Consider the following 1,153,433-nt stretch of genomic DNA (forward strand, 5'->3'; position numbering starts at 1 on the left):
CAGCCAAATCCATGGTGTTGGAGGCGGGGCCAGCCACATCCATGGTGTTGGAGGCAGGGCCAGCCAAAACCATGGCATGGTATTGGAGGCGGAGCCAGCCAAAACCATGGTATTGGAGGCGGGGCCAGCCAATACCATGTAACTGGAGGCGGGGCCAGCCAAAACCATGGTATTGGAGGCGGGGCAGCCAAAACCATGGTATTGGAGGCGGGGCCAGCCAAAACCATGTAACTGAAGGCGGGGTCAGCCAAAACCATGGTTTTGGAGGCGGGGCCAGCCAAAACCATGGTATTGGAGGCGGGGCCAGCCAAAACCATGGTATTGGAGGCGGGGCCAGCCAATACCATGTAACTGGAGGCGCGGCCAGCCAAAACCATAGTATTGGAGGCGGGGCCAGCCAAAACCATGGTTTTGGAGATGGGGCCAGCCAAAACCATGGTATTGGAGGCGGGGCCAGCCAAAACCATGGTATTGGAGGCAGCAACAGCCAAAACCATGTAACTGAAGGCGGGGCCTTCCAAAACCATGGTTTTGGAGGCGAGCCAGCCAAATCCATGGTGTTGGAGGCGGGGCCAGCCAAAACCATGGTATTGGAGGCGGGGCCAGCCAAAACCATGGTGTTGGAGGCGGAGCCAGCCAAAACCATGGTTTTAGAGGCGGGGCCAGCCAAAACCATGGTGTTGGAGGCGGGGCCAGCCAAAACCATGGTATTGAAGGCGGGCCAGCCAAAACCATGGTATTGGAGGCGGGGCCAGCCAAAACCATGGTATTGGAGGCGGGGCCAGCCAAAACCATGGTGTTGGAGGCGGAGCCAGCCAAAACCATGGTTTTGGAGGCAGGGCCAGCAAAAAACCATGTAACTGGAGGCGGGGCCAGCCAAAACCATGGTATTGAAGGCGGGCCAGCCAAAACCATGGTATTGGAGGCAGGGCCAGCCAAAACCATGTAACTGAAGGCGGGGTCAGCCAAAACCATGGTATTGGAGGCGGGGCAAGCCAAAACCATGGTATTGGAGGCGGGGCCAGCCAAAACCATGGTATTGGAGGCGGGGCCAGCCAAAACCATGGTATTGGAGGCGGGGCCAGCCAAAACCATGGTATTGGAGGCGGAGCCAGCCAAAACCAAGGTATTGGAGGCGGGGCCAGCCAAAACCATTGAATTGGAGGCGGGGCCAGCCAAAACCATGTAACTGGAGGCGGGGCCTGCCAAAACCATGTAACTGGAGGCGGGGCCAGTTAAAACCATGGTATTGGATGCAGGGCCATACAAAACCATGGTATTGGAGGCAGTGCCAGCCAAAACCACGGTATTGGAGGCGGGGCCAGCCAAAACCATGGTATTGGAGGCAGCGCCAGCCAAAACCATGAAACTGAAGGCGGGGCCAGCCAAAACCATGGTATTGGAGGCAGGGCAAGCCAAAACCATGGAATTGGGAGCGGGGCCAGCCAAAACCATGGTATTGGAGGCGGGGCCAGCCAAAACCATGGTATTGGAGGCAGGGCCAGCCAAAACCATGGTATTGAAGGCGGGGCCAGCCAAAACCATGGTATTGGAGGCGGGGAAAGCCAATACCATGTAACTGGAGGCGGGGCCAGCCAAAACCATGGTATTGGAGGCGGGGCCAGCCAAAACCATGGTATTGGAGGCGGGGCCAGCCAAAACCATGGTATTGGAGGCGGGGCCAGCCAAAACGATGGTATTGGAGGCGGGGCCAGCCAAAACCATGGTATTGGAGGCGGGGCCAGCCAAAACCATGGTATTGGAGTCGGGACCAGCCACAACCATGGTATTGGGGCGAGACAGCCAAAACCAAGGTATTGGAGGCGGGGCCAGCCAAAACCATGGTATTGGAGGCGGGGCCAGCCAAAACCATGGTATTGGAGGCGGGGTCAGCCAAAACCATGGTATTGGAGGCGGGGCCAGCCAAAAGCATGGTATTGGAGGCAGGGCCAGCCAAAACCATGGTATTGGAGGCGGGGCCAGCCAATACCGTGTAACTGGAGGTGGGGCCAGCCAAAACCATAGTATTGGAGGCGGGGCCAGCCAAAATCATGGTTTTGGAGGTGGGGCCAGCCAAAACCATGGTATTGGAGGCGGGGCCAGCCAAAACTATGGTATTGGAGGCAGCACCAGCCAAAACCATGTATCTGAAGGCGGTGCCAGCCAAATCCATGGTTTTGGAGGCGGGGCCAGCCAAAACCATGGTGTTGGAGGCGGGGCCAGCCAAAACCATGGTATTGGAGGCGGGGCCAGCCAAAACCATGGTATTGGAGGCGGGGCCAGCCAAAACCATGGTGTTGGAGGCGGAGCCAGCCAAAACCAAAGTATTGGAGGCGGGTCCAGCCAAAACCATGGTATTGGAGGCGGGACAAGCCAAACCATGGTATTGGAGGCAGGGCCAGCCAAAACCATGGTATTGGAGGCAGAGCCAGCCAAAACCAATGTATTGGATGCAGGGCCAGCCAAAACCAAGGTATTGGAGGCGGGGCCAGCCAAAACCATGCTATTGGAGGCGGGGCCAGCCAAAGCCATGCTATTGGAGGCGGGGCCAGCCAAAAACATGCTATTGGAGGCGGGGCCAGCCAAAACCATGGTACTGGAGGCGGGGCCAGCCAAAAACATGGTATTGGAGGCGGAGCCAGCCAAAACCAATGTATTGGATGCAGGGCCAGCCAAAACAATGGTGTTGGAGGCGGGGCCAGCCAAAACCATGGTATTGGAGGCGGGGCCACCCAATACCATGTAACTGGAGGCGGGGCCAGCCAAAACCATGGTATTGGAGGCGGGGCCAGCCAAAACCATGGTATTGGAGGCTGGGCCAGCCAAAACCACGGTTTTGGAGGCGGGGCCAGCAAAAAACCATGTAACTGGAGGCAGGGCCAGCCAAAACCATGGTATAGGAGGCGGGGGCCAGCAAAAACCATGGTATTGGAGGCGGGGCCAGCCAAAACCATGGTATTGGAGGCCGGGCCAGCCAAAACCATGGTATTGGAGGCGGGGCCAGCCAAAACCATGGTATTGGATGCGGAGTCAGCCAAAACCATGGTATTGGAGGCGGGGCCAGCCAAAACCATGGTATTGGAGGCGGGGCCAGCCAAAACCATGTAACTGAAGACGGGGTCAGCCAAAACCATGGTTTTGGAGGCGGGGCCAGCCAAACCCATGGTATTGGAGGCGGGGCCAGCCAAAACCATGGTATTGGAGGCAGCACCATCCAAAACCATGTAACTGAAGGCGGGGCCAGCCAATACCATGGTTTTGGAGGCGGGGCCAGCCAAAACCATGGTATTGGAGGCGGGGCCAGCCAAAACCATGGTATTGGAGGCGGGGCCAGCCAAAACTATGGTATTGGAGGCGGGGCCAGCCAAAACCATGGTACTGTAGGCGGGGCCAGCCAAAACCAAGGTATTGGAGGCAGGGCCAGCCAAAACCATGGTATTGGAAGCGGGGCCAGCCAAAACCATGGTATTGGAGGCGGGGCCAGCCAAAACCATGGTATTGGAGGCAGGGCCAGCCAAAACCATGGTATTGGAGGCGGGGCCAGCCAAAACCAATGTATTGGATGCGGGGCCAGCCAAAACCATGTAACTGAAGGCGGGGTCAGCCAAAACCATGGTTTTGGAGGCGGGGCCAGCCAAAACCATGGTATTGGAGGCGGGGCCAGCCAATACCATGTAACCGGAGGCGGGGCCAGCCAAAACCATGGTACTGGAGGCGGGGTCAGTCAAAACCATGGTATTGGAGGCGGGGCCAGCCAAAACCATGGTTTTGGAGGCGGGGCCAGCAAAAAACCATGTAACTGGAGGCGGGGCCAGCCAAAACCACCATGGTATTGGAGGCGGGGCCAGCCAAAACCATGGTATTGGAGGCGGGGCCAGCCAAAACCATGGTATTGGAGGCGGGACCAACCAAAACCATGGTATTGGAGGCAGGGCCAGCCAAAACCATGTAACTGAAGGCGGGGTCAGCCAAAACCATGGTATTGGAGGCGGGGCCAGCCAAAACCATGGTATTGGAGGCGGGGCCAGCCAAAACCATGGTATTCAAGGCGGGGCCAGCCAAAACCATGGTATTGGAGGCGGGGCCAGTTAAAACCATGGTATTGGAGGCGGGGCCAGTTAAAACCATGGTATTGGAGGCGGGGCCAGCCAAAACCATGGTATTGGAGGCGGGGCCAGTCAAAACCATGATATTGGAGGAGGCGGGGCCAGCCAAAACCATGGTATTGGAGGCGGGGCCGGCCAAAACCATGGTATTGGAGGCGGGGCCAGCCAAAACCATGTAACTGGAGGCGGGGCCAGCCAAAACCAATGTATTGGATGCGGGGCCAGCCAAAACCATGTAACTGAATGCGGGGTCAGCCAAAACCATGGTTTTGGAGGCGGGGCCAGCCAAAACCATGGTATTGGAGGCGGGGCCAGCCAATACCATGTAACCGGAGGCGGGGCCAGCCAAAACCATGGTACTGGAGGCGGGGCCAGTCAAAACCATGGTTTTGGAGGCGGGGCCAGCCAAAACCATGGTATTGGAGGCGGGGACAGCCAATACCATGTAACCGGAGGCGGGGCCAGTCAAAACCATGGTATTGGAGGCGGGGCCAGCCAAAACCATGGTTTTGGAGGCGGGGCCAGCAAAAAACCATGTAACTGGAGGCGGGGCCAGCCAAAACCACCATGGTATTGGAGGCGGGGCCAGCCAAAACCATGGTATTGGAGGCGGGGCCAGCCAAAACCATGTAACTGAAGGCGGGGTCAGCCAAAACCATGGTATTGGAGGCGGGGCCAGCCAAAACCATGGTATTGGAGGCGGGGCCAGCCAAAACCATGGTATTCAAGGCGGGGCCAGCCAAAACCATGGTATTGGAGGCAGGGCCAGTTAAAACCATGGTATTGGAGGCGGGGCCAGCCAAAACCATGGTATTGGAGGCTGGGCCAGTCAAAACCATGATATTGGAGGAGGCGGGGCCAGCCAAAACCATGGTATTGGAGGCGGGGCCGGCCAAAACCATGGTATTGGAGGCAGGGCCAGCCAAAACCATGTAACTGGAGGCGGGGCCAGCCAAAACCATGGTATTGGAGGCGGGGTCAGCCAAAACCATGGTATTGGATGCGGGGCCAGCCAAAACCATGATATTGGAGGCAGGGCCAGCCAAAACCATGGTATTGGAGGCGGGGCCAGCCAAAACCATGGTATTCAAGGCGGGGCCAGCCAAAACCATGGTATTGGAGGCGGGGCCAGTTAAAACCATGGTATTGGAGGCGGGGCCAGTTAAAACCATGGTATTGGAGGCGGGGCCTGCCAAAACCATGATATTGGAGGAGGCGGGGCCAGCCAAAACCATGGTATTGGAGGCGGGGCCGGCCAAAACCATGGTATTGGAGGCGGGGCCAGCCAAAACCATGTAACTGGAGGCGGGGCCAGCCAAAACCATGGTATTGGAGGCGGGTTCAGCCAAAACCATGGTATTGGAGGCGGAGCCAGCCAAAACCAAGGTATTGGAGGCGGGGCCAGCCAAAACCAGCCAAAACCATGCTATTGGAGGCGGAGCTAGCCAAAACCATGATATTGGAGGCGGGGCCAGCCAAAACCATGGTATTGGAGGCGGGGCCATCCAAAACCATGGTATTGGAGGCGGGGCCAGCCAAAACCATGATATTGGAGGAGGCGGGGCCAGCCAAAACCATGGTATTGGAGGCGGGGCCGGCCAAAACCATGGTATTGGAGGCGGGGCCAGCCAAAACCATGTAACTGGAGGCGGGGCCAGCCAAAACCATGGTATTGGAGGCGGGGTCAGCCAAAACCATGGTATTGGAGGCGGGGCCAGCCAAAACCATGTAACTGAAGGCGTGGTCAGCCAAAACCATGGTTTTGAAGGCGGGGTCAGCCAAAACCATGGTTTTGGAGGCGGGGCCAGCCAAAACCATGGTATTGGAGGCGGGGCCAGCCAAACCATGTAACTGGAGGCGGGGCCAGCCAAAACCATAGCATTGGAGGCGGAGCCAGCCAAAACCAAAGTATTGGAGGCGGTGCCAGCCAAAACCATGGTTTTGGAGGCGGGGCCAGAAAAAAACCATGTAACTGGAGGCGGGGCCAGCCAAAACCACCATGGTATTGGAGGCGGGGCCAGCCAAAACCATGTAACTGGAGGCGGGGCCAGCCAAACCATGTAACTGGAGGCGGGGCCAGCCAAAACCATAGTATTGGAGGCGGGGCCAGCCAAAACCATAGTATTGGAGGCGGGGCCAGCCAAAACCATAGTATTGGAGGTGGGGCCAGCCAAAACCATGGTATTGGAGGCGGGGCCAGCCAAAACCATGGTATTGGAGGCAGCACCAGCCAAAACCATGTAACTGAAGGCGGGGCCAGCCAAATCCATGGTTTTGGAGGCGGGGCCAGCCAAAACCATGGTATTGGAGGCGGGGCCAGCCAAAACCATGGTATTGGAGGCAGCACCAGCCAAAACCATGTAACTGGAGGCGGGGCCAGCCAAAACCATGGTGTTGGAGGCGGGGCCAGCTAAAACCATGGTATTGGAGGCGGGGCCAGCCAAAACCATGGTATTGGAGGCGGGGCCAGCCAAAACCATGGTGTTGGAGGCGGAGCCAGCCAAAACCAAGGTATTGGAGGCGGGGCCAGCCAAAACCATGGTATTGGAGGCGGAGCCAGCCAAAACCATGGTATTGGAGGCGGGGCCAGCCAAAACCACGGTTTTGGAGGCGGGGCCAGCAAAAAACCATGGTAACTGGAGGCGGGGCCAGCCAAAACCATGGTATTGGAGGCGGGGGCCAGCAAAAACCATGGTATTGGAGGCGGGGCCAGCCAAAACCATGGTATTAAGGCGGGGCCAGCCAAAACCATGGTATTGGAGGTGGGGCCAGTTAAAACCATGGTATTGGAGGAGGGGCCAGTTAAAACCATGGTATTGGAGGCGGGGCCAGCCAAAACCATGGTATTGGAGGCGGGGCCAGCCAAAACCATGGTATTGGAGGCGGGGCCAGCCAAAACCATGGTATTGGAGGCGGAGCCAGCCAAAACCAATGTATTGGATGCAGGGCCAGCCAAAACCATGGTATTGGAGGCGGGGCCAGCCAAAACCATGGTATTGGAGGCGGGGCCACCCAATACCATGTAACTGGAGGCGGGGCCAGCCAAAACCATGGTATTGGAGGCGGGGCCAGCCAAAACCATGGTATTGGAGGCGGGGCCAGCCAAAACCATGGTATTCAAGGCGGGGCCAGCCAAAACCATGGTATTGGAGGCGGGGCCAGTTAAAACCATGGTATTGGAGGCGGGGAGAGGCAAAACCATGGTTTTGGAGAGGCAGGGCCAGCCAAAACCATGTAACTGGAGGCGGAGCTAGCCAAAACCATGATATTGGAGGCGGGGCCAGCCAAAAACATGGTATTGGAGGCGGGGCCAGCCAAAACCATGGTATTGGAGGCGGGGCCAGCCAAAACCATGGTATTGGAGGCAGAGCCAGCCAAAACCATGTTATTGGAGGCGGGGCCAGCCAAAACCATGTAACTGAAGACGGGGTCAGCCAAAACCATGGTTTTGGAGGCGGGGCCAGCCAAAACCATGGTATTGGAGGCGGGGCCAGCCAAAACCATGGTATTGGAGGCAGCACCAGCCAAAACCATGTAACTGGAGGCGGGGCCAGCCAAAACCATGGTGTTGGAGGCGGGGCCAGCCAAAACCATGGTATTGGAGGCGGGGCCAGCCAAAACCATGGTTTTGGAGGCGGGGCCAGCCAAAACCATGGTGTTGGAGGCGGAGCCAGCCAAAACCAAGGTATTAGAGGCGGGGCCAGCCAAAACCATGGTATTGGAAGCGGGGCCAGCCAAAACCATGGTATTGGAGGCGGAGCCAGCCAAAACCAATGTATTGGATGCAGGGCCAGCCAAAACCATGGTATTGGAGGCGGGGCCAGCCAAAACCATGGTATTGGAGGCGGGGCCACCCAATACCATGTAACTGGAGGCGGGGCCAGCCAAAACCATGGTATTGGAGGCGGGGCCAGCCAAAACCATGGTATTGGAGGCGGGGCCAGCCAAAACCATGGTATTCAAGGCGGGGCCAGCCAAAACCATGGTATTGGAGGCGGGGCCAGTTAAAACCATGGTATTGGAGGCGGGGAGAGGCAAAACCATGGTTTTGGAGAGGCAGGGCCAGCCAAAACCATGTAACTGGAGGCGGAGCTAGCCAAAACCATGATATTGGAGGCGGGGCCAGCCAAAAACATGGTATTGGAGGCGGGGCCAGCCAAAACCATGGTATTGGAGGCGGGGCCAGCCAAAACCATGGTATTGGAGGCAGAGCCAGCCAAAACCATGTTATTGGAGGCGGGGCCAGCCAAAACCATGTAACTGAAGACGGGGTCAGCCAAAACCATGGTTTTGGAGGCGGGGCCAGCCAAAACCATGGTATTGGAGGCGGGGCCAGCCAAAACCATGGTATTGGAGGCAGCACCAGCCAAAACCATGTAACTGGAGGCGGGGCCAGCCAAAACCATGGTGTTGGAGGCGGGGCCAGCCAAAACCATGGTATTGGAGGCGGGGCCAGCCAAAACCATGGTTTTGGAGGCGGGGCCAGCCAAAACCATGGTGTTGGAGGCGGAGCCAGCCAAAACCAAGGTATTAGAGGCGGGGCCAGCCAAAACCATGGTATTGGAAGCGGGGCCAGCCAAAACAATGGTATTGGAGGCGGGGCCAGTTAAAACTATGGTATTGGAGGCGGGGCCAGCCAAAACCATGGTTTTGGAGAGGCAGGGCCAGCCAAAACCATGTAACTGGAGGCGGAGCTAGCCAAAACCATGATATTGGAGGTGGGGCCAGCCAAAACCATGGTATTGGAGGCGGGGCCAGCCAAAACCATGGTATTGGAGGCGGGGCCAGCCAAAACCATGGTATTGGAGGCGGAGCCAGCCAAAACCAATGTATTGGATGCAGGGCCAGCCAAAACAATGGTGTTGGAGGCGGGGCCAGCCAAAACCATGGTATTGGAGGCGGGGCCACCCAATACCATGTAACTGGAGGCGGGGCCAGCCAAAACCATGGTATTGGAGGCGGAGCCAGCCAAAACCATGGTATTGGAGGCGGGGCCAGCCAAAACCACGGTTTTGGAGGCGGGGCCAGCAAAAAACCATGGTATTGGAGGCGGGGCCAGCCAAAACCACGGTTTTGGAGGCGGGGCCAGCCAAAACCATAGTATTGGAGGCGGGGCCAGCCAAAACCATGGTATTGGAGGCGGGGGCCAGCAAAAACCATGGTATTGGAGGCGGGGTCAGCCAAAACCATGGTATTCAAGGCGGGACCAGCCAAATCCATGGTATTGGAGGTGGGGCCAGTTAAAATCATGGTATTGGAGGAGGGGCCAGTTAAAACCATGGTATTGGAGGCGGGGCCAGCCAAAACCATGGTATTGGAGGCGGGGCCAGTCAAAACCATGATATTGGAGGAGGCGGGGCCGGCCAAAACCATGGTATTGGAGGCAGAGCCAGCCAAAACCATGGTATTGGAGGCAGGGCCAGCCTAAACCATGTTATTGGAGGCGGAGCCAGCCAAAACCATGGTATTGGAGGCGGGGCCAGCCAAAACCATGATATTGGAGGCGGGGCCAGCCAAAACCATGGTATTGGAGGCGGAGTCAGCCAAAACCATGTAACTGAAGGCAGGGTCAGCCAAAACCATGGTATTGGAGGCGGGGCCAGCCAAAACCATGGTATTGGAGGCGGGGCCAGCCAAAACCATGGTTTTGGAGGCGGGGCCAGCCAAAACCATGGTGTTGGAGGCGGGGCCAGCCAAAACCATGGTATTGGAGGCGGGGCCAGCCAAAACCATGGTATTGGAGGCGGGGCCAGCCAAAACCATGGTATTGGAAGCAGGGCCAGCCAAAACCATGGTATTGGAGGCGGGGCCAGCCAAAACCATGGTATTGGAGGCGGGGCCAGCCAAAACCATGGTATTGGAGGCGGAGCCAGCCAAAACCAATGTATTGGATGCGGGGCCAGCCAAAACCATGTAACTGAAGGCGGGGTCAGCCAAAACCATGGTTTTGGAGGCGGGGCCAACCAAAACCATGGTATTGGAGGCGGGGCCAGTTAAAACCATGGTATTGGAGGCGGGGCCAGCCAAAACCATGGTTTTGGAGAGGCAGGGCCAGCCAAAACCATGTAATTGGAGGCGGAACTAGCCAAAACCATGATATTGGAGGCGGGGCCAGCCAAAACCATGGTATTGGAGGCGGGGCCATCCAAAACCATGGTATTGGAGGCGGAGCCAGCCAAAACCAAGGTATTGGAGGCGGGGCCAGCCAAAACCAGCCAAAACCATGCTATTGGAGGTGGGGCCAGCCAAAACCATGGTATTGGAGGCGGGGCCAGCCAAAACCATGGTATTGGAGGTGGGGCCAGCCAAAACCATGGTATTGGAGGCAGAGCCAGCCAAAACCAATGTATTGGATGCGGGGCCAGCCAAAACCATGGTGTTGGAGGCGGGGCCAGCCAAAACCATGGTATTGGAGGCAGCACCAGCCAAAACCATGTAACTGAAGGCGGGGCCAGCCAAAACCATGGTTTTGGAGGCGGGGCCAGCAAAAAACCATGTAACTGGAGGCGGGGCCAGCCAAAACCACCATGGTATTGGAGGCGGGGCCAGCCAAAACCATGTAACTGGAGGCGGGGCCAGCCAAACCATGTAACTGGAGGCGGGGCCAGCCAAAACCATAGTATTGGAGGCGGGGCCAGCCAAAACCATAGTATTGGAGGCGGGGCCAGCCAAAACCATAGTATTGGAGGTGGGGCCAGCCAAAACCATGGTATTGGAGGCGGGGCCAGCCAAAACCATGGTATTGGAGGCAGCACCAGCCAAAACCATGTAACTGAAGGCGGGGCCAGCCAAATCCATGGTTTTGGAGGCGGGGCCAGCCAAAACCATGGTATTGGAGGCGGGGCCAGCCAAAACCATGGTATTGGAGGCAGCACCAGCCAAAACCATGTAACTGGAGGCGGGGCCAGCCAAAACCATGGTGTTGGAGGCGGGGCCAGCTAAAACCATGGTATTGGAGGCGGGGCCAGCCAAAACCATGGTATTGGAGGCGGGGCCAGCCAAAACCATGGTGTTGGAGGCGGAGCCAGCCAAAACCAAGGTATTGGAGGCGGGGCCAGCCAAAACCATGGTATTGGAAGCGGGGCCAGCCAAAACCATGGTATTGGAGGCGGGGCCAGTTAAAACCATGGTATTGGAGGCGGGGCCAGCCAAAACCATGGTTTTGGAGAGGCAGGGCCAGCCAAAACCATAGTATTGGAGGTGGGGCCAGCCAAAACCATGGTATTGGAGGCGGGGCCAGCCAAAACCATGGTATTGGAGGCAGCACCAGCCAAAACCATGTAACTGAAGGCGGGGCCAGCCAAATCCATGGTTTTGGAGGCGGGGCCAGCCAAAACCATGGTATTGGAGGCGGGGCCAGCCAAAAGCATGGTATTGGAGGCAGCACCAGCCAAAACCATGTAACTGGAGGCGGGGCCAGCCAAAACCATGGTGTTGGAGGCGGGGCCAGCTAAAACCATGGTATTGGAGGCGGGGCCAGCCAAAACCATGGTATTGGAGGCGGGGCCAGCCAAAACCATGGTGTTGGAGGCGGAGCCAGCCAAAACCAAGGTATTGGAGGCGGGGCCAGCCAAAACCATGGTATTGGAAGCGGGGCCAGCCAAAACCATGGTATTGGAGGCGGGGCCAGTTAAAACCATGGTATTGGAGGCGGGGCCAGCCAAAACCATGGTTTTGGAGAGGCAGGGCCAGCCAAAACCATGTAACTGGAGGCGGAGCTAGCCAAAACCATGATATTGGAGGTGGGGCCAGCCAAAACCATGGTATTGGAGGCGGGGCCAGCCAAAACCATGGTATTGGAGGCGGGGCCAGCCAAAACCATGGTATTGGAGGCGGAGCCAGCCAAAACCAATGTATTGGATGCAGGGCCAGCCAAAACCATGGTGTTGGAGGCGGGGCCAGCTAAAACCATGGTATTGGAGGCGGGGCCAGCCAAAACCATGGTATTGGAGGCGGGGCCAGCCAAAACCATGGTGTTGGAGGCGGAGCCAGCCAAAACCAAGGTATTGGAGGCGGGGCCAGCCAAAACCATGGTATTGGAAGCGGGGCCAGCCAAAACCATGGTATTGGAGGCGGGGCCAGTTAAAACCATGGTATTGGAGGCGGGGCCAGCCAAAACCATGGTTTTGGAGAGGCAGGGCCAGCCAAAACCATGTAACTGGAGGCGGAGCTAGCCAAAACCATGATATTGGAGGTGGGGCCAGCCAAAACCATGGTATTGGAGGCGGGGCCAGCCAAAACCATGGTATTGGAGGCGGGGCCAGCCAAAACCATGGTATTGGAGGCGGAGCCAGCCAAAACCAATGTATTGGATGCAGGGCCAGCCAAAACAATGGTGTTGGAGGCGGGGCCAGCCAAAACCATGGTATTGGAGGCGGGGCCACCCAATACCATGTAACTGGAGGCGGGGCCAGCCAAAACCATGGTATTGGAGGCGGAGCCAGCCAAAACCATGGTATTGGAGGCGGGGCCAGCCAAAACCACGGTTTTGGAGGCGGGGCCAGCAAAAAACCATGGTATTGGAGGCGGGGCCAGCCAAAACCACGGTTTTGGAGGCGGGGCCAGCCAAAACCATAGTATTGGAGGCGGGGCCAGCCAAAACCATGGTATTGGAGGCGGGGGCCAGCAAAAACCATGGTATTGGAGGCGGGGCCAGCCAAAACCATGGTATTGAAGGCAGGGCCAGCCAAAACCATGGTATTGGAGGTGGGGCCAGTTAAAACCATGGTATTGGAGGAGGGGCCAGTTAAAACCATGGTATTGGAGGCGGGGCCAGCCAAAACCATGGTATTGGAGGCGGGGCCAGTCAAAACCATGATATTGGAGGAGGCGGGGCCGGCCAAAACCATGGTATTGGAGGCGGAGCCAGCCAAAACCATGGTATTGGAGGCGGGGCCAGCCAAAACCACGGTTTTGGAGGCGGGGCCAGCAAAAAACCATGGTATTGGAGGCGGGGCCAGCCAAAACCACGGTTTTGGAGGCGGGGCCAGCCAAAACCATAGTATTGGAGGCGGGGCCAGCCAAAACCATGGTATTGGAGGCGGGGGCCAGCAAAAACCATGGTATTGGAGGCGGGGCCAGCCAAAACCATGGTATTGAAGGCGGGGCCAGCCAAAACCATGGTATTGGAGGTGGGGCCAGTTAAAACCATGGTATTGGAGGAGGGGCCAGTTAAAACCATGGTATTGGAGGCGGGGCCAGCCAAAACCATGGTATTGGAGGCGGGGCCAGTCAAAACCATGATATTGGAGGAGGCGGGGCCGGCCAAAACCATGGTATTGGAGGCGGAGCCAGCCAAAACCATGGTATTGGAGGCGGGGCCAGCCAAAACCACGGTTTTGGAGGCGGGGCCAGCAAAAAACCATGGTATTGGAGGCGGGGCCAGCCAAAACCACGGTTTTGGAGGCGGGGCCAGCCAAAACCATAGTATTGGAGGCGGGGCCAGCCAAAACCATGGTATTGGAGGCGGGGGCCAGCAAAAACCATGGTATTGGAGGCGGGGCCAGCCAAAACCATGGTATTGAAGGCGGGGCCAGCCAAAACCATGGTATTGGAGGTGGGGCCAGTTAAAACCATGGTATTGGAGGAGGGGCCAGTTAAAACCATGGTATTGGAGGCGGGGCCAGCCAAAACCATGGTATTGGAGGCGGGGCCAGTCAAAACCATGATATTGGAGGAGGCGGGGCCGGCCAAAACCATGGTATTGGAGGCGGAGCCAGCCAAAACCATGGTATTGGAGGCAGGGCCAGCCTAAACCATGTTATTGAAGGCGGAGCCAGCCAAAACCATGGTATTGGAGGCGGGGCCAGCCAAAACCATGATATTGGAGGCGGGGCCAGCCAAAACCATGGTATTGGAGGCGGAGTCAGCCAAAACCATGTAACTGAAGGCAGGGTCAGCCAAAACCATGGTATTGGAGGCGGGGCCAGCCAAAACCATGGTATTGGAGGCGGGGCCAGCCAAAACCATGGTGTTGGAGGCGGGGCCAGCCAAAACCATGGTATTGGAGGCGGGGCCAGCCAAAACCATGGTATTGGAGGCGGGGCCAGCCAAAACCATGGTATTGGAAGCAGGGCCAGCCAAAACCATGGTATTGGAGGCGGGGCCAGCCAAAACCATGGTATTGGAGGCGGGGCCAGCCAAAACCATGGTATTGGAGGCGGAGCCAGCCAAAACCAATGTATTGGATGCGGGGCCAGCCAAAACCATGTAACTGAAGGCGGGGTCAGCCAAAACCATGGTTTTGGAGGCGGGGCCAACCAAAACCATGGTATTGGAGGCGGGGCCAGTTAAAACCATGGTATTGGAGGCGGGGCCAGCCAAAACCATGGTTTTGGAGAGGCAGGGCCAGCCAAAACCATGTAACTGGAGGCGGAACTAGCCAAAACCATGATATTGGAGGCGGGGCCAGCCAAAACCATGGTATTGGAGGCGGGGCCATCCAAAACCATGGTATTGGAGGCGGAGCCAGCCAAAACCAAGGTATTGGAGGCGGGGCCAGCCAAAACCAGCCAAAACCATGCTATTGGAGGTGGGGCCAGCCAAAACCATGGTATTGGAGGCGGGGCCAGCCAAAACCATGGTATTGGAGGTGGGGCCAGCCAAAACCATGGTATTGGAGGCAGAGCCAGCCAAAACCAATGTATTGGATGCGGGGCCAGCCAAAACCATGGTGTTGGAGGCGGGGCCAGCCAAAACCATGGTACTGGAGGCGGGGCCAGCCAAAACCATGGTATTGGAGGCGGGGCCAGCCAAAACCATGGTTTTGGAGGCGGGGCCAGCAAAAAACCATGTAACTGGAGGCGGGGCCAGCCAAAACCACCATGGTATTGGAGGCGGGGCCAGCCAAAACCATGGTATTGGAGGCGGGGCCAGCCAAAACCATGGTATTGGAGGCGGGGCCAGCCAAAACGATGATATTGGAGGAGGCGGGGCCAGCCAAAACCATGGTATTGGAGGCGGGGCCGGCCAAAACCATGGTATTGGAGGCGGGGCCAGCCAAAACCATGTAACTGGAGGCGGGGCCAGCCAAAACCATGTAACTGGAGGCGGGGCCAGCCAAAACCATGGTATTGGAGGCGGGGTCAGCCAAAACCATGGTATTGGAGGCGGGGCCAGCCAAAACCATGTAACTGAAGGCGTGGTCAGCCAAAACCATGGTTTTGAAGGCGGGGCCAGCCAAAACCATAGTATTGGAGGCGGGGCCAGCCAAAATCATGGTTTTGGAGGCGGGGCCAGCCAAAACCATGGTATTGGAGGCGGGGCCAGCCAAAACCATGGTATTGGAGGCGGGGCCAGCCAAAACCATGGTATTGGAGGCAGCACCAGCCAAAACCATGTAACTGAAGGCGGGGCCAGCCAAAACCATGGTTTTGGAGGCGGGGCCAGCAAAAAACCATGTAACTGGAGGCGGGGCCAGCCAAAACCACCATGGTATTGGAGGCGGGGCCAGCCAAAACCATGGTATTGGAGGCGGGGCCGGCCAAAACCATGGTATTGGAGGCGGGGCTAGCCAAAACCATGTAACTGGAGGCGGGGCCAGCCAAAACCATGTAACTGGAGGCGGGGCCAGCCAAAACCATGGTATTGGAGGCAGGGTCAGCCAAAACCATGGTATTGGAGGCGGGGCCAGCCAAAACCATGTAACTGAAGGCGTGGTCAGCCAAAACCATGGTTTTCAAGGCGGGGCCAGCCAAAATCATGGTTTTGGAGGCGGGGCCAGCCAAAACCATGGTATTGGAGGCGGGGCCAGCCAAAACCATGGTATTGGAGGCAGCACCAGCCAAAAACATTTAACTGGAGGCGGGGCCGGCCAAATCCATGGTTTTGGAGGCGGGGCCAGCCAAAACCCTGGTGTTGGAGGCGGGGCCAGCCAAAACCATGGTATTGGAGGCGGGGCCAGCCAAAACCATGGTATTGGAGGCGGGGCCAGCCAAAACCATGATATTGGAGGAGGCGGGGCCAGCCAAAACCATGGTATTGGAGGCGGGGCCGGCCAAAACCATGGTATTGGAGGTGGGGCCATCCAAAACCATGTAACTGGAGGCGAGGCCAGCCAAAACCATGTAACTGGAGGCGGGGCCAGCCAAAAACAATGTATTGGATGCGGGGCCAGCCAAAACCATGTAACTGAAGACGGGGTCAGCCAAAACCATGGTATTGGAGGCGGGGCCAGCCAAAACCATGAAATTGAAGGCGGGGCCAGCCAAAACCATGGTATTGGAGGCAGGGCAAGCCAAAACCATGGAATTGGGAGCGGGGCCAGCCAAAACCATGGTATTGGAGGCGGGGCCAGCCAAAACCATGGTATTGGAGGCAGGGCCAGCCAAAACCATGGTATTGAAGGCGGGGCCAGCCAAAACCATGGTATTGGAGGCGGGGAAAGCCAATACCATGTAACTGGAGGCGGGGCCAGCCAAAACCATGGTATTGGAGGCGGGGCCAGCCAAAACCATGGTATTGGAGGCGGGGCCAGCCAAAACCATGGTATTGGAGGCGGGGCCAGCCAAAACGATGGTATTGGAGGCGGGGCCAGCCAAAACCATGGTATTGGAGGCGGGGCCAGCCAAAACCATGGTATTGGAGTCGGGGCCAGCCACAACCATGGTATTGGGGCGAGACAGCCAAAACCAAGGTATTGGAGGCGGGGCCAGCCAAAACCATGGTATTGGAGGCGGGGCCAGCCAAAACCATGGTATTGGAGGCGGGGTCAGCCAAAACCATGGTATTGGAGGCGGGGCCAGCCAAAAGCATGGTATTGGAGGCAGGGCCAGCCAAAACCATGGTATTGGAGGCGGGGCCAGCCAATACCGTGTAACTGGAGGTGGGGCCAGCCAAAACCATAGTATTGGAGGCGGGGCCAGCCAAAATCATGGTTTTGGAGGTGGGGCCAGCCAAAACCATGGTATTGGAGGCGGGGCCAGCCAAAACTATGGTATTGGAGGCAGCACCAGCCAAAACCATGTATCTGAAGGCGGGGCCAGCCAAATCCATGGTTTTGGAGGCAGGGCCAGCCAAAACCATGGTATTGAAGGCGGGGCCAGCCAAAACCATGGTATTGGAGGCGGGGAAAGCCAATACCATGTAACTGGAGGCGGGGCCAGCCAAAACCATGGTATTGGAGGCGGGGCCAGCCAAAACCATGGTATTGGAGGCGGGGCCAGCCAAAACCATGGTATTGGAGGCGGGGCCAGCCAAAACGATGGTATTGGAGGCGGGGCCAGCCAAAACCATGGTATTGGAGGCGGGGCCAGCCAAAACCATGGTATTGGAGTCGGGGCCAGCCACAACCATGGTATTGGGGCGAGACAGCCAAAACCAAGGTATTGGAGGCGGGGCCAGCCAAAACCATGGTATTGGAGGCGGGGCCAGCCAAAACCATGGTATTGGAGGCGGGGTCAGCCAAAACCATGGTATTGGAGGCGGGGCCAGCCAAAAGCATGGTATTGGAGGCAGGGCCAGCCAAAACCATGGTATTGGAGGCGGGGCCAGCCAATACCGTGTAACTGGAGGTGGGGCCAGCCAAAACCATAGTATTGGAGGCGGGGCCAGCCAAAATCATGGTTTTGGAGGTGGGGCCAGCCAAAACCATGGTATTGGAGGCGGGGCCAGCCAAAACCATGGTATTGGAGGCGGGGCCAGCCAAAACCATGATATTGGAGGAGGCGGGGCCAGCCAAAACCATGTTATTGGAGGCGGGGCCGGCCAAAACCATGGTATTGGAGGCGGGGCCATCCAAAACCATGTAACTGGAGGCGAGGCCAGCCAAAACCATGTAACTGGAGGCGGGGCCAGCCAAAACCAATGTATTGGATGCGGGGCCAGCCAAAACCATGTAACTGAAGACGGGGTCAGCCAAAACCATGGTATTGGAGGCGGGGCCAGCCAAAACCATGAAACTGAAGGCGGGGCCAGCCAAAACCATGGTATTGGAGGCAGGGCAAGCCAAAACCATGGAATTGGGAGCGGGGCCAGCCAAAACCATGGTATTGGAGGCGGGGCCAGCCAAAACCATGGTATTGGAGGCAGGGCCAGCCAAAACCATGGTATTGAAGGCGGGGCCAGCCAAAACCATGGTATTGGAGGCGGGGAAAGCCAATACCATGTAACTGGAGGCGGGGCCAGCCAAAACCATGGTATTGGAGGCGGGGCCAGCCAAAACCATGGTATTGGAGGCGGGGCCAGCCAAAACCATGGTATTGGAGGCGGGGCCAGCCAAAACGATGGTATTGGAGGCGGGGCCAGCCAAAACCATGGTATTGGAGGCGGGGCCAGCCAAAACCATGGTATTGGAGTCGGGGCCAGCCACAACCATGGTATTGGGGCGAGACAGCCAAAACCAAGGTATTGGAGGCGGGGCCAGCCAAAACCATGGTATTGGAGGCGGGGCCAGCCAAAACCATGGTATTGGAGGCGGGGTCAGCCAAAACCATGGTATTGGAGGCGGGGCCAGCCAAAAGCATGGTATTGGAGGCAGGGCCAGCCAAAACCATGGTATTGGAGGCGGGGCCAGCCAATACCGTGTAACTGGAGGTGGGGCCAGCCAAAACCATAGTATTGGAGGCGGGGCCAGCCAAAATCATGGTTTTGGAGGTGGGGCCAGCCAAAACCATGGTGTTGGAGGCGGGGCCAGCCAAAACCATGGTATTGGAGGCGGGGCCAGCCAAAACCATGGTATTGGAGGCGGGGCCAGCCAAAACCATGGTGTTGGAGGCGGAGCCAGCCAAAACCAAAGTATTGGAGGCGGGTCCAGCCAAAACCATGGTATTGGAGGCGGGACAAGCCAAACCATGGTATTGGAGGCAGGGCCAGCCAAAACCATGGTATTGGAGGCAGAGCCAGCCAAAACCAATGTATTGGATGCAGGGCCAGCCAAAACCAAGGTATTGGAGGTGGGGCCAGCCAAAACCATGTAACTGGAGGCGGGTAAAGCCAAAACCATGGTATTTGATGCAGGGCCAGCCACAACCATGGTATTGAGGCGGGGCCAGCCAAAACCATGGTATTGGAGGCGGGGCCAGCCAAAACCATGGTATTGGAGGCGGGGCAAGCCAAAACCACGGTATTGGAGGCAGGGCCAGCCAAAACCATGTAACTGGAGGCGGGGCCAGCCAAAACCATGGTATTGGAGGCGGGGCCAGCCAAAACAATGTAACTGGAGGCGGGGCCAGCCAAAAACATGGTGGTATTGGAGTCGAGTCCAGCCAAAACCATGTAACTGGAAGTGGAGTCAGCCAAAACCGTGATATTGGAGTCGGGGCCAGCCAAAACCATGGTATTGGAGGCAGGGCCTGCCAAAACCATGGTATTGGAGGTGGGGCAAGCCAAAACCATGTAACTGGAGGTGGGACCAGTTAAAACCATGGTATTGGAGGCGGGGCCAGCCAAAACCATGGTATTGGAGGCGGGGCCAGCCAAAACCATGGTATTGGAGGCAGGGCCAGCCAAAACCATGTAACTGGAGGCGGGGCCAGTTAAAACCATTTAACTGGGGACCAGCTAAAACCATGTAACTGGAGGTGGGGCCAGCCAAAACCATGGTATTGGAGGTGGGGCCAGCCAAAACCATGGTATTGGAGGCGGGGCCAGCCAAAACCGTGGTATTTGAGGCGGGGCCAGCCAAAACCATGTAACTGGAGGGGGGGCCAGTTCAAACCATGTAACTGGGGGCCAGCCAAAACCATTTAACTGGAGGCGGGGCCAGCCAAAACCATATAACTGGAGGCGGGGCCAGCCAAAACCATGGAACTGGAGGCGGGGCCAGCTAAAACCATGGTATTGGAGGTAGGACCAGCCAAAACCATGTATCTGGAGGTGGTATTGGAGGCGGGGCCAGCCAAAACAATGTAACTGGAGGCAGGGCCAGCCAAACCCATGGTATTGGAGTCGAGTCCAGCCAAAACCATGTAACTGGAGGCGGAGTCAGCCAAAACCGTGATATTGGAGGCGGGGCCAGCCAAAACCATGGTATTGGAGGCAGGGCCTGCCAAAACCATGGTATTGGAGGCAGGGCCTGCCAAAACCATGGTATTGCAGGTGGGGCCAGCCAAAACCATGTAACTGGAGGTGGGACCAGTTAAAACCATGGTATTGGAGGCGGGGCCAGCCAAAACCATGGTATTGGAGGCGGGGCCAGCCAAAACCATGTAACTGGAGGCGGGGCCTGCCAAAACCATGGTATTGGAGGCGGGGCCAGCCAAAACCATGGTATTGGAGGCAGGGCCAGCCAAAACCGTGTAACTGGAGGCGGGGCCAGTTAAAACCATTTAACTGGGGACCAGCCAAAACCATGTAACTGGAGGCGGGCCCAGTTAAAACTGTGGTATTGGAGGCAGGGCCAGCTAAAACCAGGGTATTGTAGGCGGTGCCAGCCAAAACCATGGTATTGGATGCAGGGCCAGCCAAATCCATGGTATTGGTGGCGGGGCTTGCCAAAACCATGGTATTGGAGGCGGGGCCAGCCAAAACCATGTAACTGAAGGCGGGCCAGCCAAAACCATGTAACTGGAAGCGATGCCATTCAAAACCATGGTATTAGAGGCGGGGCCAGCCAAAACCATGGTATTGGAGGCGGGGCAAGCCAAAACCATGGTCTTGGAGGCGGGGCCAGCCAAATCCATGGTGTTGGAGGCGGGGCCAGCCAAAACCATGGTCTTGGAGGCGGGGCCAGCCAAAACCACGGTATTGGAGGCAGGGCCAGCCAAAACCATGTAACTGGAGGCGGGGCCAGCCAAAACCATGGTATTGGAGGCGGGGCCAGCCAAAACAATGTAACTGGAGGCGGGGCCAGCCAAAAACATGGTGGTATTGGAGTCGAGTCCAGCCAAAACCATGTAACTGGAAGTGGAGTCAGCCAAAACCGTGATATTGGAGTCGGGGCCAGCCAAAACCATGGTATTGGAGGCAGGGCCTGCCAAAACCATGGTATTGGAGGTGGGGCCAGCCAAAACCATGTAACTGGAGGTGGGACCAGTTAAAACCATGGTATTGGAGGCGGGGCCAGCCAAAACCATGGTATTGGAGGCGGGGCCAGCCAAAACCATGGTATTGGAGGCAGGGCCAGCCAAAACCATGTAACTGGAGGCGGGGCCAGTTAAAACCATTTAACTGGGGACCAGCTAAAACCATGTAACTGGAGGTGGGGCCAGCCAAAACCATGGTATTGGAGGTGGGGCCAGCCAAAACCATGGTATTGGAGGCGGGGCCAGCCAAAACCGTGGTATTTGAGGCGGGGCCAGCCAAAACCATGTAACTGGAGGGGGGGCCAGTTCAAACCATGTAACTGGGGGCCAGCCAAAACCATTTAACTGGAGGCGGGGCCAGCCAAAACCATATAACTGGAGGCGGGGCCAGCCAAAACCATGGAACTGGAGGCGGGGCCAGCTAAAACCATGGTATTGGAGGTAGGACCAGCCAAAACCATGTATCTGGAGGTGGTATTGGAGGCGGGGCCAGCCAAAACAATGTAACTGGAGGCAGGGCCAGCCAAACCCATGGTATTGGAGTCGAGTCCAGCCAAAACCATGTAACTGGAGGCGGAGTCAGCCAAAACCGTGATATTGGAGGCGGGGCCAGCCAAAACCATGGTATTGGAGGCAGGGCCTGCCAAAACCATGGTATTGGAGGCAGGGCCTGCCAAAACCATGGTATTGCAGGTGGGGCCAGCCAAAACCATGTAACTGGAGGTGGGACCAGTTAAAACCATGGTATTGGAGGCGGGGCCAGCCAAAACCATGGTATTGGAGGCGGGGCCAGCCAAAACCATGTAACTGGAGGCGGGGCCTGCCAAAACCATGGTATTGGAGGCGGGGCCAGCCAAAACCATGGTATTGGAGGCAGGGCCAGCCAAAACCGTGTAACTGGAGGCGGGGCCAGTTAAAACCATTTAACTGGGGACCAGCCAAAACCATGTAACTGGAGGCGGGCCCAGTTAAAACTGTGGTATTGGAGGCAGGGCCAGCTAAAACCAGGGTATTGTAGGCGGTGCCAGCCAAAACCATGGTATTGGATGCAGGGCCAGCCAAATCCATGGTATTGGTGGCGGGGCCTGCCAAAACCATGGTATTGGAGGCGGGGCCAGCCAAAACCATGTAACTGAAGGCGGGCCAGCCAAAACCATGTAACTGGAAGCGATGCCATTCAAAACCATGGTATTAGAGGCGGGGCCAGCCAAAACCATGGTATTGGAGGCGGGGCAAGCCAAAACCATGGTCTTGGAGGCGGGGCCAGCCAAATCCATGGTGTTGGAGGCGGGGCCAGCCAAAACCATGGCATTGGAGGCGGGGCCAGTCAAAACCATGGTATTGGAGGCGGAACCAGCCAAAACCATGGTATTGGAGGCAGGGCCAGCCAATACCATGTAACTGGAGGCGGGCCAGCCAAAACCATGGTATTGGAGGCGGGGCCAGCCAAAACCATGGTATTGGAGGCGGGGCCAGCCAAAACCATGTAACTGAAGGCGGGGTCAGCCAAAACCATGGTTTTGGAGGCGGGGCCAGCCAAAACCATGGTATTGGAGCCGGGGCCAGCCAATACCATGTAACTGGAGGCGGGGCCAGCTAAAACCATGGTATTGGAGGCGGGGCCAGCCAAAACCATGGTATTGGAGGCGGGTCCAGCCAAAACCATGGTATTGGTGGCGGGGCCAGCCAAAACCATGGTATTGGAGGCAGGGCCAGCCAAAACCATGTAACTGAAGGCAGGGTCAGCCAAAACCATGGTTTTGGAGGCGGAGCCAGCCAAAACCATGGTATTGGAGGCGGGGCCAGCCAAAACCATGGTTTTGGAGGTGGGGTCAGCCAAAACCATGGTTTTGGCTGGCCCCGCCTCCAAAACAATGGTATTGGAGGCGGAGCCAGCCAAAACCATGGTTTTGGAGTCGGGGCCGGCCAAAACCATGGTATTGGAGGCGGGGCCAGCCAAAACCATGGTATTAGAGGCAGCGCCAGCCAAAACCATGGAACTGAAGGCGGGGCCAGCCAAATCCATGGTGTTGGAGGCAGGGCCAGCCAAATCCATGGTGTTGGAGGCAGGGCCAGCCAAAACCATGGCATTGGAGGCGGGGCCAGCCAAAACCATGGCATTGGAGGCGGGGCCAGCCAAAACCATGGTATTGGAGGCGGAGCCAGCCAAAACCATGGTATTGGAGGCGGGGCCAGCCAATACCATGTAACTGGAGGCGGGGCCAGCCAAAACCATGGTATTGGAGGCGGGGCAGCCAAAACCATGGTATTGGAGGCGGGGCCAGCCAAAACCATGTAACTGAAGGCGGGGTCAGCCAAAACCATGGTTTTGGAGGCGGGGCCAGCCAAAACCATGGTATTGGAGGCGGGGCCAGCCAAAACCATGGTATTGGAGGCGAGGCCAGCCAATACCATGTAACTGGAGGCGCGGCCAGCCAAAACCATAGTATTGGAGGCGGGGCCAGCCAAAACCATGGTTTTGGAGATGGGGCCAGCCAAAACCATGGTATTGGAGGCAGGGCCAGCCAAACCCATGGTATTGGAGTCGAGTCCAGCCAAAACCATGTAACTGGAGGCGGAGCTAGCCAAAACCATGATATTGGAGGCGGGGCCAGCCAAAACCATGGTATTGGAGGCGGGGCCAGCCAAAACCATGGTATTGGAGGCGGGGCCAGCCAAAACCATGGTATTGGAGGCGGAGCCAGCCAAAACCAATGTATTGGATGCAGGGCCAGCCAAAACAATGGTGTTGGAGGCGGGGCCAGCCAAAACCATGGTATTGGAGGCAGGGCCACCCAATACCATGTAACTGGAGGCGGGGCCAGCCAAAACCACGGTTTTGGAGGCATGGCCAGCAAAAAACCATGGTAACTGGAGGCGGGGCCAGCCAAAACCATGGTATTGGAGGCGGGGGCCAGCAAAAACCATGGTATTGGAGGCGGGGCCAGCCAAAACCATGGTATTGGAGGCGGGGCCAGCCAAAACCATGTAACTGAAGACAGGGTCAGCCAAAACCATTGTTTTGGAGGCGGGGCCAGCCAAAACCATGGTATTGGAGGCGGGGCCAGCCAAAACCATGTAACTGGAGGCGGGGCCAGCCAAAACCATGGTGTTGGAGGCGGGGCCAGCCAAAACCATGGTATTGGAGGCGGGGCCAGCCAAAACCATGGTGTTGGAGGCGGGGCCAGCCAAAACCAAGGTATTGGAGGCGGGGCCAGCCAAAACCATGGTATTGGAGGCGGGGCCAGCCAAAACCAGGCGGAGCCAGCCAAAACCAATGTATTGGATGCGGGGCCAGCCAAAACCTTGTAACTGAAGGCGGGCCAGCCAAAACCATGGTGTTGGAGGCAGGGCCAGCCAAAACCATGGTATTGGAGGCTGGGCCAGCCAAAACCATGGTGTTGGAGGCGGAGCCAGCCAAAACCAAGGTATTGGAGGCGGGCCAGCCAAAACCATGGTATTGGAAGCGGGGCCAGCCAAAACCATGTTATTGGAGGCGGGGCCAGCCAAAACCAGGCGGAGCCAGCCAAAACCAATGTATTGGATGCGGGGCCAGCCAAAACCATGGTTTTGGAGGCGGGGCCAACCAAAACCATGGTATTGGAGGCAGGGCCAGTTAAAACCATGGTATTGGAGGCGGGGCCAGCTAAAACCATGGTTTTGGAGAGGCAGGGCCAGCCAAAACCATGTAACTGGAGGCGGAGCTAGCCAAAACCATGATATTGGAGGCGGGGCCAGCCAAAACCATGGTATTGGAGGCGGGGCCAGCCAAAACCAAGGTATTGGAGGCGGGGCCAGCCAAAACCATGCTATTGGAGGCGGGGCCAGCCAAAACCATGGTATTGGAGGCGGGGCCAGCCAAAACCATGGTATTGGAGGCAGAGCCAGCCAAAACCAATGTATTGGATGCGGGGCCAGCCAAAACCATGGTGTTGGAGGCGGGGCCAGCCAAAACCATGGTATTGGAGGCGGGGCCAGCCAAAACCATGGTATTGGAGGCAGAGCCAGACAAAACCAATGTATTGGATGCAGGGCCAGCCAAAACCATGGTGTTGGAGGCGGGGCCAGCCAAAACCATGGTATTGGAGGCGGGGCCAGCCAATACCATGTAACCGGAGGCGGGGCCAGCCAAAACCATGGTACTGGAGGCGGGGCCAGCCAAAACCATGGTATTGGAGGCGGGGCCAGCCAAGACCATGGTATTGGAGGCAGGCCCAGCCAAAACCATGTAACTGAAGGCGGGGTCAGCCAAAACCATGGTATTGGAGGCGGGGCCAGCCAAAACCATGATATTATAGGCAGGGCCAGCCAAAACCATGGTATTGGAGGCGGGGCCAGCCAAAACCATGGTATTCAAGGCGGGGCCAGCCAAAACCATGGTATTGGAGGCGGGGCCAGTTAAAACCATGGTATTGGAGGAGGGGCCAGTTAAAACCATGGTATTGGAGGCGGGGCCAGCCAAAACCATGGTATTGGAGGCGGGGCCAGTCAAAACCATGATATTGGAGGCGGGGCCAGCCAAAACCATGGTATTGGAGGCGGGGCCGGCCAAAACCATGGTATTGGATGCGGGGCCAGCCAAAACCATGTAACTGAAGGCGGGGTCAGCCAAAACCATGGTATTGGAGGCGGGGCCAGCCAAAACCATGATATTGGAGGCAGGGCCAGCCAAAACCATGGTATTGGAGGCGGGGCCAGCCAAAACCATGGTATTCAAGGCGGGGCCAGCCAAAACCATGGTATTGGAGGCGGGGCCAGTTAAAACCATGGTATTGGAGGCGGGGCCAACCAAAACCATGGTTTTGGAGAGGCAGGGCCAGCCAAAACCATGTAACTGGAGGCGGAGCTAGCCAAAACCATGATATTGGAGGCGGGGCCAGCCAAAACCATGGTATTGGAGGCGGGGCCAGCCAAAACCATGGTATTGGAGGCGGGGCCAGCCAAAACCATGGTATTGGAGGCGGAGCCAGCCAAAACCAATGTATTGGATGCAGGGCCAGCCAAAACAATGGTGTTGGAGGCGGGGCCAGCCAAAACCATGGTATTGGAGGCGGGGCCACCCAATACCATGTAACTGGAGGCGGGGCCAGCCAAAACCATGGTATTGGAGGCGGGGCCAGCCAAAACCATGGTATTGGAGGCGGGGCCAGCCAAAACCATGGTATTGGAGGCGGGGCCAGCCAAAACCACGGTTTTGGAGGCGGGGCCAGCAAAAAACCATGGTAACTGGAGGCGGGGCCAGCCAAAACCATGGTATTGGAGGCGGGGGCCAGCAAAAACCATGGTATTGGAGGCGGGGCCAGCCAAAACCATGGTATTGGAGGCGGGGCCAGCCAAAACCATGTAACTGAAGACAGGGTCAGCCAAAACCATGGTTTTGGAGGCGGGGCCAGCCAAAACCATGGTATTGGAGGCGGGGCCAGCCAAAACCATGTAACTGGAGGCGGGGCCAGCCAAAACCATGGTGTTGGAGGCGGGGCCAGCCAAAACCATGGTGTTGGAGGCGGGGCCAGCCAAAACCAAGGTATTGGAGGCGGGGCCAGCCAAAACCATGGTATTGGAAGCGGGGTCAGCCAAAACCATGGTATTGGAGGCGGGGCCAGCCAAAACCAGGCGAGCCAGCCAAAACCAATGTATTGGATGCGGGGCCAGCCAAAACCTTGTAACTGAAGGCGGGGCCAGCCAAAACCATGGTGTTGGAGGCGGGGCCAGCCAAAACCATGGTATTGGAGGCTGGGCCAGCCAAAACCATGGTGTTGGAGGCGGAGCCAGCCAAAACCAAGGTATTGGAGGCGGGGCCAGCCAAAACCATGTAACCGGAGGCGGGGCCAGCCAAAACCATGGTACTGGAGGCGGGGCCAGCCAAAACCATGGTATTGGAGGCGGGGCCAGCCAAAACCATGGTATTGGAGGCAGGCCCAGCCAAAACCATGTAACTGAAGGCGGGGCCAGCCAAAACCATGGTGTTGGAGGCGGGGCCAGCCAAAACCATGGTATTGGAGGCTGGGCCAGCCAAAACCATGGTGTTGGAGGCGGAGCCAGCCAAAACCAAGGTATTGGAGGCGGGGCCAGCCAAAACCATGTAACCGGAGGCGGGGCCAGCCAAAACCATGGTACTGGAGGCGGGGCCAGCCAAAACCATGGTATTGGAGGCGGGGCCAGCCAAAACCATGGTATTGGAGGCAGGCCCAGCCAAAACCATGTAACTGAAGGCGGGGTCAGCCAAAACCATGGTATTGGAGGCGGGGCCAGCCAAAACCATGATATTATAGGCAGGGCCAGCCAAAACCATGGTATTGGAGGCGGGGCCAGCCAAAACCATGGTATTCAAGGCGGGGCCAGCCAAAACCATGGTATTGGAGGCGGGGCCAGTTAAAACCATGGTATTGGAGGAGGGGCCAGTTAAAACCATGGTATTGGAGGCGGGGCCAGCCAAAACCATGGTATTGGAGGCGGGGCCAGTCAAAACCATGATATTGGAGGCGGGGCCAGCCAAAACCATGGTATTGGAGGCGGGGCCGGCCAAAACCATGGTATTGGAGGCGGGGCCAGCCAAAACCATGTAACTGGAGGCGGGGCCTGCCAAAACCATGTAACTGGAGGCAGGGCCAGTTAAAACCATGGTATTGGATGCAGGGCCTTACAAAACCATGTTATTGGAGGCGGGCCCAGCCAAAACCATGGTATTGGAGGCGGGGCCAGCCAAAACCATGTAACTGAAGGCGGGGCCAGCCAAAACCATGATATTGGAGGTGGGGCCAGCCAAAACCATGATATTGGAGGCGGGGCCAGCCAAAACCATGGTATTGGAGGCGGGGCCATCCAAAACCATGGCATTGGAAGCGGGGCCTGCCAAAACCATGTAACTGGAGGCGGGGCCAGTTAAAACCATGGTCTTGGATGCGGGGCCATACAAAACCATGTTATTGGAGGCGGGGCCAGCCAAAACCATGTAACTGAAGGCGGGGCCAGCCAAAACCATGGTATTGGAGGCGGGGCCAGCCAAAACCATGTAACTGAAGGCGGGGCCAGCCAAAACCATGGCATTGGAGTCGGGGCCAGCCAAAACCATGGTATTGGAGGCGGGGCCAGCCAAAACCATGGTATTGGAGGCGGGCCTGCCAAAACCATGTAACTGGAGGCGGGGCCAGTTAAAACCATAGTATTGGATGTGGGGCCATACAAAACCATGTTATTGTAGGCGGGGCCAGCCAAAACCATGGTATTGGAGGCGGGGCCAGCCAAAACCATGTAATTGAAGGCGGTGCCAGCCAAAACCATGGTATTGGAGGCGGGCCAGGCAAAACCATGGTGGTATTGGAGGCGGAGCCAGCCAAAACCAAGGTATTGGAGGCGGGGCCAGCCAAAACCAAGGTATTGGAGGCGGGGCCAGCCAAAACCATGGTATTGGAGGCGGGGCCAGCCAAAACCATGTGACTGAAGGCAGGGCCATCCAAAACCATGGTGTTGGAGGCGGGGCCAGCCAAAACCATGGTGGTATTGGAGGCGGAGCCAGCCAAAACCAAGGTATTGGAGGCAGGGCCAGCCAAAACCATGGTATTGGAGGCAGGGCCAGCCAAAACCATGGTGGTATTGGAGGCGGAGCCAGCCAAAACCGAGGTATTGGAGGCGGAGCCAGCCAAAACCAAGGTATTGGAGGCGGGGCCAGCCAAAACCATGGTATTGGAGGCGGGCCAGCCAAAACCATGGTATTGGAGGCGGAGCCAGCCAAAACCATGGTATTGGAGGCGGGGCCAGCCAAAACCATGCTGTTGGAGGCGGGGCCAGCCAAAACCATGGTATTGGTGGCGGGGCCAGACAAAACCATGGTGGTATTGGAGGCGGGGCCAGCCAAAACCAAGGTATTGGAGGCGGGGCCAGCCAAAACAATGGTATTGGAGGCGGGGCCAGCCAAAACCATGGTATTGGAGGCGGGGCCAGCCAAAACCATGGTATTGGAGGCAGGGCCAGCCAATACCATGTAACTGGAGGCGGGGCCAGCCAAAACCATGGTATTGGAGGCGGGGCCAGCCAAAACCATGGTATTGGAGGCGGGGCCAGCCAAAACCAAGGTATTGGAGGCGGGGCCAGCCAAAATCAAGGTATTGGAGGCAGGGCCAGCCAAAACCATGTAACTGAAGGCGGGGTCAGCCAAAACCATGGTATTGGAAGCGGGGCCAGCCAAAACCATGGTATTGGAGGCGGGGCCAGCCAAAACCATGGTATTGGAGGCAGGGCCAGCCAAAACCATGGTATTGGAGGCGGGGCCAGCCAATACCATGTAACTGGAGGCGGGGCCAGCCAAAAGCATGGTATTGGAGGCGGAGCAAGCCAAAACCAAGGTATTGGAGGCGGGGCCAGCCAAAACCATGGAATTGGAGGCAGGCCAGCCAAAACCATGGTATTGGTGGCAGGGCCAGCCAAAACCATGTAACTGAAGGCGGGGCCAGCCAAAACCATGGTATTGGAGGCGGGGCCAGCCAAAACCATGATATTGGAGGCGGGGCCAGCCAAAACCATGGTATTGGCGGCGGGGCCAGCCAAAACCATGTAAATGAAGGCGGGGCCTGCCAAAACCATGGTATTGGAGGCGGGGCCAGCCAAAACCATGATATTGGAGGCGGGGCCAGCCAAAACCATGGTATTGGAGGCGGGGCCAGCCAAAACCAATGTATTGGAGGCGGGGCCAGCCAAAACCATGGTATTGGAGGCGGGGCCAGCCAAAACCATGGTATTGGAGGCGGGGCCAGTTAAAACTATGGTATTGGATGCGGGGCCTACAAAACCATGTTATTGGAGGCGGGGCCAGACAGAACCATGGTATTGGAGGCAGGGCCAGCCAAAACCATGGTTTGGAGGCGGGGCCAGCCAAAACCATGGTATTGGAGGCGGGGCCAGCCAAAACCATGGTATTGGAGGCGGGGCCAGCCAAAACCATGTTATTGGAGGCGGGGCCAGCCAAAACCATGGTATTGGAGGCAGGGCCAGCCAAAACCATGGTTTGGAGGCGGGGCAGCCAAAACCATCGTATTGGAGGCGGGGCCAGCCAAAACCATGGTGGTATTGGAGGCGGAGCCAGCCAAAACCATGGTATTGGAGGCGGGGCCAGCCAAAACCATGGTATTGGAGGCGGGGCCAGCCAAAACCATGGTGGTATTGGAGGCGGGGCCAGCCAAAACCATGGTGTATTGGAGGCGGGGCCAGCCAAAACCATGGTATTGGAGGCGGGGCCAGCCAAAACCATGTAACTGGAGGCGGGGCCAGCCAAAACCATGTAACTGAAGGCGGGGCCAGCCAAAACCATGGTATTGGAGGCGGGGTCAGCCAAAACCATGGTATTGGAGGCGGGACCAGCCAAAACCATGGTTTTGGAGGCGGGGCCAGCCAAAACCATGGTTTGGAGGCGGGCCAGCCAAAACCATGGTATTGGAGGCGGGGCCAGCCAAAACCATGTAACTGAAGGCGGGGCCAGCCAAAACCATGGTATTGGAGGCGGGGCCAGCCAAAACCATGGTATTGGAGGCGGGGCCAGCCAATACCATGTAACTGGAGCTGGGGCCAGCCAAAACCATGGTATTGGAGGCGGGGCCAGCCAAAACCATGGTATTGGAGGCGGGGCCAGCCAAAACCATGGTATTGGAGGCAGGGCCAGTCAAAACCATGTAACTGGAGGCGGAGCCAGCCAAAACCATGATATTGGAGGCGGGGCCAGCCAAAACCATGGTATTGGAAGCAGGGCCGTCCAAAACCATGTAACTGAACGCGGGGCCAGCCAAAACCATGGTTTTGGAGGCGGGGCCAGCCAAATCCATGGTGTTGGAGGCGGGGCCAGCCAAAACCATGGTATTGGAGGCGGGGCCAGGTAAACATTGGTTTTGGAGGCGGGGCCAGCCAAAACCATGGTATTGGAGGCGGGGCCAGCCAAAACCATGGTGGTATTGGAGGCGGGGCCAGCCAAAACCATGGTGGTATTGGAGGCAGGGCCAGCCAAAACCATGGTATTGGAGGCGGGGCCAGCCAAAACCATGGTATTGGAGGCGGGGCCAGCCGCCAAAACCATGTAACTGAAGGCGGGGCCAGCCAAAACCATGGTATTGGAGGCGGGGCCAGCCAAAACCATGGTATTGGAGGCGGGGCCAGCCAATACCATGTAACTGGAGGCGGGGCCAGCCAAAACCATGGTATTGGAGGCAGGGCCAGCCAAAACCATGTAACTGGAGGCGGGGCCAGCCAAAAGCATGGTGGTATTGGAGGCGGGGCCAGCCAAAACCATGGTGGTATTGGAGGCGGGGCCAGCCAAAACCATGGTGGTATTGGAGGCAGGGCCAGCCAAAACCATGGTATTGGAGGCGGGGCCAGCCAAAACCATGGTATTGGAGGCGGGGCCAGCCAAAACCATGTAACTGAAGGCGGGGCCAGCCAAAACCATGGTATTGGAGGCGGGGTCTGCCAAAACCATGGTATTGGGGGCGGGACCAGCCAAAACCATGGTTTTGGAGGCGGGGCCAGCCAAAACCATGGTATTGGAGGCAGGGCCAGCCAAAACCATGGTATTGGAGGCAGAGCCAGCCAAAACCAATGTATTGGATGCGGGGCCAGCCAAAACCATGTAACTGAAGGCGGGGTCAGCCAAAACCATGGTATTGGAGGCGGGGCCAGCCAAAACCATGATATTGGAGGCAGGGCCAGCCAAAACCATGGTATTGGAGGCGGGGCCAGCCAAAACCATGGTATTCAAGGCGGGGCCAGCCAAAACCATGGTATTGGAGGCGGGGCCAGTTAAAACCATGGTATTGGAGGCGGGGCCAACCAAAACCATGGTTTTGGAGAGGCAGGGCCAGCCAAAACCATGTAACTGGAGGCGGAGCTAGCCAAAACCATGATATTGGAGGCAGGGCCAGCCAAAACCATGGTATTGGAGGCGGGGCCAGCCAAAACCATGGTATTGGAGGCGGGGCCAGCCAAAACCATGGTATTGGAGGCGGAGCCAGCCAAAACCAATGTATTGGATGCAGGGCCAGCCAAAACAATGGTGTTGGAGGCGGGGCCAGCCAAAACCATTGTATTGGAGGCGGGGCCACCCAATACCATGTAACTGGAGGCGGGGCCAGCCAAAACCACGGTTTTGGAGGCAGGGCCAGCAAAAAACCATGGTAACTGGAGGCGGGGCCAGCCAAAACCATGGTATTGGAGGCGGGGGCCAGCAAAAACCATGGTATTGGAGGCGGGGCCAGCCAAAACCATGGTATTGGAGGCGGGGCCAGCCAAAACCATGTAACTGAAGACAGGGTCAGCCAAAACCATGGTTTTGGAGGCGGGGCCAGCCAAAACCATGGTATTGGAGGCGGGGCCAGCCAAAACCATGTAACTGGAGGCGGGGCCAGCCAAAACCATGGTGTTGGAGGCGGGGCCAGCCAAAACCATGGTATTGGAGGCGGGGCCAGCCAAAACCATGGTGTTGGAGGCGGGGCCAGCCAAAACCAAGGTATTGGATGCGGGGCCAGCCAAAACCATGGTATTGGAAGCGGGGTCAGCCAAAACCATGGTATTGGAGGCGGGGCCAGCCAAAACCAGGCGGAGCCAGCCAAAACCAATGTATTGGATGCGGGGCCAGCCAAAACCTTGTAACTGAAGGCGGGCCAGCCAAAACCATGGTGTTGGAGGCGGGGCCAGCCAAAACCATGGTATTGGAGGCGGGGCCAGCCAAAACCATGGTATTGGAGGCGGGGCCAGCCAAAACCATGGTATTGGAAGCGGGGCCAGCCAAAACCATGTAACTGAAGGCTGGGCCAGCCAAAACCATGGTGTTGGAGGCGGGCCAGCCAAAACCATGGTATTGGAGGCGGGGCCAGCCAAAACCATGGTGTTGGAGGCGGGGCCAGCCAAAACCAAGGTATTGGAGGCGGGGCCAGCCAAAACCATGGTATTGGAAGCGGGGTCAGCCAAAACCATGGTATTGGAGGCGGGGCCAGCCAAAACCAGGCGGAGCCAGCCAAAACCAATGTATTGGATGCGGGGCCAGCCAAAACCTTGTAACTGAAGGCGGGCCAGCCAAAACCATGGTGTTGGAGGCGGGGCCAGCCAAAACCATGGTATTGGAGGCTGGGCCAGCCAAAACCATGGTGTTGGAGGCGGAGCCAGCCAAAACCAAGGTATTGGAGGCGGGGCCAGCCAAAACCATGGTATTGGAAGCGGGGCCAGCCAAAACCATGGTATTGGAGGCGGGGCCAGCCAAAACCAGGCGGAGCCAGCCAAAACCAATGTATTGGATGCGGGGCCAGCCAAAACCATGGTTTTGGAGGTGGGGCCAACCAAAACCATGGTATTGGAGGCAGGGCCAGTTAAAACCATGGTATTGGAGGCGGGGCCAGCTAAAACCATGGTTTTGGAGAGGCAGGGCCAGCCAAAACCATGTATCTGGAGGCGGAGCTAGCCAAAACCATGATATTGGAGGCGGGGCCAGCCAAAACCATGGTATTGGAGGCGGGGCCAGCCAAAACCAAGGTATTGGAGGCGGGGCCAGCCAAAACCATGCTATTGGAGGCGGGGCCAGCCAAAACCATGGTATTGGAGGCGGGGCCAGCCAAAACCATGGTATTGGAGGCAGAGCCAGCCAAAACCAATGTATTGGATGCGGGGCCAGCCAAAACCATGGTATTGGAGGCGGGGCCAGCCAAAACCATGGTGGTATTGGAGGCGGGGCCAGCCAAAACCATGGTGTATTGGAGGCGGGGCCAGCCAAAACCATGGTATTGGAGGCGGGGCCAGCCAAAACCATGTAACTGGAGGCGGGGCCAGCCAAAACCATGTAACTGAAGGCGGGGCCAGCCAAAACCATGGTATTGGAGGCGGGGTCAGCCAAAACCATGGTATTGGAGGCGGGACCAGCCAAAACCATGGTTTTGGAGGCGGGGCCAGCCAAAACCATGGTTTGGAGGCGGGCCAGCCAAAACCATGGTATTTGAGGCGGGGCCAGCCAAAACCATGTAACTGAAGGCGGGGCCAGCCAAAACCATGGTATTGGAGGCGGGGCCAGCCAAAACCATGGTATTGGAGGCGGGGCCAGCCAATACCATGTAACTGGAGCTGGGGCCAGCCAAAACCATGGTATTGGAGGCGGGGCCAGCCAAAACCATGGTATTGGAGGCGGGGCCAGCCAAAACCATGGTATTGGAGGCAGGGCCAGTCAAAACCATGTAACTGGAGGCGGAGCCAGCCAAAACCATGATATTGGAGGCGGGGCCAGCCAAAACCATGGTATTGGAAGCAGGGCCGTCCAAAACCATGTAACTGAACGCGGGGCCAGCCAAAACCATGGTTTTGGAGGCGGGGCCAGCCAAATCCATGGTGTTGGAGGCGGGGCCAGCCAAAACCATGGTATTGGAGGCGGGGCCAGGCAAAACCATGGTTTTGGAGGCGGGGCCAGCCAAAACCATGGTATTGGAGGCGGGGCCAGCCAAAACCATGGTGGTATTGGAGGCGGGGCCAGCCAAAACCATGGTGGTATTGGAGGCAGGGCCAGCCAAAACCATGGTATTGGAGGCGGGGCCAGCCAAAACCATGGTATTGGAGGCGGGGCCAGCCAAAACCATGTAACTGAAGGCGGGGCCAGCCAAAACCATGGTATTGGAGGCCAGCCAAAACCATGGTATTGGTGGCCGGGCCAGCCAATACCATGTAACTGGAGGCGGGGCCAGCTAAAACCATGGTATTGGAGGCGGGGCCAGCCAAAACCAAGGTATTGGAGGCGGGGCCAGCCAAAACCATGGTATTGGAGGCGGGGCCAGCCAAAACCATGATATTGGAGGCGGGGCCAGCCAAAACCATGGTATTGGAGGCGGGGCCAGCCGCCAAAACCATGTAACTGAAGGCGGGGCCAGCCAAAACCATGGTATTGGAGGCGGGGCCAGCCAAAACCATGGTATTGGAGGCGGGGCCAGCCAATACCATGTAACTGGAGGCGGGGCCAGCCAAAACCATGGTATTGGAGGCAGGGCCAGCCAAAACCATGTAACTGGAGGCGGGGCCAGCCAAAAGCATGGTGGTATTGGAGGCGGGGCCAGCCAAAACCATGGTGGTATTGGAGGCGGGGCCAGCCAAAACCATGGTGGTATTGGAGGCAGGGCCAGCCAAAACCATGGTATTGGAGGCGGGGCCAGCCAAAACCATGGTATTGGAGGCGGGGCCAGCCAAAACCATGTAACTGAAGGCGGGGCCAGCCAAAACCATGGTATTGGAGGCGGGGTCTGCCAAAACCATGGTATTGGGGGCGGGACCAGCCAAAACCATGGTTTTGGAGGCGGGGCCAGCCAAAACCATGGTATTGGAGGCAGGGCCAGCCAAAACCATGGTATTGGAGGCAGAGCCAGCCAAAACCAATGTATTGGATGCGGGGCCAGCCAAAACCATGTAACTGAAGGCGGGGTCAGCCAAAACCATGGTATTGGAGGCGGGGCCAGCCAAAACCATGGTATTCAAGGCGGGGCCAGCCAAAACCATGGTATTGGAGGCGGGGCCAGTTAAAACCATGGTATTGGAGGCGGGGCCAACCAAAACCATGGTTTTGGAGAGGCAGGGCCAGCCAAAACCATGTAACTGGAGGCGGAGCTAGCCAAAACCATGATATTGGAGGCAGGGCCAGCCAAAACCATGGTATTGGAGGCGGGGCCAGCCAAAACCATGGTATTGGAGGCGGGGCCAGCCAAAACCATGGTATTGGAGGCGGAGCCAGCCAAAACCAATGTATTGGATGCAGGGCCAGCCAAAACAATGGTGTTGGAGGCGGGGCCAGCCAAAACCATTGTATTGGAGGCGGGGCCACCCAATACCATGTAACTGGAGGCGGGGCCAGCCAAAACCACGGTTTTGGAGGCAGGGCCAGCAAAAAACCATGGTAACTGGAGGCGGGGCCAGCCAAAACCATGGTATTGGAGGCGGGGGCCAGCAAAAACCATGGTATTGGAGGCGGGGCCAGCCAAAACCATGGTATTGGAGGCGGGGCCAGCCAAAACCATGTAACTGAAGACAGGGTCAGCCAAAACCATGGTTTTGGAGGCGGGGCCAGCCAAAACCATGGTATTGGAGGCGGGGCCAGCCAAAACCATGTAACTGGAGGCGGGGCCAGCCAAAACCATGGTGTTGGAGGCGGGGCCAGCCAAAACCATGGTATTGGAGGCGGGGCCAGCCAAAACCATGGTGTTGGAGGCGGGGCCAGCCAAAACCACGGTATTGGAGGCGGGGCCAGCCAAAACCATGGTATTGGAAGCGGGGTCAGCCAAAACCATGGTATTGGAGGCGGGGCCAGCCAAAACCAGGCGGAGCCAGCCAAAACCAATGTATTGGATGCGGGGCCAGCCAAAACCTTGTAACTGAAGGCGGGCCAGCCAAAACCATGGTGTTGGAGGCGGGGCCAGCCAAAACCATGGTATTGGAGGCGGGGCCAGCCAAAACCATGGTATTGGAGGCGGGGCCAGCCAAAACCATGGTATTGGAGGCGGGGCCAGCCAAAACCATGTAACTGAAGGCGGGGCCAGCCAAAACCATGGTGTTGGAGGCGGGCCAGCCAAAACCATGGTATTGGAGGCGGGGCCAGCCAAAACCATGGTGTTGGAGGCGGGGCCAGCCAAAACCAAGGTATTGGAGGCGGGGCCAGCCAAAACCATGGTATTGGAAGCGGGGTCAGCCAAAACCATGGTATTGGAGGCGGGGCCAGCCAAAACCAGGCGGAGCCAGCCAAAACCAATGTATTGGATGCGGGGCCAGCCAAAACCTTGTAACTGAAGGCGGGCCAGCCAAAACCATGGTGTTGGAGGCGGGGCCAGCCAAAACCATGGTATTGGAGGCTGGGCCAGCCAAAACCATGGAGTTGGAGGCGGAGCCAGCCAAAACCAAGGTATTGGAGGCGGGGCCAGCCAAAACCATGGTATTGGAAGCGGGGCCAGCCAAAACCATGGTATTGGAGGCGGGGCCAGCCAAAACCAGGCAGAGCCAGCCAAAACCAATGTATTGGATGCGGGGCCAGCCAAAACCATGGTTTTGGAGGTGGGGCCAACCAAAACCATGGTATTGGAGGCAGGGCCAGTTAAAACCATGGTATTGGAGGCGGGGCCAGCTAAAACCATGGTTTTGGAGAGGCAGGGCCAGCCAAAACCATGTAACTGGAGGCGGAGCTAGCCAAAACCATGATATTGGAGGCGGGGCCAGCCAAAACCATGGTATTGGAGGCGGGGCCAGCCAAAACCAAGGTATTGGAGGCGGGGCCAGCCAAAACCATGCTATTGGAGGCGGGGCCAGCCAAAACCATGGTATTGGAGGCGGGGCCAGCCAAAACCATGGTATTGGAGGCAGAGCCAGCCAAAACCAATGTATTGGATGCGGGGCCAGCCAAAACCATGGTGTTGGAGGCGGGGCCAGCCAAAACCATGGTATTGGAGGCGGGGCCAGCCAAAACCATGGTATTGGAGGCAGAGCCAGCCAAAACCAATGTATTGGATGCGGGGCCAGCCAAAACCATGGTCTTGGAGGCGGAGCCAGCCAAAACCATGGTATTGGAGGCGGGGCCAGCCAATACCATGTAACCGGAGGCGGGGCCAGCCAAAACCATGGTACTGGAGGCGGGGCCAGCCAAAACCATGGTATTGGAGGCGGGGCCAGCCAAGACCATGGTATTGGAGGCAGGCCCAGCCAAAACCATGTAACTGAAGGCGGGGTCAGCCAAAACCATGGTATTGGAGGCGGGGCCAGCCAAAACCATGATATTATAGGCAGGGCCAGCCAAAACCATGGTATTGGAGGCGGGGCCAGCCAAAACCATGGTATTCAAGGCGGGGCCAGCCAAAACCATGGTATTGGAGGCGGGGCCAGTTAAAACCATGGTATTGGAGGAGGGGCCAGTTAAAACCATGGTATTGGAGGCGGGGCCAGCCAAAACCATGGTATTGGAGGCGGGGCCAGTCAAAACCATGATATTGGAGGCGGGGCCAGCCAAAACCATGGTATTGGAGGCGGGGCCGGCCAAAACCATGGTATTGGATGCGGGGCCAGCCAAAACCATGTAACTGAAGGCGGGGTCAGCCAAAACCATGGTATTGGAGGCGGGGCCAGCCAAAACCATGATATTGGAGGCAGGGCCAGCCAAAACCATGGTATTGGAGGCGGGGCCAGCCAAAACCATGGTATTCAAGGCGGGGCCAGCCAAAACCATGGTATTGGAGGCGGGGCCAGTTAAAACCATGGTATTGGAGGCGGGGCCAACCAAAACCATGGTTTTGGAGAGGCAGGGCCAGCCAAAACCATGTAACTGGAGGCGGAGCTAGCCAAAACCATGATATTGGAGGCGGGGCCAGCCAAAACCATGGTATTGGAGGCGGGGCCAGCCAAAACCATGGTATTGGAGGCGGGGCCAGCCAAAACCATGGTATTGGAGGCGGAGCCAGCCAAAACCAATGTATTGGATGCAGGGCCAGCCAAAACAATGGTGTTGGAGGCGGGGCCAGCCAAAACCATGGTATTGGAGGCGGGGCCACCCAATACCATGTAACTGGAGGCGGGGCCAGCCAAAACCACGGTTTTGGAGGCAGGGCCAGCAAAAAAACATGGTAACTGGAGGCGGGGCCAGCCAAAACCATGTTATTGGAGGCGGGGGCCAGCAAAAACCATGGTATTGGAGGCGGGGCCAGCCAAAACCATGGTATTGGAGGCGTGGCCAGCCAAAACCATGTAACTGAAGACAGGGTCAGCCAAAACCATGGTTTTGGAGGCGGGGCCAGCCAAAACCATGGTATTGGAGGCGGGGCCAGCCAAAACCATGTAACTGGAGGCGGGGCCAGCCAAAACCATGGTGTTGGAGGCGGGGCCAGCCAAAACCATGGTATTGGAGGCGGGGCCAGCCAAAACCATGGTGTTGGAGGCGGGGCCAGCCAAAACCAAGGTATTGGAGGCGGGGCCAGCCAAAACCATGGTATTGGAAGTGGGGTCAGCCAAAACCATGGTATTGGAGGCGGGGCCAGCCAAAACCAGGCGGAGCCAGCCAAAACCAATGTATTGGATGCGGGGCCAGCCAAAACCTTGTAACTGAAGGCGGGCCAGCCAAAACCATGGTGTTGGAGGCGGGGCCAGCCAAAACCATGGTATTGGAAGCGGGGCCAGCCAAAACCATGGTATTGGAGGCGGGGCCAGTTAAAACCATGGTATTGGAGGCGGGGCCAGCCAAAACCATGGTATTGGAAGCGGGGCCAGCCAAAACCATGGTATTGGAGGCGGGGCCAGCCAAAACCAGGCGGAGCCAGCCAAAACCAATGTATTGGATGCGGGGCCAGCCAAAACCATGGTTTTGGAGGCGGGGCCAACCAAAACCATGGTATTGGAGGCAGGGCCAGTTAAAACCATGGTATTGGAGGCGGGGCCAGCTAAAACCATGGTTTTGGAGAGGCAGGGCCAGCCAAAACCATGTAACTGGAGGCGGAGCTAGCCAAAACCATGATATTGGAGGCGGGGCCAGCCAAAACCATGGTATTGGAGGCGGGGCCAGCCAAAACCAAGGTATTGGAGGCGGGGCCAGCCAAAACCATGCTATTGGAGGCGGGGCCAGCCAAAACCATGGTATTGGAGGCGGGGCCAGCCAAAACCATGGTATTGGAGGCAGAGCCAGCCAAAACCAATGTATTGGATGCGGGGCCAGCCAAAACCATGGTGTTGGAGGCGGGGCCAGCCAAAACCATGGTATTGGAGGCAGAGCCAGCCAAAACCAATGTATTGGATGCGGGGCCAGCCAAAACCATGGTGTTGGAGGCGGGGCCAGCCAAAACCATGGTATTGGAGGCGGGGCCAGCCAATACCATGTAACCGGAGGCGGGGCCAGCCAAAACCATGGTACTGGAGGCGGGGCCAGCCAAAACCATGGTATTGGAGGCGGGGCCAGCCAAAACCATGGTATTGGAGGCGGGGCCAGCCAAGACCATGTAACTGAAGGCGGGGTCAGCCAAAACCATGGTATTGGAGGCGGGGCCAGCCAAAACCATGATATTATAGGCAGGGCCAGCCAAAACCATGGTATTGGAGGCGGGGCCAGCCAAAACCATGGTTTTCAAGGCGGGGCCAGCCAAAACCATGGTATTGGAGGCGGGGCCAGTTAAAACCATGGTATTGGAGGAGGGGCCAGTTAAAACCATGGTATTGGAGGCGGGGCCAGCCAAAACCATGGTATTGGAGGCGGGGCCAGTCAAAACCATGATATTGGAGGCGGGGCCAGCCAAAACCATGGTATTGGAGGCGGGGCCGGCCAAAACCATGGTATTGGATGCGGGGCCAGCCAAAACCATGTAACTGAAGGCGGGGTCAGCCAAAACCATGGTATTGGAGGCGGGGCCAGCCAAAACCATGGTATTGGAGGCGGGGCCAGCCAAAACCATGGTATTCAAGGCGGGGCCAGCCAAAACCATGGTATTGGAGGCGGGGCCAGTTAAAACCATGGTATTGGAGGCGGGGCCAACCAAAACCATGGTTTTGGAGAGGCAGGGCCAGCCAAAACCATGTAACTGGAGGCGGAGCTAGCCAAAACCATGATATTGGAGGCGGGGCCAGCCAAAACCATGGTATTGGAGGCGGGGCCAGCCAAAACCATGGTATTGGAGGCGGGGCCAGCCAAAACCATGGTATTGGAGGCGGGGCCAGTTAAAACTATGGTATTGGATGCGGGGCCTACAAAACCATGTTATTGGAGGCGGGGCCAGACAGAACCATGGTATTGGAGGCAGGGCCAGCCAAAACCATGGTTTGGAGGCGGGGCCAGCCAAAACCATGGTATTGGAGGCGGGGCCAGCCAAAACCATGGTATTGGAGGCGGGGCCAGCCAAAACCATGTTATTGGAGGCGGGGCCAGCCAAAACCATGGTATTGGAGGCAGGGCCAGCCAAAACCATGGTTTGGAGGCGGGGCAGCCAAAACCATCGTATTGGAGGCGGGGCCAGCCAAAACCATGGTGGTATTGGAGGCGGAGCCAGCCAAAACCATGGTATTGGAGGCGGGGCCAGCCAAAACCATGGTATTGGAGGCGGGGCCAGCCAAAACCATGGTGGTATTGGAGGCGGGGCCAGCCAAAACCATGGTGTATTGGAGGCGGGGCCAGCCAAAACCATGGTATTGGAGGCGGGGCCAGCCAAAACCATGTAACTGGAGGCGGGGCCAGCCAAAACCATGTAACTGAAGGCGGGGCCAGCCAAAACCATGGTATTGGAGGCGGGGTCAGCCAAAACCATGGTATTGGAGGCGGGACCAGCCAAAACCATGGTTTTGGAGGCGGGGCCAGCCAAAACCATGGTTTGGAGGCGGGCCAGCCAAAACCATGGTATTGGAGGCGGGGCCAGCCAAAACCATGTAACTGAAGGCGGGGCCAGCCAAAACCATGGTATTGGAGGCGGGGCCAGCCAAAACCATGGTATTGGAGGCGGGGCCAGCCAATACCATGTAACTGGAGCTGGGGCCAGCCAAAACCATGGTATTGGAGGCGGGGCCAGCCAAAACCATGGTATTGGAGGCGGGGCCAGCCAAAACCATGGTATTGGAGGCAGGGCCAGTCAAAACCATGTAACTGGAGGCGGAGCCAGCCAAAACCATGATATTGGAGGCGGGGCCAGCCAAAACCATGGTATTGGAAGCAGGGCCGTCCAAAACCATGTAACTGAACGCGGGGCCAGCCAAAACCATGGTTTTGGAGGCGGGGCCAGCCAAATCCATGGTGTTGGAGGCGGGGCCAGCCAAAACCATGGTATTGGAGGCGGGGCCAGGCAAAACCATGGTTTTGGAGGCGGGGCCAGCCAAAACCATGGTATTGGAGGCGGGGCCAGCCAAAACCATGGTGGTATTGGAGGCGGGGCCAGCCAAAACCATGGTGGTATTGGAGGCAGGGCCAGCCAAAACCATGGTATTGGAGGCGGGGCCAGCCAAAACCATGGTATTGGAGGCGGGGCCAGCCAAAACCATGTAACTGAAGGCGGGGCCAGCCAAAACCATGGTATTGGAGGCCAGCCAAAACCATGGTATTGGTGGCCGGGCCAGCCAATACCATGTAACTGGAGGCGGGGCCAGCTAAAACCATGGTATTGGAGGCGGGGCCAGCCAAAACCAAGGTATTGGAGGCGGGGCCAGCCAAAACCATGGTATTGGAGGCGGGGCCAGCCAAAACCATGATATTGGAGGCGGGGCCAGCCAAAACCATGGTATTGGAGGCGGGGCCAGCCGCCAAAACCATGTAACTGAAGGCGGGGCCAGCCAAAACCATGGTATTGGAGGCGGGGCCAGCCAAAACCATGGTATTGGAGGCGGGGCCAGCCAATACCATGTAACTGGAGGCGGGGCCAGCCAAAACCATGGTATTGGAGGCAGGGCCAGCCAAAACCATGTAACTGGAGGCGGGGCCAGCCAAAAGCATGGTGGTATTGGAGGCGGGGCCAGCCAAAACCATGGTGGTATTGGAGGCGGGGCCAGCCAAAACCATGGTGGTATTGGAGGCAGGGCCAGCCAAAACCATGGTATTGGAGGCGGGGCCAGCCAAAACCATGGTATTGGAGGCGGGGCCAGCCAAAACCATGTAACTGAAGGCGGGGCCAGCCAAAACCATGGTATTGGAGGCGGGGTCTGCCAAAACCATGGTATTGGGGGCGGGACCAGCCAAAACCATGGTTTTGGAGGCGGGGCCAGCCAAAACCATGGTATTGGAGGCAGGGCCAGCCAAAACCATGGTATTGGAGGCAGAGCCAGCCAAAACCAATGTATTGGATGCGGGGCCAGCCAAAACCATGTAACTGAAGGCGGGGTCAGCCAAAACCATGGTATTGGAGGCGGGGCCAGCCAAAACCATGATATTGGAGGCAGGGCCAGCCAAAACCATGGTATTCAAGGCGGGGCCAGCCAAAACCATGGTATTGGAGGCGGGGCCAGTTAAAACCATGGTATTGGAGGCGGGGCCAACCAAAACCATGGTTTTGGAGAGGCAGGGCCAGCCAAAACCATGTAACTGGAGGCGGAGCTAGCCAAAACCATGATATTGGAGGCAGGGCCAGCCAAAACCATGGTATTGGAGGCGGGGCCAGCCAAAACCATGGTATTGGAGGCGGGGCCAGCCAAAACCATGGTATTGGAGGCGGAGCCAGCCAAAACCAATGTATTGGATGCAGGGCCAGCCAAAACAATGGTGTTGGAGGCGGGGCCAGCCAAAACCATTGTATTGGAGGCGGGGCCACCCAATACCATGTAACTGGAGGCGGGGCCAGCCAAAACCACGGTTTTGGAGGCAGGGCCAGCAAAAAACCATGGTAACTGGAGGCGGGGCCAGCCAAAACCATGGTATTGGAGGCGGGGGCCAGCAAAAACCATGGTATTGGAGGCGGGGCCAGCCAAAACCATGGTATTGGAGGCGGGGCCAGCCAAAACCATGTAACTGAAGACAGGGTCAGCCAAAACCATGGTTTTGGAGGCGGGGCCAGCCAAAACCATGGTATTGGAGGCGGGGCCAGCCAAAACCATGTAACTGGAGGCGGGGCCAGCCAAAACCATGGTGTTGGAGGCGGGGCCAGCCAAAACCATGGTATTGGAGGCGGGGCCAGCCAAAACCATGGTGTTGGAGGCGGGGCCAGCCAAAACCACGGTATTGGAGGCGGGGCCAGCCAAAACCATGGTATTGGAAGCGGGGTCAGCCAAAACCATGGTATTGGAGGCGGGGCCAGCCAAAACCAGGCGGAGCCAGCCAAAACCAATGTATTGGATGCGGGGCCAGCCAAAACCTTGTAACTGAAGGCGGGCCAGCCAAAACCATGGTGTTGGAGGCGGGGCCAGCCAAAACCATGGTATTGGAGGCGGGGCCAGCCAAAACCATGGTATTGGAGGCGGGGCCAGCCAAAACCATGGTATTGGAGGCGGGGCCAGCCAAAACCATGTAACTGAAGGCGGGGCCAGCCAAAACCATGGTGTTGGAGGCGGGCCAGCCAAAACCATGGTATTGGAGGCGGGGCCAGCCAAAACCATGGTGTTGGAGGCGGGGCCAGCCAAAACCAAGGTATTGGAGGCGGGGCCAGCCAAAACCATGGTATTGGAAGCGGGGTCAGCCAAAACCATGGTATTGGAGGCGGGGCCAGCCAAAACCAGGCGGAGCCAGCCAAAACCAATGTATTGGATGCGGGGCCAGCCAAAACCTTGTAACTGAAGGCGGGCCAGCCAAAACCATGGTGTTGGAGGCGGGGCCAGCCAAAACCATGGTATTGGAGGCTGGGCCAGCCAAAACCATGGAGTTGGAGGCGGAGCCAGCCAAAACCAAGGTATTGGAGGCGGGGCCAGCCAAAACCATGGTATTGGAAGCGGGGCCAGCCAAAACCATGGTATTGGAGGCGGGGCCAGCCAAAACCAGGCGGAGCCAGCCAAAACCAATGTATTGGATGTGGGGCCAGCCAAAACCATGGTTTTGGAGGTGGGGCCAACCAAAACCATGGTATTGGAGGCAGGGCCAGTTAAAACCATGGTATTGGAGGCGGGGCCAGCTAAAACCATGGTTTTGGAGAGGCAGGGCCAGCCAAAACCATGTAACTGGAGGCGGAGCTAGCCAAAACCATGATATTGGAGGCGGGGCCAGCCAAAACCATGGTATTGGAGGCGGGGCCAGCCAAAACCAAGGTATTGGAGGCGGGGCCAGCCAAAACCATGCTATTGGAGGCGGGGCCAGCCAAAACCATGGTATTGGAGGCGGGGCCAGCCAAAACCATGGTATTGGAGGCAGAGCCAGCCAAAACCAATGTATTGGATGCGGGGCCAGCCAAAACCATGGTGTTGGAGGCGGGGCCAGCCAAAACCATGGTATTGGAGGCGGGGCCAGCCAAAACCATGGTATTGGAGGCAGAGCCAGCCAAAACCAATGTATTGGATGCGGGGCCAGCCAAAACCATGGTCTTGGAGGCGGAGCCAGCCAAAACCATGGTATTGGAGGCGGGGCCAGCCAATACCATGTAACCGGAGGCGGGGCCAGCCAAAACCATGGTACTGGAGGCGGGGCCAGCCAAAACCATGGTATTGGAGGCGGGGCCAGCCAAGACCATGGTATTGGAGGCAGGCCCAGCCAAAACCATGTAACTGAAGGCGGGGTCAGCCAAAACCATGGTATTGGAGGCGGGGCCAGCCAAAACCATGATATTATAGGCAGGGCCAGCCAAAACCATGGTATTGGAGGCGGGGCCAGCCAAAACCATGGTATTCAAGGCGGGGCCAGCCAAAACCATGGTATTGGAGGCGGGGCCAGTTAAAACCATGGTATTGGAGGAGGGGCCAGTTAAAACCATGGTATTGGAGGCGGGGCCAGCCAAAACCATGGTATTGGAGGCGGGGCCAGTCAAAACCATGATATTGGAGGCGGGGCCAGCCAAAACCATGGTATTGGAGGCGGGGCCGGCCAAAACCATGGTATTGGATGCGGGGCCAGCCAAAACCATGTAACTGAAGGCGGGGTCAGCCAAAACCATGGTATTGGAGGCGGGGCCAGCCAAAACCATGATATTGGAGGCAGGGCCAGCCAAAACCATGGTATTGGAGGCGGGGCCAGCCAAAACCATGGTATTCAAGGCGGGGCCAGCCAAAACCATGGTATTGGAGGCGGGGCCAGTTAAAACCATGGTATTGGAGGCGGGGCCAACCAAAACCATGGTTTTGGAGAGGCAGGGCCAGCCAAAACCATGTAACTGGAGGCGGAGCTAGCCAAAACCATGATATTGGAGGCGGGGCCAGCCAAAACCATGGTATTGGAGGCGGGGCCAGCCAAAACCATGGTATTGGAGGCGGGGCCAGCCAAAACCATGGTATTGGAGGCGGAGCCAGCCAAAACCAATGTATTGGATGCAGGGCCAGCCAAAACAATGGTGTTGGAGGCGGGGCCAGCCAAAGCCATGGTATTGGAGGCGGGGCCACCCAATACCATGTAACTGGAGGCGGGGCCAGCCAAAACCACGGTTTTGGAGGCAGGGCCAGCAAAAAAACATGGTAACTGGAGGCGGGGCCAGCCAAAACCATGTTATTGGAGGCGGGGGCCAGCAAAAACCATGGTATTGGAGGCGGGGCCAGCCAAAACCATGGTATTGGAGGCGTGGCCAGCCAAAACCATGTAACTGAAGACAGGGTCAGCCAAAACCATGGTTTTGGAGGCGGGGCCAGCCAAAACCATGGTATTGGAGGCGGGGCCAGCCAAAACCATGTAACTGGAGGCGGGGCCAGCCAAAACCATGGTGTTGGAGGCGGGGCCAGCCAAAACCATGGTATTGGAGGCGGGGCCAGCCAAAACCATGGTGTTGGAGGCGGGGCCAGCCAAAACCAAGGTATTGGAGGCGGGGCCAGCCAAAACCATGGTATTGGAAGTGGGGTCAGCCAAAACCATGGTATTGGAGGCGGGGCCAGCCAAAACCAGGCGGAGCCAGCCAAAACCAATGTATTGGATGCGGGGCCAGCCAAAACCTTGTAACTGAAGGCGGGCCAGCCAAAACCATGGTGTTGGAGGCGGGGCCAGCCAAAACCATGGTATTGGAAGCGGGGCCAGCCAAAACCATGGTATTGGAGGCGGGGCCAGTTAAAACCATGGTATTGGAGGCGGGGCCAGCCAAAACCATGGTATTGGAAGCGGGGCCAGCCAAAACCATGGTATTGGAGGCGGGGCCAGCCAAAACCAGGCGGAGCCAGCCAAAACCAATGTATTGGATGCGGGGCCAGCCAAAACCATGGTTTTGGAGGCGGGGCCAACCAAAACCATGGTATTGGAGGCAGGGCCAGTTAAAACCATGGTATTGGAGGCGGGGCCAGCTAAAACCATGGTTTTGGAGAGGCAGGGCCAGCCAAAACCATGTAACTGGAGGCGGAGCTAGCCAAAACCATGATATTGGAGGCGGGGCCAGCCAAAACCATGGTATTGGAGGCGGGGCCAGCCAAAACCAAGGTATTGGAGGCGGGGCCAGCCAAAACCATGCTATTGGAGGCGGGGCCAGCCAAAACCATGGTATTGGAGGCGGGGCCAGCCAAAACCATGGTATTGGAGGCAGAGCCAGCCAAAACCAATGTATTGGATGCGGGGCCAGCCAAAACCATGGTGTTGGAGGCGGGGCCAGCCAAAACCATGGTATTGGAGGCAGAGCCAGCCAAAACCAATGTATTGGATGCGGGGCCAGCCAAAACCATGGTGTTGGAGGCGGGGCCAGCCAAAACCATGGTATTGGAGGCGGGGCCAGCCAATACCATGTAACCGGAGGCGGGGCCAGCCAAAACCATGGTACTGGAGGCGGGGCCAGCCAAAACCATGGTATTGGAGGCGGGGCCAGCCAAAACCATGGTATTGGAGGCGGGGCCAGCCAAGACCATGTAACTGAAGGCGGGGTCAGCCAAAACCATGGTATTGGAGGCGGGGCCAGCCAAAACCATGATATTATAGGCAGGGCCAGCCAAAACCATGGTATTGGAGGCGGGGCCAGCCAAAACCATGGTATTCAAGGCGGGGCCAGCCAAAACCATGGTATTGGAGGCGGGGTCAGCCAAAACCATGGTATTGGAGGCGGGACCAGCCAAAACCATGGTTTTGGAGGCGGGGCCAGCCAAAACCATGGTATTGGAGGCAGGGCCAGTCAAAACCATGTAACTGGAGGCGGAGCCAGCCAAAACCATGATATTGGAGGCGGGGCCAGCCAAAACCATGGTATTGGAAGCAGGGCCGTCCAAAACCATGTAACTGAACGCGGGGCCAGCCAAAACCATGGTTTTGGAGGCGGGGCCAGCCAAATCCATGGTGTTGGAGGCGGGCCAGCCAAAACCATGGTATTGGAGGCGGGGCCAGGCAAAACCATGGTTTTGGAGGCGGGGCCAGCCAAAACCATGGTATTGGAGGCGGGGCCAGCCAAAACCATGGTGGTATTGGAGGCGGGGCCAGCCAAAACCATGGTGGTATTGGAGGCAGGGCCAGCCAAAACCATGGTATTGGAGGCGGGGCCAGCCAAAACCATGGTATTGGAGGCGGGGCCAGCCAAAACCATGTAACTGAAGGCGGGGCCAGCCAAAACCATGGTATTGGAGGCCAGCCAAAACCATGGTATTGGTGGCCGGGCCAGCCAATACCATGTAACTGGAGGCGGGGCCAGCTAAAACCATGGTATTGGAGGCGGGGCCAGCCAAAACCAAGGTATTGGAGGCGGGGCCAGCCAAAACCATGGTATTGGAGGCGGGGCCAGCCAAAACCATGATATTGGAGGCGGGGCCAGCCAAAACCATGGTATTGGAGGCGGGGCCAGCCGCCAAAACCATGTAACTGAAGGCGGGGCCAGCCAAAACCATGGTATTGGAGGCGGGGCCAGCCAAAACCATGGTATTGGAGGCGGGGCCAGCCAATACCATGTAACTGGAGGCGGGGCCAGCCAAAACCATGGTATTGGAGGCAGGGCCAGCCAAAACCATGTAACTGGAGGCGGGGCCAGCCAAAAGCATGGTGGTATTGGAGGCGGGGCCAGCCAAAACCATGGTGGTATTGGAGGCGGGGCCAGCCAAAACCATGGTGGTATTGGAGGCAGGGCCAGCCAAAACCATGGTATTGGAGGCGGGGCCAGCCAAAACCATGGTATTGGAGGCGGGGCCAGCCAAAACCATGTAACTGAAGGCGGGGCCAGCCAAAACCATGGTATTGGAGGCGGGGTCTGCCAAAACCATGGTATTGGGGGCGGGACCAGCCAAAACCATGGTTTTGGAGGCGGGGCCAGCCAAAACCATGGTATTGGAGGCAGGGCCAGCCAAAACCATGGTATTGGAGGCAGAGCCAGCCAAAACCAATGTATTGGATGCGGGGCCAGCCAAAACCATGTAACTGAAGGCGGGGTCAGCCAAAACCATGGTATTGGAGGCGGGGCCAGCCAAAACCATGATATTGGAGGCAGGGCCAGCCAAAACCATGGTATTGGAGGCGGGGCCAGCCAAAACCATGGTATTCAAGGCGGGGCCAGCCAAAACCATGGTATTGGAGGCGGGGCCAGTTAAAACCATGGTATTGGAGGCGGGGCCAACCAAAACCATGGTTTTGGAGAGGCAGGGCCAGCCAAAACCATGTAACTGGAGGCGGAGCTAGCCAAAACCATGATATTGGAGGCAGGGCCAGCCAAAACCATGGTATTGGAGGCGGGGCCAGCCAAAACCATGGTATTGGAGGCGGGGCCAGCCAAAACCATGGTATTGGAGGCGGAGCCAGCCAAAACCAATGTATTGGATGCAGGGCCAGCCAAAACAATGGTGTTGGAGGCGGGGCCAGCCAAAACCATTGTATTGGAGGCGGGGCCACCCAATACCATGTAACTGGAGGCGGGGCCAGCCAAAACCACGGTTTTGGAGGCAGGGCCAGCCAAAACAATGGTGTTGGAGGCGGGGCCAGCCAAAACCATTGTATTGGAGGCGGGGCCACCCAATACCATGTAACTGGAGGCGGGGCCAGCCAAAACCACGGTTTTGGAGGCAGGGCCAGCAAAAAACCATGGTAACTGGAGGCGGGGCCAGTTAAAACCATGGTATTGGAGGAGGGGCCAGTTAAAACCATGGTATTGGAGGCGGGGCCAGCCAAAACCATGGTATTGGAGGCGGGGCCAGTCAAAACCATGATATTGGAGGCGGGGCCAGCCAAAACCATGGTATTGGAGGCGGGGCCGGCCAAAACCATGGTATTGGATGCGGGGCCAGCCAAAACCATGTAACTGAAGGCGGGGTCAGCCAAAACCATGGTATTGGAGGCGGGGCCAGCCAAAACCATGATATTGGAGGCAGGGCCAGCCAAAACCATGGTATTGGAGGCGGGGCCAGCCAAAACCATGGTATTCAAGGCGGGGCCAGCCAAAACCATGGTATTGGAGGCGGGGCCAGTTAAAACCATGGTATTGGAGGCGGGGCCAACCAAAACCATGGTTTTGGAGAGGCAGGGCCAGCCAAAACCATGTAACTGGAGGCGGAGCTAGCCAAAACCATGATATTGGAGGCGGGGCCAGCCAAAACCATGGTATTGGAGGCGGGGCCAGCCAAAACCATGGTATTGGAGGCGGGGCCAGCCAAAACCATGGTATTGGAGGCGGAGCCAGCCAAAACCAATGTATTGGATGCAGGGCCAGCCAAAACAATGGTGTTGGAGGCGGGGCCAGCCAAAGCCATGGTATTGGAGGCGGGGCCACCCAATACCATGTAACTGGAGGCGGGGCCAGCCAAAACCACGGTTTTGGAGGCAGGGCCAGCAAAAAAACATGGTAACTGGAGGCGGGGCCAGCCAAAACCATGTTATTGGAGGCGGGGGCCAGCAAAAACCATGGTATTGGAGGCGGGGCCAGCCAAAACCATGGTATTGGAGGCGTGGCCAGCCAAAACCATGTAACTGAAGACAGGGTCAGCCAAAACCATGGTTTTGGAGGCGGGGCCAGCCAAAACCATGGTATTGGAGGCGGGGCCAGCCAAAACCATGTAACTGGAGGCGGGGCCAGCCAAAACCATGGTGTTGGAGGCGGGGCCAGCCAAAACCATGGTATTGGAGGCGGGGCCAGCCAAAACCATGGTGTTGGAGGCGGGGCCAGCCAAAACCAAGGTATTGGAGGCGGGGCCAGCCAAAACCATGGTATTGGAAGTGGGGTCAGCCAAAACCATGGTATTGGAGGCGGGGCCAGCCAAAACCAGGCGGAGCCAGCCAAAACCAATGTATTGGATGCGGGGCCAGCCAAAACCTTGTAACTGAAGGCGGGCCAGCCAAAACCATGGTGTTGGAGGCGGGGCCAGCCAAAACCATGGTATTGGAAGCGGGGCCAGCCAAAACCATGGTATTGGAGGCGGGGCCAGTTAAAACCATGGTATTGGAGGCGGGGCCAGCCAAAACCATGGTATTGGAAGCGGGGCCAGCCAAAACCATGGTATTGGAGGCGGGGCCAGCCAAAACCAGGCGGAGCCAGCCAAAACCAATGTATTGGATGCGGGGCCAGCCAAAACCATGGTTTTGGAGGCGGGGCCAACCAAAACCATGGTATTGGAGGCAGGGCCAGTTAAAACCATGGTATTGGAGGCGGGGCCAGCTAAAACCATGGTTTTGGAGAGGCAGGGCCAGCCAAAACCATGTAACTGGAGGCGGAGCTAGCCAAAACCATGATATTGGAGGCGGGGCCAGCCAAAACCATGGTATTGGAGGCGGGGCCAGCCAAAACCAAGGTATTGGAGGCGGGGCCAGCCAAAACCATGCTATTGGAGGCGGGGCCAGCCAAAACCATGGTATTGGAGGCGGGGCCAGCCAAAACCATGGTATTGGAGGCAGAGCCAGCCAAAACCAATGTATTGGATGCGGGGCCAGCCAAAACCATGGTGTTGGAGGCGGGGCCAGCCAAAACCATGGTATTGGAGGCAGAGCCAGCCAAAACCAATGTATTGGATGCGGGGCCAGCCAAAACCATGGTGTTGGAGGCGGGGCCAGCCAAAACCATGGTATTGGAGGCGGGGCCAGCCAATACCATGTAACCGGAGGCGGGGCCAGCCAAAACCATGGTACTGGAGGCGGGGCCAGCCAAAACCATGGTATTGGAGGCGGGGCCAGCCAAAACCATGGTATTGGAGGCGGGGCCAGCCAAGACCATGTAACTGAAGGCGGGGTCAGCCAAAACCATGGTATTGGAGGCGGGGCCAGCCAAAACCATGATATTATAGGCAGGGCCAGCCAAAACCATGGTATTGGAGGCGGGGCCAGCCAAAACCATGGTATTCAAGGCGGGGCCAGCCAAAACCATGGTATTGGAGGCGGGGTCAGCCAAAACCATGGTATTGGAGGCGGGACCAGCCAAAACCATGGTTTTGGAGGCGGGGCCAGCCAAAACCATGGTATTGGAGGCAGGGCCAGTCAAAACCATGTAACTGGAGGCGGAGCCAGCCAAAACCATGATATTGGAGGCGGGGCCAGCCAAAACCATGGTATTGGAAGCAGGGCCGTCCAAAACCATGTAACTGAACGCGGGGCCAGCCAAAACCATGGTTTTGGAGGCGGGGCCAGCCAAATCCATGGTGTTGGAGGCGGGCCAGCCAAAACCATGGTATTGGAGGCGGGGCCAGGCAAAACCATGGTTTTGGAGGCGGGGCCAGCCAAAACCATGGTATTGGAGGCGGGGCCAGCCAAAACCATGGTGGTATTGGAGGCGGGGCCAGCCAAAACCATGGTGGTATTGGAGGCAGGGCCAGCCAAAACCATGGTATTGGAGGCGGGGCCAGCCAAAACCATGGTATTGGAGGCGGGGCCAGCCAAAACCATGTAACTGAAGGCGGGGCCAGCCAAAACCATGGTATTGGAGGCCAGCCAAAACCATGGTATTGGTGGCCGGGCCAGCCAATACCATGTAACTGGAGGCGGGGCCAGCTAAAACCATGGTATTGGAGGCGGGGCCAGCCAAAACCAAGGTATTGGAGGCGGGGCCAGCCAAAACCATGGTATTGGAGGCGGGGCCAGCCAAAACCATGATATTGGAGGCGGGGCCAGCCAAAACCATGGTATTGGAGGCGGGGCCAGCCGCCAAAACCATGTAACTGAAGGCGGGGCCAGCCAAAACCATGGTATTGGAGGCGGGGCCAGCCAAAACCATGGTATTGGAGGCGGGGCCAGCCAATACCATGTAACTGGAGGCGGGGCCAGCCAAAACCATGGTATTGGAGGCAGGGCCAGCCAAAACCATGTAACTGGAGGCGGGGCCAGCCAAAAGCATGGTGGTATTGGAGGCGGGGCCAGCCAAAACCATGGTGGTATTGGAGGCGGGGCCAGCCAAAACCATGGTGGTATTGGAGGCAGGGCCAGCCAAAACCATGGTATTGGAGGCGGGGCCAGCCAAAACCATGGTATTGGAGGCGGGGCCAGCCAAAACCATGTAACTGAAGGCGGGGCCAGCCAAAACCATGGTATTGGAGGCGGGGTCTGCCAAAACCATGGTATTGGGGGCGGGACCAGCCAAAACCATGGTTTTGGAGGCGGGGCCAGCCAAAACCATGGTATTGGAGGCAGGGCCAGCCAAAACCATGGTATTGGAGGCAGAGCCAGCCAAAACCAATGTATTGGATGCGGGGCCAGCCAAAACCATGTAACTGAAGGCGGGGTCAGCCAAAACCATGGTATTGGAGGCGGGGCCAGCCAAAACCATGATATTGGAGGCAGGGCCAGCCAAAACCATGGTATTGGAGGCGGGGCCAGCCAAAACCATGGTATTCAAGGCGGGGCCAGCCAAAACCATGGTATTGGAGGCGGGGCCAGTTAAAACCATGGTATTGGAGGCGGGGCCAACCAAAACCATGGTTTTGGAGAGGCAGGGCCAGCCAAAACCATGTAACTGGAGGCGGAGCTAGCCAAAACCATGATATTGGAGGCAGGGCCAGCCAAAACCATGGTATTGGAGGCGGGGCCAGCCAAAACCATGGTATTGGAGGCGGGGCCAGCCAAAACCATGGTATTGGAGGCGGAGCCAGCCAAAACCAATGTATTGGATGCAGGGCCAGCCAAAACAATGGTGTTGGAGGCGGGGCCAGCCAAAACCATTGTATTGGAGGCGGGGCCACCCAATACCATGTAACTGGAGGCGGGGCCAGCCAAAACCACGGTTTTGGAGGCAGGGCCAGCAAAAAACCATGGTAACTGGAGGCGGGGCCAGCCAAAACCATGGTATTGGAGGCGGGGGCCAGCAAAAACCATGGTATTGGAGGCGGGGCCAGCCAAAACCATGGTATTGGAGGCGGGGCCAGCCAAAACCATGGTGTTGGAGGCGGGGCCAGCCAAAACCAAGGTATTGGAGGCGGGGCCAGCCAAAACCATGGTATTGGAAGCGGGGTCAGCCAAAACCATGGTATTGGAGGCGGGGCCAGCCAAAACCAGGCGGAGCCAGCCAAAACCAATGTATTGGATGCGGGGCCAGCCAAAACCTTGTAACTGAAGGCGGGCCAGCCAAAACCATGGTGTTGGAGGCGGGGCCAGCCAAAACCATGGTATTGGAGGCGGGGCCAGCCAAAACCATGGTATTGGAGGCGGGGCCAGCCAAAACCATGGTATTGGAGGCGGGGCCAGCCAAAACCATGTAACTGAAGGCGGGGCCAGCCAAAACCATGGTGTTGGAGGCGGGCCAGCCAAAACCATGGTATTGGAGGCGGGGCCAGCCAAAACCATGGTGTTGGAGGCGGGGCCAGCCAAAACCAAGGTATTGGAGGCGGGGCCAGCCAAAACCATGGTATTGGAAGCGGGGTCAGCCAAAACCATGGTATTGGAGGCGGGGCCAGCCAAAACCAGGCGGAGCCAGCCAAAACCAATGTATTGGATGCGGGGCCAGCCAAAACCTTGTAACTGAAGGCGGGCCAGCCAAAACCATGGTGTTGGAGGCGGGGCCAGCCAAAACCATGGTATTGGAGGCTGGGCCAGCCAAAACCATGGTGTTGGAGGCGGAGCCAGCCAAAACCAAGGTATTGGAGGCGGGGCCAGCCAAAACCATGGTATTGGAAGCGGGGCCAGCCAAAACCATGGTATTGGAGGCGGGGCCAGCCAAAACCAGGCGGAGCCAGCCAAAACCAATGTATTGGATGCGGGGCCAGCCAAAACCATGGTTTTGGAGGTGGGGCCAACCAAAACCATGGTATTGGAGGCAGGGCCAGTTAAAACCATGGTATTGGAGGCGGGGCCAGCTAAAACCATGGTTTTGGAGAGGCAGGGCCAGCCAAAACCATGTAACTGGAGGCGGAGCTAGCCAAAACCATGATATTGGAGGCGGGGCCAGCCAAAACCATGGTATTGGAGGCGGGGCCAGCCAAAACCAAGGTATTGGAGGCGGGGCCAGCCAAAACCATGCTATTGGAGGCGGGGCCAGCCAAAACCATGGTATTGGAGGCGGGGCCAGCCAAAACCATGGTATTGGAGGCAGAGCCAGCCAAAACCAATGTATTGGATGCGGGGCCAGCCAAAACCATGGTGTTGGAGGCGGGGCCAGCCAAAACCATGGTATTGGAGGCGGGGCCAGCCAAAACCATGGTATTGGAGGCAGAGCCAGCCAAAACCAATGTATTGGATGTGGGGCCAGCCAAAACCATGGTGTTGGAGGCGGAGCCAGCCAAAACCATGGTATTGGAGGCGGGGCCAGCCAATACCATGTAACCGGAGGCGGGGCCAGCCAAAACCATGGTACTGGAGGCGGGGCCAGCCAAAACCATGGTATTGGAGGCGGGGCCAGCCAAGACCATGGTATTGGAGGCAGGCCCAGCCAAAACCATGTAACTGAAGGCGGGGTCAGCCAAAACCATGGTATTGGAGGCGGGGCCAGCCAAAACCATGATATTATAGGCAGGGCCAGCCAAAACCATGGTATTGGAGGCGGGGCCAGCCAAAACCATGGTATTCAAGGCGGGGCCAGCCAAAACCATGGTATTGGAGGCGGGGCCAGTTAAAACCATGGTATTGGAGGAGGGGCCAGTTAAAACCATGGTATTGGAGGCGGGGCCAGCCAAAACCATGGTATTGGAGGCGGGGCCAGTCAAAACCATGATATTGGAGGCGGGGCCAGCCAAAACCATGGTATTGGAGGCGGGGCCGGCCAAAACCATGGTATTGGATGCGGGGCCAGCCAAAACCATGTAACTGAAGGCGGGGTCAGCCAAAACCATGGTATTGGAGGCGGGGCCAGCCAAAACCATGATATTGGAGGCAGGGCCAGCCAAAACCATGGTATTGGAGGCGGGGCCAGCCAAAACCATGGTATTCAAGGCGGGGCCAGCCAAAACCATGGTATTGGAGGCGGGGCCAGTTAAAACCATGGTAGTGGAGGCGGGGCCAACCAAAACCATGGTTTTGGAGAGGCAGGGCCAGCCAAAACCATGTAACTGGAGGCGGAGCTAGCCAAAACCATGATATTGGAGGCGGGGCCAGCCAAAACCATGGTATTGGAGGCGGGGCCAGCCAAAACCATGGTATTGGAGGCGGGGCCAGCCAAAACCATGGTATTGGAGGCGGAGCCAGCCAAAACCAATGTATTGGATGCAGGGCCAGCCAAAACAATGGTGTTGGAGGCGGGGCCAGCCAAAACCATGGTATTGGAGGCGGGGCCACCCAATACCATGTAACTGGAGGCGGGGCCAGCCAAAACCACGGTTTTGGAGGCAGGGCCAGCAAAAAAACATGGTAACTGGAGGCGGGGCCAGCCAAAACCATGTTATTGGAGGCGGGGGCCAGCAAAAACCATGGTATTGGAATCGGGGCCAGCCAAAACCATGGTATTGGAGGCGTGGCCAGCCAAAACCATGTAACTGAAGACAGGGTCAGCCAAAACCATGGTTTTGGAGGCGGGGCCAGCCAAAACCATGGTATTGGAGGCGGGGCCAGCCAAAACCATGTAACTGGAGGCGGGGCCAGCCAAAACCATGGTGTTGGAGGCGGGGCCAGCCAAAACCATGGTATTGGAGGCGGGGCCAGCCAAAACCATGGTGTTGGAGGCGGGGCCAGCCAAAACCAAGGTATTGGAGGCGGGGCCAGCCAAAACCATGGTATTGGAAGCGGGGTCAGCCAAAACCATGGTATTGGAGGCGGGGCCAGCCAAAACCAGGCGGAGCCAGCCAAAACCAATGTATTGGATGCGGGGCCAGCCAAAACCTTGTAACTGAAGGCGGGCCAGCCAAAACCATGGTGTTGGAGGCGGGGCCAGCCAAAACCATGGTATTGGAAGCGGGGCCAGCCAAAACCATGGTATTGGAGGCGGGGCCAGTTAAAACCATGGTATTGGAGGCGGGGCCAGCCAAAACCATGGTATTGGAAGCGGGGCCAGCCAAAACCATGGTATTGGAGGCGGGGCCAGCCAAAACCAGGCGGAGCCAGCCAAAACCAATGTATTGGATGCGGGGCCAGCCAAAACCATGGTTTTGGAGGCGGGGCCAACCAAAACCATGGTATTGGAGGCAGGGCCAGTTAAAACCATGGTATTGGAGGCGGGGCCAGCTAAAACCATGGTTTTGGAGAGGCAGGGCCAGCCAAAACCATGTAACTGGAGGCGGAGCTAGCCAAAACCATGATATTGGAGGCGGGGCCAGCCAAAACCATGGTATTGGAGGCGGGGCCAGCCAAAACCAAGGTATTGGAGGCGGGGCCAGCCAAAACCATGCTATTGGAGGCGGGGCCAGCCAAAACCATGGTATTGGAGGCGGGGCCAGCCAAAACCATGGTATTGGAGGCAGAGCCAGCCAAAACCAATGTATTGGATGCGGGGCCAGCCAAAACCATGGTGTTGGAGGCGGGGCCAGCCAAAACCATGGTATTGGAGGCAGAGCCAGCCAAAACCAATGTATTGGATGCGGGGCCAGCCAAAACCATGGTGTTGGAGGCGGGGCCAGCCAAAACCATGGTATTGGAGGCGGGGCCAGCCAATACCATGTAACCGGAGGCGGGGCCAGCCAAAACCATGGTACTGGAGGCAGGGCCAGCCAAAACCATGGTATTGGAGGCGGGGTCAGCCAAAACCATGGTATTGGAGGCGGGGCCAGCCAAGACCATGTAACTGAAGGCGGGGTCAGCCAAAACCATGGTATTGGAGGCGGGGCCAGCCAAAACCATGATATTATAGGCAGGGCCAGCCAAAACCATGGTATTGGAGGCGGGGCCAGCCAAAACCATGGTATTCAAGGCGGGGCCAGCCAAAACCATGGTATTGGAGGCGGGGCCAGTTAAAACCATGGTATTGGAGGAGGGGCCAGTTAAAACCATGGTATTGGAGGCGGGGCCAGCCAAAACCATGGTATTGGAGGCGGGGCCAGTCAAAACCATGATATTGGAGGCGGGGCCAGCCAAAACCATGGTATTGGAGGCGGGCCGGCCAAAACCATGGTATTGGATGCGGGGCCAGCCAAAACCATGTAACTGAAGGCGGGGTCAGCCAAAACCATGGTATTGGAGGCGGGGCCAGCCAAAACCATGGTATTGGAGGCGGGGCCAGCCAAAACCATGGTATTCAAGGCGGGGCCAGCCAAAACCATGGTATTGGAGGCGGGGCCAGTTAAAACCATGGTATTGGAGGCGGGGCCAACCAAAACCATGGTTTTGGAGAGGCAGGGCCAGCCAAAACCATGTAACTGGAGGCGGAGCTAGCCAAAACCATGATATTGGAGGCGGGGCCAGCCAAAACCATGGTATTGGAGGCGGGGCCAGCCAAAACCATGGTATTGGAGGCGGGGCCAGCCAAAACCATGGTATTGGAGGCGGAGCCAGCCAAAACCAATGTATTGGATGCAGGGCCAGCCAAAACAATGGTGTTGGAGGCGGGGCCAGCCAAAACCATGGTATTGGAGGCGGGGCCACCCAATACCATGTAACTGGAGGCGGGGCCAGCCAAAACCACGGTTTTGGAGGCAGGGCCAGCAAAAAACCATGGTAACTGGAGGCGGGGCCAGCCAAAACCATGGTATTGGAGGCGGGGGCCAGCAAAAACCATGGTATTGGAGGCGGGGCCAGCCAAAACCATGGTATTGGAGGCGGGGCCAGCCAAAACCATGTAACTGAAGACAGGGTCAGCCAAAACCATGGTTTTGGAGGCGGGGCCAGCCAAAACCATGGTATTGGAGGCGGGGCCAGCCAAAACCATGTAACTGGAGGCGGGGCCAGCCAAAACCATGGTGTTGGAGGCGGGGCCAGCCAAAACCATGGTGGTATTGGAGGCGGGGCCAGCAAAAACCATGGTGTATTGGAGGCGGGGCCAGCCAAAACCATGTAACTGGAGGCGGGGCCAGCCAAAACCATGTAACTGAAGGCGGGGCCAGCCAAAACCATGGTATTGGAGGCGGGGTCAGCCAAAACCATGGTATTGGAGGCGGGACCAGCCAAAACCATGGTTTTGGAGGCGGGGCCAGCCAAAACCATGGTTTGGAGGCGGGCCAGCCAAAACCATGGTATTGGAGGCGGGGCCAGCCAAAACCATGTAACTGAAGGCGGGGCCAGCCAAAACCATGGTATTGGAGGCGGGGCCAGCCAAAACCATGGTATTGGAGGCGGGGCCAGCCAATACCATGTAACTGGAGCTGGGGCCAGCCAAAACCATGGTATTGGAGGCGGGGCCAGCCAAAACCATGGTATTGGAGGCGGGGCCAGCCAAAACCATGGTATTGGAGGCAGGGCCAGTCAAAACCATGTAACTGAACGCGGGGCCAGCCAAAACCATGGTTTTGGAGGCGGGGCCAGCCAAATCCATGGTGTTGGAGGCGGGGCCAGCCAAAACCATGGTATTGGAGGCGGGGCCAGCCAAAACCATGGTATTGGAGGCGGGGCCAGGCAAAACCATGGTTTTGGAGGCGGGGCCAGCCAAAACCATGGTATTGGAGGCGGGGCCAGCCAAAACCATGGTATTGGAGGCGGGGCCAGCCAAAAGCATGTAACTGAAGGCGGGGCCAACCAAAACCATGTTTTTGGAGGCGGGGCCAGCCAAAACCATGGTATTGGAGGCCAGCCAAAACCATGGTATTGGTGGCCGGGCCAGCCAATACCATGTAACTGGAGGCGGGGCCAGCTAAAACCATGGTATTGGAGGCAGGGCCAGCCAAAACCAAGGTATTGGAGGCGGGGCCAGCCAAAACCATGGTATTGGAGGCGGGGCCAGCCAAAACCATGGTATTGGAGGCGGGGCCAGCCAAAACCATGGTATTGGAGGCGGGGCCAGCCGCCAAAACCATGTAACTGAAGGCGGGGCCAGCCAAAACCATGGTATTGGAGGCGGGGCCAGCCAAAACCATGGTATTGGAGGCGGGGCCAGCCAATACCATGTAACTGGAGGCGGGGCCAGCCAAAACCATGGTATTGGAGGCAGGGCCAGCCAAAACCATGTAACTGGAGGTGGGGCCAGCCAAAAGCATGGTGGTATTGGAGGCGGGGCCAGCCAAAACCATGGTGGTATTGGAGGCGGGGCCAGCCAAAACCATGGTGGTATTGGAGGCAGGGCCAGCCAAAACCATGGTATTGGAGGCGGGGCCAGCCAAAACCATGGTATTGGAGGCGGGGCCAGCCAAAACCATGTAACTGAAGGTGGGGCCAGCCAAAACCATGGTATTGGAGGCGGGGTCTGCCAAAACCATGGTATTGGGGGCGGGACCAGCCAAAACCATGGTTTTGGAGGCGGGGCCAGCCAAAACCATGGTATTGGAGGCAGGGCCAGCCAAAACCATGGTATTGGAGGCAGAGCCAGCCAAAACCAATGTATTGGATGCGGGGCCAGCCAAAACCATGTAACTGAAGGCGGGGTCAGCCAAAACCATGGTATTGGAGGCGGGGCCAGCCAAAACCATGATATTGGAGGCAGGGCCAGCCAAAACCATGGTATTGGAGGCGGGGCCAGCCAAAACCATGGTATTCAAGGCGGGGCCAGCCAAAACCATGGTATTGGAGAGGCAGGGCCAGCCAAAACCATGTAACTGGAGGCGGAGCTAGCCAAAACCATGATATTGGAGGCAGGGCCAGCCAAAACCATGGTATTGGAGGCGGGGCCAGCCAAAACCATGGTATTGGAGGCGGGGCCAGCCAAAACCATGGTATTCAAGGCGGGGCCAACCAAAACCATGGTTTTGGAGAGGCAGGGCCAGCCAAAACCATGTAACTGGAGGCGGAGCTAGCCAAAACCATGATATTGGAGGCAGGGCCAGCCAAAACCATGGTATTGGAGGCGGGGCCAGCCAAAACCATGGTATTGGAGGCGGGGCCAGCCAAAACCATGGTATTGGAGGCGGAGCCAGCCAAAACCAATGTATTGGATGCAGGGCCAGCCAAAACAATGGTGTTGGAGGCGGGGCCAGCCAAAACCATGGTATTGGAGGCGGGGCCACCCAATACCATGTAACTGGAGGCGGGGCCAGCCAAAACCACGGTTTTGGAGGCAGGGCCAGCAAAAAACCATGGTAACTGGAGGCGGGGCCAGCCAAAACCATGGTATTGTAGGCGGGGGCCAGCAAAAACCATGGTATTGGAGGCGGGGCCAGCCAAAACCATGGTATTGGAGGCGGGGCCAGCCAAAACCATGTAACTGAAGACAGGGTCAGCCAAAACCATGGTTTTGGAGGCGGGGCCAGCCAAAACCATGGTATTGGAGGCGGGGCCAGCCAAAACCATGTAACTGGAGGCGGGGCCAGCCAAAACCATGGTGTTGGAGGCGGGGCCAGCCAAAACCATGGTATTGGAGGCGGGGCCAGCCAAAACCATGGTGTTGGAGGCGGGGCCAGCCAAAACCAAGGTATTGGAGGCGGGGCCAGCCAAAACCATGGTATTGGAAGCGGGGTCAGCCAAAACCATGGTATTGGAGGCGGGGCCAGCCAAAACCAGGCGGAACCAGCCAAAACCAATGTATTGGATGCGGGGCCAGCCAAAACCTTGTAACTGAAGGCGGGCCAGCCAAAACCATGGTGTTGGAGGCGGGGCCAGCCAAAACCATGGTATTGGAGGCGGGGCCAGCCAAAACCATGGTATTGGAGGCGGGGCCAGCCAAAACCATGGTGTTGGAGGCGGGGCCAGCCAAAACCAAGGTATTGGAGGCGGGGCCAGCCAAAACCAAGGTATTGGAGGCGGGGTCAGCCAAAACCATGGTATTGGAGGCGGGGCCAGCCAAAACCAGGCGGAGCCAGCCAAAACCAATGTATTGGATGCGGGGCCAGCCAAAACCTTGTAACTGAAGGCGGGCCAGCCAAAACCATGGTGTTGGAGGCGGGGCCAGCCAAAACCATGGTATTGGAGGCAGAGCCAGCCAAAACCAAGGTATTGGAGGCGGGGCCAGCCAAAACCATGGTATTGGAAGCGGGGCCAGCCAAAACCATGGTATTGGAGGCGGGGCCAGCCAAAACCAGGCGGAGCCAGCCAAAACCAATGTATTGGATGCGGGGCCAGCCAAAACCATGGTTTTGGAGGTGGGGCCAACCAAAACCATGGTATTGGAGGCAGGGCCAGTTAAAACCATGGTATTGGAGGCGGGGCCAGCTAAAACCATGGTTTTGGAGAGGCAGGGCCAGCCAAAACCATGTAACTGGAGGCGGAGCTAGCCAAAACCATGATATTGGAGGCGGGGCCAGCCAAAACCATGGTATTGGAGGCGGGGCCAGCCAAAACCAAGGTATTGGAGGCGGGGCCAGCCAAAACCATGCTATTGGAGGCGGGGCCAGCCAAAACCATGGTATTGGAGGCGGGGCCAGCCAAAACCATGGTATTGGAGGCAGAGCCAGCCAAAACCAATGTATTGGATGCGGGGCCAGCCAAAACCATGGTGTTGGAGGCGGGGCCAGCCAAAACCATGGTATTGGAGGCGGGGCCAGCCAAAACCATGGTATTGGAGGCAGAGCCAGCCAAAACCAATGTATTGGATGCGGGGCCAGCCAAAACCATGGTGTTGGAGGCGGAGCCAGCCAAAACCAAGGTATTGGAGGCGGGGCCAGCCAATACCATGTAACCGGAGGCGGGGCCAGCCAAAACCATGGTACTGGAGGCGGGGCCAGCCAAAACCATGCTATTGGAGGCGGGGCCAGCCAAGACCATGGTATTGGAGGCAGGCCCAGCCAAAACCATGTAACTGAAGGCGGGGTCAGCCAAAACCATGGTATTGGAGGCGGGGCCAGCCAAAACCATGATATTATAGGCAGGGCCAGCCAAAACCATGGTATTGGAGGCAGGGCCAGCCAAAACCATGGTATTCAAGGCGGGGCCAGCCAAAACCATGGTATTGGAGGCGGGGCCAGTTAAAACTATGGTATTGGAGGAGGGGCCAGTTAAAACCATGGTATTGGAGGCGGGGCCAGCCAAAACCATGGTATTGGAGGCGGGGCCAGTCAAAACCATGATATTGGAGGCGGGGCCAGCCAAAACCATGGTATTGGAGGCGGGGCCGGCCAAAACCATGGTATTGGATGCGGGGTCAGCCAAAACCATGGTATTGGAGGCGGGGCCAGCCAAAACCATGATATTGGAGGCAGGGCCAGCCAAAACCATGGTATTGGAGGCGGGGCCAGCCAAAACCATGGTATTCAAGGCGGGGCCAGCCAAAACCATGGTATTGGAGGCGGGGCCAGTTAAAACCATGGTATTGGAGGCGGGGCCAACCAAAACCATGGTTTTGGAGAGGCAGGGCCAGCCAAAACCATGTAACTGAAGGCGGAGCTAGCCAAAACCATGATATTGGAGGCGGGGCCAGCCAAAACCATGGTATTGGAGGCGGGGCCAGCCAAAACCATGGTATTGGAGGCGGAGCCAGCCAAAACCAATGTATTGGATGCAGGGCCAGCCAAAACAATGGTGTTGGAGGCGGGGCCAGCCAAAACCATGGTATTGGAGGCGGGGCCACCCAATACCATGTAACTGGAGGCGGGGCCAGCCAAAACCACGGTTTTGGAGGCAGGGCCAGCAAAAAACCATGGTAACTGGAGGCGGGGCCAGCCAAAACCATGGTATTGGAGGCGGGGGCCAGCAAAAACCATGGTATTGGAGGCGGGGCCAGCCAAAACCATGGTATTGGAGGCGGGGCCAGCCAAAACCATGTAACTGAAGACAGGGTCAGCCAAAACCATGGTTTTGGAGGCGGGGCCAGCCAAAACCATGGTATTGGAGGCGGGGCCAGCCAAAACCATGTAACTGGAGGCGGGGCCAGCCAAAACCATGGTGTTGGAGGCGGGGCCAGCCAAAACCATGGTATTGGAGGCGGGCCCAGCCAAAACCATGGTGTTGGAGGCGGGGCCAGCCAAAACCAAGGTATTGGAGGCGGGGCCAGCCAAAACCATGGTATTGGAAGCGGGGTCAGCCAAAACCATGGTATTGGAGGCGGGGCCAGCCAAAACCAGGCGGAGCCAGCCAAAACCAATGTATTGGATGCGGGGCCAGCCAAAACCTTGTAACTGAAGGCGGGCCAGCCAAAACCATGGTGTTGGAGGCGGGGCCAGCCAAAACCATGGTATTGGAGGCTGGGCCAGCCAAAACCATGGTGTTGGAGGCGGAGCCAGCCAAAACCAAGGTATTGGAGGCGGGGCCAGCCAAAACCATGGTATTGGAAGCGGGGCCAGCCAAAACCATGGTATTGGAGGCGGGGCCAGCCAAAACCAGGCGGAGCCAGCCAAAACCAATGTATTGGATGCGGGGCCAGCCAAAACCATGGTTTTGGAGGCGGGGCCAACCAAAACCATGGTATTGGAGGCAGGGCCAGTTAAAACCATGGTATTGGAGGCGGGGCCAGCTAAAACCATGGTTTTGGAGAGGCAGGGCCAGCCAAAACCATGTAACTGGAGGCGGAGCTAGCCAAAACCATGATATTGGAGGCGGGGCCAGCCAAAACCATGGTATTGGAGGCGGGGCCAGCCAAAACCAAGGTATTGGAGGTCGGGGCCAGCCAAAACCATGCTATTGGAGGCGGGGCCAGCCAAAACCATGGTATTGGAGGCGGGGCCAGCCAAAACCATGGTATTGGAGGCAGAGCCAGCCAAAACCAATGTATTGGATGCGGGGCCAGCCAAAACCATGGTGTTGGAGGCGGGGCCAGCCAAAACCATGGTATTGGAGGCGGGGCCAGCCAAAACCATGTAACCGGAGGCGGGGCCAGCCAAAACCATGGTACTGGAGGCGGGGCCAGCCAAAACCATGGTATTGGAGGCGGGGCCAGCCAAGACCATGGTATTGGAGGCAGGCCCAGCCAAAACCATGTAACTGAAGGCGGGGTCAGCCAAAACCATGGTATTGGAGGCGGGGCCAGCCAAAACCATGATATTATAGGCAGGGCCAGCCAAAACCATGGTATTGGAGGCGGGGCCAGCCAAAACCATGGTATTCAAGGTGGGGCCAGCCAAAACCATGGTATTGGAGGCGGGGCCAGTTAACACCATGGTATTGGAGGAGGGGCCAGTTAAAACCATGGTATTGGAGGCGGGGCCAGCCAAAACCATGGTATTGGAGGCGGGGCCAGTCAAAACCATGATATTGGAGGCGGGGCCAGCCAAAACCATGGTATTGGAGGCGGGGCCGGCCAAAACCATGGTATTGGATGCGGGGCCAGCCAAAACCATGTAACTGAAGGCGGGGTCAGCCAAAACCATGGTATTGGAGGCGGGGCCAGCCAAAACCATGGTATTGGAGGCGGGGCCAGCCAAAACCATGGTATTCAAGGCGGGGCCAGCCAAAACCATGGTATTGGAGGCGGGGCCAGTTAAAACCATGGTATTGGAGGCGGGGCCAACCAAAACCATGGTTTTGGAGAGGCAGGGCCAGCCAAAACCATGTAACTGGAGGCGGAGCTAGCCAAAACCATGATATTGGAGGCGGGGCCAGCCAAAACCATGGTATTGGAGGCGGGGCCAGCCAAAACCATGGTATTGGAGGCGGGGCCAGCAAAAAACCATGGTATTGGAGGCGGAGCCAGCCAAAACCAATGTATTGGATGCAGGGCCAGCCAAAACAATGGTTTTGGAGGCGGGGCCAGCCAAAACCATGGTATTGGAGGCGGGGCCACCCAATACCATGTAACTGGAGGCGGGGCCAGCCAAAACCACGGTTTTGGAGGCAGGGCCAGCAAAAAACCATGGTAACTGGAGGCGGGGCCAGCCAAAACCATGGTATTGGAGGCGGGGGCCAGCAAAAACCATGGTATTGGAGGCGGGGCCAGCCAAAACCATGGTATTGGAGGCGGGGCCAGCCAAAACCATGTAACTGAAGACAGGGTCAGCCAAAACCATGGTTTTGGAGGCGGGGCCAGCCAAAACCATGGTATTGGAGGCGGGGCCAGCCAAAACCATGTAACTGGAGGCGGGGCAAGCCAAAACCATGGTGTTGGAGGCGGGGCCAGCCAAAACCATGGTATTGGAGGCGGGGCCAGCCAAAACCATGGTGTTGGAGGCGGGGCCAGCCAAAACCAAGGTATTGGAGGCGGGGCCAGCCAAAACCATGGTATTGGAAGCGGGGTCAGCCAAAACCATGGTATTGGAGGAGGGGCCAGCCAAAACCAGGCGGAGCCAGCCAAAACCAATGTATTGGATGCGGGGCCAGCCAAAACCTTGTAACTGAAGGCGGGCCAGCCAAAACCATGGTGTTGGAGGCGGGGCCAGCCAAAACCATGGTATTGGAGGCTGGGCCAGCCAAAACCATGGTGTTGGAGGCGGAGCCAGCCAAAACCAAGGTATTGGAGGCGGGGCCAGCCAAAACCATGGTATTGGAAGCGGGGCCAGCCAAAACCATGGTATTGGAGGCGGGGCCAGCCAAAACCAGGCGGAGCCAGCCAAAACCAATGTATTGGATGCGGGGCCAGCCAAAACCATGGTTTTGGAGGCGGGGCCAACCAAAACCATGGTATTGGAGGCAGGGCCAGTTAAAACCATGGTATTGGAGGCGGGGCCAGCTAAAACCATGGTTTTGGAGAGGCAGGGCCAGCCAAAACCATGTAACTGGAGGCGGAGCTAGCCAAAACCATGATATTGGAGGCGGGGCCAGCCAAAACCATGGTATTGGAGGCGGGGCCAGCCAAAACCAAGGTATTGGAGGCGGGGCCAGCCAAAACCATGCTATTGGAGGCGGGGCCAGCCAAAACCATGGTATTGGAGGCGAGGCCAGCCAAAACCATGGTATTGGAGGCAGAGCCAGCCAAAACCAATGTATTGGATGCGGGGCCAGCCAAAACCATGGTGCTGGAGGCGGGGCCAGCCAAAACCATGGTATTGGAGGCGGGGCCAGCCAAAACCATGGTATTGGAGGCGGGGGCCAGCAAAAACCATGGTATTGGAGGCGGGGCCAGCCAAAACCATGGTATTGGAGGCGGGGCCAGCCAAAACCATGTAACTGAAGACAGGGTCAGCCAAAACCATGGTTTTGGAGGCGGGGCCAGCCAAAACCATGGTATTGGAGGCGGGGCCAGCCAAAACCATGTAACTGGAGGCGGGGCCAGCCAAAACCATGGTGTTGGAGGCGGGGCCAGCCAAAACCAGGCGGGGCCAGCCAAAACCATGGTGTTGGAGGCGGGGCCAGCCAAAACCAAGGTATTGGAGGCGGGGCCAGCCAAAACCATGGTATTGGAAGCGGGGTCAGCCAAAACCATGGTATTGGAGGCAGGGCCAGCCAAAACCAGGCGGAGCCAGACAAAACCAATGTATTGGATGCGGGGCCAGCCAAAACCTTGTAACTGAAGGCGGGGCCAGCCAAAACCATGGTGTTGGAGGCGGGGCCAGCCAAAACCATGGTATTGGAGGCTGGGCCAGCCAAAACCATGGTGTTGGAGGCGGAGCAAGCCAAAACCAAGGTATTGGAGGCGGGGCCAGCCAAAACCATGGTATTGGAAGCGGGGCCAGCCAAAACCAGGCGGAGCCAGCCAAAACCAATGTATTGGATGCGGGGCCAGCCAAAACCATGGTTTTGGAGGCGGGGCCAACCAAAACCAATGTATTGGAGGCGGGGCCAGTTAAAACCATGGTATTGGAGGCGGGGCCAGCCAAAACCATGGTTTTGGAGAGGCAGGGCCAGCCAAAACCATGTAACTGGAGGCGGAGCTAGCCAAAACCATGATATTGGAGGCGGGGCCAGCCAAAACCATGGTATTGGAGGCGGTGCCAGCCAAAACCAAGGTATTGGATGCGGGGCCAGCCAAAACCATGGTGTTGGAGGCGGGGCCAGCCAAAACCATGGTATTGGAGGCGGGGCCAGCCAGAACCATGGTATTGGAGGCAGAGCCAGCCAAAACCAATGTATTGGATGCGGGGCCAGCCAAAACCATGGTGTTGGAGGCGGGGCCAGCCAAAACCATGGTATTGGAGGCGGGGCCAGCCAAAACCAGGCGGAGCCAGCCAAAACCAATGTATTGGATGCGGGGCCAGCCAAAACCTTGTAACTGAAGGCGGGCCAGCCAAAACCATGGTGTTGGAGGCGGGGCCAGCCAAAACCATGGTATTGGAGGCAGAGCCAGCCAAAACCAAGGTATTGGAGGCGGGGCCAGCCAAAACCATGGTATTGGAAGCGGGGCCAGCCAAAACCATGGTATTGGAGGCGGGGCCAGCCAAAACCAGGCGGAGCCAGCCAAAACCAATGTATTGGATGCGGGGCCAGCCAAAACCATGGTTTTGGAGGTGGGGCCAACCAAAACCATGGTATTGGAGGCAGGGCCAGTTAAAACCATGGTATTGGAGGCGGGGCCAGCTAAAACCATGGTTTTGGAGAGGCAGGGCCAGCCAAAACCATGTAACTGGAGGCGGAGCTAGCCAAAACCATGATATTGGAGGCGGGGCCAGCCAAAACCATGGTATTGGAGGCGGGGCCAGCCAAAACCAAGGTATTGGAGGCGGGGCCAGCCAAAACCATGCTATTGGAGGCGGGGCCAGCCAAAACCATGGTATTGGAGGCGGGGCCAGCCAAAACCATGGTATTGGAGGCAGAGCCAGCCAAAACCAATGTATTGGATGCGGGGCCAGCCAAAACCATGGTGTTGGAGGCGGGGCCAGCCAAAACCATGGTATTGGAGGCGGGGCCAGCCAAAACCATGGTATTGGAGGCAGAGCCAGCCAAAACCAATGTATTGGATGCGGGGCCAGCCAAAACCATGGTGTTGGAGGCGGAGCCAGCCAAAACCAAGGTATTGGAGGCGGGGCCAGCCAATACCATGTAACCGGAGGCGGGGCCAGCCAAAACCATGGTACTGGAGGCGGGGCCAGCCAAAACCATGCTATTGGAGGCGGGGCCAGCCAAGACCATGGTATTGGAGGCAGGCCCAGCCAAAACCATGTAACTGAAGGCGGGGTCAGCCAAAACCATGGTATTGGAGGCGGGGCCAGCCAAAACCATGATATTATAGGCAGGGCCAGCCAAAACCATGGTATTGGAGGCAGGGCCAGCCAAAACCATGGTATTCAAGGCGGGGCCAGCCAAAACCATGGTATTGGAGGCGGGGCCAGTTAAAACTATGGTATTGGAGGAGGGGCCAGTTAAAACCATGGTATTGGAGGCGGGGCCAGCCAAAACCATGGTATTGGAGGCGGGGCCAGTCAAAACCATGATATTGGAGGCGGGGCCAGCCAAAACCATGGTATTGGAGGCGGGGCCGGCCAAAACCATGGTATTGGATGCGGGGTCAGCCAAAACCATGGTATTGGAGGCGGGGCCAGCCAAAACCATGATATTGGAGGCAGGGCCAGCCAAAACCATGGTATTGGAGGCGGGGCCAGCCAAAACCATGGTATTCAAGGCGGGGCCAGCCAAAACCATGGTATTGGAGGCGGGGCCAGTTAAAACCATGGTATTGGAGGCGGGGCCAACCAAAACCATGGTTTTGGAGAGGCAGGGCCAGCCAAAACCATGTAACTGAAGGCGGAGCTAGCCAAAACCATGATATTGGAGGCGGGGCCAGCCAAAACCATGGTATTGGAGGCGGGGCCAGCCAAAACCATGGTATTGGAGGCGGAGCCAGCCAAAACCAATGTATTGGATGCAGGGCCAGCCAAAACAATGGTGTTGGAGGCGGGGCCAGCCAAAACCATGGTATTGGAGGCGGGGCCACCCAATACCATGTAACTGGAGGCGGGGCCAGCCAAAACCACGGTTTTGGAGGCAGGGCCAGCAAAAAACCATGGTAACTGGAGGCGGGGCCAGCCAAAACCATGGTATTGGAGGCGGGGGCCAGCAAAAACCATGGTATTGGAGGCGGGGCCAGCCAAAACCATGGTATTGGAGGCGGGGCCAGCCAAAACCATGTAACTGAAGACAGGGTCAGCCAAAACCATGGTTTTGGAGGCGGGGCCAGCCAAAACCATGGTATTGGAGGCGGGGCCAGCCAAAACCATGTAACTGGAGGCAGGGCCAGCCAAAACCATGGTGTTGGAGGCGGGGCCAGCCAAAACCATGGTATTGGAGGCGGGCCCAGCCAAAACCATGGTGTTGGAGGCGGGGCCAGCCAAAACCAAGGTATTGGAGGCGGGGCCAGCCAAAACCAAGGTATTGGAAGCGGGGTCAGCCAAAACCATGGTATTGGAGGCGGGGCCAGCCAAAACCAGGCGGAGCCAGCCAAAACCAATGTATTGGATGCGGGGCCAGCCAAAACCTTGTAACTGAAGGCGGGCCAGCCAAAACCATGGTGTTGGAGGCGGGGCCAGCCAAAACCATGGTATTGGAGGCTGGGCCAGCCAAAACCATGGTGTTGGAGGCGGAGCCAGCCAAAACCAAGGTATTGGAGGCGGGGCCAGCCAAAACCATGGTATTGGAAGCGGGGCCAGCCAAAACCATGGTATTGGAGGCGGGGCCAGCCAAAACCAGGCGGAGCCAGCCAAAACCAATGTATTGGATGCGGGGCCAGCCAAAACCATGGTTTTGGAGGCGGGGCCAACCAAAACCATGGTATTGGAGGCAGGGCCAGTTAAAACCATGGTATTGGAGGCGGGGCCAGCTAAAACCATGGTTTTGGAGAGGCAGGGCCAGCCAAAACCATGTAACTGGAGGCGGAGCTAGCCAAAACCATGATATTGGAGGCGGGGCCAGCCAAAACCATGGTATTGGAGGCGGGGCCAGCCAAAACCAAGGTATTGGAGGTCGGGGCCAGCCAAAACCATGCTATTGGAGGCGGGGCCAGCCAAAACCATGGTATTGGAGGCGGGGCCAGCCAAAACCATGGTATTGGAGGCAGAGCCAGCCAAAACCAATGTATTGGATGCGGGGCCAGCCAAAACCATGGTGTTGGAGGCGGGGCCAGCCAAAACCATGGTATTGGAGGCGGGGCCAGCCAAAACCATGTAACCGGAGGCGGGGCCAGCCAAAACCATGGTACTGGAGGCGGGGCCAGCCAAAACCATGGTATTGGAGGCGGGGCCAGCCAAGACCATGGTATTGGAGGCAGGCCCAGCCAAAACCATGTAACTGAAGGCGGGGTCAGCCAAAACCATGGTATTGGAGGCGGGGCCAGCCAAAACCATGATATTATAGGCAGGGCCAGCCAAAACCATGGTATTGGAGGCGGGGCCAGCCAAAACCATGGTATTCAAGGTGGGGCCAGCCAAAACCATGGTATTGGAGGCGGGGCCAGTTAACACCATGGTATTGGAGGAGGGGCCAGTTAAAACCATGGTATTGGAGGCGGGGCCAGCCAAAACCATGGTATTGGAGGCGGGGCCAGTCAAAACCATGATATTGGAGGCGGGGCCAGCCAAAACCATGGTATTGGAGGCGGGGCCGGCCAAAACCATGGTATTGGATGCGGGGCCAGCCAAAACCATGTAACTGAAGGCGGGGTCAGCCAAAACCATGGTATTGGAGGCGGGGCCAGCCAAAACCATGGTATTGGAGGCGGGGCCAGCCAAAACCATGGTATTCAAGGCGGGGCCAGCCAAAACCATGGTATTGGAGGCGGGGCCAGTTAAAACCATGGTATTGGAGGCGGGGCCAACCAAAACCATGGTTTTGGAGAGGCAGGGCCAGCCAAAACCATGTAACTGGAGGCGGAGCTAGCCAAAACCATGATATTGGAGGCGGGGCCAGCCAAAACCATGGTATTGGAGGCGGGGCCAGCCAAAACCATGGTATTGGAGGCGGGGCCAGCAAAAAACCATGGTATTGGAGGCGGAGCCAGCCAAAACCAATGTATTGGATGCAGGGCCAGCCAAAACAATGGTTTTGGAGGCGGGGCCAGCCAAAACCATGGTATTGGAGGCGGGGCCACCCAATACCATGTAACTGGAGGCGGGGCCAGCCAAAACCACGGTTTTGGAGGCAGGGCCAGCAAAAAACCATGGTAACTGGAGGCGGGGCCAGCCAAAACCATGGTATTGGAGGCGGGGGCCAGCAAAAACCATGGTATTGGAGGCGGGGCCAGCCAAAACCATGGTATTGGAGGCGGGGCCAGCCAAAACCATGTAACTGAAGACAGGGTCAGCCAAAACCATGGTTTTGGAGGCGGGGCCAGCCAAAACCATGGTATTGGAGGCGGGGCCAGCCAAAACCATGTAACTGGAGGCGGGGCAAGCCAAAACCATGGTGTTGGAGGCGGGGCCAGCCAAAACCATGGTATTGGAGGCGGGGCCAGCCAAAACCATGGTGTTGGAGGCGGGGCCAGCCAAAACCAAGGTATTGGAGGCGGGGCCAGCCAAAACCATGGTATTGGAAGCGGGGTCAGCCAAAACCATGGTATTGGAGGAGGGGCCAGCCAAAACCAGGCGGAGCCAGCCAAAACCAATGTATTGGATGCGGGGCCAGCCAAAACCTTGTAACTGAAGGCGGGCCAGCCAAAACCATGGTGTTGGAGGCGGGGCCAGCCAAAACCATGGTATTGGAGGCTGGGCCAGCCAAAACCATGGTGTTGGAGGCGGAGCCAGCCAAAACCAAGGTATTGGAGGCGGGGCCAGCCAAAACCATGGTATTGGAAGCGGGGCCAGCCAAAACCATGGTATTGGAGGCGGGGCCAGCCAAAACCAGGCGGAGCCAGCCAAAACCAATGTATTGGATGCGGGGCCAGCCAAAACCATGGTTTTGGAGGCGGGGCCAACCAAAACCATGGTATTGGAGGCAGGGCCAGTTAAAACCATGGTATTGGAGGCGGGGCCAGCTAAAACCATGGTTTTGGAGAGGCAGGGCCAGCCAAAACCATGTAACTGGAGGCGGAGCTAGCCAAAACCATGATATTGGAGGCGGGGCCAGCCAAAACCATGGTATTGGAGGCGGGGCCAGCCAAAACCAAGGTATTGGAGGCGGGGCCAGCCAAAACCATGCTATTGGAGGCGGGGCCAGCCAAAACCATGGTATTGGAGGCGAGGCCAGCCAAAACCATGGTATTGGAGGCAGAGCCAGCCAAAACCAATGTATTGGATGCGGGGCCAGCCAAAACCATGGTGCTGGAGGCGGGGCCAGCCAAAACCATGGTATTGGAGGCGGGGCCAGCCAAAACCATGGTATTGGAGGCGGGGGCCAGCAAAAACCATGGTATTGGAGGCGGGGCCAGCCAAAACCATGGTATTGGAGGCGGGGCCAGCCAAAACCATGTAACTGAAGACAGGGTCAGCCAAAACCATGGTTTTGGAGGCGGGGCCAGCCAAAACCATGGTATTGGAGGCGGGGCCAGCCAAAACCATGTAACTGGAGGCGGGGCCAGCCAAAACCATGGTGTTGGAGGCGGGGCCAGCCAAAACCAGGCGGGGCCAGCCAAAACCATGGTGTTGGAGGCGGGGCCAGCCAAAACCAAGGTATTGGAGACGGGGCCAGCCAAAACCATGGTATTGGAAGCGGGGTCAGCCAAAACCATGGTATTGGAGGCGGGGCCAGCCAAAACCAGGCGGAGCCAGACAAAACCAATGTATTGGATGCGGGGCCAGCCAAAACCTTGTAACTGAAGGCGGGGCCAGCCAAAACCATGGTGTTGGAGGCGGGGCCAGCCAAAACCATGGTATTGGAGGCTGGGCCAGCCAAAACCATGGTGTTGGAGGCGGAGCAAGCCAAAACCAAGGTATTGGAGGCGGGGCCAGCCAAAACCATGGTATTGGAAGCGGGGCCAGCCAAAACCAGGCGGAGCCAGCCAAAACCAATGTATTGGATGCGGGGCCAGCCAAAACCATGGTTTTGGAGGCGGGGCCAACCAAAACCAATGTATTGGAGGCGGGGCCAGTTAAAACCATGGTATTGGAGGCGGGGCCAGCCAAAACCATGGTTTTGGAGAGGCAGGGCCAGCCAAAACCATGTAACTGGAGGCGGAGCTAGCCAAAACCATGATATTGGAGGCGGGGCCAGCCAAAACCATGGTATTGGAGGCGGTGCCAGCCAAAACCAAGGTATTGGATGCGGGGCCAGCCAAAACCATGGTGTTGGAGGCGGGGCCAGCCAAAACCATGGTATTGGAGGCGGGGCCAGCCAGAACCATGGTATTGGAGGCAGAGCCAGCCAAAACCAATGTATTGGATGCGGGGCCAGCCAAAACCATGGTGTTGGAGGCGGGGCCAGCCAAAACCATGGTATTGGAGGCGGGGCCAGCCAATACCATGTAACCGGAGGCGGGGCCAGCCAAAACCATGGTACTGGAGGCGGGGCCAGCCAAAACCATGGTATTGGAGGCGGGGCCAGCCAAAACCATGGTATTGGAGGCAGGCCCAGCCAAAACCATGTAACTGAAGGCGGGGTCAGCCAAAACCATGGTATTGGAGGCGGGGCCAGCCAAAACCATGATATTATAGGCAGGGCCAGCCAAAACCATGGTATTGGAGGAGGGGCCAGTTAAAACCATGGTATTGGAGGCGGGGCCAGCCAAAACCATGGTATTGGAGGCGGGGCCAGTCAAAACCATGATATTGGAGGCGGGGCCAGCCAAAACCATGGTATTGGAGGCGGGGCCGGCCAAAACCATGGTATTGGAGGCGGGGCCAGCCAAAACCATGTAACTGGAGGCGGGGCCTGCCAAAACCATGTAACTGGAGGCAGGGCCAGTTAAAACCATGGTATTGGATGCAGGGCCTTACAAAACCATGTTATTGGAGGCGGGGCCAGCCAAAACCATGGTATTGGAGGCGGGGCCAGCCAAAACCATGTAACTGAAGGCGGGGCCAGCCAAAACCATGATATTGGAGGTGGGGCCAGCCAAAACCATGATATTGGAGGCGGGGCCAGCCAAAACCATGGTATTGGAGGCGGGGCCAGCCAAAACCATGGCATTGGAGGCGGGGCCTGCCAAAACCATGTAACTGGAGGCGGGGCCAGTTAAAACCATGGTATTGGATGCGGGGCCATACAAAACCATGTTATTGGAGGCGGGGCCAGCCAAAACCATGTAACTGAAGGCGGGGCCAGCCAAAACCATGGTATTGGAGGCGGGGCCAGCCAAAACCATGTAACTGAAGGCGGGGCCAGCCAAAACCATGGCATTGGAGTCGGGGCCAGCCAAAACCATGGTATTGGAGGCGGGGCCAGCCAAAACCATGGTATTGGAGGCGGGGCCTGCCAAAACCATGTAACTGGAGGCGGGGCCAGTTAAAACCATAGTATTGGATGTGGGGCCATACAAAACCATGTTATTGTAGGCGGGGCCAGCCAAAACCATGGTATTGGAGGCGGGGCCAGCCAAAACCATGTAATTGAAGGCGGTGCCAGCCAAAACCATGGTATTGGAGGCGGGCCAGGCAAAACCATGGTGGTATTGGAGGCGGAGCCAGCCAAAACCAAGGTATTGGAGGCGGGGCCAGCCAAAACCAAGGTATTGGAGGCGGGGCCAGCCAAAACCATGGTTTTGGAGAGGCAGGGCCAGCCAAAACCATGTAACTGAAGGCAGGGCCATCCAAAACCATGGTATTGAAGGCGGGGCCAGCCAAAACCATGGTGGTATTGGATGCGGAGCCAGCCAAAACCAAGGTATTGGAGGCAGGGCCAGCCAAAACCATGGTATTGGAGGCAGGGCCAGCCAAAACCATGGTGGTATTGGAGGCGGAGCCAGCCAAAACCAAGGTATTGGAGGCGGAGCCAGCCAAAACCAAGGTATTGGAGGCGGGGCCAGCCAAAACCATGGTATTGGAGGCGGGCCAGCCAAAACCATGGTATTGGAGGCGGAGCCAGCCAAAACCATGGTATTGGAGGCGGGGCCAGCCAAAACCATGCTGTTGGAGGCGGGGCCAGCCAAAACCATGGTATTGGTGGCGGGGCCAGACAAAACCATGGTGGTATTGGAGGCGGGGCCAGCCAAAACCAAGGTATTGGAGGCGGGGCCAGCCAAAACAATGGTATTGGAGGCGGGGCCAGCCAAAACCATGGTATTGGAGGCGGGGCCAGCCAAAACCATGGTATTGGAGGCAGGGCCAGCCAATACCATGTAACTGGAGGCGGGGCCAGCCAAAACCATGGTATTGGAGGCGGGGCCAGCCAAAACCATGGTATTGGAGGCGGGGCCAGCCAAAACCAAGGTATTGGAGGCAGGGCCAGCCAAAACCATGTAACTGAAGGCGGGGTCAGCCAAAACCATGGTATTGGAAGCGGGGCCAGCCAAAACCATGGTATTGGAGGCAGGGCCAGCCAAAACCATGGTATTGGAGTCGGGGCCAGCCAAAACCATGGTATTGGAGGCGGGGCCAGCCAAAACCATGGTATTGGAGGCGGGGCCTGCCAAAACCATGTAACTGGAGGCGGGGCCAGTTAAAACCATAGTATTGGATGTGGGGCCATACAAAACCATGTTATTGTAGGCGGGGCCAGCCAAAACCATGGTATTGGAGGCGGGGCCAGCCAAAACCATGTAATTGAAGGCGGTGCCAGCCAAAACCATGGTATTGGAGGCGGGCCAGGCAAAACCATGGTGGTATTGGAGGCGGAGCCAGCCAAAACCAAGGTATTGGAGGCGGGGCCAGCCAAAACCAAGGTATTGGAGGCGGGGCCAGCCAAAACCATGGTATTGGAGGCGGGGCCAGCCAAAACCATGTGACTGAAGGCAGGGCCATCCAAAACCATGGTATTGGAGGCGGGGCCAGCCAAAACCATGGTGGTATTGGATGCGGAGCCAGCCAAAACCAAGGTATTGGAGGCAGGGCCAGCTAAAACCATGGTATTGGAGGCAGGGCCAGCCAAAACCATGGTGGTATTGGAGGCGGAGCCAGCCAAAACCAAGGTATTGGAGGCGGAGCCAGCCAAAACCAAGGTATTGGAGGCGGGGCCAGCCAAAACCATGGTATTGGAGGCGGGCCAGCCAAAACCATGGTATTGGAGTCGGAGCCAGCCAAAACCATGGTATTGGAGGCGGGGCCAGCCAAAACCATGCTGTTGGAGGCGGGGCCAGCCAAAACCATGGTATTGGTGGCGGGGCCAGACAAAACCATGGTGGTATTGGAGGCGGGGCCAGCCAAAACCAAGGTATTGGAGGCGGGGCCAGCCAAAACAATGGTATTGGAGGCGGGGCCAGCCAAAACCATGGTATTGGAGGCGGGGCCAGCCAAAACCATGGTATTGGAGGCAGGGCCAGCCAATACCATGTAACTGGAGGCGGGGCCAGCCAAAACCATGGTATTGGAGGCGGGGCCAGCCAAAACCATGGTATTGGAGGCGGGGCCAGCCAAAACCAAGGTATTGGAGGCGGGGCCAGCCAAAATCAAGGTATTGGAGGCAGGGCCAGCCAAAACCATGTAACTGAAGGCGGGGTCAGCCAAAACCATGGTATTGGAAGCGGGGCCAGCCAAAACCATGGTATTGGAGGCGGGGCCAGCCAAAACCATGGTATTGGAGGCAGGGCCAGCCAAAACCATGGTATTGGAGGCGGGGCCAGCCAATACCATGTAACTGGAGGCGGGGCCAGCCAAAAGCATGGTATTGGAGGCGGAGCAAGCCAAAACCAAGGTATTGGAGGCGGGGCCAGCCAAAACCATGGAATTGGAGGCAGGGCCAGCCAAAACCATGGTATTGGTGGCGGGGCCAGCCAAAACCATGTAACTGATGGCGGGGCCAGCCAAAACCATGGTATTGGAGGCGGGGCCAGCCAAAACCATGATATTGGAGGCGGGGCCAGCCAAAACCATGGTATTGGCGGTGGGGCCAGCCAAAACCATGTAAATGAAGGCGGGGCCAGCCAAAACCATGGTATTGGAGGCGGGGCCAGCCAAAACCATGATATTGGAGGCGGGGCCAGCCAAAACCATGGTATTGGAGGCGGGGCCAGCCAAAACCAATGTATTGGAGGCGGGGCCAGCCAAAACCATGGTATTGGAGGCGGGGCCAGTTAAAACCATGGTATTGGAGGCGGGGCCATACAAAACCATGTTATTGGAGGCGGGGCCAGACAGAACCATGGTATTGGAGGCAGGGCCAGCCAAAACCATGGTTTGGAGGCGGGGCCAGCCAAAACCATGGTATTGGAGGCAGGGCCAGCCAAAACCATGGTTTGGAGGCGGGGCAGCCAAAACCATCGTATTGGAGGCGGGGCCAGCCAAAACCATGGTGGTATTGGAGGCGGAGCCAGCCAAAACCATGGCATTGGAGGCGGGGCCAGCCAAAACCATGGTATTGGAGGCGGGGCCAGCCAAAACCATGGTGGTATTGGAGGCGGGGCCAGCCAAAACCATGGTGGTATTGGAGGCGGGGCCAGCCAAAACCATGTAACTGGAGGCGGGGCCAGCCAAAACCATGTAACTGAAGGCGGGGCCAGCCAAAACCATGGTATTGGAGGCGGGGTCAGCCAAAACCATGGTATTGGAGGCGGGACCAGCCAAAACCATGGTATTGGAGGCGGGGCCAGCCAAAACCATGGTATTGGAGGCGGGGCCAGCCAATACCATGTAACTGGAGCTGGGGCCAGCCAAAACCATGGTATTGGAGGCGGGGCCAGCCAAAACCATGGTATTGGAGGCGGGGCCAGCCAAAACCATGGTATTGGAGGCGGAGCCAGCCAAAACCATGATATTGGAGGCGGGGCCAGCCAAAACCATGGTATTGGAGGCAGGGCCGTCCAAAACCATGTAACTGAACGCGGGGCCAGCCAAAACCATGGTTTTGGAGGCGGGGCCAGCCAAATCCATGGTGTTGGAGGCGGGGCCAGCCAAAACCATGGTATTGGAGGCGGGGCCAGCCAAAACCATGGTATTGGAGGCGGGGCCAGCCAAAACCATGGTATTGGAGGCGGGGCCAGCCAAAACCATGGTATTGGAGGCGGGGCCAGCCAAAAGCATGTAACTGAAGGCGGGGCCAACCAAAACCATGTTTTTGGAGGCGGGGCCAGCCAAAACCATGGTATTGGAGGCCAGCCAAAACCATGGTATTGGTGGCCGGGCCAGCCAATACCATGTAACTGGAGGCGGGGCCAGCTAAAACCATGGTATTGGAGGCGGGGCCAGCCAAAACCAAGGTATTGGAGGCGGGGCCAGCCAAAACCATGGTATTGGAGGCGGGGCCAGCCAAAACCATGGTATTGGAGGTGGGGCCAGCCAAAACCATGGTATTGGAGGCGGGGCCAGCCGCCAAAACCATGTAACTGAAGGCGGGGCCAGCCAAAACCATGGTATTGGAGGCGGGGCCAGCCAAAACCCTGGTATTGGAGGCGGGGCCAGCCAATACCATGGTATTGGAGGCAGGGCCAGCCAAAACCATGTAACTGGAGGCGGGGCCAGCCAAAAGCATGGTGGTATTGGAGGCGGGGCCAGCCAAAACCATGGTGGTATTGGAGGCGGGGCCAGCCAAAACCATGGTGGTATTGGAGGCAGGGCCAGCCAAAACCATGGTATTGGAGGCGGGGCCAGCCAAAACCATGGTATTGGAGGCGGGGCCAGCCAAAACCATGTAACTGAAGGCGGGGCCAGCCAAAACCATGGTATTGGAGACGGGGTCTGCCAAAACCATGGTATTGGGGGCGGGACCAGCCAAAACCATGGTTTTGGAGGCGGGGCCAGCCAAAACCATGGTATTGGAGGCAGGGCCATCCAAAACCATGGAATTGGAGGTGGGGCCAGCCAAAACCATGGTATTGGCGGTGGGGCCAGCCAAAACCATGGTATTGGCAGCGGGGCCCGCCAAAACCATGTAACTGAAGGCGGGGCCTGCCAAAACCATGGTATTGGAGGCGGGGCCAGCCAAAACCATGGTATTGGAGGCGGGGCCAGCCAAAACCATGTAACTGGAGGCCGGGCCAGTTAAAACCATGGTATTGGATGCGGGGCCATACAAAACCATGTTATTGGAGGCAGGGCCAGCCAAAACCATGGTATTGGAGGCAGGGCCAGCCAAAACCAAGGTATTGGAGGCAGGGCCAGCCAAAACCATGGTTTGGAGGCGGGCCAGCCAAAACCATGGTATTGGAGGCGGGGCCAGCCAAAACCATGGTATTGGAGGCGGGGCCAGCCAAAACCATGGCATTGGAGGCGGGGCCAGCCAAAACCATGGTATTGGAGGCAGGGCCAGCCAAAACCATGTAACTGGAGGCGGGGCCAGCCAATACCATGGTATTGGAGGCGGGGCCAGCCAAAAGCATGGTGGTATTGGAGGCGGGGCCAGCCAAAACAATAGTGGTATTGGAGGCGGGGCCAGCCAAAACCATGGTGGTATTGGAGGCGGGGCCAGCCAAAACCATGGTATTGGAGGCGGACCATGGTATTGGAGGCGGGGCCAGCCAAAACCATGGTATTGGAGGCGGGGCCAGCCAAAACCATGTAACTGAAGGCGGGGCCAGCCAAAACCATGGTATTGGAGGCGGGACCAGCCAAAACCATGGTTTTGGAGGCGGGGCCAGCCAAAACCATGGTATTGGAGGCAGGGCCAGCCAAAACCATGGAATTGGAGGCAGGGCCAGCCAAAACTATGGTATTGGCGGCGGGGCCAGCCAAAACCATGTAACTGAAGGCGGGGCCAGCCAAAACCATGGTATTGGAGGCGGGGCCAGCCAAAACCATGGTATTGGAGGTGGGGCCAGCCAAAACCATGGTATTGGAGGCAGGGCCAGCCAAAACCATGGTATTGGAGGCAGGGCCAGCCAAAACCATGTTTGGAGGCGGGCCAGCCAAAACCATGTAACTGAAGGCGGGGCCAGCCAAAACCATGGTATTGGAGGCGGGGCCAGCCAAAACCATGTAACTGAAGGCGGGGCCAGCCAAAACCATGGCATTGGAGTCGGGGCCAGCCAAAACCATGGTATTGGAGGCGGAGCCAGCCAAAACCATGGTATTGGAGGCGGGGCCTGCCAAAACCATGTAACTGGAGGCGGGGCCAGTTAAAACCATAGTATTGGATGTGGGGCCATACAAAACCAAGTTATTGTAGGCGGGGCCAGCCAAAACCATGGTATTGGAGGCGGGGCCAGCCAAAACCATGTAATTGAAGGCGGTGCCAGCCAAAACCATGGTATTGGAGGCGGGCCAGGCAAAACCATGGTGGTATTGGAGGCGGAGCCAGCCAAAACCAAGGTATTGGAGGCGGGGCCAGCCAAAACCAAGGTATTGGAGGCGGGGCCAGCCAAAACCATGGTATTGGAGGCGGGGCCAGCCAAAACCATGGTATTGGAGGCGGGGCCAGCCAAAACCATGGTGGTATTGGAGGCGGAGCCAGCCAAAACCAAGGTATTGGAGGCAGGGCCAGCCAAAACCATGGTATTGGAGGCAGGGCCAGCCAAAACCATGGTGGTATTGGAGGCGGAGCCAGCCAAAACCAAGGTATTGGAGGCAGAGCCAGCCAAAACCAAGGTATTGGAGGCGGGGCCAGCCAAAACCATGGTATTGGAGGCGGGCCAGCCAAAACCATGGTATTGGAGGCGGAGCCAGCCAAAACCATGGTATTGGAGGCGGAGCCAGCCAAAACCATGCTGTTGGAGGCGGGGCCAGCCAAAACCATGGTATTGGTGGCGGGGCCAGACAAAACCATGGTGGTATTGGAGGCAGGGCCAGCCAAAACCAAGGTATTGGAGGCGGGGCCAGCCAAAACAATGGTATTGGAGGCGGGGCCAGCCAAAACCATGGTATTGGAGGCGGGGCCAGCCAAAACCATGGTATTGGAGGCGGGGCCAGCCAAAACCATGGTATTGGAGGCGGGGCCAGCCAATACCATGTAACTGGAGGCGGGGCCAGCCAAAACCATGATATTGGAGGCGGGGCCAGCCAAAACCATGGTATTGGAGGCGGGGCCAGCCAAAACCAAGGTATTGGAGGCGGGGCCAGCCAAAACCATGGTATTGGTGGCGGGGCCAGCCAAAACCATGTAACTGAAGGCGGGGCCAGCCAAAACAATGGTATTGGAGGCGGGGCCAGCCAAAACCATGGTATTGGAGGCGGGGCCAGCCAAAACCATGATATTGGAGGCGGGGCCAGCCAAAACCATGGTATTGGAGGCGGGGCCAGCCAAAACCAATGTATTGGAGGCGGGGCCAGCCAAAACCATGGTATTGGAGGCGGGGCCTGCCAAAACCATGTAACTGGAGACGGGGCCAGTTAAAACCATGGTATTGGATGCGGGGCCATACAAAACCATGTTATTGGAGGCGGGGCCAGACAGAACCATGGTATTGGAGGCAGGGCCAGCCAAAACCATGGTTTGGAGGCGGGGCCAGCCAAAACCATGGTATTGGAGGCGGGGCCAGCCAAAACCATGGTATTGGAGGCGGGGCCAGCCAAAACCATGTTATTGGAGGCGGGGCCAGCCAAAACCATGGTATTGGAGGCAGGGCCAGCCAAAACCATGGTTTGGAGGCGGGGCAGCCAAAACCATGGTATTGGAGGCGGGGCCAGCCAAAACCATGGTGGTATTGGAGGCGGAGCCAGCCAAAACCATGGTATTGGAGGCGGGGCCAGCCAAAACCATGGTATTGGAGGCGGGGCCAGCCAAAACCATGTGACTTAAGGCGGGGCCATCCAAAACCATGGTATTGGAGGCGGGGCCAGCCAAAACCATGGTGGTATTGGAGGCGGGGCCAACCAAAAGCATGGTGGTATTGGAGGTGGGGCCAGCCAAAACCATGGTGGTATTGGAGGCGGGGCCAGCCAAAACCATGGTATTGGAGGCAGGGCCAGCCAAAACCATGTAACTGGAGGCGGGGCCAGCCAAAACCATGTAACTGAAGGCGGGGCCAGCCAAAACCATGGTATTGGAGGCGGGGTTAGCCAAAACCATGGTATTGGAGGCGGGACCAGCCAAAACCATGGTTTTGGAGGCGGGGCCAACCAAAACCATGGTATTGGAGGCGGGGCCAGCCAAAACCATGTAACTGAAGGCGGGGCCAGCCAAAACCATGGTATTGGAGGCGGGGCCAGCCAAAACCATGGTATTGGAGGCGGGGCCAGCCAATACCATGTAACTGGAGCTGGGGCCAGCCAAAACCATGGTATTGGAGGCGGGGCCAGCCAAAACCATGGTATTGGAGGCGGGGCCAGCCAAAACCATGGTATTGGAGGCAGGGCCAGCCAAAACCATGGTATTGGAGGCGGGGCCAGCCAAAACCATGGTATTGGAGGCGGGGCCAGCCAAAACCATGGTATTGGAGGCAGGGCCAGTCAAAACCATGTAACTGGAGGCGGAGCCAGCCAAAACCATGATATTGGAGGCGGGGCCAGCCAAAACCATGGTATTGGAGGCAGGGCCGTCCAAAACCATGTAACTGAACGCGGGGCCAGCCAAAACCATGGTTTTGGAGGCGGGGCCAGCCAAATCCATGGTGTTGGAGGCGGGGCCAGCCAAAACCATGGTATTGGAGGCGGGGCCAGCCAAAACCATGGTATTGGAGGCGGGGCCAGGCAAAACCATGGTTTTGGAGGCGGGGCCAGCCAAAACCATGGTATTGGAGGCGGGGCCAGCCAAAACCATGGTATTGGAGGCGGGGCCAGCCAAAAGCATGTAACTGGAGGCGGGGCCAACCAAAACCATGTTTTTGGAGGCAGGGCCAGCCAAAACCATGGTATTGGAGGCCAGCCAAAACCATGGTATTGGTGGCCGGGCCAGCCAATACCATGTAACTGGAGGCGGGGCCAGCTAAAACCATGGTATTGGAGGCGGGGCCAGCCAAAACCAAGGTATTGGAGGCGGGGCCAGCCAAAACCATGGTATTGGAGGCGGGGCCAGCCGCCAAAACCATGTAACTGAAGGCGGGGCCAGCCAAAACCATGGTATTGGCGGCGGGGCCAGCCAAAACCATGGTATTGGAGGCGGGGCCAGCCAATACCATGTAACTGGAGGCGGGGCCAGCCAAAACCATGGTATTGGAGGCAGGGCCAGCCAAAACCATGTAACTGGAGGCGGGGCCAGCCAAAAGCATGGTGGTATTGGAGGCGGGGCCAGCCAAAACCATGGTGGTATTGGAGGCGGGGCCAGCCAAAACCATGGTGGTATTGGAGGCAGGGCCAGCCAAAACCATGGTATTGGAGGCGGGGCCAGCCAAAACCATGGTATTGGAGGCGGGGCCAGCCAATACCATGTAACTGGAGGCGGGGCCAGCCAAAACCATGGTATTGGAGGCAGGGCCAGCCAAAACCATGTAACTGGAGGCGGGGCCAGCCAAAAGCATGGTGGTATTGGAGGCGGGGCCAGCCAAAAGCATGGTGGTATTAGAGGCGGGGCCAGCCAAAACAATAGTGGTATTGGAGGCGGGGCCAGCCAAAACCATGGTGGTATTGGAGGCGGGGCCAGCCAAAACCATGGTATTGGAGGCGGACCATGGTATTGGAGGCGGGGCCAGCCAAAACCATGGTATTGGAGGCGGGGCCAGCCAAAACCATGGTATTGGAGGCGGGGTCAGCCAAAACCATGGTATTGGAGGCGGGACCAGCCAAAACCATGGTTTTGGAGGCGGGGCCAGCCAAAACCATGGTATTGGAGGCAGGGCCAGCCAAAACCATGGAATTGGAGGCAGGGCCAGCCAAAACCATGGTATTGGCGGCGTGGCCAGCCAAAACCATGTAACTGAAGGCGGGGCCAGCCAAAACCATGGTATTGGAGGCGGGGCCAGCCAAAACCATGGTATTGGAGGTGGGGCCAGCCAAAACCATGGTATTGGAGGCGGGGCCAGCCAAAACCATGGTATTGGAGGCAGGGCCAGCCAAAACCATGGTATTGGAGGCAGGGCCAGCCAAAACCATGGTTTGGAGGCGGGCCAGCCAAAACCATGGTATTGAAGGCGGGCCAGCCAAAACCATGTAACTGGAGGCGGAGACAGCCAAAATCATGGTATTGGAGGCGGGGCCAGCCCAACCCATGTAACTGGAGGCGGTGCCAGCCAAAACCATGGTATTGGAGGCAGGGCCAGCCAAAACCATGGTATTGGAGGCGGGGCCAGCCAAAACCATGATGGTATTGGAGGCGGGGCCAGCCAAAACCATGGTATTGGAGGCGGGGCCAGCCAAAACCATGGTATTGGAGGCGGGGCCAGCCAAAATCATGTAACTGAAGGCGGGGCCAGCCAAAACCATGGTATTGGAGGCAGGGCCAGCCAAAACCATGGTATTGGAGGCGGGGCCAGCCAAAACCGTGGTATTGGAGGCGGGGCCAGCCAAAACCATGGTATTGGAGGCGGGGCCAGCCAAAACCATGGTATTGGAGGCGGGGCCAGCCAAAACCATGTAACTGAAGGCGGGGCCAGCCAAAACCATGGTATTGGAGGCGGGGTCAGCCAAAACCATGGTATTGGAGGAGGGACCAGCCAAAACCATGGTTTTGGAGGCGGGGCCAGCCAAAACCATGGTATTGGAGGCAGGGCCAGCCAAAACCATGGAATTGGAGGCGGGCCAGCCAAAACCATGGTATTGGCAGCGGGGCCAGCCAAAACCATGGTATTGGCAGCGGGGCTCGCCAAAACCATGGTATTGGAGTCGGGGCCAGCCAAAACCATGGTATTGGAGGTGGGGCCAGCCAAAACCATGGTATTGGAGGTGGGGCCAGCCAAAACCATGGTATTGGAGGCGGGGCCAGCCAAAACCATGTAACTGAAGGCGGGGCCAGCCAAAACCATGTAACTGGAGGCGGGGCCAGTTAAAACCATGGTATTGGATGCGGGGCCATACAAAACCATGTTATTGGAGGCAGGGCCAGCCAAAACCATGCTATTGGAGGCAGGGCCATCCAAAACCATGGTTTGGAGGCGGGCCAGCCAAAACCATGGTATTGGAGGCGGGGCCAGCCAAAACCATGTAACTGAATGCGGGGCCAGCCAAAACCATGGTATTGGAGGCGGGGCCAGCCAAAACCATGGTATTGGAGGCGGGGCCAGTGTAGGGGAGGAATGGCCACGAGGCCCTCCTCACCTACAGCTCCCTCCCCAGGTGAGGACCATGGCTCGGTGGGAGCACCCTCATGCCACCCGGGCCCAGGTGGAGGAGGGTTCACCCGCCGACGACATTGCCCACACGCACCCTGTCCTTGCATTTACCGAAACTTAAGTTAGGCCTAGACGCCATCTTGCACAGCAAACATGGTGTGAGTTCAGCACACTGTAACGAGGCCCCCACCTTTGGAGGGCCTTTCATGCATCTCTGCCGCCTCAGCAGCCCTGGCAGATCCGCTGCGAGCGCGTTCCCATGAGAAAGTCGGAGATGAGCTAAACCCGAGATGCCAACACGGCAACATTATATTAGTAACAATGTGATATTGCACCCCGTATGACCCGGACCGCAAGGCCGGGGCAACGGGGAAAAAAGCTGAAGCATCACTATCTGAAGAAGGTAGAAAATAGTTCAAGTATTGGTATTAATGAACTACCTCTGTTTAAAATGTGAATGAACCATAAAAATGTAACGTTATATGATATCCCTCCAGGTCTGGACTAATGCTGCTATAACCACGGAGAAAGATGTTGACCAAACGTGTAACCTCTATTTGTAAAAGTGTTTTTCAATAGTATGTAGAAACTTGAACTCATATATGTTTTGAATCACCCAAAGCGGCGAGCATCAATCTCTGTAGGCCATAACCTAGATATCCCTCGTATAACGTCTAATGTACATACAATACGCACACAATGTAGTGAACATAATGTTAGGTAATGAAAAGGTACTGGAACCGACTGTATTAAAGAAATGTGTAACGAAAATGAAATATATATATATATATGTGTGTCTGAATAACGTTAAAATAAGGCAGAACAGTGTAAAACTTCTGCATTCACTGATCAGCAACGCACGAGGAAAATACCTTTGTGAGTATATGCAAGGTCATTCCCTCTCCCACCCCACCAAGCCTGCCAGATAAAAAAGCTAAGACTTGTGCCGCGCTCCCTCACCTCCCCCAACCAAGCTGGCGTTACTTCAGAGAGTCAGAGGCCCCGGCGCCGCAACCAAGGCCACAGCCCGCCACCTGTGTTATTTACAGCACGGTAATAAACCCACGGATGAACCCACTGATCTACCAGCACCCTCTCATAAATCCCCACGAACCCCCCAAGAATCCTGACCCCGTGTAAGGACGACCCCCATCATTGGGACAAGACACAGAGACCCATCTATATAATAACTTCTAACGCAGCAGACAGACATGTATCACTCGGCCCAGGTCCCAGAGCCCCGTCCCGTGACCTAAAATACCGGTCAAATAAGACACAGGTAAATCTCACCCCAACCGACAACCACCAGACCTCTCACGAGGTGCATTCCTCATGTGTTGTGTTTATTTTATAAGATAAGCTGGTGAAGCGATTTATTAATGAACGTAAATGTCATTTTCTGAATAACTGTAGTGTGCAGGGCCTAGGGCAAATGAGACAGGAAAGGTATTCGTCATTGTCACAGGCTGCCCCAGCACATCAACACCGCACGGATGACCTCAAGCCGGCCTGCCAGGCCCAACCCAACCCACGAGGCTGACCAGTGACGTCGTCCCGCCAAGACCAACCCCGCGGCAGCAACACCTATAGTTAGTCGACACCACCCAATCCCAATTGACTTGTGCCCCCTATAGTGTTTAGGTGTTGATGACGTTTTTTGTATTAGAAATACGCCTGTCTTTGCTAATGTCAGGCAGAGCGCTCTCGTAGGTTGCAGAGTTCTTTGCATGCCTTATCCTTGGATAAACTCCCACTTACGCTCACCCGCACTCTGTCTTGGTCTTATTCCCACTACGGGAGAGTCCCTTATTGTCTCTCATTGCGGGGAGGATCGTGCTGAATTGGGGGCGCTTCCTTTCAGTGGTGACCCCGATAGCGTGATATCTCCAAACTATTTTTCCTAACTCCTTCTTAAACGACCCCCTTGTGGCACGAGAATCTCCGGTCGAGAAGGGATACGCACGGTGAGCCGTCTCCGGGAGGCCGCCCGCCAACGGCGACCGGCACAATAAGAAGTGCGCACTCAATGAGAAAGGGTACGGGATCCCGATTGGAAAAAAATCCCCTTTGAGTGCCGCTCGCCGGAGCCAGGGGCTGACCGTTGAGTTACCGGTGACGCCGCCTGGACGGACCCAGTTTCGGAGAGTATCGGTTCAAGACGGGCACGTGAGTACCGAGTGCGAGTGATCGTCAAGGGGAAAAGAAAGGGAATTGGGAATAACAGAACGGGGACAGGTAGAGGAGAAGAATATCGGGGGTCTACTACAGACGGGTCTTGAAATTTTCTTTATTCTTTCTTTTGCATATGGCCATTAGGAGTAAGAAATAAGTGACGTGGTAGAAGTGACGGAAACCTAGCTCCGAGAGGGGGTGGAAGGCGGCGCCGCATAGTGCTATCTAGACTAGTACTGGGAATATATGAAGAAGTGAGAAATAAGTTATTGGTGTCTAGCAAAAGGAGACACCGGGAATATTTTTTAGTGATTGTGCTCTCTCTCTCTATTTCTTCTTTTTCCATTTCCACGGGGTAGGGGGCGAAAATGAGAAGGGTATAAAGAAGTTAGAACATCTTAAAAAGCGGGGACTCGGTAGTGGCACGTACAGACGTGAACACAGTAACCTTAGCAGGAAAACAGGGACAGCTGGCTAGGGAGGAAAGGGAGGAGAAAGACAAAGAGTGTGAGTGGAAAGCATTGTGAAGGGTGCGCGCACCGTACGAGTGTGAGAGACGAACGGGTGGCCGCGAGGTGGTGTCAGAGAGTGTGGCCATAACCAGTACTTGATCAATTACAAGTGAGATCACATAAGAGTGCCTGGGAATGGGAAGGAGATGAGATATGGTGAGTGAGAAGAGATTTGTGCAGTGAATAACGGTGGGTGATAATTTTAAGAGGTCCGCTCTTGTCTGTGCCATAAAGGAATACATACGCATATTTACAGCTAATAAAAAGTAACGAAAGCGAACGTGGTAGCGCTAGCGATTTAAAGGATGGGGGCTGAAACTCCCTTGTCACACATTTGCAAGAGCTTGCCGGGATATGCTGAACGCATAAATAAATATCATGATCAATGGTTAACAGAATTGAAAGGGGAGGGGTTGCCCCAGATTTGGCCAGAAGGAGGGTCTTTTGACAAAAGCGTTCTTGATATGGTATGTACATGTATTCGCCTCAAGTATAAGGGAAAACAATGGCAGAACAGGAAGGAGATATTAGATCTTTGGAGATTGTTTGAGGAAGTACCCCCACCCAAAGCTCCAGCTCCAAATATTGATTTACCCTCCACCACAGACAATCCACTAATGATCCCGCGAGAGGAAAAGGAACAGTTAAGTACAGAACAGCCTGCGGAAGTGGTTATGTTGTACCCAATATTACCTAAACCAGCCCCTGCAGCAGGATATAGCGACCCGATTTATGTGCCTCCCCCTTCAACCAGCACGCCACAAAGACCAACTGCACCCCCACCATACGAAAACACCAGAGAGCGCACCCAGGGAGGCACACAGAGAGTGGACATAGAGAAGTTAACGAGTGACTTAGAGTCGAGGCTTACAGTGGCACGAGATGAGCTCTCAAGAATAAAAGACATATGTGAACGCACAGCATGCGCCCCCACACAATCTGGACGCACGTCTAGAGCGTCGAGCGAAAGTAGACAAATTGAGGGAGGATGGAAAAAGGGGGAAATACTGTTCAGAATTGAGGAAGAACCGACCAGGATAATTGAAGTAGGGACAGCAGAAGGAAGCATTGGTGATGTCTCGCGAGAGAGAGGGATCAGAGAGGATTTGTTATGTGATGTCAGAGGAGGGGGGGATGAGAGTGATAGATTGAGCATGGCAGTAGGAGGAGAAGGCGAGGAGCTAGATGGGGCATGTTCACTGGGGACTATAGAAGATGAATGGATAGGACGACTAAGAAATAGGGTGGGGAAGATGGCGTCATTAGAGTCAGCAGTGACTAAGGAAAAGGAAGCTGCAACGGCAAAAGGGAAATTACAACTCCCATTACTCCACAGGGGAGGTGGGAGGCCGAACTATATACCGTGGGCTCAGATGGACAAGGCTAACTTAATGAAATTACTACCACAGCTGTCAGGAGGGGCAAGCAAGTGGATCTATGCATTTGAGAAACATACCGCGGGTATACCGCTGGCGGTAGGAGATGTGAAAAGCCTACTAGTGTCCGCAGTAGGGGATCAGGCAGACAGAGTGTGGGCTAAAGCGGGTTTTCCAGCTGTAACTTTAGAGTGTGATCGCCATGATGGGGCTTCTTTTAACACCGTGCGAGCAAGGGTGTGGGACGCACTGCGGGAAACCTTCCCGGATACCCCTGATTTGCAGTCAGTAATGCAATGTACCATGAATGATGGGGAGGACGCTATGGATTACATTCTCCGGGTGCAGGAGATGTGGAGAGCGGAAACGGGTACGCCCTGGCACCAATCCACGTCTCTATTTTACTTCATCATTAAAAGAGGGCTCCCAAAGGAAGTGCAAAAGGCACTAGATAAAATAGCAGGTGTTGAGGCAAAAGGCTGGCCGGAGATCCAAAGCATAATAGTACACCATTGTAAACGGATCAAAGAAAGAGAGAGGGAAGTAGCACAGAAAAGGTTGGCGGACGAGGCGAAGTTGGTGCAATCAAAATTGGTGAAGGTCGCAGCAGCGGTAGCAGGACTCCCACTCATACGGGAGGGAGAGGAAGGAGAGGAGGGGCAAATAGCAATACAAGGAAGAATAGCAGCGAATTGGGCAGGACAAGGGCAACGACAGTGGACAGAGCAGGAGCAGAACGGAGGTCCAACGTGGCAAGAGTGGGCCCCAAGAGGAGGAAGAGGTGGGTACAGGGGGCGAAGAGGAGGACAAGGGTATGGAGGAATGGGAGGAAATGGGTGGCAGGGTCCCAGAGGTCCACAGGGGAGCTGTTGGAATTGTGGGAGATGGGGGCATTACTCAAGGGAATGTAGGAGCAGACAAAACAACGGTTTCCAAGAGATAGAACAGTACGGACACCCCCATCCAGGAAGCCCCTACGGCCTCCCCATGGGACAATACCAGCAACCAGACAATGTAGTACAAAGGAGTAACGCACAACTACACGGACATCAATACCGAACACAAACCAGCCCACAGAATAATGACAATGTGCACTACACGCCTGGTAATACTTTCGCCACAGGAGCTAATGGGGCACCAGCCCCCGCACCTTACAGTGGAGTGTCAGTAGTTTCGGGGAACATTTTCGACCAAGGGGGGGCAATGAGACACCCCGCATAGGACAGCCCACAGAGAGCACTTGCGTGTCCAGTACTGTCTACGACCCACAATGCATCAGAGGAACCATTGATAGGAGCGCAGATAGGAGACAAGCAATTCATATTCATGGTGGATTCGGGAGCGGAGAAATCATGCATTAGAGAGGGCCGGTTCCCGTTATCTAATAGAACGTTAGAGACGCAGGGGTTCTCTGGGGCTGTAATTGAAGTTCCTTACACAGAGGTATTGGATGTGACAGTGGGGGGTAAAACAGTGAAAGCACCCTTACTGTACTATGAAAACTCTCCCATCAACTTACTAGGGAGAGATCTCTTGAGCAAACTAAACATGACCATATCATTCACAGGGAGCGGCATCGTATGTTCAACGCCAGGCATATGCCCCCTCCGTATATTAGCAGTAATACACGGCCACACAATAATAAAAGAGATCAGAGGGGTACCAAGAAATGAGGAGATGTTTGTTGAAGGCATGAGAACATTGGCTCTCATAGTACCAGAACTAAAAAGGGTGGAGTGGAGAATCCCAGCAGAATTCCTTTTTCGTCCCATAGCAAGCCCTGACACTGCTCTTGGGGAAGTACTATCGTTGGATTTGCATGCAATACATGTATCAGCAAACAGAATATGTGTGATTGGTATTGACATGGAAGGGTGTGAGTGGCGGACAGTATTGTGTACAAATGCAAATATCCCGCTGAGAGAGCTCTCGGACGAGGAGCTATTTTCTGACACTGAGGGAGATGGTGAAGTAGTGATGGAACTGGCAATGCCCTGCGACATTGTAGTTACAGCCAGACAAACTAAAGTTGAACTAATGGCGGTAGTAGGAGCACCGCATACATTTTTTGATGAAGACATGAGTTCAGTACCCGCTAACTTATGGACTAATGGCCCCCACGATGTAGGGTTGCTACATGAAGTTCAGCCTGTGGTGATAAAAGTAAAACAAGGAGCAATACTACCCCGGGTGAAACAATATCCACTGTCGCGAGAAGCAGAAGAAGGGATCAGAGAGACAATAGAAGCACTGCTAGCACAGGGTATAATAGTGCCCTCAAACTCCCCATGCAACACATGCATTTACCCAATCAAAAAAGCGAAGGGGGGTTCATGGAGGATGATACAAGATTTACGCCCATTGAACGATGTGGTAATGAAGGAGTTCCCTTTAGTCCCGAACCCGGCGACAATACTGTGCAACATTCCAAAAATAGCATCACACTTCACAGTAATTGACTTAAAAAATGCATTCTTTTCGATTCCCTTGGCAGAAGAGAGCAGGTACTTGACAGCATTTACATTGGGAGGAAGGAGGTTCGAACACTGCAGATTACCACAAGGATATTGCGAGAGCCCAAGCATATTTAACAGGGTACTACATGAAGATCTGGGGAATTTGTCTGTAGAAAGCACAGTGATCCAGTACGTTGATGATTTATTGGTTTGTGCCCAGGCTGAGGAAGAGTGCAGACAGGACTCGATAACACTGTTGACATTATTGGCAAATAAGGGGTACAAGGTGGACAAGGGGAAGTTACAATACTGTCTGACGGAGGTCCTATACTTGGGCCAGTTGATATCAAAGGATGGAAAGCGAATTATACCAGACAGGGCACAGGCGATTAGAACAATTGGGGAGCCCAAAACAGTAAAAGAGATGCAGAAATTTCTGGGTATGTGTAACTATTGCCGAGCATGGATATTGGACTATGCGGCGTACACAAGGCCCCTGCTACAGGCACTGAAAGAAGCACAACAAGAACACAAACACATAGAATGGACAGAGGTGATGAACACAGCATTTAACTCACTAAAAGAGCTGATATCAAGCGCTCCAGTACTAGCAAACCCAGATTATGGGCGCGAATTCTTCTTATTTTCACACTGCAAAGGAACATTGATGACAGCAGTACTGACACAGAAAACATCCTTAGGGCACAAACCACTAGCTTACTACAGCGGCACCCTAGACGCAGTAATGCAAGGTCATTTCGCCTGCGAGCAATCCCTAGCTGCAGCCGCGTTCGCAATTGAAAAAAGTGCCACGATAGTAATGGGTTGCCCGGTGACACTGTTTGTGGAACACTCACTTTTTGCAATATTAGAGCGAACAAAGAGCACATTGACAACACAACGCGCCACAGCATATGAGATAATACTGTCCAGCGCTAACATCCATATAGTAAGATGTAAAACAGTGAACCCAGCCACATTCATCACAGAGGCATGCACCGTAGAGGACATGCAAAACCACAACTGCGCCACGTACACAGGTGACGAAAGTAAGGATCCAGTGATTTTTGAAAATGCCCTGACCGAGGGTGAGGTGTATTTTGTGGACGGGTCAGCATCAATCAACATGGAGACAGGAGAAAAGCATGTGGGTATGGCAGTGGTACGATTAGAGGAAGATGAATATGAGATACTAGTACAACACCGCCTCCCATCGCACTATTCAGCGCAAGCAGCAGAACTAATAGCGCTAATAGAAGCATTGCATGCCGCCAAGGGGTGCGCAGTGACCATATATACAGACTCAGCATACATGACAACAACAGTTCACGGTGGGTTGGCCCGGTGGGGGCGGAGAGGGTTTCGGCGAGCAGACGGAACGCCAGTCCAGCATGCAGAATTATTGAAGGAACTGATTGAGGCCCTGCAAGACCCCACGGCAGTGGCCATCGTAAAATGTCAAGCTCATACCACCAACACAGATTTTGTATCTTTGGGGAACGCGGCAGCAGACGCCGCTGCCAAAGCAGCTTCATATCTACAAAAAGGTGAAATAGGAGAGTACATGTTGCACCACACAGCAAGCCAAGAGGTCCCCACAGGATACAACATGATGTCCACACAGGAGATAATAGAGCTGCAAGAGGGAGCTAGTGCAGAGGAAAAATTGCTGTGGACTAAGAGAGGATGCAGCAAATCACCGACTGATTTATTGTGGCGACAAGAGAGTTCAGGAAAAGTGGTAATGCCAATCACGCTGTTAGAAATAGCATTTCAACAACTACACTTTCCTGCACACAACACAAAGAAACACATAATGGCAGAGATACAAGAAGATTGGTTTACACCTTGCCTCCAGGAACACGTCACAAGGTTAGCTCTAGAATGCACGACATGTCAAATTTACAACTCAGGTATGACATTGCGTACACTAAGGGGTACGATACCAAAACCAAGTGGCCCATTCAGAGAGCTCCACATTGATTATGTAGACATGGGAGAAAGGTGTAACGGGGCTCGATACATGATTGTGGTTGTATGTCCATTTTCGAGGTGGGTGGAGGCAGGCCCTTGTGCCCGCCCTGACGCGAAGGGCGCCGCGAAGTTCCTAGTGCGGGAAGTGTTTCCGCGCTGGGGAATTTGCGACGTTATTCGCTCAGATAACGGGACGCATTTTGTTAATGAACTCTTTAAAGAAGTGACTACATTATTGGGAATAAAGCACAAATTATGTTCGATTTATCATCCTCAAAGTAATGGCGTCGTAGAAAAGATAAACGGCCTGTTAAAAAGCAGATTATCAAAACTTTGTTTTTCCCTTAAAAAGACTTGGATGTACTGCCTGCCTTTGGCCTTGTTTGAGCTACGAAACCAGCCAAGTAAGGATCACCATTTGTCCCCGCACGAGATCGTCACGGGAAGAAGAATGCACACAGCGCATTCGCCTCTCCGTGAGCGTTCTGATGCACACAGAAGCGCAGCTATATTGGGGGAGGAGTTCACAGAATACCTGCGAAAATTGACACGGGCAGCGCGCGTAATTTCAAAGCAACTAGCCCCCCCCTCGACAAGAGAGGAGGGGAACGCGACTGAACCAAACGGTTTGCCTGAAAAACCACTACAGCTAATGCCTGGTGACCTTATATATGTTAGAAGTTTTGTGCGGAGGTGGAACGCACCACGCTTCCATGGCCCCTATGAGGTAGTGTTTTGCACGCCTACAGCAGTAAAGGTTAAGGGCCTGCGATATTGGGTGCATTTGACAGATGTACGTAAAGCTTACAGCGCTGCGGAGAGTGAGGTGCAGGATGAGGCACAGGCAACAGCGGACGATGAAGTTGTGCGGAATGAATGATTGGAATTTTGTGTGCTTCATGAGATGAACAGTGAACACAATTAGCGCGCAACAAATGTCCTGGACTAAAACATGTACACATGTATATGTAAATTTTCTTTTTTACAATTTTTGAAAGTTTTGCGTGGGGTTCTTTTTTCCCTTCCTGTGCTCTTTAAGATGTTTTTTATTATTGTTGTTTTTAAAATGTCATGTTTTTTATTATTTATATATATATATAGTAAGGTACGAATAATATTGACTGAAAGCTACCTTGTCTGTCAACAAACCCCCTTCCTCACCCAACCCTATATTTTATCACCGAAACGTTACAATGTGGAAATGCTTACATGTTTGTATTTAATGAACTTTTGTGTCTCAAACAGGATTTATCATGGCATCGAATGGGCAGCCTGCAACTAATAGATATGTTAGATTTAGAGAAATGTTAGTGGCTAGATTAACATATTCATTTGAATGTGGTTTATCAATGTGTGCTATCGTGTTCTTCATCTCAATGTTTTGTCTGGTGTTACACTGGATTATAGCGTTCATCTCTACCGAGATGAACGAGGGGGGAGGGGGGAACAACACCACCCTTGCTCCTGGAACGAAAACAATTCCGACTGTAGGTATCAAAGAAGGTGATTTCTTGATCTGGGATGGATCACACTTTGTGTGGGGATACTATACTACACCACCCATTGCTGTCCTCTCACAATGGAGAACCAAAAATGTAGATAATGACACAATGTCCCAACCTGGAACATACAACAACCACACGATCCCTCCCGCCCCAATGTCAAACAACGATCTCTTGTTTATTAAGGAGGATGGAAAAGTGATTATGATGACAGAACACAAGTCCCTATATGAAGAATTAGAAAAGGGGGGTGGGAGGGAGGAAGGGGGGCCTGGTTCTTCACCTCCTATAACGAGAAGGTACAGAAGAAGGGAGAAAAGTAGGCGGAGAAGAGAGACTGGTGGAAAAGGGTATGATGAGTATTATGGGCTAGGGTTAGACAAAATGGAAGACCCACGACACCCTCACCAAGCAAATAAATGGTATGCAGATATGAGCACAACAGCTAAACAAACAACGAATGAGAGCTGTTATGTCTGCTCACTTATCCCCCATGCATCAGGCACACCTAAAGTATTGTTGCCACGAGAATTGCCCATTGTGGATGCCCAATGTCTCCTTCATCTCACGCTGTGTAGAATAAAGAACACTTTCCAAGCACACGATGTCTCTTTCAGAATGGTACAGAACAACAAAACGTGCTATTCGCAAGCGTCTGGAGTGATCTGCCTTAAAGAACCTTTCTTTGCAATACAAGGGACACTGTTTTCCGAAAACAAATGGAAAGACGAAGAAGTGCTGTGCAAGGCAGAAGCACTGAGGGGTGTCCAACCGGAAAAGTTGCGGTGGATGGAAAGAACGTGCTTGCCAATATGGAAAGAACACATCCCTAAATTAACATGGGTAACAGCGATGGAAAAACCCTTTAAGCTACAAAGTGAAATACAAAACGAACTATGTTTCAAGGGAGAAGGAAAAATGGCAATAGGAACGAACAAGAACTGTAACAAAACTCTCACCATCCCAGATATGAAAAAAGGAACAGCAGCACTAATGGACACCTACTGGGTATGCGGAAACAAGGCGTACCTGCACCTTCCCCAATCATGGAGTGGTAGCTGCTCAATGGCCACTTTGCATTCAACACTAATGGTGATTCCCGAAAGCCATATTGACAGAAGTAACATGATGAACGGAGGCTTGAACCAGAATGCAGCGTCTCCAACTACACAAGCGCACCTTTATGTCCTGTCCTCCGGAGGGAAAGGAGAAGAGCTCTCAAGGAACAAGCGAGCCTCGAACTACATATCACAAGCATCATCTGATTTATTGGCACAGATCCCAGACAAGTATCGCCTGTTCAGCTCCGTGGAAACATTCTTTGCTTCGCTAGTATCAAGTGTCCAAGCAAGGGCAAATGCAAAATGGCTCCAGATCACACGGTGGGAACTGATCCAGTTGGCCAATGACACTGAAGAAGGGTTTAACATAATAAAGGTGGAACTACGAGCTCTGCGATTAATGACCATGCAGAACAGGTATGTTCTAGACCTGTTAACAGCAATCGATGGAGGTGTTTGCCGAAAAATAGGAAGTGCATGCTGCACGTTCGTACCTTCCGAAGACGCAGAAAATGGGTCCCTGTCCCACGTTATTGAAGCAGTACATAACCTGGGCGAGAAGATGAAAATGGAAGGTGGAGCTGAGGATAGCTCGTGGTTCGACAATATCTTCTCTTGGGTTCCCTCATGGCTTGGAGTGACAATGAAGTTCCTGATACCAATAGTGGTGGTCGTCCTTGTGATGTTCTGCCTGTGCCAGGTGGGCCTCCGATGTTGTGCTAATGCAGTCCCAAACGGTGCAATGATGATGGTGACAATGGGCAACTCCGGTGGTACAATTAAAGCAACACAAGAAGTACATGTGCAGACAGGAACAGACAACACCCCCAGGTACCAGTTAGTGCCTATGTGCCGTGACAAGTACATAGTAGATAAGCTATGGCACACCACGATTAAAGAACCACGAGACGTAGAACTGGAATGGTATGAGGAGGTCTGGGTAGATCTGGAAGAGACTGGCGACTGTATATATTTGACATGTACACCAGACGAGTATGCTAGGAGAGGTGAGAGCTTAAGGGGGGTGTGCAGAGCATGGATGCCTATAAAAGGAACCCCTGCATGGGATGGTGCAGTGTTAGAGGAACAAGAATGTAGAAGATTAGAAGAGCTAAAGAAATTCGTTACTTTAAGTAACGAAAGGGGGGAAATGTAGGGGAGGAATGGCCACGAGGCCCTCCTCACCTACAGCTCCCTCCCCAGGTGAGGACCATGGCTCGGTGGGAGCACCCTCATGCCACCCGGGCCCAGGTGGAGGAGGGTTCACCCGCCGACGACATTGCCCACACGCACCCTGTCCTTGCATTTACCGAAACTTAAGTTAGGCCTAGACGCCATCTTGCACAGCAAACATGGTGTGAGTTCAGCACACTGTAACGAGGCCCCCACCTTTGGAGGGCCTTTCATGCATCTCTGCCGCCTCAGCAGCCCTGGCAGATCCGCTGCGAGCGCGTTCCCATGAGAAAGTCGGAGATGAGCTAAACCCGAGATGCCAACACGGCAACATTATATTAGTAACAATGTGATATTGCACCCCGTATGACCCGGACCGCAAGGCCGGGGCAACGGGGAAAAAAGCTGAAGCATCACTATCTGAAGAAGGTAGAAAATAGTTCAAGTATTGGTATTAATGAACTACCTCTGTTTAAAATGTGAATGAACCATAAAAATGTAACGTTATATGATATCCCTCCAGGTCTGGACTAATGCTGCTATAACCACGGAGAAAGATGTTGACCAAACGTGTAACCTCTATTTGTAAAAGTGTTTTTCAATAGTATGTAGAAACTTGAACTCATATATGTTTTGAATCACCCAAAGCGGCGAGCATCAATCTCTGTAGGCCATAACCTAGATATCCCTCGTATAACGTCTAATGTACATACAATACGCACACAATGTAGTGAACATAATGTTAGGTAATGAAAAGGTACTGGAACCGACTGTATTAAAGAAATGTGTAACGAAAATGAAATATATATATATATATGTGTGTCTGAATAACGTTAAAATAAGGCAGAACAGTGTAAAACTTCTGCATTCACTGATCAGCAACGCACGAGGAAAATACCTTTGTGAGTATATGCAAGGTCATTCCCTCTCCCACCCCACCAAGCCTGCCAGATAAAAAAGCTAAGACTTGTGCCGCGCTCCCTCACCTCCCCCAACCAAGCTGGCGTTACTTCAGAGAGTCAGAGGCCCCGGCGCCGCAACCAAGGCCACAGCCCGCCACCTGTGTTATTTACAGCACGGTAATAAACCCACGGATGAACCCACTGATCTACCAGCACCCTCTCATAAATCCCCACGAACCCCCCAAGAATCCTGACCCCGTGTAAGGACGACCCCCATCATTGGGACAAGACACAGAGACCCATCTATATAATAACTTCTAACGCAGCAGACAGACATGTATCACTCGGCCCAGGTCCCAGAGCCCCGTCCCGTGACCTAAAATACCGGTCAAATAAGACACAGGTAAATCTCACCCCAACCGACAACCACCAGACCTCTCACGAGGTGCATTCCTCATGTGTTGTGTTTATTTTATAAGATAAGCTGGTGAAGCGATTTATTAATGAACGTAAATGTCATTTTCTGAATAACTGTAGTGTGCAGGGCCTAGGGCAAATGAGACAGGAAAGGTATTCGTCATTGTCACAGGCTGCCCCAGCACATCAACACCGCACGGATGACCTCAAGCCGGCCTGCCAGGCCCAACCCAACCCACGAGGCTGACCAGTGACGTCGTCCCGCCAAGACCAACCCCGCGGCAGCAACACCTATAGTTAGTCGACACCACCCAATCCCAATTGACTTGTGCCCCCTATAGTGTTTAGGTGTTGATGACGTTTTTTGTATTAGAAATACGCCTGTCTTTGCTAATGTCAGGCAGAGCGCTCTCGTAGGTTGCAGAGTTCTTTGCATGCCTTATCCTTGGATAAACTCCCACTTACGCTCACCCGCACTCTGTCTTGGTCTTATTCCCACTACGGGAGAGTCCCTTATTGTCTCTCATTGCGGGGAGGATCGTGCTGAATTGGGGGCGCTTCCTTTCACCAGCCAAAACCATGGTATTGGAGGCGGGGCCAGCCAAAACCATGGTATTGGAGGCGGGGCCAGATAAAACCATGGTATTGAAGGCGGGGCCAGCCAAAACCATGTAACTGGAGGCGGAGCCAGCCAAAACCATGGTATTGGAGGCGGGGCCAGCCCAACCCATGTAACTGGAGGCGGGGCCAGCCAAAACCATGGTATTGGAGGCAGGGCCAGCCAATACCATGTAACCGGAGGCAGGGCCAGCCAAATCCATGGTATTGGAGGCGGGGCCAGCCAAAACCATGGTATTGGAGGCGGGGCCAGCCAAAACCATGGTATTGGAGGCAGGGCCAGTCAAAACCATGTAACTGGAGGCGGGGCCAGCCAAAACCATGATATTGGAGGCGGGGCCAGCCAAAACCATGGTATTGGAGGCAGGGCCGTCCAAAACCATGTAACTGAATGCGGGGCCAGCCAAAACCATGGTTTTGGAGGCGGGGCCAGCCAAATCCATGGTGTTGGAGGCGGGGCCAGCCAAAATCATGGTATTGGAGGCAGAGCCAGCCCAAACCATGTAACTGGAGGCGGGGCCAGCCAAAACCATGGTATTGGAGGCGGGGCCAGCCAAAACCATGTTATTGGAGGCGGGGCCAGGCAAAACCATGGTTTTGGAGGCGGGGCCAGCCAAAACCATGGTATTGGAGGCGGGGCCAGCCAAAACCAGGGTATTGGAGGCAGGGCCAGCAAAAACCATGGTATTGGAGGCCAGGCCAGCCAAAACCATGGTATTGGAGGCCGGGCCAGCCAATACCATGTAACTGGGGGCGGGGCCAGCCAAAACCATGGTATTGGAGGCGGGGCCAGCCAAAACCAAGGTATTGGAGGCGGGGCCAGCCAAAACAATGGTATTGGAGGCAGGGCCAGCCAAAACCATGGTTTGGAGGCGGGCCAGCCAAAACCATGGTATTGGAGGCGGGGCCAGCCAAAACCATGTAACTGAATGCGGGGCCAGCCAAAACCATGGTATTGGAGGCGGGGCCAGCCAAAACCATGGTATTGGAGGCGGGGCCAGCCAAAACCATGGTATTGGAGGCGGGGCCAGCCAAAACCATGGTATTGGAGGCGGGGCCAGCCAAAACCATGGTATTGAAGGCGGGGCCAGCCAAAACCATGTAACTGGAGGCGGAGCCAGCCAAAACCATGGTATTGGAGGCGGGGCCAGCCCAACCCATGTAACTGGAGGCGGGGCCAGCCAAAACCATGGTATTGGAGGCAGGGCCAGCCAATACCATGTAACCGGAGGCAGGGCCAGCCAAATCCATGGTATTGGAGGCGGGGCCAGCCAAAACCATGGTATTGGAGGCGGGGCCAGCCAAAACCATGGTATTGGAGGCAGGGCCAGTCAAAACCATGTAACTGGAGGCGGGGCCAGCCAAAACCATGATATTGGAGGCGGGGCCAGCCAAAACCATGGTATTGGAGGCAGGGCCGTCCAAAACCATGTAACTGAATGCGGGGCCAGCCAAAACCATGGTTTTGGAGGCGGGGCCAGCCAAATCCATGGTGTTGGAGGCGGGGCCAGCCAAAATCATGGTATTGGAGGCAGAGCCAGCCCAAACCATGTAACTGGAGGCGGGGCCAGCCAAAACCATGGTATTGGAGGCGGGGCCAGCCAAAACCATGTTATTGGAGGCGGGGCCAGGCAAAACCATGGTTTTGGAGGCGGGGCCAGCCAAAACCATGGTATTGGAGGCGGGGCCAGCCAAAACCAGGGTATTGGAGGCAGGGCCAGCAAAAACCATGGTATTGGAGGCCAGGCCAGCCAAAACCATGGTATTGGAGGCCGGGCCAGCCAATACCATGTAACTGGGGGCGGGGCCAGCCAAAACCATGGTATTGGAGGCGGGGCCAGCCAAAACCAAGGTATTGGAGGCGGGGCCAGCCAAAACAATGGTATTGGAGGCAGGGCCAGCCAAAAGCATGTAACTGAAGGCGGGGCCAACCAAAACCATGGTTTTGGAGGCGGGGCCAGCCAAAACCATGGTATTGGAGGCCAGCCAAAACCATGGTATTTTTGGCCGGGCCAGCCAATACCATGTAACTGGAGGCGGGGCCAGCCAAAACCATGGTATTGGAGGCGGGGCCAGCCAAAACCAAGGTATTGGAGGCGGGGCCAGCCAAAACCATGGTATTGGAGGCGGGGCCAGCCAAAACCATGGTATTGGAGGCGGGGCCAGCCAAAACCATGGTATTGGAGGCGGGGCCAGCCGCCAAAACCATGTAACTGAAGGCGGGGCCAGCCAAAACCATGGTATTGGAGGCGGGGCCAGCCAAAACCATGGTATTGGAGGCGGGGCCAGCCAATACCATGTAACTGGAGGCGGGGCCATCCAAAACCATGGTATTGGAGGCGGGGTCTGCCAAAACCATGGTATTGGGGGCGGGACCAGCCAAAACCATGGTTTTGGAGGCGGGGCCAGCCAAAACCATGGTATTGGAGGCAGGGCAAGCCAAAACCATGGAATTGGAGGTGGGGCCAGCCAAAACCATGGTATTGGCGGCGGGGCCAGCCAAAACCATGGTATTGGCAGCGGGGCCTGCCAAAACCATGTAACTGAAGGCGGGGCCTGCCAAAACCATGGTATTGGAGGCGGGGCCAGCCAAAACCATGGTATTGGAGGCGGGGCCAGCCAAAACCATGGTATTGGAGGCGGGGCCAGCCAAAACCATGTAACTGGAGGCGGGGCCAGTTAAAACCATGGTATTGGATGCGGGGCCATACAAAACCATGTTATTGGAGGCAGGGCCAGCCAAAACCATGGTATTGGAGGCAGGGCCAGCCAAAACCATGGTTTGGAGGCGGGCCAGCCAAAACCATGGTATTGGAGGCGGGGCCAGCCAAAACCATGGTATTGGAGGCGGGGCCAGCCAAAACCATGGTATTGGAGGCGGGGCCAGCCAAAACCATGGTATTGGAGGCGGGGCCAGCCAAAACCATGTTATTGGAGGCAGGGCCAGCCAATACCATGTAACTGGAGGCGGGGCCAGCCAAAACCATGGTATTGGAGGCAGAGCCAGTCAAAACCATGTAACTGGAGGCGGGGCCAGCCAATACCATGTAATTGGAGGCGGGGCCAGCCAAAAGCATGGTGGTATTGGAGGCGGGGCCAGCCAAAACAATAGTGGTATTGGAGGCGGGGCCAGCCAAAACCATGGTGGTATTGGAGGCGGGGCCAGCCAAAACCATGGTATTGGAGGCGGGGCCAGCCAAAACCATGTAACTGAAGGCGGGGCCAGCCAAAACCATGGTATTGGAGGCGGGGTCAGCCAAAACCATGGTATTGGAGGCGGGACCAGCCAAAACCATGGTTTTGGAGGCGGGGCCAGCCAAAACCATGGTATTGGAGGCAGGGCCAGCCAAAACCATGGAATTGGAGGCGGGGCCAGCCAAAACCATGGTATTGGCGGCGGGGCCAGCCAAAACCATGGTATTGGCAGCGGGGCCCGCCAAAACCGTGTAACTGAAGGCGGGGCCAGCCAAAACCATGGTATTGGAGGCGGGGCCAGCCAAAACCATGTTATTGGAGGTGGGGCCAGCCAAAACCATGGTATTGGAGGCGGGGCCAGACAAAACCATGGTATTGGAGGCAGGGCCAGCCAAAACTATGGTATTGGAGGCAGGGCCAGCCAAAACCATGGTTTGGAGGCGGGCCAGCCAAAACCATGGTATTGAAGGCGGGGCCAGCCAAAACCATGTAACTGGAGGCGGAGACAGCCAAAATCATGGTATTGGAGGCGGGGCCAGCCCAACCCATGTAACTGGAGGTGGGGCCAGCCAAAACCATGGTATTGGAGGCGGGGCCAGCCAAAACCATGGTATTGGAGGAGGGGCCAGCCAAAACCATGATGGTATTGGAGGCGGGGCCAGCCAAAACCATGGTGGTATTGCAGGCGGGGCCAGCCAAAACCATGGTATTGGAGGCGGGGCCAGCCAAAACTATGGTATTGGAGGCGGGGCCAGCCAAAACCATGTAACTGAAGGCGGGGCCAGCCAAAACCATGGTATTGGAGGCGGGGTCAGCCAAAACCATGGTATTGGAGGCGGGACTAGCCAAAACCATGGTTTTGGAGGCGGGGCCAGCCAAAACCATGCTATTGGAGGCAGGGCCAGCCAAAACCATGGAATTGGAGGCGGGCCAGCCAAAACCATGGTATTGGCGGCGGGGCCAGCCAAAACCATGGTATTGGCAGCGGGGCTCGCCAAAACCATGGTATTGGAGGCGGGGCCAGCCAAAACCATGGTATTGGAGGCGGGGCCAGCCAAAACCATGGTATTGGAGGCGGGGCCAGCCAAAACCATGGTATTGGAGGCGGGGCCAGCCAAAACCATGGTATTGGAGGCGGGGCCAGCCAAAACCATGTAACTGGAGGCGGGGCCAGTTAAAACCATGGTATTGGATGCGGGGCCATACAAAACCATGTTATTGGAGGCAGGGCCAGCCAAAACCATGCTATTGGAGGCAGGGCCATCCAAAACCATGGTTTGGAGGCGGGCCAGCCAAAACCATGGTATTGGAGGCGGGGCCAGCCAAAACCATGTAACTGAATGCAGGGCCAGCCAAAACCATGGTATTGGAGGTGGGGCCAGCCAAAACCATGGTATTGGAGGCGGGGCCAGCCAAAACCATGGTATTGGAGGCGGGGCCAGCCAAAACCATGGTATTGAAGGCGGGGCCAGCCAAAACCATGTAACTGGAGGCGGAGCCAGCCAAAACCATGGTATTGGAGGCGGGGCCAGCCCAACCCATGTAACTGGAGGCGGGGCCAGCCTAAACCATGGTATTGGAGGCGGGGCCAGCCAAAACCATGGTATTGGAGGCGGGGCCAGCCAATACCATGTAACCGGAGGCAGGGCCAGCCAAATCCATGGTATTGGAGGCGGGGCCAGCCAAAACCATGGTATTGGAGGCGGGGCCAGCCAAAACCATGGTATTGGAGGCAGGGCCAGTCAAAACCATGTAACTGGAGGCGGGGCCAGCCAAAACCATGATATTGGAGGCGGGGCCAGCCAAAACCATGGTATTGGAGGCAGGGCCGTCCAAAACCATGTAACTGAATGCGGGGCCAGCCAAAACCATGGTTTTGGAGGCGGGGCCAGCCAAATCCATGGTGTTGGAGGCGGGGCCAGCCAAAATCATGGTATTGGAGGCAGAGCCAGCCCAAACCATGTAACTGGAGGCGGGGCCAGCCAAAACCATGGTATTGGAGGCGGGGCCAGCCAAAACCATGTCATTGGAGGCGGGGCCAGGCAAAACCATGGTTTTGGAGGTGGGGCCAGCCAAAACCATGGTATTGGAGGCGGGGTCAGCCAAAACCAGGGTATTGGAGGCAGGGCCAGCAAAAACCATGGTATTGGAGGCCAGGCCAGCCAAAACCATGGTATTGGAGGCCGGGCCAGCCAATACCATGTAACTGGGGGCGGGGCCAGCCAAAACCATGGTATTGGAGGCGGGGCCAGCCAAAACCAAGGTATTGGAGGCGGGGCCAGCCAAAACAATGGTATTGGAGGCAGGGCCAGCCAAAAGCATGTAACTTAAGGCGGGGCCAACCAAAACCATGGTTTTGGAGGCGGGGCCAGCCAAAACCATGGTATTGGAGGCCAGCCAAAACCATGGTATTGGTGGCCGGGCCAGCCAATACCATGTAACTGGAGGCGGGGCCAGCCAAAACCATGGTATTGGAGGTGGGGCCAGCCAAAACCAAGGTATTGGAGGCGGGGCCAGCCAAAACCATGGTATTGGAGGCGGGGCCAGCCAAAACCATGGTATTGGAGGCGGGGCCAGCCGCCAAAACCATGTAACTGAAGGCGGGGCCAGCCAAAACCATGGTATTGGAGGCGGGGCCAGCCAAAACCATGGTATTGGAGGCGGGGCCAGCCAATACCATGTAACTGGAGGCGGGGCCAGCCAAAACCATGGTATTGGAGGCAGGGCCAGCCAAAACCATGGTATTGGAGACGGGGCCAGCCAAAACCATGGTATTGGAGGCGGGGCCAGCCAATACCATGTAACTGAAGGCAGGGCCAGCCAAAACCATGGTGGTATTGGAGGCGGAGCCAGCCAAAACCAAGGTATTGGAGGCGGGGCCAGCCAAAACCATGGTATTGGAGGCGGGGCCAGCCAAAACCATGGTATTGGAGGCAGGGCCAGCCAAAACCATGGAATTGGAGACAGGGCCAGCCAAAACCATGTAACTGAAGGCGGGGCCAGCCAAAACCATGGTATTGGAGGCGGGGCCAGCCAAAACCATGGTATTGGAGGCGGGGCCAGCCAATACCATGTAACTGGAGGCGGGGCAGCCAAAACCATGGTATTGGAGGCGGGGCCAGCCAAAACCATGGTATTGGAGGCGGGGCCAGCCAAAACCATGGTATTGGAGGCGGGGTCAGCCAAAACCATGGTATTGGAGGCGGGGTCAGCCAAAACCATGGTATTGGAGGCGGGGCCAGCCAAAACCATGGTATTGGACGCGGGGTCAGCCAAAACCATGGTATTGGAGGCGGGACCAGCCAAAACCATGGTATTGGAGGCAGGGCCAGCCAAAACCATGTAACTGAAGGCAGGGTCAGCCAAAACCATGGTATTGGAGGCGGGGCCAGCCAAAACCATGGTATTGGAGGCGGGGCCAGCTAACTTTTTCTGGTGCATACATCATTGCCCCTCCCGTGCGGTCGAGGCACCGGAAGCGTGCCTTCAGCAGTCCAAATGCTCTCTCCACGCAGATCCGTGTACGGGCATGGCCAAGGTTGTATGCCCGCTCCGCCGCCGTGTGTGGGTGACGCACAGGGATCATGAGCCACGTGTACTGGGGATATCCAGAATCACCTGCAGGGGAGAGAAAGCAGGTATGGGGACAAGGTTAATCCAGTGGGTGTACAGTGCTCGGTCATCAGTGTGATTTTGCCATATTTGTCATTTGGCCTATGACATTGTGGAGTGTGCTGTCCTACGGGCAGTATTGAATCAATGGGGTACTCTCCACTTGGGACACCTATGTTTCTGTATGTAACAGTACTCATTCACTTGTCGCAGGATAAGGGGGCCCTTCCATCTACTTCAGCATGACAGAAGTGGCTGCCTCATGTGTCATTGCAAATCCATTTGGCTACTGTTGCATTTGCTGCTCGTCACTATTCTGTTCTCCATGCATTTCCCTGGCCATTTTGGGGACAGTGTTCGTGGGATCTACATTGTTATTACTCGGCCTACTTATGTGTGGTGCATTTGTGGATGTGCCAGCTTATGGTTTGGAATTTCATTACTGTCGGATGGGCAGGGTGGGATTTCTGTACTGTCTCAGTGTTGGGAGCCATGGTGCTACTCACACAGGAGGCTTTATTGTGGTGTGGCTTCCACATGTCACTGTGCCGCCACGTCTTACATCCTGCATGGGTGTGTTCTGCTGTGTTGGACATGTCCAAGGTTTATCGTGCAAGGTGCTTGAATGTGAATGCTGCTGCCTATTGGGAATAATGGATTCTGTGACAGGCACCAACAGTTGTGGATTGACATGCTTTATGGTATACATTTGTACTCACCCAGCAGCCATGTGTTTTGGCCACGGTGCCTTTCCATGTACGCCGGCAGGGTACTGTTGTGCAGGACCATGGAGTCGTGGTTGGATCCTGGGTAGCAGGCACAGCAGTGGCTGAAGGTGAGGTCAGGTCCACATGTCATCTGCACGTTGAGGGAATGGTACTGTTTACGGTTTCTGTAGGCAGCCTCGTGTGCCTGGGGTGGTACGAGTGCCACATGTGTGCAGCCCAGGGCTGCTATTACATTTGGGACTTGGGCAATGGCATAGAATTGACCCTTCAGCTGGTGCACCTGTGCCTGTGTGGCTGGCAATGCAATTTGTTCGTTCACATGATTCAACAGTGCATCAAGCAACTGTCCCAGCATGGCACTGAATGTGGACTGGGCCATTCCATGCATCATGGCAACGGTATGTTGGTAGCTGCCAGTCCCAAGAAATTGAAGCACAGACACGAGCTTCACTAGGGGAGGTACTGCCGTGCTGGTGGCTATGCGGCTGCCAATGTCACCCTGGATTGTGTCCAGCAACTGGGTGATGGTTGCCCTGTCCAGCCGATATTCTGTCACCAACTGACCATCAGTCAGGGCCCAGGGTGTTGGCCTGACCCTGGGGATGGCTGGCCGCCTTGCTGGTGCTGCTCTCCTCCTCCTTCTCCTCAAACCCACTGCCCCCTGCACTCCCAGGGCCCTGGCCTGGTTGGCTGGCCTCTGTAGCTCCAGGCGCAGCAGGTAGAAGTCAACATCAAGGCTCCCGGCTCCAAATGACAGCATGGTGTTGGGGAGGGTGTGTTGTGCATGGGTGGCTCCTTTGTAGGGCTCTGATTTGCATTGGTTCCACCTGGGCCCCGATTGCTGTCTCCTCCCTGCTCCTGCTGGTGTAAGTGTGTGGGGGAGGGTGTGTTGTGCATGGGTGGCTTCTTTGTAGGGCTCTGATTTGCATTGGTTCCACCTGGGCCCTTATTGCTGTCTCCTCCCTGCCCCTGCTGGTCTAATTGTGTTGGGGAGAGTGTGTTGTGCATGGGTGGCTCCTTTGTAGGGCTCTGATTTGCATTGGTTCCACCTGGGCCCTGATTTCTGTCTCCTCCCTGCTCCTGCTGGTGTAATGGTGTTGGGGAGGGTGTGTTGTGCATGGGTGGCTCCTTTGTAGGGCTCTGATTTGCATTGGTTCCACCTGGGCCCTGATTGCTGTCTCCTCCCTGCTCCTGCTGGTGTAATGGTGTTTGGGAGGGTGTGTTGTGCATGGGTGGCTCCTTTGTAGGCCTCTGATTTGCATTGGTTCCACCTGGGCCCTGATTGCTGTCTCCTCCCTGCTCCTGCTGGTGTAATGGTGTTGGGGAGGGTGTGTTGTGCATGGGTGGCTCCTTTGTAGCGCTCTGATTTGCATTGGTTACACCTGGGCCCCGATTGCTGTCCCCTCCCTGCTCCTGCTGGTGTAAGTGTGTGGGGGAGGGTGTGTTGTGCATGGGTGGCTCCTTTGTAGAGCTCTGATTTGCATTGGTTCCACCTGGGACCCGATTGCTGTCTCCTCCCTGCTTCTGCTGGTGTAATGGTGTTGGGGATTGTGTGTTGTGCATGGGTGGCTCCTTTGGAGGGCTCTGATTTGCATTGGTTCCACCTGGGCCCTTATTGCTGTCTCCTCCCTGCTCCTGCTGGTCTAATGGTGTTGGGGAGGGTGTGTTGTGCATGGGTGGCTCCTTTGTAGGGCTCTGATTTGCATTGGTTCCACCTGGGCCCTGATTGCTGTCTCCTCCCTGCTCCTGCTGGTGTAATGGTGTTGGGGAGGGTGTGTTGTGCATGGGTGGCTCCTTTGTAGGCCTCTGATTTGCATTGGCTCCACCTGGGCCCTAATTGCTGTCTCCTCCCTGCTCCTGCTGGTGTAATGGTGTTGGGGAGGGTGTGTTGTGCATGGGTGGCTCCTTTGTAGGGCTCTGATTTGCATTGGTTCCACCTGGGCCCTGATTGCTGTCTCCTCCCTGCTCCTGCTGGTGTAATGGTGTTGGGGAGGGTGTGTTGTGCATGGGTGGCTCCTTCGTAGGCCTCTGATTTGCATTGGTTCTACCTGGGCCCTGATTGCTGTCTCCTCCCTGCTCCTGCTGGTGTAATGGTGTTGGGGAGGGTGTGTTGTGCATGGGTGGCTCCTTTGTTGGGTGGCTCCTTTGTAGGCCTCTGATTTGCATTGGTTCCACCTGGGCCCTTATTGCTGTGTGCTGTTACCTCCAGCTTTTTGCTGGAGGTATTTTCGGCGGATTATCCGCCGTTTTTCTGGCGCTAATAGCGCCTACACTGGACTCGTGATTGCTGATGTTTTAGCGCGAATGGTTCCTGGTGCTGTTATGGCCGGCGCTTGTACAGCCGGCTGTACTTGCGCCAGCGGTATTTCGACTCGTGATCCGACGGACCCTCATAATCGATGCTAATAGCGTTACCGCCGATTTTAAGGGTTACCGCCAAAGTCGTGATGAGGCCCTATGTGTCTCAGTTTATTCACGTCCCATTCTCTAGACCGGAAGTGAACACCATTAGGCAATCTATTCCCGACATTAGGAAAAATCCGACAGGCTTCTATAAAGAAATAGAGTCTGTTTTGCAATCCTCAGTATTCACTTTGACTGATATTGATCTGTTATTTCCCGTACTTCTGTCCGTAGATTTGTGGAAACAGGTTAGAACTATAGACAATCTAGCAGGGTTAGGAGATACATGGGCTAACATAATTAGACTCGATGGAGAAAGGCCGGCTGGCGAAAGACCGCCTCAGGTGATACTAACTTTGCCTGACAGAATAGTCGCGAAATTGAAAACTATAATTCCTGAGAAAAGAATTATTTGGGACAAGCTTACTGCGTGTGTCCAAGTGAAGTCTGAGGGTGCTACCAAGTTCTTTAATCGGTTCGAACAGGTATTCTCGGATTTCAGTGGACAAGACTTAGGCACAGAGTCTGGGAAAAGATTATTTGTAGACAAATTTGTGCGTGGATTACTGCCTGACATCCAGTCGCAAATTATGTCTTCCGAGAGCGGTAGGCAAGCGAAGTCTCAATCAGAAGTATTGCACATGGCTCAGTACTATGAGAATCGTGTCAATAATGAAAAGGAAAGAGTCGAAAAGAGAAAAGGTGTTTTGAAGACAAAATATTGTTACAGAAAATTGTTAGAGGCCCTAGAGGGGGTAGTTCACAAATTAGAGGTCAGTATGTTCCACAAGGAAATGTGACCTTGAGTCCCGTAAACATTAACCAGTGTGCCTATTGTAGGCAAGAGGGTCATTGACGTGTAGAATGCCCGATTCTCCGACAGAAGTCAAATAACACATTTGGGAATAAGGGTAGACGATCCAGAGGTCGCCCGGGAGTAGGGGGCCCTGGTAGAGGTCAGTTTGCACAAGATTTACAGTAACCTTTTTCACAGGATAATCAGGCACCAAGTGTGGATACTAGAAACATTTTTGACCATCCTTCTTCCGCTTACCTCTCTGAAGAACTTCCTTTTGATGACATTCTGTTTCGTTAGATTTGCCCGAAGCAGGGTTTGGAACCAACGCCTATTCCCGTTAATCAGAAAGGTCCCTATGTTGAAATGATAGTGGGTAATAGGAAACATCTATTCTTGATAGATACAGGGGCACAGAAGTGCTCCATTAATCCTTCTCGGTTCCAAACATTCCACTTTCAGGGCAAACTAATGTTTCTGTAAGGTTTTCTAGCACACCAGTTGTCTGCCCGGTTTCCTCGCTGGTACCTATTTCTTTAGGTCCCTTTACGGACCACTGTCCATTCCTTTTGACTTCGAATTGTGGTGAGAATTTGCGGGGTTAAATCTGTTGAAGGAATTAAATGCGGTAATTCATTTTTCCTCTGATGGAGTGTGTTTGACGATTTCACCACAGCAACTTTCTGTCTCTCAATTCTTGACTAGACCTTTGCCGCCAGAATTTAGTGATGTTCCCGAGTGTTTGTGGGCTATCGACGATAATGATGTCAGTGTTTTGAAAATTGAGCCTGTTAAAATGGTCTTGAAACATGGAGTGAAGCTGCCACATATTCCACAGTATAAGATTTCAGTCGATGGTGAGCAAGCTTTGAAATGAATCATCTCCGATTTTGTGCATCGAGGGGTGATTGAGGAAATTGCAGGTAGTTTGTGCAATAGTCTGATTTTGCCCGTGTACAAAAAAAGACGATAATGCAATTCCTTTTCGTTTCATAATTGATTTGCGTGCTATCAATAAGATCATCGCTCCACAATTTCCAATTGTGCCTGATGTGACGACGATATTGACTATGATTCCGGCTTCAGCTACTCACTTTAGTGTTGTGGATCTAAAGAATGCTTTCTTTAGTATTCCTATACACAAGGACAGTAGATACTTGTTTGCGTTCACCTTGGGGGGACGCTCCTTCACATTTACCCGTGCACCACAGGGTTACACGGAAAGTCCTAGCATTTACAGTAGGGCTTTGAAAGAGCAGCTTGTTACCCTTGAGTTGCCCTCTACTTGTACACTGCTTCAATATGTTGATGACTTGCTTTTAGCTGCTGACTCAGAGAGCACTTGTAAGGCGGGCACTGTATTGTTACTTATTCACCTGGCTAAACACGGACATAAAGCTTCGCTTAAAAAATGTCAATATTGTTGCCAGGAGGTCGCCTATTTAGGCTGTCTCCTGTCAAAGGAGGGAAGAAGATTGAAGCCTGACGGATAAAACTCATTTCTAGCATGTCTGTTGCAAATACACAGAAGGAAGTCAGAGCCTTGATAGGAATGGCTTCTTACTGTAGGCAGTGGATCCCTAATTTTTTGTTAACGATTAAGCCGATGTTGGTTCTGACGAAGAAGGGCATTTCTTCGCCATTGCCATGGAACATGGAGCACCAGCGTGCATTTGATTTGCTCAAGACTGCATTGTGCTCTGCACCGGTTTTGGGCACATCAAATTATGAAAAGGCCTTTGTGTTGTTTGTGCATTAATGTGATGGATGTGCTTTGGCTGTATTAACAAAGGAACATGGAGGGAAGAATAGGCCATGCGGTTACTTTTCTTCCGCCCTTGATCCTGTAGCATGCGCTTTGCCAAGATGTTTGCGAGCTGTTGCTGCTGCGTCTGTAAAACAGAGTGAGGGAATGGTCCTAGGCCATGCTTTAACCCTGATGGTACCTCACTCAGTAGATGTTCTACTGAACAGAATCGAACGCAACACCTTACTTCCGCACGGTTGATGAGATATGAATTGATCTTGTTTGCGCCACACACTCAAATTAAGAGGTGTTGTGTTCTTAATCCGGCTGAACTCTTACCTTTCCTGCAAGGTACTGCTTGCAGTGATGAAGAGTCACATGACTGCCTTTACACTACCGAACAAGAGACAAAAGGTAGAATTGATTTAAAAGATATTCCTTTGAACAGTCCACAAGGGGAGCTGTTTTGCGATGGCTCCTGCTTCCTACTTCCGGATGGTACATCCACAGCTGCTTATGTAATCACTACATTGAGCACGATCATGGAAACCAAGAGAATCGTGCATAACTCCGCGCAGGCCGCAGAGATTATAGCACAGACCCGAGCATGCAAACTTTCCGAAGGGCTTACGTGAATATATACACTGACAGTCAGTATGCCTTTGGGGTGTTTCACAACTTTGGGAGACTTTGGTCAGAAAGAGGGTTCTTAACTTCACATGGTACAAAAATCCAGCATGCCTCCCTGATAGTACGGCTACTCTCAGCGCTTGCACTCCCCACTCAGCTGGCTATCATAAAATGCGCAGCGCATCAAAAGATTGTAGATGATGTAGGAAAAGGGAACGCTTTCGCTGATCAGATAGCCAAACAGACTGCCACTGATCTCTATTCAGATATGTACTTTCAAGGGAGGCCACAAATGCCTGTACTATGGATGAGGGTATCGATTCCGTAAGGGATATCCAAGCCGATGCCACATTAGAAGAGTCTAAGAAATGGGCTGAGGGCTTGGAGAAACTTGACGATGATGGGTGTTGGGTTGACAGAGTTGAAGGAAAATGGCTACTTCCCGACGCGTACATTATGATGATGGTTGTTATGGCCCATCGTCTCACACATATATTTGCACGTAAAATCACAAAAATGCTGGAAAAAGTATGGGTAAATGACAAAATCTCTAAGGTAGCTGAACGCTTTGTTCAAAACTGCATGATCTGTTTACAGCATAATGTGGGAAAGGGAACATCAACTCCTAGGGGAAGTTTTGGTCCGCCTTCTGTCCCCTTCGAGGTCATACACTTTGATTTTATTGAGCTGGAACGGTGTAATAATCTGAAGTCTGTGTTAGTTGTCATCTGTGCTTTCAGCAAATGGGTTGAGGCCTTTCCTGTTAAAGATGCCACAGCTATGACTATGGCAAAGACTATGTTAAAGGAATATTTTCCAAGATTTGGGCTACCAAGAGTCATCTGGTCAGACAATGGTCCACATTTTATCGCTGCTGTAATCCTGCAGATATGCGCGCGTTTACAGACCGATAAACAGTTCCATTTGGCCAGACATGCTCAGAGTGCCGGACTAGTGGAAAGGCACAATGGCATCATCAAGAACAAGCTCGCTAAGACGTGTGCCGGCACCAAACTAAAATGGCCGGACGCCTTACTGATCGTGTTGTTATCAATGCATACAACCCCTCAAACTAAGACTGGGCTCTCTTCCTTTGAGGTGGTAATGGGGAGGCCTGCTAACATCTGGAACATTCCAAAATGTCGTTCCTTGAGAAATGTTGACAATGTACTTCTTTCAGATTACTGTAGCCAGTTGACTAAAAACTTTTATTTGATTCATCACCTGGTGCGAGAGGCTTTACCTGTATGATACGAGGGCCCCGTTCACAGTATACGACCTGGGGAGTGGGTCCTTTTAAAGGCCTTCGAACGATCGTCTTGCCTTGCACCTCATTGGCAGGGCCCTTTCCAGGTCCTACTGGTCACACAGATGGTGGTGCGAGTGGCAAGCAGGAAAAATTGGATCCACGCAACGCACACCAAGAAAATTCCACACCCAGTGCCACACGATACAGAAGAAGCAGAATCCCTCATGAGTCCTGCAACCAACGATCACGAAGCAGTAACTGGCATCGCAAGTGTGTTGGGGATTCTCCCTGATACTGTGAGGTCTGGGGAAACAGCCATTCCACCCCCACACTCTCCAACCATTTTGTTTCCAGAGGCGATCCCCAATTGTGCCTCTAACCTTACTTACGTTCATTCGCCGCTTCCAGTGGGAAGTGATAACACGTTGTTCACGGATCAATCAGTACCAGGGATCGCAAGATACCATCTGCGTCCAAGGAAATAGACTTACGGCACGGTTCGGCTGTGCGCTTGGAAAAGAAGAAAGTCATCAAGGGCTTGCTTTTGGCCTGATTAATTGTTTAAAAAAGGGGATTCGGTTGGCTAGGGTTTGTGGAAGGACCAAGAAGATGCCCGGCCTGGAGGCCGCCAGCTAAAAACACTGGTGTTTTTTCGTTTGAAGACTACAATGCCTGCAACCGCTTCCGCTCGTATGGGAAAGGGAAAAGACTGTGTGACCAGCTACGGAAACGAACACTTAACTATGTGGGCCCCAAAAACGTACTGCTGCTTTTTGATAATGTTAATTGGTTTTATAATAGTCATTGTTTTAGGCTTCTGGTACCTAGAAGTAGTACATCCACTTGAGAATTTGTTGGCGACTGAAAATGTACCTACTGTTTTTACTCCTTTCTACTCCTTTCTTGCATCTGCACACTCCATCTCCTAGAGACTCTCAACATAGACAGAGATATTATAACAACACATTATTACTTATCATGAATGCTACACATGCCATTTTTAATAAATCCAACTGTTGGGTCTGCTCACATTTACCCCAACATGGGGATAAGGGGCTAGGTTGGTATATTCATCCTTTACCTTTGACCACCGCATGCTATGCTTCTCTTAGAGCACTATTCCAGTTTGAAAAGCGTGTTCTGACTCCCTTGGGATGCTCGCTCTTTGCGAATAGGAGTAAGTCTAATGTTGCTTCTATTAGGCCTTCTGATAGACTGTCTTGTCCTTTTCAATCTTTGATTTCTTTTTAAATGGCTCCTATAGGCAATAAGGATGCCACGCCTCCTTCCTACACTGTCAATCATAGCCCCGATTCAGTTTCTTTCTGCATACAGAGGAATGGTACTCAGTCAATGGGTTATTTTAAAGGTAGCACCAACATTGCGAATTTGACTGGGGAAGACAGACCTTTGTATGTAGGCGAACCTGTCTACTTCATTTGCGGTAATGTAGCATTTCCATGGTTACCCAGGGATTGGCAGGGAACTTGTTATTTAGGGATCCTGTTACCCGGCGTATTCATAGCCAGTACTGTAGAAGTTTCAAAGGCTCGTCCACAGCAGGGCGAGAATGGTGACACTTCAGCACAAATTCTGGGCGATGTAGCTAGGTCCTTTGTGCCATTTTGGGGACAAATACTGAACTCTGAAGATATCAGGAGACTAGCGAGAGTACTGGAGAGAACCATCAACCGGACCACTGACATACTCTATAATATGACTCTAGAACAGAAAGCAATAAGGTTAGTAGCACTCCAGAACCGGATGGCATTAGATGTCATCCTAGCTGAACGTGGAGGGGTATGTAAATTAGTGGGGTCCACTTGCTGTGTTTTCATGCCAGATTCCTCCCCAACTATCTTCAAGGCAATACATAATCTGCATGTCCTAAATTCAGAAGTGCATGTTCCTGAGGGAAACTGGGATTTTAGCGCTTGGTTCTGGGACTTCTTGCGATCTTGGGGTTGGAAGGAACTTTCAGTCTTGCTGATCATTTTGGGAATTCTGTTGTCCCTTTGTTGCTGTATACAATGTCTTCCTGGTATATGTTCGATGCTAGGGGGATGTTGCGCACAGGCGATGGGTACATTAGGACACAAGGTATACGCCCCAGACAAGAACTCCAAGGAATATGTGCTAAAAGAAATTCTGGTGACCGACCTAATGGCAATAGATATCTCCGATGGTGATTCAGGGTGTATGGACATTGAGACGTGGAATTATTCGTAAAGTGATTAGAAGTAGTTTAGCGCTTGGCATAGGCCAAAATTAGGGTTTGTCAAACGGGAAATCATATTATACCCTCTAGATCGTGTGTATATATATTGGCCTAAGCCAAGTCGCTCTGCGAGGAAATCTGCGTTGCAAGGTCCAGACCTTAGATCAGTATTAGCTGCCATTTTAGGTTCATCTGCCATTTTAGATTCTCTCTCTAAAGTCACCCTGTGTTCTAAGATGGTGGACAGTGTCGTTTTGAATGTAACATGGCCGTCTTAACCTCTGTGTACAAGTTAAAGTGTAAACTGCCTGCAAACCAAATGTTAGGGTCATGTACTGAGACCTTGTCCTTCGTTGACCTGTGTATAGAGGATTACCTGTACCAACGAAACTAATCCATGAACATATATCGTGCACAATACTGTTTAAGCATCTAAAGTGAACACTTATTTAACTATATTGTTGTAACGCTCACCTGACTCCCACGGAGGCGCTGGCCTGGTTCGCGCTGCTGTGACCTCTTCTAAGGTGATGCGCAGGGTTCAGAAGACGGACTGGACCGGGCCCCCAAATCTGGCTTGTCTGGCTCGCAGAAGTATCCTTCTGTAGGTGAAAATAGGGGATTAACTGTCTGCGGGGTAATGCAATCGGCCTCCCACTTTCCCCTCTCCTCCTCCTCGAAACCCTTCTGTGATTCCTCATAGCGTCTCACCTTAGGGTCTGGAAGGACGAGCTCTCCATCCTGCTTCTGATGCAGGGGCGGGTTGGTATCCAGTTACTTCACTGGATTTTTGGATTGGTGAGAACCAAACTTGCTTGGCTTCCAGGTAAGTTTTTTTGATAAGAGGTTCCCCTTGTGTCCATGCATTAATGTACTAATGCTAGTGTCTTTTTCCCCATAGGGACCGGGGTACGGAATGCCGGGGAACAGGCACCGACCCGAGATGAGAGGTGAAATCCTTGTAGAAATCAGGTAAGTCTTTAATGAGCGTTTTTTGGTATTGTCTTTTCATTCGCTCATTAACGCTGATGTCTCTTTTTCCCCTTAGGGGCCGGGGTCCGGAAATGCCAGGATGCGGCGCGGACCCGAAATGGAAAGGGAATTAATCAACAGGTAAGTCTTAACATGGAGATTTAGCTTTCCTTATTCCCTTCTCTCTCTCACCTTTTGTTCTGGTCTTTTTCTCCCTAGGCGCTGGGGCGTGACTGCGAATCTGGATGATCACTGCTGAATATGGAGGCGCCCTGTAAAGGTGAGTGGAATGCGGCGCTGCAGCGATCGACGCGATGAGCTTTTAAATAAAAGTCTTCCTTTTCAGGATTGTCGGCGAGATGTCTCCGGGATGCGGTTTTAGCAGGTAAGGACTTTTCCTTCTTCTGTTCTCTTCTTCTCTTCCTTTGCAGGTGATCCAGGATGCTGGCAGGAGTGGCAGAAGTCAGGATGCAGGAGCAGACACGGTGAGCGTCCAGCTGCTAGATGCAGAACAACACGAAGCACGTGTGGCTGTACGGGTGGGGTTTAAATAGCCTTGGAAGAAGTTCCAGGTATGTATCCTTCCTCCAATCAGGTATGTATCCTTCCCCGACGACGCCCGGATGGTAAATTAGTCCCACAGGTAAAGTAGTTCCTTTCAGGCCTCAAGGAGGCCGGGATCCTGCAGCATGGTCTGCATCAGGTAAGTGCACCCAAGCACTCCCATAATGAGCCTGGCGCCTATGACGCCAGGACTGATGTCTTTTATGAGCCTGGCGCCATAGGCGCCAGGACACTGTCCAAAGGGCTCCTATATGGGGTTGCTGTGTCCTTCCTTGGGGACAGGATGTCCGCTTTCGGGGACGCAGGGCTTGAACCGGCTCCCCGGGAGTGGGCATCATGACAGCACTCCCCTCCCAAGGCCCCTCCCAAGGTTGTTCCCTCCGGGGGTTTTGGTTTGTCTGGGAAGAGTCGGTGGAATTTCCTGACTAATCGAGGTGCATGCACATGGTCGCTGGGTTCCCACGACCTCTCCTGAGGTCCGTACCCCTTCCAATCTATTAGGTAGAACAGTTTTGACCTAAACATTTTTTAGTCTAAAATGTTCTTCACTTCGAATTCAGGCTCCCCATCCATTAGGATAGGTTCTGGAGGTTTGAGTAGTCGGGTTCCGGGTACCACTGGTTTCAGAAGTGACACATGAAAAACAGGGTGAATTCGCATACTAGCTGGTAAATCAAGTTTAACAGCCACTGGGTTAATTATTGCCGTAATAGAATAAGGTCCCAGATATTTTGGGTTAAAAGTTCGAGGCCCTTTGAGTGGTAAATGTCTGGTAGCTAACCACACTTGATCCCCAATCTGATACGGAGGTGCTTCACTCCGATGTAGATCAGCATTCTCCTTGTATTTTCTCTTGGCTTGTTGTAAATGCGTAGTTGCCTCTTTAAAGGCTTGGGTAATTGTAGAATGCAGATGTTCTACTGCAGGCATTCGGAGGTTCTGAGGTGAGTCAAGGTTTGAGGTTCGAGGGTGATGCCCAAACAAAGTATAAAAAGGACTGTGGCCAGTTCCAGAGTGTACCGAATTATTATATGCATATTCGGCTATCCAAAGAATGTCTTTCCAGTTGCTTTCAGATTGCTGTAACATACACCGTAAGTACTGCTCAAGGGTCTGATTTGTCCTCTCGGTGTGACCATCGGTCTGAGGGTGGTGACTGGTCGATAATCTTACGTCGATCTGCGCCATTTGACAACATTTGCGCCAGAAGTGGGAAATGAATTGGCTTCCCCGGTCAGAGATTAGTATAGATGGGAATCCATGTAGCCGAACAATATTCGAGGAATTCTTTGGCTAGGACAGAAGCTGAAGGTAAACCTTTCAAAGGAATAAAGTGGGCCATTTTGGAAAACAAATCCACAATTACCAGAATAGTATTGTACCCCGAACAAGGAGGCAGGTCCGTAATAAAATCCATTGATAGGGTGTGCCAGGGTGCTGGCGGTATGTCTAGAGGTTGAAGGAGACCGGCTGGTCTTTTCTTTTGACTTTTATTTTAGGCGCAAACACCACAGGACATCACAAAAGATTTAACATCTTTTCGCCAAGAGGGCCACCAAAATTGTCGTTTCACCTTTTCCTGTCTTGGCAATACCGGGGTGTCCCTCTATTAATGTATCATGATAACCGGAAATAACTAGTTCATGTAATTCCTTATGTGGCAGGAATAAGCGTCCTTGGAAATAACGTAAACCATTATCTATGGTAAAGTCTTATCCCTTTTGTATCCAATCCTGTAAAGTTGTAGGGTCCAGGAGTTGTTTCACTCTGGCTTGAATGTCTTCAAGCGTCTGTAACGAAGTCATGCCTAGAATCCTCTGTTCGGGAATTATTGGTACTGGTTCTGAGTTTGTATCAGATTCTCCCATTCCAATTCGGGATAAGGCGCCTGCTTTGCCATTCTTGCAGCGAGGTCGATAGGTAATCACAAAATCAAATTCAGCGAAAAACAAAGCCCATCGGAGCTGCCGTGATGACTGAGCCTTGGCGGTTTTCAAATACTGGAAATTCCGATGATCAGTGATCACTGTGATGGTATGTTGAGCGCCAAGCAGATAATGCCGCCAGGCTTTAAAAGCGGACTTAATGGCTAACGGTTCTTTGTTCGTGATTGCATAATTAACCTCGGGCGCCGAGAATTTTCTGGACCAAAATGCTACGGGATGCAGTTGGTTGGGTTCGGGATCTCTTTGGGACAGGACAGCTCCCATGGCTAGGCTGGATGCGTCAGTCTCGACGACATAAGGGAGATCTGGACGCGGATGTTTCAATATAGGTGCGGAGGTAAACTTAGCTTTTAAATCCTGAAAGGCCTGCTCGGCTTCTTCAGACCATTCAAAACGTTTATTTTTCCTCAAGAGTGCAGTAATGGGTTGTACCACACGTGAAAATTCCGGGATAAACCTGCGATAGAATTTGGCAAAGCCGAGCATGCTTTGAACCCCTTTTACAGAGCTAGGGGATGGCCATTTGAGGATGGCATCCACTTTTCTTGAGTCCATTCGGACTCCTTTGGGTGTCAGGATGAAACCTAGAAACTCGACTTCTGTGGTATGGAAAACACATTTCTCCAATTTAGCAAATAGTTTGTGTTGGCGCAGTTCTTCAAGTACTGCCCTGACGTGTTTTCTGTGATCAGATTCCGAAGAGGAGTACACCAGAATGTCATCGATATATACGACAACACAAACATCGATGAGTTCCCGAAGGACATCATTCATGAAGTATTGGAAGGCAGCCGGCGCGTTACACAATCCGAAAGGCATCACCTGGTACTCGAATAATCCGTATTTAGTACGGAAGGCAGTTTTCCATTCGTCGCCTTCTTTAACTCGTACCAGATGATAAGCCCCCCGGAGATCTTACTTGGTGTAAATGCAAGCGTCCTTCACCTGGTCAAGGAGTTCAGGGATCAGAGGCAGAGGATAACGGTTTTTAACCGTTATCTGGTTCAATGCGCGGTAATCGATACAAGTTCTAAGGTCCCCTTCTTTTTTGGGCACGAAGAACAAAGCCGAGGATGCCGGGGACTTTGACGGGCGAATAAAACCATTAGCTAGGTATTGATCCAAATATTGTCTCAAATGCAGATTCTCAGGTTTGGTAAGGGCACAAATCCTGCTACAAGGGGGTTGTGCACCGGGCTCCAGATCGATTTGGCAATCGTACGATCTGTGAGGAGGTAACGTGTTGGCCTGTTCCTTTTGGAAGACGTCCTGAAAGTCTTGGTATTCCGGAGGTAGTTGCATGGAGGCAGAGGTTACAGATGCTAGATTAATCTTCAGGTTTTCTGGGTAGCAGGTCTGTGTACAATCCGGGAAGGTTATTCTCTTAGCTCGCCAATCAATTTGAGGATTATGTGTCTCTAACCAAGGGATTCCAAGAATAACCTGAAACTGTGGAGCCTTGATTACATCAAACACAACACCCTCCCGATGGCCGTCGGGACCAATAAGAGTCACCTCAGTAGTGGAATGTGTTACCGGTCCAGAGGCAATTTCAGTTCCATCGACTGTGGTGATGACATCTTTGCTGGTTTTATGACGGAGAGGGAGGTTAATCCTAGAGACCAATTCACGATCCACATAGTTTCCAATAGCCCCACTATCGATGTATGCCTTTATTGCATGCAACCGCTTAGGCTGTTCTGGATCTACGAGAACCATTGGCTCAATGAAATGCGAGGTCTGAGAGTTAGTTTTCAAGCTCGGCAAGCAGACCCCTACACTTGTCGGGCGGAGTCATTTCCCGAAACAGAGTCTTCATGGCTTTTATCAGCGGCTCCTACCGCCTTTCGGGGCGGTTTTGCCGGGCAATCTCGTAGAAAGTGTCCAGAATTCCCACAATAAAGACATAATTTTAACTGCCGCCTCCTTTCACGTTCCTTTTGAGTTAAGGGTCCTTTAACCCCTCCAATTTGCATAGGCTCAGAGACATCAACTCCCTTGGGATTAGCATGGGTCTTGACCAACACCCGGGTCTCAAACCTGGACCGATCTGCTTTTCTGTTTTGAAGTCTGTGATCCAATTGGACCACTAAGTCTATATACTCTGTGCATTCTTGGGGCGGATTTACAACTTGGGCCAAGACAGCTTTAAGTTCTCCACGTAGGCCTCGATAAAACAACGTGACTCTTTTATCCTCTGGCCATCCCGTTTCCACAATTAGTCTATTAAAGGTTGCAATATAGGATAGGAGGTCCTGATTGCCCTGTCGCAGGGATAGAAGTTCATCATCCAGAGCCTGCCCCTGAGAGTGTCGAGCAAATAACCTTTCCATGCTTGCTTGAAACCTTTGAAAATCACAGAGAATCGGGTCATCTGGAGTAACCAGTGGAACTGACCAATCGGCAGCGCAGCCGCGGAGATATGACAATACAAAGGCTACCTTGGTCTGATCATTAGGGAAGGCCCCAGGTCTGCATAGGAAGTGCAATCAACACTGATTCATGAATACGGTGAATCGTTTGGGGTCCCCAGCAAAGCATTCGGGTGAAGCCAGCGGCATGTTTCCAGGTAGATTAATCTGCACAGGGTTACTAGTAACCACAGGGGCGGGGTTTCCTCCGGAACCGGGTAGAGGAGTTTGCCCAGCTTGACCTTGCAAAAGCTGTCTGGCCAGGTCATCAGTTCTTTCCTTTGATATTATGAATTCCCTCCTGAGGGCATTAGTCTCTTGACGAGCGGCATGTACTTCGGCCCGTAATTCCCCCAGTAATTGGGCCAACTGATCAGTCTCAGAACTTTCCATAGCGCTTGGGTGGGAATTTGTAGGAAGGCTTTGCGTTCTGTAACGCTCACCTGACTCCCACGGAGGTGCTGGCCTGGTTCGCGCTGCTGTGACCTCTTCTAAGGTGATGCGCAGGGTTCGGAAGACGGACTGGACCGGGCCCCGAAATCTGGCTTGTCTGGCTCGCAGAAGTATCCTTCTGTAGGCAAAAAATAGGGGATTAACTGTCTGCGGGGTAATGCAATCGGCCTCCCACTTTCCCCTCTCACCCTCCTCGAAACCCTTCTGTGATTCCTCGTAGCATCTCACCTTAGGGTCTGGAAGGACGAGCTCTCCATCCTGCTTCTGATGCAGGGGCGCGTTGGCGTTGGTATCCAGTTACTTCACTGGATTTTCGGATTGGTGAGAACCAAACTTGCTTGGCTTCCAGGTAAGTTTTTTTTGATAAGAGGTTCCCCTTGTGTCCATGCATTAATGTACTAATGCTAGTGTCTTTTTCCCCATAGGGGCCGGGGTACGGAATGCCGGGGAACAGGCACCGACCCGAGATGAGAGGTGAAATCCTTGTAGAAATCAGGTAAGTCTTTAATGAGCGTTTTTTGGTATTGTCTTTTCATTCGCTCATTAACGCTGATGTCTCTTTTTCCCCTTAGGGGCCGGGGTCCGGAAATGCCAGGATGCGGCGCGGACCCAAAATGGAGAGGGAATGAATCAACAGGTAAGTCTTAACATGAAGATTTAGCTTTCCTTATTCCCTTCTCTCTCTCACCTTTTGTTCTGGTCTTTTTCTCCCTAGGCGCTGGGGCGTGACTGCGAATCCGGATGATCGCTGCTGAACATGGAGGCGCCCTGTAAAGGTGAGTGGAATGCGGCGCTGCAGTGATCGACGTGATGAGCTTTTAAATAAAAGTCTTCCTTTTCAGGATTGTCGGCGAGATGTCTCCGGGATGCGGTTTTAGCAGGTAAGGACTTTTCCTTCTTCTGTTCTCTTCTTCGCTTCCTTTGCAGGTGATCCAGGATGCTGGCAGGCGTGGCAGAAGTCAGGATGCAGGAGCAGACACAGTGAGCGTCCAGCTGCTAGATGCAGAACAACGCGAAGCACGTGTGGCTGTTCGGGTGGGGTTTAAATAGCCTTGGAAGAAGTTCCAGGTATGTATCCTTCCTCCAATCAGGTATGTATCCTTCCCCGACCATGCCCGGATGGTAAATTAGTCCCACAGGTAAAGTAGTTCCTTTCAGGCCTCAAGGAGGCCGGGATCCTGCAGCATGGTCTGCATCAGGTAAGTGCACCCAAGCACTCCCATAATGAGCCTGGCGCCTATGACGCCAGGACTGATGTCTTTTATGAGCCTGTCGCCATAGGCGCCAGGACACTGTCCAAAGGGCCCCTATATGGGGTTGCTGGGTCCTTCCTTGGGGACTGGATGTCCGCTTTCGGGGATGCAGGGCTTGAACCGGCTCCCCGGGAGCGGGCATCATGACAATTGTATAAATGTGTACGAATGCTCAATATAAAATCCAAAGACACACTGTTGCTATTGTAACTTGTTGGCGAATGTATTAAGGATAACCCCTAAATGTATAGATGCACAAATTAGGAACAAACTCGTCACGGACCCTAGATCCGAGATTCATTAACTACAAGTAGGTTGGACATCATGTTTTGGAGTGTATAAAAGGTGTGACTATTCTGATGTACAGTCCCACTCACTGAACACACCGAACAGGGCTGGAATTTGCTGTGTTGTACTGAGGGCCTGATAGCTATCTGTTGCTTTGTCCTTTGAAAGTGTTCAGTTGTAGAATAAAGATCTGTGTATCTTTTGAACCCGCGTTTGGTGTATTTCCTTTTGGGGTACTCTGCCTCGATATCTTCTTTTTGCTTTCACAGCCACTCAGCCAAGCTCATGCTAGTTCAACCCCAGACACCAACCTTACCTCAACCTCACTCAACTGATACTCATCACAGTTCACTCTAGCACACTCACCCTAGCTCTCCCCAACGTATGTCAACATACCCACTCTAGCAAAACCGAGGTCAGTGACAGCTCACCAGCAGCCTACCTCACCACATCTCTCCTGCCTTACCCAAAGCCCACCCCCCCACTCACCTCACAAAACCCATACATTGCACCCATTCACCTCTGTCTGATAGTTTGATTCTGGTATTGTGGGGTAAACCACATGTTTTTATTTAAAAACAAAAAACGTTGCCCCTGGCTCACTCCAGTTCACTTAGCTTACCACAGCTCACCAACACGACTCACCCTAGCTCACCACAGTTCACACCAACCCACAAAACCAAATTTACTGCAGCTAACCAAACCCACTTAAGCTGGCATTCACCAAACTTAACACACCGGCACCCTACATGGCACAAATCATCCATCCACCCTAATTCACACCAGATGTCCACAAAAGCTCAACCCTGCTCACATAACTAAAAATAAACCAACCATACTTAGCCCAGCTAACAAACCATACCCAGCTCACATAAAAAACAACCCTCCCCTAGTCACCCAACACTCAACCACTAAACACCAACCCACAGTAGCTCACTCTACCTAGGAATGGCCCTTCTACACTAGCTTACTCCAGCTCATCCCAACACCCCTAAGCTCATCCCAGCTCACTGCACTCACCAACGCTCACCACAAACCAGTACCTCACCCACATATACCATAGCTCGACCCCACACATCCTAGCTCACCCCAGCGGATCCCCTTTACCCACCATAGCACACATCAAAACATGCCACATACCAAATTAATCTCATCCCAGCTCCCCCGCACAACCCTAGCTCATCACCAGCCACATACTCTAGCTCAACCAAACTCACCCCAGCTCACTCCAACCTACCCTAGCACACACCTCCGTTCCATGCATGCTAGCCCACCACAGTTCAACCACAGCCACACATCAATATTCACACACTACTTTGTGACCCATCAACCCTAACTTACCCAAGCTTCCCAAGACCTACACTAGCTCACACTCCACTTACCCCACCCAGATAAGCTTGCACTAATCCACCATATTCTCACAACTCATGCCCACACACTCTAAATCAGCTCCACCCCATGTAGCTCACCTCATCTGACCTTCCTACCCAACTAGTCCACCCTAAAAAAACACACACACCAACACTATCTCGACCTCACTCAGACACCCATCCTAGTTTACCAAAGATCTACATCACCCACCCACCAAAGCTTATCCCTACTTGTTCATTAATTTATTTATTTTTACCTTTCACGTTCTAAACCCGAGGGCATCAAGGCACTGTTACAAGAGTAAGGACACTTGGCAGGCAGACACATATGGACATAAAACATTAGTTACTCCAAGTGAAGAGAGAGGTTTTCAGCATTTTGTGGAAGGCCCAGTAAGTTTGTTCCGCTCTTAGGGAGGGGTTAATGCATTCTATAGTTTCAATGCAGTGACTGGGAAACTGGAGCCACCCGCTCCGGTCAGTCTAAATTTGGGTAGAGTGAGTGGGTTGGCATATGTGCATCTGGTCAGTCTTGAGGACTGTGCCTTGGAGAACCTCTGCATGAGGAAGGGAGAAGCAGTCTTGGAATGAAATTTATGAGTTATAGATAGGGTTTAGAAGTTGATCAGTTCTTGAATGGGAAGCCAGTGCACCCTTCTCCGGACGGAGGTGATGTGCTCTTGTTTGGGAATATTCAGAGCCGAACGGAGGGCAATGTTGCTCCCACCCTAGTGTGATCCTAGTTACCTAAACTGCCTACCCTTAGCTCACCCGATCTCTCACACACTCACTTCACTGTAGTTCACACACTTCACCCACACTAGCTCAATGCAGCTCCCCCTCACCCTGGCTAACTGCCAGAGCTTGAATCCACCCAACCTAGCTCATCCACACTACTACACTCCAGCTTGCCCTCACCTACCCCTCATCACTGCAGCTCAAAGGGATCATGCCCACAAGCCCATCCCAGCTGGTCCTCTGTTCAACCCTTCACCCACGCTGCTCACCCCAAGCTTACCCATATCCACTAATCCAAGCTTACATGAGCACACTCCATCCACCCTAGATCTCCACAGTCCAACAACACCTACCCACCCTTGCTCATCCCCACTCACCCACCCTAGTTCACAGCAGATCAGATCGCACAGCTCCTAGTTCAAGGTAGATCAGTCAGTATAGCGCACTGTCACCGACTCTCACGTATTCACTCCTAACATTTATAGTTCACCCCATTAACCCAAGTTCACCCCAGCCACCTTAGCTCAACTCTGCTCCCCCTTTCCACCCACCGTAGCTCAGCTAAGCTCTGCACCCACCTAGCTCAGCTAACATCTCTGCCATCCTTAACTCACCACAGTATACCCCTAACACATCACCTCTATCTCAACTTTGGTCACTGACACCCACCCTAGTTTACCCAGGCTCACTGTCATGTGGCCAGCCTAGTTCACCCCAGCTAGCCCCACCTACCCTAATTCACACCTGCCAATGCCCTCTGTCCACTCTAGCTCAACCCATCACACCCACACCCATTTCACCTAGTTCACCCCAGCTCCCCCTCACACGTAAGCCCCCACAGTTTCAATCTACTGACTTCATCCCAGCTTGCGCCACCCTTCCTAGTCCGCAGGGAACATGCTCAGAAGCTCACTATAGCCCACACACTCTAGCTCATAACAGCTGTGAGACAGGCATGGTATGAAGAGATGAGAGAGAACGGATGTAACCATTTTTGAAAACATTTATTAAAATATCAGGATGGGTGTAACGCCTAACTTGCCCGATAGCTATGGTGGAAATTACCCTACCTAAAGAAACTACGCAATGCTTATATTCAGAAGTCTGAAACAAAAGTTTGTCTGTGGCAAAACCTATGCTTGCCCTGATGCCTAATAATGCAAGGATATTCCAACTCAAAATTAGCATCCAAATGAAAGTCTGGAGCAATCTCTAGCTCCCTTCCCCAAATTCAGGATACAGTTCCAGAGGCAATATTGTCAAAAGGAGCCCAGGGTTCTTCCCAAAGCTAAATTGAAGTCTGGAGCAACCTCCTGCTCCCTTCTCCAAGTTCAGGATACAATTCCAAAAGCAATGTTCTCAACAGGATCTCTGGGTTCTTTCCGCAAGCTGTGGATTCTGGCTCACCAAAAAGAAAAGTTCCAAAAGAGCTTGAGTTTCCGTCACCAAGCTTGAAGCATGTATTGACAACACAATGTCCAAAAGGTACTGTTCCCAAGAAACTCAGGTTTCTCTTCCCCAATTTTCACCCACACTAGCTCAACGCACAAGGCTTAGAGTTCCTCCCCCGAGTCACAGGTGCTGCTACAATCAAATAAAGTTCCAAAGAGAATGTTCCCAAGGATCCTAGATCTTCCTTGCTCAGGCTTGTAGCCTGTTTTCATCAAATATCCTCACAGTGTTCAGTAGGAGCTTAGGTTTCTCTTTCCCAAGTTGGTTGCACTGAATCAAAGCCAATATTGTGTTCTTGCTGGTTTTATTAGTTGAGGCTCCCTGGTTTAGGCACAGTTGACAGACTGCACGGTCCACCCACTACAGATCGTGCAACCAGTTACCCTTACCCAAGCACTTTATCCCCTAAACTTGGGACTTTTGGGTTATTAACACTTGGAAAGCTCAAATGCAACTTACATTTTCAGTGTTTGCTCACACTTTGCTGTTCAACTCGGTTATTCACTTGCAGAAAACTAATCATTTCACTAATTTGCGTTGCTCTAGAATTCTTTTTTCACACTTGGAAGGTTCAAATGCAGCTTTAACTGTCTATTCGGTATTTTCTCACACAACACTGCTCCCCTCAGCTGCTCACTTGCAGAAAAACTTGATCATTTCACTCGCTTGCGTTCCACTAGAATTGTTATTCATACTTGGAAGATCAAAATGCAGCTTTTAACTTTCACTTCAGTATTTTGCTCACACTTCGCTGCAACCTTTGGCTGCCTATTTGCAGAAAATGCATTCTCATCATTCGGTTCTCATTGGAGGCTTTCGAGAAGGTGCTGCCTGCATGCGACCACTCCAATACAATGTAGCTTTCACTCTCTCGCAAACGCGCCCCAGGTTTCTTTCATTCATTGACACTCACCGGTTGCATTATGATCCTTCTCCCGTTTCTTGGATCAGACAAAACTACCTACCCCCCGCAGACACCCTTGGTCTGTGGTTTCCAGTCAGGGAACAAGCTCCCTCGCCATACAGAGACACTGTGCTGCACTGTAACTATCTGCAGTGTCTCAGCATCCCGTTCTCCTACAGTTTCCTGTGTGCTGTGCTGGCCTTCCTGCTCCACTCTCATCCCACTGGCTTCTCACTCCCTCTTTTTGCTCTGTGGACTCCAAATCTTATACATCTGGGAGTTTCTAACAGACTGCAGGTTCAATTGCCTGAGAACAATTAGTCCAATTAACCGGACATGCCTTACCTTTAGCTCAATAGCCTTCAGGCTCCCTCTTCTTCATCTCAGTACTATAGTGGTGTTTCCTATGGGTAATCTTCATTACTCTCAGGGTTAGTTTCTTCTTCTCAGTACTTGGTCTGACTTCAGGGGGGGGGGTAGGATATGGGCAGCAATGTTCTACAAAGGCTGAGGGAGGTAAGATAAGTCACTGTTAGGAAATGGGGATACCATCTTGCACCCTCTGGCACCCTCTTCCCAATCCCCAAGGACCCGCCACCAAGGTGATCCTCCATTGCTAGTCCACCCCCAGGGTCGGGATCCAAAACCGATGGCCCTGCCCTGGCCACCTGAACAGAGGATACCTGGGGAGTAGATCCGAGAGTATCTTCAGGTTTCACATACAGCTTACACATCCACTTGGCCTAGATCATCCTAAATCACACCAACCCACCCCAGTTCTCAGCGCTCATACACTCCTTACCCACGCAAACTCAGTCCCACTCACCCACCTTGTTCACTGAGGATCAATCAGTGTACCTCACTGTCGCCCACCCTCCCTTGTTCACCTCAACCTTCTTAGTGCAACCAACCCTTCCTCGCGGACCCCATCTCACTCCATCATTGCCCACCCTAGTTCAATCCTGTGTGTTCTTAAAGTGGCAAGCAAGCATTTATTGGTCAGCCATAATGAAAGTAACGTATGCTGGTAAGCAGGAAATTGTGTTCTAATAAAATCACACTGGTACATATTGGGCACCTCCAGCATGTAAATGGGCACTTCTTGCGCTACCTCAATATATTCAGCATAGCCACCATGAACATGTATTTACAGTGGAATTACTGGCATACTGTGTACTGAAACACTTGTGTATAGGCACGTTATAAATGCCATATCATACTGAAGGCAGGCAGCATAAAAGTGTGTACTTACAGCCATTTGTATGCATTAATTCAGCATAAGCAACATGAAATGAAAATACTAGCATATATTGGGAAGGGCCAGCATGACAAGAATTTACCTTGGCAATACTGCCATACATTGGCTGGAACCAGCATGAAAGTGTATTCTTTTAGTGACCTGCTAGCATACATTGGGCCCTTAGATGGATTCTTGGGGGTAGGAAATGCAACGCACTAAGATGGATTTTGGGGGCAGGAAATGTGATGCACTTAGATTGATTGTTGGGGTAGGAAATGTGGTGCATGTAGATGGATGCTCAGGAAGAATAGCTCAGGGGCAACGCGTTTGTCTTGGAAGCAGGACAATGAGCTGCAACATACCGTGCTTAGACATCACTCGCTGGCTCGCTGGTATTAAGCATGTTATAAATGTACAATAAAATGAAATGGACTTTGGGGGTGGGAAAGTAGGAAATGTGATGCACTCAATGGATTTTAGGTGGGGTAGGAATGGTGAAGCACACTCCTCTTGCTAGTCTGTCCATTTATGCAGATGGAAACATCTAATAAGCCTGAAAAAAAAACCGAATGTGAGATTTGGCTGAATTTCGGCCGTTTCCAAACAGCGGAAAAGTTCGACCAAATCCCCCATTCGGTGGAAGGGCTGCGGGGTGCTCCCTACAACCTTGTTCACTATACAGTGAATGGAGGTTGCGGGGGTGTCCGATCACAGAAGTGAAAAGGAATAGGCATCGCAGGGACACAGCCAGTCGGCTAGCACACAGTGAAGTGTGCCGCTGCAAGGTAGGTAGGGGGTGGGGCTGTGGGAAGATGTTCTAGGACAGCCAGTCTATTGCACTTGGTTGACTTGAGGGGAGCCAGTCCATAGTGCCTAGAAAAGTCTACAAAGTTTTTCTTCCCCACAGATAAGCAGATGACATAGCGACATCAAAAATAAGCTCGACATACAAATAAGGTTTGTATAAAAACAGCACTTCAGTGGACACCTGCACAGTTTCGAATCCAGCTACGACTACGACAATTTCTGTCTAGCTGATCACATAACTGCTTCGTACTGAAACACCAAACTTGCCTCAACACCTCTGCCATTATAATACAGTGACAACCTATGAGAAATTTCGGTCTAGCTGGGTACATATTGAGTCTCCTGCACTAGCGCTCTGTCGTGATCTCCCTCATCACCCATCCACATACTTGTACTTTTGGGTTCCTTACAGGAGCCTAGCCAGCCCTCCCACGACCTAATTTAGGGCAAATCCACCCATGCATCTTAAGCCTCCTTCTGAGATCTTTCCCATACCTGGACTTTGTTCCCCAACTGTGTTCCTACCACAAAGCGCTTTGAGGCCATACAAATGACAAAAGACGCTATATAAATGACTAATACAACTGTCAGTATGGCGATGTGTTCTTAGAATAGCATGCTGATCTACATAGGCAACAGCTAGCGTTGCAAATGTTTTGACTGGGCAATTCAGATATAAATTGGCCACAGCCAGCTTGCAATTGTTTACAGTGGCAATATTTGTTTATATTGGGCACAACCACAATTAAATTGTATTCAAATAATGGCATACTGACACATGTGGAGCACAAAGAAAATGAAAATGTGTTTATAGTAGCATGCTGTGTATATTGTACACAGCCAACATGAAAGTATGTTCATACTATGACAATACAGGCATATGTCAGGTAGAGCCAGCCTTGATCATGTTTGTATAGTTGCAAGACTGGCATAAATTTAGCAGAACTAGCATGAAATTGTGTTCTTATAGTCACATGCTGGTACACACTGGACATATACAGTTGGAAAATGTGATCTTACAGTGGCAATACTAGCCTATATTGGGCACAGCCAGCATCAAAATGTATTGTTACAGTTGAATGCCGGTATACAGTGGATACAGCCAGCATAAACATGTTTCACACTGGCAATACTATAACATATTGTTGAATATTGGTTGCATAAAAATGCTCCAAATCCTAACCCAAACCTGTATTAAGAAATGTCTCACACTTTCAAAAGGGGAAACCATCTTCCTGCAAAAAATGAAATTAGATAATTACACAATATACATTTTCATAAATCGTACACAAGGAAGGTTTTTAATAAATGTTCATATTTCCAAAAAACAGAAATTTCCCCAAATCATCATTTGATACAGCATACTCAAAAGCATATTCCTCAAAATAATAAAACAAAATACAATATAATTAGAACAATAAGTTACGCATCTAATTTGCTTTTTACACACAGACGTCTTCTTATTACAGGCCTCATTCTGAGTAAGTATGTGTGTCTCAAAACAGTGTGTAAGTACATTGGCATAAGCATGTGCCAGGCCTGATCCCATGGACGTTCCTGTGACCTGTAAATAAAACTGATCTTGAAACTTAAAAAAATATTATTGAAAAGTAGTTCCAATAGAATGAAAGTAAACATCTGTTTAGCCATTACATTATCATGCGATAAACATATAATCGCCACTAATCTCTCCTCATAAGGAATAAAAGTAAATAGGGTTATAACATCCATGTTAAATAAGATATCGGTTTGTGCATCCCAATCCATGGCGTAAACATTGCTAATCAATTCACCCATATATTCCAAATGTGTATCGGACATTTGTATTAATGGTTGTATAATCATGTCAATGTATCAAGACATTGAATCCAGTAAACTATAAATTGCCGCAACAACCGGGCATCCTGGAGGATTCACTAAGGATTTGAGACTTTTAGGCAAGATGCAAAAAACTGGAACTGTTGGATTTTGATTTAATAAACTCAGTGGATGGAGAAAGAGATCCGCTCTTCTTGTTCAGCTTAACACAATATAGTCTTTATTAATTCTGTTACATGTTGCGTTGGATCTAAATCAATAGGCAAGTATATGTCAATGTCATTAAGCTGCCTCATACATTCCACAAAATATTGACTAGAGGTCATTATAACCAAGGGGTCAAATTATAATATTCTTATCCACCACATGCTGGTTTAACTCATTCATACATTATTTGTCTTAGATGTATATTTTCAATGTTTCAAATCATTCAGAATAAGCTAAGACAGGATCTTGTATCTGTGGATTGAAGTGACTTTTAGGACAATTCCAAACTTCTAGCAATGCTGGCAAATATAGTTAGGACAGGCCATCTGTTGTTTTTTTTTTGACACAGCCAGCCTTAACAAAAAGTTAATGTGAACTATTGGTGCTTTGCTCTCTATTGGACCTTTTCAGGAATTCTCCTTCAGAACTCAGTGGGGTGTGGGCAGAATAAACAGGGCATTGTTGTGATATTGATAGTAATGCCCGACTGTGATGTGTGGCGTTCGGCAGTGTTCACTCTTACGATACACACTCCAGGTTCTCAGCCTTCCTTCTCTCAGCAACCAAGAGTGAGGAGCCACCCCATAAGAACATAGATAGTGCCCCTGTTCCATGGCAAAGAATCACATGACCGCAGGCAAAGTGGAAGACACCTTACACTATCTCTGCCCCAGCTCCTGAGCAGTGGCAGAGCTATAGCAATGGCAGCAATCCAAGTGGATATCTTCACATGCCCATGCACCCCCCTGCTGAGAAGAAGAGGGCAATCTATTGCAGGTGGTGTATCTGCTGTTCTCAAAACTGTGCTGCCGGATGGAAAATTACTGGGAAGTGACTGTGTGCCCTCATTGGAGACTAGCCCATCATTCTTGCCAGTCGCCAGAATGCAGGTAACTAGATTCTGTGCAGGGAACAGCTGAAAAGAAAGCTCTGCTCCTGGTGGTGGCATTGTTCATTAGTAATGTGCAAGCTAGCAAGTCAAATATACAAACAATACATTTCTCCACTCCACATTCCTTGCCCATCTCTGCTACTCCCTCTGGACATCGAGCCCTGCTTTAGCACCACATCCCCTGAAGGCCTGCCTTGGCCCTGTCTATCAGGGATGTTATTTTACAAACATCCATGGCTCTGATTGGACATCTGAGCCAAGGTGGCTAGTGTTTGGTTCTAACAAAACTAACAAAAGGTAGCTAAGTATGTACAGCACTCTGATTACTCCCATTCCACCTGACCCTCTGCCCTGCAGAAGCAACATGTGCTTGCTCTTCCTCTGGCGATCTAACCCTGCTTTGGTACCACACCTCCTGAAGGCCTGCTTTTGGTGACCTGAGCCTGTCCAGCAGTACATTTTGCAAGCAGGCAGGGTCCTGAGTGGACATTCAAGCCTACATGGACCCGAGTCCATGCCCTATTCTTCTCTTGCCCTGAATTCCATAGTGTTTCTACTCAACAAAAAAAAGCAATGAGAGTCCCCTCCTCCACATAAGAATATTGAATAACTATAACTTGCTTCAAATGGACCGTCTTTCACCCCACTGCAGCTCAACTAATATACTAGCCTACATATACACACTATGGTGGTTCATTGTGCTGTGCCCTTAACAGTTATTTGTCAACTGCATTTCAGTGGCTACTGTTCCAGAAGTTCCCATCTACCTAATACTGCTACTCCGCTCTTCAGGATTACTATCCTCATCTGCTGCACTGCCCCTGCTCCACATTCCATGCCCCTCTACTCCTTCCTCATGCTGCTTTAGACCTTTGCTTCTACTTCTCTTAAACCTCTCACAAATGCACCCCTCACTCTTACTCCTCTCTCTCCTTTAGCTTTTTTCACTATCCCTAGAGACGCTTCCCTTCTTCTGTCCCTGCTCCACTCTCAAAAGATCTCCTGGTTGTCATACTTTCTTTATTATCATCCATCCTCATCACCAATAATCCTTCCATCCTACACTTCTTCCACTACCCTTGCAATACTAGAATGCCCAATTAATTTGTAACACAGCCTTCTTCATCACTGGCTCTCACATCCCTCTCTGGTAGCCATGGGAACCTTTGAGACTTGCATCCCTCCCTTTAACTCTGCATCACGTGCTGTCCTGCACATGAATCTACTACCCTTTTCACTCCTCCTGCTCTTGAAAATGAGGCGATAGGGCTTGCCTAATATTTAACACGGCCCACCACTCTCCCACTTTGTCTCTAATTTTCAACCACTTTCTCTTGTATTCACTGTAACTGAAATACTCCCACCCACCCACCCTGCTCTCTCTACCCTCCCAATGCTTCAGCTCCCGGGCCCTCAAATTCGTCTCTAATCTGGACACCCTCCTTGACTCCATTCCCACTGAAACACCATTGGCACACATGGGTGACTTCAACCTCCACAAAATATCTGATTCTGCTTCAACACAGCCCTTGACTCTGCCAAATCATCTGATTTCACCAATCTAGTGAATACTGTCACCCATGTAAACTCTCCTCCACACTATAAGCCCTGCTTGCCCTTGTGTTCAACCCTGTCTCTACCTTTCTTACTTCTCTCTTCACTAAGCACGAGAGGGACAAAACAGGCAAAAGTAAATCCCATAGATGTTTAATGCATTTCTCTTCAGGTTTAACGTTGCAGGATTTTCCTGAAGTTTGCTGAATTTGACCTTGCAGCTTCATAAAGACAGGGTAGAGTAGAAACGGGAATATTGATGGTTGTCATTTGAAGAAGCTAGGGGTGGCTTGCACTTATTAGGGAAAGTGTTTCTAGGTAAGATTAGAGTACAATGAAATGGTTTATAGTAATAATTTCGAATTCAATAATTTCGAATGCATTAATTTCGAATCAATAATGTTGAAAAAAAAATCTCGAATTTATTTATTTATTTATATGGGGGATTCCCCCTCAAATCCCCTTGTTTTTTATTAATAACCCTTTTTTTACTAGCTAAACCCCAAAAAAACATAAAATTAAAAAAAAATATTCAAAAAATTTTTTCGACATTATTTTTTTCGAAATTAATGCATTCGAAATTATTGATTTGACATTTTAACTGCACACCCAATGAAATCATTAACAGTGCATAGATAGAGTTCAGTTAGACATTTCTGGGAGAGTTTTACAAGGAACATGTGAAAGAATTGTACCCAGTGACCTAGGAACCTTGAAGACGAGGTAGGCAGAAGTTACTCAAGCATCAATAATCAAATCGACTCAGGAAGTTGGCAAAGTTAGTCTGTTTTATTTTCAATTGTCTAAAACAGGGAGTTACAATGGACATCAACAGACGTTCGCATGATTTCTCTAAGAGCATTTAATAAAAAACACAACTTTTATAGTAAAAACTCATCATAAGTGACGTCGCACTACGTAGAAAAGTACCCAAACCTACTTGGGGATGTAATAGGATTACAGAGAACATCTAGGTATACGTTCCCTACTGACAGGGGTTGTGATTGGGTCTCTACTGTCAGTTGGCAACTAAGCCCATCACAAGTGCAAATCGTCTTTCGTGTCATACTAATACTCGACAGTTTGTTGGTTATACAAACTGTAGGGCTCTCTAATACGTACCACCCCTACCATTGGTTTAGCACCTTTATACCCTTCTGGAAGATTCCACACGATAGAAGCATGCAGGCTACCATTCCAGGTGCATGGACGGTCAGCGGCGTGATCATGCCTCCCATTCCAGTTAGCCCCACATCTATCATCACTCTTGCTGTCTGCTAGTCAATTAGGCTTTGAACTTGGCCTTGTATAGGCTCTCTGTGCCTGAGAAATAAAGGGAATATCTTCTTGGTTTCGGAGTAGCTCGACCCAATGTCTATTTTGATGTGACCATGTGACGGGGAGACCACATTTTCAAGCCTTTTGCAGCATTTAATTTGATTAAATGATGAACTCTTGACGCCGTCAGTGTTTTTCCATTCCATTTCAAACAGAAGCTTGTTTGTTTCTCACGTTCACTGTAACTACTGGATGGACACCCAGGCTCACGGTGACCTTGTCTTCTTGATGCTGGGCCAGCCAAGCCTTTCTTGAATTTCTCTCTCGCCATCAGTAAAGTTCTGTAGGAAATACATGGATGGTTGACTTTGGTGTTTGGGGGCTTTGGAAGGGATGCAGTTGGTCCATCCTGTGTAGTGGTTTCAAAACATGAACAAAGCCATCGATAAGGAGAGCATTTTCCTGGATTGGAAACATGTGGGGAAGAATTGGGTCTGCTATATTTCCTGTATCCTGATGTGTTCTGTCGACTTTACTGTTTACATACCGGGTGTTGAGGTGGGAGGGGACGAGAGGATCACTGGGATTGAATTATTTGGAATGTTATGATGTTTCTTTTCTTTAAGTGATGTAATCTTGGTGTCTTGAAAATACAATAAAAATTGAGTATTTGAACAGAGGTGCAAGGGCTTTGAAATGCAGCTCATGCCTGTTGGAATGAATTTAGTTCCATCAGGGTGCATTAGGAAAGTAGATCTTAATCTGTAGCTGCCAAGTTGCCAAATCACACTGCAGCTGATGGCGTGTCAGTTGACAGTGTCCAAAAAAGAACATGTGTGAAATATAATTTTCAACACAGGTCATTTTGAAGGTGTTACCAGTTTAGTTGAGCCCATTTGAGAAAGAAAACTACCATCATTGTGTATACAAAAAAATCTCAGAATTACACACTTGCATATAGCATACTGTAGAGGAGTAGTCAAGTACCCCCACCAAAAGCTCTGCCCCCATGCTGCCTATATGTTGGGAGCCGGAAATTGCAACACGTCCAGTGCCAGTAAGTTAGCCTGTACCGCAGAAAATCATGGAAACAAGGTATCAATGAAGAAAACCTTATGCATTCACAAAAAAATAATGGCATTTTGGATAAAGTCCCAGAAGTTTGAAAACAAGTGAAAGAGAAGAATGGTGACGTCATGCGGAGCAGAAAATGACACCTGGAAAAGATGACAAGGCAGAAGAATATGGACATTCTATGAGCTCTGAAGAGAAGATGGTAAAGATTAGCGACATTTCGGGCTCGAGATGAAGATGCTCATGCCACAGAAACGTAGAAGAATACATAAATCACTTTACACTTGTACAGATGCAGTAACGTAAGTAGACAACATAATCTTAAGGCTTGCTACGTAGTGAATAGTTTGCAGCAATGCGTCAATGTATATACATAGGAATGTATAGAATCTGGATGTTCCACAATGAACTTTACCAAGCCTTGAAACCCTGTGATTGGAAAGGCTTTACAGTGTGGCGCAGTTGGAAAATAATGGATGGCGAAGGAGAAATTCAAGAATGGCTTGGCTGGCTCAGCACCAAGAAGTTGAGGCCACTGTGAACCTGGTTGTCCATCCAGTAGTTTCATAACATGAGAAACAAACAAACTTCTGGTTGAGGTGGAATGGAAAAACACTGAAGGCATCCAGAGTTCATCATTTAATAGTATTAAATGCAGCAAACAGCTCGAAAACGCAGTCTCCGGTCACATGGTCAGATCAAAATAGACATTTTGTCAAGCTACACCGAAACCAGAAGACAAACTATGCCCATACTCCCTTTTATTCTCAGACGCAGAGAGCTTCTGCAAGGCCAAGTTCAAAGCTTTAATTGACTGGCAGACTGCAAGACTGATGATAGATGTTGGGCTAATTAGGAGGGGAGGCATGACCACGCCGACCCTCCCTGCACCTGGAGTGGTAGCATGCGTGCTGCTAGCGTGTGGAAAATTCCAGAAGGGTACAAGGGTGCCAATAAATTGTAGAGGGCCACGTATCAAAGAGCCCTGTAGTTTGTGTAGCCAATGGAGCATCGTATATTTTGTGACAAAGAAGAGGACTTGCATTAGAAATCGAGCGAGCGTCCATTGATGTCCGTTGTAACTCCCTGTTTTAGATAATTGCAAATAAAACAGTACTAAGTTATGCCAACTTCCTGAGTCGGTTTGATTATTGATGTTTGAGTAAATTCTGCATCCCAATCCATCTCCAAGTATTGCTACCTCGTCTTAAAGGGCCCTAGGTCTATGGGTTCACACCCATCAGCCCAGCAGGGCTCTACCATCCTCACTTTGCCATGTCTCCAACCTAACCCTCTTGTGGAGGAGAATACCTACCCCACCCTTCTAACACTCCCAGACACCCAATACGGCTGCCCAATCAAACCACAAGGGATACGCCTTTCTTCACCTGTCCCTAAACAGGATTTCTGCACACAAAAAACAAATCCATCTTCAACTGGCGGAATTCCTTCGCCACCAAGGACTTTTTGGTTTGGCGAGTTTAGCCCTTACACATTCAACGTGCAAATCTTTAGTCAGTCCGCCCTCTCCCTTTCAGTCAAATCTTGTCCCACCATGGCAGCCTGCTAACATCATTCCTGAGTGGGGATCCCACACCCTTTTCGTCCGTCTCCCACTTCTGACCTATTCAAAAGAACTGTTCCATACTCGTCCCCCGACATTCCCTTGCCACCCAACCCCCTCCCCTGCCCCCCTCTTCTATGGTGTTAAGTCCCGTCCAGTTAAAATCACTGGCCAAAGACCAAACCACCATGTGCCCCCAATAAACCCAGGGGTCACAACATGAACCCCACATAACTGAGCCCCCAACCTCACTTACTCATAAACAACGCCTCCACCCATCCCCAAAGCTACCAACAACACCAACTAGAGGTCAAATTACTCTCCCATGACCCAAACCCACCATCCACCCCAAAGATCCTTCTCTCAAATCCCCCACCCCCTGGGTTCGTTCCCTGGCAGTTAAGCATATTGTCAGGAAAATGAACCGGGGACCCCAAGAAAAGTCTCCATTGTCCCCCACACCTTAAGATAATGAGACAACAAAGTCAAGTAGTTCAGCTGGAGGGGTACCCAACATCCTGAGTTTCCTCAAACCAGGCACTCTGCATGTGCTTGGCCCCTTTATGCACTATAGCCTGTCTCCAAACCCCTTGGATCCACTCTCCTGGGTAGTTCCCATTGGTACTCCTTCGGGTGGGGGTCCGATATGCCCATGAATTCAACCATGTCCCTCTGTATATCATCCTCGATAACCAAAGTGTAGTTATACCCTTCTACCTCAAAGGATATAGGAAAGGGAAATCCCCATCTGTATCTCACCCCCTTCTCTGTGAGCCATTTCGTGAGGGGCATACACAGACGTCTCTTAGCCAGAGTGAGCGAGGTGAGGTCCTGAAAGATCACCACTTCTGCGTTACCTACCACCAACGAAGTCGCACCTGTCGCTTGCTCTAAAATTCTCTGCCTGTCAGGAAAATTATGGAAGCGAGCCAGCACAGATCACGGGCCCCAGCGAGCACCTCCCCCTCTGCGTACCCTCTCAAATTTTAGGTTCATCAATCACATCATCCCAAACAAAATGTTTTCCTCCTTGTGTGTGATCTTTCTGAAGTCACGTTCCGTCTCCCCCTCCTTTTCCAGTATTCCAAAGAATCTCAAGTTAGATCTCCTCTGACGATTCTCAAAATCGTCCATCTTGAGTGTTATTTTGCTTTCCCCTTTTTCCAGTTCTGCCATCCTCATGTCCATCCGGTTTCCAGCGTGTCCAAGGAAGTCTGGTTATATTCCACTGCCTGCAGCCTTTTCTCCATTTTATCGATCCTGACATTGATTTTATCCACCTTTGCTCCAATTTCAGCTCTCATGCCCTGAATCTCCTCCATTAACAATGCAATGTTTTGTTTGGTGGACAAGAGGTCCTCATCCCCATCCTCCATGATTCGTTCCAGAGCAACACTCCCAGACCTGGGCCCTTGTTTGTATTTGAAGCGTCCCAGTCCATAGAAGGTGGGGCAAGAAGAGGTCCACACGAGTACGACGACCTGCATTCCAAGGTGAGGCCTCACCTCTCAGAACACCTAAAGGGCCTCCACACAGCGTCCACCACCCACAAGGATCAGCCACCCCACATCCCGTCTCACAGAGGGCCACCTGGGACCTGGCAACACCAGCCACGAGCAGCTGACCACAGATCCCAATCCTTCACCTTTCAACAAAGTTCATCAAACAAGACGGGCACACACCCGTGGGCATGGCCTGGGGGCTCACATCTTGATTCCTGGGCTCCGTTTCTGGACACACACCCTCTCAGTGTCCTCCACCATGAGTCAGCCACCATAGCTGCAGGGCATTCCCCCTCAATCACTCGGGTACCCCTGTCGGGACCACGGGACTCCTGGAACCACTCATACCCGACACTCTCCCACTCCAAGCACTGGGAGTTGGCCCCCTCTGCTCCCTGTTCCAAGTCACAAATGGCTGTCGGGCGAGCAGTTGGGACACCACAAACTGCTCACCCAAAACCCCACCTGTCCTGGGTCCCCTCCTCATGGCTGCCCTCACTGCTGCCCCTGCACTTCCAAGCAGGCCAACTTCTCACAAGCCCGAGATCTCTCCGGTGGGCCACTCTAGTGCCATAAGTCTCTAAACTCTGCCTCTGGGAAAAATCACTCCCCCGCTCACCTCACCCCTCCGCCTGGGGGTCACTGGGTGGGACTCCGTGCAGCGGGCTGGCCCCTCCTCCAAGGCTGTACTGATGCACTCTCATCCTTGGTACACCGACAGTGTGGAGTCTCCACCGGCACAGCCTCCCACGACAGGGCACACACACTGTTCGGGTCTGCGCTTGCTCACTGGAGCTCTTGGGATACATTCTGCAGCTTCAGACCGGCGGGACGACAGGTCCCCGTAGGACTTGCTCTCGAATGCAGCCTGCGACCGCCATCTCACAGCATTGGCTCCTTCAGGCCGCTGGCATGCCACTAGCCCGCAATGGCCCTGCAAGGCCATTCGGCGAGGCTGATCTAGCAGTGCCTCTATCTCCGGAGCACGGAGTGGTGGGGCTCTGAAATTTCAGCAAGTTGTTCCTCACGCATTTACAGCTCCAACAATCATTATATGAACTTCCCGGGAGGTGTCTTAAGTGGGGGCTCATGCCACTTTCGACCCACTGGATATGGAGGTCCTTGTTCAGGCCACCGCCATGAACACGCCCCTGGTGGCCTCCGTTCAAATACTTTCAACTGCATACCTCATATGTCTGGTGGTGGACCTTTAACTAAAAATACATATAGAGCTATATCTGGTTTGAGGTTGTGGCAGATGCGAAAACACTTAAAATTGCCAAGATCCAATGTGGCGCAATTCTTTTTTTCCACTTGGTTTCCAATGCGGCTGCAGCTAAAGGGCCCATTTAATTATTTCGTCTGGCCTGGAAGTTTCACCCACATTTGATGGGCTTTGCACAGTATGCTCTTTGTTCTCTGCTGGGAAGCTTTGCCACCTTTTCCAGGAGAATAGGATCTACCTTCTCTACGGGTTGGGTGAGCACCGTGAGCTTCAAAGAGGTCTCAGCAACACAGTGAGATCATTACTGGTGGTGCCTTTCTGATCTGAGGCAGATAGCGGTAGGGGGAAGGGCAGTCTAGCTGGGAGAGGATCTCCACACTGGCCCACCCCCTTCCTTCCTGAGACCACCCCACCCCCACTTTCCTGCACACAAGAGACTCAGGGCCGACGTCACAAGAAATACCCTTATAACATAAGCAAAGATTGGCCCCTTACATAAGTCTTAATGTGGCCCAATCTGTGGTGGCTAAGTGACTAGAGAAGTGGGGGGACACTGCACTTCATTGAATCATCTGTAGGAGTCACAACTTGAAGACACATCTACGAACCATATTGAAGATTTCACTGGAGTCTTGTTAGGCTAAAGGCTGCCCAAAGTAACCATCCGTTTGGTCAAGACAAGGAATTCCAAGGTGGGTGCCAACCCCTCTGTGTTGGTAACTGGTAACTGAAATAAAGCAGGTCTGCAGGCACTTCAGGTCAGTTACAAAAATGTTCTTGTATTGCTTTTATCAAATTATCTCTTAGGAGCCCACTGGCATCCATCACTGAGGCCAGACTCTCTAACGGCCTGAGTATCGAACCTTAACCCACAAACATTCTCTGCTTCATATAACATTCTCACAGCATTCCGTTCGACATCATACATTCCAAGCACCCATCTAAGCACAATACAACAGATATCTCTTCCATTCCCAGGTCTCACCATATCCCCTTGACTTTCTTAACCCACCATATACCGACCAAGCACACCACACACACAAAGGCACAGTCACACTTACACCCATACACATACATACATGCACGATCACACACTCCTCTCTCACACAGCACCATGTTTTGAGAGTGGTGCTGCTCTGAGAACACTTAAGGGTGTGTGGCGATCACACACTCCTCTCTCACACAGCACCATGTTTTGAGAGTGGTGCTGCTCTGAGAACACTTAAGGGTGTGTGGCCATCTAACAATAACCAACTCTCATGCAAGAGAGGCTAGTTCCACACCTTCTCCATTGACTACCCCACCCACTGGAGACAGTAGCTCCAACCTTTCACTGCACATGGCTAATTTTGAGAGTGAAGTGTTGCTCCGTACCATTGACTACCACACACACACACACAATCAGAAGTAGTAGTCTCATACTTTCACCACACTTGGTGCTTAAACAGCGCAGTGTCGCTCTGTACCAAGGACTAGCCAAACACCAGAAGCCGTAGTCCCAAACTTCCACCATACACATCGTTCAGTTAACGAGCACTACACAGAGGCCTGGTGAAGTTCCATACACTCTATCAAAGCATGTCAGTACTCAAACATATCTTGAAGTGTCATACTATCCTACAATATTAACACACTATGACATTTTAACATCTTGATAAATACCTAAAAATCATTAGATCTTTAACAGCTTCTACTCATACAGTTTCTCAAAACTGTCAATTCTCTACTTCTCAGCCTGCAGAAAATATAAAGAAATCATAATAGTCCATAGCTGATTTAACAGCTGTAAGCCTGAAAAGCATCAAAGGCCATTCACACTGTGCTCCTAAAACATCTTAACTCCAACTACAAATCTCAGCGAGGCCGATTCTTTCATTCTGCCATGTACTAAATCTCACTCAAGATGCACGATCTCAGGAGCAACATGACCCTAATGGTCCAGGGCTGATTTTGGCGCATTAAAGCCTGAAAATCCTGTATTGGTTACACTGTATTCATCCTCTACCTGAATCTCATTATATACTTTGCACCACACATGCTCAATTTCTACAACTTAAGATCATTTTAAATGCCCTTGCTTAATACATCCGCTCTATGCCTGCAAAGCATCAAACTTGTTAACTCTTTACCATGCACATATTCTCACATGCCCCCCCCCCCACTGATGCAAACAACATGCGTTACAACGCGCTTCATTAAAAGACGGGCCTTTCATTCTCCACCAACCCGGCACTGCTAATATCCCCAGTCCACTGATCCAAAGTGCTCTTCTATTTGTTACCCAGTCTCCTGGGGTTCCGCTCCGGCGCAGGTTCACCACTTGCCAAATATACAGACTTCCTCTCGCCATCACTTCTATGCATCGGAAGGTTCTTTCCTCAGCAGTCCCTGGCGAAACCTCCCTGCACATATTGGAACACTCTTGGGACAGACGTTCCTGGGCTCCATAAACCTCTCACCGCAGCCACCTTTGTCATATGTGCTTCGTGGTCTCCGGAGCAAGGCGTAGTCTCATTGAGCAAACATTCCAACGGCCACTGCTCCCCCCACAAATGCTCTCCAGAGACACCAGGTAAGTCCTCACAGTGCATACTGCACCGGCACCATCAACGTAATGGCTGGGAACGGCACATTCAGCAGCCAGCCTACCTCCGCTGTACCCATGGTTACATAACTCTTCCGCCTGGCTCAAACATCATTTGGGCCACTCAGTTCTGCTGTTCTACAGATTTCAGCAGCAGGGCATACAGAGGTATACTGCAGGTTGACTGTGCCCTTGAATACTCTCCCAAAGGCATAATCTCAGGGCCAGAGTTCACACCTCCGCTCTCTTCTTCCTTTGCACTTCAGGTCAGTTACCAGCAGCTAAGAAATAACTTGATAAGAGCAATAACGCAGGTCTGCAGGCATGTCAGGTCAGTTACAGGCAAGTTCCTTTATTGCTGTTATCAAGTTACATCAGGTTCTCGCTTACCCAGGCAAGATCTCTCCAACTGCCGGAGCACAGAACCGTAACCCATAAACACACTCTCACTCATACAACAACATTCTCACAGCATTCCCTCTGACATCATAGATTCCAGGCACCCATCCAAGCACAATTCAACACAACCCACAACTGTGCCTGCTTAGGTGTAAAGCCACGGAAGTGTCACCGGACACCCTGCTGTATGGCAAAGTACTCACTTTTCCTCAAGGAGCAGTGAAGGGCCTGAAGCACCTCAAGCGCAAAAGGAAGCTGCCTTTGTCTCTACAATTACAAGCTGCTTTCAGCTTCTGCAAGCACTTCAAGCACCTTGGAGCCACTGCAGAAATCCAACAGTGCCGCCTTTGATACTCGGTCATCTGCAATCTGCTTCACCTTCGAGCTGTGCGGACCCAGATATTGCCACCTGTTCCAAGATTCGTCAAGCCATTTTCACTTACTTGTCTGACCATATTGCTTTGTTGGATCTTGCTGATGAAGCTGAATCTCTGCTTGCCTCATACCTAGACCCTGTTGAACCTTCAAGCAACCCTGACTCCACAGTGTCTGCCTGTCCCAAGCTTCTTTGTGCCATATGCCATGGATGCTTGTTGAACAGCATCACTGTGTTGAATCCTGTCAAGCCAGATCATGTCTATGTTCCTGGTTCCAATGTAATGCTATTGCATATCTAATTTCTTGTACTCTGATTGCTCTTAAGTGGTCATCCGTTCTCAGTTTCAGGGGTCTTATTGTGCTGCCAATGTATACTTTTCCGCAAATACATGTTACACCATAGATTACAAAGCCCCTCTTACGGTGAATACATTCTTTGATTTCAAATGAATTGCCACTAATGTCTTTAAATATACTTCATCTGTAAAACTGCAGTAATTACAAGTTCCACATTTAAAGAAACCCTGACTAAGTATGTATTGTTAGGCAGGAACTGAGACGCAACATACATTTTCTAAAGCAGTGGATGGATTTGTGGTATTATAAAGAAAATAAATGAAGTGCTTTACATACATTTGATGAATGGAATGGAATGTGTGTAGATGTGTTATATGTTGGGGGAACAATTCTATAGGAAATAGGGGGCATTTGAAAAGTATATAATAAGAAACTAATTGAGTAATTGTAATTGTTTTTTTGTAAAGCACGTATGCACAAGTGAAGTGCTTCAAAGCGCTTCAAGGCAGGAAGGGAACAAGGGAATATAGAGTCATTCCTAGGCCTTGAGGTTTCCGAATGATCTTGCAAAAAACTAACAAACTAAAGGATGATCTAAAGTTGAATATTTGGGTGCCAAGAGAATACTAGTGCTGCTGTGTGTATATTTGATCATTGATAAGGGTGAGGAAATAGAACTTAACCATAGGAGGGCAGGGAGGATCAACTGTATTACTTGGTATTGGAGAAGTTATTTCTTCCATGCTATTGTTGTTTTGGATGCATCCATGCTGGCTCACACCCTCTCTTGAAGAGTATACTCAGTCCCTGGTACCTTAAGAGGCACAGCAGCTGTACCATTCGTGTTGTTCGAGTTTCACCTTCTTGATTGGTATCACTGTTGATTTAGTAGTAAGGGGCTGCGTAAAAGCTTAAACGCCCTGTTCTTGCAGGGCAGTAGTCATTTTGTCCTAGCATATGAGAAGGTCCAAAGCACTGAGAAGCTGACATGCACTTATTAGGCACATGAGAAGAGAAAAGCCCAGAGAACATCAGATGCATTCAACAAGGCATAGGAGAAAACCAAAGCACTAAGAACCCCATGTGCATTTCCTTGGTGGAAGAGGAGGTCAAAGCACAGAGAACCCTGCGTGAATTAATTTTAAGGTAAGTGTGAGGGGTTGGCGGAGGAGTGCATCTGCGGGACATTTGTCAGCTGCGAGAGCAGCATTTGTTTGCATTGGAGAAGCCCAGGTAGTACATGGGTAACTGCACCAGCCAGGGCAATCAATCGGTAGCAACTGATCACCTCCTCTGCAAAGAACAGGGTATAGGTCTCAAAATAATCCTTTGTATTGGGGAGAAATGCCTGAGGATGGAGTTGAGGTGAGGAGGACAGAGGAATTTGAGCCATCACCAAAGTACAAGAGGGAGAAGATAGCACATCAGCACAGAAACAAAGGGAACAACCCAGAAATGGGGGAGGAACAGGTGATTTCAGAAACTTTCCTCTGCTGACTACCGTGGCAAAAAAAGATAGAATTGAACACAATGGAAAAGATTATGCTCCATTCCCTGATTCAAGACTGAAACACTTCTACTTGGTTGATACTCACAGATAGCGTGGGAGACCAAGACACAGGTACAAGAATTGACAAACCCATGCAATTGTCAAGCGGAAGCACTTTCCTTCCGACACTCCCGTCACTGCTCATCCCTTTTTTTTATCTGACCACCCTCTCCTATCCTTCTCCCGTTCCCTCCCCTTCCTCAACCCCATTTTAGGATGGTATCTTCATTCCTTTAACCCTTCATCCTTTGTTTCTACTCTCTTTCTATTGCTCATTACTACTTTTCACTGTTTATATTGCTTCTTCCTATCTTGATTCCACTATTAGATATTCCCTTGGTTCTCAGTATCCTTCACAACCTTGCTTTCCCCCCCACATAAACCTCCTCTCAACTTTGCCCAACTCTTCTCTTCGCTCTTTATTTTGCAAGGCTGAACGTCGCTGGAAGAAATCTCAACCTTTCATCAATCTTCTGGCTCTTGGCACGACACTCTTCCTATGATTCTCTCCTACTTGACAAGAAAACCCCAATGTTTAAACCTTTACACTTTCTCCTTAGCTCCTATTTTAGCTGCTTAATAACATTCTCTCTCCTCGCCCACCTGACCCCTGTCTCCCTCTCCTCTCTCCACTGACTTTGCTGATTACTTCACTAATAAAGTTAGCACCATACGTTCATCTGTCTCCTTTTCCCCTCATCTATTAATCTTTCCCTCTTGTATCCCACCCTTTGCGTTCCCTCTTCTCTCCATCTTTCCTCTCACTGACCTTGACTGAGCTCAAATTATCACCCATGCCTGTCCTACTGCCTCACCTATTGATCCTATCTCTTCCTCCTTAATACCCTCTGTCTACGCCCAACTTCTCCATTATCATTCCTGCCTCTTCAGTCTCTCCCTTTCCTCTTCCTCCTTTCCCACATGCTCAAAAATACTATCATCAACCCCATTCTGAAAAATCCCTTCCTTGACTCATCTCTCCCCTCTAATTTTTGTCGCATTTCCCTACTTCCACTTCAAGCTAAACTTCTTGAAAGGATTGTTTACACTCCGGTATCCTCCTTTCTCAAACTTCACTCTCCTCTTCCCAGTCATAGTCTGGATTTAGACCCTGGCACTCCACTGGGACAGCGATTTTGCATGTCTCTAGCTCTCTCCTTTCTGCTCACTATAAAAAATGATCCTCTATACTTATCGACCATGACCCACCAGCCGCCTTTGTCACTGTTGATTACGCTACCTTTCTGCCCTTTCCATCTTCCCTCAGTCTCTCCCGCCCTGTACTCTGATAGTTTCAGTCCTCTTTCTGACCGGCCCTACTCTCGTCTCATGGAGTGGTCACATTTCCTCCCCTTTCCCACTACTCTATGGCATTCCCCAAGGTGTGCTCCTTACTTGGACCTCTTCTATTTTCTCTCTATACTGTCCCTTTCTCTGGACTGATACGTTTTTTCAACCCTTCCTGTAACTTTTGTGCAGATGACACCCAAACCATCTTTTCTCTCCCTTCTTTATCCTCATCCCATCTCATGGCCTTCCAGTGGTGCATGTCCATCGCTCTCTCCACCGTAATCCTTTCAAGACTAAAATCCTCTACTTCCCACGCTTTACCTTCACCCCCACTAGTCTTTTCTTCACTCCTGCTGCCCTTTCCTTCTCCTCCTCTGCTTGTATTATGGGTGTCCACTTCAAAACTGTTCATATCACTTATAATGCTTGCATATGTTGCTTCCGTCTTTACAGCCGTCATCGAGCTCATCCTTTTCAGCCACTAAACCTATCTTCCCTCTCATTTTCCCACATCTCACCTATTGCTCTGCTTGCCTCCTTGGTCATCCTTCTCATCTTACACTCTAAGTTCTGTTTATAATTCTTCCATTTGTCTTTTTTTATCCCCTCCTCCCTCATTCTTTACCCCCTTGCTTAACTCTGCTCCTCTACTTCCTGTTCATTCCAGTCTTATTTTTCACTTCCACTGCATCGTTTTCATATGTCGACATGATCTTGCCCCAACCAATTTGTCCTATTTTCTACCCCCCCTCACGTCCCCACTGCTCCCAATCACATTTTCTCCTCACTGTTCCCAAGCACCCCCCTGCGCCCCACATGCAGTGGAGCAACTTTGCTGAAAATGGTGGGGGAGGGGACATCATGGCAGCTGAAAAAAGGGGTGGGGTGCAGTGGGAAGATGTTGGCACTGAGGGATAAAACTGAAGTACTACACAACAAGAGTCCATTGCCGACGCGCTCGGTTTTAACTTTCATAAGACTGATGGGTATCTTTAAAATTAAATTCTAAAGACACACCAGTGTTCTGAGACTTCTAACACCACAGTTGGTCTTCAGAATTCACTGCATTGACAACAGTAAAAAAGCCTGCTCCCCCTCTACCTAAAGAGGGCCTGCAAGCAGGCTGAAGGGAGCTGGTGTTTGATTATTGCCTCCAGGGCACTGACTCCAACAAGCATATAGAGATAATATAAAATATATGCCTGCAAGAACAGCGCTTTAGGTTGCTTATTTTGATTTAATTAATTACTTGCAACATCTTTTATTTGATTTCTTTAGATGTAGTGACAGTTTACACAAATAGAGTGCATCCCTGATTATTTGCATTTTATTTTATGTATAGAGCAGCAAACGCAAGTGTTTAACAAGTAAAAGAAACTGTACAATTCAATTGAAAATAAATGGAACCACCAAATCAGCAAGCAAGCAAATATGCTTTGAGACAAGAAGGGAAGTGTGGAAAAGAGGAGCGAGAGTGAAGGAAAGGAGTGCATTCCAATGTTTAAGGGCCAGTCAGGAAGAGGAGCAAAAGCAAGACATGGAGGAATCATAAAGAGAGAAAACAAAAGCTTACCCAAGACTGAAACCTGGTTGAAGATGCCATTTTTGGAAATAGTGCCCAAATGTAGCTTGACGGCGTTCATTTCCTTGAATGAATTGCTGGATAATCTTGTCTAAAGACACCTGATCTATGCGACTTTGATGCACATGGCAAAAAGCAACACTGTTCAAACGAGTTTGTGTCATTGTGGAGCGCAGCCATGTTGTTAGGCGATGAAGAGCACTGAAACTCATCTCCGCCTCACATGTGCTTACGAGGATGACCATCAGCAGCCTATGAAATCTTTCCAGCTCACCAAAAAGTCTCCTAACATCACTCCTGAGTTGTTGGAACTGGCGCACAGCCTCATTTAAGGAAGTGTATGTGTAATTGTGTGAGAACATTTCCAGTTGCACTTTCAGCAATCTAACATTGATGTCTGGATATAACTTTAAATGTTTAATGCTTTCATCCGTGTCGCTGCATTGAGAAGTATTTCTTCCAGTTGGGAACATTCTTGCAATCCTGGTTGACTAAACCAGTATTGTAGCTGAGAAAGTGCCATATCGATGATTTTGAAATACTCGATTTTGAAGAACTGTTCAGCTGTCTTGGCAGTGTATTGTTCTCCATTACCAGCTAAACGTATTGGTAATCTTCTAGGTTGTGGAGGGGCGATTGGTTCTAAATCCAGCTTTTGAACTATTGCCCCTGCTTGCTGAAAAAACACGAAAAGACAGGACTCGCCTCTGAGCCTCGTTAGGTTTTCTTGTATGAGATTAACTTTTTTCAGCATGTCTGATACGGTGCAATTCTGCTCTTGTAAGCTTTTATTTAGTATTGTGAGTGGTTCCATTAAAGATTGTATTAGTGTTAAACTAAGAATAGTATTTCCTTTCAGAAAGTGCTCCAGGAGACCACTTGCCTTTGCAGCTGCTTCTCCAGTTCTTTCCTCCATTTCATGTGGGCTTTGTATGACAAGTTCATACTGTCCTAGGACAGCTTCAATTGCAGATTGTCAGACTGTCCACCTGGTAGGGCAAAGAGGTCGCAGTTTTTTTATATGTTGTTGACTGATACATTTTCTGTGTAGGCAATACCGATGTGTAATGTGGACTGTCAAAGTAGGAATATTACTACTGCAAAAGTTATTTAGAATTTCTTTATATAAATTGGGTTAGCATTTATGCATAGTAGAAATGTTTACAAAAATGTGTTATTTGCACAAAAACTTTTTTCACAAAAAATATATGTTTGTATGAAATGAACTGTTGTCTCAGAATTGTTTAGAAATGATGTATTTTATGATATTTTAACAGAATAAAATGATATATTTTTAATAAGAACACACTCTCTGGTCCTCAGCATGCAATTTCTGAAATTCTTTTATTGAGTCTTTCAGCACATAGGGCATCCTATTTGTCTAGTATATATTGAATTTACCCCAGATGCCCATGTAGGGGTTCCCCACCTTTGTTTTTGGAGGCAATAGCTGAAAACATTGTTCTGAGCTTCAGGGATTCACCAAATAACTTCCCTAGCTCATTTACCCAATTTAAGGCATTTTGTAGCAAGTGGCTTGTGTCACAGCTTTCTTTCACTACCAGGTTCACACAATGTGCACCACAGTGTACAAATAAGGCTAGCAGCGGTTTCTTTTTAATGAAAGCCTGGGCTCCGCGATATGCCCTAGACATGTTAGCAGCACCATCAAATGCCATACCTCGGAGGAGAGCAACAGGAAGAGGAAGACGAACAAGCACATCAAGAATTAGGTTGGCAATAGAATCCCCTGTCGTATCCTTGGGCTCATAGAAGCCAATAAACTCTTCATGAGGATTCATGTCAGAGTCCACATAATGAAGACAGATGCTTTCTTGTTCCTTTCCTGAGCAGTCCTGAGTTCCATTAAAAATAACAGAATAATACATTGAGCTGCAGTTAATGTTGGCTATGATGGAACAGATTATTTCATGACTCATTGAACAGGTGATTTCATTCTGTATTGCTGGACTGGTGTAGTCTTGCTTCCACTGTAGCCACATTTTGAACGTTTCATTCCCTTCACAGCCGCTGAACATTTTTAGTAACTCATTGTAATTTCCCTCATCCAGTTGATGACCCCCGCAACGGCAGTCCTTGTCTGACCAGATAGCGCAAAGCGATGACAAGCTTAAATAAGCACTTCCTTGAAAGTTCTTGTGACTTCCTTGACTGATCTTGCAGAGTAGCATCAATGCTTTGTACTTGTAGGGCATGTACCATTTTGCAAGTCGCATGCTGGTGAGTTTCAGATGACTGGTGAGCTGCAAACCTTTCACCTGCCTTCTTCCAGTTGGAAAATCCTACTGAAGAAAATGTTGGCTCACGTCTCTTTGACAAGGCAAGCAAACCCATTTTTTCACTTTTTGCGCAAGTGAAACACAGCACTGCCTTCAAATCAGGGCTGAAAGGCAGCCACTCAAATTCTTTGTACCAGGCACTTGAAATCGCAGGCTTCTTTGACCACAGATTTGTGGAGGGGTCTCCTCAGTAGGTGGTTGGAAGGGCTCTTGCAAAGTAAGGATTGACATCTGGGTTACATGGTCACCTGGAGACTGAGACAGTGTGGTATTTGGTGTGAAAGAACTTGTTGTAGCGATGGCATCACCAGCATAGTTTGTTGGTTGTGACTGTGATTCAACTTGGGCTTCTGATTCATGCTCATCGTTACACTCAGTATACATTTCTTCTTCATGAGGAGCACTAATTGATGAAGTTTTAGTATGATCTGCAGGGCTAACGCCTGGTCTTTTGAAAAAAGATTCAATGGTAGGCTGGCCTTCCCTTTGCCGCTTCATCTGCACTCTTTCTGGTTTGGATGGATATAGTGAATTGCTCTGAAATGCAGATATGTAACATAATTTGTATCGCTAACTAGTCAAATACACTGTTCTATCAAAAACAGACTCTCAGCAAGTACATTTTAGGATTATAAATCAGTACACTGCGAGTAGAGGTCTGGGCATCCGCAAGCCACACTAAAGGATACACAGATCAGGTTATGGCTCAGGGCTGTTCTTATCTCACTTAGCTCAGCTTCTGCCTTATCTGTCTCTCCTCTCTCTGCCCTGATCTCTAAGAAGGATGTCCTTGAAAGTGCACAAAGTGGTGCCGGAAGGACTGCTGCAAGCACTCGTTATGTCCTCCTCACCTAAAGATTATTAAGAAAATAGATGAATGAGCTACTTTAATGCATGTGATCCAAATGTAGTTCAATACAAATCTTCATTCCGGAGTTGCAGATGGCAGGATTTACAAGGGCTCTTTTGCTTATTGTTTCTGAAGAATTTTAGAGGGAGGACTAGGTCTCAGTGTGGGCATGCCCAACCCCATTACAGAAACATCCATAGGGAATGATATCTACATACATGGCAGGATACGGCACGAGAGAGACCCAATAAACAATTCACAGAAAGGCTTCGTAGAAAGGATTGTAGCTTTTTCAAACTTTAGCCTGACCAGTAATAAGATGATGAAGCATTTTAAACAAAACTGCCTTCTAATGCATGGTAAAGGGTCCACAGTTCATCAGCCACAACATCCTTACTATTACGCAGGCCTCAGGGGTTATTTTGGCAAAAGAGAGCAGGTCCATGCTTTATCTAACAGAGCTGGCATTAGCATCTCTTATTAGTGCTGACCTTCAGCTAGTGAAAATCATGGTGCAGCAGTGTAGAAAGGGTGTTTGGCCTAGTGGATTTACAATTTGAGGCACCTTCTTTGCTTTATGTGGTTAAGTGTGGGCACAGTATGGCATGCTTGTCAGAATCATATACACAAAACATTCCTGTGTGCTCTTGTATGGACATTGGGTACATCAGACAAAAACAGGCATATGTGCCGTTACATAAGGGAGCACCACATAGGCGCCAATAACCAATGGGGTGGTGACTTGTGCAGCGCACAAATCATTGCTGCAAACATATCACTGCACTGATGTGCCATGGACTACTGTCTGCACAATGAGAGACAATGAACTCTACTTTTCTTATCAAGGTGCCAAGAGACATTGGGCCTCATTACGAGTTCGGTGGTAACTGCAGCGGTAAAACCGCCTGGTTACCGCCGGACTCGTATTACCATTCCGCCTCCGTGACTCCCGGAAATACCAGGGCATTACGACCCTGGTGTCCTGGGAATCCCAGAGGCAGAATGGTGTAAATCCCCATTCCAATTGAGTCCCATAGGACTCAATGGGAATAGGGAAGTGGAGACACCGGCACCATCTTGTGATGGTGCCGGTGTTTCCACGTCCGCCTGCAGGCGGGAAGTGTTCAACCCGCCAGGTCAGACTGCAGGACTCGGGATCGGGCGGGCCGGAATTAACAGTGGCGGCGGGTTTACCGCCAACTGTTAATTCCAGACTGCCTGACCTGTAATGAGGCCCATTGAGTTGCCATCTAGTGTGGCTGTCTTGTTTAGACAATTAAACAACCTTTGATGCTGAGCAGATTCATTTAGTCCATGTCCCAAAGCAGCCACTAGAATACTGAAGCAGGAAAATTAGAGTTAACCTTCCCAGGGATGCGCCATATGTAACTAAAAAGTAATAGTTTTAAACTTTCCTGTGTGGCATTTTAATTCTTTTTGAAGAATGCATAGGTTTGGTCAGCTAACCGATACTTGTGCTGACCTGGTGAATACAAATGTCCCATGCTCAGTTCTTAACACTGAAATGTTAAGCACAATATACTGTGTAAAAACAATGGCTTGTTAAGTGAGCCAAATTTATAAATTGCCCCACTTGAAAGGCTGTCAGCACAAAGAATGAGGGGCAGGGGTGTGTGACTCCAGAGCACCTCACAGGAGCGCTCACCGACCAGAACAGCAGGCTGCTTAATCTGTTGTCCAGTACCCGGTCCCACGCCGCCACACCTTTCGGGGGACGCAACACAAACCTGCCCCTACACCAACCCAGTTACACTTGGTGCCACTAATCCAGGGGATAGCCCTGTAACCTCCACCACTTCCTCACCCAGGCCCTCTTCAATGCCCATTTGTTTCCCCTTCCAGACCTCGTCCTCCTCCCCATTCACCACTTGCATTGCTTGCCCCTCCAGGTGCCTGGCCGGGCCCGTCCCGTCCCCTTTCATGGACCATCCGGTCCAGAATGGACGTGTCACACTACCTTTTTCAGCAATGGATGGTGTGCCTCCTTCAACCAGGCCCACCACTCCAGTGCACTGCCTTCTGGAAGGATGAGCCCAGCCCCCAACAGACATTAACAATGCACTCACAATCCCAATATCCAGGGGAAAATAAGACATACTGCTGCTGTGCCATATAACTTTAAAATTACGTTCATCACAAGAATGTAAATTGGGAGGGAAGGGCTAAAAGTATCAGCAATACCCCACGTTCTCTTCTACAAGCTGTTTGCCTCCATCAACGTTGTGGAAAAACACAAGCTGAGACCTCCTCCTGCAGAAGCTTTACTGGCGGGTGTGACTGGCAAGGGGGCCTGGGCCACATGGAAGATTCCAACAGAGCATTAACTCTAGATCTCAGGCATTGTCCTGCACATTATGCAAATGGAACTGGTTTAAAAGTAAAGCATTGAAGACTTTTCCTAAGGCACGCTTTAAATGCAAACATAGCAAAGGATCCAGTCTGTCTTCCGTGTCAGGAAGAACACCCTACTCCAATTCTAGGCCGTGCTTTTATTTCCATTTCAGCCCTTTCATTTCTATTGAAGTGGCCCAACATCACAAAGAAGTGAAACCCTAGTGCTGGGGCATTGTGTGAGGTGGCAACCCGGTGCAGTGTGTAGAGAGCCCAGTAAAGGGACTGCAGCGTTTACAGAGGCCGGTGTGTTTGTACACGAAGAGCTACAGAGGGCGCACACGGCTATAGGAAGGGCTGCAGTGTTTTTAGTGGACAACAAACGGGTTGCATTGACTGTACAAACGGCTATAACTGTGGCTGAAATGTGTACAGAGGGTAATAGTGGAGGGGTTGCAGTGTGAAAATAGGATGTAGTGTCGTACAAAGGGTTATAGAGGTATGGGAGCAATGTGTACAGAGGAGGGGCTGCAGTGTGTTCTACAAAGGACTATTTGGGGGGCTAAGGTGTTAAATGAAAACTTGATGGGCTGCATTGTGTACACAGGGCAATTGCGGAAGGCAATGGAGGAGGCTACAGTGGCTTCAGTGTGTACAGGGGCTGCAGTGTGTCATACAAAGGGCTGTGTGCAGAATGGCAGCAGTGTAAGGGGCTTTGTGCTATGGCTGCAGTGTGTACAGAGGGTAATGGCGATAGGGTTGCTGCAGTGTGGCGTAGAAAGGGCCATAGTGGTAGGGCTTCAGTGTGTGCAGGCGATGCAGTGTCTCATATACAAAGGGCGGTGTGGTGTGGCTGCAGCACGCACAGAGGTCTTTAGAGTTGGGGCTGCAACATCTGTAGACAGTGGCGTCAGCTGCTGCAGGAAACAGGTTGGCCAACTTCACAAAATGGTTTCTTGGGACACGTTAGACGTGGAGGCGCATCGGAAACAGTTTGTGTGGCGCGTGGTTCCAGAACGCACCATTAGCGCCCCTCTTCCCCCCCACCCCTCGTATTCCCGTTTATGGTAACCTTAGTGGCAAAGGCATTTCAACATACACAAACTGCGCAAAATAAAAACTATGAAGCCTGTAGGGCTGGTATGCATACATGGAACTGATATATTAGCTTGTTCCCCTAGTGTAGTGGTCTTCAAACTGTGGGGCTGGCCCCCCCTAGGGGTAAGCCAAGAGATACAATGACTTTGTGGGCTTTCATGCATAGCTGGTTACTATTACTGCACTTGTAGTAACTTTTTAGTCTAGCAACCCATCAGAGTGAATTTGATTTTTATAAAATAAAGATGAACAGTCAATTAATTCCTTGGTCTTAAAATGTTGGCAGCTAACACATTAAGATTAAACATTTGCCCAGGATCACACACTTGGGTTAAGTAGCAAAATCAGGATTTTGGCCCAGTGTGCGATGGGCGTATCTTCTCGGCTCCAGTTTACAGATGTTTTTGATAAGCTTTGGGGTTCAGAGGCTTAAATAATCATACATGTTATTGCAATGCCTTGCAAAGCACTCACATAATACAACAAAGGAACCTGGCAATATATAAATAGCTATAGAAACATGTTAAGCAAATAGAATGCTTGTAGTTTTAATTTTCCTCATCCTGAATGGGAAATTGCAACAGCAGCCTGTAGAGGTGTATGAACCAAAGCAAATATCATTGAAGTGTTAAACCTGTATCCACAGTGATATAAAATACAATTCAACTTGAAGTTGTGTGCATGAGTCATGATTCACACATCATGCAATGTTATGCTAGCCTCCAATTTATTATGGTAATGTTGGTATGGTAATGTTTATTTATATAGTACCTATACACAGGCAAGTGTTTCAAAGCGCTCAAACTATTTGTGTGCCCAACATCACCAACTATGTGCACCTCTTACGGGACAATAGACCTTCCTCTGGCACTTGGTGGCTAGGTCATCGACCTCTAATAGTGCTTACTAGAATGCTTTGTTGAGACAAAGCAAGACATGAGGGGGGATGTGCTTCCCTGCAATTTGAACCATCAGAACCTATCCTGCAGCAGAGGAGCCACGTGGAGACTGCAACCTGTCCCGGGCAGGCTGTGTACGGGACGCCGCCAGGACCAGGGCAAAGAAAAGCACTCTGCAATAAAACACGGAGAATGAAACTCTTCTTCACTGCTGTGCTTTGCAAATCGATCACTAAATCTTCGTTCAGGTGCTCGCAAAAACAACAATGCTGCAAGCAACTTGCAAGGTTTAGGCACAGGCACCATCGGCAAAAGGCACACACACCTACTGTCACCGTGGGGGAAAGTGAAACTGTCTGTGCAGTGCGCACGTGCCTCGCCCTCGCCTAGAACACTCCAGAAGGTGCCACCCATGCGCATGCATCCGGGCAGCAGGCAGCAGCGTCATCATTCACCCCACACGCCCACTATAACGAATTTCATTGGCTGACAAACAGCCAATGAAATATTGTATACTGTAGTATCCAGAGAGAAAGCTACAAACTGGCCAGGCACACGCAGAAGCAGAAAATAAAACTCAGCCGAGCTGAGATTTATTTTCTGCTTCTGCATGTTGGGCAGCCCAGTCGGCGGTCACAATGTGGCGCCCTGCCTTCCTGTCAAAAGAAAGGGGGGGGACAATAAGGAAAGATACCAAATTTGGGGGGGACAAAACACCCTGCCCCCCCCCCATAATTGTGCCCATGCCCACATGCTGCCTGAGTTAGTTTATGTCGGAAAATCAACACACTCACCTTGCCACCTGCCATATATGTAAGAAGAGTATTTTACAAGAGAAGATGGGTATCCTTATGGGCACCTGCACCATGTGGGCTCACATGCAGGGGTGTTGCTAGTTCTGGAAAAGATCTGGGGCTGGGGTAATGAGCTTAAGGCCCTTGGAACGTGCATCTGTTAATGGATGGGATTACACCAAAATAATTCTGAGTCCAAATAACCACCCAAACACAAGAAGATGGCAAGTTACTGTTTTATTAACAATTATCTAAAACAGGGCATTTACAATGAACATCAACGGACGGACGCTCAGTCTCTCAATGATTTCCTCAAAAAATGCGCTTCATATACACCATTATACATCAGAGTGACGTCATACTACATGGCAATAGTTAAAAACCTATCAAGGGTCGGGATTGGTTAAGGGAAACATCTAGATATACAATTGTATTGGAGCTAGGATTGTTATTGGACAATTTATGCCTACCTTATGACACCCTTGCGCCGGCCCTTGCTGATTTCTGCAACCTCTCCTTTGCCTCTGGCTCTTTCCCCACCCCTCTTAAACACTCCCTTGTGCATCCTCTCCTCAAGAAATCCACTGCTGATCAGTCATGTCTGGCAAACTACCGCCCAATTTCCATTACTGCCGTTTTGGGAATGCTCCTGGAAAAGCTGGCCATCTCTCAGCTTAATCTCCATTCTGACTCTGTTGGCTCCCTCCATGACCACCAATCTAGCTTTAGAGCTGCCAGAACTACGGAAACTGCTCTCCTGAACATCCGTGAAAACCTGCTCTCCAACCTCGATTCTAACATTCCCTCTGTCCTCATCCTACTTGACCTCTCCTCTGGGTTTGACATGGTCAACCATACCACCTTGCTCAATCGTCTTCGTGACAACCTTGGTATCACTGATCAGGCTCTGGCCTGGTTGACCTCTTTTCTCTCTGATCGACCCTCCCAGGTACAACTTGGGTCCTTCCTATCTTCTATCTCCTCCTCTACTTGTGGTGTTCCCCAGGGGTCTATCCTCTCGCCCTGGCTTTTTAACCAATACCTGGCAACTCTCGCTTACTGCATCTCAATGTTCTGCTCAACTTTCCAGTGCTATGCTGACGACACCAAACTCATTTTCAGGCTTCCTTCAGCCTCCTCCTCTCCTTCCCTCATCTCCGATTGTCTAATCGCCATTCAAAATTGGTGTGCTGCCAATGTTCTATGTCTAAATGCCAACAAGACTGAGATCCTCCTTTTTGGTACACCATCTCCATCCTTTCCTCTCACTCTCTGGCCGGCCTCCCTTGGCTCTCCTCCCACCCCCACTTGCACGGCTAAGAACCTTGGGGTTATCTTTGACTACACTTTCCTTCTCTGCACACATGTCTGATGTCTCCAAAAAATCTAACTTTTTACTCCACCTCCTTAGAGGTACTCTACATTTCCTCTCCTTCCCTCAAAAGCTCACCATCTCCCAAGCTCTGGTTCTTTCAAGACTGGATTACTGTAACAGCCTCTTCCTAAATCTACCTGCCTCCACTCTCCGCCCTCTACAACTAATCCAGAACAGGACTGCGAGACTTGTCCTTGGCCTCAAGCCCTGGGATTGTATCTCTCCAGCCTGGAAATCCCTTCATTGGCTCCCAGTGGATGCAAGGATTACATTTAAAACCATCTGCATTGTCCACAAGGCTTTCTGGGGCCTGGGTCCAAAATACCTTCAACTATCCCTCCGTAAATACCTCCCCTCTCGAGCCCTTCGCTCCTCTACTTCAAACTCCCTCAGGGTTAGTCGTTTTGCAAAAAAACGAGCTGGGGGTAGATCCCTGTCTTTGGCTGGTGCCTCCCTTTGGAACAGCCTCCCGGCCACCTTGAAACTTGGGGAACAACATCTTCGGTTCTGGAAACTTCTCAAGCCCTTCCTCTTCGCCTCTGCCTTTGCCCCCCTTCTCCCCTGTTGATCTGTTTCTTTTCATGGCATTGTGCACCTGGCCACCCTCTGTTCTTTTGGGCCCAGGTATCTGCTCACCCTGCCACCCTCCTGCACTGCCTCCAGGCCACCATCTGCACTAGGGTTTCTGTATCTGTACAGTCCCCCTCCCACGTTTCTTCTGCACTTATCAGATATACCTTTCTGACTAACTTTCACCTGCCACTTGCTGGCCGCACTTCCATGGTTTAAAGCCCTTATTTATTATTTATTCTATTTAATATTTATTTATGTTTTTCTCTCCTCTGCTTCTCACTTTCCACTCCCCCCACCCTGCACTTTTCCCCCATTTTCCTTTCCCTTGCACTTGAGCTTTTTGTTAAATGTCACTCGACCTAGTAAGATCGCTGTTTTCAGTTTTTTTTTTTTAATCTCCCTTGTTCCCCTCCCTTTCTGCCTGGTCGCGCTCTGAAACACTTGTGTACGAGCGCGATATCAATAAAATATCTTTTCATTTCATTTACCTCTTCAAACATGTCATTTAACCAAAAATAGCTACACCGTGTTTCACTGGTCTTCTAAGCTATAAGGTCCTTCATTGCACAGACTAATAAAATTGGTTGGCATGCTTGTGCCATGTCTAAAACATTCAGTTCATTTAGCAGCATGTGAGCCAAGACCCAGGTGCCGGGAGATGGGACAAGAAGCTACCTCACCACCCAATTAGCCCAACATCTGAAATCACCCATGCCTTCTGCCATGAAATTGTCTTTGTACTTGGCCTTTCAGAGTATTCTCGTCCTGGGAATGCCCAGGAGTGAGGCACTTGTTATCGTGTCTGGAACTCCAGTTTGAACTCACGTGACAAGAGACCACGATTTGGTCCATTCTGCAGCTTTTAAATACTTTAAATTAATTAAAACTTGACATCCTTTGTGTTCTTTCTTGCACCTTAAAGTGTGAGGATTCATCCTCGCACACTCCTTCAGATTAGCTAGCAGACCTCGATTTCTAGGATCTTGACTGTAGGCCAGGCAGCCTTGCCACACAGCTTCTGCAACCCGTTATTCTATTGAGACACAGCGTTTCATTCCCCTTTCATGGTTTCTGGCTTATTTATTTCATGATGCCAATGTCCAGTTTCTATACAGTGGTGGCTTTCCCTGCATTCTATTCACTACTCATAGCTATCCTAAACGATGACTTGATCTACTTTGTGTTTTAGCATCTGTACATCAATTTAACTTTTGTTTTCTGCAGCATTTTAACGTGTAATCTTCGTCTTTTCCACTGTAATAGTCCAATCGATTCTTTTCTTCATCAATTGTCCATAAATCGTCTTCATTCAGTATCTTGGGACGTTGTGCACACTTTTCTTATGATGTCATCAGTTCATCTTTTTAGCTCTTTTTCTCATATTCCTTCAGGGAGTTCCTCCTGTAGGTTGACATCAATTCGAGTATACGTTCGATATCGTTATCTCAATGGATATCTCCTTCCAAACACTCGCTGCAGTATTGGTACGATAGCTGGTGTCAGGCAAAGAATGGTCTCATGTCTCCAGTACAAAGGAGGTAGGGGTGGGATCTCCTGCGGATGTATACAGTAGATCCTCTACAGTAATGTTGGACTCGGGGCTAGCTAACCTTTTGGATGTAGCCCCTGAGCTTCTATATGAGGCTACAACCAAATGACCTGGTGCTATAGGCCTCCTCAGCCCACCCGCCTCACTAGCAACACCTCTGATAAAATTAGATGGCATCAAATGCATGCTAAGCAAAAGAAAAGGTGTAGGCGCTTTGAAGCACCCCTCAACTTCAGGCAATGGGCACATTTGCTCCACCATCCCATACCATTTCACCGGAGAAACTTGCTAATTCATACATTTTCACAAGCCTTTTTAAATTGCATTTGGGCCTGTAAATAAAGCATTGAGAAAACTTGTTATTTTCCTCTTAATGTGCCAGTCCACTGTTTGAGGCATTTGAGTGTGTCAAAAAATACACAAAACCTCTGTCAATTTAACAACAACCTTGGTATAATGTTGCCAACAGATTTACTGTCCTATTCCTTTTTTTAAAAACACATGGCATCAAAAAACACTTGCTGGAAAATTCCAATTTGCCCCTAGTTCACATGTCTGTAACAAGCCACAATGACCATGTTGTGAACACAGTGGGTATAGCACTGGTGCACTAAGTCAGTCTGCTTAAAATCAGATATGTGGACCAGTGCTCAAGGCAGAGATTTCTTGCCCATCACTGGCCACTGGAATACCTACCCCCCCCCCCCGATACTTGGCACAGCAGCCACAAAATATCCTTCACCAGCAGGGCACAGTGTGTATGGAGGGGTTTGACGGCAGGTAACACTGGGACGTTGATCTCAGGGAGAAAGTAAGGAAGGTAGGGGCCCATTGGCTTGCTCCTCATGATTTGCAAGTCAGCTGTGTGACAGCCGACATCAGATGTAATGCTGTGGCAACTCTGAGGATATATGAAACCATGCACATGCCCTGATTTTCCCATCTCCTCCATCTGTGCTCACTCACTTTAAAAACCACTACCTGCCACTGGATGAAACAACCACTTTATACACTTTCTCATTCCTTTCAACAATAAAATTGTGAAAATCTCCACACCTGTCCCACCTGCCTTAGCCAGATGCTCACGCAATCTTAATAAAGACAGGATCCTCCCCCTCCTAGACACTCCAGTCCTACATTCCCCTTTGTCGTCAGATCCATCTGTGCTGGATGAGCTCTACAACACTGCGCTTAGTACAGCAGTTGACGCCATTTCCCCGCTTGAGGTCAAGAAAGCTAAAAAAAAAAAGAAAAAAACAGAAACACTCCATTTCATGGTTCTCTACCGAACTCAAAGAATGACGTGCCCTTCAGCGCCTAGGCCTCAGCAAATGGCAAAGGAAACCACAGGACACTCTAACCACCTACAAAACTCTGGCAACTCAATACAAAAAAGCTATCGTCCTAGCTAAATCCTCATCGTATAATGAAAGGATTTCCAACGCTACCTCCGAATCTGAAGATCTGTTTTCCATCTATAAAGAATTGGCAACCCCGGTTACCAACACACAAGCAATCCTTAAAGACGAACCCTGGTGTACCAATGTGCAAACAGCTATGAATAATAAAATTGAACTCTTACAGAAGATGATCAAGGACCACCTCAATGACTTTCCCAAACTACACTCTCCAGCACGCCATAAGCCCAACACAGACATTACAGAAAAAATGCACTTCTGCTTCTGGGAGGTAACCGAGACAGAGGTACTGAACCTCATCAGGAAAACCAAACCATCCAACTGTAAAGGTGATGTATGCCCAGCCATTCTAGTTGAAGACCGCGTGGAATCCTTAGTACTGTTCCTGACTTCCTTCAAAAACAACACAGTTCCTGACAGTCTTAAAGAAGCATGGGTTTGCCCACTTCTAAAAAAGACCTAGCCTAGACCCTGAATCACCCAATAACTACAGACCTATTACTGCGGTCCCATTCCTACTGAAAATCTTGGACAAAGTTGTCTACACTCAAATTCAGCAGTTCCTAGAAGCAAACACTATTTTGGGCAAGAGGCAATTGGGGATCCGCCCAGTGCATGGAACTGAGTCTGTCCTATTGGATCTCAAGATCCAACTTAGCGACATAATGGATAAAGGAAAGCCTGCACTTCTTCTAGACTGGTTGGCGGCGTTCAATCTCGTCGACCATGACAGCCTATGTAAACATCTCTCAAACTCTGCTACCCTGAAGCCACAGCATGGATCTCCATTTCTCCCCTGAAGCCACAGCATGGATCTCCTCATTCCTTAAGGGGATACTTATGAGGGTTTTCTCTGATCAAGCTTGCACAGCACCCATGTGTGTGTGTATATATATATATATATATTTATATAGCAACATTATTGGTGGGGATACTACGACCTGATACCATTTTAGCCACGTTTACACTTCCAGAATATGTAACATAAGCTACATAAGCTGCATAAAATGCAGTCAATCCACTGTCGCCATTACAACCTGTTGAAAATGAGAATCAGTGATACTGCGGATGACACTCCACTTTCCTTCAGGCTCCCCTTTTGGGGATGTACAGTGCAGCCCTGAGGGCATTGTTTTGGGTAACTTGTAGCCTATGGAGGTTTTTGGCGGACGTACCCAAGAGTAAGGCATTGCAATAGTCAAGTTTCACCCCGAATGTGGCTCTTGCCATTGATAGGCGGTTGGTGGTCGACAGGTAAGGTTTGGCTGCGTTGATCAGTGGTGAATGCTGTGGAGGAGGTGATGGCACTGACTTGGCGCTTCATTGAGAGAGAGGAGTCAATAAAAACCCCTTGAGGTTTTACTGCTGATGACACAGTGATAGGAATCTTAATGTGGAAAGCCATGTATTGCAGATCAAGTTTGTTGAGCGTGTCTTTGGAGCCTACAAGGAGGATCTCTGTTTTACCGCAGTTGAGACATAATCCATTTGCTGCCATCCATGTCTGAATGGCTGCATAGATGTTGTCTAGGGCTGCTGCATCCTGGTCATAGTTACCTCAGAGAGAGAGTAAGACTTTGGTGTCATCGGCATAGTTCATTTATGCTATGCCACAATCGTCCAGGTCATTGAAGAGTGGTAGGGTGAATATATTGTTTAGAGTGGGTGCGATGCATGACCCTTGCAGGACACTTCAGGCTCCCCTCAGGCTCCTCTGCTCTCTCGCTCATTCCCGTCTATCTCAATTCAGGATTGTTGCATCTCCAATGATCTCTGCCTTAATGCCAGTAAGACGGATATCGTTCTCATTGGGACCCTTGCTCCTGCTTTCCCGCTCTCACTCTGGACGCCCGGCCTTGGGCCCCCTTCCTTCGCATTCCTGCAAGGTAAAAAACCTTGGTGTCATTGTCGACTCTACTCTCTCTCCTCACGTCGCCAAGTAGTCCCACTACCAACTGCACCTCCTCAAAGGGACTCTTCCTTTTCTCACTTTCCCCCAAAAGCTCAGTGTCTCCAAAGCCCTTGTTCTCTCTAGGCTGGACTACTGGAACGGCCTCTTTCTCAATCTGCTTTCCACTGCTCTCCGCCCTCTCCAACTAATCCAGAACAGGACTGCAAGACTTATCCTTGGCCGCAAGCACAGGGTCTGTATCTATACAGCCCTGAAATCTCTCCACTGGCTCCCAGTGGCTGCAAGGATCAAGTTCAAGACCCTTTGCATTGTCCACAACGCTTTCTGGGGGGCGGGCTCGCACTACATCCAACGCTCTCTTACAAAATACCTTCCTTCTCGAGCACTTCGCTCAGCTACCTCTCTAAGGGCTAGACGCTTCTCCAGGTAAAGAGTGGGGGTTACAACTCTCACCTCTGCAGGTGCCTCTGTTTAGAATGGTCTCCCTGCCTCTCTCAAACTTGAACCGGACCACCTAATGTTCCAGATTCAGCTCATATCTTTCCTCTTCTCTGCTTTCTCTCTCCCTCCCTCCCCTGCTGACCTACCTGTCTGAGGGTAGCCAAGCAACCAGTCGGTACAGCAGTCTCACTGGGTACCAGGCTCTTTCTTGATCAGTCTCCCTTGCACTGCCTCGGGGCCTACCATGCACTTAGGGGCTGTAACTATAACCCCACAGTCTCTTGTTCTTATTGTACTACCCAGAGCTGTGCTGCCCTGGCTGCACTTGGAGCATTGCTGCTGGGTTTTCCCCTCCCCTCTCCCTTGACCGTCCCCCTTCCCTTTCCCCTTGAACTTTTTGTTCTCACACTTGCACAAAGTGAATGGCACAAGGACTAGTAAGATTGTTTGTCTTGACATCCCTCCGTCTTCCCTCCCTTGTCTTGTCACGCCTAGAAACATTTGTGTACAGGCATGCTATAAATTACTTGTCATATCAATCCTGACTAAGTTCAGTTCAACCCTTCGTACACTGGAGTGTATAAGAGAACAGTGCAATCTAGTGACCGGCTACTGCAAAAGCCAAGGTTGATACCTAGATGGTACATACTAAACACCTACAGAGTGGCAAATGCTGGACAATGTTTTAATTTTCTTGAATGCGGCCCTTTGAAGAGGCCAGCCCGTTGGTTAGCATGCACTCTACATCATCCAGCAAGGTGCTGCCACTGGTGCACCTGATGGAAATAAAACTATCAAACAAAGCATGGGTTATATGTGGAAATTCCCCCAGGAAAATGTAGTCATGGGAAAATGTAGCCAGCAAAAGGTTGTTTGCAAAAATGTAGTCATTCATTACAATCAATGGAAAGTGTGAATATGTTGCCAGTAATAAGATCGCCAAAGAAACTATTTTTGAATACACAAAAGTACAAGGCTGTAACCCTAATATTGACCCAAACATTTAATAAACCCTCCACAATCACCCTAGTTCTGATCACAAACCATCCCCTAACACCAATTATTACACTGAACTCTTACAGAACACTTACGCTTCAGCACACTAGGGCATATCCTTTCCATGTTACTCAATACAAAACCATTGGAAAATGAACAGTGAATCCAACTCCATCTGCAAAACAAGCTCGCAACAAATGACATTCCCCTTGCCCTAACCCAAACCTTTGCTCTAATCTTAACCTTAGGTGAAATGCAACTCTACCATTTACCCTAATGCTTACTTTGCAATAACCACTGAGTTCATCCTAACCCTTATCCTACGCCAGCATCACCAGCCCTCCCCAGCTTCAGTATGCCTTTCTTTAACACTAACAAAAACCATTACTTTATTAGCCCTAGTCTTAGCATAACCCATGCCCCAACACTTACCCTGACACTTAATCTACTCTAACTAAGCAAACCCGAACTTCACCAGCCCTAAGACAACTACCTAACTCTAACCAAAATCTTTACTCTAACTCCTATCCTTAGACCTAACCCCTATCCTAACCCTAAACCAGGCAATCTCAAGCCCACACAAATCCCCTTAACCCTAACAATTACCCTAACAGCACTACATTTGACTACTTTTTGCTTGGCAGCTTTTTCACTACAGAGGTATTTTCACCACAACCTTTACACTGATTACATTTTTGCTGGCAACATTTTCACTGGATGGCAAAGCATGAATTGTCCTTCAATATCGAAGCTGGGGAACTGGCTATGAATCTGCTCTCAACCTAACAGAAATACCACATATTTGGGATGAAGGGTAATGAGGAGAATTCCCTGGTATCTTTTCTTGACGCAAGGATGAAAGACCGGGTGGCAACTTTTGAGGATGAGGAAAATACAGGGTGTCGGCTTTCAAAAGAAGACATGCTAACAATGTGTAGCGATGGACTAAAGACATATTTGAAATCTCGGTTGTAACAGGAAGAGAGAGACAAAGGCCAAAGTTCCACAACCCAGTGCAGGACTCCACCACTACAAAACTATGTATTGGAAAGTGCACACTCATAACTCCCGATACTAGGTCAGGCAGCACCAAGGCAAGCTTTTGAAGATTGCAAAATATAAGAGGCTGTGGGGCAGGCTTCACCTGGAGTCCGGCTTGATGCGTGCATCATGGTCCACACAAGAATTAGGCAGACATAATGCAGAGCAGTGGGCTGTGGCCGATGTTCCTGACACATGACAACCATGTAGTGAGGAGGATCTGCTTTATTTCTGGCTTGGCAAGTGGTCAGGTTGGCCATCTGTAATTGTTCAAACTGCTCCTGGCTAGCATGCAATGAAAACAGGTCTTTAGTGCTGCTGGGGTTACTGTTTCAGACCACAGGAAATGACACATGTGAGAATGCTTACTGTTATAACAAGCATTGACAATGTCAACAGCTTGGGCTTTTGTGTAGGCATGGGAAAGGCACTTACTAGGCACTGCTGTAGTGGAATTAACTGGCCATTGATGGTAGAAGGTGCAACATGGTGTGGTTACCTGGGTATCTAACAGCAGTATCCAGCAAATGCCTAATACTTATACACAAGTTAAAACGGTTGTTTGGGCCAATGCTTGTTTTTTTATCAGGCATTCAGTGAAGGGCACCTATAGTGCTTCTAAATCGAGTGGCTGAATGCATACCTGGCTTTGACCTTATTACATCAGTAGCATGTTTATTGCTCCAATTAAGTCATTAACTCTCAGAAGAGTGTTTTGAAAAATAGAAACACTAGCAGGCACTTGGAGAGCAACGTTTTATGGTAAGGCTTGCTTTAAGCGAGCTAAAAGAGTTCACGTGAGGAGGTTTTATTGTGCAGGGGCAGGAACTGGATGGGAATAGCCATAAGGATTGGTATGGATATTGGCAGTCAATGTGTGGGCAAATAACCAAACACCTTCAAATTTTGTGTCCCTCCTCACATGCAATTTCCAACTAGCTTTACTCTAAAGCAGTAGTTTCAGCTTATTCTGCCACCGCATAACCAAAACCAAAAATGAATAAGCATCTTTTCACCAAAGACTAAGGAACGGTAAACGCCAGGCCCATTGCTTAGATTACTATACAACAGATTCCTCAGAGGAAGAAATTGTGTGTGAGCCAGCTTGTCGTGCAGATGGAGCACCATGGGAAAATCAGCATACAAGAAAAATATGTATCCCCCTCCTCTTAAATAAACAGCCACCACTGCCAAGTCATGGCAGATTACTCCCACTACTAAACTGCTATAAGAAACGGTGTTACATCCCAACTTAATTGAAATCAGTTTCTTGACCTTGGAAGGATGAAGGACTAGGTCAGCCATGCCGGGAAGCGAAACTGTGCCCTGTAGGCAGAACTCAAATATCTATGCAGAGTGCAAAACTTGCAGAGTGTGAGGAATTCAACCATCCCCACAGGGAGAGTGTGCTTGCCTGGGTTTTTGATTTTTGTTTATTTAAAAAGAATGAATGATGGGAGATCAACCTCTGGAAAATATATGGGGCCATTCCTGCACCCAATTTCCCTCACCGCAAAGCAGAAAAATAGTAATGTACTCTGGGAGGACACAGTTTACCAGCGCCGCCCTCCCTTGTCATGTGTGGCTTACACCTGACAGCTGTGGGTACATCAAAAGCCTCTGGCCGTGGGCAGCCTGATAAGCATTTCAAGGCCCCATGGATTAGCATCTCCATTGTTACAAATGACTGGTGTCAGCAAATACTGAAGAATGTTAATTAGCAGGCCTCAGGGAAGGCCTTGGTGCAGGAAGTGACAATGGAGACCAGAGACCAACACCTATTTGTAATGCAATGTGTCAACTTGGTACTAACACCCCTCCTTGGTATGAAAGGGCAGTGAATGTCCTGTTTGGAACCACTCCTTTCAGAGCAGGGAAGTCTCAGGAGGATAGCTCAGGGGCAATGTGCTCACCTTGGAAGCAAGACGGTACGGAGCAACACAGGTTCGATCCCCGGGTCCACGCTTAGAAACTTCTGGCTATTAAGCACGTTATAAATGACATATCCTATCATGTGACTTGTAGGAAATGAGTCTGCCTGCAACCCCCTACTTCAAAGGAGGCCCATTTTGTGACCAAGCGCCACATAGGGCTCAGTTAATTAGGGAGACACTTTGATGAACAGCAGACAGGAAGATGGGTGGGACTTAGAAATATATGTGGTCATCCATCCCCTGTCTGTTGCCAAACGCTCTGATTCTGACCTGAAGTATCACTAAAGATTGTTGGTGGGGACCCAGGATTGGTTCATTAAGGTGGGCTTAGCCTACACCAATAACTGGGCCCATTTGGCTTTAAAAGAGGGCTGAACCCCTCACTGATAAGATCATTTGAAGACTTTGCAAAGAGTAAGAAGGAGGACTCATTTGGACCTGAGCAGAAGGTACAGTATACATTACATCTTCCAACAGTGAAGGAAGTCCAAGAGTTCCAAGAGGGAAGATCCCTCCCCTAAACATCTCCCAGGGAACAGAGGGAGATCCTGGACTCAGAGGACCCATACAGCAGCTCCAGAACCGGTACCCAGCCAGCACACAGCATGCCCTGCTAGGTTCTGACAGCAAGCTTCCTAGGTGGGAAGTGCCGGGGAGTCTCTGGACAAAGGACAAGGCCCTTGCCTGCTAACACCCTCCTGAGTTTAGGGCCGTCCACCTTGAAAGGACACGATCCCTGCGAAGAAGCTAAGCAGAGTGCCACACAAGCATCATCCAGCGTCCATCTTTTGTAGGACAATTTCAAGACAGTCAAGTCATTGAACTGCATCCGGCTGCACCGCTGACTGTTGTCACGCCGCAGTCGCCAGAGCCAATCCGAGACACCGCGACCAGCATTACAGATCCGCCAACCAGCACAGAGACAACAATTCTTGGCCCCAAGCCGCCACGCCGGACAGCGTGCAGACGTCAGCTGAGCCTTGCTGGCCGAACTGCCTGCCGCCTGGTACCCGCAGCTGACTCCCACCACCAACTCGGTTTCACTGGCTGCTTAGCACCCTGGAACCGCCTTGATGCTTTCGAGCACTAAGAACTTCTTCAGCACCAGGTACTTTGTGGTTCTGCCCCCCTGGTCCTTCTCTCAAGGCCCCTAGAGACAGTTATGACCCTTTGCCCCTTTGGTGTTGAAACCAAATAATCTTGAACTGCAAGAATGATTACCAACTACCCTCCTGTCAGTATCCAGAGTGCATCCCTTTCCTTTGTGAAACTGTCTGTCCTCGGTGTTCCTTTACAGTATGGATTGTAATTGTAGTGTCCTAGAACTGTCTGTTGTAGTAATAATGAAGTAGATATGTTTATACAACCTTGACTGGACAGTCCCTTTTATCATTGGGTAATAATTGTATTTTCTCTGTGTTGCAAATAACCAACGATCCACGACCTTGTGGACATAAGCCTGCTGTTCCCTCCACGTTACCAAAATTGGACAAGGAGGTTTTATAATGTACTTGTATTCCAATCTGTTTGGATCCCTTCTGGTGTACTAGAGGTGTGGGGTTGATTGATGCTTTAGAAACAGATATTCATCCGTGAACCACTGGTGCCCCGGAAGTTTCTTCACACAGAGTTATGTTACTGTTTAGAAAGTGGCAAGGGTAAAAGGTGGGTGCAGTTGAAAGACAAGAGGGGTAAAGCACTAGAGAGCTGCATGTGGAGACAGTGATGTAGCTGCATATGACTTGTATGCTTCCTACTATGTACCATCGATTTCACAAAGTATTGAAAGGGTATTGACCAGTATATTCTAAGAAGCCTTTTGGAGCACTTGTACCAACACCTGCCTCCACCACTGCTACAATGGCAACGAAGGAATCCCTCTGCCACAGGTCCTGGGCATCGGTTGACTTACCCACGTAGAGGAAGCAGACCAAGATGAGAATGGGCAACAGAGGAGAGACCAGCCGGACATTACTGCATGCGTTTATCCCTCGACCTATCATATTGTTGCAAAGACTTACAGCAGAAGCCTGGCTGCAATTCGTCGGTGTGCTCTCCTCGGAATGGCGATCTGGCCTAAAAACCAGCGCAGGATGACCACTTCAGCACTATTGCTGCTCCGCTCATAATAGAACATTTACACATCTGAGTCTACAATATAACAAGAATTCATTTGATGTAATTTATAGAGCAACCAGGCAGGACAAAATGAGTTGTGCTGGCCTCAAATAGCAGCAGCAGATTAGGACCTACCCATTTCCCTGCACGTGACCTTCCACCGCACGTGACCTTCCACCGCAGTTTGCCACAGCCATTCTATTGGGGCACAGACCCCCACACTACTGTTCTACTGCCCTGCCCCTGAACGCGCCGTTTTACCTCCACCTGGGCCCAGATTATCCAACATGTGCTCCAGTGCCAGAAAATTGAGCAAACGCTTGGATAACACAAACTGGAGCGAACCAGTTTGGTCGCAATCCATATTCTCTAAAAAAAAAACGTTTCTGTGATCAGAGAGTCGAAGAGGGAGAATAGAACGGGACTAGTGAAGAAAAATAAGGTGGAGCTAAGCCGCGAGTACATTTAAAAACAATAGAAATACAATGCGAGAGAAGATGTGATTATTTGCTGCATAAACATAACATGAAAGTTGTGCGTTACATTTCTTTTCATGCTATTCAGCAAATGTAGTAAATAATTTAGCCTGCTTCAATCCGGCCATCGTGAAACTATTTTTGATAATGCCAATTGGAGCTAAACCGGTTGGCTCCATTCCATATGATCCAAAACAGCAAAATTCATGCTAAATTCGTTTGCTCTGCTTTTTTGCACAAGTGCAACTCTTCCATAATCTGACCCCGGTTCCTGCAACGGCCACATTCGCGGCGATAAATGATCCTGCAGAGAATCACCTTAGGTGGGGTAAGAGATCAAGCCCAAGTAAGACTGCTGGGTGGCACAAGCAGCACGCCAAGAATGTGCCCAACGAAGGTGCAACATGGCAACAGACTATCGAAACACTTGCATACACCAGTTGTCACAGGTGCTTCAATATAATCCATGGGGCCAGATTACAGAAACATTGCACTGGTACAAGTGCAGAAATTAATACGATTCTGTGTTAGCGCTAGGGCAAACTTTGCACTGTTGCAATAACGCACTGAAAATATCTTTTTTGCCCAAGGGCAATTTTTGCCATGGTGCTTATACCATCCCAAACTGCACTTGTCATGGTGCAATAGTTTTCTAATATGTCCCAGTGTTTTCAAAAATAGGGCAAACTTTGCCCTAGTGCCAAACCACCAATGCAAAGTTTCTGTAATCTGGCCCATGGTAGGTGAACGATGCCGCCCTTACTTGGAGGTCTGCACTTTGCAAAGACATACTCACGTTGACATCGCTATTAGCCTTTAACCCCGAATGGCAACTGTTTGAAAAATGAAGATATCAATAATGCATTGACATCTGACCTTCGATCCCACTCATCTATTCCCCACCCAAACAAGGGGTTAAGTGTTAGGGCAGGCTTGTCCCTGCATTTTATGGTGGATTGTAATGGATGTGATTACACACTTTGGTTGCTGGACTCATTTACAAACCTGGGTAAGTATTGCGCTGGGTTACCTCATATCCACCCCCGCCCCCACCCCTCCCAATGTCCTGCCTGAAAGGAGCGAGTGACACCTCACTCAATGTGACTCTTCATCTTTAGTTCCTGCTTTGATCTCACGATTGCTTCCACTTTGACCTCTGTAAAGTGGCGGGTGCGGCTGTAAACAATGTGCCACACATCTAAACCAGTATGAGTAAACTCAAGCTGGCAAAATAAGGACTTGAAGCCCGAGAAAGATGCAAAAAACAGGCACCAAGGCCAGCCCAGTGGCACGCTACAAAGATGGTGACAGGTGCCCACCAGAACTCATGAAACGCTAGCACTAGATTCCATGTAATGTGCCAGGTGCCCACTAGAACTCATGAAAGCTAGCACTAGATTCCATGTAATGTACGGGGTGCCCACCAGAACTCTTGAAATGCTAGCACTGGATTACATATAGTGTGCCAGCTGCCCACCAGAACTCATGAAACGCTAGCACTGGATTCCATGTAATGTGCCAGGTGCCCACCAGAACTCATGAAACGATAGCACTGGATTCCATGTAATGTGCCAGGTGCCCACCAGAACTCATGAAACGCTAGCACTGGATTCCATGTAATGTGCAGGGTGCCCACCAGAACTCATGAAACGCTAGCACTAGATTCCATGTAGTGTGCAGGGTGCTCACCAGAACTCATGAAACGCTAGCAATAGATTCCATGTACTGTGCAGGGTTCTCACAAGAACTCATAAAAAGCTAGCACTGCAATCCATAAAGTGTGCAGGGCGCTCACCATAACTCATGAAACTCTAGCAACTGGATTCCATATAGTGTGCAGCGTGCTCACCAGAACTCACAAAACGCTAGCACTGGATTCCATGTAGTGTGCAGGGTGCTTACCAGAACTCATGAAACGCTAGCTCTATTCCATATAGTGTGCAAGGTGCCCACCAGAGCTCATGAAAAGCTAGCACTGGATTCCATGTAGTGTGCAGGGTGCTTACCAGAACTCATGAAACGCTAGCTCTATTCCATATAGTGTGCAAGGTGCCCACCAGAGCTCATGAAAAGCTAGCACTGGATTCCATGTAGTGTGCAGGGTGCTTACCAGAACTCATGAAACGCTAGCTCTATTCCATATAGTGTGCAAGGTGCCCACCAGAGCTCATGAAAAGCTAGCACTGGATTCCATATAGTGTTGAACTGGATGGACCCCAGCCGGCCCATAATACTGGGCGTCTCCAAACAGCCCTTTAAGATGAGTAGCAGTAGCCTTGAGGTAGTTGGGGATGCAGATTTGTACTCGTGCATCAAATAACTATGACAACTGAATAGTTTGGCAAAGGGAGTCTGTTTAATGACAAGTACAAAAAACAGGAGAAATGCGTCTTTGATGCTGACACCGTGCCGTATTTGGGGTTTATTCTCTCATCCGTCCACTACAAATGGACCCTGACAAGACTAGGTATGTCACACAGTGGCCTGCTCCCATTTCCGTCAAGGATGTGCAGAGATTTTTTGAATCTAGATTTAGTCCATGAATCCCCTATTACACCCTAGCCACGGACCAGGGTTCTCCCCAGAACTCATTCTTGACTCTACCTCTGGGTCGGGGCCTGCCGGTAGCCAGGCAGTCATCCAGAGTAAGGGGGGTACCCCCTTACAGCTAACACCTCGGGCTCCCCACAGGAGTGGCAGAAGAATATCAGAGGTTTCAGCCCTAAGTGCCACGAGGAGATTGAAACTTCGAAATGAACATCTCTTGCTTACAAACTTTCTACATAGCAACAAAGTCCCCAGGAGCAATGGGTTTTCCATGCAAATTCAGTAAAAGGCTCCTGTACTTTATAACACCCATGGTGAGGTAAATGGGGAGCTGTTTAAAGATATGGCCGATCTACCAGAAAGCCCTGTTCATATGGGCCATCAAGCTCCTCGAGATCAGTCACCTAAAGCAGGTGAACGATTTGAAGTAGCAGCAATCGCTGGGGGGCGGGGGGATTTGGCTGACCCCAAAGCTCTAGCTAACTGGTTGTGCTTTAAGGATCATATGCTACGGGATCTTGCGATCTGCTCTAATTTCGAGGAACTTGATTCCTGGTTAGGCTCCGTCAGATAAATGTCCATGCCACCATTCCTATCCCCACAGAAGCCCACTCCATTGGAATCTATAAAACTGGAAAGGGCCTCTCAAACTTCCATTTCTGCAAATGGAGTTCATGTGGATTGTCAAACAGATCCGATTGAGCAAATCAGAGACTCATTCCGGCAAGCAAAGCTAGTTTTGCCCGATCTCCATCCAGGGATTACATCGTTAAGGGAGAGTCTCCTGCCTCATATGAAGCCTCTGTCCATCTTGGCTTCCTCTCCATCCAAGGATATTCGACAGAATTATTATTATTAGAAGAAAAAATCCACTTTGCCCAAAATTGCAGACTCTGATGTGAGGAGCTTCGCCATGGATCCAAGAAACATTGTCTTAACTAAGGTGGACAAGCCGAAAAACAAGCAGAATTTAGGCAATCACTAAACAAAATTTTAGCATGGCTTAACAAAGTGGGCCCCAATTGTGCTATATCTCAGGACCTGAAGGTTCTCCGCAGACTACAGATCAGCAATTAGTGTCATGTAAACAATACTGATTGTATTATCATTGTATGTGGGTCTAGCAATTTGGCCGCATTTATAAACAGTCTTACTAATGTGCGGGACATGTCCGTACCCACAAAATTAAGAATTGTGTTAAATTTACCTTTTTCCATGGTACGCTGTTTGTTCATTTATTTTCATGTTATTGGTTTTTCTGTTATGATGTTTGCCCTTTTTTGTCTTTGGATTTTATGTGCGTTTGTTAACTTGTATTCTTGATGTAATGTTTGTTTTTTGGCGCCTTTAAGCCTTAGGGTACCTTGTGCGCGGTATAAATAAAATCAGTGTGCATGGTGCCCACCAGAACTCACAAAACGCTAGCACTGGATTCCAGGTAGTGTGCATGGTGTCCACCAGAACTCACAAAAAAGTAGCACTGGAATCCATATAGTGTACAAGGTGCCCACCAGACGCATGAAATGCTAGCACTGGAATCCAGGGAGTGTGAGAGGTGCCCACCAGAACCCATGAAACACTAGCACTGGATTCCAGGTAGTGTGCATGGTGCCCACCAGAACTCACAAAAAAGTAGCACTGGAATCCATATAGTGTACAAGGTGCCCACCAGACGCATGAAATGCTAGCACTGGAATCCAGGGAGTGTGAGAGGTGCCCACCAGAACCCATGAAACACTAGCACTGGATTCCAGGTAGTGTGCATGGTGCCCACCAGAACTCACAAAAAAGTAGCACTGGAATCCATATAGTGTACAAGGTGCCCACCAGACGCATGAAATGCTAGCACTGGAATCCAGGGAGTGTGAGAGGTGCCCACCAGAACCCATGAAACACTAGCACTGGATTCCAGGTAGTGTGCATGGTGCCCACCAGAACTCACAAAAAAGTAGCACTGGAATCCATATAGTGTACAAGGTGCCCACCAGACGCATGAAATGCTAGCACTGGAATCCAGGGAGTGTGCATGGTGCCCACCAGAACTCACAAAAAAGTAGCACTGGAATCCATATAGTGTACAAGGTGCCCACCAGAACCCATGAAATGCTATTGCACGGGAAAGTAGTAGGTGAGATAAATCAGTTATGTATTTGCCCTGGTGGCAATTGCCATATTTCCCAGCAAGAGAAGGCTTTCATCCTGGTGCTAGGACAGGAAATGATGTCACAGCAAGTGCACCGAGTACCACTCATGACGGTTCGATCCCCACTCCACGAAAACATTGCTGTGCACCTGTCTGCATAGCATGGCTGAGCCACCATAGCATTTTCAGCAGTACCCTTGCTTCATTAAGCAGAGCCCCAAGTAACACCGAGCAGCACCAATATTCATAGCAGTACCCCATGGCAAACTGGGCAGAAACATAGTGAACTGGAAGGACCCCTTGACACCAGGAGTAGAACCTCAGCACCCACTCCCAGGGCATGTAGAGCTGCTCAGCAGTGAGTAGCATCACCTGGCACAATCGGCATCACCTGTCGCAGGGCGTACCAAAGCAGCACCCCAAGATGAAAAACAAGCCCAGGGTGTGCTATATGGACGGGCAATAGAGCTCAGCTGGGCCAGAGACATTCTGGGGACGAGGGAGTTCCTTCGGCTTGCTCGAATGGACACTCACATGACAGAGGAGAGACGCGCAGGAAGCCGGACATGGTAGAGGTGCGACCACCGCCTGTCTGGTGATTGCTGGTCAAAAGACCGGTCTGGGGTGCGGTGGGGCAGATGTTGGAGAAACAAGAACAAGGCGCCCACATGCCAGAGTGGACTTGAAAACCACTGGCAGCCAAGTCCCTAAGGATGATGGTCCAAAGAGTATGCCTGAGGGAGAAGAGCTGTGTGTGGGAAGATCATGTAGGGGCTGGTTGGGGAGGGGGGATGGCAGCCACCACTTGCACAAATGAACTAAATCTCATGTAGAAGAAAGTGAGGCACGCAGGTCACTGGAGCGGTCACGTCACCCCACCTGCGTGCGGTTCTGCCCATAATCCCACCACCCTATGTCCCATAGGGAATACAGGGGCACACTATGGCATCCAGCATCTACCTGACCCCAGGTCTGAGAAGGCATACCAGGAGGCAGCAGGGGCATGACTTTTTCCGTTGGGATTGGGAACACACCTGTGTGCTGTTCCCGTTTCCCTAATCTCGTTTGCTCCTCAGCACCTGGCCTGTGCCACGGAATAGGGTACAGGGGAATAATCCAGGGGTGTCAAGACAATGTAGCCTCCTCAAAAGTTTTTCCAGCCAAACATCTCACCTAACACCTGGCAGACACCATGGTGCCAGCAAGTCAGGAACACGCCCAAGGACAGGAAGAGTAGAAGCAAAAGCACAAAAGAGGCCACACTGAGGTGTGAATGGTCGTCGGCGCAAGACGGGCAGTAAGCCCATGGAGACATGCATAGCCCCCGGGCTATGGAAGGGGAATAGAAGGAGAGAGGTCGGAGTGAGAAGCCAGTTCTCTTTGGAGCACCAACAGTAATCCTGCGATCGCAGGAAACCTCTTTCTTTTCCCAATGCCTCTCACACAGAAAAGAAAAGGGCGGAGGCAGGAGATAACAGGGCAATGAACAGGGCCCACAAAGTCCTGGGAAGAAGGTGGCAGCACAGGCCAGGCAGATGCCCCATGGTCCCAGTGCCCAAAAGATAGTGCTCATCATTGTGTGTTTTGAATACATTTACCAAAAGGTGTTGTATGATATAATTTGTGCAATAAAAACCACTGCTTTTATTGCCAACCACAAGACAACGCCTCACTCGTCATTGTACAACACTAACCAGGGTAATGGGCCAGCCAGCTCTGGCTCCGCAGATGATTGAACTTGCCCCACATTTGCGTACTGGTTTCCCTCAGAGCTCTACCTTTTCCCCCCATGCCCCGCTCTCCGTTGCCGTCACTTTCATCATGTGACAGAGAGATGTCATGGGCAAGTCTCCAGGCCCCACCACCTTCATTCCACAGTCACCTTGCGGCAGAGGCTTCAAGACCACCATAGCAACATCCATTGGGTGATGTGAACGCGTGTCAGCAGGTAGAGCAGGGCATTCACACAGGCTCTCCTCCCCAGTAGCATGCCCGCGCTCTATTTCTCCATTCATATGCGAATTGCAGTCAAGCCGCTCCCCTGGTATGGTTAATAAAGGGTGGGGGAGGGGGAGTGTCATATCAATTCTTGTGCCTACCGAGGAAGGCAGGTCTGCAGTAATGGTACCAGCTATACCATTCTGGGCCACCAGCGTAGCACTGGATACTGGACCACAGCCCTCAGAGTGGCCATCATCTTGTTCAGTCACCATGCAGAGATGTCTAGAGTTTGCAGTAGTGTACACGCCACTTGGACAGCATGCGCCAAGCCCCAATGTTTGCCTCTCATATCATGCACACGGACCATTGGTCCCGTGGCAATGGAGGGGAACATTAAATGCTGTGACTAGAATGAGTCGCTTGGAATGTGGCACGCCCTGTTCCGATTGGTCAGCGTGCAGGCAATACAAACCTCAGGATGCTCTGCCCCGCTGAGCCGCCATTCAGCCCGTCTCCTCACAGGCCCGATTTGACTTCATTTCTCAGGCAGTAGTCCTCCCCCGCTCTCTCCAGGTCAGTGTAAATACCTGAATCATGCCACCAAGCCCTGTGTCACCAGCTCCCTGCCTCAAGCCACTAACGTAATCCGCAGCCCCACCTTTACCTGTTGTCGCTCCTTCTGCAGGGCCACATCCAACTCCACCGTACCCCTCGTGTCACTGCAGCACACACAGCCTGTCCTGGGGGTACTAATTGCTCTATAGCCGCCACCTTTGGGCACCACCAGCTCGCAACGTCCCCCAGGCGCACTTTAATGCCCAGAACTTCATTATTCTGCATGAATCACATGCATGCTAAAATACAATAACTTTAAAGAAACTGACTAAAACAAATACCGGTCTTTGCAACATATATTGCTTTCACCACCTCAATCACCAACTGAAAGAAGCATACACAGATCGGCTACACGTTTTGTACCCCCGCTATTTATTTTCAATGCAACTAAAATTGGTCTTTGTAAAATCTCCTTAGAACATAGTTCACATGTTTCCATGGATTGTATTTGTTATTTATATAGCGCTCTTTCCCCATTGGCATGGCCTCAATGCGCTTTGTGGTTGGAACACCCTCGGTGACCGCAGTCAATGTCTAGGCGATTCTAAGAGTTTAGATTAAGAGATGCTTGTGTGAATTTTTGCCAGTTTATGACTTAGGTGGCTGGCTGGGCTCCAGTAAGCAGCTCATAGGTCAAGCACGTGGGTGGGCAGTGTTGGTGGTTTAGGATAGAGTGCTATTGCTGAAGATTCAACGTGTGTATATATATATATATATATATATATATATAAAAAATATAAAAAAACTTTGTTGAGGGGACGTTATGGTTAAGTTGCCCTAACAAAAACCTGTACACTACACTAAAAAAAAAAATTTACACCTCCCTTTTATGCTTCAAATGAAAACCAAAAAACCCCCTGAAATTTGCCAGTTATGGTAAACTAAGCCCTCAACCCTGCCACCACCCTGTGCACTGCTAACACTAACACCCAGCCCATGAAAGAGGTCATCTCAAATGTCAATGCTGACATCAATGACGACATCACTTGTTTAGCCCCTTTCTTTTCCTTCCCTGCCATACATATATATGTACAATCAGTGAAAAAATGTCACTAAAGGAATGTTATACTTCACAGTGCAACCAAACACCACTGCACATCCCCCCTTTATAGTAAGCTAAGCAACCATAACTCACACCATCTATGTGAATTGCTAAGACTAACACCCAGGACATCAAAGATGACATCACAAATATCATTGATGAAATCACATTTGAATGTGAAAATAATATTCCTAAAAAGTAAAGGCAACACACCTCAATCTGTTATAGCTAGAAGGACAAAAGATGCGCTCGGGGGTGTGGCCTTTTATAGGGGTGGAGGGGTGTGACCAAAAGGAAACTAATCGGTATGGCTTCCATGGCTGCTGTTGGGTCATTAGCCTCTGCACCACCCCCAAACCCGCCACCACCACCTCACCAAGGACCTGCAGAGAAATATATGGGTGAGGATGTAGAGATCGAGGAAGAAGAGGAGGAAGAGAATGAAGTGGAGGAACTCTGCACTAGGAGCACTCCGCGGGAGTCGTGGGTGTGGCGATTGTTTTCCGTTTATGGGAATGTACCAAAAGCACGTGCGAACCTGGTGAAGTGTAACCAGTGCGAGGTGGTGTTGAGTCGCGGGAGATTTGGAGCGTACAGTTTTGGTACGACAACCATGAAGCGACACCACTTCATTCCACACTGCGGACATTCGCAAGGTGGTCCCATGTGAAGAGCGTAGTCGTTTGAATTCCTCCACAGCATCTCGGTATCCAATCCTCCCACCACAAGAGGCGCTCCTGTGGGGGAGCGCCTTCCTCCAGCTGCCTCACAAGCCATTCGCAATGCTGTTGACCCTTACCTTTCAAAGGTGACAGTAGTGTGCACGTGTTGTGACGCAGTACTCTGCAAGGGGGGGAGAGGAGTTTTTGAAGTGCTTTTGAGGCTGCAGTCACCGAGCACCAGAGGATCTGCTCCTTACCTAAATAAAGCTCACCCTAAATCTTTCTCTGTTCAGTTGCCCTTTTTTATCCCCGTGGCTGGTGTCCCTTCCTTAACCTCCTTTCGCCTCTTCTCCTAGTGTGTCGTGTGCTATTAAGCAATGAATGTAAAAACAACAAAAATTACAGAAAAGGCTCTTTTCAGAGCCGCCTTTCTCAGCATAATAATAGAACTATGAAGTAACGGCCGTAGACCCCTGCGGAGTTCTGAAAAAGTTTGCAGACAGTCGTAGAGGAAAAAAGGGAGGGTGCAATCGGAGCAAACGCAATAAAGTGTACGTTTAGAGTAAGTGGCGGCTCTGAAAAGAGCCTTTCGGTGGTGTGTTGTGTGGGTCAAAAACAGTGGATTGGGGAAAACGGATTGTCAGATAGGTTAGTGTGATTGTGATTGCAAAAGAGGCCGCAATGCATTTTGTACATTGCAAAGAAAAATCTGATTGCCAGCATATGTGAGGTGGACTCCATCACTGCGGAAAATGAAAGTGCTGCGAAACAAAATGTTTTCATTGTTGAAATAGGACATGCCAACATCTCTTAAAAATGCACACACAGCCTTATTCACATTGCGTCTTGCTTTCTCCATTTGTGGACCAAACGTAGAAGAACGCAGCCATATTTGTCTTTGGGCAATACGGGAAAAAAGTATGTGACAATTTGGAAACATGTCCATGAGCTTGGCGAGTCCTTCCTTCATTGCAAATTGCAAAGAAATTCCAGTTACATGGCCTAAACTGTTTCCTTCACAATGAATGATCATTATATCTGGAGGACGCTCTGTCAGTAAAGTAACACAAAGAGGTACCAAGTCCAGCCATCTCATGCCACGCACGCCATGCCAGTGCACTTCTGCATGTGGAAATCCGAGATTTGTAGATAAACTGCAGCTTTCTGCATGCATCTTCAACCAATGTATCCATGAGTCTCCCAAAATACATATAATCTGTTTTCGAGCATGGAAAGCCATGGCTGTGTGGTCTTCTGTGAGGGAGAAAATGGTCTTATTAAAGTATGTCAGTCAGAACACACCTACTGAACTCTATGGACCAATCCCTAGCGCCGCTCATTCTCATTTACATGAGGCTCCACCCTTGAATCCCCAGTGGTGATATGTGCTGGCTGCTAACGGTTCGTGGACATGTACAGGATCAGAGCGTGACGACGGTACATTAAAGTACTAATCCCCTTTTTCCCCTTTAAGGTAGGCTCTGAAAAGAGGCGTTTTTTTAATTTTTGGCCAGATACCGTACAGACAACAGGTATTTTATGTATTTTTTGTATTTTTTGTCCTTGCTTCCTTGCTTTACTCTTGCAAACATTACAGAACCTTCTCTAAAGCAAGCCTTACGTTCCAAAAGAACATCGCATTTCCCAAAGAAGATAGCGCAACACCATCTCCTTCAAAGTAATGCGCATTGCTTGGAGCAATGTTTTCGTGGCTGCAAAAAAACATACCAACTGGTAGCATGAGTGCACGCATGCCGCGATTGATGATATACCTCCCGATGCTTTGATCTGGACAGAAAACAGAAGTGTTGTTCCATTGTACTCTCAGGAGTAAAGCAGAAAAAAATACTTTTGTTGTTGGGAAGATGGTCATGAGTGCTTCAACCAACTCTGCCAAATCTGCCAACAAAGTACGTGAAGTCAGGTATCCCAAATGGCAAGCGCCATAGTGCAAAATTACCACATTAGGAGTGGTCATTCGACGCATGTCTCTACAAACTTGCAGAATTGCCGCAGCATTGGCATCAGTGTCAGCGCTCCACACGACCTCCACTCCTCACACATCGAAATGGTGTGCCACATGCCTACTCTCGGCATAGTGTTGTAAGCCTTGCACAAAAATGTCTCCAAGCATCAAAACCCTGACCCTCTCCACCTCTGCCATTTTCAGTGTGCGCACCGTCTTTCCACACAAAAGAGTTATGTGAACATCCGAATGGCTGATGCCTACAGTCGCCTTTCCATTCAGGATTTGCTGTAGAAACCCGTATGTGACACGCCCCACCAGCGGACAAGCATTGCCTTCGTGCGGCACGTAACTCTTACCCAATCCTTCCACCCTTTATACAGCGGTACCAAAGCGAGTCCCTCATTGGGCACAACTAAGCGGTTGCACAATCATCCACCAATCACATAGAACATCGCTAATTTTAACTCCATCATCAACATTGCGCACTTCAAAATCACTGTTGATGATTCTGAATGCAAGTCGCATACCATTGCAAAGCACCTACTTCACAAGCTACTGTACAAGGATTGCGAATTTCTACATACAGCTCCATACACGTCCACATGCATCAGTATAGAGTACAGGTATGTATATTTTAATCAGAAAACATGTGGAAGCCTTATGATTTAAATTAGGCAAAATAATGCCGGTAAATATCCATAGGGAACACATAACACTCCCCCTTTAAAGTGCAAGATTTCCGATTTGTCATTCACAAATCGCACGACTGCTTATTGTCTTCCGCATAACCTGTACATTCGTTGCAAGCATGCCTATTGTAGGGGAGGAGTGGTCTAAAAGACCCCCCCTTGCCTACACCTCCACCCCAGGAGAGGGCCATGGCTCATCGGGCCGGGCGTCCCCTCCTTACCACCAGGGCCCAGGTGGTGGATGGCTCACCTGCTGAAGACATTGCCCGCAGGTATTGAATCTAGCTAAGCCTCAGAAACCATTTTGTCTGCTAAAAATGGTGTGAGCTCAGCGCACTGTAGCGCGGCCCCCACCTTCGGAAAGTTTGTTATCCCTGTCGCCGCAGCACCATGGCAGATCCGCTGCGAGCCCGTTCCCACGAACAAGACGGACATGAGCTAGCGTAATACACTAACATTGTAACAGTTCACCTTCCACAGTGTATCATCGCTCCCAGCATGACCCGGCCAGCTGGCCTGGGCAATGAAAAGAACAGTAAAATGGTCATCAGATGGCAGAAAATCTCTACATATTAATGCCAAGACCACTTGCAAAGTATGCTTTTCTCCACAAAATCTCTTATGTTTATACATTTTACGGGTTTTTGTAATATAAGAAAGCATGCTTCCACGATATAAGCAATGGCGAGCCCACACCATTGCAGTTGGGTACTAGTAATGAAGGAGCGTTCCAGGGATCTATTTGTTACGTGTATCACTGGGAAACCTACACTCCATGGTTTTGTGCTATAACCAAGCTAATGCTGCTAGAGTACACGAGAAGACGAATGTAACTATACCGAGGGCTCATGTGAAGGATGCGCGAGAATGCACTCGTCACGTGTGTATGTCTAAGCCCCTTATGTACCACCACCGTCACGTACAGTCGCGGGTTACTTTCTATGTACTCCACCAACCCCGCTACTACCTCACTTACTGCAAATGTATATGCATATAACTAAATACTGTAGTTGTTAAAACAGTGTACGGATAAGGTGCCCAGACTGAATATAATCGAGACACATCCAGCAAAGTTGAAATGCATGTTTTAAAGTGATGTGAATAAATATTATAGAGCGTTCAAATGTTTGTGATGTTTTTACCTAAAGTCGGCAACACACGGGGGAGATACCTTTGTGAATATGTGCAAGGCCATTCCCCCTCCCACCCTGCAAAGACTGCCAAACATGAGAGCAGAGGCCCGCGCCGCGCTGCTCCACCTCCCCCACCTAGACTGGAGCCGCTTCAAAGATGTGTAGCCCCCTCTGCAGCACCCAAGGCCACGGGCTGCCACCTGCATTATTTACAGCACAGCAGTAAACCCCTGCCTGAACCCATGCTTCCAAAGGCGCCCCCTCGTAAACCCCACAACCCACCAGATCATCTTAGACTTATGGCCCTGGGCAATCAGGACACCCAACACTGTGGCAACACACCGCGGCACATTTATAATCACATCTAACAAGACAGGGAGGCATGTACCGTCCGTCCCATGCCCTGAAGCTTAGCCCCTCAACCTATGGCCCCGGTCAACAGGACGCTGGTAACCATGTCCTGACGTATTACCAACAGACCCCTCACAAGGTGCATTCCTCCTGTGTTGCATTAACCTGTAGAATAACCTATTGGACGATTTACCAAAGAAGATAATATTGCAATGACTGAATGACTGCGGTGTGCATGGCCTAGGGCAAATAAGTCAGGAAAAGACATTCATCTCTGAGACTGGCCGCGATGGCACAACAACACCGCCCGGATGAACTCTGCCAACCTGCCAGGACCAGCCCAACCCACGAGGCTGACCAGTGACGTTCTCCAGCCACGGCCAACCACATCACAGCAGAACCTATAGTTAGTCGTCGCCACCCAATCCCATTGAACTTGTGCCCCCTATAGTGTGTAGGTTCTTATGACGTTTTTTGTAAATATATACGCCTGTCTTTGCTATTGTCAGACAGAGCGCTCTCGGAGTTTGCAGAGTTCTTTGCATGCCCTATTCTGGTTGATAAACTCCCATTTAAGCTCACCCGCACTCTGTCTTGGCTTTATTCCCAACCTGGGAGAGTCCGTCATTGTCTCTCATTGCGGGGAGGATCGTGCTGGCTGGGGACGCTCGCCTTCAGTGGTGACCCCGAAAGCGTGATCATTACTATTATTTTTTCCCGATCTAACATTACCGTCCCCTTTTGGCACGAGAATCTCCGGTCAAAAAGGGATACGCACGGTGAGCCGGCTCCGTGAGGCTGGCCGCCAACGGCGACCGGTACACTAAGAAGTGCGCACTCAAAAGAGAGAGGGTACGGGATCCCAGTTGAAAAATCCCCTTTGAGTACCGTTCGCCGGAGCCGGGGCTGACTGTTGAGCTGACGGCGACACTGCCTGGACGGACCCAGTTTCGGAGACTATCGGTTCAAGACGGGCACGTGAGTACTGAGTGCGAGCGATTGTAAAGGGAGTGGGGGAAGAAGTGTATGACAGGGAACGAAGAGGGGGTACGCAGATCTACTAAGGATCATCCTAAAATGTCCTTGCTTTTTCTTTGCATATGGCCATTAGGATTAAGAGGTGAATAAGAGATAAAAGTGACGGGAACCTAGCTCCGAAAGGGGGTGGAAGGCGGTGCCGCATTGTGCTATCTTGACTAGTACTGGGAATATATGAAGAAGTGGAAAATAAGATAAAAGTGTCCAGCAAAAGGGGGCACTGAGAATATATTAGTGACCGCTATTACTTCTTTCTTTTCTTTAGGGTTAGGGGGAAAATAAAAGTGAGGTTAGTACAAAACATAGGGAGAAAGTAAGAGAGAGAGTCCTACTAGAAGAGGGAAGAGCAGACCAATATATATATATATATATATATATATATATATATATATATATATACGCATCCGTATATCCGAATAAGACGGACAGGGACAGCTGGCTAGGGAGGAAAGGGAGGGCAGCTTGAATTGTGAATAGAGTGTTACCGAGAGGTGTGTGCACCTCGTATGTGTCAGACGACAATTTGATGTTGTAAGTGTGTAAAATGGCTGTAAATGTATAGTAATTGAATGGTCATGGTAAGTGTGACCGGATAGAACTTTTTGAAGACAAAAACGACCAGGTGGAGTGAGTGTGTACCTATTTGATTTCCGGGTTAATGTTGTCGAAATAACTGATGGTTTGCCCTTGTATGTGCCCCCCAAAGAGAATAGAATAGAGACTGTGTACAGCCAGTTTTGTATTGGGCAGACAGGGGGAAAAGCACAAAGGAGCCCATTATTGAATGTGAAGTAGAAATCAAAAAATAATAGTGGTAATACGTCTACTTTATAGTAGCGGACACACATAGACACACAAGTACTAGGAGGGCACAACGATGGGGGGCAAAACACCCTTATCACATATTTGTAAAAACCTACCAGGCTATGCGGAGCGAATTAAGAAATATCATGATCAATGGATAACCGAGTTGAAGGGAGAGGGGTTACCCCAGATATGGCCCGAGGGAGGGTCATTTGATAAGTGTTCTGATATGGTGGCCACATGCATTTGTTTGAGGTACAAGGGGAAGCAGTTGCAGAATAGGAGAGAAGTATTAGATCTCTGGAGGTTATTTGAAGAGATACCACCTAAAACACCAGTATTAAATCCTGATCTCCCGTCCACCACAGACAACCCACTGATGATACAGAAAGATGTTAAAGAATTGTCAAGTGTAGCGCCACCAGTGGAGGTAATAAGTTTGTACCCGATATTAAACAAGCCTGTGCCCGCAGAAGGATACAGTGACCCCACATATGTGCCTCCCCCGACAACTACTACACCCCGCCGGCCCACGGCACCCCCGCCATATGAAAGTACAAGGGAGCGAGCCCAGGCAAGTACACAAAGGGTGGACATAGAGAAACTCACAGATGATTTACAATCAAGACTCAATAGCAAAAGATGAGCTCTCGAGGATAAAAGGCATGTGTGAACAAACAGCACTTAATGCGACTAGATCAGGGCGCACGTCTAGAGCGCCAGGTGAGAATAGAAAACCTGAAGAGGGGTGGAAAAAAGGTGAGATACTGTTCAGAATTGAAGAAGAACCGACACAAATAATCGAAATAGGGACACGAGAGGGAGATATTGACAATGAAGAAAGGCCTATGGGGGACAGAGAGGAATTACTATGTGATATAACGGACGATTTAGAAGAAAGCGACAGGTTGAGCATGGCAATGGGAGGGGGAAGCGAAGGGGGTGGATGGTACATGTTCAATGAGAACCCTGGATGATGAGTGGACGGGGCGATTAAGGAACAGGGTGGGGAAAATGGCATCACTGGGAACCTCAGCAGCCAAAACGGGTGTAGAGGCAACGACAAAAGGAAGGCTACAGCTCCCATTGATACATAGGGGAGGAGGGAAGCCTAACTATATCCCATGGGCTCAGATGGATAAAGCCAATTTATTAAAGCTATTGCCCCCGTTATCTGGAGGGGCAAGTAAGTGGATATACGCCTTTGAGAAACACACTGCCGGGGTACACCTAGCAATATGAGATGTGAAGAGCTTGCTTGTATCAGCAGTGGGGGACCAGGCTGACAGAGTATGGGTCAAGGCCGGTTTCCCGGGAGTAACATTAGACTGCGACCGCCATGACGAGGCCTCCTTTAACACAGTGCGTGCGAGGGTGTGGGATGCCTTGCGCGAAACGTTTCCAGAAACGCCAGACTTACAGTCAGTAATGCAGTGTACCATGAATGACGGGGAGGAGGCTATGGATTATATTTTTCGGGTCCAAGAGATGTGGAGAGCGGAAACGGGTACACCCTGGTATCAATCAACATCTTTATTTTATTTCATTATAAAAAGAGGGCTCCCCAAAGAAGTGCAAAAGGCGCTCGACAAGATAGCAGGTATTGAAGCAAAGGGATGGCCTGAGATTCAGAGCATAATAGTACACCATTGTAAGCGAATAAAGGAAAGGGAGAAGGAGGTGGCGCAGAAAAGATTGGCAGACGAAGCGAAATTAGTGCAGACAAAGTTGGTGAAGGTCGCAGCGGCTGTAGCCGTGCTCCCACATAGCAGGGAGGGAGATGAGGAGGAGGAGGGGCCGATAGCAATACAAGGAAGGGTGGCAACTAATTGTGTTGGAGCAGGACAGCGGCAGTGGAATGAGCAGGAGCAAGGCGGCGGTCCGCAGTGGCAAGAGTGGACCCCTCGAGGGGGACGAGGTGGGTACAGGGGCCGAAGAGGAGGTGGACCGGGATACGGAGGAATGGGAGGAAATGGATGGCAGGGCCCTAGAGGTGCACAAGGGAGTTGCTGGAACTGCGGAAGGTGGGGGCATTACTCTAGGGAGTGCAGAGCTAGACCCAACAACGGGTTCCAAGAGGTAGAACAGTATGGCCATCCCCACCCGGGGAGCCCATATGGTCTTCCAATGGGACAACAACTGAGAAACCCAGGTCAAGGTAATGCTGAGCAGCAACAGGGGCACCAGTATAGAACACAGAACCACCCACAAAACAATGACAATATGCAGTATACGCCAGGCAACCCTTTCGCGACAACAGCAAACGGGGCCCCCGCACCAGCACCTTACAACGGCATGTCAGTGGTTTCAGGAAGTGTCTTTAATCAGGGGGGGGCGATGAGACACCCTGCATAGGACAGCCCACAGAGAACACTTGCATGTCCAGTTCTATCTACAACCTACAATGCAGCAGAGGAACCATTGGTAGGGGCGCAGATAGGAGACAAGCAGTTCATATTCATGGTGGATTCGGGAGCAGAGAAATCATGTATCCGAGAGGGCCGGTTCCCGTTATCTAACAGGAAGTTAGAGACGCAGGGGTTCTCTGGGGCTGTAATTGAAGTTCCTTACACAGAAGCTTTGGATGTAACAGTGGGGGGTAAAACTGTAAAGACACCCTTACTGTATTATGAACATTCACCAATAAATTTATTAGGGAGGGATCTCCTGAGTAAACTTAACATGACCATATCATTTACCGAGAGAGGAATAGTGTGTTCTACACCCGGGATATGCCCGTTGCGTGCGATGTTGGTAGTGCAAGCCTACACAACCACACAGGAAGTACGAGGGCTGCCAGAAAATGAGGAAATGTTTATTGAAGGGCTAAAGACTTTGGCCCTCATAATTCCAGAGCTAAGAAGAATGGACTGGAGGATTCCAGCGGAGTTCCTCTTCCGCCCCATAGTGTGTCCCGACACGGCACCAGGATCAGTGGGATCATTAGACTTGCACGCTGTACAGGTGTCAGCGAAAAGGATCGCTGCGATTGGAATGGATAGGGAAGGGAAGGATGTGAGTGGCGTACAGTGCTGTGTACAAATGCCAACATCGCCCTACGAGAGTTAACAGATGAGGATCTCTTTTCAGACACAGAAGGGGATGGTGAGATAGTAATGGAAATAGCGATGCCCTGTGACATTTTGATCCAAGCCAGGGAAACCCCCGTCCAATTGATGGCAGTGGTAGGAGCACCGCCGTCATTTTTTGATGACGACATGAGGCTCGTACCAAATAATTTGTGGACAACAGGCCCCCATGATGTAGGGCTGTTGCATGGAATACAACCTGTGGTAATAAAGTTAAAGCAAGGAGCAATTTTACCCAGAGTGAAACAGTATCCATTGTCCCGTGAGGCTGAAGAAGGGATAAGAGAGACCATAAATGCATTACTAGCACAAGGGATAATAGTGCCTTCAACCTCCCCATGTAACACATGTATTTATCCAATCAAAAAAGCAAAAGGAGGGTCTTGGAGGATGATACCGGACTTACGCCCCCTAAATGATGTAATTCAGAAGGAGTTCCTTCTGGTCCCGAACCCTGCATCAATATTATGCAGCATCCCGAAAGTGGCATCACATTTCACAGTAGTAGACTTGAAAAACTAATTTTTTCAATACCCCTGGCTGAAGAGAGTAGATACCTTACAGCATTTACACTGGGGGGTAAAAGATATGAACACTGCAGACTACCACAGGGATACTGTGAGAGCCCGAGCATATTCAACCGCATATTGCATGAAGACTTGGGAAACCTATCAGTTGAGAGTACGATTATTCAGTACGTAGACTATTAGTGTGTGCACAAGACGAAGTAACATGTAGAAAGGATTCAACAACGCTCCTAACTCTACTGGCCAACAAGGGGTACAAGGTAGACAAGGAGAAGTTACAGTACTGCCTGAAAGAGGTCTTATACTTAGGACAACTGATATCAAAAGATGGAAAAAGAATAATCCCCGACAGGGTAGAAGCGATAAGATCTGTAGGAGAACCCACAACAGTGAAAGACATGCAGAAATTCTTGGGAATGTGCAACTATTGCCGAGCATGGATATTAGACTATGCAGCATACACAAGGCCCCTCCTACAAGCACTCAAGGAAGCACAACAGGAGAACAAAAAAATAGAATGGTCAGAAGAAATGAGCGCGTCATTCCAATCATTAAAAGAGTTAATTTCAAGCGCTCCAGTGCTAGCAAACCCTGATTATGGACGCAAATTTTACCTATTCTCACACTGTAAGGGAACACTCATGACAGCTGTACTGACACAAAAGACGTCCCTAGGACACAAGCCTTTGGCTTACTATAGTGGTACTTTGGATGCCGTGATGCAAGGCCATTTCGCGTGTGAGCAATCACTCGCAGCAGCCGCGTTCGCGATTGAGAAAAGTGCCACAATAGTAATGGGTTGCCCTGTGACATTGTCTGTGGAACATTCATTATTTGCAATACTTGAGAGGTCAAAAAGCACACTGACAACACAGCGGGCGACAGCCTACGAGATTATATTCTCTAGCGCCAATATCCATGTGGTGAGATGCAAGAGAGTGAACCCGGCCACATTCCTTACAGAAGCGTGCACACTAGAGGACATGCAGGACCACGATTGCGCCACCTACACAGGAGAAAGAGGGGAGGACACAGTGGTGTGTGAGAACGCTCTGAGCGAGGGGGAAGTGTACTTCGTGGATGGGTCTGCATCGATTGATGTGGACACAGGAGAAAAGCATGTCGGTATGGCGGTGGTGAGATTAGAAGACGGTGAGTATGAAACATTAGTTCAATACCGCCTCCCATCACATTACTCCGCACAAGCAGCAGAACTGATTGCGCTCATAGAAGCACTACATGCAGCAAAAGGTTGCGCAGTGACAATATACACAGACTCAGCTTACATGACGACGACAGTACATGGAGGTCTAGCGAGATGGGGGCGGAGGGGATTTCGACGGGCAGACAGAACACCAGTACAGCATGCGGAATTGTTGAAAGAGTTAATTGAGGCCCTACAAAACCCTACTGCAGTAGCAATAGTTAAGTGCCAAGCACATACATCCAACACAGACGTTGTGTCTTTGGGGAACGCGGCAGCGGACGCTGCCGCCAAGGAGGCTTCCTATTTTCAGAAATATGACACAGGTGAGTACATGCTGAAGCATAAGACAAACGAAGAGCCCCCAGAAGGGTACAACATGATGCCCATATCACAAATACTACAGTTACAGGAAGGAGCTAGTGAAGACGAAAAATTGATGTGGACAAAACGAGGGTGCAGCAAGTCGGGAACCGACTTGCTGTGGCGGCAAAATAACTCAGGAAAAGTGGTAATGCCAATCCAATTACTAGAAATTGCGTTTCAACAACTACACTTCCCTGCACATAATACCAAACAGCACATTGCAGCAGAAATACAAGAAGAATGGTTCGTGCCCTGTCTCCAGGAGCACGTATCTCGATTAGCAATGGAATGCACATCATGTCAGATCTACAATTCAGGAATGACATTACGCACACTCCGGGGAACAATTCCTAAACCCATTGGACCATTCAGAGAACTGCATATTGATTACGCAGACATGGGGGAAAGGTGTAATGGCGCACGGTACATGATCGTGGTTGTGTGCCCATTCTCAAGGTGGGTGGAAGCAGGACCGTGTGCACGATCTGATGCCAAAAGCGCCGCCAAGTTCCTAGTGAGGTAAGTGTTCCCGCGCTGGGGAATTTGTGACGTAATTCGCTCAGACAACGGCACTCATTTTGTGAATGAACTTTTCAAGGAAGTCACTACATTATTGGGAATAAAACATAAATTGTGTTCGATTTATCATCCTCAAAGTAATGGCGTAGTGGAAAAAATGAACGGACTATTAAAGGGCAGGTTATCAAAACTATGCTTTTCATTAAAGAAGAATTGGATCTACTGTCTGCCCCTTGCGCTATTTTAACTGAGAAATCAGCCAAGTAAAGATCACCATTTGTCCCCGCACGAAATCGTGACTGGGAGACGAATGCACACAGCACACTCTCCACTGCGCGAACACTCAGATGCACACAGGAGCGCCGCAATATTGGGAGAAGAATTCACGGACTATTTGAAAAAATTAACAAGGGCAGCGCGCGCAATTTCAAAGCAGCTCTCCCCACCCTTCACTAGAGAGGAGGGAAACATAACAGGGTCTGTCACAGAGCCTGAGCAACAGCTAATGCCGGGCGAACTAATTTATGTCAGGAGTTTTGTGCGTCGATGGAATGCACCACGGTTCCACGGCCCATACGAGGTAGTGTTCTGCACGCCCACAGCTGTAAAAGTGAAGGGCTTGAGGTACTGGATACACTTGACAGATGTGCGAAGAGCTTATAATAATGTACAAGAGGAGACAGATGAGGAGGCACAAACAACAGCAACCGATTCAACTGAACAGAAAGTCTGAATATTAACTTGTGTTTGTGCGTCAGCAATGAACGTAAATGGGAAAGTGACTGATTAAGTATTGCTGCATTCTCTTTTTATATATTATGACAAAAAAAAGGAAGTTTTTTTTTTTGGACTTCTATGTGATTAATGAAGTGATCAAATTATGACATGTTTACACCCTTATCTGTGAATACCCTTCCCTACATCCCTACCCGCTTCCATTACCCATCAATATATATTAGCACTAATGGTGCCAACAAAATGTTTACATGCATGCACTTAATGCACTTTTATATCTCAAACAGGAACTACCATGGCATCTAACAGGCAGCCTGCAACGGATAGAATTAGCAGAATGAGAGAATTATTAAATGAGAGATGTAGATATTCGTATGAGTGCGGATTATCTGTGTGCATTACGATGTTTTTTATGCTAATGTTTGGCCTGGTTACATATTGGTTTGTAGCGTTCATCTCTATCGAGATGAACGAGGGGGGAGGGATTAACAGCACTGGGATCAACAGCACCACTGGGACCAATGTAACTGCAAGTGTCAATACGAGAGAAGGTGATTTTCTGGTATGGGATGGAACTAAACTTGTATGGGGTTATCACACCACACCATCCAATGCTGTCATATCAGAAAAGAAAGAGCCACAGGGTGGAATGCAAAACAACACAGTGTCTCCACCAGTGATGTATAGGTATAATGCTCGCAGTTTAAATGACCGAAATCCGTCTGCAATATCGTGGTTGTATGATACCCCCACCAGTCAACCTGCCCCAGTCTTAAAAAACAACCTGCAAGATAAACTCAGGGACGAAAAGGAAAAGATGCTAGCAGCACACGAAATTTTATACGATGAATGGGCCAAGGGGGGCGGGAATGAGAAAGGGGGGTCTATTTTTTCCCTCGCCCCGGAGGCTGGGAAGTACATAAGGAACAAGAACAACAGACGGAAAAGGGAAACCGGGAGGAGGAAGTATGATGAGTACTATGGGTTAGGATTAGATAAAATGGAAGACCCACGACACCCTCACCAGACAAATAAGTGGTATGCAGATATGAGTGCCACCGCAAAACAAACAACAAATGAGAGCTGTTATGTCTGCTCCCTCATTCCTCATGCCTCAGGTACACCCAAAGAATTGCTACCCAAAGAGTTGCCAATTATAGATGCCCAATGTCTCCTTCATCTCACGTTATGCAGGATTAAGAACACCTTCCAGGCACATGAAGTTACTTTTAAAATGCTGCAGAACGAGAAAACTTGCTACCCAAAAACGGCAGGGGTGGTATGTCTAGAGGAACCATTTTTTGTAATACAAGGGACACTTTTTTCAGACAACAAGTGGAAGGATGAAGAAGTAATGTGTAAAGCTGAAGCACTGAGAGGTGTGGCACCAGAGAAACTGCAGTGGATAGAAGAAACATGCACACCAGTATGGAAGGAACACATTTCAAAACTAACTTGGGTAACCGCCATCGAAAAACCCTTCAAACTACAGAGTGAAATAGACTATGAACTATGTTTCAAAGGAGAGGGGAAAATCACCATGGGAATAAACAAGAGCTGCAACAAGACCCTCACCATCCCAGATCTGAGAAAAGGGAGAGCGGCCCTAATGGACACGTACTGGGTATGCGGCAATCAGGCATACCTGCACCTTCCCCCGTCATGGAGTGGCAGCTGCTCAATGGCCACTCTACACTCAGCCCTAATGGTAATACCAGAAAGCCACATCGATGGAAGCAAAAGGACAAGGGAGCGCATACAACAGAGTGCAGCCCAGCTGACTGCGGAGTCACAAATGTATGTCCTGTCCTCCGGAAACAAGAGAGAGGTGCTGACCCGTAACAGAAGAGCATCAAATTACATATCAAAGGCATCATCAGAACTGTTGGCTCAGATCCCAGACAGATATCGATTATTCAGCTCAGCAGAAACATTCTTCGCCTCACTCATCTCAAGTGTCCAAGCAAGGGCAAACGCAAAATGGCTCCAGATAACACGTTGGGAACTGATTCAGCTGGCCAATGACACTGAAGAAGGGTTCAACATAATAAAAGTGGAACGAAGGGCTCTACGGCTGATGACAATGCAAAACAGGTATGTCCTGGACCTGTTGACGGCGATGGATGGAGGTGTTTGCCGAAAAATCGGAAGTGCCTGTTGCACTTTCGTACCTTCCGAAGATGCAGAAAACGGCTCCCTGTCCCATGTGATCGAAGCAGTGCACAACCTAGGAGAAAAAATGAAAATGGAAGGTGGAGCAGAAGACAGTACGTGGTTCGATAACATTTTCTCCTGGGTCCCCTCGTGGCTTGGAACAACTGTGAAATTTTTCATGCCAGCTGTGGTGTTCCTCCTTTTTGTCTTTTGCCTGTGCCAGGTGGGTCTTCAATGTTGCGCTAACGCAGTACCTAATGGTGCAATGATGATGGGGACAATGGGCAACACTCGTGGGAGAATACAAAACATGCAGGAAGTGCAGGTACAAACAGGAACAGATAACACACCAAGATATCAGCTAGTGCCCATCTATCACGACAAAGATATCATAGATAAAGCGTGGCACACCACCATTAGAGAGCCCCGTGTACTAGAATGGTACCAGGAGGTGTGGGTAGATTTGGCGGGAGATGGCGGATGTATATACCTAACTTGTACCCCAGATGAATATGCCAGAAGAGGGGAAAGCTTACGGGGGGTATGCAGAGCATGGATGCCCATAAAAGGCACACCTGCATGGGACGATGCAGTGATGGACGAAGAAGAATGTAGAAGGCTGGAGGACTTAAAGTATTCGTTACTTAAGTAACGAAAGGGGGGAAATGTAGGGGAGGAGTGGTCTAAAAGACCCCCCCTTGCCTACACCTCCACCCCAGGTGAGGCCCATGGCTCATCGGGCGTCCCCTCCTTACCACCAGGGCCCAGGTGGTGGATGGCTCACCTGCTGAAGACATTGCCCGCACGTATTGAATCTAGCTAAGCCTCAGAAACCATTTTGTCTGCTAAAAATGGTGTGAGCTCAGCGCACTGTAGCGCGGCCCCCACCTTCGGAAAGTTTCAGCTATCCCTGTCGCCGCAGCACCATGGCAGATCCGCTGCGAGCCCGTTCCCACGAACAAGACGGACATGAGCTAGCATAATACACTAACATTGTAACAGTTCACCTTCCGCAGTGTATCATCGCTCCCAGCATGACCCGGCCAGCTGGCCTGGGCAATGAAAAGAACAGTAAAATGGTCATCAGATGGCAGAAAATCTCTACATATTAATGCCAAGACCACTTGCAAAGTATGCTTTTCTCCACAAAATCTCTTATATTACAAAAACCTGTAAAATGTATAAACATAAGAAAGCATGCTTCCACGATATAAGCAATGGCGAGCCCACACCATTGCAGTTGGGTACTAGTAATGAAGGAGCGTTCCAGGGATCTATTTGTTACGTGTATCACTGGGAAACCTACACTCCATGGTTTTGCGCTATAACCAAGCTAATGCTGCTAGAGTACACGAGAAGACGAATGTAACTATACCGAGGGCTCATGTGAAGGATGCGCGAGAATGCACTCGTCACGTGTGTATGTCTAAGCCCCTTATGTACCACCACCGTCACGTACAGTGGCGGGTTACTTTCTATGTACTCCACCAACCCCGCTACTACCTCACTTACTGCAAATGTATATGCATATAACTAAATACTGTAGTTGTTAAAACAGTGTACGGATAAGATGCCCAGACTGAATATAATCGAGACACATCCAGCAAAGTTGAAATGCATGTTTTAAAGTGATGTGAATAAATATTAGAGCGTTCAAATGTTTGTGATGTTTTTACCTAAAGTCGGCAACACACGGGGGAGATACCTTTGTGAATATGTGCAAGGCCATTCCCCCTCCCACCCTGCAAAAACTGCCAAACATGAGAGCAGAGGCCCGCGCCGCGCTGCTCCACCTCCCCCACCTAGACTGGAGCCGCTTCAAAGATGTGTAGCCCCCTCTGCAGCACCCAAGGCCACGGGCCGCCACCTGCATTATTTACAGCACAGCAGTAAACCCCTGCCTGAACCCACGCTTCCAAAGGCGCCCCCTCGTAAACCCCACAACCCACCAGATCATCTTAGACTTATGGCCCTGGGCAATCAGGACACCCAACACTGTGGCAACACACCGCGGCACATTTATAATCACATCTAACAAGACAGGGAGGCATGTACCGTCCGTCCCATGTCCTGAAGCTTAGCCCCTCGACCTATGGCCCCGGTCAACAGGACGCTGGTAACCATGTCCTGACGTATTACCAACAGACCCCTCACAAGGTGCATTCCTCCTGTGTTGCATTAACCTGTAGAATAACCTATTGGACGATTTACCAAAGAAGATAATATTGCAATGACTGAATGACTGCGGTGTGCATGGCCTAGGGCAAATACGTCAGGAAAAGACATTCATCTCTGAGACTGGCCGCGATGGCACAACAACACCGCCCGGATGAACTCTGCCAACCTACCAGGACCAGCCCAACCCACGAGGCTGACCAGTGACGTTCTCCAGCCACGGCCAACCACATCACAGCAGCACCTATAGTTAGTCGTCGCCACCCAATCCCATTGAACTTGTGCCCCCTATAGTGTGTAGGTTCTTATGACGTTTTTTGTAAATATATACGCCTGTCTTTGCTATTGTCAGACAGAGCGCTCTCGGAGTTTGCAGAGTTCTTTGCATGCCCTATTCTGGTTGATAAACTCCCATTTAAGCTCACCCGCACTCTGTCTTGGCTTTATTCCCAACCTGGGAGAGTCCGTCATTGTCTCTCATTGCGGGGAGGATCGTGCTGGCTGGGGACGCTCGCCTTCACTATTTAGGGCAGACCTCAATTTTGTATGTAAAAATGACGGAGTTCTGTACTCTGTACGGCCTACAGTAATGCTACTTGCAATGTGATTGTATGAGAATAGTAAGCGCTCCTGATTGCAGTGCTGACATTTTCTTCTGAGGGTCTCTTGATTTTTCGACATTGTGCTTTTCATTAGCAAGTACACAATGTTTCTCCATCTAGTACTTTGCCCTATCGCTTACATACCTCTCTCCTATGCATAGCACACTTTGTAAAGAACAAGGCATTTCCATACCCTTAAAAGATTTAGTTATTTTGAAGGACTTACAAGTACCATATTGCAAGTACTATGCCAAGACTTCACAGAGTGAAGTTAAATGTGCACGTGCACAGGGTTGAAATATGAAAGTTCAATCCTCTGAGGAAATAAGCACAAGTAATGTCAGCAGTATCATCACTGCTGCAAACACACAAAGTAATTGATTTTGTTTTTTTAATTCACAGCGAAGACTACTCTCCCGAGAGTCAACAGCATCTACACTGCAAACGACATATCCGAAGAAACCTGGTCATCTTGTACAAAATACTAAGTACAGTACAACCTTTATATTGTAACTACTCGTTAGAGAGGCTGCGTGAGTTATTTGTTTATTTTGGGCACCAAAGCAAGCATTGATTTGTAAACCATTATACCTATAAATATCCATTTATTGAACGAAGTATAACAGGCAGAAGGGCTGACAAATCCCTGTGTGTTTGGTACTGAGATAACATAGGTAATCCTTAGAAGGTTAGATTGTGAAAAGAAGTTGCTGTAGCAAGTTTTTGGCATTTCGGTTATTAATAATGGGTCTTGTCATAAGTAGGCCTTTGTTCCCTCATCTGAAGCACATTGTAGTAGTGTACAAACAGTAAAGTAGCCTTACCAAATGATTGGTAGAGTTCACTGTACATTGACACACCATGACAAAGAGCTTCCCCATCAGACTTATGCACACATGCACACTGCACACATACATTGGACAACAGACCAAAGTATACTTTTTTTCTCAACAGACACCAAAGAATGCCTACCAAAAAGCAACTCCATAGAAAGGAATGCAGAATTAGAACAAAGAAAAATAAAGGTGCCCAATGTAAGCATCCACCTGTTGTAGAGTGTGTAGAGAATCTTGGTACAAACCAGCTAATGCGGTTGGGTAACATAATAAAGGAAGTCTCAACTACCGAAACTGTACCTGTATCAAAAAGTGTCACAAAACACAGAAATGTTGAAAAAATAATAGCTGCCAGTACAGCTAACAATGCTCCTAATAATCCTGATAGTGTAAGAAGAACCCATAGTAAAACATTATTTTAGCAAAAATGTTTCATCACAGAGTCCTTCGTAATCTACTAAGAGGACCAAAATCATCCTCTCCCCTTGACACGCACCTTAGAAAGTTAATTCTACAAGCACTCGTGTACAGTGCAATCCTTCTCAAAAGGAAGTTGTTTATATTAGTGTTAAATAGGATGAAAGCACTAACAAAACTAAGTACCAAATTACAAATGAAACTAAGCAATAAATGGAATGTGAACAAAAATCATTTCTTGCATGTTTGTGGTGGTGAATGGAGTCGCACAACAACCACAGCGCCATATTTTAATGAAGAAGCATACAAACAAAATCAAACAAACATAACTGCCATCCATAGCAGTGGACGAGGGTATGAGAAAATCAATACTACCATCATGGAACAAGAAACACTGCTTACAAAACTATCTCCTGAAAACGCAGAATTACCTCTCGATTCAGCAGAACAACACAGCCAGTATACAAATGGCCATGCACATCAATGTGTGCCATTCCAAACAAAGCTTTCAAATCTTTACGTCAGTTCCTCAATCAATATGTAAAAGGTAAAGACAAAAGTAAAATTAAAGTGCTGCAAAATATGGATATTTGTGCAGTGCGGAAAGACACAGGACTAAAAGGACATTCATTAGCATGCATTTCTGGGCCTGTTTGCAAAAGTACCTTCCATGATATCAAAAGAATATCAGTACATCAATCCAATGTAAGAAATTTAGTGTATAAAATATACTATGCAAAAAGTCCAGCTTCAGAATTAGCCAATTTAAATACCAATCTTCTACATGGTACACCCAAATACTTACAAGAAGAAATGGACCATATTCAGAAAAAGTATTTTGGAAGTGAGAGCCACGTAGAAAATGCAACAGTTTTAGAACATAGTAGCAACAATTCTGCACATAGCAACCTTCTACTACACACATACAGAAAAGAAATAGTAAAATTTAAAAGGTCATCGGCTGAAGTACCAAACCATGTGCGTGTGTGTTGCCGCAGAACATTTAAAAAAAGAAACACAAAAAATGTGGACATAGCATACAAAATAGAAAACAATGAAGACTCTAAATGGTTTGAATTATCTTTGACCCTTTTAGCTGAAAACAAATATGAAATAACTGAACGCCTAATATGTTGCAGTTAATGTACTGCAAAATTAGACAACAACCACACTCCCTCACGTGCTATTACAAATAATTTGGAATTGTTTCCATTACCAAAAATCCTGCAACAGCTCAATTTGTATGAGAGTATAATAATTCAAACAGTTCACCCATTTCAAGCAATTATACACCTTCATCCAAAAACAGCAAAATCACCTTCCTCTGAATTGGTGAAAGGCATTCGTGGCAAAGTAGTTTCCTTGCCATTAGATCTAACGGAAAATGTACACTCTAGGTGTGGAAGGTTCAATAGAGCATTCTTTAATAGTCTTGGTAAATGGAGTACCAACAAAGGACAAACAAATTTGGCAACAATTAGTGGACTTACACAAAGTTAGACAAGCACTGCAATATCTAAAAGACAATAATGAGTACTACAAGGAAATAACTATTGATGAAAGCTTAAGGCAAACAACTGAAATAATTCAAGAGCCATCAGAAACTGGATGATTCGAACTTCTGGATCCAGCTACAGTGTCCACTCTTTTGGACCATTACACAATTCATCCATTGCATTCCAATGAAAGCATAGATGATGCACTAGAAACCTACCAAATGCGAGAAACCAAAGGGTCACCAATGAGTATTTGGGAAAAGAGTATAGAAGCACATGCTTTTCCACTGCTATTTCCTACTGGCAAAGGTGGGAGACACGATGATAGACCCACTCAGATTGCGGCATCAGAATACCACTCATTACGAATGTCTTCGCAAGATCCCAGATTTAGACAAAATGTGGAATACATATTCCACCTACTCTATGAAAGTGAAATAGCAACACTCTGTTATGGAGTTGCACACATTCTTAAATCTGGAACGCACTTTCAAAATATGTCAGCTACACAGTCAATACAAAAAGAAAAGATGAGGTTTTACAATCAAGTATAACAAATTTGTTTGCAAATATGCGTGGTACAAAGGAATACTGGTTCAGACGGCACAGAGACGTGTGTTGCATGATCAGAAACCTTGGACCACCAACTTGGTTTGTTACGCTAAGTTGTGCAGAATATGTATGGGAAGATTTACATGAGTTCCTACGCATAGCAAACAGCAACAAAAACAACATATATATATTAACACCTGGAGAACTTTGCTCTCTAGATCCAGTTAATGTCTCAAGATATTTCCATCATCGTTTCATTGCAATGCTACACTTTATTTGCAATAAAACTGTTCCTCCCCTTGGAGAAGTGCAACACTTCTTTTGAAGAAAAGAATATCAAGCGAGAGGAGCACCACATATTCACATGCTGTTATGGATCAAAGGTGCACCGAAATTTGGGCACGACAGTGATAGCACTGTTTTGCAGTTTATCCAAAAATACGTCACATGAGAAGGGATTTCACAACAGACACATAGTGAGCTGCATGGGCAGATTTTACAATTTCAAAGACACAAATGTGGCAAATATTGTCGCCGTAAATACAAAAACAGAGATAAATACTACACCAAAGGCCGCTTTGGTTTCCCTAGACCAGTTACAGAAACAGGTGAAGTAAACAACTTCATGTCTTCAGTTTGACATAGTGTTAAAGGTAAATCACCTAAAAACACATATTACATAAAAAGAAGGGAAGAATCAAAATATATCAATGATTACAATGCAATCATTGCCCTATTATGGAATGTAAACATAGATGTGCAGTAAATTGCAAACAATTCAACTGCTGTTGCACGATATGTTACAGCCTACTTAACAAAAGCAGAAAAAACAGAGCTGCAAGACCTCTGGGATGACCTAGCATCAGACAAAACATTATCACAGAAATTGTACAGCCTAGGCATAAAAATGCTCTCTTAGAGAATGTGGGGCCTATGAAGCAGCAGATCGTTTAACCGGCACTGCTTTGTATGGAAAATCAAACATAGTATGGCTCGGTCTTGGTCCTGCAAAATCTAGAAAAAGAGTGCTAAAATCATATGAGGACATAGAAACAATTGCCAGAAATTATCCCAACAGCCAAGACATTCTAATATACAATATACTGGACACATACTATCCGAACAAGAGTACCACTCTGGAAAGCATGTGTCTATACCACATAGCTCAAAACTTTGCATACAAAAATAATGTAAATCCCTGATGAAAGCAAATGCAGATATAGAGTGACCAATTGTGAAGGGAGCTTAGTGAAACTGAACAAACAAAGCTTAATTAATCATGTGAAATTGTCATTAAAAACTCCTCAATAGAAAGCACTATATTACATGTGTCTGTTACAACTTTTCAAACCATGGAGAAAAAAGGAAGACATACTAGATAATTATGAGTGCTATGAAGATGCTTTCAAAGCAAATGAAAGCACTATCACCGATGTGAACTTTACACAGTACAAAGCAATGTTACACAATAAGCAGCAACAGGAAGAAGAAATTCAGGCCCAACTAGATAAAGTCTCTTCCGACAGTAGTCAACCTTCTGTAGCAGAAAGTCAAGAACCATTAGGACAACCACTAATAGCAAATGAGGCTGAAGTAGCTATGGCAGAAGAAGAAAACACCATGTATCAGTATCAAGAAGATACAGAAGACTTAACTGTACAACAAGCAAAACGTAACAACGATTAGAGCACCATTTTTGAAGACCTAACAAAACAAATTTTACATGGTGTACAACACGAAAATAAGGAATGTACCTGCCAAAATTACAAACCTATACTGCTATACGTCAGTGGTGAAGCTGGATCAGGGAAAACATTCTTATTCAAAATTATCAGCAAGTTCCTTCAACAATTGACAAACAACAAACTGTCAGCTGTTGTAACGGCCCCCACAGGTTTAGCTGCCTACAACATAGGCGGTGTGACTTTACACCAATTACTACTGCTTCCAGTAGAGCATCAAAATAAATTAGACTACTGCACATTTTCTGCAGAAGCTGCAATGGAATTATGTAGTGAATTGAAACAAATGAAAATGCTACTAATAGATTAAGTGAGCATGGTCTCCAACCTAATGTTGGCTTTGATTAATCTCAGATTGCAGGAAGTACTTAAAAGTAATAACGAAGAACTCTTTGCAGGGAAACACATTATCGTTTTGGGAGATCTTCTACAATTGACACCAGTGAAAGGTGAACCGATTTTTAAAACTTTAGGCCACAAACTCTGCTGGTAAACTGTTGGTAGCATAGGTAATGTTAACCTTTGGCAACATTTCCAATACAGAGAATTAACTGCGAACATGCGGCAATCTGCAGATCTCACTTATGCCAACATGTTAAAAGTATTAGAGTTGGTGCATTATCGCAAGAAGCACCAGCTGTATTGAAAAACCGGCATATACATGCACTTTATGGCGATAATGCATGTGCAACTGATGTTATGGAACAAATAGCGCACAAAAATGTCAATTGTATGGCCTTAATGCCAACTCTTGCAAGCTGTTTCAAATTCAATGAAACAAAGTTAAAGAAAGAAATGCAAGAAATAATTGAAATTAGTGCCAAAGACAAACTAGATGTACATGTTATGACAGTACCCATGTGTGAGCAAGCCACAACAAGACTAAATAGTTTAGAAAATTCAATCTCCAACACAGCTGGGTTGGAAAAAATATTGAAATTATCATTAAATTGTAGTGTTTTGCTGAAACGTAACCTTGACGTAAAGCAAGGGCTAGTTAATGGAGCACTGGGCACAGTTGTTGGCTTTCAATCATACCCACGTGATAGCAACATTCAGTTTGTAAATATTCGCTTTGATAAAGTTTCAGAAGTGAAAAGGATAGGGCGCTCAATTCCTTCTCTTCAAAGACATGTATGTACGTAGAGAGCACATTTCTCTAACTCTTGCATATGCAGTTACCATTCATAAATCCCAAGGTCTTACCCTAGAGAAAGCATTGATAGATATAGGAAAGACAGTGTTTAAGGAAGGCATGAGCTATGTAGCATTATCACGCTTACGTACACTTGACGGTCTATTGCTAATAAACTTTGATTCAAGTAAAGTGAAAGCTGATATTCCTTGCATTCTAGAATACAATAGATTGCGTTCACTGTGCACCCCTCATCTGAAACAATACCCTGTTCCAGATGAAGTGAAACGTGGTAAAAGAAAAGTAAATGCAACAGAATGCAACAGCAAATTCCGCAAAGAAAAGAAAAGAAGCTAAAGTTTCATCAATTGCCGCAAACAAAGAAGAACCTATTAGGGAATGTAAACCAGGCACGTCGGCAAAGAAGCAACAGAAAAACCGAAAATGCACTCAGATACAGAACTTGCTGGCCCATTCAAATTTACAAATTAAATTGGGGTAAGTTGCTATGCAAATGTAGCAATTAATATTCTATTTCAATTGCCACCAATTGTTAAGAATATTTACCTGAACAGCACAGACCACTTGTGTTTGCAAATGTTAGTGCTGCATAGAAATGCAACAAGCAATCCTGACAACATATACAGTGTTCATGGAGTAAGGCAACAATTGGACGACTGTGCTGGAATGGTGAGATTCACTATGAACTCACAAGAAGATCCACAATAATTTCTAATGTACATACTATTAGTATTGGAAAACAAAAGCATACCTGTAAATGAAATCTTCCAAATTTTGTACATGTGGAAACATACATGCACTCTCTGTAACAAAGTGATGCAGGAAGAAATCCCAAATGAGCAATGTGTGTATGTTTCCATACCAAATAGTGAGAGCATTCCATTTCAACAACTTGTACAAAATGCAAACCATGGCAGATTATGTAGTATTTGCAATTCCCACAATCGCTCTACCTTACTGATACAATGACATAGTGCCTACATAATACTTATGCTTCTACGTTATAATGTAGATGGCACCAAAAACAACTGCAAAATGACTGGATACACACACGGTCAAGTGTCACTTGGAAAGAAAACCTTTACAACAGTAGGAATAATCTACCATGCAGGAGCTACAACCAATGCAGGTCACTACACTGCATACATGAAAAAGAATTCTGGATGGTTTGAATGTAATGATAGCACCATTACTCTAAAACAAAGGTTGCCAGCTAACCTAACAAATGCTTATTTACAGGGTAATTCATAGAATTTCGCACAAAAGTGGCGCACGGGGCTCACGCACAGTGTGCGCATGCGAATGTGCGCCAGCCGCGTGCGCTAAAAATCGATATCCGCGCACATCGTATTTATGGATTTCAGCCTCCAAAACCAGCCGTGGCGCAGAGTGGCGCAGCTACCCTGCAGCTGCGCCAGTTACGCCCCCAAGAACGCCCTCGCGCAAGGAAAAGCCATCAAAATTCCCAAATCATCGCAAAGGGCTGCGCTAACCCTGGACCAGTATACAAGGCTGCCAAACAGCAAACGGCGAGCGGGGAACGTGTATTACTGGGGTGCGCGGGAAGTTCCACACGCGATTTCAGCAGGGTACGTGTATTTCTGGGGTGCGGGGAAGTTCAACACGGGATTCCAGCAGGGTACGTGTATTTCTGGGGTGCGGGGAACTTTTACGCGCAATTTCAGCAGGTACCTGTATTACTGGGGTGCGCGGGAAGTTACACATGCGGTTTCAGCAGGGTACGTGTATTTCTGGGGTGCGGGGAACTTTTATGTGCGATTTCAGCAGGGTACCTGTATTACTGGGGTGCGCAGGAAGTTACACACGCGATTTCAGCAGGGTAGGTGTCTTACTGGTGTGCGCGGGAAGTTACACACGCGATTTCAGCAGGGTACGTGCATTTCTGGGGTGCGGGGAAGTTTTAAACGCGCTTTCAGCAGGGTACCTGTATTACTGGGGTGCGGGCAAGTTTCACACGCGATAGGCGCTGTGCGAAAGGGGTACGTGTATTTCAGGGGTGCAGGGGAGTCCTACACATGAATTGGCAGTGTGGGTCCTCCCAGGTGTTCCCTCTACACCCTCCACGGCCCCTGCAGGAAGACCACACCACAGGGGACTACCCTGCACCCCTGGTCATGTCCTGCAGGCATCCCATCCACCATGGGCATGCCCCCCAGCCAAGCCACATGTCACCTTGCACTAGTGATCACCAACGCCTTACCCCCATGCACCCCCACCCCCCAGCACTGAGGGTCACCTGCCAGCAGGCCCCCGCTCATGTCCCCTTGCAGCACCACCCCCCAGCAGTGCAGGGCACCTGCCAGCAGGCCCCCACTCATGTCCGACTCATGTCCCCGTGGACCCTCGCCCCAAGCAGTGCAGGGCACCTGCCAGCAGGCCCCCACTCATGTTCCCTTGCACCCCCATCAGTGTGGGGCACCTGCTAACAGGACCCCACTCATGTCCCCTTGAACCCCCAGCACTGAGGGGCACCTACCAGCAGGCCCTTCACTCATGTCCCCTTGCACACCCCCCCCAGCACCGAGGGGCACTTGCCAGAAGGCCCCCACTCATGTCCCCTTGCACACCCACCCCCTAGCAGTGCGGGACACCTACCAGCAGGCCCCCACTCATGTACCAACCATGTCCCCTTGCACCCCCAGCAGTGTAGGGCACCTGCCAGCAGGCCCCCAATTATGTCCCACTCATGTCCCCTTGCACACCCACCCCCCAGCAGTGCGGGGCACCTGCCAGCAGGCCCCCACTCATGTACCACTCATTTCCCCTGCACCCCCAGCAGTGTGGGGCACCTGCCAGCAGGCCCCCACTCATGTCCCCTTGCACCCCCACCCCCCAGCACTGAGGGGCACCTGCCAACAGGTCCCGACACATGTCCCCTGCACCCCCACCCCCCCAGCAGTGCGGGGCACCTGCCGGCAGGCCCTGACACATATCCCCCAGCCAACACGTCATCACAATCTAGATTCCCTGGCCCTTATGGCCAGCCTCCACATGCCAAAGACCCACCCAAGTATTGCATCCACCCACATAGAAATGCCAATTACATGATACAACCCAATTGGCAAGTATGTAAATTAACACATGTCCGTCACACACACACAATGGGTGCAAGTGAATCTCAAAACCCATATCGTGACATGCATGAAACCAATGAGATAATACCACACATCGAAGTTTGAAGAAAAAAAATGTATTAAAAGCAACATGAAAGGAATTAAAATCAAACAAACGAAAATGGAAATTAAAAAAGAAAAGCTGCATGTCCGTAAAATAATGAAAAACAACTAATCATAATCCAAAGGAAAGCTGTCCAAAGTCACAGTTCCAAAAATGAAATGCAAGGGAAAAACAAAAGTGAAAACCATTGCTCCATGGGGAAATCCAAAAAAAAAAGTAGAATCCAACAGTCAACTATATACAGATGAACAATCCAGGGTCCATGATCCCAACTGAAGAAATGAAGCCTATCAAAAACTACTACCTAATAAAAAAACTATATACAAAAATGTGGTCCATTGTCCAAAAGGTCCAAAATAAAGAAAAAACGAAAGGAAACCGAATACTAACCAAATAACTATTTACAAGGGCAGCGGGCAAGTCCAACGGCTCACATGTTGATGTTCCGGGCCAGGGCATCATCGAACTCCTGCTCGATCTCCCGGAGGCGGTCCTCTTCCATGGCCCCGAGGGTTCACAGGGACGATGACATCTGGAACTCCAGGTCCCTGCGAATGGCCTCGAGGCACTCGGCCCGCCTCAAGGCCTTATGCATGTAGTTCTCCGCCATGACCATCGTGAGCCATGCCTCTTCCGCCCGCTGCCGCTCCACATCTATCGCATGGCCCAACCGTTGCCACACGGAAGACACGTCCCGTCCAGGGTTCTCCTGCCCTCCGGCCGATGCCTGCCCTTCCGATGATGAAGGCCCCGAGCCATCATGGCTCCCACCTTGTTGCTGCTGCTGCTGTGCCACTGCCTGTGCCCTGGCTCCTGCTGCCTGCACATCCTCCTCCAGCTGGGGTGCAGTTGTTGAGGTGCCCACCCCTGCTGGACGTCCGACTCCCGACTGTGGCAGGGATGTGTCCTCCACCAGCCTGGCCGCAGGGTCAGAGGCAGCTCCACAGGGCACCCAGGTGACACATGGGTGGGAAGATGGCACGGAGGACGACTGGCGCATAGGGGGTTCAGTTGAGGAGGGGGTCGGAACAAGGTCCACAAAACGGAGGAATCTGGCCATGGTGAGCTGTCCCAGTGGGTCAACGAGCCATGCGAGAAGACGTGCAGTCTCCTCATGAAAAGACTGCAGGTCAGTTCGCATGGCACGTTGACACAACGCCACCCCACCCAGGACAGGCTCAACCCGGTGCCAGATAGCCACATCCACAGGGAGAGGAAGGATTGGTGTAAGCCAATCCCCTCCCTGAGAACGGGTCTGGACGCAGGTATCCCTGCTGGTGCAAGATGATGCAGTCACAGGATCGGGGACAGGATTACACACAGGCACCTCCGCGGTGGCCTGTGCTGCCTCCTGTCCCTGCCCCTGCACTGCACCACTAGCACCAGTGGAATCCCCACCTCCAGACCCCGTCTCTGTCCCTGTCCCTTGCACGGCCTCCTCCTCCACCAAACCCCCCCACCAACCTGGATGACTCTGTGCCATCTTCCTCTGTTGGGCCCTGTGGGGTCTCAGCTGGCCCTTCGGCTGCCGAGGAGTCCAACTCCAACCTCCGCCTCTTGGACCTCCCCTCAGCAGCTGCGACCTGGGACGCGGCACCGGACTCTTCACTCCCCGACGAGATGACAACCTGGGAGGGGAGCCGGGCCTTGCGTCTCCGGCTGGCGGTGCGATCCCTGCCGCTGTGCTCCACAGCACCTTCTCCGCCCTCTTCATCAGTTGACGCTGCAGACAGGGAGAGATAGGAGACAGGCATCAGGGCACTGTAAAATGGACTCATACACACATGACAGTTGTACATGAGTGGCATTGTCATACTTCAAACATGGCATCACAATCCCCAACACACGTCATTGCAACTCGCACACATGAGCTATGCCACAGCCATATTGCAGCAGCCAGCACCATCCATACACATACAAACAGCATGAGCAGCCAAAGGTGAGCCAGACATCACATGAAACACAGGGAGTGCAGTAGACATGCACACACGCCACCACAATTACATGCATGTGTACACCTCCGCCAACTGTCGCAGTGATGAGATTGGCATCCATGTCACATCTGGCAATCAGTCTTCTACATATCAGTCTCACATGCATCCATGTTGCATCACTGTTGCACCCATGTCAAATACACACACATGCACATGTACACAGTGCAGATACATGCAGCTGGAACCAACATCCATGTGTGACACCACAACCATGCCAAATTACATACACAGTAATCAAAACATGTGTGCTCACACATCTGCATTTGGCCTGCATGCTTACCCACACATACACCATCCATGTGTCTCACACATGAAAGGACTTGCTTGTGTCAGCCTCACATCCCTGTACATACACATCCATACATGGCCCTACAAAACCACATGTACAACCTGCACACTACTGGCACATCACCACACGCACAGCTTCCAATCAGTATGCATGTACATTTACCGCTCGACTCCAGACGGGTCTGCCTCTCAAGGACCTAGATGTGGAGCGCTGGGCGTATGCGTTCCAGGACCCTCATCTGATGTTCCAACAGGTGGCCATGGCACCCCTTAGCATCCGCTGCCTTCAAGAGGCACCGGGCCTTGTTGAGGGTCCTGGACCTGAAGTCCTCCCAGCGCTTCTTGACATGTTGGAAGTCGCCGACTGCCACCCCCTCTGCATTGATGGCAGTCACGATGTCCGTCCAGATCCGAGTCCATCCTTCCTTGTCGGCGGCCGACCTTCCGAAGAGGGCATCGTACTGCCCCAGGACTTGCTCCACCAGGACACCAACTTCGGTGGCAGTGAAGCTGGTGGCCCTCTGCCTCTCTGGCTGGGGGTTGCCAGTGGTGCCAGATGGTGTAGTGCCCGACATAGCAACCCCAGAGGCAGGTGTGGGTGGGCAACTGGGTCCTGGGGCTGGGCTGTGGAGTGATGGAATAGCAGTCGGGAGTCTTCAGTTCCAGCAGGGGTGGTCAAAGCAACAGCACCCCGGGCTGATGTGCAGGCAGCCAATGGCAGGGCACGTGGGCAGCAGGCAATCAAGCAGCAGCAGATGGCAGGTGGGAGCGTGCTCGGGGCTCTGGGGGGCAGTAATTCAGCCTTCTGGGCAGGAGCATGGTCTTCTGTGTGCGAACGTGTGGCCAGCTTGATACGGAGTGATTTGTCACGTGAAAATCTAGCACGTCACCGTGCCCTTTCCCCTCCCATGCGCAGCGGGCGTGCATGTGGTTGGGGATTTGGGGGCACCACCATGTCCACGGGCAGGCCCCGGCGTGTTGCAACTTTGTGCAGGACACATGCTGCCACTATGATCCTGCACACTACTGGGGGAGCGTATAACAGCTGCCCGCCAGAACGGTCAAGGGAGCGAAAGCGTGACTTGAGCACTCTGAATGTCCGCTCCACTATGCCCGGGGTTGCAATATGGGCTGTGTTGTATCTTACCTTGGGTGGCGTGGTGGGGTTCCGAATTGGCGTCATCATGTGGGTGCTCAGAGGGTAGGCACTGTCCCCTGGGGAGGCGGTGATGGGTATCATTAGTGGGGTTGTGACATTACTCAGTATCTGACATGCATGCATGTGCTGTGGCATTTATACTCACCGATCAGCCATGTATCGCCCTGCTGCCCAGCTTCTAGGTCCTGGTTTAGGGTTGACATTCTGTAAATGAAACTGTCGTGGGTGGACCCTGGATAGTTGGCATATACTGAGGTGATGATTCCCTTGGCATCACATACTACCTGGACGTTGATGGAATGCCAGTGCTTGCGGTTTCAATAGATGTGCTCAGATGCCCGGGGGGGGACGTAGAGCCACATGGGTGCAGTCAATGGCACCTAGCACTTTGGGGAAGTGTGCCACCCCGTAAAAATCCTGGACGACAGCCTGCCTTTCTGCAGGTGTTCTGGGCAGGTACATGTGCCTGCGTACTGATGGGCGTGCAGTCATGATGGCCAAGACCTGGTGTAGGCAGCGTGACTGCGTGGCCTGTGACACGCCCCTCCACTATGGCACTTGTCTGCTGAAATGATCCAGATGCCAAGAAGTGCAGTACATTAAGGACCTTCTCCAGGGGGCTGAGTGCTTGGGAGCAGAGGGTGGGTGATGTGAGGTCATCCTCCCACTCCCACATGCACAGGTCGAGTATTATGTGAGGTGGAAACCTGTACCTCCCATACACGTGGTCATCAGGCATCCCAAAAAGGCTGGTTCTGGGTATTAAAATTCTGCCCCCGACTATCCTCCTCCTCCTCCTCCTCCTCCTCCTCCTGCAGTATCCCATGGCCACTGCTGCTAGGAACGGTGTATTCATCCTGGCGTCTGAGTTTGTTTGTTGTTTGCGCGCACTTTTATGCTGCGCGGGTCGACGTACGCCTGCTTCCTGCTGGCGTATGTGTTTCCGGATTAGCGCGTCTTTTTTTGGGGGTGGGCGTTCCGCGCATTTGCCTCCTGTACCTCCACGCCCACCACAGTAATACACGTACCCCGCTCGCCCAGGCACAATCGCATGTGAAACTTCCTGCGCACCCCCGAAATACACGCTATTTTTGACACAGCGGGTGTCCGTGTTTGTCACGTACCCCTTTGCACGTCATTTGTCCTAGAGGGTCACAGTACGATACATTCTTCAGAGCTGTATATACGGCTTTTTGTTAGCGCACATTTTTTTTAATGCGCAGGGACGCTACTGCCTGCCTTCGTGTGGCGGACATGTGTTGATGTACATAGTTGACTTTTGGTTTGTGTCATGGGATCGCCATTTCGCTGCTGGGGGGTGGGGGTGCAAGGGGACATGAGTGGGGGCCTGCTGGCAGGTGCCCTGCACTGCTGGGAGGTGGGGGTGCAATGGGACATGAGTGGGACATGAGTGGGGGCCTGCTGGCAGGTGCCCCTCAGTGCTGGGGGGTGGGTGTGCAAGGGGACATGAGTGGGGGCCTGCTGGCAGATGCCCTACACTGCTGGGGGGTGGGGGTGCAAGGGGACATGAGTGGGGGCCTGCTGGCAGGTGCCCTGCACTGCTGGGGGGTGGGGGTGCAAGGGGACATGAGTGGGACATGAGTGGGGGCCTGCTGGCAGGTGCCCCTCAGTGCTGGGGGTGGGTGTGCAAGGGGACATGAGTGGGGGCCTGCTGGCAGGTGCCCTGCACTGCTGGTGGGTGGGGGTGCAAGGGGACATGAGTGGGGGTCTGCTGGCAGGTGCCCTGCACTGCTGGGGGGTGGGTGTGCAAGGGGGCATGAGTGGGACATGAGTGGGGGCCTGCTGGCAGGTGCCCTGCACTGCTGGGGGGTGGGGGTGCAAGGGGACATGAGTGGGACATGAGTGGGGGCCTGCTGGCAGGTGCCCTGCACTGCATGAGGGTGGGGGTGCAAGGGGACATGAAGGGGACATGAGTGGGGGCCTGCTGGCAGGTGCCCTGCACTGCTGGGGAGTGGGGGTGCAAGGGGACATGTGTGGGACATGAGTGGGGGCCTACTGGCAGGTGCCCTGCACTGCTGGGGGGGTGGGGGTGCAAGGGGACATGAGTGGGGGCCTGCTGGCAGGTGCCCTGCACTGCTGGGGGGTGGGGGTGCAAGGGGACATGAGTGGGGGCCTGCTGGCAGGTGCCCCTCAGTGCTGGGGGGTGGGTGTGCAAGGGGACACGAGTGGGGGCCTGCTGGCAGGTGCCCTGCACTGCTGGGGGGTGGGGGTGCAAGGGGACATGAGTGGGGGCCTGCTGGCAGGTGCCCTGCACTGCTGGGGGGTGGGGGTGCAGTGGGACATGAGTGGGGGCCTGCTGACAGGTGCCCTGCACTGCTGGGGGTGCAAGGGGACATGAGTGGGACATGAGTGGGGGCCTGCTGGCAGGTGCCCTGCACTGCTGGGGGTGCAAGGGGACATGAGTGGGACATGAGTGGGGGCCTGCTGACAGGTGCCCCTCAGTGCTGGGGGGTGGGTGTGCAAGGGGACATGAGTGGGGGCCTGCTGGCAGGTGCCCTGTATTGCTGGGGGGTGGGGTGCAAGGGGACATGAGTGGGACACGAATGGGGGCCTGCTGGCAGGTGCCCCTCAGTGCTGGGGGGGTGGGTGTGCAAGGGGACATGAGTGGGGGCCTGCTGGCATGTGCCCTGCACTGCTGGGGGGGTGGGGGTGCAAGGGGGTCATGCATTGGTGATCAGTAGTACAAGCTGACATGTGGCTGGCCTGGTGGCATGCCCATGGTGGATGGGCTGCCTGCGGGACGTGACCAGGGGTGCAGGGTAGTTCCCTGTGGTGTGGGCTGCCTGCAGGGGCCGTGGAGGGTATAGAGGGAACACCTGGGAGGACCCACACTGCCAATTCACGTGTAGGACTCCCCTGCACCCCAGATATACACATACCCCACTCGCACAGGGCCTGTCGCGTGTGAAACTTCCCGCGCACCCCCAAAATACACGTACCCCGCTCGCCCAAGGCCAATCGCGTGTGAAACTTCCTGCGCACCCCAGATTTGCACGTACCCAGGCCAATTGCGTGTGAAACTTCACGCGAACCCCAGGAATACACGCACCCCACTCGCACAGGGCCTATCGTGTGAGAGACTTCCTGCGAACCCGAGATTTACACGTACCCCAGTCGCCCAAGGCCAATCGCGTGTGAAACTTCCCGCGCACCCCTGGAATACTTGTATCCCGCTCCCCCAGGCACGATCGCGTGTAGAACTTCACGCGCACCCCTGAAATACACGTACCCCGCTCCCCCAGGCCCGATCGCATGTAAAACTTCCTGCGCACACCCGAAATACACGCACAATCTAATTGTTCACTCAGCAGGTGTCGCTGTTTGTCGCGTACCCCTTTGCACGTCATTTGTCCTAGGGAGCCACAGTATGGGACATTCATCAGAGCTGTATATTCGTGCTTTTTGTTAGCGCACATTTTGGCGCACATTTTTTTCCAGCGCAGGGACGCTACCGCCTGCCTTCATGTGGCGGACGGGTTTGGGTCTGTGCGCGTCTTTGCCCGTGTGCTGGTTTGCCCTATTCGATTCCATGAATACGTGTTGTAGGCGAGCGTGTGGGTGTTCCGCGCACTTGCCTCCTGTACTTCCCCCGTGACGCCCACATTTTCACGAGTGGTTCCCCATTCCGAGTGTTACGCCCCGTGTTACGCCTACTTTTGTTATATGCGCACGCCGTCAGATGACCTGTGCGCCGGCCTGCGCCGCGCACTTTTTCAGCGCACATCCCTGATTTTATTCACGCACAGACTTCTATGAATAGATGTGCGCTGGTTTCCCTGCGATATTCGCACTTGCACTGCGAATCGCACGTTTTTGCACACTTGCGCCAAAGTTTTCGGCGCACATTAATTCCATGAATCGGCCAGTTAATGTTCTTGAAGCCAAAATTTACAAAATAATGTGTACTTCAAAATTGTCAACAAAGTTTGTGAAAGACTACAAACAGTTAGAATATGCCCACAGGTATCTAACTACCCAACAGGATGGAAGAATGACACAAATAAATGATTATCACAGATCATTGGAAACAAATGCACAGGTAGAATACGCCTATAGGTATCTAACTGTTAAAAATCGGCAGGAAGGCAACCAAGAAAACATTAATGGGAAAGATAAAGGAAACAGGATATGACAACGACACAAATGAATGAGTATCACAAATCTGTAGGAACAAATGCACAGTTAGAATACGCCTACTGGTATCTAACTGTTAAAAATGGGCAGGAAGGCAACAAACATAACATTGATCAGAAAGATGAAGAAAACACTGAAAGCAAAAAATGAAGTAGTTAGTACCATAGGAAATGAAGGTTTTTTTTAAATCTGACAAGGATTTATTTCCCCAGACCCAAGGATTAGAAAAGCAAACCCAGAAACTGAGCGCAATGCACAGTACACTGGTTTGTAAACTAAATATGAGGGGCAAAAAAAAGTTAACTGTCTGTAGTAAATTTTAAAAAAATGCAAACACTAAAACACCTTTTTCTTTCATCACAGAAATGGAAAAAGTGATACTTCCGCCAAGTAAGATAGACAATAAAAAAAAAGTATGTGGAATCTGAACAAAGTAAGGAGTAAGTAGATTGGCAGGCATTTTCTACACATGGGACTATGCATGTCTAATGTATTGTACTAATATGCTGCAGTACCTGTAGGCTGCCCTTCCATCTTTGATGAGTAACCTACCACCTACGCCTTACAACCAAGGTACAAGGAGTATAGTTCCTATCCACAACCATCGCTGCATATGGAAACCATGGTCCTTGTCAATTAGCTGCTTATAAATTTACTTTTTGGACCATCATCTATAGTCATGAAGGTAAGACACTAGGGCATCAACACAACTAGCACATTCCACCACACCCATATTGACTTGTAACTCCACTGCTTATGACTTCATTCTTGCGTGCATGGGCTTTAGCCATGCACCCAAGTGTGCAGGGTCTCCCCACAACCGCCTTGGTGATGTGTGGTAGTGGGGGTTATTCGGTAGGTGTGTTATCCTTCAGTGCGTCTGCCCAGAGGCTTCACTCCTAGCTGTATGTCTGTGGATCTTACATGGGATGGGTGTGCAGTGTCTTCCACGTCTAATACTTACCACTTTGTCCTTCGGCCATGCACCCAACACTGCACGCACTCCCCACAACTTGCCAATCAAAATGCAAGACTACGGGTGTATGCATGGGTGGCACATGCGGCGGTAGTTGTGGCCAGGGCCTACAGTCTTGGAAGTAAGGCCTTCGGCCGACGGCCATGCATCCAAGACTGTAGGCCCTGGCCACAACCACCTTAGCATGTGTCACCCATGGTGGCGTACTAATGAGAATAATAACTAATTGCTTATTTAAAGGAGGGAGCGCGCAGGGTTTGGTGCCCAAAATCAATGACATTGTTGGGAATTATACACCTGCAAGAGGAATCGGACATACAAGTTGAATCAAGAGTGGTCTGGCTTCAAGGATCTATCGTTTAGGGGTATGGGTCTCAGCCCTTGTTTGGATGCCTGGAACTTATCGGTGACATCATTGGGTGGGTATTTCCTGGATCAAGTGAGGGGAAGGGGGAGGTGGGGCAGGGGGAGTTGTGTCCTGTTGACAGTTTCATTGTTGGTGTATGAAATTCCAATAAAAATCAAGTTGAAGAATAATAGCCATTGGAAATAATAATGCATTCACGGCATGTTGTCAATTTCAATGTTCCCTAACACGACACGTGTCCTTACAAATATAACAACTCCCCAGTGCACTGCACGGGCTGAAATACTGGCCTTATTGGAACCCTCATTTTCTGTGCGTACAAGGAGGCCATAGAACATATGTCATTAAGTAGGTATAAGTGTACTGTGCGTACAAGATGTCCATACAAATTACACCATGACGAACGACCCACAGAATGCATTGATCACCCATATCTTAAGACTCTAGCCCCTGGCCACAAGCACTGTAGCATGTGCCACACATGGCGACGTACTAATGAATATAATAATAGCCATTTGAAAAAATAATGCATTCACGTCATATTGTGAATTTCAATGTTGCCTACCAATACGCGTGTGCTTTCAACAGTTACAAATTTCCTGTCCAGTACATGGACTGAAGTGTTACAAATGTCCTGCCCACTACATGGACTGAAGTGCTATCGTTATTACACCCCACATTTACAGTGCGTACAAGGTGTCCATAGATATTACATCATGATGACCAAATAACAAATGCATTGATCACCCATGTCTTACTGTCTGAACCTTTCCCAATGCTCTGTGACACAGCAAAATAGTTTCATGAAAAAAGCATGTGTACGCTGGTTGTTGCTCTGCTTTCCGCGGATCCAAGATGTCGGGTGCATCCAAACCATCTGACGCAGAACACGTCTCGCAGCAGCCAATGGGCAGAGACGTTACATGTCCGCGGTCATGACGCCAGCCCCTTAGCCAATCGGTATCTTGTTCGTCGACCGAATAGGGAAGTGTGACCACGGAGGGAACATAGATATCACTAATTATTTCAGACCTACTTTTTGATAATTATAAAGAAACATACTGCATAGATGGTTACCAAATTTATAAAAGCATGCTTTCTGGACCAAGCCCCTGTACCAGCCGCAGATTTTGTCAAAATCCGTCCAACGGTTTCACCTGTAGCCGTGCACAAAGTTTTTCCTCCATTCAGTCTATGGGAAAAAATATGTTTTGGGACCCCCCCTATAACTTTGCCCCCCCTGGCCCAAACCTCTCCAAACTTTGCTCAAAAATTCAGAGTGGCCCATATACTTTTATTTGCAAAGTTTGGAGAGGAATCGTCCAGGGGGAGCAAAGTTATAAGCCGCCCAAAAAGTGCTCTTCCTATGGAAACACCAACTTAACCATAACTACATGGCCACTACCTTGGCCATGATATATATACACATATACATATACACATACATACATATACACACACCAAACTTTATTTTCGTTGGCATTTGCTGTATGCTAGTGGCAGAGGTGTTGAAGTACGTCAGGGGTTTCAATGTGGATGGCTATGTGCGCTGCTAGAATGCGCTGCGGAATGGCATAGCCATAGCTCTATTGTATGCTGCACTGATGGATGGCCATGCCTGCGTCTCTGTCCACAGACGTGGCATAAGGTATGCGTACCATATGCTTTTAATGTAGTTTGGCTGCAGCGTTCTTTTTCTTTGTCCAATGTGGACAGCATGGTCTCGTTATTTTTGGTCTCTCTGGAGCAAAGGTCTGAGCAGTGGGGTGAGTCTTGGAGGGGGGTGGAGGTTGTGGGGGATGAGGTGGCTGATAGGGAAGAGGGAAGACAACTGTGAGGGGGAAATGTTTGTTGTGGAGTGCCTTTTTGCTAAAGCAAAGGGTGAAGGGGCACACCTAACAGAGGATACTACAGTAGGAAGTAAGGCGCTTAAGAATCTAGATTTTGGGATGGGGGGGTAACCATGAATGGTGAAACGCAGTGGAACCTGAATTTTCCGAACAGCTGGGTGGTGGGAGAGATACCTTAGTGGGGTACAACAGTAGACACTAAATAGATTGGAACCTAGATTTGTAGGCAGTGAAGTACAGTGGTACCTGAGTTTGGGGCACCGGGATAATGGGAAAAATTGCTGAATGGGTCTTTCAACAGTCAAATACAGTAGTATGCGGGTTTGGGTCATTTGGATAATGGGAGAAAAATGCCCAAATGGGTCTTTCAATCTGACACAATCTTACAAAAATCTGCTAAATATGAGGCATGGCTATCTGGCACAGTCAGGCTAAATGCTATTGGAGACAGGTTATATGATGCAGTCAGAAAGCCTAATGGGGACAGTGATTGCTGGTCACTATGTTCAGACCTAATATTCGCAATTCTGTCTAGATGTGACGCAAGCTAGTATTACAGTAGTGTCCATGTGAGGCAATGAGTCTTCACAGTTCCTGCTAGATGTGACGCAATGCTAATCTGTACATTTTATACAATAATGCTACAGACACATCAGTCATTTCTTGGCCTGTACAATGAGGTAACAGTCATACACTGGATTTCTAATTGTGTATCAGCAAATGTTAATGTATGCATCGACTTTTCATTACAATTTTGCCAGCTTGGATTATTTAAACCTTAATCCAAACGGTGCTCCTTGAAGCCTGGAACACACTTTTAGCATTGAGACCAATAGTTCCTGCAATCACTTAATGGCAAAACACTTGTGGGGGGTGAGGTCAACCACATTTCTCTTGCGCTAGAATCTACAGTAAAAGGGTAGCGTTCTTGCCTGATGTGAAATATGTCGCCAGGCATCCGTGGGCACCTCTGAGGCATGACCAGTCCCTGCGAGGAAATTGGGCTTATTAAGTTTATTTTCTATTTTCAACACTTTTGCACTGGAAACAGGGAAAACAAATAAAATACTGTTTGGGTGCCGAGGGGTACTTTTAGTCAGTTTTGGTGTCTGGTTTACAGCAGTAAAAGTATCCCACAGAAATTAGCAGGAAAATAGAACTTTTTGGCTTTGTGCGCTGCAAATGTTGAAGGGACTGTGGGGAAGTTAGTCCAGCCTTTGTTTTAGACCAATAATTTGGAAACTGAGAAGTAGAAAGATCTCTGCATGGATGGGAGTAATGTCAAGGCAGGTCCTACATGGAACATGTGGAGCCTGCCCTATTGGACTTTCCAGAAAATGGCCAACCGCCCATTACTGTGTTAACGTAGACGTGGCCCCTCTACACTGCCCGCAGCTTCGGCTTCTCAAGTTGTCCAGGCGAGTCACTCTTGCAGAGTTCTGGCCCTTTCCCACCTCTTAGAAAGGAGTCACCTCAGCCAATCTAAAGGAGCAGAGGAATGTCAAGATGACATTTCAGACAGCTGCGGCAGAGTCATGCACCCCCTCTGCTGCTGGAGAACTAAACCCACTCTGCAAATCCACATCAAAGTCTGATCAGATGGATCAGAGTTTCCAATCTCGGCTGCGATCTACGTGCAAGATGCTGGTCACAGGTTTGGAACCCTGCAGTGTCCGCTTAGCCTCCCAATGCGGAGATCGATAAATCAAGTAACAATAGTGGTGCATGTTAACTTCAGGGCACAAATAGCCAAAGGTCATGATGGCACGCACTCAGTGGTCGAAGTGTACCAAAAGAAGTAGTGGAACTATGTTCCCTATTGGCCTGCAACACTTCCCACAAACCCCATTGCTAAACCCCCTCCCATGCACAATTCAAACCCTAAAACACACATGGCTGATGTTTAAGGGAACGTCCAGTGCAGTGCACTGAAAGTACAAGTTTTAACTTCTTCCTACACTTTTATTTTAAAACGAAACCATTCCGGAACGGTTTCTTTTTAAAATAAAAGTATAGGAACGGTAAAACTTAATTAAAAGAAGTAGAGGAGCACCGCTCCCGACCGCTCCCACCCACTTCGACCACTGCACGCACTGCGTTATACACATCTTATTAGAACACCCTAGTGGTGTTTGCAGGAAGCTGATTGGTCAATCTGCTGGCTATACGCACTGGTATAGCCCACAGATTGATTACAGTCCGTAGTTCAGGCTGCAAGGAGTTGCGGGGCTGTGGGTGGGCGGGGAAGCCTACAGAAGTGGACGTTGGTCTGCGTGTGTATTCCGGAACAGAAAGAATTAACTTTCCGTTCCGAAATACATGTTCCTAGACCAACGTGTCCATGTAGGCTGACAAACATGAAAGAAGAAAATTAAAGCAAAGGAAACGCTTTCACAACGTTTGAAATGGAGAAGGGGCTGACATGAGCTGCACTGTAACAGGGAACGTATGGAAAACTATGTTCAGCAAGGAAATTAGAGGAAATGATGCAGGGACTTCGGAATGTGCAGTAAGTAAATGAAGTGGCTGTAAATGGAATGTATACATGTGGAACTTGCAAACGTTTATCACCTTGCATGTTTGTGTAGAGTAACTAGTGCCCAACATTTCTGTAGTGGGGGGCACACCTGAAATAAACTTAATTAGAACAGGGGGCAGGCACACCCACACCTGATTCCACTTTACTATAATACTCCTCCCACCCTAGCACCTTCTACCACCTATAAAAAAATGAAACCTGTTTAATTGAAGTACAAAAAAAAAAAACATTTACTTACCATTTTGCAATATTTTGTGCTTCAATTAAACATGTCTCATGTATTCAACTTTTATTAAACAGTGGAGGTGTTCTAATAGCTTTATAGACCTGCAGCTCGGGCAGTACCGGGCGTTATGGTCCCTCATACCTCGTTAAAGGCCCGAGCGATTAACTCTGTCTTCAGGGCCCATTACTCCTAATACAGCCCTCGGTGCAGGTCTATAAAGCTATATTATTGTCTCCCTATATAGGACTTCACTATGGTCCAGACTAGATAATTCTGCCCTGAGGAAGAGGCTGTATGAAACGGACAAAAGTGCAGTTGTGGCTTTGTTGGAGCCGGTTTATCGTGCGAGGACAAGATCAGCTCACACTGATTGAACAAAGGAGTGAATTTACTGAAACCAACTATCTGGTTTCAAACCTCAAACTAACCCAGACCATGGCTTTGCCCTGCTTAATTTTATCTGGCACTGTAATCTTTCCTAAATCCAAGTACAATACAGTTGCGACCAACTCTCCTCTGCACACCAAATATCAACGGCTTGTGACTTATACAAACACACACACATAGGCATGGCATTGCCAGACAGCACTCATTAAGTAGACACTAGTACCAATCCCAGCGAGCCAATAATACTGTTTTGTACGTCTATCCCCGATTTCTGTATTTATCCAGGCATTAGTTGCGGCAGAACACTGCCACATTACATGTTTACCAGCACAGCATCCGGATGAATGCGGTTAGTAAGAGTACAGCAGAAACCAGTAGCGTTTCTGTTGAATACATAAGCACTTAACAGTGAACGAGTGCAATGCTAAATCGGCATATCTAGATGCGAACAAAATATGTCATTAGATAGTGTGCTGTTAAAACATGTATTGAATACAATGGGCTTCATTCTAAGTTTGCCAGTCTGGAAACAGTGCCAGTAAGCTTACCGGCACTGCTGTTTCCGGACCAGCAAACTACAGGTTTGCCCGTCTGAGCCACTGTGCCCGACAGGGCTAACCCTGCCGGGCACAGCCGTCATGGCAGGCAAAGCCATCACGGAAGCAGTGGCACTGTTAACAACAGTTCCAGTGCTTCTGTGTCCCCATTCCCATAGAGTCCTTTTTGACTCTATGGGAATGGGGATTAACGAAATTGCTGGCACCTGACTTCCTGCCTACTGGACTTGGAACAGCCCGGTGGCACCAGGAAGGCGGGCACCAGTAATTTTTTTACAGGTCCGGCAGCAACCCGCTGGTAGCACCGGCACGGTTACCACCGGACCTGTGATGAGCCCCAATGTCTTTGCTTCAGTGGTACCTGCTCTTAACTGTAGGTCTATCATAGACAGACGTTTTTCCTTCACCTGGTATCATTCCTTCCGTGCAAGTGGCTTGTTGTCTGATTAAGACAGGGGCATCTCTGAGAATTGAACAATCACACAATCTCTTTCACTATTGCAATACCTTATCAGGTACTGATGGACAGCAGGGGCTACCACTTGGTTATTGGCACAGGGTCAGGAGTAGCTCTTCTGCCCTGGTACCACCCAAACTAAGTAGCCATGGGTTTGCTTCTTTATTTGTGATAAAAACAGTGGCCATGTGAGGAGCTTGTGTTGGTGGCTTTGCCCCTTGGAGAGCTATATTTTTTTTTAGACAAAAAGGACACCTACTTCAAGGGGAAGTTCACTCAAAAATATCATGGTCTCAAAAGGAGGGCCATAATAAAACATACCAAAAATATTTTTAAAGAAAGTTCCCATGTAAGTGCTTGAAATGTTTTACTTTGAACCTCATTTCCTCACATTTTTACATAGGAACTTTCTTTAAAAATACTTTTTGCATATATTTAATGGGGAGAGGAATTCCCGGTCGGGTAACGCCCCGGCGAGGGCCAATGAGATTGTATGTTAAGCACTAATTTGAATTACTCCCTCTCAGGCTTTAACGTTGCTTCCTACTTTATTTCTTAAATTGATAACTTGTGTACTTATTCTTCTCCATTTCCTCTGGTACCTTTTTCCTGCCTGGCTTCCCTCAAGCTCATGTTCCAACACGCTTAACCCTACTGCCGGCCCTCTTGCTTGCCTGCCTTTTACGCTCATCTCTCGAGTGTATCCACATCTTGCTCATTATCTGACCTCTCTTAATTCTTCACCCTGCTCTGGTCTTTTCCATCAAGTCACTGTTCTGACTATTTCCATTTATTCCATTGATTTACAGTGGTGACCCTAGACAGAGGGTGTCTGAGCGCCTTACAAGGTTAAAAGGTTCAAAAGGTGTGAGGAGAGTCAGAAGTTACAAAATGTTGAGAGGATAAAAAGGAGGATGATAGACAAGTGGTAAATATTGACGGGCTGGATTACATGTAGGAAACAATGTTTTGATCCCCCACCTCCTGTCAAATGTTCACTATTTCTTCTCCCTTTCTTTCTAAACTTCTTGAAAGGGTTCTTCACTCTAAACTCGTGATCTTGCCTCCAATTCTCTTCTTCCTGGAATGGTCTATTCTTTCATGGGGGTTCCTTATTACAGAGGAATGGCACAGATAGAATACCCAAAGTATAACAACCCCACCCCTCCATCTGGAATAAGGAATGCACTGTTTTAATCAGAATATTTGTTTCATTTTAAATAGTTAAATGTTGTAAATACAGCTGGTCGCTTAACTCACAATGCTGGATAAGTCAACTCAAAACACTACTAATTAATTCAGACTACAATGATAAGTGCACTGCGGACCAACTTTTTTCTACCTAATATTTTCATTGACCATAAAAATGTACTTTACATACTCCCTCAAACATCCATGTACAGAAAAACAAATATGAATGGTTCTACAAAATGTGCTCAAGTATTTTACTATACAATTCAAATCTGAAGATGTGTGTTCAATGATTAATCACATTGATAGAAAAGAAACAACATGTAAGATCTCATACGAGCAGATGAAAATAGAAATGAAATTATGTACAGGGCTGTCCAAAAGAAATTCTGTCAGAGCATACTTACACTGCATTCAGAACACAAATTCACACAACTTAATTTAATCTCTGAGGAATTCAACTGGTTCTTATTGAGAATGTATGTATTTAGCAATTCAAATGGATTTAGATTTTTAAAAATTGTGAGTACATGAAATGGGAAGTTTCAAATGGGTTTGCTTTTCTTTATATAAAAAAAAGGGCAAAGAAGTTTGCAGGGAATGAAAAACAGACTACCAGGTTTCAAAAATCAAAATTTCCCATCAGTCTTTATGCCTATTTTGTAACCTTGAGGAGTTATTCTATTGAATGACATCGAAGTATAGAAAGGGAAGTTTGCGCGTCAGGCCTAATTCCTTTGCAAAATGAGTGAAATTGGATCAAGAAGCCACAGATTCTAGAAGGCCCTTCATTCTGTGTAAACACCCAGTGAATTATTTGAAAAGAAATATTCCTGTTGTAGAGTTTAATTGGCAAGTACATATTACAATGCAGTGGGGCAGACATTCTTATACCTTTTGATTAGTTAAATTAAATGATATGGACTGGACTCAGCCACTGGGATCTCACAGGGGGCCTATGTAGTTGGCTTGGTCTACTGGTTGATATTGGCATCAAACTCATCCGATTCTTCACAACCCCTTTGGATTCAGGTAAAAATACATTTCCCCAGCTCTGGTCTCGTTTTGGCTCAGTTTCATATACGGTTTGAGCCCAGTCCTCCTGTCCTTCTGCAATGTTATGGAACACATTTCTTTAGGTCAAACCGGGTGCATGTTGACAGGCAATGAGAACGTTATCCAGTATTTGTTTTGCTTTTTTAATAGGAAACACATTTTACACCAAAATGAACCCCACCCATGTAGCATCATATAAGAATACAATTTAGATTGGATGGGCCCTGTGATTGGGTTCCTTCTCCATCACACACCCACCAGGGCCCTCCTCCATTCCTCAATTGGCACTTTGAATTTGAAGCATTATAAGAGGGTTGAGTCAGCTGCAAACTTCAACACCTTTTCCTCAAGAGTGAACAAAATATTCATTTTTAGTATAATTCTTTCAATATTTAATGGGCAAAATGACATTGATTCTTAATAAATGTTCTTAATCTAAGGATATAAATTCTGTTCATGTCACTTCGTAAACAATTATATTCTTAATGTATGCCTTTTATGCAGGGACTTTCTACAGCATTTGTCCATGGGTTTTAGATGAATTCAATTCAGTTCTTGTTTTTCGGTGGGACAAAAACATCCAATCGAAGATCTACTTCCAAGTGTTATTTTTTAAAAGCAAATAGCAGTTTCTGCTGTACAATTTGGACATGCTGACCTACATTTCATATGAGTGGCTTGATCATTATCAGTGACATAGCGTGTAAACAAGTATATGACGTGACAATAGAATGACTTCATGATCTATATCCATTGATTAAGAGCTACTGGTGCACATGTGCATTCATTTTGGGACCGAATGTTTTCCAATGTTAAGGGTTAATGGACCTCTAGGCATCAGTTCGTTTCTGAAAAAGCGCTTCACTTTTCAGATAAATTGTTATTTGTCACTGCAGTGGTGTTGTGGAGATTAGCTCATTTTGTCTGGCTTTGAGACATGAATCTTGAATTTTATGTGCATTTTAGTTTGAAACCAAAAAACAGTAACTTCAACAAACACAGGTGTTCGGTCAATCTTCCATGCATTGATCTATGCTCTGGCAATAGAAAACAAAAATCAAATTGTCGTGCTGGTTGGTGAGAGCACACTGGGTGAAGCGGGGGGGAAGGGTGGTTTCAGGAGGCGCACTTGCATTCTAGGAGGTGGAGGATGCATGGTTTCCAACCCAAAAAGTGTCTCCTGAAAGTTCACAGGAAACAGAACTTTTGGCTTCACTGTCCAAATGTTTTTCGCTGCACACCTTTTTTTGGAATTTCATTTAGCCTTAGCTAGGAGTCTTTGAGCCATTTAGTGAGAGGATGGGAGTGAAATGGAGGTGGAGGCAATAATCCAAATCAGTACTCTTTGTCCTACAGAGAAAAGGCAAGATCCAATGTGAAAAAACAACTACATCAAGAAAGAAAGGTTTGATAAACATTAGTAGTGTTCAAGGGAGCATGAGACCACCCCAGCCAATCGGCAGGCAGGCTATACCTCATTGTTGCGAGCCTCCTTAGAAGGGGGAGACCACCATCTTCCCTGCCCAGAAGGTAAGCCCTTGGTGCCCTATGCCTTCTCCCCAGTTTCACCTTCCCAAACTACTCATCGGTTCCAGCAACACTTCCTGCACCAGCCTCCCCCCCCCCCTTTGATCCGCCGCTGTAATGGTCACCTTGGAAAGGAGAAGGGTCTACATGTAGTTCCCTTCTCCCTAAATCCATGACAGGCATTTATTTTGTCGCTCTTTTCCAAGTTAAGAAACAACCACACTTTTTATCAACTAAAAAAGAAAAAGCTATTAGCACCCCTGAAATCATGCTGGGGTGCTAATAGGTATAAGCCCCTATGTGGGAAGTGTGGTGTACCAGAAAAAGGAGTCGCACCACTGGACATAGTTGAAACAGAGGGTATTTATTAACTTAAATGAAAACACTAGCTTGTCTGTCCTTATTGCTATTAATCCCCCATCTGCAACTAAAAACGTACTGATCGTTAGGATGTTCTGTCAACAAAAGAAATCTGTGTTCAGTTGGAATCGTAATCTCAACAAGCTGGCCCTTCCACTATATACACATTGTAATATGTAAAGTAAAAGCCTGTTCGGCTTGGGTTGTACATAACCCCCTCACCTGTTAAAAGTTCTTGAAAATAATGGTGGTCACAGTTCTCTGACGTTCAAGCAAGCGACTGTTGGCAGTTTTGATACCGCCCATGAAAATACAATTCACTTCTTAATCGTTTTCCAATGGGCTGGATTTCCATTTCAGTCTTTAACAAACTTAGAAATGTCAATGAAGTAGAGGAAATGTTACTTTGCTCATCTCCTTGCAAATTGTGAAAACCTTCCCCTTAGTGCTCCCCGGCCCCTGCAATTGTTATGGAATCGCTTGATCTCTTTGGGAGCATCTCATCTTGGGCAGGAAAGAGTCAGCAGAAAGGGTCAGAGAGGAAAGGGGGGCAGGTGGTGGTATGCAGGGAGGCAGCAATCGAGGGTCTAGATGAGGGGGATTCAGGAAGTGACGCATGAGAGGCTGGCGGTGGTACAGGAGGAGGAAAGGCAGGTGGCGGATGCTTGGTAGCCAGAGGAAAGGGCCAGCGGAAGCTGGCTGAGCGGATGCTGGTGGCTCTCATCCTGTGGAAGGTGCCAGGCACGTCCAAACGTGGGTACCAACAATAGGGTTGTGGACCAGCACGTTCCCGTCCGGGCCCATGCTGAATGTGGTAGAACCTCTACCTGTACCTTCCCCATAGGCAGGGTGAAGCATGTACAGTTGTGATCAAGTTCTGCAGTAAAGATGTGCAGCTGGCAAGACAACAGTATTACACATTAGGCACGACTGCAGTGCCTGAACACATTTTGCTATGGCATAAACGGACGTATTACACACGCATCATCATCTAAATGGACCACCATGGTAACCTTTAGTAGTGCAGCGGAAGGATCTGCCAGCACCTCTGAAGACGCAGGTTATTCAACAGCATTAAGTAAAGTATGATGGCCTGAGAAAGCTACCCAGGCACAAACAGCAGCAGAGACTGCAGCGAACAGGCCTGCATTGCCTAAATTGGTTCTCCACCACTCATGTGATGGAAAGGTTGGCTGTGCTTACTTATGGGACCAGCCAGCATAGCTGCTTGCATTGCAAAGTGGTCATGCACTAGGAAGAGTGGGAGGATTCTGCCACCCATGATCCTCGGTCTGGAGGCTCACCTGCGTGCCCGTCAATCCAAACCCCCACTAAATTGAACAGGGGGAGGGGCAAAGACTGCCAAGGTTGCCACCCTTTAGATGGCATACCCATACACAGGCCTCCTCCTTTCCCTTTTCACTCACCTCCTGGCACCTTGTGATCTGGCAGCCTCTGAACTCTCTCCACTTCTTGGCCACATCCCATAAAACCTCCCCATTTCCTCCCTTGCCCTGGCCCAAACAATGCACCTTCCCTTTAGAACAAACACCAACATATTTGCTTTCAGGTCAGCTCGCCAAAGCTCAAATTTTGCCACACATACGTGCCCTTCCCCAATCCCAATATATGTGCTTTCTGACATCCTCATGTAAATACTCCTGCTGGTCTTCTCTATGTTCCCAATGTATGTCCTAACAACCACCTGGGGGTATTTTAAGCAATGAAAACATAAAACAAGTTTTGTTTGATATATATGATATGATATGGCATTTATAACGCGCCTATACACAAGAGTTTCAAAGCGTGACGAGGCAAAGGGGGGGGGGCAAAGGGAGGACAGACAACGATCCTACTAGGCCAGGTGTCATTCAGATCGCGCAAGTGCATGGGAAGGGGGGAAAGGAAAAGTGCGCAGGGGGAAGGGAGAGGGGAAAGTGCAATACATGGGAAAGTAGAATAAATAAGATAAATAAAACGGCCAGCTAGTGGCAAGTGCAAGGAAGTGCAGCCATAAGTGCTGGTAGGGGGACTGTAGGGATACAGAAAAACAGGCTTTGATTGGGATTCAGGATTAGAAAGAACACTGTCTCACTGCAATGGCTTGCAATTGATTTATTAGCTAACCAAAAGGTGTTACGGATACAATCCCCATACACAGTGTTGTGAGTTACTCAGGATTGTGTATGGGGATTGTACCGCCAATACTTTCGGTTGGCAAATAAATCAATGTTAAGCCAGTGCAGTGTGACCGTGTTCTTTCTAATCTAGTTATTTTCCGAGTTCAGTACAAGGAAGATGACTAGAGGGCAACAGGTTTTACCAACTTCCAGTCACGTGCTGCAGACTTGCTGGTTTCAGTTTTATTGTTACAATCTTATATTTTTTGTATGTTAGCGCAGGCGGTTGCCCTCGGCTGGAGGAAAATCAATGCATGTTAAGGAAAATATCCGATACACATTTAAAAATAATCATTTTAAAGCGAGTGCGAATTGATTGGATTACAATGGATTGTTCTGTGGGTGCTTAGTGCACCTCAGGGTGATCACATTAATGCAAAGCCTTCAGCCTATTCTTACTAGTCTCTGTCCCCCCAGCGACGCCCTATTCCAAGAACCAAAGTTCAAAAGGTGATGCAGAACAAGAATTTCAAATCTATTCTGGAGGAGTCCTTCAGCCGCCAGGCAAACCCTAAACTACAACAAAAGCATTCTGCAAATTCGGCCAAGGAAAGTCCATCCCTATTCTGGAGACACATATGTCAGATACTTTCCTAGGAAGCCCCCTCGTATGCACGCTGCAGGACTTCTGGTCCTCCCCATGGCCATCTGTTTGGTTAACACAAACTTGCTCTGGCCTCTAAACGCCCTTTGATTCTCTCACACTTCTTTTGAGTCTGACTAATTATATATTGAGGAATTTATTGGGTTGGGGTTGTCCTTTGTATGACCTCAGCGCCCTTAATCCTATTTCTTAGAAAAAGGTGGTTTTTAGGGTCGCATAGGAGAGTAGCAACGGAGTCAGTGGTTCCTCCACTCCGTTTGGAAAAAATGTAACTTGTTGAATTGCTACATATACTTAGTCCCATGAGCCTGGGACTAAGTATATGTAGCAATTCAACAAGTTTCTTTGGAGTCTGTCCACAGCCTCGGATACACTCAGGCCTACCTTGGTAATGGGTAGGTCTTCCTCCTCATTCAGGGTCCTTTTCGGGCAGACCCTTTTCTCACCCTCCTGCCAGAGGTTCATCCTCATGCTTCTGCAGGGAGGCACCCACCCTTCCCTCTGGAATCCAGATTGGGGAGCAGGACCTGTCCCGGAGTTATTTTTTCAATATAGCATCTGCTCTTCTAGTAGACCCTTTGGCATAAACTGGCCAGAGCAACTGTGACATGGCCGATAGCAGCTACCACTTCCCAGGGATCCATGTTAATTCACTGAAAAACATCACTGTGGTAATATACTTCAAAGTCATTCCTGCAAAATGTTACTTTCATTTAGTTTTTTCTTCTATTTGGGGGTCCCCCTCATGCCCCCTTCCCGTTCATTACCATCCCCACACCCCTTAACCCCTTACCCACAGCTACACATATATGTATATAGATAATGCAACATATTTTGAAGTAATGTCTTAGAAGTAAATTACTTAAAAGTTATTTTATTCGTTGAAACTGGATACCCTTCCCAGGCAGTGGCTTCCCAATGTTTAGTTGCAAGCAGCGCCCACTACTTCTGCTGACAAGGAGTGCTTTGACTCTCACGCTGAAGGTAAAGTGCTTGTTTGGATTCGCTGTGGAACAGTCAGTCTGTATTTCGTGAATCCTTGTGGTTTGCCTCTTCTAAAAGTGCTAGGATAACATTTCACTTCATGACACCTGCTACCCATACTTTAAGTAACATTTACAACTGTTGTGTGCCCTAGTACTATAGCATGACTCCATTGAGGCATGCTGGAACTTGTAGTCTGGGGTCATCCTTTCAGTTCAAGAAAAGGGCTTTAGAATGAAGGCAATACCATGTCCGAGTGCAGGATGAGCAAAGAAAGTTGTACTCCATCCATCCTCTGTGAGGTTCATCTTCTAGTGGCCGGACAAACCCTGTACAATGTGACTTTGGCTCCTCGTAGAAACGGATGCATAGTTCCTCCAACTCAACACACTCCATCCACTATCATCAGTGAGTCTGGGAAATACTGTATGCCTGGCTACCTGTAGTGTAGCACAAAGAGCCGAATGAATACTAATGTTGGGGTCTCCAGATGTAGAAAACTATGTTGACCGCCAGATGCTGTTGAACGGTAACTCTCCCCTATCCTACTGGCGTTTTAAAATTGGAGGAGCAGTAGGATGTAACAGAAGAGCAGTAGCACAAATGCTAATAGCATCTTGCCACATGACATGCCTGTCACGCCCCTCAGACCTCTCCCACACCATAGTCAATCACTAGAGCTATTCATTTCAAAACCCTGAGCCCAGATGAAGGACCCCACTTCAATTTTCAGCGTGTGACTTCAAGCGGACAAGTCATCCTTGTGGCTGGTGTATTGGCTGTGGAAAGGTTTCTTTCTGTAGTCCTTCTCAATGCAGTGCCATTTTAGTTTAATGAATTTAATGTTTCCAACAGAGCACCAATAGGCTTCTCCGGACATCAGATATATTGTTGGCCACACTAAAGACTTGTTCAGACTGTACACTGGCTTACAGAACCAAAATTCAGCTAAACTTCATTTGAGTAAGTGAGATGGGTCAAGTAGATAAGCATCCATAATCTGACCTGCTGTACCTTCTTTTAGACTCATCCATGTTGAAGCTTATTGAACGAGTGCATCCCATGGGTTCTCATTCTCTAGCTCATCATTCTCAGTCGTGTCCACAGAAGACGGGTCAGGTGACAGACAAGAGGAATGTATGCCCGCTGGTGAAGACCATGTTTCTTGACATCTTTGGTGGTATGTTGAGTACAAGGGTTATTGCATTTTCTTCCGAACACTTTTATTTAGACAATTTCATTTCCATATGCTGTTCGAGTAACTTTACACATCTACACTGGGTCCAATTCTGCTGAAAAAAGCTCCTCTGATCATGAGACCTGAAACAAGTCCAGGAAGTCTTGTAATTTACCTTTCATTCAAGCTGTGTGTGTGTGATCTGCATGCCAGGTCGATCACATACACCTTTCCAGCTGCACCATGTCCACTTCACCTCCCAATTATAGGCCCTTATGTTGGATAGGTTGGGGAGGAAGGATAGCTCAGGGGCAACTCATTTGTCTTGGAAGCAAGAAAAAGCAGCACAACACAGGTTCGGATCCCACAATTAGAAACCACTCGCTGGTATTAAGCGTGTTATAAATAAAAGAAATGGGTTGTGTTCTAGTAGGTATCTAGTAGGTATCACAGAGTTAAGCACTGTGCCATTTTCCACACTTGAAAAGGCTGCAGTACAAAAAGCAAACAGCTGTCATCGAGGAAATAAATAACGCCCAAACTAAGGTCAGCTGGGACTGTTGCATCAATCGGTGGTGGCATTGTATTTCTCACCAAGGTGGGGGAACACACGCAAAGTAGGTGGCATTTGCAGCCTTAGTATTGCTGTGGCAACTTGTGATGCGCTTGCAGTAGGTGCAGCAGGTTCATGCACTGGACGCTTGGCTGAAGTACACTAGGTATGTTAAAGCTGTGATCAGCATTTCATGGAGCAACAAACTTATTTTCTTGACAAAAGATTAGGCTAAGAAGTCAATAGCCAACATCACTACCCGGCTTGTAGTGAGAATGCACACCCTGTCCGATGTTGTACAAACGGCACTCACACAGTCATTTTCAAGTAATAGCAAGACAAACTGCTTTATTGTCTTGCAAGACAATCTACAGAGCTATATGTTCACTGTACTTGAACAATCCCACAACAACCTGGCCCGCTCATCAAACCTCCACTCTTGTAGGCAATGGCTGTGTGGCAAAGTCGAGTCTTAAGAGCACCCTCAATTAAAATGCTCCACTATCCAGTGCCTGGGATGAGGTGGCCCTCCTCTGCCCAGTTCTTTCCAGAATGATTAGAGAATTCAGCCAGACGTGAACGTCTCTACCACATTGATCACCTGACCTGAACCTTTCTAGATGCCTCCAGCCTCAACAACAACCTGGATTTCCATTTTCCTTCTCACGCGTGGCTGTAACTTTCCTTTTCTGCATGCTTAACCCTCAGTCCATATGGTGAGTAGCACTCAGCATCCCTGGTGACTCGCAGAGAACTGCTACCTCAGAAGCTCCCTTGTGCCAATCAATGATGCAATTGGTCCCGGAAGTGAATTTAATGGGTAAACACAACACACGAAAAATACATCATTCCTTTTTGTTAAAGTCGACTTATTAGCTGATAAGAGAAGAACATGATACAGTCTATTCTAAACATTGAAGTCTGGAGAGGGAACACATGGCACAACAAGATCAAATGATTAATAATGGAAGAAAACTTAAGAAATCCATCTGCATCCACACATGACCCGCCCTGTATTTGCCCATCTCAAACTCCTGCATCAGACTGACCTGGCGCTCACTGGTATCACTACGCCAAGAAGGTTCAGCATTGGAGCAATGGTGACACATCAGCAATTCTTTCTGGGTTGCCAGTACATATTATGGGGAGGAATGGTTACTGGCTGCTGGTAGGACAGCTGCAGTTAATTTCTTGCGTGCACACCACTCCAGTGTTTGGTGTTGAATCACGTGAGACTGCAAAGATTCGGCATTCAGGTTGGTCTCAGGCTTTCCACAGAAAACTGATTTCTTGCAGAGTGCAGTTGGTGTCATTTTGATCTTTGCCCTGGTTGAAAAATTGCCACACTTGTTTTCAAGGTGAGTGTTATATGACAACAATTGCATTTAGTTTTGGAACCTGTGTTTTTGGGAGAAAGTCAACCATCCTTGCAAGAGAGATTGTAGAAAACAATGATTGGTTTTGAATGGTCAACCAACTATTGTATAAAGGGCATTTTTTGTTTCTCTAAGAAAGAGTGACTGAAAAACACTTTATGATCTTGAACAGACCTTTGTTGAAACATAACTGTCAGCTGAGTATTCCTGAATTGAAACAGGTGACGGGAATACAACCGTGATAGCAAGGAGTGCTTGCAGGAACATTTGAGTTTGAAATACAAAACTCTTTGTCAAACTAAACTTTAGCCATATTTCTGTTTCATTTTATTGTGTTTTTTAGTGTGAGGGCAGAGACATTTTGGACATCAAGTCATTGTTCTTTAATTTAAAATTTCCAGGCAGTGGCCTCTTTTAGGTTAGGGAAAGTTAGACCTTTATCTAACCCCATTTTTACTTTGAAGAAATGGCACAATGAGAAATCTTTACCTTGTATCGCATTGGTGTCAGTTGTGGGATCACATTCAATAAAAATAAAACTGGGTAACCCTTACATTTGAGAAACTTAGTAGGAGAACCTCTGGTCCCACCATTGCTACATAACAATGTATAGGTTTTGAGATATATATATATATATATTAGTGAAAAAGAGGAGAGGGGCGCACTCCAGTTCCCTGCACAGTAAACCTCAGCCACTGGTGTTCTCCTCCTACCGGTTTCTGTGCTCTTCACATCATCAGGGAGGCAGTCTTAAATTGCAGCTCACAGCAAGTGCAGGTGTTAACAATCAGTGATGATTCTGCTGCAAGGACTTCTGGTAGCTGTAGTCATCAGGTTTGCAAGGAACAAACTCACACCCAATCCCTTAAGTGGGGAAAGGGGGTTGCCGGGGGCTGGGGGGAGTAGCTTACAGTGAGGCACTCCAAAGTAGGGCATATGTCACCCCGGTGCAGCACCCTATAAGATTTCTGAAGATTCCACCCTTCAGAAAACTTGCAAATGTGGTGAAAAAGAGGAGAAGGGCGCACTCCAGTTCCCTGCACAGGAGAGTTTGTTCCTTGCAAACCTGATGACTACAGCTACCAGACGTCCTTGCAGCAGAATCATCACTGATTGTTAACAACTGCACTTGCTGTGAGCTGCAAGTTAAGACTGCCTCCCTGACGATGTGAAGAGCACAGAAACCGGTAGGAAGGGAACACCAGTGGCTGAGAAGGTTTACTGTCTTTTTCACTATATATTTATGTATATATATGAAAATACTCGGTAAAGATGCAGGATGGCAGATAAACATTAGCTCCAGCTTCAGCCAAGGAATGCCCAAGCACTCATGACCATTTACTAAGTTTAAATTACTTTATTAATCACAAGTAGTGCAAAACAATGTTAAAAAGCATACAACAGCAGTTCCTGGTCAGACCAGGTGTGAAGCAGCACTCACCCCAATGGGTGGAAAAACGCCATGCGTTCCGCTCGACTCGCGAACTTCCTCAGGCTTGTAGTTGTTCCCAACTAGTGTATTCTCGCGTTTATGTTACTTCGCAGGCTGTGTGATGGGCCCCACCCACCTGCCGCATCACGTGATTACCAGTCTAAATTTACTGGAGACGAACTCTATGGTTCGGTATGGTGGTGAATCCGCCATCTTGGAATGTCTATGTTGTCTAAAGACTTAAGTATAAGTGTTTAGAAATTGAACAATAATGAGCCAACTTAATAGTAGGCTGATGCGCGCAACCAGCAGGTACAGGGGGAGTCAAACACTCCACGGCTCTGCGGGTATGAAATGTATCGACTTAAATACGAGATTTCGTGCCAGTGCGCATATGCAATATTTGTTGCCTCGCCGCATGAGAAAAAATTTGCCGCAGTGTGACAAGCAATCCACAAGAAGGAATGAGTGCAAAAAACAGATGCAGTTGCTGCAGCCAACCTCTGACAATGCCTGCCTATGTAAAAAATGGAGATCAGACATACCCTTTGGCGCTACATTTTGGTGAAAAGCATAACAAAAAAACATCAGAGATGAGTTTTGTGGGTTTAGCACACATACCTCAACACAAAATGTTGGGTAACAGAGAACTAAAGTTACACCAACTAGAAGCCAAGTTAATCTGTAAATTTGACACCTTAAAACCCAATGCCCTGAATGTGGACTCTGAGCTATTTTTTTTATACGACTAAATATGTACGATCAGCTTGATAGCCATTAATTTTAGCTATCTTTTTGTTCTATATACAACTCCAACTACAGCTATTTTTAGTCAGTTTTGCTACCTATTCTCTTTTAATCCTAAAAGCACGTTCTTTGCCATTATACACGAGATGCCAAAAGACTCTCTATGATAGTCTCTGATGTGAACACAAGACACCTTTTAGATTGATTTTATGTCAACTAAATGTGCATTGATCCTATACTTTTTAATCATGTTTTGATTAATCTTTTTATACATGTATCACCTTGCACTTTAAGACTGAGCCAACGGCCCGGGTCACTTTACATGGCTAGTTGGTCTTTTCACAAGAATTTGTTACCTCTAGAATAGATCATCCAGGAATATGCTGCTAGATTTCTAACATGCCTGCTGCGTGATATTAAGAGATCGGGACACATGATATATATAGATGGATTTGTTATCTCCCTAGGGACTAAATTCTGTGCACCCACTCCCCCTTGATATAGTACTTCCAGACGAGCATATATTCAGATCAAGGGACATATTTGGACATTTGTCCAAGTAGGCCACTTAGTCTTTCTTTACATTGCACTAGCACTTTAGAAAGGTGTGGTCTATTATTAGTACTGTATTGCAAGGGTCGGGCAGTTAGGCATTTGCACATCTTTATTGAAACATGCACTTTTCTTTCCACACATGCAATTGCACTTTTGGGCAAGCCAGACATCAGCTGGTCTAACGTGCACTGCTCAAAACCCCACAGTGCATTGAGATGATTTTGCCACACGATTGTGGGGTTCTTCTCTCTCTTTATGCAATACATAGGCAGTCATTTTCAGAGTTTGGCTGCAGCAACTGCATCTGTTTTTTGCACTCATTCCTTCTTGCGGATTGCTTGTCACACTGCAGACAATTTTTTCTCACGCAGTGAGGCAACAAATATTTTATTTGCGCACTGGCGCGAAATCTCGTAATTAAGTCGGTACATTTCATCCCCGCAGAGCCGTGCAGCGTTTGACTCCCCCTGTACCTGCTGGTTGCGCAAATCAGCCTACTATTAAGTTGGCCCATTAGTGTTCGATTTCTGAACACTGATACTTAAGACTTTAGACAACATAGACATTCCAAGGTGGCGGATTCACCACCATACCAAACCATAAAGTTCGTCTCCAGTAAATTTAGACTGGTAATCACGTGACGCGCAAGCGGAAGGTGGGAGCGGCCCATCACATGACCTGCGAAGTAACAAACACGAGAATTCACTAGTTGTGAACAACTACAGGCCTGAGGAAGCTTGCGAGTAGACCGGAACGCGCGGCGTTTTCCCACTCATTGGGGCGAGTGCTGCTTCACACCTAGTCTGACCAGGAACTGCTGTTGTATGCTTTTTAACATTGTTTTGCATTACTTGTGATGAATAAAGTAATTTTAAACTTAGCAAATGGTCATGAGTGCTTGGGCATTCCTTGGCTGAAGCTGGAGCTAATGTTTATCTGCCATCCTGCATCTTGCATCTTTACCGAGTATTTTCTTGAATCTTTAGAGCCTAGCCCACTCTAGCCCAACAGCACCAGCTCAGTAATGAGGTAGAGTGCAGTCTAGGGGCCAACAACTGTTTTCCCAATATATATATATATATATATATATATATATATATATATATATATATATATATATATATATATATATATATATATATATATATATAGAGAGAGAGAGAGAAAGTGATAGATAGAAGTAAAGTTGAATTGCTTGCAACCATGAGACAGAGCATTAATATCTACAAACTTCCCTGGTACCTACATCAGACTCTCCACTAAATCGGGCCTATCCTGGCATTTTGGCTTAGGCATAGTGGCTGGAGTTATTGACCCGGATTATAAGGGAGACATCAAGGTATTGATGCAGAATAATGGTAAAAAGCCCTACCAAATTAAAGCCAGGGAAATGATAGCTGAAGTGATAATCAAAAGGCTCTGTTCCCGAAACAAAGACCACTGATGAAACAGAAGGAGGAAATCGAGGTTTTGATATGATAGTTTATTTATATAGCACCTATACACAATGTGTTTCAAAGCGCTTCAGAGAAGCGTTTTGGAGAAGAGGATGTAGAACCACCCCATGAGCCAGTAATCAAAGCTATTCCTGTTGTTGAAGAAGAAACTGGAGGTTATTACAAATTTTGCTTTTGCACAAAGAAAGGATACTTTGCCAACTGAACCTTTTCTTTAGTTATTATCAGAAGAGGAAGGTGGGGAAAAGGGCAGACCAAATCTGGACAATTACATCAGGGAGATGTGGGATCTGAGGGAATACCTAGGTCACCATTCATGGTACCAAAAAGCCATAAACATATTGTACTAGAGAGAACTCACTCGTTTAACAGGAGGCCATCTAGCAACTACAAAAACTACAAAAACTCAGGCATAAATTGTAAACAGATTCCATTGGCCTGGAATTTATGCCAACAAAGAACTTTATCAGTACGTGTCTTATGTCAGAAACTGGTACCCAAATTCCCCCTCCAGTTCCTTTACAAACATTGCCAAATATAGATGCTCCATTTACCTAACTAGGTATGGATATAGTGGGCCCTCTAGAAATTTCAAAATTAGGAAACCGGTATATTCTGTAATCCTAGATTATGCCACCAATTACCCAGCATTAAAACAAAGAATAGGCGTCCCCGACCACATGAACCCAGGGGAGAACCAAAATAATATGTACCAAGAGGGAAGAGGGGTTCACATGTATGTTAATTACCTTGGATGTGGAGTCACTTTATTCTAATATACCGCAAGCTGAATCTTTAATCATCATTAAGCGGTTTCTGGATTCTCGTCCAGATACTCAACATATACCTAGTGAATTCCTGATTCAACTTTTAGAATTAGCTCTTACCAAAAACTACTTCAGATTTAAGAATTCCTACTATCTACAAGTTAAAGGCACGGCTATGGGGGCATCTTTTGCCCCCAATTATGGCATTCTATATATGTGGCATTTTGAAAAATCTTTGATATTACATGATTCGAATCCTTTCTTTGCGGCTATACGTCTATACAAAAGATATATAGACGACATTATCATGGTTTGGGATACTACTAAAGGGGACTATAACAATTTTCTCCCCTGGATCAACTCCCTTAGTCCACACCTTAAATTCACCATGACTTCTAGTAACATTTCACTCCCTTTTTTGGACTTAACAGTGAAATCAGATGGTGAACAGATTCTTGTGGAACTTTTTCGAAAAGAGACAGACCGCAACTCTATTCTACGGTTTGATAGTTTTCACCCTAAAGCACTTAGAGAAAGTATACCATATGGGCAATTTTTGAGAGCAAGAAGGAATTGCACTAAAGTCAATGACTATCTGACTCAGGCTGATATAATTACAACCAGATTAACAGCCAGAGGCTATCCTCCTTTTTTACTTAGACAGGCGCGGAAGAGAGCCAGATATCAACATCGAGATACACTACTTACTAAGCAGAATAGATCGGATGCAACTAGTCAACGCATTATATGCGTCACTACTTTTAGCTCTCACCATAAAGAGATTAAAAAAATGATTTACAAACACTGGCACCTCCTCCAACTTAATAATCCAGAATTGGAACGACCTTTATTCGCGTTCAAAAAAGGCAAAAATCTCAAAAACTGGCTGTCTAAGGCAGATCGAGCTAAACCCCCTCTGCGACAACCCACATTGACATCTCAGTGGGGCCTTCCTCCGATTGTAGGACATTTTCCATGTGGATCCTGCAATGCTTGCAAATTCACTTCAGCATGCACTACCATATTCATTAATGGTAGAGTTTGGTCGCTTAGACAACACACTACATGTAATTCCTTTAATGTTGTCTATGTTATTGTCTGCCCATGTAATAAATCTTACATTGGCAAGACAGGTAGACCCATTAAAACTAGAATTTCGGAGCACAAATCTAGAATTCGGACTAGCACTCACAATGCTCCACTAGTGGCCCATTTCTTGGAATTGGGCCACAGCTGTGATGAATTTAAATGGTGGGTATTGGAACGAGTCCAAGGTACTGATCGCCATAACACAGCATCTAAATTAGCACAAAGGGAGCAGTGGTGGATGTACCACACTGACAGTTATTATACTGGACTCAATCACCAAGAAGAATGGCTACAATGTGCTATCTGAGAACCGATCCTGGGACTGCGTTTCTCGTTTCCAATTCCGCTTCGATTGGACCTAATGAATGGATTTTCTCTGTCAATGTCATCGGAGTCTTTTTCTTTTCATTTTATTACTTTTCTTATAATTATCTTTTTTCTCATTATTCTTTTTTCTAATGACAGGACTATGACATCCATGTCACATGACAACCAGCAACTTCGGGTCTTTACCTCTGTCTCCCTCTCCTCGGGGCTTTCTTTCTCCCTTTCCTCTCCTGTCTATTCCTCCTGTATGCACTGTCCCTTTAAGGACGTGACTTTCTAGTCCGCGTCATGTGATCTTTGACGGCAGTCACATGGGACGTGGAGACGGTATTTTAGGCATCTTGAATAGCTCCCTCATTTGACTTCCGGGAACTAAGCCGAAGCCATTGGAGGAACTTACGCATTCAGCAGCAGTCAGTTTACTCTGACCTGCACAGCGGCTACAGCCTCATAGGAGGACTACATCGTAGATAGGTAAGAGTGGGAGGTTCTACTTAGTCTCATTCGGGTTTTTTTCTGTTGCTCGTATGCTAGTCCTCTCCTTATTTTCTTTAACCCCGGGATGGGTTTCCCTTTTGCAGGATACGGACCGCATTGGGTCTCTAGATGGCCCTACCTTCTCGTGTCCTAGCGAATCCCGCATTGCACCTTTACAAGAATTCGGAGCTGTATTGTTTAGACCCACCCATATTCTGGAGGAGCTCTTTTGTCAATTTGAAGGTACGGGTTGCACTTTTTTCTATAATTTTTTCTATAATTTTATATTGAACCTTTTGGTCGGCTTGCACTCTGCTTTTGAGCTTTTTGACCGACGGGATGACAGTGTGAGCTTGAAATGCCTTCAGGCTCCCCTTCCCGTACTGCCTGGCTGGATTGACTTAACTGCATATTCACGGCATAATAGGCAGGGACGATCAGGCCCCTGGCTTTCTCCCTAAATTGATCGGGAGCTGCTCACTTCTAGTTCTCTCTTAGAACAGATTGTGGGGCTATCCCTGGAATTAACATAGATGGGAATATGACTTTTTACTGCACGGATAGGGTCATGCATGGGGTTGCTAGATCAGGTCAAGGGAATATTTTAATGAGTGATTTTAATGTTAAAATAAAAAAATGTCTATTGTTCTAATTAGTTCTTTTTCTTTTCTTTTTTCCTTGATGTATATCTTTTTTACAAATGTTAGTTTTGAGTATCACTAAGATGGAGAAGTATCTCATCGTTGTGAATTACGGAAGATCTACATGAAGATAAATGTCTGCATGGAAGAATTTTAAAACTATTTCCATATTGCCTGTAATCAAGTGCTTTGTGCCTTGAGATATGTGAAGAAATGAAATGTTTAAATTGTATTACTAAATTATCTAATCTGTCCTGTCCTGAGGAAGACGACTGTCAGGCCTTCTCTCTCCTGCTAGGGCAGGAGATAGACTGCCTAGACTGTGATAATTAGTCGTCGAAACCACCCGTGTATGATACCAGTACAGCCCATGAAATGGTCGGTCGCTGTACGAGGTACTGGTTGTTGACTATCATGGTCAGATTGGAGACAAGTATTGCTTCTGTTCTATTAAGCTACGACGCGACTATACTTGTCTGTCTCCCATAACAATTTATTGGATTGAACAGGGGACAACTTTTTTACCTCGCAGGAGATACTGAGTATTCAGTCTTGCCTGGATGAGTGCCCCTACTTTTCTGTTTTTTCTTTTTCGTTTTGGTTTTTCTTTTTGAATATTTTTTCCTTTTTGTTTTTTCTAGTTAATTCACATTACCATTATAATTTTCCCAGTGTATTTATTCCAATATGTTAGGAATACTATCAAGCTAATATGCACTTTAATAGGAAATGTGGAGTATTGATGGTATGTTTTTATGCTACTTTTATTGTAATTTCAGCACTATGTATGATATAATTGAATATGTGCCTATTAAAGATTGATGAAATTCTACTTTCCTTGACCTGATCTATCCCCCGACTTGACTCCTGGGCTTGTTGCAGTTTATCCCGGCGATTTGTTCTCCGGTTGCATACATGTGAACCCCTCTTCCCTCTTGGTACATACCAATTACCCAGCAGGCTTTCCTTTAAGGAATACCACCTCCTTAATATATCCTGAAACATGTACTCCCTTTTTTTCTAGAATTGGATTTCGAAAAGAATTGACAGACCAGGGGATCCACGTTTATGAGTAAACACATGGCAGAGGTTAAGGGTATTCTCCAGATTAAAACGTTATGCAACCCTATTTACCATCCCCAAACTGATGGTTTGGTGAAATGCATTAATCAAACACTGAAACATATCTTTAAAAAATTGGTAGAAGCCAATGGAAACATTGGGATATCATGATACGCTGGGCCATATTTGCCATTGGGAAAACACCACAGTCCTCTACTGGAGTCTCCTCATTTGAACTCTTGTATGGGAGGGAAACAAGAAATGTACTAGGTATGTTGTGAGAAACCTGGGAGGAGAGAGAGAGAGAGAGAGAAAGCCCTTCTACCAGTATCTCAAACTGCTTAAACATCAAAACAACATATGGCATCAGTTCAAGCTATAGTGCAAACCAATATGGCTAAAACACAAGAACATCAGAAAGGTTACTATGATAAGAGGTGCAAGAAGATATTTTTCGGTAGTTCAAAAAGTTTTGGGTTTACTGCCTTGCTCTGTAAACAAAATGCTTTCAATATGGCATGGCCCATAGACCATAGAGCAAACCGGACCTTCCAATTATCGAATCTTACAACCTGATAGTAAGATTAAAACTCCAATCTATCATATTAATCTTTTAAAGAATGGAAAGAAAATGCTATTCAAAACACCTCAGTAATCTTATCCAGTTTATTAACTGATGAAAGTGATACTAACACAATCTCCAGAACCAAAAACAACAAGATCTAATGGATCTCCTACAAAAATTTCCCCAACATATTTAGAACTGAGCCAGGAAGAATTACGGAAGTAGATTATATATTTGTACCCCTGTTGGGAAGGTTGAACAACTAAAACCTTATACAATCCCTGAGAGTAGGAAGAATATGATTCAGGAAGAATTGGAAGCTATGTTAAATGCTGCTATCATAGAACCATCACAAAGTCCTTGGTCCTCTCATATTGTGATGATCGCTAAACCTGATCAAACATGGAGATTTAGTATGGACTTTAGAAAGGTTAATGAAATATCACAATTTGAAAGCTGCCAAATGCCCAGGATAGATTACCTTATTAATGGGCTATGGGATGCTGTATACCACTCTACCCTAGATCTGACCAAATGATATTGGCAAGTCCCAGTCAAGCATGCTGATAAGCCAAAGACAGCCTTTTCCATACCAATGGGATTATTCCAATTCAAAGTCCTACCCTTTGGGTTAGATGGAACCCCAACCACTTTCAAGAGATGGATGGACCACATTCTTATACCCAATGTCTTTTGTGGAGCCTATATTGATATTATCATCCACAGTAAATCATGGCCAGAACATATATGCCTTTGATTATCGTAACTAGGGCTCTGAGGAAAATTGGACTCACTGCCAATCCAAATTAATGTCATCTAGCTAGATCTGCAGTGGAACATCTAGGCTTCTTTGTATGAAATTGATTGGTACAGCCTCAAACTGAACATGTTAGAGCTGTTGAAGGAACCCAGACACCAAAGACCAAGAAAGAACTAAGGGCCTTTTTAGGTTTGACCAGTTACTAGAGACATTTAATTAATTCCTAAATTTGCATCTATTACTTCCCCTTTAACGGATGAGTTTAGAAATGCAGAACCCCCAAAAAATTAAAATGGTGCCTGGAAGATCAAGTATGTTTTGATGAATTCAAATGTTTTCTATGTAGTGAACCTGTATTGAAGGTGTCAGACTTCAACAGAAAGTTTGTTCTGCAGACTGATGCATTTCATACTGGTTTAGAGGCGCTAGTCTCAAGGTCATGATGTTATAGACCATCCCATGGTATATATTAGTCAGAAATAATTTCCTTGGGAGAAAACCTATGCAACCCTTGAACTTGAAGTTTTGGCCATTAAGTGGGCCATAATCTACTTGAATTATTATCTAACAAGTAGAAGGTTCCGACTTGTTACAGATTATGCCCCGCTAAAATGGAAAAGCCTTCAGAAAGATACAAATGCCAGAGTCATGCCTAGGTTTTTCGATTTGCAGCCCTATTGTTTTTCTGTGAGACATAGAAAAGGAAAAGAGCAAGGCAACATAGATGTCCTTTCTAGATTTCCTACAGAGGCTATGAAAACCATTGAGATTAGAGGAAGGGTATGTGATTAATCCAGTGAGATTGTCACTAAAACCCGGTATGTGCCTCCTCTCCTGTGGCCAGGGAAAGGCAGCGGCTACCTGGTCCTGAGCATGGGGTGATGTGGCAGGATGATGGGGGACTCATGCCAGGGGACAGTGGGGAACTCCTTGTCTCACAATCCCCCTATAATTCCTGAACGGACAATGGCTTATTGTAAAATGGAACAACAATGTTACACACTCTTCTATGGATTTCAGTTCCCATTATGCTAAAAGTATTGGGATGAAGAAGGTGGCTCGGAGACAATGAGGATTCAGAACTGTGAATATTCAAAGATGCACTCCAGCTGTAACCAATTAAAGCACCCGAGCAGGATATTTAAAAGCCAGAATGAAGCTTAGCTGTGGAATCCAGGAGAGGAAGAGAATGAAGGGGAAGCAGAGGAAGCAGTTGTTCAAGGCTGTACGGGGGGCACAGCCGAGGATGCTAAAACCAATGAAGGTGCAGGAGCAGCCACAGAGAGAAGCCTGCCAGCAGAAGTCACCACAAAGCGTGAAAACCATAAGAAATGCAGAGTACGCGCAGTGTAAGGTAGAGTACTAAGAAGAAGCCCAACTCAGAAGGAGACGTGTTTCCAGAGCAGCATGTGGCAGTAGGGTGAAGTCACGGGAGAGCAATGGAGGTGGGATAGCTCTTGGATATAGCAGCGCTACTTACCCAAGGCTTGCAGAGGCAGGAGAGAAAGCCAACAATGCAGAATCACCACTGCCAAGCTTGACAGCTGGAAGTCGTCACCACAGAGAACTGGTGAGTTGGCAGAGTGTGAATGCTGACTCCAGGGTGCTCTGAACACATAGCCTGTCACAAAATCGTAATTTTGAATAGCAAACAATTGATGAATTAAATAACTGATTTAGTGAATATCCAATAGTTAAGGCATACAAAGGAAAGTGTCAAAGAAGAAAGTTCCCTCGTAAGGACTACAAGAGGGGAACGTTTATAAACAGTGCTATCCACAACCAAGAGGCTGTCCAAAGAATTTTTTGAATTACCAGTGGGGAAAGCTTCCAACCAATATTACTTACAGTCAAGAGGCTACAAGCAAACAGATCAAGACAACAACTAGGAAAAGTTAATAACCAGAATTGCCATCAGCCAAGAATTTGTGAGAAACCCTGGATTGTTAAATTGATGTTTTATTTCTATCGCGCTCGTACACAAGTGTTTCAGAGCGAGACAAGGCAGGAGAGAACAAAACAGCGATCTTACTAGGCCCAGTGACATTGAGAACGCGCAAGTGCATGGGCGAGGGGTAGGGGAAAAGTGCATGGAAGGAGGGAGAAATGGAAAGTGCGAAGCAGAGGAGAAACAGATAAATAACAATAAATAAATAATAAAGGCAACAAACAGTGGTAATGCAGCCAGCAATTTGCAAGTGCTAGGTTCAAGGCAGCAGACAGGGTAGGTCTGATAAGTGCAGGAAGAAAAAGGGGGGGCTGTATAGGTACAGATACAGACCACAGTGCAAGAGGTTGCCCGGAGGCAGTGCTGGAGGTTGGCAGGGTGAGCAGGTACCTGGGTCCGAAGGACAGAGGGTGGCCAGGTGCACAGTGCCAAGAGAGAACAGATCAGCAGGGGCGAGGGGGGAGCGAAGGCAGAAGAAAAGAGGAAGGTCTTGAGGTGCTTCCGGAACCGGAGATGGTTCTCCTCAAGTTTTAGAGTAGCAGGGAGGCTTTTCCAGAGGATGGGCCCAGCCGAAGACAGATCTACCCCCAGCTTGTTACTTTGAAAAATGACTGACCCTGAGGGAGTTGGAGGTAGAGGAGCGAAGAGCTCGAGAGGGGAGGTATTTGTGGAGGGATAGCTGAAGATATTTTGGACCCAGGCCCCAGAAAGCCTTGTGGATAATGCAGAGGGTTTTGAATTTAATCCTTGAATCCACTGGGAGCCAGTGGAGAGATTTCAGAGCTGGAGAGATACAATCCCAGGGCTTGAGGCCAAGGACAAGTCTCGCAGTCCTATTCTGGATTAGTTGCAGAGGGCGGAGAGTAGAGGCAGGTAGATTTAGAAAGAGGCTGTTACAATAGTCCAAGCTAGAGCGAACCAGAGCTTGGGATACCATGAGCCTCTGGGGGAAGGAGAGGAAAGGCAGAGTACCTCTGAGGAGGTGCAGACGGAAATTTGACTTTTTAGAGACCTCAGAGATGTGGGCGGAGAAGGAAAGGGTGGATTCAAAGATGGCCCGAGGTTCTTAGCCTCGCAGGTGGGGGTAGGAGGAGGGCCAAGGGAGGCCGGCCAGAGAGTGAGGGGAAAGGATGTTGAAGGTGTGCCGATGAGGAGGAGCTCCGTCTTGCTGGCATTCAGACAAAGATCATTGGCGGAGCACCAATCTTGAATGGCAGTTAGGCAATCAGAGATAAGAGGGAGAGGAGGTGACAGAGGGCAGCCTGAAAATGAGTTGAGTGTCTGGAAATTTGAGCAGAAAGTGGCAATGCAGTGGGCGAGAGTTGCCAAGTATTGGTTGAAAAGCCAGGGCGAGAGGTTAGACCCCTGGGGAACACCACAGGTAGAGAGGATAAAGCAATTAAAGCATAAACCCCCTTTTGAGAGATAGATTATTTGGGAAAGCTTATAGGTCACTTTTCCAACAGCTAAGAGATTGTGAGACCACACCGAAAGACTGGTGTGGAGAATACTGGAATCAATACTGATTTTGAGTATTTTTTACGCGCAACAAACGAATAAACTGCATTCGGGCACAGATGTTAATTATAGTTTGTACATTGATCAGGGTATAGCGGCTGTAGTATAAATCTCCAAGGTTACTTAAATAGAAAGGTTTTTAGTGCTTTTCTAAAGCTTTCCAGCGATGAACATAAGTGAATAGTGAGTGGTAGCTGGTTCCTTAACTTTGGACCAAAAACCAAAAACCTATCTCCCTTTGAGATCTGTTTGGTCCGGGGTATGGTCAACATTTTATCTCCTGATCTGAGATCTCTAGTTGGCTCAAGGTGGTGGACCCTGGCACTCAAATATTTTGGTGCATGATTGTAAAAGCATTTATTCATAAGGTAAGTCATCTTGAACTTTACCCAATCTTCCACCATCAGCCAGTGGAGAGATCTGCTGAAGCCGACACATGATCTCTTTTTCCCAGATGGGCAATCAGCCTAACTGCCGCGCTCTGGGCCCTTTGCAGTCTCATCATCTGTTTTGATGGAATCCCTGCAAGTAGGCTGTTGCAGTAGTCGAGGTGGGAGTTAGTTAATGCCCCTACGACCACTGGGTGGTCTTCCGCTGCCACAAAAGGGAGCACATTCCTGAGCATACGCAAGGAATAACACAGCCTTCACCTTGGCACCTACTTGGGCTTCACTCCCTTGGTTTTCCTGCCATATGCATCTGAGGTTCTTTACTTTCCTTGAAAACTGGATTTCTTCTCCTAGAATCCATGGGGTTATCTTTTGTTTTTCAGCCATCATCTTGTTTCCTGCTCCAAATAGAATTACCTCAGTTTTGGCTGCATTAAGCTGTAGCTGATTGCATTGCATTTTTTTTTTTTTTTTTTTTAATTTCCTCCATGCATTGGTCAATTTTTTCAAAGGGGTATCAGCAGCATAAGAATGAAATCTCAATCAATACTTCCTTAATATAACAAATAGTAGACAGATGTATAGATTAAAGGTCAATGGTGACAATGCTGATCCCTGTGGAACTCCACATTTTAGCCATAGTAGTTCTGAGAGAAAACCTCCCAGTGTTAACCGCTGCGTCCTGTCCTTCAAGAAGGAACTGAACTGAACAACTACCACTACATTTGAGGCTCTCCCGACCATCCCAATGCGTTGAAGAATGATCTTATGGTCGATCGTATAGAAGGCCGCAGATAGGTCCAGTATCAGCAATATGGTGGATCCTCCCCCATCTGCGGCTTCTAACAGATTATCCTGGACTGCCAATAAGGAAGTCTCTGTTCTACGATTGGGCCAAAACCCAGACTACCATCAAGTCTGAAGTTAGTTGTAGGAGTTTTCTTCCTGGCAGGCGAGTACACCAGGAAAGGGTTTATAGTGGTTAGTCCCAGCAGGCGAGTGGCCCAGGAAAGAAGATGATGGTTTGATATCTTTGTGGTAGAAAGACACGTGGAAAGAACTTTTGTTGAATGAGAATTAATGTACTTTATCATTTCTTTGACAAGCAACAGTATCAATGAGGCAAGTTGCTTTTTGCTACCCTGACAGAAGTGTTTATTTCAAGAAGAAGCATTGAGAAACATTGAAGTGTTCTCAACAAGAAGTAGTTCCATTGAAGGAAGTGTTCTATGATAACACAATTGCATTTGGTTTTGGAACCTGTGTTCTGGGGAGAAAGTCAATCATCCTTGCAAGAGAGATTGTGGAAGAAATTGGTTTTTAATGGCCGACTAACTATGGTATAAAAGGACATTTATTCCTTCTCCAAAAAAGACACACAGTGACTGAAATTATCTTGAACATAACTTTGTTGAAACAGAATTGTCATCTGAGTATTCCTGAATGGATTCAGGGGAAGGGAATACAACCCTCATTGCAAGGAGTGCTTGCAAGAAAATTTGAGTTTGAAATACAAAACTGTTTTTGTTAAACTAAACTTTAGCCATAATTTCCTTATAAAACTTTATTGTGAGGGCCAGAGATAATTTGGACACTAGGTCGTTTTTCTTTCATTTTACTTTTCTAGTCAGGGACATCTCTATCCAGTTAGGGAAAGCTAGGCATTTATCAAAGCCCCTTTTTACTTTGAATAAATGGAAAACATTACCTCTGTGTCGGTCTCGCATTTCTGAGCCCTCACACTAGCTAGCCCAATAAAGCACACATGCTTTTCCAAAAATCCATCCTTATGGAGTTGGGGTGGGGGCGGATTTCTGTAGGTCCTTAAAAAAGATTTACAGAATGTAGTCACAGTGGGGCTCCAATTCAAAGGCGACTGGACATTCTGGACAACTGAAGATGCTATGTTTAGTTTACAGCAGGTTTTGGTGGTCTGCCATATTGAAAGATCTAAAATAGCATGTCCTGAGCTGGGGGATAATAGAACAAAAGGATAAATCAGGACTATTCAAAACCATGGAGCATGACATCTCTAGACTTCATGGTGGATTATGCAAAAAATGTGGCTCCGACATCATTTTGGTTATGTTTCACTACATCAAAATATGGCATCTTAAACCCCCTCCAAACCTCTCTCCTCAAGGGCTCATCGGCCTCAAAATCTGCAGCAAGCCAAACAAATCTGTGCATCCCGAAGCGGTCTTAATAAAGCCCAAAATGGAGGATCGCGAGCACAGTCACTCTTACTGGCCGTAAAGAAAGCAAGTCACAAATGAGGGAATTTACACTTTAGCAAGCAACAAAGTATAAAGTGCTTCCAAGACTATAATACACTTGTGCGCAGAGTAAAGTGGTTTTCAATTGTGGACAGTGTAAATTACTTTTCAATTCATAATATATATATGCACAGAACAGATAGACATACAACTGACTGAAATTGGAAAAGTACCAAAGAACAACCCTCAAATAAAATAAAATTGCTTCAGGTGAATGACACTTCCCTCTCCTGGAAATGCAGAATATTGCCCCGCCAATCACTTCCCTGCCTAGCCCGGGTGATCCACCAATATCATGGAAATGCTGGAAGAAATATTTTTAACACTACGCCTCAGTAGTGTGTGGAGCTAGTGAGGGCACTGAACTGAGGAACTCACTGTTGATGCATTATTTAGGCACCCGAGGGCAAAGCAAATTCAATGTTACCTGACCTGCCCGGCGGATTAAGCTCACAACCTTAATGAATATGAAAAATGCATAGCAAAACTTGATGAGCACTATGAATGCAAAGTGAGCATCATTTTAGAGAGATCTACATTTGGAAAAAGGTCTCAGATTGAAGGGTAAACAGTGGAGGCATTTATTACAGCACTGAGGGGTGGCAAGAACTTTGGTCAAACAGATGAGGTTAAGAGACCAGTTTATGCTGGAAAAACCCGAAAAACTGTGGACCAAGGGAGACCCAACACTCGAAGAAGTGCTACGCATAGCGAAAAAAGTACAACACACTAACAAGTGTGCAAGAACACTTAAAACAAAGATTCAACAAGTAAAATTGCATGAAAACAGAAATGCAAGTACCACTGCAGGGATGACAGCAACTATTTCGGGTAACAAGGTCTCAGCCTCAACCACACCTAAAAACAAACAATATGAACAAAATCAGCACAAGCTCAAAGTCCACCACAAAACCTCAGGAAAGGTGTCAGATGCAGAGCAAGTGGACATGTTGCCAATAGTCCCACACGTCCAGCTCTCGATGCTAGGTGCAAGAAATGCAAGAGAAAATGACACCTTTCAAAATGATGTTGCTTTGGCAATATTAACATGGTAGACAATTGGAAGGACAATTCTGAAGCAGTGTTGGTTACTGTTGATCGAGAAGAGGAGGTGGTAGATGGTCCAAGAAATGGTGTCCAATTTAAATCAAAGGAGATGGGTGACAACTTAAGGAACAGGATACAACACAGGTTGACTGCAATTTATCCGCAAACTAATGGGGTAGAAGAACACTTCAACAAAGTAATCAAGGACCAGAGGTCGAAGTGGGCGGAAGCGGTCGGGACCGGTGCTCCCATACTTTTTATTTTTAAGTTTTACAGTTCCTATACTTTTATTTTAAAAAGAAACACTTCTAGAATGGTTTAGTTTTAAAATAAAAGTGGGTGAATGGTGAAGATGGAGGAAGTTGGTGGCACAAATATTCTATCCCTACACTACAACAGGAGTATGACCATTTGAGTTAAGTAGGGGGAGAAAGGTCAACTATAAACCGTGCCCCCCGTCGATGGGAAGAGCAAAGTGGATGTGGGAGAGAGTGCAGCGGGTGATATAAAGAATAAAAGAAGGAGAGACCAATGAGAAACAAATGGCGGTACAATGAGAGGAAGTCAGTTAGAGAAAATAAGATAAAACAAGGCGATTATGTCAGGGTGAAGCTGCCAGGTCCATTAAGGCAAGGTCTCATGAGAATGCTCACCATGTCAAGTTTTAAAGGTTCTGCATAATTCTGAAGATGGAAGGTTTTGGAACATAATAATAAATAATAATTTCACATTTATATAGCGCTACAAACCCTCAGGTATCTGAGCGCTGCTTATTATTACCCACGGTGTGTGGTGCTCATTTATCGACCTCGGAAGGATGGAAGGCCGAGTTTGGCCCCGCCGGGATTCGAACCTGCGTACTCGCTGTGCCACTTGACCGGTTACAGGATGGTAAATGTAATGAGGAATGCAGGCGGCAATAGAGGTGTGAAAGTGTGAATGAGCGAGTAGAGGGGAAAGGGTTTCACAAGCGATCATAATGAACATGGTTTGAAGAATGGTGCCAAGAGACTGCTTAGATTGACAAATAGGCCTGTGAGAGTCAAAGATTGTGTGTTGTATTAAAAGGAGGGAGGTGTGTAGTATTCCAGTATGCACAAAGTTGATGCCCTACAGTAGGGAAGGTTACGGATGTGAAGGCTCTAGAATGTAGGCAAGTGAGTTATAGGGAGCGGCTACTGTGTTGAAAAATGCTTTGCTGCTGGTGGGAATAAGGAAGAGGTCTTAAGAAAAAAAAACTCTTTAAAATGTACCTCAGCTCAACCCCTATTCAATTCAAAACCATGATCACACACCAGAAATACCACAAACTACAGGCCAACATAATTGGCTATAATTTGCCAATGTAACATGCGATAGAATGTATTTCCTAAAATCAGGATGTTTTGAATATTCTCTTTTCATTAGTGAAATGTACATAAATAACTTCTCTCCAAAAATTTGATTTCATTTCTCCATTCTATTTTTCTTCCTTTTTTGCTTATCTTGTCCCTAAGAAAATATGTTTCTTGTATCATGGCTATTTCAACATTATTAATTTCAATTAAAAAGCATCTCGATCCATAATGCATCCTAATCATTATTAAGGACCTTTTCGTCCCCTTTTCACCTTTCATTTATTTTATAAAAAATAATACTTGTTACAAAGTAGGATATATACATCCTTGGATGCTACCTTAAAAATAATTACCAACTAAAAACCTCAAATGGTAACTTCAAAAATGAAAATAGAAATTCCCATTTCTCTCTTTTTTTTACAAATTTCAAGACGGCCCTGAAAAAAGTGGTACGCGATGACGTCATGACGCTCCGCTACGGCACGTTGCGCATGATGTCATCACATTTTGCCACTATATAACGCTCACATCCAGACATAGATGCTGTGCATCCACCTGGTCTGCAGCACCTCAGCGCGTATCACGGCGAGCATCTATAATCCATAGGTAAGTTCTACATCCTTTCAAGGATTTCCTTTCTCTTTTATTCCAAGCCTAAAGAAAACAATTACTGTTTTTGAGAATGTCCGCTTAAATACTGTACTGATTCTCCATGACATAAGTAAAACCAAGAATACCCCCTTTTTAAAAAATAAAACGTTTTCTTCCATCACTCTTCTGGACTAGTTACAACATGGACTAACATTGGACAAAACTTGGTTAATTACCTTTTGAACCAATTGGATTTCCAGTACCACTTTAACCATAAATATTGGATACAACAAGATTTATTTTTTGGAATTAGGGTGAATCAACAACTTTATTTTTACCGTTTTGAAGAGATACAGCTTAATTATTCTCACAACTATGATTTGATAATTATTTGCTATAGCCTCCCCCGGCTGGCCTTAACCTCTACATTAATTTTTTTTTTCGTTTTCTCTCCTTTTCTTTTACTCTTTTTGCCTTAGAATACCCACTGTCCCTCCTGATGAACCGTTGTCACAATCAATGGGGAAACACGTGTTGAGAGGGTCATTTGCTTTACAAGCTACTTGGAAATATCATTCGCTTTGATAGCTACATTGTAAAAATGCATATTCACTGTCTATTTGAACGAAGCGATAAAACCCAAGGTGTGATGTAACACCCAACGGTTCTCTCTACTTTTGTAAACAAATAAAATTGGATTTTTTTTTAGACCAACAACAAGTTTAAATATATCAGTTCTTTAATTGACTTGCCAACAAACGCAAAAATCAGGTTGGTGCATTAGAGTATCTTTCTCATCAATATATATTTCAACGATTAACATGCGTGGCAGCCACACATTTTGGTAAAGTACTTGTGCTTGACAACCATGTTCTCTTTAGACTATTAACTGTGTTTGACCAACATTATTGATTCTACTTTAACCAAGCGCCAAGGGAGAGCTTTGTAGGATGCAATATATTTTTTCATACAGACCAACATGGTTTAAACATTGAACGTACACCAAAAACACGTGGCAAACTTGCAACACCACAAAAGCACACCATAGAGCACCAACTTGTGAGACAGTCCTGTCCCCCCCAGACCCTTTTGCTTGGAGGTGGATTTACAGTCCAATAATGAGCAAATGCCAACAGGGCTCCCCTGCTCTGCCTTGCTCAACCCAAAGACAATAAGTGCTGCACACAGGCACCCAGAGAGGTCTTCATTATATTTTTAACACCCTTCAGTAAAAGAACATTCACAACGGGAAGTACCCAGGAATGGGAACAGGTAAATTGGCAGTTACCATGGCTGTGGCAATTGTTTTCTTAGAATTGTATTAAGTTTTAATAATTGCCATTTTTGGGCGATTAGAAATTGCAGGGATACAGAAGATGCAAGCTATGTGAAGCAATGACCTTGTCATGTATTTTATTTTACTTTGTATCCGTGATAGATCCTTTTGTAGGCTTTCATTCAGGATAGTGAAAATAAGCAAACATGATAGGGGCATTAAATGACCTTTTTGCACATTGGGGGTATTTGGAACGATTTGGCAGGTGAAGTTGGTAATCAGAGAGGACATAAAACATCCGCCAGCCCTTTCTGGTGCGCATTCCGCACCCCCTTAGTTTTCTACAAGCATGCATTATTCATGCCGGCAGCAAACCAATGGATTCCTATTAAATTTGCCTAACTTTTACAACTGGGGAAAGCAGGCTGGCGTTATAGATAGCCATTTCAGAGGCCTCCTACAATGGTACGTTGCGGGAGGCATTTACAATTTTCCAGACACGTAGATGAAATGTGAAATAAAGATTGATTTTTGCCCGGGGCTTTACTGTTTACTTTGCCGCTAAAGGTGAAGATGATTAAAATTGCACAAAGGGGATCTTTTGAACAAACGTGCAAATAAATGGAGGTGGGCCTCTCCACAAAATGTAGGATTCAATTATTTTTTTTAAAACACCATTCTCTTTTAATTTGGTCACGTTGGTTTATCATTTGACTTGGGTCCTTTAAATATAATCTGTATAAAAAATAAAATACATTTAAAAAAGTATTATTTCTGTTCTTCAAACACATTGTACCAAATTGAGTTGGGAAGATACCATGGTCAAGTACCTGAATTTCAGAGTAGGCTAAAATCCAGGCTTCATCACTTCAGTGTATTTTCTGGGAAAATCTTTTAATCTCACTGTGTCAAATCTGTCGAAATTAGGAGTCCTTAGAAGCAAATCAGAATTATTGGGACTCTCTTTTCTTCTAAACTAGTATTGCTTCGTATAGAATAGCGACTATTCATATTCGCCGAACAAAGTACTAGAGGTTTCCAAATGTGTATGGTGCCGCAACTATATTGGTTGCATTTCCAATTGCTGTTGCCCCCTTGCTTTAAACCTGCATTTTAGCAGTCCCTTGCAACCACAACTCAATTAAAAACGTGCCACAAAAATACAGCATTTTGTGCTGATAAATGTCATTTTGTAAGACAAATTCCCCATTCCATGATGCCGCAACATTCTATGACAGGAGTTTGGGGGTGGAGTCTGGCTAGCACAACAAGATGCCATACCCAAAGCCCGTCGCCTGTGGCTTGCTGGGAGATGCTGCTGTGTTCAGGAGGCATTGCTGAAGCACATTCAGACAGACTGAGGGGGCACCATTGCTCAGCCATCACAGGGCACAGGAGTCATCATCCTCTATTCTCTCCATCTCTCCAGTCATGTCGATAAGAATGGGGATGTTGCTAAGTGGGCAGGGATTGGAAGGTGATCAGGGGTAAAAAGTTAAGCTGGAGTGGATGGATTCAAAAGTGGGGAGCAGAAGGGAAGATTGAGGTTTCCACACTAGCTTTCTTGCGTCTCTTTTGCGCTTGATGTTTTTTTGCAGCTTGATTTGCGCAGATATGTTCACTAAAAGGATGTATATTTTCATTGTTAGGGCATGATTCATTGGAATCACCTCTCAGGTCCTGTTCAGGGGTCATCGATATACCGGCAATTTTTCATGCTGTGGAAAAGGCCGCTTTTCTGATGGGCAAGGGGGGAGTGGTTGCAAGAGGAAGAGTAGTGGATGGAAGCACAGAGGGAGGGGGGAGAATGAGCGATGATTAAAAGTAGCATATGGACGAGAAGGGGTGGGATGTTATGGAATATGGAGAGAGTGGGAGCTTATGGAAGAAGAGGGAGCAGATGGTTTTAGAAAGGGGTGAGGGAATGGAATTGAAACGTGGATTTTCCACTTGAATAAATTAAATTGAGTGCTCCAGGGCAAGTCACGGTCAGCAAAACCTGCTGAAGTGACCAGGTTGTTTCCAGCCAGAAAAAAAAACACCTAAACAATTAGAAAAGTAAAACAATTAAATGAATAAACCCCAGCTTAAGTTTTGTCAATGGCGCACTTGTAACAGCTATTATCTCCACCCATCCCAAGTTACGCCTCCACATTCCATCCACCCAGGGCACTCTGTCAGTTTAGCCCTTTGGGCCTTTTGCCTTAAATCTCCTACAGCTCTTGCAGCAAAAAGCCCACAAAGGAAACAAGGCGAGTTGGGCCTTTTTTAGTTCGCAACACTTTTTTTACATAGTTCAAGGCCTTTGACTGGTAAAATTCCCGTTATGAACTTTTAGCATCTCTGCCGACACTCCAGCAATGGCACAGTATTACGGGGCACCAGGCTGCACCCTGCCCGGAACATGTGTGACCCCATGGCATTACTTTAAAGTTAGAGCACCCCTAGTTTGAGCTTGTAGAAAGGCGGGCCAATCTGTATGAGATGAACAAACATCCCCCCCCCACCCGCACGTGGCTGTCTCTAGAAACTAATGAGCACAGCTGCACCTGGATGCAGAGCGCGTGCTTGCAGGACTTCTTTGTGTGGAGCTTGGTGATGGATGCTTGCATCATGTGGATTTCTTTTTTTGTTTTGCGATTCTTCGGGTCCGTTAGGTACATTGCCGGCCACTGCTTCACTGCGAAAAGCACCCTCACAGCACACCAAGACACCAAACCTATGCGCATCATTGCGGCTTCGGCCTCCGAGTCCAGCACACAGGGGCGCGAGATGGCCGGGAAAGCAGACGTCAGAAATGCCCTTAAGAGTCTGAAGACTGCATTATTCCGTCACCTCGCTGCATATTTGCTATATTAGATGTTTCGATTTTTTTTTAAAACTAAAACCATCAAAAGGATTAGCCAAAGCAAAGCACCTTCCTTCCATGAATGGCGCTGTTTTAGACCCATCAATGTTTGAGACACTCACTCTTGATGAGCAGGGAGTGCCCTCAAATCGTACATTTGACATGTGCCCCAAAGGATAAGTGCGTGCTAATTCTGTTGAGGTGTAAAACTATTTCGACATTCTTAGACTCCATCAAAATAGGTATTTGTATAAACCAAAAGTAGGTAAGAAATAACACTGAAAATATATTGCAGAATACACATTTTCCTACTGTCAAATTTTACAACGTTTTCTTTCCTTTATTTGGGATATTGAGGAGTATGTGTTGGTTTCAATGTTTGCACACCTCAAGCTTTTTACATAGTGCAATACAGCCAATCAATAAAGGAGCATTAACAATGGACACCAGAAACTGGAAAGGAATTCCAATAAAGCCCATCAGTGGATTCAGAAAATGTAAAATTGTACAAGATGTCACGGTCTCAAAATGGCCTTCCAAGGAGTAGAACTGGACCTGGCGGTTTCATGTGGAGCCGCAAGTCAGTTAATCTGTACCGCAACACAACACCTGCATGGATACCCTCAGACCTCCTGAAAGGAGGATCTCTGCCTCGCTTGGAGAGCGTGAAGAACGTCGGTCAGTACCGGAGTCTGTTCACTCGCACCTCCCACCGCTTGTATTCCTGCATTGTAGGTCACAATCACCACTGTGCGTGTAACCAATTTAGGACCTCTCTGCTCCCAAGAAAATCAAACTAACTGCGATTGTATCCAGTCAACTGGCAAAAGAACAATTCAGTAGAAATTAGTCTTTGCCAAAATAGCACCCATTCTCTCTTTCCAATCAGTTAAAAAGCTCTCCTGGTCCATTAACAATGAAATGGGCTTTCCACATGTCCACTGTCCATGAACAAATTACTCAACCCTTATCTATAAAAAAAAAAGCAACACAACTCGGCGTCCGTTTTTATAAAAAAAAAGGCATTCTTGCATGTAGGGCAATTCCTTTTACACCCAACACTGAGACGGAGGAGTAGCACGACTTCTTCGATGATGTAGTTTCTCAGCACAACAGACAGCCACTCACTATCGAGTCAGTCTCCAGAAGAGCTTGCTTTTCAGTTATTTGTACAGGAACAGTTCAGGTTAAGTCCATGGCCATACCAGTAGCTGAAAGCAATTTGTAGTGTTGCTGATGTCCCACTGTGTACTATGCCACCACAGCGAATATGGGCAGAGACTCCTTCGCCAAACTCAGATTTTTTTTCTTTAAAAAAAAATTAAAAACCATTTAAAATAATTTGGCAAGAGGTTAAAGAGTCCTTCAGAGATTGGTTTTTCCATTCATGTGAGAGAAGTTCCTGTCCATAATAGGCGAGGATTGGGACGCTGCACGGACACCAAGATCACCATTCTCCGCAACGGGGGTGACACGAAAGCGGGAAAAGTATGCAGAGGAAGGCTCCGACAAGAGGGTGCGCTGAACGTGGTCTGCCTCTGCATCAGACAGCTCGGCGGACTCGCGCCTCTTGGTGTTTCGGCTGTAGAAGAAAGAGACCTGTCGGAAGCTGTAGTGCATCTCTTCCTGGATGCTCTCTACGACCTGGATGAAGGTTGGACGCTGCTTTGGGTTCTGCTGCCAGCACCAGCGCATCAGCTCGTGGCTATGGAAAAAAAAAAGAAAAGGAGATGCCTGATGTTAACAAGTGTGTGCGGTCTTATAAAAGCGCCGATGATGGTTCTATGAATCACTGAGTTAGATAAAACACAACTGCACTCAGATCATAGGTCTGGGGAGAAAGTGCACCACACCCACACATTACCGTAAGCATATGTACTGTTGCAGAGATCATTTTGTCTCATTGTTTAATAAGATCATTCGTATAGATTCGTTGTACATTTAAGGGACAGGAATTACAGTTTCATCAGTGGTTCACCCAAAGTAAATGTCAATTCCAAGCGCTCCAGAAGCTTTGCCACACCTGATCCTTTGGAGGATTAAGCCACCAAAGATGCGAGCAAGCTTCTTCCAAGGACATCAACAAAGATGAGACTCCAGAGAGTTGGCAAAAGTGGAACAGGAATACTTGCGGTCCTGAACGTATCTGGGTCGGCAAAGGCTTCAGCATCCCTGGAGCTTACCTCTACTGAGGCGAGCAGGTCACTCTCTGAATGGATAAATACGACTTGAACTTAAGAGTATACATAGGCTTGCATTACATTAGGTGGATTTGCATCTTTCAGCCTCCATACTTAAAATATAAGAATCCAGAGTACTAAACTACACGTGTCTGTCATTCTTCAAACATGTTGGGAGATATTTGGAAAAGCAATTTAAAAAGTAAATTGAACTTCACCAAATTAGAAAATTAACTCAAACTACCCCAATAACAGCAAAGGATATTAAGACATCTTTGAATGCGTCTTTCTGGAAAACATTGTTAAGTCTAGGCAACATCTTTGTCATTCGCTCTAATATGCCCATTGTCTTCTGTGTCCATCAATCTGTTTTGTTTCGGATGTATGCATCCCTGATCTCTCACTGTGACACATTAACTTCCCTGATACCAGTGATCCAGGGGTGAACATTACTTTCTAAACCATCAATCAGCCCCACACCTCTAATACACCAGCAGGGATCCGGACAGATTGGACTAACAAGCAAATTATAAACCTTGTCCAATTTTGATAACGTGGACGGAACGACAGGCTCATCTCCGAAAAGTAATGGATTATTGGTTAGTTGCAACACAGCGAAAATACAATTATGACCTAATGATAAAAGAGACTGTCCAGTCAAGGTTGTGAAGGAGACTCAAACGTGGCCCTCGTTGCACATATCACTCATCTCTGCGGCAGAGAAATGAGAGGTGTGCATCGTTCCGGAGGCCTCCTACCCCCATCATTGATGTATCACAGGTGTGGGAAGCGCTATTCACTCAGGCAACCGTTCAGACCATACTCGGATGAAAGTATTGAAGAGCTACAGTTGTCATCAATTGAACAAGTTGACTAACTTCGAAGAACGCCAATGTCACGACTGACATGAAGCACAGACATCCCTGCACAAAGTTATGCAGACATTTAGCTTTATTGCTGATAGCCACGTAGAATCAATCAAGTATTTGTATTACGCACCATCACCAAAGGCATCATGGCGCAGCACAGTTAATGGAATGGAGACATCAATTTAGGTAAATAGATGGATTTTGGGTTTGCGCTTGAACAGCTCAAAGTATTCAGTATGCCGTAAGGCTACCGGAAGAATCTGCCAGAGTTTTGGATGAGGAGTGGAGGAAGCTCTACCTCCTACTGTTTCTTTACGGTATCTGGGCACCTTCAGTAAAGCTGCATCTGTAGATCCAAGCAGGCGGCCCAGGCAATAGCGTTGTAATTTGTCCTGGATAGTCAGGCAGCCCTTCCCATTCGAGGCTTGATGAATAATGCACAGAGCCTTCAACTGGACTTGTGCAGACATAGATAACCAATGCAGAGATTGAAGAGCTGCTGCAGCATGGTGGCCATACAGAAAACCACTGACCAAACTGCTTTGTTCTGCAGAACCTGCAAACGATGAATTAGATAAGCAGGCTGAGCAAGATAGATGGCATTGCAGTAATCAAAACTGCCATTAAGGCAGGATGCAGCCACTGGAGCATGAAGGTCCTCAGGACTGAAAATAAATACTATTAAGCTGTTTCAGTTTAAGGAAGTCTAGTCCACAAACTGCACTGATCTGGCTCTCCATAGCTAAGTAGATGATATTTTAACACCCAGGTTCCAGACTACCCTCGCTGAAACTGGCAACAGTCCCAGTGATGGTGGCCAGAAGTCTAGCATCCAGCTCTCAGAGGCCGTGGGGGGAACAATGATCAAAAGACAGAATAAGTGTGGTCAGGGGATGCATGTACACATTGAAGAGCAGGGGGGACAGAGCGGAGCCCTGAGGAAACCCTCAGGTCGCATCTACTAGTAGAGACCTAAAAGGTGGGAGTGACACCATTTGTGATCGAGAGGTCAAAAAAGCACGCCCGACATTCCTCTATGCAGTAATCTATATCGGAGGATGGCATCAAAGACAGCCAACAGGTCCAATAAACAAGACCTGCTGTGCCACCCTGATCATGGTGAGATCATCCCATACCGTCACCAGGACCAACTGTCCCCATAAGAGGGCAAAAGGACATTTGACATGGGTCCAGAACACTGTCCGTCCTGAAAGGATCTTAGCAGGGGGTAACAACGGCCTCCATAACCTTCATTAGGAAGGGAAGCAATGAGATTAGGCGGTAATTGGAAAAAACAGACATCCAGAGATGGTTTCTTCAATAGAGGAATCAACAAAGCCTACTTCAGCACAGCTGGAATCTGTCCAAAGGCGATTGAGGAATGAATGGCTTCCGAGATAGCCTCAGACAAGTGCAAAGGAATATCATCGAGAGGTGATGCAGATTTCAGCCCTGTCACCACACGAATGATATCTAGGACATTGGTATACTCAAAAAGGAAAAAGGATTGGGTTGCCACGCTATTCAATAGCGGATGCATGGGGAGAGCCCTAGGCAGAGTGCTCATAGGATTGCTCACTGTAACATTCGAGATATCGTCCCAAATTGTTTCGATTTTGTTCACAAAAAAAGCTTGACAGATTTTTGCACAATGCCTGTGAGCTAGATACAGCCGGGGTAATGCTGGGATTGAAAAGCTCTTTCACCATCTGAAAATGTTTTGGGGTAGATTAACTGCAGATTGAATGGAGTCCAATTTGGCCGCTTGAAGAGCCTTATGCTACGAGGCACGTAGATTTTTAAACTCTTTTGCAGATTCAGATTGTAGTGCCTTCTCCACTTGCGCTCAGCTTGGTGAACCGACAGGCGAAATAGACGTAGCTTCACGGAAAAACCAAGGAGCTGTTGGACATATTGGCTTAGAGGTCCACTGAAATGGGGCTAAGTCATTAGCCACTCCAGTGAAAGCAGTGGTAAGTCTGACGATGGCAGATGGCACAAGACAGGAGTCACCTTCCGTCTCTGATAGAAAAACATTTTAGTAGTCAGACTGATGGGCTCAGCTCTCTTCCAGTTCCTTTGATAAACTTTAGTGGGGCTGTAACTCTGTTCGAAATGTACAGCTGCCTCCTAGTTTTTGAAAGGAACCACATGGATAGTCTGACCATGTTGGAGGGCATGGCTAGCTGACATGGAGTAGGTCGGCTTCCACCTACAGCTCCTGCCTGATCCACAATTGATCCGTCCTAGAAGTACAGGTAATGAGATTGCACACTCTGGCAGCTGGGAGCCCCAAAGCCGTGGATGCTAAGCAGGACCGGGAACCAAGATGGCACCCGCCGGAGTGTAGTACGACGATCGGAAACCCAGATTGCAAATTCAGATCTGCGGACCACCGCCAAGTTTAAATCCCCCTCTGCAGTCCTTGGAGAGGTGACCTTGATGAGGCACAGACCGGAGCAGAGCGCCAGCAACGCCGACTTAATTCGGGAAGAAACGAGGTGAGAGAGTGGAATCTTCCGCCTCACTTACCTAGAGGTGAAAGTGCAGCCCCAGCAAGACAATGCAACAGTTCCCAGTTAGAGGAGTGTACGTCCGACTCACCACACGCTGGTGGTGCGTGGCAGCAAGCCCGAATGAGGTGCCCAAAGTGCTGAAACTCAGCCTAGCGAGAGACTTCCATTCACACGCGACGGCGTATGAATAACAAATACAGAGGCATGGCTGGCACAAACCACACAGCACCAGCCACCACCTCAAAACCACAATACCCGCATCCACTGAAATGGATCCGAGGACTAGACCTCCCGCCGCAGTTGTACTCCGGGTCAGAAGCCTGGCAGTCACCCAAGGAATGGATAAGGCCCCTCACACAGCCAAGACAAGGACGAGTACATACCCCTGCAGCAAAACACATACATAGCAAGCCGGCCCCTATTACACGCTACTTCCTCGAATAACCATGCAAGGCAGTGCAGAAATATTGGGTCCAGGATTGCGAAAGCTCTGGGCTCTCACAAAACATAGCAGCAACTTGCACTGCTTGGCCAAGGACTGGAGTGTCTTGCATACTTGGGCTTGCAAATCCAACTGCTCCTGTTGCAGGAGATCATCGCCACCGCTTGCACCCTGGTAGACACCCCCAGAAGACAGTGCACTCCCACAGGACAGTGAACCACTTGCTGCAACTACGGGTCTCAGCCCCCAACAGTATATAAAAAGGTGATTGTGTGTGGGGATTACTAAAAAGTGCTTGTACTGAAGGAAAGCTAAACCACGTAGGAAATTGAGGGTGTCATACACCAATAGCAAGAGGAAACCAGTGCGCTCAAACGTGAGCCCAGAAGCAATATTACATACCTAACACCCTGGAAACTTTGGCCAAGTGCTACAACAATCCAAGCAAGGAGCCCGATTCCTCCACATCATAAATGCCTCCTAAGGCGCTTAAAACAAGAGGGAGCCAGACAACCACGGACAACTTCACTAAATGCCTATCTCAAACGCCCACAGATAATGTGGAGCCAACACATGCACAGACAAGGACATAATAGGTTCAGAGTAAAATTCTTCTGGCTATAGCAGAATTAAAAGCGTCCCTGGAGGCCAAAATTGATGCGGTTCTGGTGGATGTCAGGCTCTTGTGCCAGGATGTCAGGACCCTGGCCGAAAGAACCACCAACATCGAAAAGCAGCTCAGCAAAAACCCCATAGAGATCCAGTAGACAAATACAGACATTCATGTACTAATACAAAAGGTTCAAATATTGGAAGACAGAGCGGAGGAGGCGGAAGGGCGGGCCCGCAGGAATAACATCAGAATCCTAGGCCTGTCACAAGGCAAGGAGGGAGCAGACCCCACATCTTATGCGTAGAACATGTTCCTACAGGAAATTGGACCAGGAAACCTCACTCAGGGCTTTACAGTAGAGTGAGCGCACAGAGCCCCGACCAGGAGAGCACCCCCAGGAGCCGCACCAAGACCAATAATAGCAAAAATACTAAACTACAAAGATCAAGAAAAGATCTTTTCCTTCTCGAGAACGGGTGATATATTACAAAGAGCATCAGCGCGCCTTGCAGTATATCCGGGCTACACGATACAGGTGCAGAAAAGCAGAGCACAGTTCGCATCCGCAAAAGAGACTCAGGAAAGCAGGCCTGAAGTACATGCTGATATACCCAGCCCGCCTGAAAATCCTGCATAAAAATCATCATTTTTCGAGCTCCCTGAAGAAGCACACTTATGGATGGATACAGAGGGTGTGCCGCGTCGGGAATTGAAGTCCGCGTTGAGAAAGGCATCTGATAGCAGCCAAACTTCAGCATACACGAGAGGGGTCTTGACCTGGGTAACACCCTCAGTGCCCCACAGAATAACCCAAACAAAAAAGCATGACAAAGGTAGGATGGTACTCATATATGGGTTCTTGGAAAACGTGGAGGTTTGCATAATCATCACTTACGCCCTTAATAATAACAGCATCATTCCTCCAAGCTCTTTACCCCAGACTAAGCCCTTTCAGAAATAGCACCTTGATTTGGGGAGGCGATTTCAATTGCACACTAAACAAGTTACTAGATAGATCAGATAGTAAATTTACGAGACCAGCTCCCCCGGCGAGGGCCCTACATACACTTCTGGATTCGTTCAATCTGGTGGATTTCTGGAGATCTCTCCACCCAGATACTAGGCACTATTCACACTTTGTGGCGCCCCCTCCCCCAAGATGTCCAATCTAGATGAGTAATGATTGCACTGAGGCAGGATACAAGGGTAGAGTCCTTTCGGACCATGCCCTGCTCCTTGGCAACACCTCCCCCTTCCCAGACCTTCAAGCGCTACATGGAAACTGAGGAGCGAAGCACTGCAAGATGTTATATTTAAGGATCGTATCAAAGAGAATATCACTGCATGTTTCACACAGAATGCAGGGAGTGTACCTGCCGCAGGGACTTTGTGGGAAGTGTTCAAGGTGGTCATTTGGGGTAAGGCGATCGCCAACTCAGGGGGCATCCAAGTAGCAACTAGTAAGAAACTTGCTGCTGCAGAATTTATTTTTAGAAAACATAGAACAGAATTCCACAAACCACCAAGCCATTATATTAAAAAGGGACTGCACTAAAGCAAAAATGCTTAGACTGCTGGGACAGACCAGGGAAACACAATTACTCCAGATATGTAGAGAAACAGCACACAGAAGGGGATAAACCCAGCAGGTTTAGCTATACAAGAGGGATGTCAATGGGGAACCAATATACACCATCCACAATGCTTCAGGTGCCATGTGCAATACCCAGGTGGGGATTAATGCGGCCTTCCACACATTTTATAGCTCCTTTTACCAGGAAAACAACTACACCCCACTAGCAGACATTGAGGAAGCAATAGATCAAATCAACCATCACAGGATTGCAGATCTTACAGACCATTATCTATGTTGAATCAAGATAGTAAAATTCCTAGAGCCCTTTTAGCAAATAGGTTTAAAAAAGTCATTAACACACTAATACACCCCGATCAGACAGGCTGAGTCCCAGGTAGAAATATTGCCTGGAATCTACAACATTTACATCATGTTATAGACAGTACCAGAACCTCAGACTCGCACTGTATGGTAGCTGCTGTAGACGCCATAAAATCATTCGACTCCATAAGGTGGCAATGGCTTCACGCTACGCTAGAGAGATACGGCATCGGACAAATATACATGAAATGGGTAAAATTAATATACACAGAGACACTCGCCAGAGTCAAAACTGGCAGACTTCTCAGAACCCATGCAATTAGCTAAAAGCACCAGACAAGGCTGCCCGCTACCGCCGTTGCTTTACATTCTGGCCGTAGAACAGACTGCGATGTATTTGAGGCACAAATACAATGATGCAGGCATAAACATAAGAGGCACATGTCACCTAATATCTATGTACGCGGACGACACATTACTGTACGTACAAAAACTAGAGGACAACCTCCAGCCCATATTGGATGTCCTGTCGCAGTTTACAACACCATCGGGAATTGAAGTCTGCGTTGAGAAATCATGCATGTTCCTGCTAGCAAAGCTAGCTAAAGCACAGCAAGATAGACTGCCGGTACTGGCGCTACAGTGGAAACTACGTACGTTCAAGTACCTAGGGATTAAAATATACCACAATCCCAGAGTGAAATACGAAGCGAACACTCTTAAAGCTTTGGAAAATATACAAAACTATGACATTCTGGACAAAACTACCCCTCTCAATGATGGGGGGGGGGGCGGCCCCATTAGGTTACTCCATTTCTTTAAAAATATCCCGTACAATATACCAAAAGCTTTCTTCAAAATGTTAGACGATCTGTGTAGAGGCTACCTATGGCTACACAAAAGGTGTAGAATATCATTGACGACCATCCAGAGACAACATGCAGATGGTGGAATTAGAAGACCGCACTACGAATTACATTTCCTAGCAAGACAACTACAATTTGTGGCAGGCTGGCTAATGGACAACCCCACTTTAGAGGCCTAACTGCTCCAACCAATGATACTGCATTATCACCTGAAAGAAATATTGTGGATCAACTTACCCCGAACTAGCTCTTTCCCACACTTGGCAACATTGGGCACACAGCCCTGGAACAGAGTGTGCAAGTTAGTCAAAATCACAAATACATTCACCACCCAAATACCCCTGGTGACGGTAGCCCTGGACAGGCCCCAGACCAGACTGAACATACACACACATTGGGAAACACGCAGTGTTGCTACAATAGGTGACTTGATTCAACACACCTCCTCCATACCCTTCCAGGAGCTTAGAGACAATACAGGCTTACACCTAGGTCAGTACATAACATACCACATGATCACTCGAGCCATAGCACGTAAATGGCCAACTTATAGTGAAGTAAACACAAGCTCGGCAATAGACCCATATGTATGACGTGGCAGAGAATTGACAGGTACCATCTAGAATATATACATCATTCCTGACTGTAGGGTTTTCTTTTGGGTTGGCTATTGGAGACAAATGGGAGAAGGAACTGAGCGCCCCCGTCACAGACTCTTGGTGGTTTAAAGTACTCAGTTATCACAAGAGGGTGTCCAGAAACACTAAGCTGCAACTCATTCAACTATTCATAACACAGAGCATATATGACACTCCTAAGAATCTCGATTTCCTGGAGCCTCCGTACAGGGCTACCCCACATGCTGCGACAGAGGCGGGTATGTCACACATGTTTTTGTCATGCCCGAGCATAAGGGGCTACTGGGAAGAAATCGCAACCAAAATGAATAGAGGTGGGCTGTTGTTAGATATTACATCCCCTGCTGCAGGATTATTGGGACTTTTACACGGCCAAGAAACACACGCTATATGCACAAGATTAAAGACCCAACATATATTGTAGCCAAACGCAGAATAGCCATGTCTTGGAAATCGCTGACAAGCCCTAGACTAGACGACTGGTGGCGAGATCAACACGAATGGGCCTGTAGCCGAACCGGTAGTATGGCAATGGGAAGAACATGCAGAACAGACCGAGACAAACAAGGATATACTGTGCTCGAACACATTGACACAAACCTTATTTGCTCCAGAGATCTCAGACTCTGCACCGGCAAGCCCACAGATGTTGGCACCTTCATACACCTTAGCTCGCTAGCACCCCACGATTAAAATACGCAACTTCATAGACTAGAAAGCATAGGCAAACACAGTTGGGGTGGGGAGGGAGGGCAGAGGGGTTTGTGTTTCGGTTAAAATTGTTTAACTAGAATTAGTACCCGGTGAGAGTCAAGCAGAATCTAACACATTCTGATTGGCTAACACCGGGTCATTTCCCGGCCAAGAAGCCCTCGATTCTCGGCTGGCATTCCAGCCGCTCTGTCCATGGCAGGGGGCATGTTAGCACCTCAGCCAATGAGGAGGCTTGAAGCAGGGCCACACGGCTGGAGGCTGCCATCGTCCACTGCCGGGGGTTCAGGTATGTTCTTTTATTTAAATGTATTTTTTTTTTATTTATTTCCCCCCCAACCCCACTTACCTTCTTTTCATTTGTCTTTCGGGAGCGAACGCGCTGGGAACACATCTGTTCCCAGCACGTCTGCTCCCGATGGCCGCCATGGAAAGGGAAAACGGACTCAGTTTTCCCTTTCCGGCAGCCATTTTCTGTGTCATTTTTTTTTCCTGTCCCTGTTTCGGGCCAGAAAAAAAAGCTTTTAGTACCCCGGTCTTGGGACGGGGTACTAATAGCAATATGCCCCTTGCGGCAGGTCTACATCTAAGGCTTTGTCCTTTCCTTAAGTTGCTTCACTAGAATGCCTATGCAATCGCGATTATTGGCACAGCCAGGCACTTCGTTTGTAATTAGAAGCATGTCAAAAACCAATAAAGTTGCTTCCAAAAAGAAAAAGATGGTCTGCCCATGTTAAGGGATGACTAGGGAAGACACAGATTGCTGAGGTGCAAAAATAAGGTCCCGCGTATGGCCTTTCAGATGGCTAGAGCTGAGTACCTGTTCCAATAGTAAATTACTCATGCCATCTAAAAAGGAGCTAACCCCAGAATCTGCCGCTGCCCAGATATTCAGGTCCCCTAGCACACGGATTATTATGATGACACACTATCTCTCTTCACTCTTACATGGCATCGGAGGAATAGGAGTCCTTCCAGCACTGCAGGAGCAGTGCATAGCCCCTGGGAGTGAAGCTGGAGCTTCCTCCCACACAGAGGTAGGCCCGTGGGCTTGATCTACCTTCATTCTGCAAGCTGCTTTTTTTGGCAGAAATAGCACGTACGTATGCGCTCCGTCTCATCTTCATTGAAGAATTATCTTGCCAGAATTCTGCCCCACGTTCTTCAGCGCCATTTTCAAATATTTACCGTGATCCTATAATAAGATTCTCGTGGCCGCCATTCCAGGATGGCCACCCTTCGGTCGCAGGTACTCTGCATCCCCTGCTTGGGTCCTCCCAGGCTGCTGGTGCCTCATCATTGGTCGCTTGTGCATTGAATTAGGCCACTCATCAGCTGGCAGGCGTAAGCCGGCCTGCAGCACGAAGGCCGGCACAAAGGTGAACCTCCTGTCCTAGCCTGTCCCGACCTTCCCAGCCGTCAGCCAGGACCCCTGTCCGTTTGCTCTGGGTCTTCCTTCGCCTTCACAGCTACGCGCCCAAGGTACATTATAAACTGTGTCAGTCACGTGCTCTCCTGTATGCTGCACATGCCAACCCTAAATGTACTCTGACTTTGTTCCCTGCCGATTGTCGCTCACTACCTGCGCTTTGCCTAACAGTATCCCGTAACCACGTCCAAGTCCTGCGGTTAGCAGCACTGTCTTTCCATATGTCTATGTTGAGCTAAACTATGTACCATTGACGCTACTGTCTCCTCCTTATGGCACTATATGTCAAGTCCTTTCCTCACATGCGTGATGCCTCTCCTTGCCTGTAGCCGTTTATGCTAATTGCCACCTAGCATAGTATGCCTCTGTACTCATTGATTTGGTTAAAACGCTCTCCAAGTCCTTTTTGTTGTCACTGCATGTTTTAGCTGTTAGATTTACCCAACCAGCTATTGACTACACGGCAGCCAACCCCTCCATTCCGCTCAACGTGGTACCTACATGTCAATTCTTCCTATCTGTTGTAGGTCTGGCAGCATTTTGACTGTCTCTTTCCTAATTAGCAATTGACTAATCTGATAAAATGCACTGTACCTCTGACATCCACCCACACAGCAGCCCCTTCATTGTGACATTACTACCAACCCATACTACATCTCACCACACACCTACTGCTCACCCTCTGGGTCCTGACCTGGTTATCATACACCTCACACACATCTGCCACCACCACTTCTCAGTACCACCACTCTCTCCCTCTCACTACCGGTATAACAATGCTGCATCTAATGCCTCCCTCCCTATTACTATCCCCCAAGCCCTACTTAAATGCGTCGGCCCTTTGGCTACAACATTTTGCAACCACACCCAATCAACCCTGCCCCAAGCCCAGTAGAAACTTTAGGTTAGGCGCTCACCTTTGCCGCTTACTCCTCAACCAAACTCAGACACTCAACAGTTTAGTTTCACCACCCTGACACCACACTGTGCTGCAGACCAGCAGTGAGAGATTCAACACAAAACCCCACCTCACCTTCTCTCAGGCACGCACCATCGCCAACAGTCCCTTATTGCCTCATACCGCCTCTCCACTAACTGCCAAACAGACCACACTAAACCATACCAGCCAACCTTGTGCAACCTTCACCGGAAACCAGAGATTAGCTTCTAGATGTCACCATTTGTCCTATTGCCAGAACCACCTCTCCTTTGACAAAACACCAGCACCTAACAATAACAAAGTCACTGCGCCATCTCCTAACAAAAATGATTCAGCCCCCCTGGCACCCAGCATTGCCAAAGACACCAAGATCATCACAGGCGCACTCATCAATGCTCGCTCCATCCCTGCCCATGCCTTAGACATTAACGATTTCATCTTGGCTGAAAACTTAGACTTTTTAGCTATCACAGAAACTTGGCTACATGCGGCATCAGGCCCTGCTTTGACCTTGGCTATCCCAGACAACTATTCCATTATTAGGTGTGATAGGGATACCAATCAAACCAAGGGAGGAGGATTAGCCTTCATATTCAAGAGCTCTCTTGAACTCAGACCTATCACCAGTCTTCGCATCCCCTCAGCTGAACTACTCACTATTAAATTACCCATCCCACCTAATCACACTGCCACAGTGCATCTCATCTATAGGCCCCCGGGTCCCATAGCCTCGTTCGCTGAAGACATCTCTTCTATCTTAGCCACCAGTACGAAGCCCAACTCACAAATTCTACTACTCAACGATTTCAATCTAGGTTACCAAGATATGAATGATACCAAAGCCGTTGACCTGGCCAGCACTCTAACCGATTTCGGCCTCACCCAACACATCAGTGAGCCCACCCACATTAAGGGTCGCACTCTGGACTGGGTCGCTGATATTAACTGCTCGCTTAACTTGATATCCGTGACTCCTTGCTCCTGGTCCGATCCTCATAAGATAATTTTCGCTATTAATTCCAACCCACCCACAGCTAAACCTAGCCTCTCACCACCCATCCACACACGTAATAAGAAGGATAGCACGGTAGAGAAACTTCTCCCACTTATCCTCCCTCTACTGGACACAGCTACAACTACATGCTCTGACCCCACTGTCCTAGTAGATACCTATAACCATGCTATGTTGGAAGCCCTTAACACCATTGCGCCACTCAAACTGCGCAAACAAAAACCTCGCCCCCACCTTTATACCTGGTTCACCCCACATCTACATGACCTGCGTAAAGAGACAAGAAAAGCTGAGGCACATTGGAAAAGCTCACCATCTCTAGTTAATATAAATAACCTAACCACTGCCTCCTCTACCTACAAAGAAGCCATACTAGCCGCAAAAATAGACATATACAACAAACAGATAGTACAGGCTCAATCAAACACAAAGGAACTCTAAGATGCTTAAGGAACTAGAGTCTCCAGTAGCTCCCCTTGGAACATGCACCCCTGACACTGCCTGGTGTACCAACATCCAAAAGGCACTTTTAGAAAAAATAGCCTTACTTCAAGCCAAAATCGACAACAAAAGAAGCCACCTATCTGATGCGACAGGTAACCCCCCGTCGTACAACATCCCCACGCCTAAACATTTCTTCAAGCCTTTTAGATTCGCACCTCTCTCCATCAAGGAAGTCAAAACAATTATTAGGAAGCTCAAGCCTTCCAATTGCCAAGGGGACTCCTGCCCCGCCGTCGTCATAAAGGAGGCTGCACATGACCTTGCACCCTTCATCACCACCTTCATAAATGCTTCTTTTAAATCTGGTACCGTACCTAATAACCTCAAGGATGCGTGGGTTATCCCACTTATCAAAAACCCCACTCTTGACCCGAGTAACCCATCCAATTACAGGCCCATCACCACGGTGCCTTACCTTCTTAAAATCCTGGACCGGGCGGCCCATCTTCAAATTCAGGATTACCTTGAAAAAAATAACCTACTTGGTCTCAGACAATCAGGCTTCCGACCCAGACATGGGACGGAGACAGCCTTGATCGACTTAAAAATACAAATTGAGGATCTGAAAGATAAGGGTAAGCAGGCACTTCTGCTTCTCCTTGATCTCTCAGCAGCTTTTGATTTGATCGATCATCAAATCCTCTGCCACCACCTTAAGATAGCTGGCCACTTCTCGGATGCAGCCACATCTTCGATTAGTTCCTTCCTGGCTAACAGAAACATGAGGGTCTTTTCACCCTCGTCAGCAGCTGAACCAGCACACGTCCCCTGTGGAGTCCCACAGGGATCCTGCGTGTCGCCCACATTGTACAATGTGTTTGTAAAACCGCTCTTTGATATACTTGACTATCTGGGTGTCTCCTACGCCAACTATACGGACAACACCCAAATACTCGCCTCATCACAGGAGACCATGCAACCGATTCACAAGCACTCAATGCAGTCTACACAGTCATCCAGGCCTGGATGGCACATCATGGGCTCTGCCTTAATGATGAAAAAACAGAGTTACTCATCCTAGGCTCCCCCATCAAACTCACCAAACTGGACCCTGAATACAAATCCTTTACCATTGACGGGAACATTATCAAAGTATCCAATGTCACAAAAACTCTCAGCATCTACCTAGATTCTACTCTGTCCCTCAACAGACAAAACAATGCCGTTGTCTCAGCCTCATCATACACCTGCAAACTCATCACCGCCTGCAGACCCTTCCTGACATCTGACAACTGCACGATCCTTGCCAGAACTCTCATCTTATCCAAAATACTTACTGCAATGCCCTCTACCTAAGGACTAGCCAAAGAAACCTGGACACGCTACACGTCACTCAGAACAATGCCATCAGGGCTGCACTTAACATACCCAGGAGATCACACATCTCTGACACAAGACGTAACCTTCACTGGCTACCTGTCGCACTTTGCATATCTCTCAAAACTCTCGTTCTAACACACAAGGGCCAGAACAACCTGGCCCCTGCCTACCTTTCCACCCGCTTCTTGCGACACACTGCTACCAGACCCCTGAGGTCTGCCCATGTACACACACTGTCTATTCCTCACTACAAGCTTCAGACAGCCGGAGGATCTAGTTTCCCAGTCCTCGCAACTAAACTATGGCACTCCCTACCCAATACTATCAGAACAGAGCCTTCCGTTCACTCCTTTAAAAATAAAAACAAACTTTGGCTTCACGAACTTGATGCATCTGCCCCTTCGCCCCTAACCACACGGGCCTCCCATGGGAAGATGTAACATGTGGACTCCTGCTGTAGTATACCTAACTAGCAGAATCTTCTTTGTAACTACTTTCTTTTTTACATTACTATTGTAGTTTGAACTTCTCATATGTTTTTATTGTCTGTACCACTATGTTCACTTTCCTCAGATGGAAAGTCGCTTTTTTTTAATGCCTAAAAACTTGTAACCCTGTGTAACCAATTGTTTCAAATCATGCGCCCAGATGCCCCAGGGCAAGGTGCGCACTCCAAATAAACAAAATATAAATACAAACTCGGAAAAGCAATTAAGAAAACGTTTTTCAAAAAACAGCAAATTAAAGGAAGGGACAGGGGCAATAAACCAAGAGAAAATGGGAAACAACAGAAGTATTCATGATAATCCTCGCTAACATGCATTGGGTCTCTGCATCTAAGGACACAGGCAGTAGGGAGCAAGTGTACATTGTCCTGTATATCAAGGCTAACCCACCGCCTGGATGCAGAGTCCCTATCTACATGCAACAAAGCATAACCAGTAGGCAAAACATGGGCTATATCCGGGAGAGTCAGAAAGCCATGTTGCTGTCACAAATCTAAAATCTGGTGGTTTTCAATAAAAGTGCACATTTCCCATTTGTGTGCAGCGAATGAGCGTGCATTAATTAAGCAGGCTAGTCGCTGCCTCTCTGACAAACTGACCGGGGGCGGGGAATTGTGTCTCAACCGATCCCGCAAGGAAAATCATTTTATCAGGTGTCAGAGAAAGCATAAAAGAACACGTCATACTCTTACCAGCAGCTTGAGGCACCCAGAGCACGGACTCTGCGTGGACGAGCACAGACAGGCCGGATTTTGGACTGACTTCGGGCTGCAATCGTTCACTGCTCTCCCAGTGTCGCCGGTTTTAGTTCTGCCCATCATATTGCAGAGACCAATCCCCCGCTTGAGATGGGAGGTGAAAGGGAAAAAATACTTCGCACCAGATGAACGTGCATACGTGTAGGAAACCAAAGACAGCTGGGAGTATAGTGCTGGTACGAGCCTCCAGCCTTCCCCCCCGACCCCCTAGGTCCAGTGACACTTGGCAGCGTGGATGTGGTTACAAGGATATGAAAACTAAAGAAGTAGCAAAGAAAAATTAAGAATTAAAATGATGCATGTACGTTTTGTTAAATAAATGGTGAAAAACGAAGGCGTCCAGCCACCCATCTAACGCGAGTGTGCATAAAAGGAAAAGCAGCATAAAAAAACAATGTGGAAATGAAATAAAAACCCATACTCTGCATGTGTGAAACCGCTCTGGTAGAATATGCTTATAACTCACACAGGGGACCCACACACATATAGCCGGTCCGATAGCACAGCGACTAGAGCGCTCGCTTTGACATCTGTGCAGAGCATGCTGACGCAGGTTCGAATCCCGGCAGGGCCAAACTCAGCCTTTCATCCTTCCGAGGTCGATAAATGAGCACCACACACAGTGGGTAATAAGCAGTGCTCAGATACCTGAGGGTTTGTAGCGCTATATAAATGCTAAATTATTATTATTATTATTATTATTATTATAGCCTTTTGCTACGCGGAAACCACAAGACGCATAAGAATACATATGAACTGCTTGCTGATGCTTAACTGCAACCAACATGGACAGCCATGCGAATAAAGATGGAAGCCATAGGGACATTGGAGTGAATGGGAAAAGCAAACTCAAGCACACAGAGAAACACAGACAGGCTGATTCCGCTAAAGCATGGAGACCCGGCTTCCAGCGTGGACACCGTGCAAAGCTCGCTAAGGAGACAGAAGGAAGGTTTCAAGTTAACACAGGGGAACACAAACCGAAAATCCTCATAATTGCAACCAAGAGACATCAATTTAGTGGTCTTCACACACATGATCTGGACCTACAAGAATGTCTATTCATTCGAGCCAGACTGAGGGGTCTGTTCCCATTGAACCCAAGGCAGGAGGATACAAAAGTATCACAGGTTCAAAGCCGAATCTTCTGTCTCAGGGCAAATGAGATCGGAGATGGTAATTTATTGGGAACATGCAGCACCTTTGGGGTCGGTCCCACTACCTTGAATAGTTACACTTGGCCTGGTAAATGTCTAAAGCTCCAAAGCTGAGAAGATCCTTTCTGCCATATCTCTAATCACCTTCAATGCCAAGCTTACACTATGTTGCATAAGAGAATCACCTTCAGCTAACCTGCAAAATATGTATTTGTAATACAGAGGTGGTCTCAGGAGGAGCCATCACATATGGCTTACCCAATGATTGCACTAACCCAATACAAATTATATATATATTCAATGAACAAAACTTTGTTAAAGGGACGTTATGGTTAAGTTGCACTAATAAAAACCTTTGAAATTCACTGAAAAAAACTTTGTTAAACGGACATTATGGTTCCAAGTAAAACGGAAAAAGCACTGAAATTCGCCAGTTATGGTAAGCTAAGCAACCATAACTCGTGCCACCACCGTGCACTGCTAAGGCGAACACCCGGGACATCAAAGATGACATCACAAATGTCATTGATGACATCACTGATAACATCACATGTGAAATACATTTTGATGAAGAGTCCCTACAAGGAGATGTGTTTATATTGTTGGTAACAAGATGTCAGGGGTGATCGGTATACCTATCACAAACTACTTAATCTATTAAAGAGTGTACTCATCTAATATTGTATTGGAGTGTTGTTGTTAATACAGAAACCTAATTATATATAAACATAGGCAACGACTGCAACATGCACCATAGAAGTACACTATTTATAATGTTGTAATTTTGGATAGTACAGTAATGAATGCTACTGTATCAGAGTTTTGGGTAATGTTCAACATGTAATAACTAGTTAACAATTCAAGACTTACAGCACTTGTGCTGGTACAAACAATACATATGAAGACCCACAATGCATACAAGTCAGAGGCACATACAGGGAAACTAAAGTAAAGAAGAAAGAAACCATCATCAGAAAATGTTAATGACATTAAAGTTTATCTTCATGTATACAAATGAATTGTGAGTTTGAGGCCTGCTCAATTCCCCATGTATGTGCACCATGAGCTGAGAGCAAACCCTAAGGAAAGTACTCAAAGAACATATGACAAGGCTAACGTCTAGATATATAGCACCTTTTTCAATTTTATTATTCTGACTGCCAGTGAACAAAACCACCTAGCCTATATATGTCAATAAACAAAAACAAGTGGCCCAGATATGTGATGTCATCAGTGATGTCATCAATGACATTTGTGATGTCATCTTTGATGTCATCTTTGATGTCCTGGGTGTTAGCCTTAGCAGTGCACGGTGGTGGCACGAGTTATGGTTGCTTAGCTTACCATAACTGGCAAATTTAAGGGGTTTTTCGGTTTTACTTGGAACCATAATGTCCCTTTAACAAAGTTTTTTCTTTGAATTTCATAGGTTTTTATTAGTCCAACTTAACCGTAATGTCCCTTTAACAAAGTTTTTTCAGTGAATTTCAAAGGTTTTTATTGGTGCAACTTAACGTCCCTTTAACAAAGTTTTTTCATTGAATTTCATAGGTTTTTATTAGTGCATCTTAACCATAACGTCCCTTTAACAAAGTTTTTTCATTGAATTTCATAGGTTTTTACCAGTGCATGCTATTTTCCTACAACTAATACCATACTTACCCAATATGGCAATATTTGTTTCCAATTTCCAACGTTTCACCTTAAAACTCTGCCATTTCCCACCATCTGGAATAATTTTTAACACTTCTATACACTTCTTGCAACTATTTCAACTAGTTTTGCATCCGTAGATGTCTACAAACATCTGACTTCATAGCAGACCTTCCGGACAGTGCCACATGACCATACGCTGGCGCGCGGCATGACGACGTGTCTGAGAACCCGTCCGCACTTCAAGATCTATGCTTGGCGGACAGTTTGGAACTGCATTTTCTACTGATCTAGGAACTTTCAACTTCAAATTTTCCCTTGCACAGCTCCAACACCTATTCCTACTCATTATCCATTAACAATCTAGTACTTCTAGCAAAACTGCTATTTATCTTAAATGGCATCAGCTAATGCCATCCCTCCTCCCCAAGAGCCACCACCACTGCTGTAATCAAGGAGCATGAGAAACAGTGCCCCCTAACTTAGAAATGACACACGCGCAACATTTTCCCTTGTCCACCTACCCCTCCATATTAGTGTATGGTTGCTCTTCCCTCATTTCCCTCCCCACCTTTCGTTCTCAGCTTTCCTGCCCAAAAAATACATCCAAAAACAACAAACGACATATTCCATTAGGAACCACCTTTCACAGTTAAAAAATGGAACTAAAAAAAAAAAAATGTGTAGACTCCATCTACTTTATATTTCTCAGTAAAGTACATAGACTAAATAAGATTTTCCAACATTTCCATTTGCATTTTGTGTTATGCAATGGGAATATTGTGGCGTTCATCCTCTGTTCCAGGGACTGGAACAGTGGATACCGACTCAGCAGCCCAAGTTATCAGCCCAAGCTGCTGGACTCTCGCCGGGTACTAATAGGAGATAGGAAGGGTATCAAGTAATAACCGACTGGAAAAACAAATCCTGGTCTATGGTTTGAATATGGATTTGGAGAAAGAGATTGTTTTATGGTCTGGATTCCATCTGTGTTTTCAATATTGACAATCTTCTCCCCAGCTGGCGGCAGTAACACGAGTCCCTCAACTTGTCTCAGTTGAGCCGTATCCCACTTTTGACACAACATGTGAGGTAGGCATAGTATTACAAGTTAGGCACAAAGATACAAGTTTCAACATCGTTCTTAAGCTTTGAATGGTGGTTGGAGACTTCCTAGCTCGCTCCAAGCCCATAATGGGAGTTGTCTCTACAATTAAAAGTAATTCGAGTCAGTCTAGTCAAAATAAAGAAAGGTCTATATCTAAAACTTATGCTTGCCTCACGCTTTTACAATAATGAAGTGGTGGAAAATAAGTCAAAACAAAAGAGTATCACAAGAAAGTCAGGATGGCAATGGAGTTGAATAACAATACCTTCCCCAAGTTTGAGTATTAAGTGTGTTAGGAGCTTGGGTGGCTAGTTCACACAGTTCAATGGGGCACAGTTCTTCCAGGCCTCCCTAGCCTTGCACGGAATTCACACAGTTCACTCAGTCTTCCCTCGCCTGGTTCGGCATCAGCTCAAAATGTTTTACACTGGAGTTCCCTTCCCCAACAGTTCAACAATCATTCAATGATTTAAGTGATAAGAGACCGTCACAAATGCACAGTGTTTGCTAGCTCTTTGTGGGACCACTCGGTCAGTGAGGCTTTCACATAATCGTACCCTTGGCCCTTCTTTACTTCATAGCACAGTAACAGATTTGCAAATGCACAGTATCTTGCTTGGTCCTGTGCGGGATCACTCTGTTACTAAGGCTGTCTATTCAGTTGGTGATCCTCGCATTATACTTGGACGTGCCCCCAGCACCATCTTTCACAATCTTCACTTGGTCATGCACCCCGGCACTGTATTTCACAATTCTCCTTGTGGGTCTCAGACCCTCTTCCCGATTTTCATTACGGATCCCAGACCCTTTTCTCAATTCCACAAACTTAACAGTTTCAAAAAGTGTCTTTACCCATGTAAATTTACACCAGCGTCGCTGTCACTTTGTTTCATAGCACACTCTTTTCAACAATGGACAATTGAAGCTTTCCTCTTCATCGCGTCTCTTGCCTTACGCGCGCCCTCGCTTTGCAACATTGTATTTCACTTGCGCCTTTCATAAACCAGGCTCCCTTCTGCTTTGAACTCACTGGCTGTGTTCCTCTTTATCGCTTGTTGCGTGTCGAGGTCAGGTTCTCCTCGACCCTCAGACACTCCCGGGCATTCTTGCACGCCCAGGGCAATGAGTACCTGTGCCAAGATCTCTTTTTGGAATTGGTTTCCTCACGCAACCCTCTTCTTGCTCCTTGGAGACATGGCTCCCTTGCCACGCTTTCTGCAGCCTTTCCACCTCTCGGCCCTCAGCATCTCAGCGCTTCATTCTCCCAAACAGATTTTAGGGTAAGTTTGCCTGCCTGCTCGACCTCCAACTCATGTTCCTTCTCGGGCTCAAATTCTCTCACTGGGTGAGTCTATGCTCCACCTCTTATACTCTGGGTAGCCGTCAATGTGTTTCAAGCGTGTGTGTGTGTGATGATGACCGAGTGCCTGACCCTGCCTGTCCCTGTCTTCATTACTGGAACAGGACCATTGCATAGAACTAGTGGTAATCTTCCTAATCTCTGTCTTCCTCGTCTCAGTAGTTGGGCTGACACAGAAAGGAGGGGATTATGGGAGTTGTATCCCATAAAGGTAGAAGAAATATGGAGTAACCAACTGTCGGGAAATGGAGGATACCATGGCTCACCTTCCGGTGCTTCTTCCCCACTCCCCAAGGACCGCCTACCCAGGTTATCGACCCTCGCTCGTCCACCCCCAGGGTCAGGATTCAATAGCGAAGGCCCTTCGCTGGCCACCTGAATAAGGGGTCCCCAGGGATTGAGTAGTGAAACACGGTCAGGTTTTTCACATGGGCTCTGGTGGTATCAGAGGGGGGGACGGTACCTTGACATGGACAAAGGTGATGACTAGCATTTGAGAAATTGAAAGGGGCAATATGTACAGCCCCAGTGTTAGGCATTCCTGATTACAGTGAACAATTATATCTGTTCACACACTCCAACTGAGTAGTGATGATGGCTGTGCTCACACAGAAGATTTGGGCACAAACCAAAGGATTATTTTAGTGGACATTTAGACCCAGTAATGATAGAACACTATTCTTGCAAACTATTGGCTGATGCTGCATTTGTAGTGGAGAAATCCGAGTATTACAATGGTGTGTACCACCACACTTTAGGTGAAGCATGCCCTTTTTTTATCCTTGAAAAGCCCAAGAGCGAGGTAATCATCTCAAATCCAGCAATAAAAATAGTGAGGAGAATTGTAAACTCAGCAACGTTTATAGCCGAACCAGAAGAGGGAGATTATGTGCACGACTACTACATACACAAAACACCGACGACTACCACACGGACTGTCACGGACAAAGAAGCGAAGCGAGCAGCACATTTTCCAGAAATAAATGAGTTTGAAACCCCATCTAACACACCCATATGCATGCATAGCATGATTTTTAGAGAAGGGTATAGTTCATTGCCAGTTACCGAAATAGTAGAGAGTTTCTGAGATGGGCACCCACTGAAGAGAAGGAATTATGGGTGAAGAGATGATGTCCGATATCCCCTACAGATGCATTGTGGCGACAGGAGAGCACAGGAAAGCTAGTGATTCCCACAACATTGTTGCAGATTGCTGCAATACCCCACTCACCTTAGTAGGGATGTTCTTGCTGCACATATTGGGGAACATGGTTTCTGTTCCAATCAAGTGGAATCTATCACCACTTTTATGGACACTTGCATAGTATGAAAGAAATTAAATGCGGGCCACACATTGCGCGTAGTGTATGCCCTTTTTCTCGCTGGATCAAAGATGGTCCATAATCACACCCCGATGTCCTCAGTGCGGCGAAATTCCTTCATCAGAGGGAGGTGTCCCACAATGGGGGGTACAGGAGTTCCTGCATTTAGACAATGGGCTTCATTTCATAAACAAAACTTTTGAGCACATCACAGCCCTTTTTGGGATTAGGCATACGTTTTCCTGCGCTTATCAACCCATAAGTGAATGGGATTTGTGAACGCCTCAATGGCTTGCTCAAGGAAAAAATTGCAAAAATAAAAGCAACATTAATGAAGGGATGGCTACATTGCCTACCTGTAGCCTTGCTCGCATTGCACAATTAACCTGGTTCTGACCACCATTTAACCCCTCATGAGGTGGTGACAGGACGACACATGCGACTCCTGGTTGCTCCTCCCACTAGAGCATTGACAGATGCCCAGAGTACAGCTACTGTCCTAGGTGATGAAATTTGAGACAATCTTGCTTCAATGATGGCTAGTGCTTCTTTTATCTCTCGACAGCTTCAATCACACCAGCCGAGGAGGTCGAAGAAGGATGAGTAAAATAATGCTTCAGTAACAGACTCTGAACTACTTAAACAACCACCTCTTTATCCTGGAGATCAAGTGTATCTGGGCCATTTTTTCAAGTCCTGGTTTAAGCCCAGGTTTGAGGGCCCCTATTCCATAGAATAAACAATGGACAAGGCAATAAAGCTTGTGGGAAAGAAGGCATGGAACTACCTTGGAAACATCAAGCCCCGCAGAGGTGAGGCCTCCTCGGCCCAACACAGATGATTAGATGCAAGAAGAAGAAAAAGAAGAAACTTCAGATGCAAACACGTTCAAGGACGAGAGCTAGACAAGAACAGAATGAAAGTCACACTGTCCTTTCCTTACACTAGGCAGTCATGAAACTATGGACTGATTTTTGGCTAATGAATATATACCTGCACAACCCTTAAGGTGCACTTTTCCAAATGTGTAGCCACATTCCGACATAGGACTCCACCTAAGGTGTACTTTTAGGCTTTCCTTCATTACTTAGCACACACCTACCCAATATTAACTCAAGGTGATGCACCTGTTATTGCATTACTTAAAAGTGCCAAAGTATGGCTTGTCAGGGAGCTTGTTTTTTGCTTCACTTGCTCAGTATTACCTCAGGAGAGCTAAACTAACAAAAAATATTAGTGGTGCATTTCAAAGATTTTTTTCAAGTGGTCTCTATCTTTACGGACAACATAAAAAACACCCGGCATGACAAAAGATGGAAACTGTGACCAGAACTATTGTGTTGATATTTTTTGCTCTGTTGCCTCCATTTTGTTACACTCTTTGTGGTACAAAAGTCATTATCGCATGCACAGGCCTTGTTACCCGTTAACACAGCCCCAATTCCTGCCCTCACTGAAGACATTTCTAGGCAGGTAATCAGCACTGCCCGAGAAGTAAAGCGATTCAGGCGAAGCGCAGATATAGATTTTGAACATGTAAACTCATACCCAGGTGATTTGGCCCACGTGTCCAACAATGTGTGGTACAAGAACATGACCAAGTTGGGCACAGACAACGAAGCAGAGCTGCCATGTATGCCCTCTCATCCCTATGCCATGTGTACTTTCAGAACATTCATAGCAACAGAAACACCAACAACCAGAGTGCAATGGCTTATGCACCTCGCACTCTGCACAAGAGGCCAATTCCAGGGGAGATGGGCCATGCGAAGATGGATATTGCAGTAGACGTTCCCATATGACGATAGGTATATCAAGACTCAAGAAATGATCAATGACTATTGGATTACTGATAAGACAATATAATATTTTCCCGATGGCCCAAACAAAGGAGAAGCCAGAATAATGACAGAAGGAATTGCAATGCCTGAAGACAGGGCAAAGACAGGAGGGATTCCAGGGTTTTGGGAAAGACCACAACTACTAGTATACAGACAAATATTTACAGGAAAAGGATAGAAGGAAGTAATGGTAGGGTGAAAAGCGCATGCACTACTGACAGCTCCAGTAGAAGTGGTGCAGAAGGAAAATTACGATTGCCTCAAGGAGTGGGCAGCAAATGCAAAACTGCTTACCTGGGTAGAGAACAAAGGTGGTCCCATGTCAATCATAACACTCGAAAATGCTTCTTTGTGTTGCCAGAATGATGCTCTGGTGAAGTTGAGAGAACAAAAGAGGCAAGCAAATAACAAAGACAACAGACCGGAAGGTCGGTACCGCAGTGCTGATGGATTGCTACTGGTCCTGCGGATCCAAGGCATCGATTAAATTACTGCCAAACTGGGGAGGAATATGCTCTCTGGTGCAACTGAACAGACCAGCTTTAGAAGAGCATTGAAAAGATATTCAAGACGATTGATTCCCCAAGATGAACACACACCATAGGAAGAAAAGGTTTGTAGAGCTAGTGAGAGTAAAGATATGAAACTATGTTTCAACAAAGATGATGCGCTAGACACGATACCCCCAGAACACAGATTATTCAGCAGGATGGAGATGTTGTTTGCATCAGTGGTTCCAGGAGTTCAGGCCAATGTCAACACAAAGTGGCTCCAAATCACCAGATGGGAACTGTTGCAGAAGATAAACTCAACCATCAAGGGGTTTAACACATCAAAGAAATGTTGAGAGCTGTCAGATTGATGACCTTACAGAACAGATGGAGCTCCTCATGGCTATGGAAGGAGGCGTTTGCACCAAGATTGGCCCTTCTTGCTGGTCGTACGTTCCTTCCCACGATGGAGAGAATGGGACACTAACAGAGGCAATCATACAATAATCAGACCTGCATGCAAAAATGGAGGCAATGGCAAACTCAATAGAAGATGAAGATTGACTGACATACATCTTTTCTTTGATACCATCATGGATGGCTAGTGGACTGAAAGTGCTGATAGCCTTAGTACTAGTAATATTTGCCATCTGCCTCAGAGTAGCTATAGTGGAGTGCAAGAAGACTACTGAAAAGACGATAGGTATGAAAATATTACTGGACGTAGAGATGAAAATTGATGGAGACTCTCGGGGTGTTGCAATCACACCTAAAGCAATGTCCTCTGTTCCCGCCAGGTACAAGATTCTCCTTTCCCCCGATCCATGCAACTACTGGCGAAGATGGATGTGGTGCAAAACCAATGGAGATTGCTGCTATATGTCCTGGAGCTTAGACAAGCATGTGAGGTACCATTAACATCTGGGAGGAGTGGCAAAAAATGGATCCCAAAGCCGCATGTGAAAAAAGAGAAGATTTCCAAGGGAGTGTGGTCGACTTGTCAACCAGAAGGGGGATTGAAGAGGGCGACCCAAATATACCCACTCATATGTCAGCAGCAGAGAAACAAGGTGTGCTTAGTTCCTGCACCCTCCTTCCCCATCATTGATGTATCGCAGGTGTGAGAAGTGCTATTCACTGAGGCAACCGTTCAGACCATACCCGGATGAAAGTATTGAAGAGATACAGTTGTCATCAATTGAGCAAGTTGACCGACTAACTTTGAAGAATGCAGAGGACATCACGACTGACATGACAGATACGTTGGACAGGCGGCACATGGACATCCCTGCATGAAGTTACGCAGACATTTAGCTTTATTGCTGATGGACATGAAGAATATGCTTATGACTCACATGGTTAGAGGACTGACACACATATACCCTTTTGCTATGCGGAAACCGCATGACGCATGTTAGGCAGAAACCTGTGCAGTTCCCTTGGGGACCACTGCAAAAGATTTAAGACTACAGGTATAGCAGTAAACCCACTTGGTAGCAGTCCGCACCACCCAGATTTACCCGGTAGCTGTGGCTGAGCAGTCAGACTTCCCTCAAGAAGAGTTAGGCAGTATGCAAAGTATACACAATATGTACCCAGGCACAATAGCACAAGCAAACACTGACCAGAGCTTGGTTTCAAAAGTATATAGTTATTTATTTATCAAACACACCTAAGTTGAAATCACTCTAGCAAGATATAGTAAAAACACTTCAAACACAGTTATAATGAAAGCAGTTTCAACCCTTACTCCTATCTAGACAATTCTAGGTTAACACCACATAATTAAAACAGAGGTGAGCGCTTAACGTTAGATGACACTCTAGTAGGTTCAAGAAAGGGATAAAAAGAAACAGAAATGGGTTAAACACACCACTCTAAGGTCCAGAACACTTGCAATAGGCTCAAAGAAGCACAAAGTCACAGGTGAGCAAATGTCACTAGGCAGGGCCCACTCTTAGAGTAGCCGGAGCGAAAATGTGCCCAAGATCACACTGTTATTAGGGATTCAAAGTCTTGCAAAGAGTTAGAAAGAGTTTAGAGTGGCTTAGAAAGTTTAGCCAGGGTGTTCCAGGCACTCCCAGGTTCGAAAGCCGGGGGCTAAATCTACCCCGTACAGTCGGTGGCAAGGGAAGCCAGGCGGAACACGGTACCTTAAGCGGAAAGGATCCTCCAGCGGTGGCAGTTGTTCCAGGCAGTGGCGGCAAGGCTCGACGTCGGTCAGGGGAGAAGAAGTTCTCGCTGAAGAGCAGAAGAAGAGGGTCGTTGCACTGCCCGGGAAGAAACCAGCCGCGGAGTCCTCCGGTTAAAGGGTTGTACCGACTTTCGTGGTTGGGGTAAAAGTGGTGGGGTTCCGGTTGCCGGGGTGCTTGGCACTGGCAAGGCGGCCACGAGATACCTCGAGAAGCGGAAAGAAGGTGAAAACTGGTTGTCCCCACCAGTCAAGGGAAGGAGCCACTCCGTTAAGAGTTCTCCTCGGTCGTCGGGAAAAGTGGTGAGACGGTTCAGCAGGGCTCCACCGGGTGGTGTCGTCGAAGCAGGTCGGCTCAGCTCTTCCCTCGTCGGATTCTTGGTCCTGTGGCGACTTCTCAAGTTCCAGTCCCCAAAGCCCTGCTTTTATGCAGCAAACCCCCATTCACCCAGCCTAGATGTCACTCAAACATGCTAAGTGGTGAGCCGGCCGGCTCACCACTTGGGCCAATCAGGACGGAGTGCGACTTGAGTTACCAAGGTAACTCAGTCCAGGGTGCCTAAATCCCCCTCCACCCCTCCTAAGTACCCCAGACAGAGTGGCACCACTTTGGAGGGCTTCTGTGGAGAAGCCCGCCAAAAGTGGAACAAAGGGCTCCACTTTGGGTCAGAGTTACAGAGGCGAACGCCAACGCCATTTTAGAATCAAGTTTTGGCAAAAAGTCCCAACCGGAGTTATAATAATAAATATATAAACCGGCGGTATGTTTAAGGCTACCGTAAATAAATAATTAAATGTGTTAGCCTAAAACAATGGGAAATCCCATAGGGAAATATTCGCGGTCGAATATAAAAAGTAGTTTCCACTGCCACCAGCCAAAACTCGATCAGGGGGGACGGAGACGTGCCCCCTCGACTAACAGACCCTGGGGCAATCGAATTGCCCCAGCCAGTACGTCCACAATATGATGGTTTGTACTGGTTCTGTTCAGGATTCAAGACTAGCAAAGTCTTTGGTGACTTTACATGCCCTAGGAGACAGTAGTCAGTCCCAGGGTATGGAGTCTATGTTGGGGAGTCCCTAGGACACCCCTGGGTCACGGCACAGAGGGTGCTGTGTAACCCACATCACAAAAATACATGAGGCCCTATGGAGTAAAAGACCCCATAGCCCATTCAACACATGGTTTAACCAAGAAAACACACTTCAACATGTCCAAGAGTGAGGGTAAAAGAGTCTCACTCTTGGCAGGAGAAAAAAAGAAACCCCAGAAATCCAGCAAAGCTGCTGGGGGACTCACTAGGTAGGGAAATTCAGCCTAAACAGAGAATTCTCCCTAACAACGCATAAAAATACACATGGACTGCTTGCGGACGCTTAACCGCAATTAACAGGGACGGCCACGCAAATAAAGATGGAAGCCATCGGGTCATTGGAGTGAATGGGAAAAGCAGGGCGAACTCAAGCACACAGAGAAAGATGGACAGGCTGATTCTGCTAATGCATGCAGGCCCGGCTTCCAGCGCAGACACTGTGCACAGCTCACAAGGGACAGAGAAGGAAGGTTTCAAGTTAACCTAAGAGATAGGACACCTGTAGGGTCCACAAGCCAAAAATCCTCATAATTGCAAGCAAGAGAAATCCATTTCATGGTCTTTAGACATGTGATCTGGACCTAAAAGACAGAGCCTATTAATTCGAGCCAGACTGAGGTGACTGTTCCCATTGAACCCAAGGCAGGAGGATACAAAGGTATCACTGATTCAGAGCTGAATCTTCTGTCTCAGGGCCTAAGAGATCGGAGATGGTAACTAATTGTGAACAAGTAATACCTTTGGGGTTGTTCCCACTAGCTTGAATAGTTTCACTTGGCCTGGTAACTGTCCAAAGCTCCAAGTCTGAGAATACCTTTTCTGTCCAATACCTTATCGCCTTCCACGCTAAGTTACACTATGTTGCATAGGCAAATCATCTTAAGCTAACCTGCAAATTTGTATTCATAACACAGACGTGGTCTCGAGAGGAGCCACCAGATATGGTTTACCCAATGATTGCACTAACCCATTATAGAATATATATGTAGTTCACCTTACTAACCAATCCCTTCCCCCATTTGGTTTTTGGGACATAACCTCGTTTTCGTGATGTCAGACATTAACAAAACAGGACGACAGGCACCTGGAGATTGAGAGCGCTTGGAGAATGTTGCATTGTTCATGCTGCGTTCCTGGTCACCGATTTGTTAATAAAGACAGTGAAATTTGTCCTATGGCTGGATCTACTGTTCTTGTCGTAGGGGATTTCCAGGGCCCGGCCCCTCTTGCATGTAAACGGGTAGAGTGATAATAGTTCCCTTGCCACTATTACAGTTGTATCAAAAATATCGACTTTATCACAGACTGTTCTGGCAACACTAAGAAATACCACCCATCATGTACAGGAATGCAAAGGATAGACCGTTTCAAAGGAGGAAAAGGGATGCACTCCAGATACTGACAGGAGGGTACGCTGTATGGTTAATGATCACAACAGTTTAAGATTTCTTGGCTTCAGTACAAAGGGATCAATGGGTCTTAAAATGTCTCTAGGGGCCTTCTGGGAAGGACCAGTGGGACAGAACCACAATGTACCTTGTGCTGTAGGTGTTCTTGGTCCTCAACAGGGCCGAGCCAGCTTCAAGGCGCTTTGCAGGCTTCTGCAACAGAGTTTGAGACGGGATGCAGCTGCGGGCATCAGGCAGCAAGACAGTTCAGTGAGCGGAGCTGGAACAGCTGCAGGCTAGCCTACATAGTGGCTTGAGGTCAGGAATCATTTTCTCAATGCTGATCAGCAATTCTGAAGCACTGGTCAAGATGTATCGTATGTCTAAGTGACGGCGGCTTGACAGCGGTAAGAATTACCATCCATTTAAGATCGAGGAACTCGACTGGCTCAAAAACGTCCTTGAAGGCAGAGGTCCGTAGATGCTCGTCGAGGCAATTCTCCCAGCTTCAATGGGCTTGTGTCGTCCTTTAAGGTGGATGGCCCAAAGATGTGGAGTGTGTTGCAGGCAGATACCTTGTCCTTGGTTGTAGGTTCAGAGACCTTGTGGCACTTCCTATCCAGGAAGCTTGCTTCAGAGCCTAGCAGGGCATGCTGTGTGCTGGCTGTGTACTGTTGTTTCTGGAGTGGCTGGAGGGTCCTCTGAGTGCTGTATCTCCCTCTGTTCCCTGTGAGATGTTTAGAGGAGGGATCTTCCCTCCCCTCTGGAGAGCCTGGCCTTCTTTCACCGATGGATGCTGTAAGGCAGACTGTACCTCCAGCCAGGGTCCAAGGTCGAGTTCTTCTTGCAAAGTCTGCAGATGATCTCCCAAAAGAGGGGCTTCACCCTCTTTTAAAGTCAGGTGGGCCACAGTGTTTGGTGTATACTAAGCCTACCTTAAGGAATCAATCCTGGGGTCCCTACCAACATCTCACAGATACAGGAGGTCATAACCAGAGTGCTTTGCAACAGGAAAGGTAAGGGGTGAAAACAGGAACAAAGTGTGCCACAGAACTTAAATAGCAGAATCCTTCTTTCAACAGAAATAGCTCTGGCTCACTCCCTTGTGACACGAAGTCCCAGGCATCTGCCTGTCGGTTGTTGATCAAAGAGTCTTTCTGGTTAATGGCCCTCTCTATGTGGTCCCTGCTAAAACGCCAGGTCTCCCTTGAAGCTGCAGCAAGACCAGACTGCCTGGCTCCTGCAAGCCACATTCTCGTACCTTATGAATGGGGTCCCCCTAGCGGGGCGGCCTACTGTGATCAACAGTCCAAGGCATGACAGATCATTGTCATTGATACTTAGGGTAAGAGCTGGCTTCATGTTGACAAAGTTACATATGAAAGGTTATTGGGTTTCCCGTCTCCTTTGTTAACCTCTGCAGCCAGGCCCTGTATGGGCCTATTTGAGTACCCTCTATTGGTATGTTAATTGCTGCCACCAGATGCAGTGCCCAAGAAAAGAGCATGATAGATCCATGGAGCCTTTGTTAGTTAATTAGGTTGGCCATGGGAGGGGGAAGGTTAGTCTTCCCCCTTCCTGGAGATGACAGCAGTCCTGGATTTCAAATTTCAACTAAATATGACAGGGCGGGCTGTGCCTGTACGTGGATTACACTGGTCTATGCGTTTGTTGTACTGTGAGCATAGAAAAATGTGTGTGGATTAGCCCCGCACATTTTCCTGAGGTTGGTCTATCATCATTCCATTGAATTAAAAATGTCAAAAAGCCCAGGCAAGCACTCGCCCACCATGTGGACAGTCTAATTCCTTACACTTACACACAGTATTTTTCAGCAAACTACTCGTGGCCCAACAGCCTTCTTACAGAAGAAGGCTCACTGCATATTCGCACAGTGCCCCTAAAGAGAAGAGTAGCAGACAGAAAGAAATCAAACATTACATTTACTGCTAATAGGGTGCACAGCTTTGATTACCAGGTATATAGATATTAGCAGACATGGCTCCATGCATTGTCACTTAGTGTACACATTCCTTGGTCCTAACCATTTCTATAGTCTATATGTATCATTCAAACCTAGTCTGTTTGGGATTGCTTACATAATTTGTCCGGCCGTGTTAGAGTTAAGCTCCCTTTTTCCTTTTGGGGGTGCTCTTCAGGAGGAATTTGTGTGCCATTTTTGTTGCTCAAAAAGCGCTGTGTATTTACAAGGCACACTTTTTAGTGATTTATATTGCTAAGACTGCGTCACGATTCAAGAACGTGCAAAGAAAGGCAATTAGAGGTTGGCAAATTTAAGCCAGTGGATTCTACACGACTACTTCAACTGCACTCACAGCAATGGGACCAGTTAACCACAAGGCCTCTTGCAAAAACATCTCCTTGGCACAAGGTTCTGCACTTAGGAAGTGTGTTCATTCTCCAAGCAATAGCTCCTTTGAGATTTTTATTTTTGTATTTGTTGGACATTTGTATGGTGCCTATACACAGGTGTTCCCAGGCACCACAAGACAAGATGGGGGACATGAGGACATGGGAATCTCAAAAACATAACAAAAACTGTTATATTGGCCTTCTGACAATCCAACCAAGGATGTGTGTGCAATACTTACCAGGAAACATTGCTCCTATCGGTGAGAGAACTGTTCTGAACAATAGACTTTGAATCATCTAATTTCTAGAATATTTTTGCTATTGTTGTTAATGCAAAATTCTTTGTCAATTTCAGTGCTTTAAAATTAAATGAGGAAAACCAAATTACAGTTCTTTGACATCTTACCTACCACAAATGTTTACAATCATTTTGACAGATAACAGATCTTGTATTAACTGTCCTTAGCATCAATGTTTACCAATATTTAGCTGCATGCCATCTCCACTACGATCTGAAAGACACAGGGCCTAGTAAGATTGTTTGTCTTGTCCTCGCTCTGTATTCCCCCCTTGTCTTGTCATGCCTAGAAACACCGGTTTACAGGCATGTTATAAATAACTTATCATATCACTAGAGAAGCCGAACTCTACACTGGAGCCAGACAAACCTTGTATCAAGTAAAATGCCATTTGGGACACACCAATGCTTGGATCATTGCTTTACTAGTTTTAGGTAGACTCGCTGGCTTTGTGAAAGTTGGCCAAGAATGTACCCCCCTCTTAAATCCTGAGAAAAGGGGGAATCTTCAAAAGTTTATTGGACTAAATGGAGTGAACCTACGCCCTTGTTGCCAGATATTTGCCTTCAATGATCCCTTTCAAAGTTTAGGTGATTCCAAGGACTGGCTTTACTTCCTCTGCAATGAGGACGACATCAAATATTAAGAGAGGGCTCCGGTACAAATGGAAACTAAAAGGGCACATCCCTGCGCCCCTTCATGAGGAACACTGCATGTTCCTGGAGCCAGAGCCTCCAGGGGCAGAGGAAAACTCCCTAAAGTCGATATGCAAGGAGGAAGGCTTCCTTCAGGCAATGGCGCACCATTTTAAGAGGTTTAACATGTTCAAGGAACAGAGGTTGCTCTCCCTTGTGCCGATTCCCACTTTGGTTCATTCCCTCTCCAAGTTGAGAAACTCTGGAAATCCCAGTTCGGCTTTCCTTCCGTGACAGGTCCTGAAACACTTCAGTTATCTTTGCATTTGCTCTTAAATTTTAAAACTTGAGTGAACTGGGACTATTGGGCTCTTTGTGCTTTGAGTTTTTACTCGAATTAATTTATTGTGTGGCCGATAGACGAACAAGTTACTTTCTTACCTGGTAACCTTCTTTCGATGGGATGGTCCGACGACATATTCCATATCTATAACATGTAATCACCACAGCTGTGCTGCTTCGGAAACTTTTTTCTGCGTCCTGCGTCGATGACGTCGATGCGCCGTCATCAAGGGCCTCCTCCGACGTCCGACGTCATCCGATGTGATAAGTAGGACGCACGACGCCCGTATCCTCAGTCGTAGTTTTTTCCCCCAGATCGTGTGACACTAGTCAACTGCCAGTCAGACACAAAGCCTTGCGGAACGTAAGCTGCAATCGCAAAAGAAATTCTGCAGCGGGGAAGGCAGGGCGGGAGCGATATGGAATACATCGTCGGACCATCCCATCGAAAGAACGTTACCAGGTAAGAAAGTAACTTGTTCTTCGAGGGGATTGGGTCCTCCGACGTATTCCATATCTATGACAGACTCCCAAAGCAGTACCAGAGCAAGGATGAGGGAAAGAATTTAGAATCAAAATTTAGAATAGCCAATCAAATAGCAGAGCAAAGGACCGCCTTGCCAAAGGCCAGATCCTGTGCTCGGATGGAATCGAGGGAATAGTGACGTACAAATGTATGTACTGAAGCCCAGGTGGCTGCATCACAGATGTTGCGAATAGGAACACCCCTCTGCAGGGCAGTAGACGCAGCCATACCCCTGGTAGAATGGGCCCGCAAGCCAGCCGGTGGGTCCTTACCCGCCAAGCGGTAGCACTCCGAGATGGCCAAAATAATCCAGCGAGACAGTCTGTTTCGTCACAGCTTGCCCCAAACGCTTTCCAGCATAACCAATAAAGAGTTGATCGTCCACTCTGACCCGGGACATGCGTGAAACATAAAAGCTTAAAGCTCTCCTAGGATCAAGCCTATGGAGCCTCTCCTCTTCCTTACCAGGATGCGGAGGAGGATAGAATGCCGGAAGAACAACCTTCTGAGCCAAATGAAATTCCGTCACTACCTTCGGAAGAAAAGGAGGACGAACTCGAAGGACAAGCCTGTCCTTGTGAAATACAGTGAAGGGTGGCTTAACTGAAAGTGCCTGTAACTAACTCACTCTGCGAGCGGAAGTAACCGCAACTAAAAACACAGTTTTAATAGTTAACAGCCTCAAAGGGCAAGAATGTAAAGGCTCAAACGGAGCACCCATAAGAAACTTAAGAACAAGGTTTAAATCCCAACCGGGCACCAGGAAAGGTGACAGAGGGAACACATTAGTGAGCCCTTTCAGAAACTGTGAAATTAAAGGGATTTTAAAGTAAGAACACTCTTCAGATGAGCGCTTAAAGATGGACAGCGCCGCCAGGTAACCTTTAATGGTACCCACTTGCAAGCCCCTGTGGGCCAAAGAAAGTAAAAAGGACAGAACCATGGGGATGTCACATGCAAAAGGATCCACATTCTGAACTCTGCACCAGTCGCAGAACTTACACCAACGGTACAGAGACTTTGTTGCTGGCCTTTGGGCCGAAAGCAACACCTCCATCACGTCTTCAGGGAGGTCCCAATCCCTATACCTCAACCTTTCAGAAGCCAAGCGTGAAGGTTGAGGGATCTGACCTCTGGATGGAGAACCTGACCCCCCTCCCGTGAGAGCAGATCGTCTCGGTAGGGAAGACGACGCGGAGGGCAGATGGACAAGTCGAGAAGGTCCGGGTACCACGTCCTCCGAGCCCACGCCGGAGAAATGAGGATCATCCGGGAACCGAACTTCCGTAACCTCCGCAGCACTTGCGGGATGACAGGGACTGGAGGAAACGCGTACAGCAGCGGGAATGACCACTCCACCACAAACGCGTCTCCTAAGGCTCCTTTTGGAGGAAATTCCCGCGAGCCGGAGCCTCGAGAAAGCCTGTCGACGCCGTCGACGCCTCAGACGTCGATGTCTTCCTCGAAGACCTCACAGGTGCATGCGGTCTCGAACGCGTCGAGGACCGGGACCTGGAACGGGTACGTTGAGAACGAGTCTCCTTGTCCGAACGGGACCTCTCCCGTGACTCGTGCTGACCACTCTTGCGAGCGGTGTCTTTCGACCTCTCACGACCGACCCCACTCGGGGGCGCGGACGGCTTAGTACCCTGCGACTCAAGAATCGCCAGCATTTTCTTCCCGAAGGAAGCCCATTCCTCCGGCGTCGCACGGCTGGTGGGGTAAGCGACGTACCGGGCAGAGTCCTCCGAAGAGGACCTGGAAGACGACCGGTGTCGGCGCTTCTGAGAATGCCTCGAAGAGGCTGAGGAGTGGCGAGACCGACTCCTAGAAGGAGACCCACGAGACTTCCTACGATGACGCGGAGAGTCACCCCTCGAATCATCCGTCGAAAGCCCCGCAGACTTCGACTTCCTGGGCTTGGACACCCGACCTACCGACAACTTCTTTTTACGTTCGCGTAAGGCTTTGGACGTGAGCGACTGGCAGTCGATAGTCATCCGTGTCGTGGGCCTCCCCGAGGCACCAGAGGCAGGCGTCGTGCGAGTCCGTCACCGACATCTTGGACCCACACTCCCCGCACTTCTTGAAACCCGGACGCGGGGTCGAAGACGAAGTAGAAGACATCTTCACACGAAGGATTTTCACAAAACGAACAGGTTCGAAGAACCGAGAAGACCAGAACTCCAAAGAGTCAAGGCGTTAACCGAGATTCACGAAGCAACACGTTCGCGGAAAAAACGGAACTGAGGCTACGGGCGTCGTGCGTCCTACTTATCACATCGGATGACGTCGGAGGAGGCCTTCGACGACGGCGCATCGACGTCATCGACGCAGACGCCGAAAAAAGTTTCCGAAGCAGCACAGCTGTAGTGATTACATGTCATAGATATGGAATACGTCGGAGGACCCAATCCCCTCGAAATATGGTGTTATGTTAAATTATATTTCATTAATTTACAAGCATCAGACATTTGATAATTAATCTGAACGTTTTCAACAGCGTTCTCAACAAAGATGAACTTTAACCTTCAAAAAACAAAAATGCAGAGGGTTCAGAAGTAAGAGCAGAGCTTGCCTCGTGCCATTGGTCTTTGAGATACACTGGCTTGGCCAGGAAAAAGTAATTTGGCACTAGCCAAGCACTCTTGTCTTCTAAGAGGCAGCGTCCTGCCCTGTGGCTGTAGTGGGCCCTTATTGCCCAACCTTCTCTGCTGCTCATCTTCCCTGGAGCAAACTTTAAGCTTTGAATCACTCCATTACCCAAATGTAAACTTTGGACACGGCATGGTTGTAAACAATAGACAGAGAAACATGCTTGTTTACTAGTTCAGCGCAGGCAGCCACATTCTCACACTTGAACTCCAAAAGGGGGCTGGGGGGAGGCACTTACAGTTTCTCTTCGCAGTTTTCAGGTTTTTCCAAGATTCCATTGTCAATCACGAAGTGGAGGACCTGCTCGTTGGACATGCCCTGATAGGGCTGCTCGGCCAGCGTGGCGATCTCCCAGAGTACCACTCCAAAGGACCTGCCAAGACACCAAGGCAAATGGCTTAAATGCATCACTTGGGCACATCCCTGACCACCACACGGCATGAACATGCACTGACCCTTTCTAAGGGAAGAGTGGAGGTAGGGATAACATCACAACAGACGAGGCTTGAATGGCTCACGAAGCATAGGGAGGTTCGAGGACACAATGCATACAGTTACATGTTGTTTCTACTTGTATGTGCAGCTGCTATGCACTTGGAGTGTTCACCGAGTTTTTGGTGAATGGCAGCAATCGTACAAGTACGAATACGCTGATCTGAAACCGATAGTATTACTAAGTTGTGGCTATTGGGTGGCACTTCAGCACCACCTATGAGCTGAAACTATTGTATTGGAATACTGCTAGGGAGAAATGGCATGAGGACATGGGCGTAATTTTAGGGGGTGGGGGGTGTTTGTCCCCCCCCCCAACTTTCATGGCACACCATTTTGGGCCCATTCATTTGGCTGGGGCACCTTTTCTTCAGATGTCATGTCCCCTCCAACATTTTCAGCAAAGTTACTCCACTGCATGAGGAGGTACACAACACTTGTAGGTTTTGGTTACCCACCCAGTGACTGCCCATGGCCATGCCAATCCCCATAGCCAATCCCACCCACTTCCACTCCCTGCGCACCCAAAACACATCCTTGCCAAACCTTGTGCTCAAATTGCCTACCAGTGTTCTTTCAAAGCAGTCTGGGGGTTAATGAATTAATCAGAGCTCTAAACGTGCTACTAAAGTAATAAAAATGCCTTAACCAGGTCTGCCTTCAGCCACTAGATGTGTGTGCCCTTCACTGAAGTTCTGTTAAAAATAAGCATTGGCAAAGCCAACGGTTTTGACTTGAGTTAAATTATTAGGCACTTGCCAGGCAGTGCTATTTGCCCAGGTAGGTGCTAGCACGATGGCCAATACCACCATACCAGTGCCTGGCAAATGCCTTTTGCCATGCCTACACAAGCACCAAACACTCTTAGCAATGTCCATGCTTGTTTTAATATGGAATGTACTGGTGCTTTACCAGGGCACTGCGAGGAAGGGACCCAGGTCCGGGCAGACCATACCGCGTCTAAGGGGATTCACTAAAATCACTTTGGGAACCTGGATGCGCCTCACTGATGAGCCCCAACAAGGCTTAAACCTTTTTCAGGTTGTGTGCTCCTGCGCAGAGATGAGGCAGTTCAGTGGCAGAATCTAGAATGATTTGCACATGGCTCCACCCATTCCTGAAATGGTACAGGCCGACTAAAATACAATGGAAGCTGCAAGGGGAATTACCAGTGGTTAGGATTAATTCAAAGCTTTTCATCCATCACTTTCTAGTGTTTATAGCCGGTCTCCCCAAGCGGGAATGGGCATGGCAAGACGTTGCTGGCAGTGGAGGGGGGGGGGGGGCCGAGGGGTGGATAAGGCTGCACCGCACTGGCAGTGGGGGGGCGGGGGCCCGAGGGGTGGATAAGGCTGCACCGCACTGGCAGTGGGGGGGCGGGGGCCCAAGGGGTGGATAAGGCTGCACCGCACTGGCAGTGGGGGGGCGGGGGCCCGAGGGGTGGATAAGGCTGCACCGCACCGACTAGGCCCAGCAATTTAGTAACTGAGTTGCATGGGCTCCCGTGCAAGTGCAGCAGGGTTCACTGTGGTGGCAGGACTAAGACTGATTAGCATATGCTGGCCTCCTTCAGTAATGGAACAGTCCAAACAACAATCTTCAAACTTAACCCCTCCCCACATCACTTCAGTATTTTCCTCACCCTCCAAAACCGTTACCATTAACTCACCAGACATCAGAGTGGGGTGTAAAGATGCCATCCTTGAGCGACTCTGGAGACATCCAGCGAACAGGAAGCAGACCCTTCCCGCCTTTCCGGTAATAATCGGTCTCGTAGATGTCACGGGTCATCCCGAAATCTAGAGCACAACACAAAAGCACAAAGAAAGTTAGGCCCTTTTATTTTCTAGATGAACTATGCTCTTTCTGCTATGGGATTCCTTTGTGTAATGGCAAAACCACATCGTGCTATCATATGCCTGTCCTGCGCCACAAACTCCAGGGTTCCCCCTAAACCAGTCATATTTCTTGAATAATTACTTTGATCGGTGCGATAAGCAGAATAATTACAAAGTAGATCAAAAAAGTTCTAATATGGCAACCTGCAATACCCGTATAAGCGCCTGTGAATATTGCTCTTATTTCAGGCTAGTTGTGACTTCACTAGTGGCTTTTAATAAGAAAATTACATCACAAACAGCTGTAATCAGTTATTACAGTCGTAGGTCCCAATGCCTGCTTGAGCCAGCAAAGAGCAGGATTCCAGCTGTCACCGCAGCACTAAAAGCAAGGCCTCTAGCCTCACAGCCTGGCAGATTCCCTTCTTCTAAAGCATCTTTGAGGCACTTTCCAGCCATTCCTGGACAGGCAAATGCTCATGGGGTGATGTGTATTCTATTCACTGCTAGAATGTAACAAAGGAGAGCAACCATCTATCGTCAGGTTAGTTTAATCCCCCAAATCGCTTTGAAGATGCCTTTTAATAAATTCCGTAAACACTTTTTCTGCATCACATTACACGGTGTCTAGTAAAGTCTACAGGGAGTTTATATAGAGACCACTGTAAGTTTTACATTCGAGTAAACAAGAAGACAGTAACTAAAGGGGGCCAAGGGGGTCGCAGCATTTGCCCACGTGTAATGAATAGAATTCCGTGCAGTGCATTTTAAAAGAATGCTGCGCGTGCACGCCTTAGCCACCTCGGAGTTCCGTGACCTTATAAAGGAATTTGACCTTCAGCCTCGTTCCTCTATTTTATCATGAATTCCTCGGCGTCTTGCAACATCCTTATAATTTACAGTGTGGGGTAGTTAATCTCATATTAGAAACATCAACAAAAAGAACTTTGCCCAAACTAATTCTAATGTAAAGTCACAATTTCATTTGAACATGTAGTTTTCATGCACCCAGGGCTAAAGTCGAGGGTACACGTGGGTGGGCGGAGTCCCCCACTTTTTTTTTTCTTTTCAGACGGTGGACTCATTTGCTTCCAGCTAAAATGAGAAACATTGAAGTCGTCCTTGAATTTATAAATGAAAGCCGACTGCCAGATTTGCAGGCTGGACACTTCACCACTGCGCTATATAACCTAATGAAAAATAACAACTAAAGGTGAAATGTCCGATTTTGGTGATGTCACATCCCATTGCGTTTGTTGATGAGTCCCCCCACTTTAATTTTTAGGACTTGACCCCTGCATGCACCCAAACCATTAAAGTGCAGAGCATCGCAAATCATTACCATTACATCTTCTCAGCCTCTTGGTCTCCAAGGTGGCGTGTAAGGGGTTATAGAGGAGCAGATGTACACATCCGCAGGAGATCCCGCCCCCCTACCTCCTTTGTATTGGAGACATGAGACCGTGCCTTGCCTGACACCAGCTATCGTGCCAAAACTGCAGCGAGTATTTGGAAGGAGATATCCATTGAGACAACCCTATCAAATGTATTCGAGTTGCTGACAACCTACAGGAGGAACTCACTGAAGAAATATGAAAAAGAACTAAGAAAATGAACTAATGTCAAAAGAAAGTGTGCACGACGTCCCGAGATACTGAATGAAGGTAATATATGGATCCTAGAGGACAAATGACAAAGTAAAGAATCGAGTGAACTATCAAAGTGGAAAAGAATATTACACTATTAACAAAGTGCTGCGGAAAACAAATGTTCAATGTACAGACGCTGAAACTCAAAGTAGATCAAGTCATCATATAGGCTAGCTATGAGTAGTGAGTAGAATGCAGGCAAAGTCGGCATTGTATAGAAACTGGACATTGGTATCATGAAATAGTAGGCCAAGAAATCATTAAGAATAAATGAAAGGCTGCGTCCAGCAGAATAGCAGGCTAGTGGAGCTGCGTGGCGAGGTGGTCTGGCCCAAAGTCAAGATCCTAGAAATCAAGGTCAGCTATCTACTCTGAAGAAGAACGAGTGTGCAGAGGATGAATCCTCTCACGTTTAGGTGTGTGAGAGGCGAGGGCATGGACATAGTTGTGGCTGGGAGTGTAGGGGGCACAAGGGCATTTCGGACTACAGAAGTACCGCCAGCTCCTGAAAATAGTATGGTGTGACCCTATGAGCCAGTGGTAAGGGGCCAGCATGACAGGCAGCGTTCTGTGTCGGCGTGCTGGGCCAGCACATGCCGCGCTCGGTGCAAAATGCTCTGGAGGGACCATCCTCCTGTTCCCTTGGGGTCCGGCGGCGTGCATGGGGAAACCCTGTCCCATGCTCAGCCCGCCGAGCCGACATCGGAGGGAGGGTGGTGTCGCGAGGAGCAGTCCTGCAGTGCCATACCTACCGAGGGCACAATCTCTTACCTTCATGGCCGGCAGACGCTGCCTCTCTTGCTGCAACACCCGAGGAGGAGCGTCCACACAGTAGGCAGACCGGACCACCGCAAGCTGGAGGAGATGGGAGCCTCCTGCCGACCTGCTGCACGCCAGAGACGGGGCCTATGCAGAGCCCAGGAGCTGGAGTGCGCAGCGGGAATGTAATAAGCCACGTGGAGCTCGTGAGCAGAGAGGGCGGTCCTGACAATCACTAGTGCGGCTAGAGAGGGAGAGGGGGCGGCAGCTCCTCTTGTAAGGGGAGGGCTTTCACAATACCAGCCTATCAGGGTGGGTGTGGCAGGATCTGTCCCTGATTGGATTAAAATGAACTAAATAGCCCTGTAGGTAACCTCTTAGCTCATTCCACCAGCCCTAGAAAGTGTTGGTGCGCTGACTACAAAGGGGATGTAGAGGTCCTCTCCCTGTCCTCTCTAATTACTTTCCTATTTACTAAAAGTTAGTGCATACATGGTGGGGGTCGGTCTCTGCCTTTAGTGTTGCCGCCTTCAGAACGTATGTCTTATAACATAAAATGCTTTCCCTATGTTCAATACTCAAGGGATGTTAAAATCGTATCTTTCTGTTCGCCTAACTTCAGGTTAGATAGAACTGGTGATAGTAATTACTTCAACTACGCCCCCTATGTCTATATATATATGGGGTATCGGGATCTGGCTAACCAGTCCAGAACTTCTTAGGGGTAGGTCAACCGGTTTCAGCGGGGTTTAGTTATTAGTTATTATAGAACAACAGCTGTCCGACAAGGAAACATGCAAGGAAATATCCTTTAACCCAACTATACAGGTGATGACTCTGATCCAGGAAACACTTGATGCGGCTGAAAGAAGGAAAGTGATATCCGAAAAACTCGCCAATTCTTGGAAAGCAAGTACCCTATAACACTGGTACTTTATATACTTCCGAAAATTCACAAGTGGCTTTCTAAAGCTCCTGGACGCCCAATTATCGCTGCCACCGAAAGCCCTCAAGCCTTTGGCACAATATTTGGATAGAATTCTACAGCCTTTGATACAGAATACAGCCACGTATCTAAAAGATACGATACATTTCCTGAGAAAACTTAGATGTGCAATTTGTGGGGGGACGCGATATATTGTTCACCATGGATGTCACGTCACTTTACACCAATATAGTTCACAAGTCGGTACTTGAAGCTGTTGAGTGGCTACTATTAAGATCAGAAAATTGCCAAGGCGACCGTTTATTCATTCTTACCCTACTCAAATTGGTCTTTGGAGCCAGGTTCTTTCTACAGATCTCAGGAACTAGTATGGGGGCAGCGATGGTCCCCCGTTTTGCTAACATATATATATGTACTTCCTCGAACATGAACATGTGATAACGTTACCAAGGTGGTCCCGACATCTGGCCCTGTATGTACGATACATTGATGATATATTTGGCATTTGGTATGGGCCTATGCAAGAGCTGGAAGAGTTTCACTGTGATGAATCAAATGCATCCAAGAATTAAATTCACTACCGTGACTAGCCAGTCCTCTATCCACTTTTTGGATTTTGAAGTCTACATGAAAGAGCGGAAACTGGAAACACGCATTTTCACAAAAAGTACACATAGGAATAGCCTGCTCCTCGTCACAAGTTTTCATCCACAGAGAACTCTCGACAGTGTACCGCTAAGTCAGTTTCTCTGGTACAGACGAAACATCTCAGAACCGACAATCTTCTTTGCTAAAAACTAAGTTCAAAGCAAGGGGTTACAATGATTACTCATTGATGGTGTGAAAAAAAGAGTAAATACTATAGAAAGAGAAACCCTATTGATACCAAAGCCATGCAAAAGCAGGGAAAGCACTTGTATATGTAACTATGCACTCTACACAGAGTAGAAGGATAAAGTGGATTATCCAGAAGCATTGGCCGATGCTGCAAATGGACCCTAAATTAAAACAACTCTTTCCCCAAACACCTACCTTTGCGTATAGAAACCATAGAGCGTTACCCAACAGCCTGATTAAAGCTGAAATACTGACCCCCCCACAATGGGCAATAAAACATTTAAGGGGACTACACCTTGCTTGAATTGCCAGCACTGTGTGAACATAATAAAGGGTAACAGTATTAGACACCCTCACTCAGGTAAACCAAATTTGGTTAAAACATTCGTGAACCTGCGATGCCATGAATGTCATCTATGGCTTGAAATGTCCATGTGGTTTTTATTATGTGGCATGACCACAAGAAAAGTGAAAAAACGTTGGACGGAACACAAGTCCAACATTCGCACTAACAGTCAGAAATCCCCTGTAGCGATTCCTTTTGTAGAAGCCAGGCAAACTGTGGCACAATTAAAATGTGCGATACTCCAACAAGTGAAATTAGGTTCCCGTGGTGGTGACTTAGTAAGGAAGCTTTAGCAAAGGGAAATTCTATGGATTGATCTACTGGATTGCCTTAGCCATAGGGGCATAAATTATGAATTTGACCTGATGTGTTTTGTGTGAAATATTGACAAGTTTACTTGCTATAGAAAGTGAGCGGAGGTAATCTCTGCAAGCGTAGTGGCTGTTAATATGTCCTCTAATCCCATTAGAGTGTTAACGGTTTGAAACCTGCGTTTACGCGAGTGCCAATACCGACAGCATTGGCACACCTATCATCCAATAAGAATGTGAGCAGTTTCAAAACTGCAAGTTTCCTTCTACAATATGAATGATATGCCCCGGTGTGAAATTGGACATGTTAGCTGGCTGATGCCTGCGAGCGACACCATGAGAATACTGTGATGTTAAGAGTATGTCTTGATATATGCTCATTTGCCTGTACCATTGGGCCGTTTACCACACTTGCTCTGGGTCCTCCCTGTGCCCACTATTTGAGGCAATCTAGCTTAGGGTCTTCGCCGTTTATTACTGGTCATTGCCATTGAGCAGTAAGTAGCTTTCATAGGCTCCAATTAGTCTTCATAGCACGAATGCGGCAGGCATGGGGGCCAGAGCAGATTATTCTCTGCACTTCCCCCATGCCCTCCAATTGACAATGTGAAGGACTTTATCTTAAGCCACATATGCCGGTGCTTACCAACTAATGTTCCGGGAAGGACCGAGGCACTGACATTCACGTATATTACCGTGGATGGGAGCACTCGGGTCCGTTCCCCTGCTAAGCATTCCAATACCAAGATGGTGTACCATGGTAGCAGCGCGCATGTGCTGAGTTGCCATGGTTACCAACATATCAGGGATTCTGCGCTGCGCGTTCGCGTCAGGTGTCTGTTCCCCGTCTTTCTCTCCTTTTGGGCGAGTCCGAATACATTTGAGACTTGATTGCTGTATATTCATACGAATCGGGATGAGCATTAGAAAGATCAGTAAGTTTATTATGTGGCTGAGGGACGGCCGCCATGCGTGCTGTTCAGTAACAGACTGCGGCTCCTCCATAATCGGTCTTATGCTACCGCAGTTTCACAAGATGACTGTTTCCATCCCTCCTCCGAGAGGCGACGCACTATATTACGAATAACCATTGTTGCTGAAATAGACTCCGCTTTACTACACAAGAGACGTTTGTTAGATGTTTCTACCACAACCATGCACGGCTTTATATCTCGTTTTTTCACACAGACACACGTTAATTAGATCTATTGACTGCGGCGATCAATGGTTTTATAGGGTTTGGTGAGCAACCTGAATGCTTAGTGGAAAATGAGTGGATATCTGAATACGGATTTCAATACAACGCATATTATAGAACAGCCACACACGCAACTGTGTTGTTCTGCCACTTGGTTTGATACTAGTGGCTCATACAACTTTACCTTGAATCCCTTTTTAGGGACTTCGGTTTCCAGCCATACCACCTGTCGCGTATCTGCGCCCTGCTGCAGTGTGTGACTGCACTCCAGCACAGTGAGCAAGGAGAGATTTTACGTAATTGAATCTGGCATTAGTTGATGTAGCCCGTGGGTTGATAAGATTTCTTTCCCCGCTTGACAAGTCTGATCTTGCCGACAAGTCTCTCTTGTGGATTGGAAGGTTGGTAATGTTCCCCTTTACTTCAAGGCACTTGATTGAGCCCCCACTTTGAGTCTTTGTTCTTGTTATGATTCTATAGGTACCCACACCCTGAATAATTTGATCCGTCGGAACCAATAGCTAACCTAGCCCCGAGGATGGATTTATTGTAAATCCGAAACGCGTTGGCAACAGAATAGACCTAATGGTGCTATTTGGGATAATTTACTTGAATCAACAAAGCTTTCTTTACACGACTTTGTGTGGATGTTGTTAACACAAGTCGCAATATTTGCTTTGTCTCATACACAGAACTTTGTTCTATGGAAATCTGCATTTTTTATGTTGAATCAAATTTGTTATCCAGACAAGAAAATAACTGCCTAAGTCAATTTTTTATGTGGATTATGCATATGATTTATTGTATATTTGGTATATGTGACATTCTTGGAATAAGTCACAATGGGACACTGTTTGCTGAAAGATATTTCTTTCTTTATCCTTTATAGTAAAAAACCCTGTTTTCAAACGGACTACTATGGTTTGGTGAAGCGAAGTTTATTGACGAAAGATTCTTGATTTTGTATAATTTACATGTTGTTACAGTCTCCATTTGAGAACTTTAAATACTATATTGTTAGTGCATTATAGTCTATACTCCTGATTATACCAGGTCTAAAGAGGCTCCAGACATAGAGACTCCCTGAATCTGACCTGGGACTGGTGGTCCCCCTAGGAGTGCATGTGGGGCTATCGTGTGGTAACACACGATTTCGTTCTTCATGTTTTGCAAGGAGTCATGGTCCAATTAGGAGCCTGCATTCTTGGGCTTATTCATTCAGCCAATCTGTGCACTAGAATCTCAAAGAAAGTTCAATGGAGTTCAGTCATCCAATCAGTGCCCTGATTGTGCTAAACGACGTTTGAGGCTCTATAGAAAGGCCCTGCCAACTGCTTGCTCTTGGGGGGGGGGGGGGGGGGGGTTAATCGGTTGTAAGAGATGGGCCACACAGAGCAGGCTCACATAAAAGGCTGTTTTCGAGTGTTCTGAAGAATTCAGAAAGATTACAACAGTTCCACCAACAGGTGTTTGAACAGACACGAAGACAAAGCAGCATGAAAAATTGACAAATTAACCACTCCTGGGACCAACAACCTGTACAAACAATTTAGCTGGTGGGTGCTATTTGGTCATTTATCCACCCATTGACTGCCCATTTCCATGCTAATCCCTATGGCCATTTTCACCCACTTCCTGCTCCATCTTACCCTAAAACATCCTCCAGGGATCCCCGATTTGGCTGTACCAAGCAGTAACATCAAACTGTGTGCTCTAAGCACCCACCTGTGTTCTATGAAAGCGGTCTTCTGAGAGTAAATGGCTTAATTGGAGCTATTATTGGCATATTAGCACCCGGGGAGAAGGCTCCAGCCAATCTGGTTCCAAGAACACGTGGTGAATCTTATGATCCAAGCCTGCATTTCGTTGGGTGGCTGGCGCCATCTCAGAGTTCCTGTTGCTCGCCCATGTTGCCATACCCGGGCGGGCTGCTCAACCACCAGCCACCTCCTAAATGCTTCTACCCCCTCACTTACCTTCTCTGCAGGACTCTACTCCTTTGTCCTCCGCCTCCTGCCAAGATAGAAATGGAAGACTGGCTCGTCCTCCATTTCTATGACTGGCTCCACGACGGGTCATATTTAAAAAAAAAATGAACCCGGGTACTGTTCGCGACCACACCTGCAGCAGTGGGCTCGGTCAACCTGTAATAGCACAAGGACCACATTTTATGGCCCTCACATGGGTCTGGCCTATGACTCGTGGCCCAGGCCATTACCGGCTGACCCAGCCCAATACACCCATTATTGGCCAGTTAGTCGCATCAATGCAATGCCTGGCAAATGCCTATCCCGTGCCTACAAAAAAGCCAAAACTGTTGGTATTGCCTCTGCTAGTCCTTTTGTTAAAAAAAAAAAACGAAATGAAATAACTTCTATGTGATCCTGTCCACCCCACCCCACACAAAATACAACAAAAGAAAGTTACCCTATCCCACTTTACAAATGTATGTTGGTTTGTTGTGGACTCATCTATCTACTTGTTTTGTTGGTATGTCACAGTGCAGTGTTGTAGGTTTACTTGTTCTCAGGGTGTTCTCAGAGTGAATGTGCGTTCTGCATGTTATTAGCTGGCAGTTTATTGGCTAGCGCTCAGATAGTGCGCATGCAATGTTGCGAAGGGAAATGTAGGAGGAAGAGATGCATTTCTCCTTGGAGGAAGGAAGAGGGGAGGGGAGGGGCCTCGTGCCAATCATTGGGCTGGATCATGACCCTCAGCCATGCATCATCGCTGGACCTCAGTCAGCAGGGGAGGTTGCCGAGGGTTTGGGCGTGGGCCCAAGAGATGTGCGACAACAGGACCATTGGAGGAGGCTCCGAAGCTTGAAGGCAAGCGCCCAATGAGGCATTGCCTTTTTAAAAGCAGGAGAGCATGCAGGTGAAGTGGGACGACATGGTCTCCTCTCTCATGTAGGAGGTGAGGGTCTCTGCAGAACGCATTATGGAGGATTCTGGTGGGACAGGCCCTGTCCCGGTTTGGTGTGGGGTCATTGAAGAGGAAGGGTTCTCCACCCAGCAGGATGTTTGGCGTGGAGTGGTAGCTCCATCTGGAGGGGCCCTGGGGACCAGCCTATCGAGCTGCGTGAGGGCGCTGAGGCAAAGGAAGGACACAAGGAGATGGGTGGGGAAGGAGGCTTGCACAACGCATGCTATTGAAGTGTGGGCAAGACATGCACACCAGTGCAGACCTAGAGATGGAGGAGGTACTACAGTGATCAGAACAAGCCATGAAGGAGTGGGAAAGCTAGCCAGCCAATAATCCAGCCCTCTTTGACAAGGACAATAATCTGGCCTTGTCAAGAGGGGATGGAGAAACCCACTCGGCCAGGGAAGATCAGGCCAACCAGAGACAACGCCCTGCCAGTACAACACCAGAGGTGGACAGTGGAAGTTGAGGGCCCAAATTCCTGTCACCTCTACCCCCACATCCCCTCCCAAAGTGGGAGTTTGTTTCTGAGAAGTACTAAATTTCACCACCCCATGCCTCTAAACAAGAATGCTTGCCAGGTTTTTTTCTCCCTTTTCTGGACAGGCATGAATTAACCATCGAGCAAGGAAGAACCAGCAGAGGAAAAAGCAGCCCATCAACAGTCTGCAATGCCAGACTTCACAAAGTGGCATAAGGAGGGGGAGGAAGCAGATAGCCACAATGCTTATGTGGTCACGGAGCATGTCATGCATGGCTGCCGAGGACCGGCAAGCTCTGCAGCTTCAGCATGGACACACCCTTATAGACTACAAGTGAAAAAGACCCAGGACACAAACCCAAATAGGGTTTAACTTACTTTGTGGGAAGCCATCCACAAGCCCCCCACCACAAACTGGAACATTGTAAAATTCCAGCTGCAACTGCAAATACAAAGCAGACCCATGTGGGGGGAGGGAGGGAAGGGGCAGAGCTTAACACACAACTTAACATTTCCATCGTTTGTAACACATTCCAGGCAAATGATCCAATGACAGAAGCAGAGGGAGCATAAAGCAGACAGCAATAGGCAAGACATTTTGGGTAGGTTAGATGAGGTCAGAGGTGGTGGAGGAGCAAGGAACAGGCAAGAGGAAGGATGGCGAAGAGAGATGTGGCTGTAATTTTTGGAGCAGGTGAAGCATTGGTGAGTGCTAGTGGCACTGCCTTGTAAGTGTACACATGTGTTTAGGAGAGGGAGTGGATGTGGTTGAGTGAGTGAAAGGAGGTTTTTTGAGTAGAAGGAGAGGGGTGTGAGGGATTAGACCATCCGCATGGTGGGTGTTCACTTGCCTGGGCTTTTTTGATATTTTTTAAAGAAATTGAAATATGGGAGATTAACCTCAGAAAATGTGTGGGGCTAATCCTCACACATCACAAGATTGCTGGTGGGGACCCAGCATTGGTTCATTAAGGTAGGCTTTGCCTACACCAATCGCTGGGCCTATTTGGCTTTAAAGGCGGGTGGAGACACTCTTTTGGCAGATCATCTGAAGACTTCTCGAGGAGTAACAAGGACTCATTTGGACCCTGGCTGAAGGTACAGCCTGCCTTACAGCTTCCGCCTGTGAAGGGGGGCCAGGATTTCCAAGAGGGAAGCAAGAGCCCTCCCCTAAATATCTCCCAGGGAACAGAGGGAGATACTGAATCAAAGGACCCTCTAGCAGCTCCAGAACTGGTACCCAGCCCGCACACAGCATGCCCTGGTAGACTCTGCAAGCAAGCTTCCTAGGTGGCAGCGAGTCCACTAACTGAAAGAAGGACAAGGCCGTTACCTGCAAAACTCTCCTCAGCTTTGGGCCGTCCACTTTAAAGGATGACACAATCCCAGCGGAGAAGCTAGGAGGAGGGCAGTGCACCGACAAGCATCCACCAGCGTTCGCCTTAAGGACATTTGAGCCAGTCGAGCCCCTCGAGCTGCAACCGGCTGCATCCCTGACTGTTGTCACTCCGCAGTCGCTAAAGCCGTCCGAGACCTCGAACAGTGATTCAGACCCACGAGCCGCACTGATACGATTCCTGAGCCACTGTGTAGGCCAGCCTCCAGCCGTGTGTCCAGTCTCGCTCGCTGAACTGTTTGCCGCCCGATACCCGCAGCTGTCTCCAGTCTTGAATTCTGTCGCAGAAACTGAAAAGCACCCTGAAACCGACTTGACCCTGTCAAGCACCAATAACGTCTAGAAGCAGAAGGTACATTGTGGTTCTGTCCCCCTGGTCCTTCTCCGAAGGCCCCCAGTGAAATTTTACGAACCATTACTCCCTTTGTGCTTTAAGTATTGAGATTAATAAATTTACCAACTACCCTCCCGTCCGTATCCAGAGTGCATCCCTTTTCCTTCTTGAAACAGTCTGTCCGCTGCATTCCTTTACAGGGTGGGATGTATTTTGTAGTTTGCTAAAACTGTCTGTTGTGATAATAAAGTAAATATTTATAAACAACCTGACTGGACAGTCCCTTTCATCATTGGGTAATAATTGTATTTTCGCTGTGTTACAACTAAGCCTGCCATTCTGTCCACTTTACCAAAATTGGACAAGGAGGTTTATAATTTGCTTGTGTCTTCAATCTGTTCGGATAACTTCTGGTGTACTAGAGGTGGGGGGCTGATTGATGGTTTAGAAACAGATATTCATCCCTGGACAACTGGTAGCCCGGAAGTTGATTCGTCACAGGGGGAGAGGCACATCAAGGAGGACGAGAGTCACATGAGGGGATGGTGGGGATAGGGTGTTGTAATGTGGGGGAGGAAGGAGTAGTAGTAGTAGTAGTAGTATCAGGGAAAATGTGTAATATCAATGGATGGAGGTGAGCTCTAGAAGGAGTGAGACATCAGAGGGACAGAGGGAGACAGGGAGTAGGTGGATTTGGGAGCAGCAGAGTGGTTTGAGGAGAACATCAGAGGAAGCAGAAGGAAGGGTATCAAGTGGGCGTAACATGAAGCAGAGCAAATTGGGCAGATGGTAAACAGCACAACCCACTACCCCCCCTTTGAAACACTAACCACTGGATAACGTAATGGCAGTTAGGCCGTCCTGGAGGGAGGACAGATATTTAAGGCATTGACATCCACGGGCTTCCCATCCAGCATAAGACGGAACCTAGACAGAAGAGAGAAACATTTGGCACATACTAACCTGGGGATTAGGGACGCCTGGGTTAGGGTGGCATTGGCGTGTTTAGAAGGAAGGGATGGCCCTAGAGCCCAGCCTGAAATCGAAAGAAAAATCCTTGAAGTCTTAGGGTGTAGAAAGTGTTCTTTGAGCCATCTGTGAAACCAGGCAGATAGCCCAGACCCATTTTCTGCAGAGGATTTGTCACAGTGGAGTGATAGGGAGCAGTTGACAGCATGGTATTACGCTATCACAGAGGATGGTCACATGGGTCTGCAGTGGACAGGTAGCTTGGTAGGAGGCTACGGAGGTGAAGCTGTGGGCTGCTGATTAGTCAAGCTTCTCAATGACCAAACTAATTCTATTGAAATCAAAAGTAATAACCCAGTCCTGCTAAACCCACAGTGCCCGAGCCATGTTGGTGTGGAATTCCCACTGACCTAGCAAGGTGACAATTTAGAAGAACCCGAGGGCCAAAGCGTAGGCCTCCCTTGCAAGCCAGGGAAAGACTAATGTGACTGACATTGGAAAATCAACATTTACTGGAGCACGCCAATTTGCTGCACCACTTGAGGAGCAGCACTGGCAGGAACAGGTCCTTAATCTGTGCACTAACCACTATCCTCAACTTGGCCTCCCAGTCTTGCCCTGCTAGGCTGTAATAGGGCTGTTAGTAGTAGTTTAGCAAGTGCAGAATGGGCAAATGAGTAATATGAATATCCTACTGTAAACAATTAAATAGGTTCCACATGTGTTTGTAACATGCAAAGTTTGGATTTGTATCCACCATTCACATGATTAATTAGAAACGTTTTATATTCCCCCAAATAACAAAATAGGTGACCCCCATTTCCATGTGTATGCTTTGGTGAGTAATGGTCATCGTTTGGCCTGGCCAGTTAACCACAGCGAGCAGCACCTTTCAGTGACCAACAACAAGGGCCAAGGACTTTAGGTTCCAACAGAGGTAACATTGATTAGACTATTGTTAGCCCAAGAGGGCCAGTGCTCATTGCTAGTTGCTCTGGTAAGATTGGGGGAGGTCCAGGAGGACTAAAAGACCAGAGCATTGAGCAAAGCAGGAGGAGGAGAGGAAATAGCACCGGAGTGTTAGGGGAGAGCGCAGGTGTTGGGGCTGAGAGAGTGGTACCAATTTACTGTGGGAGAGTGAATGGAGTGATTTTGGAGGGAGAACAGAATGGGGAGCGGTTAAGAGAGGAGTGAGAAGAGGGGAAAATAGCCAGAAGGACCAAGTGGAGGAGGAGTGGAGAATAGTTTAGAGGAGCGAAAGGATGAGGGGAGAAGAGTTAGGTGGGATTGGAGAAGTGGGAGGAATCTTATGTGAAGTGCAGATAAGTGGAGGGAGGTCAGACATGATTCAGAGAAGCACGAAAAACTCTGAAGCTCCATGAAAGGGACCGTCCTTGATGGGTCACCTGGGAAATCCTGGAGGGAGCGAGATAAGACCACACAGCCTCTAGGCTTCCATACAGGAACGGAACGATTAGACACTAGGGCAACGATATTTGTAGTGGGCAGTCAGTGAACACTCAAATAGTGATAGGTGGTCCTTGGTCAGGGAGGTGGGAGACCCTTTGACCGAGACAGACTTGGCAAACTACCCAAAACCCTAATGCTCCACCCTTGTGAACACTTAACAACAAAACATGTACAATTATTATCTCCTTTGGAGAGACTTGACTTGTCATACAAATGAACTTGCTGTTATCTTTTAATTAAAACACCAAGACATTGCTCTATGTCAAAGAAAGACTCCCCAAACCATTCTGTTTAATGGTCTTAAAATGCTCCCAATTTCTGACCAATATTACTGGTCCCATCTGTGTACAAAAGCACTGTAGTCCGCTACAAGACCCTTTCCATTGTCCATAAGTCTTTCTGGGGCCTGGGCCCACAATACCTTCACCTCCCCCTCCTTAAATACCTTCCTACTCTATCTCTTCGCTCCTCCAACTCCCTCAGGGTCAGTAGCTTCTCCAAGCAACGAGTTGGGGGTAGTTCTCTTTCCTCGGCTGGGGCCTCCCTCTGGAACATCCTCCCTTCCTATCTGAAGCTTGGAGAACCATCTTCGGTTCCGGAATCACCTCAAGACCTTCCCCCTTGCTTCTGCCTTTGCTCTTCCTCTCCCCTCCGGTCTGTCTGCTTCGGCACCGGGCACCTGCTTACCCTACGATTTTCGGGCCCAGGTCCCTGCCCACCCAGCCCACACTCCCTCTCTCCTTGCAACCCTTGCACTTGGGTCTGTATTTGTAACCTGCAATTATTAGGCACCCCTTGTCTGCGCTTTAACCTTGCACTTGCCACCTGCTGGCTGGACTACCTGTGCTCAGCACTTTCCACTCCTGCCCTCCCCCTTGCACCTTTCCCCTTCCTTCTCCCCTGCACTTACTAGGCCCAGTGACACAGAGCACGCAAGATCACTGTTTTGACCCCCCTTGTTCCCATCCCTTGCCTCATCGCGCTCTGAAACACTTGTGTATGAGCACGATACAAATAAAATATATTATCATAAATGTCCCAAATATTCCTTATGGAAAAACTCAAAATCTCAGTGAATTCTTTAAATCCTACATAATTTGACCATGGTTAATGCTTAGGAATGTCGCCCATTTGCCATTTACATTACTCACACTCAATGTAAAAATCAAGTAAATTCAAATTAGGTTAACCCAGTGCAAATGTGCCTGGGCTGGATGGGCAGAAATTCAGAGTAAGCCATTCCAGGTGCCAATGTGCATGTTCCATTTGTGATATTAAAGTTTGCTTCAGTTAGATCTGGGGTTGCAATAAAATTGACAGCACCTGAGAGCTGATCAGATCTGTTGAGGAACAAATGTTTCTCCCCATTTAATTTGAAATCCAAATGTTGCTCATTGCCCACAAAATGTTGGGCAGCCCCGATATTTACGATCTCCCGACTGTAGTGTACCCCAATGAGCACTGCTTGATTGCTCTTATGTGCCATTTCTTTGGAATCCACACCATGTATTGTCCACTTGATTCACTAAATCTCAATCAAGTAGATTTAACACATAAAATAAGGAGCAGAGAATGATTGTATATGGCACGAGGAAAGCTGGATATCTAAAAAGGAAGGTGGTCTTCAACTGAATAAAGGCAACGAGACCCCCACAATGAATTGTGCTCAACAGGCAGACAGGGGGTTCTGCCATCTAGAGCATGTGTCTGCAAAGGTGGGCTCTCCATGTGGTGTTGGACTACAACTCCCACAAGTCAGTCAATGGTGAGGGATTGTTGGCACCCTAGTCCAAAACATCTGGAAAGTGGCAGGTTGCCCGTCCCTGCCCTAGAGAAGAACACTGGTGCATTAGTGCCAACACTAGATTAGAATGGCATGCTGCATGTGTCATGGCATGAAACAAATATTCGCAGCCGAGGGGGGCGTAGACTGTCTTGAGCAATAGATGGTCCAGGGATGTCAAGGAGTGATGGCCAATGCACATTATTATGCACAGTCAGCAGAGACTCTTCTGGAAAGGAATTCATGAGAGTGCCACTGGTACCCACCTCCAATTTTAACTGTGAAATCCTCGGATACCATGCAGTTACGGGCCGCCAAATCCCGGTGGACAAATTTCTTGGCGTTGAGATATGCCATGCCATCAGCTATTTCTCCAGCCATTTGGACCATCTCTTTGAGGTTGGGCAGAGGCAAGCCAGGTTTATTCTGGTCAGACAGGCAATATGGACAAGAAAACATACATGTGAGTAAATCCAATCGCACATGTGATCAAGTCAGACTAAGTAGCCCCACCAAACCAAAGTCGTGCTAGGAACAAGGCATATTAAAAATAGGATCGAGTCCTACCCCCCACATAAAGCAAAGTCATGCACCATACACGCCTCAAGTCAAAAAGTCATACATCAGATTGAACCAAGTCATGCCACACGCATGTCCAAATGCAGCCAATTTGCATTATATGCATGGAACCATGTCATATGCACGCACAAATATGTTCACAGGTAATTTAGCACATAGTACCAAATTGTTTTTGACCACACATGCCCAAGTCACTGTACAAGTGAACGATCCCTACATCACATGATTATGCAGTACAACTGACAAAATAATGCCATTCTAATCCCCCTTACTAGAAGTATACGGCTGAAATATTTCCCCCCCCATACAATTCATTTACTTCCGGTTCAATTCACCATGTTTGCAAGCATTCTAAACAAGGGCCTGCATTTATACGTATTCAGTATGAAAATCTCACAACCTATTTGAATCTTAAGCCACACATCATTTCCCTCCATTCTTTGATCCAATCACGTTCCATAAATGGATATTCTTTAGAGCCGTAAACACATGCATTTGATTTTCCGCCTTCTACGGACCATCTACAAGTCTCGAGTCATGTTCAGCAGTTATCGCACCTCCGTCCTGACTTCTTTCATGCAGCACAGACTCAACCTTGCAAAAAGAAACTCTACATTTCGCTTCTACTGCAAAGCTCAAACGCAAACAAGAAAATCAGGAGCACTATTAGGATAAAATCAAGCACTAGCTACAACTGCGAACTTCAAGGCAACAGAGAAACTAATGTGGACGCTAAAGCAAAAGGTGGTGGTGCCCATGCGGGGTGCAGTACCTCAGACTCCGCCCTGAGGGAACGAAGATAGCTCTTCAAGTCGCCCCGGGTCATCAGCTCCATTATAACCAACGCCGGCTGCCCCTGTGACACCACGCCTAGGAGACGCACCTGTTGGGAGGGGGGCGAGGAGAGAGAGAAAGTGGTATCACAGGTCTTCTTAACACCTCAGCATGCATTACATATAGGACCGCACTCGTTTAGGTGAGGTGTGCATGCTAGACACTGTACGGTTATATGGATGCCACAGAACCGTATAGCCTTTCATAAGGTTCACCACAGCGATCTGTCCCGGACTTTCAAGGACCAGGTCTTTGCAAGGTTTATCACTCAGAATATTTTTGAGTGTGGATTAGAATAGCTTGATTTATAGCCAATAAGAAATTAATGCTTGTATATCAATTGATCAACTGAACTCTGCAGTACTTTGAGAATAAATGTTCCCATTATCCAATTCAATGGTGATTACAGGTGATCGCTTGAGTGATCCCTCATTTAGATATTGCGTCCTGCAAGTGACAGAACCTTTCTGCAGACCCATTAAATCGATCAAACAGCATAGACATTGGACAGATTGATCAGGAGCCTCTCGCATGCAAGAAATGAATATGGCAGCTCCGGCAGTGGTAGGAGAGGTTGGCACAGTACTCACCACATGGTGGCAATTGAACGCCTTCATGACCGAAGCCTCGTTCAGGAACTCTATGCGCTCGCGCATGGTGGCCAGCTCATTGACAGTCTTCAGGGCCACCTTGGTTTCCACTTCATCCTTGACGATGCCCTTGGCGATGCCCTCGTACACCATGCCAAAGGAGCCTTGGCCCAGCTCCCGGATGATGTGGATCTTCTCGCGTGGGACCTCCCACTCGTCTGGGATGTACACTTTGCAAAACACACCAGAGTCATCAACATTAATTCTAATAATGTTCATATTTATCCGTTACACAAAGCACTTTACAGGTAAGCCCTTTCCACCATCACTAGCTTGACTGTGTATTAAGAAATACTCAGATCATACCACACCACTTTCCCCCTCCCCCTCCCTTAGTGCATTGAATGGAGAATCTAAACAGTGTGTGTGGAGTGGGACACATCCGTGTTTTGATTTAAAGTTACAAACGTCCTTCAAAGGTTTCTCACAGAACCACAAAGCTTTCCACAAAAAGATTTCAAATCTGAAATTTTACCAAACACATCAGCCTGCCCTGCGGGGGTCTCACCTGTGCCTCTCCTGATGCTTTTGCCTGCAACTCCCATGACCCCGATACCATTACCTGGGCTGGTTATGGCCGAGAGCAGTCAGCCAAAATATCTGGAAAACCACAGATTGCAGACTGTTGCTGTAGTGCCTTACAAATTACTCACCAAGGCAGAGGGCCGGCCCTGCCGGTAGTGGCCCGCCGCCCACTTTGAGGCACCGAGCGATGAGATTTAATTCAAGCATGCAAGTCATTTTGCAGCAAGAAGGGACTGGCACAGTTTTTCGAAAGACCACCTCCGACAAAAAGTCTGTGGCTCCACCACCATCCCAGACTGCAGCAATAACCTAAACGGCCACTGGTAAAGCCTCGGTTACAGAATGGGGGTATAATGAGCCACCCGAGAGAGAGCACCATCTGCAAGACCACTGATGTGAGTTTGAATATCTACCTTGGGACGTGTAGCTTAATTTGTTTAGGAGTACAGACATCCCATTGACTAACCCACAGCATACGGGTTCTTGGAGGTTAAGAATCGTCCGTTAACTACAGAAGCACACATTCACGGCCTCGGACTGGCACACCCTGCATTGTATCTCCTATGAAGAGCCCTCAAATAGAAGTACGAAATACAGTTAATGAAATTATGTGAAATGTGCCTGCACTCAACATAGTCAACACAAATCTAAGAAGGGCACCTTATTTTTGACCAGTTGAAAATGATAATCTCCTAAATTTCAGTGTTGACAACTAGGAATCGGATTATGGAAAAGGAGGAATACCTTGCCAATAGGCAGGAAACCAAGATTATGTGTCATTCTTAGTCAACTCAAACCAGGCTTTGCAAACCTACCCACGAGTAGTGCTCTTGTATCCCCCTGATCATTCTGGGACCAGCTACAGCCTGTGTGCGTTTGGTCTTGTTCAGGTTTCCCTGGGGGATTGAGGACTGGGGTTCATTTTTTTGGTCTTACCCCACAAACAGCCCGGGTGCATTAGTGCTCAAGGTGGGTGGAAAGTATAGACTTGACAGACAGAGAAAAGGATCGACTACTTAAGGTGTGTGTGTGTGGGGGCTCTGAAGTGTATACTATGCTCAAAGTTAGAAACCAGTTCTTAAGATTTAAGGCGTGGTTCAACACGGGTCCCTTGAAGCAACTTCCAGTGCTTGTTCGTATGTACATGGATCAAACATGACCAGCATCCATCGCTGGTTTAATTTTTGAGTGCCGATTACACAGATCCACCTCTATGCATCTTCTGATTTTTGTGTTGACATGGTGTGAGCCTAGTGGCTCCTTAAATAAATCTACACTTCTATATTTTTTTGTTTGGACTATTTTTGCGCCACCAATAAGCCAAAAGTATTGCATTAGAGTGCAGATAGGAAGAAATGGCATACGAGACATAGCTTGTAGGGGTTTGGTTATTTGCCCACCCAGTGGAGTAACTTTGCTGAAAATGTTGGGGGGGGACACGACATCTGAAGAAAAGGTGCCCCAGCCAAATGAATAGGGACAAAATGGTGTGCCATGAAAGTTGGGGGGGGGACAAACACCCCTGCCCCCCCCTAAAATTACGCCCATGTGCCCACCCATTGAAGGCCCATGGCCATGCTAATCCCTATGCCCATTTCCACTCAATTCCTGCCCCTCCACCCCGAGGACAATCTGCTCCACTAGACCGTTGTACCAGGAGCAGGATGTGCGTCTGAGGTCACCACGCTGGCGACCCTCCACAGTAGGGGCTGTGGCGGTTTGCCAGAGAAGGGCGCAGTGGGGGTGGGGGGGAGGTCAATCTTCCTCTGCAGGAATGGTGAAACTGCTGCCAGGAGGCTGTCACACTCTGCCAGAGCCGAGAGCCACCTACTCCCCAGCCACCTGGGAGTCGGTTACAGTACACTGCCATGGTAAAAAAGCACTCTCTGCACCTAGTTGGCTGCACCTCAAGGGGTTCTGCCAGTGGGTTAAACCACCTACCCCCGCTGCCCCCACTTGAAATCTGCTGGGCTGACTGCATGGACCCCAGCAATTTACTCTCCCTTGTTTTGTAACCACTGAATCTACATATAGGAGGCCTGAAGCATGTGCATTTGTTTAGGTCATGGACAATGTTTTTCTTCTCTACTTTACATTTTTGGATGTGGTTTCCCCATACTTATGCTGGTCATACAATGAACAGTTTATAGTATTAAACATCTAGTTGGCAACAGACCAGTGGTCGTGGCACTCAGACCATTTTTTGTTCTTATTGGATTTTATTTAGAATTGTTTAAAGCGTGCTGAATAGGGGTGGTGCGAGAATTCATGGGATCTTGTCACTTCTCCCCAGAAGTGAGCCTTTCCCTGTGAGCCTGCTACATAATCCCCCTATGGGTGGCGGAATGTAGGACCTCACAGGGAGAGACTCACCTCATGGGGATAAGGACTCCTGGTCCGTGACGGAACACCCTAGCCCCCTTACCTTTAAGACCATGCAATCCTCTAGGTCTTCCAAGAACCAATCTGAGAAGACTGTTATTGCAGTACGCCATCCTTTCCTTATATAAGATGCGACTCCACCAAGACGAGGAAGAGTGAGGGGAGCATATGGAGCAATGCTGAGTCATCTCAAGGTATTAAGAGGACGACTGAAGGAGTTCTGCAAGCTACTCCTTGTACAGCTCCAGACAGTACTGGGAAGAGGCAGTCCCGAGGAGGCATGAAGATACTTCAGAGACACAAAGGAAAGTTGGTTGTACTCCGCTGGGGACGACCCAGCTTCAGCACATAAAAACCAAGGAAGGACTCCTTGAAAGGGGAAGCCGACATGAAGCCTGTCAGCCCCAGAAAATTCAAACCTGGGAACAAAGAAGCCTGAAGAGGGAGCAAGTCCTCGGTCGAGAAGATGCTGTGGAAATGTTGGAGGAATCCTCGCAAACCCGAGGGAGGCCCAACTTGATCAGAAGCTGAAGAAAGTCAGACAGTGGCGTGACCTCTGAGAGGTGGATCACGTGGTCCTTCAATGACACAGATGCAGTCTCAGAGACCCTGCCGAGCTACAGCGGGGCGCAAAGAGTGCCACAGCAAGCAGCCAAAGGGAACCAACCAACCCAACACCCCAGGATGAACTGGCCACATGGCCCCAACAAACAGAAGGCAACGGGAGCTACGGTAGACCCGATAGGGGCTTGACGAATGCATCAGGAGAAATTTTGCTCATCACAGTAACTGGGACAAAGTTACCAAGAGTGAGGAGGACATCAAGAACAATCTCTATCCTCAGAAGAATCGAAAGAAAGAACTAAAAAGTGAAGAGTGCCTCAGGAGTAATCTCCCTCGTCACACTAATCAGAAGAGAGGCATTCATAATCATGGAAGTTGGTAGAGTGGTCTATATGCCTATAGTGCAATTAAGAATAGTGAAAAAAACCAAGCACACTTTGGGAGTGGCCTCACTTGTTTCATTACTCAAGACGTCGTCCAGGGAAGCCTGGAGATAATACTGGTGTTAAAAAAAGAAGAACTGTTGTAGAGTTGGCCAAACCAAGGAAAGTCCCTGGGAGGAACTACAAGGACTTCTAAAGGTTGTTACGACAGACTGACTGAAAACCGCCTCTACGGTGAATGTTTGACCGGGGGAAGGAGAGCCATTCTCCTGGTTTTCACCTTTGTTGAATCAGAAGCCATTTCAAAAGATTGTTAGAAGTCAGCCAAAGGTTGACCCAGTTCACTGGGAGAAGGGAGTCATTCTCCTGTCCTCAGCTTTATTGTTAAGAACATTCACACAAAACTGAGAGGAGCCACAAGGTTGATCCTCTTGAACCAGGAGAAGGGAGCAATTCTCCTCGTTTGTTTAAACCTTTTTTGATTAGTAGTAGGGTCAGAATAGGAGAGCTGAACAGAGGACAGAATCTCTATTTCACATCTACCCCGACGATGAGCACCAGAGTTATTATTCATTTAGGTAGGTCAAGCTCTCTAGTGATAGGGAGAGCTGGGCTCGTAGCTCCCTTTGTTAAATAAAACTTAAGTAAAAACTGCCACCCCTTTGTCCGACTCCTTCTGACTTATTACAGTGTCCAGTTTTTTTTTTTCTAACAGGAACTGTGGGAGTCCAGGGTGAAGTTAAACGAGATGTACAGTGGCCAGGAGAGGTTACGTCTGCTAATGGCCCCTAGGTAGAGCTTTAGAGGTTCATCGAGCTTCCTTTTGGCTCACTTCTGGTCTGATAATTCATCATGTAAGATTAGCCTTCAGGTCTGTAGTTGAAAATGTAACATTGGAAATTACCCGACGACCCCATCTAGGATTTTGGCTTACTACAAGACCATAAAAATGCTTCAACAAACAAGGTTTTGAAGTCTAATGCCAATACTTACTGTCAGATGCACTAAAATACTCAGGATTGACAGATGCATACAACGTGCCACTGGGGTAGCCATCATTGTTTCTGAAAGTTAAAAAAAACACAGAACTGTTAATGAACTATGGAGTAAATCACAAACAGCAGTCAACAGCACAAATACCTTGGGGTAATTCATAGTCTAAAAGTTCTGCAATTCGGATATAGTAGGAATGTGAACTTCTGAAGACATGGGGAAAGACCAAATCCTCCTACATCGCCACGGACAAGTTATCTACATAGGAATCGGCCCAATGCAACTATAGTGTCAAAAGTGGGTATATTGTATTAGAGAGGGGAGGGGTGGAATTAGAAAAACAAAGGACGGTTAATCCTCAAGAGTGGGTGCAAGGGAACCCAAAACATGGACAGTCTGAAATACAGAGCGATGCTCTGGATAGTTCCATGGTTGAGAGTAATTTCCTTATTTCCATATCGACAGTACATCATGGATAAAACATTACAAATAAAACATGCAAAAAGTGCATTGTGCAGTAACATGAAACGCTAAGTATTATAAGCAATAACACATTACATGGTACATCATAAAATGCAATTCATCTTCAGCCAGTGCATAATAAGTTAGTTATACACATTATCAATGGGAGAGACATTTGTTAACTTCTTTTCAACAATGCCCTATACATATTTGGCCACAACAAACAGTTGCCTCTTCTCATGTATGACTGCAAAAACAGAAGTGCCTAGCCAGGGCTTCTAACAACACTTGATAAGAATCTAGCTTTTAAAAGTGGACATATTAAGAGGAAACGCATCTCACCTTCGGTCAAAGTTTTACATTAAAATGTATCACTAGAGTTCTTGTTCCACTTATACAGTCTGTCAGCTAATGGCAATATCTCCAACTTGAATTTCACATATAGTGACCTCGCAATTTTGGGTTTCGGCACATCGAGGTAACCTTCATAAAGAAAGTCAATTAGTTTACTCCAGCGTATGCGAAGGGATGTCGTATTCTGGATTTTGCTTGCCAATAATTGATTTTTCAGGCATTCAATTTGGCCCATATTATAGTTTTGGTACTTGCATTGGTCGGTTCATGGTTTTGTCAGTGCTCATCGTGGCCCGGTGTGTTCAGTGTATACCAAGGCATTTGTGTCCCCCCTTCCTGCTCCAGAACATCCTTAACTGCTTCCCTGTATTCAATGAGGGTCGGGGTGCTCCATGGTCTAAACCAATATTCTCAAGTTTTGATCTTGATTATACAGCCGATGCTCTGTAAATCGACTGCATGAAGTAGAGGTACCCTGGGGGTGGATGGTGGTAATCTTGTGAGGGTTTTTTATAACTGCTTCCATCAGTGCTAGTTCCTCCCGATTCATTTTGCGCCATATGGGGCCCACTCTCTGGCTTGGAGCAGATACACTCCCATGGATGCCTTCAGGGCCTCCTGCCCAGGTGTTTTGGTATGCCTAATGATGGCCCCACTATATTTAGATAAGGATACCCCTGCCTTTCCCCCCCTCGTCTCTTCCACATTTAATTTGTGATCCCTCTCATGCCCAAGTAATCCTAGGCATTGACCTGTTCTAAGCTTTCACCATTTATTTCCATTGCACTGGTGTCTGTGTTCCTTATCAGCATAGTCTTGGTCTTTTGAGTTATTAATTTTCAGACCATTATCCATAAAGACCACGTTTGTTTAGACCAGTAGGGGTTAATGAGAGTAGTGCTGCATCATCCACAGTATTTATCCCGATTTTGGGCCAGAGCATCGTCAGGAACTGCTAGTAGCCAATTTATCACTTCATTAATACACTAAAAAAGTTGAGCTAAAACACATCTTTGGCGCACTCTTTTTAAATCTTGAACGCCTCTCAGTAGTTTCTCCATTAAGTCCCCAACTGACTGTCCCTTCATTCCCACGATATAATAACGAGACGTCCGAAGTGGTGATGAAGGAATTTCAAAGTCATTAAACAGTCAGTCTAAGCTGGTGTTCCATGAAACACAGCAGCCAGTTCCCCCCCGCTGCCATCTTTGCCCCAAACATCCATCCCTCTGTTCTTTTCCCCACCTCCCTACCCCTCGCTTACCTTATTTCTGCAGCAGTGTGTGCCGCCACCACAGCTGCTCCTTCGTGGCTTCCGCAGGCCGCCATGGAGCCGCTTCCCTTTCCATGGTGGCCATCCTGGAAAAGATATTTTCCTTCGTTCAATGGGACCCGTGAGGCTTCTCGTTGAACAAAGGAAAACACTTTTTTTAAGCACCCCTGGTTGCCGCATTGGCAACCCAGGGTGCCAATAGCCTTAATCCCCTTTTCTGTTGCTGGAACGGGGGTTAACGGTCCAGAGCCCTCATTATCTGCCCTTGCTTTGCTTGAGCTGATAACACGGGCTACCGGGCTGCTACCCCCCATTCCAGCCATTGGAACGGGGGAATAATGCCATATTAGCAAATCTTTCCATTTGTTGTTGGCTCTTTCCAGCTTTAGTACGTTAACTAAATATATAGGAGTACCATTCATTCTATCCTCCTTCTCTCTCTCCCCCCTCAGGTTTTCTCGTTTATTCTGAATGCAAGAGTCTGTTTTGTATGCTTGATTTAGGACATTTATTCTACTTGCTTTACTCCTTAAATAGTGAACTTAACGTCTTTGCTTTGTGGTTTTTTTCTCCAATTAAACAGTATTAATTTATTTACATTTCTCGCCAGTTAATCTCCAAGTAATTTTTCCGGGATCACCATTTTTTGCTTTATTGCTCTGAGGGATCGAATCTGGCTCGATTGCCTTAACCTGCTGTGTTGACTTTTCGCTTTCAATTAACATTTTTGTCTGAGGCCCTTTTTCAGGAAATCCAAGTTCTTCATTTCATCTCCATGTTTCTCTGCTATATGCCTCAGCTCAATACACGCATGACAAATAGGCCTTTAGTGCTCATGCCCATTATATCATTGTTATCCACAAGGATACAGGATTGTTTTCCTTGCCCTCTATACATCGATTTTCCTCATCTTCTACACCAATTGGATCCGGTTCATTAAATCTCCACAGAGATTGATTTACATTTTCTACAGATTTAGAGGTCTCCTCATTGCGACTACTAGCAGTACTGATGATCGCATATCTATTGAACTAATATCCTTGGGTGCATATGTCGGTAAGCTATCTACTTCCTGGGTGTAGAATCTCGTGCTTGACATCCTAATTGAATGTTGATGGTTCTCATTTTTCTCATGCAATTATACCAGAATGTTAGGTTTTGCCTCCCACCTGGCAGTCATTCTTAGCCACTTCGAAGTTCATAAGTAATTCACTAACATCACATAGATTTTAATGGGGGCCCTTTTCCCTTTGCCCCTTTTTTTTACTGCTTCTCCAATAAGGCACAGCTTTCGGCACTCTTTCCTTTGGTTCTCTCTTTTTATGTTCATCTTTAAGCTTTATGGTCATTTGTGAACTACTCTTTTCAATTAAGGACATACCCTTATCAGAGGCCTCTATAATGCAGCGGGCGAAATTCAGGATATCTCCCGTACATGCCGTCCTAGCAGAGCCTTTACTATCCATTTGCTCATCTAGGTCACTAAGTAAATCATCATTTGCGTTTGAGGATATTTGCCTCATCTTCTTACTGCAAACCATTTTGCAGATTTATCAGACAGCGGATAACTAACTGTTCCAGAAGGCTATTCTCTATTTTGTAAAAGCAGGGAGCTGGGCCACGGGGGATAAGCTGATTCATTTCAAAGAAGGAGTTCAATCTTTTTCCATCTTCATGCTTGTGCCAAGGATGCAATATCGTACATGTCAAAATGACCCAGATTAGCCAGAACTGCATTAACTACACCTAATCTATCGGCCACCCTCATTGATGCTGGATTTTAATGATGATCTCTCACATACTGAGAGCAACTTTAGAGGCCCTAATAGTGCCACTATTTTCTTAGGAGACTTGAATCATTGGAGAGGAAATTCCACTGACAAAGACACCATTGAATTAGAGCAGGTTCTTAATAACATCAACTATCAGGTCCTTAATGACGAGCCCACTACAACAAATAAGAACATCCTGGACTGGATAGTATCTAGTCCGATTATTTCTCCATCAATGTCCACATCCAGCAGCAGGGCTTTCCATCTAAAACACCTAATATCCCAAAACAGGTCACTAGTTTAAATTTCAATAACATTTCAGCATCTGATATTTCAGCCTCTTTAACATCTCTCAGGACCTCACATCTGACACAGACACAGCAGGAGCCTCGATAAACTTCTCTACTTCCTTTCTGGACATGCTGGACCGAATAGCTCTGATCCGGACTGAGGTGGTCAGACCAAACCTCAGTCACCAAAGTTGGTTTTCATCCAAACTCAGAGTTCAAAAGAAGGAACTAAGGAAATTAGAAACTCAGTGGTGAAGGTGCCCTTCTGTAGACAGCAAGAATGCTTGGAGAGCTGGGGAGAAACATTATAAACTCAACATCGTTGAAACTGAGAAAAACATTTTAACAATGAAATAGATCTGGCCTCAAATCGCACTGGCAAGCTTTTTGAGATCTTATGAACACTTGAGAAGTTCAAGGCATTGTCCATTTCCATTCAGCCCTCATCAGAGGACTGCTGAAGGTTTCAGGTAGCCTTTGAGGTGAAAATTTCAAAGACTTGGAAAACAATTAAAGAAGCCTTGAAGTTGTGCCCCCCGGCCGTGGAACCCATTACAATAAATAACACTTCCTTGCACAATCTTCTCAGCCATCACTAACACCAATATGAGAAAGATGTTATCGTCCATGCGCCCCACTTCCTGTTCTGAGAACATCCTCCCCCCCCCCAGAATAATTCTGGAGCATCATGAACATATTCGCTCGGTTTCTTACATGATTGGTGAACTCTTCTTTTTGGGACAATGGTGTCCTTGATGACATAAAATCGGTCACGGTAACACCCTTGCTTAAAAAGCCTGGTTTGGATCCAAAAGATCCTAGGAATCGTAGGTCGATCACTAATTGCAATTTACTTTTAAAAATCCTAGACTAATTTGCCATGACAACTCCAGGGCTTTATGGAAACTCTGGGGATTCTCCATAAGCAACAATCTGGGTTTAGGACAGCACACAATACCAAAACAGCATTGGTTGACCTTAAGGCCGTTATGCTGAACATCATGGACCGTGGGAACACTGGAGTGCTGGTCTTAATGGACTTATCTGCAGCCTTCGATCTGCTTGATCATGGTCATCTTCTCCAGACATTCGAACACCTGTGTAACTTTTGAAGGGGAGCTAAACAGCGGATTCAATCCTTTTTATCCAACCGGAGATTTAGAATCCACAGGGGTGATGATTTCTCCCATTGGGGCTCCAATTTTGTGTGGCGACCCACAGGGTAACAGTGTCGCCTCTACTCTTCAATCTATATTTGAGACCACTCTATGCTCCTTGAGGCTTCAAGCGTGTTCTTTACAAACTACTCCTATGACACGCAATGGTCTTGGAGCTCCGGTGTACTTACACACTGGATTCCATTAAACTCTTGGACACTTAAGATCTTGTCGAGTCTTGGATGACATCCAACTTAAGGTGACCAGACGTCTGGGTTTTCCCAGGACAGTCCAGGGAAAATCACCAGACTTCCCGGGGTCCAGAGAGTTTTTTTATTTTATAAACCCCATACAGGGTTTTGATCATGGTGCCTTTTTTTACCGGGACCCGATTTCGGAATCCCGAAATCGGGTCCCGGCGCACCTCTTCCAGCGTGAATGGAGGTGTGAAAGGCTCATTTCACGCCCCCATTTCCTCCCCCTTCCCCTACCCAGCGCTCTCCTCCAATGAGAGGAGTGTGCAAGTTAGCCCACCCCCTCCCCGCCTCCCGCAACGGGCCAGCAACATAGAAGTAGGACTACAGTTATATGTGCATTTCCTTTAGTCCTACTTCTATTTCAATGGCCCGCCCGGGTTTCTTTTTAAAAAAATCTGGTTACCCTACGTCTAACTGGATGTGTCTAAATGGCAACAAAACTGAGCTCCTCGTCTTTAGTTCATGGCAGGGCTGTTCGAAAGTTGAGTCCCGACTTCAAAAACGAACATACAAATGTGCAGGATCCCTGTACAAGGCAAAGTGAAAACTCTAGGATCTTGGCTGAGGTCTTCTAATTATTAAAGAAAAGAACTGCGCTATCACCTGAGCAACAATCCTTTCTAAGCTAGACTATCGTAACGCCCTACTAACTGGGGCCAGCTGTCTGTGCCTGAAGAAATGACAAACCATACAAAACAGTGCTGTTCGTCTGAAGAACACATTTCATCCACAGGAGAGAGCTCCATTGGCTTCCAGCAGAGGAGTGTATTCACTTCAAAATAAGCACACTTGTGCATCGTTGTCTATTTGGGACGGTGCCATTTTACTTAAAAGCGCAGATTAGCCACCATTGGCCACATAGGCCACTGCGCTCCTCTAATCTTGGACTGATCAGCTGTCCTGGCTACAAACGATCTAATGGACTGGGCAGATCCTTCCAGGTCATTGCGGCAATGCTGTGGAATTTCCTCTCACTGACTATCAGGCTGGAAGTAAACACTCTGGCTTTCCACAGAGCGCTGAAATCCTTTCTGTCCATGTAATATGTGTATTATTTAGTCAGAATACTAGGTACTTGATTGTCTCATCGTGAACGTTCATCTTAGTGTTTTTGGTGCTCCCTGATGCCTGTGGTTGATTTGACACACTACAAATAAATAAAATAACTAGTTGCTTTCCTTTTTACCAGTTATAAGAATTTTCTTATTTGTTAAAAAATATTAAAATCAGTAAATCACTCAATCAAAAATGTAATATAGGGGGATTCTATAACGTTCATCACCAGGAACGGCAGCTGTGCTACTGTGCCCTGAGGCTTAAGACGTCCTCTGTTAGAATGTCTGTTCCATGTACAGCTGAAACATCCCAACCAGCAAAAAGACAGAAAAGCGAGGGTGATACTGAAAAGAAAGATGACAAATTATTGGATCTCCTAACCAAGGTGACTTTGGACATAGTAGAAATCAAGGCCAACCTGTTTAATGCTGAACAGGGATATATGGAGTTAACCTCAAAGGTGGATTCAGCTCAGCTACACATTACTTCAGTAGATGAAAAAACACTGAGTATGGCAGACCAAATAAGAACTCCAGATCCAGAATGAGAAACGGACTCTCAAACTATCTGAGCAGGAAAGGCTCAAGAAGAAACATCAGAATAGCTGGAATTCCAGAGAATGTGGAGATGTGTAATCCTATGGACTCCTTGGGGAAACCCTGATCACTTTAATCAATTTGGAGCCACAAACACTTTTAGAGATGGAGGGCTCATAGCTCCTTGTGCCTAAATCCTGCACTTGGCAGACCTAGGCAATTCATTGTGAAGTTTTTGTGATTCTCCACTAAGGAGATGATTTTGAAGAAAGCTTGTGAAATTGGTGATCTCTCTTGGGGAAGGGGGTGGTCATGAAATCATCATTTATGGTAATCGCAGCAGAGATGTTTTGGAAAAGAGAAGCATTTGATGTGGCAAAAGAAAAAGCAAAGGGCAAGAAGTTGAAATACTGCATGGTCTACCCAGCTATTTATTTTGTGTCATCTTGAGGGTCAACAGCACCCTTTTACGGATTACAGGAGCGCAGAAGCCTTTTATTCAGACCTGGAGCATCAACCAATGGAGGAGACTGCATCTTTGTCTCAAAGGAGCACTCAAACTAAGAAAAAATATTAATTTCTGGGAAGTATTCGCTCCATTAACTGAATTTGGGCTACCCAATCATCCTTATTGAATGAATGTTATCTTTATTTATGTAGCAATGTATTTTAATTTTTAACTAACTAGTTTGAAATTCTTTTTTGTTTTTGCTCAAATGGCACCGTTACCATTGTGGCGGTTGCCATGTGTGTTTATTTTCACTCTTGGTTTAAGAGCATTGGATGCTAGATTAAAGCACCCGACGGCGTGACGAGGCGCTTTGTGCTCCAGGTCCCAATTATGACTGCTGCATTCATTTTTATGTTGGGGGATTGAGGGGCCTGATCGACACTAATAGATAATGACGTGCATTTGATGCTGCAATTGAAAGGGGAAGGATCGCCCTGTTGACTGCTGGAGCGGGATGAGATGCGCGGTGCGCTATTAAGGATACCAACATATGTGAGGCCATGTGGGGAACTATTTTGATGGCATCATGGGCACACTGGTGATGCACTGTGAGGGTGAGGGACTTTAGCGGTAGGGAGCTTTGAGTAGTTAAAGAACTATCCACATGATCTGAACCCAATGTAGTATTAGCACTTGTCTTCTGCCCAAGTATCGTTGCATGCCTGCTCCTGGTATGAAGTAGGGAATGATCCGTCTGAGAAGTTTTGAATGGGGCGGTCAACAGACATTTATGCTTGTTTATGAGATGAACATATTAGATAACTGTATGCTGATGTTTTCATTTTTATTAAAAGAAAACAGTAGTATTAGCTATCTAAATGTTTGCATCATAAATGCAGAGGGTTTCATCTTTGATATTTAGACCTTTCATCACTCGTGTTGGCTGATCCGATTATAGTGCCAAATGCTGTATAAGCTTTGCTTTTTAGAGGGCAATTGTCACTGGCTGGGGCATTTTGAACTTAAATGTACAAAATATATGAAAGTTAAGTTATTAAGGCAGAACAAATGATGGCAAATTCGGCTACGTATGCGAATCTAAGGGCAAGAGGTTCTAGTTACATTATTTTGTGAGTTTTCTTTCGTTCCTTGTGGCATCATTAACTCAAGAGTGAAGAAAGACATAAGTTAGCTGTGTATTGAGTTAAAAGTAATTGTTTCATTTAATTGGAGGGAATTGGATTGGGGTTGTCTTATTGGGTAGTGGGATGACAATTTCACATTTTCAGGTCTGAGAGGGATGGGGAAGGGAGGTGGATACTGGATTGCAGCAATGATTAAATAGGGCATGGGGTTCTGGGGGTATGGTTCAGAACAGCGAGTGGATTGTATATATATATATATATATATATATATATGTCTTTTATCAGTCTGCTAGGTTTTGGACTGTCTTTGGTAAGAATTATTATTTGTTTGCATGTGTTTGTTGTCTGTCCTTAGAGTGTTTTAAATATTGTGTAAGGCATATGGGTGCTTGTTTTGTCTTCTCTCCACCATGGTTCATGATATTAACTAAACTTAATTGGTTTCGAAATGTGTGGTTGATGCCTTCATTACAATGGGTTTTGTAACTGAATTTCATATATATTCTGATGGTAGACTCCAGACGTTACAGGGTTCTGATGAGTCTGGGAGAATAAGTCACTCCAATGCAGAACCCAGGCCACCCCTATATTTGATATGGCAGAGCATTGAATCTTTTGTGTAATCACACATGTGTAGAATATTGATATTGTATCATTCTCAATGATTTGACAAAACTTTATTGCTGAAATGCTTGATGAAATGTTATTAAAATTAGGTATTTTTATGGGAAGACATTAAAAAGGAGTTTATTTTTAATGGGTTTGCTAACGGTTTGCTCATGGAATGTTAAAGGGCTGAATTGCCTGTAGAAAAAGAGGAAGCTCTTGTCAAAGGCATGGAGAGCTAGGGCTGATGTTATTTTCTTGCAGGAGACGAATCTGTTAGAGAGTTCTGAAAGTTATTTGAACAATGCACGATACACAGAGGTGCTTTTGAATTGCTATATTTCAAAATTTAGAAGGGTGGGCATTTTGTTCCTGAAGGATTGGTAGTAGCTATAGAAAGAGTAACGATGGATGATGAAGGCAGAATTATTCTGGTTGATGTATGGTATGAAGGTAAACACCACATTATGGTCCGTTTACGGCCCATGTTCTGCAGGAGTAGTGTTTTATTTTACAGGTTTGACATCTATGTTACGGGATATGCATGGAGAGTGCACTGTTCTGGGTGGTGATTTCAATTGTGTACTAAACTACAAGGTGCACCGGTATTCATTGTGTAGATATCCAGGTTTGAGTGCAAGGAGGTAATTTCAGAACTTTATTGAAGGGTTTGATTTAGTAGACATATGTAGAGTTTTGCATCCTGGTAAACGGGAATATTAATTGTATTCTCCTGTTCATGACTCTTAATCGAGGATTATGTTCTTTATTCGGACAGACTGACTGAAAAAATGAATAGTGTAAATGTATGCAAGTGGACTGTCAGATCATTCTATAGTTAACTTGAGGTTGGATTTGGAAAACGGTGTTGAATTTCTCTAGGTTCGGCCTACAAATATTCATATAAAATAATGCGGAAATTTTGAAGAAACCAGAGTGCTTCATTAAGTCCTCCTTTGATGAGAATAATGGGTCGATGGATGTTTTGATGGTTTGGGATAGTTTTAAAGCCACTATTCTCTGAGAACTAATCAACAGGACATCGCGCTCTAGAAAGTCAGGGTTAGAGGACTTCTAATGGATAGAGGACAAAACGTGCGATTTTACAACGGCAGTATGAATTGATGAGGAGTATAGAGGATACATTAAAGATGGATAGGGCTCAGGAGGCTTTGAAATGTAAAATGAATGTACAGGCGGAGAAAGGAATGTTTTTTATGAAGCAAAAATATTGGGAACAGGGAGCTCAGGGTGAATGACTCCTAGCAAATCAATTAAAAGGGTGGTGGAGTGAATGTATATCCAGAAAGTGGAAAACGAGCAGGGGGGAGGTTGTAGTGAAGATAAAAAAAGGAAAAAGAAAATAAGATTCCTGTGAAAGTTTGTGGGCATTTTATCCATCTTTATATTCAGAGGAGTTAAATCCTTCAAGGTCCGATCTAGACAATTTATTTGGCAAGATTGTGATTCCAAACTTTTCTGAAGAGGATAAAGCTGCGTTGGATGCTCGGGTCAGCCTTGCAGAAGTTTTAACAGCAATAGGGCAGCTTAACTTGAGTAAATCTCCGGGGATGGATGGCCTGCCTGCAGAATTTTATAGATTTTAGCTCTCAGTTAGCATGGATATTGTGTGCGCTGTATTATTGCTTTTTAGTGGTTGGGGTTCTTTGTCCATCCATGAGGGAGGCGATTGTAACCTTGATTCCTAAGCCGGAAAAAGAGGATACCAAATGCAGTAATTTCCGTCAGATCTCATTACTTAATGAAAATGTTAAATTGTTTACTAGGATCCTGACCAATAGGTTAGATAAATATATGGGAGACTTGATTGATCAATCTCAGGTTGTATTAATGAGGCAGCGATACAGTTATGATCACATCAGGACAATTATAGATGTCTTGGGGTTTCCATACACTGAGGTGGAAAACGTTAATTTTTATGGTTGCGGAAAAAGCTTTTGATCGCATCACTGGGCATTCTTGGACTTTACACTACTCAAGATGGGGTTTGGGCCCTTTTTTATTTTAAGGGCAGTTGGCGCTTTACACTCTGCTATAACCACAAGAATTTGGGTGAATAGAGGACTCTCTGCCTCATTCCCCTTATTCAGGGGTACTAGTGTAGAGGAGGTCCCAAATAAAGCCTGCACTCCAGTCGCCCATTTTGAAGTACCAGGAACGTTCACACCAAGATATGTGACGTATGAGGAGCCAATAAACCAGCAGAGAGCCGCAGTATAGGTCTGCCCAGTGCCTATCAGGAGAACACCACCTGTTGAAGTACCGATAACTAGAAAACCATGGACAGTAAGGTATCCATTGACAAAACCCGACCAGCAAGTAAGACGAAATGAAGATAGCCTAAATACCGTCCCACAAGAAACCACAAAGGCCTCAATTGAAGACGAATGGTGACGTCACGAAGGCCCGGACAGACTTGCAGATAGAAGATAAGATGACCCAAAGATGACACAAGAGGCGAAATGTCATGAATAAGGATATCATGAACCTAGAAGAAGAAACAGTGTTGAAATATAAAGAAACTTAAGCTGTAAAGCAGGATGAAGTGATTCAACCCAGCTTATGCCTGTACATATGCTTGAAAACGCAAGAAAGATAAGAAAACAGTGCTGCTTGCTATGCTTAGTAGAAGATAGACCACGGCAAGCGCCACCTATACATATCTACCTCAACGAAGCACACTATACAAGTGTGAGTCCACTTTACACAAAAGCAGAATTAACTCAGGTTACAAGGTCAACAGGATAGGATTCGTATTCCAGCTAAAATGAGAAGAGATGGCTGAATCGAAACTCAGCAGAGGCAACATGAGCCAGGAAGAGCCAAGGTCAGACCAATAGAAGGAGCAAACAGTAGCTTTGCAGAATCGAAACTTAAGAAGAATAGCCTATCTCAGGAAGGCCGAAATAAGGTGGCATAGGCAAGTGGCAAGCCGAATAAGAACTAAATGCACAAATTGAAGGAAACTAGGCAGATTCACGGTGTGAGTAGCACGTGACCATCCGAGCAAGAAGCAGCACTGGTTCACACCTACACCTGGCTGTCACCCAGAGAGAGACATCATAACTTTTCCTGACAAGAAGATACAGTTTTGAGGCCGACCACAGACAACTAATTGACACATAGCCACTAAAGTAATGATGGCTTGAAGGGAGGCCGGGTGAATCTTGGGGCACTCTGCACCTGGCTGACCATTCTGCATGCTGCTAAGTAAAGTGGAGATTTATGCATGGGATTGAAGCCAACCCAATCACAATGGACAAATAATCTAGGGTCCTATAGATGGTAGAACCAATGGGACGTCATACTCTTAGTGACGTCTAAAAGAGTAATGTTAGAAGGAAGGGCTTAGACACCCACCAGATAGTGTTTAACCAATCCTCTCACTCCGTTACCATATACAGATATAGTACCAATAGTAAAGTTACCTTTTCCTAACCAATAGAACTGCATAGCGTCACACGTCAATGATGACGAGTTTTGGGTATAAATGTTAGTTTGTATTAAGTTCGAGGGAGTTGAAGTGAGACGGACTATCGCATCACTGGTGATTTCCATGTTTCCCCGTTTTCTGTACTTGGCATTAAACAGACTCCTTTGCCAAACCATTGAGTTGTCCTTATTCACTGGAGTTGGAGTAATAACCCTGCACCCCCATCCATCTCAAGGTGCAGCTATCTTGTCTTAAAGTACTTCGGAGCAAACCCCGACTCTATGGGCCGGCTGGGGGTTCCCATTACACTTGGTAGCAGAGATTTGATGGTTATCGACTATCGATTATCTGACTAAAGTAAGACACCTATTGACCGTCGATATAAAGTAACTCTAGGTCTTCGGAAATATCATGAGTCCTTTGCCATTCGGCTGAGTAGACCGTGAAGCTCCCCATAGACAATGGTAGCTTAAGCAAGAGTCTGCAGAAAGGGCCTGAAGGGACCCGTTTTCCCACACTTCACTTCCCATTCCTACAGGCAGCTGAGCAAGTGAAAAGCTGAAAGAGGCGGTAACAAAGGCTGTGATCCAGAGGGTCCAGAGACGAACCATGCGAACGGTGAGAAGCAAAAAATTGAATGCTTTGGCAAATAGTGCATGCCTTAGAACAAGTAAAGGGAAAAGGTAATGGAGGGAGGAGGGAAAACAAAATATAGTTAGTAGTAGAGAAGAATATATATATTATATATATATAGACTCATTAAGACAAATGAGAGGTTACCGGATAGACACCCGAGAAGAGAGGTTACCGGGGTAGAAACCCGAGAAGAGAGGATTCGCCTCATTCCTGCGCTTTAATATAGCGGCTAGAAGAAACGTGTACCCAGAGTCCCACATAATGGGGAACGACTAGGGTACCACAACCTTTAAAAGGCATCATGAAAGGGTTACGATTACACTCCATGAAGGGGTAATGATTAGTATCAGAGATATTTGTGTCCAGCTGGTGTCCGTCTAGTCTGTTAAGTGTCTGTCTTACATGTTTCTCTGTTGTGACGTCACACATATGCATTGACATTTTTTTGAGAAAACCAATTTAAAAATTTCATGCGGTTTGATAGCCGAGACAGAATCGCACGTGAATTGATGTTTTTTGAACAAATCGGTAGTATAAAATTTTTGTGGAAAATTTGGATTGTAGCTTGCGATATTTGGTGCTTGCTCATATTGGTAGAAGCTGTTTAAACCACAAGCATTTACAAGTGTTATATAAGAGGAAAGGGAACAAATTTAAGCATGGAGGACACGACTCCATTAGCACACTTATGCAAGCAATTGCCAAAACACGCACCCAAGCTAAAGAAATATAGTACCGAGTGGGTTAAACGTACCGGCCACAAGATGTTTATGCCTTGGCCACAAAATGGTTCTTTATCCAAAGCCGTCTTACAGCATATGACGACATATTTGCACGCCACATATACAAGAAACAAGTTTGAAAAACGCCTTGCTGTTCTCGAGTTGTGGAAACTGTACTAACAGGTAAAGGAAGAAGAGCAGCCAACAGATTGGATACTTAATGTATGCACAGAGGGGGTTGAGACGCCTACCACGACACCTGCCCCACCGGAAACGTAAATCGAAGAAAGTAAGGTTGAGGGATTATACCCGTTAAAGGAACTTAAAGCAGCCACGGGGTACAGCAACCCTGCATATTAGTCACCTACACATAGTGACGAGAATCAAGGGAGAGGTAAGGACAAGAATATTACCTCCGCAATCCGAAGGGACAAGGGGAGATGCAATGATGAAAGGAAAGATCAGGCACAGACAAGTGCATCTCTCGACAAGGCGAGAGAAGGGAAGAGATGGAAAGGGAGCGAAGACCGAACTGATGATAGCATTTGCAAAAGACGAATGGATGGGAGGACAAATTCTATTGAAACTCGATGGGAAAGGCATTGATGATGCAAGACAAAAGGAGAGGTTAGATGAGACACAGAGAAAGGGGAAAGAAAAGGAGTTAAGAGACGAAGGGATAAAAAGGAAAGATAGACAAATGCGAGAACAGCTATATCGTGAAGAGCAAGAAAAGCAGCTCAATCACAACCCAAGAGCGGCCTACGATCAAGACAGACAGAAACAGCAAAGGTTAGAAGAAGAGCAAAGGATACATAAGAAAAGAATAAGGAGACGAAGAGATGAGCAAATTCGAAAGGCAGATGAACGTAGAAATGAAAAGAGAAAGGAAGAAGATAGTGTCAGAAAAGAGGCGAGGAAGTGCAAAGAATTTGATGATATCAAACGTAAGCGAAAACAGAGAGCACACAATCTCGAATATCTGGAGAGGGAGGTTAAAAAAATCTGATCCAGTAGTAGATTGTAAAGACATCAAAGAATTCTTTCCTGCGTACGATTCAGTACCAGGCACGTCTAGGTTAAACATTGATGATGACTTCAACACCAGAAGCATTGGAGAAACGATCAATAGAATATATGATGAAATGGGGCTAGAACATATACCCCAAGGGGAGGGGGAAGACGAGCGCCTGGAGAGCACTCAGCTGTATGACACTGAGGATGTCTCCCGAAGTAGTGGGAATAGATAGCTATCCCTGGATAGATTAGAAATAAGCAGGAACAAGGAGGATACGAGGAGTTGCGTGAATTGGGGACAAACAATGTCCGACTCTGAAAGGGAGGAAAATGAAGAAGGAAGGCGGAGCAAAAGACGACGCCCAAGGGAAAAAGGGATACAATGGTCAGACACTAGCAAGTCTGTACCAAGGGCATCAGAGTCAGCCACACAGTCTGACCAACGTGAAGGAGTAGCTCATGTCAGAGGGGGGTGTCTTCACTGTCCTATGTATACAGACTAAGGACATTGCCAGGTAGACAGCGATGTGGGAATATTACCCCTGCAATAGACAGGAGAACAATGAGGGACGAGAACAAGGGCTATGCATTCCAATTTCCGCTACTAGAGAAGGGGGGAGTAAGACCACAATATATTCCATGGCCACACATGGATCTAGAAAATTTGAAAAATAAGCTTCCAAAGCTGACATCGGGAGCCGTAAAATGGATACATGAGTTAGAAAAAATGACAGGAGGCAACACGCTAGCTATAGGAGACATCAAAGGTCTCCTGATCGCCATACTTGGTGAGAGAGCAGACAATGTGTGGGCACGAGCAGGCTACCCTGGTGTAACCACAATACCTCGCATGACGGAGCTCCATTTAACAATTGTAGAGCCGCAGTATGGAAAGCGCTATGAGTACTTTAACCAGATACTTCCAATATGGGAGCTATGACTCGAAAAATGAAGGAGTCGGAAGATCCATTGATTTATATACAGAATTTCCAAGACGTGTGGGTGCTCGAAAGGCTTGAATCTTGCACGAAATCTATACCTGTGTTTTACCATGTACTGTGTCAAGGGTTGCCAGAGCCGGTGCAAAATCTCCTCAAGAAATTGGTGGGAATCAAAGCCAAACCTTGGGCAGAAATACAGTTGACCATCGCACATTATTGTAGACTGTGGCAAGAAAAGAATCGCAAAAAGCAAGCGACTCGTAAGGTTTGTAAGAGGATTCAATTCAACACTACAGCTAAGTCAACGCCTAGTCTATAATACTGAATGAAAACCCTTATTGATATATCTTTATGTCCAGTTCATGCGTTCTGGATGACTACCCCTATATAACACCCCTCTCTTGGAATCCTCCTGACCCCACTGAGCCAAGAAGTAGTTCTGTTTTGCAAATTAAAAGGTTTATTTGAGAAGTAAAGCAATATATATCTATCACACTTTATAATAAATTAATAATTGAATATCACACTTAATCTGACATGATCAATATTAACAACAGAGAATCTGGCACTAACACGCTTCTCTATAATCAATAAGGAGTTGACATAAAATGGATAAGGTAGCACACAGGTGAATAGGAACAAAAGAAGAAGGTGGTACAGAATGCTTTATGTAAACTCAGGTGGATGCAATATTCAATGAATGCAGTACAGAAAATACTCAATATGACTTCAACCAAACAATGTAATCACTTTTCTCTGGCTATTCACTCCCCCCCCTCTTTATGCAATGCAACGAAATGGAAGGAAAACACACAGTTCTCAGAAATGCAATCAAATGTGATTCAGTTCACCCCAGCAAGCTTAGACTACAGAAGTTTAAAACAAAACCCAAAATGCTTCTATATGTGCTGGCAATGGAGTGAAAAATATGCTAAAATGCTTTTGATTCCCTCTAGAGGTTCAGGGTGAGTGGTTTCTAGTTAATATGAGCTCAGGCTCACTCTTGCAATGATTCAGGAATGTAGCAGGTTAAACGAATTTCTGGCAAATGGAAGGCAAGCAGCAGCTGTTTTACACGTGGAGAAATTTGCAAATCGCGGTAAAATTCGCAGATGCGTGTTCCGCGATTGCGGTAAAACTATAGGGGCTAGGAATGCGGTTCTAGGTTCGTAGGAAAGCCACGATTCTAAGCTTTCATATGAAAGTTATTGCAAGTCTCTAAGACAAACGGTCGCGGAGATATGAGCGATTTTGTGAAGGTCGTTTTTCAGATTTGAAATTTTAAAAGCTCAAAATGACAAGTGACAGATTTTGCAGCTAGAATGACAGGTGACAGCTTTACAAATGACAGGTGACAGTTAGGAGACAGTTCTACTTAGATTAAAATAGGATTGAATTATATTATTTTAACTAAGAGATTGGTTCTGCACAGTTTTCTAGGTACTCACACTATATGCTTGAGTGAAATGGGCCTCGCCATGGATCTGGTCAGGTTTTAGACGGGACTCTGGTCTCTGCACTTCACAGTGATCTGGGTCTGCTCTCTCTCTGGATTCTGAAGATTGAGGGATTTAAAGTCTGGATCTTTCTGCACAGCTTTCTCTGGAGATTGATGGAGGTAAGGTATGGATTTTCCCGGCAGAGCTTCCAGCTGCAAATGGATTTGAAGGTCTCTACCTAAGTTTCAGTGGTCCATTTATATGTTCTGCAAGTGGGTGTGTGTGTTGGTCATAACTAAACTTGCCCCTCTCGCTTGTCATTGGTCAAATTTCCATTCCTCACTTGATTGGGGAAGGAACTGTGAGTCAGAGTGATGTCATTTTATGGCTTGCAGATAGGACACTCCCCTGTCAGATTGCACATATTCTATATTTGATAACAAAAGACATATTTCAGTTACACAGTTGCTTGAAATTACATATACATGGTGTGGCTGAATTTAGCCATGTCTCTGTCCAAATCTGCTGTTTCTAAGAGCTTGCATTCAGAAATGGCACATAATTGACTTTTTAACTGATTTTTCAATTTCTGACATTGACCCAACTTTACATACATGTGCGCAGGGAGTATGGACATTAACTGATGAAGTTTCAGATTTTTAACATGCATACATTTAGAGTAATATCCACTTTTCCGCTAACACCCCCCTGAACATACCACCGGTTCTAAAAACCTCTTAAACTGTGGGCAGAAAAATCACAAGAATTATGGTATCATTTATAAAATTTTCACATGTCCGCACCATGAGTTATTCATCTTTTTCTAAACAATATTCTGGCTACAAAGGGGTGTGGTTTCCCAGGTCACATGGTGGAAATACTGGTTTATCCAGTTCTGCCAAGCCAGCTTGCTCTCACAGGCAGTGCCCCTCCCAGCTTCTGCCAAGAGGAAGCTACATTTTACGACCGCTGTAATAAAACCTTTGCCTGAGTCAAGACAGGCTTTGTTCAGAGCTCCTGTATTCTGTGGGGCTCCCCTTAATTCAATTATCAGAGAGATGGCATATCCTTAGTGTGGCCAGCAAAAGGCAGATGGGCCTGGGAACACAGTTGTGACTCAAGTTTCACTCCTGATGGGGGTAGCTGTCAAGCAAAATCAAGTTCCTTAAGCCAGACTTTCAGCTAACTGTCATGTTTTTTTGTTGCTTTTTAAATTAACTTGCAATTTTACACATGCAGCTAGAATGCTGATTCTAAGTGCAAAACTATGACATTTCAACAGTTACAAAGGCATGTGACACCAAACATAGGTCACTCATTTAATCTAAACATTTTCGATTTTAGTGTCTTTAAATCCAGTGCAACTTAAACTGCTGACTCCATAGCAGTTTTATTATAAGCATTGTTTTGGGCTCTTCATTTCCCCGATTTTGTAAGCACACAAAACTTCATTCTGCCAAATGTCTGCTGGTGTTCAGTGAATATTTTGCACATGTTGCAATGTTTGAAAATAGGCATTTTGAGCCTGCCTTCAGAGAAACACAGGGTGGTTTTAAAACGCCGGCTTTTGGATAGTGGTGAGTACTGGTACTGCACCCATTTTTGGGATTTAAGAAATGAATTCCCCACAATTCTAGGTTGCATTTGGCAATCAGCATTGCCATTCCCAATGGTTTCAGACTACTGTGCGGGTAGTCCAATGGTGGTTTTAAAGCGCTTTGAAGCTAACCGGCGCTACTGTTTTTCCTTTGGCAACCCATTTCCCTCATGGCAACCCAGCCTTTCATTCTCGCACTGGTGGGTGGCAAGTGAGGCAACCATTTTGGTGTGCGCACAAACTGCGCAGCTTTCCTGGATTTCGGCGCACATGTGGGTTTTCCGCCATCTTGAATTTTCTAAGCCCACAGCACCAAATGTTGTGGCATGATAGCTTAAACGTGGGTCAGGACACCCAACAAGCCCCCCCACGCGACTGCACTTTGAATTTGAGTCGATGGGGAGTCGCGTGCCCAAGGGTTTTGACCCACGCACCAGTCTGTCCGCATAATCTTCTTCCTACTCTGTAGATGGCACAGTTCAGCATCTTCTTCTCCATCCGGTACTGATCGATCGGTTCTCCTCGCCAGTCCTGATGGGAGTATTGGGCGGTCCACTGGGCCCATTGGATCTTCGTTCCCGGTCTCCGGATCGTCCTCCTTGGCCAGTCTCAAGGTCTTCTTTCTCCTAGGACGACAAAGGAAGAGCGGCAATACCTACTCATAGACGTTTTTCCACCACTGTTGAGATAGTGGGGCAGCATATGCATTTCATCATAACGAAACATTACATTCTTATTTTGAAAAAAAAACAGTATAACTAAGAGACAGTTTCATGCAAATCACAATATTTTAGAGACTAGATGTGGTATGTTTTATGATTGGAACAGAATTAGTTTGAGACAGTACCCGCTAGGATTCCAGAGGATTCCTCCAGTTGTTGCAGAGTGTGCCTGGGATGGCAACATTTCAACTGGTTTATGTGGACCCACTTGTCTTCCCCCGCTGCCAAAGGACCTTTGGGGATGTGGATTTTGTAGGCCACAGGGGAGATTTTGTCGATGATCTCAAAGGGTCCCTTCCATGTAGGCAAAAATTTGCGCTGCTTGGCCTGGTTCCTTTGGAAGTTGTATAGATAGACCCGGTCTCCCACCTGATATTCCTTCCTGGAAGTTTTCAGGTCATAATGGGTCTTCATGCTATCAGCCGATCTTTCTAGATTCCGCTGAGCGTAAGCAAAAGCATGTTGGAGGTGTTTCCTTAAATTCTCCACATACTCATGAGTAGTGGAGGCATTTATCAGTGTCTGCTCTTGGGTCCTGTAGAGCAAATGCTGTGGAAGCACCATCTTGCGCCCAGTCATCAACTCAAATGGTGACATTTTGGTTGCAGATGAAGGGGTAGATCTGATGGCCATTAGGACCAGAGGTAATCGGATATCCCAACTTGGCCCAGAATCTGCCACAAACTTCTTTAATATGCTCACAATGGTTCGGTTATATCTCTCTACTGCCCCAGAAGAAGCTGGTCTATAAGCAATATGCAGCTTTCTCTTGACCCCCAGTATCTCCCACATCTTTTTCATTACTTCACTGGTGAAGTGGCTACCTCTGTCTGACTCAATCCTTTGAGGTAGACCAAAACGGGAAAAGATGTGGTTAATCATCAAGGCAGCTGCAGTTTCTGCCTTGCAATTTGGGGCTGGGAGACATTCCACCCACTTGGTAAACAAGCATGTCACAGTCAGCATGTACTTATTCCCCCTAGCCGAGCGAATCACAGGGCCTACAAAGTCGATTTGTAAATCTGACCATGGCAGTGTCATTCCCCTCTTTTGTAGAGGCGCACGGTGTGTGAGGGATGTCGGCTGAAATTGTGCACACACAAGACAACCCTTCAAATATTGGTCGAGGTCCTGCCCCATGTGTGGCCAGTATGCAACCTCTCTTAAGATTTCCAATGTTGTGTGAAACCCCCTATGACCGGCGGTGGCCGCATCATGGGCGTGACTTAACATCAGGCTTCGGAATGAGGTAGGAACCACCCACTGATCGTGGCCAGCTTTGGATTTCCTTACCAACAAACCGTCTTGGATCCGGAACATTTTTGGACATTTCATCAACACTATTAGGTCCTCTTTCCCAATGTAATCGGTGTCCGTCAGGGGAAAGTTCTCAGGGTCCTCAAGGTGCTGGTAAAATTTACCAATAATTGGATCCCCCTTCTGAGCGGTAATCAAATCAGCATCAGGGGTCTCCTTACTCCATTGTGCAATTGAAAGGTCGTTGTGAGCATTTGTCTGGGACCTAGTGATGGCAGTGACCTGGATTTCCCCCAACAGGGACTCAATCTCAATTAGATCCCCTTGGATGGCCCCGGTTTTGGCCAGCTGATCAGCTAAGTCATTTCCAGTTTTGTCTGGTCCCTCTACTTTGGAATGACCCTTGATCTTTTTCCAATAGATGGTCATCTCATTCGAGGTGACCAAATCATCAATGTTTTGGATCAACTTCCCATGTTTCAAGGGTTTGTTGTTAGCACATAACATGACTCTGGTTTTCCAATTAACCAGGTGCTCCACGAACCCGTTCCGTACATAATCCGAATCTGTGATTATGACCAGTTCGCGGAGTTGATGCTGGACAGCAGTGAGGATGGCCTGATGCACAGCCATCAATTCTGCCACCTGACTACTTCGGGGACCAATTTTGTATCCAGCGGAGGGTTCTGGGGACTCATTCACCCATGCATTCCCTACGCCGGCCACCATTTCTTTCTCCCCGTTGTTGTCAACATGGTAAGAGCATCCATCCACATAGACAGTGGGCATTCCCTCACACTTGTCCTCTTCAAAGACTTTGTGTGGGGAATTAAGGTATGCCTCCGTGTTGTCCTTTATTTTTAGACTTTCGTCCTCGAGACAGTTTTCTCTGGCACAATCATGCAAGTCAGCCAGACCTTGCGCGAGGGGACTCTTCTTGTTTTGGCCATATCTGACCTCCACAGGAAAGCCTTGCATTGACAGAATCCAGGAAGTAATTCGGGAATTACTCACATTTCCGGCCCGGATTCTGTCACTTTGGAGATATTGCAGAGGCTGGTGTGGAGTCTCCACTATGATGTGCTCCCCCTGGATAAACGGGCGGTAATTCTTCAATGCCCACACCGTAGCCAGGAGTGCCTTCTCACAATCGTTGAATTTCTCCTCCACAGAGGATAAAGTTTTGCTCGCATAGGAGATTACTTTATTGACCTTGTCATGCTTTTGGTATAATACTGCCGTCAAGCATGTATTAGAGAACCCTGTCTCCAGGAAGAACTCCTTGTTTCTGACAGGGTAAGCTAGGCAAGGCGCTTGTGAGAGGCTTCTTTTGAGTCGTCTTACTGCCTCGGATTGTTCTGGACCCCATTCCCACTTGACCCCCCCTTCAGGAGATGGATCAGGGGTCTGGTAATCTCTGCGTAGCCCTCAATGAACTTTCTGCTGTAATTAGTCAGTCCAAGGAGGCTCCTTAGTTCTCGCAGAGTTGTGGGGTCTTTCAGTTTCTGAAGTGCTTCCACTTTCTTTTCCTGGGGACAGAGACCCTGAGGAGTAATCTCATGCCCCAAGAAATTAACACGGGTTCTACACCACTGTGCTTTCTGAAAGGAAAGTTTTGCTCCGGCGGCCCTCAACTGTGTCAGAACATAACGGATCTCCGCTATGTGTTCCTCCACAGATGAACTTTTGATGAGGACATCATCGACATAAGCCAGGTTACCCCTTGCACCCAAGTCGGGCATGGCCTTGTGTAGAAAAATGTTGAATTCATTGCCGGAGTTGAGGTATCCGAAGGGAGTCCGGGTCCATGTGTACTGCTGGCCCCCAAAGGTAAAAGCCAGTTTGTATTGGTCCTCCCTGCTGACAGGCACGGTCCAGTATCCATTGGTCAGGTCTATTGCAGTGAATACCTGTGACCCCTGAATCTGGGCCAGCCCTTGGTCAATGTAGGGCAGAGGCCATCGGGAAGTATGGACCCGTTTGTTGAGCTCCCTGAGGTCGGCGCAGAGTCTCCACTGGCCGTTTGGCTTCAATATTCCCAGCACCGGATTATTGAAGGTGCTGTGGACTGGACGGATTATTCCCCTGGACTCAAGGTTCTTAATTATTTCAGTAAGGGACTCCATTGATGCGAGAGGCAAGCGATATTGCTTCACAAACACAGGAGTCATGCCAGGGTCCGTGGGGATTGTGGTTGTGTGGATGTCGGTGCAACCACAGTCATATGAGTCTACCGCAAAGAGATCTTGGAAATCCAAGAAAACTTGTTTCAACTTTTGCTTTTGTTCCAGAGTCACACAGGCATCAGCTAGGTTGACTCTCTCTTCCACCATCTGCCTGAAGCCTGGAAAGACTTCTGGTCTGGCTATCTCCGCGGCCTCCTCCAGCTGGGTGGAGAAGTCCCTGGTCAGAGTACTGATTTGGACCGGAGGCTTCAGGTGGGAAAGGCAGCCCTCATGGACCTGGAAAATCACCTCATCCCTCCTGAAGTCACAAGTCACATCTTCCTTACCATAGGGGCAAGAAGTGTACACCAGGAAGTTCCCCCCATGCCGGGTAAAAATCCTGTCTGGTGTTGTATGGTCCTCACTGTCACTGTCAAAACAGTCCTTGGGGATTGGTCCTAACAGTTCATTACCTAAATCAATGGAAAAATGTCGGTCATCAACCGCCATTCCAACAATGGTGCCTGCGGCTAGAGTAATACTCTTTAAGTCGCTGTTATCCACTTCTATTGGAATGGTGTCATGTTCTATGTTGACTAATGGAGTTGGGTTTACCCCCAACCCTTGCTGTTGGAGAGAAGCATTTAGATGTATGTAAGCATCAGGGTTTTGCAAATATTGTCCTCTTTTAGCTTTCACTTCCAGGGAGAATTGTCGGGTCCTTTCTGGGATGGTGACTTCCTCTTTAACCTGAATTTCAACCGCATAAGGTAGCAATTGAGCTGACCTAAATGCTTTTTCTGGATCATCAAAGCCCATGGGATTATCCGCTAATCGGGACCAAGCTTTGAAGTTTATTAGGTCCAAACTAATGGCAAAGCGATTGAGAATGTCACTGCCTAAGTACAAGGCGGCAGTGACGTCTCGCACGACCCAACAATTATGGACTATGCTCTTGTTGCCAATGGAGATTTTGAGCATACACCTGCTTGGCAGGAGATGTTTGGAATTAGGTGCTTCCAGGTCCATTTCCCATTTGTCTATCAGTTTGAAGGTGGGAATGGCTGGATCTTTTGGGAGTTGGCGAAACATGGCTTCGCTGATGAAGCTCTTACCGTTGTTCACACACACTCGAGCGAGAACAGAGTCCTTCCCATCATTTAACTGAACAGGGATGAACAACTGCTCTCCAATTTGCTGAATATCAGCCAGGCTCTGAGCTGATTTCACATCTTTCTGGACTATAAGAGTGGGAGTTTGATTGTGGATTAGTAAAGAATTTCAGAGTGTTTCCTTCCAGCGTGGAATACCACCTTAAACTGGAAGGAAGGTTGATTTTCAGAAACAGAGAGGACCCTCCATCACCAGTCTGTTGTCCTACTGCTATTACTGTCACGTCTGGAATTTGGCTATTCTGGAAGTGAAATTCTACTTGGTCAGATTTTTGTTCAACCATGTGGCAGGTGCCGTTTAAACTAACATGGTTGACACTCTGTTTTAATTTTATTGGTCGGCTAGTCTGGGTCCAGAGGACCTTGTTTACACAATCTATTAGGGGTGACAACCTTCTCAGGAGGTCATTCCCTAGTAAACAAGGGGTGCCCTCTGGGGTCAGAACTATGACCGGGTGTTTCAACTTGTGTCGCCCGATCTTAATGTCCAAGTCTGCAGTCCCCTCAACGGGTATTTCCTTCCCGTCAAAGTTCTGCAGTTGTCCAGGAAGAGAGGTGAGAGGAATTTGGTAATTCTCTCCCCTTCCTGCATTCAGTTCGTCAAAGGCCCTTCTGGACAGAAGGGTAGCTTGAGATCCAGTGTCCACCAGTGTCAAAATTGTACCCTGCCCCTGTACTTGTACCGGGGCATAGTATCTTCCCTCCTTCTCCTCAAGGGGGCACAGATAATGCACATTTTTGGACAACTGGTGGGCTAACTTTCTGGTTTTGGACATCGCTAGCGAAGAGATTTGGGCAGAATTCTGTGGAGAGCCTTGGGAATCTGAAAGAAAAAGTTGGCAACTGGAGATCAGAGCCATTGTGGGTTCCCCTGGCTCCGGTTCCGGGCCGCCCCCCCCTTTTTGGAGGCAGTCACCAGGATGGGTTTGAACCAGGGGATTTTCTTGCTGTTGGTTCTGGGATGAGATGGTGGGCGGCGGTAGCTCAGTCTCCACCTCTCCCCAGTCTGGATTTGCATCCCTTGGGACCCATTTTTCTTTGGGAGGAGTTCCCCCCTCTCTGAAGGAGAAGATCCTTTTCCCAGGATCCTCTTTGGATCCCTCTCCGTCAAATTGGAAGATCTTTACCTCCTCCTCAAACTGAGTCTGTTTGGGTCTTTTGTTTCTCGTACCCCCCCTCTGCTCCTTAGGAGGCAGACTTTCAGGGGCAAGAGATTTTGTTTCCGGTTCCTGGGTTTCCAGGGGCTGTTTACAAGTGAGGAAGGAATCTTCCTCCAAGGCTTTACACCCCCCTTCCCCTTGTGCCTCCTCCCTGGGAACCGGTGAGTTATCGGGGTGCTGCCCCCGTCATTGTTCTGGGGCACCAGGTCCAGAGTTGGGTGCGTTCTGCGCCGGCATGCCGATCTGAGGGTTCTGCTGAGCCCTCAGTATTTGACCCAGATCCCGTGCCATATTTTGGACCTGGCGCTCTAACTGGGAAACCCGCTCAGGCTGATACGGGGCCCTGTTTTCTCCCCTGGGCTGATCCCGGGAAGGGTAGCTATCCCTTCTCTGGTAGTACCCTGGGTTGGGAAGATTTGGGTACCCCTCCACCCTTGGCCTCCCCTCTCCCGGATTAGGTTGTCTGGGCTCAGGGAATTGGGGAAAGAAGGATGGATGATTTTGGGGTTGAAAGTCGGGAGGATATCTGGGGAAAAAGTTCTGCCCAGGGTTTGGAGAGTTTCTGCCCTCCGGTGGGAAGTTAGGAGGGAAGTTCCCTGGGTTAGGTGCTTGGCTGGATCCCCCCCCTTGGGCTGGAGGAGTCCACACATAACCCAGGATGGGTCTGTTTCCCTTGTAACGGGGACTTACATAATCAGGAGAGCGAGGGACCCCATTTGTGGGGCTGCCTCCCTGGCTCCCTGTCTGTGACTGGCCCGAGGACCTTCTGGGCCTAGCATTATTAGGTGCAGGTAGGTTTTTAGGCCCCCCCATCTCCAACTCTAAAACGGGGGTGACCTTTACCTCTGCCACCTTGGCAGCAGCAGGGGTGCTGTTGGCTTTGGGGTTTTTCTGAGCATTATTTTTGCTATCTACCGGTTTCTGCACCTCATAGATCCGGGTAGCCTGTTCAAGGACCCAGTCTAAAGATCTTTTCTCGTGAAAATCCCTCACGAGCTGGGTCATTATGTATTTGGGCAAGGCATGAAAAAATGTATTGATGAATTCTCTACTGTCTGTGCGCACCCTTCTGGTGGTCTGCGCAAAAGCACGTTTCAGTTCTTGCACAAATTCTTGTGGGGCCTGATCCTCCCCACATTGCAAATTGTAGGCTGCCTTGCGAGCCTCTTGAGGATTTCTGTGAACAGAAAAATGTTTCAAGATGGCCGCCTTATAGGTGGACCATCTTAAATGATTTTGGTCCTCCAGCCCCGCAAAGAAACTGGAGTATTCCGGGGAGAAGGTCCACTTTACATATTGAATACAGCTTTGGCTGTCCTTCAAATGGAAAGTCTCCATCATTTGTTCAAACAACTCTAAGTGCTCCCAAACAGAATACTTAGCGTTCTTATGGTAAGGCGTGATGACGCTCCTGATCGCCTTAATCTGCTTTAAGGGGTCCTTAAGCAAGGCCCTTTTTGCCTTATTGGCCTTTTTGGTTCGGGTCACCCTTGTCCATTCGTCCTCGGACTCAGAGGCACTGCTCCCAGAGGTTCCCGTCTGTTCTTCCAGGTTTTCCCGGATTCTGCGAGCCTGGGAATGGCTGGCAGACTGTGGGGACCTGGTCTCCTGTGTCCTGCGCAGTTCAGAGGAGTCTTCAGATTCCTCCTTGCTGCCAGGATTTGATGGGTACCCCCTCCACTGACCTAACTGGGCAGAGGTTTTCAGGATGCCCTTAATGGGCCTACTCTCCTGGGGTTCCCCACTGAACTGTACTGTACTTGGGTGCCCATACCCGGATGCCCACTCCTCCATTCCTGAGTGGTACTGGCCTATGAGCCCCATACTTTTAGCTGGATAGTAATCTGCCATCCCTGTGGCCCTGTGCTCATGTGCGCCAGGGGACATGGGGGTGGTAGAGTCCAGGGACTGGGAGAGATGAAGGCCCCTGGTGTTAGGGCTCCTGAGGTTATGGTCAGGAGTCTCTCTTTCCCAGCGGACCTCATCTCTATCCGCCCCTGCTCCCTGTTGCAATGCAAGAGCCTGCATTTGTGCTTTCAGTTCCTCAGTCAAGGCCTTACTAGACTCTATCAGTCTCTCCTGCATCGCTACCTGTTGTTGGAGCCTATCATTGTGTTGACAGAGGGCCTCATTTTCCCTCTGTGCTTCCTGGTTGGTCCTGGAGAACTGGGCCAGTCTTTGCTGCAGGAGGTTTACCTCCTGAGCTGTGTCCCTATTGGCCTGCTCCTTTCTTGCTAGAGCATCCTCCACCCTCCTGGTGTGCTCTAACAAGTTCTGGTTTTCTTTTTGGAGGTCACCCAGCCCCTGGGGGGCCAGGTGATTTTCTTCCATTTTCCTTTTTAAATGGCAGACTTCCTGGCCTATGGCGTCTCTTTCCTGACTAAGAGCCTGCATTTGTGCCGCCAGGTCGTCCCTCTGCCTTTGGAAGGCACCAGCTTTCTGGCGCTCCTGATCAAACTCTGCCTGGGTATCCAGGTCTTTCAGAATCAGTTTATTGCTCTCCTCTTTCTCTCTATCTAGCTGGCTTTGCAGGGTGACTACCTGCTCCGCGCATGCCCTGTTGAAATTGATCTGTTGCTCCAACTTTTTCTGGTTCTGCAGTAAGGAGTCCAAACTGTCTTGGTGCTCCTTCTGCAGGGCCAGAAATCTGGTATCCTGGTCTGTCTTTTCCTGTTGTAGGATGCCCATATCCTCTTTTATTTTAATGATGTACTGCCTACTATCATTTTCTGACTCCTGGCTCCTCTGCAGCCTCTGCTCAGAAGAGACCAGGTCAGATTGGACCTTCTCTAACGCCATCTGTTGCCTATTTGACAGATTTTGGCTTTCAGCACATCTATCCTGCATGTCTCCCATATACAGGTACAGGTATGCCGCTATCCTAACAATCTTGTCGTGTTCCTCTTTGGCCTTAGGAGCCATATATAGTTCACTCAGGGCCACATGTAATGGACCCTGATCTCTCCATAAGTCTGACCCTGTTTCAGTGACCTGTCGCGTGATGGCCTGCAACCAGGCATCCTGGCCCTGCTCAGCCCATTCACCTCTCACAAATAACTTATGTAAGAAGTGCTCTCTGGCTATTTTCATGTCTACTAAGGTCGTCATTCTAGAGATTGGTCTCTGTCCTGACTTACAGAAGTTTGTATTTTATTTTTGCAGAACAGAACTTTTCTTGGAGTGTCCCTTTTGAGGAATGCTTCACAGCGTAATGCAGCGTGGTGATCCGACCGGATGTATGTATCCCGTCAGTTAGCACACTGTATTAAGCTGCACAAGTGGTATTCTAACCCAAACGTCCGGCCGAGCCCCCAGTTTGTAAGAGGATTCAATTCAACACTACAGCTAAGTCAACGCCTAGTCTATAATACTGAATGAAAACCCTTATTGATATATCTTTATGTCCAGTTCATGCGTTCTGGATGACTACCCCTATATAACACCCCTCTCTTGGAATCCTCCTGACCCCACTGAGCCAAGAAGTAGTTCTGTTTTGCAAATTAAAAGGTTTATTTGAGAAGTAAAGCAATATATATCTATCACACTTTATAATAAATTAATAATTGAATATCACACTTAATCTGACATGATAAATATTAACAACAGAGAATCTGGCACTAACACGCTTCTCTATAATCAATAAGGAGTTGACATAAAATGGATAAGGTAGCACACAGGTGAATAGGAACAAAAGAAGAAGGTGGTACAGAATGCTTTATGTAAGCTCAGGTGGATGCAATATTCAATGAATGCAGTACAGAAAATACTCAATATGACTTCAACCAAACAATGTAATCACTTTTCTCTGGCTATTCACTCCCCCCCTCTTTATGCAATGCAACGAAATGGAAGGAAAACACACAGTTCTCAGAAATGCAATCAAATGTGATTCAGTTCACCCCAGCAAGCTTAGACTACAGAAGTTTAAAACACAACCCAAAATGCTTCTATATGTGCTGGCAATGGAGTGAAAAATATGCTAAAATGCTTTTGATTCCCTCTAGAGGTTCAGGGTGAGTGGTTTCTAGTTAATATGAGCTCAGGCTCACTCTTGCAATGATTCAGGAATGATTAGCAGGTTAAACGAATTTCTGGCAAATGGAAGGCAAGCAGCAGCTGTTTTACACGTGGAGAAATTTGCAAATCGCGGTAAAATTCGCGGATGCGTGTTCCGCGATTGCGTATAGGGGCTAGAAATGCGGTTCTAGGTTCGTAGGAAAGCCACGATTCTAAGCTTTCATATGAAAGTTATTGCAAGTCTCTAAGACAAACGGTCGCGGAGATATGAGCGATTTTGTGAAGGTCGTTTTTCAGATTTGAAATTTTAAAAGCTCAAAATGACAAGTGACAGATTTTGCAGCTAGAATGACAGGTGACAGCTTTACAAATGACAGGTGACAGTTAGGAGACAGTTCTACTTAGATTAAAATAGGATTGAATTATATTATTTTAACTAAGAGATTGGTTCTGCACAGTTTTCTAGGTACTCACACTATATGCTTGAGTGAAATGGGCCTCGCCATGGATCTGGTCAGGTTTTAGACGGGACTCTGGTCTCTGCACTTCACAGTGATCTGGGTCTGCTCTCTCTCTGGATTCTGAAGATTGAGGGATTTAAAGTCTGGATCTTTCTGCACAGCTTTCTCTGGAGATTGATGGAGGTAAGGTATGGATTTTCCCAGCAGAGCTTCCAGCTGCAAATGGATTTGAAGGACTCTACCTAAGTTTCAGTGGTCCATTTATATGTTCTGCAAGTGGATGTGTGTGTTGGTCATAACTAAACTTGCCCCTCTCCCTTGTCATTGGTCAAATTTCCATTCCTCACTTGATTGGGGAAGGAACTGTGAGTCAGAGTGATGTCATTTTATGGCTTGCAGATAGGACACTCCCCTGTCAGATTGCACATATTCTATATTTGATAACAAAAGACATATTTCACAGTTACACAGTTGCTTGAAATTACATATACATGGTGTGGCTGAATTTAGCCATGTCTCTGTCCAAATCTGCTGTTTCTAAGAGCTTGCATTCAGAAATGGCACATAATTGACTTTTTAACTGATTTTTCAATTTCTGACATTGACCCAACTTTACATACATGTGCGCAGGGAGTATGGACATTAACTGATGAAGTTTCAGATTTTTAACATGCATACATTTAGAGTAATATCCACTTTTCCGCTAACACCCCCCTGAACATACCACCGGTTCTAAAAACCACTGTGGGCAGAAAAATCACAAGAATTATGGTATCATTTATAAAATTTTCACATGTCCGCACCATGAGTTATTCATCTTTTTCTAAACAATATTCTGGCTACAAAGGGGTGTGGTTTCCCAGGTCACATGGTGGAAATACTGGTTTATCCAGTTCTGCCAAGCCAGCTTGCTCTCACAGGCAGTGCCCCTCCCAGCTTCTGCCAAGAGGAAGCTACATTTTACGACCGCTGTAATAAAACCTTTGCCTGAGTCAAGACAGGCTTTGTTCAGAGCTCCTGTATTCTGTGGGGCTCCCCTTAATTCAATTATCAGAGAGATGGCATATCCTTAGTGTGGCCAGCAAAAGGCAGATGGGCCTGGGAACACAGTTGTGACTCAAGTTTCACTCCTGATGGGGGTAGCTGTCAAGCAAAATCAAGTTCCTTAAGCCAGACTTTCAGCTAACTGTCATGTTTTTTTGTTGCTTTTTAAATTAACTTGCAATTTTACACATGCAGCTAGAATGCTGATTCTAAGTGCAAAACTATGACATTTCAACAGTTACAAAGGCATGTGACACCAAACATAGGTCACTCATTTAATCTAAACATTTTCGATTTTAGTGTCTTTAAATCCAGTGCAACTTAAACTGCTGACTCCATAGCAGTTTTGTTATAAGCATTGTTTTGGGCTCTTCATTTCCCCGATTTTGTAAGCACACAAAACTTCATTCTGCCAAATGTCTGCTGGTGTTCAGTGAATATTTTGCACATGTTACAATGTTTGAAAATAGCCATTTTGAGCCTGCCTTCAGAGAAACACAGGGTGGTTTTAAAACGCCGGCTTTTGGATAGTGGTGAGTACTGGTACTGCACCCATTTTTGGGATTTAAGAAATGAATTCCCCACAATTCTAGGTTGCATTTGGCAATCAGCATTGCCATTCCCAATGGTTTCAGACTACTGTGCGGGTAGTCCAATGGTGGTTTTAAAGCGCTTTGAAGCTAACCGGCGCTACTGTTTTTCCTTTGGCAACCCATTTCCCTCATGGCAACCCGGCCTTTCATTCTCGCACTGGTGGGTGGCAAGTGAGGCAACCATTTTGGTGTGCGCACAAACTGCGCAGCTTTCCTGGATTTCGGCGCACATGTGGGTTTTCCGCCATCTTGAATTTTCTAAGCCCACAGCACCAAATGTTGTGGCATGACAGCTTAAACGTGGGTCAGGACACCCAACAGGTTGAGGAAGCGAAATTGGTGCAGAAGAAATTATCAAAGTATGCTCTTGAGGGAGAAATGATAACTAGCGTAGCTGAATCAAGCATGCAGCAGGTGGCTAATCCACAACAAAATAATCAGGGTACTGTAGGGTTTTACCCAAGGGGAAGAGCATTCAGGGGAAGAGGATGGCAGAGCAATCAGGGAGGTTTCCAAGACATGCAAAATGGAAACCCGGATTTGTCGAACGGGCAAATAATCCAACCACCACCATTATGTTGGCTGTGTAGAATGACAGGACACTTGGCGCGCACATGCCGAAATCAAGGCATGATGCCGAATGGCCAAGGAATGGGAGCAGTCATGGCAAATCCACCTGCAGTTTTACAACAGGGCGTTGCACAAAATCACATGGTACAACAACAAGTGCCAGGAGCGCAGCAAGTGGTGCAACCACAAAGCATGGGGAATTTTCCACAAGGACAATCCCAAAAGGCACCACTGCAACTATCACAGACCATGAAACCTGGAATGGGAGGTTAACAATGGGAATGGGGGAAATCCACCACACACGGTGGGCTGAATTTATATACGAGTTAGGACAGCTCACTGGGAACCCTGATGTGCTCCATCCTGTCAGTGACACCAGACCCTCATAGGGAACCTAGGGTGGATGTTGTTATAGGGGCTAAAGAATATTCCTTCCTAGTTGACAGAGGTGCAACATGCTCGTGCATACGTGAAGGCAAGTTTTCCTTGTCCGTCGAGGCCATAGATACTCAGAGTTTTACAGGAGCTCACAGTCGAGTTCCCTTTACAACATTCACGTCAGACACCAGTAAACATTTTGACTCGAGACTTAATGACAAAGTTGAACATGACAATCTCATTCACAGAGGAGGGCACAGTATGCTCCACTCCAGAAATGCACTATTCAAATGTATGCGAAATGGTTAGAGCATACTCAGGACACAGCCATGAGGGCCATACCCTTCGAGCCAGAAATCTTCACATATGGCATGCGTGCGCTTATGGCGGGATTGCCAGGTCTTGCTGACGGGATCAGGAGAACCTCTGATGAGTTTTTATTCAGACCAAGAATACCTATGCATGAGGAGGAGGGACAAGCATTTCCCTTGATGATACACACAGCTGCAGTGCGAGGGAAAGTGGTCTTGGTTGACAGTTACGATGATGAAGGCAGACAATTGTGCATTATAATTGCCATTGAAGAAGGATATCGAGTGACTGACATCACTGATGACGATCTGTTTGAAGAACAAGCAGAAATGGGAGAGACAATGGTGGAAGTAAGTCTCACCTTTTGGGTAAAGATGATTAAAGAGAAGTACCTCAGAGAATGATGTTGGCACTAAAACATCCCGAAAATTTTGATGACAATATAGCTAAAGTGCCTGTCTCAGCGTGGACTACCAGACCCTATGACATGGGTCTCTTGAAGGGGGTTGGAGAAGTAAGGATTAAACTGAAACCAGGAGCAATTCTACCAAGAGCCCAACAATATCCCATGTCCAGAGAGGCAGATGAGGGGATTTTTAAGACAATTTCTGCCATGATGGACCAGGGCATCTTAGTGACGTCAGAATCACCATGTAATACGTCAGTGTATCCTGTCAAAAAATAAAAGGGGGTGTCTTGGCGTTTGATTCAGGATTTACGCCCAACAAATGATATTGTTGAGGCTGAGATCCCCTAGTCCCTAACCCGTCTACAATTCTATGCAATATACCCGTTGAGGCAAAATATTTCACGGTGATTGACTTGAAAAATGCATTTTTCTCAATCCTGTTGCACGTGAATCGCAAGATCTGACATCATTCACGTTCAGACAAATGCATCTGAAAAGCACGAGGCTGACACAGGGGTACTGCGAGTCCGCTTCTATTCTCCACAGAGTCCTGCAGATGGATTTAAGCAATATTGCAGCAAAAAGTGTCGTCCTGCAGTATGTGGATGACATCCTAATCTGCAGCACAACAGGAGAGCAGTGCAGGCACGATTCTGTTCAGCTGACTATACTGGCTGAGAAAGGATATAAGGTTGACAAGGAAAAATTACAATATTGACAACAGGAAGTGCTGTACATAGGCCAGCTGATCTCACATGAAGGAACGAAAGTGACCCCAGAAAGGGCTGAAGCCATATCGAACATGGCTAAGCCGGACACGATAAAGCAGATGCAGAGCTTTTTAGGCCTATGCAACTATGTGAGGGCATGGGTCTTTGACAACAGCTCTTACACTAAGCCTTTACTTCAGGCCCTAAAGAAAGCCCAAGTGACGAAAGAAAAGATTGAATGGTCTGAAACCATGGAGAAAGGGTTTGCTGAACTAAAAAGAGCTATTTGTACAGCTCCAGTTCTCGGGATTCCCAATTATGCAGAGGAATTTTACCTGTTTTCACACATGAATGGCAGCATCATTACGGCAGTGCTAGCCCAAAGAACCTCGTTGGGGTACAAGCCCCTGGCTTATTACAGGGGGAATCTGGACCCAGTAATGAGAGGCCACTTCCCGTGCGAACAAATTTTAGCTGCCGCAGCGTTCGCCATAGAAAAGGCAACAAACATTGTAATGGGATGCTCAATGACATTGTACGTCGAGCACTGATTATTTGCCATTCTAGAGAAACCAAAGGGCACATTGACATCTCAGAGAGCTTCTGCTTATGAAGTGATCATATCAAACCCATCAATTAAAATAGTCCGATGTAACATAGTGAACCCATCTATGTTCATTGCGGAGCCAGTCACTGAGGGTGAGCCGATACATGACTGTGCAAATTATGAAGAATTCTATGATGAAATCCCCATAAATCCCCAGGGTGAAATAAAAGGCCTTGGCAGGAGGAGAGATCTTCATTGACGGGTCTTCTAGAATCAACCAAAGTGATGGGCAAAGATACACAGGCGCCACTGTGGTAAAACACATAGCAAATGGAGAATTTCGAGTGCTTCGAATACCATCTCATTACTCAGCAAAGGATGCAGAACTACTGGCATTGATACTCGCCATTGAGCATCACGCAGACCAGAAAGTAACTGTGTACAGTGACTCCGCCTATTTATCAACAGTGCACGCAGACTTAGCACGCTGGAAAAGGAGGGGCTACCTCCGAGCAGACGGCACACCAGTACAGCACGCAGCCTTATTGGACAGGCTGATTAAGGCACTACAGATCCCAGTGGGCATAGCAGTCGTGAAATGCGCCACCCACACGAAGGGGACAGATTTTGTCTCACGCGGAAACAAAGCAGCAGACATGGAAGCCAAGCATATGGCATCCAAAAGTGAGACGATTATGGAAGTGGAAGTCGCCTGTACCAATGAAAGAATGTTGGTTGCACGAACACCACCTGAAGCTTATAACAATCTTGGGCAAACACAGCTAATGGAACTCCAAGGGGAGGCACCAGAGGAAGAGAAAAACCTGTGGAAACGTCGAGGGTGTTCTTTAAACCCCTCTGACAGCTTGTGGCGACAAGACAGCACTGGTAAATCAGTAATGCCTGTAGCACTACTAAAAATAGCACTGGAGGAGTTACATTACCCGGCGCATATGACAAAGGAGAATCTAGCAGCAACGCTCACAGAAGACTGGTTCATACCGAATTTAGCTGCGCATGTTGCATGCTTTATGGTGAACTGCATAATCTGCCAGGAATTCACCGCTGGGCACACATTAAAAGTTATGAGAGGAGTCATTCCCAGGCCGAGTGGGCCTTTTCAGCACTTGCATGTCGATATGATTCAAGTATGCACCAGGTACAGATACTTAATTGTTATGGTGTGTCCATTCTCTAGATGGATAGAGGCAGGTCCATGTACACACCCAGAGTCTACCTGTGCGGCCAAATGTTTTGTGAGAGTTGTTCCCCAGCTGGGAGGGGTATGCGAAGTCATGAGATCAGATAATGGCCCTCACTTTGTTAATTCAATATTTGAGCATATTAGCTTGCTGCTTGGTATAAAGGACAAGTTCTCTTCGGAGTATCATCCACAAGCTAATAGAATCTGTGAGAAGCTCAACGGCTTGTTAAAAGAATGGATAGCCAAGTTGAAGCTTACTCTAAAGCAGGGATGGCTGCACTGCCTTCCATTGGCACTGTATGCACTTCGGAACCAACCAGGGTCCGACCATCATCTTACGCCACACGAGATAGCCACAGGAAGAAGAATCAGAACTCCTCTGACACCCCAAGATAGAACTAGATGTGATGCCCAGTGAACTGCATGACATCTTGCCTTACTGTAATTTCAGACCAGCTGCAGCAACGACGAAAAGGGTGCAGTGCAGCACAGAACACAGGAGACACTGCATCAGACTCAGTTCAAGGTCTACATGTGCTCCACTCGTCTTCCCTGGAGACGCCGTCCTCATGAGGAACCACACGAGGAAAAAGTGGGACGAGCCAAGTTTCAACGGTCCCTTTTTCATAGAGGACTGCACTCTGTACGCTGTGAAGCTACAGGGCAGAAGAGCATGGATTTTTCTTGGTGATATCAAACCCTGCATCAGAGAAAGCCCCCTGCCTGCACCCCAATGAGCGGAATCGACGAGCAATGGGGAATAACCACAGCACGTGCAGACGAGATCCATGACGAGGAAGGAGGAAGCATGACCAGCAAAACAAAGACAAGGAACATTTTGCAAGTTGTGGCTTAACTTGGACACTTCCTCTAAACAAAAAAAAAGGGGATAAGGACATAAAAATTTACACTCTGGGCATCCTAGTTGCAGGGTGAAGAAGAAAATGGCGTGTATAAGCCACAACATATTCTGTTGATTTGAACTTTGAACTGAGGCACACTTAAGCCTTGATGAGAAAAAGACTGACAAATTTTGACCGAGGATATTTACATTGGAAGCAAATGCAGTATCCCGATTCATTCAGTACCGAGACCCTATTTGGAATCACTTATGGTGTCTCACAGTAGAGACATCACAAAGGACATGGTCACCTATTTCAACCAAGTGCTAAGATCATACCCTTCACTGGTAGGGAGGCTCATCAGTGTCAGACTTTTTACAAGATCCTGAAAACAAAAAAATAATAAGACAACTGCTCACTCTCATTGCCGAACAGATCATCCTGCTCCCTGAGTACAGTGAGAAAGAATCAAATGCTCCCACACAGGTGGAAATAAATTAGCTTGTCAACACACTGTTCTTTCGCATAATTGAAGACTGTCCAACCATTGTCGGAAGAATGACAGATACAATAACGTTTCTTCGAGACCTAGTAAACACTGAACATTTAAGTCATCTTTTAAATAAGGTTGTCATTGTAGTCGCACTCCACGCGACCGGACAGTGCAGACATTGTTTACAACAAGGAAAAAACAATCATGAACCCAGCAAGACAGGACAGATGTCCCGTCACCAGAAGACAGCAGATTGGCGCAAAATGTCCTTTTTCGCCTAGCAACTGACTTTCCAGAACTGGTGGGGAGACCTATCGAGGTTGACGTCCTCACCATCAGAGATCCAGCTGATGTCGCACAAATGGGAATGCTCCTGAATGGAATCATACTCCAAGTGGAACTTTCCAACCATTAGAGATATTATAAGAGGAGATTCTGAGTAAAGCCTTCCACTGAGGGACAGATCGTAGGAGCAGATTCAAGAACATCACTGGTTATACTTGTTATTTTTCCCTATTTCTTCATACTGATCAGTGTCCAATATGTCCTCAGGACTGAAGCAGATTTGAGGAGAGGACTGGGAGCTTACCTACTTTGAACATGCACAGTAAAGGGACTTACTGAAGAAGTATTTCATTTGATTTTTACCATAGTCTAGCAAAGGAACTGTATCCTGAAGCAAATGAATTGTCACTCGCAAGAGGGGGGACACTTTGAAGCACCAGACACTCCTAAACACAGAACTCAAAAAACTATATTGGTTAAGGGAATATAATAAATTTGACATTTTGGCAAATGATCGAGATGGGGGTCCAGAGCAGTAACCTGGTCCTCCCACAAGCAGAGAGGCACCCTCGCTTCTCTGGAAGGAAATGCTGTCGCCTAACACATAGAACCATAATGTACTTGTGCATCATATTTGTCATTTTTCTGTCATTAATGATCAGAACTGCATTCTTTATTGGTGAACGAAGCGTTCCAATTTCAGTGCACCCACCTGATGATACACATGAAACCCACAAAAGCACCCAGACCTTATATAGTCATTCCAGTCCCTAGAAAATCTGAAGGTAGAGTAAATGAACTTGAAATGAAAGTGATTAACAGTGTTATATACACACTTATGGTAACGAATGAGCAGGAAAGCCGGAGACAGGGTCGGCATGAAATGAATGAAGAAAAAACACACGCACACGCACACGCACACACACACACACACACACACACGAAACAGGTGTAGTGTTAATGACCGCAGAACCACAAATGAAAGCAGCAGAGAAGATGAGACTGCGTGCCATAAAAACCTTCACAGAAGATAGTGTGCGAAAACAAGAAGAACTAAGAGAAAGACCAACAGAAGCAGTCATATGAGAAACTCTTGAGAAAACAAAAGCCAACTCGGAAAAACCCTGCACGGACACAAATTATAGTAGACTTATTATTCCCGGACATAGCCAGAGCAAGGAAACTACAAGAGGAAATTAAGAACAAAACAGCAGAAACTGTATTGACAAGCACACATGTTCTAACACAAGGGACAAGTGCCAGGTGTACAATACAGCCATATACCGGACCAGTGGCAGGCTGGTTGGAATGGGCATTTGCACGCAGCAGAGAAAAGATACATGAGGACCAGAAAAGGGCTACCAGACTCTTGTCCACTCAAATGGCACAGATGAGGAGACCTGCACCATGGACCGGGATACCTGAAGATCCTCCAGCAAGAAAAAGCCATACAGAGGCATTCAGAGATGTAGTTATAGCGAACTACAGGAAAACCTTAAGAATCAAGAGAAGCATGCATGAAGATGACAATTTACTAAACAGCTACCTGGACAGCACAGCACATCTGGGACACAACATTTGGTACCAGCACATGAAAGAAGTTGGAAGACGAAATTCAGAAGGAGAATGCTTTGTTTGTGCACTTCTACCGTACAGCATGGGGAAGTCCAAGATCTTCGTAGCTGTAGAAATCTATGTCCCGACAGCACAATGTCTCTCAAACGTAGCAATGTGCAAGACCAGAGGCCAGTTCATGGGAAGCGACGCCTCATTGATAAGGGCAACCGAAACAGCTTATCCCGATGAAGATGATTATGTCCAAGACATTAAGACGAGAAATAGAGCTCCTACTCGGAATCATGTGATCAGGTACGAGAAACATGAGGTTAAAGGAGCAGGAATAAGATGGGAAGTAAACCCGAGACTGAACGTCTAAGGGAAAACTCCAGAAGAGGCTCAAATTTGGAAAAACAGAGGCCAAATGCAGATTTGGGGAACAGTGCTTTCACCAGACGGATGGAAAGAAGGAGTAGTGATCTGCCGAGCATGGATATCCTCGGAGCCTGCTAGGAAGCCATTGAAAACTCAAAGACTGTGCAAGCCAGTATGGCCAAAACTTGCAAAACCACTGACATGGGTCGAAGACAGAGGAGGACCCTTGCAGATAGTGCCACTAGAAAGCCCAAAACTGTTCTTCAGGAACAATGGCACATGAAAGATGGGAGAGAATCAGAACTGTGGACGCATTTTTGATGCTCCAGGAATGGATCACTGAACCACAGTAATTATGGATCATTACTGGGCATGCAGACCAAAAGCATACATCAGACTGCCAAAAAACTGGGGAGGTATATGCACAATAGTGAATGTCCACGTTCCAGCATTAGTAATCCCGAAAAGCAACCTGAACATTGACAGTTTCCCGAAAGCAGATGCTCACCTGAGGAAGAGGAAATCTGTGGAACTGATAACTCAAATGAAGAGAGAAAATTACTTTTCTGCCAAATCAGAAGAAGCATTTCATGCAATCCCATATGAACACAGACTGTTCAGCCTCACCTCATCAGTGTTCACAACAATTTTCATGCCACAAATCCAAGTTGGAGTAAATACTAAATGGTGCAGATAACCAGATGGGAGTTACTGCAAACCATCAACCCGACAATAAAAGGATTCAATGCAATCAAGAAAGAGTTGAGAGCAATTCGACTGATGATTCTCCAGAACAGATATGTGCTTGACATGATCACAGCTATGGATGGAGGAGTTTGTGCAAAAATTGGAGAATCATGTTGCCCATTTACACCTTCTCACGACGACGAAAATGGAAATTTAACAGAGGCCATAGGAATGCTGACGAAGCTACAGAACCAGATGATCAACGAAACTGACAAAGTCGACGATGACAGCTGTGGATCACTATTCTTGTGGGTCCCACGATGGATGGCAGACATATTCAAGTTTCAGGGAGCCCTGCTATTGATATTACTAGTATTTTGTCTCATCAAGATAATAATCTCTCAATGCCAGAAAACTGCAAAGAAAGCGATAGGGATGAAAATTCTGATTGATGTCAAGCCAGGATGGAAGCCTAGAGATCTAACTGATGATGAAATTAGAGACTTTGTGAAGGACAACGCGCATGCACCAGAAGGTACAAAGTTTCTTTATCCCAGGAAACGCAGAAATTATGAAGGAAAATTGATTTACTGCAGCCCAAATGGACAATGTCAGCTGACGACATGGAACAAAGACGAACACGTAAGTACAGCAGGAAACCTGAGGAGGGATAAAAATATGGACTCCAAAGAAACACTTCTTCAAACCATCATGCACAAACCCAGAAGATGAAGAAGGAATGAACCCAGAAAATGAAGTGAAGATGAATACAGAAGTACCAAGTAAGATGAATCCAAAAGAGGAAGCGGAAATGGTCGATGAATCGACCAGATGGGGGAGTGTAGAGGAGGCCCCAAATAAAGCCTGCACTCCAGTCGCCCATTTTGAAGTACCAGGAACATTCACACCGAGATATGTGATGTATGATGAGCAAATAAACCAGCAGAGAGCTGCAGTAGGGCTCTGCCCAGTGCCTACCAGGAGAACAACATCTGTTGAAGTGCCAATAACTAGAAAACCATGAACAATAAGGTATCCATTGAGAAAACCCTACCAGCAAGTAAGACGAAATGAACATATCCTAAATACCGTCCCGGAGGAAACCACAAAGGCCTTAATTGAAGATGAATGGTGATGTCACGAAGGCCCAGACAGACTTGCAAATAGAAGATAAGACGACCCAAAGATGACAAGAGGCAAAATGTCATGAATAGGATATCATGAACCTAGAAAAAGAAAAAATGTTGAAATATAAAGAAACTTAAGTTGTAAAGCAGGATGAAGTCATTAAAACCAGCTGCCTGTACATATGCTTGAAATCGCAAGAAAGCTAAGAAAACAGTGCGGCTTGCTATGCTTAGTAGAAGATAGACCGCGGCAAGCGCCACCTATACATATCTACCTCAACGAAGCACACTATACAAGTGCGAGTCCACTTTACACAAAAGCAGAATGAACTCAGGTTACTAGGAGGTCAAACAGGACAGGATTCGTATTCCAGCTAAAATGAGAAGAGATGGCTGAATCGAAACTCAGCAGAGGCAACGTGAGCCAGGAAGAGCCAAGGTCAGACCAATAGAAGGAGCAAACAGTAGCTTCGCAGAATCGAAACTGAAGAAGAATAGCCTATCTCAGGAAGGCCGAGATAAGGTGGCATAGGCAAGTGGCAAGCCGAATAAGAACTAAATGCACAAAATGAAGGAAACTAGGCAGATTCATGGTATGAGCAGCACATGACCATCAGAGCAAGAAACACGTGTTCACACCTACGCCTGGCTGTTGCCCAGAGATATCATGCCTTTTCCTGACAAGAAGATACAATTTCGAGGCCGACCACAGCAAGCTAATAGACACATAGCCACTAAAGTAATGATGGATTGAAGGGAGGCCGGGTGAATCTTGGGGCACCCTGCACCTGGCTGACCATTCTGCATAATGCTAAGTAAAGTGGAGATTTATGCATGGGTTTCAAGCCAACCCAATCACAATGGACCAAATAATCTAGGGTCCTACAGATAGTAGAACCAATGGGACGTCAAACTCTTAGTGACGTCTACAAGTGTAATGTTAGAAGGAAGGGCTTAGACGCCCTCCATTACCATATACAGATATAGTACCTATAGTAAAGTTACCTTTTTCTAACTAATAGAACTGCATGTTAACTTTTGAGTGTTGCATGTCAATGACGAGTTTTGGGTAAAAATGTTACTGTTTGTATGAAGTTCGAGGGAGTTCAAGCAAGACGGACTATCGCATCACTGTTTTCCATGTTTCAGAGTTCTCTGTACATGTCATTAAAAGTACTCCCCTTTGCCAAACCATTGAGTTGTCCTTATTGACTGGTTTTGGAGTAATAACCCTGCACCCCCATCCATTTCAAGGTGCAGCTATCTCGTCTTAAAGTACTTTGGAGCAAACCCTGATTCTATGGGCCGGCCTGGGGTCTCCCCAGTACACTAGGCAGGGGTGTCCGTTGCCACCCTTTCTTTTCATTCTGGCTCTGGAACCTTCAGTGGCTTATATTAGGCAGGAACCTGGGTGTTCAGGGCCTGTTGGTAGGAGAAAGTACTTTTCTATGCAGACGACATGAGTGATTCTGACTAATGCAAATGAGGGCAGAGTATTGCTGAAAGGCATGTTTGAAGAGGAGGGCCGTTTGTCAGGCCATAAAATCAATTGGGAGAAATCTGTAGTGTTTCCACTTAAGGCATCTTTCTCACGCAAAGGTTTGGCTTCTTGGAATTGTCATTGGGTGGAGTGTGAAATATTTGGGGGTTCATCTTGTTTGCGATTTGAAGAAGATTGTGGAGTTCAACGGTAGTAAATTGATACAGGTGCTCAAGCGGGATGTGCGTAAATGGGATAGACGGACAAATATTTGGGCAAGAGTGAATGCTATTAAGATGATACTCTTGACTTAAGTACTGTAATTCAATCTCTCCCACTTAAATTCCCAAATAAAGTGCTTAGACTTATTGACAGAGTTTTCAAGGAATTTCTATGGGGTGTAGGGAAAAGAACAAGGATATCTCGAAATATTATTGAACGCAGTGTACAAGAAAGTGGCTTTGGTTATCATATCCTTTAAAACTAACAGAATTTTTATTGAAAAAGTCTGCTTTTTATTTTACAGAAAGGGTGGCATTTGAGCCACTATGGACATACATTGGGAGGGAGATGTTTACTGTATTATCTGAATGGTTCATATTCTATAGGAAATATGTCAAATGTACCTACAAAGTTACCATCTATTGAGGCAACTAAGACTGCACTAACATTGTGGGTCATTGGTAATCGCCAACATTAATGGATAAACTATAGGGCTTCAATCTGGCATAATCCTGGTTTACAGATTACAAATAAAACAATGTATTGGTGTAGTTGGATTACAAGAGGGATTTTGAAGATCATTGATGTTTGGCATTATGGTAGAATGGTATCCTTTGTTTCCCTTAGTTGCAGGTCTGGCCTAGGCAAAAGGGAATTTAGGAGGTACACTAATCTAGAGGTTCTGTTATCGGAGAGGCAGGGGATGTTGGGAGTTCAAATGAGAAATAAACCCATTGTTTGTGACTTGTCTGGTGCTCCACTACGTATAGTTTCAACATTCCCAACGATGATGCCTATGGAGGATTTGTTTCATGGTAAAAATTGAGGGAGGAATGGAGGATATAGGAAGGGATATTTCTAGAAAAGAATGGGAGGGATTGTTAAGGGTGGGCACAAGATCAAAGATGGATTTAAGTTTGCATAATATTCAAAGGGCCTCATTACGAGTTTGGAGGTAGGAATGCCCTTAATAAGGGCATGGCTATCCCCAAACTCGGGTCCAGGTTCCCTGAATGGGGAAATACTGGACCATTCCAACCTTGGAGGGCCCGGTATTTCCCCATTCAGGGAACCCGCACCCGGTCCATCCCCATTCCCATTTGAGCCCCCATAGGGCTCAATGGGAATGGGGAGCATGCCAACAATGGGCCCATCATTAACGGGCCTGTTAGCATGCTGAGCTGCTCGCGGGACCCGCTAAGGACTTCTGGTAAAACCAGGCATCCTGAGAGGGTCCCACAAGCGGACCTCGTAATAGGGCAGTAAGGGGTTAACGGCTTCGGCACCTTTACCGGCGCCATTAACCCCTTACCGGCCTCCTCGTTATGAGGACCAAAGAATCTTGGCCCGTCTTTACTGGAATCCAGTGCGGATGCAGGGGCTAGGAATGCAGGATAGCGAGACGTGTTGGGGTTGTGGACGGAGGAGAAGTACCGTATTGCACGTGCTGTGCGACTGTCCTAGGATTATTGATTTTTGGAAGGAAGTGCTGGACAGGTTTGATATGGTCCTAGGCGTGATGTTCCCGAGGTCACCTTCCACAGTGATTTTACTTTCAAAGAAAGGAAGATGTAATGAGGGCCTTGTCATGGGTGGTTGGATAAATAAAGCACTAATGGTGGGGACCAAGCAAATCTTGAGTGTGGAAAATGAGGAAAAAAAAAACAAATGAGACAGTTGGCTGTCGGACATGCACATGTTATCCAATTATGAGAAAACATGATGAAAAAACATAATCGGGAGGGGTCTTACTTGGAACTGTGGGGACCATTTAATGAGCTATATGGGTGAGGGCAGATATTTGAATGTTTTATGTAAAGCAAATAACTGTACGTTGTACTGAGTTCTAGTGTGGTTGTGGAGAGTTGTGTGTGTGTCCATAGTATATCTTGTAGTTTTGTGTTGTATGTATGTGTCATTTTTCTGTTTTACTACTCAGCCTACATGGGGAATATTCTATATAGAAGTTTCATGATGAAATAATTTGTAATAGGTTTTTTTCCAAATTTGGTTACTTTATCAAGAACATTATGAGGACATTTTCTGTATCTCAAATGTATGTGGTATCCTTATGTTGGTTATTCGATTTTTCTTATTGAAAATTATATCAAGTGTTTAAAAAAAGGGAATATAGCACGTTATAAAATGAATATACTATGGGTAAAGCGTATTATGCATTGATCACAAGAATGTTAAATGCTGTTAACTTAATAGACAATCAAAATAGATTTTGAAAATCTGCACAATTTTGTATAAAATAACCTTTAAAGCGATGCAATATATTAATTCCAATTCATTCCGGTAAAGAAAAAATAGATAAAAACAAGCAATCCAAATGGACTACTGCAAGGCATGCCTGATAGCTTAAACAACATCCCTCACAAGCGGTGAATAATATTTAAACACTCCCTGTTCACTGCACCTAGAACAAGAGGAAAGTCGCCAGCACTGGTTGCTGCACTCCTACACCGCATCGAACATTGCTTGCACCTTCGACCAGCTCGACATTACTCAGCTTGTAAGCCCGAAGCAACCGCTCCACGTTGGGACCCAAATCCAATCATTGGATAATCACACAGTGACTCTAACCAGGGATTACAACCATGGGCTGGCCCAGCTAGCCCTTCAACTGCCATCTCATAGATCACACATCGACGCACCCAAGATAACACTTTGATGACTGTCACCCTCTGACACGAACTGCTTGAGGGTCACTCATCAACCCCTCCTGGTTGCTAAAGCCCAACTCGGCCTGGCCACCTGCAAAGCATTCCTGGGACCACCCTGACCTGCATCTTTGAGAGCCACCCTTCTACCACACAGAGCACCAGCATTTGCCCCTACTCAACGATCCAATGTGCCGAACTGATCCTGATCAACTCACATCTACGTTCGACACCGGTTTTGACTGTCAGCCCACCAGGGGCGGCTCGTCCATAATAGGAAAAGGGGCGTTGACACCACCTGCTCGCACGTTATGGAGGTGCCAGCCCAGGGAACCACAGAGCTCCCTCAGCTGCTTTTTCCAGCTGAGGGAGCACTCCTGGGCTGGCTGAACTGTTTCCTTTTGGCAGTTCTGTTCCCCAGCCACACATGCTGAATAGCCATGCAAGGCCAGAACCATTTTGCTTCCCCAGCCTTGCATAGCCCATTGGAACGGCTGGCTGGGGAACTGCATGTTTGTATGTGCGAGGGGGCTCGACTGCACCTCCCCACACATGCAGACAGAGCAGGCTGAAGCAGAGCATTTCATTGCCCATGCCTCTGCACGCATGTGCAGGAATCAGGAAGCTTAGGCTTCCTATTCATTCCATGCAGGAGCTGGAGAGCTGTAAGAAACTACAGGACATGGGCAGAAGGCAAGTTTATTTTCATTTACTATTTAAATGAGTATGGATGCGTGTATGCTTCTGTTGTGAGTGTATGATGGTGCTCATGTGAATGAGTGTATGATGGGTGCGTGTGTGAGCGTGTGTGCGTCTCTTTGGCAAGCAGGGAGGGGGTTACTAGATGTCTAGTAATAAATTTATTTGTTGCACAAATTCCCCCCTCCACCGACCAAAATCAGCTCTCCGTCTGAAGTGCTGTGGGTCCAAGGCGACCAGGATGGCATATTTTTTTTTACTAGACATCTATTATTCAATTCAATTTTATTAAATATGTGCTCAGCCATCACTGGCTTTACATATTACATACATATTCATATACATTCACTTAAAAAACTACTTTAATAAATCTCGAACAATCTAAAACAATTTATAAATGACCTCTTAGAATAAAATACAAGCAGACAATTCTCTTAAAATGGATAAAATTAATTCGTAAATGTTCATCATATGATATATAAGATTAATATCATTACCATCCAGGAGCTTCTGCCAGATTGTCTCAAAATTGTCTACCTTACATGAGTTAACGTATCGCTTCAGATAGTTAGTTCTCAACTGGTTTAGGTTTTCACAATCTCTAATTAGATGTTTAGCTGTTTCTATCTTTTCATTACCACATAGTCAACATAGCCTCAGCATCTTGTAATTCCAAGTCTAGCTCCCAGAACTTCCATAGTATCACATTTATTGAATTTAAAGAGCAGATACAGTCTCACTGTCGTTGGGTGGGGGGAACGCTTTTTGATAATTGGGTATACCTCTATCTATAGTCCAATTTTCGAGGAATAACCCGCCCGTAGACAGATGCTTAATGTATATCTCGTTCTTTTGCCTGAGTATATATCGCCATTTTCAGCAGACATTTTAATTTTTCATGTGGTACAGTCATCCATCTTAACATTCTCCTTAGCCCATTTAATGTATATCATACATATGTTGTAGCTATCTATAGATGTCTAGTAACAATACCATGTCTGCCTCCTGGGCCCCCCAGTGCCTCACATACACACATGCGTGAGTCTGTGGGGTCCAGGGGACTGAGATTTTTTTTTTTTTACTGGACATCTATGATAGAGGTCTAGTAGAAAAAACATGCTGGCCCCCTTAGTGCCTCGCATGCATCACGTTGATTGTGTGCATCTGTGAGCAGCTGAGGGTGATAGATGCCCAGCAGAAAATTAATATTCTGGCCCCTCCGACCCCCGGTGCCTAACACACACACAATGATGTGCCTGCGAGGCACTGGGGGCACCATTGGACAGCCATGTCATTGTTTACTGGGCATGGCTGTCCCCTTGGATCCCAGTGCCTCACACACACAATCACATTCATAATGAATGTGATTGTGAGAGGCGCTGACACCAGGGGGCAGGCATGGGCATTTTTTAAGGGCCATCTGTGATAAAGCAAGCAAGTTAAATGTTATGTGGCTGGACTGGCATTTTGGTGCAGCTAATCTAGCCATTTCTTACTATGGCATGACATTTTGTATTGTTGTCTTCAATAAAGCAAACATACCAAGTGTTATGTAGCTAGACTGGCATTTTAATGCAGCCAGTTAACCCCTTCCTATTGTAATATGACATTATGTATTGGGCATCTTTGATAAAACAAGCATGTTAAGTTGAATTTGTAGCTAAACTGGCATTTTGGTACAACCTATTTGGACAGATTTTCACTATGCGGCATGCATTTTGGTAAAGCCAACAGGTGTATGTTGTGGGTGCGTTGACACATATTGGCAGAACCAATGTGGACATATTTGATAGTACCATATAATTATGCACAGAGCACACGGGAGTAAGTTATTATATAGGAATACAGACCTGTCCGTGTGAAAAGGTTTTTATAATTGAACATATTGTGAACAATGGCAACATGAAAATCTGTTGGAGAAATGCACTTGTGCACGCTGGTGACTTGCATCTATTGGATCTTTTTCATGAGTTACCCTACAAAACCAATTGAGTCTGTGAAGAGCTGGGATTCAAATGTCAGGCATATTCCCCCATTAGCAAGTTCAGATCAGAGTGAGAAAACATATTGCCCCACAACCAATCTGGCCACTCTGGGCGTCAATTCACTAGTCCCACGACAACCATCGTGCATTTAACACTTAGGCTTGCATGCTTCATTACGCCCGAAACAACAATTGCATAACGGCCCATACACCGTCAAAAGTGTAGTGATCTGTCGGTTCTCTGTCCTACGCATAAGGTGTCCATTCAGGCTGTTGTACCCGGAACAAATTTTGCATTTGTTCAGTGCTGTACCCAGGAAGGGAAGAGATTCCTCTGCCCCCAAAGCCTGCTTACAGAATGTTGCAACGGTCTGTCAGCGACCTCTTTGGGCACTGAGGCGCATTTCTGAAATCTGGCTTACTACAGAACCTTATGCATACCGGCATTCTGGTATTCCATCAGTAGATGGCACTGTATGCATAGAAAAGCAGATCAGAAACTAAAACGTAAGTATCAAGCAAAATCCCCACCACCACCACTCCAGAACCTCTGTCTTTACAGCCCCTCACCAGTTGTCTTAATCTCCACTACATCTATACGTTTCTCCAATCTAAAATGTTAAGGTGGTCCACGTAACAAACAGTTTTAAATGTTCACACTGATTTCCATTTGGGAAAGATCACAGTGTGTGGTAGAAAGGTTCTAGATTTCCTTTCGTTATTTATGCTCATACTGAAACTTCTAATGCTAAACAGCCTGAGGAACGTTACCAGGTACGGTGCCGGTTTTACATGAGCACCCCTCTAGTTACCATCACCCCTCTAGTCAAAAAAGCTGGACTAGATCCCAAAGATCCCGCAAATCTTCGCCCTATAACAAACTCGAATTTTGTTCTCAAATTGTTGGACAAGGTAGCCACACAACAACTCCAACACTTTGTTGAGGACCAGGAGATTCTGCATCAGCAACAATCCGGTTTTAGAGCATCCCATAGCACTGAAACAGCTATGCTAGATCTGCAGAATCAGATGCTGACGATGCTGGACGATAACAAATTGGGGATGCTGATGCTGTTGGACCTTAGTGCAGCGTTTGATTTGGTGGATCACCGCCTTCTCATTAAGGCACTCAGAGAGAACGTCGGTTGCTCGGAGGGAGCCATTGATTGGCTCCTATCCTTCCTTTCCAACCGCCAAGCGAGAGTACACTGGGGTAGCAGTTTCTCCGACTCATGTGACATCATATTCGGAGTGCCTCAAGGTGCTAGCTTATCCCCAATGCTCTTCAACATATATATGCGCACTTTGTGCAGCCTTTTGGTGAAAGCTGGAGTGTCATTTACTAACTACGCAGATGACACCCAACTCATATTGGAGTTGGGGGGTAGGAACCATACCACAGACAGTGAAGTGCTCACCAAGGTTTATAAGTTAATTGACGACTGGATGCAGGCAAACTGGATGTGCCTGAACGACTCCAAAACCGAACTGATGCTGTTTGGCTCCAGTCGTCAGTTGGAAAAACTAGGGGTAGAGTACAATTCTTTTCAAATCAAAAACGCCATTATCCAGGTGGTTCCGAAGGTAAAAACTCTGGGCATGATGGTCGATTCAGTCGTCGACTCTCACGCCCAGACTAACTTCCTCCAAAAAAACTCAGCATACTATCTCAGGCTGATGAAAGCTATCAAACCACTGCTTACTGAAGCAAACAGGGCAACGATAGCCAGAGCCATCATCCTCTCACGGCTCGACTATGGGAACGCCCTGTTGCTGGGAGCTGCATCCAAGGATCTATCTAGTTGTCAGGTTATCCAGAACAACGCGGTCAGATTAGTAAAAAATCTGAAAAGGAGAGACCATGTTACTGAAGAGAGGCTTGCTCTGCACTGGCTCAGAGTAGAAGACCGTATTAAGTTTAAAGTTCTCTGCCTGGTACACAAATGCCTTTATGGCTCAGCACCTACCTACTTGAAAACACACATAATGCCCCACAACCCCATCAGAAATCTACGCTCGGGTGGAAAATGCCTCCTGCACGTGCCCAAGTTTAAGCTAAAAACAGGGCTGGGCAGATCCTTTCTTGTGCTGGCTCCTAAACTGTGGAACAGCGTCCCTGAATCACTTAGGTCCGAAGTTAATCACTCTGCATTTAGGAAGAGGTTGAAGACACACCTCTTCAGATGAGATCCTGGGCGTGGGTTTGCCATCAGTGACCCGGCACGCTATAGCCTGCTGTACCCATCGTCCGTCTCTTACGTGTTGTCTGTCTTGTAGTCTGGTAGCATCAGTGTTTTATGTACAAGCGCCCTGATGCCTTCGGGCTACCGGCGCTATATAAAAATTAAATACATACATAAATACATACACCCTTCAGGGGGCAGCAGCCAATCAGGAGGCTCGAAATGTGGGCTGTACTGTATTGTGCAAGCCTGCGTTCTGAGATGCCTTCGCAGTCAGCGACCCATTCCCCACCCCCTTCACTATAGCACCGTTTAAAAAAAAAAAAAGTTTTTTAAAAAAGAACCTTTCCTGCGCAGCCCAGTGCTGCGGTCCCCTCATTCCGTTTTCCATGCCGCTGTCGTCAAAGTCATCATCATAGAAAATCAACGATGCTTTCAGCAGCTGGCGGCCCGGTTGTGGCAGTGCAGGAAAGGTACATTTCTTAATAAACATTAGCACCTGTGTAGAGAACTACACGTGTGCTAATGGCGATATGCACCTCAATGGTGAGCCGACCCTGTAGGTAACGCCCGCCACCCTCGTTAAGGTTCCCTCGCTCTACTCGGGCCCTAAACTTGGGCAGCTGGCCATTACCTACAGGGCTGGCTCACCACCTCGGGCATATCCCCTCATTAGCACCGGCGGTACAGGTGGAGTAACAGTGGTGGGTGGCAGACGGTGTTGCATCTTAATCCCGGCAATGTACAAGGGCAGACTCTCCCATTCACACATGCACGCCTCTACTGAGCCACAAAGCCTGGAGGCACAATGGCTCAATTTCTGGGAAAGCAATAACTAGCTGATCTGTGCCTAGGCTTCTTTGGACTTTTGCATATTTTTCTGGGTAGCAGTTCCACATACCACAAAGGTGAGGAAAAAGAGGCGCAAAATACTGACCATGAAAACATGAGCATGGTATGTTTTGAGGCAGAGACATGAACACGTGGCAGGCTGAGCGAGGGAGGTTAGTTAGTAAGACATATAGAGTAGCCCATAAGTGAGGGCGGTGGACCAGTGAATACAAGGCCAGTGTGGCTAGAGTGGGGCACATTCACCAGTGAATGCCTGTGTTGCACTGGTTCTGCGAGGGAAGTTTGCACTACTGTGGTGTATGTTGTATCTGTTCTGTGCAGCAGGGAAGCTTGCTCTTTTGCTCCCATGTTGTATGTGTTCTGTGTATGTGGGTGAAGCTTGCTCCACTGCTCCCCATGCTGTACATGCCCTGTGTATGTGAAGGAAATTTGTAGGAGTACTACCTATGGGATCATAAAAAAAGAACATCTGGGCAAGAACATGCGTGTGCTGCAGAGGCGGATTCAGCACTCTGAAAAGGGACAAAAGCCCCTGCCCCCCACCGTACCTCCACCCCATCCTTGCATTTTGCACCTCAAAGTCAAACCGCCCAGGACCTCCCACTGAACAGACTCGGCAGGCACACCATTTACAAGGGGATTAGTGATGCATTTGGTCCCGAGACTACAGTAATGTCACTCTTGTAACAGCCATTAACTCTCCAACTCGAAAGTCCGCCTACTCAGGACCCTCCGTCAATCTTGCCTACGCAGCTCTTTGCCTTAAATCTGCCATTGATCGGCTGGGTGCACGCTTATTGCTGTCTCGGTCCTTGCTTTAGCTGCTCTATTGCTGTATCTTTTCCCAGTGTGTTGGAAGATTGAAATTGCCTCCCTCCACACCCTCTGAACACCACACCAGTGTCTGAATTATACACTGCTTCTGCTGGAGCAGCACCGGCTCAGATTTTGGGGATTACTTTTCCAGGGTTGCACCGGTTCTTTGCCCAAGAGAAGCTTACTCTGCCTATTATATACCTTATCCGTGCTTGAGGGGAGGGTGTACTGCTGGTGCTTATGCAGGACACGTCCCAAGTGTGCTCGAATATTGATTGCACTAGTCTCATGTTGGGAAAGCAGGAGTGATCGTGACCTAACCATTCCCTAGTGGACAGAGGGGGCAGTTCAGAGTCAACTAGATTCAGTTCTTGGTGGGCTGCAGTGGCAGCTGGTGAATTTACGAGGAGAGGGCCAAGTATTTCGCCCATATAGGTCTTTGCAACCAAACATAGCAAGGGAGCCTGGACCAATGAAGGGGGACTGGGGGGCAGGAGGGTTTAACCCTGAGTTTTTTTTTTGTTTTTTTTTTTAATAGTGGGTTCAAATTGTGCTTTTTAAAGCACACTTTTTGGAACAATTGGGTAAAAAGGTCAACAGTTTGCAATTGGTTGAGCAATTTCTATGAGTGAAAGAAAAGCTTCTACTTTAAGTCTGTGTACTGCACTGGTTGTGTGTGAGGAAAGCTTGCAATACTCCACTTTGTCACTTATGAGCTTATTCAACTCATTTCGTCTCCCTGAATGGTGCTTAAAGCCCCACATCCAGTATATTTGGTGAGCGTTGCTTAAGATCTTTCGCTTCTTTGGATGCATTGATTTCCTTTGCTTGGTCCCCCCTGTAGGGCCAGTCTTGCACATTAGTACACCCTCACATAGCACTTCAGAGTTTCCCAGACAGTGGAAATCGTGATGCCTTCAGTTCCGTTACATTCAATAAAATCTTCCATTGCTTCATGATCTCGTTTTTCGTGCTCTCATTCTGCAGAATGGATACAATAATTCTCCACGGGAATGATTTGATCAATGTCCATCTTAATGACAGAACAAATCTATCCTTGAATAAACATGACATGCCGAGTGATGGGTGCTTTAAACGTCATATATCAGCCAAGTGGAATTCCTCCGTCAGATTGTCCAATGGTTGGATTTCTTTTCATTGAACCGTCTACTTTTATATGCTAGTCGGGCTTTATACATGTAGAGTGATCCAACATAGGGTCCATAACTATGTGACAGTCCCAACCCAGGATGATGGAGTCCATATTGCAGTTTTCAATAGGCTGTGCAAATTCGTGAAAGAAAAGGGGTTGTCAGAATTTGGGGTATATACACAGCACAGTAACACTTCAGTATTCGGAACCTTGACTCCAACAGAATTCTGCCGTTCAAATCTTTGGAACTAGAGATAACCTTCCGAGCTAGATTTTTCCAGAGCAATATAGCACCCTTTGCTCGTGCACTAAAAGTGGAACAGTATGTTTGACCCACCCAACTTTGTTTCAGCCTACTGGCTTCATCAGTTAAGTGGGTCTCCTGATGTAGAGCACTATCACAGGACATTGATCTCAAGCAGGGCAGTATTTTCGTGTGTTTGATAGGATTATTCATACCATTTACATTCCAAGACACTAACAAGGTGTTTAACAGATGTGCTTGAAATAGGAAGCTACATCGCAAAATGTGTAAAAAAATAAAAAAATAATAAATAAAAATTAAAGGACCAGGCAGGGTGAGGGGTAACCGGAAAAGGATATGTTCAGTAGGTCACTTGGATGAACCACTAAAGTGCAGTACAATAGCAATAGGAACGAGATGAGAAAATACAATTATTTATTTGTTTATTTCTAATGCACCATAGCCCGCAGGCATCAGGGCACACTAATATACTAAAGATGCTGCACAGCACCCAACGTATCTACATATTATCAAACATCTTTCTATAGACAATACACTGCATTTTTAAATCAGGCTCAGACAAGCAATGTCCATCCACGCCCAAAGGAGATATAAAATGCAGTGGCTGATCACACCCATCACGTCAGAGAGGCATTATGAACATGACGCTTATCATAGCCACCCGGAATGCTTAAACCTCAAATCCTCAACTTCGGCTACAACTCATCACTTCCAAAACAACTTGAAATGTCTAAACATGGGTGCACGTTGGCAATTCTCCATCCATGTCGGACTGTCTTACATGCATCTGAAGAGGCCCGCGTGTTTAGCCTCCCAAGTCCCACCCAGGCTTCTTTGATCAGCAGTGTTTGGCCTGAAACACGGACGACCCTCTCCACCATGTTTCTACATTGCTATTTTACCAATAGAATGGGATTCACACATAGGGCTGGGCTGTCGCCCATCTTTAGAAAAGGCTATTTATTAAAAACAAAAATGAATCAGAGGACTGTTATGTGACATTTAGCATAAAGTGGACCAAAAAGGGGCAATTGGATTAGAAGGGCACATTCCTTCGGAGTCTACTTTGCAATGGCTATAGATGTCAACCACCGACAACCAAAGCCATTTTTTTTTAACATTGTAATACTGTGCTCAGCTGGCAGATCGAGTGATAGCAATTGAATGAGTGCCATCGGTCCAGCCCTTGCACGCTTATGGACGTCTCTGTCCTTGCTTTACTTGCTCTGTGCGCATTGCACTGCTGTATCTTTTCCCAGTGTGTGTTGGAAGATTCCCCCCATGACCACCACACGAGTGTCGGAATCATACACTGTTTGAAATACATGCAAGGAGTACGGTCCCCATGTCAGATATCCCAGAATACAAGTTGGAAGGACAAGGAGGATTCCTGCAGTCATCATAGATCACGCACGCCCACTCAAGTCTAAGCACATACCAATGGCAAAGATGCCTCTGGATGCTCAAATGCAATAAAAGTACACCTGCAGAAAAGCTTGAGGCAAAACCAAGAAGGCCAATTCAGGAGACATAAGTGTCACAACGCCATGGAGCTTGGGATAAAATTAGAAATCATGGCTGAGCGTAAACAGATAGCCTATGTCAGCATTTAAGGTTCTCTTAAAAGAACAGCATAGAAACCATTGGCTACTGTCACGACCCAGCAATTCTGCCTTATGGATAATCGGTGGGGAGTTCCTATAGTGCAAACATGGCAAGCGTCTTTGAGATTGGTACAAGTGGGTCTTCAGTTCCCAGCAACACACTCGTTCATAACGTCACCACATCCAGCGTGCAACCATTCAATCTCGCACACTCCCAACACAACTTCCTGAAGAAGTAAGTAAAATAGAAAGTAGAAAACCATGGGCATGATCTCACCATTCAGATACAGTGTAGTTCAGAACTCAGACATGACACAGCCACAGGCAATCCACCTTAATGTACGGCAGCTGTGTAGGACTCTGGGCCACAATGAATGTGGGTGTATAGGGTTAGGGGAGTCAACAATCACGCAGAATGGAGGACAGTTATAAAAAACATTTACACACTTGTGGTGGACGTGGGTGTGCTTTTCTGGTGCCCTGTATAAGTGCTGCAACACAGTCCACCTGCGGAGCCTCTGGTAGGTTTCCAGGAGAAGCTTTATTTCATAGATGTACAACTATATGTACAAAAACCTGTTACTCTTGGGGTGATTACTTTAGGACAAGACTGGGCAGAGAAGGGGGACAAACATGACTATGACAAGATCATAACTGGGAGCACCCACTGGCCATGCTCACTACTCTAAGACTGCACCCAACTGACTTGTATGGAACATTCATAGATAAACATTCATCAACATGCATCAACATTCTGACAAGCTGCCACTCACTCCCTCCGACGCTCCATGGAAGGTTAGATGGCCAGCAGACATAAGACAGAGACCTACCATAACACCTCCCCTCTGTACACACCGATAACCATACGCAAGCTTGCATCATACATTCAATCAAGTAAACCCAACAGCACTCAGCGGCCAGGCGTGACCGGGATAACACCTTCCGTCTGGAGCTACCACCTCCAGACACTGGGCTTGCCACACCCTGGCACACTATTTAGAAGCAGCTGGCAGATCACCCACACTCCAGAAGAACAACTGGGGAGATGGGAAAAAAGCCTGCAACCACAAGACATGCATGCTTACCTTACTAGGGTGGTTCCATACAGCCCTGACACAGCAACACAAAGTGGAACATATCCATACATCCTCCACCCGTGTCACTCGCTAAACATAGTTGCTCACACAGCCTCATGCTAGCTAGACTAAACATCCATACCAATCAGACAACCAGTAACAGGAGTGGTGCTGTGCTACACAAACACATGTGGGATGAACTAGTCCTAAACGCCATAACTAAGCGAAAAAGAGGTAAATTAGCCCTCAAAACCTGGAGATGCCTAAAAATGTTCATTGCCCCATGGAAGGGAAAGACATGAGACTATATTTGCAAAAAACTTAAATGGCGGAAGTCCCATTGTCAGAAACGGCAGTCTCCAGCATGTTAAATGAAAACGCCCAGATCATGAGCAAGTCTGCACAGCAGAATGGGGCCGTTTACTGTGACAAAAATAATTGCATGCAAAATACATTTTCCCCTTTCAGTTAAGGATATGCCCCTCAAAATGTGTGCAAAAATATAATAAAGGAACTGGAATTCTGGTCATAAGGAGCCCATCACAGAGGAAACCATGAATTCACAGAATCTGCAAGGAGATGTGAATTGCATCAGATTTAAAGGTTTCACAGATAAAAACTTCACCCATCGACATTGCAATTGTGCCTTTAAAATGAACACTTTAAGGATGCAGTTGGACAGCTGAAGTCTTTAAATATACATTCATGTTGCCCCTTTTGTGATCACTGTTGCAAGGGTTTACATGTTCAGATTATGTGCATTTGCTAAAGTTGATTTAAATGTAAAATGTTCTGCAGAGGCAGGCCAGAATCCTGGTTTCATTTCTTTGCTGTGAGTTCCCCAGAAGTGAAACTAGCTTTCAAAGCTCCATTGTCAGGGGGATGAGATGAGGAATGCGCCTGCTCCACAGGTTTTATGACTAAAACCACTTAGGCCATCATACAGCTGGCCATCAGCCCTTGAAGCTGTGTGCTATTCTAAACAAAAGCCTCCCTCTTGACGTCAGAGCCAAAACCAGATCCCTTCCATGGGTGGGGGGGGGGGGGGGAAGAGTTTAGGAGTAGTTTCACACCCATCACACAGTAGGAGATATGCTATTTATGGGATAACTTGGGAAATATTAATTGTACATGATTCATGTTCAGATTTCTGAAAAGCTGTCAGTGAGCTGCTTCTGGTGAGACAACAATTTTGGTGGGGCCTACACAACCCACGTTATTCAGGAACATATCAAGCGGCATTCCTGGTGTGACTGAAAAATATGAAAAATTGAGGAAACGTGCAAAAGGTGAACAATATTTCACCCAGTGACTGCCTGTTTTTTCCTGAATATAGTTTGAGAGTAAAGGAGGGAAAACCGTAACTCCACTATGGAATAAACTACAAACTTCAAAGTAGGGTTATTTGATTCACAATAAAATGTAGTATTAAAAATGCTGCCATATAGAAAGGGCATTTGTCATGCAGTGAGATTTCCATGTGCAAAACCCAGACCCAGACCCTTGTCTAAGTTATATGATGGATGGGGTATCCTCCCTTGGCTTCCCAAAACACGCTCATATTCTCTGGACCTATCGGCCCACAGATGGGAGGGAACCCTTGACCACTGCCCTATCAATTCTGCAAGAACTATAACAAAACAAACATATCTGTGATGTCACTTGCCTTATAAATAGGTCACTCCACCTCAAATCAGGACTCTCCCTACCAAATCTGAGGTGTGCCACTAACCAAATATGTAACCGTACTTGCAGAGTTGGGCCTAACTCTTGGAGTGGAGCCAGGAGCTGGAGTGGGACCTTTTTGGAGGACAGAGAGAGGCCTTGACTGACCCAGTGATTTTCCTTGCTGTGATGCCCTGGTGCTCCCTCGATTTCCATAAAGCCCCCTTCTCTAAGTATATACATCCCCAGCAAGAGATTAAATGAGCCCCATCTACTTCAGCATTGCCATAGAGATTTCCCCTATGGAAAAACCCACTATCTTTGTTTGTGTAATTCAGTCAATTTCCCATTGAAATATATTTCACTTGTCTCTGCTTTTTAGTAAAATCCTTTGGGTTTGCCTCTGCATTTCCATCATTTCCCACTGAGGAATCCCCAGTTGCTTGTGTAGATCCCTAGTATATATATTTTCAGTAAATCAATTAATTTCCACATTATTTCACAGGATCAAGATAGTCGAATTCTAACTCTCTCTTCCCAGTGTCTTGTGAGTTGTTATAGTTATAAAGCATTTCCCCAAATAATTGATTTCATTGTGAACTAAAAACGAATCGGTCTGTGTGTTTAAATGGTGTTTTACAAAACAAATTTCTATTTGCATCTGTCATTTTGAACCCAAACCGATTTCTTATTGCGAGTAATCCCTTTGCCGAGAACCTACTGTTATGTGACTGTCATTTTAATTGAAAACCGATTTTCTGACCACGATTTCCCCATTGCTTAAAGCATGCCTGTCATTTGCAGCCATAGTAAAAAAAATAATTTACAAGTGTCATTTGCATTTACGATTCCCTGGAAATTTAGCTTAAAGTTTTAAAAACCGGGTTTTCTACTCTATCCCTCTTCCCCTACTATATTTTGATACGGAATTTCCAATTGCATTCCCTTTTTATTTGCCCATGTGTTACATGTACCAAAATCAATTTTCCTATTGTGTGCTGACACGTCTGTTCAGAAACAATACTTGTTTTCTAGTCTAAGCAGCACAAAGTACCCTTTTGTGCTGTCCCATAGTTGTCCTAACGAAGTAAAAAACCCATTTTACCTGGTGCAGAAAAAACAAACCGTCCCGTTCATTGCTGGCTGTTTCTGAAAACCTCATTCAAAATCCGATTTCAACCTGGTGTTCCCATTCCTTGCCACTGCCTTCCATTCAAAGCTGACAAGCCTAGTGGAGGTCGAGGGGGCGTGAGGGTTTCTGGGACTCAAGAATCCCTTGTGTGCGCAGGCACTTTCGTGTGGGATGCATTTATTTTCATGGTGTTTTTAACTGTTGATAGTAGTGGTGAAATCAGTAAAGTAAATCCGCGTGCCATCCATGTTTGAGTTGTCTTAGTGTGCCACTTGACTAAAAGTACTCTGAAGTTTGTGTTGCCACACTTTGGTGGCTACTGTAACTGTTTATTCAATGTTCTCATTAAATCACAAATTAATAAATATTCATTGCTAACACACCAGCCTGGTCTACTGTGATACGGGGTGCTTGTGGAGGTTGGGTGCAAGACGGGTTGGAGGCTTCCCTAAAACAAAGTGGGAGTGTGAAAATAAAAAGGTTTTATTGGGCACCACATTCATTACAAGGGAAAGAGATCCCTGACTTGCTTGTGCTGCATAATATATTGCGACACACAAGACAGGTGGGGCATTGACTGACCTCTTTCGACCACTAAAAACACTAGAGGCTATTAATGTAGACTCACTGCATTCCTCACTCTAGCTACAATTACGCTACCCCCTCTCAATAATAGAAGACACACAAAATAACTCAACGTAGAACCATGGGGAAAACACACCTGGCAGTACTAACAGGACAGGTACTGTTCAGTATAAGCACATACGTTGTATCCTTGCCTATGTTTTGTAACAGTTAATTTAAGCTTTGCATCTGTCGTAATCTGCTGGACCCTGATATCCCTGGGTCTGTTGCGCATTAAAAATGAATAAACAAACCTTAAATAAAATAACTATATTAATAAAATGTGGAACTATGAACAGTCCAGACAGAGAGAAGAATAAACAAAAAACTGAAAGTTCATCACATTGTTTGTGAAGGATCCACGGCCAATCAGAACAATAAAAAAATGTAGACCATTCCAATTAGGCTTAATTATGTATGCACGCTTAACCTTATGCTAACTGGTACAAAACGCAACTCCGGAGCATTACCATGCTCACATTAGTGCATGCATTTACCTTCAGTATGTGCACTTTTGTACACACTGCTAACCTGGCGTACATTTATTAAACAATACTAAACACATTTATGGCAGTGTGTAGTTTGTACTGGCTCATTAAACCTATGGTGAACAGACAATAGTTGCCTAGATAAAAGGTGGGACAGCACACAATATTGATGGCCACAACACAAAACAAGGGAGTGAAAAAGCAGACAATGGTGACATATCATGCCAGAGAGAATACTAAGCAAATGACCAGCGTCAAGCGGACAGAATAAATAATACACAGCTTTCCACACTACCCAACGCCAGTGAAATTGTACGCATTTCTTATATAAACTTAATGTGGCTTGAGCAGTACAAGAAAACAGCTAGGGAGTCGTGTTACACCAAAGTAATTTATGCCATATCTGAAACATTGAGAGCTGTGTGGTTGCCACCAAGGTCTGCGCATTGCTTCATTTTTGAGAGCGCACAATCGCACTGAGCAAACAGCCAAAAACTGAAACTTAGTGAGTTGCCGAAGAGGGAAACACACAGAAGCAGTCATGGGTGCTTAAACACCATTGGACTGAAAAAACAATATCCACTCAAGATCTGCCAACTACATTAATGGCTTGAAGCAAGATGGTTGGATGTGCCGGCACAGACTTCCTGCCAACAACATTCATTTTTGTATGTGCAAGAACAGTACCATAAAGATCAGAGTCAGTCACCAGTTCACTACAAACAAACGTGCATGATGTGCGACTGAGTTTCCTCATCTGCACGTTACTGTTATACCAAGGAACAACCATTCAGCGTCGCTCAGTTACTGGAAGGCAGGCGTACGGTGATGTAATCATTCCTCCAAAGATGTCCAAGAATACAGAGCTCCATGGCACAGATCCATTGGCTTTTCGCCTGAAGGAGTCGGGCACCGACACATTTCATTGATGGCGCGTAGCCCCTGCACCCAATTGCTGGAGGTGCCCACTTGTTTGGTACAGCTTCGAAGACTGCTTCTCTAGGGATCTCCATACCTGTGGGGTACATTTAAAGGCCCTAGACAGAAGGCCCCCTCACCTAAACAGCAGCATTTAAACACAGTCACCAAAAACTGCCTTGTTTTGCTTTTATTTCATCTGAATGACAAGAAGTTATACACTGCAACCAAAAACAGCCCTTCTTTACTGTTATTTCACATGAGGGGCAAGAATGTCAACACTACAAAGAAAACAGTTTTAAAAGCCTCAGTGGAAAGATAGCATTGCTCACGCAGAAAATGTCAGGGAAATATCCTGTGGGGGTTGATCAAAGTGAATGCAGATTATGTTCCAACCCACAAAACTCCAGTCATCTCTGAATACACACTTACTACAGGAAAAACTGGTTGTGGCATGACAGCAGGAACTTGTGATGACAAAGCCCCACTCCGACGGTATATTGCATATCTTATATACATCCTGCAATAAAATGAGATGCTGGAGAGGGTGTCATAATTCCCTGATCTGCAGACATGAAGGCAGGAGCCCAAAGATTTCAAAGGAGGCAACGTGTGGCTAGAGCTTGTCCAGGAGGTGCGAGTTCCTTGTTGCACCCCCTTCAAAAGAACCCACACCACTTTAAAGAGACCTATAAAAAAATCTCTGGTTACAGGCTGAGCCCAGGGAGATGGATAGCTGTGGGGGGAGGAAGCGGCCCTCCCCCTGGTGGAACAAGACACTCCCAAGTTACATTAAAAGACTGATTTCATTTTAGTCATTTTTGCAGCAATCAGAATAAGAATCAATTTCGTTGTATGCTATTTTTCATGTAATTTCCATGAGGCTTTAAAGAGACTAATTGCATTTGACTAGGCCAATGGGGACTGAAATGGACAGTTAAGACTAGTTTCTGGCTTATCTGAACAGGTGACAAATATAACAGTTGATGAAAAGATGGAAGATGAAATTAGGAACATGCTGGATCATTTGCAGAGTCATAACTGTTATACTTTTATGAAAATGATGACAGAAATGTGCCAAAGGGCCATGCTACCTCGTACGAAGTTGGCGATCATCTTACCTAATTCCCTATGAGCAACTGAGCTGCATGTCTATTTCATATGGCCGGAGCTAGTAGAAGTATGACGTTATGAGACATAACTGGTTTTTGCCAAAAAGTGGTCATAAGAACAAAGAATTGTAATAAATGCAAAAGGACAGATGTGCTCTCTTCCATTCAATCAAGACTGGGGATAGAGAGACAGAGAAACTGTCCAATCCTGGCGGCTAGATTGTAAAGTTAGTGATGTAATTTGTGCTATATAAAGTGGGGCTGTACTAGGACAGCGGACAGACAAAATCCGGGAAGACAGGAAAAGGCGGATGCAAAGAAGGCAGCATAATCTTACCATTCTTGAGAGTGCAGTGACCAGACCCCTTGACCTAGCTCTCCAGAGTTTCCTGAGATCCTGAATCCCAAACCAAGACTTGCTATGTAAATAGCATATAACTCTAGTCCTAAATTGCATAATCCCTTCATTTTTCTAACATTGCATCCAATATATCCCCCAATGAAAACAGCATTGAAAACGCCATATTGCCAGTGTAATTCAGTCACCTTCCCTTAGAAGAATCTATCATTAGCCTGTGTATGTTACCATAGCTCCTTTTGAAAAAAAAAACTCAGTCGTCTGTGTAAATCCTTGGTATTTTTCTTAAGTAAATACATTCATTTCCCTATTTGAAATTCACAGTGCAAGATTGTTGCCATTCGAAACCAACCATCTTGTCCCTGGTCTTATAGTTAATTATTATAGTCATTAAAGTGTTGCCTCATAAGAATTAGTCTCTTTGTAACTGAAAACCAAATTTGTCAGTGTATTGTGTGCTTTACCAAACTAACTCCCATTTGCATCTGTCCTATTAAAACCCAAACCGTTGTTCCATTGTGAGCAATCCCCTTTGCCTAGAAGTCTACCTGTATGTACATCTGTCCTGGTCATTGAAAACCGATGTTCGTATTGTGAGCTAAACCCCTTCCCCGAGTTGCCCGTCATTGTTAACCCAGTGTAAACTAATTTCCATTTACCTCTGTATTTTCCCTTTGCATTCGCTTTCTCCCTAAACCGATTTTCCCCATTTCATTTCTGGTTTTGCCCTGGTGTGCTGATTAGTATTCCCTAAACTTGTCCCATCTCCTAAGTGTACAAAATCCGAATTTCCTTCTATTCTGTCCCCTAGCATTTGTGAGTAAGAATCAAAATCCCATTCTGCCATTTTGCTCCAAAAACAGGTTTTCACTTTCTTTGCTGGCTTCCCATCTGGGGGTAGTAGGCTTTAGCCCATTTCCGATTTTCTCCCTCTATTCCTACTCCTTGTCACTGCATTGCATGCAAAGGAATCAAGTTTAATTGATGTTTGAGGGCGAGTGTTGCAGGGGAGTGCTAAAACTGTGGCGCCATCACTTTCAACCTGATGGTATTTTCCTGTTTTGTCATTTAAACAAGAGCGAGTGTAACAGCCCATTTCCACTCGGTCGCTCTAGATAGGATATTGCATTTGTGTTGCCACAATTGCGGTGGCTGCTGTTTGTTGTATATTTTCATTAAATAATACATTAATAAATATCTTATTGATACACACCGGCCAGGTTCCTAGTCCATTGTGACACGGGGAGTTTGTGGAGGTTTGGTGCGAGATGGGTTGGAGGCCTGCTCATAAAAAGAATCTGTGGTTTATTAAATATAAAAAAAGCGATTTATTGTACGCCACATTCGTTGTTGGGGAAGGAGTCCCTGGCTGGAGTGTGCCGTGTAATAAAACCGTGACATACCCCCTGGGGAAGACCATTCCGGAGGGGCACACCCACCGTTGATGATCAAGAAATGCAGGCGGCAAGATACTAGAGCAGGGGCCAAATATAAGAGATGACCAATGCCTGCATCCAGTTATCGCTCGGGGGTTCCCTAACGGATGGAAAGGCCGTAGGTGTCGATTCTACCTTTGCCTTCTGTGATTGGCGCTCATGGCCCATTGCTCCCCCTTTGAAAGTCACGCTGGTTGGGTATATCTCACGTGAGAGGTTGGCTCTAAGCTTGGCAGGTGGGGTGGAGACTAAGGGGTGGCTTATTGAGTATGGATGGAAGTCTTTGGGGGAACAGTGGGTAATCATTCGGATGCTACTTTCCCCCCACAGCCTGTCTTCCTTACTTGGTTCTAGTAAATGTACCAGTCTCTTGGTCCTCTTCCTTTCCTTGGTTCAAGTGAATAGGTTTTCTCCTCTTGGCCAAATGTGGTGATGTGGAGGTGCTCATCTGGTGCCCTGGTTAAGTGATGTAACACAGTCCACCTGCGGAGCCTCTGGTAGGTTTCCAGGAGAAGCTTTATTTCACATATTTTCAACTATATATACAAATACCTGTTACTCTTGGGGTGATTACCTTAGGACGAGGCTGGGCAGAGCAAGGGAACATAAACAGGACTAGGACAAGATCATGCCGGGAGGTTAGCTCAGTGGCAACGTGCTCGCCTTGGAAGCAAGACGACACTAAGCAACAGAGGTTCGATCCCCGGTCCGCGCTTAGAAACCTCTGTGTATTTAATCATGTTATAAATACGCAACTAAGACAAAAAAAATTATAATAATTACGCAACTGAAAAACAAAACAATTCCTGTAACAGCGCCTCGATGCCCGCTCGCTGTGTGAGCGCTTTAAAAATGCAAACAACAACAACTGGGAGCACCCAATGGCCATCCTCACTACTCTAAGCCTGCACCCAACTGACTCGCATAGAACATTCGTAGACATACATGCATCAACATTCCGACAAGCTGTCACTCACTCCAACATTCCATGGAAGGCTAGACAGCCAGCAGACATAAGACCAAGGCCTACCATTATAACACTGAAGCAAGTGTGTAAAATACAATTACCACGCAGAAAAGAAAATAGGTGAACCAACAGAAGTTAAGGAATATTAAACAATGTAAACATCCCATCACTCCATTTTCATAGGAGGACTTTCATTGAGTGAAACACATTCTTGCTGGGGAGCCAGAGTCTTTCACACCATCATGTAGAAATAACTTCAGTTGCAGGTTTCAGGATGACGCTCCCTTTCAATCTGCTTAGCTTCCCCAAAAGCTTTGCTCTTGGCAACTACATTCTTGGGAAAGTCGGGATTAAGCTGAATAGGGTCGCCTCACCAACACAGACTCGAAACATCTAGCCCGCTGAGCAAAGGGCTAGAAGTCTTTCAAAGGGCAGGTCCTGGAGGCTGTGTCCAGGAGCCAGTGTGGCAAAACAGAGTGCTTGACTGCTATTACTCTGCAAAAGCGCAGTGGTCTACTTGGTCATTTGCTCCTCCCTGTACATGCCCCATCATACCACCCTCATTCAACGTTCCCAGGGGCAGGCGTCACACCGAGTAGCAGTGGCAACCAGCATGCAAAAGCCATCTGGTCTACCCTCTCAAGAGGCGGCAAAGACAAAACACAACTACAGTGCTTTGTGCAGCTGCCATGTTTCTTGCTCTAGTGCACCAACCATTTGCCCAGCACGGTGGCTAAAACGCCATCAATGAACCCAAACTAAAACTAAGAACAGAGTCCTAGGATGAAACGGCTCTGAGCTAACCTGATGCTAAAGCTTACACTTAGAACCGTTGCACTTAAAGCACCCTCAGTCCGGTTTCATATATGCCCGGGCAGGGTGAGAACAGTGGTAAACATTGCGACTGGCGGGCCACCGGGTTGGCGGGGCGGGTGGTGGAACGCTGTAGCCAAACCAACCTCCTTGAGCTGCACCCTCACTCACACTGAGGACATGACACTACATGACAGTTAGGGCCTCACTGGGAAGGGGTCTGCCAGGGGGTCTGCCAGTACTTTTGTGGGCTTTTGGTGGGTGGGTTGCGGGAACAGTCAGCATTTAAGGTGGCTGGAGAGAAAGGCAGCATCGCCTCCTCCTCTGTGATCGCTCAGAGGCGACGCCTCATGGACACGCTCACAATCCATTTTCAGGGACCCACATGCCACACGTTGCTTTCCGCTCGCCTCCAGTCCCGCCGACCCTCAGTTGTGCCTTACAGCACTGCCAACCATGTTGCCTTCGGTCTCCTTGGCCTAGGTATCAAGATTTCCCAGCTTTGGGAACCAAGAAGGTAAGTGCAGGGAAGATTCTGCAGATTGTCCTCATTTAATAATTTGTTTTTTATATAGTGCTTTAATCCAAAATGCTTTACATAGGACATATTTACATACATTACTATTTTTACCCAATCAAAATGAGTACTCATTTATCGACCTCAGAAGGATGACAGGCCGAGTTGGCTTTGCCGGGATTCGAACCTGCAAATCAAACACAGATCACAAGCGTTCAACCCGCTCACCCATCTTACCTGCTTATTTATCGCACAATAGAACGTGGTGGCAGAAAAGCAGATATGAAATTAACGTGACACCAAATATTACGAAGGAACAAAATTACGAATATGAAAAACACAATCAAATGGCTCCAAATTCTTAAGTAAATTGCCCACATATGTTGGATTGGACAAACAAGAACACGTGGTACCAGCCCACCAGTCTAAAAGAAGTTCCGGTTCAGGGGATTTATTGCTGATCAGGGCTGGGAAAGGGATACTGCAGAGCTATCAAGTTTCCCTTGCCATGCATGAGAGGGACACAGAGTCCCGTTTGTTTTTTCTTTGAACTCTGGTACTTGCAGTTTTACTGTAGTTTATCAACTATGATATGGACCTACCATAACCTACTTTTTAAGGTCTGCATGGGACCAGCCCTGCACACCAACCGCAGATGCAACAGTCCCAAGGAACGCACCGTAAACACCTGCATCAACCAGCCCCCCTTTCAGATACTACAAACATGAATAATTGCCAACAATCAACCACCACGGACCAAACCTTTTCGGTGTACCTTTTAATATGTTGAATTGATTGCATGTTCTTTTTGCCTAGAGAAGGCCCAGTTTGGTGTACAGTTGGCAGTTCCTTTACTTTCTACTAAGCTTAGTAGCTTTTTGCAAAGAAACCCGAGCAAAACGTGCTAGGTCTGCCAGTGTGTCTTTTTATCAGTCCAGGAAAGAGTATCCTGGTTTTGAAAATTATCTGGACAGAATGAAATTGAAACCAATGAAAGCACTGTTCATGAAACTGTGCATTGGCACTCTTCCCCTAGCTGCAGTCAGGCACCACTGGAACAAGAGTATATCAGTAGCTTGCCTTTTGTCCACACAAGATTGAAAGCTTAGTGCATTTTGTTTTGTCCAAAGTATTCTCACATCAGGAAAAGATGTCCAATACTGCTATTTAAACTGTTTTACATTAGAAGAATTGATGTAGCACTTGACTTTTGTTTGACACGAATTACAAGCTGGCAACCAATTGTTTGGGGAACTATTTGCCGCAAGCTTGGAGGGTGAGATGTAAACACGTCCCCTTATTATCAGCCTCGTATTGGTAAATCTGAATGTTTACATTTTTGTTTTTTAAAACTTGCAGCCTCTGGTCTTTGGAACAGTGCAGCATTTTACAGTGTTTTACCAATGTTTTAATTATTTATTGTAATACGTTGTGTGATTTGCTTTGCTGTAAAATCTGTGTATGACTTTTATGATCTATTTATTGGATCGAAGTTAAGTATTTGAATTGAGTAGATTTTTGCAAAGCATATTAATTTCCTTCCATTTTCATATTATTTGATTTCCGTATCAAGTCACTTACTAACATTTTCACAAAAAGAACATGAACGTTTTTATATGAGTTTATAGTGTTGTTATATTGGATACAATGTTCCAATTGTTACTTTACAGTGGCTGCCCGTGGGTGAAACTTTCAAACACATGGTTGTGTGCTACTCACCCTGCAGGTAGCCAAACTACTACATATATAATCCCTCTTTATGGCAATCAAGCCCAACTTCCATTGTTTTTTCTTTGAACCCTGGGACTTGTAGTTTTACTAAATTTAAAATGGAATTGAATAAATGGCAAATCCCAGCACTCCAAGAAAAAATAAATAGGATTAGGTTGCCGTCGCACGTATGGCCAGGAAAAGCTCTGCTATTGATCTGTTCGCCCTCTACCAGGCAGGCAACCACAATCTTTGTGCCATGCAGCTGTTTGCACAGTTTCCCTCCAGCACAAGCACAAACAAAAGCTGTGTAAGCCTTTGTAACCCATTCATTGTCCTGGTTGCTCGCGACCAGCGGAAGGAATCAAAGGAGCAGATAAGCAGAGCAAAGCTACACAGTGTGCGACTGACATACAGGAACCACTGGGGCCATTGCCTGGGTACCCCGATGTTGTGCTCCTCTTACTCTATCCCATTCACTCCAACCCTTCCTTCCAGCTCTCCCGCCACAACCCTGTGTAGTAAAGAACATGTTATATAGCTTCCAGTATATTGCTCCTCACTCTTACAAATGATATATGTCCTGTTTTTGTCATATTTAAATATTATACATCCCTATATAGATAAACACATGCTTTATGATTCGCTATTCTGAATGAAGCCGATTACCCTAATTTTCTTGCAGGAGAATCCCCAAGCCCTACTTGGAGGGCATACTTGCCGAGCCTACTGATTGAGGCAGTAGGCTACTGCTTTTTAAGCAGTCCTACCGCCTACAGATTTGGGTGACAGATCCTACTGCTTTTTACAGGGCAGGTAATTTATGTGACTAAGGCAGCCTGCTTGAGACGGCCCCAGGGCAAAGCATGCAACACACATTACTCTGTGCTGTGCAGTGCGGGTAAGTGATTACCTTCAGTGATAGGCTCAGACCAATCCAGTGACCTGACAGCTACATGACTCTGCCCTGCACTCTGGCCAGGACAGGCCTTGGGTGAACCACCAGTGAAGGCAAGTGGCAGAGCGTACCACCAACACACAGCATCTGCCTATCAGACTGAGGAGGGTATCAGTCTCCATTTTGCTCAGTTATTCATCTTGCACTGCAGGAATACATATGTATTGCCCAAGCTGCTGCTACAGAGCTACCAGCTCTGTCTCATTACCTTCTGTTAGGTAATCGAATTCGGTGTTAACTTACCATTCAGAATTATACATTTTAAACATTTGAGCATCTTTCCATGTTGTGCTGTTTGATGGGTTGTGTATTTTAGAGTGCCAACAATGTAGGTTTAGTATTTTCCTGCGATGCAATTGTTGTGCGAAGTATTTTGAAACCTGAAAAATCCTACATCTTTTTGGCCACAGAATGTTGGCATGTATGGGAGGGGGAGGTCTGGCTTGCACTATTTAACATGGGGCCACTCTCCCGAAACACCTTTGGTTCCCAGTCCCAGTCCACTCCTTAAACTAGTGCTATACGCAACCTGCCCTGAAAGGTGCGTTCGAGGAGCAGGATTGTCACGCAAAGGGAGAAACGAGGGAGATGTAAGCTTTCAAACTCCAATAAGATTGCACCCATGATACACAGCTTCCTGCTCGCAGAACACATCTCCTATGGTACTCTGTTTGGCAACAAAGGCAGATGAAGTAACAAATTGTTAACACACCAAACAAACTCTGGGTCGGTTTATTCCCGATCGGAGCCGCGGAGACACCCGGTACTGTAGCAGGTGCCGCCACGCATGCGCAGTACACCGCATGAGCACAGACGGCGGCTCGCCTCACCAGCCTCAGCGAGGCAGCACTAGTCGAGTCTAGACAGCCGACCTTTCACTCCATTTGGCACACAGTTTCTAAGTATTTTGTAGATAACTAAAGAGCTCTGAAAGTAAACAAGAACAGTTCATGTTGGTGCAAAATGAGAACACGGCGCGAAACATTAAAAGCTTTAGATGGCAGTGGGCACAAAAAGAGAAAGGCAAGCATGAGAAAGCGGATGCTCGGATCAGTGCCATCATTGGCAGAGCAAGGGATGGGTAACCGGTGGCTACACAATCACAGAAGAGTGTTGTCTCCTATGCTAAGAAATGGAGGGACCGATTCACATCCCCCCTCACCGTGCCCCCCCCCCACCATGTACAGCAGAGAAAACAGAGCCATGGTCACACAGATGCAGCACCACCAATGCAAGGTAAGAGACGGGTGCCATTAGCAGAACAGTGCTACCTCCCTCTGCCCAAAAGCAACGCGTGAGAATTGCTAATCCCTCCAAGGGTACCATCTAGAGGAAAGGGAGAGTAAGCTCCCTGCTAGAATACTATTTTTCACAGTGAATGGACTACCGTGGGAACTGCCCTCATTCTGCTGTACTTCATTTTTTAAATAGTTTTTATTAACAATGTATTTATGTTACAAACCGTCTACAGATACAGATGACATACAGAATATTTGAATACCCCCCCCCCCATCAGATGCCAGCCCATTATAGAATTGAGCTTCACAGAAGCGGATCAGAACGGATGCCATTTTAAGGGGCAGGGCCAAGTGCCTTCAACTAACAGGATTGTGCCCACTACCCATCAGGAACCTGAAGAGGGATGATTTCTGGAAACGGGTCATGCTGGCTGCTAACAGTACTGCAACAGAACGTTGTGGAATGCCCGGTCCTTTAACTAATGGGACTTCTGCTTATTTATTTATTTATTTGGTATTTATAAAGCGCCTATATATCAAATGGTGTTTTGAGGCGCCACAACGACATGATATATTTTATACACAAGTGTTTCAGAGCGCGACATGGCGAGGGAGGGGGAACAGGTTAGAACAAAACAACGATCTTGCTATGCCCAGTGACATTGAGAACGTGCAAGTGCATGGGAGAGGGAGAAGGGAAAAGTGCATGGGGGGGGAGAAGTGGGAAGTGCAGATCAAGTAAAAACACAGATACATAATAAATAAATAATAAATGCAACAAGCAGTGGTAGTGCACCCAGCAAGTGGCAAGTGCTGGGTTTAAGGAAGCAGACAGGGTGTGTCTGATAAGTGCAGAAAAAGTGTAGGGGGGCTGTATGGGTACAGATACAGACCCCAGAGCAAGGGGTGGCCCGGAGTCAGAGCAAGAGGGTGGCAGAGTGAACAGGTACCTGGGCCTGGCCTGGAAGACAGAGGGTAGGTCATATGTACAGTGCCTAGAGAGAACAGATCAGCAGGGGAGAAGGGGGCAAATGAAGAAGCAAAGAGGAAGGCTCTTGAGGTGCTTCCGGAACCAGAGATGGTTCTCCTCCAGTTTCAGAGTGGCAGGGAGGCTGTTCCAGAGGGAGGCCCCATCCGAAGACAGATCTACCCCCAGCTCGTTTGAGAAATGACTGACCCCGACGGAGTTAAAACTAGAGGAGCGAAGAGCTCGAAAGGGGAGGTATTTGCAGAGGGGAAGCCGAAGGTATTTTGGGCCCAGGCCCCAGAAAGCCTTGTGGACAATGCAGAGGGTTTTGAATTTAATCCTTACATCCACTGGGAGCCAATGGAGAGATCTCAGTGCTGGAGAGATACGATTGCAGGGCTTGAGGCCAAGGACAAGTCTTGCGGTCCTGTTCGGATTTGTTGCAGAGGGCGTAGAGTAGAGGCAGGTATATTTAGAAAGAGGCTGTGCAGTCGGAATTTTGACTTTTTAGAGACATCAGAGATGTGGGTGGAGAAGGAAAGTGTGGAGTCAAAGATGACCCAGAGGTTCTTAACCTAACTGGTGGGGGTAGGAGGAGGGCCGAGGGAGGTCAGCCAGAGAGTGAGGGGAAAGGAGGGTGAAGGTGCGCCGATGAGGAGGATCTCTGTCTTGCTGGCATTCAGACAAAGATCATTGGCGGCAAACCAATCTTAGATGGCAGTTAGGCAATCATAGATGAGATAAGGAGAGGCGGTGGCCGAGGGCAGCCTGATTTGAGTGTCATCAACACTGGAAATTGGAGCAGAAAATAGCAATGCATTGGGTGAGAGTTGCCAGGTATTGGTTGAAAAGCTAGGGCTAGATGTTAGACCCCTGGGGAACACCACAGGTAGAGAGGTAGATAGATGATCGTAAGGACCCAAGTTGGAGACATAAAAGGGGGCAGGTGGGACAGGGGAGAAAACAACAGTCCTACTAGGCCTGGTGACATTCGGATCATGCAAGTGCAGTAAAAAGTGCAGGTGTGGGGGAATGGGGGGACAGTACCCATCAGGGTGGCAGGGAAAATGCTTTGGGTGGGAGGGAAGTCGGGGGAGAAGGAGGGGAAGGAGGGGAAGGAGTAGGCCCCTGGGGCAAGTGCTAAGCGGAGGCCAGGTGGGCAAGTGTCAGGGGATGCAGATAGTGAGGACATATGCTAAGTGCGAAGACGGGGTGGACCAGTATAAGTAGAGATGCACACCCTGCCAGGCTAATCAGGGGAAGGGGCCCCGGACAGGCAAGTGCAGCTTAGGGGAGGAGGTGTCAGGGTGACCACAGTGCTGGGGTAGACTGGGCGAGGAGGGCCTAGTTCCCTGTAGGACTCATACAGGAGCAGGCAGCCAGTCAATGCAGCAGAGGGGTGGAATTACCAAGGGAGGGGGAAGAGGGAAGATAGAAGATAGAAGAGGAAAAAGGAGGGTCTTGAGAAGCTTCCGGAACTCAAGGCGACCCAGCTCAAGGAAGCCATTTCAGGCGAGGCTCCTGCCGAAGAGAAAGAGAGAGATCTACCCCCCAACTCTGCTTGGCAAACCATCTGACCTGCAGAGAGTTTGAGCTAGAGGACCGGAGGGCTCTAGCAGGGAGGTATTTAGAGAGTTGGATGTAGCGGGGTCCTAGGCCCCAGAAGGTCTCATGGATGGTGCAGAGGGTCTTGATCCTTGCAGCCACCGGGAGCCAGTGGAGAGATTTTGGGGCTTGAGAGATGCGGCCCCTGGGCTTGAGTCCAAGGATAAGTATTGCAGTCCTATTCTAGATTGGTTGAAGGGGGCAATGGGAGGATAAAGGTGAATTGAGGAAGATGCTATTGCAGTAGTCCAGTTTAAAGAGGACCAGAGCTCTGAAGACATTGAGTTTGAGAGAAGGCGAGGAAAGGGAGAATGCCTCTGAGGAGGTGCAAATTAAAGTGGCCCTTCTTGGTAAGGTTCAAGATGTGAGGAGAGAGAGGAGTCTAAGATTATGCCAACGTTTTTAGCCTCACAAGAGGGTGGGGGGGCCAATGGAGGGTGACCAGAGAGTAGGAGGGAAGGAGAGAGCAGGGTTGCCAATGGGAAGGACCTCAATCTTACTGGCATTAAAGCAGAGATCGTTAGCAGCGCATCATGCCTGAATAGCAGTCAGTCAGGAATGAAAGAGGTAGAAGAGTATGAAGTGGGGGGAAGTTTGAAGGAGAGCTGCATGTCGTCCGCATAACACTGGAAGGGAAGAGAGAATGTGAGGATCAGGTGGGCCAAAGGGGCATGGTAGATATTGAAGAGCCACAGTACGAGACACCGCAGGTGGAGAGTGTGGTAGAGGAGAGTAAAGGGCCCAGTATAAGTTGGGAAGGTCAGTCAGATAGGAAGGAGGTTAACCAGTCCAGTGGCAGGACCTTGATGCCAAGGGTATTGCAGCCGATTTATGAGGGTGGCATGGTTGACCGAGGAAAGTTCGAGAAGGATGAGAATGGAGGGAGAGTTGGAATGGATGTATAAAAGACTTGATGGGTGCTCAGGAGAGCAGTTTGTGCCTCTGGCTGCTTTCAAGCCAGACTGGTGGTCATGGAGACAACCGGCAGATTCAGTGTGGTGGATCAGTTGACCAACTTCTCCAAGAGTTTGCCCAGGAAGGGGGTAATGGAAATAGGGTGGTAGTTAGTGTTAGGGAGATTTTTCACACAAGTGTTTAATTCCCTCTACCTTAGAGCCATCCAGCTCTTTAGCTATATTTTGGGGCTTTGAACTTTTCATTTTCATTGTGTTTTACTTTTGTGTTCTTTGGTTATGGTGTTTTAAACAAACTCCATGGCATCTCCTTTTTCTGTGTGTCACACAGCACCTTCAGTGCAGTGGCACTGGGGTGTCTTTTAGACTCCCCAAGTTTTAAACATCTTCTCTGGGACCAACTACTGTCTCCCAGAGCCTGTAAAGTTAAATTGACTTTAGTCTCTTTAAAATGTACGGACCCAGCACACCCTTTCTTACTACAGAGTGCTGCAGGGGTTGCTTAGCTTCCCCCACCCTCCCCCCACTGAGTCAAAACACTCATGTAACAGTAAAATGTTACCTTTTCCTGTTTTAAATGGCTGGTGGCAGTGGTTTAGATCAACTACCGTGATTTTTGGAGACTGCTAATAATGGTGGCTCAAAATCAGGGATAGCCATATTTTTCAATATGGTGTCCCAGACCTATCTGTAAATACTGTCATCTTTTTTCGCCGTTTCTTTTAGGAAAAGTCCTTCTTGTGTTTGTCTCTGCGCGCCAAACCAGGTTTGGTCCCTTTGTTCATGCTCTTTGGAGGGCTTCTGTACTGAAGCCCTCCTCTGGTGCCAGAGTGTCTGGGGTGGACAGTTTGTGTGGGAGGTGCCAGAAACTCCCTGTGCTTAGTCACCTAGGAGACTTGAATGCACTCTGGTGTGATTGGCCAGCTGGCTGTCCAGCAAGGACAGCCACCGTGCTGTGCGCGTGACAGCCAGGCTGAACGAATGGGGAAAAACTGTTTAAAAGCAGGTCTCTGGGACTTGGAAACCACTGGAATGAAAGAACCAAAGGAGAGGAAGGAAGAGGACTGCTGCAACTCCTGGACGACCGGTGAAGCCTTGCTGCAGGTCCGAATTGTCTGAAACTCGGACGACAGAGAAGCCCTTCAAGGTTAACTTCTTCCCTTGTGTTTGGTGGAACAACCAACTCGCAAGACACCTGCACACTGTCCTATTCTGGTCGAATTTTCTTCAGAGTGCTGTTGAAAACCGGATAGCCAGAGGGAAGGAAACCAGGGGGACTTTAAGGCACTCACACCTAAAACCGACGTCTTGATACAGCTTTTGTTCTCTTCCCTGAGTAGTGCAGGAACTTCCTGACGTCGTCCTTGCCCCCACGACTGAAGCTCAGGAACAGCGAGATCTGCTTGAACTGCCAGGAACAACTGCCTCAGCTACAGCTTTCTTCATTTTAAAAAGGTACTGTGCAAACGCGGTCTGGAAATCTTTTCAGCCATCCAGGAAGCGCTTGAAACTTTCTTCAACTACAAAGGCTTGTCCCTTCCCTAAACCTTCATCAAACTTTTCGCCTAGCTAAATCCTTTAAAAATCTGTGACAAAAACTTAACCATTATAAACCAGAACTGTGCTATCCTATACAAAAGACTCTGAACCATTGACTTTGGCCCAGGCCTATTGAGAAGAATTGCTGGTTGTATTTAACTTGAACCCTTTGCCCTGCCTATGATTGTATTTGGGCTGTCTATTCGTATAACCTTGTCTTTTCCCTCCCTTTCTAAGTATCTAAAGTGCCATTTTGCTCACACTTCATTTTTGAGCTAAACTTGTTTAGTTACTTACCTGTATTAGTGTGTGATATTGAGCTGCTTGTGCCAGTGTAATGTTTTATAAATGATTAAGTAAATACATGTATATTCTTTTACTGAGAAACCTTGAGTAAGTGTTACTTCAACCACTGTATTGGTTGGTCCTTTGTGTAACTTGTTCTACTGCTCACTTAAACTCTTGAGATAAGTCTGGCTGCTCAGCCATCACTACCACTTTACTGTGTAGTACAGGCTTCTACCAAAGGTGAAATTGTGCTTACACTTGTAGTCCTAATTGCCTGTAGGGTTCCCAAAGGGTACTGCAGGTGATTCTGCCTAACAGTTAGCCAGGCAGGAAGGGTCTGCAAAAAGCTTTTTAAGGATAGGGAGTACTTGAGGGGTAGTGGGACGGTGCCAGTGGCAAAGGAGTGATTGCAGAAATCAGCCAAGGCTCGGGCAAAGGAGGCAATGTTGTCCTTGATGGTTATGAAGGAGCAGGGGAGCAAACTTTCATAGAGAGGACTTATTTTTATTTAGAGACCTCATCCGATGCTATGGTTGAGAAAGAGTCAAGTTGGATAGAAGGGGTGAGGAGGGCCAAGGGAGGCCTGAGAGTGGGTGAGGGAGGGGAGTGAGGACATGATGTCATGGGTTTTGGTTGTGATGTGGCAGGCCAGTGCAGAGGGCCTGGGAAGGCAAAGGAGAAGTAGAGACTGCAGTTGGATTGCCGATTTCCTTGCAGATTTTGAAGAGTTCAGCCATGTTGTTGGTGGCCCCGGAGATGAGGGCTTGGATACGGGCCCTCTTCGAGTGGCAGGAGAGTGTGTATTGCCTTTGGAGCAGGTGGCAGGCCAGTCTGTGCTGAAGCAAACCACTTCAGTTCAACAACTCTGCACTTGTGTTTCAGAGAGGCTAGGTCGGAATCAAACCAGTTGTTGCACTTGGAGGCAGTCTTCATGCAGATCCTCATGACAGGAGCAAGGATGTCCAGAGTGTTGGAGATGGAGAAGTGAAAGTTAGCAAGGGCTGTGTCAGTGAGTTATTGGCTGGAGTGGGGGTGGGGGGGGGGGGGTGACGGTGAAAGGGGCGGCAAAGGCAGAAACGGACACTTGCTTCTTCGGTCGAATGACAGAGAAGGAGACTGGCAATGTGGGCAGAGGCTTAGCCGGGGGACCCAAGAGATCCAGATGAGAGTACAGGAGAGCATGGTCAGACCAGGAGAGGGGTGTAATGAGAGGTTTGGAGAAGGGGATGACTGCTGAGATGAGAGCATCCAAGGTGTGTCTGGCAGAGTTGGTCGAACCGGATGGTAGAATGGTGAGGGACAGTCACAGAGGCAGCAGAAGAGTCCAGTAGCCGTATCAGGTTATTGAAGTCTCCAAGGAGGAGGAGCTTAGAGGTAGAGGACAGGAGAGAAGAGGTGAGATCAGCCCACACCGAAAGGAAATGGGAGACCGTCCCAGGGGCCCTGTAGATGGTGGCGAAAGGATAGGAGAGACAGCAAGCCTGCAGACAAGGCATTTCAAGGAAGCGTAGGACTGAGTGGGAATGTAGTAGCAGAGACCCACTCAGGGAAAATCACGGCCACTCCGCCTCCAGACCGGTTTTGGCCTGGGGCTAGAGAAGATCTTGTAGCCCCCAGGGAAGAGTGTGTCAAAAACAGTGACAGAGCTGGTAGTGAACCACATCTCAGCGAGAGGGAGCACTAGGCCAGTCTTCAAGGAGGTGACAGATGTCAAGATGTTTTCAAGGGCAGAGAGAGCATCCGGCGTCTGCTTTACACACCATTTCCTGCATCTCCCTCCTGCTTCCCTGGGTCATAGCACTGGCAGGGCCTGGTGACGTGCGCCTCTCCAGATTGGCTGCATGGGCCTCCCTTCAGCAAGAGCCTGTGCTACTCGTGTAGCTTGCGGCTGTCAGTGGCGAGACCTACGGCGTGAGCGGTTTAGTGCTTTCGTAGTTAAACCAAAGTGTGCCTGCAACTCTCAACCTTTGTTCCCCATTGCGGAGCTCCAGCGACTGTCACTTGAGCTCCAGGTTGCGCTGCTCTTGCTTTACATGTGTGTTTGCAGTTTGAAAGAAAGCAAGACATGGAAAAATGTTAACCCTGCTAACAAAGATTTAAGGGGAAAAGACTTGGTGTGTGTTAAACAAGGTGTAAGGGAGTAGTTTCTTACCTGTAACTCCATTTCTCCAGCGTTGGTATCTTTCATGGATTCACATGCTGTGAATATTTCCCAGTCAGGCTGGGAAACCTCTAACTTAGCATTTTCCTATGGAAAACTTTGTCCTAGCAACGTTCTTTTTAGGTGTTTTGGGCTACACCAATAGGACATCCGATATATATATATAGCCCTGCCACCATGGGTTCCCTTCAGATTTTAACCTCCAAATTAGAGGAAACCCGAACCAAGATTTGCTTGCAGGGGTGGCCGGTGGGTGCATGTGAATCCATGAAAGATACCAACGCTGGAGAAATGTAGTTACAGGTAAGAAACTACTCCCTTCTCCAGCATTGGATCTTTCATGGATTCACAAGCTGTGAATAGATCACATAGCAGTAAAACCAATGTGTGGCGGTGCATACAGGCAAACCAAACAATAACATCCATTAAAATGCATGATAACAAAAACCCAGCAACTGAGAGTAAAATAGAAAACCCCCAAAGCGGCAGGGCCTACCTTACTGAAACAGGCTTTGGAGGACTGCATGTCCCACCTGCACATCTTCCACATGTTGCTGCCCCAGACAATAGTGCCTGGTGAAGGTATGCAGCACTGCCCATGAGGCCGCCTGGCAAATGTCCACGACCAGTATACCAGTCTATAGCGCCGCCGATAACGCTGTCTACCGTGTAGAATGGGCCTTTGGAGTGCCCCTCAAAGGCTTGCCAGCCTTTGCATGACAAAATGAAATTGTAGACGAGACCCAACGGGAAAGTCCATTCTTGGAAATAGACCGCCCCTTGTTGGAGGGACCAAACGCCACAAACAGTTGCTTCGACCTACGGTTCAGATAAAATTTCAGCGCACTCAACGCCGAGAGAATGCAGGGCTTTTTCTGCAGGTGTGGACGCATTAGCAAAGACGAGGGTGAAGCAATAGAAGCGAGTTTGTGAAACGCTGAGGGCACTTTCGGGCTAAAGTGTGGATTAGTAGCCAGGAGAACCTTTTGCCTCAAATCTCAGAAAAGGTGGGACAATGACCAGTGCCCGACACTCAGACACCCGTCTGGCTGAGGTAATCGCCACAAGAAATGCAACTTTCCACGAGAGGAACTTCAAGGAAGTCGTCGACATTCAAACAGAGGTTTCATCACAACAGAAAGAACCACACTGAGGTTCCACACCGTTGCATGGTGCCTTCTCGTGAACCAAGAAATCGCCGCCAAACGCACCTTGATGGGTGATAACGCCAGGCCACCTTGTGCAAGATGTCCCCAGTATGGGAGAACTTGAGCTGTAGAGACTTCCAATGGCTAACTCTGGGTGACCCTCACACCAGGCACAGAATCTCACCCATTTATGACTACGAAACATTGGTAGAAGGAGCCCTTGCCTCGTCCAATATCTAGTGACACTCCTAGGAGATACCTAGATGACCGAACTCGAAGTGGTCAGTAGACACGCATCCAGGCTGAGAGATGCCAGATCGTGATGCCACACTCTGCTGTTGTCCTGAGACAGAAGATCCCGGTCCGCACCTAGATGAAACTGCTCATCCACCGCTAGGTGAAAGATTTGACAACCTTGTCTGCCTGGGCCAGAACGGGGCTATCAAAATCACCATGCACCGGTACTTTCATACCCACTGGATTGTCCTCCGAATCAGTGGAAATGGGGGAAACGCATACGCAAAGATTCCCGTCCACAGGAACTAGAACGCATCCCCCATTGACTCTGGATGAGCACCTCTGCTGGCAAACTCTGGACACCGTTTGTTTTCCATTGTGGCGAACAAGCCTATTGGGGGGGAGACCCTTCCCCCCATCTTCGGAAGATCCTTGCCACCTGCTGCGTCTTCAGCTGCCACTCATGCAGCTGACAGATGTCTCTGCTGAGTGCGTCTGCCTGAACATTCAGCACTCCCGGTAGATGAAAAGCTACAACATGGATTCAATGAGCCAGAGACCAATGCCAGACCTCCTAAGCCTCCTTTGACAGGACCCGGGAATGCATGCTGCCCTGCTTCCGCAAATAAAACATTGTGGTGGTATTGTCCGTCAACACCCTCACCACTGCTCCTCGAATGCAAGGGAGAAATGACTTCAGGGCCCAGTGCACCGCTCTCAACTCGAGCACATTGATATGCAGCAATGTCTCCTGCCGAGACCATAGGCCCCGTACCTGTGACTTGTCGAGGTGCGGCCCCCCCAACCCCATCTGGGAAGCGTCTGCTACGATCGCGAACTGCAACTACGGTTCCAGCAGGGGCATGCCCCGTACGAGATTGTCTGTGCAAGTCCACCACCGAAGTGCTTCCACCAACCCCCACGTCGACGACTAGTTTGTCCGACCACAATCCTCGACTCTGAAACCACCTGTCAGCAATTAATTCCTGCACTGATCTCATGAATAGGTGGCAATTTGGAAGGAGCGTAGTATGAGACGCCATGGCCCCCCAACAGCGACATGTAACTTTGGACTGAGAACACCGTACCACAGCCCCACTCGCCAGCTTTGGACCGCAAATTCACCACTCTTTCGCTGGAAGGCTTTACCAGGTTGTCCTGGGTAAGAAACTGCACCCGAGAAACACCAATTCCCTGGATGGCGTCAAACAGAATTTTTTGAAGTTGCTGGCAAATCCCAGCTGTTTTAACAGGCTCGCGGTCACCATGAGAGACCCCCTTGTCCGCTCCTGCGACAGACCCCTTACCAACCAATCGTCCAGGTAGGGGTACACATGATGGCCTTCCCTGCGGAGGAAGGCAGCCACTGGTGCCAGACACTTCGTAAACGTCCTAACAGATGACTTCAGGCCAAACGGGAGGACACAGAACTGGTAATGATCCTCCCCAACCACAAAACGCAGGAACTTGCAGTGTTTTCGCCTGACCGGAATGTGAAAGTAGGTGTCTCGCAGATCTAACCATGCCAGGAACTCGCCCGGTTGAACCGAGCGGATGACTTCCTGAAGTGTGAGCATCTTGAACTTCAGGCGTTGCAGATTGTTTAGTGACCAAAGAGCTAGAATAGATCTCCATTTGCCATTGGGCTTTTTCATGACGAAATACCGGGAGTACATCCCCTGGCTCCGTTCCGAGACCGGAACTGGTTCTATTGCCCCTTTCCCTAGCATGAGTACCACCTCCTGCCACAAGACTGGAAGATGTGTCTACGCCCCATACAAGGGCAGAATAGGCACCTGAGGATTCCGAAATTCCAACGAGTGGCTGGGACATACTGTTTCCAGCACCTAGCGATCTGAAGTTCTAAGTCGCCACTCGTTGACATGGTTTGCCACCCTGGCCCCCAACAGATTGCCCATATGGCAGTCTTTGTTGAGACTTTCACTGCCTCCCTTTAGCAGCCGAGGCTTGCAAACCTTTCTAGCGCTGAGCTTGAAAGTCTCTGCTCTTCTGAGCCGACTGGACCAAGTGCCTGTAGCTGGTGCGCCCGTAACTTCTATCTCGTAACTTCTATCTCAGGAGCCTTGAATTTCATCTCCAGACGTCCCTTTATCGCCGTTTCAGAAATCGGGTGGTGCATCGTGTGCAAGCCCTCCTGCCACACGTGGTCGATAATCGGAACTGAGAAGACCGCCTTCCGTCACATTCCCATATGGTCAAAGAGAAAGCAGTCCTTATGTTCTTCCTCAGGAGCCAGACCAAACGTCTGACACATTTTCGCTATCATGGCGTGGATCGCCCCAACATCATCCGGTGGAGATGGTTGCACCGGGCTACTGGGCTGCTCCATCTCAGCATCCGTGTGCCAGGCATCGTCCCTCGTTGGTGATGAAGACACCGTTTACAGGGTATCACACGGAGCACTCTCCGCATCTGAATCAGGCAACTCCACTTCTTCTGGGTGGCTATGAGGCCGGCCCAACCCCACTGGCAACGGCAACCGCACCAGAGACTACTTCCTAGGTGCCTCACCAGGCACACTTCCAACCCCCTGGAGCTGACGGACTCAGAGGCGGTGGAAGCCTCGCAACTAGTTGACCCAACACTGACTAGAGCAGATTTAATACATGCAAGGATAGCAGGGACTGAAGGTTCACCAACGGGTAAAGGGGCGGCCCAGCCCAACCCCACTCGATGAGCGTGCACCTTGCAGACCCAGAGCAGATGGATCGGAAAAAGCGTCTTTTTCCTCCTCCATTCCTGAGGAAATAGAATAGGCAGCCGGTTCCTGTTGCAGAATGTCCGCAGGAAGCATAGGCCCAAAGCTGGCAGACTACCACGGTCCCCCATCAGCAGCAAGCCTTCCAAATCCATCTGCGTCGACAACAACGGACCACTGTCAGTCCCCGTCATGGACGGAGCCGATGGCACCACCGTCGACTACGGAAAAGCAGATGGGACCGCCACAGTCGACGAGGGAACATCCTTCGACACCACTCTTGTCGTCGGAACCGTGGCCTCAAATGGTCGTAGCCTTCACCAGCGACAAAGACTTCTTGGAAGAAGAACCGGACTGGTGCTTCGAAGAGTCCCTGCTGGACGAGGACCGATGATCTTTAGACTATGAGTGCTTCGAGGAAGACTCCTTCGGCTTTGCCTGTCCTTTGTCCGACACCTTTGACTTCTCGGGCCTACCACTAAACCCCTTGGACTTGTCAGGCTGATCTGACTTGGACAGCAAGGAGCTACTCGCCCCTTTGGAATGATGCGACCTGGAGGTAGATGACTTGGCTACCTCTCCCCACCTCCGATGTAGGCAACTCCACCCATTGCTTCTTAGCGGGAGGTTCTGCTGACACCGCCCGTCGGTGCTGAGAGCCCTTCTCCGTCCTCACGGAAAACCGTCTCCCCCGGGCCGAACCCACTTCCGAAGCCAGGTAAGTGCCCTCGTTTAGCCAACAGATGAGCCAGCAGTTCCGATCTTTCAAAGTCTTCTGCGAAAACCCCTGGCATATCTCACAGGCATCCGCCGAATGATGGGTGTACAGACAGAGAGACCATATGGCCATCCCCCTCAAAGACCTTCTTTAGGCTGCAGGTAGCACAAGGCTTAAACAGCAATTTTTTCCGGGCCACATATGACATACTGGCTAGATACGAAAAGCATGTGCAAAACACGAAGAGAAACACAAGGTGATTCCCAACAGTTTGTAGACGGTTGAAATCTGAAGGGAAGCCGCGGGGACGGGCTATTTATATCGGATGTCCTATTTGTGTAGCTTAAAGCACCCAAAAAAAACATCAATAGGACACTAAAGTGTCGAAGTTTTCCATAGGAAAAGGGCAAGTTAAAGTTACTGAGGTTTCCCAGCCTGATGACGGGAAATATTCACAGCATGTGAATCCATGAAAGATCCAATGATGGAGAATGTATATTATGCTTCACATGCAAAATACTGGCAACAAGTGAAAAGAAACAACATGGGTCAGATGAATATTTTGTTTAGGCCCGAGGCAGACCCTTTTGTCTTGATGTTGGGCAGACTGCACAAATGGCTTCCCACACTGAAAGCCTGTCTTGCATTCCAGCTGTGTACAACTGCAATTAAGTGTGGCCTGCTAAGAAGTTTTGAAAACAAACATTTCCTAGACGTAGTGTCTATGAAAGCTCATTTTTGTGCAGCACAAATGGCATGGCCAGTGCATGACTGGAATGTAAGGAGGCGTTGTGAACATAGGGGCTGCAATCAAGGCTGAACTCTGGAATAAATACAAGAAAATAGAAACTTTTTTAATCGAAACAGTGGTCCCTTCAGATAACAGGACAGGATGTCAAATATCTGCAGGGCCCCAGTGACATCAAAAGGCTGGCCTAGCTCATTATCATTATTATGATAGATCTGGCTTTACATTTGGATCATCTCAATAATGAACGAAAGGGGGAGAAGAAGCAGGCAGAAGTGCAACTTTTTGCATTTGCACGCTTGGACAGGGGCAGCAGGCCACGACCTTTAGAGGGAGAACCCATGCAGATTGGGAGTGTGAGAGGGCCTTTGTCCACTTAGGAGGAGAAAAGAAATTCAAACAATCTGTTTGTATTGTGGTCAGTCAGGACACTATTAGAACTTGTCCCAACACCCCTCAGAAAGGTTTGGGGTCAAACATGAGCAAGATAGGTGGGAAAAGGACTGGCTGGAACCTAGTGGGAACAGTGGTGTTGGGCCAAGTTGAATGCAAGTTGCATAGTTTAGTGGCAAATAATATGCAGGGTAAGACACCACATTTGTATATATATTGGTGACTGTTTTTTGCATTGAAAGTTGTGTCTGCAATGGTGGACTCGGGGGCCAACGATATCTTCATTGATGTGGCACTAGCAGAGAAGGTGGGACTCCCACTACAGGAAAAAACAAGAACGCAGGAGGTACAATCAGTTGATGGATCCCCCTTAATTTCAAGGCCAATTACTCGACAGGCATTGAGGATGGTATGTGTGTCTGGACATAAGAGGAAAATACTTTTGACTGGACTGCTGCACCTCAATGTGGGCTTATTCTGGGTATGCCATGGCTGGTTAAGCACAATCCAGTGATCAATTGGGCAGATTAAGAAGTGTCCTTTGATCCCCAATGTTGTAAATCTCAGGCTTTGGACATGATGGTCCAGCCACATTCTTGGCAGAGTACAACAAATGGTAGGGGCGGCAGAGGCAACGCTTCCTCCCACATTATACTAGGTATGCAGAAGTATTCAATAAGGTGAAGAGAGAGACATTGCTATGCACCGAAAGTATGACTGTGTAATCCCTCTCCGCACTACAGGCTACCTCAAACTCCGTTCTCAGCAACCTCCACCTTGCCATCATTAACACCCTTAACATCCTTGCCCCAGTCATGAGGATCCACCTGAAACATGCCTCCAAGCCTAACACCTGGTATGACTCTGAACTTGAAGCCCTGAAACGCAAATGCAGAGCTGCGGAAGGGAAATGGCAGACCACAGGTTCACCCTCTGACAAACTGGCTTGTCACCTGCACCAAAGGCAATACTGACTCTCCATTCACTCCAGGAAAAGGGCCCACATCCAGGCTCGAGTTTGTGGTGCTTCCAACAACACTGCTGAACTCTAGAATCTGCAAGGAACTAGCCAACCCTTCAGCAGTCTCCTCCTCGCCTCTTCTCTACCAGGCCCTCTGCAACACACTGGCCAAACACTTCACTGCAAAAACTAAGGACATCCTCAGCACCCTTCCCCCGCCGACCTGCCTCTTATGGCCTCCCATCCTCTCTGCCTTTTTCTTCTCCTTCGCTCCCATCACACCTGATGAGGTCACCAGAGTTGTCTGCTCCATGAAGGTCTCCTCCAAATAGGTCTTCCCCTGTTCCTCCAGAACCATATTGGCTCTCTTGCATCTGCACTTGCTGACTTCTGCAACCACTCTTACTACTAGATCCTTCCCCTCCTCCCTCATGCACTCCCATGTGCACCCTCTACTGAAAAATCCTTCTGCAGACCAATCTTGTCCAGCCAACTATCAGCCCACATCTATCACCCACTTCATTGGGAAACTCTTGGAGCAGTTAGACCCCCTGCCCCCCAACTGACCCAGCACACAATGTTTTGGCTGCCTACGCAACCCATCAATCTGGATTCTGAGCATCGAGAGGCACGGAAACTGCTCTTCTGAACACCCATGAGGAACTGCTTGCATCTCTTGACTCCAACTCTCGAGCCGTTCTCATTCTACTTTATCTCTCCTCTGCACTGATACGGTGAACTACTCCATCCTCTAAAATGGCTCCACAATACGCTTGGTATCTGGGAGCAGGCACTGAAATGGCTGACCTCTTTCCTCAATGACCGTCTGTCACAGGTTATTCTGGGCTCTTTTTTCTCCCCCACTTCTATCGCCACCTGCAGCACCCTCCAGTGCTCCAACCTTTCTCCCTGGCTCTTTAACACCCATCTTACTCCACTTGCACACCTCATTTCTACCTTCTCTCCCAACTTTCAGTGTCATTCCGATGACACACAACACTTCTTCAAACTGCCCTCTGATTCTCTCCTTACTTCCTCCATCTTTCCCGACTGCCTATCTGCCATCCAGTCCTGGTGTACTTCCAATGATCTCTGCCTCAATGACAGCAAGACTGAGATCCTTCCTATTGGGACTCCTGCTCCCTCTTTCTTCTCTTCACTCTGGACATCTTCTATGGGCTCTCCCCCTTCTCCGTCATCTGAAGCCAGAAACATCGGAGTCATCGACTCCTCTCTTTCATTCCTCCCTCACATTCAGGACTTTGCCAAGAAGGCCCACTTCCAACTCCACCTCCTCAAAGAAATGTTTCCTTTCCTCACTTTCCTCCAGAAGGTCAATGTCTCTAGAGGTCTGGTTCTCTCTAGGCAAGAGTACTGCAATAGGCTTTTCCTTAATCGACCCTCTTCTTCTCTACGACCCCTCCAGCTAATCCAGAATAGGCCTGCAAGACTTATCCTTGGCCTCAAGCCCAAGGATCGCATCTCTCCAGCCCTAAAATCTCTCCACTGGCACTCGGTTGCTGTTAGGATAAAATTAAAATCCCTCTGCATCATCCATAAAGCTGTCTGGGGCCGGGGACCATGCTATGTGCAACTGGCTCTCACTAAATATTCTTGCTCCAGATATTTATGTTCCTGTGGCACCAACTCGCTGTTTGTCAAGCACTTCACCAAACAGCAAGCTGGTGGCTGATCTCTTTCCTCGGAAGGCTCCCTCCTATACAACAGCCTTGCCCTTAGTCTTGAGATGGTTTTCCTCAAATTCCGAAAGGTCCTCAAGACCTTCCTTTTCATCTCCTCTGCTAAACTCCACAGCAGCTAAGATTGGTGACCAGGGCCATTATGTGTCCTCCTGGGTTCTGGCCTCCCACACCCAACTGCTTTCAGCATCCACCTATCTCGCAGCACTTGCCTCAACACCCACTGGCCTATCCCACCACAGGACTGCACTTATATATTCATTGGCAGCTGACCACTCTCACCAAGGCACTTAACAGCTGCTTAGTCCCTAGCACTTCATTCTTTGGTACACCTAGCACTCACGTCCCCCACTTCTTCATCTCTCTCTCGCTCTCTGCTTGCACTTGCATGTTCTGAATGCTCACATGGCCTAGTAGGTCTGTCTTTATCTTTCATTGTTATATTTGCTTTTCTTCCCATGTTCCCTCCCTGTTACCCTGTGGGTGCTTTGGAACGCAGTTTACTTGTTGTATAAGTGCCTTACAAATGCACAATAAATAAATAACCAGGCGCTCGGTTACCATGCAGTAGGATTTATGGGTACCCAGACATTTTATCGCAAAAATTACAGAGTGGTGAGTAACAGAGCGGACAATAACACTGAAAAACTCTGAAAAGATTAAATATATAAAGGGTAGTGGGGTAAAGGATTCAAATGGGTAGGGATGGGGTGGTGTTACAAGGGTGTAAAATCAGGCGGTTTGGGGTGGGAGGGGAAAACCACCCCCCCCCCCAAATTAAAACAAAAGAAATCTGTTTTTCGGTCTTTTGACTGCGATGAAATGTACCACTCTGTAATTATGGTCTGTAAAATCACATAACAGATTTATGCACTTACAGGGGACGAAAACCAACATTTGAAAGAATATCTTGAGGATATGTTGGCAAGAGGGTTTATTCGACATTCTACATCCCCAGTATCCCCTCACCTAGTTTTGGGGTGTAAAAAGGAAAGTACTGTTAGAGCTTGTATTGATTATCGGACCCTGAACAAGATTGCGATTAGAAATCGTTTCCCAGTCTCACTGATCATGGTACTCCACGATCAGGTTAAATCAGCAGTAATTTGCACTAAATTGGACTTATGCTGGGCCTACCACTTAATCAGAGTCAAGGTAGGAGATGTGTGGAAAACCACTTTTAGGACACAGTTTGGACTTTTTGAACATTTAGTCATGCCATTTGGCTTGTGCAATGCACCATGGTTTCCCAGCACTTTATGCAGGAGGTGTTATGGGATTATAATGATGTTTGTGTCATTGTGTACATCAATGACAGTTTGATCTACTCTGAACCTGATCTATTCTGAATCTGAAGAACATGAGGGGCATGTGAACGCAGTGTTGCAGAGGTTGCAGGAATGCCAGTTATATGCCAAGTTATATTCATGTGCATTTCATACGGCAAGGGTGGAGATTTTGGGCTTCATTTTAATGCCATTTGGCATAGTCATGGACAGCAAAAAGGTGCAAGCTGTGGCGGGCTGGCCTTCGCTCTAGTGTGTAAAAGATATAAAATCCTTTTAGGATTTGCATATTTCTATAGGAGATTCATCAGTAACGTTTCCCACATTGTGAGGCCCATCACTCGGTTGCTCAAGAAATCAACACAGTTTGTTTCGGATGAGGAGGCAGAGGGAGCATTTCAGTAGTTGAAAAATTCATTTACTGAAGCACCAGTGTTGAGGCACCCAGCGGTAGAGAGACTGTTTCAGGTAAAAAATGATGCATCCAACCAAGCTCTAGGGGCGGTGCTGTCCTAGAATTATTGCATCCAGTGGCATATTATTCACGAAACCTCACTGGGTGTGAGCAGAATTACTCCATCACAGACAAAGTTATTGGTCATTAGGGCAGAATTCTTAGAATGGAGACATTTGTTGGGAGTGCAGCATCAGGTGACCGTGGTCACAGACTATAATTAGCAATATTTCAAGACGGCTCAGACATTAAGTCCAAGACAATTAAGATGATCTCAGTATTTTAATGAGTTTGATTTTGTGGTAACATATCGTCCAGGGAGAAAGAATGGGAGAGCTGATGCGTTGACCAGACATCAACATCTAGAAATTGTGGGCCCGAATTAAAGGCCATTATTCTTCCCAAGAACATTATTGGGACAGTGACAGAGAATTTGTCAAACTAAGTATCTAAGAGTATGGGAGAGAAAGAGCTACAGTTCTGAATAGCAGGGCATACCTCTCGGACAACTCAAGAGGGGCTTCCTTATCATTCAGGACGGCTGCATCTACCTACCAAACAATTCTAGGAGAAGGCTCTGTATTGGTGTCACAAATACCATTGGCAGTGCCTTCTAGGGAGGGAAAAAAATTCATGTTGGAACAGTATTTTTGATGGCCAGAAATGAACATATTCACACATATTCAAGAATATGAAACTTTTATGCTGAATAAGGCAGACCATTCTAAAAGAATAGGATTGGTACAACCCTTGCCAATACCCAAGATTCCATGGACTAGTGTCTCTCTGGATTTCATTACAGACCTTCCGCCAGATGACAAACATGATACCATTCTGGTCATTGTGGACTATTTTCAAAACATTTAATTCCCTATAGAGGGATTCCTAATGAAAGTCAATTGGAGTTATTCTTGCAACATATTGTAAGGTTACATGGTCTTCCTAAAGCATTGTATCAGATAGGGGGCCACAGTTTACTTCTAGGTTTTGGCATGCCTTTTGCAGTATGTTATGCATCAGTTGTGCACCGTCTTCAAGTTATAACCCAGAAACAGGCAGGCAGGCAGGCAGACAGACAGACAGAAAGGATCAATCTGACTTTGGAACAGTAGATGTGGTGCTACTTGGGGGGATATGTCCTCATTAGTACGGGCCTTATGGCTGGCAGAGTTCACGTATATTGTCTCCATGAGCAGGAAAAAAAAATATGATACCTGAAATACTACCTGAACTTTCTAGAATTCGGGCCCTCCGACCAGAAACCATTGCTTCTCGACATCGGCGAAAGGCACGGCATAATTTAGAGAAGGCCAAGGCGGCCTACAAGACACAAGCTGATAAGAAACTAGTGCCACCTAGTTACACAGTAGGGCACAGGGTGTGGTTATTCACTCGGAATATACAATTGGTAGGACCTCAAAAGCATGAACCCGGTTCATTGAGCCATATGTGATTGAAAAATGTGTCTCACAGACAACCATGCGGTTAATACCAAAGAATTTGAAAATCGATCTGGTTTTCAAGGTCTCTCTGCTTAAACCTGCAGCTCCAGGGGTCAGGACCAAGAGACCACCCATCATGCAAGATGGACAAGCAGAATATGAAGTTAAAACAGATTTTGGATTCCAGGAGAAGACAACATCAACTGTGGTATTTGGTTGAATGGCTGGGTTATGGATCAGAGGATTGCTCATGGGAGCCGGAGGAGGCAGTTCATGCACCACGGTTGGTGAGACAATTCCATGCTCAAATTCCCAAAAAGCCAGGCCCTATGAGGGGCCCTGAGGGGGCAGGTACTGTCAAGCAAAGGGTTGGGGGTGTGTATGGGGTGAGTTGGGTGTGTCTACTTCAGGCAACAAACTCTGGCATTGCAGCAGTCAGGAGCTGTGGACCACATTTCCAAGGAGGCTCGGGGCTAGCAGTCATGCATGTGGCTGTGCACATAAGGCCGTCGTCCGTCCGTGCCTGGGGTGGATAATTGAAGATCATGGCACAGGCATATCCGCTGGCTGGAGAGCTCTTTGTTGCCAGAGGCATTTTCTAAGGAAAGAGGAATGCGGGCCATGCGGTGGTGATTAGCACTGAAGCTCTCTTCCCCAATGCAACATCCCTCACGGGGCGCCTCACGGGGCCCAAGGGCCTCGGATAAGTACCCATAACGCAGCGTTGCTCAGTCATGTTGACAACTGCACGTGTAATCGAGCTTCGTTAGTTGAACTACTTTAGAACTTTACCTGAGCAACACAAAGTGACCATGGTATCGGACTAGTGTTGGGAGCAGTGAAAAACTTTGCATTTTGCGTACAGGGTGCATGGACAAATGCACGTGGGAGTAATTAACACCACACGTGTGTGGGCTCCATTTTGTTTTTAACTTGCCTTAGGCAATAAAAAAACATCTGTGACCTGGGAAGAATCTCATGTGAGAGCCAACTTTGTTTTGTGTTCAATTTCATACTTTGCCAAACAGGCCATGTGTATTGTCACTTCATGTGGAGAAACCACAAAATGTTTTTTTCATTATGCCATCATGCTCTTGTTTATTTTGTCTGCTTCAAAAGAACAAGTTACTTTCTTACCTGGTAACGTGCTTTCGATGGGATGGTCCGACGACGTATTCCATATCTATGACATGTAATCACCACAGCTGTGCTGCTTCGGAAACTTTTCGGCGTCTGCGTCCTGTGTCGATGCGCCGTCGTCGAGAACCTCCTCCGACATCCGACGTCATCCGATGTGATAAGTAGGACGCACGACGCCCATAGCCTCAGTTGTAGTTTTTTCCCCCAGAACGTGTGACATAAGTCAACTGCCAGTCAGACACAAAGCCTTGCGGAACGTAAGCTGCAATCGCAAAAGAAATTCTGCAGCGGGGAAGGCAGGGCGGGAGCGATATGGAATACGTCGTCGGACCATCCCATCGAAAGAACGTTACCAGGTAAGAAAGTAACTTGTTCTTCGAGGGGATTGGGTCCTCCGACGTATTCCATATCTATGACAGACTCCCAAAGCAGTACCAAAGCAAGGAGGAGGGAAAGAATTTAGAATCAAAATTTAGAATAGCCAATCAAATAGCAGAGCAAAGGACCGCCTTGCCAAAGGCCAGATCCTGTGCTCGGATGGAATCGAGGGAATAGTGACGTACAAATGTATGTACTGAAGCCCAGGTGGCTGCATCACAGATGTTGCGAATAGGAACACCCCTCTGCAGGGCAGTAGACGCAGCCATACCCCTGGTAGAATGGCCCCGCAAGCCAGCCGGTGGGTCCTTACCCGCCAAGCGGTAGTACTCCGAGATGGCCAAAATAATCCAGCGAGACAAAGTCTGTTTCGTAACAGCTTGCCCCAAACGCTTTCCAGCATAACCAATAAAGAGTTGATCATCCACTCTGACCCGGGACATGCGTGAAACATAAAAGCTTAAAGCTCTCCTAGGATCAAGCCTATGCAGCCTCTCCTCTTCCTTACCAGGATGCGGAGGAGGATAGAATGCCGGAATAACAACCTTCTGGGCCAAATGAAATTCCGTCACTACCTTCGGAAGAAAAGAAGGACGAACTCTAAGGACAACCCTGTCCTTGTGAAATACAGTGAAGGGAGGCTTAACTGAAAGTGCCTGTAACTCACTCACTCTGCGAGCGGAAGTAACCGCAACTAAAAACACAGTTTTCAAAGTTAACAGCCTCAAAGGGCAAGAATGTAAAGGCTCAAACGGAGCACCCATAAGAAACTTAAGAACAAGGTTTAAATCCCAACCGGGCACCAGGAAAGGTGACGGAGGGAACACATTAGAGAGCCCTTTCAGGAACTGTGAAATCAAAGGGATTTTAAAGTAAGAACACTCTTCAGACGAGCGCTTAAAGATGGACAGCGCCGCCAGGTAACCCTTAACGGTACCCACTTGCAAGCCCCTGTGGGCCAAAGAAAGTAAAAAGGACAGAACCATGGGGATGTCACATGCAAAAGGATCCACATTCTGAACTCTGCACCAGTCGCAGAACTTACGCCAAAGGCAACGGTACAGAGACTTTGTTGCTGGCCTTCGGGCCGAAAGCAACACCTCCATCACGTCCTCAGGGAGGTCCCAATCCTTATACCTCAACCTTTCAGAAGCCAAGCGTGAAGGTTGAGGGATCTGACCTCTGGATGGGGAACCTGACCCCCCTCCCGTGAGAGCAGATCGTCTCGGTAGGGAAGACGACGTGGAGGGCAGATGGATAAGTCGAGAAGGTCCGGGTACCATGTCCTCCGAGCCCACGCCGGGGCAATGAGGATCATCCGGGAACCGAACTTCCGTAACCTCCGCAGCACTTGCGGGATGACGGGGACTGGAGGAAACGCGTACAGCAGCGGGAAGGACCACTCCACCACGAACGCGTCTCCCAAGGCTCCTTTTGGAGGAAATTCCCGCGAGCAAAACCTTTCGCACTTCCGGTTGACACTGGAGGCGAAGAGATCCACTTGAGGGGTCCCCCAAAGGGCGAAGATCTCCAGGAGAATCTCCTGAGCCAACTCCCACTCGTGAGAGATCGCGCTCTGCCTGCTCAGAGCGTCCGCCGTCACGTTTTCGGCTCCGGCCAGATGAACTGCCGAGATCGAAACTTCCTGCTGGATGGCCCAGAACTCGAGCTGCATCGCCTCCCTGCACAGAGGAAGTGACCCTGCCCCCCCCTTTTTGTTGAGGTAGTGCATGGCCACTGTGTTGTCCGTCAGGATCAGGACATTCTTCCCTCGCACAGACGGCAGAAAAGCCTTCAGTGCTAGCCTGACGGCCCTCAGCTCCAACAGATTTATATGGAGTCTGGACTCCGACGGAGACCAACGACCGCTGACTGTCAGCCCGTTGGCATGAGCTCCCCATCCCGTGAGGGATGCATCCGTCACGATCGTCACCTCCGGCCAGGGAAGCCAAAATGGAGCCCCCCTCATCAAGTTGCCTTCGACGGCCCACCACAGAAGGTCCCGGGCGACCGAGGACGGCACCTGAATCGAGTCCGACATCCTGCCGGAGGACTGCGACCATTGCGTCTTGAGTGCCCACTGCAAAGATCTCATCCGCAGGCGAGCCTCTGGCACCAGAAGAATGCAGGATGCCATGAGGCCGAGCAACCTCAAGAACTCGAACGCTGGGAGCGTCTGGGGATGCTGAAACTTGTGAACCATCTGCTGAATGTGAAGAGCCCTCACCTGGGGAGGAAAACAGCCCCAGGGAAGTGTCGAGCACTGCTCCGATGTACTGGAGCCGCTGTGTTGGCGTCAAATGGGACTGCTTTAAATTGAGGGAGAAGCCCAGCCTGTGAAGGGAGCGACAGGTGACCGATAAATGATCCAGGACTTGCTCGGGAGAGCTCCCCCTGATCAACCAATCGTCCAGGTAGGGGTAGACGTGAATCCCCCCTTGCCTGAGATGCGCTGCCACCACCACCATGAGCTTGGTGAAAACCCTCGGGGCGGAGGTCAATCCGAACGGCAGGACCCGAAACTGAAAGTGCGAGTCGCCAACCGCGAACCTCAGGTACTTCTTGTGCTTGGGATGGATCGGCACATGGAAGTAAGCATCCTTGAGGTCGAGTGACACCAACCAGTCCTGAAGCTGAAGGGCCTGGAGGACGAGACAGAGTAACCATCTTGAACTTGTCCTTCCTGAGGAGTTTGTTCAAACCGTGCAAGTCCATGATGGGTCTCAATCCCCCGTCTTTCTTCGAAACCAAAAAATAAGGGGAATACCATCCCTTGTTCCTCTCCGCTACAGGCACCAGTTCTATGGCGCCTTTCTCCAGCAGGGCTTGAATTTCCTGCGCAAGGAGCGGATCCGGATTCTGCAAAGAGGTTCCCCGGTGGATTGTCGCGAGGCCTGTGCCGAAAGGGAAGACAGTAGCCGTGGGTTATGATCTCCAGAACCCACACATCTGAAGTAATGGCTTGCCACTCTACAAGATGCTGCGCCAGCCTTCCCCCAACCGGCGAACCATGGGACATGGCCTCACGACTGAGTGGGAGCGGCTGCGGCGTTACCTGAGGGCAAAGAGGCAACTGCCCGAGCGGCCTTGGCACCACGGGTACCCTGTCGTCCATCTCTGGTACCCCTGCGTTGGCCTCTTTGACTGCCAGCTCCTCTCGCTTTACTGAAGGATGAGTAATAGCGAAAGGAACCACCCCTCCACTGCTGTCCCCTAGGACGAAAAGGCGGAGGTTGGCGAACTGCAGCGCCCAACGACTTCGCTGCAGCTTTTGAGGTCTGCAACCTCTCAAGGCTCTCTTCAGCCTTGCTGCCAAAAAGGTGTTCACCGTCAAAGGGCATGTTGAGGAGCCGGGACTGCACATCAGGAGCAAACCCCGACTTCCGCAACCACGCAAACCTGCGTATCACGGTGCTCGCCGCCATGGACCTACTGACGCATTCAGCTAAGTCCAAACCCGACTGAACGGACTCACACATGGCATCCTTACCATCCTGGAGCATAGCAAGGAAACCATCCCGTTCGTCCCCTTCGGGAATATGTTCAGCCGCTAACGCAACACAGTTCCACAGAGTGTGCGTGAAACGCAACAAGGCACAAATGGAGTTGGCCGCCTGAAGCGCCATACCACCAGAAGAAAACACTTTCTTCGCCCAGCCATCAAAACGTTTGTCGTCCCTATCAGGAGGGATGGTAGGGTACGACGCCTGCTTCGCCGGGGCCTTGGCCGCCTGCACCACCAAACTCTCCGGAGTGGGGTGCCTGGTCAAGTAGCAGGGGTCGCCACTGGCTGGACGGTATTTTCGCGACAAGGATCTGCCCACCGCCGGGAGACTCTCCGGAGCAGTCCAAGCCGCCGCCACCCTTCTCTGTAAAGCCATATGGAACGGCAGAACCGGGTCAGTTGGGGGACCAACATCAAGGATGTCTGTCAGATCATCCTGCACAAATTCCCCTGGGGGAGCAGACCATCCCAAGTACTCAGAAACCCTAGCCATAAGGCGCCGGTACGAGGGATCAGCATGAGAGCCAGGCTCAGGCCTACAAAACTCCACCTCCGGAGAGGTGTCCAGTCTACTGGCATTATGCAGTGACTGTCTCAACTCGTCAAACTGACTATGGCCTGAGACAATTTCATCCGGAACCTGACTAGGAACCAGGCCATCAGAATCCTCATCCGCCTCTGAAATATAGTCCAGGTGGCGAAAAGAAGGCACTCGAGAGTGCTTGCTCTTAACCAGAGCCTTCCTAGGGGGTCCACCCGTGCCCTGGGGTACCTCCGACACGAAAGGCGTCGATGGCGTCGAGCGAATCGGCGCCAGCGTCGAGAGAACCGGCGTCGACGTCAGATGCAGCGCCTCCAGAATCGGCGGCGTCGACACAGCCCTCGAGGCCGGAGCCCCGAGCGTGTCCCTCAACGACCTGAGCGTCGACGGCATCGACGACTTCCTCGGAGCCAGAGCCTCAAGAAAGCCCGTCGACGCCCTCGACGACTTCCTCGGAGCCAGAGCCTCAAGAAAGCCTGTCGACGCCCTCGACGCCACAGACGTCGATGCCTTCTTCGAAGACCTCACAGGTGCACACGGTCTCGAACGCGTTGAGGACCGGGACCTAGAACGGGTACGTCGAGAACGAGTCCCCTTGTCCGAACGGGACCTCTCCCGTGACTCGTGCCGACCACTCTTGCGAGCGGTGTCTCTCGACCTCACACGACCGACCCCACTCGGGGGCGCGGACGGCTGAGTACCCTGCGACTCAAGAATCGCCAGCATCTTCTTCCCGAAGGAAGCCCATTCCTCTGGCGTCGCACATCTGGAGGGGTAAGCGACGTGCCGGGCAGAGCCCTCCGAAGAGGACCTGGAAGACGACTGGTGTCGGCGCTTCCGAGAATGCCTCGAAGAGGCTGAGGAGTGGCGAGACTGACTCCTAGAAGGAGACCCACGAGACTTCCGACGATGACACGGAGAGTCACCCCTCGAATCATCCGTCGAAAGCCCCGCAGACTTCGACTTCCGGGGCTTGGACACCCGACCTACCGACAACTTCTTCTTACGTTCGCGTAAGGCTTTGGACGTAAGCAACTGGCAGTCGATACAGTCATCCGTGTCGTGGGCCTCCCCGAGGCACCAGAGGCAGGCGTCGTGCGAGTCCGTCACCGACATCTTGGACCCGCACTCCCCGCACTTCTTGAAACCCGGACGCGGGGTCGAAGACGAAGTAGACATCTTCAGAAGGATTTTCACAAACGAACAGGTTCGAAGAACCGAACTCCAAAGAGTCGAGGCGTTGAAACCGAGAAACACGAAGCAACACGTTCGCGGAAAAAACAGAACTGAGGCTATGGGCGTCGTGCGTCCTACTTATCACATCGGATGACGTCGGACGTCGGAGGAGGTCCTCGACGACGGCGCATCGACGCAGGACACAGACGCCGAAAAGTTTCCGAAGCAGCACAGCTGTGGTGATTACATGTCATAGATATGGAATACGTCGGAGGACCCAATCCCCTCGAACCATTGCTATATGATGTTGCATGATTCAGAGTTATTGAGAGCATGAATGTCAATGCTAAATCGAGCATGCTTCATAGTCATTCCCTCACAAGTGATGAATGTTCATGATTGAGGTTACAGGTGTAGGATGTTGGGAGTGTGTTAGTCAGGCATTCCTTGGTAGGAGCAGGTCAGTACAGGTATTAGGACTATATGAGGCAATGTATTAAGGTGGGTTTTCTTTCCCTAAAATCCCCCTACCGATCAAATCATCGTTACCCTAACCCTCTTCCCAGTTTCCCACATTCCCCCTTCCTATCCACAACCTCTCCCCTGTCCCTCGACCCCCCCCCCCAAATTGGCTGCCTCATGGTTGCCTGTACTACCGAAAATTCAGGAACCTGTGCCAACCATGGTGGGAGAGGTCGATTCTATTTGGCCTCTGTGATTCAGGAGAGGGTGTTAATACCCTTCGCATGCTGGTTGTGACATGTGTTACTAGGCCGCAATAGCTGGGGTGGTATCAGATGGTTTGGAGAACAGTAATAAGGCTGCTAGAGTCAGAATGCCACTGTGGGATGTTCCTTTGAATTAAAAAAAATGTCAGTGTCAGAGTGTAACATGGGCAAAACCAGAAGAAAAACAGCAATTGTCTTCAAGGCTATCTCAGCTGAATGCCTTTAATATTTTATACACGCACGCAAACAAAAAAACAAAAATCAGTTAAAATGCAGGTTTTGACATCAACTGGAAATATTCTGCAGAGAATGGACAATGCATCGAAATCCCTGCTCTCCTGAGAATGGATGTTCTTACTAGGTTTCCACATTTATGACATCTTATTGTGGAGGTTGTTTAAGAAGTTAAATATATTTTAATTTCATGACCCGTCTATGATGGGAGCTTGGTATTTTGACACATTTATTAGTATAGCTTTTTGAATTTCCAATTAACGCATTTGTCCAAGGACTATTTTTGCATTTAATTGCAGAGTTGTATCACAATTAAAATGCATTAATACATAGTGATTGCATCAGTGATTGACTAGGGGTCCTTTGTATCGTCTAATAGTTGTATAGTTAAGTGTCCGTTTGTGTACAGCTTTCAGTGCAATGAGCGGGTTTCAATGCTATGCTTTGTTTGACTGGCCACCACTGATGATGCAGTATTGCTGCAATGTTCCATCAATCCATGTCAGGCCAATGAGGAATTATGTATAATTTAGAGCCTGAACACGGTTTCATCATAGAGGCTGCAATACAGTCGCTTGTAGCCGTCCATATGGTAAAAGGCTACTGTAAGGACCAGGGCAAGCTGGTGTGTCATGAGCAACAGTTTTAGGATCCGACAGATGATGCAAGGGTCAAACCGTTTTGGACAAGTTTTTACTCTGCAAACCAAAGTGCCAGGTGCTCATGAGTGTGACCACAAAAGTGATGGGTGGAGACCACAAAAATGATGGGTGGAAGGTTTCGAATGAATCTGAACCACTGGCAATTGCTCTGGGCAACCTTCCACACCACCGTTTTTTAGCCCGTCTGCGCCATTGCAAAAGGGGTCCAGCCATGTGCAAATCAGTCAGCTGCCGCCACCAATGGTAGCAGCCCAGCCCGAACTGCTAGGCCAGGTCCCCTCTGCACAGAAAATCAAGCAACCGCAGACATGTTTCGCGCCTTGTTGGACCTCCTCAGTGAGGTGCAGCCTGGTTCCCTATGGCGCAGCGAGCAAGGGACCCACGTCTGGGCATACCCTCTCTCACATGGAGAGACAAACTGTGGCCACAAAAGTTGCTAATGAGTGTGCAGGAGGTAACCCATAGGGGTGGGCACAGAGGAACATCTGAAGCGGTGTGGGCATTTGACCAAAGAATCCCATTTCAGAAGCCTAGCCAATTAGCCCCATTCACTTTAGACATCCGCGAATCATTCCTGGACACCTTGGCTTGTCGAGTCCTTTTATAAACCCTCAACAACCAGCTTCACAGCAACTGGGAAAAAGTCCCAGGGCCACTGGGAACCCTTGAAAGGGAACACAGAAGCGGTGCACTGTCTGGACCTCACTGTCTGCCTGTGACCATGCAAACTACTCCTGCCCTGAAATGTGGCACCACCACCAGAACAACAAGTGTCTCGTTGTAGGTTTGCAGGCTGTGCAAGTATCGAGGCCCGCCCGGAGGCATGAAGGAAAACCTCTGTAAAGAGGTGTCGCTTTAGCTCCACCCAAGTCATATTGGACCCTGGGGGCTGATGTGCATCAAACCCCTAGCCAGGATGATTTTAGATTGCCCAGATGGCAATGATCCTTTGAACTCATTCTCAAAGGAAGTCTTATTACAACCTTGGGATGGCTAAAAAGTGGTTAATTGCATGAAGGCCCCCCCAAACGAGTCACTTCTAACTTTTCAACGCGCTTCTCATTCCTATGAGAGATTAATGATCACCTTACTTGAAATGTGAAATTAAACACTATGGACACTACGAAAGAAACCTATTGCAAGCATACATAGGCAAGCCCACAGTGCTTTTCCAAAGCAGATGAATCTTGAGTGAAAATATTCAGAGTGTTTTCCACTGCATTCTATGTTGTTTTTACAATTATAAATAAGTGCCATAAAGTTGTCCGAGTGTATAGGTATTGGTTGGATCATCTCCTGTGCGACTTCTCCATTTAGAACCTGCGTTTGGGGTTCAGATAAGGAGCCGTCTTGAAGCAGAGTGGCAGCAACCCACACACATTAGCATTGGGTGCTATATTACTTAGATTAGGCACAGCATTCGTTCCTAACTATTCACTCTTCTTGGCCTCGACCCACTGTCCCATTCAGTTTCCATTTCCTCAAGGCCTGGGAACTTGTCCAAAGTTGGCCGCGTGTGCCAAGGCTTAGGTCAGTGAGTTTATTCTTTAAAGCCCTCTAAAGTCTGTCGCCAGAACACACTCGTCTCTGGACTTGCCAAATGGACCCCGCAAGTATTTACCAGGTGTCAGGTTGTTGGGGAAAAGCTAGGCCCAGCACAGATCTACAAAAAGTAAAATGTAACCACTTTAGGATATTTTCTCCACCGTTTCAATAACACAAACTTTTCATTCTAGGGTCCTGTCCATGAAGCATCCCAATCACACAGTTGTGAGGGGAGGGAGTAGGGAGACGGTATAAGTGACTCTCGCACTTCTTTCCTGACCTCCTACTCATAATAATGGTTCTTGTGTTCATCATCTAGGTTGCTCCGCTGCCTCTCACCTTGCTTTTCCCTAGTTCTCAAAAAGCCCATCCACCCGGGTCTTGGTGCAGTGCACACCTTCGCCTTAAGTGGCAGCTCGAATGAGGGGATCGCAATTGCGACACAAAGCCCAAGGGCTTCCACCAAAGAGGGCTACAAAAGCCAATCTGCAGCAGGGTGCATTATTGTACTTCCTCTTCCTTTCTGCGGCACTTTTCCCCCACCTTGCCTCGCTGTGCCAGGAGGATCTTGCTCCTAAGAGAACTCTTACTAGGGGTTCTCTTTTGATTCTCCTCTCCCTTTGTTCTTCCTTTACCTCTTCAGACACCTCTCCTCAATGCTTTGCTATAGGCGTATTCCTCCCCTACCGAATACGCCATGACATACCTGGAGTTCTTCCTTCTCCCTCCTGAGCCTTCCTGGTCTGTCTCGTCTATGCCACTCTTTTCTTTGTTGTTCCTCTGCATGTCTCCACCTCATGTCTCATCTAGCCCCCCCCCTTTTCTGATTTCTTCCCAAAATCCAGTCCATTGCCACCTCTTGGCCTTACTGTTCCTTCTCCCCATACATCTCCTTACTTCCTTTGCACTCACCTCCACTCCCTCCTTTGCTTCATGCTCTTCTCCAACCTCCTTCCTCTAGCCTCATCTCCTCCAACTTCACCTCCTTTTCTCCCTGGCCTTTCTCACACCAGTGCGGTAAAGGGGCAAATTCAGCACTGCCCTGGGAGGGGGTTCACCTATCAATTAGGTAATTCATGGGGGGGGGGCACTCCTGGGGGAAGAGTACATCATTGACCGCTGCAGTGTGTAACTCATGCGCAGGTGGTGAATAGTGGGATTGGGGGTACAGAGTGGGGCATGGGAGAGAGGGGCACGCATGGGATAGAGATAAGGTGCAGGGGTAGTGGATAGAGAAGTTAGAGTAGCACGGAGTAAACACAAGCCATTCTGGAGCATAGGCCTCAGGTAAGTAAAACATTTGCCTTTTGGCAGCCAGAGGTCTCATGTCCTGGGCAACGATTAATTTCTCGAGCGCTCAGCTATAGTGTTGTGCTTATGTTGCAAGCTGGCAGTTCGAGAGAACGTAGCCAAGGGAATGGGACCGGTAGATACTTTCGAAGCCAGCAAGCTAGGCACCGGATGCTCACTGGGAATTTGTAGGGAACTAGAAATAAAATGCAGTCAAGCAAAATCCAACTATAGTGAGGTACGCGGTTTCAAATCACCCCTTGGCAGATGATCCTGGGAAGAGGGCTGTGGGGCGAGGGATTGAGCGACAGGCAACCAATCACCAGGAGAGGTTTTGGTGTCCCTAGGGTACAACAGTGTTTGTGTCCTTGCCAATGTCCAAGGGGCACCACATTGTTAGGATGCTGTGTGAATTTCTCCCCTGTGCCAAGTTCAATTGTGGCTGACCAATGGCAGATGAATAAAGTTCCATTGGTCGGCACAATCACGTAATGCTTTGAAACGTAATTGTGGGGCAGTGTGATAAGGTTTGTGATGTCACGATGGGTGGTATTGGACAATGGGAGCCAGGACGGCATGAGCCAATTAGGATCATTCAGTGTATGCCTGGATATAAGGGACTGACGTAGTTCCACCAGTCAGCTTTTGTATGATGTTATGATGTTGTTTGTGTTTAAAGATTCGGCCCTCTGTTGGCAGCCCTGAGAGCTCACTTCACTCAGTTCAGTTCCACAGAGCCATTTGAACCGTGCTTTCCCAGCTGCGTTCTGGGCCTAAATAAATGGTCTTACTTGCCTTGGAGAACCCCTGACACCAGTCTCCTGCTCTCGTTGGTTCCTTCTGCCTCCAAACTTCTCCTGCAACTTTGAAAATCTGTTCTTCATATGTGAAACTGCCCTTGATCAATGTTCCTGTGCAAAACCTTTTTTTAGCTTTGCCACTGGATTCAGCGCCGGCTCGTGGTACGCTTAGAGGGTGCGGCCGCACAAGGGCACCCCCAAGTGCAGCAAATAAGGGCGCCTTTCCTAAAGCTCAATGTCATGTAAACAGCACCTATTATAGTATAACAGCATGATTCTTTAATAGGTGTTGTTAACAGGACACTTGGAGGCAAGGGGCTCTCTGAACTCACTTTACAAGAACAGCAGGGGGCTAGGTTCTATTGTTCGGCAGCGGAACAACGGAACTGAGCCCCCTGATGTTCTGCATTTGTGGTGGGCGGGGAAGGGGGCACTGGCAGACCTGGGGCTGGCACTGACTGGATTAGTTATTTTCTCACCACTTGCATCCTTCCCGTTGTGCAGGAGGCCCCACCTTCCTTTGCTCAGTGGACCGCGACCTCTAATAAATGTGTCTCAATCTTGGTGTGGCAAAGCATGTGTGAGCAGGAAGCTGAGCACTCAGCTACTCTCTCCTGCTCTCCACCATCGCAAGTAATCAACAGTAATTTAGACCCTTTCTCTGTGGAGACTATTTGCTCTCGCCCACAATCAACTCCATAGTCTGATTAAACATTAGAGTATGTCTTCCCATTATGCCTGGGGGTCGGGCTATGCCCAACAAACACCACCCCCTTAAAGAGACAGCACCACATGACCAGGATGTCAGATTGATCCCTACCTTCCCTGGGGCTGCAGCACTTTAATGGGTGGAGGCATTCATCCTCCATGGCCACCCCACTCATCAACCGAAGGACCGCGCAGGGAGCCGCCACTGGGTGCATGTGACATTGCAGTAACATTTCGAAGCTGCTGACCTAGGACTGCTTTCATTAGGATTATAGAATGTAGTGTATGTTTCAGATTCGATTGCTCTCTTTGGATATACAAATATATTTTTAAAAACATACAAATATTTTTGGGGAAGCTATTTAGTGCCCTTAATACAAAGGGTGGGCCTTCATGACAAGAGGCCACTGGAGTTCTCGTAGTGAAAACATGAATACAGGGGTACCTAGAATGGCTGACTCTTCCACGTCGGTGTACGACGGTTACTCATTATGTGGCACATAAAAGGTGTTGGACTTCACCCCTAAACAGCGGTCAATGGGGAAGGATCCTGGAACTTCTAGTCCCAAACATCCAGCGGGCCACAAACAACCATGGTGCACAATTAGTTGGAGACAAAGTTTGATATCTGGATTTCCCAAAAATATGTACAGGCGTTCCCAAGTGTTCCATCGTGGGAGCACCGACATATGTAGGTACACAGTTCAAGTAACAATACCAACTTGCACTCAACCATCTCAAAATTATAACTTGCCTGCGAAGAGCACAGGGTAGGAAGGTGTTCAGGTTAGTTTTTGGGAGTGAAGTAGTTCACTGAATGAAAAGAAAACCCAACCATGGGGGTGATGGACGATGGTGTCAAGTTTAGGCTCAGGTCAAGGCTATAGTGTATTGTCAAAAATATGTTGTTTTCTTGCTTAATTAAGGCAGATGGGTCATGCAGGTTATCAGCCCTGGCACTTATTTCTGAGCTCCGGTACCTATTGTCTCAGATTGATTATGAAGTAATGATAGCCAAAGCATCATTGAATGAGCATGTGTGAGCTGCAGTTTAACTGCAAATTTGTAGACACTGTGGGGAGCAGCTGTGCGTGGCGGCAGCAATGGTGGGGAATTGCCTGCCGCAGTGTTACAAGCAGGCTAACAAATATTTGGGGCCTGGCACTTATCTTACAAATTATGCTCCGAGGACACGAAAGTGAAGTCTTCAGCAAAGGCAAGCTAAACTAACATTAGAAATAGACCAACCAATAGAAGTAAACATTTGCAAAGACAATTCAACAGGGCTGCACGCCAAACTAAAGACTTAGTAGATACACTATTCAAGTGTCAAATATCGTAACACAAGAAGGCCTTCAATGATCAGGCAAACAATAGGAACCATGAGCATGCAGAGTTCTGCTATCCAACACTTTCTTCAACCCTGCAGACTACAGGAGGATTTTGACCTATGAACTGTGTGTGGCAGGCATAAGTCGCTTACCGTTTCTTGTTGTAGAAAAAGACAAAGACCGCCAGGAATGCAATCACCACCAACAGGACAATCGGCATCACCTTCAGCAGCACATAGAAGCCTTCAGGCTGCTCCTCGTCTGCAGAGGGAAAGCAGGTATGGGGTCAATGGACGTGAACCAGACAGCAAGTGAGAAATGGGCAGGGATGGGAATGGAGCACAGACATTCGAAACAACGAACATTCCTGGGATATCCGGACCAAAGGTTGAGGCGCATCATGCTTATCAGATCGACAGTAAGGTAGATGCATTGATCAACATTCCATTGGAGATCATCAGGAAGGACAAGGGGAACCACGCACTCAGATCACACACTAGTATTCTGCTCCATTTAGTGAGAGCTTAACCATGCTACCTATCAGGCTAGATCAGCACTTCATTAAAAGCTGAGAGCAATAACCGGCAGAAGGAAAAGGAGTTGCATGTACCACTGGAGCGGAGCTCAAACCTTTTGGTCCACAAAGAGCAACATAGGGGTGTGTTAATGTGGTGACAAAAAAACAACATGGTGGCTCATTTGTTCAAGGCATTACTAGAATCTTCTGCCTCTGTCTCATCAGGAGATCCATCACAAGCACAGCAATGGTGCTAAATATGTTCAAGAAATATATATTTTAAAAAGCATTCGGATTTTGGTGTAGGTTTAATTATGCCATACGCTCCGCTAAACACTCTCCTTGAGCAAAACGGACAAGCCATGAAAGTTAATATTGTGCAGAATCTCTAAAAACTGAAAAGGACAGCTTTCTCTAGAAAGCTTCGATTGACTGCCGCAATTTTCTTACATTGATTCTGTGGCAAGGATTCAGGAACCAGGTGGTAAAGAAATCTGAAAATCTTGGCTGCAATACTTTCTCCTAATCAGTGGCTGGGTACAAGGCCCAATATCAACTCCCATGTCAGCCATGCTGGAAGGGAAAAATGGCAAACATCGAAACCTGCTGCTGGGATTTGACAGAATCTGAATGACCTGGTGGAGTCCTGAGCCTGTGAAATCACAGCCCACCTAGATGTATGTGCACTCTAAGTGATTCCTCTGTCAGCAAAAGTGGAGGTACCCAGAGAACTAGTAGTGTCCAAGAATGGGCAATCTCAAGATTCAATATCTGCGCATGTATCTGGCTCACCTTGGAACAGTGACACAGCCCGATTGCTGTTCCGGCCCACCCGGACCCTCTTCCTGCGCTGTTCTGCCGGTAGTCCTTTAACGGGAGTCTGAAGCATAGTTACTTCTTTCGCAATTGTCTAGAGAGCAGAGTGTGCCTACAAATTGGAAATTACTTCAGGAATCAGTAGGTTCACATCGTAATGCTCTTCCGAGAGCCCATATAATGTTAAATCTCACAAGGGCTGGCACTGCTGCTTGCCACTTCGGAGCATGCACAGGAGCACGGGGTATTGAAATTGCTCCCGATGTAAGGGCTCATTCCTTGGTGGACCTTCATCATAGGTGCCAGACTCCAGAGTCCGGCACTACCACCGTGGCTCCATTCCAGGTCTGGGGAAGAATGGTCAGATCAACGCTGACCATCTGCTTTGGAGTCCTTGGTCCTTATTGTGCGTGTGTCCCGTTTCCTCATTAGTCTGTTGCATCATTTGTTCCTCTTCCTTCCTGGCTCCTGATTGATCCATGGCCTTGGACTCAGGTTCATTTCTAGAGGCCTCAATTGCTACAGACTCTTCATCAGTTGGCTGTGGCTGCAATCTCGCAGAGTCTTCCAGCCTTCCAAGTCTTTTCTTTGGAGGTTTTCCCGCTATGCAAGTTTTTCCTCTTGGGGTCAACTACCTGTCCGCTGGCCACTTTGTTGGACAGGTCACTCTTCAGTGAGAATAGAGTAGGAAGTGCCCAGGTTAGACCAGTTATCATTTAGTAGGTGATGAATGCCTTCAGCTCATCCAACCAGAAGTCAATTGGAATTAACTTGGCAAGTGCCTACAAGAAACGGAGTTGGATGGTCTCCAGAGTTCTTGCTATATCTGATGACGTTAAGCTGAATTCATCCACCCTCCAAACACCCAACCATTGCAACCTGTGGGAGCTTCTAAACCTCTTCAGTAGCCCTCTATATGCCTAATCATGCATAGACCTTTGATTTACTGCTCCATTTCAAAGCTCAACAACCAAGTCATCCCAGATGCTAATTCACTATGCAGCTAGTAGTTTTGAACAGTGTGACTGAAAACATATTCAGTAAAATGCACAATTTGCATCACACTTTATCAAATAACTCCTACTTGGTTACAATTCCAACAGTGTCAAAAGGCATGAATAGTGTAGGCAAGGCATGGTATCACAAGTATTGACACTGACAATGGATACAATTTGTAAAACCTTTATTGAAAATGTTGGGTTTGTAGAAACTCCTATTCTGCCCTATAACTAAGATGGGAGTTTTCTCAACCATCAAACAATAAACTAAACAGTCCTAGTGGAGCCTGTCAAATCAAAATGGCCCATGCTAACAAAAACCCAATGCCTGCCCTTCTCTTGTACAAAAAGTGTAAAAAGGAGAACATTTATGCAAAAGGAAAAGTCGGTGTTCAAATGATAATGTGGCGGAACCAGCTCTCCTCCCAAGGTTGGACATCACGAGGTAAGGCGATCCTTGTAGGCTTGGATTCCAACACAGCACACCGTTCAAAACCGTGGATCGAGGCCTGCCTGGCCTTCCACATTTAAAAGGTCCTTCCTCTGACTTTCAAAATAATGTTTCAACCAAAACGTTCACAAAGGTCCCCCTCGGCTGGGCTGAGAGCGGTCACCACACTGTTCTCGTAGGTCCCCCTCTGCCAGGCTCAGACCTCTCATGAAAGTTCACACAAAGTTGCAAGGGGGCTCCCTTCCCCAAGCTTGACACACTTCGGGTCTCCGTCAATCTGACTCAGACCTTGTTCGAATGTATAAATGTGCGTGGCTTTCCTTACAGACCACCGCAGGACCACGTCGACTCAAAGTTCACTATTTACTTTCACTCTTGCCGTTTGTTCGCCCCTTTATCTTCAAACAATGCATCTTTCACTGAGACTTTCGAATGGGCTACTTCCTTTCACCAGACCACTCTGTTACTTAGCATTGCTGATCTTGCAGCTGTATTTTACTTTAAAGTTCAGTCACTGGTCTGCGTTCCTTCATGCATTATCCACACGCATGCAGCCTTCACATGTGATATGATGTTGCTATTTCATTCACTAACACACACCAGTCTCAGGTTGCTTGCCAACTCACCGGCTTTGTGCACTTAGTTCTTGTTTTGAGTTTTCCGATTTTCGACTTAAGGTTAGTACCACAGTCTTGACCTCGCCTCCAAAACTCTGCCGTTCATCCGGGAGGGTCGATGGCATCTTTGAAAATCAATGCAATCTTCACTTGTGGAATCTGGCCTTCTCCATGTGTCTATCGCTGACTGTCGGAGGAAACGACCTCCGTTAGGGGAGCCTTTGGGTTTTGGGCCCGCTGCTCTCGTCCCTTGGTCCGTTCCTCTGCTCCAGTAGGTGTGCCTTCATACCGGAGGTTCTGCTCATTCTCAAGTTCCTCCTTGCTCAGAGCGTGTCTTTAAGTGTCGCCTTTTATATGTGTGAAGGTAGCTAATTGGTATCAGGTGTATCCACTTAGGGTAAAGTGCCTGACTTTGCCGGACCAGATTAACGGGACATGTCCAGTACGATGTGAGAGTTATTCCGTTTACTCAGTCACCCTCTTTCTCGGCCCAGTGTTGATGTAAAAAAAGGGGTGGGGTTGAGGAGTTGGGACTTCAGAAAATCCACAAAAATAGGATGGGTAAATTAACAAAAAAAAGCGGGAATACCCTGTCTCACCATCAGCTATCTCACCCCCACTCCCTGAATATCCCTCACCCAAGTGATACTCCAACACTCGTCCACCCTCCCCACCCCCCCAGGTCTGGATCCAAAGGTGATGGCTGTGCCCTGGCCACCTGAGAGGGAGATCCCCGGGTACTAGCGGGTGAGACACCATCTGTTTTCTCACAATAGCCAATTGCAAATGTGGACCACTTTTTCATTGATGCCTGAGAGAATTTTATGGCCCAGTCCGACCCTGGATGCAGCAGCCCTTTCCAGATTTCTCTTGTGATCCAATTGTACAGGTTGTGTACTTTCTTGGAGATTGTAGGATGGCCCGCCACTATCGCCGGGGAAGGTGTGTTCCTTTCAATTTCTTTTATAAATGAATGCAGCCTCTGTTTTTTTTAAATGCTCTTAGTGGAATAAAAAAAAACAAATGGGGGCGTGCGTATGTTGCGAGGAGAACATACCTCAAAAACGGAACATTTAAAACATGTTGCAGCTTGAAAGAAGGGGAAAACATGTTCAATCAATCTTTATTAATATCGAATTTCTGCTTTAACAAACAAAATTCACACCAAAAAAAGAAAAAGAATTCACACTGTAATCCCATTAAAAGATAAGTACAAACTAAGTTTATAAAATCTATACATGCAAAAATAAACCGCCAACAAAGTGCTTCTACAACAAATTCATGTGACTAATGAATACAACTCGTCTTGTTACAATTCATTATAAGGGTCAACGCATCAGAGTAAAACCTAATATTGTACAACCGGAAAAAGTGCTTTAGATATTTACTACGCAAATCGAGTCATTTTTGCAAAACGCATCTTCCGAACCTCTCATTTCACAATAACATTTCTTATCCATGTAACTCATTTCCTTCGATCATTTAGTAGCAGCATATTCAGACTGATCATGAATGTTAATGCCAATCCGATTGCTCCAAATCTGGGCGGAATCTAATGATGCAAGCCTGGCAACCAGAGTACTCTGTGCACTCGCCCTCCACCCAGAGCTGTTAGTTTCCCCCTCCTGCCACCCCATCGCGAGCCTCAACACCCTATAACACCCACCCCCCCCCTCCTTACCTTAACAGCGCTCCTCTGTCTGGGCCTCATTACTTGGCTTCCTCTGTTCGTCATGGAAACAGAAGAGGGTCTCCAAGTGGAGGGGCTGGGAACAAAGGAGCGCAAGCAGGTTTTTTTCTACTTGTTTAAATCGGCATTGGCACACCGCAAGGGTTTGCCTCTCAGTGCTAATGGCAATCACATGCTCGGTGGGCTTCACCGGACATGGCGCGGGGCCAAGCTATATGCCTGAGCGAAGTCTGTATGCATGATGATTGGCATAGCAGGGCGACACAGCCTCAATTCTTCAAGTTTGGCTGTTGACTTCAGTCATGAGGCATGGCCCACAATTCTGTTCATCGGTGCAGATGTGCAATAATCTCCGCACAGTTTAATACGAGGTATTGATCCAATTGAATTTCACCCAGATAACTGTGCTTGCTATTAAATAATTGATGTAAATGGCCGAGTAATTCCCCCTGTAATTAGTACTCGTGGCTCGTCATTCATAAGTGGGCAGAAGGTTGGGAAATGTGGTAGTCTTTGAATCAAATGAGGAAAGCCAGCCACATGCTAATGGCCTTACAGGATTTGCATCCCAACAGGCTGCGTCAGTCTTGGCCTAGCCTAGCGCATGGCGAAGGAGCAGGTGTCCTCATCTGTGAAGGGAGTGTGGGCTAGGAGGTATTTGTAGAGGGTGCCAGCTGTGCAATCAGCTGCTGCCCACAGTTAAATGTTATAGCGACCCACACTGCAGATGTTCCATGCATTAAAGCCATTATTTCATTAAAGACCAGTGTTCATCTGGTTCTGCTGTGCTGCGCGAGCACTTCACTCCAGTGCGGCCCCATTACAAATCTAGCATCCCTGTTCTACAGGACAGGAGTTCCAGCATTGAAAACACGGAAGTGACGGCATGCAGAGCTTGTGATCTTCTAAGCCCTGGACAGAGACTGGCTTTCCCTCAAACGCGCTCTACCGCCGAAAACACGCCATACCAAATTATCTTACGAGGTTTGTGGATTCGGAACGGAGTATGTTCACAGCGTTCCTTTCCCTGAGGCTCGGCTAATATTCTGCTGATGTTACAGCCATTCTATCATCGCATTCAAAACCTCATGGATCAGTGGAGATCGTTCAATGTTACAAACAGTTTAGGGCGAGTGTTGTGAACAATCGTCTAGTGCGCGTTATGTAAAGGGTGATTCAAGCATACAACCCTTCAATAGCAGAAATATCAGTCGGATATAAAGACTGGAGTCATTCTTTTCCCAAATGTGCTTTCATCTCGGGAGGATAGCTCAGGGGCAACGTGGTTGCCTGGGAAGCAAGATGACACGGAGCACCACAGGTTCGATCCTCGGTTCCGTGCTTAGAAACCTCTGGGTATTAAGCGCGTTATAAATAACCCATCATATCATATCGCTTCATCCACAGCAAACTCATTTTCCCTCAGTTGACAGTTTCTTTCTACACATAACTGCATCATTCTAGCTAGAGCGCTTAATTTGTCCAAGTTAGACTACTGTAATATACTCCTACTAGGCACTACCAAGAAAAATCTAGCCAAATTGTAATTCTTGCAAAATGAAGCTCTTAGAGCAGCACTGGATATCATAAAGGGACCGCATATCATAGTCCAGGAGAGGTACACTGGTTACCTGTACAAGCGAGAATACTTCACAAAACTCTCACCACCACACACAAACGCATTACCCAAAATGCACGTATCTAGCTAAATTAATATATTACCCGGAAAACTTCAACCAGACTCCTCAGATCTAACACCAGCACCCAGTTACTCATTCCCCACTTTAAGAACTCCAGAACAGGAAATGCCAGCTTCCTTGTAGCAGCCCCCAGAATATGGAACTCACTCCTCAATAAAATAAGCAACGAGGCGTCCCACACCCATTTTAAGACACTTCTAAAGACCTGGTAATTTGACAAATTTGAATCTAACCGCATCCAATACTTACTCACATTCATATGTCTGATGTAACTTATTTGCTGTAACTAACTCTTTTTTCTCCCTATCTCACTGTAACCATTGTCATTGTTTTTGTAGTAATCATGTGATGCTTTTGACCTGTAACCAGAAAGTTTTCCTTTTCTACAACAAACCTACGCTGTGATACCCCCGGGTTTGGGCGTATAATCAAATGTAATAAATTTAAAAAAATGTCATGAAAAATCGGGCGCAAACCATTGCTAGCATTATTTGTGACCTGCACCTTTCTCATAGGTGCACGTGAAAAGAGGACAACAGGCGCATACCAGAGTCATACAAGTAAAGTGCAGCCTTCTTACGAGGACGCAATAGATTAGAAAAATCACTTAATACGCTTCAAAAAAAAATTGCTTTTGCAAAAAAACACTGACCCTCATCCCAGGATATCGGGTTTGGCCTGGTGATGTACTCTCAGTCTAAAGTTGTACCCATGCTCATCTCCAATTTTTAAAACAACCCCTTTCCTTGTTTTGAACACTCATTTTAAACACGAAATCGGAGTCCGTAAAATAATAACTCCTTGATGCCTCACATTTGCCAAACTGCACAAGACAACCAGACATCTGTGTATTGCCCACTTGTGTTCACGTCACAGAATTCTTTCGCACAAGCATCTTCTGAATAAAATGTGCAAGTACGTGCATTTCTTTCCAGTTTAGCAAATGCGTCATCTCACTGTTTATTTGCCAATTTAGACCCATTGCAGGCTACCTAGAAAAAAAGAAAATCAGTTATGTGTGGTGCAGGCATTTGCTGTGGAGTGTATCCAGAATCAGGGCCTTTGGGATGTTAATGGCCCCTTCCAAGTGAGCTGTGACTTCACAGAGAAGGGGACCATTGGCACGATCCATTTCACACCCGTGTCTGCCCCAGCCAGTTAATAAAAAGGTAAGGCAAACCTGCACAAAAAATAAATAAATTAAACCCTTCATCGGGATTTCACGGGGACAAACCTCCATGTTGTACACGCAAAAAGCACCATTTTACTAATTTTCAGGAACGAAGATGCGTACCACACAACAGTTTAGGTTGCCACCACCAGGGTTTTTGTGCATCAGTAAGCAATGACTGGAGTGCTACAGCAAACGAGCGTCGGAAAACATAACTCTCACACACGGTAGGTGGGATGGGGTAGGGAGCAGCGCAAGGGGCACAAGCAGGAGCAAGGCAAGGGGGAAAGCAGGAGCAAGGCAAGGAGGGAGCGAGGAAGGAGGAGCAAGGCAAGGGGTCGAAGGAAGAGCAAGGCAAAGGGGTGGAAAGAGGAGCAAGGCAAAGGGGTGGAAAGAGAAGCAAGGCAAAGGGGTGGAAAGAGAAGCAAGGCAAAGGGGTGGAAAGAGAAGCAAGGCAAAGGGGTGGAAAGAGAAGCAAGGCAAAGGGGTGGAAAGAGAAGCAAGGCAAAGGGGTGGAAAGAGAAGCAAGGCAAAGGGGTGGAAAGAGGAGCAAGGCAAAGGGGTGGAAAGAGGAGCAAGGCAAAGGGGTGGAAAGAGGAGCAAGGCAAAGGGGACACCAGAACAGAGCCAGAATACACGGGCACAACTAGATACATTTTGTTTCTGTGAATAACTTCAACAAGTACAAAGAATACATACCAGGACCAAGGATATAAAACACGATTGGTACAGTCCAGGATCCATTTCCTGCCAAGGAAGTGGCACGGATCTTGGCAGAGTAATTCCCAGGCTGTAAGAGTGTAAGATGAACCCCTCTGTATCTTCCATACCGTTGGCGGGAAACGCATACAACTGTTGCTGGAACTTCCTGAAGAGAAAGAATGAAAAAATAGATTATCTCATTTTACGTAACATTAGCAACCACAGTGCAGGGCCAGCCTTAGGCCTGGAGACCGGGCGAACGCCGCGCCAGCTCAAGGGAATCTTCCAAGGGCTCCCCGAGCTAGTGTGGTGAGTGAATGCACGGCATTCATGTAATTAAATGCACCCAGTTCTCCACGCGCCTGCAGGGGTGCTTTTTGCAATAGGACTCTGATGCTAAACCAGCACGGGGCAGCCTTTGAAAGACAGCTGCGCTATATTGAAGAGATTGGTGGAAAATTATGACATGTAATGTAACTTTTATGTGCTTTTGTTTTTTACTAAATATTTTGTATCATCTTTGTAAAGGCTTAAGCCAAAACAAATAAAAAAAAATATTGAAGAGATTAAACCCCCCCTTCCGCTCCAGAGTCAGTAATTCCTAGGCTATAAGAGCACTGCTGCTGGTTTTGCAACAGCGCTCTATTTTGCAGAGCAACTACAAATTTGGCACCATCTCGGCCGCCCCGTCCCCCCCAGCCCTGCACCCTGCCATATTTTGTTGACAGTCCCCTGGCGCTGGCAGAGCGAAGGCCGGCCCAGGCGCAGTGTCATGTACAGACCAGATCTCAAGCATGATCCATCTAGTCCCCCAACCTCTATAGTTACCAAAATCTAGGCCATACCAACCCGCACCCCGACACTCAGGCTGGTATCTTGCAAGACCTAACATCTACACCACATAGGGTGCTTGTCACGACCTACAAGCAATAAGTATTGAAGGCATTATTGATCCAGACAAGACTTTGTTCTGTCGGCTACCTGAGGAGTTGGGCGGCTGCACGGTCAAGGACAGCAGCCCGCTATTCTCGGGCCCAGGGAGGGGACCTGGGCCCGAGATCCGAGGGTGGCCAGGTATCAAGTGCAGTTTCAGTCGGGAAGTCGGCAGGGGAGAGGAGGAGAAAAAGCAGAGGTAAAAAAGGTTTTGGGGCGCTTCCGAAACCGGAGATGATTCTCCAAGTTTCAGGGGGGCAGGGAGGCTGTTCCAGAGGGAGGCCCCAGCTGAAGAAAGAGATCTACCACCAACTTGTTGCATGGAGAAGCGACAGACCCCGAGGGAGTTGGAGGCGGATGAGCGAAGAGCTCGAGAAGGAAGATATTTAGGAAGAGAGAGTTGACGGTATTGAGGCCCCACGCCCCAGAAGGCCTTGTGGACAATGCAGAGGGTTTTGAACTTAATCCTCGCAGCCACTGGGAGCCAATGCAGAAACTTTAGTCCTGGAGAGATACGATCCCTGGGCTTGAGGCCAAGGACAAGTCTTGCAGTCCTGTTCTGGATAAGTTGCATAGGGCGGAGAGTAGAAGCAGGCAGATTTAGAAAGAGGCTGTTGCAATAGTCCAGCCTAGAGAGAACCAGAGCTCTGGAGACAGTGAGCTTCTGGAGGAAGGAGAGGAAAGGAAGAATATCTGAGGAGGTGCAGCTGGTAGTGTGACTTCTTCGCGACGTCAGAGATGCAAGGAGAGAAGGAGAGTGTGGAGTCGAAGATGACCCTGAGTTTTTGAGCCTCACCGGTGGGAGTAGGAAGAGGGCCAAGAGAGGCCGGCCATGTTCGTCATGTTCCTCCAGGAGGTTTCTAGCAAGGATAGGACTTGTATAGAAGTTGCCAGCGTAGGCTTTCCCTGTGCAAACCAGAATTTAACAGAAGTAGTCTGAACGCTTGTCTGAACCATTATTGCTTGTATTTTTCAGCTTGAATTTAGTTCAATAAAAATAAGATGTGTTGCGTTTAGGCACCATTGTTGGGGTGGGGGCATGCAGGGCCAGTGGGGGGTGGAAGGTTCCACCCACCCCACTTTATTAAAATAATTCTGCGGAAAATAAAGGCAGGAAAAAAGATTTGAGAAAAAATCATTTGACACAAGAGTGTACATCTATGGAACAAGGTGGCCAAAAACCAAGTGTAATTACAATGGAGTGACCCAAATGTAAAGGGACACAATGCAGTCAAAGTAGTTTAAGAAGTAGAAATATAAGGCATTTGTGCTAAAACTTATATTTATTTTAAAATTAAATGTGAAAACGAATTGTAAAAGCTTACATAACATGGGGTGGAGCAGACACCACTGTAAAAAAAATCGCCAAGACTCCATAGCCTTTCCTTTCATGTACCTACCGGAAAACAATATTGTTCTTTAGTCATTTATGCCTTTTTCTTTTTTTACATCTTACAGCTTGCCTGATTTCCAGTTCACTTACAGTAGATATTGACAATGTTATCCGGATTCCCCACTCTTATGGGGTTGTTTACAGCAACACATGTTTAGCTCGTCCGTTCCCTCCATTTGTTTTGCATGTGAACTTTGCAGGCTGGAGCCATGGCTGGAGCCATTTGCTGGGTACAGAAAGGGGTGCATCACTTACTGAACTAAACTATGTCATCCTTTGTGTTAGGGAAAAGCTCCCTTTTTCCACCGTTCTCTCATTCATTTCAAAAGGAACACACATCATATTTGCCTTTGAGCTTGTATCCTGGCTGATTTTGGGGTGAGTGTGGTCTTTTGAATCATCTGCTCAACTCAATTATTTTGGGAGACTGGTCAGTTATCTTCAGCAGTGTTACCAAAACTCTCAGGTTTCCTGTGGCCATGCATGAGAAAGCTGCCCAGGCCTCTCTTTGCTTCGAATACTGGAGATGTTTTGTTTTTGTAAATTTCAAATGGGACAGAAAAAACGACAAGTCCCTGAATCCAAAGGGAAACCAGCAGTGGTAATGCCAACAGTTTGGGCTTTTGTGTAGGCATAGTAAAGTCACTTGGCAGGCAATGCCATAGTGGTATTAACTGGTCATTGATGGAAGGAGGTGCAAAATGGCGTGTGTACCTGGGCATCTAATAGCAGCACCTCACAAATGCCTAATTATACACAAGCCAAAACTGTTGGCTTTGCCAGTGTTTGTTTTTAACAGGACTTCCGTGCAGGACACGCATAGTGCTTATAAAACGAATGGCTGAAGGCAAACCTAGTTACAGCATTTCTATTACACCAGTAGCAGGACTACAGCTCCAATTACATCTTTAACTCGCAGAAGACCGCTTTACGAGAACCCGGACAGGAACTTTGAGTGCAAGGTTTGATGGTAAGACTTGAATAAAACTAGTTCAAAGATTCCCATGAGGAGGTATTTTGGGTGGGGAGGGGCAGAAACTGTGTAGGAATGGCCAGGAGCAGTCATTGGGTGGGCAAATACAAGCTGTGTGTCCCGCTCATATGCCATTTCTTCTCCTCTGTACTCTAATGCAATAGTTTTGGCTTATAGGTGTTGGAAGTTAAAAATCAGGACTGCATGGTATCCTCACACACTTGATAGAAATGGTGTTGATACAAGGGATATGCCATTTGTAACACCATATACTTAAAATGGCTTCTGCTCATGGTTCAAGACCTCCCTTTTGGCGGCCATCCTTCCCTGCAAGACCCGAAAATCCCAAATAAGTTAATGCACCATCATGGAATCCTGCCTTGAACTTGGTGAAAATGGGAGGGCGACTGTCTGCTCCCAAACCACATTTCAGAAAGGGGCTATCTGTTGTTGGGCAGATGTGGGGCAGCCGGATGTACATGACTGTAGTGGACAGCCACTACATGTTTGCATGGTGCACACCCTCGCCATTGGTGGGATGGGTGTCCATTGGTGGGCTGGGTCAGCAAGCAGACTGGAATTTGGCTAAGAAAAGTAGGTCTGGATCCCAGCTGGAGATCACCCATTGGAAACAAGAGACTGAAGATGCAACAGAGGACAGTCCAAGGACTGCTGCCAAGGAAACAAGCATCACTAAGGCCAGCCACTACATACCCCCTGACCGCTTTCTACCACCAATGAAGACATTCCACAGTGCTTTCCTCCTCTTAGATGGGTGGCCTTAATCAGTCTTGCATCCTGCACTGCTGTACTTCCATCTGAGGCTTAAGGAAGTTCCCCTGGATCAGACCATCCAGTGAAGGGGCATCATCACTGCACTGGACACCATCTCACCTTCAAGCAGGACACCTGCCACATCTTTGCCGTCTGGCCCAGAAACCTTGTCCTTCCGCTGCATCAGCTAATCTCTCCAGACAATGAAAGGACTGTCTGGAGCCGGTGTTTCACTGCCAACAAGGTCCGAGCCAGCCTGACCCTGCCCGGGCTCACAGTGCAACTCTGTATCTGCAGGGCCTTAGGGGTCATCCACCAGGGGAGACACAGTGGTCCTCTCAACGTAGTTGGTGTGGCCCGCCTGCTGGATATCTGGAACCATGCCAGACCTACACCAGACACAAAAAACAACCATTCCAACTGTGACCCTCCCCCAACCCCCAGATCACCTGTACCCAGACCAAAGGTGCGAGTAGTTTCGACCAGAAATTCCTACTTACATCTGGGGCAGTATTTTCGGTAATCTGAGTTAGGGGACAGAGTGCACTTTGCACTTTTGGCAACCCCCTCGACCCAAAGGGATTCGATAGGTGTGAAGCCCATTCCCTAGCAACTACCCTTACCAGGCTGTGGATGGTAAAGTCCTGGTCGGGAATTCAGTCCTGGGGTCTCCTCAGTGACCTGGAGAGCTGGAATTGAGAAGTACCCCTTTTCTCTCTCCGGATGTATGCTCTTGACTTTTAGAAATGTGCCTGTTGACTAGCCAAGTCTAGTTGATGGGGGACAGTGTGGCTTCCTCGACCCCTATTTAGATGGATGCTTGTGATCTGATCTATTCCTTTAAAACATTGGGACTTCAATAACATGGCTAGCGAAGGATTGCTTAAGCTTTTAAAGGCAGTGCCCCTACAATATTATAACCGTCATGTTGGCCCTCATTACGAGTTTGGCGATGTGGGTGAAAATGGAAATAATTCTGTTATTGTCTCTATTGCGACGGCAACGTCCCCCTACATCTTGAGAGTGAATGGAATAGCTAGAGGTTTTGTGGTTGGAGACCGTCAGAGAAGCAACATGGCCATTTCCTCAGACACTCTCACACAAAGGTGGTCGTATTGATGGGTGCAGTTTTGGTGAAGGATCCTTCAGGCTGGACATACGCATTCCTCCGTTTCAGGCTGTTTGCATGAAATCAACCACCTGTATGTGTAAAAGGTCTGTAGGGGTTGGACTGGGATATTCGAAGCTTGATACATACTAAGTTATTAGCAAGACTGCTGATGAAGTGGGGCAAGGACTGTAATTTGGTGATTTACCAGTAATCTTCATGGATTTGAGTCCTATTCTCATTTGTAAGAGTCCTTCGACTCCAGCCGACGTTACCAGATCTCTAGACCCCAACTTTCCATAGGCCAAGATACAGAAAACGATGAAAAGGTTAAAGTTGCTTAGAAATGAGACTTAAGAAAATAATAGAACAAAGTTCTTCTTTTAAGCAGTGGTTGCTTGCCTTTGGGTGTAGTCCTAATCTCACCCCAATGATTAGGAAAAAGAGTAAGACGCTGAGAAAGTAAGATTACACGTAACATGAGAATTACCAGAATCCTGGGGTTTACAGTGAAATCCCCTCTGCTTTATACTTCAAAGATCTTTGAGAGACAAATTTATATGTCCAGATTCTAAACAAATCACTACCAGTGTGAGAAACCAAAGGGTGTCCCACTGCTCAATCCCTTGGGTACTGTCGTCCAGGTGGCCAGGACACGGCGATCACCTTTGGATCCAGTTCCTGAGAGTTGACCAGTGCGGGAGGATCACCTGGATGAAGGATCCCTAGGGAGTGGGGCACCCGGAGCAGAGACGCAGTATCCCTGTCCCCATTTTTCTGTAGAACACCCTTGTTCCATGTACTATCTAGGAACTTTACCCCCCGCCCCACTTTCCCACACACATACACACTGCAGCACAGAAGGCACTTCAGGGGAAGACAGACTCACACAGCCAGTCTGTTTGACAGGTCCCAACATCAGGGTCAGGCACTTAAACTTATGACTCGCACCTGAATCCTGTACCTTTCCCCAGTGGGATAAAAGGCAGAGCATGAGAGCACCCAGAGAGCAAGGTGAGAAGGGCAACCGAAGGGAGCAAGACCAGCAGAACTGAAGGGCAGGAAATCCCAGGAAGACGACGCAACCATGGAAGCAGAGCAGACAGGACCAGGAGTCAAATGAAAGGCAGTGGTCCTAGCAGCTGCGGGGAGAAAGTCGCTGCAGAATTCCAAAGGGGCAACTCCCTGTTACTGCAGAAGGTCACAGCGGTAGCTCCTTCATACGCCGCGTGAGGCCCTAAATAGAGGCTAGCCGTGCTGGGCCAAAAGCCTCGACTACACGGAAGGTATTGATAAAGTGATCAGCTGCTGCTGGTGAGTGAAATGGGAGACTAGCTTGTATTGATAAATGAAAAAGGACATTAACGTTTGAAGTGCCCGTTGGGTTGTCGAGAAACTGAGTGAAAGCACATTGTAGCAAGAATGAAGAATGCTGAGATTGTGCGTGTGAGAGAAGCCGTGAAAGACAATAACCGAGAAAGGAGGTGAATAGTCAAAGTGGCTATACGAGGTAAAGTCACAGGTACAAGCCCCCCCTCGCACTGTCGAAAGACTGACAAAAGGGTGAAACTAAGTGTAAAGCTAATCTAAGGAATTATTAGCCCTCTGATGCTAATTAAGAACTGCAGATACCAGAAGGCCTCAGGAGAGGATGCCGGTACAAACCATTGAACTTTATCGAGTATTGTGGGTTGCTCGTTGGATGGCAGCTGTGAGAAAGATAAGTCTGATTATTGAAAGTAAGCGCACTTGCTACAATACAACAGAGTGACCCAGCAAGACGTGATCGCCTATCGGAAGTCTCTGTATTGAACTGGGAAGTACTTTGAAGTGAAAGCGTGAAAGATTACAAAGTAACAAGTGTGATGCTAGCGGTTAGAAGGCTCGCGCCCGATCGAGGTGAGCCAGAACTGCCTACAGAGGAAGTTCTGAGCCTGGAGGAGGGGGACCTGAGTGAATCGGGGAAAGTGAACCAAATAGTTGTTTTAAAAGAGATTAAGAGCTCCTGAGTGCTATAAACTCGTACAACTGGTAAAGTTAACTTAACTGTGATTTAAAGGCTACAGTGAACCTGACGGAGGGATACCAAGTGAAAGCGAATCCCACATTTTGATAAAGTGACTGAACAGTGGTGTAAAGACAAAGGTGAAACCCAACGAAGGGGTATCACGAGAAAGCCGTGGAAGAGGGGAATCCTACATGGTGAGAGCTTGGGAAAAGTCTTATGAGGCCAAGCAACGGCCATTGATTCAAGGGATCCTGTCCTTTCTGAATAAACTGCTTCGTGATGCCTATAGACTGAAGGGGTGCTCACACGTTCCGCCTTGTCCCGTGATGTAACGTGGGAAAGGGAGTGCACTAGTTCAGCAGTCCTGAACTACCAAAACCCTTTTGGACATTTCTGTTTAAATGACACTCTTTTGTTATACATATCATTGTTCCAAACACTTTTGTTATCTAGAGTAAGGATTTGGCAATAGGTTTATTAGTATAGGCCATTTTGTTTTACCATGACACCACTAGGACAGGGTTTTCTTTGATGGACGTAGCTTGCTCCCATCTTAGAGTTAGGTTTAGATTAGGCGTTTTTCTCACTCATATACTGTTCAATAAACACCCTTGGATTGTACTCCTTGTGTCTGTCGTACTTCTGATAACCATGCCTTACACCAGATAGAAAATGAGTTGATCCAGTACCTCAGATTCCCGACTGTACTTGATCTCGTATTTCAAGATGAGCCCGTTGGGGTTTTGTGGCTCGTTCCACTTGAGTAAAATGCTGTTCTTGCTGATATGGTCCCAGGTGATGTTGCCAGGTATGTTGTCTGCTAGGGCTGGAGAGAGAAACGGTCACAGTCAATTAGGCAAAGGGTGGCACTATCACATTCTAGCCCAGTAAAGTGCAGAGACTGGATATCTGCTCCCCGTGCACACTCGCTTCCTTTGGAAGCACTTCACCCAGCTCTACCCAACACAGTCCAATGTCAGACATTCTGATAGGCTATCTGAGCACATCTAGGACAACGTTATCCAAAAACAATATTTACCTCGTATACAACGTCCACAAACATTATCTCGAACGTATGATTGTTTCTTAGAACGCCCGCTACACAAACAGGACACAATGCCCACCAATAATGGTACGGTTCTGTGATGCATCCACATAAATACTGTGCTTAGCATTGCAGTGGGTAATTCAGTTCATATCAAACAACCAGCACTTGCCCTGTCCCCCGATCCACCCTATCTGCACGAATTCCATTCCGCAAAGCACTGGTGGCCCCTTCAAATCAGGTCCTGTGTTTGTCAGCATACCTTGAATCTCAGGTGGTAAGGGAACCTTTAGACAGGCAGTGGCAAAAAAGCAAGGAGGTGAACCAGGGTAGTGCAAAAAAGGGCCCCCCATAGTATACTTGGAGAAAGAGGCACAGCATTTAATAATGTTCAGAATTAATTGGATGTATATATAGTCGATGGTCATTAAATTACAAAATACCCTCTCCAAAAAAAATCTTTAAAAAGCCACTTTATTCCCAATAGGCCAAACATGGAGAACATCTACTAAAGCAGGCAATGTAATACCAATGCTAATTATTATTGTAATTATCGAGTTGGTTAATATTGTAAATTGAATGAAATAATGCTCTTGCCCTCTTCATTCTGTGTGGTTAAACATTCAGTTTTTGCTTCGAAACATTTAGTTCGCTCAATAATAGCGACCTGTTAAAAGACCAATTTAAATAATTCACTCTGTTGGCCATTAAGAGAACATGTGATCTCCTACCGCACAGGCAACACGTTCATCAGCAGGTGGAAAGGGGCTTTGGGTCAAAGCCTCCCCCTCCCTCCCTCGCTCGCTCACACGTCACCGCCTTTACTTTGCCCAGACACGCTGAATCCGACAGGCACGCAACACGTACACTCCCATTCTGGAAAAACAGTGCACTTTTGTAAATGTATTTGCATGAAATCCAGGCGGTTCCTTTCACCCTCAGAAACTGCACCTACGCCTGGATTCCAACACAGCACCTGACATACCAGGAACAGAAATCACCCCTGATAATACACCCCCAACAGCAACAGAGGGTCTGCAGCAGTGGCTGCTGGGGCACCTACCGGACTGTGCCACCTCTCCCTTCACCAGAAACGGCGTGCCTTAATTGCTGCTGCAGACCCCTTCTCAAAGTTCACCACTTCCAATCCCTGCCTGTTCCAGGGATCCCCCACTGTCTCCTCTCGCACCCCAACACTCATTTCCTAGACTGTAGTGTCTCCCCAACTCCTAGCATACAACAGTCCAGGGCCTGCTGCTACCGCCACAGCTCTCCAAGGTAGCCATTCTCCGAAACTGCAGCTGCTCAACAGTTGCCACGCTCCACATCAGCCAAACTAAAGCCAAGAAAAAGAAAGAAAAAAAAACACGGCACGCTGGTACTGGTTCATATAATGTCTATCCGTACAACCCAACAACTGCACCCAGAGATGTACATAGTTGTCTGGGATGCACGTGCTGCTACAGAACAAGAAAGCCAGGACTTTTTTTCCCCTTTCATATCCATTTTCATGGCGCGAGAAATAAAACACTTTTAGTGAAGCACAGTCATGCAAAGGGGCGCAGAGGAAGAGGGTGCTCCGGGGCTGGGGTACTCCCCGGGAGAAGCAATCTGTCCTAAATGTTGCCATGCTTTCAATGGAACTTGCCAGCAATCTGGCCATCGGCACCCCACGGGTAATTCAAAAGTTTCCTCCACTCACCATCCATGTCAAAAAGTAGACCCTACTGTGAATTCCTGTACGCAGCGACTATAGGTGCCAAAAACAACCAACACAACCAGGCGTTTGCGCAAAGTTTCAGATCACCACACTTTGTTGGTTGGCTGTCCTTCTCTACCTCATTGTTAATCTCCTGCTCGACCAGTCACTGTCGGGGTCCAACGCTAGTACCTTTCTGCCCCCAAGTTTCTGCGTTTGTCAATTAGCCCCTCCTAGACTGTCTGCTTTTACTTGGTGCATTTTCCTCCATCTTTCAGCAACGGTTTCCCTGTGCCGACCCCCATGCTCTCGGCTCTGCTTGGTCTCGCTCTGCACAGTTATTAGTCTGTCTGTGGCCTCTGCTTGGTTTTAAGTTTTCATGTCCAAGATGTAATCTTCCTCTGGGGCTCTCAAGTCACTGCAGATGCACGCAAAGACTCCACATGGTTTGAATATTGGCCCTCTTCCTTCTGCCACCTGTGAGACTAAAAACACTAGGGTCATCTTTGACTCCACTCTCTCCTTTTCTCCGCACATTTCTGACGTCTCTAAGGAGTCCCACTACCAGCTGCAACTCCTCAGAGGTGTTATTCCTGTTCTCACTTTCGCCCAGAAGCTCACAGTCTCCAGAGCCCTGGTTCTCTCTAGGCTGGACTACTGCAACAGCCCCTTTCTAAATCTGAATTCTTCTACTCTCCACCCTCTGCAACTCGTCCAGAACAGGACTGCAAGACTTGTCCTCGGCCTGAAGCCCAGGGATCGTGTCTCTCCAGGACTGAAATCTCTGCACTGGCTCCCAGTGGCTGCGAGGATTCAATTCAAAACCCTTTGCATTGTCCACAAGGCCTTTTGGGACCTGGGGCCTCAATACCTCCAACTGTCGCTTCTTAAATATGTTTCCTCCCTTGCCTTTTCACGCTCTGTAACACTTGTGTACGAGCGCAATAGAAAAAATATCAATTCAATTCCTTCTCGAGCTCTTCGCTCATCCTCCTCCAACCCCCTCAGGGTCAGTCGCTTCTCCAAGCAACAAGTTGGTGGTAGATCTGTCTTCGGCTGGGGCCTCCCTTTGGAACAGCCTCTCTGCCACCCTGAAACTTGAGGAGAACCATCTCTGGTTCCGGAAGCACCTCAAGACCTTACTCTTTGCTTCTGCTTTCTCCTCTCCTCTCCCATGCTGAGCCGACTGAAACTGCATTGGTCACCTGGCTACCCTCTGATCTCGTGCCCAGGTCCCCTCCCTGGCAAGCTGCACATCTGCACTGCCTCCCGAGCAACCCCTGCACTTGGGTGCTGTTTTTCTGCATCCCTACAGTCCCCACCAGCTCTTAACACTTGATGTCTGCACTTATTCCTGCACTATTCATTTCATTTATTCTTTACTGTTGATCCTATGTTTTGCACTGCACCTTCCCCCCCCCCGTGCACTTGCGCAATCTCAATGTCACCTGGCCTAGTAAGATCATTGTTACCCGTCCGTTGCCTCATTGCACCTTGAAACACTTGTGTATAGGCACGTTATAAATGCCATATCCTATCAGATTGCCTCCAAGTTCATCAATTTGTCTGTGTCCCTCTAAGCCAGCAATTGTGTGTGCCGTCTTCCCTATGTATTGTTGTTTTCCATCTCTTAAGCGTATGCCTGTAAACCTCCACTTCCAGAATCCTTTTGTGGGGGCGGGGGGGGGAGATATGGCTCTAGAATATAGGTCTTTGCACACTGATCACTGACTCACTGCACCCCCCCACACCCCTGCTTGTGGCCATGGGCATCACAGAGACTTGGAACACCTCACTGCTGTGCTACTACTGCGGCCTTGCACAAAAGCTAGGACACCTCTGTACACTCCACCCAGAAATACAAAAGTGGGTGGGGTTGGCCTAATCCTTAAGGCTCAATCCCCCCTCCCCCCAACCATCTATTATTCTTCCTCTCTCCTTTGAGTTCACTGCTATGCAAGATTGCCAACATCTACGACTCCCTCCTAACTTTGCTTGCGTCCCCCGCTTCCTACCACCCACACCTGCCTACCCTTAGTACTTCCCAACTACTTTCAATCCTCCCAAATGCTCCCCCTTAATGCACAGCCGTTGCCTACTACACTCCTGTGTATCCAGATTCACCTCCCACCTGCTCCCCAGCCCTCATCTTTCAACCTCTCGCCCACTTGTGGTCTTTTCTGCCTGGTTCCAGGATGCTCTCGGACCCACTGATCCTAAAGAAACCTTGCAGACCTCAATAACCTTGCCATCGCCCTCTTGCTCTGGTTCCCAATTACCACAAAATCCTTGATCAACAGATCCGCCTCCAACTTGTACACCAACTACCTCCACTACCCTTTCCAATTCAAGATTACATAACCATCATTCCACTAAAACAGCCCTCAAGCAGGTTCGCCCTTTTCTCACCATCACAAACTCCTCTTAACCCTTCTGGATGGTGCAGCCACCTTTGATGCAGTGGACCACCTATCCCATTTGGACTCCCTGACCTTGGTATCGAGGACACTGCTCTTGACTGTGCTGCCTCCCATCTGTCCCATCACTCCATCTTTTGGAACATGAACACCTTACACAGGCCCCCACATCTAGGGGTCACCAAGGCTCGACCCATAGACTTCTAACACCCCATCTTTTAAACTTTCTCCCTCAGTCAATGAATTTCCTCTTTTGGGTTCTTCTGCTCCTTTCACACTCAAACCCCTGATCTCGCTGAATACGTTTCTACTTGCCTCTATGCAATCTATCACTGGACAGCATTTGGCCTCAAGTCAGAACTAATGTACACCCAGCCACCTCCCAACACCACCACCTCCTCCAAATCATCTTTGTCCACCCCCCTCCTCCAATGCACACAACCTTATGGTCCTTTTGACAAGCATATCAAACTACACCACTGTTAACTTAAGAAAAATCTGTCACCATGCCCCCTATCATTCTGTCAAAACTCGCACAAAGTCTGGTACTTCACTAATTGTCAACCTCTTGTGGTCTCCTGCTCTAACCCTGCCCTTCAATTGACAAAATACTCAAGTTCACCACCCTTACTCCCTACATCCTTCCACACTCTAACCCATCAACCCAATGCTGCCTCAACACCATAAGACTCAATCAAAAACGTGTCCCTCTTCTGATTCCTACTACTTGTACTCAAATCTGTGTAGAGGGGCCCATCCCTCCATCTGGCCGACATCTCCCACTCCTCTTTGTGCAACCTCTGCTCTAGCACCCTCCCAAATTTGGACCCCTACTGCGTTGTGCTTGTTCTCACTTATGTTTTCTCCCTACTTGTCCCTCATGCAAGGGTAATCTGCCCGCCCCCCACCCCAGTAAAAACTCCTCTACCATCCAATCTTTAGTCAACCTCCTGAACCAAGAAGGACCACCATCAACGTACGGACATTACTGTCCCTCCCCCAACTATCATTTACCAACCACCACTCTACAGAGGACCCTGCACATATTGTCTCTCATTTGTTTTGTACCATCGCTGGTTTTTGTACTAGGTAATCCCTCAAAATACTGGCATATTGCCCACTCCCTTACGCTCTAATGCACGGCATCTGATGCAACATGGGCTGAATACTGTTCCCCACTTTTGTAGAGGTTTGGGGAGGGGGGGACACTGTGGTCCAATCATTTTAGAAGCTGAATCGAATGTTCATAGTGATGCCTGAGGAAGCCTTTAATTCAGGGAGAAGTGCCAGTCCTCGCTGAGATGCACAGAAATCCCTGCCGCACACTGTTCCAGTACAGCCCTGGTGCACACCCCAACCTTTAATCGCTGTAGCAAAATATGATTACATATTGCAAGACCAAAAGTTCACCCGACAGTGGGTACGGTGATTGCGCTATGGATAGCCTATTAACAAAAACACAGTTCACATACTCGCAGCATTACTGAATACATACGCTCTGGCATAGTCCTGGCGAAGACATAAGTGGCTGCACTGCAGCCAACCGTGTGGGCAGCGTGGTTGCAGGCATGTATGTCAATGCGATACTCTGTGAAATGCTGCAGGTTGGATATGACCATTCGGTCCCGGAAGACCTTATCCTGAAAGACTGGAAAATCGATGTAGGTTTTGGAACCCTCCTTAGTGCGGTTGATGGTCGTGTGATTTGCCGGATAATCTGGAGAGGAGCTGTTGGGGGGCGGCTGACCACCTACAGCCACCAAAGAAGCTTCACGTCGCCTCCTAGCTGGCCTGTGCAAGAGGAGAAACACAGGGTGTCAACAGTTGGAGCAACACAAACGGCGTCAACGTTTAGTAGCACTGGTTAACCCCCTCCCCCCCACTACAAATCAATGCAAAAGGGTTGGAAAAAAAAAAGGAAGAAAAGACTACAAATGTTAACCAGGGTGGGAAGTCCCGGTCAATTAAGGCCTGTTCTTTGAGTCCAAGGCAGAGGTGAAGTTTAAGAGCATTAACAAACCTTAAATAGCATAACTTAAAATGATCTAGTTTACTTTGGAATATTTTGAGACAATTTAGGCCATCAAGTTAAAAGTATAAATACAGTACGATGTCGGACTAATACCTTGAGTTCATGAAATGTGTGCCCCAGTTTATGGATGTCAGAGAAAGGACAAGATAAATGTGTGGGAAAATGTGTATAGCGGTTTATGACGTTTTGCACAAAGTTAGTCATCTGTAACTGAGGCATAAGGGAGAATGATGCTATTGACTTGTGCTTGAGCATAAAGGATTTTAACTACAGGGTCACTTTGTTGCTATAGTATTTTATGATTAATTTGAAACCAAATATTCTTGTTTCAGTTACACTCACGATTGTGGACACAAATTGGAAGGAGGGAAACTGGTAGAAAGGATAAAAGGATGTAAATCTAGCAGATTATGGACCAAAAAACATTGTTTTCACCGGAGACTTGTTTTTTTAATTCATTTTATTCACTTATTGTGCATTTGTAAGATGCCAATCAAGTAAATGGTGTTTCAGAGAGATGAAGGAAGGGAGTAAGTGCTGGAAGTAATAAGGAGGGAAGTGCTATGGATTAAGTAGCAAACTGTTAAGTGACTGACAGATCACTTGGGGGAGTGGTCAACTGCCAATAAATAAGCGCAGACATGTGATAGCGCCTAAGGCAAGTGCTGGGAGTGGGTGGAGGCTGAAGGTGATTGGGGTTGTAAGGCCAGGACCCAGGTGGACACATAAGGGCCCTGGTCACCATTTTCAGCGACTAGGGTTTTAGCAAAGGAGGGATGAGGTTGGAGAGGAGGACGTCAAAAGGAAAGTCTTGGGGCACTTCCAGAATTTGAGGAGATCCAGCTCAAGATGAAGAGGAAGGGGGAAGCTGTTCCATGGGAGGGAGCCAGCCGAGGAAAGAGATCGTCCATTAGCTCGCTGTTTAACGAATACCTTGGCACGCAGAGAGTTGGTGCCGGAGGAGCATAAAGATGTGGAGGGAGAGTATTTAGTGAGAGCAAGTGTTAGCCTGGTCCCTGGCCCCAGACAGCCTTACGGATGATGCAGAGGGATTTCAATTTGACCCTTGTAGCAACTGTGAGCCAGTGGAAATATTTTAAGGAAGGAGAGATGCAGTCCCTGGGCTTGAGGCCAAGGATACGTCTTACAACCTTGTTATGGATTAGCTGTAGGGGACATAGAAAGGAAGAGGGTATATTAAGGAAGAGGCTATTGTAGTCAAGCATGGAGAATACCAGAGCTCTAGATACATTGAGCTGCTGAGGAAAATTGAGGAAAGGAAGGATTCCTTTGAGGGGGTAGAGTTTTAAAGTGGGCCTTCTTGCCAAGGTCCAAGATGTGATAGGGGAAGGAGAGCGAGGAGTCGAAGAGGAGTCCAAGGTTTTTGGATTCTGATGAAGTAGAAGGGGGGGATCCCATAGAAGGTGGCCAGAGTGAGGGGAAGAAAGAGGGAGCAACAGTCCCAATGGGAAGGATCTCGGTATTGCTGGCATTGAGGCATAGATCATTGGAGGCACACCAGGACTGGATGGTAAATAAGCAGCCATGAATAATGGAGGAGGTGAGGAGAGGATCAGAGGGAAATTTCAAGAAGAGTTGTGTGTCATCTGTATAACACTGAAAGTAAGGGGAGTAGGTGGAAATTAGGTGTGCAAGTGCAGAAAGATAGATGCCAAAGAGCCTGGGAGAAAGGTTGGAGACCTGGGGTACACCACAGGTGGAGACAGAGCTGGGAAAGGAGAAAGAGCCAGGATAACTGGGCAGGGCAGATCAATGAGGAAGGAGGTCACCTTGCCGTTGAGATCCAAAAGGTTTGCGTCAAACAAAATTATGTGCAATTAAAGATAGCCAAGATTCTGTTAAGAGGTTTCAAAAGCACATGTGTATGCAAAAGGTTAGCTTCTGGTTTTCAAAGCAGATCCAGCAAACACTGGATGTACTGATTGGAGACTAAGTGGGTTAACCAAGACCCTTCACAGTGCCCATTCACAACAGTGACGTTTGAAATGTGTTGGTCATGCTTTACACATTGGCAGAATTTGCTGAAGAAGGGCAAGAACCAAACAAATTAATATCCGATAAGGCTGGTTTATGGTCTAGGAGGAGGAGGCGAAGGGTGATTGGACCCTCCTGTGTATTCTACACGTTTTACAAAATGCTGACGATGGTAGTTCCTGCTCCATCCGATGACTGGAAACCTGACTGAATAAGGTCTTACCGTCACCAGTTTTTGGGATGTTTGCATGGGGAGACACTCGATTTTGAAACAGTCGTATGAGCGGGACCCTTCCAATGGAGCAGTAGCTTCATCCAAGTCTGGGATACTATTCCGTTCTCTTATGTGAAACGCAAAATTACAGTGGCAGTCTTTCTCGTAGGAACTTGCGTACTTTGTTCATAAGATGCCCCATACAAATTCACTTCTAAGCAACGTAATATTGGTGGCCAATCCTTTCACCACATCTTCTACATAGTCTGGTGGTAGACACTGGTCTGAGGGCAGGGCAGGTGGATTTTGGGATCATGACCCTTTATGTAAGGTCCGTAGCACCAACTATAGAGTCAGTTATTTCAGAAAAGGAATTGGCCGTTCTTGTAGATTTGGAGTGTTTTTTCTCGGGTGTTATTGAGGCTGAGTGGGTTAATAGAATTTTTCACAGACTGGGATATGGCTTCTGAGAGAGCGAAAGACCAGTCACTGGCAAGGCCCTGTTTTTTTCTTCAGATGATCTGGTTTTACACCTCATGGGTACATCAATTTGTTTTTGGGGATTGTTCAGGTTTCATGTGACATTAATGATTTTTCCAGCAACTTTTTTGTGACCCAACAAACCATGTTGACATGCTCACATACTTGATAGTTCACTTGGTGTCCAGTACAAAGAAACAGCTGCATTTTTGTTGTGTACCAAAGCGGTTGAAACTTGGCAAAGCAAATGTTGATTTCCTCCTAGAATGCCCAGTTTATGGGAGAGGTTGGATTGTTGCTGCAGTTCAGAAAGCCTAGAGTACAGAGTTATGGTCATTGCAAAGTATTAGTGGAAATGACTTGCGCACCCCAATTGATATCAGCAAGCACCTCCCCTAAAGGGGTTGTGCGCAGAACCACTACACTGCAAAAGATGAAGGTCGTGGAGACTTACAAACAGTAAAACCTAGAGTTTCGCCGCAATGCAAGGTCTCTCTAAAGTTTGTGCATCCTTTCCTGCATCGGGTCCTTCATTACCAAACTTCAGCAGGAATCACACTGGGGCACAGGCAGCCTGGTCAAAGGCACAATGAGGGATGGCCACATGTTGGGAAGGGCACCACAGCTCAGCAGTGTATCAAACACCACCTTTGCAGGGTGAAGGCCTGGACCTGGACTGACCCTTAAATGGGTAGAAACTAGGAAGCACTTCAACAGAATCCAGCATTAGGAGTCAGAGGATGCTTACTGCCTTTAGGTTAACTGGGCGTGCACGGTCGAAACCCAAAACTGTTACACAGTCGCAATGTGTTCCAAACTTACTCGGGCATCAACACCCAGATAAATCAAAAAGAGGGCTTTACGCCTTGGTTAGTGGTTAGGGCACCCATAAAAAAAAGAACAGTTTATCACTCTTCTGTTTGCTACTCGCCAAGTATTCCGCCCTCGTGAGGCTGACCGTTGCTCTTATCCTTATTACGAGCTACACGGTCAGCCTCTTCTATCTGGGAATTAAGTGAGAGCGAGCGGAGGATGTCAGTTCCCCAACAGCTGCAATGTGTGATTTTGTCAGAGCAAGCCAGCATATTGGGCTGTGATATAAAAGCAAGCGCGATGCCACAGTGGACCTTACAATAGAACTGGTCAAGATTAAAGACACGGGTGGAAATAACCTAGCAGCACAGCGCACACATTTATAGATGTCAATAACAGTTGGAGTGCAATTGACTATTGCTCTGGTGACCGTATGTTACTGCATGGAAATGTATATATGTTTGCATAGGAAACAAGTAGCTACTTTGGTCAGGCTAGCAGGGTTATTTAAAAGTTTTCGTTTGAAAAAAAAAACCTTCAGGTAAATGCATGAAAAGAACCCGTTAAATTTGAATAGTGTCTTGTAGAATGCGTGGAAATCTCCGGTGATGATTTGCAATGGGCATGTCCGCGCGTGCCCTGGGCCAGAGCAGGGGCGAGGCTATCCCTTCTCTTGTCGAACTGTATATTTGAATACTGCCTCTGGGCGAAAGAAGCGGCACGGCGCGCGGCTTATGCACAGGAACGCGGTATGTGCAGGCAGCAGCATTTAAGATGATCAAGATGTCAGCACTTATAAGGTTGGATATAGCTATTGCGTGAAACCATTTCTCCGCCGATCAAACTCCGGCCACTGAGGCACGCCAAAGCTCGGCCTCGTCTCTAAAGTAGTTTCAAAAGTGGGATAGTTTGTGCAACTGAGCAAAAGAGCAGCACGTGGTACAACACTTCGTAGCGGAGTTAATGTCTCCCAGAGCCATTTATTTAATACAAGTCTTTCCTCAACGTGTTAAACAGCTCCAACAGCTCATGTGTGTGCCTTTGCATCTTTGTTTCGAACCTCATTGTCAGATACCTCTACCTTCAAGTCCTGCGTGTAGCGAGCTTGTAGTTTGAATAATGGTTGCGTGGCAGGCGGGCCCTCGTCTACTTCCTATACTACAGCAGCGAGATGGCTCTGCCTGTGCTGCTGCAGTCCTGGCTCACCTACAGATTTTCCATCCTTGCGGCAGTTCATGCACAGGGCGGTATACCGCAGCTCCTCTATCTGGCACGATCTGCATTTGGCATCCCGACAGGGTGAGCTAGCAGGTCAGGAAGTGTCTTCTGTGGCACTGCTGGGCACTGTGCTGCTTATCCCAACCTCTTTGAGGTTCTACATTGCCTGGTTGGGCATGAACGGTTCTTATGGGAAGGAGTGTCTCCCCATTTCTTGGTGAGGGGTGGAGGCCTCCTTGCCATGTTTGGCAAGGCTTCCAGCTTACGGCGGCACGCAGAAGCAAGTAGGACAATTCTCGACCCCCGAGCACCTCCTTCATACCAAAGAGAATATCCCTGGGAGTTTGATCATGAATGCATACAGTTCATTTAGCTATATGCATATGGATCATTTAGAAAGCACCAACTGTGATCACAGTCCCTGTGCAGTGCCCGCTAGAGGAAAGGGAAGTGGGGTGGTTAGCGTGGGGATAGGGAAGGGGGATCAGATCATTCACTGCCTTGGAACATCAGATCAGTAAAGTGTAAGTGTGGGGTGGGGTAGGAGGAAGTGCTAGAGGAGTAGAGACAAGGAAGTACAATGTAAAAGAGTGGAGAACGTTGCTGGTAGAGCAGTACTACAGACTAGCTTGTGGAGGTAGCCATAGCGAACGACGTGAGATATCCAAGACTTCAAATGTATATTCTGGACTGTTTCGTCTAGGAACATTTAATTGCAGTGATTGGCTATGGCCCATCTGCTGGTATACTTCCAAACAGGCGGATGAAGCAGTCTTGTGTTAGGGTAAAGGCTATTGGCTGTTGGCGAGTGGTATATCGCAACCTGCAACCCGTTACCACTGTGATGTAGTGTATCCCAGAAGTGCACAATTTCACTAGAATTGGTCCGATCAAACTTCTGCTGTTGATAGAATACACTGAAGCTTTAGTGGCTATTCATGACAACCTGCGCCTCCCCTCCGTCCCCCCCACATGCAAAGGAGGGCATCATCCAGGCAACAAACCAACGGTTGAAAGTCCCTGCTTCAGTGCTATTGTGAATAAATCAGTGTACTATGGTGCTACACATGGACTTTACGCAGGAGCCCATGTTCAGAGCTTTTAGTCATCTTCAAATGCAAAGTGGGTGCAGATCAGTTTCTATTCAGGTCACTTGGCCACAGTCTCCTCGTTTTGGAAGTCTGAGAAAGTGATTTATAGATTATTATCCCTCCCGCTTGAGGGACCATTGTGTTGGTGATTCCAAACATACAGTGCCTAGAAGTTGTCTCTTTGGGAGAGCACCAATATCCTTCCCTTTGCTAAACTGAGGGTCTGACTGGGAACTTCCAGCAGCAGTGGTCTGGAATATAGTGCAACCATCCATAAAACCGTGGATGGAGAGTGTGCTGTAGTCTAGGATGCCTTCGTTAAGGTATTCTGGGAGAATGTACAATACAACTGATACTGGTTATTTCACATTGTCAGCTCCATTTGGGAGCGATACACTAACTTAGGTTTGCTATACGCCTGGGCCAAAGTTTGAAAGCACACAAATATATTTAAAACAAATATATACCTTGAATTGATTACGTTCATAGCACATGCAATCAAATTTCATACATCAGCAACACTCATACATCTGGTAGTGAAGATACCTCCTAATTTGGAAATTGTGCTTCTTACCTTGGGGAGGTCTTCTTCACCACTTTCCAGGGAGGCCTGCGACAATGGAGGAAAAAAACAAAAACATGCATGTGAATTCATGCCTCCTTCACCTGCAGCAGTGCGTACTGGCATTCGTCACGTCAAGAACACCCTGCGGCCTCTCCCCCACCCCGGCTATTGCACCATGATCATTCCTCTACTGGAGAGTCCGAGATGGAGGTCAGAGGTAATATTTCCAGTCCTGGAGTTAGAAACACTAAGTCTTGGGACCCAGGATAGCTGCTCCGCGGGACCCTCCACCATGTACCCAGTCGTGCACGTACATTCACCAACGCTCTGTGCCTGTGGCGGTCAAACTGAAGAGGGCCCTCTTCACACCTTGCTCCCGCCATTCTTTCGGCAGAGGCCATACACGTGCACCCAGACCCAAGCCTCCCCTCCATGCAGGCCGTTGTGTTGCCCCATCAGCTTCACCAGATTAAAACGATTGCATCCAAAAGAACCAGCATTAGTCAAAAACACGAACAGCAGAGTGCCAGGTACATTTGCTCTATGCTATCGCACAGGTAGCCTGACTTCCCCATTCATGGTTTCAATTACAAAGGGATAGGTAATCAATTATGAAGACACAGCTACAGGTCGGTAAACTAGAACCTTGCCACTCAGCTACTTCCCGCGATACTGAACTCCCACACATTTACATGCAAGATTTAACCATGGCAAGTGCATGACATTAGTGGAGGCTGTTCTTGCGGATCAAAAGGCAAATTCACTTTCTGAAGTTACATCATATCATTCAAGTCACATCTCATGTTGCAATATATAATTCATAACATTGCATAACAGTCTTATGCGACCAGCTGACTTATCCCTGTCCAACCCATCTACCCTCCCGTCTTCTTTGAGTTCCTGTTTTTAGCTGCAACTCCCAAACCAGGTTCGGATTACCGGGGCCAATCTTAGGGGTTGTCCCGGGTTGTAAGAGGCGCCTATCATTTCTTGGTTGCAGAAGGGTGGAAGAGTTCTCCCTTTCATCCGCGCCACCCAAGTCTTTGGCTCTTCCCATGACTCCTTTTGAAGCTGCCAGCCACAGGAACTATTAATTCCTTAATGCAGTGATTAAGGCAGACACACATGCATGGTGTGGGTGTTTGCTGCTTAGTTGTTTAATTGATTTATATTTATTTACTTTCCTTCTATGCGCTTCTGCGCTTGGCGGGGGACCAGACGGCCCATTTCATAATTTACATGCTCAGGTATATTTTTAAACATTAACATTTTATTTTTCCGTTCTTGTTATTTGCTTAAATTGTTTCCTTGTAATCGTACCTGCGGTCCCAAGTGTGCCAGGACTTGGGGGAGGCTCACAGCTCATATCGGCAGTATACTCCCAGGTGTCTCTCTGTTCTGACTCGCATGCAAATCCGGAGCAGAGTTGTTCCTCGCTCTACTCTGGCCTCCCTTGCAGATTGGTCTCTGCAACACAATAGCTAGCCCATTTAGTAAACGTCACCGGGAGCGCAGCGACTGATGTGAAGTACGAAGTCCGTCCACAGTCCAGCCCATTCGCGCGAAGTCTACTCTGGGCGCCTTACGCTGCAGGTAAGGGTCGGTCACAATCTCTTACTATCCTTGGTACCTGAAGCTCCTATTCTCCCAGCAGGCTGGGCTGACACTCGGGACCCTCCTTCTGTTCGATTATTGGGAAGGCAGCTGCGAGCCTGCCTGATCAATGCTTGCTCCATGGGTGCTCAGACACGAAATGAGGACATTTAGTGAAAGCCATGATCCCGACTTCTTTACCTTCTTTCAGTCTTCCGACATTTGCAAAGTCCTTTTTCAATGTCATTTCAGGATTGGTTCTGCGCTATACCAATGTATGTGTTCTTTGGGATTTTAACCTTTGGGCAGATACTGCATCTAACTCTACCATCACTTCCTTTTTAGCTGGCATGGATAGTTTGTTGCAATGACTGGAGGTGGGCTGTACCCACAAGTGGAAAGGCATACGCTGGACCTTATTTTTGCACCCACACAATTGTTGCACGTTTTCCCCTCCACAAATTGACATGGTCGAACCACTATGTGGTTGCCTTTGGGCTCCACTTCCAGGGACCTTTTGGACCATTTAGTCATCCTACTAAAATCTATCAGAGAAAATGGAGGTCAGTTGAGTCAATCAGTCTGGCCACCCAGTTTATATCCAATTATCAGGCTCTGGAAGATGGACCTTTCCCTGGACCATGTGCATTTCCAAGCTTGTTACAGCTTGTAGTGTAGCAGCAAATCACTAGGCTCCTTTTCAATGGACTACAAGGCCCATTCGCCCTTCAGCTGCGTGGCTCTCCTCAGAACTATGTTCCCTTCGCCTCGTGGTTCATCAAGCAGAGCGCAAGTGGAGGAGAGGCTCTGACTTACTCCTAAAGGAGGAGTTTAAGAAACCGTAAATCTTTCAAGACTGCCAAATTGGCTTACATTCTCGGCCTCTATTCAATCAGCAGTGAATGTACCCAATAAACCTTTCCAAACTGTGAAGGAACTTTCAAATCCTGCTATAGTCTCTATATATCCAGGGTCACAGGCTTTGTGTGATAACTGGTCTAATGTTTTCATAAATAAAATTGAGACCATTAGGGCTTGTATTTCTAAAACACCCGGGGGGCAAATATATCATGAACAAAAAAAGCCTGTTGCCAACAGTTAACCCACGTACACTACTAATGGACACAGTCCTTCAAAAGAGATCACAGAAAATCTTTAATATATATATATATATATATATATATATATATATATATATATATATATATATATATATTAACAAAGCAGAGTTTCAGAGTTTAATTACATTGTCACAAAAAAGGCCACAAAAAATAGCAAGATAGCCCAGTCCTTGGGCAATCAACAACAAGTATAATGTACAAAGTACAATACATATATTAAAAGATCAAAAACCGGTGTACAATAATCTCACTTAAACCATTGGTACAGCTTAATAGTACGAAAGGAAATCAAAATATTGAATTTATATGCCAACACATTTTGGATATATCAATATATCCATCTTCAGGGCTTTACACTGTCCTTCATTGTTGGAGTATTCATTTGAATTGGTGTCTGTTCTCCTACAATAAGTAGTGCATTGTTATTAACCTATATGTCCTCGCATAGTGTTTAATTCACTACTGTGTTAACTACACAAAATCAACTAACCTCCAGTAGTCCTCAAATGTCAGTGTTGAAGTCTGACTTGTAACGCAATGCGAACTATTACAAAATAGGTCAATTACAGATAGCTAATATACAGTCACTGCATAACTATGTCAGTTTCTAGTGAGCCACTCCCCCAGCCCCTAGTAGTACAAGCCCGCTGGGTATTCTTGCATTCTCTCAACACCTCTTGAGGATTAGTCTCAACCACTATGAAATTTAGCGAAAAAATTAGAAAATTCGACCTATTCATTGGGCGGCTGAATGACTTTGGCCAACATCACTCAAATTCAAATTATGATGTGGTCTATTAATATAAAAGCTCTGAATTTACAAGAGAAGTGTTCATAAAAGTAAGAACGTTGTTTGGAGATTAGTCATACAATTAGAAACATCCAGCAAGTGTAGGTGCCTGCACAGTGTTAATCACATACTTCATAGTGCGTTGCTCTATATGGAAGAAATGTCCTATCCACGGATCGAGTTGACAGACAGCCACCTCTCGTCAGCTTTTGTAATTTAAGATATCATGGCAGCATTGGTGACACACTCACAATGGCAAAGCGCTGACCTAATCCTCATGGTTACCGAAATATAGTGCCGGCATTATGCACCTTATGCCATGTGAATCATAAATTAGAAGAAGGAGCTCCCATTTACTTCATTTGAGGCACAGAAGCGGACTGCGGGGCAGCAGATCTGCATCACTGGGACAATGAGACAGCCCAACAAAGAACATCTTCGGTTCAATTACAAATGGTTGTGGCTCTGTTGCCTCCTCCACCCTGCCAGAATTCAGAGGGATTTGGTTGCCTTGTACCAAAGTTGGATTTTTCTGGTTTGCCCTAGAAGACTGTAGATGAGAAGCTTGAGGATTAATCAAACTATCTTTAATCCCAGCTGTAGACTGATTCGAGATGCCCATCTGTTTTGAGACAGGGTGCCTTTTGACACCCACTATAGATAAAGATATAGGCGGCAAAAATAGTTTTTTGGGGTCATTGCTCACCCACCCAGTTAACTCTCCCTCACCTTCATCCTCCCCCTTAGAAGACTCCAAAAGCACCAGAGCAACAGAAAATCAATGGATATGCATTGTGGGAGTAGCTGGGAGAGGTAGATCAGCAGCAGAACACAATGCCAAGGACTGACTCTCCCCCCCCCCCCGCCTGAGATGGAATCGGGGGAGGGGAGACCTCCAATGGTTCTTCATTAGAGAGCTGCATAATTTCCAAAACCTCTTCCTCCCGTGGAAAATTGAGGCTTGAGCCTCATGAGTCACAGGAATCACAGGATTTGGGCAGTCTAGAGACTACAATCTGCATTCACATTGTTAGTATCATTGTCATCATTTGCCAGCTCAAGAATGCAGTGTGTTACCACTATACTGCTCGCAGGCGCGCTCACTTCAGCTTGAGTGGTCAGTACTGGCTCTGCTCCCTCTTCACTTTCAGATGGATGCGGAGGATGCAGAGTGTCCAAAACCAGAACACAATCGTCTGATGTCACCAGTGGAGCAGTAGAACACATTCTGAGTTGCTGTTGCATTCTTGGGCTACTACTAGACATACAGACACTCCCCCCTCCTCGATCCTCCAAGATAACTCCAGGTAACTCCTAGCCAACTCTCGCGCTGGCGCTTTGTGCCCGGCTGGGATTTTATAGGACGAGGCCGCAAGTTAAAGGGACAGCATTCCCAGTGGAAATTTTTTTTTTTTTAAAAAAAAACAGGAGCAGTAGCAGCTTCACTCGCCAGTAACGACAGGTATATTGATATATGTGAAATGAGTTGGCATATAAATAAAATCTTTTCATTTCGTACTATTGAGCTGTACCAATGATTTTAAGTGAGATTATTGTACACCTGTTTTTGCTTTTCTAATATATTTATCCACAGGTTTTTTTCTGGTTTACAATACAGTTTCTCCATGGGCTTGGGACAATACCCACACGCACCTGAAATCGACAAGAGATTGTAGAGGTTTATAAGGAATTGGTGGTACAGAATATTAGCTAGAGCTCCTCTCTCCAGACTTTTGGCAATACCATGGTCTTCGCCATCAGTTATTGCCAGACAATCTTGATTCTCAATCATTGTTCTCCTTTGAACCCATAAGCAGTTCCTAGATTAGTTGGATTGCGTCATATCGGAGGTCCACGTCACCCATTGATGACGCCCCTCTGCATGGGTTTAAAACTGCTCCCATGAGCCTTAGTGAGGTAATAACAGAAGCTGTCAATTCCTCGCTGGCCTTTGGATAGATTCCAGCTATTCTAAAAAAGGCTCTACTGATTCCATTACTGAAAAGGCCTTCTTTGGATGTGTCCGTTTTTTCAAATTTCCGGCCTATCTCCTTACTCCCCTTCATGAGTAGTCATGGAAGCAGTTGTCACCCCCCAATTAAGATATTGTTTGGAGCGCTACAACATTCTAAACCCCTGTGAAATGGGTTTCCACCCATGATAGTGACGGAATCCGCTTTAGTTTTGATTTTGGATGATCTCACTTTGATAAAAGGATCAGGGCGGCACAGCATGCCTTATTTTATTGGACCAGTCAGCCGCCTTTGACTCCATCGATCAGAGGCTTCTTTTATCCAGGCTGCAGTGTACTGGCATGGCTGGGCCTGTCCTGGATTGGTTTCATGTCTTTTTGACTTTTCATGTGCAAATGGTTTCTCTTTCCCCCTACAGATCATCTCCCCTGGCTGTTATGTATGGGATTCCTCAGGGTTCAGCCCTGTCCCCTCTGCTTTTCAATGTGTTAATTCAGCCCTCGGCTGCTCTTATTCACTCCTTTCGGTTCCAGTTCTTTTTCTATGCAGATGACACCCAGATACTGGTTAGGATGGATCTGGACCAGGCAGCGACTACTGCTGCTCAACTAGAGTCTTCCCTTGAAGCAGTTAGGGGTTGGATAGAATCCAACTGGCTGAAACTGAACAGTGAGAAGACCAAGGTTCTGATGGTCGATCCCACGGTTACTTCAGAACGCTGGACTTTGGGTTACTGTCTGTTGTCTCTGGGTCCCCTTCCTGTCTGGAAAGGACGGTCAAGAATCTCGTTGTAGAAATGTCATGTTCACTGGCTATGGAAAAGCGGATCAATACCATCTGTGGCGTAAATTGAAGGAGCTCGGGAAGGTCCTTCCTTTTATCCCAGAGGATCTTCACGTTCAGGTGGTAGCAGCCTGCCTTAATGGCAGTCTCGACTACTACAACGCCACTTTTCTTTCCCAACTGGCATATTTTATCCATCACCTGCAGGTCTTGCAGAACACTGTTTGCTGGGCCTTCCTATCCGTCATATCTCGCCAGGACAGCAGGCACTACATTAGTTGTCCGTCCCAGCCCAAATTCAGTTTAAGGCATTGTGTATTCATCAGGAAACGAGCGGGAAGGGCTGGCTGGCCATTTAAGATCAAATTCAGCACTATTACCCAGGGCGTAAGCTTGAGTCTGCGGAGTCAGTGTTATTGAAGATACCAAGCTACTGCAGAAAAGTGTGGGAGGTAGAACTTTTTCCACAGCTGGCCAGAAACTTTGGAATGTCCTTCCGGTTGCGCTCTGGCACACTGAAGATTTTGAGCTTTAAAAACGCAGGCTAAAAACCCCATTTGTTTGCTTGAAGTGTTTTCCTTTTCTAAGCATATATATAGTGCCATGATGACCTTGCTGACAGTGTGCTCTACAAACATCTGATTGATGGACTAATTTTAATTAGTAACCCGGCGAGAGACAATCAGAAGGCAAGAGCCATTCTGATTGGCTCTCGCCATGTCCCTACACGGCCGGGAATCCCTTCATCGAGATTCCACAGCCTTTGTTCCCGGCGGGGGGCGTGCCAGCCCCTCAGCCAATGAGGAGGCTCGAAGCGGGGCCATCCCCGCTACGAGCCTCCCCGCGGCTGAGAGGCTGCCTTACCTATGGGCCCCGGGGCATTACCTGAGACGGTAATGCCCCCGACGCTCGGGTTCTATTGCTTAAATAATGGTGGTCAATTCCTGTCTTCCTTTGCTTGTCACTGCCATTTTACCCCCCCCCCCCACCTGTTTGGGGCCCTTGTACCCCTTTTTTGTGGGCATTCGCCCTGCCCACACTGCTTCCCTTCAGAGCTTCGACCAATGTTCTGCTAGCAGCCTCCTCCCGGTCTACCTTCACCTCCCCTTTGGCCGCCACCAATCTAACAGTGCAGGGGCTCAACAAACAAAACCTACATTTGGGGGTGGCTAACCCTTCAAATGTTGGGAGAAGCATACACTTCAGATATGGTGCGGGAGCGGCAAACGTATTTGTGGGGGGGGCATCTAACTACTTTATGTATTCTAATGAGACTTTTCTAGTGCAGCTTCAATGTTACAAGTAGTTACTCTGCCCCGTCCCTGCTCTACCCTTCCAATCACTCCCACATCACGACTTCAATTGCCTAAAAATGTACGCATATGAACACAGGTGCCAACAATTAAATGCTTTATGTTAGTGATTGATGGGTCTTTGTTAAAAGCGAAGCCCCACGCCCGTTTAACATCAGTGCCCTGTTCTGTCCGGTCACGGCTCTGTAGGTCAGCCAGGTCGAGTCAACTTAGCCCAACATTCAGGGGAGGGTGTGGGGGGGTGTGGTGTGGTGGGAGGCAGAAGCCCGGTCAGCTCAACGGTACTGCGCAACAGTACCGCGGCAACAAGTTACAACGCGGAAGTTCCGTGACTAGCTAAGCACGTTCCAAACGTACAGAAGTTGAACAAACGAGAGAAGAGTTGCCAGGAAAGGGCAGGGCTCAAGTCACGGTACATGCAGAGGGTTTTCAGAGGGTGGACTCGGTCCCCACCAGCTAAAATGAGAAACATGAATGTCCTCTTTGAATTTATGAATTAACCCCTTAAGTGCCAAGGACTTGTATGCTCGTCCTTTTTGCATAGACTTGCATAATAGCCTGGCACTTTAGCCGAGCTCGGGGAAGTTGTCAGGTTTGCAGGTCAGACACTTCACCACTGCACTATATAACCGGATGAAAATTAACAAAGCCAACGGTGAAATGCCTCATTTCGGTACTGCAAGTTCCAGGGAAAACATTTGTATTGTTGCTTGACGTTTAAAACATGCACAACTTAACGTTTTCAAAAACACTATTAGAAGAATAAATCCTGTCTTGGTTTTGTGTGTGTGTTGATTTTATGAAAGGCAAATGCCATTCTCCTGTGCAATTTGGGTGGTTATGCAAAGCCAATTTAATGAAATATGTAATTTTCACCTTTATTTGCTAATTTCCGTCGACGTCCCATCCCATCCCATTGCGTTTGTTGAGTAGTTCCCCCACTTTAATTTTTAGGACTTGACCCTTGGGAAATGGGGAATTAATGTGTAGTCAGGGGGACAAAGCTCAGTGGGTGAACAACCGCAAGTAAAGAACGCACAAGAAAATCACCTCAGGTAGCTAAATGCGTTCATGACTTTACTGCAGGGACCCGTGCATAACTTGTACATCACGTTGGAATAAAAAACAAATAGATAAATGGGTTGAATATCTGTTGCAGTGTGCACACGTGTATCTGACAACATAGCATTTTATTTTCTAAAAACCGATGCAATTAAGCGTGTCCTGCATGCTCTATTAATTGGAAATACACCTGGGTGCCGGCGTTTTTCCTTTGTGAAGACAGCTCAGGTGGTTAATGTGCCCGTTGTGGAATTCGCTGTGTAATCTCCTGCGCGTTCGTTTGACTCGCAGGGAGAAGAGATGGCAGGCCGGCCTGTTGCGTGCTGTGACCCAGCCTGGACAGAATATGAACGCCAAGGTTACGTCCGTTCTCTTGAGGCAGCGAAAGTTAAGGGAGGGGGACCCCATCGGGAGAATACCACAGTAGCCCAGTTTGCCTAGGGGTACATGTTTGACTTTACTGTGAGGTGGGTGATGGCTCCTGTAAAGGTTAACAAGGTGGGATGGCAGGAGAGGGGAGGAAGTGTGCAAGGTGCATTTGTTGAAGCGGAGAACAAGGATTCTCGTCTCGTGCGAGGGGAGGCCACTAGGGTCAATGTGCTCTTGAGACCACACGTGAGAAGTAACCAATAGTAAAAAGTAAAAAGCAGCGCAGCACCAGCCAGTGGCGATTAGCGGATGGGCCGTTGGTTGTTCACGCGTGGGAAGATGGGGGCGCCCTCATTAAACAGACATCAGGAGGAAACCGAGGGAAATGGGTGTTTAGTCAAGGGTGCGCGCAGCAACCGGGAAAGGTGCAGCACGTTGGTGGGAGCAGCCGGTGCACCTGGCGCTCTGACAAACATCCGGCAGGTGGTGGCGGACCGTTACTAATATTGACAAAACTGCTCCTGTCCTGATGTTCGTCGGCCTACGCTCGCAAAGCGGCAGCGGTTCACTATGCAAGCATGACGTCTGGAACTGCACCCATATTAAATTCTAAAACATGTATGCTGCTGCGCAGATTACCGCCGCAGTGGTCTTCTTGTAATGGTACCTTATCTGAGAAATTGACATACTGTGCCCCACCGGGCGTAACCAGACAGTTATCTGTGCAGGAAGAGAGGAACACACGGGATTCTATGTCAAGACAGGCAGGGCCGGCCTTAAGGGCAGCAGCGCCCTGGGCAAATTGGCGGCCCCTCTCGCTCCTGGTTAGCAGGGGGCGGGGCGGAAGGGGGCGGTGCCAGGATGAGCCATTCCCCCCCCCCCCCCAACATCCTCGCTCCTGCGAGGGAGGTTAAATAGGGCACGTTAGCACCCCATTGTCATTGAATGAGCCCGCCACCACTGTGGGTTCATTCAATGACAATGAGGCGCCTGCCACGCCTTCTGCCCCCAACTCCAGCTTGGGGGAGCCCTTGAAAGACTCCCCCCAGCTTGCCTGGTGTGGGCTAATGGCACCTTTTCTTATCATAAGTGCCTGCGGCAGAGGGGCACATTTAAATGCACCCGCCGCCGCGGGCACATTTTACAGTAAAATGCCGCCTGCTGCGCCTTCTCCCACAACGCCAGTTCGGGGGAGCCCTTGAAAGGCTCCCCCGAGCTGGTGTGCCAGGGCTAATGGCACCCTGGGGGGCGTTATGCCCCAGGTGGTCACCAAGCTCACCCCCTTAAGGCCAGCTGTGAAGACAGGAGGCTTCATATTATGCATATTTCTTTACTTCTGACAACCACAGCAGCAAAGAAAAAAAACTTTACAAACAAAAAGTTTGAATAACAGAACTTAAAACAAAGTTTAAAGACAGTGTATGGGAACTCCCCAGTCCAACATGGAGGACAGGTCATGCCCTGTAGATGACCAATGAGCAGAGACCCTCCCCATATAAGTCCTTTACTCCAACTCCTCTTTCTTTGCTGCTGACGCCACAAGCTAAAATCACTCCTAGTTGCGCCTTTGTTGCTAACAGTGGTTTGTCAAGGAGATATAATTTGTAGCACGTGTAATTCTATGATTTATAAGTGACTAACTTGCTTTAGTCAGGAATTTCTGTTCGTTACTTTATATTGATAGTTTAGCGTTTTGAACGTTCGCCGCTTATTATGTGGTCGAATTCCAGGCCTGTCGGAAGCTTTAGCTTCAGGCCCAGCGCGTGGGCCCTTAGAAGCTTTCCTTTTGTTTGTGCAGTGAATTCTGCCGCTTTACCCGCTCAGAGCGCTCCAGGCCTGTCACTGAAGCTCTGCTTCATGCCTAAAGCTCGCGAGCAGTTTTTCTCTCTCATAAGCATATATTTTATTGCGTAGGCACCCACCCACGTTGTGGTCCACCCCCACCTTTTCTCTCCTCATCCTATTTCATTACATAGGCACTTGCCCACACGGTGGCCCTATTAATTGCCTGCCGGGTGTCAGGGTTGGCCTGACCATTATTGCAAGATATACTTCTCTCGTGCTGCTTCGTGCCACACATTGCTAGGGTGAGCAGCTGTGCAATTTGCCTGCTCAGCATATCTGTACTACGGCAAGTGGTAATAGTGTTGATAATTACATCAATCCTTGCCTGTTGAATTATTTATAAATTCATTTATACATTTTATTTATTTTATCTATATATTTTCACTACAGTTGTTTTACATTGTGTTTTTTGTTCTGCCATGTCCTTTTGAGGTTCTGAAGGTCCCTCTTCAGCGGATGTCAGCACTCAGGTTAGGCCTTCCAAGAAAAGTGAAAGGTTGGGGGAAGAAGTTTGTTAACAGACCCATGGGAGAGCCTTCCCTTCCTTACTAGTCATCAGTGGCCCAATTGATAGTCGTCTTTGGATACTGCTTTGTCAGACCTCAATTCTACGTTAGCCTCAGCTTTTGATAGGCTTACTAGTAAATTCTCTGATTTTCACCCTTCGCAGGAGGTTTTTTCTGCTGTACCAAATCAAGCTCCCCGTAAGTGCACTACGAAGTTCAAACATGTTCAAGGACAACTAAGTCGGTCCACTTCCCCTACCCACATCTCCTTTCCGGGAAGGAGCCAAAAACATAAATTAGAGGGATCCCAACAGCTCCAGTCTATTCCCTCTTGGTCAAGTAGCTCCCAGCTGCCTGGTAGTGCCCCCGCAGTCCCCATTTCATCCATGGTTAGTTCGGAGAACTCTCACTCGCCTCCAAAAAGGCAAGAGAAAGTTATACCCCGTCTTTTCTTTCAAAGGGCCTGTTCTTGATGATAGTAGGGTTCCATTCTTCAATCCTAGCTGTTATCTAGCACCCAGGTCGGCAGAATGGCACCCCTCGGATGCAGTAGCTTCCTTCTTGAACCATTGGGTCAGGCGCCCCTTGCCTAAAGAGGACAGAAATAAGATACGGTCAGAGTGCCCTAGAGGCTGGTGGTTCCAGATAAGGTGGCCCTCACTCCAGAAATTGACAAGTCCATGGTATCCTTTTTGTCTCAGAAAGGAAAGGACCCCAATAATGGGGTGGATGGGTCCTGCAGAAGCTGTAAGGACAAGTTGTTGGACGTTTTGGTTCCGCTGACCCAGTTGTTTGAGCTGGTAAAAGAGGCAGCCCTTTCTAACGTCCCTATTGACGTGCAAGTCCTACGGGGCTGGATCCAGAGATCAGTTTGCCTGCTCAGCAACGCCAATGCCTCCATCTCTAAAGAATGGCATAAGTCCCTCCTCATGAGACTTGATCCTAAGTTGTCAGAAAGGGAGGTGGGTCCTACGGCCCAAGGCAATTTGTTGACTTTTTTCTTAAGGATCTCTCTGCTTATGTTCACACTTTCACAGCTTTAGACAAGGTTCAAGCCAATATTTAAAAAGTCTTTGCCCCTAAGATTTTTGATAGGGCTGGAAGAGGTAGAGCCTACTCCTCTGACCATTTCTCCCAGGGCTCTTCCTGTCCAAGACAATAAGCATCAAGAAGTGCGCATAAATCTTCCTCTGCTTGGGGAGAACAAGCTCAGTTTTACCCGCAAAGGAGTTTCCATTGGAGAGGGCAAGCGGCAGGGTTGCTGGTAGATCGAAAGCAGCTCCAGGTAATGCGACCCGTGTTAAAGGTTTCTTCCCACAAAGGTTTAGGGTGCAGACTGGCCAGATTTCTTCCGCAATGTGAGACTTTAACCTCAGACCCTTAGGTGTTGCAGACGGTGAGGGGGTTTCAAAGAGTTATTTTCTCCCCCTTGTCAACCTGCCCTTCATTTTCCCCTAGTGTTCGACAAGGTCAAGCAGGATTTGATAGATGCAGAGGTCAGAGACCTCATTTTCAAAGGAGCAGTGGTCCCAGAATCCTTCACAGCCTCTCAGTTTATCAGTACAATATTTCTGATCCCAGTCATAAACTTGCAGGCCCTAAACTCCTTTGTAGTCTATCATTACTTCAAAATGGAGGTCATTCATGTGCTCAGGGATACCCTTCTCCCGGCAGATTGGATGGCCAAGATGGTGGTCCCCGTCTTTCCACCCTTCCGTTTGGCCTTTCGTCAGCCCCCTGGTGCTTCACCAAGTTGATGAAGCCAGTGATGGCTCACCTCAGGTTCAAAGGGATTTGGATAATAATGTATTCAGAAGATATGCTTCTGTTATCTCTGAGCTCACAGAATCTTAAGACTCACCTGGAGTTGACCCTGTCCGTTCTACAGCCAATGGGTTTTGTTATAAATGTAGAGAAGTCCATATTGAAACTTATGCAATGTATCCAATTTGTGGGCTTCAATCTAGATTATAAAAGCTTTGCATCCTTCTTCTGGACTGCAGGCTCTCCAAGATAAGGAAATCCGTCTCCTCCCCAGGAAGCGGAGGGTCTCCCTCAGGCAGTTAGCCAGGGTTGTGGGGATGTTGTCAGCTTCCATCCAAGACATCTTCCCGCTCCTCTCCATTACAGAGCACTGCAGCGCCTCAAGGCCAAACATCTTCTCAAGAGTGCGTCTTACTCGCAGTTAGTGGTTCTGTCCCCCGAAGCCAGGTTGGAGCTCCATTGGTGGCTCAGGAACATAGATGCCTAGAATGACAAGGCAATTTATGGTCGCTCTCCGCATGTCGTTCTGGAGTCAGACGCCAGAAGAGTGGGTTGGGGGGCCAGGATAGGACAGGTTTCCACGGGCAGAAAGTGGTCAGTTTCAGAGAAGCAGATCAACTGTCTGGAGCGGTTAGTGGGCTCCTTTGCCGTCAAGAGTCTTCTCAAGGATCAGGGAAATTGCTGCGTCGTCCCGTCGTCCTTCAGATGGACAATGTGTCAGCAGTCTGGTACATCAATCATGTAGGGGGAAACCAGACCCAAGGCCCTAGCAAGGGAATTGTGGCATTTCTGTCTAAACCGGGACATTGTGCTGAAAGCGGAGTATCTTCTAAGGATCAGCAACTCTGCCGCAGACGAACTCCAGGCATCTCCAGGACAGGAGCGACTGGATGTTAGAGAGGGCTCTGTTTGCCAGGATCTTGTCTCTTTGGGGTCCGATTCAGGTGGATCTGTTTGCCTCGAGACTCAACTGCCAGGTTCCCCGGTTCTACAGTTGGAGACCAGATACCAGTGCGCTAGCAACCAATGCTTTCCTTCAGGATTTGTCGGGACCCCTTTCGTATGCTTTCCCTCCCTTTGCCATGATAGCCAGGGTCCTGGTTCAGGTGCGCAGGCAGGCCGCAACACTGATTTTAGTGACCTTCTTTTGGCATTCCCAGGTGTGGTTCCCAGCCCTTCTGGAATTGGCGGTGGACACTCATCTTCTTCCTCTCCACCGAGGCTTCTGTCGGACCAGACTGGTCTCCCACACGAGCTGTTCCTTTAGGGACACCTCTCCCTTATGGCTTGCAAAATGTCAGCTTTTCCTGGTGCTTCCAGGGACTTTTGCAGGACTATTTGCGTCATCAGGGACTCCTGGGTGGCCCCTACCAAGTCGGGGTACTCTTCAGCATGGAACGGCTGGGTTAGCTGTTGTGGGGCTCAACACTTCAATCCCCTTTCTGCCCCTCTAGTAGAGGTGGTTAATTTTCTGGTGGAGTTGTTTATAGAGGACAAAGCTTACAGGACTATACATGGGTTTAGGTCTGCTATTTCAGCAGGACATGTTTTGGTGAAAGGTAAGCCAGTGGGTAGGCATGTCTTGGTGCGCAAGGCCATCAAATCCATTCACATTAAAGTTCCACCTAAAGCTAGTTATTCTGTTTTGTGGGACGTTAATAGTTTTGGATCTGTTCCGCTCTTGGTTTTCTAATGAAGATTTGTCTTTGAAACAACTGTTTTCCAAGTTAACCATGCTGTTCTGGCTTGTTTAAGAGAGTTTCTGATATCAGAGCACTGGATGTGGACAATAAAATGTTCACCCCTCATGGGGTCACTTTCTGTTTTCCAGAAGAACTAAGTGTCTACTTTCCTCTATTTCTTATCAAGCTTTTCCAGAGGATTCAAAGTTATGTGTTAGTCAGTGTTTAAAATGTTTTGAGTTGAAGACAGAAGCTTTTAGACCTCCTAATACCTCTCAGCTGCTAACCTCCTATAGGAAACTCCATAGGCCGGTGTCCCCTGCCACTTTAGCCAGATGGGTTAAGTGGGTTATGCGGGAGGCGGGAATTGATCTGTCCTCCTTTGGTTCTCATTCTGTTAGGGGTGCTATGGCATCTAAAGCCGATTCCTGGGGGGTAGTTCATAACAGATTTTGAAAGCAGCTGATTGGTTATGAGAATCAACATTCAAAACATTTTATCAAAAGCGTATTGATCATGTTGCGTTTAATGTGACGCAAGGGCTTTGAACTTGTATAATATGAAGCCTCCTGTTTTGAAATAGAATGATTAATCCCTCTCAATAACGTGAGAGGGGGTTAGGATAAAGACAAGGAGGCAAGTATTATCTTGATTCACCCACCCACCCTTGTCTGTTGCTCTTACAGCTTCGGGTGAGATCTGTTCAGGAGGATTCCGTCGCAGTTGCAAGTTGCGAAGAGGTTCAAGTTCCTTGAGCTTTATTTGGATCCTTTCTCCGCATTACGACGTTGGGTCTTTGCAGTGGGCGTCTGATGCAACACCGCTGTAGAAAGAGGAGTTGGAGTAATGGACTTATATGGGGGTGGGTCTCTGCTCATTAGTCATCTACAGGGCATGACCTGTCCATGTTGGATTGGCGAGTTCCAATACACTGTCTTTAAACTTAGTTTTAAGTTCTGTTATTCAAACCTTTTGTTTGAAACGTATTTTTTTCTTTGCTGTTGTGGTTGTCGGAAGCAAAGAAATATGCACAATACTCACCTCCTTGTCTTTACTAGAATCCTAACCCCCTCTCATGTTAGTTAGGGGGAATAATAATTGAAAAGCCGAAATAGAAAAGGGACGTTGAGAAAGTATGGTGGACTAGGGGAAGATGGAATGTGTTTAAGTTGGAGTACAAATGCAACAGAAGGCAGTGAACCAGAGGCATTCAGATATGTGAAGAGGGAACATAGTGAACATCTGACCCCCCCATCCCTAAAGTGTACTGAGGACACAAAGTACATATGGCACGTGTTATAGTACACAGGTTGTCCACAAGCAATGCGCATTCTCATGGGGCACATGCCAAGCAGCCATTATTCTAAGCAAGCCATAAAGGGTGAGTACTGTCGCACTGGTGACAAGGACTGAAGAGCTTTGAGGTTTTAGGTCCGGAGATCTCGAGGCTGTTGCACATGTTAAGTCAAGATATATTACATTGAGCTTTCCAATAGGGCAAACAAAATGGCGACTTTCAAACGCTCTACTCCCTGTGCCAGTGAATAGAGCAAAACTGAATACGAATATTTGGAGACAAAGGAGTGCTACATTCCGTAAATGACATAGGTCTGTGGTATTGGTGGAGGTGGCGAGGGGGATTACAAATGGCAGTGCTCCAGAAGTTTTGGACTAGAAGCCCGATTATTCTTTCACAGAATATGCTGCTCAGGGCTCATCCATGAAGTAGTCCAAAATATCGGGTGGGGTGGCCAGGGGCGGCAAAGGTTGCAAACCACTGCATTGGAGGAAAAAATGTCCCTCTGAGAAAGTGTTATTCGTGTATTTCCAGAGTGCAGCTGTGGAAGGTTTGTGGGCAAATGTTTTTCTGGTGACCAAGCGATGGAGGAATGAGGGGACTGAAGAGCTCTCTGCAACGCGCGCCCAGAATATTGCTTGCCATGCATTCAATAGTATAGGGGGTCTTTGGGTTCCTTCTTAAATGCAAGCATGCTTAACGTCCTGCACAGCACACGGTACAATGCATTATGTATGCCACAGTGAACATTTGGTAGCAACATTTCAGGGTGACACTGTCAAAACCCCAAATTCCCCGGGTAGAGGGGTAGCCATTAAGCTTTGGCCAATATATGATGCATCATCTTTAAGCTAAAATATATTTCAAAATTGGTGATTCATAGTACATTTGGGAAGAAAATATGCCTCAGACTTTGCCACCCACATCACCTGTGAAAGGGTCTCTCAGCGCGCGATTGTTATTAGAATTATTTTGCCAGTCACAGAATCAACAATTCGTAGAGGAGGACACACGGAGCATCACGGGCTGGGAGATCTATTGTATTACCAAATGAACAGACGCTAGAAGAAAATTCAATCAAATAATAGACAGGCGGGCCAAAATCATATAGGCAGACTGCAGAACCAACACGCGGTTAGGAGGGAGGATACCATGCACACCCAAGACACTGAGAATAAAAGAATCCTTAAACATGCATAACAATATTTCATAAACTACAAGCACCATCTCCAAGACCTACAGGAACCCACAAACACAATGATAGCAACCACTGGTCATCATGGAATTAAGAAGCAGGCGGATATTCATTACTTTGGCATGAAAATGGCGTTTCGTAGGAAATTCTCAAATTTCTTCTGGAAGGTTCCCTCGGATGCCTCCAGGATTTGTCCTTCCGTCTTCTGGCACGGGCAGCATTTGTCTTCACCTTCATCGTGACTTCCTCCATCGTCATTGTCAAACCTGGTGTCTGCACTGCTGGTGGGCAGCTTCAAGCCTGTAAGAGTGAGATAGGGCAACAGCATGCAGATTAATGATCACTCAGACCGGCCACGCGCAGAGCAAGTTATACGTCCTTGGTGATGTTACTCGCCAAAATCCCATATACTTAGCATATAAATAAAATCCTGATCTAGCAAGAAGAGCGTGCATTTCAGAATGTCCAGCAGTTCACATCATCAATGGTTGCCATACATTAAATGCGGAAGTGACCAGTGGTTCACAGATCTGCAGAATTCACAGTATGCAAAAGTGGCATTGCTAAAGATCTGGAATGCAAGCCATGCCCAGTTTGTAAATTGCAGAACATGGCCTGCGAGCCAGAACCTAGATAGTTTCACAGCCCTGTACACCCCTACGCAGGAGGGGGGGGGGGTGGAGGGGGGTGCGGGGAATGCTATTTGCATCCAGGCTAAATCCAGTTCATTTATAATCGAGAGGACTGTACTGCGCAGGCCCAATCCCCATTTAATATATTTTTTTAAATTTTAAATCCGGACCACCACCATCGTAAATAGAAAAGGGACTTCTGGGGAGTTAACAGGAATGGACTCCTTTTTGCTTCCTGTGACGGGCCAGACGGAGGACAGAGACTCTTATTAGACCGTTCACTGTTAGGTTTATTTAAGAAAATGAATACTGCCTAGCTTTCCCTATACTACAAGGCGTCCGCACCTAACAGAACGAACTAAGGTGCTCGTCAGTGAAAGTCTAAATTAATCAGTCCACTGTCCAAACTAACCTTTCCTGACCCCATCAGTAACCTAATAACTAAAGACGGGAGAATGACTCCCTTCTACTGGTATGTTAACTACTTTCCAAACTTCAATTCAACCGGATAATCTCCAACAGTCTCTGGTGACTTTCTATCAGTTCATACAGTTAATTCAGAAAATTCTTGGGGTTTCCTTTGTGGTTTTCCCTTCTAGTTACCAACTTCCTGGTTGTTTTTCTTATCAGTTTGTTTATCAGTAGGGATTTCCCTTCTTTCCCCTGATGAAATTATTATGGATTCACAACTCTCTTCTGTGTTGCTTTCTCTGGGTTTTGGCTTCCCTTCTGTACTTAGTCTCTCTGGATTGAGCCGAGTATCCAGTTCGCCCCTTCTGGATATTCGTAAAGTACTCTCTTTTATCTCACTTGGACAAGTAGGAGTGTTCCATTCACTGGGACAAGTATGTATCTTCTCATGAGTTTGCTTGTTTGCTTCACTGGTTTTTAGTATTCATATTCCTTTTTCTATACTGGGACGAGTATGATCATTCCCATAAGGCTTCTAATTTACTTAACTGGTTTTTAATATTAAAGTTCTTTTTTCAACACTAGGAGGATTAGGAACATTCTCAGGCAGCACCACCATTCCCCCCCACCCCCCAAGTCTCCTATATTCCCTGTTAACTGTGACTGGTAGGGAAATCGTCACTGGTGTTTCAGTTCTCTTCTGCAATTCTGTGAGGAGTTCGACCATCCGCATGGTGCACCCGCGCTCGTCAGGGCTTTTAAAAAAAATGTTTAATTAAATTTAATGATGGTAGAGCAACCTCTCGAAAATGTGGGGGGGATAATCCGCACATATTTTCCTATGCTCACCGCATGGCATACGCATAGACCCTGTGCACGCTGGGTGGACACAGCCTACCAGTGCCGTCCACCTGTCATATTTAGTTGGGATATAACATGAGGAATACACAATGCATCAACAGAAGAGAGGGTCAAAACCTTTCCCTTGCCATTGCAAGCCTGATTAACTATCAAAGCCTCCATGGATCCGCCTGTCCTTTTGTTGAGCCCTGTATCTGGTGGCAGCACATTGCATACTAATAAGAAAGTAATTCAAACAGGCCCACATGGGGCCTGGCTACAGAGGCTAGCAAAGGAGACAGGAAACCCCAACCTCCTTTCATATGCAGCTGGGTCAACCTATACCAGCTCCCGAACTCCGTATCAATGGACAGTGACATGTCATGTCTGGGACTGAGTGTTTACAGTAGTCATCCCCGCAGGGGGACTTTATTCAGAAGGTAAGAGTATGTGGTTTGACAGACAAAGTCTAGTTTCACGGCAGCTTCAATGGAGACCTGGTTTAATAAGGAGCCACAAAGCGATCCATTAACCAGAAAGGCCCTTTGATCCACAACACACAGAAAGATGGGAGGACTTGGTATTACATGTTTTCACCCCTCCCCTTTACCTTTTCTGTTGCAAAGTATTCTGGTTATGACCTTATGCATACAAGAGATTGTTGGAGGGGACCCTGGATTGCTTCATTAAGGTAGACTTAGCCTACACCAATCCCTGTGGTTCGTTTGGCTTTAAAAGAGGGCCAAGCCTTTCTTTTGGCAGATCTCCTCATTGGACCCTGGCTGAAGGTACAGTCTGCCTTACATCTTACGGCTGTGAAGGAAGGCCAGAACCTCCAAGAGGGAAGCAAGATCCCTCCCCTAAACATCTCCCAGGGAACAGAGGGAGATTGCAAATCCAGAGAACCCTCCACAGCTCCAGAACCGGTACCCAGCTAGCACGCTGCATCCCCTAGTAGGCTCTGCAACAAGCTTCCTAGGTTGGAAGTGCCACAGTCTCTCTAAACCCGAAACCAAGGACAAGGCAGTGCCTGCAAAACTCCTCAGTTTTGGTCCATCCATATTAAAGGATGACAAGAACCCACTGAGAAGCTGGGAGAAGTGCCTCAACGAGTATCTACAGACCTCCGCCTTAAAGGACATTTTCGAGCCAGTCAAGCTCCTCAAGCTGCTACCGACTGCAACACTGACCGTATGTCACAGTCACTTAAAGACGGATGTCTCGACCAGTGCTTCGGAACTGCCAACTAGCACTGAGACAACGATTCCTGACCCAGAGCCGCTGTGTAGGCCAGCCTGTAACTTTTCATCCAGCCTCGCTCACCGGACTAATTTGCCGCCCGATACCCACAGCTGAATCCCGCCGTCACAGAAGCCTGCAAAGCACCCCGGATCTGAATCGACCCTGTCGAGCATCAAGAACACTTACATCGTATGGTACATTGTGCTTCTGTCCCCCTGGACCTTCCCTTGAAGGAGGCACCTTGAGAAATTTTAAAGTCCCATTGCTCCCTTTGTAGTGAAACCAAGTATTCTTGAACTGTTCAGATTATTCACCGTACTGACTACCATCTAATCATTATCCAGAGTGCATCCCGTTTCCTTCTTTGAAACTATCCTCTGCATTCCTTTACAGGGTGGGTTGTATTTCGTAGTGTGCTAGAACTGTCTGTTGTGATAATAAAGTAGATATTTTTTTATGCAGCCTGAACTGGACAGTCCCTTTTATCATTGGGTAATTGTATTTTCACTGTGTTGCAACCAACGATCCACGACCTTTCAAAGATAATGCCTGCTGTTCGAGCCACGCTACCAAAATTGGACACAGAGGTTTATAATTTGCCTGTGTTTCCAATCTGTTTGAATCCCTTCTGGTGTACTAGCGGTGTGAGGCTGAGTGATGGTTTAGAAACAGACATTCAACCCTGGGCCGCTGGTGCCCCAGAAGTTGATTCGTCACAGCTTTTCCTTGCTCAGTCAGGTTGGCTTTGGAGATTGTTGCCTCGCTTCTGACATGCTGCACGCCTTTCGTTCTCCTTCTCATGTCGGTGTGAGATGCTGTGCACTTCAGTTTGCTGTGGTATCTGCATAATTAAATGGACTGTAGCTCCACCATAACTTTCTTGTCGTCACCCCACTGTTCCTCTTCTCATTCGTTCTCTTTGGTGAGACAATGCAAGTCCCCTTTTGGTTCTACTTCTCACGTCAGTGTGAGACACTGTGCGCCTCGGTTTGGTTCCTTTTCACTCTCACAGGGTAACCAGCAACCAGCTTTCCCACCATGATGGCGTGCAAGCCCTTCTGTAAATTGCATGTTTCGTCTCCTTCCTTCCAGGCTCCTCCCCTTTCATACACTGCATAGCCTTGGGACTTACACGTTGCAGTGTCATAGTCCAATCTCTCTCATATTGCTTCCATCTCCAGAAGTCCTCCTATTCATCTCAGTCAATAGAAATTACCTAGGTAAAGGAATAGGAACAGCTTCCATTTGTCAACAGCACATTGATATTTTCTTCACCAAACTATATCCATTTAAAGAGGTTGTGTTGATGTGTTCCTTAGGGAGTCCTTGTCCCCAAGTGGGAGGTGAAGAGGGGGTGAGTCTCTCCTGCTGAGGTCCCATTTGCCTCCACCCCTAGGGGGGCTCCCGCTTGAGAATATCCTCGATTCGTCACACTCCCAACATTCAATATGGCAGCACCCAGAGAAGGGCCTAGGGGGCTGTACACAATGGGCTATTCATTGTTTTCATCCGCGTTTCCGGCTAACTAATTGGACAAGCGCTCTTTCCCAGGTGTGAATAAATATCTTTGATTTACCTCTGTAGCCTCATTCCCTCCCCTCAGAGTCAGACCCAAGCAGAAATGGTTTACAGGTTGGTCTAGTAGGCAGTTTAGAATACATTAAGCTATGTGCTCACTTGTGTACTAGGGATATGGAAATCAAGTTTGCACCTCATTCTCCTCCCCCTAATCCCAAGCTTGTGCTCAGCAAACATTTCTTCCAAATGCCCCCTACATATGGACATCTCCGACCCACATGCCTCATCCACCCCAACCCTCACTCTTCTGCAACAAGCACACATTTGCACTAAAGCTCTACCTACAAGTACTTGACACATCCAAAAACCCACCCCACCCCACCACATTTGATCAACAACTCTCCAACTTCAATTCATGCCCTGGTTTTGCAGGTCACAAGCTCTTTTGTGTTCACTATGGGGTAATCACCAATTAGCAGGTGCTCTGTACAGATAAAACTGGAGGTCATGCACTAATAATTCCCAAATGCCTTGAAAGACATACTGCCCTTTTCTCCCTTATTTCACGTCCAAATTCCATCTCTGATGCCAGAAACCTCGAAGTATCTTTACTTTAAAACAACACCCTTTCACCATCACCCAGACACTTTTTACCAATTAGGAAATGCATGCGCAGGCCATTAAGATTTCATTTCTTGCAGCTAGGACCTTCATGAATACCCTGTGTCTCAGTAAACTAGACAGATCCAGCTGCCTTCAAATTCGTTTTTTTTTGTGGCTCTCAACAATGCATCAACATTGTCAGTTGCACCCCATCCTCCCACGATCACGCACACCTTTTTTGGCACCATACTGGCTGTCTCAGACTGCATCACATATTTCTCTACATGGTTCTCGACCTGGTGTTGAAATTCATCCTTGGTCGCTTCCCAAACTCAGCACAGACAGGAGCCCAATATCCCCCTGAGGAGAACCATCTCTGGTTTCAGAAGCACCTCACGACCTTCCTCTTTGCTTCTGCCTTCGCTCCCCCTCTCCCTTGATGATCTGTTCTCTCTTGGCACTGTGCACCTGGCCACCCTCTGTCCTCCGGGCCCAGGTACCTGCTCACCCTGCCACCCTCCCGCACTGCCTACGGGCCACCACTTGCACTGGGGCCTGTATCTGTACCCATACAGCCCCCTGCTTTTTCTTCCCGCACTTATCAGACCTACACTGTCTGCTGGCTTAAACCCAGCACTTGCCACTTGCTGGCTGCACTACCACTGTTTGTTGCCTTTATTATTTATCTGTTTCTCCTTTGCTCCACACTTTCCACTTCTCCCCTCTTCCATGCACTTTTCCCCTCTACCTCCCCTATGCACTTGCGCATTCTCAATGTCACTGGGCCGAGTAAGATTGTTGTTTTGTTCTCCCCTGTTCCCCTCCCTTACCTTACCTTGTCACGCTCTGAAACAAGTGTGTACGAGCGCAATAGAAATAAATTATAAATATCAATCAATGGGCATTGTATGGTTTAATTTCTCCTTCACCCCTCTGCACCTCCCCACCCACCCCACAGCTCCTTGACTACCTCTCAGTCACATCTCAATCCTTGGTTTCTTACACTGAAAATCCTACACCCACTGTATCAGATTGCCCACATCACTAGAGGACTTTAAATAAAGCCTAAAACGGCATGTCCATCATCTCCATGGTTACTCTTATGTCAGTGGCCTCAACTCAGTTATGATTTAAGCAGTACGTCCAGCATCCAAGCTAAGATGGGCAAAAACAGAACTAAGTTCTCTTGTATAGTCCAAATCACCCCAAACATGGTTATCATTACCACTTAGAGCACTGTAGTCTGACCTATGGAGCTTGAACCTAAGAACTGCTCTTTTGGTTTACATGTGGTGAGGGGGACCGGAGAAGGGGCCGGTGAAAGAAGGAGAGGGTGTGGAAACAAGCAAAACCAATACAGATTCCTCCGTCTCCTACAGTACGTGACCTGGTGAGGCAGTATAGTGGTGCACCAGACGAGGAGGCCAACAGCAAGATTCTTTATTGTATTTTTTTTATTGAAAATTGTTTTAGTTGAAACATTTCAACTTTTTCAATGAATTTACTTCATCACATTGGTAAAAAAGTCGAATAAGAACAATAAATTTGCTTTAATACACTGATAAAAACAAATTGCACAAAACAATAGAAGGAGTCAAGCAGTCTATGAATACATGAATTAGCGAGTTAAAACATAATGGTTGATCTTTCATAACTAACTTGGAAGATCATTTTCTCCATCAAATGATTATTTCTTCTAGATGGACATACATGAGGGCATAAAATGACGATGAAACAGGGAGATTAATCGAAATTAGAGTGTATAAGAACAATTAAACACATTTCTCATACATTGTTCGGTTAAAAGTTAGGACAACCATAAGGAAATGTAAAATCAGATAAAAAAGGTAATGTTCATAGAATCTAGAGTAATAAAATCATCGTCATAAATCTTTTATTTTTTAAATGAACAATTACTAGTAAATTCCTATTGCGTTAAACACCGTGTTATCACAAGAGGCTAGATTAGATATTCAAAGATTTGAATGTAGAATGCACTATTTGTTTGTTGAATGCGCAAATTTGATGGTCGCCAAAAGGTTATAGCCGATTTAACGAACGCAAAAGAGTATTGCAAACTAAGCTGATGCTCATTGGTGGCTCCTCTGCAACATGTCAATGAGTTAAGTAAACACCTGCTCTTTAAGCAAGTTTAGGCTTACCAGAAATGTAACTGTTGCTATGTTAAGAGAAGTATTGGTTGCATTACAAATGTGGACCCACATTTTATCTTTAGTTAACAATCTAAAGTCTTTGAGGTGTTTGAAAAAAACCTGGTGTCTTAGTGGTACAAGAGCAGAGAATTCTGTCACGAAGTGCTTTAGGATTTCTTGGTGTTCTATCATTTTACAAAATCTACACAGTGTCCATTGATGAATTATTATCATAGATTGCACGTTTTTTTTTACTTGGCCATAGAGTAGGCGTAAATGTGCACTGGCGTATGTTTGGTTGGGGAACTTGATTGGGGAACTTGCATTCTAAACTGATGACAGTTTAGAATGCAAATGTGTTGAAGCTTGCTGCGGGTCTGTAGATGGATGGACTCTCTTTGGGCTTTGAGTCAACTGATACATTAACATCATATGCACCAATAGACTGGGGGAAAACCCATCAATTCCACCATTCAAGAAGACAATCCTTCATTTGTGGTTACTTGATTCACAAGCCATGTCCCTTCCAGAGAACTGAATACGTGTTCCATTAGACAGTTTACTGGTACAGGTTTGCTCATAGAATGAGATAGTGGCAGTAACAATTGTCAGAAAACTTGAGGAATGTATCAGAATGCTAATGTGGAGCACCCGTTCCTGCTTTCATGCTAAACATGGTGTCTAGAAACCAGTTGAGAAGAAGCATCTCCGAGTCCATCTAATGCAGCAAGGTTCTTGCTCTGCTCATGGGTGATCACTGGGACGCATAGTCTACATCAAGGAGTTTTTTTGAGGAGTTTGAAGAATATTATTTCTGCCCGTTTATATCAGGTCAGAGTTCAGATGTCATCGAACATCCATACCTTCTTCACAGAATGCACCTTTACACATAAAAGATGCAAACTGTACGCAAGCCACATAATCCAAAAGGTGTCTTCAGGCTATCGGGGAGTAGCACAAGACTGACTGGTCCCAAGCAACCATCTACAAACCAAGTCTTTGATGTGGACCAATAAAATTCCTGCCGTAACATCTGGGAAAAACCATGCTAAATATCATGGACAAACGTATGAAAAGCCAACCATGCAGAAGTGCATATTAGAATAGGAGAGGCCTCCTGAAAAGTGAACTTGGCGTCCATGAAATTCCATAACTGTTCTGTAAACATGCATTTCAGTGGACTTCCATGCAATGGAAAATGTGGTATATCAGTTTCCAGGAACCTTATTTTCAGAGAAAGGCTAGTCACCGGCCCCAGAATAATTTCCCGCTTGCTTGAACACTGCATATGACAGTGGTCAGTCATTCAATTCAAATTTCTGATTTTTTGGTTCAAGTTTTTGAAACCCCTCCACTTAAGGCGCTTGCCACCAACGACAAAAAGTACAGAAAAAAAAATCTATGAAACACAAACTAAGAACTATAATGCAGGGAAGGCAGTGCAGGAAAATGGTCTTCCGTCAAGTCTAGAACAGGGCCAATCTAGATTTTCATTTTGATGTAGGTCATTCCAATCCACTGGAACAGGAGCAGAGAAGGCACGACCTGCTTTGGATAAAGCAAGGCACATCGAGGGACACCCTCTAAAGTCCTAATGCCATGTGCAGTCACTCACTGATCCACTGCATGGACTGCAGATACATTTCTCCCATTGCCTGCAAAGCTCCATAGGACATAATGGCCAATCTGGACTCTTCACAGAAGACAATCAGAAGTCTGCGAAGATCAAGCAGGAGGGCAATACACCTTTGCATTCTAGCATCAGTGATCTCCACAAGCAGCCGTTTTCATGTTGTCCACATGGGCAGTATTACATAAAGCGCATTTTGCACCGTATCAGGACACCACTATGGTCCAATGAAGCCAGGCCATGACGATATAAGTGGCAAACCCTGTATCATCCAGGGATTGAGCTACCAAACCTTAGTCTCTGCAGCCCCTTAGGCTCCATGTTATGGCTTTGATTAAACTGAACTGTTTATGCACCTCGTCACCAGGCTAGGTTAGATGCCCTTAAAGAATGGTAGTTTGCTGTGCCCCTAATCCAAATAGTCACCTTTCTGAACCCTCAATCTTTATTTCCTGCTTCACTGGATTCAACTTCAATAAATAAGCCTCCATCCTGTGGTAACGTGGGCCCAACAGCTGGTCAGGGATTCAGGCGCAGTCTGTGGGCTGACTTGTAAAGTGACAGATCTGCCACCTATCAACACACTGACACTGCAGGCTATGCCTCTGGATGAGATCACAGAGCGGCTTTGCAATCACTGAATAACAGTGGGGACAGGGCAGAATCATTATAGACTAGTTACAGGAAAGCCATTAGCACCCGGGATCCCCTCCTGAGTCCTGCTCATCAGGAGAACCATAACAAAATGCAGGTCAATAGTAAATCATTTGACACCCAGACCTGCTCAAAGTGTGATGCAAAGGCTTTGAAGAGGGTGCCCTTTTCCAAGCATTGCCTCAATTGGATAAAAAAAATACCTCCTTCAAAAGCTTCGACATACAGGATATACTGAGTATAGTGGACAAGATCATCAATGACCAAGCCAGACTTTCTATGGAGGAGCTGATCCATGGGCCTTGCGAAAGGGAGCCAGGACCACTTGCATCAAAGTGGACCGATTTGTGGCCTCAACCAGTGAGGCTAGCACTATTACCAAGGTATTCTTGACAAGGCCCGACAATTAGTCCAATTCGTACCAGTGAATGGAGGATAGCACATGAACGAAGGATAGCACAGGGGCAACGTGCTGGTCTTGGCAGCAAGACCACGCAGAGCAACATAGGTTTGAATCCCGGAACCACGCTTATAAACCTAACTCAGTAAGCGCATTATATAAAAATAAATTAATTTAATAGGTTAGATCAGTGGTGGTGACAGGGATGAGGCATCATGACAAATCTCAACTGGGGAATCAAAGCTGAAATTCTGAATCATCACATTTAATTCTCCTCAAATGTATCTGAAAGTTGAACAAAACTCACGGTTATCCTCAAGGCAACACCAGATCGGAACTATCAACTGTTTTGGACATCATTGGATGAAACACAAATGGAGCAAGAATATGAGTAAGAAAAAAACTCACTCCAAGGCCAAAACATTGGCACAAGTGCTATCTCAACGGAGATGTATTCTCCAACTTTCCCCAGAAGACAATCCACGTGAGATGGAGTGACACACACCAGTCTTTACACAAAGCACTTCCCTTTGCCCAATTTCCCAAATATCCTCTTCTTGCCACGCTCCCCTCTTGCTTTTCTCAGTTTTGCCCACTATTCCACGAGCATCTGGATGGGGCACAAAACACCACGGGCAAGGATCAGGTGCTTTTAAACTACTTCTGTGGTAATTTGGCACAGTATAAAAGCAGAGTAACATACATAAGTGTGAGATATTATAAAGGGCAACATGGCTCACCTTTGGTGCAGTAATCATTGACGTACAGCTCAGAGTCTTCCACCAGTTGCTGCCAAAGGACCAGGTAATAAGTGATGTTCCCATTGCGCTGCGTGGGTGGCTTCCACCGGACGATGAGATGTGAAGACGAGTTTGACATGAAGATCACATCCTGTGGCACTGTAGGGGCTGGCACATGAAACAAGAAGATACCAAATCTCAAATGCTGCGGTGAGTAGATTCATAAAGCACCCATCTGCAACCTAATCCACCTCTAGTCTCTAGTCAGTCTATTTTTGTTTTAAGCAAAACCTAACATGCATATTCTTCATTTAATCGGTTTTTTAAACAGGGAGTGCAATATACACTCAAAAACACTATCACCTTCTTCAACTGCCTGGACTGCAGCAAAGGAAAAAAAAAACTGTCCCCTCTGGAGAGTCACAACTTTGTTAAGAGTAAGGGTATTTCTGCCCCTTAGCAGGAATGCATTTTGCAGAACATTTTAAGTGAGCCTACCTCAAATACTTTGGCTCACATTTGCACCCTTCTGAAAGGTTCAAGCTGAGGCTGTCCAATGACATGCTCCAAGCTGCTAGGGGATGGTGGAAACTGTTATAAACATCTATTCTTTCAAAGCAGACACTGTTCAGTTGGAATGTTGATGCACACGATTCTTAGCAGAGTGAGAAAGTGGAGGGTGAAAGGTGTGAAGTATCTGGACTATTAGTCCCTTCCCCCAGGCTGCCAGAGGCGAGCTACATCCTTGAGTATTAGGAAGTGATCCCATTCAGCAAGACCCCTGCCTAGGGGCTGGTCAAGTGGGACGATTTTGGGAGTGACACCCCTCTTGGGGACATGGACTCCCATTCCAGTATGGAATTCCCGGTCCAGAGTACATTGCCTGCTTACATTGAGATTGGAAAGATTTACTTCTGTTACGAATCCACCAAACAGTGACAATCGCTTTGGCTTCAGGTAATGCTGGATCTTGCCTGAAGTCCACAGTCAGACGAAAGACTTTTTGTTTCAGATGACGTACGTAAAACCACAAAGATCTTTGAACCAGAAAGTGAATCCTACACAGAGGCAAGCCCGATTGGAAGACGTCTGGGAGGGGCAGAGCCACACTAGACCCTGGAGCCAGCAGTGGTGTGGAAAGTGAGCAAATCGCTAGCCGCACACCAGAAGGCTGGCGTCATGACTGACCAAGAAACCAAGGTCAGGAGAGACAGTGAAGCAACCATCTCATCTGGTGGCGTGAACACACGGAAGCTGTGGTGGGCCCGCTCACTGGTGCCGAGATCAGACTGCAATGGAGAAGCCGGATCCCTGATCTCCACTCGAGAAGTGCGTTAGTTGAAGAACCTAGCAGAAGGGAAGCAAACGCTCCCGAAGAGGAAAGGCCATTTAGAGATGCGAACTGTGATACCAGGGGCTTGAGAAGCCACAACGGTTACGAGAGCACAGAAAACCAGAGCGGGCAGATGAGCTACTGAGGCATAGCTAAAGTAAGCCCAGCAGAGGGTTAGAGGGATTTGGAGAGCTCTGAGAAATTAAAGATGTATATCCAAGACTGGTGAAGTCACAAGGGTTTCGGGAGCCCAGAAGACCCAAACAGGTAGACGTCCTACTCGGGCCCCTGTCAAAGCAAGCCAATAAGAAGGCCAGAGGACTTTGGGGAGTCTTGGAACAACTAAATATAGTGAACAGCACAAGGGGGAGAAAGAACCTGGAAGGTTTCAGTGTTTAATAAGACAAGGAAACTGTCAAGCATCACGTAAGAAATTGTATAAGTCTATTAAGGAATACTACCCTTTCCTCAGAAAAGGGGAACCATATGGAATCTGTGTAAAGACACATACAGAACCTGCAGAGAGGCTGAGGGCTGTACTGCAAAACTGATGGACCTTTGCGGAAAGAACTGCAGAACGTGACAAACAATTAAGTATTCATCCTGACAAAAGGGAACCAAGTGCTGGGCCAGGCAGAAGCCAACGACGGAGGCCTCTGTTCTGGACTCCTTTGTGTTACATTTACCCTAAGTGGTAGACCAATTTAATTACTAAGATTTGGACTAAGGACTATTTTCTTTTTGGATTTGGATGAGCGCCCTTACTTTTAGTTGGTTAGGAAGAGAACTTCCCTCATAGCGATCGGGCTAGATAGGCGTTTTTTTTAAATTCTGAATAAACATCCTTTAACCATGGCACTGCTTAATCTGACTCCTTCTGGTTCATCAGAGAGGACGTTAGAGAGCAAGAAGAGGTTGAGCAGAGAGAACGAGATGGAAAGGGTTACTGCAGTCTGTCCATTGTAGCTTGAAACAATGGAAGGATTACAAACCTCAGGCAACAAGAAAATGCCTTTATTATAATGGTGACGAGAATGGAAGGAGAACATTGCAGATCTTGAAGTGCAGTGTGAATGAAAATTATGGATGATGGATCGTATGAAGGATTGGATGTTGTGAATCTAGTCAATGCTGTCATAGGAACCCATGTGAAGAAACCCAGATCAGTAATCAAAGCGAATGAAGTAGAGACAGTGAATGAAGTAGACACACTGATAATTGATAGCGGTGCATAGAATACACTTAAAGGAAAAGAGATGTGGGAATCTAAATTAGAATTTAGTGTTTTACAATAAGCCACTGTTCAAGCCAATGCTTATGGGAAGAATCCCAGTGAAATAGTAGGAAGAATGAAGACCAAAATAGAATTTTAAGGCAAATGCATTATGGGCAGATATTCATAACGAGTGTTAGTGGCAATCTACTATTTTAAGGGTGCAACACAGCCTTGGGAATCAAACTTGATCACAAAGTGGCGCAGCAAGTACATACTGGAAGTGGAGGAGCTGATACAGCGCTGCATTTGGCAGACATTGAAGTACAGACGGGGGTACCATGTGTGCTTGAGGAAAAACTAGGCTGCCTGAAAGATTTTATACAGATTAAGATTACATTTTAAAAAGGAGCAGCTCCCAAAGTCTCTAAATTGCGAAAAGTTCCTTTAGCTCTGAACAAGGAAGTAGAAAATTAGTTGGAACGCATTCTGAAGGAAGGGGAGATTAATACCACTGATGTGTCCAAGTGGGTTAGTCCCATAGTAGTGCTACGGAAAGGTATAGAGCAGTAAGGATATGCATAGATCCGAGGGAGGTCAATCACACTGTAGTTGAGACTAGTTTCCCCTCCCTAAAATTGCTGAGCTTATTGCTGAACTGTCAGGGGCAAAACATGTTGCTTTTAGATCCAAGACCAGTCTATCATGAAATCAGGCTACATCCAGTCATCTGACATCACCTTCAGAATACATTGGTAGCTGCGTAAACATTCCTTTTGGACTAATCTCAGCTGAAGTGTTTTTCAGAAAGTAATGCACAAGGCATTGGGAGGAGTCAAATGAGTAAAGTATTACAGGATGACATTATTTGGTGAAATGAGGTGGAGAATAATAGACTGCAAGTAGTATTAAGATTAGGAGGTGGGGGGTGGGAGTCCGATCTCACATTGACATTAGAAAAGCACCATTTAGTAAATCACAAGTTGGCCATAGGAACAACTCATCTAAAAATGGTGGTAAGCCCCAAAGCAGTGTGATCAAAGAGATATCTGAAATTATAACACCCAGGAACAAACTAGAGGTTTTCTCTTTTCTGGGTTCAATAAACTATTATGCCAAATTTGGCAAAGACCCGTCTAGCAAGACCAACAAACTGAGAAAACTCACCAGAAAAGGAGTACAGTTTGTTTGGTCTAGTGAATGTGATTTGGAGTTCAGAGAAGTGAAAGAGGAAATAATGAAAGCACCCATATTGAAAGATTACATAGAGCTAAAGACCATAGTGTACACTGATGCTAGTGACTTGGCATTGGTGCTGTTTTGACGCAAGAGAAGGGGAATACATTTAACAGTGGCATTTGCATCCATAACACTTAAGGATGTGGAACCACAATAGTCCATCATATAATGTATTTGCTTCAGCTGTTATATTGTTTATGTATTATGTTGTTCAATTGTACAGCACTTTGGCGTAAGGCGCTTAATAAATCAATAAATAATAATAATAATATAGAAAGAGGCACTTGTGGTTGTCTGGTCCACAATAATATTCAAAGTTTATCTTTATGGTCAACCGTTTGTGGTAAGAATTGATCACAAGGCATGGGTGCCAATTTTCAATGACACAGGATTGGATGGAGTGTCGAGAAGGATTGGCAAGTGGGTAACAAGATTACAAGGAATGGACTTAGTTGTCGAACCTGTGTCAGGTAGGGACAATGCTGTAGCTGATGAACCATCTAGGAATCCAGTTGAAGAGAGAAGATGCAGGAGAATTTAAAGCAGATAATGTTAGACATTTTTTATAGTAGAGGACAGTATTAAAGAGGAATTTTGGAAGGAGGCAGAGGATGAGATGGTAAAGTACAACAATTAACCCAAGAAGAAAAGGTTGAAGAAATAGCTGAGTGTACAGACTGGGTATGTGTGTAGGGGCCAGAGACTGTTCCAGATGGAATCAGAGAAGTAGCAGTTTGGGACATGGACACATGGGAATTGCCAAGACCAGGGCAGTAATTAGGATGGATTTCTGGTGGCCAGATATGGATGAATTAATTGAAAGACAAATTAAGGAATGTGCAGAATGCAGAGGTAGTGATAAAATGTTGTAAACCAGAGTTATCACCCCACTGGGGTAATGAATGTGCCTGGAGTGCCATGGGAAACGATAGCCATTGATGTGTTGGGTTCATTTTATTTGGCAGGAGCGCAAGATACCCATGTCATAGTGGTGAGTGATTTACTATCCAAAAGGCCAGAAGTGGAAGTGGTGAGAGATGTCACTTCAAAAAGAATAATAAAGTTCCTGGGAAGTGTGTTTTGGAGAGTGGGGGGTTTCCATCTAGCTTGTTGGAAGACAATTGTCCTCAATTTGTCCCACGAGAGTTTGAGATGTGGTTGGGTGGGGATACACATAATATCTCCAAAGCATGGATGTGTAGAGAGGTTCAATAGAGCAATCATTGACGGAATTAGAATACCAGTCAGTAGGAATGAGAATTGGCAGAGCTTTGATGCAGAGAGTTTTCCAATATAGGATCACTCCACATATAATCACAGGTGTTTCCCTGTTTAAAGTTTTAAGAGGTAATAAACCCAATACTTTGATGACACGTGGGTGGTTAGGAAGATCAAGGATGACAAGGCGCCATGTTGAGAATGTTCGAGATAAGATCAGGAGTAGTGGAGAAATGACCCAAGTAATTTATTATCGCAAGTTTAGGTGCACAAGTAAGATGTTGATGCCAGGAGAAAGGGGATGAATAAAATTACAGAGGAAAGGGAGAACGTGCAAGTCCAAATATTCACTTGACAAAATAGTAAGTAGAGACTATGGTAATGTTGTGAGAGTGGAAGGTGGTGAAGTTTGGAACAAAGTAGAAAGTACCAAGTCGCACCTGAAGCACGAGCCATGAACGTTCTTCCTAAATACTTATAAAAATATCCATGCTTTAAAAAAAGGCAGACGTTTCTGAAGTTTCAAATGAACCCGCTTCCAACTAAGGCAGTTATGAACATAAGGAAAAAGGAAAAAGACCCTGAATTAGAGTGTCGATTTTGTAAAACTGAGAAACAGACACTAAAACATCTAGTGCTATACTGCAATAAATTACAAGACGAAAGGACTCTCCATCTAGGTCCCGAAATGCTAAAAAGACCGTCCATGAATGATGATGACTGGTGGATTGTGCTTTCAGAGGGATCTGATGAGAAATTAGTCTTCACTTTAACATTTATTTTGGAAAAAATAGAAATTAAAATGTTAGAACATCAAATAAGCTGAAATTATCTAAAGTTATGATTGATGAAATTAGATTGAAAGTATATATTTAATAATTATATACAAATTGTAATGTTACTCTTGAAAGTGAATCTTAAAGTAAGTGATGAATTGTAAACATTTTAAAGGTTTGTAATGAACTATAAAAAAATATATAACAAAAAAATAAGTAGAGATTATGGTAATGTGAGAGTGGAAGGTGGTGAAGTTTGGAACAAAGTAGAACATTTAAAATAAAAAAATGCTTTGTATAACCGTCAATATCAACAAAAACTCAAGTTAGTTACGGATTAGATGCATAGGTCATTCTGTTTTTGTTATTACACATCCTTTATGTTTCACAGTATGATAAAGTGAAGGAGATGTGTTAAAACAGGTTTCCTTTCGAAGCAGGCAATGTTCACATGGAATGTTGACACAGGATTCATAGCAGAGAAGGTTGTGGGTGAGAGGAATGCAGAGAAAGAAGAGTATGAGCAGGGAGCTGGGAAGGGTTACTGCAGTCTGTCACTTGTAACTTGAAACAATAAAAGGATTACAACCACTGGCTACAGGAAATCACATGTATTATAAAAAGGAATCCACCTCAAAAGGAATCGGTTTATAGAAGTAGCCTTCCCATTTGGGTTGCAGCAGCAGTCAAAGAAGGAATCGATGAGAGCTCCCACCTCCAAAGGTCAGAGAATTTGGGATTTAGAAGGTCGCACTTTATAATAACTGCAAAAGCCAGGTTTGGTAGCTGTCCTCTGTTGTGGGCCAAAGGCACAATTTCCATTGAATGCAGCCAATAGAGATTTTACAGCTGTTGACTGGTTCACTGAATCCCCAAAGGTACATTTGAATGTAGAAGCCGGAGGACTGTTTTCTCTTATGCAAGGAGAAGGAACCAACACTTTTTTTTATTTTGCAGCAAGCAGTTCCAATGAATCCCGTTATGAGTTTCCGTCCGCAATTCAAGGAGTTCTTCCCTCGACTGTGATTCTCTTTACATGCAATAAAGGTCGCAACAACCTGTGGTTGCAGAACCCTTCTGTGTGCTCTTGTAAGGTTGTGGATCTACAAATTAAAAAGGGAGTAGGGAACAGGAAGATGCTTTCAGAGCCTGCACATACGGTGGGCCAAGAAGGATGCATAATTGAAGCAGAATTTCAGACCACGAACTTCAGGAACTGGTTAGTTAATTTATAAATAACAGAGATATGCATAATCTCGGGACATTTTCTAAGGACAAACGTTTAAAAAAAACGTGCACCGTCCTGTGGCTTTAGATATTTGCGTAGGGCCCTTTGGGTATCATGCATCCAATGGATGGGAATGCAGAATAACACTGACACCAAATAATCAAACCAACTCAGGAAGATAGCGAAGATTGCTGTTTTATTAACAATTATCAAAAACAGGGAGTTACAAGGGACAAAAACGGACTTTCACACAAGCTCTCAATGCATCTCATAAAAACATCCTTTTATGAAAAAAATACATCAGACGTGACATCACACTACGTGACAAATAAGAAAAACCTACGAGGGATTGTGATACGTTCAAGGGGAACATCTAAGTATACTTTCTATACAGGCTGGGATTGTGATTGGTTATCTACTGGCAGCTTATGCCTACCTCTAAAACATGCAATCTTCAACACTATTAAGTACACGGTATATCATTGGTCTTCAAACGATAAGGCCCTCCATTATATGGCCCTCTATAGTTGGTTGGCACGCTCTTGCCATGTCTGGAACATTTGGTTAACTTAGCAGCACGTAAACTCAGACCCAGGTGCCAGGAGGTGGACTTCATTTTACCTCCCCACCCAATTAGCCCAACATCTCTCATCTCCCATGCCTTCTGCCATGAAGATTGTCTTTGAAATTTGCCTTGCAAAGTATTCTGGTCTCTGGGAATATATGGGAGTGCGACCACGCACTATCGTTCTAGGAATCCACAATGAACTCTATTTCCATCCTTGGCTCAGGTGACAGAAGACCACGATTTGGGCCATTTTGCAGTATTTAAATGTCTTAAATGACTAAAACATGGCACACATGTTGTTCGTTCTCTGCACCTTAACAATGGATGATTCAGCTTCTCACGTTCACTGCCTTCAAGAATAGATAACTGGCCTTGGCTGCCTCAGCTTTGACAACAGGCCAGAGAGCCTCGCCATTTGTTTCCACAATCTCAGTTTATTCTTACTGCAACACAGTTCTCGCCATTTCTTCCTTGGGTCCTGGCTTACTAAATTCATGACACCAAACCGATGTCCAGTTTCTATACAATGGCGGCTTCGCCTGCACTCTTTTCACTACATATAGCCAGCTTCTAAGATTACTTAATCTACTCGCGTTAAAGCATCTGTACAGTTATTAAACGGCTTGCATTGTCTGCATAGCTTCGCACACATGCAATCTTCTTTTTGCATACGAAAGTTTACTCGATTCTGAACTTCGTCATCAGTTTCTGTAAGATCCATGCATTCTCATCAGTCAGTATCCTCAGGGTGTCACGCTAGTCTTACGGGACGTCGCCAGCTCCTCCTTTTGGTCTCTCATAATCCTTCAGGGAGTTCCTCCCTCAGATTATCATCTCTTCTGGGATACATTTGATAGGGTTTTCTCAGTGGGTATCTTCTTTCGAATACTCACCATGGTATGATCACAACTGCTGGTGTTAAGCATGGCACAATCTCAGGCTCCCAACATGTAGGAGGTAGGGGGTGGGATTTCCTGCAGAGGCATGTACCTGCTCAGGGAGGAGGAGACAATAAGTATGGAAGGAGATGGGGGAACGCCAGGCATTCCATACATCAAGCAGGCTAGATTGAAGGAGGTACGATTATATGGAAAGGATGCTTCAGGAGAAATACTAGAACAGTAGTAAAAGTTCAGCAAGAAGGTAGAAGACGGTGGGGTGGTGAGCAACAGACAGGTGCCTCAGACCAGGATGATAGGGACTTTACCCCATCAAGCCAGTAGTACATCCTAAGTGACAGTCATTGTTGAAAACTCTGGGACTGGCCTTGTGGAACGTCTCCTTCCCGTGTGCTGCCTATTCCTCAAGATTCAGGCATAAGTAGGTACTAAATCCCCACTGGAAGGATCTCTTGAGATGCAAAGAAACCATAACAATAGAAGAAAAACCAGAACAGGAAGCAGAGGAAACAATTGACAAGACCCCCACGAATCATGAAATGAATGCATGGAACCCTTACATTTCCCCAGACTAAGTGACAGATACAAACAGGAGAGGACCCCAGAAATAAATATATTTTTGTTGCAGCACAAATACCATTCACTGTGGAGACTTTGGTTTTTGGATACAATACCTGCAGTTCCCATTCTATTGTGTTTTCTATTTGGTATCCTTTCAATGGTAAGCTCGCACCAGAATGAAGCTTCTGGAGAAGTTTTTTCACTATTGTTCATTTTCCCCCCAGAGACTTTACTAGATTTGAGACGCAAGACTACATACCTTATGGTCCAATCCCACGGGTTTTGTAGATATCAACGTCTCATGCCCTGCAACCAATTCACTTTCTATTTCAAGTCTATTGCGTGTCGCGTGTGTGTGAAAAAAAACGGAGGACCAATTCCCCACCTCCGATGTATGCAGAGATAATGATGTGTTATTTATATAGCACCTTTATCCAAAGCTCTTTACAGAGCACATATTTACATACAATATCACCCAACCGAAATTGCTACTCATTTATCGACCTCGGAAGTATGAAAGGCTGAGTTGGCCTTGCCGGGATTCGAACCTGCGACCTACAGATCACGCTCAGATCGTAGTCTTTTTAACTCTCACACAAGTTTTGCGCCACAGATATTAATCCAATATTGAAATTATTCTTTTAATCATATATCTCAACTGCTGTAGGAGAGCCCTTATGATAACACTTATTTCGGCACATCGCATGCCTTTTTCAAATCTGGGCATATGTTTTTTTTGAAAACATGCATTACATACATGTCTGTTTTTCTTTATTCAAGTCTTTCACTGCAAAGTTCACTGCTTTAATCCCACCTCAAAATTCTAGTCTCCTGTCCGTGCGCGTCAGCTCGCCGATTGGGTACCTTATGGTTTAGTCTCAACTCATAACCCCCACGCTGAAGAGGATCCTAGGGTTTTAACATACAAAATGGAGAGGCTAATGTAGGCTTTGTGTGCCAAGGATATGGCAACAAAATGATTTAAAGGCATAGGAACAAAAGCAAGACTATTTCTATGTGTTGATCTCACTCTTTCATAGCAAAATGAAACCCATCCAAACACTCACACCACAATGGCAGTAAGGAAACACGCAAGATGGTGGATGTCGGCACACACATTCCAGCAACAGATGTCAGCACAAACAAAACCAATGAAAGGCAACACAAACACCATAAAACTCCCAAGGATGACAACACACAAAACAAAGGATTGGAGCAAAAAGAAATTGACACGTCAACACAAAATTACAAGAATCTACGACATGAAACATTTCCATACAATACACAGACCCAAATACACAACCCACAAGGATGGCAGCATACACATCAGATGGTAGAACACCCAAAATAGATTGCAGCACACACACACAAACCCCTGTTGCAACACTGCCACAGAGACCCTACCGTCACTCCTTCCCAGGCACCCTCTGCACAGGTGCTGCAGACCGGGTGCTTGGGAGGATGACCCGACCACATCAGGCCACCTCCAAGTATATCATCATATGGTACACAACAAGGACGCGCGCATAGATCACAACTCTAACTAACCTTTACTGCAATCACCAACAACTCCACGCCTACAAAGTTGATAAAGAAAAGGCATTTACATCTGACCGGTAAGGCCAAAATATCGGCCGCTGCATCTAAGCATGAAAGACAGCAGATGCCTGGATGAGCCAGACCAACCCCAAATAAAAAATGGCACAAAGACAAAAATCCTCGTCAATGGTCCCAAACTCCTGACCAAAATTTGCATTTTGCCTGGTCACCACCTTCATTTGCTAAATAAGACTCGAACACAAAGTGAACCTGTGGTAATGCAGCATGGGTGTAGTGTGCTTCATCGCCAGTAAAACGAGATGCTCAATAAATTGTAAAACAACCCACAGACAATTTAAAATGTGTACTCAAGATTTAGTCCCACAGACAATCGTTAGTCCGGACCCATTGCTTCATGTCGATTCTAACCCAACTAGAAAACCTTTCAGAATTTCTCGAAAGAAAACACGCCATGTTGTTAAAGCCCAGACTCACCAGCTGCCTTTGTGCGGATATAAACAATGTCACTCTGTGCTCCGAAGTTCCGTCCTTCCTCTTCAGTGGTTAGGGTGACGGCACGAACAAAAATGGCATACTGAGTCCAAGGCTTGAGGTTCATCAGAGTGACAAATGGATCCTGGTCATTGTTCAGCGGGAGATCCAAATCCACCACATTCCAGTTGTTGGCACCGCAGGCATCTTGCCCGATGTACTCCGTCACATTCTGAAAAGGCCTGTCAGAAACAAGGTGTGCATTAAAAGGCAGGTCAAAAAAATAGCCATGCCAAATCAGGCTCTCGGCCATACCACCATGTTTACCAGCCACCATCAAGGTCAATGGAAGGCTGGTACAGTTGTCCATTTCTCAGATAATCTCAAATAACAGTCACATTTCACTCAGAAGATCTTCAATAATTCACTGTAGTAGGGCAGCATCAATTTTGAGATCCGGAGAATGAAAAGAGAACTAACCTATTGGTATACGGGATGGGTTACGAGCTCTCCATTTCATAAGACCAAAGACGAGCCAGAATATGGCTAGAAGGAAGGTTTACATACAAATAGGACTGGTCAGGTGGAAGTGAACGCCACAAGATGAGAATGTCCACATGTAGCGTGCTCTGACCCAGATGTTACACCAGTTTTAGAAGGCTTTGGGTAATTTTGTCACAGTATTCTGAATGACTGTCTACTGAAAATGCATGTAGAAGTTCATGGGAATTGGTGAGAGCAGGCTGTGTCATCTGTGAACCCCCATTCCATGGACATCTGCCAGCCACTGAAATGTTTTGATCGGCCAAAGGACCATCCCAGCCCATTGATCTTAGACCAGCACATGGTTTCAAAGTGAAACACCAACTGGTCCCACTTAGTGCGTTTCCCCATCTCCAAGTATGGCAGTGCCCCATTCTCCATTGGTGTCATGCACAACCTGAGCACTAGCATTTACCACCATCTACCAGTGTTTTGCCCACCCTAAAAGTACTGGGCAGTCATACAGCTCTCCAACAACAAATACATTGAAATAGGAGCCAGAGATGAAGTGGCTCTACAGCCAATCTGCCATCACAATAATCTGCATGCCTCAAATTGAGACGCAGTAGCTCAGGTTCTGTTCCTTTGGTAACATGTAACAGCACCATGGTTGGTTTCATGCGTGTGAGGGATTTCTGCTCCAGGATTGCAATGTATGGGTATTGGAGACAAAGTTGATCAGAACATTCTCCAACAGGATGAAGGCATGAGCACACAACTTAATTGGTACTCTCTTTCAGGTCTCCCTCACATCTGGTCTCAACTGTCCTTGGATGTCTAGTGGGGCACCTCCCAACTCCTCGCCAATTTATACAATCTGCACCTTGCTTGCTACAACCTCCATAACACGATGGGGAAAATAATGGTACTTTCAGCATCACTCACAGGTTATCACATATATTCGGTAAGCAGCATAGAAAAGGGATACTTGTTTTATGGTTAAGAAAAAAAATCTCCACATCTTTTGAACATGGTCTTCTTGTCATTCAAGCCACCACTAACTGTTCTCTCGTTTCCCTCCCTTCTGGTCACTCAACCAATTTGTAGGTAGATTTGCCCTCCACAGTCTAAAATGGAAACCAGCTCCATATTTACTTGTTGCTTGTCCATTTCTGAGCGGACTAGCATGCACAAATAGCTCAGGTCTGATGCCACATAGCGTGCATGTGTTGCATTAATGTACATTAGGTTAATATCCAGAGGATAGGTTGCCTCGGGCAGGGGGAAAGCGGCATGAAAGCCCCAAACAAAGAAAGAAATAGCAACTTACTGAGGACATTCCTACACATTGAAACCTTTATCATGATAATCTGGTGTCCTCACCGTCCATTGTAGGCTAAAGAGTAATAGGGGACTAGTGTCTCACCACAGTGAACCATTTTAGATCCTTTAAGAAGAGGCAACATGCGACACAGTGGATGGGGATGAAGAAAATAATCAAACATCAATAATTGAACCTAGTCTGGAAGTTGGCAAAATACTTTTGTCTGTTTTAATATCAATTACCTAAAACAGGGAGTACAGCGGACATCGTCCAACATCCAGCAGTACGGTCTTGTTCGTATTTTATTAAAAAAAACATGCTTATATAGTAAATATTCATCATCAGTGATGTCTTCATGGCAAACTATGAAACTATTTAGGGTTGTGGTTGGGTAACTGAAACACTGAAACATCTAGGTATATTTTCTATGAGGGTTGGTGTTGGGATTGGATCCCTACTGTCAGGGGGACAACTCTGCCCACCCCTAGTGCAAGTCATTGTGAGCATCATAAAATACACAACATTTTATTGGGTCTCTAAACTATAGGGTTCTTTGGTACATGGCCCTTTATAATTGGTTGGCACGCATGTACCATTCTGGAATATTCCACTCATTAAGCATGCATGCATGTTGGTACCCCAGGTGCCAGTGGGTCGGGCTTGACCATAACCTCCCCACCCAAATAGCCCATCATCTATCATCATTCAAGCTGTCTGCCATGAGAATAGTCTTTGTACTCGGCCTTGTAAAACAGCACTACTCCTGGGAATGAAAGGGAGTGTGGGTATGGCTTTATCTTCTGGTCTCGGTGTAGCCTGTCCAAGAGTCTATCTGACCATGTGACTGGGGACCACGTTTGAGCTTCCTTGCCGTATTTAATGGCATTAAACTAATCGAACATGTCACCCAATATCCTTTTGCCGCACCTTAACAGGAGCTCAGATTCTCGTCTTCTCGTACATTGTATCATTCCATTATAATTGACTAGTTTCTTGGCTGCTTCACCCCTTGACATTTGGCCAAGCAGGCCTCTTGATGCTCCTATTCTCAGTTGAGTTTATCTTGCTGCTCCACACTTTTCCAGCCCTTCTATTCTCGAGGTCCAGTTTGCTCAAATACGATGTAGAACTTCCAGATTCCTGTGCATATATATTGCTTGGTGCATCCCCGCAATCTATTCACTACGTATAACCAGCCTTATGATTAGTCTACTTGCGTTATTGAATCTGTACAAAATGATTGTCATTTTCTTCTGTGATTCTTTTCACGTGTGATCTTTATTTCACATGTGAACGTTTACTCGGTTCTTTGTCATCAGATTCCACATGGTCTATACATCTTTTCTCTTGTCATCTCTTCGGAGGTGTGTCACTTTCTTCACGTGATGTCACCAATCTCTTCTTTAATCCATCTTCATGTGCTCTTCAGGGATCTTTCCCAAAATACTGTCAGCTCTTTGTGGGTACATAAAGAAAGGTCTTCTCAATAGATACGGCTTCAAAGGATGCTCGTGTTATAGGCATCATTACAGGTGTCATGCTTGTCATAATTTCCGGTTCCCAACATATAGACAATTTAGCGGCCGGACTTCTGGCTCCTCCTCTACAACATGCTTCCACATGCCCATATCACACATGTCCACTGCATGAGGCACACAACGTGATATCAGGTGGTTACGGTGTAGCAAGGAGCTTGACTGACATAGCAAATAGGTTCAAACAGTCGTAATTTGTTTATTATATTAAAAATGAAAAGTCACTTTTTGGTCTCCTGTGGCCAGGGCACAAGTGTGGCTTTTTTGTCTCCTCTCTAGCCCTCATGTCCCACACCAGTGTGGTTCAGTGCTGCATTTACACAGCTCTCTCTTTAAATTCAGATCCCTTCAGCATGATAATTTATGTTCCCCACCTATCTTGACATTCCTGCTAGTAAGGGCTAGACATGGGAGTGACCATAATGACCTTTGATTAAAATATGGACTGTCCAGCCAATACTACTGAAGGGCATGAGTCATCCAAAAAATGAAAGCTATCTAGTACAGTACAAGAAGTATATACTTAAAGAAGGGTTAATCTTCCAATGCAAAATGAACAGACAAGTACTGGCGCACACACAAGCAGAATAGGTCATTTCCTACACCCCACAAATGTCAGAGTAAATGCTAGCGCCAGTCCCACATCGCGGTTACGTCCCATCCAGAGACACTTGTTTCTAGTGGGGAAGCAGGAACCGACTTCCTTGCTTCTCAATCTACCAATGTGTCCAGATTTCACCCCTTTACCTCCCGTGTTCTTCAGAACCAGAGCCCAACATCAAAGATTAATTTTAACCAAAAGACAATGCATAACCTGTAACCACTTTCCAATGACAGAAGTACTCTGGTACCTTCAGGGTGGACAAGAGATGTTTGTCCTGTGGCGGGATATGGAAGAATGGGAGGAGATTATAAAACCTTAGCAACGCAATAAGGCAGAGGTTCCAATCCCATGCCCCTCAAAATCACCTCTGAGTTACATGGAACCATTGGCCATTATGTAGAAACTTTACTTTCTTTTTTTGGGAGTAAAGGAGGAAGGTCCAAAGATCTTAAAAACATATCACCGACCAGTGAAAAGTCCTCTCAGGCGGCAATGAGTGCTGGAAAGCAGGGGGAAAGAAAGGGATACTGAACGAGGCGCGGGGAGGAAAGCACGATACTCACGATTCTTTGTAGTGGACAATGGAGCTCAGGAGATCCCGGTAGTCTGGCGGTTGATAGCGTTCCCATTTTAAGAAGATCTGGTCTGCATAAGTGATGTTGGAGATGAAGCGCAATGTTTGAGATTTGCCTGTGGTGGAGAGGGAGATCAGTAAGTAGTCCAATCAAAAGCGTAAAGTCAACTATGTACACACTGGTATATGCTTCACGTGCAGGAGGTAGCCAGATGATTTGAAGACTGTTGTTCACTGCTCTAAATCCCACAAAGTAATTGTGCACTAGTGCAGGCAAACAGTAAAGTGTGGCTCTCTAGATGTTTTGTTCTAGAACTAACTCCTATGATCCCTCACAGTGGAGTGCGATGGCAAGTGCCAAAGGTTAGAGATTCCCCTGCAGTAATGCGACAGCTGGCAAGGACTCAACTCTTGGCCTGCATGTCCCATCACCAATGTCGCTGGTTCCATTCCCTCCTGTCTGCGGCTAACAAATCTAGTGGTTTAATTAAGAAATGCATGCCCATTAGCAGACTTGCACACTGGCGTGGAGCCATCTCCTTCCAGGTGTGCTGCAATGAAGGGTAGTGGAGCAGTGGGATATTTGCAGTGTGTTTAAAGAGAATGAACCCTGGTGTTTTCGCTGTCTTTGTGCGAGTTCATGAGGGTGATGGTGCAAGGAGATATTTGGTACCATAGACCTTTTCCTTGTGTTCATGGGTCCTTCCTGCAGGAGGGAGTATGCCATCATGCATGGCATGGAAGGAGGCAGCTGGAGACACCAGGTGTTTTTATTAGACCATTGAAACAGCCACTGGGTAGATGCAGAGAGTAAGAGGAACTAGATGCGCAATGTGTTGGGTATAGTTCTTTATGCCTCGTGAGAAGACAGAACTGAGGGATACAGATGGCCTGATAAGCATGACATGGAATTTAGAGATCTCACATTTTCCCCAGAGACTAAAGGGCAGCATTTAGCACTAGAGGGAGATGCAAAGTTGAGGCGAATGTGCGTTGCACTATGGGGGGAAAACAAAAAGGCAGCAATCAACAGTCACAGCAGGGTACCAAAAGGGCCTACAACCATGAACCAGGTGGAAAGATGTACATGCCACCTCTGTTTAGTGCCATTTATGAAGGTTGCAATCTCACGGACAGGAAAACTATTTGGGATATAATGACCTCAACAAAAACTGCACAAGACTGCAACACAGTAATCTTACATATTCTGACAACTGCCGATCTTGCAAAAGCAAAAGAAAGGCTGTAGATTGAGATAATTATGCTCACCTACAGAGCACACCATAAACTGAGTGGTCGCAAGGAGATTGATTTAAGAAAAGGGCTGATCTGAACGGGACGTAGCCTGACCCTTTGACGTGCAGGTCCTAGGGGGGAGTGGAGAGGAGAGGATCCAATCCCCTTCTAGGTTACCAGTATATACATCCCTCATAAAACACATTTGCCTTGTAAAACCCATTTCAGATCACTGCCCGAGACCGATCCATCTTGTTGAGAGAAAATATTTTTCAGAAAGTTTGCTATTAAAACGGCCTAGTAGAACATGGTTGGGCTGTCAACAAGATGCTGTACAGTCATTTACTTTACATCCTACTTCGGCAAAATGGTCAAATAAATGCCCAAAAATGAACACTTGGTTCAGTGGTCGTCGCCTGTATCTTTTTCCTTAAATGAGGTACAGTTCCATGATCCTAAACCCAACATGTTTGGAACTAGCATGGAACACATTGCCCCCAGCAAGCCACATGATCCAGTAAGAATGAGTGGCACCAAGTTCTGCTCTTGAGAGCTACATACAGCCCTGCGACAGGTCTGAACACCAGCAGAGGGGACTCGGCTCGTAAGCAATCAGAAGCAGAGTTCCTTGTAGTGGGCAGTTAAACAGGTTACTAAGCTTAGACGCAGGGCGATACAGCAGGAAAAGCAATAGAAAAAAGTGACATCACTACTTACAGGAGGCTCGGTCTCCATTGGTGCGAGGGTTGATCTCGGCCTTGTTCTGCCTCCCTTTTGTCCCGGTGATCTCCTCCACATGGTCGATCTCAGATAAGCACAGCTTGGGGTTGAAGGCAAAATACATTTTGCCCACAGGAATTGACAGGCTTTCGTGATTGCGATCCCAGAGCTGCTGAAGATTCTGGTTGTCCAAAACATACAGAGTATAGTTTCTGAAAGCAAAAGCCATGGTGTTGAAGAATACAAAGCATTTTGAGAATATTTCAGAACTATATAAATACCTGATAACTTGGATGGGGATATGCTTTAAGGATGAGTAAAAGATTAAATGTACATAATTTTCATAAACTACAAGATGACAATCTCAGGAGCCTTGTATACATATAGTAACAAATCAGAAAGACGATCCACAATACTAATATATGGTCTTGAAATTTGCAAAATGCAGCCAAAACATGAACCCACACTAGCCCAAACTCAAGCAAAGCATAAACGTACTAAAAAGGCATTACTGATTGCTGGTAGAAAAAGCAGGGACTGCTGCATAGGCTAGAAGGATAAATCCAACACCATTTAGAATTGTGTTCATGTGCAGGCGAGTCTGCCTGGAGTGAATTAGAAACACACTTAATAACAGAACTGGAACTCCTGTCAGTTCCCATGATGAGTGTGGTGCCAAAATTCAAGAGTGGCGAGTTAGTACAAGGGAAGCGACCAAGTTAGTCCATGCCCGAACGCCCTCTCAAAAGAGGAATACTGAAGAGGTAGTCTTAAATTAACTTTCAGTGCTTTAAAGTTAAAGGCAGGGGGCGTGGCCAGCGCGCATGTAGAGAAGGCGGCTTTCCGTGAAGCTCCTGCCCATGATCCTGCAGCACAAGAAATATCGGCGAAAATAATGAAGCTTCAGGGCTGAAAATCAACCGAGCCATAACAGATCCTTCCGGGAACACCTGATCAAAAAACCGGAGAGAATCGGCACAGGCAAAGCGGTTAACGAACCGTCCGAAATCTCTCCCCCTGCGACATCCAAGATGGCGGCCCGCAGCGGAGAGACCCACTAGACGTGACGGGACGGAGACGGGATTACAAGCCTCCGTGGAACAACACAACTTCCCACCTCCCCCCGGGCAACCGCGGTGCCATCACAAGGCAAGCGGAAACGGGGACGCCCGAGGCGACCCAGGACGGACAACAGACGGCGATACCCGGAAGACCCCCGGAAGAGGGAACTAGGTAAGGCCCGCCGTCCCCACCACCTGAAGGGAACACCCCCGAAGGAGAGTTGCCCCCACGAGGTCGGGAGCCCAGCGGAGCAGAAATCACACGGGACTGACCCGGTTGACTCCCACCACCACAACCCGAAAAACCCTAACGGAGGCCCGTGGGTGGCGGAAAGAGGCCAGACCCTGTAGTGGAACGAACATCTTAGGGGCACAAGCAAGAGAATCCTGGCAATAGCAGTGGAACCACTCGATCCGGAAGTGGCTGCCCCATTTAAGGCCTCACCACCCTCCTAGCACAGGTCACGGACGGCACTCTATACTAACCTTTGCTTACCCACTGCATCGGGACACCGAGGGACTTGAATCGGCTCGATCCCATATTAGTAGTCCACCGACTGAAGCTGCCGAGGCAACACGACGCCCCGCGAGGAGAGATGTCTCCCCCCAAAAACAAGTCCAGAGCCGTAACGATGGACTCGTACACCACAGCCCGTCCGAAAGCACAGACGCCACAAGCAGCGGACACCGCGACCGAGCCACCAACCCCGCCGGAGGACTCCCGCGACTCCCAGATCCTCCAGGCGATAGCAGCATTGAAAACAACAGTCGAAGATATGAGAGGAGAAATAAAAACAGAACTACAACTAATAAGGCAAGATGCTCGCAACTTGGCCGAAAGAGTCACTGCCACGGAAGCCACCCTACAGGACAATACGGAGACCACACAAGAACTAAAAGCGAAAGTTAGTGAACTGGAATCAACAGTGGCCCGTTTGGAAGCACGGTCAGAAGATGCGGAAGGTCGGGCTCGCCGAAATAATGTCCGAATTCTAGGAGTTCCAGAAGACATGGAGGGCTCAAACCCCACAGGGTTCATAGAAACACTACTGTTGCAGGAAGTAGGCGCGGGCAATCTCACCCAAGGGTTCTCAGTGGAGCGGGCCCACAGGTCTCTCCAGAAGCGACCACCTCCCGGGTCTTATCCTAGACCAATGATTGCGAAAATATTGAACTTCAGAGACCGAGAGACCATACTGAGGTTCTCGAGGGAGGGAGGGGAGATCAAAAGAAGCAACGCATCAATAGTCATGTACCCAGACTATACCCCTACGGTGCAACGGACAAGGAACTCTTTCATTCCCATAAAGGCCAGATTGCGAAAATTGAACCTCAAATATATGCTGCTATACCCGGCAAGACTCAAAATACTATACAAGGGAAAGGCCATTTTCTTAGAGACTCCAGCAGCAGCAAACCTTTGGCTCGAACACAATAACCTCGCAGACGACACTGAAGAAATCCTGGAACACAACAAAAGATGAAACCATACGAAGGCCCCATGTACACCTAAATATTACGACCAAATTCGCCGCCGCACCAAGGAAATACCAAGATTGGGCAGGAAGCCGGAGGCCCACTCGCAGAAACGCTGATGACCCCCCCAACCTGGGAAGGTGTGGGCAAAAAACCCACACGCTGCCTGAGCCGAAAGACCTGGATAGGCCTGGAAGGCCCAGGAGCCCCCGAGCGTCGTCAGTTCGAAACGACTGCTGGGAGCAGTTTCTTGTTGTTGTTTTTCCTAGTTAATCCATTCCACAGAATGGCAGTTAAAACAGTTACTACGTCTCCACACAACAAAATGCAATCAGCGAACTGGCGGACTGAAAAGGCGGTCGTGAAGGATTGGAACCTGCGGGTAGGCGAAGTCCCTGGGGCCCTTGACGAGCCCATAAGCACCCCAAGAGAAGCAAACACCTCCCGAACCCCCCGACGATTCCAAGATGGCAGAGCACATTAAAATATTAACCTGGAATGTGAGGGGCCTGGGCACCTATCTTCGCAGAAACCGGATAAAATCCTACTTACAAAGAAAAAGAGTTGACATTGCCCTACTACAGGAAACACACTGTACCGTGGAAACCAATGCAAAGCTGCAGGAACACTGGGGAGGACAGGGCTTCGGAGCACCTTACTCCAAATATGCCAGAGGGGTTTACACCTGGATCAACCCTCAAGTACCATTCCAACTGACTGGTAAGGAAAAAGACCCAGAGGGCAGATACCTGATAATTTGGGGCATTCTCGAGCAAAGGGAGATCTGCATAGTAAACTCGTATTTCCCCAACAACAACATCCCTGCACACTTGAAAACACTGAACGCTAAGATGGTACAACTTAGAGAGGGTTTCTTCTTGTGGGGAGGCGACTTCAATTGTGTCCACGATTCCGTGCTAGACAGGTCTTGGCCTCCAGTGAAGGGTCCCTCCACAGCCACCATGTCCCTAGCCACCCTGGTCAAGGAATTAGACCTGACAGATGCATGGCGAGAATTGCACCCAGACGAGAGAGCCTACTCTTACTATTCCTCCCCCCACAAACTCCACACCAAGCTAGACTACCTCTTCATAAGTAGAGATCACCTGCCACAAGTAGGGGGCATGCAGTATTTAGGTAGATCTATCTCGGACCATTCCCCACTCCTGATGGACTGGCATCACAACAGTCCCAGGCCGCCCATCCCCATGTGGAGGATGCCTATCAACGCCCTGAAGGACCCAGCCTTCAGGGAGGAGCTGCAAGAATCCATAGAAAATTACATAACAGAAAACACAGGAAGTGTAGAACATATCGGCGTGGTTTGGGAAGCCTTAAAAGTAGTAATCCGAGGGGAAGTTATAGCGAAAGCGGGAGGTATCAGAAAAGCATTAAGAGCTGAACTCGAACAGAAGGAAGGCGAGATCCAGAAATTAGAAGCCACCCCAATAGAAACCCCTGGAAGGGAAGATGACCTCAGAACCCTTAGAGATGCCTGCTCTGGCGCGTGGAATAGACTGGAAAAATTTGATTTTAGCGCCAGGACCAACAGAACACACGCGGAAGCAGATAAACCGGGCCGGTTATTGGCCTGGCTGTGTAAACGTGAACACCCCAAACAGATAACCACGACATTAAGGGACGAGCATGGCATAGAACACAAGACCCAACAGAGTATCAATGATACTTTTAAACATTACTACACAAATTTATATTCCCACGTGGACAAGATCCCACCGGAACAAATCGCAGATACACTAGAGGAAATAGGCTTACCTAAGCTATCACCAGCACAATCCGATACCCTGAGCTCTGACATCACACTAGAAGACATAGCAGACGCTATACAATCCCTAGCCACATGCAAAACCCCAGGAAGCGATGGACTGCCCTCTGAGTTTTATAAAACATTCGAACCCTCCCTAACGCCACTACTATACCAGGTCTTCTCAGAAACATATGAGAGAGGCGTTCTCCCAGACAGTATGACAGAGACCCTAGTGATCCCAATGCTCAAACCTGACAAACCCCCTGACAAATGTGACTCTTACCGCCCACTTGCTATGCTCAATTGCGACGTTAAAATATTAACAACGATCCTAGCAAAACGACTATCCAAAGTGATAGGGGAAATAGTACACCTGGACCAAAACGGCTTCATACCCGGCCGCAATACATCTCTAAATTTGCGCAGGCTCCAACACATCATAGCCCAGACCAACACATGCGACGAACACCTAGCACTACTATCCTTAGACGCCATTAAGGCGTTCGACTCCATATACTGGGAATGGCTAATAGCAGTTCTGGAGAGATTCGGAGTCGGCCAAGGATTTATCAGATGGGTCAAGATCCTGTATAGCAAACCTAAGGCCAGGCTGAAATCTGGGAAATACGTGTCTGAAAAATGGGATATTCAGCGGGGTACTAGACAGGGCTGCCCGCTCTCCCCCATGCTCTACGTCTTAGGATTGGAACCTATAGCAATTTATTTCAGACAGCAATTCTTTGATGCGGGGATCAGGCTAGCAGGAATAGACCATATCATCTCATTATATGCGGATGACGTCCTGTTGTATGTTAACAATCCCCACCTAAATGTGCCGACAATATTAGAGGTGCTCGACAATTTCACCAGATATTCGGGTATCAAGTTTAGCAAAACTAAATCCTGCTTGTTCCCTCTGGCAGGACTGAAAAACAGAAGCAGCGATGATCTCCCCAAAGTGGGTATCGAATGGCAGACTGCCTCCTTCCGTTATCTAGGGATCCAAATAATGCATACCCCAGAATTAATGCACATACACAATACACAGGCCAAAGTACCAGCACTACGCAAATCCATAAGATTCTGGGCGAAGCTCCCATTGTCCATGCTAGGGAGGGCCTCGATAGCCAAGATGATTATTCTACCCAGATTTCTGTACGGATTCCAGAATGTCCACTTTTACATCAAAAACCCCTTCTTCCAGCTTCTCAATAAAATAATCAAGGAATTCCTCTGGGGAAAGGGCAGACATCGGGTAGCCTTATCCACGCTAGTCCTACCGTACGACCAAGGTGGCATACAACTACCAAATCTAGAAAAGTACTATCTGGCGGCCCAACTGAGCCATGTATCCAAATGGCTAGCGGACGAAGCCACGTCCGAGACACCCCTGCTACAGGCCATGATAGCCCCGATCCGCTTGAAAGAATGGCTTTGGGCCCCACAGAAACTGACACATAGACCACCACTATTGGCGACCCTAGGCAAGAAGATATGGCACAGAGCCATGATGGTCCTGCGCCTGAAACACCCATACTCCCGAGAAGTGCCAATCATCTCAGGGCTCGACAAGACAGACACCAACCCATACAATATCAGGCTCTGGGAAAAGAAAGGGATATACACTTGGGGCGACCTATACACCGACGGCATATTTAGAGAATTCACTGAGCTGCAGGCGGCAGAAGATATCCAGGTCGGCCAATTCCTATGGTATCAAAAGCTCCGCAACATAGCCCGCACAAGATGGTCCACCTGGCCGGAAGAACCCGAAGAAGACCCCTTCTTGACACTGTTGTATAACTTGAGCGAAGGGGGAAAACCGATATCTCAAATATACAGTCTTCTGAGAAACATCCCTAATCCTCGCAGTGCTGCATTAAAGACCCGCTGGGAAACAGACATGGGACAGGAAATGACAGATAGCGAATGGCTCAGAGCATTGACCTTCCCAAAAGAGGTCTCCAGGAACCAAAGATTTAGATTAATTCAAATCAACGTATTATACCGTACCTACTTGACCCCGAGCAGGGTGGCAAAGTTCAAAAGGACCACTGAGATGCACTGCACCTGGTGCGGGACGGATGAGGCTGACTTGATCCACATGCTATGGAACTGCACCAAGGCACAGAACCTCTGGTCGAAAGTGCAGCAAACCTGTGAGGCAGCAGAAGTCACAAGATACAAATGGACCCCAGCTGAGTGCCTCCTAGGCAGCTACTCTAGGCCAGCCAAACTGAAACACGCTGTAAAGGTAATGGACCTGCTATGCATAACGGCCAAAAGAACCATCGCCATGGCCTGGAAAAAGCCCACAGGACCAAGCCACAAAGCATGGCGCAGAGAACTGGAAAGGTGGGCGAATGCCGAAACCAGAGCCTGGGAGGACAGTGTAACTAGATCTACCGAAGACTCGAGCATGGCACTAGAGGCATGGAAAGACACCTTAACCAAACTGTTCAGATCCCCCGATGACAAACCTCCCTGAATGTCGCAGGTATCCATCCCACTGCTAATCATGAAATCAAGGAACATTCGAAACCACACCCCCCAACCCCCGGACTACACCGAGAAGAACTCCCCCCGCTCCCCTGTGGACACTAAACCCACCCTCCCCGACAATGCCTACCGCCAAACACCCATTCGCAAGGAGACTGTTAATGTTAAGTTTGTTTATGTATGTTGTTATTCTGTTTTATGAACAAGGCATGACTGTAATAAGTCGGTCAGGTGCCCTGAATTAAGGCCCAGACCAGTAAAAATGTAAAGCGCTCTTAACCACAAATGCCAATAAATAAATTTTAAAATAAATTAAAGTTAAAGGCAGGAACAGACATCAATCAGCACTTTTCTAACATTTTCATGACAGCCCAAGAAAGAATTATGCAGGTTGTGAGCATTCTTTTCTTGATGGTTTTTGTTCAGGTATGATGCATTCGCTTTCTAGGCCAATGAAGCCAAATCCTTGGATGCAAGCTCGCCAAACATGCTTACATAGATCCAATGTCGTACCACAAGCATACACACACACACACGAGTACCGAAACTAGACTGGATTCAACCCAAACCTCAAATTCTATAATATATAGTCACAGGATTAGATACCACTACAACTGAGCACAAACTATTTGCCCTGATTTGAAAACTGAAGTTTAGCAATTTTTGTAAACTCACTAGTACTCGATATCTTTGCAAAAGTTCTAAATTTGCAATTTCGTTTTTGAAAGCTATTATCAATTATTTAACCGAAAAATATACATTAAATTAACTGTTCAAAACTGTGGTAATTGTGAAAACAATATTTTCAGCTCCAATGTTATCAGGCAAAACACAAAAGTGGAGTTTCTTTAACTCAAAATTCTCAAACTTCCAACGTGAGAACTAGTAGCAAATGTTTAAAGTGCATCCTGACCTGAACTTAGTAGAGCTCTGCTCAAGAGATCTGTACACACAAAGTGCTCGCATAACATTCTATCAAAACACAACAGCATAAAAAGTTCCTCCATAGAACTCAGGGATGGCTGGCCCATAGGACTCGGTAGGGCAGAACATTGCCCCCTAATTTTCAGGAACCTCTAGGTCCATAAAGTAAATGTAACATGAGAAAAAAAAGTATATGCATTATGGACCGATTATTTAAAATCTCTCCCTAATGCAAATGCAGTGTTTGTATTTGCAAGGAATCTAAAAGCATTTCCATTTTTTTGCAAATTCAAAGACTAGTGGAGTCCCTTATGCCCTACACAGCACTTAACATGAGGGACCCGGGAAATAAAGCACCAATGCCTTAACTCATGTAGAGCTATATGAAGGCGTTCGAGATGCCATGGGTGGCATAGCATTCAGAACGCGTCAGGAGTGCTGAAAAATCTGGTGCATGAAGCACGCTGAAGGCCTCTCCCACTTACCCCCTTCCTGTCTGCCGGTCTTTCTCAGGCCAAGGGTCGAGTTAGAATACCGACCCTGCCCTCTGCCAAATTCAAGAATATGAAGGAGGAGAGGCGATGGGTGTTTCTGACCCTCTTCATCCGACCGGATGACATCTAGGTTAGGGGGCAGGAGGCAGCATCCTGAAAGGAGATCACCACTGCAACCTAGTTACCTTTTGAAATTACAAACAATGTTGTGTATGCATAATTTGTGCATGTGCGTGTTTGTGCGACAATGTGTGCAAGAGTTTATTTGAAAAAGGTGCGTGCACAAGTGTTCGAACGAGAATGAATTGTGAATCTTCTGGGCGTGCGTGTGAATGATTGAGAGAAGCTTTATGGGTGTGTTTCAGTTTGTGTGAATGTGTATGCATGGAAAGCTGCAGGGTGGTGAGGGCACTTGTGCATGCAGCCTCATGCATTTGTAAAATGCCACATCTTTTCTTAATATCGCATGGCATTTTATCAAGGCGTTAATGGCAAACCCAACGTGATGTTTTTCTTACATGGTGGAGGGGATTTGTGCAGCAAGCACGTTACAGTATCAAAACGTGTATTTGCGGGGGGCGTGGCTAAGCGCCATTATGGATGGCCGCCTAATCCTGCGCTCCCGTTCCGGCAAGAAAATATAACTTTCTTTTATACCCAATACTACCTTGGGAAGCTGTACAAACTTGCCTGCTCTCTTCGTGGCAAACTTGGAGAGGGTGATGTGGTTCACGGCTTGTAGGTTCCAGCTGAGAGGTGAGACAGAGATTGACGAAAAACAACCATAGATGCGGCCTGGGCAACGAGGTTGCTTAAAGAGGAAGCCGATGTGTCCCGTCAGCTGGTACGGCCGACACAAAGATGTACCGATGAAAGCACAGAAGTGCTTTTTCTCCACAAAGGTACGTCAACTAGTTTCAAGCCCAGCCACAAAGAAAAAAGATACTTCTGGCACACGGCTGCCTGTAATTTTAACTGTGAAGTACTTTTTCTCTACAATAAAGGTACGCCAATGAGATTTTAGCACTGCTACATAAGCAAAAGGTACTTGTGAAACATGGTTGCCTTTCATTTTAGATGAGACTTGAAATTTAAGCAGATGGTACATCCCATGACAAGCTATTTGGCGGCTGACATATTGTGTGTTTCATTCTACAATAAGGTGCACTATGTATGTGACTTCCTCACTATTAACTGAATTTGGGTCAGAAAGTCAGTGTAAATGTATTGGCATATACCAACTTCAGTATGGCTTCTAAGAAAAGGGCAACCTAAGTATTTGCGCCTTAATTTCAACCAACAATGCCCCTAAAAGAAAGAAAAGTGACTCTCCCACACCCAAGAATGACATAAAAAGGCCCAGTCATTTAAGCCTTGACTGAGATGAAAGACCTTAAACCTTTCATTGAAGCTACAACTACCAAATTACAAATGATGGACGATAAATGGACCAATTTTGAATCGAAAATAAACGAAGTGGAAAGAAGGATAAGCAATGCCAACGATGTTACAGGAAGAGTGGTGACACTTCAAAATTCGGTTATTTTGCTGCAGAAGCAAACAGATCATTTGGAAAATAGGAATAGGAAGAATAATCTATGAATTGTAGGTCTTCCGGAGAATATTGAAAGATAACCCCATTCAATTACATGCTTCCTCTAATCCTGGATCTTCCTATGCCCTTGCAGCTCAATATTCAATGGGCCCATCATGTAGGAATCATAATCTCTTCTCAAAATTCTCCAAGTACTCTAATGTTTCCCTTACTCGATTACACTCATGTCCTACTCATGATAGATAAGGCAAAGCAAAAAAAGGCAACTTATTTGGGAAGGCACCAAAATCTTTATGTCTCAAGATGTTTCCAATGACACTGCGGCAAGAAGAAAAGAACTATTGACGTTCAGGCCTGCTCTTACGCAATTAAATGCCAGATACAGAATCATCCATCCAGCTTCTTTAAAGCTTACTCTTAATGGTCATATGTTCACCTTCCAGAATCCAACTGATTTGCAGAATTTTATCCAGAGTCACAGAAGAGAAGAGATGGATATATCAAGACCACCTACATTAATTTGAATCTGTGGTAGAAAACCTTTATCATCACGCAATGTCCTTGTTGGAGTGGTGCACTGGGTGGGCCCTTCTGGCTCCACCCCTACTATTCACCGTCTCAATTCCAACATGTTTTGGAATGGCCGTTACCCATTAGCCACTACTCTTTTCACCATTATCTAGTTCTCTTGGAAGTTACAGAATTCCATCTTGTTTTCGTTTGTCATCACATTTTATGCTTCGGAATGAAATGGTGCCCACTTAAATATCTAGGCATTCATGTATCATCCTCTATCAAGGATATTATTAAACAAAATACTCCAAATATCCTGATCAGGGTAAAGGAGCTTACTAATTCATGCCCCCCCCATTTCTCATCATGGTTGGGTAGGTTTGAATCTGTCAAAATTATGATTTTCCCGATTATACTTTACGTTCTATGCATGCTCTCCATTTCCTTTCCCCCTTCATTCTTTAAATCTCTGGATTCCTGTATTCTCAAATTTCTCTGGGGGTAAAAGAAATGTAGAATTTAGTTATGTTAACTTAAAAAGCTATTAGCGAATGGTGGAGTGGGCTTTCCATATTTTACAAAAAATATGGCCTCTGTATTATGACGAGCACAACTGTGGTTCATTCCTACTAATCCTAATGCGCCCAATTGGCTTCTTTTAGAGAGTGATGGTCTCCCCCCATTCACTTATGACTGCCCTTACATTAAGGAGCACAATAGGTGTTTTACCACTACTAGTATTAATATTTGTCATCTTTGATCCTATTTATTCCCATCCATCACAAACATCCCAGTTGGGGGAGTGCAGGGATGTGAAAAATGTGTGGGTGGGTGCCACTTTTCCTCCCCATGTGTCAGTACAGCAAAACACTGAGGGTGGGCACCACTTCTCCCCTGTGAGATAGGGTTCCGAAAAGGGGGGAGTGTTCCCTGGTCTGCTGTGGGCGAGCAGCTAAAAGCAAATGAAAGTGACATATCCAGAGAAATTGCTCATGTACCTTTAGCAGGAAATTAAATCTGGTTACTGACTCAAAGTGGTGCATGCTCGACATTTCAAGATTCACAGCAATAGAAATAGTTGCTGACCACACCAGTACAATATTAAGCAGCCTGTCCCTGAGCTTTACCATCAACGGAAGCATCTCTGAACCAAAACCACACTGTTACTTTGCTCCAGCCCAATGGAATGCAGATTATTAAAAGTTGACTTTGGGGATCCTGTTCACACACTTTTGCAATCAATGAGGTCTTGCCAAAGTCTGCTGACGTACAGCTCATTAACTCTGACAAACAGCAGGAGCGTATTCTCCTGCGTTTCAAGACCACCAGGAGCACAAACAACCCCTCTTGATTACACACCGGCTGGGGCAGCTTACACTTGATGGCTACACCAGACACACTGAACAGGGCAGACTCATGAAGCAAGCCTCACAGGGAAACCACAAGTGCACATAACCGATTCCTTGTGAAAATAAAACTGGAGTTTGGAGGAGAGAATCACTAGATGACCATTTGTAGGGTGACTGGGGCGTTGGTGTGGTCGTTCGCTTCGCCATCTGCTCTGCAAACAAGCACTCTAATACTCCATTGCAGTCTTGCATATTTCAGGCCATGTCCACTGCCCATGTTGCCAAAAGAGGCAAAGGCGGCATACCTTTGGGCTGTGCCTGATTGTTCTTTACGATTGGGATTGTTGCTGCTTTAGTAGTAGTGTGGCTCAGAGTAGGGGCTTCAGCCACTACTCACCACTCTGTACTCCTGCAGAGAAGTTGTCAATTTCCTCAAAACCCAATACTAAACTTAATGCTGGCAATGTAAGTTCCTCATGTCTCCAAAACTATGCTTATTTGGACATAAATATAGTAGTCACTCAATGAGACACACTAGAGCGACCAGTGACGTTTCAAGAAAGTGACCAGATTTTCCAAACCAAAACCCGGGACAATTTTGCAAATTTAATACAATAGGCATAGAATGGCATCAAAGCCTAAACCTTGCAATCCATATGATGGACCAGAAGGACTTAAAATCAGATGTTTTTGATTGGTCGATTTGGTATCCTTAGACAGAATTATTTTGGTTATTTCGACCATTTAAGGAGCAACGGTTTAAACCTACTGAGGCCAATGATGATTAATTCTAATGACACCCATCTCTGCCTTTTTTCCTTTGACCTACATCAAATCTCATTTGATGTTCCTCGGATTCCTTCTCCTCCATCATATTTAGTGAGGTTGCATAATTGAGAGTGCATGGCAGGGGTTCCATGCAGTTTACTCCCGATGTGCACAATTCCATCAAATCCCCACTACTTGCACCTCTTTTTAAAATGCAATTCTTTAGTTTTTAGCCATCTCACTTTGTGGCAGCAAAGGAGCTTCTGCTTGCATAGTGTCCCTAAATCTGCAGCCCGACCTGCATACGCCTTTATCAGAAGGTGCTCTGGTAAGAATCTAGGTGTGAACCCTGGTCTTAAAACGGAGGCGTTTCAGCGTTTTACAGCAACTTGGAAGGACAGGGGCGCAGGTTGTGAAAAACCTAGACTGTTGCCTAATCCTGGGATGTTTAGCCATCCCAACCATTTGCGGAAGACTTAACCTTGGGCACCTGGGAGACCTTGCTCTAGCTTTCTTAAGCAGATCATTGATTACCCGTTACTGAAAGCATGCCATTTTGCTTGGATCTGGTTTTGCTGCTACTTTTGAAGGGATTGGGATACACAACAACATAATCGAGGATGCTACATTGTGATCTGACCGATTTGTCACACTTTTGGGAAGATTTAATGGGTTTGAGTGGTGGTGGAGGGCAGCACCAAGTTTTGGTGTGTAACATTTATCTTATGTTTGTGGAATACTGGTTATGTTGTGTGTTTAATATTGTTTATGTTGTAGCAGGCTACAGTATATAATATTTTGCATAAATATACAAAAAGTTGTATGAATGAAAGCATATATTAAATTAAATTAAAAGATGGTGATGGTTTCCTGCTGCAGGATTTTGTGCAGACACATTGACCAAACACAGAACACCACACAGCTTCCTTTAGCATGTAATGTCTATGCAAGAAAACATAGTATTGCCTTACACACTACAACCAACACAGATTTAAACCAACTAATATGGTAATGACCAATCATGGAAGGGGACAGAATCATCAAGAAAATGCTCAACAGGTTCCTGCAGAAACAGCAGACACCACAATTGTTCATTCACAAATTGTGTGTAGCTCTGTGACACCCAGGCCAACTGTCATGTCTTAAAGCATACAGAGCATTCAAATAGTTATGACATCATGTACTACGACACTAAAATGTCAAAATGTCATCACTGACATGGCTGCACCTTGCACTTGTGCTCCAAACCAGCTCAAAACCCAACTGCCTTAAGATCACAGTCTGGCCGAAGTGGAAATGTAGCCCATTCCTTCGTGTTACAGTGTGCATCATGTGCAACTTCCATAAAGGTCTGTTTATGGGCCAATAGAAGAGAGCCACAAAATTGGCTACCAACGTGGCTGAGGATGCATGAGGACTTTAAGATGCAGTACTCCTTGCTGTAGAGGCAGGCAGTTCACTGGTAGCAGAGCAAGGGGTGTAGAACCCCGCTCCGATGAACCATTTTGGCAGCAATCACGCCCGGTCCAGGACAGACTTTATGTACTACACATGGTCCGCTTGCATTTCAGCAAGTCATACAGTTCAGAAACAATTTGAGATCACTTCAGATGCACCACAATATGCCACCCTGCACATTTAAACGGGGCGAGAGATTTTTTTCAATTCAACATGGCACATGTTTAGGGGGTACCAACCCCTCAACTGAGTACAGATAACATGATAGGTAGATCAAATGGTTCTATTATTCCAGAAATCAGGATTATAGTGCCTTTAAGGTAGAATGTGCACATGGCACTGCGCATATTTGGGTTAGAATGACTCATGATGTGAAGGGTGTTTTAAATATCATACATATCATGTGTATACATATATTTTGTGAATAAGGGGTACAAAGTGAGAGAAAAAATAATAGCTCTCTCAAACATTTAAATAATATCGGACAAAGATGTATTTCTAAATGGGTTACGCAAGTACAAAATGGTGTCCAGTTCCAAGGCAGGTGTGAGACGGACTCATGCAAAGAGTTTTCAGACAAGCAACAGAGGCTGATCCATTTGAGAGGATCTTTGGCAGCATCTCGCAGTGAGATAATTTGGTCTGGGAGCTTAAATATGGAACTTGCAGGACAAGCTGACAATATTAATGATGAAGTTAGATAAATCAAGGGAAACTTGGATACATTTTTATATATGTTAATACAAGGGGCACAATGTGCTTCATGCAGACCAATATGAGAGACCAGCTTTATAATTTGGCACCATATAATAGAGTATTTATTTTTCCACAGCATAAAGATACTGACTAACTTGGCAGGATCTCGAAAATCAGATAAAAAGTAGATATTGATGCAATTAAGGTGCATTTGGCAGAAGTTGAGGACTGTCATAAATGTGTCTAGTCAAGTGAAAAGTAAGATCAGTTTTGTGCGTCAGAGAAAAGTGTGGATGCCAGCAATGCTAATGCGGGCTTGGTATACACTAGATAAGCCATCCAATGGCATTAAAGTGTTTTTTCTCTGACTAAGAGGACCTATCAGAAGCATACTCTGACCAAGGAAGTCATCTGCATAAGGATGTTGCATCATCCAAACAGCCTATTTAAGTAGGTTGAAGGCATAATGTTTTCCTGTTTTTTTTCCCAGAGTGTGTCTTGTAACTACAACTAATAAAGACTGCTGAGAAAACTCCTGGGCACCCAATTTTCTTTTATCTTGGTCTCTGAGGAGTGTTCATAGATGCCAGATGCTTGATGGGATGGGAGGAAGACCCCAAGTTCATGCTGTTAGCACCTATGGCTGTGGTCAAGTACTACATAGCAGCATACATACACTTATCTATGCTTTCTCTCTCTCAGTTCAACAACTACCGTGTAGGCCATAGCTATGTGTCAATCTGGAAGGTACACTGATTGAGAGACTTGCTAGACTTGATCAGATCCATAACAGAGTCAGAACACACAACATCTTCAGGAGGGCTGTGAGCTGGTGCAGAAGCAAACCAAGCAACAATAGTAAAGTGTTACCAAAATAAAAGTTCCCAACCAAAGATCTGTAAAAATAACTTTAAATGAACTAAGCAAAATTGTGCAACACATAACCAACACAATACTCTCCCTTCTGTAAAGAGGAAAAAAAGAAAGCAGATGTTAAAATAAAAACGCACTCTAGATAGGAAGATCGAGGTGCAAAAGCAAAGATGTAATCGGTCAATTTCATTAAGATTTCCTTAAAGAAGTAGAACACAGGGACTTAATGGTCTCAGATCCTGTAAACAGAGCTGGGGAAGAGGTGCACATCAAATAATGTTCTTGCCTTTGGGGCTCAACAGCATTGAGTCAGTCTTTTCTGCATCAAACTAGGAGTCAATGTGTTTTCATGACTGAGCCGGTTCAAGATGAGGAGAAGTGGCAGCAGGCTCCAATCATGCAGCTCTGTTCAGCAGTGATGATCGCTTGTGGATCAAAGATGCTGGGGACGGCAGGCATTGTCAGGTCAGCAGCACTGGAAAGCTCAGTGTCCTTTGGTGCAGAGAAGCAGACTGGCCTCCAGCAGCCAGCAGGCTCAACACTGCATCTGGGTACTGCAGAGGCAATGGCTTGGAGCTGGAACAAGCTAGTGACCAGGTAGCCGTGTCAAGAGGAGGATGCTAGAAGATCAAATGGGTGTTGGATGCAGAAGAGCTTCGGTGGTGAGCAAAACTCAGATGTGGAAGCAGTTAAGGTACAGGACGTCTCCAGGGATTCCTTTGCAACAGCATGGATGACGTTGAAGGTGCCAAAACTGTTGTAGTTTGCAGATGCAGAATGATCCAGGGGTCGCTTTATTCATTCTGTGGTTGCTGCAAGAACCAGTCTAGTGTCAAGGAGAGTCCTTTCTTCTGCCTGACTTTTCGAATATACTGTAACCCCCAAAAGAGTTTCAGGTGAAGCCTTCTTTAAGTCTACAGATTAATCAAATAAGAGGGATTCCCCCGGCCCTCTATAAAGGCAAAATGCTACAGCGGATTTGTCCAAAGCAAGCCTGTTAAGGGTCCAATGCCAGCTGCTTGAACAAGCGTCAATTGCCTTCCGATTTCACGCCTAGGGTCCTTTGTCTTCAGGAAATGGGAGGGAGCCCTAGCAAAACCCAAAATTGTTTAATCCCTTGCTGGACAGAACCTCTCTTCCGGGCTGTCATAACTTCACCCCTGCCTCCGTCTGCCTACTTCAAAAGGACTCCAGTACTCGGCACCCTGGTGTGAGAGGGCAAGTGTCATGTCAGGACTTCTCTTTGAAGCACTTCCCAGTGAGGGATCTTGCCTTCTAAAGACATGAGTCAGCCTCCTCGGGGGGAATTAAAAGGGATGTTTCCTAGGCAGCATCCCAGACGATTGTTGTGAGTACACCCAAGCTAGACAGCCAATGCACACCACCACTGTCATGAAGAAGTCCCCTCACTATGCAGACACTTAATATAACATCCAAATGTCTGTGGCTGTATAATTGGTTTATGCTATGGTAGCTACTAGGATCACAAAGCCATGCCCTACATTAACAAGCAACCAGGCTGCTGAGGTACACAATTATAAGAAGGTGCAGACTATTAAAAAGCCATATTTGCTTGTTGGAACTTTAAACCTGGACTGCTGCCAATGCAGGGCAGGAACTGGGGACGTAAGAATAAAGGTACATGGTTTCCCAAATTTTTGGCATGGAACATTAATTAAGGAGGTAATGTGATTAGCAGGCCTCCCTTTCAGAAGAAGAATTGTCTTCATTTTATTGCTAACTAACAAAAAGGCTAATGCTAACGGAGGTGGGATGTATTTGGGAGGAGGCAGGAAGAGGGGGTGGATTTGTATAATTTCACCCAGGCCAAAACTGGGTTTGCGGCAAAATGGACTATGGTCAAATCCTCTGCAAACAATTATGCCACAGTCAAATCATACCAATCCAATTGCACACCTTTTTCGGGCCCCCTATACTGTCCATGCATACCTCCAGCCAGAGGCAGTGGAGAGTCACTTCTCCAACCTGTCTGAGAAGACCAAGTGCCACCATTTCAAGTAAAATAATCCCTTCAGTCATCTCCAACATTGGGCAATAGCCCTGAAGATCAAGCCCACTAGGCCAGGATAATCTGGTTGTCCCAAAAGAAGATCTAAAAGCCATCTTGGTGATGATTATGCCAAATTGGGTCCCAGAACTCCTGATCCTTGGAGTGTCTGACCACATAGTGCCCGGGTGTATACAAGTTTCGCCGAATGTATGAATCCATCCATTTCAAGCGGTGTACATTTGCAAGGGTCGCCAACTGTCAGAGGGAAGCCAGGAGTGGTGGTCGAGGAGCATCTCCTTTTTCTAAAGGAGTTTTCAGGCCTCCAAGTGAACCTAATACACAGCTCTTCTCTTCAAACACTCATGCATACATTTCCTGGTTTACAATTGCATCACGACTTAACAACTTCTTTATCCGAGATGGAGTTGCTGCCTTCCGTGTTTCACCCTACATTTTTTAATATTTCTGTGGAGAGCAGGCAGAGACCCCAGAATGAAGCAATGTTTAGAGGTCTTTTTATTTAAAAGAGGATAGTGAAAGGATTAGTGTATCTGAGGATGTAGCTTTGTGAGGGGGATGGGAATGGTGGCACAAACAATAGTATAGATACACATGGATCCAAGAGTGCAGGTGCAAATTCACAGAGAAGCAAATTGAATTTGCTCAGCCCTTGTCGCCATCACACCTGCTTAAACAAAGGGGCACGGAAGCAGCAGAGGCAGATAATAGGGTGCACAGGCTTGGGGCACCTGCCCCCTCTGCATCGCCACTGGGAATCAGCAATTCAGCTTCCTCCTTGCTGTATTTTAACATCCAATCCTTGTCAGCCTAACGCTGGGGGGTGGGGGGAGGGATCTCAACGACCCCTGCACACGCCTGTAAAAAACAAACCATGGCAAAATAAAACTACTTCCAGTACCATATACTATTAAGGACCATCTCTAGGATCTCATTTCAGATCTGGCTACAGCTAGTGCTCCACAAAGAATAAACAATGGGGCATATTCAAGAAAAACCTCCAATAGTAAAGTAGCCAGTGTCGCACACCTAAAATAAGCAGTGCTAGAAGCTTGAGAATTCAGGCAATCCAATTAGCTAAGTGAATCTACACCAAACAAATACGCGTGCACCAGTCGTGCAACACATGCTGCAAAAATCAAAGACTGCACGACTTTTCAGCCTATATATTTAAAGGGAACATCAATAACACTTGAGATGAGCATTTTTATTTTAAATCTGGAGAATTCCGATTTAAAATCTTGTCAAAATTGCGTGGCACAAGAAGTTGGTATCACATACAACCCTGGGAGCAAATTAAACCAGCATACCAACCTATCGTAGTAACACCATTGGCGCCCGTAATCATTTGCATCAGGATAGGTCAGAAACAATGCGAAGTGGATATTGGTCACAATTTGAAGAACGAGATCATTAACATCTACCTGTTAGAGGTAAACCGGCAACCAAAAACTCTCCCAAAGCTCTGGGTAGTGAAGGGTCCAAGCTCTTAACCCAAACAGATGGCCGACTTGCAGGTCGCGCTGCAAGAAGCTTTTCCTTTCGGAGAACACCAGACATCCAGGGAGCAGGAGCCCCCTAACACTGACGGAGCAGTGCAACGCTGCATGGATGAGAAGCAGGAGCTTCCCCCCATACGAAGAGGTAAGCCGGTGGGCTAACCGTTAATCTCTTCGTTTTCGCCGCATTGCCTTCAGAAAGTGCCACTTTAATGTGCAGTGCGCAACCTACAGCAAGCTTTTTAATTTGATGACTTGCAACGTTCGCCATTCAGGGTTCCATCGTTGCTTTTGAATGAGCCCTATATTTCGCTTTCTAGCCGCCGCCATTCCAAGATGGCCGCTCGCCACCATCAGCTGCTCCACATCCCGAAACAGGCACCTCCAGGCTGCTGCCGTGCCCGATTGGCTCTCCTGCCCGCAAAACCAGCCAATCCACAAGCCAGGAGGCGTAGCCGGTGCTGACACTAAGGCCTGCACGAAGGCTAACTCCCCTGTCCCAGCCTGTCCTTGCCTTTCCTGCCGTCGGCCAGAAACCCTGCCTCCATCTTGCAGCTGTGGGGCCCTCAGCAGACACCCCAACAGGTACCATACTGATTGCTGCATGGAAACTTCTTTCCAGTTTTGTGCCACCATGGCTTCATCCTGTGTGTTGCCATCAACGTGGATCAAACTTACTAGCGTTGTCATTTCTCATGACAGTCTAATTTACACTTGACTTCGCCCACTATTGCAATGCGTGCCTCATTGGTACAACTACATTGAACTGCACCCACTTGAAAATGTACTTCTACAATCCGGCTCTGCCTGAGATTTTGCACGCCTCTACCTGGTTACGTCCGACTGTATTGCACTGTAGTATACACAGCAAACTGTGAAACTAGGTAATTCACTGCCCATGCATTGACTTCAGGGGCTTTATTGCTGTTTGCATACTGTATTTTAGGATTTTAAGGCTTTTCAGTCAAAATTCGTTTCTAAGTAAACTACTGATTTGTATTGCCCTCAGTTGCATTACTACTGGTCGCTTGCCATTGTACCGTGTGACCTACTTAGAACCTTTGGTCGCTAGTTACTGCACTCTGTGACCTAACTGAGACCCTTTTGGTCGTTTGCCATTGTACCGTGTGACCTATTCAGACCCTTTGGTAAATAGTTACTGCACCCTGTGACCTAGCTAAGACCCTTTTGGTCGCTTGATATTGTACCTTGTAACCTATTTAGACCCTTTGGTCGCTAGTTACTGCACCCTGTGACCTATCCGAGACCCTCCCGGTCGCTTGCCATTGTACCCTGTGACCTATTCAAGAACCTATGGTCGCCTGCCAGGCACGTTGTTAACGACTCTAAGTCATGCATTTTAGTCCATATAGCGAATCTTGAATCTAGGCGAACCTATCTGCACTTTACACACTTAGATTATAAGACTACTAAACATCAGACTACCACAAGATAACCTGCCAACAAACACCGTTATGACATCTCTCATGCCCAACACATCTATTGGCTACCTAGCCATACTCTCTACACTTTCTGCCTTAGCCTTCACGGCAGCCCCTCGCCACATTCTGACTACAGGAAGGGAACCAACCAGAAAGATGTACACACAGTCACCACCTAAACAGACTGCTCCCTTGACCTGGACCCAACTGAATCAGGCTTGTCCCACCGGACTAAGGAACTCTAGACTAGGCACTAAACTACCTAAACAGCCTGCTCCCCTGTCCCAGACCAAACTGAATAAGGCCTGTCCTGCCGGACTAAGGAACTCTAGATTTGGCACTAGACTACAGAAACAGCCTGCGCCCTTCGCCAAGACCCAACAGAGTCAAGCCTGTCCCACCGGACGAAGGAACCTCAGACTAGGCACCAGACTTCCCAAACCACCAAGTGCACACCTACCTCTTAGCCACACTAAAAAGGAGCTCAAACACACCAGCCGTAACATGCACACAAGGAAACCTAGCTGCAATCAAACCCCTTGCACCAAATCCTCTGAAGCTTTGTCCAACAAGGTCCACACTAGCAATAACACCGAAATAACACAAAACCTTAAGGGAGGTCTCATCAACGCTAGATCTCTATTAGCCCACACCTCGGAAATTGCTGACATCATCACCTGTAACCAACTTGACTTCCTAGCAGTTACCGAAACATGGCTACACAAAGCCGCTGGCCCTGCCCTCATGATAGCCATACCCCCAAACTTCACCATATTCAGAAAAGACAGGGAAACCTCGAAAGGAGGAGGCATAGCTCTCATCTGCAGAGCCATCCTCACCATCAAAGAAATAGACAGCCTCACTCAGCTGAACTACTTTCCCTAAAACTAGAAATCTCTGCCACACGTACCATCACTATACACCTTATCTACAGACCCCCCTCGCCCACTAGGCACCTTTGAAGAAGATAGCCACCTTATTAAACACTAATGCCAAACCGGGAACACAAATCATCCTATTAGGCGATTTTAACTTAGGTTACAAGGACCTAAAAGACTCCAATGCCTCCACCATGGCTAACACTATTGGGGAAGCAGGCCTCACTATTCGGAATAACAGCCCTACACACTCTAAAGGCCGCACATTGGACTGGGTCGCAGACATCAATTGAGTTTCCCTCATAACGGCAATTGAACCTTGCATATGGACAAATCACCATCTGATCTCACTGACCATTTCAGACCTTCCACAACCCAAATCTACCAAACCGCATGCTCCACCTGCCCTCACCTGCTGCAAAAAAAATATAACACTTGCGAATCTTCTCCCCCTGATCCAACCGATCACTTATCACTCTAGCCAGATCTCTAACCCCACCGATCTAGTCGCCCTGTGCAACAACACCATCAACTCGGCGATTGACGCCATTGCGCCGTTGAAACCCACTAAATCAAAACCTATTGCCCATCTGAACACCTGGTTCACCCCTGCGCTAAAAGTCCTATGCAAAGAGAAACGACATGCAGAAGCCTGTTGGAGAAAAAAAACCCTCTCCCCACCCTTACTAACAGCTACAAAAAACAAATCATTCAGGCAAAAAAAGAGACCTTTAATGACAGAATCAAAAAAGCGAATTCGAATACCAGGGAAATCTTCTCCATTCTGAGAGATTTAGAATCCCCTATTGCACCCATTGATTCTTGCTCCAAAGACAAAGCCTGGTGCACTAACATTCAAAAAGCCCTATGCAACAAAATCATAATGTTACAAGACAAAATATTAGCCAAAAAATCCGCCCTCCACAACATCGCCCTCTCTACGCAAGAAACCATCCTCCAGGAACTTGCCACCAACCAAACTAAACCCCCTAACCAATTTAGCTTTAGAGCCATCTCTTCTGCGGAAACTAAGAACATCATCTTGTCCTTGAAACCGTCCTGATGCCTTGGGGACACCTGTCCTGCCCCAATTATTAAAGAGGCTGCACATGAACTAGCCCCTTTTGTCACATCATTTATTAACTCCTCATTTAAATCATGCTCTGTGCCAACAAACCTTAAAGACGCCTGGATATTACCTCTCCTAAAAAAAGTTAACCTGGACCCCAATGTCCCAACGAACTATAGGCCCATAACAACTGTCCCGTTCCTCCTTAAAATCTTAGATGAAGATGCATATCTTCAGATCCAAGCTTATCTGGAGAGCAACAATCTACTAGGGACAAGACAATCAGGATTTAGGCGAAGACATGGAACCAAAACGGCTCTCCTTGACCTTAAAAACCAACTAGACGAGCGCAGAGACAGAGGAGATGTCTCTATTCTCCTACTCCTAGACCTATCAGCTGCCTTCGACCTGGTAGATCACAAGGTACTTTGGAGTCACCTCAAATCGGCAGCCAACTTCTCTACTAAAGCCACGGCATGGATACATTCTTTCCTGGACCAGAGAACCATAAGAGTCTTCTCACTTTCATCAGCAGTGGATCCAGTCCCCATCACCTGCGGAGTCCCTCAAGGGTCATGTGTTTCCCCTACGTTATACAATATTTTTACAAAGCCTCTCTTTAATATATTGGACAAACTAGGGGTCTCACATACCAACTACGCCGATGATACCCAGATTCTTATCCCAATCCAAGGTGATTATGAAAAAGACACCAGACTCAAACAAAATTTACCAAATCATCCAAACCTGGATGGCCACACATGGCATATGTCTTAACGATGATAAGACTGAGCTCTTAATCATCGGGTCTACCAATAAACTGAACAAACTACCCCAGCTATACAATTCCATCACGATCGATGGCATCAAAAATCAAGGTAGCTAAGGAAGTTAAAACCTTAGGTTTTTACTTAGACTCAGCTCTCACCCTCGACAAGCAAGTAAATGCTACAGCCTCAGCAACCAGTTACACCTGCAAACTCCTCCATGCCTGCAAACCATACCTCTCCAGAGATAGCTGCACTACCATAGCGCGAGCCCTCATCCTCTCTAAATTAGACTACTGTAATGCACTGTACCTAGGCACCAGTAAACACAACATTAAACTCCAAACCCTGCAGAACAATGCCCTTAGAACAGCTCTAGGAATCCCCAAAGGACAACACATACCTGTCCATAGAAAAGCTGTCAACTGGCTGGCCATCAATGACCGTATCAAATTCAAAACTCTGAACATTACACACAATTGTCTGAACAAAGCACATCCTGCATACCCGACAGAATAATTCACTTAGCATACCTCTGGACGTCCCATCAGAAAGGCCCTCTCAAATAGCATCAAAGTTCCCAACTTTAAACTGAAAAGAACTGGTGGGTCCAGTTTCCCGGTTCTAGCAGCGCAGCTCTGGAACTCCAGCCAGATGCACTTAGAGCCTCCCCCTCCTTCCATGTGTTCAAAGCTAACGCTAAACTTTGGCTTAACACCAACGACCGCTAAATGCCCCAACTGCACCAAATACTCTGTATATTTATTGTAAATACTTGTAACTGTAACAGATCTTTCATGTAAGTCATCCAACGTTGCAACACAAAAGGTTTTGATATATGTAACATATCTCACATGTGAGTAAGAAATGCTTGATATATGATCCTGTAATATATGATCCTACAACATAAGAAATGTAACTTATTCATGTACCTGTAACCCAAGATTTATTTTCTGCAAGCGCCCAGTTGCTTAACGGCCAGGCGCGCTCTATAAATAGAGCAACATAAACCAACAACTGCCCCGTGTCCACAGCGTCATGCAGCAGAGTGTCTGTGTGTTCTATGTAACAAGGTCCCATTTAGGAGAGTGGAAAACAGGGTCTGGGGAACGCCATCTGTTCTGGGATGCCAATCCTGAGGAAGCATACAGGGGAGCCCCCTGGCCTCCCCACCATGTCCGGCTTCCGTAATCTTTCTGGCCACCTATCCCCTGAACAAATATTAGAAAGGTCACATGAGAAATGGAAAAAACGGCCCACCCAGCCTGTGAGTACCATATTTGACAGACGTCCTCAAAGGGAAGCAGCCACAATCTGTCCAGCGCGAGTCATTCACGAATTCACCAACAATGCACAGGAATTATGAGGCAGACATGCGAGGAACCAGAACCTACATTTCTCCGATTATTTCCTAATAGTAATGGGTACATATAGGAATTCCTGGACAGGGTTGGGCTTGGGCACAGCATTGTCTCGTGCACCAATGAAAAGGTGGCCCACTGCTGCAAATGGCAATTAATTCCTTCTGTGACAAACTTGGTAGTACCCAAGGGGGAGGATGATGATAATGTGATGCAAACTGTGCATTTTAAAGAATATGTATTCAGTAACTACTAGCCGCATAGTGAAATAACTTATTAAATTGGACCACATGGGCCAAAAAAAAGGAGGGCCACTTTGACCACCCACCCCTAAAAAAAGGCCCACACTAGCATTTTGAGTTGTCGGTTGGATCATTGCCCTATAGGCCAGTCCGAACCTGTGCCTGGAACATGAAAAAGCGGCTAGCGATTCGTGCTCGCAAACAGGAGCGAGCAGGGATGTGTGCCAGTCAAGCCCCAGGGAGTGGGCTTCGGGCTCCAGCTTATCCCACTCGCAGATAAGCAGCAGCTGCTAGGATGGCAAAAACCTGGCACTGAGATTCAAGGTGGCACTTGCAGGATGTGGGGAGACCTCGCAGAATCAAACGGTCACCATGACAGAGGAGCCCGATTACAAAACAGCAGTTCTGCCATTTGGAACTTCCGCCTGCAGAGTTGTAAACAGCCCAGGGATCCTCTGTACTAAACTATTGCTGCCAGGGCTGGTGCTGCACACTCAAGCAATCCCATGCCATTTACACGAGCTCATGCAGACATTGCTGCAAATGAACACAGATAGAGTAAAAAAAGGGTTCTGCACTTGGCAGAAATAAGTTTAGAGCGGAGGTGTCAGTGTGAAGGTGGCGCAGGGGAGCGTGCAACCAGGAGTAAGGAGCCAAGAAAAGGGCAAGGATGGAGTTGGAGGAGGACGGCATGGAGGGAGTAAGGGGAAGGGGGAGGAGGGAGTGGGATCAGACGGCATTAGAGACACACAGACGAGGACAGAAGAGCGTGTTGGACAGTGATATGTTGAGCGAAATCCCAGTGTTGGCCAACCTGAGAAGGCCAGCAGGTAGAGCGGTCTAAGGTCTAAGACAGTGTAAAGCCTTGTGGTCTGGGGGCTAGAGGCTTGTGTGGCCAACGTCTACAGACCCAAGAAAAGCAGTTTAATAAATGTACAGGCCAGCCAAAATCTATAGCTGTGGAGTCTGCCAATGAAAATTATGAAGCCTTGCCAGCGGGAGAGAAAGGAGATGAAGAGATCAGCAGGCTAGCCAGGAGCCATAGTCCAGGTGTGGTAGGACTGGCAGGCCCACTAAGGAGACTAAAGAATACTTACCCAGCAACCAGGAGCCAAATGGCTCAGTATGTACCTGCGCGATGCCTGGGGAAAATCAAGGAGTAAGAAGACCAACAAAGTTCAAGTCAGGAAGGCTCCTAGAGACAGGTGACCCAGAGACTCACTCGTACCTAAGCCAAAATAGCTTCTCTGCTAACTGATCCTAGGTGGGGAAAATCTCTGGAGAGAGAGGAGATTGTGTCCTTGCCTCAGATAAGAGCAGACCATAAAGGAATGGCGCATGAAATAACTGCCCTGGGAATCGCCCAAAGCAGGCCTCATCAGTGAGCAGGCACCACAGCCCAGGAGGTGCAGCCTTATCCCAGGGAACTGTTTAAATGTGGGTCTCGGGAACAAAGATGCAGATAATGGCGAGAGGCTTCGTTTGAACCTCGTGGCCTCAAGAACTAGGACCAAGAGAACTGCAAAGAACGTATTCTTCAATTTTACATCAAGTCCGTCCAGACCACAAACTGCTGTAGAACTTTGAAGTGCAATAGCCCTTTCAGAAACAGATAGAGCCTTATAAACATTGCCTGCACAGGTTTAGTTCTCCTCACATCCAGACTCTTAATGAGAGTGTGTCTTATTTCATCCTTATGCCAACCCAGAGCCTCATTCACAATAAGCCTTGCCTGTTTAACACTAATTTTTCATCACAGCTCACCTGATATTTTCTCCTCCCCACTTCCTGCCCATTTTGACAGCTAGTAGATGCGAGCTGGTCCTCCCTTTCCAAAGAGTGAGGCATGTACTTTAGAGAGTTGTTCAGCCTCTACTTCACCCAACTGTCCAGTAGCATTGACCCCCATCTTACCTGCTCTCACAACAGAGGATTGACCTGGCAGAGTAAGGGTGTTCAGATCTCGTACAGACAGAACCTCAATGGACTCTGCTAATAACTACTCTTATCAGGTGGGGTTCAAATCCCTTCCTTTATTAAGGAACAGACAAGCCCCTGCTCCAAGCTATCCTCTGCTCTTTTTTCCCCTTCAACCGCCGATCTCTGAAACCCTCTCCGTCGCTCATCTTTCAACATTCTACGTAACCATGGAGCAGATGTACAAACATAACAGTACCACAAGCGATACAACACCTCCATTACATTTTGCCCACCACCTGGTGGACCTCACCTGGCCCATTTTCCACCAGTCCATGGGGCGTTGTGGCTCTTATGTTCACCTGGGTCCCAACCCCTTCAGTTAAGTGGCACCGGCGGGAATTGCCACAAGATTCTGGGGTGTCCCATCCTTGCCTGACATGGTTTTGTTTTATTTTTTTATTTGATTAGTTATTTATTATGTGCCTACACTAGTGTGTCTCAAGGTGAAACAAGGCAAGGGGGGGGGGGAGGGAGGAATGATCCTACTAGGCCTTGTATATTCGGATCGTGCAAGTGCAGGTTATTTATAACGCGCCTTATCCCCAAGATCGATTTCAAGGGCGGATCCAACCTGTGTTGCTCAGCATGTCCAATACACTCACATTGTCATAGAGCTATCATTCCTTCACCAACAGTAACAGTATAGGGAACACCCTGGAATGGGTGCACATGGCAGAGTACAATAATATCAATGTAAGTAGACTAGGCAAACTATTCTTGGAAGCTATACAGTCCATCTCTTGACACCACCTCTGTATTTCTCGAATAGAAGGCAAGTGTGATGAGGTCAAAATGGAGATGCAGGACTATGAGGTTTTGGAGACTGAAGGGATGGGTAGGACAGCTGGCCACTCTGAGATGCTACCCCCATAGGGTGTATATACGAAAACCTGAGTGCCTCCAACCCATCCCTGACCTTGATTATTATGGTGCATGTACATTTCTAAGACACCCAGCATAGCTCATAAAAAGTAATGTACAGACCTGAGGAACACCACCTGCGAGTCCATCTGGTGAGGGGTCCATGAGGTGCAGCATGACCTCCACAGAATTAAACACGATAGTCAATCAATCATTCTAAATGGAAGGTTCATTAAGTGAGCCCATCGGAGTCTCGGGATGCTCAGTTTTTCCAAGAAGCTATCAGATAATGCTTTGATAAGTTTAAAACGGCTGCACTGCTGCAGTATCATCATCATCATGCTGTAGTAGGGTTAAGAGGAAGGAGATTCTGCCAGATTGCAAGATGTCTCAAGGCCTCCGCATGCAACTCGTAGGACATCCTAGAGCAGAAGTAGATTCAGTTGGGTAATCTGCATTTGGCAACCCCCCCATTAGGCAGCCTGCTCCTAAGTAATGCACTGCCACCGTGGGTCTCCCAGATTACAGTTCCCATTTCATTATCACAAAATGTATAAAGGTAGGCCTGGAAGTGATTGAGGTGTGGGTGTTGGGGGTAAGAGCAAATGAGGTGAATATGAATCAGGGCAGGAAGGAGTGCAGAAGGAGAAAAGGGAAGTAGGGGAGAAGAGTGTATGACAAAGAAGGGTCCATTCAAACAGTAAACAGTGACAGGGACTGGGGGTGGGTGTTCTAGGAGCAAGTGCTGGAAGGCAGAGAGGGCACAGTATCCTTTAAGTCTTGGGCTCCAAGGTGAGGGAAAAGCCTGCCATAAGCAACCAGGAGGGGATAGCTGAAAGTATTGTCACAAATCTAGGATTTTTGTCGCTTCTCCCTTGGGGTTAGCAGGGGGGGGGAAATCTACCACCTTTGAAGACAGGGAGGTGAGTCTGCTTAGCAAATCCCTTCCTAGGGGTCAGGGCAAGTGGGACCTCAATGGAAGCGACTCCTGTGAGGGGTCAGCAATGCGAGGCAGATTACTGTTTGATGATTGTTCAAAACATGCCATTTTATTAAGGTAAAAATGATACCAAAATGCCTCACTTTCCTTACTCTGCAGAGGGTTTCCCTTCCTAACAAAACTCAAGAGAAACAGGGGTTCTGGCCCTCACATTAATCATCAAACATAAAAGAAAACATATGGCATTCCAATAGTAACATCCACAATACAATTCACAATGTCTTGATAACCTTTTAGCAACAAGGGGGGGGGGAACTCCCTTCCCCAGGATTCAAGGTGTAGTCAACTTCAATGTTCATCAAAAGAACATAAGGAAATCCAGATAGGTAGTAAAGTCTTAATTCAATTCTTGAAAAGTCAATATTAGGTAAAGATCTGGCAACCACAGTTCCAACAACAACAAAAGTTATTCTTCCGATCCAATAAAGGCTTTCCACATCCCCAAAATAGCATAAATATTATTCTCAGCCACGATGCCCTTTTACCACTTCATTATCCAAGAACAGAAATACAATTTACAGAATGTTAATGGAACAAAAGTCTGGGTTAACAATAATGATTATTCTATCCAGGTTACATTTCACAGTAGGTATATTTGTCAGGATGACTTCTCAGTTATGTTCCTTCTACTTCAACTACTCCACTTCTACCACCGTTTACCATGAACAGTAGGACATTCTCTGTGGCCTAATAGCATTACACTTCATTTGAAATGAACTACTGAAGTCTTGCATCTACTAACATCCAGATTTACCACCTCCACAGCTTCGGTACTTTGCATTTCTAAAGGGAGGTCTTGACAAGATTCATTTTTAAGGCACTGCAACACCTTCAAATAGGCATGGCACTCTTCCTCTGAATATCGGTCTTCCAAAAGGGGCAGCCTCTTTGCCTCTGTCTGCCACCATAATAACAACCCAGGATTGCCTTTTGGACCCACCTCGTTCCTTCTACGCCAGCCTCTGGCAATATAGGTTGAGTCACTTCCAATAATGGTAACACGCAACACCCGTTCCCTTTACCTCTTTGCCAACTGTTAACCAATGAATTACCCAGAAGCCTTTGTGCCACTCTTGGCTAGAGGTACTGCTTGCACACGTATCCGAGGCAAAGTTGAACTTCTATTGGGCTCCCAGTAACTGTTAGACCGTGTTCTGGCTTTAAGAAAGTTTGCTTTCAATCTCAATAAGGGAAAACTCTTGGCTTGGGCAATGTTTGCACTCTCTCCAACTGCAGATACAGTAAACACTAGACTTCTTTTATGAACAATAATAGTTTGTTTGAATATTCTGCTTAGAGACATGCAACCGCATCTTCTCTGTTTAATGACTGTCCGTTGCATTTGCTTTCACATGAGTAAAAGAAACTTTTCCAAGCACATGCAAGTGCTACTTCCCATTGTTCCCTTACTAAGAATACAACGAACAACTTCAGCTCGCTTCTGCGCAAGTGAAGATTAGACTGGATACTGTTGTGGGCAGTGCTCGTGCAAGGAATCAGAATGCCAGGTTTCACTGACAGGCTTCTGTGATCCTTGTGATGCAGGTTGCTTGACTTCCACCACTTAAGGCACAATTTCTATTACTTTTGGCATCACAGTGACCCACACACTTCCTCTCTGAAGGGTTCTCCGGTTCAGCCAATCAAGGAGCCCTTTGCGCTCCTGAGACCCGTGATTCGCCAAAAACTCCTTGATTTTGTCTCAGACATGTTTCCTGCACAGCAATCACAGCAAGGACACTCACAAGGGGAAAGACAGCCCTTCTCCACTTCTGCCACGCAGCAGGGTTTGGGGGAACAGGACCCTCTCTGAACAAAAAAGTGAAAACTGTTGCATTCACGTTCCAGCGTGCCTCTGTTTCTCCCACTTCTGCTTGGTTTGCCAGCTCAGTGCCGCCTTCTTTCTGCCTCTGCTGCTACTGCACACACTTCAGTCCAGTCACAGTTCCAACTCCTAATTGCTTGCACCCGAGGGGGCCTTTTATGCATCCCAGTTTCCTTCAGGTGTGGGATGTTAGGCTTAATTGCCAGACTACTGCTACAACATTTCAAAAAAAGGTAGCAGGCGTTCCTCTCCAGAAAGAACATGGCATGATAACCTGTTCTGAGATGAGAGTTTGCAGCACACACCTTTTGCTCACTGTACCTTTCACAGATGGGAAATAACCATTTGCATATCAGTCTTTGTCCCGCCCAAATGGGCAGTCCAGCACCAAAATGCTATGGCAATTCCTCTCTGAACAAGAGTACCAACAGCAACCCCATACACGTGTTTCAGCCTTGTTGGGCCTCATCAGTGACGTGAAGCTGTGCCTCTCTGAACACAGTGAGCAGGGAGCCCACGTCTGGTTGCCCCCCAAGGTACTCAGGGTGACCAACCCCAAGTTCCTTGCAAATATTTCAAAAAAAGGGGTACTCTTGTTCAGAGAGGAATTGCCATAGCATTTTGGTGCTGGACTGCCCATGTGGGCGGGACAAAGAATGATATGCAAATAGATATTTCCCATCTGTGAAAGATACAGTGAGCAAAAAGCGTGTGCTGCAAACTCACCTCAGAACAAGTTATCATGCCATGTTCTTTCTGGAGAGTAGCGCCTGCTACCTTTTTTGAAATATTTGCAAGGAACTTGGGGGGTTGGTCACCCCACGTTACCTGGGGGCCACTAGACGTGGACTCCCTGCTCACTTTGCTCAGAGAGGCACAGCTTCACCTCACTGATGAGGCCCAAAAAGGCAGAAGTACGTCAGACTCAGGGAAAGTGTCACGAAAAACACTCCCAGTCCCAATTGATCAGTGCAGAATTCAGATAATATCTTCATACAACCAGGTCTTGCCCATAAGGGATACAGAACGAACTTAACTTGAGGCAGACCTTTATTTTTCATGTCAAGTCCCAAAAAGGGGGGCAGTTTAGGATGGTGATACCAAAATACATGGATTAAATAGGAAATCTACAGTGCATCATCACTGCATTTCAAATCAAGTAAAATGACATTTAATTCCAATACAAACTATTTTTAATTGATATGGTTGAAATTAAAATCAACCTTTCAATATAAATGTGCAAATTACAGTTCACAATAATTATACAGCAACACAAGAAAAAATAAAATACATAAAATCAAGAAGACAACACCTAAAATGAGTCCTCTTCAATTAATCATATATACATTCTCATTAGCTTATCATCATATGGCTTTCATTCAACAATTTTGTCATTTGCCACAAAACATAGAAATCTCAACATTTACTATGATTACATATAAAACACATCAGTTAATACAACCTGGACAGAACTGTGTATAAGACATTATGCCATCCAATTAGGCCAATCATTGCAATTTCACAAACTGTTAGTTCATCAATTTGTATCTATTCAATTTATAATGCACCTGGACGAATATCAATTATTGAATAGTCCTCAAACTTATGTGCAAAAAGAGCAAAGAAAGTGCATTTGTGTATTTGGTAGCAACATCGTTGCACACCGGGTGCTTTTTCTTGACTCATCGGAATGTGTAAAAAAACGACAAGGTGCACATATGAACTAGCAGCAACATTAGGAGGAACATTGCATTACATTAAATCCACATTACAATACGGTGGTATGAGTACATCAGATTCCAACACAACTTCAACTCATGTTTGCCCGGTCTTTCAATGTTATTAGAATTGTGCAATAAACAGGAAAGTGATTTTGTAAATGTGATAGTATCATTGGAAGAGGAAAACATTTCCCCTAGCCCATGAAAATGTGCAAAGAGCAATACAGTGAGTTTATAAGTTGATGGTAACCGTGAGGGTATGTTGCATTCTTAATATTAAACCACATTGCAATGCAAGATGAGCTCTCCAATTTAAGACACAGATCCAGCTCATATTTCCTCCAGTTTTCAATATTCTCACTCTTATGCGCCATGCCTGGGGGATGTAGTTTGCCATGAAGTAAACTATGCTTGTATCGTTCGATTGCCCGAATAGCAATAGGGCTTCACTTATCCGACGTATACCATGTGCATTACAAATGGTCTTTAGCTACTTGTTCCACTCTAAATGATATTCCTGGCAGAAAAACAGGAAATAACTTCAAGATTGGCTGAACCATAGACTGGGCATAAATCACTTTCAGCTTGATCCTATTTGCTTATACGATATACTAGGTTCAACTGACCTAACCTACATTTCACATACAGGTTTATTTGTATAGCGGTCCACACCCGGAGGTATCTGGGCACATTGCAAGTTATTAGAGTTACAGATTACATGTAAAGTGATGCAGTATACAAGTGGAAAGTTACAATACATTATGTACATTTTATGCCCCAATACTTCACCAATATTATACGACGGAGAATATACAGACAGTGATTACAAAGATATACAAGCATCAGAAACATAGGCAGGAGCATATCATAAATCCTGAGCAAGGAGCCGTATTTTTTTTTTCTTGCTGAAGCAGAGGAAAGGCTGGTCAGCCCTTAAATTGGAGGGCATGGAATTCCATAGCTGAACTGACATAACAGGAAAGCTACTACCCCCATGTTTACTTGAGTTTGTATCTGGGGACCTTTAGACAAAAAGGATTGTGCTAGTGAGGCAAATGGAGGCGTTTTTGTCAAATAAATCCATAAGGTATTTAGGGGCCAAATTATTCAGACATTTGTGCGTAAGGGAGACTACCTTAAATTGTATCCTGTCCTTGATGGAGAGCCAGTTACTGTTACGTCTTGTCTCAGGTTGCGTGCATGGGGTTGCAGAGGGATTAACCACATCTAGATATTTTTCAAAGCTTAAACACAATTTACTGACCAGGTAGGGATGCACCATTGCCAACCTACTACATGCATTTATCAAATCCTCTCAGCCACCTCCCATGAGGCACACTTTACCTTTTCTGCAAGTCCTTTGATAATGCCCAGAGGGTTGTACCAGTATCCATTTAGATTTAATTTAGGTATTTTTTGACGTAGACATACCATGGCAGGGACCTTCAGTTCCCAGCATGCATGCGCTTGCCTCATGATACATTTGGAACTCAGGGGTGGTCAATTTCTGAATGAATGGAACAACTGCCTGAGGGCAACATCACCACACATTATCTTACACTATTACCAGGGATTGTTAAAATATTAATTGCATTAAGAAATCTAATTGTCGCTATGATCAAGAATACATGTTGGCTGCTAAAAAATCATCACCCACACCTTTGTTTCCATTAAAAATTGTAGATGGACTAAAATATTTTTCCAAATGCAACTTTCTTTTGTGCATCAAATTTGGGCACATACCAGCAAATATTTGAATGCTCTCGAACCCGGATTCAAACTTTCTCTCTGCCTTTGACCAAGTCAATCATGCCATCCTCAAATGGACTGATACACTATGCATCATGGACCGGGCACTTGAGTGGCTGACCGTCCTTTAAAATACCCTCCCAAGTGTAACTGGACCCCTTTCCTCTCCTCCACCTATCTCTCTACATGTGGCGTCCCCCAGGGCTCCATCCTATAGCCATGGCTCTTCAACATCTACCTTGCCCCTCAGGCCCACTTGATCTCCACCTTCTCGCCTGACTTTCAGTTTTATGCTGATCACACTCTGCTCTCCTATAAGCTTCCATCCTCATCCTCCTCTCCTTCCTCTCGCATAATGTACACTGCTATTCAAGTGTGGTTCTCTGCTAACAATCTCTGCCTTAATGCCAGTAAGACAGAGATCCTTCTCATTGGGACGCCTGCTTCCCTCCCACTCTATGGCTACCCTCATTGGGTTCCCTAGACACCTTGAGGCCATTTTTGATTCCTCTCGCTCCTTCTCTCTGCACATCAAAGACCTTGCCAAGAAGTCCAACATTCAGCTCACCTCCTCAGAGGCATTCTCCGTTTCCTCACCTTTCCCCAGAAGCTCAATGTCTCCAGTGCTATGGTTCTTTCTAGGCTGGACTTCTGCAACATCCTCTTCCTCAATCCGCCCCTCTCCTCCCTTCACTCTCTTCAAATATACCAGAATAGGGTTGCGAGACTTATCCATGGCCTCAAGCCCAGGGACTGCATCTCTCCAGGCCTAAAATTTCTCCATTGACTCCCGGTGGCCATAATGATCAAATTCAAGACCCTTTACATCAGTCATTAGGCTGTCTGGGGCCGGGGACCTCTACACCCAGCTGTCTCTCCCTAAATACCTCCTGGCTGGAGTTCTTCAGTCCTCTAGTTCCAACTCTCTGCAGCTCAGACGTTTCAAGTGGGAGGTAGATCTTTCTTCGGCAGGAGCCTCCCTCTGGAACCAGTACTTGCCCCCTCCCCGGACAAGCCTGAATCTGGTCCACCCCATTCATTGCACTTGCTTTCCCTCCCCCCCATCCTCCCGTTTCCTGTGGCACTTGTCCTCCATGGCTCCCCTCACTGCTTGCTCAGTCTCCTAAACCCCCCCCGACTTCTCCCCATGCTCACCCTTCCCAGCCCTGCTCCCTCCTTCCATCTTCCCCAACACTTATTTTCACTGCACTTGCACGTTAAGAATGTTACAAGGCCTAGTAAGACCGTTACGGTGGTTCTTTCCCTAATCCCCCCACCCCCTTTGATTGTGTGGCACCTAACACTTGTGTATAGGTGCCATACAAATGGCCAATGAATAAATGTTTCTGGTTCCTGTAAATTATGACAAAAAACAGCAGCATCGATCTTGTTTGTGCCAGTTCAATCTCGACCCGTTAACTTCCCTGGTAGGCCACACATTTAAATGCAATCTAAGAATTGCATTGCATATTTCATCACAGGGGAACTTATTTACATATCTTGGCCAAATGCCTTCAATGCGTATCTGAAATGTATAAAAACTTTGTACTGATTACATTGGTCCAAGGTCTGGCACCAGTCGTTCCTCCAGAGCTTGATTATTGCCTCGTCTGGCATCAATAAAAAGGTATCCAGTTATATGCCAGCAGCCTCCAACCACTCCACCTTCCAATTAAACAGTACACCATCTGTTTCTAATTCAAGCAGATTCCTAATAAATGGAAGGATGGAATGCATAATTTATTTATTTAAAATTCTATAACGGGCCACACGCCCAAAGGTTTCAGGGTGCACACAACTAATTTGTGGTGTTAATTTTTCTTAGCTCCAGTGGTAGAGTTACAGATTGTTGGAGCTTGGGCATCAAAGCCTGTTTCTCCAAATCTGACCAGCCTAAATCTAGGCTGACAAAGCCTGACTTGATCCACAGACAGTGAGAGCGAGATGGGCGATGGGGCTTTAGGCACAAAATGAGATATATGTTGGGGCCTCATGACAAACATTTGTGGGTTACAGTTAAAGTCTTGTGGGAGACACAGTGTTTCACAAGCAACCAGTGTAACTCCCTCCTTGCATTGGTGGTATGATCCCATCTGGAGAGACCCAGAGTTGCTCGCAGAGCCCTGTTTTGGGCCACTTGCAATGCAGAAATGTTGGATTGGAAGGTACCAATCAACTAACTGTTGTAGTAATCCAGCCAAGAATTTACAAGGGTAGAGGCTAAGATATTTCTGTAAGAGAGAAAGGGGTGAATGTGGCAGAGCAGTTTATTAATGAGACTGCAGGAGGACCGAATCTGGGTGACATGCAATTTTGAAGCTTTTATAGTGGGGGGGGGGAGAATTCAAAGTATGTTAAGCATATGGCCAGAAGCAACAAGGAGCTCTGTTTTATTTGCGTTAAGGGCCCAGGAGTTGGTTAGCACCCAGGCCTGGATGGAGGAATAAATGGTGATATAGCCAATGTGTCTTGCATGTAAATGCCTGAAAGCTTCATGACGACCCAAGTGTCATCCGCGTAGTTGGAATAAAAGGAGGCCCAGGTCGTCGAGAAACCCCAGAAGCGGCAAGATGTAGATGTTGAAAAGGGAAGGCGAGAGACGAGATCCCCGTGGGACAGCGCAGGTGATGGGAGCCAGTTTCCAGCTTGCCGGTTGCGAGCTAGCGTCATTGAAAGCAACTGTAGCAGTGCGGGGGCCCAGAAAAGAGGCCACCCACTGTACTGCCAGCCCAGAGCATCCTACTAAAGACTAACCTGGTCACTAATAAAGTGTGGTTGACCAGGTCAAAGGCAGTAGAAAGGTCAAGCAACATCAGGAGGGCACCCTTTGGAGAAGGGTTGACCAATTTAGTCACCCATGGGCCTAAAACATCCAGGCAGCCTATCAGCAGCCAGGATGGGCAGATGTCACCCTTGCATGAGGTGGGATTCATGCTAGCAATAATCTGGGTAATTTCAAGCTCAGTACTCTGGGAGAAATTAAACTGGTCACACTTTGACTGGGTAGGGGGAGGGATGTACAAACAGCTCTGGCGTGTCCCTAGTGAAACTAGGGGACTCCCTGTTAACGAATTGAAGATGAGAGGTTACTTTGGAAACAAGGGTATTGGGGATTCCTGGCACCAAGTGGAGTCTTTAGAGGGGACATCCTTAATGGAGGGTTCACCCTCAAATTCTCTCAGGATCCTAATTGACTCCTTTGAAGTCGATTTGGCTTGTATTATCATGTTCTTGTAATAACCGTTTTTTGCCTGGACAATTGAAGCCTTAAGGTTCTTCACCGCGTGTTTATAGGTGACCAAAGTGGATAATGAGGGTTTTTGCGCCACTCTCGTTCAGCTGACCTCTTAGTGTGTCTGAGATCGATGATGGCCTCATTGAACCAAGTATGATTGTGGGTTTCACAGATCTGCTTAAAGTAGGGGTCAGGGTGTTAATAGCCAGGTCCAAAGGAACCAGACGATGTGCAGGCAAATTGGAGGCACTGTTGTAATCCTCAAGGCGTCTGAGTCGGCAGCCAAAAACACCGGACAGCTTGCAAGGGGTAATGCTTTTCTAGTTTCTAGTTTTAATAGTAGGCCTAGGAGAGGCATCCACTCAAGGTGGGGAGCCAGGGGAGCTAGTAGAAAAGGTCACCAGATAATGGTCAGACCAGGAATAGGGGGTAAAGATATTGCTAATATTTTTTTACTTTTTTTATATATTTATATAGCACCGCAGGCATCAGGGCGCATTATAAGGCAGCTATAGGAAGCTATAGGAAGCTGATGGGGAAAAACTCAATCAAGGGTGTACCCTCCACATGGGTAGGTCCTTAAACCCATTGGGAAAACTATACAATCCAGTGCCGAAAGTAGGGAGAGTACAGATCCATCTGTAGGCACGTCGGCCAGATATTTAAATCCCCCAGTACGATATGGGAATTGTGATTTTGTTCAGAAGATTTAAAAGCTTTTCCTCAAAGACAGGCAAGGGACTTGGAGATCTATAGATGATCACAATAGCGAGAGAAACATTAGGATGTATTCATAGTTTTGTAACCAGACTCTCGCAGTCATCGGCAGAGTCATGAGGTGAAAGGTGGCAGTGCAGCTGGGCTTTATACAGTGAGGCACCCCCCCCCACCTAACGTTTTTGTTCCCACGGTCGGCCCGAAGAATCTGGTATTTGGCAGGGATCGCTAATGTGGCCTCTAATGGAGTAGTTTCACTAAGCCAAAATGGTGATGAAATCTGGATTAATGTTAGTGTGTTGAGGATCTACCCTGTGCTGCCAAAGGGAATGAGTGTTAAGAAGAGAGAAGCTTAATGGAGCGTCAATAGGTCATGTTTTCTGGGCAACTTTCTTTTTGCCAAGATTGTTAAAAGCAGAGTCCTGGTTGGCAGTCAATCGAGCTGATATCGGGAATCACACGGCATGAACTCAGAGTGACAGGACCTGGGCGAGTATGGTCAGAAACTCACCCGATTTCCCCCACATGGCTACCATCTGTGCTGTTGTTGGGGGTTGGAGAAGGTGGTAGAACAAAGTTATTGGTAGTGCCCACATCGGCAGAGATTGAAGGCATGGTGTTAAGTCTTAGATGAACAAGGACAACAGTGGGCAAGGCATCACAATGGTTGTATTTAGCGAGGATTGCCACACGTTTGTGCGGCAGCATGCCTGAGTTGTGACTCAAGGATACAGTGGACCCTGAGTGTAGGTCGGCAATTTCTCAAAGTGACTTGAGAAGAGGGGTAAAAGCAGTACTCGCGAGATGGCCAGCGAGGAGAGAGGAAGAAGCCACCAGAGCAATCCGGATGCAAACCGGCGACAACCAGTCTCTTCAAATGCGCAGGCACTAACTCACCACCAATGTGAAAAAGAGGACCGGTGTTGATGGAAAATGTAGTTCCATGGAAGTACTGTTCAATGCAGGCAGCTCTGCCTGGTAGAAAAGCTCTGGTCGGCAATGAGGCAATAGCAGGCCAACAAGGAGAGGTCACTGTTGCCCGCACCAAACACGCAGAAGGACAAAAGCAATAAACTTGTGGCATGGTAAATTATGCAGTCCTTCCTGCTTGGCATGCGGAGAATGATCGTGGTCGAATATGCAGTTCTTACTGCTTGGCCAATGGAAATAGCATAGTGTCCAATTTCACAATTTCAACAGTCAACATGTAAGAACACGCAATAGCAATAAGTGGAAGGCACAATAGCACTCCAGTCACAGTCACACAAACACAAAGTGAGAAGAGGCAGAGGGCATTTTGGCTGTGCTAGCAAACATTTGCTCAGCAGAGACAAGGCTTTCCACTTCACCACTACTGAAAGGGAAAGTCGCCCCAATTTATGGCGTATAATCGGAACCTCAACCCCTAAGGGGAGTCCCAATACCCTTTACCAGAACATCTCCTCAAAGAGAATCCAATTCTGATTGCAAGATGATAGTTTTATCTCTGCGCCATAGGTAATGGTTGGGACCACCTTTTGTTTATAATAGGAAATCAACGGTTCACAGGACTAGACACCAATCCAGCGATGGATAATTATCCCCTGTGAGGCAGCTGTTTTCGCCTTTTGTCTTAAATCACTAATGTATGGGACTTCTTGCAGGTCATCATTGGTACACGCACATCTTATCTTTCACCCTTAATAAAAGGGAATTATACAGAGTCCATTTAAAGGTGGATTTTATCCCCCCTCGGTTTAGAGTCCAAACACATGACATTTGATTCATTCATGTTGACTTTAAGGCCATGATCTGTGGCTAACATTGTTAACTGCCTTTGGAGTCTCACAAGGGTTTGGTCCAAAAGGACCATATCGTTTGCATATAGCAAGCGTGAAACAGGGAATTCACCAAGTTTTGGGGGAAAGGAGTGGGCTCCATTCAGGTATAACCCTCAAGTCAGCTATAAAGAGGTTAAACAATGTAGGGGCCAAAATGCACCCTGCTTTAATCCTCCATCGGTAGGAATGGAGTTAGTTAGCTCTTATTTGTGTTTAAACCGAACCTGTATGGAAGTTCCCGAGTACATCCTTTAATTATATCCAGCAATCCCAGTAGGCAGCCCCATTTGTCTAGTTTTGCTCTTAAAATAGTCTGAACCACATAATCAAACACCTGTTTAAAATCAATAAAAGCCAAATAAACTGGCTGCCCCGTAAGAACCTTGCTTTTAACAATCACCAGTGTAAAGAAGTTAACTGAGGTGTCCAATCCTGCAATGAACCCCGATTGAGGAGCATCAAAACTCTTGGAATCCTTAACCCAATCCATCATATGTCTCAGAATCAGCCTAGCAAAGGTCTTGCCATGGGCATCTAGGGGGGCTATCGGGCACTCATTTTGGGGACCTACATCATCTCCCTTTTTTCAGATCGGAAAAATTGCTGATTTCTTCCAAGCAGGAGGGGCACTTCTACTCACCAAGGTTCCATTAAACACAGTTTCAAAGATTTTAGTCATTCTTCTGGGTGAGCTTTAACATGTGCTCTAGCACCTTGAAGCATCTTTTGTGATAGATGGAATTACAATAATTATCTTACACCAAATAATCGTAAAGACAAAGAATATGGCAAAGTACTACTTTATTTCAATATAATAAAGTAGGGTGATCTCACAGACCTCAAGAGGCATGCACATTCGCATAGAACCTTGATTACATGAAGGTTTTATACCCCATTATGTGTCAGCAATGACGTCATCCCTTGTGGCAAAATACAAAATCTTACGAGACAAAGGATTGGTTTGAGGGAACATATCTACTTATAGAACATGTAAGTATAAGTGCATCATTGGCTACCCCTTGTCTGTAGATCACGCCTTGAACTACCCCTAAATATGTATAGTACTGATTATAGCGGACAAAACAGTGGCTTGGTCTAGGCTACATTGCACGTTAGTTTGTCCCTCGACCCCAATGATTGGTTGCCATACTATTCCAACCTTGGACTTTTGGCTCTTTAGCAGCACATACGTGAAACCAAACCTAGGTGTTTGAATCCCATCAGACTACGCCTCATTTTCCCAATTAGTCCATCATCTCTCATCGTTGGGCTGTCAGACAAGGTCTTCCGTTTGAAGTTTGAGCATATTGCCTGCTCACTGTCCTAGAACATTCAAGGGAGAGTGAGCAGACCACTATCTTAGCTTACGGCTCTGATGAATAGGCTTTACTTTCGACTTCTGAGTCACGTGTGAAGAGAGCACAAAAATGTCAATTTCAGCCTTCGATTTACTACCATTTCATTTAATTATGCAAGGTGCCATTGCTCCTCTTGGCCTATAGAAACTTGCTCACTATCTCATATGACCTTTCTATGTTTTTAATTTATCACCAGTTTGGCTCTCACAGATGTTTTCTTCTTCCTTCATCTATGAAGAATGTCTCACATTCAGAGCGTATCCATGTACTCCCTTTGTGCTCATCTTTTAGAAATAGCATCCTTAATCCTGAGCCAAACTTGACTCATCATCTGATCTTTACATGGAGCGGTCTTTCTGTGTCTCCTGATCTTACAGCTTCAGCCTGTCTCTGAGGTAGCTTGGTTAACTTCAACTTGAGCCAGTGTCCATTATCCTCCTATAGCCGTCTTTGCCACATTATATATTTCTCCATCGCAAGTTTCTATAAGTTTTCTTTCTACCATGCGTTATTGCTCATTTGCAGTTATTGGTCATTAAGTTACTTCCTCTTCTTTAGATCCATGAGTGCTTCAGGTACAGGTTACTCTCAGTGCTTCAGTTACATGGTTACTTATGTTCATATCATTTCAGCATAGGTTCATAGATCTTCTTTATAACATCACTTTGTCCTTGTCAGATTTCACTTTAACGTCTGTCCATAGTATTCATTGATGCAGTCTGACATCTTGGCAGGCCACATCCTTCCATATAACATTCTTCCATGCCACATCCTTCCAGACTTTCAGTGCAAGGGTAAATTTTGAATTGCTGAGTGTGCAGCGTCTCATACACTCGATGCGGTATAGGAACAATACAGGAGGTCCCATGTATTTCTTTTCTTCGACTGTTCCAATAGGACAGCAGTGAGGGGGTGGGAACTGACAAGATAGAGTATCTGCTACTCTACATTCAAGTTACATGGTCAATCAGGACCCGATGCACCTGAATTACTAGCTATAATCGCCAAAATATCCTCTAGGTCAAAAGTAAGGACCGACTGGTGTTTTATTACCATATCCTTAACCTGTTCCATTTGACACTCGGGCACAAATAATGCACTAAAATGAGATGCCCCGATTTCCTTTGGCATAGGGTTAACTTGTAAAACCAATTGTTAAGTTTTATTCTTGAAGTTTAACAAGGACGAAATCTCAGCACTGTTTTTATTGGCAATTCAACCAGCATATGGTCGGTGTCTCTGTGCTAAAATGCTCTTATATTCGTGGTACCAATTTCTACATTTTTGCTGAAGGAGTTTGGTCTTCATAAAGTTCTCTTTAGGGTGCAAATTCCTCAGCAATTTCATTTCCACTATAAAGGAACGTTTCTGAACTTGAATTTCGGCGCCAGAAAATTGTTTGTGAATAAAAACAAAAAAAAATTGCGAGCTAAAAAATTTAACAGTGAACAAATTAAACGGAGTTGTAGAATCACACACGCTGATTTCAGCATACAGTATTCATAGTACAACCTTTTATTAGATTGTTAAAGGCCGTCTGAGAATACTCATTGCACCTAAACTGTTTTTTTCCCAGAACCCATCTCCACATTAAGGGTAAAAACAGGTCCTCTTTTTGACTCCTAATCGGAATATTCAAATTAGTTAGCACCAAGTCACGATTTTTTGTTTGTTGGAGTACCTTAACTCTTCAATCCACATGAAAACATTGCTAGCAACAAAACTAAAAAAAAATATTGTAGTTGAATGTTTATACCTACACCAAGTTGGTGGGGGGGGGGGAATGTCACCTTTTACACACCCATTAACCATGTAAAGTCCTCTCACTTCCATCAAGTCCAGCCAACATTTAGCTCTCTGCTGCCCTGGGGCATCATTCAGATCCAAACTTGACACATTCAAATCGCCAGCAATGATCATGGCATGTCTGATCTAACGCAGAGTCTTGAAAAGCTTCACCCATTCAAAAAGGATTCAATGATAATCCCCGCCTGATTCCAATACAAATTAAGTAGACCAAATACTCTCCCAGAGCACCTTGGTGTGTTTTCCCATGTCGGTCCCGTCAATTGTGCAAATGGGTTTGGAGCCACTGTGATGAATCTAGTGAAATCATCCCTAAGATCCCGACATGGGACTCCTAATGTGGCCAGGGAAAGGCTGCTGCTACCTGAACCTGACCCTGGGGTGGTATTATGTGGGAGGATCACATGGAGGGGACTCATGTCAAGGTGAGCGGGAGACCTCTGTAAAGAAGGCATGGTATCAAAGTCAGACAGACACAAGTGATCAAAGGGTGTTTATTAAACTGTAAAATGGGTGAGATAAATGCCTAATCTACACCTAAATCTGAGATGGGATCAAGCTACAACTATTAAATAATAATACAGTTCTAGTGGAGTCTAGTCAAAGTAAAAAAGGCCTATACTAAGAAAGCCTATTGCCTGCCCTTACCGCTATGCTACAAAAGAGTGTGGGATAATGTTCACAAGAAAAGAAAAGTGTTCACAAAATGATAATCAGGATGTAATGGCCGGGGTCTCACATCGCCACATTTTTAGCACGGGAGAAAGAGGGACTCTTGAACAGAGCACACTCCTGGGTGTCTCTGGCACAAGCTTACAGTTCCTTTTCTCTATATCAGGGCCTTCCGAAGGCCGATAACATCTCGCTGGGTCACCCTGTAATTCTATGGCAAGTGTGTGCTTCGCAATATCATAGTTCATACGGCGTTCCCCCTCAGCTGGCGGCAAATGCCAGTTTCACAATTCCCTCAGTCGGGTTCACACTTTCCACAGTTTACAATTTCTACAATATGTCAAGGACTTTCGATTGTAAAAGGGGTTTGGCTTGACCATTGCATGACCACCTTGACACCTCACGCCGGCCTTCTCTATGGCTTCTTGGTACTTCTAGATTCACTTTCAGTTCAATACTTTCCTTGTTCAGGAGAGGGGTTCCAGCCAGAGACCTTCAAATGAGCACCCACTGGGCCACTATATATCTGGTACCAAGTTTGTTTACAAAAGACCTCCGTCTCTTAATATTCTTAATGTTTCCACTGCAACCTTAAGTCTAACACAGTCCAGCCCACAATCAGGATCTTCCAACTCACCGGCTGTGCTGAACTTGTTGGCGTTTCTCTTGCTGCTGAAGTCGAGGACGGTACAAATGGTGGCAACCACGTCTCCCTGCCCTTGCTATTAGTGAGTGAGGGTTTCAAGTACCGCTAACATCCGTCACACCATTCGTCAGCTGAAATTCCCGGTCATGTTTATTTTGGCAGAGGCTTTGCAGGTCTGGGTTGAAAAGCGCAAGGTCAACTCCCTCCTTGATGTCCTTTCAGGCCTCACCTTTCTCCTTCGTTTGAACTGCTGTCCTCGAATCACTGTTTCTTCGAGCATTTGGCCTTGCTCAGAGTGTGCTCTTGTGCTCTGCCTTTTATCCCAGTGGGGAAGGGAAAGGGCAGTCAGGTGTGTGTAGTTGGTCGGCAATTGCCTGACTCTTCCTGACCCTTGTGTTGGGCCACGTCAGGTAAACAGCTCTGGTATTAGTCTCTCGATCACACTGTGAGAAAGTGTTCATGTTGGAAAAGGGGGTAGAGTTTCTAAGTATCCTACTGGGCAGGATGGGGAAAAGGTTTCATAAGGTAGGGGATACTGCATCTCACCCTTTGGTGTCCCACTCCCCGAAGACCCCCCCATCCAGGTGATCCTCCGGCACTGGTCCACTCCCAGGAGCTGGATCCAATAGCGATGTCCGTATCCTGGCCACCTGGATGACAGATCGCCGGGGATTAGCAGGTGAGACACATTTAGTTTTCCCACACCTCTCTAAAGGATTCCCCTAACGTTCCTAAAGCATTAATAGCTTAAACAAACGGACATATTTGACATAACTCTGGACTTCAAGTCCCATAATGTGTGTGGTACTGGGACAAGAAAGAGGAATACAGAGTTGAAGTATCATGAGCGGTCTAGTTGTTGGGGGAGAAAGCACCTAAGTGGGGCCTTTAAAAGTAGGAAAGAGTTTCTGGTGTGTATAGCAGAAGCAGGAAAGAAAGGAGAAGCTGATGGTGCAGTAGTGGCAGCAGCAGGACTATGTGCAGGAGACATGGTGGTAGCAGATTAATCGTGGCTGTGCATAGAATGTGCAGTGGGAAGCGGCTCTGAAGAAAGCTAGGCCGGGTGAGAGATGAGCTCCAGACACACCATCAACCAATCCAGTACAGAAAATGAACCAGAGAACACAGTGCTGTCCATGCTCCCCTGTAACCTGCATTGCCTATAGCCAAAAGGCAGTAAAAGAATACTACAGAAACAGCAGGGGAGTATATTCAATTTTAACCCACTGTGTCAAGAGACTGCAAAGAGAAGCAGTTGTTCAAACCTCCTCACTTAGGACAGTGGTGTGGAGAGTTTTGGAACAAGCATTACCACAGAGTAAAATTGTAGCAGTAGTAGGAGTTTTATCCTGGCAAGTGAGTGAACCAGGAAAGGGACCAATAGTAGTTAGTCCTGGCAGGTGAGTATACCAGGGAAGAACATGATGATTTCAAGTACTGTGGTTGTGGTAAAGAGGTGTGTTGGAAAAGAAGTATTAATTCCATTAGCTTGTCTTGATGAACTGTTGCATTTAAGCTATCCTGACAAAAGGGATTCTTTTGAAGAAGTATGATGTGCCAACAATTGTGTGGCCTTTGAGATATTAACATTTGTCCTAGCTTATGAACTTGTGTTCTGAGGAAAACACTTGTTTTACCAAGCAAGAGACTGGAAAAATACCAGTTGCTTGGATTTATGAACAAGCCTTAGAAAGAGATATTCACCTTGCCAAGTGGAAGGATATATCGAATGGAAACGTTTTTGTTTTTGCTATGTTGAATGGGAGTGATTACACAGAACTTTCATGAATCTGAACTTTAGTCAAGGCATTCCTGAATTGATCCAGGGCAAGCGAGGCCAGCCCTGGTCACAAGGAGTCTTTCTAAAGCTTGAGTTTGAATTGATATGTTATTTTGTGGACCTTAAGACAGCCAAACAAACATCATATAATTTGTGTACATTAGTGTGAGGGGCAAACACTTTTTGGACACTAGGTCATTTCTAGTCTTAGTTTGTTAAGCAGGCACATCCTTGTTAGGCTAGGTAAAGATAAGCGTTTTTCTCACCTCATTTTATTTAATGAAATGGCATCTTGTGAGAAAGCTTTACCTTTGTGTCCATCACGCATCTCTTTCCTCACCCCACTCAGTGGACTAAAGTAAAACCCATTCTATTTCGACAAGCTTTTACCAAGCTAGATGATGGATGACCCTGTATACCTCTATTCGCACATATTAAGATTAAGGTGTATCTGGCCAAAACATGAGGAATCATGAGCCAAGTCTCCAGCAAAAAGATAGCTAACAAACCCAATGGATTATCCTCTTATTTGGTTTTGCATGTCCCCATTCTTATGTGCCAACTATATTCAGGTTGCTTAGCTAGTGCGAGAATGATTAGCCAATGCTTCAGGGAGCCAAGATCAATCCTCCTAACAGAATCGGCAGATTTTTGTTCAGTAAACTCAAACTCTCTACTTTGTGTGAGGTTTGTGTGGGAACATGTCACCCTCAAAGGTAAAAAGTGGATGGATTTACCATCAATATTTGAGTTTAAATGCAAAACCTGTGAGGGATATAAAAGCTTGCTCCCGGTAAATCCCATAAACCAATTTCGGTGGTACCTGCAAAAAACGCTATCCAAAATGTTATCATTAATAAACTTAACCAATGCAATATCACATAATTGAATAGGCCAGAAGCTTGGAAAAGCAAAGAATTGCAACACATTTGAACTTTTTAGAGCGAAGAATACTTTAATGCACCATAAATTCTAATAACAAACATCAAATAAGGTTTGAATAGTGTCCAGTGGGCCTCCATGCAACAACAGGAAGGCCAATGTGAATTGAGATGGTGGTTCCCTATTCCCACTCCATTTTATTTGAGCTTCTTCCTTCCTTAACTGCGTAAAGTAATGTCAGGGCCAGTCATAGGAGTTATTCCCCTGATGATGTTGATGCGATAATCAGTGTTCAAAATTCTAGGAATTACCAGAAAGCCATAGTATCTGCAGCTTAACCCATCTATGCAGTATCCAAAGTAGCCCTATTTAAAGTTATTGGTTGGCTTACAGGATGGACCATTTTTGCAGCCAATGGGTGCCTGTTGGAAGCAAGCAGTGTCCCATATTACTCAATTTAAACCAAATGAGTTAAATCTAAAAGATTAATTGCATTTCCCTCATTAGAATGCTCATCTTCAGAATTGCTAGGTTTAGATCTGATTTCGCTGTTTGCACAGGCCTAGTAGGATTGTTCTTCCGTCACCGCCCCCTTGCCTTTTTGCGCCTTGAGACACGTGTATAGGTGCATAATAAATGACCAATAAAAAAATTCTAAAATCTTTCTAATATCCTGCATACTCACCATCAAACAAAACATACACTTACCTCTACTGCAGCAGAAACCTACAAGCACCACATGCACACAATCAATAGCCACCTAAACACAACACTACAGAAAATGAAACCAATTACACACAAATCATCCCACGCAGACTCATACAACGAACACCACCTAATCTTTACCAACTCAAAGGAAACTCGGCACACTGTTTCAACACTGACCATGTTTTCCAATCCAAAGCTACCAACAGCACATTAAAGCTCTCCAACACTTTCCCTCTCTATCCTACTAACTAAGCCCTGCCATCCCTCCTTCCATTTCACATCTGCCAGAGTGCCCGGAGGCCATGAAAATGGCAGCAGTGTACAGTATAAATCACAACATAAAGCTGATTTCTTTCCAAGCCGGACTTGGAGGCACATTTTTTTCGGGTGTGAAGGATTGTTTAGGAGGGAAATTCAGTGAATTTGCCTTGGGTTAAAGCAGATTTAATAAAGAACTCAAAATGTCTGGTTGGTTGGGGAGGGCAGATCTTGATCATAAACTCACTTGTAATAGTGATTCAAAGTTGATCAAAAAGAAATGGTTCATCATAAGAAAGGATTGTCCAACAATTCATTTGCAGGTTGGTGCCTGCAACATAACTACTTCAGCATCTACATGAAACGCTTGATCATGGCCTTGTAAAGCACCATATTGTCCTATCCAGTATTCAGAGCAACTGCATACTTGCCTTCTTCACCGGCAGAATTAAGATCAAATCTGAAACAAGGCCATATTATTCCAAAACCACCATCTGGCTTTGGACACACTAGAGGTATTGAATCTACTCTGCTTAACATCAGTGCGGGTACAGTGGAGATCCCAAAACAAAGACAAATTTGCCACCATCATTCTAGAAGACCTTTCTTCTGCCTGTGACACTGTAGATTAGATAATTCCATTTGTGCAGCCATAGCTCTCCCTTAAATTAAGTTCTCCCTTCAAAACTTCACACAGTGAATACAAACTAGCCCCTTCTTATGTATTCCCTGACGGTAACCTTGTGTCTTCCAAAGCTCTGCCATAGCAATGTAGCTGAACACGGTGTACAAGTACCAACCAGACTTCTAGGGTGATGCATTGGAGTTGCCCATCCAAATGTTTGCTGCGAACACACCCATTGAGCTCTGCATTAGATCCCACAACCATTGTTAGTGCATGGAATGCTCTTACCCATCCACCATGGTGTCTCCCCGGATGAGCTTCAGGTTCTTAAAGAAAGACAGGGAGATGAGTGCAAAGGAGTGCTTGATCTTGAGAAATCCAGTAATCGTCTCAATGAGTCCCAGGCTGCCCTTCAACTGTGGAGCCAAGTTATCTAAAGTAAAGAAAAATAATAGCTTCGTTTCAATCCATGTTGCTTTGAATTCGCAATCTAGCTGTTGCAAAGACGTAGAATTGACGACACCTGCAACAACCAAAATTCACTGGACTATGCTAGGCCACAGTAAACTGGACTTGGTTGAGGAATGATTATAGTATGAATGCGGGAAATCCGACTAGGGAGGGAATACGGGGTGTGTGTTTGTGTGTGATTGTGTGTGTGATTGTGTCTGTGTGTGTCTGTGTGTGTCTTGTGCCAACCCATTGCTCTATATTGTGGACATCCAGCATATGTGACAATGAAAAAAAAGAATCAAAAAGCACAATGAAAATTCACTGCAAAAAGGCGCACACATTAAAATATGCCCTTTACAATGCATACATCTTTCTAAGTTTATCTTCACCATGTTCTCGCAGCCATTTACATTACTTTACTAGCATCTTTCGCATGCTCAAAACAGAACACATTTGTCTCAGTGTAAGAGCATGCCATGTGCACGTTGTACATTAGGCATTATGTCCATTCAGAATGGGGGGGGGAAAGGGATAGATGGACCATGGTGACGGAGGACATGGAATCCAAGACTGGAGTGGGTAACAGAGGTCAGCCACCACCAGGAGGTTAGAGAAGGGTCTCTAATCACTTCCCGATTAAGACTAGCGTCAACTGGGATTGGGGATAATATTCCATAATCTGGGTGCCCGAATCACAAAGCACATTTATGAGAGCTGTGGCGTGGTGTGGTGTGCAGCAGAGGAAGCAGTTGGTGTATTGCTTATAGACAACCAGACACTTTGTGCCGGGCAATTGAACTTGACATTGAATCCTCTTATTCTGCAATTAGTAATTGGCAAGTATAGTGGGATGAGTGACATGTGGTCCATCACCGGTTAAGTTCATGCAATGTTGGCATGTCCACTCAGATGGCTAGAGCCCCTCAGATGCCCCAAACACACAAGTGATGTGTGCCTACATTGAAATGCTCAGAATGAGTTTTGGTCGAATTTCGGCCGAACAAACATTTTGAATAGCCGAAAAAGTCAACCCAATGCCCCATTCGGTGGCATAGTGAACAAGGGGAGCGGGGGTATCCCCTGCACCTTTGTTCTCTATAATGTCAGCGGGGTTTGCAGGGGTGTGCCCCGCACGCATTTAAAAAGTGAGGGACCCTGTAGCACCGGTTCCCGATCATGGAAGTGAATAGGAACAGGTGTCACAGGGACACAGCGAGTCAGCGGCACACTCCGTTGTGTGCCGCAGACTTGCCTTATCGCCGCTGGATAACGAAGGGGTTGGGTGGGATTGGGTTATCCGATATGGACGCAGGATGAAAAAACAAATGTTATTTTCGAACAAATAACATTCGATTATTTCTTCCTCAGTCATTTCGTATACGAACAAAACCTCAGAAATCCAGGCACCTTCTGCCATAATCTGCCTTGCATTCTGGGCCCCTGACTTTGGGAGCACTGCCACCCTTGCTGTCTAGGCTCAGTTGCACAGGACAAAAGATGTCTGCTATCCTCCTGTGCTACTCTGCCTCAGGCAGTGCATTGTTAGCATTACTCCATGGCCAGGCCTAGTCTCCCCCCACCACACCTTCCCCTGACTGACAGCATGGATACAGCAAAGTTGTTGGTCCGGGTGTGGGTGGGTGGGTGGTTGTGTGTCGCTATGGAAACGTACTTTTGCCTGGGGTGTTTAATCATGGGCTATGTGAACCTAGCACAGGCATGTGGAAACTGACATGCCGACACGTTGGGCAGAATGAGAACTCATTTCAACATGGCAGTGTATTTGTGCATCACCCTCGCCAGGCTGTCACATTGAGCATAACATTAGCAACACCCTGATGTAATTGAGCATCGTCGACATGTATATTGCATTTAAAGTCCCCTATAATATGCTGATCGCACTGAAGCACAATAGCAAATCCTGTGGAGCCTCAATTTCTACCACATGATTTGTTATATGTTAAAGATATTTGTACCATGCACCGTCACCAACAGAGTTGGTCCCCAGGCGCTCTGGAAGATCTGCAAACGAGAAGGTGGGATGGGTTAGTATGTTGAAGAGGGAGTAGGATAGTGAGAGGAGTGGTGTTCTATTGGCAGCTTCAACTCTGTGTACACCGTGTGCTGAGCTTTTGGTGTGAGTATCGGAGCGATGACAGTCCTTGTGTGCTGTTGGTGCGGTTTATGTGTTGTAGCGGTGTGGTGAAGTGCATGCGGCTTGCAGTGCAAGAGGTGGCTGTGTTCATTTTTGAGCGAGATACGCATGTAGAAACTTTTGAGCTTCCTTTTTGTATAGTGGGTTATATGCTTTGCAGCCAATCACAGTATGCCTGAATGCCTGGATTCCGGGAATCCTGCCTGGTGTGAAAGCGGCTAGACTTGAGAGTCCTGTATAATGGGGAGAGGCCCACGCCCAGCAGAGCAATTGAATATAGTATCTGGATTTGAGAAACCATTGAATAATTCATTACAGTCCTAAACCACAACTAGAATCAAGAATCCCGCCAAGGGAGAGGGGTCCACACCTGGCAGGAATTTCAGTTTTGGCACAAGGCATTCGCTGTTGTATTCTAATGAACTATGTATAGTGAGGTTGAGGTGTCTATTCTCCTCCTTGGGTGTCGGAGCAGAAGTAGTGATCTCCTCTCTTGTCCTACCATCTATGTGAATATGTCTGCTTGAACTTTGGGTGTGGTTCGGGCCGGGATGCTGTGGATGAATCGTCTAAGTGATTTCATCTTGGTCTATCTATGTGTACAGTCTATAGTGTCCTCCTCTTGTGGCCATCTCTCAAGATGTCGAATGGTATGTCGTGGGGTGTGTTCCTTGGATTCTGTTACTGTTCGGTTGTTTGTTGGGGACTGGAGGTCAGTCTCTTTATTCATCGTTGTTTAGCGGTGTGGGCGTTCTTGTGGGTGGTTTTCTAGTTATGCAGTGAAGAGCCAGGATTTGAGCAGTTTTCTAAATACTAGGTGGTTTCTTGTGTTCCTTATATTCTTTGGTAGGTCATTCCAAATTTTCTGTGCCTTGTGAAAGAACGAGGATCTTCCAAGTTTTCTTTTGTTATAGGGTTTCGGTTCTAGGCGTATGTCGTTGCTTGATCTGAGCGTTCTCGTCAGCTGGTGTAGGCATAATTTATCTCTCAGGAATTCTGCGCCTTGGTTGTGTATAGCTCTGTGCGTGATGCACATGGATTTGTATTTTATTCCTTGTTTATTGGTAGCCAATGTGGTATTTTTAGCACAGGTGTGATGTGTTCTCTTTGGTGTGATTTGAGGAGTCTGGCTGCTGCATTTTGTATGCATTGTAGTTTATTTTTTTGAATTGTTTTTAGGGGTCGTTCAGGCATGCCCAGGCATAGGCTGTTGGCATAAACTACTCTGGACATGACCAGACCGATGATGGTAAGAGTTTTGTTGGCAAATGACAGGAACGGTAGTATCCTCTTTGCCGCGCGCAGGAGAAAGAAGCATTTCTTGAGTAGAGCATTTACTTGTGGCTCTAGGGTGAGGTTGTTGTACATCAGGACCCCTAGGTTTTGAACAATCGACGATGGCATTGGGGTCATGCCAAGTTTTCTTGGCCAGGGGATGTAGTTGAGGTCTCCTCTGTTTTTTGTGACTATCATTATCTCTGTTTTACTTGGGTTAATTTTGAGGTGGTTCATGTTCATTCAATTGAATATATCACAAAGGCAAATCTCTAGTGTTGTGTTTTCTTCTCGGGAGTCTTGTATTTTGAAGATTTGTGCGTCGTCAGTGTAGTTGTAGCTGGTGAGGCCATGTCTTTTGATGATTTTGATTAATAGATTTAGGTAGATGTTGAATAAGAGTGGGGAGAAGGATGATCCTTGTGGTACTCCACATGTGGAGTCTCTTGGGTTGGATTTAAAAGGCTTCATTGATACAGTTTCTGGTCTCTTAGGAAGGATTTGATCCATAGTAGAGCGGTGTCTGTTATTTCCAATCCTAATCTCGTTATGAGGATGTCGTTGTTGACCGTGTTGAATGCTGCGGATAAGTCAAGAAGTATCAGGGCAGTTCTGTTGTCCGAGTCTGCATTTGTTTTTAGGTCATCCCATATGAGAGGAGAGCCGATTCTGTTCCTCCCATTGGTCTGAATCCAACTTGTGCCTGGTCTAGTAGGCAGTGCTCTTTATGAATTCTTGGGTCGTTTTGTAAACGTAGATTTCTAGCAGTTTGGCTATGGACGGGATATTGGAGATGGGTCTGTAGTTGGATAAGTCCTCTACAGTTCCTGTTGTGTCTGAGTAGCGACCTTATGTACTCAGATTTGAAAGCCTGTGGTTCTTTACCTGTTGAGATAGAAAGGTTGAGGACATTCCTATGCGATTCCATGGGAGTTCCTGGTTTGAGAATTGATTTGTATATGTCTTGGGGCAAGGGTCTTCTAGAGAGCCTGATTTGTTGCTTTGATTGACCAGTTTGACGAAAGTCTCCACTGATATCGGGAAAGCGTTGTAGTTTGTTCGGATGTTCCCCGCGAGGATATGTGGGGTCTATGGTGTGATTGCGTGGTCTTTGTATGGTTTGTTGGATGGTCATGATTTTATTTTTGAAGTGGTCTCCTAGGTCATCTCAGTTTCGTTGATGAGATTTTCATATTGCATCCCGGCGAGTTTTTTATTTCATTTATGATTTTGAAGAGTTATTTTTGGGTGTTTAGTAATGTTTCCTCTTTGCTTTTTGTATTTCTGTTGCAGAAATTTCAGTTTGTTTGCAGTGTTGTTGTTGGTCCTCCATTCTGATTCTAGTTTTCATTTCTCTTTTCATGGCGTTGAGTAGCAGGGTGAACCATTTTGCCATGTTTTTTTTTTTCGTGTGAGAGAAAGGTTTTTCTTTGGCGATGTCGTCTAGGCTTGTTATGATCCAGGTGTGGAATAAGGCTACTTTTTTGTCCAGGTCTGCTTCTTCCATAATTGTTGCTTGTGGTTTTCTGAGTACCAGGAGTTCAGTTAGGTTGGATTTTTTGATGGTTCTCCAATTTCTTTTCATGGTGACCGGTGGTTTGTCTTGTTGATTGTTTATTGGATGGCCATTGTGATTATGAATGGGATGATAAAGTGGTCACTCTAGAGTATTTGAACTGGGGGTGCCTTGGTAATGAGTATTGTTGGCGAATATTGCATCAAGTGTATGGTCTGCTAAGTGTGTTGCTCCTTTGAGGGGGTTTCTGGGTAATCAATTCTGGGCCGACTTGCGCAAGTCAGACCTCTGCGGATTCCCACAGATGTCCTCTTTTCGGAAATGCATGGGGTTCCTAGTTTTCTTTGGTGGCTTTGACACCCTAGGCCTAAATCTGTAGGTTGTCTCCCAAAACCCTTTGGGGTTACAAGTGGTGTAGCCTTTTTCCCTTTGTGCCCGGTAGGTGTACCCACACGTTTGAGGTACCGTTTTCATCGGGACACCTGTGGGAATGCGGGAAGGTATGACATCTGTTTTTGGCAGCGTGTTTCGGTGGGTGAGCAGAGTGAAATGTCTGAAAATTGGGTTTTTTACCCCCAAATTTGGACTTTGCCAGGGGTTCTGGGAAGTAGATTCTGGGCCGATTTGCGCAAGTCAGGCCTCTGGATTCCCACGGGTGTCCTCTTGAGAAATGCATGGGGTTACGTAGTAAGCAGCCCCTCCACTCCCCGCACTGTAAAGATATCCCTGGTGTCTAGTTGGCATTGCTGCCTGTGGATTGAGCGCCCTGCGCCCGATCCGCGAGCAGCAATGCTGTCACAAAGGAGGTCATTGGAAAGGGGAGAGTCTCCCTTTTCCAACGATGCCTCCCTCGATCTCCGGCTTGAAATACAGCCGGAGATCGAGGGGGAGAAAGGTGGAGACTCACCTTGCGTTTTCACAGCAGCAGCCCGAAATGGCTGCTGCGGTGAAAATTACTTTCACTTTCAAGTCGGCGTGCTTTATGCACGCCGACATGAAACTGATGGTAATCCGGCGCCCAGGCAGTGAGGGGGGACCTCACACAAACAAAAGGTTCCATAAAGGACGAGCCATCTTGTCCATGGCACTATGGAGGTAATGTCAAGGACGAGAAAGATCATCCTTGGCACTGAAGGGGTTAATGGATCTTCCAATTTGATAGCCAGTTGTTCCTTTTGGATGTACTCCCCCACCCCCCTCTTTTAGTTTTTCTGTTTGCTTGGATGCATTTGATGTTTTCAGGCATGCAGTTGTTGAGGGTGATCTTATAATTGTCATCTAGCCATGTTTAAGTTACAAATAGGATGTCGATGCTTCCGTCTGATAGGAGGTCGTATATTTCGATTCGATGTTTGGGCACTGGCCTGGCGTTCATTAAATTACAGTGGATTCTCTTGGTGTGATTTTGTTTGACGGTTGTTCCATGTTCCGGGTTGTAGTTGTACTTAGGTTGATAGCATGACTGTTCAATCGTGGTGCTTGTCCAGTGATGGTGATTGGTTGAAGTTCAGCGATGGCTTCTTCTGCATTGAAATCGGTCTGCTAGGTAAATGGTAGGGTTGTTGGTTACCAAGGCTTCGTCGTCCCGTCTGCTATATTATGGGTATCGATGGTGCCCCTCTGTTCTTGTAATGTATGCAGTGAGGGGGTTGGTATCATCCTACTTTTTTTCGGGGGGGGTCCCGTCTTTTTTCCGGGTGTTTCTAGGGATTCTTTGTGTCTGGAAAGATTCCTGTGTTAGGGTATCGAGGCTATGTGGTTGTCTTAAGGTAGGGCGTAAGATAAGGATTTTTCTCTTACATAGTTTCTTCTGGTGATAACCGTGTTAGGCGGGGTGCTTCCTGCATTTGAGGCTGCTTCTGCTCGGTGCTGTTGGTATTGTGTGTCCATGGCCATTGTTGCTCTATCTTGCTCTCTTTCCCAACGTCCCTGTCTGTGTCGGGACATTTTGGTTCACGAGGCAGAGGTAGCAGTATAAATAGTCCTCTGATGTATTGTGCAAGCACAGTATTGATGTTTCTTTTAGTCTTCATACGCTTGGATGTTGTCGAAGGGTCGGGATTGTTTCCTATGGATGTACTGTTGGTGGTATTAGGTGTTGGGCGTTCGGTTGACAGGTGGTTTAGGACTCAGTTAAGGTAGATGATAGATCTCAGGTATTGGCCGGATGTAGGGCTTGGTTTCAAAAGTGTCAATGATCAATAGTGTAAGGCAGTGCTTAACACTTCAATTGGAGGCCAGACGGGCGGGAGCCCTGTTTAAACAGTCTCAGGTGGACGTTTAAGTAGTTGGTTCTGGTCCTACTTAGAGGCTGGATGAGGTCTGGGTTTTTGGGGTAATGATACAGTGCCCCGATCTGAGGTGATTGGACAGCGGGAGAGGCCTGGCTTCAGGTGATGACTGAGCACAGCTGGATATGGGTTCTATATAGTGAGAGGGAGGTATACACCCAGCAGACCAATTGAGTATAATACCAAACCCATCTAGAGTTGAGAGACAGTTGTGCAATTGAGTACAGTGCTAGACACAGTTCGATTTGGGAGTCAGTTGAAGCAGTTGTGTACTATACTAAACACAGCTAGATTTGAGACTCCGGTATGGTGGTAGAGGCGCCTACGCCTAACAGATCAATCGAGTACAATACTAAACACAGCTAGACCTGAGATTCCTGTATAGTGAGAGAGAGGCCCACTCCCAGCCGACCAATTGCGCAAAATACCAAACACTACTAGATTTGGGGGTCAATTTGAAGCAGTTGTGTACAATACTAAACACAGCTAGATTTGAGGGTCACTTTGAAGCAGTTGTGTACAATACTAAACACAGCTAGATTTATTTGAGATTCCTGTATAGTGGGAGAGAGGCCTACGCCTAACGGATCAATTGAGTATAATACTAAACACAGTTCGATGTGAGGGTGTGGGAGCGAAGGGGGCAGTGGAAAAAAATCAGTGGTTTTGATAGGTTTGTTAAGTGGCTAGGTTTCCAGGGTAGAGTATTTGCTCTACTCCCAACCCAGGCCACTCCTACCATACTGGTCCTTGTAGTTGCTGGTTGACGGCTGGCCACTGGCTTCACCTGCTGACACTTTCTGGAGCTGCTTCTGTTGGAGCTGCTCTTTGCCTAGGGGCCCTTAGCCGCCGGGCAGAGGGCAGCCCAGGGAAGGTGGAAGGTCGTTAAGACCTAGTTGAGGCACCAATCAGGGACGGTGGGCGGGTAGGGAGGAGGGAGAAGGGAAGCAAAACACGGAAGGGGACGGCGGGGGTGGTGCACACAGGCCTGAGGGCTGCTAGATTTGGATTACAAAACAGGATTTGGGCCTGCTGGGGCTCAAGGGCTCAAACACTCACCTGGTCTGAAGAAAAAACACCATTGAGTGATGGACTTTTGAGGTGAATTCCATCTCCCGGCATAATAACTAAATCCGGTGCAATCTGAACTACCAGGCTATTCCTGAAGGGGATTGCCTTCTAGTGCTTTGGCAGCACACACCATCAGGTACTGGCTCGTTAACATGGCACAGATATGGAGCTGCTGTACATTCAAGATGATCAGATGCACATGTTTCATATTGGCATGTGCAAGATTTAATGGTGATTAGCAATACTGTATAAATTAAGTACCTAAATTGCAGGCACGCTTTGGCGTTAATGGTTCCTCAGCATATATAGGTCAGAGTGCTCAGAGGCGGCACACTAAACAGGTACTCGACTATTAAATCCTTGCAGCGCTGGTAGTTGTAATGTATTGTGTATAAGTCCAAGACACGTGTATAAAGAGCATGCTCAGTTTCCTATTCAAAACCACCACACCTAATGCTAGGATGCAGCTAACATCAGGCAATTAGATCAGCTGCACACAACTGGTGCACACATGCACCCTACTACACCTTCCTCTCTCAACATACCTGGACTGCTGTCCCCAGGGGCCCTCAACCTACCAGCTCTTTGAGGTCATACCAATGATATATAGAGTGCTATTAGATGCCAAATAACAACAAAAAAATGAGGTATCCACAGTTAAGGAGAATTCTAAATAAAGCATTCTGCTTGGTCCATTATTTTACAAAGCATGCAGCGTTGTACTCCCCTCCCATTTATCACCACCCACCAATTGCACCTTTTAAGGGACAACAGTCCTTACCGAGGTGCTCCCGTGTGTAGGTCATCAACCTCATCGGTTTATTGAAATCGGGATGACACAAAGCTAAACCTGGGAGAGCAGTGGGAAAGGCACTGTGCTTTCCTGCCCTGTTAACTGTCACATGAAAGTGTGAGCTAGGAAGACTTTTGAAAGCTGCTCCTGCATCAGGAGAAAAGTGGGGGCTTATTCCTGTCACGAGCTGTGTGCGAGACACACCTACAAAATGAGCGATGGTTGGCCACCCTACAGACACACCCAGCCCTGTTCCTAGACCTTGGGTTTGATCTGTGTGGGGGGAAATAGCCCCAATGCCAAGTAAAAGGCCAGAGTCAGTGGGGGACATGCTCTAAGTAACAGGCCTGCGCTGAAATACTGCCCTTCACGAAGGAACAAAAATACACATGGCCCTAAAGTGTGAACCAATCTAAATATGTGAATAACCATTCATGAATGAACAAAAACACACACGGACATCTGCACTGATACTTCCAGGAATCGTAGTGCACAGAATATTAAATGGAAATGCCAAGATTGTGTTACAAGCCGTAACAGTGAAACAAAGCATTTTTTTTTTACTGTGCAATAAATGCATGCCTGTAACTTCTTTTCCCATTTCAACTAATATGTACAGCAAAATGCTTGTCGGACTTTCAAAAAGCGAATAGGGTTTCTGCAGTGCACAAGCTCACAAAATGGACAGTGTTCAAGGAAGTTGCATAGTTTAAACTTTCTATTTCACAAGATGTCATTTCATAATGCATTTAGGTTGTTGCCAGCCATTTTTCCAAGATGTGAAACTGGATTCCAAGGTCCTGGTTGTCGTGGGGATTTAGGCCTGGCTCCCTTCATCCATCAAGTGCCTACCTTTAAAAATACAACTATAAGATGCTTTGAGATCAGATCCATGGGTTGAACGAGATAAAGAAATGTCTGTTCTCCAGCCTTTATGACCCCAAGTCATAAAGTCACAATAAATCATGCATTAGCTAGTCATTAGCTCTTGAAGGGCTGCTGGACATAACAGCCATGAACAGGGAAATTGAAACAAAGCAAGGGTGGGGGCCACAGCCAAGGAGAAGTTTGTCTGCCCAATGTGTAAAAGGGGAGAAATTAATTTTATTGTGCAAAATAGGCAATATTTATCACACAATGAGTGTGTGATTTCTGGAAAGATGACAGTTAACCCCTTCCGGTCATCCCAAAACGATTTTTGGGAGGTAAATACAACTAAAGTTATTCATGAAAACGTGATGGGCCCTTCTTGTGAATTCCAGTGATGTGAAAAATTGATAAAGCATGTAAAATATTATCAGTATGGCACCCATAAAAGACCATATTTTTCACTGATATCAGTCCAGAGTAAATGATGAAAAATGGTAGCTCTGCACAGGAATGACATACAGACTCCTGAGTAGGGTCATTTAGCTCGCCATATAATATAGGCGTCACAAATACATTCATATCTTTCAAAACGTGGAGGTAAAGGGTATTTGCAAGGTAGTGAGATTGTAAGTGCAAAAACATGACCAACCCCCCTGTCAAAGTGAGATGATGAAGTGGTCCCCTCCCCTGGTGTCCCAAAGCACTCCCACATTTTATGGACCTATCAGCACACGGGTGGGAGTGGGGTACTGGAACATTAACCAATCCCTTCTGCAGGAATCATGACACATCAGTGATGTTATTTGCACTATAACTATGTCAGCCTGCCTCAGAGCATGACATTTACCCACTAATCCCATGCGGTGATCTGCTGTCAACATCTGGGGAAACATCCCAGCAGTGAGAGGCCTAGCTTGCAGTGGAGCCAGGAGATTTAGAAGCCGACTTGGGACCCCTTGGAGGACTCCGCAGAGACCGTGACTGGCCCCTTTTTGATGTCTCAGCAGTATCCCAACACTCCTTGATGTCCAGTCCAGACCTCTCCTGTAAGTAGAAATAAACCCCAAAAGCCATAGTGTGTAGGCCCTGTATTCTTTTATCATTGCCTTAGATAATTCCCCATTGCAAAATCCCAATTTTCCTGGTTATTTGTCATTTTCCCATTGAAGAATCCCTTGCTTGCCTGTATATTTCAGTGATTGCCCCATTGAAAAATCCCCATTTGCCTGTGTAGATCCTTAGCATGTTTGTCAAAGTAAATCAATTAATTCCCCCATTCAATCCAGGGGATCTGTATTGGTGGAATTAGAAACTAACAATCTGTTCAGTGTTTTGTGAGCCGGTATAGCCCTAAAAGATTTGCCAAAAGAATGAACTTCAAAAAGCCCTGTTTTCATGTGTGTTCACATTGTAAGATGCAAAACAAAAAATGGTTCACATTTTCCTATTCTGTTCCTATTTCTCCATTATAAGGTGCAAAATGAAATTGTTCCCATTTTCTTATTCTGTTCCTATTTCTGCATTGTAAGGTGCAAAACTAAATTGTACCTATTTTCCCCATGCTGTTCCTAAGTCCCCATTGTAAAGTAAAAACGAATTCCCCTGTGCATTTTTTTGCCCCATTGAAATTGTGCTAACATCCCAAAATCGGTTTTCCCATTCTGTTCTGATCATAAACCTAAAACCCTGTGTGTTATCAGGGGTGGCAAAACCAATTTTTCCCCCTGCATCCAAGGCTCCTCTCTATTGTTTTGTGATCAAGTCTTCCAAAATCTGATTTTCCCATTGTGTGCGGACTGATAATTTATAAAGCCCCGTCAGTCTTAAGTGTAAGCAGAATAAACTCCCTTCCTTTCAGTTCTTTCCCATATCAGTTGTGATAAATAATTAAAAAACCCATTCTTCCATTGTGCTCTCAAAACAAATGTTCCCATTATTTGCCTGCTCCCTATATTGTTTGTGTGAAACATATCCCAAATCCGATTTTTCCCTGGTGTTCCCACTTCTTGCCACTGCCTTTGATCCAAAAGAGACAAGCCTAGTGAGTGTTTGGGGGACGGGGGGTGAGGGTTGTTTGGACCAAAGCATCATTCTGTGTGTATTCACTTTCCTGCTGGTTTTCATTCATCTTCCCTGTGCGCTTTGAACTATTCTCTGATTGTAGTGTTGGGAGAAGTAAAAGGAACACTCTTTGTATATTTTGGAGTATCTCAGTGTGCTACTTACAAAAGGATATTTCGTCTTTTTGTTGCCACGACATTGGTGACCGATGTGAGCTGTTTATTCTAATTTGACAAATAAAAAAATGTATAAATATCTTCTTAAGACACACCGGCCCGGTTCCTAGTCCATTGGGGCATTGGGTATTTGTTGCGGTTGTGTGCGAGACTGGTTGGAGGTCTTCCCAAAAAGGACCTAAAGCACAGAAAGCAAAGTGTTTTTAATTGTGCACCACATTCATTGTAGGGGAAGAAGATCCCTCACTTGCGTGTGCCGTGTAATAAACCACAACATCTGGGCTCGTTTAGTTGTCAACTTGCTGTAACGTGAACACTGAGAACTTGCACAAAGGGGATTTTCGTCATCCATGTGCATCTTTTTGGCCCACTGTGAAACAACCTTACCCAAGGGGCTGCATTTTAATTGTTTCCCTGTTCATTTATCTATTAGAGCTTTGACTGTATAGGTAGGCAGAATGGGCAAGCACCTCCCATCACACAACACAAATATGATCCTCTTTAACTCCTTTCCCTCCGGCTTCCTTTTTCTTCCATACAGCATTCTTTTTGCTCCACCTCTTTTTTCCTTATTAGCAATTTCTTCTCTACCATCCCACTGTTTCCTGCTCTTTCTGAACACTATCTCAATACCTGTTCTTGCTTCATTCCCTTAATCCTTCTGCCTTTCTTTCTCCATTTCTGCCAAAAGTTCTTTGTTTTAAAGATCCCGCTCTCGTCCTCATTTTGCTGCTATTTGTATACTCACCTGCATTCCTTCACTCAATTTCTCCCTCCTTTGTTTACCCAAGTCACACCATTTGCCTTTACATTTCTACCACTGTTACCTTCAACTCTCTCTTCCTAAATACCTTCCTTCTCGAGCTCTTCGCTCAGCTGCCTCCAACTCCCTCAGGGTCAGCCGCTTCCCCAAGCAACGAGTTGGTGGTCGATCTCTCTCTTCGGCAGGGGCCTCCCTCTGGAACAGCCTTCCAGCCTCCCTGAAACTTGAGGTGAACCATCGCCGGTTCCGGAAAAACCTCAAAACCTTCCTCTTTGCTTCTGCTTTCTCTGCCTCTCTGCCCTGCTGAAATTCCTGGCCGAATCTGCACTGGTTACCTGGCCACCCTTTCAGATTTTGGGGCCAGGTTCTGCCTTTTGCACACCTGCCCTGCCTCCCTGGCAACCCCCTGCACTTAGGGACTGGTTCTGTATCCCTACAGTCCCCCTACAAGCACTTATGTCTGCTCTTACCACCATCAGACCACTTTTATTTATCGTATTTATTCTTCTTTCCCATGTACTGCACTTTCCCCTCTCCCTTCCCCCAGGCACTTTTCCCTTTCTTCCTACCCTCGCACTTACGGGATCTGAATGACACCTGGCCTAGTAGGATCGCTGTCCGTCTTTCCACCGTTTCCCCTCCCTTGCTTCGTCGCTCCTTGAAACACTTGTGTATAGGCGCGTTATAAAAGCCATATCATATCATACCCCCACTACTCCCCATTCTTCACCCACCTCCCTTCTCTCCTTTTCCCCTGCCCTCCGTCACTCTCCATTTCTCTCCAACTCTAGACCTCCAGCATTCCCCATTAGTACCTGGCGTGGCAAAAAAAAAAAGAAAAAAGTACCTGTGGTTGGCTGGATTCCGAGCCTTACTGGATGGTAATCCCGATCATACAACAGCATGCAGCTCGCTCCCATCTCCGACAGCATTTTTGTTCCAGAATGGCCACCATGGAAGGGGAGAAGGGACTACGTGTAGTCCCTTCTCCCCTTCCATGGTGGCCATTTTCTTAGTTTACTAGGGCCACCACAGAAAGAAAACTGACTACATTTTATGTCTGAGGCAGCCATTCTTTAAAACCTTTTTTAAACTTTTTTTTCCAGCTGCGAAACGCAACACGTGTCACAGCTAGGGAAAAAAAAACATTAGTATCCCGGTCTAACGGGCCAGGGTACTAATGGCAATAACCCCCTCCATTGTGGGCCCTAACCGCTTACGGTAATGCCCCCCGAGGACTTTGTTAAGGCCCTCACTGTGCTCGGGCCTGTTACTATGGGCCCCAGGGGCATTATCTTAGGTGGTAATGGCCCGCAGTCTTGGGGCTTATTGCCACATTCTCCTCATACTCCTGAATCCCTGCTCTGTTTCCCCTCCCTTTAATACTCTACACAGCATTTCCCCTTGCTCGATACTCATTAAGTTTTGCCCCATTCTCCTGCCCCCATTCATTCTCTGTACCCTTTTACCCTCACCTAGCTCCCTTCAATCACCATATCTCCTGCCTTGCATCACTTTCAATCACTCCCTCACACTTCAGCCCTCCCTCATTCCCCACTCTTCTGTCCCATCGGTGTTCACGTTATCTGCTCCTTCTCCACTTTGCTCCCTTACTATCCTGACCTTATTGCCTCTCTATTTCCATTCACTGCCCTGTAACAGGGTCCTGTGGAGCTAGAGGAGATAGGGAGGTGGTGGGTTGGAGATAAGGGGTCTTTCAAGTGCCACACGCAGCCCCCACAGAAAAAGGCAAGCCCTGGTATGTTTTGCGATTAAAAGGTGAACTCCTTTAAGTCTATGTTGTTCAATGACATTTCACGTATGTGGGGTGAGATCACTGGGGACATGAGCAAAATAGTTCTGCCTGCTGTAGGAATTATCCAGTGATACCACCTCGTGTAATATCCCTCCCCTTTGCCTTGAACCCCATCATTAGCTGCAGGCTTGATCATTCAATATTACCACCACTGATGGCAAAACCTGGCGGACGGGCCAGCTCTCTTTAGCTAGAGGCAGACCCCCAAACAGAAAACTAAGAAATAACTTTAAAAAATGTAGCATTTGTCCCTAAAGTTCACTATTGCACAGCTCCGCCCACTCTAGGCTCCGCCTCCATAACCTACCCATGGGGCCCTTTGTCTTAAATCTGCCACCGTCTATCCGGCACCTCATCTACAGCCGATATGGACACGGTGCATTGTGGGGGCAAACAGTGACTCCATGACGTACGTGCGCTTGTGTGGCCATCTGTCGGTGGGTGCGCTCTTTATTACACTGCGTTGTCCTGGGTGCGTTCGTCCTACCATCAGTCCTGCAACCAGTTGTGGGTGCCCCCCCACCCCAACGCATAGAGGAGCTGTGGATTTCCATGGAGGAACCACGCTGTGCATAATTGACAGATCTTGTACAGACATCCTTAGCCTGGATTGGGATGCAGCAAATGGCCTCCTTTCCCTATTGAAAACAAAACGTGCAGTCTGAATTTGGAATGCACATCAATGGCTAATAAGACAACACTTGCCTCTGGTGTAGAATGCAAATGATCTGTTCACAACATCCGACAGCAAGAACATCCATCTTTATTGTACTTCGAATTGCATGAAAATGCCCAGGTAAAAACGATTTTTAGAAGATACGGATTGGGATCAACCACGTTTTCATCATTCCATATCACCCACGCACCAAGCCAATAATACATGCACCGGTGCTAACAATCGAGCAAATGCAAGTGTTAGATTATCCAGCCACAAGTTTTATTTTTGTGGTTGAAAGTCATCAGCTTTGAAATTCCAGATGTAGCAGTAAAGGTAGATCAGGAACACAATTCTGCCTGTGATTCGGGAAAAACAAATAACTGCAGAATACAACCATGGATCAATGTGCAATAATTAAAGGTTTATGGACCCCAACAGAGGGCCCTAATAGCAGTTATGCGCCTTGAAAACAGATTACAAGATCCAAGCCCAAGGTATTTTAACAAGGTTTACAGGCCCATAAAGACCAGTATGGCCCTCAGACGTGGGCTATAAAGCAAGTGGTGTCACCAATAATAATACATATAAATGGTATTAATAACGCAGCCAGTTCCGTGCAATTGCCCAGAAAGGTTTTGTATATAAATCAGCAGGAGCGATTGCAGGCATTTGGCTGCGGTACATCCGTGATGCCGGGAGCCTAGGAAGCCTAGGAATGTAGTGTTCTGAACAATTGAGCTACAATGGTTCTTATATTCTTCAAAGTGTCCAATTCTCTCTCCATGTTCAAAGGGTTATAGGCCCACAGGTGGATGGGCATTACCAGTCTGGTAATGGGCCAGTGGCAGAGTTACAGGCCGGAGCAAAGAGGGTTCTAAAGTGGATCCCATTGCCATTACCTGACTGTAAATGCCCGCACACCCAGCGTTGTATAGTGATTAGCATTCAGAACGATTTCCAGGGTGCTAAAAGCGTTTTTTTTTATTATTCTATTTTAATTAGAGAAATTGCACAGTGGCTGTTTCTCAAGTTTAAACTTTTTTTTTATTTCAAGATGTCCATGTATAAAGGGAGATGGAACTACACGTAGTCCTTTCACCCCTTCTACGGCAGTCACTGGGAGATTAAGATGGTGGCTGTTAGGCAGAGTTTGTATACAGTACCCTTTGGGACAACTAAACACAACTAGGACTACAGGTGTAAGCAAAACCAACATTTGGTATAATTCTGTACTGCAGTTTTTGGTAGCGGAGCTGAGCAGCCAGGCTTATCTCAAGAGGGAATGTGAGCTTTAAGAATGTTCCCCAGAGGTCTACAATCACAAGTGTTCAAATCAACTCTTACACCCAAGGTTTCTTGGTTAAACACTTATTAATTTATTCAACAGTCAGTTAGAAAACATTCCCTAGAAGTAGGCAGTTAAATATCACACACAAATATACTTCAGTACTTTACACTGTATGTTTCTGAGGCATTTAAACTACTTTGAAGGAGGAGCAAAATGGCATTCAAAGTACTTTGAAGTAGAAGCAAAAAGGCATAAGTTAATAAAAAGAAGATCACAGTTACTCTTAGACAGTGAGTTCACCAGAGGAGTAGATTCAATGCAATAGGTTGGGCCAAAGTCAATGGGCTAAAGTCTTGTATAGGATAAAGCAGTTCTGGTAGTTAAACGGAAATGTCTTTGCCAATGTTCTCAGAAGTAGTTTGTAAAAGAAAGAATATGTTGGGTCACAAGCTGATTAGGCCTGCAAGTTGGGAAAGTTTCAAGCACTTTCACTGCAAGAGTTAAGTACTTTCAGTCTCGTTTCACAGTACCTTACAAATGAAGAAAAAGATGCAGCTGAAGACTTCTGTTCCTGGCAGTTCCTGCAGATCTTGCTGTTCCTGAGCTTCATTCGTGGGGACAAGAGGGAGGACATCGGGGGACTCCTGCACTGGGACTGGTCAAAAAGCTGGCACTTGGCAAATCTTCAATTCCGGTAGCTGTAGTGAAGCACACAAACTGGTGTCCCTCTCCCTGGTTATTCAGTTTCCTGCAACACTCTGAGGAAAATCCAACCAGCTCTGAGAATGGTATCCAGGTGGCTTAGTGTGGAGTCGATTGGTCCCACCAACTCAAAGGGAGAAGTCGTCCTTGCAGGGCTTCTCTGTCGAGATGAACTTAGCGATTCGGACCTGCAGCAGGGCTTCACCGGGTAAACCAACGGTCCAGGAGTTGCAGCAGTCGTCCTCTTCAAGCTCATCTTCGGTTCTATCATTAGTCATCGATTCTGCCGTCCAATCCAAGGCACTTGCCTTTTATCCAGTTTCCTCCAATTCATTCCAGGCTAGATGCCACTCAGCCAGCAGGGTTGCTGTCCTTGCCGGACATTCAGCCAGCCAATCACGCCAGAGTGCATTTGGGGCTCCTAGGAGACTAAGCACAGGGAGTTTAAGGCACCTCCCTCACTTCCTGCCCAGCCCAGACACTTGGGCACCAGAGGCGGTCTTCAGTGCTGAAGCCCACGAAAAAGCGTTGAAACAAAGCGACCAAACCTGGTTTGGCACGCAGAGTAAATCTCTAGAAGGACCTTTCCAAAAAGAAATGGTGAAACAAGACGAGGACCTGTGTGAACAAAGGGGGCTCAGACGCCATGGTGAAAAACATGGCTCCTGTGATTTAACGCTACTGGTTTTTGCAGTCGGGAAAAATCATGGTAGTTCATTGTAAAACCACTGCCACCAGCCATTTTGAGAGCAAAGGGTAGCATTTGACTGCTACATGTGTATCTAGACACAGGGGCTACTAAGTAACCCCTCCAGCACTCTATTGTAAGATACGGTGTGCTGGGTCAAGGAATTTAAAAAGACAATTAAAGTCAATTTCACTTTACTTTTTCTGGGAAACAGTAGTTTATCCCAGAGAAGGTAGTTAAACCCTGGGAGAGCCCGTTAAGGCTTCCCTGTGTCACTGCACGGAGGGTGCTGTGTGACACATGAAAAGATGATGCCTATGGAGTTGTCTAAAACTCCATAATTAAAGAGCACAAGAAATACATGAGATAGTGGGAAAAAAGGATCACACTCTCCAGGTAAAAAAATCAAGTCTGCAAAATCCAGCAAATTTGCTGGGGGTCTCTAAGGTGAAAGGAATTAGCACATTTTTGAGAATTCTCCCCAACAGTGGCCTCCCGCTGTCCAGGGTGCTCGGAACACTGGCAATACCATGCAGTAAAGCTCGCCTTCTGAGCACCCCAATTTTGTACGGGAAGTCCATTCAACTCGCCTCCTGGGTTCCAAATAAGCCTTTTAAACCTAACCTGCAGGTTGTGCAAAGTGTTATGGGCCCTGAAGCCATATTGAAAGGTTTGAGAGCATCAAAGCATTAACAAGGTTTACGGGCCCACAACCAGGGTCTTTTCTACTTTGAACATTTCAGCCGCGGGCTTCAAACCCCAATTCCCATAAAGCTACTGTTATCCTGGATTTTTGATTTTTTTTTTTTAATAAATGAATGGAGTGGTGGTATCTGCCTTTGGTGGTCGTGGGGAACTGGCTGGGTTCTTTGGAGCATTTAACGTGTGCAGGGGTATTGATATTGATATTTTATTTCTATCGCACTCATACACAAGTGTTTCAGGGTGAGGTAGAGGCTGTTCGAGATATACCAAGCCGGGCTGCATCTGCCTGGGGGTGCCCAGCAAACATTCAGTGCAGTGGCTGGGAGGTGGCACCATAGACCCAGGTCTCATAATACAAGGAGAGACCTGAGTTTAGAATAAGGAGAGGGGACGGGCTGACTATTTCGCAGAGCCTGGACATACCGGACAGATGCAGTCCAGGTGAGGATGGGAACGGAGCCCGTAGCAGAGGTCCCACCATGAGAGGGAGCACTGCTCTGGGTCCGCCTCCAGCAGGGCACACAGGTAGGTTTACAGGAAGGCTCCAACATGGGTCAATATCCAAGCTATAGGACTTTCCCAAGCCATACAGTCTCGCGTCAGCAGGAAATTAGCCAATGGTGAGATGATGCGTTACTCTCTCAGACATTGCACCTTCATCCCACGTGCTGCCTGCTAATGTCAAAGCCTTTCAAATGTAAAAAAATATATGCAATTCTCATGGAAGATACTCACAGCCTCGGCGCATGTTCATGATCAAACTGCCTTCGATGAAGGTGCAGCCAGTTAGTGTCTGGGCCACTTGAACTGAGTCGATGGTCTTGGTGCCCACTTTGCACAGTTTTGGGCAATGCCCCTCACACTTGTGACAAAAGATGCTGTAGACAAAGAAATAAGCGGAGAAAGTAATTAACTTCAGCCTCTAAGCAGCATGAGGTGCGTTCAAGTTTAACCAATGCAACATTACAACTCTGATGGGGAAAATTCATTACACATTAAGGAGAGATTGGTGGGAATTGCTAATGTTGCAGTCTTTCGATCAAATAATCAACACGAGCTTAAATACGCAAAAGGAATTACTTAAAGAGTGTATATACAGCATTAGCAGCAGGGCTTTAAGTGGGGTAAGAAATCGAGGGGGCCCTCATTTGGGGGCGTGGGATGGGCGTGCCCTTAAAAAAAAAAAGAACAAACCATAGTAAAGTACACAAACAAATATATAAATGCATGTAAGCATTTATATATTTGTATGCCTGCTTTACTATGGGTTGTGTAAAATGCAAGCCATCTTTTATAAACATAGAAATATTACTATGTTAATAAAAGATGACTTGAAATGTACACAACCCATAGTAAGGTGGGCACACAAATATATAGCATTTATATATTTGTATGCATACCTTATGTTTTGCATACTTTTCAAGCCATCTTTTTAAAACATTTCTAGGTTTATAAAAAATGGCTTGAAAAGAACAACAAATCAATCCATCTTTTATAAAGCTTTGCCAAAGGACAAAGCCTGAGGCGTCTTTGTCCGTCGGCAAAGCTTTATAAAAGAAGGATTGAATTGTGTTCTTTTCAAGCCATCTTTTATAAAACACAAAAATATATAGCACTGAGTCCCCAGGTTCGCTGAGGGTTAAAGACGCCTCAGTGACCAGGAGAGGGGTGGGGAAAACAAAGTGATAGTAACTTCCTCTGGTGGCCCTTGCGCAAGGGGTCACCAGAGGAAGTTACAGTGACTGACAGAAGTGCCAGCCAGCCACAGTGTCGCTGCAACTGGCTGGTACTTCTGTCAGCTTGCCTGACTTAATGGCGGGCGCATCTCCCGTCACGACTGCAGCAGGATACTGTGTCCTCCCAATGTTGTGGCAGGACCAGGGACGGGGGGGGATCCGAGCAGGGCCCCGGCTCAACCCCACTTTTAGGAGATTGGCTAGCCCCACCCCACTTAAAGCACTGATTAGCAGAGTTGCAGAGGCTGCAGGTAGAGACGCATAATAAACCAAAGAACTCCATTTGGACACCGGTTAACTACAACAAAGCCGATTTTTTTTTTTTGTTAAACACAAGTGAATACTTGATCATTTCAAATGGTCACACTTCATCAGGTGCACATAATGTATCTGATGAAGCACTTTATGTCGCTAACTGCGCAGCTGTGGTCACTTTACATAGTTATTTATCACTTGCATATTTATGATTTCTTTTATTATTATTGCATGCAGACCTAACTTCAGGAAGCAACAGAGCACGCTGTACTAATCATGGGTGGCAGGGGGCTGGAGGAAACGGTGAGAAGCAGAAATACAAGGGAACGGGGAGGGAGGGCAACTTGGTAGTAGGGGATCTACAAGCAACCAGGGGAGGAAACAGTGCGAGGAGTCTTGAGCTTCCCCACATTGCTTCCCATATTGCCCTTTGCGGCGTAAGGATAAGAAATACTGAAATTGTGTAGTGGTAGCTGTCGTACTCCATACTGTGTACAATGGGGGAAGAGTACTGACATTGTAAACTCTGTCATATGTAATCTGTTGCCTCACTGCAAGTGGCCCTGTAAGAAGGGGTTGTGCATGGATGGGAAGGACTAGTAGGACATAGAGGCAGATTTGAAGGCTGTGGTGTTGATGCTTGTGATCCTATTAGATGATTGGCTGAGCATCAATGGGCCTCAATTTGGACACTCAAGGGTCTATCAATTAGAAGGAATCAATGTTGCGAAGAGTTCGCCGCAGGTATGCAGGATGCAGAACCACAGAAGTGTGCTGTGGTGGTCTCAGTTAGTCTGGTATGTTTTTAGGCAGCTACTGCCATGTGCAAGGGTTGATCGAGCAGCATAAAGTGGAGAGACCTGAGGATGCAAGTCTGTTAGGGAGCAAAGGAGAGATGCTTTAGTGAGAAGGAATATGGTAGGGATTCTTCATTATTGCACTGAGATTTCACAAACCAAGCATATGCTGGGATTTGTCAAATTGATTGGTTACTGCATTGCCCAGACTGGTATGTACTAGGTGTTCCTAAACTGGGAGTACACTGGAATTGGCAACTAGTGTCAACTGGGCATGTACTGGTTCAGTAAACCGGTTCTAAAACTGGAAATCTATTAGAATAATAAAAACTGGGGAAACACTGATATATATATATATATATATATCACTAACAAAAACATTGTTAAAGGGATGTTATGGTTCCGTTGCACTAGCAAAAACCTATGAAATTCGATGGAAAAACGTTACAGGGTCGTTATGTTACAGGTAGAACCGAAAAACCCACGAAATTCGATAGTTATAGTAAGCTAAGCAACCATAACTCTGCCACAAGTGTGCACTGCAAGGACTAACACCCATGACATCAAACATTGCATCACAAATCTCATTCATGACATCACGTGTGTGGCTCCCTCCCTCGATTTTGTTCACTACCCTAAGTAGGGCAGGTGCTTTTCTTCACTAACAGTCATGAACAAACAATTGAAAAGGTTCTATATTTGTGTACGGCAACCTTCTCATATGTTCTTACACACCTTTAACGGTTCACTCACATTATATGATACATATACATATAGGGGAAGAGGAAAGCGTAAAACACAGCACTGGTTTCTGTGCATGAAGATAATCAGTTATGTTATGAACAGTTTGTGGTAATACTGCTGCTTTTTAGCTTACTTTAAGTCCCTTGCATATGGTCATGTTTGTATGCATTATGCTGTCTTTATGGTTTGTGCGTTAGGGCAAATATGTACTTATAAAGGCAATGGTAGCTACTTCTTACATGTTTCACAGTACTCTACACTCTAAAACAAATGCATTAATATTGTCACTGCGTAACATGGAAAGATTTTGAAGGGTACATGTCCATGAGCCATGGTGCAGACAATGGCTACGTTTGCACAGGAGGTCCTTCATATATACTGAAAAAGTGTGTAATACTATGGTGTGTATAGCAATGCATTCCTCCATGACATACTTCTCTCATGATGGTTCTTCCCAATATTCATTCATAGTTTTCTGCCACCATTACAATAATAATCCTTTGAGGAGGCTTCCTATGAAAAGTAAATACAAATGTGATGTCATGAATGAGATTTGTGATGCCATCTTTGATGTCATGAATGTTAATCCTTGCAGTGCACACTCGTGGCAAGAGTTATGGTGCTTAGCTTACCATAACTGTCGCATTTCGTGGGTTTTTTGGGTTTTACCTGTAACCATAACTTCCCTGTAGCCACGTTTTTCCATCAAATTTCATAGGTTTTTCCTAGTGCAACTTAACCATAACGTCCCTTTAACAATGTTTTTGTTAGTGAATTTCATGGGTTTTTAGTAGGGTACTGTAAGCAGAACGTTGCTTTTGCATACCGTTTTCTGTAAAGGGGATAGGTATTTGTTACAGCAACTTAACCGTAATGTCCCATTAAGAACGGTTTGTTACTGATTCCTTGCCTGCCCTCATGATAAATGTGTGGAAAGGGCAAATTGTCTGGTATATGTATCCATTTGTGCTACTGCTTACTTTTCTGAAACGGGTTGGTGTATCGTACCAATTACAGATGCACAGATGTACACTCCTTCCAAACCAAAATTGCCATCAAAGTTTCTTTGCAGGGCATAGTTGTGCAGATCTATTACAAAGGGATCACCTACAGTCAATACATTTCGCCATGTCAGCCACCCAAAGTACGCAGAGTATAATGGGTAACCGTTTCACCTCCCCTTCCTGTTAACCACACCCACACTACTTGATTGGCTAATCCCCACACCCGATTGGCTAATCCCCACACTGCCATGGTAATTGGGAAAGGTGGTGTAAAGGGCAGATTTTGGCACGTGCGCCTCCCAAAGTAGAGTGTTTGCCAGACCGCTGTAAAACTGGAACATTCCTTCTTTCCTTTGCACCATCTTCTTCACAGCTCTACTTCATTAGGCACACACACATCCACCAATCACATTAAATCCACCATCATAGAACACAGTCACTGCTGTACAGCACTTTAAATGTAATGTTACACATTTACAGTACAAATGTTGTGCCATTCCAAAGCTCGTCAACTACAAAGTTCAATCAAAGTATGCACAATTTCTCTATCTGCATACATCTACATAGCCACCCAGGATGTAGCACATGCGATCCTGAAAGTACCGCGTAATCCACTACCTTTTCGTGATCGTCATGGTGGGGAGGAGGCTGGGTGGTAAACAATATGAAACTGGGCCGGTGAGTCAGATTGTATTTTCTTTATATGTGTTTGTTTGCCTGTCCTCACATTTTTACAACATTCTGGTCAATGCTTCTTGCACAGTGTGAAAGAAAATGGCATTGCCAATGGCGCTCCAATAAATGCCATTTCTACGGAACCACTGCATATTTTGCGACCTCATGAGCTCATAGTGGGTGGAGAACATGCCAGCAGTCTGCATAAACTGACGCATTATTCTGTTTATAACACACCTTCGGACCGCTGGCTGGGGACAAATTACACCATCATGGACCCACACTGCTCTTGGAGTTATGCATGAGAAAACCACCTTGGCAGTAGGAAAAATATGCATCACTGCGGTCAGCAACCTCATCAGTAGACGGATTAATCATCCACAAGACATGTAACCCAAAACCCAAATGTGCACTTCAATAGTGCACCACAACAGTCCAGGTTCGGGACGGACGCCACATATCTGCAAAAGCGAACCATCCCGCCGAAACTGCAGTCACCCTGACAGGCCCAGAAAGTGTCCACTCTTTCCAACCCGAAATTACCAACAACGCCTCTCTGCATGCAACACCTGTGCAGATGGCGCAAAGGTATCACCGACGATAAGCACTGTGCGTCTCTCCATGTCGATCACCCTCACGACACAGTATTGTCATGAAATGGTACCGCCCCTTCCTATGAACCACGCCCTAAACTCCTAATTGCCTGTTTCCCACAATTCCATTCCCACCCATCTCATAATGGGAGGATGTGCACTTGCACTTTCCCATCTACAGTGAGGCCCACGGCCCAGTAAAGCTATGCCAATACTTCTCCCCTTTGCACAGCCACTTTTTGCAGCACTCCCCAATTGGGTTCTGTCACATTTCAGAACATGCATGCACCAATCACATACAAAACCTCTGCATTGCACACTCATTTCTATACACCACTCCTTATTTACCATTAAACACTCTCCCCAATACATCAGGGCAGCTTTCCCAAAAAATGTTGATACACAGCATGCTTCCCTCCAGGCAACCAACGGCCGCGTCCAAACTTCTCCGACACCACGCCGTACTGCGATCCAATTACACTTCTGTCCGCGGAGCGAACAGGGAAATGAGTCAGCGGAGCGGACCCAGATATCACATTTTTTGGGATGTACATTTCAGTGTTTTGCAAAAAATGTACCGTCTGATTTCCACCGAATACACAAAAGCATGCTTTCTGGCCCTAGCCCCCACTCCTGGCACAAATTTGGTGAAAATCCATCCAGCTGTTCTACCTGTAGCCGTGCGCAAAGTTTCCCCCCCATTCAGTCTATGGGGGTAATATTGGGACCCCCTTTATAATTCCCCCCTCAAAAAACCTCGCCCTTCTTGGCGGAAATAATTCAGTGCCGCCCATATACTTTTAATGCAAAGTTTGGTGAGGATTCGTCCAGGGGGAGCGAAGTTATAAGCCGCCAAAAAAGTGTTCTTCCTATGAGTTTAGCAACTTAACCATAACTACACGGCCACTACCGCAGGCCGTGTAATATGCAGCAATGATAAAAGCTGCGTGCCACCCTATAATGCATTAGGTCCTTGAACTCCTTTGAAACTATATCATCAAGGGTATGTATGAATTATTAATATGGCAGTAATGTGTAGACCATGTCAAGTGTATGGCAATATAACTAGTTGTGAGAATGCACTACGCACTTTAACTAAGTTTGATGCTTAGAACTACATACCACCACACTAATAGGGATGCGTTTAGAACTACCCAACGTTGCAGCAATGCGTAAATCCACTCAAATACAAGGGTCTGAAAATCTCTGTTTTAAATGCACTGTGCACTTTGAATCAATCTGATGTCTTGGGCTGTGACAATCAAAATATGAACTTCTATTAGATGTCCAATGATCTGCCACTGCCGCAGAGATGTGAGTTAGTGTAGAAAAAATGAAATTAAAAACAAACCTATTAACTAGGCTGTATACGATCTGAAAAGGTAACTTTTCTGTGTTTTTCCTTGGGCAATGCTGTTAATTTGTTAACCCTATGCAACATGGCTGACACGCACTGGCAGGGTGCACATTCCTTTCTCACTTTCCACCGATTTACTTTAAGAGTGTAGTGCACATGGGAGGAAACATTGTGATCAAGCCAGGGGTTAGTGGGGAACGCGTCAACTGCCTTTTCTCGGCTGGCATATACTGCATTGGGAGGATCATTTCTTTTTTTTTTAACTTTGTTTTATTAGCATTTTCATAATATAACAAAAGGGCATAAAGCATTTTCAGAAAAAATTATACAGATGACTGGCCCAATAACCTCCCCCTCAGCCTCCCCAAATGGACCCTCCTCCCCAAAAAACTTAGTCCCAGCTGAACCTTCTTTTTTGGGAAGACACGTTGAAGGCTCTATATATCCGGAGCTCGAGAAGGAGCCTGAGCGTTGACTACTTATATGGCTGTGTATCGTCCACCGTCCCCCCGGGCCGTGGGCGCCCGTTCCCTCCATGTTTCCACCCTGTAGCTCAGTGAACGTCCCAACCCCAGGTCTGCTGTACCCTGTACCAGTTCGCTTGGAATGTGCCCAAGTCATTGTTCATCATTGCCGTTAGTTTGTCCATCAGGAACATATTTTTAACCTTTTTCAGCCAGACCTCCTTCGAAGGTGTCTCCGGGCTCTTCCATTTTTGGGCCAGGGCCACCCTCCCCGCTCTCAACATTGTTTCCCACATTCTTGGGTATCTGGCTATGTCCACGTTCTCTGGGGGGAATCCCAGCAGCATTGTCAGAGGGTTCTGGGGGAGTAGTTCCTCTGAAACTTCAGCGATCCAGCCCCTCACCTCCTCCCAATATGCCTGAGCTTTCGGGCAGTGCCACCACATGTGCCCTCTCGTACCGGCCTGGTCACATCCCCTTGGGCATGCGGGGGGACACCCCAGTGAACATTTTCGACAACTTGGCAGGATCTCTATGCCACCCCTGTAAGATCTTGACGTTGTGTTCCATGTCTGCTGTAATAAATTCCCATGGAAAGCTATTTTGAATATCCTTGCCCAGGCGTCCTCTGAAATCTCCTCCCCTGCCAAATAATTCCAAAAAGTACGGAACCTCCTCCTCTCCCCCAGGTTAACAGTGTTCAATATTCTATACATCCCTGATACTGCCCCACTCCTGGAGGTCGCTGTGTCCAGTAGTTTCTCAAATAGGGTCAGCTGTCTTTTCAAGTTCTGGCCCCAGGATTGGTTGCATAGGATTCCCTTCAAGCGGAGATATTCAAATATGGAGAGGGACCCCTGCCCGAGGGCGTCTCAGTTCCTCATAAGGCAGAAATTCCCCTTACCTAAACATTTGCCCTGCCCACTCCATCCCCGAATCGGACCAGGACTGTGCATTGCGGAACCCCCTGCTTCCCAGTTTGAGGGGGTGGCCCCAGAGCGAGGACATTGGTGACGGCCACAACGTTAGGTGTGCCGTCTGGGGGCTTTCCCTCCAAATTGTCCAGAGGACTCCCAAAGTTGGGTGAGATTTGAGTCTGTTCGGGATGAATTTGCTTGGGGCCCATAGGAGGTCCCGGACCTTAAGTGGGTGAGCGTCCATGTCCTCCAGGTGCGACCAGTATGTGCCCATCCCCTCTTTCATGTGTTCCAGGAGTACGCGCAACTGGGCAGCGCGGGAGTAGAGTTGAAAGTCTGGTAGCCCAAACCCTCCCTCCTCCCTCGGTAGGGTCAAGATAGCCTTCACGGTCCTCGGGGTCCTACCCTGCCATATAAACTCACGCACCGCATTCTGAAGGACCCTGAAGGTTGGTCGGGGACACTAGTTGGGAGGGCGGTCAAGAGATATAGTAAACGCGGAAGTATGTTCATCTTCACAGCCGTCATGCGGCCGTACCAGGACAGAATCATTGACCCCCCATCTCCTTAGATCTGCAGTGACCCTCGACACAACAGGATCGTAGTTGGCTGTGGCGAGGTTGGATAGGTCCCGGGTGAGAAGGACTCCAAGGTATCGGATGGAGGCTTTCCCTACTGTTATCCCCTCCAGGCTGTCCAGGGAGGGGGTCCAGGCCCGGGTCCCGTGCTCTCATAGGGAGCAGGACTGATTTGGATGCATTAATCTTGAGATCCGAGAGGCACCCAAATGCGGCCATAAGGGATAGGCAGGGGGAAAGCGAGGATCCCGGGTCCACCAGGTAAGCCAGAAAATCATCCGCGAACAGGGAGAGTTTAAATTCTACTTAGCCTCTCCTAATCCCCTTGATGTCAGGGTGAGCTCTAACCGCTATGGCCAAGGGTTCCATGGAGAGGACATAAATCAGAGGGGAGAGTGGACATCCCTCCCTTGTCCCCCGCGAAAGGGTGAAAGATTTTGACAACCTGCCATTCACTTGGACCCTGGCCTTTGGGGCCCTTAATAGCACCGCCACCCAATCCCTGATGTGTGACCCAAAACCCATTTTCTGGAGGGTGAGTTCCATGAATTTCCACTCCACCCTGTCAAACTCCTTTTCCGAATCAAGGGACAGGACGCTCGCATCTAGGTCCGACACCTGGGCATAGTGAAGCAAATCTATGGTTTTACAGATGTTGTCTGAGCCCCATCTTCCCCTGATGAACCCCACCTGGTCTCCATGGACCAGCTTCGGCAGGATCCCCTCCATTCGCCCCCCAATCACCTTCGCCAGGATCTTTACATCGATATTCAACAAGGAAATTGGGCGGTAAGAGGAGCACTCTGAGGGGTCACCGCTGTCCTTGGGGAGCACCACTATAATTGCCTCCATCATGGAGTCTGGGAGGGACCCCTCCTCCAGCACCGCGTTAAACACCTTAACCAAATAGGGGGGAAGGGTCGAGCAAAATCTCTTATAGAAGTAGACCGATTAACCATCTTCACCCAGGGAAGGGCCCACTTTCATACCCCTGATCACGCGCTCCACCTCGTCCTCGGTCACCTGGCCTTCCAACCCCTCCGCCATCTCCCTGGTAAGGGCCGTGTTCTGTATAGAGTTCAGGAACCCCTCAATCTCTGCCTCACCCCCATTATATTCAGACGAGTATAGCTTCTCATAGTGTCGGCGGAAGGCCTCACCAATATGGGGTGTGTCATAGCCTACTTATCCCCCCTCGTTCATCACTGCTTTCACCAGTCTGCTTCTCTGTATCTCCCTCAGTTTCCAAGCCAGAATCCTGTCCACCCTGTCCCCTTTTTCATAATACTTTTGTTTGACCAGTTGAAGACTTCTCTGTCTTGTGGAGGAGGAGATCTTTCAACTGGAGCCTGTAGTCATCCAGGGCGGCCACCTGAGCACGGTGTAAGGGGACCGTGGGGGGACCCCCCGGTTGGAGTTGGGCGATTTTCTCCCTTAGTAACCTTTCCTGGGCCTCCCTTTCCCTTTTTTCCTGGGCTCCCATTTTGATCAGGACTCCCCGTGGGGTTGCCTTGAAGGCGTCCCATTGGGTGTGCGAACCTACCTCCCCATTATTATTAAGTTCGAAAAATCTGTGATGGCCTTGAGAACCTCCTGAGCTAGGACCTCGTCTTTTAACAGGGAGTCGTTGCATTTCCACCTCCCCCTGCGTTCACTCATCCCTCCCCTTGCTATAGTGACTTGGACCAGATCGTGGTCGGACCAGGGGACGGGGTCAACCCTATGGCCAGAAACGAAACGGTGCAGGATCTCATCCACCAAGATGTAGTCTGTCCTGGAAAATGACGTATGGATGGCTGAATAATATGTGAAAGAGGGGGTGTCCGTTCTAGGGGTCGGGATCGTGTCCATCAGACCCAGATCTAAGTTGATCCTTTGGAAGTTACGTGCCATGGTTTCATCTGCCGCCCTGGAGGGCTGTGGTCCTGCACGTTTCCTGTCCTGGGATGGGTCCAGGACCATGTTGAAGTCCCGCCCCCCCCCACCACTACCGTGCTGTGAACAAAGTGCTTGAGTTTATCCCTCACCTCCTCCCATCGCTGGCTTTTGGCCGAACCACCAGCCTGCCCACCTCGGCCAGGCAATCCGCGTAAGAAGCTCATCACCTTGAGCCCCCAAAGGCCCCCTGCGGGTGCGTCCCATCTATGAGCCTCTCATACTTGCTGTTCGTTGGGACGGTGTTAGTAGTGAATTCTCTGACTCTGCGCCCATCTGTCCAGGGCACTACGGGTCGTCCCCGTTCTCAGTCCTCAGAGTCATTCCGTTCTCCGTCCTTCGATGGGGAGGGGGTGTTCATTTTCCTGAATTTCCTCGCACCAGTGCGCCTTCTTCTTTCTACAGAGGGGCCGGGGCCATTAGGTCTGCCATGCTCTGGCCCCGATGGACCCCTCCTGGGGTTCGTGTCCACTGTGTACTCTTGAATAGCTCCCCTTATGTCTTCTTCCATAATCAGGGTCGACCATCGGCCCATGTATTCAAAAGTCAGGGAAAACGAGTAGCCCCATCTGTAGCGCACACGCCCTTCTCCTTGAGCAGCTGTGTAAGGGGGCGGCACATTCCACGCTTGGCCAGCGTGTAGGCAGAGAGGTCCTGGTATATAGAGACCTGGGCGTTATTGTAGGTGATTTCTCTGGCCTTTCTGGCATCCTCCAGCACTTTCGTCTTCTCAAAGTAGTAGTGGAACCGGGCCAAGATTGACCGGGGGGCCCCCGCCCTGCCCCCCGCCCTGTGCACCCTATCGAATGTGAGTTCAGTTGTCATCTCTTCTGCGAACAGGAGGGTGATGATATCGCGCACCGCCCGGGTGACGTCCCTCTCCGTTTCCCCTTCCATTTCAGGCACTCCGAAGATTCTAAGGTCGTTCCTCCTCTCCCTTTTCTCGAAATCGTCCATCTGCTGGGCCTTTTCCTCATCCCTCTTCTCCAAGGCCACCAGCCTCATGCATATTTGTGCGTCCTGGGCTGCTGTTGTCGATTGATTGGTCTCAACCTGTAACAGTCTGTCCTCGACCTTGTCCACCCTCTGGTCCATTTTCTCGAATTTCTGGGCAATGTCGGAGCGCATGTCACTGATTTCCTGTAAAATCGAGGCAAAGCCCATTTCCATTGTAGCCGAGGAGGGGGCTGCGTCTTCCGATTGGGCCATGGTCCTCTTGAGGCTCGTGCCTTTTCTACCCCTTGCAATCTCCTGGAAGCGGTATCCCTGCAAGGCTTCCCTCCAGCTCATCTGGTGCTTCCCTGTGCCCCGACGTCCAGACCCCCATGAACCCGAAAGGGGGTGGGGGGGCCCCTCCGGGCCTGTCCTCGGCCACCTACCCGGGGTGTCCCGAGGGGGAGTGTGCGGAGGGGGGATTGCGAGGCCAGGTCACCCCTCGCTTGAATCAAGTGTTTCACAGATGCCCCTTGGGGGTTGTTGTATTTCCAGGGGGGGCGGGCACACACCCCGCCTGTCCCCAGGCGGGGGCCTCACACCCTGTCCAAACTCGTCGTCCCAGTCAGGGGCTTCCTCTGGCCTCCCCGAGGGGGGGGGTGTTAGCTGGGGGGCCCTTATGGCCAGGCAAGGAGGGCCTTTCCCGTTGAGCGGGGGGGTGGGGGGGAGAGGGCGCCGAGGCTCTCCCACTCAGCATGTGGGCTCGTGTCTCGAGGAAAGGGGGGGAAAAAAGAGGGGGGCCTCCTCCGGGCAGGCACACGCCCCACCCAACAGCAGGCGGGGATCTCACAACCCGGGAGCCCCCGCGTCCGGCTGCTCTACCTCTGAGTCACTGGGGGGGGGGGGGCAGCTGGAGCATCCAACTGGTCCCTCTTGGCGTTTGCCCGCGTGCTCCAGGGCCCCCTCACCGCCCGGGTAGGGATCCAGGAGGCCCTCTACGCGCTGCTCGCTCACCTGTGGGGGGTGACTCCTGGACCCTCCGTTTCTCCGCCGCTTTCTTTCGCGGGGGCTGCGGGTGCCCGCGCTGATGTTTCCTGGGCCTGCACCGCTCCCTCCGCTCTGTCTGGGGGGGCGCCGGGACTCCTGCGGCACCGTCCCGATCCCCCCGGGTGTCGGGCGTGCTCCCGCCTCCTGCCGCGCGGGGATCCCGGCGCGTTTTTCTCCGGCTTGGGAGGAAGGTCAGAGGAAGCTGTCTCCCACTCCGCCGCCGCCCCCTCGGTGCGCTGGGGGTCCGGACCACAGAGGGGGGGGGCAGTCGAGAGGGGGAGGAGGGGGGCAGGACGGGCAGAAAGTCTGCGTGAGCATGGGGGCCAACGCCTCTCCCCCGGCTCCGAAATCGCCCAGGCCCTACTGCGTATCCCGCCCAGGAGCCCCAAGTCTCGTACTCCGGCTCCACGGGGTTCTCGGACTCCGCTCTTTTGGTTGCTGAGGGTCCGGGGGGGGCCAGCAAATCGGTCCACCACAGTGGGCCTGTCGGGCGGTCTCAGGGGGGGGGGCTCAATCCCCAGGCTTCGCCGGGAGCTGTGCACTCAGGCAGCCATTGCCTGTGCGCCCCCTGGTGGCCTCCGGATCATTTCTTTTTAAATGAAATCATGACTTTTGAATAAACTCTACACTTATTTCTATACGTACAGACTTCTGTTGTTCACTGCGAGGACCTGTCACCCGAGTGCCGCTCTAAGAATGCAGACACACTGTTTATCTTGGCCATATACATATATACACACATACACACTAGCAGAAGTACCCAATGTCTGAACGTGATCTGTAGACAGACATGATAACACTGATCCTGTAGGTCGCTGTTCAAATGCGCTTATCGCTTGATGTGCTTTGCACCCTGAAGTAAACTGCTGTAAGGGAGGCATGATATTACACGTATGACACAGACACAAGAGGTACAATTTGTAAAACCTTTATTCAATTTTCAGGGGTTTGGCCTATGATGGGAGTAATCTCTACAATCAAATAATAAAGCCTGTTCAGTTTGTCAAATCAAAGATGGCCTATACTAACAAAACCGAATGCCTGCGCAATCTCTTATACAAAGTCTGTGTAACGGGAAATACGTATGCAAATGTGGCCAAGTCAACTCTTCTCCCCACGATGGACAGCACAGAGAAAGGTGGTCCCCGTGCAGGATGACACACTGGCTCAGATTATCAAAACAAGGGCAGTTAAAAATGTGGATCGAGTCCCACTCAGCCTTCTACGTTAAAGTCACATATTCCAGCTTTTAAAGGTTCACTTTAAAAGTTAAAATACATTTTTTTGAACATTCAAGTTATAACAATGTCATGAAACAACACACATGGTTACAGTTAAATTAAATTATAACATATCGCCCCCTTGTCCCCATACCCCTCCCCATTCCCTCCTTCTCCCCCCTTCTTAGCCATGGATCAAACACCACTAGTTACAAGGTTCAGACACAGTGCGAGTCAATTCACTCTGAACTCAGGGTAGCTCTATCGCGAGAGCTCAAGCGTAGGGCACTTCTCCCTCCCACCTCCTCCTCCATCTTTAGCATATATCCCATTTACGGAGTGTACTCCTCAAGACCCAGTGGCCAAGTTCGATGCCTCTTTGTGGGTGACCCAGAGTCTTCAGGTAGATCTCCCGTCCTTATCAAAGAAGGGGAGCCATAACTCCTCAATACTGGTCTTAGATTAATCTACTAGGTGGGTCAAGAACTCCATATCATATATTGCTCGCAGTTCAGTAACCCATTCTTTTTCCCCAGGCCTTCGTGGGGCTTTCCAACTCTGGGCCCAACAACACCTGGCAGCAACCAACATGACCTGCAACATGTGGTCATGTGACACATTCTGGCCTCCCTCTACCTCAATCCAAACAGCAGTAACCATGATGACGAGGACCTCTCAATGCCATCCACCCCCTTTATCCAAGACATGACCTTGCTCCAATACGCCTGCACCACCTGACACCAACACCAAATGTGTACGTAATCTCCCTTCTCAACACAGCACTTCCAACAGTGTGGGTCATATCCCTCCCTCATCCGTGCTATCCTCTGTGGAGGGTAGTGCCACCTATGGATCAGTTTCAAGGCCTGGTGGCGGTATTGGAGCAAGGAGTCGAGCGAATAGCCTGTCTGCACATGGTGGTCCATCTTCTGTCAGTAATGGGTTCGCCCAAGTCTTTACCCCACTGCACCTGGGCGGGTGAAGGGTCTTGCGGGGTCGCTAATAGCAGGAGACTGTAGAGTCTGGATATCACTCCCTTGGTTCCCTTATGTGTGATCAAACATTTTCAAAATCTGTTAGATCCCTCCTGAGAGTGTCACCCCACTTGTCTTCAGTGAGGACCCACTTTAGTTGCAGATACCGAAAGGGCGAGAGGTTGACCAGGCCCAGGGCCTCTTTCAATTCCCCTAGGGACATAAATACATCATCCACCCACAGTTGCCCTGCACTGCTGAGACCTGCCTCATACCAGTGTTCGAAGGCAAGTGGTTTGTCAATTCCATCCCTGAGTGGAGGAGCCCAGATGCAGCTCAGGGGCGAGGACCATGTTGTGAGCCATCTAAAATAGCCCCCCTCTTTCCATATACACCATATGACACCCAGGACCGGATGCCGCAACACCCTCCCCGGGATGCATCTTTTGGGGACCCACAACCACTCATCAAGCGTAACTGGGCAGAGAACCTCATTGTCCATCGCAACCCACCGCTTCCTTATGTCCGTCGCGAAGTGGTCCACCAGGACTCGTAGTTGGGATGCCCTGTAATAAGTCTCCAGATCTGGGAAACCCACTCCACCCTCCTCTTTAGGCCTTGTCAGTACATCGTAAGAGATCCTGTGGCACTTTCCCACCCAAAGGTAACGCAGTAGGGCCCGACCTCACCTCCAGAAGGAATGGCTTTGGTATTTGTGTCAGCAACATCTGAAATCGATATAAAAAATTGGGGAGGATCACCATTTTTATTGAGTTGAGGCGTGCCATTCACGATAGACCCGACCTTGCCCACGCTTTATGTCCCGCTCAATTGCCGAACACAGGGGAAGGAAATTACCAGCAAAAAGGTCACCCAGATTTTGTGTCACCTGAACCCCCAGGTAACAGAACCCATATGCCTGTGCACTAAATGGAAGTCCCTACACGTATTGCCTTTCTGCCTCCGAGAGGCATCCTGCTATAAATGCAACTGACTTGCACAGGTTGTCCTTGTAGCCCGAGAGGGCACCGTATTGGTCTAAACTATCCATCACTCGAGGCACCGACTGGGACAGGTTGGTGAGGTAGAGCAGTACATCATTGGCAAAAAGACTGGTCTTACAGTTAGTTTCCCACACCCTTATCCACTTGATTCCTTCATCCTCCCGAACCGCTACTGCCCAGGGCTCTATCACTAACGCATATATAAGAGGAGAGAGAGGGCACCCGTCTCGTACCTCTTCCCCAATGGGAATGCACCGACTCATTGCCATTAACTACTACCCTTGCTGAAGGGTAAGAGTAGAGGGCTGAGATCCAACCCAGCCAGCCTGGTCCCATCGCCAGGGATACCAACACCTCCCTCATGAAAGCCCAGCTCAGCCTGTCAAAGGCTTTGTCTGCGTCTAGAGACAGGAGAAGAGCCCCTTCCACCCTGACCTCCCTTGATCCTAGCACGTGAATGGTTTTATGCATGCTGTCCGCCCCCTGCCTGTTCAGCATGAAGCCTGCTTGGTCCGGGTGAATCAATCGAAGGAGATATCTTTCCAAACGCGTCTCCAGGATCCTGGTGAAGATCTTTGCATCCACGTTTAGAAGGGAGATGGGCCTATATGAACCACATTCTGCCGGGCCCTTCGCCGGTTTGGGTATCACTGCAATCAAGGCCTGGAGGAACATCAGTGGAATATTCTCCAGGCTCCTAATCGGATTAAACAGCTTGGTCAGTGGTCGTACAAAGACGATTGGTACGGTTGGAAAAAGTCGGCCGTATAACCATCTCCACCCGGGCTTTACCCACCTTCAGTAATGGCTCCAACGACCTCTTCCTCGGATACCTCCCCTTCCAAGGCATCTAGTTCCGATTCCCTAATTTTAGGAAGAGGTGATCCTCAAGTTATTTTCGGATGTCCTCTAAAGTCTCATCCTCTTGTTTGGCATACAGTTCCCAATAAAACTCTGCAAAGGACTTGGTTATATTTTCGGTTTCCATGCGTGTATTGCCCGCCTTATCCCGAATTGCCTCCACCCACCGCTCCACCCTATTCTCACTTGTCCTGTGTGCCAGCAGGGTCCCAACCCTGTCCCCCTTTTCATAGTACCTCTGCTTCGTGTACTGCATTTTTTTACCACTTCCCCAATTAGAACTGCATGCAGAGCCTGTCTCTTCTCCCTCATTTCTCCCAGAAGAACCTCCCGGTCCACATCCCTTTTGGTGAGTCGCATTCTCATGGCCCGCCGGTCATCGCGGAGCCCGATTTCTATTAATGCCCTCTCCGGTTTCCTTCTCGAGCCCTCCGTGATGAGGCGGCCCCGGAAGGTGGCCTTTGCCACCTCCCATACCATAACCATTGCCATTTCCCTCGTGTCATTTGTCTCGAAATAGGCTTCTATTTCTTTCCTCAGGAATTCCTTAACACCGGGTCCCTCAGGAGAGTCATTACAGCGCCACCTGTAAGACCTTGCGGTCCCCTGTAATCCCCAGTCCACCATGAGGAGCTCATGGTCCGTCGAGGTGATGGTTTCCATACTCAGAACCCCCATCACCCCCCCCACCTCATCTGGTATCAGTAGCAGATCGATTCTCGTATATGTTTGGTGAGGGGGGGGGGATGTATATCCCCCAGGGCCCAGCCAACACTTTCGCCACACATCCACCCAGAAGTATTCCTGTAAGAGGTCTTTCATGGCAAGGTTATCTTTCGTGGGTTCCCCCGACCCCGCCCCTTTTGCCAACCACCAGTCCAGTAGGGGGTCGGTGATGAGGTTGAAATCCCCACCCAGGACCATAGCCCCTTCCGCCCATTCATTCATGACCCTGAACACCCTGCGTATAAATTTGATCTGACCCACATTAGGTGCGTAAAGGGTGGCCAGCATGACTCGTGTGCCTTGAGATAGCCCCTTAACCCCAAGGAACCTACCACCAAACCCCCTCTTTACCTCAACCTCTGTAAGGTGCATCGATTTACCCAAGAGAATACCCACCCCTTCCTTTTTAGAGGATTTATGCAAGGCCCAAAAGTTCCTGCCGGTCTCCTTCCCTTTTGTCGATTCGTCCCCCCTCCTGTAATGTGTTTCTTGCACAAAGAGGACCATACGTTTCTATTTGCAGAACATATTGCTTGTGAGAGACCGCCTGTTCTGTGAATTTAGGCCCTTAACGTTGAGCGTACCGATCAGACCATCAACCATGGTCATTGCAATCCCTGTCCTTTAAGGTTCCAATGTATCCCCCTCGTTCTACAACTCTGAACAACTTACAGGTCCATGGCTCGATGTTTCTGTCTCCCTTTCCCGCCCCCCCACCCCTCTCTTCCCTAACCAAACCTTCCCCAAGCCCTCCCCGACCTCAGTTCTGTAGGCACCCCAACATTCGGCCCAGCTACCAGGCCATGGAAAGCACAACTTCATCAGACCTAATCCAACCAACTTAATCAAAACAATTTATGCCCAGAAAAAGAGAGCAAAGCAACCTTGGAAGCGCAACAGGGCAATATAATTCTTGTCCCCCAGAGATGTTCCCCATGGGGACTGCATAAGGGTCTCCAAACCAGAGATCAGTCTCATGGCAGTTTTGTTGCGCTTACATATGGTCCTCCTTCGACCGCCGGGGGATGAGTGGGTTTCCTGAATTTCCAGGTCCCTTTCACCTTGTGTTTTCCACCGGCCAAGTCCAGGCCCGGAGGTGCCTGCTCAGGGTCCCCGTCTCCCTTGGCTCGGTCCTCGGACATGGGCCAAGGAGATCATCTGTGGCCTTCTGGAGATCTTCAGTCACAAGGTGGTGTTTCTCCCCTTGCCATTCAAAAGCCAAGTAGAACGGGTGCCCCCAAGGATACCAGACCCCTTTGTCCTTCAACCATCTGGTAAGGGCACCACATTTCTTTCTCATCTGCAATGTGAGGGCCAAAAGGTCCTGGAAAATGGCTACCCTGGAGTTCCCATATTGTATTTCTCTGAGGTTCCTTGCCCTCTCCAATATCCTAGCTTTATCACTGCCCTGTCGATCATAACCGATTCTCCAGAATCGGTTCCCAAGATGATCCTAATAATGTCCTGCTCCTTGTCCTCCAGGCCCATCTGGGTTTCGCCCTCCACCTCCACCAGGCCAAAAACCCATAAACTGTTCCTCCTCTCCCTGTTTTCCATGTCATCCACCTTGAAGCGAATCTCCTCCTCACGGCGCTGCATTTCTGCAATCTTTGCCTCCATCTGAGCCTCCAGGAGGTCAGGGGACGCCTGGTTGTCCTCCACCCTCTCAACCCGATCCTCCAGCATGGTAAACTTAGCTGTAAGGTCGACCAATTTAGACCCCATGTCCATTCTCATCCCCCATATTTCAAAGATCATCTGGAGGTTACTCTGCATGGCGTTCATGTCCGGTGGCGGCATGTGCGAGGCCCCAGGGTCCACTTCCATGTTTCGGGCTGTGAATTGAAACTTCGCCAATGCGACTTTCCAGCTCATGGGCTGCCCCGCTTCCTGCGCACTCTGTTCACCTTGGCATGCCTAATACGGTTCCGGCGGGGCCAGGGTCCCAGTCCTCCCACCATCTCGGGGCGTGGTCACTGTGAGCGAGCCAAGGTTGTTGTAGCGCTTTTGTGATAATCTAGTCTAAGCAGGACACTCCAGTTGGTCAGGGTCTCGGCGCAACCCTTGCCTGGTCTCCTAAGGGCCTTCAAAGTAGGCCTTTACCTCCCGTGCTCTCCAATGCCCCGCCTCCCCTACACTGTGAAAAAGTGGGGCACCCCTTGCACTGACCCCCAGGAATCCGGGTCCACTGTCCCCACCTACCCTGCTGGTTGCCTCCCTGTCTCCAGAGTATCACCTTGTGATGCCTCTAGACCGGAGCCTATGGCGGCCTCATCGCATGTGGATTTAAAGTCCCAAAACTGAACCCTGGTGGGAAGCAGTCAAGAGAGGCTCCTTTAGACTTCCAGGTGCGTCCTGGGAGCGGTGTAGCAACCTCCCCAGGGGTTGTCCGGGAGGAGAGATCACTGAATCACCCCCCAGAGGGGCAGATGTGTAAACCCCAGAGGTTCCTTATTTAAAATCCATGGTAGTCAGTAGGCACCACCTCCTGTGGTGCCGGAGGGGGCAGCAAGGGTCCCAGGCTGTGTCTTTAATGGGTCGGGGGGGGAAATCAACCCAGGAAGGCCCCTTAGTCAGAGTCCTGCAGGGTGTAGAGGATGACTCCAACTGTTTGTGATGGGAGGGGGAAAATAGACCATGACGCAGTTGCCCTCACCTCTGATACGGAGATCCTCATCGGGCCGCTCCTCCAGGATCTCGGCGTGTCGCAGTCTCCTGCTGCCTGGCCCTGGGTGTGTTTCAACTGCAGCTCGGGCCGGGGGACCACACCGCGTGTGGTCCGGGATCTCCTCTCGGCGGGCACGTTCCACACTGTACACCGCCTTCTAGAGGCATTCCTCGCCCACCGCAGCTCGGGGCACTTCTACTTCAGGTGCGGGATGCTCCACACAGCCTCCCACAGCATCGGCTGGGGAGGCGGGGTAAGCCCATCCCGCCAGCCGGTCCGCACTTCACCAGTTGTGCCAGAGGTTGCACTCCGAGAAGACCAACGTCCGTTCCCCAGCACCCTTGGGTCTCGAACATTCCCAGCGAGAACCCCGGCAATCGACTTCGCTCAGGCCTCAGGACTCTACTTTGTGCAGAGAACGGGGAGGGGCGGGCCCACAGTCCGAACCGAATAACTTAGGACAGGAGACACCACCAGACGTCAGGGTTTCACCCTCAGATAGGTTTCAGGTCACTTCAGTTGTGTGTCAGCTTTTAAGGAGGAATGGCTCCCTCTCTCCACAAGTTTCCCGGGGCCGAGGACAGAGCAACAGGTTCAGGCAGCCATTATGCCTGCACCCCCTGATGGCCTCCTTTCGCAGTTTAATACAACATTCACTCAGGTTTCCCTCGATCGGGCTCAGACCTCAGAATCACAACTTGCAGGGGTTCCCTTCCCCAAGCTTAATGACTTTCTTTAGGGGTTCCCTTCCCCCAACTTCTCACATTTCCAGTCTCCCTCAGTCAGGCTCCGACCTTCTCCTGATGTCAAAGACTTACGAATGCGAGAGGCTTTTATTATAGACCTCCGCAGGACCACTTCGACTTTCCCTTTAGCTCACTCATTTGCCCCAGTGGCTCTTGGTCTGGGTAGTTCAATATCATAAGCACAAAAGTTCAACATTCACCTTTTCACTCACCCTTTTGGTGGGGTTAACCTTGATAATGCAATTTAAGGTTCATTCACTTTGTCGCTTCATAACAAAACATTTCACCTTTTGTGAACACTTGAGTGGGCTACTTCCTTGTGCCGGACCACTCTGCTACTCTATCACTGGCTTTACAGTTATCTGTAGTTTAAAGTTCACCACATGTCTGCCTTCCTTCACATCTCATCCAAACGTGTGCAGCCTTCAATTGTGAGATATACTATTGGAACTTCAATCTTTCCTTAACACATACCAGTCTTTCATGTCGCTCGCCAACTCACCGGCTGTGTGCATTCCTTTGTCTTTGCGGTTTTAATTCACGAGTTAAGGCTAGTTATCACAGGATTGGCCTTGCCTCCGCAACTGCCCTCACCTGGGAGGGTCGCTAGCGCTCTTGAAACAATGCAGTCTTCTTGTCTGGGATTTGGCCTTCTCCACAGATCTTTCATGGCACTTCGGAGGAAATGTCCTCCTGCAAGGCTCTCCTGGGTTTCAATACCCTTTGTTCTCGTCCTTCCGTCGGTCGCTCTGCTCCAGTAGGTTCACCATGGACCCGGAAGTTCTTCTCCTTCTCGTTTTCCACGTTGCTCAGAGTGCGTCTCTATGTTCCGCCTTTTCTCTGTGTGGGGAGAGCTAATGGGTATCAGATGCATGCAATTAAAATCAAGTGCCTGACTTTGCCTGGCCCAATTAACGGGACATGTCCAATGAGATATGGAAGGGGTAGCCTCTTTGCTCTCAATCACCCTCTTCCTCGGCCCAGTATGTGTGTAGAAAGGGCGGGCAGTTGGAACATTGGGGAATACTATAAAATAGGTTGGTCATGGGTACAGGAAAGGGGGGGGGAATACCACATCTCACCATTGGCTGCCTCACCAAGGTGATCCTCTGCACTGGTCCACCCCCATGGTCTGAATCCAAATGGCGACGGCTGTGCCGTGGCCACCTGAGAGAGATTCCCCAGGGACTAATAGGCGGGACACCCTTTGGTTTCTCTCACTGCACTGAGAACGGGTTTGTGTTGCTGGCTCGCATACCCCAGAGCAGACATTGTAGGGGAGGCGAGAGTTGGTGTGCTGCTGCATACTGGGTCCTTCTGTGCTCTCTCCCCACCTGTCGCCTCACTGTATCGTGGTGCAGTTCATTGTGGTGCAAATATCTTGGAAACCGTGCATCCTAGTGTTTTGTTCCTTGTGTCGGACCGGTCCTGAGATGACCCCATTGGTGTCCCGCTGATTTCAGGTAACCATCTCGTGTGTGTAGGTGCTGAAATCTGGGGAACCCAGTGGGGGCGTCCAAATATGTAGCCAGTAGTGTCAGGAGGGTCTGAACAAGTAACTATGCAAAAATTGGTGCAGATGGTGAAACATGGAATTTTATAAGGAACAACACTTTGCCAAGCCACAAACCCACAAACAAATATTGACTTGTGTTGAAATCTGGGGAACAGAATGGGGTGTCCGAATGTCCTGTAGCCAGTAATGGCCAGAGGGTCTGAACAAAACTATGAAAAATGTAGTGAAAAATTGGGGAAACGGTGTGGAATTGTATGAGGAACAATGCTTCACCACAAATTGGGTTTTCTTTGCCTTAGTATAGAGAGTCATTAAGGCTTTCTATATTCGAGTTTTCTTGGGAGTGCATTCCGCTTAACACATCCCGTTTCCAATCTGGATCGGGTAATGGGTTTTTTCTAAATATATATATATAGGTCAGTGATAATGTCGAATCCAATAATGTCGAAAAAAATAAATGTAGAAAAGCATTAATGTCGAATTTTTTCTACATTTTTTCGAATTTTTAGAAAAAAATAATTAAAATGTGTTGAATATGAGGGGTGAGAGGGTGGTGGGGGTGGCAGGGGGGTGTTTGGTGAGGGGGGTTAGGGGGGACCCCCCCTAGTAAATGATATTTTCCTTGTTTATTTATTTATTGAATAAATAAATATATAATTAAAATGTGTTGAGTATGAGGGGTGAGAGGGTGGTGGGGGATGGAAGGGGGGTGTTGGGTGAGGGGGGTTGGGGGGGGACTCTTCTTTTTCATGTATTTAGTGATAGTGCTAAATGACTTTCGACTTTTTTCTAAAAATTGACTTTTCATTATATGTATAGGATTTGACATTATTGTTTGGCATTTTTTTTTTCGACATTTTTGTAAGTCGCCATTTTTTTTTCGACACTATCACTAAACCATATATATATATATATTTTACAGGGCGGCGATTGCCGCCCTATAGTTAAGGTGAGTTGGAGACACATAGGAACTCCTCAGAATTATATTGTTAATAACGTTTGATTCGACTAACAGATTTGCCCAAAATTTAATTTTAAAATGATTAAAAGTCTGCGGGCCCCACCAGACTACACACTTTCGTAAATATTCATTAAAAAAAATATTTAACAAGTTATGAAGCATCAAAGTTTCTTTTTTCCCTCCAAAAGTGCAGCCTACTTACCATTAATTTTCCCATAGACAACAAAAGGTCAACTTATGCCAAAGCCCAAAGCCTAAACTGCTGTACGTATTTGGACCAGGTCCGAAATAACTTGGGCACGAAGCATTGACTCGCAATCCTTTTGTGGTTTGGGGTTATTCCATGCAGTGGTTATTTTAAGATTTGACTTTGAAGTGAGTGCCCCCGCCCCCACAAAAATTATAGTTATCGCTCATATGCTGCATTGTAGGATCATGGTTTTCAGAAATGAAACGACCGCCATCTTGTTTTCTCTCGAAGCGAGAGATATTTGCGGCTATAACCGAGGTTATGGGAAAATGAAACAGTAAAAAGTTATTTGTAGGGCAAAAACATACAAATATCATCAGAGTAGATGTGGGTGGGATGACCAGAGGGCACAGAGAAATTTGGGAGGTGGAGGGGGCATAGGGACCCAGTTTGGAGCACAAAGTTTTCCGCAGCCTTGGCTATAGCCTCAAATAACCGACATCTGAAAGCAAACTGCATCAGAGAAGCAGCGTGTGTTCTGGGGTGAACAGGATAGGGCCAAGGAGGTGAGGAAGCAGTCTGGAGAGTGGGGGGAGCTGGCACAGATGAAAGGGCAATTGGTGAGGGCCTGGGTGTAAAGGGAAGCATTATTTTCCTGCCATTTTGCTGACATTCACGGCTATATTCGAGGCTACAAAAGACTACAGATAGTCATGGGCATGTGTAATTCGGTATGCGCAGCTACATTGTTTGGGGTGTCAGTGTTTTATATTTTTTTGAAAGTTCTTTGTTTAGGTATAATCTGGTCGGGGGGTGAAAAATCCCTGGCCATGGCCAAAGGCAATGGTCAGAGACTTCATAGGTATTAGAGAGTCTTATTTTGGATATGTGTTTTCAGACTTTTGAGCATGTGAAACTTGAGAAATAGAAGAAAATAGTTTGACAAAATTAATATAAAAAGGAGGAATTGTAGTGTAATTTTAGATGTACAATAGAATGTATTTTAGGGTGTATGGTTTTATATTGTGTGACTGGAATTATAGCCTACCTATTTTATTGTTCCATATTTTTATTCTTTTTTTTAGTTATTTCATATAAGTACATGAGCATTGTTCTGTACCGATTATTAAAGTTGTAGAGTAGTCTAAAAGGTAAAGCCAGTTTGTAACCTCAGGTATAATAAATGTCAATGAACTGTAGCCGCAGGTTTAAAAAACATTTGTTATTTTTTTGTATTTGTGTATTTATATATGTTAAGTAGGATAGATTGTTGGGGGAGCACGGAGTGTAGAACTTTGGCACACCAGGAATACGGTTTTGATATTTTCAAGGAACACTGCATTTCCTGCATTGTTTAGGTGTACTCTGTCATGCCTATAGAAATTGGCCATGGAGAACTGTATGTTGTTCGAAGTCCATTATTGGTTGTGGTCTCTTGAATGCTGAAACTGCTTTATTAACATTTCTCCAGGATTTCTCAATTTTACCATTAAATCTGGTGGTCCATCTCCATTTTTGCCTCAGAGTTAGATTGGAAAAGATGAAGATGGTGCGAGGAAACAGTTCCATTAGTTTTTCCATGTCTTGTTTTATCAGTAAAGTAACGGACAGCCCTCGTACATTCCCCAAATCATTGCCTCGACAATGTTGTCTGGGTGCCCTGTACTTTTCTGACTTAATTTTTGTACAAGGCAGAATCAACTGCCAACTGTCTGCAATCAGCCACACAGTTTTCAAAGCAGCCATGATATCTGGAGTATTTGTCTGTTTCCAGGAAAAATGATTCCTTTTTTGAATTTCTAGTAGTTTGTACGAGTAGGGTATGTATGATTGTGTGTGTGTGTGTGTTGTATTTTGTAATTGGTGGATGATGCTATTGTTAGTATTTGCGGCTAACAAACAGCCACCCAGCGTGCTGTATTGCTAGTTGCGGGTAGACACCTCCCCCATTGCAGCAGCAGCTATATTAGAGCAAGTGACATGTTGTGTTTGTGTGGGTGTGTGGTAGTCGTGGCCATCTGAAATTTTGGGTGTGGAGGCATGTTTTAATCATTGAGTGTTTTGGGGTACTATAAGAGACTAAGAAAGTGGAGGAGGATTATAAGCAGTGGAGGCGGGACTGGTAGATATGTTGGGAACAGTTTTGATGTCCAAGAGGGGCTTTTGTATAGCCGGGTCTATAAAAAAAAGCACGTGTGTAGGTGCAACGATACTACTCTGCGTTTCATTCATTGCGGCTGGAGCCACAGGTATATATAAAGCCTAGTCTATAAATATACATTTTCAGTGCAATAACCATACTTTTATGTGGATACAGTACAGATATTTGTGTATGTTATTTCATGTACTTGGTTGTTCACTTATTTGACTTGAAGGTTTCAAGGCCAATTTAAACTGATTTGGGGCTTGCAGACAAATGTACATGTACCTGCGGTAGCCGTGTTCAATATCCGCGGCTACACTTTATGCTGAGCAGGGTTTGTATGCGTTTTGGCGTTTCTAATTGGGTAGTGTTAAATTTGTTAGTGTGCTTCATTGTGATAGGTTGCAGTGAACATTTCAGCCATTTATTAGCTTTCTAATGATATAGTCCTCTTTTTGTGGTTTTGATTTTGGAAAGTATGAAACTCCCCTTTGTCTAACTTTTCTTATTTTCACTGCAGAACTCAAACTGTGCAGTTCATGCTACCTGAGATAAAATATGATTGGCATTAACCAGTTGTTGGTGATTGTTGTGTTGAAAATTTGATTCGATAATATGCTCATAATGGGGCTCTGTGGTTTTCTTTGTTTCAACTGTATTTGTTAACAATGAAGCTTGTTTATTAGGAAAGAAATTGAATTTTAGTGAGGTGCAGGATATAAAATCATAAAGCATGCTTGTTTTCAAAATAAAAGATTTATCCCAGAGCAGTAGAAATGTGATCTTATCTACAATGCTTTTTTAATCACTTACGATGTGTGTTAGTGATTTTTGGTGTGATATAAAAATGCATTTGTTTAAAAAAGATTTTTTTGCTGGTTTGGTGCGATATTTAGTGTGCCCATAGTTAAGGGTTATAACTACTGTGAGGGTTTCAATGACGACTTTGGGGCAGTATCAGACACAGCAATGCCCCCTTGGCTTTGGGCTTATTGCTATGCAAACTCCTATTATGTAAAATACAGTATGTGTTAGGAAATGCTATTTTAGTCCAGAAACTAGAGGTTGTAACATGTTGGAATGGTTTATTTGAAGTTTACATGTGCAACAATTTAAATGGGAAACACTGTTTTTGTTTTAATGTTCTTGTTGCTGTATTATTTTCTACAGAAATACTGGCAGCTGTCAATGGCAGTTTACTGGGAAAACAGTTCTGGACAGTCCTGTGTTGTCCACAAACATTTTAGATGTTCGGGGCTTCTATGCCTATTTGTGTATTACAGGGTTGGTGAAAAGCAGTTTTTGGATGGCTTACAACTAGCGCCACTCAATGAAACTGCATGGAATTCAGGAATTTCATTGTAGACCTGACTCTGAATGGTTTTGCCAAGTGTGGTGCTGTTTTGTCAAGAGGGATCCAAATTAGAGTGGGGACCCAAACTATTGTAAAGGCTTATAAATTTGGTCCCATTTGACGACTCTGCAGAAAAGGTTGCAAACAGATTTGAGATCTAGATATAAAGGTTTTTGCAAAGTTTGGTGGGACTTTTTGAAGAGCAGGCAAAATTAGGAGACATCTTTAAATGGTTTATAACTTTTCTGTTTGCCTAATGTGGACAAACGTTTTTAGAAAGATTATAGACCCAACCTTGAATTTTTCTGCAAAGTCTGAATGGATTTTGTCCTGAAGTGGGGGCCAAGTCATATGACTATTGTATGGACATATATTGACAGTTTAGAAAAAATAAAACATGGGCAGATTGCCAGCAAAGTCGTATAAGGTGCATTGGTAAGGACCTGAAAGAATGATTATTTTTTGGCATAACGTAGGTACAAATAAATAGTGATATATCTTTAGTTATTGAGGTATAGCCTGTGGCCAGATGGTCTGGGTCATGGCATAAGGTCATGAACCAGACAATCTAGATAATGGCCAGGACCATGAGAGACGACCAATGGGGTTTAAGTGGCCATGTGCACAAGGGACCGGCTATGTGGCAGGGTTTTTTGAAATTGGGTTGGAAACAGGTCGGACCTTGCGGGCACAAAGGCGCCTGCAAATGGCCAATTACTGGGTCCGGCAGGGCTGTAATGACCCGGTAATTGCCCATTTGTGGGCGCCGGAAAGAATTCCAAGTTTGGTGGCAGCCTGCCGGTTTTACCGGCAAAGATACCGCCAAAATTGTAATGAGGCCCATTGTCTTTTTTATGTTATTTTGATTGTTTTACATATTCCTTCCTAGAAGGACATTTCCAACATGTCCGACCACGAGAGTACCAGCAGCAATGACATTATTTTGGTTCCGAATCCATCTCCACCGTGGAAGAAGGCAACTGGGATGGAAATCACTGCTGACAGTTGGTGCTTCTTTAAAGTTAAACACTGTTCTAGAAAAGAGTCAGAGGAAGTACTTTGCACATTCTGCAACAAAACTCTACGCTTTGGGCCTTCCAATGTTCCATCTGAAAGCCTGGGAATATCTTTGATTAATCATGTAGTGTGAGTCCACTGGGGTAACGTTGATCCTGACCATTGGAAAAATGCACAAACATTCTACAGGAAAATTGCATGGGTTCCATTCTTTGCATAGATGGAAATCAGCACCACTTGCAGCACTTCCATTCACCAGTGCAACAATATTACAAACTGCTAATGAAGCTTCAACTTCAGCAATGGTGTCAGCTGCACAGACTCCTGCTTCACCAACTCCTGATCTTTCCCTGATGCAAGTCATGTGTAGATGGGATTCATTAGGAGCCCGGCGGTAACCCTGCTGGTGCTACCAGTGGGTTGTCACCTGTATTAATGACTTTCTGGTGCCAGACTTCCTGGTGCCACTGGCTCATTGTGAGTCCGGTGGCCGGAAAGTCAGGGACCGGTAAAAATATAAGTCCCCATTCCCATAGAGTCCTGTAGGACTCTATGAGAGTGGGGACTCGGGAGCATTGGCCCTGTTACCAACGGTGTCAGCGCTTCTGTCACCAGTCTGCCTATTGTGGCCGCTGCGCCTGGCAGGGTCAGACCTGTCTGGCAGAGCGACTCATAGTTTGCTGGTCCTGAATCAAGGGTCCCAGTGAGCGGACCAGCAAACTTGTAATGAAGCCTGATGTCTTGAATGTGTAGTCAAGAAAGGTGCTATATTTGTGGAATGGTAGAAGTTACCTGCTGCATATCTGATTACCTGTGATTCTAATTTCTTGTTTTAAGTGGCAGTTCTCCCCCATTTTTTCTATAAAAAGAAAACGATATATACGGCAGCTATGAATGATAAACTCTTCGAGCTACTAACTACATGGAAAGAGGTTTGCTTGGTGATGAAATGTGCACATTTCTATATCCCAAGTTCCCAGTGATGCCGACCATCTACTTTTTACCCAAGGTGCACAAGAGTATGACAAGACCTCCAGGGAAACCAAAAGTGAATCTCTGTGGTGCACTATTTCAAAACATTTCTAAACTAGTGGATGAAACTTTAGTGTCCTTTGTTGCTACTTTACTGTCTTATTTGAGAGACACTAAAGATTTCCTTAATGAAATAGATGGCATACACTGGGAACCCACCTTTTTGTTTACCACATTGGATGTAGTCTCTCTCTATACATTGATGAAACACGCAGATTGTTTGCAAGCATGTGAGTATTTCCTGCATACTATATCTCTGGATTATTTACAGCATAGGAAGATGATTTTAGAGATAATCCACCTCTGTTTGACGAATAACAGTTTTCTTTTCAACAAAGATTTTTACAGCCAGCTGCAGGGTACAGCCATGGGTACGATCTTTGCCCCATCGTATGCAAATTTAACAATGGGCTGGTGGGAAATGTTTGTGGTATGGCTCCCAAACAATAGTTATTACACAGCCAAAATTTCACTTTTACATTGACGATCTATTTATTATCTGGGCTGGAACAACAATTGAATGGTTGGACTTTGTAAAGATACTGAATGTTAACAAACAACCTTAAGTTCACTGAAAGCCAGAGCGCGACTGCTATCATTTACCTAGATATTCTTGTTACTGTGGCGCAAGGTGAACTAGTTACCGAACTCTACAGAAAGCACACCAGTTTCAAAATACACTTGCATGCCAAGAGCAACCACCCCACAGCCCTAAAGTGGAGTATACCCTATGGCGAATTTATCTGGATTAGGAGAAACTGTTCCCAAATTTGAAACTTTTGAGAAAGAATGTACTCAGATAGCTTTAAGGTTTCAACAGCAAGGGTATTGCAAGAAAGTGTTAGAAAGGGCATATGCCAAAGCATGAGATAAAGACTGCACCGCCTTGTTGGTGTCTAACCCTCCATTTCAAGTGGATTTAGATTCAACCAATACACGTCTCATCCTGACATTTGGTAAAGGTTCGCACAACATTCGACAGATAATGCAGAAACATTGGCATGTTCTTAAACTGAATAAGCATTTAGGTAATACACTGGGTGAAAATATTATCAAATACGGGCATTCTACCTCACTGAAAGACAATTTGGTATCCAGTTTCATGAGTCCTATGGTTAACCCACGTGGGCAAAGTTTGCTGAACACTAAAATAGAGGGGTTCCATAAGTATCAAATGTAAGGCATAGCGAATGATTTACAACACAATGGAAAAGAAGTGGTTTAATGAAATGATCAGCTTCTGTAAATTCTTAGCATGTCAATATATTATTTAAATATTGCATTAGAGAGTGAATGTATGGATGTATGATTAGTAAAATGCTTTTTAGAATTAATTAAATTAATATGCGTCTGTGTTTTTTTAGACAAATCTTAATAAAATGAATATACCGATTTGAGCTTCATATTTGTCTGCCCACCTTCTTCAGTCTCTCTTGTTCTCCTGGTACCATTTTTGTTCATATTACTTGGTGTTACCTCTAGGTATCAGTGAAAGTTGAGGTTCCCACTTTGGGTTTGTTGTTCAAATGTAAGGCATGCCAATTCGCAATTAATACAAAGAATTATCTGCATCCTCTTCTGTCTAAGAATGTCATTATGAAGTCACGGATTACATGTGAAACTGAGTATGTTGTTTACGCCCTTACCTGTCCATGTGACAAATGGTATGTCGGGAGCACTATAGGAAAATTGAAACAGAGTGCTTCACCATATAAGAGCTATTAAGAATGTTGACCCAACATACCCAATGGCATTGCATTTCCAAAATAAACGTGGAGGTAAATTGGACGGCTTTGCCTATTTTGGCATACACACAGTTTTGAAAGAACCCAGAGGAGGTTATCGAGAGCTCTCACTGAGGCAACTAGAGACTAAATATATTCTAAATCTGGAAACTAAAAAACCTAGGGGACATAATCTCGATGAGGAACTACACATTCTTGGGTACTTAATGACCATCTTCTATGACATTACAAACTACCTCATAAGTTAACCCTAGTCGTCATAACCTAGAGTCTCACACACATGCGCAACACTAGACTTCGGGAACATCCTGCCTTTTTGTGAACTTCCTTGGGCTTTTTTTTTTATGAGTATCCATTTGATTCAAGAGATATGGGAACATGTGCTTTGGTAACATCTGGTAGAATCAATTGCTTTTCTACGACTTGGTTGGTAACTGAAGGCCAAGTATTCATGACAGTTCAGTATTGAATGAATAGCATTGGTTTTAATGTTATTTCAATTTGTAAACTTATTTTAGCTGAGTTGTTCTTTTAGGGTGTCTAATCAATTATTTATTGCATTTACACAGAGGCAAAGGGCTTTTAATACTTAAATACATCAATTGTACAGGGCAGATCCTACAGCATTTTAATATCAGCTTATTGGTGATCTTATATCTTTTTGCATTGTACTAGACATATTGTGGCTATGCACTTTTGGGTAAATGCATTAGCACTTTAGGAAGGTATTTTTGCACGCACTAAGCACTTTATATTAGAATGTACAGAGCAGAACCATGCACTTTATTGAGATTGCTGCTTATGATTGCTGTTACATTGCACTGAGCACCTTATTACTATTTGGCAGCGATTGCATATTGGCATAGACCACAGTGTACTTGAACGTTTTATTCACACTAAAAACCAGTGCCTTAGTCCAGTCTCTGCTAGGCGTGCACGCAGTTTATATAGTGATATGTTGTAGAACAGCGATGAGTTAAGCATAGTACGACAGCATATTGCCAACTATAGCGATCCGTTTCTCATATTACATTCCCATGACGTATAAATTAGACTTTCGTTTACTTTTATTTATAACAGTAGGTGCGCACGCCCTGAACCGCGTGGCATCTATTTTAACCTTACAATAGCAGTTCTGCCATTTGAGCAGAATTAGCCGATCGGGTTTTCTTATTGTAGAGTTAAGAAACACGAGGCGGAATGTAATTGAGAATCGGATATATACTGTGTACTTTAACAAAATGGTTTACTCATTTATTTACGCGATGCACAACACAAACAATTGTTGAGTGATAAAATGCTGTCACTGCTATTTTAAATGTGAATCACAAGGGAATACCTACTGTGTGCTAGCCTCAAACATACTACTATAGCAAGTACCTGGGGCATTTCAAGATGTCGGATTTTTCCACTCTGAATTGCTTGCATCAGTAATGTGATTTGTAATGTCATCAGTGTTCTCATACAACATGTAATTCGTGATGTCACCACTGATGTGATCTGTGATATCATTGTGGTCAGAGACTGTGCAACAGAGTGCGCAAAGTTAAGGTTGCTTTAGCTGAATTTCAGCGTTTTGTTGCATTACGTTCTCACCTTAACATCCCTGCAACTAAAGTATTTTCCTGAACATATATGTACTTTATTGGCAAGGACTAGGCACTTTATAAAATTACATTGCTGCTCCATATGAATGAAGCACTATGCACTTTAGTTTGAGAAACCCGTCACTTTGCGAAATTGCTGCTCTAAGTGAATGCACCTATCGAATTAGTGCCATTAAACAAAACTAGGTGTTATGAATTCACCTTCCCCTTTCTGTCCCTCTCACCACTCCTCTCTCCTGGAGTGATCACTTTCTCATTTCCTCCCATCTCTCCCTCTCTACCCCACAGGCCAAGCCACTTCCATCACTGCCACCCACCTTCTAGGTCATCTGACCCATGAAGCGCGTGTCAGTTGAGGCTTTTGCTGCCACTTCCTCACCCCTCCTCCCCCTTTGGCTGACTCTCACCCTGACACAGCCCTCTCCACACTCCACTCTGCTATATCTGATACTCTTGATATTCTTGCCCCTGTCATCAGAATCCATCCGAAGCCCAAAACCAAGTGCAACTCCTGGTATGAATCGGACATCGTCACCCTTAAACGCAAGTGCAGGGTGGCCGAGAGGAGATGGTGTGCTTCTTGTACATCCTCTGACAAACTGGCCTGCTCCAAAAGGTAATACCGGCTCTGTCCTCACCAAGAAGTGAGCTCTTGTCCAAGCTCGCATCTCAGAGGCATCTAACAACTCAGCTGAACTCTAAAATCTGCACGGAACTGGCCAACCATGCCACAGTCTCTACCTCTCCTGTCCCCTCCCAGGCCCTCTGCACGGCACTGGCTTCTCACTTCATCTCCAAAACTCAGGACATCCTGTCCTCACTCTCCTTCCTCCTCTCCCCTCTCTCCCTCTGCTCCCTGCTCTTCCCCTGGCCCTTCTGTAGCCACCTCTCCTCCCTCCTTCTCTGCCTTTCCCCTGTTCTCCGCTGACGAGGTTTCTAGACAAGTCTGATCTATGAAAGTCTCATCAAAACAGGTTCATCCCTGTTCCTCCAAAACCATCAAGGACCACATTGACACCCTGGCCCCTGCCCTGGCCGACTTCTGCAACCACGCCTTCACCACTGGAGTCTTCCCATCCCCCCTGAGGCACTCCCTTGTGCACCCTCTTCTGAAGAAAACCTCTGCTGATCCCCTCCTGCCCGGCTAACTATCGCCCAATCGCCATCACTCCCTTCCTGGGTAAACTCCTGGAGAAACTTGGTCATCTCCCAGCTTAATCTCCACACCGAATCTGTTGGTTGTCTTCATGACCATCAGTCTGGCTTCAGAGCTGCCAGAAGCATGGAAACTGCTCTCCTGAACGTCTGTGAAGACTTGCTCTCCAACCTTGACTCTAACACCCCCTCTGTCCTCATCTTACTTGATCTGTCTTCTGCCTTTGACACAGTCAACCATGCAATCCTGCTAAATTGTCTCCGTGATAACCTGGGCATCACCAGTCAGGCCCTAGCATGGCCGACTTCCTTCCTCTCTGACCAACCCTCCCAGGTCCAACTTGGGTCCTTTCGGTCTATCTTTTTCTATACCTGTGGTGTCCCCCAGGGGTTTAACCTCCCTCACTGGCTGTTCAACCAATACCTGGCACTCCTTGCCCACCGCATTACCGCTCTCTGACCCAACTTTCAGTGCTATCCGGATGACAACTCATTTTCAGGCTTCCTTCGGCCACCTCTTCTCCGTCCCTCATCTTGGACTGTCTGTCTGCTATCCAGGAGTAGTGTGCCACCAATGACCTCTGCCTTAATGCCAGTAAGACTGAGATTCTCCTCATCAGCTCACCCACTCCCACCTTCCCTGTAGATCTCTGGCTGGCCTCGCTTGGCCCTCTTGCTGTTCCCACCTGCAAGGCTAAAAACCTTGGGGTCATCTTCGACTCCACACACTCTTTCTCTCCTCACATCTCCGACGTCTCTAAGAAGTCAAACTACCAGCTGCACCTCCTCAGAGGTATTTTTCCTTTCCTCTCCTTCCCCCAGAAGCTCAATGTCTCCAGGGCCCTGGTTCTCTCTAGGTTGGACTATTGCAACAGCCTCTTTCTAAATCTGCCTCCTTCTACTCTCCGCCCTCTGCAACTCATCCAGAACAGGACTGTGAGACTTGTCCTTGGCCTCAGGCCCAGGGATCATATCTCTCTAGGACTGCGAGGATTAAGTTCAAAACCCTCTGCATGGTCCACAAGGCCTTCTGGGTCATGGGGCCTCAATACCTTCAGCTCTCTCTTCCTAAATATCTTCCGTCTCGTGCTCTTCGCTCATACGCCTCCAACTCCCCTCAGGGTCAGTGGCTTCTCCAAGCAACGAGTTGGTGGTAGATCTCGCTCCTCGGATGGGCCGCAGGCTCCCTGAAATGAGGAGAACCATCTTCAGTTCTGGAAGCACCGTAAAACCTTCCTCTTTGCTTCTGTTTTCTCTCCCCCTCTCCCCTGCTGAATTCCTGGCTGATAGACTGCACTGGCTACCTGGCCACCCTTCTGTTCTCGGGTCCAGGTCCTGCCTGTTGCATGCCTGCACTGCCTCCCTGCAACCCCTGCACTTGGGGACTGTTTTTCTGTATCCCTACCGTTTCCCCCCCCCCCAACAGCACTTATGTCTGCACTCACCCTGCACTTGCCACCAGCTGGCCATTTTATTTATCTCGTTATTTTATTATCCCATGTACTGCACCCTCCCATACCCCTCCCCCCGCATGTTTTCCCTTTCCCCCTTCCCTTGCACGTGCGCAATCTGAATGACCTGGCCTAGTAAGATCGCTGTCTGTCTTCGCTCTGTTGCCCCTCCCCGCCTCGTCGCGCCTTGAAACACTTGTGGATAGGCGCGTTATGAATGCCATATCATATCATGACATCTTAATTGTGCCAACACCTTGTTCTGTCCTCCCTTTTTGGGCATTTTGCTTTAAAGATATATTTTAGCAAACCAGATAATGGTCTATGTATAATGCACATTGTTTGCCAATTAAGCATAGACATTGTACATTTTTTTTTTACTTAAAAACATCCCAGGACCTAGTATCTTCTTTCGAATGAAACTTACTGTTTTAAAAAGGGAATATAATCTGACAAAATAAGGTTATGGAACCGGTTCTATGAAATATATGATATGGCAATTGTGTCAGCCTCTGTGATGTACTTTAATAGACATGTATTATGCATTTTATTTGAAAAAATACCCTTTTTCCTTCTGGAAATATATTACAAAATGGCCATTGTTTTTTACAATTGAATGCTGGCAGGGCGAGACTCAGATAATGAAAATGGAAAAGACAACAGAGGGAGACAACCATAGAGACTGCACAGTAGTTTTTTTTCGACTTTCGAATATTTTGTATTCGAAGTTATGTCTATGAACCCTAGCAGGTGTCCAGTCATAATTTCGAAAACAATTTCGAAAGTCAAAAAAGTCGAATCAAAAATGTCGAAAAAAAAAATGTCGAATTGTTTTTTTTTTCGATATTTTTTTTTGGGCTCTAGTTTCTGTGAAAAAAATAGGTAAAAAAAAAAGGGGGGTTGGGGGGGAACCCCCCCATTTCGAAAAAAAAACGTCATTAAAAAAAAATTTGACGGTTTTTTTTCGACTTTTTGACTTTCGAATATTTTGTTTTCGAAATTATGTCTATGAACCGTTCTAGCACCATCATGCATTAAGCCATGTGTATGTGAACAAGCAGCGGGTGTGCTACGAAACGTGTTGTACAGTGTTTTTCATTTTAGGACCGCAGGTCAAAATGAAACTGGAAATTGTTAAGGCATTTCAATTGTTTGGGATTGTCATTTAAGACAACTTTACTGGAGTACTTTTCAGGCGTGTGGCATCTACATGGGGAGACTGAAGTGTTTGCCTTTTTTGAAAATATATATTTTTTTTCAGTGTAAACACTTGGTTAAAGTATAACAAGTAAAACCAACATTCCCCAGTTATGGTAAATATGCCCCACCGCCATGTACAAATGACAATGACATCACATACAATACCGGGGAGGTTGTTTTTGTTCAGTGACTATTCATTTAAAGCTAAGGACTTAATGTGGTTATACTACTTTGAAACCATGATACAAATACTATAAAGATACTGTGAATGTAGAGCTTGACCTTATGCTATATTCAGACGTTCTTTCCCCTAGGGTTTACCGTGAGGTCATAATGCACATACATAGAACAAGAAGCAGGACCCATGTAGATAATACATTTCTCAAGAATGTGATATGCTTCGACTTCTCATCGTACAACATAAACCAACCTTCTTAAGAATACTTAAGATCTATGATCAATACTGCATTGTTTCCCTTTATGTAAAATCTTATTGCTGTATTCACAAAGAAATGTTACTGCAAAATGTATTTTCAATAAGCACGGACATGGAGTAGTTTATTACAAGGCTACTGTCCACCTTTGTCATGTTGTAAATGAGACTATGCATTACCCCTCATATCCACGCTCCATTTGCATTGTTACGCAGTAGTAATATATGTCATCAATGATATAATTTGTGACATCTTTGATGTCCTGGGTGTTAGTCTTAGCAGTGCATGGCGATGGCGCAGGTTATGGTTGTATAGCTTACCATAACTGCCCTATTTTTTTCCAGTTTTACTTATATCCAGAACGTCACGTTAACAAAGATTTTTCCCTGAATTTGATATGTTTTTATTCTTAACCATAACATCCCTTAAGGTTTTTTCTGTGAATTTCATAGGTTAGGAGTGGAAATGTTTCGTGATGTTGCATCACTGTATACAAGTTATTAATAATTCCTCTCAACATATGAAAGAACTATAAACCTCCTTAAACATTTTTTGCAACGCATACAGATGTGTGTCGTTATCAGCAGAGCATGCTTGGGATGCAAGTCAAGGTTGAACTGCCTAAAGCATGAGGCTCGACCATAAACCCCAGCCCCACCAAACCACCCCAGTTATCCACTGCACCTACCCTGCAACCTAGTTCAGTGTCCACTATACCCTCATAATGTGACCAATGGCCAGTGCTCATGGCTTGCAGCCAGGGCCAGTCTTCACAGTCCACGGAGCATGAGATTTGCCATACCGCATTCCTGAATAGGCAAATCGGAATAGAACTTTGTCCTTGCCGAGGGTCAGGCCCACTGCCCAGGCAGCAAAGTTATATCACTATTTTTTGTACTTACTTTCTGACACTTTTCAAAAAAGGAACACAGGACAGATTTGTAAAAGCATGCTTTCAGGTCCTTGTTGATGCTCTTCATGCAAGTTTGCTGCAATCCAGTCCAGCACTTCGGGATGTAGCCGCAAGCAGAATTATTTTTCCCCATTTAAACCTAGGGCTTCGGCCATGCCTCATGCCCCAAAAGCAAAATCAGAGTACACCTTTGTCCGTGCTCTGGGCCAGGCCCATTACCCACAAAGTTTATATCACAATTTATTGTACTTACATTGACATTTTAGAAAAAATAAAGGGCAGATTTGCAAAACCATGCTTGGAGGTCCTTTCTGATGATCCTCACAAATGTTTGCTGCAATCCTGTCCAGCACTTCGGGCTGTAGCCATGAGCAGAATTTATTTTCCCATTCAAACGTGTCCAGATTTAAAAAGACTTTACCACATAGCCGGTCGATGTTGGCCATGCACACTAACACCATTGCTGGACCCTCGCGGTCATGGCCAGTATGGCCTCACTCAAAAGGTAGATCACTATTTTTTGTACCTAAATTATGACACTTTTCAAACCATAAAACACAGACACATTTGCGAAACCATGTTTTCCGGTCCTTGCCAATGCCCCTTGCATGAGTTTGCTGCAAATCTGTATTTTTTGAAAAGTGTCAAAATATATATAGAACTTAGCCCCCACTTGCAAAAATCCATTCAGCCTTTGCACAAACATTCAAATCTGGGTTTGTTTGCAAACGTTTGTGCAGATTTGTCAAACAGAACCACATTTATAGGCCTTTCACATATTTGCGACCCCTCCTCCAGTTGTACCCCCTCTTGGTGAAACAGCACCAAACTGCATAACCATTCAGAGTCGGATCTAAAATACTGCAAAATGTCATGCAGTTTAATTGAATGGCGCCAAAGTTATAAGCCATCCAAAAACTGCTTTTCACAGACCGTGTAATGCAGCAATATGCATGGATGCCCCCAAATATTGGTGTTTGCAGTCTTTGTAGAAGAAAAAATACCCGATTTTTGGCTTTTTATGGCCATATCCCGTCCCATCCTCATCACCCTCACCTCCCCAATGTTGTGTTTAAAATGTTTTTTACTGCGATGTCTGGGTGTTGTCCGCGAATCCAACATGGCGTCTGTTACAAAAGTTTACATGCACCTCACATTTTTAACTGACCAATCAGCGGGCGCGTTGTATGTCTGCAAATGTCACGCTGCTATCCGATTGGTTCAGAGGTGTCTGCAGACCCCTAATCAGGATATCACCATTTGTTTTACCTACTTTTTGGCCATTTCAAAAAATAAACTACTGGACGGATTTACACCAAATATAGAAAAGCACGCTTTCGGGACCAAGCCGTTGCTCTTGGCACAAATTTGGTGAAAATCCATCCAGTGGTCTGGGCTGTAGGCATGAGCAAACTTTTTCCAATGCCTCTATTAGGATTGCCAGGATTCGAACCTGCAGATCACACACACATTGCAGCAGCAAGTGCTCAACCCACTGAGTGATTTTACCGACTATACAAAATAAAAACTATTTTTCTTTTAGGGTAGCAAGGGAGACCTCAGGGGTCGCAGGTGCGAGCCCAGGTGACCCCCAAATTATGACCCTGCGTTTAGGATTATCAAACTAGAAGTACACTAGATTTGTGTCAATTATTAAACTAGGAACACGCAAGGCTTGTCAAAATCAGAGTATGCCGGGATGGTCAAACTGGAAACCGCAAGGAATGCCCAGGTTTTGGACTGGCTGATGGTACGGAGGAGACCATGGGGCAGGGTACCCCACCTGCTCTGTGATGAAGACCCCAGAGGAGGTCCAGTCAGTATTGAATAAACTATCAATCTCTCAACAGTAGGAGGCCCCCCAAAATTCGACAAAACCAGGCCTGCAAGGGGTGAGAACTCCAGAAAAAGGACATTCCAAATAGGAAGGAGGGTTAGTTATTGGAATTGTCTTTTTAAAAACAATGTTTTTATGGGAGAGGCTGTTGCGCGGTTGACTACGATGGCCGCCGCTGTGTCGAAATCCTTCACAAAATACTCCTGGCCAGCCGACCGAACACCCCCGGGGGCCAGCAGCATGGGCACATGTGGCTCCAGTGAACACTTTGATACAGAGGCGATCTGGGACATGCCCCAGGTGTAAGCTGCAAGAATGACTAGGCCAAAGTCCCAGACGCGGGCGTAGAGAGTGGAGGAGGGGCCGCCTGGTCTTGAGGTGGTGAAAATAGCCATAAAGTAAACATCAGCCCACGGAGGACACAGCAGCAACAGTGGCAGTGGCAGTGCACATCCCCCTCTTCATTATGAGGGAGATTGGAGGGAGCCTGCGGAGGAAGAACACGCCAACGTTTGCCGTGTGCTCAGCACCATCCAACTAGCCCGGGGACCATTGACCTGCAGCAAGCCAGAAGTGCAAGGAACGAGCAGCGCCGCAGTGGGCTCGGAACGAGGTGGCAAGTCCCCCCCCCCACCCACCCTGCCATAATGAAAAACGGGGCTGCACGACCCAGTAAATATCCAAACAAGAGGGGGGTTAGTGGGGGGAACTCCTGAGTCAGAATCGACTCTCAGCAACTGTTGTAGCAATGCCAGCTGTCTAGGCCAGAAGAACACTCCAGGCCCATACAGGACAAAAAGAAAAAAAAAATACATTTACAAAAACGCTGCCTACGCCCACACAAATTGAAGGGCATCCCAACAAGATACTGTGCCTCGGGGAAGCCTCACACTCGACCTCCAAACTGCCCATCCGGGAGCACCGAAAACAAGGGTGTGACAACTAACAGCCCAGGACCCTAAATCTAACAGTCTGGGCACTGGGCCTCACTGGCAAATAGAGAAGAACTGTCTTCCCCCGAAATAAGCTTGGAGACCACAGTGTGAGGTCTGAGGAAAGTAAAAGGCCCGAAGTACCACTGATTGGGACTGACCGCCCCCACATTTCCCAAAATGTAAGGAGTCAAAACACATGCTCTAAGACACTGTGCGGGGTGTTATCACGCCAATGATCGTGCCCCGGTCAGAATCAGGCTGAAGAGTGCAGATGTGCCCCCATGCACCGATAATCCCCGTAGCAACAACCGCCAGGGTCTAGCATAAAACTCAACCCATCTGGTACATAAGGGACCCCGGATCAGACCCGAGAAGACCCCGCTGGAAGCTCTGAAGGGCTGCTAACTGCCCTGGTAGTAGGGAAGGAATGCAGGAGAGAAACAAGCACTGGATTAAAAGGACCGAAGAGGGAGACGGCACCAAAAACTCCAAGCAGGAATTAAACCATGTGGCATCAAGCGCTGTATGGTAAATAGAGGCTGAAAAGCGGGCCACCCGGTCCTCTCACACTAACTCCCCTGATCCAGTCCAATAACCCCGGGGCAACACAGTGAACAGCAACAGCCACACAGAGCCTGTCCAGCAGAGGCCTCAAGACACCCGAAATATAAATCATTGACCCGGACGAACTGGAGATAGCTAGGCAGAGGACTCGGGACACCTAAACAGCCAGGGAGGGGCCAGAACCGCGACCGCCATCAGTAATTAGAGAGCCACGACAACGGGGGTAGACACCGCCATCTGGAGGTGCAGGAGACCGAAGCTAACACAGACAACAGCATACCACAAAGGCAAGACATTACTCCTTGTAAAGGCTGAGGTGCAGACACGTGATAGAATTGTCGACCCCAAAAAACAAGTGAAAATTGACCAGTTCGCACGAGCCGATCAAGCACTGCCTGCTGCACCTCCTCAACAGAACCAATCAACTTCCCAAATGGACATAACAGTCCTGAACCAGACATTGGTGGCTCTGAGGAACAGCACTGATAACTTGGGGGGCAAAGATCGACGCACTCACATGCAAGGTCGATATATCCGCAATACAAATCGACAAACTATACGGGCGCATGACAGAGGCGAAACAGAGAATTGGAGAGGATGAAGACAAAGTGGCCATACTGCAACGCAAGATGGCGGACCTACAAAAAAACGGTCAAAAAAGTAATAGCAAAGAACGAGGACTTAGAGGGGTGCTCCAGGCGGAAGAACATTTGTATCCTTGGAGTTCCAGAGTCAACACAGATAGAAACTATAGAGAACTTTGTGGAGCAGTTCTTAGTGGATGTCTTGGAGCAACCCTCACTTTCAAATATGTACATGGTGGAACAAGCTCACTGATCACTAGTGGTGAGGCCTCCACCTACCCAGAGCTCCGGAGCACCTGATCATCGCTAGAATCTTCTATAGAGATAGGGACACCCTACTCCGTGCCACAAGTGAACAGAAAGAACAAAAATGGGGATCATCCATGATCAGACTTTTTCCGTACTTTGTTCCTGGACAGACGGGCTAAACAAAGGAAAACCTTCCAAGCCATCAAAAACATTCTGCACAAAAAGCAAGAAAGATACTCAAAGACGTACCTGGCAAAAATCAATACACCACAACGGCGCAACAACATTATTCACCTCCCCCAAAGCAGCAGAATGTTTTGCTACGAATATTCCAGACCTGGGTGGATCACCGGGACACTCACCCTGAAGTCACTGATATACCCTTTACACTAATCACTACTATAATCTGACTGACCTGGGGCCTCACTGCATGGGCTCCCAGGGCACTGGACCGGAGCGTGGATCGCTAGACAATGGCCGTCGCCACTAGGAGCATACTGGCCACCCTCAGTGCCCCACTTACTGCATACACAGCCGACCTGTTGAAAATGTTACTATAGGGAAGTTGTGGGGGGAGCCAGTAGGTTACTGTTTCTGGCGTGGGTGAGGATGGGTGGGTGGGTACTGGGTATGAGATGAAGGGAAGTTCAAAAGGTTCTGGAACCAAGGGAAATACGATGAAAGTTACACAAAGGTGTTATCCTACTGACCACCTGATGAATTGCACTGCAAGGCCCGCAAAACAGCACACAGTAGATGCACGACTGACTCCTAAAAACAAAAAGAAAATCCTGACTCTCCCAGCTGTAAATATACACAAAAGGTACGCCCACCACAAGCGGAAAACTGAACAGTCTGGTATCAATAATGTCCTACAACATGCAAGGTCTCACCAACCAGAAGAAATCCTGTCTAATTGCAAATTATTTCGAGAACCACACTGTAAATATATTATGCTTACAGGAAACGTACCTGGCCCAAGAAACCCCCACCCCCTTCCTCGACTTGCAGGATGGGGTATTAATAGGTATGGCTCCTCCTACACTACACATTCCAGAGGAGGGGCAATATATATACATAATTCTCTACAGTTTAGATTGCATGAGAGAGAAGGTTATGAAGACAGGAGATGTGCGATACTGGCTGGGGAAATCCATGGGTTAAAACTCCTGCTGATAAATATTTACACACCAAATCATGACTCACCGGAGTACTTCCATACATGTGCTAACCATATACATACGTTCCCGGGGTATAATATAATCTGGGTGGGGGACTTCAATATGGCCCTTACGCTGGAACAAGATAGATCCTCAACAATCCCTGCCACGCACCGCACAAACATGGCCAGTTATAGCAGCGTATCACGACCTACATGACGTATGGAGAGACATGCACCCATTCAATAGGCAGTACACCTTTTCCAGCATCCATGGCAGCTTGTCTAGAATAGATTACATTATGACTAATACCACAGTAGCTAGATGTGTAGTTGGGGCGGAAATACTTCCCCCGTACCCTCTCAGACCACTCTCCAGTCCTAGCCCACCTGGCTTGCCCTTCGGGTCCCCCACAACAATTGCTCTGGAGGTTTAGGGCTACAGCCTTAGAAGATGGGGCATTCCGAGAGGAAGAAGGGCGGTAAGTGGGCACCACTTAGGTCCAAAAGTCTTTTTTGTAGTAAGGTGGATATAAAGTTAAAAATATGGTAGTAAATGCTTTAATGGAGCTGGCTGTGACAAGTCTGGAGACACCCGGACTTGAAAGTACGACAACATTGTGTTGTGCCTTATGGTCGCCTAGACCCCACCTGCATTGTGTTGTGCCCTAAGGTCGCCTAGACCCCACCTGCATTGTGTTGTGCCCTAAGGTCGCCTAGACCCCACCTGCATTGTGTTGTGCCTTATGGTCGCCTAGACCCCACCTGCATTGTGTTGTGCCCTAAGGTCGCCTAGACCCCACCTGCATTGTGTTATGCCTTATGGTCGCCTAGACCCCACCTGCATTGTGTTGTGCCCTAAGGTCGCCTAGACCCCACCTGCAATGTGTTGTGCCTATGGTCGCCTAGACCCCACCTGCATTGTGTTGTGCCCTATGATCGCCTAGACCCCACCTGCATTGTGTTGTGCCCTCTGGTCGCCTAGACCTCATTCGCATTGTGCTGCGCCCCACCTATACCGCCAATGCCCCTTACACACCACCCCTCTGCACATCACCTCAGCCCTAGCATGTTACCCTACCTGACTGCGATCATGTTCCCTTTCTGTGTCATGCAAAGTAACATACCCTGCACTGGCAACAGTTACCTAGCCCATAATAATGGTTTAGTCAGACCCGCCTGCCCAAGACACCACCCGATCACCTGCCCTACACCATTCCTGCCCACTACACCAGCCTTCCCCCCGGATACCAAGTCCGCCCATCCCACCCATAGACATGCACACGCTCTGCATGTCGCAGCAAATACTCACCTAGCTGTCCATAAGCAGAACCCCATCAACATGAGAGCATCATGCCATACCATCGACCACAACACCTCCACATTAGCCAACCCAACTAACTCCCGTAACACTACCCTCATTCCCTCCGATCGGAACTCTAGACTTGGCGCCAGAACCCACCACAGACCCAGCAAAGGCCCAGCAAATCCACCCACTCCTTGGAACCCATGCACATTAAAAGACAGAAACCTGAGACTCGGCTCTCGGTTCATAACCCCTAAAACACTCGCCAAAAAACACTCCTCTCATCCCGCACACAGTCAAGCAAACTCCACTCAAACTTTGAACATCACCCAATCAGCCTCCTTGAGTACATCTGAACAACCACTAATCAAGAGCGCCCTTGTCAATGCCCGCTCCCTGGTCGCCCATGCGCTAGATATCGCAGACTTCATCTCTGTCAACAATCTACACTTCCTGGCTATCACGGAAACTTGGCTGCACCAAGCAGCAGGCCCAGCCTTATCCCTCGCCATCCCAGAAGGTTATTCAATACTAAGGAAAGACCGGGACACAGGCAAAGGAGGAGGAGTAGCCTTCATCGCTAAAACATCCCTTGGACTTAGATTAATCCCGCCGCCTAGCTTCCGATCTGCAGAACTTCTGTCAGCTAAGCTCCAACTCTCTGCCACACAAACCATACTATTACACCTCCTTTACAGACCTCCAGGCCCCATCACCACATTTGAGGAAGAGATATCTGACCTCTTGACCACCAACACCAAAACAGGATCTCAAATTATCCTTCTTGGCGACCTCAACCTCGGTCTCGGTGACCCAAACGATACCAATGCGCTCTCCCTGGAAAGCACCATCTCCCAACTAGGGTTCAAGCTCAGAATCACAGACCCTACCCACAACAAAGGCAGGACCCTGGACTGGCTAGCGGATCTCAACTGCTCTACGACCATTACAAAAAACGAGCAAACTGCTTGGTCTGACCACCACGCCATCTCCTTCCCCATTCAAGGGAAATCACAACCAAACTTTCCAACCCCTACCATCCCCCAAACCCTCACCAGAAACAACCGCAACATTACTTTACAAAACCTCTGCCCACTTATAGACAATATCTGTACCCCTACAAACTACGCCAACCTAGATGCAGAGAAACTCGCTGACCTCTACAACAAAACGTTAGATTCAGCAATAGACACCATCGCCCCACTCAAACTCACCAAAGCCAAACCGGCAGCCCATATGAACAAATGGTTCACACCAGAGCTAAAAATCCTCCGAAACTCCAAACGAGCCGCAGAAGCCACCTGGAGAAAAACGCCCAACCTTTCCAACAAAACTCAACTCTCGATAGCAGCCACCACCTACAAAACTGCTATCCTTAAGGCCAAAAAAGAGACATACGATAACAGAATTGAGAACGCCAAATCTAAAACAAAAGAGCTCTTCAATATCCTTAGGGAACTCGAATCCCCCCCCACTCTGGCTGAAACCTGCGTGAAAGATGCAGACTGGTGTGAGAGGATTCAAAAAGCCCTTGCAGACAAAATCACCATGTTACAATCCAAAATCGAACAGAAAAAGCTCAGCCTATCCAAAAAAACAAACCGCCCTCCGCCCACCACCCCCAAAACACCTACCTGCCCCCCCTTCTCCTTCTCACCAGTTTCCACTAAAGAAGTAGAAAGCATCATTAAGGGCCTCAAGCCCTCTAGATGCCAAGGGGACTCATGCCCAGCCCCCATCATCCAAGAAGGCGCCAACACTCTGGCCCCCTTCATAACAGCCCTCATCAATGCATCCTTCAAATCAAGCTCAGTGCCCAGTAGCCTCAAGGAGGCCTGGGTCATGCCACTTCTAAAAAAACCTAATCTAGACCCCAATAACCCAACTAATTACAGGCCAATCACCACCGTTCCCTACATCCTGAAGATCCTAGACAGAGTGGCCTACCTGCAAATACAGAAGCACCTGGAAGACAACAATCTCCTGGGTCTCAGACAATCCGGCTTCAGGCCAAGGCATGGAACAGAGTCAGCCCTACTGGACCTAAAAATCCAGATGGACGAGGCAAAGGACAAGGGTAATCTAGCCATTCTCCTACTGCTAGATCTATCAGCTGCCTTCGACCTCGTCGACCATCAGATCCTCACAGAACATCTGAGGACCTCAGCGGCCTTCTCTAACCAGGCGACTGCCTGGATCCAGTCCTTCCTAACCAACCGAACCACCCGGGTCTTCTCCCCAGGGGCATCAGCACTCCCTGTCCCCATCACCTGCGGCGTTCCTCAAGGCTCGTGCGTCTCGCCGACTCTATACAATATCTTCACAAAGCTATTGTTTGACCGCCTAGATAATCTAGGTGTCACTTACACAAACTATGCTGACGATACCCAGGTTCTCATCACCCTATCAGGGTGCTACGACGAGGACTCCACCAAAATCAACAACCTTTATTTAGAGATCCAAGCCTGGATGGCAGAGCACGGCCTATGCCTCAACGATGAGAAAACTGAGCTCCTCATTGTCGGCTCCCAACCGCGGCTAAACAAACTAGACCCCCGTTACGCGTCCATCAACATTGACGGTAACCTAATCACAGTAGCCAAAGAAATTAAAACCCTTGGGGTTTATCTAGACTCCACTCTCTCACTCAAAAGACAGGTGAACGCAACTGCCTCTTCAACAGCTTACACCAATAAGCTCATCAACGCCTGCAAACCTTTCCTATCACCCTCTAGCTGCATTACACTAGCCAGAGCGTTAGTGCTCTCAAAAATTGACTACTGCAACACCCTCTTTCTTGGCTCATCAGAACACAACCTGAACAAACTACAGGTACTGCAAAATAATGCCATCAGAGCAGCCCGCAGTATCCCACGAAACGCCCACATCTCCAGCTTCAGACAAGATGCTCACTGGCTCCCAGTACGAGACAGAATCTCCCTCAGATCCCTCGTCATCGTCCATAAATGCCGCTCTAACGACGCACCCAAATACCTGGCAGACAAGTTCCACAATCACACCTCAACTAGACCAACTAGAACACCATACGCACACTGCCTCTCCGTTCCCAAATTCTCTCTAAAAAAAGCAGGCGGCGCCAGCTTCCCGGTCCTAGCTGCCAAACTATGGAACGCTTTGCCACCACACCTTAGAGCAGAACCCTCATTTTGGACTTTTAGAGCCAAAACAAAAACATGGCTTTCCAACAAAAACGCCGCTTAATGCACTTCCTCTCTGCTTGCCTCTGTTGACCACCTGTAACCCGGTCTACTACACCGTTGTTGTTTTATCACAATCTGTACTGTATATTTTTGCCATGCTGTAACTGTTTTTAGGTCTCCGGCGCCCAGCTACCCCAGGGTTCGGTGCGCGGTACAAATAAATAAAATAAACTAAACAGCTGAAGACCAAGTATGAATACCAAGTCACACAACCGCTCTCAAAATAGGGACCCGGACCCGGGCAACCAGTTATAAAGTTCAGCAGAAAAGTTTTATCCAAGTATCACAGAAGTTTTTCCAAGTTCAGTGAAATAATAAAATGAAGGTTGTCTGTTGATTTTCAAAAAGTATTTTATCAAAATGATAAAGCTGTCACTAATATTCTCTTAGTGAGGGAGCATTTGTCGCAACCTATGTACATTTCCGTCTAAAGCCAATGCATTTCGGAGTATATCTCCATCAGACAACCTTCATTTTATTATTTCACTGAACTTGGAAACACTTCTGTGATACTTGGATAAAGCTTTTCAGCTGAACTTTATAACTGGTTGCCCGGGTCCGGGCATTCCGAGAGGAACTCTGACAAGACATACAGACGTACTTCACAACTAACAGACTGAGGGACAAACCCAGTAATAGCCTGGGAGGCATTTAAATGATATATAAGGGGATGTTGTATGTCCAAGGAAGGGGGAGTATTGAAGTCCTTACGTAGATATGAGAGTTTATTTATACAGCGCCTATACATAATGTGTTTCAAAGTGCTTCACGGCAAGGGAGGGAACAAGGGAAAATACAATGACATTCTTACAGGTCGCAAACAACAAGAATGTGAAATTAGCTATTGTACTCGGCCTGGCGACATTTCGGATAGTGCAAGATCTAAAACACAGATAGGAAGGAAATGGGAAACAGACAGGTGACTACCGTACTAGGCCTGTCGAGATTTGTTAGAGCCGGAGATTAAGAGATGAGGGACGGGGGAGGTGGGAGGGGGAGGAGAAAGGAGGGAGAGGAACAAAACAGATCCATGCATACGCTAAAGGGCACCATCAAAGACTTGGAAAATAAACAAGGGACTCTAGATACCGAGGACATGCGAGAATCACTGAGAAAACAGAATAACTACGTCAACTAGCAATCAGGGAGGAAAGTTTTAAAGGGGACCCGCTAGCAGCAGCAATGTACGAGGGATATCATCCCAGTAAAACACTAGCATGGGCCATAAAACACGAATGACAATTAATCCCCATCATGTCCCACGCAGCCCTGCACCCATCTTGCACCGCAAGAGCATACTTGGTGCTCGACAATAGCGTGAAGGTACACACGGTACCCCCTTCCAAGATGGCCGCCCCTCTGATGCCTTAGCCATCCGTACCTTTCCAGGAAGCCAGCAGCAGCCCCGAACCATCTGATTGGCTACACGAGCTACTACTCCCTCCATTGGGCGCCGGCAGGCGAAGCCGGCCCTTCATCGTCAAGGCCCTCACGGACAAGGCTGGTGCCTGTTCTCTGCCTGTTGTCTGCCGTCTGCCAGACCCCCTGGATCTCCACTGACTCATACCAAGTTAACATTTCATGCCCATGCTGTAAATGTTCGATTGAGTCTATTAAGGTTCAGCCCCCCAGCCCTGCTCTTTGCCTGAACTCGGAACTTCTCCGCCCTGCGACTGCCTGCCAGTGTATTATGACTCGTGCATTCTCTCATGTTCATTGCTGACATCCCGTTTCCCCAAGCATGCTACTAGCGCACGCTATCTAACTGCGTTAACAATTATTTTCATAATGGTCCTCTGAGTACCCCACAATCATATTTAGACTGACCAGCTGTTTGCCCTCGTCTTCACTACTATCTAGAACAGCAACCTGCCTGCCTAATCCAATTGCATGTGATTGAATACATTGATTACTAGACCTGCCAAATCTAGACGCATCATCACTGTGTGCACTTTTGCCACTACTAGGAATGCCAAATTCAGCTGCCCCGTGCTGTGTGCATTTTAGTCATTGCTAGGTCTGCCAAACTTAGATGATTCGTATTATGTGCATTTTAGTCACTGCTGGGTCTGCCAAACTTAGATGACTCGTATTGTAGTCACTGCTAGGTCTGTCAAACTTGGATGACTCGTATTGTGTGCATTTTAGTCACTGCTGGGTCTGCCAAACTTAGATGACTCGTATTGTGTGCATTTTAGTCACTGCTAGGTCTGCCAAACTTAGATGACTCGTATTGTGTGCATTTTAGGCACTGTTAGGACTGCCAAATCCAGATGTCCCCTGTTGCGTGCACCTTAGCCAATGCTAGGATTGCCAAACGCTGATGCCATTTGATGCGCACACCCCAGGTTCCACTGTACTGTGAAACTCAGTGGCGCTTTACTCTTTGCCACCATCCATTATGTGCACCATTAAGACTTGCCATGTTTACTCACTCTGCTCCCTCCTCTGGACCATACGAACCATTACCACAACAATGGCCCAGACCAACACCACTCTGTGCAACCTACAAGAGAGAAATATGCGGCTTAGAGCTAGACTGCCACGCCTCTATGACATCAAAAATAAAAGAACTACTCCCCAAGGCGCAAGTCCAACGTTGACCGCCCCCAACTACAACCTATCTGCCCCAACTACAGATAGACGACCCAAAACACAAACAGACCGCCCGCAGGTCCAGAAGAAGCCTAACCTTCCCTCTCCTAGAATCATACAAGGAAATACTACATCCTCCACCTTGCTAGGAGCCCTCATCAACGCGAGATCCCTCGTAGCACACAACACGGAAATTGCGGACATACTTGCCTCAGACAATCTAGATCTTCTTGCGATCACTGAGACCTGGCTCCATGATGCTGCAGGTCCCGCACTCATGATTGCCATACCTGACAATTACAACATACTAAGAGCCGATTTACCCAACTCTAGGGGAGGTGGCCTGGCCATTATCGCCAAAACTAAATTAGCTACCAGACTCTCCCCACACCCTGAAATCACCTCCTGCAAACTCCTCTCAGCTAAAATTCCTATTTCAAATAACAGGACTCTGATATACAGACCACCAGGCCCACTAAGCAGTTTCGAAGAAGACCTCTCCAGCCTCCTCAGCAATATCATCAAAGACTCCACCCAGCTCCTGCTACTAGGCGACTTTAATCTGGGCTTCAATGATGTTGAGGATAAACAGGCATACTCCATCCAATCCATCCTAACCGATCACGGCCTCACCCAAAAAGTCTTAGCCCCCACACACATGAAAGGTCGCACACTAGATTGGATAGCTAACAGAAACTGCACCACTAACATCACTAATATACTACCTCAAACCTGGACAGACCACCACCTCATCCGCTTCTCATCCACTATAGAGCCACCTAAACCAGCCAATTTGGAAACAGTACCACCCATGCCTACTAGAAACAAAAAAGATATTACGAGGGAAAAATTGCTTCCGCTTATCCGACCTGATCTCATAGCAAGCACGACTAACCCTGACCCAAATACGCTAGTTGAGACATTTAACAATACCATGTCCAAAGCCTTGGATGCTATTGCTCCTTTCAAAGAACGCAAAAGTAAACGAAAAGCCCACCTCAACTCATGGTTTACCCCCCACCTCAAAGAATTACGAACCCAAAAACGCAAACTGCAAGCTATTTGGAGGCACACACCTTCAGTTGAGAATAAAACTCTCAACAACCTTGCTAAACAATACAAGGAGGAAATAATCCAAACCAAAAAAGACACATTCAATGAGAGAATCAGCAAAGCGAATTCTAATTCGAAAGAACTCTTTTCCATCCTTCGGGAAATGGAAAATCCGATCGATCCCATAGATAATGTCCCCAAGGACAAACAATGGTGCACTAGCATCCAAAACGCCCTAACGAACAAAATTATATCTCTCCAATCCAAAATTGCTAAGAAAAAAGCATCCTTGAGCGCTACTGCAACCCAGACCACCCAACTGTCTGATACACCTAGAATAGCTGCCCAAATCAATCGCGAACCATTCAGATTTACCAACATATCCATATTGGAAACTGAAAAGGTGATATCCTCCCTGAAACCCACCAATTGCCAAGGAGACAGCTGCCCTGCCCAAGTCATCAAGGATGCAGCCAGAGACTTAGCACCCTTCATAGCTAAGCTAATTAACGCATCCTTTAAAACTAACACGGTACCCACCAACCTTAAAGAATCATGGGTACTACCCCTCCTAAAAAAAACAGTCCCTTGACCCAGTCATCCCCACCAATTACAGGCCCATCACACGGTACCATTCCTCCTAAAAATCATTGACAGAGTAGCCTACCTCCAGATACAAAACTATCTAGAGGCGAACCAATTACTAGGATCATGCCAATCTGGATTCAGACCACTACACGGCACTGAAATGGCCCTAATTGACCTCAAGACTCAAATCGACGAACTGAAGGATAAAGGCAACACAGCTATGCTCCTCCTCCTTGACTTATCGGCGGCCTTTGACCTGGTGGACCATGCAGTGTTATGCAACCACCTAGCGTCTGCCGCCTACTTCTCAAGTGAAGCCATAGCCTGGGTACAATCCTTCCTTGCCAACCGGACGATGAGAGTTCTCCCCTTCAGCCTCCGCGGACCCAATACATATCACCTGTGGCGTCCCACAGGGTTCTTGTGTCTCCCCCACAATGTACAACATCTTCACCAAGCCCCTCTTCGACAAACTTGACAGACTGGGGATAACATACACCAACTATGCGGACGATACGCAGATCCTCATCCCACTTTCTGGCAACTTTGCCGAAGACACAGCTCTGGTAAACAAGATTTATCTCCTCATTCAGGCATGGATGGCTTCCCACGGCCTCTGCCTGAATGACGACAAAACTGAGATACTGATCCTGGGTTCCGATGCCAACCTTAAAAAACTCTGCCCTACCTACTGTGCCTTCAACATAGATGGCAATATAATCAAAGTGGCAACCGAGGTAAAAACTCTAGGTTTCTACCTGGATGCCACACTATCTCTCAAAAAACAAACCAATGCCCTTGCATCCTCCATGGCTTACACTTGCTAATTAATTAGGGCCTGCAGACCTTACCTCTCCGAAAACAACTGCATCACGCTAGCCAACGCCCTAGTAATGTCTAAATTAGACTACTGTAATGCCCTCTACTCGGGCGCCAGCAAAACTACTGTAAACAAACTGCAAACACTACAAAACAATGCCCTTAGAGCAGCTCTGGACATACCCCGCAGAGCACACATCTCCAACACTAGGAAAGATCACCACTGGCTAAAAATCAGCGATAGAGTCCTCCTCAAAACATTATCCCTTACTCATAAAGGACTGAACAACGCTGCACCACCATACATTTCGGCTAGACTAACCAGAAAATCTTTTACTTACCACACTAGAACATCTAACCACCTCTTACTCGAAATTCCCAAATTTAAACTAAAAAAAACGGGTGGAGCCAGTTTCCCCGTGAAAGCTGCCTGCGCATGGAACGCCCTTCCCTCTGCATTGAGAGCTAACCTACCCGACGCGAGCTTTAGACGCCATGTGAAGAACTGGCTCTGGTCGAATGACAACTAACCACTAATTCTCCTTCCCTGGACCTACCACTGACTAACCTCTGTGAATAACTTATATGATATTCCTGATCCCTGATCCGACTTCTTCGTTGCATAAGAGTGCCTCTCGGCCTGTACCTTCTTACCTGCTTGCTAATCGTTAACAACACTTGTACTATACTTTCTTCATGTATTATTGTATTATTGTATGTAACCAAGCTCAAGTATACTTGTAACTGCTGCGCCCGGCTACCCCTGGGTTTGGAGCGCATTATCAAATAATTATCAAATAATAAACTATGGAAGTCGAGGATAAATCCGCCCATCCAGTTAAAGATCTGGCAGGGATAAATATAGTTTTCTGGGAGTACCATGATCAGTGATACTAGTCTCACATATGTGTGGGTCACGACACAATGATGTAAAATTAGGTGGCCCTGGGATGGCTCGACCCGGAGCAAGGGTGTGAACTAAACACACCCATAATGGAAAAAGAGATCTGCAAGCCAATTCTCTCCCTTCCGAATGGCAAGGCCCCGGGGAACGATGGCATAACAGCAGAATTCTATAAGTCCTATCTAATCTTTTGCTCCCCAGCATACGTGATATGTATGAGAACGCACTCACGACTGGAATCCTCCCAGAGTACACAAGAACAGCACCAGTCACCGTACTTAGCAAACCTGAGAAGGACCCCCAGAAATGCACATCATTCCGACCGCGATCATTAATCAATATTGATAATAAAATCCTTGCGAAAATACTGGCAGATAAGATTTCTCCTGCACATGCCCACCGTGGTTCCCCCCCCCGGACCAGGCGAGCTTTATTCTTGGCCGTTCAACACAACACAACTTGAGGCGTCTATTTGAACTCCTGCATTACGTAAACCCGGATGTCCCCAAAGCGATAGCAGCATTAGACGCCGAGAAGGCCTTCGACTCAGTCCAAGTCTTCGACTCAGTCTCAGAGACAAACTCAGCCTTTCATCCTCCCGAGATCGATAAAGGAGCACCACACACCGTGATTAATAATAAGCAGTGCTCAGATACCCAAGTGTTCATAGCGCTATATAAATGCTAAATTATTAATTATTATTTATTATTATTATTATAACTCTTCGAAGTACTCCATCACTCTGGGCTTGGACTAACCTTTTTGTGTTGGATCCATCTCTTGTACGCAGCACCCATGGCGGCAGTATATACGAATGGGATACGGTCGGATTAGATTTACCCGATGAGAGGCACACGGTACGGGTGCCCCTTCTCACCCATATTGTTCGCACTAGTGATGGAACCACTTGCCTGCCACATCAGATAACTGCATGCCCACTGAGGTGTACATATACAGTCACACCTGAATATCATAATATGTGGACGACATCCTGTTGTGTCAATGGGGGAGGTTTTCCTTTGGATGTTTGACATGCAAGAGATAAGTAAATTTGGCAAATACTCAGGATTAAGAATTAATTGGAATAAATCAGAGGTACTACCACTAACTCCAAAAGGTACAGCAGGCCGACATTGGGATGGACTTTCGCTGGTGCCCCCAGTCAATGTGCTATTTGGGAGTCCTGGTAACCACCACGGTGGGCGATCTCTATACGTGCAATTACTCCGTGCAACTACTCAAAAACACTAAAACAGCTGGAACATAAGTTGGAGACATGGATACTCTTGCACCTATCCCAAGCAGCACGCATTGCACTAGCCAAAATTGTCATACAACCCAAATTACTTTTACAGTAACGTGTAGAGCCTGGGAACGGATTGTTCAGCTGACCAGCACAGAAGTGACCTACTCCCCAGACCTCCCAATATAAAACATACATGGGATCCTGCTCATACATAAGAGACCCTTCCAGACCCACTTTCAAAAGCTGGGGATTCAAGTGCTTGGAGACATAGTACAGAAAGGGAAATGTATAAACTGGGAAACATTACAAACAAAGGGGGAATGGACGGCAGTGACCCAGTTTATGTACTACAGGATTAGTGAACAACTACTATCTAAATGGCCAGAGTTCCCACAGACGCCCACCTTGTCTTGCAATATGTGCTCAAGCCGCTATCGAACAAGAAACTGGTGTCCACTAAACAGAAACTGACCAGGGGTAAGAAAGTGGTACAGGAACAGAGCTACAGGACTCAGTGGGAGGTCTCTCTCGGGGAAGAAATAAGTGAGGAACACTGGAACTCATCTGCATGCAAACATGCAACCTATCCATAATAATAATAGGTTTAGGCTAATCCATTACACATTCTTCCATCAAGTTTACTACTCTCCAGCTAAGCTACATAGAATGTACCCGGAAAGGTCCTCCTCTTGTGTTCATTGCAATGAAGAAGCAGCCAACTTTTACCATGTTACATGGGAGTGTCCACCTGTACAACCCTTCTGGTGTAAGATTGAAGAAGCTATGAATGGGATGTCATCAAACTTGGTTTATACAACAGAATTATGCCTTTTGGCGCTGGTCGGGCCAGCGTGTGGAAAAAAAAAAGTTGCTGGGAATGGCCACGGTAACTGCAAGATAACTTGCAGCCAATAACATGGGGAAAGCGTACTGCACCTGGGTTCACCGGATGGCTGTAGTTCATAAATACTTGCGAACAAAAATCAAATATGCACAGTAGCCGTCCAATCGATTATTGGCCCGCTTTCAACAATATTACTCAAACTGGAAACAAAATACTCAGTCGGAGGAGGAGGGCACACCATAAGCAAGTGCTTGTACCAGTGACGGGGAAAATCCCACAACAGAGGGACGGGCAAGGTTCATGTAAGGTGTATAATGAACATGTGATCTCACTGTGAACCAGGTCACATCTCCAAACCTTGAGGATAAGTGGTATATGAGAAAGATGGAGAAGGATCTCCGAGATCGTGCAAGTAAAACAAAACTGAGAAAATAAAACAGAGGTGATAAGGATATACAGAATAAGTGTATAGTGTTGAATTGTTGAGTTGTACTGGGAAGGGTAGGGGGTACAGTGAGGGAGTGTTACTGGCTACTGTTTAATTTATGAAAATCAAATTAAAAAAAAATGGGTTTTAGAACACTTCATTTGTATCGCAGCGCTTTGTGGTTTTAATTGAATAATTATTTGCTAGGCGTGAGTTTGAATCAAGTATTAATAGACAGACAACACGGCTATCTTCCTTACATTTCTTGTACTTTTAGTCCCATAGGGTACTGGGAAATTAGTTTGTTTATAGACTACTATCTTTGGTTTCGGAATGAGGGCACATTTCTCCCATTCAGGCTCACCCTTTCTTTTGTTTAGTTATAGGTAAAATATCATAAATTGACAAAGTTGTTCCAAAAAGGGGCTGGTCTCACATTCTAGGGGTTTGAGGAATTTCTCTATGTATTTACTGATGGGTTACAAACATGTTCCCCACATTAGGAGACAATGTTCCTGGGGGGACACAAGGCCTTCATGAATATTTGAAGAATATAAAATGGTAGACTTTTTGAAATAAAAAAATTAACAAAAAATAAAAAACACAGCGGGTTGCTGGCTGGAGAAGTCTTCCTCCAGCCCTTCCACACACCTCTTCAATAGGGATCTATTTTTCCAAAGAAATGTATTTATATACAGTAGGAACAATTATCTTTTGATCACAAAAGAAGGTACAATAGATAAGAAATCAGATTTGACAGGAAGCACAGAGCTTCCTACAATGGGGTGAGTTTGAGGGACATTCTAAACAGGTATTTGAGGGGTGTAAATGGAACATTCACAACGGACAATACATAAATGGACATACATAAAGGACAACCAACATTTGACATTTTTTAAGTGCCGGTAGGCAGTATGGCCAGCTTTGCTCGGGATGCGACCATGATGGTGAAGTGCTAGTCTGGAGACTAGAGGAAGTGAGGGACAGTGGCAGGTTACAGGCAAAGAAATGTTACCTAGCAGGCAGATGAGAGGTAGGTTAAGACGGTAATTTGGAAGGCGACAAGGTAGGGTTTTAGTTTGGTTTTGAACAAATCAATGTGGACTATTTCTCGGATATCCGGGAGGAATAGAATTCAATGCAATTGGAGCAAGAAGAGAGAGCAGAAGCGAGAGGCAGCACAGGAAGGGTGAGGAGGCTAATCGAGGCGGCAGAGATTACGAGAAGGCTTTCAGAGTTGGATAGAAGAGGATAGATACAGTGGTGCCATAATGTGGATAGATTTGTGACCTGGGAGAAGTTTAAATCTGGCCCCATTTTACACCATCAGCCATCCAGCCTGGTGATGGTAAAAGGCAGTAGGTGTGAAATGAGGGAGTTCAAAGAGTACTCGTAGTGAAGTTAATGATCTTGTCGAGAGGACAGAAAGTATAGTTGGGGAGACCAAAGAGGATGCTGGCACAGTAGTCCAGTTTGGAGAAGCAGAGTCGTTAAGAGATGCTTGGCGGTGTTGAAAACAAGGAGGTGCCTTATTTTCTTAATATTTAGGAGGTTGACATGAGCTTCTGTTCCAGTTTTGGAGATGAGAGTAAAAATGTGAAACGGGTCACAGATGAATTCAAGTTTTCAAGAAGAGTGGAGGGGAGAGGGTCACTTGGGAACTGGATAGGCAGAGGAAGAAATGAGAGCGCTTTTGGTAGATTTGAACATCCAAGCATGCAAAGCCATCCAGTAATGGCAGAGCAACAGTTGGACATTTTGTTAGTGATCAGTGGAGAGTTCAGGATAAGAAGATTTGGATGTCATCCGCAAAGAGTTGGTATGAGAACCCAAAGGTGTAGAGTGTAAAGAGGACGGCACTACCCACAGAGTAATGCGAGTGTTGAATGATTTAATAAAACTCTTATGGATGGTATTCGCTTGCCAATACAAGTGGGCAGTGATTGGTAGAAGCAGCTACTCTGGAAAGTAGCTCAGTACAGTAGTACCCCTCATCCTGTTAGTGACCCCTCATCCTTTGAGCTCATGAGGGGTCACATGCTCAACCCTCAACACCTGTTGATTCCAGGGAGGGAGGGACACTCCAAAATGGCGGATATGAATCTTAGGTTAGTTCATCAAAGGGCGAGGATGTGTGGTGAGCAGTCCAAAAAGTGGTATGATGCAAGGCATGGGTGCAAATTGATAAATGTGAAAAGAGGTGATGAGGTTGAAATAGAACTTCCAAGATGGCGTAAGAAGACAGATTCTAAATGTTCTTGTGCCAAGACAGTGGTACGATTACGGCCATGCAGGGCAGTTGAAGGGAAGCTATGTTTCAAATAAGGAGTGCGTCGTCAAGAGATCATAGGTTCTGCTACAAGGCTCTGTTACTCTGCATCCCAAAATATTTGTCATGCTTGCCTTCTTTGATTTTGTGTTTTAACATGTTTTTGTTTCACAGGCACATTCCACGATGCTTCATTTTTTTAATGTGCATCGGAAGGGAAAGAGGTGCGTTATATAGTATATGTAGTTAAAGGTCCCATAATGTACAAAGTTGCATCTTTGTTATCAGTGGAATCTTACAGCAGCTGATGACACCAGAGAACCGGATGTTGTTTTGGAATGTTATTTTAAGAAACTTCAGTTGGAAGCTGTTGAAGAATGAAGGAGGCTGCAGCCCTTTGATGTTCATCTAAATAAAGATTGCTCACTCACCTCATGTCTGGTGTTGGGCTACATCAGAGTCTTTCATATGCATGATGAAACATTTGCAAGTCAAAAAGTTCGGTAAGCACCAGTTACTTTGCAAATCTGATGGTTAAAGCGAGCAACACAAAGCACCCATTTAAAGATTTTGTTATATCTATGATGACTACTAACTTGACATGCAAGAATAAAAAAATAAAGTTGCTTTAAGTCACTAATCAAATGTTTTCAACATCATGAACAACAAACTGGAAGTTTCTGACAAAGAATCTGCATACCTGTGTTTATTACACAACTTCTTTTATTCCATGTCTTAAAGCAACGAATGTACCGTGGGGTTAACTAGACTTTTCAGGTTGGCATTAACTTGCATGCTGGGACTTCTAGTTTACCATTCAGGATGTGAAAATGAAAGCCAGATTATACTCCTTTGGCCTACCATGTTACTATAAGGATTTACATGCCGGCATGTGGCTTTATTATGCAATTTGTGTTTACTGTAAGTAAACGTGTTAAGAAAGTATTACTGTAGACCTTGAAACCCAACTTTGACCCAAAATTGTAATCCTTGTCATCCCCTCCCCACCACTCAACACCCTCCCCCCTGTCCTCCCAGCCATCTGGCCAACCATCCCACTCCATCTTTTTTGGATGCAGCTGGCATACCACTAGTTCCTTTTTTCCACTTCCACCCCTGGGAGGAAATGTCAGAGGGTGGAAAGGAGATGGTGGTGGAAACAATTGAGTGATAAGATATGGATGGTGTGACAGTATTAGTGGCTGAGTAAGTGGTGCAGATGAATAAGAGGTACACAGAGTTACCCGCTGTGGTGGTAGATAGGTTATGGATAGAGTGGACACTAAGAAAAGACTGCAGTTCAGACTTCTGAGAAGTGGTTGGAGAGGGAAGGTTAAACTCACTTAAGAGAATGAGGTGATGTTTGGTAGAAAGAGAAAAGATCAAAGAATGTTCCCGTGGGACCAGGAGGGTGATGGATGGAGATGTGAACCGAGTGAGACAGAGCAATAGTAGAGATGGTGAATTCAAAAGACGCAGAAGACATGGCTTTGAGGCTGGAAAATAGTAAGTATCTGACACCACCTCTGCCAGTCAGGGAGAGTGAATAAAGGATAGTTTGGAGTTGTGTAGGGCCACCAGCGTGGCAATGTCAGATGGAGACACCCAGGTTTCAGGTATAACAAGGTTGTCTTCAGAAGGATAGCTGGAGTGAAGGTAGTCGGTGATAAAGATGTTTGGTTGCATACGGACAGAGCATTCCAGAGTGCAGTGTTCAGCTGATCAGGTAAGGAAGAGTAGAGAAGTTGAATCTCAGAGGAATAGAGGCAAGGTGGCTTGGTGTTCGAGGTATGGTTAGCTTGTCTGCTTTGTTTGTTGGAAGGTTTGTTGCTATTCAATGTTAAAAAGTAATCCTTTTAATGAAATTAAACATGGTGTTTAAGCGTATACATCTAGTACCACAATGCACCTCCCCCAAACCTTAGCAGACAGCTTCACAAGGATGAACCCTTTGTTCTGGAGGCATAGTGAGATCCGGAGGGATAAAACTGGATTTAGTTTTAAAGTTAGTAATAGTGCAGAGAGTGGAGATAGGTTTCTCTGCAAAAAAGGAATTACTAGAAAATTGTTTCTAAAAATAAATTTAAAATCTACATTCTAGTTCCACCTGGAGGATGTTAAATGAACATAATGGAAAAATTAGTCATGTGTTAACGTGCCAGAACACAAATGTCACTTAGGTGCAATTTGGAAAGAGGGCAAATTCGCAGAGATGTGCCAACTGGGCAGGGGTGTCATTTGAGATTAACAGGGGTTCGCATATGCGACCCCTGAGGTCTCCCTTTCTACCCTGCATTTTCTTTTTTTAAACTTTTTTTTTTTAATTGAATCTCCTGGGCTGTGGCCAGCGCCACGTGGCTCTGTTTCTCGAGTGGCTGCTTTCTTGTTCAGGCCTGGGGTGCCACAATTCTAACACTGAGCAGTGACGCTAAATAAGAAAGAATAGGAATCTCAAATCATTTGTATTTCTGGAATTCTATACAATAATTGCTAGACTCTGATTTGAACACCTCAAGTTCACAATGCAGACAAAAACTTTCAAAACGCATTTAGAGTAGAATAAGCATCCATTTTGGACTATGCATTTTGTTTTTCGAAAGTTGCAGTTATAGCATGTTTTTTTCTGCAGTTGTCGGTTACGATCACCACAAGACATTCCATCTCGGTGTCCTCGGTCACTTGACAAAATCATTGTGCCTAAAAGCTTGTGTACAGTGTAGAAATGTTTGACCATAGCACATAAAGTGGCTCTTGATTTCATTTTGCCACAATGAATGCTTTGTTGTAATGTGTCTATCTTTCCTATCTCCATTGCATGCATTTCAGGATGTATGTATGCAGCAATAAATGCCCCGTGTACGGGATGCCGTCTGAGTGCGCTGCTTGCCCTGCGCTACTCTAAATTCTTTAATACACATTTATGAACCCTCCCAATGTTATATATTTTGCCAACCTCTGAAACCTGAACAGTAGATCCACCAAGGCTTGACATGTGGACAGCTTTGCACCAGACCTGCAGATGAACTGGCCTGCTGTTAAATCTCAGTTACCAGATTAAATGGTATCCACTACAGTGTAAAATTGCTTTGAGAACATTCAAAAATGTAATTGCTCATTTTACTAGAGTTGGTAAGAGCAGTAGCCGGTAAGCGAGATCGGGGGGGGGTGGTGGCAGGAGTGGCTGCGGGGGATGGGGCGGTTAGTGTGTCTGTGTGTATCTGTGTGTGCGTGCGTGATCTGCAGGTTGCGGTTTGAATCACGGCAAGGACAATTAAGCCTTTCATCCTTCCCAGATTGATACATTGAGTACGAGCACAGGTTGGTCGATATTGTATGTATATTTCTTTCCATGTAAAGCACTTAAGAGTAAGTGCTATATAATAGCACATCATTATCATTTGGCCTTGGCCGTCTGCTTGCATTCAAAGTCATTTGGTCCTATAGACACCGATATTAAAAATACAAATGGCGACCCATTTTTGTATGAAATGTACATGACACATTACAGTGATTTCGTAACCATATTTTTCGTAGTGTACTTGGGAACAATGGTGTGTGATGCCACTTCCTGTTTTGTCGAGGAGTGACCATTCGTGTTCCATCCCTTCCTGTGATGTCACTTCAGGGTGGGGTTAAATGACATCACTTCCTGTGATGTTAGAGGTCAAGGGTCGTGTGATGTCACTTCTGCTCCCCCTGGCATTTTGGTGAAATGACGTCCCTGCAACAGGGCATGATGTTAGCTGTTAATGATCTCCTTAATTGCTATAATCTGACTTGATAAATGTGCATAATATAAACTGGCAATGATGGGCAATAGAGAGCTTTTCTTCTGCCAACTACAATAATGTGCAAGCTAGGCAGAAGGTAAACTGTGATTGAATGAATTAACCCAACTAGCACAATTTCCAAACAACGAAAAGAACAATCTGCATTCATGAAATTATGTTCTCCCTAGAGTGCCATTACCACCTTTATTACACGATATTTTGGAGCACAAGTGAAATATTATTTTGCAAACTCCATTTAGACGAAACTTCCATTGAAATTATTGGCATTTCTACAGATTGCCAGCTGGGATGTAATGTATTCTCAACAGAAATCATCAGCTGATGGCTCAACAAAGAATAGTACTTTCTGCATTTTCCATAAAAGTGTACATTGAGCTACTTTCAGCTCCAAATTCAACTTCAGTTAATGCCAATCTCACCATCAACACATGTAACATTTTAGAACAGTATCTGTTGTCACTTAGATACAAGATGGGTGTTGAGGGGAGAAGGAGATTGGCAGGCTGTAGAGAAAATGGGAAAGGCATCAATGGTACAGCAATTCGGTGAGCAAGTCTTGTTTAAGGCGGGCACCGCTTATGTTCATATGATTTTGTTTCAAGTAAATTCAATCTTAATGCTCAAGTTCAAGGTGTCATGCACTCATGCTTCAGAATACACTAATGGTGCATAGTCCGTGAGCTATGGGTGTGTAGCCAAATCATGTACATCAGTTGACCTGATGGGAGCAATACTGGAGCAGCCATACCTTTTGCAAAAAATTAATAGGGTTCACGTGATCTGCCATCAAGGTGTTGTCTCACTGGTCATGCACTCAAGGACCATCAATTTCTCAATGTGAACATAGACTTGTCTAAGTAACTGAAGAGAAGTGCCCTTGTCTATTTATTTTGCACCAACTCCTGGCAGCAATTTAAAGCTCTTTGCTGAATGCAATGGGTGAATGCAGCACCCATTGCATGGAATGCCCATCCCACGGCATTGAGAACGCTGGCTTCAACAGAACTCTTTAAAAAGAAACTGAAAACACTTCTCTTTGCCTAAACCCCCCCCCCCCCCAATGGTGACTCGGTCTAGATAACTATTCTGCTGTATTTGTGGTCTGTTTTGTGTTTGTCAGTCTGCGCCCATCAGCCTTCGGGTACCAGGTGCGCAATACAAATCATTTAACATAACATAATATTGATTGCAATCATATTCTTAACATGAAACACTATAGGTGTTAGCATTCTGGTGTCAGTCCAGGCTACTTTAAATATTTATTGAGCAACCATTGAGCAACAGCCAACCCTTAGGACCAAGGGAGGGGGAGGGGGGGGCTCTAGGGATCAGGAGAAATTACCCACCAAGTAATGAGACCCCTGGAGGTGGGCATAAATAGAGAATTCCCCAGAGCACATCTAGTGGGCCAATTACATTGTGCCTCCTGTTCAGCAGTAAGGGACAGAGATAGGAATTCAAGGTTAAGACTTCAAGGTATTTCCGTGTAGCCAACAAGATCCCCAAAGAACCCAGCCCCCCCCCCCCCCCCCAACTTTTCCAGGGTCCAACCGGAGGTAATTCTGCCCAAGATTTGGCCAGACTACAGAAAAGAAATTCCTTCACATAATTTCAATATCCATAAGAGTCACATCCTTGCTTTACATGGAACTACAAACACCACTCCCCAGAGACAAGACACAAGGTAGGCTGGGCACCACAGACATTGGAGGAACATGCATCCAGCTCTCCCTCAAGCTCAGACAGTATCTTCCACCTCACTCAGAACATTATGGTGGTTATTGAGCATGGATCTAGCTTCGGGATGCAACGAGACTATGACTTGGTCCATTTTTACACCATATAGGAAAACCAATTTAAAAAGTCAAGAAAAAAGGAGGCAAACTGCTTCTCTGAAATTCGAAATTCCCTCGTTTTACACACCTTTACCTATCAAGGTGGCAGCAAGCCAGGGAGAGCAGGACATGTTCCTCATACTAATAAAGCACATGGCATCAATTCAAAATGTCCACCAGCCTTTTTAAAGCGCTTAAACGCCCTCCCACCCCCTGGATTCTTCCCTACAAAGTCTCACTCCAAATTAGACAATTTAAGATAACCACTTGACCACCCTAGGCAATCAGGAGGTAGACACCTTTCCTCAGGCTGGGAGAAGAAAAGCAGGCATGCAGACGTACATGCCAGAATTGTGAACCAAGTGCAAGGTGTGGAGGCTGAGAACGAGGAGCTCAGAATCCAGTTAGAGGAGCTAGAGGCCTGGAGATACTGCAGAGACAATGTACACCATTTCACTCAGTGAAAAGGGCACCCAATCCCTTGTAGTGTGAGAAGAACAGGTGTGAGGGTCTATAGTGGGGGGGGGAAGGGTGTTGCCAAGACCAGAAAACATCCAGAATGAGATACTTGGTGCCACAGAGAGGAACAAAAAATACCCCAGGAACACAGACAATGGTAGAGATCAGGTATAAAGTAATGTGGGGTGCATTGAAAGGCCACAGACAGAAGTCCCATTCACTTCGGATGCAGGATTTTCAACATTGACACAAAGGTGGCTTTGTATCTGTGGCTGCAAGTGTACAACTGAATGTCCCTTTCACCTGAAAAGCAGGATTTTTAAACCCTGACCCTAAAAACAGCTTTGCAGTTTAAAATGTGAAAATGTACCACTACTAACAGAAAATATCAAGGAAGAAGACTGTGTGTTGACAAAAAGTAACGTATATTATGTTTCACATACAAAATGCCAGTGACATTTGAAAGGTGTGGACCCACCGCAAACCCTTTTGGCTTGTGGGTGGGAAAACTTCACAAGGAAATCCCCCCCCCCACTGCAGGTCTGGATGTTACATCCCTCATCTGATTACAACTGCAATAAAGCATGCTCTGGAAGGTGTGGAAAACCCAGTTTTGTCCAGATGTGCTGGCTCTGAAGGCAGTGATGATAGGACAGTTCCCCTTGGCTGGAGCATGACTAAAAGGTGTAAAGACTGGGGGTTGCCACTTCAAAGAGCAAACTACCAATTTCAAAGAGTCAAAAAACCTCTGGTCACAGGCTGGCCTAGTGAGACATGGACGGAGGAAGTATATCTCCATTTGCTGGACATACAGATTTACTATTAATTTAAAAGGACTATTCTAATTTAGGCCTTTTTCCCCAGCAACCATAAGGCACATTTTCTTCATTTATGTGCCATTTTTAAAGTTAATTTCCTGGTAATTTTGTAGATTTTACATCTTGCCTGGCCTATGCAAAGTGGAAATAGCCTATTTCTTCAAGACTTCAGGTACATTCTCTTTCTTCAGACTACTCACAGCCCAGTCTATTGATTTGCATACCGCAATATGGAGTTTCATATTTACTAAATACATATATGCTGCCTGCCTTCTGCACAGCCCACTCGGGCCTATTGACCAGTTCTATTGTACTGTATATCTGTGTGCTCACTGTTTGATATCTGTGCTCTGCCTACATTAGTCTAGCCATCTAAGGTCATTGCTTATATTGAGTTATGTGACCGTGGTACTCTCCATAACTGCAGACTACCATTGCTCAGGCCATACTGATCAGTTTGTGTTTTTAGCCTTTTACTTGGATCTACCCCAATTGTCAATTTTGAACTAGCCAACTAACTAGCTTATATGTCCCCACCGCATCAACTTCAGTGAGATAAGCGCATATACTGGTCACTTGCAATCATACCTGAATTAAGCCTATTGCATACTTCCTGCCCATTTCGCTATCCCTGAACCAGCACAAGCCAGACTCTAAAAATATCATGATGTCGTCCTTCCATAGAGCCACGGTGGCCTTGGTCTCACTCCTAACTTTAGTTCAATCAGCCACATCATGACACCACCCTCCATCCCCACTACCTACACCCAACCTTAGTTCCATTAGCACAGCACTTCCAAACACAACTAACATTGACTCACTCAGCCCCCTCGAATGGTTACAGCGTTTCGCTGCATGTCCTACGCCACTTATCCCACTTTCAGTCCACATTCGGAACCAGCGACTAGGCACTCGCTTCCTTAACCATAAAGCCACCTACAACCCCAAAAACCTTCCTCTCAACACCAGCAGCACCACAACTTGTCCCCTCCTACAGGATCATACCCCCATAACCCATAAACCTCCCAGCTTCCTGCCTCCATCCATCAACATCAAAGGGGCCCTCATTGATGCACACTCCCTTGTGGCTCATGCCCCAGAGATTGCCGACCTCATTATCTCAAACTGCCTAGACTTCCTGGCTGTTAGAGACTTGGCTCCATCAAGCAGCAGGTCCTGCACTCTCACTAGCCCTACCAGAAGGCTATACCATTATCAGAGCTGATAGAACCTTGGGCAAAGGTGGTGGAGTGGCCTTCATTGCCAAATCCCACCTAGCACTTGGAGCCATGCCCCACACCAACCTCTACTCTGCAGAGCTATCGGTGAAAAAACTCACTGACACCATCCCACACAATACTCATGCATCTTGTCTAGCACCCCCCCGGCCCCTCACCCACCTTCGATGATGATATGCTAGACCTCTCCACTCACACTAAACTCGATCCAAGACTATCCTGCTAGGAGACCTAACCCGTGGCCTTCAGGACCACAATGAACATCTGGCCTTAGCCGTTGACAATACTATCTCCAACTTAGGCTTCATACATAGAATTACATCACCCACCCATTCCAAAGGTAGAATGATAGACTGGGTTTCCAACCTTAATTGTTCCATCTCCATCACGCATAACAAACCTGTTGCCTGGTCAGATCATCACCTCATCCTATTCTCCATCCCTGGACCCTCTCCGGCTAAAGTTATTCTAGCACCCCCCTCACCATCCAGAAACTGCTGTGATATCACCATACAGCCTTGAGCCCCCATGAGCGACATTCTTATAGAGACCAAATTCAACAACTTTGACCCTCCACACTTGGTACACCTTTATACCAATACTCTCAAATCTGCGCTAGACAGTGTGGCCCCTCTTCAACTCAGGAAAGCCAAGCCACAAGCTCACCTCAAGTGGTTCACTCCCGAACTAAAAAGTCTTAGAAACTCAAAAAGAGCAGCAGAATCCACCTGGCGTAAAGCACCCTCCATCGCCAACAAAACTCCTTTCACGTCAGCATCCACTATCTACAAAGCGGCCATCCTTGCAGCAAAAAAAAAAACAGCTATGATGCCAGAATTCAGAATGCCAAATCCAGTACAAAGGAGCTGTTCAGTATACTAAAAGAGCTCGAATCACCTGCACCTTCCACTCAAGACTAACAAAAACACTGAGTGGTGCACTAAAATCCAGCAAGCCCTTGCAGACAAAATCACTTTACTCCAAACCAAGATTAAAGCTAAAAAGGAAAACCTCATGGGCTCTCAGCCCTTTCATCCTCCCCCAAATAAAACAACTCATCCCTGTAAACCTTTCTCCTTCTCAAGTAACTCTGAAGTAAGTTGAAAATATCATAAAAAGCATAAAACCATCCCATTGTCCAGGTGATATCTGCCCTGCCATGATCATCAAGGATGGAGCAAAAAACCTAGCTCCCTTCATCACCACCTTGATAAACTCCTCATTCTCCTCCAATCAGGTACCCACTAACCTTAAGGAAGCCTGGGTTATGCCACTACTAAAAAAAAAAAAAAACAAAAAAAAAAAACCAACCTCAACCCGAATGTCCCCTCGAACTATAGGCCCATCACCACTTACCGTTCCTCCTAAAAATTCTGGATTGTGTTGCATTCCTGCAAATACAAAAACATCTAGAAGAGAACGACCTCTTAGGTCTCAGACAATCTGGTTTCAGACCCAGACATGGAACTGAGGCAGCCCTCCTAGATCTAAAGATTCAAATGGATGAGGCGAAGGACAAAGGCAAGCTAGCAATCCTCTTACTTCTTGACCTATTGGCAGCCTTCGACCTCGTCGACCACAAAATTCTCACTAAACACCTCACCAGAGCTGCAGCATTTTCCACTGATGCATCGGACTTGGTTAAATCATTCTTATCGGACCGGACCACCAGAGTCTTCTCCTCGTCAGCCTCAGCAGACCCGGCTCCGACACTGTGTGGTGTCCCTCAGGGATCCTGTGTGTCACCCATACTTTATAATATTTTCACGAAGCTTCTCTTGGACTGCCTGGACAACCTCGGTGTTGTCTACACCAACTATTCAGACGACACTCAAGTCCTTATCCCCCCTCATTAGCTGTTACGACCAAAACTCTAAACTACTAAACTACTAAACAACATCTATCTTGAAATCCAAGACTGGATGACCACCAACGGCTTTTGCCTCAATGATAAGACCGAGCTGATGATTGCGAGTACTAAGACATGTCTAAATAAACTCGACATCAGATACTCCTCTTTCATCATTGATGGTAACATAATCTCTAAAGAGATAAAAAACATTGGGGGTTTATCTCGACTCAACTCTCTCAAAAAACAGGTCAATACTGTGGCGTTCTCCACGGCCTACGCTAACAAAATTTACAGTTGTAAATCTTACTTATCCACTACTAGCTGCCTAACATTGGCCAGAGCACTCGCCCCATCAAAAATGGATTATTGCAATACACTTTTCCTTGGCTCTTCAGAACACAACCTAAACAAACTCCAGAATAAATCACCGAGAGCTGCACTTAGTCTGCCGAGATGTTGCCATATCTCCACTCAGACAGAATGGCAACTGGCTACCCATCCGAGACAGAAAACATTATGTACACTGGCCATCACGCACAAATGCCTTACAAACTCTGCCCCGAAACACTTAGCCGACAAACTCTGCATACACCAACCTATATGCACCACTAGATAACCACAGTCCTACAACTTGGTTCCAAGATACAATCTAAAAACAGCAGGAGGAGCCAGCTTCCTAGTCCAAGCTGCCAAACGATGGAACTCTATCCCCATCCCCATCAGAAAGGAACCCTCATTCCTCACTTTTAAAGCCAGTATAAAAAAACTCGCTGAATATCAAGCTTCCTCAGTAAGATGTTCTCACCTCGCTCAGCTCAAGTCACATTATCGAAGCCTTGGCTCAGCACCGGTAACTCACCATTGTAAATTTTCTGCTGTATCTTATTGCCTGACCCATATGTAACCAAGGTCCTTTTGATGATATTAATCGGTTTGCCTGTCCTTGTTTTGTAACCTTAAGTTTCTCAAGTGCCCAGTTACCTCAGGGTTTAGCGCGCGAAACAAATAAACAAATACAAATATAAAATCCATGCACCTACTAGTGAGGGAACTGTGATGGTCAGTTAAGCTATGATTCTGTCTGATCTGAAAATGTTGCAAATGTGAGTATTGGTGAACAGGTGGAGGATAAAAATAGAAATATGGGTAATAGATTACATATGCTTAACTTATGCTTTTTGTAAAAAAGAAAGGCCGAAAATTGCCACACAGCCATGCAAAATGGTGCAGACCTGGCTGTCATCTTATTTAATTCCCCATTATTAGCTGAATCAAAATATAGTGTATTATCGCCGTTATTAGTAAATTTATGAAGTTTTGCCACATAACTAGTTTTTGCCAAAAATGTGTCATGAGAACAAATGGGGCTTGTAAATAAACTGCCATTTGTCTGCTACAGACTCTTAAAACAATCCGTAGAGATTGTCTGCAGTGGGCAGGAGAGAGAATGATAACTGTCCAATCCTAGATGCAAGAACTCGGCAGTGTACTCTTCAAAGATTGAAAAATTGATGGTGCCATCACCGCTAAATAAGGGGGACTGCACTAGGAAGAAGGGACAGAGCTGCTGAAATTTACCATTGAAGAACGCTGATGAAACTTAACATCTGACAGCTGCAAGGAAACACCAGAGAAGATTGCTGAGAGATCATCTAGGTGAAGCCGTCTATTTTTAGGAAGGCCTAAGAGTTGATGGGTCCCATGGTGGAGTGTGGGAGGCCATCCTTGAGAGTGCAGTGACCAGAACCCTTCCCCATCTTTCCGGAGTGACCTGAAACACAGCTGGCTTTCCTAAACTTTAAACAGAGGCTATGTAAGTAGAAATGAGCCCTGGCAAACCAAAAGATGGAAGAATCTGCGTGCCTTAAATCCTTTCCCTTTAAAATAGGAGTGGGTGGGGGGCAAAACTGTAGATCCTTAGCCTACGCAACTAAAAGATTGATTTAATTAATTCTGGTTTTGGTGGAATACTACGGGGTGATTTGGGGTAAAAAATTGAAATTAACAAAGCTCATTTCCCAGTGTGCGCTGAAAAACTATAGCCTATAATTTAATTGGGTAATCCTTTTTGTCCTGTTACCCGAATTTCTTTAAGGAAGAGGGGTATCTTTAGTTGTAAATCAGTCTAATCTTTTTGTCCTGCTTCCCCTAACACAGGCCTTTCAGTGTATGGCGATAGGAGGTCTGAAATCCGAAAATCCCCAAATCATTACAATTTTTCTGTCCGACTTCCCCAACACAGACCAAAGTAGGGGGGGCGGGTTTGAAAACAAGCCGCTAAATCACCCTGTGTTTATTTTAACCCAAATGTGCAGTGAAATCAGAATTGCCATATGTATTTGTTCCAATCTTGAATCCCTACTGCTAACCTTTTAAGCCCGGAGGAAAATCAAAATTGCACAACACTGCATTTATAAATGTTTTGGTTATTGATCAGTTTAATTATTTCTTGAAAGTGAAATTTGTAGAAAGTTAAGAATTAGTGGTTTTTCTTTTAAAAAAATAAATAATTGTGTAATTGATTTGAGTAACAGAGTTAATGGTGAGCCTCAAAGAATGTGGATTGTGTAGTTCAGTGTGATTTCTATTATTTTTAATTTAAATAAATACAAATATATTTCCTGTACACCGGCGTGGTTCTTGGCTCATTGGTAGCTCAGGAGAAGGGATCCAAGGAGCACGATATGCATCTTAAGTAGGGCTGAAGGAAAGAATCTGTTAAACAGTTTGTTGTCTCTCAACTTGAGGGGGGGGAGGAACCCCTAGTGTTAAGGGTGGATTCTCAAAAAACTGTTACAGTAAGTAAGTGCCTAGAATCTCCAAGCTATATCCTGGACCTTGGCTGGAACTAGAGACCAACAGAAAAGCAAGAGTCTTCCGAGCCTGGAAAAATGGTAAAGATAACAAAAATACCCTGGAGGAGCAGGGAGCATAACTGCTGCTGGTAAGGTATCCATCAAGGCAAAGGGGAGGAAGAAGTATGTGCCGTTAGGTATTGGTGCCTCATAAGGCAACACACAGTCCATAGAGTGATTTTATGGACCAATAAAGTCTAGAAAAACTAAGCATGCCAGGTGCTATATCCAGGACCCTGTGATTGAACTTACGAAGCTATATGGGTGATATATCCCCAAGTGGGGAACCCCAACAAGGGCCTTAGGGTCTGTAACAGAAAGCCATTCTACCTTATTTCGATTCTTCACCCAGACTACTGAAGCAAAGAGGTAAATTTTTGACTTCTGAGTTTAAAAAAAAACCTCAGCCCTGTAGGCACGTACTGTACCCATAAATTAAGGTCAAAGGCAAATTGAGGGCAAATCCAGAGCTTAAAGCTTTATCCAAGGGTGACAGGAAACCCAGGAGCAATAGTAACAACCTCACCATTTTGTTTAGTCCCATCCTATTCAGTGTTTATTGGCCCAATCCAGTTCTGCTTCCTATGCAAACTTGCCCAATCTGTTTAATAAAGGAGTTGGGTGGTTTTCTGTCAAAGGACTCTGGTGTCTTTCTTGCCATGGAGAGACTATCCCAGACAAAGGTACTTCTCAAAATGGGAATGGGATGTCAAATGCACCTTGAATTATCTACCTACAAAAATTGCATAACTCTTGCATGTATTCCAAGCAGCAGGATTAATTGGGTCTCAGATGAATATCTTCTGAGGAAAGGGCTGGTCTCGGACACCAACAGTCTGGACCATGATAGTTTGAATCCCCTCCGACCGGGGCGACTTAGCCCTTCATGGGTCAAGAAATAGAGTGCCATTTAAAAAAGGGATGATCATAACGACTGCTATTACAGCACGTTTAACATGGAGGAATATGGCATGAACTGCTTTGTAAGAACACATTCTTATTATTTTCTAAAAACTGACATCTTTCCTCAGACAAAAACGAAGATTTTATCCAAATGCTGGCACTAACAGATGGTGGCCTGAATGTGGCGTTATGCTCCCATGGCATTTTATATAACCTTTTTTGTTAACATTTCACCAAGACATTCCAGCATAACTACGGAGACAGTTCAGCCAGGTACAATACTAAATAAGCATATGACAGTGTGTAATATTATTGAATCAGTGTGTTAAGAAGGACCAGTATTCAACAGTATTCAACACAATAATTCATCCTGTGTTCACTCAGGAGCTCATCATCGGCTATGCATTATGGGATGAATCAAGGGAATTCGTCCCTTCTCCCCAAGGGTGAGCCCCAACCACCAAAACCGCCCGGCCCCCAAGTGATGCTAGGGAGGTAAGCCCACCCCCATCGAGGGGTAGTAGCAAGTGGGACCTCACCTTGAGAGATTCCCCTTAGGAGACCAAGGAATCCCGTATGGCATGAAGAACTGCCTAAAACTGGACACACAGCATAAATTGGATGTTTTAAAATAAACTATGAAGTACCATGACTGGGACAAAGAAACTCATAATAGATGCTGTTAGCTTATTTAAAAACAGAATGTCTGATACACTAGGATGTGCGTTGAAGAGGGATGGGGAAGCGAGAGTGAGCAAAAAAGGGGAAGCAAGAGCGGGAAGAGAGAAGAGGAAAGAGGGAAGAGGGAAGAGAGTGGGAAAAGGCCAGAGAGGGGGCGGAGGAGAGCCAGAGAGGGGGGGGAAGAGAGCCAGAGAGGGGGGAAGAGAGCCAGAGAGGGGGGGAAGAGAGCCAGAGAGGGGGGGAAGAGAGCCAGAGAGGGGGGGAAGAGAGCCAGAGAGGGGGGGAAGAGAGCCAGAGAGGGGGGGAAGAGAGCCAGAGAGGGGGGGAAGAGAGCCAGAGAGGGGGGGAAGAGAGCCAGAGAGGGGGGGAAGAGAGCCAGAGAGGGGGGGAAGAGAGCCAGAGAGGGGGGGAAGAGAGCCAGAGAGGGGGGGAAGAGAGCCAGAGAGGGGGGGAAGAGAGCCAGAGAGGGGGGGAAGAGAGCCAGAGAGGGGGGGAAGAGAGCCAGAGAGGGGGGGAAGAGAGCCAGAGAGGGGGGGAAGAGAGCCAGAGAGGGGGGGGAAAGAGAGCCAGAGAGGGGGGGGAAAGAGAGCCAGAGAGGGGGGGGAAAGAGAGCCAGAGAGGGGGGGGAAAGAGAGCCAGAGAGGGGGGGGGGAAGAGAGCCAGAGAGGGGGGGGGGAAGAGAGCCAGAGAGGGGGGGGGAAGAGAGCCAGAGAGGGGGGGGGGGAAGAGAGCCAGAGAGGGGGGGGAAAGAGAGCCAGAGAGGGGGGGGGGAAGAGAGCCAGAGAGGGGGGGGGGAAGAGAGCCAGAGAGGGGGGGGGGAAGAGAGCCAGAGAGGGGGGGGGAAGAGAGCCAGAGAGGGGGGGGGAAGAGAGCCAGAGAGGGGGGGGGGAAGAGAGCCAGAGAGGGGGGGGGAAGAGAGCCAGAGAGGAGGGGGGGGAAAGAGAGCCAGAGAGAGAGGCGGGGGGAAAGAGAGCCAGAGAGAGAGGCGGGGGGAAAGAGAGCCAGAGAGAGAGGCGGGGGGAAAGAGAGCCAGAGAGAGAGGCGGGGGGAAAGAGAGCCAGAGAGGCGGGGGGAAAGAGAGCCAGAGAGGCGGGGGGAAAGAGAGCCAGAGAGGCGGGGGGAAAGAGAGCCAGAGAGGGGGGGGAAGAGAGCCAGAGAGGGGGGGGAAGAGAGCCAGAGAGGGGGGGGAAGAGAGCCAGAGAGGGGGGGGGAAGAGAGCCAGAGAGGGGGGGGGAAGAGAGCCAGAGAGGGGGGGGGGAAGAGAGCCAGAGAGGGGGGGGGGGAAGAGAGCCAGAGGGGGGGGGAAGAGAGCCAGAGAGGGGGGGAAGAGAGCCAGAGAGGGGGGGAAGAGAGCCAGAGAGGGGGGGGAAGAGAGCCAGAGAGGGGGGGGAAGAGAGCCAGAGAGGGGGGGGGAAGAGAGCCAGAGAGGGGGGGGAAGAGAGCCAGAGAGGGGGGGGAAGAGAGCCAGAGAGGGGGGGGAAGAGAGCCAGAGAGGGGGGGGGGGAAGAGAGCCAGAGAGGGGGGGGGAGAGAGCCAGAGAGGAGGGGGGGAAGAGAGCCAGAGAGGGGGGGGAAGAGAGCCAGAGAGGAGAGGGGGGAAGAGAACCAGAGAGGAGAGGGGGGAAGAGAACCAGAGAGGGGGGGTAAGAGAACCAGAGAGGGGGGGGTAAGAGAACCAGAGAGGGGGGGTAAGAGAACCAGAGAGGGGGGGGTAAGAGAACCAGAGAGGGGGGGGTAAGAGAACCAGAGAGGGGGGGGGGAAAAGAGAGCCAGAGAGGGGGGGGAAAGAGAGCCAGAGAGGGGGGGGAAAGAGAGCCAGAGAGGGGGGGGAAAAGAGAGCCAGAGAGGGGGGGGGGGAAAAGAGAGCCAGAGAGGGGGGGGAAAGAGAGCCAGAGAGGGGGGGGAAAGAGAGCCAGAGAGGGGGGGGAAAGAGAGCCAGAGAGGGGGGGGAAAGAGAGCCAGAGAGGGGGGGGAAAGAGAGCCAGAGAGGGGGGGAAAGAGAGCCAGAGAGCGCGGGAGAGGGGGGAGAGCGCGGGAGAGGGGGGAGAGTGCGGGAGAGGGGGGAGAGTGCGGGAGAGGGGGGAGAGAGTGCGGGAGAGGGGGGAGAGAGTGCGGGAGAGTGGGGGAGAGAGTGCGGGAGAGTGGGGGAGGGGGGGAGAGAGTGGGGGAGGGGGGGAGAGAGTGGGGGAGGGGGGAGAGGGTGGGGGAGGGGGGAGAGAGTGGGAGAGGGGGGAGAGAGTGGGAGAGGGGGGAGAGAGTGGGAGAGGGGGGAGAGAGTGCGGGAGAGAGAGCAGGAGAGGGGGAGAGAGTGCGGGAGAGAGAGCAGGAGAGGGGGGAAGAGCAGGAGAGGGAGAAGGAAAAGGAACACATTTGCAAAGCCTAGGAAGGCCCCAAACCGTGTAACACCTGGAGAGGATGCAAGCCAGGAAGCCTGCGAGTTTCAAACTCACTTAATGCTGAAGAGCGGAACACCAGAGCGAAGGCAGACCCGAAGCAGAAGCAACTGACAGGGCAGGAACCCAGGAGAGGGTGGCGGCGAGTACACAAAGGAGAAGCAGTGGTGGACCGTGGGATAGAAAACTATCACTGATACTATAAGCATTAGAGGGTCACGGGTGTCCGGTCAACACACATCGAAGCACCGGAAGACCACAAGGGACAGAGCCAGCGTGAGAGATGCCAGAGAGGGGAAGGAGGCATCAGCAGGCAAGAACCAACGAGGAGGTCCCTGAGGAAGCTGGCTTCTTCAAGAACGAAGTTAACTGGGAAAACCGAACACAGGAAGCCTCAAGGGAGCCAAACCGCACAAATAACTTGTCACAGTAGAAGATGTGAAAGAGTTAACTAAAAAGCCAATGAATTCTAAATGTCAGAGAAAGGATAATTGAAAAGCTGAATGATGAGATGATACCTTGGGAAAAAGGGGAAACAAAGTTGATATTCTATACAAGAAAAATATAATACCAAAGAGGGGGCGTGGCTAACCACCATGTGAAGAGGACGTTCGCTCCGCGCGCTCGGCCTAATGCGACCATCATAAGCTGCCATTAACTAAATTTTTTGGGGGTCCTGAAGCCCACAAACCGCCTCACCGAGGGCGGATACCCTGCTGCACCTGCGGGTCAACTCCCGGGGCTCTGAGCGACCGGATTCGCCTTATATACCGTGCAACATGATCCAGCGGATCGGAGCCAAAATGGCGGCTCCCGCACCCAGCACGGCGCAGCGGCCCGCACTCTTAGGCTGCTTCCGAGCCGCAACGCCCAGGCCGCCGGAGGGGAGAAGACCCCCCCGCCGTACACGAGCGCCCGGCCGGACCGACGAGGGGGACCTGCGAAGCACTCGAGCGGCCGGGTGCGCGAACGAGAGGAGGTGCAACCAGGACGCAGAGCCCAGCCTGATACGAGCCGGACACGGGTGCTACCCACTTCGGAACCGTGTGCCTGGGTGTCGGAGAATCCTCGAGGTGAGCGGGGGGGACACATCCAACTGCTATATACCGGCTATCTCCGCTGGCCCACGAGAGTGGCCCCCCTCCCTCTTCCAACCTACATAGGCACGGTGTCCCCCTCCACGAAACGCCAGCCGGGCCCTAACCACTACTTCTGAAACCAAAAAAAAAGGCCCCGACAACACTGGCAAACACTGCTGGTCTGGCCCCTGCACTCCGGAGCGGCCCACATCATACTGCGGCCCTCTACCGCTGCTCCCATCCGGACCGAGCCGCACAACGGCTCAACCACTGGAGCGGGCACTGGGAACTTACGGCCTCTTCGCCTCACCATACCTCGACCACCCCTAAACCAGTGAAGCACCTGTGGTCCAGTTGATATGTCCACCAAAGGGGCGAGGGCCAAGCAACGCCAGACCACCATCGATACCTTCACGGCAGCGGGGCCCACAGCGCCTGAGACCATGAACGGGGCACACGCCGTAGATCTACTCGACCCCTCGAAGCCAACAACTGAACCGAGCAACACACAGATCCTCAAAGCCATTAAACAATCTCAAACAGCTGTGGAACATAAAATTGACGCAGTCGCCATAGACCTGGGCCTCCAAGACGTCCGCTCTTTGGCCAGCAGGACAGATACGCTGGAAGCACAGGTCCGCGAAAACATCGAAGCCAAAACTGTGCTCCTGAGAGATGTAGATGCACTCCAACAGAAAGTGAAAAACCTGGAAGACAGGGCTGAGGAGGCAGAAGGGCGCGCACGCCATAACAATATTCGCCTTCTGGGCCTCCCTGAGGGCATCGAGGGATTGGACCCCACGAACTTCATTGAAAACCTCCTACTACAGGAGGTAGGTGCAGAGAAACTCTCCCAGGGTTTCACAATCGAAAGGGCTCACCGATCCCTCACCTCGAAACCCCCCACTGGCAACCCACCCACACCAGTGATCGCAAATGTACTTAATTACAGGGACCGTGAAACCATTCTCGCCTTCTCGCGATCAGGCGGCCAGATCTGCAGGGGCTCAGCCAAAATATCCATCTATCCGGACTATACTTTTCAGGTCCAAATGAAGAGGGCACTGTTTATACACACCTAAGCTAGACTGAAGTCTGCCGGCCTACGCTACATGCTCCTATACCCCTCCAGATTGAAGGTGATACGCAACAACAAATCCTACCTCTTCGATACCCCTGCCGAGGCTCGGGACTGGATGGACAGTGAGCAGATCCCAGACATTGAAGTTAAGAAGCGACAACCTCGCTGAGCCTCGTCCCTCAATGGCTAAACCTTGCCCCAATGTCTCCCAGGGGCCCCACCAAGGAACGACTACACACACCGCAGCTGACTTGATTCCTCGAAACGAGACGCCCGGACGAACACTCTCCTACCCCCGGAAGCTCTGTCTTGTTAAGGGTACCCAGATACCCGCCCGTAGGGCACCATTCAACCGATGCTCGGTCTAAAGGAGCGGAAACGAGACTGTCATAGTGAGGGAGACCTCGCTCAACCTGGTTTATGTTTGGGACGTTCAAAGTTATGGGAGGGAGGGAAAAGGGGAGTTGGCACAGAAGTTAGGTGCCTGAATCAGGAAAAACCAAGACCACCAACAACCATCGTAGACAGCACGGATGAAGCACTTTCCCTACGCCGGACGGGATTGCAGTTATCGGAGCTGAAGTCAAAAGACGCAGGCACCCCAGTTGGAACCCACATCCACGACCCACCCAGACCTCAAACCAGCCCTACGCGCCTCTCACCACACGCAATGACTCCAGATAAGCCGGAGATAGATACTGTAACCTCTGATTCCCATGGCTGACCCGATAAAAAATCATGACGTGGAACGTCAGGGGCATGAATAGCTTTGTGAAGCAACGCTGCATATTCGCCTACATCAAAAGAAGTAAAACCAGAATAGCCCTACTTCAAGAAACGCACCAAACGTCGGACAAACTGAAGGCATTGGCCAAAGCATGGCGCAGAACTCTGATAGGATCCTCCTACTCCTCTTATGCCAGAGGTGTCCTAATTTGGGTAGACCCCTCTATCCCCTTCAGATTAGTAAGCTCCAAAGTAGACGACGAGGGCAGGATGGCACTAGCATGCGGCACAATCAAAGGCAGGGAGATATGCCTAGTTAGCACCTATGCACCCAACAACGACGCAACAGCCTTCTTTCATTCCCTATTTTCGCGTCTCAGCCCTTACAGGGACCAAACCATGATATGGGGAGGCGACCACAATTGCACCCTTGACCCCCAGAAAGACAGGTCAGATGATAAGCATACACGCCCTTCTCCACCGGCCAAAATACTGTCCAGGCTGTTACAACTCCGAGACTTGTGGAGAGAACAACACCCAGACCTGCGAGAGTTTTCCTTTTACTCCCCTCCACACGCGGTCCACACTAGGCTAGACTATCTCTTCGTAAGCCTAGAACAACAGGCAAAGTTTGGCGGGGCTCAGTACCTGCCCAGGGTGCTGTCCGATCATTCCCCACTACTGGCCGCCTGGGAGGTTTATCCGCCTAAACCCCCTGTCCCCACCTGGAGACTTAGGGCCGAGGCCCTCCATGACACAGCCCTCCGCGAACACATCGCGGACAGGACAGAGGACTATTGGGAAAGAAACCTCAACAGTGTCAAATGCATAGGCACCGCCTGGGAGGCATACAAAGTGGTCATGAGGGGTGAGATGATTGCAGCCATGGGTGGAGCACTAAGGTCTGTTACTTCCTCCCTAGAACACTCAGAGAGGGAGCTGGGAGAACTGGAAGGCAGATTAGACCCATCTCCTGAACACTTACAGAAAGTAATGGACCTAAAACAAACCTGCCTTATGCACTGGGAGTCCCTGGGAAGGCTGAGCTACGCCAAACACATTGAACAACCCACGCCCTCGGTGATAAACCCGGTAAACTCCTGGCTTGGCTGTACAAGAGGGAGACCCCCAGAACACCCATTTGCCAAGTACTCAAACCAGACGGCTCCTTAGTGCACATCCAGTTAGAAATTAACTCTGTCTTCTCCGACTTCTACGGCAAACTATACGCCAGACCCCTGCCCGTGGCCGACTCCGACATTGAGGATGTCCTGGACGACATAGTCCTTCCCAGGCTCGATCCTCAAATGACAGATATCCTAGACGAGCCCATCACCCCAGATGAGGTCAAGGTAATCATTAGATCGCTCCCAGCCGGAAAATCCCCTGGCACTGATGGCCTCCCCGGGGAATTTTATAAATTGTATGAAGAGACCCTGGCCCCTCTGTTGGCGCAGGTGTTTAACGAAGCTTACGAGCGTGGTGCCCTCCCTGACTCCATGAGGGAAGCTGTAATTATCCCCCTCCTGAAACCCGGTAAAGACGGATCGCACTGCGGTTCCTACAGGCCCCTCTCCATGTTAAACGTTGATTGCAAAATCTTAACCTCCCTGCTGGCGAATAGACTGCGAAGGGTGATCCCCCACCTGATCCATCAGGACCAAACGGGTTATGTGCCCGGACGCTCCAAGACAGAGAACCTGCGTAGGCTGCATCACATCATGTACAGCACGGAACAGAGGCTTCAGAGATACGCGGTTGCGTCACTTGACGCCACCAAGGCCTTCGATTCAGTGCGCTGGGAATGGCTATATGCCACTATGACTAAAATGGGAATCGGACCCGCCTTCCTGAAATGGACCCAGCTAGTCTATACCAACCCCACCGATAGGGTGCGCACAAACAGGACCTTCTCAGACAAATGGTCCCTATACAGGGGCACCCGTCAGGGCTGCCCACTCTCCCCGATGTTATACATCATTGCCACCGAACCCGTAGCTGCATACCTCAGACAAGAATACGGAGATGGGGGCATCGTAATAGACGGAGTGACCCACCTCATCTCTATGTACGCGGACGAGACACTATTGTACCTACACAACCCCGAACACCTCCTGCCCTACATTCTAGAGACTCTGGACGGATTTAGCAAATACACGGGAATCCAAATTTCCAAGGACAAGTCCTGCCTCTCTAGCTGCACTGTATAAGGAAGACCTAAGATCCCTTCCCCCCTTGACCTAAAATGGCAAGTGACCTCCTTTAGGTACCTGGGAATCACGATACACCGGGACCCATACACGGAACATATACTCAACATGGTGAGAGCTAAAGACTCTTGAAAAATCTATGGAATTCTGGGGCAAGCTCCTGCTCTCGATGGCCGGAAGGGCAGGTCTCCTCAAAATGGTTGCACTCCCCCGCTTACTATACAATTTTACAAATGTCCCCTACAACATTCCCCCCTCCTTGTTCAGAAACATTAATAAACTATGTAGACGGTTCCTCTGGCAGGGAGGCAGACATAGGGTGGCGCTGGACACACTCCAAAGACCCTACGAGAGAGGTGGAATCAAAGTCCCCAACTTCGAACTGTACTACCTTGCGAGCCAACTAAGGCATGTGATGCGATGGATGGCCGACGAGATCTCCACGGACACCAGGGTCCTCCAACCTGCATTGCCCAATCTCCTCCTAAGGGATCTACTCTGGGTCCGGAACAGACTCCCACAGCCCTTCCCATACCTAATCAAACTTGGAATAAAGCTCTGGAACAGAGCATGCAGAACAGTGGGGTCAGCTGATCCCTACTCCCCACAAATCCCCATTGCAGCAGTTATGGCCTACCAGTCATGGGGCTCTCTTGAATCGCGCGCCCAGTGGGAACCCTACGGAGTGGCTACCCTAGGAGACCTAACACGAGACCAAGAGATCATACCCTTCCCCGATCTCACTGAGACCACGGGATTACCTGCTGGCCAATTCTTGCTCCATAGGGCAGTGATACAAGCCATAATGGTTAGATGGCCAGAGGCTATTACCCCAAAGACGGAAAACGAGGTCATAGAAACATTATTAAACACAGCCGAAGGTGGCCATGAAACCTTGCGACTGTATGAAACCCTGCTTCAGGGCACGACAAACAACGAGCTCAAAAGCAAAGTAAAGTGGGAAACCGAACTAGGCCAAGACTTTGCGGACGAAGAATGGGAGAAAATAACTCATTACCACAAGAAAGTTTCTAGGAATGCCCGTTTGCAGCTCATTCAATTATACATCACCAACAGAGCCTACCTAACACCTGAGGTCATATCTAAATTCAAGGGGGCTGAGGCCCAAGTATGCCCCAAATGTAAGGAGCCCAGAGCGGGAATGACGCATATGTTTTGGGGCTGCCCAGAGATACGCAATTTCTGGACACAGGTACAGGAGAGGGTGGCGAACGCAGATATTGAGCTTGAAGTGATCAATCCCGCAGCCTGCATCTTGGGCAGATGCAAACGTAACCACAAAAATAAGCCTCTAAACAAACTCAAAGATCTGATATACATAACGGCGAAGAGACGCATAGCCTTGGGATGGAAGAGCCCAAGGGCCCCGACCGAGGCACAATGGTGGGGGGACCTTACGAAATGGATAACGGCTGAGACTGGTGCGTGGGAAACGGCTATCCTCGAACAGAGGCTGGACTCCAGTGGGGAACTGCATCGCTGGGTAGCGCTAACAGTGCCACTACTTCATCCTAACAATACGGACGATACCTCGGACAGTCCGGACTGTCCTAGCCATCAATCCGGCACAATAAGAACGGACGATAATGTTGACTGTGGTCTTGAGCTGGGGGTGGGTGGGGATGCGTAATTCTGTCGATTTGCGGTAAATATTACTAGTGATGCCAACTATGTTTGTTATACTGTTAAAACCAATAAAGAAATTTAAAAAAAATAATAATACCAAAGAGCAATAAAGATATGAGACAGAGCTTAGAAACACAAGGCAATTGAGACATACAAGGTCAAATAGAGTAAAACAAATTGAACTGCAATTGCCCAGGAGGGAAAGCCTACCAGAGCAATAATACCTTCACAGGATCCGCTGAGATCCTGCAAGACAAGAGATCTTATAAGAGGTGCCAAAAGGGATTAGCAAAGAGGGGAGAAAATGTAATAGCCCTATTGACGAACTAAAGAGAGTGATGCAGGAAGTCCCGAAAGACTATTTGTAGATTGTCTATTAGAGGGACTTCTAAAGACTGGTACTGGAAGTACCCTCAGGCGAAGGGATTCACACGCATCCCCAAAGGTAGTTTTCATAGTGGTAAGGTCAGTTAGGGTAGTTTTGGACAGCAGACTTTCTTTTGATGTTCACGACTGACCAACGAGCACCTTACTTAGTAAGATAGGTAGGGATCACCCATAGTGACAGGGAAAGTTAGGGATTATAGGAATACTTTAATAAAATATTGTACACATTGTCCTTAGAGAGTCCTCGTCTTCCTTCTGACTCGCCAAAATTATTAAACATTTAACATGGTGTATGCGCTCTGGGTTAAGTTCCAAGAAGCTCTGGTGACAAGGCAGTTCTTGTAAGGAATTCAAATGTCTATGGCCTTGTAGCTACCAAGGTCATGCCATGGTATAGCCCTTCTGTGCCGCAGCTGAAGGAGACATCTTTGAGCCAGGTTTGCTTTTTGGTGGTGGAGGAACTGTCGCGCCCATGCTATTTTCAGATGCATTTGTCCAGCGACAATGAACCTTTTTTTTTTAACACACTCGAGATCCAGCCAGATATATCATGCAAAGATTTGGGGATCTTCAATCAAAAGCCTCCACAAATGAGATCTGTCTTGCTACTCACTAAATTTAGGATCTCTGGTTAATCTGTTAAGCAATCAAAGAGTTTCTGAATAAAAGTTGATAGATTTAAGTTACATAAAAACAGTTTGTGCTAAATAGTAAGTTATCCATAATTGAAATAGAATTAAAAGGTTATGATCGACATTTTGTAACTGCTAACTGCCCCCACGTAGGCTTTAAGGAGGGAAATGTAGACACCAACTAGCGTGAAATGTCTTCAGATTGAGTAGGAGACCATTGTCTGGAGCCAATCGACCTGTGAAGATCATTTGTAAGTCCCTGTAGTGGAATGAAATACATTAAGTGGAGTCATTTCTGCAGAAAGTAGTGAAAACGAGGTTACATCTGTACAAATCCCCCTGAGCACCATTGCCAGTACACAGACATTGCTGCAAAAAGCTAGAATCCATCATTGCTTACCTGCTTTCATTCCTGGTGTACCCTGATGGGCATTCAGACAGACACTTGTTCTGATAGATGACAAACTTGGAGGAATCGCGGGGGTTCTCCGTCACCTTGCGAAGGATGGCGCAGTACTCGGCGGTCACGCAGCGCCATCCCTCGTACTCATAGGTCTTCGCTGGGCACGACCGCAGGCATTGTCCATTAAAGTAGAAGTGGCGGCAAGTGACGCAGGCCCTGCTGTCCCGGGGCTGGTGGCAGCCCCCCAGACACTCGTGGTGACAGCAGTCCCCATTGCTGGAGCAGGCGATCCCAGGGGGGCAATGACAGACTAAAGGGGAAACAGCAAGTAAACAGGTTAGTTGTCCCATTTGATATAATGGCCGAAAGACATCACTTGCAAGACCCAAAATCAAGTAACAATTAGGTGGTGCATGGAGTTATTTCAAATATCATCATAAAGCTTGGACAAATCACAGAAATGCAAGAATCTGTACAAAAGATTGCTATGAAATTACACAAATCCATCAATTGATCAAACAACTCCAAGACACCAAGATAAAGTCAACAAAAACGAGCAATCCAAAGACCCAAACCCTCTCCAATAAACATACCCAAAGTCAGATTTTGTAGCTTTATTTTTTGTAAAAGTAGGCCATGGATTTGCGTTGAGCAGAATGTTAATACAGAAGACTGGCGTCAGAGTATAAGAGTGAACGTCAGAGTATAAGAGTGAACTTTCGAACCTCCCAAGGGAGTCGATCAATTATTTATTTTATTTGTATTTATTTGCATTTGTAAAGCGCACAAATGGCCTCGGGCATCGTGGCGCTGTTAAGAATACCTGCTTAGTTACATAAGTGCATGTGGTCAGAGTCGGTAGCTTAATACATGCGAGCCAACCCCATCTTTAAGGGTGGCAACCGCAGGTAATGCATATGGTCAAGATTGGTGGAATAAAGCATGAGCACCAACCCCATCTTGAAGGTGGGCAGGCATACATGACACGGGCGACCAAGGGGGGGCAGGGGGCAGGCATACATGACACAGGTGACCAAGGGGGGCAGGCATACATGGCACTGGTGACCAAGGGGGGCAGGCGGGCAGGCATACATGACACAGGTGACCAAGGGGGGCAGGCATACATGACACAGGTGACCAAGGGGGGCAGGCATACATGACACAGGTGACCAAGGGGGGCAGGCATACATGACACTGGTGACCAAGGGGGACAGGCGGGCAGGCATACATGACACGGGCGACCAAGGGGGGCAGGCATACATGACACTGGTTACCAGGGGGGCAGGCGGGCAGGCATACATGACATGGGCGACCAAGGGGGCAGGCATACATGACACGGGTTACCAAGGGGGGCAGGCATACATGACACGGGCAACCAGGGGGCAAAGGGGGGCAGGCATACATGACACAGGCGACTGGGGGGCAGGCATAAATGACACGGGCGACCAAGGGGGGGGCAGGTATACATGACATGGGTGACCAGGAGGGGAGGCATACATGTCACGGGTGCCCAGGGGGCAGGGATACACGACACGGGCGACCAGGGGGGCAGGCATATTTGACAGTGCTGGCATGGTGTACCGTGGTGGACAGGGGTAGACAGGGCCTTTGTGGTGGTCCTTAGGGGGTGTGGCCGGCTCCCGGTCACTGCCATTGGCTTAAGGCCAAAAAGGCAACCAATAGTAGAGTGGGGCGGGAGCTGGGCCAAAAACCATGAAGACACTAAATTTACAATTGCCTGCAAGGACGAGGAAACGGCCATCTTTGAAGACCTTGCAACAAAGTGGTAATAGGCAGGCCAAAACTTTTTTAGAATAATGCAGCAAGTACAAAGGCACGGAGCGCCGCCGCATCATGGAAATAGCAGCAATGATAATAAAAACAGTACTGCATCATGTCAATTGCACCCATCAATTGATGTCGTAGCTCCCGCTGCAAAACAAGTCAATAAAATGTAAAACTGTCCTTACACCCAGCAGTGCGCATCTAGAAGGTAGTCCGGCGCGGGTCGGAAGTGCTGAGGGGCAGAGGGAAAGCACTCCAGCCGGTAGGGAGGTGCAAGAAGAAGGAAGCAGGATCCACCGAAATGTTACCATGGAAAAGGATCTCGCTTACACTGTTCAATGAGAGCAAAGGATGACAAGTGACCCTGCCTGAAAAGGAGAAGAGTGGAACGGGAACAAAAATAAAAGGGGTGCAGAATGACTGGTGAAATAGTAACCTGCCAATCCCATCATGGTTAGGTTCACATTCCGACACCAGTTTCCGGTCCTAGAGGAATGTTACAAGGTTCCTGCAAACCAGAACATATGCTGTACCCTTCAGAACCAATGGCGAGGGCTGCATTGCCCAACATGCACATGTCAAGGAGTATGGTGATCCTCAAAGGAACGCCCCACTGTGGTGGAAGCTGGAATCGTTTGCGTCTCACCAAGTGCAGGAACCCCAAAGTCTAGGGTTGGGGAGGGTTCCCAGGATAAAGGCAATGGGAGCCACTGTGGTGAGATTAGCGCTGCTTATGCGTAACATTTAGCCCTGGAGCAGTCACATTTCTCCATATTTTTAAATGCGTAACCCCAGTGATTTAAATTGCCCCGAGGACTCCCGAGTATAAAAGCACAGAGGAATGCAATATCTGGCATGAGTGTTTGGCAATAAAGGGTAACACATTAAATAATGTGCCTTCAAGGCTTGCAACTGGAGCAAATGCAAGTTAAAAGCGAATTAATGCAAAAGTTAGGCCTTGTTCCCAGAAACGAAAGCTGCAGCTAACGAATGACAGACACCTTATGTTTGACTGGCCATCACTCCTGTCTCCAGGCATTGCACCATGCAGGCATTGGAACGGATATCTGCTGTCAGGCGTACACCACTTCTCATGTTGTCTCTCAGTAACAAACACACCATCCAGTTTGGAAATTTAGTCAGAAAACTGCTTGAAAAAACATTGCGATACAATCCCGTGAGTCGGGCCCTGTGCTAAGCGTAAGCATGTGGAATTCCAAGAGGGACGGTTGGGTTTGAAACCGTGACAATGTCTGGGCATGATTTTCATTTGGCTCTTTAGATGAACAAGAATATGTATTGTTGTAAGGTGTACAGCCCCGGGCCTGGCATGCGGTTTATATAATGGCCGAGGAGAATGTTGCCATAAGGGCCCCAACAGCAGGGACATGAATTCACCAGATGACACTGAAGGAACTGATTTTATGTGACCTTTGTCCCAAATGAAATGACTGACGGGAGAAAACAAAAAGTTAAAAAAAATAAAGTACATAAACTTGCATTTGAGAAAACACTAAACCGGTAAAGCAGACATAACTTTTTTTTTTAAATACCAACCACATTTTAACCAGGATGCTGCCTGGAGAGGTCATGTGGCCGGGGTAGAGCTAGTAGAATGTACATAGGCCAGGGGCACTGCCATGAATATGCCACTACAGCCCTATATGCCAATTTACTCCCATCTTATACCATTTAGAGCGGCACATGTCAGTTGCTGCCATAATACAGTATGCAAAATGTAGCCTTTATTGATTGCTGCCTCCATCTTATGTTTGTTTTCAGCCTTACAGCCTAGGTATACACAAATAGGTGGGTAACAGATTCAGATAACCAGTTGCTTCTACCCTATGCCAAGTGAATCCTTAAATGTCCAGTAATGCCACCCAATGACAATTAATTCCTCACCTGGCAAGGTCACCATATGTAGGGGAGAGCATCACGCGTTTTGCTGCCATCATGTGACGTGCAGCCTTTAATGCTCCAATAGTGCCATTTAATGCATGGTATACGGTAGCATATGTGCAGCCTCACGTGTAATGGATTCAATCATGTGCCCAGCTCAATCTCAAATGATCCATTAACGCCACATAGTTCCTTAGTTGCATGGTATCTTTGCCATGGGTGATGAGCAACCTCAAATAACACAGAACGTGACAATGAATGCCTCATGTAAATGGTACATCACTACATGTAATGTGCCGCCTCCTGCCAGGTTACTACTGTCATATGCCAACTGCGGCCTCAAATGGCAAGAAAACTCCACTTAGTTCCACATATTCACGACACCTTTAACATCAAAAGTCTGCAGCCTGTTGCTAATAAGATGTTTTGGCATGTAGCTCCCAGGATCATTTACAATGGACCATAATGTATAAGCCTCATGGGTGATGTAGTCCAAAATAATAGGAAAGGCAAATGTGGCAGGCCACTGCAATAGGTGATGTGCAGCCTCATATGTCCATGTGCTGCCCTACATACCTATTTCCCCACACCTAATGCAGCCTCACCACCTCCCTGGCCTTGACTGATCTCTCAATCTTTCTATCTTGTCCTGAAAATATTGATTAATTTCTATTTGTCGTCGTTCGCTGTGGCAATCAATATTGAAGAGAAGATATCCAGGAGTATCATTGGTGCTATTTTCTTGGCTGGGACTGGAAGGGGATATTTTCAAACAAAACCAGATAATTCATACCAGTGGATTTATTTTTTTAATGAACTTTTCTTTTTTTGACTTGGAACTGATAAGAACTGGTTCAAGACTTATCCTTTTGGACATTTTGAAGTTGGCTTTAAAACCCTGTGGAAGGGATGTTCCCAGGACATGTGAAGGCCATCCATACATTGTTAAATTTCTGATTATCTTATGTTGCTTTAGTAATTGTCTTTGAATGTTTTGTCATTTAATGTGAGGGCCAGTTTTCCTATGTTAGGAGTCGTTCCCTTTAGACTAGGAAGGGACTGCCCTGATAGAGTAGGGCAATCAAGGCTTTATTTGCAAACGTTTGAAAAACTTTGTTAATAAAATGCCTAAACTTGAGAAAACTACAAGCAATTGTCCGCCTCGCATTACGGACCCCTCACAACAAACTGTTTTCTATTTCAATGCATTCATACAACCCTCTCATTCAGCTTCAGACATGCCAGTATAAAATTAGATGCACACAACACACCTCAAGGAATCAAAAGTATGTTTTAAATTGACACCAATGTAAGACTATGACATTATCCTGAGCCTATGCTGGCATTTATTGACACATCAAGTTCAAATCCTGGTATGCCACAGTAGGTAAAGAGTGATTCCTACGAAAGGGGACCATAAGAATTGTGGCCCAGGAATATAAGGGGTTACATTACAAGAAACAAAAACCCCAAATCCATGTCCCATCTTCCAGAACCCAGGATAATACTCTTGAAGACACCAGCAGCTGAATGCTAATCAGCAGAAAAATGTCCCAACTCAACATCCCAGTCAAGGGTCTTTGAGAATACCTTGCAGGTTGGAAAGAGGCCCATATGGATGTTATGGAGGCTTCTGTGTCACATTTAAAACTTAGACCCACTGGGGTGTTCATGAGAGACGAGATTATGGGGTTCAAAGAAAATTAATCATGCTAATTGTCAAATGCTCAGCAAATGTAATTCTCAACTAAGATTGGATGTTTTGGCATCAGCGGGATACAGACTATACCACAATAAACCTCAAGCATTTGTAAACCCTGGTACTTGGATGCACAGACAACGGCGGGAGGGTTCAGAGTTAATCGAAAAGGACTAGAAAAGCGCTGGGCCACCCTCCAGACAGTCTTTCAGTCTGCTATGACATTACAAAAGGGGAATACCCACATGAAAATCGGGGTTGGGTTGGCAGAGCTTTGCAATTGGCTTTTGAGTCATTCAGAACCATCCAGCCACCACTCTGTGGCATGAATTGAACAAAGGCAGAAATCAACAGCAGCACGATGGTGCTTGCAAGCAGACACACACCTTGTGATGCCCTGCATGGACCAAAGAGACTGGCTTATCAATTAGTGAATGAATGCATAGTATTAGGTGCCAGACAACAAGTCTTCAGTCCTTCTGAGTTTAAGATGGCATCCTGGCTTAATATAACCGCATTAATAAAACCTCAGCTAACAAACCAGATCTGGGCACCGCTTGCAGATTAGCAACATGCGATTGTGTTTATATCATTGCACACACTAAGTTGGAATGAATTGACATTTCACTTAATCGTACACGCATGGAGATTGCACTGTTTATTTTCCAATTAAATACATTGTCATTGCCATCCCAAACCACCCCCTTTTCGGGACTTAGCAGGAAAATAGTGAAAGAATGAACAGATTGCTTCTTTTGGGGAAATTTCAGACTTAATAAATCTGTAGAGGCATGAAATTAGGTGTTTGTGGGGAAGTCATAGTCAGGTTCACTTTTTCAGATCCCTTGTGGGAAGGAGTCATTCCTGGAACAGAAACCTGCCACTTCTGCTGCCCTAAAGTTGGTTTCTCTCTTCAATCCATTTCATAGGAACAGGTGAGGTTTCCTGTAGATCTTCCTAATGGTAGAAAACTCTGTGATCCCACTATATTTAAAATGCCCCAACATGTCACATCTCATGTCATAATTAGGCCACACTATGTGATTGGCTATGTGCTTCTACTGGCCTATCTCATAGTTAGACACCTGTTGAATACACATACCCTATTATTCTTCATTGGATTATTATAATTTTAATACTTGTGATAGGGAAAGGTGGGGGCCAATGTGCTTTTGCTTCTAAATGCACAATCAGATTTACTTGTATAATTCATTGACTCATTTTCCTGTGTTGAAACACAAATTTGATATTCTACCGGCCAAAATTCAGATCTAGCTAGGTGACATTAATGTAGGACATGTTTGTTCATAAAGTTACCACTCATTTTTATTTTCATAATCAGAGTAATCCGACATTTTCTTTGTAATGTAAAGCAAGTCAATGGCAAGAACATGGGCTGTTACCAATTAAACATATACAAGTCCAGACGTGTATTTGCCATGTGATTAACACCTTGTGCTGCAGCCCCATAATTCAAGTAAATAGATCTTCATAAGTGGTTCAGACAGCGATTGAGGCGAGTGAAATGACAAAAGCTCCTTCTTATGCTCACATTAGTCCCAGCAAATTCTGGATATCAATGATATTGGGAGAATAGTTTGGCAAATAATGCACTAATTTGCCTTTGTGGATGGCAGTTAAATAGCATAGGCTCCAACTATCTGGTAATCCAGATCTAAAACTCTCAAGTTTTCTATTTTTCTGATATGCCAGTTTATTTTTTCAAAGAATATCCCCTGGAAAACTTACACAAGGTAGGAAGGATTTGATCAGAGTTGAAAGATAGGTCAACTTAAAGCCAGCACAACATCGTCAAAATTGAACACAGTGTTTGATTTTTTCTTTTCTCCATTTAAAATTGGATAATTTTGATATAATCCATTATTGTGCATGATTTAAATGAAATACAATGCAGGATGCACTCCACTTATTAGTTAGCCGTGCTTCCTTGTAAAGCAAATAAGTTAGTTTAGAAAAACATGGGTGAAGATATTGACTGGTGTATTCTTTAAAGTAGATCTTTCAGTGTTACAAGTAAGTCTTTTCATACACGTGGCAGTGTTCCAGGTAATTTACCATTGGCAGCAATTCTTTGCCTTAATTGCATTTTTGCAAATGCAGTTCCATAAATGTTCATGGTCCTTGGTGGAGCCTGCATCATATATTGCATGCTGCATCTCAGGTGTGTGGATGACTAACATCTTCCAGCATTTTTATGGTAGCGAGTGAGAGGCAGAACCATGAATAAACAGTTATATTTTACTGGTGGCCCCTCTCACTTAAAACTTGAAATAAATTCCATTGTCCCAACTCTCCCAGCACTGAACCATCTGCCTCACGCTTAAAAGAAGATGTGACGTTTGCAATTTTTCTGCATCAATTTGCATAAGGGAGAATGTCTTGGATTCCATTCAATGCTACATTGTGTACTGTATCTGTCTGAGAGGATATCCAAAAGAAAGTACAAAACAGGTGTTTTTGTGAAGATAGTTTAGGCAGAAAGACTAGGTGCAGACTCCCATGGCTAGCTATTGCCATAATCTCAGAAACAGCCCATTTTGCCACCACACCCACACCAGTTTATCGAACAAGTTCACAAGAAACTTACATGGAACAATCATTCGCTTCAGCACACAATGACAAGGGGCTAGAAGATCATAAACAATGTATGAGGAAATGAGGGCATTGATGGGAAGCAGTTAATATATCACATCTACAATAGGAATAGTCAGTAGGCAGGGGAGCATGTATTCCTCCAGCCATTTGGTGATCCCAGCCCTCCAGAAACTTGCAGTGCAGCAAAGTTCTGGAGAGCAGTCAACCTCAATTTATTAGATCTCACACATTAGTGCCAATTAAGGGGTCTGGCAAAGCCCGATTTCCAACTCATACCAAATTCCATTCACTTGATGCTTCGTTTGCAAAAGTTGAGTTGCGGTATATGGCCATTCCAGCTGACAAAATCAAGACCGGCGAGCAAAAATGTTATTACAGGGGGAATGCATAATAAACCAGTAGCCATTTAAAAAAAAAAAAACTACCTTGTGGTAGAAAATGACAAAAGTGGTACCATAGGAAAGGCAAACCATTGCCACCAGCCTGCATACAAAACAGTTTCATTGTGAGGACTTATCCAGTAACAGGAAATGTGGTACAAATTGACTGGTATCTTTAGAGTCTTCCAGGGTGTCGGATATAGAGTTCCAATGAGGAGTAATATTTAAAAATAATCTCACATGCACAACTGAAATCCTGACACGAGAAGCCAGCAAAACGTCAGGAGAGCCCACAAACGAGTGACAAACAAAACCAATTAGAAGTAGTCCTCACAGAAGAGCCGACTCAATCATAGAAGGCAGGAGAAGCTGGCCAGCCACCTTTGGGAGTTGGTGTGTGGTTTCGTCCTGCTTTCCACATTGCCGCAGAGACTCCGTCATGGAAGGAGAACCACTGAAAAACGAATGAAAACTGGTGCATCTTGTGCTCACATCAGGTTAATGATTATTTTCTTGGAGTTTTGTGTCTAAGACGGTGCTCTGCCGGACTTCGCCATACCAAAATAAGGAGCTATAAGTAAGATTGCTCAAAGTGCAAGATGAAGAGGGGCTCAAAGAGTCCTAAGAACTGATAAGGATCACAGAGAAAACTGGCACCGTGAAAAAGGTGTGGAAAACAGTGGGAGAGGCATAACATATTTGGCTTATTAATTACTTACTTTGCAGGGCATGGCATTTTTAAAAAGGTGATCGCCCTACAATCTGGTCAAATGCAAGGACATTATCACTTCACAACAAAGTCCTTTTCCACAAGTCAGTAGTCGAGTTAATCCTGCACCGTCACACGTATGGGTGCTTTTGTAAGCCCAGAGGGATTCAGTGTTACACTTACTGTTCACATGCCAATTAGAGAGTCCAATGCAAAGTGGATGTGGCCAAATTGAGTTTTTGTTGTCCCAAACAAAAACATAATACAAAAAAAATATCATGTAAGGTGAAGACTGCCCCGTTATTGTATAAACGCAATTCAGTCCATGAAACAATAATGCCACCACAACCCCCCGCCCCCTCATGCCCCTACATAATTGGTAATTTGCCAAAATACCATTAGAGGAAGCTACATTTTTCTATGGCAACCTGGTTTTCAATGCAGCATTTCACTTGCAGACATGAACATCAAATTATTGCTTGCTAGACTGTAGCTTAGCAATCTGTCCACTGTCCACCCATTACCAGGCCCAAGAAATGTAAGACTGCTGAACCTCGAACTGGTTCTAAAAACACAGCAAGTAGCACATATTACAATATATTTAAAATAGTTTATTTTAGGTTGGGAAACTTGATGAAGATTTGATTCAATTTCATTTTTCCACCATCCGCCAGGTACATTTTCAGCTTGGTGATACTCTTTTAGGAGAGCGTTTTTATTCCAGTTTGTCAATATGGGTATACATTCTCTCTTGTACCAGTTTTCTACCATCATATTTATATTACATACATATGCACATATGTCCAAGCTCCACCCTTATGCATAATGAGTAAAACAATTGCAAGACACAGAAGACACGGAAAGAGTCACAGGCCAAGAGAACAGAAAACGTTAGGCCCATGTGCGGGTTAATAAAAGGATTGATTTAAAAGAAAACCAGTTTAACATAAGGTTCCTTAAAAGAGCATATGGGGCTAGACCCCTGAAAGGACCATGATGCGGAAACCGAAAAGCATTCCACTGTACCACAGTTCATGGTCACCTTCTGCTCTCCTGATCAATGTAGATCTATTGTAGGGATTTAAAGCCACCGTTCACAGGGTTGTGGTCCACGAGAGTATCGTAACTGTGAGCCTCATTAGCTGTATTCACCTGGGTCAGCTGAATTTCTGTCCTCCAGCATGGTGGTCCCATTGTGAAATGTTTATTTGAGGAGCCTGCTGCAGGCTCACGTTCCTAGGGAAATCTTTGGACTGCTGTTCATGCAGAGTTCTATGGCTGTCACGGATGGCACTCTATTAAGAGTGGCACAGGACACCCAGAAGAGTTTGGGTGCTGAAAATAAGTGGACAGACAAGTACACACACAGCAGAACGGAAATAGAACGAAGAGTAGGAAAGAGTAGCAAGGGAAAAGGTACAGAATGGATACCCTCTTGGGGTGTATGCAGAATAGGAAAAGAGTATTCCACAAACCTTGGAAATACTCTAGCCTTCTGCACAGTTTGCTATAACAGAGGCCCACGCTGTTTGCTCATGACTTGGAACAGCAGCTATGGGTGTCTGTAATGTAGAAACAAGACAAAGGAAGGGGCAGAGGTTGACTGATGGGGAACCAACAGACAAGCTCTGAACAAAAGGGTCGACAAACGGTACAAGAGATGTTACAACAGACAAATCCAGGAAAGGAGGTGATAGCAAACTAGCAGAAGGAATAGAAGGGAAAGTCGAGTAACAGGATACGATAGCAAAGGACAGTAAGGTACAAGGTAGAGAGCGCAGAGGAGCAGGAAAGTAGTGAGTAAACCTACAGGAGTAGGACGGTAGGGTAGAAAGCCAGAGGAAAAGGGTTTAGGGCAGCCGGAAAGAGGTAGGCTGTAGAGCAGGGAGCCCAGAGGACCAGGGCTAAGGCAGCCGGAGTGAGGTAGGCTGTAGAGCAGGGAGCCCAGAGTACAAGGGCTAAGGCAGCTGGAGTGAGGCAGGCTGTAGAGCAGGGAGCCCAGAGGACAAGGGCTAAGGCAGCCGGAGTGAGGAAGGCTGCAGAGTAGGAAGCCCAGAGGACAAGGGCTAAGGCTGGAAAGCAGCAGAGCGAGATCAGCTGCAATCTGGAGAGCCCGCAGGGCAAGGGCGGAGGCTGGAAGGCAGCAGAGCGAGATCCGCTAAAATGTGGAGAGCCCGGCAGGGCAAGGGCGGAGACTGGAAGGCAGCAGAGCGTGATCCGCTGCAATGTGGAGAGCCCGGCAGGGCAAGGGCGGAGACTGGAAGGCAGCAGAGCGTGATCCGCTACAATGTGGAGAGCCCGGCAGGGCAAGGGCAGAGACTGGAAGGCAGCAGAGCGTGATCCGCTGCAATGTGGAGAGCCCGGCAGGGCAAGGGCGGAGACTGGAAGACAGCAGAGCGTGATCCGCTGCAATGTGGAGAGCCCGGCAGGGCAAGACTGTGAGGAAGGGAGCCTGGAAGGCTATGGCTGGAGGCAGCAGGGTGGAGCAAGCAACAAGGCAGGGAGCCCAAAAGGCTAGGGCTGTAGGCAGCAGGGTGTAGCAAGCAACAAGGCAGGGAGCCCAAAAGGCTAGGGCTGTAGGCAGCAGGGTGTAGCAAGCTGCAAGGCAGGGTCCAAGCAGGAGTGAAGATTAACAGCATACAAGGAACCGAAGTCAGGAGCGAAAGGTGGAGGGAGGACTCTCAGATGCAAGAGGCTGAGCCACTGCAGGCAGCAGCCTTTATACTGCCTAGCCCAGCACAGAGGCAGGCTAATTGGTTTCACCTGGCGAATCACACCTGCAGGCAATCGGCCACCTCCCTTTCTGTTCCTGGGCTGGTGGAAGCAGGACCAGACTCTAAGGCTTCTGGGGGGTGTAGTTCCATAGAAAACCAATAGGAACGGCCAGGAAACAATGCTTGCGGCCAGGTGCATTATGGTATGCGTAGTTAGTTGACAATAATCATTAAGCAGCAAAGTCCAAATGGAGCATAAATGGATGTGCCCATGGCGCAGGCATGACAGTATGCCCCTCTCCAGGCCCCTCTCCAGGCTCCCTGAAGAACGACCTGTAGGAAGAGTGTCTGTTCCACAGTACAAGAGTCTTACTCCAAATAGGCACATCATGAGGCACCAGAAACGAGTCGTAAGGTGAGAGTCTTGAATTACGGAGCCAGTACCAATGTTCTGAACCTTTGATGTAGAATACAGAAAAGATGAAGTCTTTGGAACACAGACCCCAACTGTGTGTGCATGAAGAGAGGAACTGCGAAAAACTGCTGCAGGCTCCAAGATAGATTTTGTACTGACGGGCAACAGTATGATGTTGGAAAGTGGAGCCATAGGTACAGCAGAATTGGTATCTTTAGGAAGGTTTTCCAAGACATCCGAAGTAGCAATGACAACATTAGGGTTAGCCATAGAGAGATCAGAGGTTACAGCAGCGGTGAGATCTTGGATGGCTGTAGGGGGTATCGATGCTTTAACAACTGGGTGTGAGGGTGCCATGAGAGAGCCAGCAGGCTGGAAAGCACATGAGACTGGTAGAGTAGAGTCTGGCAGTCTTAGAGCTATAGATACACCAGCAGGCACAACTGGAGTAGTAGTGTCAGGATTCACAATAGCTATAGCAACCTCAAGATCAGTAGCAGGGACTTCAGAAGTCTCAAATGTGTCAGGGGGTTTTTGAACCACAGCAGCAGAGAGATCTTGAATAGTAATTGGAAGTTCGAGTGCTATCGCAGCCATAGACAGATCAGGTGTTGCAACTACTGGTAGATCGGGTACCACAACCACTGTCGATTCAGGGGGTATCGAAGAAACAGAAGATGTTAATTGTTTGAGAGTGATGTCTGATAGCACAGCCACACTTTGGCAAGCCCCGCTTGCCACTTCAGCATGCTCGGTGTGAACTGTGCCAGTCTCTTCAGCTGCTATAGACATTGCAGAGGAGGTTGTAGGTGTGAGAACTGGACGATAGGCAAGGGTGAGGGCGGAACCATCCTTTGACTCAGAAGAATTTTCAATCAGAAGACCACCCTTGTTTTGTGGTGTAATGGCTGTGTGCGTGATTTGACCCACCGGAGAAGTTAATCCTTTTCTGTCAGTACAACAACCTGAGTTTTTGCGGCTGGAAGGTGAAAGAGCTGTGTCAATCTCTAGAAGGGATACATATGCAATATTTAGGTCTTCCATCTGCTTGGTAAAAGTTTGTATACTTTTCTGTATGGCAACTCCAGGCCTTATCATGTCGATCTCTAACGAAAAGATGTCAGGTGTTGGACATATTGTCAGAAGGTCTGGTGACTTGTGTCCCTTCATAAGATTCTTATAATACAAAGAAACAAAGTCGTCATAGAGGTCTTCGGTCTTTCTTTTAAGGCGTAGGAGTTGTTCGTGTATCAGGTAAGTATCATTAGATTGATCCAAAGCTTCAGAAGCTGGTGTGGCAGAAAATTCGGTTGTAGCAATGGGAAGACAGACCTTAGGGATATTGCGATTAGCAGATACTGTGGAAGCATTAAGACAACCGATGGTTAGTATAGGTCTTTTGTACCCAGAACCAGATGCACAAACCTCAGGATCATGACTGCCTTGTCCTGACAAATAAGGGTTTCCAACATTCTGGGGAGCTTGCCAAGCAGATCTTGCGCATATCACACTGGCAACGGCGTATTCAGGTTTAGATTCTCTGACAATGAGTGATATGTCCTTAGCTGTTGCGGTGTTAGAAGGCTTGTCAGAAGACGCAGGAGAGTTTTCCACTGTCTGGTCTAACAAGATCTGTAAGAATTCATTCTCTTGCTGTAGCTCTGCAACAGATAAGGACTGCGGATCATAGTCGCAAATGTCATAATAATTGTACATGGAAGATGGGTCAGCTAGCCAGTGAGTATAGTACCGTGCTTGTAAATCTTTGTTTACTAAGGCGAGTCTGTCCTTTAGACTAGGTTTCTTGTCTGCTGTCTTTAGGGAAACCATAGGTTTATGCAAAGGTTTCTTAACTCGAAAGGAAAGCATCTTAGGTCTGTGTGTGCCTTTCCGGCCAATGAAAGACATTTTTGGCTCTTGCATTCTGTCACGGATGGCACTCTATTAAGAGTGGCACAGGACACCCAGAAGAGTTTGGGTGCTGAAAATAAGTGGACAGACAAGTACACACACAGCAGAACGGAAATAGACCGAAGAGTAGGAAAGAGTAGCAAGGGAAAAGGTACAGAATGGATACCCTCTTGGGGTGTATGCAGAATAGGAAAAGAGTATTCCACGAACCTTGGAAATACTCTAGCCTTCTGCACAGTTTGCTATAACAGAGGCCCACGCTGTTTGCTCATGACTTGGAACAGCAGCTATGGGTGTCTGTAATGTAGAAACAAGACAAAGGAAGGGGCAGAGGTTGACTGATGGGGAACCAACAGACAAGCTCTGAACAAAAGGGTCGACAAACGGTACAAGAGATGTTACAACAGACAAATCCAGGAAAGGAGGTGATAGCAAACTAGCAGAAGGAATAGAAGGGAAAGTCGAGTAACAGGATACGATAGCAAAGGACAGTAAGGTACAAGGTAGAGAGCGCAGAGGAGCAGGAAAGTAGTGAGTAAACCTACAGGAGTAGGACGGTAGGGTAGAAAGCCAGAGGAAAAGGGTTTAGGGCAGCCGGAAAGAGGTAGGCTGTAGAGCAGGGAGCCCAGAGGACCAGGGCTAAGGCAGCCGGAGTGAGGTAGGCTGTAGAGCAGGGAGCCCAGAGTACAAGGGCTAAGGCAGCTGGAGTGAGGCAGGCTGTAGAGCAGGGAGCCCAGAGGACAAGGGCTAAGGCAGCCGGAGTGAGGAAGGCTGCAGAGTAGGAAGCCCAGAGGACAAGGGCTAAGGCTGGAAAGCAGCAGAGCGAGATCAGCTGCAATCTGGAGAGCCCGCAGGGCAAGGGCGGAGGCTGGAAGGCAGCAGAGCGAGATCCGCTAAAATGTGGAGAGCCCGGCAGGGCAAGGGCGGAGACTGGAAGGCAGCAGAGCGTGATCCGCTGCAATGTGGAGAGCCCGGCAGGGCAAGGGCGGAGACTGGAAGGCAGCAGAGCGTGATCCGCTACAATGTGGAGAGCCCGGCAGGGCAAGGGCGGAGACTGGAAGGCAGCAGAGCGTGATCCGCTGCAATGTGGAGAGCCCGGCAGGGCAAGGGCGGAGACTGGAAGACAGCAGAGCGTGATCCGCTGCAATGTGGAGAGCCCGGCAGGGCAAGACTGTGAGGAAGGGAGCCTGGAAGGCTATGGCTGGAGGCAGCAGGGTGGAGCAAGCAACAAGGCAGGGAGCCCAAAAGGCTAGGGCTGTAGGCAGCAGGGTGTAGCAAGCAACAAGGCAGGGAGCCCAAAAGGCTAGGGCTGTAGGCAGCAGGGTGTAGCAAGCTGCAAGGCAGGGTCCAAGCAGGAGTGAAGATTAACAGCATACAAGGAACCGAAGTCAGGAGCGAAAGGTGGAGGGAGGACTCTCAGATGCAAGAGGCTGAGCCACTGCAGGCAGCAGCCTTTATACTGCCTAGCCCAGCACAGAGGCAGGCTAATTGGTTTCACCTGGCGAATCACACCTGCAGGCAATCGGCCACCTCCCTTTCTGTTCCTGGGCTGGTGGAAGCAGGACCAGACTCTAAGGCTTCTGGGGGGTGTAGTTCCATAGAAAACCAATAGGAACGGCCAGGAAACAATGCTTGCGGCCAGGTGCATTATGGTATGCGTAGTTAGTTGACAATAATCATTAAGCAGCAAAGTCCAAATGGAGCATAAATGGATGTGCCCATGGCGCAGGCATGACAATGGCTCAAGTTTTTATTCTAGGTTTTATTTTATTAGTAACCTTGGCAGTCTAGACAGTCTCATCTTCCAGTCTATGGCTCTCGTGTGGCTCATACCCTCTTTCAGTCACTCCCTTGGAGTAATAAGTGTCAGGCATTTCGTAATAAACATGTAGCCTAAAATGAAGGAAATAAGAAAGGCCTTCCTAGAAAGAGCCAGAGAAATAAAGATATACACTGTGGAGCTTATTAGGGATTTCTGCCTCTTGCTTTTCAAATTACGGGGCATGCCCAAAAGATGGAAAATTAATGTCGAAATAATTTATTTTCAAAGCCAGACTTCATAATAACATACAGTGGCATTTTCTTTCAGACCATTGTGTAACCCACAGACATGTCATTTCATCAATGCCCATCTTTAATCTGTGGTGGAGTACACAAGCCTTGTTGGAAAAGCATTTGGTTTGTTTGTTTTATTTGCTTATATAGCGCACCGAGCCCCAGGGTATCTGGGCACTTTTCTTAAGGTACATGGTTACATAGATTATATACAGTGCAGTATAAGATAGTGAATTATACAATGAAGATTTAGCATTACATATATACAGATCATAGAATTTCACAAAATGTACAGGATTTTACAGAATATACAAAAACAGGTTTAAGAATAGTACTAGGTAGGAATACACCTGGGCATAGGTGGCCTGAGTGGAGATCTTACCATGGCGCAAGGCACACATCGGAACAGTTACTAGGGTCTTATGGTCACGATATAGCCAGGTAGATTTAGTTGGCTTGCGCGAATAGCCAACATTTTGTTTTGTTCCTGAACAAGAGGAGCACAAGGTCGATTCTTCGTGCAAGTGGAAGTTTATTGCAAGTCTTAGCTACTAACACTGGGAAACTTGAGCCTCCTGCTTTGTTTAGTGTGAAGGTTGGGATATTTAGGCAGTGAGCGTAAGACGATCTGGCAAGTCTGGTGGATTCTTTTCTGGAGAATTTGTTCATCAGGTACTTGGGAGCAGAGTTGTTGATGCACTTATGGGTGACCATAAGAGTCTCAAGGTAATCCTGTCTTGGATCGGTAGCCAGTTAGCAGATTGTCTAATTTGTGTGATGTGGTTAGATCGAGGGATAGTAAGGGCTGCTCCGAGAGCATTGTTTTGCATAACTTGTAGTTTGTGCAGATTTCTTTGGCTGGAACCCAGGTAGAGAGTATACAATATTCCAATTTGGACATTATAAGAGCTCTAGCTAGTGTGAGACAGCTCTTGGTCTTTAGGAAAGGTAAACAGGCATTTATTAGTATTGATGTGTATGCCGTTGATGAGGCAGTGGCATTAATTTGTCTTTGAAGGTTTAACGCAGAAACTAGATAGAAACCTAAGGTTTTTGCTACTTTGTCAACTTTGATGGGGTTACCATCTATATTGAATGAAGAATATTTAGGGCCTAGTTTGCTAAGTTTAAGCTTGGGGCAAATGAGAAGGATATCAGTTTTATTGTAATTGAGACAAAGGCCTTGATTGGCCATCCACCCTTGTATTTTACTGTATATTTCATTTAGGAGTGTGTTGTCGGACTTCCCAGATAAGGTGATGACAATTTGCATATCGTCCGTGTAATTCGTATATGATACACCTAAGTCATCAAGGAGGTCAAACAGTAGCTTAGTGTATATATTGTAGAGGGTGTGTTATACACAGGACCCTTGAGGGACACCGCATGTGATGGGGGCTGGATTGGATGAGGTGGTAGGGGAGAAGACCCTCATAGATCTGTCTGACAGGAAGGAGTTGACCCAAGCGGCAGCTTGGCTCGAAAATTAAGCGGCTGTAGTTAGATGGTTGGTTAGGATGTTATGGTCAACTAAATCAAACGCGGCCGATCGGTCCAGTAGGAGGAGGAGAGCAGCTTTATCGTTATCTCTAGCCTCATCCATTTGGATTTTAAGATCCAGAAGGGCCGTTTCAGTCCTGTGTCTGAATCCTGATTGTCTAAGGCCTAGGATGTTGTTAGATTCGAGGTGGCTTTGAATCTGGATATATGTAGCCTTGTCTAAGATTTTTAGAAGGAAAGGCACAGCGGTAATCGGTCTAAAATTAGTTGGGATATTAAGGTCGAGGTTTGGCTTCTTGATGAGCGGCATAACACATGCATCTTTCAGGTATTTCGAGACGGTGCAGGAGGCGTTTATAAAAGAAGTGATAAATGGGGTGAATTCTTTGGCACCTTCTTTTATGATGAAGGCTGGACATATGTCACCTTGACACCTGGACGGTTTAAGGCTTCTGATGATGGATTCCACCTCTAAGGCAGTGACCGGAGTAAATTTAAAGGTAGCATTTGAGCCGGTATGTGGGGATGATTGGCAGTTCAAGTTGGGTTGTGTAGGGTTTAGGGTGCTCAATTTGGCAGTAATTGACAGGCTAGCCATTTAGCTTCAATTTTTGTTTGGAGAATACCCACGTATGTGAAATCCTGACCCAAAACATTAAGTACAGGATGTGTGCATTTGAAACGCAGCTTTGAGCAGGAAAGAAAACACAAAGGGTTAAAGTGTTCCAAGAATGAACCATGCTGAAGGTGAAAGGCTGGCTCAGAATTCAAGTGGTTATTTTGCAGAAAATACCACAAGCCATTTAATCAAACGCTATCTCAGGTTCCTGACTACCATATGTAAAGATTAGGTCATTACAGAAAAAGGAGTATTCCAGTCAATGTGAATATGTAATGTGCTCCTTTATTCTGACATGTTAATAGTTTATTCAAATTATATTGTTTGAAGCTCAAGGATAGGAAAGGAAATGTTAATAACTTCGTTTTCTTGGGTGTTGTACATTGAAAGGAGAGGGATGCATTTATAAATGAAACCCAAAGTGTTACAATGAAGGAACTGAATCAAATTTCATTGTACGTTTCCATTCTCATATATAGGCATACATTAAGAAATCAGGGCCTCCAAGAATTACATCTTATGGGTAGGCTAGATAGATTTTTAAGACCAACTGGAGATGCTTCAGATGCATTTAAGACAGGCTTTCAAAACATGAACACTCTAAACTGTCTTCAGGTATGCACTAATGGCACCCGGCCTTGCTCCAAAGAGATCACATGCGTTATTACAGCAACTCAAACCAAATCCATTAGCCTATGAAGAGATCAGCAGAGGTCGTCAAAGGCACTTCGATTCATGGCAACTGCCAACTGCCTTGGATTTGTTAAGGTTGAAGGTCACGGACGATGCACAACCAAGACATTTTACTGGAAATAGTGATGACAAAGATTTAGATGCATCACAGAAGGATGTCCAGTTTGCACAGGAGAATGGGCTTCCAAGCTAGCAACCTGAATTGAGTGTTTTCGCTGATTGCATGATGTCGGCCTGGCTGGTTATCCCAGAATCAGAAAAGCATCTTGAGACAGAGACTTGGCCCTACGGAAATTGGAGCAACAGTGGATATATCGCCTGAATTCAGTCAAGCAAGGCCTTAACGTGGCCATCAAATGGAACCTATTCTTCAAATAACCTACCAGTCCTCCCCTTCTAGTGTCCAATAGGTCACAGTGACAATTTCCTAGATTATCCAACCATGTGTTACTAAAAACAGGTCAGCAATACATTTGCAAACAATGCCTCTGCTCTTTCTTTGTTCTTAAGAATAACGTCTAGACCTTGCACTTACTCTTTTGTACGATGACATAACTAGTGCCTTTATGCAACATATTTTTTGCCAAAACATTAAGAGTCTCTCCGATAATGTCTCTCACTGTTGTCTATCAATTTAATTAATTTGTCTTCTTTATAATGCTTCGAACTACACCTACATGATTCATTGCTGTAGCTTCTCTAAATAATAGTTGTTTTGACCTTGCACTTGCCCTTTTGTACAAAGACATGACTTGTGCCCTTAAGCAACATATTCCGTGCCAAAACATTAAGAGTCTCTCTTATAATGTCCCTCACTGTTGTCTATAAAATTGAATTAATTTGCATTCTTTATAATGTTTCGCACATGCTACACGAATCAATGCTGTAGCTGCCTATCTCACCATTTGTTACTGACATCCATGTGCGAGAATCAACAACAATACCCGTTATACCTCTAGCCCAATAACACTTACTCTTCTTTTGCGATTCATTCCATCGCGCATGCTCAGCTGACCAGCATCACCTACTGCACATGCGCGCGATCAGCTTCACTGCGGCCCTATTACGCGCATGCGCACCCAATAGCTTTTCCTAGCTACCCCAGTCGGAGACAGCTCATTTTTCGTGCACCGCTCCCGGCTCACGAACAGAAGCGCTACCGATCCCAGCTTTAGTTGGTAAGTTTTTACGGCCTCACCATCCGCGTTCCTTGACCCACTTACGTTCCGCGCGGCCCTATTACGCGCATGCGCACCTAATAGCTTTTCCTAGCTACCCAAGTCGGAGACAGCTCACTTTTCGTGCACCGCTCCCGGCTCACGAACAGAAGCGCTATTGTTCCCTGTAGCCCAGCTTTAGTTGGTAAGTTTGTACAGCCCTAGGCCTCACTAATTGTGTACCTCGGCCTTTTACTAGGACATAGAATTCCTCCTAGCTTTCCATTAACAAGCGCCATTTTTCATCCCTCACGGACGGCCTTACCACACCGTCCACTCATGCGCTAGTCTTGATAACATCCCACTGTAGACATTTAACCGCGCACTTTTTAATTGTTTAATTGTTTTCGGCTGAGCACCTTAATTAATTTTGTCACAATTTTTTCAGTGCCATCAACGTTCGGACACGGCATACCAGTGCCTCCGCCTTACAGCCTCATACCTGTATTTCCTTTTTTGATTAAGGTAACCCTTCAAATTCTATTATATGGTTGCCATCCTGTGGAATTCTTTGCACTTAGATAACTTGATGTTATCCATTTTCCCTGTAGACTCCAGCTACAGCGTTCCGCCTAGCTCTTTACGCAGGCCTTCTTCAAAAGATTATTCAATCTGACCGTTCATGTTGCACAAGGTAGGCTCCAACCCCGCAGGTTTTGAGGTCCTCCCCCCCCTTGTTTCTAAACACTATTCTAAACTTTCCTATCCTTTTCCAGAAACCCAACCCCTTAAACCTCGTCCTGATGAAAGTCCGGACCCTTCACTAAACTACACCACTACGCTCAAGTGAAGTCGCATTTCTATCCCGGACTGGAAACATATTCATGTGTCAACAATTTCAATGTTATGTTGAGGTTTTGACTCAAGAAAACCCTCAAATAGGTTTTGTGTTTAGACCCATTGTTTTAAAAGTGTGTAAATAAATTGTTGTTTTTGCTGCAATCTCCTCAGCTCCTTTCCTCTTTTTTCGCCAGCATTTATACACTGGCTACCTGCTCCTTCTCAGCCTACCTTTTTATATGGTCAGATTAGGGGTAGCCTATGACTCTTCTTTTTTCTTCCTAGTTTCTCCAGCATCATGCTGGTCTTCATGTCGGAGAAAGTCAAATGCTTTAACCCCATTTCTCTTTTGTGAAGTGTTCCATTGAAAAGAACAAATGTTCATAGAGAAACCCATGTTAAGTAGAATGTTCGTATGTCTAGCATTTATTGGAATGTAGTATATTTATGCAGAGATTGTGAATGGAAGCGGAGACCTTTGTGGATTTATAGACAGCTAAAATTTTGTGTGTGTGTAATGTTACATATATCATATTGTAGTGTGCTCCAGGGTAAAGCCCAGCTGTCTAAAATTGATCTATTTGAATACCGCACTGTCTGTTCTTTGTACAGAATTGCATTGCAGGGTGGAATTGTAGATGTGGGAACATTAGATTGGTGTGTCACATCTGTGCAAGCCAATATTAACACTGTTCCAAAACACTGGACTTCAGGGCAGTGACTCAACCACTGTGTCTCAAGTTGACAAGGCTCTCAAGTGCTTTAGACCTGTTCTTTGGCTACAGCCCAGCTCAGGCTCTGCTACACGCTTCTCAGTACCTGATCCAACTTGGTCCTCTTGGTTTGGTGAAGGTGTGTCCTCCATTGGGTACCTCTGTCCCTCTCCTTCTCTGGAGTACTATTCAATCACCCCTTCCATTCCCTACATCTTTCTCGGATCTGAAGTGCTTCTCCTGCTTTACTAACAACCTCTAGGTTACAAAACGTCCCCCCTATTTCCACCTCTTCTGCATATGTGCCAGACGTATCTGCACCCCAGCTACCACCGAACTTGACTGAAGATACAGCACACCGGGTTGTCTGGCCAGGTTAGGCACGCAATATATGGCAACAGACATGGGCACATACAACAATCTATGACAACACAAACCCAACCCTGTTGCAGGTGCATCGCCCATGCACCACCCCACAAAGCACTCTCTGGAGAGCTGCCGTAGACTGACACTGAGAAGACCAAGCCACGGCACTCACAGGCCATATCAAGCTAGCACAGCCTCCTGTATGGCACAAGCAGCAAGTTGGCAAGTACAATGCCAGCATCAAAGAGGATACCAGAAAACGAAGTGCCAATTTTAAAACAACACCTCATTAAAAAGTTATTTCTATGGAAATAACCACACCCAATTAAAAATTCGAGATCACACCAAGTTTTTCAAAGCTTGGTTTGAAGATTTGGCATTGCACACAATGTGGTGACATTATTCTGCAAGGAACTAAGCACCATTGCTTTTACTAGTGAAGCAATCTGGCAATACATATGATATGTGATTTTTTTTGCACCTCATAAATCGACGTTTTGATACAACTGTGCACGTTTTGCTCTACTCTTGAATTCTAACATTACAATTGCACAATGCATCGTCAAAATGAGCGATTACTTTCTTTCAAACACCTGCGATCGACTTCATATACTTTAAGTACTCTTGTGCTGAAAAAGGTTTTTAAAAAAGGGCAAAGGGAGCTGGGGGATGAGTGATGGAATAAAGTGGGTAGGGTGCATGGGAGGTTCTAAGACATGCAGAAAAGTAGGTTCCCCACAGAGGAGAGGGCTATGGTGCTGCCACAGGCTGGGACATCTCCAGAATTCTTAGTGGGCCAGACCACCGCTACATGGGCTTTTGGTCTCCCCCGAACCCGGGACACCTGCTTACCAGACCTCCATTCCGTGGAAATCCTTCCCAATACCGGCACTCAATATATGGGATGCATTTTCAGTCACGGTACAAGCTAGCAGGGATCCCACACATCACAAAAGTGGAGTAAGGACGTAGGAGCATTCGCTCAGGTGTTTTAGCCAATAGTTTAGTCTCCCCCATGCTTATTGAATACCCCGTGTCTCTGCTGAAACTACCAACACTAGCTCATAACCACCGATTCAGCCCTGCTCACCGTTACCCAAGCAATTGTCCAACCACATTCTAAGCACATCGGGCAGGATGTATGGCAGATGCTTAAGTGCTGTCGACTAGAAATTGGCCGACCTGAGGATCCCTGTGATGGTTTAATTTAATTGTCCATGCCCAGTGCTGTTCAATGGGACGGATCTTGCTGGGTCTGAGATGCGGCATCATACATCTCCCTGGACATTGGACCGGGCCTGCCTCAGCCCCTACAAGACTTTAGCGAGGCCCCAGCTTCCCCTGACCCTCAGCGAAGCTGGGGCCCAGTGATCTAATCTGCTCTGTGCTCCTTTGTCCAGATGTCATTTGCGAGTTTGCAGGCACTATCACCTCAGCCTGTGTTCTTTCTTCTGTCCTGAAAGGGACATCACGACAATCAATGTGGCATGACCATCACTGGGGTGAGGGGTCATCATTGTTAAAAGCAGGGTTTTTGCTGGGCATGGTATTGTTTTCCAAATGTGTATCTGACACTTCCATAGAAAAAAAATAAACATTTCCAAGCTCAAAGATTCTGCTTAAACTTGCATCACTAGCTTTCTTTTAACTTTTTCTTTGTCAGATTGACACACGAATGCCCTGTAATGTGTGCCCCTTCCTTTGTGTTTTACCTTGGGTTATATTTATAAAATGTTATATGCTTATCAGACTGCTTAATTGCAAATAAATGTTTGTTGTGCCAACAGCAGTTATTAGGAAATTAAATTGTGGGTTCATGGGTGCCAACTTTTGATTTTCATTAAAGGGGCAGAAATACCCCACCTCTGCCCTGAATAAATGCAAGCAACCAGCCCCACCCATCTCCTGGCCAAATACATTTTACAGCACTTTTCTATGAGGAATTGCAAAAAGTAATACAATTAACTGTTGTTAATATATATTATCTCAGCAACAGTCACTCAACCTGCTGAGCTACCCTGGTAGCCTTCTACTGTAGAGCATGTCTATGGATCCTTTAATGCAGTGGCAGATTTAGCCCCTGGCTTATGGACAAAGTGTGAGTGGCCCCTGCCATATCCTGGTCTGACACCTTCCCATTCTCTTCACACCCGACACAACACACACGCCTTCATTCCTCCTTCTGGCAGTCAGGCACATTAAGCAGTCTTAGCGCTCACTCATATGGTCTGGCTAAACATTTGTCGGAGCTTGTGGGGCCCATTTCAATAGATTTGCCCCCCCTGCTTACATTTGGGTAGGACGGCGGGTGGAAACAGTCTGTGGCATCCTTGGGGTTCTTAAACAAGAAAGGATACAAAAGGAAAGCTCTTTAGTCTGAGCGGGCAAGCAAAAAGAGGGGTGCTTAAACACTACACTGTCACTGAAAAGTTAGTAATTGTTCTGTCAGCAAGGTGCTAACGTGGATGAAACCAGAGAAAAGACAGAGGTGCCAACACAGCCCATTGCTAGATGCTGGAGCCTATCAAAGCCAGTCGGTAACCTGCAGCAAAGCACACATTTAAAGTCCTCAGTTAAGGTGACAGCAGCCAGCAAAGGCAGCATGTAACATGCACACAAGGCAAAGTGAACATTTCATGCCATGAAAGTAAGACATATGTTCCTGTGTAGTTGCCCAAATAGGGACATTTGCTTTCGTCTTCTGGTCCAGTCCAGAAAAAGATATGCAGAGCCCTAATTTGCAAGATATGGACTGATATGATCAGAAGCAACAGCACAGTAAATAACATTACAAGCAGTGGCATCAGTCTTTAGTACTCTAGGACACCATTGGTAAAGACATTAAAATAACTTTTCACATGTAAGCCAAGAGAACGTGCTTTGCAACATATACAGATATTCACTATTATGTAACAACTCAAAGGTTTAGTAAAGCATGAGGGTTTCTCGGCATAGGAAGAATTGCAAACTAAATCACTTCTCGTGACACCCAATGTCAGCTCATCGGGCACAGTGAAATCAGTATTTTGACCAAGCCTGTGATTTAAGCACTTTTATACGTATCTTCCCAGTGATAGGTCCCAAATATGTTTTAAGATTGGGTGTCAAAAAATGAAAGAATTTGTTTTTCAGTCAAAGACTTGAAAAGTACACAAATCACATAAGAAACCAACCTGACATATACATTGTTATAGAAATCGGTCAAGCAAAAAAAGACATGTATTGCTTTATTTTTGCCACGCTGAATGCTCGATTGCAGTGGCAGCCTGCAAATGTGGACCTAAAAACAATACCATTTTGTTTTAAAAAATGTATTCTCAGTGAAAGAGAATTCAACATAAGGTAATTTGCTTGAGCCTTATAGCTCATGCGTTATACTCCCCTCCCATTTATTTTCACCCACCAATTGCACCTTCTAAGGGACAACAGTCCTTTCCCTCTGCGCCCATTTGTCTGGCCATCAACCTATAATCAGTATATTGAAATGAGGTTGACACAAAGCTGAACCTGGGGGGTATGGGGGGACATGGGAGAGCAGTTGGAAAGGTGCTGTGCTTCCCTGTGCTTATAAGGGTCACACGAAAAGTGTGAGCTGATCCTGCTTCAGAGGAGAAGAGTCAGGCCTTATTCCAGTCCCGAGCTATCTGTATCCGAGACATGGCCCATAAAATCGTACAGTCCCACAAAATACGGGATGGTTGACCACTCTTCAGACACACTCAGCCCTGTTCCCAAACCTTGGGTTTCATCTGGACTTCTTTAGCTGCCAACTTGGAAAAACGAGAACTCCCACAAAGGGGCGTTTTGTCATCCACATGGCTCTTTTTGGCCCATTTCAATACAACCTTATCTAAGTGGCTGCTTTTGTCTTCCCTGTTCATTTATCTATTGCAGCCGTGACTGCATATAGGTGGGCAGCTACGGCAAGCACCTGCTCACCTCACAAATATTCTCCCCTTTTACTCCTGCTTCCCTTTTCTCCCATGCAGAATTGTTCCCCTTCTTTCTTTACCTGCAGTTTCCTCCTCTACTATCCTATTTGTTCCTATTAACACCATGTTGTCTCCTGTTTTTGACTCATTCCCTTAATCCTCCTGCCTTTTGCCTTCTCCATTTCTGCCAAAGATTCTTTGTTATAAACATCCCACTCTTTTCGTCATTTTGCTGCTATTCGGATACTCACCTGCCTTCCTTCGCTCACTTTTCCCTCCCTCGTTTACCCATGTCACACACCATTTTCCTTAACATTGCTACACTTGCACTCCCCATTCCTCACTCACTTGACCCCTTCTCTCCCTTTCTCCTGCCCTCCCTCGTTCTTCATTCCCTCCCCCCCCCCCCCCCCGACTCCTTAGACCTCAATCATTTCTCATTCTCCTTATACTCCTGAACCCCTTGCTCCCCATTTCCCCTCCCTTTAATACTCTTTACCCTGAATTCCCCCTCACTCTTGTGCCTCATTAAATATTGCCCCATTCTCCCACCCTCATGCATTCTCTGTACACGTTCCCCTTTTACCCCATCACCAGTTTTGCCTTCATTCACCTTATCTCCCGCCTTCCCTCACAATCTCTCCCTCATGCATCTGCCCTGTATTTTCCACGTTCGTTACCTTTTCCTTCTTCTCTACATTTCTCCCTCACTAACCTGCCCTTGTTCCCTCTCCGTTACCATGCACTGTGCTGCAGCAAGGCCCCGTGGAGCTGGAGGAAATATCGAGGTGGTGGGTTTGAGATGAGCAGTCTTTCATGTGCCACAAGCAGCACCCACAAAAAAAGTTGATCCCGGTTATGTTTTGAGATTAATAGGTGGACTCCTTTAAGTCTGTGATGTTCAATGACATTTGGGGTAAGAGCACCAGGTACATGCAAAAAACGGTTCTACCTGCTGTAGGAATTATCCCATGATATCACTCCTGTAATAATGTCCCTTCCCATTGCTTTCACTATTTCATTTCCAACATTAGCTTCAAGCATGATCATTCAATATTACCACCATTGACAGCAACACCTGGCAAGGAGGCCCAGCTGTCTCTAGCTAGGGTCTGATTCCCAAAAACAGAAAAAAAATAAACTTAAAATAAATTAAACGTTGGTCCTAAAGTTAATCACTGTGCAACTCTGCCCACTCTAGGCTCTGCCTCCATGACCCGTCCACCTGGGGCCCTCTCATTTTTGCCCAGGGTGCCCTTTGTCTTAGGCCACTGCCTTAATGTCCTGACGATCACTGCATTTCCAACAGTATTTTGGGTGCACCACTGCCACGGAAGTGATTTCAAGTGGAATTGGTGTACAGTGCAGCGTTTGGAAAGGAGCTGCATCAAAGAAATTGCACCATTTTACAACTATTATTTTGAACATTTCCTTTGAGAGGAGTTCAACTGCCAGCTACACCTTCTCCAAACTCTACCCCCACCCCGGCCCTTGTGGGAACACTCCTTTAACTTTTTTCCATTTCCACCACTGTCCACGCCTTTCATAGTTTGTATAGCAACGCGGATTCATAGCGTGCACAGCCGAGTAAAATGCACAATATGTCCCAATATGTTTATTACCTCAGACTCTTCTAGCAGTCCTTGAGTCTCCGTGTAGACCGTATGCTGTCCTGACGCTTTCCTTCGTTGTTCGTGTACCTCGTGTATGCGTCACACAACGGTCAAAAACATTGGAATCCTTTAGTACCAACTGCCGGCTTTTTTTCTTGTATTTTCATCACCCATGCTCCTGGCGAAGTCGGCTTCCCCGCTCTGCATGGCTGACTCTTCACGGTTGCCTGCATGTTGCCGAGAGCCACTATGGCTGCTGTGCGTGCCTAATACTATGGAACTACGCAGGCTGGCCAGCCTGAAGTGTTTCCTGTCTGAATGCACACGTCACGCATGGAACACGCAGCGGGTGGGGTAGGCCAGAACGGCTGGGTCCTGGGGTTTGAAGTGTCGTTCCCAGGACTCGGGTTTGCCTAGAAGAATGGATGAGACTGCGCATTGTGTTGGCAAAAAAAGGCCGTGGATTTTATTGCACAATAAAAACATTACTATGTTTTTGTATGAAAAAAACATTATGCATAAAAAGTCTCGCCTATGTTGGACTTTTGTGCAATGGGGCAGGAGAATGAGGATTGCTCTTTTCTTTTGGCCCCACCGTGTGCCACCAGCGTGGTCTCCCGGGTCTGTGAGTATGGGGGCCTGTAATTAGGTGCAGCTATCCTGCAGCTGTAGGTAGCTTCTCTCCTGTCCCATGGTGCCACACCTAAATAGGTTCCCGGCTATTCAGGCCCCCACCCCCCCCCAAAATGTACTTCCCATTTGCACCCCTTTGCTAATGCTTTGCGGATCCCTTCAAGGAAAAGCTCCATCACTTTCGCAGAGAGGTGGACCCCATCTTTGTGGAGTAGGTCTGCGTTCGCCAATGAGATGGGGCTATGTCTGATGAAATGGCACCCCTGTTGATGCAACAACAAAAAAAAAATAATTCTACCCCTGTTGAGTTTCTTCCTTGTAATGTCTATGCGTCATCAGAGCTGACCCCACGCCCCCCACCAATGCTTCCTGGGTAATGTCTCTTACAATATTTTGGATTGATTCCAATAGTTAGCTACTCCTGCCAGGGAGGTGCAAAGGGACGTCATTTCACCGAAATGCCAGGGGAAGCGGAAGTGACATCACATGACCTTGACCTCTGATGACATCACAGGAAGTGACATCATTTGACCCCATCCCAAAGTGATATCGTGGGAAGTGATGGAACACGACCTTTCGCCCCTTGACAAAACAGGAAGTGGCATCACATAGCATTGTTCCTAAGTGAACTACAAAAAATATGGATAATGTGAAGTACATTTCATACAAGAATGGATCGCCATATCTATTGTTAGGATCAGTGTGTACAGACCCATATTACCAAATTACTGTGAATGCATGACCAAATGATAATGATGTGTTATTATATAGCTCTTAGGCTTAAGTGCTTTATTTAGAAAAAATATACACCCAATATCACCCAACCTGTGTTGGTACTCATTTATCGACCTCAGAAGGATGAAAGGCTGAGTTGAGGTGTTTAGGAACAGACTAAATCAGTGACTCACCCCCTGAAGTGTACCTGAAACAAACCTTTAATGAGTCTAGCAATTGTTGTATAGAATTCCAGAAAGAGACATTATTTGATATTCCTATTCTTTCTTATTTAGGGTCAGTGCTGAAAGTGTTAGACTTGTGGCACCCCATGTGTTTATTTATTTTTTTTTTTTTAAGAGGCCTGAACAAGAAAGCCAGCCACTCCAGAAGTAAACAGCCACATGGTGCTGGCCACAGCCCAGGAGCTTGCATTTAAAAAAGACCCCTAAATGACATCCCTGGAGGTGCATCTGTCAAACAGGAGTGGTTGCCTTCCCAATTGTACTAGATTGTTGCCCCTCCCCCCCCCGATCCCCACCAGCTATATTACTAGGTATTCAGGGATCCCTAAAACCCACTAGATCAGAACATTTATTGTGCATCTCACCCCATTTCATGCCCCTGGACCCCCAACAAGATGTAATGGTGTTCTTGAAAGGTAGTTCCCTCCACACCTCGTCTCTTTGGTCCATCTTCCTGTTCAGAACACAAAGGAGTGTCCCCCGATCCAGGCCGGACATGAGAGGGGCTTCTTTTTCTGTTAAGAGATGTTATGCCAACATTTGGTCCAGCCGTATGCATCTTTTATAGAAATTTGAAACCCAGCCCTCTTTTTGTTTGACTCCTTGTGCTCCCACTCCCCATTTCCATGCAGATGTAGCTGCACCTATTCTGAAGGAATGTGTACCAAACTCCTTGCTGGTCCAAACAGCTTTAGCTATTGTTTAGCTATTGTTTTCAAAACTGCTTGAAATTGGAAACGACTTCCCATGCTTGTGAATCAAAAATTGACCCCCCATGGGGGTGCGGTTGGCGAGTAATTCCCCCGAGAGACATACTGGGCAGTTGTACCCGTCTTCAATACCATACAGGTTAATCAACCTCCTCTACCCATTCTTAGTCTTGTTTAGATCTATTGACATATCATCCTGGCCCTCGTGTACAACCACCATTGCTACCCCATTGTTAGCACTTATGCTTCATGCCATTAGCTTGCTGACCCTGAGGGCACCAAAATGGGCAAGGGCAAATGTTGCCCTGAAAAAGCGAGTTTCATACTCATTTGAGCATATGTCCCCTAGTTCCCACAGCAATACTTTAAGCTTTTCAAAATTCAACAGGAATCTCTAGTCTTTGGGCGCCCCTTCGATGCTACCCCTCCCTTTAAATACAAAATCAATAATTGGACTACACATTGGATATTCGCCCCATTCCCCTTTGCAAAGTATGCCACTGCTGAGAATGCATCCTGGCCCACGCCGCCTTTTTATTCTGAATATAGGCCCATTCTATAAATCTGTTATCTTCCTTTGCGGTAATCTCATTTATGTGCGCTGCATTTGTGGTTTGCATTACGGTGGCGAGACACTTACTGCATTGCTTAGCTGGGTTGCTTGCTAGGGTTTTATTGGCAAGTTCCATCAAGACCCTTGGCAGAGATTCTAGTTGGGTGCCGGAGTTGTGGGACTGCTGGCACCAGATTGTGAGGTGCGTATTTCTGTGGGCATGTTGCCTCGCCCTTGTTGTTCTACTGTGTCACCCATAGCTTTAAGGCAAGTCATTTGTAGAATTGGTCCAGTGATGTAATATTTACTGGCCCACCCATAGCTGTACCATGCCATTAGCCAAGGGTTAGCACGCCAAATTCAACATAACTTTGTAGCTCAACCGTGCGGCCAATAGCTTCAAAGCACTTAATATGGGAAAGATTTCCTGTAATGCTTCTGGTCTACCCATAACTGTGTCAATGCCGTCGGCCAAGAGGCAGCACACAAGTTTTTCTTCTTAATTCTTGTATTTAATGGCGTGTGGCATATGACTGACCCATTTACATTCTTCATAAAGGATTCCTCTGGTGGTTAAAACCTTCTTGACCTCCTCCCCCTACTCCAAGTGTTTCTTCTAAAAACCTTTAGTCTATATCCAAGCTTCTGGAAGAAAACGTTGCTTGAAGTATCACCCCATCTGCAAAATTAACCTTGGCGGTCAGACAGTAATACTCTGACTGTCTTTTCCTTTGTTTTAAACAACCCGATTGTTTCAAGTAGGTCTTCTGTTTTGTCTTTAGGAAGCCTGCATTCCCCCAAGCTACCCTTTGAGTGGCACGTTCCACTGATCCATTGTGCTGTTTTAGTTTTGGAACATCTTCTCCTTAAAGCAGGCACCTGGAGCAGTAGGGCCATAGGACGCCAAATGTGAAACCATGGGCGGAGGGGGAACCCATCCGTGTCCCTCAGTGTCCCTGCCTGCAAACCCCATTTCTACCTCCCGCCCCATGTACAGGTTTTGAACTTGAGGGGAACTTGAATGTTGTGTAACTCCTCCTTTAGTCCCAGACAACCCTAGTTATTTTTACCCCAACACCCATCAGGAGCTACTTTTGGCTCCCCAAGCCAACTGCTGCAGCCAAAACCCACCAGTGTTATTCGGACTCTGGTTTTTGCAAATTTAATTGAGCTTTTATGTTTCGCTTCATGCTGGGGTCCGCCCACTAATTAAGTGTGGGACCGGGTATCGGACTCATGCAGCTCAGCGTTATCTTACTTCCAAACCCAGCGTGTTGCCCCCTTGAGCTGTTGTCCCAGCCCTGCAATCTGTAATTCACCCTTGCCGGGCCGCTATCAATATTTAAATCATACATGCTCGAGACATACTGGACCAATGATATGTTGCATCTTCTCTGGAGGTTTATACTCGCTGAAGCATACAACTAGCTTCCCATGACCTAGGTTCCATGCGGTACATGAGCAGGCGCTGGACTAAAGACCCAGTTCCGAGTCTTAAGGCATCATTCGGAGAGCAAGAGCTGCTACCCCCGTCGGCCCCGGCTGTATGCAGGGGCTTCTTACACTCAACAGCTGACCTGTCCGCCCCACACCCATTCATATTATGTCATGTAACTGAAAACGGACTCATCGTCTGTACATTAAGTGATAAAAATGTGGATGTTGATGAAAATACTTTCAGTAGCCCACCAAGCATTAGGTGTTCGATATATCTGATCGACCTTCGCATCTGTGTGCCATACTTCCACATATGTCATTCATGACGTCATGCGTGTGTTGTAAAATTGTATTGGCTTCCCCGTGGACTGCCTGCTTGGGGGGAGGAAGAGGTCTACATTCCCCACCATTAGCCTGTGCCGGAACGGGATTGTTCTTGGAAGGGTGGAGGTATCGGGCATAACTATTCTCACGGCTTTAGGACGCTGCAGTTTCGAAAAAGCAAAAGTCGTGCGCTAAGGCCACACTCAGGCTGTAGACTAATTGTAAACCACCCAAGGTTGAACGTGTTGCTGTGCCGTAGTCACTATTACAATGTCAAGTGACACATGTCATGCTTAGGGGATCACACACTTCTTACCACATGGATAGGATCTATAATATTCAAAAAGAAGCTGTGTTAAAACAGGTGTCTGAACCACACTACAAGACAAAAAAGAAAAACCAATTGTGTATCAAAAAAATCACATTAAAGGGTATTTTTATTATTTAAATCTATAGAGTGGAACACTCCTAAAAATGATCAAATTACACAAAATACAAAACAATGTATAAACATGTAAAACATACACTTTACAAAACACAAGGAAAACACATACTGTGGGTTAATTATTGTAATGATTGCAATGTTTCTCCGTCTGAATATTTCACACTGAAGTAGTTTTTCAATTTCTAAAGTGCAATTGGTATATTTTTCTCAAAATGTTTCTGTATGTTGCAAACCATTTAGCACTTTCTGACGACTTTCTGTTGTGTGCACAGCCCTTTTAGCTGTAAGATGCCCTCGTTCAGTGCACAAGATCTCACAAGAAACATTGTCTGTCTTCTTAACCCCGACCTCTGCCTGGGTGAAGGTCTTGCGCCCACCTTCTAAGGTTTACAGTACCATGCACCGACCAATCGTGCCACAGACTACTTCTGCCTGACCCTGGGTGGTAGCTGCGTGTGCTATAAATTGGCCTGACATAACATGAATTAAGAACGCATTTGGTCTCTGCCAAATGAGTACTAAAACCTATCCGCTATTCCATCGCCTCACCCAGTTTGTCTCAAATAGTTAGATTTTAAGGATTACAGTAATAGTGTCTTACAATTTATTTACTAATGCACAAATTGGAACATTTAAAACTCCTCTCGCAAGACGCTATGCTAATGAATATCAATGAGGCTTTCATTTCCACATCTTGCCTGCAAACTAGAAGTGCCATAATTCTATTAACCCTATTGCCCCGTCAGTGATTTAATACCTGGAATGTAAGAGTTGTGTAATCCGCAAAATAGATGTGCAGATTCTCTGACGCCAATTTCCTGCTCGTTGCGGTTCCTGATGTAGAAAACATTGGATTAGTGACTTTGAAGCAAATTATTTTGCAGGTCAAGATAGCAGAAATCATGGCTGTTTAAATGGGCTCTTTGTGTTGCTCGCTTCAACTCTCCCAGATTTGCAAGGTAACTGGTGCTTAGCGAGCTTTTACCTTGGGAAGGTTCCATCATGTCCTATGTCAACATATCTGCAATTAAGGAGCCGCATTATCAGAAACATTTAAAACTGCTCATTACCGGCCTGGATGTTAACGGGACCCTCGACCCGCTAATACTTACAACCTTTAAAGTGCGACCAATTACTCGATCTGCGTTGAATTCTGCCGTGCAACCTGCGTCCACCTGACAGTGTGTTTTCATTCTCTGGGACTATTGCACAGCCCGGGCAGTGATTTTGTTGGAAGTGACAGTTTCCAGCGTATGCTGGAAACGTGTTTGCACTCTGCCCGGAGTGTCGAACGTTGTAGAGCTTCGTTTATTCTGCTGACTAGCAACGTTGCCCGGAGTATTCCAGCACCACGATACCCTTGGGCGACCGTGAGCTATACAAGAAACCCTAACATAACCTTTCCTTTCCGCTTGTCCATGTGCTCTTCGTCATGCTGGAACTTGATTTTTCTCCTCATTGCTCTTCTTCCGTCTGACGACATGCGTTGTGATTGGCGCCTCTGCATTAGTAGTAGTTTTCTCTTCCTGCGATGTCTTGCTAGCTGGCTTGCTGATTTCTTCCAAGCTGATGTTGTTATCTTCTGCATTGCTCCCCTCCAGTTTTCTCCCAACCCATGTCCAGCCATACTTCGCAGGCGACTACAATAATTGTTTATGCTTTTATTTTATTTTTTTAAACATTTTGGTGCGTAGATAGGCATTGTGCAAAGCTCGCTGGGTTAATTGCTTTGATCTTCGTAGTGGCCTCCTCTTCTACATCTCTCTCTTGGGTCGAGCAGCGTTGCCGCTCTAAAGTTGCTATGGCAAAGCTTGCTGCTTCGCTACTTTTGCCCGGGCTTTTGTAGATTAGTGTTATGTTGTCAGCCCTCGGCCTGCGCGCGCGGGGGCTGGCAGAATGCTGGTAGGCCGCGCGGCCTGTTGCGCAGCTCCAGCGGGAGCCGAATGATCACACACCCACACAGGTTGCTGGTCGGCCAGGGAACTGCCTCCCGAACGCGGGGGCGGGGCTTTTATTTAGGACGCCCTGCGTCACCGCGTAGCGGGACGCAGGGCGGAACTTAACATTCCTCCTTTATTATAAAACAAACAAACATAACGCTAACTACCAACAACGGCGAAGTCCAACATGACTTACATTCTTCCACACCCAGCTACCCTGCCATTGGGGTTCATGGCACCGGGGCACTAATTACCACACATAGTCACTTAGCTTGGCTGGCGGTCTCGTCGTTGTTCTCAGCCGGTATCGCCCTTCTCGGGGAGCACTCCCCCTTGCTTCATGCTCCGGTTCACCTTCGCTGTTCGGGCCCTCGAGGCCGGGTGCATCCAACGGCTCCCAGGTTCCATCCCCCGCTCCTGTCTCCTCAGGGATGGCCTCCGGCTCTTCTTCGCTGGGCTGAGTACCCTCACCTTCCCGATGGCCCTCCTTATCGGTCCACAGGGTACGGGGTACAGCCTTGAACCATGACGAATTCCTCGTCACTTGACGGCGTCCTCGTGTCACAGTCACCATGGTTCCATGCCGGTCACTGACGGTCCATGGAAGTTCCTCGTACCTGGTATCAAGTTTTGACTTGGAGGGGTTTCGTATCATGATGACTTGGTCACCCACTTGATGATGGGACGGCCTCGCTCTCCGCTTGCCACTCATGTGTGCGTTAGCATCCCTTCTCCTTCTTTCTGTGCGTTCCTCGTTGAGCGCGTCCGGGGTCCTGCTTGGGTGATGCGGGATCGACGATCTAATGACAGTGCCAAACATGAGGTCCGCTGGTGGTATGCCAGTTGTGCTATGGGGCGTGACCCGGTAGTTCCGGAGGAATCGGAAGAGGTCAACCTTCCAGGGGCTGGTGTTCGCCTTGGACACCCTGAGCACCTTGTTGATGGTTCTCATAAACCTTTCTACGTCCCCATTTGCCTGGGGGTGTCTTGGTGTGATATGATGATATTTTACATTGAGGTCCTGTAGATAATTTTTGAAGTCCCCTCCCGTAAACGGTGGCCCGTTGTCGCTTTTGATTGAGGTCGGTAGCCCGTGTGTTGCGAACATTTTCTCTAGGGCCGGAATGACCACTTCAGCTGCTGTGGATTCAACTATCTCAACTTCCGGGTATCGGGAGTGATCATCCACGGCCACCAACAGGTGGAGGCCCTCTCGTAGCTTGCAAAAGTCAATGCTGATGGCCTCCCAGCGAGAGCGGCCATGTTCTGCTGATATGATTGGTTCTGGCGGGGCCCCCGTTATCCGACAGGATAGGCACGTGCTAACGAGTGTCTCGACCCGCTCCTCGATCTGGGGAAACCATACTTGGTGCCGAATACAGGCTTTTGTCCATACCAGTCCTTGGTGTCCTTCATGCGCTAGGGCCACTATCCTGTCTTGTATTTTGAGAGGGATTACGATGCGGTTTCCTCTTAGTATCAGTCCACCTTCTTTGATTGACAAGTCTTGCCGGACTGTGAATATGCCAGACAAAAACCCTTTTGCTTCCGCTGTTCTGTTGTGCGTGTGTCTCATGAAGGTCTTCCAGTCACCTGAGAGGATGGCATCCTTCACTAAGTCACAACACGGGTCCTTGAGCGTTTCCGCCTCAATTTCCTCGATGCTCACCGCCTTGGGTCTCATCGCGTGCACCACTTGACATATGTGTTCCTCCGTCTCTGCAGCTACTTGGATCTCTTGTTGGGTGGCCTTTCGCGGATGCCTGGAGAGAAAATCCGCCGGGTTTCCGCTGCCCGGTTGGTAGATGAGATCAAAGTCATATTGCTGGAGGTGTAGTAACCACTTGGTGATACGTGCCGGAGGGTGTGCTGACGTCCCCATGAAAATGGGTAGTAGGGGCTTGTGGTCCGTGATCGTCGTGAACCGACGCCCATATAAGTAGAGGTGAAAATGCCGGCACCCCCACAGCACAGCGATGGCCTCCTTTTCGATGTGTGAGTACCTTTGTTCGGTCTCTGTGAGGGCTCTCGATGCATATGCTATCGGTCTCTTCTCCCCTTCCTTCGTGACTTGCATTAGGATGGCTCCGAGCCCCACGGGGCTTGCATCCACGAACAGTTCTGTGGGCAGCTCGGTGCTATAGTAGGCCATCTTGGTGTCGGCGGACAGGGAGTCCTTGATGCTCTCGAACGCGTCCTGGCATGTCTGCCCCCAATCCCACTTGACATTGGCCTTGGTGAGTTCCCGCAACGGCTCAGATAGTGTGGCCAGGTTTCGGATGAACCTCCCGCAGTAGGTGGCCATGCCTAGGAAGCTGCGCAATTCTGTGGGGGTCATCGGTGGGCTTGCAGCCTGAATGTCTGCGACCTTCTGCGGGTCAGGGGAGATGCCTGTGCTGCCAAACTTGTACCCGAAAAAAGTGATCTCCGATTTGAGGAACTCACTTCTCCCGGTGTATTGTGAGCCCAGCATCTTGTAGTCTGCCCAGTAAAACGTGAAGCCTCTTGATATGTATTTCTTTGTCGGGGGCGTGAATCAAAATATCATCGCTCACGTTGAGGACACCAGGGATGCCTCTGATGACCTCCTGGATGGTTTGCTGGAATACCTCAGCAGCAGACGATATTCTGAAACTTAGGCGTTTGTATCTCCGCAGCCCCAAATGCGTCGAGAACGTTGTAATGTAGCGAGAGTCTCTGTGGAGTTTGAGTTGATATCCCGCCTTGAGATCAATCTTTGAGAATACACACGACCCTGTGAGGTCAGCCACGATTTCGTCGATCGTTGGGGTGATGTGGCGTTCTCTTTTAATGGCAATGTTGGGGAGACGCATGTCTATGCAGATCCGCACCTTTCCAGGCTGCTTAGGCTTCCGTGTCACCACCATTGGAGAGACCCACGGTGTGGGCCCTGTGACCTCCTCAATGATGCCCGCTTCTTCCAACGCCTTGAGTTCCTGCTCCACTTGTTCTCTCATGTGGAATGGCGTTCTCCGGTGCCTAACGGCTTTCGGCTGCACTGTTTCATCAATATGAAGTTTGATGGTTTTCCCTTTTAAACAGCCTATTCCCTCTTGCAAGTCAGGGTATTGGTTGAGCATCTGCTCCACCTCCTTGTCTTCGTTGACATGGCAGATGAATTGGACCACTCCCAGGTCCTCCGCTGCGTCCCCACTCAGGAGGCTCTCAATTCCTGCCTTCACGACATAGACCTTGGACCATAGTCTGTTTTTTCCGTGTTCCAGCGTAGTGCGGAACCTGCCAATCACCGGCAGGGGCTTTCGACTGCCGTATGCATACAACAGAGTGTCTGTGCTTTTCAGCTCTGGTGTGGGGTTTAGAGTCTGGAAAATGCTTTCGGGCATGACGTTCACCGAGGCGCCTGTGTCGATGGTCATGAGAATGCACTGGTTTTGGATGGTGACCATGCACTTGCGCCTTCGGACGGCTTTTCTTCGTGGTCCCCGACCTTGGCACAGTGCAGACACCAGGTATACCTTCCTCCCTTTTCTCTCGATGTCCTTGGTGGGGTCCTGCTGCATTGCCGAGACATCATCCCCTTCATCCTCCGTGGAAGAGTTGGCCACTGCGACCCTTCTGGCGCTGGCTTGCTTCTTTTTCTTGGTCGCGTTCTTCTCCGGCGGGTTTTGTGGGGGCTGTATGGGGGTGTCCGCTGATCGGCATACCTTTGCGTAATGATCCTTCCGTCCGCATGCTCCACATGTGGTGCCTTGAGCAGGACAGTTGCGACGGCCATGTCGTGGGCCATCGCACCAGCCGCACTCTGTGGGCCCCGGAATGCGCGGTTGTCACCTGTTTTGGCCGTAACCTCCACTGTTTTCGTCCCTCGAGGATTGTCTGTTGGTGATCCGGGCCACCATAGCTGTGTTGAGAGCAGGTTGCAGCCTGTGTAGCGTGGCCTCCATGTTGGCCGCTCTGGTGTGGGCCAGTTCCCTTTGACGTCCTAGTTCAAGGATCCGCTGTAGGGGAATACCCTTTTCGCTAAGTATCAGGCGCCTTAGCTTTTCCGAGTGTATCCTGTTGATGATTTGCCTACTGATCTCCCTCTCCACGTTCGTGAACTCGTAGGACATGGCTAGCTTTCTCAGACGGGTGTGATATGCATCAAGGGTTTCCTCCGCTGCCTGTAAAGTGGTGCAGAAGAGAAACGTCTCAGTCTGGATTTAGTTGAGGGAGAAAATGAGCCGTGAGGGCATCTTTCGCGCTTTGGTATGCATCCTGGCCATCATCAACGTTCAGGGAGTTGAAAATGCGCAGTACCTCGTCACCCACGCTGAGTAGTAGGTGTGCCTTCATTTTCCTGGGCGCCGTAATCTCTTTGCACTCCATCGCCATCTCAAATTTCTGAATCCACAGCTGCCATCTGGGTCTGCTCGATGATGGATCCGTGAATGGGTCAAACGGCTGGACCAGTGTCGACGAACTCCCGTGTGTGCGAGGTGGAGGTGACGTCATGGACAGGTTCGCCGCAATTCTGGACGGCGTGGTGGGCCCAGGCGTGGACGTGCCGGCCGCCATGTTGGCGTGGACGTGCCGGCCGCCATGTTGGCGTGGACCTGACCGGTGTTGTTGTGAGTTCTTCCGACGACCACCAGCGCCGCGACGTCGGGCCTACCTTGGAGGTGCTGCCGTTCCCAGGCGCTGTGTGGGACAGTTCATGGCCTGGCGCTCCCGTCACTCCGTGTTGCTGCCCTCTGGTGTTGGATGCCAGATGCCACCAGGTTCTCCAGTGCCCAGAGGAAGAGCTTTGGTCATGGTGGATGGGGCGAAAAACGGAGTGGCAGAGAGAAAAAAAATTTTTTTTTTTTTTTTTTTTGGGGGGTGGGGGGTCACGTGTGTGATTCCACCACCACCGGATGTCCAAAAATTTCGCCGCAATGGCTGTAGGGCGTTAGGGTGCCTTCAAAACACCGAGCGTGTAGTGGAGTTCATCTCGCCTCGTCGCCATTGTTATGTCGTCAGCCCTCGGCCTGCGCGCGCTGGGGCTGGCAGAATGCTGGTAGGCCGCGCGGCCTGTTGCGCAGCTCCAGCGGGAGCCGAATGATCACACACCCACACAGGTTGCTGGTCGGCCCCGGAACTGCCTCCCGAACGCGGGGGCGGGGCTTTTATTTAGGACGCCCTGCGTCACCGCGTAGCAGGACGCAGGGCGGAACTTAACAATTAGTTCGGGCTTACTTGGTGTGTGGTTCCTTCTCCAGCTCAATCCCGCTGGAGCGTACCGAGGACATCTGAGCCGCTTGAGGCCACTGCAGCTTTCGGGTGCCGCAATCACAGGCCAGGGGATACTCAGAAGACGCTTGCGGCTTTTGTATGTCCGAGCACACTCCTGGGGTCCCATGCGGCAGCCAGCTCTGAATGGGCCCCGTTTGCCACTCTTCTGCTAGTCAGAATCCACTGCTGCCGTCCGCTCCCAGTTAAGACTACCCTGTGCGTGCGGCGGGAATTCGAGCAGGACGGTGCCCACGAAGAAAAAGGTCTGCGTTCGCAGACAACCTAGTGTGCACTCCATTCGGAGTGCCGACAAGCTGAAGATTTCCTCCCCAGCCGCCCTTATACTGGCAGAAAATGGCCTGAAGCCTTTCACATGGCCGGTGTGTGAGCCACCAAACTGGGCCAGTTCGTGCCGACAAGCCATCGTGCACCTATGTGTGAGACTCTTTGCTTTTCCTTCTTCTTTGGTCTTCTTCCTCCAGTCCCGTTAGCCAGCCAAGGGCTAGGTTGTGGTGGCGATGCCACCACTCATTGGCACCCTTGCAGTAATTATTTTTGCGATAATTAAGCATTTGCCAATTACTGCAGTAATGGGAAAAACCTTGAAAATTAAAAAAATAAAAGTGTCCCTCCTTACCCCCCCATATCCCTCCTTACTCCGCCCCTATGTTTCAATTTCCCCCCACTCTTTCCTGTGACACTTTTCTGGCGTCTTTTCTCGTTACCACATAATGTCCACAGTAAGTCTGACATCCACTCAAAACAGGCTCTTCAAGCTTCACCAAAGTGGCCACCTAACATTTTGATCCCACCACTACCCTCTCCCTGATGTGTTTCGACTTCCCAAGGGAATTGCTGGCATGAAGCAAAACAAATGGCTGCTTGTGCTGGAATGCACCATGGGAGGGGAGTACATGTTTTTCTGGGCCAGGGGCACCACCTTCTCCATCGTTTATTTCTATTAACTACTGGACGGTTTTACACCAAACCATAGAAAGGAACATATCTGATACTTTAGGCCCAAATTGTTTCCTATTAGGCACAAATCCATCCTGCGGTTTTCATGGTGTGCGTGTTCAACCGAAGTACCACTTCTCTGGTAACATAAATGGGAGCCAACTGAAGGCCAAGTGACCACATCAACCTCGACTCTGTGGGGCTGCATTTAATACTTCATTCAAGATGCACAGTGTATCTGTAGAGCTGATGAACAGATTAGACAGGACCTAGAGTCCTCTGTTGGATTTGACCTACGGCCATATAGCAAGCCATATGGAAAAAAAAATAAATAAAGAGTTGCAGCTTCTTAAATAGTGATGTCAAACAACCAAGACGTGGTAAGAAATCGTACCCAAAAGCCTTGGTATAGAATAACAGTATACCACCAGTCCTGAAGAAAGTGGGGAAAGGAAATACATGACCATTGAAACCAGTAGACAAACTGTAGACATGGCACCAAATGAATAGCCACACAATATAGTTCATTGGCTGGTGATATTTGGCCCTTGGCAAGTAAGAAATTATGTGCTGTGTGTTTATATAGAACTGATGTGGCGAGTGATTTTTGGCTGGCTAGTAGCTTTCACCTTGAATTTTTGCCCACTACCTTTGGGATAAAAAAGGAAAAACACATACATTCCCCATAATTCCCATCATGGAGTCGAAGTTTGGAACTGTGGGTGGGGTGGGGGGAGGGGACAGTTATGGAGCATACAGAAGACCCCAGTGAGGTCACCTAGGTCAGGAAGAATACTGAAACACACATCTCTGGCACAGATGGTTCATACAGGGACTACATCTCCCATAATCCATTGTTCCCACAGAATAAAAAGGGGACAGTGCTATCAAAACACACCAACAGATTTGTGTTTTATACCCCCAAAGGGGCATTCTCCATTTGATGGCCAGAGTGCCAGCAGGAAGCCTACTTCTCGCATGTGCAGTTAATACGCAGAGGCTCACATTTTTTATTATTATGGTCATTACTGAGCTCGGACTTAGCTTTGAAAAGGAACAGAGCGCTTTACAGGAGGTATACAACAGTACAGATGCAAAACAGAGCGCTTTTCAGAGGTAACAGAACAGCTATACAGTGGTAGGGTGGGATACAGAGGGGCACAGGAGGGGGCAGAGGTCTACCGGGTGGGGCATCTAGCGAGTCAGGTGGTGAGAGGGGCGATTGATGGCCTAGGTGTTGAGGCACAGATTCCATCAAGAGGTGTGTCTCGAGTTATTTTCTGCATTGTAGGAGCGTGAGGGAGAATCTGATGTCAATGGGGAGGAGGTTCCATAGTCTTGGAGTGCTGCTGGATGCGAAGGGATTCGCTTTTCTGTCACGAACATTCTGCTTTTGTAAAAGCATTGTAAGCCGCCTAGGGGCTTTTACCTGCATCTGCTCGCTTCCTGGAGGAGGCGGAGCTAACACAGGACACGTGACCTATCACGTGACTCTTCACGACTTCAAAGCACTGAGGCTTCCGCCCGAGTGGCGAGTGCTGCTGGATGCGAAGGGATTCGCTTTTCTGTCACGAACGTTCTGCTTTTGTAAAAGCATTGTAAGCCGCCTAGGGGCTTTTGCCTGCATCTGCTCGCTTCCTGGAGGAGGCGGAGCTAACACAGGACACGTGACCTATCACATGACTCTTCACGACTTCAAAGCACGGAGGCTTCCGCCCGAGTGGCGAGTGCTGCTGGATGCGAAGGGATTCACTTTTCTGTCACGAACGTTCTGCTTTTGTAAAAGCATTGTAAGCCGCCTAGGGGCTTTTGCCTGCATCTGCTCGCTTCCTGGAGAAGGCGGAGCTAACAGGACACGTGACCTATCACGTGACTCTTCACGACTTCAAAGCACTGAGGCTTCCACCCGAGTGGCGAGTGCTGCTGGATGCGAAGGGATTCGCTTTTCTGTCACGAACGTTCTGCTTTTGTAAAAGCATTGTAAGCCGCCTAGGGGCTTTTGCCTGCATCTGCTCGCTTCCTGGAGGCGGCGGAGCTAACACAGGACACGTGACCTATCACGTGACTCTTCACGACTTCAAAGCACTGAGGCTTCCGCCCGAGTGGCGAGTGCTGCTGGATGCGAAGGGATTCGCTTTTCTGTCACGAACGTTCTGCTTTTGTAAAAGCATTGTAAGCCGCCTAGGGGCTTTTGCCTGCATCTGCTCGCTTCCTGGAGGAGGCGGAGCTAACACAGGACACGTGACCTATCACGTGACTCTTCACGACTTCAAAGCACTGAGGCTTCCACCCTCGCGGCGTTAAGCCCGATAGGGGTAAAGGCCGCTGGCTGTTGTGCGGCTGTTTGGCGCGCCGGGGCCGCCTCACGAAAGTTAACGGAATCCGGTTGAATCTGAGGAGTCCGTAGGCTCCGGGACTCCCCTCTTGGTTCTCCCTGCGGCCTCCCCTGCTCCCCGCACATACCATCTTGCAGCCGAGGATACAATGCGCACCAACGCTACAATGCCCTCGGCGATAGGTAAATCTACGAGTGCTGCCATAAAGACTCGAGCCCAAAGGAAGCGTGCGCGTGAGTCTGCCTGTAACGACTCCGAACGCTCATGGCTCTCGGCGGAATCCTCGGAACCATCTCGCACACCTGTCCTACCTCCTGATGCTGCTGAATGCATACAGTTTACGAATGAAGCGGAGCGACATAACAACAAGGAAACCACAGTAAGTGCGTGTGTGTGTCTTCTATCTTGCAATTAAATTCAGACTTTCCGGTTTATGCTGGCCACACGAGAGGGTCCACTGAGGGTGTGTGGCCTGAGTCAGTAGTCGAGTCTTCGATAATACAGCACATTACTGACACTGCTATCGTGCAGCCTAGTCCATTTCAAATGGACACCCTCCATGACGCCCCATCCCGCTCCCCGTGTCAATGTAAATATGATGAGCCATCTGATAAACGTGATAAACAATATGAAGTTCAGACTTCTCCGATAGTGATGATTACCTCGGCCTCAACATGTGGCTCTGCTGTACTTCCATCCTTTGCTGCACCACATAACAGCAGTACAACGCAACAGGTCTGTGGCACTGTGCTAATGCCTCCTTGCAGGTCTACTGACGCAACGTCGGACTATCAGGTTCTTCCAAAGAGCCCCGGTGCATGCGATGCAGTTTGCGCCCTAATGCAAAAAGAAACAAGCAGCAGTTCTCCGCGTACAAGATTTTACAGTGCACATGAAAAGCTGCTACCGTCGCCTATGACGCCACAGAACACAATGCCTGATGTTTATCTCCCTGACACAGCTTTTACATTCAACGAAGCGGACAAACCAGAGCAAAATCTGGAGTCGGAATCATTCTCCCGTGGCGCTTTTACAACCGCTGAGCGGGAGAGGTTGCCGGCCCAGCATGAAAAAGACTCTACCAATCGAAGAAATTCCTTGGAAGTTGTGAATAAGCTGTTAATGGACCTCAAACACGTGAATAAAAACAGATTGAACAACTCGGCATTAAAAAACTTTACGCCGGGTGCTACAGCCCAGGTCAGGGCATCCACGATTTCTGTGGTCGAGGCGCCCCCTCCTGCACTGTGGGATAAAAGTCCTCCGCAGAGCGTATCTATGACCAAGGTGAATCAAAGAAAACACAGACGCTCGAGCCTCTCTCCGAACATCACTTGTTCACAGAAGAAACTTGTATCAGCAAAAAGAGCTGACTCCCCTACTTCGCAAAATGATATAGCGCCGAATCTACACCAACTCATTGATAGCTCTTCAATCATTGGTTCTCATTCCGACGCTACGTCAGATTCATCTTTATCGGACTCATCATTAATGGAGCGTCCTTTTCCAAAAATCAGACGCCTTCCGTTGAATAAAAGGCGATCCACAGGCCTCCCAACGGACAGCTCTGGAAATGATCGCTCTTTACCAACCATACAAGAAATTCAGACGATTATTATGTCATCTACTACTCTTGCTTTGGCTCCATATTTGAAAATGTACGAACACATTAATGACAACTTGAAAGATCTAACAGCTTTAATCTCTGGCATGAATACAAAGATCGCTGAACTGGAGATCTCTCAGACGACCTTAAAAAATACTTCTCTGCACACTGACAAACAGGTTGAATTGGCGTTAGGTGCACTAATAGACAGTAACAAAAACACTTTTTTGGATAGAAAATTATTGGCTGAAGTGGCAAAACAGGCTTTACATCTTTTTCAACAAAAAATCGATAAGCCTGGCTATATTGGAACTCCCGAAGATAGAGGATTACCGAGCTCCCAGACTCCAGACAAACCTGTAGCCTGTTCATCTGTTCGGATTCCACTAGCCACATGTGCCCAAATAGCAGAGGCCACTGCTATTGAATCAAAGCGAAGCTTAAATAAGCTGGCCTGTTATGAAAAAGCGCCGCAAGAAGCCGGTCAGGATCAATATTTGTCGCTGCCGGCTCCATGCCTTGTAGATTCGCAAACGGATGAGTTTGCTCCCTCTGCCACTGATCCAATTCCACCTCAATTGACCAATGCTCAGGCCATTATTGTGGAAATTCAAGCCGCAGCGAACTCGCCTCCTCAGGACTTTCAATTGGCTGCCTCCTCCAATCAAAATCTTGCTCCTGATTCTACTAAAGAGGGGTCCAATATCGCACAAAATCACGGAAATGACGCCGTTGTTGAAGTCTATGACATCTTTAAGCACCCCACGAACGGCCCCATTACAGGTCCGAAAACTGGAAACTGTAGAGGCAACGAAGCCAAAAAATCAAAAAACATACCAACAAAAAAAAGGAACCGAGGAAATGATTCCAGGAAATTTTTGCGTAACATAAAAATGGTGAATGTAATTGTTAATAAAACAATCTCAAAAGGAACAAAGGTTGCATCAGACCCTCCGTTAAATGCTGCATCTAACAATCTGGACATGACCGCAGATCCAACAATCAATTTATGTGGTACATCTGAGGACCTGCTAAACATGTCCGTATACGAAGAGGATATAGCTGAGGACGTGGAGAAGGCTGCTGAGTTTGACACTCTACCGGCGAGCCCTCTCAATGTACACAAGCAGTCTGGCAATTCAACCAGTCTTTTGAGTGCTGCTTGTCCTCATATGACTAACCAGCCTGACACTGGATTCAATCCATCTGGACATAATTTCACTCATCCACAAGCGCCAGCCTCGAAGTCCTCCAGAATTGTATCCCTAGTTGAAAAAATTGGTCCATCCACAACTCCCATAGATGACACGGACACCTGGTCGCAACCCTTCATGACGTTAGAGGAGAAACGCTGCAAAACGTGTGACCCACGCAACACTGGCCAATCCAAGATGGAAGATCCAGAGTCACTAGTTCCCTCTGCTCCTTGTGTTAACCTGTCATCCTCGGTAGTTGCTAAGAATGACTCATGTGGCTTTAATTCTAGGGGTATCCTGCCTAAGTCGCTGCAACCCAAGGATACTGGGGGGTCGCAAAGAAACTTATCACTGAGTAAGCAAACAACAAACGAATCCCTCAAGAACAAATATTGGAAGAATGAGCCTACTTACCACCAAGTACTTCTAGAACGTATCGACTCTGCTGATGACTTGATAATGAATCGCCATAATGTGTTATGGCTTTGTCATCTAGTACCGAGCCTGCGAGCAATAGAATCTGGCGATCTAAAAATTGTAGAATTTCTTGAAGAAAGCAAAAATGATGCAGTTATTCTACATGTCCAGTCCAAATTGATAGCTGATACACTGCTCCAAGCCGGACCAGTTTTAATGTCTCTGGGCTTTGACATTTCCCTAGCCCCTACACGGATTCCAGAAGAAGCTCTGAATAAAGCTGCGATCTTGCTGGAGGTCGGAAGAGACTACAATAACCCATCTGATCGCTCTTGTGAGAGGGTCACTGCAGTTTCACATTTAACATCCTTCCCTCCGGCACAGAATACCAGCAAGTCCGTGAATGAGACATCTAGCTTAAATAACATCAAGATTACAATCTCAGGTGCTAGTCAAACACATCATACCGAAGTTTTGCAAGGGTCTGATATGCTGCCGAGGGGTCAAGAGAAGGAATGGGCGTGGAGTGCTGAATCTTTAAATAATATCACGCCACGCTAACGCCAGGTCCTCAAACACCCTTCCAGCAACAAAACCCTTACTCTGGGATCATGGAACACAAGGGGCTTCACTCATCTGTTTAATACCACCTGGGCCGATGACTTGGACCTTATTTGCCTACAGGAGACATGGCTACGTGAAAAACCCATTCTGGAAGGATTTGAAACTGCCTATACTCCAGCCCTCAAACAGACTAGGGGAAGACCAATGTCAGGCCTTCTGGTAGCCGTTAGGATTAATTCAGGTCTTCGGATCCTAAACTCAATTGATATTTCTCCATATATTCAAGTGACCACGGTCGGGGTGGGCAGCATGGCTGCTGATGCGACAACTAACATATGCATCTTTAATCTGTACTGGAACCATGCGGCCAGTGGAACCACAAACTTCATAGATGAAGTCACCAAGGCACTGGACGAGCAGATTGAAGCCTTCCCCCTAATTAACCTAATAGTCTGTGGAGACCTTAATATCGATTGTCTTGACCACCAGGACACACCAGGTCACAAGAAGACTGTCAACAATTTAGAATCTCAATTGGCAACTCAATGGTCTCTGGAAATGGAGCTACGCGACTTGATGATGTTGAATGGTCAAACGGTAGGCGATATTCCTGCTGCCCCCACGTGGAGAAGAGGCGACCTAAATTCAACCTTGGATTATATCATTGTATCCAGTGGGATTCATATGAAAACATCCAGACTGTCCGTCCGAACAATGCGACACAGCGATCACGAGATGGTGGTACTGACATTTGCGGCAACTGATATAAGACCTCAAGATCGCTGGGCCTTTCCAACTCGAACAGGAGTCGGTAGGATTCGCCTAAACCTAGACCACACTGAGACAGGTAATATCTTGAAAGGTCTCCAGACTTCTGAATTCACGGAATATAGCCACCTCCTAACACAATATCAAGAACGCAAAAATCACATGGCCAATAGTCTTTTTTTTCCAAAACACAAATTTGATCTTGAAGTGCAACAACGGAAACGTCTCCTACGTTGGCAGATAAGATCGACCCACAAACAAACATCTAGTGCTGCAAATGGGCTTGTAAAAAATTTCAAACAAAGCTATATAAACTGGCTTAAGTCCCATAAATCTATTATGCTACAGAATGATGCGGAGTTGATGCTATCAAAAATGAAGAGCTCTAACGCTGCTGATTATTGGAGATTGATAAAGGACAACTTTGCTCCTCAACATGCTCTCCAGGCAAACCTGGTCTCTGAGTCTGAGTGGGTATCCTTTTATACCAACCTCTTTTGTAACAATAATGAGGTCGCTGATTGGAGCCCACCAGCGCTGCCACTTTGGGACTTGGCCTTTGATTATGAGGAAATATTGAGAGTCATTAGGAATCTACACAACTCTAGAGCCCCCGGTCCTGATGGCTTAACAAACTTTACGCTCAAGCTACAACCTGAATTATGGACTACCTTTTGTGAGCTACTGTTCAAAAGAATCGTCAACAACCGCAAGACCCCTTTGTCTTGGAAATCAGCAGTGATCATACCTATCTTTAAAAAAGGCGATCGTTGGAATCCTAAGAACTACAGACCCATTGCACTTCTTGACGTACTGGGCAAGGTCTATGCCACTCTCCTTCAACAAAAACTGACTGAGTGGTCAACAAAATGCAATCAGATGGACCCTAGACAAACGGGATTAGTCAAAGGCTTGGGCTGCGGCATTAACCTCTTAATACTAAACCTACTGAAAATGGAAGCCTTGCGTTCCAATTCCAAGATCTATCTCGCCTTGGTAGACTTGTCTCAGGCGTTCGACAGTATTAACAGAGATTTACTCTGGTCTAAACTGACCAAATGGAATTGCCCTGCAAGTCTGCTGGCCGCTATTCATGAACTCCATACGAACACGACCATCAGAGTCCGCCTAGATCAAAAAGGCAATCTATCTGTACCCATCAATACCTCTCGAGGTGTCAAACAAGGTTGCCCGCTTGCAGCAACCATATTTAATTTGTTCATATCCGACATCAAGGACGTATTTAGTGGCCTACGCACGTTCCCGCCAAAACTCCATGGCTCCCATGTGGACTATTTAGTCTATGCAGACGATATCATTTTGATAGACTCAACCCCCATAGGTTTACAGCGCAAACTAAATGCCGTGGAAAAATACCTAACAGATAACGGGTTAGTTATCAATAGAGGGAAATGCGAAATAATGGTCCTTGAAAGACTGCAAGGATCCAATTTAAACCGGCATAAATTCAACTGGTACGTGAACAAAGAACCCATCGGACGCGTTCTTAACACCAGATACTTAGGAATGCAACTCAGTGCCAGCAGAAATGACGCTCCCTGGGTGGACTCAGTGAAGAACAAATGCTGTCAATTGGCGTGCCAAGCAGCCATAATCAACAAAAAATTTGGGAAATTTACTTTAAGACCGACGTTAACCTTCTTTCAGCAGAAGGTGGTACCTTCTCTAATTTATGCTGGCGAAAATGCCTTTGGGTGTGGGTTTGAAATGTGGAATTCCCTAGAAAACATTTTCTGGACCAGGGTTCTCCATCTACCCAAAGGCACCTCCACTGTTTGTATTAGATATGAACTTGGCTATATATCGATGCAAGCGAGGGTCGCCTGGAATCTTCTAAGCATCTTCAGGAAAGTAAACCTTAACACCGTTTTGCCTCAGATGAAGATTCTTCACAGCCTACAGTTCGCCAAAGCACCCACAATTGCATTCCAATGGAATAAGATATGTTACGATGTACTCAGTTTCTATGACATTTCGATGCAATTGCTGCTCGAAAATCCGGATGCCGCAAAACTGAAACTTTGGCGAAATGACTGGATCCAGACTTGCGACAAAAGAGCTAAATCTAAATCGATGCGTGAAGTACCGGCCGAGGCAAGAGCTTACGGAAACGCAGCTCCATAGCTAGCTTGCTTCCCGGACCAGTGGGCCCGGGCCGCCTACCTTCAGTTTAGGCTGAACGCTATGTCAACTAAAGAACGTCTTTGCTATTGGTCTCAATCTTCGGACTCGGACCTTGTGTGTCGATTCTGTTCTAACACAAAGGAATCACTTAAACACCTTATCATAACGTGCTCCGAGTTTGAGTCTGAGAGAATTAACATCTTCAACCCATTAATAATGAACTCTCAGTGCCTCACTCGTGATGACTGGTGGAAAGCTATGTTTGATGGATCAAACAGAGCGTTGTTATATGCTTTGATTTCCTTCCTTCGTGCTATAAAGGAACGTTTACACGATAGCCCGGTGGTCCCGCTCGTTGTGAGATCATGAGATCCGCATCTAGTACAAGTTATGGGAACCAGATGATGGGAGGAGGACTTGTATTGATTTGAGATGAATGTAGAATGCACAGCTTGGTTTTGTCTTCTTTCCTTTTCTTGCTTCTTTCTTTTTAAAGGTTTGTAATATAACCAATAAAAATAATAAAAAAAAAAAAAAAATAGTCTTGGAGCGTAGGAAGAGAAGGCTGGTCTTCTGGTCCTTTTTTCCTTTTTGCAGGGGTGGCAGGGGGGATTTTAAGTCTGCATGCGTCCTAGCTTCTCGTGGTGCGTTGTCTGCCGGAGATGCTGAGTTTCTCCTACAGGTAGGTGAGCGTGGCAGAGCTTGGGCCAGCCCGTCCAAGCCCCAGCTAGGGCTCAGGTCTGACCCCCCCCCCCCCGACCCCCTCTCGGGCCAGTGCCTGCCCAAAGCAGGAGCCGGCCACGAGCCCCACCAGGTGCTCTCCCACTCAATTTTTATTTAAACTATAAAAACCAAGCTTGCGCCTGAATGTATGCCGGCCACCTGACCCGAAGAGTCCGGCAGAGCATGTCCTTCACCACTCGGTCTTCCTGCATTCTATAGCATACGTTCACCTCTTCTGCCGCACCGTGGCCACAATGTGCTACTACAGACCACATTCTGGCCTTTTTTTCTTAGGTTATTCATGATGTTGAAAACATTTAATTAGTGATTTGAAGCTACTTCATTTTTTTTATTTTTTAAATGGGTGCTGTGTGTTGCTCACTTTAACTAGCACAGATGTGCACGGTAACAGGTGCTTTGTGAGCTCTGAGTTGGAAATGTTGCAGCTTGCATATGAAAAGCTCCGACTGCCACTGATGCAACCTGAGCACTTTAATGACCTGTAGAGCCACAACGCTGTGTGTGAGTCTGCCTCGCTGAGACTTGGGAAACTGCCATTGATTGAATGTTAAGCCTGAGCCGATTCCATACATGACTCAGGAGAAAGAAAACGTGCCAAGGACTCGTTTCTTGGGCCTTTTGCTCTGGAACCTGCACGGGCAACAGCCTCTGGGACCTGTACCTACAGGGATCAAGCAGGCGTGTGTTAGTTAGGGGTGTGGGATCTCACGCAGGGATTCCCACTGCGAACAACACCTTAGGACTGGCGTTTCAGTGGAAGAAGCTGAGGCGCTCTTCATAGCAGGTACATGACAAAAGCCCTACAAGACAAAAGAACAAAGTAAGACCAAAAGGATGTCGCCAAATGTACAGGTTGGGGCCTGCAGTCCGAGCAAATGGGTCTCCCGAGGTGTGTGTGCCCTGCAGCATCTTTTTGACTATAAAGTACGGGCCAAGATTAGCCATCATTTGTTCCCTCTGTATAGAGAGGGAATCCACAGGGGCCACGAGAAGGTTTGGAAAGAAAAACCACCCTTCCCACCCTGCAAAGGACCTACATAAGACAAACCAGGCAAAATATAGGATTGCTGAAGCAAGAGGATGGACCGTAGTAAAGGCGAAAGAAAAGAAGACAGCACAACAGTGTCCAACAGTCGCTGGCTGGCGGCACGGGTCAGGCTCCGGTGAACCCACTACTGGATATTGGCATCAGCATGGGTACCCTGCTCACCCGACCACACGATGTCCAAAAGCACATTCTGGGAAATGAGATTTCTATTCTTGCGTGTACATATACAGCCTGCAGCCTTTTAGTTTCCCACCTACCTCACTCTCTGCTTGGTTATTAAACACATGTGTAGCTGGTTTCTCATTTTATTCTGTTATTGCAATACGTTTTTATTGTCACCGCATTATGACACTACCCTGCTTATGAACTATAGTTACGCTCTGTAAAAGTTAAGTGGCATGATGTACCGATGATATATACTACACTCCATCCCTGAATGTCAGGGAATTCATGCCACTCTCCCACTTTTTGGAGGCACTAAGGCTATATTAACACTGTGCATAAAAATGCAGTGGAGGGCGCAAAATACGTTTCCTGCAAACCTGCTTAGTAACAGTTGAGGTCACCATCACTTTATTTATCAACTCCATACTAAAGAATACCAGGGAGTGCCCCAATTCTGTACCTTAAATGGTAAGAGCTCACCGGGTTGAGTGCTCGCTGCTGCAATCTGTGTGCGATATACAGGTTGTAGGTTCTCATCCCAGCAAGAATAACAGGCTTTCATCCTTACCAGGTAGAGAAATGGGTACCAACCACAGTATACATTTATCGACATACAAATATGGCAGTATGTACAGCACTTTGAAGAAAGCATTTTGTGCAGCCATTTTGCAGGTTCGGCCTGTGGTGGGCTCCTAGAGCCAGGCCTGACCCCCAGGCTGGGCCCTACCAATGCAATCTCTGGCTCCCCCACCTCCAGTTTCTCCAGAAGGTAGCTGGGTGACTGCCTTATAGATGATGCAGCAAGACCTGAAGGGGATTTGTGCATGCAGTGGGAGCCAGTGAAGGTCAGGGAGTGAGTAGGGGGGGGGGGTTGATGTGGTTGTGTTTGCATAAACCTTTGAGTCATGCAGCCGCATGTAGGACACTTCTCAGGTGGACAAGGGAGGACGACGGGAGGCCTTTGAGGAATGCATTGGCCCCATCCAGATGGGATAGGACCAATGCTTGAACAGTGCATCTAAAGCTGTCGAGGGGTGAAGGGCTCCACTTTTCACAGGAGGGAAAGCAGATACCAAGTTGTCCGAGTTTATGTGTGTTGTGAAAGAGAGGTGTTTGTCGATGTGAAACCCGAGGGACTTGGCGCAAAAGTGATCTCAGGTGTAAAGCTCTCGGAGTTCATGGTTGAAAGCCAGGTCTGTTTGTCTGGGTGTTCAGAGTTGTGGGTGAGGAGTAGGAATTCGGTCTTGGATGTCCAGTGCATACTTGAAGTGCAACCCCCTCCGTGACTTTGCTCAGTGAGAGGGAGGTTTGTAGCCTATGGATGTCTTTGATGGAGTCAATCTTGAGGTCTAACTGTCATCGGCGTATTGATGGATGTGGATGTTGTGTGTGGGGCTACAAGGGCTCCCAGCAGCATTCCCTTCCCATACTACCGGGAACACAAGGGACCAGAAAACTCCTGTCTCCCTCATAACTGACAGCACACGAGCAATGTTTAATACATACTGTGAGCTGTTTGGTAGAGGATCTCCTTCTCTGAATTTCATTTTGGTGTCCTCTTGTGTCAGTCAGGGGAACAAACCAGCAGCAAACAGAATGAAGTGATCCAAAATGGTGCCTCCCCGGTTTAAAAAAGAAAAAAAATAAAATAAAAATAAAAAGACCCCCCCCCCACACCTCAATGAACTTGGGCCTTCAAAGCATCTCCACCACAGAGTACACCCAGAGCGGGTATGCAACGCCTCTGGTCAATCAGCGGGAATGTAGTCAGTCCAAGCACCAAATAAAACGGCCAGCTCTCATGACAAGAACGGAAGATAGTTTTTTGGTACAGAGAAGGATATTTGTGTTGAAGAGCAAGAGGATTACTGGGCTGGCTGCAAGGGAGGGGAAGACTGCCGGGTGGGCTGTAAGATTGGGAGTAGAAGCACAGATACCAGTTGTATATGTCCCCCACCCACCCAACGCAAAACCCTGCACCAAAACACACATGTATGTCAATTGTGAACAGGTCAAATCGGACCCTTGAAATTAGGTCAATAGTTCATTTGAGCAATTGTGTTCGAACAATTTGGGTAATATCCAGATACGAAGACCCAGCGACAAGGTGAATACAAAGGCTCTGACCAAGGGGAAGACAGAGGAGGACAGAAGGTGAAGGCAAAATTTCTGGCCAATGGGAAGGCAGAGTACGAAAAGGGCAAAGACCCTGACAAGAAAAAGAAGGGTCAAACTAGTTACCAAGGCACTATATCCCTCTATTTGGATCAGTGAGAGGGCTCTATATCCCTGGGAGAGATCAAGGCAATGTATCCCTAGATGTGGACAAGGAAGCAAAGAATTATATACTAGGGTGAACAAGGCACAATATCCCGGAGGAAAAGACAGAAGTGACAAGGAGGAAGGGTGAAGAAAAGAAAAAAGATCCCTGGGGAATAACCCAGGAAAGAAGAACTTCCAGTATCAGTATCCTTGTGAAGTTGCAGGGAACACCAATACCCCAAACCATTCTGACACCTTAACTAAAAAGCATAAACATGAATATCCGTGTCACAACTTGTGATACTTAAATGATTTCACCCACAATGTCCAGTTTGGGGAGGGAGGCATTCCAGATAGGTTTGGAAATGTTCAGACAAATATATCCACCTCGTCAAACCCATACTCCTCGTGTGAAAGGCTTAGAGGACGTCGCCCCTTCTTCCCAATAACCTCCTTGAAGCGCATGCCTATATGTGGATGATTGTAACACAGTTGATCTTGTAAGAGGCCTAGTCCGACATATAGATTAAACAGGACTGCAACTACTATGACTGACACTATCCCCTCCTGCAAGCACCAACAGGGTGGGCTGCGTTTTCTTTTCCTCTCCATCCTCTTCTGTTCCACTGACCCCTGCCATACTTAAACAGTTTAGTGGGGGAGAAGGGAGGGCTCAAAATCTGAAAGGCAGGTCTCTCTGAAGCTGCAAATCAGGTACACAGACAAGACATTGCAGAAGAGGGCTAGTTAAGCGGCAATGCTTTTGAAATGTTTAATTTCATCTCTGCCTGATGAAGCAGTCAAGACCATGAACGTTCACAAATGAGCTAGCACGTGGCATAGGTGAGATTAAGACTAATTTTCTATGGAGTTTCAAACATAACGCTTGAACAATTCTATGAAACAATCAGAAAGCAGTAAGATTGAGGTAGATGCCCATTCATGGCAATTTTCGGAGTATTTCATGCACTTCTTATTTTTAAAAAGATAGTTTTGAACAGCCTTTAACATGAGATTTTCTTGGAAGGGGGGAAAACCCTTTTTGGGCCAAACTACCTCAAAATTTACCACTAGATTTATGGCCTGCATCTAAATATGATGAATGTGTGCACTGAAAAAAAAACATGGAAAATTGAGCTGGCCAATTTCAAATTGACAAATGAGAATGTGAACTCTCTCTGAGACCGTCTTTGTTACTCTGTTGAATTCACGAAATACCTTGCAGCAGTATGTTGTTAAGGCTAGTGGTCCATTTTATATATAACAGACTGAACAAGTAGAAGATAAATTGACGTACTAATGCACTTGTAATCCGTCTAATTTGTTCAACTATACTATGTTTTTAAGAAGAACACCAATAACCATGTGGAGTTAAACATCCACTATGTATAATACACATATGTAACTCAGTCCTAACAAAACAACAGCTACACACTATGAGCTAGACCATTACTTGGCCCTAGTAGTCCTAACTAGGCTATTCACAGACTTAAGTAGGGTTAATCTCGTTTAGACCAGATTTGCCATCTGCATCATTTACTGCAGTGGAATGGAAAATCACAGTTGATGACTGCAAGACAAACAGACATTATTGGGAGTTTATCCCCAATACCTTTTGTGACTCTCCTACTTTGAGTCCAGTGCACTGGTTCTACTTAGTTCAAAAATCGTTCTGCACTTGAACGAGGTCCACGCTCATTTGCGGCCTCCTTTAACATTGTGACATTGCTGCGTGTGCCGGCATGGTGACGTCACATTGTTTACTTTGTGACATCCTTGCATGCGCTAGCGTGACAACGTCATCAGAACTGGACGCAATTTAAAGCGGCCATCTTCTCTCCATTCGGAATCCTATCGCGCTTTAGAGTGGATGGATCTTCGGGTTAACCCAACAAAACGCCTTTTCACAGGTCTTAGCTGCCTCCTCATTTTTACTTTTTGAACAGATTTATGGATATAGACTGGCGTTTAGCCCTACTAAATGCAATTCCCTTTTTTGCCTTTAGGCTTTTTTCGAAATCTATGAAGCGTGAGGATTTTGTTGGTGCCTCACTTTTTCAGAAGCTGCATATGCCCACTTGACCTAGAGGGATTTAGGACCTTATTCAAACCATCATTTGTAGTTGGCCAATTTTGGTGACTTTAAACCTGTCCCCTTTTTTCTCTTAGACATTTCTGCTTTTTAACCAGTGACTGATCATGATCTGATACAGTACCTGCATTTCTGATTTAGGTCCTGAGAAATGCTACATACAAGATAAAACCGGTTGAATTTACAACCTTCATTTGAGGCTTTAGTGAAACGAATTAGGCAACTCACTTTTGTTGATTGCCACCATTTTGGTAAGCCTAAATTGCTTCTGATATCCAAGTCTTTTGAATCAAATGAATGATTTTTCTCCTAGACAGACTTATTACAGATCATGATAGACGCATGATAGACTGATTAGCAGAGCATATACGTTCTTCACAGTAATTTTGCTGTATTTTGAAAGCATGTGTACTACCTTAAGTTAATATCATACAAACTTGGGAGAAAATGTGTTTCTTTTACAAACACTGAATAGCATACGACGTGTGTTTTTTTTGCTTTAATTTGAAGATTTTCTTTAATGTATATCATTTAAGAAATTTTGTAGATATTGTTGGAATTTGCTTTATATGGCCCTGAAGAAGAGATTTGTCTCGAAACGCATCGGGCCACAAATAAATCATTTATGTTTTAGAAGATTTGATTGAGTCAGTCCATCTGATATGTAACCAATTATGACAAATTCATTGATCGAATTATATGATGGGAAATTACTTCGAAGTAACCACACAAAGCATCATTAAACAACTTGGACTTAAAATACTGGTTTGAGCCATTGACAGTGTGCAGGGGACGGGAGTTCCCATATGGGAACTTTATTGTTTTTTCTATTGCAAGGTATTAACATTTTCAAATGTATCTATATATTATGCATGCACAGAATGAATATGCATCATTTATAAAAGCTACACGTAAGTGTTGAAGATGTGAATTTTGTAATGTACAATACAGCATGGATGAAAACTCATGCAATTAATCTGATGGATTCATGGCATTTCCAGCGATTACCTCCTACCATGTGGCATGGGGAGGGCAGTCGCTACCTGATCCGGACCCTGGGGGCAGCTGTATGAGTGAGGATCACATGTGCGAAAGACAACTCCAGTCAAATATCCTGACTCCATGGGAGGAGAGGCAGTATCCCCTTTGCCCTTTCAGGATGCATCCCCCCACCCCATTAATGACAATCCAATGGTCCATTGTAATATCTTCCCTCTTTCACCCAAGGAGATTAGTGTAAAGCTTTGCTCACATTCCAAAGGCCAACTCTCAACTAACCGGCCTTGTACAATGATGAAAGACACTCTTCCCAGCTCCACATACACTTCTTTTAAACTTAGTTTGCCTTTCAAACCCATTTCACACATGTATACAATATTCCCATAAAGTGACTTCGGTTGACACAATCCCCACAACACTGGGACAAAGGAGAAATGTAATGATGATCACTTCCCATTGCCAGTCTTTCCTCAAATCCTATTGGCTAAAGCTGATCTAAAAAAAGAGGAAAGACTGGGTAAGTGTGTGAGAGGCCCTTTCTGCAGAACCTGGCTGCAGAATTAATTTGACAGGAAGAACTGCTAGCTGCTGTTTGGCCCATAAGAGAGGGGAACTCCTGCTCCCTTAACTGCCAAAGTGGAGCTGAGAGGAGCCAAGAAGACCAGTCTGGCCCCTCCAGGACGAAGGGGAACCTGTGCCATAGCAGGGTATTACAGTCCAAAGTTGACTGCAGGCTTCCTTGGAGAAAGGGAAGCTAGGGAGAAAGATTCTCATGCAGGCTGCAGTGGGAGCATAACAGGAGAAGATGTTAAACCCCATGCTGAGGCTCACGAACATGAGGCACACAGACTGCTGTGGTGGAATGGAGAAGGCAGACGGGACAGGAGGAGAAACGCATGCAAGCAAGAAGGGCTGTGCAGACGCTGGGAGCTACTGGATGTTGGGTAGCTCGGAGAGACAGCATTCTCCACTCTGGTGAGTGACTGCGGAACTGTGCAGGATGCCAGAAGAATGTCTGCCCACTCCAAAGTGAAAATCGGGTGAAGGAACCAGACCACAGAGGTGAGAGCAGAAACAGGCACTGAAAGAACCGGCGAGTCTGCCCAAAGCAGCTGGGGACCTCTGGGCATTCAGATGAGCACACCAATAAATGTTTTAATGGTACAAAATTGCTGATACAGAAAATAACCGAAGGCTGTTTGAATCCAGTCAAGGTAAAGTACAATGGTAAACCCCAATAAAGTACAGATGCATGAGAAGCCAGTGTGGGGAAAAGTTTTAGCAAATGCTACCATAGACAGATACTAAGCACCTCGTGGTATATGCTATTGTGGTATAAAGAAAGCACTGTGAAACGCATAATAAATCCTGGCAGCTGAAATTGTATAAATGATCCTCGACAGGGGAGTGTACCAGGCAATTTGCAAAGTTACAAGAGATTCTAAAGAAAGACTGTTACAGAACGCATCACTGAAAGAAGAACTTTGCGAGTCCAGTGAAGACACAAAGGACCTGTTAGATAAAGAGACCTTTTTGCCATCCTATTTAAGAATAAATGGGAAGGGGACCACCCTCTGGATCCAAGGGTCTTTACCTTGGAGAACATTTTCGTTGGTGTCATTCTTGTACTTTTGGTTTTGATTTTTTTTTTTTTGTCAACATCAAGTTAAAGACATTTCATTGCACCTCTTTGTTGTTTAGTTTGTAGTGTGAGGGTCAGGATGGGATGTTTTGGGAACAAGGATAGCTTTTCAGTTACTGACATCTTGACAGACAGACTTTAAGCATTGAGGTCTAGGTAGGGAAATTCCTCTTCAGAAAACGGCCAGAGGCGCAGTTTCCAAACCTATTATTAATTAATAAATGTCTTTAAATGAAAACATAATTTTGTGTCTGGCTTTCAATTCTTGCCATTCACAGGGCCTCATCACAAGTTGGGCAATATCCCGGTGGCATTACCACTGGGATACCGCCCGGGCTTATAGCGTTACCGCCACCCGATCCAACACAATTCGTGCTGGATCAAGGGTTGGGTATTCCCCATTCGGTCAATTGGACCCAATGGGACATTTTCCGCGCAATTAGCGCGCACCAATTGCCCCCGAAAATGGCCGTTAAATTGGTGCATCTACCCCCAGCTTATAGCTGGAGGTAAATGTTGCCAGACTCGTGATTGGGCAAACCCTTAAATGCGGCAGTAATGGCATTACCACTGCATTTAAGGGCTACCACGGAACTCGTGATGAGGCCCACAGTTATGACTGACTGATGTCAGTTTTCAGGAGATGTAAATTGCGTACAGGTATGAACTGTAAAACTCCTATACTACTCTTGTATGTATTGAAAACGCAGAAAGTTAGAGCTTTCTTTAATGCTAGCTTTTATAGCTGTAGGAAGCCTGCAGTATGTGAGCAAAATGAAAGTAAATTTTTAGATACAATGTCTACACATGAGTATATTTTGTACATTTTCTAATACAAGTTTGAAAACTCCCATGAAAGTCAGGACTGAATTTGATGGGAGTTTTCAGGAAATATACATTGTGCGAGGTCTGAACTGTAAAACTCATAAGCCTCTTTTACATAATGAAAACTCAAAGTCAAACCTCACTTCAATTTAACTTTTCATATATATAGAAGTCGTATAGAATATGTGCATTTGATGACTTTAAACCAAACACTCATACGCCATAGAGTCACATGCCAGACTATTACACATCAAATGCTTATACGCCTTACAACAGGAACTCTGGTGAATACGTACACACATTCTGAATCAATGTACAGCTTACATACAAAATGTACATTACACATGGTCAGAATCAATGTACAGCAGGGGTCTGCAACCTGTGGTTCTCCAAATGTTTTGGACAGCAACCCGCCTGCTCCCCGAGACTCCTCTACATTGATGCTGGCTAGGGTTGATGGGGAGTTGTAGTCCTAAAAACCTAGAGAGCCAAATGTTGTGAACCCCTGATGTATATCTTCTATACAAAATCGACATGCTCATGTGCAACGCAACACACACACACACACACACACACTTAAGACATACACTTATGCCACATGCTGTTTCGCTAGAACAAAGGCTAAGAATCAATGCACAGCTTCTATGCAAAATGTACATGCTCATACAGCTTACAACTCATGCTCCCTTTACACATGCTCTTAACAGTCTACATTTATGACACTTACGCCACATGCTAGTAGAACACACAAATGTACAGCTTGAATACAAAATGTACATGCAGAATAATGTATTATGTACATCCTCAAATGCCTTAAAGCACAGTTTAATGGCACACGCTCCTACGACATGCTCTTACCTCTCATGCTTGTACAAAACTAATGGCACATGTGGCTACGCTATTATGACTGGACTCGCTGGACCCCTGGCAGCAATAGGCTTTGAAAAGGGCATGTTGTAGTCCTCCAAGGGCGTCAATGCTAGGTAGGGCTTAGAGGGACTCAGAAGGGTCCAAAACGCAACCATTATTTTCTCTGAAATCTGGTTGGCTGCAATGGCCTGTAGGTTACCTCAAGGCACTTGGGCAACATCCTTCTCGCCGCCCTCATGGCATTACCAACTAAATTGTGTGGTGGCCCAGAAGCCACCAGTAATGTCAATGGCCACTTCAGCAGTCTAGTGGGGGCATGGCCAAAGAGCTTGCTGTGGTCTACCAGGCCACTGCCCAAGGACAGAAGCCACATTTGCCATACCCTGGTCACATTTGCCACTACAACCTGTGACACATCTATGGTATTTGTCCCTTCTCCACAAGGGGAGCCTCCCCTTTGAGGCTAGGGAGGAAGACCCCATCTAGGGATCTGGGCAAGTAAAGCCTCACTTGGAGAGATTGCCCCTTAGGGGACAAGGGCTCCTGTTCCTGTGAGGAACTCCCCAAGCCGCACACCCTAGTAAACTGAAATTGCACTGGTTCCTGGTCACCCTCTGATCTCGGGCCCAGGTCCCTCCCCCACCAGTCTCGCACACCTGCACTGCCTGCATGGCAACCCCTGCACTTGGGGACTGTTTCTGTATCCATACAGTCCCCACTACCAGCACTTGAGACACGATTTCTGCACTTACCTTTGCACTTGCCACCTGCTGGCTGTTACCTTTACTTATTGTTATTCTACTCCCATGTACTGCACTCTCCCTTCCCCCACACCCCACACTTTCCCCTTCCGCAATCCTAAGCACTTGCACAATATGAATGACACTTGGCCTAGTAGGATCGTTGTCTGTCCTCCCTTCGTTCCCCCTCCCTTGCCTCGTCGCGCCTTCAAACACTTGTGTATAGGCGCGTTATAAATGTCATATCAAACATGGGACTAACTGCTACAAAGACTACTGTACTATATACCTGTCTAGCCGAAGGTAATGGTAGAACCTACCAGCATGAATAAGGAAATGGGAATCAGTTTAAGAGATCATGCATACTTTACTGGGATGAATGGAGGAAGGTGGAGAAGCAGAGAGTGTCCTATGCCAAAGAAGTTCCCCGACATGAGAACACCTGTAGGAGGTGGACCAGAGAACAGTCAGAGACCGCGACTTGAGAAGAGAAACTGAATGCCTGAGTGAGACGCTGGAGACCTGGCGTATCCAACAGCACGAAAAACGTTGAGCAGCAGGAAAGCAGTCCTGCTGAAGGTGATGAGACCATGTCTTTATCGGGGTGGGCAGGGCGCCAGCCAAAAACGCTGAGACCATCCAAGATGGTAAAGCATGAGCAGGACTCGAGCGGTAAAGCTGTATGGCATAAGCGAAGCTGAGAACGTGAGACCAACGAGTATGCAGCTTCCCAATCACCCACTCATCATACGGCAGACGGGCAGCCAGGGATGAGGGCAGGATGAAGAGAAGGAACGAGAAACCCAGTACTGGAGAAGAGCACCCAAGCTAACAGAAGAGCCTGCAACGTTCCCCAGCCTGCAGAGTAGTAATGGGGAGGACGGGAGAAGCAGGAGGTCACAGCATAAAGCTGGGAAAAAGGGAATTGAATAATCCTTGGTGGTAAAAGGTTCCGAACCAGAAACTAATAATAAAAGGGTCAATACTAAATGAGCAACAAGGTGTAAAGAAAAGAAACTGACAAGGTCTGATAACAGAGGAGTTCAGGCAAATTTGTCAAGTACAGAGAGTGGCCATAAAGAGTCCATAGGTGGGCAGAAACCACAACCAAGCTGACAGAACCTGGATCAACAGACTGTGGGAGGTCTAAACCTCGAGCCAACAAGTGAGACATCATCACAAGGTAGGTTGGCCTAAATACTTAGTTATAGGGACTATCAAATCCTAGAATGTTGTAGAGGAATTACAAAAGTCAATTCATGAAATAAAGAGACTTACTGAAGATTCTGCTAGACAAATAACCAGAATAAAAAGACATTGATATAAAGAAGAATGGTACAGACTAGTATATCAAAAGAATGAAGCGAATATACTGGAACTGCAAGTTTAGTTTCTTAGTTGTAGGGTCAGGGTAGAACTAGATGTGGATGAGGACTTTCCATTCTTTAGATTGGTAGGGAACCCCCTTTAGAATAGGGAAAGCCAAGCAGATTCATCCTTTGGACCTACCGCAATTCATTGGATAGTTCGAGCCTCCATGGGTGGAGTTGATGGCCGTTCTCCTGCCCCAATTAAAGAGAACACTGGACATGGCCAGATTATGAGGGTGTCCATTGGGTGGCTCCCACACTGTCCAGGGCAAGTACCCCATTGAGTAGTTCACGGTGTCCTCCTTTGCACCCGACGAAATAGCCATTGGGCTTATCTGCTGGCTAGTGGCTTTTCAAGACCAGTGCATGCATGCTATGTGGGCATCTGATGAATGGAGTACTTTTTTCAAAAACAGTGATTTTTCATTAAAACAATTCCCAAGTGTCAATATGGTTGCAGCACACGACGAAAAACAAAACCCCAGTTGTCAATGTTTTCTAAAGCTCCCATAAATCCACATCTCAATTGTATAACAACCATAACTCTGCCACTGCTATGCACTGCTCAAGATGCCATCTTTGCCAGCATGAATCCTATGCATGTAGTCATCCCAGGAGAACAGCACTGGACCCAGAACTGAGGTCCAACATATATTATTCTCATAGGACGCGTTGGCTGAATAGAGCCTTGAAATGGTACATAATTCAAAAAGAGTATCCTTGTCCAACAATGTCAGGCTAAATAACAAGCAAGTGTGAGTGCCAAGTCAAAGAGGAACAACTGACCCAATAAGAGTAATTCCCTAGCCTAAACGGAAATAAATTAAACAATTGCAAGGATATAGCTCCCAGCTGGCAATATTCAGGTCACTAAGTCACTCAGGGGCAACGCACTTTCCTTGGAAGCAAGACAACACAGCGCAACACAGGTTCAATCCCCGGGTCCGCACTTTGAAACCTCTGGGTATTAAGTGTGTTATAAATATACAAGTACAGGCCGATTAGTCCCCAAGCTTGTTTTCGTGGCTAGAGTAGCATGACATCCACCTCCCGCCGGCTTCAGGTTGCCTTCCGATGATCCGGACGTGTAGACAAAGCAAACGCCAACAGCAAGTAAGATGTTGCCTTGCCTTAGGGGATACCCACAATTTAACAAATGGAATTCCCCACCCCCTGAATGCAGGTGCGTTTAAGGCTGAAATATCTCACCCACTAGCCAAGGGTTGCACTCTCTGGCTGCAGTCCAAAACAGGATCTGAATGTGCTACTCTGGCTCCAGCTTTGCAGGCCTCCAAATATATCTGCCATCATTCAGCCTTCTCCGGCCTTTGCCAACAGCCTGCAAGGCGCTCTAGCATAGTGTGTGTAGACCTCCAGACAAGCAGACACTGAATAATTGCAACCCTCTAGGGAAAAAAGCTCAGAACACCTTTTGTAAGGATAACAAAGTTCTTTACTTCCAAAAAGAAAAATACTTGTCAGAAGGGCATTCAAACCCTACTGCCACGGAACGCACTGGTCAGTTCAAAGCAAACAACGCATTTTAAGGCACAGCGTCACTTATGACAAAAGCAATATACAGTGTCATTTCTTCATTACTATTGGTGAGACCCCAATGCACATACAGTCAGCCCCTTGTCGACCGTACAATGATTGCTGGCATTGTAAGCGTCAATCTTAAACATGGGCCTTGGCAGCAATAGGTTCTTACCCTAGTAATAAATGGTTAATCAAATGAATAGACCTTTTACACATTTGTGCACGTGATGTGCACCCAGTAATTAGACAGAAGCGCTGTGGATACTCTCGCAAGCTCAAGATATCCCTCAGAAATGTGAAGCTCAGAGCGATCCCAGATGCCCTGGGACCCCCTTCATGCCTTCCCATCATTGGCCTAAATTTGTTATTCTCACCCCGCATACCTCGCAGTACAAACCATAGGACCTGGGCTCCCCTCTTTGGCATCTGCCCCCTCACTAGGTTGCCTGTTGTGGACACTCTAATAAATCAACAGTTGAGGGGTCTAGGATTTTGGATAGTGAGCCTCTGGAAGTTTTAACAGAATGGCTGGGGGTCTGGGGACATGGGTGCTCTAAATCTGGGCTCTATGTCTTGGCAGCTTCAGACCTCTAGCCTGCTTGTCGTGGGATTGTCCTTCACAACCAAGCACAGCCCAAGCCGTGCTTCGCTGTGCACATTCCTTCCAGATTGTGTGGGCCTACAGTGTGAGACAAAGGGCTCTGTTCCTAATCGATAGAATAACCTTCTACGCTATCGCCTGGGATGGGAGATGGGATGAGGGATGGGTATTCTTACTAAGGCCTACAGTTATTATTCTCTTACCATGAATCCTGGCTGTGCGGGCCTAACTTCCAAAATGGCAGTATTTCAGTATGCCTTTGCTACTTCGAAAAACTAACATCTAGAAATCCTACATTTCCCGCAAGTTCGATTATCGCTTCTACCGAAACCCCCCCCCCCCACCCTCGCGAGCCACTAGGTGCGCGCACTCCATGCATTGCTCTCAGTTTAAACTGCCTAGAGGTACAAGGGACCTGGCCATGCATCCCAACAACAGTTACTGAAAATGTGTTTCTTTCCATTCCAATCCTTGATCTGGACTCTAATGCTCCATATTCTATCGCCCATGCTTACTGACTTGCCATTGTTTATAGTGCTTCAGCTTTTCCCAATGCCTGGGTATGATTGGGCAGTTTGCCCTTTATCAGTAGAGTACATGATTGATTAGGGTTCCCTTGCACCCGCTTCCTACCATGTGCTTTCCCTTCCACTAATTATTTCCATGTGATGAGATTTCCTCTCGTTGCGGGATGCTCGATTGAGAAGGAGGCCACCGACTAGTGTCTCCAACCCTGCTGCCATCTTGAGATGGGGCAGTACCACCAGTTCGCCTTTGGGGTTTCATGAGCCAGCAGGTCCTGAGTGGAGTCCCTGCACTACCACCCATCAGTGCAGTTCATGCGTCGTCTGGCTCCCTGTGCGTGCACTCACTGGCACGTTCACAAGCCACTCTTCCCCATACTGCAGCTATCCTCCTAGCTTCCTTGTCCGTCACTGAGGTCTACAGATGGCAGACGCACCTTCAGCATCTTTTTGGTCATCATTGGTCTGCTAATATATTAGCTTTGGTAAACAACCTACATGGGGCAATTTACATGCTGGTGGCATCCTCTGGACCCCAACCTGCCCCTCACAAATGACTCAAACCCCACTCTTCATACAGGACAGGGCACTCTACACTAACTAAGAGGGCCACAAACAAAAACCTTAATCAAGAAAACTTTAAGCAGGAAGATGTGCAGTGCATGGTGGTATTTAAATTATGGTTTGGTTGCTCGATTGTGGTGGTTCAGATCTGGTTATCTGTAGAAACCCATCTGGTGACTTGTTAACCATAACCTCCCCTTCAGGGTTTGATTTATTTTTGTTAAGAGAATCTTAAACGACGTCCCTTCAACACAAACAGTTTGGTTAAAGAGACATTACATTACAAATGAACTTAACTCAGCACCTCAAAGCACGCTTTGAATATTGAGCTACTTGCCTCGATGCTATAAAGTTAGCTTTGTGAAGTAGTGGGAGTTTAGGTTTCTCTCGACCCCATATAAACAAAATGGACTGTGGCGGCCCTGACAATGTACACCAATTTAATCGCCACATGCACACTAACTCCAGCATTGAGGACACAACCACCCAAATCAACCATTTAAACGGACAATGGATGTTAGGAACCTCGAACTACCACATCCCACAATGGATGTCAAATGGAAATAGAAAAGAAAACACCACAAGGAAGATAAGATGGCAATCATTGCAGGAGACAGGGTGACATACAGCAATAAAAAGAGCTAAAGAAAAGGAGCAAAGCAACAGAATTGGAGGTCCCCAATGAAACAAAGGAGATTGTCAACCTTTGCAAGGAATTTACCAATCCAGAGAAGACCACCCAAAAATAATGGAAGACCCCAAAAAAAGAAAACCTATCCAATGTATTTGTCAATAAAATGTAGGGACTACAGACGTTGATAAAGTAAATTATGGTACAAAATGAATTTAAAAAGCCTTGCAAGGGATAGCACTCTCCGGAACCTTTAACTAATTGAGCTAGGCACATCATTAAAATGCTTAGCAAAAGGAAAGCCTCCACCACTCTCTGCACAAACGCACCGCGTTGGTTATCGGGGATCAAATCTGCATAAGGCATTAGCTTTTTGCCTAAGTAGGCTTGTCATCACATCCCACTAGTCAGGCAAATTGCCAACATCTGTGAACAGAATGATCAAGCCTCTGCAAAAGAAATAAATGGCCCCGGAAGTCGTGGCAAACTATTTGCCAACCTTCCTTTGTTTGCCAAAATAGAACAATTATCTGTAGCACGCCTTCAAACTAAGTGAAACACAACCTCTTCCACAACTGACTGAAAGTGTAGCTCTCAACTCACCTGGAAGTAGAGCGAACACTGAAACATTAAGTAATGCAACCTACGAATTAAAACACAGCTCTAATATTGTACATAGGCGGTTGCAACGTAATTGACCCAGGTAACACTAAACCCAACAGTATAGGAGTCCAGCAAAGGGCATTGCTGCCCCCTTGGATTCTCAATGCCCCATCACCACCCAACCACTACAATCCTTCAACTTTTCACAGATTCCTTCCAACACATTTTCCAAAGGAAGTCAAATAAACTTACTAACAGCATTCCAGGGTGCATTCTAAAATCGAATGGTGGGAAACAAACTAGCCATGTACAAAAATAAAAGCCATCCTCAATCGTGGGACCAACACATGCAGGGAAATTGCATTAACGGGCCCCAGCTCCCAACGAAGTCCTTCAGAAAAAGACAAAAAAACTAACCTGGAAATGATGCATCACTTGAACCTCGCATTTAAATGACAAATCAATTCTCACCAAAAACAGAGAAAACAAAATAAAAACAAAGACAAACACCCCCTTCTTACCGCAGAACTGCACACCCACACACGAGGGTGAAGCAAGCAAGATAACGTATTCCACACGCACCAGTCGACCCAAGGCTCTCATTGCAGAAGGGTAACCAGCACAAACCAGAACAGCAGGTCTGATGGTCAGCCTCTGCAAACTCTTACAGAACCCTTGCTCTAAAATTCCAGAGGCTGCTGCTCATGGAGTAAAGAATAAACCTGAAAGTCCTATTTACCATGCAGAAAAGATACATACCATGCACAACTGTATCTCCGCCACAACAAATCAAATAAAAATACAATGCATGGCAAAATAGAATGAGCCGCTTAGCTTTGAAACACATTGGCTCAGATCTTTTTCGAGAACAAAACTAGAAGCATACAAATAAAGCAGAGAAAAGGGCGCCAATAAAATGGCACCAATTCTCTGCTTCAAAACGGATTCCCTTTGTAAGACTTCCTTTGTAACGTCCTGCAGCCATTTGGATCTATGCATGTGGAGTCTACATAAAATTATAATAAAGTGTTGAACAGTGGCAGCTCATCCATACCGCCATCCGACCCGCCAGTCCCCTTACCGATTATGGAAGAGCCAACCGGGCCGAGCACTCCTGCGCTGGCTTAACCTGTCAAAAGGACAACCGGGTCACCCTTTCCCAGTTGGGTTTCCGGCGCACATGGTCAATGGACCCAAGGCTGGCTGCTTTTTGCGTCCTCATCCTTGCATTGCCCACTGGGGATGCAGGCTGCGGAACTGCACCCCTGAATGTGCATGAGGGGGCACTCCTGCGCCTCCACGCACAGACTGCCCGGGGCAGTGAGTTGGGAACGATCTAGCTCCTGTGTGCAGGTGCAGGAATGTGGAAGTAGTTTGCTTCCTGGTTCCTTTTTGTGTGGTCCGGGAGCCAAGGGCTTCAGTGTTCCCAGGGAGGCAGGCACGTGCTAAGGAGAAGTCAGGACAAAAACTGAAGCTAAAACTAATGTTTTTTATGAATGTTTGTGAATGAGTGAGGCATATGTGGTTGCTGGGTGGGCATACGAATGGACAACGCAGGGGTTCACAAATGAGTGCCGTGTGAAGAAGTGTGGGACTGTTTGGTGAATGTGTTGGGTGCGCAAATGTTTGTGCTTGGCCGCTGATTTCAGGGGCAGTGGGGGGAGGGTGCAGATGCAACTGCAAAATGGACTTCTGATAAAGCAAACATACTTGTTGTTTGTGGCTAGGCCTATTTTGGTGCAGCAAGTCTAGCTATTTGGCATGGTATTTACTGGGCATCGATGAAGCAAGCATGATGTGTTATCACGCAGCTAGATAAGCATTTTGGTGCAGCCAGTTTGGCATGTGTTCCTGTGTGTTGCAGCATGCCATTTTAATGGCATAACCAACTGGAGTATGTTCTTACATGGGATACTGGCAGAATAAGTGTGGGCATGTGTTCTTACAGCATTACGCCTGGCATTATGTGAAAAGCAAACAGGAGTGTGTTTTTATATGTGAATACGGTCATATTGATGCAGCCAGCACAGAAATGTATGAACACAGCCAGCGTTAACATATGTTATGCTGCCACATACAAAACGGCTACACGCAATCCCAAACCTTTGCCATTTTTTCATAAGCATTTGATTTGCCAGCTATTCGATAAAAATGTTACAGGGCCAGCCTGCCCATAGAACTCTATTTCGGCAACAGATGTTTTTGTTGTCATCCCAAATAGCTTCCAGGATTATAGTCCTTGTGAAAGACCAATAAAGCTGCACCTCTCGACACCTGTATTTTGGCTCATTCAAATCATGATGAACAGTTTTTGGCAGCCTCAGCCATCATAACATTGCAGAGTGCATGCTCCATTGCCCTGTATTTTTAATGTAAACTGAAAGAAGGAACACGCTTCCCCGGGGTAAGGACAACAATTTTCCAGCAGTATGCACAGGGCCCTCTGCCAATCCCGTGGATTAGGATCAGAGTTACAACAGTATTTGCTTTATGCCCATTGCCTAAATTGTGTACAGCGCGCCAACAATAAGCAAGGCTTTGTAACAGCAACTACGCATCAGCAGGATGGCGAGCACGGCCATTACTGGACACCTAATGAGAGGTCGTCACTCTAGGATTGGACCGTCTCCCTGGGTGCGAAAGCACTAGGCCGTGGAGAGCGCCATTAAATAGGTGTTGTGAGGAAGGCTGAACTTCATGAGTTAAGCAGGGAACACAACTACTATTGCTCTCCATTTCTGCCCTGCATGGGACGCCGATGGGATCCCTCAGACGTTATGATCTGCATTCCTCTTCCTGCTCGAGTGCGCGACGGGTACTTTATTTCTCGGAGGCAGACATCTCAGCAAGCGCATGGGTATGTGCACTGGGGTGAGCAATGCCAGGAGCCGCAGAGAACCCAATCTAATCTCTGTGGTTAACACATTGCATCCTCTTCAAAATTAGAATGATGTTTTCCAACCCGTATTACTGGTCAGTGGCTCGGGTCGAAGTCTTCCAGGGGACTACAGGATTGTCCTCCAGATGCCATCGGGAGCAGATTAACATCTGCTGGGATGGTCTGGGAGGAACATATGGTTAAATTCCAGCAATATCTTCTGGTTTAGAAAAGGGATATTTTCAGAGCGCAACAATTTTATCTACAATGACCTCAAAAGGCAGTTTAAAACGTACTGATCCCAGGGACGTCATTTCACGAAAATGCCAGGGGTAGCGGAAGTGACAACACACGACCATTGACCCCCTGATGACATCACAGGAAGTGATATCGCAGGGTGCGATGGACCACGACCTTTCATCATCCGTTCACAAAACAGGAAGTGGCATCACATAGCATTGTACACAAAGAAAAATATGGTTATATCACATCACTATAATGTGATGTACATTTCATACAAGAATGGATCACCACATGTATCGTTAAGATCAGTGTGTATAGGCCTATATTACCAAATCACTGTGAATGCAAGTAGACGTCCATGACCAAATGATGATGTGTTATTATATAGCACTTACTCTTAAGCTCTTTATATAGAAAAAATATACACCCAATATCACCCAACCTGTACAACCTGCACTCATTTATCGACCTCAGAAGGATGAAAGGCTGAGTTGAGGGGTTTAAGAACAGACTAAATCAGTGACTCACCCCCTGAAGTGTGCCTGAAATAAACCTGCAATGAGTCTAGCAATTATTGTATAGAATTTCAGAAAGACACATTTGGTATTCCTATTCCTTCTTAATTAGGGTCAGTGTTGAGAGTCTTAGACTTGTGGCACTCCTGTTCTTAGTTTTCTTTTTTTTAAAGGGGCCTGAACAAAGAAAGTCAGCCACACCCGAAGTAAAGAGCCACATGGTGCTGCCCACAGCCCAGGAGCTTGCAGTACAACAAAAATAAAATACTAAAAATATTTTTTAGGGGTCGCAAGGGAGACCAGAGGTCACAGTTGCGACCTCTGGCCACCTCTAAATGACGTCCCTGACTAATCCTCAGCAATTGTATTGTTCATAGTACATTTTGTGCACATTAAAGTCACAGGAAGGGTTCAATGGTGTGCTTGCCATTTGTAGAGGGCTTTCTCCTACCAATGCTACGCCTCCAGGGAGAATGTCATGCCTAAGAGCTAGTGTGCTGCCTTGCACTTAAGAACCCCCAACTTCCCCATTGGAAATTATAGATTCACATTTACATATTAATGGAATTAAACCAACACTGAATGAAATCTAGCAAATATACATTTTCTCTCGGCAAGCAATTTGTAAGTGCAATGTCAAGTAGCGTATCTTTTTAATTTAGTTGTCTAGAATGTTGTTTTAGATGCTCACATGTCTATTGGGTAGAGAGGAGTGTTTCTTTTCAATGAAGAATTAGGGATATTTCTATAGGCAGAAATGTTTGGATTTAATTCCGTTTTTGTCAAAAGAAAGCTTTATTGATGTGCTCTCAGGGTAAAGCAAAAGGTACAGCAGATGGTGATGTGCACATTTATAAAAGTCCACATTCATGTAAACATGGCAAAGAGGTGATGCTATCAGTGGATTTCTCTTTTTCATTGTAGTCAACATTGGAATGTCAGAGATGCATAATTAGTTTATAGTTAAATTGATTAACTACTTCTATTTTATAAAGCAATTGACCATGTGAGTGCGCTATATAAGCACATATAACATAACATCTGCGCACCCCTGCATGTTTCTTGTCCCATATGAGGAGGGAGGCTGCAGGGAAACACCACTGTTAAATACGGGGTTCCAGGTTTGTAAAAATAATTATTCAATAAATAAAATGTGCACGCCTCCGATTTGGGGTGGGTTGAAAATTCCCCCAAACTAGTTGTTGCACACTTAGAACATCCTACAATGTGTCTGTGTAAAGATTCCTCATAGAAGAGTTTGTGACTTGAAAAACCAACCATTTTTATTTTGGTAGGTGAGCATCGAGGTAGTGGCACCAACGCTTTGAACGCATGCTGTGGTAGCAGGTTAACTGAAAAAATGTGTTGACGATGGCCAACACCCACATCTGATCTATGTTGCTTCAACGCTGAAGGGGGGGGGTGCGGAGGAGGTGGGGGGACACAACCAGTTTTTGGTGGAACATGCTTTGACAGCCTGGCATGAAACATTTCTTCACAGGTTGAATAGATCAGTGTGTCTGGGATGCTCGCTCCTCAGAGTGCCGAACATGTTGGATGCTTTGGTGGTTCGGGACTTTTGCAACCTCTACGTTGTTCTCAATTTGCTGGTGAACCAGTTGAATTCACACATCTGCCCTCACGTGGGGCACTCCATTCATTAGTGTGCTTAGGTTTTGCGATACCCACGCCTATTGCTTATGGATTGAGATTGTAGGGACCATCACAAGCCGGCAGGAAGTTATTTACTTTTCCATTTCATAGTGACATGAGTTTCCTAACAAGGCATTGACCACCATCTGCCCCATCACCATTGTGTAGGAAACAACAAGGCCATTATTTTTGGCCATGTGGAGGACCTTCGAGTGAGAAATGTGAACACACCTTACAATGTTCCCTGGTGAAGTTGCAATCCTGTACACTGAGCTCTTATTTGCATCCTCTCCAACAGGCCGTAGCTTGATAAATAATGCATTCTGGCATATGAACTGTCTTTACTCCAAGTCTTCAATAGCCCTGGCATGTTATAATTCACTCATGGTCAGGGTTTACTTGTGGGTAACAAGGCACCACCAGCATGGCAGTGGCAACAGCAGTCATCTTGTGAACACGTGTTAAACAAGCACAATACGATCTAGTGACCGTGCTCTACCAGGTTGAGCGGCATGGATCTCTGCCAGTGGGTACTCCCAAAACAGAGCAGAGCTTGCAGAGTCAGCATAGATGGGCCAGCTCAACACGCTCAGTTGTAGCATGTGGAACATGCCATACAGAGTTACTGCACAGGAGCAGAAGCTTACATTGCAGGAACTGCATCATTCATGACTAAAGGCTTAAACAGCCTACACAAATTCAATGAAGCAGTGCAGAAAACCATTCTCTGTTTACTGGTGTGCCATGATATTGCCACCTCGTCACCAGCTGGCAATGTGCTACACAGTTCTAAAAAATGATCACTCAGTTCTGCTTTCTTCTGTCGGGAGTGGGATGCAGCTCAACTGATACAAGTTGGGGAACCCTACAATTTGAGAAGCTAAGTGATAGAGCATCGAGACCTACGGTGGCCACAAAGGGTTCCACTGGATCTGACATCTGTAGTAGCAGGAAAGAAACCATCCCTCCCGGAGCAAAAAAAAGGCTAATACCTACTGATTTAGTGCTCATACCACACCATGGCACTTACATACGTCTAGCACCCAAGTCGGGAATCTATTGGAAATTTCGGCTGGATATCTTGCCCAGGGTTATTGACAACAATATTGTTACAGAATCATGGGAAAGATTTTTCAGATCCAACTAGGGGATACAATCATCCAAGGGATACTTGGGAGGGCAGTGTTCCGAAGTGCAAAGAAAAAAATGAAAAACGAGGAGACTGATGGGGGTAATCTGGGTTTCGGGGAGGCTGATGAAAAACCTACCATTTAATTGCCCACTAAATCAAGTGAGGATAAACCTGATATCCTGCCTGATTTAGCCATAGCCCAGAGAAAAGATCCCTTTCTGATGAAAAATAATTCACAAGTGGTTTCAGAAAACAGGTTATGAAAGATGGGAATCTTCATTCAGTTTGAAAGAAGGTATTTTTTATAGAGGGAAGACTACCCCAGAAGGCAAAATAAAGTTACAATTGGTGATTCCGGAGAGTCATAAAAAGATGGTCCTGGAAAAAGGTCAGTGCCATCTGACAAAAGATCATACAGACCAAGGGAAACAAACATTGTTTAAGAGAAAGGTTTTTCTGGTTTGAAATGAAGGCAGATATAAAAAATGATGAAACCTGTATGACCTGTCAGAAAGCTGATACCCCGGTCTTACCAGTATGTTCTCATAAGGAAGAGAGGGATAAGTAAACATTCTTTCTGTGGCTCAAAATCACAAAACCTGAAGATTGAAGATAATAATTTTCCCAAACTGAGGATAATCCGGTAGGGAGTAACCTTTCAGGAGTTGGACATAATCATTTCCTTCTACAGATTTTTTGATAATTATCGTTTTTGTCCTTATGACTGTCGAAATACCAGATACAGAGAAGATCATTGCTTTGGGACTACAACTTAATTTTCCCCATGGTTTAGACTTGTATATAATACATTACCATAAAAAGAAAAAGGATTAAAAATACAGCCTATACTTTCATGGAAGGAGGAATTAAAATCTGTCCTTTTGAATTTTTCTAATGACCCCATTGGGATCACAAGGGATAAACTGATAGGTTTGAACCTTTCTCCTATTCAGAATCAAAAGGAAGTGATCAGAAAATCATCTTGGTAAAGGAAAGATAGATCTAGGCCTTCACACTTCTGAAACAGAATATTCAGGTGAGGTAACGATACCATTGATTTCAGCTAGTACCTTTTAAGGTGCAGGAATATCAAATGTCAAAGAAGAGAAACTATAGCTTTGACAAATCATTTTGAGGGAACCCCAGAATGGTGCATTTGTTCAAGAAAGGTAATATCTTCCTTAACAATATTATTGGTTCATCTTCCCCAGATAACCCCTTCTTTAGAAACAGGGATTGAAAAAGCTGAATCCCTAGGAGAACTAACAGAAAAGGGGACATATCCTGCAGTAATAAATCCATTCCTTGATCCAAATCAGAAATGTTATTCATGTAAAGGATTTGGACATTTAGTGAGAAAGTGTCCTGTAAACACAGTTCAATTTACCAAATCAATGTCATCCAGTCAATCAACCTCAAAGAAAGACTAATGCCTTTTAATATACAAAAGGGAAACTACGAAAAATTCCTGTTATCTCAGAGGGAATTTTATTTGGGTAGAACTGGACACAAGAAGTAAGGAAAGTGTCATAAGAACAGAGGTACTTCCACAAGGGTGGAAGGAGGAGCGAAGAGGAAAAGTAACTTGTGTACATGGCCTTTCTCAGAGATGCCCATTGACTCAAATCCCTATTTCTATTCTGGGAAGGAAAACAGATTTGACTGTAGCCGTAATTTCGGTGTCTGGTCTTTCCATCGAAAGGGTTTCTATTGAAACCCTGTCCAACAAAAGTTTTGCATCAAATTTTTGTTGCATCGAATGCATATATGGATGGGGTAAGGTGTTATTTTCCATTGGGGTGGGGTTCTAAGGGGAAAAACAGAGGTTTAGGGGGACCCCCAAAAAAAGCAAAAACTAATGCAAAAAAATGCATTCAATGCAAAAAGATTCAATGTAACATTTTCTTTGGAAAGGGTTTGGATGAAAACCCTTTCGATGGAAAGACCATAAACCGTAATTTCCAATTTAGCAACTCAGATAATCTTAGGGACAGACGTACTCATTGAGGAATGGGTTTCACGAATAGCCCAAATAAATTCAAAAAATCTTGTAATTGAGTCCCATAGCCCATCGGAGATGAAATCTCCCAAATTGAAACAAAAATGGGTGAGGCAGACAAGATTACCTCATTGACAGCAGAATAGATTACAAGAAAAGACCTTAAAAGAATGCAAAACTCCACAATAAAACCTCAAAAGGAAAGAAAACAAGATAAGATTTTCCCCCTCTTGGTTCCCTTCTGAAACACCTTGGTCCAACCAGCATTGGGAACGGGTATGTTAGAAACCAGACTGTATTCTCCCACCTATTGCACATGGATGCTCTACACAGGTGGCCAGGGAAAAGGCCATTGCTCTTGGATTCCGACCCCGAGGGTGGACAGCCAAGGGACAATCACTTGGGTGGAGGGTCCTAGCGATTGGGGAAAGATTACCTGATTGCGAGACATGGTATCCCCCCTTTCCTAATAAAGAATCATCCTCCTTTCCCTCAGCCTTCATGGGCTTTGTTCACCCATGCCCTATCTCTCCTTATAAATACTTACCAAGTACTGAGAAGAGGCAACTAGGAATAATGCACACTTCCTATGACCAACACCACTCTAGTACGGAGACGAAGAAGAGAGGTGTAGGTATAGGCAGTACTGAAAGTCAGGCATGTCACATTAATTGGGCCCATTCTAGCCAGGCAATTCCAGTTAACAGGATACACCCGAGATGCCTTAATAGGGCCCAGGTGCATAAAGGAAGGGAAGGCAGCTATGTAAGAAGAGGAGGAGGAGGAGAAGAACCACCGCAGAGTTACCGCATGGCCAGACAGCCTGAAGACTGGTCATGACTTCGGAAGACCTGCATGACCAGAGAAGGACGGGTTGCATAGAGTTTGCAGGACTAGGAGCATTCAAACATAAAGGCAGGCAGGCAGAGCTATCAAATAACTAGACTGATGTGGAAAGGAGCAGGAAGCAGAACAAATGAGGTCCACGTTCATTGTGAAGAATCAGGCGTATGCAAGGACATGTCCAACAGGAAAGCAGAATCAATGCAGTCTGTTGCCCGACTGCTGAGGAGGCAAGCAGGAGCAGCTGGGACTGCTACAGGGGAGACATGAAGAGCTGGTGAGCATCAGACACAGAAGACCAGAGCGCTCCTGTGGGACTGCAGGCAAGTATGCAAGAAACCTGAAGGAGTCTCCCTGACTTGTCCCCGGGGATCTGTCATTCAGGTGGCCAGGACATGGCCATCGCTATTGGATCCAGTTCGTCGGAGTGGAAGTGGGACACCGATGGGTGAGACATGATATTCCCCTTCTTAGAACACCTTTTCCCCATCCTACTACGTAGGATACTCAAACACTCTACCCTCCCTCTCGACACGAACACTTTCGCACACCTCAAAAGACGATGGACTAACACCAGAGCCATTTACCTGACATGTCCCAACAGAAGGGTCAGGCAAAGCCAAGCAACTGACCAGAGAACAAACAAAACGCACACACACCTAACAGCCATTTCGCTTCCCCACAGGGACAAAAGGTGGAGTATGAGAGCACACTACGAGCAAGGCAGACTGCATGACGAGAGAGCTATCCAAGTATGGCAGTTCAAGAGGAGGAGAAAGGCGGCAAGCACTGGAGGGGTGGCAAGGAGAGTATTGACCTTGCCCTTTCCGACCCAGACCGTCGAGGCCTCCGTGAAGGGAATTCCAAGACCACGAACAATAGCCAGCATGTTACAGAAGAGGTCAACAGTACACAGAGCCCTCCTGATAACCAAGCCAGGGAGAGACGCTTGCTACCGTGGTACCGTCCTTGACTCCAGAGGCAAGAAAAGCCAAGCTGTTAATCACAGCCGGTGAGTCGAGGGAAGAACCGATAAGAACCCGAACTGTGTTGAACAAAAGTTGCAAATGGCAAAATAAGAGCAGTTCATAGAAATGTTAACATTAAAGGAAAATTAGCTGCAGAGAGGGTCCAGCCCCACGAGGGTGTTCATTCAAGAAACTCCAATTAATCCCATGTTTGTTGAAACTACCGATACCAGAGGGCCCTAGGAGAGCCGTTAGGAAAAGGTCAAAGTGGTTATACAGGGGTCTAGCAAAATCCCCTGTACAGTCTAAATTCTTTGACCAACAAACCATTGAAAACCCAAGGGAAGTGAATCCTGCATCACAAGTATAAGGAACTATGAAGTTGGCAAGAGTGAACCCGATGGAAAGGGGTGAAGCCTAAAGTCCCAATGAACAGTGTGTTGACAAAAATGAACCAGACAGAGGGATATCCACAGTGAACGGTTTAAAAAGACATTAAGATTTGTGAATGCCATAAGTGAAACTGATTTGGAAAGCCGTAGTGAACCCGACGGAGGGAGGCTAACATTCGAGAAGGGTCTGAAACCAGAAGAGGAGGATCCAGGGATGAAAAGGCATCACCCAGCAGAAAGGAACATTTGTTTATTGTTTTGAACACATCAGGTTTTCAGAGGCAAAGGAAGATTAAGAAAAGAGACAACCACGGATGGTGCAGATATCTGTAGTCTTGTGCTGGGAAAAGCTTGAGCATTGGCTGTGCTCAGAGTGCCACCTTGTCCAGTGCTCAAAACGTGGGGAAGGGAGGTGCCTGGCTACCGCATCCTGACCATTTGTGAACATATCTTTCTTTCTTGTGAATCATATCCCACACCATTTTGTATTTAGTTATAAGGATTGGCAATAGTTTTTTCTTAGTATAGGCCATTTTATTAGATAAAATGCCACTAAGACTGTCTTATTTGATGGTCGTAGCTTGCTCCCATCCTACATTTAGGTTCAGATTAGGCATTTTTCCAACTCGCAAATACTGTTTATTTAACAACCTTAAACGGTCATCACTTGTGTCGGTCTTTACCACCATGAGTTCCTTCTAAGTAATGGTCCATAAGCACAAGTGGGTGTGAATGCTATTGAATGCCGAAATTAAAGAAAATGGCTTTTTAATAGGTAAAGTATCTAATTCCTTTTTTTGGAGAACAGGTGTAGGAAAGAGTGGAAAAACTTGATACGCAAGGCAGAAGAGCCTATGAGGGGTTAAACAAATCCAAGGAGACTTCTGGTTGTGCAACCTGTGATGGGTGGACCGTGTGGTCTGATAACTGCGCATAGACCAGTGGAACCCTAAATGATGATCAACAAACTTTGGGAGTAAGCCACTGAAAACTGAACTACTTAATAAGGCATGCCAGAAGGCAGGTGAACCTCTTTTCCTACATTGAACACATGACTTTAGAATAAGTATCACATTGAAATCTTGGGGAAGGGAACCCTTTGTTTTGAAAAAACTGAGAAACGTTATCATGGGGAAGGGAAACTTCAAGATCTTCTTCCTTGTGTGAACTGTATCATATTGAGCTTGGGAGAAGCAGCTGAGACTTAATTTTGTTGCACTATTTTGGTGAAGATGACACCCACACTTGGGTTGGGACACCTGTGGGAACACGGGACGGTATGACATCTGTTGTTGGCGACGTGTTTCGGTGAGTCGCCAGAGGGAAACGTCTCTGAAATTGGCTGGAAATAAAGATCATTCTCAGACATTTCGCTCTGGCCACCCACCAAAACACACCGCCAACACCATAGGGCCTACCTTCCCACATCCCCACACGTGTCCCGATGAAAACGGTACTGCACATGTGTGGGTGCACCTACTGGGGCGCAAAAGGAAAAGGGTAACCCACTGGTAACCCCAAGCCATTTGGCACAGCACATTTTGTTCATGTGGTCAACCTACGGATTTGGGCCTAGGGTGTCGAAGCTAGCAGGGAAAACAGAGAACCCCATGCATTTCCGAAAAGGAGGACACCCGTGGGAATCCACAGAGGTTTGCCATGCACAAATTGCCCCAGTTTTTATTAGCCACAATCCCTGAAAAAGTGTGATATTTGGAGGGGGAAAATGTTCTCTTTGTCTGGGGTTCTGGGTAATAAATTCTGGGTCGCTTCGCGCAAGTCAGACCTCTGTGCATTCCCACGAGTGTCCTCTTTTGGGAAATACATGGGGTTCCCCGTTTTCCTTGGTGGCTTGGACACCCTAGGCCCATATCTGCATGGTGCGCCCTTCTGAAAAATGTGAAATTCTGCTGTCAAAAAAGACTTTGGGTTAGCCGCGTGTTTTTTCTCTCCCTTTTGCCCCCAGGTAGGTGCACCCACACATGTGAGATACCATTTTCACCTGGACACCTGGGGGAATACAGGAATGTATAACATTTGTTGTGTTTGCGTGGTTTTCATATCGTTTCGATCCATTTGCTGCTGCCCTTTGTCACACAACCCTTTCATTTCCCAAATGTAACCTACATTTAGTCGCGCTTTAGGCACCATACACTTTTGTAAACTCCACAAGTCACCTACCCTTAAAAAGGACGGCCTGTGGTCTTTCAAAATATGCTTGCCCTTCCTCACCACATTGGTTGTCCTGATTTACACATGTCAAGAAGGTCTGTTCAGGCCGTAAGCATAAAACTCCTGCGTACCATGGCTCCAATTCTTGGTTTGTGGTATTGCTCGTTTTTTGAAACATCACAAAAAATGTGTTATTTTCCAACTGCAAGAGTCGGGGGAATGTAGCAGAGCATTCTTCTCAAAATTCATAGAAGCCATTGCTGTACCAGGCCAAACATGTCCACCACATACCTTTTTTCTTCAGTCATTTTCCTGCTTTCTCCCAAAATTATGGAATTTTCCCTTACCTAGTTGTTGCCCAACCTGCGCAATTCACCCCTTTCTAAACTTGGAATTTTGTCTACTTTTTCGGAAATGTATGCCTTTCTGTCCTCCAATTCGGCTTTCCTACCCTTTACTTCCATTCCGTCCAGGCATATCCAATTGGAAAAAATGGCCAAAATAGTCTACCTCTCACAAAACGGTTGATAACCACATCAAAATATTTTTTCTTCATTTCTACTCAACCTGTTCTTGAAAGCCAGGAAATTGGGGAATTCAGCACAGCAAAGCATTTGTTCCTAGCTCTTACAAGGAAAAAACCACAGGCTTCTTTGTACATCATTTTATTGGCATTTTTTGAAAAAACCCAAAATGTTCGCCCTTTTATGCATATTTTCTCTCACCCCCCTGTAGCAACCTAGGATTGCTGGATGCTGTTCTAACCGCCTATATGTGGGGAAAAAAGGGGCCAAATTTGGCCAAGATATATCATGTAATAAAAATATTACACAGCATTGAATGGCGACATACCAAAATCACCAAAAAAGGCTTTGGCACTGGGGGTGGGGAACCCATGGCACTTAAAGGGTTAAACAACCTTTGGCTCATCCTGATGGATCCTTCGCCGGACCCCTTTTGTGGCGATGTCTTTATTATGCACTGTTCAATTGTTACTTGCTTGGGGTATTTCCCTACGAGGGCTTTCTTATTCACACTTGTAACTGTCTGGTATATGCTCTTGCCAGGGCTTTGTAGCAACTGCCTGGTGTACACTCCTGCCAGGACTTGTTGTACGTGTGTATTGCATACACTCACAGATTGGCAAGTCTTTTTTAGTTTTCCCATTTAACAAAACGCCCACTGGCTATTTTACTTTTCAATACTTAGTTTTCTTTTCAAATGTTTATTTGCATGCAGCATCGCTGCCCACATGTCTAGGTGTCCTTGTTTTCCTTTCAGGGACTCACTGACAGGTGATTGGCATCTCCTTGTCTCGCTGCTTTCGCTCTTCAGTTCCTCTGCCTGCTGCGATCTGCACAGGGCTCTTCTGCTCTGTGTCAGGTATCCATCAGAAAAGTAGTGCGCTCAACAGCTGCAAACGCCCAGGGTTTCCTCACTCTGACCCGGTTGGCTCCACGGCAGGTCCTGCAGCCTTATTGTCTCAAGTCCCAACCAGAGAGAACCTTCTCCTTCCAGCAATGGCACGCCACAGTGAGCTGTGGCCACTGTTTAAGAGTACAGGCTCCCTCTAGCTCAGTCTTTTCTGTTCTGCACGACTCTGACTCCCCGACCTCCCTTCACCCCAGTATCCTTGTAGTCATAGGAATGGTAGTCCATTCCCGATGCTTTGCATACAAAGTCTGGGTAAGTGTTCCTTAAGGGCAAGTCAGCTCTGAGTGACTTGCAGGTAGAGTATGGAACAGTAATTTCATGACTCTTCGATACAGTTTTTGAGGAAAGATCTTCCATGTTCTTCCTAAATGCATGAGGGGAGGTACAACAATGAGCCATTAAGGCATTGGATATGGATGGGGTATCCTCAAGAGAGGCAGGGAATACCATGCCTTGTCCGATGATGCCCTGCTACTCCCCTGCAGGATGTCCCCCCCCCTCACCCATGCAGTCCTCCCTCATAGCCGCCCCATGGGTCAGGATAAGGTAGCAGCTGCCCCCCCTCTGGCCTCATGGGAAGAGGTTACCGATGGGAAAGGAGTGATAACACCATTGGATTCATGACAGAACAAAGATTTTCCAGGAAGGATCACCCTTTGGCCCACACATTTCAAAGGACCATTTGAAGTGCCCTGCAGCTGGATCAAGGTCTGCCTACCACTTGAATACTGGTAATCAGGACTCGACCCATTGCAAGTGGCAACCCCTGCAAGCACTCTCTGGTAACCTTCCTGGTTGGGTAGGACAGAAGTTACCTTTCTTTGCCTTCAAGACCCTGGATAGGATTTTGCATCAAACATGGGACAAAGTAACTCTGGTTCCTACCTCGAATCACTTGTGAGCTAAGCAGACCCAGACATTACCTGCCTGTCCTAATCATAATGCCATGTGCCATTGCAGTTTGCTGAATGACACTGTGTGACCCAATCTACCTGCTCACCAACCAAACACCGAATTGCTGCCTCAGAAAGCTCCCAGAATCCTGGATCAACTCAGTCAAACCAAAAGAACAAATCTGAAGGGTGTCTCTAGTGGTTCTGTCCCTCTTAGCCTGGCTTTAAGGGCCCAGTGACATTTAGAAAGGCAAATGTGGGTGCTTAAAAAGATATATGCATTGAACTTGATATTGCTGCAAAATCTATTGCCAGTCTACCCACGTCTTCAGTCCCAGAGAGCCCCTTTTATCCAAATACCTGTGTACTCCGTCTGCATTTACAGGGGGGTATTAATGTTTTTAGTCATATGTATTTCTAGTTTTAAAAAGAGTTCTATTTTTTATAGAACTTACATTGGCTACTTCCTTTATTTTGGTATCACTATCATTTGAATGCTTCTTTGTTAGCTCAGAGCCCTTGTGAAGCAAATAGGGTGCCACCGGCCTGCGCTTCCCTAAGGAGGTATGGGGGTATACCATTCATACTGTGCCTTGATGTTGAAGGCAGAGCAGAAGAGTTTTAATATTCACCCTTATTCTCCTGCAGAGGGGTAATATCTATGCAAAAGAAAAATATTAGGCTGAACAGCCAAGCGCATCTCCCAAGGGTATTATAAGATGGGTTCAAAGCGGTTGTGTGGGCTTGGAACTGCCCTGCGCCGTTAGGTGTGGTTGAACCTACCAATCCCATCATCCCACTTACAAGCAAAACACATTAATGCATACTTGTGTATACAGTGTATGCGTGCTTTTCAGCGCATTTGGTCCAGGGAGGGGGGGGGTCATCACTTGATTATTAGCACCAGCAGACTGGTGTTCCCCAACCTAAGGCATTAGCATCTTATTCCCCTCCATTGGCACTCGAGCAGGGTCACAGCAGGGTGTTGTCTGGCTAAAAGGAGCAGGATTACAGGCAACTGCCATCGTGTGCCTCGGCTGTACTCTGCACACCAAGATCACGGTTCTGCCACCTTCAGTTCTGCTGCAGGTTTGAAGGATCATCGGCCTCACTGCGGTCTGCACCCCCAATGCTTTATCTAGGATTGTGACAAACGGGTCCCAGAGGATTTGTTGTGGTCTTTCCATTTTCATATCAGATCAATTGCTCCTATAATGCATTCAGTGTTTACAGGAAATCTGTGCTTTTACCACACCTTGTGTAGCAGGTGTATCTTTTCTTGAGGAATAGTTTGATCAAATGCAATAATACTTTGTTCATATTGATCACCTTTAGCTCCACCATGGAGCTAGTTTAGTAGTTGTTGCAGAGCTCTGTTAATATGCCATATGTTTGTACATAATACTAGCAAGACCAATTCAGACTCATTTCTCTAAGGTTAATATTAATACTTATTATGCAACAAAACAAGGTACTTGGAAAAAAAAGGAATTCTAAAATAAACAGAGCAACTTGATCATGCAAGTCTATCTACCATCCCTAATGAAAAGCATGATGTGTCAGTTGGGATAGGTGGTTATATAGTGGAATTAGGACAGGGAAACCCACATGCCAGAGCTATTGCTAGCTTTGCTGTAGGATAATACATTGATACTGAATATATAATATAGTGGATTGGCCAGTACAGGGATGTTTAAAGTGAAAAGGTTTGTTTTCTCGCACCCTGGTGGCATTCCTTATCATTTTGACAGCTCTTTTCATCTAGGCAATTTGGGTAAAAAAGGGATATAGGCGGGATAGAGCTGACCAAATGTCAAAGTTTTCTGGTGAGCTTATTGGACCTAGCCTGTGCCTTTTTCTTGAATTTCAAGCTTTTGTTAGTCATGAGTAGCCATCTCCAAGTCTGTCATACTGGGGCTATAAGCAGGTGAAACCATTGCACAGTTTGCTTTGTTGGGTGTATTTAAAACAAAAACAGACCTTGATAAAACAATTGGCCCTTTTGTATGACAAGAACTGGGACATAATGCAGCCAGGTGCCAACAATGCACACTTGGATTAAATCTCAGCTTCCCCATTTACCCAAAGTGTGTGTTTACAGGCCAACATCTTTACTTCCAGGGTTTAACCTGTCAAAATGTTCAGTCCCTCTATTAATCTGCATCTTTTTAATTGCAAAGGCTTTGCAATTTGTGAAGGATGTCACATCTTATATGGAGAACTGATACTTGTATGTGTTTCACTAGACCAGATTACAGTTTATTAAAATAAAAAAAATAAAAAAAAATGTCAGACATTTAGTGAATTGGGCAATGTGAGGGATCAGAAATGCAAGACTGACACAAATATATAGTGTTCTCAGCATTTGCAATTTTATTAAATAAAAAGGAATGAAACACCTACCTTTCCCTGACCTAACAAGTTGGTCCCAAACTAGCAAACTACAAATAAAGAAAAATTACCTAGTGTCCAAAAATTCTGACCCTCGCACGAATACTCGCAACAAAATTATACAAGGAATGTTTGGCTGTCTTCAATTCAACAACAAAAAAAAAAAAATACACCAATTCAAACTTAAAGGTTTTAGAAAGTATTCCTTGTGACCAGGGTTGGGTTCTCTTCCCCTGGACCAATCAAGGAATACCCTGAGCAAAGTTCAGATTCAATAATGTTCAGTTTGGTGGAACACAAAGTATTTTCCATTCACTGCATCCTTCCACTTAAAATATCTTTCACAGATGATTGGTCACACATCAAAACAACTGTTCTCCAGAGTCTCCTGCTTGGTAATGTAAATGGTTCTCTTTCAAAAACACAAGTTCATAAACCAAGGTGGTTTTTCTGTTCAAAATGCCAAGTAATTAGCACATCACACTTATTTTTCAAAGGAACCACTTGTCAGGATAGCACAGCAACTACTTTTTGTAATGCAACAGTTTAGCAAAAAGGTGATCATGTTAACAAGTTCTTTCCACCACATGTTTTTACCACAAACCCACTTCAATTCATCTACATTCCTAGTATGCTAGCCTATCAGGACTAACTACTATTAATCCCTTTCCTGGTTTACTTGCCTACCAGAATGAAAAATCCTGCAACTACAATTGTGCTTGGTGGCAACGATTGTTCCAAGATTTTCTAAACACAGTGATCTATGTGAGGAGGGTTGAACAACAATTGCTTCTTTTTATAGTCTCTTGACAATGTGGGTTACACATTTCCTCAAGTTGGGAATCCCAAAAAAAGGGAGTTGCACTCTTGCTGCCTCTGTATTACTCCTCTGTAGCCTGGTCACTGCTGGCAATGCGGGTTACAGGTTTCCCCCAATTGGTGTCCCATATATGAGGAAGTGCACGCCCTTGCTGCCTTTGTCTTGCTTGGTATTCAAAAATGTTAGTTTCTGCTAATTGTCTTATTCTGAGTTCCCCTGGGCCATCTGGTGCCTCAGGCCAACTAACCAGTCTTCTCTGGCAGCTCCTTTTCACTCAATGGCACTGCAGTTGATCTTCTAGTGTCTGTCCTCTCTGCTGCTAGCTCCTGCATGACTGTCGCAGTGAGCACAGTCATTCGGTGGAGCTCTGACAGTTCGGTGGGGTCTCCGCTTCCGCACCATATACGATATGATTATTTATATCGTGCTCATACACAAGTGTTTCAGAGTGCAACAAGGGAAGGAAGGGGAAGAGGGCAGTGGCATTGAGAACGCGCAAGTGCATGGGAAAGGGAAAAGGGGGAAAATGCATGGAAGGGGGAGAGTGGAATGTGCGGAGCAGAGGAGAACAGATAAATAAGAATACATAAAAATAAATAGAGGTAATAAACAGTGGTAGTGCAGCCAGCAATTGGCAAGTGCTGCATTTAAGGCAGCAGACTGGTTAGGTCTGATAAGTGCAGACAAAGAAGAATCATGGGGGTGGGGGGTGACAGTATGGGTACAGATACAGTCCCCAGTGCGAGGGGTGGCCTGGAGGTAGTAGTGGAGGGTGGCAGGGTGAGCAGGTACCTGGGCCCAGGGGACAGAGGGAGGCCAGGTGCACAGTGCCAAGAGAGCAGGGAAGAGAGGGAGTGAAGGCAGAAGCATAGGAAGGTCTTGAGGTGCTTCCGGAACCGGAGATGTTTTTCCCTCAAGTTTTAGAGTGGCAGGGAGGCTGTTCCAGAGGGAGGCCCCAGCCGAAGACCCATCTACCCCCACAGCTGTTCACAGCACGTTTGGGAGCTTGTCTCCCACATGGGATAGGTTTCTCTAAGGCCGCTTCTCCCTCTCTGCACTGCCACACGCCTTCTCCCGTGTCTGTCTCAGCTGGTGCTCCCTCTGCTTCAACAGCGAGTCCCACATTCAGACCTGATGCTGCCTCTACCACTCCTTCAGCGTTTCCTTCATTCAGCTGCAACTCATTCCTGAGTTTAACTATCACACTCCGGTGCTTCACACTACAACTAGACAGCTCATGTTGTTCCCTCCTCCTCATCCAAGTACAACAGGCATTATGGATCCTGAAGTCCATAGTGGTTTTAGCCTTTTTATATTTAGTTAGATTTTACTGATTTGTGAACTGAGAGTTGTCAAATATAGGGGAGGTTGTGAAAGTGTGATTTACTCTAGGGGTTAGGACCTCTAAGGCAGAATTATAGCAATTTTAGGTGGTCATATTAACTTCCTGAACACCCAAGGTACCAACCTTATAGTGTTTTGCAGACTTTTCATAGCCTGTGCTTTGGGTAGTTAGATGAGGGAACTGTACACCAACAGCATGCCACTAGGTATTTCAGTATTATGGGCATCTCATCCTCAAAAGAAGATTAATATTACTTCTCTCATAAGGAGTCACCACGTCCCCCTGACAGCCATCTCCTTCCATGTGATCCTTGCTCATGTTACCACCCCCAGGGTTAGGATTAGGTAGTGGCTGCCTTTCCATGCCAGATGGGAGGAGAATTTAGGCTGGGGTTTGGTGATGACTCCGCAGGATTCATGGCAGCAAGCTCTTCAAACAATCCACAGTCATGGCTGAACTGACTATAGTGTTTTGAGATATGCAAATTCTGGTGAGCATTCATATTCTACACCACTAAATAATTTGTTCCTTGGCGCACTCATGGCAAATCCACTTGAAAACCACAGCCATTTTCTAGTCTCATTGTTCAATATGTGCACCTTCCTGGTAACTTCTAACCTGTATCTGCTGCCTCTTGTATTCTTGTATGTGCATCTTCCTTGTTGCTTCCAATGTACACCCTATACCGATGGTTTAGCACTTGTACATTCTGTAAGGCTGCCATCTGAGTTCTTTCTTTTTTGGGGAATGTGGACCTTTTTCAAATGCCTTCCGATCATGGTCCTGTATCTATACTTCAGGTGGTATACCTTCCTTACGGCTGCTATTGTTGAACTGTGTCCCTTACCTGTGCTGGAACACCGCGACTGCAAATGTTGCCCTTGAAATGTTGCCCTTGAAATGCCACATGTATTACTCTCAATCTAGCACAGGTAAAGAGAATTAGGAGACTGATATCCTATGCATACTTTAATTGCTGGCAGGCGACAATATCAAGCTATGGTTGTGATTGGAATAACTTCAGGTGGCACACTGAGATTTTTGTATGGCTTACATTTTATGGTTTGAGATGGTCCCCAAATTTGTCAGAGCCCCTAAAACCCTTAAAATGGTCTTGTGCAAAAAGGACTTCTGTTGCTTTTTTTGGTCCCCACTCAGCATATTTCACATCACTAATTTACTGTGTATGTATGATTTATGTAGTCCATGGCCTCAAAAGGATTGGGGCAGAAGGAGGGGAGGATAGCAGCCCTGCATTTGACCCTTCTTGTTTGTTCTTTTGTCTGTTTTGGGTAGCTTTGGGTACAGCCACGATCATCTCTCGTATCGAACACAAAAAAAGAAAAAGGGGACTTCTATTTCACATACCATGGGAGAGGTTATAATTTTGGAAGAAGGTGGCAGCTCCTTCTCTGTCAAATATTTAAAAATACTACTGGGCCCAACCCTAGATCCTCCCGGAAATCGAGTCAACGATTCATGCCCAAGTTGTTTTGTACCTGGTCCAATTGCATCCATTGGTTTCGCTATGCACTCGAGCAAACAGTGGACTTGTTTCTATATGGAAAAATGAATGGGGACTAGGCTGAAACTGCATTTTTTATCTTCTTACCATCTTTAGTTTTTAACGGATCTTTTACATGATTAAGCCTGGGAGGCCTATACATATAGATTGTTTGCAAAATTTTAGCCAATCCATCGTACAAGTCAAAATCAGCAATTAATTTTGCTATGCTGCTATTGACTTCCCCACTGATATATATATATATATATATATATATATTACATGGACGCTTTAGCGTCCATGTAGTTATGGTTAAGTTGGTGTTTCCATAGGAAGAGCATTCTTTGGGTGGCTTATAACTTCGCTCCCTCTGGACGAAGCCTCACCAAACTTTGCAAAAAAAGTATATGGCCCACTCTGCAAAGTTTGGAGAGGTTTGCTCCAGGGGGGGCAAAGTTATAGGGAGGGGGTCCCAAAACTTTTGTTTTTTCCCATAGACATAATGGGATAAACCTTTGCGCACGCCTACAGCCCAAACCGCTGGACATATTTACACCAAATTTGCGGCAGGAGCCGGGGCTTGGTCCCGAAAGCTTGCTTTTGCAAATTTGGTGCAAATCCGTCCAGTAGTTTTTTTTAAAATGACCAAAATGTAAGGCAAAAATATTTGTGATATCTCTGTTCGCTTCGCGGACGGACTTCCCTGTTCGCTCTGTGGACAGTGCCCCGATTGGCCGAGCGGCTTGCGCGATGTCCGCGGACACCCGACGTGTTCGCTGATTGGACGACATGGTGCGTGAAGCGCGTCAGATTTTCTGTGGCGCCCGCCATCTTACATTCGCGGATGACCGCAGTGAAACTTGGATTAAAAATTGTATTTAGTGGACTGTGTTGGTGTGTAAGAGTAATTTGGGAGGGCGGGGGGAGTATGAGATAGGTTTAATGTTCTGTTTTTTTTATATGCTAGACGCTTTTGTTGTGTTCGATTTGTCTGCGGACAACACAGCTGTTCTGAAATGTTCTATAGAAACTAAATGCAGTGTCCTTAAATGTTCGTACATAAACAAAATGGGGGTGTCCCGAGGACGCTGTCCGTATTGTACTCTGGCAAGTTGAATGTGTTCTAAGAATACTCGCGGTGTCCTGAAATGCTCTGATTACTTACCGGTAATCTTCATTACTCCTAGTCCTACTCTTCCTCGTCACAGTACTGACGACCCTCCTCACCCTCCCTGCGGGGAAGATCCCATGCTCCGGCTTGTTAATATGAAACTGAGTGATGTGAATGTGGGGGAGGAGTTATAGGAATTTAAAGAAATAGAAGAAGGTCCTGTGTCGGAGGCAGGGGCCTCATGAAGTAAGTACTGGGAGGAGGAAGAGTGGACGTGGAGGTAATGTTTGCAATTAAACAAAATGGGGGTGTTCTGAGAACGCTGTTCGTATTGTTCGTTGTCAGGTTGAAAGTGTTATAAGAACCCTCCTTATGTCCGTTGACATTACAATTTCCTATGGCCCTTACCCGACGTTTTGTCCACTAAACAAACGATAAATCAGGCTGCTGTGCGTCAACATTATGTGATAATCCCATCACTTGCCCCATCGACCTGGCTGACCTGCTTTTGCGACACTAAATCATATCTCCCGCCCCCAAGCCAAACATTATCAAAGCATTTATATTCCCCGTCTCTCTCCCTGACGGTACAGGGTGCATAGCCAAACACGCCCAGTCTCCAGTCCTACGCGACTTTACACAGAACCCGGAAAACAACACAGATCATCTCACAACACAGCGCGCAACAATTCGGAATATGAAACTGATTTAAAAGCAAACAGCAAGATTGTACATGTCGAAAAGTACTTTTATTTGACATCAAATGTTTAGAGAATATTCAGCGATTTGTCTTTGCTGTCGATCCGCAAAAGTTCATCTTGAGTCACGCGCTGTTCCTTTGCGGTACACGGGGTGTTGGTTTATGATAAAATAAGCACTATGGTGGCACTGATAATCGGAAGGCTGTTCCAACATTGAGGCATTAGACCACCATAATGGTTGGTATGTTGCTTCTAGCCGCTAGTACTGCGTAAGGGCATATTGGTCCTTGGCGATTGTCCCATAAAATGGTGAGGGTCATGAAGTTGTTTAGAAGTAGCTGTACCTGGCAGTTAAAAAATCTGTCAGCCGGGGTGTGAAAATCGTGGCATTCGCAGTACGGGAGGACATACCGGTTTTAAAAAACATAAATTAGTCTCACCAGCCGATCTTCATTAAAAATAATAAATTTTATTTATTAGGGCGTGAAACTATTTGCTAGCGAGGATAGTGCAACGGAGTATGTTAACTTATTCCCATTAACCCACCCTCTGTCCTCTGCCTTTTTCAGAGCCCTCTAAGCGACAGGGGACCCTTTCGGCGGTGATAGTGCGCGGTAGAAAACACTATGCCACATTGAAGGAACAAGTACAACTTAACCGGGCTTTAACGCCACGCTATTGTTATCATATTCCGGTATAAAATAATCTAAAGGGTTACTTACGTTATATTGGCATTTTCCATTGTCTAAGCGTAGTGCAGTCCCAAAATACGACTCCGTCTGTGCCAACGATCTTTCTCATAGTGATATAATATATAAAAGTGGTTTTGTTTCAGAAATTTCATCCTTATCGTGTCTTACATATTTGCAACACTCCTTCAAAAGAAGTCTTTTAGCACAATCCCTGTCTGTCAAGGTCAAAAAACAATAGAATCTTATAGTGCGAGTCGTGGGCCTCTCCGGCACATGAGCAAAAAATGGAAGCAGCTGACCTTCACTGTAAACGACCATAAATTCTTAGTTTGCAACATTCTATGTACAGCCATCTCTGAGAAATTGCTTTTTACACTCCATCTTTGTATATTGTTTGCGTGCTAATAAAAAGAACTTTGTTAAAGGGTCGTTATGGTTCTAAGTAAAACCGAAAAACCCCTGAAATTCCCAAGTTATGGTAAGCTAAGCAACCCTAACTCGTGCCACCACCGTGCACTGCTAAGACTAACACCCAGGACATCAAAGATGACATCACAAATGTCATTGATGACATCACTGATGACATCACATGTGTATGTACTTTTCATGAAATATGTGTACAAGGGATTCTTATTATAATGTTGCGAAAAAAGTGTCAAGGATCATTGCAATAAATATCATACCCCAATTAGTGCTTTGAACGATGCATTGATATAAATAGCATTCTATTATGGGGTTCTATCTAGTATACTAAGCTACTAATGCAGAAACAGCATTGTGTGCAGCGTACAAGATGAAGGTATAATATTCGTAATGTTAATATGTTGAATAATTAAATGATAATTGTTTTAATAGATTTTTGTGTACTGTGAAATATGTAATAAGTAGCTAATAAAACCCATGTATTACATAATTGCATTACTATAGAGAAAACAGAAAGAGACAAGAACACATACCAATATACATAGGGTAAATAGTAGCTTTGAAACAGAGAAATCACCATTTATTTGCTTGAAAATAATGCTGTCTTTAAAGCTTGTGTCTTCCCCTATGTATATGTTTCATATGATGTGACTGGACTCTAAGGGAATTACTATAAGAACCTACTTGTAGGATACGTCTACAAATAAAATACAATTTTTAGTTTCTGACTGTTACTGAAGAAAACCATGTGGCCTAGATATGTCAGCAAAAGAAAAAAGAGTGAGCCAGAAGTACACTCGCGGTGTCCTGAAATGTTCGAAAATAAACAAAATGGGGGTGTTCTGAGGACGTTCCCCGTATTGTGTGACTGCTTAGCTGTATGCAATGAGGGAATGGCACAGAGAGTGAAGTGGAAATGGTAGAAGGGCTGTCCAAGAGTTACGCGGTCCGCGGACACCGCGGCTGTCCGTGGACAGGGCGTGCTACATCCGGGGTTTTCCAGCAAATCCAGCATGGAAAGAAGACTGTAGGGATCAGCCAATCAGATGTTGAGGTTGTGGATTTGTGTTGAAAGAGACTGTGTGTAGTGAAGATGGCAGAAGTGGAGAAAGTCAGGGTGTTGGTGCTCGGAGATATGTTTGTGCATGGTTTTCAACAGTATGCTCAATGCAGGCATGTTGCAAAGAATTTTGATGTTAAAGGAGTGGAGGTCGTGTGGAGCACTGTGTCTGATTGCAATGTACAGGGAATTGTACAAGTTTGTGAAGATATGGGCAGGATCAACAGTCCCCATGTGGTAGTTTCGCACTATGGTGCTTTCCGTTTGGGCTATGCCAGTGCCCCTACTTTGTTGGCCGATTTGGAACACTTGGTTCAAGCAGTAATGAACATCCTTCCAAATGCCAAGGTATTTTTTTCTGGATTACTACCTAGGGCAATATGAGACAATAGTTCAGTTTTTTGTCCTCAGCAAAACAATGCTAGGTGTGTAATCAACCGAGGCATGTGTGCCTTCATGCTTTGAGCTGGTATGTTCTTCTGTAATAATGAGAATATTAGTAATGCTGTTTATTTTAAAGAAGATGGCATTTCCTTATCTTTTATGGGAAATGCCATGCTGTTTTGGAATGTAAAGGTTGCTTTGGAGAAGGTTATGTGAAGATTTTAGGAGTAAAGTAAGAAAAAAAGAAGAAAAAAATACAAAACAGGTGTCAAGCATCTGCAAAAAAAACAAAAAAAACATCTCTTTTCAGAGCCAACCTCAAAGGGGAAATGGGGCACACTATTTAAATTTACATTCACCACGCTCAGATTTTCGATATGTCTGCGCACATGGCGGTAGTCCTCGTACATCGAAATCACTAACTAGGGGTTCAGTATGTTCTATGTTACATGTATTTAAAGTCAGGGACGTTATGGTTAAGTTGCGCTACTAAAAACCTATGAAATTCAGTAAAATAAAACTTTGTTAAAGGGACGTTATGGTTCAAAGTAAAACCGAAAACCCCCTGAAATTCGGCAGTTATGGTAAGATAAGCAACCATAACTCGCGCCACTGTGCACTGCTAACACTAACACCCAGGACATCAAAGATGACATCACAAATGTCATTGATGACATCACATGTCTGGCTCTCCCTTTTTTCCCTTTACTGACCTATCTAGGCCACATAGTTTTCTTCAGTAACAGTCATGAAGTAAAAATTGAAAAGGTACTATATTTGTAGACTTAGGGTAAAGTCTCATCATATGAAACATATACATAGCGGAAGACACAGGCTTGAAAGAGAGCAATCCTTTCTGTGCATGAAGATAATCATTAGGGTTATCAGCACTTTCGCATAGTTTTATTACAGCTTTTCAAGTTGCCCACTGTATTTTAAAACCATGATGGGCCACTAGGAATGGCTTTTAACCATGCACATTGGTATATTGTAACACTAACCGACCACCAGCTATGGTGTTTGGCGATGGGCAGTGACCACAGCCTTTTTCATGGCTAAGTCCATGGCCTCAATTGTTATTAAGAAAATCATAGTTTGTATGAGCCAACTTATTAATCCTGGTATGTCTAATGTCATTATTGATGTCATCTGTTATATACAATGTAATTAAGTGTTGTCACCAGTGAGGTCGTGATGCAATTTGCGATGACAGTGTTCTCCTACAACATGTAGTTTGTGATGTCATCAGTGATGTGATGTCGTCCTTGTGGTCATAGCTGCGCAACAAGGGGTGTGAAGTTGAGGTGGCTTTAGCTGAATTTCAAGGGTTTTGTTGCATTGAGTTCTCACCTTAACATCCATGCAACTAAAGTGCTTTTCTTTAATTTCAAAGTTTTTTTTTTTACAATGTTTTGCTCACCTTAAGGTCCCTGCAATAAGGGTTTTGTTATTCCATAGAGTTTTTTTTCCCCCCACACATGGCCAGTGGCCACGCCCACTGTATATGTTAAAACACTACCAGGCCACTAGCCATTGCCAGAACGTTCAGTGAGATTACATTATTTGCCGAGGATCTCACACACTGGTTAAGCAGTGTGCTACAAGCCCCTTGTTTAATGGCTCATCTCTTGATGACTTATGATACATTGCACGAACCCGCTTTTAAGCAGCACGGAAAAGGGAAAAAAAAATGAACAGCTGCAAGAACATATGCCCAGGTACTTTTGCCCCTATAGTGAAAATCAAAAGCTGGCAACCATGAATATATGCACAGTAAGTGAACATATATTTTTAAGTCAAATATACAAATTTAGTTCAATTGACCGTTTCCTTAGAAGACAAAATAGGATTGGGCTTTAAGAAAACTAATGACCACCAGAAAAATTACCTAAGAGGAAATCTTCCAATAAATATGCTCACCTTTTAAACCCAGCAATCTGTCATGAAATATTCCCTGTAACACAAAATCTAGACACGAAACAAGTACTTGTGGGTAAGCATCTGCACTGGGAACATGACAACCCGAGTAAAATCCTGGTAGCCAAATACTTGAGCAAGCTTGCCAACCTCAAAAAAAAATCTGAGGGGTTGGTTCTGTCCTCTGAAAAAAAGTTACTGTCCACCTACATGTGTCCATTATTTGTGCCCTGAAAAGCAGCCACTATCACGGGAAAATAATTACACCATCTCCTGGAATGCAAACTCTTGCCATACTCTGGGAAAATACTCATGACTTGCTTGCCTTCTCGTTTCCCTCTCCTCCAAGTCTGGCTTTCAACAAAACTGCTTTAGAAGGATAACTTGAAAAATACACATGCCATAGTCTCACTCAAATAAATGAATTCTTATAGAACTAGGTTAGGCAAAAAGTGTACAATTGTGGCATTACCCCCCCCCCCCCACCACCACCTTACTGGGAGACTACAAATATCAGAATGCAATTCAGTCTCCAGAGCGCCTGGAGACTGCCCTTGGGTGGTGGTGGTGCTGTATAAATCAACACAGCATATCCTCAGCCATCTCTCACATTGAGAGAAAAACAAGTTGGCAAAGGTTTCTGGTCATTTACCCTCGATATAGCCATCTATTTTTGAGAAGGGGGGGTACCCCTTCTCCATCAAATATTTAAATAACTACTATATGGAATAACCCGAAATCACAAACAGCACACTTTAGAACGCTTCATGCCCAAGCTGTTTTGGACCTGGTCCAAAACTGTTCAACGGTTTGGGCTGTGCGCTTTGGCAAAAATTGACTTCGTTTGTCTATGGGAAAATAAATGGGAAGCAGGCTGCAACTTTGGAGAAAAAGAAATTCTTATTAACTTATTTTGGAAAATAAAATTATGAAACTTTGCATTCTGTGGGGTGGTGGGGGTAGCAAATCCCTAATCACTTTCGAAATTTCAGCCAAATCCGTTACTCAAATCAAAGGTTATAAACAATGGGATGTAAAGGGGTTCCTATGGTAGTCCGACCCCCCCTTAACTATAGGGCGGCTATCACCGCCTTATAAAGATTCTGAAAAAGTCATGGTCCAGTCATCTTTGGTGATTTATATTCTAGAACCACGTTTCATTTCATAAGTAGTAACTTTTCTTGCTAAAATATATACATAGCAAAACTTAGTAATAAACCTTTCTCCCGCAGAGACACATGGCTTTTTCTTTTATTTGCAGTCATAATAAACCAAATTCAGGTTCCTCCATACGTACAGTGAAAGGGAGAGGTCCCATGTCTCATGTTGGTGGGACTGGGCTGTTACTAATTAATAGTAAGGCGACCATGCCAAATCCTTTGCTCTCGGCCTCACAAAAACCTGAATCATCCCAGAGTTCTTTTATGCCTTTACCAATGCTGAATCATTAGGTTTTACTACAGCAATCCCTGTGCCCAGGCAAAACAGCGGCAATGTTATGTTAATGGGCATTTGTATAGCGCCTTTCACCATTGGTATGGTCTCAACGTGCTGTAGGTTGAACGCCATCAGGGACCGGAGCCCAGGTCAGTGTAGATAAATCAGAGCAGCAAATAGCGTGTGTGCACTCTGTGTGCAGCTAGACCAAATTATTTGTGGTGGAAAGCTGCATTCTAATGCTAGCAGTAGTGGGCAGGGTATGTGATACCGGTAGTATGTGTGCAGCTAGGCCGAATTGTCGTGGGGGCAGCTGCGGTGGTGCTGCTATGTGAGATGTGAGCAGCTAAGCCAAATTTAACATGGGGGATAGCTGCATTCTGTAGGTCGTTGCGGTGTGCAAGGTGGCATACAGTTATGTGTGCAGCAAGACAGAATTGATCGTGGAGGATAGCTGCACACTAGTGTTGTAGGCGCTGAGCAGAGAGTTAGGGTAGTGAGAAATATGTGCGAGTATCCGTGAGGTTGGAAGAGATCTCGATCTCCCCGATTGCCTTCCTGTGCCTACCAAATTAACTATGCTCCCCTTTATAAGCATCTGGTGCATCAGGAACATTTAAGTTGAGTATAAACTCCACTCCATCTGCAATCCACTCACATAAGCGAATCGTGCAAACTAGCACAATCAGGCGAAATGCCAATATTAGGCTACCCCACCCACTCAGGCGAAATGCAGTTTAGACTGACGCGCATGGTCAAGCAAGATGCAAAATTAGGCTGACCTACTCAAATTGGGTGTTATGAAGTTATATGCCAACTGGCATGATCAGGCAAAGTACAGACAACCAGAGAATTTCCCTCATCGCAGGAGGGCTGCATAGGCGTTTTTGTCTCAATCAAATAAAAACCCTTTAGCATGTGACATCTTAGTCCAACTCCTTCTGGTTTGCCACACTAATCAGACTGGCCACCACCAGCACTTCACTGTGTAATGAGGGTTTAAAATAAGCTAGTGGTCTCCTCCGCAAGTGCCTGCTTTGTACCCTGAATCACTGCATCCTCAAGTGTGGTCAATACATAGGGGCAGTCATTTGTAAGATTGTTCAGGAGCTCAGTGATTGTGGCTAACCTACTGCAATAACTCACCTCAAGTAAGCACAAGACCAACAATTGGTGGGGCCAACGCAGATGGATGCCTGCCTCCTTCTTTGGGTCAGCTTAGAGGCCAAACTCATGAAATACATATCCAATGATAGGAAAATTGCACAGGGATCAATCTTTGTTCACACAGCGTTTGCAATATGTTGAACCTTCCGAGATAGTCTAACCAGAGAGTACATAGATCAAAGAGTTATCACTGTCATTTAGGATGCCTTCTAGTTCAGCCAGCATACCAAAGAGACTCTGGAGCACAACCCTTTCTAAAGGGAAGAGACCCCATCCAAACAAATGGTTCAGTCCAGTTGCTTTAATGTTACTGGGTATGGTATTGCACACTGTTGCCACTTGCGTGGTCTCTTGGTGCTCTGGCGGATCTGCAATGGATGGTGGGTTGCAGGGTTTGTTAGTGGGATTGAGAGGGAGAAGAGCTAGGGAGCTGATGTGCTGTTGGCAGCTTCAGTTCGCAGTAACTGGTCACTGAGCATTAGCACGTTTTCGGTTGGTAGCCGTCATGTAGTGGTGAGGGGTGATTGTGTATAGTTCATATGTCGGCTGTTGTGAAGTGCATGTGGTTTGTGGTGTGGTAGAGGTATGGTTGTGTTTAGTTCAGAATTTGAGGGCGTGTATGCAGAACAGTGAGTTTTTAGTGCTGTTAGTCGAAATACATTTCCTACAACCAACATTCCATCTAAATGTGATCCATTTCCCACCCCAACCATTCATTGTAGTGTGATGCATTTACCACCCCATGTGTCTCATCCAGGTGAGACACATTGCCTGTCCCCAACATTCCATTCAAGTGCGGCATTGTTTCTGCCCCCAACCAATCACTCCAAGGGTTAGGCATTTCTCACCCCCAACCTCAAATGGTCTAAGTGCGATACAACTCCTGCCCATAACCGTCAATCCAAATGAGACACTCCCCCCCCCCCCCCCACCCTCAACACTCCATCCAAGTGTGATACACTTCTCATCTCCAACAGCCCATCCATGTGTGATGCATCTCCCATCCACTGGAATCCATCCCAGTGCGACACACTACACACCTTTAATCCATCTGCGTGTGATACATTTCCTGACCCCCAAACAATCAGTCTCAATCAACCCAGCATGATATGATCCAAGTCATTTACAATGCACCTGTACACAAGTGTTTCTAGGCACGACAAGTAAAGGAGATCGGGGGAGACAGACGGAGGACAAAACAAACGATCTTGTGTCAGATCGTACAAATGCAAACACAAATTGCAGGGGGAGGGAGAAGCGGGTGGGGGTGAGTGCCATCATGGCAGCATTGCTTCGAGGACGAGCAGCCAGGGAAGCGCGGCCCTAAGTGGAAGGAGGCAGGGGACTGCAGGGTTACAGTTACAGCCCCTAAGTGCACAGTAGGCCCGGAGGCAATGCAGGGGAGACTGTCATGGAGGATCCTGGTACCAAGTGAGACTCTGGGGATGGCCAGGCAACCAGTCAGTACAGCGGACAAGAAGGTCAGCAGGGAAGAGAGAGAAAGCAGGAAAAGGAAGGTCTTGGGTTGCATCTGGAACTTCAGGTGGTCCGATTAAGTTTGAGAGGGGTAGGAAGGCCATTCTAGAGGTAGGCACCTGCAGAGGAGAGAGATCTACCCCCCACTCTCTGCCTGGAGGAGCATCTGACCCGATAGAGCTGGAGGAGGCTGAGCGAAGGGCTCTAGAAGGAAGTTGTTTTGGAAGAGAGTTGGATGTAGTGCTGGCCCCGGCCCCAGAAAGCCTTGTGGACGATGAAGAGGGTCTTGAACTTGATCCATGCTGCCACCAGGAGTCGCTGAAGAGATTTTAGGGCTGGAGTGATACAGTCCCTGGGCTTGAGGCCAAGGACAAGTCTCGCAGTGCTGTTCTGAATTAGTTTCGGAGAGTAGAGTAAGGCAGATTGAGAAAGAGGCTGTTGCAGTAGTCCAGCCTAGAGAGAACCAGGACCCTGGAGACAGTGAGCTTCTGGGAGAAAGTGAGAAAAGGAAGAATACCGTCACGATCCATGCCCCTGACCCCCTCAAGTATAACAGCCCCCTGGCAGCAGTGGGGCTAAATCCCTTCACACTGACCCCAAGGGCCTTAGAACTCCATCAGAAACATACATGAGTCAGTCCTGGCGCCTTTGGCGCCAGGCTCATTATCAGGAATAAAGAAATACCAGTGTTGGACCTTAATCCAACATGGAGGCCTATTACACAGCTCAGTTCTTTAGAACCAAGCCATGTGGTCTAGTGTTTTGGGTGTGGCTGGGCCTGGAACTACTTGGCCTGAAACTACTTTACCTGGGCTATTTAAACCACACACAAACAGCAGAACACGCTTCGCGTTATTCTGCACTCCTGCAGCTTAACGCTCACAGTGTCCAGCTCCTGCTCATCTGCTTCTCCGGCGGCCCGATCCTGAAGCCCTAGATCCGGATTCCATTAATATCCTGGAAGAACAAGAACAGCATTAGCGAGCAAGAACACTTACCTGTGAAGTAACTGGTCTTGAATCCATCCTGCGCTTCGCTTACCTTGCCCATCTCCAGAGATCGCTGCAACCTGCAAAGGTGAAGAAACAAGGACAGCATTAATAACAATTCTAACCTGGGCAAGCAGCGAGTCCTGGCAGCACCCTGCGCTTCTTTTACCTCGCCCATCTCCGGGTTTCCCCGCAACCTGCAAGGGAGAAGGAACAAGGTCAGCATTAACAAAGCACTTACCTGGACAAGCAGCGCTTTGATCGTTCATCACTCCGGAACATCACCGCAACCTGTACAAAGAGAAAAGAACACAGGTTAGCCAATAAACAGCGCAGCACTCCGTGCATCAATAACTCACCGTGGTCTTCGCTCTCGGCGCGGCAACTCAGAGATCGCAACCATCCCTGTGAAAACAAAAAGAGACATTGTTAGGGAACAGCGTAGTGGAGCAAAACGCCAAGAAGACAGAAAACGGAGGGAAAGAAAGAGAAAACAAAGGCGGAAAAGACATTATAACTCACCTGGAAGACAGCAAGCAGAGTCGGAGTCACAGCCGGTCTGGACCAGACATAAGGGCACACGGACCAGTGAAGCAACTAGGTCCACGGAGCGCTTAAACCTCCATCCAGTATCGTGTGGCGCCCCCATGGATACCAGGTGAGCCTAACAAATACCTCCGAGGAGGTGCAGCTGGTAGTGGGCCTTCTTGGCAATGTCCGTGATGTGAGGAGAGGCGAGTGGACTCGAATATGACAGCAAGTTATCTTGCCTCACAAGAAGGCGAAGGAAGAGGGCCCAAGGACGGCAGTCAGAGTGAAAGGGAAAGCGGGAGCAGGGGTCCCAATGAGAAGGGTCTGTCTTTTACTGGAATTAAAGCAGAGATTGTTGGAGGCGCACCAATCCTGGATAGCAGATAGACCGTCAGTAATGAACGAGAGATGAGAGGAGGACGAGGGGAGCCTGAAAGAGAGCAGTGCGTCATCTGAATAACACTGAAAGTTAGAGAAGGTATTGATCAGGTGGGCCAAAGGTGCCAAGTAGACATTGAAGAGCCAGGGTGAGAGATTAGAGCCCTGGGCAACACCATGAGGAGAGAGGTGGAGAGAAAGGACACAAGTTGAACTATTAAACTAAATGCAGAATGTGGCTAACCTACAAGTACAGGCCAAGAGGGGAAGTGTCCAATTTACACAGTTAGGTTACATGCAGGATAAGGCTAGCCTATGCGAGTAAGTTAAATGCAGTTAGGTATAAGATATCAGGTAATTAGAGTGGAGTGTTTTTCTGGAGTGCATTTGCTTTTGTACTCCCTGCTTTTCTGGAAGGTTTCTCTTGCTGGATTTTGCATGGTTCAGCGTGTAGGATTGTGTTCATGGGGAAGGTCCCTTTGCTTAGTCTCGGTTCATGTGGGGTGTCTTTGGTTAGTCCCTGGTTTTGTGGGGTTACTTTCTGTGCATTTGTTCATTTTGTGGTACTTAGATATAAGGCGTTTTCATCACCTTCGGAGCATTAAAGCCAGGTTTTTAGATGTTTTCTGAATTTCCTCCATAGTTCGTGTTTTGATTGGGAGGGAGTTTGAGTTTTAAGACTATGCAAGAGAAGGCTGACCCTCCTCGTGTAGAGTGTAGGTTCTAAGCAGATGTCTTTGCTGGATCTACGTGTTCTTGCTGGTTTGTAGATGGCGATTTTCTTTCGTATGAATCCTGCGCCCTGGACGTGCATTGCTTTGAGTGTCATGCAAATTGTTTTGAAAGGGAGTCAATGTAGCATCCTTAGTGCTGGTGTGATGTGCTCTCTGAGTTTGAGGAGAAGTCTGGCAGCTGCATTCATTGTAGTTTCCTATTCAAGTATTCCGGTATTGCAAGGTATATGCGGTTGGCATAATCTATCCCAGACATAAGGGAGTTGATGGCAATTGTTCTGGGCGAGAAGGAAAAGAGGAGAAGAGTAGTATCTTTTTGATAGTGTACAGATGGAAGAAGCATTACTCAATATCACGTGGACTTGTGGTTCTAGTTTTAGCTCATGGTCCATTAGGATGCCAAGGTTTTTTACTACTTTGGATTGTTCTGATGGTGTTCCCAATTCTGTGGACCTTATGATGCCCTGGTTGTTTCCTTGGGTGAAATCCTGATTTCCAATGTGTCCCGGTTCATTTTAAGGTGATTAGTGTTCATCCATTGGTAGAGTTCTTTAAGACAGTCTTTTAGTGTGGGGCTCTCCTCTTCCTTGCCATTGATTTTGTAGAGGATTTGGGCATTGTCTGCTTAAATGTTGCATGTGAGGCTGTGTATTTTTAGGAGGCTGATTAGATGTGCTATGTAGTTGCTGAACAATAGTGGGGATAGCGAGGAGCCCTGTGGTACTCCACAAGTGGTGTCCTGCGAAGCGGATTTGAATGGTTTTAGCCATATTGTCTGTTCTTCCAGACAGGAAAAATGTAATCCAAAGGAGCACTGTGTTGCTGATCCCTAGGTCTTCAGGTTCCTATGTCTTCAACAAGGGTGCTATGGTTGACTATGTCAAATGCTGCTGAGAGGTCGAGTAGTAACAGAGCCGACTTTGTGTTGGAGTCTGCATTGGTCTTTAGGCCGTCCCATATAGAGAGCAGCGCAGTCTCTGTTCCTCTGATGGGTTTGAAGCCTACTTGTGCCTGATCCAATATATGGTTGTTTGATGTGTTGCAGTATTTGTTCATAAACATAGGTCTCGATTAGTTTTGCCAGTTATGGAATGTTTGAGAGGTCTTGTGGTACTCTTCCCATTGAAAGTGACAGATTGAAAAGGTTTAGGTGGTATTCTGATGTTATTCCACGTGGAACGATCGGTTTGAAGATGCCTTGTGGAAAGGGATGTTGCAGACAACAAAGACTCAATGGGTAGTACCTGTTACTTTCTAGATTATGCTGACCTGCTCCACCTTTTCTGTTCTTGTTCCACCTTTTGGAACAAATGAAAAGCTACTCTGTGGTATCATAGGGCAACGGACTACACCATGCAATTGATATGAAGAAGTTTATTTAAGCCTGAATATTTTCTAGGTACACTCCAAATGTGAGGATTATTTTAGGCACCGTTGCGTTCACAGTCTAGAAGCATTTCTTTGCAGACTGTGCGAGGAATTGGTGTGCACCGTTTTCTTCGGTTCATGATATATGTGGCACACCACCTTCCTGTGGCAATGGAGTCATGCTACAAGATTCACTGCTTTGGTTTCAATATCTGTGGTCAGGGACTAAAATAAAGAAGTGTTCACTTGCCACCTAGTTTGGCAGCACACAAGTTTCCCTCAGCATTCGTACCTTGTCACCAATGCACTATACACATCAGCAGCCTCCTCTTGCTGAACATGCCACTCTGAACTGTTGCGATGAAGAAAATGTCAATTTCCCCTTTACTTTTAACTTAGTTTTCCTGAGTATGTTCCAACTGCACCACTGAGGGTTTGGATATGTCCTGGGAGCGGGCAACCCTCCGGGTCTGGTCTTTGCTCTCCCCTCTTTGGCATATTGGTTTAGTTTACCACATGGAATACAGCATCCTTGGTAGGGAAAGGACCAACTCAACAACCATGGATACTTATCTCGCGAGTTTTATTGGTCTGCTGGGAAACGAATCACTGTTTGTGCATGATTGTGGGGTGGTGGAGGTGGAGTTTGTTTACGTCCACAACCTTAAGGGAATGTAGTGCTTTATCAAATGGTGGCTTGGGACTCCATTGGTGGATGAGAGCAACCTCGTTCCAGAATTGATGGACTGGTGATCCGCGGTTGCCACAGGATATACGGTCAAAGAAGCACAGAGGAACACCCTTGCTTCAATTGCGCATGTACTTCATCCACCGCAAGCAGGGTGCGCATCAGCGCCAGGTGGCGCAGTCATGCATGTCAAGCATCCAACAGTTTGTGCAGAATGGACTGACGTATGCCATCAGAGGGAGCGATGAAGCATCTTGAAAACTGTTCGGCTCCCAGTGCCATATATAAAAGTAATGATTGCTTTGCGAAAACGTCCGTCTCCCAGAGGTGCATGAAATATTTCTCACCCGTCTAATCACAGGGCCCACCTAGACCTTTCGTAGAGGGAGCCACTGTGACGTCAATGTGATTGACCTGCAGGCAGGAGCAAGTTCTGACCTCGCTGCTTCTAGGCATGCTGAGAAGTAAGAGTATGGACAGACCCTCATCTGCACTTTAGCCCCGACCAATGTGTCCTGTGAAGGACAATGGTGGCGATATAAATCCGTGGATTACCCCCACACACAGGAGCACCCCATCATCAAAGTGGCTGCTCAGAACTCCCTGTGCAAATGCAAAGCGCCACTTGGTGGTAGGCCCCAGACATTAAGGGCCAGATTCTGAAAAATGTTTGGCGCAAAGGATTCGATGCATGGCCCAGAAGGGGCACGGCTAGTACGGGCTACATGTGCGTCCCCAAGGGACAACCTAGAAAAAAAGAGGCAGACACCAGGTTTGATAAAAGTATTTTATTAAATGCAGTGTGCATGTGTATTATGCGTTTTGTTTTGGATTAAACCAACCAGGCCACTATGGGGCAGGATGGAATTGTAAGAGCAAAAATAAATACCATGTAATACATCTGATCTGCCCAAGACTTGGCTGGGCAGAGGAGAATGGAATCCGAAGGGGATTTGAAAAAGAAAACAGTTAAGAGACAGTGGAAAAGAAGAAGACAGTAAGAGGAGAAGATAGAAAACAGAGGACAGAGGGGAATATCACTTCGCTCGGGGGCCCGTTGCCTCAAGTCCCCCCCCCCCCAGGCATCTGGGCACTCGAGGCACCCATGGGACCGTGATGTGGCGCAGCCTGCCTGGGGACCAGCTCGGAACAGACCAGGACTATTCAGAGGCCCAGACCAAAGAGAAACTGCTCCGTCCAGGCTGCGTGAGGGGGACACCCCGAAACAGCCTGCCCTGCCATGCCCCCAGTCTGACTGCACCGTGGCCAGTGAGGCGGCCGATTCAGAAAGTCCTCCCGGGCCACACAAGCCAGGCGGCAGCCCGGGAGGTTAAGAGCAGCTTGCTCATTCCCTCACTTGCACCAACAAAAAAAAAAAAAGGAGCAGCCCAATTTAATGCCCAAAAGACATTCGAAGGAGCATCTTTGATGCACTCCAGCTGTGCACATTTGTGCAAATAAAGGAGCGTTTCCGGGCCTCTAAAAGTACATCCCCAATTGACTCAGGATGCGCTTTTAAATATGTAGAAATGAGCGTCATCCCCCTGTGCCTGATGGGAACAGGGGCAACAGGCAGGGATTACGGATTTCCGTCATGGAAACAATTTATTTTTGAAGTCAGAATAAAATTAAGAAATTATTTTGTACGTTTTGGTGCAGCTAGTCTAGACATTTCTTACTGTGACTTGATGTTTTTTACTGGGCATCTCTGATAAAGCAATCATAATTAAGTCTAATTACCTGGCTAAACTAGCATTTGGGTGCAGCCAGTCCTTTCTGTCGCATTGTATACTTTTTTTGGTCATGTATGATATAGTAAGCAGATAGGTGTTATTACGTGTCTGGCCTACATAGTGAAGGCAGTTTTGAGATGTTTTCTCATGGTGACATTGCATTTTTAATAGCAATGGGGTAAGATAGCTCAGTGGGTTGAGCGCTCGCTGCTGCGATCTGCGTGTGATCTGCAGGACTCGAGTTCGTATCCTGGCAAGGCCAGCTCGGCCTTTTATTTTTCTGAGGTTGACACATGAATAGCAACTTGGGTTGGGATGATATGTAAATATGTGCTATGTACAGTGCCTTGGTGAAAGCACTATGTAAATAACAAATCATCATCATTAAAGCATTAATGCTCCTGTGCACTATAGTGACTTACATCTACTGGATTTTTTTGATACTGTATTATCGCAGCAACTGGCAGTGTAGGGGCTCTACTTTTAATATTATAATATGGAAGTAACTGGCCCAACAATGCTGAAGTTGCATATCTATGGCAGTGCCTCAGCATATGTTGTTCTATTGGGTCTAACCCCCATCATATCATGGCCCCATTCATGGCACATGAAGGCAGCACCCTTGTTAAAATGTGGTTGTATCTAAAGTGTTCTTGTCCGCTTTAGTACCCGTTTCTTATTTTAAGGTTTTTACGTGTATGTACTTTTTTAATGCATACAAGCCACTTCAGTTAGGTCACCAGGATTAAAAAAGGAACTAATGTAATCCGGGTCGAAGGTCAAGTGGCATCACTTCCTCAGATGTCATGTGGTCTGAGATGTCACTTCTGCTACCAGTGGCATTTTGGTAAATCGATGTCTCCGTGCACGATAACAGAAGTGTGTCGCACATCGTGTTCTTCCCTCTCCACAGCCTGTTCCAATCACATTTGTGCGTCACCTAAAATCATAAACAGCCAATGCAAGCGTCTACAAATATAATATGTAAACAAATATTAGTAATAAATCACTCGAGCCGGGGAGTCGCAATGCGGAACGCAAACACACAACAGATTGAGCAACGGTGGCTCTACACCTGCATGTTGAAATGAATACGAGTTTTGCTACTGGGGATTTTCCATTGATCCGGTCCCCTGCGGGAGAATATGGCAGCAGAGGACCCGTGCGGTGCGTTTCAAGCGGCATGAATGTTGAAATAAAGTCAGCAATGAGGTCGAAACACGAGGCTAACTGCCATTCTGCCGCTCCTTTTTATTGTAAATGACAACTGTGCTTGGTAACCATCTCAAGTCACAGCTGGACAATGACAGGCTTTAATGTTGCATGCATAGAACACCATGTCTAGCAGAGAACTGCAAATGGAGCAAATAATTATGCACCCTCTTCACACAATGGATCCCCAATGGGGTTTCTTTCCCAAGGACCCCACATACTCCTTTAGGTCCCCATGCAATGTTAGGAGATGCAAAACCTGCCAACACATCAGCACAGAATCAGCTGCTCGGCTTCAAGAAGAACCACAGAACCAAACATTACAGTACAAGGAACATACAATTGCAAATCAGCCGAAGTGGCATACCACATCCAATGCAAGAAATGCCCACAAGGAAAGTATGTGGGTGAGACTTAGAAACTACAAAGAATGAACCTACACAGCCCATCATATCTTGAACCATAAAACAGAAACGCCTGTTGGCCAACACTTCACACAAGATGGGAACATGCTGCATGACCTGTTGGTGACGGCACTGAAAGGTGACCTCTCGAATACCACAAAAAGAAGAACATGGGAGCTCAAGTACTAACGATTCTCAACCAGAAAAATAGTAGTCTGAACATAAATACACACTGTGGCCTACTTGAGGCAGAGATCTTCAAGGCAACCCAAATTGACAGCACCCAAATTTGACATACCGCTACTACCTCCCACATGCTAATTTTAGACACAATGGGGGTCATTACACGTTTACCGGTATCCCGCCGGTAGATCCAGTGGGATACCAGCAAACTGTATTACTGTTCCTGCCACCTGATATCCTGAAATTACCGGGTCACAGGTGGCGGAAATACCAGTAAATTCCCATTCCATTGAGTCCTCTAGTACTCCATGGAGAGGATTGCCAGTATATCGTGCACCGGCTGTTTTATTCTGGAGGGGGCAAGATTTACCACCAGCTCTTGGCTGGAGTCAAGTCATGTTACCCCTAACGGCATATTTGTACTCTGCCAATCCGGAAAACGGAAAAGTGCCGGTATACGGAAATACAGTCACTTTCTTTCCGGATCGTTAGAGTTGTAATGTGGGCCGATGTTTAGATTCCCGAATGGGTAGACAAAGGCATCATGTGTGGCAATTTTGGATGTCTGAGCAGAAATAATTGGTACCCATTATTAAAGAAGAGGCATGCCCAGCAAACACTGGAAACTTCACAAGTGGAACAGTGGTAAACTAGTCTTGCAATTGTCACTGTTTATGCAAGTCATTAAGACAGTCAAATATGAGGCACAACGGATACATTTTGGCATAGCAACCTGGAAGCTTAGGGAATATTTCTGTATTAGTTTCACAATATACATAAAAGTAGGGCTTAATGACGCGGGCTAATCTTTTTAATCACCCAGCAAAGCATGGAGGCTTCAGAAACATGCAGCCACCGTTGACCATATTTTAGCCACCACACACTGATGCAGTGTTTTTCTTAGTCAGGTGGTGCCTTAAAAAAAAAAACAAAAAAAAAACAAATAAAAACACAAAGCAATAAGTCATCTGACTGCCAGGCAGATGCTTATACACATTGTAATTCGAAATACTTAAGTTTGACTATAACATTGGAAAATGCACATCACAGTACATGTGAAAAACCTTACTGAGCAGGGAAAGTGTGAAAAACATATCCTTTTCTTTCTCAGCCTGTGTGCCCTGGAATTCAACATTTTGGAATCCATCTACCATAGAATTACTATGTATTTATTTATTTAATGCTTGGTTCCACTCAGACGCTATAAGCTGAAAAGTTTGGGCACATTACGAACTGCAAAATATTTACTTGAAATGTAGTTTCTCAGCAAGGGAAACTGCCTGAATGTCCCACATGACCCTAATGCCCATGACAGCCCAAAGACTAAGAAACAAGAGATGCCAGTCACTGTTTGGCCAGCCCCCAGGAGGGCCAGTAACTTCTACATATGCGAGCAGATATTCTCTTAGACAACCATTCAAACCTTATCCAGCCGACGTCTTCGCGGATACATGTGCATTAACACTGGACCTGGTTGACTAATAAAAAATATCCAGCTGTGCTGACGTCATTAGAGACACCGACATAGTAACATTAGCCACGAAGCAAACTTGCATCCCTACATGAAGTTACAGACACGTGCACACACAAAGAACATGCTTACACAGTCCTGTAGATAGAGGACAGATACATACTGTCAGAAGTCTCTTATTTTCTTTCATTAGCAGAAATGCAAGAAACCAAGAGATAAAGAGCAAGCTTGCAGCCGCTTATTGGAACTAACCATATGCAACTACAGGATCGTATAAGGATCCTCGAAGGGCCAAATACCACCAACCCATAAGGAAAATAGTACAATATAGAGATAAAGAAATCGTAGCATAACAATAGTGGAGCTACATGAAGCCACAGTCCTCATAATAAGGGACGAAGGAAAACCAATTTTACAGCACGCTGCTCAGAACTGGTGCGAGCAGCCAAGGTCGGAGGCAAGCAGAACATTCCTGGTTCCAGGGACAAGGAGCCACCTGCAAAATAATAGAATACATTCTTATTAATTGCAGACCAAAAAGCTCAGTTTTGCAGTCCTCACCCACGTGGTGCGGCCAAGCTGAACAATAGTAATTTACCTGTGGTGAGAAGAGGAGCAGTTCCTAGCGAAGAAGACAAGAACTGACACATGTGTTGTCTAACAACGTTGCAACCTGCAGGCACTCTCTCAGGCCAGGTGGATATACTAGTGGCAACAATGGACACACGGTCTCTCATCACCTTGAGAAGGTACAAGGAGCGCTGAGAACAGAGCGGGGTCCCAGGCCTAAGGAAACCCGCTCCAGCCAATCAGGGAACAAATCCTGTGTGGATGGCAAAGGCCAATGGTGGTCATGCAACCCTGCAACAATTTAATAGATCGTGTTTGGGGAAGTCTCATGCGAGACCAGTGGACATGCAAGGACCAGTGCCACTAACCCCTATAAGTGCCATCTATAGGTGCTACCCTCCAGTCACCCAATAGCAAATGCTCGTAGATTTTTTGGGGAATGGTTCTATGTTGCGACGACGTTTGCTAACAAACACTCCTGACATGGGCTCAGGAGCTGTGATTGTTGGAGATTTTTTTCCTTTATGATCCCCGTCTGTTATGGAAAATAAAGGCTAGTTCTAACTTGCCTTTGGCCGAGCCCTCCGTCATTTACTGGGGGAGGGTTTGTTGGTCCCTAGGTACTCTGCTTAACAGTGATTGTGTAGCATGAACCACGGTCCTCTGATATACCATAGTTTACAAATTGGTAGCAGAGCACAGTTCACTGCGCCCGTTTGGCATAGAGCCGACTCTTCCATCGCAAACACCTGGAGGGCCACGTGCACCCCATACAGAGGCCGTCAATAGCCGCCTTGGAAAATATCCTGCCCACGGTCCACAAGGAGCCCAGCAGACCAGAAGGGCGGTGTGGCAGTTTTGGGGAGAGCCAGTGGCCAAGCAGAGTAAGTGGATCACAATGTACAAGTAGTTAATCAGCCGCACAGCAATTCAGTGGGGGCGATAAAAGGATGGTGGGTGTGGGGTGGTGATGAGGATTCGTTAGTATCGCTGAAGTATTGTCTAGTAGTGTGAAGTAAAGTTGAGAAAGGAGCGGAGGTAGATGTCATTTGTTCATGGTTAGGGAACATTCGGTCTTGAGGTAAAATGTTCAGGCAGTTAGCCTAGACTATTGAATTAAAGGTACGGATGAAAGAGGTTCTGCAAATATTGGTTTTCCTGTGGATTGGGTTCTTCAGCTCGGGTCATGGATGATGTCATCCGAGTATATAGGGCTTTGCAACTGAGGCTAGCTTGAACCGCGGAAAGGTGTTCTTCCGGTTAAGTCTCAGAGGCATTTTATCTACAAGGCGATGCTGTAGGTATAGATTGAGCATGTGAAATATTGGTTTCCCCCGTTAGTATGCAGGTCGAAGGCCGTGGATATATGTTGGGGTGTTTTTTGAAACTGTCAGTATAAATGGGACAATGTTGTTAGCTCCGCTAGTGGTTTGCATCACTCACTTACTGATTGTAGAGGTGATGTCACCAGTAAGGCCTGTGTATAGGACGAGGAGGTGCAGAATTTGTGTTCGCCAATCAAGGATTGACGGAGTAGGTTGTTCTGTGGTGGTGCATGCGTGGGATTGGTAGGTGTGTAAAGGAGGCAGAGAATTGCAGAAGGCAAGTGCGTGGAGCACGCCTAAAAAGTTGGTTGGCAGCCAGAGAGGCTTGTGATATTGTGAAAAGAACTGGTATCTGTGAAATTGAAGAAAAAGAAACTGTATTTCTCTGAAGAACAGCGGAAGTGTCGAAAACCTCAAATTGAGGTCAAGTAAGTATTAAAACCAATGTATTGTGGAAAAGGTGCAGGGGGAAATGTCACTACATCATCTTTGCAGGACCCTTCCGTGATATAAGGACAGGATCTGTGTAATGGAAACGGAGCACAGAAGGTAAATTGTCCATGCCATGGCCAAGGTCCAAGGCAAGCAGAACATTCCTGCCTCTAAGGGCAAGAAGTCTCCTACAAAAAAAAACAAACAGAAGAAATCCTCACTAATTGCAGACCAAAAATCTCAGTTTTGCGGTCCTCGGCGACGTGGTGCAGCTGAGCCAAACAATAGACATTTAACCATGGTGGGAAGAGGGGCACTTCCCAGCAAAGACAAGAACATGTGTCGTCAAACAACTTTGCAACCTGCAGGCAATCTCAGATTAGGTCAAAATACCAGTGGGAACAATGAGGACACAGTCTTTGTCATCACCTACAAAAGGTACACAGAGCGCTGAGAATAGAGCGTGTTCCCAGGCCTGAGGAGACATGTGCAGCCTATCAGGGAACACAAATCCAGGGGTCGACTGCAAAGGGCAAGGTCTAATGGTAGTCCTGCAACAATTTAATAGATACTGTTTGGGGACATGTCAGGCAAAAACACCTGACATGCAAGAGCCAGTCAGCTAACCTCTGTAGGTGCCGTCTATAGGCACTACCACCCCAGCCTACCAATAGTATGGGCTCATAGGTTTTTGAAGAATGGTTCTACGTTGCGACCACTGCAGCTAAGAAAAAAACTCCTGACATGCGCTCAGGAGCTGCGATTGCTGGATAATTATTTTCGCATATGATCCCTGTCCGTTATGGAAAATAAAGGACAATTCTAACTTGTTCTTGGCCGAGTCCTCCGTCATTTACCGGGGGAGCATTTGTTGGGTCCTGGGTACTGTGCTGAACAGCGATTGTGTAGCACGAACCTCGGTCCACTGGCATACCATGGTTTACATGCCTCTCGGTTTGCGCATGGTTATGGTTTTCGTTTCCAATTTATGGCCCTTCAGATAAAAAGGGGTCTTGCAGGACGGAATTCCTGGCATACTTTATTCTGCACCTAATGGAATTTAAAGTGACATAATCCCTTGCTTTTTCCCCCCCACCATGTAAATATGACGTTCAGCTCGGTGAGTGTTTCTTGTGTCTCTGGGATGACGGAAGCTCGTGGAACCACCATCCGAGCACAATATTTTGTTATTCCAATCAAAATGGTATCAAAACTTTGCGTTTGCTTAATAAGATCTTGAGGCACCTCAAGTGTATCTTGTGGGAGTCATGTCCAGATTACTACTCAGTGTCCCAGCTCAGCACATAGGTCTGGCATCCAGCAGAAGTTACCCGGGTTGGGAATATATAACTAAAATCCACCCTGCCAAGTCCAAGCTGAGTTACCCTGTACATCTCATGCCCAGTTTATCCATGTTATTTTATGAATTTAAATAGCGCTTTATATCATTGGTATGACCTCAAAGCGATTGTGGGTTGAACGCCCTCGGGGAGCGTAGTCCAGGTCAGTAGAGAGATAAGGGTATCATAGGGTTCACTCAATATGTGAGCAGCCGATGCGAGTGCCTGATGGTAGCTGCATCCTAACATTAGGTGTGGTGAGATTGAGATCAGTTAAAATGCGTGCAGTCTGGAGGTTGGTCTGTGAGACTTGATTACGGGGGATTTAGGCATGTGTAGGGCGCTAGTGTGTGCTGTTAGGCCGATTTTTCATGGAGTATAGTTGCATTCTAGCAGGATGTTGAGGTGTTCATGGAGTATTGTTCATATGTGATCAGCAAGGCCAACATTGATCAAGGGGTGTAGCTGTGCTCTATTGTGTGTTGGTGTAGAGTAGAAAGTGAGTATACTGATAGGAGAGGTTGAGTGTCTAGAGTGAAGGATGTATTCTTACAAGCCCACTGTTCTGGATTTCATTCACACGTTTCGCAATAGCTGCGTTCTGAGTGACTTATTAGTCGCTTTCAGTGGTGTCATTGCTTGGTATCTAGAACATTTGTCCACAGTTTGCAGGGTGTTAGAGGCCCTAGATTATCTTAATCTGGTTTATGGAAAGAGCCAGGTTTTTAGAGCTTTACAGAAGGCCATGTAGTCTTGGGTGTCGAATATGTTGGCGGGGGTGGGGTGAGCTCCACAGAGTTGGAGCCAAGGTTGAGAAGGTGGATTCCTCCATTCCTGGTGGAATTGGAGGTTGGGAAAAGATTGCTACATATGCCTTCTGTGGGTGCGAAAATATATTTTTTTAGAATCCATTTTTCATGCCCAAACAGTTGATACTATGGCGAAAGTTAAAGTTCAATAAACCTAGAACAAAGGTTTATAGTATTTCTTAATCGGTTACATTCTGGGACTGAGGAGGGTAAACTAAACCCGCTGTGGTTGCAGAAAACGTGTGGGCAGCATGAAGCAGTGTTGTGATTCAACGTACAGTGCTTTGGGTTATAACGCCACCACCGTCTTAAGCGCTAAGAGAAATCATTTTGCCGTGTGGATTATAAAGTGAATATTTCTAAATACGAGTGTGTGAGACTGTCCCACAGTTGCGGCACCCTGCCATCGTTGAAGATTGCAAGTGCAGCATGAACCACAGTGCCCCCACCACAATGGTGATCAGCAGTGTTCCACAGACATACCTGTCATCCCGCTGGTGGTTATCAGGTAATAAAATCGCGGCAAAAATGTCGCAGTAAAAAAAAAAAAAAAAAAAAATTATATATATATATATATATATATATATATGTGTGTCCCCCGCATCCTATACATGATTGTGGTGGCAAAACCATGGCATTTTTGATGCGATTTTTTGTATTCACGCCCATTTTTGCCGCGATTTTAAGACATGGAACACCACCTACAAAGACTGCTACCTCGAGCCCTGCAGCCTTGTACGTGTTCCAGTTTTGCCATGGCTATTGCTTAAAAAAGTCCTGTTTCTACCCCACTAGAAGACCGACGACCTCCAGCTGTCAAAGTACATCATTGCCACTTTGCAACAATGCCACTTTGCACAGCGTTGCAAGATTTTGCCTTCAGGAGGTGCAATTGCCAAATTCCCCAGCTGTCCAAAATTATAAATGCTCTGCAACTGCACATGATGAACGGATAACATTTATACCACCTGGTACTGAGTGCATTCTCTCTAGGTTCTCAAATAGAATAAAATTGTTTATTAGCATATGGAGATGGTTATTGACTTTCCCTCAACCAATCAGAATGTTCATAGCGCAGTCCGATTTCAAACGCGGGTAGTGCAATTTCCAGGCAATGCGTCTTTCAAAAAGCAACCTCTTTGGGAGGACTTTTTTAAAATTTAGGGTGACATTAAAACATGGGAATATGCTTTCAGTTTCTTATAGCTAAACCACTTTTACACTATGCCGTATACAGACTCATGTTAAACCCACTTCGGTTTACTTAAGTTTGCAATGAATATACCATGAAGACAATTTTGTTATTCATAACGCTACAAAATAAAAACCCATTTAATTTACTATGCAATTTTGTCCATTTACTCACTTTTAAAGTAACGTTTTTACTTCACCACCAAAGCTCTAAAACAAGTATTGCTACCACCCCCACGTGCTAATAGAGCCCTTCTGGAACGGATAAGGCTGTAGTGTACGGAACAGTCAATTCCTACAACCTGCCCCCATCTATTACAACCTACTGGAGATTGCGACTGCCGTCTACTGTACATGGCATTAGCCTACTGTCAACAGACCAGGCCATGCATGTACAGAGACAGCCCCCCGTTATACAAGCAGTGCATGCTGGTCACGTTGGTCACGTTTCCTAGTTTAACGGAAAGCTGCACAGGGGGGCGGGTAAAAAGTATGAAGACAGTCGGGGGCACTGACAACCTTGCGAGCAAAGCATAACAAGTTACAGTTCCAGGCTAACCAAGACAACCGAAGGTTGGTTCGTGATCAGTGCTTGTCATTGGGCCGGCTCTCGGCAGAGCCGAGATCCGGCATCAGAAATGGAGCCGGATCTCGCGATCCGGCCAGAGTCAGCAGCCCAAGACCATGAACCGCGCTAGAAAACTTTTTTTTAAAAACAAACAAAAAAAGCCCACAATGGCAGCATTGCCTTTTACCACCGGCTTTGGCACTGGTGTGCAATGCACACTACATTTACAACCGATTCCTTTCAGCTGTACATGTAGCGAGCATTGCGTTTTTTTTTAACGTATTCCAGCATTGCTGGATGCAGACTATGAGCCCCGCCCACTCTAGACCACGCCCCCCGCGTACCGCCCCCTCTCAAACTCCTCCCCCACCCCAGCCCTTGTGTTGTGGGATTCCCCCACCACATTTTTTCCATTTCCAGCACTGTTCGTGATCAGTACTTGAATAATGACTATTATTTTACAGGTGTTTTATACAGGGTCAACATACTCCTTAGCAATAACAGCCAGCTCATGTCTTTTCGAAGGCCAGTGTGGCATTTTAGATGATACTAAACATATCGAGAGCTCAATTATAAACAAAGATGGCAATCTATGAAAGGCAATTGTTGAAGGTCACTAACAACCAGGTCTACATAACCCACTGGGCACCATTGAAGGAAGTCGCGGACCAGACAGCCTACAGCTGCCACCACCTCTACTCTTCCCCACCCCTGTGGGTACCCCCCTTTTCATCTGGAAATTATTCTGTAATATAAACAAACCAAAACAATCCCTTAAATGGATACCAAGGGAGGGCCCATGTTAAGCCAACAGGCTGTTTAACTAGAAGCACTGTTTACAAAGAGGTGTAGAATGACATTGTTGTGTGCATGAGCAGATAAGGACATATTGCAACAAGGAGGACATAGTCAACAAATCAGGCGGACCAGGTCCTTCTGTTTATGGTGGCGTTGAGTAAGGCCCTATCAAAGTGTAAACACAGGTGTTCACGCTCTCAGAAAGCTTTACTGGTGCCGAGCGCTTCCATGTCATCTGATCGAAAGGTCCTCATCGAAGAAAATTATCGGATTTTTTTTTTACTGGTTGATTTTGCCTTCAATATATGCAGGGGAGACCCAGGCAAACCCTCCCCCCTTAACACCGCTACATTAGTTATTCGCCTACACTCGGCCCCCACATATATTTGGGTCAAAATCCGTTGTACATTCTCTTTTTTTTTTTTTTTAACTACGAATTATTCTTAGACGAAATCTTCTACAGCCAAAACTCCCGATTTACCGCCAGAGTTACCAGAAACGTACTAGTGAAACACCCTGCCTGCTACGTAGATGTATGCTAAGCTGGCGTGCATGCCACCCAACTGCAAATACAAGGGAGTACGACAGCCTAGGGCCAATCTGGCAATGCATAGCTCCATCATGAGTCTCCATTATTGTCAATGTCCCACTGAAAATACATTGATGAGTGGGCGGGCTCCTTGCTTCATGCCACAGCAGCATTCCAAGAGGCCTATGTGTCACCTGGCACTCCTCCCTTACCTGTGTACTAATGCTAGTATACATAGGCTGACATACCGTCAAAACATGAACCCAGCAAAGCTCTACCTCACTGAACCCCCAAATATTTGTGCGCAACAATGTACAGACCCACAATACCACCTAGAGCTTTGACTGAAACCACCAGGGGTGTTCGGTCTGGAAAATATCAGGGGCTAAGCTAATGTCGGGATTGGCAGGCCTCTGGGCTAGCTATAGCCTTTTGGTTGAAGCCCCTGAGCGTCTATCCAGGGCTACAACCAAAAGACCGGGGCTATATCCCCCTCTGTCCCCCTAGACCCTAGCAACGCCTCTGGAAACCACTATGCCAACGTAACGGAAGTTCATGTAAGGGTGAAGATGACTTAAAGGGGACCAACCTTGGTTCTTCCTCCAATAAACTGGCGGTGAATGACAAACGAGTATTCGATTAGAGTTCGAATCAACAGTGCATCCTCAGCAAAAGGGGCGCCTGGAGGAGGGTGAAGAAGTGGGGACCTCTGCGTGTAACTGGTAGAACAACGGGCAATGAAGAACCAAATGTGAAATAACTAGCCGATGAAACACATTCACGATGAAACAAGATAACGGAAATCTAATGCACGCGGAAGGAGGAATGACTGCAGACCCAAGGCAAGTATTATTGACTCGGGGGATGTATTAATTCGCAAAATACAAAGCAGGGTGCATTCCAACGATAAACAAGGCCCCACAGCAAGGCAGAATACAACCTTAAATCCGGCTGAATACTAGACAGGTGGAATAAAAGCATACAGTTCAAAATAAGCAGGGGATATTCTGCACACAGAGGCAACATAAAACAAAATGACACTAAACTTTCACTTCAATAGGGATGCTGAACCAACTTTCTTTGGTGAAGCCACACACTAAGGTAAAACTTCACACACGGGATAATTCTTAGAACAGAACACTTTCGATTTTTCTGAAAAACAGTCACTAGGTGTAACTATTTAGTATATATTTCCCAAGGGGAAAATGGAGCTTAAACCTATGTTCCCAAGTGTAGCTATGCTGGGGATCGAATTAACTCCATAAAATTGAAAAGTGAGCAGGGAATGAGCAAACCTCATTCACCTACAACTTTAATGCTGATGCTTGGCACCTGGGGCGTTTTCGTTATAACCTTGCTTGTTAGAACGTACTGGCTTTTAGATCTAGAACGGTTTTCTCAACAGTACTTATCGTGGAATACTGATTGGGTCGAGGGCTAAGGTACTCAGGGCAACCTTTGTCTCACCAGATGTTTTGTACTACGACTCCCATGTTCCCCTATTAACTATTCAGGCTAATAGTGTTGGTAGGAGCTACAATCCAATAATCTGGATCTGGAGACGGGGTCTTTGAAACACAGGGTAGCAGAACAAGCTCCTATGGACAGTGCAAGCACCAAACCAGAGCTTAGCTTTTCAAGGGTTGGGAACAAACGAAGGACCGAGGTAGAGAGCAGGAAGAATTTAACAAGTACCAGGCATGGTGCGAGACCAATAACAACACATTTCCGACAAAGTATATGACTGGAAAATTGATGAAAAAAAATGGAGACAGGACTTCAAATTATGTAAATATATAAGTGTAAGACAATGTTGTATGATGCAATAAAGTGAATTAAAATGCCCACAATATGCCAGGTGCACCTTCAGGGCAATAGCGAATCAGATTTGAGTGGCATCTTCTTCCATCATGTGCCAGAAAGAATGCTAAACGGCTAATTGTTAAATATAGGTGAGCAGCAGGAAGAATGGTTTGCAACATGAGGGTTCCATTTGAGCTGACAAACAAGCAAAATGATGGCAAAGTTTGGAGGATTGGCGTGGGGGGTTAAATCAAGACGTTGTCGCTCTGAGGGACTTCAACATTCTGAGCAGAGGAAAGTTCCAGCTCTGCCGAGTCATCCTCCATAGAAACACATAGCTGTTCTTTTAAAGAGACAGCGGTCTATATAGTTATCAATCTTCTAATGGGAACATTCAGCACACAAATGCTGATTTGTCACCTGCTCTCAGGGAAGGTCTTGGCCGACGGCAATTTCAGGCTGTCTACTGGCACACCACAGTATGACTGGCCCCGTAAGCATCTGGGTGCCCGCAGCCCACTGCCTCTATGTTGCAGATATGCGGTTCATACCACATGCAATTCACAAGGGTCTACACCAACATCACTAATGCAACACTGACTGCTGATCCAAGTCACTGCCCAACTGCACTACACAACTACCATTGCCACTAGCCATATCCAGCAAACCACTGCACACTAATGCAGTAGACTCTAGAAAAGCTTGCCATATACCCAACTCTTCAGATGCACCTCCACCAAGCAAACCTGGCCCACACGCGTCATGCATGAAAACCCCAGAGAACAACATGGCAGAACTGCTTAAGAGCCTCCACATATGCCCCTGCAATGTCTCCCAAGCAATGAAAGCCACCCCTCAGTGCCCAGATCTAGTGCCCCACCTACGCGCCCGACACCTGAAATGTATTCCCCAAACAGTCTCCTACACCTAATACAACCACCCCCCCCCTTCATGCACACACACTTTCTGCAGGCATGCTGCCCAGAACACTAAACTATATACAATTCAACATGGCACATAACTCACCCACTCAACCCAGACTTGCTCAAACTAGCTTCACTGACCACAAGACGGTCACAAGGTTTCATCTTCATGTTGTAAAATCCAAACAGGCGCTGCCATGAAAAACAGCACAACAAAATGTATAACGGTTTATTGAGAAGCCACCCATTTTACACAGATCATACCCCTTGGATCCCTCCCCCCGAGTGAACAATGAGCCAATAACCAAGCCGGTATACGGGAAATATATTGGTATTTATTTAAATTAAAAGTAATTGCAATTAGCACGAAAATGTCAAACACCACTTTATCCATAGCACAACACATCTTGTACCTCAAAGCAATTACGCAAATTAGTTTGAAAAAAAGAAAAAAAAAATCACAATTCTTTACTTTCAACCAATTGCACGTCAAGAAATAATTACACTGATCAATAACAAAAGCAAATATGTAGTGTTGTGAGATTTTGATTTTCCTGCAGGCTTAAAAGGCTAGCAATAGGATTTCAAGATTTGTACAGGCAATTATGATTTCGCCCACAATTTTGCTTTAAAATAAACACAGGGTGATTTAGTGGTTTGTTTTTCAGACCTCCGCCCTCCTTTGGTCTGTGTTGGGCAATTCGAGCAGAAGAATTTGAGTGATTTGGGAGAATTTTGGACTCCAGACCCCCTTCCACTGAAAGGCCTGTTTTGGGGAAGCTGGATTAAAAGAATGGACTCATTTAAGAACAAAGACACCTGCATTCCTTAAAGAAGTCGGCGGTCAGCAGGACAAAAAGGATTACCCAATTAAATTATAGGCTATAGTTTTCAGCGCACACTGGGAAGTGAGCTTTCTTAATTTTGAATTTTAACAAAATTCACCCCGTAGTGTTCTGCCAAATGGGGAATTAAATTAATATTTTTAGGCTAAGGATCTACACAGTTTTGTCCCCCCTACACCCACTATAAAGGGAAAGGACTCGAGGCAAGCAGACTCATCACCTTTTGGTTTCCAAGGGCTCAGTTCTACTTACATAGAAAGCCTCTGTTTAAAGTTCAGGAATGCCAGCTGCATCTCAGGACACTCCTGAAAAGATAGGGCAGGGGTCTGGTCACTCCACACTCAAAGATGGTCTCCCCCTCTCCACCATAGGACCCAGTCAGCTTTGAGGCTTTCCTAGAAATAGACAGCTCCACCCAGATGCATGCTCCGCAATCTCCTTTAGTGTTTCCTTCCAGCTGTCAGCAGCCCTCTCAGTCTGTCTGTCTTTTTCTGTCTCCCTTGTGTGTGTCCCATCCTTCTAGGATGGGACACACACAAGGGAGACAGAAAAATAATTATGTATCACAACTTCATAATTTTACTAGCAACTGCCATAATAAACAATTTCCGATTCAGCTAATTATGGAAAATTAGTTAAGCTGACCGCCAGGTCTGTACCATGTAACACGGCCATTTGGCACATTTCTGTTGTTTCCATAAAAAGCATAACAGTTATGAATATATAAGTTATTACCCATATCCCTAATTGTATCCTCCACCCACTCATCAACTCTCACATTTGGAACAAGTTCTGATCTGCCAGAAACACATCTTAAAGAGGCATTACAGTTCCACGAGTCTCTGGTGGATGAATTGTATGTCTCCAAAAATCGCCTGGAAATTACATAAAAATGGTACATGGAGGAAATTCATAGTGGACAAATGGCCCTTCTCCTGCCTTCCGGCCATTTGTTTTCACTTGGTCAGCCTGCACCCATAGTTTTTTTCTATCCCTCTCTTTGTGTTGGAAGCTTGGTCTTTGAAGTTGCTGCCCCCATTTTCACACTAATTAGTCAAGCTCCAGCCAAGGGGAACGTCTCTTGCACTGAATGCCTTCAGAGCCAGCATGTCCAAAGAGCACTGAATTTCGACACCTTTAGCAGGGCACTTTATTGCAGTTGGTAATTAGATGGGAGATGTGACTTCCAGGCTAGGAGTGGGAGATTTCATTGTGAACTTTCCTTTAGCTAGCAGAAGGGTTTGTCTTGAGCGGACTTTTTTTATGAACACAAAGTGGCTTTTCAAAGGTTACTGGAGTTTTTGTAAGTGAAACCTTATATACATTGCTTTTTGTCAATCGGCACATCATGTCTTATTTTTTTGTGAGCAGGGATACATTTTCACATTTAAATATTTTGGTGTCACTGTTTGAAAATCTTGTTTTCCATGTGAACGGGATCTTTGATTCCTCCTTCTAAAATGCTGCTTTTCATTTGGTAATGACAGGTAGGCCCCTTTTCCACATGGCTCTTCAATTTTACTTGAAAAAACACAAATGCAAAGCAGTTTTTGTTTCAGGGTTTAAAATCCTGCTGTTCATGTTCATGTTAAAGGATATTTGTACTGCGCACTATCACCACTGGAGTGGTCCCCTGGCGGCTCTGAAAAAAAAAAGGGAAGGGGGGGGTCAGTTAGTGGGAATAAGGTGGAAAAGTGCAAGAGCAGTGATGTGCTGTTGGTGGCCTCAGCCCGGTGGGTCCCTTGGCTGGGCTTGGGGTGTTTTACGGTCGGTAATCGTCATGTGTGTTGTGCAAGTCTATGTGTGTTTAGTTTTGTTGTTGCAGTGTAGTGAAGTCTGTGCGAATTGTTGTGTTGTGAAAGGGACTTCTGTTTGGGGCCTTTGAATGCACCCTACACATTTCTTCTACTATATGACAAACCATGCAGCCCCACAACATTCCCAGACTACCACCCAACCCCCCACAAATCGGCCACCTAATCCCAAGAGACAAAATGTCCGGTGTTTAATTGGTTTTCATTTTTATTCTTTTTATTGTTTGCTTAAAACCAGAACACCGCCACTGGGAATATATGCAACAGAAACTGACATTATAAAATTATCAGTTTCAATACATTTCTATTTAATGCCTCCTGGATACTGGGAATACAGTCAACTTCAATGTACTCTGCCAGAGAGGTGAAGAGAAAAGCTTCTCCCCAATCGTACCAAGGGCTTCTTTGGGGGACCAGCTGGTTGGACAATTCCTATTGCAACCGAGACACTGGTGCCCAGGATCCTACTCAGTGGAGGCGACAGAACTCTGCAGGTGCACTCTACAAAACCTTCCTGGAAGAAAGGACTCTGCTTGCCCCCCAGAGTCCCTGGACTGGGACTCAGTGCCCAAATAACCTAGGAAGCAGCCTGCTCTCTCCCTACATCGCTGAACATCTGCGACTCTGGTGTGGACACCTGCGAGGCCACCCAAGCTGCTGCAAGTGCACCACTAACTCACCTACGACCTCAACACTCCAATGCTCTTGCAGCCCGGTTTCTCTAAACACCAAAGATCTACCGTCTCTTCTTCTCCGACTTACACACATTCTAGCGTCTGCAACTGAACACTGGGTGCCTGGTATCAGCTTCTCTAAGCTCCAAGCCATCTCCCCTGCGGGGCCACGCCGCCTTGTTTAGCCAGTCAAGACTGCTTGCCATTGAAGCCAAGTCTCTGCTTCTCCACACCACAGCCTCTGCTACCAAAAGGTAAAGGAGGTACCCGTCAGGCAGTGCCCGTTTCAACCTTTACGACTGGGATCACTGCTTGTTTAGTAGTAGTGTGGGGCAGTGGAGGTGTTTTAGCCACTACTCATCTGTGTACTCCTGCAGAGCCCTAGTCATTTTGTCACAATGACTGTAGCATTTACCACTAGTTAACAAGCATAACAAATCAGTAACTAAACATGAGGAGGCCGTTAACCTAGAGCCCAAAAGGAGGCCCACTCTAGGAGGTGGGTATAAGATAGATGGCTAGATGTCTGTGTTGTGCTTAGGGACAATTGTAGCTGAAGAAATGTAAGGTTTTCACAGCTTACAGTGACCATTCGATTTACCCTCTAACAAATAATCATGACTGAATTGCAACCAAGTACACAGCTGCCCCAGAATTCAAAAGGAGCATCATAGGTGTTGGGTATTGAACAGTGGCCAGTGGTCGAAGTGGGTGGGAGCAGTGCTTCTCTGCTTTTTTGATTTTTTATTACGTTTCACTGTTCCTATACTTTTATAGTCAAAAGAAACTGCTCCAGAATGGTTTTCTTTTAAAATTAACGTGTAGGAAGAAGTTGAAGCTTGCACTTCACTGCACTCAACACTCCCTTAAACAGCAGGTGCGTGTGTTTGAGGGTTTGTGTTATGCGTGAAAGAGGGTGTGGCGATGGGGTTTGTGGGGAGCAAGGGCAGGCCAGCAGCAAACCTGGTTCCAATACTTTTTGTACACTTCGACCACTGAGACATAGGTGTATCTATGTTGCCAAATAGGGGGACAGTTGAAGGGACCATAATGTATTTCACACCTTAATATGATGGTAACATTTACCATTGACTCTGGAGCAGATGAAATCGATTGAAAAACGGATGTGCTCACAGATATTAGCACATTAGTTTAAAAAGAAGCATTCAGCGAAACAAAGTAAGCAATGTGAATGAGAAACTAGGAAGTAGGAACAAACCACCTTTGCGCACATCTTTTCTACTACAAAACAGTCGGACTTGCTTTCCAATGTTCTACACCCGGTGCACATCAGAGGTGGTTTGGTGCGAGTTAAAGCCAGAAGCGCAATTGCAGCCCACGGGGGAGAAGGTGCCGAGATAAGCATCAGTGTTTACGGTTCAGGCTTTATGACGGGTCCCCGATGTTTACAGCAAACACGTCCACATGGCAGGGCGGCAGTTACTGCAGTGATCTGTAAACACAGCAGGCCGCCAGCAGTTACAGGGACGTGCGCGGCGAGAGGATACAGAACAGGTCGAGTTACCTTACCCCCAACGGACTCCTGTGCAGTGCACAGCAAGGAGGCAGAACCTAGCTACAGGAACACAGGGCTCAAATTGGCGCCATTAAACGAAAAGCGTGGCGTAATGAAGTCATTGGTCTTAAAGGCAACGCCAGCCGTGCTCTCTCCGCACTGGCATTTCACAGCCCAGAGGAAATCTGCCAGGTGGCTTCTCGATTGATAGCATGACAAATTAAGGACTACCTAGGCCGCCGTGGCACAAAACATCGTTCCGCTTCTTAGCGCTATGCTAGCTCTGCGTGCAGCCCGCAATTACAGGTTGGAATCTCGCAAATCCCGACACACCCCTCATTCTGAGACCAATAAATGCGTCATCATAACATTAGGTAATACGACGAGTGATCAAAGCACTAAGAAGACAGGAATTCGGCACGAAGCCCAATATCAGAGGCCGTTTCATCACTGCTGTGCTTGTAACTTTCCTACACGATTGATTTGACAAAGTTCGGTTGGGCAGCTGCCATAAGCGCAAAGGTGGGGCTCCTCAGTGGCGTCTCCAGGAATCTAATGCATCAGGGGGCCACGGACAAAAGTAGGGGGCCAGAGCCAAATGTAGGGGGGGGGACCTGTAAAAGGGCAATGTGTGAAGTCAAAAGCTCTATTGCAGATAATCTTTTGTGCACACCAACTACCACACCCCTTTTGTGCACCTCCTCTCCCATCAGAATGTAGGAACTAAACCATTAAGTCACTAATGACCCATCACTTGAGGTTTGGTGTGCAACATTCTGATTGGAGGGGCTGCTCTTGGCTGCAGAGAGACTTAAGAGCTCTTCATTGTTGTGCAGCAGCTTTGATGGCAGCCCCGTGTGTGCCACAGCACTGCAGACAGGGCAGAGAAAGTAGCCCAGCTGAGGTAGGGGGAGGGGGGGCAGGATTTCAGAGGAGGGGCCTGGGTTCCTCCAGCCTCCCCCCCCCCCCCGCCTCTTCAACGCCACTGGGGCTCGTCCTCATGATATAAGCCACATTGGTTCCCACTGGGAGGCTTGCCTAGTAGGGCCTACTAACATAAGGCGCTACTTTAAGGGGCAAGGGGCTGTTAAATAAACAAAGAAATACAATCAGCCACTCTCCTCGCAAAGCATGCGAGTTAATGTGGCAGGCTGGTTGCACAGTCTGCACGGCCTCAGACAAATGCACACGTGTTGGACGACAGGTAAAGGGGTTGACAAGCAACACATGGCAGTTGAAATGTTGGAGGTCAATATGCAGCTTCCAGCACAGAAACGGTGCACAATTACGAGGCCAAAACCTAACAAACAAATGAGGGCAAGCAGGTCACACGAGAAGACTCGGATAAGTTTTTTTTCCCCACATGCAAATAAGGGGTGGTATGCATCCAATGTAACATTCGCAAGAAGCAAAATAATGTGTTGTACTCTCTTCTCTACATCCAGATATTAACAAGTTACGCCATTTGCCAAAACAGGCACGCACGTCAGCTGCTTCGCTGATGTTTCATGATTTCAATTAAAATGTGAATAAAAAATAAATTAAAAAGGCCTTTTTGGTAGGTGGTATAGGGCAGGTAGCGCCTGAGGGGCACGGGCATTGTAAGCAGTCAACAGGGAGTAGAGGCCGGTGAATATTTTCACTAGAGGGGCATTATCCCCTTTTCCCCAAATTAGTGTGAACAATGAACATAGCCCCAAGTCATTTAGGGAGACATTTTCTTCCGTTTAATGGGTTCAAGCGGAGCATTTGATAGCACAATGAGGAAAAAGGGTAAAGAGCAGTACAATTTAGAATGGTTCCCCTGGGCTAATGAATAAAAATGCCAGGTCACCAACACTACACAAGAGCAGTTGGCAACATGTTCATGATACATGTGTCCACAGCATGTGCCAGCATTTGCAATCAATCACTTGATGGGCCCACAATATTTCCAAGCAGCAACATTATAAATCACTTTTCTGAATCGGTGTGACCATACATGATCAGTGGTGGCTGGTGACTGAACGGTGGTGGGGCGTACATTTAGCAGGACAAATCTGGAAGCAAGCAGTTTCCTCCCTAGAAAAGTTTGGAAAAATGACTTCCAAAATGTGAAATTTAATGTCCAAGCCCACACAAACATGACCTAAAAAGTATTAGGTACCAATGATGGTACATTATTCTTACGTCTGCAAGTGTGGTGGCGCATTTTACACCAGCTTGTGTTGTGAAAAGCTAGAAAACTGTGGCATGCCAAACATTACAGCGGCGGAGGAGGAGGAACAGCAGATATCCCAAACATGATGGGATCTGTGCGCGACCTGCAGGTTTAAATCCTGCAAGCCCAACTCAGCCTTTCATCCGAGTTCGAGGAGTATCAACAAAGGTTGGGTGAAATTGTATGTAAATATGTTCTAGGTAAAGCATTTTGGCAAAACCGCTATATAAATAAGTATATCCATTCTGGAGCGTGGATGCACAGCGAGCTGCCAGGGATGTCAGAGTTGAGAGCTACGCAATAGCGGCTAATATAATTTGCTGAAAACAGTACGCTTAGTTCCCACAAGTGGGAGAACAGAACACAGTCATGCCTGGAAGAAGACCTTGTGGTCGAAACACGTGTCAGCCGTTTTCACTTTCATTGAACTATTCTATTCATCTATACTTCACGTGTTTGCACAGTGTGGTTGTGAATCCGTTGTACTTCAATTCCTTGTTGGCTACACTGGGCATAGGGTCCAAATCACCACAAACACCCTCTGCACCTTCATTAGAGAAGCAATCAATTCTCAACCTTGAATTGGAGGGTTAAAATTTACATAGCTCAAGTTATAGCATTGACAAGAACTTTGTGGTTTCAGTCTTATGCCATACAATTATTGTCGCTACATAAATAACAAATAAATAAGCATGATATGAGAGTTTATTTATATAGCACCTATACACAATGTGTTTCAAAGCGCTTCCAGGCAAGGGAGGGAACAAGGGAAAATACAATGACATTCTTACAAGCCATGAACAGTAAGGATGTGAAATTAACTATCGTACTCGGCCTGACGACATTTCAGATAGTGCAAGAGCTAAGACATAGATAAGGAAGGGAGGGGAGAGTGGGAAGGAAATGGAAACAGACAGGCGACTACCGTACTAGGCCTGACGACATTTCTGGTAGAGCCGGAGGAAAACAAAAGGTGAGGGAGAGGGGTGCAGAAAGGGAGGGGAGGAACAAAACAAGCGACTATCGTACTAGGCCCAACAACATTTCAGATGGTGCTAGGGGTGGGGGGGGGGGTCAGTAAGGGGATGGGGAAGCGACAGATGAGGTTGCTATCATACTAAGTCCAGGGACAATTCTGATAGAGTAAGTGCATAGAAGAAAGTAAGGATAAGAGGGGAGGAGATAGGAAAAAGGGGGGAGGGGAGGAGAGAACAGAGTAAGCAGTCAAAAAGAGTGGGGAAGCAAGAGAGGAGAGCAAATACAATTGAAGAAGTCAGTAGTAACACAATGTTGGAAGCCAGGATACAAGATGAAGATGGGAACAGCATGATTCAGGGCCACCATGAGTACAAGATGCAAAGGAAGTCCAGCATAAGAGTTGAGAAAGGGTGACGCACCGTGAATCAATGAAGTACATAGAAGTAAAATCCAGCACTGGCCACAAGATGGTGAAACCAGAATGTATCAGGACTGCTCCTGTGTACAGGAAGGGGGGGGGGGCACAAGGGAGCAACACTGGGGGACCAGAGAGGGTGGGAATGGCCTTTGGGGACAGAGGGTGTAAACACATGTTGGTGCATGCTTACCTGATGTCTTAGCAGGGGGGCGGGGAGGGTTCAGACCCTGTATCCTCCTGGTCCAAACAGGAATTGCCCTTCTCTTTGGACCCCCGGGCTAGAGACTCCCTTGATCTAAGAGTTAAGAGCAGGAAAAAAGAGGCAGGGCTAATAAGGTGGGTGGGGCTTAGGTCAGGTGACCTAAGGAAAAGAGGCTGGAGGGCTCCTTAAGTAGGGAAAAGAGGCAAGCAGGAAGGCACCGGGTGGGCGGGCTTAGGCCAGGTGACCTAGATCACCGACACCTGCTCCCCAGCTGATAAGGAAAGCGCCTGGAAGGCTCCTTAAGTAGGGAAAAGAGTGGCAAGCAGGAAGGCACCAGGTGGTTGGGGCTTGCTAAGTGGTGATGCCATCATGTGTGGCGATTGTGGTTGGTTTCCTTCTTTTCTATTTAAGAAAGGCTTCTAAGCAGTAAGCACCTTCCTTATGCAGCACTGCAGTCCGTCATGACAGCGTTTGGTCCGTGTGCATTGAAATGCAAACTGAATGTCCTCTCTCTCCTGCAGTGCAGCCGGAGATGGTCATTGACTCCTTGATAGTTTTTTATGCCCCGTGGAAGTAGGTTTTAATCCATCTACTTCTTCACAAGCTACAAAAGCGAAGCAGCACCTTTTGGAGGCATAAAGTAGCATTCACTACAATGCCAGGCAGAACAATTCAATATAGAGGTGCAGGACTGATTATTGATAGGACACGGAGAACCTCTAAACAAATGCTCATCAGGTAATAAGCCGCACACACCTTTTATATTACTGGTTGAGCGGTCTATTCAATAGGGTCACAGATTTCCAAGCATGTGCTTGGAAAGTCCTCGGCGAGTAAGTCTGCGTACGTGTGAAGCCCAAGAAGGCAGTTGGGGCTGCAAAAAGTATCATGGAAGCAAAAGTCAATATTTAATTGTCCACAGCTTTATTTACTTTCACCGTCATTACGGATCATTGATTTGGAATAACAATAACACCTGCTTTCCGTACTTTGAGGCAGCAAGCCTGACGCAGTAAGTAAGTAAGTGTCTCACTCACACACACACACACACACACACACACACACACACACACACACACACACACACACACACACACACACACACACACACACACACACACACACACACACACACACACACACACACACACACACACACCCCCTCCCCCCACACACACACACACACCCTCCCCCCACACACACACACACCCCCCCCAATGTTTTGCAGTGTCTTCGTAATGCAAATCTATAAACCTTTCAATGTTCGTCCAGAGCAAAACCACTTGATGGCATCTAAACTCAACTAACCGTGATGTTTGTGGGTTCTTAACAAGTACATTATCTGAAGGATATGAGAGTTGCCAGCTGGAGAGAGCAGCCGTGAACATAGCAGATGTGAAAGATTGTTAATTTACATTATATGGTGTGCAAGGGGATACTGTATGATGCTGTTTACCAAAAGCGATGAATCATGCTGTGCATTACTTGTGTACTCGCAAGTGGTGTTGTAAAACACAGACATATTTACTGACTGTTAAAATGGATTTCTGAATTCTGACCTAGTGGACAGAGGTTCAGAAGGCCAGTCTAGTTTCTTGGCACAGGGTAACCTTCTGGACATGCCAGGCCAATCAAAGTAGCATTGTCGGAGGTCAAAACTAGTTCTCAGGAGGTGTAAGGGTAATCGAAAACCCACAATGAGCACACTGAAAATTACTCAGTCAGGTGTATATCAAAAATACATGTACATTTATTAAAGGCCTTTTAAATCAAACACATGCAACGATCAGCAGTAATACTTAAACCAACAGACCACTAATATAAAACATATATACAGATACCAATGACCTAAAGGAATGGCACACAGTAAGGGTCCACAACCTATAAGGAAAGGGAGCAAACAGTGCGAATATACTTTAGGCACTTTATCAACCCTATCTGAGAAGCAGTCCAACCCCCAAGAAGAGTGGAGCCTTATTTTCAAAAGTACTTAAGGATGCAGGTGCACGCACTCGTGCGGTTAGGCAAAAACAGGGGTCTCTTGCAGGGGGTGTAGCAGCTCAGGAAGGCAGGTGAGGCAGTGAAGAATAAGTTACCACTATTCGGGGAGGTTCTCCCCAAAAGGGCAGAACAGGATCCAAGAGTTGGGAATAGGGCAGTAGCACATGCTACCTTAATAAAGAAGAGTGGCCCTCAGGGGACACTCGTGTGTAAAAATGGATGATGCACCAGGAGCCACCGGTAAGAGTTGCAAGCACTGACCGACCCAAGATTTACTCCGGATCAAACTTTGTCAGTCTAGTCCACTTCGGCTAAGGGTTCAAATGCTGCAATTGTGCGGCTGAGTTCCAGGGATGATTCCGTGGCGGGACAGTAGCGATTTTCCTCTCCTGGTGAAGGGATCAGCTTGATTTCACTGCAGCCCGTCTCAGGGCACATGAGGGCACAGCAGCAGCAACCCCTCCAAGTTTGTCACCATGGCTTGGCGACATGGTGACCATGTGCACTCTGATTCAGCTGTACTCTCCCAATTCCAGACCAGTACAAAAACCGGCTAGATAGTGCCTTGTACCCAGTGCTTGCAATCTCCAAAGTCTCAAGTGTCATATCGAGACGGCGGTGGTTCCAGAGCAAAGGTCCTGAACAAGCTGGTCAGTTCATTGGTTGGCCCAGAAAGGGTTACGCTCACCTGGTATCCACGGGGACGCCACTCAGCCCTGGTTGGATATGTGCTTCGAACCCTGTTCCCGATCCCGGGTGGTGCCTCCGATGGAGAAAGTTGAGCCTTGTTTCTGAATAAGGCATGCTCTCTGTCCTGCTCTCTTTTGCAGGGGTGCGTAGTCTCAAGTGGGCGTGGGCGACCGACTTACTTCACTGGTGCGAGCCCCTTCAAGTGCCTTTAAGGTAGGTCTTGCTGCCTTGCAGTCTTTGTATTCAATACTGTTAGCAGTTAATGTCTTCTCTTCTCCTTAGGTGTGCAAGAGATTTGGCGTTTTCGTGCAGGCTGGGTTGAGCACCTGCCGGCAATGGATGGCGCAGAGTGCGCGATGCAGTCCGGTAAGTAATGCGCAATGTGCAGCGCTGCTTCGCCTTGTATATGCTAACCTGTGTCTTCTTCTTTCTTTTGCAGGCCGCAATGATGTTTTCCGGCGGGCGTAATGTTCCGGGATGATGCTGACCAAGAGGCGACTAACCAAGTGAGTTTCTTGTGATGTCCGTTGTTCATGTGAAGCCGTTAGTATGCATTCACTAATGCTGTCCTCTCTCCTTTTCAGGTTACCTCGTTCCGGAAAGCATGCGGTGCTCCGAAGATGTAGTTTGCTGGATCGACTGTCCATAGGTAAGCAGAATCATGAGTTAACGGCGGGCTGAAGACAGGATGGTGTTCACAGGTAAGATTCCTATAACAATGTTCTTTTTCCCCTCTGCAGGTTCGCTGTTCCAAGGGTTGCTGGTATCAAGGACACTGGAGACCAGACTGGACACAGTGAGCATTAGGCTGCAAACTGCAGAATAACGCGAAGCGTGTTCTGCTGCTTGGGTGTGGTTTAAATAGCCTTCCAGTAAAGTAGCCAAGGTAAAGTAGCCCCAGGCCACCACACCCAAAACACTATACCGCATAGATCAGTTCTTGGGAAATGGGCTGTGTGAGCGCCTCCATGTTGACTGCAGGCCCAAAGTAAGTAAATAGTCCCGATTTAAAAATTTTCTCCATAATGAATATGAGCCTGGTGCCAAAGGCTCCAGGACTGACTCCAAGAGAGTCTTGTATGAGGTTGTAAGGCCTTTGAGGCCATAAGGGAACCCCGAAACCTGGCCCTACCTGGCAGGTTGACTTGCCAGTGGGGGTCTGGGATAAGGGTCCTGACAGGAACACTTCTGAGAAGGCTTGCTTTCAGGTTAAGGTGGAGCCTGCTGTGAATAGTTGGTCCCACTATTCAAATGGGTCGAAGCGCCTTTGCAGCCCTAAGTTCAATCGGAGGCAGCGGGTCCTGCTGGACAACAGCAGGCTCAGGGTGCCAAACCTTCCAGCGGGTCACCAGTGGTTCCTCGACTTGGTTTCAGGATGCTTGGATCCTATCCTAGGTTCGTTGTGAACTCTAGAGACAGACCTTGTATGGGTGTTTGGGCCCTTCTCTTATCCAGAATCTCCTTTGCGCCAAAACAAAGAGGACTCAATGTAAGCTCATCTCACATACAGCCATGCTAGACATGGACCAATCACGGACCACACCGGTTCTAGTGATTCCCAGCACACCGACTCTCTGGCACCCAGGATGTCTATTGAACTAGACAGTCCAGGCAACATCCTGGAGGCACACACACAAGGTATGCAGAAGCCCGCAAAAGCTTTGGTTTGCGCGGGGACCTGCATGACTGTTAAGACGGATTTCTGAACTCTGTCCTGGTGGCGCAGAAGTTCAGAAGGCCAACCTAATTACTTGGAACAGGGTAACCTCTGGACAAGCCAGACCAATCAAGGTAGCGATCGCGGCGGTCAAGACTAGGTCTCAAGAGGGGTGAGGGTGACTGAAAGCCCGCAGTGAGCACACAAAGCAAGAGCGCTTACAAACTACTCCAAACAGTTGTTTGTATCAAAAATAGATACACATTTATTATAAGGCCTTGAAACTAATAACCACAGTAAAAGCAGCAATATACAACGATATTAAACCAACACATACACTATCCACCCAATATATATACAGAATACACAGTTTCACAGCATTAGCAGCACGAAATATGTTATCCACCTGTAGGGGGAAGGAAAACAGGCAGTGCGAACCAATGCGTGTGATATGTCCGCCTTCTGAGGCCCCTAACTAGATGGTAGTCCAATCCCTACGAAGAGTGGAGCCTAGCGCTCAAAAGTACCTGCACACGCCGGTGCCAATGGGCAGAAGGTGAAGCTCTTCGGAGGACGTTGGACAGCTCTGTAGGGTGGCCTAATGAAGGAGAACACGGTCCGCGACTCTAGCGCAGCCTCCACTGTGAGGCAGAAGTAGGGCGCGAGTACGGACAAGGGGAGCTGTATTTACAGCGGGGAAAAGCAAGGGGCACTGCAGGAGGGCGACCAGATCCTAGCTAATCTACTCACCGGTCCCCGAAGCAAGCAGGCCCGAGCTTCTCCTCGATAGATGCAGCTTCTGGCAGGTTCTGAAGAGCAGGGAACGTCTCGTCGTCGTGCAGAGTAAAAAGACGTCCCGATCGAAGAATCCTGCACAGTTTTGTCGCCACGGCAGGGCAACGGAACGGCCGGGTGTATTCAAGCCAAACGAGCACCGTTCACCTCTAGCTTAGGGTTGCTAAGCAAACGAAGCGTGTGAGCGTGCCCCGGACTCAGAATACTACCCAACCTGTCGGCGATTACAGAGCAGGACTCCTTAGTAAGCTGGTCAGTCAACTGGATGGCCCAGAGACACTTCCGAAGGCTTACGGCAGGAGTTGATGAAGGTGCCGGGAATAGCTGGTCCTGCTATTCCAATAGGTCGAAGCGCCAGTACAGGCCTTCTTGTTCGATCGTAGGTGGAAAGGGCTTCACCGGACGACAGCAATGAGGAGCAGAAGTTCTTCAGGGGGTCACCAGCGATTCCTCGGTCCAGCCTCGTGTTCGCAGGATACTTGGCTCCTGTATCCCTGGGTTCGTAAGAACTCAGGAGATCGACATGGCAGTGGTGTTTCCAGCTCCCTCTTATCCACGGTTCCCTTCGCGCCAAAACGGAGGGGAGCCAATGGGAGATCCGCTCCTCAACACACATACCATACGTGGACCAATCACGGACCACAGTGGTCCCAGGCATTCACACCACCCTAGACTCTCTGGCACCCAGGATGTGTATTGGGACCAGACAGCCCAGCCCACATCCTGGGGGCACTCAAACGACATGTAGAAGCCCGCGAAAGCAACCGTGTTTCGCGGGAAACTACATGCCCAAATAAGGAAGGCCCCGGGTCGCCTGACCCGGGGGAAGGTAAAGGGAGCAAGACGGACAGTGGACGAGACAAAGGAGCCTCGTGGTCCGGCCATTTTGGGTAGCCGGGCCACCCTTTTGTGTTCGCGGCAAAAAGGTGCTCAGAACGGCAAAAGGAGCTCAAAATAAACCAAATGATCGCTGCCACCAGCCCAGTCCCTGAATGACTTGCACCGATCCAAAAACCATCCTACAAGAGTGTCTAGGGTCTGTAGAAGGCTAGAGACCCAAGAGAGCTGTAACTTAGCTTACAGTGCCCTCTTGTGTCGTGTTGCACTAAAATGGCGACACGATAAAAGAAACTACGGGAAACAGCGTTCCCCGGTACTGACTTTCTTAAGGGCATGTCAGTTTCCCCGTAAGAAAGGAGCGAAAGCCCAGAGGAGTACGGCAGAAGGCTGCACTTCTCTGGCAAAGTCAAGAAAACAGGTTGAAAACAATAGCAAAAAGTTTAGGGGTTGCCACATGGAAGGAAAGTTCCCTACAATAACGAAATCTTTCCTAACAATGACCAAATAAGGAGTTCTGTCACTCACAAAAACGCTTTAAAAGACCGGACCTTGAAAACAACCTGGCCCAAAAAGACACTAAAAAGCGACAGAAGCGTGAAGTTAGAACTACTCACCTGGAAACAGATTCATCATCGACCTCAACCGAGTCAGAAATGGACAGTTCAGTTCACTGTATCCGGAAAGACAAACCAGCAAACCTGCTATTACGAAAGGAAGACCACAGGATGTCACTCACGGCTGCAATTACCGAAAAAGTGGTGAATGAACTACGTCCTATTTTAATGCCAGCATCCACAATTTTAGCAGCGCCCCTGATAAAACTATACGAACAGCTGAATGACTCCTATAAGGATCAAAACACGTTGATTGCTCTGCTCAACTCAAAATTGATAAAGCTTGAATGTGACATGCTTGAAATGTCAGCACAAAACAAAATGATGCATTGTGGGAACGAGCTCTCAATATCCGTCCTGAAAGATGCCCTAAAAAACAATGCTGAAGACAAGCGTCTATTAGCAAAAGTAACAAGACAAGCTCTGTCAATTCTTAACAAGGAGCAAGACCGAAGAGCAGTCCCCAGCGATCGACCATCTTTGGGTGAACTGGGGGACGCAAGGCACCAGCAGACTGATAGCCCCATCAAGCCCTCTGCATTGCGTTAGCTTGACCAAACGAACTCAAGTCCATGCCTCCCCAAAACTAATAGGAGAAATGGGAGTGCAGAACCTAGAGTTTTCAGACTATGAATTGAGGAACGGTAGTAACACTCTAAATAATGTGAAGGAGGGTACCCAGAGCGAAGTACACAGTCTAACATTGAACGCCAACATTGATCTTGAGGCACTTGAAATGAGAGGCAATCTAAATATCGAGGTGACTCTGCAGCTAGAAATGCCCTCTACCTCAGCTTTCGCTGAGGCAACCACCAGGCCACAGAATGTCCCTAAGATGCCAAAAATCCAGAAGATACGTCACAAACCCGCAAAGGAAAAGAGCATAGAGCACGAAAAAGTCTGTAAAGCGCCACAGAAGTCGACACAATCGAACGACAAAACAAATGATTCTGACTGGTATGAAATATTTGATAAATCCCAGCCTGCAAGTCAAATAACCAAGAACAAAAACAAGATCGGTCCAGCCTTTAAAAAAGGGAAATGTCAAAAAAATAAATAATATATATAAAAGTGCATTTAATTTCGTCAGAAATATCAAAGCTCTAAATGTGACAATCAACAACTCGGAAACGAGAAAGGATGGGTCAGAAAGAAATCCGGCAGCGGACCATAACAGCTCTGCAAATACGACTGTTCCTCAATCTGAGGGTGGCAAAGAACCTGCAATCGTCAAAACCAGCGAGGACGAATGTGCCTCAGATTACCTGATGAACTTGTCGACATACAGCAACCCCGACGTTTATCTTGACGAATCAACAAAAAGGGAAGGAGCCCAGAATCCCGAAAACGTAGATAAATTGCCAGCAAAAGAGATGAGGATCACTTTGTTGTGCAATGCCCAGGCCAAAAATGGGCAAAAACGATCAATAAGAACAATAGCAGCGACGGTAAAAATCAGAGAGTCTGCTCCTAACAAAACTCTAAGTGAGAAGTTGGAAGTGAAAACTTTCTACACGATCGAAGATAAATTAAACCGTGGCCTGATGAAAAATCAGTCGGCCACTCACAAGAGCCCCATGAAGATTACAGAATACTCCAAGTCAAAGGCTGCCACGAGGCCAAATGAAGGCCGGGGTGACAGAATGGCAAACCAGGTCCCAATAGGAGGAAAAGACAGCAGAGTGCCAACAGTCTGACAAGGGGAGTATTCAGCAGAATGACCAAGAATATGGGCCCCAACGATCAAGGTGCTTTGCCACAAATTTCAAAATATTGACCGAAAGGATCGAGCAAAAAAAAAAAAAAATAAAAAAATAAAAAAAAAAAAAAGAAATCACAAAATAAATTCCCAATAAACAGAAGCATTGTTTTACAGCTCTTCCATTTCATTCCTGCCCTTAGGTCGGTAATAAGTGCCCGAATCCAACGGGTAGAAAACCTGGATGAGTCAGGACGAGAGCGAGCGTTGTTACACATCGATTCGCTAAAAGTAACTCAGCTTGTGATGATGTGTGAAAGACAACTGATGGAGGCCAGTTTCCAGATCTACGAAGTGGGCAATGCCCTGTCAAATGCTACCGCAACAAAGATTAGCCCGCAAGGCTCAAATCCTACAGTAGCGACTGTTAATGTACAATTAAACAACATGCAAATTGAGGAAAGGTCGAAGAAAAAATCTCAGATGCGCTGTGAAAACTTGTATGCAGACCCGAAAATAAAAAAAATTGAAATTACAGTCGCAAATCCAAAGGCTGTCATCCTGGCAAATAGTCCGACCATAAACTTAACAAAAATGCAGATGATGAAAACTAGGCCTGGTTAGCGAAATCTCTAAATGATTCAACTGAAAGTTAATGCCATGACGTAAATAGCAAAGTCATACTGGCGACCTGGAACACCAGAGGTTTTACACATTTAGTTGACAGGCCGGCAGATGCATTTAAGACATGCAACATTGTATGCCTACAAGAGACTTTGAATCCTTCTAAGCAGGGACATTTGGATAACCAAGTCGCAATGAATCCGACAGTGCTACAAACCAATGTCGGGCCAATTAATTTTAGTAAACCCGAAAAGTGGTTTCCACATAAAAACAAGTCAGAATATCACTCCGTACATAAAAAATGCTAAATTAGAGGCACTCACCAGGATGACCCATAGTGTTACAGAGGTGCACATCATGAATGTTTATTGGAATCACACTGAAGCCATCCATGGAAATATGTTGCAATAATTATTAGACCTAGTGGACAGTGTGTTGATGAGCAAAGTGGATCCATACAGTGTTATGTGGAGACCTAAATATGAAATTAATCGACCTACACACACCAAATGGGGTTAAGTTGAAAGAAACAAATAAAGAGCAAAAAAAGAAAAACACTTGGTTGGAAGAAATGAATGATCGCACAATGAACACGATGAATGGAAACATCAGAGGTGACATTCCCCCGGGTGAGACATGGGAGAGAGGCCGCCAAAAGTCAATATTAGATTACTTCTCTATATCTGAAGTAATGGCAGTAGAAGGGTCATTAAGACACCCCAAAGTGACCATAACCTGGTGACATTGACTTGGAAACATGTAAGGCCTCCCCAGGCGAAGAAATGGAAACAAGGAAACATCAGAGGTGACATTGCCCCGGGTGAGACATGGGAGAGAGGCCGCCAAAAGTCAATATTAGATTACTTCTCTATATCTGAAGTAAAGGCAGTAGAAGGGTCATTAAGACACCCCAAAGTGACCATAACCTGGTGACATTAACTTGGAAACATGTAAGGCCTCCCCAGGCGAAGAAATGGAAACAAGAGCTAGATTTGGAACCTGGCAGGAACAGCCTCCGAATGAATAACATTGATATAACGACTCCAGCCGAAGAAATAAGAACACAGTCTGGACCAAATAAGGAAAATTTTACCTAACGTAGAGTTAATGGAAATCTATAGGGTTAAAACTTCAGGTACAAGGAAAACCCATTACCGGAAACACAAACAAGTGATGCATAAGAAAAGAGTTTTAAAGAAAGACATCAGGACGATAAGAAGAGATAACGGAAACCAGAAACAAAGAGTAAATTCGCTAAAGAATACGTATAATAACTGGCTAAAATTACATAGAGTGACCTTGGTGCAGAATGACGCAGAAGCCATCTCAGCGCATTATTGCAAAGTAACTCTAGAGGTTTCTGGTCTCTAGTTAATGAATTGGAAAACCCTCAGACGGCGCTAATGAAAAACATGGTCAACGAAAATCAATGGGCAGAACACTACAACCGACTGCAAAACAAATGGATACAGAGTGACCGCAGTTACCTACAACAAAACTGTGGCAATTAACAATAGAACTCAATGACATCAAGAAGTGCATCCAAAAGTGTAGCACTTCACAGGCTGCGGGGCCAGACGGCCTCTCGAACCAAATGCTTAAAAACAACATCGAAGAATGGTCAGAGTTCTGCGATATCCTGTTTAAAAATATAATACAGGAAGCAAGAATCCCTTCTACTTGGAAAGAAGCAATAATTGTACTCATATAAAAAAGACTGTCAAATGGATCCAGTCAACTATCGGCCGATAGCCCTGCTAGATGTTTTGGGGAAAATATTTGCAACTCTGCTATTGGCACAACTATCAGAGTAGATAAGATCTAAAAAAGCATGGGACATAAGACAAACAGGGTTTGTGAAAGGAGTTGGGTGCAACCTGAATCTCCTCCTACTCAACCTTTTGAAAATGGACATCATTTGAGCAGGCCGGAAAGTCTACCTGGCATTCATCGATCTAGCCCATGCCTTTGATGGCGTGGACCGAGAAATCTTATGGTCAAAATAATCAAAACGAGGTTCTCCTGTTAGTCCAATAGCCGCAATAAAAGAACTATACTCGCAAACTCACATAGAGATCCACCTAGATAAAGAAGGTCATGTCTCCAAGGCAATTCCAATAGCCCGTGGTGTGAAACAGTTGTGCCCACTGGGTGCGACCTTGTTTAATTTCTATATCTCAGAAGTAGGTCAAGCCTTGGACGAAGTAACATCCTCGCCACCAAGGCTGAATGGCACGCAAATTAGTTGGATCCTTTATGCAGACGACATGGTCTTATTGGACCTGATGCCGATAGTCCTAAAAAGGAAACTAAATGAGTTGAATACATCGGTTTAGAAATAAACACAGCCAAATTCGAGATCCTGGTGTTGGAAAATCTAAAAGGGAGGTCCCGCAAAAATGAAAAATTCAGATGGTATCTAGGAACAAATCAGCTGAGGCAAGTTGACTGCTGTCGACACTTAGGAACTTACATCAATTCGAGTATAAGTGACGAGCCTATGGTAAATAAAACATTAAGCAAGTGCAAACAACTGACAGCACAAGCTTCCATAATACATAAGAAATATGGAACATTTTCATTATAGGCCTGTTATAAACTTCTATAAGAACAAGGTCATCCCATCATTACTTTTCGGCGCAGAAAGCATGTTCCGATGCTCAAATCAGATCTGGGCTAGGTGTGGAGGTATGTTCTGAAAGCGTATACTTCAAATTCCTCAAGGATGTCCAACAGCTTGTGTCCTATACGAAGTAAGTATGTAAACCCTGAATGCTAGAATAACATGGAACATGCTAACACTATTCACCAAAACTATCGAAATTTCGGCTCCTCAATTCGCACTAATGGCCGAGAATGAAATAAAGAGGGATCAACCAATACTACAAACATGGCGTCAAACATGTAGAGAGATCCTACACCACATAGGGTCCGATGAAAAAACTTTGATGACAAATCCGAACAAAGTAAAAAAGAAACGCTTCAAACTTGACTGGATCGAAGCATCTGAGAAGCGTGGGATACATAAATGCATTGAAAACACACCATTTGCAGAAAAAAGTTAGTATACCTCATTACATGGAAGTGTTCCCTTGTAAGTATTTAAAAAAAAAATACTTGAAATTCAGGATGAATCTCTATGAAACCAGAGAAATTCAAAGATTAAGAAGGAATCTGCTAGGGGAGGATTTGAAATGTCGCTTCCGTCATAAGTAGGACGAAACATTAAAACATCTTGTATTGTACTGTGCAGAACTAAAGGTGTTAAGAACGAAATCCCTGGGCCCTGAGTTGAGCTCCGGCATGTCATACAGTGCTGACGAATGGTGGACCAGGATGCATAATAGTGACTGCAATAAACTGACATTTGCGATTACTCCATTTCTAAAACAGCTTGACGTGGCTTGAGGACTTGCCCTAAGGTCTCAGGAAATAGAGCCTAAGTGATAAAGACTAAAGAGACTATGGTCAAGTAACCTCTAAGCCTAAGGGGATGAAGTGTTTTAAGTTGTGTTTTTTCTTTTTAAATTGAGTGTATGTCTGTCGTAGAGGTTATGTATTGTTTCTTTGCTGGTTTTTTAAGGTTTAATAGTTCTTCAAAAGTTTGTAATAAACTAAATGAAAAAAATAAAATAAGGGGTTTACCGGGTCTGTTTGACCTGGGGAAGGCAAAGGGACAAGATGGACAAAGAATAGAGCAAATGACCTTGTGGAATGGCCATTTTGGGGCCAAGGCACTGTCCTGGTCCAAACGCAGTAAATGCGATATGAACCAAAAGAAAGGGTTCAAAATATATGAAAAATACAGCTGCCACCAGCTCTGTCCAAGGCACATTTGTACTTCTACCGAAAAATCCTTTAAGACCCCAGCACACTACTGTAAGGTACTTTATGCACTGGTAACATGTTGATAAACACTACCAATAAAGTAGAAGACTAAGGGAAACAAAGTCTCCTAGTACTGACTGTCTTAAGGGCATGTCAGTTTCCCCATAAAAAAAGTGAGCGAAAACCCAGCGTAGTGCAGCAGAAGGCTGTGCTCCACTGACAAAAATCAGGCTATGATGGTCAGACAACAGCAAAAAGTTGGGGGGGGGGGTTCACAACTGGAGGAAAAATTACACATACATGGAACTCCTTCCTAACACTGACCAATGCAGGCCTCATTTACACCATGAGCTTTTGTCCCTTGGAAACATGCACCTGTTACTGTATGGCATTACACCATAATAATTTGGAGTCCAAATCACCGGTCAAACTCAAGAAAACGGCAAGTTGCTGTTTTATTAGCAATTGTCTAAAACAGGGAGTTTACAACGAAGATACGCTCAATCTCTCAGCGATTTCCACATGAAATACAATGATATATTTAATTTGTGTGTCAGAACGACGTCATGCAACGTGGCAATAGTGAAAAACATCAAGGGTTGGGATTGGTTAAGGGACACATCTAGATATACAATCATATAGGAGGTAGGTTTGTTATTGGATGTCAGTTATCAGGTGGACAACTGACTACCTCTTCATGTGTGTCATTAAAGAAAAATCAGTTACACAGGGTTTCATCGGTTTCTCAAGCTATAATGTCCTTCGTTATATGGAATAATACAATTGGTTTGGCATGCTTGCGCCATGTCTAGAACATTCAATTCAATTAGCAGCACACAAGCCAAGACCCAGGTGCAAGTAGATTAGGGTGACCAGACATCCTGGTTTTCCCGGGACAGTCCGGAGAAATCTCCCTCCGTCCCGGGAGTTTTTTCATTTTAGAAACCCCGTCCGTGGTTTGCATGATTGGGCGGCTATGGTCATTAAAATTGTAATTTTTTTCACAACACTTTCACAATTTTGAAGTAGGAGAACCCCCAACCTTTCAGGTACAAGTCACAACACTCACTGACTGTGCCACAGATATTGGAAGTGAAATCAGTGTACAGCAAGCCATGTTATATCAATTAAAGCAAACGCCTGTTTTGAATTAACATGCCAAGATTTACAGATCAAACTGCACAAATGAGATCACATACAGTTTATAAAAAGGAGAAGTGCTGGAAATATGATTGGTGGGGGCGTGTTGGGGGAAGGGGCGGTAATTGGTGGGCTGCGATGGGGTAGTCCCTCTTATGTTGTTGGTCGTCCTGGTTTTTCGTTTTGGAAATCTGGTCACCCTAAAGTAGATAGGACACAGAGCTGCCCTACCACCCAATTAGCCCAACATCTCATCACCCATGCCTTCCACCATGACATTTTCTTTGTATTTGGCCTTGCAGAGTATTCTTGTTCTAGGAATGCAACAGGAGTGATGGCACTAGCTATCGTGTCTTAAACTCAAGTTAAAGCCCAATTTTCAGCCTCGACTCGCATGACAAGAGACCACAAGTATGTTCTTTCTGCAAGCTTTTAAATGTTTTAATGAATTGAGACTTGGCATCTTCTGTGTTCTTTCTTGCACCTTAACGTGAGAGGATTCATCCTCCACACACATGTTTCTCTTCATTGTAGATAGTTGACCTCGCCAACTGCGACACAAACTTTCATTTTCTCTTCATGGTTCTTTTGCTTACTGATTTCACAATACCAATGTTCAGTTTCTGTACAATGGCGACTCTGTATGCATTAAATTCACCACTTGTAACTAGACTATACGATGACTTGATTTAACTTGCATTTCAGCGTATGTACATTCATTATACTTCTGATTTCTGCAGCACTTTCTAACGTGTAATCTTTTACACTTTTAAGGTTCACTTGATTCTTTACTTCAACATTTCTCCTCTAGGATCCATACATTGTCTTAATTCTGTATTTCAGGACCTTCTGCACAATTTCTCATGACATCAGTCCATTTTCTTAGCTCTTTCTCATAATTCCTTCAGGTATTTCCTCCTGCAGTCTGTCACCAACTGAAGGGTACATTCGATATGGTTGTCTAAATGGATACCGCCTTCCAAATACTTGCTGCAGTATTGGTACAATAGCTGGTGTTAGACAGGGCACAGTCTCATGTCTCCAATACAAGGGGCAGTGTTAGGATTTCCTGCGTATGTGTACGTCTGCTCCTCTACACCCCCCCCTCTGGTCAAGTCCTCAAACACCACCTCAAGCTTTTCTACTTCTGTGAATCTTCTCTTGAAGAAAGGTTTCTTTAGTATCCATATAAGGATAAGGTGCCTGCATTTTTTGTGTTCATCAACACTTCAGGTCATGCAATTGCGTTCTCCCCTTGGGGTACAGAAGACCCAACTTCCCACATAATTCTTATGATCTCTTGGGTACAGGAATGTTGTTCCTTCAGGTGCCACAATACTTGCTTTTATGTAGTTTCTAATGGTATTTCAGTCTGCATGTTGTCTCCCGTTTCATCCTTCACATCGATCATGATCTCCATTCCCACTGCTTTCTTTTCTGTTTTCTGGCATTGTCCAATTATTATCCTTATAACACAGAATCCAAACATTATCAATCACCAATATTGCTCCAAGGAACTTGAACACATTTGCCATCTGTTCAGGAATCCATGCAAACAGGAATGAGAACCAATCGTCATCTCCAATAGCCTCCGACTACTCCTCTATTTTTGTGTGCAGTTTTGTCAAAATAGTTATAGCATCCATCAGGGTTTCGTTCCCACCGTCATGGGATGGGATGAAAGTACAGCAAGAAGGCTTGACCTTGGCGAAAACACTGGCTTCCATTGCTGTAATCATGTCAAGGTGATACCTGTTCTGGAGGGTCATTAACCTAATGCCCTCAACCCTTCCTTTATGGAGTTACATCCTTTTATAGTGGCATTGATATCTGTAACAGGTCCCACCTGGTGACCTGAACCATGTGGCATTGCCTACTGCTTGGAGTCAAGGCAGAAATATAGATGTCATTATCATAGCAGTCTTGCTGAACAACTTGTGCTGATCCGGAATCTCATTGTAAGCTTCTATTGACTTAGCTGAGAAATAATTCTCTCTTCATGCGCTGGAGTGTAAGTGCTCTTTTTCTCAGGTGCTCATCCACTTTTGGAAATCCCTCGATCTACAGGTCGCTCTGGGGAATCACCAAGGCTGGAACATGGATGGGCACAATGAAACACACTCCTCCCAACTTCCTGGGCAACTTCACATACGCTCTGGATCCGCAGGCTCAATATCGATCCAGTAGGACAGCAGTTCATCTCCTCATTCCTGGGATAACAATTATGTTCTTGCACTCTTTATTCTCCCCAACTCTGACTTTACCTTTGCTTCAAAAACACATTGTTGCATTAGTCAATGGGACTACAGCTACTGGTCCCGATTCATCATCCACCCATGTCAGCAGTTTAGTGTTCTTGGACCATGACTTTAGGCACTCATCGTTCACTTTCTGCACCTTTTGCACTGTTCCCGTCCCTAGTAGATGAGCTGCATTGGACAACATCCCTCCTTTGGTTGTAATCACTTGTCCATAGATTAACAGCTGTGAGTGCTCCCAGCATCCAGGCATTCCAGTCTTTTCAGTTTTGTCAGAACAATTCATCCTCTTCATTTCTTCAATTATTACTTTATTTATTGACATGTATAGAGCGCACATCAGCCCTTGGGCATCGTGGCACTTGTTACATAAGGTGAGCAAGGCTTAGTTAGACTAGCAGTATATATACATTTTGACAAACCATGTTTTGATAATATACAAGAAATAAGGATAGGTGAGGGTGGAGGGTATGATGTAGGTGTGGTAAGAGTGTGAAGTGTTCAAAAGTGCCGTTTTCATATTTCTCCGAGAGGCATGGAGTGAGGTTTCAGCTCAAAGAGCCGTGGGGAGTACGTTCCAGAGCTTTGGTGCTATGTAAGGGAAGCCTAACCCTCCTGCTTTAGCCCTGTTGATGTGTGGGATAGTGAGTTGATTCACTTGGATCAGTTACTGGGCCATCCTCTTCAGTGTTGCTCAACCCCTCCCTCTGATGCTTGACTTGATCTTGAATGAAAGAAGCACTGGTAGTCATACATGTCAAATAATCGTGCATCTCATCACCTAGAGTCTGCGCTACACTCTGGGCATCACATCCAACTCTAAATGGGGCATGAGGGGGCATTCTCATGCGGTGCTCTTACTAATTCGTGGGGCATAAGGTGATGGTCTGAACCTGGCTGGTTTCGAAGTTCATACAGGGCTTTGGGTAGGCAATATAGCCATCCATTTGTCAAAGTTAATCTGATCCTTGCTATTCTTTTTTTGAGGAGCCCATTGAGCCTCTCACATATTCCTTTTGCTTGTGGGTGATAAGCAGAAGAAAACATATGCTTTATGTTCAATAAAAGCCCTATTTTTTCAAATAGTTCATTGACAAAGTGTGTCCCATTATCAGACCTTAATACTTCGCACAGACCCCAGCTCAGAAATAACTCGCACACTAAGAACTTTGCTGTGCATGTGGCATCAGGATGTGTACAAGGACTGGCTTCGATCCATTGAGAAAAGGGACACACCACCACCAATAGCTACCCATAGCCATTAGATGTCTGCAGCATATCGACGTAGTCAATATGCAAATGAGGAAATGGGCCATTTGGACGGAGTATTACTAAACCTCTGACACATGATGCATTTCACAATGAAATGTGCAACGTGCTCCAATAGATTGGGAACAAACAAGTGCTCTGCAATAGTGGCAGCAAGACGGAGTTATATGCGTGCAGTAATGCAGATGCTAGAGTGCAACTTTTAGTAATGCCTTTGGCATCACTGGCTTTCCAGTGCATTCCTGTCTCTATAGTGCTGCTCTGGGGGATAGAGAACACCTCCTACATCTCCATAGCTTCTGCTCTTCTTGTGGGGCTGTACCCTGCATCTCTATTAGATGCACTATTGACAGCAAATTAAACCCCTCTCTTACCAACATGCTTCTATTTGATACTACGTTAACATTTTCAGTTAAGAAACTTCTGAGGAATACGCAAACCTTTTAACTTTAAATCTGCGGCTTCATTTCCGTGAGAAATAAAGTATGTTTGTTTAGTATGTGTTGTGCATTTCACGACTGCTGCGGCCACTGGGAGTTGTAGTGCCTTAATGAGCCTGTCCAATGAAGATGGATGTTGCACTGGAATGCGTCTGCACGGAGATAACCCCCTCCTTTTCCAATGCGACAGCCCTGCATGTACAGTTGAAGTCACATAGGCGGAGTCACTGTACGACGTCACTTCCTGATCGTTGTGTTTTGAGTACAGCAATAAGCGCTACCAATTCTGCTTCCTGTGCTAAAAATGGGATGACAGTCTTGCACTCGCCAGTACCTCAAATTCACCATTTAATCTATATGTTACAACTGCAGACCCTGTATGCCTCTCCCCACTAGTCCGATTGATTTTTGATGACCCAATCTTCAATCCTGCTAAAGCATTTTCTTTCACACAGGGTATATCATCATAGTGCAATCATGTACATGATCACCTTCTATAGGTTCAGCTACAAACATTGCTGGGTTTGCTATTTTACATATCACAATTTTAATCGCTGGATTAGAAATCATTACTTCATATAAAGATGCTCTTTGCGTCATCAATCCTCTAAAATGGGAAATAGGGCATGCTCCACATATAGTGTAATTGCACAGCCCATAGTAATACTTGTGGACTTCTCAAACCCAAATGTAGCAGCAGCAAAAGATTGTTTGCATGGAAAATGACCTCTTATAACTGGATCCAAAATTCAACTGTAATACACCAAAGGTTTATACCCTAGTGTTCTGTTCTGCTGTTACTGATCCATTGGGTTGTGAAAACAAATAAAACCACTAATTGGGAATCCCCAAAACTGGAGCTGTACAAATTGCTCTTTTTAATTCCTCAAATCCTTCCTCCATTTCTACAGTCCATACTATCGTTCCCTTACCAACTTGGGCTTTGAGTGCTTGCAAAAGTGGTTATGTATATGTGCTGTAGTCGAACACCCAGGACATACAATAATTGCATAGTCCCAGAAATTGCTGCATTTGCCTCACTTTATTTAGCTTTGGTCTTTTCATGATAACCTTACCTCCCTCAGGTGTCCCTTTCTTTCATGTGAAATTAACTGGCCTATTTACAACAAGTCTTCCTGGCAATACTGTAATTTCTCATCAATTACTTTGTATGCCTTGTCTGTCAATACAGTCATTAACTGAACAAAGTCCTGCCTACATTCATCCTCTGTTAGACTACAGATTAATAGGTCATCTACGTACTGAATTACCACACATTTGAGTTCAAATTACCTAAATTCATCTGTAGGACCCTATTAAAAGCCAACAGGGACTCGCAGTACCCCGGAGACAAAAAGAGTATGTTTTAGTCTTTTTTGTCTAAACGTAAAGAAAGTAAGGTCATGTGGTTCTTCGTGCAATGGGATCGAGAAAAACACATTTTTCAAATCGATCGATCACTGTTAAATAACTTTGCGTCAACTGGGATGATGCACAATATGGTCACAGGGTTTGGAACTAATGGAAATTCTGCTTCTACAATCTGATTAAGAGTGCACAAGTCCTGGATAAATCTCTACAATCCCTCCCCCTTTTAATTTCTTTAATTTATTATTATATATATTTTTTTAATTGGATACCTTAGTTTTACATGACAAATCTGATGGCACTAGGATCCCCCGTTTCATCAAGGCTGAGATAGTCTCACATATGCCTTCATCAGCTTCGAGACATTGGGTATTGTTTTCCTCTGGGTGAAATTGCTCCTGGCTTGAGTTTTATTTTAACCTCTCCTTTTCCCTTCAATAGGCCAATGTCATATGGGCCCGAATTCCAAAGGACACTTGGCACCTTTTCTAGGTCTTCCTGAAAGAAAGCTGGTCTTTGGCGCATCAGTGCCATACGCTATGGGATTTCGCTTTTCCAGTATGCAATGCTTATGAAAAACTCTAGCATATCATCTATATCTTCATCTCTGAACATATCTTCATCTGTTATATCAATTAATCTGTATCCCGACTCAGGAAGCTGGCAAATATATCTGTTTTAATATCAATTATCTAAAACAGGGAGTACAACGGACATCACACAGCACAATCTCAATGCATTTCATAAAAAACATTACTTTTATAGCAGAAACTCGTCATACGTGACGTCATACAACAAAAACCTATGTTAGATTGTGAGAGGACTAAGGGGAATATCTAAGTATTCTTTCTATATGAGATAAGATTGTGATTGGGTCTCTACAGATGGGCAACTCATGCCCTCCCCTAATGCAAAACAGTTATTAGCCACACAGCACACCATTGGCTATGAAACTATAAGGCCCTTCATTATATGGCCTTCTACAATTGGTTGGCACACTTGTACCCTTCTGGAACATTAGATTCTCTAGCAGCACATCAGCTGGTACCCCAGGTGCTGGCGGGTGGACTTCTCTGTACCTCCCCACCCAATTAGCCCATCATCTCATCATTCATGCCGTCTGCCATTCAGATTGTCTTTGAACTTGGTCTTGTTGTTGCTTCTTGTCTCTGGAAATATAAGGGAGTGTGAGCACGTTCTTATCAAGGTTTAGGCTTGCACGCCCACATCCATTTCCATTTTGGACTTGCGTGATCAGAGATCATGAATTGACCCATTTTATAGCATTTAATTGTCTTAAATGAGTAAACATAGCTCTCATGGTGTTCTCGCTTTGCAACTTTAATAAGGGATGGTTTTGCTTCTCACGTTTTACTGTTCTTTGAGAACAGATAACACATTCTTGGCTGCTCTTCGCATTTGACACCAAGCCAAGCAGTCTTCCTTTGGTCCATCTTTGAGCTTTGGTTTATTCTTTGCTGCACCACACACACAGCCATCAGTCCTCCTTTACCCATGGATTGAGTTTACTAAAATCATAGTATTGAATGTCTAGAATATATATATATCTCCTTTCAATTAGTCTACTTGCGTTACGGCATCTGTACATTTATAAAAACGAAGTTCATTTTCTTCAGTGCTTCTTCACACTTGCAATTTTCATTTTGCACATGAAGGTTTTCTCGATTCTTTACTTCGCCATCAGATTCTAGGTGGTCTATGACTTCTCTTCTCTGGTCATCTGCCTAAGTGCGTCACGATAATCTCTTGTCACGTCACCAGACTCTCTTGCTCACATCTTCACCCTTCTTCAGGGTTTTCTCAGGAGACCATCATTTCTTTGGGGATACATCCTGTAGGGTTTTCTCAATGGATACCTTATCTCAAAGGCTCTTCGCGGTATAGGTACCATTACTGGTGTTGCGCATGTCGCATTTTCTGGTTTCCAACATATAGGCAAAATAGGGGCGGGACTTCCTGCAGAGGCATTCGGCTGCTCCTCTACACTGCCTTCGTAATCTACTCCTTCAAGCTTTGCCATTTCCCCTTGTACTATAGCTGCTTCCAATTCTATGGAAATAATCTGCCCTTCTTCCTCATCCAAAGGTACTTGTGGTCTAAATAAAAATTCCTCAGGTATCCTCACAATTTTCCTTGATAATATAGGTAGCCAGGTTAATAAAATGCTCATCCCATACATGATGACTTCCAGATCTACCAGACGCCTCCTACAGCCACTTGTCCTGTAAATGCTAGTATAAACTATCCTAGGTTTAAATAGTGTTTTATATCAGTGAATGAAACTGTCACGTTAAGTTTTGTCATCAAATCTCTACCCAGATTGTTATCTGGCATTTGTCGCAAATAGGGGACAAATATGTCACATTCCCCTATAGAAACAGGTAATTCATCAGTAACTAAATGTGTAGCTCCAGAGAACCCTTGAGCATTCATGGCAATAGCCGACATTTGGAATTTTCCCCCGTATCGTCATATCGACCCTTGGCTTCTCTTGGGGGTCTGGTGTTACTGATCGTACTGAACACATCAACTCACCCTGTGAGCTGTCCGATTGAGGGTACAAATTCATCCCTGTCCCCATAAAAGAATCCCTCCTACCACAGTGACACGCCCTATCCTAGGTGCTTGTGTTTGCCCTGTGTTCGCACCCCATTAGGTCTGCTTAGGCAATTGTTGCGACTGCCCTTATGGTGGGTGCATTTGTACTGGCCACTGCTGTTGTGCCTGCTGTGCTTGTGGTGCCGGTGTCTGATCCTGGGCACAGCCCTCTTGCGTTGGTGTGCTGTGTGGCAGTGGATGAACTAGCCCCCCCTTGAGTTTTGTCAATTTTCTTGCATGTTTCCTCAGTTTCTAAATACACACACAATATGCCATACTATGCCATAATTCCAACATGATGGGGGTGGATCTCTGGTAAACCCACCATTATATCCTCCCTGAAGGTTCCGACTTCCACCCTGGGCATTATGAAATCCACCTTGGGTGTTCTGAAATCCAACTCCTCTTCCTCCAAATCCTCTACCTAGTGGCGAAAGCCCATACCCACTTTGATTCACTGGGTGTACATTATTCACCTGCGATGCACACATTGTTTCTTGCATTCCACCTTCTTCTCCACTTGTCGTTCTGCCCTTTCTATAGCACATTTTGACAATTTCTTCTGAACTAACTTGGCTTTCCTCAACCTTCCTGTTCTCATCTTGCTTTCTATTCTTCTCTTGTAACAATCAGCAATGATGCGCAATAGTCAACTGTATCTCGGCCCACGGCTTTGCTTCCATTCCTACATGTTTTTTCATTTGTCTCTGTACTTTATTTGGCAATCCCAGACAGAAAACTTTATAGAATAATGCCACTCCCCGAGGTTCACGCATCTCAAGCTGCCATTTCTCTTGAATATCCTCAATATAAGCAATAGGGTCTTCATCTTCTTTCATTTTGTGTGTCATATTTGCACCCATATCTGACGTATCGGGATACTGTAGCCCTCCAAACATCTGCCCTACAATTATTAAACGGCGCTCCATAATGCGCTGTATTTTGTGCGGTCACACTTGCATTTCCGCTCGTTTCCAAATTTCGTCAGCTCTCTCTCCAGGAATAGCTGCCAATAGACCTTTATGTCCCCTCTAGCCAACGTATTTCCCCCTGTCATGTTCTTTAATTTGTATATCAGTTTTCCAGCCCCTGAAGTCAAACTAGGTAACTTGCATTTTACGTTATCCTTATCCATCTGAGGCCATGGACTATATTGTGGTCTTGCTCCCCCTTCTCTAACAATGGGAATTGTGTGAACCCCATCACATAACTAGACCATTAAATTTGGTTATATAATGCAGGGGTAATATCCCCCTTTCGTCTTTGTGCTGGTAATGACCTTAACCTACTCACATAGGGTGGGGATTTCTCCTCTATCGCCCCTGCGTTTCGTTGCTCTGTAAGAACGAGACTGGCGTTTAGATCATGCATCTCTCTCTTGCATCTTTTCTTGCTTTTCTGCTTCCCTTCATATTTATTCTCTGTTCTTCTCCGTAATTTTTTTTCCTTCACTCATTGTGCCTCTTCATCTCCTATCCCTTTCTTCAAACTTTCATACTTCCTTTGTTCCTCTGCCTCCTTTTCATCTTTCACTTGTTCTTGTCTATATATTTTTTCCCGTCATTCCCTACTTTTCCTTCCTTGCTCATCCTCCCCAAACCGCTTCTCTGGATCCTTATCCGTCTTTTCTTGCTCGTCTTTATCTTCCTTTTGCCTAACCACCTCAATGCTTCCCCCCCCCCATCTAACTTCATTAATATCTCGGCTCCCATACATTCGTTCTGTACAAGTGTTACCTCATCGGCCCTATCCTTCTCTCCTTTCCATCTCTTAATTTCCTGGTCTATATCTCTCACCTCGTTCCTCTTCATCTTGTATGAACCTACACGTGTCTTCCTTCTTTTTTACTCTCTTCTGGACTGTCATCACTACTTTAAGCAGGAGGTGCATATACTGGGTTGATATATCCCCACAGCTGCCTTGAATTCTTCAAGGCTAAAATCCGGTCTCTTCTGCATCTACATTCTTCGTTTCAGATGAATTAAGAGGAGCAGAGGGCTTGATCCTCTCCCCTTTATGCCGATAAGCATCCATTCCTCCGGTGGCAGGTCCTCTTCCTCCTCTTGATACATTTTCCAGAGTTCTAAAACTGCCCGTCTTTTCTCCAATTCCTTTCCTGTGTACACAGCATGCACACATGTGGTCATTTGTTGTAATACTGCCTTTGACAATGACCCCTTTGGCCATGGCATGAACATTTGACCAGCTGTGCCCTTTACCCATTCTGTACTGTACCGTTTGAGCTTTGGCGCATGTTGGTGTACAAGAGGAGTGTCCTCCATAATGACAAGTCACACTTACTGTCGATACTTACCATAGCGTTAACTTGTTCTATTTAATAAATATTTACATCTCAAAGCTTATTGCTCCCCACTTTTAACCCCTTCAGTGCCAATAGTGCCAAGGACGAGATTGGCTCAAAACAGTAATTCAACCCCCAGGCTATGTGAGGGGGAGGTCCCCCCTCACTGCCAGGGGGCCGGATTACCTTCAGTTTCACATCAGCATGCGTAAAGCACATAAACGTGAAACTGAAAGTAAATTCACTGCAGCAGCCATTTTCGGCTTCTGCAGTGAAGAGAGAAGGTGAGTGCCCTTCTTTATCCGCCTCGATCTCCGGCTGTATTTCAAGCCGGAGATTCTCCCCTTTCCAACGATATCCTTTGTGTGGCATTGCTGCTCGCGGATCGGGCGCAGGGCGCACGATCCGTGGGCAGCAAGGTCACTGGATCAATAGAGATCCGTTTGTGATGCGGGGGAGGGGGGCTGCTTACTAGTAAGCAGCCCCCTCCCACCCATGGCCCCAAACCATGGGGCCACAGTGCTGGAGACCCCCTGGGGCAGTGATCATCTGCCCCCAAGGGTGGAATTGAAAAAAATAAAATAAATAAAAATCTCGAAGGAAGGGGGAGGTGGGAGGGGGGTTTGGGGCCCACTAGCCACCAGGGATATAGGAAAACGTGGTGTCGTTGGAAAGGGGAGATTCTCCCCTTTCCAACGACACCATGTATATGACGCATTGCTTGTCACGGATCGGCACAGAGCGCTCGATCCGTGACCAGCAACCCACTGGATCACCGGGGATACGTTTGTTATGTGGGGGGGCTGCTTACAGTAAGCAGCCCTCTTCCCCCCCCCTTTGCCCCAAAGCATGGGGGCACATGTGCACAACCCTGGGGGCAGATGGCTGATCATCTGCCCCCAGGGAAGGGGGCAAAAAAAATAATAATAGAACGGGGATGGGGATGGAGAGGCCTGGGATTTCTTTGTCCCCCTGAAAAGGTGGTGGCCCTCCCCCTCTCACACCAAGTGGAAAGTGGGGGCAGATTTATGCCCCCAGGCCGGAGTACATGTGGTGGCCCCCCATCCAATTATGGGTTGGGGGGGAGGGCCACCAGGAATAAGTGTTCCGGCCCCCCCCAAAGGATGGGGCCTGCAGGTTAGGACCCCCCTGATGGCAGATGGCTGATCATCTGCCCCCAGGGAAGGGGGCAAAATAAAAAAATAAATGAAAGAAAGGGAATTTTGGGTGGGAGTGAGGGGGTGCCACTAGCCACCAGGGATATATTTTACACAAAAAGGGGGTGGCCCTCTCCCCAAGGGGAAATGGGGCACCCCTTGTAGCCCTCCCTGGGGGCAGATATCTGCTCCTAGGAAGGGGCATCTGACCCCAAGGAGAGCTGAATGAGATGCCCCCCCTGCATTTGGTGTGGGGGTAGAGGGTCACCACCCATTACATTAGAAAATTACCTGGCGGTTTAGGGTTCCCCTCAGCTTGCCCTAAAGTGTAGTGTACCATTTTCCATTTTTTTTCTTTGTTTACAAAACTTGCCTTGGCGCAGAGGGGCAGATTGGTGTGCCAATCTTGTCCCAGGGTGCCCAAAACCTTACTGCCCCACCCACCGGGGGGCCTGTCCCACACATTAATGGTGGCCCTCTCCCCCCCTCCCCAAATGGAGGGGGGGGTGAGTACCTCACGCAGCCGTTTGTAGGAGGCCCAGGGAGGCCTGCATGAGGTGCCCCCGCCACCCATTTGGGGTCAGGGGGGAGAGAGCCATCAAAAATGGTGGGAAAGGCCCCCCCAGTGGGTGGGGCAGTAAGGGTTGGGCACCCTAGGGCCAGATTGGCACACCAATGTGCCCCTCTGTGCCAAGGCAAGTTTCGCAAACAAAGAAAAAAATGGAAAATGGTGGAATGCATTTTTGTTTTAGGCTTTCCCCTTGGCGCCCAGGTAGGTGCACCCACACATGTGAGGTACCATTTTCATCGGGACACCTGTGGAAACGCGAGACGGTAGGCCATGTGTTGTTGGGGGCGTGCTTCGATTTGTGAGCAGAGTGAAATGTGCAGAAAATGTGTTTTTTCCCCACATTTTGGACTTTGCGGGGGTGTCTGGTAATAAATTCTGGACCGATTTGCGCAAATCATACCTCTGCGGATTCCCACGGGTGTCCTCTTTTCGGAAATGCATGGGGTTCCTGGTTTTCCTTGGTGGCTTGTTCACCCGAGGCCCATATCTGTATGGTGTGCCCGTCTGTAGAAGGTGTGAAATTCATGTGTCAAAACAGACTTGGGGTTACATGTGTTTCTCGGCTTTCCCTCTTGGCGCCCAGGTAGGTGCACCCACACATGTGAGGTACCGATTTCATCGGGACACCTGTGGGAATACGGAAAGGTATAATATTTGTTGTGTTTGTGTGGTTTTCATAAAGTTTTCACCCATTTTCTGGTGCCCTTTGTCACACAACCCTTTCATTTCCTAAATATGCCCTACACCTAGTCGCTGCTTTAGGCACCAAACACTTTTGTAGCCTGCACAAGTCACCTACCCTTGAAAAGGTCTGTCTGTGCTCTTCAGCAGAAAAAAGTATGCTTGCCGTTATTCACCACATTGGTTTTCCTGATTTACACATGCTAAGTGCGTCTGTTCAGACCGTAAGCATAAAACTCCTGTGTACCATGGCTCAGTGTTTGGCTTGTGGCATTGCTTGTTTTGTAAAAAAAACTACAAAAAATGTGCCCTTTCCTAACTGCAAGAGTCGGGGGAATGTAGCGCAGCATTGCTTTTCTCAAAATTCATAGAACCCATTGCCCTACCAAGCCAACCATGTCCACCACATACTTTGTTTTTCGGTAATTTTCCCACTTTTCCCCCAATCTATGGCATTTTCCCCTACCTAGTTGTTGCCCGACCTACGCAAATCATCCCTTCCTAAACTTGGAATTTTGTCTACTTTTCATTAATATATGCCTTTCTGTCCTCCAATTCGGCTTTCCTATCCTTTTCTTGCATTCCGTCCATGCATGTCCAATTGGCAAAAATGGCCAAAATCGCCTACCTCTCACAAAACAGTTGATAACCACATCAAAATAATGTCTGTTCCTGAAAGCCAGGAAGTTGGGGAATTCAGCACAGCGAGCCATTTGTTCCTAGCTCTTACAAGGAAAAAACCACAGGCTTCTTTGTACATCATTTTAAAACAGAATGGTGTGTAGGGGCACTGTAGGTTATGATGCTTAAGAAATTTAGGATGTAGTAACAGTTAAATAGAGAATTTCAAGAAAGTTTAGTAGCCACAGATGCAGATCTTGTTCTACAAGATCGGTATAGACATAAAAAAAGAATGAGTCACATCTGAGACAGTGAAACTGAAATCTGTGCACACTTTAAGGCAATACTATGCCAATATAGAAATGCGAGAAATACAGTTTAATATGTAGTACAAAGTAATTTGAATCGACAATAGTAATCATAAATAATGCATGGGGTAACAATACTTCATGCAATACATTGTGAACATAAAAATGTCACACAAAAAGGTGATCTTTAAAACAATACAAATAGTACATTTTGCAATTGTTATAATTTCAAAAGAACAGTTTAAAGAAAACCGCATTCAAGTGATTTGCTGAGTGGCTTCTAAAAGATAAATCAAGATATACAGTTCAGGACTGTGTGCTTTCAAATTGTATCCTTTCCTCAATACAACACATTTTGGGCTTTGCTACCCTTCATCAGGTATAAGTATACATGATTTCTGTAAGATAAAAAGGTTCATCACACGAGCTTTGTTGTGTAACTATTTCTACTTTCTGTTCTTAGAAAATAATATAAACTCACTAACCTTAGTATCCTAGAGATATCTCTTATCTCTGTGATAGTTGATGTGTGTCAACCTTAGTATCAAGTCTCCTCTCCAACCCGAAGAGTGAAATCTGGGAGTAAAATGAAGATAAACTCAGAGTTTAACCATAATGTGGGGCCAGAAGTGGGACCAGTCGTTGCAATATAGTGCTGCATCCCACTTTCTGGCCTTGTGGTAATGAAGTCACTTGCACAAATGTTTTGTATGTAAAATGAAAGATGCTCACCTCGATGCAAAAAGCACTTGGTTTTGTTTCAATAAGAGTCAACTTCATGCGTTCAACTCGTAGTGATGAACATATTTAGCTATGTTACTGAACTCATTAATACTTATGCCTGATGAAGGGCATCAAAGCACGAAACACATCATATTGCGAGAAAAGGATACACTTTGAAAGCACACAGTCCTGAAGTGTATATCTTGATTTATCTCGCAATCAACTCAGCACCTCACTTGAATGTTTTCTTTTAACTGTTCTTTTGAAATTTATAACAATTGCAAAATTTACTATTTGTATTGTTGTAAAGATCACCTTTGTGTGTGATATTTTTATGCTCACAACGTATCACATGAAGTATTGTGACCACTTGCAATATTTATGATTACTTTTGTTGATTCAAATTACTTTGTACCACATATCAAAAAACGTTATGTCTCCCATTTTTATGAATGTTTTTTGTAAATTATATTGGCATAGTATTGCCTTAAAGTGTGCACAGATTTCAGTCTCAACTTCTTTTCATAAAATATCACAATCCCGCCCCTTTATATTGCCATTTCCCTTAGTCTACTTACATCGGTTTAATCATCTTGAGGCCTTTGGTATCAATGACGCCTCCAATCCGACCACTTTGCCTTCCGTCCGCGCAGCACCCGATGAAACAGAGCAGGGATTTCTTCTAAGAGATACCTGCCCAGTTTTTCATGCAAGCTTATTTTTTATCACCCACTTTCCACAGGAAACTCCACAATCTTCCAGCTAATGAAGGAGGATGCCCGATTGTCCGAAACTCTGAAGTCAAACTAGTTTAGATCGAAACCATCTGCAATGCTACCACATGAGTTTATGGCCCTTGGAAACGTGCACATGTTACTGGATAGGATTACACAAGAATAATTCTGAGTCCAAATAACCGGAAAAACTCAAGAAGATGGCAAGTTGCTGTTTTATTAGCAATTGTTTAAAACAGAGAGGTTACAACAAAAATCAACTGACTTTTTGTGCCTCAGAACGGCATGCTACGTGGCAATAGTGAAAAACCTATCAAGGGTTGGGACTGATTATGGGACATATCTAGTTATACAATCATATAGGAGGAAGGTTTGTTATTGGCCGACGGATATCAGATAAATCGAACATTTTAATTCTTACTGGCATAATGCACCTTAAAATGTACCATTTGAAACTTGGTCCCTGCACAAGATGAATAGGTTGACCAGACATCCTGGTTTTCCCCAGGACAGTCCCGGGAAATGGCGCTCATCCCCTGGGGTCCAGAGGGTTTCATTTAATAAACCCTATCCTGGTATTGGATGGGTGGGTGGCTACGGTCCAATTTCTTTGCCGGGAACCGATTCAGAAATCCTGAAAATTGGGCCCAGTGAGACTTGTCCTGCACATGAATGTGCGTGTGAATGCTTTTCATGCCCCCATTCCAAGCCCCCCCCTTTTCCCCACCCTGGCCTCTCTTCTCCTATGAGAGGTGTCTGCCTGTGAACACACCCCACAACAAACCAGCGACAGAAGACTACAGCTTTATCGGAGTCCTGTTTGTGTCTACTGTAGTCCTACATCTATGTCTATGGCCTGTCCCTTTTGACAATTCAGTTCTCATGGATGCACGAGCAGACATGCATTCTATGTCAGTCTGCACCCACTGAGCGCCTCATAACCTGTGGCATGTAATGGAGTGATGGCACATCAGGCACATGGGGAAGCCAGGGCACCCATCTCCCCCAAAAATGCAGTAAAGCAGTTTGTCTAGCAACCCATGAGTCTGCCATCCATATGCTCACTCACTCCTGAGTGAGTAAGCACCGGCCCTGTGGGAGGCACCCAGCATGAGGAATCCCTCCTGGCTCCATCACAGCATTGACCAGCTTCTCCTCAGGCCTCCAGCAAATACTTTACCACCACCAACACCCACCCGCCCGCCAAGTGATATAGTTTCACAGAGATCGGTCAACAGCTTTGGAGTGGCCCTTCAAATAGGTTGTTAGGGCCAGTTCCCATCCTCGACAGTTGTCGAATACACATTTCTGTGAGCTGCATGCTCGGTGCAGCAGAAACATGAAATCTAATCTGCCCATGAAATGCTGGCCATCTGGCCTTTAAGGTAGCGTGACCTCTACAGATGTGATAAGCATATGGCATGGGTTTCAGATTTTGTTTTTAGCCACTCTCATTTCTGGCCTGTAGTCCTCTTATTCTTCCCTCATGTTGCGCTATAAAGTGGCAGGGGAGGGGGTCCCACACCCTCCTGAGGGTAAAGGTACATGTTCAGGAGCAAGATGTGCCAGAAAGTAGTCAAGAGGTCATAGTACTCTCACCCCAATTGCCTGTTGGGCTAAAACTGGAATGCAACTGAATGCTGGGGGTGCATGCCCATAACACCCAAACATTGAAGGGTGGGTGGAGAGCACTTTTGCATTGGACCCTCAACCTCCCTTTGGAAGATGGCCATGCCAACAAGCCCTCAGAGGATGCAGAGTAAAGAATTGTGTGCCAGTGTCTGGTCTGAATTTTACCTTGTGTCAGGTGACTAGGTCAGAGGAGGGGAACCTACAGCCTTCCAGAGGTTTTTGCTGTAACAATGTATTGGAGATCACCCTAACATGGGAAGTCCCTTCCCGCCCACCACAATTAAGCTGACACAGCACATAGATTACTTTGTTCAGCCAGCCCGGTCTATGACTCAGGTCCATTTAGATCCCCCCGACGCCCATACCCTCTGTAGCAACAGTGAGCGAAGAACCAGGCTAGGGAACAGAAAGAATATATATTTAAACGAGAGGTTAAAATGAATATATGCACCAAATAATTACACACGCCACCTTCTCTGTGGCACAAAACAAAGCTTCAATACAAAACCCACTTTTTCCTTTTTGTCTTGGGTACATGGAACACAGGCCACATAAAGAGGTCAAAACTCTTGTCCCACAAACTCCTTGGATATCAAAAAAATACCTTGGAACATTACTCAGTCCTGAGCATTAGCATTTCTTGATAAGGCTTAGATTTAAAACATTTGGTTTTCAAAGCAATTTCACATGCAGCACTTTGCATATTTAACTTTCACCGCACACTTAATGCTAGCAGTTTTGAAATCACTTTTGAGAATACTTTCGATTGATAGAACCCTTCTTCCTTCTTCACCCCAAATCAATAAAAAATCTTTCTTCCATTAGGCTCACTTATTCACTCTCAGGAGAGAGTGCATTTTTCAATGATTAATTACACTTGGTTTCACTTGGCAAAGCGCTTCTCTCCCCAGCACCAAAAACCCAGGCTTTAGTTATATTCAGCACCCCTCTGTTTAAAGGCAAGGTCTGGGAGTGGCGACAGGAATTTGTTTTTTCGACAAGGACACCCTTTTCCTTTAGAGAAGTCTGGGGTTGACAGGAAAAATAGATGCACCCAAGTACTTTAAATTACTATAATTTAACTTCCCCCCTAGGAAAGAGGGCATAGATTTCGAACTCCCCTGAGCTCTCCTTGAGTCAATCTATATGGGAGTTAAATTAATATATGCTAATGGTCTACACAGTTTGCCCCCGCCCCGCCCCTTATTTCAACTGCAGAAAAACATTCAGATCATGCAAGTGCAGCATAAGAAGTGCAAGGGGAGGGGGGGGGGAAAGGTAAGATCGAATGGATAGGATATGGAGAGGGTGAAGAGGGAGAAGTGTGGAGGGAGGGGCCCAAGGGGCTAGGCAAATGCTAATGGTTGCCCTGGAGGGCAAGTGCCAGGGGGAAGATAGGGGTAAGGGGTCAATAATGCGTGTACATGAGTGTACCAGCCTCGGAAGGCAGTGAAGGGTGCCTCAGGGGCAAGTGCTGTTAGGAAGTGGTGCAGGGGAAGACGAGTCGAAGGAAGGCCTGACCCCAGTAAGACTCATAAGGGACAGCAGGCAACCAGTCACAGTGGGAAGGAGAATGAGAAATTAACGTCTGGAGAGAGGGAGAGACCAAAGGCCTTGTGAATGATGCAGAGTGTCTTGAATTTGACCCTTGCAACCACCGGGAGCCAATGAAAAGATTTTAAGGCTGGGGAGATGCAGTCCCTGGGCTAGAGGCCAAGAAGAAGTCTTGCAGTCCTATTCTGGATAAGTTGAAGAGGACAGAGGCTGTTGCAATAATCAAGCCTTGAGAGAAGCAGAGTTCTGGAGACATCGCATTTTGGGGGGTAGGTGAGGAAAGGGAGAATGCCTCCGAGGAGTTGAAGCTGAGAGGGCCATCTTGGCACGGTCAGCAATATAAGGTGAGAAGGAGAGAGGGGAGTCGAAGTTGACACCAAGGTTTTTAGCCTCACACGAGGTTGAGGAGAGGGGGCTCAAGAAGGGCGGTCAACGTGTAAGGAAGGAAGGAGGGAGGGGGTAGGGGTTCCAATGAGAAGGATCTCATTCTTACTGCCATTAAGGAAGAGATCATTAGCAGCACACCATGTCTGAATAGCGTTCAGACAGTCGAGAATGAGATAGGAGGAAGGATGGGAGCTTAAAGGAGGGCTGTATGTCATGAGCATAGCACTGGAAATGAGTGAAGGTGGAGATCAAGTGGACAAGAGGGGCAATGTAGATGTTGAAAAACCATGGCAACAGGATAGAGCCCTGAGGGGCGCTCTAAGTCGAGAGTGAAGTAGGAGAAAAAGGCCCAGTTGGACTTTGGGGGGGCCAATCGAGAGGAAAGAGGTCAACCAATTAAGTGCCCGGTCCGTGACCCCCAGGATACCACAGAGTCAATTTATGAGGATGGAATTATTGACTGTCAAAAGGCAGAGGACAGATCAAGGAAGGAGAATTGGAGTCGAGGTCTGAGAGCAGAACATCACGGGTGTTCAGGAGCACAGTTTCCATGCCCCTGGCTGCTCTGAGCCAGACTGGCAGCCGAAGAAGGCAGCCAAAAGATTCAGTGTGGTGTATTAGTTGTTAGATGACCAATTGTTCTGGGGTTTACCCAGGAACGGGGTAGTAGAGATAGGGTGGTAGTTAAGTGAAGGGGAAGGAGCCAGTGGCAAATGAGGGTTTACATAACTCAGCCAAGGAGGGAGCTTTCATAAAGCAGACTGTCTTGATACACTCCTTCTCACCCCTAGCATCTGATGAGGTTAGGGGCAATGGAAGGGGCAGAGATGAGAGGACAAAATGGCCTAGTTTTGGTTGTGAATTGGTAGGCCAGTGCTGTGCAGAGGACCTGAGAAGGAAGAGGATAAGTGGAGAGCGCCGTAGAATTGGCAAGCTCCTTAAGATTTTGATAAGTTCAGCCGTGTTGCTTGTGGCCCCCGGAGATGCGGGATTGGATATGGGCACGTTTCCTGGAGCAGATAGAGAGTCTGTATCACCTTTGGAGTAGGCGACGGGCCAGTTTGTCAGAGGATGCGCTAGAAGACAGCCATTACCGTTCCGCAGCTTTGCACTTAGGTTTCTGTGAGGCTAGGTCAGAATCATGCCAAATATTACACTTGGAAGCAGGCTTCATGCGGATCCCCATGGAAGGGGCAAGGATGTCAGTGGTGTTGGAGAGGTGAAGGTTAGTAAGAGCGGAGTCATTGCGATAGAATAGTAGGGTTGGGGGGTAGTGAAGGACACAGCAAAAGCAGCTTTCTCTCCCCCTCTCCCCTGCTAAACCACTGATACTGTACTGAATCAGCAACTGGGCCACTCACTAACCCTGGTCCTTGGCCCAGCCACTCTCCCCTGCACTGCCTTCCTTGCTACCCCTGCACTGCGGGACTGTCTCTGTATCCCTACAGCCCCCCCCCCAGCACTTGTTCTGCATTTATCTTGCACTTGCCACTAGCTGGCCCTCTTTCATTACTAACCCTGTATTGCACTTTCCCCTCTCCCTTCCCCCTTGCACTTTTCCCGTCCCCCCCACCCATGCACTTGCGCAGTCTGAATGACACCTGGCCTAGTAGGATCGTTGTCTGTCCCCCCTCCCTGCCTCGTCGCGCCTTGAAACACTTGTGTATAGGCGCGTTACAAATGCCATATCATATATCATATCAGCTACTGACACTCACTTCATCGATCGGATGACAGAGGAGACAGGCAGTGCGGGGCAGGGGCTTAGCCAGGGGGCCCAGGTTCTTCAGATGGGATGAGTGGAGAGCATCGTTAGACCAGGAGAGAGGATTAGTGAGTGTGTTAGAGAAGGAGCTATCAGCCGAGATGAATGCATCCAAGGTGTGCTCAGCTGAGTGTGTTGGGCCAGAGGGAAGAATGGAGAGTGAGTGTTGCAGAGGTTGCAGAAGATTTGAGTGGCCGCATCAGGAGAATCCAAGTGAATATTGAATTCTCCCAGGAGTAGAAGCTTAGAGGTAGATTCCAGAAGAGAGGAGGTGAGGTCAGTCCACTCCGAAGGGGTTGGGGGAGATCGGCCCAGGAGTCCTGTAGATGGTAGCGAGAGGGTAGGAGAGATGCAAAGCTTACAGACAAGACTCTCTAAGGAAGGGTCGAATTGAGTGGGTATAATGGAAGCAGGGACCCATTGTGGGAAGATGAGAGCCTTTCCGCCTCCAGACTGGATGAACCTGGGAGGATCTTGAAGCCCTCAGGAAGGAGAGTGTCAAAAGAAGCGACAGAGCTGGCACTGAACCACATCTCAGTGAGAGCGAGGACGTCAAGGTCAAAGTCTTCAAGGAGGTGACAGATGTCAGGAGTGTTTGACAGCAGAGCGAGAATTGAGGGTAGCTAGGTGAAGCCGGTTGCCACCTATAAAGGGCTTCTGGGGTGGGGCACAGGGCAAGATACATCCGATGGGGATGAAGAGGCCAGAGGGGTGGAAGCCAGAGGAATGTCACAAGAGAGGAAGCCAATGAGATGGAAGATACTTGTAAAAGAGGAGGAGGTTGGGATGAGAACCCTGGGCCATGATAGTGCCATTTTGATAGACTTTAATAATGCACAGACAAAAGGAAGTGTGCCAAGGGGCCAAGGGAACTTCCACCATTAATGGGAGAGGAAGAAAAAGGGGAGAGGATAGAGACCAAATGGGGAGTTCACAGGCCAGGAGAGGGGACAGTAAAGAAGAGGATGTCAGTAATAGTATGCCTGGAGGAGGCATGGACATAAGTGTCAGCAATCGGCAGTCCTGGGTTGTAGACCAGGAGTGCTTTCTTAAATGTCTTCCTTCCCGACTCCGTGGAGCAGGAAAGATGATAGAATATGCATTAGAATTGATAGGAGAGATAGAGCACCATAGTTAGAAAGGGAGGGGGGGTGGAGGTTTGGGTTGGGGGGCAGAAGAAGTAAGTGCACAATACACGAGGATCTCACCAGGTGGCATAGCAGCTAATCAGGTGAAGAAGAGTGGCATGCAGCAAGTGAAACAGTTAATAGGGGCTATTGAGGAATGGGGCCTAGGTTACAACAGGAACGGGGAATAAAAACAGTTTACAATATGTCAGTCTGCACCCACTGAGCGCCTCATAACCTGTGGCATGTAATGGAGTGATGGCGCATCAGGCACATGGAAGTGAGCATTTAGAAATGAAAGACAAGGAAAGGCAAAGAAAGACCTAGCAGTTGAGATAGCAGTATTTCACAAATAGAACTCCGATTGATTAAGCCTAGCAGTTTAGCATAGCCCAAGGAGTTCTAGCAACAGGATTCATTTTTCAGAATGCAGCATTGCAATAGGGCCAGCAGCTTTTAAGAACACATCTCAGAATTCAAGAAATATGGATAGAATGCAGCATTGAAGTATAGTCAGCAGTTTTATAAAGAAAAAAAAAAAACATCCCCGCAATCAGAGGATGCAGGACCAGGGATGTCATTCTGGGGTCGCCAGGCGTCGCAAGAGCAACCCCCATTTGTTGATTTGCGACCTCTGGGCCAATCCTGCGACCTCTGTGCCAATCCACCAATTACAACCCTAGAAATGTTCCGCGGGCGTGGCCAGTTCAAAGGCGCGGTGTCGCAGCCGAAGCGCACACATTGCTGGGCTCCATTTTGCTTCAGGCTTTCAGCCAGGTAGCAGTCGTGAGTCCCAGCCAGCAGCAGCCTGCCTTGTGGCAACTTTGACCCCAGACCTGGTTCGCCCCCACATCCTCGCTCATAACCCCCCCCCCCCTCCCCGCCCCTCACGTTGATCAGAGCCAGGTTCTAACTCTTAAGGTGAGGACGAGTACTGAGGGACACCTTAAATATGGAGAGTCACTCACAACCAGCGCGTAACCCTGACCACACACCCCGACGTTGGTGTGTGTCCTATTAACAGGTAAAGGACGGAGGCTGACTGCTGCAACTTTGCACTTTATTTGCAATTTGTGACTCTGAGGGATTAATTGTCACCACTCTGTCGCGTGCACAACATATGGCCGAATTGCCAAAATGATCCATGGCTTTCATCCCTAGGACCAATATTACTTATTATTAAGGTGAGTTGTAATCAATAGTAGCATTTTTAAGATTTCGCCCTTTACATTTTATCAATCCTTATTATCTAATGACCAAAAGGTTTCTCGTTTTTCGAGACCTTTCAGCAACGTGTTGACAAGATTAGAAGAGGCAGTGCCATGCATTTGTAATTGCGCTTCAATTACCACTGTAAGTATTGAATGGGGTGGTAAAACACGGGCACAGCTGTGCTCCTGCATTTCTTAGGCGTGCTGTGCGTTACTAAATCTTGAATTAGAGCACTGAAAATACCTTTTCACAGTGTGATGCTTCGAATCACAATTTCAAGCAATAAAATAAAAAATAAACGAATGTACTGTAGAGGAGGTTTTGAAACGAATAGCCAGAAATTGAAAGTCGCTGTTCAGGTAAGGCAATGGAATATCTTGAAAAAGAAGGGCTTGGTAATCCTCTAAAATGATGCAGTAAAACAGAAACGCTAACTTTCACATTCCAATTTATTCTCTGTATCCGTTTCCCAATGTCTAGCTGACCTGACCGTTATGGCGGCCGCAGCCTTCAAGTCAGGTCGCCCACCGGCCCGGATCAGGGTAGAAGTGCGGTGCCCACCCGCCTAGTCAGACAGGCAGGGCTGTCACAAGATGTGGTGAGGCCCGGCGCAAAACATTCGGTGAGGTCCCATTACAATTTTTTGCACTGGGCCAATGGCGGCACCTCCGAAAATAGGAGACTCGAGAAATCTACCCTTGAGTTTGTGTGCAGGATCCCAAATATTGTTTATTACTACAACTGCAAATTAACCACAGCAAAGTTAGATTTCTCTACTGAAGAAAGGTTTATGCCAGACTAACTTTTGTATCATATGCATAAATATATATAGGAAAGCATGAGCTCTCAGCTCTGCCACCTCCAACTCTCTGCAGGTCAGTCACTTTTCCAAGCAAAGAGTTGGGGGCAGATCTCTTTCTTTGGCTGGGGCCTCCCTCTGGTAACAGCCCTCCTGCCTTTCTGAAACTTGAGTAGAACCATCTCAGTTCCGGAAGCAACTCAAGACCTTTCTCTTTGCTTCGGTCTTCTCTCTTCCCCTCCCTTGCTTTTCACCTGCCTGATCCATGCACTGACCACCTGGTCACCCTCGGAATTCAGACCCAGGTCCCCGCCTGTCCAGTTGCAATCCCGCAATGCCTGTTGGCTCCCCTGCACTTGTGCTCTATATCGGTAATCCTACAGTCCCCTCTCTTGCATTTATTCTCCACCCCATGGCTGCACTTATGAGTACCCACACTTGCCACCTGTTGGCTGCACTGTTTTTTCTCCTTTGTTCCTGCACTTCTCCATCCTACCCGACCCTCAGCACTTCTCTCCTTTCCTGCTCTTGCGCAATCTGAATGACACAAGGCCTAGTAAGATCAGTGTTTTGTCTTCCTTTTTTATTTCCCTCTCCTTGCCGCGCGTAGAAACACTTGTGTACAGGTGCGTTATAAATGCCATATCATATCATTAGGAGCACCGTGCCCCTATGTGCGCATTAAAACACACATCATACACAGTGACAAATGATATATAGTGGAGGCTGGTACATTTCTGAATTTAAAGAGGCTTAAATGTGTGTGCCAATTGTGCAGGATCAACCGAGCACAGTAAGGGAGCCCACACCAAACAACGGTTGCTTTAGGGGGGGGTTCTCACTCCAAAGAAAATGTTTGTAACATTGGGTTTAAATCATGCATTTTACAGCACTTTCTTTGCAATTGGTTTTGTATGGAAGCCCATGGAAAATCCCAATAGTTGCAAATCACAAACAGTGCACAGGAACATTTTCCAATACATTTCATGCCACCTTTCCACACAACATATGCTAGTATAAAAATATATTCATGCTGGTTGTTCTCATGTATGTACATGCAGGCTGCATCAATATGTGCCATTATTACCATGTACGGACTCCCAGCCAGTAAACATGCCATGTAATAGAAAGTATATATAGGCTGACTGTGCACCGTAAGTTTCATTACTGGCTAGATTGAATTTAGGCCAATGTGGACCAAGTTAGCAAATTAGTAGATTTGCTTTAACCTTGATGCACAGTCCTGTGCATCAAGGGTAAAGCAAACAGAGCTTTGGCAATGATAAAAGTTTGGGCTTTCGTGTAGGCATGGGAAAGGCACTTCTGTATGGGTATTAGCTGGCCGTTGATGGTGCCAGGTGCAAAATGGTTTGAGTACCTGAGCAGCTAATAGCAGTGCCTGGCAAATGCCTAATACTTATACACAAACCAAAACTGTTGGCTTTGCCATTGCTGGTTTTTAACAGGACTTCCGTGAAAGACACGCAGGGTGCTTTTAAATCAAGTGCTGAAGGCAGACCTGGTCCAGACATATTTATTACAATAGGTACGTGTTTACAACTCCAATGAAGTCATTAACTCTCAGAAGACTCCTTTTGAGAAAACACCTGCAGGCACATTGAGGGCAAAGTTTGATGGCAAGGCATGAAATAATTGCCATAGGGATTGGCATGGCCATGAGAGGTCAATGGGTGGGCAAATAACTAAACAACATCTACAAGCTTGTGTCCCTCCTTATATGCCATTTCTTCCTAGCTGTACTCAATACTGTCATTGGGACGGATCTTCCCAGATCCAGGATCTGGCAAAACATTACTCACCAGATCTCAGATGCAGCTCTACAATCTGGGAAATCTATGTGCCCTATAGGTTTATTTTGGAATGTTTTGGTGTGTTCGTGTTTTAAAATATGTTGGGCAAGGATTTGAACCGTGGTCGCTAGGTTCCAAAGTGAGACACTTCGCCACAAGACCACTTGAGGGTCTGAGCGGGAGCCCTGGGAAATCGCTTGTCAATGTTGCACTGTACGGGAAATATTGATGTGCATTTTGAAGGTTTAAAAGGGGTGCAGATTTTGAACTTTGCTGATATATACTCTGAGGGGAAGAAGCAAATGTTCATGGGGGTGATTGAAATACCTGCCCTACACCCTCCTAATCCTCCTGTCGCTAGACCTGGCCTGTTTCACTGCAGTAGGAGGGATGCCCCAGAAAAAAAGTCTATTTCCACCACTGTCTGTTCGGTAAAGCAATAGTTTTGGCTTATTGGTGGCACACCTAAAAACCCCCAACCAAAAAGAATGCCATGCAGTGGCGCAACATCATTGAGCAGATCAGGCTCTAGCCCCCTTCTGAAATGTTGGGCTTTGTTGACTCAACCTGGCTGCATGGGCGGCACCAGCCCCTGGCCCCTTTGAGGCAGAAGGCCTCATTCGATGTGTTGCCAGACCGTAGCACTCGTTAAGGAGCGGCGTCAGAATCAAACGTGCAGAACACAAAAACCTATCCATGCAAAATCAACAGACTCACTTTGATGAACCAAAGTCTTAACTTCTGGTCTCAGCTTTTAGATAGCCCACCTCTCCAGAGATTAGCATAGCACTATGAAAGTAAACAGCCTCTATATTGGGGTGAAAGGCACTAGTGGCCAAAGGGAAGGTGCAATAGCTATTCAGCTTCCTAGCTGGGTTCTGGGAATTGGGAGGGAAGTGGGAGCAGGGGTGGCTGAAGATGTGTCGGGGCTGGTGGGTGCTCATTTTCTTTTTGATGTTTGGGAACACTCCTTGCCTTACTGATTGGAATAATAATCCAAGGCACCTGTGGAGTACTTAACAAGGAAGTCAAAATAATGCTGCAAGGTGGTTAAAAGCTGCAGATTATCAGTAGGTTACTGTGTCATAAGACTGCCAACATGGGGCAGCTACTTGGGGGCCCATTTCAACTGTAAAAGCTGAAAGGCCCAGATGACATCCTTAAATGGGGAGACCAACAGCGCAAGGGGTTTATTAGCCCCACTCACTATCCGCTTTCAGAACTGTCATCCAGCCCCTGCCGGCTTGACCAACAGAGCCGTGGCCACACGAAACAGGACACAAACATTAAATGGTGCCTGGGCTTCGCTGTTAACAAAGATCCTGCAATTACTAACATAAAACATTCCACTATTAGCACCTGCATTCATATGCATATATCTTTAGGTAATTGAAATCGTGATGTGGGAGTTAGAACTTGCACGCCAGTGGAGTGCTAAGAAGGGAAGTGGTGATATGAAACATCTCATTCTCACAGCAGTCCTCAAGTGTGACGTTTCAGAAATGAAAAGAGTTAGCTGCTTGCAACATTGAAGCTTCACCACCATAGTCTCATTCCAATGTGGAAAGATGTTAGATGCCCCCACACAAGTATGTTTGCCCCCCCTCACAGCTTCTGAAGTTAGTGCCTTCTCCCAACATTTGAAGTGTTAGTCCCTCCCACCCCTGACATTTTAGCCTAGGTGCACCGCTGATGCCATAAACCCACCCCTTAATGAAGTGGCCTACGGGGTAGGGCTGTACACACACTCGCATAAAACACTTTTACCCATGCATTCATCCACCAGTTACAGAACTCCTTGCATGCATGCATACATACATACATAAAACCAAACACAGCATTGACACAAAAACACTAACAGGCACGCATGCATTCATGCACACATACATACTAATTTAAATACACATATACACACACACACACACACACACATTTAATTTAAAATAGAAAACCACTTACCTTACCTCCATCCACCCTTCCAAAGTATCCATGCAGCCGACATGTAGACATGCTGCCTGACAAGAGAGAACTCCTCTCCCATCTGTCAGCGTGGTCACGCTGAGCAATGTGAACACACTGACTGACAGGAGAGGAGTCCTCTCTTGTCAATCAGCATGTCTACGTCGTCTTGCCGTTTGTTGCGGAGCCAAACGGCTACGCAACAAACAGCAAAATCATTGCAGGGGCAGAGAGGAGACAGCACAGTCCCCCATGTGAATAAAGGACACGGGAGCCTCTGCTGCCTTCTCCTTAGGAGAGGGGACCACGAGGCCCCCCGCAAGCACGAGGCAGTTTGCCCCCTTGCTTCCTCCCTCGTGACAGCCCTGCTTTGCTTGCCAGGGCTGCCTGTGGCCTTTGGCGACGTCGACTGAGATCTGCTCCAGGGCCGGCCGCTGTGAGTGTTGTTGGAGCACTCACCAGGGTGTAATTCAGTAAAGTTTGACAGTGAGGTGGCCGAGTGCTGTTAGTACCATGCAGCAGAGTGACAAAGCCATTGCCGAATTGGGACAGGGGAGGTGGCAGAAAGGGAAGCACAGAGTGGTCTCTAACCCGTATTCACACTTTCCATGGGCTGCGTGCGTGCAGACTAAAAACGTTCAATGTCTTGCTCTGCAAGTGCAATGCAACCTGTCTTTCTGCACACGGCCAACCTGGGAGGTTTAAACCCTGCTTCGGTCTGATGCCCTGGTAACATGGGCCTTGACACACTACATAGGATGATCCCTTCTTTTATGAAATGTATGTCAATACAGTGATATCGTAACCATATGTTTCTTAGTGTACCAAAGGATAATGCTTTATGATGCCACTTCCTGTGTGGGGTGGGGTCAAAACGCATTAGTTCCTGTGATGTCCCATAGGCAGGGTCAAATTACATCACTATGTCGTCACTCGTGTGGAGGGGGGGTGAGGTCAATTCCGCTACTCCTGGCAATTGGGTGAAAGGGCGTCCCTGGAAAGACAGCAAGAACACATAGACCTTCAGAACTCGAAGAAATAACATCAGGTGAAGCGAGCATGCAAGGTTGTGTGCACGTGCACAGAAAGCAGTGACAGCGCACACCGTCATATTTTTACGCACATGGTCGCTGAAAAGTCTCCATAAACCCAGGGCCATGAGGCAGAAGTAGTGGTTCTGGATTAAGGGATATTTCCCAAAAATCCATAAACAGTTGCTGGGAAGGTTAACTTTAGGTTTTCTGTAACATAGGAGGTTTAGAAATAAAAAAGTCTTGCATAACTGCGTTAGGTATTGCGATGGTCCAGTGTTAAAACAACTTTCAAGGGGAAGTTGGAGGTGTGGCCAATGACACCATACTACTTTATCAACCTGGGACTGTATACAAAAAACCATCAGCTCATCCCATTTTTAGCAGAAGAAACTCTTTAGCAGTTTCCATGATCCCATTTCCTGTTAAACTTTTGCATTATTTTCTGAGCAGTAGCAATACCGAAAGGAAAGACAAAACCTACAACAGACCCTCATTCAACTGCGAAAAATCGCCCAATTTGTACAATTCTTCACTTTTAATCAGAGGAAAGATACATATGGTTTTGGCCATGACGCAGTGACGGAAAGGTGGCATTGTGAAGACCTTAGGTCTTAAAGGAGACTTCGTCTCAAATATTTCGCCAATGGGTTTAGAGGAAACCGCAGTAGAATACCACAAAACAAAGGCTGCTTGAAACGGAGGATTCTAAGTCAGGTCAACACAAGATTAGCACAGGCCCGAAAAGGGGACATGGAACTATTGTGAAGAGATGCAAAACCAAGAAGGAGATTGAAATCAAAAGCAGACACGTGCCACCCTTTGTTTTTCCACAAAAGAGAGCTGGTGTAGTTTAGTCAACGGACGCATAGTTAGTTATACGCTATGTTTGGTAACAAGCCACTCAGTTATTTAAAAAAGTAAACAGTCAAAAGACAAACCTGTTCATGTCAGTCAGTAAAATATAGACCATCCATAATGTGTCAGAAGTGCTCCACCAAAACGATCCACTTCTAGTGGCATGGCTAGAAATACCTAAACACGCCTTCACGGAGTGGGACTAATATTTCCCGACAATGCAACCAGAGGCACTGCTAGTGGGGCTCTGGGGGGAGCTCTGTAGCCTGGGTCTTTCAGTCGTAGCCCTGGATACAAGCTCGGGGGTACAACCAAAGGGCTAGCTAGCCCAGAGTCCCAACATTAGCTTAGTCTTGGATTTTTTTCCCAGACCTAGCCACAGCCCTGCCAGGCACCCTAAATTCTAAATGGGAGTAGACTTCATTACCGACACCATCAAAAAGGGGGATGCTTTCATATGAAGCCAGGGGAATGTATGCAGTGTTACCCAGATGTACACAAGCAAACTACACGTGGACATTCCACTTCCCAGAAAGTTGTGCCTAGATTCTGGAAAGCTGTGCATCAACAAACAAAATCAAACAAAATCACACAAAACGACTCTGGACAGGGGTAAGAGGTGTGTGATGGGCTGCATGGGGGGTGATATTGGTTAGTGGTTGTACAATACCGGAGGATTATAAAATAAAAACATTCTATATTAACATTTGATGTAGTCACTTTGTTTGGAGAAGACATACTAAAGGTTTAAAGGATATGGCTTTTCTAATGTACTGTGCAAGACAATTCAGATGCAGGCTCAAATTAGTGAGAAACAGTCAAATGCAGCAGAAAGAGCGCTTTGTCCACGCGTTTTCATGAACCATTCATCTTGTAACATTGTCTGGCCTAAACAGTTCTTCACATATGCCGAAAACCAGCTATTACTAAGATTGGAGCACAGCGTAAAAAAGCCAGCCACCAACCTCAAACTGTATGATCAAAGTTACTAAATGGAGGAACAAACAGTTTAAAATGTAATCCCACAAGATACACAACTCCAAGCCATGTGAGAAAGTCTAGATTGGAGGACCTCCAGTGACCAAGCGGGCCGGGTGGCTCACCACGCTGTAGGTTAATGAGCCTGGGGATGCCATTGCAATGAACTCATTGTCACCCCACCTAATTCCAGTTTCAGGACAGGCCCAGTTACCTTAACACAGCTACTGCTACATCCCTTTATGTATGGGAATAGAGTAATGCAAGGCCCACTTCCCCTTGTGCAGGTACAGACATTACTGTAAACACAAAGCAGGCACTCCATTAGTACAAAAAACCAAGTCATCCCACAATTCCTCCACGGTCATTCAATTGGTAACAAGCTAGGTATAGGAGTTATAGCCAGGGTCATGGCGTGACCACCAGAAAGGACTGCCCATGAAGAGGAACTAGCCAGCATCAAGTTCCAATTCAAAACTGGAAGCCAGCATCATGGGTGGAGCCCATCAGCCAATCACTAGACCAGCTGCCTGAAGACACACCAGAGTTCAGTTACTCCAGAGTGACTCTGGAAGACAGGGCGGGGGTGCGACAGGCAAAGAGGAGGAGCTAGCCAATTCGAAGACCTACATCAGAGCGGCAAGTCATGCTATGGGCCGAAGCACGACACCCAATCCCCCATGCCAGCTAAAACACCACAGCCCCTCTTTATCAGAGAAAGTGGAATCTCTGGCCAAATCCCTATAGGACCTGTGAGAAACCAGAGGCTATTCTCACACCTACCCCCCTTGGATCCTCTGCACAGGTGGCCAGGGAAAGGTCATCACTCTTGGATCCTGACCCCGGGGTGGAGAAGCAAGGGAGGATCACCTGGGTGGAGGGTCCTTGAGGTTTGCAAATGGGGTCGACTCAGGAGACACATGGTATCCCCTTTTCCCATTGACAATCAACCTACCCCTCCCTTGAACGTTATGGGCTTTTATGAGCCAGCTCCTCTAATTTCCCCACATGTGACACTTGACAGTAATGAGACAAGGAAGGGGAGAGATTAATGCACACTAGACCGCTGTAACGGATTCCAAGACACGGCACACTCCAGCCAGAGAATTCTACCCCTGGCACTGAAGGTGGCGCACAATAAAACACACCCTTTTATTTTTTTTTTAAACCAGGATCCTTTATTGAGAAGGCACCCAACCCATCTCACACCCACCTTGACAAATACCCCGTGTCGCAATGGACCATGAATTGCAGAACAAAGACCTGTTTTAATTGTATACCATTAGATTTAGTATTAGCGATTCTCCTCACCACTAGCTTACTTTCTACTGTCATCTGAACCCCAGTATAGTAACGCACAAATACAAAAATAGCCTTCGCAACTAGTTGTAGCTGGCCATTACACAATCACACCTCCACATACATCCTTACCATCATACTCAGACACTCATGCACAGATACATTGCAGAACAACCCAACCCATACCTTCTTTTTTTTTTCAACAGACCACAAAGAAAGCCTACCAAAAAGCAAGTCCATAGAAAGCAATGCAGAAGTAGAGTAAATGAAAATAAAAAAAGTGTCCAAAATAAGCATCCATCTCTAGCAGAATTTGTACAAAAAATTCAAACAAAAGATCCAATAGAGTCATTAAGCAAAAAAAAAAAAAAATCTTCCAGTACAAAAACTTTGCCTCCTCTTTCAATATGTAAAACGAAAGAAAGTGATTTACAAGAATTTAGCTACCACTACTGCTAACACTGCTCCTATAAATCTTGATGTAGTGGCAAGTAAACATACCCAAAAAAATATTTTACAAAAAACATTCCACCACAGAGTCCTTCAGAATCTTATAAAAACAGGAGAGAAATCATGCACAGCCCTTAAAACCTACCATAGCAAATTAATCTTAGAAGCTCTCAGTGCAATCAAAAGTAAGTTATTTATTTTAGTGTTAGAATGAAACCACTAACAAAACTAACTACTAAATTACAAGACTTCTCAATAAATGGAATGTCAACAAAAATAACTTCTTAAAATATCTGTGGAGGTGAATGGAGTCACACCACAAGCACAGAACCATATTTCAATGAACAAGCATACAAACAAAAGCAAACAAACAATTGCCATACACAGCAGTGGACGAGGGTATGAAAAAAGTAATAATACCATTATGGAACAAGAAACATTGCTCACAAAAATATCCCCAGAAAACTCAGTATCACCTCTCCATCAGATTGAACCAAACCATCCAGTATACAAATGGCCGTGCACGTCAATGTGTAACATTGACAAAAAAATCTTTACGCCAGTTCCTCAATCAATATGTAAAAGGCAAAGACATATTCAAAATGAAACTTCTACAAAACATGTATACCTGTCCAGTGCGCAAACACACAGGACTACAAGGACATTCATTAGCCTGCATTTCAGGACCTAATTGCAAAAGCACCTTCCATCATATCAAATGATATCAACACATCATTCAACTATAAGAAATCTAGTCCATAAACTGTACTATGCTAAAAGTCCAGCTTTAGCATTGGACAATTTAAATAACAATCTTCTACATGGTACAGCCAAAGAAATAAGAGCATATCCAGAGAAAATATTTTGGAAGTGAAAGCCACTTACAAAATGCAATAGCTTTACAACAGACTAGGAACAATTCAACAAATGGCAACCTTCTACTACACACGTACTTTTAAATTTTTTTTGTATATCCGCTGAAGTACCAAACTATGGTTGTGTTGCCGCAGAACTTTATAAAAGTAACACAAAAACTGTAGCCATAACGTACAAAATAGAAGACAATGAAGATTCCAAATGGTTTGAATTAGCTCGCTACCTTATAGCAGAAAACAAATACAAAATAAATGGCCCCTTAATACTTTGCAGTTACTGCACTGCAAAACTTGACTACAACCAAACTCATTCTTGTGCTATCACAAATAATTTAGAATTATTCCCACTACCAAAACCCTTGCAACAACTCAATTCATACGAGACCATCATAATTCAAACAGTGCATCCATTTCAAGCAATAATACGCCTTCAACCAAAAACAGCAAAATTACCTCCCTCAGAATTAGTAAAAGGCCTTTGTGGCAAAGTAGTTTATTTACCATTAGACCTGAAAGAAAATGTACACAATCTAGGAGTGCAACGTCCAATAGAGCAATCTTTAATTGTCTTAGTAAATGATGTACCTACAAAAGACAAAACAATGTGGCAACAACTCGTAGACTTAGATAAAGTTAGACAAGCCTTGCAATATCTAAAAGACAACAATGAATACTATAAAGAAATTAATATTGAAGAAAACCTGAGGGAAACGACTGAAAAAATTCAAGAGTCACCAGAAACTTGTCAATTTGAACTTCTAGATCCTGCTACAGTATCCAATATTTTAGACCATTATACAATTCATCCATTACACTCTAAAGACACCATAGATTATGCACTAGAAACGTACCAAATGCGACAAACCAAAGGATCACCAATCAGCATATGGGAAGCACATGCTTTTCCTCTACTCTTTCCTACTGGGAAAGGAGGAAGGTACAATGATGGACCCACTCATATAACAGCATTAGAATACCGCTCGTTACAAATGTATTCTCAAGATCCACATTTTGTCTAAATCTGGGAATACATATTCCACCTACTCTATGAAAGTGAACTAGCAACTCTATGCTACGGAGTTGCACACACATTGAAATCAGGTACCCACTTTCAAAATATATCAGCTACGCAATTACTACAAAAAGTGCAAGAAAAAGATAGATGAGGTTTTACAATCAAGCATTACAAATCTGTTAGCAAACATGCATGATACTAAAGAGTACTTACTGGTTCTGACGTCACAGAGAAGTACGTTGTATGATAAGAAACCTTGGGCCATCCACTTGGTTTGTTACATTAAGTTGTGCAAAATATGCACAGGAAGATTTACATGATTTCCTAAGCATATCAAACAAAAACTAAACAAACATAGATATACTAACACCTGGAGAACTTTGCTCTCTAGAGCCTGTTAATGTTTCAAGATATTGCCATCATCGCTTCATTGCTATGCTACACTTTATTTGTAATAAAACTGTTCCTCCCCTCAGAGAAGTGCAACACTTCTTTTGGAGAAAAGAATACCAAGCCAGAGGAGCACCAAATATCTACATGCTTTTATGGATTAAAGATGCTCCTAAATTTGGTCAGGACAGTGATGCCACTGTTCTACAGTTTATCAAAAAATATGTCACTTGTGAAATTCCATCAGAAGCAACAAATAGTGATCTTCATGCACAAATTGTACAATTTCAAAGACAAATGTGGGAAATATTGTCATCGCAAATACAAAAACAAAGGGAAATACAACACCAAATGCTGCTTTGGTTTCCCTAGACCAGTTACAGCAACAGGTCAAGCAAACAACTTCATGTTTTCAATTAGACATACTGCTAAAGGTACATCACCTAAGAACACATATTACATAAAAAGAACAGAAGAAGCAAAATATATCAATGATTACAATGTAATCATTGCCCTCTTATGGAATGCAAAACAGATGTGCAGTAAATTGCAGACAATTCCACTGCAGTTGCATGATATGTTACAGCCTACTAACCAAAGTAGAAAAAGCAGAGCTTCAAGACCTCTGGGATGACCCATCATCTTACAAAACACGGTCTCAGAAATTGTACAGCTTAGGCATAAAAATGCTATCTCAGAGAATGTGGCTGCTATGAAGCTGCAGATCGTTTAACCGGTACTGCTTTGTATGGAAAATCTGAAAATATAGTAAGGCTAAGTCTTGGTCCTGCTAAATCTAGAAAAAGAGTTCTCAAATCATACAATAACATAGAAACAATAGCCAAAAATGATCCGAACAGCCAAGACATTTTGAAAAACAATTTACTAGACACATACTACCCAAACAGGAGTACCACTTTAGAAACCATGTCTCAATACCACATAGCCCAAAACTTCACATACAAAAATAATATAAAACCAGATGAAAATAAAAGGTAAATGCAGAGTGACAAATTGTGAAGGCAGTTTAGTGAAACTTACCAAACGGAGCTTAATGAATCATATCAAATTGTCATTTAAAACTCCTCAACATAAAGAACTATATCATATGTCCCTGCTACAACTTTTTAAACCATGGAGAAAAGAAGAGTTACTAGATATCTATGACTCCTATGAAGACGCTTTCAAAGCAAAAGAAAGCACTATAACCGATGTAAACTTTACACAGTACAAAACAATGTTGCACAATGAACAGCAACACAAAGAATAACTCCAGGCCCAACTAGATAAAGACACTCCAGACAGTAGTCAACCTTCTATAACAGGAAGCCAAGAACCACCGCAACGGCCACTAATAGCAAATGAGGCAGAACTAGCCATGACAGAAGTAGAAAACACTTGTGTCACTATGAAGAAGATACAGAAGACTGAACTGCAATCAAAACTGAACAATGAGCAGCATACCATTTTTCAAGATGTAACAAAAGAAATTGCACATGGTGTACAACATGAAAATAAAGAATGTACCTGCCAAAATACAAACCTATATTACTCAGTGGTCAAGCTGGTTCAGGCAAAACATTCTTAATCAAAAGCATCAGCAAGTTCCTTCAACAATTGACAAACAACAAACTGTCAGCTGTTCTATCTGCCCCCACAGGCTTAGCTGCCTACAACATAGGTGGTGCCACTTTACACCGATTACTACTCCTTCCAGTAGAACACCAAAACAAATTAGAATATTACAAACTTTCTACAGAAGCTGCAATGGAACTACGCAGAGTGTTAAAACAAATGAAAATGCTACTAATAGATGAAGTGAGCATGGTCTCCAACGTAATGTTGGCCTTGATTCTCCTAAGATTACAAGACGTACTGAAAACAAACTACGAATAGCTCTTTGGAGGAAAACACATGATTGTTGTCGGAGATCTTCAGTTGACACCAGTGAAAGGTGAACCTATTTTTAAAACCTTAGGACACAAACTCTGCTGTAAAACTGTTGGCAGCATAGGAAATGTCAACCTTTGACAACATTTCCAATACAGAGAATTAACAAAACATGCACCAGTCTGCAGACCTCACATACACCAACATTTTAAAAAGTATTCGAGTTGGTGTACTATCTCAAGAAGCACAAGCAATATTAAAAACCCAGCACATCCATGCACTCTATGGCCATAACTCATGTGCTACTTATGTCATGGAACAATTAGCACGAGAAAATGTCAATTGTATGTCCTTGATGCCAACTCTTGCAAGCTGTTCCAAATTCAATGAAACAATGTTAAAAAAAGAAATGCAACCAATAATTGAAATTTGCCCCACAGACAAACTGGACATACATGGTATGACACTACCCATGCATCAAACCACAACAAGACTAAATACCTTAGAAAACATCTCCAACACAGCTGGTTTAACTGTAGAGTAATGCTTAAACGTAACCTTGACGTGGAGCAAGGACTAGTTAATGGAGCACTTGGTACAGTTGCTGGCTTTCAAACATACCCACGTGACAACATTCAGTTTGTCAATATTCTCTTTGACAAACTATCAGAAGTAAAAAATATAGGACGCTCAACAGCTCGATTCCTTCTTTTCAAAGACATGTATGTAAGCAGAGAGCAATTTTCTCTAACTCTAGCATACACAGTCACCATTCACAAATCACATGGTCTTACCCTAGATAAAGCATTAATAGATATTGGGACAGTCTTTAAAGAAGGCATGAGCTATGTAGCACTATCACGCTTACGTACACTTGACAGACTATTTCTAATCAACTTTGATGCAAGTAAAGTAAACGCAGATATTCCTTGCATTTTAGAATACAATTGACAACGCTCACTGTACACCCCTACCATCTAAAAACCTATCCTGTTCCACAAAAAAAACTAAATGTTGTAAAAAAAAAACTACTTCTAACAGAAATGCAACAGGATCTAACTGCAAATCCTCCAAAGAGAGTAAAAGAAGCTAATACTTCATCAATTACTACAACCAAAGAAGAATCTACTACTCAAAGTAACTCAGGTACTTCTTCAAAGAAGTAACACACTCCGAAAGAAATGACTTGGACACAGAACTATCTGGTCCATTCAAATTTTCAAATAGTGTAAATTGCTACACAAACGTAGCAATAAATATTCTATTCCAATTGCCACCAATTGGTGACAACATTTACATGCACAATACAGACCAATTGTGTTTGCAAAGGTTAGTCCTTCATAGAAATGCAAGCAACAATCCGGACAACACATACAGTGTTCATGGAATAACAAGAATTGGACTACTGTGCTAGAATGGTGAAATTCACTATAAACTCACAAGAAGATCCACAAGAATGTCTAATGTACTTACTACAAGTACTGGAAAACAAAACCATACTTATAAATGAAATCTTCCAGATTTCATACATCTGGAAACATACATGCACTCTCTGCAACAATGTGGCACAGGAACAAATCCCTAAAGAATGCTTTGTGTATGTATCCATACCTAACTGTGAATCCGTTCCTTTTCAGCAACTTGTACAAAATGCAAACCATGGCAGATTATGTACTACCTGTAATTCAGATAATCGCTCCACCTTACAAAAACAAACACATAGTAAATACGTAATACTAATGCTTCTACGTTACAATGCAGATGGTACCAAAAACAACTGCAAGCTGACTGGATTCACACATGGTCAAGTATCACTTGGTAAGAAAACCTTCACAACAATAGGCATACTCTACCACACAGAAGCCACAACCAATGCATGTCACTACACTGCATATATTTAAAAAAAATTAGTGTGGATGGTTCGAATGTAATGATAGTAGCATTACTCTAAAGCAGAGATTACAATGCTTATTTAATATTCTTAAAACCAAAATTTAATAACTAAACTGTGCATAAACATTCTATTAGAAAACTATAAAAAGTTCAAATATGTCAACAGGTATCTAACTGGCCCAAAAATCTGCAACAACCCAACAGATAGATGAGCAATTTAAGAATATAAATAAAAATCTATAACCAGTTAGAATTCGCCAATAGGTATCTAACAATCTGCATCAAGCCAACAGATAGCTCATTAGCCAGAAACGACAAGTAAACACTGAAACCAAAGAAAGAAATGTACTGCACCATAACAAAGGTTTTTCTTTTATCCAACATGGATTTTTTTCCCACAGACCCAATGATTTAAGAAACAAACACAAACTGAGCAAATTGCACAGTACACTGGTTTATAAACTACTAAATATGAGGGTCGAAATAAAGCAGAAATATCTATTATGCAATGCAATGACTACCTACACTAACATGATCTTTTCTTTTACCACATAAATTGAAAAAGAATCTGTTCCAGTTACCCAAGTCATGAAAAAAATATATCCAATCACAAAAAAACAGTAAGTATATTATAATACAACTCACAAATACTGCTCCATAACACAATCATTGAAGCAAACAACTAACCATACAGCACAATACAAAATGTTTACTTCCATGGATATGTTATACCGCAGTGCTTGTTACCAAACTCTACAATCTTAATTACATGACATAGCCAAAACTTCACATACAAACTATACAAATCAAACAGTACACAAACTGTAGATTTGCGGGTATTTGGGTGCCATGCACCCAAGACTCGAGGCCCTGGCATAAATCACTGCAGCATATCACACCCATAGAATCAAACATTTTAACTGGCTATATGGGCTATTGCATTTTTTATGTCCGCGGACAACCGTGGTGACCGCGGACATGACAAACACATCAGGGGCACCTGCCACCTAAACAAATACAGCATTTGACCCATCTCTTACTCCCCCCCCCCCCCCCAACCTCCCCAAGCACTCTTACACACCAACCCATTCCTCAAAGTTGTATTTCTCCCTCGTTCGTCCCCGCGCTGTCCGCGGATCCAAGATGGCGGGTGCATCAAAACAATGTGAGGCACCTCACGCTTCATTCCAGCCAATCAGCGAACACGTTGCATGTCCGCGGACATGAATCAAGCAGATTAGCCACTCGGTGTCCTGTCTGCGGAGCGAACAGGGAAGTGTGTCCGCCGAGCTGACAGACATCACTAATTGTTTGTGACTTACTTTTTGGTAATTTTTAAAAAAAAAATACTCTGTGGATTTTCACCAAATTTACGAAAGCATGCTTTCGGGACCAAGCTGCTGCTCCCGCCGCAAATTTGGTAAAATTCCATCCAGCGGTTTAGGCTGTAGACATGAGCAAAGTTTTTTCCCCATTCAGTCTATGGAAAAAAGGCATTTTGGGACCCCCCTATAACTTTGCCCACCCGGACCAAACCTCACCGAACTTTGCAAGAAAAATCAGAGTGGGCCATATACTTTTTTTTCCAGGGAGAGCGAAGTTATAAGCCACCCAAAAAGTGCTCTTCCTATGGGTTTAGCAACTTAACCAAAACTACACAGCCACTACCGTGGAATATATATTCACGGTAGTGGCTGTGTAGTTTTGGTTAAGTTGAGATATATATATATATATATTTGAGGGGAAGTTAGGGAGGGGTTTGCAGGGAGGTATCCCCCTGCATTTTAGACCAAAAAAAAGGTCCAATAAATTTGATTAAGTCAAATCGACCCAAACCTTGCCAAACTTTGGCAATTATCTTAGGAAGAGAAGACACAAGGCTCATGATCTAGTGGGCTAGGGTGCACAGTTTTTTTATTATAAAACTAATCTGCATGGGAGACTTAGGGGTAACTGAGGGGTAGATATAAGTGGCTGAAGTGTACCCAACACAGGAGTGCATGGAGGAAGTACTGCAAGTGCGTGACAATTAAGGGCAGAGGTCCAAGTTCTGACAGTAGGTGTGGAGCACGTGACAAGGATAGGCGCTTGCTTTCACACATGCTTGGTATCCGGATTGGGCGACTCGCATTTGAAATGCAATCTCTTCAGATTAGTGTGACTTGAAGCAATTAGCAAACCCTTCCATCCTCGACCTGGACTCTAGACTCAAAAGCCAGTTTTAAAGAGAAAAAAAGGCGTTCTTGATAAATGAATGTTGACATGACAGCAATCAAAAGGATTCTGCCTATAAGACAAGGGAGGTGTGGATGGGGGCTGGGTATAGTATGAACAACGGGCTACATACATTTAACTGTGCACATAGCCACTGTAAGGAGACCCATGGTTGTGGTTTATTAACTATAAATGAATGTCTGGTGTCCCATGGTTGGCTTGCATTCTCTTGCTCAAATTTATGTTTTCCATATTGTTTTACATTGCCATGGTGCATGATTGCTGGTTGACTAATATGTAATTTGTACCCTTGTAGCAGTGTCTGTTTTCTAACCTTTTCTGCATTAACTTCTGCTTTTCAGACCTTGCGTGTCGGAGCGCCTAAATTGCTTGAGCCATTTTGTTTCCAATATCCTTGGCACCAGCTTGGGACTACCCGGATTGTAAAAACTTCCTGTAATAAGGACTTTGAGTCTTTATTAAATAATTGACCCACTTTAAAGTAACCTCTTTTCAAAAATAAAAATGCAGCACTCCAAATCCTTCAGCTATGGTGTAGCACATTTTATAAGTTACTAAAGAAGGATAACTATCACTCTGGTGGTCTACAGATCAAAAAACAATCACTTAACATTGTCTCAAAAGGATAGCTCAGCGGCAACGCGTTCGACAACGACGCAGAGAAACGCAGGTTCGATCCCCGGGTCCATACTAGAAACCTCTGAGTATTAAGCACGTTATAACTAACAAACAATACAATTACAATTACTCAGTATTTTATCCTGGACACCTTTTTCTTCGGGTTGAACTTTGCAGCAACATATGCACATTCACGAGGCAAACATGCTCATATATTAACTTCTCTGGACCTCATAAATCCTATAAGAAAGTCCATGAGCCGGAACATGAAGCCAATGCAATAAATCAAGGTTCGGTAATTCTAAAAACTATTCCACAACTTAAGCAACAGATCCCCCGAGATGTAGGTAACATCTGAGAACCGCTTTCAATAGGGTTGGCAAAAAATTTTAAAAAATGTGCAAAGTCCCATGCTGTTTGTAGCCCCAATACTTTGAGAGAGACATTAGAGAGGCCAAGAGCAACCCATGTCTTGTAACCAGGGAGGAAAGCAGAAGATTTCACCATCCCCCCACCCATCTTGAATGTTCTGAACATTGGACTACATGTTTTAGGGTGTGCGACTACTGTACAGCCACATGCAAAGTGATTAACTCGGTTAGATTGCAATGGCAGGAGGGAGATTTGCAATGCTAAAAAAAGTCATCAAATTAGCACATACGTGCAAAGCTTACCATTCTGGCAGTAGATGGATGTCCAGCAGCGATATTCTAGTAGCCCATTAATCTGGGTCTTCACACACAGATCTTCCACGTCGAGGATGCCTGGGCACACATCAGCACATTCCTCCTCTGGCTTGTTCCCCACAATGTAGTTATTTTCTGTGGACTCCAATAGAAGTGTCCAGTCAATGGTGGACAGGTAGCAGAGCTCCTGGTTCCTTTCTATCCGTATGGCCCCCCGTAGGATGTTGGTCAGGCTGTGCAGACCAATGTCGCGCAAATGGGGCATTTCAAAGATCACCAGGGCATAGTTAAAGAAGAGGTCTTTTCCCCGAATTACAGACAAGTTGGGGAACAAATCCCGGAGGCTTTCCAGACCATAAACACGAAAGAGGAGCAGGTATTCTGTGATCACTGTCAGCCTGGGGAAACTAAGGCCATGGAAGTCGTCACTCTTGCTACTGAACATTAGTAGAATCTGCAAATTTCCCTCGATGATGGTGCAGTTTTCCAGTTTTCTTAGTTGGGAGACCTCATTGCGGATATCCATACTGCTACAGACTGAAAATAAAAGGAGAATTTCTCGAGATTAAATTGAAATGGCAGTTTTCTAAAGAATACAAAGAGAACATTATCACAAATCCACTTGGGCCACAGAGAAGATATCAAGTCAGTGTGCTTTCGTTCCTAGACCTCAAACACACTTGGGAAATTGTATTTGTGTGGGTATTGAGGTTCATCTTACCCAATGGAAGAACTGCAGGACGTGTTGCCATTTTAAAGGGAAGAGTGATGTCAAAAACACAATTAAAACAAAGAAAAAGGTAAGAAGCAAATGGTTGATCAAAATAAATCATTAGAAAAAATAAACATCACATCCTACAGATAGACAGTAATAAGATCAGTAATTTATCACCAATCTGGGAACACCTTTAGTCATTGGTTCAAGGAAAGACCCTGAACGCAGAAGTGCAGATTTCATGAACACAGCGCATAGATGGATTACATACATGATAAAGCTATGCGATTGATGGGTCAAACACATGTTACATACACATACTGCTTTCAATGTGTTGCAACATATGCATGTAAACTATTTCAACGCCTGCTTTGAGGTTTCACAATGTGAATGAAATGGTGCAGAGGCACGTTTAAAGTGTGTGTTCATCGAAAGAATCGAAACCATTGTTTATGCTAAATAGCGTGAGTTCTTAAGGTTTGGGTCCATTTCACCTAACACATTTGATCAAAAGGTATTTGACCTTAATTTCGGTCTAAAATGCAGGGGGGGCGGGGGGGTCCTCGTAACCCCCACGCCAATATATTATATATCACGAAAAAAAAGGTCAAAGAAATTCGACCAAATGTTTTTAGGTCAATTATGCTAATACCATTCTTAAATGACAACCAAGTGCAAGCACTCAGAAAATGATCATATTAAAAAAGTTGAATATCTGGCAATGTGCAATTCAAGAATGCTTAAGGCCTACAGGGATGTGCGTTTTTTTTCCCACATGCTATTATGAAAAGAAACAGTCATGATGTTGATACTTTTAATTGAATATGTCCTTAAAGAACGCAAACCCTTGCACCAAGTCACCATCTCAGCAAATCGTCCATTTGAAAGACTTGAGGTAGAAGAAGTCTGCACCAAGCCACTTTATTGTCTTCATATGTGAAAGCAGACTAGTAGATCATTACAATTCGTTTTAGATTTGATCATTAGGACCCTTTCCCTCCCGCCCTCCCCCACAAGGGCTCAATTTAAACTGTAGGAAGTCGCACATTGTTCCCGATTGGGAGGAGATTAGCGAAAAGAGGGATTGAGACTCCAAAGGAAGAATGGGAGAACGAGCTGCTAGAAGTCATGCTACCAAGATGATGTCAATTTCACAGCTATGCAAGACACTCCAAAAGGGGTGGGGCTCAAGGAAAATCCTGGGAGCAGATCCACACATATTGAGGGGCAGAACTGACAAAACTCAATTTGAAAAGACAGGATCAGCTGCTTTTCTGAACGAATGTCTAGGGTAATGTACTTCTGCCCTGGTAACAAATTATAGGGGTTGTATTTCTTTTTTAAAATCAAACCCGTGTGTCTATACATTTTAATCTCTTGAATTAGATTTCACCTTCCTTTTAAATGGTGTGATGTTGAATAGGATTGTGGATGCTCACTCTATTTTTTTTGGGTTAGCTTCTGGTCTATCCACTGGTGTTTGATGCATACTGAGAAGAGCAGTGGTAAGAATTTGGGCATATTGAGCTTCAAATCCCGTTCTACCCTCATACTTCTTTCGGCTATGGGAATTAGTGTGATGAATATAATGGACTCATCACCATTTTCCCAGCACCGACTTCCTTCTATGTGACCAGGGGATGGCAGTCGCCATCTGAACCCTGGGGGCGGATATATGAGGGAGGATCAAATGGGAGGTGACAACAATCGGGTGGAGGTGGTGTCTCCATCAGATGAGATGCGGTATTCCCCCCCCCCTTCCCCTCACGAAGACACTAGAATACCAAAGCTGTTATTGGTTTATTACCTCACGATTTTCCCTTTTTGTAATAATCTGAAACCTTTCCTCTGTCACATCTAGGACTCAAAAACACACATTGAACATCTACTGTTTGTGATGTAGCTTTATATGAAACTTGTGAACACCACCATTCAAGAAAGCCATCATCATCGATGGACTTTGTCTCAGTACCATGAGGATTTATGGGAGTAGAAGAGGAGGGAGGAGTTTATGGAAACTAAGAGGAGCCCAAAGTCTAACGTGCAGACTAGTTGTTTTCCTGAATTTAAGAGCACGGGGCATTTAAGAAAGGCTTTCACACTAATCAGACGGGCAGTACCAGAGAGAACCATGCAGGAGAAAGCGTGTAAGAGAAGAATTAATGCGGTGGCTTGTGTACGTGTGTCACACATACCGGCAATGGCGTGAAGGAAACTCTCCCAGCAGGCACACCTGAAGGACCATCAAAGCACTGGGAGCTGTAGCAGAGCTCCTGGAGGTACTGTCATGCAGAGAGACTGCGTTCTCTGGTCCATGACAGAGGAAAGCCAGCGAGCGTATGTGAAGCCACAGGAAATGCTGGGGAAAGTCTGCATCGTGTAAGAAGCCGACTCAGGGAGGAAGCTTCATCACAGAGGCACGCCAAGAGTCGGAGACGCTGTGAACTACCAGCGAGTCTGCCCAGAGTTGTTGGCTAACCCCAGGGCGTACCAATATACATGCAGCAATTGAATGAACTGTATGGGATTGCCAATATGGAAATTGCTCAAACACAGTTAAATGCAGACAAAACCAAATAGCAATTCAATACCCAATAAGAGGAATATTTCAATACCAACAAAAAGTGCAGCAACAAACCCCAAGCAAATACATGTGTGAGATGCCAATGTGGGGGTAAGCTGAAGCAAGTGTTACCATAGGCAAATATATTCAGCACATCAAAAGTATATGCTACTGAGTTATATTGAAAAGAACAGTGAAACCAATAAGGAAGTCCTAGCAAGAAGAGTACACCAGTTAGCTGACATTTTGGGGGTGGAGGAAGATGCTTGGCAGGGGAGCATACCAGGAGATCTGAAAAGCCCATAAGAGGTTTCCTGGAAGAGGAGTAGATCAGGCAATCAGACAAAGTTACAAGAAAAAATACTTATGGAATTTATTCTTTGAACAAGAACTTTGTGAATCCAGTAAAAAGACACAAAGGAACTTTTGGATATAGAGACTTTTGTGACACAAAGAAACTGCTGTTAAAAAAAACACTTACCATCATCCTAAGTAAAAATATTGGGAAGGGAACCAACCTCTGGATCGAAGGGGTTCTCCTTGGAAAACGCTTTGTTGGAGTTATCCTTATATTTTGATTATTAACACTTTTTCCAAACATCAAGTCAAAGACATTTCCCTGCACCCTTTGTTGTTTTGTTTCTAGTGCGAGGGTCGGATTAGAATGTATGACACAAGGACAGCAAGTTACTAGCTACTTGACACAGATGATCTTTAGTTTTAATTTTCTAGGTAGGGCAATTCTTCTTTAGAATGCCGCTCTAGCCCTATTTTTCCAACTCATTTCGGTTTAATAAAAAATGTCCGACTTTGAGAATGTTCCACCTTTGTGTCCACCTCTCATTTCAGACCCTTCACAGTAGTTCCATGAATTCATTAGTAGGTGAATGCTACAGTTTTAGCTATGTTTTTTTAATTCATGGCTCCAGATTGATATAGCTCATAGCCTTTAGAAGTCAGGGTTTTTGATGGGGGGTGCTGCCCTTGAATTTAGTAGGCTTTCATTGACTTTAAGGGAATCAGAGGGCAAATGAGTCTCCTTTATCTCACAGCACTAATGGGAGTGTATCCTTAAAAATGTGTTGCATCATTTTAGATGTCCATGCATATTGGCAAATGGTTGTAGGCTATAGATTCCTAGAAATCAACCGGAAAAGGGCAGACAACTAGGAAATGAATTGAAGCACATGGATACTCAGAATTACTTGTATGACAATGTGTACTGCTTGTGCGATTGCTCAAGAGAATACATATAAACATGTTCAATAGAACTGCAGGATCATTCGGTGTCCTATCTAAGAGTATAAAGATACTATATTGCAAGTGTAAATATTTGTTTTCTAAGTGAAAACTGAACTGTATAAGGAAATTTGATGACATTTAAATGTTCTTCATTCACAAGAGTAATCAGAATTAGTTCTAGGAGTTCTTGGTGTAGGGGACAGCAATTTTAAAAGTGAACTCATCATGCAGTCATTAGTGGGAGGGGTAGGGGTGAGAGGGTTCTCTTGCAATAAAGAACAGAGGTCTAGCACATACCAAATGCAAAGCTTCATTCTGCTGGAATGCTTACCACTGCCCAAGAGTGGAGGTTAAACTCTGGCCAGCAGGATAGGAGGACGATTTCTAAAGTGACAATGGCGAGCATTCATCAGCTCTTTATTACAGAGAACTGGCTCTATTTTATTTTAAGAAACCCCTCCTTCCAGTGCAATTCTGAACGTGCATTCTGCAGTGATTAATGCCCAACGCACATAGGATGTAATCATCCAGCCAAACCTCAATATACTTCACCAAATATAGACTTGCTCGTAGGAGGACTTCAGAGCAGTTCTCCTGGACTTGCAATTGATTAGACATACAATTGTACCCAGAGATTGCCCAGCTCGAGGAGGCGCAGTAGCATGGCTATGACCTGACACTTACAAATATTGATTGCAATCATTAGGTCAGCCAGGACAACCATATACAAGGCTTCAGTCGTTGATTTTTAGGATGTATTGCCACTCCCGCCCCATGGAACCCTAAAACAAATTATCACACTGATTCCGTTAAAGGCCATATATAAGCCAGTCAAGAAGTTTGGAATGCAGTTAATCTCTGGTATAGACCTCACACCAAACATTCTGATTGTGCAGCCGCATGAAAAGCTGCTTTACTATTCATTGCCTTACACAAATTAGCATATGCACCTCATTTCCCCAAATTATCAAACAACAACCAAACAGAAAATGTTTACAATGCATGGTTAATGGTTTCAATGTGCTTGAAATTAACATTAATGAACATATGAACCCAAAAAACACGAATGGAGTCCTGGGGAGAAGGTCCACGATCAAGCGAGCAAACACGACAGCCCCTCACAACTTCGAATTGCTGACACCCTGCGATTTGGGGAGCAAGCCTTCAAATGCTGTTTTAACCCGATGCCTGAACCCATTCCTTGTCCAACAAAGGGACCCGACCTAGAAATTTCGAGAGACCAAACCATCGCTGAATCGCGAGTAAGCGTGTCTGGTCAGTGTAATCATTCAAGAGCTGTTTGGATGGAAGCACCGACATATCTGTGGGTAGACTTCTATTGACATCTCTAGAGTTCTGAGGGCAGCATGCCAAGACGCTAGAAGAAAACATTCTAGGAGGTTCAACCATCAGCAGTACGAGTTTTATTTATCATAAAGGTGCATAAAACTGCAAAAGTTGACATTTTAGGAGTCCAAATGTGGTCACGTTCTGAACAAAGCATGCTAAGGAATGACTCCTTAAAAAGGTAGGAGTCACAGAATTTAAGAAATTAGCATAATTAAGAAGGGGCTGAGTTACAATAAGTATTAACTTGCTCGAATCTGGTTTAACAATCTATTTGTATAGAAAACATGTAGCAGAGTCTGAAAGCGCAAGACCTTCCTTCCCCTTTCATGTTGGGGAAATCTCTTTCGGTTAACTCTGGGATCCAAACTATCCACTACAGTTCAAAATTTCAATGTGTGAAACATTTCGGCCTCTGCCAAATTAAGCTGACTGTACTTGGAAACGGTTCAAGATTTTGTAGGGAATTAGAAGGGAAAGCAGTATTTTTGGCATAATTAGAATAATGACCAGAACAAAAAAATAAATAAGTAGTCCAGTGCAAACATTGGGTTGGTTACATATCAGAAAATAGTCGGAAAAACTAGTATTCCATGTTGCATACCAACAAGGATGACTGGAATTAGGGCCAGGCTATTAAAATAATCCAATACGAAGTTGTGAAAGATCATATTTCATACACTATCCCAGGAGGCCTTTTTTTTTTTTTTTTTTAAAGGTCTGAACTTTACATTTGCAACCAATTCGATAGTGGGATTCTTGGAACATCAACGACAACATGCCTTTCCCAAGACCAGAGATTTCCTCCTCCCAGAAAATGGTGAGGTGGCCAATCAGGGTAGCTCAGCGAGATTCTTTGAATTTGAAGGAATAGGCTATTGTATTCAGCTTATTAGGGTGCTACATGTACTTTGAGTTATGATATAAAGGAAGTACAAGACCAACTAACATAATTGAACTAGCGGTTTCTGGGGCAACATACACCGTTCTAGCATATCTTAGCGGTCAATATTTCATAGGTGCACTTCTGCCCCCCCCTTCTTAAATAATGGAATTACCACGGATCACTTCCAGGAAGTGTAGGTCCCTATAACTTATTAATAGTCATTGAAAAGGCTAAATGTATAAGAAACGGTCTTTTGAATTTGAAAGGTATATTTATATCAGATGGAATGAGAGGTATGCGGGGAATAAGAACAGTATCTAAATGTAATCCATCGATTACATGGGTGTCTCTGATGTGTCTTTGTAGACGTGTAATTGGCAACCTTGTTCCATTGCAGAGTGTCCATGATGGCATACGATTGCGTAGTAGCGTAATTACAGCACCTATTTTGTTTTCGCTTGTGAGGAGGCATTTGCCCTACAGCATTTTGCTCTTTAGAGACTGAAACGTTGAGCTGGTAATTAATTAATTGTTCATTGACACTGGAACCGCTGTGCCCTGTGTGAAGACAAGTGGGAGTGGAAAGAAGTAAATTGAAATTTTTGAGAGAGAGTTGAGAGAAAAAAAAAATCTCAAAAAGCACTTGCCTAATTTCTGATAAGCCCCTTTTGTCTCTCAGCAGACGCTTGGTCTGTTAGGTTGTACCATTGCACGCTTCTAAGGAAGCTCCGTGCATTGTCAGTTGCTTTGTCATAGAACACTGTTTATAATCTATTTTTGCTGTCCTCTAATAGTTTAACTTGTAATGTACTTGTGAATCATGAGCTTTGACTGGTGGCAAATAAAATGGTTGTTGTTAATGGAGTTCCTTTGGCTAAAACGTTTGTTTTTAGTCCACGTTGTGCCCGTTGAGGTCCTCAATCTGGCAAGTGGGTCTTCTTTTGCACCAGGTGGGGCTAACTATCGCCCAATCTCCATCACTCAGTTCCTGGGCATTCTCCTGGAAAAGCTGGCCATCTCCCAGCTTAATCTTCACTCTGAATCTGTTGGTTGTCTCTATGACCAGCAGTCTGGCTTCAGAGCTGCCAGAAGCGCAGAACCTGCTCTCCTAAACATCCATGAAAACCTGCTCTCCAACCTCGATTCCAACATCCCTTGTTTTCCTCATCTAACTTGATCTCTCTTCTGCGGTTGACCAGGTCAACCATGCCATCCTGCTCAACCGTCTCCGATATAACCAGAGTATCACTGATCAGGCCCTGGTTTGGCCGACCTTCCTCGCTGATCGACCCTCTCAGGTCCAACTTGGGTCCTTCCTCTCCTCTATCTCTACCTGTGGTGTTCAGCAGGGGTCTGACCTCTCTCCCTGGCTGTTCAACCAATACCTGGCACTTCTCGCCCACCGCATTGCTGCTCTCTACCCCAACCTTGAGTGCTATGCGGAGGACACTCTGCTCATTTTCAGGCTCCCTTCAGCCACCTCTTCCTCTCCTTCGCTCATCTTGTATTGTCCACCATCCAGGAGTGGTGTGCCGCCAATGATCTCTGCCTTAATGCCAGTAAGACTATTATCGGCACACCTGCTCCCTCCTTTCTTGTCACACGCTGGCCAGCCTCTCCTGGCCCTCTTCCTGCTCCTACTTGTGAGGCTAGAAACCTCTGGATCATTTTTGACTCCAGACTTTCCTTCTCTCCTCACATCTCTGACGTCTCCAAGAAGTCCCACTAACAGCTGCACCTCCTCCGAGGTATTCTTCCTTTCCTCTCCTTCCCCCAGATACTCACTGTCTCCAGAATTCGGGTTCTCTCTAGGCTGGACTACTGAAACAGCCATTTTCTAAATGTGCCTACCTCTACCCTCTGGAACTCATCCAAAATAGGACTGCGAGACTTATCCTTGGTGACAAGCCTAGGTATCCTATCTCTCCAGGACTGAAATCGCTGGACTGGCTCCCAGTGGCGGCGAGGATCAAGTTCAAAACCCTCTGCATTGTCCACAAGGCCTTCTGTGGCCTGGGACCTTAATACCTTCAACTCTCTCTTCCTAAATATCTTCCTTTGCAAACTCTTTGCTCATCTGCCTCCAACTCCCTCAGGGTTAGTCACTTCTCCAAGCAGAGAGTTGGTGGTAGATCTTTCTTCTGCTGGGGCCTCCCTCTGGAACAGCCTCTCTGAAACTTGAGGAGAAACCTCTCCGGTTTCCGGAAGCACCTCAAGACCTTCCTCTTTGCTTCTGCTTTCTCTCCTCCTCTCCCCTGATGATCTTCTGGCTGAATCTGAAACTGCACTGGTTACCTGGCTACCCTCTGATCTCAGGCCCAGGTCTCCTCTCTGCCACTTGCACACCCCGCACTGCCCCCTGGCAACCCTTGCACTCGGGGACAGTTTCTGTAGCCCTACAGCCCCTACTAGCACTTCGATCTCTGCACTTACCCTTGCACTTGACCTGACTGCACTCTTATTTATGGTCTTTATTTACTGTTATCCAATGTACAGTGCATACTGAACTGAATGAAGAATACATGGCTCTCCTTATTGAACAAATGAATGAATGAATGAAGGAAACAAGAACAAATGCCTAGATTGATTTACTGCATTGAATAAAACAAGCAAGGAGGCACTTAATTAACCAACAGTAACCCTTATTGAATACTCAAGTGAAAATAACATACCTAAGGGAAAGCCACATAAAGAAATGAAAATAACATTCTGGGCAAACTGAACTACTTATTTGAAGGCAAGTAACTTTGAATAAAGAAGAATACAGATTGATAAACAACATATATGATAAACTTGTGAAGCTGTGACTTAAGAAACTGCCTTTTTATCAAACTATTGAACTTTGAAAGAAACCTGGAGGTTCCCGGTTGCATGACCTGTAGTGGGTGCACTCTGTTCTGAAACTGCGCCAAGACCCGAGAACTACTATATGCTGATTCAAGAACTATTGAAATCAAATACTAGGTTCATGGTTGCGTTACCTTTAATGTGTGGACTGTGCGATCTAAAACTGAGCCAAGACCAGGAAACCATTAAAAAGGATAACAAGGATGTTTGCTGTGGTGAAGGAAGGAAACAGATGGTGAATATCAGACTTGGGGAAGGGAACCCTGAGTTACAAAGTCTTGTGAAAAGACCAGTCTACAGAGAAAGCTTGAATATATTTCTTTGTGTCGTATTTGAACATTGAACTTGGGGGAAGGGAACCCTAAATAGTGGTGCCTTGGAACCGTTTCCCTGGAGCTGTATTGTATGCTTGGAACTTTATTTTCTTCAAGTCTGTGCGAAGGTAAATTGAACATTGTGTTGAACTCATTGACATTGGGGAAAAGAAGCAGAAGAAGCAGCCAAAGCTGGAAAACAGCTCAGAACTTTGAATCGCTGCTTAGTTTACGGTTGACATCCCTACACCTTGGTCTGTATTAGTTGTGAGGGCAAGGATAGTATTTGAACACAGACTGAATTTTACATTGAACTTACTGACACCGACTTCCTTAGTTTATTTAGGTAGGGAAAGCCCACATTCGAATAGGGCACGTTAGGCCCGATTCCATCCTGACATTTTCTTTAATAAAAGATTGTTCAACTTTGAATCTGTTGTCTGTGTCTCCTTCCATGATGCCAACCTCACAGTTCGCTCAATATAAATCCATTTAATTAAATTTGTAAACTGCCAATGTAATTCATTTAGCTGTAGTTGGTAAAGTGCAAGCTATAAAGTGAAGTTTATTACAGCCGGTTAAATACCCCACAATAGTGCTCCAGATGACTTCACCCAACCCAAAGTTCAATCCAAATTTGAATGCTGTGGCAATAAGCCCCTCGACGGTGGGCCAATACCGCCTCAGGTAATGCCACCGGGGCCCATGGTTACAGGCCCAAGCGTAGGCAAGCAGGACCTCACTGGGAGAAACTCCCCTACAATACTACTCCTCCTCCTCCCCCTCCCACCCACCCAGGATCAAGGAACCCCAAATGTCCATCCCATGGTGGCATTCGTGGGAATGTTGCACAAAACAGAATATAACCCAGAGACATGAGTGAATAGAACACTAAAATATACTGTTGCCTGCCAGAATAGGGATCTGTCCCTTTAAAAAGAAATCGCCATTTAACTGGGAACAGGAGATGCCGGCAAGAGTAGAGGCAGAGAGACGTATATGCATGTAGGGGTCCCCCCCCCCTTGCCGCGTAACACCCGAGAGGGGAGGAGTCCCAGAGATCTGTGGAGCCTGCAAGCTTCCAAACTGCTTTCGGAGTGAGAGCAAAGGACCGGTCGTGCTGTGTCTAGGAACTGACTGTAGTGGTGTAACCACAACGACTTTGTGCTGGACATGGTGCTTCCAAAACAACATCGAAACCACTGCTTTGCAAAAGCAGCAAACCATTCAGATAGCCACAGTATTACTAGCTCGCACAGCGAGGGAACACAGAATGTGAGACACCGGAGAAGACCGAGACTTTAAGAAAAGAGAAAACTGAGCGGATCCAGAGTGAAAAGAGGCCCCAGAGATGTTTCCCCACCGTATCCAAGGTAGATGGGAGAACGGGAGACCCAGGAGGCCAAACTGGGGTTCTTTATGGAACAGACTAAACTCTTCTTTTTAGAATTGATGAGAAAAAGGAACTGTGAACCTCAAGAAGTGGAACTTTAATAACGAGAAAGGAAGAATAACGATAAATGTTGGAAAAGAGGCCAAAAACGGCCTGAGATGACTATACCCTGGGAAGAGGGGGGGAAAATATATGGACTGTAAACCAGGAGGAGAAAATCATATGAAGGAAGGGGAGATCCTAGAGAGTCCAGATAAGAAACAAAATACTCCGAGAGGGGGAACCTTAACTATCAGGCATGAACATCACAGCTAAGAAAACCTGTGGTACCAAAGTATCGACTCATGGAAAGCAATCCATGAAGTGGGGATAGACCCCACAGATCTTGTGAAAGAATTACAAGAACTGATAGGAGTCTATTTGAAATTAAGCTACTGGTAAAGAAGCTTGAAGACAATGAGAATATATTGAGAGAAAGGATAGTCGGGAGAAGGGAGACATTCTCCTGACCTTATTTTTGATAGGATAGTGGTAGGGTCAGTTCTGATTCATTCGTGGACAGGGGACTATTTTGTGTTTAGACTTCACAACAACAGATGAGCGCCTCAGTTATTACGGGGAACATCCCTATAGTAATAGGGAAAGATGGGCTTTTTTATCATTTAATAAACATCCAATCGTAATGTCAATAATGTTTTCACGTCCTTTTGACCATCCACAGCGCTCAAGATGGATTGGCGCTGTGAAGGGTGGGTGCTAATTCGATAGGAGAGGTAGTGTAGAAGTATTCAAGAGTAGAAGGGGACACCAGTTCTCAGGCATGGCACAGAAGCCTATTGTATCAAGAGGGAGATCCGAAAAGTTGAATCTTCCAGCTCTGCAGTGGACTCTGTCTTTGGTACTTTGCCCCACTCTCGCACCGATGCAAAGCAGCCAAGCACATTGTGGGGTCCCATTATCCTACATATTTGTCAAATTGAGCTACAATCCCCACACCTCAGCAGGTCCACTTTTTGCAGAACAATGTTGCAAACTGTTTCAGTACAGCTGCCCCTCATCCAAAGGAAATGCAATGCACTGTTCCCGGCCACCTACCCCTACTTTCTTTCCCCCTACAAGAAGTCTGCTACATTTTCTAATCAAACTAATAATCCACAATGCAAGCCCTGAACCGCCATGGCAATTATTGCAAATGGGCAGGGAGGTTCATTTTGCCATGCCCCTGTAATGGTACTGCAGAGGGTGGGGGAATCTGTGAACTTACACACCCCCAGATCAGTTTCCATTCCCCTTCACATCTGCCAGATGAGCACCAGCTGGTGAGCACCCTCATGATCACTTCAATGTCCTGTGCTGAGCCTTAGCCCGTAAACTGCAGCAAAAGCCCATGCCTCAAAATGCACACAATTGAGTCCAGCCCATACTACTTCTCAGTGCTACAGTGCATCAGACAATAACGGTTGGGTTTTTCTGCACCACTATCACACAAGGATGTATGTGGCACACACATGGTTTTGCAAAGTTGTTTTAAGCAAAGTGGAATGCCAATCGGCTAATCTGTGAATGGATAAATGGTAAAAGAGCTGGCTGTTGATAATTCCATGATGCTCCTCAAACACCTGTGTGGCTTGATGCCAACTGGGACATTTAATTGTTAACTTTGAGCTGAAATTTTAAATGGCATTGCTGACAAACCATCCCCCCCCCACCCTCACAAGTACCTTCTTGTGATCATGTGCCACCATGCCAATTCGCACCAGGGAACAACCTCACCACCCAATCCAGTTCTGCGACCTAGTTCTCATGCAAACGATGCGGTCTTAAGGCCCTCAAGTAATTTACTTCCAAATACACAATATTGTTGTTATTTTGCATTTATATAGCGCCTTATATACCATTGATATGGTCTGAAGGCGCTGGTAGGTTGAACGCCCTTGGGAACCAAAGTTCAGATCAGTAGAGGGAGTCAGAAAGGTGAGTGTGAGCACCAGGTATGTGTGCAGCTCGTGCGGTATCTGTGAAATAGCTGCTTTCTAGCAGTAGGTGTGATGGTTGAGGGATCAGGAGTATGTGTTTGTTCTGGCAGGATTTATCCAAACCGGAAGTGGCTGCGTTAGGCCGGAGGAGAACACCTGGCTGGGGGGTTGTGTAACCAGCATTGATTACTTAGAATGATGTGGAGTGAGCGGCGGATGTTGGTATGAGAACAGTTATACCGAATGGTGTCATAGTATCTCTGTGTTCTAGTTGAGTGGTGATGTAAGGAGAGAATAAGCATGGTGGTGAGATATGATGCACACCTGTCTGCCCCATGCATGCACTCCTGTCTGCCCCATGCTCTACGCATTCGGCAGCTCTATGTATTCATCCATTCTACGCACTCATCAGTATTGGATGCAATCTGATTGTTCGTTCTACGTACTCGTCCGCTCTACCCAACATGTCCGTTCACTCTGGGCACTTGTTCGCTCCGGCATTCATTTGCTTTATGCCCTCACATGTACTAAGCATTCACCTGTTTTACACGCTCACCCCCTCTACGCACTCCTCCCCTCTACGCACTCATCTGCTCCCCGGACTCTATCCGTTCTATACACTCATTCTCTCTGCACACTTATCCGCTCTATCCACTCATCCGCTCTGTACATTCATCTGCTTCAGCGATCTACACACTCTCCGTACTTCCATATTCATCCGTTATCCATACTGATGTGCATTACATACTCATCTGCTCAACATACTCATCTATTCTACACACTTATCTCATTTACGCTCATCGGTTCTGGGCAATCATCCGTTTACGCACTGCTGCGTTTTACTCGCTTCTCTGTATTTACGCACTCATCAGCGCTACACGGTCGTCCGTTCTACACACCCAGCCGCTCTACACACTCATCCACTCAACATGTTCATCCATTCCATACACTCATCCAATCTACATATTCATTAGATTTCCACATTTATTCGAACTATATAGTTATCTGTTCATCCACGCTATTCATTTCGTTCACTCCGCATGTATTCTGTCCATTTCAGGAGTTTAAATCTCTTTACTGTTTCCGTATGATTTACTCTCATTAGCCAATTCACTGCTTTGATCTACTTTATTCGTTTAATTCTGTTTGTCCTTCTAGTTTATATTAGGGGTTGTTAGCTGTTAGTTTCTCTCATCAGGTGGTTTGATGGATTGGTGTCATTGAGTTGCTGTTGGTCTGTTTGGGTTAGTTTGGTATAGGTTGGTTTTAGGGGAAGAGCCAGGTTTTCAGCAGTTTGCGGAAAGACATTAAATCCTCAGTTAGGCGGATGTGGGGTGGGAGCGAGTTCCATAGCGTGGGGGCCAAGGCTGAGAATGATGATCCGCCTAACCCGATTGAGTTTGTCTTCGGTATGACAGGAGGCCGGCTGAGCTTGATCTTAAGGTGCGTGGGGGGGGGGGGGGTGGTAGGGTTTTAGCTTGTCTTGAAGATATTGAGGTCCGGTTTTATGTAGTGTTCGATGGGAGATGCACAAGGTTTTGAAAGTCACCCTTCGGGCTACTGGAAGCCAGTGCAGCGTCTTAAGGGCTGGGGAGATGTGGTCTCTTGGGCCGAGCGCACGAAGCAATTTGGCTGCCGCGTTTTGTGCCCTTTGGAGTTTATTCAGTTGGTACGCGTCGACCCCGAGGTATAGGGGTTTGCGTAGTCCAGTCTTGATATAACAATTGATTGGATCGCGGAGAGTCTTTTGGGAAAGGAGAGATATGGAAAGCTTGTACTGGAAGCATGCCCTTCTCGCGAGCTTGCATCACTGCAACCCACAGAAGGTGTAATCCCATTCATCTAGTACTAATTAAAACCAGCATTGGCAATGCCAACAGATGAGGTTTTTGTGTAGGCATGGGAAAGGCACTGGGCCAACAAAATCATCCCTTTTTCCTTAATTTAGAATGAAGGGAAAAAAATGGCTTTGACACAATGGTGGACTATTTGGTTTTGACCGACCTCTGGACGGAATCCTTAGTTGGAGGCAGGGACAGCCCCTCCTAGAAACAGGAACAGGTAGGGCCTTTCCTTTTAATTTTAATCTAATACAAGTCTGTCGCCAAAAGCATGTCACCTGTGTGAGTCTCCTACTTCACACCCTTGCAACTAACATACATTAACAAACTGTTCCAGGTGATGGACCCCCTCACCCTGGTGCATTGGGATCAGCCCAGTGTAAAGACTGGAGGGGGGGTGTCTGTACTTCCGCTCTCTATATGGTAGAGGAGAGGCACAGAGGACCCCAGCCAAGATTCTCCATTATTGGTAACGTAGTCGAGCAATCAAGGCCTAGCTTCTCAGGAGGCGATGCGGGCTGGTTCTTAAGTACAGCGTAGTCCCCGAACCTCCACAAAGGAATGTCCGCACACTGTATTACTGAAAACACAGTCTTTATATAATATTCAAAAGGTATGTACACGATCACAATAATGTATCTGTACCCATACGGCACCCCCCCTGCAATTTTTCTTCTTTTCTGCACTTATTCAGACTTACCCAGTCTGCTGCCTTAAACACAGCACTTGCCACAGTTTGCCTCAATTTTCTATTTATTTTATTTATCGGCTTCTGCACCACTCTCCCCCTTCCATGCACTTTTTCCCTTTTCCCTTTCCCATGCACTTGCGCGTTCTCAATGTCACTGGACCTAGTAACATCGTTTTTATGTTGTGCTGTGTTCTCCCTTGTTCCCCTCCCTTGCCTAGTCGCGCTCTGAAACACTTGTGTACGAGCGCGATACAAATAAAATATATCATATCATAGCCATAGGGGCATATTTCTATTAGTCTCTGATAATCGTTCAAGTTCTGCACTTGCAGCGAATACCAGCAGAATGACTCCCCTTTCCTGGTTCCACAGTTAAAAAAAAGAAAAAAAAAAAAAACTCTCCTCCTGGTCTACTTGGTCAGCCTGCAAGCTGCTGTTTAGTAACCTTTTACCTTACTTTCTGATTCAATTATTTAGGTGAAAGAACAAGGAGAATTACTCCCTTCTCCTGGTTCAGTTGGTTAGCTGTTGGATAGCTTTTGGATACTTTCCTGAAATAGTTTTGATCGATCTTTGCATCTCTTTCCAAGCTTCTCTTAGGGCTTGTTTAAAAGTCAAACACTCCTGTTTCCAACATAGTTATTTCTCTTCTTTCTGTCCCCTCTTGTCACTGAAAAACAAGGGGAACAATTCTTATAGTGCCTGATCTCTTCTAACACGGACAAAGGAGATTGTTCTCGTGGCACTCTCTAGCCTGAATTTCTCTTTTGATGAGTGTTTAGGGGGAATACTCCCAATATGTCCTTCTCTTTCAGTCCCTTCGACCTAACTGAGACTAGGAGGATCACTAGTGATGTCATCTTCATGCTTTATTTCCTTTCAATACTCTTGATATGATTACTGACACTACTCCCGATGTTTTCTTTAGCTTCAGCACCCCTCCCCAATTCCCCTACTGGGAGTCACACGACTCCTGTTACATGTTCTTTGTTGGAACCACGTCGCTTGTTCTTCCTGAGGTTTCTGTTTGATGCGTTTTCAATGATCGTTCTCTCTGCTTCTCTTTCGGCGCCCCATTGCTGTGCTTTGGCTCAGTGGGTTCCCCAGCCAGATTTTATCTGCACAGTTGATGGACCACTGGGTACACCTCCTCAAAGTAACGCCACCATTGGTTGACTCTAGCTTCCAGTCAGGGCTGCTCTAGGTTGGCCTGAATGACTCCTTTAATCGGCTGTCAGCATCCAACCAATGACGAGGTTTGCTTCCCTGACATAGCTCCTTGCTTCCAGTTTTTTTCTTCCCGGGTCTGCCAGGCTTCCCTTCCCGCCTACTTCACTTCTCATTGGTTCCCTTCTCTATTTTTATATTTCTCAGCTGAGGTCTCCCGAGGCGAGGCGATCCTTTGGTCCTTCATGCCTCCATGAAGCCACCTCTTCCGCGCGTACCTTCCATGTGCCAAAGGAGTAGTTTGAAGTTATACAATCTTCACAGTAGTCCTAGAAGTGGACTTGAGAGCAGACTGTCCAATTTAGTGTTCCTTTCTTCCTGTAAATATTGATACCATCAAGATCAGGATCGAGTATTACAATAGCATACAGTAGTGCTGTCAGATTGTTTCTCAGCAGACTATGGATTTCATACTCTCAAGGGAGAGAGAGTTGGGCAGTTCCATCACGGAATGGGAGTCCTTGTCCCCATGATAGGAGTTTCTCCCTGTGAGGTCCCGCTTTCCGCCACCATTAGGGGAATGTTGTATAGCTGGCTCACTTCCCTGGGCTCACAGAGAAGCCCCCTCCGGGGAGTAGTTATGGTTATTGTTATTTTGCATTTATATAGCGCCTTATATACCATTAGTATGGTCTGAAGGTGCTGGTAGGTTGAACGCTCTTGGGAACCGAAGTTCATATCAGTAGAGAGAGTCAAAAGGTGCGTGTGAGCACCGGGTATGTGTACAGCTCGTGCGGTATCTGTGTGATAGCTGCTTTCTAGCGGTAGGTGTGATGGTTGAGGTCAGGAGTATGTGTTCGTTCTGGCGGGATTTATCCCGATCGGATGTTGCTGCGTTAGGCCTGAGGAGAGCGCCTGGCTGGGGGGTGTATAACCAGCAGTGATTACTTAGAATGATGTGGAGTGAGCGGCGAATGTTGATATGAGAACAGTTATACCCAATGGTGTCATAGTATCTCTTTGTTCTAGTTGAGTGGTGATGTAAGGAGAGAGTAAGCATGTTGGTGAGATCTGATGGATTACATGCCCTTTCAGAGACTTCTAATTTCACAGAGAGGCTATTGGGCATGCTTCTAAAAATTCACAGATAGGCTATTGGGTACACTTCTATATTCAAATTTTCAGAGGCTTTATTGGGTATACTTCTTAATTCACAGAGCGGCCGTTGGGCACACTTCTAGAATCACAGCGAGGCTATTGGTACACTTCTAAGTTCAGCTTCTAAATGCACACTTCTAGAATCAGAGAGGCTATTGGGTGCACTTAAGTTCCGTTTCCACATAGAAGCTATTAGGCACATTTCTGAATTCACTGGGAGGCTATTGCGCACACTTCCAAGTTCAACATTCAAAGAGGTAGTTGGGCACAATTCTAAAATTCACAGAGAGGCTATTGGCTACACTTCTAGGTTCAACTTTTCACAGCGAGTCTATTGGGCATACTTCTTAATTCATAGAGAGGTTATTGGGCACACCTCTAAATTCCCCTCTACGTACTCATCCCCTCTATGTACTCGACCCCTCTACATATTCATCCCTCTACGCACTCATTTGCTCCCCGCACTCTTCCGCTTTAAGGACTCGTGCTTTACACACACTCAACAGCAGTATCCTGTTCCATGTATTCATCTCTACACTCATCTGTTCTATGCCTTTATCCGTTCTGTACACTCATTCTCACTGTACACTTATCTACCCATCCACTCTATTCACACAATTAGCTCATCCGCTCTATCCACTTATCAGGTCTATACATGCATCTGTTCTATCCACTCTATCCACTCTATCCACTCATCCCCTCTAGGCACACATCTCTACACGCTCGTCCCCTCGGCGCACTCGTCCCATTTTACGCATTCATCTCCTCTGCGCACTCGTGCCTCTAGGCACTCATCTGCTCTCTGCACTCATCCACTTTGGGCACTTGTGCTTTACACGCATTAACAGCGTTATGCCGTTCCATATATTCATCTCTACACTCCTCTGTTCTATACCTTCAACCGTCCTGTACACTCATCCTCACTGTACACTTATCCATTCATCCGCTCTGTCCATTCATCCATTCTATCTACTTATCCGCTCTATCCACTCATCCGCCCTATTTACTCATCCACTCTATTTACTCATCCACTTTATCTACTCATCCGTTCTAATCAATCATCCATTATATCTACTTATTCGTTCTATCCACTCATCTACTCTATCCATCCATTCACTCTATCCATCCATTCACTCTATACATTCATCCGCTCGGCACATTCATCAGCACTATACATTCATCCGTTCTCTCCACTCATCCACTCTATCTACTCATCCGTTCTATCCATTCGTCGGCTCCATCCACTTGTGCGCTCTATTTATCTATCTGCTCTATACACTCATCTGCTCTATACATTCGCAAGGTCTGTACATTCGCAAGGTCTGTACATTCTTTTGCTCCAGTGATCTACACACTCTCCGTACTTCCATATTCATCTGTACAATGGGGGAAAAGGCTTACACTTAGGAAGGTGACAGAGTTCTGGACCTAACACAGCTGGATTTGAGGGTCAGCCGGAACAGCGGAGCACGATACTAAGCACATATAGACTCAGGAGTCCTGCACCGTAGGGAGGAGGCCCACGCCTAGGAGAGCAACAGGGTATCAGACTGAACAACTGTGTTTGAGGGTCAGTTGAAGTGGTACTGTCTGATACTGAGGATCAGTTGAAGCAGTGGAGCACGATATCAAACGCAGCTAGATCTGGGAGTCCTGCACAGTGGACGTCTCCCTTGTGTTTGCCGCGATGTGCTAGCCATGTAGTTTCTGGGAAGGCATGTACTGGTTGAGGAGTAAGTTTGAGGGCACAGCTAGGACTTCCCAAATATCTTATGCAATTTGGACACAAAAGCCCAACTAGATTTGAGAGACCTGTATAGTGGGAGAGAGGCCTATCAATGCAATCTAAACCTTATACAATGCAATTTGGGGACAGAACCCCTGCTAAATTTGAGAGACCTGTATAGTGGGAGAGAGGCCTAACCATGCAATCTAAACATCATACAGTGCAATTTGGAGACAGAACTCCTGCTAGATTTGAGAGCCCTGTATAGTGGGAGAGAGGCCTATCAATGCAATCTTAACATCATACAATTAGGAGACAGAACCCCTGCTAGATTTGAGAGACCTGTATAGTGGGAGAAAGGCCTATCAATGCAATCTAAACATCATACAATTTGGAGACAGAACTCCTGCTAGATTTGAGAGCCCTGTATAGTGGGAGAGAGGCCTATCAATGCAATCTAAACATCATACAATTAGGAGACAGAACCCCTGCTAGATTTGAGAGACCTGTATAGTGGGAGAAAGGCCTATCAATGCAATCTAAACATCATACAATTAGGAGACTGAACCCCGGCTAGATTTGAGAGACCTGTATAGTGGGAGAGAGGCCTAACAATGCAATCTAAACATCATACAGTGCTATTTGGAGACATACCCCTGCTAAATTTGAGAGCCCTGTATAGTGGGAGAGAGACCTGTCAATGCAACCTTAACGTCATACAATTAGGAGACAGAACACCAGCTAGATTTGAGAGACCTGTATAGTGGGAGAGCGGCCTATCAATGCAATCTAAATGTCATACAATGCAATTTGGAGACAGAGCCCCTGGTGAACTGGTGAGACCTGTATAGGTCTATACAGAGGAAAGGCGTCTGTGCCTGGCTAGATTGCTACAGTATTAAATATTTATTAAGTTTGAGGGTGAGGGAACGAGATGCAGAGGGGGTTAATTACCTTCTTTACTTTGCATTTGGTAAGTGGCTCGGAATCTAGGATAGAGTAGTTGCTCTATTGCTGACCCAGGCCACTCCTACCTTACTGGTCCTTGTAGATGATGGTTGACGGGTGGCCACTGCTTCCCCTGCAGACACCTGCTGACACTTCCTGGGCCCGCCTCTGTTGGAGCTGCCCTTGGCCTTGGGCCCTTAGCCGCAGGGCTGCACAGGCAAAGGGCTGCCCTGGGAAGACCAGTGATGAAGGTCCACGGACCAATGGGAGCGGGCAGGGGGGAGGCGGGAGGCGGGAGGATTCAGGAATAGGGTGCGGGGATGGAAAGGAGAGCAAGGGGCTTGCTTTTAGGCTCGCGGTGCCACTAAATTGGCAGAAAGAAATGCAAACAAGGCGCTTTTTCGGCGCACACACTCATCGGGCTCCAGGGATGGCAAATGGAGCCGGTGGGTACTACGAGTCACTAGACTCGCCAAGCACTATCGATGGACCAATGGGAGCGAGCAGGGGTGGGACAGGAGGCAGGAGGGGCGAGGATTCAGGAACAGGGTGCTGGGAGGGAAAGGAGAGCAAGGGGCCTGCTTTTAGGCTTGGGGTGCCACTAAATGGGCAGAAAGAAATGCAAACAAGGTGCTTTTTAGGCGCACACAATCATCGGGCTCCAGGGATGGCAAATCGAGCCGGTGGGTAATACGAGTCACTAGACTCGCCAAGCATTATCGATGGACCAATGGGAGCGGGTAAGGGCGGGACGGGAGGCGGGAGGGCCGAGGATTCAGGAAAAGGGTGCGAGGAGGGAAAGGAGAGCAAGGGGCCTGCTTTTAGGCTCGGGGTGCCACTAAATGGGCAGAAAGAAATGCAAACAAGGCACTTTTTAGGCGCACACACTCACCGGGCTCCAGGGGTGACATGATCCCACGAATTGTCCCAGTGCACTAGCAGAGAGCTTTCGGCTCAGTGCGTGCTTTTTGCGCTCACCTCTCTGTGCATGGTTTTTGCGTTTGTGCTGTCTGCGTGTGTTTTGTGTGCTTGCTGCTCTCTGCGTGTGCTTTTTGCGCTTGCTGCTCTGGGTGCTCTTTTTGCGCTCGCCACTGTCTGCGTGCTCTTTGTGCTCGCCTCTCTCTCTGCGTGCCCTTTTTCTGCTTGCTCTCAGCACGCTCTTTTTGTGCTCGCCTGCCTCTATGCGTGCCCTTTTTCTGCTTGCTCTCAGCACGCTCTTTTTGTGCTTGCCGCTCTCTGCATGCTCTTGTTGCGCTCAGTCGAAGATGGAAGCCTCAAACTAGGTAGCTTTCTTAGCCTCTGGGTTTTGCCTGTGATGCAGGACTGCCCCCTCTGCCCTCTGGATATGAGGATTTAGACCCAGCAGACTCTTGCTCAAGTGCCTAGTACACTCTTCACCCTTGGGTCTGGCTCTCTTGCTATTCTTCTCTTGCCTCCAAGGAAGGAACCCTATATGATGCTGAGACCCTGGTACCTTTTTGTATCGGTATATGGTGGCTAATCTGTTTACCCAATCGGGTCTGTTATCCCGCCCACTTATTTCTCAAGCCCTTGCATGCGATCGATTATGGCCCATCCTAAATTCTCCTCGTCACATTGATTCTTTGTGATCCTGCTTTTCTCTGATTTTTAGTCCTCCGTCCATGAGTGTGGTCATTAATGTGCTTCATGGCAGTGACCAAAGGCCTCCAATGCATTTTCACCATATTGAAGTTAGGTGTAGCCATAGTGGCCATTTGCAGCTCTTTGAGTTCTAGAGTCCACTCAGTGCGAGCTTGTTGGGCTGACTGTTTGTGGAGGCTGCTTGTGAGATTTGCTTCTGTAGAGGAAAGGGCACGAATGGAAGAGTGTTATACCCGTGCATGCTCTGCTCTCTGGCTGAAATGAAGTGGTCCATCTTGGACACTGAAGTGCTCCAAATTGGCTCATTATGGCTGATTAATAAACTTGGACTACTTTAGTATTCCATTCTGAAGGGTGGGTGAATGTGCTATTTCAGAGGAAAAATCTATGTGGAGAGTTTCTCTTAGTTTTTTTTTTGTGAATGATCTAATCCTTTATTAAGATCATATGTATAGAAACGACCCCCAGCTAAGAGGCATCAGCTGCTCCCTTCTCATCAGCAACTGCTTCTCTTATTAGTATTCCGTAATCTCTTGCTTCGAGGTAGGGGCTACACAGCTTTAAATCATGATTGGTGTCCAATGCTGCCATGCCTTTTTAAAAGGAGGCATTCAGGGGAATCCCTTGTGTCCCAGGGTAGTAATTTATCACAGTGAGTAGGCGACCCTGGCCGTCATTCTTAACTGAATGTTGCACAAAGTGCCATCATCATACTTGCAATAGGCATATGTGACACTGGTTGCCTTACCAAGCAAAGCTCTGCTTGATTCTTTATTTTGTAAACTTGTATTGCTTTAGAACCATAGTCTTCGTATAGTTGTTGACCTTCCGATTATAAAAAATAAAATAAAAAAAATAGGCAACCATATGCATATCAAACAGTAAACCTACTCAGCCACCGGTGTTCTCCTGCTACCGTTTTTTTTGCTGTTCACATCACCAGGATGGCAGTCTTAGCTTGCAGCTCACAGCAAGTGCAGGTGTTAACAATCAATGATGATTCTGCTGCAAGGACATCAGGTTTGCAAGGAACAAACTTTTTTTACTAGCATCAATTGATTTAAAACAAAACCTTAGATGCAAAAAACAAGCACATGAAAATAAAAATGTTCAAACATCAAAGAACAGTCAAATTATTCAAGGAAAAAAATATTTTTCTCATGTGCTATTATGGAACAAAATTTCACTGTCCAGATACAAGAGATTCCGAAGTTCAGAGGGGGACAAACCCCCCGTGGTGCGATGAGTTGGGGGCTGTCTTTTTTCTCATTTTGTGTCAGTTTGCTCCAGAATGCCAAAGATCACCTTCACCAGGTTCAGGAGCGCCAACGTCAAGTACAGCCTCCCCTCCACCTTAGGTTTGACCACCATTCTTCCAGTGGTCTGGTAGCTGATTCTTCAAAGAATGTTCACAGAAACCTAGCTCTCGTGTCTGTTAGTGGTTCAAAGAATATGATTAAGTGCTTCAAGCTTTCGATGCCATTTCTGCAGATGCGGCACGTGAGGTTCCTGTCCTCCCTGGCCTTCTTTCTTCTTTCAACAATCTCCCTAGTAGGGAATAAGTTTAAGCAGAATCTCAGAAAGTTCTGCCTTTCCACCTACCATGGAAACCTTTCCAAGTATGGTGGGACTGTTCCTCTTTTGAAGTGTTCTTCTGAACCCTGGACTGCCGTCTTGTAGGACATTAGTTTGTCCTTTGTAAGGATCCAGTCCAAGTCCAACAACTTTGTCTTGACCCCAGTCGGATTGACCAGTAGTGATTCTTCAAACTGTGCAATGTTTTTTAGTATGGAAAGGCACATTCCTCACCAGATGTTTAAAGTAGGTACCGCTTTACCCTCAATTGCCAATTTAAGCATTGTGAAACCAGAATTCCCAGGCCGATCCAGGCATTCCAATAAAGAGACAGTGATTTCCACACCATCAAAGAATACAAGGATAAGCCAAGTTCTCTCCTTATGAATACAGTTGGGAGCGAGTTTGGTAACTGCATCACTCTTCCAAAATGTCCCCTCCAGACACGGCCACACCTTTGGACTGTTAAAAGGTTTGCCTCTGCCGCGCAAGTGAGGAACAAACTCACACCCAATCCCACAGTGGGGAAAGTAGCCTGCAGTGAGGGACTCGAAAGCAGGGTGTCACCCCGGTGCAGCACCCTATTAGATTCTGAAGATTCCACCATTCAAAAATCCTGGAAATATGCTGAAAAAGAGGAGAGGCGCGCATTCCAGTTCTTGAATCTAGGCGCTCTCTGATCTGTGTAAGCTTTTTTGTTTTTGCTTAGAGTGCCTCTATGTGCCATTCAGGTGGTTGAGGCCCTCCACCCACATGACGTGTTATAGCCCCCCCCCCCATATCAGGTGATGAGGCTTTGCCAGTCCGTGTAATCATACCACTGAATGTCTGTAACCATATGCTTGTGTACTAGGCACTTTCTATAACTAGCGCCTAGATGCGAGGGCTTTATGTGCTGAAATAAATGCAAAAATAAAACAAAAGAATAGAAATTCACAGCAACAGTAGAACTAAGTCATCACAATCCTCCAGGAGGCAATGTTTGCTCTAGCAAAACCAAAAGTTATGCCCAAACCTTTATAGAACGGTGCAACCTTCCTTCGGGATCAAGATAGGCAGCTCGAAACCCTCAAACGAAGCAAGCACTGTGTAATATAGCAAAACTTAAGACCTTGCAAAGTGTGCGGTGTGCAGGGACAGCATCAGAACCTTTCCAATTAAAATCGAGCTCTGTGGGGCGACCGAGTAGCTGCCCCATGGTGGCAGTCTCATAATACAGTTGGGACATTGCGCGTGCAGCCTCAGGCAGTCTCATCCCTCTTACAGCATCCAGCAACGCGTCTCCCGTTTCCCCAAAACTCGCACCCGGTTGTCAAACAACGATGAACCGCTTTTGAGCAGACATTTAGGTCTCGGCTCCCTGCCTGTCCCATGAACGCATGCCGCCATTAACCATCTTGCGGCATCCTTTTAACTCCATTAAAATGTAAGCACCTCACGAGTGCATCAGACGGTTTCAACATGTTGAAATGGGGCCCCACAGGGTCGGACAGATCTTCAGCAGGACGTGTTGGGACAGATCTTTCACCCCCAAAACAATGCAACCACTAGGCTACACTAGAATTATTATTTTTGTAGATATCCATTTAGGATTTCGTGAGGGCTTGGGAACACCTCTACAAACATTAAACGTCTATTTAACCCGATCTAATGCTCTTTAAAGACCTTATTTGGCATTTATGGATCGTCGTACTGCCTTCGATAAAGTCAGAGCCTTACTGTGGTAAGTTTTGGGAGGGTTAAACTGTCCAGGAAATCTAATCAAAATATTCTCTTCAGTACACCATGAAAAAAAACCTGTCCGCGCTCAGGTAAGGGGGCCCTTTGTCCTCCATGTTTTCTAGTCCGAGCAGGAGTAAGACAAGGCTGCGTACTTCCCCCCATTATTATTTCCACTGAACCTTTATTACTTGTACGTATTTTTATCTAGCTCCAATGTTTACGTTCCTGCCAGCATATGCCGATGATACCGTTCTAATAGCGAGAACACCGCCACTGTGTCAACATTTAATCTCGAATTATGCAAAATGTAGGAGTGGTACAGATCAAATCAAGCAATGCACCAACATCTGCTGTCATGGCGTGCAATGCTAGCAACATGCACTCAAAATTAACCGCTTTAAAGCAGGTAATGAGACCAACAAGGGTTGGACAACCTTTGAACATCTGGGCTTTGCCTTCACGAGTAGGCTGAAAGGAGCCAGCAATTTAGGGGGCCTACTCAGGTTTGGCAAAACTTCTAGTTGCCACCCTATGGATATACTTACCAGAATTTATACTGAAAAAGCAAACCCAGTGGCCAAATATGGGGCAGGTTTGTGGGCCTTTCCTGGCCTCTATGCTCCAAGTCAACACCGTCCATAGCAAGCTCAGTATGCCCCATTTTGAGGGGGGAGTTTGCACCTGGAAGCAGTTAGATTCGGCTCGGAATATGTAAATGAGAAGAATGGACCACGCATACAGGTTACACCATAAAGGTAGTTTGTGGAAAGCATAAGCTGGCAAAGCCACCCCCTCATGGTGCAGGGGCTACATCAGGTATAAAACTATATCGAGGCAAATGAAGTAATGGTACGGGCTGCATCAGGTAAACAGAAAAGCCAAGACAAACCGGGTAGGTTTCGGCCATGTTGGATGCACACTCCGCTTTAGAGCACGGGTCAGGTAGTATGTAAGCATATTTGGGTAGATAAAAAACGCACTAGAGTGTTGTGGCAGGTCCAATAGGTTTGTAAGATGAATACGACAAGACAAAATAAGTAGGCTGGCAAAAGGACCGTTTGCAAATGCAGGATTTGGATTTAAAAAAGCAGTTCGGGAATGGGATACCAAGGTAGTTGTATGGAACAGGTTTAGGAGGGAGTAACATCGTTGTAAGACACAGATAGGATGACATAAGTCCCTAGAATCAGAAGCAAAGTTAATGCTGCGCTTGGGCGATTCATAATGCCAATAACGTTAGTAGGCAATAGGATAGAACATGCCCTGCCCGCTGGACTAAGATGGAGGTGGGCAACTGGGACCACCACAGGCAGATATATGGAGCCGTAGTGTCGCGAGGTCCGGCATCAAGACACTGGACTATACTAGGTTAAGATTTGCACGTTAGGCAAAAGGTTAAAATCAAGAATTATAAAAATCAGGTAAAGTCAACAATCCTAAAACATGGCAAGCCCTTAACTTCTGTGTCCGGCACGTTTGACAAGCATCGACACAATGGGCAAAAGGGGAACAACAACAACATCGGTCATCTGGTAAAGCCGCACCCAGAGGACTGGGGGTTATATCAACAGTATTAGTTAGTATAGCGCACTTTGTGGAGATCCCTACCGTGATATTGAGGCGCTGATCTGAGATCCTGGAGAAAGTAACGCGGCAGCTCCTCGATGTGCGGATCAGCCAGAGTGTTGCTGGCCGTCACAGGCCCAGACAGGGGAGGAATGGAGCCCTTAATAGTTGCCCTTGCAAGGGGGCCGGTTTTGCCCACACGCTCCCCTGTGCAAAGGTAGATGAAGGAATCCCCGGCCAACCCGCTGACTGCAGATGCAGGATTTCCTTTGGCCATGTCCAGCTAGGGAAGGCTGTGGCAGCCATATTACAATGGAACAGAAGCTACGTAGAGGATTGGGCAGGCCCAGCAAGGGATTGCCTGATGGTGTGTGTGCGCCACGATGCACAGAGGTCTTCTCAGCACCATCGAAGTGCTTGTGCCAATACTCCTACTCGTATTGAGCGTGGCAGAAAAGGCCACGCTAGCCAGCCATATGCAGGTGCCTTTTTTACACCGCAATAAGTAAACTTTCAAAATCCTCCTAAGACTGCAGACCATGTCGCTTCCAGGGGAGTACCAGCTCACTCTGTTAAGGTTTAATAATGTCAGAAGCTTTGTACATTTGAGACCTATCCAATTAAATAAAAGTGAGAACAACACTAACGGCTTAGCATAAATAAATGGACAAACCATGACCCCTCTTTTTCCTATTCAATGTTACCCATTACTTATTATAATTATTGAAATAGCTTCTATGGTCCTGTCCATTCTCTGGAACACCTGAATAAAGCCTTCATTTTGATTGCTCATATCACAAAGCTGGCTGGAGAGCAGCAGAGCCATTTGCAACAGTAGGGTGCTGGCACTGGGCTTGGCATTTTACAGTTGCATGGTGCTGTAGGAGGAGGGTGGGAATTTTATTCAGCGGGCAGGTCAGGGCCATGCTTCCATTGTCCTGTGGAACTAGAGGATGCCGAGGGCAATCGGAGCCTCTGCCGGGATGGAGAACCAGATGTTTGGGTTTTGCACGAGAGGGCATGCTTTTGGAGTCTTCCCTTCACAGACTAGCTTAGACGCCAACTCCAATGGTTTTGCTACATGAAGCATCAGAGCCCCCTGAGGTGAATGGTCTTGGCACCAAATACGTTGTGTACGAGACTACTTTGCATGCATCGAATGCTGCCGGGGAGGCGAAGCGATTGAAGCTTGCACGGTACAGGAGAGACAGCCGAATTACCGGCTGCCTGTAACGAGTGGGGGTGGAGGGGTCTGCAGTGCGATGTGCTGCCTTGAGGAAGGGAGCAGTCGTGCAGCTGGAAGCAGCAAGGAGGTGGGTTCCCCAGATGTAGGAAATGAAGAGGGCTTGGACCACCGTGCAGAGTCACTTCTTCGAACCCAGTGCTTGTGGATCCTAAGCTTCTGTGTGAGCTGCGGCGAGGATTCTGATCTTAGCACCTATTACTTAGTTATCCAGCACCTGCAATGACAGACGTGAAGCAAGCAGGGCTACACTGCCTGTACTGGTTCATGGTCATTAGGCCGAAGAACTGGAATAAAAAGGTGTGGCGTAGATCGGACTGTGAACCGGTGCCAACATTCTCACATCTATATTCCATTTGGAATTATAGGGGGAAAAGAAAAATGTGGTGGTATCGAAATGTTATCTGGTCTTCCAACTTCTAGTATTTGCAGGCTAAAACGTAAGACACAGAACTTCAACGCCAAACTAAATGCGAGATGTTGGAATGCATTCACGCATGGGTTTTCCCCATAGACGTGATGCGAAGCACAACATTTCATTTCTCTAAACAATCTGCTAGTCTCTACAAATGGCAGAGGATACCAAGAACTTTTATTTAAGAACCTTTGTAGAATTTGCACATGAGGAAAATGTACCAAGGATTGCTAGTCTTTTCGAAACTCATGGAAAAATTGCAACCATCCACGTTCCGAAAAACTTGTATTGCGGTATCATTGAAAGATGCTTTTTTAAACCTGTAACTATACAAGCAAGTAACCACCATTACAAATAACCTGATCTTTAAATGGGTTTTGCGCAATTTTCCAATTCAATGAATTGCATGACAAGGGAACCAAAGTTCACATTGCATTCGAAACAAGCGTTTCAGGAGGTCCTTGGCTTGCGGAGATTAGAATCAGGACCCCTACCCTGTCAACCATAATCCAACCAACCCATTAAGAGGATTGCACCCACAGCAAGAAAGGTTCACTTTGGGAACAGAGAGACATGGCATTTACACATTCCAAATCGTTCCATTTGATGGAGTGGTTCAGTGACGGGCCCATCATGTGACCTTCCCTCACCGTTTTATTACTGAAGTCCATCTTTCCCCTTGGCAGTAGATGAAAAGAACTTGCTTTCACTTAGCTCTGGCCTTGTCCAACTCTGGCTGGCAAGTAGGTGCATACCTAATTAATGGTTTCAGCTTCAAGGAGGCCCAATCGGCTGCTCGAGTGATTCATGAAACTGAAATTAAACCCCCCAGGGACAGAAGTCAAGAAATGAGACTTCTCTTCACTTTAAATTTCATTTTCATGTAGAATGCATTTCTTTATTTAACTTCTAACAAGGTGATCTATCACAAAAGTGAAATCTGAGCAAGCCCCACGAAAGGAGATTAATCACGCCATGCATATCGAGCCATTATTATTAAAACCAGGTTTAAAGATGCAGGCTTTGTGAAGGCATCATGAAGACAGACAACAGATTCACTTTTCTAAAATTAAGTATTTATTTCTTAAAATCAGAATGGAGTAAGGCCCAACTTGCCCTATGCTAAGGTGGGATTTCCTTACCTAAAGAAACTTAGGATAGTGTGCGTCACAAAGTTCAACTCAAATGTCTGTCTGTGTTCAAAACCCGTGCTTGTCCTCACAACTAATGTGTAGGGATGTCAGCAACCAAAGAAACACTGTTCAAGGTAAAGTTCTGAGTTTCTTCCAGCTCCTGGCTTGGTTTCAGCTTCCGCTTAGTTCCACAAAAAGACCTCTGGCTTCCCTTCCACAAGCTCAACACAGATAACAATTAATTTAACTTTCTCAGCTTGCCAGATTTCTTCAAAATCCACTTTGTAACCTTTCAGGCTTCTCCACCATTCACTTGGCCTATTCTTCTCTTTAGTCCTTTTAACATGTGTTAGGCAAAACAACTTCCACCTCCATTGACCATGGTTCACTCCAAGTAGGGGTTACTCAGTCTAGGCGCAGTTGTCAGACCACACGGTCCACTCATTACAGGTCAGGCAACCAATACCTCTGGCACTTTGTAATGTTCACCGATTCTCATTGGACCTTCTTTCCACCACAGGTTTCGTCTCTGCGCCTGTGATAGTCCTTCTGTACTCCCGTTTCTCCTTGGCAGTCTCTGGACTCTGCCAACACATGCCTTTCACACAATTTACTTTGTGGCGTTTATTCCTCGTCACAATCTTGCTTTCACACTATACCATAGTGCTTATCATTTGCCTTTCACGTGCTTCACCACCTCTCATTACTGGTTTTCACTTGGCTTTGCACTGAATATTGTTCGTAAATACACATCACTTTCTCTACATTCGTGCAGTATTTTCATATTGTTCATAGCTTTTCTTTAGTTCGATATTCAATAACTCATTAAGTACTTTGCAGCTTGTTTGGTATTCAATAATGTCAATTTCGTGTCCAGACCCATTCATTTTAGGCATTAACTTGTTCAGGGGCTTAACATGGACAAAGGAAGTTGCCGGAGTGCCCCAGCACGAGTGTTCTCTACATGTCACTCAACGGTGTACGGCCACTGCCCGGGGTGCCTGCTTTCGCTTGTTTCACTCTCTCACATAGGGAGCACCAGCAAGCAGTGCTCACCTCATTTGAACCTTCTTGCTTCCTCCTGTCTTCCCCAGCTCCAGCTGGGGACACAGCTCATGGCTCTGGACTTGCAGCTCCCTGGCCTCGGCGTCTTTCCGGATCTACAGCAGCAGGCAGTGTCCTTTTCACAGCCTCATTCCAGCCTGCTCCACGTCATCCTGGCTTCCTAGGTGGTTCTCCATCATGTGGGTCTCTTTTATGTATGCACCTGTAGCCTCTCAAGTGACTGCAGGTTCAAGTCCTTTTTCCAACTACAATTACACCTGACAACGGAACATGCCTGACCTTTATAGTGGTGTCCTACAATCTTCTTCCTCGCACCAATGTGGTGTCCACAGATGGAAGGGTGCAGTACGCCTAGTTGCCTCTTCCTTGTCCCAGTTTAAAGTGACATGAATGATGTACAGTTGGTGTGTGACAGTGAGGTAGATTGGCAATAGCCCATGAAGGTTGAGTGAGGGTAGGATGTATTTTGACAAGGGAAAAGGGGAATAGCATGCCTCAATTAAGGGCATCGTTCCTCCACTCACCAAGGTCCCTCCACCCAGGTGATCCTTCCTCAGATATCCACCCCCAGGGTGGGGATCCAACATAGATGGCCAGTCCCTGGCCACCTGAGAGGAAGACCCAAGGGGAGTAGATGGGAGGATGCCCTTGGGTGCCTCAGAACTTACTCTACGAATTTGAAAAGGTTTGAAGGATGGGAACAAAAATGTAAGAGTTATGAAAGAAAATAGTCCAATTGTACAGAACCAACCATTAACAATTCGAAAATATTTTGAACCCAACAATGGCCTGTATTTTCTGCAAGTGCCAACCCGTTAAGAGAGCCTGTTGAAATGAAGAAGACTCCGGAAGTCTGTAGACTGGGATCTCTGCTTGAATGGTTGAGGGATGAAGTGAGATAATACCTTGAGATGGGAGGACTCCCCGTGGGCCTTGTTCAAGAGCAAGCCTGAAGCAGAAATTGCCTGAATAAGCCAGATTCCCTCAGACCCTTTGACAACAGAGAATGACAGTACTTGTTGTCTGGGAAAAGTTGCCATGAAGCTATGGGTCATGCTGGCTCGGTGTCTCAAAAGAAAAAGCCAGAAGTTGAGTATAAAAGTCCTAATGCAATTAGATTTATGTTATATTCATTTATACAGCACACCGCTACCACCAAGAGGCAGTCAACAGATTGGATTAAACTGGGAGGAAGCGGTCCTACAGGGAAATTGATTTCAAATGGAAAATGCAGCATTTTAGTGTTCATTGTACCCAACTGACCATATTTGGGTTAAAATCGAACAGATTTAAAATAGAATAGCAGCATTTTCTGCACAAAGCAGGCAGCGTCATAACCATATAAAATAAATGAAACCCCTTATTTTCACAGGGGAAGTCAGACTTGGGCAAAATGCAAAATTGAGACGGATCTCAGAGGTTTGGGACAAAAAAACAGTTCATGGAGCCGGTCTGCTGAGGCAAAAAACTAGGAGTTATTCCGAGTTGCAATGTGTGAACTTGCATCCATTGTACTGTCAAGGGTTTTGACCCATGTTGAATCAATAGACTGGGTGGATCTGGGGATAAGCTGTCACCGCCCACATTCACGCCAGAATCCAGGAGAACTGCGCAGTTGGCACAAGACCACTCCAAAGATACAACCTTCTTGTGGGGGTTTCCACATCATCACTCTACTGTAAGGATACCATCAAAACAATGTTAAGCAAGGGTCCTATTCTATCAAGCAAAAGACCACCCTATTGAAATGCAGTAATTCAAGACAGATCCAAAAATGGGTGCAGTACCAGCTTTGTCCACAAACCGGCGCTAGCGGTCTAAACTCTGACAGGGAAACTGTATTTAGGAGTTGCAAGAGGGGTAGGGACTTCAAAGCCTGTTGGTTAATTGAAAATCTTAGCCACCTACTGTTCCCAGAGGCCAAGAGGCTGAGAACTTTTAACACCCCAGAGACTCACAACAGGAGGCAGGATATCACATGGCCCTTCTGAGTGAGAGGGAGGGGGGTTTCCCCTTCAGCTTGGAGGAGAGAGAGAGACAATAGCCCCTTTCAGTTGAATGGGGTATGTTAATTTTGAATGTTGGCTGTAAACAAAGAGCTGCCTGTGAGCAGAGACATGTGATCCCTGACCCACCCAGCTTCAAGGGGCGGGCCAGACTGGAGTGTGCATTCCTATTGCAGCAAATATATATTTTATAGAAACATTGATAACGTATTGTAACCAAATGACAGGAATGTACAACTTTGAGATTCTTAGTATGAAAAATGCCCTCACGATTTGAGTCCAAACTCCAATTTCTACGGTGTACTAGGACCAAACCCCGCTATTTATTGATATTACTGACACCGGGTTTATGCCAGAAACCTAGTAAATAGCTGGAATGTGTGGAGAAGGAGGGTGTACAGTTGTGTTATTTTTGATGAAAATCCAATATTGCAAAACCAGTCAAAAAGCGTCATTTTTTAATGCAAGCCCCCAGGAAGATCAGAGGCGGACAAGCATGGACCATAAAGAATATATAATGTGTACATGCAATTTCAACAAATTGTGTATCTGTGAAATATCTATTTGGATCAGAAATAGATGTGTGTGCACATTGACAAGGGCAGTGTCTTTCTGTAAGCCATAAAGATGACACACAACCCAGCTCCCCAATCAAGGGAAAGAGGAGAACTGGGCCAATGGTGAGTTGAGAGGGTTGGGCATGCAGAATGAGCCGACCCACCCATTTCCAAAACACATAAAGAGACTGCTGGGACAGGTAGACATTCATTTTCCATTTCTGCGGAGCATTTTGACGGCCGACATCCCATCCAGACAGAGACCAGAACCAGAGACACATAGACTACAGAACTTTGAACCTAGAAGGCCCACTGCAAGCAAAAGTATTCTCAGCAGGCTTCAGAATCCAGCAAACCTAACCAAACTGTTCAACAGCCGGGCGAGCTGTTTGAATTCTTTGCCAAGAACTTTTGCCGGAACCGCAGAGCAGACCCAGGACAGCAGAGCAGAGCTGACCCAGACGCTGTGAGCAGAACCGCCCGAAGTCCAGTCGACCCGATCCGTGACGAGGCCCAGTCCTTCTAAAAATATAGTACGAGTACTGCCAGAACTGTGCGAAACCCAATCCCTTAGTTAAAAGAATGTAATGCAAACTATTTTAACCTAAGTAGAACTGCCTCCTAGTAATCCTGTCATCTGTCATTCTAAAGCTGCGAGCAGTCATCTGTCATTCTAAAGCTGCAAACTGTCACCTGTCATTTTGAGTTTTACTTTAAATCCGAAAAACTAACTTTACTAAATCGTCCGTATCTCTGGAACCGTTTGTCCTAGGAACGTGGTTTAACTTTCATTCAAAAGCTAAGATTCTAGGCTTTCCTTATACTTTTGCCCTAATCACGATTCACACACACTCGCAAATTTTACAGCGATTTGGCCCGATTTCTTCTCCAGTAAAAAAAAAAAAGTCAGCAGCTCCTTGCTTTCCTTTGCTAAAATTCGTTTAACCTGCTAGTTACTCATAGAGCCTTACTAAAGTGAGCCTGAACTAATATAAAGTATCCATCACCTACCCTGAACCTCTAGAGGGAATTAAAAGCAATTTTAGCACCTTTTCACTTCCTTGCAAACTACATTAAAGTAATTTGCCTGTGTTTAAAACTCATACCTGTTTTCTCGAAGCTTGCTGGGGGAACTGGAACTGTGTATGGCATTATAAAGTGTGATTTGTTGGGATTCTTGAAGACTGTGTGCTCTCCTTCCATTTCTTGTATTGCATAGGGGGGTGGGGAGTGAATTATCAAAAGAAAAAAGTGATCATATTACCTTTTGCTAAAATCATAACAAATTATTTCTGTACTGCATTTTTATTCCACCTTGCATTTCCTTGAAACCATCAACCTCATCCTCTATACTACTCCTAAGTAACCAAATCAGTGTACCCCTGTAACATTATCCATTGTTGATCACGGTCAAATTCTGAAGTGTGATATCAGTTAGCAATTTATTTATAAAGTGTGATAGATATATATTGTTGAATTGTCCAAATAAACCTTTTAAATTTGCAAAGCAAACCTACTTCTTGGCTCAGTGGGGTCAGGGGGATTCTAAGAGAGGGGTGTTATACAAGGGTTCATCATCCAGATTATAACTTGCCATAAAAAAATGTATGAATAAGGGCTTCCCTTGGGCATCCCCGACAAGGCACCGACTTAGTGGGATTGCTTGATTGGAGTCACTTACAGTACACAACTGTGCTGCTGGCAAGCGACACAAAACTAGGAGTGGATAGTAGGTGTGAGACGCAAGGATTCTGACTGTGCATTCATGTATGAAACCCATACAAAATCAGTGTCTTCTCCCAGTAGGGAGACTTGCATCAAAAGGAGCAAGACTAGGCTACCCATGTGTGAGATTCACACAATGATGCAATATTTCCTCCTGTAGCGAGACTTCCAAACAATGGAGACCATTTTCAAAGGTGATGTGTGCATGCACACGGTTGAAAGGTTTGGAGTTTACACCCATCGAGTGAGACAGTTACCCTCCACCGAACAGAAAGAGCGGAGAGAGACGCCGGGAGCCAAGCATTGCAAAGGTTGATACTGCCGAGACTGAGATGGAAGGAGACGGAGATGGAAGGACAACCGTCTTACCTAGTGGCGTGACCATGCAGCAGCTGGAGGAAGGCTTGCGGCCCACAAACAGATGCAGACCAGCAGGCAAAGGAATAATGAATCCTCCACTCAGGTTAAGGCCCAATGAGGGTGCCACGACAGGAAGGATACAGGAAGCAAATCCTTATGAAACTGCAACACCAAAGAGCCTGGTGAACGGCCATGTCCACGCTGAGATGCCGCTAGAGTGGAGCATACCAGACTTCAGCAAAGGTACCAGGGTTACTCAGGGTGGAGGGAGGCGAGTGAAACAAAGTGAGAGATTAGATGACAAGGAGGGTAATAAGAGCCCTAGAACTTTGAATGGGGATCATTGCCAAAGGCCAAAGATCAAACCACAAAAGTTAAACAAGCCGGAGATAAGCACGATCTATACCCAATGTGTGAGACCATGCTCCATTGTGCAAGGCCTTGTGTCCAACAATACTGCTCTACCCATTAAATGTTGGAATGAGAAGAGTGAGTTATAGAGATGGACAAAGGAACATAAGTTTAATCTCACACTACACTATTTTTCTAAAGACACTTGTAACAACTATTAGTAAGGGCCTCTCTCCATCCCAGCGACTTCCTTTGGTGAACACCAGTAGATATTGATGTACTTCTGAGCAGATTAAACTCCACCTCAGCCAGATGAACCTCAGTCAAACTGGATCATTGCCTAAAGTAATGTGTGCAATCCAAGATCTTGTTTTCTTCATGGAACCTCATCTCATACTCTTTTAGCCCCCCTCCAACTCCCTTCTCCTCCCAACCACCCCCCAACCCTCTCATGCTCTCCATCTTCTCCATGCAACTCCTGCGTTCTGGTGGGCACCATCAGCATTTAGTAAAAATTCATCAAGACTAAGTGATCAAGTACATTTGCGATTATATGCGGCAAACAAAGTGATGCATGTGATCCCAAAAATATTGCCTTTGCCGTCATCAAAACTGGAATCCTCCTGCTGGACAATTCCTATTCCTGCAACTGTGCTATACGGTTAAACCTTCAACCTAATGTCGGCTCTGCACCCGCATTAGTGATATTTGGCCTTAAACTCTGGATTTGATTAGGCAACAAGCTTAGCTTTTGCTCCAGTGTCATAGACATTGCAAGTCCTGAAACTATCGCCACAGATCTTCTAGTAACACTGCTCAGAGTCCTTAGTGGCTCATCGCCCTCTGTGATTCTGAGCCATTACACTCTAGTCACTTATATAAACCCCTTTACATTGACCTCCAGCAGACTTAAACGTTAAGCTTCCAGCAATGCAAACTAAGTTGACTGGGAAATCTTCAACCTCAAGCCTTCACATCACTCTCGTCATTTCCTCCAAGCAGCAAATTGGTGGTAGATCCCTTTCTTCGGCTGGGGCCTCCCTATGGAACAAGCTCCCTGCCTCTCGGAAAATTGAGGAGAGCCATCTCCGGTTCCAGAAGCACCTCAAGACCTTCCTCTTTGCTTCTGCTTTCTCTTCTGCTCTTCCCTGTTGATCTCCTGGCTGAATCTGAAACTCTACTGCCCCCCTAGCAACCCTTGCACTCGGGAACCGTCTCTGTATCCCAACAGTACCTACTAGCACTTGACCCCATATGTCTGCACTTACCCTTGCACTTGCCACCAACTGGCCGCACTTTATTTATTGTCTTTATTTATTTTACTGTTATTCTATGTACTGCACTCCCCCATCACTTTTCCCCTTCCTCCTCCCCTGCACAATCTCAATGTCACCTGGCCTAGTAGGACGATTGTCTTCCCTCAGTTTTCCCTCCCTTGCCTCGTCGCGCCTTGAAACACTTGGTGTATAGGCGCGATATAAATGCCATATCGTATCATTGAGACCCCACTGGCTATCGGTCTAGTTCAGAATTTAAGTGAGCTTTTCAAGGCAGTAATAGGAATACCCATTGCCTGCCATGATCTGTCCACCTTGACATTTGTTGTATGCCCTGATAAAGGGTACACCCAACAAGGCAAACTCTAGTAGCAGTAGGCCACCTACGCCCCATCTTCCACTTCACTCACTCCTTTTTGAGACAAGACGGTTCCTCTTGCATGAGGCAAGCACTATAACAAATACATTAAACGGAGCAGTTGAAGCTTGCATGTTGGGGTGAACATGTCATATCCGCTCAGACATTCAGAAGCATTTAAATAAAGTAAATTAACAGAACTGCAACAATTGCTTCTTCATGAAATATTCCAAGGCTTCACTGCTGGGACTACCTCCACAAAGGCAACAGTCTTGAAAGATACAGGCTTTGGGCAAGGACAGACTTAGCCAACAAAAGCTGCAGCTCTCGTCACCCATTTGGGGTTTTTGAAGGGCTGGGTCTGGATAGTTTCAAATCCAGAGGAGCAGAATTATTGAGTGCTTGCTGGATCGAGAAGAGATTCCTGAACACAACTCCTAACCGGATTGGGAGGGAGTTAAAGCTCGATAGAGTCAAGTCATCCGATTGAAAGCCCCTACTGTGCAACAAAATTCTGCATTCTGAAGGACCAGCAGCATTCCCAGGAGCACCACTGTGTGGCCCATATAAATAGTTGGGATCCAATATGGAGCATTTATTTCCACTTAGAAACTCCCAGAAAGGTTTGACAACAAATGCATTGCTCCCTATCCTGTACGTCTTATGAAGTAATTGGGAGTATGTATTTCCATTGAAAGCTGGCAGTAGACTGGTGCCATCTCCATGGTGAAAACAGACCCCCACAATACCAGTTGGGGACAATTGCTGCAATATGGAGACGCCATCACTACCAAGGCTGCATTAGTCGGAGCACTTCCACGCTCGCTACTGGCTGACACTCTGGGATTCACCCCAACAAATGGTACTTTTGAGGTATTGGCTCCTCCTTAATCAGAAAAACGATGTTGGAAACATAAAGACAAGCCACTGTGCCATTACTCAATATTTACTCAGATATCCAAGCAGTGACTTCAGATGATCTAGGACAAAGTGTCCCTGTGACTGTGGAACTTTCTGTGCAGCGCTATACACATGGTTTCTACTTCAGAATACATTTAATATATTAGGGAATTACCATACTTCGTCAGACTGCCTTGATAACGACCCAGTGGTCGAAACACGTGTCAGCTGCATTTGAATTAAAATCTCTTTTTCACACATTCAATGGCTTTATCTATCAATGTGATTTTGAGTTTAATATCGATTCTGAATTAGACTTTGAAGTATTGTTTACTGTGACTCAAGTCTATTTGCGCATTTTGAGTACACTCTGCATCCTTCACAGTTTATTATTCTAGAGGTTCTGAGGGGAACCTTTGTGTTCTCTTTGCTGCATACAGACAAGATTACAGAAAGTTGAGCGCACCACGCAAGTTATCCCCCCAGTATGTGTTATTTGTCACTTCCAAAAGGTGTCCTTCCATGGGTCCTGGGTGGGCAGATACTTGCATTGCGATCTACTCTGCACCATGCTCCGAAATGGGAACCTTCCTGAACAGCAGCGGAGTAGGAACGCTTGGGAAGTCTACAGCAGGCCATCCACATCACCTGCACTCCTGCAGAGGGCCTCATGCAGGACACAGGCCAGAGCATGGACTTTCATAGATTACTGTTCCAACATATCCATACAGGATGTCCTGCCTTTTAGGTGAAAAAAAAAGGAAAACATTGGCTCAGTTGAGAGCTTTTTTATTTCACAAACCTGAACACACCTTCCTGTGGCTAAAGAAAATAATGAAAGGTACAGCGAAGGTCACTAGACAGCAGGATTGGGTACTGTAGCCAAAAAATGAAAGCGGACAGTTGTTCCTGGGAGATCACGTCATCCATTTATCCCTTGGGAGACTGATCATTTCCGGTTTGGGCAGGAGCTAGAATGCGCTTATCCATCTGCAATTTATTTATGGTTGTTTCAGCTCTTCCATGCACATACCATTGATACATTCTTCGCACAGAGCTTAATGTGTTCCAGCAAAATCATAAACAAGGGCTTATTCCAACTGCGGATAAGGGGTAAACACGCCAGTCCTAATTGCTAAAACATTTGCTCAAACAAATAGAAACCACTCGTAGGGCAAGTAGCAACCATCACAGCCGAGAAGCATGCACTCCTATAGCACAATGACCCGGCGCTCCTTATCCGCAGGCTTGACATTTACAATGCCGCAGAGTGTATCTTCAGCAACTGCCCTGCACAGCTCACACATAGCTACCATGCAATGCCGGGCAGTCGGAAAGCAGAGCACGAACATTTTGCAAACACGCAGTGCTAGAACAGAACATAAAAGGTGCAAGCCGCTGAATGCAGACCAGTGTTTGCAGATAAATGGTCATGGAAGAAAGGATCACTGGGGTCGAACAACTGAGTGCATCGAGCACAGCGTCAGGTGTAACAATGTTGGATTTTCAGAGAGCTTTGGTCAGCCCCCAATGATCATTGCTGAAATCCTGCCAAGTTAAAGGAGGAGCGGTTTGCGAAATTGATGTGTTTGTGCATTCAACAATTCCCGCAGTGCTGGTGCATCCCAGCACTTTATTGCAGCACTGGAATTTACAATAATTTGAGGGCAGAGTAGGACGAACATTTCAGTACATGATTAAAAGAAATGATCCCAAATTGGGATCATGCAGACCAAGAAGAGATCCAAGATGACTCAAAAGTATTGCAGGTAAATGGCAATTTACTAGTTGCTGTGCAATTAGTTGATCGCTTCCTAGTAGCCCGATTCCAGCAATGATATAAACAAACATCATTAAGAGCTGAGAGTCTGCAGGTCTTCCCTGAAGCAGATCTCAGCAAAATATGCAATGGTCACGGCTGGTTTATTCCAAGCTTAACCATTAGTCACCGAAGGAAGAATTTGGATTTATCTTCGGAACTTAGTGCTGCACACAACCCTGGTAACCCTTGCCCGCAAAGTGCTCAGGTTGCATTCAGCATTATGCAGCACTTTACAAAACCCCCAAAATAAGGAGGGTTTTTCTTCTGGCTTTGAACGATTAATTGTCCAAATTAGATACAGCTTTGCTCAAGTTTACGGCGGCTCTCAGGAAATTCTCGGATGCACGTTAACTGGGATTTGAAAAGACTACTCTCATCAGCGACTAGTGGCCATTATCAAGCAGGATGTACGTGTTGGGCATCCTTAACCTTGTAGCAAAGTAGGAGGCCTACATGTAAATGACTGCCCGACAGGCTTCCGAGTGCACTGCCTGTTGTACTCAATGACTAAAGAACTCCCAGCAAGAAATGAGATGCAGAAGAATGGTCTCATGTATACATGTTCAGATACATTAAGGAGAACTAACATCTGTCCCAAAATATTTTTTTCACACAGGCCAAACACAACACAAATTGTGGCAACAGAACTCGCACTAGAGCATTTACTGGATCTAGGTCTTTAACTTTGCCAACATTCACTTCCCCAGCTTTTACTCTTTGCCGGGGGCATAGGGGGGAAGGAGACCCTCTGCTCACCAGTCTCTTTTCTACCACATATTCTTCCCCACTCCGCAGACAGCCCCTTGACCGCAAACCTAACCTTTTGCTATACAAAACCACATGCGAAGCTGCAGACAAAGTAAAAGGCATGCCAAAGTAAATGGGGTTACCCATTTACTTGGCAACCTTTTCCTCCTATTGTGGCAGTTTAATCCTCTCCAACCACCCCTTCCAAATGATTCAATCCACTGCTCCCAAAGCCCACCAGAGCTAAACTTGCATCCACTCACTCACCCTGCCCCATAACTTCACGTCTGCGGTACTCCCATGTCCTGGCATTTATATCAAGCCCATTAACCTCCAATGACTTGTCTGCTGGATAGAAAATCCTCACAACTACCAAACCCATCTCCTCACTGAATCCCAGTTCCATTTCTCTTAGTCATGGTGGGTACAATAGCAAGGATGCCACCAGGAGCCCAGGTTTATTGACCAGTCCCCTCAATCTCTCCACAACAGCTCCAGTCCAGACAAGCTCCTTCTCATAAAAGATGGCCAGCCTTATGGACATCAACAAGTCAAATATGCGTGGCTTGCAAGAGTTCTGGTTGAAGGTATTTTCACAACCTGGACCATATCAGAGCCAATGATGAGTCTCCAGAGTAAAAACACAAATGACAATACGATCTTCCGTGAATTGCCAGAGTGGATGGGGCAAGCCCAGAGTCCTTCGTTAGCCAAACAGGATTTAGACTGGCCTATTATCGCATAGGAAGAAAATTTAGATAACTTCAGGTGACCAGTACATAAAACGTACCAAATTTGATATGCATCTATGATCACAGAATAAACTCCTCGACATTGTGCGTTTAAGAGCTATGCACAGAGTTCACAGTAATGGGGCCAGACATTTGGGTCATGATTTTCCTGGTGATGGGACAGCAAAGGGATTAGTGCAGATGAAAACCTGGAGCGATGGATGCCAGAGGTTACGATATGATATATTTTATTTATATCACGCTCGTATACAAGGGTGACGGACAACACTCATTTTGCCCCTAGAAATAATAATTCTGCCATAGAGCTGCCAACACCACATTTCTTCTGCCCAGCAAAATTAAGAATGTGTTCATTTAACCTAGAACTGCCACAGCAAATAATACTTGTTAGAACCATGGACCTTTCGAAGGGGTGTGCAATGCTATGTGGGGGAAGGCTGCCTGCATCTCAAGGTAAGAGGTGCCGGATGTATGTCTCACTTCATCCAGGACTTCTTTTTCTCTTCAGCTACAACATTTTTTTTAAAAAAGGTAGTTACCCGTTCACGCAGGGGGTAGCCCAAATGCAGGACATGGATTTTGCCACACACCAGGAATGTTTCCTTGAACTATACAAGCAAATATATACTTTCAAAGCCCCAGGACTTGGTTTTAATTAACTTAGGTTCTGCTTCCTGCTACACATGAAGAAAAGAAAATACACATTTCAACATTAACACTTCTATTGCAAAAATAAGTAGGTGAGACATGTTAATAAGCAGCGAAGACAAATTAGTTTGCATTATTGAAAGAGTACAAATGTAACTGCAGATGTAAAAACAAAACACTTGTCATTTTAGAACTTTAAATGATGGGTTTCAAATCGAGCACCTCTGTATTCAAATATAAAGAAGTGGAGAAAAAGTGTAGTGTTTACATTGCAATGTGATTCTCATTCACGATAGGAGGAGAACAAAAGGGGACAAATTGCTGTAGTGCATTGGTAAATAAAGATTTGTGCACCATCAACACACAGCATACAAGCATTTCATGTAAAGGAAATCATATTATGTTCCGAGTTGGCTTGGCCAATGCTGCTTTTGTTAGCTCCCCAGTGACATGAGACAACAGGATGAACTCAGGTTAAACCAAGTCTTGTTGTGGGGATGTTTAAGTCTCCAGGGATTAGTTCAATTCAGGAGAAAACAGATCTAGAATTAAAAACCATCAAAAAAACATTAACTATATATATTGTGCAAAGCTTGTGGGTAATGGGATGCGCCAACCCACGTGTAAGAGTATTTTCTTAATGAATACATTAAAATGTATTCTAGCAAAGGCTCAGACAGAGTGTTTGGGACTGATACAAATCTAAATTGTTCACATGGCAACCTGGCCCGTGAAAGCTAGGCCATGCTTCAAACAAAGAGTATTGCACTTAAGATGTGAACTTTGAACTAGACCTTCCAATAAAACTGACCAGTCCCCTCAGTTTCTCCACAATGGCCCCAGTCCGGACAAGCTACTTCTAATAAAACACAAAAGGCTTTACACACAAAAAAAGCCCCCCCTGGTCTACTGATCCAGGTCAATCATCAACTGCAGGCAAGGCGAGACACGTTTGCACCTTCTCAATTCGAAAAAAATGACATTTCAAATACAAAACACTATTTTCAATACAACTTCATAAGCATATGATTTGCAATCAAGGAGGAAAGGTGATTTGAAACTATGGGGCCTTCACTAAACAAGTAGTCCAAGGTACTATAATATGGAGCATGTGAATCCAGATATTCATATTTTATCGATGCGTTATGTTGCAATGAAAAGATATGGAACAAAATAAGATTTTGAATTCAAAACTATGCAGAATGTGCAGACCCACCTTTTCCTAGGTTTAGAAATATAATAGACCTATGAGATTTGGGGGAGGCTGTTCAGTGATGGAGTGTCTGCCAATGAAAAGAGTTGACCAATCAAAGTCGAGATAATGATGACAGCTTGAAAATAATTTGGGTTATAAAATAAAAAACACTAAAAAAAAATAGGAAGATGAAAACTCCTTGCCCATGAGGGAGCCGGAAACAGATTAACATGAGAAAGATGTGCTTTCCTCGTGACCAACAGACTGGGACACTGGAGAGTCTCCGACGACATAAAGAATTATTTAAAAGGGAGTATGAAAATCCCTCAAAGCAATTGAACATAGCAGTGAAATGGCTCTAGTGGGGCTAAATCCCAGGCGTGGGTTAACTTGAGTTACTTCCACTAGTGGGAGTTCATTCTAAATCTAATGCAACAGTGTATTCTGAATATATGCAAAGCCAAGTGAAATCTGGCTTTTTGTAGAACACATAGCATGCACTTGTGTACAGCATGCCTTGGCTGACATACCCTCACCAACAGAATGGGAGTAGGCTAGTGTAACTTGTTAGTGTGAATTATATCCTGCTTTCACTCTACTTAAAGCAGAGGGAGTTTACATGTATACAAGAAGAAAGAATGTTTTGCTTTTCACTGTGCCGTGTGTACAATGTAAAATGGGGAGCATTTCCCAGAACCAAAAGAGCAGCATTTTTGCAAATGATAAATAGAACCCTGCAGGTATAACACCTTAGGCTGTGAATCGATGGCCATGACCAATAGCCGCAGAATTTATAAAATCGACACCTGTGAAAGCCATAGATATTTAATGACAGATTGTGATGAGAGAAGATTAGCATTTTTATTTCCATAGAAAGTATGAGCTTCCAAATTAACAGTAACATTTCACCAATGATCTTGTGTTGAATTGAGGACACAGAATTAAATGTACCAAATCATCCAAGGGGATGCGGGGCATAGTCGTTTCAGAAAAATCATTATCTTGTGTGGAAAAAGAGTGAATACATTCTTGTACTTCATTTACATGCAGAGGTTAGAAACCAACCATACCACATTTCACATGGGAACTCCGTGCAAGTGGGAAATTGTGTAATTTTTCTCATTTCTCAAATACAAATATTGGAGAAAATGAGCAAAAATGTTTTGAATTGGCATGTGTAAAATGAACATTTGCATACACTGCCAGATAAGCAGAAATGTGGTATGGTTGGTTTCTAGCCTCTGCAGGTGAATGAAGTAGAAGGATTTATCCACTACTTCCACACAAGATTATGATTTTTCTGAAATAGTTATGCACCCATCCCCTTGGGTGGGGGACAAGAAACACAGCCCGTTTCTTGTCGCAGAATGCTGAGGTGTTATGTTGGGGATATCCACATAGTGCCATCACACACAAAATAACTTGACAGCTGCCTCTCGGCATAAGCAGCACCACAATCAATCATCTTTTGGAAAGATGTACTATAGAAAAAAAAACACCGTCTGCAGGTCCTTGAAACGAGGGGTTTTGGTAGAGAAGGAGTCTAACCTAGGTCACAATACGGAGAACCTGACTGAAAATGGACAACAGTCCAATGCCCTTCATTATCATTTGTGAGTCACAAATAAGAGATGAACATCCATGGACTTGCACACACGTGAACTTGGCTCTAATTTTCTATATTATTAATGGGTTTTCATGTTTTTTTTTTTAAACTTCATTTTTGATTTGCATATCACATCACATACGCTTCAGTTACCCTCTTACATCTACATATATATATACTTATCAATAAATGTTCTCCCCTCTCCTTCCCCAGTGCATCCAGGAACATACACATCCATATATTTACAACAATTTGGTTATACTGCGGTTACGGATCAATGAGATTTGTTACGAGTTCATTCGCTATCAAAGTTCTGTGTCCGGTGGGGTGGCACCAAGGTACGTTCTAAATAGAGCCCAGATGTCTTTCGGTCTGCCAGATGGGGATACCATTCCTATGTAAGTTTCCTCACATTCATTAATGTATGTTAAGGTTCTAAGGAATTGTTCTGTTCGTGGGGCATGCCTGCTCTTCCAATTTTGAAGGATACACTTATTGGCTGCTGCACAGGCTACGTTAAGCAATCTCCTCGTTTTTTCTGGGGTTTTCCCTATATCGCCAAAGAGGTATTTTTGGGGTTTGAGCTGCGCTGGGATTTGTGTTATATCTTCTAAGATGCACGCCACTTCACGCCAGAATCTGGCTATCAAGGGGCAGGCCCAGTACATGTGGAATGCATCCGCACGGGGTGGTTGCATTTCAGGGAGTTTCCGGATGCAGATTTATGGAATTTCGCCATTCTGATTGGAGTATAGTGGAGTTTGTGCAATATTTTGAATTGTATGAGTCTTAGGCGCTCATTCAGCGATACTCTTAGTAAGGAGACAGTACCTGGACCACGTTCCTTCTTCTATCGTTGCACCTATGTGTTTATCCCATGAAGCCTTGATGGTGTTAACCGATTTCGTGTGTGTTTGAACTATGTTGTATAGTATGGACACCCCTGTACCTGTTTGTGCATACAGTGATTGATAACATGGGTGTTCGGGCGGTTCTAGTGGGAATGTTGGCCATCGTTTCTTGAATGCTGCCTTCATACGGTGGTATTGTAGGGAGACAAGTTGGTTTCTCCCTACTGTGTCTGCAAAATCCTGTGGGGTTACAAATTTACCGTCTGGAAACATAGCTTTCATTTTGAACTCGTATTCCGGGAGCCAGGTCTTCTGTATAGTAATGTCGTATGTTGGTTTAATGCCTGGAAAGTTCCATAACTGGGCTTGTGAGTCATAGGGTATGTCAATGTGGAGCCGTTTGCTGATTGTGCCCATGTTTGTGCAAGATGCAGGGTCAAATTTACATTTGTCTCTGTGAGAGGTCGTGAAAATTATGGCTCTTAGGTCTGATGGACGGACCGAGTGCCGTTCAATGGGGACATGTGGTGCGCTTTCAGTAGGGTCCTGCCAGTATTTGGCATATTGTGCCTATGCCACTTGATAATACAGCTCAAAGTTGGGTGCGGCAAAGCCCCCCCATTTCATAGGGTTCCACTAGTTTGTCCCATTTCAGCCTATTGGCTTCGCCGTTCCATATGAAGGTAGTCGCCATGGAGCGTATGTTTTCAAAGAAGGGTTTGCCCGGCCATATTGGGACATTACTGAAGATATACAGGAGTTTGGGGAGCCCCACCATTTTGAGCACTGCTACTCGGCCTGCAAGTGAAATGGGAAGTCTAGTCTAAATTTGGAGTTTGGTATAGTTATCTATATATAAGGAGGTTTTGTCTCTGGATACCAGGATTCCTAAGTATCCGATATGGGTGGAGGCCTATCTTAGGCCATGAGTGTGTGTCGGACAGATAGTGGCCTGCGTCAGTGGGAACATTTCAGACTTGGTGGCGTTAATTCTATAGCCCGAGTGTGCAGTGAAATCTTCTATCACTGTCCGTGTGGGGGCTAGACTGGTTTCTGGTTCGCGAATGTACAATAATGCATCATCCGCATATAGTGATATGGATTGATAGGCGCCGGCCATCTTTATGCCCACCGAGTTCCTGTTCCAGTCTGATCGCGGCCACTGGTTCAATTGTGAGGGCAAAAAGGATAGAGGAAAATGGACACGCCTGTCTAGTACCCCTGTGTAGGGTAAAATGATCGGATAGCATGCGATTTGTTAGGAACTTGGCTTTGGGTGCGGTGTAGAGGAATCTAACACATTGCTTAAAGTATGGGCCAAATCCGAATTTGTTAAGGACCTGAAACATGTATGTCCATGAAACTGACTCAAACGCTTTCTCAGCGTCTAATGATACAGCCACCGCTTGGGCTCCCGGTTTGATCTGTGCCATGATGCTAAATAGTCTATGCAAGTTTAAAGCTGTGGACCTCGTTGTGATGAAGCCGCACTGATCAGGATGTATTAGGGTGGTCATTTTGGGCAGCAGTCTTTTGCGTATATTTTAGCATCTGTGTTAATCAGGGATAGTGGGCGCTACGAGGAGCGCTCATGTGCAGGGCGTCCGGGTTTCAGAAGTACCGTCATGACTGCATCCGTCATTGTGTCAGGGAGTGAGCCAGAGCTCATGGCTTCCTCCCATACTAGGGTTAGTATCGGGGCAAGTATTGTGGCGTATGTTTTATAGAGTTCAGAACTCAGGCCATCTGGGTCCTGGGGTTTTGCCCACTCCTAGTGATTTGATCGCTTAGGCGATCTCTTCACTAGTGATCTGCTGTTCAAGGACCGCACTATCTTCTAATGAGAGTCTGGGGGGGTCATTCGTGCTCAAGTATTGCTTTAGGTCTTCCTGCGTGCGTGTATCGTGGTTGGCATATAAGTTATTATAGTAATAAAGAATTTAGCATTAATGTCTTATTCCCCATGTATTGCTATTCCCTCGTTTGTCAAGATGCTTGTGATTGGGGAGTGGTTGTGTACATTCTGTAGTAGGAGAGCTAGATGGTGTTCCACTCTATTGCCCTCTCCGTATCTGCGGGCTCCGATTGGCGTGTCCATGTACTGCTGTTCTTTAGTTGCTAAATCGTTGAAGCTTTGGAGATAGGAATTAATATCAGCCAATGTACGCTTGCCGTGTAGTTGGTCTCGAGTGTCTTCAGGTGTGCTTCTGTTTTATCTAATTCTGTTCTGATGGCTTTGAGGAGTCCAGTGGTTCTGGAAATTAAGTTGCCCCTCACCCAGACCTTGAATGTTTCCCATATAGTGGACCAGTTGCTTACTGATCCTTTGTTCAATTGGAAGAATTCCTCCATATCTACATGTAGTGATTCCACAATGTTCGGGTCTTTTAATATATTCTCCATCGCCGAGTTGGACGTTTTATGCTGTGTAACGATACCTCAATTGTGACCACGGAGTGATCCGAGAGTGTACAGGGAAGGATTTCGCAGTGTTCCACTGCATTAATTAGAGGGGAGGAGATGAACCAATAATCTATTCTGGATTCCGTGTCATGCACTGAAGAGTAGAACGTGCTGAAGAGTAGAACGTGTATTCTCTATCAGTTGGATGTATTCCTCTCCATGTGTCAGTTAAGCTCAATTCCTCTAGGGCCTGATGTATAATGTTGGCTGCTCTAGTGAGGTTCCTTTGCTTACTTGAGGATCTGTCTAATGAGACGTCAAGGATGGTATTGAAGTCCCACCCCACAGTACCCATGTGTCTAGGGTAGGACCAATTTCATCAAGGAGATGGACATAGAATTCGGGGTCATCTACGTTCGGACTGTAGGTGTTGACCAGAACCAGTTTCTGACCTGCCACCGCACCGCACCCCATACCATGATGCATCTGCACAGTGGGTCTATTTTGCTTTTTTCAGTGGAGAACCCTAGCGAGGAGTGTATTAGCGTAAGGACATATTCAGTATAATGTCTAGTATTGCCCCATTGCCGTAATAAATTTTTGTTGGTATCTCGTAGGGCATGGGTTTCTTGGAACATGGCTATGTGTGAGCAGTGTCTATTGATATATGCCCCTACTTTGCTGGCCTTCGCCCTGTTATTTAGTCCACTGATATTCTAGGTAAGCATTTTGAGTTTTAACCCAGCAGGTGGTTTTGCTTTTTGCGCCATTGTGATGGGTACCATTCGAGTCTGAGGGAGGAGGAATGTTCTTTGAGGGGATCAGCGCATGATTCAGTGATTGCATTTTTTACCTCAAACAAACCAATTAACCTCTTCTCCTGACACCCAACTGGGGCTTTCTATAGGAGCAACAATGTTCTTGAACAACAAAACAGTCCCAGGTTGTCTATACCCACCCCCACCCACATCATCGGACCCAACTTGATGATGATCCCTTCTTACAAACTTGTGGTTTCACCCGAGGAAGGGAAGAGTGCTGCAATACCGCTTTCCTGTCCGATAAACTGCGGAACGCCCTTTCTACCACTTCAGATACAGGAGTATGAACAGAGGAGTAGGGTGGAGCTGTGGTCGCTTATAGGACAATTTGAGGGCTATGCTGGTCGCTGCAGGCCATTTTGATCAAGTTCGTGCTCTCCGGGAGGAAGAGGGATTGAGGCCTCCACGTATGCCAGTGCTGCTGTGGGAGATTCGAAGAAGTGGGCCCGGCCGCCGTGCTGTATGTGCAGTTTTGCGGGGAACAGCAGGGTGTACGGGACTCGTCTCATTCACAGCTGATGCTTGTTGGCCTTGTAGGATCGTCTTCGAGTTTGGACTCCCGTGTAGAAATCGGGATATATGTAGATGTCGTTTTCGTATTTTAGGGGTCCCTTTACCCTTGCCAGTTTCAGGACAGAGTCCCTGTCTCTATAATTCAGCAGTTTGACAATGACCGTGCGGGGAGGGGCCCCTGGCTTGGCTGGAGGAGCAAGGGTACGGTGCGCTCGTTCGACCAAAAATTGTGGGGAGAATGATTCTTCGCCAAGGAGGGACTTCAAGAGGATTTCGATTTGAGACTCCATGGGACCTTTACAAAAGGATTCTGAAAGGCCAACAATACGTATGTTATTTCCTCTCGATCTCGACTCCAGGTCCTCACACTTATCTCAGAGCTTATTCATTTCCCCTTTCAGGAGTGCAATGTCATGCGTGTTTTGGTGCGTGGAGTCCTCGTTTGCACTATTCTCAGCGTCTGTGATTCTAGCACTTTCTTTGTCCACTCGAGCCTTGAGGGAGCCTATTGTTGAGACGATGTCATCTAATTTGACGTTGATCGCCAGGAATCCATTTTGCACCGTGGTAAGGAGCTGGTCGAATTTCGAATCATCTGCAGTAGAGGATGAGGCTTCTGATGGTGGAACCAGGATTTCGGAGGAGGTTTGTGAAGGAGTCCATTGGTCCAGTTTTCCTGCTTTTGACTACGTTCTTTCCAGGCATCACTGGAGTCTTTGTTTCGTTCGGCTCGGTGGGGGGGATGGTGGAAAAAGATGTGTGGTCGGGTTTGTCTGCAGCGAGATATGGGGCTTCGCTGGTGCTGACTGGACTACAGAGTGATTGAGGCCGACTGTATCAGGATTGTGGTTCATATCTCTTTCCTGTCGCTTTATTCTACAGTGGTTGGTATCAGACCCTCCTCAGCTGCCCACTCGGGGCAAGGTGACCCGCCTGGCTTTACCTACGAGAACAGTTTTTTTGTCCAGTGTTGACTCCTTTGTTTGGTCTCAACAGGAGTTACAGGTTTGGTTGGCGTGGCTTGCCACCACTCCCCAGAGTGGACTGTATCCTCCCATGTATCCTCACACTGTTAGGGTCGTTCTGGGTTGCAAAGGATATTTGCCTTCCAGGTGTGGGTGCCGCAAGGGTAAAGTTATAGTTTCTCACATCTGATGCCGGTGGGCTTTGCGGATAGAAGGTTTCCCCGCTTCTTTGGGAGCGCTGTGCAGATGGTGTTGTGGTTGGGTCCGAGGACACCGGATCCCTGCTTTATATGGTTGTGTCTGGTAGTTTTATTACACATACAGGGCCAGTTGGGTGGTAATCTCCCCGTTGCCTCGGGGTGAGACGTGAGGGCGCCCTGTGCTCAAGTGGTCTGAGTCTCCACAGGCAGGGGGTCGTTGTGCATGCAGTGCCCAGCCACTTTCCTCCACAGTATATTGGGTCCTTATTGTCTCCTCTGGCCCAGTTATCTGACTTTACTCTCCCGTATTTCCATACAGGAGGGGTTATTTTAATTTCTGTCTCGACGTGCTACTGAGGAGAAGATCACGCACGTGTTTTTCTTTTTTTTAAATTTTGGTGTCCCAGCCTGCAGTCGGCCCGGTGGACTGGGATGAGACCAAGAATGCTCCGGCCTCGTGGACATCCGTTGCCCAGGGAGGCCCTCCTTTGTATGTTGGCGGACTGGTGCAGTCACAGAGGCTCCGGCGAGCGCAGGGGACGCAGGAGGTGAGCCAGAGCACACGCGTGTGGCCTGCCGGAGGACTGTGAGAGGAGGCCGCAGCGCTGCTCCTATGGGTGAAATTCAGCGTAGTCTTGGCTCCCTCTGTCCAGCGTCACCCCGCGCCAGCCCGGGGTCGATGGGGTCCCCCCCCGTCCACGGTCCACGCCGCCTGCTGGTCTGACTCCGTCCCCAGGAAGGCCCACACCCGGCCGAGAGCCACGGCTCTCGCGTAGGATCTTATGGGTCTGCTGGGCAGCCCGGAGCTCCTCACCTGCAGCCCTAGCTGTATCTGGGCACACAACGTCCGTTTTCGCCCGCTCCTTCAGTCGGGGGTAGCAGTATGCCCACTGTCGCTCGCTCCGCAGTTTTTGTGGTTCAAGGGGGGTGGGGGGGAGGGGGGTTCAGATGCAGGTTATTTTAAAACAGGATTTAGTGCCGGAGAGGAGCTCTTCTTCTAGGCGGCCATCTTGATGCGCAGCAGCACCCCCTCCCCATGGTTTTGTTTTTTTAAATTGACAATTTAAATAGCTATACAAATCGTCCGAGAAAGTCTACTCAGAGATCAAGCACAGTCTTTGTGGAAGCAACAGCATAACATGTTAATCCAGCCAGAGATCCATCTGGACAGCAGTATTATGAACGGTTGTTGAGGGGAGTGGGTAAGAGGTGATACAGAGGGACAAAAAACAAGGGTAGTCAGGAGGAGAAAAATGGGAAGGGTGCAAAAGGGCGAAGACATCTGTTAATTGCACCAGTGCATTCAGCAGTAGCTGGGTTAGGAGTCCAGTATTGCAACAGTGGGTTTAAGGCCACTAGTTCACACAGAGTTCCATTGAAGGCCAACCAAGACCACTCATTCTTGGTTGACCTGTAATGCAAGGATTCCCCCGGTGCTGGTCCTGAATCCAGTCTTGTGGGCGTGGCCTGCTGTTGCTCTCCCAAAACCTTAGAATTTGTTTCAGGGCAAATGACAACAGTGGGATTCTGGCATCTAATATCACCTATATACCCTTGGCTACAGCAAAAGGATCAGCACAGTAGGTTTACTGGAAGACGAGTGGGAGCTCATCTGGGAGAGGCTTTCCTTGTTGAAGAGTGCAATAACAATTAACTTCCCATGAAAAACAAATCTGGTAAATTACGAACCATTGTACGACTTAGCAATCACTCCTTTGCCGTACAGGCTGGTTGGAGCTATAGTGACAAAAGAAGGACAAGGGGCTACATTAGTCATTTTCGACTTCCACAGGGTCTAGGGAAAGCATACTAATGGAGTACAGATCCAGGTCAGCAGTTCCTGGATAACGAGGTTACCATTTTCATATTCCACGCACCTAGATGCTGGTCCTCCCTTCAGTGAATTGTCTGGCACACACTTTGTTGCTTCCTTTGCTTGGGGACAGGGAACCGGGGCGTCATGGGGGCAGGGGGGGGAGGAGGGTGTGTGTGTGTCCCTTTCATCCTGCCGAGGTTGGTAAATTAGTACCAAAAACAGGACATATAGAACAGATATTTGTTCTATATGGCGCAATTAAGCATAAGTGCTACATATTAAGACATTATCGTTTGGCCTTGGACGTCTGGTTGTATTCACAGTAATTTGGTAATATGGGCCTATACATCCTATGACGTTAAGGGTCATGTGAGGTCACTTCCGCTGCCCCTGTCATTTTGGTGAAATGATGTCCCTGGCAGGGAAGCATTCATTTTGGTGAAAGGGTCTGTTGAACCCAAAGTACTCGTGACAACGTGGAGAGGCAGCATTTATGGAAAGCCAGTGAAACTTCAGGACTATAAAATGGGGTATCTTTTTCTGAGATCTATGGGGAAGCAGGCAGCGGGATTCTGTGAAACCTAAAGCCAGTGGTAGAACGCATGTGGCAGTGCTTCGTGCAGAGGATTACAATAAACAAGCTCAAAATGATGTGACCGCAATTAGCATCCCTCATGCAAGAACGTGTACAGACAATTACAATGGTGAGAGAAACCAGCCTGCTTTTGAGATTTGAGGCTCATGTCTTTTTCGTGGACACTCTGGCATCACTTGAAGGAACAGTTTGCTAAAGCTTTTGGAACCTTATCCAAGTCCCGATTACTTCATTAGATTAGAGAAAGGGGGAGGAACATGATGGAATGGACGCATTATTGCATGAGCCAGAGTAGAATCTCGGCGTGAGGCAATAAAAACAAGGGAGGAGTATGGCCTCAACAACATGGCCGCCACGGTGCTCCTTATTAAACCTTACAAACCCTGCACTGGGTTGATGTCTGCCTGGTCCTAAGGCATGGGAAGCTCAGAAAGAAGGAATAATACCAAGCAAAAGGCAGATGCCGGTTTGGGGAAGCAAAGTCTGCGGGTGTCGGATGCCATCTCAACTAGACTTTAGACAATTTTCAAATCAGCACAACATTACGATACAAAAGAGCAATGCGCTTCTACCTGCCGTCTGTAAAACAGCTTAGGACAAGCACACAATAGTGGTCATAGGGGGAACTGCTTTAATCATCAGACCTTAAAGACGCCACTCGGCCAGTAAAACCTCAGTGGTTACCTGCCTCGCAAAGTGCCCGAGCACTTCCACAAGGAGCCTCCCCAGGCGAACACCAGGATCTTTCATAATGGGCAAAACAGTGACAGCAGATTCCTGACAGACATACAAAGATGAGCAGTAAAAATTGTTTATAGAAGGACCTCAGGTTTATACATTAAATATATGAGCTGGGCAACAAAGTGGGGAAACTTTTAGTGCCCAAAATTAGAAAATGGTAACCAAGGCGGCCAACATTTAACAGACTAGGCGAAAGTGGGCACTAGAGGCTGAATCAACATGCGCAGCACTGAGTCTTTAGCGATATGGTTTGTTTTGGGTTTTGATGTATTTGGATTAGCAGCAAGTTCACAGAAGGGAGAGGTGTTGCCCACACCTTTTGTATAAGCATGAAATCATTATTGGATTTTATTCTTAATCATATATGTAAATTCTCTATAAAACAAAAATGTCTACACTTTAAAATGTACCTCAATTAACATCTGTATTGATTCAGCCTTGAGAAAGACCCTGATGAGTCGAAACACGGGTCGGCTGACCTACTTAAATGACTAATTAAATCCTGTATATGAAAAACTAGAAAAACGTCATCCTCCTTAATATCAGCACAAGCATTAAGGGGTTTCAACATGCAACTGGCCAGCAAGTTGTAGGGACTCTTTGCGAGATACTGCATGTACTTCTACAACGATGTCATTACCCAAGAAGAAATTATAGCCATAAAGTCCTTCCTAATAATGGTAGATAAGGCATGCAGAGAGGAACTGTACAAACCCTTTACAGAGCATCTGGAAGCGATTCTCATGGGGCTGACCCCCAGGGAAAGCCTAAGGCCGCAGTGAGTATCTGCCCAAACACTATAAGAAACTTTGAACACCACCATAACCTCTTTTGCTACAGTGCCTTCATTTCTTTTGGACTTAGGCGGACACCTAATACCCAAGAGGCGGTACCAGGGGATAATTACAGTACTTTCATGGATAACATCACCTTCTAGATGCCAATATCTCTCCTAAACCAGGATTATGAAATGTAGACCAAATAGCCAACTGTTTAAGTCGTAACGTTGCATCACTAATCCATTGTGATCGGGCTGATTTTATGGGAGGATGTTTTGGGACAATACACAAGACTTCTGGTGATTCAGTCTTTGAATCCGCTTTGGACACATCTGGCCTGACTCTAGACATGAAGAAAGCCTTTAATAGATTGGAATGGCCATTCGTAGCAGAAACCCTTCACAAAATGTGCTTGCCAGCCACCTTCAGACACAAACAAAGGACTGTGCAGGGAGCAATCATCTCGAGGCAGGTGGAATGAGGTGCTGTTGGGAGGGGGTTTCGCTTTGAGGGTGGGAGGGGTATAAATAAACAGGAGGTTCTCCCCCCAAACCGCCCTCATGCTTACGATTACCATGGCACCTCTCGCAGAAACAATACAGAGAGATACAAAGGTGTTGGTATTCGCGGATGGTGCTCTTCTCAGAGTATAAAAACCCTTCCAGAAAGAGGAAATCATTAGCGTGTATGGCCCTCCATCACGTATAATGCTATAGACAAAACCGAAACATTGAGATGCAGGCTCGTCATCAAATGACGCACGCCCTTACGTGAGGCATATATTCCACCACATGTGGTTGAAACTAACATAACTATGAATCAGAATTGCAGCGGACACACGAGATGTGTATGGAGAAAATGACCATTGTCTTGGGAGAAAATGCTGGACCATTCCGGACTCACGCAAGGACAGTAAAGTTCTGAATTGGTCCATGTCACGATATATATGGTGCTCAGCCGGGGCACGAAAAACGGATACATGCTAACTTTCCTTAAAGAGCGAGGCGGTCTCTCCCAGAATCAGGACTAGATTTCATGGCGACTCCGTACTACATGCCACGGAAGTGGAAACGCTTGGGTAGCAATGGAAGAGAACTATTATGGGCCACACAGTTTAGGAAGAAGGCTATTTGCTAGCCTTTCTGGGCACTGCATTGCCCCAGAGGATAACTCGGAGGCAAGGCATTTGTCTTGGAATCGGGACAACACAGAAAAACACTGCTTTGAATACTGGTCCCGCTAAGATACTGCTCTCTGGTATCATACAATAAGCACTCAATGCCCAGTGACTGGCATACTCTAGCAAGGGCAGATGGAGACTGCACTCCCACCAGCAGCCCCCACGATAGGTAATCCGGATTTAGAATATTGCAGATTATAAAATATTGGATAAATGCACATCTCAGGTCCTCCTCTTCTTATCGCCACTTTTGGGAGTAGGTGGGCAAAGTAATATGACATATAGCAAAAAGAATCGCCTCTTCATAAACTCTCCGGCTTAATGCCTTCAAACCAGACCCTACATTCTTACCACATTTTCACAAAAATGAACCAGGAAATGACTCCACCCCCACCAGCGCCCTCCCTCTGGCCCCATAGAGCTTATAACTAACCTATACAATGGTTTTATGAGTAAATAGTAGCGCTTCAATTTATTTAAAACATCGAAAGGAAAAAAAAAAAAAAAAAAGCTACCAGAGACAGACAGACCCTTTCCATACTTGAGAAGATGCTGGGTGCAGAGTTTCCAATGGAATGTTGGAATTCTGCATTAGAATGGACTCATTAGATGAGACTTTAGCCCGAGCAGGAGGGAGCTGCAGTGGAAGGTGGTGACCAGGATCTTCAACATGGCAGTCATTACGCGGAACTGTAAGGGCCTGCAAGAGGAAACCTGTTGGAGCTTGTAGACGGCACACAGTCACATATTGTGGATGCGCTAGAGCCAGATGAAAAAGCTGTAAGATCTGAGCTATCAGCAAAGGAAGGGACTGGAAATGGTCTTTACGCCATGGTTTTGGATGTAGAGTTGGTAGATTGACTCCGCCAATGGGATACCTAATGCGGATTGCCACCCCCAGCATTCAAATGTATCCCGATCCTTTGGCTATACACAGCCTCATCAGTAGACCGGAGGCTGGCAAGGAGGAGTGGCCTATGAGATGCAGTCTCACAAGCAGTCAGTCTGTACCAAGCCCTTTTCCTGGACAGATGGAGGGGCTTGCAATAGAGAAAACACTGGCATGAGAGTAAACACTCAGATATAGACCTTCTAGCCCGCCAACCAAGCTCGGTGTGAGCAAGTGAAAGCCTCCATTTCTCACAGATGTCGATAAAGTGACAGCTCGAATCAGAACATCCATATGTTTAGAAGGAGCTCCTTCATACGTTTAGAGGGAGCTCCTTCATATGTTTAGAGGGAGCTCCTTCATATGTTTAGAGGGAGCTCCTTCATATGTTTAGAGGGAGCTCCTTCATATGTTTAGAGGGAGCTCCTTGGCATAGAATGACCAACTATCAAGCAGCAGGATGGGGTAATTATAGGGGAGGGGAAAGGATTGGGGCTGAAGCAAGAATGGCAGGTTGCAAGTTTACGGTTTATGTTAGACATTTTTTTCATGGGTGCCTATTATAACCAATCGCTATGTAAAGGGCCCAAAGAAACGTGTCACAAAGGTTTCCCAGCACCCACTGAAATCATATTAAATAGAAGTAGCCTGTTCTCTGTCTAGCCCCAGCACTGGACAGCTCTTTCCACTCCTAGCCTTTACCTCTCCCTCATGGACCAGGTGGTCTAGAAATGGACTTCCTGCTCATTTATGCAACTTCACCCTTTATGTGTATGCAATAAAACCTTTAAAAAAAAACAATGTTTTTAAAAAACACAACACACAGGGACCCTCCAGGCCCGTGCCAACAACCCAAGAGATCCTCAAAGAATTGAATGCTGGTGAAGACGAACAGTGACCCTATTCGGGTTACACCAGTCTTCTCCCAGGCAGTCCGGTGAAGTTGAAAGGGTAAAAGGACTAAGTGGGAGCAATTGCCTAGTGCACAGGGAAGCGGCTAACAATACATCACAGAATGGCACACTCATGCCTCGGCTTCCAATGGAAACTGACGCGCCGGCTGATCCATGGCCACTGCTGAGTGCTGGAAGTGTCATAGGGCTGAATATGTGGGCGCCTTCCATTTCATATGGATTCACAAATAAATGTCACAACAGCCTAGGTATGGCTGCCCGGTATGCCCACTAGCCATAGCCAAGACCTACAGAGTATTTCCATTGCTGGTGAATATGGCAGGTAGAGTTCAGGGAGTGCAGCTTGTCTCGACTCCATGTCTAGCTGGAGGATTGTACTGGGTCTAAGATGAGGTTTTATAAGAGTCCCACCCTTTGGGCAGGTCAAGGGCCTAGGTGGATGCTGGGCATCACAGTCTTGTCTCCAGGTTTCTCCTTGCAACAATACAAGCATGCCCCGCCAAATCCACAAGAGGTTGGTTCGGAGTTCCGAGTTTGGGTCTTACGCTTTGGTCTGGGTTTAGAAGGGCTGGAGGCCGTTGGTTTCACTGCAGTACACACATTGTAATGTAATTGTAACGGGTTATTTATAACACGCTTAATACCCAGAGGTTTCTCAGCACGACCCGGGGATCCATCCTGTGTTGCTTCACGTCTTCTTGCTTCCAAGACGAGCGCGTTGCCCCCGAGCTATCCTCCCATAAATGATTGAGGTTGGAAGAGAGAGACTGGAGATGGAAAAACAGCACTATTCCTGACAGTAAATTGGAAGGTTCCCAAAGTATTACATTTCAACAAGGTTGTTAGCGGTCTGAAACGAACAATATACTTTAGAACCGTCAGCAGAAAAAGATACCAATGAAAATGTGCTCCAGCCATGTCACTTTATTTTCCCTGTTCACGGGGGTCTGGTTGGGGGCATGGTGGAGAGATGGAAGGGACTTTGTGAAAGGTCTAGTATCTTTAGGTTTGTGAGCCCGGTCATTTAATAAAAATACGTAGTCATGCAGTGGTCACCTGGTCATCAGGCTTTGTAGTTTCTGTATTCTCATGGTGGGGCAACATCATGGCTAGAATGCCCGGGTCGCCGGTTGGCATGGTGGCAGATGCGTGAAAGTCTCACACAGCGAGAGAGTGAATGTTTGGAAAAGTAAGCAAGAGAGTGAGCCCCCTGGAATGATGAAGTGGGATGCTGGGAGGGGAAAATACAGATAACGCTATGTGGGCGTCTGGTCATTCCGAGGTGAGGCTGCAACGCAAGGGTGGCAGGGATTTGTGACAATCAAAGGATTTAAGGGATGAGGAGGGCCTGGCCATGCTTCCAACCCTCTGCAAAGGCAGTCCTGTACACTTCGAGCCAAGCATTGAGCGAGATGATACATGCAGATGAGCCCCAGAAAAGGTTGGTTGGAGGGAGAGGTGATCCTCACGCTCAGCACATTAGCAAGATATACATTTACTATTTCCTAAAGACAGGATGACTGACTTTGCACTGTTCCGACTATGTGCTTAACACCCTTGCTGAGGCTGGATAATATGGGCCCGTAAACATGTATTCAATTGAAATAGTAAAGTGTACCAAAATCACCAGAGGTTGCAAAGGCTATAATGTTCCGATGAGAGTTGATCAGTTGTTGGAAGCCTTGAATAGCCATTGCTTTTGCTAATTCAGTTAGATCTTCGAAGGTGGTCAAGGAACGTCCCACTCAACGGGTTTGTAAAGAGATTGGATGTGTGCCCTGTTAAGTGAGAATGTCAAATAATGCGTGGATGTGCATGTTGGCACGAAGATGTGGAGAAGTTATGTTATTGTCATTTACACCACACACACACACACACCGCAGCCATTTTCATGGACGCCAGGTGCTGTAGCAGATATGAAAAGGAAGGACGGCTCGGGATGGTTAGTTATTGGGATGCAGAATGCAAGACAGCTTTGCTGTGCTGTGCTGTTGGTAGCTTCAGTTCAGAAAAAACGGTCACTGTGCATTGGGTTTGGTGGCGGTTTTGGAGTGCAAGTGTTGACGGGGTGGTTTGCACGACTGGTGTTTAATTTTCTGTAGTATGTTGGGTTGCATTGGGTGCTGCAGACTGCAGCTTTTGGTGGTATCAAGTTTCTGTTGTGGTAGAGGCATGTGCGTTTTGCTGGGTGGTTGATAGTGGAAAGCGTTCAGTAGTGTTAGTGAGGAGTGGTCCTTGCGAGGCTTATGTTCGTTTGGCTGGATTCAGGCCCTTGTGCGGTTGTCAAAGTTTATGAAAAGAAGTAGTGGAACTATGTCCCCTGCTGGCCTGCCCCTCCCCAAACCATGACTTTGCATAAAGCCCAGGATCGTGCCCCTTCCACGCACAATATAAAACCGCCAAAACAATGTGTCTGCTGTTTAAGGCAATGTTCACTTCAGTGCACGTTTCAGCTGCTTCCTACACTTTAAAAACAAAACATTTGTGGAACCGTTTCTTTTTAAAATAAAAAGTATCGGAACATAAAACCTAATTAAAAAAAAAAAAATTTAAAAAAAAAAACAAAAAAAAACATACTCCCAACCGCTCCCGCCCACTTCGACTGCTGCCCTTGTGTGGTGGTTCGCATTAGTGTATGCTTCATTTCATTGCAGCAGCCCAGTTTCGGTTCATTGGCTTTTGGGAAACTCCTCGTGTTGTGGTTGGCCGTTTCTCTTCAATCTTATTTCCAGTTGAGCTCAGCGGGTCAAAAAAGAGCAATGTTTTTACTTAATAACTGAATTTTAGGTGTTCTTCCGTTTGTATTTCCTTGGAGAGTGTGTTTCAAAGTTGTGTCAAAATACAGGAGAATGCTGACCCACCAAATGTTGAATAGAGCTTTGGTTCAAGGCAAATATCATTGCTGGACCTCCATGTTCAGTTAGGATTGTAAAGGGAGATGTATTCCTGTGTAAATTCCACTCCTTGGCTACGGATTGCTCTGTGGGTTGTCAAGAGAATTTTAAAGAAAATCATTTTTCGTCTGGTAGCCAGTGTAGGCTGCCCAGTGCTGGAGTGATGTATTCTCTCGGTGAGCGAGTAATCTTGCTGCTGCATTCTCTTTAGTTTTTTTGACGAGGTAGTCCAGCATTCCAAGATATATGTGGTTGCTCTGATCTATCCTTAACATGACAAGGGAGATGACGGTGAATTTGCGCGAGAAGGTGAACAGAGGTATGATTCGCTTGATTGTGCACAGGTGAGACGCATTTCTTTACTAGTGCATTGACTTGTGGTTCAAGTTATTTCTCATTAATATTCTGAGGTTTATTTCTGAGGTTTACTACGGAAGGTTCCAGTTGATTTTCCATTTTGATAGGCCATAGAATGTGGTGTTGGTGTGACTGGCTGTTGGGCGTGATCTTGATGTCCGTTTTGTCCAGGTTGAGTTAAGGTTGTTGGTGCTCATCCATTCATTTATTTCTATGAGACAGTTGTTAAGGGTTAGGTCTCTTCTTCCACTAGTGATGATTTTGTAGAGCTGTGCGTCCTCTGCATAGCTGGAGGCGAGTCCACGTCTGATGAGATTGATGAGTGGGGTCATGTAGATGTTGGAGTAGTGGCGAGTGTGATGTGCTTGTGGAACACCACAGGTTGTTATCCATGGTGCTTAGTTGAAGGGGTTTAGAGACATTGTTTCTGTTCTTTCTGTCAGAAAGGATTTTAATCATAGTAGAGATGTTTTGCGTATTTCTATTTCACAGAGTCTCTTGATGAGTTTCGTGGTGGACTGTGTCAAAGGCTGCCAATAGGTCTAATAGTATTAGTGCGGAGGTGGTGTTGAAGGAAGCAATTGTTTTTCGGTCATCCCAGATGTATAGTAGTGCAGTTTCTTTCCCACTCATGGCTCTGAAACAGACTTGTGCCTGGTCTAGTATTGCATTGCATTGCTGTATACATGTCAGAGGATTTGTTTGTATTTTTAGGTTTCTAGGAGTACCGCCAGGTAGAGGAGGTTCTGTAGGAGGGTAAGCAAAACCTGCCCCTGACATCACCCACCAATGGACTATGCTCCCCTGCCCATTTTATACCAGCCACCTAAAAGGCCCGGTGTCAAGGTCAAAAGAGCAACACTGATGAAAGACTCACCATCATTGTCTAAACCAGTTGACTCCCAAGCCTATCCCCCAATCCATTAAAATGTACATGGATACAAACCTTTCTTGGTCACATTTTTAGGGTAAATGAAAATGGCATTGCACAGGCCAGTGTTCATGAAGACAAAACAAATAAATAGAGTTAAATAACGTAAATTTGATTCCCAACTTGGTGGCTGTTTCGGCAATGGTGGCTACTCAAAAGGACTGGTTGTGGTGTTTCCACCATTGCAGTTGTCTTAGTTTTGAGTGGACAGATTTTTCATAGTTTGAAGTATGGTCTCATACCATGCCGTCAAGCATAAAACAAAAGGGCTATTTTCTAAGTCACAAAAAACCAACCATCACAATTTCTACAAAGTTTGGTTCACTGATCTAGGAATGGCAATAGGCACAGTTCAGCTCTTTAAAGACGGGGCAGGCATTCATTTGTTAAAATGCTGCAAGTACATAGGAGGGGCTCTTATGATCAAGGAACCAAAAGAAATGGGGAAAAGAGGGTTTCAGTATCTTGCACAGCTCAAGATGATCATGAAGGCGACCAAAATCTGGAGGGAGGCTTCAGATATGCATTTTTTTTTTGAATTTTGAAACTACCCTGAGCATAGAGTTTGCACAATGAATGAGCACAATGGGGTATGGAGAGGGGCCTTGGCTCATTAGATAACTTAGACGGTCACAGTGAGCAAGGTGCAGTGCAGAGCACCCCACACCGAATGTGTTTCTTAGGGAACAGCTTATTGTACGGGGTTGTAGAGGGGCTCCTAAGGCCGTACAGGCAACCGCCTTCTGCACATTGCAGTCTCCTCAGCAGGAACATCATGAACCAACAAAGCTTGTACAAGACTAACGAACTAGCCAAGAGACACTGCGGCTGCTGCACCTGTGCTTTGTCTACAGATAAATAAAAGGTGGCGTCAAACAGGTGGCTTCCCAGGCTAATAAATCCTGCAATAAAAACAATTAGGTCTTGTTTGAGCAACGCTCTGGCACATTGTTAACACCGGGCACAAAATCCTCTGCCAGACACCGTGCACGCAGCAGCAGTAATACATAAAGGGACCAATGCTAGGGAAACTAAGGACAGGCGAACATCCTGGCCGATATCTCCAACTGGACTCTAAACAATGCATGGACATGGTGAATTTAGTGGCTCGGGACATCCAGTACATTTTCATGACCAGGTTTATGTTAGGTCATATTACCCATTTGGTAGCGAAGTACAGCGCAAATGACACCACAAGGCAACCTGACGCTAACAAGACTGAGGTTGCACCAAGGCCGAGCAAGGAAATCAGAAGAGCAAGGTTTTTAAAGCACAGCTGAATTGCAGGTGGGCGACCATAGACCAAAGTGCAATGGGCAATGCATTCCACAACTTGGCAGCCCTCCGAGAGAATGAGTGACTACCAGTTCGAACAAAGCGAAATCTAGGCACAGAGATGAGAAACCTATCCCTACAATGCAGCAGACGGCCAGGAACATAGGGCCAAAACTTCAGCTGGAGGTACTCCAGCCCCACACAGTGCAAGGCCCTGTGCACAAGACAGAGGGGCTTCAAGTGCACACGCTGGACCACAGGTAGCCAGTGTAGGGAACAGAGGACTGGAGAGATGTGATCCCTACAAGAAGCGTTGGTGGCCAACCGGGCAGTAGAGTTCTGCAGGATTTGAAGGCATGTACCAGGTTGTGCCAGGTAAAGCGAGTTTCAGTGATCGATACAACTAAGAACTAACGGTGCAACCACCGGGGCACAAAGATGGTAGGGGATAAACTGGAACACATTCCTAAGTATTCTCAGCTGAAAACGACCCGCCTGGTAGACCGAGCCAATTTGAGAAGACATGGAAAGGGAGGCAGAAGGTTTAACACCAAGATTCTTTACAACGAGCAAAGCGGCAGGGAAAGAACCAAAGGAAGAGAGTCAGAAAGAAGGAGTCCACAGAGGTGTGACAGAGGCAGAACCCACGACCAAGACCTCAGGCTTAAGCCCATTCAATTTAAGCAGGTTGTCACTCATCCAGCTCCACCCAGCCTGCAGACACCCCCTCAGCTGAGTGGCATGGGCAGGATGGAGGCGGTTCAGCTGAACTAGGATCTGGGTATCATCAGCGTAAGATTAACATCTGAAGCCGTGGGAGTGGATGAGAACCACCACAGGGTAGATGCAAATATTGAATAGGGTGGCCGACAGGGCAGAGCCCGGAGGGACTGCAGATAAAGCATAGAAAAAAGGCTGCAGAGACAGCGACTGGGCCAGAAATCCCAACCACAGAAAGGCGGTTGATCAGGATGGAGTGGTCAACAGTATCAAACACAGCCGAGAGATCCAACAGAATCAATGCTGCCACTCCACCCAGACCCGAGATCAATGTCAGACCATCCAGCACAGAAACCAAGACAGTTTCAGTACCCCGACCAGGTCTAAACACTGACTGAAAGGCATCAAACAAGAGCTTATCTTCACAAAACTGGCCAAGCAAAGGCACAACCAATGATTCAAGCAGCTTTATGGAAAAAAAAAGAAGCAATATCCATCAAAAATTTGCAGAAATCAAAGGATCAAGAGAGGGTTTCTTGAGCAAAGAAATTACCAAGGTGGATTTAAGCTTGGGGGAGATGAAACCTGTAGACAGGAGTGATTAATAGCAGACAAAACATTAGAAACGATAAGGGGCAACATCTCTTTCGCTATTTTAAGAGTAATGGCATCAGTAGAAGCAGATTTCATTCTCTCCCCAGCCAAGATGAGATCACCGACCACGAAGGGAGGAAAGGAGTCCCAGCGAGAGATCCCAAGACAGGCAAAGGCACAGGAGTCTGGACAAATGCAGGTAGCAAGGGAGGGACCATTGCTTCCGTGGTTTGGTTATGAGCTAGTGAAATATGCTCCTAAATGTCATCTATTTTGCGAACAAAGAAATTGGCCAATGAATAACAAAGCTCTTGAGAAGGGAGGACGGAGTCAGCCGGGCCGCCTTAGAGGAGAGTGAGCGGATGACCATAAACAGTTCTTTGTGCTGATTAATAGACTTCTCAATTTGATAGCTGAAAAAGGTATGTTTGGCCCGATTAATAGCTAGATGGTAGCTAGAGGTGATGGCACAAAAAGCAGCCCTATCGCGAGAGGAATGAGAAGAGTGCCATTCTGGTTCGGCTAGCCTTCATTTAAGTCGAAGTTTAAGGTAGTCATTAAACGAGGGCTCAGAGCCGACCACGCACTCGAATGCATTTAAGAGAGGCCATTAGATCAGTCACAGTGGTGAATATCTGGGAAAGCGAACCAAGATCAAGACAAAGAACAGCAGTACACTGTCAATTGATAGGATCAGCAAGAAGAGATCGATCACCGAATGCCAGTTGCGCTTCCACACCTTCTGATTGCAGGATGTAGAATCGCAATCATTAAAATTATGAACAAAAGGAATAACCAAATGATCAATGCAGGAAATGTGTATTGAGACCAACCCCTCCCCTCCAAGGCACCGCTGCCTGGTGGCACTAAGAGACAAGTGTCAGCTCGCGGCTCACCAGACGCTCACCTTTGTCCGCCAGAAGGCTGCATTCATAAGCACACATCCTTGAGTCCTGGCAAATGCAGCACATCACCCATCACTGACAGACGCTTGGCCACTCTGCACTGCACCTAGTGTGGCTTGGTCTAGGCAGGCACAACCCAGCTCCCTGTAACTATACAACACCACATGCCAGTGCAACTGCAGATTTCTGCCAGATTACAAAATGACCTGCATGCTCAGACTTGCCGCTAGCCACACAAACCGGATTACGATTTTAAAAAACACATGTAAAACAGGTTACGGTCTCCAATACATGAATGTGATGCAAGTGACTTTTCTTTAGGGGAATTGGCTCTGCGCCAGAGGAAGATAGATATGCTGTCCGGATCCTCCAAACTTGAAGGATAACAGACCATCCTTAGGGACACAGAATGAAGAAAACAAAAATTGCAGATGAGTAAATGATACTGCCTTGGGTGAGTAAAAAGAAAGGGGAGTCAAAAGTCAGTTATATACACCGAGGGAGCAGTCGTTATCGCAGGATACTTACCTGCCACCAAGTCAATGCCTGAGGGCCATGCATTGGGGGATGGTCATTATGCCAAGCGATATGACCCCTCCCAAAGCCTACAAGGCTATTGGCACCTAGCGATAATAGCAATACATGTTTTGGCGTTAATACATTAAATGTGTTTATTTTGTGGTATTTAAATAAGTTGTCTTCGGAATTTAAGCATTTAAACTGTGAAATTGGTTATAACGGAGCGGGTTTAGCATTGGCATGAATTAAGAGGCATGGTAAAAGGATACATTTATCTAAGAAAATGAAAGCAATCTTCACTGTTTTACTTTGGTTAAATTAGATGTTACAGCAAAAAAAAAAAAATGAATAAATAAATAATATATATCCCGAGAGGAGGCGTCTGGTTTACAAAGAAATCTGCCCCAGAAATATAGTCTTCAAAAGTAGACCTGGAAACCATCATGCAGAGCGCTGAGAACACAGTCAATGCCAGTAATCATTTACTGCACGCTGAGCATTCGAATTGGCTGAGAGGTCAATAACGATCTCCATGTGCTAATGGTGCTTAGTCTAGAATGGTAACTTTACCAACAGGCCGCCTGCTGCAGGAAGGAGAAAGCAAAAGAAACTGCAAGAGCAGACCCAAGGAACGGAATTTCAGGATAGACCAAAAGTAGGGAAAACGTACATGTACTTATGAAGACATTGTCAACTGTTGTGGATCATAAGGAGGACAAGGACTAGTCTTCCATGTTTAGATATGTTTTATTAAAAGAAAATTGAAAACTGACTTTCTGTACACTATGGGGTTTCCCCCGCATCTAACAAAACCTAACTAATGTACTTGTCAGTTGCCAAAAGGGAAGATCTGTCCTCAAACTAAACTAATATGTCTCTGCCACTATCAAAACAACTAAGGCACAGGAGAAGGCTACCCTTCTCCTGTGGGCTTTTTCTCAGCAAGTTCACTTTACTAGGCAAGTTCTTGGAAACTACTTTTATCAAAGTTGTCTAGTTTGGATATTGGGTTCTTCAACTTTTCAAGTTTATTTTGCACGTTGGTTTCCCCCTCTGTTTTCTCTCCTCTTGTGACCATGGTCATTTCAGTTCCCCTTATGCAATTCCATCATTTCTTTGTTCATTAAACTTGAGACTTTTTCCCCCTCTACTCAAAGTCCAATCTTGTTCCTATGCTATAATGATTTTCACTCTTTTCCAACACTTAGTAATTATTTGGACAAGTACGAGGGTTCCAGTTACTGTTCTGCCTCAGGGATCGCATCACCAGACCTGCGGTCTGCAAGAGGCTTTCGTCAGTGGTCGTCAGGTTGGCTTGTAGTTTCCCCTTCATTCGGCACACTCTGTAGTGCTTTCAGGTAAGTGGTCTTGGCATTGTCAATAGGGCTTTGGTCATGCAACTACTTCTTACTCGGTCACTCCTTGGACTTCGGTCAGTCCTTCGGCTTCTCGGATCTTAGGCTCTCCTGAGCATAAGACACCCATCGCAAACCAGCTTCTGAAGCAATGCGTCACCACCTCCTGCAGCTCTGCCCAAACAGCAGATTTGGATTTCCCAGGCTTCTCTCACTCCCACTCTCATCCACTTCTACTTAAGACTGAGGTGCGGGGCTTCCACCGCAGAGTGTGAAAGTCCATCTTCTCTGTCCTGTACGCACTCAGTATTACTGAAGAGGTTTTCTTTGTCCCAGTACTGAATAGGCGTCCCTTTTCAGATTTACTCCAGGGTTCTACATGACAGTAACACATCTCAGCTTGTTCTTTATAACTTCTTCTGGTAGGCATTAGTAGTGATGGGTAATAGGTGGGTTGGGAGTTCCTCATCGAACAAGAGTCCGTTCCCACAGGACAGCATGGGGGCAGTGGTCGAAGTGGACGGCAGTGGTCGAAGTTGGTGGGAGCGGTGCTCCTCCACTTTTTTTAAAAATTATGTTTTACTGTTCCTATAAACTTATTTGAAAAAGAAACAGTTCCGGAATGGTTTAGTTTTCAAATGAAAGTGTAGGAAGAAGTTGAAACTTGCACTTCAGTGCACTGCACTGAACTTTCCCTTAAACAGCAAACGCATTTGTTTGGGGGTTTGTAATGTGCGTGGGAGAGGGCGTGGCAATGGAGTTTGTGGGGAGCAGGGACTGGCCAGCCGAGCACAATTCTACTACTTCTTTTCATACACCTCGACCACTGGGTGGGGTCGAGGAAGTGTCTCCCGGTGAGGTCCCACTTGTCTCTACCCCCTAGGGAGGGTATTGTGTAGCGGGCACACCCCCCAAGCCTCACAAAGAAAGGCTACCCCTGGGAGAAGTGACTGAATCCCGCGATTCGTCACACAATAAGGAAGATGTTCAGTACAGATTGTTGCTCCACCGAATATGTACTTCCTGTCTTCTTGCTACTAATCCCACTACCAAGTGTTTGCTTATGGTGGATTAGATTCACAATGTTGTGCCATTTAGTATCTTCAGTGCAAAATTAAAGCACCTTACTTTTTCTTTTCAAGTTAACATTTTTCCATTTGCACCCACACTTGACTTTCCGCACATCCTCATCACACGTTTGTGAATCTGACATCTTTGGAAAAGATGACCCAAACTGTCTTCATTGACTGGCCAGCATAGTTCTACTAATGTCCCTTCATTTCGGCACAAGAAATGGGTCAAATCGGGATGCAGGAGCATCAGAATCAGATCCCTGGACAAACAACATATATAAAAGGAATTGTGAAAGTGCTTTATGCTGTGCAAGTTGTCCAGGAATTTCATTCACCCCTGTGAAAAATACAAGGACTTGTCACCTTAAAGTAGCATTTCAACATAATCATCCAAATGCCATGGATTGTAGTGTTAAGGTGGGGTCCAATTCTACAACACTTCCCTACAGCTCGCCTAACCCTGCACCAAGATTGAAGCTAGCATTTTAGGCTGGGGCCCATTCAGATGCAGGATGTCATCCCCATTCCGTTGTGGTGGACATTTCAGCAAGAACCTCCGTCACTCCACCTTTAGTGAGTAACAGCTACCGGATCAATGCGAATATATTTCTCAATACAGTGCCAGAGAGCTCTGTGAATTGCGTTATGGCCTAGGCCTAATCCTTTCACACGAGATTAAGTGTGTTGTGGTCATAAAATCCCATGTTTGGAAAACTAAATGTGTTAATCTTTTGCTTAGAGACTTTAAGGCGGGGGCTCTTCAGTCTGTCCAAGACAATCAAATGATGAAAACATTGCAAACGTTTTCAAACAAAAGGACATTATGTCTTAACGAAACTTCCAGGAAGGATATTTTCCCACTACCGGGGTAAAAGCATCATCTTGAAAAATTGGAAAAGACTTTCACTTGAAAGCATTCCAAATGCATCATGAACAATGTGGCTAGCCGGAAAAAAACAAGCCACAACCTATTTGGCAACATACCCAAAATAAACTGCAAGTCTTGCTCTGGCCAGGAGTGGCAGTGCTTATATGCACTGGGGCAGGGACCAAGTACCCTATAACCTTCCACAAAGGTCCTAGTGATCAGCTGTTAAATTCCAAAACCAGAACGTGGGCATCTAAATATATAAACCAACAAGGAGCCGCCATGCTTCTTAATCAAAATCAACCTAACATTTCATGACTATGCAACTTAACCTAGAGGGCACCCAAGTATGTAGACTATTCCTGGTTCAGCGCCACCAAAAAACAAACTTGAGACTCCGTGGGTAAATGGTTTGGCTTCCTTGGTGTATGCAATCTAGGGATATTTGAATACACAACTAAAGCGAGGGCTAAGATTGGCCGTTGTTGGGTTGCGACTAGTCACAGCTAAGAAGATTTGGTGATCAATAGATTGTTTAAGAACGCATACGATGAAAAATTGGAGTAGTTTTCTCTGTCCTTTTGTTCCTCCTTCAGCCCGGCATAGAACGGGCAGCATGATTAAAATCGAGAAAATACAAAGGTTCCAAGATCGCCGTCCTCGTCTCCAATGGCTCTATATGCGAATTTTGAATGCATGGCAAGTGCACGGAAAGGCAATGGGTACTACTCCACTCGGTTGCTTCTTGTGATGATCTTTCCACAGCCTTGTTTGCTTTGAAGCTAGATCGATCAGCCAGCATCTTCAAGCCTTGCACACTGCTCCAGGCATCAAATGCAAGACAGAGTCCAACCATAAAAAGTAAACCAACTAATTCCCTCACTTGAGTCTCTGCTGGCTGTGCCCGTAACTGACCACAAGTCTCCAGAGTCCACCAGTGGTATTAGTAGCCGAATGCCTCTGCAGAAGTGCCGCCCCCTTCCGTTACCTGTATGCTGGAAGCCAGAAATTGTGGCATGCTTGACACCAGCAGTTGCGACTATTACGCGTTGAATCTTCGAGAAAAGGTATCCACTAAGAAAACCCTACTGGGTGTATCCCCGAAGAGATGACAATCTCTTGAAGAGGTCTGCAAAGGAATTTGAAAATGAGAGAGAAACCGGTGAAACAAGAAGTGAGCGTGACGCATAAAGAAGACTGGTTGAAGAAGAGTGTATGGACCTTATATAAACTGATGACAGAATGAGGAATCTCGTAAACGTTCATATTCAGAAAGAAGATGGCGCGAGCGAAGAGCACATAAGGAAATGCAAGCCGTTCAATAACTGTACAGATGCAGCAACGCAAGTGGATCAAGTAATTTTAGAAGCCAGCTATATGAAGTGAATAGACTGCAGGCAGAGCTGCAATTATATAGAAACTGGACATCAGTGTCACAATTTTAGTAAATTCAAACCGATGAAAAGAAGGGCTGAAAGCTGTGTCGCTGCAGAGAATTAGCTGGGAGCATGAAATCGAGAAGGGCTGTCTGGACTGGTGTCAAGACTGAAGGGTCATCTATTCTTGAAGGCAGAGAACGTGAGAAGCTGAAATGCTCCCCATCAACATGCAAGAAAGGAACACCATGAGTGCCAAGTTGTATTCATTTAAGACAATTAAATTCTGCAAACCAGGCCAAAGCAGTCTCTTGTCACGTGAGCCTAAGATGAAAATAGCATTGGGCATGCAGTTTCAGAACTAAGGATAGCGTGTGCCTATACTCCCTTATATTCCCGGAGACGAGCATACTTTACAACACCAAGTTCAAAGACAATCTCCATGGCAGAAGGCATGGGTGATGAGACGTTGGGCTAATTGGTTTGGGGGTAGGGGGTACAGTCAAGTCCACCTCCTGGCACCTGGAATATGAGCTTACATGCTGCTAGAGAGCCAACGGTTCTAGACATGGCACAAGCATTCCAACCAATTTTAGAGGGCCATATAATGAAGGGCCTTCTAGTTAGAGCCAATCACACACTGTATCTAATAATTGTTGAAAATGACTTGCACTAAGGGTGGGCATGAGTTGTCCACCTGATCATAGATACCCAATCACAACCCGACCCAGTATATTATGTATACTTAAAATGTTCCCCTTGAGCCAACCACAACCCCTCGCAGGTTTTTCTTATTTGCCACATAGTAGGATGTCACGTATGATTACTTTTTGCTATAAAAGAATTATTTCTTTATTAAATGCTTTGAGAGAATGCTGTGCGACAGCGGTTGTAATGCCCCATTTTAGACAATTGATAATAAAACAGTATATTGGACTTTGCCATCTTCCCGAGTTGGTTTGATTATTTGTTGCAATAGTTACTCTGCATCCCATCCACTGCACAACGCGCTACCCGCCAGTGCCTAATGTTCAACACACACAGTCACCCACCCCACCTTTAAGTCAATAACGCTGACTTAATAACTGGTGTTAATGTATAGCGCTACATGCTGGATTGCTCAAGCTTCTAGTAGTAACAACTAGTATCACTACTTGGGATACGCCTTTCTGATAAAATTTAGAAGATGCAATGCCAGGGTGTTGCACCTCTAGATCTAGAGTAAATCAAATCTCATGCATTTAATGAAAATCCCCCTCCCCTTTTGCCCAGGGAAGCATTGCACTCATTTCGCTTGGGCACTACATTCCTCGCCATGTTTTAGTACAGCAGCCACCAAGGACGTCATCCCGGCTCTGCTGCGACTGCTTCCCACTCACCACCAGCTGAGAAGACATATTCAGATGCAGTTTAATCGCTGCAGCGTTGCTGGGCGACCAGAGTTTATAAACTTGGCGTGATGGCACCCACCCCTCGGAGCTAGAATAGTAAAACTCACAGAGTTGAGGAGAATGGAAGGACTCAAGTTAAAGACGCAATCTTTCAAAATCATATCATAGGATGGCTGGTTTCAGGTGCAAGCACTGGTCGAAGTGTAGGAAAAGAATTAGTGGAACTATGTTCCCTGCTGGTTTGCCCCCGCAGTAAGTGGGATTAGAAATCGAGGGTGGGGGTGGGGTGGCATGGCCCCAGGAGAGTTCTCCCTCTCCCCTAAGTTTGGGGGGTGCTCCAAGTAGAGCTGGCTCATACTGGCATCATTACCTTTGATGGGCACAGCCCATCCTTTTAAAAAAGAGAAGGGGCACAATACAGACCCCCAAACAAAGGCACCTGCTGTTTAAGGTAACGTTTAGTGCACTGCACACTAGTGCACGTTTTATCTGCTTCTCCATTTTAAAACGAAACCATTACGGAATGGTTTATTTTTCAAATAAAAGTATAGGAACAGTAAAACTTAAGGAGGAGCAGTGCTCCCCAACAACTCTCGCCCTCTGGGTGCAAGACCCATGCATAATGGCGATTTGGCTCAGTAGAAAAGAGTTCGAGTAGATCAAGGATTGGTGAAGCTTCAGGCAATCGAATTGATACCGTTTGCCAGTCATTGCTTCCAGAAACAACCTTACCCCCCCCCCCCCCATTTCTAGGGGCGCATTCTCCTGATGACTTAATGAAGATTCATTAAGGGTGCTAGGGGACCCTCTCCCCCACAACCCCATCACTCTCTAGATGAATTCCAATTCCTTCGATTGCATCTTTTATATACAGTCACAATTACACTGATTTTACTCATGCATTACTGTTTTTTGTAGAGTTCCTGTGCAATGAAAAACAGAAAAGAATCAAAACACAAGGAAGTGACACAGTTGTGGATGGGTGCGAGAAGGTACCAGAGAAAACAGGCCTTTGATCGTGTCCAAATTCCTTGGCACTGCAGCTATACCCCCACTAGGAGCTCCTGGCCTTCTCGGGTCCCCTTTTACAGGAGGCCCTTCTTTTCAAGTGGCCTCCGCCCCAATTCAGCAGAGAGCACGTGGGCTGCTGAGAATCCAGTCACGTGCGATGTACAGAGAGGGACTAGTTTTACAAACAGATGCTCAATTTAGTGCAAATGGATCGTCAAAGTCTCTCGACCACAGTAAGTGGATTACAAAATAGATATTGCCACATTGCATGAGAAGGGTAAACATGGATCCTCTAGCCAGCAGTTCAGCCAATCGAAACAGTGGATCCCATGGACGGTCCAGCCCACTTGCCACTACGTTTAGCATTGGGCAGTTTGTGCGAGGACTGCCCTATTACACAGGGTTTCTAACTCGAGTTGCCTAGGTTACCATCTCCATTACAAAGAAGAAACTCTGTATGGCTTCTGGTTCAACTGTTCACATGCTAAGGCACAAGTTAAAAAAAGAAATAACATTTAAAAAAATCCACAGCCTCGAGATGGATGGCCAACCCACAAATGAGTGGCCCATGCATTAGTCCCAGAACACATCCCAATGGTTGCCTCAAACTAACGGTTCCCAGCAGACAGAACATGTGTTTTTCATGTTGAACATGTGGTCCTAAAGTCGCTTTAAAATTCGGCTCCAGGTTCTCGTAAGCCCATATTATTGAGCGTGGGGCATCAGGAGTAGCTCATATCAATGATATCTTATATAGCCATGCTTCAGATGGCTAGTGGCAGGCTCTAGCCATCCAGTCTGCAGCCATCGGAAAGATAGACGGCAAAATTAACTCAAAAAGGCCATTCTGTAATATGGCATTTGTATAGTGCCTTCTACCCATTGGTATGACCTGAAAGCACTGTAGGTGAAAGCCCTTGGAGGACTGAAATCTGATGCAAGAGAGGTTGCTCAGAGGAATTTACAATGTGTGTGTGCAGTTTAGCCACTAATCAGATAGATAGGGGTGGCTAAATCCGCGTTAGCGGCCCATGTAGACTTGGCCTGTGGATGGGTGCAGTGAGGTTGTCGGGAGAGCATGAGAGTCAAGGAGACTGACGTATCCAGCTAGACCAAATTCTTATCCTGGGACTCCACTGCATTCTAGCAGTAGTGTTGTACGATGCGTCATCGTGTGGCTAGGATTGCAGACGCGTGCAGGTGGATGCCCATGGCTGCAGCTATTTTCCATTGACATGGAATGTGATATGTACCCGTGAGGCCTGAGTCGATTCTTATTTTGTTAAATTTAAATTCCAAAACTGAGCAGCATTCAAAAACCAGTTGCTAAATTCTCAACCACTGTGTGGCCACATGTCAATTACCTTACCTAGAACTTCAAACCACACCTTAACGTCACTGGTCACCAATATCAACATCTAACCGAAAACAGCCTGCTATGCTCCTTTTCTTCCAGAGCCGTAGATGAACAAAGTTGGATTATCTTTAAAACCACACACTATTCAGCTTTTAGCTGGACTACCGACAGGCCCTACTTTCCGTTCTACCAAATTCCGCCATAGAACCCAACCGCCTGCAGGCTTGTGGTCTCAAAAAAGTATTACTACTCTTGTAGTAAAAACGCCTCCACAGGCTATTCAGCAGCGATCAAAGTTCGTGCATTGGCTCTTAAATGTTTAAATGCATAAGTACCCATTTCTCAAATTTCCTCACAAAATCTGAATCGTGCAAACAGAGTGGGCGGTGTCCAGATACAGAAACGCATCCAAAAAAGCAGATCCTTAGATGTCCTCTACTCTGAACTAGTCTGCTCTGTGCCCTTTGTGTCCGCTGGAAACATTAAATTAAAGTGCCCTCTTCTGTCCAGGGTTGATCTCCAATTTTTCTAATGCAGGAAATTCTTCACGGATCTCTATGCACAGCCTCCATGCTGCAGCCTAACATTAGCCAGCAGCAATTAACACTTCGGAATTTAAAGTGCCCATTAGAAATTAAGCCCCCACCCCCCACTACCCCCGTAAGTGTGAGCCTACTGCATGCAACCACTTTTTGCCTCAGCTGGGAGAGAAAGAGTAGCCCCACTGGAACCTGCTGCCTCCATGCGATCCACAAAATCATCTGTACATTACCTTCAGTATCCCAAGATGTCTTGCGATTCCACTGGGCCAGAGATGCCTGGAGATCCTTCTGGCTCCAGGCAATACATGTGTGCAACAGTCGCCCTGATGTGCACCACCAAACAACCAATCAGTTAACCTTGAGACAAAGCGTAATCATGGCTATTCACCCAGCCTTCCTATACCCTTACCTTCAGAACATATATGGCCATTGTTAATAGAAACACCCAATAGTGGCAGCAGCGGATCAATGAGGGTTTCCCCGATTTTTTATTTGCTGAAATACGCTTGTCGATTTTACCACTTTTTTAAAACTGCAAAATGCAAAGGATTAGGAGAAGAGACCCCTGCACATATACATACATACATATATATACACACACACACACACACACACACACACGGCAAAATAAAGTGGCGACTACCTCAACAGGACCAATGCTTTAGCCTGAAAGCCCCCTTAATCAGTTCCCAGCAAGAACATGTCAATCAACAATCACACTTGTATGGACTCCAGATTAATGGAGGTCCCGCAGAGTACTGCAAGAGTGTTGACTTGTATAAAGAAAAGAACAAATAACTGGGGGAGGGGCGGGGGGCGGTGCCCACTGCTGTAGGAGCGCCTATCATTCTTGGAAAGGAAGAGATTCAAATAATTTAGAAAAAAACAGCACAACTTTTCCCTCTCAAAGGCGACATTAGACACAAGCTGGTTTGTTGAAACAACAGTATGCTACCCAAACTATGCAGAATTGGTTACCTATGCAGAGTTTACTGTAAACAAAGTAAACAATGAACCGAGGCTGAACTGCAAACCAAGCACGTGGGCTGGGAGAACTACCCACACCTGTGCACAGTGGGGAGAGATTGATGGGGCCTCAGCAAGTCCACCGGTCGAATTTATCTTTGCCATAAAGTTTTCCTTTTGCAAAAAAGAGAAGTCTACTTTCGGAACAATTTTCCACTTGAGTTTCTAAATGAACACTCCAACCACGTTGCAGCCCGTATACATTACGTACATTTTCTACAGGAAAGAAAACCAAGGAATCGAGTTTCTAGCAATTCATGCAGATGTAATGAGCAGTAACCTGAAATCTTACAGAAACATAAAACGAAAAAGGTACGGGGAATAGGGGGTGGAGGGGACTCGTTTGCAGATAAATAATCCTGAATGACCCATTGAGCACGTGAAAAATAAAAGCCAAAAATTCTAGTTAATTTTGGGTAGGTGTAGGGAAGGTGGCCTCCCAGATAATCAGAGAGCTTGGAACGTGGGTTTTGCCTCATGGTAAATCAAGCGTCTCGCCCCCCCCCCCCCCAAGAAGGGGGAAGCCACCCGTGTCCCCATCGAGCTGCAGGTAAGTAATCCCAGGTCTCCCCTTCCTCTGACCCCTAACCCCAATAAATCCATGATGTGGATATCCTTTCAGCTGTCATTGACAGCCTTCCACTTAGCCCGATCCATCGGAAATAGATATGAACTATGTTCGACTAAAATAAATAAATAAATAAAACCTCTCGCCCCATCTGCTATGCTCCTGGTCATTAAAAGTACCATCGACGCTTAATCAGCATCGATTCCAAATGTCTGGCATCCCTGGGTCTGTGGATCAGCAGATTCTTGCATCCACTAGATAGAGGTCTGTGGGACCGTGGGGCCACAGGTCCCACTCAGTCCTCCTTCCAGGCGAGGTCAATACAAGGAGTGCCATTAAGTGGGGAAAACAAACGTTGCTATCTGGACATGAATGTGCATACTACAAGCACACCAGCGACGAAAGAAAAAGGATATGTCGCACATAACTGAAACTGTGCACTAGTCATCCATTAAACACGCAGACGACAAACGCTGCAAATGTACAGCATTCAAATGCGATGCCCTCAGGTGTACTCCGACGATTGACAATCGGCTCAATTTCTGCATTTAAGGCCATGGCTCTCGAGGGCACTGCTGCTATGGGCATTCAATTGCAGTTAGGAGAAATGCATGTGTGCTTCCTGGTAAGCAAAACGGGTGGCAGACTGGTAAAACACCAACAAGTACATATGTTTAGGAACTTAAGTTGCAGACTATACAAAGGGCTCATATGTGGCTTTGTTTCTTATTAGTTATGTAGCTCGGGTTAAGTGAGGAAAAAGAAAATAGCAATTAGCAAACACCGTTTGCTTGATTATCTGCATTTATAATTATAAAATATGATCTAAAAATACAATATGCGAACCTTGCTTGAAACCTGATATTTTCCCCACGCGGCGTTATCATGAATACTTCACAATGGTCATCCATGAAGTCAACAGTTTGCTCCCAATGGCAACTAACATTAGAGCCTATAGCTTAATGGGTCAGGCCGGGGATCACACTTGTTCCCAAAGAGAACACATTGGACGGGTGCAGGGATTCCTGTAGACTTATCTGGAAGCATGGCGGTGTTCTACATCAGGTCAGGCACCTTGTATGTTCCGATTGAAAGTGCTGGAGCTGGCAATTCGGCTTTCGGCAATAAAGTTCCTGCAAGCGTAGGAGTACACTCAGGCATTTTTTTTTTGATCATGTAGTACCAGAGATGAGTAGGAGGGGTTTAATCCCCTGCATCCTTTATTAGAGTTATTTTGCAGCAGGCTAGGGTTTGCCATCACGCTGGTCTATGCAGCATTTTTCAAGCAACATGACCCACACATGCTTGATCCCCACTAAACAGATTATTGGTGGTCGGTCATAATTTCGAAAAAAAAAATGTAGAAAGGCCAAAAATGTCGAAAAAATAATGTCCAAAAAAAAAAGTCAAATTCTGTTTTTTAAATTATATATTTATTTTGGGATCCAGGAGTGAAAAAAAAATGGGTAAAACAAAAGAAAAATTAAAAAAAGGGGGGGTTGGGGGGAAACCTCCCCATTTCGAATAAAAACCTATTAAAAAAAATGCGACTTTTTTTCGAAAAAATGATGTTGACATTTTTGCATTTGAAAAAATGACTATAAACCCAGATTTTTAACCCCTACTGCCTATTCTCTAGATATTAGGCTATGAGGACCTGAGGGCAATCGCCTTCTCTATCCAAGGGCGTTGTGGGACTTCCTAAGCTGGTCCAGCACTTTTGATGTTGTTAGTAACTAAAGAGATTACAAGGTTCCAGACATGCCGCCAGACTGTCTTCTTCCTCTCATGCCAAGAGGACTGCTATTCTCCTAAGCCCCAGTTATTCCTCCTTCTCCCCCTCCTCCCCCTACTTCTCCCTATTCCTCCTCCCAGTTCCTTCTACCCCCCTTAATGTTCCCCTTGTCACTCCTCCCCATGTTCTTGCTGCCCCCCACTAATTCGCAATCCACCAAATTAGTACAACTCACTCCTCTACACCATCTCTGCTACACTCTACCCACACTACTACTTCCTCCACCTCTCCAACCCACCCACTCTGCATCCAATACACTTGCACTCACCTTACATGTATCCTCACAACACAGAACATCTTGCTCTAACCAAAGAATACCTCACCTTTTCTACAAGTCCCCTCCACACTCCAATCGACCGTCCCGCCTCCTGCTGGTCCCTTGGTCTGCCACCTCCTCCTCCTCTAAATTCACCTTAACAACCCACACCGTCCCGTTACATCACCCTCTTTTCTTCTCCCTCCTTTTCCCATTAGATTAGGACTAGTCCTGTCTTTCCCACCCAGAAGGTGTTCCAATCATTGGAGATCACAAATGATGGGTTAAACCCCTTCCCTTTTCGCCATGCTGCAATAATGGCAGCCCACATTTCAAATTGTCCTAGTGCACTTTGGTTCCATGTTCGTTCTTCGGCCGTTTTTCTTTTTTTTCGCAGTACTTTTTGCCGAAAACCTTTCTGAAAAAAAATCATCCCATTTATTATTTTATTTGTGTGGGATCCCCCCCCAAATCCCCTTGATGTTTTTTCAGCAAAATGTTTCTGCAAAAAGTGCTGCGAAAAAAACGGGATGGATGAACGTCTTACATGCACATTAAAGGGCACAATGCAGTGATGCCAAAAGGTAAGTGAAAAACAGTTGGTTAGTGCTGGTCAGGGGCAAGTCCTTGATGTAATAGGTTTGGCACAGCAGTTGGTGCTCTTTGCACACCCATGAGCAGCATGTCCCATTTTCTTCATTCATTGGGGGGTCATTGCGAGTTTGGAGGCAGCCATGGCTGCCTCCAAACCCGTGTCCAGGTCCGTGGTGTCAGAATGGGGACTTACCGGGATGTTCAGACCCTTGCGGACCCATTTAGAAAACCATTCCCCATTCGAGCCCTCATTGGGCTCACTGGGAATGGGGAAGGAGCTAACAACGGGCCCGCAAATTGCAGGCCCGTTATTAGCTCCCTGGTCCCTTAACAGGTCCCGCTAAGGGCGACTGGTAAAACCAGCCTGCTCTAGTGGGACCCGCTAAGGGACCTCGGAATGCGGCGGTAGGGGGTTAATGGCATTGGCATCCTTACCAGTGCCGTTAACCCCCTACTGCCGTACTCGTAATAACTCCCATGGTCGCTCTTTATTTGCTGGTTCTGGAGCTCAGAGGAGTCGGTATTTAGGATGGGGAGCTGGTAGATTGTAGTACTGCGGTTGGGATTCCCATACTTAAGCTGCCTCATGTCTGGTTCTACAAAAGCATGAGAAAATCGGACCTGCATCATTCAAGAGGTAAGGGGGTAATGAAAGTGTGTGCTGTTCATTTAGAAGCAGGCACTTGGGGAGGGGACAGGAACTGGGTACCTCTGAACTGCCACCTTCCTCTTCTGGGGCAGAAATTGGTCTGCGTTACACCGTGGTACGCCTCCCACCCCAGGTTGAGAGGGGTTCCATTCCCTCTCGATAAGAGGTCAGATTATGAATGAATGTAGGAAGGGTGGGTAGGCAAACCTTGTTGAGTAAAGGTGGTGAAGAATGGTTGCAACCATCGATTTCTTGCTTCTAGGTTGTTGTTGATATGCTAGGTGCATGTGAGAAGGGAACCAACACGTGTTTCGACCAAAGTCTTTTTGAAGGCATAGGGCAATGGTAATTCCATCGGGAAATCAAAACATTGAACGTGAATGCAGCCTTAGACAGATTTGCTACTCAGCCCTGCAGCAAGAACAGGCACTGATCCAATGCTACAGACTAGAAAACCCCTACTAGCAAGAATTACCATTGCCCTACGCCTTGACAAAGACTTCAGTCAAAACACGTGTTGGCTATCTTCTCACATGCACATAGCATTGCATGCTAGGCCAAATGTTTTTAATTCTGCAATGACATTAAACTTCACAAATGAAAAACAAAATCAAGAGTTGCAAACTTCTTTCAATAACCTAGAAGAAATAAATAAATGGTCACAACCATTCTCCAGCGCCTTTATTCAACAAGGTTTGCCTACCCACCCTTCTTAATATCCTGTGGGAACCTAGGGGTTTGGTTCCCAGACAAACCATGTTCTAGGACGCAGTTATCGGACCAACAAATTAACCAATAGCGCAGGGGATCATTTTCCTCCAGACAACTCTCTAGGAATGTGTGTACACACACACACACACACACACACACAAAACCTTAGTTAAGGTACAGTTAAATTGTGCAGATTTAATGCTACAAAACCATTGAAATACAGTGGATGTTGGGAGTCATGATCAGCTTAACTTGGCGTGTTCCCGTGGATGTCCCCATAATGCCATTTTGTACGTCATTGTGAATCCCTTCTCTTATAATAATAGTTATGTGCCCATGGGCTTTGCAATAGGAACACACCAAGTTAAGCTAGTCATCACTTCCCACATCCGCTGAATTTCAAGGGTTTTGTTGCGTTACATCTGCACAACTTAACTGCACCTTAATGAAGGTTTTTTCAGTACATTTTAAGGGTTTTGTTACACCATCATTTTTTACAGGGCACTAGACAAGGACTTCTGCCATGGCCAGTGGCGCCAATCTTCAGCCATGTTCACTATACATGTTCCAATAGGTTTCTTTTGGATCTACTAGGTGGCCATGGCCGAACATATTGCTCCAAAAGGTATCCTACATGGGGACCACTAGCCATGCCCTTCAGCCGTGGCCACACCACTTGGTTTCATTTGGCCCCACTAGTCTTGGCCTGCCACAGCCTTTGGCCGGGTCCATATTGCACCATTCGGTTCCTTAAAGTAAACCAGTAGCCATAACCTTCGACTACACCCCATCAACCCCCACCTCACTGTACCTGTAACATGCACTTATTTTGTATTAATTACATTTGAGGGGAAAAAAAAAAACACCAAAAATTAAAATAAATAAATAAAGTACTAAATAGCGTTCCCCAAGCTGCATTATTTATATTGTACTACAAATAATCCTGGTAATTCATAAAATAACCATGGTTAATCCTGTGATGTACTTTCATTCCTGATCCCGTTTTCGAATACAACCCCAGTTATGCGAAAATAACCCCAGTTTTGATAAAACGTTCAAACTCTGAACTTGGCCCTGCGAGATGCCAGAGGGTGTCCTCACACTACTCCCCTTGGATCCTCTTCTTCCTGCCCACCTGAGAAGGCCATCACTTTTGGATCCTGATCCTGGGGTTGGAGAAGATCTCTGCAAGCAAACATGGTAGCCCTTTTTCCTTAAGGACACCAACTGCCCCTGCCTTTATATGCTAGTGCAAACCATCTCCTCACATTCAGACCATAAAGAGGATACGAGTAATGCACACCAACATGTCATTTCAACACTCTAGTACTGAGACCAGGAAGAGGTCTACATACTGCTGTATGGGTCAGGCATGTCCAGAGTACTCAACTAATTGTAGTCAGGCAACTGAGACCGTGAACTCACACCTGCAACCTGTCAAGTAGTTGCTGGTGTATAAAATGGTGGAGCCAGAAAGAAGCGAGTGAGTTAAGCGGGAGAAACCAGCAGGAGAGCAGCCAGGTCGAGGCCCAAGGGGAGAACGCTGTGCAGAAGGAGGTGGCCTACTATGGTCCTGCAGGAGAGCCAGGACGCTGGAGAATACCCCAAAGAAGCTGTGGAGCTGAGGCCAGGACGGGCTGCGAGAGGGCCACAGAGGTGTGAGCCTCATTGGTCGAGTGTCAGCGGCAGGAGCTGCAGGCACGGAAGAAACCGGCAAGCTGGAAGTAGAGCTGCCAGAAACCCAGAGAGAGAAGGTTAAGTGCCAGTGGGGCACGCAATCCGAAGAAACCGTGTCAATGGAGCAAGAACAGAAGCAGCTGCCCGGAGGACACGCGAGAGACCGGTGAGAAGCAGAGAGCACTCGAACCGGAGCACTCATGTGGGCTGTTAGAAAGCCAAATAAATGCTGAATTAATGAAAGAGTAGATGTGATGCACTGGGCAGTGGACCGCAAGCAACAGTGAGAGCTATTACAGACTAGATAAACTGTGAGCAACAGAATTATTGAATATCAAACTAAATGAAGCCTTCTGACACAGCTATGAACAGATGATAATTTGGTGTGATTTACACGCACAGTATAGGGAAAACTAAGAATGAATAGTGTGAAGTACAGTGAAAAGCAAGTTTAGAATATTGCTGAAAAGTATGAAAGCAGATGCGTTGATAGAACGAAAGTACCCCAAGTGAACTGTATGGGAAAAAGACATTGTGGAACAGCCAAGAGGCTGATAAGGAAAAGCCAAGTGAGTGTGAACCAGCACACAGGCACAGATGCAGATGCAGAAGAACCTGTGCGGGTTAGAAATTCCAGGGTTCCTGATTGTGTGACCTGTAATGAGTGGACCGAGGACTGCACCCAGACGGGGGATACACTACTTGTGAAAACCAAAGAACTATACAGGCTAACTGTCCAGAAATCACAACAATTGGAAAGTTAACCTGGAACTGGGTTTGAATACTGAGAGAGTATAGGTTGGCAAGCTGATGTCTTGGGGAAGGGAAACCTTCAGATCTTACAAACTTTATTTGATGCCATGAGGAAAGAAACCGTGAAGCCCCTTTTTTTTGGAACCACGTGTCCTCTTGGGGGAAGGGAGACCCAAAACTCTGAAAAAGTTTTAACTTGGGGGAAGGGAACCATGAGACTTGGTGGAACTATCTTGAACTTGGGGAAGGGGAGCTGAAAAGTGAACCAGGAGCTGGAAGAAGCTCTGAACACCGTTTCTTTTATTACTGACATGCCTACATATTGTTTTGCTTTAGTTTTGAGGGCAAGTATAGGTTTTGGAGACATTACAGGCTTGGACGTTCCTTACTTTCTTTAGGTAGGGAAATTCCACCTTAGCATCGGGCAAGCTAGGCTTTCAACCATACTGTCATTTAGGTTAATAAATCACTTTTGTTTAAACTCTGAATCTGGTGTCTGGATCTTGCTGCATGATGCCATCAGTCTCCCCTCTCCCAACCCCCTCCCCCAATTCACATGGTGTCCCTTTCCCCCTCCCCACCTCTTCCCCCTGATGCCATTTGATCATCCCCCATGCTCCCTCCAAATGAAGATTTTTTTTTACCACTTTTCGGCTAACCCAGATTATTTCAGAAATAACCTTGGTCATCTCTCCCTTCGAACAAAAAAAAGGTGGCTTTTATTTCTGAAATCCTCCTTGCTGCAAAGCGCCATGGGAGATAACCCCAAAATTCTGGGAGAAGGGGGCACTCCCTGTCCTGTCAAATATTTTAACTACTGGGCAGAATAACCCCAGGCCCCTCCCAGAAAGCGAGTCACAGCTTCGTGCCAAAGCGGTTTCATATATCGTCGAATTCCGTCCAGCAGTTTTTGCTGTGCATTCTGCAGAAATGTGCACATTTTCTCTATGCGGAAATGAATGGAGTGGGCCGAAAACAGTGTTTTTCTGGTTTAATAATGTTTTAACTAATCTTTGCCAAAAATATCCATTCTGGGGGTGCCGTGACAAGCCTTGTTTTGCAAAATATCAGCCAAATCTGTAATGCAAGTCAAAAGTTGTTAGAAACTCAATTTCCAGGTTTCCTATGGAACTCCACCATAGTGATGCAACCACCACACTAAATAGATAACGGCGAGTCAGAAGAAGGAGACACACTCATGCATGATATTTATTTATCTAACATTTATAGAGCGCACCAAACCCGTGGGTATTTGGGCGCTGGACATAGCATCTAAAATGTGATTCAAGTAAAAGGATACTTGCCTACCTTTCCCTAAAGCTATGGGTGGACCCAGCCTATGTTATTAATTGAGGTGCTCATCAATCAGTCGTGAATGTTCAAAAGGAATACGTTTGCTGTCCAAAACTACCCTTTTATGACTCTAGCACTATGAAAACTAACTTGGGTATGGAGAATGATCCCCTTCTCTCCTGAAGGCACTTCTACCAGTCTTAGTACATAATCCGCGAATAGTCTCTAGTGACTTCTTGAAACTCTTCAGTACCTTAATAGGGTTATTTGGCTCTCTTCTCTTGGGATTTCCCTCTTGGACTCATTAGTTCTCCTCTCATCTGCGTTTCTCAGCGAACCCTTTTACTGGGCTATGCTGGGTTTTACTTGATTTGCGATTCAATTGCCTGTGCTTTCTAAGCTCTTTTCCAGATCTCGCTTTCTCTTCAAGCTTATTTGGTTTTGTACAGGATGTCTATCTTTCCCTTTTCCCAGGGTCTTTTTATCCATTCTTCTCCACACCCATTATTTAGCAGATCAACAGTTACTTCTCGAAGGCTACAAAACTTGTACTTCGTTTGTTTCATGTTCAACTTAGTTCCTTCTACTGGGACGAGTTAACTGGGTGATATAATGATTCCCTTGGGTCCTCCACTTCTCCCAGTTAGCTTTGTTGCAGTAGAAAAACATCATAAAAGTGGTCTTCGGTGGAGACCCTTTTATGATTCAAGGACCGCCAATGTCTTATCTTCTCAGGCGTCACTAGCCTTGCGGTTTCCCCATCTCTTCGCAGTCCTCCACATGTGACCGTACACCCTGCGGTCTGCTAGTGCCTTGACAGCCAGTCCACCACGGATTCTCATCCGTGGTCCCATCACCACCTTCTATTGGGCTTCTGTCCTTCCATGCTTTTGTGCTGTGGGTTTGCTGTTGCTCCGACGTACTGTATTGCAAAGTTAAAGCAACCAACTGTACGTAGCCACTTACCTCTCCCCGCATTGGACAGTCATTTTTCCACATCATCTACAGACAACTTAAGCAGTACATCTCCTTAATCAAAGGATGTATGGACTTGTTCACCACCAGGCCTCTCCTGCATGCCAGAATCTTCCTTGGCAACTTCAAAATCCCTGGCAACAAAGGCAGCCAAGTCAATGAAGGATGAACTCCACGGCCTACTCAACACAGCACATGAAATACCAAACTCGTAGACCAGACCATTCCTCCAACCTCAAGAAACCACCACTGGACCCCCAGATGACCTCAGCACCTACTGCCCCATCCCCAAGTTCCCTTCCTAGGTAAGATCCTCGAGAAGGCAGTAGCCACACAACTCCAAGACATTGAAACCAACAACTTCCATCGGTCCTACAAATCTGGCTTCAGAGCCAGATGCAGCACAGAACCAGCTACCGTCAAGGTGACTGACAAAGCCCTTACGTTTCTTGATGGCCCTCCTTGCCCTCAGCAGCATGCGACACAGTAGACCACCATACACTCACCGACAATCTACATCGCTGCATGGCGATCAGCAAGATCATCCTCAGTTGGTTCAGATCCAACCATGCTAATCACCACAGCTCAAACAAATGGATTCCTTCATATCCCCAACTATCACCTGTGGAGTCCCACAATAATCCATCCTCTCCCTGCATCTCTGACCCACCTCGACCCTGGGTTGTGCACCTCAGACACTGTCCAAACTGTGATACAGGAACTACCAAAGTCTTCTCAGACAGAGCCAGTTGCAATGTAGGAGTAAGACCCAATACCTCAAATATGCATGTACCAAATCATCAGGGCAGTCAAGTCACACAGCGAAAGTAGAACTTATGATGAACACTGTGACCAAATGTGCTATACCCTATAATTCTCATTAAAGACGAATCGGAGGCAGAGGCAATGCTCCAAAGTTGAAGACAAGACTTTCCTTCAATTGATTGCTGCCAATTGATTGATGCCAACACATGTTGCAACCTTTATGATCAGGCCTTCAAGGGGTGGTTATGATACAGCTGGTGTATATAATCACCAGTTCCAAAGCATCAGTATTCTGTCTTACTCTTTGGCATTTACATTTTTTCCATGCCTTCTTAATTTAAGTTTAATATCTAAAACCCAAGTAGGCTCCAGCGAAAAGCCTTCATTTTGTCTGTTAATTGTGGTAATTAATGATCATATCCTATTTTTTTTTTAGAGCACACGAAAATAATATCCTCCCAGTGAGGAATGCTCAAGGCTCACAAATTAAAGATTTAAGTTTTCTTCCAAATAAGTTGCAACCTTTACAGAGAGCCGGTCAGTGCTCTCATCTCCAGTTGGAGTCACTTGCGATAATTTGTGGTGAAAGTGAAATTAGTTTTTTTTGGTGGAGACAAACTCTAGCATAGAAAGCCCATGGGTTCACTGGAATAGCATCAGTCTGTCCGGCTCCAAAAGGTACTGGTATTCACACTGGTTGAACAATGACCAGTCCAATCACACGGTTACTGTGGAAAAGACTGCCCTAGAATTGAAGTGCACTATAAAATGTTGCTAGTTGGATTAACAAACCCCATGGGGAAAGAAACTGGTAGAATAACCCGTACTCCAGAAGACCACAGGTTACAGTCAAGCAGACCTTTCATTCTCGCTCTTCTAGCCATAAAACATTTTATTTCTGCCTCCAATGTCCATCATTTGGTCCCTTCTCGCTGAAGGATACACACTTGGCATCCGTTTTCCCCAAACTCCCCATCCACAATGTATTCCTCACTCCCTGCAGTGTGCACTCTCGTCCACAGTGACTAGGACGGTCTCTCCAGGACCCTGCTCCACCAACCACGAGACTCAACGTCAGTGTGTTTTGGGACCTCTGGTGTCACGTGAACCGACCATCCAGTCTCTGGTCTGCTTTGGCACCCATTCGGTGATCACTTGGCTGCATCTTAACTGTGGCCGAGTTCTCCATCCATGGCTAAATGTTCTCATTCTGGTGCCAGATCCATCCTTACAGGGCATAGACAATGAATTTATCAATCCACATCTGCTTCTTAGAGGGCAAATGATGTCCACACCACCACTGCAGTGCAGCATGCCCATCTCCACATCCTCAAAGGCCATAGCTTTACTTCGCCTAGAAACACTTGTGTACAGGTGCGTTATAAATGACTTATCATATCACAGCTGAAACTGTGAGTCGGTAGAACAGTTTCAAAATGCCAATGCCGGCGTCTCTGGTGGCACTTAAGAGCCACAGAGGTTGTGTCCTGTTGCTCGGCAGATCCCAGCATGCTTAATCACTCATACACAGAATGCCTTCAACATTGTTGCATAGTGAGGCATAGTGAGGTTCATTCATGTGTTTTCCGAAGATCACTGGTGGCAAGTTTTTTGAGCATCGACACGCGTCAATAAGGGGGAGGCTCTTGGAGAACAGACTGGCTGTGCAATTCACATTGGATCCAGAATGGCAACACATTCTGACAACTGGCTACCAAAAATAGTAAAAGCACACATTATTCAAACCCAATCAGCAAGCTCTGCACAGGTGCGCATTAGTAGGTCTCCAGCACCCTCTAGTAGACCAGGGTCGAACTGAGACAGAAAATGGCCCTGGGCACCTATTGAAAAATTGGCCACAAACACACATTTTAATTCATTACTTTTCAATTCAGGCTGCCCATTCTGACCAAGGGTGAGCTTTTTGTAACATTCGACTTAAACGGATCATTTTGTTGAATAATTGGATAGTAACACGGTTTAAAAATAGTGCAATAACTCACTGGCCCAAAAAGATACACTGTTCCACACTAGAAAGTTGCCCCGACCTTTCGGCTCGTCTCTATTCCCTACAGGCCAATGCAAGCCGGAAGTAGATCCATTTGAAGAGACGCAGCATCGGTTTAAGCCCATCTCAGTGGCCCAGTGCCACAGGACAGCCCCATCCAAGTTATCCTGGCTTCCGGTCTCTCGATTCTTCGCATCAGCATATCTGCAACACGCGCACGACTACTCTTGCTCGGTCCCTTCACTTGCAAAACTGAAAACGTTTCAAAGCACTTCCTGCCTCATTGTGGAGCTCCTGTGCAGCCATGGACACACCTGGAGCCAGCAATCACTGCAGTGGTTTCCAAGCAAAGCCTGCAGCATCCAGAAGACCTGCCCCGTCCTGGTGCATTTCCTAGAAGAGCGCATTCATTGGCTCGCCCCAATGCAATCCTTACTCCTTCCAACCGCTATCTGCAATGTCCAAGCTGCACATTCCTGCGCCCACAATCACATCAAAACCTAAACGTGTAGCCAAATCCGTTCAACAGGATAGAGACAGCACTAAATCCATCAGAGAACTGACGACTATGTGCCCAACAGCCACTGTCATGCTTGGTACCAACTAAGAAAATGCATTGGCGATGCCAACCCTTTCAGCCTTTATATAGAAGGCGCATTGCCTCCCGTTTATGGATTTGTAAAAGTGCAACGGCTATACCTTTCGACTTATTTTCTACAAATGATGCACATGGCACTGCTGGTCTTTGCCCACGTCATACAAAACGAAAGCAAGCGAGACAAGCAAAGTACTTTCCCCCGGGCCGTGTGCGGGAAACCAAGAGGCCGAAGGCACCCTTGTTTGACAGGCCGGTTACGCAGCAGCTGCTGAATAGCTGCCCTTAATGAATTAGCTTCTGGACAGATCATTTTGCAGGGACCATTGGATGTTCTAAACGACCTCAAGGTGATCAAAAGGTTCAGAAAACGCAAAATGTGCAACTGGCGTGTACATACACTAAAGCCACACATGCCAGAAAACAACCCAAATCCTACATAGATTTTCCACACCAATCATTGTTCCCTCATACAGGTGGGAAGCGCCACCTCCGACACAAAACCAAGGATGGAACCCAACATAATTCTAAAAGAAACTATGGAACCCATGTGATCCAAGGACAACTAGACAATGGATTTACTGCCGTGAATAAAGGTCCGCGTGGGACCACTGCATACCGTTCCACGCCTACCTACATGGAAGTCACTATGGATAAGCAATTCAGTGTCAATGGGGACTTTTAAGTCCCTCTCATTCCCCCAGTGTTCCTGCTGCACAATCCTACTCATCCCAACTCCTGAAGCAGCTGGAGAAATGCAGTAACCTGAACTAGAAATCCCAAAAAGCATATACATGGTAGTCTGATACCAGAAGTGGAAGTTAATGTTCTGGGACGCTTGTTGTCCAGAGTGCTCCCTCCTCTTAATGAGATTAAACGAAGGGTCCCAGCAAAAGCAACCAGTGACACTGTGGGCAGGTACACCCCAGCTGATCTGTAAATCAGCACAGCTGAAGATCCAGAGAACCTGGTCCTCTCTATAAATGTCCCCCTGAACTGCAAGGGGGCAGGCAGCAGGACACAAAACACCAGAATTAACCAAGACGGGCACCTCAGGCCATCATTTAACATGGGTTTGATTAAAGCCCAAAACCCGCCATAGCTACAAAAATGCCACTCGTGGGGCGTCTTCTGGGCCACCAACATGGGGAAGACAGACAGTAACCTAACTGACAAGGAACAAGGAGGTGGCAAGAATTTCTGCACCTGGCCTTTACCACAGGAAGCAAGATCTTGCTCATGAAGGTTTGCTGGCATTTGGTGTTGTACCAGCCTCCACTGCCCATCAGCTACAGGACAATGCCCACTTCAGAGGCCACTGAAACAGTATCGGGAAACACGGGCAGAGGAGTGCCACGTGCAGGGAGATACACATGGAGGATGTCTACAAAGCGGGCGCCCTCTCAGTCACCACACGTAGCACCCGCTCACTGGCAGTTACATTTAGATAGTCAGGGGTAGGTCACAAACTGAGTAGTGGTCAATGTACAACTTCTCTTAAAAACAAAGTCTACAAACAGGTTTAAGTTGGCAAAGCAGAATCCACAAGTTGGGCATCGGTGACCATTTTGTTAAGAGTGAAACGACATATAGCCACTTAGCTTCTCATAGAGAACACTATAGCTATAGCCCAGGCCATCCAAAGTAAGAATGCATTAACAAAAAACGCAAGCCTACTACCCACACGCCAATCCATAGGTAGGGTGATCCTTGCAGGCATTCCGCTCTCTTGCTGGCCCCCAAAATGGCCACCAAAGCCAAATCCCCCCCCCCGCCCTTGCGTAGGCCGCTACACATTGCACACAGCCTCAGAGCCAAATGAGTGCCCCGTCGTGGTGCATAGCTATGCTCCAGAGTCCTAGTGGTGACACTGGCATGAAAGGAAATCCCGTGCTTGGTCCCGTAAATATAAAAACAATGACTTGGAAGGCCCTACTGTGACAAGACCACACAGACCAAGAAGAAAACTTACCCACAACTACACACTCAACCTGAGAAGATGGGAGTAATGAGACTCAAGCCTCGGTATCCAAAAATTACAGCTGATAGTAAGAAGAAGAAGAAGCCAGAGCTATAGTTACAGCCTCGTTTTGGTTTGTGTGTCGAAACGGTGAAAACTAAGCTGGGCAAATGGCGCCGACCGGAACGGGATCTTTCTTGTGATTCTGACCAGCCTCCAGACATTTTCAGAAACCCAAGATGTGCCTGGGTTTACAATCCTTAACCGCACACATGGGGAAGACCAGCAACGATCGCCATTACACAAGTGGTGCCTGCAACAAACATGCGCAGCCCCTTTCTGGAAAATGTGAAAACGCCGCTCTGGCTCAACATCGCATTCTGTGGCATGTAGCCCTAGATCCCCCCCCCCCCCCCCCCCCACACACACACACACAACACAGAGTATCCAGCATCGCTGGAGTGCAGGGTGATTGAGCTTCGAAAAAAGTCCTGCTACTTCCCCCCCACCTCATATGCAGTGTGCGCGATTCCAATCGCACCCCCCCTCTGTTTTCGTAACATAGTGTCAGATGGCATTTTAACACAACAACAAAAAAAAGGAAACACGCAGGGCCATTACAGGAGAAGGAAACTCATCTATTAGCGCTCTGTTCTGCTATGGGGCAAACAATATGCAAACCTACAAATGTGCATTGACTTAAAAGAAGAGACATTTCAAAGAGCAATCAGTCTTTGATACTTGGAGGTGTTAGGCCCGGGTGGGCCGTTGAAAGGAGGACAGACACGCCGAGATTGTGCATATGTCTACTTTATTCACATTAACTGACTAAACGTTCCCTCCCCCTTGCGTTCCCCGTCACGTGACGCTACCCATGTGACACAGCATCTGTCTCTTAAGGAGACACGAGCACTGTGACATCACCCCCGGACAAATGTCCTTGCAACGTTGTCAACATTCTTCAACCAGGCCTGCGGGTTTCTTCACGGCTCGTTGGGGCCAGCTGCTGACGGCTTCTCCTGGCTGCTCTTCTGGCCTCTCTGTTCTCTTCGCTTCTGGGCGAGGCGAGAATCTTGGAGGCGTCCATAGTGTATCTCGAGGATCTTGTGGGATCGGTTCGGGATCTGGGGGCTGAAGTCTCTCACTTCCATTTGTCGCTGTTAGCTTGAACTGTGAACTGTTCCGGGTTATTTCTCGCTCTTCTTTTCTCATTTTCGGCAGTCACCATAGTCCCTTTTATTGCTGTGACTTGTAGTGGCTGTGGGGCAAATCGAGAATCGGTCTTCTTGAATGCTGTCTGTTGTACCAACACTTCATCTCCCACTTGAAACTATTTTGGGCGCGTTACTCTTCTTTCATCTGTGTGCGAGCTCGTTCTTTCCACTCTGCGTCTCTCTTTAGGACTGCCGTATCCGTTTCTGGTTTGTTTGCTGGATGTCGTATGATTTGTATGCGAACTTGGTATTTTACCATGAGTTCGGCTGGGGTCCTTTTCATGGCTTCGTGTGGTGCGTTATGATAATCTCGAAGCATCCTGCATAGGGCCTGGTGTGGGTCGACGTTTTCTAGTCAGGCTCCTTCTAGCGTCTTTTTGATAAAGGACATAAATCTCTCGCCCATCCTGTTGGCTTGCGGCCATCAAGGTGTTATTTTCTGGTGCTTGAACCCTAAGTGCTTGGCTAATGTTGCAAAATCGTGGCCACAGAATGGCGGGCCATTGTCCGACTTGATGACGTCTGGTATACCCCATTCGCTCACGATTTCGTCAAAGACAGCTGCTATTTGGGCGAACGCTCTGGACGAGGATCTTTTTATGATTGGGAACCTTGAGTGTTCATCAATAAATAGAAGTAGGTACTCCCCTGATTCTAGAGGTCCATAAATGTCCACTGCCCCTTTTCCCCCCCACGGGTGTTCTGGTTATCTGTGTTGGCTGTAGGGGTATCGGCGCTTCGGCTCTGGCCGTGCATTGACACCATGCAGTTCCTCAACCACCGGTCCTCTAAAGCGGCAAGGAAGGGGAACCACACGCGGCAGCGTAGTTGTCGTTCGGTATTGTCTGCTCCGCGGTGTCCCTCGTGGGCTGTCTTGATTACGTCTGACCGTAGGGCAGCTGGAACTGCCATTCTGCACCCTCTGAGGAGTATTGTTTTGTCTTTAACGGCTAACTGTGTGGACTTTTGCTAGCCTCTCTAGTTCATCTCTGTTTGCACCTGGATGTGTCGTCAGTGACCTCCTGTAGTCCTTCCACTTGTGCTCAGTGAGGTCAATTGCCAGGGCCATGGACGGATTGGCTGCTGATGCTAGGGTGATGGCTTCCAATGATATCGCTGGGGGCAGTGCGTTTGTGGTGACGTAGCTTGTGTATTCCATATCACCCGGTCTTGGTGTTGGCTTTCCTGTGGGGTGTCTGGACAAATAGTCAGCTGGGTTGTGTTCACCCCCCGGACGATGGATGATCCGGTAATTGTATTCTTGTAAGCAAATGCCCCATCATTCGATTCTCAGGGGCATCTTTGTTCGTGGGTTCCCGAACAGTGAAAGTAAGGCTGGATGGTCGGTGAGAAGGGTGAATCTTTTCCCTATTATGAAATTGTGAACGTTTTCACACGCCCAGACTGCCGCTAGGCTCTATTTTTCTGCTTGGGAGTATGCAGACTCAGGGGTGCCAGTGCCCTGCTGGCGTATGCCACTACATGTCTCAGGTGGGTGTCAACTCCGTTAGTCGGGGCGAGTATGGCTCCCAATCCTACTGGGCTTGCGTCGACCACTATTTTGGTGTGCCAGTCTGGGTCGAAGTAGGCTAGTTTCCTGGCTTCCGCTAAGGATTGTTTGATGGCGTCGAATGCCTCCTGGCATTCTGCTGTCCAGGCGAAGAGCATGTCCTTTTGGAGTAGCTTCCGGAGTGGTTTGGTGATTGTGGCGTAATGCGGTATATATCTCACACAGTACCCTGCCATGCCAAGGAATGATCGGACGTCCGCTATTTGTCTCGGTTCTTGAAGGTTGAAAATTGTGGCAACTTTGTCGGGGTCTGGGGTCATTCCATCTGCGGAGAAGATGTGTCCAAAGAATTTTAATTTGGCTTTGCTGAACCGGCACTTTACAACATTTAGGGTGAGGCCTGCATCTTGGATGGCCTTGCACGTAGCACGAAGGGCGACATCATGTTCCTCTTTCGACCGCCCGTACACAAGAATGTCGTCACTGTAGTTCAGTGCACCTCTTATTGGCAGGATGATTTGTCCGATGGCCTCGTGGAAAATGTCTGTGGCTGATGATATGCTAAAATGTAGGCGCTTGTAGCGGAACAGCCCGTTGTGCGTTGCGAAGGTGGCGATTCCTCTCGATTCTGGATGGAGTACCATCTGGTGGTACCTTTGATTTAGGTCAAGTGTGGAGAAGAGAGTGGACTTATTTAGTTGAACTATCAGGTCTTCAATTCTGGGGCCTGGGTGTCGTTCACGCTGAATAGCGGTGTTGGCAATTTACAGAAAAATCCATTTAAAGAATTTTTTTCTGATCCTTTTCTTTCGAAAGTATTGTATTTCGAAACTTTGACTGGACACCTTTGGGGGGCCCTCCTTGTATAGAGTGGAAAACAATATGGAGCCCCCATGGATACATTATAAAGGCGATACTAACCTGGGGTTAATATCTGCCAAATATCAGGAGACGGCAAACCACGGGAGCTGAAACACGAAATGCCCACTGAGCTGCACCTCGTTGCCTTACCACTGGGCAGAGGCGGACTTTACGGTTGGCAGGCACACAAATGGCGAGGGGGCCCCTGTGCTAGGCCCCGCCCCTTCCACACAGCACAGGGCCCTTTCTGCTGTGACGTCAGTCCAGCTCCTAACAAGCTGGGAGAGCAACTTCGCCTTGGGAAAGGGCGTGGCCCCCTTCACCCTGCCCCCTTTTCTCCTGCTCAACCCCCCTCCCATGCCCTCACCCTTTCGGATGTTGCAGCATCCAGCAATCCACTTCCCCCTCTGCTCCGTCCCCCCACCCCCAGCGGGCCCGCAAGCCGTCAGCACTCTGCAGGCGCCCATATGCATATGTGGACCAGCTGTGTGCCAGCATGCTTGACCAGCTTGAGAAGACCCATGGTCCAGGCCAGGGGTGGACAAAGTATTCACAAAAGAAGCCGAATCGCCAACATTCGCCTAATGTTACACTTTGGCAGACAGGCAAATTGTTCTCGGTCTTAGCCGCTTTGGGTCAAATTGACCTTTGACACGGTTTTGCCTGACACAAAAACACATGAAACGATATATTTCCCTTGAGGAAAATGCATGACATTGCTGATTTCACCCACCACGCTAAATGGAGACGAACATTCATTCTGCGGCTTGCAATGTGAGCATTTCTGCCAGCCCTGCTATTGGAATGTCACGTAGCAATATTCGTATTTGGTTTCTGTAAGGACCAGCATGGATACAAGTTGTTTCAGAGGGCAAAAGAGGTGGGGAGGGAGAGAGAAAAGGGTAAGTGGAGGGGATGAATGTTGGAAAAGGACATGAACATTAACGGCGCTCTTTGAGCGGCATATTTCGGCCTATTTATTTATGTATGTATGGATGTACATACGAGCACTTTAATGGGTTTATTACAGGTGGTTTTGGAATGCCACCCATTCATCCTTCCGCCCCCTTTCCTCACCCTCCCCCCCCCCCCCGTGTTGGTCCTTAGGAGGGGAATGCAGAGGTGAAAGGAAGGAGGCGGGTGCTATGGGTGGGGTGCTAGCACCTATGGGTGCTCCGATTTCCTGCTGTTAGATGCAATGAGTGGTGAGCCAGGTAGTGTTCCCGCCAGGGGGGGCATCATGTTTTGCCTGCCAAAAGCCAGCACCCCTGCATGGCTCCCAGTGAGGGAGAGATGGAGGAGCAGGTGTATTGGCCAGCCCCTGAGTGGGTGAATGGACACGCGGAGGAGCAGAGAGATTGTAAACAGACTGGTGAGAATATTGTTAAGGGCTCTGTAATTCCATACTCTACAGTACACCAACCGCTATACAGATCCGAGGTTTTCACTCTCCAACCCATGCAGCAAAAGCTTAACACCATCATTCTGCCGTTTTGCAATGCATGGCTGCAGCAACGCCCGCACAAACAGAATGACATCACTTTTCTGCTACAAGGACGTGTATGTTCTCTAGGTTTACAATATTTAGCATTAATAGCAAAGCCTGCTGAGGAGGCCCAGCTGTTTCCAGTTAGTCACACCCCTAGGTAACTGTAATGAAGACAACTTAATAAAAAATTGCTTTTGTCCCAAAAGTTTGCCCTTGTGCACGTGTGACCACAATTAACTCCACCCACCCAAAGCTCCGCCTCCATGACCCGCCAACCTAGGGCCCTGTTCCAGGTGCTGCCACAGGGCCCTTTGCCTTAAATCTGCCACTGCCACTGGGTCCTCCACATCAGCCCCTGGCTGACAAAGAAGAGTGTATAGCTTCTGCCGGCCGTCTATTAACCTCTGGGTGCATTTCTCTGCTTTAAATGTGCGCTTTGCAGCGCTCGTATTGGAAAGCTTCCTTTGCTGGAGCCCGTCAGGTCATCACTCCCAAGTGATGCCCTGTAGGGTGAGCACCTGAAAACACACAGAGAAAGGAATCCATTCCCTTATTACAAGGCTAACTGGCAACATTGGAGCAGTTGCCGAGGTCGTGCCATTTGTAAAGAATGAAAGGCCCGGACGCCGTCCCTGTGTTGAAACTCCCAAAAGTATGGGTCATGCACGTATCAAAGCACCATTAATTTGCTCATCTCGCAGTAACGGGGATGGTTATTCCAAATGCACAAGGCAGTCCCAACACCGGAGAGCCCTCGCGCCTCTCGAATAAGACTGCAGGCCTACGCAAGAACACGGGACAGAGACTCATTTGCCCATTGGGTCCCCCTGTGCATCCACCACGTTTGCAGGGGGGTGGCGGCGTCGATTTCATACGGATCCCTTTGCAAACGATTTGCTCCATTTGTGTTCGTGGAGGAGCGTGGCCATTTGTTGGGGCAACGGGGTCCGAACATTCGTCACCTGCTTCTTGGTACAAAATACAGCAGGGTTTTGTACTTTAGGTGTTCCTTGCCCTGGACCTTTGAATGGAGAGCCATTACGCATCCTGCTTTCCAACCCCAAGCACGTGAAGACGACGAGAGCTCACGTTGTCCCCACCCCATGCGTGAGATGTTCACCCAACCATCTTTTTTTGTAAATTGCATTTAAGTTTTTGGTGGTCTAACACACCCATCCCATGTGCGGAATGACAAGAAGCAGGACATGTTTAGTCTCAAGGCACTTTGCGTTTCCATACAGTGACTGATTTATCAAAATGGTGCATCCTGGGACGTGTAGTCTTCGTTCACTTCAGAATACTGGACGACAGCGGAAATCCATGTAACCCTTTTCTAATACACGTCCCGTCCTTTCTTCCACATGTGTGCACACACGCAGTGTCTCACACCTAAGGTCGGAGGACGGTTTCGTCAAACAATTACACACACACATTAAAGATGTCCAGTACTTACTGTCTGAAGCAGCCGAGCTGGTGGACACTACGATGGCGAGAAGGAACACCTTGATAAGGCAGAGCAAGAGAAGTGGGCGTGCCGTCTCCTTGGTCGCCCCCATCCTTCCTGTGTAGTTCTGTCGCTTCAAAATAACCCAATGTACAAATACAGCGGCACCACTTCTGAGAGGGGTGCTAGGGCTCGCGAGGCTCCCCTCCCTGGGAGGAGCATGTATCCGTGCTCTTATGCTGTGCCATGGCCAGGAGGATGGGTTGCAGGTCTTTCTCGAACACCTCAGGAGGAACCGCAGCCGAAGTGCCCGGCCAGTCCACACAATCTAAGCCCGACACCTTCCTTGCAGGCCTCTCTTGGCTGCTGTTAGTAAGATGCTTGTAGTGCAGGCACACGCTAGCTACTGGCTGCAGGTGGCCAGCACACCTGCGAAGAAGGGGCGTGGCACTTCAATTAACAAGTGAACGCCCCACCTGCCTTCCCAGCGCCACCCACTCTATCCATTTGGCTGGTCAGGGCCTAGCCTGGGGCAGCCACTATTTGCATGCCTCCCCGGGCCCCGCCCAGTCCTGTGCGCCGATAGCGTCTGACTGACAGCAGAGATTCCTAGAATGTGACAGGCAGAGGGAGAGGGAGAGCTCGGTATCATTCTGTCCTGTTCTGTTATGGGTTCCATCCATTCAAAATATTTACCCTCAAAACTAAACTGAGACAAATCTTGCAGGGCCGGCCGCAGAACTTGTTTTTGTCCCTTGTTTGGGAAATAAGCGGTGCCAGAACAGGTACAGCCTGCAAGCCAAACTGACTGGGCCGCGCGCCAAAGGTGTATCTAAATGCACCCCAGAACAGTTCAGAAAATGACTCCTCACCTGCAGGAACAGTAACCATTTTAGTAGCGCGCATCAGCTACGGCACTACTTCATTTGCAAAAATGCAAAATAAAAATCCTTAATTTGTTTAAAAATAAAGTGACAGGATGCAAACAGTTTCCTTTGTCAGCCATGGGTGCTTTATTCGGCCTTACCAGCAAGAGGCCAGGAAGGTGTTGAAGACTGTAGCCTGGAAAAGTGTGGGTATTTGACGAAAGGATAACGATTTTTTTTATCATAGTAAAGTCAGTGCCAACTGGTGAACTTGAAAAAAGATGGAGGTGTACATCATGTGAGCGAGCAAGGCTCGCTTCTTCGACGAGGTTACGATCCATGAAAAAATATGGTTTTATGGTAGGATTTGCCCCAACGTTGGCCACGTGGGTAAAGGTTTTACAGACGCTTAAAAAGGGAACATAAAGTTTGGATGCATTGCTTCCCATACCCCACCTGTTCTGTGTGCAAGGGACCCTTTCCCAGGCTTCTCGCGCATGTAGAACTCGCCCAGAAGCAGTGCCAGCTTCCTTCACAAATAACAGGTACAGCTGCAGGTGGAGCAGATTAATCTTCATAGAGCAGGCAGAGCAAGTGGAGCAAATCAATCCTTATAGAACAGGCACAGCCCGAGCAATACAGGCTTCTCGTACAGAACACATCCAGCAGCAGTGCAAGCTTCCTTCACAAATAACAGGTTCAGCTGCAGGTGGAGCAGATTAATCTTCATAGAGCAGGCACAGCAAGTGGAGCCAATCAATCCTTATAGAACAGGCACAGCCTGAGGAACACATGCTTTTCACACATGTGGTTATGATTTATTCAAAACCTTCCAGCCATCCCCTTTTGGTTTTGCTAAAGTCACCCTGAGTGGGAGGGACATGCATAGACGTGGGTCCCGAGTCTGCCAGGCCTAGAGACCCAAGCTACTCCTCACTGATGTTGCCCAACAAGGCTGAAACATGTCTGGGGTTGCTTGTGTTCCCATGCAGAAGGGATGTGACCTAGCAGTTCGGGCTGGACTGCCCCTTTTGGCGTAGGACCAAGCCTGATTTGCATATGGGTTTTCCCCTTCTGTAAGGGCTTGGCAGGCTGAAAAACGATGGTCTCGAGGGTTGCCCAGAGCCATGCCTGTGGTTATGATTAATTCAAAACCTTCGAGCCATCACCTTTCTGTTTTGCTAAAGTCACCCCGAGTGGGACGGGTATGCCCAGACGTGGGTCCCGAGTCTGCCAGGCCAAGAGACCCAAGCTACTCCTCACTGATGTTGCCCAACAAGGCTGAAACATATCTGGGGATGCTAGTGATCTTGTGCAGAAGGGATGTGACCTAGCAGTTCGGGCTGGACTGCCCCTTTTGGGGTAGGACCAGGCCTGATTTTCATATGGGTTTTCCCCTTCTGTAATAGCTTGGCAGGCTGAAAATCAATGGTCTCGAGGGTTGCCCAGAGCTATGCCTATGGTTATGATTAATTCAAAACCTTCGAGCCATCACCTTTTTGTTTTGCTAAAGTCACCCCATGTGGGACAGGTATGCCCAGATGTGGGTCCTGAGTCTCCCAGGCCTAGAGACCCAAGCAACTCCTCACTGATGATGCCCAGCAAGGCTGAAACATGTCTAGGAATGCTTGTGGTCTCGTGCAGAAGGTATGTGACCTAGCAGTTCGGGCTGGACTGCCCCTTTTGGGGAAGGACCAAGCCTGATTTGCATATGGTTTTTTCCCTTCTGTAATGGATTGGCAGGCTGAAAAAAGATGGTCTGTAGGGTTGCTCATAACTACGCCTATGGCTATGATTAATTCAAAACCTTCGAGCCATCAACTTTTTGTTTTGCTAAAGTCGCCCCGCGTGGGACAGGTATGCCCAGATGTGGGTCCCTAGTCTGCCAGGCCTAGATACCCAAGCTACTCCTCACTGATGATGCCCAACAAGGCTGAAACATGTCTGGGGATGCTTGTGGTCTTGTGCAGAAGGGATGTGAACTAGCAGTTCGGGCTGGACTGCCCCTTTTGGCGTGGGACCAAGACTGATTTGCATATGTTTTTTCCCTTTCTGTAATGGCTTGGCAGGTGAAGAACGATGGTGTGGATGGTTGCCCAGAGCTATGCATTTGGTTATGATCAATTCAAAACATTCCAGTCTTTTTTGTTGTGATTCTCGCACATGTAGAACTCACCCAGAAGCAGTGCCAGCTTCCTTCAAAAATAATAGGTACAGCTGCACGTGGAGCAGATTCATCTTCATAGAGCAGGCAGAGCAAGTGGAGCAAATCAATCTTTATAGAACAGGCACATCCCGAGCAATACAGGCTTCTCGTACATGTAGAACACATCCAGCAGCGGTGCAAGCTTCCTTCACAGATAACAGGTACAGCAGCAGGTGGAGCAGATTAATCTTCATAGAGCAGGCACAGCAAGTGGAGCAAATCAATCCTTATAGAACAGGCATAGCCCGAGCAATACAGACTTCTCGCACATGTAGAACACATCCAGCAGCAGTGCAAGCTTCCTGCAAAATGATGTGATCACCTAAGGCAGGATCATGTAAGCATATGGCACTTGTAAGACAGGCAGGGAATCAGGAGATGAAACCGTTTTGAAAACCTTTATTAAAATGTCAGGATGGGTGTAATGCCTAACTTCCCTACAGCTATGGTGGGAATAGCGCTACCTAAAGAAACAAAGGACAACTCTTAAGTCCGTACATTCAACTCAAAAGTCTGTCCGTGTCAAAACCTATGCTTGCCCTCGCATCTAATACAGAAATGTAGTATAGGGATGTTCTAACTTAAATAGTGTTCAACATAAAGTCTGGAGCAGTCTCTAGCCCCCTTCACAAGTTCAGGATGCAGTTTCAACCACAAAGTTCACTTAGGGTCCCTTCCCCAACCTTAAGCACTGTTTCACTAAAACAACATGTTCCAGAGGAGCTCAGGGGTTGCCTTCCCCAAGCATCAAGCAAGGATGTCCAAAACAGCGATGTTCCAGAGGAGCTCAGGGTTCGCCTTTTCCAAGCTTCGAGCAGGGATGTCCAAAACAGCAATGTTCGAAAGGGACTCAGGCGTTCCCTTCCCCAAGCTTCAAGCAAGTATGTCCAAAACAGCGATGTTCCAGAGGAGCTCAGGGGTCGCCTTCTCCAAGCTTCAAGCAGGGATGTCTAAAACAGCAATGTTCCAGAGGGACTCAGGGGTTCCCTTCCCCAAGCTTCAAGCAGGGATGTCCAAAACAGCGATGTTCCAGAGGAGCTCAGGGGTCGCCTCCTCCAAGCTTCAAGCAGGGATGTCCGTCCAAAACAGCAATGTTCCAGAGGAGCTCAGGGGTTCAATTCCTCAAGCTGCAAGCAGGGATATCCAAAACAACGATGGTTCAAAGGAGCGCAGGAGTTCTCTTCCCCAACTTCAAATACAGATATTCAAAATGCCTCTGTTAAGCTTTAGTGTATTTCAAGGTTGCTTTCACACAAATACTGTTTCTCAAAACACCACTGTTCAGCTTTAGCATATTTCAAAGTGGCTTTCACACTTCCCCTTGTTGGGGCATCGTGGTTTAGTCATAGTTAATAGGCCACAGGGTGAGCCCATTACACATCACACATCCAGTGTGTCCTCACCCAGTTTCTTATCACTTTGGCGAATTACAGGCCTCTCCTTATTGGGGCTTCCTGGTACAGGTGCAGTTAATTGGCCACACAGCCCACCCATTACAGGTCACACAACCAGTTGCTCTTTTCCAGATTTTTAACACTTTGGCCAATTACAGACTTTCACCAGTTCTTAAATTCAGGGTTTGCCTTTCTTTATGCTACTTTGGTTCTCCTTTCTATAATGTGCTTGCTTAATTTTTAACTACAGTTTTAATTTGCCTGATCAGCATTTTGCCCGCACTTCATTGGCTCCCCTCAGGTGACTCGTTCATCTCTTTCAGCGTGTTTGACTCTGGCACACTGCTTCTGCAAGTTCCACTTCAAGTATTGCATCCGCTTTGATTTGTTCCTTCACTCAGAGACTTTCAAGAACGTGCCGACTGCCCAGGACCTTTCCACTACAATGTAATTCTTTCCCTTTCATACACACACCTTGTTTCCTTACATTCTCTTGAAACTCACTGGCTGCGACATACATTTCTTTGGTTTCTTCGACCAGATGCTTTCTGGGATTTGAGGTCAGGGTCTCACTGCCTGCCCCTCAGATACCCCTGGATGGTTACTGCCATTCAGGGGAATGAGCAGTTCTTGGCCCCAGTAAAAGGGACAGGCATCTTCTATGGTACCATTCTCCGGCTTCTTGGAGACATGGCTCCCTCGCCACGTAATGGCAGCTTCTCTCGCTCAGCTTTCCTTCAGCGTCCCTGGGTCCCGTTCTCCTCTGGCTTTCCGCTGGCTGGCGTGGCTCTCCTGTTGCTCTCTTGCTCTCCCCAACTCCCTCCAACTCTCTGTGGACTCCACCTTTTATACACCTGTGAATCTCTAGCAGGCTGCAGGTGTAAAGTCCCAGGCTCACTCGCCTGACCCCAATTAGCCCAATTAACAGGACATGCCTGACCTTTTGTTCTGTAGCCTTCAGGCTCCCTCTTCTTCATCCCAGTACTATAGTGGTGTTTAATATGGGTAATCTTCATTACTCTTGGGATTAGTTTCTTCTTCTCGGTACTTGATCTGACTTAAAGGGGAAAAGTAGGGTCTGCATTACAATATCCTACAAAGGCTGAGGGAGGGTTAGGTAAATTACTGTCAGGAAATGGGGAATACTATGTCTCACCCTCTGGCACCGTCTCCCCAATCCCCAATGACCCTTTGCCTAGGTGATCCTCCCTCGCTAGTCCACCCCAGGGTAGGATTCTAGCAGCCTTATCTTTCACTTGGTTACCTGAGGGGGGAGCGGGGTCCTAGGAGGGTTTAATGTGAGAACGCCCTCAGATTTCTCACATACCCTTCCCCTATGAATAGGATTACCCGCAGAAGGGATACTTTGTCAGTGAATTGGAGAGTCCCCTAAGGAAATGGGTTTCCCTCTCAATTGGGTTTCTGATTCAGACCTGGTGTGTGTGGATTCTTTTAGGTGGGAAAGTTCAGCCTTGAAGGTTTTCATTTTTATTTGTGTCTTTTATGAAACCCATTGATTGAATTGGGGTAAGTCAGCTCCCAGGATTTAATTGAGTTAGCAAGTTGGGTATTACAGCCATGACAAGATGTAATTTCCTACCCAAGATGGTTATTTGAACTTGGGTCTGTGGGTATCCTTCGACATGGCCATAGACAGAGCCTCCATTTATCTCATCAACCATTTTCCATCCATGGGAAAGCAAGTCTGATCTCATAGCACATTTCCTGATCCCGGTATCCATCTGTGCCCAACCAGGTTTTCCCTCTAGTATAGCAGGGATTATATAGATGGTCTTGGCACAGGGTTTTCTCCTCTTCTTGTGTTTCTTACCTTCTTACTTTGGTTTTTCATTAGATTGGGTATAGAGAATATTCATATTAGATGGGGTTTCTCATGTTTTATTATTTAACCCAGTGTGCTTGGAATTGTTTAATGATGATATACTTGGGGAATCCACTCAGTGTAATGGACAATATCTAGTGACATGCCCATACCCTTGACACGAAAAACATTTTTGGTCTTTGGTAGAAGATGTGTATAGAGAGGATAGAAATTCTCTACCATCAGCTTCCATCACTGTTTTGATGGTCTCTGTTCCTCCTAGGGTGTCCAACTCCTGATAATTAGATGGCATTGGTAGGGTAAAAGGACATGGTTTATTGAGCTGGTTATCTTCCGCACATGAATGACATGACCCTTCAGTATCTGATGATATTGGAAGAGAAGAGAGACTCTCACTCCCTCTTCTCAGTGTATATAACTCAGGTCCACCACCTTCAGAATGATTGGATAACTCTAGTTCCAACAAGTTACCGAAGGATATCCCCAGGTGGGGTGACATTTGTTCTTCTTTGTTAAAGGGGAAATCTGTTATGGGTTTTCCTTCTGTGAAAATTTCTTTAGATTCAAGGTAAAAGGTGTTGGCACCAGAAGGCTCAGTTCCCTCTTTTCCCTCTGGGTTTAATCCTTGCTCAGAGTGGTATTTGGGTACTTTAATAGAAGATATGCAACATAAAAGTGTCCTGCCTACAGGGTTCATCCCTGACTGATGAGGAATAAGGATCTCTCCTCTATATGATCCTCTGAGTCTTCAGGGAAGGCTGCGATATACCCATCTTCTCCTAGGCGCAATTCTAGTTCACCAGCAGGCATCTCTAGTTCAGTAAAACCACCAATGCGTGTCTCTAAGGTAGATATGTTCTGCCTCCCCTGATCTACAGGAACACATCCCAAAAGGGGTTTCCAACTTTTACCCCAAAGGATCTGGCTCGTTGTCAGTAATGGACAAGGACCATGTTCTGCTTGTTCTGCTTCTGTAGACCATTCAAAACGTTTGTTCTTCTTTAACAGAGCGGTGATGGGCTGGACTATCCGAGAGAATTCAGGAATGAATCTGCGGTAAAAGTTGGCGAAGCCTAACATGCTTTGAACTCCTTTTACCGAGGTTGGTAACGGCCACTTGATGATTGCATCGACCTTCTTTGAAACCATATGAACCCCATTAGGTGACAATATGAATCCCAAGAACTCAACTTCAGTTATGTTGAAAACGCATTTTTCAAGCTTGGCAAAAAGGTTATGTTGACGCAGTCTCTCGAGAACCTTTTTAACGTGTTTCTGATGTTCCTCTTCAGGTGATGAATAGACAAGGATGTCATCAATGTAGACAACAACACACACATCTATGAGTTCTCTAAGGACATCGTTCATAAAATACTGGAAAGCGGCAGGAGCGTTACAAAGTCCAAAGGGCATCACTTGATATTGGAATAGCCCATACTTGGTGCGAAAGGCCGTCTTCTACTCATCGCCTTCTTTTATTCGTACCAAGTGGTAGGCTCCTCTGAGATCCAACTTTGTATATATGCATGCTTCTTTGACTTGGTCCAGGAGTTCAGGGATCAAAGGTAACGGGTATCAGTCGACAGCAGCACCTGCAGAGACAAGAAACAGCAGGTTAGCAAGGCAGCCTTATCTTGCAGTGCTACTCACCTGATCCATCGGCTGCGGTCATTTTCGGCACGCTGCACCTCCGCCTGCGAAGACAAAGGCATTGTCACTACTTACCGGCACTCTGTGAATTCTGGATTTCTTCACACTGCATCGCCGCCTGCGGAGATAAAAGCATTGTATCTACTTACGGACATTCCGCGGACTCCGGCGCTGCAAACCAACTTCTGAAAGACAAAAGAAGAGACATTAGACAGGTATTTACTTACGCCCATCGCGCTCTTCGCAATAGACTGCTCTTCAGCACGAACTACGCTGCAAGGAAAAGACAGTTAGAGCGCTTGCATTTACTCACGCATTTCCAGGCGCTTCACTCCATCTTCCTCAAGAGTCCTGCAAGACAAAAGGGAGAAAAGCATTATACGAAGTCCTGTTCAATGTTAACATGCCTTGCACCTAAAGACTATAAAGACTAAAAAGGTGTCTGGAAACTCACCGCTCGTGCAGTTAACGACGGTAACGGTCTTCTGAGTCCAAGAGGCCTATGTTTCACCAGTGAAGGAACTGGCAACAGCGCCCTGCACCAGACACAGATGGAGAGCCCAGCATTCACCTATCTAAGGTGAGCACGTTGACCTGGGGGCTCTACGGAGAGGGAGAGAGAGGAAGAGGGACATTGAACAACCCAGACCATTAACCCCCATATTCTTTCACCTGCAGAAACCTCACCCTACGAGTTCGACACACAGTGCGAAGAGGTTCGACCCCAGAAGCCCATCGGGTTCTGCACATCACCTTTCGAGTCACAGACACCTTCCTGCCAAGATCAGCGCCTCCGGGGGAATCAGGTGAGCATTACAGAACGCGAAGCCCACCGCAAAACTCCTACCCAGGCGCAATGGAAACCTCAGACTCTGATCACTTAGCCCAGTTGCTCGGGGAATTAAGAGCAGAAGTACATGCAGCTCGTCAGGACACAAGCTCTCTAAGAAGAGAACTGATAATTTCCAAAGAGCGAACAGAGGACCTCGCTAGGCAATTACTACAAACGCAGGCAGGACAGACACCCCTGCCCGCTCCAGGAGGAAGCTATCCATCTGCATCATCTGTAAATCCAGTGCAAATCAATCTACCTGGTAATGTGCCCTTGGCTCCGCCCGAACGTTTTTCTGGTGACCCAAAGAAATTTGCAGTGTTCCTCAACCAGTGCCGTTTACATTTCTTATGTCGACCAGCTGCATTCCCAACAGACCAGACCAAAGTGGCTTTCGTGCTTTCTTATCTCAGTGGCAGCGCCGCAGATTGGTCGATCCCTTTAGTCACCCAGGATGATCCGGTTTTACATGATTTCCAGGCCTTCCAGTCCAGCATGGAGAAACTGTTTGCAAGACATGCACAAGGGCAGGCCTTGGACAATGAACTTCTTTCATTACGACAGGGTAATCAAGACCTCTTGACCTATATAGCCTCATTCAACAGACTCATAGTGGAAACTCAATGGCCCGAGGATAAGAGAATAACGCTTTTCTACAGAGGCCTGCGTGGAGAGCTCAAGGATGTGTTAGCTCAAGTTGTGAACCCTCCACAAGAATGTTCGGACTATATTGACTTAGTCGTCCAATTGGACCACAGATTACAGAACAGGAAGGCTGATCGTTCTAAATTTGATACCCGAGTGTTTTCTAAACCACAGACTTCTACTAAGGGAGCTGACACTGTGGAACCCATGCAAATAGGGGGAATGAAAGGTCCTTTAACCCAAAAGGAGCGGGAAAGAAGAAGACAGCTGCAATTATGCCTCTATTGCGGGAACTCGGGGCACTTTCTTCGAGACTGTCCAGTGAAACCAGCTAAGAAGGCTGTAGGAGCCGCAGATTCCAGTACCTCAAGTTCCGAGCAGGGAAACGACCTAGCCCGGCAAGTGTAGAGGTCCTCTTGCCGAGCGTTAAGATCTGTCCCTTGACCTCGCATTTCGTGGTGCCCATGGTCCTCTTCAATCCTGCACGTCCGGATCGTTTGCATGCAATTGAAGCTTACATCGACAGCGGAGCAATCGGCAATTATGTGGACCGTGAAATGGCATCAAGGATGAATCTACCCCTTGTCCCTAAGGCAGTAAAAGACGTCATTACTACAGTGGATGGCACGGAGATAGCCTACGGACCAGTAACGCACGCCACCCAAGAAGTGACGCTAGTGAGCCAAGATGGACACCGGGAGAAAATCGTGTTCGATGTGATCAAGGCCCCTCAGTTCCAGATCATTCTGGGAATCCCTTGGTTAGAGAAGCACAATCCTCAGATCAACTGGCGAGCAAAGACGGTTCAGTTTCCAGAATGTCTTACCACTTGTTATCCTCGGCCTGAAGTTTCAGTGGCGGCGATCTCTTCAGAGGTTCCCACATTGCCTCCCGACTACCAAGAATTCCAAGATGTCTTTCGGAAGGATCAAGCTAACACCCTGCCTCCTCATAGGTTTTACGACTGTCAAATAGACCTGATACCCGGAACAACTCCTCCTTGCAGTAGGATTTATGCCCTCACCGAGCCAGAGAATCTTCACCCCAGGCAATATCTGGACCAATACCTAGCTAACGGGTTTATCCGTCCTTCTAAATCTCCAGCTTCCTCGGCTTTGTTCTTCGTTCTGAAAAAAGAAGGAGACCTTAGAACTTGTATAGATTACCGCGCCCTGAATCAAATCACCGTTAAAAACAGATACCCGTTACCTTTGATCCCTGAACTCCTGGACCAAGTCAAAGAAGCATGCATATATACAAAGTTGGATCTCAGAGGAGCCTACCACTTGGTACGAATAAAAGAAGGCGATGAGTGGAAGACGGCCTTTCGCACCAAGTATGGGCTATTCGAATATCAAGTGATGCCCTTTGGACTTTGTAACGCTCCTGCCGCTTTCCAGTATTTTATGAACGATGTCCTTAGAGAACTCATAGATGTGTGTGTTGTTGTCTACATTGATGACATCCTTGTCTATTCATCATCTGAAGAGGAACATCAGAAACACGTTAAAAAGGTTCTCGAGAGACTGCGTCAACATAACCTTTTTGCCAAGCTTGAAAAATGCGTTTTCAACATAACTGAAGTTGAGTTCTTGGGATTCATATTGTCACCTAATGGGGTTCATATGGATTCAAAGAAGGTCGATGCAATCATCAAGTGGCCGTTACCAACCTCGGTAAAAGGAGTTCAAAGCATGTTAGGCTTCGCCAACTTTTACCGCAGATTCATTCCTGAATTCTCTCGGATAGTCCAGCCCATCACCGCTCTGTTAAAGAAGAACAAACGTTTTGAATGGTCTACAGAAGCAGAACAAGCTTTTCAAGACTTAAAAGCTAAATTCATTTCTGCTCCTGTTCTAAAACATCCTCGCCCAGAACTCCCCTACATCGTGGAAACGGATGCTTCTAGTCTTGCTATGGGGGCAGTGTTATCACAAAGAGATCCGGTCACACACCAATTACATCCAGTAGCCTTTTGGTCCCGCAAATTCTCGGCTTCCGAGATCAACTATTCAATTACAGACAAGGAACTTTTAGCTATCAGATCAGCCTTTAAAGCCTGGCGGCATTATCTTTTGGGAGCCAGACACACAGTCACCGTAATGACTGATCACCGCAATCTACAATATCTGAAGACGGCCAAAGCTCAGTCTTCCAGACAGCTTCGTTGGGCTCTGTTTCTGGCTGAGTTTGACTTTATAATTACTTATCGACCAGGCAGTAAAAACGGAAAAGCAGATGCCCACTCTCGGATGGGAGTTGATGAACATTTGACCAATCCAGAACCAATACCCATAATCCCAGAACAAAGGCTTTTGGGGTTGGTCAACGCTCAATCCTTTGAAGACATCAAGACTACAGTCAAGTCACTCCTAACTCCGGCCGATTTGCAGGACTGGCAATTAAAGGGAAAAGAATTCTCTGTGGATCAAGACCTACCATATTCCCAAGGGCGATTGTACTTGCCCTGTGAGAAAATACAAAAACAAGTAATTTCCTGTTATCACGACTCTCTAATGGAGGGTCATCCTGGCATTACCAAAACCATGGAAAAGATCAAGAGACATTTCTGGTGGCCATCATGGAAGAAGGATATTAGAGACTTTGTAATCTCCTGCGGTGTGTGTGCCCAGAATAAAAGTCAGAAGGAGAAACCAGCCGGCCTGTTACACCCTCTGGATATTCCTCCCTGTCCATGGCATATCCTGTCCATGGATTTCATCACGGACTTACCTCCATGCTCAGGGTATAATACCATTTTAGTAATCGTGGATCCATTCTCCAAGATGGCTCACTTCATTCCCCTGAAGGGCCTACCTTCGGCTTCGGTATTGGCTCGAGAATTCTTAGAAAACATCGTTCGGTTACACGGTTTTCCCTCGGTTTTAATCTCCGATAGGGGAAGTCAATTCATCTCCCACTTTTGGCAAAGTTGCTGTCGTCTAGCCCAAATTGATGTAAGACTTTCAACCAGTCACCATCCCCAAACTGACGGACAAACCGAGAGGACAAATCGGACTCTAGAGCAATATCTGCGTTGCATGCTCCAACAAACTGAAAACCCTTGGAAGGATATTCTTTGGATCGCTGAATACGCTTACAACAATTCGACTCATTCTGGAACCGGGAAGACTCCCTTCTTCCTATTATACGGACATCATCCTAGAACCTCTAATCTGGATCCTCCCCAAGAATTCGAAACACCTGCTGTGGATCATTTGCACTCTGAGATTACCCGTGCTTTTAAAGAAGCCACTGCCCATCTGCAAAGAGCTAAAGCTCAAGTCAAAAAGGGAGCAGATCGACACCGTAAAGAGGTCCCTCACTACGCAGTAGGAGATCAGGTCTGGTTATCCACTAAGCACCTACCTCTAAAAGGACCTCGCACCTTCAACCTGAGATACCTTGGACCTTACCCCATCTCTACCATAGTTAATCCGGTGGCGGTCAAATTGGAATTACCTGCGCATATGAAAATACATCCAGTATTCCATGTCTCCTTATTAAAACCAGTACAACCAGAAACCCGATTGGCTGAACTCCCAGAACCTGTTTTGGTAGACGGAGAACTCAAATTCGAAGTAAAGAACATTCTAGACTCCAAGATCTCCAAATCTAAGTTATATTATCTGGTTGATTGGAAAGGATACGGCCCCCAGGAAAGGTCTTGGGAACCCTCTGAATATGTCCACGCACCTCGTCTGGTCAAGAGATTCCATCTGAATCACCCCGACAAGCCAAAACCCCCGGAGAAGACACGCTTAGGAGGGGCCTTGAGGGGGGGTACTGTCATGATCACTGCTTCCAAGGAGCCAGGACCAGCCCAACGTCCTTGGAAGCAGGCCCCTAACCCTAATCCTAGGCACCAGCCGGTCCCCACGGGGACCTTTTGGACCATGTCCTGGCGCCGGTGGCACCAGGCTCATCAGAATCATCGGTCCCGGCACTGGAAGCGACGGGCTCATAATATGTGTGCAGATGCTTGGGTGGACTTACCTGCAGCAGACCATGCTGCTTACTTACCAGCCTCTTAGAAGTCCTCTGTGAACAGGGACTACTTTCTTACCTGGGTGGGGCAAGCTCCACTCCCTAGATTCAGCACTGGAAAGCTTCTGGAACTGGAACTCTTTTCTTACCTAGGCGGGGCCATGGAGGAAGACGCCTCATCACTCCAAGGCTATTTAAACCACACCCGATAGAAGAAACGTGCTTCGCGTTATTCTGCATCTGCAGCAGAACGCTCACCGAGTCTGTTCCAGCCTTTCTTCTTACGATCCCGAATCTGCAAGAGTCATACTCACCATTCCTGCATCCTGAATCTGCTAGAAGCATACTCACCATTCCTGCATCCAGTCGACAGCAGCACCTGCAGAGACAAGAAACAGCAGGTTAGCAAGGCAGCCTTATCTCGCAGTGCTACTCACCTGATCCATCGGCTGCGGTCATTTTCGGCACGCTGCACCTCCGCCTGCGAAGACAAAGGCATTGTCACTACTTACCGGCACTCCGTGAATTCTGGATTTCTTCACACTGCATCACCGCCTGCGGAGATAAAAGCATTGTATCTACTTATGGACATTCCGCGGACTCCGGCGCTGCAAACCAACTTCTGAAAGACAAAAGAAGAGACATTAGACAGGTATTTACTTACGTCCATCGCGCTCTTCGCAATAGACTGCTCTTCAGCACGAACTACGCTGCAAGGAAAAGACAGCTAGAGCGCTTGCATTTACTCACGCATTTCCAGGCGCTTCACTCCATCTTCCTCAAGAGTCCTGCAAGACAAAAGGGAGAAAAGCATTATACGAAGTCCTGTTCAATGTTAACATGCCTTGCACCTAAAGACTATAAAGACTAAAAAGGTGTCTGGAAACTCACCGCTCGTGCAGTTAACGACGGTAACGGTCTTCTGAGTCCAAGAGGCATATGTTTCACCAGTGAAGGAACTGGCAACAGCGCCCTGCACCAGACGCAGATGGAGAGCCCAGCATTCACCTATCTAAGGTGAGCACGTTGACCTGGGGGCTCTACGGAGAGGGAGAGAGAGGAAGAGGGACATTGAACAACCCAGACCATTAACCCCCATATTCTTTCACCTGCAGAAACCTCACCCTACGAGTTCGACACACAGTGCGAAGAGGTTCAACCCCAGAAGCCCATCGGGTTCTGCACATCACCTTTCGAGTCACAGACACCTTCCTGCCAAGATCAGCGCCTCCGTGGGAATCAGGTGAGCGTTACAATTACATCTTTATTCATAACATTTTGTCTTTGCGTGTCATCTTTTGGTTGTCGTTTCGTTAATCTGTAAGTCTGTCTGGGCCCTTGTGTCGTCACCATTCGCCTTCACTTAAGGCCCTTTGGGTTTCTTCGGGGGGCAGTTTGTAAGTAGTCTTCGTTTCATGTCATCTGCTGGTACGGTTGTCTCAATGGGTAACTTACTGGCCACGGTTGTATGATTATTGGCACTTTAACAGGTATTGCTCTTCTGATGGGCACTGGGCATAGCCCTAGTGCGGCTCTCTGCCGGTTTATTTGCTCATCATACATCACATATGTCAGTGTATACGTTCCTGGTACTTCAAAATGGGTGGCTCGAGTGTAGCCCATAAATGGGACCTCCTCTACACTCCCCCCTCTGGTCGGTTCATCAACCACTTCTGCTTTCTCCTTTGGATACGTCTTACTTAGTTCTTCTGTATACAATTCTTTGTCTTCTGGGTTTATACATGATGGTGTGAAAGAGTGTTTCTTTGGAGTCCATATTTTTATCACTCCTTTCAGACTTCCTGCTGTTTTTACATGTTCGTCTTTGTTCCAGGTCATAAGCTGGCACTGTCCATTTGGACTACAATAGATCCACTTCCCTTCATATTTTCTTCATTTCCTGGGATACATAAACTTTGTTCCTTCTGGCGCATACTTGCTGGCCTTCACAAAGTCTCTTATTTCTTCGTCAGTCAGGTCTCTGGGCTTCCATCCTGGCTTGACATCGATCATGATTTTCATCCCTATGGCTTTTGTTAAAGTTCCATTTTCTTCGTCATGCAAAGGTATAAATGTGCAACATGATTCTCTGATTTTTGCACAAACACCTCCATCCATCGCTGTGATCATGTCAAGTACATATCTGTTCTGGAGAGTCATCAGTCTAATTGCTCTTAACTCTTCCTTGAGTGCATTGAATCCCTTTACTGTCGAGTTCATGGTCTGCAGTAATTCCCATCTGGTTATTTGCAACCATTTAGTGTTTGCTCCAACTTGGAATCCTGGCATGAGGATTGGCGCAAACACTGATGAGGTGAGGCTGAACAGCCTGTGTTCATATGGAATTGCATGAAATGCTTCTTCTGATTTGGCAGAAAAATAATTTTCCCTCTTTACTAGTGTTGTCAGTTCCACAGATCTCCCTTTCCTCAGTTGGGCATCTGCTTTCGGGAAACTGTCAACATTCAGGTCACCTTTCGGCATCACTAGTGCTGGAACATGGACGTTCACTATTGTGCATATGCCTCCCCAGTTTTTTGGCAGTCTTATGTATGCTTTGGATCCACACTCCCAATAATGATCCATAATTACTGCGGTTCCTTGAGTCATTCCTGGAGCTTCAAAAATTTGTCCGCAGTTCTGATTCTCTCCCATCTTCCTTGTGCCATTGTTCCTGAAGCACAATTTTGGGCTTTCCAGTGGCACTATCTGCAAGGGTCCTCCCCTGTCTTCGACTCATGTCAGTAATTTTGTGAGTTTTGGTAATGGAGGTTTGCACAACCTCTGTGAGTTTTCTATTGCTTCTTTGCAGGCTCCAAGGACCATCCATGCTCGGCAGATCACCATTCCTTCTTCCCATCCGTTTGGTGAAACCACTGTTCCCCAAATCTGTATTTGGCCTCTGTTCTTCCAAATTTGAGTTTTTTCTGGAGTTTTTCCTTGGATGTTCAGTCTCATGTTTATTTCCCATCTTATTCCTGCTCCTTTAACTTCAGGCTTTTCATACCTGATCACGTGATTCCTAGTATGAGCTCTATTTCTCGTCTTAATGTCCTGGACGTAGTCATCTTCATAGGGGTAATCCGTTTCAGTTGCCCATATCAATGAGGCATCCCTCCCCATAAACTGTCCTCTGGTGTTGCACATTGCTACGTGTGACAGACAGTGTGCTGTCGGGACATCAATTTCTACTGCCACGATGATCTTGGATTTTTCTTCCGACTTCTTTCATGTGCTGGTACCAAATGTTGTTTCCTAGATGTGCATTGCTGTCCAGCTAGTCGTTCAGTTCATTGTTATCTTCATGCAGGCTTCTCTTGATCCTTAGTGTCTTTCTGTAGTTTGCTATAACTACACCCCTAAATTCGTCTGTATGGCTTTTTCTTACTGGTGGACTCTCGGGCATTCTGGTCCCTGGAGCAGGTTTCTTTATCTGCATCTGAGATAGGTGGAGGTTTTGCAATTCTCTCCTTCTCTTCTTGTATTCTTTTTCTGCCATCTGTAAGTGCCTTTATCAACTACCTGCCTGTCACTGACCCAGTGTATGGATGCATCGTGGGCCTGGTACTTGTCCCTTGTTTTGGAACTTGTGTGCTCGTCAATACAGTCTCTGCGGTTTTATTTTTCAGTTCCTCATGCTGCTCCTTTGCTCTAGCTATAATCGGGAAAAAATGATCTATTTACATTTGTGTCCTTGCAGTGAATTCTCCTGCAGCCGCTTCTGTCTTCTTAAGGGCTTTTGTTAAGTCTGCCTTTGTTGGCCTTTCTCTTGATTCTTTTCGGTCTCTCTCTCATTATTTTTTGGGACTGGTTGTTCAGTAGGCAGTCTCATGCTCTCTGATGCCTTCACTTGAGGTTCTGTGGCCATTGACACTTGCCCTTGTTCGTGTGCATTCAGTGTGTGTGTGCGTGTAGTTGTCAGTGCTATGTTTTCATTCATTCCGTGCTGACCCTGTCTCCAGCTTTTCTTCGTTACCTCAAGTGTGTATGTATCACTGCTAATTACATTAATTTTCAGTTCATTTACTTTTACTTTACCATCTGATTTCCTCAGGACTGGAATAACTATATAGGGTCTGGGTGCTTTTGTGGGACTCATGCGTACAGCATCAGGTGGGTGCACTGAAATTGGAACGCTTCGTGCACCAATAAAAAATGCAGTTCTGATTGTCAAAGACAGCAAAATAATGATAAAAACAATGCATAAATACATAATAGTGCGGTAAGTCAGACGGTAGCATTTCCTTCCAGAGAAGCAAGGACACCCCTCTGCTTGTGAGAAGACCAAGTAACTGTTCTGGGCCCCCATCTCAATCATTTACCAACATGTCAATGTTATCGTTTCCCCTCACTTAATATTGCTCTTTGCACAGTTTGTGTCATAAAGTGTCACTTCGCTTCACACGTGTCCCCCTTCTTGCAGGTGAAGATTGTCTCTTGATACAGGATACAGTTCCCTTGCTAGACTGTGGAAAAACAGATTAGACTAACACTTCAGTAAGTCACCTTTACTGTGCATGCTCAAAGTAGGTGAGTTCCCAGTCCACCCCGCGAATCTGCTTCAGTCGTGAGGACATGCTGGATGCTGGTCGATGTGAAGAAAGGAGAAAAAATGTCAACAATTACAACAATTAGGGTTCTTGATTCTGTTCCCTCGATCTGTCCCTCGGCGGAAAGTTTCACTGGAATCTCCTCATATAATCTCTCTGAAAGTTAGACAGCTCCACCTGCAACATTATACCATGGAGGAGCGTTCCCATCTGTGCGACATTAGCTGGATCTCTGATGAAGGTGAGGACATCAACCTCGATAGGTCTCCTGTCATGCCGCGGCGGGGATGGCGGGTGTGGAATCGCTGGCGGTTCTGTCCGCCGTAGCATTTCACTCCTCGTCTTTTCCACGTACCGCTCTAGTCGTTGTACGCGATTGTGACCCGGAAGTATAAAGCACTTCACTTCAGGGTCGCATACGCGTTGCAAAGTTTCCGGGTTCCTTCCTGTGTTGCTGCCGCTCCCGTTACTGGTGAATTTCCTGCCTTTCTGCCTTTCGTTTCACTGTTTCCACGCAGCTGTGTTCCACCCTTGTTTCTCAGCGTTGCGCATTTCCTCGTCCTTGTTTAGCCTTCCTTCCTCCTTTTCCCCTTTGTTTTTTTGCCTCTTCTTACCTCTTCCCATACCCCCTTTTTTCCCCTTCCTTCCCAGTTTTGTCCTTCTTTCCTATCCCTTATACCCTTTTTGGATCTTTCTCCTGCCAGACCTGTGCCTGCCTACCGGACTGTCCGTGTTCAATCGCTTGTACCTATTTGGAACTTCCGTCTACCAGACCTGTGCCTGCTTACCGGACTGCCTTTGTTCAATCCCTTGTACCTATTTTGGAACCTCTGCCTGCCTGACCTGTGCCTGCTTATCGGATTGCTCTTCCAGCAGCGAACTTACCTTCTTCGATCATCCACCTGAAATACTACTTCTAAGGTTTTTTTGTGCCTTCTGGTTTTTTTCCCCCTGTGAGGAGCTCTCGGTAGGATAACCCCCGTTGCCCCTATCTTAGTGGCACGGTGGCATCCTATCGAGGGCGTCCTTATCTTCACAAGAAAAAAGAGAAGCCTTCACGACATAAGGACAGAAAGATCAAGCAGAAAGAGGAATGTGAGGAGTTGGGGGAAGGGGGAGAATCTGCAATTTCATCCGAAGAAGAAGATATAACCGACATTACTGACATCTCCCCACCATCTCTGGAAAGTCAGTGACTAGGCGAAAAAGGACATTATGTGGCAGTCTGCTGTCTTCGGGTGACAGGGACATTTATGATATGATATGATATGATATGGCATTTATAACACGCCTATACACAAGTGTTTCTGCCTTGCTGGGTTCAGGATTATAGGCTCTTCCCTGGATGTGAACAATACTTGCACTTTCGGGACGCGTGGAGTGCGATTAAATAGCCACGTTTGTTCCACAGCTGGCTCAAATGTTCAGTGTTTGCTGGATCCCTAATAAAAGTCAATGGGCCTCATTATGACCCTGGCGGTACGGAGTGAACGGTGCCGTAAAAGGTGCCGGCGCCGTTCACTCCGTACCGCCGCATTACGAGTTCCCCTCGCGGGACACGGTAAGCATGCCTGGGAAAGCCAGGCGTGCTTACCGGGTCCCGCGAGGGGAAGAGGGAGCAAACAATGGGCCATTTCGTAATGGCCCGTTGTTTGCTCCCTCTCCCATTCCCATTCAGCCCTATTGGGGCTGAGATGTGAATGGGGAAGGACCGTGTCCGGGTCCTTGGAGGGAGGAATTACCGGGCCTTCCGAACTCGGAATGGCCCGGTAAATCCTCATTCCAAGGACCCGGAGCCCAATGCGATTTCGGCGACAGCCATGCCGCCAATAGCGGCATGGTTACCGCCGAACTCGTAATGAGGGCCAATGTGTCTGTATTTCTTCCGACAAAAGATGGGCACTCTTCGATTATGCGAAAGAAAAGTGTATTGATGAGTTCATCTAGAATCCCCTGTGGTGGAAGCATTTGTGTCCTTATCACTGTATTCAGGCAGTACAATGAAGGCTTCCGCGATGACGGTAAGTAGTTGCCAGATTACTTTCATGTTGGGAGGATCTTGGATAAAGTCTGTGACACTGGTGACCCTCCCTACTAGCAACGGATATGATACCAATACTAAATGGAAGTAATTAAGCATGTCCTTTGTGATGTCTCTACTGGGGGACACAATAGGTGCTGCCAAACAAAGTCTTGGTACTGGATGATTCAGGATACTGTATTTTGCTCTTAATGTAAAAGTCCTTGATCAATGTTTGTTATAGTGTTTTCCTCAACAATGCTTAAGTGTGACATGGTTCAAAAGTTCGAGTTAGCAAACGTGTTGTGGCTTACATGCGCAATTTTCTTCTTTACCCTGCCACTATGATGCACAGAGTGTCCGTTTAATGTCCTTATCCCCCTTTTTGCTTAGAGGAAATGTCCAATTTAGCCACAACTTGCAAAAGGGTTCTTTTTGTCTTGGCTTTGCTGCTCATGCGTCCTTCTTCCTCGTCATGGATCTCGTCTGCACATGATGAGGTCTTCCCTGTTGTCTGTAGTTTCTTCGCGGTGGGGTGCAGCTAGAGGGCTTTCTCCGATATAGGGCTTAATGTCATTGAGAAAAATCCATGCTCTCCTGCTCTGCAGTTTCACAGCTGACGTGTGCAATCCTCCACGATGAAAGGACCATTGAATCTCAGTTCGTCCCACCTTTTCCTCGTGTGGTTTTTTCACAAGTACAGCATCCCCAGGGAAGATGAGTGGAACACGTAGACCTTGAACTGAGTCTGTTGCAGTGTCTCCTGCTGTGTTTTGTGCTGCGCTGCACCCTTTTTGTCGTTGTTGCAGTTGGTCTGAAATTACACTAAGGCTGGATGTCATGCAGTTCAGATACTTTTGCATTTCGGATCCCAGGACCTCTTGGGTTGACATCTAGCTCTGTCTCGAGGGGTTAGGGGAATATTCATTCTCCTTCCTGTGACTATCTTGTGCAGCGTAAGAGATGGTCAGAGCGGGGTTGGTTCCAAAGAGCATACAATGCCAAAAGAAGGCAGTGCAACCATCCCTTCTTTAGAGTAAGCTTCAACTTGGCTATCCTTTCCTTTAACAAGCCATTGAGCCTCTAACAAATACCATTACCTTCTGGATGATACACCGACGAGAACTTGTGCTTTACACCAAGCAACAAGCTAATCTGTTCAAAGACTGCATTTACAAAATGAGCCCCATTATCTGATCTCATCACTTCACACACCCCCAACCTAGGGAACACTTCCCTCACTAGGAATTTGGCCATACAGATGGAGTCTGGGTGTGTACATGGACCTGCTTCTAGCCATCTAGAGAATGGACACACCATTACAATTAAGTATCTGTACATGTTACATACTTGAATCATGTCGATGTAATCAACATGCAGATGCTGAAAAGGCCATTTGGCCGGGCGATGACTCCTCTAACTACTTTTAATGTGTGGCCAGCGGTGAATTGTAGGCATATTATGCAGTTCACCATAAAGAATGCAACATGCTCTGCTAAATTCGGTATAAACCAGTCTTCCTCGAGCGTTGCTGCTAGAGTTTCTTTGACATGTGTATCGGGTAGTGTAGCTGTTCCAATGCTATTTTTAGTAGGGCTACAGGCATTACTGGTTTATCAGTGCTGTCTTGCCGCCACAATCCGTCAGAGGGGTTTAAAGAAAACCCTCGACGTTTCCACAGGTTCTTCTCGTCCTGCTGTGCCTCCCCTTGAAGCTCAATTAATTGTGTCTGCCCCAGATTGCTATAGGCTTCAGGTGTGGTTCGTACCACCATCATTCTCTAATGGGTGCATGCCAGTTCCACTTCCATGACCGTCTCACTTTTGGATGCCATATGCTTGGCTTCCGTGTCTGCTGCATGGTTTGTGCGTGACACAAAATCTGTCCCTTTCGTGTGGGTGGCGCATTTCACGACCGCTATGCCCACTGGGAGCTGTAGTGCTTTAATCAGCCTGTCCAATAAGGCTGCGTGCTGCACTGGCGGGCCATCTGCTCAGAGATAGCCCCTCCTTTTCCAGCGCGCTAGTCCTGCGTGCACTGTGGACGTAACATAGGCAGAGTCACTGTACACCGTTGCTTCCTGGTCTGCGTGATTGTCAATGGCGAGTATCAACACCAATAATTCTGCAGCCTGCGCTGAATAGTGAGATGGTATTTGTGCACTGACGAGTACTCGAAGTTCTCTGTTTGCTATGTGTTTCATTACAGCAAAGCCTGTATATCTTTGTCCGTCTTCTTGATCGATTCTTGAAGAACCATCAATAAAAGTGATCTCCCCTCCTGCCAGGGCATTTTCTTTCACTCTGGGGATTTCATCATAGAATTCTTCATAGTTTGCACAGTCATGTATCGGCTCTCCTTCAGTGACTGGCTCAGCTATGAACGTGGCTGGGTTCACTGTTTTACATCGAACTATTTTGATCGATGGATTAGATATGATCACTTCATATGCAGAAGCTCTCTGGGATGTCAATGTGCCCTTTGGTTTCTCTAAAATGGCAAATAATGAGTGCTCGATGTATAACGTCATGGAACATCCCATTACAATGGTTGTCGCCTTCTCTATGGCAAATGCCGCGGCAGTTACACTTTGTTCGCATGGGAATTGGCCTTTCATTACTGGGTCCAGGTTCCCACTGTAATATGCCAGGGGCTTGTACCCCAACAAGGTTTTTTGAGCGAGTACTGTCGTCATAACGCTGCCATCTGTGCGTGAAAACAGGTACAATTCCTCTGCATAATTGGGAATCCCGAGAACTGGAGCCGTACAAATCGCTCTCTTGAGTTCTGCAAACCCTTTTTCAATCACTTCAGACCATTCGATCTTTTCCTTTGTCACCTAGGCCTTCTTTAGGGCCTGGAGCAATGGCTTGGTATATTAGCTGTAATCGAAAACCCATGCTCTAACATAGTTGCACAGGCCTAGAAATCTCTGCATGTGCTTTATCGTGTGTGGCTTAGTCGTGTTCAATATGGCTTCAGCCCTTTCTGGGGTCACCTTCTTACCTTCATGTGAGATCAGCTGACCTATGTGTAGCACCTCTTGTTGACAATATTGTAGTTTTTCCTTGTCAACCTTATAACCTTTCTCAGCCAGTATAGTCAATATCTGAACAGAATCGTACCTGCATTGCTCCTCTGTAGTGCTGCAGATTAAGATGTCGTCCACATACTGCAAGACGACACCTTCTAATGCAATATTGCTTAGGTCCATCTGTAGGACTCTGTTGAAAATGGACGGGGACTTACAGTACCCCTGTGGCAACCTCGTGCTTTTCAGACGCATTTGTCTGAACGTAAATGACGTCAGATCTTGTGAGTCACGGTGCAACAGGATTGAGAAAAAGGCATTTTTCAAGTCAATCACCGTGAAATATTTTGCCTCGATGGGTATATTGTAGACGAGTTAGGGACTAGAGGGAACTCGGCTTCAACAATATTGTTTAATGCTCTTAAATCTTGGATTAAACACCAAGACCCTCCCTTTGATTTCTTGCCAGGATAACTCACTATATTACATGGTGACTCTAACGTCACTAAGATGCCCTGGTCCAACATGGTGGAAATTGTCTTCGCGATTCCTTCATCCGCCTCTCTGGACATGGGATATTGTCGGGCTCTCTGTAAAATTGCTCCTGGTTTTCGGTTTAATTTTCACTTCTCCCAGCCCCTTCAGGAGGCCTAAGTCATAGGGTCCTGTAGTCCATACTGAGACAGGCACCTGGGCCATGTCGTCATCAAAGTATTCTGGACGTATCAGAGCCAACATCATTCTCTGAGGCACTTCTCTTATGATCATTTTTACCCAAAAGGTGAGACTCACTTCCATCCGTGTCTCTTCTGAGTCCGGTTGCTCTTCAAACAGATCATCATCGGTGACGTCAGTCACTCGATACCCTTCTTCAATGGCGATAATCGCATACCATTATCTGCCTTCATCATCATAGCCTTCGACCAATGCTACTTTCCCTCGCACTGCTGCAGCATGTATCATCAAGGGAAATACGTGTCCATCCTCTTCATGCATAGGTATTCTTGGTCTGAATAAAAACGCATCAGGGGTTCTCATGACCTTGTCTGCAAGGCCTGGCAATCCCACCATAAGTACATGCATGCCATATGCGGAAACTTCTGATTCCAGCGGTATAGCTCTCATGGCTATGTGTCCTGAATATGCTCTAATAATTTCGCACACGTTTGAATAATGTATTACTGGAGTGGAACATACTATGCCCTCCTCTGTGAACGAGATTGTCATGTTCAATTTTGTCATTAAGTCTCGACCCAAAATGTTTACTGGGGTCTGTCGTGAATACAACAAAGGTACATTCATTTCGCACTCTCCTACGGAGACTGGGAGTGTGTCTGTAAAGGGAACTCAACTGTGAGCTCCTGTAAAACTCTGAGTATCTATGGCCTCGCCGGACAAGGAAAAATTGTCTTCATGTATGCACGAGCGTGCTGCACCCGTGTCAACTAGGAAGGAATATTCTTTACCCCCTATGATGACATTCACCCTAGGTTCCCTATTAGGGTCTGGTGTCACTGATAGGATAGAGCACATCAGGGTTCCCACTGAGCTGTCCTAGTTCATATATAAGTTTGGTCCACTGCACACTTGTGGGTTTTCTCCATTCCCAGGGTTTGTGCCCTAAAAAGTTTGCGGTGGTGCTTATTGGGATTGCCCTTGTGGCGAATTTCCCATGTTCGGTGGTTGAACCCCTTGTTGCACACCCTGCTGCACACCTGGCACTTGCTGCTGCACCGTGTGATTCTGTGCACCGCCCCGTGAGACTGCAGGGCGATTCGCAGCGCCTGCTCCCATTCCTTGGCTATTCTGCCACACGCCTTGACTTCTGCATGTGCGCGCCAAATGCCCTGTCATTCCACACAGCCAACATAGTGGCGGTGGTCAGATTATTTGTCCATTTGACATATCCGGGTTGCCCATTTGCACATTTTGAAAGCCTCCTTGATTACTTTGGAAACCTCCTTGAATACTTTGCCATCCTCTTCCTCTAAATCCTCTTCCCCTCGGGTACAGTCCTATGTTACCCTGGTTGTTCTGTTGTGGATTAGCCACCTGTTGCATGTTCTGTTCAGCTGGGTTAGTTAGCATGGCTCCTTCAAGAGCATACTTTGATAATTTCTTTTGTACCAGCTTCGCTTCCTCGCCCTTTCGAGTTACCTCCTTTTTTCAACTTGTTTCTTGCAACCATCTACAGTAATGTGCGATAGTCAACTGTATTTCAGCCCAGAGTTTAGCCTCAACTCCTACCAATTTCTTGAGCTGTTTCTGCACTGGTTCTGGCAACCCTTGGCACAATATGTGGTAAAACACCGGTATAGATTTCGTCCAAGATTCATGCGTTTCAAGTCTCCACGCGTCTTGGAAATTCTGGATATAAATTAATCGATCTTCTGACTCCTTCATTTTTCGAGTCATTATGGCTCCCATATCGGAAGTGTCTGGGTAAAGCACTCATAGCGCTTTCCATACTGCTGCTCTGCAATTGTTAAATGGCGCTCCATCATGTGCAGTGTTAATTGTGGTTACACCAGGGTACCCTGCCCGTGTCCACACATCGTCTGCTCTCTCACCAAGTATGGCGATCAGGAGACCTTTAATGTCCCCTATTGCAAGCGTGACTCCCCCCATCATTTTTTCTAACTCACGTATCCACTTCCCAGCTCCCGATGTCAGCATTGGAAGCTTATTTTTCAGGTTTTCTCGATCCATGTGTGGCCATGTAATATATTGAGGTCTTGCTCCCCCCTTTTCTAGTAGCGGAAATCGGAATGCGCAGCCTTCTTACTCTTCTCTCATAGCTCTCCTGTCTATCGCAGGTGTAATATTCCTGCATCACCGTCTGCCTGGCAATGTCCTCAATCTGTCTATATAGACGGGTGCTGACACCCCCTCTGACCATGGGGTGTTCCTTCATGCCGGTCAGACTGTGCGGCAGACTCTGATGCCCTCGGTGCAGACTCACTAGTGTCTGACCATCACACCCCTTTGTCCCTTAGGAACCGGTCTTCGCACTGTCTTCCTTTTTCATTTGTCTCGCACTCTGTCTCCTCTTCGGAGTCGGACATTGATTGTTCGCAATTCACGCAACTCCTTGTGTCATCATTGTTTTTACTGATTTCTAATCTGTCCAGGGACAGTTTCCTGCTCCCACTACTTCGGGTGGCATACTCAGTGTCATACAGCTGAGTGCTTTCCAAGCGCTTGTCTTCCCTCTCTCCTTGGGATATTTGTTCTAGCCCCATTTCATCATATATTTTATCGATCGTTTCCCCGATGCTTCTGGTGTCGAAGTCATCTTCAATATTTGCCCTAGTCGTGCCTGGTACTGAGTCGTACGTAGGAAAGAATTCTTCAATGTCTTCCCAGTCTACAACTGGATCGGGTTTTTGAACTTCCCTCTCCAAATATTCGAGATCGTGTGCCCCCTGTCTACGCTTACGTTCAATATCATCATCAAATTCTTTGCACTTCATCGCCTCTTCTCTGACCTTATCTTCTTCGCTTCTCCTTTCATTTTTACGTTCATCTGCCCTTTGAACTTCCTCATCTCTTCATCTCCTTATCCTTTTTTCATGTACCCTTTGCTCTTCTTCCAACCTTTGCTGTTTCTCTCTGTCTTGGTCATAGGCCGCTCTCTGTTTGAGGTCAAGCTGCTTTTCTTGCTCTTCCCAATATAGATGTTCTCGCCTCAGCCTATCTTTCCTTCTTATCCTTTCATCCCTTAAATCCTTTTCTTTTTCCTTTCTCTGTGCCTCATCTGACCTCTCTTTAGGTCTAATGTCATCACTTCCTTTTCCATCGAGTTTCAATAATATTTGTTCTCTCATCCAATTGTCTTTTGCGAATGCTATCTCATCAGTTCTGCTTTCACTTCCTTTCCATTTCTTTCCCTCTCTCTCCTTATCGAGAGATGCACTTGTCTGTGCCTGATCCTTTCTTTCATCATCGCGTCTCTCCTTATCCCTCGGGACTGCGGAGGTAAGATTCTTGTCCTAGTCCTTCCCTCGATTTTTATTACTACTGTATGTAGGAGACTCATATGTGGGGTTGCTGTACCCTGTAGCTGCTTTAAGCTCCATTAATGGCTAGAGTCCCTCAGGATTACTTCCCTCGGTTACTGTTTCAGGCGGGCAGGTGGCACGGTAGGCATCTCACCCCCCTCGGTGCATACATTTAATATCCAGTCTGCAGGTGGCTCTTCCTCCTTCGACTGTTTGAACATTTTCCAAAGTTCTAGAACAGCAAGGCGTTTCTCTAGCTTCTTGCCTGTATATGTGGCATGCAAGTAAGTCGTCATATGCTGTAAAACGGCATTAGATAAGGAACCATTTTGTGGCCACGGCATAAACATCTTGTGGGCAGTACACTTAACCCACTCGGTGCTATATTTCTCAAGCTTGTGTGCATGTTTCGGCAGTTGCTTACATAAGTGTGCTAATGGTGTAATTTCTTCCATGCTTAAATCTGTTCTACTTTCCTCTCATACAACACTTTTCAATGCTCTCGTGCAAATTTAACACTGTCAACAATATGAGCGAGCACCAAACAACGCAAGCTCCGATCCAATTTTTTCCCGCCAAAACTTTTATATCACCAATTTACTGAAAACATCAATTTCTTTGCAATTCCCTCTTGACTATAGAACTGCATAAAATCCTAATCAGTTCTAAACAACAAACAACAAAATTCCTTACATGTGACACACAACAGAACATGTACGACAGACACTTGACAGACTAGACAGACACCAGCTGGACACAAATACCTCTGCCTCTAATTTGTACCCCGACATGGAGTTTAAACGAACTCCGCTCACAACGTCTTTAAACATGGTGGTAGCCTAGTCGTCCCCTATTATGTGGGGCTCTGAGTCCATGTTTCTTCTGACCACTATATTAAAGCGCAGGAATAAGGCGTATCCTTTCTCTTTCTCAGGTGTCCGCCCTGGTATACTCTCTTCTCAGGTGTTCGCCCTGGTAATCTATCTCTTCTCAGGTGTCTGCCCCGGTATCCTCTCTCTTCTCGGGTGTCTACCCCGGTAACCGCTATTTATTCAATTATTCTCGAGTCATTATCTCCTTATAAATATATACAGTCTTCTCTACTTCTGATTATTTTATTTTATTTTTTTCCAACCTCCCTCCGTTACCTTTTTCCTTACTCGTTCTAATGCCTATGACATTTGCCAAAGCATTCAATTTTTGTTTCACTCACCGCTCGCATCGTTCCGCTCTGGACCCTAGGATCACTGCCTCCGTTACCGCCTCCTTCAGTCTTTCGCCTGATCCGCTGCCCGTAGGAATGGAAGGGTTATGTTTTTAAAATGGGTCCCTTCAGGCCCACTGCAGTTGTGGATCAATTTAAACTATCATTGTCCACGTTAAGCTTCAGAGTCTACTCAGCCGAATGGCGAAGGACTCGTGATATTGCCGAAGACCTAGAGTTACTTTGTGTCAATGGTCAATAGGTGTCTTATTTTAATCAATAATCAATAAATGATGGTCAAAACCATCCTCTGCTACCAAGTGTATAGGAGGGCGGAGTGACCTCTGACGGGCCCATAGGATCAGAGCTCACCCTTGAGTACTTTAGGACGAGATAGCTGCACCTTGAGGTGGATGGGGTGCAGGATTCTCTTACTCCAACACCAATCAATAAGGACAACTCAATGGTTTGGCAAAGGGAAGTCTGTTTAATGACAAGTACAAAAAACGGGGAAACATGGAAATCAACAGTGATGCGATAGCCCGTCTTGCTTCAACTCCCTCAATCTTCATTCAAACAGCAATAATTATAGTCAAAATTCATCATTATTGACATGTAACACTCAAAAGTTTGTCATGCAATTCTATTGGTTGGAAAAGGTAACTTAAGTATAGGTGCTATATCTGTATATGGTAACAGAGTGTGAGGATTGGATAACTCTTATCGGGTGGGCGTCTACGCCCATCCCTCTACATCACTCGTGCCAGACGTCACTAAAAGTACGACGTCCCATTGGTTCTACTAGCTATAGGATCCTAGATTATTTGGTCCATTGTGTGACATCTGGTTTTGGGTGACATCAGACATTGGTACCTCTCTGTGACTGGCTCGTCACGTGTTAGTACACCGTGAATCTGCTTCATTTTCCTTCTTTTTGTGTATTTGATTCTCCCTTCGGCCTCGCCACCTGCCTGAGCCTCCTAATCTCGACTAAGGCTGCTATGCTCTTAAGTTTTGATTCTTCAAAGTTGCTGCTCTCCTCCCTTCCTTGGGTTGACCTCGAATTCCCAGGCATGAGCTGCTTCTTGCTAAGTTTCGATTCCGCTCTTTCGTCTGGTTTTGTGCTGGTATAAGAATCCTGGCCTGTTTGACCCCTAGCAACCTGGGTTAATTTTGCGTTTGTATAAAGTGGCTTTGCACTTATATAATATGCCTTGTTGAGGTAGATATATAGTTGGCGCTTGCCACTCTATTCTTGTATTAATTCATAGCAAGCAGTACTGTTTCCTTAGCTTCTTGCGTTCCAAGCATATTTACAGCCGTTAGCTAGTTGCATATTTTCATCCTGCTTTATGGTTACATTTCTTTATATCTCAACATCGCCTCTTCTTGTAAGTCCATTACATCTTTATTCATAATATTTCGTCTTTGTGTGTCATCAGTTGGTTGCGTTTCGTTCATCTGTAAGTCTGTCCGGACCCTTGTGTCGTCACCATTCACCTTCACTTAAGGCCCTTTTGGCTTCTTCGGGGACAGTTTGTAAGTAGTCTTCGTTTCGTGTCATCTGCTGGTACGGTTGTCTCAATGGGTACCTTACTGCCCATGGTTGTCTGATTATTGGCACTTCAATAGGTATTGCTCTTCTGATGGGCACTGGGCAGAGTCCTAGTGCAGCTCTCTGTTGGTTTATTTGCTCATCATACGTCACATATCTCGGTGTGTACGTTCCTGGTACTTCAAAATGGGTGGCTGGAGTGCAGGCCATATCTGGGCCCTCCTCTACAACCATTAATTCCTCCTCTAAGTTCTGGGGACCGAACTCCATCACATGGTTCAAATCCCCACAAAATAACCAGCATTCTAAGTAGGATGATTCTAACTCATCTGGGAAGATAGTGGGAGACCCAGGGAGTGTTGTTCTCCTTCCTTGCTCCAATAGAGAGTCAGATGTGGGGCTGTCCTGTAGGGTCCCTTGATCTACTTCGATATTACAGAGGCAACCTCTAGTGAAGGGGGTGATAACTTAGACGATAACAGGGTCTGGTCACTACAAAGAGGTTCTCCAAGAACTGGTATTTTGTCTTTCTCTATCAATCGATAAGAACATTTTTCTGGGAGGTAATCTTCCCTTTATTCTTCCTTAATCTCCCCAGAGGATGAATCCCATGGGACTTCATATAGTAGGCTCCCTACCTTTTCCCCTCAGTGGATCTACATTGGAGTTCAACCTACATTTAGAAAAACACATTTCAGTTCATCTCAGCAGGCGAGGACAGGTAAGATGTTCAACTTTCCTCTTTGGTAGGGTAACATATAGAGAGACCAACTAATAGGATACTCTATCTGTAATTTCAGAGATACTATCACCTTGTCCCTTCCTGGAAGCAAACAATCTTCAGGACAGAAAAGGTGATAGGCGTTGCCCTCTATACTCTTTCTTCTGATGAGTAAAATTGCCTGGTAGGAGAGGGATTAAAAAATAATCCCCATTCTACATTAGGAATGAGGGACGAATTTATCAGTGGTCAAAGGGAGGATATTGTCAAGGGTGGTAACTGATGGTCTTGATAACTTGGGTATTAATTTTTCATATGTCGGGGTCCCCCAACCTATATCGGTTGAGCTGCATCCCACTCTGACACCATATGTGAGACAGGTATGGTATCAAGAGATGACACAGACAACAGATGTAACAGTTTTGAAACCCTTTATTAAAAAGTCAGGATGGGTGTAATGCCTAACTTGGCTTACATTTCTCGTGGGAATAGCCCTACTTATAGAAACAAAGGAAAAGTCTAAGTGCATAAACTCAACTCAAAAGTCTGTCTGTGTAAAAACCTCTGCTTCCCTAACATCTAATACAGAAATGTAGTATAGAGATGTTCTAACTTAAATAGTATTCAATACCTGGAGCAGTCTCTAGTCCCCTTCACAGGTTCAGGATACAGTTTCAACCACAAAATTCAAAAAAGGTAATTAGGGTTCCCTTCCCCAAGCTTAAGCACTGCTTCACTAAAACAACAATGTTCCAGAGAAGCTGAGGGGTTCCCTCCCGCAAGCTTCAAGCGAGGATGTCCAAGACAACAATATTTCAAAGGAGCTCAGGGGTTCCCTTCCCCAAGCTGCAAGCAAGGATGTCCAAATCAACAATGGTTCAAAGGAGCTCAGGGCTTCCCTTCCCTAAGCTTCAAATACTGATATTCAAAATGCCACTGTTCAGATTTATTGCATTTCAAGGTTGCTTTCACTCAAATACTGTTTCTCAAAATACCAATGTTCTGCTTTAGCGTATTTCAAATTTGCTTTCACTCAAATACTGTTTCTGTTTCTCAAAACCCCAATGTTCAGCTTTAGCGTATTTCAAAGTTGCGTTCACACTTCCCCTGGTCTATTCACAGTTAATAGGCCACACAGCCCACGTGAGCTTATAGCCCTTGCAGAACGTACATATAAAATGGATGGGATTACACCAGAAAAATTCTCAGTCCAAATAACTGAACCAACTCAGGAAGATGGCAAAGTACTGTTTTCTTAACAATTATCTAAAACGGGAAGGTTACAACAGACATCAACGGACGTACGCTCAGACTCTCAGCGATCTCCACAAAAAACACACTTCTTATAACAATAATACATCAGAGTTACGTCATACTATGTGGCAAATAATGAGAAACCTATCAGGGGTAGGGATTGGTTAAGGGAGGCATCTAGATATATAATTCTATAAGAGCTAAGTTTGTTATTGCCTGCCCGTTATTAGGTGGACAACTTATGCCTACCTCTTAAAAACATATAATTTCTGAAACAATAGATACACAGTTTCTCATTGGTCTTCAAACTATAAGGTCCTTCGTTATATGGACTGATATAATAGGTTGGCACGCTTGTGTCATGTCTGGAACATTCGGTTTAATTAGCAGCATGTAAGCCCAGACCCAGGTGCAAGGAGATGGGGCATTAAACTACCCCACCACCCAATTAGCCCAGCATCTCCCATCGCCCATGCCTTCTGCCATGAAGATTGTCTTTGTACTGGGCCTTGCAGTATCCTCATCTTTGGGAATGGACAGGAGTGAGGGTACTTGTTTTCATGTCTGGGACTTCAAGTTTGAACTCTATTTCCATCCTTGGCTCACGTGGCAGGAGGCCATAATATGGTCCATTTTGCAGGTTAATGATGAGTATGCTCATCCTTTTTGCACAGACTTTCATAATAGCCTGGCACTTAAGGGGTTAAATGCTTTAAATTAATTAAAACATGGCATTCTTCGTTGCACCTTAACAAGGGAAGATTCATCCTCCACATCCTCGCTCCATTCCAGAATAGATAGCTGACCTTGGTTGCTTCAGTCTTGACTCTAGGCCAGACAACCTCGCCTTGCAGCTCCACGATACTGCTTATTCTTGCTGCGACACAGTTTTCCCTTCTCACTTCACGGGTTCTGGCTTACTAAATTCATGATACCAATGTCCAGTTTCTATACAATGGCGGCTTCGCCTGCGTTCTATTCACTACGTATAGCCAGCTTCTATGATGACTTAGTCTACCTTGTGTTTCAGCATCTGTACATTCATTGAACGGTTAGTTTTCTGCAGCACTTTTTGCACATGTGTGAGAAGGAGGCTGTCGCTGCAGCACTGAAACCCGTGGAAAATACGGGGCTTACGATCCAGGCCAGGCAGGATGGGGCTAATCCAGTGGACCATCAGGAGAATCACCTGGCAGCACTTGGAAAGGGAGGGACGGACGGACTGACTTCAACAAACCATGCAGGGCCGGTATGCAGGAGCCACAGTGCTAAACCAACACATGGGCATACTACATGTCCCAGACAACCCGACGAGAAACAGAATCAGGGAGGGGGAAAAGATATCAGTAATAGTAGAAAACAATGTAGATGGAAAACAGCCCTATCATATCCTTGTGAGCCCTCACTTAGAAAGATCAAGGAGGGATTGGAAACAGGGCAGTCGGGACGAAAGGGATGAGGGAAACTACATACAGGTGCGGGGAAATGGTTGCTGGGACGGGTGGATGTTAATTGGAGGGGAGGGGCAGAGAAGGGGTTAGAGATCGAGCCACGCAATCCAGGAGGTGTCTCTCATTACAGGAGCGGAACAGGCCCGAATCCACAGAGGAGGAATGGAGTGAAACCCGAGGAGAGTTTCACTGGGCATACTAGAAGACAGCGGTGCAGGCACCGAGAGTTTCCATACCCCCTTTTGTACCCCGAGACCCAGCCTGGCTGAAAGGGAAGCCTGGCCTGCAGGAAGGCATCAAGAGGCAGGAGGACTGGATAGTGAAGGGTCCGCATTTTTCTGTTTCCAACTGATGGCTGGCTCTGGCTCAAGGAGTGAAAGTCAGCAGCCGCGACCACCTTCAGTTAGTTTATTTTGCCTTTTTGTCCAAAGCACGCTGCGGAAGTACTGGCAGGGCACTGAACTGAACTGAATTATCCTCTGGAGAGAAGAATAATCTGTTTTTTTAAGTTGGCATTAACGAGATGTGCCGAGTGATAAAAGCGATATAATAAAAGATAATCATTCAACCGTTACCTGTCTCCAGCCGACTACTTTACAGTGGTGGCAGCAGTGGGATAAAAGAGAAACGCCACGACAGATGGAATGGAAGCCGTGTTGAAAGCACTTGCAGAAGGGCAACAGCAGCTGCAACAACTGGTAAAAGTCCAAGGGTATCAGGCGCAGGCAGACCGGCAATCCCTGCAACAAGCCCTACAAGTACAGACTGCGGCCCAAGAACAAGGAAGGGAAGCCTTGAGAATATTGGGAGAAGCCGTGGCTATAAATCAGGCACATCCAGCCATTCTACCCACGGTTCTCCAAAAATTCCAGGTGGGGATGACCCCAGTTTTTTGTGTGTGAATTTTGAAAGTATAGCCCGAGCAGCACAATGGTCACGGGACAGATGGGCTTTTTATCTGGCACCGCTGCTTACAAGGGTAATGCAGGGTGCTTATCAGGCTCCCAAACCCACAGGGGACACACCATATTCAGAAATCAAGAAAACCGTGTTGGAAAGGCTGGGTATGGACGTAGAATCCTATAGACTCAAGTTTCGCTAGACCCGTCTCAAACCAGGCAAAAGTCGAAAACAATTGTTCTACCGAGTGTAAGATCTGGCTGAAAAATGGCTGCAGACCAACAAGGCCACAATAGGGCAAATGAATGACAAAGTAATGTTGGAATAATTTATTGATGCCTTACCTGGACCCATACAAAGATGGGTGAGGCAGCATCACCATCTGTCCCTGGCTGAGGCCCTAGATGTGGCCACTGCCTACCAGAAGGCAGGGGCACCCCGTACCTTCACGGCTATCCCAGTGAGGCCCAGCAGTAAAGCTCCTACACTACGCAGCAGTAACTACTGGGGGTCAGCCCTGGAAAACCGGAACAGAGCAGAACCAAGGCCAAATAATGGAGCGGGCATGCTTAAGGGTCAGGCACTCCAAGGCTTTGAATGTGTGGAATGGGGCCATATAGCCCGGTTCTGTTCCAGAAAAACAAAACCAGAGCCAATGGAAGTCAGAACGTTACAAACGCAAGAATATTGGAAGAAACGATTGCCCTATGTGATAGAGGTCATGGTGGATGGCCATCTCAGACAAGCCATGATGAACAGCGGTAGCAGACAGATGGCAATACAGGCTCATGTGAGCGAGCCGGACCACGACCAGGTGAGAACCATTGACAAAAAATGCGTGCATGGGGATGTCAAAGGGTATCCAACTAAAGACATTTTGTTGGGACTACAGGGGCACGAGGTACCAATTAAAGCAGCCATTATTCCTACCCTACCCGCCCTGATACTAATAGGAACCGGCATACCTGAATTTGATAAATGGTTAAGAGAGGCCCCATTTTCAAAAGTGGATCTAGTAGTACCAGGTGAAGGGAAAAACTGTCCAAGACCCAGAAACGGAAAACAAGAGAGAATAGGGGAAAAGATATGGACATTGCTCTAATAGACTGGCGAGTGGGGGACCATCTTCCATCCTTCCGGACCGAGACAGGGCTGGATGAAACACTGAAAAGGGCCAGAGAACAAGCTATAGAGACCAGCGGAACAGCAGCAACCACGCGATACTTCAAGGAAAAACAAGGATTAATATATAGGGTAACTTGAGGCCCTGGTAACCAATAGAAGGAGCAATTGTTGGTTCCCCAGTCATACTGAAAGAGTCTGATCCAGTTGGCACGTGATCACACAACCGGGGGACACTTAGCGGAAAAAAGGACAGTGAAAAGGGTGTTACAGAATTTCTACTGACCAGAAGTATACCCTGAGATAGCCAAATATTGCTAAGAGTGCACCATATGTCAAATAACGAGCTCCCATATACCGGCACGAGTACCGCTCCAATGAATGCCCCTGATTAAGGAACCGTTTCAGAGAATAGGAATGGACATTTTAGGGCCTTTAGAGCCCACTAGTCGAGGATATTGGTTTTTATTAGTGGTAGTGGACTATGCCACCCGGTATCCCGAAGCATTTCCTTTAAGAGGAACCTCTACGAGACTAGTCTGTGATGTGCTCCTGCCCTACTTTGCCCGGGTAGGAATTTCACTAGAGATAGTAACAGACCAAGGGAGTAATTTTAGGTCAGTGGTTATGAAGGAGGTGTGCAAAACTCTAGGAATTAGTCATTTAAAAATCTCAGTATACCATCTACAAACTGATGGGCTGGTCGAAAGATACAATAAACAATCAAGCAGATGATAAGGAGAGCTACCAGTCCCACCGGGTTGGGGTGGGATCGGGTTCTGTCATGGGTGTTGATGGTCCTAAGGGACACCCCGCAATCATCAACGGGATACTCCCCATTTGAGTTATTATTCGGAAGACAGCCCAAGTCTATACTGGGTTTACTGAAAGACACCTGGGAACACCAAGAGGAAACAACCCTCACTGAATATGTTAGCGATTTAAGGGAACACCTGGGGAAGCTTCAAGACTATGCAAAAGTGAACCTGGGTCGGGCACAAGACAGACAAGAGAAATACTATGATCAAGGAAGCAGACCTCGAACCCTTAATGTAGGGGACAGTGCTGGTATTGCTACCCACCCACACCAACAAAATGCTTGCCCAATGGAAAGGTCTGTATCGTATAACAAAAATCTTAGGTCCGGTTAACTATGAAGTGGAACAACCGGATCGACAAAGCAAACACCAGAACTATCACATAAACCTACTCAAATTGTGGAGAGAAGGAACCCTGGCAGTATTGTGTATGTCTCTTTTGGATATGTCGGTACCGGAACAAATGGTCCCAAATGGGCATAGTTGTCTACAAGATGCTATATTGGGGGAACAATTGAGCGAAAGCCAAAAACAGAGTTATTTTCTATCCTGGACCCTGTAGCGGAGGCGTTCTCAGGACTGTCAGGGCGAACCCATATGGCTACGCACTCCATTCCCACCAAAGCGGGCAAGATTGTATGCCTCAGACCTTACAGGATTCCGGAATCAAAACGTGGGGAGATTGCCAAAGAAATAGACAACATGCTGGAGCCGGGTAAAATTGTTCCATCGAAAAGTGCATGGTGTTCACCTGTGGTACTGGTGCCCAAACCGGATGGCACCACCAGGTTCTGTATGCACTTTAGGCAACTGAACGCCATCTCCCGCTATGAAGCCTACCCAATGCCCAGAATAGATGAACTGATAGAAAGACTGGGTTCAGCCTCTTTTTTGAGTACCTTGGAGTTAACCAAAGGGTATTGGCAGATACCGCTCAACCTGGCAGATCAATAGGAAATGGCTTTTGCGACACCCCAGGCCTGTTTCAGTTTACGGTATTACCATTTGGGTTGCATGGGGCTCCGGCCACGTTCCAGGCTTTGATGGACAGAATCCTAAAACCCCATGAACCATGTGCTGCAGCTTATTTGGATGACATAGTCATTTTCAGCCATACCTGGGAGGACCACCTATCGCATCTGACAAAAGTGATTCAGGCCTTACAGGAGGCCGGTCTACACATTAACCCTAAAAAGACTAAATTGGCATCCAAGACAACCAAATCCCTAGGTTATGCAGTTGGGGGTGGAATAATAACCCCGCTAGTGGACAAAATTCAGGCCTTGCAGAAACTGCGCATTCCTGAAACCCGGAAAGAGATCAGAGCTTTCCTGGGGTTTGTTGGGTATTATAGGAGGTTCCTGCCGCACTTCTCGACCACAGCAGCACCACTCACGGACGCACTGGAGACCAACCGTCCACTTAATATCACGACAGAAGCAGTTCAAGCTTTTCACAGTTTGATCCAGATGATTTCAACTCAACTGGTTCTCCATTATCCAGGCTTCTCAAAGGACTTCTATTTGCAGGCGGATGCGTCCGGCTGTGGTCTGGGAGCAGTGTTATCCCAGGGAATGGAACAAAACATGGTACGGTCTCATGCCTCCAATATATAGGTGGAAGGGGGTGGGGTCTCCTGCAGAGGTATGCAACTGCTCCTCTACTTTCCCCCCTCTTGTCGAGTACTCAACCACCTCCTCAAGTTTCTCTGCGCCTTTATATTTTCTTTTGAAGAAGGGTTTCTTAGGTGCCCATATCTTCATCACCCCCCTCACGGTGCCTGCTGTTTTAACATGTTCATCCACACTCCAGGTCATGTAATTACATTGTCCATTAGGGGGACCTAACACCGCAAGTATTTCTTATGGTCCTTTCAATACAAGAACTTTGTTCCTTCAGGTGCTGCAATGCTGGCCTTTATGTACTCCCTGACAGCATCATCAGTCAGCTCCTTGGCTTCTGGTTCATCCTTAGCATCAATCATGATCTTCATATATATATCTTCTTTTGCCGTTTTCTGTCAGTGCGCAATTATTATCCTTATCAAACAGAATCCAAACATGATCAGCACCAATATTGCTCCAAGAATTTTGAATAAATTCACCAACCAATGAGAAATCCATGAAAACAAGAATGTGAACCAACCGTCATATTCAGTGCCATCTGTCTCTTCCTCCGTATTAGTATGCAGGTCTGTCAGCATCGATATGGCCTCCGTCAAGGTCCCGTTCTCACCGTCATGCGAAGGTATAAATGTGCAACATGATGGCCCGATTTTTGCAAAAACTCCTCCTTCCATTTCTGTGATCATATCAAGGACATATCTATTCTCGAGGGTCATTAGTCGTATGGCCCTCAGTTCTTCTTTTATGGGGTTGAATTCCTTTATAGTAGCATTGATTGTCTGCAAAAGCTCCCACCTGGTGATTTGAAGCCATTTGGCATTCACCGCTGTTTGAAGTCCGGGCATAAATGTGGATGTCATTATCATAGCAGTCTTGCTGAACAGCTTGTGTTCATCCGGGATGGCTTCATAAGCTTTTATCGATTTAGACAAGAAATAATTCTCTCTTTTCACTCATCAGAGTTCAAGTGATCTTCTCTTTCTCAAATGGTCATCCACCTTTGGGAACTCATCAATTTTTGTATCGCGTTGGAATACCAATGCTGGAACATGGACGAACACCAAGGAACACACTCCACCCCAATTCCTGGGCAACTTCATATATGCTCTAGATCCACACGCCCAATATCGATCCATCAGAACAGCCGCCCCTTTCCCCATTCCTGGAACGTCAATTATGGTTTTGTACCCTTTATTCTTTCCAACATAATTATTTCCATGATCCCAGAAACACATTGTTTCATTAATTAATGGAACTACAGCCACTGGTCCCGATTCATCTTCCACCCATGTCAATAATTTGGAGTATTTTGCCCATGATTTCAGACCATCATTATTCACCTTCTGTATTCCTCGTACTGCTTCCTTCCTCAGCAGATGAGCTGCGCAGGACATCCCCCATCCCTTACTCATGCTCACTCGTCCATAGATTAGTAGCTGAGATTGTTGCCAGCATCCTTCCTCTCCTTCCTCTCTGACATCTTTTTCTCCACCTGTGGTGTCCCCCAGGGATCCAACCTCTCTCCCTGGCTTTTCAACCAGTATCTGGCACTCCTTGCCCACCGCATCGCCGCCCTCTGCCCCCACTTCCAGTGCTATGCGGACGATACCCAGCTCATTTTCAGGCTACCCTCGGCCTCCTCCTCTCCTTCCCTCATCTCCGACTGTCTGTCTGCTATCCAGGAATGGTGTGCCGCCAATGACCTCTGCCTTAACGCCAGTAAGACTGAGATTCTACTCATCGGCGCACCCACTCCCTCCTTCCCTGCAGCTCTCTGGCCGGCCTCCCTTGGCCCCCTCCCTGCCCCTACCTGCAAGGCTAAAAACCTCGGGGTCATCTTCGACTCCACACTCTCCTTCTCTCCTCATATATCTGATGTCTCTAAGAAATCACACTACCAGCTGCACCTCCTCAGAGGTATTCTTCCCTTCCTCTCCTTCCCCCAGAAGCTCACTGTCTCCCGAGCCCTGGTTCTCTCAAGGCTGGACTACTGTAACAGCCTCTATCTTAATCTCCCTGCCTCCACTCTCCGCCCTCTGCAACTTATCCAGAACAGAACTGCGAGACTTGTCCTTGGCCTCAAGCCCAGGGACCGTATCTCTCCAGGACTGAAATCTCTTCACTGGCTCCCAGTGGCTGCGATGATTAAGTTCAAAACCCTCTGCATTGTCCACAAGGCCTTCTGGGGCCTGGGGCCTAAATACCTTCAACTCTCCCTTCCTAAATATCTTCCCTCACGAGCCCTTCGCTCATCCATCTCTAACTCCCTCATGGTCAGCCGCTTCTCGAAGCAACGTGCTGGGGGTAGATCTCTCTCCGCAGCAGGGGCCTCCCTCTGGAACAGCCTGCCTGCCTCCCTGAAACTTGAGGAGAACCATCTCCGGTTCCGGAAGCACCTCAAAACCTTCCTCTTCGCTTCTGCCTTCTCTCTCCCTCTCCCCTGCTAAACCTGCTCAACTCCCCACTGAATTCTACACTTAACCTGCATCTGGGCCACTCTCAGCGACCTCGGTCCAGGGCCCTGCCACTCTCCACTTGCACTGCCCCCCTGGCTCCCCCTGCACTGTGGGACTGTCACTGTATCCCTACAGCCCCCTACCCAGCACTTGCTCTGCACTTACCTCGCACTTGCCACCAGCTGGCCCTTTTTATTTATTATTTATCATTTATTATTTTATTACGCCACTTACCTTGTACTGCACTTTTCCCCCCTCCTCCTCCCCCTGCACTTCCTCCTTTTCCCCTTACCTCTGCACTTGCACGATCTGAATGACACCTGGCCTAGTAGGATCGCTTGTCCGTCTTCCCCTTGTTTTCCTCCCTCCCCGCCTTGTCGCGCCTTGAAACACTTGTGTATAGGCGCGTTACAAATACCATATCATATCATATCATATCATCCAGGCATCCAAGCTTTTTCTGTCATATCAGAGCAGTTCATTCTCTTTATTTCTTCAATGATCACTTTGTCTTGCCCTGAAGCAGGATACACAAGCATCTTGTCTGTCCATCCAGGCTCTGTTTCCTTTTGAGTAGTCTTGATATAATCATCCGGTATGGGAAAGACGGTCTGTTTCTCCATTGCAAGGTTGCCCAATACCCTTGGAATAGTCCTCGTATAGTGCATGCTGCAAGATGGCTAAGGCACTTTGCATCGTGTGCTGATACTTCTTTTGAGATGAAAGTCTTCACTGTATTCGTGGCATAGGGTATGAGAGAGCAGACATATCAATTCTCATCAGATGCTCTTTCCCCTACCTTATTCATGTGTTGATACCACATATTATTCCCCTGAGCTGAATTATCTAAGTAGGTATGTATTCCCTGATTATCTTCCTCTGCATCCCTTTTGTGTCATCTAACATACCCATAAAGATCAAAGAAGATGTCATTGTTTGTACTCATAGTAGGAAAAATCATAGGAGCCCTTTCTTCAACAGGACCATTAGGATAATAGAGGATGTGGAATGCAAGGTACAGAAAGACAAAAAGAATGTGCATCTTTATGTATATTACACATAGGAGTCTGGAGAACCATTTGTTGTGCCACCCCAACGCTTGCTGAACTTGTGCTCTTTCTACAATCACGTTACCTCCCTCATTAATCATGTTTAAATGCAAACATTCAGTTTGTTTACATTTGTAACTGCACAATCTGCTCAATTATGGCAATAGGAGCCTCCCTATAACTGGGCCATTTTTGGGATCATGTAAAAAGGCATGAATATCAATGTCTCTTCTAACAAGAGTAGGATAAGATTGAAGAATAAACACAAAGATAGCAACCACAAGCCGATCTGTACTACTATTGACAGGTGGCATGTGTTGATTTTGAAAACAAATATGCTCCTAAAAATGAATCTGGTTATTGAATTCTTTTCCAGTTTCGAATCAGAAATTCATGTTTTGGCATGATACTACTGAAGCACTGTTTGATTTTTCTTAAAGGGAATTCTTCTAAAAAAGTCCATTCAGCCTAAGGAATTCACTGCTTTTCTTTTGCACTTCCTGCTATAATATATAAGAAGTGTCCACTGAATTCCAGTCCAAAAAACACCTGCTAATCCCCAATAGAAATATCGTCCTTTGTCTTAGTTATCGATCGAGTCTGTGCACGGAGAAATCCTTCTTCTTTTCTTGCTTCCGGGTCTGCAACCGTTGGAGGGGGGGTCTCGCCTTTATAAATCTTCACATTGCCCAGATGAAGCCAAGCTCGTCTTCCTGATACCATGACTGCTGAAGGAGAAATTTCTTCAATGCCAACCGGCCCGTTAATTCTTGGCTCGTGCCACCTACGGGTAAAATTATTTATCAGAATGAGATCTCCAACAAATAACTTTGGCAATGGCAATAGTTCAGCTGGGTTGGCCGGTTGATTGTCCTCTTCTGTATTCTTAGACCCCCACCCCCTCAATGCTTGAATTTATCGGAAATAAAAAAAATACTGTTAGTCATACATGTCAAATAAGCGTGCATTTCATCACCTAGAGTCATTGCTACACTCTGGGCATCACTCCTGACCCTAGATGGAGGCATAAGCAGCATTCTCATTCAACGCCCTGTTACTAACTCGTGGGATGTGAGGTGGCGGTCGGAACCTGGCTGGTTCCGAAGAGCATAAAAAGCTAAGGGGAGGCAATATAGCCATCCCTTCATTAATGTCAATTTAATCTTGCCGATCCTCTCTTTGAGGAGGGCGTTGAGTCTCTCACATTTCCCGTTTGCTTGCAGGCGATAAACAGAAGAGAACTTGTGTTTTATATTTAATAAGAGCCCTATCTGTTCAAACACAATGTGGCCTATTATCAGATCTTAATACTTTGCACACACCCCAGCTTGGGAAAACTTGCGCAAGTGGCACCAGGGTGTGTGCATGGACTGGCTTCAATCCACCTAGAGAAGGAACACACCATCACTAATAGATACCTGTGTCCATTACATGTGTGCAGCATATTGACATAGTCGATATGTAAATGCTGAAACGGACCATTCGTCGAGGTATTACTCCTCTGATTGTTCTCAGTGTATGCCTAGCAGTAAACCTTTGACACACAATGCAGTTCACCATGAATTGTGCAACATGTTTTAATAAAATGGGAACAAACCAGTCTTCTGCAATCGAGGCAGCAAGACTTTCTCTGGTTATATGCAGGGGTAATGCAGCTGTTGAAGGGCGATTTTCAATAATGTCACTGGCATCACTAGTTTTCCAGAACTTTTCTGTTGCCATAATGCTTCCGTGGGGGATAAAGAAAACCCCCTTCATTGTCATAACTCATGCTCATCTAGTGGAGCTCTTCCTTGAATTTCTATTAGTTGCGTAATAGACAGCATATTAAACTCTTTGTGCACTAGCATGCTTCTAGTTAGAACTTCCTTAGGATCTTTAGTATCAAAACTAGAAATATCTGGAGAATATGCAACTTTTTTGGCTTCTACATCTGCAGCTTTCTTTATGCGAGAAATCAAGTCTGTTAGTGAAGAGTGGCTGCGCATTTGACGACTGCTATGGCCACTGGGAGTGGTAGTGTCTTAATAAGCCTGTCCAATAAGGACGCATGTTGTACTGGGGAGGCGTCTGCACCAGATGTCTTTTCACCAAAATGCCAGGGGTAGCGGGAGTGACATTACATGACCCTTGACCTTTGATGACATCACAGGAAGTGATATCATTTGACCCCACCCCAAAGTGACATCACGGGAAGCAACGGTACACAACCTTTCAACCCATGACAAAACAGGAAGTGGCATTACATAACAACACTGTAAAGTGAGATACATTTTATACAAGAATGGATCACCATATGTATTGATAATATCAGGGCGTATAGGTCCATATTTACCAAATCACTGTGAATGCAAGCAGACGTACAAGGCGAAACGATATTGATGTGTTATTATATAGCACTTACGCTTAAGCGCTTCATATAGAACAAATATAGTACAATATCACTATAGTTGCTGGAAGTCGAACTTGCAACCTGCAAATCACACACACATTGCAGCAGCCAGCGCTCAACTCACTGAGCTATCTTACCGACTATAGCTATCAGAAAACCAGCCATTCCAGAAACAAAGAGCCACATGCTGCTGGCCACAGCCCATGAGCTTCAATTTAAAATAAAATAAAAAATGTAAAGAAAAATATATTTTTAGGGTTAGCAAGGGAGATCACAGGGGTAGCAAGGGAGACCTCAAGGTTCGGAGTTGCAATCCTGGCAATCCCTAAATGACATCCATGGTCTGTACGGAGATAGCCCCTCTTCTTCACAGTCCTGCGTGAATGGTTGACGTCATATAGGCGGAGTCACTATACACCATCACTTCCTGTCCTTCATGTTTCTCGAGTGCAATAATAAGCGCTACTAATTCTGCTGCTTGCGCTGAAAAGTGAGACGGTAGTCTTGCACTCGCCACCACCTTGAATTCTCCATTTAATCTGTGTCTTATTACTGCAGCGCCTGAATGCCTCTCCCCACTTGTTTGAACCATTTTTGAAGAACCATCAATAAAAAGAATTTCCCCTCCCGCCAAAGCATTTTCTTTCACACGGGGTATATCATCATAAAATTAACCATAATTTGCACAGTCATGCACATGATCACCTTCTTTTACGTGTTCAGCTATAAACGTGGCTGGGTTCACTATTTTACACCTCACTATTTTGACTGCTGGATTGGAAATTATTACTTCATAAGCCAAAGCCCTTTGTGATGTCAATGTACTCTTGGGTTTCTCTAAAATGGCAAATAGGGAGTGCTCCACGTAAAGAGTCATGGAACAGCCCATGGTCAAACTTGTGGCTTTCTCAATTGGGAACTCGGCAGCGGCCAAAGATTGTTCGCAAGGAAATTGTTTCCTAATAACTGGATCTAAAATCCCATTGAAGAATGCCCAAGGCTTGTACTCCAACGTTGTTCTATGTGTAAGTACTGCTGTCATGACTGGCCCATTTGTGTGTGAAAACAAATAAAACTCCTCGCTGTACTTGGGGATCCCTAAAACTGGGACTGTACAAATTGCTTTTTTCAACTCCTCAAATCCTTCTTCCATTTCTTCAGTCCACTCTATTTTTTCTTTACCAACTTGTGCCTTTTTTTAACGCTTGCAAAAATAGCTTAGTATATGTGTTATAATCAAAGACCCAGGCCCTGCAATAGTTGCACAAGCCCAAAAATGATTGCATTTGCCTGTGTATGGTTTTGGTTTTGTCATGATTGCCTCAACTTTCTCAGGTGTCACTTTATTTCATTCATGTGAAATTAACTGACATATGTACAGTACTTCTTCCTGACAGTACTGCAACTTCTCCTTGTTTACTTTATATCCTTTGTCTGCCAAAATAGTGAATAACTGGACAGAATCTTGCCTGCACTTGTCCTCTGTTTTGCTACAAATCAATATGTCATCTACGTATTGAATCGGAGTGCTCTTAAATTCAATATTACCAAGATCCATCTGGAAGACCCTGTTAAAGATCAATGGGGACTCACAGTCCCCTTGATGCAGCTGAGTATGTTTTAGTCTTTTCTGGTGAAATGTAAATGAAGTCAAGTCTTGCGCGTCCTTGTGCAGTGGAATCGAGAAGTATGTGTTCTTCAAATCGATCACTGAAAAATAAGTTGCTTCAACTGGAATACTGCACGATATCATTGCAGGATTAGGAACTAAAGGAAACTTGGCTTCTACAATCTTGTTAAGAGGTCTTAAATCCTGTATGCCCCCCCTTTAGTTTTTTTTAATCGGATACACCACAGTGCACAATGATTCTGATATTCTGATGGCCCTAGTATCCCGTGATTCGTTAATGCTGAAATGGTCTGAAATATGCCCTCATCAGCTTCTCGGGACATTGGGTAGTCTTTTGCTTGATCTAAAATCGCTCCTGGTTTAAGTTTTATTTTAACCTCACCTATTCCCTTCAATAAACCTACATCATATGGGCCTGTAGTCCAAAGGACACTTTGCACCTTTTCTAGGTCTTCCTGAAAGAATGCTGATTTTTTTCTGCATTAACGCCATTCACTGTGGGATTTCTCTTTTTCAATCTTTATCCAGTATGTAATGCTCACAAAGAACACTACCTCATCATCGATATGTTAATCTGGGAACATATCTTTGTCTGTTATGTCAGTCAATCGGTACTCCCACTCCAGAGCTATCACTGCTCTTCCCTCGTCATCTATTCCCTCAAGCATTGCTATTTCTCCTTGTACTATAGCCACTTTCAATTCTATAGGGATAATCTGTTCTTCTTTCTCATCCATAGGCATTTGTGGTCTAAATAAAAACTCATCAGGTATTCTCATAATCTTTCCTACTAATCCAGGTAGCCATGGTAACAGAATGCTCACCCCATACATAAACATCTCAGGGTCTACTGGGGTTCCTTGTAAGGCCACCTGTCCTGTGAATACCAATATGTATTCTCCTACATATAAATAATGCAACCCTGAGGTGGAACACACTATTCCTTGATAAGTGAATGAAATTGTCATGTTAAGTTTTGTCATCAAATCTCTTCCCAGAATATTAACTGGCGTTTGTCATGAATATAACAAGGGGACAGACATGTTGCATTCCCTTATGGAGACAGATAACTTATCAGTAAAAGGAACTCAATGTGTAGCTCCAGAGAACTCTTGAGCATTCATGGCAATTTCTGACATTGGATATTTTCTCTCCATGATACAGGAGCGAGTCACTCCAGTGTCCACAAAAAAAGAACACAATTTGCCTCCTATTGTCACATCGACCCTTGGTTCCTCTTGGGGGTCTGGTGTCACAGATAGTACTGAACACATCAAGTTACCCTGTGAGTTGTCATATTGAGGATATCAATTAATTCCCGTCCCCGTAAATGGATTCCCTTCTACCATAGTGATGCCTCCTATCCCAGGTGTCTGTACCTGTCCAATGTTTGCATTTTGTAGTGTTTGCATAAGTCCTTTTTGGGAAAGCCCTTGCGGTGGGTGCATCAGCATCGACCCCGGCTGTTGTGCCTGTTGCATTTGCAGCACTTGTATTTGATAAAATGCGTGATCCTGGGCCAATCCTTCTTGTGTCTGTCTACTATACGGAGGAGGGTAAACTGTCCCCCCTCTTGGGAATTGCACATTCTGTTGTGCATTCCCTTGATTCCTACATACACGCGCAATGTGCCCTGTCATCACACAATTTCAAAATACTGGGGGTGGCCCTCTAGCAACCCCTCCAATATATCCACCTTGTGTATTCTGAGTCCCACCCTGAGCGTTCTGAAATCTGCCTTGATTATTCTGAAACCTGTTTCCCCTTCCTCTGAACCCTGTACCTCTACCTCGTGGCCAAAATACATACCCACTTTGATCCACTTGTGATAAATTATTCACATGCCATGTACCCGCTGCCCCTTGCATGCTCCCGCCTTCTCCAATTGTCAGTACTGCCCCTTTTATGGCAAATTGTGACAACTTTTTCTGAACTAGCTTGGCTTCCTCAATTTTTCTGTTCTCTTCAATCTTTTTATTCTTCTCTTGTAACAGTCGACAATGATGTACAATAGTTAACTGTATTTCTACCCCTGGTTTTGCTTCCACCCCTACTTGTTTTTTCATCTGTCTCTGTACTGGCTCAGGCAACCCCTAACACAAAATATGATAAAACAATGCCACTGTTTTTCCCCACGGCTCACGAGTTTCAAGCTGCCATTTCTCCTGAATATCCTGAATGTAAGCAAAGGGATCATCATCTTCCTTCATCTTATGTGTCATAATTGCACCCGTGTCTGACGTGTCAGGATATTGTACCCTCACAGCTCTCCAAACGTCAGCCCTACAGTTATTAAACGGTGCTCCATCATGTGCTGTATTTTGTGCTGTCACACCAGTATATCCTGCTTGTCTCCAAATGTTGTCTGCCCTCTCTCCAAGAATAGCTGCCAATAGACCCTTTATGTCTCCTATGGCCAGCGTATTTCCTCCTGTCATTTTCTCTCGTTCATATATCCATATCCCAGCCCCCGAAATTAAACTAGGAAGTTTGCACTTTAAATTCTCCTTGTCCATCTGTGGCCAGGGAATATATTTTGCGGTCTTGCCCCCCCCCCCACTTTCCAACAAGGGGAACTGTGAGAATCCCATCCCGTACTCAGATCCCACTATTGGTCTGATTAGGGCAGGGGTAATCATCCCTATCCGTCTTCTGAATAGGTAGTGACCTTAGCCTATTCACATATGGTGGAGAATCTCCCTATATGATCATGTCTGGGGAAACTCGGGGTATGATACAGGATCTGGCGTCCTTTCCTTAGGATGTTCCAGATCCGGACCATCTCACCGCCTTATCCATGGAAAGGTTTCCCAAGCTTATATAAATACCCTCGCCTCCTCTGCTCCACAGCCCAATTCCCTTTCTTTGTCTGACATTGCTAAACCCCAGTTGGTGTGGCTATTCTCCCTTTCTTTGTCTAAATCTAATCTGCTTAAGCACAATGCTCGGTGTTCACTGGTGAGTATATTTTCTTCTTCAACCTGTCATTCTGATATTGGGGAATGTTCATTGCTTCCTTGCGTCCCATACTCATTATCCTGTCGCAGTTGTTGATGTACCTTATTGATCCGTTTCCCAATACTTTCCACATCCTCTCCTTCTTCCCATTGTGCTACCCTAGGTATTTCTGACCTTAATCCTCCTATCTGAAGAATATATTTTATCGCATCCCATCTTATTGGTTCACTTGGCCTCATTTGTTCTTTAAGAATGATGCTTGCATCAAGGTCTTGCGATCATCTATTCTGTTTTATTCTTTCTTCTACTTCCCTTCATTCGCTTCCATCTCTTCTTACTCTTTCTTCTTCTTGTCTATTTGTTTCCCTTTGCTCTCTACTTTTTCTTCTTTGCTCATCCCCTCTTAATCTTTTTTGTCATTCTTCATCCTTTTTCTTTTGTTTGTCCTTATCTTCTCTTTGCCTAACTTCGTATATGTTTTTCCCATCTAATTTAAGTAATATTTGTCCTCCCATCCGCTAATTTTGTACGAGCGTTACCTCATCAGTTCTGTCTTTTTCTCCCTTCCATCTCTTAATCTCTCTATGTTTGTCAAAATATTCACTTTTTCCCCTTTTTCCTCTTTGTCCCATACAGACCTGCACACATCGTCCCTTCTCTTGCTCTCTTCTGGGCTGTCATCACTGCTATAAGCAGTGGGTTAATACGTTGGGTTACTATACCCTGCTGCTGTTTTTAATTCTTTTAAAGGATACATCCTTATTTCTTCTTTATTTGTACTCTTAATTTCTAATGGAGTAAGAAGAGCCGAGGGCTCAACGTCCTCCCCTTTATGACGATTCAGCATCCACTCCTCTGGTGGCGGGTCCTCTTTCTCTTCTTGATACATCTTCCAAAGCTCTAAAATTGCCAGCCTTTTTTGTAACTTCTTCCCTGTATATGCAGAGTGCTCATATGTGTTCATATGTTGTAATACCGCCTTTGACAATGATCCCCCTTGCAGCCATGGCATGCCCATTTTGTCAGCTGTGCCCTTTACCCATTCTGCACTGTACTGTTTGAGCTTGGGTGCATGTTTTGGCAGTGTTTTACAAAGGTGCATAAGAAGAGTATCCTCCATAATGACAAGTCACAATTGACTGCCTATACTTACCAGATCTTTAAATACAGCTTCTATATCAAGAGCTAATTCACCACCACTTTTAATTTCAAAATCCACAACTCTGAGCAGGCACCATCAATCGCTGCTCAACCCTTTCCTGTTTTATCAACCTGTTCGTCTCCTTATTGGCGCCAATCTTTTACTACATCTTTACTTTTCACAGGGTCACTTCTAATTTTTACGCCTGTTATTTCTCGACCTTTATCCAAAAAACAATGAAAAAATATATATATAATACACGCAAATAACCCCTGTGATCACTGTCTCATTACTTATTCTCCTATATAAGAAGAGCTATACATCTCCCGCCTTCACTTATTTTACCCTATACAGGGTTGAAGACGTCAACTTTCACCGACTGTGCGGTTTCTATTCTATAATACTACCATTGTAGTGTGAGACGTCTTCTTGCACTTCCCTTGAAGTGCGAATACCCTTAGTTGTTATTTTTATCTATTCACTGCTTCCCGTTACTTAAAACATTACAATCCTACCCCTTTATTCTGCCATTTCCCTCAATCTACTTACATTTGTCAATCAACTCGAGACCTTCGGTATCATTGACTCCTTCCATCTGACCTGCCTTCTGTCCGCAGAGCGGCTGTGGAAACGGAGCATGGATTTCTTCCAAGGGAGACCTGCTCACCATCTCGGTTCTTCTTGCAAGTTTATTTCTATCGGCCACTCTCTCTGCAATCTTCCAGCTAATGGAAACGGATGCCTGATCGTCCGAAACTCTGGAGCAGAACTGGTTTGGATCTTTTAACCATCCGCACCGCTAGCACATGAGCTATGGCCCTTGCAGAACGTGCATATAGGATGGATGGGATTACACCGGAATAATTCTGAATCCAAATAACCAAACCAACTCAGGAAGATGGCAAAGTACTGTTTTATTAACAATTATCTAAATCAGGGAGGTTACAACAGACATCAACTTACATACGCTCAGACTCTCAGAGATCTCCACAAAAACACACTTCTTATAACAATAATACACCAGAGTGACGTCATACTACATGGTAAATAATGAGAAACCTATCAGAGGTTGGGATTGGTTAAGGGAGAAATCTAGATATATAATTACATAAGCGCTAAATTTGTTTTGGCTGCCAGTTATCAGGTAGACTAATTATGCCTACCTCTTAAAGACATGTAATTTCTGAAACATTAGATATACCATTTATCATTGGTCTTCAAACTATAAGGTCCTTCGATATATGGACTGATATAATTAGTTGGCACGCTTGTGCCATGCCTGGAATATTCGCTTCACTTAGCAGCACTTAAGCTCAGACCCAGGTGAAAGGAGATGGAGCATGAAACTACCCCTCCGCCCAATTAGCCTAGCATCTCTCATCGCCCATGCCTTCTGCAATGAAGATTGTCTTTGTACTTGGCCTTGCAGAGTATCCTCATCTTTGGGAATGCAAGGGAGTGAGGGCACTCGTTATCATGTCTGGGACTTCAAGTTCAAACTGAATTTCCATCCTTGGCTCACGTGACAGGAGACCATGATTTGGTCCATTTTGCAGGTTTTAAATGCTGTAAATGAATTAAAACTTGGCATCCTTAGTGTTCTTTCTTTGCACCTTAACAAGGAAAGATTCATCCTCTGCACGGTTGCTACTTTCCAGAATAGATAGCTGACCTTGGTTGCTTCAGTCTTTACTCTAGGCCAGACAACTTCACATTGCAGCTCCACTATTCTGCTTATTCTTGCTGCAACACAGTTTTCCCTTCTCACTTCATGTGTTCTGGTTTACTAAACTCATGATACCATTGTCCAGTTTCTATACTATAGCAGCTTTGCCTGCGTTCTTTTCACTACGTCTAGACAGCTTCTGTGATGACTTAGTCTACCTTGCATTTCGGCGTCTGTACATTCATTTAACGGTTGGTCTTCTTCAGCACTTCGACCATGGGTCATCTTCTTCTTTTGTATTTAAAAGTTCACTTGATTCTTTGCTTCGTCATAAGTTTTTTTTTCAAAAATGTTTTATTGGTTTTACAGCATATGTGACAAAGACCAAATATGCACATTAAATTCACTACAATGGTCACATGGTATGTCAAACAGAGGATACTAAACAATGACAAAAATCCGATTTTTCATTTGACTTTCTTGTAGGGCAGCGGTGAGACTTTCCATCTCAAATATGGCATGCGCCTTAGTAATCCATTCCCTTTTTGATGGTAAGCTATCACACTTCCACTTAATCGTCAGACATACCCTTGCTGCTAAAAATAGGTGGCGAGGCATGTGTGATAACAGTGTGTACAAGTCTTACCCATCTGATTCAATGCCAAACAGTACCAGTAATGAAGAAAGGGTCCTGGAGATACCATCCACTGCTTGAATCCACCCCAAAACTTCGCTCCAATAAGTCTGGACATGCACACAGTTCCACCATTGGTGCCAATAATTGCAAACCTCTCTGCATCCCCTCCAACAATATGGGGAGGTCCCTGGATACATTTTAGAGAGCCTCTCGGGTTGTAGTGCCATCTCAACAACAATTGTACATTATGCATTTTATATTGCATGGAAATTGACGAAACCCATACTCCTTTGTGTATAGCCTGCCACGCATTTTGGAAGTCATGGAGCGCAAGCTCCGTGTCCCATTTAGCTTCAGAAGTTGGGCGCGTTAGGTGGCCCCTGGTAAGGAGTGCATTATACAAGTCAGCGATCAGTCCTCTCAAGCCTCGGTTCATTGCCAGGCCTTGTTCAAATGCAGTAAGAGGGCGACATAGGGAGTCGCCCCATCAAGGGTCATGGAGGTCACTCCTTAGTTGCAAGTAGAGTAAGGGAGTTATTGTGATGCTGTGCAGCGCTTTTTCTAGCTCCTCTTTTGAGAGGTAAGTTTCCTTCTTCCACATTTGCCCAGCTCTAACTAATCCCTTTTCATATAATGGCTAAAAACAGAGGACTTCACTAAGGTGATTGCGTATAGCGGGGGACCAAATACAGCTTAGTGGGAAGGGCCTCGTCGTTATTCCCTTCATGGATTGTGAGGGGCACCACATGGTCCATAGCACAGTCAGGACTGGGTGTTCCCGGACCCTGCGGGGCATAGAGGTGTGCGGAAACCACAACCATTCACCCAATGTGACCGGGGCAAATAAAGTATTTTCTAGGGAGACCCATTGTTTTTCTGGGTTTTCCCAGAGGTGGCCAGAGAGAATTCCAAGTTGGGCGGCTCTGTAATATTCTGAGAAGTCGGGAAACCCTGTGCCTCCCTTGTCCTTTGGTTGGATTAGTGTCTTGTACGGAATTCTGGGTTTTGAATCTGCCCATAAGAAAACCAATAGTGTTTGCTTGACTTCCACTAAGAATGTGTCAGGGACCACGACCGGCAGAGACTGGAAGAGGAATAGGAATCTGGGGACAACGTTCATTTTAATGGATGTAAATCTCGTTGCCCAGGATAGTGATAGTTTGAACCATCTGATCAGGTCAGATTTAACAATATTCCACAGGGGTATGAAGTTGCTTGAAACAGGTTGCTCAGAGTTGACGTGATCTCCACCCCCAGATATCTAATCACTTCCATCTGCACTTGGAAACCCCACTTCACTATGAGCCGAGGTGGGAGGGTAGTGGTTGGGTAGAGAGGCAACGCGATTGTTTTCTTCAAATTAGTTTGGAATTCTGATAGCCTACCGTACTCCTACCATACTCCTGCGTAGTTCTAAAGAGGGCAGGGACTGAGTCCAATGGATGCGTACGGTATGTCAGGATATCGTCTGCGAACATCGCCAATTTATATTCCCCCCCCCCTTCACATGCCAGGGATTTGGGGATTTGAACACACTTTCTTTGCAAAGGGCTCAATTACCAGGGCATCCAATATAGGGGAGAGTGGGCAGCCCTGCTGTGTGCCTTGGGTCAAGTCAAAGGAGTCGGAGGCGATGCCATTAACAAGGACTTTTGCTGAGGAGTTGCGGTACAGTGCACTCGCACCCCCAACCCATACTTCACCCAGGCCTGCTCATCTCATTACTACGTTCAGAAAAGGCCATTCAACGCAGTCAAATGCCTTATCGGCATCAATGGACATCAAAATGGGGAATTCATCTTCCTTGTCGGGGTCAGCCATAAGGTCTAGGGTTTTTCGTACATTGTCCGCCCCTTGCCTGCCTTTTATGTAGCCGACTTGGTCAGTGTGGACTTGTTGGGGGAGAAACTGAGCCAAGCAGGAGGCAGGATACCGGCTTAGAGTTTGGCATCCACATTTATGAGAGAAATCGGGTGGTAAGATGCGCACTCTGTGGCATCTTTGCCCTCCTTGGGGATTACAACTATCCTTGATTCGGCAAATGACGGGGTGGGGGCTGACCTGATTCCAAGATTGAATTGAAGAGTTTAGTCAGACGAGGAGTAAGGGTATTTCAGTTCGCTTTATAGAAAGTCGGGGTAAACCCATCCTGCCCAGGGGCTGAGCCAGCTTTGAGGTGGGCAATGGCATTTTTAACCTCTTCAATCGATATTGGAGCATTAAATACCTTCAAATGATCCTGTGCTGTAGGGGGTCGGGGGAATCTTGATAAGTACTCTTCAATATCTGACTCTGGTCCCTTTTTTTCAGCTGTGTATAAGCTGGTGTAAAATCTCCAAAAAAGCAAACTGTTATGTCTCTGGGGTTGCTCAGGATAAGTCCTTGCTTGCTTCTAATTTTACATATTGCTCTACCTGGTCTTTGTTTCCGTAGGCGATTGTCCAGCATAGTGTGGGCTTTATCGCCTCTACCACAAAACCTTTGTTTCAATACTCTCAGTTGTGTCAGAGTCCTTTCCTGCCATATATCCTTCAATTCCTACCGAAGTGTTTTAATGTGATCTAAAACTAAATCTGCCCCTGCTATTTGTGAACGGAGTCTCCGCTCGTGATGCGCAATCTCAGCGTTCAGCTCTTCTTCCCTTTTCAATTGAATCTTCTTCCTGTGTGCCCCCTCTGATATCAGGATCCCTCGTGATGTGGCTTTCCCCACCTCCAATATCGTGTTTTGGGATATATCATCAGTGTCATTTAAGTCAAAGTAATTTTTAATCGCTTCTGTGAATGTGTCTTTGAACACTGGATCTTTGCAGAGGTAGTCATTGCATACCCATCTCCATTCTGTGCCACGAGGTGGGCCCAGATCAAAGTCTTGCTTGCAGAGTTCGTGGTCTGACTACGCCACTATTTCTATGGAGGCGTTGACTTTCAAATGTTCACTTTCTGCCCCAACCAGCAAGTAGTCGATTCGGGAGTATGTATGATGTGGGGCAGAGTCAAAGGTGAAGGCTCTGTCCTTTGGGTGTGTTGCCCTACAGGAATCTATTAGGTGGTGTTCCCGTAGCTGGTTTAGGAATCTAACCCCATGTGTGGTAGCTGGCGGTTGGGTATTCAATCTCATGGATTCCCAGTCCCAGTTGGGGCCTGCTACCACATTGAGGCCCCCTCCACACACCACTGTGCCCTCCCTCCAGCCCTCTAAGAAATCGAGCAAGGACTCACTGAACTGTGATTGGTTTTGATTCGGGGCATAGGCTGAGCATAAAGTAAGTATCTTACGCTCCTCTCCCTGAGTGTATTTAGTTTCTTGGATGAATAGAATGTCCAATTTCGACAGTTTGAATTGCCGTGCTAGTATCAAACGTTTGTAGGGGGAATTGAGGCTGTTAACTTTGAGGAACCCAATTGTTATACCGTCCAGTGGAGCCATTTAGAAGTGTGTGTTGTTGCTGCGTCACCCTGCTAAGAGAGCACTTGAGGATGTATGGTAGCTCTACAGGTGACAAGTGGCTGGACTAGTGGTAGGATGAGTCGTGAGCGTGGTGGTGCTAAGATGTGGAGTTGAAAATGTTGTTCCGCTTGACATGCGTTCCACCTCCCACCCCCATCTGGAAAAGACGAAGTCTGGCATTTTCCGATAATAGAGACGCCCTCAAAGTTGAACAGAAGGGCTACGCTACAAGGGCCCCTCTCCAGGCACATTTTTTAAGTAACTAACACTTCAAAAACATTACGACAAAGAACATCATGCAGTGAAATCCTTTAACTGTAACTTACGCCATCTCTCAAAGTTCCAGGAGAACCATGATGGCATGTCTTGAAACACATAACCAACGTCTCTTCCAGTCCGACTAATGGTGTGAATCACCCCAGTATTATTGCATTCTCGCAAATTTTGCAGGAGACAAGAAGTCAGTGGCGCAGCATTTTTCAAAGGGGGTTGAGCCTCTTGTATTTCCACTTTCCCAGGGCTAGACCTCTCCTGGGGGACATCGGAAAATTCTTTGTGCAGCAGACCTGTGACTTTTCAGGATGCTTCCCCATCAGAGTTTATCATGCTTGCATGCAAGTGTTCCAGGGCTCTTCTGGCTTCATCTTCTGAGGTCATCCTAAACTTTTCTCAATCATACTCAAAGCTCAGAGAGAAGGGGTTGCCCCATCGGTATTGAATCCCTTGTTCTTGTAGCCAAGACATTAGTGGATGACAACCTCTTCTTAAGTTTAGTGTGGCGGCGGAGAGATCCTGAAATAGTTTTACATTTGACCCCTCAAAGTCTATGGGTTCCTGTTCCCTTGCTCTCTGCTGAATCTCCTGTTTCTGTTTGTAGTAATGGCATTTCACCAGGATGGACCGTGTGCCTTTCGGAGGGCCCCCAGCTTTGTGAACCCTATTGAACTCCAAGTTGGGGGGTGACGTGGCATCAAAGAGGAAGCTATCAGTGTTTTTACATTGTCCTCCAGGCCTGCTGGTGTCCCTCCCTGCTTCTCTATTAGGCCCATGATGCAAATGTTTGTCCGTCTTTCCCGATTCTCCAAGTCGTCGAGTTTGAGTGCTATGTCCCGCTCCTTCTGCTCCAGATCTTGGAACCTGGCCTCCTAAGTCATTGCTGTTTTGTCACTCGACTGTTGGATGTGTTCTGCGGCTTCCATTCAGTCTTCAGTCTTGGTCATCCTCGCCTGTAGGTCTGTGACCGTCTCTGTTAAGTTAGTTTTGAAGGAACAAATTTCTCACAGCAGAAGGCGAATGTCTGATTTGGTGGCACTATCAAAATCTTTTCCGGGGATTACAGTGGAGCTTTGAACCTCTTCTTGTTCCATGGTTCCTTGTATGTGGCTGAACGTACGCAGCCTGCTAAGGGTGCACGGATCCAGGATCACCTGGAGTGGGGCGGGAACCAGCGTTGGTGCTGGGCTAGAGTACTTGTTGCAAGCTGTAATGCTTGGGAGTGGGGACACCAAGTCTCGCCCAAGTGCATTGCACAGTGTCCTGCAGAATGTTCTGGTGTAAACTGTTGCTTGTGGGATTCCACAGGCTGGGGATCCCCCGTGCGGTACAGCGCTTTGTTTGCTTCCCTCTGCTACTTTGAGATTATCCTCCCTTTTTGGGCTTCTTGTATTTGCACAATTTGTAATCCTGTGTCCGGGCCCACCCGTGCAGTTCCTGTAAGGCTCTTTTTCTTGTGGTGGAGGGTGTTTTGGGCAAGCTTGCTGGGGTGAGAGGTAGCGTGTTGATCCGGGTAACCCATTTGCTGTGCTGATGTTTGGTGGTATGCATTGAGTTGCCTTGTGGTGTTTTGGTGCAACCTGCAACTTTGGCTTCACCAGTTCCCAGTGCTCGTAGAGTTTTAGTGACTTAGGTTCCTGGGGTGCAGATTGATTGTGCAGGTTCACTTGCCATGATGAGCGCTTAGGGTACAGTTGTATTACCACTTTCCCGTGAGAGTCACTAGTGGGGGGGAAGCCGTTCATATCCACGTTCTGGCGCAATCAGAGAGCGGGGGATGGAGAACTGATGCGTGTGGTAGGGGATGCTGTGTTGCTGTTTCACCTGAGAGAATCACTGTTGGAAGGACACCTCTTATGTCTGTGTGTCAGATAAGGCCAGAGAGCAGATAGCGGGGGAGGGAGACTTATGTTTATACAGCTTGTGTGGGCTTAACGCCTACGCTTTGCCGAGCGCACCGCTTGCTGCGCCAGCCTTGCGGTGCAGTCCGCCTTGCCATACAAGCATGTGTCAAGCAGGGGTACAGACCTGCTCGCTGGTCACGGGAGCATGCTTCTTATACAGTTCTCTGGGGTAGCTGTTGGAAAAGGGCGTCAGTAATTACCCTTGGTAGGGTTTCAAAAAAACAGAGTTGTGCTTTATTGTGCTCCGGTGCTGGAGGGTTCCAGTAGGGGGATTGTGCGATGCACCTTGGTGCTCAATGCACACACTCCTAGGGGTGGTTCCAGACACACGCCCACTCCTCAACATGCTTGCCCCCCATGTCCCTGCTGGCCTCTTACCGAATCAGCTGATCGAGTCGGGCGAAGAGCGTCTGCTCCGGCCTGAGGTTCTCTGGAGTACTCGCTCCCTCTGATGTGCTCGGGTTAGATGTCAATGACACGCTTCTCTGCCCTAGCAGGTCCAGCTGGCGTCCGCCATTTCGAGTATGCCACAGCTCTGTCTCACGAGTTCCCCAGCTGATGTCATATGCCCAGTTCGGGACTGCGGTTTCACTCTGCACTTTGCCGCGAGGTACCCTGGATCCTCCAGAGCAATGCGTTGTTTTTATGGCATGAAGTTATCTTTAAGTGGTGTAATCTGCCGTAATCTCCATCTGCGACCCTCTGGTGGTCTCATCAGTTTCTTTTTTTAGGATATATATATGCTCTTCAGCCAGTATCTCGGGACGTTGTGCATACTTTTGTGACATCACTAGCTTCTTTTCTTTGCTCTTTCTCATAGTCCTTCAGGGAGTTCCTCCCTTAGGTTGTCATCACTGCGGGGATACATTTGGTAGGGTTGTCTCAACGGGTATCTTCTTTTGAACATACATTGTTGTATTGGCACAACGGCTGGTGTCAAACACGGTATGGTCTCATTCCTCCAATATATAGGAGGAAGGGGGACGGGGTCTCCTGCAGAGGTATGCAACTGCTCCATGACACACCCATTAAAGGTCACGCAACCTGTTGTCCTCACCCAGTTTCTTTTCACTTTGATGAATTACAGGCCTCTCATTATTGGGGCGTCCTGGTCCGGGCGCAGATAATAGGCCACACAGCCCACCCATTACAGGAATTGCAACCAGTTGCCCTTTTCCAGCTTTTTAACACTTTGGCGAATTACAGAGTTTCACCAGTTCTTAAATTCAGGGTTTCCTTTCTTTATGCTCCTTTGAATCTCCTTTCTATAATGTGTCTGCTAGATTATCAACTACAGTTTTAATTTGCCTGATCAGCATTTTGCTTGCACTTCACTGGCTCCACTCGGGTGACTTGTTCATGTCTTTCAGTGTGTTTCACTCTGGCACACTGTTTCTTCAAGTATTACATTCGCTTTGTTTCGTTCCTTCACTGTAAGACTTTCGAGAACTATCCGACTGCACGTGACCACTCCGCTACAATATAATTCTTTCCCTTTCATACGCGCACCGGGTTTCCTTGCATTCTCTTGAAACTTACAGGCTGAAACATACTTTTCTTCAGTTTCTTCGATGCTTTCTAGGATTTGACGTCGGGGTCTCTCTGCTTGCCCCTCAAATACCCCTGGATGGTTACTGCCATTCAGGGGAACGAGCAGTTCTTGGACACAGTAAAAGGGACTCAAATCTTCCATGGTATCCTTCTCCCGACTTCACCGGCTTCTTGGAGACACGGCTTCCTTGCCACTCAATGACAGCTTCTCTTGCTCTGCTGTCCTTCATCGCCCTGGTATTCTGTTCTCCTCCAGCTTCCCTCAGGCTGAGGTGGCCCTCCTGCTGCTCTCTTTCTCTCGCCAACTCCCTCCAACTCTCTGACTTTCTGTGGACTCCACCTTTTATTCAGCTGTGATTTTCTAACAGGTTGCAGGTGTAAAGTCCCAGCTCACTTGCAAGACCTCAATAAGTGCAATGAACAGGACATGTCTGACCTTCTGTTCTATAGCTTTTAGGCTCCCTCTTCTTCGTCCCAGTACTATAGTGGTATTTCATATGGGTAATCTTCATTACTCTTAGGATTAGTTTCTTCTTCTCAGTACTTGGTCTGACTTCAAAGGGAAAAGTTGGGTCTGCGCTACAATATCCTACAATGGCTGAGGGATGGTAAGGTAAGGTAAATCACTGTCCAGAAATGGGGGATGCCCTGACTCGCTCTCTCGCACCCTCTCCCCAATCCCCAATGACCCTCTGCCCCAGTGATCCTGCGTTTCTAGTCCACCCCCAGGGTTGGGTTCTGACAGCCTTGTCTTTCTCTTGGTTACCTGAGGAGGGGTCCTAAGAGGGTTACACTTGAGAACACCCTGAGATTTCTCACTGGCTACACTTAAGTCATTAGATACATAGACATGATCAATCCAGGAACACCTGTTCCGTCAGTGCCAAGTAAATATTATGTTGGTGTCAATATCATCTAGCACCAACACAAGTGACAAACCCCAACCATGCATACACTTTTCCCAATCACCCCCTGCTCAACATCAACAAAGGTAGTTAAGAGAGGTATCACAGAAAAGCTGTTCAATCTAGCACCCTCCACACAATTCCAGTTGAAATCTCCCCCTACGATTACTGCGTGAGGATGCCCATGTTCCAAACATACCTTGATTATCGAGGCCAAAGCAGACTGTATGGAAAGTAGGGTCCACCTTGAGGGCTTCCAGTATAAATTCACTAAAAGAATTTTAGAGTTGTCACATTCTAAAGTAAGACCGACAGCTAATTGGCCTTCTTCAGGCAAATGTATAATATTAAATGTTGATCTTAGATTTAGGTCAATAGTGATAGCTGGGCCAAAAAGCCTCTAATTGCTGGTTTAGTGAATGTTACACCCCGTCCCCCTAGGTCGAAATGGGACAAGACCATTGTCTCTTGTAACATGATGATATTTTTGTCCTTAAAAAAAATCAAAATTCAAAAGAAATTTAGCCAGGTTGGCCTGTCCACATGCATTCCAAAGGGTAATTGAACAATGGGTGGGGTTAGGATTGATTTGAAGCCTCCCTTGTATTGATGAACATTTTTATCACAGCCTCCAACCACGACTAGTCTCGTGTTGGAGATTTGGTTGTCAAACTTAATTGCTGGTTTTTGGAAACCTGTTCTTGGAGGCCAGATCCCCCTTTAATCGCTTGCTCCTGTCTAGATTATTGTTGAACAATAGATGGAACCGATAAAAAAACCTGAGCTTCTTCTTGATTATTTAGCACGTACAGGTCAAAGTCTAAAGATCTAAATATAGGGCGTTCTTCCAGGACCAGTCATGCCATTAAGTTGGACTAGAAATGACTGACCACACAGTCATTCCCTTGATCAAAAAGAGCTACATCATCAATGTCACCAGTGTGAAGAGCTTTCAAAGATGAAATGGCTTGAAAGATCTCTAATGGTTTACTACGGTTCATGAGGAGGACAACATTAACATGGTTAATGTTTTCCCAACCAATGATAGAGGAGGATTGAGTGCTCAAATTAAGTATTTGCCTGGGGGCAGAATGCTGGGGACCTACAGATGCTGTGGGATTTCCATGTTGAAATTGTTGTTGACAATTTGTCAACTCTCGGAGCAATAGACGGTTCAGTGGCCACCATATCTCCTGCCCTGTTTATCCTAGTGTCGAATAGACAAGTGTAAGGGTCTCTTGTGGAAATCAAATAGGTAGTAATTTTTGTTTGATTGCCTGTTGTCATCCTGTTGTCATCCTGTGGTCAGCAACTAGATTGCCAACCTCAACAATAGCACGTTCTGCAGATGATGACTCATTTTCGCCCATGGCCTGAGTATTAATGTCAATGATCTCATCCTCAGCGGGTAACGACCTCAGGAATTTTAGCAAATATTCTTTTCTGTTGAAGTTTAGAGCAGGTAGATTCTTTAACTTCTTTGTTGCTTGTCAATGCTTTTTCCAAGTCTTATCAATAGGGTTGTTGTTTCCAAGATCACGCGATACCACTGGTTCATTGGTCTCCTTCGGAGCTTCAATTTCTCATGGAAAGTCAAATAGCATAGGAGACGCACTCAGTAATGTCAATAAATAAGTCCGAAGAAGGACGTTGGTCTAAACTGGGTGCATGCTTCACATACCCCATTGAGGTGGAGTCCAATACTTTTTGTATTTTCTGATCCACCAGAGAGATTTATACAGCATTGTCCTGAATGATATCGTTAATGTTATCGTTCAAACAAAGAAGCGACTCCAAAACGAAATGAAGAGCCGATATTGAAGCCGGCTTCAAGGAGTCAACATTAGGCAAGAACATAGAGGCTCTTCTTATTTGGGTGTGTTTAGGGGTAAACAAGTCTGTTTCAGGACGTATATCAGAATAAATCGAATTATTGACTTGCAACACCTCCCAATCTTACTGCAGGCAGGTCCTCATCCGAGTTGTATGTTTATCAGAAATTGGAGGTGAATTGCCATTATTCGTTATGTCACCCATGTCCTTACAAAGTCTTAGAAATGACTCATCCAAGATGAAAGAGTCGTCCTTCGCAGATGTGGGTCCTTTGTTCAGTACAGGATCCTGCCCAACAATGCCACTGATGATAAGAGTCTCAGTTACAATATTCAAGTTGGGAGATCCCAAATTAGCGACCTGGACTGGGAACCCAGGCCTCAATACAGTGGAGCAAGGCGTGGGATTGTTTTGCAATTCTGTAGTGTTTTGGCCAGATAAAACGGTGGAATGGACATTTTGGGAAGAGTGCATAACCTCAACTGTATGGCAGAACAACGTAATCATCGGCTGTTTTGTTTGTTTACATGAAGAAGCAGCAGTAATTGCTGCAAACGAAAGTTCATTCTGAACACATGGAGCGGATACGAGAGAGCGGCTATCACTTTCCAAGCACCCTCCCTCTGCTTCACCTATTTACTGCAAAACGCTGCGGCCATGGCCGTTACTCTTCTAGTTGAACAGCAGGTACCAAGGATTGCAACACTACACAGATAATGCCCAAATTCAAAAATGTACTGCATAATGTGAAGGCATCATGAGTCAGACGCAGACAACAGGTTCACGTTCTTTCAATAAAGTTTTATGAACTCAAAAAGGCAAGGTGAAATAATGCCTAACTTGACCTATGCTAAGGTGGGATTTCCCTACCTAAAGAAAACTAAGGATAGTCTGCGTCAGGAAGTCCAAAGTAAAATATCTGTCTGTGTCCAAAACCTATACTTGCCCTCACAACTAACTACATTGGAGGGATGTCAGCATCAAAATGACTAATTTTCAAAATAAAGTTCAGTTCTTCTTCTAGCTCAAGCTCGCAATCAGCTCCTCTTCCACAAGTTCAAAGTAGTTCACAAAGCACAGGGGTTCCCTTCCTCAAGAGTTAAAATCTTCCAGCTTTCATACAAAACAACAAAGGGGGTTTCTTTCCCCAAGAGTTCAAATTTTCCAGCTTTCAAAACAACACTTGACTTCAAAATCACAAAAAAGTCTTTGCACAACACAAGCTTCTTCACAGGTGTTTTCAGTGGCATTTCCATTCAGAGGCCACACTCTGAAGGTGCAGTTGTAGGACCACATTACAGGTCATGCAACCGGTACCCCTCCTTGACTGCTTTTCCAGTAACACCTGTCCACTGCTTCTTAGCAGTGAGGCTTGTTTCATTCACATGTGCCACAATCTCCTGACACTGTATTATGGGTTGGCTGGCCACCATGCACTTGTTAAACCTTCTTATGTTCTTTTGGCTCTTGCCAATGCTTGTTTCCTTGTATCATACAGTTCTTTGCTTTGGCCAATGCTGGATTTCTTGGATCATGAATACAACTCCTTGTGCTCTCTTGGCTTTTCTAGCACTCGTTTTAAGTTAATGTAGTTCACAGTTTCAATACAGTTCAAAAACATCCTTTCAGTAAGATTCACAATCTTTCTTTTACTCCTCTCACGATGCAGGTGTTCCCAACTTGCTTTCGTTTCATTCGGGATTGAAAATGCCTTATATCTGCATATATCTTTTTTAACTTCACATAGCAATGCGTGTTTTTCATTTGTATCAATGTCCATAGCTTTATTTCTATGACCGCCTGCCAGCCTGGTGTTCCCCCTTCTGGTTGCACTCATTGATCAGACTTACGGCTCCTTGCGAGGTTCTCCGCTGCCATGGGTTTTCTTCTCTCCCCGTGTAGACACTAGCATCTTCTCCCAGCAGTCTTGTGTGGCTCACGCACACCCGGCATTGCTTCCTATGCGACATAGAACTCATACAACCCTTTCCCTCAGTCTCACTGGCCTCCTTCTTATGATTTGTCACTGGCCTCCAATGTCCTATACCTTCACTGCCCGCTGCATATGCTGTGCCCTTTTCCACAGGTCTCAAGCGCTTCTCCTGCCACACCGCTACACAGGAGAGGTCTGCCTGCACCCAGCAGTTTGTGGGCGTTCTACCACAGCTAACTTAATTTCCTTCGGGATTCCAGCTTTTCAAGTTCCCGCCTCCATTCTCATTCCAAAAAGGACTAGACCGCTCCCCATTAAAGCAGTAGTCCTGCTTTGCTCTTGTTGCCTTCCTCCTCGTCCCAGTACTTGGCTGGGGTTGATAGGTGTTCGCTTTCACAAAGTGAGGATGTGTTGTTCTAGGTGTCCTCTTCTTTGTCCCATTAGCATACTGGTGTATTTTGGGGAATACTTTAGGGGAATCACAGCAAAAGGGCTGACATAAGCCTATAAAGGCTTGAGGGATAAAGGGTCTGTTGTGAAGATAAATAGGGGATACCATGTCTCACCTAAGAATGTCCTCTCTCAACTCCCCAAGTCTCCTCCCTCGCATATCCACCCACAGGGTCGGGATCCAAAAGCGATGGCCTTTCTCTGGATACCGGGGGAAAAGAAGTGAGGACGCCCTCAGATTCCTCACAGTAATTCACGTCGAAGGGGAGATCTTCAAGGTACGCAGCAGTAGAAAGTGAAGCCGTGGACTCCCTGACTCACTAGCACAAAGCCACCAAGACACTCTGCACACTCAGCACGGTCGGCGTGTGTGGCAGGTTTCAAAGTAGAAAGTCCTCCCAGTAGAAGTAGCCAGTGAAGGCAGACCTAGTTGGATCGTAAGCCATCAACTGCAAATGACTCCACCAGTGAAAAGCCAAGACACAAAGACACTCTGCACACTCCCTGCAAGCTTCTGTCACAAACAACAGGTAAAGCTGCAGGTGAAATAGATGAATCTTTATAGTACAGGCTGTGAGAAACCTGAAGGTGTCTCCCTGACTAGTCTCCGTGGATCTGTCATCGAGGTGGCCAGGACACAGGCATCGCTATTGGATCCAGATCCTGGGGGTGGACCAGTGTGGGAGGATCACCTGGATGGGGGGTACTCGGGGAGTGGAAGTGGGACACTGACGGGCAAGACACAATATCCCCCTTCTTGTAACACCTTTTCCCCATCCTACCATGTATGATACTCAGAAACTCTACACCCCCCTTTTCCGACACAAACACTTTCCCACACCACGAAAGACGACGGACTAACACCAGAACCATTTACCTGACATGTCCCAACACAAGGGCCAGGCAAAGTCAGGCAATTAACCAGAACCAGATACACCCGACGGCCCTTTCCCTTCCCCACAGGGATAAAAGGTGGAGCATAAAAGCACACTACGAGCAAGGCAAACCGCACAATGAGACAGCTATCCCAGGGTGGCAGTTCAAGAGGAGGAGAAAAGATGTGAGAACCGAAAGGGCGACAAGGAGAGAAGTGTAATAGTATGAGGGACTTTTTGAAGAGACACCTTCCAAAGGGTACCTCGCGACCAACTGTTGAGCGAATGGAGAGAGTTCTTAGAATTTATGATTGAAGGTTTGCATGAATAGTTAAGTACTGCGTTGCATGGACTAAGCTGCCATGGAGACTTTGAGCCCCTCTACTCTGTTTGTAAACAATGATTCTGGGTTGAGTGAGCTTATAAATAGCCATGCACCATTGAATAAAGAGATGAGGAAAACTTATTGCAATGGAAAAAATCAATGTTTCTTTTGTTTCGAAATTAAAGCCTTTGCAGATGACACCTGTTTCGGCAACCCATGCCCTTTTTAAATCCAGGCCAAATTCTGTTTCAAAATGATGTCGGCATAATGCAGTGGTATGCGGTAGGTCATGGGATCAATCCCGCATCGTTAGGAACATTCCTCTGTGTGCTGTGTGCAGCTCACTCAAACCAGAATCAAGGAGAGAAGTGGCCTTGCCCTTTTCGACCCACACCCACGAAGCCTCTGTGAAAGGAATCATAAAACCGCAAACAACAGCCAGCCTGTGTTGCAGCAGATGTCAACGGTACACAGAGACCTCCTATGCTGATATCAGAACAGGGAGAGACACTTGCTACCATGCTACCGTTCTTGACACCGGAGACAAGAAAAGCCAAGCGGTTCATCACAGCCGGTGAGTCGACAGGAGAACAAATTAGAAACGGAACTGTGTTGAACGAAAGTTGTGAAAGTCCTGAAGGTATTCGACTTCCCTAAAGAGTTTGTATTACAAATGGATGCCCCCCCTGGGGGTGGACCAGTGAGGGAGGATCACCTGGATGGGGGGGTCCTCGGGAGTGGAAGTGGGACACTGACGGGTGAGATGGGGTATCCCCCCTTCTTATAACACCTTTTCCCCATCCTACCACGTAGGATACTCGGAAACTCTGCCCCACCCCTTTCCGACACAAACACTTTCTCACACCACGAAAGACGACGGACTAACACCAAAGCTATTTACCTGACATGTCCCAACAAAAGGGTCAGGCAGTCAGGCAATTAACCAGAACCATACACACTTTGCCCTTTTTGACCAGACCCACGAAGCCTCTGTGAAAGGAATCATAAGACTGCGGACAATAGCCAGCGTACATTGCAGCAGATATCACCCGTACACAGAGCCCTCCTACAATGATAATGAGGACAGGGAGAGACGCTTGCTACCGTGGTATCGTCCTTGACTCCGGAGACCAGAAAAGCCAAGCGGTTCATCACAGCCGGTCAGTCGATGGGAGAAAGTTGTGAATGGCAAATTAAGGGGAAAACCAGCTGCAGAGGGCTCTGGCAAAATGTGGGTGCTCACTCGAAAGACTGGTTGATTTCCCTACTGTTGAAACTACTGATGCCAGAAGGCCTTAGCTGCAAGGAAAAGGTCAAAATGTTCATTAATGCTAAATGTCATATCATATCATAGAGGGTTCTAGCAAAACCCCATGTACAGTTGAATGTCTTTGACCGGCAAGTAAATGGAAAGCTAAGGGAAATTAATCCCACATAGCGGGAAAGTAGAAGAAACTGTGTGGTTGGCAAACATGAACCCGGCGGAGGGATGCATGCAGAACGGGTCGAAGCGTGATGCCACAATGAACATTGTGCTGACTAGAGTGAACCACCGAAGGGATGTCCACAGTGAATTGTTTAAAAAGACATTAAGACTTGTGAATACAACAGGTAAAATCTTTTGAATACTACATTCGAGAAAGGTCTGAGCCTGGAAGAGGGGGACCCTTAGGTGAAAGCCATCACCCAACGTAACGAAATAGATAAAATCTTGTGAATAAAAGCTGTAGTGAACCCGACAGAGGGAGGCTGCTATTCGAGATGGGTCTAAGCCCGGAAGGAACTTCTTTTGGTTTGTTATTTTGAACATATCCGGTCCTCAAAGGCAAGAGACATTTTTGTAGAAAAAGAGACTTAATCGCCGAAGATCCTGATGCCTGAGAACAGAACTGTAGTCTCATGCTGGGAAATCTTGAGATTATGCTGTGCTCAAGAGTCACACCTTGTCCTGTGCTCAAAACATGGGGAAGGGAGACCCCTGGCTATAACATCCTGACTTTGTGAACACTTCTTTATTTCTTGTGAACACTATCCCACACTCTTTTTGTATTTAGTTGTAAGGATTGGCAATATTTATTTTTTAGTATAGGCCCTTTTATTTGACAAGACGCCACTAGGGCTGCCTCATTATTATTTGATGGTCGTAGCTTGCTCCCATCTTAGATTTAGGTTTAGATTAGGTATTTTTCCAACTTACCTCTACCGTTTAATAAACACCCTTGAACGGTGATCACTTGTGTCTGTCTTTACTGTTGCCACCATGAGTTTCTTAGATGGCCCAGCCTGGGCCTGGGCAACATAGACTTCTCACACATATAAAGCACATCCAGCAGCAGTGCAAGCTTCCTTCACAAATAACAGGCAAAGCTGCAGGTGGAGCAAATCAATCTTCATGGAAAAGGCACAGTATGGGCCTCAGCAATACAGGCTTCTCACACATGTAAAACATGCCCAGAAGTTCAAGCTTTTGAATTATTCTCTCACCTCACACAGAAAAGGAAGCTGTGGTGCTCTTCCTTGATAGCTAATGTCATTAGCCTAAATCCTGCCTGACACGTGTGTGCGATGGGAGTGGTGGAGGCTGTGGCAATGTACTTTTGAGGGGGTGCTGGGCCTGGCTGTCCATTTCACACTTGAAGCACTTTTGAACATTTGTTCAAGTTATGTTGCATTTGCCCAAGTGGTTTTGGTGGGGCAGCCGGCACGTTTCTCACTCATACACAAAACAGGCACATTATGAGCATCAGGCCTGCAAGTTGTAATGACAAAACAACCAGTCACATCATGTACAACAGTAACTTAAGCAGTGCACCTACAACATTTCAGTTTTTCACACACATAGCGAATGTGTCAACATGAACTTCCCTCACAGAGTATGTCACGATAGGCCTCAGTAGAAGGGCATTTCCTCAAACAGAACGGGTACAGAATGGGCCACAGCAGTGCATGTTATGTGAGAAACCTGAGGGTATCCTCACACCTACTCCCTTCTGATTCTCTTCACAGGTGGCCAGGGAATGTCCATCACTTTTGGATCCTGACCCTGGGGTTAAAGAAGCAAGGGAGGATCACCTGGGTGGAGGGTCCTTGGGGGTTGGGGAGAGGATATCCACAGGCCAGACGTGGTATCCCCCTTTTCCTTATGAGAACCTCACCCTACCAAGCCTTTATAGCCATCTCCCCTCATTTCCCCTCATTCAACCTACTATAGTACTGGGATGAGGAAAAGGCGACTAGGAGTAGTGAACACTAGTAAGTAATTTCACCGCTCTAGTACTGAGACGAGGAAGAGGCCTACAGTGTGCTGTGAAGGTCAGGCATGTCCCGAACACTCCACTAATTATGACCAGGCAATTAAAATTGCGGAGTCACACCCGCAACCTGTCAAGTGGTTGCAGGTGTATAAAAGGGAGAGAGTTCAGCAGAAAAGGGAGCAGCAGGAGAGAGCTGATGCCGATCTTTGCTGGCCTGGAGGAAATATCCTGCATACCAGGAGGCAGCCATGGTGGGTCCTGCAGAAGAGTCTGGATCCTGGCAAGAAGCTGTGGAGCCAAGGGCCGGGCAGACAGCGAGAATGCCACAGGTGTGGAAGCCTCACTATTCGGAGGTCGGACACAGAAGAAAGAAGCAGAATTACTGACAGCGTCCGCAGGGAGAAAGCAGAGCTGTCGGCGAGATACGAAGAGAAGGTGAAGTGTGAGCAAGACTTGCGATCAAAGGAAAGCATGTCAGTGGAGCAGAAGCTGCCTGGAGGAGATGCCCGGGGCCTGTGAGTGAAAAGGGAAGAGCACTCGAACCGGGGCTCTGCTGGGGGCTGTGGGGAAACCAAAATAGATGCTGAATGAATGAAAAAGCATCCGCAAGATGAAATTAACACAAAGCAATGGGTTGAGAGGACAAATACGAACTGCATAAAAAGCAAGCAGCAGATTAAAAGTTCACAGTTATTGAATACCAAACTAAATGAAGGCTTTTTGCAAGTTATGACCTGATGATAAGCCTGTGTGAAATTCAAGTGCCACCTATTGAAAGCAAAGCACGAGCCGAATGAAATGCAATGGAAAGCCAGTATGAAAGATTGCAAGAAAGCATGAAAGCAAGGTGGTGAAGGAACCAAAGCACCACAAAGTGAACTATATGTGAAAACACATTGTGGCAAAGCCAAGAGACTGGCAAAGGAAAAAATACATTGTGGCAAGCCAAGAGGCTGACTAGGAAAAGTCAAGTGAGGGTGAACCATCACACAGGTACAGATACAGAAGAACCTGTGCGGGCTAAAGAGCGTAGGGTTCCTGCTTGTGCAACCTGTAATGTGTGGACCGTGTGGTCTGACAACTGCACTGTTAAGGATTTCAATCAGGCGACACACACCTTGGTCTCAGCGTAGTATGTAGCGCACAACTGAGATGCCTTTCTCTTTATTTTATGTGGATTCAATTTGAGATGGTACACAACTCATCTCACACACCCTTTTTTAAATACCCCGGGTCACAATGGACCATGAACCAGGCCGTTTGGTGAAATTGCAATATTTATTTATTTTTAAAATTCAAAAGAAATCATTCACAGGGTAATTCTTAGAATTCGGTGCACAAGTGGCGCACGTGGCTGTTGCACAGTGTGTGCCTGCGGCAGTCTGTGCCAGCCGCGTGTGCAAAAATCCATTTCCGCGCACAGCGTATTCATAGATTTTAACATCCATAACCAGCAATGGCGCAGAGTGGCGGAGCGACCCTGCAGCAGTGCCAGTTACACCCCCAAACCCGCCCCGTGCGCCATGAACAGCGCACAAATCCCGTACATGGCGCACAGGCCAGTGGACAGGCATACAGCCCCCCAACCACGAAAATGTCTGTAAAACTACCCGCGCACCACTCAGAATACACGTACCCCTCTCGCAGTAGTAAAATCATGTGTAAAACTCCCTGCATACCCCTCCGAATACACGTACCCCGCTCTCGCCAGGTAAATTGCTTCCAAAAAGCACCCCCCTGTGGTGTGGGCTGCCTGTGGGGCATGCCCAGGGTGGATGGGGTGCCTGCATGTATTTGGGGGGTGCGCAGGAAGTTTCACACGCGATAGGCCCTGTGCGAGCGGGGTACGTGTATTTGGGGGGTGCGTGTGGAGAATCACACGTGATAGGCCCTGTGCGAGCGGGGTACGTGTATTTGGGGGGTGCGCGTGGAGAATCAGACGCGATAGGCCTTGTGCGAGCGGGGTACATGTATTTCGGGGGTGCGCGTGGAGAATCACACGCGATAGCCCTTGTGCGAGCAGCGTACATGTATTTCGGGGGTGCGCATGGAGAATCACACGCAATAAGCCTTGGGGAGCGGGGTACGTGTATCCTGAGGGGTGCGCATGGAGAATCACACGCGATAGGCCTTGTGTGAGCGGGGTACGTATATATGGGGGTGCGCTTGGAGAATCACACGTGAAAGGCCTTGTGCGAGTGGGGTACGTGTATTTCGGGGGTGCACATGGAGAATCACACGCGATAGGCCTTGTGCGAGCGGGGTACATGTATTTCAGGGGTGCGCATGGAGAATCACACGCGATAGCCCTTGTGCGAGTGGGTACGTGTATTTGGGGGGTGCGCTTGGAGAATCAAACGCGAAAGGCCTTGTGCGAGCGGGGTACGTGTATTTCGGGGGAGCGCGTGGAGAATCACACACGATAGGCCTTGTGCGAGCGGGGTACGTGTATTTTGGGGGATGCGCATGGAGAACCACACGCGATAGGCCTTGGGGAGCGGGGTACGTGTATTCTGAGGGGTGTGCATGGAGAATCACACGCGATAGGCCTTGTGTGAGCGGGGTACGTGTATTTGGGGGGTGCGCGTGGAGAATCAGACGCGATAGGCCTTGTGCGAGCGGGGTACGTGTGTTTGGGGGGTGCGCATGGTGAATCACATGCGATAGGCCTTCTGCGAGCGGGGTATGTGTATTTGGCGGGTGCGCATGGAGAATCACACGCGATAGGCCTTGTGCGAGCGGGGTATGTGTATTTCGGGGGTGCGCGTGGAGAATCACACGCGATAGCCCTTGTGCGAGCAGGGTACGTGTATTTCGGTGGTGCGCATGGAGAATCACACGCGATAGGCCTTGGGGAGCGGGGTACGTGTATCCTGAGGCGTGCGCATGGAGAATCACACGCGATAGGCCTTGTGTGAGCGGGGTACGTGTATATGGGGGTGCGCTTGGAGAATCACACGCGAAAGGCCTTGTGTGAGTGGGGTACGTGTATTTCGGGGGTGCACATGGAGAATCACACGTGATAGGCCTTGTGCGAGTGGGGTACATGTATTTTGGGGGTGCGCGTGGAGAATCACACGCGATAGCCCTTGTGTGAGCGGGGTATGTGTATTTGGGGGGTGCGCATGGAGAATCAAACGCGAAAGGCCTTGTGCGAGCGGGGTACATGTATTTCGGGGGAGCGCGTGGAGAATCACACGTGATAGGCCTTGTGCGAGCGGGGTATGTGTATTTTGGGGGAGGCGCATGGAGAATCACACGCGATAGGCCTTGGGGAGCGGGGTACGTGTATTCTGAGGGGTGTGCATGGAGAATCACAGGCGATAGGCCTTGTGTGAGCGGGGTACGTGTATATGGGGGTGCGCGTGGAGAATCACACGCAAAAGGTCTTGTGCGAGTGGGGTACGTGTATTTCGGGGGTTTACGTGGAGAATCACACGCGATAGGCCTTGTGCGAGCGGGGTACGTGTATTTTGGGGGTGCGCGTGGAGAATCACACGCGATAGGCTTTGGGGAGCAGGGTACGTGTATTCTGAGGGGTGCACATGGAGAATCACACGCAAAAGGCCTTGTGCGAGCGGGGTACATGTATTTCAGGGGTGCGCGTGGAGAATCACACGCGATAGCCCTTGTGAGAGTGGGGTACATGTATTTGGGGGGTGCGCGTGGAGAATCACATGCGATAGGCCTTGTGCGAGTGGGGTACGTGTTTTTCGGGGGTGCGCGTGGAGATTCACACGTGATAGGCCTTGTGCAAGCGGGGTACGTGTATTTCGGGGGTGCACATGGAGAATCACACGCGATAGGCCCTGTGCGAGCGGGGTACGTGTATTTGGGGGGAGTGCAGGGAGTTTCACACACGATTTAGCTGTGTGAGCGGGGTTTGTGTATTTTGGGGGTGCGCGGGGAGTTTCACACGCAATTTTGCTTGCAGAGCGGGGTACGTGTATTCTGAGGGGTGCGTGGGGAGTTTCCCCACATGAATTGGCAGTGTGGGTCCTCCCAGGTGTGCCCTCTACCCCCTGCCCAGCCCCTGCAGGCAGCCCACACCACAAGGGACTACCCTGCACCCCTGGTCATGTCCAGTAGGCAGCCCATCCACCCTGGGCATGCCCCCCAGCCAGCCCACATGTCACCCTGCACTAGTGAGCACGACTCATGTCCCCCTGCACCCCCACCCATCCAACATTGACGGGCACCTGCAAGCAGGCCCCGACTCATGTCCCCCTGCACCCACCCATCCAGCATTGACGGGCACCTGTCAGCAGGCCCGACTCATGTCCCCCTGCACCCCCACCCATCCAGCATTGACGGGCACCTGCCAGCAGGCCCTGACTCATGTCCCCCTGCACCCACCCATCCAGCATTGACGGGCACCTATCAGCAGGCCCGACTCATGTCCCCCTGCACCCCCACCCATCCAGCATTGACGGGCACCTGCCAGCAGGCCCCGACTCAAGTCCCCCTGCACTCCCACCCATCCAGCATTGACGGGCACCTGCCAGCAGGCCCCGACTCATGTCCCCCTGCACCCCCACCCATCCTGCATTGATGGGCACCTGCCAGCAGGCCCCGACTCATGTCCCCCCAACATGTCATAAAGATGCACATTCATGGGCCTCATGTCCACCAAAATCCCACTGCACGCCACCCCAGTCTTGAGACCCAATCAAGTTTCCTATCCACCCCAAACTGAAAGGCCTATTTCATGACACAAACCAAAAGTCAACTATGTACATCAACACATGTCCGTCACACACACACACTGGAGGCCAGTGATTGTGTAAACCCACATTGTGACATGCAGTAAACCAATGAGCGAATACCACACATGGAAGTAATAAATCAAAATGTATTTTGCACAAAATGAAGGTAATGGAATGAAAACATGAAAATTATTTTAAACAAGAAAAGAAATGCTTGTCCAAAAATGGAAAAAATAAATGAAGTCTCAATCCAAAGTAATCCAAAGGAAGTTAGTCCAAACCCTCCGTCTACCAAAGCAAATCCAAAGGAAACGTAAATTGTAAAATCCATTGATCCATGGTGATTTAAACAAAAATATTTTTCATAAATCCATGGTTCAAATATGTACAACGATTCAATCCAGGGTCCATGAGCCCAACGAATAAAATGAAACCTATAAACTATAAAACTACCTAATGAAGAACTATATACAAAAGTGGGGCATTGTCCAAGCGTCAAAAAAGAAATAAAAACAGAAAGGAAACCTAACACTAATTAACTATATACAATGGCGGCGGACAAGTCCTACGGCTCACTCTGTGATGTTGTGGGACAGGGCATCATCGAACTCCATGTCAATGTCCCGGAGGCGGGCCTCTGCCCTGGCCCTGAGGTTTCGCAGGGATGCAGTCATGGCCTGCTCCAACTCCCTGCGAGTTGCCTCGAGGCACTCAGCCCGCCTCAACGCCCGGCACATGGAGAAATCTGCCCTGAACATGGTGAGCCGTACCTCTTCCGCCCGCCGCCGCTCCGCATCTATCCGCTGGCCCAACCACAGCCACACGGAAGACACTCCCATTCCAGGGTCCTACTGCCCTCTAGCCGATGCCTGCCCCTCTGAGGTTGATGGCCCCAAGCCATCATCGCTCCTACCTTGAGCCTGCTGCTGCTGCTGTCCATGTGCCCTGTCTGATGATGCCTGCACATCCTCCATCTGCTGGTCTCCAGTTGGTGGGGTGTCCACCCCTGCTGGACCTCCGACTCCCGACTGTGGGAGGGATGGGATCTCCACCAAGCTGGATGTGTTGGTCGGGCCAGGTCCACAGGGGGCTCTGGTGGAATCTGGGCCGGAAGACGGCAGGGAGAACGACTGGCTCATAGTCTCCACAGAGGAGGAGAGGTCCGCCAGCATGCGCGACACATGTAGGAACCCTCCGACCATAGCCCCTCCCAACTGTGCCACGTTGCCATGCAGCTCTTCGTGATGGTGTGCCTGGTCTCCCCAGGAAGCACGCACATCATCACGAATGACATGCGTGCGCAACGCGACACCAATCAGGACGGACCCCATACGGTCATGGGACTCCTCGTCCGCAGGTAGTGGAGTGCCAGATGACGTGAGCCTCCCCCCTACCTGCAGACAGGCCTGGGACGGGGCATCCCTGCTGGCGCATGGTGGTGCAGTCACAGGGTCAGGGACAGCGACATGCACAGGCCCCTCTGCGGCGACCTGTTCTGCCTCCTGCCCCTGGTCCTGGACTGCACCACTTGCAACAGTGGTACTACCCCCACCAGGACCCATGTGCGGCTCAGTAGTGGCCTCCTCCTCCTCTGTGTAGACCACCAACCTGGATGTCTCTGCATCGTCTTCCGCCATTGTAAGCCCCTGTGGGGGCTCACCCGGTCCTTCCGCTACAGCCGTAGTGGCAGATGCGGTACCAGTCCCCTTGCTCCCGGATGATGGCAATTCCTGGGAGGTTGGCTGGGCTTTGCGTCGCCGCCCGGTGGAGGCATCCCCGCAGCTTTGCTTTACAGCGCCGTCTCTGCCCTCTTCTTCACTCGATACTGCGTGGAGGGAGACATAGAACACAAGCATCAGGGTACTGTACAATAGTCCCCTAGACAGGAAGCAATAACACATGAGTGGCACTGTCAAGCGTCACTTCCATCCTGTCCCTCCACAGCACATGGGTCAATGCAGGCAACACACATGCAGAAACAGGCACGGCGCATGCAATCAACATCAGCATCCATGTACAAGGGACTCTATTGACATAAAGGTTTGGCTTCAAACTCACATGCATCATGGCTCATACTGATCTCATGCACACACATCACCAGAGGGTCATGCAGCAGGGCTCACACACCACAGACACAGTGGATACAAGGGTGACTAGACTGCATAAGTGAATCAACACATCGTCACGGACATGTCTCATGCATTCATGGCGTTTCAAAGTCACACACACGCTTCTCAGACACACAGACATGTACACCATACATGTACATGAGAGGAGCACCCATCACCCACCCCCATCCGTGTCCAAGAACAGAGACAGGCATGCCTTCATGTGTGCATTCCGCATGCAGCTCCCCATGTTGCATTGGAGCACATGCACCATCCATGTGGTTCACGCATTACTGGTCTCACATGCATTACCATGATCTACCTGCACACACACATCCATACATGGCCTATGTAACTCATACAGGCAAGTATCTGACTACCAGCACACTGCAATATGCCCTGTTTCACACAGCAATGCATGGCCACTTACCGCTCGACTCCAGACGGGTCTTCGTTTGAAGGATCTGGACGTGGAGCGCTGGGCTTATGTGTTCCAGGACGCTCATCTGGATGTTGGTCAGGCCGACCTGGCACCCCTCTGCATCCTCTGCCTTCAAGCGGTGTCTGGCCTTGTTGAGGGTCCTGGACCTGAAGTCCTCCCAGCGCTTCCAGACGTGCTTGATGTTGCGGGTTGCCACCCCCTCTGCGTTGATGGCAACCACTACGTCCTCCCAGATCCTCTCCCGTCCTTCCCTGTCGGTGCGCGATGGTGTGAAGAGGGCATCATAATGCCCCAGAACTTGCTCCACCAGGATACCAACTTTCTTGTCACTGAAGCTGGTAGTCCTCTGCCTCTCTGGCTGGGGGTCGCCAGTGGTCTCTGATGGTGTTTGCCCTGACATGGCGACCCCCGAGGCAGGTGTGGGTGGGCAACTGGGTCCTGGGGCTGTGGAGTGATGTTATCCCAGTTGGAAGTCTTCTGTTTCAGCAGGGGTGGACACAGCAACTGGACCCCTGCAGATGGCTGATGTGTAGGCACCAAATAGCAGGGCACATGGGCAGCAGGCAGGCAGGCAGCAGCCGATGGCAGGTGGGAGCATGCTCTGGGCTTTTGGGGGCAGGAAAATGGCCTTTTGGGCAGGAGCGCGGTCTTCCGTGTGTTGTCGCGTGGCCAGCTTGAGTGATTTGGCACGTGAAAAAAAGTGCACGTCAGCGTGTAATTCGAGGAAAGGCCCTTAGTGCATAAGCACGTCTGTGACATAACATGCACGGGTGTTTCCCTCAACACAGGTGCATAGTGAATCAGCACGTGAAAAAACCACACGCCCGTGTGTGAATGCGTGCAATCCGAGGAAAGGGCCTAAGCACGTAAGTGATGTGATGCGCGCAGGCATCACCATCAGCAGGGGTTAAAGGTGAGCGTGGCCAGCAGTTCGATGTATGTGCCTTTCGTGTAGACCGACGTGTGTGTTGCTACTTCGTGTTGTTTCGCGCACCATCACAACTTCACAGCGGATCAAGGACGTATCTCTTCTTCTGGCGGGGGTATTGGCTATGCATGTTTTTCATCATCACGCTAGTCTGACGGTGAGTCGCGCACGCTATTTTTCCCACTGCGGGTGCCCCTGTGTATCGCGTACCTGTTTTCGAGGTCATAGTAGCCTGCGTGTCCCACGCGTACGCGTTTTTCATGTTCCTGGGTGCCACCGCATACTGCAGGAGGTTAATTCCACGCACACAGGCTGCAGGGGTTGCGTGCACGGTTTTACTGCAGTTTTGGGGTGCTTGAGCATTGCGTAACCCGTCACTTAATCACCGGGGTCACATACAGCCTTGCAGGTGCAGCGGTGCTGTTAACATCTTGCATCCCACCCCCTTCACCCCAATTGCCCAGGACAATTGTCGTGTACACCTCCCATTGGCACTTCTCCATCTGTGCCGGCACTACTCCATCTGTGCCATGGTTGGGAGGCCACCAAAGGTGAGGGGCCCCTCAGCTGTGCGTACTCCTCATGGTGGGCGTGGCCAGGGACGTGGCTGGGGTGACCAGGGAGTAGGGGGACTCCAGGGTGTCCAGGGTGGCCGCAGAGGGGGAAGAGGCAGGGGTGCGCCACTTCGGCACGATATTGTGCCATGTGTTGGTGCAGTCATGCCACCACCCCCTGTGGTTCCGGGAGATACAGCTTCTGCATCTGGCACTGGCGCCCATGTGACCCGGCAGTCCGTTTCATCGACTGCCACGGGCCCAAGGGTAGTGGTAGCTGCAGGTGCACCTGTGGACACCACCACCCAGGCCCAGGGTCTGCCAGCGCAGGGTGCGTTGGCACTTGAAGAGTCCATGGAAGATTTCCAACAGGGCAGGAGGAACACCGTAGGTGCACGCAGGGCTGCCCTGACTGAGACACATGTCCCTGGGGCAGTAATGTCATCTGCTGCCCCGTCCAGCCGGGTGTTGGCAAGTGCAGGGGCAGATGCAGCCAACAACACCCCGGTTGTGAGTCTACCAACCAGGACAGTCACGGTCAATGACCCTGCCACAGCGGATGTTGCTGCGCAGGGTCCATTCGAGGGCACCCAGCAGCCACTGACGCAAGTCAGGCCTTCGGTCGTCCTTCCACCTGCCACTCCCTTGGCTCAATCCACCGGTGCCACTGGCCATACTGATCAGGGCGGCATTTGCCAGCCAGGGTCCGCCCCACTATCCAAGAGGAGGAAGGTTGCACCTGCAGCACAGGCTGGGACCCTACACACAGCCACGACCTCCTGCACGTCGAGGAAGAAGCCTTTCTGTGCACAGGAACTGGACTTCCTCGTGGACTACGTGCGGGACCACAACCGTGACACGCTAGTGGGGCCTAATTGTCAAACTACGGCTGCCCATCGTGATACCCACTGGAAGAAAGTTGCGGAACATGTGAGGGCATTCGGCCATGAGGTGTGCACGGCGCAAGAGTGCAAAAAGCGTTGGAATGACCTCAAACGCAGCGCTAAGGCAAAATGTGCCCCAAATTACAACATGACTCTGGTGACTGGCAGTGGGCCGGCACCTGAGGAGGAAGACCTCACTGACTCTGTCCAACTAGTGTAGTGTCTTCTGCACACGTGGGTGTACTACTGAGGGTTCATCATGTGTCCTGCTTACTGTCCCATCATCATCTGCTGTGTTGTCAGTTGACACAGATGATGCAATTGATGCTAGTCAACACTGTCTGCCAATACACAGGTCTCTGGTCATCCTTTTGATACCATGCAAGGCATCCCTGCATTTCCACTTAGGGGGAGGGGTGGTTTGCTTGTAGCCATGCAACCCGTTGCATGCACATTGCATGTGATGCCTGAACTTGACCTTGCACTGCCTTCACGTTTTCTGATACACATCATGAAGTACTTGTACATGTAGATAGTGAGTAACGTCCAAATGTTCTGCACTGTATCGAGCCACTTCTGAGCAGTATAACACCCTTTTACATGCCTAATCACAGAAGCAATGTCAAGTTGACCCGGCATGCATGGCAGGTTCTCTTTTGTGTGTGACATGTCTGCTTCATGTGTTGGCTGTCTGTGTGATGATTATGTGTGTGTTGTGTGCTTCTAACATGTGTAGTGATCTTTTTTCTCTCTACTTTTCAGATGATGACGCAATGGAGCCAGAGGATTGTGTTGTCTTGCCAGGCACAGGGTTGTTATCACTACAGCAACCCGGCACAAGTGGGGGTCGTAGGGTGGTAGACCACGAGAACCCACATGTGCTACAGACCATCTTGTGTTTGGCTGGCAATGAGTCCAGCCCAGATGACCACTCTGACATCCATGTCAAGTTGGATGTGCATAAGGTCCATACGTCAGGGGTGAGTGATTCTGATGTGGACACTCCTCTGTCCGCGACACCTGCACTGAGGGGTCAGACAGTGGTGGGACCTCCGCCTGTGGTGGATTGGGATGCGGGGTAAACCTCCACACCAGTCGCTGATGGGCCTGGGCCATCACGTCGACGGGGGCATGTAGTCATGCAGCCGCAGCCGGTGCCAACCCAATGAGGACAGCCGGTCCTTGTGTCTCACAGGTGTCAAGCCCAGCAACGCAGTGGTCGCGCACCACTGAGGTATACTGAGTGGGAGCAAGACATGACTGCCAATTCAGAACGTCAGGGGGCAGCAATGGAAAACATCGCTGTGAGCATGGAGCATGTGGCCCAATCCGTGCTCCCCCATGCTAGGCAGGTGCTTCTCCAGCAGCGGGCGGCACAGTCCACGGCCCGCTCACTCAGGCTGGGCATGGCGGCCTCAGACAGGGCACGCCAGTCTGAAATGTTGTCTTTGCGTCAAGCAATTGCTGCTCACGCAGAGGCACACATGGAGGCCGTGAGGGCTGAGTATGAGTCCCTCAGATCCACTCTTGGTGTCCTCTTGATGTCCCAGAGGGCGGGGTCAGAGGAGAGGTTTGAGCAGCTTGAGCGTACCATCTCGGCTGAGCTACGTGCTTGCCGGGAGGTGCATCAGTTGTCCAGCCAGGCCTTGCAGGAAGAACTCGTGTTACCTTGCAAGAGGAAGCACGTGTATCACGGGAGGTTCTACATGCAGACCTATGTGTCATCACCGCACAAGACCAGGCTCACCCGTCCGGCAGACTTGCTGCCAACGAGGGGCAAGCTGCAGCTAGGCATGGTCAGGCTCCTGTGCCACATCCTCCTTTTCAGGATGAGCTAGACTTGGACGAAGAGGTATCTCCCACACAGGTCGGGCTGTGCAGGCGTTGAGCCCATGGAGGTTTTTCTTTTCCTCAACATCATCGCATGTGGGTGTTGAGCTGCACCCTGTACCTCCCCCCTCCTGGGTGCCTCCCCGGGTCGTATGTGGCCATTTTTGATTTTTCTTTTTAGTTTAGTTAGTTAACATTCTATTTGATAGTGAGTTTAATTAGGTAATGTAGGTTTTTTATAGTTTGTGTAATTAGTTAATATAGTTTAAAATTGCTTGTCTATTGTGCTTTCATGTGACGGTGTGGTGCTTTTTAGCATTTGAAAGCATCCACTGTCTGTTCCAGCTGGGCCCTTCAAGCTTGTCTTGTGTATGTGTTTGCAGCTTGGAGTCCTGACTCACATAGGCCACTCCTGCTTCCCTTATCCATGGGCTCGCAAGGATGGTTCGGTGTTACAGTCTATTTCACAAGGGCTTTGGACTGTCATATCTGTGGACTGTCTGCTGCTGTACTACTTGTGTTAACATGCCTAGTGGGGATAGTAGGGGTCTTATTGACGGCATTTCAGCATTAGAAATGGTTGGTTTCAAGAATCAGGTGTCCATTGATTGCTATACATTGTGTTGTATGTTTATTTTCTTTACTGTACTTGTGCTTGATGCACTTCATGCTGTAGAGAGTGTCCGCCACCCTTTGCCTGTCAAAGTCACACTGATGGTGGGATGGAATCTGATGTACGTCTCTGACATGGTCCAGTCACAACCAGCATGAAGAGACACACACAGGTGACTTTCCTGCATTCATTTTCTGTTTTGCGCCCTTTCTGCAGGAGAATGAGCCTCGAGACCACCTTTGCCAGCAGACATGGGCCAGTGTACGTCTGGCAGCTGGCCACGTTTGGTGGTGCAGACATGCGCATGTGTGCGCTAGCAGTGCCACTGGGCTTGTGCTCATAAATCCAACAGAAGCAGACATGTTTCCAGGAACTCCATGCAAGGTGAGCAGCACAAGGGGCACACACCACAGCCAACCTTCCACCAGGCCTGTTGCACATGCATGCTAAGTAGCACCACTGACGGTGAGCTTGGACAGTTATTGGTGTTGAAGCGCACAGTACAGCTAAGATGAGTTGGTGGACACATGGCAAGTTGCTTTCCAAGTTGTCAGGGGCACATGCAGGGGCTGTCGCACATATCCGTCAGTCCACCATGCTCCATTGAAGCAGATGTATAAGCCCATTAGCGTTCAAAGCCTGAAAATATAGACCTGCGCACAGGGACACCCAGCGAGGGACAGACTGGTGTGCAGTGCATATCATTTGCATGTTCAAAATTGACACATGTACTACCTTTTATTTGTGGGATGCCAGAACACTACTTGTACTGAAATCATATCTCGCTATATGCGTTTAGCTGCTTACCCAGGGACCATTGCATGATGTATGAATCTTGACACATTGGTCTTCCATTTGCCACGCGCCCATGTGCGCCTGACTTACTGCATTGACATTGTATGAACCATCACGGGGGAGTCTTACGTATGGGTACAAAGCAGCAGACAAGAGTGTTTGTTTGTGGAGGATTTACTTGCTTTGGGGCATGTATGGTGGTGTGTGTGTGTGTTATGGACACACACAGATAAGTAACTCTTACTATCTTTGCAGCATTGAACTGCTCCTGTTACCGGACCTGAGAGTGCACAGGCAGGAGGCCAGCACTCACCGCAGAGATAAGTCTCTCTTTGACTTCCATTTGAGTCATTTGGTACAATGTGCATGATGTACATAGTTTATCTGATTGAGTATGTGTTATTGTGAATAATAGTTTTTTGTCTTTTCCCTACTTTTCCTTGATAATCCAACTCCCCTCTCCTGCCCCTCTTTCCGGTTATCCAGAATACCAATGCCTGTCGAGTCAACATATCCCTGACCCTCCTTCCCCACCGTGGTCTCAGAGGCCTGTGTAGGTTTGACCTTGCAGGCACCCAGACCACGGAGGGGGTGGTTGGCTCGTGCCACTCCTGCGCATGGACACCGGAGCAGTGACACTACCCATCAGTTGGTGCTGCATCATTGTATATTATTTACCAAACATGGTACACATCCTGTTGTAGCATTGTTTAAGTGTGCTAACTTGGTTGTTCTATCATTGTCCTTGTACATGTGCTATGCAATTTACTGCTACTTCAAGTCATCTACTGGAGACTCTTCAAGTGTTTTTTGGTGCCTACAGGCTTTTTGCCTGACTTGTGTGTTTGGCTCCTTTGAGTTCTCTTCGATTTGGTTTTTTTGCCAGTCAAGGTGGCCTCTGAGGGTGCTGGACACTTTTTACACGCAAGGTGGAAGATGGAGACAAAGGGATAGGATGATCCTGTGGCCAGGTAGACTTCAAGGAGGAAGGCTGCATACCCCAGACACAGTTGTTCAGTAGGTCATGGTGATATGTGAATGAGGGAGGGTGTTTGGTTGTTGGACAGTTGTCTTGGCCTACAGTGTGATGGGCACCCTGACATTGTTATTGTGGTGTTCTATGTACATTATGTGTTCTGCTGGTCAATGCCTGTTCCTGTGTTGTGTTTACCTTTCAGGTGTGAGGGGATTGGTGTGGTTTGACATGCTGGGATGTGCACATGGGCAATGTTCACAATTGATGTGTAGAGGACACTGATAGTCACTTGATTGGACATGCATGTATTGAGTGCGTGTCCCTACTGACACACAGTCGCACTATGCTCCACCACATGTACATCCACCCTTCCATGTCCAAATGTGCACACAGTTTGCCTTCTGGGGACCAATGTGTCCCTGCAGCACTTGATCTATGACCATTTGTGGATCCTGTACATGTGTCAATTGTTTATTTATTTATTTATTTTGTCATTTTCATGTGATTATCAAGGTGTGTCTCTCACACAATGGCTGGTTACTATGCTGTGTGCTGAGCAGTGTGTTGGAGGAGATGCACACAGCACACGTATTCAGGAGTAGGGATTTTGCCTTGGCCAATGTGCATGTGAACAGGCATTGATTGATATGTTCATGCTACAACTGTTGGAATGCATTTGGGTATGACTTGTTTTGTGTGGGAGGTTGTTGGTCAGTCATTTCATCAGATTCCATGACAGGCATCATTGTGTGAAGCCAATTTACATTTATCACATGTCACTTCGTATATTATTGGTAATGTGTTGGCCTTTTGCTATTGCTTGCCATGCCATGGTGTGTCAAACAAGGGTGATGTGGTTTAGGAGGGTTTGGATGACATACCAGGGATTGTGATGGCCTGTTTTGCAGGGGTGTGTGATGCACACCTTGAATGTATTCCTTTTGGTCACACACGATTGTTCATGTTTTAGTAGCTAGAGGTGCACACAATGTAGCACTTCCATGGCAACATTCTCAGGGTGGTAAGGTTGTGACAATTGACTGTCTCTTTGTCATCATCGATTGTCACCTGGTATGTGCCAGGCCTGTGTGCACTCCGCAGGGGTGGGAGTTTAGGTGAAAAATGTAGCCACACGCTGGGTCCGGGCTGCCTCGCCACGTGCCCTATCCCCTCGCATGGCAGCACCTGTGCCTGTGGTTGGGGATGTGGGGGTACCGCCATGTCCACCGGTACACCCTGCCGTGTAGCAACATTGTGCAGGACACATGCTGCCACAATTATCCTGCACACTACTGGGGGTGCATAGAGTAGCTGCCCACCAGAGCGGTCAAGGGAGTGGAAGCGTGGCTTTAGCACTCCGAATGTGCGCTCCACTATGCCCCTGGTTGCAATATGGGAAGCATTATATCTTACCTGGGGTGGTGTGGTGGGGTTCCGGATTGGCGTCATCATGTGGTTGCTCAGAGGGTAGGCAACGTCTCCTGGAGAGGTGATAATGGTTGTGATTATTGGGGTTTGTGTATTTGTCTGTGTGTGACATGCATACATATGCACAGGCATTTGTACTCCCCTAGGAGCCATGTGCCGCCATGCTGCCCAGCTTCCAGGGCCCGGCTCAGGGCGGACATTCTGTATATGAAACTGTCATGGGTGGAGCCTGGGTAGTTTGTATAGACAGAGATGATGATTCCCTTTGCATCGCATACCACCTGCATGTTGATGGAATGCCAGTGCTTGCGGTTTCGATAGATGTGCTCAGTGGCCCAAGGTGGACGTAGGGCCACATGGGTGCAATCTATGGAACTGAGCACTTTGGGGAAGTGTGCCACCCTGTAAAAGTCCTGGACTACGGCCTGCCTTTCTGTGGGTGTTCTGGGCATTTATATGTGCCTGTGGACTGAGGGGTGCGCAGTCATGATTGCCAACACCTGGTGTAGGCAGCATGACTGCGTGGCCTGTGAGATCCCACCCACTATGGCAGTAGTCTGCTGAAATGACCCAGTGGCCACAAAATGCAGGACATTGTGCACATTCTCCAAGGGGCTCAATGCTTGGGAGCAGAGGGTGGAGGATGTAAGGTCATCTTCTCAATCCCTGACCAGGTCTAGGATGATACGAGGTGGAAACCTATACCTGCCGTAGACCTAGTAGTCAGGCATCCCAAAAAGGCTAGTCCGGGGTGAAAAAATGTGGGCCCTGGCTATTCTCCTCCACCTGCGGTGTCCCACGATCAGTGCTGCGACAAATGGGGCATTCATCGTAGCTGTACATACGTGTTTGTTGTTTGCGCGCACTTTTATACTGTGCACGGGGACGCATACGCCTACATTCCTGTGGAGGACGTGTTGACACCTGTGCGCGTCTTTTAGCGTGCGCTTGTTTACCGTATTCGAATCCATGAATATAAGTTGTTCGCATGCGTGTGGGCTTTCTGTGTATTTCCCTGCAGTACTTCCCCAGTTACGCCTTCTTTTTCATGCGTTGTTCCCGATTGCGCGTGTTACGCCCCGTGTCCAGCCCCCTTTTTGGTGTGTGCGCCGAAGTTGTGCGCTGTTCCTGTGCGCGTCACGCACGGCGTTCGGGTTGTTGCAATGACGTGTGCGCCCGTGTGCGCCACACACTGATTTGGCGCACTACCAGTGGAAAACACGTGCAGGCCCTTCCTTGAATCGCACGCGTACGCGTGCGCTTGCTTTTTCACGCTTGCGCCACCTTGTGCCAGCTTGAGCTGAGATTTTCGGCACACGTTTGTTCCATGAATCGCCCCCTCAATTTTTAATATGGGGCAGAAATCACCAATGGGTTGATAATTACAATGAACCAGGGGGCTCAACAGTGAAGAAGGGAGAGGCTGCTGCATGAGAAGGACATGCCACAGGAATGCCAGGAGCCGGTGAGACACTTGTGATGATTCCCCCAGAAACCCTGGCCTGGGACCATTCTAATGTGGCCAGGGAAAGGCAGATCTTTCTGTTCCTGAACCTGGGGGTGGTGTTCTGCGTGAGGATCCCATAAGGGGGGGGAAGCAGGCCAGGAGGAATGGGAAACTCCCTTTTTCAACTTCCCTTGAGACCCCAGCCTGTTAATGGCCTATTGTAAAATAGAAAACGTTAGAAAAGCTGATTTTTACATTATGAACTTCAAATCCCATAATCCCCAAAGTACCGGGATGAAGAAGCGGGCTGAACAACTGTAAATTTCAGCTTGTTAATGGAACTGACCCACACCTGAGGGAGACTGTGACGCTGAAAATGCCCCCTAAGGTGCAGGACATTAGAAAGAAGAAAAAGGAGCAGAGCAGTAGTCATAGGTGGAGGAGTTATGAACTCTTCATGTGGCAGCAGAAGCAGAATCTGGATGAGGAAGAAGATGCCGGGACCACTGTCGAGTAGGTGCTGTTTCTAAGAGGGTCTTTGCCTCCAGAAGCCCTACTTGCAGAGGTTGCGCAGCAGGAAGTGTCAGCGATGGAATCTTTCCCCTTGGAGACCTTAATTGCAGAGGCTTTCCCCACAGCAAGGCTGTCTCCGGTGGTAGGTGAGCACCAGAGAGCCTTTGGAGGAGGGAAAGCTCCGCGTACGAGTGGTGCGGGCCACAGAAGACTGAAAGCAACCTGTTGCCGGACCGCAAGAAGCATATGAGGGAGAGGACTTGGAAGCAGCGAGTGGAACGGACGTGCACACCAGACCCGGTGAGTTCAATAAGCTATTTTGATACTGGAGAACTCTGTAACTGCCCGATTGCTCAGAGCAGGTACGTTAATACAGGAAACATCCCACATAGAGGGAAATACAAGAAAAAAAGTAATTTTGAATACCGAACTGACCGAAAGCAGAGAAATCAGTGTTTTGTAAACCAAACTGACTTTAAAAGGAGCAACTGGAATGATAAGAACTTGGTTATCAGACCAAAGCGGTGCACGTATATTTGAAACCCAGCAACAAGATAGCACAATAATTCAAGAACCCAATGCAAACTACCATTGCCAAAGCCAAAAGAGAGTTATAACAAGGCAAATTCAAAATAACAATAATTGCCAAAGTCAAGGGGGAGGCAAATGAGAATCCAAATGTTTGTAAAAGATATTGCCCAAGAAGTTCTTAAAAGGAACTTATTTAAACCCACATTGTCAAAGCCAGTCAGAGTGAGACAGAATTATTGTCAGTATTTGTTTAATGAATAAGTGGGGAAACAAGAGTGGCAAGAAGGCTGCCCTTCTGGTGAGGGATATTCAGAAGGAGTGGAGCATAGTGTGTGGAAATCACAAGTTTATGATAAATAGCACCAATGTGAATCTTGTTTTCCCTGAAGAAATTCTTAAACATGGTGTTGTAAAGCAAGGGGTATTGCTAAATTGTTGTAAGCTGATCTTTACCACAGACGCACTTGTAGTTTACAGTTTATTCTGGCCTGGCAGGAGAATACACCAGGACATAGCTTGTGGTAACACTTTATTCTGTTCTGGCAGGAGAGTACACCAGAACAGAGAACTTTGAAGTACTAGGTCAGGCATGGGAGTAGACCAGGTGGAAGTTGGGAAGGGGAATTCACCCAGATTATAAGGAGTGACAGTTATCATACTGTGAAGTTAACTGTTATATTTGTTGCTTTTGAACTGCCATATATTACCTTGTTGAGTTGTTGTATGTATAAGTGTAAGGGACAGAAACCTTTTGTTAGATTGTTTCCTTTAGTTTGTTTTCGGCAGGGAAATCCTCATCAGGGTAGGGATAGTGAGGCGATGATCCAACCTTTTGAGTTAATAAAATGGCAACTTTTGACTAACCTTCACAAAGTTATCCACCTCACATTTCTGACCCCTCACATACTCCTGGACATTCGCAGGTGACAGAAAGTAGTGCTTTACTTACCGTAGCCCAGAGCGAAGCAGGCGTGTGAAGTGGAAGCCATGAGAGCCGAAGAAACCAAGAGGAAGCGGTTGCGAGAAGGAAGTAGACAGAAACGCTTCTCCGGTTGACTGCGGGAGAATCCAGGAACGCCAACGAGAGCCAGTGAGTCCACTCTGAGGCAGTGGGAACCCCGGGGCATATCGGCGGCCACACAGAATGCAAGTAATTGAACAACAAGCAAGTGAGAGAGAAAGAATGCATTAAATTAATTTTAAAAGGTGAATTAAGTTATAAACAAAACCCTTACAAGCAGATGAGTGTAAATTGTGTGAACATTGGAAAAACCAGGACCGGATAATATATCCAGAGGACATATTTACAAACAAAGTAAGGGAAGGGCAGAGAGCCCATGTTAATTCAAGAAGCCCCCGCAGGAGAATATACCAGCCAATCACAAGTTTGTGAATACAAGAAGCCATGGCAGGAGAGTATACCAGGCAATCACAAGTGTGTGAAAACAAGAAATACTGGCATGAGAGCATACCAGGCAACCATAACAATGAGAAACAAAGAGATCCTGAGAGGAAATACCAGGACTAGAAAAAGGATTGTGAAAACCAGGTGTTTGTCAGAATTCGCCTTACCCAGAAAGTAATGGGATCTCGTGACAGTATTAGGCAGTTGAACTCGTAGTATAGGCAACAAGTTCTTCCTACCAATGTACCCCTCTGCACATTAATAATAACATACAGATTAATCTATTAATCCAAAGAAAGGACACAACACGTGACACCATAGGATGTAAGAGAAAAGATATCTGTCAATGACCAGAAGGAAATATCCGGGACATAGAAGCATAAGACTAAACCAGTGAAATGCTGACCTGTGTAAAGATTTCTCAGCAGAAATTGATAACAGGGCATTATACTTCGGAATACCCCTTATCTCAATCTGAAGATAGTCACTGGATATCCCTCTTCTTTATCTGAAGATGTGTCACCAAACGATGATGTCCTGGGAGGCACGAAGGAGTTATCCCTCTGGGAGTGATAAACAATTACAGCAGAGTAGGGCTGTCCCGATGGCACGAGGACACCTTTGTAGCAGGAGAGGTGTTCCAGTAAGACTTGTCCAATGTAAATCCACCTATTCCGATGCCAGTAGGATACCTAACATGGGTGCACTGAAGGAAGTCTCTAGTCAATGCACAGTCACAGCCGACAGAGGTGGTTTACTGTAACAAGCCGCCGAACAGCAAGGAAGTCCAAGAAAAGCAAGGTCGGCAAGGGGCCGGCAGAACCGAGGGCCAAGGAGAAACTGTGCAATGCGTCCTTGGAGGATAGCTCAACGGCAACATGCTCGCCTTGGAAGCAAGATGACACGAAGCAACACAGGTTCGATCCCTGGGTTCGCGTTTAGAAACCTCTGGGTATTAAGCGCATTATAAATAACCTATCATATCATATTATATCGTGAGGCAGTCCGAGTTGGCATTAACCAGGTAGCGAGGTACAAAATGTAAAGCAAGCAGTCCATGGACAAAGTCTGGGTTGTATCATGGGGTCAATATCAAGGCAAGGATGAGACATGGCTTGGTCGTAGAACAGGCGTAGGCTAAGAATCAAGAAAAAACCCATAGACAGAGGAGCAAGGAAAACCAGGCAAACTGTTGAATCAGAAGCACCAGATAGAAAGCAGGCGGGCTTAAGTTCTTTCAGTCACATGACTGCGCATGCAAGGGCTCCCTGGATGGAACACGTGACGTTGTGTGTGCTAGGGTCGCCAATGCTTCCATGACAACCTCCAACACTCACAGAACTGTAAGCCGTGTCTGAGAGGAGCTTTTTGCTTTTGAATTCGGCTACATGGGGCACAGAGCTTTGGGTGTGGAAAGGTACGGGGCATATCACAGCTGTGGGAAGACATGTCTGAATGTATCATAGTGTGCTCGGAAATGCGTGCATGGCGTGGAATAAGTGTACTAACACATGGAATCCTGACAGCATCCTCCCCCAACGGACCCCCCACCCTCCGAGAAGACCAAAATGGGACAGTAGAACCGGAGCATGGATGTTCTCCTCAGGTTCCCATGTCCGATCTTCCGGTCCATAACCCTTCCAATCGATGAGATACACGCAAATCCCTCTACGAACCTTGGTGTCCAGGATCGCATTTACTTTGTATTTGTCCGAACCTTGAACAGAAACAGGAGGAGGTCAGGAAGGGAGTCTAGTGGAAGGGTGAAAGGGTGAAAGGGTTTCACCAGAGAGACTTGAAAGAAGGGGTGAATCCTCCAAGAAACGGGGATGGATAGCAGTAAGGCCACAGGGTTGATAACCTCTGAGATTGTGTATGGACCAATAAAACGAGGTAGCTAAGACTTGCGACCAGGTATATGGAGGTTCATTGTGGATAACTACACCCGCATTCCTGCCTGATAGGCCGGGGCAGGAGCTTGGTGAGCATCTGCAAAGCCCTTGGCACGGTCCTGAGCTTCCAACAAATGCTGTTTAATACCATTGTGAAGCTCAGTTAAGTCACGAATGCAGGCAAGGGATGCAGGGTTGTTCAAGGAAAGCTCAGGATTCAAAGGAAGAGTCTGTGGATGCTGACCATAGAGTGCAAAGAATGGCTAAGAACCAGTAGATGTTTGCATGGAGTTGTATGCAGAGGTGTAGCCAGGATTGTATAGCAAATGGGGCCTGAAGCTAATGTAGTTGGACCCACTGCACTGACAAAAATATCTGTAAATGCCCACACAGCGCTGCTGAGTGGGCATTTTCAGATGTTGTGTGGGCTTTGCCCCTCGAGCCCTACCCTGCCTACGCCTCTGGTTGTATGCAAACTCTGTCATCACTAAAACTGAAAGCCAGGAGTCCTTATGCTGTAGTGTGAGGCAGCGTAAGTATTGTTCGAGTACCTATCATCAATGCCAAAGGAAGACGTGAGAGCCCTCCAGGAATGTGACATGAACTGGGATCCCCGATCCGAGATAATGTCAGGGAGCCAAAAAATCTGAAAAATTTTTCAAGAACAGATCAGCAAGCACAGGCCCTGTCGGGATTCCCTGACAGGGCACAAACAGCACCCTTTTAGAGAAATAATCAATCACTACCAAAATAGTGTTGTAACCCCTGACCGATGGTAGTTCCACAACAAAATCCATAGAGAGCATGAGCCAGGGGTGATCGGAAATGGGGAGAGGTTTCAGAAGACCCACGGGCTTGCCAGCGGTACTCTTACTCTGAGCACAAACAGCGCATGATGCAATGTACTCAGTTACGTCTTTGTTCATAGTTAGCCACCAACACCAATGTTGCAAGAGGTCAACAGTCTTCCTTTTGCCTGGATGGGCTGCTATCATGGAATCATGACACCACTAAATGGCAGTACGATGTGTTACAGCATCTGGCATTTACACTCGGCCTTGAACATAAGGCAAAGACTGAAGTATGTCCATATTATTCTCTGCAATATCAGATGGGTTTCCCCGCACCCAGTCCTGGATCGAAGACTTCAGGGATGGTTGCAGAGTACAACCACACACCACAGGATGAGGAAGAAGGAGGGAACCATCTAACAATGTGCTGCAAAGGGGCTACATGGATACGTGAGAGTGTATCCGCCTTTGAGTGTAATGGACCAGAGCGATATGTGATGACAAAATTGAACATGGAAAAGAACTCATGCCAACGGGCATGACGGGCCGTGGTGCACTTGACAAATTGTAAGGCCAGCATATTGCGATAGTCGATGGACACTTGTACAGGAAGGTTATTGTCCCCAAACCAGCAAAGCATCACGTACTGCCAGCAGTTCATGCTCAGTGATGGCATTGTTTTGTTTGTATTGAGTTAACTTCCGGGAGTGTTATGCAACACAGTGTAAACTGTTAGATTCTGTACATTGTTGTGACGAAATCGCACCTATGGCTACATCATAGGCATCGGCCTCTACAACAAAAATGTAATGCAGGGTCCGGATGTTGTAAGACCGGTGCTGTAGTGAAAGCAGCCTTAAGTGCCTCAAATGCCTGCTGGGCTATCACATTCCAGGTGAGGTCTTTCTTACAGCTGGTGAGGGCAGCTAGAGGTGCTACTATCACAGAGAAGGACTGAATGAAATGCCTGTAAAAATTGGCAAAACCAAGAAACAATTGTAGTGCCTTCAGGTTAACAGGAACACGCCATTCCAGTACTGCTTTCACTTTGGACTGACTACTCACTTCTGAACCAACTTGTTGGTAATATCGTAACCCAGAAAAACTACCTCGGTAGCATGAAATATGCACTTTTTGAGTTTGGCAAATAAGTGATTCTTTCGTAGGCGCTGTAAAACCAAAGAGACGTGCTTCACATAAGACTCATAGGAACTGGAATAGATAAATAAATCGTCGAGATATACAATGAGAAACTGGTCGAGCATGTCCCGGAACACATCATTAATGAAATACAGGAACGTTGCTGGGGCGTTGCATAGTCCAAACGGCATTATGCAGTATTCATAAAGGCCATATCTGTTCTTGAATGTGTTTTTCCACTCGTCCCCCCTCTGTATCCTTACAAGGTTGTAGGCCCCTCTCAAATCCAACTTAGTAAACACCATGTATGAACCGAGCTGGTCCAAGAGTACTGATATCTACGGTATTGGGTACTGGTTTAGTATGGTGATCGAGTTGAGAGCGTGGTAGTCTATGCAGGGCCGGAGGTCCCCCTCCATCCTGGGTGCAAAGAACAAAGGGGAGGCAGCAGGGGAACGAGAAGGGCGAATGAACCCTGTACTGCATGCCTTATCAATGTAGTCCTTCAGAACGGCATCTTCTTTCTGAGTAAAGGAGTAGATTCGTCCAGAAGGAATCTTTGCCCCAGGTATCAGATCAATGGGACAGTCGTAAGGCCTATGGGGGGGTAAGGTGTCTGAACCTCCGCCGTCAAACACGTCCTTGAAACTCTTGTATTCCTTGGGCAGAGGTGTGGTTGTAACAGCCCCTATGGTAGCGGCGGTATCCAGAAGCGGACGACAAGGGCTCCGCTGTGCAATGTCTGGGCCCAGATACTGTGTCTCGCAAAAGGCCAAGAGGAAACCGACTTCACCGGACTGCAAGTCAATAACCGGATTATGTAGTGTAAACCAAGGTAAGCCTAACGTGAGCTTGAACTGAGGTGCTGCAATCAGATCAAAAAAGATGGTTTCTGTGTGCCGCAGTCAGTGGTCATTACCAGATCCACTGTACGCTGTGTCACTAACCCGGAAAGCAATGTGGTTCCATCAACTGCATTGACAAGTTCAGGACAGGTTTTGGCAACTATGGGAATGCCCAACTCCTTGGCATAGTCACTATCGATATAATTACCTCTAACTCCAGAATCAAGTATGGCCGCTGCCGTCCAAGGAGTCCCAGAGGAGGATGTGAAGACAGCGGCAACTGTGAACAGGGTGACACAGAGGTGTCCGGAGATCAACAGCTCGGCAACTGGACTCCATCTATTGCCGAGCTTTGGCGTTTTCCTATTTTTTGGTGGGTTTCTTGGGGCATGACCGTAACAAATGTTCTGAAGAACTGCAGTAGAAACATAAATTGTTCTTCCTCCGGTGTTCCCGCTCATTGGGAGACAACGGGCCCCGTACCGCCCCTATCTGCATAGGTTCACTGTTCCCGATGATCGGGACCTGTGTAACTGTGGGAACCGGAGGGAGAGCCCTCTTTCCACCCTTCCTCTCGTCTTTCCTGGCATCAATTTGGATGCCAAAATCCAAGAGTTCTGGGAACGTGGTAGGAACCATGGGTACCATGGCCAACGTATCCTTCAAGGATTCTGAAAGACCTTTATAGAACAAGGATGTCTTTTTATCCTCCGGCCAACCAGTTTCTGCCACCAGATGTTTGAACCTTGACAGATAAGTTAATTGTGAGGTCTCACCCTGCTGCAAACCTAAGACCTCTAACTCAGTGGCCTGGGTTTTATATCGCGTATCGAAGGCACGACTCATAGCGTTGGTTAAGGCATCACTGTCATAAAGCATGTGACTGCCCTCCTCCAACAATGCGTTGGCCCAAGTGGCAGCTGTTCCCAGATGCGATAATACAAAGGCTGCCTTAGTCGTGGAATCTGGGAAGGAAGTTGGACGACATAAGAAATGTAGTCTACACTGATTCAAAAAGGTCAGAAAAAACTTTGAGTCCCCGTTGAATCTTTCTGGAGGAGCCAGCAGGAAATGGGAGGTCATATAAACTGGACCAGGGTTCTGTCTGGGAAAAGAGGAGCCAGAACTTGATGCAATGGCACGGGCAGGCGCTTCCGCACTCGAGGGCCTGATGCCAGCTTTCAACTCATCAATACAGCACTGTGTAGAATCATGCGCAGCAACCATATCAGCATGCAAATCAGCAACCAGCTGAACTATGGTGGCCAAGGTCTTGTTTGTGTCAATGTTAAAGGCTTCTGATTATGTCAGAACTTGCCTTACCAGGAAGATAATGGGATCTCACAACAGTATCGGGCAGTTGAACTCGTAGTGTAGGCAATGAGTTGTTCCTACCAATTTTCCCTCTGGATGTTAATAATAACATACAGAGGAATCTATTAATCGGAAGAAAGGACACAACACGGGACACCATAGGCTGTAAGAGAAAAGATATCCGTCAATGACCAGAAGGAAATATCTGGGACATAGAAGCATAAGACTAAACCAGTGAAATGCTGACGTGTGTAAACATTTCTCTGCAGAAAACGATAACAGGGCATTAGACTTCAGAATACCCCTTCTCTCAATCTGAAGATAGTCACTGGATATCCCTTTTCCTTATCTGAAGATGTGTCACTGTATGATGATGTCCTGGGATGCACGAAGGAGTTATCCCTCTGGAAGCGATAAACAATTCCAGTAGAGTAGGACTGTCCCGACGGCACGAGGATGCCTATGAAGCAGGAGAAGTGTTCCAGTAAGACTTGTGCAATGTAAATCCACCTATCCCGACGGCACGAGGACGCCTAACAGGGGTGAACTGAAGGAAGTCTCTAGTCTGTGCACAGTCAGAGGATACAAAGATGGTGTACTGTAACAAGTCGCCGAATGATAAGGAAGTCCAAGAAAAGCAAGGTCAGCAACGAGCGGGCAGAACCGAGGGCCAAGGAGAAACTGTGCAATCCGTGAGGCAGTCCGAGTTGGCATTAACCAGGAAGCAAGGTATAAAACCTAAAGCAAGCAGTCCAGGGGACGGAGTCCGGGTCGTATCGTGGGAACAATAATCAAGACAATGATGAGGCAAGGCTAGGTCGTAGAACAGGTTGTGATGCTGAAAATGCATTGGAGGGACAGGGCCTCCCTGTCCTTGTCCTGTAGTCCTTTTTCATTGTGTTCTGTATTGTTTTCTGCCCAGGAGTCCATGTGGGACTCCTGGCAGTGCAGCTCCTCCTGTTTTTGGTTTGGTGTACAGACCCATGGGATACCCTTATGGCACCCATGGGTGGGGGTACATCCCTGTGCCCCTAGAGTGTGTTTCTGGGCCCTTGTGGGTGGCCCACAGAGCAGGGTATGGGCTGGTGGCAGCTCCATGCTGAATTTGACAGGTGCTCTGAGTATCCTCCATTTTTGGATACCCAGGCCCTGCCATTGGAATCGGTTGATTCCTGATAGAAAACAAGATGGCCCCTGTGGCCTCTTGCTTTCTATTGCCTGTTACCTTGTTTTCCCAAAGTCATGGGAATCCCTGACTCTGTCCCTTCCCCCTTGACTGGCTGTTGGGTGGAAGTTCCATATATGAAGTTGTTGTGAAGTCCAGTCCAGCCTGGCTGGAGCCTTCCCAGTGACTGTATGTTGTGGGTACACCCTCTGGGTGGGACCTGGGTGAATGGAGTGTGTGACCAATATTCACTTCTTGTTGTGGCTGTCTAGTTTCTGGTATGAAAATCAAAGACTGAGACAGCCTTGCCCGAAACTGGCCTGAATGCAGTGTGTAGTGTTGAATGGCTGGGTACTTGTCCCAATCCACATTCCTTGTTGTGAGTGTCTGAGATGGAGGAGTGTGGCCTGAACTTCCCCCAAATCGCTACCTTGTGGTTCTTGCCCAACACAGTTCGGTTATTCTCGGTTCTCCCCTCGACGCTGTAGTCAAGGTCGGTGCCTAGTAGCAGGTGTCTCCATCGATCCTGCTTATCAGCATGGCCATGCTCCATGTACTGTTGACATCTACTGCAACACACCTCGGCCATTGTCCACGGCCCTACGACTCCCTCTGTGGAGCCTTCACGGGTCTGAGTCGAAAAAAAAGGGCAAGGTCACGTCTCTCCTTGTCAGCCTCTCGATATTTGCCGCCTTTCTCCCCCTTTTGAACTGCCGGGTCTGGATAGCTGTCTCGTCATGCTGTCTGCCTCGCTCCTACTGTGCTCTCCTCCTCGACCTTTTATCCCTGTGGGAAAGGGAAAGGGCTGTGAGGTGTGTGTGATTCTGGTCAATTGCCTGACTTTGCCTGACCCTTGTATTGGGACATGTCAGGTACACAGTTTGGGTGTTAATCCATTCTCTATCGTGTTCTGGGAAAGTGTTTGTGTTGGAAACAGGCAGGGGGCAGTGTTTTTGAATGTCCTACTTGGTAGGATGGGGAAAAGGTGTTGAAAGAAGGGGGATACCATGTCTCACCCATCGGTCTCTCACTCCCCGAGGACACCCCATCCAGGTGATCCTCCCTCACTGGTTCACCCCTAGGAACTGGATCCAATAGGGATGGCTGTGTCCTGGCCACCTGGATGACAGATCCCCAGGGTTTAGCCAGGAAGACACCTTCAGGTTTCTCACACTGTGGACATCGCCACCCCCATGGATCACTGGCCAGCCAGGAGCAGCACCAGTTGCCAAAGGCCCCCCGCAAGCCCTTATCCAGCCCCTGTCAAGGGACACAGTGATGCCATCCCTCCTGTGTCCGGTAGTGGCCGGGGCATAAGCACACCCACCTCACCATCATGGGCAGTGCAGCCATCAGGTCATAGTGACAGGGCCAATGTGACCGCAACTGATGAGGAGGAGGACATCTCATATCCAAGGGCATGTTGTGGGTGGGTGTCTGGGAAGGGTGTGTTGTGGGTCGGTGTTTGGGGAGGATGTGTTGAGTGTAGTTGTTTGGGGATTGCAAAGGGGAGGGGAACTCAAAAAAGCTCTCTAGCAGTTCCTGCCTGGCCGTGCGCCCATCCCTGGCTTCCATGTGCTCTGTGCACTTGTGCATGGGCCAAGCCAGCACTGCAGCTTCATCTTCTAAAGGAGACATGTCCAGATCTGGGGGCAGGGGTATGTTGTGCTTCACACAGATGTTATGCAACATCGCACAGCCCAGAACAATCTGTCCCACCTTGTCTGGCCTGTACATCAGCATGCCCTCAGCCCAGTGCAGGCATCTGAATCGGTGCAAAGTTGCGCTCTATTGTCACCCTGGTCCTGCCATGGGCCCTGTTATATGCCACTTCCTCTGGCGTTTGGGATTCCTCAGAGGGGTCATCAGCCACAGAAGTTGTGGGTATCCGGGGTCACCTAAAGATATAGGTGTCACTCATGATGCTCGACAGTTATATTGCATGTTATGGCGTCATTTCAATAGTCCATCTGTGCGTGCATTTCCCATATATCAATGCGCCACACTGTTCCACATTCCAGTCATTGCATGTGGATTGTACTGTTCAGGGGGCTGGGAGGGGGAGTCGAACATGGTACTACTTGCACACAGCTCATGGCCAACACTCATTGCTTCTTGGGTATTTGACAGATAGGGCAGCATACCGGGAGGCAGGGGTCTGGGTCTGTGCATTGCTCCGCTGCATGGTATGTGATGGGAGTCTGGGTTATATGTGCAGGTTGTCTGTGTGGCATCCATGATGGTCTAGATTACCTGGGGTACTGACTGTATTCCATGTCAATTGGCAGGGTAATGTCCCTCAGTAGCTGTTTGGCATTGTGTCATTCCACTATGTAGGGTGTCATTGGGTGCTTCATCTTACAGCCACACCATGGGCACCAGCCATTGCACAACCCCCAGTGCTCACGCCAAGTGTGTCTCAGCCTGGGCAGTGTGATGATTCTGATGGAGTCATTGCTGTTTTCCCGGCGGTGACCTTCCCCCATGTGGCCAGGGGACGGCAGCCACTACCTGATCCTGAACCTCGTGGTGGCTATATGAGGGAGCATCACATGGGGGGAGACAACCTCTGGGGCGATGTCATGGCTTCATCAGGTGATACATGGTATCCTCCCCTTTCTCTTGAAAATAACCCTCCCATATCTAATACCCTCATGGCCTATTGTTGTTCACCCACTGCTTCTCCCATGAGACTCAATCACCATTTAAGACTACTGAAAATGTTTATTCAAGTTTTCTGAATCAATTCCCAAGACTGAACTTCCTTTCCCAGTATGACGAAAATATTGGGACGAGGAAGAGGAATCGAGCAATGCAGAGTGAGAAGGGACACATGCCCATTGAGCGCTCCTGTGCTTGCTCGTACACACCTCTGCCTGAGAAGTTTAAAAGGCAAGTCAAGCAGGGAATCGATTTCTGCCGTTGGCGTTAGAGAGCTGTTCCTCTCTGTGAGATTGAACAAACCGTAAGGCAATAACCAGCATGGAGGAGCCAGGGGGCTCAACAGTGAAGAAGGGAGAGGCTGCTGCATGAGAAGGACATGCCACAGGAATGCCAGGAGCAGGTGAGAAACTTGTGATGAATCAGAGATGATTCCCCCAGAAACCCTGGCCTGGGACCCTTCTCATGTGGCCAGGGAAAGGCAGATCTTTCTGTTCCTGAACCTGGGGGTGGTGTTCTGCGTGAGGATCCCATAAGGAGGGGAAGCAGGCCAGGAGGAATGGGAAACTCCCTTTTTCAACTTCCCTTGAGACCCCAGCCTGTTAATGGCCTATTGTAAAATAGAAAACGTTAGAAAAGCTGATTTTTACATTATGAACTTCAAATCCCATAATCCCCAAAGTACCGGGATGAAGAAGAGGGCTGAACAACTGCAAATTTCAGCTTGTTAATGGAACTGACCCACATCTGAGGGAGACTGTGACGCTGAAAATGCCCCCTCAGGTGCAGGACATTAGAAAGAAGAAGAAGGAGCAGAGCAGTAGTCATAGGTGGAGGAGTTATGAACTCTCCGTGTGGCAGCAGAAGCAGAATCTGGATGAGGAAGAAGATCCCGGGACCACTGTCGAGTAGGTGCTGTTCCTAAGAGGGTCTTTGCCTCCAGAAGCCCTACTTGCAGAGGTTGCGCAGCAGGAAGTGTCGGCGATGGAAGCTTTCCCCTTGGAGACCTTAATTGCAGAGGCTTTCCCCACAGCAAGGCTGTCTCCGGTGGTAGGTGAGCACCAGAGAGCCTTTGGAGGAGGGAAAGCTCCGCGTACGAGTAGTGCGGGCCACATAAGACTGAAAGCAACCTGTTGCCGCACCGCAAGAAGCATCTGAGGCAGAGGACTTGGAAGCAGCGAGTGGAACGGATGTGCACACCAGACCCGGTGAGTTCAATAAGCTATTTTGACACTGTAGAACTCTGTAACTGCCCGATTGCTCAGACCAGGTACGTTAATACAGGAAACATCCCACATAGAGGGAAATACAAGAAGAAAAGTAATTTTGAATACCGAACTGACTGAAAGCAGAGAAATCAGTGTTTTGTAAACCAAACTGACTTTGAAAGGAGCAACTGGAACGATAAGAGCTTAGTTATCAGACCAAAGTGGTGCAGGTATATTTGAAACCCAGCAACAAGATGGCACAATAATTCAAGAACCCAATGCAAACTACCATTGCCAAAGCCAATAGAGAGTTATAACAAGGCAAATTCAAAATAACAAAAATTGCCAAAGTCAAGAGGGGGGGCAAATGAGAATCCAAATGTTTGTAAAAGATATTGCCCAAGAAGTTCTTAAAAGGAACTGATTTAAACCCACATTGTCAAAGCCAGTCAGAGTGAGACAGAATTATTGTCAGTATTTGTTTAATGAATAAGTGGGGAAACAAGAGTGACAAGAAGGCTGCCCTTCTGGTGAGGGATATTCAGAAGGAGTGGAGCATAGTGTGTGGAAATCACAAGTGTATGATAAATAGCACCAATGTGAATCTTGTTTTCCCTGAAGAAATTCTTAAACATGGTGTTGTAAAGCAAGAGGTATTGCTAAATTGTTGTAAGCTGATCATTACCACAGACCACTTGTAGTTTACAGTTTATTCTGGCCTGGCAGGAGAATACACCAGGACATAGCTTGTGGTAACACTTTATTCTGTTCTGGCAGGAGAGTACACCACAACAGAGAACTTTAAAGTACTAGGTCAGGCATAGGAGTAGACCAGGTGGAAGTTGATGAAGTACTGTGAAGTGGTGTTGACAATTCATAAAGAAGAAAAAGTGGTAGAACCACTGTTCTGTTTTGGTGAAATATTACAGAATCACCCTGACAAACTTTCATTGCTGAAGCAAGTGTTGTATAAACGGCTGCAGAAGTGTTTAACATTTTCAAAACAAATACTTTGTTGCAGAATAATCCTGACAAAGACAATTTATGTTAATCCCGATTAACTAAGGAAATGTTCTTGGTATATGCAAAGAAGATTGTTTGAGTTCTTAATATCACATGTGGAAGAGAAAGAAACCGTGTTGAACAATTCTGAAGTGTTGGAACTTTTGTTGCCAAGTTGGAATTAAAAAGAACTGTGTTGGACCTTCGTTACAAGACACAATTTCCCTATTCTTTTTGAACTGTTGAACAAAATCCTGTTTGAATCTGGGGAAGGGGAATTCACCCATATTATAAGGAGAGACAGTTATCATACTGTGAAGTTAACTGTTGTATTTGTTGCTTTTGAACTGCCATATATTACCTTGTTGAGTTGTTGTATGTATAAGTGTAAGGGACAGAAACCTTTTGTTAGATTGTTTCCTTTAGTTTGTTTTCGGCAGGGAAATCCTCATCAGGGTAGGGATAGTGAGGCGATGATCCAACCTTTTGAGTTAATAAAATGGCAACTTTTGACTAACCTTCACAAAGTTGTCCACCTCACATTTCTGACCCCTCACACACTCCTGGACATTCGCAGGTGACAGAAAGTAGCGCTTTACTTACCGTAGCCCAGAGCGAAGCAGGCGTGTGAAGTGGAAGCCGTGAGAGCCGAAGAAACCAAGAGGAAGCGGTTGTGAGAAGGAAGCAGACAGAAACGCTTCTCCGGTTGACTGCGCGAGAATCCAGGAACGCCAACGAGAGCCAGTGAGTCCACTCTGAGGCAGTGGGAACCCCGGGGCATATCGGCGGCCACACAGAATGCAAGTAATTGAACAACAAGCAAGTGAGAGAGAAAGAATGCATTAAATTAATTTTAAAAGGTAAATAAGGTTACAAACAAAACCCTTACAAGCAGATGAGTGTAATTTGTGTTAACATAGGAAAAACCAGAACCAGATAATATATCCAGAGGACATATTTACAAACAAAGTATGTTTGCAACTTTGGGGAAGGGCAGAGAGCCCATGTTAATTCAAGAAGCCCCCGCAGGAGAATATACCAGCCAATCACAAGTTTGTGAATACAAGAAGCCATGGCAGGAGAGTATACCAGGCAATCACAAGTGTGTGAAAACAAGAAATACTGGCATGAGAACATACCAGGCAACCATAAGAATGAGAAACAAAGAGATCCTGAGAGGAAATATCAGGACTAGAAAAAGGATTGTCAGAACCAGGTGTTTGTCAGAACTCACCTTACCCAGAAAGTAATGGGATCTCGTGACAGTATTAGGCAGTTGAACTCGTAGTATAGGCAACAAGTTCTTTCTACCAATGTACCCCTCTGCACATTAATAATAACATACAGATTAATCTATTAATCCAAAGAAAGGACACAACACGTGACACCATAGGATGTAAGAGAAAAGATATCTGCCAATGACCAGAAGGAAATATCCGGGACATAGAAGCATAAGACTAAACCAGTGAAATGCTGACGTGTGTAAACATTTCTCAGCAGAAATCGATAACAGGGCATTATACTTCAGAATACCCCTTCTCTCAATCTGAAGATAGTCACTGGATATCCCTTTTCATTATCTGAAGATGTGTCACTGTATGATGATGTCCTGGGATGCACGAAGGAGTTATCCCTCTGGAAGCGATGAACAATTCCAGTAGAGTAGGACTGTCCCGACGGCACGAGGATGCCTATGTAGCAGGAGAAGTGTTCCAGTAAGACTTGTGCAATGTAGATCCACCTATCTCGACGGCACAAGGACGTCTAACAGGGGTGAACTGAAGGAAGTCTCTAGTTTGTGCACAGTCACAGGATACAAAGATGGTGTACTGTAACAAGCCGCCGAATGGCAAGGAAGTCCAAGAAAAGCAAGGTCAGCAACGAGCGGGCAGAACCGAGGGCCAAGGAGAAACTGTGCAATCCGTGAGGCAGTCCGAGTTGGCATTAACCAGGTAGCAAGGTACAAAACGTAAAGCAAGCAGTCCAGGGGACAGAGTCCGGGTCGTATCGTGGGATCAATTATCAAGACAATGATGAGGCAAGGCTAGGCCGTAGAACAGGTTGTGATGCTGAAAATGCATTGGAGGGACGGGGCCTCCCTGTCATTGTCCTGTAGTCCTTTTTCATTGTGTTCTGTATTGTTTTCTGCCCAGGAGTCCATGTGGGACTCCTGGCAGTGCAGCTCTTCCTGTTTTTGGTTTGGTTTACAGACCCATGGGATACCCTTATGGCACCCATGGGTGGGGGTACAACCCTGTTGGCCCACAGAGCAGGGTATGGGCTGTATGGCCCACAGAGCAGGGTATGGGCTGGTGGCAGCTCCATGCTGAATTTGACAGGTGCTCTGAGTATCATCCATTGTGCTGTAGAAATGCACCATTTGTATTCCCCAGAGTCACTTTGGGCTATTTCGCCCATTTCAGTTTTGGAAAAGCATTGACATTGCCCATGTATAGGTAGCCCCTACTTTTTACCCCTGGCCCCTTCTGTGCCTACCCTACATTCAATTCCTGGAGATGTCACTGGTTTCAGCAGTGCAAGCTTTCCTCACATACAATAGTCTTAGCATTGTCCTCAGCAGTTCAATCTCCAAGCACAAAGAACCGTAATAGGAAATGTCTCAATAGTGCAAGCTCCTCTTACGTAAAATAGCATGTGTCCCCCAGTGTAATCTAACTGCAAGTAAAACAGGTGCAGTATGGGCCTCAGCAGGGCAATATCACCCCCACATATATTCGTCACAGCCTGGACCTTTGTAGTCCATGCTCCATTCACAAAGAACAGACACAGTGGTATGAGCAGAGGCACTTCAAGCCCTGCATATATAGGACATGCATAGCTTGGGTCTCCATAGTGCGGGTATACCTCTAATACAACAGGCATAGCCATGTTGCTGAGTACATTCACTCTTCATGTAGAATAGGCCGTGCATGGATTTTAGCAATTCAGGCTTCCCCATCGTAACATAGCCACAGCATGGTCCTCTGCAGGGCTCCCTTCATGCATCCAGATCCTATGCAAACCTCCCCACATCATGCTGTGCTCCCAGAATACCACATATAATAGTCACACTATGGTCCTTGGCAATGCCTGTTCCCGCACATGAAATTGCAACAGCATGAGCCTCTGCAATGTTCCCTTCATGCATTTAGGTTCTCTGCAAACGTCCCCACTTTATGTTCTGCTACCAGACTGTCACATATAACAGTCACAATATGGGCCTTGATAGCACCCGCTACCTTAACCTATAATGGCCAAAGCATGGGCCCCTGCAGTGCTCCCGTCATTCATCAGGTGCCCTGTAAACTTCCCCACATCTGTCAGGGACAGGCGTTACCTTGTGATGTTTATGCATCTTTGGGTAGAATAGGTAAGGACTGTCTCCTCTGGTAGCGACGCTGCTGCCCGTTTAGGATATACAGAGCGGCCAGCGAGCGGCTACAAAGTAGTGGCAGTCTCTTGGTGGGAGGATGAACCCCCTTGAAGGGGAAAAAACCTCCAGAAAAGTAATATCCGGATGAATGGAGATAGACGAATTCGCAGGAGAACTGAATCTGAAAGCCACCAGAATTACAAGGCAACCAGCGGGAATCAGTGGCAGGAAGGACAGCAAAGGCTGACAACCAGGGGTATTAGGAGGGCACCGGAGAGGCACCAAGAGAGAGATCAGAAGGAAGTAAGACGAACCAGGAGACAAAAGCAGACTAGGCACAGGCGGGGAAAGCTAGGAAACAAGCGTTGTGGCAAATGGTAGGAATAACGATTGTGATGCACTGCTTAGTGGCAGTTCTGCACTTCTTGTAACAGCTCAGAGAGTGAGGCACCATCTTGATTCACCACGTCATCATGTCGCAGTTGCCAATACATGAAGCCATCTTGGAATCGGCCAATTGCCCATACAATACGCCTGTATTTGCCAGGCCCAGGCGCGGCAGTGATGATTCATAACATCATGCCCCCTTCTACGGCTCGTTCCACCTGGTTTCCATGGATGCCGTAGATGGTACTGTCACACAAGGACACATGCACATTGGAGTAGGGTTCCCATGATCGTTCTGCAATCGAATAACCTTTCCAATGTATCAAATGTTGAGGACACCTCAATAAAAATGAGAATCACAAATGCGGGCCACTCAGTATTCCTTTTCATCATAGCACATTGCTGGTGGTTTGATTTCTGTACGAGAATTGCCTGCATAAGGCTTCAATAGGGAGGTGTGAAGCACCAGGTGTTTATAGTGCAATTACTGTGGTAGCTTGATTTTGATGTCCAATGGGTTTACAGGCTTCTCAACCGGGAATGGTCCAAAATACTTCAGTGCAAATTTCCCAGGCTTCAGTCTCCAAGGTAAATATTTTGTGGAAAGCCAAACTAGATCGCCTCTTTAGTAAACAGGAACCGTAGATCTGTTTTGTCTGCATTGGTCTTACTAATTTCCTGTGCATGAGAAAGAGCTTGTGAGGTTTCACAATGCACCTGTTCTAATTTTTGGATGAGTTCTTCTACTACAGGAACTGGGGAGATTATGGAAGGTATTTCATCAATCATTGTGGGTGGAACCCGTAAGTACTGTCGAATGGACATAGTCCTGTTGCTGTGTGTTGTGACTTGTTATAAGAAAATTCAGCCAGGGCCAACAAGGATGACCCGTTATCCTGTACCGTATTGGTATAACAGCGAAGATATGCTTCTAGAGTCTGATTAATTCTTTCTTTCTGCCCATTGGTCTCTGGATGATATCCTGAAGACAGAGCCCTCTCGATCCCAAGATGCTTACACAGCTGCTCAGAAATGGGAGGTGCATTGACTACCTCTGTCCGAGGTGATGGATTCCGGGAGCCCATGTATATAGAAGATATCTCTGAAAAATGTTTCACTCATTCCACCTGCAGTAGGTATCTTCGGTAGCAGAGTAAAGTGGCCCAGTTTAGTAAAAGAGCCCACAGTGACCATGATGGTAGTATTGCCAAGTGATTCTGGCAGATCTGTGATAAAGTCTGTGGACAATTCTTGCCAGGGTTTGGTGGGTGTTGTTTGCATGAGTTTCCCCACAGGGGCTCTATGGGAGTTTAGTTCAGAACACAGATCACACACTCATTGACATGTTTCTTGACATCCCTGCTCATGTAGGGCCACCAGAAGTGTCTCTGGAGCAATTCTTTGTATTATGGATTCCTCAGTATCCTGCGACTGCAGAATTATGACATAACTGTAAAGCTTTTTTGCGTATCTCTACAATCGGTATGTAAATCTGGTTCTCATAGAAATACAACTCATCTTTGTATTCCATCTGTCTCTGTAGAGAGGTTGTAAGTGGATGCATTCTTGTGCTAGACCTCAGCTGCTGCAGCCAAGACTCCAGTGCATATACATAAGCAGCATGAGGTAGCATCTTGCCATAAATAGATGGTTCTTTGTCTAAACCCAAACCATTGCGAGATAAAGTGTCAGCTATGAGAATTTGGGCTCCAGGGATGTAAGTCACCTGAAAACAGTAGTGCAAAAACAAATGTGCTCCCGGGCTGGTCTACTGTTTTGAAAGTTGTAACTCTGTAAGATCTGTAGATTACGGTGGAGCGTCCGTTTCTCCACCGGCTGCTCGGAACCCAAGAGGAGATGTCTCCACTCTTGACACGCACATTTTATGGATAACAACTCTTTCTCAATAACTGAATAGTTCCACTCATCAGGCAACAAAGTCTTGGAGAAATATGCTAAGGGGTGTTCCACCTGCTCAGAAAGAGATAGTTGTTTCAGCACACCTCCTACAGCAAAATCAGAAGCGTTTGTTTCCACAATGAATGTCTTATTGGTTGAATTAACAGAGGGGCCATGATGAATACCCTTTTTAGGGTTTGAAAGGCAGATTCTGCATTATAGCTCCAGCAATATGTGATGTTCTTCTTCAACAAGGATGTCAAAGGTAGGACTATCTTGAAAAATCCAGGAAAGAACTTCTGATACAAATTGGACATTCCAAGGAATCTTTGCAGTTCCTTCATGCTACAAGGAGGCGTCATCTGGACAATGGCATTTACTTTCTGGGGATTCATGGTGATACCGTTACCTGATATTATAAAGCCCAGATAAGGTACGGAATCAGCATAAAAATAAAAATAAATAAAAATCAGCTGATGCGACTATAAGCGCTGCAATACTAGGCAGACATGTTGTTTGTGCTCATCAGAAGTATTGCAAAAAATCAATATGTCATCCAGATAAACAACTACGGTGTGTAAGAGAAGATCAGCAAACACGTGGTCCATGAAGCATTGAAACATTTCTGGAGCATTTGCCAATCCGAAAGGCATTACCCTGTACTGAAAATGGCCAAAAGGGAGTCCGGAAGGCAGTCTTCCTCTCATCTCCCGCTCTGATTCGCACCAGGTGGTAGGCTCCTCATAGTTCGAGTTTGGTGAAATAGCGGGCTGATTGTACTGCCTCTACAATATCAGGGATGAGTGGCAGCGGGTACTTGTCTTGAATTGTGACTTTGTTGAGAGCACTGTAGTCAATACAGGGTCTCAATTCGGTAGAGTCTTTCATCAAGATAAAAAACAAAGATGCTCCTCCAGAGGACTTGGATTCAGTGATGTGAGAAACCTGAAGGTGTCTCACCCACTACTGCCCGGGGATCTAGGTGGCCAGGACACAGCCATCACTTTTGGATCCAGTTCCTGGAGGTGGACCAGTGCGGTAGTATCACCTGGGTGTGGGGTCTTCGGGGAGTGGGAGTAGGACACTGGATGGTGAGGCGTGGTATCCCCTTCCCTGTAACACCTTTACCCCATCCAATCAGGTAGGATATTTAGGAACTCTCCCCCCCTTTTACAACACAAACACTTTCTCACAAACAGCCCGCTATGAAAAAAAACAGACTAACACCTGAGCCATATATCAGACGTGTCCCAATACAATGGTCACTCAAGGCCAGGCAATTACTGACCATCACACACATCTGACTTCCATTATGCTTCCCCACACAGATAAAAGGCGGAACATGAGAGCACACTTTGAGCAAGGCAAAGCACGCAAGAAAACAGCAGTTCCAAGATGGCAGTTTAACAAGCGGAGAAAGACGGCCAAACAGAAGGGGATCGCAAAGAAGTTCCCTTGACGATTTCAATGAGGAACCGTTACTTTCACAAAGCATCAAGAATAGAAGGTGCAAGACCAGGAAATCAGGCTCATGCTGAGGAATCCTGCATTGTATTTTGGAGGTACCATGGGCCCTCCCGCGTCGATAATCAAGGTGGGGAGAATCGCCAGCTGCTGTGGTACTGTCCTTGGCTCCAACAACAAAGCAGCGTCAGTGAAATCAACACATCCGGTGAGTTGGGAAGACCAATACAAGACTGGTCTGTGTTGAAGCCAAGGTTGCAAGTGGCAACATTGTATGGCGAGCTCTGGAAAGAACATTGCATGAAACACATGAGTAAAGTTGAACTACAGATGAGTGATTGAACTTTGAAACCAAGATACGATACCTTTGACCGAGTGGTCCGGCACCGCGTGTGTGCTCAATCGAAGGTCTGTGTAAGTTATCCAGCTGAGAGTTGACAAAATTGAAAGAGTGGAAAAGGATTGTGAATCGAAGTGGTCCTGCAATGGGTCAAGCTAAATCCTGCACACAATCAAACGTTTTCAATGTTGATGCAGCAAAGAAAGTTTATAACAAAGTAGACAAAGTTGGTCTGAGCCCGGCAGAGAGAAAACGATTAAAGATTTTGTGTCAAAGCGGATCTGAGCCTGATGGAGGGGGATCCAAGGTGAATAGTAAATCACCTAAGAAAATTGTCGATATGTGAAATATGAAAAGGAAAGGAACTTAATTGTTTGTTGCATCAGGCCCTCTGAAAGATGAGACTTTGAATGGCAGAGACTTTGGCACAGAAGGCCATGATGTTGAAGATTTGAAATGCACCCTGATGCTAGAGAAGCCAGAGTCTGTGCTAAGCTCGAGTGTGCCACCTTATGCCGTGCTGCAAACGTGGGTAAGGGAAGTCTATGGCTTGAATATCCTGGCTTATCATTTCTTGAACACTTTTCTTGTGCCTTACATTGTTTTCCACACTATTTGCATTTAGAGGTAAGGATTGGCAATAGGTTTATTAGTATAGGCCCTTTCATTTTGACAAGACACCACTAGGACTGCATTATTATGTGATGGTCGTAGCTTGCTCCCATCTTTAGATTTAGGATTAGATAGGTATTTCTCAAACCCAATTGAAGTCCAATAAACACCCTTGAACTGTGGTCACTTGTGTCTGTCTTACTGTTGATATCATGCCTTCCTTACAGTGATTAAACCATTTTTTAGATTGATATCAAATATTCCCGTAGTGCTTTTTTCCCCTATTGAGACAATATAAACATCCTATTAAATGGAACAGTAGATCCTGGAATGAACTCAATGACACAGTAATCCGCTCGGTGAGGTGGCAGTAGCTTTTCTCCTTCGTCGGAAAATACATCCGCATAAATCTGATATTTGAGAGGAATCAAAGTAGCAAGTCTTGGATCCAAGAAAAAGCAATCTTGCTTTCCAGTTGATGAATGCATTATGCCATTCCAGCCAGGGTATGCCCAGTAACACAGGATAATGGGCAGCAGATATCAAGTCAAAAGAAAGAACTTCATGATGATGTTGAATGTGCATCACCAAATCGACTGTGTTCTCTTTGAGGGGTTCGCAACTCAATGGCAAACCATCGACTCCATCGATGGGTATGGCTTGTGCCTTGGGTCCAGTTCTTATCCGGACCCAATTCTTATCCATAAAGAGGCCTGCGCTCCGGAATCAACCATGTCAAACGCCTTGATTTGAGTCCCTTGAGGAGTTTCCAGTCGTACCTTGACTATTAACAAAGAAGAGGGTCCCCTATCAGACTCTTCTATGTTACCAAATGAATGAGGACCATGGCTGCTGTCCTGCTCCGGGGTCCTTTGTCGGACCAGGAGCTGCCGTTTCCCGACTTACGATTAGGTGCCAGTGGGCAGACACAGACAAAATGAGTAGAGGATCTGCAGTACATACAAAGCCCCTTGCTCCAACGGCGTTGTCTCTCTTCCTCTGACAATGGTGCTCGGGCTGCCCCAATCTGCATTGGTTCAGTAGGTGGGTTTTCTTCCTGGACTGCAGGCGAAAACAACAATGGTCTTGGAGTGTTCTGTCAACTACGATGCTGTTCCGTCTTACGCTCCTGTAGTCGAAAATCAATCTGTACCACCCTCTAAACTAGCTCATCAAATGTCGAAGGCCTGGGAACTCATGCCAGTTTGCCCTTTAATTCATCTATGAGGCCTCTTCTGAAAAGAGCAAAACGTGCCATATCTGGCCAAGCCGTTTGTTGCGCCATTTGCTTGAATTTCGTCACGCAAGACAAAAGATCCAAACTTCCTTATACCAAGTCCCAAAAAGTGTCCTGCTTGATATGACAGTTCAGGTCTGTCAAAAAGTCCTGCAAGCAATGCCAGGAAACTACGGTAGTCGTTCAATACATGGTCGTTAGAGACTACCAGCGTTGTGGCCCAAGCTAAGGGGCTACCGGCTAAGTGTGGAATCATAAAGCCAACTTTGCTTTTATCCGTAGGAAAAGTAGTCTGATGAAAGCAAAGGCCATGGTGCAGGCATCCACAAACTCATGATCACTGTAGTATTTTTCTACCGTAACACCCCTATATTGGGAGACTTCTAAGGGAACATCCCTTTGGGCCACTGCTTGTCTCAGCACGGCATTCTTGGCCTTTAGATTCTGTACCTCCAGGGTTAACCCCTGGATGCCAACTACTAGTTCCTGCAGTTAGTCAATTCCTTGGGCTGGTTTTTGGCATCACAATTTGTCAGGGACAGGCCTTACCTTGTGATGTTTATGCGGCTTTGGGTCGAACAGGTAAGGCCTGTCTCCTCTGGTAGCCACACCACCGCCTGTTCAGGATATACAGAGCGGTCAGGGAGAGCTATCCAGTGGTGGCAGTCTCTAGGTGGGAGGTAACCCCCTGGCATGGGAAAAACATCCAGAAAAGTAAGATCCGGATGAGTGGAGATGGACTAATTTGCAGACAAACTGAATCTGAAAGCCACCGGAATTACAAGGCAACCGGTGGGAATCCGTGGCAGGCAGGACAGCAAGGGCTGATAACCAGGGGAATTTGAAGGGCACCGGAGAGGCAGCAATAGAGGGATCAGATGGAAGTAAGAAGAGCCAGGAGACAAAAGGAGACTATGCATAGGCAGGGAAAGCAAGGAAACAAGCATTTTGGCAATCAGGAGGAATAACGATTGCAATGCACTGCTTACCGGCAGTTCTGTGCTTCTTGTAGCAGCTCAGAGAGTGAGGCGCCATCTTGACACACAAGGTCATCACAGCACGGTTGCCGATACACCATCTTGGAATGAGCCGACAGCCAATACAACCTTTCTATAGAGACGCCGACACCTGTAATTGCCAAGGCCAGGAGCTTTTCCTGATGGCGCATAACAACATCATTATGTTCTGCTACTAGACTGCCACGTGTAACAGTCACAATATGGGCCTTGGTAGCACCCTCTACCTTCACCTAGAATGGGCCTTGGTAGCACCCGCTACCTTCACCTAGAATAGCCACTGCATGGGCCTCTGCAGTGTTCCCTTCATGTATCAGGCGCCCTGCAAACTTCCCTGCATCATGTTGTACTCCAAGACTACCACATATAATAGTCACAATATGTGCCTTGGTAATGCCTGATACCTCACATAAAATAACCACAGAAAGGGCCTCTGCAGTGCTCTCTTCATACATTTAGGTCCTGTGAGGGGCCAGAAACGAAAGCTGGACACAAAGTGGTCATATTTCTGGTTAAAGTCTTTTATTTAAATGAAAGCGTGAAAATGCCTCTCTGACCCTATGCTAAAGAGGGGTTTCCCTAACTAAAAACTAAAAACTAAGAATATGTTGTTTCAGTTATTGACTCAGGATGTCAATAACTGAAAGCCATCCTTGTGACCAAAACGTCCAATCCTGAACCTCACACTACAAATAAAACAATAAAGGTACAAGGAAATGTCTTCAACCTGATATAGACAAAAAGGTGTTCACGACTGAAGATTTGAATAACTCTAGCAAAAATGTTCTCCAAGGTGAAAGACATTGCACCTAGATGGTGGTTCCCTTCCCCTGGATTCGAAAAGGATGGCAATGTCTCCTATAATAACAGTTCCTTGTGTGTCTTCCCAGGATTCACAATGGTCCTTTTAGGGAAAAAGTTCAGCAACAGTCTTTCTTTGACACAAATGTCTCTTTTGTCTAGCAAACACTATTCCTCTTTGAGTATTATTTGTAGCTTTGAAACTCTCCAGGTATGCTCCCCAGCCAGGATTCTTGGTGCGACTCCAACTGCCTGTTATACTCTCCTGCCATGTCTTCTCCTGTGGTTTCACTTGCCTGGTATCTTTCTTTGCCAAGACTTCTTATGCGCTTCAATTGCCTGGAGGCTTTTCCTTGCCAGGACATCTTATGCGCATCCCAGTTCCTTTGTATCACCAAAACTGCACATACCACTTTTGGCTCTGTATATGTTTCTGCAGTAATGGTTTTTCAAGATTTTCCCCACACTTGCATCTCATGCATTCGTATCTCATTGGGGTTTGAATCTGCACTTTGCCTTTTCTGCATTCAAACAAACTTTTTGTACTCTCTGTATTATCAATCTCATTACATTCAAATTGTCGTTGGCGCAGTTGCTGGAATGGCCCAGGGTCCCATGTTGTTTCAGGTCGACTCACTGATACTCTCCAGCATCTCTGGTCCTGCTAGTCCTTCAGTGGGGTGGCTCCACCGCTCATGTCCCACTTTGGATTGCACCAACAACCTTTCTGCTTCCTTCGTGGCTACGCAGTCAAATGCCTTCTTCCTCTCAGGTCCCGGTCTGGAGAATGCTGCCTCTTTAAGCTGACAGGCACCCAGGGACTTTCTCGTAGCTTCCGGCGACTCCACGGCTCATTCTGCTCACGCACTGTGTTTCTCCTTCTGCCTCAACGGATTCCTCACCACACCGGTGCATGTCTTTCGCGTCCCAAATCCTCTGCATAAGAGCCGACATCTTCTCCTGCACTGCCACACTTAGTAATGCCATTGCCATCTTTTAATGTCCCGTCCACAGGTGATTCGGTGAAAAAACTAGTCTGCACATTGAGCTTTGAGCTCCTGTTACCTTGGACAAACGTCTTCATCTTCCTCATCTCAGTACTTCAGTGATTATGGGAGTTGGAGTCCATAGATGTCATGGGATCCCTCAGAGCCTTTCTCTGTAAAGAAAAAGGGACCAGCTTTACTATGCCGTTGTTCTTCCGGATTTACCATTGCAAAGGCCTCTGTCAGGGTTGGGTCGTTCCTTTGGGTGAAGGCAAGATTGGGTAATGGAGCAATGTCCTCAGCCTCTCTCACACCTGGTTCTTCTCTAACAAGGTTGGCTTTCTGTTTCTAATAAGGTGTTCACATATCGGGGTACTGGGTGAGGGCTTTTTCAAGGATGCCTTGTGCTACAGCTTCCCCCTCTTTAACCAGATAGGCTGTAACCCCATGGTTATGGAGCTGCTGCTCCTCTTGCCCTCTAGCAATATTGGGTAACCTAGCAATGTCCTGTCCTCTTTTTGCTCACTCTATCTTGTGTAGACTTTGCACTCTTTTAATTTTACAATACTTTGACTGTTGCAGATGTTTTCTTCTTCGTTAATCTAAGAGCAATGTCCACATTCAGGGCTTATCCGTGTAACTCCCCTTGTGACTTGCAATAATTCCTTAAAATAGTATCCTTGATCCTAAGCCAACCTTGACTCATCGCTGTTTTGCATATCAGCTGTATTTCCAGCATCTCTTGATTCTGCAGCCTTGGTCTGTCTCTGAGGTAGCTTGGCAGAATTTGACATAAGCTAGTGTCCATTTTCCTATCATGGCTGTCCTGTTCATGTTATATATTCCCCGATAGCAACTTCTCTATGCCTCATATATCTTGTGTTACTTCATATTTGCAGTTATTGAACAGTAAGTTACTTCATTCTTCTTTATATCCATGATTACTTTTGCTTTGGATACATATTTCTCTTGGTGTTTCAGTTACATTGTCACTCTTAAGTATTTTCATATAATTTCAGCATAGGTTTATATACCTTCTTCATGACATCATTCTGCCCTCGTCAGATTTCACTTAGTGTTCCATGATGTCCATAGGTGCTTGCTGACATCCTTCTATGCAGCTTCCTTCTCTGAGGTACCAGTGGTTCCCTGGCATCTGTGTCCCTTCTTTAGGCTCTGGTAGCGTTTGGATGTCCGGCAGGATCTGCAGAGGCTCTACAGTCTGATACCTTTTCCCTGCTGCATGATCTGTCTCTTCCATGCTTCGCCGGGCTGGGAGACAGAGAGGATTCACTTCACAACAACTGAGTAGTCCTCTGATAATGGACCACGCTCGGGTTCTCCCTTTCCTCTGGTTCGGCGTTCACTTGCGGCTCGCATCAGATGCTTTCATGATTAGGTCCCGTTATTCCTTTTCAGTTGACGTCTCTATCTCTCTCTCGCGTCTCAGCTGCGCTTGAGTTTGAGCTTGAGCTTCTTCTTCGAACCTCCTGCGTCCGACAGATGTACTGCTTTGGGTCAATCACTGGCATTAGGAAGCTAGACCGCTCGCTCTGCTGTTCATGAGTGATCCTTGGACTCGGGCCATCTTCTTCATCCCAGTGCCAATCGTAAAGCTATATGCATGATACTTTGTACTTGCTGGCTTTTCAGGGTTGTCATGTAGGTTAGGTCGACTGAGTTGACAACAAAATATATTGGCTATATCGAGGGAGGGGGAAGGAGGATTTAGAATTGGAGAAGGGGTTGGTGTCATGAAATCGCACTACCGCCCCCTTTGGACCTCCTGATCCATTCAACAATGTGCCAGAACACTCCCCACACCCTATCAACATGGCAGACGCCGCTCCTTGACCAGCGGTATAGTTTCTAGTGTGCCTAGATAAGCGCCATGCCCCTGCGGTTCTGCGCATTTCAATGCGCTCACAATTCCTTGCTCGAGTGTAGTTCCTCGCGCTCGCTCCTAGGAATTTCCTTCACCTCATTGTGACTTCCTGGTTTTCAGCGACCGCGTTCCACGGCTCCCCATCCAGGACTGCTCTTGTGGTTGCCCTCGGACTGCCTTACCTTTACCCAGGATTTCTGGAATCCTCCGGACCTCGACTGCGGCTGCGACTCACCACGTTCCGTGGATCTCCATCCAGGACTGCTCTCGCGGTTGCCCTCGGACCGCCTTAACTTTATCCAGGGTTTCCAGAATCCTCCAGACCTCGACTGCGGCTGCGACTCACCTCGTTCCGCGGATCTCCATCCAGGACTGCTCTCGCGGTTGCCCTTTGACCGCCTTACCTCCACCCAGGATTTCAGGAATCCTTCCGCCCCTCGACGGCGGCTGCGACTCACCACGTTCCGCGGCTCTCCATCCAGGACTTCTGCAGTTGCTTTCGGGCCGTCACATCGACCCAGACAATTCATCAATTGAACGCTGAACTCTAGGTTACCTGCTATAGACAGTGTTGGGTCTGAAGGAGCCCGTCCTTACCTCCACGAGAGCCGCACCTCCAGGAAACACGGACAGCCAGATCCAACAAGAAAGAAGCCTATCAAGCCTAAACAGGTGAGCCCTCAACCCAGTCGTGACAGTTGGAGGTATTAAAGCAGGGTGATGCCACATTCTCTGGTGATGGTCATCCCCAATCCCATAGGGGGATACCTTTCCCATGTAATCCTCCCTCAGTGCACCACCCCCAGCGTGACAACTGTACTGTGGATGCACTGACATGGCCCCATGGGAAAGGTCTCCCCCTAGGGAAGAAGGGATGACATCCTCAGATTCGTCACAATATGTACAAGTCAACATTAGCATTTAATATAGAATATATTTAAAAAATGACATTCGAAAAATTTAACATCATACGACCCCTCTCACTCTCTGCATCTAGCATCCACACTAGTTCTAGGGACTGAAGGGTGGTTTAGAAGTTCTTAATCTGGGAAATCCCCTTCTTACGTAACTTCACATTCGGTCATACATACGACCAGCCAATTCACGCCTCAAGGCTTGAAAATCTGATTCCAGATTCCCCAGTCCTACTTTTGTATATTTCACAAGCCCATAAACAACAATTCTATGGAGTATGGTGTCTCCCGGGTTATGGTGCTGTCTCTTTTCCAAGGTTTTCTTGTGATTGACAAGATTCCTCAGCAAGCTATATAATATGCATTGAACATGATAATGCTAGCAGCTAAAATATAAATGAGGCCTGCTAAACTGGCACACTGAATAATACAAATGCTGTATACTTCCATGGGATATATGAAATACACATTCTTATCACAACTAAAATACAAATATGTGTTGCATGCTGAACTACTCAGCGCCTCACTACCTTCAATGAGCTGAAGGATTTGATAACTGCTAACTCAGAAACCCATCCCTCAGAGTTTGAAACATAACATTAGAAAACATCACTCACATGTTGTGTCAATATTGGACTATTCATCCCTTCTCCCCAGAGGCGAGCCACCCCTTTGAGGCTAGGAAGGTGAGCATTTCTCCAATGTCTTTGGCTTCAGGTAATGCTGGGTTTTGCCTGAAGTTCACAGTTAAAGAGGAAAGTAACACCCTTTTTTTTCTGATGATGTACATAAAACCACAAGGAACTTTGAATCAGGGAGAGAGAATCCTACGCAGAGGGAAGCCTCGAACAGGAAGACATCCTAGAGGGGCAGAGTCACGCTAGACCTCAGAGCCGGCAGTGTCATGGAGAGCGAACAAATCGCTAGCTGGACAACAGAAGGCTGGAATCCTGACTGACCAAGAAGCCAAGGTCGGGAAAGAGACTGAGACAGTGAAGCAGTCGTCTCACCTGGTGGCACCACAGAAGTGGTGGTGGGCCTGGGGCCTGATAACTGATAACAAGACCAGACTGCAGTGGAGAAGTTGGGTCCCTGATCTCCACATGAGAAGTGTTATCTGCCAAACCGAGCAGTGGAAGGGAAGCAAACGCTCCTGAATAGGTAGCTCATTTCAGAGGGGCAAACTGGGATCCAAGGGGCTGGTTAAGCCACAAGGGTTACGGGAGCCCAGAAAACCCAAAACGACAGACGTCCTACTGAAGCCCTGATAAAACAAGACTATCCGAGGGTCAGAGGGCTTTGGGGGAGCCCTGCAAAATTGAGAGACATTAAAATACCAGGCTGGAGAAGTCACAATGGTTATGGGAACCTGGAAAACCTGAATAGGTTGACGCCCCACTGAGGCCCTCCTAAAATCCTGTCAGAGGGCCAGAGGACTTTGGGGAGTCCTGGAACTACGAAACATAGTGAACAGAACTGGGAGAAGGACCATGGAGGTTTCCAGTGTTTAACAAGACAAGGACACTGTCAAGCACCAAGTAAGAAAGGGTGGAATTGTGTTTACAGAATACTTGTTTTTCCTGAGAAAAGGGAACCATATGGAATCTGTGTAAATATTTAAACTGCAGAGAGGCTGCGGACTATACTGCAAGAAACCTATGTTCTTTGTGTAAAGAATTACAGAACTTGACGAACATTTAAGCTGGCTTCTTGGAAAAGGGACCTAAGTGTTGGGCCAGGCAGAAGCCATCAACATAGGCAATTGCTCTGGCCTCCTCATTTTTGTTACGTTTTCCTCAGTGGTAGGGCCAGTTAGTTATTAGGATTTACACTAAGGACTATTTTTCTTTTGGACTTGGATGAGAACCCTTACATTTAATTTGTTAGGTAGGGAACTTCCCTAATAGCGATAAGGCTAGATAGACATTTTATTTTTATTAGACACTTTTGAATCATGGCACCACTTAGTCTGACTCCTTCTTCTGTTTCGCCACATATGGTGTAAGAAGTGGGATGTAGGCCAGCTGATATAAGCTGGGGACCCCTGCAATTTCCAATGTTGACAGAGAAGGCCAAAGCCCCAACTCTAGCATTTTCCCAGTCAATCAGCTTCAAAATATATAGTTTAGAGAACATCTCCATCCCACCAAATGAAAGGCGCTTAATACCGATAGGTCTGTGTCTTTCGCCTCCACCAGGAACATACATCAGAGTAGCGACAAAGTTCGGACTGGCCTGGCGACTTGCCTTGGATGTTGCAGCTGGTGCGATAGATCCCGATCGTAGGATGGAGGTGAAGGTGAACCATGGGGTTACAGCTTATCTGGTTAAAGAGGGGGAAGCTGTAGCACAAGGGATCCCTGAAAAAGCCCTCACCCAGTAACCCAATATGTGAACACCTTATTAGAAACAGAAAGTCAACCTCGTTGGAGAAGAACCAGGTGTGAGAGAGGACGAGGACATTGCTAGGTTACCCAATCTTGCTAGAGGCCAAGAGGAGCAACAGCACCCAACATAATTAATTAATTGAATTAAATGGTAGTAAATAGAAGGTTCAAATGGATACATTTGTGGTCTCTTCACACATGATTCAAAAGTTGAAGACCAGGGCTATTCATTAGAACCTCAGACAAAGATAGTGGTGTGCTCACACTCCCTCAAATGTTCCACGACAGTGAGGTGGCTACAAGGTCAACAACAGACGGAAGACTTTGGCTTATGGCCGACCGATGGGGGATGATGGACTAATTGGGAGAACGGGGAATAATCTGATGCAATTAAAAGCACCTAGCTTTCATTTCAGGTATGTGCTGCTAAAGAGCAGAAAGTCTGAGGTTGGGATAGTATGCCAACCAATTAGTGGGTCTAAGGAGCAACCTGCTATACAATGTTGTACAGACCAATCTGCTGCTATTTTGTCTGCTATAATCAGTACTAAATGTATTTAGAGGTAGTTCAAGGCGTGTCCTACAGATAAGGGGCAGCCAATGATGTATTAATCTTGATATGTTCTATATGCAGATGTGTTCCGTTAACCAATCCCGTCCCTTGATATGTTTAATTATTTGCCACATAGGATGACATAAAAGATGGCGTACTTCGGGGCATAACACCCCTGAATAAACAAGGTTATGTGTGAGTGTGCATGCATCAATGTGATGCCCTTCAGTTCTCCCTGCTTTATTAAATGTGTCACGACTGCTGGCAGCTGGCAAGTCTGGCAGAGGTGGAAACTCCGATGCCATTAGACTGTTCCGTCACGTTTCCTCTCAACGCTATCCCGCGGTCTATTCTTTTTCCAACATGGCCGCCCGTCAAGTATTTCACCATTCGTTACTTGCCGGCTCAGCGCCTTGCAACTGTGCTTTCCCGTGTTGCGTGCGCTCCTTTCTGTGAATCCTTCTGCGGTCTTAGTCCGCCTTCATTTCCCTTTCCCCTGCTTCCTTATTTCCTTCCTTGCTACCAGTCTACCCGTTTTACCCTGCCTCTCCACCTTCTTCTAAGTTCTGCTCGTTTGTGGCAGTTGTGTTTAGCATCCTCTCACCCGTCTTTGGAGTGCTCCTCCAGAGATTTCTGGTTCAGTAACGGCAAGTTACCTCTCATCAGATCAGCCTATCGACAGTCCTCTTCGGTGCATAGTGTTTTTTTTTTTTATGCCCTAGTGGCTTTTCCCCCTGAAACATATCTGGCTGTCCCTGAGAGGAGTGTTGTGAATTTCTCTATATAGAGTCACAGTCACTGCTCACAAAGAAGAAGACTCCAGCGCGACACCCCCGAAGAAAGAAGCTGAACTATTCTACCTCATCAGGTGAGGAGGAGGAAGGGACGCAGTAATTCTAGCAGTGAGGAGGACATAGCAGATTCCGTGGTCAATCCAGTAAAAAAAGTCTGATAGTCTTGACAAAATGAGAATAAAGTAGTACTTTGCCATATTCCTTAAGTCTGTCCGGTTATTTGGTCTGAGATCTTTATTTGTAATTCCATCTAGCACAAGAGATGTTTCAAGGTGCTAGAGCACATTTTAGTAGGAAAGGATAGTTGCAGTCTAATCGGCCTAGGCCCAGATCCAGACCCCTGGACGCTTGGCTGCTCCCGCCGTTATCCAGAAGACTGCAGAGCTTCCTGTGGAGATCTCGTCGCAAAGAGTCATGTGTATGAAGATACAGTTGGCAGGCCCCTTTGACTAAATTCATGTCTGGTCCCCGCAGGTGCCCTGTGGATGGAAGGCAAATTGGTCGGTTGAGGGAGAGCCGATGCTGAGGGGCTCAAGATGATTCACGGATGTAAGTAGAACAACGAAGATGGCAAAAAAATAGGGGGAGGGATTGTGTTGTAAATAATACGTACAAAAGTAACAGGATTATTTGGCCTATTATAAAGAGAAGAAGTAGATAGCTTGATTCCTCGTTCCAAGGGGGGCAGAAGGGAACTCACTAGAATAAAGACTCCGAATAGGGGTTTTATGTATTCCTGAGGCAAGGCCCGCAGAAGAGTGCGCATCAAACTCCAAAATGCAGTAAAGTTGAGAAGAGACACATTTAATAAAGATAGTAAAGGAAGGCATACGCAGTCAAATTGAAAAAGTGCACATGCGTGGGGATATAAATATGTCAATATTAAGCTTTTGTTGTGTCTAGACTAATAAATATAAAACGATAGTAAAAAAATGAAGATTTGTGAACATTTGGACCAAGAGATTGACGTCAATCAGGAGGGTAAAAATCAAAGGAAATTAATATATAAATAAAGAAGAGACTCTTACAATATGAATAATAGAAGATGAGATAACAAAAATTGATAGAAAGTGTAAACAAAGGAGCCAGCATCGTTGTATAGATTTTTAAAAGAAAAAGTGGTTAAAATATTTTTGAGATTATAAGCAGTGATTGATGGTGCCTGTGCCAATTGATCGGTGTAGTATATTTGATAAAATAAAGAATCGGATAAAAGGACGGGCAGTTGAAATCGACTCGTCATCATGGGGGACTCTCCTCTTTTACATCTGTGCAGGACATTGCCGAAATACACAGCAAAGATAAGGAAATATCATTCAGAATGGGTCAGAGGCACGACTAATAAAACATTCATGCCTTGGCCTCAGGGTGGTTCACTGTCAAAAACCATATTGAGGCATATGACTACATATTTGCATGCCACATATGAGAGAAAAAAGTTACAGAAAATGCTGGCCATTTGGAATTATGGAAAATGTACCAGAGTGAAAAAGAAGATCCATCCGAGAGGAGTGGATGCTTAATCAGCATAAAGGGGAGTATAAAACGCCTTTGGCTCCCCTTTTCCCTCCAGAAGATAAGCGCATAGACATAGAGGAGAAGGAATTTTATCCTTTAAAGGAATTAAAAGCAGCAGCGGGGTATGTTAATCCAACATATGCGCCCCCCGCTTATAGCAGCGAGGATACTGTGGAGGAAATAAATAAATAAATAAAAATAGATAGAAGCCCAAAGAATGAAAGTATGTAGGTTGCAAAGAAGACGAGAGGAAGATGAATTGAGGGCGATGAGGAGAAGAGAAGAAGAAATGAACAGGAGTAAGGGATTAAAAGATGACGAGATAGAATATCTGTGTCATAGGAGCATAGCGCTGATAGATGCACAAGAACGATTGGAGGAAGAGAGAGGGTCACAACAGCCCCACAGGGAGCTGCAAGGAATGCCGAGATCAGCATGGGATGATGAGCAGGATACAAAAGATATGGTGCAAAGACTTGGGGATTTACACAGGTAAATAAGGGATAAAGACGGATATAGACCCCAAGAGACCGTAGAAGGATCTCTATCAAGGGCAACTGAAGGTGGGTCAGATGACGTCATAAAGACGCTGTCTTTAAACAGATTAGATCTTGATGATGCTGGGTAGGGCAATAGCCATATGAGCTGGGGCATAATGATGTCGGACAAAGAAAGGGAGGAGAACAAGAGGGCGCGAAGCCAGTGCAACAGCAATTAAAGAAACAGATGGGAAAGGAAGCAAAGCCATGACCAGAAATACAATTGACAATCATGCATCACTGCCAATTGTTATAGTAGAAGAATAAAAAGAAAACCAAGGGCAGAAAGCAGGTAGTGGCGAAGTAAGTCCAGAAAAAGTTATCTGAACTCACTATAAAGGGAGCGGTATTGACAAGTAACAAGGGTGTGGTGACACAGGAAATGTAACCAGCGCAGCATAACAACATAGCGTACCTCATGGATCTGGGTGGGTACAATGTATGCCCAAGAGGAAGAGGGAATGGGCCTAGAGGAGGAGGTCGAGGTGGATTTCAGAACCCTAAAGCAAGAGGAGGATTTAATGGCAGACAGCCGCAACAATGTTGGAATTGCAAAAGAATAGGACACATAGCCAGAGCATGCAGAAGTAGAGGAGGCATGCTACAGAATTGGCAAGCTCCAAGAGGGGTGATGGTGTATGCTCCACAATATAACACAGAGCTACAGGTATATTATGCCCAAGATCACACGGAGGAATATGCGCCACAACCCCAACAAATGCAGCAATCGCCAATGCAAATACAATCGCCACAAGGGCAACCACAACAAGCACCCAGGCAAGCACTGCAGGTGCAACCCCAGCAGACACACCAGGCTATAGTACCACAATGGAACATGACCCCAGGAGCCCAATAAGTACCTGCACCCAAATCGGGGAGTTCGACTGTGATAGGAGGAATCCTTTCACAGGTACTGTGATGTATTTATACCCACAATAGGACAGCCCACAGAGCAACCTGATGTGTTTAGTACTATTGGTGACACCAGACCCACAAGAGATACCAAGGATCAGCGTAACGATAGGAGGCAAGACATTCGCATTTCTTGTAGACACTGGAGTCACTCGTTCCTTTGTCAGTGAGGGGAAATACCCAATGTCAGGTACTGCCATGAATGCTCAAGGATTCTCTGGGGCAATGAGTTTAGTTCCTTTAACAAACCAATTGCTGATCTCTATAGGAAAACACGACATGTCAATGCCATTCCAATATTCTAGCAAGATGCCAGTTAACATATTAGGAAATTACTTGATGACAAAGCTTAATGTGATGATATATTTAACTGATGAAGGAATAGTGTGTTCTACTCCAGGGATACACTACATGAATGTGGGAGAGTTTATATTAGCCTTGATAGGTCAAAAGACATTACGAGGAGTTCCTTTAGATCCAGAGGTAGTTTTGTATGATGGGACTGTTTAATTATCATGGTTACCCAGATTGGTAGGTAGAATATTGAGAATACCTGATGAATTCTTGTTTAGACCAGAGATTCCCATGGACGATGAAGAAGGGCAGATCATCCCCTTAGAGTTAGAAGCAGCAGTGGTCAGAGAAGAAAGGGTGATGCCTCATGGGACAGATGATGAGGGAAGAGGATGGAGAACGGTGATAGCCCTCAGTGAAGAAAACCAGTGGACAGATTTGATAGAAGAAGAACCGTTTAGAGATGACTACAATGAACTAGTGTTTTTAAGTCTCACTTATTGGATTGAAGCAGAAAATATAGAAATACAGCAGAGAATGGTGCTGGTAAAAAGAAGACTGTCATTTTTCCAGGAAGACTTTGAGAAAGTGCTAAAGATTTTATGGACCACAAGGTCATATAATGTGGGTCCATTAAAAGGGGAATGAGCAGTTAAAATCAAACTAAAACCAGACACCCTTTTGCCACGAGCAAAGCAATACCTGCCTGAAACATTATTGTTTGCCCCAGGGGTATTGTGAGTCCCCTTCAATCTTTAATAGTGTCCTACAGAAAGACCTGGGTAATGTCTAAATCGAGAGTGCAATAATAAAGTACATGGATTACATTTTGGTGTGCAGTGAGACAGAAGAAAGATGCAGAGAAGACTCTGTTAAACTCATGACTATACTCTCAGAGAAAGGATACAAGGTAGACAAAGAGAAGTTACAATCCTGTCAGGAAGAGATCTTGTACATAGGACAGTTGATCTCTCACAAAGGGAGAAAAGTGATACCTGAGAGAGCAGAAGCAATCATGAAAACTGTAGCACCTAAAACAGTGAGGGAAATGCAACAGTTTCTAGGCTTATGTAACTACTGCAGGGCCTGGGTTTTTGTTTCCCAATTTTGACCACTTTTAAAAGGACTTAAAGAAGTACAGGTGGACAAGAGCAGATTAACATGGATTGAGGAGATGGCTGAAGGATTTGAAGAATTAAAAAAGGAAATCAGTATAGCAACTGTTTTAGGCATCCCAGATTATAATGAATAATTGTATGATGGGCATAAACAATTTGTCTATTAAAGTAGGATTTTAGATCTGGTTATGAAGGAACACTATATATGTGAGCAATCTTTAGCTGCTGCTGCATTTGCAATTGAAAAAGCTTCAAGCATAACAATGGGGTATCTAATAATGTTATTTGTAGAACATGCATTATTTCCGATGTTAGAGAAACCCAAAAGTACATTGACTACTGTGAGAAACTAAAGGGTGTCTCACCTACTAGTCCTCGAGGATCTCTCTCTCAGGTGGCCAGGGCACGCCCATCACCTTTGGATATAGACCCTGGGGGTGGACCAGTGCGGGGGGGAATCATATGGGGGAGGCGTCTTCAGGGACTGGGGGTTAGGCAACCGATGGTGAGGAGACATGGTATTTCTCCCCTTTCCCATACCCATGACCTCTCCTATTTCATAGGATTCTCTGATGTCCCAACTCCCCACCCTTTTCTACACAAACACTGGGCCGAGTAAGAAGGTGACTGAGAGTAAAGAGGTCTTACACATCTCATTGGACATGTCCCGCTAATCGGGTCAGGCAAAGACAGGCACTTGACTTTAACTGCATACATCTGATACCCATTAGCGCTCCCCACATGGATAAAAGGTGGAACATAGAGACACAGTCTGAGCAAGGTGGTACACGAGAAGGAGCAGAACTTCCAGAGCGAAGGCGAACCCACTTGAACACAGCAAATAGAGGGATGAGAACTAAGGGTAAAGGAACCCAAGAGTTTCCTGCAGGAGATTGTTGCCTCTTAAGAACTGTAAGAGATACGTGGAGAAGGCCAAATACCAGACAAAAGAACTGCATAGTGTTTCAAAGGGGCCCGCGTCCCTGCCGGGTGAACAACAGAGTTGGGGAGGTGAGGCCAAGCCTGTGGTATTAACCTTGACTAGTGAATTAAAACAACAAAGACAAGAAAGGAATGCACACAGCCGGTGAGTTGGCAAGCAAGATGAAAGACAGGTGTGTCTTAAGGAAAGATTGAAGTGGCAACAATATATCTTACAATTGAAGGCTGCACATGTGTGGACGAGATTCAAAGAAAGGCAGACCTGTGGTGAACGTTAAATTACTGATAACTGTGAAGCCAGTGGTGTGGAGTGGTCTGGCGAAAGGAAGTAGCCCACTCGAAAGTCTCTGTGAAAGGTGAACTGTTTTTGTAATAAAGTAACGAAGTGAGTGAACTTTAAAAAGCATGATGATTAACACTGACCACAGCAAAAGGGAATATTGAACTTATGATATTGGACTAAATAGACCAAGAAATGCTGGGGCAAATAACACAAGAGTGCAAGCCGAAGGGAAAGTCGAAGTGGTACTGCTGAGCTCTATAGTAAAAGCCATGCATATTCGAAATATTTTACATCAGGAAAAGGTCCGAGCCCAACTGAGTGAGACCGGAAGTGTGATAAGTTAGGGGAAGGGAACCCCTAAAAAATGTGAATTAACCTTGGGGAAGGGAACTCCTATAAGTGCTTTGTATAAGAGGTCTGAGCCCGACAGAGGGAGACGTACGTGAACATCTTACTTTTAGAGGTCCGAGCCTGATCCAGGGAGACCTGTGTACACATTTGGTTGAACTGTGAAAGATCTTTTGGAATGCTGGAAAAGTGACTTTAATGTGGAAGGCCGGAAGGGCCTCGATTCACGTTTTGAGAACCTCATCCTACCTACATGGACCACCTTTCTCCGTGCTGTCTAACGTGGGGAGGAGAGCGAACTCGGCCACTTTGATTATTTATATTATATAACTCTGATTTTCCTTTGCATACATATTCCCATTTACACACTTTATGTATAAGAGATAGGGCTGGCTTTAGGTTTTGTTAGCATAGGCCATTTCGATTTGACGGAGACGGACTAGGAATGTGTTTACATTGTTATTTGATGGTAGAGACGGCACCTATCTTAGTTATAGGGCAAAGCAGGAGTTTTCCAAAACCTTGACAAGTGAATAAAGATTTTACAAATTGTACCTTTTGTGTCAGTGTCATACCTGTGATACCATGCCTCCCTTAGACTACACAAAGAGTATCAGAGTATGAGGTGATTATTTCCAACCCTGCGATCAAAATTGTTAGATGTAATACAGTAAATTCAGCAATCTTTATAGCAGAACCAGTAGGAGAGGATGATTATTACATGATTGTACAACGTATACTGAATGTTATAATGATATTCCCCAGGCTAGAGAAAATGCCATTGGGAGGGGGAAAGTTGCTTTTATTGATGGGTCATCAAGAATCAACCAGATAACTTGGGAAAGTCATACTGGAGCAGCAGTAACAAGCTGAATCGAAAGGATGAATTTGAGGTAGTGACAAGTATGAGATGGTCTTCGAATTATTCAGGACAGGCTGCAGAATTAGTGGTGCTCATCGAAGCGCTGAAGAGATTTGAGGATGAGGAAGTGATGGTGTACTCTTGACTTTGCCTATGTGATGTCAACTGTAAACACAGGTTTGTCATGTTGGAAAAGGAGGGGCTTCCCCTGTGCAGGCGGCACTCCAGTGCAATATGCAGCCCTATTGTATAGGCTTATAGATGCATTAATTCTCCAATTGACCTCAGCAGTTGTAAAATGCGCAGCACATTCCAAAAGACCAGATTTAATCTCCTGCGGAAACAACGACGCAAACTCAGAGGCCAAAAAAACAGCCTATTATCCACCGAGGTCTAGTCTTGAAGTAGAAGATGTTAAACTGATGACACAGTGATGCGTGTTAGCAAAGTAGGGCTTTAACATGCTGTCTATTGTCCAGTTAATTCAGGTACAAGGTCAAGCCCCACAAGAAGAACAGGATCTACAGAGAAATTGGGGGCATTCTTTATCCCCCACTGAGGCAATTCTGGAGACAAGAAAGCACTGGAAAGCCAGTTATGCCTCTAGCACTATTGAGAGTAGCGGTGGAGCAGCTTCACTACCCAGCACACATGACTCGAGAGAGTCTAGCTGCTACAATTGCAGAACAATGGTTCTCGCCCAATCTGTTAGAACATGTGGCACAGTTCATTGTAAATTGCATTGTGTACCAGAAATGTACTGAAGGGAACATGTTGCGAACAGTAAGAGGAGCAAATCCTAGATCCAATGGCCCACTTCAGCATCTACATTTAGACTATGTGGATATGTTACAGACATGCAATGGCTACAGATATATGCTGGTCGTAGAATGCCCTTTTGTTTAGACGGATTGAGGCTTGTCCATGTACGCATGCCTTGTGTGGCTGCATTTACATGACATCAAGCCATACAAAGGAGAAACACTGAGAAGTAGTTCCGCGCATGCTGACTCGTTTGATGGACAAGAAGAAAGATGAGCACATAAAAGCACCTCAAACAAGGGATCAATCTTTTGAAATTTGACAAAGAATAAATAGGCTTGCAGTTATACTGGGAACTTTTCTTTTTTCTAGAGAGGGCAAAGGAACAATGTGACAGAAGAACCAAAGACAGAAGAAAAGTAGCACATTTATGATATCTATTGCAGACATTCTTGTATGTTGTGTTTTCCTACATATTCCAGTCTTATCCAGCTCTAATAAGACGATACGCGAATATAGAGACATTTCTCAGTAATCCAAAGAACAATCATATCATTTTTAGAATAATAGTGGGAATTATCTTACAGTTTTTGATAAACGTATGATCCAAAAGTAGATAACAGATTTGCACAAAATGGAGAGGTTTCAAATTTCAGAAATTCACTACCATCCAGAAAGTCAATACATTTTCATGGAGTAATAATAGTGATATCATCTTGCATTATGATTTGTGTTTTCCTCCTAATTACGATGATGTTTAGAGATATCAAAAAGGACAATACAAATATGGAGTATTTTAATGAAACAACTACTATTGTTCCCACTAGAAGCACAGAAAGCCTTTTCTATAATATAACTAAACATCTATGGTCTCGATTTAAAAGGGATGTTGAGGAGGACCGTGAAAATATAAATATGTATCTTGACAATTCGGCTCATTTAAAGAATAATCTATGATATCAGCACGTGAAGAGGGTGGGAGAAGAACATCAGATGAAAGCTGTTATGTGTGTTCTGTTATACCTTATGCTTTAGGAACATCTAAAATATTCATAGCAACAGAAGTATCAGTAAAAAAGGCACATTGCCTGACGCACCTTGGACTTTGCCTGACAAGTGGACAATTCCAAGGCAGAACAGCATTCATAGTATCGGTGAATAAAAAGACTCCTCGAAGAGAAGACAATTATGTACAAGATATAAAGGCACGAGAAAAACAAGAGACAAATCATTGAATAATAAACTATGAACAGCCTGGAATAAATAGAGCAGGATTCAAGAAAGAAGAACATCAGATGCTCCAATGTGAAGGCAAGAATGGGGAGGAAAGACAAGAATGCTGGGAAAGAGGCCAGCTATGAATTAAAGGAGCAGTGCTCACTCCTGAAGGATGGGCTGATGGATTGGATGTGTGTAAAACACTAGCATTAACAGGACAATGGGAAGAAGTTGTGATGAACGCAGAGAAAGAATGCAAAGACCAATGGCCTAAGACTGCAAGATAATTAACATTGGTCGACGTTGTGGGGGCATCCTTGCAAATACTACCCCTGAAGAACGTGTCCTTATGTTTCAGCTATGATGGACTCAATTCTCATCAGGGCACAGCCCACTAAGGGGTGTAAAACCTTCCTACTCAGTGGGAAGACAATATTATATCAACAAGAGGAAGTTCTCTATATATAAGGACTGTGTATCAGATCTCAAAAAGTAATCCATGCAGCAGCTAGCAGGATATCTTTTACACATCCATCTAATTAAAACATCAAAACATTTTAATTTGCAATATAACAATGCAATCACTTTTTTAAATTCATAAGCGCATTTATTTTAAAACTTTTACATGTGTTCCACATCTGATGTTACAAGACATAGATAGTCAGATCAATCCAAAATCAAGTCACTATCACCTGATTACCCATAGTGTAGGTCCTCTGACCCTAAATTGCAAACTATGATAAATAAATAATGGCACACTCAAAGTTGGAGAAAATCTCAAATGCAGCAGAGATTTTGACATCCCAGGCATGAAGGAAGGAACAGCAGTCCTGATGGACCACTATTGGGCCTGTGGATCAAGAGCATATATGAAATTGCCTCGAAAATGGGGAGGAGTGTGTTAACTGGTACTGATAAGTATGCCAGCCTTAGTAGTACCACAACGGGGCTTACAGATAACTGATTTCCTGAAGATGGATGCACACATAAGGAAGAGAAATTCGTTCATCAGACACCAACAAAAGAGAGAGAATTACCTCTCAGCAAAATCAGTAGAAGCATATCATGATATTCCAGATTAGCAAAACCTATTCAGCAGACCAGCAGTGATATTTACAGATATCTTCCTGTCAGGAAATCAGACTGCAGTGAATGCCAAGTGGTTGAAGATTACCATATGGGAGCTGATGCAGATGATCAATATGACAATGAAAGGATGTAATGCAATCAGAGAAGAATTGAGGGCAATTAGGCTTATGACCCTCCAGAACAGGTATGCCCTGGACTTAATCACAGCAATGTAAGGAGGCGTGTGCACCAAGATCGAGCAGTCTTGCGGTACATTTATATGTTCCCATGATGGAGAAAATGGAACCCAAACAAAAGCAATAACGATGTTGTCAACCCTGCAAACGAAGAGGATGGATGAAGTAGATGAATCTAAAGAGGAGGTTGGTTTACATCTCTGTCTTCGTGGATTCCAACCTGGCTGCGGGTGAATGCATTCAAGTTACTTTGAGCAATATAAGTGTTTGTATTGATACGATTTTGTCTTATAAGGATCATCTTGGGACAATGCCACACGACAGCCAAGAAGGCTATTGGAATGAAGATAATGATTGATATTGCTATTAAAACCTGAGAACAAATGCAGAATGAAGCCAGTATTCATGAGAATATAAAGAAACGTAATCTTGCACCTCCAGGAACAAAGTTTTACTACCCCAAGGATATGTAGGATGTCGAATATTCTGTCCACCATCTGAAGATTGTTGCCACATGACCTGGAGTGTGGATGAACATATAAAGAATGCAGGTCACCTGAGGGGGGTAACAAAATATATGGATCCCAAAGAAACGACAGTTAGATGAAAAGTTGAAGGAGGCTGAAGAAGAGAATTTGGTCGAGGATTCGACCAGAAGGGGGGATGTAGAGGAGCAGATGAATGCTTTCTCACGACTTCCCGCCCCCTCACCACCGTCATATTGGAACAGCAGACGAAGGGCTATGGCTGGGACCCCTTGTGTAATCCCACTACCGTATCGAGTATATGAGAGACGTTATGCACTCATACAGCCATATAGAATGTACCCTTGCACTCCCCTATGGACATCATGGAGTGCCAAGTGAAATCTGACGAGGGCAGAGGGATGTCATGAAGAATATATATGAAGCTATGGTGAAACAATATGAAAATACCTAAGAGTGACGATGTAACTGAAGCACCAAGAGAAATATGTACCTAAAGCTAAAGTAATCATGGATATAAAGAAGAATGAAGTAGCTTAATGGGCAATAACTATAAATATGCAGTAACACAAGATAGATGAGACATACAGAAGCTTGGTATTGGGGGAATATATAACTTGGCAAGGACAGCCATGATAGGAAACTAGCTTATGTCGAATTCAACCAAGCTACCTCAGAGACAGACCAAGGATGCAGAATCAGGAGATGCTGGAAAGACAGCTCGTGTGCAAAACAGCGATGAGTTGAGGTTGGTCTAGGATCAAGGATACTATTTTAAGGAATAATTGCAAGTCACAAGGGGAGTTGCATGGATAAACCGTGAATGTGAGACATTCATCTTAGATTAAGGAAGAAGAAAACATCTGCAACAGCCAACGTATTGGCCAATTAAAAGAGTATAAAGTCAATACAAGATAGAGTGAGCAAGTCTGCAGAGGCCAAGAGGAGGAACAGCACCCTGCATAATTGAATTAACTATTAATAAACAGAATGTTGAAATGGATAAATGTGTGGTCTCTTCACACGTGATTCAGAAATCGAAGACAAGGGCTATTCATCAGAGCCTCAGATGAAGATAGTGGTGCACTCACACTCCCTGAAATGTTCCAGGACAGTGAGCAGGCTACAAGGTCAACTACAGATGGAAGACTTCGGCTTATGGCTGACCGATGAGGGGTGATGGATTAATTGGGAGAACAGGGAGTAATCTGACGCAATTCAAAGCACTTAGGTTTTGTTTCACGCATGTGCTGTTAAAGAGCCGAAAGTCTAAGGTTGGGATAGAATGCCAACCAATTAGTGGGTTTAAAGGGCAACCTGCTATACAATGTTTGCATGGGCCAATCCGCTGTTATTTTGTCTGCTTTAATCAGTACTATACCTATTTAGGGGTAGTTCAAGATGTGTCCTAAAGATAAAGGGCAGCCAATTATGTATTAATCTTGATATGTTCTATATGCAGATATGTTCCCTTAGCAAATCCCTTCCCTTGATAGCTATTATTATTTGCCACGTAGGATGATGTCATAGATGGCGTACATCAGGGTAAAAAACCTCTGAATAAACAAGGTTGTGTGTGAGTGTACATGCAGCAGTGCGTTGTCTGTCAGTTCTCCCTGCTTTATTAAATGAGAATAAAGTAGTATTTTGCCATATTCCTTAAGTCTGTCCGGTTATTTGGTCTGAGATCTTTATTTGTAATTCCATCTAGCGCAAGAGACGCTTCAAGGTGCTAGAGCACACAGGTATGCAGGTTGCCAGGAGCTGATAGAGGTCCGGTGGAGCAACGGGCTAAGCTCAGGAACTGGAAAGAGAGGGTGTAGGACCCCGAAGCAAGTGAGGGAGAGTTGTAAACTTGGAAGGAGAGTGGACCTAGCAGAAACAACAAAAGAGTGCAAGTCTGGGACCCGCACTCAAGAGTAAGAGGGTCTGGGACCCAGATGAAACAGAGGGTCTGGGACCCTCAAACAAGTGAGAGTTTTATACCTGGAATGAGAGTGGACCAAGCAGATACAAAGGAAGAGTGCAAGTCTGGGACTCGCACCAGCGAGGGGTCAGAAATGTGAGGCGGACAACTTGGTAAACGGTTTTCATAAAATGCCATTTTATTAACTCAAAAAGGTTTGATAAACGCCTCACTATCCCTACCCTGAAGAGGATTTATCTACCTATCAAAATAAACCAAAGGAAGCGCTGTCTTTCCCTCACACTTGTACATACAACCAACTTATAAAGGGAATATATGGCAATTCAAATATAATAGAAATAACAGTTATGTTCAATATAAACCTTGTAACTGTTTCTCCTTGTTATGTTATGTTATATTATGTTACTTGGTATTTATATAGCGCCTTATGTATCATTGGTATGACATCAAAGCGCTGGTAGGTTGAACGCCCGCGGGAACCGTAGTTCAAGTCAGTAGAGAGAGAGTGTCATATGGTGCGTGGGCACACCGGATATGTGTGCAGCTGGTGTGGTTGTTGCATGATAGCTGCTTCTTAGCAGTAGGTGTGATTTGAGGAAATCATTTGGATGTGTTCAGTCTGGAGTGTGGACACCCAGACTGAGTTCTGGCTGCGTTAGGCCAGAGGAGATGCCTAAGCTAGCCAGAATGTGCTCAGCTAGCTGTGTTTTATTGGGATGATGAGGTGTTTGTGGGGTCATGTTAGTATGAGAACAGCTAAGCCGAATGTGTCATAGCATAGCTGTGTTCTAGTTGAATGATGGTGTATAGGAGACAGTGAGCCTCATTACACGGTAGGCGGTAACCATGGCGCTATTAGTGCCATGGTTGCCGCCGGTATTTTACCGTGTCTGCCTTGGTGGATGGCGGAATTACCACCCTACTCCAAGGTGAGCGGGGGCGGTAATTCCCCATTCACCAAGGCCCTTCCCCATTCCCATTTTTGCCCCCATAGGGCATAATGGGAATGGGGAAGGCACTAATTACGGTACCGCAAATTGCGGTACCGTAATTAGCACCAAGGTCCCTTTGCGGGTTCGTTTTTTAACGCCTGCTAAAAGCAGGCGTTAAAGTACCAACCCGCAAAGGGACCTCGTAATAAGGCGGTAAGGGCTAACGGTCACCGGTAGCATTACCGGTGATCCTTAATCCTTACCGCCTTCCGTGTAATGAGGCCCAGTAAGCGTAGTAGTGTGATATGGTGGTTATAAGTAGAGCGCCTTTGGCCAAGCACGAGAGCAGGACAGGGAGCGTACATAGCAGCATACGTATATTAAGCGACAGGATGGATAGGGTAAACATGTGATACAGATAACATGGGGATACAGGTACATAGCATATACATAGCATAAATAGGAGATACAGATTGTAACTGCGGTAAGATCCCCTTCCCCAGATTCAAAGCAGGGTTTTCAACCAACAGTTCAAAATTAGGAAAGACCTGTCTTTGCAACAAAGTTCTGATAATAAAGTTCTTCTTGCTCCACAAGTCTCTCCCTTGCACTTTGACCCACAGTTCAAAAAAATGACAACTCTTTGTCTCTTCACTTTTAGAAAATAGTTCTACACAACAACTTCATAAAGAGCAAAAAAAACATTTCCACAGTTTGTCTGTATTGACAATAATGATTTGTCAGGATCCTTCCACAACAGTTCACAAAATACTTTTGTGGCCTTGTCACTTCTTCTTCAAAGCTTTTAACCACACCACAGTACCTTAATGACATCTACTTAGTCCACTCACCTGCCAGGTCTACCACTTCAATGTCCCTGAAATGTTTTACTTGCTTGCCAGAACTAAAGAAACTCCTAACACTACTACAAGTACTTCTGTGGTCAAGTTTGCTTCAGCCAACTTTGTAGTCTTTTGACTTCCAACTACTTAATTTATTTATTTAGTTCATTTATAAAGCACACAAAAACCCTGGGGCATTGAGGCGCTGTTACAAGTACCAGTTACATTTGGTTATTTGGCAATGGATAATTTACAGGCAGCGATTAGCAATTACATACATGTGAAGGTTAAAGAACAATGGTAAGTAACATGCAGGAGTAAAGGAAAGTATACCAGGAAATGATCAGTTACCATCGGAAGTAATGGAAGGAGGAACAGGCAAGGAATGAGATCTTCTGATTAAGTAAACAGACAGTTTTAAGGGCTCTGGGGAATACCCAATAAGATTCTTCGGCTCTCAGCGCATGAGGAAGGGAGTTCCATTGTTTAGCTGCAAAGGATAGAAAGCTGGAACCTTACATTTTGGCGCGTTTAAATTTAGGATGGACCAGTTGATGGGAGTACAGTTTTCTAGTGGGCCTTAACGAGAGGGTCTTAGAGATTTTCTGGAACAGGTAGGGTGGGGAGGATGCAGAGATGCATTTGTGTGTGATCAAGAGGGTCTTGAGCATAATCCTCTCTTGGATTGGGAGCCAATGTGCGGACAAGATGTGTTCTGTTTTAGGAATGTTTAGTACCACTCGAAGGGCATTATTTTGGATCGTCTGAAGTTTCTATATGTTGTGTGCAGATGTGCCAGCAAAGAGTACATTGCAGTAGTCTAGCCTAGCACCTACCAGAGCATGTGCAGCTATCTGTGGATAGGGAGGGTCTGGTGGCATTTATCAATTTGGTCATGTAAACTGCTGACGAGGAGGAAATAGCATTCACTTGGCGAGTCAGTGACTGTCTGGCATCAAGGTATGCCCCCAATGTTTTCACTGTACAGGGGAGACATAAATCTGAGTGCCGTCGATGTTTAATGCTGAGTAGCTGGGGTCAAGGTTTTTTAGCACCTGTGAGGGTCCAACAAGAAGGAGCTCAGTCTTCTCGTTGTTCAGACATAGGCCATTTGTTGCCATCCAGGCTTTGATGGTTGCGTAGGCTATGCCCAGGGTGTCAGCTTCATTGGAAAAGTTTCCGGATAGGGGCAGAAGAATTTGCGTGTCATCGATCCCTGTGTGCTGTAGTGCACTCTACAAATCCAAATTGAACTATCACGATTCATAACATATCTTTTTTGTCATTAAATATGTTACTTTGATAAATGTCTTGTGAATACAATTGAATTGTTTAGGCATTGTTAGCCAAAAGTGTGCCCTGTGTTTGCCCCCCGAACATTCGAGGGACTTCCTTCTTCGCCCAGGTTTCCCTCATTCCTGATCTTGTCAATCTCGTTTTTAAGATCTAGGAGTGCTGACTCCGTGCCATAGCCTGGACGGAAGCTGGACTATCGAACTCCTAAAATGTGGTTGGTTTCCAGGTGGTGCTGAATTTGGACATAGGCTGCTCTGTCCAGGAGTTGTAGTAAGAAGGGGACTGTGGTGATCGGCTGGTAGTTGTTAGGCAGGTCGGGCTCAAGAGTAGTTTCTTTTGGTAGGGGGCGTGCACCCCGGCCCCTCGCTTCGATGTGCCAGTAAAGTACTCGCTAAGGTATGTGACGTACGAGGAGCAGCTGAACCAACAAAGGGCTGCAATGGGCCTCTGCCCTGTGTACATTAGAAGATCAATACCTGTTAAAATGCCCATAACCAGGCAACCCTGGGCAGCATGGTACCCAATCAGACAACCATACCAGCCATTGATAAGGAACGAGGAGGAATGCCTACACACGGTCCATGAAGAGACTCAAAAAGCCATAATGGAAGGCCAGTGGAGATGGAACAAGGACCAGAGCAGCTCCAAGAACGAACTGAAGGAGTACTGAAAGCATGCATGCCAGTACTGACAACTGTGAGGATAATTGTAAAAGGACAAAGGGGAGAGACACTGTGAAAAACGTATGAGAATGGTGCCATGAAACAAGATGGAAGCAACCACCTTATTGAACGTGTGTAAATTAGCTTGAAACGCAAGATGCTACGTAATAGAGTCTGCTTGCAATGCTTAGTAGAAGTTAGAGCGGCAAGCACCGACTGTACACATCTACCTCAATACAGCACAATGTACACGTGCAACTCCATTTTGTATAAACAGAAGTACTCACAGGCGGCCAAGGCCTGACTGGAAAAGTTTCATATCCAGGCCCAGGCGGAGGAAAAGACCTGGATCAAAACTTAACAAAGGATGGCTCATGCCGGGGAAATCGAGGTCAACCAGAGAAAGGGAGGTGAGCATGAGCTCACGAGGCTCCAACTTCAGAGCATGCCAGCCGGCCCGTGAAGGCCAAGATAAGAGAGGCCCATGTAGGTGGCTAAGCGCATACAGAATTAAATGCACAAAATGTTGGAAACTGAAGCAGATTCACGGTGGACCAACATGTGGCCAGACAGGCGCGAAGATGTACCACCGCCTGATGTCATCCAGAACCAGAGGGTGCCATAACTTTTCCTGATAAGAGACTACAGATCCGAGGCCATACCCAGACAACTAATTGACACATAGCCCTAAACCACTGATTGATGGAAGGGAGGCAGGGTGAATCTTGGGACACTAGGCACCTGGGTGTCTATTCTGCATGCTGCTAATTAAAATGGAGATTTATGTTTAGGGGTGCAACTCGCCCAATCACAAGGGACCATGTAATCTAGGGTCCTATAGACATTGTAACCAATAAGACGTCGTACTTGTAGTGACGTCAATCACGTGTGGTGTAGAGGGATGGGCGTAGACAACCACCCAATAAGAGTTATCCAATCCACTTGCATTATTTCCTTTTACAGTTATAGCACCTATATTTAAATTACCTTTCCCAACCAATTGTATGGCATGATGATTTTTTGTAGAATTAGACATCAATGATGACGAAGTTTGCCCATAAAAGAGGCTGTTGTACTGAAGTTCGACGAAGTCGGGGTGAGGCAGGTGTTCGTGATGCTGCTGATTTCCATAAGCTGATGCATGTATCATTAAACGGACTTCCCTTTGCCAATTTACTGAGTCCTGATTATTGATCCTTGCCGGAGTATGTGAATCCTGGACTCTGTCCTCGCATGGTGCAGCTATCTTGTATTACTAGTTTTCGAGGGTGAGTGCTGACCAATGGGCCCGTCAGTAATTACCTCTCCTCGTAAACACTTGGTAGCGTGAGGATGGTTTCGGCCATCGATTATTGATAATCGATTAATTTAGTTATAAGACACCCTTAGACCGACAGCGCGAAGTAACTCTGGATCTTCGCTTACATTGCGAGTCCTTTCTCTATCCTGGCTGAGTAGGCCGAGAAGCTTCCCGTGGACAGTGATAGTGTATTTACTCCCAAAAATCTGCAGTGGGTCTGAAGGAACCTGCTTTTCCAAGCATAACCCTTTTCATTCCCACGCGAAGCGGATCGGACGAAAACCATAAAACGGGAAGAGGATGGGGCGGTGATCCCAGAGATCCAGAGAGGAAAAGAGACGATAGGTGAGTGAAACATCGAAACTCGTTACCTTGGCAAATGACTTATAGGCATTAGAGCAAGTGGGGGAAAGGTAACGGAGGGTGGCAGAGAAAGATAAAATAGTTAGAGGTAGAGAAGACGGTATATATATAGTGGGTTAATGACTCGAGTATAAAATGAAGACAGATATAGCGGAATACCGGGGGAGCACCCGAGACTAAAAACTGTAAGGAATACCGGGGGGCACCCGAGACTAAAAACTATCACCTGATTACCCATACTGTAGGTCCTCTGACCCTAAATTGCAAACTATGATAAATAAATAATGGCACACTCAAATTTGGAGAAAATCTCAAGTGCAGCAGAGTCTTTGACATCCCAGGCATGAAGGAAGGAACAGAAGTCCTGATGGACCACTATTGGGCCTGTGGATCAAGAGCATATATGAAATTGCCTCGAAAATGGGGAGGAGTGTGTTAACTGGTACTGATAAGTATGCCAGCCTTAGTAGTACCACAACGGGGCTTACAGATAACTGATTTCCTGAAGATGGATGCACACCTATGGAAGAGAAAATCGTTCATCAGACACCAACAAAAGAGAGAGAATTACCTCTCAGCAAAATCAGTAGTAGCATATCATGATATTCCAGATTAGCAAAACCTATTCAGCAGACCAGCAGTCATATTTACAGATATCTTCCTGCCAGGAAATCAGACTGCAGTGAATGCCAAGTGGTTGAAGATCACCATATGGGAGCTGATGCAGACAATCAATATGACAATGAAAGGATGTAATGCAATCAGAGAAGAATTAAGGGCAATTAGGTTTATGACCCTCCAGAACAGGTATGCCATGGACTTAATCACAGCAATGTAAGGAGGCGTGTGCACCAAGATCGAGCAGTCTTGCGGTACATTTATATGTTCCCATGATGGAGAAAATGGAACCCAAACAAAAGCAATAACGATGTTGTCAACCCTGCAAACGAAGATGATGGATGAAGTAGATGAAACTAAAGAGGAGGTTGGTTTACATCTCTGTTTTCGTGGATTCCAACCTGGCTGCGGGTGAATGCATTCAAGTTACTTTGAGCAATATAAGTGTTTGTATTGATACGATTTTGTCTTATAAGGATCATCTTGGGACAATGCCAGAAGACAGCCAAGAAGGCTATTGGAATGAAGATAATGATTGATATTGCTACTGAAATTTGAGAACAAATGCAGAATGAAGCCAGTATTCATGAGAATATAAAGAAAAGTAATCTTGCACCTCCAGGAACAAAGTTTTACTACCCCAAGGATATGTAGGATGTTGAATATTCTGTCCACCATCTGGAGATTGTTGCCACATGACCTGGAGTGTGGATGAACATATAAAGAATGCAGGTCACCTGAGGGGGGTAACAAAATATATGGATCCCAAAGAAACGACAGTTAGATGAAAAGTTGAAGGAGGCTGAAGAAGAGAATTTGGTCGCGGATTCGACCAGAGAGGGGAATGTAGAGGAGCAGATGAACGCTTTCTCACTACTTCCCGCCCCTCACCACCGTCATATTGGAACAGCAGACGAAGGGCTATGGCTGGGACCCCTTGTGTAATCCCACTACCGCATCGAATATATGAGAGACGTTATGCACTCAGACAGCCATATAGAATGTACCCTTGCACTCACCTATGGACATCATGGAGTGCCAAGTGAAATCTGACGAGGGCAGAGGGATGTCATGGAGAATATATATGAAGCTATGGTGAAACAATATGAAAATACCTAAGAGTGACGATGTAACTGAAGCACCAAGAAAAATATGTACCTAAAGCTAAAATAATCATGGATATAAAGAAGAATGAAGTAGCTTAATGGGCAATAACTATAAATATGCAGTAACACAAGATAGATGAGACATACAGAAGCTTGGTGTTGGGAGAATATATAACTTGGCAAGGACAGCCATGATAGGAAACTAGCTTATGTCGAATTCAACCAAGCTAACTCAGAGACAGACCAAGGCTGCAGAATCAGGAGATGCTGAAAAGACAGCTTGTGTGCAAAACAGCGATGAGTTGAGGTTGGTCTAGGATCAAGGATACTATTTTAAGGAATAATTGCAAGTCACAAGGGGAGTTACACGGATAAACCGTGAATGTGAGACATTCATCTTAGATTAAGGAAGAAGAAAACATCTGCAACACCCAACGTATTGGCCAATTAAAAGAGTATAAAGTCAATACAAGATAGAGTGAGCAAGTCTGTAGAGGCCAAGAGGAGGAACAGCACCCTGCATAATTGAATGAACTATTACCAAATAGAATGTTGGAATGGATAAATGTGTGGTCTCTTCACACGTGATTCAGAAATCGAAGACAAGGGCTATTCATCAGAGCCTCAGATGAAGATAGTGGTGCACTCACACTCCCTGAAATGTTCCAGGACAGTGAGCAGGCTACAAGGTCAACTACAGATGGAAGACTTCAGCTTATGGCTGACCGATGAGGGGTGATGGATTAATTGGGAGAACGGGGAGTAATCTGACGCAATTCAAAGCACTTAGGTTTTGTTTCACGCATGTGCTGTTAAAGAGCCGAAAGTCTAAGGTTGGGATAGAATGCCAACCAATCAGTGGGTTTAAAGGGCAACCTGCTATACAATGTTGCATAGGCCAGTCCGCTGCTATTTTGTCTGCTTTAATCAGTACTATACCTATTTAGGGGTAGTTCAAAATGTGTCCTAAAGATAAAGGGCAGCCAATTATGTATTAATCTTAATATGTTCTATATGCAGATATGTTCCATTAGCAAATCCCTTCCCTTGATAGCTTTTATTATTTGCCACGTAGGATGATGTCATAGATGGCGTACATCAGGGTAAAAAACCTCTGAATAAACAAGGTTGTGTGTGAGTGTACCTGCATCAGTGCGTTGTCTGTCGTTCTCCCTGCTTTATTAAATGAGAATAAAATAGTATTTTGCCATATTCCTTAAGTCTGTCCGCTTATTTGGTTTGAGATCTTTATTTGTAATTCCATCTAGCACACAGGTATGCGGGTTGCCAGGAGCTGGTAGAGGTCCGGTGGAGCAACGGGCTAAGCTCAGGAACTGGAAAGAGAGGGTGTAGGACCCTGAAGCAAGTGAGAGAGAGTTGTATACTTGGAAGGAGAGTGGACCTAGCAGATACAACAAAAGAGTGCAAGTCTGGGACCCGCACTCAAGAGTAAGAGGGTCTGGGACCCAGATGAAACAGAGGGTCTGGGACCCTCAAACAAGTGAGAGAGAGTTTTATACCTGGAATGGGAGTGGACCAAGCAGATACAAAGGAAGAGTGCAAGTCTGGGACTCGCACCAGCGAGGGGTCAGAAATGTGAGGCGGACAACTTGGTAAAAGGTTTTCATAAGATGCCATTTTATTAACTCAAAAAGGTTTGATAAATGCCTCACTATCCCTACCCTGAAGACGATTTATCTACCTATCAAAATAAACCAAAGGAAACGCTGTCTTTCCCTCACACTTGTACATACAACCAACATATAAAGGGAATATATGGCAATTCAAATATAATGGAAATAACAGTTATGTTCAACATAAACCTTGTAACTGTTTCTCCTTGTTATGTTATGTTATGTTACTTGGTATTTATATAGCGCCTTATGTATCATTGGTATGACATCAAAGCGCTGGTAGGTTGAACGCCCGCGGGAACCGCAGTTCAAGTCAGTAGAGAGAGAGTGTCATATGGTGCGTGGGCACACCGGATATGTGTGCAGCTGGTGTGGTTGTTGCATGATAGCTGCTTCTTAGCAGTAGGTGTGATGTTGAGGAAATCATTTGGATGTGTTCAGTCTGGAGTGTGGACACCCAGACTGAGTTCTGGCTGCGTTAGGCCAGAGGAGATGCCTAAGCTAGCCAGAATGTGCTCAGCTAGCTGTGTTTTATTGGGATGATGAGGTGTTTGTGGGGTCATGTTAGTATGAGAACAGCTAGGCCAAATGTGTCATAGCATAGCTGTGTTCTAGTTGAATGATGGTGTATAGGAGACAGTGGGCCTCATTACACGGTAGGCGGTAACCATGGTGCTATTAGCGCCATGGTTGCCGCCGGTATTTTACTGTGTCCGCCTTGGTGGATGGCGGAATTACCGCCCTACTCCAAGGTAAGCGGGGCGGTAATTCCCCATTCACCAAGGCCCTTCCCCATTCCCATTTTTGCCCCCATAGGGCATAATGGGAATGGGGAAGGCGCTAATTACGGTACCGCAAATTGCGGTACCGTAATTAGCACCAAGGTCCATTTGTGGGTTCGTTTTTTTAACGCCTGCTAGAAGCAGGCGTTAAAGTACCAACCCGCAAAGGGACCTCGTAATAAGGCGGTAAGGGCTAATGGTCACCGGTAGCATTACCGGTGATCGTTAATCCTTACCGCCTTCCGTGTAATGAGGCCCAGTAAGCGTAGTAGTGTGATATGGTGGTTATAAGTAGAGCGCCTGTGGCCAAGCACGAGAGCAGGACAGGGAGCGTACATAGCAGCATATGTATATTAAGCGACAGGATGGATAGGGTAAACATGTGATACAGATAACGTGGGGATACAGGTACATAGCATATACATAGCATAAATAGGAGATACAGATTGTAACTGCGGTAAGATCCCCCTCCCCAGATTCAAAGCAGGGTTTTCAACCAACAGTTCAAAATTAGGAAAGACCTGTCTTTGCAACAAAGTTCTGATAATAAAGTTCTTCTTGCTCCACAAGTCTCTCACTTGCACTTTGACCCACAGTTCAAAAGAAATGACAACTCTTTGTCTCTTCACTTTTAGAAAATAGTTCTACACAACTACTTCATAAAGAGCAAAAAAAAACATTTCCAGAGTTTGTCTGTATTAACAACAATGATTTGTCAGGATCCTTCCACAACAGTTCACAAAATACTTTTGTGGCCTTGTCACTTCTTCTTCAAAGCTTTTAACCACACCACAGTACCCTAATGACGTCTACTTAGTCCACTCACCTGCCAGGTCTACCACTTCAATGTCCCTGACATGTTTTACTTGCTTGCCAGAACTAAAGAAACTCCTAACACTCCTACAAGTACTTCTGTGGTCAAGTTTGCTTCAGCCAACTTTGTGAAGTCTTTTGACTTCCAACTACTTAATTTATTTATTTAGTTCATTTATAAAGCACACAAAAACCCGGGGCATCGAGGCGCTGTTACAAGTACCAGTTACATTTGGTTGTTTGGCAATGGATAATTTACAGGCAGCGATTAGCAATTACATACATGTGAAGGTTAAAGAACAATGGTAAGTAACATGCAGGAGTAAAGGAAAGTATACCAGGAAATAATCAGTTACCATCGGAAGTAATGGAAGGAGGAACAGGCAAGGAATGAGATCTTCTGATTAAGTGAACAGACAGTTTTCAGGGCCCTGGGGAATACCCAATAAGATTCTTCGGCTCTCAGCGCATGAGGAAGGGAGTTCCATTGTTTAGCTGCAATGGATGGAAAGCTGGAACCTTACATTTTGGCGCGTTTAAATTTAGGATGGACCAGTTGATGGGAGTACAGTGTTCTAGTGGGCCTTAACGAGAGGGTCTTAGAGATTTTCTGGAACAGGTAGGGTGGGGAGGACATAGAGATACATTTGTGTGTGATCAAGAGGGTCTTGAGCATAATCCTCTCTTGGATTGGGAGCCAATGTGCGGCTCTACGGGCGGACAAGATGTGTTCTGTTTTAGGAATGTTTAGTACCACTCGAAGGGCATTATTTTGGATCGTCTGAAGTTTCTATATGTTGTGTGCAGATGTGCCAGCAAAGAGTACATTGCAGTAGTCTAGCCTAGCACCTACCAGAGCATGTGCAGCTATCTGTGGATACGGAGGGTCTGGTGGCATTTATCAATTTGGTCATGCAAACTGCTGACCAGGAGGAAATAGCATTCACTTGGCGAGTCAGTGACTGTCTGCCATCGAGGAATGCCCCCAATGTTTTCACTGTACAGGGTAGACATAAATCTGAGTGCCATCGATGTTTAATGCTGAGTAGCTGGGGTCAAGGTTTTTTAGCACCTGTGAGGGTCCAACAAGAAGGAGCTCAGTCTTCGCGTTGTTCAGAGATAGACCATGTGTTGCCATCCAGGCTTGGATGGTTGTGTAGGCTGTGCCCAGGGTGTCAGCTTCATTGGAATAGTTTCCGGATAGGGGCAGAAGAATTTGCGTGTCATCAATCCCTGTGGGCTGTAGTGCACTCTACAAATCCAAATTGATCTATCACGATTCATAACATATCTTTTTTGTCATTAAATATGTTACTTTGATAAATGTCTTGTGAATACAATTGAATTGTTTAGGTATTGTTAGCCAAAAGTGTGCCCTGTGTTTGCCCCCCGAACATTTGAGGGACTTCCTTCTTCGCCCAGGTTTCCCTCATTCCTGATCTCGTCAATCTCGTTTTTAAGATCTAGGAGTGCTGACTCCGTGCCATAGCCTGGACGGAAGCTGGACTATCGAACTCCTAAGATGTGGTTGGTTTCCAGGTGGTGCTGAATTTGGACATAGGCTGCTCTGTCCAGGATTTGTAGTAAGAAGGGGACTGTGGTGATCGGCTGGTAGTTGTTAGGCAGGTCGGGCTCAAGAGTAGTTTCTTTTGGTAGGGGGCGTGCACCCCTGCCCCTCGATTCGAGGTGCCAGTAAAGTACTTGCCAAGGTATGTGACGTACGAGGAGCAGCTGAACCAACAAAGGGCTGCAATGGGCCTCTGCCCTGTGTACATTAGAAGATCAATACCTGTTAAAATGCCCATAACCAGGCAACCCTGGGCAGCATGGTACCCAATCAGACAACCATACCAGCCGTTGAAACGGAACGAGGAGGAATGCCTACACACGGTCCATGAAGAGACTCATAAAGCCATAATGGAAGGCCAGTGGAGATGGAACAAGGACCAGAGCAGCTCCAAGAACGAACTGAAGGAGTACTGAAAGCATGCATGCCAGTACTGACAACTGCGAGGATAATTGTAAAAGGACAAAGGGGAGAGACACTATGAAAAACGTATGAGAATGGTGCCATGAGACAAGATGGAAGCAACCGCCTTATTGATCGTGTGTAAATAAGCTTGAAACGCAAGATGCTAATTAACCGAGTCTGCTTGCAATGCTTAGTAGAAGTTAGAGCGGCAAGCGCCGACTGTACACATCTACCTCAATACAGCACAATGTACACGTGCGACTCCATTTTGTATAAACAGAGGTACTCCCAGGCGGCCGAGGCCTGACTGGCCAAGTTTCATATCCAGGCCCAGGCGGAGGAAAAGAGCTGGATCGAAACTTAACAAAGGATGGCTCATGCCGGAGAAATCGAGGTCAACCAGAGAAGGGGAGGTGAGCATGAGCTCACGAGGCTCCAACTTCAGAGCATGCCAGCCCGCCCGTGAAGGCCAAGATAAGAGAGGCCCATGTAGGTGGCTAAGCGCATACAGAATTAAATGCACAAAAGGTTGGAAACTGAAGAAGATTCACGGTGGACCAACATGTGGCCAGACAGGCGCGAAGATGTACCACCGCCTGATGTCATCCAGAAACAGAGGGTGCCATAACTTTTCCTGATAAGAGACTACAGATCCGAGGCCATACCCAGCCAAGTAATTGACACATAGCCCTAAACCACTGATTGATGGAAGGGAGGCAGGGTGAATCTTGGGACACTAGGCACCTGGGTGTCTATTCTGCATGCTGCTAATTAAAATGGAGATTTATGTTTAGGGGTGTAACTCGCCCAATCACAAGGGACCCTGTAATCTACGGTCCTATAGACATTGTAACCAATGAGACGTCGTACTGGTAGTGACGTCAATCACGTGTGGTGTAGAGGGATGGGCGAAGACGCCGACCCAATAAGAGTTATCCAATCCACTTGCATTATTTCCATGTACAGTTTTAGCACTTATATTTAAGTTACCTTTCCCAACCAATTGTGTTGCATGATGATTTTTTGTAGAATTAGACATCAATGATGACGAAGTTTGCCCATAAAAGAGGCTGCTGTACTGAAGTTCGACGAAGTCGGGGTGAGGCAGGTGTTCGTGATGCTGCTGTTTCCATAAGCTGATGTATGTATCATTAAACGGACTTCCCTTTGCCAATTTACTGAGTCCTGATTATTGATCTTTGCCGGAGTATGTGAATCCTGGACGCATGGTGCAGCTATCTTGTATTACTAGTTTTCGAGGGTGAGTGCTGACCAATGGGCCCGTCAGTAATTACCTCTCCTCGTAAACACTTGGTAGCGTGAGGATGGTTTCGGCCATTGATTATTGATAATCGATTCATCTAGTTATAAGACACCCTTAGACCGACGGCGCGAAGTAACTCTGGATCTTCGGTTACATTGCGAGTCCTTTCGCTATTCCGGCTAAGTAGACCGAGAAGCTTCCCGTGGACAGTGATAGTGTATTTACTCCCAAAAATCTGCAGTGGGTCTGAAGGAACCTGCTTTTCCAAGCATAACCCTTTTCATTCCCACGCGAAGCGGATCGGACGAAAACCATAAAGCGGGAAGAGGAAGGGACGGTGATCCTGGAGATCCAGAGAGGAAATGAGACGATCGGTGAGTGAAACAACGAAACTCTTTACCTTGGCAAATTACTTATAGGCATTAGCGCAAGTGGGGGAAAGGTAACGAAGGGTGGCAGAGAAAGATAAAATAGTTAGAGGTAGAGAAGACGGTATATATGTAGTGGGTTAATGACTCGAGTATAAAAGGAAGACAGATATAGCGGAATACCGGGGGGGCACCCGAGACTAAAAACTGTAAGGAATACCGGGGGGCACCCGAGACTAAAAACTGTAAGGAATACCGGGGGGGCACCCGAGACTAAAACATGTAAGGAATACCGGGGGGGGCACCCGAGATTAAAAACTGTAAGGAATACCGGAGGGGCACCCGAGAGAAAACTGTAAATTCGCCTTGTTCCTGCGCTTTAAAGAGTGGTCATAAGTAACTTGAACCCAGAGCCGACAGAGAGGGGGACGCTAGGCTACGATGACGTTTAAAGATGTCATAAAGGGGTAGTTCAAATCCCATGTCGGGGTATTAATTAGAAGGCAGGGATATGTATGACCAGCTGGTGTCTGTCTAGTCTGTCAAGCGTCTGTCCTACATGTTCTGTGTATACTGAATGTGGAATTATTGTGATATTAAATGATGGCAATGCATTTTGGTTTTCGCGATTCTGTAAATGAGAGGGAATCGCCACTGCGTTGATGTGTCTCGAGTAAAACTGTTGGTGTAAAAAGTTTGCGGAAAAGTTGGATTGGAGCTTATGTATGTGGTGCTTGCTCATAATAGTCTAAAATTGAAACACTGTGTGATCATTGTTGGTGACAAAATTAAGAATGGAAGAAGTTACCCCACTTGCACACTTGTGCAAGCAATTGCCAAAACATGCAGCAAAGCTGAAGAAATACAGCCAGGAGTGGGTTAAGGGCACCGCAAATAAAATGTTTATGCCGTGGCCCCAGAATGGGTCATTGTCTAAGGCTGTTTTACAGCACATGACCACGTTCCTACATGCCACATATAGCGGGAAGAAACTCGAGAAACGCCTTGCCGTTCTCGAGCTTTGGAAAATGTTTGAACAAGTAAAGGAAGAAGAACCTCCCGCAGACTGGATATTAAATGTATGTACGGAGGGGGGTGAGACGCCTACCGCACCACCTGCCCCGCCGGAACCAGTTGTTGAGGGAAGTAAGCCTTTACCCGCTACGAGAACTTAAGGCAGCCACAGGTTATAGCAACCCTGCATACGAGTCACCTGCGTGTAGCAGTCACGAGACGAAAGAGAAGGAACAGGAAATTGACTCAGCCTCCACGATCCTTTGGGACAAAGAGAGGCGAGATGAAGAAAGAAAGGGCCAGGCACAAACGAGTGCACCTCTCGATAGAGAGAGAGGGAAATAAGCGGAAAGGAACTGATGAGTTAACATTTGCAAAGGACGAATGGATGGGAGGGCAGATACTATTGAAATTAGATGGAAAAGGAAGTGATGACGCAAGGCCGAGTGAACGGTCTGTTGAGGCGCAAAGTAAGGAGAGGAAGAAGGAAATGGCTATGAGAGATGAGAGGGCAAGAAAAAAGGATAGGTTGAGGCGAGACCAACTATATCGCGAAGAGCAAGGAATACCGCTCAGTCGCACACAATGCGCTGCCTATGAAAAGTACAGGCAGAACATGCTAAAGTTGGAGGAAGAAAGGAGAGTGCATGAAAGGAAAGTGAAGAAGAGAGAAGATGAGGAAAGTAGAAGGGCAAAAGAACGTAGAAACGGACGGATGAGGGAAGTAGATAAGGCTAGAGAGGAGGCGAAGAAGCGAAGAGAAATGGATGAGGAAGCAGAGCGTGAGCGCAGGCAAAGGGCATGAGATTTAGACTATTTGCAGCGGGAAGTGAAAAAACCCAATCCTGTTGTAGACTAGGAAGACATAGAAGAGTTCTTTCCAGCAAGTGATGCAGTACCAGGTACAAGCGGGACAATTATTGATGCTGTCTTTGACACCAGAAGCATTGGGGAAGCGATTGATAAAATATATGATGCAATGGGACTGGAACGAATCTCCCAAGAGGGAAGGGAAGATGAGCGCTTAGAGAGCACTCAGTTATATGACACTGAGGATGTCACCCAAAGTAGTGGGAGTAGGGGACGTTCCCTAGACTCGAAGTCGAGCAGAATGAAGATGATACAAGATGCTGTGTGAACTGGGAGTATTCAGAGTCTGACTCCGAAGGGGAAACGGAAGAAACTGTGTATGACGAAGGGAGACGGTGCAAAAAGCAGCACCCAGGGAACCGAGAGGTACGATGGTCAGATGCTAGAGGGTCCACAAGTAGGACACCGAAGTTCGCTGGATCATCCAGCCGACACAAATAGACACCCCGCGGTCAGAAGGGGGCATCAGCCCCTGCCCATGCGGACAGGCTAAGAGCATTACCAGGCAGGCGGCAAGGCAGAAACGCCACCCTGGCAAAAGAACAGAAAGATAGAGAGGACTGGACATTCCAATTCCCGCTATTAGAGAAAAGGGAGCAAGACCGCAGTATATTCCTTGGCCGCACATGGACCGTGAGAATCTTAAAAATAAACTTCCCATGCTGACGTCGGGGGCTGGGAAGTGGATACATGAGTTAGAGAAAATGACAGGGGGTGTCACTCTAGCAATTGGGGACATCAAGGGTCTCCTAATTGCTATACTCAGAGAAAGAGAGGCGATGTGTGGAAAAAGACAGGCAACCCTAGGGTAACCATAACTAACACCTCTCATGACGGAGCACCATTTAATAACTGCAGAGCAGCAGTATGGAAAGCGCTACGTACGCTATATCCAGACACATCTGATATGGGAGCTATAATGACTCGAAAAATGAAGGAGTCATAGGAACCGTTGCTTTATATCCAGAATTTTCAAGACGCGTGGGTGCTTGAAACACATGAGTCTTGGACGAAATCTATCCCTGTATTCTATGATATACTGTGCCAAGGGTTACCAGAACCAGTGCAAAAACAACTAAAAAAATTGGTAGGAATAGAAGCTAAACCGTGGGCCGAAATCCAGTTGACAATTGCCAATTATTGGAGGCTGTTGCAAGAAAAGAATCGAAAGAAAGATGCAATGCGTAAGGGAGAAGAGGCGAAGCTAGTGCAAAGGAAGCTCTCGAAGTATGCGCTCGAGGGAGCCATGCTAACAAGCCCAGCCGATTCGAGTGCGCAATGTGCCACTAACCCGCCGCAGAACAATCAGGGTAACGCGGGATATTATCTGAGAGGAAGGGGATTTGGAGGAAGAGGATGGCAGGGTAATCAGGGAGGCTTTAGAGGTAACCAAGGAGGTTTTAAAAATGTTCAAGGTGGTATCCAGAGTGCACCAATGGGCAGTCCAGCTATGCCAGATGGACAGATGGCCCGACCACCACCAGTGTGTTGGCTGTGTGGAGTGACAGGACATGTGGCACGCATGTGCCGAAGCCAAGGAATGTGGCAGAACAATCAAGGAATGGGGGCAGGCATGGTGAATCAACCTGCTACCCTACAACAGGGCAATGCCCAAAACTATACAGTGCAGCAACAGGCAGCTGGCCTGCAGCAAGGTGCACAGCAATTGGTCCAACCACTGAACATGGGGAATGTACCACAGGGACAACCCCAGCAGACACTGACGCAAGTGGCTCAGAGCACTAACACTAGTGGGGGAAACCCACAGGTAAACAGTGGACTGAACCTATACATGAAATAGGACGGCTCACAGGGATCTCTGATGTGCTCTATCATATCGGTGACACCAGACCCTAATAGGGAACCGAGAGTAAATGTCACCATAGGGGGAAAAGAGTATTCCTTCTTAGTTGACACAGGCGTGACGCGTTCGTGCATAAGAGAAGGCAAGTTTTCCTTGTCCGGTGAGGCAAGAGACACGCAGAGTTTCACTGGAGCTCATAGTAGAGTTCCCTTTACAGACACTCTCCCGGTCTCAGTGGGAGAGCATGAAATGAATGTGCCTTTACTGTACTCCCGTCAGTCCCCAGTAAACATCATGGGTCGAGATCTAATGACAAAGCTGAATATGTCAATCTCATTTACTGAGGATGGCATAGTTTGCTCCACGCCAGGAATGCATTATTCCAACGTATGCAAAATGATCAGAGCATACTCGGGACGTGCAGCTATGAGAGCTTTACCGCTGGAGCCAGAGGTCTTCGAATATGGCGTGCGAGTGCTTATGGCGGGATTGCCGGGCCTCGCAGGCAAAACTATGAGGACCCCTGACTAGTTTCTTTTTAGACCAAGGATACCCATGCATGAAGAAGAGGGACATATATTTCCTTTGATAATATAGTTTTTCCGCAGTAAAGGGGAAGGTGGTTTTAGTAGACGGATACAATGACGAAGGAAGGCAATGGTGTGCAGTTATCGCCATTGAAGAAGGGTATCGAGTGACTGACGTCACAGTTGATGATCTGTTCGAAGAGCACCCTGACTTAGAAGAGACACGGGTGGAAGTAAGTCTCATATTCTGGGTCAAAATGATCAAACGAGAAGTGCCACAGCGAATGATGCTAGTGATGGCACGACCAGAATACTTTGAGGAGGACATGGCCCAGGTGCCAGTCACAGTATGGACAAAAGGGCCTTATGACGTAGGATTCCTGAAGGGGCAGGAGAGGTGAAGATTAAACTCAAGCCTGGAGCGATCCTACCAAAAGCGCGACAATACCCCATGTCCAGAGAAGCGGATGAGGGGATTGCAAAGACAATCTCTGCCATGATGGAACAGGGCATTCTGGTAACGTCAGAATCACCTTGTAACACGGTTATCCTGTCAAGAAATCGAAGGGAGGATCTTGGCGCTTAATTCAGGATTTACGAGCATTGAACGACATAGTCGAAGCCGAATTCCCTCTAGTCCCTAATCCATCCACTATTTTGTGCAACATACCCACAGAGGCAAAATATTTCACGGTAATCGATTTGAAGAATGCATTTTTCTCGATTCCATTGCACCGTGACTCACAAGACCTGATGTCATTTACTTTCAGACAAATGCTCCTGAAAAGTACAAGGCTGCCACAGGGGTATTGGGAATCTCCATCCATTTTTAAAAGATTCCTGCAAATGGACCTAAGCAACATTGCGATAGACAGTGTTGTATTGCAGTATGTAGATGACATTCTGATCTGCAGCACCACTGAAGAGCAATGCCGTCATGACTCTGTCCAGCTATTGACTATATTAGCTGAGAAGGGATACAAAGTGGACAAGGACAAGTTGCAGTGCTGCCAGCAGAAGGTGTTATACATAGGGCAACTAATCTCACATGAGGGGAAAAAGGTAACACCGGAGAGGGCTGAAGCTATCATGAATACGGCTTAGCCACTCACGGTAAAACAAATACAGAGCTTCTTAGGCCTATGCAATTATGTCAGAGCATGGATCTTCGATTACAGCTCATATACCAAGCCCTTGCTCCAGGCCTTAAAGAAAGCCCAGGCAACAGGGGAAAAAATTGAATGGACTGAAGAGATGGAAAAGGGGTTTGCCGAGCTCAAGGGGGAAATTTGTAAGGCCCCAGTTCTCGGGATCCCCAATTATGCAGAGGAATTCTATCTCTTCTCTCATACCGATGGCAATTTTATGACGGCAGTGCTCGCTCAGCGAACATCCCTAGCGTATTACAGTGGGAGCTTGGACCCGGTCATGAGGGGCCACTTCCCATGCGAGCAAAATTTAGCAGCCGTCGCATTTGCCATCGAGAAAGCGTCATCCATTGTGATGGGATGCTCCATGACATTATATGTTGAGCACTCGTTATTTGCCATATTGGAGAAGCCAAAAGGCACCTTGACTTCACAGAGAGCATCCGCATATGAGGTGATTATCTCAAATCCATCGATCAAAATAGTGCAATGCAAATCTGTGAACCCTGCTATGTTTATTGCTGAGCCAGTCACAGAGGGAGAACCTGCGCATGACTGCGCCAATTATGAAGAGTTTTATGATGAAATCCCCAGAGTAAGAGAGAATGCTTTGACAAGCGGAGAAGTCGTCTTCATTGAGAGGTCATCGAGAATTGACCAAGAAGACGGGCAAAGGTATACAGGCGTGGCCGTGATCAAACACATGGCAAATGGAGAGTTCCAAATACTTGTCAGTGCACAAATACCATCCCACTATTCGGCACAGGCTGCAGAACTAGTAGCATTGATACTCGCCATTGAGAATCACACAGACCAGGAAGTAACAGTGTACAGTGACTGCGCCTATGTGACGTTCACCGTGCACACAGGCCTAGCACGATGGAAAATGAGGGGCTACCTTCGAGCGGACGGCACGCCAGTGCAACATGGAGCCTTGTTGGACAGGCTGATAAAAGCACTACAGCTCCCAGCGTGCATAGCGGTCGTCAAGTGCGCCACTCAAACCAAGGGAACAGATTTTGTGTCATGTGGAAACCATAAAGCGGACACGGAAGCCAAGCGCATGGCATCAAGGGTGAGACAGTCATGGACGTGGATGTGGCTCGTACCCATGAACGAATGATGATAGCCCGAGCCACTCCAGAAGCCTATAGCAATATGGGGCAGACACAGTTAATGGAACTCCAGGGGGAGGCACCTCAGGATGAGAAGAATTTATGGAAGCGTTGAGAGTGTTCTTTAAACCCCTCTGATGGGTTATGGAGGCAGGACAGCACTGGGAAACCAGTGATGCCTGTCACCCTTCTAAAGGTAGTGTTAGAACAGCTCCACTACCCTTTCCATATGTCAAAAGAAAATCTTGCTGCAACGCTATCAGAAGATTGGTTCATGCCGAATTTAGCGGAGCATGTTGCATTCTTTATGGTCAATTGCATAATTTGCCAGCAATTCACCTCTGGGCACACATTGAAAGTGATGAGAGGAATCATTCCCAGACCTGAAGGGCCTTTCCAGCACCTGCATATCGACTATGTCGATATGATTCAGGTTTGTAATGGGTACAGGTATTTAATTGTCGTGGTATGTCCATTCTCTAGATGGATAGAAGCAGGGCCCTGTACACACCCTGACGCTGCCTGTTCTGCTAAGTTCCTGGTGAGGGAGGTTTTCCCTAGGTGGGGGGTGTGTGAGGTTATGAGGTCAGATAATGGGCCCCATTTTGTAAACTCAGTGTTTGAGCAGATTAGCTTGTTGCTTGGTATAAAGAACAAGTTCTCGTTGGTGTATCACCCAGAAGGAAATGGCATTTGTGAACGGCTCAACCGCCTGTTGAAAGAAAGGATAGCTAAGTTGAAGTTCACATTAAAGAAGGGATGGCCGCACTGCCTGCCACTGGCATTGTATGCGCTTCCTAACCAGCCAGGCTCCGACCATCACCTCACGCCGCACGGAATTATCACTGGTAGAAGGATGAGAACCCCTTTTACCCCCCGAGATAGAGCTAGATGTGATGCCCAGCCTGCTAGGGAGGTTCTGGGAGCAGAAATGAAGAATTATCTTGACTGTCTTACCTCTAGTACATCTGTCATTTCAGGCCAGCTGCAGCGACCGTGTAAAGGGAACAGCACATCACAAACCGCAACAGACGGTGCTGAGACAGGCGCAGCACATAGCCTTTGTGCGCCACTCATCTTCCCTGGTGACAGCGTTTTGGTGAGGAATTTTCCGAGGAAGAAATGGGACGAACCTCGATTTAATGGCCCTTTCATCGTAGAGGACTGCACCCCGTCCGCTGTCAAGCTCCAAGGAAGAAGAGCCTGGATCTTCGTGAATTACATCAAGCCCTTTATAGGAGAAGGTGCTCCTGCTGCATCCACCGTGGAATCTACAGACAATGGGGAAGGACCACAGCACGTGCAGACAAGGTCTATGGTGAGGAAGAAGGACGCACAAGCAGAAAAGACAGACTGAAGAACTCGCTGTGAAAATTGTGGCTATACATTGAACGTTTTCTCTAAGCACTGAACGAGATGCAAGACTTTTCTAACAAACTCAATGTGCAGCTGAACTCGCAGAGCAAAGGAAAAGGTTGCATACTTTGAACCTGCAGTGACACTGGTAACGAAAACACATAGAGCCACAGAGTAGTGAACAAAGAACTCTAAGACCCTGATAAGCAGTAAAGGAAGGACACTCTTATAAGCTGAAACTGTTATCATGAAAGCATCCAGTATCAAGACTTTGTTCACAAACTTATGGTACACCCCAGCAGAAGCCTTAAGTGGGATGTATTCACCTACTCCCAATTAGTGACATTATCCAGCACTCATAGGGAGAAAAGCAAGTGTCACAGAATTCATCCAAGATCCAGAAAATAAGAAGGTAATCAGGCAACTATTGACTGTCATCACAGAGGTCTTCGCCGAGTTGCCCGAGCACAGGGACTTAAAGACCAATGCTCCAGCCTCAAGTAATCATTGACGAGATCACACATACTTTGTTCTTTCAAATAATCGAGAAATGCCCAGGACTCATCAGGAGAACAACTGACACACGTACTTTCATCAGAGACCCAAGAAACCTAGCTCAGTTGAAGCAACTGTGGACTAAGGTAAATCACCTCGTGGTAGTCCACGCAACAGGACGGTGCAGAGACTGTGCAAATCAAATGAAAAGCTCATGACAAGGACCCTGCCAAACAGGGCAAATGTCCCTATCACCCGAAGACACCCGGCTGGCGCACAACATCCTGCTTAGACTAGTCACAGACTATCTGGAAATGGTGGGGAGGCCTGCAGATGTTGACGTCATCACCTTCCTTAGAGATCCGGCCAACGCCCCACACCTGGGTACACTCCTCCACGGCATAATGCTCCAGGTGGAGCTATCTAACTTCCAGCAAGAATACCTCAGGAGGTTCCAGTGAGACTTTCCACTGTGGGACAGATCATGGAGACAGAGAGACAGTGTTTTATCTTTCGCTGTGGAACAAACCGAGGACAGAGTCACAGTTCTTCAATTTTCTGCCACAGCACAGATCGAGGAGAGCAGAGACAAGAACTACACCATCCTATTTTTTCGTTTTGCTTTTTCCTCCATTTTTCCTTATTTTTATTTTTGTTTTTTATTTTTTCATGTTCACTTTCATTTTTATTTTTACTATGTTTTATTTTTGTGTGATTTTTAGCAGTTCATCTTTTCATTCCTTCGCATTGAACAGGTTCCAGCATGTCCTCAGGACCAAGGCAAAGTCGAGGAATGCACTGGGTTTTTACCTACTGTAAATATGCATTATGAATGTAATATACCAAAGTTGCTAGCCTAACCCGTTTTCCACAGTCTAGCACAGGAACTGTACTGCCAACCCAGAGATTACCGACAGCACCCGCAAGAGGGGGACACATGAAAAAGCACTTGTCACTTTAGTGTGTATTGAACTTTGAGCAACGAGCTAGTACAAGAAGACAAATTGACTATTGACTATGGACATATTTGAAATGGGGGCCCAAAACAGTAATTTAGTTGTGCCACCAGTGGATGGGCACCCCCGCTTTCCTGGAAGGAGGTGCTGCAAACTGTCCTTCAAGGCAATCATATGTATAGTGATTATTGTAGTATTTTTGTCGTTAACGATCAGAGCTGCATTTTTTATTGGTGCACGAAGCATCCCAATGTCTGTGCATCCACCAGGTAATGAGCGTCTGGGCCCCACAAAGACACCCAGACCTTACATTGTCATCCCTGTTCCAAGAAAAATTGATGATAAAGCAAATGATTTACAGTTGAATTTAATTAGCAGTGATATGGATGCACCTGAAATTATGAATGATGAGAAAAGCTGGATACAGGGTCAGCACGGAATGAATGATAACATAGCACTGTCCACAGCACGCACCCTCACACTGAGTGCACATGAGCAAGGGCAAGTGTCAATGGCTGTGAGTCCCCAGGCCGAACCGACAGAAAACAAAAAGATACCTGTGAAACGAACAGCTCCAGAGAACAGAGAACCAAGTGAGCAACTAGACAGAGATGGCATTACAAAATCCCTCAAGAGAACAGAGGAAGCCACAAAAGAACTCATGGGGAAGACATATGCGGTAGTCAAGTATGTGTTTCCACTCATACTAATAGCAGAGAAACTACATGATGAGCTGAGCAAGAAAACTGCAGCAACTGTGATAACGAGCACACCTGCTCCAACACCAGAAATAACGACCGAGCTTACGACACCGCCACATGTTGGAAGGATGATGAGCCACATGTGGAAGGAGGTCTACGAGAGAATGCACGAGGGAAGAAGAAGAAACACAAGACCTCCCCATAGTACTGCAGGGCAGGAAATGAAACCTGCCCCTCCATGGATAATACCCGAGAAACTACCTGAACGAAAGAGCAGTACAGATGCATTCAGAGACATAGTGTTGGCCAACTACAGAAAAACGTTAAGAATCAAGAGAAGCCCATATGAAACGGACAATGAACAAAACGACTAGTTGGACAGCACAGCCCATCTTGGAAACAACATATGGTAACAGCACATGAAGGAAGTTGGACGAAGTCAATCAGAAGGAGAATGTTTCGTCTGTGCACTCCTGCCATACAGCATGGGAAAGTCCAAGATCTTTGTGGCTGTAGAAGAAGATGTCCCCACAGCACACTGTATGTCACACGTAGATATGTGCAACATCAGAGAACAATTCATGGGAAGAGATGCCTCATTGATATGGGCCAATGAAAAGGACTACCCTGATGAAGAAGGGTTTGTCCAGGACATCAAAACAAGAAACGGGCACACACCAAGAATCACGTTATTAGATATGAAAACCCTGATGTCAAAGGATAAGGAATAAGGTGGGAAATAAACTGAAGACTGAACGTCCAAGGAAAAACGGCAGAAGAAGCTCAATTATGGAGGAACAGGGGACAAATGCAGATCTGGGGATAAGTAGTTTCCCCTAACGGATGGGAGGAAGGAGTCGTAATCTGCCGAGCTTGGATGGTCCTTGGAGCCTGCAAGGAAGCAGTAGAAAACTCACAGAGGTTATGTAAACCTCTATGGCCAAAGTTGGTGAAGCTGTTAACATGGGTCGAAGACGGGGGAGGGCCCCTGCAAATAGTACCGTTGGAGAACCCGAAACTGTGCTTCAGAAGTAATGGCACAAGGAAAATGGGGGAAAATCAAAACTGTGGACGAATATATTAGGCACCAGGAATGGCACAAGGAACCGCAGTCCTGATGGACCGCTATTGGGCGTGTGGATCCAAAGCATAAATAAGATTGCCAAAAAATTGGGGGGGCATATGTACATTGGTCACTGTCCATGTTCCCGCACTGGTGATTCCAAAAAACGATCTGAATCTGGACAGCTTCCCGAAAGCAGGTGCTCATCTGAGAAGGAGGAAATCCGCAGAGCTGATATCCAGAATGAAGAGAGAAAACTACTTTTCTGCCAAATCAGAAGAAGCATTCTATGCGATTCCATACGAACACAGGCTGTTTAGCCTCACTTCAACAGTATTCACCACAATGCTCCTGCCACACATGCAAATTGGAGTGAATGCTAAATGGTTGCAGATAACCAGATGGGAGTTACTGCAGACCATCAACACCACAATAAAAGGATTCAATGCGATCAAAGAAGAGCTGAGAGCGGTTAGACTGATGACCCTCCAGAACAGATATGTGCTTGACATGATCACAGCAATGGATGGAGGTGTTTGTGCAAAAATCAGAGAATCATGTTGCACATTTACACCATCGCATGATGAGGAAAATGGAACCCTCACAGAGGTCATAAGCATGTTGACAACTTTAAAAAACCAGATGACTGATGAAACGGACGAAGTGGATGATGACAGTTGGTTTGGGAACCTATTCTCATGGGTCCCGCAATGGATGGCCAATATATTCAAGTTCTGGGAGCCTTGCTAACAATGGTGCTGCTAGGATTCTGTGGTATCAAGATAATCATCACACAGTGCCAGAAAACTGTAAAGAAGGCCATCGGGTTGAAAATTATGGTCGATGTCGAACCAGGCTGGAAGCTCAGAGACCTGACAGATGAGGAGATAAAGGACTTCGTGAAGGCCAGTGAACTTGCACCAGAGGGAACAAAATTCACTTATCCCAAGAAATGAAGAAGGTATGAAGGCAAATGGATTTACTGCAGTCCAAATGGACAATACCAAATGATGACCTGGAACAAAGATGAGTATGTGAGAACAGCAGGAAGTTTGAAGGAGTGATAAAGATATGGACACCCAAATTGCATACATTCACGCCATCTTGTGTAAACCCAGTAGACGATGAACAAGAAGCTGAGGAATCAAAGAAACTGAATATAAAGGAGGAAGCAGGAGTGGTCAATGAACCGACCAGACGGGGGAGTGTAGAGGAGACCCCAGACGTGGCCTGCCCCTCGCTTCGAGGTGCCAGTAAAGTATTCGCCAAGGTATGTGACATAGGAGGAGCAGCTGAACCAACAAAGGGCTGCAATGGGCCTCTGTCCTGTGTACATTAGAAGATCAATACCTTTTGAAATGCCCATAACCAGGCAACCCTGGGCAGCACGGTACCCAATCAGACAACCATGCCAGCCGTTGATACGGAACGAGGAGGAATGCCTACACACGGTCCATGAAGAGACTCAAAAAGCCATAATGGAAGGCCAGTGGAGATGGACAAAGACCAGAGCAGCTCCAAGAACGAACTGAAGGAGTACTGAAAGCATGCATGCCAGTACCTGACAACTGCGAGGATAATTGTAAAAGGACAAAGGGGAGAGACACTATGAAAAACGTATGAGAATGGTGCCATGAGACAAGATGGAAGCAACCGCCTTATTGAACGTGTGTAAATAAGCTTGAAACGGAAGATGCTAAGTAATCGAGTCTGCTTGCAATGCTTAGTAGAAGTTAGAGTGGCAAGTGCCGACTGTATACATCTACCTCAATACAGCACAATGTACACGTGCAACTCCATTTTGTATAAACAGAAGTACTCCCAGGCGGCCAAGGCCTGACTGGCCAAGTTTCATATCCAGGCCCAAGCGGAGGAAAAGAGCGGGATCGAAACTTAACAAAGGATGGCTCATGCCAGGGAAATCGAGGTCAACCAGAGAAGGGGAGGTGAGCATGAGCTCACGAGGCTCCAACTTCAGAGCATGCCAGCCCGCCCATGAAGGCCAAGATAAGAGAGGCCCATGCAGGTGGCTAAGCGCATACAGAATTAAATGCACAAAAGGTTGGAAACTGAAGCAGATTCACGGTGGACCAACACGTGACCAGGCAGGCGCGAAGATGTACCACCGCCTGATGTCATCCAGAACCAGAGGGTGCCATAACTGTTCCTGATAAGAGACTACAGATCCGAGGCCATACACATCCAACTAATTGACACATAACCCTAAACCACTGATTGATGGAAGGGAGGCAGGGTGAATATTGGGACACTAGGCACCTGGGTGTCTATTCTGCATGCTGCTAATTAAAATGGAGATTTATGTTTAGGGGTGTAACTCGTCCAATCACAAGGGACCCTGTAATCTAGGGTCCTATAGACATTGTAACCAATGAGACGTCGTACTTGTAGTGACGTCAATCACGTGTGGTGCAGGGAGATGGCCGTAGACGCCCAGCCGATTAGAGTTATCCAATCCACTTGCATTATTTCCATATACAGTTATAGCACCTATACTTAAGTTACCTTTCCCAACCAATTGCATTGCATGATGATTTTCTGTAGAATTAGACGTCAATGATGATGAAGTTTGCCCATAAAAGAGGCTGTTGTACTGAATTTCGACGAAGGCGGGGTGAGGCAGGTGTTCGTGATGCTGCTAATTTCCATTAGCTGATGTATGTATCATTAAACGGACTTCCATTTGCCAATTTACTGAATCCTGATTATTGATACTTGCCGGAGTATGTGAATCCTGCACTCTGTCCTCCCATGGTGTAGCTATCCTGTATTACTAGTTTTCGAGGGTGAGTTCTGACCAATGGGCCCGTCAGTAATTAACTCTCCTCGTAAACAGGGGAGATCCCAGGCTTCCTTGAGGCTGGATAGGACTGTGCCTGCCTCTAAGGAGGCATTATTGAAAGCTGTGATAAAAGGTGTAAGAGCTTCAGCACAGTCTGCAACAAGTGTGGCCGGGAAGACATCACCTATGCACCTTGTTGGGTGTTAGGTGTTTCTAGATCCTTAAGGATGATGAATAATTCTCTAGTGTCCTATTTGCCATTGGCAATTCTGGTATTAAAGGTGATAGCTTTGGCGTGAATGAAGGCTTGTTTGTACAGTTTAGCTGCCTTCATGAATGCTAGTTTTAGGGCATCTAGTTTGTTGCAATTATGGAGCGTTCCGTGGTCCCAATTTAACAGTGAACTCACTGGGTTCTGCTTACTGCTACCTTTGTGCCTTCTGCTTTGCTCTGCAAGGTCAACTGGTTCTCTTCACCCTCTGTGGCGTGCACCGATCAGGAGAGGAGCTGTGTCGCTACACACTCACACTCTGGTGCTCGCCTGCGACCGGAGCACTTTTTACAAAGTGGAAAGCTTTTTAAATCCTGCATCCATGTCCATCAAAAGTGGGAAAGCTTTCCACAGCAACGCTTTCCACCGTGTAACCTCTGCATACAAAGTCTTTACATTTGGAGACTCTCTGGGGACCATCATCTGCTCTGGCAAAAGTGGGAGATCCGGTATTTCTGCTTTTGTGCTTCCACTGCTGCCACTGCAACGTGGAGTCACTGCAGACACTCCACTTCTACTACTCCTAATGACCTGCAACTGAGGGGGGCCTTTATACTCACCAGACCCTCTCAGGTGTGGGTCATTAAAATCACTAGACTACACCTTGCAGTCTAGTGCCTCCACATCCCTCTTCCTCATACCAATACTTTGGATCTTGTGCGATTTGAAGTCCCCAATGTTAAAATGACCTATTGTATTCAGGACATGGCTTTTATATTCATCTACTTCACTTTCATCATTAGTTATATCTTCAAAAGAGATTTTAAAAGGTTTCAATGAATGGTTCCGGTTTAAAGGATAGTTGGCTACATGTGAATCTAAGATTTTAAGGTTCTGATGATCACATTGAACCTTCTCCTGTTGACTACAATAGTCTTTGCTACCATAGATATGGACAACCCGGTGAAGGGGATTCTTACTCTTGATAAATGAGTTTCACAGCCCCCAAGATGAGTAGCTTTGGGGAAGAAAGATTCACTCCAGCTGCAAGCCATTACATAGTGCAGCGTTACTGGAGTCTCTTCCTCTGAGGAAGAAAAATACTGCGTCTCAAACAACGGAGTCCTCCTATTCCCTTGGGGCCCTTCTCCTCCTAGGTGATCTTCCCAGCTAATACCACCCCCAGGACTAGGATCAGGTAGCGGCTGCCTTCTCCTGGCCCCCTGGGAGTAGACTTTAGGTAGGCTTTTTGTGAGGACTCTGCAAGATTCATCACACACCCAAGAGTAAGAGTCTGGGACCCTGATGAAAGAGGGTCTGTGACCCTGAATCAAGTGAGAGAGAGTTGTATACTTGGCAGGAGAGTGAACAGAGCAGATACAACAGAATAGTGTGAGCGTGGGACCTGCACTGAAGAGCAAGAGGGTCTGGGACACTGATGAAAGAGAGGGTCAATGCCATGAAGCTAGCGAGAGAAAGCCGTATACGTGGCAGAAGAGTGATCCAAGCGGATACAATGCAACAGTGCAGGTCTGCGACCCGCACCCAAAAGTAAGAGGGTCTGGGACCCTGAAGGAAATGAGAGAAAGTTGTATGCTTGCCAGAGAAGTGAACCAAGTGGATACAATACAACGGTGTGAGTCTGGGAACCGCACCCATATAAGAGAACAAGAACAAGAGGGCCTGGGACCCTGAGGATAAAAGAATTAAGAGGTGTCTGCTTGGCAAGGGAGAAAAGCAAGCAGGCACTATGCTACAGTGCAAGTCTGGGACCCGCACCCATATGAGAAATCAAAGTGAAAGTGAAAGAGGGTCTGGGACCCTGTCAGTGAAAGAAAGACAGCCTGTTAGAGAATACTAGCGTGGCAGGGGAGTGAACCAATCCATTGTGAGTCCGGGACCTGCACCCATATCAGAGGTTGAGAACGAGAGGATCAAGAACCCTGGAACAGACTAAAGGAATCTTACGGTTTGTAGCGGAGTGTGCCAAGTTGGTAGAATAACGAAGTGTAAACTCAAGACGCATTCCCTCCTGCATTGTTTAGAGACATTATGTAAAAAGGGGAGAAGGGCTCAGAAGCCTAAAGGAATGGAAATAGGATAAGAAGCAGACTAGGGGAAAGGAACACAATCCTAAGATTGGGATCCTACAATTGGTAGCAGTGTTTGCCAATCTGGTAGGATATTAGAACTGTGAAAGCAAGAAACAATTCTTCATGAATTATCCAGTAACCTAAGGTAAAAAGAGTGAGTACCTACCCCAAGAACAGGTCATTTAGCTGCATTTGTTCTCATAGAGGGGTGCCTATGACTATTTGTTGATTGTTTAAAGGACTTAGGTCTAGTCACCCTAGGTTTCCTAGGGTCATCCAGACGTGGACCCCTTGCTCACTGTGCTCAGAGAGGCACAGTTCCACCTCACTGATGAGGCCCTACAAGGCTGAAACACTTGTCTGGTGTTGCTCTTGGTACTCTTGTTCAGGAGAGAATTGCCATAGCATTTTGGTGCTGGACTGCCCATGTGGGGGGGACAAAGACTGATATGCAAATGGATATTTCCCTTCTGTGAAAGGTACAGTGAGCTAAAGTGTGGCTGCAGACTTTCGAGTGAATTAGAGCAATAGGGGGAGCCGATTTAAACGATATAATAGAAATAAATTAGACCCTACAGATGATGAATACTGGCTGCCTGTAGAGGCACGGCAAAGAAGGACAAAATCATAACGAAGTTTGGTGACATGATGCACACATCAACGGCAAGCCCTGGAGAGCAGTGCCCAAAAATCAGTCTGGCAATATCCACCACGCCAGGTCGCCTAAAATGGCCATGAACCTGGCCACAACGAGATGCCAGCACCATTGCGCACAACAAGTGCACCACCACCCCCACGAGTAGCCATGAAAAGCAGCCCTCCTTAAGGTACACAGTGGCAGCAGCAAACGTTCACTAGGCACCAGGCCAGTCTGCACAAGATGGACACAAATACACCACTGGGCTGCAGTGGGACCAAACACCGACACCAGACTGACTGCACACCTCCATGGGGTATCAGGTAATAATGTCCCCATACTTAATGTCGCCGGGAAAAGACATTGGTGACATTATATATGGTGATACTATGTATGGGGACGGGTTGCAGGATGTCCCCTACACCCCTTGTACACAAAATAAAATGTGAGGGTTGCAGGTGTGTCCCCTGCATGTTCAATGTAGTAATGTCTCCCCCAAAAACATCGACTTTTTTGTCAGGAGACATTTTTGCGGGGACATTATTACATGAAACCCTCCTTGGCTTCCTCACTCTTGGCTCTGCCGCCATATCCACGGGGGCTGTGGTAGTGGCAGCGCCCAGCATTGGCACCAACACCAGAGCATTCCCCTACTCTAGCCCATGACATCACCTTCCACACTGCCACACAGTCCTCTGTGTCCACCATGCAGGTTGCGCTGCAGCACTGACTCCGCCTCCCAGGGAAAGGGCCACACCCAGTGCCTTGTGCCTTGTTTTCTATATCCATGTCCATTCTGGTGTCTTGAATCTTGAATCTTGAATTGTTGTAGTAGAGTGTATAACCATTTTGGAAGTGAAATGAATCTCCTTACACACAGTTGAGATGTAACTACTAGGAGACAGAAAATGCTGGTTTCTTTAAAGGTGTTATTGGATATAGGTGATGTTTCTATGTATTTTGTGATCCATTTCATGAGGTGGTGAATTTTGTTAAATTCGTTTAGTGGATTCTGTTTTAGTAGGAATACTTAAAAGTAAGTGAGTTTCTGGTTTGTGAAGCTTGTAAATTAACCTGTTCTATTTTTGTACAAACGAAGAGTTGTTTTCTTCCCCTCCTGTAGATGCAGGAGTGGTGCAGTGCAGTATTGTTTTCTCTCTGCTGTTCAGCCTCCTCTGTGACGTCAATATGTTGACTGGAAAATAGCTTCTCAGGTGAGTATATTGCAGGTTTTGTGATTGTTCATAATGCTATGTTAGAAGGAAAACCTGATGCCTACACATGTAACTTTGTTGTGAACGGCAAATCGACTCTGTTCACAGGTAGAGAAGTAGGGACTCTCTTCTCTCCTGGTTCAGGGATCGTGTGTGCTTCTCCTAATCGTGATGGGGGTGGGGGCGGTCCTCGTCTCTGCTGCGGCAGCAGGTAATATCTGTTGATATCGAGTACTGCCCATGGAAAGCAGGGTTTTCAGCCTGGCTTGGGAGGCCGGTGTCCTGCACGCTACAACACCTTACATTGTATGTTTATAAATGTCTTGAAACATCCTCGACACTGTGAATTATTCAGTAATATGCGTTTTCCTGTACATCTTTTTTAAAGCTAATATGTTGTTCACTTTTGACCAAAATCAACCAATATACAGGTATATGTGCATGGGGAGTAGGAAATTAGGCCGTGGGTGGCTGAGCGGCTTGGGGATGTGGGCTGGGAGGGAAGCATACAGGAGACCCCCATAAAAAAATGGGTCCAATTCTTGTCAACTAAAAGTGTACAAAGAAAGTGCAGACTTTTGAAAAGATGTCCATGAAAACACCTAGAACTGAATTATTTAGGCCATTTGTGGCACTGTTATGCTCTTAGATCTTGTTGTTTTACCTGGATGCCCTTTTGTTGCCTTTCATGCTTCTAGTGCCACCTATGTCCTATTGATGCCTTTCATGACCACAGTGCCTTCAGATACCTTGAATTACCTTTCTTTCATTCCATGCTTTTTAGTCCTTCGTGCTTCTAGTGATCTTCAAACTGAGGAGCTGGCCCCGTTAGTGGGGTACAGAGGATGTCCGAGGGGCACAAATAACTATTGAAAGGGTGCACTGTGACGGATTTTAATATACGGTAGCATTTCTACCTTTTGGTGGTTCCCCACCAACATAATTTTTACTCAAGGGAGGCTCAGCATAAAAAAGTTAGAAACCACTGCTCTAATTCCTTCCATGATACTAATCAATTTTGGAGGATCCATACATTTTTCAGGCTACCCATGGATTTTAAGCCATCCATGCAACTTTGAAGTCATTGTTGCCATGTAAATCTGTGATGTTGTCACCCCTCTCTGTTTAATCTCAAAGTACAGACCAAAGATATCCCAGAAGGAACGAATTTAAAAAAGGTCTCAGAAAGCATATCACTTCAACCATTCCATAAATAAGGGACACAACATCCACATCCCAGATAGGACGACCCCAAAGACCCTGGTAAGAAAGCAAAAGCCTTTGGTTCGCTCCTGGTTATTTCTACTCTCCTGGTTCCCTTCTGGAGGCTGGTAATGCACTTGAAGCCCCAATCTCACTAAATCTCCTAGGGAACACTCCCTCAGCTGCAGTGAATTTGCTAGAGGCTTGAAGGGGACACTTCTTAACAAATATCCCTCGACCAAAATATTTACTAAATACATAAAGATTGGAGGAACGAGTGTCACCCTCTGGCTGTCCTGCTCACAGTTCCCTGGTAAGTCCTCCTCTGATGTATAGTCTGTCTCTTCTAGCTATCTCTGCTGCTAGATGTCGCCTGTATTGTTTCCTACCACAACATATCTACTGTATTGGACCCTGTGTCTCTGTGGGTTACTCAAGGCTCCCTTTTTATTTCCCTGGGAAATTCGTGATTGGAGCCCAAAGGAGTATCAGTGCTATTCCCCACTCCTGTATAGCCATCTTGCATCTGTAATCTCTTCGTGCATCTCTGCTAATGGCTTTGCCCAATGCATCTTGTGATGAATCTGGACCATGCATCCCTTCTCCCTAGAGGGTAGCCATCCCCTTTGAGACTAGGGGTGTGAGCATGTTCAGCAAGACCCTTCCTAGGGGTCTGGGCAAGTGGGACCTCACTGGAAGTGACTCCTCTCTTGGGGACATGGATTCCCATTCTGGTACGGAACTCCCGTTCAAGAGTATGCTGCATGCCTACATGGGAATTGGAAAGACTGTTTTTAATCCACCAAACAGTGACATTTCTTCAATCTCTTTGGCATCAGGTAATGCTGGATCTCTCCTGAGGTCCACAGTTAAAGAGGAAAGACACCCCCCTTTGTTTCTGATGACATGCATAAAACCACAAGGAACTTTGAATCAGAGAGAGAGAATCCTACTCAGTGGCAAGCCTCTAATGGAAAGACATCCTGGAGGGGCAGAGCCAGAGGTGGCGTGGAGAGCGAGCAAATTGCTAGCTGGATGCCAGAACACTGGCATCCTGACCGACTAAGACGTTAACGTCAGGAGAGAGACAGAGACGGTGAAAGCAGCCGTCTTGTCTGGTGGCATGACTACATAGAAGCCATCATGGGTCTGGGGCCCATTAACTGACACCGAGACCAGACTGCAGTGGAGACATTGGAGCCCTGATGTACACACGAGAAGTGTGTTAGCTGCCGAAACGAGCAGCGGATGAGAAGCGAACACTCCTGAAGAGGCAACACCATTGAGACGGGAAAACTGGGATACCAGGAGCTGGAGAAGCCGCAAGGGTTACAGGAGCCCAGAAAACATGAACAGACAGATGTCCTACCAAGGCCCTGATACAAAACAAGCCTATCCTAAGGCCAGAGGGCTTTGGGGATCTCTATGAAACCGAGAGACTTTAAACACAAGGTTGGGGAGAAGTCACAAGGGTTCCAAGAGCCTGAAAAACCCAACAGGCAGACGCCCTACCGAGTTCCATCCAAAGCAAGCCTGACTTAGGGACAGAGGACTTTGGGGAGTCTTGGAACTACAAAACATAGTGAACAGAAATGGGAGGAGAAACAACCTGGAGGGTTACAGTGTTTAACAAGACAAGGAGACTGTCAAGCACCAAGTAAGAAATTGTGGAATTGTGTTAAGGAATACTTGTTTTCCTGAGAAAAGGGAACCATATGACATCTATGTAAAGACTTAAACTTGGCATACAGAACCTGCCAAGAGGCTCCGGACTGTACTGAAAGAAACCTATGAACTTTGTGTAAAGAAATACAGAACTTGATAAACTTAAGCCTTTTTTTTGGAAAAGGGAACCAATTGTTGGGCCAGGCAGAAGCCAATCATAGAGGCAACTGCTCTGGCCTCCTTCTGTTTGTTAAGTTTTCCTGAGTGGTATGGCCAGTTAGTTATTAGGATATGGATTAGGATATGGACTAAAGATTATTTTCTTTTGGGCTTGGACAAGCACTGTTACTTTTAGTTTGTTAGGCATGGGACTTGCCTCATAGCGATAGGGCTAGATAGGCGTTTTCTTGTTATTTTGAATAAACACCCTTGAAAAACAGCACTATTTAGTCCGACTGCTTTTTCAGGTTCGCCACAGTCTCCTGAAGAATTGATCAAATATCTGACACCCTCTTATGTTAATCCCACCATCCATCTGTACCACACCCTCATTTGGATCTTTTCTTTGTACTCCCCAACCCCTTGAACTTGAACCCATCCTTAGGGCTGCCAATCCCTCTGGCACCCCTGCCGACCCATACATCATTACAAAATGGCCAGCATTTTATAAGAGGCTTCCGTTAGCTAGGGCATTACATACACGCGTGATAGTAATCCTGCCTTTTCATTTCAAATTCAACCTTAAAATTAAGCAGGTAAGTCCATTCCTTCGATCACAAAGTAGGAATTTCCCTCATTTAGGCTTGAGGATAGAACATCACAGTTATACTCCGCTCTTTTATTTTTTTTTCAGTTTATATATCAGAGCCAGAACTATTCTATTACCAGAACGCATCAGTTGGCTTGTATGGCTGGTGTTGGCAAATGTTATCATTCCACGAAACTCGAAGGGCGAAACATGTTTGGGGATGCTTGTGGTCTCATGCAGAAGGGATGTGACCTAGCAGTTCGGGCTGGACTGCCCCTTTTGGGGTGGGGCCAAGCCTGATTTGCAGATGGTCTTTCCCCTTCTGTAATGGCTTGGCAGGCAAAGAACCGTGGTCTGGAGGGTTGCCCAGAGCAACGCCAGTGGTTAAGATTCATTCTAAACCTTCCAACCATCACCGCTTTGTTTTTTCTTTATTCATTTGTTGTCTAAAATAGGAGAAATCAACACTTTTCTTGGCTGTTCCTGCGATTCTTTGACATATATAGTAAGAGAATTAAAACTCTCGGATACCATTTCATATCATATTGGCATGGAGAACGAGTGGTCTGGCAGTGTCAGGCAGAGTCTATCTGATGTTTCCATTGAGAGGAGGAGCTTGCACCGTTGAACCTGCAGCCCCCACTACTTAAAATCCATTCCAGCGCAGAGTGCAGCGTGGAATGGAGCACAAGTGCTTTGGCAGTGTAAGGCAGAGTCTATCTGCTGTTTCCATTCAGAGGAGGAGCTTGCACCATTGAACCTGCAGCACCCACTACTTAAAATCCAGTCCAGCGCAGAGTTCAGTGGAGCACGATTGGTTTGGCAGTGGTTTGGCAAGGGTTCTCGAGGAGCACCGGCTCCTTGCAAAAACATCTTGGTATCAGAGTGAAGGCTGCTAAAACCCATAGAGTGAACCACGAGGATTAAAGCACCGACGTGGACGCTGCTCCTGAGGTTGGTGAGTCACTGTGTACAAAGTAAAGCAACTGCACCTTTAAAAGGAAACAGCAATTTTAAAAGTTGAACTGCTAATCTGCTAATTTCCAAGTAAAACCCTGAACACTACATTGTGACATTACATTGGGTGAGCAGCTCTGACAACAGACTCTAATATCAACGTCTTGGGCTCCTGGCGTTTACACCTGTTCTTGAGAATTGAGCTCTGTGCAGCTTGTCCCTCACGGGGCTCACTAGCGGGATGAAGGGTATGCTGGAGGAGCTCGAGAAATCAAATAAGCTGTCGGGGTGTACCCCAAGTAAAGCAAAGTCCAAACAGATTAATTTGTCGGCCCCATATGGGGCATTACAGGGAACATCATGCTACCCAAACATGGGGGTGATGGCACAGGATGAGAACAGAAGTTCATCTACCGAACAGACCCAGAGCAAATGCATTGGCAGTCTCTTAGTGGCAATCAGAGAGGGGATCACCCCTGACGGGGAAATTAGAGCTGAGCCCTCCATAGAATGTGGGTCCGTGGATGATTCAACTCTGTGAGAGTCTCATGGCAAAAGTAGAGCAAGGGCTCAGATTGCTCCCCCATGGACAGAGTCAGAGAGACAAGAGGAGAGGAACCAATGCATCCAACAAGAGTCACCAGAAGAGGTGGGGGCAGAAGTGGAATGGACAAGTGGGGCAGTAACCGTTGGTAAGGAAAATGACCAAGTTGGAACAAACTATACTACCACGACTGAAGGGCAGGTGGGGAAGCCAGAGCCCGACAGGACAGAGGAAGGAAATATAATCGGTACTGCATAAGAGGGCTGGACGACCGGGGCGGGGGGCGAACCCAACATTTGTTTCCCTCTGCCCTAAAGAAATCGACCACGGACAAGGGAATCCCAGATGGTACGAGGTAGGAAGAGAGGATGGTCCTCAGTGGCCCCCCAGCAGGGTGTAGGAGGCGACCTACCCTCCAGTGTCATGCTTAAGGCAGGGCTACCACAAAAAATACTAAGAGACTGGGTCGACAGTTTGCCCCAGAAGAGTTTTTTTTTTTAACAACCGGATGCATGATAGAACATTGATGGGGATGCATGGGGTTAACCAGAGTGAGAACACATCAAGATGGATCAAGATGGATGTTGAAGAAAGGCCCAACTAAATACAGGGAACAGGAAGTTTCAGACCTGGAACTCTTAAACATATTGTCCAACATGGACCCAATAATGCCTCCGAAGCCCAGCAAGGGAGAGGAAATCTACGTTTTGTGGAATCGAGTGGGGGAGATACACCAGATGGGCCCCAAGGAGGGCATGGAAAAGCTGACGGAGAAGGGGTTGGGAGATTTTCCAAGGGTACAAGAAGAAACAACAGCCAAAAAACATCCATGCAAAGGTGGAGGGGAGATCAACCCACAAACTTAAGAAAAGGTGACTGAAAGGCCCACAGAGGAGGGGGGAGTCTGCCCCCATAGTTCAAGGCATCAGGAGAATATGTAGAGGCTGGGGAACCCAGGTTATGACAGAACATTGGGTTTGGCCGTACTCCAATCAACAAGTTTGTCGATCCAAATGAAAAACTATAGTGTGACCTGTGAGTAAAACCCTCAAAGAGCCATGGAAGAGTCCGAGTTCAAAATGTCAAGACAGAAGTTGCGCAATGGCAGCATCAACTCCAATACTGTGGCAGCACGGCCCATAATTTTATCCCCCTTCCCCAAATTGTACAAATCCTTAAGCCAGACCATAAAATACCAGGCAACCCTCTTGGCTATAATGCACACAACATTGATATACATGGAGGGATTTGGAATGGCGGTCCATCGAAACCTGAATAAGTATCTTGAACGAAAGTGCAATCAAGTGTATCTTGGAAAATATCACCAAGGAGCGAAAGGAAAGGAGAGCATCTACCTTGTTTATGCTGACCCCTCACTGGAAAGAACTATAGTCAATGTGGGCAAACCGGAGGAGTGGTTAGGTGGCTCGCAGCAAGAACCTAGCTGGCCAAACTTGGTGGACACATCTGCACAAACTTCTGGGGAGACTGTTTTGGTGGAGGTCAAAGTGGCTCAGAGGCTAAAGAGCTTAAGGTTATAGCCAGCCTATGGGAATTGCCATTTAGTGACCTGATGGCAGAGGACCAAATGGTGGTTCAAAATCCAAGGATAGAAGGTAATACTCCAATCTCTAAAGATCGGGCACTTGACTACTCAATCTTTAGGAAGAACCAGGGCAATGGACATAAAAGGGAAATCCCACCACAACAGAGAAAAAAACAAGGAACATGCTGGAAGGGAAGAATCCCAAATCAAACGCATTAAAAGCAATAAGACAATTGACAGCCCCCCCACCACAAGATCAAATAAAGGCTCTCGCAGGTTCTAAACTATCAAAAGCATAGAAGAGAAGATCGAAGGTGTTGAATGAAGACCCTGTCCCCCGACTCAGAAGGGAAGTAAGGCGGTGACTAATGAGGTTGTAAGGACGAATGAGTCTCTGACAAATAGCATGATGGAACTATTTTTATTTTTTAACTAGTTTATTCAATTTACCACAATACAAATAGGTATCTGAATAGATCTTAGTTAATACATCTTATCTTTAACAGCTACTATCCTTTGAATAACGGTGATTCTCGCCGCCCCCCACCCCTTTTAATGTGATCTGAAACTGAGAAGGTAGGTTGAAGGAGAGAGGACAAGAGGATGGAAAGAAAGAAAAGAACAGAAAAAAAGAACAAAAAAAACAACCCCACACCAAATCAAAAAGGGAAAATCAATCTACATATACTGTCAAGTTATAAATACACATTTCAGTCGATGAAGTTATAAATACACATTTCAGTCGATGAGCATTAGCTCAAGTTCATGAAATTATTAAAAATAAACTTATCTTAATATCCAGATTTCATCAAATCGCTGACTCTTCTATATCTTTACCAGTTTAATCCGATTCCAAACTCAGAAAACCACCCCATACTTTATCAAATAGCCTCTCCTTCTTCTGCAGGAACATTACAACTCTTTCAATATTACATATTGAATACATTTATCCTATCCATGATTCTGTTGTGGGGAGTACAGCCGATTTCCAATTTCACAGGATTACCCTTTTTGCAGCCAAATAACCCTTTAAAATCCATGTTACTTGGTGATACAGTACGTCCTCTAGATCAGTATCTTCACCCAGAATCAAAGTTTCAAAGTTTAACTCCCTCTCTTCACTTAGAACTTTATTGATCACATCAGTAATTCCTTTCAAAAACGCTCTCACTCTGTAGCAGTCCCAAATCATATGTTTAAATGAGTCTCATGAAAGACCGCATCCCAGCATGCATCTGTTGTACTCATACCTTGCTTGTGCATATGCTCCGGTGTCCAAAATACTCTGTTCAGTAATTTCACTTGTTGCGCTCTTTTACCAAAGTTCAAGAGCATTCTTGGAATGTTTTTACACATTGCCTCCCAACGCTGCTTTGTCATTTTGTCTTGTAGGCAATGCGACCAGGATGTCAAGAGCTTATCATTCCCTCCTGATTTTCTACTCAGGAGATTATACCTCTTCGATGCCTTATGGTCCTGGCCTCCTATGTTCTTAATAGTAACCATTAGATCTGAGAACTCAAGTGCTAACAAATTCACTGCACCCTAACCTCCGATATTCACCATAAGTGCACTCATCTAGACCACATTTCGCTATCAGATCTCGAAAAGATAGCGATTTTCCTCCTTCAAATAGGTCATCAATCTTCCTTACCCCTGCCAGAAACCAATCAGACCAAAACATTGTTTTATCCCCAATTCTGACTGCGGGATTCAACCATATTGAAGAACTCATTAGGCCCGGGACCATATCTAGGGTTGTGGCCAAGTCCCTTCAGGTCGATCTCAGAAAGTCAGTCAATACAGGCTTCTCACCCCAATCTATGTTTGTGGTTGATAGGACTGCCAAAGGATTTAACGGGCCTACCATTCTTGCTTCAGCAACGGCCCAATCATCCAAATTCTCAGATATGAATGGTAGGAAGTGGCTTGTCGTGAAAGCCTGATGATATCTTTCAACATTCTGAATATTCAATACTCCTTTTTCATTTTGAGTTGTAATTTCCATAACTTTAATCTAGGTTTTTTCTTCTCCCATAGAAAAGACTGGATCATACTATCTAGTTGTGTCAGTAGAGATTCCTTGGCTGGAAGTGGAATCAAGCTCTTGACATTATTTTTGGAGCTGTTGTCATCTTGATGGCGTTTACTTTCCCTCTTAATGATAGTTTAAGAGATTCCCATTGTTCAAATTCTGCCAATATCTTGTCCATTTTTAATTTCAAGGTTACATCCATCATTTCACTCATATCCCTTGTAAGCCATATTCCCAGGTATTTCATCCTTTCAGGGCACCACTTGAAGCCTAGGTTTTTGAACATTGAACCATTACTCAAATGTGTGCAAGGCAAAGCCTCAGACTTAGACCAGTTGATTTTATAATTTGAAATGGAACCGAATGCTTCAATCAAACCCATCAATGCAGGGATAGACGTTGTTAAGTCCTGTACAATGAGAAGAAGATCATCTGCATAAAGCCATAGTTTCTGTGTAATTCCATAAAAGTTAATACCAGAAATTCTGTTATCAGATCTGATTGCCACTGCCAACGGTTCTATTGAGAGTACAAAAAGCATGGGCGACAGTGGACAACCCTGGCGAGTCCCGCGATGCAATTCGAACTTTGATGCAATGTTTCCATTAGTAGTCACCTCCGCCATGGTGTTTTTATAAAGCAATTTTGCCCAGCTGAAGAATTCAGGACCAAAATTCATTCTCTCCATTGTTCTGAATTGAAACTCACATCAAACATGACCAAAAGCCTTCTCTGCGTCTAGTGATAGCGCAAACGACTCCACTTTCAACTTGTTTGTTTCCATCAATGTTAGCAAACGTTTATGCATATTTGTTGCCGAAACTCTCCCTTTTATAATCCTGCTTGATTTGGATGAACCAGTTCGGCAACACCTTCTCGAGTCTGCCGGCCAGTACCTTAGATAGTATTCTACAATCAGAATTGATTAAACTGATTGGTCTATAATTGCCAGGATCCAGAGGAGGCCTCCCTGGTTCAGGAGTAATGATATTGTGGCCTGCCTAAGTATGGTTGGTACCCTATCCTTGTTCTTACAATGAGTCAAAATATCCTCAAGTAAATTTAGAACCTCTTCAAGCTCTGTAAAATTCTGCAGGCAATCGGTCAGGTCCTGGACACTCTCCTACATTTAAGTCACATATTGCTTTCCTAATCTCGTCCAATGTTATTTCACTGGAAAGGTGGAAAAGTTGATATATTTGGGAATGTTAATAAACAGTAGCAGGAATGATGCACCAAGGGTCGAATCATTGAGGGCAAAAATGAGAAGTTTGGCGGGCCAGGGACAGGTGCTTTTGAAAAGATTTTGTATGTTTAATCTAACACCACTGATACACTTTTACCGGTTAAAAGTTGTCCCTCTAGTAAGATATGGCGTGGAGGGTGCCATGTACATGCCAATTAAGACACATTGGGGCACATTGGAAGGTCTTTTCTGGCGGAATGTATTGAGACTCCCGGGTGGAGTCCAGGTTAGTGTTACTGTCGTTAGAAGCAATGATAACCTGGAAATCACTTTCCCTATTGAGAAAATGTATATCCGAAGAGTCCATAAGAGGTTTTAAAATCTTGAGGGAGGCTACTACAAAGGGAAATGAACAAATCTTAGTAACATGGAAATTACTTGCCTGGCCCTCCTAAGAGAACTGGATCTGAATGAGGAGCCCTTGGTGCAGAATCACATGCTCGTGAAGAAAAGGTTATCGCAAAGGGACTGGATATTGATATGCAAACAAAGAGCAGACTTTACATTGTTCCCAGTAACAATCTGGGAAGTGAGTGAGAGGGATGTGCCGCACCAAAGTACTTAAAGAGAATGCCCTGTATCTAGTTCCGCCAGAATTTTCTCAGATTCCGATTAACTTTGTACACGACAAAGGAAGTGCTGTTGGTAAGGAAACAATGGAGCATCAATGACGGATTGTAGATTTTGCAAAACAAAGGAGACATCCGAAACATTACAACAAGTAGTTCCGGTTTGTGAAGGGCTTAGAGCTTCAAGGGCAAGACACCTGCGCACATTTCTGGATGAAGTTTCGATACTGAAGGGGGATGAGCTATGATCCTGGACTCAGGCAGGGGAAAGAATCTCTTTTATCATTGGGGTTGTAAGATTTTTGAGTGACGTGTTTCATAAACCATGCCAACATGTATTATGAAGAGCCACATAAGTGTGGGTAGCTGGTATACTTACTAAGGGTTGCAGATATATTTCTCTCAGTACAAAGGAGATGCTAAGAAATCATTTTATCAGATTATTCTTTCTGAAGTAATAGCGGTTGATGATTTGAATGATGTTTGCTGCTGATTTTTAATGTCCTTTTTCTTTATTATTTGAGTTAAAGGCCTGTGATGAAAGTTTTGAGTTGTACGAAAAGAAATGTTTGTTATGTATTTTTTATAAAGGTTTGTACTTGCAGGCCAAACACAGATGAAATAAAAGATACAAAATTAGAAACATTTCATGTCAATTTTACCCTGATACTTATTTGTATATTCTATAGCAAGACTGTAGACAAGCATTATGCTTCATCTTCATTTATTTTACTCTTCAGCAGTTTCAACAAACACAACATAATAACATCTGAAAAAAGTCTCTTTTCAGCACTTTTCTTCTCTTAAACTACACGTCCCAGTGTCACTGTAGTTCTATGCTGCCCAGTCCCTCTATGACACACTTCCTTTTCCTGGGCCCCTCCTCTTCGTTTACTGCTCTTCAGCAGATAAGTACCTTTCTCCATATCTCTGTATTTGGGGCGTGCTAGAAGGGTGATAATGGATCTATCAAGTGTTTAGAAAGTATTAGATAAGATTTATAGGAGGTAGCAGCTCTCTAGAAATAGGCGCAGGCATTATATGCATATATATTAACAAGCAGCCATATGAAATATCGTACTAACAGAGAGCTTACTAGGTCAAGCTGACACGAGTATCCGCGCAGCGCAATGCGCATGGAATTAGAGCTTGACAGGAGCAGCACCGAAGCAAGCAAGCCCTGTGCCATATTACCGGCACATCCGGGGGCTCGCCGCACCTCAGGCTGCAGAGCTGCAGTGGAGAGGCACCATCCCTCGCGAGGGAGGAGTTCAGCACGCACAGAGCGCTCCATCCCCCTCCTTTGGAGGGGAGGAGCCTGAGCGCAACACAGTGCGACATTCCCCGTGCCGAACCACTGCAAAGACAGCCGGCAGGGAGTGTTTACACGCGGGAAGCACGTAATAAAGGTAAGAGACTTAATGAAGGTGCACGAGGCGAGATAAGCCCATTTAACGTGCAGCTTTGATAAAGATCAGTTGATCTGCCGGCCGCAATTACGAAATTCTTCCAGGAGACTGAGGAAGATTCCTCTACTCTAATGGGGCCACAAACAGCCTGGCAAGGAGCCAGTAAGCCTGCTCAAAGGGAGAAAAACTGGTGCCAGCCACTATAAAAAAAAATTATATATATATATAAAATATAACATAATACGGAAGAATTATCCTGATAAGTGCATGGCCTGAAAGAGCAAACTAGACAACTCTACAAGGCATCCAGCGCAACACAGCAGTGGGTGTGCAAAGACACCTGATTCAGGTACCAGGCAAATAAAACCCAGACATGTCTGAATATGAGTGGAGCAAGGAGGAGCAGCAGCTAGACCTCGCTGCCAGTTTTAAGCAAGTGCTGGGGAGCTCGTTGACAGATGCAGTGGCTCAGGGGGTGAGACCCCCACAAGAAAGGCTAGAGACTCTCGAAAGCATATTGAGCCATAGAGATATTGAGGAGGCACCGGAGAGGAGGATCACACACCCACGGAGCCCGCTAAGACAGAGCCGAAAGGGAGTAACAAGACCCGAAAGAGGAAATCCTCTTCTGACCACCCGGTTCGAGATTACAGGGTGGAAGAGAAGACCCCAGAGGCAGTCGACGCCTTTGCCAAGCTGAAGGAAGCCTTCATGCAGAGGTCGGCTTGCCAAGCCTCATGACCCCCTCCCCAGGGGAAGATAATATGGGCGGTGATGACCCAGACTCAGAAGAGGAGCCAGTAGAAGGGGAGATGTCTTCCCACAAGGAAGAAGAGAGGACAGAAGAAGAGAAGGTGAGACCAAGCGGAAGCAAGAGAGCGCGCAAGGAGAAGCATTTGGTTGAGGAGCCTGAAGAGATAGCAGACATGTTCAACCCTGACAGCATCAGGAACCCTAGGTCATCAGACTGGCAACCCTTCCCCAGGGTGACGCAGTACATGGGCATCAGGCTGAGGAAGGCTTTGGACAAAGAAGTGAGGCAACGCCTCCAAGCAGAGTGCCCGCGGCAAGACCTCCCAGGGAAAGTGTCCGACACACCCGAACTAGACCCCAAGATGCTAACCTTTGTTTCAAAGACCAGCAAGGACCTGTGCAAGGGTATCGATATATCCTGGAGGAGTTGCCAGGAGAAAGTAGTGGACCTATCAGGCCCATTAGCGAAAATAATGGACTTTTAATGGAAAATAATGGAGCAGAGAGAGCGACAGACACGGGGAAAGAAGAAGACCCAGATGCGCTGGCTAGCTGGGCGCTGAGAGCAGTTTGCCTCCTAGGCAATGTGAACTGCACCAATTCTTCGGAGAGAAGGAGAGGTTTGCTCCTGAAGATAGACCTGAAGCTCAGTGACTTAGCAACCTGCAAAGCCGGCAAAGCAGCACAAGGTTTGCTTTTTGGGGAAACATTCGGCAAGGAGATGGGCCGATTTTTCGGCACCTACACTTCGCCAGAGGAAGCGCAATCATCAATCAAGAAGATTTTCCTGAATAGAGTTTTTGCCGGGAACGGCCGCTATCAGGGTCGGGCGGCCGGTCGCTTCCAGGGAGGAAGAAGACCCCACAACCCCAGAGCACAATACTGGGAGAATAAACAGCAGGACTCCTTCCCCGCCAGAGGAAGATTTCCAAGAGGGCGCAGAGGAAGAGGAGCCGGCAGATAACAGAACTTTACACCAAGTGAGGGCAGCGCAATACCTACCAGTGGGGGGCAGAACAAAGATTTTCTGGAACAATTGGTGCACGCTTTCCAGTGATATATGGGTGTTGCAAACCGTCAAAGGTCTGCACCTAGAGTTTATCCAGCAGTCCGTGCAGACGGGCTGGCCCTCGAGATGGAGAGTTTAGACCACAAACTACAACAGCTAGAAGTGAAAAGAGCCATAGAGATATGCTGAACAACCCCCAGATGTGTAAGCAATATGCTTTTGGTCCACAGAAAAGAGAAAGTGCGGCCAGTAATAAACTTGAAGGAATTAAACAGCTGGATAGTGTACCACCATTTTAAGATTGAAGGGATCCACCAGCTCAGGGACGGCCTGAGAGAAGGGGACTGGCTAACAAGGTTAGACCTGAAGGACGCGTACTTGTCTGTACCAGTCCAGCAAGAGTTCAGAACATTTTTAGCGTTTCGATGGGGCATGCAATTATGGCAGTTCAGAACTATGCCATTTGGTTTAGCATCCGCGCCCTAGGCTTTCACCAAGTTAATGAGACCCGTAGCAGCAGAAATTCAGGAGAAGGGCAGCAGGATGGTTATATACCTAGACGACCTCCTCCTGTAAGCAGAGGAGCGAGACACGTTGGCATATCAAACAAAGTAGGTACAAGACTAGCTGACAGTGCTGGGCTTCCTAGTGAACACAGAGAAGTCAGATACAAAGCCGGCACAAAGGATAGATTTCTTAGGTTTCGTGCTAGACACCAAGAAGGCAACGCTAAAAATGCCAGCGAGAAAGATAAGAGATATCAAGAAGGAGATCAGGGACTGCTTGAGCAAGCAGACAGTATCAATCAGGACGCTAGCGAGGATAGTGGGGATGTTGGCAGAATCGATCCAAGCCATTTTCCCAGGGCCCCTGCATTATCGAGTGCTTCAGAGACTGAAGATCAAGCACCTTCAGCAAGGCTTGAAGTATCATCAGCAGATACCGTTAGATCAAGATTCCATCACAGAACTGGAGTGGTGGTTGAAGAATATGGATGCCTGAAATGGGCGTGCCATCTTCGGAGATCAACCAGATCTAGTAATAGAGTCAGATGGCAGTCGTATAGTGTCAGATTGGACACTTTCCTCCCCCAACTCCTCCTCACCTGAGCCTTCAGATGATATGTCCTTGGAAGAACTTGCAGCAGGCTTCTTTTTGGCCTTCTTTTGGTCTGTGGTCAGCTTTTCTTTGATTGGTTTCTTCTTCTTTTCGTGTAAGTAGGGTCTGGCTTCCCCAGAGGCCACCTTGACAGGGAAGAATACCTGCCCAAGGAGGACCCCGAGGAGTCAAACCCCAATCCCAGGGAAAAAGCCTTGGCAGAAAAAACCCTGGTTGTTCAAATGCAACAACTCTTGGAAGATGAGGAACGGAAATTGTAGATGGACTTCTTTAGTTCAGTAAGTATCACAGCAATCAATATTTCCTCTGCTGATAATGCAGTAGATGGCAAGGATCGTGACAATGAGCTCAACAGAGCGTAAAAAATGGAAGAAGATAAGGAAGAAAAATGAAACGTACAGTAAGCACCTTCAGGGAAGAGGAAGATAAGAAACACGGAAGGTACGTGTTCAATCTCTGAGCGGAAGGAAAGTAATAATGAAATGAGAGGCAGAGTCTAGGAAAGCTACTTACCCAAGAATAAATGTCTCTGGATGAGGCGGATGCAGAATCGCTAACACTGAGTGAGTGACCACAGCTCTGCGGCCGTGAAAGGAAACAAACTGTTTAAATAAAGCCGAGTAAGCTATAGATACCAACCTGGGTGCAGTTCGGAAATAAAGCAAGGAAGAAGAAAGCGTAAGAAGTGACAGAAAAGAAGAAGTAGAATTATACCGTAAGCGGTTTGAAACAGAATATAGATAGAAGAAGAAGGAGAGGAATCAGAAAGTGAAAGTACAGCCGGGAAGTAGATAAGGAGAAACACGGTCTCTACCGAGGGTAGAGACGCAAAAGGCAATGGAACAAGCGGCCAGAAAGGCAAACAAAGATCCGTGGGTAGTTCATTGAGCCGAGGTGCAGCAGCGTTGGGCACACAGAGAAACAGATACAACGCACTGTGCTGTGGGCCTGGCTTTAAGGAGTGGGCCTCCATCTTGGGTGAGGACTAGACCGACTCGAGGGATGAGCCGGCTACAATCGCCAAGTACTCCATAACTTCCAGGGGCGAATCCTGACATATAGGCTGGGGAGCAAGATGCAGTTCTCTAGAGACTGGAGGGAAATGGAGCGAAGAAGAGCTTTGTTTACACATAAACTGTTTGGTACTCCTAGCAGGTTCATTCGCCATCAAGGCCTTCGGCAGAGAAAGAGTAAGGTCGTGTGTCCTGCTGAAAATGGACAACTTATCAGCGATCAAACACATAGGGGGCACGAGATCCCGTCTACTAGCAGAATTAGCAAAGGACTTCTGGCACTATTGCCCGCAGACAGGGACTTCAGTAACAGCAGAATACCTGCCGGGATCGCTGAACGTAGTGACTGACTGGAATTCGCGATATCTGACAGACTCCAGCGACTGGAGGCTAGACACAGAGATCTTTCAGACTCTGAATCATCTGTGGGGTCCAGTGCACACGGACCTGTTTGCATCATGTCTCAATGCTCAGACTCCCAGTTACTTCAGCTCGCGGCTCGACCAGAGCGCAAGAGGAACAGACGCATTCCTGCAACAATGGGCAGGGGACCTGCACTATGCTTTCTCTCTGTTCTTGATGCTGAACAGGCTCTTAGCGAAATGTCGGAGGGAGAAAGCAGAGTTGGTCTTGATAGCGCAGTTATGGAAGACGCAGGTATGGTTCCCGACACTGATGGAGCTGTCAGTGGACATACCCTGGCTTCTCCCAGATGGAGAGAGACTCCTCACGGACCCGGCTAGGTGATCTCATCCTCAGAGTGAGAGGGACACTGCCACTAATAGCGTGCAGGATATCAGGAGATGCTGGTCGCTGCCGGGCATTTCGACACAAGCTGCTGAGCTCATCGCAGAGTCATCGGCCCCATCCACTTGGAGGATATATGGTGCGGCTTGGGCAAGGTGGTCGTCCTGGTGTAGAGGGAGACATTTTCATACCATATCAGCATCTGTAGTGGCAATATTGAATTTCCTAGCTTCCCTCTTGCAGGATGGGAAAGCATTTCAAACTATTGGAGTATACAGATCAGCCATTTCAGCTGGGCATTTGCCGATTGAAAGAGTTCCAGCAGGAGAACACCTGGCAATAGGAAGACTCATAAAAGGAGCAAAATATAAAGCACCGCCGCAGGCTAAATATAGTAAAGTCTGGGATGTGACAGTAGTGCTACGTCTACTAGAGAGCTGGCCAATGGACAGATACCTCTCTCTGAAGCAACTGTCCGGCATATTAGCAATGCTATTGTGCCTAGTATCCTGTAAGAGAGTAGCAGACATGAAAGCACTGGAAATTAACAGGAAATCCTTCGGGCCCGAGAGAGTAACATTCTCAATAGTGAGAAGAACTAAGACCGGCACTACGTCAGTGCATTATCCATAGGAGGAGCCCAGGAAAAGGAAGAGTGTCATAGAGGGACTGGGCAGTATAGAACTAAAGTGACACTGGGACTTGTAGTTTAAGAGAAGAAAAGTGCTGAAAAGAGACTTTTTCAGATGCTTTTGTGTTGTGTTTGTTGAAACTGCTGAAGAGTTAAATAAATGAAGATGAAGCATAATGCTCACCTCTTAGTCTTTAATAGAATTAATACTCCCTGCGCTATTAGCAGGGGCAATCTTTATTGTCATTGTTAGTTTTTATTTATCATTTTTTGGCATTATTGTGGTCCTGATGAAGGTATTCCATTCCATTTAAGAAACTGAAACTCATCCAGAAACAATAATGAATGGCATCAGGGCACTCTAGGATTGACAGAACAGCAACCATAAAAATATGCCTCACTACACAACGATTCAGGATCATCGCCAAACTAACTACCAGAACTGCCATCACAATTCTGACCCCGACAACGCCAGTCCCGGCAAATCCTTTAATAGACAGTGATACAACAGGACTCAATAGTCCGATAAGGAGAAACGTCAGCCCCTGCACCATTCTACAAGTGCTGTGCCATTTTAGCATGCAAAAGTTCACTCTCTGTGAAAGTTACATCCTGCGTGGAAACATTGCAACCTAATTAGGGGGAATATTTCACACGACAATGAGGAATTGGCCGAACTGTTCATGCGCCAGAAGCAACAAAAAAGAGAAAAAAAAACGTGCACCACCACCTTAAACAGTGAAATTGTCTGAAAGCCCGCTCTACCAGCAGAGTGGAGTTAAGGGTGCATTTCACCTACTCTAATCCTCAGGGGGATATTTTGCCCACACCGATCTAACCAGGAACGACAAGGAGCCTGCTGGCACTGCGTAACTTCAAGCCTCCTCTCAACAAACACCTTGACAGGGCTAGTTATAACTACGTATGGTTACTAGTAGCTACTAGCCACCTGCTGGGCATACTGGGGGCACCACACTCACCTTCTACAGCCACAGGGGGACCTGTCCAGAGTCGGGTGGAACCCACTCCTGTACCACATGCAGAAGACCTTTAATACAGGTGGCTCTAGGCACACGTGGTTGAGCAAAATCACAAATACTGCATACTAATTTAGTAGCGTGTATTCTTGCAAAGGCACTAGAGCACAAGCAGAAGTTGTGACAAGCCCATACTCATTGTCAAATGCTTAATTGTTTTGCTTTAAACAGTTCTCCAAGCTGTGACATCTCTTCGCCGTCTGCTTAAGCAACGTGGTTAGTTATCCGTTTATAGTTCTACACACACACACGCACGCGCGCGCGCGCGTGCTTGTTCCTTTACCAGAGGGTGCAGAGCAGATCGAGGTGGGCTAATTGTGAAATAACGAACAGCGCGTCTTATATGGACTGCTAATTACACAAGATGGGTCTTCCCATGACATAAGAAAGGGAGCAGCAGCAGCACTATTTTGTTCCTCGGCAGGGTCAGTTTACAGTCCCCTTTTGTAGCCTCCTACCTGTTGGGGGACCTGGCCTCGCTGGCGGTAGCTCACACATGTATCTGTTTTGAGGAGTGCTCGGCTAACTCTGGTTAATGTTCACAGAGTGTTTTGATATAAACAGTGTCTAGTTCATTTTCTGAAATGGAAACTCAAATGTGCACGTGCTCCCTGCCACTCAATACCGGTTTCCTTCTATAGGGAGCAGCTGCTACCCCCACATTCAGGGACTAGACGAGGGGCTTAAAAGGGCAAGCCTTCTAACAAACGGAACAAGTGCCGTTACTGCCCGTCCCCATACACTCTGAGCAAGGGCTACACCCTGCATGAGGAGAGGCCTCATTACAAGTTTGGGGGTAGTGGTAAAACATCAGGGAGCCTATTTCAATTGAGCCACAGCCAGTGGTAGAAGTGTACAAAAAGAAGTAGTGGAACTATGCTCCCTGCTGGTCTGCCCCACTCCCCACAAACCCCATCCCTGCTCCCCTCCCACACACAATCCAAATCCCCAAACAAACACACCTGCTATTTATGGGAATGTGCAGTGCAGTGCACTGAAGTGCAAGCTTCAACTTCTTCCTACACTTTTATTTTAAAATTAAGCCATTCCAGAACAGTTTCTTTTTAAAATAAAAATATAGGAACAGTGAGACTCAAAAATAAAAAGTGCAGGAGCACCGCTCCCGACCGCTCCCGCCCACTTCGACCTCTGGCCATAGCGTCCATGGAAGACCTAACAGCCTGTAACACCTCCATTGATGTCACGGCTCATTCACATTTGTTTGAATGATGTAGAGGAGGGGCGAAACGCAACTTGCTCCAGCATGTGCACTGGCATGGATTATGTAGGAGATCCCTTTGGGGGTCCACCAGCATAAAACAGTTGGACACCACAGGAATCCATTGTAAATGCCGCCAACCATGCATGCATAGCTGGTGCCATTTCCAATTACAAATAAACGCTGTTCGACATGCTGCCATGTTGGACAGCATTTATTTTTCACTGTGAACACTGCTCACTATGCGTGTGCTTGGTAAGCAGCGCTCACAATCAAAAGGACGCACTGCCTGACATACCAGCATGCTTAATGATGTGGTAATAGTGATTCTGATTGGCAGCATTGCTAGAGGAAGATTCAGTTCTCATCCTCACTTGATGAGGATGAGAACCTAATTCTCATCCTCATTCACATGCCCAATTCCGCAGTTGGGCATTCCGCAGTTTTTTCTACCTTTTCCTACCCACATCATGGAACTCATGTATTTGCGTAATTTCTTTACAGGTGAGAACCTATGGCGTCCACACCTTTGTGAACATTACACTTTTATTCTCCCATGAATAGAAATGTGCAGGGTATTTTCTTGTCTTATGAAAGAAGAATGGTTTGTGAGTCCGACCCAATGATCCACAGTCCATTGTGCCAAGTCCACAATAGACCACAGCCGCAACAACACAGATCTGACTTCTATCAGGACTCGCCAAGGCGCGGTCTTGTGGGATGACTTTTTGTTTAAAGTGTCCCCTACATTTGCAGCCCAGTTACATGGGGGACTCTACCACTCCCCACCTGAGACCTCGCCCTACTGATTGCCCTGGATGGCAGGGTCTCTAGAAATCCTTATTTAGACCAGCAACACATTTCTAACACCTTACATTAGACATTGTTTGGCCTCTCACTGCCTCTATAATGAAGAGAATATGTGGCAAATTGATAAAATGTTGCTAACCTTTTACTGCCACAATGAAGCCAGATTAGGGAATAAGAGCACCAGCGGTAGATATGTACCAAAAAGGTAGAGGCACAGTGACCTCGGCATGGGGGCTGGGTAGCTGGGACCATAGTGCAACACGTGGCAAGGCTTTGTGGCTGCCGATGGGTAGAACAGGCAAGAGAAGGGCTTGCCTCTGTAGCGTTTTTCCTTTTTTCCCCCCTCAGTCGGTGAGTCAGTCAGTGAGAGCATTTATAGATTGCCTAGACTTGCTCATCATAACTGCACTAGAACATCTACCCGGACAGATGCTGCTTCCACAAGGGCTGGAACTAGAAAAGGTTTGCCTTCTCATGAACAAAATTTGGTGATTCATTCCAAATCCTGGCTCCAAACTTTGAAACTCTTAACTCGTCTGACCTGACAGAGTTTTAGGTATGAATGGTCTGTGATCCTCCATAGGTGAAATGTTTCATCCTGGTATATGTATGCTGTCTAATGCTCTCCTTAAAGGAGACAGGGGCAACTCGATGGATGCTTTTGAAGATGATGCAGAGAATCCTAAGCTGAATTTGTTACTCTACTGAAAGCCACAAGAGGCTCCTGCAAGAAGCTTGGACATGATCAGTTTTCGTACATCCAGAAATCAATCCGTGTTTAGCCACTAGGAGTCTGCTAGTAAGTTTCATTGAAGCACCCCCCAGGAGTCCAAGTGACTAGTCACCATAGCTGCTACCACAACTGTAGATTTATCCACGGACATGAACAAAAACATCCTAAATAGCCACGTGATATTAAAATACTATCCCCTGGGAATGGTATGGACCTTTAGAAACTATATTGTCTTAGCATTTTACCTGAGATATTAACTTGACAAGTTTTCCAAAAATCGGTAGGATATAGTGAGAAGAGAAATTCCTTCTAAGTGTACCAGGAGGACCTCCTTCATCTTGCTCTGGCTAACAGAAAGCCACGTAGAATCAATCCAGGCTGTCTCATTTAGGCTTCATAAATGTACGGTCAGATTTCAGTTAATCTGAAACTGGTGTTGGATGGAAAATTAAATAAGAATTTTTTAACTTCAAAAAGTACAGTTCTGAAATGGTGAGTGTGGTTGTAAAAAGTAGTGGACCTGTTAGCAGTAACAAATAAAAGTAGTGGCACTCAGATCCCAATCGTTCCTGCTCACATCGATCTCTGATGATCACACACTGCAGAACATTGGGGTACGATATAATGCACACAGCGTAAAGTGAAACATCGCCATATGCAAAGACACAAACAAGGCACTCAGGAACCACTTCAATTAAATCACTTTTGACCCAACAGCAGTCACTTGAAAGGTATGAGAATACTCAAGTTTTTTCTGGAATCCACCAAGACATCCCTGGCCAATTGGATTTTTGAAGTGCTAATGTATTATTCCATTTATTGACAGCGCCCAAACCGTAACTTCAGCATATAAGAAAATACATGTCACAGATAGTTTAGATGTTTTCTGAAGATTAAGTAGGAGACCTGTTCTTGGATGTGGAGAGGTAGGGCGTTCCAAAGACTGGGGACAATGACCGTGAAGCTAGCACCCACTGCTCTTTTCCTTGTGAATCTGGGGATGCTTAAGGTCAGGGTGGATGAGGAACGTAGGCTGGGGAGTTTAGGTCTTTTAGAGATGCGTTGGGTGAGGAAGCTAGGTGCAGCAGTTTAGATGCATTTATGTTTTAATGAGAGAATCTTGAACTCCATGCAAGCATTGATTGGCAGCCAATGGGCCTCCTGTCTAACATGAGAGATGAGGTCTGAGCATTTTAGAACCCAGACAGCTCATACAGCATTGTTTTGAATCAGCTGCAGTTTAGCACAAAGTGCCTGCAAGAATGTCTCGGGAGGATAGCTCAGGGGCAACGTCCTCACCTTGGAAGCAAGATTAGGTGGCACAACACAGGTTCGATCCCGGGGTCCGTGATTAGAACCTCTGGGTATTAAGTGCATTATAAATAACCAATTATAATTATTATAATGGAATTGCAGTAATCCAGTTTTCTGCCTATAATGGTTCTGGCAAGAGTAAGGCAATTGTCTGTTGATAGAAATGTCCTCCTGAGGTTGATGAGTTTAGTGGTATAGGCTGCTGAGGAGGCGAGTGCCTTGATATGTTTGTGTATGGATAGTTGTGCATCTAAGTAGACGGCCAGGGTTTTCACATGCCTCAATACTTTAGAGGAGCAACTGTATACCTCTGCAGGAGAGCCCGCCCCCCCTTCCTCCTATATGTTGGATACATGAGATTGTGCCGTGTTTGACCCCTGCCGTTGTGCCAATACCGCAGCATGTGTTTGAAAGAAGATACCTGTTGAGACAACCCTACCGAATGTATCCGCGAAGGGATCAGAACCTAAGGGAGGAACGCCCTGAAGGAATTTGTGAAAGAGCAAAGTAAAGAAGCTTGTGACATCACAAAAAGTATGTACGACGTCCCAAGATACTGGCTGAAGATAATGTATAGATCCTAAAGAAACTAATGACAAATTAAAGAATCACGGGAACGTTTAAATACAAAGAAGAAGATTATTCATGTACAAAGTGCTGCAGAAAATCAACCGTTCAATAAATGTACAGATGCTGAAACAAACGCAAGGTAGACTAAGTCATCATAGAAGCTAGCTATACGTATTAATAGACGCAGGTGAAGCTGCCATTAGATAGTAGCTGGACACCGGTATCATGAATTTAGTAAGCCAGGACCCATGAAGCGGTAAGTGAAAGCTGTTTCGCAGCAAGAATAAGCCCAGGCCAGACTCCAGAGTCAAGACAGAAACAGCCAAGGTCAGCTATCTATTCTGGAAACGAGCGTACGTGCAGAGGATGAATCATCCCTTGTTAAGGTGCAAAGAAAGAACACTAAGAGTGTCAAGTTGAATTCATTTAGAGAATTTAAAACCTGCAAAATGGACCAAACCATGGTCTCCTGTCACGTGAGCCAGGGATGAAAATAGAGTTTGAACATGGTGTCCTAGACACGATAGTGAGTGCCCGCACTCCTGTGCATTCTCAAAGGCAAGGATACTTTGCAAGGCCAAGTACAAAGACACTCTTCATGGCAGAAGGCATGGGCGATGAGAGATGCTGAGCTAATTGCGTGGGGAGGTAGGGTCATGCCCCATCTCCTTGTACCTGGTTCTTGGCTTACATGCTGCTAAGTGAACCGAATGTTCCAGACATGGCGCAAGCGTGCCAAGCAATTATAGTAGCCCATATAATGAAGGACCTTATAGTTTGAAGACCAATGAGAAACTGTAACTCATATTTCTGAAGATGACCTGTTTTAGAGGTAGTCAGTGTTGTCCACCTGATAGTGGGCACCCAATCACAATCCTAGTTCCTATAGAAAGTATACTTGATGTTCCCCTTAACCAATCCCAACCCTTGATAGGCGTTTCATTATTGCCACATAGTATGACGTTACTTCTGACGTATTTTTGATATAAATACCATGTTTTGTGTAAAGATCGCTGAGATAGACAGAGTGTACGTCCGTTGATGTTCCTTGTAAACTCCGTGTTTTATATAATTGTTTATAAAACAGTACTTGGCCATTTTCCTGAGTTGGTTTGGTTATTTGGAGTTATTCTGTATGATCCCATCCATTATATATGCACGTTCCAAAAAGGCCCCTAAGCTAAATACACTGATAGGGTTCCATCATTGTAGAATGATGCAAACGCGGGGTCAAGACATTTGAGACAGTGCGGGGAGCCTACTACGGGGAGCTCAGTTTTGTCATCATTCAGGCATAGATGGTGTTCAGCTATCCAGACCTGAATGATGCTGTAGACTTAATTAATGTTAGCGGAATCAGTGGAGTGGTTGCCAGTCAGTTTTAGCAGGATTTGAGTATTGTCTGCAAAGTTTGTGTAGAGGATCCCAAGATTGTCAATATGGTCAAAAAGGGGTTTTGTGTACATATTGTACAAGGTGGCTGAGATGCAGGAGCCCTGAGGAACACCATAGGGCAAAGGTATGGGGTTGGTGGCTTCGGAGCCACTGAAGACCCTTGAGGATCGCTCGAGAAGTTTGATCCAACTAGTGGTTTCTCTGGAGAAGTTGAATTTGGTGGTGAGGTGTTGGCAGAGTATGTCATGGTCGACAAGATCGAAAGCAGTGGAGTGGTCGAGAAGGAGGACAATGGCTAGTTCACTGGACTCACGGATGGCATCAAAATGGATTTTAGGGTCGAGGAGGGCAGCCTCGGTGCTGTGCCTTGGCCTGAAGCCAGGCATCTGATTTCCAGGTGAGATTGTAGTTGGACCTATGCAGTGCGGTCTAGGATTTTGAGGAGGTAGGGAACCGTAGTGATAGGGCGGTAGTTGGTGGGGAGGGAGGGATCGAGGGTGGGTTTTTTGGTGAGAGGGATGACCCAGGCTTACTTGATGGCCAGAGGACAGAGCTAGATTCAAAGGAGGCATTCATGAATTTGGAGATAATAGGTGCCAGGGGCTCAGCACATATTATTGATGATGTGGAAGGGGCAGAGGTCATCCTTACAATTAGAGGGTTTGAGGTGTTGGATGGTAAAGAGGCCATCCGAAGGGGAGACTAGAGTGAACTGGAAAGGGGAGTGGTGGAGGGTGGTAGTTCTTGTGGGAGGGTCGAGTGAGGCATCTTTGGCAGCAAGCAGTATTTTCTTAAGGATGGTGTGCTCTAGCACCTTGAAGCGTCTCTTGTGCTAGATGGAATTACCAATAAAGATCTCAGACCAAATAACCGGACAGACTCAAGGAATATGGCAAAGTACTACTTCATTCTGAGTTTAATAAAGCAGGGTCAACTGGCAAACATCAGACGGATGCTTGCACACTCAAACAAAAACTTGATTACACAGGGGTCTTATACCCCACCATGCGTCATCTATGACATCATCCTATATGGCAAACCATAAAACCTATTAGCAGGAGGGATTGGTTAGGGGAACATATTACATGGACGCAGTAGCGTCCATGTAGTTATGGTTAAGTTGGTGTTTCCATAGGAAGAGCATTTTTTGGGCGGCTTATAACTTCGCTCCCTCTGGAGGAATGCTCACCAAACTTTGTAGAGATAGTATATGGCTCACTCTGAATTGCAAAGTTTGGAGAGGTTTGGTCCAGGGGGGGCAAAGTTATAGGGGGGGTCCCAAAACGTTTGTTTTTTCCAAAATTTTGCGCACGCCTACAGCCCAAACTGCTGGATGGATTTACACCAAATTTGCGGCAGGAGCGGGGGCTTGGTCCCGAAAGCGTGCTTTTGCAAATTTGGTGTAAATCCGTCCAGTAGTTTTTTTTTTTAAATGACCAAAATGTAAGGCAAAAAAATTAGTGATATCTCTGTTTGATTCGCGGACGGACTTCCCGGTTTGCTCCGCGGACAGTGCCCTGATTGGCCAAGCGGCTTGTGCGATGTCCGCGTACATGCAACGTGTTAGCTGATTGGACGGCGTGGTGCGTGAAGCGCATCAGATTTACTGTGGCGCCCGCCATCTTGCATTCACGGAGGACCGCGGACAGCGCAGTGAAACTTGGATTCAAAATTGTATTTAGTGGAGTGTGTTAGTGTGTAACAGTGTTTGGGGAGGGAGGGGGAGTATGAGATAGGTTCAATGTTCTGTTTTTTTTATGTGCTAGACCCTTTTGTTGTGTTCGATTTTTCTGCGGACAAAACGGCTGTTCTGAAATGTTCGTAAGTAAACAGAATGGATTCGGTGAAAGTGTTCTTAGAAGACTCGTGGGGTCCTGGAATGTTCGCAGGGGGTGTCCTGAAGACGTTGTCTGTATTGTTCGTTGTCAAGCTGAAAGTGTTCTAAGAACACTCGCGGTGTCCTGAAATGTTCGTACATAAAGAAAATGGGGGTGTTCTGAGGACGTTGTCCGTATTGTTCGTTGGCAAGTTGAATGTGTTCTAAGAACACTCGCGGTATCCAGAAATGTTCGAAAATAAACAAACTGGGGGTGTTCTGAGGACGTTCTCCGTATTGTGTGTCTGCTTAGCTGTATCCAATGAGGGAATGGCACAGAGAATGAAGTGGAAATGGTAGAAGGGCTGTCTAAGAGTTATGCGGTCTGCGGACAGGGCGTGCTACATCCGGGGTTTTCCAGCAAATCCAGCATGGAAAGAAGACTGTAGGGACCAGCCAATCAGATGTTGAGGTTGTGGATTTGTGTTCAAAGAGACTGTGTGTAGTGAAGATGGCAGAAGTGGAGAAGTCAGGGTGTTGGTGCTCGGAGGTATGTTTGTGCATGGTTTACAACAGTATGCTCAATGCAGGCATGTTGCAAAGAATTTTGATGTTAAAGGAGTGGAGGTGGTGTGGAGCACTGTGCCTGATTGCAATGCACAGGGAATTGTACAAGTTTGTGAAGATATGGGCAGGATCAACAGTCCCCATGTGGTAGTTTTGCACTATGGTGTTTTCCATTTGGGCTATGTCAGTGCCCCTACTTTGTTGGCAGATTTGGAACACTTGGTTCAAGCAGTAATGAACATCCTTCCAAATGCCAAAGTAATTTTTTCTGGATTAGTACCTAGGGCAATATGGGACAATAGTTCAGTTTTTTGTCCTCAGCAAAACAATGCTAGTTGTGTAATCAACCGAGGCATGTGTGGCTTAATGCTTAGGGCTGGTATTTTCTTCTGTAATAATGATAATATTGATTCCAGTAATGCTGTTTATTTTAAAGAAGATGGCATTTCCTTATCTTTTATGGGAAATGCCATTCTGTTTTGGAATGTAAGGGTTGCTTTGGAGAAGGTTATGTGAAGATTTTAGGAGTAAAGTAAGAAACAAAAATACTAAATAACAGGTGTCTGTCAAGCATCTGCAAAAAAAAACAAAAAAAAGGCTCTTTTCAGAGCCAACCTCAAAGGGGAAATGGGGCACACTATTTAAATTTACATTCACCACGCTCAGATTTTCGGCATGTCCACGGACATGGCGGTAGTCCGCGGACATCGAAATCACTAGCTAGGGGTTCAGTATGTTCTATGTTACATGTATATAAAGTCCGGGATATTATGGTTAAGTTGTGCTACTAAAAACATATGAAATTCAGTAAAAAACTTTGTTAAAGGGACGTTATGGTTAAGTTGCGCTACTAAAAACCTATCAAATTCAGTAAAAAAAACTTTGTTAAAGGGACGTTTTGGTTAAGTTGCGCTACTAAAAACCTATCAAATTCAGTAAAAAAACTTTGTTAAAGGGACGTTATGGTTCAAAGTAAAACCGAAAAACCCATGAAATTCGCCAGTTATGGTAAGATAAGCAACTATAACTCGCGCCACCGTGCACTGCTAACACTAACACCCAGGACATCAAAGATGACATCACAAATGTCATTGATCACATCACTGATGACATCACATGTGCATTTACTTTTCATGAAAACTCTGTAGGAGGGATTCTTATAATATTGACCAAAAAGTGTGAAGGATAATTTGAATAAATATCATGAGCTAATTAGTGCATTAAGCAATGCATTGATATAAATAGCATTCTATTATGAAGTTCTATCCAGTATACTAAGCAACGCATGCAGAAACTTAGGCAGTGTGTGCAGTATACATGATGAAGGTGCAATATTCATAATCTAACATGTAATAAGTAGCTAATAAAACCCACTTAATACATATTTACACTTAATACAGACAAAACACAAAGAGACAACAACACATACAAATATGAGTATATACAGGGACAGAGAAGTAAGCAAAAAAGCAGAAGTAGTAGCACAAAGAGTTCATAACCTAACTGATTATCTTTATGCAGTGAAATGATTGCTCTGTTTCAAAGATGCTACTGTGTATCAAATGATGTCTGTGAACCCTAAGGAAAGGAGTGTGAGTACAATGTATACAAATATGAGCATATACAGGGAAGGTATAGTAATAAAAAAAAAACTATGAGAAAGTGCTGATAACTCTAATGATTATCTGGTTTTCATTCGCCGACGACCGCGGACAGCGCGGTGAAACCTGGATTAAAAATTGTATTTAGTGGAGTGTGTTGGTGTGTAAGAGGGTTTGGGGAGGGTGGGGGAGTATGAGATAGGTTCAATGTTCTGGTTTTTTATATGCTAGACACTTTTGTTGTGTTCGATTTGTCTGCGGACAACACAGCTGTTCTGAAATGTTCTATATAAACTAAATGGTGGGGTGTTCTGAGGACGAAGTATGTGTCCTTTTTGTTCGCAAGCAAGCTAAAATTGAGCTAAGAACAGTCGCAGTGTCCTTAAATGTTCGTACATAAACAAAATGGGGTGTCCTGAGGACGCTGTCCGTATTGTTCTCTGGCAAGTTGAATGTGTTCTAAGAACACTCGCGGTGTCCTGAAATGCTCTGATTACTTACAGGTAATCTTCATTACTCCTGGTCCTACGCGTCATCGTCCCAGTACTGACAACCCTCCTCACCCTCCCTCCAGGGAAGGTCCCATGCTCCGGCTTGGTAATATGAAACTGAGTGATGTGGATGTGGGGAGAAGTTATAGGAATTTAAAGAAATAGAAGAAGGTCCTGTGTCGGAGGCAGGGGCCTCATGAAGTAAGTACTGGGACAAGGAAGAGTGGACGTGGAGGTAATGTTTGCAATTAAACAAAATGGGGGTGTTCTGAGAACGCTGTTCGTATTGTTCGTTGTCAGGTTGAAAGTGTTCTAAGAACCCTCCTTATGTCCGTTGACATTACAATTGCCTATGGGCCTTATCCGACTTTTTGTCCACTAAACAAACGATAAATCAGGCTGCTGTGCGCCGACATTATGTGATAATCCTATCACTTGCCCCATCGACCTGGCTGACCTGCTTTTGCGACACTAAATCATATCTCCCGCCCCCAAGCCTGACATTATCAAAGCATTCATATTCCCCGTCTCTCTCCGTGATGTTACAGGGTGCGTAGCCAAACGCGCCCAGTCGTCTCCAGTCCTACGCGACTTTACACAGAACCCGGAAAACAACACAGATCATCTCACAACACAGCGCGCCACAATTCGGAATATGAAACTGTGTTTTAAAAGCAAACAGCAAGATTGTACATTTCGTAAAGTACTTTGATTTGACATCAAATGTTTAGAGAATATTCAGCGATTTGCATTTGTCTTTGCTGTCGATCCGCAAAAGTTCATTTTGAGTCACGCGCTGTTCCTTTGCGGTACAAAGGGTGTTGGTTTATGATAAAAGAAGCACTATGGTTGCACTGATAATCGGAAGGCTGTTCCAACAACGAGGCATTAGACCACCATAATGGTTGGTATGTTGCTTCTAGCCGCTAGTACCGCGTAAGGCCCAGTCGTCTCCAGTCCTACGCGACTTTACACAGAACCCAGAAAACAACACAGATCATCTCACAACACAGCGCGCCACAATTCGGAATATGAGACTGTGATTTAAAAGCAAACAGCAAGATTGTACATTTATTTCGTAAAGTACTTTTATTTGACATCAAATATTTAGAGAATATTCAGCGATTTGCATTTGTCTTTGCTGTCGATCCGCAAAATTTCATCTTGAGTCACGCGCTGTTCCTTTGCGGTACACAGGGTGTTGGTTTATGATGAAAGAAGCACTATGGTCGCACTGATAATCGGAAGGCTGTTCCAACAATGAGGCATTAGATCACCATAATGGTTGGTATGTTGCTTCTAGCCGCTAGTACCGCGTAAGGGCATATTGGTCCTTGGCGATTGTCCCATAAAATGGTGAGGGTCATGAAGTTGTTTAGAAGTAGCTGCACCTGGCAGTTAAAAAATCCGTCGGCCGGGGTCTGAAAATCGTGGCATTGACAGTAGGGCAGGATGTACCTGTTTTAAAAACATAAATTAGTCTCACGAGCCGATCTTTATTAAAAATATTCATTTGATTTATTAGGGCGTGAAACTATTTGCTAGCGAGGATAGTGCAATGGAGTATGTTAACTTACTCCCACTAACCCACCCTCTCTCCTCTGCCTTTTTCAGAGCCGCCTGAGCGCCGGGGGACCACTTCGGCGGTGATAGTGCGCGGTACAAAACAATATGCCACATTGAACGAAAAGTACAACTTAACCGGGCTTTAACGCCACGCTATTGTTATTATATTCCGGTATAAAATAATCTAAAGGGTTACTTACATTATATTGGCATTTTCCATTGTCTACGCATAATGCAGTCCCTAAATACGACTCCGTCTGTGCCAACGATCTTTCTCATAATGATATAATATATAAAAGCGGTTTGGTTTCAGAAATGTCATCCTTATCGTCTCTTACATTTTTGCACCCCTCCTTCAAAAGAAGTCTTTTGGCACGATCCCTGTCTGTCAAGGTCAAAAAACAATAGAACCTTATAGTGCGAGTTGTGGGCCACTCCGGCCCGCGAGCAAAAAATGGAAGCCGCTGACCTTCACTGTGAACGAGCATAAATTCTTACTTTGCAACATTCTGTGTAAAGACATCCCTGAGAAATTGCTTTTTACACTCCATCTTTGTATATTGTCTGCGTGCTAATGAAAAAAGTTTGTTAAAGGGAGTTTATGGTTAACTTGCGCTACTAAAAACCTATGAAATTCAGTAAAAAAACTTTGCTAACGGGACGTTATGGTTAAGTTGCGCTACTAAAAACCTATGAAATTCAGTAAAAAAAACTTTGTTAAAGGGCCGTTATGGTTAAGTTGTGCAACTAAAAACCTATGAAATTCAGTGAAAAAACTTTGTTAAAGAGACGTTATGGTTCCAAGTAAAACCGAAAAACCCCTGAAATTCGCCAGTTATGGTAAGCTAAGCAACCATAACTCACGCCATCACCATGCACTGATAAGCCTAACACCCAGGACATCAAAGATGACATCACAAATGTCACTGATGACATCACATGTGCATTTACCTTTCATGAAAAGTCTGTACAAGGGATTCTTAGTGTAATGTTGATAAAAAAAGTGTGAAAGATTATTGGAATAAATATCAAGTGCTAATCAGTGCATTAAGCTATGCATTGATATAAATAGCATTCTATTATTAACTTCAATCGAGTATACTAAGGTACTCATGTAGAAACATAGGCATTGTGTGCAGCATACATGATGGAGGTGCAATATTCATAAGCTTGCCATGTTGAATAGTGAAATGATAACTGTTTTCATATTAGAGTTTTGCGTACATTGAAACTTGTGATAAGTAGGTAATAAAACCCACTTACTACATAATTGCATTATTATAGACAAATCACGAAGAGACAACACCACATACAAATATGAATATATACAAGGGAATTGAAGTAAGAAAAAGAAACAGCAATCGTAGCAGAAAGTGTTCATAACCTAACTGATTACCTTTATGCAGAGAAATGATTGCTCTGTTTCAAAGCTGTTACTTACCCTATCTATATATATCACATGATGTGTCTGGACCCTAAGGAAAATAGTGTGAGTACCACATATAAAAATATGAGCATATACAGGGAAAGTACAGTAATAAAAAAACATCAAAAGTATCAGAAAGTGCTGATAAATCTACTGATAATTTTAATGCACAAAAAGGATTGCTGTCTTTCAAGGTTGTGTCTTCCCCTATGTATATGTTTCATATGATATGACTGGACCATAAGGGAATTATTCTAAGAACATACTTGAAGGATAAGTCTACGAATATAGTAATTTATAATTTTTAGTTCCTGACTGTTACTGAAGAAAAACATGTGCCCTAGATATGTCAGGAAAGGAAAAAAGGAGGAGTCAGACATGTGATGTCATCGGTGATGTCATCAATGACATTTGTGATGTCATCTTTGATGTCCTGGGTGTTAGGCTTAGCAGTGCACGGTGGTGGTGCGAGTTATGGTTGCTTAGCTTACCATAACTGGCGAATTTCAGGGGGTTTTCGGTTTTACTTGGAACCATAACGTCCTTTTAACAAAGTTTTTTCACTGAATTTCATAGGTTTTTAGTTGCGCAACTTAACCATAATGTCCAGTTAACAACGTTTTTTACTGAATTTCATAGGTTTTTAGTAGCGCAACTTAACCATAACGTCCCGTTAACAAAGTTTTTTTACTGAATCTACTTATAGACTATAATTGGGTTAATACTTAATTGGCTGTCTCTTATCGGTAAGACAAACCTCGCACTACCTTTAAATACGTATAATACTGATTATAGAGAACAGAATGACAGCGGATTGGTTTATGCAACATTGTATAGCATGTTGCCCAATAGACCCAATGATTGGTTGGTATTCTTACCCAAACCTGGACTTTTGACTCGGCTAGCAGCACGTAATGAAACCGAAACCCAGGTGTTTGGATCATGTAAGATTACACCCAAAGTTTCCCATCTGTAGTTGACCTTGTAGCCTATTTTCTGTTCTAGGACATTCAAGGGAGTGAAAGTGCATCACTATCTTCATACACTGCTTAATGAATAGCCCTTGTTTTCGACTTCTGAGTCAAATGTAAAGAGACCACAAATTTGTCAATTTCGACCTTTTATTTACTGCCATTTGATTTAATTATACTGGGTGTCATTGCTCCCCTTGGCCTTTAGAGACTTGCTCACTCTACTTTGTATACACTTTATACACTTTTAATTGTCCAATACGTGGCTCTTGCAGATGTTTTCTTCTTCTTTAATCTAAGAGAAATAGGTCTCATCCATGCCTTATACATCTGCCTCTCTTCGTGCTTTGCAGCTATTCCTTAAAAATAGCATCCTTGATCCCAAGCCAACATTGACTCCTCTTTGCTTTGCACACAAAGCTGTTCTTCCAGTGTCTGCTAACTCTACAACCCTGATTGGCTTCTGAGGTAGTTGAATTGAATATTTAAACAAGCCTGCATCCATTTTCCAACTAAGGCCGTACTTGCCATGTTGCATATTCCTCTATAGCAAGCTTCTATATTCTTTTCTAACTTGCGTTCCTGCGCATTTACACTTATTGGTCAACTTTGACTTCTTTTGCATTCATGATTATTTTATTGTTTCGTCCATGTTTCTCTTATTGCTTCAGTCACTCTTAAGTATTTTCACATCGTTTCAGCATAGCTTTGTATATCTTCTCCATGACACCCCTCTGCCCTCATCAGATTTCACTCAGCGCTCCACGGTTTCCAATGGTGCGTGCTGACATTCTTCCATATGGCATCCTTCCACACTTTCAGTGCAAGGGTACATTCGATACGGTTGTCTGAGTGCATATCATATCTCACACAGTCAATGAGGTATAGGCATAACACATGGAGTCACACACAGGGACCTTCTCATGCTATTCCAGTATGTCAGTGGTGAGGAGGTGGGAGTTAGGGAAAATGCGTTCACCTGCTCCTCTACAATGGTTTTGTTTCTCAAGTTGGTATTTTTCCAGACAGTGCTGATTGAACAGTAGTACTCCTGATTTTGTCCTTGGGAAAGTTGGCGATTGGACCTGCTGTGGATTCAAGTTCAAGACTTGAAAGAGCTCTTTGGTGTTGGAGTTGGCCTGCCCACTTTGGCAGTCTATCCAATGCTAGGACTGCAGCAAAAGAGAAAGGTAAGGGAGCTGTTGTCAGGCTTCCGTGAACAGCACAGCAAACAACCCAAGATTGGGGCTCCATCAAGGAAGATGTTTAACCCAACCCTGCAGTCTCCTAGTAGTAAAAACAACCCAGGGATAGGGGAATGGAGCAAAAGTCTGGGATCAACCAAATATGCAAGCAACCTGCACTTTCTCCGCATGAAAAGGGAAAGGAACAGTATCAGTACAGGCACTCCCATCCTCCCACACCATTACGCCCATATAGATATGAAAGTACCTTGAAGGTTGGAGACCACAGCCAGCAAACTAATATAATGCAGGCGGCCAATGATACCTTCCAGGTATCCACCAAGAAGATTCCAGTTTAGAAGATTTTCCCAGAGAAAAGTAACAAAAACAGTTATACAGAAAAAATCCCCAAACAATCCGAAAAAAAGGCAGTTCCAGGTTGGTGCAAAACAAAGTTCAGGCAAACAGTTCCAGTATAGGGATAATCCAAGACAATCCAAATAGGCAAAAACCAGGTTGGTACACAATGTACAGGCAAACAGTTCCAGAATATAGGCAATCCAAGACAATTCGAATAGGCAAATCCAGGTCAGTACACAGAGGTCGGGTAACAGCTCCAGAACATGGCAATCCAGATGCAATCCAACAGACAATTCACTAACAGGCAAGAACACGACAGAGCTGGAAACTAGCAGACCAGGGTCATAACGGAAAGAACCATGCACAAGCTACACACAGGAAACCAAAGTACATCTGTTCAGAAGCGCAGCTCTCGACTCTGTCCACCTCTTATTCCGTTATGGTCTGCGTCGCATATGTGATGACACGTCATTACGTTCCTGCAATGCGTATCATGCAGGTGCTATGGCAACTGCCAGTCACTGCGGTTCCCGACAGTTGTTACATGTCCAATACTCAAACAATAGAACAATACTATATGATTAGAAGTTGTCAGGGGGTCACCTTGACAAAATCTTCAGGTGGAGGGCTATCCCTTCAAATATTGGGGGAGGGACGAACTTTAGAGACTGTGGTGAGGGGCACACTTTCTTGTGTGGAGGGCATTCTCCGGCAAGGCATCTTTGTGGCAACCAGTGGCAAGTTAGCAGCAAATTATGCAATTTAACACACATCAGACCACTGACACTGACTCTAAACATGACAGGATTGAAGGACAAAATGCACATTTCTATTAGTACTTGCCAGCCTGGTTATGTTGTGGTTGGGATGTGGTGTATGGTTGGCTTTGTCAGCGGCAAGTTCAATGTGCATGTCCAGCTGCATTGTAGTATAATTCCAATTAAGCCACACTATGGCTATGGTTGGAGTTTTCTTTTAATCTTAAACTAGTAGACTTCATAGATATAAACTCAGTGTTAAAAAGTAGCTTTGTTTTGTGAGTGGCTTGCTTTCTGTGGGTAATCTTAACCAAATGTGTTTAGGGCATCTAACTTCTTCACACATTCTAGGGAGACTCTTCTTCTGAAGCTTCGATGTCAAAAGCAGTTCGCTCTGCACATCGTGAACCAGACACTTAAGGACTGCTGTGAAGATGAGTTGTCTCCTGTCCCCTTACCTTTTTAAGCACTCAAACTACATGCAAGTGCTAGCATCCCAATCATGATTTCAATAGCCTAAAAGTGTGTGCATATGAAAAGGGCAGTTGTTAACAATTGATTTATTTATTTTGCACTTATACACAAGTGTTTCAAAGTGCAACCATGCATGGCAGGGGAAGGCATAGGGAAGACAAGACAAACGATCTTACTGGGCATGGTAAATTCAGTTTATGCAGGTGAAAGGAAAAGGAAGTGCGTGGTGGAGGGCAATAGGGACAAGTACGCCCAGTCCCGTCAGAACATGGGTTAAAGGCAGAGAGATACCACTTTCATGGGCCGTAACCAAAGTGCAGTAGTGCTGTGGCAAGTGCAAGGTCCGGGGGCAAGTGCAGGATGCAGGAGACTGGAAAGGAAAGCTTGGGACCTGTGAGGCTCTGAAGGTATACCCGGCAGCCAGTCAGTGAAAACTGAGCAGAAGTAGAGAGCGAGAGAGCAGAGAGAGGTAGTTAGCAGGGGAGGGGAAGAGAGAAGGAGGAGGCGAAGAGGAAAGTCTTGAGGAGTTCCGGAATTTAAGGAGCTCTGGCTCAAGACGCAGAGAGACAGGGAGGCTGTTCCAGAGGGGTGCACCTACAGAGGATAAAGATCTCCCCCCAAGTCTATGCTTGGAGAAGCAGCTCACCCGCAGAGAGTTGGAGGAAGACGAGCGGTGGGCCCGGGAAGGCGAGTATTTAGGAAGAGAGCGTTACAGATAGAGTGGGCCCAGGGCCCAGAAAGCCTTATGGACAATGTAAAGGGTCCTGAACGTAATCCTTGCTGCCACAGGGAGCCAGGGAAGGGATTTCAGCGCCAGAGAGATGCGGTCCCTGAGCTTGAGGTCAAGGATAAGTCTTTCGATTCTGTTCTGGATGAGTTGAAGAGGACGGAGGGTAGAAGAGGACAGGTTGAGAAAGAGGCTGTTGCAGTAGTCCAGCCTAGAGAGGACCAGGGCTCTGGAGACGGTGAGACTCTAGGGGAAGGTGAGGAAAGGTAGAATACCTCTGAGAAGGTGCAGTTGGTAGTGGGACTTTTTCAAGATGTCTGTTATGTGAGATGAGAAAGAGAGAGTGGAATCGAAGATGACCCCTAGGTTTTTTGCCTAGTTGGTAGGTGGAGGTGCAGGAGGCCGGCCAGAGTGAAAGGGGGAAGGCAGGAGCAGGGGTCCCGATGAGGACAATTTCTGTATTACTGGCATTGAGGCAGAGGTCGTTTGCATCACACAACGACTGAATTGCAGCCAGACAGTCAAGTATGAGTGAGGAAGAGGCCGAGGGTAGCCTGAAGGAGAGCTGTGTGTCATCCTCGTAACACTGAAAGTTGGAGGTGAAGATGGCTATCATATGGGCAAGGGGGGTAATGTAGCCATTGAAAAACCAGGGGTATAGGTTAGATCCATGGGGACACCGCAAGTAGAGAGAGTGATAGGGGAGAGGAAAGAGCCCAGTTCCACCTGGGATGGGAGGTCGGAGAGAAAGAAGGTTAGCCATGCCAAGGCCTGATCAGTGATGGTGAGGGTAGCACAGAGATATGTGATCAGTGTGTTGTGGTTCACCTTATCGAAGGCAGAGGAGATGTTGAGTAGAATGAGTGCAGGGGGAGAGTTAGAATCAAGATTTGAGAGCAGATCTTTATGGGTGTTCAGAAGAGCAGTTTCCATGCCTCTGAATGCTCTAAAACCAGACTGGTGGTCGTGGAAGCAGCCAACAGATTCAGTGTGGAGGGTAAGCTGGGAAATAGCCAACTTCTCCAGGAGTTTGCACAGGAAAGAAGTGATAGAGATTGGCCGTAGTTTACCGGAATGGAAGGGTCAGCAGAAGGATTATTTCTGAGAGGGTGCACAAGGGAGTGCTTAAGAGCAGTGGGGAAAACTCCAGTGGCGAAGGAGAGGTTGCAGAGGTCAGACAAGGCTGGGGCAAGAGAGTCAATGTTGTCCTTGATGCTTTTGGAGGGACAGGCTGTTTGGAGGAGGCTTTCATAGACCGGACATGTCTAGTGACCTCCTCAGGTGTGACAGGGGAGAGAGAAGAGAGAAGAAGGGGAGGGTGGAGTTGGCCAAGGGTGGTACAAGAGATGATGGTGCATGAGGTGGTGAGGAAGAGAGAGAGGATAGGATATCCTGTGTTTTCGATGTGAAGTATGCAGCCAGGGCCGAGAAAAGGGCCTGGGTGGGTGCAATGGTGGAGGAGGCTGTGGTAGGGTTGGCTAGTTCCTTGCAGGCTTTGAAAAGTTTGGCTGTATTATTGGATGCCACAGAGATGCGGTCTTCAATAAAGACTCTTCTCTTGGAGTGGATGCAGATGTATACTGCCTTTGAAGGAAGCGGCATGCCAGTTTATCAGAGGGTGCACCTGAGGAATCCCATTTCCGCTCGGCTGCCATGCACTTGCGCTTAAGGACAGCCAGTTTGGAGTAATACCAAGAGTTGCACTTTTTGGTAGGCTTCAGTCGTACTCTCATGACTGGGGAAAGAATATCAAGAGTGTTGGAAATAGAGAGGTTAAAGTGAGAGAGGGCTGTGTCTGGGTGGGAGTCAGCCGCGGCAGTGAAAGGAGCAGAGTAGGTGGAGGCAAAGGCAGCTACTGAGACTGTTTTCATGTGCCGGATAACCTTGTAGACTAGAGGCAGTGCCAGGAGAAGAGAGCTTCAAGTGAGAAGAGAGGAGAGAGTAATCAGTCCAGGAGAGAGAAGTAGTGAGAGGGATAGATAGGGGAATGTCAGTTGAGTTGAGAGCATCCACGGTGTGGGCAGCACTGTGCGCTGGGCCAGAGGGTAAGAAGGAAAGAGAGAGAGAGAGTCGCAAAGGTTACGGAAAGGTCTTGCGCAATCAGGTGAGTCGAGACAGATGTTGAGATCACCCAGTAGGAGGACTTGAGAAGAGGAGGAAAGGAGAGAGGAGGCCAGGAGAGCCCATTCCGAGGAAGAGGAGGGCTGACCAGGTGGCCGATAGGTGGCCAGCAGGAGTGAAGAGCTAGGAGAGAGGGAGAACCTGCAGACCAGGCACTCAAATGATGAGTAAGTCTGAGTGGGAATGACAGACACAGGGATCCACTCAAGGAAGATCAATGCTACTCCCCGACCTGGTGTGTTTGGTCTAGGAAGAGAGAGTATCTTCTAGCCTTCTGGGAGAAGGGTGTAAAAACTTGTGACAGAGCTATCCTTGAACCAGATTTCAGTGAGGGCAAGAACATCAAGATCCAGGAGTTCAAGGAGGTTGTAGATGTCAGAGGAGTGTTTGACAGCTAAACAAGTGTTAAGCGTGGCAAAGTAGAGCAGTTTGCCGTCTGTGAAAGACTTATGGGGGGAGCAGGGGACAGTGGTCCCCCTCCATAAGTGACGAGAGGGCCTGAGGGACAGAGGTAGAAGGGGGCAGAGGAGCTAAAGCTGGCAAGGGATCAGGAACGGTAATGGTTGAGAAGGGAGCCAGTACGGGGAGGGCCACAGGGGGCAAGGGAGCCCCAGATACGGTGGGTGGCTGGTTCACCCAAGAGGAGGAGGCTGACAGAATGGTCAGTGTGCGGGGTGGTGGCAAGAAAGCCATGGCGAGGGTAGGAGGGTGGTTAGGAGGTGGCAAGGGAGCCAAGGTGGGCACAGCTGGCAAGGGAGCCAGGGATGCCGAAGGAGCTGGTGCAGAAGGAGGAGGGAGGTTGATAAGGTGGAGGAGGAGCCTATCAAAGAATAGAAGGGTGGTTTGAGGACCCTGTACCATGATGGTATCATTGCAGTAGACATTAATGATGTCCCTGGAGGTGGAGAGGGCAAGAAGGACCTTCCAGCAGATGCCACCATTGATGGGTGAGGAAGAGAAAGGAGAGAGAAGTGTGATCATATGGAGAGTCCATAGGTCGGGTGAGGGAACAACAAAGAGTATGTCGGTGAGAGTCTCTCTGGCAGAGGCATTGACGTAGGTGTCTGCAATCGGAAGGCCTGAGTTAGAGCCCAGTATGCCCTTCTTGAGTTTCTTCCTGCCAGACTTAGTAAGGGGTGAAGGATAAGAGAGGGAGAAGCCGTTTGAGAAGATAGAGAGCGCCATAGCAAACTTCAGAGAGTGAGGCACACTTAACTAGGCTAAGGCCACAGAGGTGCAGGGAGAGAAGTAGGTAGGGGGGGCAGGGCACAAGACTGGGAGAAAAACACTGGGAGCTGGGGGGGAGATAATATGCACAGAAAAATAGTGAACACGCAGAGGGAAGGGGGGTAGTGGGTATGGGGCTGAGGGGAATAACAGGACGAGACAATGGGAACTGAGGGAGGGTGAGGGAACAGGTAGCAGACTAGATAGAGATGTGCACACAGCTAAACAAATTCGACTTAAAGCAGAAGCAAGACAATCAGGATGTGCACACAGCTAAATTCGACTTTAAGACACCAGCAGGACAATGAAGATGTACACACAGCTAAAAACAAATGTAAACAGCAGTAGGACAATCAAGATGTCCCCACAGCTAAAAATGAATTTAAACAGCAGCAGGACAATCAGGATGTGCACACAGATAAAAACAAATTTAAACAGCAGCAGGACAATCAAGATGTCCACACAGCTAAAAATGAATTTAAACAGCAGCAGGATAATCAAGAAGTGCACACCACTAAAAACGAATTTAAACAGCAGCAGGACAATCAAGATGGGCACATCGCTAAAAACAAATTTAAATATCATCAGGACAATCAAGATGTACACACAGCTAAAAATGAGGTAAAAGTCCAGGAAGACGTATGTGGGTGTTAAAGTTTGGTGTTTTTTAAACAAAAGTGAGAGGAAAAGTGTCTTCAGACGATAGTTAATAGAGATTGTAGGGAGAGGATCGAAGACCAGAAAATGATGCTGGCAGCAGAGAAAAGGTCCACACTTACATGATTGCTGAGGGGGCGATCACATGGCAAAGAAGTGCCAGGATAGGGAACCACCTGTACAGGTGCATGATGAGGGGTTGGGAAAGTGGGGCCCCACAACGCCCAGACAGGAGCAGACGGGGCCTTAGATGCAGCCCTTTGGTGAATGGGCCGGCTCCCACCTCCCGGTGCCACTGATTGGCTGATGTAGGAGTGAACAGCCAATGGTGGGGAAGCAGGCTCAGGCAGAAAGGGTAACTACACAACCCTAAATGGGGTCAGCCATCTTTGAGAAAGCAATGCAAAGCAGTGCCAGTGGGGAAATGAAAGAAAAGACAGAGCACGTTTAAAGCATCCACTTTTGTTAGAATGCTAATATGGCAAATCTCGTCGTGAAGACTCCATAAACACAAGTGTTTTTCATTCTTCTTTTTTTGTTGCTATTGATGGTGCATGCCATCATGTGGTGAAAAATGGGTAATAATTGTATTTTCGCTGTGTTGCAATTAACCAACGGAGCCACAAGCTTGCAGAGATAAATCTTCTGTGCCATCCACGTCACCAAAATTGGGCAAGGAGGTTTTATAATTCACTTCTGTTCCAATCTGTTTGGATACCTTCTGGTGTACCAGAGGTGTGGGGCCGATTGATGGTTTAGAAACAGATATTCATCCCTGGACTACTGGTGGCCCGGAAGTTGATTTGTCACATAACAGAATTCCAAATTTGAAAGTCAGTTCTGTGAAAAGTCCACAAAACATTGACAGAGTGGTCCGGCATCATGTGTGTGCTCATTCGAAGGTCTCTGTAAATTATCCAACTGAGAGTTGACAAACGTGAAAGAGTGGCAAAGAACTGTGCATCAAAGTGGTCCTGCAGCGGGTCAAGCAAAATCATTTGCACAATCAAAAGTCTTTGATGCTGATACTATCCACAAGACTGCAGGCACAGAGGTGACTGATAAACGCAGCTGTACATCACACTCCCCCACACATGGCCAGTGGAAAATGCAGGCAGGAACCACCCAACACGTGCACCATGTCCACAAACAAATGAAGAGACTGCTTCATGACACAGAGCCAGGGGGTGTGGAGGGGCAAAGATGGTGCGAGGTGGGTGGGGCCATCATTTGTCAGAAGCCGTGCTTGCTGACTGGTAAAGCACTACTGCTTTGAAATCCTTTTCTTCACGGATTTCTCTTCTACTTTCATCAAGACCCTCTATCAGCCATTTACAATTAACTTCGCTAGGAATTGCCAAAGGTTCAAATACCCAATCCTTTCAAATACACAGAGGGCCCCATTCCGAGATTGGAGGTAGCCATGGCACTAATAGCGCCATGGCTGCCTCCAATAACGGTACCGAGTCTGCCCTCATTCAAAGGGGACTTACTGGTCTAGTCGGACCTTTGCGGGACCGGTAAGTCCCCATTGAAAATACCATTCCCCATTCCCATTTGAGCCCCCATAGGGCTCAATGGGAAGGGGGAAGGTGCAAATAACGGTACCGCAATTTGCAGTACCGTTATTGGCTCCCTGGACCCTTTGCGGCTCCCGCTAAAACTGCCTGGTAAAACCAGGCGGTCTTAGCGGGACCCGCAAAGGGACCTCGGAATAGGGCGCAAAGGGATTACCGGCACCGATGTCCTTAACGGTGCCCAGTATCCCTTTGCGCCCTACTTGGAATGAGGCCCAGAGAATTGTCGGAATCAAAGAAAAGCACATTAAAAAGTGCCCTGATTTGAATTATTGCCTGTCTGCATGACTGGGTCAAATGCTTGACTGGATTTTTCTTGCTGGGACACAGGGTGTTAGGTTTATACATTGATGCTTGGAGAGATGCTGCTTCGGCAAGTCCTACTACAGATGTCAGGATTTTTGATGGTGCCACTGCTGCTGGGGACTTTTCTGTTCTAGATGGGATGATGTAGCCAATTTGTGGTCCCGTGCATGGCATGGAGTCATCCTTCCTTCATGATTCTCATCCTAATGACATGCTTTACAGAAGTAATTGATTTGCCGAGCCTTTGTTAACTGCTCAGCCCATGGCACCCTTTATCGTCTGCATCCTGGCCTGCCTGTCGACAGCTCTATAGGTGAGCGAGGCCAAGTCAACATAATTCCGAACTTTCAGGGGCTGTGGGGGTCTAAGGCCCCATTTTCCTAAAGGCCATTGCGTGCCTGTAGGTCCTGTTTATGGTTGCTGCCCAATACAGGACAGGTGATGTCCCCAGAAGTGCAATCTTACCTAATGCTGCATGCTGGGGTGCATGGGTTTTTTATAGGGTGACCCTGGCTGAAAGCAACGTAGCTCTGTACAATGCAGTGCAAGGGGATACCATAGAGCTAAGAGTGGCAGGGATAGGAGTGGCATTGGGAAGTTCTACGGGGATCCAGGGGACCATGGGACTGCGCTCTGACTTTTCAGATCCGTCAGAGCACCAGGGGTCCACTCCAGTGGTGATAGTGTGCTGTATAAATGATCTTTAACATTAACATAATGATGAAAGGAATCTTTCTATCACTGACACCGAAACACAATAAAAGGTAAGTGCTGCACTGTTCTTATTGCAATCCATCTGGTGTTTCCACTGCAGGTAGGTACTTCATTCAGTTCTAGATGTACCACAAATGCCATACCCAATCACGCTCAGAATCTATGCTTAACAGCTATGGAAATTATGTCAATGCAATATACACTTACGTAACGGTTTCTACTGCTGAATACAATTATTGAATGTGTGGCCCTCAGGACATTATAAGAACAAATGTGGTACAGCTTGTAGTGCTCTCCTAACAACATTGGACTTTCTTTCTGGGCACTAATACAAGGGAGTCACTGCTATGGAGACAGGGTTAGTTTCATAGGACAGGAAGTGGTGGACAAAGCAATGCTGCTGTTTCAATGTGTGGTCTGCACTTAGTACTCTAGGCTCCCATATTCTGCTGGGCCTTATCATGCACGTTGTGCCAAGTTGGGCATTTTGGATTGTCTTTGGCCAGGTGCCGTTTGCGATTTCAATACCTGATTGAACCTGGCACTAAGGTAGGATGCACCTTTGCTGGTGCATTCCATGCCACATTGGCACTACAAGCCATGTGGTGTCGAACCTATCATATCATATCATACCACAATGAAGGCTCACATCTTCATTGTGGTATGATATGATAGGTTATTAATAATGCGCTTAATACCCAGAGGTTTCTAAGCGCAGACCCAGGGATCGAAACTGTGGTGCTCCGTGTCATTTTGCTTCCAAGGTGAGCATGTTGCCGCTGAATTATCCTACCGAGACAAACTTGCTTACAGTGCTGGGAATGGAAAAAGAATTACTGGAGGAACCATCGACCCACCATGAAGGGGTTTGGCAGGGGGTAGCTCTGAGGGGCATGCCAAGGCTAGGTCACAGGTCAAGTCACGCAACACAGTATCTCTTCACAAAACCCAATCCTGGCAATGTGCATGAAAACAAAGAGGATCATGGGAACATGAGAATGCCAAAAGTTTTCAATTTGAAACATTTCTTATGTTGATTCAGCAACAAACCCTTTTGAGGGAAGAATGGAAGTTGTACTCTTCGGTTTTCATTGGTCACTATACTCACCCTAACAAAAAAAGCCTGCAAATTACAGGATATATATACCAGTGTGAACAGCTGCAACACGGTTTACCATCTCTATTGTGGCAAAATAACACAGATCAAGAAGCAATCCAAACCGTGAGACACTTTCAACCAGAGAAATTGGAATAATGAGGCTAAACCTCAGTATCCAACAACCCCCCTACCAGATCAAAACTGTCAACAAGATAAAGAACTGTTGGGTCAAATAGCCCTGAATGCCATAATTAAAGGCCAGAGTCAGTATGAGGGCTCCCCAAAATGAAAGGCCTGCTTTGGATTAACATGGAAATAAGGTACTGCACTTCCAAAGCCAAAAAGAGTGAATTTAAGCATCAAAACATGGAGATGCATATAAATGTTAATTGTCTTATATAAGGGAAAGACATGAGACAAAAGTTGCAAAAAGTCTTGGAGAGCTGACATCATATCGTCAGAAACAGCAGTGTCCAGAATGTTAAATGAAAATGCCAAGATGGTGTGCAAGCTTGCGCTGCAGCATGGAATATTTTTACTGTGACAGAAACAAATGTATGTAAAATCAGTTTTTCCATTTCAGTTAAAGATGTGCTCCTTCAGGTCTACACCATCTTCTGCGACCAAAAATGTCTCAATTCGGGCTAATGACTGGAAAAACTGCTACCTCAGCATCTGCTCTACAGAACACAAGAGCAGACCCTGATTAACGCATCCATGACACATGAATGTATTGAGAATTTGAGAAAACACCTTCAGCATGCTTTTATGTATGCGCAACGTAATCTGGAAAAATCGGCAGAGGGGATGAAAGCCCACTACGATTTAAAGACCACTAAGAAAGAATATCAAGTAGGAGACAGGGTCTACTTGTACAAATTTCAAAGGAACCAGACCACGGAGCGGAAGTTCCTTCCCTCATGGCGTGGTACCTTTGAAATTGTACATAAAATCTCACCTATCACCTATAAGATCTGCATCCATAAAGGAGAACAAACGGAAGAGAAATGGGTGCACATCAATCAGTTGAAGAGCTGTAATCCCATGCAGAACTTGCAACTGATTGAAGATCCAAGTTAGGGTATAGCCCAGGAATCCCCCGAAGAGTGAAGGTAAGGAATTGGAATCCGGATAAAGAAAATCATAAATTTACAGGGAGTAGAACCATTATCCTTATTTTGGAATGTGCCTGTAAATGATTGGTGTGTTAAAAAAAGTGTGTGTGCAAGGTATATCTTGTATGTGTCTCCCCTGCTTTTTGTTGTACATTTTCACGTCCCTACCTGGGAAAAGGGTATTGTATGAAATACTTAATCTCTCCGTTATTCTTGGCAGATAAACAAACTCCTTGCCTCTACAGGCCGGAGGGGAGCTGCTGAAAGGGGAGAGGCCCAGAACCCCCAACCAAATGGAAAAATAAAAGTCCAAAGAGAGTGGGGGCAGACTGGTGCACCACTCCATCAGGACCAGGGATGGAGCAGATGCACTCTGAAGGAGAGTCCTCGAATGAACCCAGGAGCAGGCACGCTCTAAAGGAAATCCCATAGTGAATCTAGGCGTCGTGAAATGAACAGCCTACTCTCTCCTAGCTCTTGTTTCGGTATCAACCTATCAAAGAGCCAGGAGGGGGGATTTTGTGGAGTGAAATAGCCCTGAAGGCCATAATTAAAGGCCACAGTCAGTATGAGGGCTTTGCAAAATTAAAGGCTTGCTTTGAATTAACATGGAAATAAGGCCCTGCACTTCCAAAGCGAAAAGGAGTGAAATTAAGGATCAAAACATGGAAATGCATAAACATGTTAATTGCCTTACATAAGGGAAAGACATGAGACAAAAGTTACAAAAAGTCTTGGAGAGCTGAAGTCATATTGTTAGAAACAGCAGTGTCCAGAATGTTAAATGAAAATGCCAAGATGGTGTGCAAGCCTGCGCAGCAGAATGGAGCCTTTTTACTGTGACAAACAAATGCATGTAAAATCTGTTTTTCCATTTCAGTTAAAGATATGCTCCTAAAAATGTGTGCAAGAGTTGTAATAGATTAACTGGAATTCTGTCCATCAGGAGCCCAGTGACAGAGGAAACCACAAGTCACAGAATTTAGAAGGAGATGTGAATTGCAGCAGAATGAAGGCTTCACGGCTGAAACTTCACAAAGGGACATTGGAATTGTGCCTTTTAAAATTAACACTTTAAGCATTTTGATGTACAGATAAACGGGCTGATTCATGGAATAAATGTGCGCCGAAAAGGGGAGCGCAAGCGGGAAAATCGCAGCGCAAATGTGAAAATCGCAGCGCACACGTGCCAAAGCCACGCACATCGATTCATGGAATTCAGTGCGTGTGTAAATCCTGGGATGTGCGATAAAATCATGGTTGACGCACGCGGGCGCACACGTCATTAAACGGCGTGCACTACGTGCACAGGGAAAGCGCACATAGCGCAGCACACACAACAAAAGTGGGCAGAAAATGGGGCGTAACACGCGGAATGGGGAACAACACGCGAAAATGTGGGCGTTACGGGGGAAGTACAGGAGGTAAATTCTCGCTACGCCCACACGCGCGCCAACAACACGTATTCATGGAATCAAATGGGGGAAAGGCGTGCGCCAAAAAAGACGCGCTAATCCGGAAACACCTACGCCAGCAGGAAGCAGGAGTAAGCGGCCCCGTGCAGCATAAAAGTACGTGCCAACAACAAACAAGCTCAGACGCTAAATGAATATACCGTTCCTTGCAGCAGTGGTCGTGGGACACCGCAGGAGGAAGAGGATAGCCAGGCCCCGCATTTTTTTACCCAGGACCAGCCTTTTTGGGATGCCTGATGACCAGGTGTATGGCAGGTACAGGTTTCCACCACACATAATCCTAGAACTGGTCAGGGAGTGGGAGGATGACCTCACATCACCCACCCTGTGCTCCCAAGCACTGAGCCCTTTGGAAAAGGTGCTCAATGTACTGCACTTCTTGGCTACTCTCTCAGCAGACAAGTGCCATAGTGGGGTGTGTGTCACAGGCCAGGCAGTCACGCTGCCTACACCAGGTATTGGCAATCATGACTACACGCCCCTTAGTGTGCAGGCACATATACATGCCCAGAACACCTGCAGAAAGGCAGGCCGTGGTCCAGGACTTTTACGGGGTGGCACACTTCCCCAAAGTGCTAGGTGCCATTGATTGCACCTATGTGGCTCTATGTCCTCCCAGGGCCACTGAGCACATATATCGAAACCGCAAGCACTGGCATTCAATCAACGTGCAGGTTGTATGTGATGCCAAGGGAATAATCACTTCAGTATATGCCAACTATCCAGGGTCAAGCCATGATAATTTCATTTTCAGAATGTCACCCCTAAACCGGGACCTAGAAGCTGGGCGGCATGGAGACACATGGCTAATTGGTGAGTATAAATGCCTCTGCACATGCATGCATATCAGAAACTGAGAAATGGGAAAACCCCACTAATGAGAACCATTATCACCTCTCCAGGGGACAGTACCTACCCTCTGAGCACCTACATGATGACGCCAATTCGGAATCCCACAACACCACCCGATACAACACAGCCCATACTGCAACCCGGGGCATAGTGGTGGGCACATTCGGAGGGCTCAAGTCACGCTTTCGCTCCCTTGACCGCTCTGGTGGGCAGCTGCTATACGTGCCCCCAATAGTGTGCAGGATCATAGTGGCAGCATGTGTCCTGCACAACATTGCAACACGCTGGCACGTGTCGGTGGACATGGTGGTGCCCCCACATCCCCAACCACATGCACGGCCACTGCGCATGGGAGGTGAAAGGGCATGTGGTGAGGCAGACCGTACCCAGTTTGTGGCAAATTACTTCACCTAAAATCACACCCCTGCGGAGTGCACACCTGAAAGTGTTACATTGTGTGCATCCCTACCTACTCAAAGACACCCAATGCTGTGTCACAAAAAGACACACATTCATGCAGCATGAAAGATTACCCCCTTGCAAAATACCACATCAAAATAGTGCCATGTCACCCAACCCCTCCACATCTCAGCTACCCAACACACCATGGCATGGCATGCAATGTGAAAGCAACTAAATGAATGCACAACACATGACACAAGTGTCACAAAGTGCAATGTTCCTAATGTAAACAGTCCACAGACAATATGCTCTCAGCAATCAATAAGAAACACCACACATAAACAAATACTTACCAGCAACACAAAACATCGGTACAGGAAGAAAGCGTGGCAATATAAGACAGGAAAAAATGAAAGTAGTGCAAGTCTCACAACCTGACCAAGGCAGCACATGGACCTCTTCCAACTGAAGAGTGTCGCTGACAGGCAAATGTGTCAGTGTACTGCATACAACATGAACTGCATCTACAAAGGAGACAGCCTTCTGAAGACATGAAGAACCTACATGTATTTAAGGAGAAAGACATGGATGCACAAGCACATATCAATACACCATGCATTGTAGAATCCAACAACAATCCCCACTAGGGATGTAGACACAGTTGTGACTACAGACTGCCCACACAACTCATGGGAGCCCATTGTCACTGTGTAAGTTACTGTCACTTGGTCACACCCTTTGCAAGCCCATGGAAAGGGGAAGAAGGAGGGGTGTGTGTGTCAGGAAACCAAGCATCCAACCCAAAGACAGGACAAGCCTGCATGGGCCCAGCTGGAATACACAGCGGATGCCCACGGGAGCCACACAAAGCAACACACTGTAAAAAGAAAAAAGAAATGGCCATGTGTGGACCAAGGGGAGGTGGGGGGAGGCCACCCAGGAGGAACGAGGTACAGGGTGCATCCCAACACCCACATGCGTGGATGTTGGAAAAAATAAAATACCTTCATGGGCTCATGGCCTGCACGGCTACGCTACAGTAGGAGAACTGCCGTCGCTCTCTTCACCCTCTGCTGCTACATCATGAGGTCACCGTGATATGGGAGGCAGCCCACGCAAAGCCCTGGTATGGTCCTCCATGGCAGCAAGCATGAGGGTCTGGAAGGTTTGGTTCTGCAGGATGATGGTACGGAGATCCCCATGCAGCACCTCACGGGTTTCCTGCATTTCTGCCTGCATGGCTTCGCGTGATGCCCGGATCTCCGCACGGGTTGCCTGGAGCTCAGCTGACAGTGAATGTGTGAGCTGCTCCAGCTGCTGTTCTGACCTAAAATTCCAGGAAGCCTCAAGTTCACCCAGAGTATCTCTGAGGAACCTGTGTTCTAACCTCAAGGATTCCCTGTGGGCCTTTGACTCTACAGATATGGCTTCGTGCAGAGCCTCCAGTCCAGCCTGTCGGCCCCTGTTGGACACCAACATGTCCTCCCTGTGTGAGTGGCAAATGGAGTCTGTTGCCTGCTGCTGGAGCTCCAACTGCCTTTCAGGGGGGAGAATGGAAGTGGCCACCCTATCCATTGCCTGAGCCATCATTTCACACGATGCTCGCTGTTGTGCTGCAATACTGTAGATGGAGTTCTCCCACACAGTATTGCCTGGTGGCGCACGGCCACTGCATTGATGGGCACCACACCTGTTTGGGGCAAGGCGATGTGCACCTTGCTGTGCTGGCACTGTCTGAGGCTGCAGGACTGCATTCCTCCTGTGATCTGCTGGCCCAGGAACACGAGCAAATATTGTGGAGTGTGACCCTGCATCCGTAACCGCCACAGGCGGACTTTCCAACACTGACATCCCCATAGAGGGGTCTACTCCCGGTGCAGGTGGGTTGGACAGAACAGCATCCCTGCCAGAAACACTCACCTGCGATGGCACATATGTCTCACTGTCCGATTCAGCACCTGATTCATAGAGGTCTCCGGAGGTGTACCCAGAGACACCCGTGGACAGCATGGTCTGCAGGAGGATTGGGTTTTAACCCACCACCACCCCACGTCCTCCACTGGTGCCCGGTTGTGGCTGAGATCCCTCCTGGGTGTGCACCATCCCCTCCTCCTCAACAGCATCAAGTGCCTCATCACCTGCAAAAACATGAAAGACAACAAATGGAAACAGGCATGAGCACCATAGCACACACATAGGTCTGACGAGACAGAGATCCAGTACATAAATTGCACATGTCCCACATGAATATAATTCTGGCATGCATGCACTGTCAATGAGTTGGAAGGGGAGGCAAAAAGCACACACTGAGGACTCCAAGATGGAAAAGCAACACATGTGCAGCATGCTGGATCGCATGGCAGCACACATTAGCCTGTGAGTGGCATATCCAATACACATACATGACACATGCCATCACACAGATGTCACGTAGCATTGCCATGGTACATTTGACAACTACAGCCATATGGTAGTGAATGAGTACTGTCACCCATCCATGTGAGATGGAGATGATGAGATGAAACATGCAAAAAAGTGTGACAAAATACGCATGTGCCACACGCTGCAACACATCCAGTGTTAAATTACACAGTGATGGCAGGCAGATGGATACATCAATGGTTGGTCACTTCAACATGACAGAAGACAACAGTCATGTTCTACATTCAAACAGGGCCCAAAAATGATTGTGTGCGGGCCATTACTCAATCAGCCTGAATGGTTAAATCATTCCCATAACAAGGTAATAAATGTGGGCAATTGTGGGTTGTAATCTATGACAGAAGCATGGCACATATGTGGCAGTAGGGTAGAAAAGTGCATCGTAAAAATGGCAAGGATTGAAACAATCAGGCTGAATGAACAGGAAAACATTTTTAACAATGTTGTTGCAAGATGACAGTTGATGGGCAACTGCAGTAATCTGGTGCAAATTGGCTACTGTGGTCAGAAGGGATACTGTCATACCCAAAACCAAGGCCGGGGAATGGTTTGGAGGAACAACATGGGTGACCCATACCAGTCATGACTACACACACTCACCTGGCACTCAATCAGAACACATCACCCAAGCAACATACACATGGATTAGACACACATGCATGGGCACTCACCGGACAATGCTTCAATATCTGGTACGCCTCGGATCTGTTCCTCTGTGACGAAGGTTCCAGCGACAGACTCATGTTCAGTGAGTTGGTCGTCCTCTGGTGGATACCCACCGCCAGTCACCAGAGTAGAGGCATGATTGGAAGCCAGCTTGTTCTTTGCTCTGCGTTTCAGGTCGTTGCACCGCTTGTAGCAATCATCAGCTGTGCGCCTCACAAATCCAAAGGCACTAATGTGGTCCACGTTGGTCTACCAGTGGGCCCTACGTTGAGCAGGCATAGACTTGCACCCTGCAGTCACCACCATTTTGCGGCTATATGCCAACACATAGGCCACAAGTGCATGTAGTTTCGGCGTCATTTAAGCTAGGCTTCCTTGACATGTAGGAGTGTGTAGCCGTGTCTGGGGTCCCAGCCTGTATTGCAAGAGCACCCTTCTTATTCTTGGAAGGTGGTGCGGATCCTGAGTGGCTTACGCCGCTCTGGTTGGTAGGGGCAGAAGGGCAGGTGGACTGGGTACTGTAAGTTTGCGAAGGCACAATGACCAAAGGTCTCGGTGCAGGCATTGGCTGCAGGGCGATGTTGGCAGGACCAATGTCGGTGTGATGGACTTGGACCGACACTGTCCCGGCTGGGAGACTCAGAGCTGGGGTGGATTGAGCTGCAGCTGCCCCTGCAGCCTCCTCACCCTGGCTACTTGGGGCAGCAGATGACATTGCTGCCCCAGATCCACATGGTCTGGTGACAGCAACTTTCACCGCCACACATGGCTTAGACTTGGTGACCTGGAAGTCAGCCTGGGAGTCATCTTGTGCCGGTTCAGTTGACAATATGGGCGGGTTTAAGAGGGGCTGAGCTGGGATGGTGTCAGCTAAATTTCCCACAACCATTGGGGGGGCATAGGTGGCCCCGATTGGCCCTCCACACACTGGCCTCTTGGGGCACCCTGCACATCCTGGCCATGTCCCCTACCGCGCCCACCTTTTGGAGGTCAGCCACCTTTCTCTCCCTTACTGCTTGGTCGCCTCCCAACCATGGCACTGATGTTGTTGTGAGTATGGGAGTTGCAGTAAACAATTGTCCTGGGCAATTGGGGTGAAAGGGGTAGGGTACTAGATGGAATTCGTACCCTAGTGCTCTAGCAAGGCTGTCTGTGACCCCTGGGGGAAGATGACGGGTCACGCAATGCACAGGCACCCCAAAAACAAAAGTAAACGTGCACGCAGCCCCTGGTAGACCACGTGCGTGGAAAAATGAACCTGCACTACGTTTTGGCACCCAGAAACACAAAAAGAAGCGTATGCGTGTTACACACAGCCTACAATGACCTCTGAAGGGGTACGCGACACACGAGGGCAACCACAGTTGGTAAATACGTGCATGACTCACTGTCTGAATGGAAAAAGAACGTGAAAAAGACGCGCGTGTGCGCATTGGCAACACCCCAGCCAAAAGAAGAAATGAACGCAGTCTGAGGAAACAGGGAATACGAACTGGAACCGTTGTGAAGTAATCATGTGTGAACTGACAAGAAGTACAAGAATCACCCGCTCGCACTCCACAAAAAGCACGTACAAGAAAATGGTGTCCTACATGTACCTTTTAAGCCAGCCCACACGCGCAACGTCACTTAGGCGCCTACGCGCTAAGGGCCTTTCCTTCAATCACACGCAGTGACACCCGGACGTGCAGTTTTTTCACGTGTACAATAAACATGCACCGTGTTGTGGGAAACGCCTGTGCGTGTAACGTCACAGGCGCGCTTACGCGCTAAGGGCCTTTCCTCGAATTACACACTAACGTGCTGTTTTTTCACATGCCAGATCACTCCATATAAAGCTGGCCACGCAACAACACACAGAAGACCGCGCTCCTGCCCAGAAGGCAGAATTACTGCCCCCCAGAGTCCCGAGCACGCTCCCACCTGCCATCTGCTGCTGCCTGTCTGCCTGCTGGCCACGTGCCCTGCTATTTGGTGCCTGCACGTCAGCCATCTGGAGGGGTCCAGTTGCTGTGACCACCCCTGCTGGAACAGAAGACTCCTGACTGGAGTATCATATTGCTCCGCAGCCCAGCCCCAGGACCCAGTTGCCCACCCACACCTGCCTCGGGGGTTGCCATGTTGGACACAGCACCATCTGGCACCACTGGCAACCCCCAGCCAGAGAGGCAGAGGGCTACCAGCTTCAGTGCTGCAGAAGTTGGTATCCTGGTGGAGCAATTCCTGGGGCATTATGATGCCCTCTTTGGAAGTTCACGCGACGACAATGAAGGACGGAAGAGGATCTGGACGGACATCGTGGCTGCCATCAACGTGGAGGAGGTGGCAGCCTGCGACTTGCAACACGTCAGGAAGCGCTGGGAGGACTTCAGGTCCAGGACCCTCAGCAAGGCCCGGCGTCTCCTGAAGGCAAAGCATGCAAAAGGGCACCGGGTCCGCCTTACCAACATGCAGATGAGGGTCCTGGAACGCATACACCCAGCGCTCCACCTCCAGGTCCTTGGGAGGCAGACCCGTCCGGAGTCGAGCGGTAAGTGTGCATGCGTACTGATTGGATGCTCTGCATGTTGAGGTGTGGCAGATGTGTGCAGGTTGCACATATGTCTTGGAAGGCCCATGTATGGATGTGTATGTACAGGGACATGAGCCTGCCACATGAGAGTCCAGTCATGTGTGAGGCACATCAACTGTGTATGTGTACAAAAGCATTATGGCCAAATGCATGTTGGGGTGCACACATGTTTACATATCTGTGTATGTACCATGGCATGGTTGGGGTGTGACACATGGATGCGTGTTCCACCTTCATGTACATGCATGGTGTACATGTGTGTGTGAGGGTATTTGACATGTGCCACTGTGATACACCATGGATGCATGTTACACTGACATGTAGGAGGCTGATTGGCAGATGTGACATGGATGCTGAGAATTTCACTGCAACAGTTGGTGTAGATGTACAGATGCATGTACGTCTGGTGGCGTGTGTGCATGTTTTTGCCAATCCCTGTGTTGCATGTGACGTCAGACTAACCTTCGGATGGTCATGGTGTTGTATGTGTATGGATGGTGCTGGCTGCTGCAACATTCCTGTTAATTTGCGCGTGTGTGTTGCTAGAAATGATATGTGTGTTGGGGATTGTGATGCCATGTGTGAAGTTTGAGACTGCCACTCATCTGCAACTGTCATGTGTGTATCAGACCATTGTACAGTGCCCTGATGCCTGTGTTCTGTCTCTCCCTGTCTGCAGCGTCAACTGATGAAGAGAGCGGAGACGGTGCTGTGGAGCACACAGGCAGGGATCCCACCACCAGCCGGAGAGGCAAGGCCCAGCTCCCCTCCCAGGTTGCCATCTTGTTGGGGAGTGAGGAGCCTCCACGGCTGCAGCTGCGGGGGGTAGTCCAAGAGGCAGAGGTCGGAGGTGGACTCCTCGGCAGCAGAAGGAGCAGATGAGACTCCACAGGGGCCTACGGAGGAAGATGGCACAGAGTCATCCAGGTTGGTGGGGGGTTTGGTTGAGGAGGAGGCCGTGGAAGTCACACACACGGGGCCTGGAGGGGGGATTCCACTGGTGCCAGTGGTGCAGTCCAGGGGCAGGGACAGGAGGCAGCACAGGCCACTGCGGAGGTGCATGTGTGTAATCCTGTTCCCGATCCTGTGACTGCATCATCCGGCACCAGCAGGGATGCCTTCGTCCAGACCCTTTTTCCGGGAGGGGATAGCCGCACAACTGGCCTTCCTCTCCCTGCTGACGTGGCAATCCGGGACCGGCTTGAGCTTGTCCTGGGTGGGGTGGTGTTGCGTGTTCGTGACATTCGGAATGACGTGCGGGGTTCTCGCGAGGACAGCGCACGTCATTTCGAATGTCTCGAAGACCGCGTCAACCTACTGGGCAGGGTCACCAGTGCTGGGTTCCTCCGTGTGCTAGAGCTTCTGCCGACCCCCTCCTCAACTGAACTCCCTATGCACTGGTGGTCCTCTGTGCCATCTTCCTGCCCAAGTGTCACCCGAGCACCCTGTGGAGCTGTCCCTGACCCAGCGGCCAGGCTGGTGGAGGACACATCCCTGCCACAGTCGGGGGTCGGAGGTCCAGCAGGGGTGGCCACCCCAACAACTGGACCCCAGCAGGTGGATGACATGCAGGCAACAACGGGCAGGGCACTTGCATGGCAGCAGCAGGCTCAAGGTGGGAGCAATGATGTCTCGGGCCAACAACATCAGAGGGGCAGGCATCCGCCGGTGGGCAGGAGGACCCTGGATTGCAAGTGTCTTCCGTGTGGCATCGGTTGGGCCAGGCCATAGATGCAGAGCGGGGGCGGGCGGAAGAGGCACGGCTCACAATGGTCAGGGCGGAGAACTCCATGCACATGGCGCTGAGACGGGCCGAGTGCCTCGAGGCAATTCGCAGGGAGTTGGAGTTGAACATGGCATCGTCCCTGCAAAACCTCGGGGACATGGAAGAGGCCCGCCTCCAGGACATAGACTAGGAATTCGATGATGCCCTGGCCCAGGAAATCTAAAAGTGAGCCGTCGGACTAGCCTGCCCCCATTGTATATAGTTTGTAGTGTTAGGTTTAATTTTCATTTCCTTTATTTTGGGGTGATTGGACTATGCCCCACACTTTTGTATATAGTTCTTTTCTTAGGTAGTTTTTTTGATAGGTTTCATTTCTTTCGTTGGGCTCATGGACGCTGGATGAAATCGGTCTACATAGTTTAACAGTGGATTTATGAGAGAATTTGATTTTTTTACTCACCATGGATCAATAGATTTTACCATTTCCGTTTCCTTTGGATTTGATTTGGTGGACCAAGAGTTTGGACAAATTTTCTTTTGGATTACTTTAGATTGGTTCTTCATATGTTTTTTTATTCTGTTTCGGACATAGATTTCATTTCATGTTTGAAATATTTTTCATGCTTTCATTTTATTCATTTTGTTCATAATACATTTTGATTTCTTACTTCCATGTGTGGTATTCACTCATTGGGTTACTGCATGTGAAAAAGTGGATGTACACAATCACTGGCACCCAGTGTGTGTGTGTGAGGGGCATGTATTGATGTGCATAGTTGACTTTCGGTTTGTGTCATGAAATAGGAATTTCAGTGTGGGGTGGATTGAGGACTTGATTGCCTCAAGACTGGGGTGGCGTGCTGTGGGATTTTGGTGGACATGAGGCTCATGATTGTGCATCTTTATGAGGTGTTGGGGGGAGACATGAGTCAGGGCCTGCTGGCAGGTGCCCGTCAATGCTGGGTGGGTGGGAGTGCAGGGGGACATGAGTCGGGCCATAACCATCAATCCTGGGTGGCTGAGGGTGCAGGGGGACAGGAGTCAGACCATAACCGTCAATGCTGGGTGGGTGGGGATGCAGGGGGAGATGAGTCGGGGCCTGCTGGCAGGTGCCCATCAATGCTGGGTGGGTGGAGGTGCAGGGGGACATGATTCGGGGTCTGCTGGCAGGTGCCCATCAATGCTGGGTGGGTGGGGGTACAGGGGGACATGAGTCGGGGCCTGCTGGCAGGTGTCCGTCAAGGCTGGGTGGGTGGGGGTGGAGGGGGACATGAGGCGGGGCCTGCTGGCAGGTGCCCGTCAATGCTGGGTGGGTGGGTGTGCAGGGGGACATGAGTCGGGTCCTGCTGGCAGGTGCCCGTCACTGCTGGGTGGGTGGGGGTGCAGGGGGACATGAGTGGGGGCCTGCTGGCAGGTGCCCGTCAATGCTGGGTGGGTGGGGGTGCAGGGGGACAGGATTCAGGGCATGCTGGCAGGCGCCCATCAATGCTGGGTGGGTGGGGGTGCAGGGGGACATGAGTGTGGGCCTGCTGGCAGGTGCCCATCAATGCTGGGTGGGTGGGGGTGAAAGGGGACATGAGTGGGGGCCTGTTGACAGGGGCCTGTTGGCAGGTGCCTGTCAATGCTGGGTGGGTGGGGGTGCACGGGGACATGAATCAGGGCCTGCTGGCAGGTGCCCATCAATGCTGGGTGGGTGGGGGTGCAGGGGGACATGAGTCGGGGCCTCCTGGCAGGTGCCCATCAATGCTGGGTAGGTGGGGGTACAGGGGGAGATGAGTGGGGGCCTGCTGGCAGGTGCCCGTTAATGCTGGGTGGGTGGGGGTGCAGGGGGACATGCGTGGGGGCCTGCTGGGAGGTGCACGTAAATGCTGGGTGGGCGGGGGTGCAGGGGGACATGAGTGGGGGCCTGCTGGCAGGTGCCCGTCAATGTTGGGTGGGTGGGGGTGCAGAGGGACATGAGTGTGGGCCTGCTGGCAGGTGCCCGTCAATGCTGGGTGGCTGGGGTTGCAGGGGGACATGAGTCGGGACCTGCTGGGAGGTGCCTGTCAAGGCTGGGTGGGTGGGGGTGCAGGGGGACATGTGTCAGGGCCTGCTGGCAGGTGCCCGTCAAAGCTGGGTGGGTGGGGGTGCAGGGGGACATGAGTAGGGGCCTGCTGGCAGGTGCCCGTCAATGCTGGGTGGGTGGGGGTACAGAGGGACATTAGTGGGGGCCTGCTGGCAGGTGCCCGTCAATGCTGGGTGGGTGGGGGTGCAGGGGGACATGAGTCGGGGCCTGCTGGCAGGTGCCCGTCAATGCTGGGTGGGTGGGGGTGCAGGGGGACAGGATTCGGGGCCTGCTGGCAGGCGCCCGTCAATGCTGGGTGGGTGGGGGTGCAGGGGGACATGAGTGTGGGCCTGCTGCTAGGTGCCCGTAAATGCTGGGTGGGTGGGGGTGCAGTGGGACATGAGTGGGGGCCTGCTGGCAGGTACCCGTCAATGCTGGGTGGGTGGGGGTGCAGGGGGACATGAGTCGGGGCCTGCTGGCAGGTGCCCGTCAATGCTGGGTGGGTGGGGGTGCAGGGGGACATGATTTGGGGCCTGCTGGCAGGTGTCCGTCAATGCTGGGTGGGTGGGGATGCAGGGGGACATGAGTCGGGCCTGCTGGCAGGTGCCCCTCAATGCTGGGTGGGTGGGGGTGCAGGGGGACATGAGTGGGGGCCTGCTGGTAGGTGCCGTCAATGCTGGGTGGGTGGGGGTGCAGGGGGACATGATTCGGGGCCTGCTGGCAGGTGCCCATCAATGCTGGGTGGGTGGGGGTGCAGGGGGACATGAGTGTAGGCCTTCTGGCAGGTGCCCATCAACGCTGGGCGGGTGGGGGTGCAGGGTCGGTGGAGGTGCAGGGGGACATGAGTGGGGGCCTGCTGGCAGGTGCCCGTCAATGCTGGGTGGGTGGGGGTACAGAGGGACATTAGTGGGGGCCTGCTGGCAGGTGCCCGTCAATGCTGGGTGGGTGGGGGTGCAGGGGGACAGGATTCGGGGCCTGCTGGCAGGCGCCCGTAAGTGCTGGGTGGGTGGGGGTGCAGGGGGACATGAGTGGGGGCCTGCTGGCAGGTACCCGTCAATGCTGGGTGGGTGGGGGTGCAGGGGAACATGAGTCGGGGCCTGCTGGCAGGTGCCCGTCAATGCTGGGTGGGTGGGGGTGCAGGGGGACATGATTCGGGGCCTGCTGGCAGGTGTCCGTCAATGCTGGGTGGGTGGGGGTGCAGGGGGACATGAGTCGGGCCTGCTGGCAGGTGCCCCTCAATGCTGGGTGGGTGGGGGTGCAGGGGGACATGAGTGGTGGCCTGCTGGTAGGTGCCCGTCAATGCTGGGTGGGTGGGGGTGCAGGGGGACAAGATTCGGGGCCTGCTGGCAGGTGCCCATCAATGCTGGGAGGGTGGGGTTGCAGGGGGGCATGATTTGGGGCCTGCTGGTAGGTGCCTGTCAATGCTGGGTGGGTGGGGGTGCAGGGGGACATGAGTGTAGGCCTTCTGGCAGGTGCCTGTCAACGCTGGGTGGGTGGGGGTGCAGGGTGGGTGGGGTTGCAGGGGGACATGAGTGTAGGCCTTCTGGCAGGTGCCCGTCAACGCTGGGTGGGTGGGGGTGCAGGGGGACATGAGTCGGGCCATAACCGTCAATGCTGGGTGGGTGGGGGTGCAGGGGGACATGAGTCGTTGCCTGCTGGCAGGTGCCATTCAATGCTGGGTGGGTGGCGGTGCAGGGGGACATGAGTCGGGGCCTGCTGGAAGGTGCCCGTCAATGCTGGGTGGGTGGGGCTGCAGGGCGACAGAATTTGGTGCCTGCTGGCAGGTGCCCGTCAATGCTGGGTGGGTGGGGGTGCAGGGGGACATGAGTGTGGGCCTGCTGGCAGGTGCCCGTCAATGCTGGGTGGGTGAGGGTGCAGGGGGACATCAGTGGGGGCCAGCTGGGAGGTGCCCGTGAACGCTGGGTGGGTGGGGGTGCAGGGGGACATGAGTCTGGGCCTGCTGGCAGGTGCCCGTCAATGCTGGGTGGGTGGGGGTGCAGGGGGACATGAGTGGGTTGCCTGCTGGTAGATGCCCGTCAATGCTGGGTGGGTGGGTGGGGGTGCAGGGGGACATGAGTGGGGGCCTGCTGGTAGGTGCCTTTCAATGCTGGGTGGGTGGGGGTGCAGGGGGACATGAGTCGGGGCCTGCTGGCAGGTGCCCGTCAATACTGGGTGGGTGGGGGTGCAGGCGGACATGAGTTGGGCCATAACCGTCAATGCTGGGTGGGTGGGGGTGCAGGGGGACATGAGTCGGGGCCTGCTGGCAGGTGCCCGTCAATGCTGGGTGGGTGGGGTGCAAGGGGACATGAGTGTGGGCCTGCTGGGAGGTGCACGTCAATACTGGGTGGGTGGGGTTGCAGGGGGACATGAGTCGGGGCCTGCTGGCAGGTGCTCGTCAATGCTGGGTGGGTGGGGGTGCAGGCGGACATGAGTCGGCGCCTGCTGGCAGGTGCCCGTCCATGCTGGGTGGGTGGTGGTGCAGGGGGACATGAGTCGGCGCCTGCTGGCAGGTGCCCGTCAATGCTGGGTGGGTGGGGGTGCAGGGGGACATGAGTCGGGCCTGCTGGCAGGTGCCCGTCAATGCTGGGTGGGTGGGGTTGCAGGGGGACATGAGTCGGGGCCTGCTGGCAGGTGCCCGTCAAGGCTGGGTGGGTGGGGGTGCAGGGGGACATGAGTCGGGGCCTGCTGGCAGGTGCCCGTCAATGCTGGGTGGGTGGGGGTGCAGGGGGACATGAGTGGGGGCCTGCTGGCAGGTGCCCGTCAATGCTGGGTGGGTGGGGGTGCAGGGGGACATGAGTCGGGGCCTGCTGGCAGGTGCCCGTCAAAGCTGGGTGGGTGGGGGTGTAGGGGGACAGGATTCGGGGCCTGCTTGCAGGCGCCCGTAAATGCTGGGTGGTTGGGGGTGCAGGGGGACATGAGTGGGGGCCTGCTGGCAGGTACCCATCAATGCTGGGTGGGTGGGGTTGCAGGCGGACGTGAGTCGGGGGCTGCTGGCAGGTGCCCGTCAAAGCTGGGTGCGTGGGGGTGCAGGGGGACATGAGTCGGGGCCTGCTGGCAGGTGCCTGTCAATGCTGGGTGGGTGAGGGTGCAGGGGGACATGAGTGGGGGCCTGCTGGCAGGTGCCCGTCAATGCTGGGTGGGTGGGGGTGCAGGGGGATATGAGTCAGGGCCTGCTGGCAGGTGCCCATCAATGCTGGGTGGGTGGGGGTGCAGAGGGACATGAGTGGGGGCCTGCTGGCAGGTGCCCGTCAATGCTGGGTGGGTGGGGGTGCAGGGGGACATGAGTTGGGGCCTGCTGGCAGGTGCCCATCAATGCTGGGTGGGTGGGGGTGTAGGCAGACAGGATTCGGGGCCTGCTTGCAGGCGCCCGTAAATGCTGGGTGGGTGGGGGTGCAGAGGGACATGAGTCGGGCCTGCTGGCACGTGCCCCTCAATGCTGGGTGGGTGGGGGTGCAGGGGGACATGAGTAGGGGCCTGCTGGCAGGTGCCCGTCAATGCTGGGTGGGTGGGGGTGCAGGTGGACATGAGTCGGGGCCTTCTGGCAGGTGCCCGTCAATGCTGGGTGGGTGGGGGTGCAGGGGGACATGAGTCGGGCCTGCTGGCAGGTGCCCGTCAATGCTGGGTGGGTGGGGTTGCAGGGGGACATGAGTCGGGGCCTGCTGGCAGGTGCCCGTCAAGGCTGGGTGGGTGGGGGTGCAGGGGGACATGAGTCGGGGCCTGCTGGCAGGCGCCCATCAATGCTGGGTGGGTGGGGGTGCAGGGGGACAGGATTCGGGGCCTGCTGGCAGGCGCCCATCAATGCTGGGTGGGTGGGGGTGCAGGGGGACATGAGTGTGGGCCTGCTGGCAGGTGCCCGTCAATGCTGGGTGGGTGGGGGTACAGGGGGACATGAGTGGGGGCCTGTTGACTGGGGCCTGTTGGCAGGTGCCTGTCAATGCTGGGTGGGTGGGGGTGCACGGGGACATGAATCAGGGCCTGCTGGCAGGTGCCCATCAATGCTGGGTGGGTGGGGGTGCAGAGGGACATGAGTCGGGGCCTCCTGGCAGGTGCCCATCAATGCTGGGTGGGTGGGGGTGCAGGGGGACATGAGTCGGACCTGCTGGCAGGTGCCCGTCAAGGCTGGGTGGGTGGGGGTGCAGGGGGACATGAGTGGGGGCCTGCTGGCAGGTGCCCGTCAATGCTGGGTGGGTGGGGGTACAGAGGGACATTAGTGGGGGCCTGCTGGCAGGTGCCCGTCAATGCTGGGTGGGTGGGGGTGCAGGGGGACATGAGTCGGGGCCTGCTGGCAGGTGCCCGTCAATGCTGGGTGGGTGGGGGTGCAGGGGGACAGGATTCGGGGCCTGCTGGCAGGCGCCCGTCAATGCTGGGTGGGTGGGGGTGCAGCGGGACATGAGTCGGGGCCTGCTGGCAGGTACCCGTCAATGCTGGGTGGGTGGGGGTGCAGGGGGACATGAGTCGGGGCCTGCTGGCAGGTGCCCGTCAATGCTGGGTGGGTGGGGGTGCAGGGG

At 46.9% G+C, this 1,153,433-nt stretch overlaps 1 protein-coding gene across 1 annotated transcript; it reads right to left on the reverse strand.

Moving 5' to 3' along the window:
* Nucleotides 1–257,278: 257,278 nt before the first annotated feature.
* On the reverse strand, nucleotides 257,279–929,568 carry INSRR (insulin receptor related receptor). Its single transcript, XM_069604567.1, has 22 exons — nucleotides 929,115–929,568; nucleotides 831,656–832,204; nucleotides 649,023–649,335; nucleotides 566,220–566,362; nucleotides 546,492–546,636; nucleotides 497,837–498,051; nucleotides 495,873–495,999; nucleotides 491,367–491,605; nucleotides 480,298–480,465; nucleotides 469,591–469,774; nucleotides 452,191–452,226; nucleotides 445,269–445,564; nucleotides 439,302–439,438; nucleotides 431,421–431,589; nucleotides 422,914–423,022; nucleotides 319,256–319,326; nucleotides 314,349–314,578; nucleotides 313,697–313,807; nucleotides 312,612–312,771; nucleotides 296,773–296,902; nucleotides 294,850–294,984; nucleotides 257,279–258,680 (listed from the first exon to the last, which is right to left on the reverse strand). The coding sequence occupies exons 1-22, from the start codon at nucleotides 929,215–929,217 to the stop codon at nucleotides 258,341–258,343; spliced, it is 4,110 nt and encodes a 1,369-aa protein (XP_069460668.1). The 5' UTR covers nucleotides 929,218–929,568; the 3' UTR covers nucleotides 257,279–258,340.
* Nucleotides 929,569–1,153,433: the final 223,865 nt, after the last annotated feature.

The sequence above is a fragment of the Ambystoma mexicanum genome, chromosome 1p (assembly GCF_040938575.1).
Source record: "Ambystoma mexicanum isolate Mex_15411 chromosome 1p, UKY_AmexF1_1, whole genome shotgun sequence".
Lineage (NCBI taxonomy): Eukaryota > Metazoa > Chordata > Amphibia > Caudata > Ambystomatidae > Ambystoma > Ambystoma mexicanum.

Bases quoted from the DNA above. Each gene is read 5' to 3' on its own strand.
- INSRR (XM_069604567.1), bottom strand. From the start codon at position 929,217: ATGGGGGCGACCAAGGAGACGGCACGCCCACTTCTCTTGCTCTGCCTT. The intron at 423,023-431,420 runs GTATGTATTCTT...TTCCCTCTGCAG, and splicing joins GTTTTATATCCTTGGTCCTG to ACGAGGAGCAGCCTGAAGGC. The intron at 296,903-312,611 runs GTGGGTACCAGT...GTTGTGCTCTAG, and splicing joins TTTCACAGTTAAAATTGGAG to ATTTCGGGATGACCCGTGAC.